The sequence below is a fragment of the Phaenicophaeus curvirostris genome, chromosome 4 (genome assembly GCF_032191515.1).
Source record: "Phaenicophaeus curvirostris isolate KB17595 chromosome 4, BPBGC_Pcur_1.0, whole genome shotgun sequence".
In the NCBI taxonomy this organism is placed as follows: Eukaryota; Metazoa; Chordata; class Aves; order Cuculiformes; family Cuculidae; genus Phaenicophaeus; species Phaenicophaeus curvirostris.
Genome location: NC_091395.1, coordinates 73,862,695 through 75,016,127, shown reverse-complemented (window position 1 = coordinate 75,016,127; position 1,153,433 = coordinate 73,862,695). Strand labels below are relative to the sequence as shown.

The window sequence follows — 1,153,433 nt, the reverse complement described above, 5'->3', positions numbered from 1 at the left end:
CCTGATAATTGCATCTATGAAGTTTGATCTGTACAAACACGCAAGTTGTAGCTTTCCATCCCCTTCTCTTCAACCCCTAGCTAAATGTGACAACATAACTGTTCTTTGGCAAGGGGAACTCATTTTTCTTCATAACAGACTCCTCTGCATATTTTGGGATTGCAAAATCAGATAAAATGTTCCTGTTATTGAAAAAGAAACTCCAAATGACTCAAAACTCAAGGTCACTATGATTGACAGGATGCTGGAGAGTCGATGACACTAAAAGATTTGACAGCCTTTCAAACACATTTATCAAATGATAGTTTTCTTTCTAAATTAAAAATTTGATGGTAGAAATCCAATAGGGTCAGGAGATATTGCATTTCAAAGTTTAGATGCTTCTCACTTCTCACCAACTTATCTTTGAAATCATGTTTTGGTGCAGAATCTCCTCTTTGCTCCGGCTGAATCTTAAACAGATGTCCCAGCTCCCACCCTGAAACATCCACCTCCGTCGATGACTGTTGTTTGTGTTATACTTTTCTGACCTCTGCAACAGATAATGGATTGTTGACAGTTTGCGTGAGCCATTTACTAATTGAGAAGTCCTTGATTTTCCAACTAGCAAGGTGGTTCTCTTTCAGAGAAGAGCCATGATGTAAAATAAAGGCAAGAACATGCAAAAGTATTGGCAGAATTATGATGACTTTCTGCTTAGTGTAGGGACTGAGCTGGCAAAAATAAATGCGAGAAGGCTCTCCAGAGCATTCAGGGACAGCAGCTTCTCTGATGAGGCTCAGCTTTAAAATCCTGCAATTGCTCCTGTGACCAGAAAAGTGAGGAGGTGGGAAATAGTCTAAGTAAAGCTCTAAGGCAGCAGGTTCAGGAGACAAACTCAATGCTGGGAATTATCAATATTTTTACATAGGCTTGGATCATGAGTAGAAACTAAATTATTGTGGGCTTTTTTCTGTGTCATTCCAAGTGTGAGTTAGTTCCTGTCTGGATAATTTGCTTGACCTGTTTGTCTACTAGACATTTCCTTCAACAGAGAATTTGCAAGTGGGAGTTTGTGGGAATATTGAGTAAAAGCACATTGGCTATGGCCAATGTGATATACCTTAGTCCTTGCTATCTAGCTAGACAGCGAATTTTGCCTGTACAGGTCTGCATATCTGAACAAAGCTTTTATTACAGAGTGATCTTACCAGTAAGACCTCCATTGAATACTTGGTTTTATTTCTGTTACTTCGCCCTCCTTAAATTTAAGGTTTCTTACATAAAGAAGCACTACTGTAAACAGAATAAGATCAAGTTTTAAAAATATCTTTTAGGGCTATTGAGGCACTGATGAACAGTGTGTTGTCTACATACTTAAAAAGATCCTATATCGGGTATCCTAAGAAATATTAGGGAAAGAAAAAACATGGGCTCATGTTGGACATGCAGCAAGAAAGAATGATGCTTCAAGAGCTGAAACTACTGAATGAATGGTTTGAGTCACATTGAACATTCCAGTTGGGCTCAATGATCTTAAGGGTCTTTTCCAACCTAAACGGTTCTGTGATTCTGTGAATATTTCACTCAATTTTGAGCAGGTCAATGTCAGGGTAAAAAAGAATATGAATTCTGAGGTGTTAATGTGCCTGACATTGTAATAACAGAAATAGATATGATCCCTTTTAATCTTAGGCATTTGAGGTCTTACTGTAATACACCAAATGGATTATTACTCAGACTGTGCTCTGAGATAGCAACTTAGCTCTCTGATACCACTGTATCAAATACATGACATGCTAGGATAGGATGTCTGGTATCTGTTATTTAGTGGTCGCATTCCTCCTTTTTTCACCTAACACATTTAAGGTTTGAAGGACCATTGGCTGGTCCTCTAGGCCTGCTGTCACATCAAAGGCAGAAGCAAAACCAACTGGATCTACTTCTGATGTGTTTATTAAGTCTGCTTGAAACTCTCTGGTAAAGCAGGTACACCAGTCCTCCTCAGACTGGTGTTTGTTTTGCCATTTTTATCACTTCAGCCTTAACTGATTAAACTGATTTGTTCTCACCACCTTTCTCCTTGGGAATGCTGAGGATTCACATTCATATAAAGATACCTCACATATCAAAAACCTGAAACTTTCCTCCTAAATCTCTCCTTACCAGACTAAACAAATTCAGTTCCTCCAAACCTTTCTCCATAAGTTAAGCTCTTAAGGTTCTTCTTGTTTTTAGGACAATATGGATAAACTTGCAGCTGCAGTGCCCAAATCTGAAGGAACTCTTCCAACTGAGGCCATCGCGGTACAAATAAAGAACAACAGTTACCTTATACGAACATAGTCCAGATTGGCAACTTTCTCCATCAAGGTCCATGCTGGTTCTATTTTGTCTGTGTTCAACCTCAATCTGCTGGGGAGGGGGCACTTCTAAATGCGCATTTTTGTATAATTCCCCTTGCTTCATTCTTATACCACTTTCTATTTCTTTAATTGCATATAACCATGAGGATTTTTGAACTTCTGTCAAATTTACCAAGGTAACTGAAAGTAGAAGAGCAACAAAGTTGGTGAAGGGGCTGGAGAACAGGCCTTATGAGGAGTGGTTGAGAGAGCTGGGGGTGTTTAGCCTGGAGAAGAGGAGGCTGAGGGGAGACCTCATTGCTCTCTACAACTACCTGAAAGGAGGTTGTGGAGACGAGGGTGCTGGCCTCTTCTCCCAAGTGACAGGGAACAGGACAAGAGGGAATGGCCTCAAGCTCCAACAGGGGAGGTTTAGGCTAGACGTTAGGAAAAAATTCTTTACAGAAAGGGTCACTGGGCACTGGCAGAGGCTGCCCAGGGATGTTGTTGATTCACCTTCCCTGGAGGGGTTTAAGGCACGGGTGGATGAGGTGCTGAGGGATATGGTTTAGTGTTTGATAGGAACGGTTGGACTCGATGATCCGGTGGGTCTCTTCCAACCTTGTTATTCTGTGATTCTGTGATTCTGTGATTCTCTTTCTAGTTTCATTTTTTCTAACTTGTTGTTAACTGCAAATGTATCACATCACTTTGTATCTCCACAGTCATCAACAAAAATATCAAATAAGTCTAGGTTCAGAACAGATTCTGTAGGACCTCAACCTGAAACATTTACAGAAAAACAAAAGCATGTGCTTTTCTTCTCCTCCAATTTATTAGGCAGTGAGTTTCTGAAGCTTGCATATAGGGCAGATTCCCTAATTTCTTTGAGAACTTCATAGAATCATTGAATCATTAAGATTGGAAAAAACCTCTAAGATCATCCAGTCCAACCATAAACACAATACCAACATGCCTACTAAACTAAGTCCTGAAGTGCCCTGTCTACATGTTTTTCAAACACTTCTACAGGTCAGACCTGTCCGCTTCGCTGGACAGCACGTTCCTATGTCTTATCACTCTTCCAGTAAAGAATTTTTTTCTATTATACAATCTAAACCTCTGCTGGTACAACTCGAGGCCATTTCCTCTCATCCTATCACTTGTTACTTGGGAGAAGAGACCAGGACCGACCTCGCTACAAACCTCTTTTTAAGTAGTTGTAGAGAGCAATGAGGTCGTCTCTCAGCATCCTCTTCTCTAGGATAAATAATCCTAATTCCCTCATCTATTCCTCATAACCCCTGTGCTCCAGACCCTTCACCAGCCTCATTGCCCTCCTCTGGACATGCTCCAGCAACTCAATATCTTCGTATCTTCATACCAGAGCAGTATGAAAAACTTTTAAGACCTGTTGCACCTACTTTCTCTCCAGTTACATAGGCTAAATTATCAGTAAGAAAGGGAAATTAGGTTACTTTAGCATAATTTGTTCTTGACATTTCCACATTTGCTGTATTTTTATTACCTTTGATGTCAGTGCTTATGAAATGTTTAATAATTTAATTCCACTATTTTCAGAAACTGAAGCTCAGGGAACTTCAGGTACTTCTGATTCCTTTTTTAACACATACTGCTACATTTTATGTTCTTTTGAATCTGTTCTCTTCTCCCATGAACGATGAGATTTTAAGGATATTCTTTACTGACTCAGATTTCTTAAGTTTCTGTACAAAATGGTGTCTTGAAAACACAGTGAGAAAGAACTCTGAAAACCCATTATGTCTAAAGCCTAAGATGAGGTAAGCTTTTAGTGAATGGTTTCTATGTAAGTCTTACTTCTCATAGAGGCAAAATTAGTCTATTAGTGTCAGAAAAGTTATAAATCTTGGAGGCAGCTTCAGAAATGACTCAAGCTCATGAAGATAAAATGTGTGAGATGTTTGATCTGAAATTAAAGAGCATAAGAAAGGTACAAATAATAATAAAGTTGTATAATTATATCTCTTTCAGTTATCTTAGATGAGTTCTGGCAATAATTTAAAGGCAACTGGTGAGAAATATTATTCCTTTTGTAGGGGAACAAAGTCCTAAAAATGATTAATCATCTCACATGACCTTCTGAAAGTAGATTTTTCAAACAGGGAAATCACATTGCCACTTTTGTACACTGAATATCAGAGGGTTTTCCTTGACTTTGTAAGTATTGCATCTGGTTTAACATACTGTGATACAAGCTGACAAGTACTGTGCACTCCTCTTGAAAAACCACCCCTACACAGCACGTCACATCCTAGTGTTGTTCAGTGCTAATCTATGGGCAATACTGTTGCTCGGCTTTGGAGTTGTCGTTCACTGACGTTGATGGTTCTCGTGTGGTTTCTTTTTCCTGGGCAGCCTGTACAACACATGATTAAACAAACATGTAGGAATAAAGACAGGATAAATGAAGTTTATTTGAGACAGTCAGCCCACGTGCCTCTCATGACTAGTTAGTATTGGAAGGATGCAGAGACAGACTATCAAAATTTTTCAGCATAATTCGATTATAAATGTCCTTACTGTAAATAACAGGGTCAAGAGACAATATTTAGCAATCATATTTTGGAACATTTGCTATTTAAGTCCTGTGTTATTTGATCCAAAAAATCTTATTAGATGTGAAAGGTATTTAGTTTTGTCAGTAATACTCTTCTGCATCACTACTGTCTTCATCCCAAAATCTTAAGTACTTCAGTCTGATTTTTTTTAACCACTTTATTTCATATAGAAATGCCTTCTACAATTCAATAGTCCAATAAAATCCCTATTAAAAAATAAACCTTTAGTACAGAAATATGGTTAGCATGGTATCCTTCTTAGGAGACTTCAGCTATGAATCAACATGTAAAAAGAGTCCAGATAAATCTAAGACTTCATTCCTCATAGCCTGCAGGCATGTGAATTTTATAATTTATAAATAACACTAAAGTGCATGTTTATGAGACCCACCAAATATGTTTGAAAGGCCTCTACAGCCCCCAGCAAGGAAAAGATTATAGACTCGAGAACCGAATATTCTGAGAATCCAGTTAAAATATTTTTTTTTGTGTTTTATGAACTACTCCCTCCTTTAAAAGAAAAAAAAGAAAAAAGAGGAAAGAAAGAAAACTTGCAATGCCAAATAAACAAGTTAGCAGGTATGGTATAAGCAGCTGCCTAAGTTTTAACCACTCCTTTTTTGCAGGTAAGAGACAAAGTGGACAAAAAATGTCTCCTGAAGTGAGTTGTCATTTGTTTTCCTTTCCCACAGAATAACAGAAAGCAGGGCAGGCATTCCTGAGAAGCCTCAGGATGAATGCATGGAGCTATATTTTGTCCTGTTATGACAGGGAGAAAGTTTGACAAGAGCCAGTACTGGAAGGTTCATTCTAGTCAATCCTTAAGTCAGACAATGAAGACTTAACATGGGTTTTCCTTGGGTTTTGGTTTTTACACTTCAGTGACAGACCACGAAAAATATACTTTTGCTGAAAATTTTCACTTTTATAACCAAAATTTCCAAGTTCTCAACTGAATGCTAAATCTATGTCTTTCAGGTCAATATGACTAACAATGCAATACTTCAATTTGAAATATAAATGCCCCATCCCTGGAGATGTTCAAGGCCAGATTGGATGGACCCTTGGGCAGTCTGACTTAGTGTCCCAGCCCATGGCAAAGGGGTTGGAACTCGATGATCTTTAAGGTCCCTTCCAACCCAAACTATTCTATGATTCTATGAAAATATCGATTGATTTTTGCTGTAAGGCAGCTGAAGACTCATCAGTAGTGTCTTGGGGTCATTGCCTCCCTAGAGCTGTTTTCCAGGAGCACTATATTCTTCCCTTCCTAGTCCTCTTCTGCTCCTTTTTGTTAACTGCAAACTGGACAAGGCACTTCGTTGCTGGGCTGTGTCTCCAGCTGTGTCTTGCATGGTGAAATCTATTGGGAAAGGTCAAGGACATCAAAAAGAACCTAGAAACTGCAGCAATGGAGTCATTATTTTTACAAAAATTCAATTTAATCTGTAATTTTTCACACTGTCGAATCTGTAATGCTTACATCTTTCCAATTTTAGGTCTAATTTTGGAAATACCAGGTGCTTTAAAATGTGTTCAGTCCTGCAGTGAGGAAGATTCTAGTTTTCTCCCTGCTCCAAATAAGCTCCAGACATTTGAACACCAAATGTTGAACCATTAGAAAAAGCTGTGATGTTTTATGTGAATTGATTCTGTAATGAAGATTTCAAGAATAAACTCTCTAGCTGGAAATTGTAAAGTACAAAGAACTGGGCTGAGTATGCAAAAGTGAACTTTTCCAGTTGTGTTTAGTAGAGTTTTTCCAGTTGTATTTAGTAGAGTAGACCTTTTAAAGCCACAAAAGGTGACTTCTGGCCTTCTTTAAGCATTGAGCATATTTGTACAGGCTAGCAAAGACCTTTTTTTTAAGAAATGAAAAAAAAAATAGAAAAAAAAAGAAAAGCAAACAGAAAACCTGAAAACTTCATTTTTTTTTCCTTTTGAGAATCTTGACCTTCATCCCAAAAGTTTTGTGGTAGATGCACAAAGAAGATGTTTGATCTCTAATGGTACAAGTGTTCTGAACTACCAGTGAAAACTGTTTTGCCCCTTCATGTGAATGGAGTATAAAATTTTAATAAGCTCTACCATTCTGAGTCATTGTAATCCTATTATCTGTCGGTCCTTTTGGCATTCTTTATGCCTACTTAGACTGAATTTTACCCTCTCGAATCACATCTGCTACCATCACATTGAGCAAGACAATGTAGTAAATTCCCAGTGTTTAGACCTCCTTAACACCAACTGCAGTTTTGATGGGGGGGGGAAATCACCCTAGAGGCTGCCACATCTCCCAAGCACAGCTGAGACTATGCTTACATTTTGAGTACAACGTGGTGACTGACAAAGGTGCAAGATGTGATATCAACTACACATGAGGCGTTCTCAACCTTGTTTTATTTTACTCGAATATTTATTTATATTTCCCAGTTAACTGTCTGCTTCAAAAGTTAAAGTAGAAAGAGTAACAGTAGAAAAATCCATGTTTACTTTTGTGTATTGAAAAATAGAACTTCTTGCTTATGTATTTCTGAAATCAAATTGGCCCCTATTATCAGTGATAATCACTGAATCACAAAAACAATAGGTTGGAAAAGACCTACAGGATCACCGAACCAACCATTCCTGTCAAACACTAAACCATGCCCCTCAGCACCTCATCCACCCATCCCTTAAACACTTCCAGGGATGATGACTCCACCACCTCCCTGGGTAGCCTCTGCCAGTGCCCAATGAACCTTTCCCTGAAAATTTTTTTCCTGATGTCAAGCCTGAACCTCCCCTGGCAGAGCTTGAGGCCATTCCCTCTTGTCCTGTCCCCTGTCACCTGGAAGAAGAGCCCAGCTCCCTCCTCTCCACAACCTCCTTTCAGGTAGTTGTAGAGAGCAATGAGGTCTCTCCTCAGCCTCCTCTTCTCCAGACTAAACAACCCAGCACCCTCAGCTGCTCCTCGTAAGACTTGTTCTCCAGCCCTTTCAAAAGCTTTGTTGCTTTTCTCTGGCCTCGCTCCAGAGCCTCAACATCCTTCTTGTGGTGCGGGGCCCAGAACTGAACACAGGATTCGAGGTGTGATCTCATCAATACTGAGTACAGAGGGAGAATAACCTCCCTGGACCTGCTGGTCACGCCGGACTTCTCCTAGTCTGTAGCTGCACAGGGTTGTTGTGCCCCAAGTGCAGGATCTGAAGTTTGGCCTTGTTAAACCTCATGCCATTGGACTCTGCCCAGCGGTCCAGCCTGTCCAGATCCCTTTGGAGCCTCCCTATCCTTCAGTGGTTTGACACTTCCTCGCAGCTTTGTGTCATCTGCAAACTTGCTAAGGGTGCACTTGATGCCTTCATCCAGGTCATTGATAAAGACATTGAACAGGGCTGGACCCAGCACTGAGCCCTGGGGAACCCCACTTGTCACTGGCCTCCAGCTGGATTTCACACCATTTCCCACCACTCTCTGGGCCCTCCAGCCAACCAGTTTTCCACCCAGGAGAGTGTGCGCCTGTCCAGGCCAGAGGTGACAGTTTCTCAAGCAGAACGCTGTGAGAAACTGTGTCAAAGGCTTTACTGAAGTCCAAGAAGATACATCCACAGCCTTTCCCTCATCCAGTAAGTGGGTCACCTTGTTATAGAAGGCAATCAGGTTAGTTTGGCAGGACCTGCCTTTCATGAATTCATGTTGACTGGGCTTGATGACCCAGTTATCTTGCAAGTGCTGTATGATAACACTCGAGATCACCTGTTCCATGACTTTCCCTGGCACTGAGGTCAGACTGACAGGCCTGTAGTTTCCTGGATCCTCCCTGTGACCCTTCTTGTAGATGGGCACTACATCAGGCAGCCTCCAGTCCAGTGGCTCTTCCAGGGTCTTCCATTTTCTTCCAGGCTCTTCCATTTTCAGAAAATTATACTTTAAGAACAACATTTTTTAAGGTGGCATTTTTTCAGGGCAATATCTGTGCCCATTTCTCCTCCTAACTTCTCTTGTTGAATAAGTTTACGTCCTCATGCACTTAAATACCATGATAATGAGGAACACTGACATACCATAAAAAAGCTGAATGAGACATTAAACTAGAAATCAACATTTGTAACACCCTCAAGTGGCAGGTTTGCAATTAGCATAGGAACTTAGAGATCAATTACACATGGAGTTTTCACATTGTGGTAATTAATCATCATGTCATTGAACTTTTTAAGTACATCACATGATATAATTAATTAGAAATGACAGTACACTAGATAACTGCTTGTTACTGTGGAGAAATGTCCACAACAGCTCCAGGGCTGCTTCTTTTTGTAGAGAAGCTTGAGAAATGTGGAATATTTTTTTTGTTTTGTTCTGTTGCATAATCAAGCCATTATCTGAAGGGGGTCTAAAAGAAAGCTGGGGAGGGACTTTTTAGAAAGGAGTGTAGTGATAGGACTTGGGGCAATGGTTATAAACTGGAGAGGGGCAGTTTTAGACTCAACATAAGGAAGAATTTCTTCACCATGAGAGTGGTGAGGCCCTGGCACAGGTTGCCCAGGGAAGCTGTGCCTGCTCCATCCCTGGAGGTGTTCAAGGCCAGGCTGGATGGTGCCTTGGGCAGCCTGATTCAGTGGGAGGTGTCCCTGCCCATGGCAGAGGGGATTTTTCTATGATTCTATGATGAATACTAACCTATGATTTAAGTAAGGACGAGTGTCCAGTTTATAGGAATCTATCTGCTAATAATTTTATGCTGGTTTCAGTATATATAAAGTTTGATACATTACTCCAGATATGATTCTTTCACTGTATTTTACTTGCATCATGTGTGTAGTCTAAAATATATGCCCACCTTGTGTATAATTTGCTTAAGAAACACTGCGCCTTTGTTTTGAGATCAACTGAAATATTTGCTTGGCACAAGTCCCAGATGAATTAAAACAGCAGGATGCCTAATTCAATAATAAGAGAAAAAATATGAATCATATTTTCAAACATTCATTGACTATTTGAAACCAATGCTGTTGCCCCTAAAATTACACTGCACTGAGTTACTCAGACTTTTTATTTAGAAACTCTATTTTCCAAAACTTTCACCATTCCCATTGCTTTTTTTAAGATTTTGAATTACCCGTGTATTTCTGCATTTATAGAGTCAAAACTAGCGACAGGGATACACCCAGTGCTTGAGAAGAAAGCGGGATGCTTTTCTTCACGTGCCTTACTGTGACAACAATGTTGTAGCCATCCTAGCAAGAAGTGTGTTCTCTCTTGGTAAGGCTGACGTGTAGTTTCTTTTACATACTCAACTTTCTGTGTCTGTTTTCTACAGAACCTTTTAGAAAGGGTGTTTTAGCCTTGCTTCCATGCAGTTGCCTATTTCTTGTGAAAAGTTGTATTTTTTAATTTTTTAATTTCCTCCATTCAACTGCATCTCTTTAATTTGTTCAGGTAATTTTGAATGTTTTGCTTATCTTCCACAGTTCTTGTGGGATCTGTGACATCTAATAGTTTATTATCTTTTGCAAACTAATTTCTTTTACAAGTCCTAATGGGATGTGTTCCAGAACTTCATTTCTCTGAAATGGCTGAAAACTGGAGAGGGGCAGATTTAGACTAGGCATAAGGAGGAATTTCTTCACTATGAGAGTGGTGAGGCACTGGCACAGGTTTCCCAGGGAAGTTGTGGCTGCCCCATCCCTGGAGGTGTTCAAGGCCAGGTTGGATGGGCCTTGGGCAGCCTGATCCAATGGGAGGTGTCCCTGCCCATGGCAGAGGGGTAGGAACTGGAAGGGCTTTAAGATCCCTTCCAACCCAAACTATTCCGTGATAATATGATCCTATGAAATGATGAAATGACAATAAACTTTCTAATTTTCAACCCTAATGTATTACTGGTCATGTTTGTTCTTGTTCATACCCTGTCTCAATTTCACTAGTAATTTCCATTCTGGACTAATGCATTTGTGGGTGTCAAGCAAATCATCCGTTCAACTTGTCATTTTCATAGACTCAATAAACATTTTTTTTTGTTTCTTTCCATGGTAGGGTCTCCCTTCTCCAGTTCTTCTCAGATCCTCTTCCAGTTTACTTGATTCTTCTTGATCTTGAGAGAATAACTGCAGAAATGCAGTAGCTTAACTCTGTATTTTCAGTTGCAGTCTAAGCTTATATGTAACTTATTACACACTTACACATCATTCTAGAATATCTATGTCTGTTAAAAAAACTTCAAATCTGTTATTCTGTATCTCATGGAGTTATTTATGGCAGATGTTTTTTCTCTAAGTTCACTTTGCAAATTAAGTAGATTAGTGTATGTAATACTTTGTAGTCCATATAGAGTTCTCTTGGGGTATGAAAGGTACTTTTTTTACATAGAAGCATCATCCAGAATGGAAACTTGTAGATCTTCAATACCTGTTCCATTAGCTTTGGCAAACGCATAGTATGTTCCTCCTAACAGGCTTTTAGAGATCATCAGTATGGATATTTTTGATGTGAAGGCACCCCTGAAAGCATAGATATCTGCTGTCCTCAGAGAAAAGCATGAGCAGCATCTGTAGGAGTTTTCTTTATTTCTCACGTCATGAGGAGCACAGCTGAGCAGGAAATACTCAAAGATTACACAAGAGAAGGACTTTCTTGTCCTCGCCTGGTGTATGAAGCCTCTAGGACTCAGAATTCCTTCCTCTCATTTCAGATACACCTTAATTTCTTCAGCACTGAAAAGTCTGTTCCATCTACTTCCCATAATCCAACCATAACCCCCAGCAGCTGTTTTTGGTAAATTGGATTGTTTTTCTCCACTCAGACCTCTCACACTGTTTAATCTGCCTTTGTGTGGGTATAGAAACTTCAGTAAGTGAAAGAAATGAAAGGCAATCCCAGAACAAGACTCCTACAGCTCAAAACTACTATTGCTTTCATAGATATTGATCTAAGCAAGTTCCCTCCGGGTTGTCTGTAATCGAAGTAGCAGAGAAGGAATACTAACGATTTCAAGGCTTCTTTGAGCAGCCATCCAGTCTCAGTGCTTTTATTTATTGATCTTTCCCTTTGGTCAGGTAAAACACCTCCAGGGCTTGCATTCTAAATGAGAGACAGAAACAGAATGAAGCTGGCTGGTGGATCTCATACATGGAGATATAGGGCTTTCTGTCTCTGGTTACTTCTCTTGCGACATAGGCAGTATTAAAAAGAACTAGAAGGATCCCTTTCACTTCTCCTCTGCTATTCTTGAACATACATTCTAGATTCTTTTTTATTTCTTACTGCAATCCTCATTCAGAGAAAATGAATTAGTTTAGACAAAGTAAAGCTGTAAGGTCCAGTCTCAGAATACACCTGTTTTAAATTGACACAAAGGAAATCTGAGAAAAAAATTCCTAACAGGTCTGAGCCTTTCCTTTCTGGGAAAAGCGCTGGGGAGAGAAGAGCCACTTCACATGCAGAAAATCTGTGTAAGACTTAAAATAGGTGGACACAAAGCCCTCTTGAGTAAGAGGGAACCATCACCTGTAAAAGCCAATCCCTTGCTTTTTTCCTTGGCTTTGTACTGTTGTTTTTAAGAACAAAAGAAGCTTATTTCTACCAAAAATCAGCATCCAGATCTGTCTTGACCTTTCCTTCAGCTGTGACAGGACTCCTGGGATTGCTTCTTCATAGTCCTGTTGCAGCTGTGTATGGAATCTATAATGTGTAATGATCTAATGTATTTTACTACCTTGAAACATAAAATGCAAGATTAACTCATTAAATTTCATTAATTCTTAAAGAACATAAAATTAAGATGACGCTAAGGCTGAAAGCAAAAAAAGCAATTAAAGGAACAGTAAAAAGATAATAAGCCTGTGTTAAGTTCCGAAACTGAGCAAAATAAAACCAGGAAAGTTGAGCCAAGAATGCACTTAGAAATACAAGAAATGAAGATGAAATAAAGTTTTAATGTGGCTTGCAGGGGAATCAAGTGATTACTATGAAACTAAAGATGTTAAAATTAGGGTTTAAAGTGATATTCATTTTAGGTTGTTTTTTTCAAATTTATATATTCACAGAATCACAGAATTACTAGGTTGGAAAAGACCTTCAAGATCATTGAGTCCAACCATTCCTATCTGCCACTAAACCATATCCCTCAGCATCTCATTCACCTGTCTTTTAAATACCTCCAGGGATGGTAACTCCACCACCTTTCTGTGAAAATTTTTTTTTTGATGTCCAGCCGAAACCTCCCCTGGCAAAGCTTGAGGCCATTTCCTCTTGTCCTGTCCCCTGTCACTTGGGAGAAGAGGCCAGCACCCTCCTCTCCACAACCTCCTTTCAGGCAGTTGTAAAGAGCAACAAAGTCTCCCCTCAGCCTCCTCTTCTCCAGACTAAACAACCCCAGCTCTCTCAGCCGCTCCTCATAAGGCCTGTTCTCCAGCCCCCTCACCAGCTTCATTGCTCTTCTCTGGACTCGCTCCAGAGCCTCAACATCCTTCTTGTGGTGAGGGGCCCAGAACTGAACACAGGATTCGAGGAGCGGTCTCACCAGTGCCGAGTACAGAGGGAGAAGAACCTCCCTGGACCTACCGGCCAGGCTGTTTCTGATCCAAGCCAAGATGCCATTGGCCTTCTTGGCCACCTGGGCACACTGCTGGCTCATGTTCAGTCGCTGTCAACCAACACCCCCAGGTCCTTCTCCTCCAGGCAGCTTTCCAGCCACACTTCTCCTAGTCTGTAGCTGCACAGGTTTGTTGTGCCCCAAGTGCAGGACAAGTGCATTCCCTCCCTATGACATCACATTTATAGATATAATTAAGACATTAGGTTGGAAAGAACTTCTGGACATCTTTAGTCAAACTTTCTCTCTTACAGAAACCAATGCTGGCTTCAGTGTGAGATCAATTTGCTTTTAGCCTCACCTAGCTGAATTTTGAATGTCTCCCAAGGTGGATGTTCAGCATCTCTTTAGGGAATCTGTTCACATACCTGATTATGATCTCAAAACCAGAATTTATCCCTTCTATCCAAAAGGAGTTTTCTTTGCTGCTTTGCTCTCCTCCTTCCCTGTCCTTGTCCCACCCCCCACCCCACCCCCCATTATGTCTGTTTGAGAATTCTGGGTCCATCTTACTTGTAAGCACAGACCAGATTTGTAGATATTGGAAGACTCCAGCACCACAAGCATTTTATGTGGCCTCAGTCAGGGTTCTCTTCAATGTCTGTCCTGTATTTAAGGTGCCCAAAACTGCACACAGTACTCTACTCTGGCCCTACAAGTGACAAAGAAAAGGAAATAATCACTTGCTGATGTCAGACACCTGGCTGATGTCTTTGTGCTGCTACAGCTGAGGATGATGCTGCCTGAGCAACGGCAGTTTATTCATCTGATGCTGAAGAATGTCCTTTCAGTAGCAATGGCATTTGCTGTATACTTGTTTTTTGTTTTAATCTCAACAGATAAAAGTTAGATTTTGAGTTTTTTCCGATCTTTTCAGAATAAAGAATCAGATCAGATGTTAATAGATGTGTTTATGATTAAAGGCTTAGTTGCTGGATATCACAGCGCTTGTATGCTAACAACACTTCAGATGTGTGATTTTCTTATGAAATTATAATTGAGTCTTTGAACAACATTTATCTTGAAGACCATCTGATTTGTGGTATTGCAGAATACATAGCCACCTTTAGTTCTGGGTCACTACGTGTCCCTTCCTTTTGGAGAGATCTTTGCATTATTTGGCATGAACACAATGGCTTTGGCTTGAATAGTTACAGATAGGTTGTTGGGTTTATTCCCAGGTTTTTTTGTGTTGAACCTTCTGTCACATTCACATAGCTACCAGATGACTCCTTCTGAAGGCGTCCCCTTATGTTTAGAGATGTGGTGGAGGAACCAATAATGGTTTTTATCAGTTCTCCCGCATAATGGACATCATAGCATCGCTTATCCCACATAGTGGACATTCCCAATGCCATGGCATTGAGAGGGAATGGCCTCAAGCTCCGCCAGGGGAGGTTTAGGCTGGACATTAGGAAAAAATTTTTCACAGAAATGGTCATTGGGCACTGGCAGAGGCTGCCCAGGGAGGTGGTTGAGTCACCTTCCCTGGAGGTGTTTAAGGCACGGGTGGACGAGGTGCTGAGGGATATGGTTTAGTGTTTGGTAGGAACGGTTGGACTCGGTGATCCGGTGGGTCTCTTCCAACCTGGTTATTCTGTGATTCTGTGATTCTGTGATAATCCAGGTTTAATTAAAGCATATACTCTTCACATATGCTCACAACGTAACGGTGGCATTCTAAAACAGTGATTTGTCTGGTGTTATTTATTTCTGGATGAACCTTAGACAAATTTGCATGTATATGACTATGTTCCAGGAAGCTCACACAAGACAAAGCAGAATACGTTGTGAAATAACCAGTAGGAGCAGTGTAAGAAAACTTACACTTGTGCACTATTAAAATATAACAATTGTAACACAGTGGTGGACTCACCTTTTTGAGGCTTTTTTCCTCCTCTCTAGTCATTTTGAGAGCTGGATTTAGAGGACAGCAATGTGACTGTGCAGATATTTACTGAGTTCTTCCCACTCTTGAGGGCAGCGTGGGAGAAAGCATGACAACTGCTGGGAATTTTGAAGAGTGGGTCTGCGAGAGGGCAGCCAACCCTTAGAAGCCAATCCCACCTATGACTAATCAACTGTGACTCATCAGAGGCTTTGGTTTCTTTTATTAAGGTTTTTCAAAGTCTCTACATCCTAGGAAACATGTAGGTAATACACAAGTACGATTAAATCAGAGCAATCTACAGGCTTACAGGTTATTGCAAGAAATAACACCATTAATTCTCCTAAGTGCTTACATACAGAAATAGCAGAAAAAGATGAATAGCTTCAAGAGCTGCACAGCCCCAGGTATAATGGCATCATGTGACCTCAAAGGAACCCTGGTATCCTAGCATCAAACTTCCTTTCTCCAAAGTGGAGACTGTTTTCTAGTGACTCTTAAAACCGCACACAGCTTCTTGTTGGCATCACTATTTATAAACCAGATCTGAAAGTGAGGACTGAAGGAAGCACACAGGCTTGTGACCCGTCTCTGATCTTGCCCAACAAGTTTGACCAATGACTGCTTTTTTTTTTTCATTCCTACCTTCTACAAAATCATTTTAGAAAGTCCACCTAGTGATTTTCTTAGTTTGTCTGATTTCCAAATGTTGAGACTATTTCACACTGTAATTTCAGACTTCTGTTCCTTCAGCATATAGATAAGACCTATTTAATCAGAAAATAACAGCTTCTCCATCATCTCTCTACACACACAACCCTGATCAGGCAAATCCAGCAGTTTCTTCACAATTCAGCCCAGTGGTGGAAAATTGAAGAGGTTCAAAGTGCAAGAAGCACACTGAAAAGTAACCTATGCTTTTTAGAAGATAAGTGACACTTGCCAATATTACAGCTTCCCACAACCAGCCATCTCCAGCACCTTTTCCTAGCTGAAGCTCTCTCTCATGTAAGTCCTGCTCCAGCATTTTCAGCCAACACTACAGGCTCTGCAGACCATGCAGTCAGGGAAAGATATTCCCATGTTCCTCATCTCATTTGGCTTTTGAAAAACGAGTTGCATCCCTGAAGCACTCTCGTTACTCTCCAGGGAGAAATTGAGGGGGTTTGAAGTTGTGATTATAACTGAAATATTGAAAAATAAGCCACATAGCACAGAAAAAAGAAAGCCCTGTTACTGCTGGCTTGAAGTTGATACTAATGTTTGAACATGAGAAGGTAGTGAGCACGCTTGCTGGTGGCTGGATAGCCATATCTTTGCCAGAGGCAACACACACAAGACTCAACACATATCCTCCTACCTAGTGTCTGCACATGCCATTTAGTCTCCTAAAATTCTGCTTTTAGGAAGAACCAATCAAGCTCTTGGAGAAATTATATTCCTAACAGATGAACCTTCATGTCTTTTTGTCTGTAGAGACAGATGTTCACTCTTCCAATGATGGGCTTAGGAAGCCAAATCTGTTAGTGGAGGAATGGAATGGCAAGTTGACGTACCTGGTTGTTTTGGATATATTGCTGCTAATGGAGAACTACCAAGCTCACCAACATCTTTTCAATATGTGAGATTACTTTGTGTAGGATGTGAGAAAAATCTCTCATCAAGATAATTCCCTAGGATTCCCAGAGTTATTCTTTACACTTATACTCCTGAAAGTTGATTAAATCAAGCTTCTCCTTTTTTCTTGTTTGCTCTTCAATGATAATTAGTGCTACATGATGGATAAGGGTTGATTATGATGTGTCTTTCAAGAAGATGCAAAGTGGGTTCTACCTTCATAAAGAAGAAGAAATGTAATGTATTCTTGGCTTTATCAGGAAATGCATTACTAATGAGGAATTTTTGGGGAAAAAAGCTCTTAATTTTGTAAACATACAGTTTATTATGAAAGCCGTTGAGTTGTACATGCTTAATAAATAAAATGGGTAGTTCCCCTGCCTTCCAAACTTACTGAAAATACGAAGAAAATATGGCCATAGAAATTTTCCAATTTAGGAGTTTTGAGAACGTGGAGTTTTCACTTGTGTACACAGTGCTCCAAGTTGCTGCCCCAATTAGAAGAAACCCAAATTGAATTATAGCTTCTTCATAAAACAATCAAATATTCTTGGGAATATCTATGCCTTGCTGCAACATTAATGCAGTCTAACTCCACTTAAAACACAGTCAGCTAAAACATCTTTTGACTAGGGGAAGGAATTGTTATCCTCAATACAGTCTAATTAATTTCATGCTATTTTTAAAAAATTCCTTCTATTGTTTCAATAAAAACTGAAGGAGAAATGCAAAGAGATACTGGTAAACTAATTTGTTTTGAATTTAAGGATCTACTTGAAAATTATTCAGATGATGGAATATAACATGTCTTTGGAAAAGAGAGGCATTTCTAAGACTGAGGATAAAAGATTATATGATGGTTTCTTAGTTTGGAGAAGTTGGGATTGAGAAGATCAGCAGTTAATGTGTGAATAGGCTTCTATCACACCAAATTTCTGGTCACAGATGCCAAGGACTTGGAACCCTTAGATTCATTCTTGCAGCTGGGACATGAAAGCGCTTATCAGTGTTTTGATAGAACTGCCTATCTTGCTGTCATTTGCTAAAGAAACTTCAATAAAATGTGGTAGCAGTGCAGATCACGTGGTAGCAGTGCAGGAACACATCAGAACAGATGATTGAAGAGATAACCACTGATTAAAAGGTTTTGTTGAAGCTGTGTTCACACCATTTCATTAACTGAGTTATAAGTAATTTAGTTCATCTGAGGCAGTCTTGACAATATTTTTCTCTACCCTGATGATCTAAGCTGTCTATCCAACACAAGATCCATCTCCTTTTTTTCCTAGTGCGTTTAGTGTTTTCTCGATGAAGCTGAGAAATTGTGTAAGTGTATTGAAACACCTGCAGTTTCAGTTCTATGCTTTCTAAAGCTAGCACCTGAATCTCTAGCACTGTCAATTGCTTCTATAAAAATGTTTGGATTTAATTTGTTCTACTTTGCTGACAATGCTATAGAAGCCTTGGCTTATTTTTTTAGAAAATTTGTATTGTGGAGTGTAGTCAGTCTGTACAGTCTCCTAGACCTTCTGCTTCAAGCTCAAGACAAGAAATAAAAAAATATTTTCATCCTTTTTCTACATGCTACTTCATCTGTATAGCAGACTTTGTTCACTATTAATTCATTATAATCAAATTTGGTTGGTTATCGTGGGACAAGCTTTGTATTGACAGACAGCAGAGATAGATATCATCTTAAAGTAAAATTAAATGGGTTGAATGTAATTGCCAATAGCTAGTGAGACCTCTTCTAGTATTGTTTAATGCTAATACAACAGAGACTGGAGGTTCTGATAACAACTTACTGCTCTCTTTCTAAGTTGGATTGTTTTATTCTATCCATGGTGACCATCAAAAGGTTGAAACTGGAGTGTCTTATCCATACTGTCGCTGCAAATTCAGTGAACAGTCAAGGGAATTCTGTCCCAAGAAGGAATATGACTATATCTTCTATCTCTTTACAAGATGATACTTCTATGATTTCCCATTGAAAGTATTTTCTATAAACTGGATTGACTTTGTGGAGTGAGAGGAACACTTCTAGACAGGAACTACTGCTTCATTTCTGGAAGAAAGAGCTTTTCTTCACCAGTGACCAGAAGAGTTAAATATCAAAAACATGCTTCCTCTCCTCAGTAGTCTCACTGCTACCTCACTGCTTCTAATCATCCCTTTCCATGACATGCCAAAAATTGGGTGGTGGGAATCTCAGCTTTTTGACCACAACAGTCAGAAACACACAGCAGTCAAACTACAGGGGGACATGTGCAACGCAACCATCTGCATCAGAGCTAATCATCGTAGGAGCCTTCAGTAGCTGTTGGGAATCAAGTAAATATACTCAAATAAGTCTGGAGGATGAGTCAGCTCATGATGCAGGTGTCTAGAGTTGGTCTGATGATTCATGATTTAAAATTGCCTAGTTCTCTCCTTTAATTCTTAAGAGAGCCTTGGGTGACTAGCTCATGTATGACTGGAAAGAAAAATTTAAAGGTTAGAACAGATTAATTCCATCTGGAGACCTTCCCTTTTCTTTTTTTCTCTCATTACTTAGGAGAAATTTGTGATGCCGAGTTGTTTTTCTGCCTTCAGTAGTTTCTCAATGATCAGTGTATGATAATAATGAAGTAGACACAAACACGCTGTTTGCTTGCATGTTTTAAGTACCATTCATTTAAGTGAACAGAGGCAAAAAATAAATTTTGAAAGAAAAAATAATTAAGTTTATAAATGAATATCACCATAATATGTAACACTTTTAGTAGATTATAATCACTATTCACATGAAAGAATTTTCCATCTACATTGCTGGGCACGGAGAAGATTCAACTGCTCCACTGCATATATTTAGACTTTTACAAGGTCATTTTTTTATGTGAAACCATCCCATGCATCTTGTATTTCAGAAGAAACCTGCCACTGTAGTCTGCAGCTCCTCATTATGACATTGAAAAAATAGATTTCTCTATTAATATAATTATAAGGTACAGGCACTGAGCAAATTAGAGACATGTTTGGAATTCTCAGATCTTGAAAACCAGTAATTATGATCACACGTATCTCTCTTAGCAGGGAAATAATAACTGGCTATTGCCTGTGAGCACAGAGGAGCCTGTGAATGATCTGAAATGTTTGCCATGCTTGCCTTTCCTGCTTTAAGCTACTCATTACATAGCATTTACTATGGTATATTACAAATTTCTATAACAGGGTTTCAATATAGCAGAAACTGTTTAATATGCTGAATGACGAGGTTTTGTCAGAAATAATAAGAAAATTTTTTTCATGTTGAAGTTTCTCAGGAAGGTTTAGAGGTGCTAAGCTTGTAATGTGAGTTTATGTCCACTTGTTTACTTGTTTTTCTAAGTAAGTGAGCGATTCTGAAAACACTCTCAACAAGGGACTCAGTTTCTGTCTCTTGACTCTGAATTCAGTCTTACAGGAGCCAAAGAAAAATCAGCTGCAGAAGCCTCCAGACACTTTTCTAGGAGCTAAAGTCTTGCCATTTTTACGACATGGTACTGCCTCCTTTAAATCCTTCTTCCCATCTCTCTAAGGTAACACATGCTTTGCAAGATATCACCACTACAATCTGGAGCAACCTAGCTGAAGTTCTAACAGGAGAGATCAATTATCCGTGGCTGATGCCACCCCTTAGCATTGGCACTGTGAAAGAGAACATAATGAAAAAGAATGATCCAAACTGACACTAAACCAATTGAATATGAAGTCCCTAAGCTAAAACCTACTTTATAAATGTAATTGGTATGACGGCTGACAAAGCTGTTCAGATCTTACAGCTCAGACCAGTATGAACATAGCTTTGGACAGCTACTTGCTGTCTTAAGTAAGTCAGATACACCCTTGGCTTCTTTCAAATCCCTCATTGTCTCAGCTTCTCAGCGTAAGATATCCTTCAGTGCTGAAACATAAACCCTTGACTGGAATATGAGTACAGGCAATGGTGTGCTTTGTGCCTTCAGTGACCTCTCGTCTCCTAAATAGACTCATCCAACTAATGTGACATCTACTGACATTGCATTGTTTATTCTATTTGCAATTTCTAGTCTTTCATTTCTTCTTGCTTAGGTATCATCTCTTTGCAAGAAGTATTGTGCCTACCACAGTGAGACTTTAGATCTACTTCATCCTTAGAAAGTACCATACTGACTAGAGTTGGTGTGCCCCAACCCTCAGGAAATACGTTGCCCAACCACTGCTGAGGTTTTTTCCTCCATACGTCCACGGAAAAAACTATAAAGCTGTGATGGGGAGGAAATGAATCAGTCCTTCACCCTAGGAGGGTACATATTTTTTTCTCAGAACCTCTGAATAAGGTTTTTGGAAGCTATCAAGAAATTAAAACATTTTCTAGTTAAGAAGCAGCAGCAGGATTTGGAACACTAGTTCCAAAGTTATGTCACTGAGGTAAAACAACCCATGTTGGCCTGCTGTGTGCAGTAGGTATGTTAATGATGGATTGGACTGTCAATTCTATCCATAATAGCTAGTAGGGACAGGACGAAATCAGGTCAGGCACTTTTCATCTTCCTAAATGTTCTGAATGTAATTCCCAGCAGGGAGGTTACAATGGAGGAAGAATTCATACTGCCTGTATTCATTACCCAAGGAGCAGCTGTTCCTGCTTCTACATACCTGTGAAGTGAGAGGCTCAGTTGAGAGAACCAGTTGCTTAGCTAATTCAGGAGCAATAAAAATAAAGAAGCTCTAAATGTCTTCTTAGAGTTCACGAGGCAAATTGTCATGCGAACATCTCCTCCTCCTCCTCGTGCTTGTTAGTAGCAGTTGTGAAAACCTTCACAGTTTAATTAGCAGTACTAGTATGGATCAGTGCCTGGAAAAGAGACGTGCAAGACAAAAAGGAAATAGTTGTCTCTGTGAGCCTGGCAACTGTGCTTCAACGTGCAAATGAGAACAAAAAACATGTTGACATTTTTAACATCTGAAGTACCTCTGGCTCTGGGATTCAGGGTTCTGTGCTTCAAGAAGAAATTTTTATAACTACTCATGGCTTGGTATTACTTAAGTATGATAAAATCCATTAAGCAATTCACTTCTGTACTTAAGATCATAGAATCATAGAAGGGTTTGGGTAGGAAGTGACTTTAAATATCACCCAGTTCCAAGTCCCCTGCCGTGGGCAGGTACACCTTGCTCTGAGGTTGCTCAAAGCTTCATCCACCCTGGCCCTCAACACCTCCGTGCTCTTTCACTTCAAATCAAAGTAAAGAAACTGTCAAGAATGGCAGCTGGAAGGCTTTATCATTTTTCAGTGATTATGAGTGTTAAAACCATTGGTGTATGCAAGACTGACAACTACTGAAAATAAGTACACTTATGCAATTAGTGAGCTAAAAAATACATTGTCTAGTTAATTCTTAGAATAACAAAAAATCAAACAAAACTAGATAAAATCTTGACACTGCATCTTCATCTGAGAACTGCAGAGCAAGGAGAATTGAATATATGACTTCTTGAGTAAAGAACATCTTAAATATGTTAAATGAAATACCTTTTGCTCCTCTTAAACCATTTGAGACTACCTAAAATTAAATTTGAAGTTTCTGAATTATTTAAGATATGAAGAAAGGATGGTAACAAAGCAAGCAGGTTTGTAGTTTGCTGGGTTAGAGAGGAACACCTGCCATCCTCAGTGAATCTGATAAATTGCATTGGAGATATGATTAAAATGCAACATTTGGTGTTCTACTAGCGTTTGGTCTGTAATTAGACATCACCACGTTTTACAAAGAGTCTCAGAGTCTCACACCTATACTCACTCTTTCCAAACATCAAGTTCACTCAGTACAATTTTCAAAACGATGAAAGAAAATGATGAAAACAATGTGACAGTCATTCAATAAGGCAGGTGTTTTTTTGGGAAAGCATGCTTTCACTCATTTTAATTGAGATGGACTCTGATTCTTCTCAGAAACGGAAAATTTCTTCTCCTAGATTTCAAATTGTTCTTCTTCAGGCTTCTGAAATGCTTTAATCCTAATTTCCAGGTTAAAATGTGATGAAAAGAGCACTGAATTTTTATTTTTCCCACACACGCTCTTTTACTCTCTTGTAAATGAAATTCCTTTAGCCTTGTTCTTCTTATATTATCTCCTTGTTAGACATATACAGTTTTTACAGATCAAGAGACCTGAAAATACAATGAAAAAGCATTATTGATCATAAATTTTCAGAGAGTCTTCAGTTCAGGATTTAACAGGTTTACTTTAATTATTACTATAGACTTATCAAAAAATACTTTTAAGTGATTTTTTTAATTTAAAAAGGTAACTTTTCTCACCACTGAGAATACTCATTCCAAATTCTGCTTTGTGCTGGAAACTTTGAATTTTGTGTTATTCAAAATTGAAGAATTTCTTTGAGTTTTACTTTTATTCACAATAACAGCGCACTATAGCCCCTGTCAGTTCAATGTACTCTGTATGTGGATTTCCACATATTTAAGGGCTGAAAAATGAACCTGTAGAAGCCAGTGAAATACTAACAGGTTTGAAGTTGGACAACTGCCTTTCAGCAAAACATTTCGAGCTGACATTTTCTCTCCTGCTGAAATGAGTTCTGGAAGACAATGGATTGAAGCCTGGAGATTTTAATTGTAAATCTATTTCTGCTCAGTGCTTGTCTGAAGCCCTTATTAATCTCCTTCAGCAATGAAAACCTTAACCAGAAATCTCATTTGAGGTCTTATTGACTGGGGATTTTGAAATTAATTCTGTTTTCTTAAAGGAAAATCTTTGGATGAGTTCATCATGTTGCATTCCATTGGTTTGCTGTTGCATTGCTATTTGAATTAGCTTCTGATGTTTGAGGAAATTGTTTCACTTCTCCCTTTGGCAAGTGGTCTTCAAAACAGCCAAGGGTTTATAAACCCAAAATACATTTCACACAAGACAGGACAGATTTGGGTGACGCAAATATAAATGTGTCTCTCTACCAAAAAAGAGTAGTCTAAAATTTACAGGGAGCCAGTTTGCAGACATCTTTGTGCTATTCCCCCGTGAAAAATTCCACGCTCCCTCTTTACTTAAAAAAAGACAACTATCTTATTCTTAGCAAATCATTAATTTTCCAAGTACCTATGATGCAGGGGCTGTCCAGGTAAACTCATTCCTTTAGCCTCTTTGATCAGATTGTTTCAAACTTGTGTGATTTTAATGTTTTTATAATAAGAAGAAAAATGATGGAATGATAAACTGCAGTGTAAGCTGTGACAGAAGCAAGTTCAGGGAATGTTTGAGAACAGGGATTTTTTTGAGCTTTATGGATCTGTACTAATCCATGTATTGATACTCATGTAGTTGGTGTTTTATACTTGGGTGTAGTGGCCTCTGTGACAGGTGGGTGAAAAACCCACTTCATGATGAAAAAGAAACAATGCAATTTTTCCTCCAAGCAAAGCCTAGATTTGGTGTTTAGATGTTGTGAGTCCAGTTCTACTTGGTTAAGTCTGGCATATTTACCAGGAAGGAAAAAGAGATACTCAGAAAGTCCCTGAAAGAGAGATTTCATGTTAAATTAAATTGTGGAATCAACTGATTGCATCATTGGAGCTAGACATCAATTGTTGTCTGTGAATCTTTAATGTAGAACATGGTTATGAGTAACAGCTGAGCTGACCATCACAGTATCTCCTATAAAGATGTTTTCAGGTGTATGGCAAACAAAAGCAGTAAGTGTGGAAACCTATGTCAGTACAAGTCCAATCACAAGCTACCTCACCTGCTACCAAGCCACCAATGTCAATTTATTAGATTAGAGACTTTAAAGCTTTTTTTTCTAGACGTTATGAAACATCCTGGAAAGAGGTCTGTGGTCAGTATTGTGAGCAAAGATTGAAAACCTGTGTTTATGGCTGTTTTCAGAAATTAATTTTCTTGCTTCGGGTGTGAAATTTTCAGTTCCTAAGAGCTTATGAGATAAACATACAGTTTGGAAAGGAGTTTTTGCGGGTCAATATGTTGCAGAAGGAAAAGCCAAGAAGCACTTCTTTCCCTTCACTGTCAACAAAGGGAGCCTGGAAGGACTGTGTCATGTGTGACACAGCAGGTGTGACCAGCAGGTCCAGGGAGGTTATTCTCCCTCTGTACTCAGCACTGGTGAGACCGCTCCTCGAATCCTGTGTTCAGTTCTGGGCCCCTCACCACAAGAAGGATGTTGAGGCTCTGCAGCGAGTCCAGAGAAGAGCAACGAAGCTGGTGAAGGGGCTGGAGAGCAGGTCTTACGAGGAGCGGCTGAGAGAGCTGGGGGTGTTTAGCCTGGAGAAGAGGAGGCTGAGGGGAGACCTCATTGCTCTCTACAACTACCTGAAAGGAGGTTGTGGAGAGGAGGGAGCTGGGCTCTTCTCCCAAGGGACAGGGGACAGGACAAGAGGGAATGGCCTCAAGCTCCTCCAGGGGAGGTTTAGGCTGGACATAAGGAAAAAATTCTTTACAGAAAGGGTCATTGGGCACTGGAACAGGCTGCCCAGGGAGGTGGTTGAGTCACCTTCCCTGGAGGGGTTTAAGGCATGGGTGGACGAGGTGCTAAGGGACATGGTTTAGTGTTTGATAGGAATGGTTGGACTCAATGATCCAGTGGGTCTCTTCCAACCTGGTTATTCTATGATTCTATGATTCTATGATTCTATGTGTGAATGCCTGCTTTGGAGAAAGAGTGATTTCCTTTTCCCTTTCATACATCCAGTGTTGAATCCAATATATTCGGACTCATTATTTGTTTATCCCAGGCGATCCCTTGTGTTTTCATCATAATTCTCAAAAATAAAGTAAAAAATAAAACCAAAACAAAATGAATATCAGTGTGGAAATGAAGGATGACCCAGTATCAGCATTCATTGGCTATAGTCAGTCAGTCATGCTCTCACTGCTGACTATTTTCAGCTCAATTCAATTAAAAAAACTAAACTAAACATCATTGAAAGCAAAGAGTTCACAAAGGGCCAAACTAAGAACACAAGGGTGCAGCAAATTCTGGGTATGATTGTTGATATCTCCAGGAACAGCCTGTCCCAGAGCCTTGCAACAAAACAAGGTGCTGCCTGTGTGCACTCAGGGTGTTTCTTGTCCATGATTGAGTCAGGAGCTGGGCCCTGCTATCCAACCCTTGCTCTTTCATAAGTTGCAGTTTAGAATATAGAATCATAGAATTATAGAATCATAGAATCATAGAACAGTTTGGGTTGAAACAGTTAGTGTTTGATAGGAATGGTTGGACTCGATGATCCGGTGGGTCTCTTCCAACCTGGTTATTCTGTGATTCTGTGAAAGGGACCTTAAAGATCATCATGTTTGTTTGGAATCTCCTGTGCTGCCTTGTGAGAAGGTGAAGCAATCTCAGCTCATGAGTTTTGTTACTTTTGCGTCTCTCTTACAACTCACTTGGAAATGACATTGTGTAATAAATTTAATTTGTTTGTAAAGAAAAATTCTGTTATTCAATAGAATCTTTAAATTAATTTTGATTTTTGAGCTGAGTAGCAGCCTTACACTCTAATTAGTTCTTAGAAAGGAAACCTGCATTTAAATCCTCTGTGGTTCCCCATTTTTCACTCACTTTATGGTTTTGGCCAACAAATTTGGCATGGCCTTGGAGAATTAAAACACACACAAGTAACCTGGATTTGAGTTGATGGCCTCTTAGGTGCGGAGTTTGGTCCTTGTACATCATTAAATTGGAGCTGATTGGAAATGAGGAATTCCAAACTAAGGCTGGAGAGCAAAATTGCAAGTACTTGAAAAAGTGCCTGCTTTGCAAAGTACCTTTGTAACCACAAAATGAAAGTGAACTGCACTGTTTAGTAACGGAATCCAGACAGAATTTCTCCCTACATTCACATTATTCCCAGCACACACTGCAAATTCAGAAAGCCAAACTAGAAGTTCTCCTATACGGACCAGAAGTGTGTTCTGCTTGCTTACACAAGAACTCAACAAGAGAAACACACCATTAACTTAAATATATGAATGAAATAAACTGTCACCTGAGATGTCCAAATATTTGGAGATCTTTAAAATAAAGCTTGTTACTTTCTGTCCTTCAGATCTTTAGAACAACACAATTTTATTTTGTGCTGTGTCAAGCACAAAGCTTTCTTTTTGACATATTGTTTGCATGTTGCCACTTATTTTAGTGCTCTATACAGCTAAGAAACAAGGGAAGAAATCTAAAATACGCTTCCTTCTTTCTTCTCCTGCTACAAAAATCTCAGAGTAAGTTGTCAAAAAGTGAAGGTGTTGGGAGGCTTTCTTGATTTAAGTAAGTCAGTTTTAAAATGTTCTTAATTAGGAGATGTGCATGTTTTGTCAGATGTAGCTGGTACAGCTTGGATAATAGTGGGCAGTTTTGACACAATCTGTACAGTTTTGCTATAATTAGACAGACAGGGAACAGTCTTCAGTGTAGGAAATGACTGGTAAAATACATGATTTGCTGGCAGGCTTTGAAGATCTTATGCTGTCATTTGCCATCATCTATTCCGTCTGCCACATAAGCTTGCTTCAAAGTCCACGAGAGCATCACATCCCTGAATACGATCCCCTAACACATTGCTTCCTGACAGCACAGATCATGGGTGATTCCACAGTCTTTTTTGAGTAAGGAGACTGTTGAAGACATAGATTCAGGCACAATCACAAAGGCAAATTTCTGATGCACTTGGATAAGATCTTGTTTCTGATTTAGGATTGAGACCAAACAGAATTGAGAGTTGACTGAAATTTAAAATATTTTGAACAGATTTGAAGACTTTCAGGCAACCTATCACTTCATTGCTACAGGAACTTATGGCTCCTGCACAGAGTTCCTGTCTACAATGGAAAATGCATGTATATGTTCTGTATGACTATTCTCTTTTAAGGAAAGAGAGGAGCAGGTGTCCTGTGCATGGGGCAAGGCAGGAGTGCTGAAAGTAAACTGCAATAATCTCCTCACTGGGTCTGTCATCTGTACCGATGGTTTTCTGTGAGATATTTCTTCACAGAGGAGAGTGACATATTCATGCCGTGTGGCCAGACTCATGATGGCTGCTGGTTTGGAGTCATAATGCAGATCTATGAATATTTAACAGAAACACAGAATATAAGATCGTTAAGGTTAGAAAAGACCTCTAAGATCATTCAGCTCTACCAGTCTACAGGCCGTACCCTTTCTTTGTAATAATGTGATGGCAATGTCTTGGTGTTCTCTTCTGTGCTTGCCAGTGCACTGTCCCACAGCTGGATTCAGTATTATCTGAATATCATAGAATCATAGAATCACCAGGTTGGAAGAGACCCACTGGATCATCGAGTCCAACCATTTGCTGCACTTCAGGAAGAGCAGAAGGACACAAGGAAACTTCTCCTTGTCACCTGAAGCATCAAATTGCTACAAAGGGGACACAGGCATATATATATAAAAAATAACTCTTGACTTCATCTTCCAGATCTCCACTTAACTCCAGATCTTATTCTTATTCTAAGATCATAACATACCGCAGCACTCATTGATTACATTAACCACCAGGTACAGGTACAGGTACAGGTACAGGTACAGGTACAGGTACAGGTACAGGTACAGGTACAAGTACAGGGAAGCTTGTGGGTGATCATGAGGGCACACGGTAGCTGTGGAAATCTCCTGCTCATTAACTGGGAGAGAGCAGAATTAAACACTGCTCCTCCTTTGCATTTTGTGATTGGGATCAGTCACTCTGTTCCTAGCCTCATTTTGATGTTTAAATGTTTTGCACAAAGTCATGGAGGCATGAACTATAGCCAGGCTGTTCATGCAGAAGGAATTAAAAAAGTCTACCCTCATCTATTCCTTTTGCTTCTAGCAGATGTGATTTAGTGCTTGCTATTTCTTATGAATAAAGACTTTCACTTTTATGCAAAAGTCTGCCCTTGTCTTTTCTATCTTGAGCAGCCTTTTCTGTATGAGTCTCTCATGTGGTTGAAAAAAAATCCACAAGTTACTACTTGTAAAATAAAGTGAGATTGAAGTTTTGGTTTAAGAAGATGAGTGAATCAGATAATAGAATTCCTATTCCAAAAGAAAATCCAGATTTAAAACCGAGTTTAAACTTGGTTTAAGTCACTTTGGTGCTACTGTAGGCTGAGTTGACAACACTGTGTGAAATTCTGGTTTTCCTTAGCATGGCACAGCATAAATTTAGTATTGTCATTTCATTACTTTTCATTCCTATTTAAAGCATAGTCTTATGAATGGGCATTCGGAACAGTCTGCAGGCTATTAAAATTGCTTGAAAACTCATGGAATTCTAGCACATAAGCTCTGAACTGTTAAAAAATGACACAAGACTGTATTTCTTATTTTTCATGTGTCATGTATTAGATACAGGTTGAAAAGGCTTCTTGCTGGTCTGAAAGCTGTAATCTTTTAGTCTATTTTTATAAACAGGAATGTTTATTAACACTTTCATTACAATAATGTTGGGTATGGATTTCAAAAAAGAAATGAACTATTTGTGATGACAAATCCAAAGTGTCTGTGGATCAGGTCTTAATTTGTCTATGTAGGCAATACTGGCTCTCTGTCTTCTTGAAGTCTCTCCAGCAATATTAAAATAAATAAACTTTACCCATAAATTTATGAGACTTTGAGTTTACCACTGGAACCAGAGAGGAATTTGGCTCAAAGATTAATAAAAAGGACTTTTAATAAATACAGTTCAAGCCAATTATACTTACTGACTTGATATAAGCGCTGTTTCACCTCTTTCCTGGTTATCCAGAGCTTTCATTTCAGGACTTGTCAGACTTACCTAACCAAGGGCACTGCAGCTATGACGTTGCATGGTTGAAAACAGCTGGTGAAACACAATCACAGAATCATTAAGGCTAGAAAAGACCTCTAAGATCATCCAGTCCAACCACCAGTCCAACACACTGTGCTTACTAAACCATGTATTGGAGTGCCATATCTACAAGCTTTTTGAACACCTGCAGGGATGGTGACTCAACCACCTCCCTGGGCAACCTCTTCCAATGCTTCAGCACTCCTTCAGTAATGAAATTTTTCCTAATATCTGATCTAAACTTCCCCTGATACAGCCTGAGACCATTCCCCCTTGTCCTATCACTTGTCACTTGGGAGAAGAGACCACCTTGCTACAACCTCCTTTCAGGTAGTCGTAGAGAGCAATGAGGTCTCCCCTCAGTGTCCTCTTCTCCAGGCTAAAAAATCCCAGTTCCCTCTGATGCTCCTCATAACCCCTGTGCTCCAGATCCTTCACAAGCTTCATTCCCCTTCTCTGGACACGCTCCAGCCCCTCAGTATCGTTCCTGTACTGAGACACCCAAAACTGAGCACAATATTCATGGAGCAGCCTCACCATTACCAAATATAGGGGCCGGACCACTTCCCTGCTCGTGCTAGTCATGCTATAGCTGAATCAAACTAGGACACTTTTGGCCTCCTTGGCTACCTGAGCACACTATTGGCTCTTGTTAAGCTGGCTGCCTCCCAGCACCTCCAAGTCCTTTTTGGCTGGGCAGATTTCCATCCACTCTTCCCCAAGCCTGAAGCACTGCATGGAGGTCATTTATAGGAGGTCCTGAACTGTATCTATGCTTTGCCTTGAGGAACTCTGTTCAATTGCTTCTGTTCATGTTTGGTGGAAAATCAGAGAAAATCAGACCAATTAGAATGTTGGTGTGAATTAGAGACATTCTTATTACTTTCATGAGCTGCACTATTAAGTTTAAAGGCAATTAAGACCTGAATATCTTCATTCATACCCTGCTTTGAGTACTCTCTTCTCTTTTATTCCCAGCACCCAGACTTTTTTCCTCCTTGCAGATGTCCTGAGCTTTAACTACCTTAATGCTCTGCAGGGATTTATGAAACTCATTACAGGGTGATGAGTTACTCTGGAAAGCCAACAAGGAAACCGATGCATTTTCCACCTTCATATATAACTATATCCAAAACTGGAAGATGGTTTCCTTTTTCTTCTCTCTACTGTATACCCCTCTGGCAAGTGATTGATATAGCCCTTCTAAGATATAAGTCTCTGGAGATGCTTGACTTCCTCCAGTGATTGCATAGGGAGACTTAAAGTAAATAAACTCATATTCCTCTCACTTCAGTACATAAATCTAGGCTGTACTAGTAGACTCTGACTCATCTTGTTACAGGTTTCTTCATTAAAGAAACTTATCTGTCTTGACAAAATGGAATAAATGGGAACGTAACTCCAGCTCTTTGCCTGAAACGAATGCAGAAACCAGCTATATATCTGTATGGATATCCCAGCAATCATCTAACTCTGCTTTGTCAAGACAAAATAAATCTGTGCAACATAAAATAATTCAAAACTGTTGCTTTTTTTTCCACCCTAACTTTGTGGTTTTATGGCCAAAAGCATTCACATTACTTCCATTTAATGGATCACTGATCCTCATCTGGGCCACAGCGAGTTCTTTTGGCCGTGTCCCTAGTTCTGTTGCAAATGGCAAGGAAAACGTATTAGCTTAAACTCCCCTCAGGCTCTGAAACAACAAAATCTAAGGTTACATGAGCACTTGCTGCAATAACTGATGTGCTGTCGAGGAGCAATGCATGTTAATGACGTTCTTACTAATGCATTATGCATCATGAATAAAGTCAATCAATACCATTTTCTGTGACTTCTGCCCATTGAGACAATGTGACTCATCTTTGAACCTCTGGATGGGTCAGCAGTCTGACAGTTTTCCACAGCAGAGAAATGCTTCTAATCTGAGCCCTCTTTCATTGTGAAGTTCACCTGATTTTTATAAGGACACTAATACTAATCTCTCTCTTTTCATCACGGAGGTTACACAACCAGGTTCAAAAATATGTCACTCCCTGTTAAAAAAAAACCTCAGCCAAATCAATAAGCATATTTATCTCAAGGCTAAAGGTTGATGAGATAAGAAACAAGAACCAATCTGAGAAATGGGCAGCTCAGAAAGAGCTGATAATTTGTAGGTGATAATATTTCTTTCTTTAGGTGAATGTAAAGAATATACATAAAAAATACAGATGACAATCTCTTTTCAGTTTGAAAAAGAACACAGTAGAAAAATAGTAAAACAAAATTAGACAGTTGTAAGCAGTAGTATTGTTGCTGTTTTGGTGTTTTCCCTGCATTTCAGGTTAAGTGTCTTGAGGAATCACAAAACTTCTTTGAAATCCAGTCCAATGGGTCGCCAAAATAGTGCTCAGTATCCAACTAGCTATGTGTAAAGACGGCAAATTTCAGTACACCTTTAGAGCTGTGAAGTTTACGTATATAGGTCATATAGTACAATTTAAGAGGTGGTAACTTCATAACTCCTCATAAATAGTGCCAGCCCATTGGCACTGCTTCTTCCTTTCCTCCTCTAGCCACTTCCAGATAAACTCCCTTCTGTTTTCAGGCTTAATTTAGTGCCTTTTCATGAGTTTCAGAAGATAGAGCTTAGTTTGGTCTCATGAGAAAACATTATTAGTGAGGAAATTTTCTTTGTTCTTGTGGCTTTCTGGGATTTCATGCTGTAGCAATTATAAGCATTTTTTCCTAAGATAGATGTCTGACTCCGGAAAGTCTCTGGTGAACCACTAATTATACAGAATGGTTTCTGAAAGGAAGTAAGTATTAACAGGTTATGTTCTTTGCTGCTATTTAGGTGTCTACAGAGAAAATACAAATTCAGAAACCCTTATCTTTGAGAAAATTACTTTTGAAAGATATAGAGCAGTTCCTAAAAAAACATATCCAATGAGGAAAGCCTGACGGAACTGAAGCATTTTATTCTAAGCAAGATAAGACTGGAAAAGAATATCTGTAGTAGTCAATTACAGAAGAAGGCATGTATCTAAGAGGGAAAGAGGAGGAGGGGAGGATGTTTGGAGCCTGCAATGAAAAGCTGGGGAAGAGGAAGGCTGGAAAAATTTACTAAGAACCTTTGCACTTTTCCCAATATAGTATCCTACATGGAGACTGCATGGATTGCGTGGACCTGGCTCAAAGACATGCAGAAATCTAACAGGATTTTTTTCTTTTTTATTTAAAGAAAACAACCCCAGACCAGAAAAAAAAATAAAAATGAAAAGCTCCCTTCTGTACATTGAATACATTTTCCTTCATCCTGGGTATAGACATAACTCAAGAGATGTCATTGTAATCCTCCCCAGAGTGCACCAGCAGCATATGTCCACAGTGAGAGGTATCCCTATGTAGCTTTGGGGAACTAACATTTCAGCAAGTGGAAGTCTTCTTTTAATATGATGCTACTATTGCCTCTTTTCTGATCTTTCCCATGCAGCCTTCAGCAAAATCCCAAGAGCATTCAGCACATTAAACAGATGTGTCCTGGCTGCATATCTGCTCATCCATAAGTCAGAAAGCTTCATGATCTTCAGCTTTTATGATGCTGCAGCAATTACAGGGCAAAGAGAAGAGTCTCTGGGGCTGTGAAATAATCCCCTTTCCACACATGAGAGTGCCTGATGTGGAGCAGGCTAACCAGGTAGCATGAATGATTACACACTGCACTTCGATGTCTACATCTCTATAGACAGTTCTGTTGCTACCACAGAAGCAAACTTTGAGCTATAACCTATAGCTTTATTATATTGTAAAAGATGTTTGTTGTCAAGGTGAATGGTTTGGGGGCAGAGGGCTGGTGTCCCCAGGTATGTGAGCAGGATGCCTGTGTTCTTCTTTTAATAAAACAATGCAGCCTTTCACAGGCTGAGTGTCTAAATCAGGAGATGAAGGCAAAGTTTCCAGTTTATGGATAAATTTTGCTTATAAAACTTTGCATAAGATAAAGCCCAGGAATACATGAAATTTTCCAGGGAATTTTGACAGAAATAATGGAAGCTTTGCACCAAGGCTGCACCCAAAATAATCCAGCTTGTACATCTTCAATCTGTTGTGCAGTCTGCTTCTTTCTAGGCTCAGCTCATCTTCATTTGAAATTATGATCCTAATATAAGAACCCATTAAAATGCTACTATGTTCTCCAGTGTTGATTAGTGACTTTTACTCTCACTAGGAAAAGGTTCCTTATCTTCAGGCTTGTCTTTTCTCAGTGCCACAACTTGCCAACTAAACTGATTTGGGAAGGGGAAGGTCATTCTTTCTGTGACAAACTGGCATGTTGGACCTGGAGATTTAAATGCTGCAAATATTTAGTTTGCAGGCTTAAGGTCATGTACTGAATCCAAATTAATTTAAATTCAAGGTTATATTCAAAAATAAAACAAAGTAAAAAAGGAGGCTGTAATGATGTTCATTTGAAAGTAAGGTGTTTCAGGTTATATATACGGACATTTTTGGCTATCAGATTTACCATATTTTCTCTGTCCTTTAAGAGCATTTCCAGCCAGGCTCAGTGCTGAGTGGAAGATATTTTTGCCAGTGGTATTGCAGAGGACTTTACTGATGTGAGACTCTGGAAATCTGTCCAATTAACTTGATCTGCCGCCTCCAAAGTCGGACAATTTGAAAATGCTGACACTGACAGCATCTTTGTCCCAAGGCTCCCACCTCAGGGACTTCATCCAAGTGCAGAAAACTCATGCATATCCCCTCATCTGCCCCAGGCTGGGTCAACATTAAACCCTCCCTTGGGTTTGAACTCAGCCTTACTGGAGACGTGGCCATCAAGCCCTAATGCCACGCGACACTTTTGGTTGTGAACCAATAGACTAATATAACTGATAAAATGCAAAGCTGAAAGGGAGCTGGGGTGTTTAAATATTTCCAGTATGCAGAAATACAAAACAGATATATCTAATGCAATTTTTAAAGCTGTATACCACAGAGGAGAAAGTGAAAACTAAGTGGATTTGTGTGTTTTGACCTTGGCTAGAAGAGATTTGGGAATTCTTAACATAGCAAGGTTAAAAAGGTTCCCAAAAGCTATGCCCAGTGAGGACAATATTTTCTCCAGCAACCTCTTTCTGTCCTCCATGACATCAGTGGATAAAGAGCAAGATTTTGTGATATGACGAATAAATCTTGCTCTTTGTTTTCTTAAGCATTTTTATTAACTCTTAAAGAGAAAGTTCTGATCCCCCATGACAACTCTGAGTACTTGGAAGACAGAACATAACGATAATAAAATGGCTTTGACCATGGCTTTAAAATGTGCTAAGGTGACAGAATTGATTAATAATCAGACACAGATAAGATGCAAAGGGTGCAGTTGAAGTCTCAGGGGAGGTAGAACGAGCTGGTCTTTAAAGTCCATTCCAACTTAAACACTCCACGATTCTATGAAAGTTTGAAAAGCCCAGGACAAAATAACAGCTCTAGTAATCTCAAATAACCAGCTTTGCAACTCTGTGTCATCACTTTTTTTTTCAGTACACTTTAATATGCTAAATAATCCTTGTGCAGAAATCCAGAATGTGCTGACATTGAATGATGCCTGAGAATTCTTCAACTGCAGGATTCAAGGCAAGTCATCACAGATGAGAGTGACTCAGGCCAGGCTAAGGACTTACTTTGTCAGAGGGGAATTTCTGTTTTTTTTTTTCCAAATTTTTTAGAGTTATTGGTTAGATGGGGCTTTGAGCAGCCTGGTCTAGTGGGAGGTGTCCCTGCCCATGGCAAGGGGGTTGGAATTCCGTGATCTTTAAAGTCCTTTTCAACCCATACTATTCTACGATTCTGTTATTCTATTGTAATTCCCATTTGGCAGGTTTGCACCCCCAGGATTGCCTGCAAGAAGGGTAAATAAAAAGCACTATAACCAGAACAAAACACGGAGGCAGACAAGTAGGTGCCATCATTGTAGTGACAATGACAAAACAATGTCTTTTTCTGAGATGATTTTACAAGTTAATATAAAGCTTTCAAAACAAAGTTTTTTAACAGCTCCTGGAATACAAACATTAACGTTTTATAACCTCTCTAGTCCTGCAGAAGTGATTATTGTTATTTAAAACATGACTATGTTTAATGTTGCATATTTTCAGACCACTCATCATGATTTGATTTAAATGGATGCTGTGTTTAGTCCCCTTCTATTACACAGAGGACAATGGATTCAATTTATTAACTTTTCATTGAGGCTTTGATAGGGATATTTATATAGCATTAAAAAGGGTGCTTGATGTTACATATTGCTCTGAGGAGATCTAGCCAGGGCCCTGAAGAGGTCTATTTTTAATGGGATTCTAGAGGTGACATTAACAACAGGCTTGGGGCAATGAAGCACAAAGGATAAAATGTGCTTTCTAGAGGTTTGATTAAAGTGTCTTGGCTTGATGTGCCCTCCCTTAGCAAAAACTCTTCCTATCACACTCCCATGCCTGGGGGGTTGCTGCAAAAGTGAGCAGATGATGACAACCATCTTACCCCACAGTATTAGGGGCAATTTAAGGTCCTTCTCAAAGGATAGTTGGCAGAAAGCTTCTCCTGGAAGCCAGATGCATTCAACTTCATATTGAGTTATTGGAAGATTTTTGCATGGAAGGGATCTCTGGAGCTCTCTAATCCAACCTACTCAAAATTACACTCAGCAGCTCAGGGCCTTATCTAGTTTCAGTTTTAATATCTTCATGGATGGAAATTCGCTGGGTACCTGTAGCAGTGCTTGACCACTGTCATGGTGATGTCAAAACCTCCTCATTCAATGTTTATGCTCACCATTTAAATCCTGGCAATGGGAATTGCTGTAGATTTTCCTTCACTCTGAGTAATACAACAAATATCAATAAGGTCATATGGCAAAGAAAGAAACACACAACCATTTTTATTAGAATTTTAATTATGCACTGAAGGGTCTTCTGAAATTAAATAGATAGAAACAAATAGATAGAACAGATAATGGCACAAGCATTTAAATGCAAACCTCCTCTTACTACCCTTGATTCCATGAGTCAATTCAGTGGTAAATAAGTTGTGAAAACTCAGACCATTGCTTTCTGTCCACTTTAAATGAAAATCTGGTCATCTCCAGAGGCATCAATCTACTTCCTACCACCTTCTATGATCAGCAATTCCTCTCGTCACAGTGTTCAAAACTGGCTGAGTTTTATGGAAAGACAATATCTTGTCATGGAATGCATCACAAATAAGACAAACTATCTCTTTAACTGTGTTTGTAGATGTATTAACATTAATTTAAGGTTTACTAGTGCCAAACAGAGGATGACAAGTAAAATGACCGGAAGCCTCTGCTTCTCACTGGGTCTATACCTCAAATTTTGCTGCTGTCATAGCATCCATGAGCTGAAACAACAGCACCTAACCAGAACTAAACCAGTATAGGTCACATTAGCAAATAGATAAAGAAACATGGGAAGATGCTCAGGTCTCAAAGGAGAAAGTTGAAAAGGAATTCCTGTCCTCTCAGAGCTAATATGCTCAGGATGGTGTTATCCAGTAGTTCAAGTTGCATTTTAGAAGGCAGCTGAATTCACAAGCAGCAGGTCCAGCTTCTCCAACAGGCTGATCAAAACCTACCACTGGATGGATGCATTGCATGAAAGAGGTAAGTGAAGACATCAATCCTTTGCATCACTGTACTCCATGAAATCGCAGTCAGGAGTTTCGAATAGTTCAGTGGTGTTTGTCTGAAATGTACCTTCCTCCTTAATCTGACTTAGATATATGGATGAGGCTTTGACCACCAGTGGAAGTTGTCCCTGACCATGGCAGGGGGGTTGGAACCAGATGATCTTTAAGGTCCCTTCCAACCCAAACTGTTCTATGATTCTGTGATTCTATATTGTCCCAAGTAAGTTGATATTTATGTTCATTTTAGCTACAGTAGGTAAGGGGAAAAATGTGACTACTTTCATTTTGTATAAACAGCTAACTTATGTTGAAGGCTTATTCTGATTTTCCTGAATTTTCTATTTCTAGACTAAGGAGTCTTTAATCACGTCCATCTTTGAATTGCTAAGTTTTGGAGCAAAGTCATCAATCACATAGATGCTCACTTTTGGCACTATTGAAGAAATCCCAATTGGTTCACATTGGGAATCAAGATAGGCAGAAAAACTTTCTGCTTAGTAAAAGGAATAATTATCACTTCAGAGAATATTTTAATTTGGGGGGAAACACAAGAACCTGGTTTTGAAGCACAATAAAAAAAAAAAAAAGAAAAACCTATATAGTTTGTTGTGGTTTTTTGTTTTTTTTTGTTTTGGTTTGGGTTTTTTTTATGTTATGCATCTGTTGCATCAGTCTTGACATTGGAAATAAAGGAGATGAGAATAAGTTAGTATAATCTCCAACCATTTAGTTCTCTATATAGAAAGAAAGAAAAGCACTTTTTTTTGTCTGCCTGAAGAACTTTGAGAATGTCTTCTATCTTCTTTATAAAGATAAATTTCAGAGCAGAGTTTGATGATGACTTTTGGTTTTATGGCAGAATTTTTAAAGTGAACTCTGCCTGAGCCGATATATTTATTATGAATAGTTCTTCTGCTGTTGTTCAGCTACCCTCATAGTTAACAGATTTGTCTGAAGGCACTGTAGGGAGTATCTATTACAAAAATACTGGGCAACTTTTACAACGTTTATTGTGGCAGCAGCTCTTGAAGACAGAAGAACATTGCTTTGTTTGGTTGGTTTCAAGAGAGTAATAAGAATGGTGCTTAGTAACTTGTCAGACCCTGTACTGGAAGATAGTGATTGAGAAGTGAATTAAAATCAGGATTCCTGTGTCCTGGGTTAATATCCTAATGGCAAGAACATTTTCCTCTGTGCATCAGAGAGGAGATATCTGCCCTGCAGTGTTTCTGTGCATGCTAAGGATGATTAAGACTTCAAGCCTACTGCTTTGGCATACAGTGCTATTATTCAGAAATGACAGGAAATCAAAGGATCTTTCTTCTTTTGTTCATTAAAGAACTGATGGTGTATTTTGGCTGCTTTATACAGGAGTGCTCTTTCCTGCAAACTGGAAATTTAAGTGCCTGCACATTTCATCTACCAGCATGTATAGCCAGCATATATTTCATTGACATATACATATTCATCATCCCATCCTGTCTGTATCTTCTGTTGTCACAAGTGTGTTTCATTTCATTGTAGTTATGCATCACCTTTTTTTTTCAGCTGAAAAACAGTGGAATTCTCATTAGTCTACAGGTTTTAGGTTTTTTAAAAGGTCAAAAAAGCAAGATGCTGCTGGTAATTGATTGATCTGAGGTGGTGCAAGGCTGTACCCTCAGATACTAAATGTTTAGTGGATTTAGAGCTGTAGTGAGTTCTCCAGTAACTAAGGATAGAATTAAATCCAAAATTTCCTTTGGAGTTAATTGTCACTTATTGATGTATTTTCTTCACAGAGAAGAATATTATTTGCAAATTAATTACAAATACACTAAATACATTTGCTGTGTAACTATTGCAGTTAATCTGACATAAATGTTTTAAATACGCAAACACATCCAATGGTTTTAGCCTGTGAGTTAACCCACCTGTGCATTAAATGCTAAGTCTGTAGCCTAGAAGGAGGTATTTTATGTAAAAATAATCTGTATCGTGGATATGCATAAATTAAAGGAGCAATGACACATGCTTTTAGCATCCACTCACAGCTCAGTGACATCTGTTCTAGTTGGGCAAGGGAGTTCTTGGAGGGCAACGAAAGTCCTTGGAGATAATGGCTCTACTCCCTATTTTGTACTGAAATCCCAACAAGAAGAACTAAAAAAGCACCAGAACCACTGTCTGAGACCTTCTAGGGTGCCTCAGAGACAACGCAAAATAACCAGTATTTAATGCAAATAAAACTTGTATTCCTCGATTTTGGTCTTTATGACTTTGAGCCCACGCATACTCTGCACGTGCACAGGAGAGAGATGCAGAAGCAGACCTGTGAAGCACAAGAGAATTGAAAGCAATTCTAGAAAATACAATAATGCTCACAGCCACAAGACTTGCGGGAAAGCGAAAAAACGCAGTCAAACAGCAATAATCTTTCTAAACCAGCTTATGTACGTGGCACCCTCCGTGTCTTATTTTTCAAAGAACAGCATTTTAAATAGAAATTTGCAACTGGAAAAAGGCAAAGGGAGGATTCCCTGGTTGTCTAATTCTGGCATCCATTATGTATCTGTGTTTTTGAAATGAGACAATCATATCTTGCATTTCTTTTTAGAGGAGCTCTATGTCATTCAGGGCCTTGGTTGGACAACGCTCCCTAAAAAAGAAACTATTCATAATTTATCTTCTCCACACACCATGAGTGATGCTGCCCTCTTACATACCATGCATGGTTAAAAATCATCAGCTTCCTCCTGGATTTTACTGTGAGTCTTATGATACTTTGCTCTGCCACTTGCTCTGAATATGCATGTATTTAATTTTCACAGCACCTAACAGGTGAACACAGGCTCCTTTATTACTGTGCTTGTTTTGCAGACAAGAGACTGAAACAGGGGAAGATGAAGGTCAGATGTATCCGTTAACTTGGCATCCTTATTTTAGGACTTGTAATATAAAGGAGGACAGAATAAATGTCACAGTCTCCCCTGACCTCGAACCTTATGAAAAGGCTAGTTATTAAATCCTACCTGCATATCTCTATGGATAGACGACGGATTTCTGGTAGATGCAAAATGACTTTTCAGTTAGCAGGACACAAGCCAGCTCCACCTGAGATGAAGAAACAAAGTACATAGGCTGTGCTAATTCAAGTATGGAGTCATGTACATTTAGGATTAAGGCCTGCCCATGTCTAGCCAGTCTGGAAAAAAAAGCATCTGCCTACCACGCATCATGATTTTAAGTGTCCTGTCAGTCCAGTGGCATTAGAATGAGATGTCTTTTTTTTTCCTCAAAAGGTTTACCTGTAACATGGGTTACAGCCAGGGCTGCGGATGGAAAGGATTAGGTGAGGGATATCTGCAGGATCTGAGCAAAGCAAAAAGGTGCAAAGGGTGGATGGCAGCAACCTCTGTGATTTCTCCCTGAATCCCAGCCTGACGCACGCTGTGAACACAGATGTGAGTGAAGTCTCTGAGAAGTGTGTTCTCTGCCTGCTTCAGTGCACACTGACCTGTGTTGTTCCTTGCCTTCCCTCCAGCTGCAGACAATGAAACCAAGCCAAAACAAAGCATAGATGCACAAATATGTCTACCCAATTTTGTACAAAAAGAAATTTAAATCCTGCTCAACTCACCCAGGAGACAGAAAATTCTGAAACATGAATATGTATTATTATCATTATCTTAGCGCTCCACAGAATGTACCCTGACCATTTTGAGCGCAATGCAGGCATATTTTGTTCCGTCTCTAGTCCAAAGTACTTAGTTTGTAGCTGAGATTAATTTAGAAATGTGGATTGAAGTAATTATTCAGTCTTTGATTCAATTATATTGATTGGGCAGTGTTGGGATTAAACTAAGATGTGTGCTGGAAGGGTCACAAACACAATGTAAAACAATTACTTTCAGTGACCTTTTCTCCTAATTCAATCTCAACTTGAAGTTCCTGGATGAATGGGGGAATTATTTAAGTGGTTAGCTGATTTCCTAAAAGATTTGCAGGTTGATGACACCTTCAGTTTTCACAGCTCTGACTCTAAATTCTCGAACTTGTGGTGCTGCTCAGAAACCTTCTAGTGTCAGGCATTTTGACACTCCTTGAAGGGAATTATTTCTCCTCTTAACCCCTTCCAAAGTGAACTACTGGATGAAACACTTCCTCAGTCTAGGGCACATTTTTCTCACCTTGAATTGTTTGCATGGCTTTCCTTATTATTAAAATACAAATGCTGACTGGTGCAACATTCCAGTTGTGGCAAAGTGTTCCTCAAAGGCAATAGTGCCTCTTTGGTATTAATAAGTATTCTTTGTTACCAGTATAGATTTCTATCTGTGCTTTCTTTTGCAAAACACATGCCTCTACCTTAATCACAAGGAAGACCTAAGAATAGAAATGTGTGGGTAGCATGAATTGTTTATCTGCTTTTTGTTAGCAGACTGACCTGCTAATTATCTGCACTTATTCAGGTTGGTCTGTGAGGAACAATTGGTTTCCCATTGTCTTCCAATGCAAAATGGGGTTTTCTTTAATATCTGCTGCATTATCTTTCTGTCTGCTCCTGACTTAATGTGCAATGTGGATTGGACCAAAGGGAGACAGGAGGGGACCCTGAGGTGAGATCAGAGGTACTCACTGCTAAGACTCATGCAGAAGAGTAAAAATGGGTCTCAGTGATTCTGTGGGGATCCTCCTGTTATTGGGGCAGCTGAAGGAAGGAAATAGGAATCATAGAATCATAGAATCATAGAATAACCAGGTTGGAAGAGACCCACCGGATCATCAAGTCCAACCATTCCTATCAAACACTAAACCATGCCCCTTAGCACCTCGTCCGCCCGTGCCTTAAACACCTCCAGGGAAGGTGACTCAACCACCTCCCAATGGATTCCTCTGCTGAGAGATGATGGGGATGAGGGAAGAGAATTTATGAATCTGAATCTGAAGAGTGTGCTGGTCTGTACTGGTGCTGGCTTTGTCATGCCTGCTCTGGCTTGATTTTATAACATCCACCTGGCCCATTTCAGACTTAAACCCAACAGTAAATCGACACACAAACACTGCAAAGGATTAGGGAGCTGAACCTCAACTCTCTGAATTCAAATGCTTACCTGACAGTGAAGGTGCAACTTATGTAATAATGGACATTTCTACCTGTCCTTGCTTTCATATTACTTATTGGAGATCTGGTGGCAAAGTAGGTAGAGCAGCAAGAATCTTGCTCCAGGCTATAAAAACTCAACATAAAACTCCATAAATGAGGTGCTCAATGAGAGAAAGAGCTTAGTAAAAGAAAGCAGCAACCTTCATGGACTGGATGATGGTAGTGTCCTAGCTGCCTCAACCCACGCTCTACTCGAATCATTATGGGATCAGACATGCTCCTAAGGTAATCTTAAAACCAGTGAAAAGTGATATGTGAATATTGCAAGGATTCCAAGAGAGGTCTTATAAAGATCCACTAGTGATGTGCCTTTCTCAAATGCTCCAGGTCTTGCCAGCTTGCTGGAACAAGGTCTGGAGCACACCCTGGTTTATCCTTTAGAAGGGACCAATCTGCTTCTAAGTCTGGATTGTTTCTTTCCACCAGTGAAACAAACAGAATATTTGTTTGTAAAAACCTCATACAACCATTCAAGTTTCTCCATTTAACAACAAAATTTGCTGGAAAAATGTTGTTTTCTAGTTTTAGAAACCTTAACTTCTGAGTCAGTAAGAAGACACTTACATAAACAGAGAGTTTTAAGAGGTAAATTGCTGTGCTATGTTCGTGTCTTTTTCTTGCAGTTAAAATTAAAAAAAAAAGTACAATGAGCCACTAGACAACTTGTTCTTGGTGCTCACTAAGACACTTAAAAGGTTACTATTTATAAGACAAATAGCCAAGAACTAACATTGTTTGCGTTTCTTCCAGTTCTGTCCCCAACATTTACATTTGCCTACTCTATTGGTTTGGTTTGGCTCTTATTTTACTTTTTGTCTGAGAAATCAATTATTTCTGACATAATTTCAGTGTTTTCAAGACTGAATGTTCACAACTAATTGGCTAGTCTGCTCCTTGACAAATTAAAAACTCATATTAAGTTTTCTCGCTGCTAACCAGAGATGCAAGGCCAGTGAAAGGATGAATTACGGTAGAGTTCACTTTGAGAAGAAATCTATTTCATTCTGTGTATCCACAATTATCACCATATTTATAGATTTCTGCTCATCCAGAAAGACTGGTTTTCCAGATTTAGGAGGTTTGTTCTTGAAGTTCTTGCTTTCTTTGAGGTTTCTGATTCCTGCTGTCAAGCAAGACCGAATACTAGCCAGCCAGATGGTCTCAGGCATCACTTTCCTTAACAAGAATCTCTACAGTCCTAGATGTCAATAGTCCAAGGTATCAGGCCAAGACATCCTCCCCCTTGTGTTCAGCCTGATACCTAATGGTAATGTCAGTGCTTGTGAAAGTTTTCAGATGAACTTTTTAGCTGTTTTCCCCTGCAGTGTTACTGGGACAGTATTGGAACAGAATTTGCAATGAACACTGACAGTTGACTCTTGTCCTTGTGTTCACATTTAGAAATGACCTCCTTGCCACTGTCTGGAACAACAGTTCAGCTTCCCACCAGTAAACCCAGAAGTGGATGTTTCGCTTCAGGGCTGATCACCATGTGCTGACTCATAGCAATGGGTGCTCCTGCAAATAGAATCCTTCTCAGAAAAGGATCTGCAGCCCAGGATTTCCCAGACTGGCCCTGTTCAGTGTTTCATTTATGTTTGACACTCCCAGCTTTGTCTTCCCTCTGCAGAATGCTCCAAACTCGTTAATTCCTTTCAGATGCAGAGGAGAAGGAACAAACTCTGCTATTGTTTTCCAAAGTAGGGCTTAATTTACCTACAAAATGCCAAGAATTAACAACCTCCTTACTTCTTGCAAGCACCAGATGAACTGTAGATTTTTCTTTAAGGTTTGTTTCCTTAGTCTTCTTGTTTCTTCATACTTAAGATCAGTCACTCTTATCGGTAAGCCTAAATACAAATGAGATCTTGGAACTGGCATTTCTTTGTCTGCAGTTCCCCAAACTGTGCACTTAATTGCAGCAATTATTTGAGCAATTCAAGAGAATGGGTCTGAAAATAGGTACAGTGGAGATGTTGACTGGAAATAAAGGTCTTTATTTCTCATTTAAAGGTGTTGATGCCAAGAGATATTGAAGTCTCTCAACTTTATTTAACCCCATTGAGAATCAATGTAACTTGGCACTTTGCTGCAGTGCTCCCACCCAGGCAGGCAACATTGATTTGTGTTCATTTGCACTTTGGTATTTGTGAGAGGACTGAAAATAGTACGGGTGGAAGGACTGGGAGTTGATTTCTCCTTTGAACTCCAGTGAATTTTTCACTCCACATAAATTTGCCAATTACCACTTGGATATCTCGTAGTATTTTCTCTCTGCTCAAGGCAATCAGTGGACAGAAAAGTGAGAACTAAGTCTGAACAGAGCATTTATCTTGATAACATTCAGTGTGCCAGAATTCAGGCTATAAAAAATGTCTTCCCAATTACTCTAATCTCTTTTAATTTGTTTCAACCAAGTAAGGAGAGTTAATGTTTATAATACCACAGATGGCTGGGTATAATAGTACGTTTCTGATTCTTGAAGGTTTTGTATATATTTAGTGACTCTAGAACATTGAAATTGAGGATGTATGACCTATTATGGCCTCATTTAGACCAGTACATAACATTCTATCTGGATTACTTTGCCTTATATTCTGCTGCCAATCAAACTATTTTATTAATTTATTTTACATCAGTAGTATGCTTTTTCCAAATGCTGTTTCTATGGGCAATAACAAGATAAGATTAATTTCTTCTTTCCCTCTTGTCTCTGTGAAGCTTGTACATCCTGGCTTTCCTCTTTGGAATGATAGATCTCAGCACCAGTCTGCAGTCTTGGTTTCGGCACCCTTCAGTCACATATCTTGGACCTCTTAGTGAAGCTGTGATTCCTGCTGTGGATATCTCTGATATGGAGATCTATAATTTCAGAATGTTTTAAAATAGGCAGCAATAAATTTCCCTGGATTATAGCTCCAAGAGTTATGGAGTGAAGAAATTTTAGGTGTTGAGAAACTTAAAAGATTTAGGGTCTGTTCCCACACAAATGTTTTACTTAAGCAGTAAATATTTTTAAAGTTAATAAACATTAATAATTAGCTTTAACAATGTCAGCAACAATATAAATGGTATTTAATATTATAAATACGTAAGTTACGGGTAAAAAAAAGTAATATTTATAGTCATTTGAGCAGTAAATGTTTACTGATTTAGTAGTGCAAAGAGATAAACTAGGTGACTGTTGCTGTAGAAACTTATCTTCCTGATCTGAGGGGTGTAATTCAGCTCATCAGATGCTTCATTGCTGTAACGTGTATGTATGTACCCGAGCTCAGCTTGTGGTTATATAATGCAGAGAAATGGATGCTTCTGGACCACCATTCATTTTCCCACATGGTAGGATTTACCAATATAAGATTAAGATTATAATTATTATAATCTTATATTATATATAAGATTATATATATATAAAATAAGATTATTACAATATAAGATTAGCCACTGAAACAGGCTGCCCAGGGAGGTAGTTCAACTAAGAACAATTTAAACACCTTCCCTGGAGGTGTTTAAGGGACAGGTGGACGAGGTGCTGAGGGACATGGTTTAGTGTTTGATAGGAACGGTTGGACTCGATGATCCGGTGGGTCTCTTACAACCTGGTTATTCTATGATTCTATGATGCTAAGTCTTTCCCAGTGTTTTGAAAACAAGTCTAGCTCTGAGGCTCAAATCCTGACATTTTGAGTTAGGATAAATGAGGCCTAACACGGCCTCCTGAAAGGTACAAACCAAATAATTTTCATATTGTCTGTCTGTACAATAATTCTTCAAAATATTTTCATGTGGAAATCTTGTGTGATCTTTTCCAAGCATTTCAATATATGATTTTTTTTCACTGTGGTTGATATTACCAGGAAAGTACATGAACAAGCTCAGAATTTCTTAATGCAAATCATTTCCTAAACTGCTGTCACAAAATCATTTTGTCTATTCATTGCTGGAGAAGCTGGGCATTAAGCTTGAGCAGTGGAGGGTTTCACACGCTACTGTCAAGTAATAACTCTCCAAAATGTTGCAAATAGTTGTAATCAGTCTCATTGACCACCGCGTTTTCAATAAATCCACTACAGTGGGGCTTTGATACTGAAGAGAGGGTGCACGTGAGTGTGTGCTGGCACACACACTCTTGGAAGAGGGAAGTATTTGGATCTACATTACTGAAACCAGTAACCCCTCTTGGCAGATCCTTGTCAGTCAAATATCTCCCAAGTTCATCAGAAAAGACTGATTAGCCCATACTGAGGTCTTGTGTGTCCATAAGTATTAATACTATAGGTTTCTGGAAATTATTGCAAATTCAGACAACTAGTCCAATGGGAAATGAAATTAGATGACCCCTGTAAATTTAATTTGTTTGAATCACCCTATGTGCCAGTGTTAGTTCTTCTGAGCTGACTTTACACACGGAGAAACTTTTAACCTCTAAAGGCAGAAAAAAAGGAGGATTAGCTCTATCTCTCTGTAAATCTTTCCTAATCACTGTGATTTGCTATAATAATGTCTATTTCCAGGAACATAAAAAAAGTCCAAGAAGTACAAAAATTTCAGGAAGCATCAAGTAGTGTAGGCTCATTTCCAACAGGGAGTCACCACAGGAGACATGATAATGCAATGGGTTCAGCTCGGAACTAAACACATGTCCTGCAAATACACAGACAGAATTGTAATAGAACCCTCTGCACGTAATGTGTGAAGCTGAAACTGCAACTCAATTTCTCAATCTCATAACCATGTTTCATAGAATCATAGAATCATAGCGTTACAGAATCATAGAATGGTTTGCGTTGGAAGGGACCTTAAATCCTATTCAGTTCCAAACCCCCTGCCATGAGCAGGGACACCTCCTACTGGATCAGGCTGCCCAAAGCCCCATCCAACCTGACCTTGAACATCTCCAGGGATGGGCCAAGTGCAAGGTCCTACACATGTGTTGGGACAATCCCCTGTTTCAATACAGGATGGGGGATGGTGTGATTGAGAGCATCCTTGCAGAGAAGGACTTGGGTTGCTGATAGATGAGAAGCTCAACATCAGCCGGCAACGTGCTCTGGCAGCCCAGAAGGCCAATCATGTCCTGGGCTGCATCAAAAGAAGTGTGGCCAGCAGGTTGAGGGAGGAGATTCTGCCCCTCTATTCCTTTCTTGTGAGACCTCATCTGGAGTATTGTTTCCAGTTATGTAATCCTCAACATATTTCCATCATGAGGTAAAGAAATATTCCTGTATTTCTAATTTGTACTTTCATTGACTTGAAGGTAGACTACATCATCTACTGTGTAGATTTCCTGCTATCGCGCAGCAAAGTTCCGATGTGCTACCAGCTTAGCCTGCAGTAAAAGTTTAACTCCAGAGTAGTGACTGCAGTAACCTTGAATATACTTTTTTCTTATACTTTTATGAGTTGGAAATTGTAAGGCTTTCTGTTGCTTGTTTTTTGAGTTGTGGCCCCCCACTCCAAAAAAAAACCCAACAAAAAAAACCCCATAAAAGATCTTGTTCTTTAAAAAAGGAAAAATAAATCACTGCTGTGTCTGTTGGGCTTCATCTTGTGACAGTCTGGCAAAAAAATCTGTGCTGAATTAATGTCTCTGAGGTAGGCAGCACAGAAAGCAGAGGTCTAATTATTACAGAAAAAGGAGCTTAAATCTTGTAGGCTTTGGTCATAAAATTTGCACAATGAAAGGATGTATCAGAGGGCAAAGGATTAAAATGAGAACATAGTGGAAATAGTTCAGTATTGACCTGGTGGCACCATCTATTATGTCTTCACGCTGTCGTGCCTCAGAATATTGTAAGAAAAAGAGTGACTGAGGTTGAATAGACAGCTTACAAGGGCTGTCTAGGTATTATAATGAGACCTGACAATTCATTAAGTATTCTTACTTTCTATCCATCATGTAAATCCACAGCAGATAAATACTGGTGAAGATTTAGCCTTATAAACATTAAAGATTTATTGCCAAGGTTCTTAAAATGCCATAAGTCTTTGATAGCACTAATGTCTTGTTTTTTTTCTTGAATAGAGTGCAAGCAGGATAAATCTTTCTTACTCATTAATAAAAAAAAAGAGCAATAACAAGAAAAATAATGTGAAGTATTATGAAGAAAGAATAGAGAATATAAAGAAATAAAAATAAAGCAATGGAGCTATTTGAATATGCAGTTTTCATACTCTTCTCTGAATTATTTGCTGTTCATATGCCTTACTGGAGTAGCCTGCCATGTTATACTCCTAAAGGTAGTGGCATTTGCTGTTCCTTTCCCAGGAGCTTAAACCTGAGAGGACAGGAGGCTTCAAGGTATGAGACGTGAAAGCCTCCAAACATCAGCTGGTGGTGGATGGAAGGCTGCTGTGTTTTCATAACTGCCTGAGCTGTGGCACAAACAGTCCAGCTACAGACCACGGAGCTGGCTGTACCCAATAAATGCCACGTTGTTTATTACTTAAATTCACTGAGGGGACTGTGAGGTAGCATTAGGCTATGGAGATGGAAATGCATTATTGAAGGGTGTGATATACATCTTGAACTTCCCCAAGCCTTGTAACTGTTAACATACAGCATGCTGGAGTTTTATCATAAAGGCTGTGTCTATAATTATCATGACAAGTGTTTGCAATCACCTCGTGTAATGAAACGAGATGTTCTCTCGCATCACTGAAGAGAGTTATGATGCAGCAAACATTCTTTGGCTGTTGCACCGTGCCAAAGGCTCTGAGTCTGCAAAGGTGTCAGAGCCACACAGACGCGGCGTGCGACTTATCAGGGAAGTTTTGAACTGCCCTTGCCCTTCTGTGAATGTTGCCAAGAGGTAGCGTGTGCCGAGGAGAGCAGTCGCCCTCAGTCGTGGTTCAGGAATCCCAGATCCTGGCAGGATCCTTATACCTGTCTGCTGGTTAGGACATTGGTCATAGCAGGTTGGAAAGGAGTTCTTAAAATAGATCACGTATATATGATTCTCTTCCTCTGTTTACACTCTACATGACTTTCTTGTTCTTCAGCTGAATCGCTGATATTTATACACATCCACTGCAGATCTGTGGCGTCTCCATCCATTTATTTCTTCTTGTATATACTTGAGTCTTGTTTTGAAACTTCTCATCTTGGCTCCTGCCTTTGTAAAAATAAGACTTGTTTCTTGTATTATCCCTTGTGAAGGATGATTGATATTGGAAGAGTCATATTTATTACTTGCTATTTTCCATAAATCTTACAGGATATATTAATATAATAATGTTAAACAGGCAGTGAATTTACTTAGGCTTGAAAAATAATAATTCTGAAGTCATAACGAAAACCAGCTATGTTTTTGGATCAAGCTTACAACAACCATGTTTTCATTTTATTGTAATGCATGGAATCATGATATTAAACAAATTAAATTCATTAAAATAGAAGGTACAAGATGTAATTATTGACTTGGTTTGGCCTGAAGGAATGGAACTCTGTTTTGGCCAAAGAAGATAACATCAAATTTTTATTCCTTGCATTTTGTTACTCATGACTCATCTCTCGCCAATCCAATTATCTTTCTAAATGCTGCAGCTGTTTTCAAAAGTTATTTCACATAATTTTAGGCAACTTCTCCTGTACTATTTACCAAAATCAAACAAGTAGTAAATTAAAGCAAGACTCGCTACCAGTCATAGAATCAAAGAATGGTTTGGGTTGGGAGGGACCTTAAAGCCCATCCAGTTCCAACACCCTGTGATGGGCAGGGACACCTCCCACTGGATCAGGCTGCTCAAAGCCCCATCCAGCCTGGCCTTGAACAACTCCAGGGATGGGGCAGCCACAACTTCTCTGGGCAACCTGGGCCAGGGCCTCCCCACCCTTATAGTAAAAAGTTTCTTAATATTATCTATTCTAGATCTCCTCTCTTTCAGCTTAAGACTTTCCCCCTCATCCTGTCCCTGCAATCTCTCATAAAGAGCCCCTCTCCATCTTTCCTTTAAGTACTGGGAGGCTGCTACGAGGTCTTCCCGGAGCCTTCTCTCACTAGACTAAACATATTAATAAAGTTAGAATCAAGAACTAGTTTGCCCAGAAAAATAAAACTAACGAGAAGCTAAGATCAAGGAGAAGGCCCTGGAATCTGAATTAAAAACCAGGTGTTGTCAACAGTCCCATGAAGATTCAGAACATACTCTTTTCTGACACAGAAGGTTATAGAGAGCCTGTTGTTAGGAAGAAGGAAGTGAAATTACAATAGACAAGACTGGAAATGAATTCCGTATCATACCATAAGGTTTAAAGTTTTGGACAATTATGCAAAATGTATTATTTTGGTTTGGTTTGAGGTATTTTAGTCTGCAGTACCTGTAAAGCTACAGCTGTAAAGTCATCTTTGCAATTTTGGAAATCTTTTACTTAGTAAGTAACAGAGGAGGTGATGGCACATGGATGCAAGAGATTTGGCAGCAGCGCTCCTGAGCAACTTTTTATCTCATCCCTTTGCATCATGTCATAATCTTTCACTTCATACAGATCCTAAAACCTGATGAAACCTATTTTCAGCAATTTAGGCAGGGCTGCTGTTAACCATCTTCTTTTACTTTGACATCACTGCATTGGGCTGCTTGGGGAGAAACTGAGACTCATGTAGGGACAACTCTTGAGGTTCTCCTTACTTTTCAACTCCTAATCTTTGCTAGCCAGCATAACTCAGAGCTGAATGTATAAAACATTTCCATCTTTCTTGGCTTTATGAAGACTTAGTGAGTTTAATTTTTTTGCTCCAAGACACAACTCTTATGTTTCCCCCAGCAGAAGCCCAGAGCAGTTAGCCACAATTAATATATGTAGAAAAAATTATTAACTGGTTGATTGCACTGGAAACAGGGTTCTGGTTCTTTGTTGTGCATCCTCCAAATTCAGCCAAGAGCATGAGTACTCAGAGAGAGCTGCGTCTTCATGCAACAAATCCTCTGATGGTAATATAATTCATGTCGTTAGAAGCTTATAGGAACCTAAGCAGATTATGAATAGAAAGGTTTTATTTGGGTGCAATTTTGAAGCCTTTTGAGTGGTGCTGCAGTGATGCTTGAGCCAGGTCCAGATTTTCCCAGAGTAGAGGTATGATTGTGCCTAGACTTGCCTTTTCATTGTGTTTCATCCAGTAAGCTTCTTCTACAAGATAACTCTATAGGACGTGGATTTACAGCTCTTTAGCTACCTTTGCACTTATTCTAGTGCTTATGCAAACTAAAATTAAATTATTCCTGGTTCTGTACAGTCTGGTAACCTACCCCAAATTACAGCACATCTGTTTCTGTTACGAATTGTGTGTAAGAACAGATATCACAAGGTAATTAATAGGTGAAAAATGCATACCTAGTTGCTTTATAGGAACTTGATTCTGTAGCTCATCTAGGTCTTGTGATAGTTATTGGAAATAGTGACCTGTGTAGGTACTGGCTGAGGACTGGAAGCAGTTTTATACCCTTACTATGAAATAGGAAACATTTTAGATGCGCTGTAGAAAGGATAAAAAATATTTAGAGGGTCCCACTCTGACCGACAGTTTTATGAGTAATTAACTGAATGAGGTCATAAATGGAACAGATAAGTGTGCCAAGTGTGACAATGGCTCCAGTTTCTCCTGAGTGTATTACCTGATTAACATTGATTAACTATCTAGGTCCCTACTGGATTAAATAAAGTTCTCTCAGAAATATGGTATTTCAAGCAACTGTATTAAACTCCCCCGAAAAGGAAAAAAAAATAACCATGAGTCAGGTCTTTTAATCATTACTCTGAAAAGTAACAATCCAGGGTTCTCATAAAGCCAAATGAAATTTTGAGAGAAGACACGTATCATAAAATAACATAGCAATCTTTTCTAGGGAGCTGTTTTGATAGCTATGAATGCTACCCCACATCAACTTTATGCTCCACTTGACACAACAAAGACAATTAAATGCATTGTTTACCCAACTTGTACAAGGCAGTATATCTGCAGAAAGAGCTGCAGGGAGACAAACATCATTTTTAGCAACACAAGTGAAATCTGATTATTTGCATAAGTAGATGGCCTTCTAAAAGACTCAAATCTCCATGACAGGAGCATTTGCTCTCTGCAGCTACCTAAAGGGAGGTTGCAGAGAGGTGGGTGTTGGTCTCTTCACCCAAGTAGTAGGTGATAGGATAAAGGGGAATGGCCCTAAGCTGTGCCAGGGGAAGTTTAGTTCGAACATTAGGAAAAATTTCTTCACAGAAAGGGTCATTGCACACTGGCAGATGCTGCCCAGGGAGGTGGTTGAGTCACTGCCCAGGAGGTGTTTAAAAAGCATGTAGATGAGGTGCTTGGGGACATGATTTAGTAGTAGACAGGTAGGGTTGGAGGTGATTTCTAAGGTCTTTTCCAACCTAATTATTCTATGCTTCTGATTCTGTGAAAGAAAACAAGAGCATATTTACATATCTTGTTTTTTTTAAAATTAGTATTTCCCTGTAGTTATATTGCTGTAGAAGCTGGAAACTTCTTGGGAAGGACCATAAAGGTTAATAAATACATTTGCAGTGATAACAGCTTTAAGTGCTTTCATTTGGAAATGATCACAGATAATTAAATCCCTTTGAGAATGAAGTCAATAAGATCAAACAGGAAAAACACATTGGGAAGATGCTTGATACAGCAACGCCAACATTAGTCCTCAGCTCCTGATACTTCTCCTTGCTTGTCACTGTTTGGAGGACTAGAACAGGAGAGTGGGTAGCTGTTAGGGGCAAACATCTCTTCCATGCTTGTACCAATCTCCTCTTGATTAGAGACTGTGGTCAAAGTAAACCACGCATCCTCCTGCCGTGCAGTAACGAGTGACTTTTTTACCTCATCTTTTCTGAAATACTTTGATGTCCTCTTGAAAGCAATGGGTTTTGGCTTGCTCATGTTTTCAAAATACCCTTTTAAAAAAACACGTAATGGATGTATTGTGAGATGAAAAGAAGTTGTGGTGATGTGGGTGTCAGTCTCTTCTCTCAAGTAGTGAGTGATAGGATGAAGGGACATGGCCTCAAGTTGTGCCAGGGGAGGTTCAGATTAGATATTAGGAAAAAAGTCTTCACTGTAAGGGTTATTAGGCAGTAGAACCAGGGAAGTGGTCACTGGAGGTATTTAAAAGATGGGTAGATGAGGTGTCCAGAGATTTAGTTTAGTAGTGGACAGGTATAGTTGAACTCAATGATCTCAAAAGTCTTCTCCAACCAAAAGATTCTGTGATTCTCTAAGAAAGCCTGTAACGAACTCATCATCAATGGGAAACAAGAAGAAAATCGAACTGTTGATCTGTTAATTTATATCTTTAAAGTCTAGACTTCTTGAGCAGCTGATTGCTAACAGTTTACTGTTACTACATGCTCTTTCCTCTGAAATCAGATAGAGAAATCTCCACTTTTCATGTATTGGTGGATGGTTACTTACGCTAAATTATTCATGAAGTCTTTATGTTATGGTGGATAGCAGAAAGGTGTTATGGTGCATTGACTTTTTTTTTAATAAAGAAAGATTGAACTCTGTAGGTCAGAGAAGAATCAATTGCATCCTCACCTGTATGAAGTTCACTATTATCTGAATATAATACATTGCTGTTAACTATTTCAGTAGAAAATGCATTTTTATTCTGGGAACATGCTGTTCTACTTTTAATTTTTTTTATAGAAACATTGATGTTTCAAAAGAAATGCGTGGCCAGTCTTCAATTTGGGTGACTTATGTTAGCTACCAATATATCTGTACTTTATTGTGGCTTTAATAACCAATAATCTTGGTTTAGCACTCAAATCTATTTCATGTATTTACTAGGTTAAAAGCCTCTTTGTACTACACTAAGTTAAAAATCAAATTTCCATAGTGCTTGAATATCTATATTATGAGGCTTAGCAACAGTTTATATAACCACAGTTTTAAAAATCTGTTTAAGGGAGATATTTTGGATTATCTGATTGCGATATATTTTGTGATAGTTTTTGTTGCTTTTTTTTCCTCTATATTTTAAAGCTGCTAAACCCAGAATATAAGTTTCTTATATATTGCTTCAAAATAAACAGTGGGCGGTTGGTTAATTCTCTAAAACTATGTGTTGCAAACAATTACAGTGCAAAATGTTATGGCCATTTTTCTGAACTACTGCAGAACCTCAGTGGGCTAAAGACCTTCTTTTACATAAACAACGAGCATTTATACTAACAAGCAGTGGAGCACTGAAATTGTATTTAGTCTTTTTTAGCTTTAATGACGACCAAGTAACTGGAATCAGTTGTTTGGAATGATGTATTTCTACCTTTTGGCTGTGAAACTGCAATGCCAGCATGTAATAAGGTTGATGGTCAGTTGGCTGCCTTGACCGGTGTGTGTAGACAAGGCACTTGTAAACAAAATCTTCCTGAAATCACAGAAATGACCACATAGCTCAGTCTTTTCCATACAGTTCAAGTATTTAGGAAGTGCTTTGCATGCATTTTAAGGTAATCAATAAAATTAATCGCATGAGTGGGACTGGAAACACAGGACCACCACCCGGCTGTATAGAAGACCTGAGCAAAGACCCTGGGGAGGGGCTCTTTATCTGGGAGTGCAGTGATAGGATGAGGGGGAAAAGTTTTTAAGCTGAAAGAGGAGAGATTTAAATTAGATTTTAGGACTAAATATATTCTCGTAAGGGTAGTGAGGCACCGGCACATGTTGCCCAGTGAAGCTGTGGCTGCCCCATCCCTGGAGGTGTTCAAGACCAGGTTGGATGGAGCTTTGAGCAACCTGATCCAGTTGGAGGTGTCCCTGCCCACGGCAGGGGGGTGGAACTGCATGGGCTATAAGGTCCTTCCAATCCAAAGCATTCTACCATTCTATGATTCTATAATCCTTAGGCAAAGACACCCTATGCAAAGACCCCAATAAAACAAGTGAGTTCTTAACAGAGACAGACTGTGAGTGCATGTGCAGCAAACTGAAAAATATTACTAGTAATTAAATGATAATACGTTCAATTAATCTTCTTTTAAGAATGTAGGGTAAGGCTGGGGAAAAAAAGGCCTATTTCTTTAATAGTGGCCTAGAATACAAGTTTCTGCACTTATGTTTCTCATTTTTGCATTACTACTTAGGAACTCCATATAAATTTCATTCTAGGCACTAAGGCAAACAAAGCATAAAGGTAATCCTTCTTTTTGGGAGTCTTCAAATACATTAACAAACCTAAGATCAGCAGTTTTAAGTGTGAAAAAGTGTTTACAGTAATCAAAACATCTGGAATTAAGGTAGGCATTAGGCTTGAGTCAAACTCAGTTTCATGCTACTCACTCCTTGGTGTAAAATGGTGTAAAATGACCCCCACGTGGCACAACTGCCTATTCTCTATTTACTGCAAAGCTCTTTTGCTGCAAGAAACATTTGTTTTCTTCTTTTATTTTCTTTCTTTTTTGTTTCACTTCTTTAATGTGATGCTTGTGTTAGCAGTGATATCATAGTGGCCCAGCCTATGACATGGGTTTGTGAGCACGGTCTGAACCACATCAAAACCTCCTCATGTAGCATCTAAAAATATCCATTAACAATTTCTAGCTTTTGGAATTGCAGCACCTAAAAATATCCACCAACAATATGTAGCTTTTGGGATGATGTAATTTAACATTGACTACTGAAATGGTTGTCCAGACAGAGCTGGGTTTTGAAAGGAATTGGGATTATTTATCTTCCCAGGAGATTTCAGAGTAAGTCAAATCTAATGTTACTACATGGATCTCAGGTGAGAAGAAATCTAGTTGTCAAAGCAGGCAAAACTCTTCATTAGCAGGTTTATCTGAGCAAGAAATGAGTCATTATCTTGCAAGTACTTTATGCTTTGCCTTCACTGTAGGATTTTAATTGGCAAATACTTCAGTGCTTAATGACTGCAAATACTAGGTCTTATTTCTGTTTACCCCACCTCCTGAGCCAACCATATCATCAAAATCTTAATTATTTCCTATCCAAGTGATGTTTGCCATTTATCACTATGATTTAAAACTTTTTTACTTGAATCTACCTGCTAATTTTTGCTGTCAAATAATCACCATGGAGCAGGAATATGCCAACCTGTGGCAAGGAAATGGAGATATCAGTGTTTTGACTGCTGTACTAAAAAGTCCCTGGGTAAAATGTAAAACAGATGCTGGAACCAGCATCTGAGTGTCCCCTGAGAGCTGGCTTTTTCAGGAACTGCAATACAGAGGTGTGTTCATAAGTTTCAGGTCTCTGACTCAGTAAAACCTGGTATATTTATTTCTTTTGCACAGCTAGTTTGTTGAATGACTCTCCGAGTCCAGCCTCCAGGTTACAGATTTTTCAGGGACCAAATGTAGGCTTCCCATTTCCTACACAAATATTCTATATTTTTGCTTATTGCCTAAAAAGTGAGCCTGGCTCCTGTCAGAAAAGCAAATAACATCCACTACTGAATTTTTCAAGAAGCCTAATTTTCTAGTAGAGTAGCTGTACTTTTGGACAGTGCCTCAGCACTCAGCTAGAGGCTGTCTCAGATGGGTAAGGGACTGTAATTAGCCTTTTAGCATCCTCTGAGGCATCTATATCTGCTGCTTAATCTGAACTGAGAAAAGGGCTGCAGTACCAGGTCAAGGTTTCACTACACTTTTCTAGGCATGATTTTGCCAGAGAACATTATGTCAAAACTCACCTTTCCTCACTGCAGGGGACATGCTAAATGCAGACGTGGTTGTGCTGTCCAGTCATTCATTTTGCTGGCTTATGTGGTGTCCTTGGCAGGATGGAGTAACAATCATGACGGGAAACCTTATTTTACTGGCTTTCTTCTACTAGCCGCCTCTGTGGCCCCTACTAGCAGCTCTCTGTAGCTCTTGGGGCTTGTCTGGTTTGGGAAGATCAGGACAGGAGCAATTCTGCATGTGTATGAGTGTAGAAAAAATAGGAGCAAAGCAAAGGGAAGTTCAGGTTTAGGCACTGCTAGGATTTGATACCATTGCTTTCATATTTATCTCTGATTTGCTGGAAGTGTGATAAATTCTGGCTTGCCCAAAAAATGGTATGTCCAGCAGGAGTAGGGAAGGGACCCATATTCGCTGTTGGCTGAATACATCTTGAATCATGTTTTGGGATACACCTGAATTCAATTTTGGGACCCTTGGTACAATAAAGCTTTTGAACAGCTGGAGTGAGTCCAGAGGAGGGCAATGAGGCTGCTGAAGGGCCTCGTCTTAAGAGGATCGGCTGAGGGAACTGGGATCGTTTAGCCTGGAGAAAAGTAGGCTGAGGGGAGACCTTATTGCTCTCTGTGACTATCTAAAAGGAGGTTGTAGCAAGGTGGGTGTTGGTCTCTTCTCCCAAGTGACAAGTGATAGGACAAAAGGAAATGGACTCAAATTGCACCAGGGGAGGTTTATATTAGATATTAGGAAAAATTTCTTCACTGAAAGAGTAGAGAAACATTGGAAGAGCCTTCCCAGGGAGTCACCTTCCTTGGAGGTGTTCAAAAAACATGTACACGTGGGGGTTCAGGACATGGTTTAGTAGACATGTTGATATTGTCTTTATGGCTGGAAATGATGATTTAGTGTTGTCTTCCAACCTTAACAATGCTATGATTTTATGAGTCAGTCATCTGACAAGCTCAATCCAATATTCCGCTTCTATTATTATTAATCAATACTTGTTTAGCAAGCCAAAAGAAGCCCCTTCTTAAGACAGGAATCCCACTGTACCTGGTACTGTTCAAAACAAGAACAAGCAGGCCCGACCACTAGCAGTACTATGACTTTATCAACACAGACTTCCACCTTGAGGAAAATGAAAAAAGAAACCAAACAATCCCAGTCAGAAGTGGAGAGTCGCTTTGCATTTATGCATTTACTTCCAAGGCAGTTTCATAATCAAACCGAAGATTCTTCCAAAGTTTGAAAGAAGTGTAGTGTTCTCACTTTTTAATAATATCTGATTACTTCTCATTCAAGCTGTGTTATAATAGAGAAATTAATTAAGCCAAATGTCACTGTAGCTGTATCTGTAATGAATCTCAGTGCCCTAAGACACTCCAAAAATTGACACGAGTGAAAGAAATGGTATTAAAGGTCTATGGCATTTAATAAGTAATTGATAAAGGATAATGATATAAGTCATACCAATAGTTTTATGTACTTCAAATAACCATTTATTTATACAGAATTTTAATATCTGGGTATCCTGGATGAGACTGTGCCCTGCTGTAGCATGTGCTCTGAAGGCACAGGGTAGGATGGCCACTATCCAACAGAGCTCCCAGTGAATAAGCCAAACAGCAGGGGTAAGTGCTAGGGTTCAAACCTCCTGATTTCACAAATGGCTGCTAAAATCCTCAGCTGGCCACCAGCACCTAACTGCAAGGGAAGGAGGAAAGCTTAATGTTGCTGAGAAATGGTGCTGAGAAATGGGAGTCGATGGCTGCCCCTGAGGAGTTCCCCATACATCTTGTAGGTGAAGGGATGCGTAGAGTGACTTGGAAGCCTGTTATGGCTCATTTTCCTCTATCCAAATCTAACATTTGGAGGGCAAAATCATAGGTAACCACTTTGGTTATTAATCATGGAATCTCCAGGTTGGAAAAGACCTCTTGGATCGTTGAGTCCAAATTTGAGTCGAAAATGTTGGATCATTGAGTACATTAAATACACTATCTGATGGGTACTGGCAACAAGATAACAAACATTTAGTCCTGCAATATTTCTAGAGCATTGACTTCATATGCCACAGACTCCAAAATGCTTCTCAGTACATGACTCGAATGAAGCTTGAAAAATTCTGTGATTAATGAGAAGAAAATGGAGGATCAAAAAGGCAAGAATTTGTAGCAAGTGCTTAGCATCAGTTACCTCTGTGAAAGCCATTTGTAATTCACTGGCTGCCTGCAGAACAAGTATTTGCTGGTGCATTTTAACCTGACATGGATAAAAAGGAAGTAGATATGATCTATTTCAGTCCTCCTATCATCCCCTCTCTGCCCATGCTCAGTGATTTTCACCTCTTCAATACCTTTCATAGCTATTTCTGCTACCCTTAACCATGCAACAATAGAGAAAACCAGCAAACTTCCCTGTTTTCTTAGCCCAAAGCATCCTATAGCCTCCTGCTGTCTCACACTAGACTGTTTCAATACACCTTATCCTCTACTCTCCCCTCACTTTCGCAGACACATCCCAGATCAGATGTTCATTGATAACTTTACAGTACCATAATCCAAGGACTAATAATGAAAGACAGTAAGCCACATATGTATGACATAAATTTCCCTTGCAGCTGCGTTCCTCATAAGGCCTGTTCTCCAGCCCCCTCATCAGCTTCGTTGCTCTTCTCTGGACTCGCTCCAGAGCCTCGACATCCTTCTTGTGGTGAGGGGCCCAGAACTGAACACAGGATTCGAGGAGCGGTCTCACCAGTGCCGAGTACAGAGGGAGAAGAACCTCCCTGGACAATAAAGGTTGTTTGACATGATGCGACTTCAACAGCTCAGTTGTTGTCCTTCTTTTACTATCCAGTCATCAGTGATGCAAGGGTACCTGAAGGAAGATTTGAACTTTTCTTGCATTTGAGCAAACAAAATGGAGCAAGCTTAGCACACTCTTTCACACACCCTTGTTCATATTCACTTGTTTATAGCTCTATAGAATTGAGCTAAAATCCATCTGCTTATTTTAAAAGCAGATATACAAAAATGTCAAAGCACCAGACACAAATTATTATAACTAGCACCCATATTGAAATTGTAAGAACAGAAATGTAAAAAGGTAAGGCAAACAACTCATCCAAAACATCACTAAAAATTTTAGAAATATTTTGCGAAACTTCTTACAAAATACAGCTACCCTTGACCAAGTTTCATGAAAAATTAGTTTCCATCTTTTGCATTGACAGAAAAGTCCTTTAACCTTATAAACTATCCTTGTCAAAATGGCCTTCAAATATTTCTCATTGTGTAATACAGAACAATATACATGTCATAGAATTCACAGAAATTCTTTTCCAACCTAAACATGTCTCAGTTTGGATTATATTCTATTGGTCTTCTACCAAAATTGTCCTTGAACTCTCTGTATATACACAGACTTTCAGAGTCAGAACACTGTAGCTGCACTCATAGCTGTGAAAGTAAGTTAGTTTGAGTCAATGTGAGAAGAGAGGAAGTCAGAGAATGAGTTGGAATGGAAATGTCAAGTGAGAGAAATGGATCGTATTTTCCTTTCAAATTAAGCAGCCTGGAGAGTGACAGGAAAAGTTTTATATTTAAAAGACTTTTTGTTTCTGAAAGTTTTCAGCATCTAGAAATCCTGTGTTATATTGGAAACTCTCTTGCTTCTTTTAGCTGTGCTGTAATTTTCCATGAGATGCAGACAGCTTAACAATAATACTTACTGTGTCATGCAGTTCTTCAAAGTCTTGCACAAATAGTAAAGAACTCTCTGGGAGATTAGGCAGAAAATCACAGCTAAACACAGCTGCATCTTAGTTAATATTTTTAAATATATGTATTTTCAAGAGACATGTAATTAAAACAAGGAGGGGAGAATTCTGCTCTTGCAACAGAGTACAGTTGTCAGTCAAACAATTTTTAGACCTTGGTCTGAGGCTGTGCCTATGTATAAGACTTTAGATTGACAGGCAAGTTCCATCTCTGTGGATGCAACAACCTATTTTTGTATAATAATGTGGGTTTTGATTGGCAACTCAACAATGGCAGAATTCAGCCATCCATGTACCCTTTTTATACCCTGGTTATCGACTACTATACCTTTCAGTTGTTGTACACACCCAAGCTGTCAAGAAAAATGATTGTGGTGCTCAACTGTACAAAGCTAGCACAGTCCAGAAGATCTGAACATCAAAATAAGAATATTAAAATAATAGAATTACATAAAAATTGAACATTCTACTCTCCATGACTTATTTACTGCATCCTGATCAGCATGACCAATGTTCCCAAATGCTTCACAAAATTTATCTTTCTTTCACTTTGGCATTGGTTATAATTTCAAGGACTGCACAAAAGAAGCCCAGAGACAGGTGGGAAAGAGTGTGTTTGAAATATTCAATGATGGCCCATTTCAATATGTCTCATGCTTACACTACCTTTCTGTGCTGGACACAAAATACTGGAAGATTAAATAAACACAAAAAACCTGAGTTCCTCAGCGTGATCTCCACTGCTCAGCTTCTTTGCAGCAAAATGCTGCTTTGGTTTACATGGAAGGTTCTTCTCAGGTTTTGTAAAGTTTAGAGTAGTGAAGTTCTGTTCTATTGTGGACAGAAAATCTCCTTCTTAATTTAATAGATCTTGGCTTGTATTGTTGTAATAAAGGTGTTTGCATGCTGAGCCATTTAATGTACTTCGAAAAGCACTTTGTTAAGAACTAGGCTTCTTATCTTTGCCAGGTGGCAATACTGCAATTCATTTACTCATGGATTTTCATGATAGATCAGTAGAGATCTCTGTCTTGATATTTTGTTGTCTAGTACAAGTTATTCTTATAAGTTTCCTTTAGTTTAAATAGAGAGAAAGAAAGAGCCACAACTGGAAACAAATTCATCCTATCATTCTTAGCCAGATTACGAGGAAGGGAAATTGTTCTTGTGTCTCTGGATGCTGCTCATCAATGTCCTGCATATCCACTCCGTGTTTCTTGTGCTTTTTCTTCTTGAGTATCATAAGCACCTTGAGTGCCTTGAACAATATCATGGTGTCACAATGAGATTTTTAAGCCAAGAATAGCTTTATCAGAACCCTGCTTTAAAACTTTGCTGTATATAGTTGTAGAGGCTATTAAAAATATAAAAATATGTCTATTGTGACTTCTAGAGGCAGATGTATCTGGCCTAATTCAGATTCCCATCTTAATGTTACCCCTCTCAGATAGAGTTCTCTGACAGCTGCCAATGAAAGAACATCTGAGGGATTTCTCAGGCAGGATCTCCTAACTCAAAAAAGCCTCAAAAAGTTTGATTTTCCTGCTTCATGACTGACTTTATGACAAGAAGTTAAGGGAGCATTGTTCTGTAAGGACATGGAAAAACTGGTCCAACTAGTTGCTTGAGAACTTCAATTATTTGTTTATCCAAGACCAGCCTTCACATAATTCAGATTTGATTCTGACATCCTCAGTCCAAGCTTTGTCTCAATCCTTAACGTATACGTGCCTTTTGACTTGCTGAGGGGGCAAAAGGAATGAAAAGAGGATGAACATTTTACCTTATCATCCCAGGCAGTCATTGTCATTGTCAGGCAGTCAAGTGCCATTGTCATAATAACCTTGTTAAAAGAATTTGGGATTGGGGATGACCGAAGAGCAAATAGTATCAACTGTAGGAAAGACTCATACTGATACAACGTTACCAAATACCATGAGTGAGGGACATAGATGAGTTTCTCTGGAGAACAGGCCTTATGAGGAGCGGCTTAGAGAGCTGGGGTTGTTTAGCCTGGAGAAGAGGAGGCTGAGGGGAGACCTCATTGTCCTCTACAACTACCTGAAAGGAGGTTGTAGAGAGGAGGGAGCTGGGCTCTTCTCGCAAGGGACAGGGGACAGGACAAGAGGGAATGGCCTCAAGCTCCACCAGGGGAGGTTTAGGCTGGACATTAGGAAAACATTTTTCACAAAAAGGGTCATTGGGCACTGGAACAGGCTGCCCAGGGAGGAGGTTGAGTCACCTTCCCTGGAGGTGTTTAAGGGATGGGTGGACTAGGTGCTAAGGGACATGGTTTAGTGTTTGATAGGAATGGTTGGACTCGATGATCCGGTGGGTTTCTTCCAATCTGGTGATTCTATGATTCTTGTTGCAGCTTTGAAGGTAGCAGCTGCAGAGTGGATAATACTAATAGAGATGTGGCTTGGAAGACCTTAGTAAACTGTCCCTGGTCCTTGGTCACACTTAGCTGTCAAGATAGACCCTAATCAGGAGTAAGACTTCTCTTTTACTGGTGAATGAGTGAATTGATGGTGAAAAGAGGCTGACAGACTGTCAACAGAATAGCAGTAAATAACAGGATGACTAACTGCTCTGTGCCTGGTGTTTCTACCTGGGAGGGATTTACGAAACCAAAAGAATAAATGCATACAGATCAAGTCCTGGAACCACAAAGCCCAGATCTGAATTTCTAAATTAGTTGTTTAATTTCATGTTGATGTAGAAGACTTGGACTTCTGAGGTGAAAATTCTCACCTTTATAACTTTTGAGAGGATGTAAATTGAAAACATTGTGCTTCGCGTTAGAATTTTATTGCCTTGTGGGAAAGATGATAATGTGACCAAACAGAACATGTCATTTTGGATATAATTCACTGTTTATAGATGTCAGAAAGAACATTTCCATCCTATTATATGTCTATTAAACCATGTGACATCTTACAAAGTTGAGTTCCACCACAAGCAGAGTGGAAGACATTCACTACCTGTTTTAGAAAATGTTCAGCTCGCAAGAGCATTCATCTTTTTTCTTCAATCGATTACTTATTTTCTTCTTCTACAGTAGATCTTGATTTATATTTTATAGGAAGACTGCAAAGGTCTGCTCCCAAATGCACTGTGAACATTTTGGTACCTTCAGTAAGGACAAACCACAGCTGGAAAATACCTAAACCAAACCAAATCAAACCAAACCAAACCAAACCAGACCAGACCAGACCAAGAATTATCTATTGGAATAAAGTGCTTATATGTTTATCTTCAAAATTCAGTCAGTTCAGGCCAAGAAGTTAATTAATAATTAGTTAATATATTGAACATAAATGACTGATTTATATCTTGGCAATAAAATTTTAAGGTGATGAAAATTCATGCAGGCAAAATCATTAGATTTGACAAGTTTCAGGGAACTCAGTATTGCACTGGGATGTAGTTATGCTTGATAATATTCCCTCAAGACATTCAGATTTTAGAGTGAGAAATGTTTTTGCTAAATAATGCAAGAGTTTCAGTAGAAGAAAAAAACATCATCAAATAGATCTGACACTGTTCTGTGACTGTGTTCTATACTTATATAAAAAGCTGTTCTTTCTTTTCATTTCCTAGCATTGCTCAGATTAGGAAATGAAAACAAAATAATTTAATCCTGTCAGGCTGGATTTATGATGGATGTACTAGGGCTTGTTCTCATCTACTAAAGTGAACTTACAGTGAATGGAGAGATTAAGAATTTTCACAAAACTAATGAGACTATGTTTACATGATAAATGTTGTAAAAATAATGCTGAAAAATAATGTCAACTCAATCTAGCATCTGGTCTTTAGATTAAGAACCTAACATTACTGACATTAAAAAAAGGAATTAAAGTTAGCTCAAACAGTAGAAGTTTATGCTTTTATTACTGTCTTATCTCTCTGTATAATCCATCCCTCATGAAGCTGTAAGTTTTTTTCCATAAAATATTGTTTGAATTGAATTGTTTACAAAAAAAACCCCAAAAAACCTGCAAGACTGACTGTTTTTTTCCAATTTTATTCTGATTCCAGTCAAAATGATGAGGTTTCTGGGGACATAGGAATAGAACACTATGAAGCTTCCTTTGTCCGTGCCATTTTTTAGCTTGTTTTATTACTTTCTGTCTCTTTATAAACTGAAACACTTTTAAACAAAAAATATTAACAATGACACCTACTTACATTGTGTTTCAAGCAGTGTGATGTTGGCCATCACTCCTGCTGGGCAGCAGTAGCAAGCCTTGAGCAAGTGTTATGAGCAGGGTTTCAAGGCACTGTAATCCCCTTTGGGGTGAAAATGAAAACTTATCAGCAAGCAAGGAGTGTGTACTCAAGTATTTGTGAGTTTAAAGTCATTGAGAACATTACTAGTGATACTTAGGATTCATGGAAAGTTGCATTAACTGTGTCGTGCAGCCCTTGCTTAGTATGACAGAAACTCATTTATGAAGTTTTATAGAAAGAGTGGCGTTAATTAGTGACAAAGTGCATGTGCTGCTACACAGTAGTTCATTTAGACTAAGGCACAAGTTGGAAACAACCTCCTAAATCATCACTTGGTCTTGCCTGGAAAGCTTCTGTAATGCTTATCAATATATGTTTTTAAGAACAAGTTAGACTAATACCGACCAGGCATGACAGAATTACACCTGGGCTTACGTTAGGTGAGGGAATCATTATGCAACTGCTCCAGCCCTGTTTTCAGCTTTCCAGACTGCTCTGTGAATCTACACCAGAAGGCTCTGAGTGGGCTTCAGACAGCTTGCTTGCTCAAGCAGTCCAGAAATTTGTTTACATTTATCCTATAATGATCGAGTATGGATGGAGTTTCATATGGTTTAATAACATAAGTACTTCTGATCCAAACTAGTTGAAAAATCAGTTAAAAGCACATTCCTGGAGTGTGCTCTTTAACCTTACAGGTGATAAATAATTCCATAAAAGGGTCTTTGCTGGGGTGGTGAGAGCTTGCAAACAAGCACTGTTGGAACTCTGTGATTTTGTTACTGGCTGGGAGATTCATTGTTTTTTACATGAGCATTCTGGAGAAGAAGAAAAGTAACCAGCAGGTACATTCTAACCATATTATTGCTCTGCTTTTCTGATTATTTATTTTGTCTCCCGTCTGTCCCTATTTGTTCTTCTGCTGGAAAAACAACACTCCTCTCGGCTATGTTGAAACCTGGAATGTTCAGATGAGAGAGGTAAAAGAGAAGAGACAGTAGGTGGTTTGTCCTCTCTGGCTGCCACTTGAAAACTTTTAATATGTTTTTTTTTAAGAAGAATAGAGGGAAACTCTTGTGTAGGTTGCCTGTCGGCCTGTTTCTATTGCAAGCAAGGAAAAGGAGAGTAACTAGGAGTGGAATGTTGTAAGCACCTAGTGCTGCAGAGCAAGCTTTTGGCTAGATTGTAAGAATAATTCATACCCTGCCTGGAGAACATCATGAGCTATAACTCATTTTCCCTCCCAGCAATGTTATGCAGTGTACAAGATCATGATTCAGTCTTATCCATATGGAAAGATGTTTAAATCTACATAGAGTTGTTAGGGTAAAGAGTGCAGAGGGAGCGTTTATTTCAATTGCACTTTTCACTTTTAAATACTGCTGCTATTTTCAAGCAGCAATAAAAGTGTCTGGGAGTTCGTAAGATGGATAGTGCTTCCTTCTTAAAAGATGACTGGGTGTAGAAGCTGCAGGGCTTGCAAAATTGCACCCAAGAGCGCTGGTAGAAGTGTGTGTGTGTGACGTGGAAACAAAAAAATGCTGAATCACTTCTCTGGGCTGGAGAACCCCCACTAACTGGCAGTGGTGCCCTAGGAAAAGATATGATTGTGAGGCTAGAAGAAGCAAAAGACTAAGAAAAGAAAACTCATAAATTATCTACACTGGTAACAAAGGTACATGTGGCAGTGGTGAGGGAGAAGAGATGCTTCAGTGTGTGAAGAAGAAAATAGAGATAAACAGATACTAGAGCACAAAAAAAGAAAGAAGCACAAAACAAACAAAGGAACTGCATATAGGAGGAAAACAAAAACTGGGAAAGTGATAGGAAACCAAGGAAGAAACAAATCTCTTAGCCAGGCACTCATTAAAGAGTAAGATTTGCAGGCTCTGAGCGCATTCAAAATAAAAGCATGCTGTCTGTCAGGAAGAAGAGCACAAATGTAGATCTGAGACTGGAAAAGACCCTGAAACGAGCAAAGAACAATCCAGTCATCTTTTGGGACAAGTTATGCTGCGAGATTCCCAAATAATGGCTCAGCATACAATTCCTGGAGAAATTCTAAACTTTGGAGTCATGGAGCATTTTTGTGGCAATCTTGCATATCACAGAGGAGGAAAAGAAGTCAGTAAGGAGGTGGCCAAGAGATGGTTGAAGAGCTGGCACTCAGGAAGATTTGGGGACAGTGACAACTGGAAAGAGTATGTTGTATGTTTCTTGGGAAGAGAGTAACTTTACTAATAAAGAAGCTTGGAATTAGTTCAGAGAAGAAAATTTAAACCAATGATGTGACAATGAACTAAAGATAATCTCTGGTTGAAGGATAAAGAGCAAGGTTTTTAATGAGAGCAGAGGTTATGTCATTGATTCACTTATAGGAGTTAATCTCTTCAAATCATACATGCAGGAAAATAAGGCAGTAAAAAGAGAATACAAATTTCAGGTTGACCTACAGGAAGAAGGTGTAGGAATAACAAGTTACTAGCAGAAAATTGTTGATATAGGACTTGGAATGGAAAGGCAGCCTTAATTGTCTGATTCAGCAAAAATAATTCAGGAGAAACAGAAGTGAGAAAGCATTGGAACACTTATGCAAGCCCAAAAATAGACTGCAAGTAAGGTTTAAAATTCCAAAGCTAAACTACCTATGGCTGAATGAAGATCCTAGTGCTATCAACTCAATTTAAAAGTGTGAAGACTTGCATATAGATGCTTTCTAGAGTTTCTTTAAGCCAAAGATACCAAAATAATAAATAACAAAGAACTTGTATATTAAGCAGAAAGAAGCCCAGTAAGGAAGAGTTCCAGGCTTTTCTCTTTGAATAACTAGCTCTAAGAAAATGAACAAAGAGCTTATAAGGAATACAAAACAGGGATAACCAGAAAAGAACAATAAGCTCTTGGGATCAAGAGGGATATGACTGCAGTGTAAACTGCCAAAATTCAAGTGGATGTTTATGAAACAATTAACAAAGGTTCTTCAGTCCTATAAATAAAATAAAGTGAGGAATAAAAGAGTTTGTTATGCAGAACCCCCAAAATTACGTAGAATATGAGTAGAAGACAAAAGAAATATTCTGTCTTAGTTTGTGACAAAAGCACAAAAGGGAATGAAAGGATGAATAACAGGAATGACAATACAGATAACGGCACAATAGTGGTAGAAGTAAAATGTGACACTCTTCATGTAAGTGAGCCAGATAATTTTAGTAAAATAATTATATTGTCGGGAAGTGGGAAGCTTGACAAAGACAGAAAAGGTAAGGACATTAAAAAATGGACAAAGATTTAAGAACTAGTATAAAGGAGAAAGGGGTGAAAATTGCTATGGAAAATTCCAAGGTTTCATACTTAGAAGTACCATGAATATAGAAAGATTCTCACGAGGAAACCAAAAGAACTTAGCCTATTTCTCTGAGAATAAGACCTGATAGACGATATGATTCCTCTCTGTGTACTCGCCAGGCCAACCAACAACAGGGAAGATAAAAAGAGGTATTAATGATGAAGAATATGTTGGCAGAAGTATAAATAGCTATAGCATTTTCCATGACCTAAGAGATCTTAGATAAAATTGGGGAGAAATTAGAAGAGGGCTCATAGCTCCTAAATTTCCAGGGCTCAGAAACAGTCTTTCTATAGGGTAAGATCTGTACTTCAGTATAGATTCATAGAGATGAAGGAGATAGAATTTATTGAAAAAAAATATTAAAAGATAAAAAAGGTGAGAATAATTTGGGAAATTTTGTGCACAACGCAGAATGGCACAGGGATCCCATAGGCCATGCACATCTGCCAGCTCCATGCAGATGTCTAATAATCTCTGAAATGCCTTGAGTAGAACAAAACAGCCATTAGGCAGCTGAATCACTCTCCAATGCAGAGACCTCCAAATGAGCGATTGCCTCATGACTCTTGTTGTAGTAAACGGAGAGCTCCAGATATGTATATTTGTTTCTCTTGATCACAAAGAAAGATCAGAAGAACTAGATAAAACGCAGATGCTACTGTGCAGTAGAATGAAATGAGCTTGTTTTGGATTGTGAAACTGGATTGGACCTTGGATCTCCCAAGCATTTTAAAATCAATGCAAGTATCTAGAAAATTACCCTAAAGTTATGGTTATTAATTGACATTGAGAGAAGAAGTGGCAAAAGTCTTCTACTAAGTTAAAGCCAGCAGATATAGAAACATGCTCTTCTTGTTCACTGAATGTGGGAAAGGAAAAATGGCTTGAAATTACAGCAAAAATGATTTGTGTTAGCTACCCAGGAGACTTTTCTGAGAATAAGGAGAGCTAAGTTTTAGAATAGGTTGTGTTGTGGGGAATTGCAACACTTCCCACAAAAAAGCAGCCACGGAGACAATGTGAAAGTGTTTTTCTCAGGATCAGATATACAGGGTTAGGAGATTAGTGATTGAGATGATCATCTGAATCTCTGACAGCATTATTTTCTATTGTTCTTTTACTTAAAATCATATCTGACTTACAAATTATTGTTTAACATATTGTTTCAGGTTTTTTTTGGGTTTTTTTCAAGATGTGCAGGTTATGATATCTTAAGTGGTTTTTTTACACCCCCAAACATTAAAAGGGAGGTCAAAACAGACTGGATATTGAAGGCTGCATACATCTCTTCTTACCCACTTTGAATTTGTATCCAAATGGTTTCTCCCTCAGAATACTTCACATCTTTCATTTTGATCACATACCATTTTTTTTCCTTTACTTCACCAGAAATCCCTACTTCCAATGCAATATCTTCCATCTATTCTCTTCCCCACTTACTCTAGTTAATTCAGCTGTTGTGACCACACTTACCTCCCTTGAGCAATGACAATCTGGAAAATGGCTTTTTCTTCACTCAGGTTTTCTCAAGTGTTCTTGACATGAAACCATGAATGTCAGATAGATTCCTACCAAGACAGATCTTCATTTTCGTTGGCAAGCAGAGTTATGGTTACAGAGTAGACTGAAGTTTTTACTTAACTTGCTATGTTCTGTGAAAACTCTGAAGTGTGTTATCTTCACCTTGATTAGATTTTATGTTCAGTTATATAACTCAGACTTAGAAAAGTGAGTGAAGGCCATTTTATTTTCCCTGCTGAAGACTTTGTTGATGGAAATATGGGGGGAAAAATATCTTTCTTTAAAACTCTTTCCTTCATCTTTGTGCTCATATAGGCAATGGAACTTCCAAAAGTGTTAGCTCATCGAGGCTGGATCCTTCATCATGGACAGTGGTGGGAGATATTCTTCATTCAACCTGTTGGCTAGACCTGCAGTCACATAGTGGTATTCTCGTAGTAAGTTCAGATGAAATGATGAAAAACCTAGCACCCTAGCCACGATATGACCTTCTAAGGTAAAACATCAAGATGCAGAGTCAGAAGAAGGGCAGTAAATGTTTATTTGAGTGGGTTTGTTAAGATTTGCACTTTAAGGATGGCTCATCTTCCTCCCTGAAATGCAAAGCACTGACCAATCCTTTCATCACACCTCTCTCCATCAGTCATCTGTGAGTTTTTAAGAGTTAACAGTGGCTCCACAGATGGGGATGGAAATTTTGGGTCATGTATTTACACTACATAAGTAACTGTTGATTGTCCACAAGCTAAGTTGCTACTTGGTTCAGGCTTCTTTCTGAGTGCCACCATACACTCTGTGTTTGACCTGTCATCTCGTTTCTTTGCATCTTTGGTGAAGGCTTTTTGTGCCTGTTTGCACTTTACTTAGACACGAGAAGATCCTGGCATTGACTGAAGCCTCTGAATGCCCTCTAAGTCATATTTTATCATGAGTTTTGAGCCTTTTTGGAAAGCACCATGTTTCAGTTGTTCCTTTTTTGCCCCTATCTGTTCCTGGCTTTTGAAGTCTGCGGTGGTCTTATAGGTTTGACTACTCAGTCCTGTGAATAGTGGCTTTCAAACAACACTCAAGTTACTGTATTTCTTTGGCAGTGTGGCTGTGTACAGTGACAAACCTTGGGGAAAGAAGAAACAATATGACATGATCGTGGAAGCTTGTGTATTTCAAAGTCTGAGTCCAAAAGCCTCTGTGGGCTAACTCTAACATTATTGCAATAATGGCAATGTAATCCCTAATATTTCTTCATGCTCTGTTTGAAAAGGCTGTAAACTTTCATGGATATCATTATCCCTTTTTAATTTAAATGCCAGCAGATCTGAATATGACCACCTTGTGAATTCCCAGCTCATCTATCCAAACAAAAGTTATCTCCATTTCTATACACACCTGCAAAGGGTATATCTGGTCTCAGGATCTAGGAGCCATCAGACAGGACAGAACAAAGGACAATGTCCTACATTACCTGGTTTTTATTTCATAAAATCACAGAATCATAGAATGGTTTGTGTTGGAAGGGGACTTAGAGCCCATCCCGTTCCAACCCTCTGCCATGGGCAGGGACACCTCCTACAACCTCAGGTTGTTCATAGCCTCATCCAGCCTGGTCTTGAACACCTCCAGGGAGGGGGCATCAACAGATGATAAAAGCTGTAACGTGGAGCTATACAGAAAAACATGTTAATCTTTATCACATGGAAACTGGTAAACTATTCGTAAAGTAATGCAATTTAAGAGGATAAGATCGATGTAGTGGATCCTAACTGTGGAGAATGGACTGTCTAACCTTTAAAGGCTCCTTTTTTAACTCAAGCAGTTTCCTGATTGCAGTGTCTGTATGAGTGTCTAATCCTTCACAGAATTCTGCAGGGCTTTGGGAGATAAAGATACCGTGAACTAAGTCTTCTAAGGAAACTTTTCCACTTACCTATTTTCTTCTGATTCCTTTAATTTCTTTCCTTTTCCTTGCTGTAAGAAAGGGGGTATATAGTGATATCTTGCCTTCATTTGCTAAGTTTATTAGTTTCTGTACCTCTTTCTTATGCCCAACTTCTCTCAAATCCAGATACAGTCCATGTTAGCAAAGAACATGACATCATTTAAGGATCAGAAAGTTTCTCTCTTTTCATTTGCCCTTCAAGATTAGCTTTCTAATCCATCCCCTTTTGACTGTCTATGATTTCGTTATCCAAATCCAATTACATTTATTTCCGCTTAATCAGTTATTTTATAGTCCAACCCAAGACTGTCACTTAGCTGATTTTTCAAAGTGTTTTAAATCAATTTAATTAATTTCCATGTAATCTCCCCAAGAACTTTTGGGATGTTGCTTCCTACACCAATTAACTTCTCAAATTACTGGCATGTGCTTGTTAAGGAATTTCCTCTTATCTTTCAGTTCCTATGCACATAGCTATTCAGTTCATGGCCCCTTTGATAGTCGAGTGAGCTTGCAAATCCTGGACACTCTCTCTTTCTATTAATCAGTGCTCCTTTTAATGTTATGTGTAGAAAAAGATGACAAAGAAGAGGTCAAAGAGCTATTTGGCCTCATAATCCTTGAGCCTCTTTGAGAAAAACATCTGTTTCACCCTGAATTTACCCATGCATTAGGTTAAAGAAGCAGCATGCACTGAAACATGTCCTTAGTCTCACTTAACATAATTTACTCTTCTTTGGATACTATTTGGATATGTTATGTGTTAATGCATATGTATATATGAATATATATACATCACATGAAGAAATCTATGTATCTAAAATACGTATAAAGGTTTATAAAATCATCTTCCATTTATATTTGTAATACTATGATATTATGTTGTCTTGTTTAACTACAAAGCTTTACATCTCTACGAGTTTATGATTTCCTATTAATTTGAAGACTAATTTTGGATTGTCAGTAAACTTAACTTTGTCAGATGAATATGCTGGAGCCTCAGTTTCTTATTACAATTATTTAAGGGAGAAAGAGGAATTCACTACAACACAGAAGTGTGAGAATAGGGCAGCTCTGTCCCAGTCTGAAGATAGAAAGCAGGGAAGAATAAAGAGAACCACACACTGGATATGGGAGAAGTAACAGCGCAGCAGTCTTGAGGTCATAGTGATATGTCAATGTGATGACTCAGTGTCGATTTTATGCACCTCAAATGATTCTGTGTGATTAAATATGAATTGCGTTTAACTCACTGCTTGTAGGAAATTGTTTCCCTCTTGTATCTTAGAGGTCTTTGGTAGGAAAAGAACAGACACTCCCCCTAGTGTCCTTCTGCTTAGAGCAGAATAAATTTTGGTCTTTCTTTTTTGGACATTGTCATCTTCCTTGATTTCTCACATGCATGCTGATTCCAGGCTGCCTTTTAAAATCCTTTCCACCCCAAATGCTCCAAACTGACTGCATTGAAATGAAGGAGGAACCTTCCTGCAGAAGTCACCTTTGAATTAGGAATTGGACTAATGGTAATGATTGTCTGTAGTGTTGTAGGAATTCAACAGCCTGCTCAGAAGCCAGGGGTGCCCAGCACTATAAAAGGCAGGAACAAAAAGACTGACCCTGCTGGAAGAAACCTAAATTTTATATATGAAGGTGCAGCGAAGTTTCCCAGAGTCCAAGGCAAGTAAACCAGTGTTTGACCACACACTTATCTTGGGATGTGAAATGCTCCAGCTCGGTTAATAAACATATATTTATGATATTTAGCTGGCTAAAGAGAACTGAGGTGCTACACTGACCCTGTTAGTGCCAGTGGGCAGCGTGTGCCTGATCCTTTATACTCCACACAGTGCCCCAGCTCAGGAAAAAAGCTATTTTGTGCTATGCCTTGGAGTTCCATGGTTAGTTTTGGTTTACTTTTAACACTGCCTACATCTGTGGAAAAGCCAAGCAAATTCTCGGGCCACAAATCCAACCCCCATGTCACTGGAAATGTTTCTCAGTTTCCTAGTAAAGGCTGCTTGAGTTTTGCTTTGACACAAAATCTGGGACAAAGTTGATAGTTTTGCATGCCTTGGTTGTAAATATCCAAAATTAACAACACTGCAATTCTTAACAGCTGCTTAGGTCAAACTTGCTTGTTCTTGGTATTTTGTTGCTGTAATTCTTTGTGTAGACGCATTTTTTTTAAGTCAGGGGGTTAAGGAGCAACTGTTTTCATACAAATATTGTTGTTCTGCTGTAGATGGACTAACTGAGATCGAAGCAAGAAATATCTTTGTCCCTAACTGATTATTCACTGTGTTGATATGTAGAAATCCAGGGAACAGAAACATAGCATAAGGTGACTAATATCCAGTTACCCAGGACAGACTGATTAAATACCATAGCCAAGCAATTTATGGAATTGAACACTTCTGCCTTTCTTTGCCTCTGAGTAGGTGAGAACATAGGAGAAGTCTAGAGAATAGAAAAGACCTGAATAAATAGCTAATTGTCACCAACTTTCAGCTTCAAAGATTATGGTATAATTCTCAGAGGAAGAGAAGAGGAACAACTATATACACTGTCACTTAAGTGACAACTAACTAACCCTTTTCTCTGGGATGTTGGCAGAACCCAATTGAAAGACTGCAAAATGATAGTAATTGGTGAAAGTTTAACTGTCTCTAAAGCTCTTCAAAAAATATCAAGTTTTTCTGATTGCCTTTGTGTCAGAAGTTGTTTCCTTGCTCTAGTGAGGATGGAAATTCCTTTCTTCTTCCAGCAGGACATCACTTGCACAACCTGACATCGGTAACACTTAAACTGGTTCCCTCTCCTGCCCGCTTCAGCAGGTGGATGAGATTTTTCATTCCCCATATCTTTTGCTCATCTGATTAACCCCATAGGGAAGAGTAAAAGGTAGTAATTTCCAAAGCAGCCTTTTAACATCACTGGACACCAGCAGAGATGAAGATGTCAGTCTTCAGAAGAGGCTCTCAGCAGCAGCATCTCTCCAGCCCTTTGCAAAAGTGTGCTGAGATCTCCCCTCACGCAGGACCTGGAGTCAGTCCATCTGGCAGTGCTGCAATGGTGTTTGGGTCACCCAGCTCACAAGCTGCTACGTTAACTGACTGAAAACAGCTGTTCCATCACGTGAGTGATAGTATTATAGTTTATTGTGTCCCTTATACAACACTGAGCCAAATAAAGGACCAAATAAGCCCTCAAACTGGAAAGCGACGTTGTGCGTGTGTGTGTGGGGGAATACTTAGTGGAGATCAGAGGTTTTGAGTGTCAAGAACTTCTGTTCATAAAGTCAGTGGGTGATGGGGAGCAGTCCATACTGCTTGAGTTGTAGGTAGAAGAGGCAGGGAAGCAAAAACAGTATGACTGGCAGGGTATAAGTGATAGGCATAGAACATGGGGGGTGGGAGCGTGTGAAGGAAGGGAAGAAGCAAAAGAAGCACAGGAAATAGAGAAAGAAAGAAGTGGAATATAGCAAAAGAGAAGTAGGTGTTGAGATTAATCAAATATTTAGTACCTTAAAATATGATTTTATATTTTCATGGCTAGCTTTCTGGAACAGAGAGCACTTGAAGAGAGGGCTTACGTTCTGTAGCAATGAGGAGTTTTGCTGTCAAGAGAGAACTGACCTCCTCATGCCTTGGTTTCACAGCCAAAGAACAAAATATAAACCTGCCTTATGGAGGCATGGAGAGGTCCAGCGAGCCTAAATCCTTTGAATAGTTTCAAATGAGAACAACAGTGAGTCCTTGCCAAGAGAAGGATGTTGATGGAGCCACTCTTCCATCTTTCTGGGGAGCTGATTCACTGCCTGCAGCAAAGCCCACAGACCTGAGCAGGAGTCAGCTCCCAGGTTCATCTGCTTTCAGTTTGCTTTGAAGACAAGCAGTCATGGAGGAGTAGGATAGTTGTATTGCCACGAAGCTTTCATCTTCCATTTTGCTGGCCTTCATTTGTTGCTGTTTTACTCTCATCTGGCTGCAGCTATTTCTCAGTGCTTTGTATGCAGCCTTTCTAGGTGAAAACATACAGCGAGAACACACTCTGGGACTGTAGTCATAAAGATGTGTCATTTACTTATCCAAATATATTCAGAAATAATACTGATTTGTTTAGCAGACATCTGCTGCTGCAAACCCATTGAAATCCATGTCACACAGAAGCCCAACAGTGTGTCATTTTAAAGGAGAAAAATCAACATTTCTGGTTTTTCCATTTAAAATTGCAGCATCCTTTCTTTCTTATGTTTCCCCAGAGGGGAGTCTTTAGGCATACTTCCACTTATGAGATATTGTCATTTATGTACAGCAGAGACTTTCCAGTCCAGGCAGCCTCATTATACTGCACTTTGTGTAATGTGATTAAACTTCATTTTTGAAGTATTTAAGGCTTTCAGTTTTATAATTTGGTGTTTCATTTAAACTGCCACAAACTGCCACCAATTTTTTCTCACAAGTTGCTGATGTGAGAAATACTTGTTAAGTCTTGTACACTTGTTCTTCATTTGGATCACCTCCTCAAATGCTCGCAAATGTGAAAAGGTGGCATCTCCCATATGTCTAGTTCATCATCCCATCCCTCCTCTGTATATCACTTCCCACCTGTACTGGTTTAACAACAGAGTAGAATCTTTTCCCATCATTTACCATATTAATTGAAGGCATTGAAAAATTTTCAGTGCCTATTTTAACTTCATAACAAATGCATGCATAAGAGATTTGGTTGATGTTTTTAAAGTGTCCTGTATTTCACCGTATATCTTAACGCTTTACTTAAGAACTGAATGGTGGCACCCTCTGGAAATGCAGGGGGCTCATAGATTTTCATCATCCAAGAGGAGGTATGAAAATAAAGCAAAAAAAAACCCTGTTGAAACCTCTCTGAGTTTGTCCTTATTTTAATTCAAAATGAATTCATGTTTAGAACTCTGCACCATAGGTATCATTCCTGCAACATGTCAAAGCCAACAAATGTCAGACTAGGAAAAGATGCTGCCTCTGAGGAATAGAGTCTGGCCCTCTTGATTTGCACTGAAGTTTTAATACACGATCCTTATTTCCTGTGAGTTATTCTCCAACACATCTTCTCCTGCTAATAAGCTTGTGCTCTCTGGAAAGGCAGTGGGAACATGGTGAGACAGGCAGTACCATCTCTGACAGCATCTCCTGGCTCTGCACCAGTTGTCCCTCAGCATCTCCTCTGCCAGTTGTTTTACTGTGTTCCATGTCAGCCTGCCAAAAACTGAATGGTGCCCTGGTGGAAATAATCCTGTGTGCAAAATAAGACTCCAGGAAATGGGTTTTCTAACTTGTGGCCTTAATACTTCAGAGATTATTGTGCGTGACTAAGCTGCCTGTTGGCATTGGGTACCTGTATATTTTTCACATTATCAATTATCGCTCCTCATTCCTGAAAAATACATGTATATACACTGTCTTGAATGGGAAGAAAGTAACTTTTTTCACAAAAGATGCTCTGAAATCTTGTCCCTCTGAGGCATTGTAGGATCTTTAAATTATTACAAGTTTCCTTTTGAATGATCTCAAAGGCAACACTTTTCTCAGCCTGCCCACTTGCTAATTTTTTAAGCCATTAGCTCATATGGCTCTGGGCCACTTATGGGAAGAAGTTATTTTGTACTGAGGTTTTTATCTGAGCATTACTGTTTTGGGGATTTTTTTGCCTTTCATATTGATTTTACATTCCTTCTTCTGTTTTTCCTTTTGGCATTTTGGTGATGCAAAGATAGTTTTAACACTAGATATCCATTCCTTGCTTCTATTAGCCAGTGCAGGAGGACCCTGGGAAAGGTAGGAAAGGGATGCACACTATTAGTGTTATGGGGACAGTCTTATACAAATATGAAATCAGTATTTGAAAAGGAAGCAAGCAGAAGTTTTCTTGTGTATCAGGAGTATCATTGTGCCCGTTTTACAACGCAAATGAAAGTTCATAGAATAATAGAATCATAGAACAACCAGGTTGGAAGAGACCCACTGGATCATTGAGTCCAACCCTTCCTATCAAACACTAAACCATGCCCCTTAGCACCTCGTCCACCCATGCCTTAAACACCTCCAGGGAAGGTGACTCAACCACCTCCCTGGGCAGCCTGTTCCAGTGCCCAATGACCCTTTCTGTGAAGAATTTTTTCCTAACGTCCAGCCTAAATCTCCCCTGGTAGAGCCTGAGGCCATTCCCTCTTGTCCTGTCCCCTCTCCCTTGGGAGAAGAGGCCAGCACCCTCCTCTCCACAACCTCCTTTCATGTAGTTGTAGAGAGCAACAAAGTCTCCCCTCAGCCTCCTCTTCTCCAGGATAAACAACCCCAGCTCTCTCAGCCGCTCCTCGTAAGACCTGTTCTCCAGCCCCCTCACCAGCTTGGTTGCTCTTCTCTGGACTCGTTCCAGAGCCTCAACATCCTTCTTGTGGTGAGGGGCCCAGAACTGAACACAGGATTCGAGTTGCGGTCTCACCAGTGCCAAGTACAGATGGAAAAGAACCTCCCTGGACCTGCTGGTCACGCCGTTTCTGATCCAAGCCAAGATGCCATTGGCCTTCTTGGCCACCTGGGCCACTGCTGACTCATGTTCAGTCGCTGTCAATCAAGACCCCCTGGATGACACTTACCTATTTGTGTCTTTAAGTCAAAGCCTTTCCCTTCTTCTTCATTGCTCTTCAGTCTTACTTGGATTCCATTCCACATCTAGTTATCATTTTAAGTGGGATTGGACAAAATTCCTGGTAAAAAAAAAAGTTGATTTGAGGTAAAATTTATTTACACATTCATTCTCCCTCCTCTCTTCTCAATGCCAGCAACATTGCAAGAGCAGTAGCCTGACATTTATATGTATCTCGTGAACTGAACCACAAAATATAAATTTATGTGAATGATTAAAGTCCTCTGGGAGTAAATAGTGTTCAGGGCTGTTGAACTGGCACTTTTCAGGACAGCTATTGAGCTGTTATTGATGCTCAAACCCCAGAAGTCTGCATTTCTCCAAAGCCAGCAAATTATCTTTATTTTTCATTATGTGGGGAAAGAAGAGGGTTCACAAACGTGTCTGATTCAGCTGGAAATTTTGCCTTAGTTTCTGTACTTCTCGACTGAGGGTTATTTTGTCCAGAAATTAGGCCAACAGTTTAAAGACTTTCTAGATAATCTTCCCAGATTTACTGTGCCAGAAGCGGCTTTTTCTATAACTTTTGTGACAATCTAGCAACATTATAGTTTGTTAACATTTTTGATATGGTGAAGACACATAGGCCAAGTTTTTATCAGGAGAATTATGATGGATTTATTGCAAGATAAAAGAAAGTAGAGGTTCGATCGTCCATTTCTAAAGTGGGATTTCATTCAAAATGGCACAAGGCATTTTGTTATAATGGCAAGACTCCTTCTAGGGGCACTAGACAATCCTGAGAGAGACTCTCATTTTGATTTATTCTAAATGCAAAGTCTTCAGGGCAAGTGGCACATCTTAATCTGTGGCCTCTTGAGATAAAACTGTGTTTTCCACTTTGAACTGTAGTTCAAGCTTCAGTCTGGAGCCTATGTGCAACATTAGGGTCGTTTATTTCTTTGTTTTAATTTAATCTTTTTATTTTGGATTTTAATTCCACTAATTGACAGGTACCATATCTTCCATAGTTTTTTATTTCTTCACATGTCTAATTTGATTGCTTAGTGAAAAAAAAGAATATAAACTTATCTTGCTGCTTGGGGCACTACAAGATTCTTCTACTATTATTCTTCATTTCCTTTTTTTGTAGGGAATCTTAAGGCTGTCAGCAAAATCAACAGCCTTTCCCAGCATTACATCTATTTTAACTAGGAGGATTTTCATGTTGTATTTACAAAAAAATGCATCTTGTACAGTCTCCTTTGAAAACTACTTAGAGTTTTCTTAATTTGGTTCTAAACACTGAACAGACATTTTTACTGCTACTGCCTTTGACATTTGTGTGATATGTGTTTTTTCTGCACCAGGAAGGCTTGGAAAAAATGTTACAGATAATTCAGAAAAGAGTCACAAAAATTGTTTTTAAAGGTCTCACAATAAGAAGGGGGAAAAGATCAGACCTTTAACTTTACCAAAGGAGGAGGTGGAGACTTATTTTGGTTAAAATATGCAAGTACCCAAACAGAGATATAACATGAAAGAATTAAATCTTTCTCAATGAACCAGAGATATCTGGAAAATAAACTATAGATAAATTCAAAAGACAACTGCACCTCCTTTGGTAACAGCAATTGGAACCATCTGCCCAGAAAAACAGCAGATATATCAGCTTTGGATGAAGACTGGCTGCGTTTTGGGAAGACAGGTATTAATCCAGAGCAGTGCAGAAGAATAGAGGGAAATCAATGGCTCTTTGCATGTGGAGGTGTCTGAGAGGTACCTCATGATAGTTTCAAGAAGCTTTCCAGCAGTTTGAAGTACAGCCCCAATGCCAGGATTGTGTAGGTCGATGATCACAACAGGCTCTTAGCTAATTACTTTCTGGGAGAAGGAGTAAATCCAGGAGGAACTCTTAGGATCGTATAAACCCAGTCCCACTCATTAATGGGCATTCTGCTTTCCCTTAGTTCTCTGATACATGTTATAAGGCTTATAGTAACAGGAAAATTTCCATACTGAAAAGCAGACCTACCTCTGAAATAGATGGTCAAATGGGTCATTTTGAAACTCTCAGTGTGTAAATTTGTTAATCACAAATGCACACATCACTTGAAATCCCTCATGTTTTGGCCACCCTCAAGGTATTCATTAATATTTGTTATTCCCATAAATAAGGATTATCTATTCTGATCTGAGTCAGAATCACCAAGAAGATAGATATTTTATTTGGATGCAGTACCTCCCTGGGAGTGCTATTTACAATGGCTTGTTTGTGCTAAAGCAAATAGTTCATTGCTGTTCTTACTTTATCCTCTTTGTAGTCTGGCCCTAAGTGAGCTTCTACTGAAAATGTAGCTGACGAGCAATGCCAGTTCCTTTTCCCTTGACCAAAATGCAGCTAGCTTTGCTAACTCTAAACAGCTGCGTGAGCCAAAGTGTATGCATCCACCTCTTGAGCTGAACGAGTTAATTGCTGCTGTAGTCATGTTCCCAGTGTGAAATCTGTGTTTTGTGGTGGTTAGTGGTTTTCCTGGTCTGTAAATTTGCTGTAGGATAAGATTAGACTTCTATGCAGCTGGAAAGAAGGAAGGCAAAAGGAGGAAAGAAACCACAGAGTTGGAGGTGGAATTTCATTGATATTTACAGAACATCCAATTGTATGCATTAGAAAAGTAGGGGTGGCTCTCAAAGCAGCATTGGTACTGTCATTTCAGGATTGAGACATGCATGTCCTGTGAGCCATCTCTTGAAAATTTCATCCCCGAGTGACACCTGCCAACTGTACAAAATTTCAGTGGTGTCCTAAAAGGCCACTGAGAGCTGTCAAAGCAGGACAATGCTGAGGATGGGAACACAACTAGATCCTGAGCTTATGCATGTGCCAAGAAATTAAGGTTTTTCTAGCCAAATCTCTAGCACAGACCTTAGGATCCACCTTAAGTGCTCATGGATGGTGAGGCAGAATTAGGCTTGAGCTGAAGAGCCATGTGAGCTATGTAAATTAATAAATAAAAACCATCAAAGAGAGAGGGGAAGCTTAAATTCTATTCTCCTTTCATATGAATACATAAAGATGGGTTGATTGGATACCAGCATATTCAGTGGGATGTGGGAGCTGGTAGGTTTAAATAAATGCTCTAAGAAAAAGAAACTGAACCCCTGAAGAGCGAGGCTGTCTTCTCCTTCCTGTGGTAGTCAGTCACACAAATCTTTTGCTTCATGTATACACACACACAAAGCCATCACTTGAAACCCTAACCTTGTTTAAGCCTATATCCTAGATTAATTTAAGCAGATACAAAGCAGCACCCTTATTCTAATTTTATTTAATCTTTCTGGTCCTGGCAACTTCAAATCTTCAGAAATCATGACCAGCTGGACTGGATTAATGTTATCATTCTGAATAGTACTAACATTTACAGAATCATCTTTTCAACTTTTCTTTCCAACTCCAAGACTTTCTGCAGCTAAAAATTCACATTTCTTATAAGTTAGCAGGAATCTTTAGAGTGGGGGTATGCTTTATAACATCCATCTTTAATAAAATCTGGAGAGTAGGCAATTCTGCCACTTCACTTATTTTCTTTTTTTTATGAGTAGCAAAGTAATCTATGATCCAGAAACCAATCTATAGCCGGGGGATATTGTAACTTTTGTTTTCTGCTCCTAAGTATTGATCTCAAAAACTTGCTCAAAAAGACATATTTGGTTTGGATTTACAACATATCTTGTATCAGTGATACAGATACCCTTTAATCCTTGTGGAATATGCAGTTGGAATTAGACGATCTCTAAGGTTCCTTCCAACACAAGCTATTCTATGATCTTTAGCCTGAATTTTCATGGTTCATAACTAAGAAGTATGTTTTGCATAGAAGTCCTATTGAAAGACTGGAATCAGCAAGCCATTTTTTGTAAATGCACTCTTTTAATAAATATGCTCCTCAAACAAGTAGCCTTTTCCCTTTGTTTTTCCTAAGCCATATATTTTACGTGTGAGAAGTAAAGGCAGAAATACACTCAGCTGTTAGGGGCACTGAAGGTCCAGATGTTTTCTCTTTTCCAGTTCCTGTATGGGTTAGTTGCAATATATGTCTTGGAAATCCTGTTGTTGGACTACTGGATAGTGAGATAGAATCTCATTCCAATGCCATAAGTTTCCAAGAATCGCTGGGAAAGTATTTCCAAGGCAGAAAATGAAATGGAGAGGCAAGGGTATGAAAAAATGGATTATGCAGCATACTAGTCAGCACTAATTGTTTGAGTTGCAGGTAAAGATAAACACTGCCATCTTATTATGCAAAAAGACCATGAGTAACCGTGGAAAAAAATACAACTGGGAGAGATATGTGAAATACTACGTTTTGATAGTACATCCAAATTATCTTTTTGCTCAATTAGTGAGTGAAAACTGGGATAGAAAAACTCATAAGAAAGGAGCTGTTACTTGAGTTAGTTCTAATGAAACACAGCAGATGTTTCTCCAGATGTCTATGCACAAAATAATGTTTTCTTGCTGTTTTCAGATGATGAAAGAACGTATGCAACATCTTGTAGGCTTTAATTTTTCAATTTGCGAATGCTTTTTCAGGGAGTAATTTTTCAGTCTTCAAAGCAAATAACAGTGACCATTAAGGAAAATAGATCTGTTGGGAGAACACACTTCCAGGTTTTGTTCCTTGAAAGGTATAAGCTGTTCTTATATGGTACATCAGGTTTTCAGTCTTGCCAAAACAAATGCTCAAGTGGACCCTTTGCCTTTATCGTTACAGTCCAGCACATGTTTATGTCTCTCCCCAAACAGGACTTATACATGACTTAGTCTAAGAATCTACTGAAATATTCAAGGGGAGAAAATGTATCTTTAAATAATTTAAAATTATTGTAATAAAAATGACAAGTGGATTTTCAGCTCTGTGTTTTTTTATAAAGGAAGAAGATAATTTGTCTGAACTCTATATCAAGAGATAGACAATTTCCAGGGAAATAAAGCTTACAGTAAAACCAAATATCTATAGAAATTAACACAGTAGCATCTGAAAGATGATGTACCTGACAAAGAACATGGGCACGTCTTTACGATAAAAGGTGATGATCTTCTAGCAGTGGCAACACTAAGGAAAATTTATATTCTTTAGTTGACTTTTTCTTCAAGACTTCCAATACAATCTGCACAATCCAGATTGGCAAAATAGGAAGAATTCATAGTCCTAGGCAAAAATAATTGCAGGAAGCAATGTCTCAATCTCCACCTCTGTAAAAGAAAAGATTTAACTTTATTACAACCCATAAATTACATGTTATCCAGAAAATTACTGCATTAACTTTGGAAATACTAGTAACTATGAATAATGAATTTTGCTCCAGAACGCACTGTTTTGTTAGTGAAGCTGCTTTGCATAGTGTAACAAATGAGCTAATGATGTTTTCATTGAATGTAACTTCTTTAAAATAAATTACAGATTGCATTTCTCTTGTCTGGTCAGCGGGACAATTTCAGTACTTCTGGTTCATTTTGGATGCTGTCATTTCAAATCTTTCAAATTTACCTTGGTTCAGCCACTTGAATTGCACCCACTAGTGCACTTGTCAAATTAGTAAAAAAAAAAAAAGCTTAAAGGAAAAAGCAACTGACAACAGTTTATAAGAAGTGCTTAAAATTCGGTGTCCCATTTCAAGCATGCATTAGGCTAAATGTTATTCAGTGGAAGTTTAGACAGCTGAATGAGTTGAGCAGAATGTAAACAAATATGACTCAGTGCAGGACATCAAGATATAGTCCTATATACATATTTATAGAAGCAATCTGACTCTTGGTTATAACATTAGAACATGAAAATATCTATATCCAAAGGTTCATCTAAGCCTTTCTTCTATTTTGTAATATGTCCAATAATATATGGCTAGAGATACATATAGATATACAGCGGTACTGGTTTCATCTTCCATACTGTAACTTTCTGCCTGTGTTACCTTATTTTCTACAGCTGATGGTCTCTCATGCTCATCTTGCTTTCAAGCTTTGAACCTGAGAATTGATCAATTGCTTGGTACAGTTTCTGGAATAGTTATGAAAAGCAATCCTTTTCCTCCTTCTGAATATTACGTACTGCCCACGACTTGTCTTTTTTTCAGAGATGACAAGCTATACTCCATTTTATTAGCAGTCATGGCAGGACACGCCCTTCTTCAGTGTTTCATAAATGAACATAGTATTCCTGGGCTTCAATTCAGTCTGTCCTGGAACCCTAGTTGACCTTTACCTGGTGCAATTTGTGCTCCAGCTATATCTTTGTGATTTTTTACCTTTGTAGTGTATTCCCTCTTCTGTCCACTGAAAATAAAGAAACAGGTCTCATTATATCGTTTTCTGATTGGGAAATATCTTCCACTAGAAAAAAGTCAAAACCGATGTCAACGAAAACCCTGAAGGCCAACAGAGCTATGCAATCTATTCAATTCAAAGAGGACAAATTAAATAGTAATTAGAGATGAAAGCTTTGTTATGCTTATGTAACCCATAATAGCACAATTTTCCCATGACTTGCTGCTTACAAGATAGCTGACCTTCTAACAGTTAGCCACTTCTTCACAAATCTGCAAAATGTGCTTTTCATTAAAACTTGCCTTTGAAACTAGGTCCAAATGAGTTATCCTTCAAAACAAAACAATGAAATAAGACTCATCTTTCTAGTTTTCCTCTGCATCGGATTCTGCATATTTTATTCCAACCAAAAATAACATTCCTTTCGGTGTGATCCTGCTAAAATGAGGCTGTGTCTCACCTGGAATAACAGGGACAAGAAATGGGATTTGCTTTGTTAAATCAGTTAGCAATTGTATCAGGCTCTCCTTCAAAGATGAAGAGAATGAAATAGGAAAGTGTTTAGTGGTTTTTTTACTTTTTCAACCTGCCTCTAAAGATTCTGATTTTTCCAGTTACTGATTATCAGGGGATATGGGGATGGGAGAAGGGCTTTGAGTTTGTCAGATAAGAAATAAGGTGGAAACACAGGAGAAGAAGTTTAAGAAGGATATCCCAGCAATCACTGGCAAGGACACATTGCGATTCTTAGAGGTTCTTGCAACACTGTCATCTCAAAAAAATAAGTGAGGAGAGACATGAGTAGCTCCATGAAAATGGAGGAGATGCAAAGGATGCAAAGTAACAGCTCTCAAAGTACATTAGATTTGCAAGCTTCTCTCCCCTTGAGAAGAAAGAGTCTAGATTAGCTGTGTTTCTTTCTAATGACGTGTTGTGTGTGTTTAAAAGTAGCAATGAGAAGGCATCTACATAGTCCCCATGAGAATCTCCAATATTTGTCCCAAATGAACAGTCCCCTGGAAAACACCAAGTTTTGTTCCTTGTCATAGGTGAAACTTCAAGGTCACATCACAAAGCACCTTTCTAAGGTCCCAATAAGGACCTAATGAGACACTTTTCATTTAAACCTAGAAGAAGAAGAAAGAGTTAAAGTTAGGAGGTCAGCGTTATAAGGGATGATGAGAAGCGCCTAAAGAAATTTAAGACAATGAGCTAAAAGGTGAAGAAATAACCTGAATTGAAAAAATATTTTAGGAATAAAATCCTATTGCAAGCATAGGCTGTGGAATCACTCACACCCACTGTGTCCATTCAGCAACTGCTGGGAACTGAGCACAAGTGAAGTAAAATATAGGTTTTTTTTTCCAGTGACTGAAGGCATATGTAACCAATGTTATTATTTTTAAAAGGAAAATATTTCTAAAATTTCTAGCAGTAGAGCAGCATTTATATTATTACTGCTGGTCAGCGGTTTAAATATCTAAACGTGTATTTTAGAGAGGAATTCTCTCTCAATAAGCATTGATCAGGGTGAGCCAAAAAGGAACTCATCAGCAAAGTTAAGAAATGTACACCTATCTCCTGAGCTTGTGAGAGGAGGCTTTTTACTAATCATGCCCCACTATCAGAGGGTAAAAGACAAGTTCTGGAGCTGCCATTATTTTCCACACTATAATCTGCCAACAGAGAAATCATTGTTTGATTACTCTGCAGGCTCAGAGATAAGCATTTAGCCAGAAATGCCTAGAAAGATATAACAATACTTTGCTTAGAAAAGCCTTCTTGAATTCTTGTGAAAGGAGTGAAAACTACAGTTGAATCCCACATGGCAATTCTTACAAAGCCAGTTTCTTCCTTTTTCTTTTGTTAAAATACTGCTCCCAAACTTTATCTGTTTTATAGTATGAAATAAGCTCAGAGATACTCATGGATAGTTAAACTCAGCTGTTCTTGTTCCAAAATCGCTCCTTGGCTCAAAAAGATCCCTTTTTTTCCCCGGGAATTTGTTCCACTGAGGTATTGAAAGAGGACATTCACATCTCTTCTTGGCCTTCCTTCTACCAGATATACTAAGGTTGATTTTCCTTCTCTCCATCATCCCAGAAGAAGGTTATCAATTCACCTGATCAAGACAGTGTTTCGTTACGCCTTTTCAAGGCCCAGTCTTTCTTGACCATCTGTAGCCTGATTTGAACACTACATTTCAAATGAGATCTTGTCTGTGTCTTATATGAGGGCATTATCAACTGGAAATAGTTCTTGGCTACTGCATTCAACTTCCTCGTTGCTGGCATCAAACCAGCATTTCATGTACTGCTCCAGAACCACCGTTCTCCCTTCTGACTCATTTCCAATTAGTAAACACACAGCTAGCAGCAGAAGTGGCTATGGTCAGTCTCCAAGCATGCAATATTGCATTTCCTTCTATTAAATTCCTTTGAGCTTTCTTCTAATTCCAGTCTTCAAGGTCATCCAGCTTTTAGGATATAAAGTCCTGATTTGATTCTTTATAGAAGATCCCCCCTCAGCTTCACACACCACTGGGAAACCAAATCAACATAGTCTAATTTTGTGCCAACTCATAAAAGAAACCTTGAAATGAGTTGAGGGCTGAGACTTATTTCTAGGGGAAGACCGCCAAGTGACCTTTTTGCCTCTTTTTCCTTCTCATCTCCCCTTTACTTGCTGTCTGCTCCCCACAGAGTTATGGGGGTGTCTCCGTGGCATTTGCATCACATGCTGTACCCACATTCAGCAAGATTAAATATGTAACATGTTCTTTGAAAATATCTTCTGTCTCCAGAGAAAGCTATCAAGTTATTCTGGCATTATCTACAAACACAGTAAATTCAGCTTGCATTTTACTCATATTAATTTGTTTCTATCTCTTCACATATAGTGCTCTAAAGACTCTTTCAAAGTCTTACAGTCTAAATGCCAACTTTTCCAGCATGGTAAAACTTTCTGTTTAGGGAAAACTCAGTATCAGATATATCAACAACAACAAATTTAGTCAAAATCCTTACTCATGGGCCTTTGAGTATTTTGCAGAGAATTAGAATGCAGAATATTAGAATCTTCAGCTTTACATGAGCATTTTATACTCCTCGGGATGCTAATTTTCTCCTTGTGTCTGGATCTTTCTGTGTTTTCCAAGCTGTACACTAAATACTTCAAATAGGTTAGTCACTTAGCTCACGACATAAAGTGGGTTGGAAAATGACAGTTCTCCACTGATTGTGAGGTACTTAGAGATACAATAAAAAAGAACTTTAGAAATGGAAATTGTTCCGTTCATTGATGAATCATAGTCTTTTCAAAGAGCTCTGCTAAAGGCAGTGTTAGGTGGATCTGTAGCATATCTGCTTTTAAATTTGCACTGTGCTCCGTCTTTACTGATATGGGCAAGCAACTATTTTTGTGAAATAAATTTGTGTTATTGCGGTCTGTATAGAAAAAGTATTAATGATACTTTTTTTAAAAAGTCTCTATATGTATGTCCAAATTGAGTTTCTAAGTGAAAATAACAAATATATACCAAGGCAGCTAAAGAAAAAACAGACCTGTCTTATTCTTTCAGAATATCTGCAACATTCCCACAACATGACAGTACCAACTGCTTTATAGGATTATGAGCAGAACATTACTTTTTATCAGGAGAGCAGCAATATTGAGTATTTTTAGCAGGACATACCATGTAAAACCCTCATATCCAAGCACATGCAAGGATTCCAACCCATTCATGGTGCATATGTGTTGTTGTAGTACCTACATAGTTGAAACTTGCCAATATAGCTTTCAGTGATGTATTTGTTCCTTTTTTCTTTTTTTTTCATCTAGGATGCCCCAGTTCACTCTGGGAGACCCTGAGGACCAGATGCACTGAGGAGGAGTAGATTGCAGTCACCCGTATGTACTGCAACGACTCCAGAATAAATAATTTATTTACTACCTGTTTAGTACTGCATCCAAGCTGCCGCAAGTGACTCAAAAACAATGACGCAATGAAAACTATGGGTGGATTTTCAATTATCAAAGTAGTTTTCTGCCAACATTGTTTTGTAGTGAAAAATCTTTTTTGGAGGATGGGAGGTGGAGCACTGTCTATCGACACAGATATTATTCTACACGCATTGATGGTTCTCTCCAGTTCTGTAGCAGCTTTTACCATCTTTGAAAGCTTAATCATCATCCATAAGCAGTCAGAAATAACTTGCAATGTCTCTTATTTCTTTAAGTGTCCTAGAGTGAAGTTAATTTAGCCCAGGACATTTGAAGACATTTAATATAGAAAAGAGAAGCTGAGTCTCTCCCTTTTTTGTCAGAGGCTGAATCTTTCCTGTATATTATAATACTTCAGTACAGGAAAATGCTATTTAATGCCAAAACATTTCTGAAGTTTTTCTTAGAACATTTTTTCCCATAAATTGTAAAAAATATTTAAACCATTTTTGTTTCAATGAAGCTCCACACATCAGCATTTTCCAAGAAAAATTTGAAAAGAAAGAAGAAAACTATTTGATTGTTTCTGTGGAACAAGAAAATAATCATATAAAGCAATTCTGAAATTGGGAGATTTCCTCAAATATACAGGTGCAGCTATGGACAGCAAAATGCTAAACTCGCTTCAGAAGGGAAAAAAAAAATACCCCAGACATACATAAATATTACAAATATCCTGTGATATTTCTCCTAAATACATTCAAGCAATGAGCTAAATTCATGTGCTGCAAATACACCTTATCATTCCCTGGCAATGATTCCCTTTTGGCAGATACTGTATTGTACACCAGAGTTTTCTGGAATATGCTAATTTTACAAAACAAAGAAATAGTCATCGGATAATTCTTCTTCCTTCCTTCCTTCTTTCCTGCCTTCTCTGCAAGTCAGTTTCAACCACTGAAGCCTTCAGCATCAAAACACTGCAGCACTGTTTAATTACCTCTTTCTCAGCTCATTACATAGGACACAGTAGGATCCTCAGTGACAATGTGCTGGAGGGCATCAACACAGGCAAAAATAATATAGAAGACTGAAAATGTGAAAAACAAATGCATATATACTGACAGGCACATTCCAGAGTGAAAGTCAGAGGACAAACAGGACAAACCTAAAGTAGAAAACAAAAATCAAACCAGATTTGCAGCTGACTGCAGGTCACTGGCCCTTTAGTTACTGTGTCTAAACACGCAAATAACCTCTCCAGAAGATGGGAGAAGAATAAATGAACCAGATTCTTCTATGTTTACTATACTTCCACGTGAAACAACTTGTGGCTTTGACTGCATCAATAAGGTGGAAGACCTAGGTGTTGTCTATGATGAAGTAGAAGTGGAGGAAATCCCAGCAGCCCCAATGCATAGAATCATAGAAACATAGAATCATAGAATCACTAGATTGGAAAGGACCCACTGGATCATCGAGTCCAACCATTCCTATCAAAACCATAAAATCATAGAATGTTTTCGATCAGAAGGGACCTTAAAGATCATCTAGTTCCAACCTTTCTGCCATAAGCAGGGACACCTTCAAGTGTCCACGGGTTGCCCAGACCCTCATCTGAACTGGCCTTGAATGCCTTCAGGAATGGGGCATCCACATGGCAACCTGTGCCACAACCTATAGGCAACTTATGCCAGTGCCTCACCACCCTGCCAGGAAAAAAATCTTCCTAATATCTATCTAATCTTCCCTCTTTCATGTTAGGTAGCAACCTGAAATAAAATACGTATAGGTTAAATAAACAAAGGAAAAACGTGACAAAGATCTTGGAAGTGCCACTGCAGTTCTTCGAAAGGAAGTAGAAAACAGAATTTGGTTTAAGAATGAAAGCAATAGGCTTAAAAAGGATATTTGCTTCCTGAATATGCCTATAAGCATAATACAACAAATCACTGAGAAGCTACTCGAAACTACTGATTAGACCATATGTTAGACCATATGTTCAACAACTTAAACGGAGGGATTAAAAGGTCATTTTGCATCTCAGAGGATCAGACTAGTGGTGATTTACTGTTATTTACCCATTCATATTGTTTTGGCTGTTGGTCTGTGAAGATTCTGGCAGTGACTGTAAGCACGTAGGAATACAGGCTTAGCAGCATAATCTTACAAAAAATGAGATGCAATTATCTCTAGCGTAATCAGAGCTTTTATGCAATCTCTACTCTTCCCCGAAAGAAAGATTGGTTAAATATCAGCAAAGGCACGTGTAACGAAGAAAGCATGAAGCTTGTAATTAAATCTGACAGGAAGTAAAACTAAAAGCTATTTATACACCATTAACAAGGAGATGTTTAAATTCACACAGTCAGGTGTTGTGAGAAGTTGAGAAGTGATGCAGCAAATAAGAAAAAGTTCTGTAAGCTGGGAGAGAAACTCAGTGCAACTCTCCAGAACAAGGAAAATAACCAAAGGGAATTAAGAAATTGGTCTTCTACCTTTCGATAGTGCTTCAGAAATGCCAAGAAAGCCAAGTAATGAATGTGATAATGGTCAGTACTGTGTAAAAGGAGGGGTTTTTTATGCTAATAACCAAATATCTGCACTGAATTGCTGAATCACAATCTATAATGCAGGAGGATAGGGAAGCTATGAGGATTCACTAGTGTTAAAGGATTTTCACCAGAAAGTGGGGAACTCTAGGCTTCCTTTATTTACAACTCAGAGTTGGGCTATCACCTCAGTGGGTGGCGAAGGCCCACACAAAATCATCAAATATTTATATAGCATTGTACAAGAGGTATTTTCTTTGAAAAGTTCTTGGTGTTTTTTTATGTGCTCCTCGTTCTCTATTCTTCAATAACTCAAAAGTCCCTAAAAATCCACCTTGATAACTGACCTCCACTCTCTTGTTTTGGTTGTCCTTCAGAAGTGATGCTTCAACAAGTCATGGTCCTCTTATGGTCATAAAAATCTAATACCTATGTTCTAAGTCTGACTTTTCTTACACAATCTGTTGATTCAGCTGGACAGGGGCTATACATGGGACAATTGAACAGCATTCTTGTAGTTGTCGTAAAGAATAATTTCCAACGCCTGTTTAAATACAATACTCCATTTATCACTATCAATATCAATAATATCTATGTCTTACATGGATATAGTTATCATATTTTCTCATTTCCCTTAACAACTGGCTTCTATCCTTGTAGCGATTATCTGTTGCCAACAGTAACAAATTTATTAGATGCATTTTTGAATTGTAGTTGCCTGTATTATCTAGAAAAAATGATGATGTCTCCTGAAAGTGAGCCATACTCTCCAGTCTTGTAGCTCCATAATTTTCACTCTTGGATCTACAGTTGATTTTAACTATCTCTATGATCCTCAGTTCAAAGTCAAGAGAGAAGTTAATAGCCATTGAAAATGCTATAATGCGTAAAAACGCTTGGCAGGAGGATAAATGAATTCACAAAGTGACAGCAACATGTTACCCAGTTGATAACATCTCTAAATGTTTAGTTTCATAAGTAAGCTAATTATTGTTAGTGCAGTGAGTGAAGAGGTCAAAGCAGCTTTGTTGTTCCCATTTCATCCTGTATTTCTGCTTTGTAATTCAGTAATCCTTGTGCAAATGCTGAAGTGCTAAACAGGCATTTTTTTCTCTTCTCAGTCCTTAGCATATTTAAAAATTAGTATCAAATGTGGTTAAATATGTCTAATAACTTGCATGTCTGAAAGTTACAACTGATATTCCACTTACTTTCTTTACACTTGGTAAAGACCAGCCAAATTCAACATGGTTGAATCTTGATGCATGAGCAAGTGACCAGAAAAACGTTCCAGGATCTTGTCAGAATTGAACTTTATAATTTTCACAGATATAATGCTGGAAAGGAATTTTTTAATTGTATTGCATATTTGCAGACTTTCTTTATATGAAACATGACATCAAAACTACAGCACTCTGCCACATTCAGTGTGTTGTTCGTATGAATCCATCTCAATGACATTTGATGACTTTAGCACTGCTATAAATAAGTTCTCGTTGATAAGTTAACATTGTTGAGTCTTTTTGGTATGAAAGGCAAAGAGAGGATTTTTGCTGCTGGTTCAGCAGAGAATATTTCTGTTTTCCACAGAAACAAAACAAAACCAAAAAAAGAAAAAAGGAAGAAGAGGGAAATAGAATTGCTGTTATTGGCAAATCGATGAGAATTAAATATTAGTGAAAGTAGTTTGGCCTAAGGTAAATGTAGAAGAAATCTGTGATAAGGAAGACAAGTTACAAGTTACCATACATCTAATGTAGAGTGCGCATTGTCTAGAAAGAAACTATTTTCTTAAAAACAATGTCACTAAATTACCCTGACGGTATTCAAGAGCAGGTTGGATGGGGCATTGAGAAACCTGATCCAGTGGAAGGTATCCCTGTCCATGGCAGTGCAGTTGGAACTGTATGATCCTTAAGGTCCTTTCCAACCAAAATCCAATCTATAATTCTATGATACTCTAAGCATTTCATGAACTTTTATTTTATTAAATTCTCCAAAGTTGAGAATATCACTGTACTTTCTACTGTATCTTCTCAAAGTTTCCCAGGAGTTATGACTGTCTAAGAGTTTAGCTGATTGACTGTTCCACTATACACCCTTTAAATTTGAGGTTTATTGATCCTTAAAGCAGTTTACACCAAAAAAATATATTGCCTGAATTCTATCTCATTTTTACACACTTAATTTCAAATCATAGACACCCTGGAGCATCTTGTCTGGCTGTGTGAGTCTTTTGCCTATGCCGATGTCTGAGGCATCCTGGTGCATCAGTAAGACTCTACATGTCTGTTTACACAACTGTGGCTGTGGCTATTCTGCTGTTCTAAGGGAACTTGGGGGTATCTCTCAGAGGATGCTTAGACATGCTGCTCAGCAGGCTGTGGGATGAAGATCTATGACGTGTCTGTTGTGTATCAGCTTTATGTGTTCAGGAAAGCTCCCTTTGGCCCATGGTTTATAAGAGGTATCTCCAAATGTTTAAATGCTCTAATGTTTCAAAGGTGTAAGTATATCCAGCACAGGTTTGGTCTGTTTTCTTGTCATGGCAAGCTGATAAGGAACAGCATGATACTGAGAGAATGTGAATATTTCCTTAGGCAAAGGATTTCTACAAATCTCAGATATGATGCTGGAGAACAGGACTCTGCTTGACAGTGTGGGATATCCTGCTATCTTCTGTCAGCCATTAACTATGAGACTTGCTTTCCTGCAGTCCTTGAAGGTTTTAGTGGTTTTCTCTAACCAGTTTAAATAGATTCTGTTCATGCACACTGTGTCTTGGCTATAAAGATGTTTCAGTCATGCATTGATCAAGCACCCTATCACGAGAGATGATGGTGACCTTCACAGAAAAAAAAATATATATTTCCAGAATGAATATTTTTAGATAGTCCAAATAATGAATTGTATACAAGAAGTTGACTAAAAGAATGTGATGGTGTCCTCTTCAGGAGACACAGTATTGTCACACATATTTTTAAGTACAGACAGCACCACCACATTCACAGTGTCATGACAACTTGCTTATCATCATTTTGCTGGACTGGTTTTCTGGGATTAATCTTGATTCAAATCTGAAAATGTTGCTCAGGCAAAATCCCCATTGAGCTCAATGACTTCATCCTAGCCAGGATTGGGAAAGGCAAATCCCCAAGGAAATGTCATTTGTTGCCATTCTGTGAGGAATATTTAGTATTTGTAATGAAATGAAACTGTGGGCTCCTGTGAGGTTTTTTACTTACATTTTTGAATACTGATTGATTTAATTTGATTTACACTGTCCTCAGTTCAGGAAAAGCTGTTAAACAATTCAATGAACTGGTACTTATCACTGAATATATAATTTATATTCATTAGAACTAGTAAGGTTTCCAAATTTTTGTTATTTCATCTTTACTAGCCTAATACAATGAAAAATTAATTGAAGTAGAGACAAGAGATTCTTCACCTGATTCAACTCAGGATTCATGGACTTTGCCCAAGTAGTCAAGGCAAATTTCTTATATGGAAAGTGAGTAAATAACTGATTTAATACTGTACTCAAGAAGTTAATCTTTTTCTCAATCAAGCCTTGATTTTTTCTGTCCTTAGAATCATGCACGCAGAATCTAAGTATTTCTTAAGAAAAGACTCAAAGACCAGGGATAACAACAGTCAAAATTACTCATTTTTCCTCCTGTTCTTATTTTAGCTGTCAGGATTTTGAAGGCTATTCTTTGTTTTAAACCTTGTTCTCCCTCATTCTATTCACTACTTTCTTCTCACACAGGGAAACCACCACTTCAACAGCACTTAGCCTTGGCAACAGGATGGAGCTTTGAAATGCTGCATTCTTGGGAAGAAAGAACCTGAATTTTTGCTAAAAATTACCTCGGTGATGGAAAACAATTACACCATGACTCAACCTGCATAGCTGTTATCATATGGCAGAAAGGACCTCATTCATAATATTCCCCCAGCCCGTGCTTTACAGACTAGAACATCACATTTCAGGCTAACACATCTCCCTCTAACAGCATGAGTACAAAAACCCCCGAAGTGAATTGGTGTCTGCTAGGCAAAGCAAGAGAATATTCACTGAACCCTGGTAACTGGTTTGGGCATATTAAAAGTCCAATTCAGCTCCACCCATGCAGACACACTGAGCATTACAAATCATGCAAAAATTTCCATGCCATGTATAATAGCTGTGCTCGTTAGCTGTTCGTGAAGGTGCAGCTCTGGTCCTCCTAGAAATCAGCTGTACCCAGGATCTGTGTTGAAATCCCTCCTGTTGTCTCCATGATCCTTCTGACTATTTCTGACCCAGAAGAGGGTTGAGATGAAGTTGCCATTTCCAGCGTGCTCCCATCTCCTGCGTTCCACTTCATATTTTCTTCTCCCAAAAAGATTACAGCCTGCCACTGTACTCCATCTCTGCATCCCTAGACTTCAACTCCTAGTTCAAAGTCAGCATTTCTGACTTTGCAAGGCACAGTGTTATTTTTAACTTATCTCCATGGATAACATTAGTGTGGTCGTTCTGTTTTAGAGCCATGAGTGCTGCTGGTTTGCTTTTGTTCTTTGTAGCAATCTACCTGCTGTTGTGCTACACACAGACACTTCATTCTTGTGTTGCATCTTCCTTCTAATTGCTAGCCAAAAGGATCTCCTGATGATGTGGGTAAGACTTACTTTCTTTTTTTTTTATGTTTTGTATTACTCAGAGCTCAGATTTATTTATCTTCTCTACTCTTACATAGGCAAAAGTCAGACTTAAAGTCAGTGTAAGGATCTGCTGGCTACACTGAATGCTTACATAGAACCTAATATGTAAAGGTAAGTAAGTGCCAAAGCATACCATCAAATCTAACATGGAATGGCCAAAGCTTTTATGGTGTCTACCTACAACTTGAAAAATGAAAGTGGTAAAACTCATTATAAAGCAAAAACAACCAGCAGAGACTTCTTGCTGGGAAGGAATAATGTCTATCACATTTTCCAAGATTCAATTTCCAAATAAGACTCTCATTTCCATACTTGATGTGGGTATTTGAGACTGCAAAATCACAAAAGCCTGTGCTAACTTTTTGTGGAATGCCATTGGTGGCTATGATTTGCCTTCCACGCTGTTTTCTAGAGGTGATCCACAGATGATCTCTGAAGGGAGATCTGTGCTTTCTCTTACTTCTCAGATACCACCTTAAGAAGAAGAGCCAGTTCCTTTTTGTATCATAATGACGATGCCACTTCCACCTTCTGTGCCCAATCGCACAGTGGTCCATGGGCACACCAAGAGCATGGGATATTCGACCTCTTGGTCTTTCACACTAACCCAAGAACACTCACTTTCCACCAGTGAGTTTTGTGAAGCGTGGTTACCATCCATCCCTGGTGACACAGCAGCCTGTTCCACAGCTGAACATCTGAAAAATATGAGACATTTCTCACAAAGAGAAAATCTGTCATCTCCTGTGTGCACCTGAGACCATAATTTTGTATTTTAAATAACACCGTTAGAGATTAACAAAACAAAAACACATAAGCACCTCTGGATACAGGGATCAAAATCCTAATATCTGATGCTAACAGAAGAATGATTTATACTCAAAGCAAGACCATTCCTGACATCCCCACAAACATACAAAGGACATGACTGACTTGCTGCTACTTTCTAATCAACCCCCCCCTCTTATTTAATTCAAACCCTGCAGCAACACTGAGATTTTTTTTGGGGTGGGGGGGATTTCTTGTTTTTCAAAACAAATTTCTTATGTTTCAACTGGTTTCCAGAGTAGGAGTAAAAGCTCAAAATTAAAATAGATTTCAAAAATGTTGTGATTTTTCCAGGAAAGAGTTGTTGGTGGTTTTTTTAATATCCTGTGACCTGCCTTTTTGACTTTTAAACATTCCTCAACCCTTTTTTCCCCGACCTGTTTCTGAGGATAAGGAATGTGGGCAGACAGCACCCTCTGGAGTGAAAAACAGGGAAATGAGTGTTTGGTTTCTGCTCAGGACTTATCTTTGTGATGTATTGAAGCTATCTCCTCAGAGCCTTCTTCCACGCTTTGCTTTCAGTGGACAGGAAAAACAATAAAATGTGGAGATGATGTGAAAGCTGAGACAGGCAGAGGCATCTCAGGATATCTCGAAGCATGTGGTGTTGCAGGGAAGAGAGAGAGTAACTAAATTGTGTTCAAAATATCTAAAATCTTACGGCATATTCCGTTTTAGTTGCTTTTGTCTTCTTTCTCCTTAGGGTTTATAACTTTTTACAAGTACCACCATTTCTTATGCTACAGGTATGAGATTTAAGAAGATTTTCTTTCTAAGTTGCAGTTCTTTTCTAAGCAAAGTGTTTCCAGTCAAAGGACACGTGTCTCATTTGCAGAATGGAAATCTGCTCTAGGCAGATCCACAACCTTCCTCTGTTGCCCCACCTGTGGTTTGGTCATATTTCCTACCACCGGGGGCAAAAAGTGCTGCGAACACACGGATACAAAATCCATGGGTTCAGAGTAGGTTTTTCCAAACCACAAAATAGCAAGACAATTTCCTCCAGTAAGAGTGACAACAATTGGCCCCATCTTTCTGCATGACAAAGCAAACGTGTTAAAGTGATATTTCTCACCAGGAAAACAGCGTTTTACCTGAACCAGAAGTTTAATACCATCACCTAGTCCTTGTTTTCTTAGAAGACCCTCAGCTGCTTTCCAATGAACACTGGTCCAGCTCCCAGACATGGTGCCTTCCATTACACCAGCGCCAAATTAAAAAGTTGGAAACAGAGGTAGACCTCCAAAATTTGATCAGTTTAAGAAAATATTTGATGAAAAATACAAGGGATAATTTCAAGTATCATGAGGATTGCCTGATAGTATCCCAAGCCACTTTAGGGTTAGGAGGTTACTGAATATGTAAACTTGAACTTGAAGGCAAGTGCAATCCAGCAGGCAGCAGCCCATATTTGTGGTTTGGGTCTGTGGGGTGGGTTTACCCACGTTTCAGTCCATGTTACCATGCTTTGGATTCCCTCTGATGCCTGAAGAAACAAGTTCAAATCAGCTTGGCTGCTTCTGTGCTCTGAAGCCTTTTGCATGATGGAGACACTTACAAGTTATCCTCTTAAATGGAATCTTCTCTTAATCTCTGTGTATTTCTGTTGAGCTTATACTAAATGTTCATTCTACTCTTTGGTCTATTTTACAAATCCTTCTGGGAATGCTTTCTTGTATGAGAACAAAGTCTTGAGCTCCATAAACTTTCCTTCTGATGGGACAGAGCAGTAATAATGCAACAAAGCAGTTTCTGTCTGCTTTTTCCACTTTTTTTTTGGAGTGAGAAAGATTCAAAAGTTGGAAGAGTTTTAAAAAATAAACAGTGATGTTTGGAAACTATGAAATTAAATTTCAAGTTTCAGTTACTCTTGGGGTTTCAGATTTAACATGAAACCATTAAAAGCAACCATGTGCATCTGTGTTTGCATAATCACACCTTTGTGTGCACAGAAAACTGAGCACAGAGTAAGTTTTACTATGCCCATGAGATGAAAAGTTAATGTCAAATTTCAAATCATAATTGTGTGATGTTATAATATGTCGAGTAACTTTGGAAACTACAATAAACATTGTTCTCTGCTCTTTGAAAAATTATTGGCTGCCAAACCTCTTAAAAATCTTTTTCAGGTTTTCCAAAATACTCTAGTTTTAAAGTCATAGAGGGGTCTAATTTCATTGAGGCTAGAGAGTTGTGGTCACAATTAGACTAATAATGGTTTAGTCTGGTGGATTTTTTATTTGTGGAATACTAGTACTTCCTCATAATTTGAAGCATGTTAGAAATGTGTGGAAATCTGAAGCTTAATTTAACAGTAGGAAACTGCACCAAATGTGGCATGATGTCCCTCTTCATGTAACTATATATAAAATTTCACAGTTTAGTGGTCGTGACTGTAATTGTTGTCTGACACAGAGAATAAAAAGAACTCATCACTTGCAGTGTTTCTTCTCACTTTATCCAACAACATATAGGAGCCTCCACCCTAGAGCAGACCAAAAGAACGTGTAATATAACATCCCTTCTCTGAAAGTGGTGCATGAAGGAAGTTATGGCAGGTAGATGGTAAATAGGGCATGTAGAGAGCAATTCATCCTCCAGCCTTCTAAGTTTCTCAGCAATCAGATGTTTAGAGAAACCATTTACCACATTACAGTCAATAAACGAGGAAAATCAACCAGAAATTCGAGAGACTAGGTTTTGGGTTCGGTTTTTTGGGGGGGGAAGATGTGGTGGGATATCTTCCAAGTGGTGGTTGAACAAAACCAGAGTAATTGTTCCACTCATTTGCCAAATTCTTTAGGTCTTTTTCTTGCATAGGACTTGAAAAGACTGAGGGCCATTGATGTCGACTTCAAAACACTCAAAAAACATTTTTGCAGACACTGTAAATGTAGCTAATTACATTGTAATGAAGAATCTATTATTTGATTGGCTAAAAATACTCAGTTACCGCAGGGAATTGACTGCACATTATCATGGGTTTATTTTTTGAATTAAAAGCACGATTACTTTAGGATAATTACATTCAAGCTTATTTCTAGGTAAATAAGCCATGAGCTATTAGAAGGTCAAGGAATCATCGTATGCTACCTGTAAACACTTCAGGATGGAGAACATGGTGCCACTCTACATTACTTAAAATGAAGGAGCTTCCAAGGAAACATTGTTGTTTTACTCTAGAAATGTGTAAAAGCAAAGTTGTTTTTCCTGGGTTTGCTCTGATGAGTCACTGTAAAGAGAGAGAAATGTCATTGACATACAAAAAAGGGAAAAAATAACACCTGGTACAATTTGCTTGGCTGCTTAGACTTGCAAATACTGTTGATGGACAGAAGAGCATGATGAGCAAATTTCAAGTGTAGACTACTGAGGGCTTTCTGTTTAAAATACTATTTCAGCTGTGTCTTTACCATTCAAATCTGTAAATTGTTAATAGATTAGTACCCATGTTCTCTATTCATAAACTGAGAGCTTTTCCCATTGAACTTCTCTTCTCTGTGATTTTTATCTCCTTATATGAGTGGACAAAATTGTTAGAAAGCAATCAAGGTCATAGCCTCTCAGAGACTGCTAATAAATGTTTTTATTCTCTCTCTCCAAGGTGTTTTCTATGACATTGATTTTATGTCTTTCAATGCACCCGCTCTCTTGCTTCCCTGCCATTGTTGGTACTTTTCTCTTCTTACTCCTGTATTTATTTCTCTCAAGGTTTGGAGTAGCCTTACCCATACCAGTGTTGTGCATTGGGTCTGTTGCTGCAGACTTCATTACCTACTGCCTTCATTACCTACTGCATCAACAATCTACGTGGGGTAAAGCTTTGAGAAATAAACTGTTGTAAAGCAGTGCTTCGGTGGATTTCCGCATGCTGCAGCTGAGCACATAACATCTTCCAGTACAGACAAATCCATCATATTATGTTGCAGGTAGAACTAAAGTGATGCTTTCTGTAATTCCCCTGTAATGAACTTCAGTAACTAATATAGGAAAAAAGCATCTGCACGCTCTTAAGAATTCATATCCCTGGCCTTCTAGGATGCTTTGATTTCTTCCAGCTTCTCTTTTAATTTTTTTTTTTCCTTTTGACTCAAAAGAAATAGGTACTAATGTACTTTTTCCTCCTAGAAAACCCCGCTCCACTGCTAAAAATCATCATCTTCTCCAAACACTTAGCAGTGTCTTACAGCACAGAATTGGCAGGCTGGTTTATCCTGAAATCAATGATGCAGTTTCTGAGTACATTAAAGGTGTGTCTTCCTTTATATAGCTATATATGTTCAAGAACAGAACTTGTTGTGAGGAAAAGATAGGCATAGCCCCCTAAGAGAAACATTAGCTAATGGAACATGGTGTAAATGACCCCAAAAAGCTTTTTTTGTTGTCCTAATGGACTTATTTCATTAAAACAAAAACAACAAAGCATGCCCAAACTGTAATTGAAGTAAAATGAGATGACCACATGTGTATAATAGTATCACTTGGTAACATGAAACATTATCTGGATATCCCAGACAAACTGATACAGATCTACAACCTAAACATCTGCTCTAGAATCCCCCAAAAAGTCTTGAGGGTGCTATTTGGTGTAATTTTAGAAATTACTAGGGACATAAATATTCCATAAATCTTTTATCCAGGACTTTATTTCCTTCTTGTACCCCGAGAAATCAATCCATCAGTACAGTATGAATGTAGGAGGCAGATGCTACTGAAAGTAGAAATCAGCTGCCCATCATCCAGAAGACAACAAAAAATTTGGTCTGCTATCTCAGATCCATTTTGGGGAGGAGAACTTTTTTCTATCACGTGATTTTTGTAAAGGTAAGATAAATATTTTCATTATTTGGGTGCATGTGTTCCACTACACAGAAATGTGTAAATGAGACTGAAAACATTGAAGATACATAGATTTATACCAAGACTGAGGACTATCCTGCTTTGCTTGGACACTGTTGGCCCTTGAAGACAATATGGAGCTACAGAGTTAGAGGAAAGTTTTGTGAGAGATTCTTCTTTGAAAGGTCTTTCCTCACAAAACTTAAGACAGTTCAAATACAAGTTAATTAAGATCAAAAATCCTAAACAACTTCATGTTCTCCGCTCTGTGTAACCGCCACAATCACAGACTTTCTTCTCTATGCATTTTATTAATAATTTCTATTATCTGCTTTGAACTACTTAATGTACTGGAATATGTAGTGACCGCTTTGTTTGGTTTTGACTGTCTTGCCAGCATTGATGATCTTTTCATTACTCCCCCATTTACTTTGCCTATCAATTAGGCTGTTATTGTTCTGTGAGTTACAATAATTGGCAGGTTTTTCAGACACAGCTGACAGTCACTACAGGGAAAGGTGGGGGAGTATGAATAAATTTAAATATATATGCACATTGAAAATGAGTGCCTAACAATATTAAAATACACACCCTTAAAATAACTTCTAAAATAAACAACAGTCAAGGAGAATAATCTAAAGTAGCCCACTGACTGCAATCCAAAAAGCTCAGAAGGGGATAAAAGAAGTACCCAGCAGCCAGGGACACAGAAATATTTTGGGTTATTTGGCTTCTTATCTAGTCTGTCATACACATTTAGTGTGATTCTGTGCTAGGCATTTCTACTGTTGTTTTTGAACAGGCCTTGGGCAGCCTGATCCAATGGGAGGTGTCCCTGCCCATGGCAGGGGGGTTGGAACAGGATGATCTTTCAGGTTCCTTCCAACCCAAACTATTCTATGAAAACTCTTGCTGAACTGAACAGGGGACCCAACGCAACTCTCTTACCAAATAATAGGAAATGGACAGCAATTAAACTCCTCTACTGGATGACACTCAAGGCAGTTTGGTAGAACTCTAATATTAAGTTGCTGAGCCTTCAGGTGGGCATGATACCTAGCATGGCTTACACACCCTGATTGGATAAGGTGGAAAGGTGTTTTATGGATGCAAGGCAGAGTAGTCTGCTTTTATTCAGAGCTGATTATGATCACAAGAATTATGTTTATAGGCAATGAAAATGTACAGAACGTCCCTCAGCTTAGGGCAAAAAGAAAAAAGATGGTAAGGATTATGGAAGAATATTTAGGGATTGGGAATTAAGAGGAAAGAAAAAAAAAAAACATAACCCACAGAAATCAAATTTGGAGGGGGAGGTGGCTGATTGCTCTATGTCTTTTAAACTAGGAAATACATTTTTTCTATACTGAGAGATTGTCTTGGACAGATTTGGCCTGTAAAGGGCCATAGTCTTGTTTTAACCTTCTCAGGTTTTATGGTAAAATTTGTGCAAGAGGTGGGAGGCATGCTTAAAATTTAAGTAAGTGTTAGCGTTCCTTCCTGTACTAAGTTGCAATGAGCTGACTTGACATGAAAGCCCAGAAAGGAACTTAAAAAATACCTGAAAAGAAATCTTCTGAGGCAGATTTTGAAGGTTAAAGTTTTCCTGTCCCTTTGGGTGCCCCTCCTCCTACTGGCTCAGGGGAGCTTCATCATCTATTGGGCCACAGCTGCAGCTGCAGTCCTGCTTCTGTGGACTAGTTACTATTTATTGTCATTATAATCATGGTCCTGGGGAATGGTTAATACTTCATGTCTGCTCATTTTGAAAGATGCGTTTGACCGAAATGGCCTCAAGCTCCACCAGGGGAGATTTAGGCTGGACATTAGGAAAAAGATTTTTCACGGAAAGGGTCATTGGGCACTGGCAGAGGCTGCCCAGGGAGGGGGTTGATTCACCTTCCCTGGAGGTGTTTAAGGCATGGGTGGACAAGGTGCTGAGGGACATGGTTTAGTGTTTGATAGGAATGGTTGGACTCGATGGTCCAGTGGGTCTCTTCCAACCTGGTTATTCTATGATTCTATGACCTTACCATACTTGGAGATGGACTGTGATCTCAGATATTTTAAAGTATAGAAGCCCTGGTCTGTATTTCGCAATGTAATTTAACTGCTGGTTAAAATTGTTGTTATAAGCTCACATGTTAACACAAAAAGTTCCTAAAAGTCATTGCATTTAAAATACAATGAAGGTGCTTGACATTTTTCTGAATCATTTATTTACACGCTGGCATGGCATAAAAAATAAGATGAATGCAAACCTTGGTGGTCTGCCTATCTGATTTTCTTGCCTGCAAACCGTACTTGTTTCCCAGAAATGTTAAATGGAAAATGTTATCAATCAATCACAGAATAAAATTAAATTAAATTGAACATATGAGTATCAAGTCAGAAAAGAAATTAACTGAAGTTATGTAAGAGGAAAAGAAATAGTTTTACAGGCAGAAACAAAATGACATTTTCTGAAAATCTGAGGAACAGTTAGTATAAACAAAATCACTACAACACTGAGCTGCACTATTTATATGAACTACCCTAATAAAACCTAATAATACCAAAACTCTCTAGATGGCAATGCCAACATATGTTTCGGAGTATCACACAAGTGCCTCTCTACATCCACTACCTATCATTTCAGCAGAAGGGAATTGCCTTTCCTAAATTTTAATTTGCTAAAAAAAATAGATCCCAAAACCAGGAGGTAAAATAAACCCACATACAGACTCAGTAAAATACTTTAATCATGTCTTTATGCCATATTGATGTTTATGCCACTTACACCCAGGTCTAAGTTTTAGCATTTATATGAAAAAGAAAACGCCAGCACAAGAATCATAAAAGGTGAGACAGGGAGAAAGAAAGACGTGTCCATTAGTCAGGAGTTAGTTTTGTTTGCTTTCTTCCTTTCCTTTTTTATACAATAATCAACACTTTCAATATTAGTTTGATCAATGACCTAGAAATGTGATATTTTTCAAGTAGGAACTAGTAGGAGGATATTCTCTGGGATTAGATTTTAATGCTTAGGCAGCTTGCCTGGCTTTTCACTCTTCCAAATCTATCTTTATTATCCATGTAGCATGCTCTGCAAGAGAACTAATACTCTAACTCAGAAGCCCATTATCCAGTCTTTTTGATAAATTAGTTTGAAGTGTGGTCTACTTGTGTGGATTTTCATTTTAACTTTTGTTTCTGACATTTTGTGGGAGCTGCAGTAGTCCCCTTTTCATTTTTCTCAATACATCTCCCACTTCATTCTCCAGGGAAATTAGTTTTCCTCTCAAGCTTTTATGCAGACCAAGAATAACTCCATAATATTATTTTGTTGAATGACTAGAAAGGATTTTTTGAACCATCTCTTATTGTGTCTGTGATTCAGTGGTGGAACTGCAGTCTGTTCTGTCATCAAAATGGGAGAAAATATATTGCTTTCAGAGGTGTGGAGTTAGAAGAGGTACTAATAAGTACAAAACACCTTCATGTCTCCTCATATTCCTCCTATAAAGTTAACTTCCCATAAAGACTTCTGGTTCATTTAATTCTTCAAATGCCAAACTGGACATGTTGCATTAATTTCAATCAGGCTAAAATATTACCTGACACGACATGTTTACTAGAGTTGGCAAGAAAACACATCGGGTTGAAATGCTTTTGATGTTTCAAGTATTCAGCTTCTGATGATTTTTGAATTGCACTTAAATTTATTTTGAATTATATAATTACTTTTCAATTAGAAGACTATATGAACACAATTAAATATTTGTTTCATAAAAAATTATATTGAATATCTGAAGAACTTTTTATTCCAGCCAAAGAACAATTTATAACCTCTGAACATCATTATTACTAAATACAGCCTTAGTTTAAACAGAATTATTTCTTTAAAGGAAATTTTATGAAAATCTCAATAATGCATGAATTTTAGTATTAATTTTTAGAGCACTGGAAGAGATAGGAAAACCAAAGAAGATTCGGCAGTCATTTCTGATTTGGACAAGCCTAATTCTTCTGATGACAGTGAGAAAACAAAAAAACTCTCAAATCACATCTTTCCAGAACCTAACAGCAAGACTCATATTGTGCTATTTTCCTTTTATGCTTTATTTTCACTCTGAAAGTAAAACAGGGACAGACAACTGCACTCTTGAGAGCTCATAGGAACATGGTGATCATTTGTGCCTGTCTCTGAAGCGTGGAATTGAAAATATTATAGGCAAGCAAAGTAATACAAACTGAAGGGTAGAAACCATGTGAAACTGGAGCAAACTGCTGAAAAAAGCCCCACACATGGATATGGGTCAACAACACACCCAGGCACAGAATGGCAAATCCCATCTGCAGTAGATTCTCTCCTAACCCTAAGAGTTCAGACATTATGCCTAACAAGTGTCACGTAGTCCATTGCTTTTTAAAAATCACAATAGTGCCTCCAAATTGTGTCTAGATGCAAGATTTCAAAGATTTCAACAAGCTAATTTACGAATAAAGTTTTTGTAAGTTTTGGGCTCTTTTTGGTGATGGTTACATTTCCTACTATATTTCTGTGTTTGAATTATTATGCTCATTAATAGTATCTGAAGTGTTTGAGATCTTTAGCTTTTAAAGTTTGGGGAGGGGAGGATTGTTCCTCTGCAAGTTGAAGACTAATTAATAGCACTGTCTGAAAGATTGCTACATGAAGAGTTCTTAGAAATCAATCTTAAAGGAGATAAGATTTCCCTGTTAATGTTACTAAATCCTTTTCCTTTGATACTACTGATCAATGTAAGCTGCTCTCAGCTTGTTTCAGTATTTGCATTTTTAAATCTTGTCAAGAACATAAAAGGACTGGCTGATTGCATCAAGAAATCAAAATTCATATGTGCTCTGAATCTACCAGTTCACACCTGCTCACACTTCATGACCAAGCAATTTTGATTTTAAATTAGAGGACACAACTGTCAAGACTGATCTCAGAGAAATAAACCTATTTTGCAGCAAATTTCTTGTGTTATCCCTTTATTTTTATTGCTTGGGTCAAATTTTTATCATCTTAAACAATAGCCTGGGAAGATGTAGATAAATCAAAAGCATGGAAAAGTACACACACATACAAACACACAAATGCCAGAAGTCTCATTTCAATTTTCTGCTCTCTATACATGGTTTCTAAGTTACACGAAATGTTGACCTTTTCAGTCCAACCTAAGGTCCCCAGGGAGTCCAAGGCTTTCCCATTGCAACACCGATACATTGCAAGAAGGAAAGCAGGTTGCCCAGGGAATTGGTGGAGTCTCCTTCCCTGGAGGTGTTCAAAACAATGTAGACTTGGCACCTGAGGTCATGGTTTAGTAGGCATGGTGATGTTGGGCTGACAGTTGGACTGGATGATCTTAGAAGACTTTTCCAATCTTACTGATTCGATAATTGTATTCTATGACTCTCTGAAACTAGCCCAGGGAGGTGAAGCAGCTCTTCTGAAGGCATCTCCAGGGGGGTTTGCCTGAGTCAAGATCATTGTCCATTTAAGAGTTTCTGAAGACATTGACTTTTCTGGTTTAGTATTTGATAAATGGTTTAGCATTTGATAGGAATGGTTGGACTCGATGATCCAATGGGTCTTTTCCAACCTGGTGATTCTATGATTCTGTAAGTCTTTTGCATACATAATATATCAGACTGCAGCTTAACAAGAGGCTTGAATTTGTGTTCATCAAATCATGTATGATTTTGTGCTCAAATTTTTCCAGGAGTGACTACGCTACATGAGGAACCGCATGCTGGATGTAATTACAGTTATGGCTTTGTCACAGTAGCCAATACTAAAGCCACTTTACAATCCTTATTCCTCCTCCTAGCCTTTTCTAATCATGAGATAAATTCATGCCTGCTAAACAAAGCACTAAATTTAAAAGGATGTTGCAGAGAGTAGGCTGTCAGTTTTGTAACAGTGTCTAAGAAAAAGTATTTGCAGACATTCACAGTGACGTGGGAAGAGGCTAATGTAATGAAATGTCCAGAGGCAAAACATCATGCATGTTAAGAACAAATGAAGGATACTAATGAATAAACACACAGTAGTTTGCATGCCACTATAAATTCCGGCTGCTAATCAGAAATCATAGAATAATAGAATGGTTTGGGTTGGAAGGTATCTTAAAGATCATGCAGTTCCACCCTGCCTGCTGTGGGCAGGGACAATTTCCACTGGATTAAGTTGCTCAAAACCTCATCCAATCTGGCCTTGAACATCTCGAGGGATGGTGCATCTTTAAGATCTTTAAATCTTTAAAACCAGGATTTATTCAATGTTCTGTAGCTATCCTGGGATACAAACAAAAGCTTCTAGGGATGAGAGCTTAATGTGTTTACCAATATACACTAGGGAAAGGAACTGGGGACAAGGAAAGGGGAAAAGAATCAGAGATACAATAAAAAAACCCTAAATACTAAGAAATCCTAATCCAAACTGTGAGAACTTTTAACAGCACAGAAGACAGCAAATCATAGTTCTGTGTTGTCTGGAAGCCTTCCATCATGCAATCATTTGATGATTAATGTATTCAGTTGATGATTAATGTAATAATTGCATTGTGAAATAATAGAAGGCTCATCACACTGCCTGTCAGCTTAAGGCAAACAAACACTGAAAAAAAGTGTATCTTAAACTGCAGACAGAGATTTGTTTGATTGAGTGAGTCAGGTAACAAACAATTACAGTTATATCAGCAAAAAAACATCTACAGAGTGAGTCAAGATTTAAAGCAATTTCCATATACTGTGGCTAAGAAAAGGCTTTCTGGGGAGATAGAATGTTTTGAATTTTTCTCATGCATAAGTCTTTTCCAAATTTTTCATATGCAGTTTCCTATGAAATAGGTAGACTGACCATTTTCAAAGATACAAGACAAAATGACTGAGTGTCCTGGTCCAGCTTGCCATACTTTATGAAAGTTTTAGTTTAGAATGGTCCCTGAGCAAGCTGCTAACACTGAGCATGGGAGTGTGGCTAAGCTGTGTTACTTACAAGCTTGAAGTCAGGCATCAAGGATTTTTGATGCCAAGCGATCGGTAGTTCATTTTCTGAGCAACTAATAATCTGAGACACATAATAAGATTCTAGTAATAGTCTGCCAGTGCACGTCAGTGTGTTTCCTCCAAAATCTTTGCAGATAAATATTTGTATTTCCCTGTGAGCTTGCCTCCGAGGACTGAGAAACCTCTCTTCTCTCATCATAATATGTCTGTTTTGGGAGGTGGCATACACATTTAGCCGTAGCTTGCAATTATGAGTCTTATTTAAAGCCCATCACAATCAATAACTATCTTGCCATAGACTTGGGTGAACATCAGGTCCAATGTTTGGGTGTGAAAAAACCCCAAACCATCCATAGAATCATAGAATCACTAGGTTGGAAAGGACCCACGGGATCATCTAGTCCAACCATTCCTATCAATTACTAAACCATGCACCTCAGCACCTCATCTAGCCGTCTTTTAAACATCCCCAGGGAAGGTGACTCACCCCCCTCCCTGGGCAGGCTCTGCCAGTGCCCAATGACCCTTTCTGTGAAAAATTTTTTCCTGATGTCAAGCCTGAACCTCCCCTGGTGGAGCTTGAGGCCATTCCCTCTTGTCCTGTCCCCTGTCACTTGGGAGAAGAGGCCAGCTCCTTCCTCTCTACAACCTCCTTTCAGCTAGTTATAGAGAGCATTAAGAGAGCATCCATCCATCCATCTCCTGCTGAGAGTATTTTGAACTTGCAGTGATGTATGTATGATCTTACCAGGATTCCTACAGCCATAGAATTGTACAATAGTTTGGGTTGGAAGGGATCATAACTTTCATTTGAGAGTATGGGGAGGGATTGCTTATAAAAACTTGTAGTGACAGGACTAGGGGCAATGTCTATAAACTGGAGAGGGTCAGATTTAGACTAGAGATGAGGAAGAATTTCTTCTCTATGAGGGTGGTGAGGCACTGGAACAGGCTGCCCAGGGAAGTTCTGGCTGCCCCATCCCTGGAGATGTTAAAGGCCAGGTTGGATGGGGCTTTGAGCAGCTTGGTCCAATGGGGTTGGAAGTAGATGATCTTTAAGGTCCCTTCCAACCCAAAGTATTCTATGATTCTATTTAGAACAAGCAGTGATGTATATATTTGAGCTTCCCAAAATTCACAAAGAAGTAATTGTTAATTGAAGTTTCTGTATGTATCTTATACCATTTGATTTCGTTTAGCCAGTGGGAGATTAAGCAATAGATGAATATGTAAGTAAATAAAAGCTACTCCAATAATTTGTTTGGCAGCAGAATAGTGAAATACACTTAGTTTCAGCTTCTTCCTCATGACATTTTATTGGTCCTGGGACTTAGATTTACATTCTTTATTTCAGTACAGAAATGAAACTTGTTGTTTACCATGCTGTCACATTGATGAATAAAGAAGAGAAAAGAATGGAGGAACTCTCTAACCCATTTTAAAAGAATATACTAAAATGAATTTCTTGGTGAAATGCAGACATCAAAAATAATTATAAGAGGTGGAAGAGGAATAATAGATTTTTTTTTTCTTTCATCTTAAGACTGATCTTTTTTTCAAAAGCGACAGATCAATTTGGTCTATTTTTAGAAGCATTTTTCTAGCTAGTTTTAAAGCAATTGTTCTTGAGGAAAGTTCTGTCAAATCTGATTTAATCAGAAGATTTCTTGGGTTTGGTGGGGCTTTCCCCCCACCTGAATCTTGATGAATAAATCTAAAAGACAAGTATGATATTAAGTGCTTCTGACAAATAGCATTAGTGGGAAGCTTTCTGATTCATTTCTCTGGGAGCTGACTACCCATTTTGAATTGCAGCTGATGCTAGAGGAAGAACAGATTAACTCCGCTGTACCGGGATCCTGTCCCATCTCCAGTAGACTCCACCACATGCTTACTGGGAGATTGGTGAAATGATTAATTATATGGAATTCACCTGAACTGAGCCCTCTGGATCCAAGGAGCTGTTTGCAGCATGCAATTGAATTTCTCTGCTCTTTTTTCCCTAATTCTTTCCTTGATCCCTAAGTCCTTCCTTCTCTTTGCAGTTCTCCATGTTCCTTCCCTCCCTTTTTCTCTACCTCATCCTCTAACCTCCCTCACTCTCTCACTGTCTCCTTGTCCATGTAAAAAAATTCCTTACTTTAAAAAATGACAGGCAGAAAGGAAAGTAAGTTAGGTGCTGTCACACTCTGTGTTATAACTCCCTTGATCCTGGCTGTAACATTCCTATTTAAATTATAAGCTCCTTAGAAGAAGCACTGTCTGCTCCTCTCAGTGCAATGCCAAGCACAACAGGGACCTCTAAGTCCTTAAGCACAAACATAATAAAAGCAGCAATAGCAGTAAAGGAGTGAGCAGGTCAGCCAGATTTCCTTTTCCTTTTATCTTTGTGAGCTGGAAGGTTTACACAAGTACAAATAGGAACATAGATGAATGAGAGCTCTACTTTCATGTGGCAAAATGTCTGCAAATAAACTGCAGAGCAGGTGTTCAGAGGGATTAAATGATTCAGAGTAATTTGCAGTGTCAGAGCATCAATTGGAGAATTGCTAAAATTGCAGGTACTGAAACATATTTTATTACATTTTCAGTTAGTAAATGTCAGTTGCTTTATCAATTTTAACATCATATCAGGTGCACCAAAAAATTACCACTTTGATTTCTAATAAGCATGGACTACTAACCTCAGATGATATTAATTCTGCTTCATTTGTGAGTGTCATGAAGTTAGAGATGTTTTTTTAGTTGTGATTTACTCGCACCCTAATCAGTTTCTTAGCAATTTATAATATTATTTCTGTGTGTCTTGAACAAAGTGTTACTGGTTAATAGATCACTTGCTTTTCTTTTGTTCTGTTAACAATATTCCATTCACTCAAATCTAGAAAAAGCTGTTTTGCAAGCTAACAACTTGCCTTTCAAAGTTAGATCATAGAAGGGACACCCACTAAGGAAAAGGCACGATGAACGTCAAAATCAATTAAAGAGCTTATAGTAAAGCTTAAGTCTTCAGCTAATGAAAAGGGAATATATTCTATTGTTAAAAAAGTATGGGAAGAAAAAACCTGAAATCATCAGTATGGCCATCCTAAAGGTCTTTATTTAATGTAAAATAAAAAATTCATAAAATGTTTGAAAGCAGAGTCTGATGTCTAATAACAAAACATCAAACCAAAGCCACTAAGATGATTTTGATGCTCCATGAGCGTGACACTGTCCCTCCCAGCTGACACTTTACGTTGCATCATATTTCAAGACTCTTTTCCATTACCAAAACCCTTTTCAGTTAAGGCATATTTTTCTGCCAAATTACATAGTATTATTATGCATCGATTGAGTCTTTCACATTGGAAATATTCCAGAGAGAACTTTATATATAGCTCTCTGTGTAGGAACTGCTTCAACCAAGAGAGATTTGGAAGTGTCTTCAGAGGAGGAATATGCTCACATTTTGTGTTTTACAGCACTGCTGTGAGCCAGGCTTGAGCTGGAAGGGGGAAGGGGTTTGCACTGCTGCTACAGGGAAAGTTTGGGTGGGTGATGTGAATTCAGTGTGAATGCTGGGTCAACAAAGCAACTAATATAAAAACTTGCCAATGACAATAAGTGGCTAGAATCTATTATTTTTTATTTAATGCTTGCTAGAGGGACTGTAGTGAATTCTAAACTAGACAAGCTGTAACTTCCCTTCCTAATACAAAGGAAGACTGCCATCTAATGAGCACTAGCAGCAACTCCTGTCTCACTGCAAGCTTTTCTGGCCTTGCAGGAACAAACTTTCTTCACTACATGACAGCTTGTTTCTATCTGTAGGTTCATCAGCTCAGCTACTCTTGACCTTGACCTTAAAGTAGTTATTGGTGTCAGAAGCTGGCCTCTGACAGTGCCCATGAGCAAAAGATGCTGCCTAGGAGCTTTTAAATGCCACCTGTGTCTTTTGGTTTTATTCCTTCTTGCAGCTCAGTGGGTACTGTGAGAGTGCTTGAGTTGTCTGCTTTATATCACCTTTATCCAGCTTCATATACAAACACGGTCACAGGGATCTTACCACAATAAGAAAAACCACTAAAATCCTGCTGAAGAACATATATGGGTATCTGTTCCTTGCAATTTCCACCTAATGCTGCACAATGAAGTTCTTGCTGCACTTGTGATCTTTTGTGTTAATCACCTTCTCAATGAAAAAGCTTAGAGGGTTTTAAGAGTGAGGAAAGCCTAAAAAACTATGGTGCCCAGTTTGAGGTCTCCACTGCTCCTGGAACTGTGGAGTCTTCTATATGAGCCGTTTACTACTCCTAGACCATCAGGAGCTCTCTGCAATGTGTTGCAGAGGAAAAATCATCCACAGCTGCCATCCTTGTGTTATTCACCACTCAGTACTCTCTGTTGTGAGCTGTGAATTTTCATATGTGGAAAGTGTTCATGCAAAAATGTTCTGATACTTAAAGTGAGCCTACAGGAAAGCTGGGAAGGTGCTTTTTATCAGGGAGTGCAGGAATTGGACAAAGGGAGTGATTTTAAGCCGAAAGAGGGTGGATTTTTATTAGCTATCAGGAAGAAATTTTTTTTTTACTGGGAAGGTCGTGAAGCACTGGCACAGGTTGTCCAGAGAATTTGTGGATATTCCATCCCTGGACTAGGTTGGATGAGTTTTTGAGCAACCTGATATAGTGGAAGATGGCCAAGGCACCAGAGCTGGAACTCAATGATTCTATAAAAAAGAGACAGAAATCTGGTTCCATATTTGTGTCATACAGAAAAAAAAGAAATGAAAATCATAAACTGCAAGAACAACCACTACAAACTGCCTTAATAAGAAAGGCATGGGTGGATGAGGTGCTGAGGGACATGGTTTAGTGTTTGATGGGAACGGTTGGACTCGATGATCCGGTGGGTCTCTCTAACCTCCCTCACTCTCTCACTGTCTCCTTGTCCATGTAAAAAAATTCCTTACTTTAAAAAATGACAGGCAGAAAGGAAAGTAAGTTAGGTGCTGTCACACTCTGTGTTATAACTCCCTTGATCCTGGCTGTAACATTCCTATTTAAATTATAAGCTCCTTAGAAGAAGCACTGTCTGCTCCTCTCAGTGCAATGCCAAGCACAACAGGGACCTCTAAGTCCTTAAGCACAAACATAATAAAAGCAGCAATAGCAGTAAAGGAGTGAGCAGGTCAGCCAGATTTCCTTTTCCTTTTATCTTTGTGAGCTGGAAGGTTTACACAAGTACAAATAGCAACATAGATGAATGAGAGCTCTACTTTCATGTGGCAAAATGTCTGCAAATAAACTGCAGAGCAGGTGTTCAGAGGGATTAAATGATTCAGAGTAATTTGCAGTGTCAGAGCATCAATTGGAGAATTGCTAAAATTGCAGGTACTGAAACATATTTTATTACATTTTCAGTTAGTAAATGTCAGTTGCTTTATCAATTTTAACATCATATCAGGTGCACCAAAAAATTACCACTTTGATTTCTAATAAGCATGGACTACTAACCTCAGATGATATTAATTCTGCTTCATTTGTGAGTGTCATGAAGTTAGAGATGTTTTTTTAGTTGTGATTTACTCGCACCCTAATCAGTTTCTTAGCAATTTATAATATTATTTCTGTGTGTCTTGAACAAAGTGTTACTGGTTAATAGATCACTTGCTTTTCTTTTGTTCTGTTAACAATATTCCATTCACTCAAATCTAGAAAAAGCTGTTTTGCAAGCTAACAACTTGCCTTTCAAAGTTAGATCATAGAAGGGACACCCACTAAGGAAAAGGCACGATGAACGTCAAAATCAATTAAAGAGCTTATAGTAAAGCTTAAGTCTTCAGCTAATGAAAAGGGAATATATTCTATTGTTAAAAAAGTATGGGAAGAAAAAACCTGAAATCATCAGTATGGCCATCCTAAAGGTCTTTATTTAATGTAAAATAAAAAATTCATAAAATGTTTGAAAGCAGAGTCTGATGTCTAATAACAAAACATCAAACCAAAGCCACTAAGATGATTTTGATGCTCCATGAGCGTGACACTGTCCCTCCCAGCTGACACTTTACGTTGCATCATATTTCAAGACTCTTTTCCATTACCAAAACCCTTTTCAGTTAAGGCATATTTTTCTGCCAAATTACATAGTATTATTATGCATCGATTGAGTCTTTCACATTGGAAATATTCCAGAGAGAACTTTATATATAGCTCTCTGTGTAGGAACTGCTTCAACCAAGAGAGATTTGGAAGTGTCTTCAGAGGAGGAATATGCTCACATTTTGTGTTTTACAGCACTGCTGTGAGCCAGGCTTGAGCTGGAAGGGGGAAGGGGTTTGCACTGCTGCTACAGGGAAAGTTTGGGTGGGTGATGTGAATTCAGTGTGAATGCTGGGTCAACAAAGCAACTAATATAAAAACTTGCCAATGACAATAAGTGGCTAGAATCTATTATTTTTTATTTAATGCTTGCTAGAGGGACTGTAGTGAATTCTAAACTAGACAAGCTGTAACTTCCCTTCCTAATACAAAGGAAGACTGCCATCTAATGAGCACTAGCAGCAACTCCTGTCTCACTGCAAGCTTTTCTGGCCTTGCAGGAACAAACTTTCTTCACTACATGACAGCTTGTTTCTATCTGTAGGTTCATCAGCTCAGCTACTCTTGACCTTGACCTTAAAGTAGTTATTGGTGTCAGAAGCTGGCCTCTGACAGTGCCCATGAGCAAAAGATGCTGCCTAGGAGCTTTTAAATGCCACCTGTGTCTTTTGGTTTTATTCCTTCTTGCAGCTCAGTGGGTACTGTGAGAGTGCTTGAGTTGTCTGCTTTATATCACCTTTATCCAGCTTCATATACAAACACGGTCACAGGGATCTTACCACAATAAGAAAAACCACTAAAATCCTGCTGAAGAACATATATGGGTATCTGTTCCTTGCAATTTCCACCTAATGCTGCACAATGAAGTTCTTGCTGCACTTGTGATCTTTTGTGTTAATCACCTTCTCAATGAAAAAGCTTAGAGGGTTTTAAGAGTGAGGAAAGCCTAAAAAACTATGGTGCCCAGTTTGAGGTCTCCACTGCTCCTGGAACTGTGGAGTCTTCTATATGAGCCGTTTACTACTCCTAGACCATCAGGAGCTCTCTGCAATGTGTTGCAGAGGAAAAATCATCCACAGCTGCCATCCTTGTGTTATTCACCACTCAGTACTCTCTGTTGTGAGCTGTGAATTTTCATATGTGGAAAGTGTTCATGCAAAAATGTTCTGATACTTAAAGTGAGCCTACAGGAAAGCTGGGAAGGTGCTTTTTATCAGGGAGTGCAGGAATTGGACAAAGGGAGTGATTTTAAGCCGAAAGAGGGTGGATTTTTATTAGCTATCAGGAAGAAATTTTTTTTTTACTGGGAAGGTCGTGAAGCACTGGCACAGGTTGTCCAGAGAATTTGTGGATATTCCATCCCTGGACTAGGTTGGATGAGTTTTTGAGCAACCTGATATAGTGGAAGATGGCCAAGGCACCAGAGCTGGAACTCAATGATTCTATAAAAAAGAGACAGAAATCTGGTTCCATATTTGTGTCATACAGAAAAAAAAGAAATGAAAATCATAAACTGCAAGAACAACCACTACAAACTGCCTTAATAAGAAAGGCATGGGTGGATGAGGTGCTGAGGGACATGGTTTAGTGTTTGATGGGAACGGTTGGACTCGATGATCCGGTGGGTCTCTTCCAACCTGGTTATTCTGTTATTCTGTGATTCTGTAGGGATAGTGAAGGCCTGGAATAAATTGGCTGTTTTATTGCTCAATCTTTATCACTGGAGTCCTTTGAAAGCAGTTTGGGCAAAGTATCTGATAGCATCAGAAACTGTGCCTGATTCTACCTTGGGAGAGAAAGTTGGGTCATCTCTGGAGGCCACACACAATGATTTTGTGCATAATTCTAACCTTAAGTGTAACAAAAATGGAAAAGGGGCAAGTTGTAGAGAATTTAAAAACATCTTTAAGATTCTGTTTAAAAAAATCCTTAGAATTCTTTTCAAAATTAATGTAATTTATCCCATGTACTTGTGAAAATATGACTGCTTTATTGCCAGAACTAACATTCTTGTTTCATGTAGTAGAATAAACATTGCTGACCTTAAGAATATTTCCCTCCTCATGGCCACGTTCTGAAACATTCAAGACTTAGATCACGGACACACAGCTGTACAAACTCTTCATCAGGGGTAGATTAGTTTTAAGCTGCCACTTTAAAGCAGCCATTTGCGGTGCAAGTAGGGTCATTCCAGCCCCTCTTGCTTGCATCTATCTAAATTTAATTCTCTGCAATAGCAAATGTTCATTTATTAAGTTATTTTAATTCAGTAGCGCTGTGATCAAGTGACATATATATAGGTATAAGTTAATATTCCTAGGTGCTGCCTCAACTCTTCCTTTGTATTTTTTTTCTGAAAAGGAAACCTGAATTCCTGCCATTCTTTGTGCCTCTTCAGGGACCACAATATCAGCGTAGCACTGGCTCACACTAAGGACTCCCTCTGGAAATAGAAGTAGATTTTAATCCATCACATACCACAGGCAGACTCTTGTATTTGTCTTAAAGGGGAGATCGTTCAGACTTTTCACTCAGCAGGGACCAGGGCAGTCCCTAGGTGGAGAGATTTGTTTTTCTTCCTTCATGAAGTCCTAAGAAAGTGGTCTCAGGCCCTTTCTAGTCAGCCCTTGTTGACCATTGGTGCCTGCCTCAGGCAATGAGCTTTAAATAACTTTCTGATCTTCACCACCCCATTCCAACACGCACTTTTCCCAAGCTGTATCTTTGCTGCAATTAAGGATGATCAAGTCATTCAAGCTCCAGCAGAAATGCTTATCCAGAATAACACCATGGAGAGGAAGTGTCAGTCTGCAGTTTACACGAGGATGATAAAGCTGACAAAGCCCTACACACAGTCATTTGTGCTAAATTTTTTTATGCCTTTACAGCAGAAAGCTTAAGGGTCACCAGCAGCAAACTAGTCCTGACACCAGTGAGAGAAGGCTGATTACTCTGGTCTCGCTATATGTAAAATTCATCTACAGTTCCGTTATGCAGAGTGCCAAACAGATTTTTATTTTTTGTTGGTCTTACAACCAGGCATCTTTATTCTAAACAGATGTTTCAGCAATGAACTGATCAGATTAATTTGTTGACGAGTCAGTATAATCCACAAGGAGTCTGAAAACTCATATTGGGAATCACAGTGTTATTTACAGCACAGATTGATGTTGAGCTAGAGAGTGATGCCGCTGCCAGATTTTAAATTATGCCCAGCTCTTTCTTCCTACAGCTGTACTATGAAACATCTGAATTTATTCCTGTGAAGATTGAATCCACGCACTTTGCAGCTGACTCAGGACTGTTGTAATCCAAACAGAGAAGACGTCATGCCCACGTGCCTGGCCAAACGATACAAGTGTGTGTGACTTGCCAGGTCTGCATCAATACTGTGGCTGAAACCTCATCCCCTTCAGTAAGCAATGCTGAATCTTAAGATTTCTGAGTTACATTACTAGTTGAGCCATAGAGTTACCATGTAAGCCCAGAACTGGTGACAAATATTCTATATGGCATGGATTCTATGGAATGAGATCCAGCAATATTGTACATACTAGTTACGAGCATTTGTGGGCCAGTTTTTCACTTTTCCTAGGGCTAGATTTAATGATGTAGCAGGCAGCATCAGGGAGATACAGCATCCTGCACCAAGCCAACTCCAACTGAAAAGTGCAAAATTCTCCCATTTAACTTGCTTTGCACTCATATAGCAGTGATGACTATCAAGATACTACTTGATATTTTACATCAGAGTGAGTAGGAGAGGTCCAAATGGAAGAGGGAGGACATTCTTGCATTTCCTTGCAAACCCACCTAACAAAAGTTTAGACTTAGAGGTGTTAGGAAGAAAGTAGTCAAGCCCAACAAATCTTGGGAGTTCCCAGAAACTGAGCCCACAGGAGTGATGACCTGTATCAAATATGCAGTTCAATTCTTTACCTGTTTTGGTGGTTGGTTGACATGCCTGAGGCTCAGGATGCCACCCAGAGGGATCTGGACAAGCATTAGAAGTGGGACTGTGTGAATCTCATCAGGTCCTGCATTTGGTTCAGGGCAAACCCCGATATCAGTATACGATGGGGGATGAAGGGATGGAGAATAGCCCTGAAGTGGAGGTACTTCTGGATGAAAAGCTGTATGTGAGGCAGCAATGTGCACTCACAGAACAGAAAGCCAACCGTGTACTGGCTGCGTCCAAAGAAGTGTGTCAAGCAGGTCAAGGCAGATGATTCTGCCACTCTGGCAAGATCTCCCCTGGAGTGTTGCAGTCAGTACTGGAGTCCTTGGTGCAGGAAGATATGAATCTCTTGGAGTGCAGCCAGAGCATTTCCACAAAAATGGTCAGAAAGATGGAATGTCTTTCATGAAGAAAGGCTGAGAGTTGGGCTGTTCAGCCTGGAGAAAAGGAAGACCATATTCTCTGGAAGACCTTATTGCAGCCTTTCAATACTTAAAGGGGGCTTATAAGAAAGATGGGGATTTTTTTCCAGGGCCTCTGTTGCAATAGGACAAGGAGTAATGCTTTTAGACTAAAAGAGAGCAGATACAGGCTTGATGTAAGGAAGAACTTTTTTTTTTACAATGAGAACAGTAAAATACTGGAACAGGTTGCCCAGAGAAGCGGTAGTTGCCCCATCCTTGGAAACCTTCAGGGTCAGGTCAGATGGGGCTCTGAGCAACCTGATATGGTTGAAGATATCCCTGCTCACTGCAGGGGAATTGGACTGATGACTTATAAAGGTCTCTTCACAAGTTCTGTGATGTTATAAATGAGTAGTATCTAGTTCTATCTGATTTCATTCCCTATTTTAAATTTATTTCTATACATTGCTGTTCTCAGTAGGAATAAAAGACATTTTTTTAACATGTTGACACAAACCATAATTATTAAAAATATGGATGTAACACATATATGTGCATATATATATATTTATGTAAAAATATATGTGCATCTGTATAAAAGAGTTAGAATATAAAATAACTTTATATATAACCACATTCTGAAATGAATCAGTGTAGAACAAAACATTGAAATGTTTATTTCTTGCATAGTCAAAATTTTTCATTTAAATCGCATTAAAATTTAACATTTAGGCATTTTTTGGAATCAGATGTGAGACTATAATTGATTCATTTTCATACCAAAGAATAATCCACAAAAAGCTTTTATTTAGTACTAATTTTAAATTCTAATTTTTTTTCAGTGAAAATCAGTTCCTCTGGAACTGTACATCTGCTGAATGTTACCCTCAGAGAAATGCTCTCTCTATCCCCTGCCATGACATCTGATTCCTGGTTTATAATCCCTGTTTTACATGAAACCTGAGTAAATTCCAAAATCTGTCACACTGTCTTCTACTCTGTCATTAGTTAAAATCTAATCAGGTGCCTCTCAGGTCCAGGGGAAGATACCTACTAACACCACTCAAGCTAACCAGCTGGATGTGGCATTCCAATGTGCCAGAATGCTCCAAACACAAGGCTGTTTTGAGAAGATTGACACTGGAAACTTGAACTCACCCTGGGGCTCAGAAGGGCTAATACTCAATATTTTCTGTATTATTCTAGGAATGCTTTAATGGCTGTAAAAAATGTCATTTGATAGTCTTGTTCAAGGGTCACTTTTTACCACTTAGTTTTCAGACTCATCACACTGCAATGGGTTAGTGTCTCCTTGACCATCAGTACATGTAGCCTTTGGTCAGGCTAGGGACAGCTGAAGATTGTTGTGAGAACGCTCCTTGAATCCTGTGTTCAGTTCTGGGCCCCTCACCACAAGAAGGATGTTGAGGCTCTGGAGCGAGTCCAGAGAAGAGCAACGAAGCTGGTGAGGGGGCTGGAGAACAGGCCTTATGAGGAACGGCTGAGAGAGCTGGGGTCATTTAGCCTGGAGAAGAAGAGGCTGAGGGGAGACCTCATTGCTCTCTACAACTACCTGAGAGGAGGTTGTGGAGAGGAGGGTGCTGGCCTCTTCTCCCAAGTGACAGGGGACAGGATGAGAGGGAATGGCCTCAGGCTCCACCAGGGGAGATTTAGGCTGGACATTAGGAAAAAATTTTTCACGAAAGGGTGATTGGGCACTGGCAGAGGCTGCCCAGGGATGTGGTTGATTCACCTTTCCCTGGAGGTGCTTAAGGGATGGGTGGACGAGGTGCTAAGGGGCATGGTTTAGTGTTTGATAGGAATGGTTGGACTCGATGATCCGGTGGGTCTCTTCCAACCTGGTTATTCTATGATTCTATGATTCTAGGGGCTGAGGTGATTCTGGAAAAAGGATGGATATTTCAAGTACAGGGAACATAGGGCAGAAGGTTTGCTAGTGTGGCTTTTCTCCAGAGTATTTTAAGAAGCAAGTCTACATGACAGATCTAGAGCATGACATAACGGCATGGGGCTGCAGAAGGCTTTCTTGGGCAGATGGGCCCAGGAGCTCCACCCAGGATTGTTGCTGTGTGGACAATCAGATAATCCAAGAAATGTGCTGGTGGGTTATGTGAGAACCAGACAATGCAATGCTCCAGCTAGAATGAAGGTGCTGTGGGCTTGCCAGTAGAGCTGCATGAGCTGAATAAGGTGGTGGACACATAGAAAATCTGTTCTTTAGAAAGCCCCAGGAGTGTTGCAGCTGCACAGTGGCTTTTGGACTGACTCTATGATGACATGGAAAAATATATGCATTAAAATTGTACATATACACTGGGATGACAGGGATGACTTGCAAGACAACTGGTGAATGTTTTTTAATCACTTGCTGAATATGGCTTTTTTTTTTTCTCCCTTGCAAACTTATGTCTGACATTTATTGAAAAAAAAAATTACTATGACAAATCCAAACCTGGGATACTGAATCCTCCGAACACGACCACGCAGGTTTGCCAAGCAAATGAGCACTAAGTGCAAATACAGTTTGTTCTTCTCCACTGTTTCTATTTCTGCCATAACCTGCACTATTACATCTTCAACAGGCCAGGCTGAACTCAGTCAAAAAAACCCCAGGAACTGCTCAGGAGATCCCATCTAGTCTTGTCTGGGTTTTATACTTGTTAACTGCATGTCTCCAAAATATCAGAGAAACAGATGCTCGCATTTCATTAAAATACTCCTTTTCCATAAAATGTTAGCACTGATCAAACAACCTTTATAACAAAGTCATTCTGCAAATCAGGTAGCACTGAGCAGTCACCTCGTTTTGCTTTAATTTTTATTCCACCTTTCTTCCTGTGATAGTTAAAGCAATTTATTGGAAGATAGGAAGCCCTTTCAGACACAGCAAAGACTGGAGGCTTTGAGCATTGTATATGTGAAGGCTTCTACACTTCTTATACTTCAGTAAGATGTCATCTAAACATATATTGTCTGTATTAGTATATCAAGGTCTAGAGTGCAAAATTTCACTTACTTCAGATTAAGGCTACTTTCTGGTGAAAACTGGGCAGAAGAGATGGTCTCTCGAGGACAGAGGAATAAGGCATAATGTCTCCAACTGAGGAGGATATGATTTACACATGATGCACACAGTGCTGACGGTTACACAGCATAGGCTGCGGGTATCAGGAAGATTGAGGACGTAGCTAATACAAGGAAAGCCAAAGGTTTCCTTTTTGTTGTCTGAGGAAGGAAATATCTCCAACTTGCTCTCCCAGATGTGTCTTTCAGAGCTTTAATTCTGGCAATCTGAGCTAAAGCCTCTACTGTAGGAGGGTACCCTGATAATATGTTTTTCTCCTGTTGCTGCACTTTGCTGGGGCAGCCTCTTTGTCCCTGTTAAGTAAGTTAGCAAAGATATATCTGGAATGTTTCGACTCCTCACATCAGTTCTTGAAACTCCCTGGGAAAAATGTCCATGATACTTTGGCTTGATTTTCCCATCACTGATGGTGTGCAAGGCCAGGGTGGATGAGACCTTGGGCAGCCTGATCCAGTGGGAGGTGTCCCTGACCCTGGCAGTGAGGTTGGAACCAGATGATCTTTAAGGCCCCTTCCTACCCAAACCATTCTAAGACTGATTGGCAGAAAACGTAAAAGATATGACTGTAACACCATTGTCTCTAGATCTGATGCTTCTTCAAAAGCTGTGCACTCACAGTCTGTCACTTGGGCGTGTTGTAAACACAATCTATAGGAAAACCAGGATTTTTTTCTAGTAGTGCAAAAGCTCTACATTTAGTTGAATAAAACAGGAAGAAGTGTATGAGAAATAAGAAAACACAGTTTTGGAATGTACCTGATGTTTTTTCCCCTTCCAGTGGTTACTGAGTGTTCTTTATGAGGCATATCATGGACCCACAGCATGGCTCACAAATATTCTTTTGTTCAAATGGTATCTTTCAGGGTGAGTTTCTTCTGAAAGCTCTTTCCCTCTCCACTCTTCCAAGTGCTTTTGATGGTAAATTACATATCAAGGAATCTATTAAAAATGCTTTTTATTAATATACCTCTATTAATTTAGAAGAACTCTGCACAGCGCCATTATTTGCAGCTACTTGGCATGAAAATGAAGTGTCCTTCACTGTATTTGATAATGAATCACTTTATGAGATGAGATCAAGTGTGTTTTACTCATTTTCTTCCCACTCCCATCCCCACTTACCTTCTTTCAGGAAAATTAACATATTTTCTTTGGTACAAAGGTACTTTTTTGGGACAAGGCTTAGGAGGTGTGTTCCTGTTGGGCTGACAGTTGGACATGATGATGTCCAACCCAACTGTACTAAGGGACAACGATACTGGTGCGTAGTCTTCCAAAGGCAAGTAGGGGACGACCTACTTGAATTATACAGTACCAATTAGTAGGATCATTCATAAATTCTTGAATTCATAAATTCATAAATAGCAGTTCTTGTTAACTTTAACCTTTTTCTGACACAGTGAGTAGAGCTTTTTGGAAAAGCACAGGCGCTAAAGACATGGAGATAAATGTTCAGTTTTAAACTCTGTACTGTGTTATGGTTTACACACTGGAGTTTGGTTTTCTTTCAGGCTAAAGTGTAAGGGATATCATTTTATCAAGTTTTTAGTATTGATTTATCATGCCAAGAAATTTAATTATAATTTAAATTTTTGATTGAACGCTTCTCAGATTATAAAATCAGATCATAGAATCATAGAATAATTTGTGTTGAGAGGGATTTTAGAGATCCAACACCCCTGCCGTGGATCAGGTGGCTCAAGCCCAGCCCAACCTGACCTTGAGCACCTGCAGGGATGAGGCAGCCACAACTTCCCCAGGAAACCCATGCTAGTGCCTCATCACTCTTATCATGAAGAAATTCCTCCTTATGTCTAGTCTAAATCTGCCCCTCTCCAATTTACAGCCATTTTTCCAATTTATAGCCATCATCCCATGTGATGTATAAAACCCACAAACTATAGTAGTTTATCCTATGGCTCCTTTCAACAAGCCCACATCATACCATGTATTTGAAACCATACACTTCCACTAAAATCTTCAAATGACAGTGAATTTCATACAGTTCTTACGAAGATGTTACCATGGTTAATTGAAATAGCCATAAAAATATTCAGACTTATTTATAGGTCTGAATTCTCCTAGATTTAATTTCCAGGCATTAAGTCTTAATATGTCTTCGTCTGCTAGCTAAAAAGATCTGTCTGACCAACCTGATGCATTTTTAGTCCGATTTTTAATAGAGTCCGCTGATGTTAAATCAGATTGGCAGCATGTCTAGTCCACTAAATACAGCATCTAAAATTAGTGACATTATTTGGTGAAAAAAATGTGAGCTCTTTAGACAGAATGTGTAGAAATGCAAGGCATTTCTTGGCTTATGTTTTTAAATTACACTACATGAATTATTCAATGCTAACAAAATTGCTTGTTGAAGCACAGTAGGAGTTAGCAGGCTGAGTTTTGCAACCCTGTTTGAGGACATCTGTTAGCCTGGATAACAGGTTGAAGAGTCCAGATAAAAAACCTAGACCCCAAATTACCTATATTTGGCCAAATATTTAGGCCTATTTGCCTAAAATCAGATGAGATTAATCTGTGTCATGGTGCCCAGCAGGTTGATAATATATAATACGTAATATAGCATGAGAAGGACAATCCAGATCCAATTAATGTATCCATGGCCATCACGGTCATGGGTAAAATGTTGTTTCTTCATGATAAATATTTTGGATACAGATTATAAATGCATCTACCGAAAGATCCTATTCTGACCACCAATAATGAAATGTTCATATAATCTTCAGCAGGTCTGCTTCCTCGAGCCATATCACAGGATTACTTCAATGAAACCATGTAAGCTTTGAAGGCCAGAAACAGACCCTGGGAAGTAATCTAGTGTATTTTCTAATTCTAAAGCAGGTAGTTCTAGCCAAACAATTTCTAAACTCAAGAAATGGAACATCTTCTTTGTGCTTGTTTCTGCACTTTTTTCTAAACCTTTCAGTTTTGTTTGAATATCTCCTAGATAAGTTTCAATTTTAGTAGAAAGTCAGATCTCATATGCCCTTACAGACAACTACATATTTAATGTCCTCAGGTTTATTTTTTTGGTGAATATATGCTCTCTGAAGAAAACCAGTCACATGGGAAATTTTCGCTGCAGTGCACAGGATTTCAGTTGATTTTTCAGACTGCATACAACTCAAACAAAATGTTAAGGGAAATTCTGACTTCTGACAGAGAAAAAAGGGAATGAATACTCCTGTAGAATATGTGTCTATTTGAGACACTGAACTGGTATGAAGCCCATGACTGGTGACCATGTGATCATTTATTTACTTTGTTTCAGGGAAGATATAAGGTCTTGATATTTTTATACATGTTCCTTGAGGCATAAAGTATGGACTAGCTGTGAGGAGCCCAGAATAGTAAAAGACTGAAAAATAGGGAGAAACATGGAATTTGAATGTCTAAACTTCCGAGAAGGAGACAGTTTCCATGTAAGCAGTGACCCTTTTTTCTTCATGTCATTGTAGAACATCATTGAGACGGGCCAGAAATTACCTCATCCTTGTTAACATTTTCCAGAAATTGCGTATATTCCCAATGGCTTTCAAATTATTAGCAGCTTAAAATGCCTAAACATCAAAATCCTGGGCTACTGCATAAAAATAAAACAAACCTGAGGCAATTTACCTGATCAAACTGAACTGCGATTACAGTTCTCACCCTTCTAATCTGATCTGGCTTCGTGGACAACAATATTTAGCAAATGTCAGAGTGTTATAGAATGTGGCCAGGCTGAAAAGGACAATAATCAACTTGTTCTTGAGACAGGCCAGTGGTGTTATCTGAATCTCGATGGAGGACTGATTACCATCCAGCGAGGGCAGAAGGTGGAGACATATTGGGCAATTAATTTTATAAAAGTGTTCAAATTAGATTAATGTTCTATCCTATACTCACAAATGTATGGATGAGGGGAATAGAAAGAGCTCCTTTTATTTTTTTTTTCTTCTAGGGATCTGGAAACCTCCATGAAAGAATTGGGGTTTTTTTTTATATTTTGGATAAAAACATGTAGTTTGATGCAGAATGCAGAAAAACATCAACTAGTTTCACAGAAACTCTGCAAACTCTTTAAAGGTGATGCTTGTTTGGATGCCGCTGTCTTTCCTAACTGTTCTGATGGGAGCTGTGAAAACACTGTTGTGGTAAATGACTCTGACTGTCATTCTCAGAGAAGTTCAAAAGAAAATTGAGCTAAAACCAGAAGAATTTTAGCTTGGAATGAGAATCTTTTGTTCTTGTTGGAAACGTTCTTAATTAGTGTTATTCATGCAGACACTCTCCTGATACACAGATTAACAGCAGGATGTCTTGATCAGATTTTGGAAGGCTCTATTCGTACCATAGGAGAACATATGACTGGTTGGTCATTTGTAATCTATCTAGCAGCACAAAGTGTATCAAGCAATTAGTGTAATAAATGGTCTTGTTCTTTTGCACAGAGCCTCAACATTTAAATCCAAAGAAATTCTGCAATCTCTAACCCATCATCAGCTACTTTTAGAATTTTTGGAAACGTAACTGTGTGTTTGTCTATAAAACACACACAAATTAATCTACCTGTACACGTACGAGACAGATAAGTTTTGGAAAATTAATTTTTTGGGCGAATGTTTCAGATTAGGTGATTGATGGAATCACCTGGCTGTCTGGTTCTTAGGATATGGACAAATCATCCCAAAGTGATTGAAAAGGAACAAGGCCAAAAGAAGAGATATTTGCACTCACTGCCCCTCCTGCTAAGGTTGACTACCTTTGACCACAGTCATATCTTAATGAAGAAAAGGGACTGTGTTTGTCTCTTCTGAAATAGAATTAAAGGAACAGCAATTACTCATTCTTTGGAGGAAAGAACGTCTTCGCTATGAGGTGAAGCAATCTGATATCCGTGAGCTTTTCTAGTCAAAGATTATCCATTGGGTCTTGCAGCACACTGGGAGTAAGTCTGGACAAAAGTTTCTCCTGAGACTCTAAATTCATTTGAACAAGTAATTGATTTTTAGGAGGGTTTGATACATTGATTGTCCCTAAAGAGCTGATGTCCTGGCCTTTGAGGCTGTGAATGGCACATATTTGTGCTGTGCAATAAAAGGTCTTTAACTGTGATTTCTGGACAAATGATGCAATGAGCTCTTGCCTTCTTGGAATAACATCAAAAAGATCCTGGTAGTTTGCTCAACAATGAGTTTATTGGTTTTAGCAGAAGGAACTTCAACTGCTTCCACAGTATATAAAAAGAAAGCAAGACTTTAATTCCTTCAAGTTTCACAGAATTCATGCCTGTGGGGTGTAAATTAAAAGTCCAAACCTTCAAAAATATCCTGGAAGTATTACTTTGATGAGTATGACTTCTCTCTGTGCCTTGATAACAGTTGCATGTTTGCTGCATGCTTTAAGCTGTTTATGAACTACAATGATGTGTTTCCTTTGACAAACTTGTAATAATGTTTGTAAGTCAAAAAGAAATGATCACAGAAAATAGATATTCAGAAAATTCAGGGCCAGAAAGAATTTTCCATGTGTTCTTGTTTATAACCATGTAAAATTCCTTCTGCCTAGGAATGAATCAAGACTTTCAGTAGTACGGATGGTGTTGGTTTGATACCTAATTATGTTCTGAAGAAGAATAAATGATCTCGTTCCCAATAATAAAAGCCTTGGATCTGCAGAAGTGGAAACGCAATCATTGAAATTAATATGAAATTTCCAGAGAGGGTTGTGGCAGCCAGATCTTGGCTTAAGTGCTACAGAGAAACACCAAATTGAGCCTTTTTACCCTCAAACATTTTCTCTCCACAGCTGTAGAAATGCAGATTTTCCTGGATGTTCCTAGATTGTGGCAGGAGGTGATGGGAAACCTAATCATTCTTGAAAACGACTTGAATGGAAGTTGTAGTGAGGTAAGTGCTAGACTCTTCTCCCAAGTAACAAGTGATAGAACAAGAGGAAATGGACTCAAGCTGTGCCAGGGGATATTTAGAATGGATATTATGATTAATTTCTTCAACAAAAGTGTTGTGAAACATTGGAACTAGCAGCCCAGGGAGGAGGTGGAGCCACCATGTAGATGTGGCACTTCAGGACATGGTTTAGTAGGCATGGTGGTGTTGGGCTGGTGGTTGGATTGGATGATCTTAGAGGTTTTTTCCAGTCTTAATGATTCTATGATAGCCAGGAAATAGTTGTTTTACTTGCCTGTTTCCTTATGCATCTTTTAAACGGTTGTTAATAATGTTTCAAGCAACAAACTGGGTTGACCTGAATTCTTCTGGAATACTTTATAACTAAAGGAAAAAGAATAAACAACTTTGATTTCCTGTAATTTCAGTGGGATGGAGAAACTCCTAGGGTACAAAAGCTCAGGTTTTCGTTCATTTTCTTTTCCCAGCTCTTTGATGTGCAACCAGAGAACGTTGTTAATTAAAATGGATCCCCAAAGGCGAGGATGTTGTTGTCGTGTTAAAAGAAATAAATAGAAAGAAAAGGAACCTATATAGTTTTGCATTGCAAGGGACCAACATAACACCCTTTAAAATTCATTTCCACTAAGTGCTTTGAAATCTGGGTTCTTGTCCCCAGAAAACACAATCATTGGGCCAAATATTCAGTTGGTGTTGATCAGTGTGGCTCACCTTGCAGGCACAGAGGCTGCTGCAGTTCACACAAGCATTTTGCGCCATCTCTGATCGTGCTGTAACAGTACACTTGGATAGGTGCCATGAAAATATTACACTGAACCAGAGACTGACAAGCATCCTGGACACAGTCCCAATAACATTTTTCTTACTCCCATTGACCAAAGCCACTTCTAAGTGATTTAATGTGTATTTTCTATTTCCATTCCAAGGTTGCCTGAACAATTGTTTCATAACCGCTCCACGTTACTGCACATATTCACTGATTCTTTCCTGCTCTTATCCATAACACTGTATGCAATGAAATAAAAACCGAGTATAAAATACATAGAATCATAGAATAGTTTGTATTGGAAGGGACCTTAAAGATCATCTAGTTCCAACTGCAAGCCATGGGCAAGGACATCCAACTGGATCAGGCTGCCCAAAGACCCATCCAACCTGGCCTTGAACACCTCAAAGGATGGGGCAGCCATTACTTCGCTGGGCAAACTTTTCCAGTGTCTCATCACTCTCATAGTGAAGAAATTCTTACTTATATCTGGTCCAAATCTATCCCTCTCCAGTTTATACCCATTGCCCCTCGTTCTTTCACTACGAGCCTTTGTAAGCAGTCCCTCCCCAGCTTTCCTGTTGACCCTTCAGGTACTGGAAGGTCGCAGAGTCACAGGATCATAGAATCACAGAATCACGAGGTTGGAAAAGACCCCCAGGATCATCGAGTCCAACTGTTCCTATCAGTTACTAAACCATGCCCCTCAGCACCTCATCCACCCATCTCTTAAACATCTCCAGGGAAGGCGACTTGACCACCTCCCTGGGCAGCCTGTTCCAGTGCCCAATGACCCTTTCTGTGAAAAACTTTTTCCTAATGTCCAGCCTAAACCTCCCCTGGTGGAGCTTGAGGCCATTCCCTCTCGTCCTGTCCCCTGTCACTTGGGAGAAGAGGCCAGCTCCCTCCTCTCCACAACCTCCTTTCAGGTAGTTGTAAAGAGCAATAAGGTCACTATAAGGTCTCCTCAGAGCCTTCTCTTCTCCAGGCTGAACAACCCCAACTATCTCAGCCTGCTCTCGTATGGGAGGTGCTCCAGCCCTCGGATAATCTTTGTACATAAAGGAAAGGGTATTGTTTCAAAGGAGGAATGGCAAAGACAGTGACAGGGTTACTGGAGAAGATTTGCTCTGAGGTCATTACTAAGGAGTTTTCTTACCAAACATGTTTTACAGAAATGCAGTGAGGTTTCAGGTAAAAAAATCAAGACTTTATGTGAATTTTGGTATGGGAAACAATCTGTCTCTCCCCAGCCTATTTGCTAAGTGCACTTGAATTCTGTTTCCATTTCTTACTGGAGAACTATCGCATACGAGGGCTGATGATAGTGACCCAAAAAGGACTCTCAATACATTTTTGTGCTTCTGCTGAGGAATGGTATTAAGGACTGATCATATTGTTTTATACTGCCTCATCAGGAGCAGCTTGCAGGACTTTCTCTGCCTCTCATCATTTGCAGCCCATTTTACAGGACATCTCAAAGTTTTTTGCACAATAATATTTTGGGCACCCAAATTAAGTGTTGTTCACAGGCCACTCAGTATAAATCAAAGTGGGAAACTTGAGTCTTCTGCACACCAGTTCAGTGTCTTAAGCACAAGACACTACTTTTCCCTTATGACTAGAAATAATCTGCTTGGCTTTCTAAGAGTTTTGAGTCTGGAGACCTGTGCAGTTAGCTACTTCTCAACGCGAACATGGTCTGCAGTCCAGAAACAACCCTCCAGGAATGCTACCTCATGGGTCAAGAAAGCCACCAACTTTGATAAAGCTAAAGCAGATGCATGCAGAGAAAGTCAAGTGGGTTTTTTTCAGTGCTTTTAAAGAGACCCTTCTTTAATTAAATAAAATAGTATTTATTTGTAATTATAAAATTCCCTTGTTTGGGGTTTTTTTTAAAATTTATTTCTGTATTACCTGAGGTTACTTTACCTACATACAATGTAGTCTATCATGATTTCCAGACAAAAATATTCAGTTATACAAAGGATCTCAGCCATGGTCTGCCTTGTCTTGGAGCAATTGCATGAAATTAAAGGACATGCAGTGAGAATACCTCACAGGATACCATAAAATTGACCTTGGTTCCAGGAACTCTTTTATCACAGCTGTGGCTGAAATTTCACAAAGCATAAAATCTCTAGCAATGAGTACAAGCACGAAAAATATTCCCGTTCTAATACCTGAAGAGCAGACCCAAACAGAACAACTGGTTTTAGAAAAAGTAAGAGAAAACTGCTAATTCCTCGTTTATATTCTGCTGTATCACCAGTGCCCAATAATGATCCATTGTGAGGAGCTTGTTAAATCCAAGTAGGTAGGAAGATATTACCACAGTAAGATAGAGATAGTCAGTACACAAGGATGCAGAAAGTATCTTGCAAAAATTAATGTTAGTCTAAAATAAGAACTATAATTTGTTTGGGCTGAAGTTTCCCATGCTGGTATTTTCCAGCCTCCTTGAGCTATTCTACTTTTCCTTATATTGTAGAAACAGGATAAGATGAGATGAGGAGGAGACAGTTGGATCTCTATTTCTTTTAATTTCCTTTATAAGGTCTTTCTGTGCTTCAGGAAAAATTAATTAAACAAGTTATGTTCAGTTTACCTAGCCTGAAACAACATTGAAAAACTGAAAACAAAGCCATATCCCTTTGCTGTTACTCTTGCCTCATCCTTTGAAGCAAAGACTCAAAATCTGTCAGGTAGTTATTTTGCTCTTCTCCTACAATGCACATTGTTATAACCCTCTGAAAACTAACTTTTTACATGTTCTACAGAGACATATTTGAATCCAGGAATGACATACAGCAACTCACACTGAATATCCGATATCTCCTTACTATCTCTTCAAAGACAGCTGTCTTACAGCACACACCTACAAGACCCCTTTTGGAGTTACAAGGAGGAGCAGGATTTCATTTCTACAGCTACATTTCAGCCTGTGAAAGCACTAATAGTCTCAAAGAAATCACAGAATCACAAGTTTGAAAGAGACCCACAGGATCATCAAGTCCAACCATTCCTGTCAAAATAAATTTAATTTGAGTCTATATAGTTAATTCAGTAATATTTCAGGCCTGAAGACTTACACATGATACTTAACTTGGGTTATTCAGAAATTAGGAGCCTTTACTTTGCAGATGGTCATTCTTTCTCAGTGTGGCATTTTAACTGAAGTTGTATCTTCTTTATCTTGCAGGAAGGTGGACAGATTTTGAGACTGGGAGTTATAATAGAATATGAGAAATTTGACAATATAAGAATATAATCAGAATCTAAGAATATCCAGTACCCGAAAGGGGTCTACAAGAAAGCTGGGGAGGGACTTTTGACTAAGGCTTGTAGTGATAGGACTAGGGGCAACGGGTATGAAGTGGAGAGGGACAGATTTAGACTAGACATAAAGAGGAATTTCTTCATTATGAGAATAGTGAGGCAGTAGCACTCGTTGCCCAGTGAAGTTGCGGCTGCCCCATCCCTGGAGGTGTTCAAGGCCAGGTTGGATGGGGCTTGGGCAACCTGGCCCAGTGGGAGGTGTCCCTGCCGACAGCAGAGGGGTTGGAATTAGATAATTAAGGTCCTTTCCAACTTAAACCATTCTATGATTCTGAAAAAAAAAAATCTATTAATCTGGTAGATCAGTTTTCTTGCTTTATTTTTATTTTACACTTTTTTTTTGCTTTAGTATACTGATACCAAATCAAACTTATATTTAATGCTTTAACTATATTCTTAACATATTTTCTGATCAATCAATGTAGCAGAATAAAGGTAATGAGCCTGGCATTAACAGTATCTGCTTTTTCTGAAACAAGCAAACAAATTTTGAAGAGATTTTGCGGCATGGCTGCAAAAAGATGCTTGCCATCCTTTTCTTTGAAAAAAAAGGAGTAGAGTTTTCATCTGAGAAGCTAGAAGCATTGTCTTGTTTTTCTTCTCACATATAATTAGAACGTCAGCAAAAATAAAATCTTGCAACTAATATAGTGTTGAGACCCGGGCTTTCTTTTCTGGAGGAGCAGAACAAAACTTCTTCATTAGGATTAAAATCATTACTGTATTTATAAAATCCATAATGTAAAGCGTTATTAATGCTACAGAACTATTTCCCTTATCAGAGCATTTTTAAGTTCAAGAGTTTAATTACAGAAATAGCCCGCAGATAGAGAAAAAATGCACAGCACATTAAACTCTGCTAAAAGAACTTTATTGATTAGGTAAATATGATTAATGGAGCCTAGCCTTGGACGTGTAAGTTCAAAGGAGTGGATGTATTAAACAATATCTGTAGTTTAAAGGTATGTTTGTGAAGGAGATGAGATAAAAAGTAAGAAATATATGGCTGGGCACACCAAGATTCATTGGACTGTAAGAAGTGATGCACAAAACCCTAACTCTTGCTCACCTTCCTTTTAGTCCCATGTTGTTGCTTTCTTTTTTGCCTCGACCTTCACTGCTACTAGTAGTAGATAAACTGCCTTTTTAATAAAAAAACTTAACACCCCTTTCAGGCTTCATCTTCACTGCAAAGTCCTGTCAACGTGTTCCATTTTCCAATGATTCAGTGCAAGCTAGCAGATCACAGCTGTTGTGTCCTTTGAATGAAGGTTTCTACCTGAATAAGAATGGTCTTTGACCCACAGTTCCTGGCAAAACTTTCAAGTGACTGTGTTCCCATGATGTACCTGCTCCTATAAATCCTTGCCATGGGTTACTACATCATCTGCTGGCACAGCCCCCTGAAATGAGAACATACTGTGCTCCAAATAACAGCACCAGCTGTTAGGCTGGCTCAAAAATAAGCCAACTGTAAAACTTCCTACTAAATATACAGCCCATACAGACAAATTGCTTTTGTTAGAGGTTTGTACATAAAAAGCCTGAAAAGGGTGACTCATCTGGTCTGCTTTGGAGAATTTAATTTCTAAGAAATATGTCATGTTAAACTAGCTTTCCTGCTAGTTTAACACAGGTCTTACATTTGCCTTTTTCAACATGAAGATCATCGAAATGGAGGGAAGATGCATCACTTTTCCATCTTCCAACTCACAGTAATTTTTATAATTGTCCCCAAGGCCTCCAACGATTGAAGCTCATCAACTGATATTTAACATTTTATTATGAAATTGTCAATACATTTTCTAAATTTATTCAGAAGTCCTGTTGGCTCTTCCATAAGATTCCCTCCCTGGATAAAAAAGAAAAGAAAAGGAAAAAGGGATAGCAAAACCCCAGAGACTTCCTAACAATATTTCAAACTCAGAAATGTTGCACCAAAACTCTTGCCAATACACCTCTGAAAGTATAAAGACATACTCATAATAATAGCAGGTGTTTCCTTTTTAGAGGAGAAAATTTACAGCTTGAACTGAAAGGCTCTTCTCTGACACTCCAATCCTTTCTTTTCTAGGAACAGTCTGCTCCTGAGTCGTGACAGCCCTCAAGGGTTAGTTGATGCATTCAGTGTTGCTCTAATTAGACCTCAGAGAATCACAGGAAACAGCACACAAACTGTGCCACATCACAGCTGGCTGGTTGGACACAGGCACTTTTTCCTACAGGTAGGATTACTCAGAAATCTGTTGCTTTAAAGGACAAAATTTACATCCCTGTGCTCCTAAATCCACAACTTAGACATCTTGTCTTGAAAACATCTTTCCTTTTTCCTAACAAAGAAAGACCCATTTCAATTTTGCTACAGTTTTAGGGTTTTTTCCCTGATTTTGTAATCTCGCTACCAACTTTTATCTGGGCTGTAACATTTCCAGTCTTGCTATAGTTATTTTTTTCCTAATTTTTAAATTTCTTATCTTACTACTACCTTTTAACTGCACTGTAGCAAACAGGAATCCTTCTATCCTAGAGACAGCAGCAGGTAGTTGAAGATGTGGTACTGATTTCGGAAGAAATATTTTACTGTCACACCTAGTTGCCCAGAGAAGTCATGGATGCCCCATCCCTGGAGATGTTCAAGACTAGGTTGGATGAAGCTTTGAGCAACCTGACTCAGTGGGAGGTGTCCCTGTCCCTGGCAGGGGAGTTGGAACTGAATGGTCTTTAAAGTCCCTTCCAACTCTAACCAGTCTATGATTCTATGATTTTTAGGTACCACTGTGCAACTGCGTGTAGGAATTGGTGACTTGTACCTTGTCATACTTACATTGAGAATAGTCTTCTCTCATTTATCCTGTTTTTTTTTTTTAATTCTAAAACCTCAGTATGGCATAAAGAATTTAACTGGTTAAGCAAATATTGGTTTGGGCTGTGGTTCCTCTCAAATACAGATTCTTGCAGGACTCTTTCCTGTGTGACACGTCTCTGCAAAGCAAGTATGAGTACAAAGACAAAAATCTGGTAGGCAATTAAAACCACAACATACTCAGATCAAGCTCTTTTCCAGACTTCAAATGTGTAGCTTTCTTTCATGCACAAATCATCAGCAATGACACACACAATTAAGAAAAATCATAAGCAGGAATGGGTAACATAGCAAAAACCAGCCCAGCTTTCCTGATATTACTATTATAGATCTAGGCAGATGTTCATCACATAACATTTCAAGTAAAAGTCCCAAAGGCATCTGTTTTACAAAATGATGACTGTTATACCAGCCGCAGTCACACAGTAGGTTACAAGTCCCTGTCTTTCATAGGCAGCAATCCCAAAATACAGACAAACCCTTTCCCTTGTGGTCTACCTCAAATGGATGATGCCATTTCTCACAGCTTCACATATAACTTCAAAATATACAAAAATCTTAGTACTTCAAGACACAGAAGTCTGATATTGCATTTTTAAAAACCAGTTGTATCTTTCACACTTTTATTTTTCTTGCAGAAATAAAATTACTCAGAGGCTTGTTTGCAAAGGAAAGGCTCAGAAAACCAAAGGCAAAAAGGAAGAATCCAAAATGTGTTCTTCATATCAGAATAGCTTTAGACAAAACTCAAATTCCCATCTGATTTGCTGACAGAACGACTTGTAACAGCATGAAAATGTGCAGAAAAGCCTTTGTGGATATTTTAATAATTGGTAACTTGGCAACTGAGTTTTAGAGTTTTGAAGCCGTTAGTGCTGGCAAGCGTGTAAAACGTGCAAGTTAGCCAGAGCTGAGCATTAGCAGCTACATCAGAATATCTAGGGTCGCAACCTGTATATATTTACTCACTTTTATTTCCAAATGCCTTTTATGGCTTCTTTTTGTTTCCTCCATCTGTCTGTATTAAAGAGATTTCTGATGATTTTCCCAGTTTCAAGCTGGTGCACAAAAAATGGGAAGGGGGTGGGAGGTCTAGACTTAAAACTCCTATTGCTCTATGATGGTGCTTGCAGCCATGAGCAGGAAAATAGGTTCTGGACATGTCCACTTCATTAAAGTCCCCTTCACCACTTGACAGGGGCAATGATGCTGAGTTGCAGCATATACTGGGTGAAGTGTGCTCCTTCAAACTGAGCCAGAAGAGGGAGACCAAGGATTCACTAAGCCAGATGCCAGATCCTTTCACTGCTAGTTATGCCATTGCTCACTTTCCCTTTCAGGAAAATGTGATTGCAATTTCTGTATCTGTATGAACGCTAAGTTATTGAATTGAATAGGTCTAAAAACCACAGTGCTGGAGCCGTGCAACTGAACTTTCTTCAAAAGAACCTGACAAGGTCTGACACAGTGTTTGTCAGGGTGCAAACAATGTCTGTACAGCCTGCCAGAAATGGCCTTAATAAATATTTATTTTTAAAAGTGAGAAACTTAAATGCTGGTATAAAAAAACTAGTTTGTCTTAAGATGCTGAATGATGTGCTTGTAAACGAATCTATATTGTACTTCTGCCTGCATTACTTGAAAACAGACTGCAGCAAGTAGGATATTCCTGTCATTAACATGCTCTTAATATTTGGGCTTTTTTGGGTCTGCTGTACTACCTTTCTCTTGAGTTGAGCATGCTTTCCATATGTGTTCTCATTCCTTTGTGCATCTTTTTATATTCATATTGGTTTTGGTTCAGTGAAATCTAGAAGCCTCAAAGACGGATCAAAGCCCCTCTGTAGTGGAAGGTGTAGAAATATATAGCAAAAAAATAAAAAGCCCCTGCCACTTAAATCCTGCAGTCTAAGCAGGTTTTTAACAAGAGTGGACAGAAAGGTGGATGCTTGGCAGGGCTGTAAGTGGCAGCAAAGATCTGGTGACTTCTGCAGTAAGGTAATGTATTAGGTTATTATACTAGTACATCAGCTGCTCTAGGTAGATTTAGGATTATATGTGGGAGTATCTGAAAGTATCTTACTGGAAACAGCATGCATGAATTCTTAGCGTATTGTACAGGATCTCAGAGCAGCACAGTGCAGAAGTGGAGCTCTATTATAGCTCTCACTGTGCCTGAAAAAGACAACACCGCAGAAAAAAAAAAAATCAACCACTAAAGGAGATGCAAATACAGACTTCAGCCAAGTTTTACTGGAACAATTCTAAGAAGAAACTGCTTCAAAACTTAAGGCAATGCTGGCAAATTTTTGTGACCTCATTGAGGGATAGGTTTGCAAAAGAAGTTTTTTAAAGTGTCAAAATAAGTGTATTACAGCAGCTCCAGCTGTGGCATTCATGGATAGAATTTCCTTCACCCTACTTGACTACATTCGTTGGAGATACTTGGATTTTCTACTTGTATTCTCAAATTCTTACCCGGAGTCCAATGACATCTATAAAAACGTCCCCTGTGACTTAGTGGAGTTTGGATTTGGTCAGCTCCAGACTGTATTTCTAGTTGACCAAAAAAAACAATTTAATGCATGCACATAGCCATAAGCGTAGAATGTTTCTATCTCCTTCCTGATAAAACTTGGAAAATGTTTGCAAAAGATTGTGATAGTCCTGTTTTTCTCTCTTTCCAGCTTGTTCCAAGCAAGTTAGTTGTCCTGTATGTTGCTGGAAAGCATCGTTGAAAGACAAAGGTGCAGGATCACCTGTTTTATTTTTCTCCTAGTGCCATTTTTATTTCAAGTACTGTTATACTGAATGCTGAGTAGCAATTGGCTGAAGCTGATTGCCACATCTATCCTTCCTTTAGCAGATATCTAAGCTACTAAACCAAGCTGAGTATCTTGAGCAATAGGAGTCACCAGCCAAAATCACAGGTGAATATTACTGAACATAGAGGTAACAGCGTAGGTTAGACAAAAGTAGAAACCACACACAATCAAGTACAGGACCCAGCAGAAAACAGTGGATTAGCAGAAAATACTTCCAGAAGGATCAGTGAGATAATTTGGACAACTTCTATTATAAGAGTGCTCACATGTGGTCTTCAGGAAATCGAGGAAAGAAAAGGAAATCTCACTGGAGTGGAGAGAAAAAGGACTGCATGTTTGCTTTCTGTAAATACACAGTCTTGCAACAGAAGAAAAGCCCAAGAAAACCTCAAGTTCTCCTTGTAATGGGAACAGTAAGGCTGACTACTAACAAACGAACCGTTCAAAGAAAATACAGAAGACTACAGGCTGGGTCTCTAGGTTCAGAGACACAAGCATTCTCGTGTAAAGACAGTCTAAGACAAAACTTGTTGATACAAGAACAACAAAAAGCTGCACCTGACCTGAATGAGTATAGGAAAGGAAAAGAGATATCAGACAAATATCTTAGATGCTGAAGCCTGATGTTCAGGTGCAGCCAAGACTTCAAAATCCCATTTTTTTCCACATGACTTATATTCCTGTAATATCTAATTTTCTATCAACAGTGTTTCTGAGGAACCATTGTCTGCCAGTGGGCATGCATGCAATCATCCAAATGCTTGTATTGCTCTAAAATTTCAATGATAATCCAGCAACTCCAGAAAGATCTTATCTCCTAGGGGCTTGTAAACATATTGCTGAGACATCAATGTACCAAAAGAGAAAGTCTGGGATAAGCCCTTTCAACAGGGACCTAATTTGATTTTTGCCCCACAGTTCAGTAGTTAGGGAACTCATCTGGGATTTGAAAAACCTGTTTTTGATACCTCACACTGTTCAATTTGAAGCAGAGATGTAACTATAGATTTTCTACTGTCAAAGAGGTTGCTGTAATCACAAGGCTGCTGAGTCAGTCTGGATTAATTATTCCTAGTGTACTTCTTCTTTTTTGTATAATTAATATGATACCCATTCCACCTAAGAGTAAACAAGCCAAAAAAAATGAGTTACAGTCTTGTCATCATACTATTTTCCCAATATCTTGTCAGGGAGACAAGGTCAGTCACTTGTTACAATGAATATTTATTTACACACAATGGAACAGCTTCAGGCAGAGATTTTAAGAGATGTCTTTACAGAAAGGCTTGAGACCATAGTTCTTTTCTAAGATTTAAAAAGGCATCTTCCATCTTGAGCAGAGCAGAGATTTGAGAGCATGTTTTCTGCCTTCCAAATGGTATCTTTTCTCTTCCTTCTCCCCTTGCCTGGCTACTTTTTTTGCGGGGTTAAAGACAAGGCTGGCTTTCACGTTCAACACCACTCAAGAGCTCTCAGATGAAAATCTGAATCAAAGATGGATACTAGACAAACATTGTTTTGATTTTACTGGAGATTGGTTGCCTAAATGCCTTTAAACCTGGACGTAAAACTCTAAGGACTAGTAAAACATCATCTAAGACCTGATTGATGTTTCAAAATGTCTTTAGGGCATTTATCACTCTGGGTTACACAGTGAAGCATTAGTTACTTTTCAGGCTTGGTTCTTACTGAAACATTAAATTTTTTTTTCATGAAGAAATGATGGAAAAAATATTCATGTGTTTGCACAGCCTAATAAGGCAAGGAACCATTTCAACAAACAGAGAAAAACAAAATTGAGCGCTAATGAAAGAAATTACAGCAAAAAGGAGCAGTTACAGACTGCATTAAACACACATCAGGAAGCAATTTAACAACTGGATGTTATTCAGACTTGATCTCTACAGAAGCAAAATATTGTACTGTGCACCTGGTATTGTACTGTGTACCTGGTGAACAAACACATTTGCTCATGAAACCACAGCCGCTTGTCATGCTTTCCTAAAGAGGCTTTTCAGCCCCAAAAGGTCAGCCTTAAACCCTCATAGTCACCCGATATTTGCAAAGCACTTAAGAACAAGCAGAGTTGTCTGGAAATTGTGTTCCTGAACAATTCCACATAAATAATTTTCATCTGTTTACAAGATGCAACTTGCTACATTAAAGCTGTGACTGAAGGCTTAGTAGCAGGGTTTATTTAAGGACATGAATGGCAGTAGTACTTCTCAACTCCAGAATATGCCTTATAACTGATTCCCTCTGCTAATTCTTGTTTAATTTAGAGGCTTTGAATGTCAGAGGGTAGTGAGGCAGATCATAGAGTGGTTTGGGTTTGCATGGGACCTCAAACCTCACCAAGTTCCAACAAAGCCTTATCCAACCTGGCCTTGAACACCTCCAGGGATGGGACACCTACAATTTCTCTGGGCAATCCTCGCCAGTGCCTCATCACTCTCACAGTAAAAATATTCCTCCAGGTATCTCATCTAAATCTCCCATATTTCAGCTGAAAGCCATTTTCCCTCCTCCTATCCCTGCACTCCCTGATAAGAGACCCTCCCCAGCTTTTCCTTCAAAGTACTGGAAGGCTGCTCTAAGTTTTCCCCAGAGCCTTCTCCTCCAGGTTGAATAACCCCAACTCTTTCAAGCTGTCCTGGTATGGGAGGTGCTCCAGCCCATGGATCATCTTCATGGTCTTCATATGGACTCACTCTAACGGATCTGGGCTTCCCTTAGACTCCTTATATTTAGCTCAGCAGTAAAATGGACACTTGATCACTTGGTTTGGGAAAAACAGATTCACTTAGACACAATGTTTTTTTCTGTGCTATGGGAAAAAATTGTGCTGTAGCCCAGCTAATCACATTGATTCTTACTTATGGATGTCCTAATTCTACACTCAAGTCTAAATATCCACACACTTCTCCAGTCGTTTGCTCTTTAAAGGTCCATGATGGAATGGTGAGAATCTGTTGCAGTATTTATCAACTGTATCCCGCTAACAAGAGCAGTTCATTGTAATTACCTATGTTGGCATGGTGACCTAAAACACACATTATGCTAAGCAAACAATTTCCAACAGCAAACAGTGTGCTTGTTTACTTCTCTTGAAGCTTGTTAGGATTAATTTTATTTTTTTTGTTGTTTTTGGCAAATTGATTTATAGCATTAGTTTCAAAACTGAAGCTCCACTTTTCATTCTTTTACTACACCACACCGCAGAGTGCTCTTTGATCTGTATTTAATGCTAGGTTCACTTAACATGTGTAGAAGAAAAATAGCTGTGTTTTGAGAGTATAAAGTGCCTTATTTGATACGGAATTGAGAAGCAAGCTATATATTTCAAGAACCTCATTTAATTACCTCTTACCTGTGGCTTTCTTCGCTTGTGTCTAATCATTAGTTCACACTTAACTTGTTTAAGGCACAATGACTAATCTTCTTGGAAACCTTCAGTCAGTTTTTAACTTAATCCCTTGGAAACTTCCTCTTGTTACCTGCGGGCATCTCTGCTCAACAGTCACTAGGTGCAGCACAAAGCTGACAACAGTAGAGTTTTTAGACATAGTCAAATCACCTTTAAATGAGACAGCTCAGCTATCTGCAGCAGTCAAACTGAATAAAAGAATGCAAACCCCTTGAGAATTATTCTATGATGAGCCTTGCCCTGTGTTAACTCTTTTACAGCTGTTTCTCACTGCATGGGAATGACAAAAACAGGGTAACAGTTAATAAAACATACGGACTCTTATCTGGACATCAATGTCAACCTAGGTCATATCTGAAACTTACTGGTGCTTTCAGTATAGTATCTCTAAATAACTTTGTCATCACTGCAAGAGAGATAAAGCTCTTGTGATTTCATGCCCCGACTGTTACAAGTGAGAAGGTTGCAGGTTGTCACATCCGTACGATTTTTCCTTCCCACACTTTGCTAGACTTGCGGGAAGACCATCTGAGCATGTCACTTCTTATTTGTGATTATTCCTCTTCAGTGTAATAGGAAACAAGCCATTTGTCTTCCCTTAAATGCAGAGCAATACCATCATAATGTTTTCTCTTTCTTAACCTGCTTATTGTTCATTGCTGTGTACTTAGATGGGAAAAAAGATAATTTTTTTATTCTGTGTTTTTACAGCTCAGCATAGTGGGACAATATTCAGAGCCAAGTGCCACAAAGCCATAAAATAATCCAAGCCAGAAGCATGAATAATTGAGAACTGGTGACTGTATTTCACTCCCGTTGTCACGCAAATTGTGAGTGTTTGCTTCTGGGTATTAAACCATCCATCTTTACAAACTGCTGCTAAATCAGAAGCTGGAAATCACAAAGTGGGTGCACTTATATGTCCTCACTAAGGTCCAGGTCTGCTCTGAGTGGAGCAATGCAGTTTCTCACTCTGGCCCAAACCTACATGCATTTCAGGGAGGGCTCTGTGTACCCCCTGCTCCCTCATGCTTCTGTTTGGAAAGGAACCTGGTTAGAAAAGCAGCAGCAGGCTTGCAAGGTGCTTTGTGATCTCTCCTGGAATACGCTTCCACATCATGCATATCTGTTGCAGTTCAGGAAGGATATTTTAATGTCCATCAGTGGCTAAGTTTTGGCAGTATTATTAAGATTTGAGACTTGAAGATTTTCCTCCATGGATCAGAGGAAAAACATCACCTCTTTTCATCCCAGCAGGGAAAACACCCAGTTCTGCACCACACAGCATACAGCTGTTTGTCTAGTTGCTCCATGGCCCCTAAGTCACTCTCAGCTTCTTTTCTCCCTGTTCAGCAGCATAAGCCATTTCTACAATAAGGTCTTTTTTTAAGTGTTGCTTCTCATGATGTCTAGATATTTAAAGGAGATTCTCAGTGCTATGGCTTTTAACCTTTTAAGTGTATGTGGTACTGACTCCAGTTTTGGGGGCATCGATTAAAATTAACAGAGGGAATGGTGGTAATGCCTCATTTGTAGATGGGCAGACCCAGAAGAAGGCAAGTTCCTGACTGTTAATCCATTGACCAGACACAATTTGCCTCAGAAACATAAGCTGTTTTACTAAAATGAAGCATGCTTTATATGGCACTTGCTGTGCACATGCATTCACAAACGTATTTCTTGTGCTGACTTTAGCACACTGCAGAGCAGTTAGTATCAGAAGCAGAGCCCAAGGTAACCGTATAGCCTTGTTGGCATTGTGGGAAAAGAATTGTTGGAGCAAGTCATGTGTGAAATAAATTAAATACACAAACTCACTCTGGTTCGCACACAGGGTCAAGCGAGCAGCTAATTAACATCTCACAGTAACCTTGTCCCTGTCTGACTCTGCTCTCTCTGGTGGTACTGAAAACACATTTCAGAGGCTTGATCCTGTAGTTTAACACTCCTCTTTGGAATGGAAGGAAAAGAGGCAATAGATGTTAAAGAGCGGAAAAGGGACCTTAAGCTGTTTACTTTTCTTCCCCGTAACCCAAGTTGTTTTCGTAGGATGTAGAATCTTCTGTTGCCGTTTGAGCATTTAAGGACCCTCAGAGAAGTGAATGGTTATTTAGGAAGCAGTTCACATCCATCTCTGTGTCCAGAGATAAAGGACATGTATCTGTTGCAGCCACCACTCATGAGATTTTGTCCTTCAGTGCATGCAAGAATGGTCAGAGTTCAGTGATAATCACAGCTAAAGCTGTTATGTAAACACAGATCAAGAGATTTTCCATATAATATTTGTAGAAAGTTTGACTAATGACTTTCCCTTGATGCTCATAGTCACAGTCTTTTCTAGGTCAACAGTTCTCCCTTTCCACATCACAGCTTGCAGATATCTGCAATGGGAAGAGCCAAGCCAGAATTCTTGAACGGGGTTTACATTTCTGCAATTAATAAATCTTCAGTAAGAGATGCGATAAGCTCTCTGGAACTTTCCTTTTAGATACCTCAAGATCTGAGCTCAGCAGGGAAACTGGTGACTTCTGCCCTTTGCTCCTTTTAGGAACACTGAAGTGGAGTTAGCTCTCCATTAAAAAGTAGATAGAGAGAACTGGCAGTGCTTTCCTCATGGCCAGGAGCTTCAGAATAGATGTCTGGGGAAAAATACAGTTAATCAGGTCACAAGAGTGTGTGTAGCCACATTTCAGTACATGATGAGTTTCCAAGACTGCTAGAAAGAGTTGCAATGATGAGCCAAGTGAGAACAAGGAGCTGCAGGACTTTGGGCTCTGTCCTGGAATAGCAAGCAAGCTAGATCCTCACAAGTTCCTGGTTGTGGTGATATAATTTAAAAGCAAACAAATAGAAACATGTCAAAATGCAAATTTCTGACTTAATCCCTCGTTCAGTGCTGTCAGTCCATGTATAATCTTCAGGAGTGTTTGGAACAGACCTGTTCACAATAAGCTGTGGCTTATTTGTATTTTATCTCAATTTCTGAGGTGTATTTTGGGCTTTTTCAGTCCAAGTTGGGTATTCATTGCCATTGCCATATCACTGCCTAGGAAGTTGCCCACGATGGCCTCTGTAGGAGACGTACCGTAAGGGGTGTTGTCTAAAACAAATGCTCTGCTGGCCGATGTTATATCCACCTACAGGAAAGATCGGAGGGAGGATCCAGGGAACTACAGGCCTGTCAGTCTGACCTCAGTGACAGGGAAGGTCATGGAACAGGTGATCTTGAGTGCCATCATGAAGCACATGCAAGAGAACCGGATGATCAGGCCCAGTCAACATGGGTTCACAAAAGGCAGGTCTTGCCAAACTAACCTGACCACCTTCTATGACAAGGTGACCCGTTTATTGGATGAGGGAAAGGTTGTGGATGTATCTTCTTGGACTTCAGTAAAGCCTTTGACACAGTTTCTCACAGCGTTCTGCTTGTGGCTTTTCAAGAGTGGTTCAGATGTTTGGTCTTCACTAAAGAATTTTCACAAAGCTTCAAGTGTTGATCTTAAATTTTTTTTAGACTTTGTCTCGGATTCTGCTTTTTCTCATCTTTTATAAGACCATGCTGCAGCTGATGTAGTGATGCTTAGTTCCAAAATTCTTCAGGTTTTTATGCAAAAGTAATAGCTATTATGACGGGAAATAAATTTAATAAAAATCATCTAGCTAATTATGTTCAGATATCTCTGTGAAACATTTTAACAGTGCCCAATCCTGCAAACAACACATATATTGAAAGATAAAAGAATGATCAGAGTAATCAAAATTCATATCACTGAGTGTGGATCCCTGGCTGTAGGCCTTCCAACCTATCATTTTGTCTATCTTCAATTGTATGCTCCATTAAGCAGTGATTGTGTCTTTCTCTGTTGTGTAAATGAGCACATTAAGTGGTATCAATTAATAATAAAATGAGATCTGCAAGGAAATGGAGCCGTAGGGAAGGGAGAAGAGTGGCGGGGGCTGTATTATGATGGGGGCTGTAATACATATATCCACACACTAGAAACAAATCTATTGAAAGATAATACTGAGTATTGAGCCAGAAAAGATCTTACGTTTCATTATATTTTACTGAGTTCAATGATTACCTTGCATCAGCAATTCCAGGATGAGCTGTCTCAATTTCTCAATATCTCTGAACCACCCCCTCTCTGCTGAATGAGCCCTGCAACTGCTCTCCTATCAGGCCCAAATGCAATGATTTTCTGGCTCTTGTGACATGTTATTAAGATGCTTCACCCTAGCTGATAGGAAGTGTATTCTGAGCAGATCCAGCAGGTTTTGGAGCCTACAAAAGCCTCTTTCTTTGTCAGCAGTGACCCAAAGGAAGATGTACTAACTCAGACCAGCCTCTCTGAAATATAGCACTGTTTTAATGTACTAATATGAATATAACATTCAAGAAAGAAAGGTGAAAGAACCTGAGGACTAACAAAGGTATAGTTTCTCCAGAGGCTCACCATTTCTCTCGAAAATATAGTGGACCTGCACTCTCTCAAGTGCCTCTACTTCTCTGGTACAGTTACATCTGCTTCTCTGTACATTTTGCATGCCTTTATTTGCCACATTCTGCTTTTTAACCACTTAATATTCCCATTCTTTGCCCTGATGCTCCAGACTTAGTCTGGTCAGTTTATGAACTCCAAGAAGTGGATTCTACAAGCAAGGTTCTCTGAGAACTGTGGTGCCTGTGACTGAAAGCCATTGCTTACCTTGCTGTCTGAACTATCTTCTCTGTACAAAGTAGGAAAGAGTGTAATAGCTCTCATTTAGTCATCTTGTTCTTAAAAACAAAATAGATCATCCCTATGATTTTTACTGACTTATTCTGGTGAAGCAAGGTCATACATAGTCTATCATCTTTACCGTATCTTTCAAGCAAAAAAACTACTATTTACAATAAGGAAGAGACAAGAGAGTCTTGAAAGTTAGAACAATTCTTCCCTGGAAGAAAATCAGTTCTTTCCTGGAAGAAATTATCTGTTGCATTAAAAGTAAAATTATAAATGGTGCTTTTTCAGAGAAAGTGACTAAAAAAAGAAATGCAGAGGCCTAAAATCTATTTCATCTTTGTATTTGAGTTTCCAAATACCCTACTAAATACTCTCAGGTATCCACGAAATGCATCAGGATACCAGCAGTATCACTGCAATAAGAACTATAACTAGAAAGAATTAAAAAAAAATATTTTTGTAGGTCTTAAAAAAAAAAGAGAGAGAAAAAAAGGTAATTTTTGTGCTTGTAAAAATTTTTTTTTTAAATTACCATAAAAATAGCTAAGGTTTTAGTTTCTTCCCCTTTCCTTACCTGTCATCACATATCATACAATGAAAGGGTCAGATTTCACACCTGAGTTGGTCTTACTTTGAATCCCTTCACAGAAGCTTCAGAACAGAGAGAGAATGATGTCATGTATGGATTTGGAATGACCTTTTCATCGAGACCTCAATCCATTTGTTGTTACCAAAAAACCTCACAGCCAGTTCCATGCACTGATTTTATTTGCAAAGGGATTTACAGGGTAATAATTGGAAAAGAGATTGACACTGACAGAATGAATATGCACTGCAGATGGAACTAGCTGTTCGGGGGTTTTATGTGTGTACCTGAAAGTAGAATAATATATAAATATATATATAAAATTGAAATTAATATTTTTTTTCAAGCAAGGAGAAAATAAAATGCTAGGAGATAACCAGATTAATTATTGTCAATGCTCTGACTAGGCTGACATTTTGCTTCATCTACCTTTTCTTGATGTTGCCCTTTAACCCTCATGGTAGGGAAGGAAGTTGCCCTCCAGCTGGCCCATAATTTTGGTGCGTGTTTTCTACAGACTTTAAAGGTTATGTTTACCATAAAAAGTGCTTCTTGTTTAATGGCTTAATTAAATCCTTTCACCCTAAAATGCTGTGCAGGAAAAGAAAGCAGCCTTGGAGCAAGCCTGGCAGACCTCTGATTCTCAGCTCCCAGCTCAAACTCTCTCATTAATGTATTTAAATGAATTAATTCCTGTATTATATACAAGAAATATTAAACTAGAGGCAATAGATCTAGAAGGGGCTTTGGAAGGTCGACTGGTCCATCCTCATGATTCAGGATGGACTCAACTTTGTGTAAATGTGTCCTGTCAAACAGTGTCTGCTCTTAGAAACCTCTGAAGCTGAAGATGTTCCTTCTGCCTCAGCTAATCTGTTTCAGTGCTTTATTCTTTCTCTAACCATCTCAAATTCCAGCTAAACTGTTCTATTGTTCTGCATACCCCAAGGGTGATTTAATGCAAATTTTTAAACAGAGAGTCAGAGTAGGTTTGTCCATAATGTAAAGTACTCCAATACTAAATATCCTCTTCCTCCTGAATAATGAATATCTTTGGCTCTTCTCCTTTCTTAGTGAAAGCATCTCTCCATCCTCCTCAGGTAAAAGGACAGAGCTTTTACCTGAGAGAAATGTCTCTCTATTCTTCAGTTTACATCAACACTTCACTTTTAATTTCCTTTTTGTTGTGGAAAATATGACTCATTCTTCCATCAGATATCCATTGGCAAATATTTACTGCCTCTACCAGCAGTGTCCCATATTGAACAGAAGGTTATCACTTCAGCTCCACATATGAAGACGAAGTATATTCTCCAGGTAGAATTTTTTATTCAATTTTAGTCTTTTGCTTCATGTGATTTTAAAAGCATCTCATAAGATAAGGACAATCCTTTTTCATTTGCCAAAGAAAGTGATAGATTTCTATTCTTCCTATAATAATACCAATGTGTATGTCATTATAGTCATAGAATCAAGGAATGGTTTGGATTGGAAGAGACCTTCAAGATCACCTAATTCCAACTCCCCTGCCATGGACAAGGGCACCTTCCACTGGATCAGGTTGCTCAAAGCCCCATCCAACCTGGCCTTGAACACCTCCAGGGATGGGGCAGCCGTAGCTTCCCTGACCAACCTGTGCCAGCGCCTCACCACCCTCACAGGAAAAATTCTTCCTAAAATCTCATCTAAATCTCCCCTCTTTCAGATTAAAAGTGTTCCCCTCATCCTACCCCTGCACTCTCTGTTAAAAAGACCCACGGATTTCCTGTAGGCCCCCCTTAAGTACTGAAAGGCCACAATGAGGTCTCTGCAGAACCTTCTCCAGGCAGAACAACCCCAGCTCTCTTAGCCTATCCTCACAGGGGAAGTGCTCCAGTCCTCGCATCATCTCCGTGGCCTCCTCTGGACTTACTCTAGCAGATCCATGTCCTTCCTGTGCTAAGGACTTCAGGACTGAACGCAGTACTTCATTCTTCAGCAAAGAGTTAAATGATAATAGGAAGAAAGAGAAAACACAAGCAAATCACAGCTTTTGCTATTCACAATTTCTTTACAAGCTAAAAAATGATAGCTGCATCTATTCCCTCTCACTAGGTTTTATGTACTCAGTAGACAATCATGGCAGTGCTTAGAGACAAACTTTTGTATAGATTCTAAAAATAACACGGATGCAGAGACAAAAATGTTTATAAAAGTGGGCTGACAGAAGCTGAGTTTGTGAGACAATGGATGAGGGAGGTGGGGCAACCAGCCAATCTTCTTTATTGAACCATGTCTGCACAACTCTGGGTGGCTTTTGGAGTCTGACCACCCTATTTAGGCTCCTCTGAAAACTGTTGCCACAGGACAGTGTATAATGTGTTCCTCCAGTGGAGTTTCAAGGTTGTCCTTCACAGCATTTCTAGTCCAAAAGCTGCCTCTGGAACAAACCTGGCTTTGAAGACCTATTTGAATCTTGAAGCCCAGTGTTGAACTTTGCAGTAAAAGCCATTGTGGGCCCAAGTAATGTGTAATGTGCTGTCTAAATACTTTAATAAATCTGCTCTAAATAACACGCGCATACTGAGATATATTCAGACCTAAGTTCTGAGTTCCCAAATAAGGCTTTGACAAGTCTACTTTTGATTGGGTTGGTTTGACCTCATTAACCAATGAATTTCTTATAAGATACTTAAAAAAGATACTCTGAGCACACAAAATACAAAAGCCAGCTGTGTTGTCCTTGCCCCACGGCTGATCTAATCCACGCAGAAGGACAATTTCATCTATGTATCTAGGTGTTAAAAGAACCTGAAAATCTTTAAATAACCATGAAACACTATATAATGGAATTTCTAGTTTGTTTTAAATCACCTTTCTCTTTGTTTAAAAGTCTTCCAGTTGCTTTATAAAATGCATCTGTCATTAAAAAAATTAAAAAGCGTTACTATAAAAAACAACAAAGTACAAAAAATATGTTGGCTTCAACATGACAATTCTGGGTAAACAATTTCTGCTTAATTTATGTGAATGAGCAATCCCATAGGTTTCAATGATCAGTAAGACTCCAAAGGCAAAATTTTCTCCATATTTATAGCAAAATTCTACAAAATAAACATTCTCCATTGTGCTTACTCAAAGGGGATGTGAAATTACGAGCTCAGGATGGTGTTTAGATGGGGTGCAGCCTGTAACGAGATGCAGATACAGGGAATTCTTGTGGGCAGGCACTTGATGCCAAAAACCTTAATTTAGTCTAATTCAGACCATGATGCAGTGTCATGTGCATCAATGTGCCTCAGTACAAATAGGTTTTTAGTCATTGGTGCTTTTGAATGGTTTTAGGGTGAAAGAGTGGGAAAACAAGAGGACAAATAAGACAGAGAGATGTGAAAGAAGTAAATACATACATCTCAGTATGTAAACCACTTTGCATTCAGCATGTTGTGTTCTCGCCAGAAATAGCAGGTGCTGCCACTGACTTCAGGGTAGAAAAGGCAGGAATCACTTCTCTACACCTTCCAAGGAGGATTTCCAGTTACTAAACTAACCAACAGCAGATGAAAGACTTCATATCATAACTGTGCTAAGCCTTCTTATTGTAAAATCTGCAGAATGACTATGCAAAAACATGAGTCGCGGGTTTGGCTAATCTTTCACTCATCCATTTTCTGCAGTTATAAACTACCTAATGAGCACTGACCACTCACAGGACTTGCCAAAACATTGGAGACAGTCACAACGCATAACAAGCTCCTGGGAATATTATGGGCTTCAACATTCCATAAGCCAAATGCAGTCTTAATGTGCCAGCATATATTAAAAAAAGAGACCTGAAACAACATGGGATGCAGAAGTTCAAATGTCTCTTTCATAACCTGCAAACCCAGAAAACTGACATGGACATCCAGTCTAGTTACTCTGACTCCCCTTCCAATTACTGGACAGAGATATTAATTTCTAGCAGTAAACTACTTTTCCTAGATACATGTCTTAATATGAGTTACCTTGGAATTGCTCGTTTCTTTCTGTTGATTTTAAGGGAGGTAAGGCAATCATCTTAGATTTTTGACAAGTTAGAGGGGGGCATCTCAAGTAGGAGTTGGGGAGAAAAACAGCTTAAGAAAACAGTGAGCTTGGATGAGATAACCAGCTGCCCATATCAATAACTTCACCTTGACTTTAAGTATCCAAAATTATTTTCTCTACATAAACTGCCTCACTATATTATGAAACTTCTCATTTTTTTCCCTCCCTACAGACAGTTACCAAGACTGTGATATTGCTTTTTCTGATCCTCCTGACTGTCACCTTTTTGGCGTGCATGCAGAGTGCTTAAAAGAGAATTGTCCTCTTCAGTGACAAGACAATAGGATTTGATGAACCCCATGAGTAAACTGCAGAGGGAAAAGAATCAGATTCCGAATGCCTCATTTTCACAAAGTACAGGCAGACAAAATGCATTTGTATAAAATGTTACCCTTAATTGTTACCCAGATCATGACAAAGCTATAGTGGGAATAATGACTTTCTTATGGCTTTTGAGACTGTTTCTGGAAGATCAGAACAAGCCTAGAAAGAGCCCTCTGTGGGATGTCTGTGGTTAAGCTATCACCCACATTCATAAACAGAAAGTATTTAGACTCTGCAGTGGGTATGCACAAAAGGTAACAGGATAGTCAACCATGAGCTTGACTGGGAGCTACAGTTTGCCTTTTGTAACAGGAACTGTAATTGCAGTGTCAGAGGTCAGCTCTAAATCAGAAAGCACAGCCTCTGTTGAACAGCCTCTTATCCTTGAGGAAGATGGCGTGATCAGTAAATTCAAGTTGAATAGCCAAGGTGGAAAGTACAGGTCTAAATCTTATACTTTAGAATAATTACCCAGTCACACATGCGATGCAAATGAACAAACGCATCCCATCACATCTTTAACTTACTAGATGAGTAGAAATAATGTAGTGTTATATTTAACTTTATTAAGCTTCTGAGCGTCAGATGTATAGCATTTAGCCACATGATAGCAGAAAGATCAGAGATTAAATATTCACTGCAACACTCATAGTAACACCGAGTGTGCAAAAAGATCATAGCTGGTTCTCAGCACAATGAAGAAACTCTTCAAACATGAAGCTGACATTTGTCAACATCTATCTAAATACATAAATCGGGAGCATTACCAGGCTGGTGTCTACACTATGCAGGGTCTCTTGAGAAAATTCTGGAGAAATAAAAAGATGAGTAGTAAAAAGTTTTAAGGGCTGTGAGAAATGCCTTACACTAGTAGACTCTCATCAGTGAGAAATCTGAGAAAGAAAACTGGATTCTCAGTATTGCTTAGCTTGGTGGGGAGAAAACTCTGAGTATAAAAAAGTCCTTTAACTCAGAAAAGGAACTAGTTGGAAACAATAGCTGAAAAAAATAAGGCTACAGATATTCAAATTGTCAGCAGGGCACTCATTTTTAACAGTGAAACATGCTCCCAAAGGAGGCAACAGATTTTCCATTTTTGGCTCTCAGCTGTTCAAGACTAGATGTGCTTCTGGAAGCATTGCAGGACAAGTGGATGAAATCTCATAAGTTTTGTTTTGTAAGATATCAGACTGATTGATCTGTTGGTTCCTTCTGGCCATTAACTTGGTGTTTATTAATCACACAGAAATGACTGAATTCGAAGCCCCCTGTCCAACCAATGAACAAAACTCTATTAAAAATCTGTGCTGGATTATCTGAGGTCATTCTTGTTCTGTGATTAGTCTAACTCTGGGGGACAAAAGCAGCATATGTTCACAGCTCACTTTATATAATCAGTGGAGCAGCATTTCAATGTGAAGTTTCATGTTGACCCTCTTATTAACCTCATAGGTTAGTCTCTATTTTTTTTTTTTTGTTTCTTTTCATAAAGAGTTACAAAGGGTTGTTTGTAACTGGATTACAGATGAACTTTGATAGATTTTCTTTTTTTTATTTCTATTTTGGCACTTAATAACTTATAAAAGAAGGGTTTCTCTACATTTGAAAAAATGAAAAAGTTTGAGGAGAAGGTCCAAGAAAATCTTGTGTAGTAGCATGTTTAATTGAAAATTTAGGAATATTTTTAGACCTCCATTATAATCAGATATTTATTAGCACTGAGAAGCAGATTAATAAATCCTTTATGGTTGAACACATACCATTTTCTGCATCAGCTACTCCACTTCTCTGTCAGATGGTATCTCACAGTGGAAAAAGCTTCCTGTGCAACTGCTGCCCAAAAGTATAATTTCTAAAGAAATGCAAACTGCCTGTTTACACATTTTTTTCTGTCAGCAGTTTCCCTCCTCTGGCAGGTAAAACTGACTTCCTCAGCAGCTGCACATCTGTGCTATAGCTCTGGAAGAAGCATCCTGACACTGATACAGAAAATGTCAGCAAATAAAACTCTCTAAGACTTGTTTTGGAGTTTTAGAAAGCAAGCATCCTTTATCAGGCCTGGACAACATGCAGGAGTGATCTCCATCAATCATGTGCAACAAGACAAAGGATATGTATTTCACACTTGCATATGCATAAATTTTCCAAATCTTATGCATATTCTATTACTTTCCAAGGTTTTAATGTTATGAAACTTTGCAATAGTCAAAACTCTTGCTCATTTGGAGCTGGCTCCAGCTCTCTGCTTGACCTTGGCTTTAAGATTAGTTAGGATTCCAAAAAGAGGTTATTACAGAAGAAGAGGCAACTGTTTAGCACAAATCATTCCTCACACAACACGTTACCATATTCAAAGAAAGGACAGTGTCTGAAAAACACCATTTTATGGAAAACATTCTATCAGACAAAGAAAACATGCTATCAGAGGGACATTCTATATAACTTTCAAAACCCACAACTGCTTAGAAAAAACTGTACTTCAGCTTAAATCAAAATCATAGAATCATAGAATCATAGAATAACCAGGTTGGAAGAGACCCACTGGATCATCGAGTCCAACCATTCCTATCAAACACTAAACCATGTCCCTTAGCACCTCGTCCACCCGTGCCTTAAACACCTCCAGGGAAAAATATTCAACTTTGAAATATTCCACATACCTCTGCTTGTTTTCTCCGACCCAGCTTAATTCTTTTTAAAAAGGATGCTGGAAATTAATTCACTGATATAAAATAGTTTTAGCTACTGTGTACACGGAGTTGCAAAACAGAGGAGCTGCTGAGTTAGGCCACCTAAAACATCATTCGCTTCCCCAACACAGCTTTCTATCCTCTTACACATCATCCTCTTTCTGCCCAAACCAAGAGCATTACTGTACTGAGGACAGTGCTGAGCTGCAGACACTTTCTTCACAACAGAACAGCAGAAGCCTAAATTACTTGCCTGCCTGCAGCGAAAGGTGTTTGGTTTGTAGTGTATAGCAGTTGTGGCTACAGTAGAACAAGTAGTTGTTGGAAGAGAATTAGAAGGAGATAATCAGCTAAGTGAAATCTTTTCCTTTGGATCACTCTCTTTCTATTGAAGCAGCTATGCTTGTATGTTATTTTATTTTTAAATGTCTTTGATTGAAATCAGTAGAGCTTTTGGTCATGAAATTTAGTGGATGCAGCTGGGAAACTCAGAAGATCTGCTTTCTTTGCTCTTTTATTACTAATTTCAGAATGCCTTTTGAAGCATATGTCTCCAAAGGTTTTGGGTTTATAACATATAATAAAGATGGCTGCATGGAAAAGCAGGGGATATTATTTCTTAACAAGACTTTCTTCCTGGTAATGACACTGAGAATGAAAGTAATTCAGGCTGACAGGTCCTCACTGCTCGTACTACAACATACAGAGAAATAGCATGAGACCCCTTAAATGCAAAGTGATGGAAACCATGACTGCTTCAGAAGCACATGCAGCAGAGGAACTTAACTGGTACTTTGAGCAGAATATATTTCTTGAAATAATCCTGCTCCAGCATGTGGATAAAAGTTTGTGTCATTTCTGTTGCAGAATTTAATCGTAGCATATATAAGACTCTTCAAAGTTTTATTCCTGGAATGCTCATCTGTGACTGAAAGACTAGAGAGGGATTAAAGAAATATCCCCAAACCTCTGAGGAAGGATGTAGTGTAGAATTCAAATAGCTTTTCAGAGATGATCACATTTAGATACATTTCAGAGAAACGTATTTATTTTTTGAATAACCACATTACTCAAAGCAGTTTAGCAACAGGCAGGAGGGAACTACACCTCAAGGATAAACAGAAGGCATTGAAAATGGTTGCTATACCCCTCCATGCACTGTGTAGACTGTAAAAATAATAAAGATAAGCGAAATAAAATATAAAGCAGGACTGTTATGAAATAAGATATGGACATCTCAGGCTACACCCTGCAGTATCTACTTTGGAAAAAAAATAAAGTATGTGGCTGATTGAAATAATTTCACTTGAATGAAAGATGCCAGGTTAATTACCAGATTTTGTCTCTGCACTTGTATTCTTTTTTAAAAGCATTTCTAAAGCACTCTTCACTGTGGTAGGGAGAACAGTCCATGCCCGTATGTCTTTTTTCATTCCCCAGGCAAGAATACAGTAATATTTTTTTGTTGGCCCATACCTGCAAGCTGTGGGCAGTGCCAGTACTCCGGACATATGGGACTTCATGTCTGCATGGTGGCTGCTGGGTGACAAGAGCCAGCGAGGGTCACAGAAGACCCAGAAAAGTAGGATGTAACTAAGCAGCTTCCACACAAGAATCATAGAATCATAGAATCACCAGGTTGGAAAAGACCCACCGGATCATCAAGTCTAACCATTCCTATCAAACAGTAACCCATGTCCCTCAGAGCCTCGTCCACCCGTCCCTTAAACCCCTTCAGGGAAGGTGACTCAATCCCCTCCCTGAGCAGCCTGTTCCAGGGCCCAATGACCCTTTTTGTGAAAAATTTTTTCCTAATGTTCAGCCTAAACCTCCCCTGGTGGAGCTTGAGGCCATAAAGAAGCTTTATGCTTTTTTGAATGAGCTGATAGAGGATGTAGTGTTGGATGGTTCTCTTGGTGTTCACTGTTGCTTACATTATTTTCTACCACATGAAAGCTGTTTCCTCTATGGTCACCTGATTATCACCATAGTTTCCACCACTGATGTCATGCCAACTTCTACAATGAGTGACATACAACATATATCAGGATCACAAACATCTGTACTTACAAAAGTGTGCCCAGGTCACTCTTTCTTCATTGTGCTCAGCTCCATTGCCATAATACGTTGGTAATTCTCTACAAATATATTATATGGTTGGTATCCTCTACCTGTGGTAAGAAATTCAGTGGTGTCCCTATCACCACTCATCTTTGACAAAGCATTTAACAGTATACAAAGATTTTGTGCAACAATTATACCAAAAAATAAAATATGTATCAATGCATGGTAGAATCATAGAATGGTTTAGGTTGGAAGGGATCCCCCTTCAATGACCAGGGGTATTTGTAACTAGATTGAGGTTGCTTAGAGCCCCATCCAACCTGACTTTGAAGGTTGCCAGGGATGGAGCATCTACAACATCTCTGGGAAACATTTTCAGTGCCTCACTATCCTCATCGATAAAAATTTTCTTCCTTGTAGCTAGTATAAATAACCCCTGTTTAATCTAAAATCATTACCCTTGTCCTATTGCAATGAAGCTTATTGACTTTGCTCCTTCTCCAGTGAAGGCAGAAAAAGAATTATCTAAAGATAAAATTGTTGGCAATTGTCTAAACAAGTATTTTTTCATCTTAAAAGCATAATTTTTAGTTGTTCCTTTCTGTTGTTACTGAGAAAACAGTTATTTAAGAGATTATTTTTTCATTTTGTGTAGCTGGCTACCAACCTAAGCACTTATAAGTAGAGGATAAAATTCCATGTATTATCTAGCACATACAAATTATAGTTGGGTTTATGGAGACAGAGTATGTGCAATTATGAAAGATTTTTTTTTATTGATCTTTTTCATTGTTTACCATGTCATCCAGAGATTTGATTACACCTCTCAGTCAGAAGCTAGGACTGTAAGGATGATTGATGCATGGAAGGATCTTCCACAAGGCTCTATAGCATCTAGGAGAATACTAAGGTTCCTGAAACCATACATGATGCTCTTTTCTAGAGCATTTCTTGAACTGAATAATGTCTTATGCTCTGGGTGACAGACATGCTTGTGAGAAAAGCTACATCTCCCCAAGAAAAAAGATGTATTATTATTGTATCCATGAAAACTTTTGAAGAAAAAGGTGTTTTAACACAATAGCTGAACATAGAGGGCAATTAGTTTCTTTCCCTTCCTCAAGGGCTTTGCATTTACCTGTTTTGTTACAGACCATTTTGCTACATTTAACGTGCCCTTCAAAGCATTTTTAGAAAGCTATTACTCAATGTCAGGCTTGCAAAGATGTTACAGACACTGAGTATTCAGCACTCACAATGGAGATTGCAGCAAATCGGACTGAACTGTTAGGAGATGCAAGGAGAAAGCATTAGTGATGGGAAAGCAGCCAAGCTTCTCAGAGGAGGAGAGCTAATTCTTTCACCACTGTTGTTCTGGTTCCCAAGTGAGGTTGTGTTTATAATAAACAGGGGAATTGTTTTACAAGAAAGCCAGAGGGTGTTTTACTGTGCAGCCTCTGGACTTAAACTAGTAAGATAACAACTACCCAACAAGACTAGAGCAATTGTCGAACAGGGGTTATTATACCTTCATCTTCTTGCAAAACAACTGCTTATCAGCATCTACTTTCTTTTCTCTCTCTCTAATGCCCACCTTTCCCTTTGAATCAGTAAAGAGTGCATGCAATGGATGGTTTATTCCCCTCCACACCCCAAATTAATTCACCCTAAGTCTTCTTTAATCAATGCCAAATCAGCTTGCTATGTTAGGAATCACTACACAACACACTAATGGGTTCAAATTAGCTCTTCAGAGATCTTCCTAAGGTTCATTTCCCACTAAGAGTATTAATTCAGTCCTCCTCATAGCACAAAGGTGAACATAAAGACATGCTGCTGTCCTCCTCATGAGGCTTCATTCCTGCCAGTAATCCAGGATGTAAAAAAAACTGTAAAATAACAGCAGTGTGTTGTAGCACTGAAGTTATGAATCAAGACAGTCAGTGTTTATCAGTAAGTTGGAGTGTAACAATTAAAAATGTATATACTCCATACCTGAGACTCCAGGTACTTTCTCATTATTGGGCTCAGCCTGTGATAAAATTACAAGTAGTCTAAAACATTTTGGCTTGGGAAGTTTTACAGAAAACCTCAGTAAGTAACGTTAACATATATAAAGTATCAAATTTCCTTTATGTTAGTTAGCTAAATATTCGGGGAAAAAAGCAGTGAACATGGCATTATCACATACAAGAGAGCAAAACTGAACTGATATTTAGGCTTCCGAATCTCATGTATTTAGTAGCACTTAAAGGTTTTCCCGGCTTATATTTCTTAATACATCTGAGCTTCTATTTCCACTTCTGTCAAATAGGAAACTACAAATCCACTCTATCATTTAGAATTTCTGTTTTGAAATTGAAATTGGATGTTTTCGAATTCTCTGTGGAGGGAAGAAAAACACAGAGATGGTTGTTTAACAAAAATTAAATGAGGACTTTGAATCCATAAAGATAAAGGTGTCTTGTTTTCAGCCCTTATCAAGTCTAACCAAGCAAGCCTAGGAAATAGAGATTTGGAAGAGATGAAAGTGCCAAGGGGCTGGAGACAGGGTTCCTCTCTCCGCTTAAGGGAAGGAGGATTTCCCAGCTCTCAAATACAATAGTGTCTGACTTCAGGCTATCAGTCTTGGAAAGCTGATCTCCCTGTTACAACCCCAAAAGAGTCATAAGAATCTCAGGTTTCAGCTAGGAAATCGGCAGATTTTCATCATAGTTTTAATGTAACTGTTTAACTTTTGATTAAGATTTATCTTAAAGAATTTCTGAGCAGCAATATTTGTGATGATTTTTATAAATTACATATATGTTTTATATTATACAAAATGTTGTGATTGTTACATAAAAGTTGCTAGGTAGCAGGCAAATATCTGAGTAGTTTTCATGGGTCTTTCTTCCAATCACATTAATGCATTGAAAATCTGGAAAAATCCTTAAAGATGAAAGAAGCACCTTCTTTTCTAGAAATGCTCTTCTTTTCAGAAATCATTAAATCCATCAACCCAGTAAAGTTCCTGGGTATGCAGACATTAGCCAATGAAAAAAAAACCTGAATAAATGTAAAGTAGTCTGTCAGTCCCAGCATTTGCAGAACTATACCATTGGCAGAAGAGGTTGTGCATTAAATCTGGGAGGTGTTTATCTGCACGGTAAATTCGATTTTTATTTTCTTGTGATTCAGGAGTGATTACCTTCACTAAGTCCAAATATTGCACTAAGAACCATGTGGCAGCTAACAGTTTGCTGCTCGGGTTTCAGCACCAGCCAAGCCAAACTCATAGCAGGAGGAAGAAGCTCTTACTTGTTACCTCCCTAAGTGTGATCACAGTATGAGTAATATGCTATATTTTGATTAAAAAAAAAATCCCCAATTCATCTAAATCCTTTGGTCACAGTAAATCCTATTTTGTTCTTTGTAAAATAATATAGTTCCTTACTTTTTCTAGACATTCTGGAGTGAGGGGTGTGACCATTTCCAAGTAACTCTGCAGGATACTTATTTGCATAAAAAAGATATTTGGCTTCACTGAGATGGCCCTACTGCAGTTAATTTTTACTCCTCTGAAGCACAGATGCCACCATGCTGAAACAAGGGAGAAGTGATTCAATCCCATTTCTAATTCTGAATGCAAACTTTCAAACAAGCTCTAATGCGATCCAATTAGGTGAGGTGGGAAACCAGAGCGAGAATCTTGATTAGCACTTACATGCATTAACATTTACAGTAGACTAGACACAGTAATAACTTGTTCCCAAAATAAGCAAATGATGTGCATGGCACATGTAAAATCGTGTAGCTGATTAAAATCCTATGGCTTCATTGCTGGTGTCTACATGTAGAAAAATCAGCTCCCAGATTCTTTTACTCCATTCTCATTCATACTGTGGTATTGCTTGTGCTCCCTGCCATCTACAAGAACAACTGTGATAATACTTTAGCTACAACCTCTTTGATTTCAATGCTTTTTATTTTTAAAGCCCAAACCCGAATATCAGAAAATCTCAGAGAAACCTAATCAAAATTATATTCTTGACAAATGCTTGGGTATATGAAATGTGGAGCTATGTTTTGCAAGTTCAGTCCTTCCCTTCCCTCTATTTTTTATTCTCTCCAGTGAGGATAGGCCCATAAATTCAAAATTCCTGGGGAAATTTCCATCCTTGCACACTCTCTGGCATATTCTAAAAAAACAATGAATCTATCAGAAAAGCTCTTCCCATTGATTTACCTCACTGGTGTGCCTTTTGAGGGACTAAGGTTCAGGTGTAATCCAGATAATAAAGACTATTTCGATTACATAACAGGAAGAATTTTTTTTTACTGTGAGGCTGGTGAGGCGCTGGCACAGGCTGCCCAGAGAAGTTGTGGATCCCTCTCCCTGGAGGTGTTCAAGGCCAGGTTGGATGAGACTTTGAGCAACGTGACCTAGTGGAAGGTGTCCCTGCCCATAGCATGAGGGGTGAAACTGGATGATCTTTAAAGGTCCCTTCCAACAGAAATCATTCTACGATTCTATGATCTAAAGGACTTAATGCAGAAAAAAATAATGAATATCTTCTATTGAGATATTATATCTAAAGCACTAATCCTTTTTCTTTTCTGAAAGAGTAGCTTAGATAAGTGATTCTGACTCTTTTGTATTTACAGAAGGGAAACCAACATATTTAGACATTTCATGTTAACATGACTGCTTCATAGAAGCCCCTCCTTCAGCTAGCTTATCTATGGTATGGACATGGGTTCAATGACAAACCTAAATATTAGGACAGGAAAAATAAAAAACCTGAATAGTATTTCCCAAGAGGCAAGTGTTCTTTTAAAAGGTATTTGGATGTGGTCAAGCAAGGACAGTCAGAAAGTAAACAACTTCCAATAAAGAATACCCCTATGGTCAGAGAAAACAGCTGATGTTTGAGGTCATTACTGTTTCCTGGGAGCTATTTGAAATGCTGACCTTCACATCTACAAGTGCTGGCCCCAAATTGTGGTCCTGTCCAACTAAAGGACTCTCTGTAGGATTCCAGAACTTATCTGGTAATCCAAAATGCATTTTTGCAACTCATGAAGTGCACTTGCAACATGTTTCTTCTCTTAGAGACACTAGAGAAATGTCCAATATTTCATCTCCAATGAGACTTTTGAAACTCAGAGTCCTGACTGCCAGGAAAGGTATGGGATCCTTAGTTACTGTGAGTCACCTTGGTTCATTGGGATTCTGGAAAAGACATTTTATTTGCAGATGGGACTGAAATCATCCTTGACAGTCTCAGGTTGATGAATCATAGATCAATTCTGAGCATCTGCAGTTTCCATGCTGCTTTTATTATCAGATGCCCGTCTATATTAAACAGTGTGAAAGATCAGAATTCAGTGAAATGAACATAGAAAAGCACTATAAATGAGCCTAGAAAACTCAAACTTAAGTTGAAAAGGCTAGGGCATTATTTTCTATTCAGTTGTATCTACCTTTTTCTTTTATTCCAGGGAAGGAGTTTCATAAAATAGTTTATATTTATTCTGGAAGGTAATTGAATAGGCTGGTCATACAGCTTGATCACAACAGTTTTGTGGAAAAAGAACTCATTTACTGATAAATTGGCTAGTTAATCTCTTTTTTATGAAGTTTTCTCATATGTTCTTTTGGCCAGGTTGGAATCTCAGTTTTAAATGCTGTGTTTTACCTCTGCTGTGAGTCATATATAATAGTTATAGAATCAAAACTAGTGCTACCCTTTGTGAAAATGTGTTCTGAACAACCTACTCCCCCCCTAAAAAAAAATTCCAGCTGTTTCTTTTTAAATTTTCTGTCTGTTTCCTTGCCTTCCCAAAACGAATAAACAAACTGGAGTTGTATGCTGAAGGATATGCATACTTCCAATATTGAATTATACCATGGTGTTTTAGCAAGAAGAGAACTTAAGAAAATAATATAATGTGGATTACTTACTTCTTAAAGAAGTTGTACAAACAGCTATAAACTCTAGAGACACGCACCACCAAAGCACTGAAGTGGTTTTGCAAATCTCTTTTGTGCTGCTACAGGAAAGTTTGCACTTCCCACCTTCCACTTCTCTTGTCTCCCAACTTGCTGATTTCCAGTTGCATGTTGTTGCTTCTCTCTGACACATGTTGCCCTGTTCTGGAGAAAGGAAGTGATTCATCCACATTGCTGAACATTCAAGATCTTGGAAAAATAATTGTTCTGTACTTACATCTTAAAAAACCCACATCATGTGCCTGGTGGTTCTGGTGCCTCCATCCTCTGCTGTGTATACTCAAAAGAGTGTTCTGGGCATATACATGTTTTTGCTAGAAAAAGTTTGTGAAGACCAGGGTGTATCTCCCCTTCTTTTTTTCAAGTGTTGATATGCATGGCTTCTGTGTCTGTATAGTTTATTTATATGTCATAAAAGCACCATCTTTCTGTCTTTCTTGCTGGGTATATAAAATCTTGGAAAGAGGATGCCTATTCCACATCTCTCTACAGTGGATCTCAGATTATGACCCCAAGACTTATTGTAATGTCATTCTGCTCAGCAGAATACTGAGGTTAGGGGGTCAAGGAGTCTTCAGGAGCTAAGTGGCAGAAATGAAGCATCTACCAGAAATGTCTTTGTTTAAGGAAATTTTCAGACTTCTCTTTGCTGGTGACAAGAATTCCTGAGGTTTCCCAAGGGAAAAGCCTTTCAGGACAAGTATTTTCTGCAAAACCTGCAAAAAAGACTTAAACTCAGCACTGCCCGCAGCCTTCTACACAACAAACCTGACTCAGGTGCCTGAGCATCCTACACAGTACCAGGGGAGAAGATGGCAAGTGTCAAACTGCTACAAAGAGTTGTATTAAAAAGTCAGGAAAATTTCTCAGACTGTCATCTTGCTGGATGTTGTTGCAGAGGCAGCTAAAAGCTGGTGCACAGCTAGGTTCATTTTTAACTCCTGTAGCTGAAAAGAAACGGCGTAAACCTGTGCTGGTGTCTCCTACCTGCTGGGTCAGTGCCTGCGCCCATCATCCATATGTTGTTGTGAAATGGGGATGTCTTGGTCATTATTTTGTTCCTTTGATAGGAACGGTTGGACTCCATGATCCGGTGGGTCTCTTCCAACCTGGTTATTCTGTGATTCTGTGATTTATAGGTAGAACTAATTAAATATTAATTAACAAAGGACCTTGTGCTGGAATCTCCTGCTGCATAGAAGAAATGTCTGATTTTGAGTTGCAGAGCACATCTTACTCTGGATTTAGTCTAGTAAATACTTAATTTTCATAGAATCATAAAATCATAGAATAACCAGGTTGGAAGAGACCTACCGGATCATCAAGTCCAACCGTTCCTATCAAACACTAAACCATGCCCCTTAGCATCTCTCCCACCCGTGCCTTAAACACCTCCAGGGAAGGTGAGTCAACCACCTCCCTGAGCAGCCTGTTCCAGTGCCCAATGACCCTTTCTGTGAAAAATTTTTTCCTTATGTCCAGCCAAAATCTCCCCTGGTGGAGCTTGAGGCCATTCCCTCTTGTCCTGTCCCCTGTCACTTGGGAGAAGAGGCCAGCACCCTCCTCTCTACAACCTCCTTTCAGGCAGTTATAGAGAGCAATGAGGTCTCCCCTCAGCCTCCTCTTCTCCAGGTTAAACACCCCCAGCTCTCTCAGCCGTTCCTCATAAGGCCTGTTCTCCAGCCCCCTCACCAGCTTCGTTGCTCTTCTCTGGACTCGCTCCAGAGCCTCAACATCCTTCTTGTGGTGAGGGGCCCAGAACTGAACACAGGATTCGAGGAGCGGTCTCACCAGGGCCGAGTACAGAGGGAGAATAACCTCCCTGGACCTACCGGCCAGGCTGTTTCTGATCGAAGCCAAGATGCCATTGGCCTTCTTGGCCACCTGGGCCACTGCTGGCTCCTGTTCAGTCACTGTCAACCAACACCCCCAGGTCCCTCTCCTCCAGGCAGCTTTCTAGACAGACTTCTAGTCTGTAGCTGCACAGGGTTGTTGTGCCCCAAGTGCAGGACCCGGCATTTGGCCTTGTTAAACCTCATCCCATTGGACTCAGCCCAGTGGTCCAACCTGTTCAGATCCCTTTGCAGAGCCTCCCGACCCTCCAGCAGATCGACACTTCCACCCAGCTTAGTGTCGTCCGCAAACTTGCTAAGGGTGCACTCGATGCCTTCATCCAGGTCATTGATAAAGACATTGAACAGGGCTGGACCCAGCCCTGAGCCCTGGGGAACCCCACTTGTCACTGGCCTCCAGCTGGATTTAACACCATTTCCCACCACTCTCTGGGCCCTCCAGCCAACCAGTTTTCCTCCCAGGAGAGTGTGCGCCTGTCCAGGCCAGAGGCTGACAGTTTCTCAGGCAGAATGCTGTGAGAAACTGTGTCAAAGGCTTTACTGAAGTCCAGGAAGATACATCCACAGCCTTTCCCTCATCCAGCAGCCGAGTCACTTTGTCATAGAAGGCGATCAGGTTAGTCTGGCAAGACCTGCCTTTTGTGAACCCATGTTGACTGGGCCTGATCACCCGGTTCTCTTGCATGTGCTTCATGATAGCACTCAAGGTCACCTGCTCCATGACTTTCCCTGTCACTTAGGTCAGACTGACAGGCCTGTAGTTTCCTGGATCCTCCCTGCGACCCTTCTTGTAGATGGGCACAACATCAGCCAGCCTCCAGTCCAGTGGGACTTCCCCAGTCTTCCAGGGCTGCTGGAAGATGATGGAAAGGGGTTTGGCCAGCACATCCGCCAGCTCCTTCAGTACCCTAGGGTGAATCCCGTCCGGCCCCATAGACTTGAGGCTGTCTAGTCGGGCTAGCAAGGCTCTGACCACCTCCTCTTGGATCATGGGAGCCTCATTTTGCTCCTCTAGCTCCTGGGTTTGTACACAGATGGAACAAATTTCTTTACGACTAAAGACTGAGGCAAAGAAGGCATTAAGTACCTCAGCCTTTTCCTCATCCCCTGTCACTGTTGTTCCTTCTGCGTCCAATAGGGACTGTATGGTCTCCCTAGTCTTCCTTTTATTATTTATATATTTGTAGAAAGATTTTTTGTTATCTTTCACAGACTTTGCCAGTCTGATTTCTAGTTGAGCCTTAGCCCTTCTGATTTTTTCCCTACACAATCTCACTTCCCTCCTGTGGTTCACCCAAGAGGCCTGTCCCCTCTTCCAGAGCCCATAAACATTTCTCTTCTTCTTGATATCACTCAAGATCTCTCTGTTCAACCAAGCTGGCTTTCTCCCCTGCCGGCTTTTTTTCCAGAATATGGGGATGGCTTTCTCCTGAGCTGCTAGGATTTCCTTTTTGAAGAGCTCCCAGCCCTCATGGGCTCCCTTGCCCTTAAGTACTGTCTCCCACGAGACTTTGCCATCCAGCCTTCTGAAGAGTTCAAAGTCTGCCCTCTGGAAATTTAATGCTACCGCCCTACTAACCACCCTCTTCACTTCACCTAGAACAGAAAACCCTATCATCTCATGATCGCTTTGTCCTAGGCATTCTATGAAACCTGGGAGCACATTTCTTCTTTAAGCCAAACTCAGGTCTCTGCATTGAAGAAAAAGTTACTTCTTAGTTTACTTGAAGGGGAAAAAAGAAGAAATCCCCATTTTGGATGTGTCATCCTCTGACTACTGACCTGTGAGGCTGGAGCAGACCCTGCAGGGGATATAGGCTGGAGACAGTGCAAAGTTATACCTGTGGTACAGCCCCATGGCCAAGCAAGATAGTTGCCTAGGGTATGTGGGAGTGCAGAACCATATGATTCTTTTCACACCCCTTCACTATGCCATATGAAATCATGAGGCTGAAGGTCTCCCTCTTGGTTCCGGTTGCTTGGAAATGTCCGAAGAGGGTGGGCGGTAATTGTGACACAGCCCATTCCCAACAAATCCCTGTTTCTGTCATCTCCCAAATGCCAAGCCACATAATCATGGAATGGTTTGGGTTGGAAGGGACTGCAAAGGTCATCTAGTCTGACCTCCCTGCTGTGAGCAGGAACATCTTCAACTTGCTTTGGTTGCTCAGAGGCCCATGCAACCTAACCTTGAATAGGAAATTGATGGGCAATTACCACAAAGTCAGGATGCAGCAAAATAAGAGATCATGTAATCATCATGCCATGACCCTTTCCTCCCTCACTGGCATTTAGGACTTCTTTTCAGTGATCACTAGGGTTTGATTTTGTTGGGTTTTTTTTCTTTTTTTCTGAAGCAACAGAATTATATGTGCAGGGAAATAAATATTCACTATCATCCAGAATAAGAGAAAAGGATTCTGGGTTCAGCATCTGGCTTTGGTCTGACACAGCCCTTTTTGCACCCATAACACGCGAGTAAAGAGTAAAACTTTCATTTCCTTCCTCTCACCATCTTGTAGAAAAGGCACAGGCTTAGCAGACATGCTTATCTACAAAAAAAAAAACACATTTGGGTTTGAGCTTTCTCCCAAAACAGTCGCATTTTAAGCCGGCAGAAGCATTGTAACGCATCCACGGGGCTTCTGCTAGTGTTGTGTCACAGCAGGATACAGGCAACTCGCACCAGCTAAGGGGTTTGCTATTTGTCTGCTGCTGTAGTTAACTGCCAATTCTTCTCTTTCTTAAGAGACTTTTTTTCATAACTTCTCTACCCCTCCAAAAGTGTCTGAGCAGGAAGGTACTGAATGACACCATGGCTCACAATTCCCCTTTGTAAATTTGAAGCTATAGCTTCTTTTCCTTGCAAGCCTCTATGTAAAGAAAAGGGACAATTACAAAATGCAGCTGATTCCTTAAAACTTCACAAACTTCAAATAGTCTTCTATAGCTTCTTTTATAGTGTCAGCAAAAATCTGGACAAGTAATAAATTACAGATTAATGAATTGTGCTCAGCCTCTTTTTGTATATTTTGCAAGCCCAAGGAACTTAACCACATGGGATCAAATAACATAGTTTTGTCAACTGATGAGCAAATCTTTGTTTCATGCATTTACTTTTTCATTCCATGTCTAGCATTCAAAGTGTAGAGAATTCCCAGAAAAATCCTTTGCTCTGACTAGAAGAAAAACTGGCAGAATAATTCCAAATATGAAAATAATGTTGAAGTTTCTTTGGTTTCAGTTGAATGAACAGTCCCTCTTGACTCATAGTAATAGTGTAAAATAGAATAATTTTTTCTTAATCTCCATTTGTCTTGAAATTAATTCACTTATTTGCTTTCAAACATTGAAAATTATTTTGGTTTGCATGTGTGGGTTTTTTTTTTAAATTGATGTGGCTGTATTCTCACTTCTATCCTTTCTTGACACGGCAATTACATTAGGAAATATTTGCCACATGATTAAAACTTTTAGACAGTTATTGTAAAATTAATTTATTTTCTGTAATTGAGACTCTTCTGAAGTGAAATATTTTTCTTGTTTATCATTTTGGGAACATTTGTTATGAGTACAAGAATGGTTATTCAAGCCTATATACATTCTTGAATCTCTTTTGATCTTTGGTTTTAAAATGTGGCTGCTTCCAGTTCTTTTGAGGTTTATCAAATTACTTGTCTAATGAAAAACCTCTCTTCTGAGTTTCTTCTCTAATTTGAGCATTAGAAATGAATGTCACCAAAACTTTACAGAAGCACCAAGAACAAATTTCATCTTAACAGCAGGGTATCAAGGCAGCTTGCAATATGAAATTGTATTGTGTATAATAGGCAGTGAGCATTTGGGTGCACAACTGAAAAGAGTCATAGAATCACTAGGTTGGAGAAGACCTCTGAGACTGTTGAGTCCAACCATACCTATCTGCCACTAAATCATATCCTTAAGTACCTCATCCACCTGTCTTTTAAATACCTCTAGGGATGGGGACTCCACCACCAACTTGGGCAGCCTCTGCCAGTGCTTGATAACCCTTTCAGTGAAAAATTTGTTCCTGATGTCCAATTTGAACCTCTGCTGGTACTGCTTGAGGCCATTCACTCTTGTCCTATAAAACGTTCTTTGTAAGTTATATCACAAAATATGACCGCAGATTTTCTGAGGAGCCTGGTAGAAATCTCATGATAGTGTGAAAGTGCCAGATTTCTAAACGCCTTGGCCCATGGCAGGAAAGGGTCATTGGGCGTTGGCAGAGGCTGCCCAGGGAGGTGGTTGAGTCACCTTTCCTGGAGGTGTTTAAGGGACGGGTGGACGAGGTGCTGAGGGCATGGTTTAGTGATTGATAGGAATGGTTGGACTCGATGATCCAGTGGGTCCCTTCCAACCTGGTTATTCTATGATTCTATGAAAATTGCAAGTAAAGCATCTGCAATCTAGCTTACATATTGCTAAGAATAAAATGGCCATTATTTATGCTGTATGATGCTTGTGGAATGAAAGCTGTTGATTGTGTAACAGTCTTCGGTTTCATGCTGTTTTAACAATGCATCCCAGTGTCAAATTGCTATAGTTTGTGGATTTATTGTAAGCCCTGGAGAAATCCACAACAAGTGGGCAAGTAAAAGAATTTCCAAAGCAATTGACTAATAGTTAGATCTGAAAGGTTTGCTAAAATAATTTCCTGCACTTTTGGAAGAATCAATATGGTCTCTTAAAAGGAAAGTAGGGTGTTGCAGGGTTCCTTTCATATTGCACTTTACTAAGTTTTCTGTTAAGCATGGGCCACAAAACCATAAAAGAAAAATAATTTGTTAACCTTACCCTCCCAAAAAAATAACATTTGGGTTGGAAGGGACCATGAAGGTCACCTAGTACAACCCCCCAGCATTGAGCAGGGACATCTTCAATGAGATTAGGTTGCTCAGAGCCCCAGTGAACCTGACCTTGGATGTTTCCTGGGATGCCACTTCTCTGGGCAACCTGGGGTAGTGTTTCACCACCCTCAGCATTAAAAAATTACCTCTTAATATCTAGTCTAAAACTCTCCTCTTTTAGTTAAAAAATATTACCCCTTGCCCTAGTGCTACAGGCCTTGCTAAAAAGATTTTCCCTATCTTTCTTATTAGCCCCCTTTAAGTATTAAAAGGCCACGATAAGGTGTCCTCAGAATCCTCTCCAAGCTGAGCAACCCCAGCTCTCTCCAGATTAGGCTTTAAAACATGAGAGAAGGATAATTTCTTGTGTTTTACAGATGTCACTCATGTTTATACAGACCAGTACAAAGATTGCCCTTCTCCAGAAATGTGACATTTTGCTGTGAGTTTTCTTTAATGGTTGCCAATTTGAAATTCAGTAAATCTCTTCTCAGTGGATTTGCTGTCTAACCAATTTTCCTTATTCTGCATTTATAAAGAGGATTATCACTGCCTAAATGTAGAAGCTTGCAGTTATTTGTAATGAATAGTAACATGTTTCCCCTGTTTAGCAAGAATATTTGGAATTTTGCTTATCCCCTCCAACATGCTGACAGTCTCTCTTTGCCACAAAATTTTAGGTTGTTTATAACTCTAAAATCATACTTTTTATTAGTCGAGGTTACTGTGTATATGTAGTAGCACCAAACCCAAGAGAGTTCTAGTGCCATGCAGCTTCATCTAAACTGGCAATCAACCTTTGATAATTAAAGGAAAGTTTTTCAGCTTTTTTGTAACCCTGATAGAGCAGTTACACTCCTTTCACACCTACCTAATCTTTCATAGCTTACCTCTAAAAATGTCACATAGGATAACACAAAAAGCTTTGTTAAATCAAGATACAAAATCAATTGGATTTACCCTAAGGACCATTATTTTATCTTGAAAGGAAAATAGCTTGGTTTGAAACTTTTTTTCCTACATAGATTCATATTTGTTCCTAACCTGATTTCCCAGGTGCCTGCCAGTTGTTTATTTTGCATTACCTATTTCCATTTTTTTTAGCAGGTAGAGCTTAGGGGAGGTGATGACAGTTCCTTAGCACGACACTTAACTCTTTCAGAAACATAGTCAATATGCTTTTTGACTTTTGATTCTCTCTTTTTTCCAGTTATTGGGAATTCAGATATCCGTTTTCCAGAAAAATGACCAGCTATCTGAAAGTTATTTCAACCATTATCTATATGAATGCAATTAAAACATTAAAGTTACATGGGAACTTTTAAGATCTCTTACCATTTTCTATCTGTTTTCAATTTCTAGTTTTAGTCACCTCTTGCACTCCTTAATGCTCCTCAACCTTTCTGCTCCCTTGTGGAGCTCTGTCACCATGCTGAGCAGATCACCTACCTGGTCACTCCTCAAAAAGCTCTTCTCACTCTTGCCATCCATGACTAGTGAAGATCTGGCACTGCCTGTGCCCTGAGACTAGGCTGCACTATTTTGTGGGAGCTCTCTCTGGGTTGCCACATCCATTCTAGTGAGCGCAGAGGACACCTTCTTGCTGGCTGATACCATAGTTGGGTTCCTGCAGAGAGGGTGATTCTACTAATTGAATTCCCCTCTTATCTTTTTTTCTGATCAAGGTTAATTACTTTAGCGGAGGCTGAAGCAAAAGGCATTAAGCATCATGACTTCTTAGCATTATTTGTTGACACCTCCCACTTTCTGTTGAATCAGGATTAAAATTTCTGTTGTTTTTCACTTGCTACTAATGAAACCTATAGTTGCCAAGATCACATTTTTCTGGCTCTAGATATTTTTCCTTTATGTTGCATGCCAACCGTCCTGATTTTCCTTTTCTGATTCAATTTTCCTTGTCAAACTGTAGAAACCAAAGGCTTTGGTCTAACAACACATATTAATTCAATTTGAACTTCAATACATTTAATTAAGAGTATGTGTTAAAGTATTTTCGGATAAGAAACATTTGAAGGATTACAAGACAGATTTTAGTGCCTCTTCAGACATGTTTAGCATGTGATCTGAGAAAAGTACAAAGGGATCTACAACTTTAAAACCTACTGTATTTAAGAAGGAGAGAATGTATTTTAGTTGGTTATTTTGAGTGGCTGAGATTCTGAACATGTCTGTAATCATTATCCTCTGCCTAAAGCATTCAATAAACACTTCTCTAACTGAATAAATATGAGAGGCATCAACATGCAAATTTATCTCTTCTCTCCCAATTCCAAATTACAATATGGTGCTTTCAAGCTCTGCATTTAGATTTCTTCACTTCCTGCTCTTCTACTTCACAATCTCTTCTTTAATTAGATTACATTTTTAAAAACAGAAAAGAAATTAAAAGTAAATGACATGTGAAAATGTTGTTTTGTTACATTAACTTCACAGATGGTGAAGGTCTATTTCAATGAATGTGAGTATAAACATTAATCCTATTCTCTTCTTTTTGCTAAATAAGACCTATCCTGATGGTAAGAAGCACATTGATATCAATATTTATAGTGCACAGACGGACAACCCCATGCATTAGGATAAAATAAGAGATTATTTTTTTCCTCCTTGATCATCTTGAGTATTAATTACTGGTTATTGCATGGAATATGGCATTCACGGGGTTTTATTCCCTGATCTGCAAGTTTTTGCAGCACAAGTCATCCAGGATCTTTAGGCCTTGGTTCATTCATTAGGACAATGGTGATGAAATTCAGCTCTTAGGGGAATTTTGTAAAGTTTTTGGGAAATCTTAACTGGCATGATGCTATAAAATTGCATTGTCTAGAATAATTTTGCAGAGAAACTATAAGATAATTTATTAAGCAACGGCTTATCATTTCTGTAAAATTACATATCATATCATCATCGAGGTGTGGGGGCATGATCTCATATAGAATCATAGAATCATTAGATTGGAAATGACCTTAGAGATCAGCAACTCCAACCATACCTGTCTACTACTAAATCATGTCCCCAAGCACTTCATCTACCCTCATTTTAAACACCTCCAGGGATGGGGACGCAACCACTTCCCAGGGCAGCTTCTGCCAGTGTTTGATAACCCTTTCTGTGAATATATTTTTCCTGATATTCAATCTAAACTTCTTCTGATGCGGCTTGAGGCTATTCTCACTTGTCCTATCACCTGTCACTTGGGAGAAGGGAGCAACACCCACCTCCCTGCAACCTCCTTTTAGGTGCTTGTGGAGAGAAATAAGGTCTCCTCTCTGTCTTTTTTTCTCCAGGGTAAACAACCCCAGTTCCCTCAGCTGCTCCTCATTGTACCTTTTTTCCAGCCCCTTCACCAGTTTTGTTGCTCTTCTCTGGACACACTCCAGGACCTCAATGTCTTTCTTATAGGGAACAGCCCAAAACTGAACACAGTCCTCAAGTTGTGGCCACACCAGTGCAGAGTACAGTATTTGTGTATATTTTATCACTTTCTAATTGTTTTCATTATTATTATTGTTGTTATCATTTCATCAAAGTTGCAGTTTTAGTTTCCAAACCGTAAGTCTTTTTCCTCTCTCTTTTTTTCCCTTTTCATCGAGGGGTAGGAGGATTTTGGAAGCACAACTGCATGGATTTTAGCCGCTGAAATTTAGGCAGGTGGGGCCAAACTGTGACAATAGGTATGGTACCATGCTTTATATATTCTTGAAAGTCAGTATAACAGGCTACTTAAGACAAAATGGTAAGATATATGTCATGAAGACAACTGACTTTAATTAAGAGTACAGCATTAGATATACAGAAACATTGTCCAAAGCAATTTAAATTTTGCCAAATAATTTCCTTATAAATGGAAAAGTAAGGAGATTGTTTTTGTTTTATCACTGTTTAAAATAAAGCATCCGTTATAAAAAAAAATCAAAATATAAATTTCAAAGTAATTTTTACTTTTATTGAAATGGGAACTGTGTTGATTTTCCAGTTCAGAATGACCTTGTGCTTTTTAAAGCATTTTTTGCATAGTTCAAAATAAAAACTAGGTATTTGATTTCAGCATGAAGAAACAACATTATTCTAATAAGACTGAAATAATTTCAGAATTACTAGCAAGCCTGAGGAATTCCCATTTCACCTACACATTGTAGATCCAACAGCAATATCAGGAATATATAAAACCTCACACAACCACTCATGACATGCACAAAATAGAAAAAAAGAAGGCAAGAATATTAAACCTGCTTTGATTGCATGTGTCATTTCACAGTGAAATCTTCCTGTTAATATTAGAAGCTATCATGCAGGATGTGCTGGGCATGGAAAGCTGTGATAGCTGCAGCTGGAAACAGATCCACGAAGCCAGGACTCATTGTGACAAAGAATAAAGGGCATTATGAATGTGTTTGGATAAAACCCAGCCTCGTTTCTGTTGGATAAAATGTGAGAAAACATACATCCTCCAACGTCAGTCTAAGAAAGGTTTCATTTTGCACAGCGCACAGTGCCATAGGCGGGGATGATATTAATGATGTGGAAAAAGACTAGCCTGTCATTTCTGCTGAAAATGATAAGAGAAAACAATTGCCTGTAATAGTTGCAAAAACACTGTTGAAGCAGCTTGATTAAAAACAAGATTAAAGTCTGGTTTGTCAGTCTGGAGTCCTCCACTGCTGGGGCTGATAATTTACAGCAATACTCCATTGCTATGTGAGGAGAAATAATGTCAGCTCAAATCCCATTCAACTCTGTGAAGGTTTTTGCTCTTAAGAGATCAAGGTTAAGCTATGAGTTATTATTTCACGGGGCTGGTTCTAGCTGTAAGCAAAGTAAACAGTTTTGTAATGGGAGGCATGTATTTATCAACTTTGGATACTCCAGTGCCTTGGAAAACCTGGCTGGATGTTTGTGGCACTGATGGTGAAAAGGTGTGTGGGAAACAAGCTACTGTGGGTGGAAGGTCTCTACAGAAATTGCCCTCCACCTTTGTTTAGGGTTCACCCATCTTTATCCATCTCTGTCTTCGCTTTTGGCAACAGCATTCCTGGGAATGCAAATATTCAGCATTGCCCACAGTACTAAGAACCATTGCATTGAGCATTTTACTTCAGATCTTGCTTGTGAAACTTTTTCTAATGGGAAGTAACACTTTCATACATGAAAAGCAAACGTGGGAAAATGTTTGAGGAGCTTCTCAGTTATAATGTGGTGCTCATGGACATGGTTTAGTGATTGACTTGGCAGTGCTAGGTTTACTTGCATGATCTTAAAGGTCTTTTCTAACATAAACAATTCTGTGATTCTGTGATTCAGGTCATTACTGTAATCTACTGTCATAGATTAGTTTCTTACTGATAGGAACATTTCATACACTGGTAGTATTAAAAAAAGAGTATCCGTTGTGATTCAAGACAGTAAAAACAAATATCGATAAGAGGTGAAGGCTGACTTCTAGGAAGAAATTAGGAAGTAAAGTGGAGGCCAATTATTTCCAACTGCTGTTAGGCTTGTTGTTGAGGACATTTTGGAAAAGAGTTCATCAAACATGACAAGACATCAGCAGAGGACTTAGTGGGTGCCAGCAATGGCATTTTTCAGCTGCAATGCATTTAAGCACATACCTTAAAAATTCTGACAAAAACTCAGAGAAGGCAGCAATGTTTCAAAACTTTGTCTTTTAACCCTGCTAAATAAGAGGTTGTTTCCCTCCTCTCTTTCATTCTCTTATCTCTTCCATTGCTTGCTTTGTTCAGGAACCATCAAGACTTGATCCAAGGTATGTTGAAATCAATAGTAAAAAATTAATTAACTTCAGGATCTTAATCATCACTGCTTGCATCAAAACAGCCAGCTGTATCAGTCTTAAGAGTGGAGACAACTGCATTAAATGGGTAGCACATGGTGCTTGTGCAGAACTTGGCAGAGAAGTGCCTAAACTTCTGAAAGCAGCTTGTCACTGAGAAATTACAGATGAATGAGCTCAAAACAAGCTCCTAGAATTTTTAAATGCTTTTCTTTTTTTTTAAGGCTGTATCTTATTCACATTGAGCCTTAACTGGAGAAATGAAAAAGGGGCTTTTGTGTGAGGGGTGATCTGAAAGACGTGCCAAAAGACTATATTGGCCTAATTCTGGAACACAAAATAAACCCAGATGAATCTGTAAAACTTCAGTCTTAGGGGTGAAGTTAAATGTGATAAAATGTGTACAGCTCACAGACCTCATTACTTCCTCCATATGTTTTCCTTAGGTGTCTCAGCTACCTACTTGGAACTGCTGCAAACCTCTGTCTTGAGATTCATTTGGGTAACGAAAAGCTGAGAAGAGAAATATGAGGGTTTCTTTAATACTAAGAAAATATATGAGGCAATTTAAGATAATGAACTGCTTCCTATATCAAATAGTATTTCAACTTTCTAATATTACGAAGACAGAAGAGGTGGAAATAGTGTTCTAAAAATCAGAATAGTTAGAATAATTTTCTGTTAAAACACAAGGATTTAATGAAATCTGAGTAATCTGATTTACATAGAGACCTGGAATAAGTCACTGAGTTGTAAGAATTTGATAAGGAAAATATTACTATGTACTATAAAAATTAAAAGTAATTCCTTGGCAACTAAATTATTAATATTTCAGGAAACAGACCTCCATATTTACCAAGATGACTTAAAAAGACTTTATAATCACTAGTAGCTTAGGAAGCTTAGTAGCTAGGAAAAGCTAGGAAACTACCATATTAACAGTTGTATTTAAATGAAATATTTGCCTGTTAAAGAAACTTTTCCGTCTCTGTGGTTATCTTTTCCTTGTGTAACCCCTTTGGGAATAGACTATCATCTTAGATAATTAGATAGTAGCTGGCACTTGGACATGAAAAGTATTTCATGACATTTTATGAGGCATGTCTCAGATTTCCACGGGAATTTAATACCGAAGTACTTTAAATTAAACTGCGATAAAAACCAGTGTGCTTGTTGTGTCTACGACTGGCAATTAAACTTGAGGTCAAGCTCACCTGACAGATTTTTGCAGATGGGGAATGAAAAAGAAAAACAGCATATAAAAGCTCGGCTGCAGTATGAACATTCTACCATAAAGTAGGTTCACCTGCCCGTTTTAATATGACAGATGTAGAGTTTTTGGACTAAAATTTGAGGACAACTAGAGTTTCACAGAATCACCCAGAACCACAGAATCAGCAGTTTGGAAAAGACCTCCAGGATCATCGAGTCCAACCATTCCTATCAAACACTAAACCATGCCCCTCAGCACCTCATCCACCCGTCCCTTAAACCCCTCCAGGGAAAGGTGACTCAACCCCCTCCCTGGGCAGCCTCTGCCAGGGACCAATGACCCTTTCTGTGATTTTTTTTTCTGATGTCCAGCCTGAACCTCCCCTGGTGGAGCTTGAGGCCATTCCCTCTCGTCCTGTCCCCTGTCCCTTGGGAGAAGAGCCCAGCTCCCTCCTCTCCACAACCTCCTTTCAGGTAATTGTAGAGAGCAATGAGGTCTCCCCTCATCCTTCTCTTCTCAAGGCTAAACAACTCCAGTTTAATCCACTAGAAATCAAAAAGCAGGCTCTTGTGGCTGAATTATCACTCCTTCAGCATATGTTATAGCCTTTAACTGCTGCAGGAAACATCCTCACTAATGGTGAGGTTCCTATATGTGGACAACACTTCTTTTTTTTAACCAGCAGGCCGGCTTACAGACAAGTGGTACTTTAACTGTCTTTTCTAGCAGCCTCTTCGAGTCAAAAAATTCAGAAGCACCACATTTCCTGTTTATTGGTCTAAATAAAGAAAATAAAAGTCATTTTTTCAGAGCTCAGTGAACAAGGAATCATTGTGTTTGAGTTTTCTGGACTTAGTTATCCTAGCTAGCTTTGGAAAGGAGTGAAACACGATATTCTAAACTCTGTACTGAATGAATACTGAACGCTTACTCGCAAACACACAACTGAAACACAATTTTGCCCATTTTCACAAAGTCTTTGAGTCTCTCCAAGCATGATTATTTCAGACATTATCTCAAATATATTCATGCACAGGCTTTGTGATGAGCGGCTGAGAGAGCTGGGGGTGTTTAGCCTGGAGAAGAGGAGGCTGAGGGGAGACCTCATTGCTCTCTACAACTGCCTGAAAGGAGGTTGTGGAGAGGAGGGTGCTGGGCTCTTCTCCCAAGGGACAGGGGACAGGACAAGAGGGAATGGCCTCAAGCTCCACCAGGGGAGATTTAGGCTGGACATTAGGAAAGAAAATTTCACAGAAAGAGTCATTGGGCACTGGAACGGGCTACCCAGGGAGGTGGTTGATTCACCTTCCCTGGAGGTGTTTAAGGCACAGGTGGACAAGGTGCTAAGGGACATGGTTTAGTGTTTGATGGGAATGGTTGGACTTGATGATCCAGTGGGTCTTTTCCAACCTAGTGATTCTATGGTTCTAAATAAGTATGAAAAAGAAAGATCAATTCTTACTGTTTCTTACATGGGGAAAATCCACCAGACTGATTTCCTCATTAGCGTACAGGAAATTCTACGTTCATAAGTCACAAATGTGAACTTCCCTTCCGTATATTTCAAGAAAAAATCCTATAAATCTTTACATTGGTTATAGCTTGCAGCCAGAGAGAGAAAAAAGTGAAGAGTGTGCTGTTATAATAAACCTATATCAGAACTCCACGTGATGGACAGGACTTAACTCTAACATTTCTAATATACGCTAGATTGAGGTGGTTTTTTTTAAGACAACTGCCTTTATAAAATTGCTTCAGATCGCATATCACTATATTTATGAGGCAGTTGTTGAAGGACCTGCTAATGAAAGGGAGCACTCTTGTTAAATCTCACTGAAGGTAGCTGGAATTAGTATCATATGTCACACCTACAGCATAGGGAATTTCCCAGTTTCCAGTTAATCAGATTTTTATATAGACTGTCTTTGAGTGAAAGTCTATGTAAGGATCTTCTTGATCTTTTAGCCAGCTCTGCAAAAATTCTACAATCTGTTTCTGAGTGGATCCAATGAGTATTTCAGATACACTAATATCACAGAATCACAGAATCACAGAATAACCAGGTTGGAAGAGACCCACCGGATCACCGAGTCCAACCGTTCCTACCAAACACTAAACCATATCCCTCAGCACCTCGTCCACCCGTGCCTTAAACACCTCCAGGGAAGGTGACTCAACCACCTCCCTGGGCAGCCTGTTCCAGTGCCCAATGACCCTTTCTGTAAAGAATTTTTTCCTAACGTCTAGCCTAAACCTCCCCTGTCGGAGCTTGAGGCCGTTCCCTCTTGTCCTGTCCCCTGTCACTTGGGAGAAGAGGCCAGCACCCTCCTCTCTACAACGTCCTTTCAGGTAGTTGTAGAGAGCAATGAGGTCTCCCCTCAGCCTCCTCTTCTCCAGGCTAAACAACCCCAGCTCTCTCAGCCGCTCCTCATAAGGCCTGCTCTCCAGCCCTTTCACCAGCTTTGTTGCTCTTCTCTGGACTCTCTCCATAGCCTCAACATCCTTCTTGTGGTGAGGGGCCCAGAACTGAACACAGGATTCGAGGAGCGGTCTCACCAGTGCCGAGTACAGAGGGAGGATAACCTCCCTGGACCTGCTGGTCACGCCGTTTCTGATCCAAGCCAAGATGCCATTGGCCTTCTTGGCCACCTGGGCACACTGCTGGCTCATATTCAGTCGGCTGTCAACCAACACCCCCAGGTCCCTCTCCTCCAGGCAGCTTTCTAGACAGACTTCTCCCAGTCTGTAGCACTGCACAGGGTTGTTGTGCCCCAAGTGCAGGACCCGGCATTTGGCCTTGTTAAACCTCATGCCATTGGACTCTGCCCAGCGGTCCAGCCTGTTCAGATCCCTTTGCAGATCCTCCCGACAATATAAAGCGAATGCCTTATAAAATCTTGATATCCCATTTTATATGCTAATCTTGCTTGATTAGAAATTATTACACTTGGCTGGCTGCAACAAATATTTGAAGGTTTTAAAGATAAGCCTGTTAAAGAGCAGCAACAAGATCATAAACATTCAAGGTGGAAGCGGCCTCTTAAATCCTAATTTGTCTGTCTGCCCATGATAGGAGATACTGGTAGTAGAACCTCATAAAAGGGCAAAAACCTAGGAAAAGTACACAGGTCTTCCAGCAAGCACTGACACACCCACTAATAGTGCGCAAAACTACCATGTTCAAGGTGGGGAGTCCCTAAATAACATTTTCTCAGACATAAGAAACAGTCTCTCCCTTAGCCTGAGAACTGTCCTGCTCAGGAGATACCTTAAAAAGCAAACAAAAAACTTCCACAGTGAAACCTTTCTGCTTGAATCTGAATATGATGAAGCAAAAAAACTACTCCCAGAAAGAAACAAAGAAGTTGTGATGTAAACTCTGGCTAGAGGATCCTACCTAGGAGAAAAGATTTGGCTTCTGTTTTGAGTATGGTTATCCATATATTTCTTCCATAGACGAACTCATCTTCTCATGAAACTTCCATGAACAAAAAGAACAGATGACCTTTTATGGTTTTTTTCGACATTTCGTGCAACAGCACCTGTTTTAAGGCTAGTGACATTTTAAGGGATATTTTAGAAATGTAAATCTATCCTTTTAGGGTAGGATTTTTTTTTTTCAATGGAAAATGGAAATCACATGCCACAAACCTTGGGGAGGAATGGGATCTGTGTTTCATAATTGTAACAAAACAGGATTTTGTAGGTAAAAAAAAAATAAACAAGATTATTTCTTTCTGCTATGTTGAAAAATATATGGAGCGTATCTTTACAGAACATATTTTAAAATACTATGGCTATTGTCATGAAAAAAATGAGTGGTTTATTTCTGCCAGTACATGTTAGCTCCTTCTCTGTGATCTGTCTCCTCATGTGTTGAATTACCTATTTCTTTTTTTCCCACCTGCAGATCTTTCTCTGCAGTCTTTTGGGTCCTCCTGGCATTAGGAGGGCTTCAAAGAAACAGCCGCTTCTTAGCAGTTTGTCTACTCCCTTTAGTATTTAAACATTGAAGAATACAGTGGATGTAAGAAGCCACAGCTGAGTTTATTTTATCTTAATGATGCAGCCTGAAGCTTCAGCCCAACAGAGCGTGTACCCCTGAGGCTGATGGTAAACACTATGCAGAAGCCTATTGTTTGCTGAATGTATCCATCAAAAGATTATTGCGCTTGGCCAAGTTGCTTCACTTTCTCTTTGCAGAATGTATAAGTCTGGGAATTCTATGCTCCGCTCGTTGACTTTGGATTCAGCAGAAAGACTTTTTGTGTTTAGTTAAGCAAAGATTCATGTAATTGCAGGATTAGTTCTGGAGGGGGATGTAGCTTAGATGGATGAGTGACACTGGAGATCTAGGATTTGTTACTAAACATGTTTCCATTGCTGATATTTTATTTAATTTAATTTTACTTTTTTAGTAGTCATTACCCTTTTCCCTACTAATATTCCATAGCCTGATGGAAAATGCTTGCCATCCGAAGAGAGATCCAAGCTACTGCATATTGTAACCTGATATAATTCACTCTTAGATCATACTGTGCTGAGAAAAAAAATCAATATCTTACCCACTTGACCTACAGCAGAACAGAGACAAATTTCTTTTCCTATCCATTGTTCTCTACAGAGCTTCTTATTGATCTGAATTCTCAGCACCAATGCACTTCTTTCAAATGCCTGTTCAGAAGCTGTGTTTTCATTTAAAAAAAGTCCTTTCTGTGATAACCTACCATAAAGTTAAAAAGAACATATGTGGAGGAACAAAGCTGTCTTGAAATTAGGCCACAGTACTGGGTTTGGGATCCTTAGACTGAATTGAAACCATTGCCATAAAGTCCATCTGGCTATAGATGTACTATGAAATAACCAGTAGAGAGACATGAAGATAGCGAGAGCATGATCTTGCCAGTGGAGCCGTCTGCCTGGGCTCATTTACCTGGTTTCCCTTAAAGAGCTTTTTCATACTTCATGTAGTGTAATAAAATTATTTGCTTCTGCAGCTCAAGTTCACATAGGAAGACTGAGTTAGATATTTCAGCATCCATTGCTTTCAAAGCAAGAGGTAGGAACCTGTAAGAAATTCCCTACTTGTACTGTTTCACTTACCTCTTCTTATCTCTCACCCTTCCATTCACTCACCAAAAATCCTCTCTAGGGTGCCACATCTACTGCTAGCAAGTAAGGTTCATGCTAGCACATACTTTCCAAAGAGGAATGAAAAGCTATTTGATGGGACGCATTTTGTTTGATTCCCCTTCCCCTAATCTGTGCCAGCCTATCTTGGTGAGCGGAGCTGAGCTGGACTCAGTAAACAGCAGCGTCTGCATCAACTGCATTTCCATTTCCAGCAGAAACAGGTCTTAGGCAGCTTTTAAAGAACAGGGCAGGACAGAAGAAAGCAGTTCCTGGGGGATATTTTCTGGCAGTGTGTAGGGGCTGGAGGTAAGGAAAGGAGGGCTAGCAAAACCTGAGGATGAGGCTATAGGCATCAGAAATGATCAGGCACGCAGAAAGTGTGGTGGTGCTTGGAGCTGCTTTGCAAACCAAAGGCTGAACTGTTACTTGTAGCCAAGCCAGAATGAATATTACAGAAATAGCATAGTCCCAATAAAAACACATGTATGATCTTTCCTTCGTTCTGCTTTGATTAATTCCCCACAGAGTTGTTGGTGGTTGGTCAGCAGATACGGGTTGGAAGAGGACACCAGGATACCAACATGAACAGGTTTGTTCCTTAAAAACTTAAGTTGTTGAAACTGGGACATACAGTTTGTTGTTTTATTATCACAGATAAAGCTGGATTTGTATGAAAACATGTAGCTGTTTGCTGAAGTGACAAAGCTAAATCCAAGCCATTTTTTTTTCATTGCAAATAAAATCACAGAATGACAGAGTACGCCGGATTAAACGAGACCTCTGTGGGTCAAGTGGTCCACCCCCTGCTCCTCCTTTCAAAGCCAAGGCAAAGGCTTGTAGAGAAAGGACTAGGGGCAATGGCTATAAACTGGAGAAGGGCAGATATAGACTAGACGTAAGGAAGAATTTCTTCATTCTGAGAGTGGTGAGGCACTGAAATGGGTTGCCCAGAGAAGTTGTGGCTGCCCCATTCCCAGAGGTGTTCAAGGCCAGATTGAACAGGGCCTTAGACAGCCTGATCCGGTGGGAGGTGTCCCTGCACATGGCAGGGGGTTGAAACTAGATAGTGAAATCTGCAATATTGTTTGGGGGTTGAATTTTACCAAGCCTGAAAGCCCTTTTTTTAAAAAAAGAAAACACCCCCAAAAATGTCTATATCCACAGTGTCATACCAGCTACTGCACCTCAGCAATGGAAAAGTGCTTAGGAGAAGTCCTAGTGTCCACTTTGGCACTAAAGTCTGTACTAACAACACTCATTAAAAAAATGTTCAGTGACCTTTGGTTAGCCAGGGCTAGCTGAGTACCATGTACTCATTCTTTCACTGCTTAACAGTGACAGTGCAGCATATCTGGATCTAAAGGTTGGGTGATCAACACATTTCAGGGACTTCAGCACACCGAACATGCTCTTAGCTTTCTCCTTTAGCTTTCCACAGAATATTGTACAAGCCTGAGGGCACCAGTGCTACTCTTCAAGTCTTCATTGGTTCAGGTGAGTAGAAATATCCTCTGCACTCTAGGATGAGCACAGTTATTGTAAACCTCCTTGTTTCCTTTGGAAATAACTCTTCCTCCAAAAGAAAGAACAGGCATTTGTGCAGTGAACAGAATTCAGAAAAGTAAGTGAATAAAAGGCATAAGAACATGAATTTACTGACTTGAGGAATTCAACTTATTGCTGCTTTCACATTACAGTGAATTGTATTGGATTCCTATCATGTCACACAGTTCAATAAAAATAAAGCACTCTATTTTGGCATTTAAAGTGCCTTCTTAATGCTACAGTGGTGGTAATTAAAATAACTACTGTTGCATACAGCCAGGAGTCAATGGCTTGCATTGAAAAATCAAAATTTGAGTTCTAGAGGGCTCACTTCAGTTGATCTGTCAATAGCCCATTGATTTCTCATTGAGTTTTACATGTGGGAAGTAGATACAATCATGGAGAATGGCAGCGTTGATGTTCATCCTACCACTGAAGAACTTCTCTCAAAAAATCGCAGTCTGAGGCTGATGTAGACCTGGGTTTCTGTATGTGTTCTTTAATCTACCTTGCACACTCAGGTTGAAATGAATAGATGGCTGCTAGAGAAATAATTTACATTTATCCAGGGCTATACTGGATAAACTAGAAAGATGTGTGTTGGGCCCTATTTACTGCAGGAAGGTCCAAACCCCAAACCCTTATATCCGTGCTCAGTCGCACTGCAATCAGAGATGTCACTTGTGTGAACTACACTGCATTGCAGGTCACAGCACAAATTTAATTAAACCCTGATAAAATCAATTTGCAGTTCTCGTACTGCTTAAGTCATGAAGAGAAAACTACTGAGCTGGTCACCCACCTGGAGAAAGTTCTCAAGTAGAAAATTACAACTGCATTTTTAAACATTCATCTTATTTGTATGCAGGAAAGGCTAATGGTCTGGATCCCTGGCTGCATCTGACAGGTAAGTTCAGGTAACTGTGGTGGGATTACATTCACTTATGCCAGTCAAGATCCATTTTTTCAGTTTTTCAAAAGGATAATGTGTGATTTGGGGAAATTACACTGGCTACAGACTTTAATCATGGCACTGGACTACAGGCTTGTCTCTTATATAAAAATTCCATTCAATCTGTGATGACTCAATGTTGTTTCTGTCTCCAGTGGCAACGTGACGTCCCTAGGGACATCCAAGAATTATCACATTGACATAAGGGACCCATCATTTGCATCACAGGAAAAGTCTTCTGACCACCACTGGGATTTCAAAGGACAATACTAAAGGCCCGATGATTTTGAAGGAACATTTTATAAGCTGGCTCCAAGACTCTCAAGACAGCTAAGACATAGCTGAGGCAGGCACTAATAAAAAGGAAGTTCTCCTTATTTTCTAGAGCAAGGGACACGCACTTGAGAGATCTATACATAATAGCAGCTAACTGGGTGACCTGGGACCTTTGAACTCTTGGTCTTGGTCCAATCTGGTGTCGGCAAGGAGCTAACTGAATATCATGGAACAAATAAGTCTGGATTTGTCAGCTTCAATGACACAGAGCAGAGTTGTCATTTTGTGATGATAGATGAGCATCCCAGGGAGCATCCTTGGTAACAAGTCCGTGACCAGGGGTGGGCAAACCTCAGCTTAAGGAGGGCAGTGAGTTTCTGCAGGTGATCTCCCCCTTCTGTAATAGCTCCTCTGTGATTATTTTCCTTTTTATTCATTAGCACGTTGTTTGGCTAGCTCTCCTTGGCCCCCACACAGACAGCACCATCGTCTCCTTGCAGAATGAGACTACTTTGCTTGTGCTTCATGCATGCGGATTCACAGCGCCTCATCTTCTACCTGGAATGCTGATGAATAACCCAGCAAAGCCTCTGGCACAGCTGCCCTCTAAATAACAGAAACAAATCAATGGATATGCATTTTAGCTGCAGTTTCCCAGACGAAGATGTTTCAATGACAGTGAATGAGTTTCTCGACGTGCTTATTACACCCTCTTGTGTTGCTTTACTGTAAATGCAAGATTTATTCAACTTCACACTTGTTCCACATTTTGAAGAGGTTCCGATTGATATCTATTTCTCCTGGGCATTGCTGCTAGAGCACAAAGGGCTTGAATAGAAGATAAGTCACTTGTGCGCTTGGAGGCTCTCAGTAATTTTGTAGCAGATAGGGGTTAGATCAATAAGTGGAAGAAATCACCATCATCTTTTTTTTCTTTTGTTCCAGAAGCACCCATTAAGATTACAGTCCTTGATATGACTGATTTGAGTCACGAAATAGATGTGTATGAGCTAAGAAGGAACTTGCCTTAGACTATGCAAGCAATAAAAGTACTTCTTTAACATCGCTCTGTAACTTACAAGTGATGTAAGACTTGGGTAACTTACATAAGTCTTATGAGGAGCGGCTGAGAGAGCTGGGGGTGTTTAGCCTGGAGAAGAGGAGGCTGAGGGGAGACCTCATTGCTCTCTACAACTCCCTGAAAGGAGGTTGTGGAGAGGAGGGAACTGGGCTCTTCTCCCAAGTGACGGGGGACAGGACAAGAGGGAATGGCCTCAAGCTCCACCAGAGGAGGTTCAGGCTTGACATAATGAAAAAATTTTTCATGGAAAGGGTCATTGGACACTGGCAGAGCCTGCCCAGGGAGGTGGTTGAGTCATCTTCCCTGGAGGTGTTCAAGGGACGGGTGGATGAGGTGCTGAGAGGAATGGGTTAGTGTTTGATAGGAATGGTTGGACTCAATGATCCTGTGGGTCTTTTCTTTCAGCGATTCTGTCATTCTGTGAACTTATGCACAGAGAATTAAATTCACAGTCGCTTCACCAGGCATTTAAGTGAAAGGCTTTCCAAGCTGTGATGGACGGCATGTGGGATCTAAAGAGCTTTCCTGGTTCTCTTCAGTTCTTCTGTAGTGGACACATTGCCCAAGTCTCTCTTTTCTTTAGGTTTGTGCTTTTCCTGGACAAGGAAGAGAGCCTTCAAATAATTATAGATTCCTATACAACCAGCATAATTTTTTCTCATTAATTTTTCCTTCTGCCTCCAGGTTCTTGCAAGTTGAAGCTTTCTAGGGCCATCCAACAGATTGATGGCTTTGAAAATCTAAAACTAAATATACCCATTCCCTCTCAATAATATTTAATGAACTTTTAAGCTTACCTTTGGAAGATTTTATAAACAACAGTAGATTTTTTTTCCTGCTTTTCTAGTATTGAAATCTCCAGTCCTATAAAATGACCAGGATGATGCTCATTCTGTGTTTGCTTTACTGTGTGTGTAGATGGTGAAATTACAGGGGGAGCAGGGGACGACAAAAGTTTTCATATGTATTTTTAAGTCAGACTGTTAAAATCCACTGTTTCACTGCTCTTTTGCAATGGTTTTATAATAATGATGAAGCCTCAGAGCTTCAATTATAAGTCAGTAATTTTAGGACCCCATTAGAACTGGCCCCATTTTCAAAATTTCCACTGGAGAAAGGAGGTTAACTTGTTGGAAAAATACTCGCAAAACAAGTCCATATTTTCAACCTATGTTGCTTACACAACTTTTGTGACATACAAATGCTTTTCCACCTCCTCAACCCTCTGCTTTTGCTCAAAGTGCTTCAGGAATGTCAGCACCAAGATGTGCATCTGAATGAAATGAGAGGTTCAGCAGGAAAGGAACTTATATATTTGGCTTAAAGAGAACTAAGAAAACTGCTGTCTGTGTCAAGATCAAAAATTAAGTCTCAGGATATTGTTTTGGGTATAGTTATTAAAGCTTCTTAGCTATACGGGATATTTTCAGCTGGGTGAGAGCTTGGTGTAGAACTGTGAATTATGTACATATACATGTTTATAAGTAAAAAGTAAGATGGGTAGATTCAGATAAACCCAACATCATGTGGCGTAGCTGTTACCACTGTTGCTGCGGTAACCAAGCATGACAATGTGCCAGACAAGTTAATTTGAGGCAAAATAAGCTGTTTCTTAAAACTGTTGGAGGAACAGATGGATTTTCTCTTAAAATGGACTTTTAAACATTTGTTTTTTGGAAGTACTTTAGAGGCAGACCAAATAAATACACATTCACCTTACAGTGGTGTGCTCAAATGAAAGGGCTTTCCAGGTGCTTTGGGACCATCTTTATTACCCACGCCTCACTTTCTAAACTGTTCTCCTGTGCCTTCCTGAACTGCTATGGGGGCCACTTGAGGAGATGATTTGATTTCTTTTTGCTGTATTTGTTGAGGTTTGCTTGGCCTCCACCCTCAGCACTCTCTCCAAAAACTCCAAAACATTCCATTTTCCCACACTTCTGTTTTTCTCTGTGAAGTGCTGATATAGAATCATAGAATCATAGAATAACCAGGTTGGAAGAGACCCACCAGATCATCAAGTCCAACCCTTCCTATCAAACACTAAACCATGCCCCTCAGCACCTTGTCCACCCGTGCCTTAAACACCTCCAGGGAAGGTGACTCAACCACCTCCCTGGGCAGCCTCTGCCAGTGCCCAATGACCCTTTCTGTGAAGAATTTTTTCCTAATGTCCATCCTAAACCTCCCCTGGTGGAGCTTGAGGCCATTCCCTCTCATCCTGTCCCCCGTCACTTGGGAGAAGAGGCCAGCTCCCTCCTCTCCACAACCTCCTTTTATGTATAACCATACACTGAGTGTCTTCCTTAGTGCCTTCACCTTTGCTGATAGTTTAATATCCTCCAGGCTGCTTCCACCAGACAAGACTTAATTTTCAATGAAAAGCTAGTACACAAAATGCAAGATAACTCTGTTCTGGGTATGATGGCTGAAAATGCATTAATCACTGGACTAGATGATGATGGTTGCTAAGGCACCAGTGGTCACAACCTGATTATAAGCAGGATAAACAGAAGACAGTTCTAAGCAGCAGTATTTTCACTTAGTGCTTCAAAAGTTTCCTCAGTGCTGAGGAAAGTTATGAGTCAAAGAAGGTTGGAATATAAATAGGGATAGAGAAATCAGATTTTCTTTCAGCAAGTAGACTCAAAGTCCAAAAACCCCACTAAGCCAAGACCAAATAAGAAGCTCATTATGAGAAACAGCACTCTCAATAAGAAAAAGAAAAGCAGAAATTGAAAAAATCAAAATAAACCAAAAATGATCAAAACTTGAAATGGTAAGAAATTATAATAGATGGCAGTTACTAACAAATGGAAATGACGAGATTAAGATAACGGATAAGAGGAGCTGATGACATGAGGGGAAAAGCCACTGTAAGCAGTATGAAAGAAAATACAATATGTTTTAAGAGCAGAAGAATTTTTATCAGTGGTACAAGCTGGAGACAAGGGTAACCATGATGAATGATATCACGGAATATCAAGAAATGCTCCCTAAACACTGGAAAATGACAAGAGTTTATTACATATTTTCAATGACGACAGCTCTGTTTGTAAGTGTTTTAGTAAACCAAGGGAAAAAATAGCCAAACCAACCAAATCCACCCCTTTTCATAGCCAGCCAGCTCAGACAACTTTCATAAGACTGACAGATTTGGCAGAGGAGATGGCTGATGGTGATGTCTTGCTGTGAATGTTAATAAACCTTTTCATTCCACTGGAATTCCAAAAGATGGAAAGAGTGCACGTGAGATAATATTGTATAAGGCACAGAAGAAGCTGGAGATCTGACATCTACCAATCTCAAGTAAAAGAATGGAAAAGCTTATGTGATACTCACTTGGTAAAGGCTCTGAATATAATTAATGCCAATCAAAACTGTCTCTTGAAAATCAGCCTTGTCAAACAAACCCCATTTCATTCTTTAAGAAGATGAATATTTTGGTTGGAAAACATACTAATAAATGTCGCAGACTTTCCTAAAACTCTCGCCTTCATATTGCACAACTTTCCAACTAAAAATAAAGCACTGTGATATATTGATACACCCTGACACATTTTGCCTACGAGGAAATCACATCTTTGGGGAGCAAATATAAGACCATTGATACAAATACAGATTCCTCTGCTGATTTCAAGAGGAAAACATAGATGATCATAGAATCATAGAATAACCAGGTTGGAAGAGACCCACCGGATCATCGAGTCCAACCGTTGTGTCCAACCATGATGTGTAGAGGTCAGAGTATATGGTTTAACTGCGATCTGGTCTACAGTTCCCTGCACCCATCTTAGCCTTATGCTTCTCAAAAATTCCCTAACACCCAGCAGGCAACTCCAGAAACTGACTTGTTATGGCAAAGATCCTGTGAAGAAAGAAATTCTAGACTTGCCAGCTGCTACCCCACAGAGTAGGACAAGATGGAGAGCGAAAATGAGATGCTATTTGGTTGCCATCTCCATTTTTGGACAATAAGAGTGAACCCTGATGCCTGATGGGCTGAAGAATGTTTCCAAGCAGTTATGAATAATGTCATGTTGAACTGTGCTCTCGGGGCATTTAATAATGCTACGACGGTGCTGCTGTCTCCCAGGGGATGCTCTAATGAGACTGAGCATCTCACCAGCAACATTTAGTGTCTTACAGGATCAAGCCTATGTTTCTCATCCAGAGAAGAGCTAGTTCTGCTTTTGAAGCCTATATTCTCTCTCGCTTAATTTCTTCCAATTATTCTTAATTGTGCCCCCAGGTGTAGAGCTCAGTGAATAATTGATTTTTCTTGTTTTGTTTTGTTTTGTTTTGCTTTTTATTTTGTTTCCAGATCTGGGTGGGAGGAGAATAATTCAAGGTTGATTGGAAACTAAAAACTTTTTATTTTTCTCCCCATAAAAAAGTCCCCATCTCTGCAATTTTTCAAGTCTAAAAAAGGAGGTTTTTTTATTTAAACCAAGGTGTCCTGGCTTATTTTATTTTTCTAATTGTTATGAACAATGAAATTAACTATTTGGAACTTAAAGTATGATTTGAAATGTGAAAATGCCAGAACATGACATTTAAATACAGTCCACTGAAATGTTTCAAATATAATGGTTTGGAGCAGATATAATTCAGATTCAGTCAATATTAGTGACAATCTTCATTTCCTTTCTCAACACGCATTTCATAGTGACTGAGCCGTTTTCACCATTCTTCCCCGCTGATCCCAGTTTTACTATGATCTTAATTAAATAATCCTGACTTCGGTATTGACTTGGTCTTCAGCTTACAGCTGTAGGCAAGCTTATGCCCCTTTCCTGAGCAATCCTTTAGCTAAGTTCTGTCTAATTAGTTCTTTTCATCTTCTCTCAAAAGTCAGTCTTTTCTTCCTACTAATAATTTCTTTCCTTGGATTTGCCTCTAATTTATCAATGTGTTCCTGGGCAGGAGCTACTAAGAAGTGAATGCTGTGTTAAATTACAAGCCAGTGACAATAGCTACCTTTCATGGATAGCTGGATTTTGCTATTTTTCCTGCAATTACCATTTTTGGCTCAGGTTTCTTTGTTTTACCAATCTCCTTGAAACATATTTCAAGCTGGCAAAGGTCTGTTTAGCCCCTTTCTTTCCCTAGAAAAACCGTAGGTAACTTGTTTGTAGGCATGGATTGAGAAAGCATCCACCCTGGATGCTCCAGCATTTTTTAACAGTCTATAGTTTCTCAATATTTTACATAACTGTGTTCACTAAAACACCTATTCTTGCCAATTCAAATATTCATCAAAACTGCCTAAGGCAAAAACTTAATACACATACTTGGTACCTTCAAACATTACTTATGAACATCTGCGTGTGTAGATGCCTGAGGCTGTAATGAAGCCAAACCTGTCTATATAAAACATTGCAAGGAAAAACACTGGAAAGTCACCAAATTAGAAAAAGGGAAGAGAAAGGAAGAAACCACTAACATTTCCCAGCGCATTCAAACGTCAGCTGTGCTCTAATACCTTTCTTCACTCACAAACTCAAAGAAAATTGATTTGGTAAATTCTGATGGGTAGCTAAGGATCGCTTGCCGGGGAGAATCAGGCAGAGGAAGCATTATGTGAAACCAGTGCACATTTTCATAATTCATTCAAGCAGAGCAATGTTTACTGTCCCTCAAGGTGATCCAGCACTGAGTCCTGCAGCCAGGATTTAGTTATTTCAAAAGCACATGAAAGCCGATAATGAAAACAGTAAACCTGCCAGTACTTTTCTGAGTTTTTCATTAAGAAACATGTTATCCATGCTTACATTTGTTCAGCATATATGCTTCATTGATTTATATTGTATAAACATACCTTAGCTGTGTCCTTAAAACCTCATTAGTGTCTGCTGAATATCTATTTAACTGTGAATTTTATTCATAAATGCAAAGTTATAAACATTCTTAATTGTGTGTCATGCATCAGTGTGTTCACAACTCTATCTACACCATTTTGACATAATGTGGATTTAATATTTTGCAAAACCACCAGCCTAGGTAATACATAATGACTCACTATTTATGCAGAGGCAAATATTTCCCCTTGTTTGTAGGTCTGGGCAATACCTACTGAGAAAGGAGACACCCTGCAATTAGCAGAAATGAACTAATGATAGCCGCTGCTGCTGTTGTCTACGTAGCACAATGTTTGCTTTCTGATAGGAATCAGAAAATATTCCTTTGTTTAGGAACAGAAATGTGATATTGCATATACATGCTTTGCAAGTATATACACATATTTGCATAAATATACACATATGTTGCCTACAAATAACTGTTACCCCAAAGCTTTGCCATTGTTGGACAACACTAAATAAAAACTAAATGAAGAAAAGCCAGTTAAGAGTGAGAATGGAAAGTCAAGATTTCCATAATGTTAGGCTTTTGATCTTCATTCTGACATCCTTCTCCACCTTTCCATCTCTCCTGTTCCTCCCACGTTCTGCTTTTTCCCTTGACTGTATATTTCTAATAATTTACTGCTGCTAGGGCTGGTTTGCCTTATTGAAACTGCTGGTCTACTTTGTCAGTTCTGGATTCAAAGATGCTTCTCTTCATGCATTTACCTTCTCCAGACAGCTGTTTTATTCTATTCAGAAATCAGCTGATGATCTTCACTACTATTTATTTTTGTACTTAAACAATCAATCTTGAGTTTTCCTCCTTCCCTCTTTGTTGGTAAGAGGGATTTCTGAAGCTGTGCCTTTCCTGGTAGCCTTGTAGAGCAGGTCTCACTCATCAGGATTAACAGTGTTCATAACCATTTTGGACTGGTGGTAAAGGGATGAATGATGGCTATTCAGTTGTCCCCCACTGAACAAAGCAATCAGCCTCAAAACACACTACTGCACAAGGCTTCCCAACAATTAAATGACCTTGCTCTTCCTTCAAGTTTTCTATATTTAATTGCAAGATGGGCTTTGACCTCAAAACGTCCCTTTTTTGACACTTTTGTGTTATTTCTTTGTAGGTATGGTGATGGACACTTCCTCTCTCATTCAAAGAGAGAGGAAGCGAAAAGCAGCAAGAAATACTGAATTAGTGGTTCCAAATTCAGAGGTAATCATCTTCCTTGCTTCATGATTGTTGGCCCTTTGATCCTTACCCTTCAAAATATATACTCATTCTCCTGTTGACAGAGACTTTTCCTTGGAAGCTGCTACTGCTGTGTGCAAGCTTACCATCTCCGTTGATTCCACATCATCTCTATGTTGTCTCTCACTGGCAGTAGAAGGACACTGTCTGGGTCCCACTTGTTCTCCAGTTGCAGTGTGAGTTGTGTTGAGCAAGATGCAGCTTATTGGTTAATATTAAGCAACACAAGAAGAGTTAGAATCATAGAATAATCAGGTTGGAAGAGACCCACCGGATCATCAAGTCCAACCATTCCCATCAAACACTAAACCATGCCCCTTAGCACCTCGTCCACCCATGCCTTAAACACCTCCATGGAATGTGACTCAACCACCTCCCTGGGCAACCTGTTCCAGTGCCCAATGACCCTTTCTGTGAAGAATTTTTTCCTAATGTTCAGCCTAAACCTCCCCTGGCAGAGCCTGAGGCCATTTCCCTCTTGTCCTGTCCCCTGTCACTTGGGAGAAGAGGCCAGCACCCTCCTCTCTACAACCTTCTTTCAGGTAGTTATAGAGAACAATGAGGTCTCCCCTCAGCCTCCTCTTCTCCAGGCTAAACACCCCCAGCTCTCTCAGCCGCTCCTCGTACACAGACACAAAGCTTCAATGGCCTCCTTGCCTATGGATAACTGAAGGATACTGGAGAAATGTCAAAAAATTATAAGGTGAAGAGAGGATCATCCATTATGTTTTGAGAGAGAGAGAGAAAAGACAGCAATAACTTGCTGGTTATGCTGAGGTATTTCCTACACTTTACAAAACCATCTACCCATGACTGAAAGACTCCTGTTTCAGGGCAACTCCCTTTACCAAAAATTGAAAGTGTTCCAGATGTTAATTATTAAGTAAAAACGTATACATTATTTCTCAAAATTCACCTTGTAGATGCAAAATTTTACTTTGTCACAGTATCTACTTTACAGAACACCTAGTTGTCAGCAATAGTCCAGATATAAGCTGTCTACTTTCTTAATTTGAATTATCTACATGAGTTTTGAAAATGTAGGTGGTTTTTTTAGTTTTGCTTTTTATCACATTTTTCTCTTGCAACTCGTCTCCAAATGCTTTTCAGCTTTTCTTTGTTCTTTGTAAATTGCAAATAGCACACATCTGCATTTGACTATTTAATGCTATTTCAAGTCCGTGCTCCAGATAAAGCATGGAGATGCAGAAAAATGGTACTAGGTAATAAACTTTTTTTCAACAGATCCGCTATGTCGTAGTCCAGAGGGGGAAATCGCAAGAAAAAAAGTGCTTTTAAAAAAAAACTTTGTCCTTACCTTAAGCCAGGTAGCCTTGCATGTGATTGTGACTTTAGTAGGATGGCAAAAGTGTTCCTCTTATTTTCTCTAATAAAAGCTTCCTTTGCAGATTTATAGTAGATATTTCATATCTTGCTGTCACGAACCTATGGAGCTTTGAAAGTAATTAATCATGCTGAAGATTCTTGCTGCTAAGGCAGAAAGAACGTGCAAATCTGCAGGCTGTTAGTCAATAAAGAGAGATTCTTTAGGCATTCTTAATTGACAATCCTTTGTCATCAATTTACACACAGCAAATTTCTGTTAAGCATAGCCTGGTAGGATAGATCGTCAAACCCCAATAAAACAGAACTTGCAACACCCACCTAATAAGATTTCTGTAGCCATTTCCCCAGCCTATTTCCCCTTATGTCAATAGAGTTTTGATGTCTCAATTTATAAAGAAAATAAAGTTAGGAGATATTTGAATTTGTTGTAAATCTCTACCAGGCTAAAAAGGGTCTTAGAAACCTTTAAGGAAAAGTGCCAGAAAATAGGGGGAAGACCTGTAAATAGCACCAGATAGTCTAAAAACTGTTGGCTCAATAACTGTGAAATTCCCTGTTGCACAGATAAAACTGTTTAGTCTTGGTTAGGAGTAGAATGTGAAAATTTATCCTGGGAACAGTTATTCTCATGATGAAAAGGTCCGTGCAGATTTTCACAAGTGATGGGTTAAACTTAGAGAAGAAGAAAGTGGGTATCAAGAAAGATGTTCCATCACAGTGAGATCTGTTAGGCTGCAGAGTAGCCTCACAGGGAAACTGATAGAAATCCTATTGCTCAACATATTTAAAATTAGACTGGATACAGCAGGTGTTATGTATCTCTCTCCCTCTGCAATAAAAAGTAATACAAAGAAATCACCCTGGCACAGCTGGGGACATAAATAACAATGTTTAGCTCAGAAACAGCTTAAAAGGTTCCTACTATATTCCAGACGTGTACCGCAGCATGGAGCGTGTTGAACATATTGCAGAGGTAAATCTAGGAGGTAGATGGACTACACACCTTCGTAAGTTTGCGCTTTTGGGGTACACGTGACATTATGACTTGCACCTTGTTCCAATGGCTCCTTATCTGTGTCTCACTCCTACAATTTCATAATCCTGCCCACTTGTATAAAGTAAAAAAATGTAATAACTTGGCCCAGCAGTCCATTACTCACTTTTCCACCTTCTAAGCTTCTGGAAATTGCTAACTTCCCCCAGCATCCTCTGTCTTGTCACTTGTCATCTTTATATCAAGAATCTTTTTCATTTGTTCTCATATTTCTCTATTGCTACATATCCCCCCAAAAAACATGAAACTGTCAAAACCAGGTAAGTTAAGCTTCTGATTTGTCAGAATACTCACCCATAAGCAATCCAGGAAGGGAAACGTCTGGTTCTTGCAGATATTATCTAGTGCCCATGACCTAGACCTACAGACACTCAGAAAAACATTAGAAGACAAAATAAGCTCAGTTGGTTATATTTACAGTGATGGTGCCTCTAGGAAAACTGGTAACATGGACCCAGTATGTTAGATCCCCAAAAAAGTAAGAGTTTTGACAGACAGTCTCTGTTTCAACAATGTGATTAGAGTTTCACAGGCAAGTAAGCCATAATGTAGTGAAGATGCCTTTCTTTAGTAAGTCATAGCACAACTAGCTTCTGCTCTGAGGTAAACACCTTTATAATTGCTCTCTCTGTGCGAAAAGGATAGAGGGGAGAAATTGCAAGTTGGCTGGATGTGTGAAAATAACACCTTCTGCAGTTGTTCAGCTGATAGTGAGAGTTTGCTAGGTTTATGCAAGACATCACACCAGTGCTGTAATGCTTCCTGTCCCTGCGTTTGGTGCATGGCATGTTGCGTAAGTAAAGATGATGCCATGTAGCTTAAATACAGGTGATAGAATGAAAATGGGGCTTTCAAACTTAGCTCTGCTTTCTTCTATTTCAGTGCTGAAAAGGAATGATTTTATCCTCAGATTGCACTGAAGAAGTACAAAAAAAAAAAGAAAATTAAATTAAAAAGGGGAATCCTATGAGTTAAAAATCTGCAGTGCAAAATTGCTGTCAAGGTAAAGTAAGATCTGTAAGTAGTAGTAACAGCCTTCCTTTAACTTCACACAGGAAAGCAATATTTAACATAATGATCTAGAAAGAAGATTTGGGAGGCAATGGAAGGTATGGCTGTTTAGCTCTGTTGGGAAAAATAACCTACAGAATTTACAGCAAGAAATGTCTGAAGCAGTGGTTTAAGTGCAGCAAAAATTGTATGTGGAGGATGCAGGCAGAGGTCAAGCTGCAGGTCCATTGCAAGACACATATATTTCTGAATGCTATTGATTTATTCTGTTTTGGAAATGTGGATATTTCTCAGTAATGTTAGTTACAACTGCAGTCGTAGGGGGAATATGCAGCCTGCAAACACAGAGCATCACAGCCCTCACACCAGGCTGGCAGTCTAATATTTTATCCAGCTTTCAGGCTCATGATGGCTGAGCTGTGGAGCCTCACTCAGCTTTAAATGCTGCCAGCTGAGTGAATTATGCATCCCTCTGCCCAGCTCCCGAGGGAGTTGGAATGGGAAGGATACACACAGCACAAGTGGCTTGCTGAGTCTCCATGCAGCACACAGGGATGGAAAGACTTTTCTTTCTGCTACAGCTGGTGATAGAGGAGGATGCCATGCACCCTCTCCTTCTCTTGCCTGGTCTGGAGCATTTGCCAAGGGCCAGTGAGAAGGAGGCTTAGTGTCCTGTCCTATCTTGTATGACCTCAATCCCAAATCACGCAGGCTGGGTGAAAAGAAAAGAGGAAGAATGATTTGAATCTTTGGCTTTTGACTTCAGGGAAGTGTGGATCAGAGGGAGGGAGAAAAATAAAACTACCTGGCACAGCATTTAACACTACCATGTTGAAAGTGGATATCATTGCACTTGTTTTTTCAGATTATACAGTTCCAAATTTACTTATCATGCATATCTTGTCCTTAAAGAGGATGTTAGGTCTTTATCACTAACCTGAACTCAAATCCTAACTGCTTTTAGGGGGCTTCGAATAATTATCTACCCTTTGCATCTCTCCTGGACAATATACACTCAGTTCATATCTGTAAAATGGAAACTCTCAGGAAAACGTGTGGGGAGCTGTTCTCTTACCTTACTGACTACATCTTGAGCACAGGATGTGTGGGTTTGAATCCAGCTGATGGGAAGAGACTCTGATCTGCTTTGTTTCCCCCAGGTGCTCTGATAACAGAGCTATTTTGCAAATACAATGTGGAAATTCCCTGCTGTGCACTGAAATACTGGAATAACACACTGCCAAGCTCTGCAAAGAAAGGACCTTGCTTCCTACTTTCAGGAGAGGGGTTGACAGTTGTAAATTCTAAACAGGAAGGACTTCCCTATAATGAAGTGCTACAAGGGACCGGGGTAAACTAGGGTAAAGTCTTGCCTTCTGCCTTTCTCTCCCTGCAGAATACCCTGAATCTGATGGTTCAGGATTCTGCTTTTAAGAATCCCTTTCTGAAATATTTGCTCTGGCATGCATTATGTGCAGCAAACCACATGGCCAGTTCTCCAGAGCCTTGGATGCTGCTCTGCCATGTCAGGTGCTGATCTGCAGCGCATCTTGCTCTGCATCCATGTTATTTTCCTATAACAGATGTTTACAGCAACACAGAAGCAAACTTTTGCCTTTCTTTTTGCCTTTTTTTGTTTGTTTGTTTCATTTTTTGTCTCCTTTGATCACAAAAAAACCAGGCAAACTGTTTCTAACTGCTACTTGACTTTCACATATGCATATTCCCCACTAATTTGTGACTCTTGCCTCAAAGAGTTGTGGATTGTTGAACAGATTTCTAGTCTTATATAGCAGTGATAGCAAGGCAGCATTCCTGGACCTCCTTTTCATTAATGTGTTCAGCTATGGCCTATTATACCTCACACTGTGAGAGGAAGCTCAGTTCAACAAAACCTCTAGATGACTCAAGCGGGTCAAATTTCATCTACTCAGCTAAATGCCAAAGAGACTGAGTCAAGGTCCACCAAACTCAGTGGCAGTCCTTTTTTTTCATTGACTTCAGTGGGCTTTAGATGGGAAAATAAGTCTGGTTGTAAGAAGAAATAGAAAACATTCAACCCCCCTCTAAAAATATACCACAGGGGTAGAACAAAGTCCCAGAGCATATTGATGTGAATTGCCTGCATTTGAAAAAGCTGTTAGACACTGATGTCTTCAGATTTCTCATCCCTAGAGGTGTTCATGGCCAGGTTGGATGAGGCTTTGAGCAACCTGATCTAGAGGACGGAGTCCAAGCTCATGCTAGGGAGGCTGGAACTGGATGACCATTAAGGTCCCTTCCAACCCAACCCATTTTGTTATTCTGATTCTATGATACATTGTGTAAGATACCTGCTTTCATTTGCATCTTTGGTTGCAGCCCAATTGCAAGATTTGAGTTTCTTTTCCCCCTTACTCCATTTGTTACGTTCCCATTTCAAAGAGAAACTCTATCTGCATCTTTTTATTTATTAAAGATCCCAGACAAAGCTTGAAATTTGGCCTATAAATTCCTTCTGGTGGCAAGTGGTTCTTTGTTAAGGTAAGGATGGAGAAAAAACAAATTTTGTGGTTCAGTTACCACTTTCAGTGGATCTGTGAGCCTTTTGCAAAATTTTAGAATTTGTAACACAGACATATACAGGACAAAACAGGGTTGCAAATTAAATTGAGGATTGTATGACTTAGAGTTGAGGAATCAAAATCCCATTCATCTGCTGTCACAAATAAGTGCACTTCAGATCTACAGACATTAAGGATTTCTTTTTATCTGAAAAATTTCCAAATACCTAATTCTCTGTTTGTTTTCATAAGTGTATTGTTTTTGCTTGAGTGGAAAACCATGGTTGCCACTACTTATTTCACATCTAATTCTTACATGAATCTCCAAAAGACTTGTCAGCATTCTTTTGACATTGCCTCGGGATCTCAGTCATTTAAGAAAAGACCCCAGAGCACATGGTGAGCGCAGAGCTGGGAGTTGTTCTTCTTGAGATGGAAACCACAGAAAGTCCTAACAGGTTGGCAGTGTGAATGTGAGGTTAAAGTACCGGAGAAAAAAAAAAAAACAAAACCAAAAGAACCCTACTTATCAACCCACAGATTTATTGTTAATGTTCTTCTCCAGATTCAGTTTCATTCTCTGCTTGAAGGCATTCAAACTTTCATATCTTATGAGGATACTCAAGCAAACCACCAGACTGTAAGTGAAGAAATACAGCAGAATAAGAAGGGCATCGCCAGCAGAGATTAAAAAGTCGTTATTCCACTCTGCTCTGTGCTGGACCAAGCTGTACCTGAAATACTGTGTTCAGTTTTGGTCCCTGCTACACACAAAAGATGCAGACAGGCTGGAGAGGGCCCAGAGAAGGGTCACTAAGATGATGAGAGAACTATGAAACCTACCATACAAAGTAAGGCTGAGACAGCAGGGTTTGTTCAGCCTTGAGAGGAGAAGGCTTAGGGCAGACCTTATTGCTACGTACCAGTACATAAAGGGTCTCTACCAAGAGGATGGAGACTCCCTTTTTACAAGGAGTCACACAGAAAAGACAAGGGGTAGGGAGTATAAATTGCTCCTGAGGAGATTCCAGTTGGATTCCAGAAGAAAATTTTTCACCATGAGAACAGGTAAACATTGGAATAATCTCCCCAGGGAAGTGGTAACTTGATCTGCACTGGACACTTTTAAGGCTCGGCTTGACAGTGCTGGGCCATCTCATTTAAACTATATATCATCTAAAAAATTGGGTCAAATAATTCTAGAATTCCCCTCCAACCTGGTATTAGATTCTATCATTCTATATAACTTACTCAAACTTGCCTTCATTGCATAAATAGCCAAAAATGATCAAGGTGGAATTTAGAATCATAGAATCATAGAATCATAGAATCATAGAATCATAGAATCATAGAATAACCAGGTTGGAAGAGACCCACCGGATCATCGAGTCCAACCATTCCTATCAAACACTAAACCATGCCCCTTAGCACCTCAAGGTTCCTCAAGGTTTCCTAAGGGGTTCAAATAACTTTCTGGTGCTAAACTATGCTGTGGTCCAAAAAACCCCTCTACTCTCCCAAAACAATTTAAGACTTGAATGGAAGTTTAATATTCAGTGACTTCAATGACCCTGTCCAGCATCCATATCTGATAGTTATCTCAGCTGGACAGACATGAGATCACTCAAGATGCTTTTCTGATAAACTTCAGCAAAAGAAAGATGAGAAGAAATAGACTGAAAGTCAACAATTGAGTTATGTGGTTCGTTGCTGACAAATGCTTTCTGTATATTGTAGTTGTGATAATTGTGCATTGTGCATAATAACTTCATTGTTTCTCTGTCTTTACTATCAAGTAATAAAATGAGAGTAGGCATTCAGAGAAGGATTCTGCGAGTGGGAAAGGATGTGGTACAGTGACCAGTCCTTGGAGGAAGATTGAACAAACCTGTCTGCTTGTAGGCAGATGAAGCCATTGGTGTGAACTGTAGAGGGAAAAGACATGAAAGGAAGCCAGGACTGGACTCAGAAACAGCAGGATGTTTTGTTCATGTAGGCTAATGCAAAAGTTAAAGAGAGCGACACGTCAACTGATATCCATTGTTCACCCTTCATTTCCCAGCCTTCACTAACCAAGATAACAAGATATAATAAAAGCACAAGCAAATGATAGTTCTGTGGTTGTCCAAGGTGTAAGCAGAGGCTGAGTGATGAAAAAGAAAAATAATTTTCATTGCCACTATAAGGGCAAAACCTATGTAGTATGGAAAGAGGCTCATAGGAAATAATTAAGAGTTTTGACCCAATACGAACTTTTCCGTATCAAAGTTTTCATGCACCTTGAAATAACAAGCAACAGTTCCAGCACACTTCCAAATGTTTGTCTTAATTGCTCTAAAAAGATTTGCCCTGACTCTTATTCTTGTTAGGGTTGGGTTCACGCCTGGGAGACTTTTTTTTTAATCTGCACTAAATGTAATAGCCCTTGCACAGCCAAAACAGTAAATATCAAGCCAGCATGCAAAAGAGCTGGGTCATGTGTGAATTAAGAAGAGTTTTTCTAGAGAAGAGTCTTAATACGGCAAGGCTCCCTTCTGTCTTGGACTGCAACCAAGGCAGCTGTTGTGCACCTGGCTATTCAAGAACCATTCAGGCCAGAGGGTAAGGCAAAAGGCCATCTACAGGTCTAAAAAATACTGCCAGCATGCTACTGCACTATCAGAGGAAAAGTGCTGTGTCTAATGATTTGCAGGGTGAAGGATTATTCAGATACAATTTCCCCAAATTTATAATTCCCTTGCATGGATAACTAAGAGAAAATATGCATAAAGCAGAAAAATCAGCTGATGAGTAATGCCTGCTTCAAAATAAGAAAGCAATAGCTATTACTACTCTCATGTTTTACTCTGTGGGTTTCCTCTACAGGGTGGTATTAAACCACTAACCGTTCTGCCTAATGATAATAGCCACAAAATGATTTCTTCAGACTGGCACTTGCAATTAAATTTAAGTGAAGGTCTGACATGATTTATGACACCATAGAATAATGCAGTCCTCTCAGCCCTAAAACACACAGATATACATGATGATATCAGAGCAAAATGAGTTCAGTTCCTAATGGAACACACAAAGACACAGACATTGACACATATATATTTTCCATTGTGGTCTGTGGTGATAAAGATACTTCTGTCATTGCACACAGATATTTGAAAATAGATGGAAATGTTATTTATGATGTTGGTCACCATAAGAAAAAGGAAAAACTGCAGAATAATTGGCAGAATAATTTAGCATAGAGGCTAAATTGATCAAGTAGCAAATTTCGTCCTTGTAAAGCAATGTAATATGTGTAAATCCATCTCTGTGTGGGATTATTAGATGAAGAAGTAATAATACACTGTGTTATCTCACAATGGTATGGATCCAACACAAAGCTTATTACAGTCTGTGTAAGTGATTCTGTTATATTCAGTGGCCTCCCTGCTGGTTCATAAGCAAATATGATTACCAGTTTTTTAAAAAGAAATATATTCCCTGTTCCAAAGCTAACTTTTTCATAAGCAACGCTGGGCAATATAGTGGAAGAAGTTCCTTGTCACCTTAAAGAGTGCATCTGTGTATTAGATGGAAAAATCACGTTGAAAACATCACAGCTAAGAGTCCGTCAGTCTGACACTAGAAAATGTAACATATCTGACTATTTGTGCCAACTGAATCTGCCTTCTTTGAACATATGCATTGGGAAAGAAGGATCTCAACGCTGGAGTAACCCACGAGTTGAATGGATCTGACTGCAATATGCTAGCAAATGAACTCTACATCACAACTTGGAGTTTAGGCTGTGCAGGTGAAAGTAAAAAAACATTAGCTGTTGACAAATAACTATTAAGTCTGCGTGCAAATGAGCTCAGGAGTTTCAGTGCAACTCCTGCATCATAATCTTCTAATATTGCTTATACCCTCTTTGTCTCCAAGCACCTTGTAATCTTTGTAATGTGTTTATCTGTATAATACTTTTGTGAGAGAGTAATGGGTCATGTAAATAGGTCCCCACAGGGACAACTCTGTAAATGGCTCATGAATGGCATTCAACCATGCGACACCTAACTCTTCAATAACTTGTGCCTAATTTCCATAGAATAGTTTGGGTTGGAAGAAACTTTAAAGATCATCCAGTTCCAACCCTCCTGCCATGGGCAGGGACACCTCCCACCAGATCAGGCTGCCCAAGGCCCATCCAACCTGGTCTTGAACACCTCCAGGGATGGGGCAGCCACAGCTTCCCTGGGCAACCTGTGCCAGTGCCTCACCACCCTCATTGTGAAGAAATTCCTTCTTATGTCTAGTCTAAATTTGCCCCAACACCAGTATATTAAGTGATGAGCTGCTTATCATAATAAGTAGAGAATGTGGGAGGTACGTGGGGCTTACATGCCCTTTAAGTAGCATTACAACTTTTTGCGTATATCGAGAGGTATGGAGCTCACTACTGGTCACCAAGGTTATGATCAAGTTTCTTAAAAGAAACTCCTACGGACTGATGACTGATTTTCCAGTCAGAGATGTGGTGGCCACAACACGTCCTTTTGTCTGGATGACTTTGCTCAGTGCTTTCTCAACTGTCAATCTGACATTTCTCATAATTCTAAAATTCATTTAAAATTAACAACAAGGAAAAAAAGAAGATGCTTTTATTGTGTGCCCAGCACCCCTCCACTGGCTGACATGAGCCTGCTGAAAATGCATTTGTGTATGTGTCACCTCTGTGCAGAGCAACAGCAAAATCAGACTTGACAAATCAGCAGGTTGCCATATCAAGCCAAGGAAGATTCAAGGACAGGCTTACCTTTTTTTTTTGTGCAGTCTTTCAAATTTTCTTCATTTTATATCATTTTTTACAGCATTTTTCTACATCATTGCAAAGGGCTCCAGAAAGCAGCATAAGTGCTTTCTTCCCCATGATGTCCTTTATGAGTCTTTTGCTTAAACCATTCATATAGAGAGAATTATTTTTATTTCTCTGACTGAAGATAAGGAGAAATCTATTGACTAATGTTAACAGGAACAAGAGCAATATATCAAATAGCTCAATGGTGGCTGATACCACATGTAAACTCTGCTTGGCTGCAGCAGGGTGGTACCTTGTACCACCTACGGGACCTTTTATTTTGCATTTACTAAGAGAGCGTTTAGGCTTCCCATAGTGAAATTGTGGTTTAGCCTAAGTCTAGGGTCTAGGTCTAGCAAAAGATAATTTCTAGTCCTATGGAATCATCATCTCTCAGCATTATTTTACTTGAGATGATGATTCCATAGGACTAGAAATTATCTTTAGCTAGACCTAGACCCTAGACTTAGGCCTAAACCCACAATTTCACTATGGGAAGCCTAAACGCTCTCTTATGTAAATGCAAAACTAAAAGGTCCCGTAGGTGGTACAAGGTACCACCCTGCTGCAGCAAGCAGAGCTTTACATGTCGGTATCAGCACCATTTGAGTACTTCTGATATTCCTGCTTTGTGCTATACCTGTTATTCTGGGTTATGTCCATCCTCTGTGTAATTGCTTCTGAAAGGCTTAAGGTAAACACAGAAGAGCAGACTGATAAACAATTGCAGCAAGAAAGCCTAGTATAATAAAAGATACCAGCATGGAGCAATATTTGGGAGCAGGATGTAATTTTAAAGGTCAATAATGCACCAAAGAAATTTTGCCTGAAGCACAGCTCATATTGATAACAGAGTTGGTAACTTTGGATTCTTTGGCTGCTAAATTAGTTTAACAGTCTACCTCTGAGTTTATCTATCTCCTTTCTTGCTGCAGGCATGGTTTCTCTTTCTCTCTTTCTCTCTTTCTCTCTTTCTCTCTTTCTCTCTTTCTCTCTTTTCTCTCTTTCTCTCTTTCTCTCTTTCTTTCTCTCTTTCTTCCTCTCTTTCTTTCTTCCTCTTTCTTTCTTTCTCTCTTTCTCCCTTTCTCTCTCTTTCCCTTCCTTCCTTCCTTCCTCCCTTCCTTCCTCTCTTCCTCCCTCCTTCCCTCCCCTCTGTGTTTCTCTCTCTCTCTCTTTCCCTTTTTACTCTCTCTTTTTTTATCTTTTTTCCATATCAGATTTATCATGGCTTATAGTTTCACTTAGAAAATCTTGAAACACATCCCTTTAGCATTTATTAAATATATTTTTCATGTCAGACCTGTGCAGGAACATTTTCTGGATCAGCATTTCAACAAATAGAGTAGGTTTTTAATTTCAAAGTTGTGCTGTCTGTTGGGTAAGTGTCTGTATTATCGCAGATCAGGTTTCTAACACCTTTATTTGTGTGTGATCTGGAACAAAATGTTTGCACTTTCTGTGTTTGTTTCCCTTGTCCATTGTGGCCGTTTCAGCTGGAGTCAGACTGAAATTGTCACAAAGAAACCATTGTGTCCTGGGGACCTTTGAATCTTACAGGGATACTAACAACAATCTTAAAAGTAAGGGAAAACATGAATTCAAGAGAACACAGTGAGTTTTAAAAGTTGCACTGCAGTATAATAAGTTCAAAACCTTGAAGATAATAAATCCTCTGACTATAAAGATAGAGTTATGCTTACCAGATTTTCCAGCAGCCCCTAGGGTCTCCTCTGTTCTTCTTTTCTAAACTGGCATCATGAAGAAATCTCAGTTTTGGAAGGTAGTTGCTCAAATTCACATTTTTGCTAGTTGAGCTATTCCAATTATATCTTGATAATCACTGATTGCTGCTCCAAATTTCACAACAAACATCCTAGTATAATAGCATGACTTTAAGGAAACATACTGTTCAATCTAAAATTGTTAAAACTTTGTTGTTTTTATTTTTCACCTGGAGAGCTAAAGAAGCCTAGCACAAATACAATTGAAGACAGTCAATAGATTTTTTATTTGATAAACCTAAGGTTTATATTTGCAGGCTGCTTGCTGTTCTGCTTTCTTCTATCTATCTTCACAGACAAATTCCCACATCAGCAAGTGCAAGTAAGAGGCTGAAGAGAAGAGCAGGGTCTACCTCTTCCCCTTGCACAGTCAAGTGGACCAAGGTCTTTGTAGGGTATCCTGTTTGGTCGCATATGAAACCCATTAAAAAATTAACCTGTGCACCTATAAATGATGACAAAATTGCTATGCAGTGAAGAATTCGACTAATGACCCATTCAACTTTCTTCACACATTTATGCAGAGCTCCCCTTGTATCCTTTGCGGCCCAAGATTGAGTGGCTGCAATTAGGACCTCTCAGGCAGATCCTTGGCAGGCTCTGTGTTTATAGGATCCATGATAAATCGTGATGGTTTTTCTTGCCCAGGTTGTAGAAAGGATAAAGGAAAATGATTACCCTAGGACGTTCTGGCTTCTGCATTTATAGACTCCTGAGCTATAGTAACATTTATTACAGAGACACAGACCACAGCCCTGTAACACACTTTGTGCTACGGGTTAGGCTTCCAGCACTAGGCTGTAAGTGCTGGAGTATGTGCCACCAGATGTGACCGATCTGGGGCTGGATATGGGAACTTGTGCTCCCCTCCTAACTGCTATAAATGACAGAATTAATATCGTGCACAGAATAACACATGCTGCTCTTTTGACACGAGTGAAATGAGTACTGTCCATGAGCACACCTGGTGCTTTATTTTTCCTGAGACACGATCAGCAGCATTTACAACTCGATGGGGAGAATTAAGCATGGGGGGAGGAGATGTCTTTTTAATGAAGGCTTAATACAGAATTCTCATCTAATAGAAAAAAAAACCCAAACTCTTCCATAAACTATTAAACTAAACCCCATAATTATTACAAAGTTGGAACACGAATACCACAAGTTTCGTTGGGGAGATTTTTGAGACTTTTCCTCACACAGGGCTGTTGTGTCTCTGAGACTCTTCTAGTCAATCTTCCCCAACCTTGTTTCTGTAAAAGAAGATTAGAAAGATATTCCAATATAGCTCTTACCATATTTGACATACAAACACAAAAGACAATCAATACCATCAGCTACAATTAATAGGGCTAAAAGAACAATGCTTATGAGGCAGCCATGTGTGGGTCACAACACAAACTGACAATGGTGGTGGCTGGGTCACCTTCCCTGGAGGTGTTTAAGGGACGGGTGGATGAGCCACTGAGGGACATGGTTTAGTGATGGGTGGGAATGGTTGGATTCGATGATCCAGTGGGTCTTTTCCAACCTGGTGATTCTATGATTTTATCATTTTGATGAGAAGCTCAACATGAGCCAGCAGTGCATGCTTACAGCCCAGAAAACCAATGGTATCCTGCATCAAAAGAAGCACGGCCAGCAGGAGGGGATTCTGCCCTTCTACCCCACTCTCATGAGACCCCAATTAAAGTATTGTATCCAGTTCTGGAATCTCCAACATAAGAAGGACAGGGAACTGTTGGGACGGGTCCAGAGGAGGACACAGAGACGATGCGAGGGCTGAAGAACCTCTGCTACGAGGACAAGCTGAGAGAGTTGGGGTTGTTCAGCCTGGAGAAGAGAAGGCTCTAACGAGACCTCATAGCAGCCTTCCAGTACCTGAAGAGGGTGTACAGGAAAGCTGGGAAAGAACTTTTTACAAGGGAGTGGAGTGACGGGTAATAGCTTTAAATCTAAGGGGGAAGATTTAGGTTAGATATTAGGAAAAATTCTTCACAATGAGGGTGGTGAGGCCCTGGCCCGGGTTGCCCAGAGGAGTCGTGGCTGCCCCATCCCTGGAGGTCTTCAAGGCCAGGTTGGATGGGGCTTGGGCAGCCTGGTCCAGTAGGAGGTGTCCCTGTCCATGGCAGGGGAGTTGGAACTGGATGATCTTTAAAGTTCCTTCCAACCCAAACTATTCTATGATTCTATGATTCCATGATTCTATGATTTCATCAAGGAGGACTATTTTGGTATTAACTAATTATGTGTTGCTCTAGGTATTTTCTTTCTTTTCTTGCAAGGAAATGTGTACCAGAAGAAAGAAGTAAGCCTTTCATTTTTCCTGGTCTAGAGTTCAAATATTATGGCCCAACCAATACAAATAGGTTAATGTTAAACTTCAGCATTTTGCAATTATCTTTATACGGAAGCCAAAATTTCCTTTGTATACATTTTATTGCCTGTTCAACATCATTTCATGCTTCCATTTTTAGTTAAATTAAATTTAGTAAATGAAATTTAATAAAATGAAATTGGCTTTATTTGCATTGTTTTCCCCTCTGTTAGTTCCCAAATAATATGAATGTGGACATATGACTGAAAACACTGAATTATCGCTCACTGGCAGATCCTTGAAAACCACCACCTGGGTTCTCAGTCCTTTTCAGCTGGAAAATAAAACATTCTGGCTTGAACCACTTTTGTAGTGATCTTACTGCATAATTCCGTTTAGCTAAGGATATTCCAGCTGTTATTATGAGACTGTTAATTAAACCAGCACGTTATGCTGTTCAAGATGACCTTGTATGATATAACCTTCAAATAATGTATTACTTCATTTCTCTAAGATTTCATAGTAAAAAATCTTAGCTGATCAATCCAAACATTGTCAGTAGCCCATACATTCCACTGAAGGATACAAAGTATATGAATATTCGGTATGCAGTTTGCGCATTTAGGCAATGATGAGGACAACAAACACTATCCCCACGTATGGGTGATTAAATATGGTGCCTTAATCTGCAACTAAATTCCAACTAACACTAAAGACAGGACCTGCAAGACTCCAGCATCTCATGTCTCCACTGCAGAAGAAACTCTAAAGCAACCTGCCTTACATCATTCTAGGTTTGCTTTATCCTTCCTTTTCAATCAGTCCCTTCACATTAATCAATAATTCTTCATGCTTGTTTCTGGCTGTTATTTTATACCTCTTCCAGGCATTCAGGCATCCGGAACTAAGACAGGACTATTCATCTTCCTGCATTGCAGTTCTGGATAAGTGAACCTAACAGCTTTAATATTTATTGGCAGTTTAGCATCACCTAAACACAGTCACGTCTCTGAAAAGTAGCCAGATACTACTTTTTTCCTGTCCCCAGAAGTGTTTCTTATCTCTCTTAAGTGTTTAGGGCCAGACTGAAATAAACAGGTGTTTTGCTGTTGAGTCCAAGAGACCTTCAGTTTGGCTGTCGCTTCCTTGGTAAAAAGCAATATCATATTTTCAAAATGCAATGACATAAACATGCTTTTATCACATGGCTTATCATCCTTCTCTATACTCCGTGCACTTTTTGTGTAATAGGTTCTGCACCAGTACCCAAATCTTAAGAGAGATAAAGAGATCAGAAGGGGGTTGTTTAGCCTGGAGAAAGGGAGGCTGAGGGGAGACCTCATTGCTCTCTACAACTACCTGAAAGGAGGTTGTGGAGAGGAGGGAGCTGGCCTCTTCTCCCAAGTGACGGGGGACAGGACAAGAGAGAATGGCCTCAAGCTCCGCCATGGGAGGTTCAGGCTGGACATTAGGAAAAAATTCTTCACAGAAAGTGTCATTGGGCACTGGAACAGGTTGCCCAGGGAGGTGGTTGAGTCACCTTCCCTGGAGGTGTTTAAGGCACGGGTGGACGAGGTGCTAAGGGACATGGTTTAGTGTTTGATAGGAATGGTTGGACTTGATGATCCGGTGGGTCTCTTCCAACCTGGTTATTCTATGATTCTATGATTCTAAACCAACCCAAAGAGCTGTTTCCTGTGACATCAAGACTCTGAGGGTGATGCAGAACTCACAGCTCCATGGAAGAGACTTCAGTCCATTCATTGGCACAAACAAATTTCTTCCCTTGTCTTTTCATTTTCTTAATCTGTATTCCACCACATGGATTTTCTACCTTTCTGCCCTGCCCAAAGATGTTATGTGTCACTCTGGGCCAGGGGCCCTTTTCGCAGAGCAGTCCCTTCTTTTCTGACTGACCTTCACTTCTCCCTGTCCAACAGAATGAAAACTCTAGCATGTACTAGCTGTATTTACAGTGTCATAAAAGATATCTTGCTGAGAGACGTACATTCCCTGGCATGATTCTTTTTAGGGTAATGGCAATCCATTGTGCAAGAGCAGAACACACTGTTTTTTATCTGTGCCCTTGCCTTCCCATTGTGCTCCACAGTGTTTTAATTATGTTGTAATTTGGAAGCTCTCTAAGCCAGGGATATATCTGTCTTTGGTTCTATAAAGTACTTTATAGCATATTATAAAGACAGACAGAAATTTTGCAAATCAATCTGCTGGCACATCACCAATGTGCCAGTTAACAGTGAGCTCAGGAAATGCATAGCTCTCTGAAATCCAGCTTCTTTTGCTGAGATTTTTTAATATCTCTTAAACCCAGTGCATTCAGTGCATGTTCATCTGAAGGGCTTTCTAGCACAGAGATGGGTACATTCGAAAACATCTTATTATGGTTTCTTTTCCTAATAATTCCACTAATGACATCATATTATTCCAAAGAGCACGTATGATTAGATTTATCCCACACTGATCCAGAAAGGGGAAATTACACCTTAAAAATGCACTAACTTTCTCTTGAAATGATAATGAAGGAATTAAAGTAGGAATAATTCTAATGGAGAGAAAGAATGTAGAAAGGGGGATTTCTGGCCTGAGGAAAAGATTTAGGGAACATCTAAGATTACACAAGGATAGAGATTTAGTAGAAAAGGATAAAGGCAGGAAGAAGCCAATCCAAATTAGGAATTTAATTCAGACTAATGGCTTTTAAATGACATTTAACATGCAAACAAGCATTTACATCGTTCAATTTTTACACTTTACCCAGTTCCTCTACACAGGAATTGAGCTTGAGATAATTCAAGAGTATAAGAAAGGCAACCAACAATGGCTCCAACAGACTCAACCTGCTGGAGAGAGAAAAAGAGATGAAAAATTTACATCGCATTTCTCCTATTTGGATTATTTGACTTCTACTGAGACACGTTAAGCAGAAGTTGCGTGAAATTTTGCTTTGGGAAAGGAAAAGAAAAAAATAAATACAGGATGCAGGGAAGATATGTGCATGATCATAGAATCATAGAATCACCAGGTTGGAAGAGACCCACCAGATCATTGAGTCCAACCATTCCTATCAAACACTAAACCATGTCCCTCAAATCGCTACAGCATTGGTAATTTATCACCTGAGATATCATTGCATGAGAGCCACCATGGTTCAGCCTGAGCCTGTATGCTCTGCGGGTAGAATAAAACCTCTTTTATTACACCTAAGTAGTGCAGATCCTGTTGGGCACAGAGGTACATGATAAATAGCACCCCCAGTGACTAAAGCAAACTCACACTGACAAAAAGAAGACCTCAGTTCATTAGGGTGTAGGATACTGAAGTTATAGAATCATAGAATCATAGAAACATACAATCATACAATAGTTTGGGTTGGAAAGGACCTTAAAGATCATCCAGTTCCAACCCCTGTGCGATGAGCAGGGACACCTCTCACTAGATCAGGCTGCCCAAGACCCCATCCAACCTGGCCTTGAACACATTCAGGGATGGGGCAGCCACAGCTTCCCTGGGAAACCTGGGCTGGGGCCTCACCAATCTCATGGTGAATAAATTCTTCCTAATGTCTAGCCTGAATCTGCCTCTCTCCACTTTATGGCCATTGCTCCTAGTCCTATCACTCCAAGCCTTTGTAAACAGTCCCTCCCCAGCTTTCTTGTAGCCCCTTCAGGTACTGGAAGGTCGCTGTAAGATTTCCTTTGAGCCTTCTCTTCTCCAGGCTGAACAAGCCCAACTCTCTCAGCCTGTCCTGAAGGTAAGTTTAGTTATGTTATAGAAAAGGGAAGGAAAGGCTGATTTTCTGAACATCTCCTTCCCTGAAGGTGTTTAAGGCACGGGTGGACGAGGTGCTAAGGGGCATAGTTTAGTATTTGATAGGAATGGTTGGCCTTGATGATCCGGTGGGTCTCTTCCAACCTGGTTATTCTATGATTCTATGATTCTATGATCTTTGACTGCATGGTACTCTTACAATTTCCTTATCACATCAACTAGGAATGTCTCATAGGTGGGGGTTGTTTTTTTTTTCTTTTTCTATTGTTCTGTTAATATCTCTATGTCTTATCTATTATCTTGGTGTTCACTCACAGTTTATCAATGCTAGAAAACTTCTTGGCCTTTCTTGAATGATTTATAGCAGAGTGAGCATATTTGGCCGTCATTTACACACTAGTATAGAAATATCCCCTTCTTTTTTTGACACAACAGTCACCTCTGTGTCCTCTCTGTATTCAGAATCCTTTTCTCCAGAGACTTCTCTTAGCTTTCAAAAACTGTCTTTGCCATTGGGTGCTACTGTATGATAGCTGACTGCTATTATAAAATGTTCTAATAAGCATGCTAGAAAGAGTGTTAAGATAGCCAGAGTCAGAGGCAATGAGAGTCTGCACAAGAAAGAGGTAAATTTCAGGCTGGAGAAATGAGATTGCAACAATTAAAGGGGAGAGGAAAGCATGAAGAAATTAACTCAAACTCCAAAGACAAGTAGGGAGGGACACCTTTTAGATATATTAGCAGTTTACAAGTGCTCCCAGCCTCTCTGGTAAAATTAAACATGGTTACTAGTCTGCTCAGCATGTGCATGTTCTGGGGAGCGACACATTAATTAAAACTAAATATCTAACCCATGGTCTGCCTCGGCTTTCAAGGCACATTATAAATATTGGCAAGAAAGATCATTAAAAACAACACAGATTGAATGTTCAGCTTGATTTGTAGAAATTGCCTAGTAGCAAAGGTTCTGTGAAGATGGATGAGTTTGTTAAAAGGCAAAGAAGATTTCAAAAATCATTTCACAAGGAAATTAACAGCTCCTTCCTGCCTCTGCAATGTGGCCACAAACACATGCAGACAGAACAAAAGGGGAAAAAAAAAAAAGAAAGGAAGCTTTCCTCATTATCATGGAAAGCTCACAGACTACTGAAAAATATCTTGTGTCTGGTTTTGCGTCTTGATAGGAATTTTTCAAGGGCTGGATCACGATTACTAGCAATCTCTCAGACTCCTATATCATCCTTTCTTGTCTGCTGCTTTCTGCTCCTGCACACACTGACCTGTCTCTTACTCCTGACTCTGATGGGAAGGATAGAATCCAACAGGAGGACTAAGGAAATACGCAATTTTTGTTCATTGGGACATTGTATAATTAGAAACTTTTTGGTTTAGGGTATTTTCATCAGATAATAAAACATTTAAAAGGATATTTTCAGACCATGTGGTAGACTTAGGAGAACATGTTCTTTTGACAGCCAGGGGGCATCTGTAAAGCCAGATGCTTTTACATCTCTGATCTTATCGTGAAGATCTTCAATTTCATAAAGCTGAAAGTTATTTAAACTCAGAATCACAAAATTGCCGCATCACAGAATTACAGAATTGCTGAGGTTGAAAGGCATCTCTTCAGGCCATGTTGTCCAACCCCTCCTGCACAAGCAGAGCCACTTAAACCCAGTTTTCCAGTATTGTGCCCCAGTGGCTTTTGAATATCTCAAAGGATAGAGACTGCACAAGATCCCTGGGCAACTTGTGCCAGAGCTCCATCATTCTCACAGTCAAAAAGTGCTTTTTGATGTTCAGAGGGACACTCCTGTGTTTCAGTTTGTATCTACAAGCCTCTGGTCACTGGGAAACACTGAAAAGAGCCTGTCTCCTGCCTATTTGCAACCTCCCTCCAGGTGTTTACAGACATTGATGAGATCCCCTCCTTCTCGAGATTAAACAGTCACATCTGGCTCAGCCATTCCTAATAGGAGAGATGCTCTAGCCCTTTCATCATCCCAGTACCTCAATACATCCATAGCACTGAGGAGCTCAGTAATGGACACAGTACTTCAGGTGTGTCTTCACCAGTGCTGAGTACAGGAGGATCACCTCCCTCAACCCGCTGAACACACTTCCTAACAGCCCCGTAGTCTTTCTTTGCATCAAGGGTGCCTTGATGGCTTATGGTCAACTTGCTGTCCAGGAGGTTCCTCAGGTCTTTTGTGTCAAGTTGCTTTCCAGCTGGGTGCCCCCCAACATGTAATGATGTCTGGGGTTGTTCCTCCCCTGATGCAGGACTTACCACTTGCTTTAGCTGATCTTTCTGACGTTCCCATCAGCCCATTTCTCCAGCCTGTCAAGGTGCCTCTGGATGGCAGTAAAACCAGACCCAGTGATTCAGCCAGCATTCAGTCCACCTCAGCCTCTTCTCATCCAGCCCATACTTCATTACCTGCTCTATGAGGGTCTTACGGTAGACAGTGTCAAAAGCCTTACTGCCTAGGTAGACGATGTCTATGTGGATAATATCCACGGCTTTCTCCTCAACTATCAGACCAGTCATTTTGTTGTAGAAGCTTATTAGATTGGTCATGCATGTCTTCGCCTTTGTGAATCAATGCTGACTATTCCTGATACGTTCATGTACCTTCGTGAGCCTGACTACTTCTGATGTCTTTCATGTGACTGGAAATTTTTTCCAGGATTAGCTGCTCCATCAGCTTCCCAGGGATCAAGGTGAGGCTGGCTGACAATCTTGCAGTTCACTGGGTCCTCCTTTTTTGCAAACAGGAGTGACACTTGCCTTCCTCCAGTCCTCAGGCACATCTTCCAATCATCTCTGTCCTTTAAAGATTATTAAGAGTGGACTTGCAGTGACATCAACCAACTCAGTACTCATGGGTGCATCTCATCAGAGCTCATGGACTTCTGCATGTTCAATTTCCTTAAGTATTCTACAACTTTTCTTTCTTGCTCCAGACTTTGTCTCTGGTTTCTATGTTGTTAGATTTCAGAAGATTGATCTTACTAGTAAAGACTGAGGCAAAGAAAACATTCAGTACCTCACTATCGTGAGGAAAGCCTTCCCTACAAATACATGAAGTTCCCATTCATAGCTACATCCACCCAAGATGATGTTTCTACTGAACATCTTGACCTTTTGAGGGTTCACTTACGGACTGAAAAGTAGTTTTAGAAGCCAGTATTTTTATCTGTAAAGACTTTTTTTTTGAGGTCACATATCTCTCTCTGTCAAAATTCTTTACTGCCTTTGTCCTCAACTGCAACTTCTGCCTTGGAAATGTGGAAGTAACCAACCTGTCTTATAGAAAAAGTCTTTTCTATGGTCTTTTCTGCACACAGAGGAAAGTTTATTTACCAGAGAAGTTTATGTGACTTTCAAATTTGATTTCATGCTCCAAACCTCAGTAATATAGTTGTAATTGACTTAATCATCATTGCTTGTCAGGAAATCTTGATGCTGTAATCCTGATGCAGAGAGAGGGAGAAGGCAAATTTATCCAACATCAAAATGTACTAATGAAATCTCCAATGCTCATATGATCCATTGGAATGTGATTTACTGTTTCACAGAAATAAACTGATATATCATGAACTATGTGGAACTATTTATTTTATTAATTTTATTACAGATAGTTTACATAACAGACTCTAACATCTTGTAAGGTAAGGCTATAAAAAAAAGTGAGGATATTTAGACTCCTCATTTTAAAGAGAAAAAAGAAACCTTATACCTTCATTCTTTTCATTTGCACATCATTCTTCACAAACTTCCACTCTTTTTTCTCTATAAAGTCTGTCTTCCTATCTTCACAATGGGTTTTATGAAACTGTTGTACCACATAAAATATGGATCTTAATACCATTTGGATAATGTTTCCCTTCTCCAATTATGGGACAGATATTTTCCCAAGACATTGTCAAATAACACAGATCTTCAGGCGACAGTCTGGCAGTAGCTCAAAACCTGGGAAGGGAAGAAAGGGAATCCTTTGGGGAAACTGATGAAAATGCCAAGGATGCAGAAGGAAACAGATAACATCTCCATTGCTGAAACATGCTCACTGACTGATAGTTTACATTTTGCTGTGGATAGAAATGATTGCATTGATGTTGCACATCACACAGAAAACGGAGGTGCCCGCTGTGGAATCTCACTCTCACTGCTTTTAAAATATCACAGAAGCTTTATTACAATCCCAACCATGACTTTGACACCAGTGCTAAATACGATGCTACAAAACCCAGAATCAATAGGCTGGAAGATGAACTAATCCTTCAAACCAACCCTGGCTTCCATAGACACTACATTGTAACCACATCCTTGTAGCTACATGTGCCAATGATCCATGCAGAAAACTCTGTCAGAAACACTGAGAAATTCTGCATGAATTCAGAAGCCAGAATAGAGTCAATTGTTTCCCTTGAAATCATATATTTCAGGCTCTGAAACATGGAGAACCAAAAGTAGTGAATAGGGCTGCTCTGAAAATCAAATACGCTTTTACTTTTACAGAATGCATGGAGGTTTCTTGATTAAACTGCTGTGGAAATGTTAAATGCAATTACATCTAAATATTTGGGAATGATTATACTACTTACACTATTTTTATTTTCCAAAATAGTGCAGAATCAAGGCTTTCATTATCTGTAACAACTTAAGATTCCAAGTTACTTTTGCTAAAGAGGGAATGATAGCTTTGGCCTCTGGGCTAAGATCCAAATGAGTAATTACATTCTGCAAGTCTACATTCCTCTTCAAGTTTAATCTCAGATAAAGTTCTTTCACTTAACAATGTTTCTTTTTAAAAACTGACATCTTCCAAAACAGAGGCAGCTGCATTTCACTGATGGGTGAAATAATTCCTATGTAAATATAATTCGAATAAATCAAGTAGTTTGTGGTTTTCAAAATACAATGTCCACTTCAATTCATGGTTTCCATTTGTCACAGACATGGAATAAAAACCTGCAATGTTAAAAAAACAAAAATCCATGAAATCTTTGATTTCGGGGAGCAACATAAGCACAGGCAACATGGAAAAATGCTTTGAGCAATTCGTATTTACTTTCAGGTGTTTCGTTCATAAACAACTTTTAATGAAATGACATTAAAAATGAGTACGATGCATGTAAAAATAAAACAGCTATTCACCTGCTGAAAATCCCATTAACAAAACTCCAAACAAGATGAACTGAAATTAATAAATCTGTGAACTTCCTTGAAATACATTTTAGAAATCTCCAAGTCAGTAAATAATTAATTCACATGAGTTTTTTGCTTCAGTTCAGAAATATAAACTGAGCAGCATAGATTAAATGTGCCTTACTTGCTAATGATTCGCAGTGCATCAAAGCTGAGTGGTGGCAAGGTGGAAAAGATGAAATGAATAAGAAAAAGGCAACAGTGTAATTATAGGCTATACAAAGGTGTTTGCAAATCAGATCTGGAACTTATAATACAGTTCTTTTTACAAAGTACAGTTCAAAGGCAAGTCGTTGGCTATCTGTGGTACATGACACGGTACTATACTGTTATGTCCAATGTTTTATTTCAGATGAGTAATTACAGCTAGATATAGTGAGTAGTGTCCTTTTTTCCATGAATGATCCTCTTACAAAGAAGGAAAGGAAAGCTGCTTGTACGGTCTTGCTAGGGATAGGCAATTCCACTCTTTTTTTAAGGATGAGATCCATACACATGAGGAAGAAAAAAGAAAATCACAGAATTGTTTAGGTTGGAAAATACCTTTACGATCATCAAGTCCAACAGTAAATCCAACTCTGCCAACTCCACCACTAAGCCATATTCCTAAGCATGGAATTTACACATCTCTTAAATACCTCCAGGGATGGCAACTCAATCACTTCCCGGGGCAGCCTCTTCAAATTGACAAACCTTTATGTGAAGAAATATTTCCTAATATCCAGTCTAAACCTCCCCTGGTGCAATTCAAGGCCATTTCCCTGTTACTTGGGAGAAGAGACCAACACCCACTTTGCTACAACCTCCTTTTCAGGTAGTTGTGGAGAGTGATAAGGTCTCCCCTCAGCCTCCTCTTCTCCAGGCTAAACAACCCAGGTCCTTCAGCAGCCCCTTATAACTGCTGTGCTCCAGATCCTTCACTAGCTTTTCTGCCCTTCTCTGGACATGCCCGACCAGCTCAATGTCCTTCTAGTAGTGAAGGACTCAAAACTGAACACAGTATTTGGGGTGCAGCCTCACCAGTGTACTCACTGCAGTGCTGAGTACAGGGGAACTATCATTAAACCATTAAAAAAAATAAATAAATTAAGAAAAAAAATATGTGGGAAACCTTGCAGTGAGAACAACTCCTTTCTCAAGGTGTGTTGTCTGTACCAGGCTATTTCTCTAGAGTGAGTGGAGTCTTGCTTTACTCCTGCTCACCACTTATTGCCATTCAACCTCCACCCAATCCAGTATAACATTGCTTTTTTGTGATAATATCTAGATGACTCTGCCCTGCTCTGTCATACTGTTTTACTGAAAGATATAGGTTTATCAGACTAAAAATTTGGAAGTTAAGCAGAATAAATCACAGACAATGTTATTATGCTATTACTGCACAATAGTTCTTAACAGGCTGAACATTGTTATTGCAAGATATCAATTAGACTGGTCAAATCACTTATAGCTTAAGGGCTTTTACATCATTTAAAGTAATTACAGTGTCTTCCTAACTTGTAGAGGTATCTCTGAAATCCCTGAAAAACGTCCTGGATGGGCAGAAGTGAGTGATAATTCCCAAGTTACTTTCATGAAGTCAGAACGTTACCTTCTTTAAGAAACAGAGAGCATTTTATGTTTACAGACGTATGTCTGTGTGTTTTGCTATCCCAAATCAGCTCAGTGTCATGGAGAGCAATAGCTGGGGACATGGGCCCACTGTCCCCACTTCCCACGATGCATAACCTTGCACACATCTGTTTCCCAGCTGCAGAGAAATCACACACATGGGTTTGGTCACATTAAGTGCGAAGCTGGAAATGTGGAGGCATATCGTGTTCCCTCAGTGCTGTGACTGAAATAAAAACACTGCAACTTGTTCCTGCTGTGCACATGAGCTGGCTGATTTCTTTCTGAAAGTTTAGTTTCCTAAAGGCTATCATGCCCTGACTGTGATTAAGATACATTAAAGTACCTTTCCATTCAGAAATGTGCCCATTTTCCCTCGATGAACAAGTGTTTTTCATGTTCATTTTAGACACAAGCCTAAGTGTATAATCATTGCATAATAATTACCCTTTTCTTACAAAGCAATCAAGGGCTAGCACACTCATAGTAAATAAGTTTATCAAAGAAGCAATCACAGTGAGTCATTTTCATTCATCTAAATGACAGGCACTGACATTAGAATATACCTTGGGACATTTTTTCACTATTAGTAAAGGAATTGAGAGAAAAATGGCTTTCAACTATGGACTTTGTTCACAGCTCATTGACAGCTCCTGATGGCATTAATAGTTTTGTATTGGAAACTGCAAGAAGGGGATATTTAGTGAAATGTCTCTGCTGGCATCTCATGCAGGATCAAGTCCTTTGGGTGTAACCTCTCAGATACTTTTCAGGGAGTACCTTCTGACAGGTGGCTTATTTTGTGAGAGTGTATTGAGGCGCATAGTCACTCTTCAGTGCAGTAAAAATGTACCATATTCCAAATAATAGGAAAATATCCAAAGTTTTAACTTCAAACAATTTTCTTCAGCTGTTGGCGTAGTCTGAATCAAGTAAATAATTACACCAAGTCTGATGCAAGAATCATTGAATTCATCTTTGGTCCAGGTAGGGATTGATATGACCTTGTGATATGACCTTGGGCAAGGTCAAGTTCAGATTTTCTGTACCTCCTCTTCCCTATTTTCAGAAGAGCACAGTAATAATAATAATTCTTATTCCACAAGATGACTGTGAGTCTTAATTAACATCCATAAAGCACCTTGAAGTCCTTAGATAAAAGGTTCTGTAAAAGGGCAAATGTAATTACCGTTATTACAGTGGTGCTACTATAAAATATTCATGGTATAACGGCAAGTCCAGTGAATGTTCAGAAGCTTGTAAGATCAATTGCAGTGCATGAATGCACAAGCACATTAGCAGGTTGTACAAGTTGCAGGGCAATTTCCTTCCAGCTATTAAGGTCCTGTCCTGCAGAGGGTTAAGAGTCCCAGTTTCCCACTGAACTCAATGAGAGGTCTTTGCAAATAGAGGGAAACATGGGAACAAGTACCTTGCAGGATTAGACTCTTAAGAAAGTAGTAGAAATTCTCATGATAAAAAAAGATACGGTGACTTTTTTCATATTTATCAGAAACGTTGTAGTAAAATTCACTGAACTCTTGGGCTGGCACCCAGCACCAAAGACTGGAGAGCTGGATACACGAATGATGTAAATCATGGTAGTGTTTCTAAAGTAAGTGCAGCTATATGGATTTATGATAGTATAGTTCTCAAGAACTGGAAGAAGGGCAACGTAGTTCCCATTTTTAAAAAGGGCAGAAAAGACAACCCTGAGAACTATCGATCTGTCAGCCTCACCTCTGTGCTGGGGAAATCCTCCTGGAAGCTGTGCTAAAGCACATGGAGGACACGGAGGTGATTAATGGCAGCCAGCACAGCTTCACCAGGGCCAAATCCAGTATTTCCAACTTAGTGGCTTTCTGTGATGGGGTAACTGCAGCAGTGGGCATGGGTAAACCAACAGATGTGATCCATCTAGACTTCCGTAAAGCCTTTGACGCGGTCCCCTACAACATTCCCCTCTCTAAATTGGAGAGATATGGATTCAATGGGTGGATGGTACGGTGGATAAGAAACTGATTGGAGGGTCATATTCAGAGTAGGGGTCAACGTCTCAAAGTTCAGATGGAGATCCGTGACTAGTGGTGTCTTTCAGGGGACTGTACTGGGACTGGTGTTGTTTAATGTCTTCATCAACAACATTGACAGTGAGATGGAGCTCACCTTCAGCAAGTCTGCAGATGACACCAAGCTGAATAGTGCAGTTGCCACATCGGAAAGATGGGATGTCATCCAGAGGGACCTGGACAGGCTGGAGAAGTGGGCTTGTGAGAACCTCATGGGGTTCAACAAGGCATAGAGCAAAGTCCCACACCTGAGTCAGGGCAATCCCCGTTTTCAGTACACAGTGGGGGATGATGTGATTGAGAGCTGCCCTGCAGAGAGGGATTTGGGGGTGTTGGTTGATGAGAAGCTCAACATGAGCCGGCAATGTGCACTCGCAGCCCACAAGGCCAACCGTATCCTGGGCTGCATCAAAAGCAGCGTGGCCAGCAGGGCGAGGGAGGGGATTCTGCCCCTCTATTCCTCTCTTGTGAGACCTCATCTGGAGTCCTGTGTCCAGTTCTGGAATCCTCAAGGTAAGAAGGATATGGAGCTGTTGGAACAGGTCCAGAGGAGGCTACAAAGATGATCTGAGGGCTGGAGCACTTCCCATACGAGGACAGGTTGAGAGGGTTGGGGTTGTTCAGCCTGGAGAAGAGAAGGCCCTGAGGAGATCTTATAGCGACCTTTCAGTGCCTGAAAGGAGCCTACAAGAAAGCTGGAGAGGGACTATTCATAAAGGCTTGTGGTGATAGGACAAGGGGGAATGGATATAAACTGGAGAGGGGCAGATTTTAGGAAGAACTTCTTCACCATGGGAGTGGTGAGACCGTGGAACAGGTTGCTGAGGGAAGCTGCGGATGCCCCATCTGTGGAGGTGTTTAAGGCCAGGTTGGATGGGGCCTTGGGCAGCCTGACCTAATGTAGTGAGGGTTTGGACTAGATGATCTTTCCAACCCTAACTATTTTATGATTCTATGATTCTATAAGAACAGAGAGTGTTCTTGAGTGCTTTTTTTTAAAAGAGACAAACGAGACCTACTACGCCAAATTAAACTAGCTTTATCTTGATAAAATAAAGAAATAAGTAAATAAATCCACACCTTTTCAGAACTCCATTGTAACATATTTGAACAGAAAAGGACTTAAGATCAGTTTATTGTTGAAATATACACATTTATAAAAATTAGTTTCTTAGGATGTAGATCAGTAACTGGATATATCATGGATTTAAATTATTACTATTCCTCCTGTTCATGCATTTGTTGTTACCTAGGGGTTCACAGACGAGATGTTTGGTCTTGAAGAAAGTTATCATTAATGACTTTCTAACCAATTACAAGACATGCTTAATAATTGACAGTGCTGTTGTGCAATACAGGTATTTAAGGGCTTCTAGCTCAAGGGCAATACTAAGGTCAAACAAAGTCTAATAACTGTTGGCTCATTGGCTGGTTGCATTTTCTCATATATTTAGCCCTGACACTCTCCATAGCACTGCCATCACATCCCACTCTTTTCCACCTTGTCTGAGCTAAAGTCTCCTGCTTTCAGCCTACATAAAAGATGATACCATCCTCAGTATCCACCTGAGCATTTCCCATATCACCAGCTTCCATCCATGCTTTGGCACCCTCTTTTTCAATTAACTCCTTCCAATATTCATTTGGGTTTTCCTCAGATTTGGACTGCTAGTGAAGTAGGATATTTTTTAAATATGAATCCCCGTGCTGCAAAGATAATATCAAAATATGCATTTACTCAAGTAAGACGTTACGAGACTTTAATGTAATTTAGGGAGGCTGGAGAAAACATTTCTCTTCAGCATGATCTCAGTGATCTACAAAGAGGAAATTTCCCAGTGCAACAGAATGCAGCTGAAGCTGTCAACATTTACTTTGCTCCCTTGTAAGCCCAGTGTAAATGTTGCAACTTGGAATATACCCCTGAAGCTCTGGAGAGACTCCATGCAACTACGGTGAAGAGCTGCTAGAGAAAATGTTTCTCCATTAGAAACTGTAGAGCTGAAACTTCAGCTGAAGGATCTATTTTCAGTGAAGACCATGAAAATTGTGCCTACAAATAGTAAACCAGGGTTCCTGGACTGCCTAGTAGATTTTCCAAAAGCTTTGAGTGTGGATGATTTAGGTGTTGTGTAGATGTAATGTGTAGATGTTTCCAAGCTTTCCACAGCCATCAAGTCTCATCTGGTCTCTTTTCATAGGAAAGGTACACCAGAACTTCAAGTCCTTTGAGTAAAAATTAAATTTCCCAACCCACCTAGCATCTGGCAGCAACCCTGGCCTGTTTCCAAGCACCCGGGTCCCTGACAGTCTCCCTAACTCTTTGCCACAGAGGAGATTGCCAGTTCTCTTTCTCCAGTCCTTCTGAACAGAAAGGCAGGGACAGTGAGAAGCACATTTTGATTTTGGGGAAATAGAACTACTCTTGATGTGATCAGATCACCTTGGTGAATTTGAAATGAAATGCTGGAATATTTAAGTTTTGAGGAACAAAAATGCACTGAAGAAAAATAAATAAATACCTTCTCCTTTTGACTTTGAATTGAGTCTTAAAATTTTCCAAGAGTTCACAATCATCCGCAGAACTCAGTATACTGGTCCCTCACTACAAGAAGGGCATTGAGTTGCTGGAGCATGTCCAAAGAAGGGCAATGAAGCAGGTGAAGGGTCTGGAGCATGACTGTTATGAGGGGTGGGTGAGGGAACTGGGGCTGTTTAGTCTGGAGGAGGCTGAAGGGGGACCTCATCGCTCTCTACAGCACCCTGAAAAGGAGGTTGTAGTGAGGTGGGTTATAATTTCTTCTCCTAGGTAACAAGTGGTAGGAAGAGAGGTAATGGCCACAAGTTGCACCGGGGAAAGGGGTTAGACTGGATATTAGGAAAAAATTCTTTACCGAAAGACTTGTCAAGAATTGGAACAGGCTGCTTGGGAATTGGTGGAGCCCCATCCCTGGATGTGTTAAAAAAATGGGTGGCTATGGCTGTTTGCGACATAGTTTAGTAGGCATGATGATGTTGGGCTAACAGTTGGACGGGATGAACTTAGAGGTCTTTTCTAGCCTTAATGAGTCTACGATACTAACTCAAACTTTCTTTTCCAGGTAGCTCTTGTTTATGGCATGACACGCAGATGACCTTAACAAATCTATCTTGGAGTTCATCAGCCCAAATCATTGCTATAATTTATGGCAGAGGTCTGGAAATTCCGTCCAGCACCCATGGTGCATCCTGTTTTTTCATCGGATAGTATATTATATAAATATGCAAATATAATATTTAAGCTCATGGGAGGACAGAAGGACAAAGTTGCACACAGTGAGGGGAAAAAAGTATTTAAATATTTAATGAGAAAATATTAATGATATGGGCATATTCAAAAGAAGAACATACCGAAATGTTAAGTGTTTTGTACATTAATAGCTAATAAAATCAGGGACTTGTAAGAAAGATTTTCTACTGTCTAAAATGCATCGACAATTTTGGAAATTCACTTCCTGGTATAATAAAACATTTTATCCGGGGAAAAATTTATGGAACTTTTTTTTATATAGAATGTTGCATTGGTTCCTTTCTCTCCTTTATAAAGATATTCCGGGAATATATTTCTGGTTCTTTTCTGCATTGGGCTGTTCATCCCTGTATGAATATGAGTGGAAGGCCAGAATCCTCAAATCCATTAAAACTGCTAAAACATCTAGAAATGTGCTGATTGCTTTGCAAAATCTAAGATTTTATATATATATATATGTAATTTTAGATACCTGAGATCAAACCACAGCTGGTGAATAGAATTATCTACAATCCTTGCCCAAAGAAAGTTCAGCCCATGCAGTGATGTAGCAATATTCAGATTAGATGCGCATAAATCTTTGCAGACTGTTGGATGTGACCAAATGAACAAACTCAACAAGCAGTAGGAGTGAGGTTATTAGAGGGAAAAAGGATATGAGGATTTCTGCATTTAAGCAGGAGGGATAATCCACTTAGTCCATCATACCAGTATCAATAGGGCTTCCCTGGGGAAAAGGGTCATATGCTTCCATTTAGCAGCATAAGCCTCATCTCCAAACATCTTGTGTTTTGCTTGAAAATTTTAAACACTGCACTTCAAAATGTTTCCAGCCTACATGTACGTCTTTTGGTCTGTTCCTCTTACACTGAAGAAATTTCCTCTTGTGGTAACAAATTCGCAGAATGAGTGTTTGAACAATCAGACCTTGTGAACAATAAGTTTATGCATATGCAGTAGCTGTTCTCAAAGTTCTGTTTAATGAATAATCATAAGATAATATAACTGATCCCCTGATTCAGGAAGAGTGTAATTTTGCATCGCAGTCTTAAAGGATGTGAAAAATTAAGACATTCTAGGCATGAGAATGACACACAGATAGATGAGAATGGAAATATCAGGGCTGGAATGAGTGATGCGATAGACGAGATCACTGAAGAAATTTAAGAAGGGCAAGAAAGAATAAGAAAGAACAAACATGATGGATTTGATGCCTAAGATAAAATATAAGAATACGGGATTTGGTACAAAAGGGAAAGATCTAAGGATTAAGATGGCTATAAGTGTAATTTCCACAGCCAGACTGTAGAAGGATCATTTAAAGAAGAATGGAATAATTTAGAAACTGTAGTTTGTCACAAGCAGAGGCAACGATGGATGGTGTTGGCATGCAGAACTGGGTGCACAGGTCAGTGACAAGAGGTTTAGCTCATCTGCAAAATCCTGGCTCCTTGAGATGTGATGGATGTAGTGCCAAGCAGTCTTGTAGCTAGTCTTGATGTCAGAGGATAATAACAGGACACAACTGCCCAGGTGACAGATGCTTCTTGAAGGAAAGGTGTTAGTGATGGAGGAAAGAAAAGGAGAAACCAGCAAGCTTACAATGGGAAAATAAGGAGTTAAGAATAGGCCTTTATTAAGCCATCCCAGATAAGCTGTCAGAGAGACAGTCTGATACATGAGAGTAAGGCTGAGGGAGATCTATCACAGGCTGAGAGTTGTGAGGTTTCAAAAAGATGTTAATAGCTCTCCATCCTTCATGAAGGAGGTAGACTGAAGTTCCTGTATAAAATACAGAGTACAACTCTACAGGAATCTCCCCTTAAAATGCAACCACCTCTCTGATCGTTGGGTTGGCCCATTTTGTCTCTCCTCCAAACACTACCAAATAGCTTTGGAAGAGTAAGCAGAGAGTAATTTCCTCTCTTTGAAATTGTTAAAGTAATTTATGTGGGTAAAATATAATTATCCAAACTGAAATTTATCCAGCAGACTGATTTTACATTTCTTCTGAAGCAAAGCCACCAGAAATAGATAGGATTCCTTCTAGCATGAAACTATAGTACGGATTGAATCCTGACTCAAGTGGAATAAAATAGCCCTGAAGCAGTATTCTTGAAAGGTGCTGAGTTAACTCTAGCCCTCACTCTTTTCAACTTGACAAGGGTGCTCATCACCTTTTCTCATGCCCTGATGCAGTACATGCACGAGGGTAATTTGAAAACTGACCTTTGTAAAGGCAAAGGGAGATTTATTCTCATCTTCTATGGGTACAGGATACAGACCATAGAACCATAGAATAACCAGGTTGGAAGAGACCCACCGGATCATCGAGTCCAACCATTCCTATCAAACACTAAACCATGTCCCTCAGCACCTCGTCCACCCGTGCCTTAAACACCTCCAGGGAAGGTGACTCAACCACGTCCCTGGGCAGCCTGTTCCAGTGTCAAATGACCCATTCTGTGAAAAATTCCTTCCTAATGTTCAGCCTAAACCTCCCCTGGTGGAGCTTGAGGCCATTCCCTCTTGTCCTGTCCCCTGTCACTTGGGAGAAGAGGCCAGCACCCTCCTCTCTGCAACCATGTTCTGTTGTGCAACCAGTGGAAGTCCTGTGTTGATTAATCGTAACCCTGCATGGGAATTGGATTTAACGAAATCTTAGTCCCAAATGGTATAACTGGAAGGTGGCCAGGGTATAATTCAGGGTGGAAAATCTATCAGATTCACAAACTGCACCTGGACTCCTTAACACAGGTAGTGATGAAAAATGCTACAATCCAGCCACAAATCACCCAGACAAGAATTCTCTGGTGGGTCTGTGTGCTGGGCCCTGAGGAATTGTACCTCTGCTGCAGCCTGGCCAGATGGGTGAGTGGGTGGAAATAGGTGCAGACATGCAGGGATTGGGAGACTTAATGTGGTTATCCTCTGCCATGGCAACCCTCTTCTGGCACATCTTCTCCGAAGATAAGGGACCATCTTGCCTTTGTAGTCAAAGATAAAATGGGAATCTCAGAAGCAAGTCTCCTGAGCATCTGTGTCACTGGGTATTTTACTGTTTCATTTGTTCTCTGCAGTGTCCTACTGAAATGAATTATTTCTGCTTGCAATATTGCATCACCTGTAGGATTATCTTTTTAAATTATGCCTTATTTATCATTTCACAGTTTCTCCCTCTTTAAATATCAATGATATCAATGAGCGTTTCTGCAGAATTACTCCATAAAAGCAGTCCATAAAAAATGAAGAAAGTAAATATTTACTGACAAGTCTGCATAGCTATCTTTTCCTGCTCTCTGCAACATTAATTAGTTAACATTCACGCAATAATCTGAAAATAAAATGCATTACATCGTTGGAATTCACCTGTGCAATTCTTATTGTCCAGTAGAAGGCTTGTCTCATTTAGCCACACATTAGTGACCTCTAAAAGAGACTGTCACAAAACCATTGTCTGTTATTTAATGTCATTAGAGATGTAACTTGTGTAGATGCTGCCTCACTTACTGAACATGGATGCATAAAGGGTCAGTCCCTCAAATGTCATCCAGAAGATTTATATATGTCAGTTGTCCATTCTCATCTACAAAACTGCCTTTAATTTGAGAGACACTTAATCCAGTTTGATATAAAAAAAGCAGTTTAGAGGTTATTCCTAAACCATTACTTGTGCCTGGCTGGAGAAACTATTTCATGGACTGCCTTCCCTTCTGAAATTATTGTCTTTGGTGAAACCTTGCCTATTTTTCTTCTGGGCCATGTGTTGAGGGACTAGTTACATGATGTGCTTTCTTACAGCTTTACTTGTTCGCTCCTGATTTTATCCCAAGTGTTTCACTTGGAGTCCCAGCTCGTTAAACCAGATTATTTGATTGCAGTCTCAGCTTTCCTTTAAAACACAGGTTGGATGCACCACAGATGGTGAAGGAAGGCCACTCTTTTTCTGCATCACCAATGTGTAGCTCCTCACATCCCACTAACAGAACAAACCTATGCAAAATCTAGAAGCCAGAATCCTGTCTGTTCTCAGAACTTAAAAAAGCTATTTATGGTCTTAACAAATACAAAGGGATTTTTTTTTAAAGTGAAGTCTTTGAAATGCATGGGACATATGTTCTTTCCTCTTGCTTTGGGAAATTGTCTATACTGTTTCTATGGCCCAACATGATTTCAACATGAGCTGACAATGTCTGCTTGTAGCACAGAAAGCCAACTGTATCCTAGGCTGTATCGAAAGAAGTGTGGCCATCAGGTCCAGGGAGGTGATTCTGCCCCTCTTACTCTGCTCTGCTCTGATGAGACCTCACCTGGAGTACTGGGTTCAGTTCTGGAGTCCTCAGCACAGGAAGGACACGGTTCTGTTAGAGTCAATTCAGAGGAGGCCACGAAAATGATCCATGGGCTGGAGCACTTACCATGTGAGGACAGACTGAGAGAGTTGGGATTGTTTATCCTAGAGAAGAGAAGGCTTCAGGGAGACCTTATAGAAGCCTTCCAGTACTTTAAGGGGGCCTGCAGGAAAGATGGGGAAGGACTTTTTTATCAGGGAGATCAGGAGTAGGACAAGGACTGCTGTTTTTAAGATGACAGAAGGGAGATTTAGATTAGATATTAGGAAGAAACTTTTCCTCCAAGGGTGATGAGGCACTGGCCCAGGTTGCCCAGGGAAGTGGTGGATGCCCCATCCCTGGAGGTGTTCCAGGTTGGATGGGGCTTTGAGTAACCTGATCCAGTGGAAGGTGTCCCTGCCCATGGCAGGGGGTGTGGGAACTGGAGAGTTTTTAAGGTCCCTTCCAACCCACACCACATTCTATGATTTTATGACTCTGTAATACAGTAGAGTCTGCCTAGGGCTCCCACTTCAGTTAAGACTTTGAGCCAAAGAAAGTACTAACCTTTAAGTGAGATGTTCAGCCCTGTTAGAAGTCCAATCTTGAGAAACATATTTCTATAAGGATTCTACAACAAAGATTGTTTTAACACATTTTAGCAGCTAACTTCTTGACACTGTCTATACATAAAAAGTGAAGTTCTAAAGTTTTTTAAAGTTTTCTAGGCAATCTGTGTCCTTAGGGATCTTTCCATGTGTCTTAAAATAGGCTAATTTCTCTTCTGAGGGTATTGACTGCTCTAATTTTGCATTTGGGGATTGTTGTACTCCCTAGATAACACAACACATGCACACTCTGATGGTTTCCCTGACTGGGCTAATCAAAGTTCTTCATTTGCCACAGTAGCTGACACACAACAAATATCACCAGGTGACACCTCTCATCAGTATCTCATTTCAACCATCTCCCTAACATATATATTTTCTTATTTCATTGCCTGAAACAAAGTTCTCCATTTCTTTAAATCCCCCAGACAGCCACTGTATCCTCCTTGGGAAAGATTCTAACATTACATCTTTTTAGGAGCACTTCTCCAGCCTACATATAATGTGTTTAATTTCATGGAGTAGTGATTCCTGTCTCATTGAGTTTCTAATCTAAAAAAAACCAAATTGCACTTGGGTTTCATTTTATTTATGCATCTACTGAGAAACGGAATTAAAAGCAGGTTTTCTTCCTGGGTATTACAATACTTTGCAAGTTTCAAAAGATCATGCATAAAAACAACTTGCTGGAAATGACTGAATTATTTTTGTTGTGATATTTCAAGTTATGGCATTTTTTTCATTCTCAATTATTTGAAATGAGTTCCCTTTTTTCATTTATTTCTCAGTTCACAGCAAAATCCAAACCCCAGATGTCTAAAATACTGTTGGAATAATTTTGAATACTTAATTGGAAAACCTTTTCCTTTTTTGTTAATAATAACATTGATTTTTAATACCATTTCTTTTACAAATACCTATGTCATTTCATTTTCAATTCAGAAAATAAGAAACTTTTGAAAAAAAAGGAAAATAAAAAAGACCTTGACAACTGATGATGAAAAGTCAGTAATTTTTCAAGTCTGTTTACGAAGAAAATCTGTTTATTGGGAAAAAAACCCAAAGAGTTGTGTAGGCAAACCTAACAAACAGCATAGACTTTGTAAATTCATCATTTAAATGCAAGATCCACTGGGGTGAAATGTGGCAACTGTTTAATTATGCACAGCAGCACTATACAGCAATTTAAGATGAGAAGACAAGAAGAATGACATATGGAATTGAAAATGCAGCCTGAGTGTAAGTAGGCAAAATGTAATCATTTGAATGTGAATTTTGCCACAGCAACAGAGCAGACATGCCTGCACTTACAGATATTGCTATGAAATCTTTAATGACAACTTGTCAAGGTGCCTTTTATGTCTCCTTTTTTAAAAATGACATCCGGAAACACAGTGACCTTAACTTCCCACTTGAGTACTGGTTCACAACAACTCAGAGGTAAAAGTTCCCCATGGTGAATCATGAACACCACCTCTTTTTAATAGCGGTTGTATTTTTGGAATTGCCTCTGACTGGATAGCATAAGCACTGCTTAGGCTTTGCGACATCCGAGTGGGTCAACAACGCATCATACTGAATTTCATTTGGATGTGGTAGCATAGGCATTAAAACATATATTTTAAAATTTTTTTTAGAATATGTTTGTGTTTTTTAAAGTTTGAATTATTCCCTCTCTCCACCATTGATCTAATGGTTTGCTGTCACTCTTCATTGGTTTCTTCTGATGTGGATGCGCTTATTTTGATGCTATAGTGATGGTTTAAAGCCACAAAGGCTGGATGATCTGGCACATTTTTTATTTTCTTCCTTTTATTTCTTGTCTCTAGAAAAAAAAAATAAGGGCCCTTGGTCCAGCAAGAAGGTAAGACAACATTTCAGCTCATTATATTTGAATGCAAAATGAAGTATTCTGTAGGGCTAAGCAAGTAAAAAGGAAGAACCAAATCTGAGGACAAAAGTTACAATGATGTTGTATTAATGATAAAGAGAAAAAATTTCTACAGACTAGTGAATTATTCCCATGTTTTTAATATTAGTATTAATATTCTTAAAAATACTCCCTGAGGTGAAGTGTTTCCAGTCTTGTTTGCTCCAAGTCAAAATTATTGACTTGGAGCAAAAAAAAATCAAAACATGTCTTATTTCTTCCATAATGTTTAATGGAGCTTTTTTAAGAAAAAAGAAAAAAAAAGACAGGTCACATTTTTCAAAGGAGCAGCATTTAAGGGTTTTAGGCACTTCTGATGCAAAAAGGCATTATGAGGATTTTCAGAAGTGCCCAGGGAGTGGTTCCTGGCCAAGCTAAAGGGAGGTGGCCGTTAGAACTTCTGAAAAATCTCAGGAAGTGCTTGCCTGATCTTGGCTGGGTTTTGAGCAGTGATAGGTCCAGAAATAAAGCACCTGAGAATTAAGTGCCTTTGGAACGGAAATATGACACAATTGTTTGGAGGTTGTTTGGCTTCAAATAGCACTTCATCAGAAGAATAAATTAGATCCCAGGGAATATACAGACGTTGCTATTAAAAAAAAATCCTCTCCTCTCCTCTCCTCTCCTCTCCTCTCCTCTCCTCTCCTCTCCTCTCCTCTCCTCTCCTCTCCTCTCCTCTCCTCTCCTCTCCTCTCCTCTCCTCTCCTCTCCTCTCCTCTCCTCTCCTCTCCTCTCCTCTCCTCTCCTCTCCTCTCCTCTCCTCTCCTCTCCTCTCCTCTCCTCTCCTCTCCTCTCCTCTCCTCTCCTCTCCTCTCCTCTCCTCTCCTCTCCTCTCCTCTCCTCTCCTCTCCTCTCCTCTCCTCTCCTCTCCTCTCCTCTCCTCTCCTCTCCTCTCCTCTCCTCTCCTCTCCCTCTCCCTCTCCCTCTCCCTCTCCCTCTCCCTCTCCCTCTCCCTCTGTTCATGCTGGTGATGCTGAGCATCTTGCTTTTATTGAACCAAGAAATAGTGGGCACAAGAAAGGAAATAAAGTGAAAACCTGATTTTCCCAAAAGCTGATGCCTTGTGATCTCTGGATTTGGAGTCTGTATCCCTCAAAGCAGACATGTACATTGCAGATGCCTCCACTCTCTTTATAGTTAATGAAGAGGAACAGATATTTCAGGGCTGTCATTCATGTCTTCCAGAGGGAAATGTATAGAACAGGTAAAATCCTAAAAGAGCGTATTTCTCTCATAAATAAACACTAATCCTAGGAGGGCCTGGCCCATACATAGACGTCTATAACGTGCTAAGATGAATCCCGCTGTCTGTGTCTGAAGAAGTACAGTGTGTAATAAAGCCATGAAATAAGACTATTGAAGGAAACTAATGTATTGGGCTGGGGGTTACTCCTTTCACACTGCATCATCAGGCACCATTACTTCTCTCTGCTTTCTGAGATAAGTCTTTCTCAAGAGTAAAAATGAGGATCTTCCAATTTGTGAGTCATTTCAGTGCATAATATTCCTGCAATGAGGCTGGTTGAGTGGCCTGAGGCAAGTCTTTTTCTCAGCTCTGCTGGGGCTGGGGTGATGAAGGTGGTCAACGGAGGAACTGGATCAAGCTAATGAAAAGGAGTCAGATGCTGAATTAGTCATCTGTTGTTATGAGGGATAGGAACTAAGCTGGTAAACTATGGGGAAAAAATATTCATTATCCTTCAGTCTTCCAAAGTTGGATTTCCATTTCCTAGTGAAAAATGAACAGGCGAGCAACTAAAAGTTCAAAAAAAAACTTTAAAAGGCCATCCAAAACCTGACAGGGAAAAAAATCTACAGCACTTCAGAAAGAACTGGATATCTGAGCAGATGGTCTGTTTGCTTTCCTGAAGAATAAAAATTAAATTGATGTTTCTAAAGCAGCACCCAGGCCTTTAAAGATAATAAACAGACACGATGTCGTTTACACTGATGTGCAGAAAACTCTGGTAATGAACTGTGGGAGCAGGCTGGGTCCAGTCCATCTAGTATGAACCAAAAGATGTACAGTGTTATAAGTACAGATGGCATAACCATACTAAACTGCTCCTGTATGTCTCCAGTTTAGTAAATACTATATTTAACGGTCTGCCATTAACTGCTGAACACAGTAAGTTAATTTTGTATTTAAATAGTAAAACTTCAAGGAAGTTCATAATTGCATATCTTTTTACCAAATGACAAGCCATATGCTAGGAAATTTCAAGCCACTAATTAAACAAAACATGCCCAAGTATGTTTTTTAACAAATACTGTACATCGTTACTTAAATTCAGGGCAAATACTGTTCTGAACACTACAAATAGCTAAAATGGTGTTTAATAAGATACACCATCTGCATTTCAAATTGATGCCACCCACATTTAAACATCTTGAATAATCCCAGTGAATAGTTACAGGGGAAAAGAAATGCATTCATGGCTCTTTCTGCGCATTCGATGCCACCGTTTTCGGCAATTCTCATTTGGTTATTAAACTCAGTGGGGTAAAACTGCCAAAGTGCTAACTGCCAGCTCCCAGATTACACCAATCGAGAAGTGTACAAACCAAAATGAACTGTCCTTTAAGAACTCTGAAAAGGGAGTAATTGGAAACAAATCAAAATAAATGCAGGGTTGTTTCTCCCTTCGCACCCCTCCCTATATTTAGCTCCTCAGAGCTACTCAGAAAGCCTGGTAACATATGGAACTCTACAGATTGTATAATCTCCAGATGACTGCTAGGACTATCCCCTAATCAGCTGAGATGCAGCACACTGGAAGGAAGCGCACAGAGTAAACCTCAAAAAGGGGAAATTATAGCATTTGGACATACAGACATTTTTTTCCCATCCCTTCCTCCACCCCAGGAGAATGAGCCTGAAATGCAACAGCTGTTTGGTTTAACATCCAAACATCCACCATGTACTGTGTTTGCAGGTGTTTGGAGTCCAAAGCACGTTGCTTTGTCTCTGCCAAGACAGCTGGTGTGAAGTCACGGGCTAATTGTTACAATTCTCCTACCAAGGAACTATAGGGGATAGTTATGACAATTAACACAGCAGAAATAGAGGCAGGGAAGAGAGGGACTTCAGCAAAGACATCTGTTGGGAAAATAAAGTCAGAACATCCCTTTTCTATATTTTTTTTTTGTTTGTGTTGTGTTATATTTTGGGGTTTTTTTTTCTACTCTTCAGCTGATGTGTTCTGTTGGACAATTACACTCTCCCTGAGATTATTTATCAGTACACTGTGAAAACTGCTTCCAGTGAAAGCTTTGGGATTGTCTTAAAACCTCTGAGAGCCTGCAAATATAGCCAAGGCTTCCGTTCTACCTGGTTGGGTCCAGAATATATTGAACTACACCTAGAAGATTAAGCTAGAGCTGGCCCTGGCACTATAAATAGCAAAGCAGAGAAGCAGCTCAGGGCTTCTGCATTTCAGCATTAACTGAATTTACTTTTTTTGTGATTTAGAAGGGTAGCATAAAGATGAAATGTATCATTTATATCTGTGGTATGAAAGGCTCTAAAATTTCTGTGCAGAGCCCCATTAAACTGCCTCTCTCACAGCCTCTGCAGTAGCAAAGGAACTGTATGTTTTCATAGGCAGTTGGCCTGTTAGGGATACAGCCGCCAGGTCATTTGCTTTATTTTATATCTTCTTCTCAATCTGATCCCTCAGGAAAGAATCCTCTGTAACTCACTACATCTTCCCCAATGGTGAAGATAAACAAAATGTGTCTATAGTAGCAAGCACAGCTTGACTTGAAATTCTGACCCTCCACCCCTCACGCTTTGAATCACAGTGAATTTTATGACTTTTTTTTTTAGATCTCAGCTGGTTTGTCCTTTCTGGTGCTGCAGGGTAGTTTCTTTCTCCCAACTGTGCACTAGGACTCATCTGTCGTGCTTGGTTCATCCATATTTTCTGGTTTTCACGTTGAATTTTGAGAGGCCAGAGGTGAGGAAGCTATTACTGCCCTTAGACATTTGTATCAGCTGCAGGTAATAAATCCATTAAAACTTTCTAAATCCATTCTTTTAGAATTTATTTGTTTCATTTCAGCCTCCAAACACTGTTACTTGCTATATCTCCCAGTTTCTTTATGTAAGCTTTTAATGCCTTTCTCTGTTAGCCAGGCTGAATTTCTGAACCCAACCACAACAGCTCAAGAGAATCCTTTAAAGTCCACAAATCCTACCTAGGATGTATATTTAAAATACCTTAAGCCACTTTTTGCACCCCCCCCCCCCGAAAAATACTGAATTTAATGGAAACCTCAATGTTAAACACATTGCAGTGTCTTAAAAATGATCCCTTACCACACTTAATTTGGGCAGAATCTTCAGAAGCGCTCAGCTCTGTTCTTAATGAATTCTGGGGGAGTTTCACCACTGACTTCAGTCAAAACAGAGTTAAGCCAACACTGAGAGCTTCTGATAAATGTCATTCTTCTTGTATGAAACTATCTTTTTTTAATTAAGTACAAGGCAGACCATAGTCTGTATTATGCATCAATGGTCTGAATATTTTAATTTAAATTTACAAAAGTCAAAGAAATTATAATCAAAACAATAAATCTAACAATACCGCTACATTTTGTTTTCTTTCTTTATTCTGTTTTCCCCTTTTTCTTGCATTATACTCCTTGAAAACCAGCCAAATAGATATTCTTAATATTCTTTTTAAAAACGTGAATTGCTGATTTCAGCACTGAGTCTATTTTTACTGCTAAGTTGTGAATGTGGGGTTAACTCTAAAAAAATTTTAAATGGAAATGCTGAAATCCCTTTAATCTTTATAGAAATGTGAGCCAATATGCATAGCTAAGAAAGAAAAAGAATTATCTGCCATAAATAGAAATACTTTGAAAAGCAGGAGAGAAGAAGATTAGCACACAAAAATGTTTAACTTAACCAGCCCATACAGCAGTATTTCCTTGCATCATCTATTTGGAGACCTCAGTTATGATGATTCACACTTGACTGTATTAATTTTTTAACAAATCTCTTCTTATTAACCCCTATTTCTGCTACACTTATTAGAGGTCAATTAAATAAGACTAACTTTGTCCTCCTACCTTTCCAACAAGCTGCTCTATCCTTTCCTTGAGGTTCCCTGCCTCTTTCCATGTGCTCTGCAGCAAGCTTTAACCACTAGCTTTTAACAGATACTGCATTTCTACTGCATTTCTGGACTCGGAGTCATTATGGCATTGTAAAGAAAAGTTATAGTGATCAGCATATATATCAGCAGGTCAAGGGAGGGGATTCTGCCCCTCTGTTCCTCTCTTGTGAGACCTCATCTGGAGTACTATGTCCAGTTCTGGAATCCTCAACATAAAAAGGATGTGGAGCTGTTGGAACGGGTCCAGAGGAGGGCTACAAGGATGATCTGAGGGCTGGAGCACCTCCCATATGAGGACAGGCTGAGAGAGATAAGCTTGCTCAGCCTGGAGAGGAGAAGGCTCCGAGGAGACCCTATAGCAAACTTCCAGTACCTGAAGGAGGCTACAAGAAAGCTGGGAAGGGACTGTTTACAAAGGCTGGTAGTGATACGACTAGGAGCAATGGCTATAAACTGGAGAGAGACAGATTTAGACTAGACATAAGGAAGAATTTTTTCACCATGAGAGTGCTGAGGCACTGGCACAGGTTGCTGAGGGAAGTTGTGGCTGCCCCATCTCTCGAGGTGTTCTAGGCCAGGTTGGATGGGGCCTTGAGCAGCCTGATCCAGTGGGAATTCCCTGCCTATGGCAGGAGGTTGGAACTGGATGACATTTAAAGTTCCTTCCAACCCAAACTATTCTATGATTCTATGATTCTGTATAACTATATGAAGCTACAAGCATACAGATAGCTCTGGTGAGAAGACGCAGTTGAAAAGAACATGATGACTGGGTTGTAGATATTGCTATAAGAGGGCATCACACATGGGACCTTATTCTGAAAGGTGTTATAATTTCTGAATCTTTTTCAGTAGCCTCTCTCATTCAGGCTGGTTTTGCGGGCAAGCTGCCTGCACAAAGCCAGGCTGCTGTTTGAAACTGCTGTTCTAGGTGGAAAGCCATATGTGAAGGCACCTGGTGTCCTTTGGGGCTGAATGCCCCTCAGTGGTGCTCTGCAGCCCCTATTAACTCAGGGAAGCACATTTTGCATGGCCTATACAAATGGGACTAGTCAAGCCCAATGTATTTATTTACTTAGTAGGTGCAGTCAAGGAGACCAAGCAGCCTGTAATACAGAACATCAAACAAAGAATAAAACTCTCTGCTGCTCACTGTAAAAAATGCTACCCCTGGGAATCAAAAGTTGTTTGTTGCATCGTGTCAGCCTGACCATAGCTAAGACAGAAATAACTCTGCACTGTGGCCTCAAAGGCAGAACCTAGCTGGGATTGTAATACAGGTCTTGAAACTTATCCGTAACAAAATCACATCCACTGTTCATGTCCACTTGAAACATGCAAGGTCATTATTGTTTACAAGAGCCTGGTTTGAGCTGCATTTGCCTGCATAATACTCTCCAGCACACACTCACATTTAGCCACTTGTCCATGACATGATGTATTGTTCTGTAATTACTTTTTTATGCCGTGTTCCAGCAATATTCTGAATGTCACACTTTTTAATTAGCTACAAGCCCATTAAAATGTTTCCTTTATATTCCATGTGCCCTGGGAAGGTTGGGCTGTTTTAAAGGAGTGATTGAAGCTTGTAAACACAAGTGAGCGATATGACAAAATTAACTGTACTCATTGTTTGTAAAAAGTAAAACTAACAATCTGTGTATAATTATTTTTTTCCATTAAATGGTATGCCAGGATATTCTTCTGACAAGAACCTCTCTAGAAAATTTTGTGTATTTAAGTATTTTACAGTGTTGCTCTTTTTAGGTAGTGTGACATTCTTTTAGTAAGTCATCAAGTTACACCTCATATCTTTCCTATTTAAAGATGAAGTGTACCCCTGACACGTTCAATAAATCAAACCTATTACATGCATACATCCATAGAATATCTAAGCTCCAGGTTTTAATTTGATTTCTCTTTGGGGTTACAATAACAAAAAATGCTGGATTTTTCCATATTTTCTGAGGGCTGAGTTTTTCACATTGACCTTGAAAATGGGGGAGGATGGGAGGACAGAAGAAAAAAAAAATAGAAGGAAAGAAAGAAGAAAGGAAGCTCTGCAGGATGATCGTAAGAACAAATGGGACATAAATGAAATTCTCAGGGGACAAGGATGTTGCACAGAAGAAATGGGTTGGATTTGTTCAGCCATCCCCTCTACATAGTCCCATTTCATACAAGAATGGATTTTTTTTTTTTTAAAACAAACAGATAAGCAAGAAACCAAGCAGAGCCTATAGATTTTTTCACCTAGGAAAATGAAAGATTTGAGATTGAAATTTATTTAGGTTCAGAGTTTTGCTTGGGTTTTTTTAAACAGGCATTGTGAATACCACATGAAAAAATGAAATAGTTTTCATTTAAAAAGGAATATTTAGTTGACAATCCAGTTCTTCATCACATCATTTTCTGTGGAAGTTTCTAGCATGTTCTCAGGGGACAGAACTGCTGCCACCCCCATGACTCACAAAATGAGGTTACAGTGAGGATATGGAAAAGGGAAAAGAGATCAGAACCTCAGGTGAGTGCTGAGAACTTGTCTTTTTGTCACAGAGCCAAGCAGATACCACTGACTGATAAAAGCCTTGTTAAAATCAGAAAGGATGGAAAAACAGGCCTCTAACCTGAAGGGGCAACACCCTTGTGTTTTTGCACTAGGATGGCAGGAATAAAATTTAATTGAAACTAACTACATGTAGAACTGAACTAGGAGTCTTCTAAGACTCCTCTTTTTTAATTTCTCTTCTTTCTTTTTCTTTTTTCTTTAATAAACTGTTTTCTAATTTCAAACATCATTACTGAACCCCAGAATATGCCTCTTTTTGCCTGACTCCCTTTCAGACACTATGCTCCTGTTCATCAACAGTGAGTGTATAATCTTATCTAACTGCTTAGCTCTGGCAAAGTACATTGTTAGTATTTTAAATATTAAGGGAAAATTGATTTTCCCATTTAAAAACTGTACTTCTGTGTCATGGTGATTAGGTGTGAATATTCCATTACCCTTTCCCAGATAAAGAGAGCCTCCTGGGAGTGCTTGGAGGGGAAGTATTGTACTGTAATGATTATTAGATGAGTTCCACCTCCTCAATGTGGAAGTGAGCAATCTGCAGTGATGCAATTTATTTATGGAAGAATTGCTTTAAAAAAAAAAACCTTAAAATTACTTTTTCAATACCTTGGATATTTCCTTCATAGAAGAAACTTAAGACCTGGTTAAGAAATGGAAGGTCAAGAAGTTAATTTACCAGCAGAAAGCATCATATAGATTTTCCCCAAAACTGTTCAAGGTTTCAGACAACACACTAAGTAGATGCAGTATTAATAGAAAGAAAAGGGGAGGGAGAGGAGTGTTACTGTTGCGAAATAGCCACAGCAGGAGATGTTAACCAGTGGCCCAGGGTTTATGGCATCAGTCCACAGAGAAATCCTAAATCTAAGTCCATCTTCTGCTTGAAGAGATTTCAATTCAACGTCCCAGAGAAGCATCTGCACTGCTGCGATGTGGTGTATTCCTTTGAGGGAGAGGAGCATTCAACGCTTCCTGTTGATGCAGTTCCATCTGGCATTGCTAATTAAACTTTCACCTGACATAAGGTCTGATTATTAATTGTCCTGACTGCTAAACTCCTCCTTCTTCCCTGCATTAGTGAAAATGAAACTGTGATTTAGTAAGCCCCAGCTCAGATTTGTCTATAACTCCATCATTGTTGTCTCATGGCTGGATTCAGCCTTACATCCACGTGCTGTGTGTTTCAGAAACTGCAGCCTCAGGTGAGTATTGTAGCACTATTTTCTCCCTCAAATTCTCCCGTCATAGGGGCTGCAGTTTTTCTTTAATATTCCCTGAATCCAAGCATAAGGTGGGACATTCACACAGGAGGCAAGACATCCATCTCTTGATACCTACACTCAAAATATACTAGGAAATTAGAGAAGTAGTAACAGAAGCAGCTATGCCCCCTGTAACTGACAGCAGAAGGATTAAGGGATATGGAGATGTGGCTTTTCCAAAGAGCAAAGCAAAAACGGGGTGAAATCTGGGCCTCCGGCATCCAGGATCTGTGCTTTGGCAGCTGGGGCAGGGACACATCCCTTCTCCACTTAGGGATACGGTCCTTCATTTCTTATTTGTTTTTCTTCCCGATACTCCATATCAGAAATATTTAATATTTGTATTCAGCAGGTAGATTTTTCACTTGGCCTGAGGTGAACATGTTCCTGTTTTCTCATTTATCTCATTTTTCACCAAACTGACTCCCTTTTTCTCCCATATTGCTATCATTTCTATTTCCATTCTGGGAGCTGAATCTCAGGTCCCTTTGCATTCAGTTCTATACACTCAGAAGCAATTCAGTCTTGAACCTGAAGTTATCCCTAGTTAGAATTCAGCCATAACTCACAAAAAGGCAAGAATCCTTGTCTTGGATGCTGTATGAGAGCAGCATAGAAACCATGCCTGGGATATGACACATCCATTACAGTGCGGGAAGGCTCAGTCTCCCGAGGATATTCAGCATGCCATTTCACCTTACTCGTGTTGGTGGTCTAGCAAGATAAGAGAAGTGCATTACTACCAAATCCTCTGGGAGAGGAAAGGCTTGTTTTGGGTTTGTTCCATAGTGCTTTCTGTTTTGCACACTGAGCGAACAAGATGGCACTAAATAGCTGGTATTCAACAAATACATCCCCGAGGAGATGCAGATGCCAGTGACTGTCACACAGTCTCGCACAGTTTCTGAATATACAAAGAACCAGAGTTTCAGCTGGCTGAAGTGGTACAAAGCACCACGTAAAGGGCTTTGTACCTCCAGCAGTTTGTTCTAGAAGAGGACCCCAGCCCCTAAACAAATATTACACTTTAGAAGCCGTAGCATTTGGAGCTTTTTGTGAAGAAAGTGGTTTGACAACGTTTGCTGTGCCGTGGTGCTTCCCTCCTTTCTTAGCAATATTAGCTTTATCTGCTCATAACCATTCTGTGGACACAACCCAGGCTGCATTGACCCCCTTTATAGAGCTCTAACAACTTCACTCTTAGCAGTGGTATCACTGTTCTTTGAGGTCCTGTGATGGTGATAGAGGAGGACCAGCATCAATGATGTTGATGAGAACTGTGTGTGCTGAAATCAAGGCATGTCCAAGTCCTATTGCTGAGTTAGAAGCAGATTCTAGCATTGGAAGCAGATGTCCTGACTTTGTGTCCCTGAAGACTTAACCCTTCTGTGTAGCTTCAGGGAGTTTGGTCAGAATTCCTCACACCAGCTTGGTTATGTCTTTTCCTATTTACCAAGACAAGTGTAAACTCTCAACTGGATAAAATTCAACTCGAGCGAAGAAATTTTTCTTCTGCTGAAAACAGAAGGAAATTCACCACTCATTTAAGTGCACTTTCAGACTAAAATTCATCTCTAATGCAGACATGAAGGGAGGCGTGGAGCCAGCTATGGGGAAAGGAGTGTTAAGTTTTAACATATGCCCCATACCTTTAAAAATTGAGTGGGTCAGATGAAAATCTGCAGAAGGAGAGGGAGCTGTTCTTTTAGGATTAAACTGATCTTCTCAAGAAACATTCAAGATATGGTAGGTGCAGGAAGACGCAGGGATTAGGAACGTAGCAAGGGCCTGGGAGGCTACAAGTCAAGACTGGGAGGATGCTAAAGAGAACAAAGAAATTATGCAGAATTCGTTGAAACCTAGAAAACCACTGAGCTAAATGAAATCGAAAGGAGAAGCAAGGATGTAGCATCTTGTTCAAAAAACTTCTCATTCTTGCTTTGCTTTAGTTAATTGCTTTGATTGTCTTAATTAAAAAGGTAATTATTCACATCTGTGTACAACCCCACTTTTTGAGTTTAAAGGGCACTATGGCCTTCATGGGGGTATCACTAAATTACCTAGATCCATCCTTCTGAAAGTTATACTTGATTTGTGGTCCCATCACGGTAGTGATCAAAATCCCACAGGAATGCTTTCCAAACTGAATCAGAGTGCTACGGCCACAAGTGTGAACCAATCTCATTAATACTGGCTTCGGGTAAGTCACTTTTTCTCTAAGCCTCTCTTAAATGTAGCTGTGAGATTTTACATGAAAAATTTTGAAGAACATTCGATGGACAGTGAAATGTAGTTGTCACCCCTCCCATGAACTGCAGAAAAGAGTGAACAGTTGCTGCAGTTAACTGTAATCTAGAACATGAAAATATTTTCCAAAAGAACTAAAGAATACTTAAGGAAAGTGGACATGAATAAATCCATGGGGGCTGAGCTGGCTGAAGTCATTGCAAGGTCTCTCTCAATAATCTTTGAAGGATTGGGGTGATTGGAATAAGGCCCTTAGGACTGAAAGAAAGCAAATGTCACTCCTCTCTACACAAGGAGCAGGAAGGAAGAGCCAGAGAACTGCAAGTTTGTCAGCCAACCTCACCCTAATGCCTGGGAAGGTGATGGATCAACTAATCCTGGAAACCATTTCTTAGGCACATGGAGGATATCAGACATAGTCAGGAACATGAAGGCACATGAAAGCTTCAGAAGCAGCCAGGAGAGATTCACAAAGGGGAGGCAATGCTTGACGAACCTGATAAACTTCTATAATGAAATGACTGATTGATAGGTGAGAGGAGAGCAGAGGACACCATCTACGTAGAGTTTGGCAAGGCTTCTGACTCTGTGTCCCATCAGATCCTCATAGACAAACTGATGAAGTATGGTCTGGGTGAGCAGACAGTGAGGTGGACGGAATACCATCTGAGCCATTAGATCTGGTTGTGCTGCCAACCCAGAGGTATCTTGACAGGTTGGAGGAATGGGCTGACGAGAACATCATGAAGGTCAACAAGGTGGAGAGTGAAGTCCTACACCTGGGGAGGAACAACGTCAGGCATCAGTATGTGCTGAGACCAGCTGGAAAGCTGCTTGGCACAAAAGCACCTGGGGTTTCTACTGGACACTAAGTGGTCCATGAGCCACCAACAGAAAAAAAAGTCAGCATTATCCTAGCCTACATTTGGAAGATCATTGCTAGCAGGTTGAGGGAGATGATCTTACTGAGACACATGCAGAGTGCTGGATCCAGTTCTGGGCTCCTCCATACAGAAGAGTCTTGAAAGTTTGTCCAAGCACGTGCAGTAAAGGGCCACAAAGATGACTAAGGAACTGAAGCACCGCTCACTAAAGAAAGGGTGAGAGAGATGGGGCTGTTTTCATTTGAGAGATCTTCCTTATGGAGGATCTTTTCAATGCATGTAAGTAGCTGATGGGTAGGTAAAGAAGATGGAGCCAGTGATGCCCCGTGGCAGGACAAAAGACAATGTTCACAAATTGAAATATGAGAAATCTTTTTAAAATGCAGAGAAACAGTTTAGCTCTGAGGATGACTGAACTGGAACAAGGTGCCCAGAGGTGCCCATCCTTAGACATTTTAAAACTTAACTAGAAACTTTCCTGGACCACCTGCTGTAGCTGTTGTTTCTCTCATCATGGATGTTGGAGCAAACAATCTCCAGAGATCCATTCTGAGCTCAGCTATTCTGTGATTTTGTGATACTGTGCTCAGCCTCTCCAGTACCCACAACGAGGACCTCAGCTGCAATGCATTTTGCTAATTACTCCAAACACTCTCCCTCTCCCCAGGCTGGAACCTTCTATGTAATTTAAATTACTTCCTTAATGGAAGTAACCGTGATATTAAACCAGGAAGTCTTGACCTCTTTTTCCACTGATAAGGGTATTACAGAGCTAGAGACCAACCTTTTCTCTCTGACGTTCCACCCTCCCCCTTCCTTTCTGCTTATGGGAAGAAGATGAATCTTTCCATCTGTGAATTACCCAATATAAATTATTCATGGAACACTTTTATCAACCCTATTAGCTGCACACGAATGTAGGTAAATGTCAAGTCATCTTCGTTAATCCTTCATTCAGGCTGTTGGAAGTGATACTGCTCTGAGTGGTAATGCATTTGACCTCCCAGAGTATTCACTTTGCCAGAGAGTCACATTTTGATGAGAAAGCCTAAGTACTTCTCTGTGGCAGAGCTTGGACACTATGCTTTCCGAATAATTGGGTCACAGGAGGTGGTCCTGATGTTTGCACGTTGTTTTTTTTCTGGATCATATATTTCAAATGGAGGGAAAAAAAAGGATCTATTAACTTATTTCGTGCATTTGTGTAATGCCTTCCCTGGTGTAATGCCTTCCCTGGTGCAGGTGCCCTGCTCTCCAAGGAGTTTTGAGTTGCACTGCTTTACATTTCTCCTCTACTCTAGGAGATGACTTACTATCTAACATCTGGAAGACTTTTCCCAGTAAGAACATATCCAGTAGAACTAATCTTTCACTCTAACCCCTCAGACAAATACCCTGACTTTAACAGGCCCAGTGTAGTAGATTTAAAATACATCATTTGCTGTTTGTTGGCACAACAGCTTTCCTACTAGAAAGACCTGAGTTCCTTGGAAAAAGATTTCAGCCCATATCTGCAGCAACCGGCAAGTTCTTTTACAAAGTGTCTGTATCCCAAGGACTTCAATCCATTTTAAGGTGCAATAAAAAAAGAGAACTCTGGTACTTAAATTAGGACATTAGTAGGGAGTTCCTCATATGTATGATAGCTTTCATAGCAATAATTCCCTGTTTCCATTGATTTTATACTTTGCAATGTGTCTAGTCACATATATTTTCTCTCCAGCTCAGTGAATCCTGAATTGTTTCCTGGGTGCTGACAGTTTCCAGAGGTGGGGTAGAACAGCCTAGAGGTGAGGACATGAGCTGCGTACGTGGGTCACATGGAGAATGGGTGACACCAGATGTGGGTGGTGATCTAAAACCCATGTGAATGCTCCATTCTGCACAAAGTTAGGCTTGTTATTTTTAAGTTATGTTCCAAACAGACAGTTGTCATGACTGCTTTTGGTGGGCAGCCCAGTCCCACAGGTCTGTGTTAGAAACGGTCAGGGAAGACCTAAGGGAATGATTCTCCACAAGAGACTTGGAGGTGGCTTCTGCACCAGCCAGGCTTGGGCACAGAATGGATATCATACCCCTCAGTCTAGCCAGGAGAGCTCAGTCTAGGGGAGAATACAAAATGGGAACTTTTGAATGAAATTCCTTATTGAGGAATTTTGAAGTTAAAAACCATGCAAGAACTTTAGAATTTAGGAATATGAAGAACAGAGTTTTCCATGACCATGCCTGAGGATTCAGGAATCCTGCTTTCTGTCTGTATGATATTTCTTATGCCTTGCAATAGAATCTGATGTGGAAATATCCATATTTCTGCCATGTTTACTAGAAGTACCCAACTTTGAGAAATCTACATCAGCTTTCCCCTTGCCCAGTCCCAAGCTGTGCCTCTACATTTTTCTGTACTTTCTGTAGAGACATTGCAACTCGCCTGACTTCACAACAGACTACAGTGTTTCTTCACTTGGTGTAGTAACAGCTTATTGTTTTAGATCTGGCTCTAAACAGCTTGCCCAAGCATACATGGAAAGTCTGTGACAGAGCAGAAGCACAAATGCTGGCTGATGCCCAAATCCTTAATCCATCCTTCCTGTGTGTACTGTAGTTGTCTTGCAGGCTGGTATTACACTAAATATAAAGGAATGAAAACAGTCAGACAATATGCTTTCTACTTCCAGGCTTTCCTGGTCTCTCTTTTTGCATCTCCCGTGTTGATCCCACATGTAAAACACAGAGTAAACAGCAACTGATGCCAACTGGAGTATTGCCTAAGTACAGGCATGAAATGATGTTTCCCATTGGTATCCTTCTTTTCCATAATCCTTTCCTAATCTGCTGGCAAGGAAAGACAGACCTTATTAGAGTTACAGCTATCCCTCTCAGATGGCTCTAGAGACACAATTTTGCACATAGGTTACTCTGTTTCTGCCAACTCTATAAAGACAAATTTCACTATTTAAAATGAGTGGTGGAAGCACAGCCCTTGGGGAGAAGAAGTATATGACAGTGTAAGAATACAAAGAGAAGCAAAAGTATCTGAAATGGCTTTGAACCCTTCTACCAAATAGGTTATGAAGCCCACAAATCATTCAAGTATTGTGAATCAAAACTGTTCATTTCACACACTTGTCAGCAGGCATTCAAAACTCAACATCTCCTCCATCCTGGCTGCAAGAGCCACGATTATATTCTCTGTAAAGCAGTACAGCTTTCTAAGCATAAAACAGAGCTTTTTCTCTTCATTGATCTTCTCTGCACAACAGAAAGTTTATCTTACAAATTTGACTAAGCATTTAAAGAGCAGTTGGGAAGCCTTCAGCCTGAGCAAGCAAGGAACTCAAGGGGCCAACTATTATTTGTGTTGGTGCGTAGAGACAACGAAGAGATTCCTAGGAAAAAGATGCCCTACATTGAGGTGAGTTAAATGTGAAAACACTACTTCTCATTTAGCACAGCTCGAAGCCATAAGCTAACAGAGATTGAACAAGTCCTCTGAGGAGGTAGGATGACACGCATGCTGGCTCCTATGATCTTCTTGGGCACCCAGAGTTGATTATTGTCTGAAACAGAGTAGGAGAATTTTAGGTCTGACCCAGCACAGTCATTCTCACAGTCTCCTATTAATGGCAAACTGTGCAGAAATAGTCATTCAGAGAGATGAAAATCCACTATGCTAAGTTTGACCTTGAGCAGCTGTAGGAAAAAGCAGTGGAGTATCAAGACCACAGCCTTGTGACTCTGCTGCTTTCTCAAGCAAGTCAGAGAGATGGCATGGCCCTGAGCTGTGGCAGCTGGTGAGATGGAAGCTCTGATACAGCATCGTGTTATATGCATGGAGGAAACAAAAAACACTATTAAACCTCTCTAGAAGCTGGAAGGTCTGGATGGTGAAAGCTAGAGCTACTTTCTCCTAGGAAAGAGGGTTTGGTATGGAGTGTGATTTCTTATGAGCTGTGTGAACTCTGAGAACCTCTAGATGAAAAAGCCAACGCTGGACTTTCTTTCTCCTCTGTCTGGAAGGAAGATAAATATCTTTCCCAGCTTCCCACTTCTCTCATGCACTTGCTTTCCTTTTTCTGGTTAAAAAATTCTCCTTTGTTTCCATTAAACAATTTAAAACTGAAGCTGTCCTTATTCTTAAAATACACGGACCAAGAAGAAAGTGTTACAAGCATTCTTGTGTCTTGGCTGGCCTACAAGAGATATCAAAGCAACAGTAGCTTGTGTTTTGATGTCATGATTAAGATAGGAATTTCAATTTCGCGCTGTAGGCGGTCCTATCTTATTATCCATTCTTTATGGATGGCAAAAAAAATGCAAGATAATAACCAAGATGCCTAAAAATCATGCAGGGAGGGGAGAAGGCAAGAAAATTGGTCTCTTTCCAAAAAAAAAAAAAAAGTTCAGAAATAAACCATTGAATGTGGCTGGTAGGATATACGGACCACAATCCAAAGGATACACATACGTAATTTTTTAGCTCTCTAAGCATCAAGATAAGCCTATCTGGTAGTAGCAGCAGCTGATCCAGTGACATGCTCAAAGCTCAAATCCACCAAATATGAAATTACACTTTACATTTAGAAAGCATCTTTCCCAAAGGACAGCAAATCATTTTGCCACTATTAAATATTAACTTGATACGACACTAGCCTACTGCATGTGTGATGTGCAATGGGGTGAGTAACTGTATTTTTTATGAGACACCCAAAAGCAAGGACAAAATAACCTATAACTGTGGATTATGTTTCCTGTACCTACTTGTTGTAGATGCTAAAGTCTCTCTGAATATGTTTATACATTCTCTTGACACAAGTTTAAGCACGTGTCTGGGGTAGAAGGATGTGAACAACTCCAACTGGAAAGTTGCAGAGAAACAAAGCAGTAAAGGGACTGGGAAAAGGCTTGAATGTGTCTCCCATTTCTGCCCCTATATCCCCATGTTGTGACAGACAGACTGCTCAGTCTCTCTGTGCCTATATTCCATCCCTGGAACAGGACACAAGTCTTTATTTTCTTTAGCTGGTTTACCAATTCTCATAAAGTCCCCCAGGATGACAAGTGGCTATTATTTTGAGTTTGCAAAGCGCATTGCACAGAAGGGTCTTAGGTTCCAAGTGCTACAGCAGTGTAAGCAATAATAAAAGTCAAATAGTTCTTTCCTTCTTATTGGACAGAACTGGTCACAATAAAAGAAAGAATGTCTGGTTTATTACCTCTGATTTGTGGAAAAATCTTGCTCCTTTCCTTAAAGACTTTATCAATAATCAACTTTTCTGTTGGAAAGCTAGCTTGTGTACCTGTTGGAAAGACAAGATTATATCCAATTTTGAAGCTGATCCATCAGTACCTGATATATGAGTTTATGTCTCTTGGGTGTGAGGGGCTCCAGGAACTCACACACAGGTGACTCCACTGAGCAGCCAAGTGATTATCCCACAACAGCAAATCCCAGGAAAAGGAAATGCTTGTTCCAGGCTAGTGCTTCACAGAGATAACAAATGCTCACTGCTTCCAGTTTGGGAGGGCTGCAACCGGCTCCACAGAGAAGAAAAAGACCACCTTTTTCAGCCTGTCAGCAGCAAGGAGACAGATGGTCTTTTATGCACTAATCCTTCTCTACACCCCTAGAAAATCAAGGGATTTTGTCAGTGAGAAACTACATGGCCAAACTTGCTTAAAAACATGTATTGCAAAACGATTTGGGTCATTATGGATTAGGCAAGCTTCCCACTTCTCTGAGAAACTAAACAACTTCTTAAAATAGCTGTGTCATACAATCCTCTTTGATACACTTGGTCCCCCATTGACATCTCGCAAGGGACTGTATACAGAACATGCCTGACTCTCCTCTCTTACACCAACGACTATCGGGGTAATGCTGTTATTAGAAAGACACAGGGGCATTGGGCTCAGACTATCTTTGGGTACAAACGACAGCATTGAGCAAATGCTACTCAAGGTACGTGTATTATACAACTTTAAAAGCAGACTCCAATTTTCCCCTTTTCTTTCTTTCTTTTGCTTGTTCCCTGTTGTGATCTAAATGAGATTGGAAAGCATGTCTCCAGAGGTGAAAAGCTAAAACAGAAGCATACATTAGCTACTTTGTCTTATTTGCTTATCCCAGGTCCTCCCTATTGTAAAAGCTTCATTCACTGCATTTGAAATCCCTTCACTGTCAATCCTGTGCATAAAAGAAAAGGAAATCATTAGAGTTGAGAAAATGATTTCATGATTACTGACTTCCTGAATGAATTTGCTCTACTGTACAACTACCTTTTATGAAATTTAATGTCACAGAGTAAGCATGAATATTAAGTTATAATCCTTATTGCGTATTTGTGGCTGGTTGTACAAGTTGCCTGGTCTTGATGTGTTACCTGGATGACCACGGCCAGCCAAACACTCAATTTCTACTATCCATTGACACAGGTTGCATTGGAGTTCACATTAGACATCGCTTTTGATCTATATATTTTTTCACAATTTCACAGGATTTAAAGCCAGAGAGCTTTTTTGCCTCATGTAATTTAAGTTTCCCAAATTTCACTTGGTTTCTCCTGAGTAAGTTCAGTAACTTCTCTGGGATGAAGATGGAAGGTGCTTCCTGGACAGGTAACAAAGAGAAGATGAAAGAAGTCATTCTGTGAGCAGGGGAGCTAACGAAACCAGCTCCATTATAGGTTTGTGCCTTCACAGCACTCACTCTAGTTCTCCCTTGGAGACTCTCGGTGTCTTGCTGGGTGACAGGTAACGTGTTATGCCTGTTTCAGAGTTACGCGTGCCAGATGGTGGGCCAGTACCTGCAAGGCTGGCCAGCTGACACCATATAGATTGGTAGATATGAGTTCTTCCTGTCTTTTCCATTTAGAGAGTGCTAATTCCCTTCTCTTTCCTCCACCTAATGACAGATTTCACCACCCTTGTGGATACTGAATTCTCTCTGAGGATTCTTCTCCCTCCTCCTTTTCAAATATGATTGGGATTGATTAACGAGTTTCAAAAGTCATAAGGGGGTGGAGGGAAGAGCAGGAGGAGAGCAGTGTTTTTGTAGACATAAGATTACATTGCTATGTCTTCATAGGAAATTAATAATGAATTGCAAACACAAATGAAGAAGGAATGAATTAAGTTAATGGAAGAATGTTTGTCTTTATTCTTCAAGCTCTGGGGGAAAAGAAATCACAGAAATTAATAAAGTCCATCTCTATTACATTAGCTTGTATTCTCAAGCAATAGGACTTTGATACTGACCCTCAGCCAGGGTCACTAACTGGCCCTATTCATGCTAGATTTTAATATATATATATAAAAACATAATTTAACATAACATTATATATATACATATATAAATACAATAAAATGGAGAGTGAATCTTTGCTGAACAACAGATGAAAAAGTCAGTAGGTAGATTTTTTACTCTTTTTTCTTTTTTCTAGGTAAGTATTTAGGAATTATTATTGGCCTAGTTTTAAGATAGCAATGCAGTTACGTAGCTTTATGTATTTTTGATAACACTCAACCAGGTACACTAGCCACCGCAAAGCTCCAGTGTTTCATATGAGCCCTCCTATAAGAGCTCAATGTTTGCTGTGAAGTCATTGCCCTCTTGTCCTGCCCTGTGAAACACCAGTTTTTGTTCCCACATTCTGGTTTCCCAAGCCCTGCAGTAGCATTGTCAGAATCAGTAATGCTTCACTTTAAATGAAGGAAAAACCATGCAACTGTGTTACCAAAAAAAATCACAGAGAGAAAATAAACAGCTAGAGGCAGAATTATTTTGCTGATTTACCAAAGTTTAAATCATAGCAAGCCAGGCAGAACTAGTAGGGAGGAAGCTGGAAGGAAGCGTGATAGTGAGTCCATAAGCAAGGGAGGAAAACCAGCATCAATATCTCTATAAAAGGCTCTCTCTGGAAAGGAATATTTCAGTTTTACAAAGTTGGTGCTGTTTAAACAGCCCAATGCCTATACGGGAAACAAGGAGAAAATCAGGGGCAGTTTTTTGTCTGCAACGATGGTGCTGAACTTGTGCCTGTTGGGGACCTGCTCTGTCATCCAACCCATTCGATAGCACAGCATCATTAAGCTGAAAAGAGAAAGAGGTTAAAAGAAACAAATTAGAAATTTTATCAACTGTATTTATGGTATCTTCTCCTCCGGGATGCTTCAAGAAGAGTTAAACTCTAATAAGCACTCACTACAGCAGAGGACACAGAAATCCCTATGCGATTTCATAACACCATTTTCTCTGAGGAATTTCCAGAGATAAAAAAGCTTTTCTTCTGTGTTAGGTTTCTGCACTGATGTAACTGCGTTGCTTGTATCTGCATTGCATAATCATAAACCTATATTATATAGATTTGCTGCAGTAGTGAGACAGTGTTTTCACTTGAGTACCTTCAAGTGATTTCCCTCTGATACCCAGAGTAATGAAGGCTTATACTGAAATAGCCATGCAGGTGCTGCTGCTTTTCTGTTTCAAAGCTAGATTTTCAGTGGCCCATAATTTGGATCTCTGAAGGACCAAGGGCAACTAAAATTCAAACATGCAGAGCTGAACTGCATTTGTAGCAGTCTGAGTAGTAACAACCCCGAGAGTATTTCAATAAAAAGGCAAATTCCTTCAGCATACAATGCTCTGCAGCAGCACATCACTGCAGAGATCAATTTACAGGTACTTACCAAGGAGAAACATTCATCGCATATTTTATTAATATTTGTTTAAAGCAAGCCAATGATGCAATGTATGGCTTATATAATATACCACCTGTCCAAATTATTGATTTCCTTTTTAAGTAAATGAGAATATGTACTTGAGTTCTCAGCTGAGAAATATTTTTTGTAAAAAGCCCCTAATTTTTGCTTTAAGTTCACAAATGATGTGGGATTTTTCGAGTAGACATGCTGCAAAATCAAAATAGCAGAAAATGCCGCATTGTATGATGTACATTGAGAGGAAATACTCAAAGATGAAACCTTGCTTTATGACTTATTCATAAAAGGGAGAAACTATGGAATCACATAATTTTTAAATTTAAAGTACTGGAGAATTTAAGACAATGTACCTTGAATGTCATGTTATGTTGTACCTGAAAATGTGCAGCTTACAATGGAAGCTACTGTGGGAAAATTTCCTCTGACTTTGAAGGAAACAAATCATCACAGAACATGGCCCAGAATCCATCTGCCTACCTGTCACCTAGACTATTCATTTAAATATTTTTCCACCTTAATACAGCTGAGGTTTCTCTTTTACCTTCAAATTGTCCTAGAAACTTTAATTATTGCACAGATTTCACAGTAACCATTTCAAATTAATGCTATAATTCAGTGCATACAGATTTTCAGAAAACATTATCACCCCTACTGAAATGAAAACTGCACAGCCTTAAGTGTAATGTTGCTATCATTTTGCTGTAATTAACTGCTGAAGAACTGACTTAAATTTATGAAGACATAGGTCAAGTTAATTGTCTTGTTGCTTAGCAAAAGGGAAGGAGAACTCCGTGGGGTTACTGGAGCAGCAGCTACCTATGGTTAATAAATATTTTGAAATACTGGTTTCTTGAGACCAATGCAGCTTCAAAAATGATTCCCCACAGCCTGCAGAGTTCCAGGAACAATGACTTGTTTCTAAATTGTCTGGGGATGAACAATGAAGTCACTACAATTATGTCCAAGGGCTTATAAAAGAGCAACATAAAAGCTTAGTAGATGGAAGATTTACACCCAGGACCTCCTTTGTTTACTCACAATAATGTGCATAAATACCAGATGATTTTTTTTTTTAAAAAAAGCATGTTTTAAAATATAAGGTTATTTTCCAAAGGGAACAGAGAACCAATCCATTAATCAAGTACTACGAGTTAGGACTCCAGTTACTGTTAAGGATTTGGCTCCTAAGACTTGTTGATATGGATATTTTACTGTTCATACAAGTGTAGCTGTATCTCGATAAGGGAGTTATTTATTTATGTATTCATTTTGAGGTTAGAGAAAGTCTTTTTTCACTCATGCAGGAGCAAGGATTGTAGTTTCACTGTCCTGGCCTGAATTTGCAGTGGTAACTTCAGAGTTGAAATACCCTTTGCTGGCAAATCCGTGGGAATTTGAAGTGTAAGTCCCTGTGTCAATGGAATATTAACCATACATTAGAAGCCAAGTTTAGTAATCAATGAAAGTGAGGATCTGCAATTTGTTAGTCACACAAAAGCATTGTACAGAGGAAAAGATTAACGATGTACTAATTAATATCCTAGTTTTGCATTACACATCTAATGCTTATGCAAAAAGCAGGTAACTTTATCTCCATCCATATAAACATAAAGAAGCAAACTGAAACTGTAAAACTTATAACCCTAGCAATGAAACTGTTTCTCCAACAGATTATAAAAGACAATGAAAGAAGGATGTTGTTGCTATTTCAGGCTTGAAAGATTCAGAGCTACCTGAGGAGCTAGGGGCAAAACAAAAGTCTGGAAACAGATGGAGGCTGGTCTTCTGATTCCAGCTCAGATGTCATGATAGGTGAACTATGAGTGGGGCTTTGGCCCAGCACTAGCTTCTTCGTGGAAAGGAATTACATGTAAACTAAAGCTGAAAGGAAAAAATAGGAATGAGAACAACACTGTTAGCTGTATCTATTTTTTTGAAGAAAAATTACCTACCTATCATCGACCTCCGCCTTAGGATGAGAAGCCAGTCCTCCAGAGGTTCTTATATTTCTCTACAGCAGCTACTGAGAGTTCAGATAACCACCTTGCAAGGTGCTAAAATTTTGGAAAGCTGCAACTGCTCAAGAATATATCTGACCCCTTGGGTCTCTCTTGTTTATCCTCTAATCTTCACTGTCCATTGTAGCCCTCGAGCACAGCCATATGAATTGAATAAATGTGTTACCTGGGGTATTCTCATGTAATTAGGAGGACCATTTTTCTATAATTTCCTCCTCCAGTTTCTATTTTTCGTAATGTTTTTGAAATATGCACTGATGATGTGGTTTTATATTCCTTTACCCTCCCAGAAACTGGCTGCAAACAGATTTATCTGACTGTAATATAACCAAATAAATTAGCATCCAAAAGAAGTTCCTGTCAAAGCCTGCAAGCCTAGAGGCACAGGAAAATTTTGTATTACTGCAGAAGACAATTATTTGGTTTAAGATGGATAAAGATTCCACAGGGATTTGATACTAGCTTAAAATTTGCAGGGGCTTTGTAGCAGCATACATAAATCAGAAGGAAAGTCAAAAAGCCTCAGATGATCCAATTTGCTGACAATTTTCCCTCCACTTTTATTTTAAAAAATGCATCTAATAGCTAACAGGGTTTGTTACTGTTGGACTTGTTTGTACAGTGATAACATCTGAAACACTACGGGAAGCTTTCCAGACTCAGTATAAGTTTCTGTACCACTCCAAGAAGTGTGCATTACAGCCCCTTCATGCATCTCAGAAAAGTGTTGCATGAGAAAGAAACCTCATTAAAGGACCAGAAATTGCTGTCCCCATTTTAAGCAAAGTCTGGAATCTTGGTCCTTGTCCAGATTTTGGGAAAACAATTAATTATGTCAGGTTGCTCAGGTGTTAGGTGTTCAGCTAAAGACACCTTGAAGAAGGCTGAATTTCAGAAAGTACTATGGTCTGAATATAATTAGCGGCTTTCAAAAATCTTGGCATTCCTGATGCTCCCTGATGGGGACTGAATCTTAAATTCCATTAGATGGATTTATTTTATCAGCCATTTGGGTTTTATTTATTTGTTGGACTGCTGTAGTTTGGGTTGGACTTTTTAGAGACCAGGACTAGAAGGTCATTCTTAAAATGCTATATCGTATGGGGTTTTTTTAAGCATTTATTCTACTTTATATTTAAAGCATCCAAACATGGATCATTTTCATTAAAATGAAAGCTGTAATGCAAATGTCAATCTGATACATTAACAGGGATTTGAGTGTGTTCACTTCCCCTTTAAACCACCCATTTCCCAGTCAAAGAAAACCTTTTCTGACAAATCTGTGATCTCCAGCAAGGTTGATCTGTCTCATTCCCATTTTGGCATCAGAATTATATTCTTCCTGTAGAATTAACCACTCAATCATCAAATAATGCATTGGTAAACAATATGTTCGTTTTACTACCGACTTTTTTAATTCATACCCCTTTTATTTCAGATAAGTCTAATTACACTCTGCTGTAGCCTTTCAAGATAAACAGTAGGATTTTATTCTCCTAAGCAGAATACTCTGAAAAAAATCTGACTCAAGATTTATGAAAATCTCACCATAATTTCAAAAGACTTATTATTGCATACATTTTGTCCTGATATTAAACTTACCTTCTTGTATCATTTGTCATAATTTCCTGACAGTAAGAAGGAGGAATCCACTTTGGAATTTATGTAAAATTAACTTGGATTTTGAAGTCTAAAATTAGCTTCTTGGGCTGATTTCTATGTGCCCAACACCTTTCAAATAGAACTCACATAAAGATATAATATCCATACATAAAAGTGTCAGTTTATGGATCTATCACATGTATGACAAAACCAGTGGAAAAACAGTGACATGAGTTCTTTCGCAGACTCTTTCTAAATATCTTTTTACTGCAGAATGTTACCCTGCTTGCTTGTAGTATGGGTCCTGGTTGCCATTTGTGTGTCTTGCTCTACATAGGGTCAGCCAGCAACGATTCAGACCTCGAAGGAAATGTTATTTCTTCCCTTTAAATTTTTCTATCAGGAGCACATTTTACATGAAATGGTTGTTGCAGAGTGTAGTATCTGGAAACAGTGGAATATCAAACATTTCACCAAGGAAATACAGGATTTCCTAGAGACTGAGGATGGGAGTGTGTGCTCCCATTGGACTGTATTTGTCTGGATTTCTTCTCTTAATGTTCCTGATCCTTCAGGGATCTGCACTTTTTTCTGCTTTAGCACTAATATTATCCATATAACTATCAGATATTTTCCTTAAGATTGTCAGCCAATCTGGATTTGTAAGGCCAATTTTCAGATCTCTAATGAATTATTTTCAAAAAAATATTACTTGAAACTCAGCTGGGATGGTTACCACGTTGGATTTCAACCTGGGAACATGTCAAAGGAGACAAGTTCTACCAAAGGTTGTTTCTGGCTCATTTCCAGGCATAGGTTTTTGTGAGATTGTGAAGTCTGTCCATACTGTGAGCATCAGTAAGACTCCACCCTATATGGATACAGGCATCTCTCTTGGGTACCAATGTAGTCATGGCAACATGGAGCTCAGTCTTGGCTGCCCACTGAGAGTCTATCTGTCTTCTTCTTTCAGCTCTCTTGAGGTGAGATGAAGTAGTAGGAAGCCACTTTGATGGTATTCTTTATTTAGATTGTTTAGATTGTTTGAATTTAAAGCAATCTCTGGCATTACTTTGCTGGATTTTTTCTGTATTTTTATGCCTCTTCAGTAGTGATGAGCTGTTCATGGACAACTCCACAAAGTGTGTACGCACCTGCTCCCATCTAACTTTTTTTTGGCACATCATTCTAAAGGCCATTTAGTCTGGGGTCCTCTCCTGTCACCATCTGTAAATGCCTCTTCCTCTCAGCTGAGTAGCTATCAATCTCTGTCTTAGGTTATCGCAGAGTCATAGAGTCATAGAATGGTTTGAGTTGGAAGGGGCCTTAAAGATCATCTAGTTCCAACTCCCCTGCCATGAGGGGGAACATCTTCCACTGGATCAGGCTGCTCAAAGCCTTATCTGACCTTGTTTTGAACACCTCCAGGTATGGGACAACCATGACTTCTCTGGACAAACTGTGCCAGTGCCTCAGGAACCTCATAATGAAAACTGTCTTTCTTATATCTAATCTGAATCGCCCCTCTTTCAGCCTAAAACCACCCACCCTCGACCCATCTCCCTGACAAAGAGCCCTTCCCCAGCGTTCCTGTAGGCCCCCTTTAAGTACTTCAACTCCACTAGTTATGGAGGGTTCCTACCTTTGGGGATCCCTGTGAAGTGTAAGAGGCTAAATCTGGGTCTTTCTCTATCAGACTGACAGCAGTGTAGAATCTAGCTGCTACCCTGCAGTTTCACAGCCCTGGAAATTGGGAAAAGGTCAATCCTTGCTTCAGACCTTCTCTGCTCCTTCGTTTCATACATTCTTCACACTCTGTACCCTGGTTCTTCTTGCTTTTTATATTGAGTTCCTTTTATTAACTTTTTACTACAAGACTTAGCTCCTCTGTTGGCTGCATTCAGAGGAAAATCCTTATGATGGCACAGTCAAAGAGATTTGACACTCTATTACACAAAGGACAATGTCTAGGAAGGGCAGAGTGATGCAGCTTAGATTCTGGACATCAGACAACATTCTCAAAAGATAAAATTCAACTTAATTCTTAGCATATGTTTTATCTTTCAAGGCGAGCCTTACCCTACACTTAATTCTGTGTTTCAGGCGATGACCAACTCATCTTATTTGTGCTTTCAGGGTTTTTGGTTAATAAATCCTGGCTACTTACTCATTCCTTTCTACTCTAACCCTCACATTATCACCATTTTCTAGTCTCAAAAACTGGTGACAAAACTATTGCTTAACACTTGAGAACTATTGCCCTCTTCCCCCTCATTTGTAGAATTACATAAAAGCTTCTACATTCATTAATATTAGGATTTTAAAATATGCAGGCCTAATTGCATCTTCTTCCATAGTTAAGCGTTAAAGTCAGTGCATTTCAGAAATTAGAAACCCCTGTGAGTTTAGATCACGTTAGTTATCTTTGTCATTAAAATCTATTGTTTGGGGTGTTTTTAATCTTGCATTGCATTTTGCATAAGCAATTATGACCAGAGGCCAAACTTTTCGATAGCAATGCACAAAGCTAGGCACCCATTCCTATATTTAGAACACAGATAAAATGATCCAGTTTTCAGAGGTGTTGAACACCTTTATATTCTAGTGCTGTTTTTCATATCTAAATATGCTTATTACAACCAAAATTCATGCAATGTTTGCACGGATTGACTAAGTTAGCTCATTTCTGTTGCCTAAATTCCCTCCTAAACACTCATTTTAAGTAAATTCTCTATTTTTTAAATAACTTGTTAGTGCACAGTGAATAAATTGATAACAATTGTGTTTTTTCAGTGACATTCTTAAAATATAACCAGTTTGCATCTTATTTTCAAGCCTCAGTATAATTGCCAATGCTTTATTCCTCCACTGCAACTGTGTTCCCGAATGCATTTCATGGATTGTCGAAATGCCTTCCCAAAATGTCCTCTAAGGATGTTCCATCTTGCTTAAGGAATGAATTAAATCTTTCCTCTGATTTATGGTTGTATCTGACAAGAAAGTATATATTTGTCAAGATGTCCTGTTTTCTTATCATTTTGCAGCTTTTGGGTCATTCAGTTCAAAGTAACTTACCCCATTCCACCTGCTTCTGACGTCTTGACTGCAGATAAACTTTAGAAGAAGGAAATTACAGTGATGTTCACAGCTGCTTAGACTTTGTTAATACTCTTGAGTACAGTTCTTATTACAAAGAAAAACCCCTGAAATGCTTTTCTTTAAAAAAAAAATCATTCTAAATCCCCTCTGCTGAAATTATATTCAATGTAGGTACAGTATAGCCCATTTACTTGCCCTACTGTGGCATTTTTAGCTCCAGCCCACACAAAAATTTAGCACTTGTGCCTTTCTGTTTTAATCGTATTAAGTTTTCTTTGCCATGAATTGCAAACAGATATAAGGGACTTCCACTTTTCTGATTTCTTTAGGCACGCAGGGACTTATGTGACCCAATATCTCTGCATTTACTAGCTGTAGTTAAAATACCATTAGCAGAGCTCATATTAGTAGTTGTAAGCCACAATAAATGTTTGGATCTTTTATTCAAAGGAAGGTCAAGGGACTTTTTGCAAGCATGCTGACCTCTAGAAGCCCTGCTTGGCCTGACAAGCACAGTAAATTAAAAGCCCTAACTCCAGTCATGGGATGTAAAAACCCTAATATCAAAACCTTTCTGAAAGTACATATGTTTGTGGCTTTTCTATATGCGCTCCTTCCCTTGGGACAAGTGACTTATATCAGCTAGCGAAGTTCCTCTAGGAACCATTCATTTATCCAGTGAGCTTTGCCGGTGACCTTCTTATCTCACATGTCTTCATGTATCTTTCTGCCATATCCAGCAATCAAATGCAATATATCATCTAACTATGCCAACTAGCCACTAGCAGAAGGTTTATGTTGCATGGAGACATATGGCTAGCATCCAGGATCTTTGCAGTGCTATCTAGGTGAAGAGGGATCATAGCAGGGGTAGAATTAGGTCATTGTTGTTGTTGTTCAGAACGACCTGTAAATATTAATTTAATGGCCTCAAGCTCCGCCAGGGGAGGTTTAGGCTGGACATTAGGAAAAAATTTTTCACAGAAAGGGTCATTGGGCACTGGAACAGGCTGCCCTGGGAGGTGGTTGAGTCACCTTCCCTGGAGGTGTTTAAGGCACAGGTGGACGAGGTGCTAAGGGGCATGGTTTAGTGTTTGATAGGAATGGTTGGACTCGATGATCCGTTGGGTCTATTCCAACCTGGTTATTCTATGATTCTATGATTCTATTAGGTCAGCTTGTTCCTTGGTAGTGTTGTGCCGTTGATTTGAGTGACAGTTTTTGAACTCTTGTCTTTAGAACCGAACTGAATTTTCAAAGCAAACAGTTGACAATATATTAATTTTGTTATACTTTTCAAGTTAACTGCAAAAAGTCAACAATGAGAATTTTTGGGTTAAAATGCAATGTTCATTGCATTGTTACATTTATTTTATTATCAGCTCTAAAGAAAGGTAATTGCAATGCACAGTAGTGGAAAGCAGGTGGGAAGACTTAACAGAGGATCACAGAAAACAGAAACAGCAATGCACTGGCTGGACAGAAGGCCTCAGAAGTGATTCAGGTAAATGTGAACCAAGTTTGAGTACACAGTAAAAAACCATTAAGAACGTTTCATCCACCTTTCTAACGAACCAGGCTGCAAAAATCTTTCCTCCTTTACTCTAGAAGCCTGGAAAGGTCTGAATACTCCTGAAATCAAGTACTCAAGGGCTTTCTCATGTCTTTCTAAGGCAGTGGATAAGAATCCTACTCACTTTAGCAGGAGCTTGCATGCTTTGTCAGTGGTTTAGCCATGTCAGGGGAATTGTGGAAATAATACAGCTCTACTGACATTTTAAGCACTACTCAAGGTAAATGGAAAAGTCAGAAGTTAAATACAACTCACAACTTGCATATTTGTATCACAATCCTAACTTCTTATTTTGACCACAAATTGAGGTGAAAAAAGGTAATATACTTGCTGTTGGTGAGAATACCCATGAGTCTCTCAGTTCACATTATATGCCCTAGTCATTTCAACAGCCAGTGTGATTTAAGAAGGACCTAGAGCAACACATGGAAAAAACGCCCCTGGTAGCAAGGATGTATGTCCATGCTGCAGTTTGGGAAGTTTTTATCCCTGCTGCAGGGGAGAGTTTAATTTTACATCACTCCCACATGACATGATGGACAAACACATTCTACTGAGTGTTCTCGAACTTCATTTCCTCTCTGCTAAAGCCTGACTGCCTTGCCTACTGCAGCTTCAAGGAAAAAAGTAAAGAGGACAGCCCCTCCTGCTACAGGAATGCGGCAAAAAAATCACATTATCACTTTATGTCTGTAAAGCAATACGTGTCTCGATTCACAGGCTATTCTGCAGAGAGTACCAGAGAAATTAAAAGCTCTCCTTTGACCACTGAAAGTAATGAAAGCCTTATAATTTACAGAAAAGACAATTAACTTATGCAGATACTGTAAGAGACTGTTATTGAACTGTGTTGGCTCAACATAGCTGTCAACCACAACGATCTCGTAAGAGACCGTTATTGCAACGAAGAGCTGATCTTGTAAGAGCTGCCAACCACAGAGATGAACTGTCCCCAATGGAAAAACCATGACTTCCACCCAAAGCAGTGCCTACCAAGCTGACACTGGAGCCGGGTAGAGAGGACCACCATGAACACCTGGGCATGCGTGCATGGAGGACAATGTCTTCCTGGAAATGGGCTGACTGTTCAGGGAAATTGTGGGTACTAGGGCGATAAATAGGGGGCCTCCTGCTTCTTCGTTGCTCAGTGGGCTCGGGGTGCTCAGTTGCTTTGTTGCTCGGTGGACTCGACCTTGTGTGTGTTGCTGCGTGTGCCCCAGCTTGGTCTTCGTGGAGCTTGAAGAATCATCATTGCTTGGTAGCCGTGTCTTCATCATCACCTGCACTGAGACTGATCCGACAGGATCCAGAAAATAAAGCTCACAAGATTGTACGGCATCTGACCTCATTTGAGTCTTAATCTCAGCCTCTTGGGATCATTTAAGAACCCTCCCCGATACTGGATTGGAACAGATGCATCTAAAATCTCAGTGTGTGATCTAAGGTTATTGTCTAAGTCCTCTCAGCTATCAATGGAAAAAAGTTGGCGCGTATAGAAGTATGATTCATTCCCTCCTTACATATGGGTTTCAAATAGGTAGGAGGTTACCTCTGTCATTGAATACAGATGATATATGCAAGGAAAAATCTACAAAAACACTACTTCAACATATATATATTTATCAGTATCTATGCAGCACCTTCATTAACCACAGGTCATCTGCTGGCTTAGTAGAGCAGTTCTATATGATCTGTGAAGGTGAATTAAAAGAAAATGCTGAAAATATTTCACCCATTGAATGACTCCGGTTGGCTTTCAGTCAAGCCTTCAGCTAGATGAAAGGGAATGTTCACATTTGCAAAAGAAAAATTAAATCTGATGAATCATCCAATCAACAAAGAAGGAAGAATGTCCATAGAAGGAAATAGTAGTGAGAAATCTTCAGTAGTTACGTTTGCCACACCTAGACAGAAGGGTAGAATGAGCTGTAAAAAAGAAGTCACAATAGTTCTCCTTCTTATCTGAATCTCGAGTCAAGGATGGCCAAGCTTTGTTGGAGGTGCTTTGTTTCTGTACATTTTTTATCTCATTTGATCTGATTTGATTTAACTTTCCTATTTCAGTACAAGATGCCAGCTTGTTTTTGTTGCTTGAAAGTACGTGTCCTTAAGCAGCAACTTCCTAAGGAAGGGACATCAAAATTGATAGAAAACTGACTCAGCACTGCTCTGCACCTGACAAGGTGATGCAGCCGAAGAGGTAGGTTTATAATACCTGCATTTCCCTTTGTAGTTTTGTGCCTACACTCCTGCTAAGAATTTGTCACATCAGCAGTATCTTTAGGACACACCTCTTGCTCTTATGGCATTACACATTTACCCATCCTGGTAGGGCTGGGTAGATTCTCCAAATACCCAGCTCAGATCATAGTGCTGCTTTGTGCATCGACTGTTTTTCTACTTCGTCCCTTCGGTCATCTCTCCTTGCCTCAGCCTACAACTTGGCTTGAGATGAGGTGAGGTTTGCTTCCTCTAGTTCATCCCATCACTGGTTCTTTCAAAGGATTCAAATCTGATACTTCTTTATAAGGTCCTTCCTGCCTCACTAAGTGACACATCACATGAAGTGTGTTGCGGACGACACTAAGCTGGGTGGAAGTGTCGATCTGCTGGAGGGTCGGGAGGCTCTGCAAAGGGATCTGAACAGGCTGGACCGCTGGGCAGAGTCCAATGGCATGAGGTTTAACAAGGCCAAATGCCGGGTCCTGCACTTGGGGCACAACAACCCTATGCAGTGCTACAGACTGGGAGAAGTCTGTCTAGAAAGCTGCCTGGAGGAGAGGGACCTGGGGGTGTTGGTTGACAGCCGACTGAATATGAGCCAGCAGTGGCCCAGGTGGCCAAGAAGGCCAATGGCATCTTGGCTTGTATCAGAAACGGCGTGACCAGCAGGTCCAGGGAGGTTATCCTCCCTCTGGACTCGGCACTGGTGAGACCGCTCCTCGAATACTGTGTTCAGTTCTGGGCCGCTCACCACAAGAAGGATGTTGAGGCTCTGGAGAGAGTCCAGAGAAGAGCAACAAAGCTGGTGAAAGGGCTGGAGAACAGGCCTTATGAGGAGCGGCTGAGAGAGCTGGGGGTGTTTAGCCTGGAGAAGAGGAGGCTGAGGGGTGACCTCATTGCTCTCTACAACTACCTGAAAGGACGTTGTAGAGAGGAGGGTGCTGGCCTCTTCTCCCAAGTGACAGGGGACAGGACAAGAGGGAATGGCCTCAAGCTCCGCCAGGGGAGGTTTAGGCTAGACGTTAGGAAAAAATTCTTCACGGAAAGGGTCATTGGGCACTGGAACAGGCTGCCCAGGGAGGTGGTTGAGTCACCTTCCCTGGAGGCGTTTAAGGCACGGGTGGACGAGGTGCTGAGGGATATGGTTTAGTGTTTGGTAGGAACGGTTGGACTCGGTGATCCGGTGGGTCTCTTCCAACCTGGTTATTCTGTGATTCTGTGATTCTGTGATTCATTTATATCATGAAGGAAGATCAATAACATCTCCAGGAATGCCACCTGAGTAAGGAAGTGATTTTTTGGTGACTCTGTTTGAGCCATTAGAGCACAGCAGGTGAGTTCTAGAGCCCTGGACCCTGTAAAGACTACCTAACTGATGACACCAGCCTCTGCCAAAGAATTGAGTACCCTGACTAATAGAACTGTTGCTCCAACAATAGGTATCAAGAAGACTGAGCCATCTTCCCCTCTAAACTTGTTAACCCAGAGACATCCTGGCACTTGCAGTTTGCAGACAGTGTGTCATGAGGGATAGGACCATCAACAGGGGCTGCAGACTTTAGTGTTTGGTCACCTTTGTGTCACATATGACAACTTTAATTCCAGGCTGCAGTCACGAACCCACAGGATCATAGAATCATTGATGCTGGAAAAGATGTCTAAGATCATCGAGTCCAACTGTCAGCCCAACATCTCTAACGCCTACTCAACCGTGTCACCAAATGCCACACCTACACATTTTCTGAACACCTCCAGGGATGGTGACTCCACCACATCCCCGGGCAGCCTGTTCCAGCACTTCGCCTCTCTTGCAGTAAAGACCTCTTTCCTAATATTGGATCTCAACATCCCCTGGCACAACTTGAGGTCATTTCCTCTCATTTTGTCACTTATTATTTGGGAGAAAAGACTGACACTTACCTCACTACAACCTCCTTTCAGGTAGTTGTCGAGGGTGATGAGGTCTCCCTTCATCCTCCTTTTGTCCAAATCTTCACAGCACTTTATGCAGAACTTTCCATGGAGGTGTTAAAAGCCAGAATATGGAGCATCATTCATATCTTTCATGTTACATTCCACATCTCTCTGTGGCACTTAAAGATTTCTAATTACTCACTTGAGGAAAGGAAGGAAAATGGTGAAGGGTGAAAAAACAAAAGGCAAAGAAGAACAATGATCTCAAACTTCCTCTGAAATTGTGCCTCCTATTCTGAAGATGGATTGATCAGATGATTTCATTAAGAACCTCCTCCAAAAATGATTGAGGACGATAGAAGAAATTGCTTTGATCTTGATGAACTTTAAAATGGCTCTGGAAGACTGGCCCTTGATCAGGAGACCCACAATATGGGTCTCCAGCATGATTAAACCTTTTCCCTGGGCGGGGAAGAGGTTACTATGGATCCAGATAAATCCGTTGATCTCATAGTCCTAAAGTTTCAGATTAAACATGAACTGAGAGAGCTTAGAAAGGTTTGTAAATAACTCTTCTGGAAGTGTGATTGTGGCCACAGCACGTATGCCATCTCTGAGCAGGCGGGCAGCACTTCTCATTCACCATTGTTTGAATAATTGGAAAAATCACTCAACCATTACTATTTTACGGCCACAGCCTCAATCCTCCCCTGAGCTGGCGCCTCAGATGGGGATGCTTCATTTCCATTTAATAGGATGAAAAACATGTGGCTGTGAATCATCTGGTTCTGCCTCTGCCGCCTTAACATGAGCACGTTCACTCTATTCGATCATCTGTGCTACAGTTCAAATTGATGGCAGGACTCACACAGTTTCCACGCACAGAGGCTGTGAACTTTCTGAGACTGTGAACAATTCCCTTGTCAATCTCCTTAGTTCTAGAGACTTGCTTATTTTTTTTATTTTATTTTTTGACTGCTATTGTGTGCTAGATACTTTTCAGACAGACTAAGCACTGTCATTCCCTAAAGCTTTTATTAACAGTACTTTTTCTTTTCTCTCCAAGATTTTCTGCCACATTTACTATCGCGCACACTCCGGAGTGTGTGTGTGTGTTAGGATGCTCATAAATCATTGTGCAACCCTAACTACACTCAAAGAGTGCAATTCCACAGTGCTTTAGCTAATCTAAACCAAAGCTACTGCAGTCACTCTTTCTTTCACCCTCAGCTTCATGTTCCCACTTTCATCTCCAAGCTGGCACTGGCAGATTTTTTATAAAGGTTGATATTTTATGCAGGATCATACAGAGATCTGGCTCACAGAGCTGGTGCAGTTAGAAACTAGTCGTCTTGGGTTTTGGCTAGTCCATTTTCCTGAGCTATGACATTATCCTGTGCTGATAATGCAACTCAGGGAATAATACCAGGTGGAAATGGATGGGATTGAGGGCAGTATGAGAACAACCCTAATTTAGAGTGACTTGAAGTGCCTCTGTGACTCTCTTCTACACATATGGATGTGTATATGTGTTTGTGTTTATTTCTAGACACACATGAACAAAAATCTATATATCAAACATTTCTAGACTGTTACACAGCGCTGAGGGTATAAAACACCTATGAAAGTCCTATTGGGAGGCTTTTCCAGGAGCTACAAGGTGACATTCCCTGGGGAAGCAGGCAGCAGTCTGCTACTAATCCTGGTCTCCCCAGAGGTGTCCTGGGTAGAAACCTCAACACATCGAGTGGTCATTTGGTGATTAACACTGCTCAGCTCATCAGGAATAAGAGCTGAAACTGCCACAGATTCTCAGCCTGTTCTGTTACTGGTGGGAAGGACACGAGTGGTGTCAAGACCTGTGCTTCCTCATGAGGGTATAGAGACAGGATTTGGGGTAAGTGCATAAGGGGATGATGAGGCTAGGTGTATTTTTTGCAGATGGAAGACAAAACTAGGGTAATGAGGAGATGAGACTTTGGGTGGTAGGAAAAGGAGATAAACAATGTGCAACAGTGATCTTGGTGTGAAATGGTGGATGGATGTGCTAGATTGATGTGCTTAGCATCCTAGCTTACAAGGGACGTTGCATATAGATTTTCCTTCATTTCCGTTTACATTTTTTATCTAAACTCAGATGTGGGATTTGTTACCAGTATCTGTAGCTACTGCTTTTATCTGCATGTTCTGCCACTGTTCCCGTAGTGCCTGAAGCCACTCTATGGTTAATAGCAGCCACATAGCTTGTGGCTGGGTTATATGAGTGTAAGCAGCAAGTACACAAGTCCTTGCAACTGATGTAGTTGAAACTGGGATATTATTGTTACTATACTAAGTCTAGGTGAGTCTGACTTTTATGGTGCTGTAGGAGAGGCAAGGTCTGACAGCTCTTTTGCTTCTGGACACTGGAAGGCAAACCGTTTTTTTTCACCTGGTTATAGTAGCAGTGGTTCCTCCATGAGAAAAGCAGCAGTTTGATCACCTTACCAGGTAGTTATTTTCTCTTCTTATTCATTTGTATTCTTCTTTGTTCTCTGTATTGGTCAGAATTTTTTCATTTCTAATATTTTCCACAACAGTAAAATTCTATTCCTCTGCTAATATTGATTCAGCCTTTATTACAAATGCATTAGTTGTGCTATTGCCATTATTTAAGCTTTTACTCCTGAGCCTATGACCTACAGCTAAATGAACATTTTCTCTTCTCCCTGCGTAAGATATTTACTCACTTTTCCAACATTTATCCCACTACTGCCATGCGATATAAACCTGTTCTTTTTACCTTGGGTTTCTTTTTCTAGGTTAGTAGTGGTTATGAATGCCAAAACCAACTTGTAGTCTCTGTTTTTAAAAGCCACCAAGTTTTGCATCATGAGTTTGTTGGTTTGATAATCAGTATTTTGTAACTCATGATGCTTAATGACTGGAAAATAGTAATCACTGGTGAAATAGCACCTTATAGCAGCCTTCCAGTAGTTAAAGGAGTTCTACAGGGAAGCTGGGGAGGGACTCTCGGGGAGTGCAGGGATAGGATGAGGGGTAATGATTTTAATCTAAAAGAGGGGAGATTTAAACTAGAGATTAGGAAGAAAAGTTTTCTTGTGAGGGTGGTGTGGCCCTGGAACAGAGAAGTTGTGGATGTCCCATCCCTGGAGGTGTTCAAGGTGTTCAGATTGGATGAGGATTTGAGCAACCTTATCCAGTGGAAGGCATACCTGCCCATGGCAGGAGTGTGGGAACTGGATGATTTTTATATTCCCTTCTAACCCAAATCATTTTATGACTCTATGAAATAAGCAAAAAAGTAATTGTTTTGATATGACATATCATATTACACTTTGATTAAATACATAACAAATATGCAAAAATATTTGATGGAAAAGGTACTTACAGAAGTGTGAGTTTAAAATTTCTAAACAATGAATTTATCTTTCTTTCTCCTTTTGAACAGAGAAAAAAACCAAGATCACTTAGATATTAGTATAGTTCCCTCGGATAACTGTCTTTAAGTAGGTAGGATGGATCAGAGCAAAGATCACAGAATCACTAGGCTGGAAAAGACCCAAAGGATCACTGAGTCCAACTATTCCTATCAAAAGATGTGACTGTCACGGAACAATTTTATTTACACTAGATTTGGGTGGGTTTTTGGTTGGCTGGTTGGGTTTTTTTCCCCTCTTTCAAGTTTCCTACTTAAGAATATTTTGCTCCTGCTTTTCCTCATGCTTACTGTAGAAAAAATTGCCGTAAGAAGAGCAAAGAATTAAGAGTATAGCACTTCCTAAAGAACAGGAAAACTAGCATATCTGGATCCCATGTCCAGCCAAAGCAACCTCAACCTGTTGTTGAATCACCAGCTCTATTCTGAATCAGAGTATCTTCTATTCCTGATGAGCAAGGAGGAGAATAACCTTTCATAAACTTTGGAAATTACTTACGTCAGGGTAAGCTTAGCTGTAGCCATGGTGTCAACAAGCAAGCCCAGAATTAGACAATAAGTTCTGATGCTAGTTTCTACCCTAACTCCTCCCATCTGCTAAATATTTCCTGTATTTCATAAGGTTGTTTTCCTTAGTCCTTCTTGACCTTATTCCGCCACTCACTTGGAGGTAAATCTCAAACAAAGGTTCATCGTTTGTAAGCAGGAAACTCAGAGATCAATCTCTCTGCTCCAGAATCTCCCTCCAGGCAAACTAACATCATCTTGTGAGTGATTATGTACCAGACCAAGTTCAGGAAGGTTAGAATAGAGCCTATAATCCTTTCCTGTGATCCCTCTGGGCTAACTTCATTCTCTATAGCCATTCTATTGCTCATCCATGAATTCAGACAGCACTTTCTGTTTTTATTGTCCTTGAGGCAAGGAATCTTGGTTGGAGGCAGGGAAGAGTTATATTCATATACCTTAAAATAAAAACAAGCAAAAAAACCCCAGCCTTTCCTACTCAACTTCAAGGCAAAATTCTCATTCATGTTCCTATCACTTGGGATTCACTTTCTCTAGCTTTAGATGTGTTAAGTATGTTTAGGCATGCCTGGAGTCTAGTTTAAGCTCATGACCTAAGGCCCATGAACAGTTGGTAAAGAGATACAGGAATGCTTGACAGGTTGGTTTTTTTTGCTCTTTAGAAAGGCAAGAAGACAGGATTCAGTTAGGGTAAATGTAGATGTAATGAGTAAATGTATTCCTAGATGTATTTCTTTCTTCTGAAAACTCGTAAGTCCTGCTGAATCTGTGTCCTGTCACAGTGAACACTACTGTCCCTTTCTTTTCCTCTAGTTCCCAGGGTAATTGTATTCATTTATCTTTTGTCTATTTTTAAGTTCTTTAAGGAAGATCTGCCCTTTCAGTGTGTGTTTCTACAGTACCTAACACAGGAGAATCCCGCTCTGACACTGCAGCTTCATGGTACTATGATAAGACAAATAAATAACTAAGAATTAGGTATAGAAGTAGGATTCAGCACACCCAAGTCCATGGAAGAACCTTTCCTTGGGAAGTCATTGACCTCAATATTCAGGCAAGGATGAATCTAGTTTGTGATTCCTTCCTAGGACTCAATTTTCTTTAAGCTCTCAGAGACTTTTAGAGATTGATATTTTTTTCACACTAAGAAACAATTGAAAAACTGTGGCAATATATTTTTTTCACTTTTTGAATTAAACTGTATTTTAATTGACAGGACACGATGTTAAAATAGATTACAAAAATACTTATTAACCACCATTATTATATAGAACAGAGTCTTGCATTGACATATTTAGCTTGTACAGTCACTTGTTCCATCATTTTCCTTACGGTTTGCTGACCACACCTGATTCAGTGGTTGCTCTAACTAAACCAGCATCTAATAAATAATTGCAGTTTGTTTATGCTTATGTTTAATATATTCAGTGCAAGTTCACATGGATTACTATGTCGAATCAGTTTGTAACTGAGAAATCTGATTCTCATTGTATCCATCAAAAAGATTTTTACCCAGATTTTGTTGATATTTCAGTGTTCCTGAAAATGCTGAACAGGAACTTACCTTAATATCAAGATTGTGGACTAGCTATATGCAGAAATATGAAATGGTCTCTACAATTTGTAAAAAGGCACTCTATGTGGACAAGATTTCATAGTGATTGTTGAAGAATCAATAGTGTTGAAGAACCAAGCTTAAATTTTAGAGGTATTGTAAAGTACTGTCAAACCGGGATCTGCATCTTTGTGCAAGGGCAAATCTGTTACTGTCACAATCTGTTTGCAAGGGAATAAGCTGAGACTACTGTAATTTCTATAATATATCTTCTCTTTATTTTTTATTTTAAAATTCACTTCATTTCCAACAATATTTATTATTCATCACTAAGTGAACCAGGATGCTATGTTGTTTGTGTTTTAAGAAAAAAACATTTGACCTTTCAGTGTGAGTACTTGGCCATTCTCTTTTAGGCTTACTGGGAGGTAATAGTTACCTTTGTTGAAGGGAAATTTCACTCAAGAGTTTTGATATAACAGCTCAAGTACCTCAAAAAATGGAAATAATGTAAGTACCCTACCGTACACTTACAGCCACTCTAACAAATGCTTAAAAAAGAAGAGGCTGGTGCTCCTGATTCAATAAATGTTCACTTTGCAGCATAAATTATCTTTATTCATGTATAGTTAATGAACTTATAAAAGTTGGCATTAACTTGCTCATCACAAATCATTTCTTACCTCAAAAAATTCAAAAATACCTTAAATGAAAACTGAGGTTTTTTTTCTGAAGGTCATGAGCGATCAGTTGAGTATCAAGCACATATTTAGCTGTAATTGGCTTTGACGGGACTCCAAGTTAAGCATATGATTAAATGTTTTGTGGCAGAAGTAGAAATTAAGCATATTCTTTTATGCCCAGTTGACTTTGAGACTTATTCACAGGTTATTGGACTTACCAGATGTATTCCTGCCACTTTTGCAACTACTCAAGGGGATACTGGCATTAGGAATAATCAAAAAGGAAAGGCATTGGGTTTGTAATGTCATCAGTACAGACAGATCCTGATTTTTTTTTGCAGAGCCCTGGAGCAGATCTGGTAGTACTAGAGCTGAAAACTGAAAGGGTCAGGATAAAGGTCATATTTTTTGTATTGAAGTTTTCCTGCATTAATAGAATCTCCACTCTGAGGGACCAGTTTATTCACTAATACAAAGTCAAAGCATAGTTGTGGTAGAGAGCAACCATTTAGTTGGGTTTTTTGAGATGGAAAGGTTTACTGAATTCTTTCTCTTCATACATTTTACATTCTCCTTCTTCAGTATGTATCATGCTCATAATCTAATGCAGAAGACAGAAATACATTGTTCACTTGAAGACAATTGTAAACACCTTAGGTAATGACATGACAGCTATGAAATGTGAAGTGAGAGACAGAAAGCTGAAAATGAGGGGGATTTAAAATCAAGTAAACTTTGATTGCCTCTATAAGAAAGTACACACTCAATTTATCAGCCTGACACTAAAAAAAGCTTCCATATGCCCTTTTTGTTTGCTCATACGTCTGCACACATGCAGAAGAGTGGAGAAAATTATATACATTAGTATTATTCCCATATTTGGGTCTGAGTTCATTACAGTCACTCCCAATTTCAAATATTAGTGCAAGACTAATCTTGCACTGAACTCACAGGAACAGAAAAAGTTCGATACAAATGTGCTTTGCTGACACTGAAAGAAATTCAGGCAAGGCAGACTTGAATGTATGCCCTTATTAAAGTCTATTTCTCCCACCTGGCTTAGCAAGTTCAGCTTTTTTTCTCTTTTTTCTCAATCATAAAAGATGTTCTTGAGGTGTAACTCTTTCCACCTTGGTGACACTGGCCTCTGCAGGAGTCTTCTTCCTCAGGAGCGGAGGTTTTTCATCTTCATAAGTAAAACTACAGATTTTAAAGAAGGTAATAACAATAAAAAAAAGTCTAGTCTTATATGAACACACACACAAAAAAAAGAGAGACAAGGAGCACATACTTCTCTTTGACTGTGGGGAAAGGAAAAGAGACATAAGTGAATCTGTAGCCTGAACCTTCTTACTACCTGCTGAAAGCAGGTAACCAAGAAGAAGAAAAGCAGCCCAGTCACCCCTGCTGACTTGGTCCCTAATGTGCTTTGGATGTCTTTTTTACAGCTTTGACATCTTACCCTAGTATTTTGTCTGTCTACTCGGATTCTCAGTATTTGAAAAGTATTTATTAACATAAATACATTTAATTTCTAACTACTGTTAGAAACGTGCTCTTTGGGATGGAACAATAACTTAGAATAAAGCAGGACTCGACATTCAGATCAGGTAGGGCATATTACTTTCTACTGAAAGATTGAAAATGTTCTGAACATATGGAACTTAGGTTCTGACCTTTGGTCCTCTGAACCACACTGGAAATAAATCGCTAGAATAGCCCAGAATAGACAAGGGGAATTCCCCAACAGCTTCAGGCCATTTGACTCTGGGCACTGGCAAAATCATCCACGTTAGGAACTCTATAACCTAGAGTCAAGAGAAAGAAGGACTTCTAAAAACATGGGATATTTTCTGGAGCAGCTTATATCCTTAAAAATTCATAGTCCTAGAAATTACCAACACCTACAGTTGTTTTGACACCTTCTAGGAACAGGAAAGACCCTTTTTACGTACGGTGCACAGACAGTGTCTGAGCTGAAAGCAGAGGTGGCAAAGAAATAATTGCTTGTTCATCTTATGCAAAACAGTGCAGCATCAAAATGAAACAGTACCCTAGGTCTTCCCAACAATGGAAAAAAAAAAAAAAAAGCAGTGGAGTGTTGCAACGGCTACAGAAAGCCCTACTTATCAGCTGAATTCTGATTTAGCCTTATTTCTTCTTGTTCACCAGACAGACCAGCTTCTGATATAGCATTCCACTCCAATATGCAATGTCGACATACTCTAAGAAGCTAAAGAGCTGTAAGAAACCAAAAATTAAAAACTGCTGGTCCATGACAGAAGTTAAATGCAATACTGAATGGAAAAGAAAAGTCTAATGAATATTGTATCTATAAGGGAAAGAGATTCATCATGTCCCCTCAGAGAAGACACCTGTTCAAATATCCTTGTTGGGAGGATAATTAGAAAGATGACTCTTATGACTGGGATGCTAATGAGCAGTTACACATTTTTGATGCAAAGTGTTCCCAGACTAGCCTAGATATCAAGTGAGTTGAACTGTTACTTGCCATCATAGGAATCAAAGAGTCCTTGATGACAAGAATCAAAAACTGTGGACACTAGATATTTGGATGTTTTCCTTATCTGTAAGGGCAAAAAGGTTTGGGATACTCTTGGCAAGGTCTGGGGTCTGAGTACTTCATGCCAAACAACTTATAATTAATGAATGTTTTGTTTTATTACTTAAAAAAATAATAATCAAGTCTGTTAATAAGACACTCTTGCTCATTCATACAACAAAAACCTTCACAGAAGAGAGTTGAGCGTGATTCAAGCAGGACCTTCAATCAAAATGGCAAGTGCTTTCCTAGAAGGTCAGTCAGTGCCAGGGGCTGAGAATGTCTTCAGTTATGTGAGAAGCCCTAACTATCGCTGACAAAAATCTAAGTTAGAAATGAGATCATGTCAGATGGGACGTGACAACCACATTTAATAGACCATGTAAGAAATATTAAAAAATCTCAATGGCTGATCTTGCCCTATATTCATCACAGGCAAATTCCCAGCAGTTTCTTCTTTGAGGTTGCCTTTTCAAGTTAACACTTTCATAAGCATTGCTTCAAATACATGATTTCTTGTGAAATCCTTTGCACTCCTTAGACAGAAGATGCAACCAAATATATGCTTGTGATTTATTATTACTAACGACTTTGTAGTGAAGCTAGAATCTAGTCAGTTGTTTTAAAGAAATTGAATACTACTGTTAGGAAGGGAGGAAGTCATTCACTGACTATGGTGGTTGAAAAGACTTGACATAAAGATAGAATTAACTGATAAATTATAATCTAAGTATTCCCAGTTCTGCACAGTGGCCATCTGGCAAGACTTGAAACTTTCCCTGCCATACCTTGTGAAGAAGAAATCTTGTGTGAAATACTGATGAGAGATGATGAAGGGGAAATGACCTTCTGAAAAAAAAAATCTGATAAAGGATTTGCACTGACAGGTGTGCATGAACCTTTGACTACAGTAATTATTTTACACTGATAAATCATTTCTCTTCTTGGGTCCCACAGCAGCATCGCACTGTTGAGGTGTTGACACTTTTTGATAGTAGGACACCAGCCAGTTAAATCAATGCACGTTAAGTGTAGTGTTGAGGAAAAGAGAAAACACTGTGATGAGAAAGAAAGCTTGCAAATGTAACCCAAATGCCATTGCAGGGCTACAAATAAAATGTCTAGTTTTAATAGATTATTTATAAGCCAAGCTTGTTGTATCTTTGAGGCTGGCTCCTGACTTTTAAACACCAATTGTTGTCAACACTGAAAGTGTGAGCTTTGATATCAAGTGCTTAGATCTTTCTTTTTTACCACAAACACTCCTTTTATATATGGTTCCATACCCTAGAGTTGGTTCAGAGCTTTCAGTTTTTTAGCCTGGGAAGAATGGCCACAGATCCTACCTTTCTCTTTGTAGCTGAGAAGTTCAGAAAAAAAAAAAATTCTTCTTAACTTTACACTACTATTCAGACAGAGACATGTGTCTAAAGATATAAAATTGTTACAATATGCTAATAAATAAACATGAAAGAAGGTCTTGTGTGAGTCAAGTGAAACTTGAGATGGTTTTGAACCTGGTAAGGCATCAGTCTGAATTCCATTTTTTTTTGCCTTTTGGAGCATCCTTCAGGATTAAAGTCCTGGGACGGAATTGCTAGTAACTCCTATGCTACCATGTTTGGTAGCTTTACTTTTGGTAAATAAGACGCTTAGAAAGACACTGATTCTAAAAAGCACCTTGTTTTTCTTCTGCATTTCAAGACTTATTTTCATTCATCTTAGGTTATAGCAAAAAGAAAAAGAAAGTCTCTGTGGGATATATTTTTATCTCCCGGGAAGGTTGACCTCCAGCAGTCTCTTCTAGCTAGTACTTACTGACAAAAAGACTTATTCTTTTTTTTTTTTTAAAAAAGAAAACCACAAAAGATGCTAAATTTTCAAAGGATTTTTGAGAGTGGGGAGCAGAGACTTTGGGAATATGCAGAAGAAACATTTGTTATAACTTTGCTAGGAAACAATTGCTCTAATTAGATGGCAGCCGCCTTTCAGTATCCACACAGCCTTACTCACATTATTAATATTTTATGCTAACTGGGACCCATCATGCATTGTTTAACATTCATTTTTTGCGCTTCACAGGTTACAGACAGGTCTTCACTTTCTATATATGTAGAAGAATAAATTAAGCCCTTTAGAAAATATTTTACAAAAGAAATAGGGATTTTTTTCACTATAGAAAGGTAAGGATTATGATTTACCCACTGCTAGGACACTTACTTATACCACAAATGGTAGAAAAGATAGAAAATTGCCTTGAAAATTGCTTTGAATAATATGTACAACAAATCCTATATTTTTGAGTGTGTAGGGGAGGGAGGCTGCAATACATTTATTTTGAAGCTCGGTTTATATGCATTCTACCATACATAGGTTTGGTTTGGAAGCTCAGTGAGTATGATTCCTCGCTTTCCTTCATTGGTTCTTTCAAAATGGCATTTTTAAATGGATTTTAGTGTCTTGCCAAGCACCTGCTCACACATAGGGTCACCACTAAAACGGACTCTGCTGTGAAAATGCATTTTCTGCACAGATGTTGCTGTCTGGGTTTCCTTTGGTAAGAAATGTACCAAGAGACTGATTTCATCAGTTTGGTAATGAGTGCTAGCACACGTGGGTTTTCCCTGGCACTATAACAAGAATTGTCTTCTTTTTTTGAGAGCCTATCATATAGGGTTTGACATTGTAATAGAAAGTACAACTTGAATGATCATTTTTCAGCCAGGGAAAAACTTAACATCAAAACATTTATTTTTGCTACTTGATCACAGTTTTCAAGTGCAGCTACTAACAGTATTTTAAACACACTTTCCACAGATTTGCAGAGCTAAGGTTTCCCTGCTTTACTTCTGACATTGAGACAAAATGAGAAGCTTAGTAAAGTGAAAGTTAATCGGAGTTTGCAATTGCTACACCTTGTCCTGACACTCTTATTGTGCTGTAGGAGGCAGGTGGGTATCAGCAGACCCTTCATGGACGCAAGGTATTGGTCATGGTTGTTCACTTACCCAAATTCTTGGTCTATAAATAAGAGAAGATGGCGAAGGGGGAGGAAATGGGGATAAAACTTTGCTAGGAATGAGGGCTGTCAGTTAAAATCACAGAGCAGATGCGTAGAAAACATCTGAGACTCTCATGCCAAATTTTTCCATCAAGCTTCAAGGAAGTAGAGATCTGTCTGTTTAGTATAATATTCTGACATGTGAGCTTGTTAGCCCTCAAAGGCTCTCCCTTTCTCGTAGTTCCTACTTGCTCTGCTTTTCTCCTTCCCATCTGTGTTTTGTTTTGACTTATAATTCTCTCAACCTCTCTCCGTCTTTCTTATTAGGTCTATTTAATTGTTTCTCCCCTTTACTACTTTAGAAGAAAATCAAGCTGGACTTTGGTTTGGCTAGTTCTTTTTAATCTTAACGATAACTTGCCTTTCATCTTCCATCTCCTTTGGAGGAGGGTTTTGTTTTTCAAGTTTTGAAAAAGCCTTTGACCTCATAGACCTGCATATACTTTATCTATCAGAAAAAATCAGAGAAAAAGGAGAAACAAGGAGCTTACTAAGAGGGAAAAAAATCAATACATTATATGCACAACACTTATTTGTAGGAACTGAGATGGTCCTGCACTGTCTGTATTATTGAAGCATCTGTGAACTTAACCACGATCAAGGGCCCATTGTACTTCATGGAAGAACATCTTTGCCTTAAAGAGTTTATACTCCAAGCAAACAGGATGTATAGCCATTAGAAGAAAGGCAGGACTGCTATCTGCCTCATACAAATGGAGAATTCATATTAAAGATGAGCTTTTCCAAAGGCCTCAGCTACGATTTAGGAAGTGGAATAAGCCCAGTTTCCTCTGGTCTTGTTTTTGTCTTCATCCCTCAGCCTTATATGTTCTTAGGGCTGGCTCTAGGCCTTCAAAGACCACTAACATATGGAATTAAATGAAAGTCACGCAAGAAGAATTACTTTAAAGGCTAGATATTCCTCAGGACGTTGGACATGAGTCAGTGAACTAAGCTAGAAAATCTAGTCATAAATTTCACAGGACGTACTGAACACTTCTGAATTTGAGGTTTACTCCTTGCAGAGCAAAACAGAACAGCAGCCCCAGTGATTTACTGTGTCCTCTCATCAGGGACCTATCTTTCTTTGTTTAATTAGAAAGACTGTGTTTACTTGAGGAAGGATTTTCATTGATATTTGTGGTTTTGCTGGTTTGCTGTAAGAAGTTTTTTCTCCTGTATTTAAAGGGACTGAGAGTGGAAGGGGGAGTGAAGGAGGGAAGGACAGTGGGAAGGAAAGAAAGTGGAAATGTGGGAAGATTCAACCAAGCAATAAAATGCAACAGTTCTCAAATAAGTCTTCTAAACTTCATAGCAAAAATAAATTTAAACAGGTCTCATATGAAGACGTCTTCTCTTCATACTTCTCCAGGACACCATGATGGCTTTCCTGACTCTCAGTCATGTAAATGAAATGAAGGAAAAAGGAAGAGATTTTGTTGAAATCTTTTTGTTGAAAACCTCTTTCTACAACTAACATTACAGAAGTTTTAGGTAGACCTAATAAATCCAGAGTTTGACTGATAAAGTTCCTTGAAGATATTGTTTTCTATTGTCTCTGTTCAAGTAGAGAAAGAGCTTCAATTAGAAGGAAAAAAAAAAAAAGCCAATTTGACACTGAGGATTTTGCATGAATCACAATGTGTCTCTGATTCACTGTATTTATCATCATGTTTCACTTGAGTAAACATGTTGTTGATTAGAATCCAAGCCAAATTATCAGACAGCACGCTTGATGTCTGGTTTTCTGTTGAGTTCACACCATAATTTATTTAAAGATAAAAGCAATATTATGGGATTTACCAGTGTCCTTTTCTTCTTGTGTAAGTTGTCCAGGCGTTAACATCCCTGCAACAGAGATGTACTGAGTAGGTCACTACCAGCTGTTGAAGCCAGTGATTTGTTCCACAAATGTAGTCTTTAACAAAACAAATTTGTTAAAATCACTGTCTTTGAATCATTCCAGACAAAAATGCAGTTTGTAAATGCTGCTGTGTAGCTTTCAAATATATTTGGAAAAAAACACTCACTCTTTGTACCACGTACCATTCCATTAATGTAAAGGATGAACATGACAGCAGAAAATTTCACGTAATAAAGTCTAGAACAAAGGACAGCATTTTTAAATCTTCTTAGGATCAGTTTTTCAAAGATCTCCAGAGTCCTACAGATGCAAACAGACACTGTCTGGGATTACCTGAGCATTCCTGCACACATTAGGTGTCCGAAGTACTGTGGGGAATAAAAAGTTATAACTGGGCCATCAAACATTTTTGTAACACACATAGAAGATGATTTGAGAATGGTGATGTCTGTGAACAGGAGAAATAGTCTGATTTATATATGTCTTCCTATCCATGTGAACATTCTTTGTGAAATGGTTTTAGCTTGTCTTTTTTAAATGTTCAGTTTGGTAGGATTGATCCAACAGCCAGACATCAAATACAGACTAAGTCAGTCACACCTTGCTAATTTACTCCTTCACTGGAAGCAGGTAGACTCTCCTGATGGGATTCAGGCTACTCTTTTGGTTATCCATCTCAAAGTAAGATGAATAGCCTTATAAAATATCCTTTAGTTACTGTTCCTAGATATGACTGACTTGGATCAAACACTTAACCCTGACATGGCTAAAGTGTAGTTAAAAATCCCGAGTGTAACAGTTTCAACTGAGTGTTAAAGCAATCTCTTCCACACCACCTCCTTTCAAATAACACAATTGCACTCACAACTGTTATTCTAGATCTAACTTAAGCCATGTTATCAGTACCTTATAACATTTCATTTCTCAGAGCCTCATTTTGTATACTGCTCTACCAACTTGGAGATCCCAACTCTTCAGAAATGTAGACCATGATAAGAAATCATAACAATTTATTTCCTTTTAAAACTGAAGAATAAAATGAGACTCCACCTGGGTACCAGGTCTTAAAAAGGTTAAGTGAGTCTTAATCTGTATAAGAAAGTGGATGTTATAACAAATTTGTAACAGAAAACCCATCCATTTCAGACAGATATTGGCTAATCTGCAACAGAAGAACTATCCTCCCACCCTGGTCCGGACTAAATTAGAATATAAAGTCTACAATGAAACACAGAATCATAGAATTGTTTGGGTTGGAAGGAACTTTAAAGATCATACAGTTGCAAACCCCCTGCCATGGGCAGGGACACTTTCCACTCAATCAAGTAGCTCAAAGCCTCATCCAGCCTGGTCCTGAACAACTCCAGGGATGGGACATCCATGACTTCTCTGGGCAACCTGTTCCAGTGCCTCACCACCTTCATACTGAAAACTTTCTTCCTACTACCTCATTTCAATCTCCCCTCTTTCAGCTTAAAACTGCTACCCCTCATCCTATGCCTGCACTCCCTGATAAAGAGCCAGCTTTCCTGCAGGCCCCCTTTAACTACTGGAAGGCTGCTATGAGGTCTCCTCAAAGCCTTATCTTCTCTAGGCTAAATTCTCTCAGCCTGTGCTTGTATGGGAGGTGCTCCAGCCCTGATGTTCTCTAGTTCAGCATGAAATCTTATTCAAGGACTAATGATGAAATTGGGGGGTTTTTTTGTTTGTGTGTTTTTTTTCATTTTTTCTCTTTTTTTATTTTTTCATTGATGCCCACAGAGTGTTTAAAGCACTCTATGAATATTTAAGAAGAGATTTCTAATCTTTATCTCCTCCATATTGAGATAACTATCCTTGATTACTTATCTTAAATAAGACTTGAGGAGTCGGACTCTCAAATTAAACAGTTACTCAATACTTTGTATTTGACTGTGCAGCTGGCATAAAATGCAGCTTGAGCGCATGTGTTTATAGATGGGAAGTCACTAAATCTAATTTTTTTCCCTCTCTAATTGCATTTTGTGCCATCAGCTACGAAAATGTGACCCACAGAAACTTAATGCTTCTGCCTGCATTACCTCATCTCCCATGTGTATGCAAACTCCCTGCTAACTGCCTCCTTGTCAAATCCAATGATTAACTACCACTTGTAAGAACATTCTGCTGCCATTCCTTTGTTTTCCCAGTTATGTTTGCCAGGAGCTTGGTTGCAACCTTCCAGGCTACCGGTAGTGAGAAGCAGCACATGTTTCTAGAAGATGAATTTGACAAATTGGACCCAAGGATCCTTCGTGTCTGACAAAAGGAGATTTGAGATAAAAGTTGGATCATGAGGTTAAAGCACTAGGTTTAGATAAACACGTTATAATCTGTGACTTCAGGTAAATCACTCATATGGCATTTAGCATCCAGTGCCTACTGGAGACCCTCTAGAGAGAGGCATGTGGCTTCCATCAGTCTTTAGGACGCTGTGATATATCTGCCGGTCCTACTGGGTCTCTCTTACATGCAGGATCATCTCAAATCGCATCAGCTTCACCCTTAACTCCATTCCTCCTCTATAAAATGGACTAATAAGTCTTATTCTGTCCACTAAGTTAGCAAGGTTGGGAAGTCCTCAGTGCAAGAACTGTAGCTGTTAATGTACAACCTGACACAATATTGCCTAGTCTCTGTTGGCATATCCAGGTAGCACTGTAAGAATCATTCAGGAAAACCAAAGTTTTCTTTGATGGATTTCTTCATATTCATGTAGTAGTTTGTGCTGGTGTCACTATTTTTATGTGTGATATTGTAGTCACAGGCACGATGTAATCTTCTCACACAATAACATCACCCTGACTTTTTTTTAAAGTAAGAATAAAACAAGAGAAAACTTTCAGCAAGTGAACAGAGAGCAGAAAGACAGGGGAAGGCTCTTTGTAGATATAGGCAAGAGTGCCCTGGAGTGACTGGGGACATATAACAGTGATGCAGGAGGAGGTAACCCCTCTTAGCAGGATCACACACGCCAGAACCACCACTGACCTAGCAGATGAAGCAGTAACTTTTTGCAGAAACTGTTAGTGCCTGGGCAGCAACTTACACATAACAAACTAAATCATGTGAAAAAAAAGAGTCTTGCTGCAATTATTACTAAATTATAATGAAATTATAAAGACAGAGTGTCACCACTTCTTTTAATGACTGCAAAATATACTGGTTTTCCATATACCATAAATAGGAAGTAGCGTACCTTTGCTGCCTTTTCATGCTTTCTTGAGGATCTTGCTCTTTATGAGGGGTTCTACCTGCCAGACTAAGGAGACTCCAGACTCCTCATTTTCCAAATTGCATTCCAGTTGTACACAAGATTATTTATCAGTCCTGCACGTTACTAGTTCAGAATTGTTTCTTCAATTTCGGCTCTATTATGTACCAGAAACAAAGCTGAATGAATCAGCATATGATGAAAAATCCCACTTCTTTTAATAAAACACAAATGCATAACATATTCACAGCACATACACGTTATGAGAAAGCAAATCTTTGTGTTATTCCACATAGCGCAAGGTTGGTGTAGGAATACTGATCTGGCCTTTAAAAAAAGAAACAAACAAAACCACAATACATCAGTGTTTGGGGGGCCCCAAGGGGCTATTATTAGCTGGTTTTGCTCCAGCCAGAGTTATTTTTTAATATCACTGAAAATGTGTCACCTCATAGATGTGCAGGATAGGTCAAAAGTATTATCAAACAGCCTTGGCAGAGACAATTGCTTATGTAGTTAGGAAAGGTCTCACTGAGGGCATGGTTATATCAGGTTTACAGTAATACTGAACATTTAGTGTAGACAATGCATTTGGTCCTTTAATTGCTCACCCATGATGGAGAAAGTTTGCTTCTGGCTATTTCAGGACTATAAAACCAACATTTCAACTCCATTGTCGCTAAAGGATCAGATGGTAGGCAGGAAAAAAGACTGCATCCAAGAAAAAATGGGCTTATTGTGGCTTTTTGATATCATGTCTCCTGCCCAATCATTCATATTTATATGGCAGTTTGCAGAATATTTGTTAAATCCGACAGTGCTGGACATAGCTGATTGGTGGGAAAGGTCCTGGAAAAAGGACCTGGAAAATTCACATTTTTTTTTCTCTGTAGCCACAGCAACCTCCTGTGCTCTTATAGTCATGAGAGTCACATATGCTGTCTGGATCAGAGTGTGCTCTTCCAGCCCCTGGACTGGCTGCTCCTGATTTACACTGCCCTGGGGCTGTCTCTTCAGGAAGGGTTTAATTTAAATCAGTAACCTGTGCAAAAGTGCCAAACTGCCTTGTCTTTGCTAGGATTTTATCGCAAAGTAATGATGCCAAGTTAATTCAAGTCAAGAACAAGTATTATTTTTTCTCCTTTCCAAAGTGAAAAGGAAAGTCAGATCACAAAGATGACTTTTAAAGCAGCATTGTTTTCAAAGCAAGCTTGAAGTGAACTGTGGCAATCTATCAGCCAGACTTTATTGTGCAGTACGTTAATTTCCCATTCCCACTTCATTTTGTGTTTAGCACTGTAATTTGTACATCTCAGAACTGCTACTGTAAAACCTCAGACAATCTCAAAAAAAAAAAAAAAAGAAAAGAACTAAAAAAAAGACCCTAAAGCAAGCTAGGAATAAAAAGCCACAACAAAAAGTAGAAGTGTCTGGACTTATCGAGAATATCAATGCGTCCTCAACAAAGGCTCTTTGTGAGCAAGCCCCATCTGATCTGCATTGCCAGTGCTCTTAATTCTGCAAACTTTTCTCATCTACGTAATTGTTCTCTGTATTAAATCATGCTTTTATATTTTAAATAATTATACATAAATTAACGATCTGCTTTATCCCTTAAGAGTGATCTGTAGAAATGCAAAAATGATGGCTCTTTTGTAACTGTGAAGAATTTGCATACACAAGCCGTAGGAGTCCCTGCCGCGTTGTTCAAAAATTAAACAACATGTATTCATCAGACAATGGACTACTCGTATACAGTAAGAGAATATTCAATCAGCTGAAACAGATGCTTAGAGAAAAATTCATTCTTGAGGCAACAGTACGTTATTGACAGGTGCATAAAAGAATCTTAACTGAACAGAGTAAAGATACAAAATCAAACGCAAAAGCCTTTCTAGCTTTTTTCCTAATGGAGATGAAAAACAACACTTCTAATGGGAAACCATAACCACTTTTGCAGCTGATGTCAGTTTTAATTGCTTTAATGTGTCCTTCAAAAATCAGCCAGGAGGACAACAGTGCTGGGGAAATGCTCACATCTCATGGAGTAAGGTATTCCCACTCGTGTTTTATACCACTCAGGGGTTGAAAGGGGACCTCAAAAATAACTATATGGGAAGAATAACTAAAAAGAGAAGAAAAATTCCTGTATGCTATTCCACACCACTCCCCATAAAGGAAAATAGTTGCTGTGCTCCTCGCACTGCATATATGGTTCATTTGGTGAGTGTTGTGGAGGAAAGGTTTAAAATCTACGTGTATTTCATATGATGAAACAAAAGTTTTTAAAGATAGGGATATCCTCTGTTCAGTAGCTTTTGGAGGCAGGGAAAACCATCTGATGACAGAAGTCTGTCCCAAGAGGACAGATTGAGGAAGTTCAGGTTGTTTAACCTGGGGAAATGAAGGCTTTAAGGAGACCTTAGAGCAGCTTCCAGGACTGAAAAGGGATATGGGAAAGCTGGGGGGCAGCTCTTGATCAGGGAGTACAGGGATAGGATGAGGGGGTACAGTTAAAATCTGAAAGAGGGGAGTTTTAGACTAGATATTAGGAAGAATTTTTTTCCCATGTGGGTGATGAGGCACTGGAACAGATTGTCCAGTGAAGTTGTGGATGCCTCATCCCTGGGAGCGTTCAAGGCCAGGTTGGATGAGTCTTTGAGCAACTTGGTAGAGGAAGGTGTCCCAAAGCGGTTGGAGCTGGATGATCTCTAAGGTTCCTTCCAACCCAAAATATCCTATGATTTTATGATTCTAAGTGTAAACTGGACAAATGAGTTACTCAGATTTTAACTTACCCTTGAATTTCCTAGCCAAGTGGTAGATTATCAGAAGCAATTGAAGCAAGTGCACTATTGGTTTCTGTTGCTGCTTTTAAAAGATATCAACAGGTCTTCTGCATGTGTTGAAACCCTCATGCGAGCATCACACACTTCTACACCCTTCTCACATCTGCGCAGTTAATCTGGCTGGTACCTGTAAGGTAAAACTCAGGACACTGAGAAATACGAATAAATCAGAATGATCAGGTTTCAGAAAGGAGAAAAGAAACTTCTAGAAAAATAATTAATATCAAGCAAACCAGCATTTTCGAAGAGGAAGGCATTTTGTCAGAAAACATCTGACCAGTTTTACACAGTGAGAGCATAAATTAATACCAAAGCTTCTGCCAAAGGGCAGAGAAAGGGAGATGACTGTCAGTGACATTCACTTGCTTTCAATTTCTTCTTCTTTTTTTTTTTTGTAATTCCCTCCAGAATATCAAAGACTTTTTTTCCAGGGCATGAGGAAAGAAAATTCACACTTATGTCTTCTCTGATTGCGAGAACTCTCAGTTGTAGGGAGTCAACTTTACTGACTGTCTTCAGAGGGCTCCTTTTACTTCACAGCAGCAGGCTTGGGCTCAGGGAAGTTAGTGTTTTGTGGGGTTTTTTCTTCTCTTTTTTTTTCTTTTCATTTTTTTTTTTTTTTTTTTTCTCCTTTCATGCTGTGTCTTATATTTTAAGAATTTCTAGGGTTTAGTAAAAAATGCCTGCTGGTACTTTCAGTGCCTCTCAGTGTCTCCATCAACAATTATCCCAGCTCAGCTCCATTCCAGAATCTCATAAAAATATGCTTTGAGATACAGAGACAGTCTCTTTCTCACATACAGGGGTTGTAACTGTCATTCTCTGTCAATTATTTTCTGTGGGAAATTAACTTGCTGCAGGAGATGAGACCAGTCTCATTGAAGTCATCTGTGCTGAATGGTTTCTTGAGGTGTTTTTTTTGGTTCCTTTTGGTAATAGATTCAACAGATCAGTGGCCAAGACTGTATCGTCTTGATTTTTACATGCTATTGGTGAACTTAAAATTGTGCACTGGTACTTAGAGATATGTGCCTTTTATAAACATGAACTAAGGTTGTTAATGCAGATGTCTTTACCATCTGAAAAGCTCAAAATGCTTTTCAAGCTCTCATTTAAATGCAATGCAGCTCTCACCACTGTTCTGGCACAGCTTTGCTTGGAGCTGGGTGACGCTCATACCAAATGTAAATCGTTGCACTGACCAAGTTCATGGGCCTCATCCTCAGCTGTACTGTAGCTGTTTTGCAGCTTGTAGTCAGTACAAAATAATCCCAAGGTCACCGTGATCACAGGAGAGCTGTGGCTGCAATCCTAAAAATCTGCATGGCCAGAGTAATGGTCAGGACAAAGGATGCAGCTGAGGATAAAGAACTGCTGCTGGAGAAACATGTGTCCAGATTTAGCTTGCTCGTACCCAGCTGTCAGAACAGATTTGGGGGCAGTTGGCGGAATTTAAAAGCAGGAACAAAAAAGCAGAAGGTTGTTTTTCACTCTGTCCACCTAGCTGGGATATTGTCCACATTTTTTAAGCTTTGTTGGTGTTATTCTTGATATTCTACACCTGAAACATCCATGCTGAAAACTATTTACTTGTAAAGGAGAAAGAAAAGACTTTCATTTGGGTAGCAGAGGTGAGCATTTGGTCTTGCAAGGTGAAATCTTTCAAATAGTTCCTTCTGCAAAGGACAGGTGAGAACCCGTGGATGAGTGCCTGCCTTACAGTACTCTACAACTGTTCACATTTAAGCAAACACAAAAATACCAAAAAAAAGATGTTCTGCTAGAGAAGAGCCAGAATTTGCCAGCTTTATCTTATAAAAAAGTAAAATTTTATCCTTTGGGGTGGGTGAACACGCCTAACTCAGTGGGGGTCTTGGACCATGATCACAGCTTCTGGGTGCTTCAAGAGAGAAATGATAATTATCAGTCCTCTGGGCCAAACATATGCTTGGAGCTGGCAGCTTGTTCTCTCTGGAAGCGTGTGTCAGTCAGCAGGGCCATGGCTTTAGAGACTTTTTTATAGAGCCACTAAATGATAACACCAGAGTGTTGTCAGAAAGCTGCCATAGGATGCTCTCAACTGGGTGAAAGCATTGAATCTAAGAGTCTTTTATCCCTATTCAGCAAAGTTTTGTGCATTTTGTCTCCAAAGCTTTGAATCTGTTAGCGGAAGGAACTCTCCAAGTAGTTCAAAAGCACACAGAAATCCTTTTATATTTTTTATTTTTCCCCTCATATTGGTTCAGAAATGCTCTGAGCACCCATTTGCTTGGCTGAGGATAAAATCTAGATGTGTGCTCAGGATGTGGCAGCAGTATCCTGCAAATATTGATGGTCTGCTCTTTGAAAAATGCCACTGACCTTATGAAAAACCATCTTTTGACACAGGCTAAAGGAGTAAATTATAGTGCAAAGTTCATGTACGGTATTAGTAGTAGAAATAAAGTGATGGAGTCACAAGACCAGCCTCTCATCTCACCAGCCCCCCTATCAGCCTGCCCTAGGGTTGTGGGGTGAAACCTTCCCCCTGTTGATTAACCAACGTGGTGAGGCTGCTGTGCAAAATGCGTCACTTTAGCTGCACACAGCAATTTGAATTTTAGCACTGCCTCTGCCATCAAAGATGATGGCAATGGGGGCCATGTAACTACCTGACAATACAGATCACAGCAAATATCCTTCCTGCTAGAAGGGCTCAGGTGTGAGGACACAGTCCTCTTGTACTGCAGTGGCAACCGAGCACATGCTGTAATGGGAACAAATACCTCTGAGTGGTTTTTCCTTTTCTAATCGTGGAGCTACTCCTTTCATTCCTTTTGTCTTTTGCTGATTCTATTCCTGCTCCTTTGCTGACTGCCCCTGCCTTTATCTTCCTCCATATACTAGTGCCATGACCACTAAATCCTTTCTGTCTCAGTGTCGTTGTTGTCACCACCTACTTCTTGTCAACTTTACTTGATGTCCTTTGTGCTTCACCCTGTCTTGATTCATTCTACCTGAAGTTCATCAGCATATATCAGGACAAAGATATGAGGACAGAGAATTCTGCCTTTCAATACTTCTTTAGTTGGAAAAAAAGCCTCTCTCCCTACATGCACAGCTGTAAAAGGAATTTATTTATTTATTTTTTTATGTTGCTGTAACTCTACTGATTCTACCTGAACTTTCTCTAATTTCCATTGGTGTAAGGGAGATTAAAATCCATCTCGTAGTACAGTATTTCACTGCTATAGAATTGCTTTTGACTGGATAAGAGATAGGAGACATATTTCCAGCCTGAAACATGTTTTCATCATTATCTCATGCGCAGGGCTCAGTGAAAGAATGCTATTGCAGTTCTCTGCAAATCACCTGGAATACCGATAATCCTTTAGCAGCCCAAGAGCAATAAAATGCTATATGGCAGCAAAATAATGTTTCTGAGTGCTATGGATGCAGTGAAATCACACAACTTGGGTGTCAGATGCATACCTAGTGTTGGTGTGCAAAAGAGATGTCCTAGCTTGCACAAGGGTTGAACCTGGACCCAAAGAGGTGATTATCTGCCTAATTTGCAGTCAGTCTGGGCTACCTTCTTCAAATGGTTCTTTTAGTAGCAAATGTTTTATGTAAAACTAGGAATACATTTGCGAAGTATAATGTAGTGTCCCAGTTTGTCTTGTCACATATGCTCCATATATCCTGGAATCCATATATCCTTTCATTGCTTTATCACTGACTTGTCCAATAATCACGCAGATTCAAAGACCTGGGCAGGGGCAACAGCAATTTTCTAAACCACCTTGCTTTAAGGAGAGATAGGAAGAGTGCAATAGATCCAGTCACTGATTTTCTGCTCCATTAGTCTCCAGTTCACACTAGCTAAAGTTACAGCCAAATCCCATTGCTTTCCTAGAATATTCATTTATACCTCCTTCATCACAGATTCTCCAGCATTTCTCTCTTCAAGAGGAAAAAGTTCTGGTTCGGGCAAAGTTGTCCATCTGTTTCACTGCCTTGCCAGGAGTCTCTGCACTCCTCTCTTCTAACTAGTCAATGGCTAAACAAGTCACACCACTCTGAACCTTTACCTTACCTGGAGGCAACGTTTTTTTTTTTTCTCCATTCCATACCTTAATGCCTTTGCTCACTATCGTGACACCAGCTGATCTGAGGTGAACCAGCCAACTATTTGGTATTTTTTTGATTCCAAGTCAGGAATAAAAAAATATTTAGTCACATTCACAATGCAAAATATGTGTGATTTCCTTATAACTGTGAGAATGAGTTTGCAATAAAGACAGCGGGATGCCTCAAGCAATATGGTTATGCAGAAGTAATCACACATCTCAGATGGCTGAATTAATTTCATAGTTTCAGACACGCTGAAGGTATGTAATCTCCATTAGATAATGCGTTGCCCCAGCTTCTGAGAAGTTAAAGAAGAACTGAACTTCTGGAGAGTGTGATTCCTCACTGGGAGAGAAATGAGCCAGCAAAGAGTCTGGATACTGTATAATTGATCGCAGCATTTATATCTATGCGAAAGAGAGCAGGAAGGTGAATTCTGCTCCCAAGTCTCACTCGCAGTCGTGAGCTGAAGTTCTTTGTGCCTAAACAGACATGAGGATGCAAAATAACACTAATGATCTACCCAAATAGGGTTCCATCAGGCCCATATTCCAGATCTGTGCCTGATTGTGTTGCTTGTGATTATAAGTCTTTTCCTCTCAAAAGTAATGGGTTAAAAGTAATGGGTTTAATGGTTGGACTCGATGGTCCGGTGGGTCTCTTCCAACCTGGTTATTCTATGATTCTATGATTCTATGAATATTCAGTTCTTGCATTCACTCATTGTTAGTGGGGTTTTCTTTTTACACAACAAATATTCCAGTGTTAAATGTGGCAAACACCACAAACACTCCTAAGAAGAGCGGTAGATATATTTTCTACCATTTTGACCATCAGTACTTGATAAAGATATTTAGTTCCCAGATTCATTTTGTTAATCTGTGTCATTTCTGTTACTTTATGCAACACACACTCATTCTTTGATTGGGTTAGTGACTTATTATAAACCACAAAAGCTACAGTTCAGTGAGAGTGAAATTCTTAGTGCTGGAAAGGATAGAATCTTTCACCTTTATGCATAATTGGTGTGAAGCCTCAAATCGTGTCTGCTCAGAACTGTTATCTTCACTCAGATCCTTATCATTCACTGGGTACTGTGGAAATATCTGACTACGAGGGAGTTGTGGCCACAGAGTTAAGGCCTGGGACTTTTTAGAATGTAGGAGACAGAAAGAGACATCAAACAATCTAATAAGCCTTAAGAGAAGCAGCAGCATTAAACTCTCTGCCTAATCATTAACAATGCTGGGTCGTTTCTCATCAGTGGCACCACAAAGGGATTTCACGCAAAATGTGAACTAGTGAACTTGCTCTAAGAAAAGATTGTGGGTTTTACCTACAGAATTACAGAAAATGGGATTGGAAAGGAGTTGAGGAAGTCACCTAGTCTACTCTGCCATCTCTAGTTAAGGGACTGAGTAGAAGAAAGGAAGAAAACAAGTAAGTGATATTTTTAATAGACAATCATGAACTCTCTAGACTCCATCTGCATGGCTGCCCCTCAATAGGCACAGGAGACCATCAGCACGGTTGGGAAAGGCCATGGAGGTCTGTGAAAGTGCACAAGGGCTTTGTACTGAACACTGTGCAGGAGATTTCCAGTGAAGGAATGCAAAACGGGGACAAGGTGCCTTAATCTTCTAGATGATGAACTACTGGAACAGTTACCTCACCTATATTTTAAAAGGATATACACACACGAAGAAGAGGTTGTCAGGGATAAGAGGAGGAAATGAAGGTGTGAGATAGAAATTACCTGAACAAGAGAATTCCCCTGCAGGCAAGCCAAATCCTAAAGACACTGTATTCTCCTAAGCCCTTAAAATCTGGCTATGCTGGGGGGGCTCAGAGATGAGCCAGAGTCACTCCAAATCTACCCAACAGGGCAACCAAGAGGAACACTCAAGTTCCCCATAGCTGAAGAAACAGAGTGTGTTTGATAGGGAGAAAGTTAAAAATTCAGTTTTGACAATACTGATTTTAGGTCCAACATGAATTTTTAAGTGCACAATGCCATAGATCAAGCTAGAAAATGTTGAAGTTGAGCTGCTTTTGGCTAGGCTGACCTTACAAGAAGAGAGAGAGGATCAAAGAGTTGAAGGCAAAACTGCCCCCAGAGCCATGCTGCATGCATCCTAACAGCCTCCTTGGGATTTTCATAAGCTTAAGCAAAAGTGAGACCAAATTACATCCACTGAATTAAGTAAAAGGCTGAGGTTTAAATACTGGTAAAGCTGACTGATTCCCTCTTGCTCTATGATTTTAAAGAGCCAACTGCCAGATAGTGAATCATTTACCCTAATGTTTTTTCAGCAAGTGGGCCTCCCATCCCCTTAGTAACCCTGCTAGATCTTGTTTGAACACACTGCAAGAGTAAATGTAGAAGATCATGTGACTTGCATAATTCTGAAGCACAGCAAATGTATAAGCCCATAAAATACTGTTTACAAACACATTTAAATCTCTTTCAGTGTAGTAATGAATGAGCAAAGAGGCTCAGCATGCACTTACCTGATTTCTGTGGCATGTTTAAGACATCTAGTTTATGCCAAAAATCTATAGAGGCTGAGACAGAAGGAGAAGCTCCTCCTGGTTCTAATTTCTAAATATATTAAGTGCAAACACTTCACTTTTATGAAAAAGTTAAGCATCTAACTCTATGGATATGAATCTTTGGTGGCAGTTCAGATGAAGATTATCATCTTTCAATCCCATTGCTTCTGTCACGTCTATTAGATAAGGTCCTTTCTTGTCATTCTTCCATCCAGCTCAGGGTCTGAGATCACAAAATTAGCACAGGGCTATAAATTCTCCCTCCTGTCTTATTCTGTCTTCGGCAGATGTATTTTCATTGCTCAATTTCATTTCTTATCCTGTTGCTGCATTATATTTCAGAAATGGATTGCTGCTTTTTTGTTAGGTTGGTTTTCTTTGTTATTGGTCTTCAAACAATTACCATTCTACAGCTAAAAAAAGAGTCATTTGCTTTCATGCAAGCTTTCCTCCTAAGTGCCAATATGTAACACTGTAATATGCTCCAAATCTTTCATTTCTGTTTAGCTTTGGAGTGTGCCTATTAGTTTCTAGGGAATAAATCATGACTGTCTGATGACTGAAATGACCTTCAGGCTCTATAGTAATTTAAAATGAAGCTGAGTTGATTCTCATTAAAAACCTGTAATTTTGTTAAGCATTTCAGTTACTTTTTTATTTTCCTGTTGATACTGTATATAATTTTAAATCCCTTTTTTCAGCCAGTTATAAAAGTATATTTTGTTTTAAGTCTGAGGGGTATAGACATGTGTTTTTAGAAACTGTAGTTGCAATAGTAAAATGTGCTCTTGTCAAAGGACCAAGAATGTTCTGGGAATTGAATTTCACCTTGAATCACTCCAGGTTAACTACATTATCTGTTTTATTAGCTTTACCTTAAAGACTATTTCTACAGAGTTTTGTATGTGGTATTTCTCAAAACTCTTTGTGTACCATTACCTGATATCCTTGCCTATGGTATTTAACCTCTAACTGCTAGTCAGACGACACATAGATTAACTATACTATTGATCTATACTATTGATGCTGATTTCCTGTCATCAATGACCATTTAGGTTAGTTTAAGCACCTTCACCAATAAGACACCTGAAATACCCACACTGCAGAAATTTTATGGTTTGAGAGCCAAGATTCTTTATAACCCTTAAGTGCACTTTCACTTTTTTTATTGCATCAAATATGAAGCTAAATTTACCAAGTAGCATAAATCTTTTCCACCTGTGAACACCATGAAAAAGAAATCATTAAAGGGGCATCACCATATCATACATTAAAAGTGGTGAAAGGAATAATAAAAATGGAAGTAAAATGTTCACAGGTTGGTGCTCGGGTTTCAGTATCCAGGACAAGATGTATCTCTTCAAATTTCAGACATCTGTGGTGCTGATATCTATCCTACACTTTTAGAGGCATGAAGAGAAATATGGCCTTGTGGGGGAAGATTCATGTGACCAGTTTTAGATACCTACTCAAGGATGAGATGACTCATTCCCTGTCATGCCTTTTCTCTCCATTTGTTGAAGGCAAAGTGGACAAGCAAGTCAAATAGAAACTTCCACATTGGGTATTTGAAGTTGGGCAAGATGAATTTGACAATTACAGTTTTATTTAAAAACATGGCATTGAGCCCAAATGTGTCCCATCTTGTCCTTCTAAGTTAATGGAATCAAAATCTTTAATATGTCTGGTTTTCAGACAGTCTGAGTGCTCCTGGTTCCCATAAGAATAAACACAGGGAAATTTTTCCTTAAAAAAACATCATCTTGGCTATATAACTCAATTTATTTCTGCCTCTTCTCAGGCCAGTTGTTAAATATGGTTTTAGCAGAAACATTTTCCTGACTCCAAGCTTTAAATAGTTACTTTTGTGTACTTTCCTACATCCATACTTTTAGGCACCAGACATAAAATGTCCCCAATTTCTAAGTCTCTGTTGTCATTAGTCAGAAGCCTTTGTAACAACTACCTATGGTTATGATGATTATGCTCCTTTTTCTAGCTTATTCATTACTTTTCTCATTTTTCTCTGCTCAACAAAATTAAATAAATCTGCCTCTATTATAAGCCTTCCTGAATTACTAGGCTTGTGGGTTGTTTTGGGTTTCTAATACTGCAAAGAATGTTTAAAGTAACAAGAAAATCATGAAACCAGATGTAAGCTTAATAAATAGTTAAGTCACTTTATTCTCAGAAGAATTTTCCAAATAAATACAACTCCATACATTTTGGCCAAAAATGAGCCTGTGAAATTAACACTATTTTGGATAACAGAAAAAAGCTGGGATCATCATCTAAAGGCATTTGCAAGCGTTCCATGAACATCATTACATATGTATTTTTAGTCTTCCTACTGGCAGTAAGAGCAGTGTAAGACAAATTTGCATTTCAAGGCTGGAACCAACCGCCTTTCACATGGATCTGATAAAAACATCAGAAGAACAAGGAGATACTTTGGCACACACACCCATTTCCTAAAATGACAGAGAAATGAGAATTTCAAGGAAACATTTCTACACCTCCCACTACAAAGTCTTGCTTCTGAATCTCCCTTGAATAAGCTGCAAATATTTCTGACCTCTTAGTGAAACTCATTCATTTCTGTGGTTTTTCTACGTAATTCTCACAAAAGGATTGCCTCAGTAAGTTTACAGATACTGTACACATATTCAGTAAGAGCACAGATACTTTTAAATTTATTAAACATATATGCTTTCAGTTGCAACAAATTGGACATTTCCATGAAAATCATTTTCCCTGGACCCCGACAACACTTGCTTTTCAAGTCCTATCACAGCACCCAATCTGTTACTGGCTTCCTACAGTAAAACTGGATCAAAAAGATACAACGCGCCTTTCTAAAGTACAACGACTTCCTGAAGTTGTTTCAAGTTAGGCCTAAGGACCATTAATGGAGAAGTTTTCTGTGCAAACTAGGGGGCTCTGGATCAAAACATACCACTTCAATCTTTCAGCTCCGCTTTCTGGAAGTAATAGTAGGATGAGGCCAAAACATAGGTTGTTTACACAAGATTCTCCACAGCTCAGAAAAGTTTTGTTTTTTTATTTTTTTCTGATTTTGAAGAATCTTGGCCTGTGTGTGATGGCAGAAGGCATTTTATTCTCCAAACTCCTGCACTTCTGTAAAGAACACGTGTAGAGATAGTGAAATGTCTCCAAGAGATGAAGATAGCTTGCACATAGTTTTGTTTGATCCCAGTTAAGTGATGTTGGACTGAAAGTACGTGCTCTTCTCTCTCTTGAAACAGCTTATGCTCTTTTAGCACTGTAAGCTGAAAAAAGATTATCAGAAACAAAACATCCTCATTTCTATGAAAAAATGTCTGAGAAAATAAAAAGCTTTTCTGAATATAAAGTAAACACCCTCAAGTACTGGAGAGAACAACTCCTGTAGTTAGGAAGGATTTAGCAAGTTTAGCATGACACATGATCTTTCCAATAAACAGAAATACATGGGCAAAATTTCCTAATGCTCTGCTCTGCAACTTTTTCAAGTTACTATATGTCAAATTTGGGCTTCAGCCCTGGATTTCCCCCAGCAAACTTACTGATCCTCTGCCTCAGCATTCAGTCAGGCATGGCTCTCCATCTCCCACCATGCCCCTCCAGCTGGCTTTGAAGCTGAGCAGGGGGCAAAAGGAGAGTCGTCCTCATTGATGGCATATTCCTGGCTCCACATCCAGCCAGTGCTGGAGCATTGTCTGACTTCAGTACACAGCCAATACTGGAAATGCTCACAAAATCTTTCACAATATCCCAGATTCGGTGGTGTTCTGGGAACATTCTCCTTAGAAGCTGCTCCAGGATGAAAATTTAACTGCAGCCGAGGATAAATTACGTTTCTCTAGGGAAAGCAGAACTCTCTTATCCTCATTTATTTTGATCTAATAACCTATCTGTCTGTTTCTCTTTTGAATATCTAACTCAGTTTCAATCAGACAAGTCTCCAAGCTCTCAAGATCCACCATCATTTTTAGAAAGAATAAAAAGGAGGAAGGTTTTGTTAACATGTTAATCTCATCCCTTAATGAAATAGGCATTGACTTATTAGTATGTGTGTCCTGTCCAGCACACTGACCATTTTCTTAATCGAGCAGGTAAGAAAGACAGCAGTGAGATAAGGGAAAATGAGAGATATAGGATACAAATCTGTTGGAATCCCAGGTTGGTTACCTCTATTAAAGAATTTCTTTGAGTTTACCAGATTGGTGTTCAACTCAATATCATGTAGCAATGGAATACAAAGTTTAATTATTATTTTGCTGCAAAAATTATTTTTCTTCTGGATTTAACATTTGTTACCTTTCTATTTCAGGAAATACTCTTTGTTCTAACGTTTTAAGAAAGTGCTGATCAGACCTCTGCAGTTACTACATCTGTACAGCTTGCTTATTTATATACATTTATCATGGTCTAGCTAATTTTTTCCTCTCTAAGGTGAATGGTCTCATTTTTTAATAATTGTTGCTACAAATTGCAGAATCATTTCCATTTCTGTTGTGTCAACTTCTGAGTTTAGGAGGCTGGAACTACACATGGCATTCAAGGTGAGAGGATGTTTTGATTTATACAGGTCTGTGTAATTTTCTTTCTTATTCTCCATTATGGTCTTCATGTACCCTAGCAATTTTGTTCAATTGACCTTGCCTCCACAATAAGTATTTTGATTAAGTTATTTTTTGTGTTTCACAGATCAGCTACTAGAGCTGAAATAAAGTAGAATTTGCATAGCCAGCTGTATAAAAGAAACGTGACTATTTCAAGATACTGTCCATTATTTCTGCATCTCAATACTGAAATTCCTCTCCTGTTAATTATAAAAGTAAGATTTTAAAATGATCCTATATTTTTTTTTATCCCAAGGTTAATAATTCAGTGAGCTTTAAAAGGCCAGGCTTACAGTACAGCACATAACATATTTAGGTATTAATCTTAGAATCATATAATCATAGAATAACCAGGTTGGAAGAGACCCACCGGATCATCAAGTCCAACCATTTCTATCAAACACTAACCCATGTCCCTCAGCACCTCATCCACCCGTGCCTTAAACCCCTCCAGGGAAGGTGACTCAACCCCCTCCCTGGGCAGACTGTTCCAGTGCCCAATGACCCTTTCTGTGAAAAATTTTTTCCTAATGTCCAGCCTGAACATCTTCTAATGTAAACTGTGGGTTTAAGCTAAATATTCATCGTGGTGTGATGCCCTTTTCATCCATGATCTCTTGAGCTGATTTTTCATCAGCAAGAAGCTTGTAGTAGTAGTAGTCTAAATGACTTTACAATGCTTTATTAAGCCTATCTTTAAGCCTATCTCTGCGCTCCTTAACCAAACCCACCAACAAACTAGCACCTATATTAAGGCAAAGTCCATCTTAACTTCCCGGCAGAAATGTAATCTTTATTCTCACTCTCCCATCCAAACCCTACCAATGTGTTTAGAATGGGGGAGGACTGCTGAGCCCTCTGGGCTGAACGGAGTTGTGTTCACAATTCCCACAGAGGAAATTACATTAGCTGAGTGCAGACAAGCAGCCTGTGCCAGCAGCTGCTCAGCTTTCCAACATCTGACCACTGCAGACCAGAACCATAACAGAGTCAGGAGGTGACCTGGCCAGAGTTTGAATTATTTCCAACATCAAAGCATGCAGTTGTTTTTTTTTTTCATTGAAAGTTACTATCCTGGATAGCCAAAAAGCCTGAAGAAAGCATGATTCTCATTCTATGTAGAATAATGTTAAATTTAGCTCCAACTGTGTTTGTATTTTGGGGGTATTTACTTAACTTAATGAGGAATGTGATCAGTACTAATGGGGAAAGTGCTCTGTTTTCATATGTGTATGCAAATGTAAGTAATTAGCATGTGCAAATGAGAAGTAGGTGTCCAGGGGAAGGTTGCTGTTTGCTTTCTATCACTTGTGCATGTTAATTATAAAAGTAAGATTTTAAAATGATCCTATTTTTTTTTTATTCCAAGGTTAATAATACAATTCAGCGAGCTTTAAAAGGCCAGGCTTACATTACAGATTTGGCTAGATTCCCAAAATTTTATACAAACTCATAAACTTTCCTGACCTCGGACCTTTAAAATCTTCACCTGACAAGAAACTGTGTTCTTTCAAGTTGCATATCTGATATGACAGCATTATCAAATCTAGGTCTAAATTAAAGTTTTACATAAAATAAACACCATTTTTCAAATAAAAAATATTTTAGAATTTTTATTCATATATATATATACCAAAATCAACTCCCCACTCTGTAATTCAGGAGTTGGGGGATGGTTAAAGCATTTCTAGAAAAACAGTCCCCCTGTGAGTCATGGTTCTTGAAATCAAGGACATCTTCTTAAATGCTTGTAAGAAATTGCCTGACTTCAAGTTCCCAGAGTAAAAAAATCTTGGTTGTGTAAAGTTAAGAAGCTTTATCTGTGAACAAGCCTGTGCCTCCTGTGAACTGTCTTTGATTACATCAGTCGTGATCACACATATCCTATAAAAAAATTGAAACTATTAGGCATGATTCAGCTTAAATCCTGCAGCCTGCTATACACACTAGAGATGCAAGATAAGCAGCTGTCACGTAGAAACTGTATTTCAAATATTGCAGGCAAGTTCGAGGAAAACCCAACAAAAGATTAAAAATTTATTTCTAAACTTCACTTTTCTATTTTTTCTTTGATTTTTTTTTCTTTATTTAAGCATTAGCTCTTAAATTTGTAACTAAATATAGAGGATTTTTGTAGCAAGTACATTTGGTGAGAGATCATGATGAAAATTGGACTTGTTAAGAGTAGCATTTAGTGTAGCAAATAAGCTATCAAGTAAAAAAAAGATCTGAGGACGGACATAGAAGCTTCCATAAACTTCTGTCAGGCTGCAAGGAACTGTTCTAAACCAAATCCTCCAAAGGCTCCTAAATTTATCATCAGCGTAGATAAAACCTTATAATCCTCTGAGAATGACAAACTCTCCTGAGTGATAGCCTCATATTTTGTACATCAGAATGCTAAAGAGAGGGTAACACATCCTTATATCTACCAGAAGAAAGAAAGCAGAGATGGAGACAGATTTGCAGTGGCTGGTTGCATAGGGGAGTCTAGTCTGATTCCTACTATGTTGAGACCCCTCTATACAGTTGGCCACGACATTCTTACTCATCAAAAACTTCAAAGCATTAAGATATAGATTTTCCTTTCCCTAAAGCAAGGATTTGCCACTCATTCACATCCCGATATTTTCAAAGCAGACAGTTTGCCTGTTGGCTGGATCCCCAGAATTAGCAAAAGACTCAGAAATGCGAAAAGTGCTTGCAGAGACACACACCAACTGGGAGACATAAACAAGCTTTTCTGCTCCATTGAACACTGTATCCAGTTATGGACACCTTAACTGAAGAAAAATATGGTCCAGCTGGACCAAAAGAGAACTGAGAGTTATCAAGTTGTTGACTGAATTGTTACGCTAAAGGAAGAGGAGACTGAGTCTGAGACTGAGACTGAGACTGAGACTGATCACGGACTCAAGCATTTAGGGAGACAGTGAAAACACCACTGCAGGATAATCTTTTAGAACAAAGTAGATCAAATCTTCCAGAAATGGCACAGAGATAGTTGTCTTGATCTGGTGAAAAAGGGAGGGACAAGTCCTCCTGTTCAGAGCCCTTTTAGAACTGCTATTCTTTTTATATATTCTTGTGCCATCCTGTTATTGGACAAGCATCTATCGTATCTGATTGTCAATGAGAGAATGTGGGAATTTGATTAGCTCAGTTTTCAGCAGAAAAGCCTTAAGGCAGATGTTAATGTTGTCCACAATTACATAGAGAGAGGATTTAAGTGAAACAGAGCAAGGTGCTTCTGTATGGTGCACTGTTCAAGCACCTCCTCGTGAAGACAAATGGAGTCTCCTTCTCTGAAGATATTGAAAACCTGCTTGGACACATTTCTACACAACCTGATCTAGGTGAACCTGCTTTAGCAGGGGGGTTGGACTGGGTGATCTCCAGAGGCTCCTCCAACCCCAACTGTTCTGTGCTTCTGTTCTTCTGTGATTCTGTGACAAAAGGCAACAGACACAAGTTGTTATCCAGTTAGAGAGAAAGAATATTTTCCCATTATGAAGGTTGACAAGCGCTCACACAGAAGCCCAGAGAGGTGGAGGAATTTGCTTGAAGATATTCAAAATTCAGCTGCGCAAGGCCCTGAGCAACCTCATCTGTTTGGCATTAGCCTCACAAGATGTCATGGGAAAGAAACAATATCTTTGACTTTTAGAGAGCAGACACTGAATTAAAAGGAATTTGGCACTGCAGCCATCAGCATTGGCTACTGTTTAAAGTTAGACAGCCATTAGACAACCATCTCACACAACAGAGCATAATACCTGTGCGTCTACATGAGCTCTGGGAGAGCACTAACATCCCTGTTGAGAATGATGGCATTAATAGGACAAGCCAAGATTATCTACAGGAACTGTTTTGTCTGCATTTTAACCTGTCTTTTGCATGGCTGAGGATGTCTCTGAGGGTTGCAGCTACAGAGCTGTTTCTCATTGCATTGTAAACCTCGAAAGCAGAAAACCATTTCAGTCAAGTCTCTGTTTTTTCCAGGAACAGATTACATACTTTACCTTGGCTAATTACTGGGTTAAAGCAGAAAGAAAAGCAGAACAAGATCAAAGGAAACAAACCTACTTTCCTTACCCCTAGATAGATTTCTCAGCCAAAGGGCTGCAAAGTCACAGCTCCTGTGCATGGGAATCAAGCAAGACTTGCTGGCTGCAGAGGGGCTCTGCTTGAGTACACTTATCACTAAGGTCATCTATGCAAAAAGTGCGCATCAGCAGCCTTCCAACAGCAGCAGCCTCTAGATCAATACGCCAGGAGACAGCTAACATAACTTTAATTTCCACCTCAGTCCAAGGAAATAAAAAGCCATGTCTTCCCACAGCCAGGCTTTAAGCACCAGTGTGCAGGATACTTTTCAAGGAAGCAGATGCCCCGTTCCTCCTAGTATTGATGCTGTGAGAATGAAGGGAGATCCTTTAATCTGACGAAAAAATTTTGCCTACTTCCTAGGACAGGTGGAAGAAGGGAAGAAGAGGGAGTTATCTGAATTACCTGACTCTGCTGAAGCAGAAATATTTCCTAGAGGCCAAACAGGAATATATGATATTTTAAAAATATGGGTCGCCCTTTCTGGCTCAATACTAAAAGTGAGTCAATGCACTGCACTCCACCAGTCTGCCTCAAAGGTAACAGATGTTTTCCAGGAGCTCAGGCCTTGTGTGACATTCCTGTGTCCCCGAACTCCAGCTTAGTCAGAAAAAGAGTAAGATAAGTTAGCTTAATTGTCATCAGTAACAATTTAGCCACATAACGGAAATATAAAGTTTGTGTATTGTGCCTAAGAAGACAAATCCGTAAGAGGTGACAAACTATCTGCAAAACAGGGAACACAATCCAGGAAAGGCAGGCAAAGGCACTTTAGCCAAGCTTCTTCTCTGGTGCCAGGTCTTTTTCCCTTGAAGTGAGTGGACTTCAGGCACTGCCTTCAAGAGAATAGAAATTCAGGAAAAAAGCCTCATCCCAGGCTGTTTGAATTTAAAAATGCAACAGGGCTCAAGCCAGCAGCACAACGGCCTTGAAAGAATATATTTCATGTGTTAAAAATGTGTTTACCTAATGAAGTTTTCCATTGAAACAATTAATATGTTGAAAATATATTGCAGAACCACATGAAAATTTTCTTAACAGTTATAAAGGAAGTTACAGTTGGTGACATGGTGAGGGAGGGTAACTCAGTCCATCCAATGCTCAAATCTCTTTATTTAGGAAAAAAAAGGGGTTAGATAAATCGTACTCAGAATTATTTAAGACAAACTGCTTTTACCTCAAAATATAAGTAATACTAAAATCAGACCATGTTCAGCTGCTCTATCTCATGCAGTAGGTGGGGATTTCTCAAAGAACTTTTGCTTTTAATCTTCCAAACATTTCTTAATTTCATTCGAGTCTGTAGTTTACAATTTAATCCAGATCTATTGTGGTTTAATATTCATGTATCTCAGTGTATAAAACTAGTGAATGTTACCTAGAACTGGAAAGTACAGTATAGGACCATCCAAGTAGGATGTATGGTAGGACAAGTCCAAGTAGGACCATACAGTAGGTCCATCCAAATCTGTGTCATGACTGATGCTTTTCAAAATCATCAGAATTACTGCATATGCCCGTAGGCTCAGCCTAGAGGTACAGGAGCTCCAGCTTGCTACCATATATCCATGGATCTTCACTAAAAGAGCTCTAAATGTGTGGCCATGTCTCAATTTTAATCTAAAATTCCCCGGGAAATATTCAGGAGCCTGCAAAATAATTTTGAGGTCTAATAAATGTTCAAAAATTTCAGCTAAATTGTAAAAGACTTCCAATATTGATCTCGTTTTTTTCTTTTTTTATAGGAACATGTAGAAGTCATATACAGGAAAACATAGTTATACAGTAGTCCTGAATTTAAATTCCTAGGGCTTTTGTCATCTCATTCATAAGTCAGCCAAACTTGGGGGCCAATTAGGATCCATGCTACCGCTTCTTTTCTTAGAAGGTTCTGACACCCAATCACAGTTTTCTTGCAGTTAGAAATTTCATTTTGATTTCCATTCTGAATTTCTTCAGATTTGGATGATAGACTGTGATTTTCAGCCCATGATCTGCAGACACTGGGTAGTCTACAGAGAGGTTCCAGAGACCTCTCGGCAACATACATTCAACAGATGTGTACTAATTTCACAAGATTCACAGTCCCACTGGGAGACCTTTAGGTGCCTACCAATAACATAAAGAATGAAAATTGTTGATGTCTTTGACAGGCATTAACTTGTGTAACCGCTCAAATAGCTGTTTCCACACCCCACTCTTTATCTATGAAGTCATAGAGTTCTCTGCAATCAATATGAGGATATGATTCTATTTTAGTTTCCTGTTACATGACACTCTCTCCATTCACAGAGTCATACTCTTAGTTATTCCCTGCACCTGCACAACAATTTTGAGGAGGCAGCCCTCTACACTACATAGAGAGAATGGTGTGATCAACAGCACTGTCAACTGTCTGATAACATCACTTACTGCAGTGTCTGAGTTTTCCTTGGGGAACACTCTCACACAAAAATTAGTTGGGTGCAGTGTTTAAAACCTCATGAATATAGTTTTAAAGCACAAACTGCAAGTACTGTAGCAGAATGCAATGAAGCATTTCAGGTCATGTTGGTATTTGACTGCGTCTTTTAATAATTATTGGTAGAGCGCACAGCAACTATTAAACAAAATACATCCTTTTTTTTTTTTTTGTCCTCTGCAATAACAAAAGGCCATACAATTGTCATGTCTAGCAATTCATTACTTTGACTTTGTGATGGTTTAGGGAAAAAAAGCCCAATAGTATTTAGACCAACAGCAAAAAAACTTTAATGTGTGTTGTCACCACCATGTAAAATCTCTACATTACATTCTAACTGAATGTAACCAGCACAATACCTGACAATGTCTGCCTAAAACTCTCACAGAGAAGTTTAGAAATTCTGATGTGTTGAAGGGTTCCTTCTTTAAAAAATATAACAACAGTGTATGCTCTTAAATAAGAAACTAAGATCATGGCAAAAAAACCTTGTACAAGTGTTCTTCAGGAACATATTTCACAGAACAGGTCTAAACCAATTTTTAGCTAATGAGCTTTTCTGATGAAAAACAGGTTTTATGCATACGCTTTGGATTTTTATAAAAAAAAAAAGAAAAGAAAAAACTAAAAGACAATTGCTAAGAAGAACAAAGCATTTCAGATGAATTAACCATCTCCTTTTTTGCTTTAAGATTATATCTAGCTGCTGACTTAGATTAAGATGACCAGTTTCAAGATTCATTGGGGATCCTAAACATGAGTTGGTGCCTATTTCTCCTCAAAGGATAGAAAGAAAGCACCTCCAACAGTCTCACGAAGTAGAGTCGATAACAACTCGCTGACTTCATGATTTCATTTAGTATTGAGGAAACCCAGACTCAGCACCCCATTTCCAGCTGTTCAGCCGCAGCATGACAAATTGCCCCCTTACATTTCCTACTCTTAAGTGCAAAGTGAGATTTCCCCATATTGACATGACTTTTGGAGATGATGGTAACATCTGAAGAGCGGGCAACACTAATTTAGTACCTTGTCATACCCGATAAAGAAACTGGTTATGTTTTTCAGGAGCAATAATCAGGTTTAAAATGTGTGATTGTGGGTATGATCCTGCTTCCAGAGCAAACATAAATGTATATATTTCTGTACTTTGTAATAGGAATACACAAGCTACTCGCATTCAATATCCCGACCATCCAATGGCAAGGATGGTTGCAGATTTCAGTGTGGATGTAGAAGCTGCCTGCAAAGATGTAGAATGAGGGCTAAGTGAACGAATAACTGGGTGCATCTAATTACCATTATTGCTCAAAATTGACCCTCCTCATCTCTATAGTCTTTCCAAACCCAATATTTCTTGGTAGATTCATGTGTGCTTGTAGGATTTTCAGAACAGACTACCCTTCCCACAGGCTATAAACTTTAATTAATTAAACACATTTTTTTCCAGAGCTGGAATTCGTAAATCTAAAAATAAAATAAGAAAAGGACTTAAAAACAGCTGTATAGAGCCAGATACAAAATTCATCTAGGCTAATTCCTTATCTCTGATACTGGCTAGTGGAAGATCCTTAGGGAAAGTGTATAACTAAGAACAGATTTATAGTGAAATCTTTCCTCTGGCAAATCCTTCAGGCAGTCACTAGTGTAACGACTTGCCTCTGCAGTTAATAACTCCTAACTGATATAGTTTCATTTTTAAAAGTTTCATTTTTTGAGCACTTTCATTCAAATTTCCAGAACTTTCTGAGAGAATTTAATTATGTTCCATATGAAAAAGTAGTTCACTGATGGTTTTGAAAAGGTTGCCTGATAATTGTAATGTGTGTACATTATTCTGTGTGTTTTAAGAAAGGAAGAAGGATAATTTACTGCTTACTTTTTCAATGCCATCCATTGTTTTCAACATCCTTGATCACGTCCATCCCAGTCGTTGCCAAGTTAAAGAGACTATTTTATACGGTTCTTCCATGTTGCAGAAATTGTTAAACACCTTTCACATGTTTTGTCATCTTTGTGTGGGTTTTTTTCCCCTCCTTCTGAGGTGAATTATCCATTCTGAGATAACACAATTCTCAAGAAACACTACAGATATGTATTTACACAGAATTGTGGTGGCGGTTTGGATCTGCATTCCTATCCTAACAAACCCTAAGAACCATTCTGCATCTAAACACCTTCTAAGGGCTGCAGCAGTGTGAAGTGTCTCTAAGATCCCTACTCCAAGTAGCAATAATTAATATAGAGCCTTTCACAGAGAATGGGTATTTATGGTTTATTCTTTCCACTTGGGTTACTCTGTGTTTAGCAATGCTTGACTTCATTTGCTATTCCCTCTTCCAGTCATCCATATCATAATTTAAATAAAAAAGTCCTAAAGAAGTGGCATTTGTTCTTAAACCACTTCCAGAGTCCAATGAGGTCAGCAGAAAAAAATTAGATGGGCTTTCAGTTGGACCAGATGGTATTAGGTTGCCAAAGATTTTACAGCATTTTCAAAGCGGAAAACCACTTCTGAAGTAGAAATGTTTTCCAATCATGTTCAACAGCTGAGCTGCACATTCTGAAGATTAGAAAGGGACTGTCTTACCCACAGAAAGACTGGATGGCAACACCACAAAAAAAGAAAGTGGTACCACAATACAGTTATTCCGATGCATTTTAATTCAAATAGGATGAGAATGCAGGGTAGGAAATGCTGAAAGCCACAGAAATAGAATTTTTCCTCTCTTGCTTCAGTGTAATTTAAAACATCAAACCATATTTAATGAGTTTTAGTGAAACCAAGTCTTGGCTGTGGCTGTCTATGCCAAAATTTAGCCTGGAGAAGACTTTCCAAGCTGATTTATAAATCCTATAAAACAGAGATGTTGATGGTGGAAACAGTGAGCTGTAGACACCAGTAGGATATGGTTTTGCAGCCTTATTTTTAACTTTAAATCTGCAGACAAGTTTTGTAAGGTGTATTTACCTTGTATTCCAGTCATAAGACTCTACATGAAACTGTCCTTACAAAACCATGACTTGGATATTTTGCGCTGTGTTAGACTCAGGGGGAAAACTGTGTTAGCAAAATAAAACACACAGAAGGAAGCATGTTCCACTAAGATTTTATCTTCAAGAGACAGACATAATTTGCTGTAATAAGCAGCAAACTGGCCACTGAACTTCTTGTGTAGAAGGACAGCTTATGTTCTTCTTCTGGACATGTAGTTTCTGCACACATTTCTCATTCTGGTATAAAGCTGAAGAAGGTCTTCAAGGTATAAATTTCCCTACTGTCAATATGGAGAGGGCCCGCCCCTGTGAACACTATGTAGAATCTCTAGGAGATAGATGTCATGCAAATAATTAGTGATGACTAAGTTACAGCAGTCATATTTTCCTTGAGAGTTAGTAATAATAAGAGTTTACAACCATAAGCTCTACTGTGCAATGTTGTCTTATTGATTTCCTTGTCAACAGGTCACACAGCACCTGGGAGATTTTGCATCAAAATGTGATTTTATTTAAAGGTAAAGTCATTAACTCATAGCCTCTGGCATTCTGCCTTGTAGAGGTCAAGGGTATCATATCACTCCCAGCATGGATTACCCATCTGATCTATTCGCTATTCTGCACTATCCCACACCAGCTTTCCCAGCACCTTCATGTCTCCTCAGTGTGGTTTTCTGCCAGCTACTTACCTGCACATACTTATTTTCTTGTCTAAGTTTCCAGTTTTACCATAGTCCTTTTGGTTCCTGAATTTCTCAGCTCCTGGATATCATAGTAGCCTCCAGAATGTGTAGTTCCTCGGGAACATCCAATATCTTCTCAGCATATGCATTTCCTCTCCTCAGCCTTTGCTTTCTTGTAATTATTTATCCAGTCAAACCTATAGCCACCTACAGCACTTACATAAATGCAAGCAAAAGAAAATATTTATAACAAGCCAGAAAGAAGATCAGGGGAAAAAAGAGTTGTATAGAAAAAGGAATTTTGTTTGGGATTCACTGTTGACGTTAAGTAGCATTGGCATCCACGTCTGTGTTGGTCATTCCAACGGCTCTCAAAGGAGTTCACAGTACAGACCACCACAGTACATATTTTAAGTATCTACCTGTGGTGAGATAAATTGCATGTAGGAAGATTTCTTTTTCTCAGTTGACTGTAAACTGATGCTCAGTAGCTAGCTCAGAGGTAAACAACCTGCCTTGTAAATGCCTCAGACAGGGTGAGCTGTCTCTGTCCTTCACTTAGTTTCACTACACGCAGTACATGAACAGAAGGGCAGGGTAGTGTGACTTTAACCTGCACTGACCTTAAAGAAAGCAGATCTCTTCACTAATAAGTGTTGTCTTAACTAATTAGTTAATAACAAGCTGCATTTATCAAGCTTCTTTGCAAGAATTTCATTGACTTCAAGCAAATGCTGTATCCACAAACCTCCTGACAAAGACTTCAGTCCCTCAAATCCAGTTTAAAACAACAACACTGGGATTACACTGAGCATAATAGTTTAGCAATGCTGATAATGAATAGCACTCCAGAGAACAATATGAAAAAATGTTTTTATTCTGCACAGAGAAGGACCAGTGGAAGTTGTTCCAGCTGCCAAAGGAAAGTTATATTTTGCTTAAGATGTTGGTGATGGAAGTCATGGTGGAGGCAGGGCTATTTTATGCTTCTATTGTTTTCTTTGTATGCTTTCTACTTTTGTACTTCATTTCCAAAACAAATGGATGGGAGTATGGAGACGTGGTTAATATTCTTAACTCCATTACTGACTTGGTGAAGTACATGAGGAGGTCTCTCTGTACTTCAAATATTTCATTTGTGAAATGGAACTTGTCCTTTTACCTCTATAAACCACGATGGGACTTAAAGGACTGTTATCACTATAGTCAGCACTAAGGCAACTGCTCAAAACAATCAATCTTGACACTGGAGGTCACAGTGAAAACCATGAAGACTGTCCCTACCCAGGGATCAGTTCTATACTGTGAAAAAATCTAGACTATTTAAATATATTCTGTGGTTTTCCTGTCCACGCAAGAAAAAAAGAAAAGGAGGGAGAGAGGAACAAAAAAACACTTCAAAGGGCCTGTCCCGTTGCCCAGAGCACTGAGATCTTAAACCATGCTGTACAACATGGAGACAGCTCCCAAGCTAGAGGGAGATCAAAACTGCAGCTCCATCAGCTCTTCTTTACAATGAAGCTAATGACATTAACCACTTCACAAGAACAAATCTTTCATATCCATTGCACTTTGATTTTCCCTTTTTATTTTTATCTTTACTGGGTAAAGAGTTGAATAAAAATCTTCAGGTATAAGGAAGTTGAGCTGGATGCAGAAGGCATGTCTGGGATAAGACTCCAAGGCAGAGGCCCTGGCAAGGTCACAACCTTATAGGGAGGCTTAAAATTTCACCCTGCCTTTCATTAATCTGCTTATCATGTATAGCAGCTTCTAGACTGTCCTAGCTTGGAGGAAGTTTGTTTTGTTTCAAAGTTTCCTTCTTCATCATTTAGTGGAAAATACAAAAAGAGAAAGAATATAACATGTAAGCATGAAAATATTCTGTTTTTTCCTACTATGAGTTTTGTCGTTGCAGAGGAGGAAGAAGTCTGCTCTGATATTGCTTGAACCGCTCAATACAAACCAATGAAAATATGTCAAGGAAGAAATGAGACGACACGGGCAAGAAACCAAAGAGACTAAAAGTGCTGTCCTATCCGTAATGCTTTATTTCAGCCATCTAGGTCTGATTCTGTATAAGCTTGTACACTGAGACCTCTGACAAAGGGGTTTAGAGGTCTCCAAAGCTGGATCATCTTCTGACTGTGCCTTGTGTTTAGTTCTTGCCATGTAATTTGCAATGCTTTACTTAAGTGTACATTATATTCTTGCTTTGTAAGTTGTACTGAAAACATGCAGAGATGTGTTTGGTATTTAAGGCAAGCTTTCTTTTCCTTACATGAAGAATTTTACAGACATTATTGCATTAATTACTTCAGCAGGTAACATCTCAGTTTCCAAACCCTTGGACTAGCTTGTTTGCCTAACTAGGGATGGGGGAGAGGAAGGAAATAAAAATTGCTCTAGAAAAAGCAGCAAATGAATCCTCGAGCTCCACAAATCTTTTCAGTTTCCAATATGCATAGTACATCGACCCACTTTGCTGTGCCCTGAAGGGAGCTATTTAGTCACGACAATATTAATCAGGTTTTTTTCCATTGTTTTCTCACCACTTCCCTTTCAAAATCCTTCTTTCTGTACATCCTTCATTTTAAAGACATTAAACAAAATTTAACCTAAATAAGCAAATTAGACCAACAGTTTCATACTGCAGTCTCCTGCAAATGAATATCTGAGGAAAACTGTGCACTATTTAAGAGGACTCATTTGAGCTATAATTTTTTTAGCTTGGGTGGAATTCCATAAACTTCCATGAAAAAGACAATAGTCTTTCTTCTTCCTTTTTGATGGGGCAAGGAGAGGCGTGTTTTGGGTTTGGTAATTGTTGTTACAATTGTTTCTAGATTTGCAATTGCAGTTCAGGGCCAGAAACTTGCTGTTCATGAAAAATTAGAATGTGCAGAATGTTGTCAAAGGAGTTGAAGTTTGCAGAAAGATGTGAATATCTCAGGTTCTGTGATTTGCGTGAGTGTTTGCCCACAGCTTTTTCTGTCCTCATTATAGATACAAAGTTTTAAGGTAGAGCGTGCTGTGCGGCTCCCTGCTAAAAAAAGTAAGAGGGGGTTGAAAAGCTCTTGTCACTGCCATAAGTCAAGGAGTGTTTTCAATCACGACTATTAGGCTAGAAAAAAAATACATACTGTCAGAGACTTCAGGCATGTGATAGCATGAGGGGAGGGGAAGGGGTTCCCAGATGGACTTTGCCAGCATTGATCAAGGAAATTAGAAATGTTTTGGGTAAAATCAAATGCAAAATCGGTAGTGTAGAAGTGCACTACCGATTTTGTGTGCTATGCCCTTTCTAAGGTGGGGAGAGAAGACTACACACTTATAGAATCATAGAATCACCAGGTTGGAAGAGACCTACCTGATCATCGAGTCCAACCATTCCCATCAATCACTAAACCATGTCCCTCAGCGCCTTGTCCACCCGTGCCTTAAACACCTCCAGGGAAGGTGACTCAACCACCTCCCTGGGCAGCCTCTGCCAGTGCCCAGTGACCCTTTCTGTGAAAAATTTTTTCCTAATGTTCAGCCTAAACCTCCCCTGGCGGACCTTGAGGCCATTCCCTCTTGTCCTGTCCCCTGTCACTTGGGAGAAGAGCCCAGCTCCCTCCTCTCCACAATCTCCTTTCAGGTAGTTGTAGAGAGCAATGAGGTCTCCCCTCAGCCTCCTCTTCTCCAGGCTAAACACCCCCAGCTCTCTCAGCCGTTCCTCATAAGGCCTGTTCTCCAGCCCCTTCACCAGCTTTGTTACTCTTCTCTGGACTCGCTCCAGAGCCTCAACATCCTTCTTCTGGTGAGGGGCCAGAACTGAACACAGGATTCGAGGAGCGGTCTCACCAGTGCCGAGTACAGAGGGAGAAGAACCTCCCTGGACCTGCTGGCCATGCCGTTTCTGATCCAAGCCAAGATGCCATTGGCCTTCTTGGCCCCCTGGGCCACTGCTGGCTCATGTTCAGTCGCTGTCAACCAACACCCCCAGGTCCCTCTCCTCCAGGCAGCTTTCCAGCCAGACTTCTCCTAGTCTGTAGCTGCACAGGGTTGTTGTGCCCCAAGTGCAGGAATATCTCAAGATATTTGCCATATTTGGAGTTAAGCAAGTCTCCTCTTCTGTATTAGCAGAAATTTGGACATCATTTCAATATGGGCCACATCCAAACCAACGTCGTTAGTATTTCTAGTTTCCAAATGAGGAAGCTGAGGCAGAAAGCACTAAAGTGATATGGTCCTATTCTCACTGTGGGACAGAATTTGTAGTCTGCTCCAACTCCATCCCTTTTCTCTATCATAAAAATAACAGGCTATAATAAATGTTATTTAACAGAAAAGATAATCAAATATGCTATTAAAAAGCATAAATTTTCTTTTTTTGTTATTTAATGAATGAATAAGGAAAAAGAAATGCAAATACAAGTAGGTTTTAGATATATATAAATTACTGGCAAGCATTAGCATGAACATTTGAAATGTTTCTACAGGTCATTCTAAGGAAGTAAAAATGAAATAGTAGAAAAAAAATACATAAACAAAGTACAGGCAGCATAAAATCCTACATATATTGCAGCAACAATGGGCTACACAATGTAGCCACGTGTTCTGAAGTGTAAGAATAATAACAGGTTTCTCTGTCTGGAGAAATGCGATATGACTCAGGCATCAGGGAAAGGTTCACTGTTATGATTTGATAGAGCTGTCACCTTTTAATATGTGGTGCCAGAAAAAAAAAAAAAAGCGAAAGATTCATAGCTCCTTTCTCAGTCAACTTTAATTAGAAGGGGGGAGGAGAAGATTGGCTGTGGAGGGGACACATCATATGCTGGTGATATCTGAAAATATACAGACAAATGCAATGAAACTTTGCTATTGCTCTGTCTAGGTCTATCAGTTGCCCTTTTCTTGTATACATTTAATAAGCAGATCACTGGGAGGAGTAAAAAACTGAGCAGGCAATATCGCTATGACTCATTCTGGACCAGCTGTCTTAACTGGAAATCTTGGATGTTTATCTACTGTATACATTGTTTTTAACTAAGAGGTCCCCATTCCTGCAAATGCGGGCAGGTTTTCTTAGCCTCCCACATATAAATAATTTATTGACTTCAAGGGGGCTACTTTCACCTCTAGCACTGAACATCTGCTTAATGCTTGAAGGAGCAGCACCCTAATTTTCTTTTCCAAATAAACATCATGATGCATAAAATAATAACCGGTGGACAACAACTGTGTAAAAATAATTGACTCCATATGTGTTTACAAGGCTAAGAAAGAAAGCTAATAGAGAGAGAAATGCAGTTTTCAAAAATCTACGAGAGAGAGTTTCACAAGAGATTCATAAACAATCTTACGAGTAGTGTAAGATGTTTTGTCAGGGCATTTGTACCAGGCTCATCCCTAGGGTAATCCCACTGTTTGACATAGGAATTAAGAAGCAAAAAACTATAGGAAAACTGGCAGAACGGTTCTGCAATTAAGGTGCTGAGTTGTGATTCAATGCCTTATTCTCTTCCTAACTCTACAATGGCAGACACCCTCTAACCTTGAAAGTTACTTTTCTACAGACTATAGAAACAGCACTCATTACTGGAGCTCTGAATGCCTCGTAACAGCGTCAGCCCCAATGGAAAACACTGCTCTTTTCAAGGGGAGCTGTGGAAGGCTGTAAAGATTTCTACTGCCACCTTCCACTTAATTTTAAACAGATCTTTCTCACACATGGGCCAAAATAACATTAAAGTAAGCAATACCCATGGCTCTCGCAATTTCATGGCAAAAAAATTTGCAAGGTGTACTTCATCCATACTTCCATTGGTTGATTTATTAATTTTTTTTTATATTATTTCTCAGGAAGGGCAGAAGGTGAGGACAAGAGGGACAGAAGACTTGAAAACTCAGTGAAAACAAGCATATTGTGGAGTGGGAGCTTTTTTTGGAAATGTGATACTTCTTACTAGGGACACAAAGAAGCAGTTTGAAACAGCCTAAATGCAACGTGTGCCTTTGGAAAATAACATGCAATAACTGCAAGCCAGGGCAGAGACACAGGAGAGCCAAGGTCAAGTTGTATGAACAACCTGAACTGTGGCATTTCCTGAGTTTTACATATTTGACTTTACTGCCTGAGCTTTTTGTTCTCCTAGTTATTTTCTATTGCATAAATGAAACACATTCAACCTGCATGTAACTCATTACTAGTTTGTGTTTAAAAGGAAATGGAATAAAGTTGTGTAGGCTATACAGGGGGCATCGTAATATTTCTTTGGCCTTTTGTATTGAGGAACTGCAGAGTGAAATATTGCCCTTAGGACAGAAAAAAAAGCTGCCTTACTGTTACATGAAGAAATCTCAGCCTTTAGCTCCAGGCATTGCATCACAGTCCCAGTAACCCTCTATCCTTTGGTGATATTTTACCACATTTTCCCTCCACAGTCACTATTTATGTATGGGCTGGGAGAGAGAGCAGTCAGTGTGGTAAGTTATATGCATGTAGTGGTTTGTTTTGTGTGTACGTGAGGAACTTGAGGTTTTTTCCTAAAAACTCAGGCAGCTTTATTTTATGTTCTCTGAACATGCACATGCAGAAAACTTCTTTATAACAGCTGTAGACAGAGTGGTGAAAGAGGAGGCTCTCATACGAAACTATGTTGGGGAAAAAGAAAAAACACCAAAAAATCCCTCTTTCCCCTCAAAAAAACATCAAAAGGTATTTGGAGAACTTTCATTTTGTTCTCAGTTCTGGAAGCAAAATGACACATCCATCCGAAACCCACCAAAACCACCCTATTGAAGCCTTGGGATTTGCAACCTGGCACAAGCTGGGGATACAAGGAGTCGGAATATGCTTTCAGCTAGCCTGCAAGAGCCACTGCGGGGCAAATAGTGAATAAAGAATAATTTCTTCTTATAGGAGGTCAACTGATGTGCCATTTGCCAAAAACATATTGATAGGCTAAAGCAGACACTGCCCACAATGCCAAATATCTTCAGATTATCAAAATGGCAAACTTCACTCAGACTTAGTTAACCCAAGTTATACTTTTTTCCTCACAAGACAAGATGGCTTGTGGAATCTTGGAAATCAGGGGTTTTTTCTACTTCCTCATAGTGTTTCCTGTCCTTTCTGGATAAATGATAACTGAGAATAAAAAAAAAGATCAGGAAAAAGATCTGTTCTAAGTTGCTGATGGTGTCGCTGTGCTCAAATTGAGGGCTGAACTGGTAGAACAGGTGATAAAAGGGGCATAATCCTTGTGGCTGGAATTGCATATTTTTAAAATTAAGTTTTGCACACATAGGACTAAGTAGATAATGAAGAAACTGGAGATTAAGGTAGGGGCTGAAATCAAATAAGTGACCTGACCTAAAGCTTACCACATGTGATTTTTATAAATTAGAGAAGGCTCTACCTGACTGTTCCTGTTTTTATTGGATTACATTTAAACAGGGCTAAAAGCAGTGAACAGAAAAAATATCTACCGAAGTAAAAGAAAAAAGCAGAGCAGGATGGAAATAATAATTTTAATTTGCTTGGAGGGAGATGAGGGAAGGTGAGTTTCTACTGATTGTTGTAGAAACTATAGCTATCAGGTCAAGAATACTTTCCAAACAGGAGAAGTCTGCATTGACAGGCTGTGCTTTTCATAATTTGAGCCTTCTCTTGACCATTTTCCATTGTGACAGGACCCTCATACTAATGTTTGATGTCTACCATTGGAAAGCACTGTTTTTAAATAGGCAGAGACCAGTTAATTTATTGAAAAGCCATTTTTTTTTCAATTTACACTGTACTTTGTTCAAAATTTTGAGACATATAGCATGAGCACACTAGCAGATATCCACCAGAGAGTCCTTAAGCATTCATTTCTTGAGAAAACATCCAGACAGGAGCCTAGGAAAAAAAGCCAAGGCTGAAGAGCTGCAATTCCCTCTTCACTGTGGCCTTACACGGGGGTAATTCCACTAAATTCAGGATCCTGACTCTAGGCCCAAATGAAAGCAGGAATTTAGCCGTGCTGTGATGTTGATATGAATTCCGGAGTGAAGGGAAGGGAAAAGAAAAAATAAAAATTATGCCATATTGAAGGTGACATTTAAGATGGAAAATTACCAGTACTTCCTGCTGTGGTGTGTGGTCCATCCTACACATACCCTTATTTTTCTTACTGTTAAATTTTGAATGTGTTAGGCAAAGAGATTATGACATTGCAAAGTGTCTAGAGATCAAAACAAATGTTCCTCTCTCTCTCTCAGAGCATAGTCCACACAGTAATATGCGAACAATGCACATACTTCAGAAAAATGACAGAACAAAATTCCCAACCTAGCTTTTTCTGTGTGTCAAAAGCTATTTCTCTGAAATCAAAACTAAGTGGTACTGAATGGTCTCAACAGCCATCTAGCCAAAGAGGAGAACGGAGAGGAAAATATAAAAAGGTAGCAACAAGCAGAAAAGGAGACAAATTGAGGATAACGGCACCCAAAGCATTAATCATAATGAGAGAAATTGAATTGCACCTTGAAAGGTCACATTTACTTGGATTGTGTGTGGGTCCAGGATGCATGTATTTGTACAAGAAGCCACATGTCAGGAACCCTCCCCTTCGTACAACCCCTCCACTCCATCTCTATCCCTGCTTGCAGTTCCCAAGGACACTGTCATCTACGTTATCCCAGACCTCCTGAAGGAATCTGGCTACCAACTACAGAGCATACAGCCCTCCTGTATGGTGCTATGGCCCTGACTTCCTTAGATGGTAGCTTAAACATGCAATTGAGCCTAAATCCAGATGTTTTTCTGCTTTTTAAAGCAGCCACTAGGCGAGGATTTATTGATATGCACTTTGCAACCAACTGATGGAAGAGATTTGATGTGAATTGCTGGTGGTCACATTAAATAGAAACATATCATTAATCAAATTATGCTGTGGTCTGAGATCAATTACTGCATACAAAAGCATAGACATGGTGGAGGTCTGACTTACACCAGTGTGTAAAAGGAACTACAAGTTTTGTGCATCAGTTACCACAGTGACTGCCTTTACATCACTGAAGTTCACAGAAAAATCTCAGCACGAATAACAAGCTTAGATGCACAGTAGCAAAGAATTGATGTGAGATCATAATTGGCTAATGTGTGTGTTTTCCTCCTAATTTTGTGGTTAATTTTGTGGTTAACAGTGCCTAGATAACTATTAATGGTTTAAAAAGTCTGAATTTGAGTGGAACATCAGAGCCACATCTGCATCTGGTAGCTAATGTTACAATGCCTGCCAAAGTCAAAACCTCAAAGTCATAGGTATTTACTGAAAGCCAATTACCTATACCCCTCCTACGGCCAATGGAGAACATTAGATAATTTCAGATGTGCATTCATTTTATCCATAAAAACACACGCCTTCCTAAGATAAGGTGACAAATTTTGCAAAGGCTGAACATAGACAATGAGATTTTCATCTAGGACAATGACTTCCCCATGGATAAGCAGGCCACGCGAGAATAAGTTGTGGTACAAAACCAGAGCATCATTTGATTTTCTCCTCTAGATTTACCAAGAAAACCCTTTGTTTAATGTAAACATTGTTACCTCCTGTTAACTAAAAATAACACAGAAAATACTAATTTAACATGAATATATACAATTCTGTGCTCCTTTATTATCCTGGAGTTAAGAGAATTCTGACTATAATGAATTGTCCTTTCCACTTGCGTTTGGTCTCTAACCAAAGGAACTCTGAATCTTCAGGTGAGCTCAGAATACCCCTAAAAAAAAAGTATATGCAGGGAACAAGAACAAACTCAACAGGGATCTCAATGTCAGTGGCTGGGAGGGGGATCAAACTATAGGGTTTCAGACTTTCACTGTAGCTTTCTGGTAAGCACAAACAGGCATCAGAATGTGAACATTTGAGGAGAAAGTATATCAACGTGCACCAAGACATGATTTCTGTCATTGTGCTCCTATCCAGAAGTTGCATAACCATGTTGGTGCATTAGTACTTCTGGAGAAGACAAACTGTGTAAGACTTACGAGCTTTAGGGTTTCCTGACAGGAGCTGGCTCATATCGTATCAAAAACAGCGTGACCAGCAGGTCCAGGGAGGTTATTCTCCCTCTGGACTCGGCACTGGTGAGACCGCTCGTCGAATCCTGTGTTCAGTTCTGGGCCCCTCACCACAAGAAGGATGTTGAGGCTCTGGAGCGAGTCCAGAGAAGAGCAGCAAAGCTTTTGAAAGGGCTGGAGAACAAGTCTTATGAGGAACAGCTGAGGGTGCTGGGTTGTTTAGCCTGGAGAAGAGGAGGCTGAGGAGAGGCCTCATTGCTCTCTCCAACTACCTGAAAGGAGGTTGTGGAGAGGAGGGAGCTGGGCTCTTCTCCCAAGTGACAGGGGACAGGACAAGAGGGGATGGCCTCAAGCTCCACCAGGGGAGGTTTAGGCTGGACATTAGGAAAAAATTCTTCACAGAAAGGGTCATTGGGCACTGGAACAGGCTGCCCAGGGAGGGGGTTGAAGTCACCTTCCCTGGAGGGGTTTAAGGCACGGGTGGACGAGGTGCTAAGGGGAATGGTTTAGTGTTTGATAGGAACGGTTGGACTCGATGATCCGGTGGGTCTCTTCTAACCTGGTGATTCTATGATTCTATGATTCTCTGATTCTATATCCAGCCTGCTAAGAGCTTGGGCAGAGGAGGCTGGAACTGTCTTCACTACCCATGCAGGCATGACCTTGGTGACATTTAAATCTGCCCTGAAGCATCTGACCCATTTTAAAGAGGGACAATAGACAGTGCTGTTGTTTGGCCATGTTGTTGGAAAAACTGTAATCTAGCTTATAAAGAGAAGGAATGCAGTTGGCAAAGATCTTGCTGTCCAGCAAGCAATAAAATCCCTGCACCAGCTCTCAACAGTAGGAGTAGCTCAGACTGTGGCTTGTGCATCCAGGCATAGGGAAAGGCAGGTGGATAGATACGGAAATAGTGTCAATAAAAACAGGATATATTAAAACTATCATCACAAAGCTAAATGCCAAGCAGAGCCGAGTTGCTCCAGGCTGCACAGCTACTGGAGTAACATCCAGCAAGTCATGGACATGAAAGGAATTTGGGAACCTCTTGGGGCAGTGACTGAGGACATCTGCTGAAGCGCTTTAATAACAGTTGCAGTTAGGGAGATTTTCAAAAGCACCAATAATACGCGTGATGCTCAGCCCCATTGGGTTTGAAACACTCACTCCCCTGGAAATCCCTTCCTTGTCTCTTTCTAAGCTGTTTATACCTATGAAGTTAAATGCACTTTTCAAAGGAAGGCATTACACACCACACACTCTTAGGGGAATCAAGGCACACACACATGGGAAATCCTCAGTGGCAGAATTAGTAAGCAAATAGAAATTTTAGCCTTGTCTCATCCATTTGCCCTTATACTTCTACCAAACTCAGACTGTTGAGCCTGCTACAACAGTCAGTGAAGCCTCCCTTGTGATCCTCATGCTAATTTTTTATCTGTGAGCTATATATACTTCCGTAACATTAATTACACTTTAAAAGCTTTTTCTGCCTCTCACTCATTCCACTAGTCTGTCCTTACAAGGCATAGATATATTTTTCAAAATTTAGGCTACGATATCGAAATCTTCCCTTCTGGCTTGAAAAAATGTAAGCTCATTGGTGTTTCAAACTGGAAGAAATGCTGTTACTAAATATAAACCAATGTCTCTTTTCCTCTCCCTGTCTTTTTCAATTTTTTGTTTCACTAGATACAGTAAAATCTTGGTCTCTCAAGCTACAGCAACCAGCCTCAGCAATGAGGCTGCATTTTTGCTTGGGGGATGGTTATGTTTTTTATTTCCAACCACGTGCACTTGCTGTCAAATTCCATGTCATTTTTATTTAATCTGATTCTCTATCAAACTGATTCTTTGTCTCCCAAGCCTTCCTGTCTTCCAGCTGAGCATTTTTTAAGGCAGTGATTTGCAAAACATTAAAGAAGGCATATAAATAAATTACTGTCTGGAGAGTGAGTCATCACTATTTAATAGGAGACTGTATCATAAGCAGTGGCTGCAAGTTGGCAAAGCAGGTCCATGCTGCTCCCAGTTATATCCTACTGTTCTCTACTGCTGCATAATGTTCTGCAGGCTTGTCCTGTTCTATCACACAGAATCATAAAATAGTTTGAGTTGGAAGGGGCCTTAAAGATCATCCCGTTCCAACCCCCCTGCCATGGGCAGGGTCATGTCCCACTAGATCAAGCTGCTCAAGCCCCATTCAACCTGGCCTTGAACACCTCCAGGGATGGGGCAGCTACAACTTCCCTGGGCAACCTGGACTGGTCCCTCACCACCCTCATAGTGAAGAAATTCCTCCTCATGTCTAGTCTAAATATGCCCCTCTCCAGTTTATACCTGTCACCGCTCATCCTATCACTCCAAGCCGTTGTAAACAGTCCCTCCCCAGCTTTCTTGTAGGCCCATTCAGGTACTGGAAGGTCGCCATAAAGTCTTTGCAGAGACTTCTGTTCTCCAGGTTGAACAACCCCAACTCCCTCAGCCTGTCCTCACCTGGGAGGTGCTAATAGTAAATGTGCCTCTCTCCATAAAAGTAACTAAGCAGCAATAGAAAGCAACCTATGAATAGAGAGTTATGGTGCTTTGTGTAACAAAAGGAAATTGCAGAAAGTTCCAACATATGGAAAATAACATTAAATTTGACTTGGAAAGGAATCCTGTTCTTAGTAATGAAAGCCTACTGGCAGCAATCATTATACTTCATATGTATCATCAGGTATAGCAACCCTTGTTCTTAGCAATGGTGATTTTTCCTACTAGTGGAATGCAGAATAAAGTAATACATAACTATTATGCCTTTATGCTCATTAATTCTACAGATCAATAACCAAGGTTCTGTCTCCATTCCCCTAGCAGCTTTTTTCCTTTCTTTGGCTAAAAGCCAGGCTAGAAAGTACATTTACCCTCAGCAAAAAAAAAAATGCTGTTGAAGTTAGCAGAAAAGAATAAATAATTAGTATCCCTTTAAAAAGAAAAAGTAATTTGGGCTAAATTGTTTTCTATAAGCAAAGATAATCATCTTAATAGGTAATTTTTATTTGGTTATGTTTTATCTGGAAATGGGAAACATTGAAATGTCTTGATAATAGAACAACCAAAGCTACTAAAGAGGTGTAATTATAACATAAGATATATATAGTTAAACATTATGAATTGACATGTCCTTGACAGCCTGTAGTGAGATAATCTCTTGGTATTGCTCACAAGCATTAGGAGTATTCAGGAACCTTACTGAGATAAATGCACATTTGGATAATATATTTTCCTTTCCCAAGCTCTACTTGCAACTAGATAGCACATTTGTCATTTCCTGGCAGTACTTAAAATGGAATTTTAAAAGGCTCATTGAAACCTATTTGTCCTGCAGCCCATGGTGATGACCATTGCTGCAAAAATAATAGAATAATAATAGAATCACCAGGTTGGAAGAGACCCACCGGATCATCGAGTCCAACCATTCCTATCAAACACTAAACCATGCCCCTTAGCACCTCGTCCACCCGTCCCTTAAACACCTCCAGGGAAGGGGACTCAACCCCCTCCCTGGGCAGCCTGTTCCAGTGCCCAGTGACCCTTTCTGTGAAAAATTTTTTCCTAATGTCCAGCCTAAACCTCCCCTGGCGGACCTTGAGGCCATTCCCTCTCGTCCTGTCCCCCGTCACTTGGGAGAAGAGCCCAGCTCCCTCCTCTCCACAATCTCCTTTCAGGGAGTTGGAAAGAGCAATGAGGTCTCCCCTCAGCCTCCTCTTCTCCAGGCTAAACACCCCCAGCTCTCTCAGCCGTTCCTCATAAGGCCTGTTCTCCAGCCCCTTCCCCAGCTTCGTTGCTCTTCTCTGGACTCGCTCCAGAGCCTCAACATCCTTCTTGTGGTGAGGGGACCAGAACTGAACACAGGATTCGAAGAGTGGTCTCACCAGTGCCGAGTACAGAGGGAGAAGAACCTCCCTGGACCTGCTGGCCAGGCTGTTTCTGATCCAAGCCAAGATGCCATTGGCCTTCTTGGCCACCTGGGCCACTGCTGGCTCATGTTCAGTCGATTGTCAACCAACACCCCCAGGTCCCTCTCCTCCAGGCAGCTTTCTAGACAGACTTCTCCTAGTCTGTAGCACCGCATAGGGTTGTTGTGCCCCAAGTGCTGGACCCGGCATTTGGCTTTGTTAAACCTCCTGCCATTGGACTCAGCCCAGTGGTCCAGCCTTTTCAGATCCCTTTTTTGAATTTTTTTAATACTTTTTTTGAAAAATAAAATATTCATCATGAGGAGTAGTGAAATTTCACTTTCACATCTTCAGACCTTTCTCATCTTTCATCCTTTCCTCTTTCCCTTTTGGGACTATGATAAAAAGAGGACCCGATTTCTCTTCCTTCAAATTAGGCTTGCTTAACAATTTCTTCCTCTGAGCACCTTTAGCTTTAGAGGAGGCAGCTCCTGCTTTGGCTTTTATGGGGGATCAGGCTTGGATTCCACAGTATTGGATCCTGAATCTTCAGCAAGTGCTGATGCAGGTTGGAATTTGGCTGGAGCTGCTCCCCCTACCACTCTGGAAGATGCTTTAGCAGGAGGAACTGGTTTGGCTGGCACGTTGGCTGTGACTTTCTCAAGCATGGCCAGTACCTTTTCTTTGGAAGTTGGCTTCAGCTTGCTGGTAGCTTTCACCATCTTCTCAAAGCCAAGATGAATCATAAAGCACGGAAGGGCATCCAGTGCCTTTTTGCGCACATCCCCATTTCGGTCCTCAAGGTAGGGGTACAGGTGAGGCACACATAAGAGCAGGTCAGAAGGAACAGAATGGAGGGTAAGCATCTTCCAGCCAACCAACCAAGCTCTTGTCTTAGGAATGCATTTTCTTTGTTGAGCTCCTCAGACAGGTCTTCCCCTTCCAACCACTCTTTCATGCCAGTTTGTTCAGCCCAGGCATTCACAGTTGCTAGTGCAGCAGCACGAACATTATTCTTACTGTCTCCTAGGACTGTAATGACAGGAATGCCCAAGCTTTTCACGAATTGTTTGATATTGAGGCCCACTGCTGTTGCTAACTGCTGAAGAATGCTCAGTGTTTGTTACACCAGGATTTTATGTGAGTCATTGAGACTACTCTTTAAAGCTGCTGGAAGTTCTCCAATGTTTGGCTGTATGAACTTAGCCTCATTTATTATGCTTGTCACTTCATCTAGACCTTCCTTTCTCATCTTCCAGTTTTTGTCCCCAGTCTTAGCCACTAGTTCAGCTGTGATCTTATCGCCAATATCTGTTCTTGGCAAGAGATCCACAACATCATTCCCAACATCCTCCTGTTCCTCTTCCTCACCATCATCCCCACCGCCTGCACTGTGCCTAGAAATGCCTCAAATTGGCACAGATGCCATCTGCCCTTGCATCTTTTCAAATTCTGCGTCTATCTGGGGGACCAGGGCTGGCTTCTCATCCTCAAAAAACATACGCAAAGGAGGTCCCACATAAAGGTACATGACTCCAAGCAAGGTAATGGCAGATGTCCTTATAGCTGGGTTAGTTGCAGCAAAAGCTGTCTTTACATTACTGATGAAAGCTTTGACATTCAGTCCAGAAAAGCTGAACTCTTTAATTGTATTTGAAAGCCAGTTCAAAGTTTCTGACTGGTTTTTAGGATTCTTTTGAGAGAAAGCCATAGCCACAACCTGCTCAGCAGTCCATGGCAACTGACTTGCCTCTGCTATAGCTGTCATTGGTTCTTTTGCATTACTCCCACATTTCACACCACCAACCTTGTCTACGAGACCATCCAGCACAACCTGGGCTGAAGTCTTTGAGAAGTTTCCTTTCTGTGCAATCAATGCAACTATATGCAGTTTCATCTGCATCACCTGAAAGGTTGTTTCCTTCCAACCAGGTTTCTTGGCCAGCATTCTTACTAGAGCCTGGCAAGGCATTTCACTTCTCTCCATAAGCTCAACAGCCTTCTGAAACTCCTCCATGCAGGCAAGCCTCTCTTTCCAGTTACCACTGTCCAACTGCTGGATACAAGAAACGGGAAGTACAACAGCAGCTTTCTCTTCACATACTTCTATCAACAGCTCCGATCCAAATATTTCTTTTGTCTCAGGACCCTTCTTGCCTTTAGCCCCAGCACCTCCCACACCTGCAGCTGCAGCTGGTTTGCCTTTCTTCAGTGGGGCTCCAGACTTCACAGTGGGTGCTTTTTTCAGGGGTCCTTGTTTTGCTGCTGAATCTTTTGTTTCTTTATCTCCACCAGTCCCTGAAAGAACAGGAGTCTTTCCAGGAGCAGGCTTGCCTTCTTTATTCTCAGCAGCTCCTCCTGCCTTTTTACCATAAACCAGTTCTACCTTCTCAGCACACTCTTTAATCCGATCAAGCTTTAGTTTGTCTACATCTGCTAGAAAAGGATTCACAGCTTTCTCTCCAGCCACTTTCAAGGCAGTGCCTAATACTTCAAATCCAGTATCTCTTACTTCAGAAGCAGAATCACTGATGTGCTTGAGAAGTGCAGCACAGAAAGGTTTTAACAGGCTTTTTGGCAGAGTAGAAGGTGTGCAGTGATGGAAGCTTTGTGCAATGAAAATGGATGTTTGTTGCTTAATTGTTGGGGTTTTGTTGTCCATCACTGTCAACACATCTTCACTTATGTTCTGCAATGTGGTTGTAAGAAAGATTGCATCAACGGCCTCCTGCAGTGCCTGCACTACCTGAGGCTTCTTCTCTTTAAATTTCTCCAAGATTGTTGGAACAACATGCCCTGCATACTGTTCGGAGGCCAGTAGCTAGTCCAGCAAGGCATTTGGCAGCCAACACAACCAACATAACATTGGTATCCTTTCCAACAACCTTTTTGAGAACTTTCACCAAGTCTGCATAGTCTCCTGATTCCAATTTGGGATTATTCACCAGCAGTTCAACAGCTTCTAGAGCTTCTTTCCTTTTTTACCACTCTTTTGCTTCTATTTTCTCATAGAAGTCTTTGAGAAGCTTGGAAAGAATTTCTACCACTTCAAGCAACTCATATGCATCTACTTGTGGTACTGCCCCTTCCTCATCATCATCTCCTCCACCTGCATCTCCTCCAGTTGCCTGCTGCTGCTCAAATTTTGCTCCCTCCTCTCCACAACCTCCTTTCACGTAGTTATAGAGAGCAATGAGGTCTCCCCTCAGCCTCCTCTTCTCCAGGCTAAACAACCCCAGCTCTCTCAGCTGCTCCTCGTAAGGCCTTGAGTTTAGCTTCATCTCGAACAGCCTCTTCACGAGACTCAAAAAGTTTTGGAAATACTTTGATGTCGCGGTCGGGGAAATCCACAACATGTAGAAGTTGTGGGCAAAAGGACGTCTTTATTGTTTTTACAAGAATTTTTATACCCCTTCCCAAGCTGCGCGTCCACGCACGATTGGTTTAGCTAAAGACTGACAGTTCATAACTGGATGACTCCTTCTCAGTTGTAACTTCACAATTGGGTGATTCCACCTGCAGCCTGGCAGCTTCCTAATCTTGTTTACTTGACTCTTCTTGGCGCCTTCCAGCTTCTCCAAAGGTACACGGGCATCTATTCAAGACCAATGTTTAAGTTCACACACTCTAACTCCCCAGACCAGCCAAGGTTTCCCACACCCCATTGTAATTCAGGCTCTCTCTGTAGTTACAATAGCTTCTGGTCCCAGCGGGTGGGAGCGAGCGCGGAGAGCTGGTGGAGGTGGGGAGAGGCAGCTGAAGGTCCGGCTGCTGCTCAGCATCAGTTGAACTGGGCAGGCCCACCAAAAAAATGAGTATATGTATTTGATATACTGAGAAGCACCGGTATCTTGCATCCTAATGCACTTGCATCCTAATGCACTTGCATCTAGCTCTTAACTACTGTGAAATGTTGATGATGTTTAACTGGAAAGGCTGAGGAATGTATGCACCATTCATTTAAAAACCCACCTGGCACTGATATTCATGTAATAAACTTCAGAAGCAGGTGATAAATTGTATTTTTTATGCCTTGCTTACCAGCACCGTACTCCTTAGTCTATTTCTCTCCCTGAGTTCCTTCCAAGTTTCACAATCTCTGAATGACTTCAAGCAGCCACTATATTGTTTTAAACATAACCATTTAAAGCTTCTGGGGCTTTTTACCTAAACATGGAGTATTTCTTCCCTGAGATAAGGGTGTTCTCACTTGGATACGGAATGAACAATAGTGTTTCTGTGAAAGCTGAAAATCAATTATCTTATAATACAGAGTCTATAAGCAAGTAGAGGATCTATCACATTGTAAATTAAGATCTCCAGCTCTGTAACGAGTACATCATTTGCCCCTAGATCCCAAATTATGATAGAGCAAGCCCCTCACTATAACAAAGATATTGAGCTGCTGGACCATGTGCAAAGAAGGTCAATGAAGCTGCTAAAAGGTCTGGAACACAAGTTTTATGAGAAGCAGCTGAGGAAACCGAGGTTGTTTATTCTGGAGAAGAGGAGATTGAGGGGAGACTTTATTCTCCTCTACAACTACCTGAAAGGAGGCCAGAGACAGGTGGATGCTGGTCTCTTCTTCCAAGTACCAAGTGATAGGATGAGAGGAAATGGCCTCAAGTTGAACCATGGGAGGCTTAGATTCAATATTAGGAAAAAAATTCTTTTCTGAAAGACTTGCCAAGCACTGGAACAGGCTGCCTATGAGTCACCATCTCTGGAGGTATTTAAGAGGCATATAGATATTGTGCTTAGAGGCACAGTGCAGTGGTGAACTTGGCAGTGTCAGTTTTATAGTTGGACTTACGACCTTAAAAGTCTTTTCCAACCCAAACAATTCTGTGATCCTGGGCTTCTGTAATTACAGAAAGCATTGGTTTAGTTTATTGTGCATTAAGGGGTTTTCAAACATTAGCTTAGATTTCTCCTATCTCTCCATCCTTTTTAGCTGGACTAACGGTAACTAAAACACAACTGCACATATGGAATGAAAAATGAGTCACAAAAAGCTCTGTTTTCCCTAATCACAAGTGACACAGTACTGCAAGTATGGATGGTCCTGCTTCCTCTTCCCCTTGTTATGGAGTTATCTACAAGTCAAAAGCTTCTGCGAATAGGAACGTATAGCATTTCTTTTCTTCTATCCCTAAATAGTTTATAGAGGCCTCTCTAGCTTTCAGGTTATTCTTATTGCTTCAAGTGTATGCTTGTTTCCTACTGAATGGCAGGAAAAATTTTGTGGTCAGAAACTCAGCTGGTGCAAACAGTTATATTATGGAGATTGGCTGATTTTTGCCAGCTGATGATCTGAAATAAGATATTTCAGCATTGGAAAAAAATCTTCTCTATACAGACAAGAGAAACATTGTATGATGAGAACATCAGCTCTTGAAACAAGTGGTTTGAAGTTCAGATGGGGAAAAATAATGTTATCTGTGTTTCAAGAGTAGACTTGAAATTTTGAGACTAGTCCAAGATCACTTTTCTACCATTTTGGAGCCTTTCATATGGATACTGAGTTCACTTCCATAACGCCTGAGCACTTTCCAATACCACACTGATCAACATGGTATCATTTGTCACATTTGTTCTTCTCCTGTCTCCGTAGCAAGACAAGTATGTGCAGTGAAAAGCCACTTTTTCAAAAGCTTGTGTGGTTGATTTTGGTTTTATTTTTCAGAATGCCATTAATTAGGGGCTATGGAGGCTGAGTGTCTTACTAAATTGATGTATTTTTATGGAGGGATGAAGAAAATAGGGGAAAAAAAGTGCTGGCACTTTGACATCAAGATGGTAAGATTTATAAAGATTGTGTCCTGGCCTCAGTGAATTGATTGCACTCCTGACCTTTTCCTCTATTGAAGAAAGTCATAGTGTGGCAAAGAAATGAACTTTTTGACCATGATATTTACTCTGGAGATTTACATAGTCTTTCAGATATTCTGAGCTTACATCCTAAGGCTTGAAGGTAATAAGCGTGTTCACAAATATAAAACAAATATGTCTTATTTTTTCTTTAAAGGAATAGAAAATCTATGATTAACCTATCTCAGTAATTTAAAAAGACAAAGAGTGTAGTATATTTAATTATGAAAATGGTGAAATAAAGACAGCTTTCTTGCATTCTTCTTTTGCTGTTATGATCCTACTCAAAGAAATGAGGAAGAGAAGGTGAAATGCCTGCAGAAAAGCAAAATGATAAAGAAATAAATATATCATGAGAAAGACAGCCAGTGAGAAGAGATTGCTGATAAAGGGGTTATCAGATGTAGAAACTGTGTATGAGGGCCTGTGGGGCAGATTTTCATTCAGAAACTGGTCCTCTCAAACCACCTCAAACAGCATAAATACTTTGCTTTCTCAGATCCTGAGGAGGAGAGCGATACTATGTTGCCCAATATTTCTTAAAGGAAAAATTACTTGGCTTTTCCCTTGGGATGGCAATACTGGGCAATGATTGATTCCCTCCGTGGTTCTCGCACTGCTATTCTATGGCCATTCCATCTTCTTGCAGAAAGCCAGGCTTTGGCTGATACCAAGTGAGGAGAACAAACTAAGCACTTACCAGATGTCCCTTTTAAACCTGTTATTCTTCAATTGTCACACGTGGCTTCTTGATAAGACTTCCTTAGAGCATGAGACTTTGTTGTCTGACTAAGATCTGGTGTCAATAGTAAGGGACAGGCTAGGTAGGATTCTTCCTGTGAACTTCTAGAATAAAACACTTGGACAAAGATTTAGTTGTAAAGCAAGTAAAGGAAGTGCAAGAATTTCTTTTCACTTTGTTAAAAAAGAGGCACCAATGCATCAGAAGTAGTTGTATTTCACTTACGTTTTGGGTGAAGGGGGCAGAATGCACACAGAAAAGAAGATTTTGTGTATCTATTCCTACCTGTGTCTATTCCCATGGCAAGAAGTTTCATCCTGACTCCTTTCCAGCAGCTCAGTAAAGCCATGTTGCCTGCTCTGCCAGGCTGACCCGTATTGTTTCATTCCCTCTGAATCAATTGTCTCCTTCAGCTCTCAGAGCTTATCTCTTAGTGACAAAACATTTCCTCCAGTCTGTGCTCTGTAATTATTGCCTTGCTCAATGGAGTCTTGGTCAATGAACTTGAGCTGGAGATGTCATGGCCATGAAGAGCTATAAACAGCAAAGGTATCTTTGATAGATCTTTAGTTCTGGAGAAAAAAATTAACTTGGTCCTCTTGAACTAGAGAAGGGGGGGTGGATCATTCCAGACCAACTCATTTTCAGTTCACTCAACGTGAACTGACATGACTCACAATGACATCTATGGGACCTAAAAAGCACAAGCCATGTTAAGCTCAAAGAGTAGAAAACACTGTATGTGACTTTTTTTGTTTCCATGCAGTGGCTCACATCACTTTTTTTTTATCTATCTTACTTTTTAGTTATCTGTATTTTAGGAAAATAAATAAAAGCTGTATTCATAGTAGAAATATCTTCTCACTTGTATATGTAGGTGGCAATTCCTACACCAGTAAATCCTAATAACAGCATCTATTAATTTCATTTTATAAATTTGGCTTGTACATATAACCAATTCAAACTACTGTACAAGAATCAAAAATACACTAAGAATTTCTTAACTTATAAAAACTGTGATTAAACTCAGTAAGGATTCAATAAGCTCTGCAGAGGTTCATTAATATTTTATAGATTTAGTCTTCATTCAGTGCTGCAAAAGGCTCTTCAGTTTGCCTGTCATTGCCAAGTTGGTGATGGGCAAAATAATCTATGACAATATTCTGCATTGCCAGACATAGAAATGATTTGCAGAATATTAGTGTGGCATAAATTGGAGGAAGGAACAGAACTGTTTGTCTGATCTGTGGGCTACCATGAATGTTAGACTTCTGCAGGGACAAGTGACATTGAAACTTCTCTTACTGGGAATTAGCTACAGAAGAATGAATGCTTCATCTTGCTTTCAGGCAAAATGGATAGCCACTTCTCCACCCAGGCTACACAAGAGTTGAATGTAGTAGTCTCAGTTCCACAAAGAAATCACACTTACAAATGGTAATTAACTACATGACTGGGTTCTCTGCCTTTCCAAATTACAGGAAAGGCTACTAGCTACTAGGCTACTGGCAGTAGTACCATCATAGACTTCTACAACATGTCATCTTGTAGTAGGGGTGGGTGTTTCTTGAACTAGGTGTCATACTGGTAGATAGCAAAATAAAGCATTCAGTGTCCCAGGAGGATTACAATCAATGTATTACATACATAGCAGGTGGTTGTGATGAAAAACCAGACAAAGGCTGAGAGATTACTATAATAATATAAAGAGTTCCTTGAATGTGAAAGTCTCTGCTCAGCTGCTGTTTAATCTACTCTGTGAGTGTCCTGTTCAGCGAAGCTGAAAACATCCTTACGTCCAACTCTCTTCAGCAAAGCACTGTGGCATGTGTTTAGTGTTCAGGTTGTGATGAAGTGTTCTGCTAAATATGGATTGACTGCTGAATCTGAGCCTAAGGATGTTGTTAAAATAGTGGTTAGAGGAAATGCAGTTAACATTATTTATTAAAAAGATTTAACAGCATCTCTTACAAAAAGCTACTTAAGAAACTAATCTATCATGGAGTAAAGTTCTGCCTTGGGTGGAAAATTGGTTAAAAGATAAAAAAAAAGAGTCAGACTTGATAGTCACGTTTCATCACAGGACAATTGTCACAGGAATCCACAGCAGGAATGAAACTCTGTAATGTCACCTATAGGGATACTATCTATGTATACTAAGCAGCCTGAATGTATCTGGGAACAGTCAGGTTTTTTTCCCAAATATTACTAAAAGGTATAGTTTGCTATTTTTATTTTTTTTTTAACAAGGTATAGCTAGTGCTCATTCTGAATTTTCCAGTTCCGTTGTGGATCCTTTGCATCTATACTGTGTTTAACAGCTGAACTCCTTGGAAGATAACTCTTGCTTTCCTTTTAACTTGGAAAATATCTTGCATAGTCTGGGCAGTAGTAGAGACACATAGCAATAAATATTGTTAATATTCTGTAACAAGCCTTTAAAAGCAAAACATTTTTTTTTGCCAGGAAAAGTGTATTTTATGTGACATAATTTAGATGAGCCAAGACTAAATAAGACTTTGGAGAATTCTAGATGGCCAGACTGTCTGTACAGCATTCATGACAGATGAAATTCACTGCAGATAAATTCAAGGTGATACATTCTAGAAAGGACAATTCAACTGCTCATATGTAGAGCTGAGTTATAAATTAACTGTAATCATTCAAGAAGAAGATCTTGCTGTCACTGTAGACAGCTCCGTGAAAACATCTGCTCAGTGCACAGCAGTGATCAAGAAGCAAACAAAATGTCAAGATGTATTAAGAGAGGGGCAGGTTTTAAGGCTGAGTGTATTATAATGCAACGGCCTAACTCAATGGTGTGCAGTCGCCTTGAACATCGTGACAGTTGTGGCCATCCCTCTTTCAGAAGTAATTTATTGAAAAGAGAAAGGATTCAGAAAAAAAAGATGCAAGGGTAACATTAAAATAAACTACATATAGATGGGAAATGAAAAGCTCGGTTCCCCCTCTCCTGCAGCCCACATTATGGGGGTAGTCACTGTCATATTCCCCTAGATCCCAAATTATGATAGAGCAAGCCCCTCACTATAACAAAGATATTGAGCTGCTGGACCATGTGCGAAGAAGGTCAATGAAGCTGGTAAAGGGTCTGGAACACAAGTTTTATGAGAAGCAGCTGAGGAAACCGCGGTTGTTTAGTCTGGAGAAGAGGAGATTGAGGGGAGACTTTATTCTCCTCTACAACTACCTGAAAGGAGGCCAGAGACAGGTGGTGCTGGTCTCTTCTTCCAAGTACCAAGTGATAGGATGAGAGGAAATGGCCTCAAGTTGAACCATGGGAGGCTTAGATTCAATATTAGAAAAAAATTTCTTTTCTGAAAGGGTTGCCAAGCAGAAAAAAATGATGGAAGAGTAACATTAAAATAAACTACAAATAGACAGGAACTAAAAAGCTCAGCTTCCCCTCTCCTGCAGCCCACATTATGGCTGTAGCCACTGTGTGAAAGACAAATTGATAGGAGTAAGTTTTTGAGAACTTCTTTTATAATTAAGGCATGCAACCTATTCCTACAGAAACTCAGTTAATAAGCTTAACACCTTTCAAAAATAACTGTCAGTAACATTCAGACTTAGAGGTAAACATCATTAAGAAGATATGTAACCGACCAAAAGGAAGACAACCAAATGGCAAAGGACATTTGGAGGAAGCATCCCCTCTGACCAGGAGTCTGAATATATATTTTGTATTCATTAAAGACCTCTCCAGTATTTACACTGCAAGTGCTCTAGCTTGCCTACTACATCCTAGATAATTTCATGCCATTTTTAATGGATGTATCACATGTGCAGATGTATCATAACAGATGTAGAGGTACGTAACTGGCAGAGCATGCTAACAACTTTTTTGCACTATTAGCTATTGCACATAATGAATATATTCCCTTACATTAAGTCTTTTGCCTATTGGTGGATTGCTTCATTGTGCTATGCTATGCTTTTGTGCTGGATTACTTTAGAATAACCTATTTGAACCAATGACTGGTGAATTAGCATTAATCTATACAAATTTCTTACAAAATAATGCAGCATGCTGAGATAAAGATGTCAAAATAACTGTTAAAATACAGAAAAATATAGAAGGAAAGTTAAATTTAGACCAGGAGACTTGATAAATGAGGTGCAAGTTCATATCCATCAGCAAGCAAAATGTTTAAGAAAAAAGTTCAGTGAAGGAAAAGAAATATTAGCCAAATACAGCTTCGGGAATTATTTCCCAACAAAAACATTTTAGGGATCTGAAGCTCAAAAATCTATTTTATGCTTCTCTATGCAGTTGATCATGTGTTCCTTCAGGCAAGCAAATCCTATTGACTAAACAAGATTTATGTGCAGAGACCAACAATGGGATCAAAACTGAGGTACCAGCCAGTTAATAGCAGAGCAGAGCAGGAAGCTGTTTTTCTCTCTTTGTAAAAATGTGTGCAATTTGAAGAATGGTACCTGTGTGTATAGAGACAAACTTCAAAACAACATTAATTGTGAAAAATTAGAAAGACTAAGAAATAAACACTTATCTCCCAGGTAAGTCTGCTGATTAGAAGATTAGAAAGGAACAGACTAAATGATAAGTCCTTACATGTTCTAAAAAATATTCACTCAATTTTATGTAAACTATAACCCAAATGATTTCTTCATCTCAACACAAGAATGGTTTGGACACCGTCTGAAGGGGAGGTGGCTGGAGCTGAGGTTTCTCTTTAACTCCCTTTGCAAAGTGGTGCAAACAAAAAATGTAGTCAGAGGAAACCAAGTGGTGTTACATGTTGCTACTTTATAGCATCTAAACGACATAAATTTACCTACTCGTCTTATGAATAAAAGATGCAGTGCATGGTATCACTTTTCCACTAAACTAATGGCTTTTTGGAATAGCTGGTGGTGTCTCTTTGCCCCTTATCCACATTCTTCTACAGTTTGACAAGAAATTCTGCTTGCACCCAAATATCTTTTCTGAAAAAAATGCTAACTATTTTTTTCAAGAAAAATAAAAAAAAAGAAAAGAAAAGAAAGGTTTTGATGAAACTGCATTTTATCAAAGAAAAGGCAATTTCTTAGAAATGTCCCCAACCGCCTCGGGTAATATGTTGTTTTTCTTCTTTTTTTTTTTGGAGAGACCTACCTGACCCTAAAACTGTACACACTATAGAAATACACTGCTAGCCAGCTTTTTAAGTGTTTGAAAACAACCCCCACACTTTTGGCTTTAATTTCAGACGGACAATGCTTACAGTCATCTATTTGTAAATGCCTCAATTCTTACTCTTAATATGTGGCATCCACCAAGCTGCTACACAGCTATCATAGACTGGATGAGAGAAGATTTCTATACAATATCTGCTTCATAAGGCATTCTGAGTTGGCACAAGCACTGCATAATCAAAAGGGAATCATGTTACACTGTCTGTCTTGGTGCAGCTTGAAAGCTGTGTTCCTGTTCTCTTCTGAATCCACTTGCATTTCCTGTGTATTGAAATCCTATGTGGGAAATGCTATATAGATATTTCTCTAGAATACAAACTGAACAAAGCCTCCAGGATTCAGAGGTTCCCAGCCACTAGCATTAAGAGTATAAATGAGTGATCATGTGTAATCACTCTCAGATTGCTATTATATTTCATAGAACCATAGAATCATAGAATGACCAGGTTGGAAGAGACCCACAGGATCATCGAGTCCAACCATTCATCTTTGCCCATCAATCATGATGTAGACAAGGCACAGCTTCTCCTGTGTCTGAAAATAATTGTCACTGACCCACTAAATCTAATCACATGCAAGGATGGGACATGGCCACAACACGATATAATCCACTAGTAAAGTGATTTTTTTGAAAAGAGAGCTTTCCAAAATGTTTGTGAGAGCAGTCCCATTGAGACTATTCTGGCACGCTTACAGTATCCGGGAAGCTTTTGTTTTCTGCTGGTACTGCAACAAATATCAGTGCATTCACCTGAATGTTCCTGAACAAAATCGAGCAACAAACTGATCAGTCTTTTATTTGCCAGAATGCTCAAAATACTTTTCTCCTTTGTCCCACTCTGTTGTATAATGCTACTATTTGGTATTGTTGCACAAAGTGCTCCATTGAATTTGCTCTAGAAATAAATGTGTGAGGTCATTGGCTTCATTTATTCTGTCTGTTTCTTGTAATCATTTCTCTAGGGCAAAAATCTGATTTGTTACCTTGTAGTTCTGAAATGAGTTGTTATGTTTATATATATTTTCAGAGAAGTGTTAATTTGACATTTTGTTATAGTTGTAAAAAAAATGGAGAAAAGGAGAGCATCTTCCCTTGGAAAATAGAATATGATTAAGCAAAAGCAGTTCAGTGTTGTATTGCAATCTGATATAATAATGTCCCACCGCTGACCTGGTGAACCTGCCATAGAACCACATCTGATACAATATTAGTTTCTTTTTAGCAGAGGAAATGTTAAACAAATGGACACGCTGAGATCCAGCAAAATTACACCAACCTCTTGAGCATGGCAAACGGACAAAGTAATTATGCTACACACGCTGCACAGAAGAAGAAGGATAACACAAAATAAAAAATAAATACGCCCTTTGAAAATTATTTGGAAGTTATTCCACAGGTACCAAAACAAAATTAAACTCGCAGAGATTAAATCTGAGTAACATTAGTAAACAGAGAAGAAAAAACTGGCTCATTTAACAAAAATGAAGTCTTCCACAGTCCTTAAAACTCTGGAAAGCAACACCACATTGGAGGTATTACATACACCACTGGGGATTGTGGAGGTGTTGAACAGGTGATGCAGTGGTAGAGTTTGGGTGTCCCTGCTTGCTGGAGCACGAGGAATCTCATAGCTCAGCTTCTGCCTGTGCCGGAGCCTGTTTTCTAGCACTTGGCATATTTTTTATCTTGCATGTCACCTCAGTCTTGTGCAAATTCCTTACCGTTTAGGGGAAGGGAGGACTACGGAGAGATGATCGTGTCTACTGCTCCATATATTTGGCAGTGCTAAGCTTCATGCATTACTCGTCTGTTTGTCTTCAAAGCTGCTTCATGAATGACGAGCTAGTCCATGTTTTCTATGTATTTCTGCTACACTTCAAATGTAGATTTGGTTCTCTCTAAAACCTTTTCCATTGGTCCTTTCACTGTCTTCTTCATGTTCTAACATCTCTGACCACTTCAGTTTTAGGGAGTCAGTGCTATTCATCCAGCACGGTGGCTCAGTGTGTAGAGACTTGTAAGGAGACACAGCAAACCTGATGCTTTGAAGGTTTACTCCTTCAAATGCTTTTTATATTTATAATTTATACTCCTTATAAATGCCAGACCTAGATGGATATGCCAAGTCCTTGCATTAAGAATGTACAAATATTTAACCTGTTCTTGCATAAAGAGAGTCAACTGAAATAGCTTCCCTTTCTTTGAAAAACATGATCAGAGTTCACTGCTGTCTTTCAAGGCTGCATTGAGGCACTGTTCACCTTTCAGATTGTTTAGTGGTGGCTGAAGAACTCAACATGAAAGCACAAGACTTAGTTCGCTGCCCCTTTCATTCAGTAAGGGTTTCAACCCACATCTTTTGCTTCCCGGAATCGAATTTTGATCTTGTTCAACTTTGGCTTATTCTGGGTACTTTGTACTTCACTTCTTAATGCTACAATTCCATTTATGTGTATAGGAGAGAAAAATGGCATAAAGGTGTCTCTAAACTGGTGCTTCATTTGCTGTGGGAAGATCTGGTTTGCAGTTGTTTCCTGGGACAGTTTCTGTTATTCAGCAGTCGGTGTATAAGATGTTTAAACTACACAGATAAAACAGAGAGAACACCGAATCACCTTTTTCTCTAATACGTCAGCAAATAATTGCTGTCACCTCTTTTTTACATTATTATTTTTCCTGGCCTCCTGACTTGTGCATTCTTGGTTGCAGAGCAGCAGCTCCAAAACAGTATGAGGGCAAGTACCTCACCTGTAATATTCCTGCATGACCTAATGTGTGATCCATATGTGTCAGCATAATTGTTGTCTTCTGCAAGACCGAATAGAAGAGATTGAAAGCTCTGAGGATGGATTTTATCTCAAGACTTTAGCTTGGATGAATGCACAGTTCACTAAGCAACCATATTTTAAGGTAAAGCTCACAATCATATCTATCCTTAGGTATCTTAAGAAGATGTTCCTTTGGTATCCTCAACATTCCTTGAGCCTATTCCAGCTTAAGTCAGAGACTGATGTTAAAATCCATATTACAGGACAAATGGATCTATATGAGGACACGCACTTCTGAGATGGTTTTAGGCAGAGTTAAAAACAGAGCCAGGGATTGTATAGATAATAATTGCCGGGACGTCCCTTCCATCATCTGCATCAGGAGTCATCATCAGGGTTTGCTGGTTCCTGTGCCAGTCGCTGCATATTGGATGTGGGTTTTACCAAGCAGCAGTAGTGATCAATTAGCTGAAATGCCTGAAGGGGGAAGGGCTTCCTGTGTTATATCTGTGATTTTTTTTCTCCTGTGTATATCTGTGCATATTTAAGAATAGCAGATTTCCTTCTTATCTGCAGGTTACATCAAGCACTAACAAATGCTTCTGAATTTAAATACCTGTGAGAGAATTTTCTTTTTCTTTTCATGTTCTGTCACTTACTTTAAGGGGTTTATTATTTCTTCTCAAATACATTTGTTAACTCGCTAGTTTTAATACTCCAGGACTATTAAAATTATTAATTTTACTATTAAAAATGAACAATTCAGGAGTGTTACTTTTACTTTGATAGTCTTAATATCATACAAGCACCAGATTTTGCCTGACCTTAGTTGCTTCCATTCCTGCATTACATAACCTGTCAGCTCAAGCTTCTGATTAGGCTTCGTAATCCCAGATATGTGCCAGAACTTATATATTAAAATTGTTCAACATATCTAACTGTAACAGGTAAAACCACAGGGAAATCATTTTCCTGAAAATTGAAATGGTTTCTGTTTTGTTGTGTGGAATAAACTTTTCTTCTTTTCACCCTTATATGTTTGCAGGGCCACGTATTTTGTTGTAATAAATTAGTCTTGTATGCATTTGCACTACAAATATTTACACTAAAAACATAAGCTGCATTGCAAAAGTCAATAATTTCAAGGGGTGTTTTTTCTCAGAAGCATTTCTTTTAAGGCTAACCCTTTTTCATCAAAATGTTATATACCCAAGGAATAAAAAAGAATACAAACCAGGCCTGTTGTAAAGCTTTTGGAATAACTAAGCTTCTCTTGCATTAACATTCTAGAACATTATATTTTGGAAGGGATAGTCAGTCCGTTCTCTTTTTATTCCTTATGCTTTATTTCTTCTCTTTTGGTCTGTCTTTTCAGTAAGGGCTCATAATGCTGGGAAACCGTGATAACAGACTGATAGACACTGGACAGGCTCAGGGGAACCTGAGAAAAGAGGCTGTTCTCGAAGCGTTTGAGGTTTTGCCCTGGCATTTTTGTCTTGTGCATAAGAGCTTTCGGATGAAAAAAACTAGGAACACGTAGCTATGTCCCTCTGGAAACTGGGAACTGCTGATTGCTACAAATCTGTTTAAGGCTGGAAAATCTGCAGCTGGCAGAGACAGCGCTGAGGCTCACAGTACTGACCCTGAGGCTTCCCGTCTACTGATGGACAATGCAAAGTTTAAGTGAGTGAGCACGTCCAGGTGTCACTCAGCCCCTTTTCCTCACACAGAACAGTGCTTTATTCTGGGAATCAAACCCCTAAAACAAGCCACAAAACATATGTAGTGGTGGGAATGATGGAAGCTAAATCTGGCCTGAAGAGAAGTGATAAAAATTACTTATTGCGCTGAAGGAAGCTTGACCCAATGTGAAGACAAACCACAAATATATAAGCATAGATGCAAATTCATTTGCATAGCTACATTAAACCCCGCTATTCGTGATGCAAATCACCAGTTCCCATTTTGCACCTCTCCAAGCATAGAAAGGTTAAAGTAGGATGAAGGTTTTGATGGAGATGAACAGATTTCATCTGCTGGTGGGCGACTTGTAGCCAAGCTTGGCCAGAGGCTTCCACAGGGAGGTGATACAAGGCTAAATTGAAGAGAAGATAACGCAAGCAATTGTGACTGACCACAGGTTGCTGCTGTGAGCTGCTGCAATCACAAATGCTAAAGACAATGCACCTTTCTGAGGCTGTCATTACTGGTGGTTAGGAGACTTTGGTGAGGAAAAGCACTTTGTTTAAATTAGTGCACTTGCTCTGAGTGCAAAATGCTTTGAGCTCAGATGAATCAAAAGCAAAGAATATTACTTATCCTAGGCACAGAAATTTCAATCCTTCAAAAAGATGAAAAAGCCTTAATTCTTAATTGCTGTGTGCACTTTTAGTAATTACTTAAGAATAGTGTCTGATATCGTTGGTATGGGAAAGTTAGGTTGTTTAAAAATTGTTTTAAATGAAGGGAGTGTGGGGGACAAAGAATATGTTTTATGGCTTCTTTTTCATTTGAAAAATATTACTACTGGTAATGAAAATATGCTATCTTTCCTTTAACTGAAAGGAAATTAGCATCAGAGAGGGATTCCTTGATGATTCTTCCCTTGTGCTTCTGTGGAGTTTTCCAGTCTTCCTATCAGTCAGCAGTGCTCAGGCATAAATTCCTTGTGCTGCCACTGCCAAGAGAGAAGTCTTTTGAGACTTTGAGGTGTAAAAGTGGTGAGTGCTGTTTATTCGAGTACGTGGCAGGGTGCCAGGCAGGTGGGTGGGTGGGCTGGAAGCAGAAACTGCTTAACACATGGGATAAAATGTCTTGGGAGGAAAGGCTCGGAATCTTTCCTGTTTCGGGCTGACCCTCTCTCGTTTAAAGATGTGAGTAAAAACAACCCACCCCAACCCCTAACACATGCAGATAAATAAAGAAATTGAGAGCTTTTTCACTACTGTTTATGCAAGAAAGAGAATTCCTGTAGCAGGATGGAGTTTCATTCTTTCTCTGAATTCGTCTGGCATTTAGATCTATGCAATCCCTTAGGACACCAGGGATGCTTTTTGAGGACACTAATGATGTTAGAGAGTTCACTGTTTTCCCTTTTCCAGAAGCAGTAGCAGAAGAATGTCTGAATGCTGTAAAATCTCAGTATTTTATTTTTTAAAAAAAAATAATATGAGTCAAAAAAAGAAAAAACGAGGCAGAAAGCAGTTTTCCTGAGTGAGTTAATAATCAGAAATGCAAAGATTGAGATGGTGAAATAACTCACCCCAAGATCACAAAACAGCTTGGGAGCAACACTGGTGAAAGAATGTGAAAAGCCCAGTTTGTTGCCCTGGAGAGAAGGCTACCCCATCACTACCCCATCCTTTCCGGGCAGCATTGCTGGAAAGCAGCTGGGGATTGAAAGCATCTCTCCCTGCTTGTTTCCTTGGAGATGGAGAACAATGTCTGTAGTAACAAGCATGACGGGAAGTTGTCTTCTTGGAGACAGAGCCAGGTATCACCTGCCCTCAGCTCGGCTGGATTCATGAGACCAAAAAGGCTGCAGCGTACAAAAGGAACCTCTTCCAAGTGAATGTGTAGGACATACTGTAGGAAGTGAGGATATTTCAGGGCAGGATGTAGAAAATCCAAAGTTAAAGCTAAGTCTTCCCCCAAAGCCTGTGCTTCCAAATTGCTAGGAGTAAGGTACATTGAATATGCAGGAGACTGGAAAAGGTAGGTGTCTGCCAAGTTACATAATTCAATTGGATGTTCTCACTCTAACTACTGACCTGGATCAAATCTGCAGCCAACTTGCTTGTACAGAAGTCAGCAGCTGGTTCTAGTACTGGCCTGGGACACATTACTATGTTCATTGTGTGCATTTTTCAGTGGAAAACTTTATAGGAAAATCAGAGAATAATATATTCTCTAACAGATTTTATTTATGTATTTATATATTTACATATATATATATAAGTAAGGTATAAAAAGATTTATTTCCATATATCTCCATATAGTTTTATGGCTTTTAGCATTTTGCGCAAGTCTCTGTTTGTTATAGGGTGTTCTGTGGAGGAGTTTGTGCCTTGTGATGTGCAGGAGTGATAGGAAGGGATGTGAGACTTCACAGGGCTTCAGGATCTGTTGCCAGACCGCCCGCGCTGGAGGGGGACTGGACTCCAAGCACAGAATTTTCTTCCAGAACTACTTTCTGAAGAGCTCTTCTCATTAACTCCAGTGCACTGTGGCCGTCAGAAAATAGGCAGCTTTTATAAAGCATTATTTGACAGACTTATATTGTGTATTGGTGTCACATTGCATTAAGTCATCTGAATTTTATCGCTCAACCTTAGAGCTCAGCTATTCACAGTAACTTCCCAGTTTACCTGACCTGTCAGTTAATTTGAACTATCTTTTTTACAGGCAGCACCTTTCAGCTCCTTTGTTCATTTTTCCCTTTATTTTCTATTATTTTTTATTTACAAGAGAAGATGTTTATGTAGACTGCAGTCACTATTCTGACTGGCTGGTCCACGCCTAACTCTTCTCTGGTGTGAAATAATCATACCCTGAAATACTAGAAGGCTACAACTTCTCTGTCCTCCCACTATCTCCACAACTCAACTTCCTTCAGACACCCCAGCTCTAACAGCAACACTATTCTAACATCTTTGCATTGAAGTCAAACTCATAACTAATACTTGCAGGCAGTCATAACAATTCCAAAGAATCATTGCTGCAGATAAAAGGGCAAGAGAATTTATGACAGCCAATTAAAGCACAATTAATAATTAAATGGTGATGTGAATTCTTAACATGAATAGTGGTTTTTCTAGAAAGAATGCTGGCATTTGACAGTGCAGTCTGTGGCTCTGGATTAAATAACACAGCACACTAAAGGAGTGGTGTCCTTGTACCCAAGTTAATGAAATATTACAGTGGAGTCTGGTCCACTTTGCTCAGCTTCCAAATAAAGGGTAGAGATTTTAAGAGAATCAATTAAATGTGAAAAATGCATAACATATTTATGGAGTGTTTTCAGTTTTGTGGCAGACCTTGTCTCTAACAGAGATGTCTTTGCTCAGCTTTTGTTGGATTAAGGCTTGGCATAGATTTGAAGAAGGGTTATAAATGAAACAAAGAAAGAAAGAAAGGCAAAAAAGAGCCTGCAATATAGTTATACTTTCTTTCCTCAGGCATTTAACTTTGGAAGGCAGATCTACATCCAAAACAGAAGGTTGCATGTGGGGTTTTGGCTATCACAGTATGGAGGAAGGAGATGCACTGCAAGTTACAAAGCACAGACTCCAAGAACCAATGATCATGTGGGACAAAAAAGAAAAGCAGAGACATCTGTAGCTGGGTCTCTGGACATCAAAAGGTATAGAAGGTATGAATAAGAGATTCGGGCATTGTCCTCTTCCTGAACTTATCTTATAATAGGGAAACATTTACCAGTGACAGAATTTTAGTTGTTTACTCTTCCCCAAAACTTGAAATTTCAAAGATTCTGCTGTTACATTGTTATTTCTCTCTGTTTTTCTACCCACTGCTTATTTTTTAACAGCTTCCCCTTTAAAATTTCAAAATAACTATTTCTCTGCATGCTCCCAATGTGAAAGCACAGTGTCCTACCTCAACCCACATGGAAAGGAAGACCTTATTTAAAACACTTTCTCTCTCCTTACCTCCTTCCTGTATAAAAACAACCCAAACAAACAAAGGAGGCTTTCTTGGAAAGTTGGCAACAGTTTTCAGAACTCCCACTGCCTTTTCTTCTTTAAGATCTTCAACTTGTTTGTTTAAATGTCTTTAGGCCTTTCTTCCTGATTTTCCTGCTGGAAACCACTAGAGCTACTATTTGTTCCAGAAAGCAGATTTATTATTTCTTCTCTACCCCTACTATGATTTTCCTTCATTTTAAAGTAAAAAAAAAAAAAAAGCAGTTTACTATTCTTATATGAGCTTTAACTCCTGTGACTTAAAACCCCAAGCTGTGAAACAGCACATCTTTGGTGGGTTGTTGCAATTGGAAATCAAGAGTGAAAGGCACTCGATAAAATTTAGGTGATGTTTCCCATAAACTGCTGTAATCCCATCAGTTCCAGAGTTTGGCCTCATGATGGGAGTCAATAAGCCTTAATAAAATATTTTTTTAAAGGATAAATAGGTATTTTGCATGACATGATATCAAAGCTTGTCAGAAAGGAGCTGGCTGGGGAATTTGAAGATAATAACTGTTATATGGTAGATATCTGAAATTTTAATGATGATTTCTTAAGCTCAGAGGCACATCATTTGGAGACCGCCCTCAGACACATGGTGTGAATGTTGGGGTTGTCCTATGCAGGGACAGGAGTTGGACTCAATGATCCTTGTGGATCCCTTCCAACTCAGGATGTTCTATGATGTCATGAAGGTGCAGGCTCTGCAGTTGTTGGAGAGGCTTGCTGGAAAGAGTGTGAGGGGTCTAGACCACTGCTGCCTCTGTCTGAAGAAGGATGTGTCACTGTGCCAGCAGAAGCCCACAGTGATACAGGGGGTTAGCAGAGAACAATTTTTCGTAGTGTTCCCCAAGACAATGTCCGAATGAAATAATAACAGAATAATCCAGTAGAACCTAAGAAGGTGAATGCCCAGGATCACATATTTCTAACCCATTTGAGCACATAAGGAATTTAATCCAGTCATGTTACACCTTAGAGTAGGACTCAAAATATTTTAGGGAAGGCAAGGGGTAGTTCTGCATACGTAACTGAAAATACATTTGCAAATCTTTTGTTCTGTTCTGCATCAGACTGGAAGTTCTATTTTGAAACCTGAATTTACCACTAAACACAATTCTGGACTTCTTGCCATTCTGCTTCAGAGAGCAGCATCTGAAACTATGCAATGGTCTTTTTATTACCTACAGAGCCTTGGTACATCTATATATGTAAAAACATAATTCAGGTCATTCAGTTGTAAATAGAAAGATGATTTCTAGCAGGCACTGAAATGCATGTGGGAATTTATTTATTTTCTATGCTGAATGGAGTTCTTCGTGCTAACCATTCCTGCCTAAAAAAGAATCACAGCTAGTGGCAGCCGAGCATTCACCATGCTGCTCTTTTGAGATACATAACCATCACGATAAAGAAGACTGCAAAGAAGAATTAGTGATAAAGAAAGCCTTAGTAACAATGGGTTCTGTGCTGATTGCATTTAAAGATTTTCAAATTCAAAGTTTAAGTGTTAAAAAGCTCATGAAAGCTGAGTTGTGCATAACCACTTTGACAGGAATAAGCATAAAACCAATAATCTGAAAGGTTTAAGGGTCCCCATGCGTATGTAGGACTGCAGATTGCAATATCAAACTGCTGGAAGTTATAGTGGCTTATTATATTCCTCATTATTTTTCTTTTCCCCACGAAGAATTATTTCAACATAGAAACTCACCTTAAAGCGACAAGCCTATTTTTTCCAGCTGTTGGTTCTGGGGCAACCTTGGTGTTGCTATAATTTCACAAGGTATCAAACATGCTGTCAGCATTTTCCATGGCAATAGAAGATCAATAAGAGAGTGAAATTATTAGAATATGGGGTGGTGAAATCAGGCACCTTTGCAGGCGTGACTCAGTGAGCCATCCTGGTTTTCTAACATTACATCCACACATTGCACAACAGTAAACAAAAACGTATTTCAAGAAAATAAGGAGTGTAGGGAAGTGTATCTGCAAGTGCCTCTATGCAGGTATGTTTGTGGATTCTCCTTCTGTTGTTTTGCATCCCTGGACTTTCCCATGGGAGAATGTTTGTGTTATGGTGAGTCACCTGTGCAGATCAGGATTTCTTCCTGTAACAAGGTATTTTCTGCAGTCTTGTGTTTCCCATTTTGTTTGTCTTCTAAATTGTTCTGTTTCATGTCACTAGCTGCTATTGATACGTTATATGTTTTCTGGATGTTAGCCAATACTTCTGTTAAAACTCATATGGGAATAAAATGCCAGACTAGATGGGTGCATAAGTGGCTGATCTTCCTGTAGCTCTCAAGGTTTGTCTTTTCAGAATTCAGGAGTCTGATAATAGCAGAAATCCCATCTCCCTCTCGCATAGCACTAACAGAGCTTACCACCAGAAGACCAGATATGACACTTGCAAAATTTTGGCTCCTCTGAAGTCAGCAAATTTGGTAACTTAAGATCAAATTTTCATTTTCTGGAATCATTCTGAAAAAGTATTCTAAATTCAAACAGAAAAGACGGGAATATAACAAAACTACAAGGAAAACGAGTCAGGAAAAATGGCAACGGATACTGATTCTCCCTTGTTGTGTGTCTTTTGGCTTTATTACTTTGAAGGGAGTAGAGAGGAGAAGGAACCTCAAGCAAATTGGAAGGATGACATCCTTCTTCACAAGGGGGTTGTGAGGGCTACCTACAAAGCTAAAATCTGAGCTGAAACTCATCTCCTCTCTCAGTCATTTGTACAAATACATGGGCACACTTGCATTGGAGTTAATTACAAGAAGAGACCCGAAAGGTTTGTGAGTGTTACCATTATGTTTATGGTAAAACAAAAGCACTAAACTAGAACAGGAGCACTCTGTGCGTAGGGAAATCTCAAATTTCTTAGGTAAGACAGACGACAGTGAAGACTGTAAACCTGCTTGTTCCTTATGTCCTTGCAGGATAGTTAATTTTACCCAGTACTGATTTCCAGCTTTACTTTTTTACCCTTTTTACCTTGAAAAACTGTCCTCTTAGGAGTCATTTTTCTCCCATCATCTGTGAAGGTTAGCTCTAGGACCCTTCCAAAAAGATTGTAAATCCCAGAGGTCTACATGAAATCTTCCCATAATCTGAAGTTTGGTCTCTCTCTGTCACAGTTCCATTCTACATGGATGTCCATCCTGAATCCATTCAGTGGCCATTCATGAAAGCAACAGCAGCCCACTTTTCCACTGCCCATCCTCTCAGTGTTTAAACAGACTGTAAAATATTTATAAGTTAACAGAGTAAATTGTACAAGGAGAAATCAAACATCTGCAGCATCTGTCACAGATGTAGATAACTGGACATGAGGCAGAAGGAACTTAAGGAACAATATGAAAAAAATACAAGAAAGTGATTCAGTCCAACTCATGACACCAGACTCATTGGTATCTTCTCTATAAATAACTATGATGTTGTTTTCATTTCTTTTTCTGGAGTCTGACTGTACTCCTACAGGCCATATGTGTATTTCCCACAGTGTCTCAGTGGAAAAAAAATCTGATCTTAATGTGAAGAAAACTGGCATATGCTAGCAGCCCCAATTGCAATCAATTCAACGTATTCAGAGAGGAGATGGTGATGTCCCTTTCCTTGCAAGAAACAGAATGAAGCAATTCCCATCAAGGTAAGGAGGGACAGCGGGGTAGGGACTGAAAGGGGTAAGAAAGAGAAGGATCTATGTCTTCTCATTTCTTTTGTCTATGCAAATTAACTAGAATAAAAAAAAATGTACTCAACTTCTGTATATTTCCCTTGCTTGCACCAAAACCACTAGTGGGTAAGGGTCTGGTTTCTATCTGATATTTGCTGTTATAAAGTTTATAAATGAGTCTGCTATTTCACTGTTCTCTCCCTCTGCATTTTGATCCCTGAATCTGGGGAAATGAAGACCATACAGATGAAAATATCAGCAACTGCAGTTGATTTTCTTCCTTTAAAAGCTGTCTTAAGCCTCATAACATGTTATATGTAGTCAGCAAATATAGTTTCAACCGAGCTTGTCTGAGGCAACCATCCAATATCATCCTATAAAAAGATCCTTTTCTAAAGAGTAAATAAAAGTGCATTAAGTCTGGAGAGAAAGAAGAAGAGCCTAAGAAGGATTTTAAAGCTGTTTCTTCTTTGAAGTGGTTTTATTGCAAATCATCTTATAGTGTAAAACTCAGCTTTAAAACTTATGTCTTCTTCTCATATCACCAGTGTGGAATTCACCCACAGTGTACAGAACTGAAAAGTGCACGTGGTACATCATGTAAGAATTGCCATGTGATGGGATATTTCATAATGTCTGGATGGCATTTGCTTATCCTCTCAGGTCAGGCCCAAAGAGGCTGTATGTCTAGTTCAGACAACCACTTGATATGGAGTTAACTGCCTCCATTTAGCCTATGTTAGTTCACATCATAGATCAGCCTTGGAGCAGCTGCCACACATTTTGTTTGGAGGTGATTCTGCCCCACTATTCCTCTCTTGTGAAACCTCATCTCAAGTAATGTGTCCAGTTCTGGAATCCTCAACATAAGAAGGAGTAGGAGCTGTTGGAAAGGGTCCAGAAGAGACCACAAAGATGACCAGAGGGCCAGAGCACCTCCCGTATGAGGACAGGCTGAGAGAGTTGGAATTACTCAACCTGGAGAAGAGAAGGTTCCACAGAGACCTTATGGTGACGTTCCAGTACCTGAAGGAAGTGTACAAGAAAGCTGAGGAGGGACTGTTTACGAAGGCTTGGAGTGATAGGATGAGGGGCAATGGGTATAAACCAGGGAGGGGCAGATTTAGACAAGACAGGAGGAGGAACTTCTTCATCATGAGAGTGGTGAGGCAGTGGCACAGGTTGCCCAGGGAAGCTGTGGATGCCCCATCCCTGGAGGTGTTCAAGGCCAGGTTGGATGGGCCTTGGGCAGCCTGATCCTGTGGGAGGTGTCCCTGCCCATGAATCATAGAATCATAGAATCATAGAATCACCAGGTTGGAAGAGACCCACCGGATCATCGAGTCCAACCATTCCTATCAAACACTAAACCATGCCCCTTAGCACCTCGTCCACCCGTCCCTTAAACACCTCCAGGGAAGGTGACTCAACCCCCTCCCTGGGCAGCCTCTGCCAGTGCCCAATGACCCTTTCTGTGAAGAATTTTTTCCTAATGTCCAGCCTAAATCTCCCCTGGTGGAGCTTGAGGCCATTCCCTCTCGTCCTGTCCCCCATCACTTGGGAGAAGAGCCCAGCTCCCTCCTCTCTACAACCTCCTTTAAGGTAGTTATAGAGAGCAATGAGGTCTCCCCTCAGCCTCCTCTTCTCCAAGCTAAACACCCCCAGCTCTCTCAGCCGCTTCTCATAAGGCCTGTTCTCCAGCCCTTTCACCAGCTTTGTTGCTCTTCTCTGGACTCACTCCAGAGCCTCAACATCCTTCTTGTGGTGAGGGGCCCAGAACTGAACACAGGATTCGAGGAGCGGTCTCACCAGTGCCGAGCCCAGAGGGAGAAGAACCTCCCTGGACCTGCTGGTCACGCCGTTTCTGATACAAAGTGGGGGGTTGGAGCTGGATGATCTTTACCGTCCCTTCCAACTCAAACTATTCTATGATTCTATGATTCTGTGATTCTATGATTCTATGAATCTATGATTCTATGACTAATGTTAGTCCAGCATGAAAATACTTAAAATGTACACAGCAAGGCTCCTGGGTGTTCAGCATTGAATATTTTACCCTACAGAGATGTTCTTACAGTATCACATTACTTGACAATGCAGCAGTGGCCACAGATCATCAAAGAAAGCCACAGCTGGAGAGGAACCGCAGTCGTTTCTCCTCTAGAGGGATGGTAGCGGTGCTAGGACCAGAATGCTGAAATCCTGAAAGTCATTTCTTATTCTGAACAAATACAATACATCCTCAATGATTCTTCTTTAAAAGCAGAACATTAATTGAATTTCTCCACTCATTCTTAGTGGGATCATAGTTTGCCATTGTCCTCTAGTTGCATGCCTCACCGCAATTTTATTTTATCTTGCATACTCTGATTATGAAAACTGGCTGCGTGGCATACAGTGAATCTCACTGTAATTTACTTTGAAGAGGTTAGCTTAAAAAATTTCCTGAGAGGAATTTTATTAGATGCAAACTTCACCACCACTGAATTAAAATGCAGCCTAAGTATTCTTATATCCATTTTGCCAGTACCATTATATTATTCCCTGTTTCATCATTACCAACTGATTGGAAGTGTTTTTTTCCTTTAAAGTGGATAGGTCCAAAGATGCTTTCTACAAACAGAAGGTCAATTGTGTCCCATTTAAAATGATAATAAATGGCTCTGAAGCTTCAGTTATACTGTGCAATAAGTGGACAAGATGGTCAGGGAGTGCAATGGAAGGGCAGATGTGGAAAGTATCATTTAGTAATCACTCAGCCCAGAATTCTGCAAGAATTTTTACCAACAGGCATGAAATTATGGAAGGTACCATATAATCAAATAACTATTTCCCTCTTCACTTGAGCTAGAGCATCTTAAAGCACAGGTCTATCCGTGTCTTTTCCAGCCAAACAGAATAAATCATAATTAGTAACATAACATACAGTATAAAATTAATTATCAGTGCTTCACTAATCTGTGGCTGTTGTACAAGATTTCATCAGTCACCTTCCACTTGCAAACTCTCACCCAGAATCTTTTGATCAATCCTGTAGTGTCTGTGTGAGCTATGAGACCTTGTAGGTAAATATTCATGTTTCATTTAAATGTAGTAGTGAAATCCCTGTCTCATGTCTAGGGCAGCCAGGAATCATAGAATCATAGAATCATCAGGTTGGAGAAGACCCACCGGATCCCTGAGTCCAACCATTCCTATCACTAAACCATGACCCTCAGCGCCTTGTCCACCTGTCCCTTAAACCCCTCCAAGGAAGGTGACTCAACCACCTCCCTGGACAGCCTGTTCCAGTGCCAATGATCCTTTCCATGAAAAATTTTTTTCTAATGTCCAGCCTGACCCTCCCCTGTTGGAGCTTGAGGCCATTCCCTCTTGTCCTGTCCCCTGTCACTTGGGAGAAGAGCCCAGCTCCCGCCTCTCCACAACCTCCTTTCAGGCAGTTGTAGAGAGCAATGAGGTCTCCCCTCAGCCTCCTCTTCTCCAGGAAATGCAGTTTTTTTTCTCTATTAGCTAATAGACAAGGTATAAATAAATTATGCCAAAACCAGTTTAGTGGGTATATTTGGTTGGTCAGTAAATTCATTGTTCTGTACCAGGAATGGATTCCTATTGCCAATCTACATAAGGCCTTAACAACATCATTTTTTTTATTGTTACTAAGGATAGTGCAGAGTTATTAAATAACGAAAACTTATCTGCAGTTTTGGCTGAACTGCCATCTTTAATCATGTCATTCCAAATGGTTTATGTAAATCAAAAATTGACTTGAAACATCCGTTAATCTCTACTTGTCGAAACTGAGACGGCTACTGGAAATGCAGAATTTCCTGGCATGACATTTCATCCTGGCAATGTGCCTGCGGAGCTGGCAGCATGCGGATGGAGACACCTGGCAGGAGGAGAGAATTAGGAGGTATTTTTAGGACTGTTGCATTTCTGGTTTGAAAGAAGCAGTGGTAATACAGCATGCGATGAGCAAAGGCTTCAGCATACACATGCGTTTTGACATGTCCCAATTCTATACATGCCACTAAGATGCAGAAAATCCTTAGATATCTACTATAATAATAGTAATAAATAAATAAATTAAAAAATGTATTTTCTGACCTCTTTGTATTTCTGTTTCTTGAATTATCCATGTTATGATTTCTTTGGAAAATGCTATTTGTATCCATAGCTGAATATTTTCTGACTCATTAGCCAATATTTGAATGTAATAATTCTGTATTCAAAGGCTCAGTGATGCTCAAAGATATCATTTTATATGCTTAAAATCACTTTTTGGATGACTGTAATTCATAGAATTAGGTTTCTAATGAGGCTGTTACTAATTTCTAAGCTGATATCCAAAATTCTGCTGGTACAGTTTTCTGTGAGAATGGGAATTACTGAAAAGAAAATATAGCGATTTGAAAAGTACTTAAAATTAAAATATACATCTTCCCTTATTGTTGCACAACTCATAAGTAAGAGGCCCCAGCTTTCAATTTTTTTTCCACTTGCAGTGCCTGAGCCAAGGTATTTCAGGGTTTATGAGTAATCGATTTGAGCTTTGTTAATACCTGTACTAAGCCAGAGATTTATGTCAGAAAGGTAGCTCTAAAAGTCAGAGAAGCATTGTAATTTGGATCCTTCTAAAGATGTATTTGTATACCATCTGCATATAGTTAGAAGCAGGTGCACTTTGAGGCAACAAACAGGTAACACTAACATTTCAGTGAAACAGAAGTCTGTGATACACATAAACCTTGCAGAAGATAATTAATCATCCTGGGACACCATAAAGGCAAATCAAACGGGGTATCTGATAGGAGTAGAAAGTTCATTTGTAAGTTTTCCTGGCTTAAACAAAAACTGTCAAAATGAAGGTAATGTATTAAATGACATGCTACGTATAGCAACCTGGAGACAGTTAGAGAATTTAGTCCTGCTAAAATGCAGAGCCTAAAGGTCTCTGCTTTTTTACCCTGCAAAGAGTTCATAGGCTGCCAGCCTCCAGCACAGACACCCAGTCAGAATTGTGTTTAGCAAGTTGGGGCTTATACATACATAAACAAGACCCATCTATGGCCTGGATTTCCTTCCCCCAAATTGCTTCCCATACTACTCATTCTTTCCATTTTACATTTCCTTTCTTGACCCAAAGTCCATTTGTACCAAGGGGAATTGTTCCACTGACACGCAATGGGCATTAGAAAATATCCTAATATACCCATTCGCAAGAAAGCGAGTCTAGAGCTGCCTGCCTGCTGTAAAATCAGCATCCTCAAACATCAATTTAGACTTAGAATGGTTGTTAATTCTACCAAGCCTCTGTCCTTTTTTATCACTGAAAACGGTGTAATCAGCTATTTGCCCAAGGAACAGCTGTTCTGCACCCTTTCTTCTTATGTGCACAATATTATATTAGCATTATTTTCCATTTCTTATCCTCCTATGTGAGAAACCTGTGGGCTTTTTTCTCTTTTTACAAAGCTACCATTCCTCAAGGAACGATATTTTTTATTTCGCCCAGCACTTAGCAGTCATTGGTAATTCAAAAAGGAGAAAAAAAGACACACCAGAATTTCTGGCTATTGCTTTCTTTATTTTCACCTACCTTTCTTTTCCCTGTGACTTTTAATAGATAATGGGAAAGGAAAATTAAAATCCAAATACATTTTTTTGGTCAATAAACAAAACAAGGTGAATGTTCCAAATGAATTATGATCATTTATTTTTGAATCAACCCCGCTTTGAAATTTTCAAACATCTATTCAGATGAACCAACGTAGAATACCTTGTTCAGAAACAGCAAAAAAAACCTGGAATATAAATAAAAGTTGCAAGAACACACCATGAGCTGAAGTGTGTTTGCTTAAATTAGTCATTGAACAACTGAAAACAAGAAATAAGTATGCCAGAAAATCAGTGTGATTTGCAAATTATTTGTGAACTGAAAAAGAGCAGCAAAATACACTGGATACCTGATTAATTGTAATTAGACCGTGGGCTGCTGATCATGCATTGCAAATGTCCCACTGATCTGATTTCAGTGAAAATAGGTTTTCGTCCATGCTAATGAATTTTCTCCTAAAATCAATTTATTTCAGTTCTTCTAAGAAAAGAATTTGATTCACTACAGCAGTGAAAACTGTCCTTATTACCTAAAAAGCTTCATAAAAATTATTTGTTATTTCAGTCAGAAATTGTCACATACAGAAGCAATGAGGAAAAAAAAAAGATTTTTCTACAGGACCTGTTGATGCATGGTTGACAAAAGTACTTGATCTCCGGTACCACAACATAAATAAGCATGACAGCATTAAATAGAATCATGGAACCATAGAACCATAGAATGGTTTGGGTCTGAAGGGACCTTAAAAATCATCCATTTCCAACCCCTGTGCCATGGACAGGGACACCTCCCACCGGACCAGGTTGCTCAAAGCCCCATCCAACCTGGCCTTGAACACCTCCAGGGATGAGGCAGCCACCACTTCTCTGTGCCAGGGCCTCACCACCCTCACAGGAAAACATTTTTTCCTAATATCTAATCTAAACCTCCCCTCGTTCAACTTAAAACTATTTCCCCTCATCCTATCCCTGCACTCCCTGATAAAAAGCTCCTCTGCATTTTTCTTGTAGCCCCTTTAAGTACTGGAAGGCTGCTCTAAGGTCTCCCTGGAGCCTCCTCTTCTCCAGGCTGAGCAACCCCAACTTTCTCAGCCTGTCCTTGTATGAGAGGTGCTCCAGCCCTTGGATCATCTTTGTGGCCTCCTCTGGAATTGCTCTAACAGATCCATGTCCATCCTGTGCTGAGGACTCCAGAACTGAACAGAAAATTCCGGGTGAGGTCTCACAAGAATAGAAGGGAAGAATCTCCCCCCCTCACCCTGCTGGTCACGCTGCTTCTGATGCAGCTCAGGACACAGTTGGCTTTCTGGGCTGCGAGTACAAATTGCCAGCTCATGTTGAGCTTCTCATCCACCAGTCCTTCTCTTGAGGGCTACTGTCAATTCATTCTCTGCCCAGCCTGTAACTGCGCTTGGGATTGCCGCAACCCAGGCATAGGATCCTGCTCCAGGTAAGCAGAATCATAGAATCACAGAATCACCGAATCACCAGGTTGGAAAAGACCCACCGGACCATCGAGTCCAACCATTCCTATCAAATACCAAACCATGTCCCTCAGTGCCTCGTCCACCCGTGCCTTAAACACCTCCAGGGAAGGTGACTCAATCCCCTCCCTGGGCAGCCTGTTAAGCACAAAATGATGGATTTATTTTATTGAAGCAAAAGTTTTGCATTAACATACTCTTTGCCCAAGAACATCGAGGTGGGCTAGCAAACCAGCAGAGGAGATGATCTGTGGTGTAGTAGAGCCAAAAAAAGTAGTAATGACAAGAAACAAACCAAAATGCACCAAAATTTCTCCATAATTCAGATCTTTCCCTTCAAACAAGCTAATTCAGTAATATTTCCATCTGTCTTACAGCACTGCTCAGTCTCTGAAAAATCATATGAGAGTTTTGGGACGCACATGGAAAATAAAGCTCACACTCACAGGTCTGAGAGGAAGAATATTGGAAATCACTGATGTTAAATTTAAGGTTAAAAATTACATTTGCTTCCTACTGTGTGCAAATGTAAATTAAATTAGCAGAAAGAAGCCGAAGGAAATGCTGCTCAGCCAGAAGAAGCAAGTTCTTGATTTTCCAGCTTTAAAAATGAAAGATTTTGTGTAACAACTTAAAGGTAGAATATTTCCACAGTTCTGAATCAGAGAATTAACAACTTGAAGATATATTTGTAGTCCAACTGTTATGAGAGAATTCCCAAAGCATGGAAGTCATCCAGGCAACAGTTAGTCCAGGAATGGAACCTGACACCAGTTTAAACCTGAAGTAACACCAATGATTTGCAAATAGAGGCAGAACCCAGAACTGGGAGACTCCTGGTGGAGTTCTAACAAGAAGGAAAAAAAGGGATAAGTGCATTAAAAAAATGAATTTACTCAAATAATTTTAGAGAAGCAAAAGATTATGTGGATAAAAGCATAAAGCACTTGAAGCAATATACAGCAAAGCATAACATTGCAGAGCCCTGATGAGATCACAGACATTCAGACTTGTAGTAAATAAATGTTATTACGCTGCCACAATTACAGCATCTCTGTTTTCAGGCTGGTTGAGCCATCTGGCATGGGCATCAGGATAAAAGTTATGCAATTATTAAAACAAGCTAAATTAAATTAATTTAAATTAATCACAGTGCACAAAAATAACTGGCCAGAAGCATCAAATCATAGTTGTTTTGAACATGATGACCTATTTTTGTGGTTTTGCTAGGCTTTCTCTAATTATGAAATAACACGCTGTCTTTGAAACTAGTGGCAGAAGCCCAGTTGAGTGAGAAGAGAGATTTGTGCAGGGTGCTGTTTCCATAGTACACCATCAGTAACATGCTTCATTAAACACCATGCACATACAGCATCTAATAAAAGAGGTAGCTACTTTCCTAGTACTGTAAGTTGGCCTGTCCTGTAGAATGTGAAGTTACTACATTACAACAAAATATTTTTCACATTCCTTAAACGTTGTGAAAAGTTTGTGTCCTTCAAACTACTCATAAATAGGTAGTTTTTATTTAGCTCTTTCCAAAATGATTGTCCAAATGCTCTATTTGCCACAAAATGTAGGTTTCCTGTTACAAATTCAGCCAGTCTTTTGGTGACAAAGTGTTTAAAAAAAATGTGTAAAAAATGACTAACTGAAAATGGCTTGATTTAAAGTGCTGAAGAAAATGGGAAGGAGTTCAACCAGCAACCTTCCAGAGCTGCCAGGAATAAGAGCAGTTGCGAAGGAGAATCCCAAGAAGAAGAATCCTGAAGAATTCACTTCTATATTTACCAAATCTTCTTGCTAGCATGTGGAGGGAAAAGGCAGCATCTTGCCTACTGCTTGGTCAGAGGCTCCAGGTTTCAGAGATGTTTGCGTCCTACTGATTCAACAGGAAGTGTTTTGCATACACAAGGCTCCTGGTGTATGCCTGAAACCCATCAAGGGATGCAGACAAAAGGATTGTAGCATCCCCAGCTTTAGCTAAAGCTCCCTAAAATGCTTTCCTGCATCCTGATAACCCATTAAAAGCCAGCCAGCAAGGCACATATCTTCCTACAGCACAGATGAAAACTCTCATTGAATTCTATTTGGCTTTCCATTTTTTTTCTTCTCTTTTAACATTTTTTTTTTTCAGTTAAATTGGCTTTAGGTAAACCCTTCTACAGAACAACTTCACATGTATAACTGAATTGCCTGAAGAACCAGTTCAACTAGTTTAATGCATTGGATTGGAATCCAAGCAGCAGATAAAACATGCTGTTTATCTATTTTGATGCTCCTGATGTGATGTCCCCCACTGGGCAGAAACATATGTCAATTATTGAAGGGGATTTTGTGGGATGCAGGGAAAATCTGTACTAAATATTGACAACCATTTTTTTCAGAAATGTTCAGGGAGGAGGTGGAAAATGTTGTAAAACAAATAATTTTTCCTAAGTGAGGTCCATTATTATCAGAATAAAGCATAGGTAGGAATATTAATCAATGGCTTTTTTTTTTCTTTCTAAGATACACAATGGTAAAAATGTATTCAGTCTAAGATTCTATCTAAAAAAAGAGCTTAAGCCTGCCGTTCATCACCTACCTAGAAAATTTAAAATGCAGAGTTGCTAACAGCTGTAGAGAAATTCAGGTGTAGAATAAGCGACTTGGAACAATATGAAATAAAATGTTAGGCAGAGGGGATTCTCTAACTGCCATAAGATTTTAAGCTTAAGTAGCTGCAATTTTACAAATTTTTCCCCTTTCTAAATTGCAAAGAAATTCTTTTGAGTAAAGCTGATAATCTGCATACTTTCAGTCTAAGGAAATTAAAAGGAATAACTTATTCATCCAAAACAACATAAGCATTTACAGTCGGAGTTCTATCACTAATAGCATTGTTATTGCCATTATAATTATTACAATAATTTTGGTTTTAGAGTCTCATAAGTCTGTTTCTTACATGTGTATTTAATTCAGATTTCTTTACAAGTAAATAACATGCTTATTATATCTACGCTTCAGTAGACTTGCCTGAAACCTTTTCTTTCCTAAGTAAGTTCTCACCTTCTGAGAACATTATTGCATCTGAAGACACAATCCTATTCTTGGCCTTCTCATTTAAGATTTGTGAACTTTGGTAAAACATCTTGAAAAAAAAGACTTCAATAGCAAAACAAGATAATGGCTCACATGTATCTTCTCTATTTAAGTCAGTGAGTTTTGGACAAGTAATGATCTAAATGTAAGACTAACTCATTTTTTACAAAGAAGGTCTCAGATCTTCAGCTGAAAGTCATTAGAACTGCTAATTATTTTTATTCCAGCATCTATGTATAAATGATGTTGCTGAACAATCAAATATTGCAGCCTTGTATATTTTCTGACGTGGTTAGTTCCACTAGGATTACAGTTATTTTAAAATATACATGAAAGACAGCAGTCATTAGCAAAAGCCTTGGAGATTTGCATTGACAGTGAGGACCAGAGGGTTAAAGTCAGCTATTTGGAAATGTCTGTGTATAATAATACCCACAAGACATATCAAGTACCGTGGTGTGTAAGCAATGCAGCATCCCATCAGCTGCCTGCATTTGTAAACTAGTAAAACCCATGCACAAATACCTGATTTATATGCATACCTTGGGGTTTGCACACATAAAAAAAGGCAAGGGCAAATATCTGTGAACAATTGCATCTGCCTCACTTTGAAAATCTACCCATTAGGATCAATCTGTACATTGTGAGACACAACCCATCTTGCTCCCGACTGTTTATTATTGTGGCGACCCAAGTCAGCTCAGAAGCACAGTGAAAACAGGTGAGCATTTAGAAGGCAGCAAAGAGAGGAGTTCCCATCATACGATTAATCAGACAAATGAGGTATTTGGAAAGAACTGTTTGCATGCAGCTGAGTTTTCTAGAATGTTAGGAAGTAATTGCATTATGAAAATAATCAGCTGTTCTGCATCCTGATCATTAGAAGCTGATGATATAATTGTGTTCTAATGAAAAGCATTCTGGTGATTATTCCATAGAGAACATCTCTACAGATAATATTCAAATTTACTTTATTTTGGCATCTTTTCAAAGCAGCTGAAAGTACAATGTAAACAGCTGGACTGTGAGGTAATGTTATTATAACTTCTGAAAGATGTCCCTTTTTTTAAACTACTATCTTGAAAATGTTCCTTGACTTTATCTGCATCATGCCAGCTGAACTTGTTCATGTTTTATGGTAGCTCATTAACTAACTTTGTTCTGTATTTCCAATGGGCACCAACAATTTTCTTCTTTTTTTTCAGAATAATTAATTAGAAAGCACTCTAAAGCCATAAGGAATCAACAACACTGTAATTCTTTCATATCATCAATGATGTTTTATAACATATTCTTTTCCATTGACACTCTATGCTAAATCTTAATTACGTGTATGACTTAGAGTTTTGGCATTTTGCAGCATATACCAGAAGTCGGATCTTCTTCCATTAGTAACTTTACTGCTGTTTCAACATAAGCACATCATATTTCCTCAAGATAACCAGCAACCTCAAAACTATGCAGCTGGTATATAAACACCTCATCTAGGTGGATGAGGATTGCCTCCCAAAGACAACTCAGTCCACTGGGCTTTGATGGGACAAACAACTCTACGGGGGAATCTGCTTTGCTTCTGAATATCTGACAAACTGGCTGTGAATAAATTAATCTCCCAGCCAAAAAATAAAACTAAGTTATTCTGCTGTCTTGTTAAAAGCTGAGTATTCTTATTGCTACAGTATTTGAATGCACCTTGAACAGTAAAACAGTTTTATGTTCTGCTGGCTATAATGCTCACAGGGAGATGTCTAGGCTACAACATGGGCTTGTCTTTGACTGGTAACAAGTGCTTTTCTACAATTTATTCATTATATTTCCCCAGATAAATATGTAACTACAGTCCTTTTTGATGGGTAATAAGGATGAGAACCAGAGTGAACATTGTTCTGCTCAGTAAGACCCATTAGTTTCTTCTTGCTAGAAACTGGCATTTCCAATCTCGAAATTTCCCAGCTGATTTAAACTCTGTTCCTGCCTTTTTATCCATGATACACTTGGCTGTTTTTTTCAATTTGATTTTCAGTACAAAGGGAAAAAATGCAAATTTGATGTGGTGTGGAGCCACCTAAGTCCAGTAGCAGCTAGAGTAGCTGGGGCAGAAGGGGAAACGGTAAGTGTTGAACAGGGGATACAGAGATCTTAACCTCAAATGTCCTTCTGTGGTGAAAATGTCATGCCGATTACAAAGTTGATGAATTATTATTTATAATAGTGAAAATACAGGCTTGAATCCTTTAAGGACTTTTGTTTGTAGTTATGGTCTTATGTAGCCAGCCTGCAATGTTTGAGAGGTCAGTATATACTTTGGGTGTGCTTGTTCCACCTTTCCTTTAGTTAAAACCAGAGCAAGCAAATGGCTGTAGCACAGCTCTTAATGCAAAATATCAGCTCTCCCTGCTTTTCTCACTCTCAGGTCAAAAAGTGTGCTCACACCTTCACCACCGTGTACTTGTGATGTGCTGAATCATGAGAGGGCTGGAATAAAATGCCCTGTTTCATTTGATAATGTTTTTACAGGGGAAGCAAAAGCCCACACTTCTCATTGACTCTAATTAGAACAGCACATAATTGGCAGTGCTGAAAATAAAGCCACTAAAACAGACTGTTCTTGTTGTCTTAGGAATTTAAAAGAAGGGAAAAAAGGCAGCAGCAGAACTTGAAAGGGATCTGTAAACTTCTGAAAGGTGTTCAGTTGCTTAATTCCAAATTGCTTTAGAGAAACTTAAGTACCTAAGTACACTTAAAGCAGTGTATACTAGGAAATTGGGAAACGTTAGGAAAAAATTTTTCACGGAAAGGGTCACTGGGCACTGGCAGAGGCTGCCCAGGGAGGTGGTTGAGTCACCTTCCCTGGAGGTGTTTAAGGGACGGGTGGACAAGGAGCTGAGGGACATGGTTTAGTGTTTGATAGGAACGGTTGGACTCGATGATCCGGTAGGTCTCTTCCAACCTGGTTATTCTATGATTCTATGATATATATTTACATATAGTTACTTAAGACAATACCTAAATCTTGGACCTTTAGAGCCAGAACTCCATTTCCTGCTTTAAATATTAAGTGCTGTTGCCAGATAGAGGGATATATTAAAAAAAAAAAAAAAGGACTAAAAAATGTTGTTCTCCTCCAGTCTCTGCTATTCAGCCAACAAAGAGAACGTCTTCAGAGTCCAAATGCACTAAATCTGGAGTTGATGTATATTAGTCTGATTGCTGAGTTGCCCTTTCTTACTTTCATTCTGTAAGGGTCTCAGAATGGCACTGGAATAATAAAGGTGAAACAAGGAGCAACAACTGTGACTTCCTAGTTATTATGTTCTTTTACAGACAACTGAATACGGTGACTTTTCACGTAACTGCAATGTAAGTTTTTGAGATGTTGCTTTTTCATTGCGTTTTATTTTACTGCAGTAATCAAAGAGAAAAATCATTTCTCTGACACATTATCTGAACCCATCAAAGAAATGTTATAAGGAGGCTTTGGGAATTGCTTGCTGCATATTCTAGGAAGGACTGGGATAATTTCTGTACCTTTTATGAACTTGCACTATCTCCAGATATTGCTGAACTATTGAAGCCATAGAACTTCCACCTGGAACGCATAAAAACATTGGGGGTAAGCAGCATTTATGTCTAAAATTTACCACACTGAAGCATGTATCAGATTAACTTTTTTCTTCCCTTTTTTTAAATGTCACCATGGAGAAAATCAGTGATTGTACCTACAAGTTCTTTTCCCACCAACCCCCAGCCTAACTAGTGACGTAAATGGAAGCTCTGGACATGTGCTCCTTCTAGGGGGAAAAAGGACTCTTGCAGCTTTGTATTGGTTTATAAATTTATTTACTAAATAGCATAAAGTGAAAGAAATCTTCACCCCTTATCGAGTGCCCTTCATTTCTTTTCATAGAAAACAAGAGAAGTAGATTAAAGTGAGATAGCAGAGGAATCATGGACAGACAGATGGTGTGGAAAAGGCTTGAGAACCATAGGTACCGCTGTTACCAGACATGGTATCAAATAAGAGAGACAGGTTATGCCTCTAAGTGTAATTGATTTACAATTATGAGCAGGGTCCTCAGAGAAAAAACACAGCAGAACATCCCTGCATCTTAAAATCAGGTCTCTGCTAACAGTCCCACTAATCTTGATTATTTTATTACTACATGTACTGCCATGGCACCTCATGTTCATAACATTAAAACATACACTTCATCAATACCTACGCACCAGCCAAGTGATCTTCTCCTTCCTACCATGACCACCCTGCTAAGCAAATGACAGGTATAGTTCAAAAAATAAACCTAACCATTCTTATCCCCAAGCTTCATGGTTTAAATATTATGCATAGCAGGGTGTTAGTAACAGATGGACCATTACAGTGTATGACATGAATACCTACCAAGAATTGAAGATATTTTGTATCAATATTGTAGCTGAGAAATAAAAATCCTCGTGGAGAGTCATTCCTGTGAGTAAGTAATATAGCCTGGCAGTTTTAACTGGGGATGCTGTGAGGAATAACAAAAGCAGTCATACCACATAATGGAATAACTACCTGCAATAGCTCTGTTTACATAGGCAGTCAATTCTAATTTGTAAATAGCACACAAAGTAAATTAAAGGAAATATTAATGGTTCACAAATTGGAACTTTGCAGAAGAAATCTTCAGTGCATGGTGAACTTTTGTAGGCTATCCAAAGATAGGAGGAATTTCTTCACGATGAGAGTGGTGAGGCACTTGCTCAGGTTGCCCAGGGAAGCTGTGGCTGCCCCATCCCTGGAGGTGTTCAAGGCCAGGTTGGATGGGGCCTTGGGCAGCCTGATCTAGTGGGAGGTGTCCCTGCCCATGGAAGGGGGGTTGGAACTGCATGATCTTAAAGGTCCTTTCCAACCAAACTATTCGATGATTTTATGATTCTAAGGTATTAATGGAAGTTTTGAAAGACCTTTAGTTAAGATAGTTTAGGGGAAGCCTTTGCAATTCATACCAATTTCTTTCTCAAAAATCATCGAATTACCAGGTTGGAAAAGACCTATTGGATCATCGAGTTTAACCATTCCTATCTGCCACTAAACCATGTCCCTGAGCACTTCGTCCACCCATCTTTTAAACCCCTCCAGGGATGGTGACTCAACCACCTCCCTGGGCAGCTTGTTCCAGCGCCCAATGACCCTTTCTGTGAAAAATTTCTTTCTGGTATCTAGTCTGAATCTCCACTGGTGGAGCTTGAAGCCATTCCACCTTGTCCCATCCCTGTCACTTGGGAGAAGAGCCCAGCACCTTCCTCTCTACAACCTCCTTTCAGGTAGATGTAGAGAGCAATCATACGTGTCCTCAGTATCTGCCATAATGTTACACTTTCCTCTGGTAATTCTAACTCTAACTTCCGTGTAGTGAGTTTCTACATCTATAGAGCTTAATGTTTCACATCCCATATTATGCTACCCTGGTAACAGCAGTTTAATTTTTGTTATATGGCCCACCATTACTGTATAGGGTTTACAAGAACCCATTTCCTTCTTTCCCTATTCCTAATTCAAAAGCAATTGGTTTTTAGCAGTTGCAGTATGCAGGTCACTCAGAGTTGAAACATTTTGCTTAGGGCCAAATTCTGGTCTTCATTGACAGGAAAACTTCCATTCACATCACTGAAGCCAGTACTGGTCTGCAGCTGTTTATACTTAATTTCATTTGGAAAAGTGGGCTATGTTTGTGCTTTGGTGGCTTTGGGATGTCCTTCCAAGAAGCTGATAACCTTCCTACAAATGCCCTTCCTGAAAGGAAACGATCAGCAGAATGAGAATTAAAATGAGTTGATGCAGAAAATGGATCAACTGGGAGGTGTCAGCAGATTAACTCCTTTGCAGGCAGTGACTCCTCCAGCACCCCTCTACACTATCAAGGAGAGGGTAATGTGAAAAGAGACCAGCTCAACTGGTCAGAAAAGTGTGCCCAGTCTTTTGCACCATTTGCTGAATAAATTATTGTTTGGTCTCCAGTCAATCAGGGCACTTACCCAAGTGCTAAACTGACCCCTAATGCTTCTTTCTCTGACAACCACAACAAACTGCTGAGAGGCTTTGGTTCCTTGAGGCTTTTCTCCTGTTGTTGTTCTCATACCCAAGTTTTGTTATGTTTTCTTCATCAAAATAAAAGCAGGCCAGCTTATTACATTATACAATAAAATATCTGACTCGCTCTTATAAATATGTTGAAGATTTCTGCAGACAGGATTGATGATGTTTGAATCAACGAGAATCAAAATTAGTTCTAGCACTCTTTTCTTAAGGAAGCCAGAAACTAAAAAAAAAAAAAAAATCGCATGGTAAAATTACTTCCCACTCTCAAATCTTGTGCTGTGTCACAAGTTAAATAATCTAAATTCCCCTGAAGTCTATCTGTTCCTGAGGAAGGTAATCTATCAGTTTGTTGTATTGTGTTTGCAGGTTAAAAATTCACTAATGGTTTATTAGCACATATATTGTAGATTATCAACTTTGATTAATACCCAAGTATGATAGTTTCTCATATTTAATAAATATTTGCAGTACTCCCTTATTGCTTTATCAATATAAATTACAATAACTGTCTAATAATTGTAAATCAATACAAACCCTCTACTAAATCATTCTGAAGCAGAGAGCTGTTAAAAGGTGAAATGCCAATCAAAACTTCTCTTTTACTGCTTTACTATACCTTCTCTTCTGGTTTTTTTTGTATATGAACCTGAACTCCCAACAACACTATGACAGTATATTGGTTGAATCACCTCATTTGGACACAATTTTTCTCCATGTCTTAATTCATTGAGATTAGGATTGTATTCTTATTTTTTTCTACAGGCTGAAGAGGCAACTGTAATTCTTGAGGTTTATGGTTAACTTAATTTTACTTTCCTTGTGGCTCTCCCTTGCTTTCTAGTCTACTTAGTTATTTTAATTGAAACTTGTGCATGCACTGAAACCAACATAACCTTGTATGTATCCCTTGAAGAGACTGAACCCCACATCCTTGGTTTAAGCACAAAGTGGGCCTTAAAAAGAGTTGTCTTGTCTAGATGTAGGGTGGAAGATGAAGCTTTCCAGTGGCTACTCCCCTGGGTGTCCTCCACCAGCAGTGGGAAGAGAGAGGGAAGTCTTTCTGACGAGCAATTCCCAAATTAGTAATCTAAAGCAGGCAGGATACATCTTTCTCCACAAGTGACAAAAAAGGGATGACTAACTTTGATTCCACACCTGGATGGTTAAAGTTAAGTAGGATGAATCGTTCTGTTAGTGTGCTGGTCTCCCTCCTCTTTATAGGACAAGAATTTTGTTGTTGCTTCTGTCTTTACGTAGTCCTTGCCCCAGAACATCTACTACTTTTACAGTCTTCCAAAGACGTATTTTAGAGAGTCAGACTATTGATTTGAAATCACAAGCTGGAGTCTAACTACGTGGAGACCAAAAGTCATTCAATTTAACTGCAGGATATGTTATTTTGTGTACGTGAAGCTTTCAATAAATTTTAGTATGGTTATTTGCCCTGGATTGGCCGATCTGTTTAATGCTTTGTGCTTTTTCGAAGTGGGTCATTACAACTGGGATGATTTCAGGTGGTCAGGATCCTAATGTGAGTGAAAGCATTTCGAACAACAAAGTCTTTACTGTGTTGGAGTCAGTCAGTCCCCATCATCAGAACAGTTTGTTAAAATTGCTGCCAGTTCCTGCGTTATTTGTTAAAAATCACTTCTCAACAATTCTATTTACCAGCACCGATGTACCCTCTCTGAAGATTTCTGCTACCAAACCTCTGCTCAGTAAAGTCTGTCAGTGTTTGATGAGCACAACTTAAGACATTCTCCACACACATCCTTACAGCTGATTATCTAGATTTTCTTCGCTGTGTGGAAACAGCTTATTTTAATTTTTTTTTTATTAAGCAAACCAATTATAAACCACTGATAATAGCAAACCCTTTTAAATACTTCCCTGCTGCTCATAAACTGATCTGACTGTCAATGTATTTCTTCTTAGCAATATCCTCTAATATTCCTACACAGATTGCTCCCACTCTAGACTTTTAAAACCACATCTACAGCTTCAGCTGCAGGCAACAGATGCAGAGATGACCCAATATGTTACAGAAATGAAGCTTATAAGAGCATTTAGGTGCTGTTGCTCTGCAGGAACTTTTCTGGGTTTCTTAACAATATTGGGGACAACAACCAGGAAAAAAAAGGAAAAGCGAGGTGCGTGGGAGAATGAAGGACATGAGATATTAATTTTTAGAGTCAGTGAGCTGTAGTGTACAAAATGAAGCCCAGGAACATATGTCACATGTTTATGAAGTGTTAAATGATATCAACTCTCCTTTTCAGCAGGCAGAAAGAAGCCGGCTAGATTAGAAGATGCCATGAAATGAAAATAATAGAATTATCTACTTCAATTTTCCTGAAAGGACAATGCAGCGAATCACAGAAGCTACAGAATTGTATAAATCATGGCCTAATATTGAATATTTATAGATTATAAACTCTGAAGCCACCATTATTTTCACCTAATCTGACCTTCAGTGCAGTTCATAATACATTCTTTCCCCTGCATCAAGGCTGTAACTTTTGGCAGCATTAGGACTCTTCTGGAAAAACATCCCAACATGAAGACTTAAAATTATAGCAGATCAATAGCATACTTCAATAATCTGCTACACAGAGCCCCCACAGTTTAAAAATGTGTATTTTATTTCCAGAATGATTTAAATAATTATGTCCATTGGCTTTTGCTATGCTTCTGTCAGCTAGATTAAAGAGCTTTACATTATCAGAAGCCTTCTCTCCATGTTCTTACTAACAGATTAGGAGGTAACACAACAATAAACTTTTTATCAGATAAACTAAAAAAACTGATCTTGTTTAGTCTTTGACTATAAAGAAAGCTTTCCAGACCCCTACACACCCAAACTCCCCTCTAGACTCTCCACTTTGTTGGACGTGGTTTTGTACGTGAAATATCAGACTCATATTCTGCTTCTATCTATGTGACTTTTCCTAGGTTTATTAAAATTTCTGTAGCTTAAATCAGGCCACCTCATCAAATGATTAAGAATACTTTCTGAAATCATCCCTTCATTGTAATTCTTTCTTATAATTCAAAGCTGTCATTAATAATTAGTTTAAGGATGCTGTCTGATCACTTAACCCACATCTACAGTGTGATACGGTTAAGGTCCATATTTTCCTAGAATCGTAGAACGGTTTGGGTTGGAAGAGACCTTAAAGATCACTCACTTCTAACCCCCCTGCCATGGGCAGGGAGAACTTCCACTAGACCAGATTACTCAAAGACTCATCCAACCTAGCCTTTAACAGCCTTTTTTTTCATATAGATTTATAGACATTTCTGTCACAGTCACTTCATACTGTGTTTGCAAAGCCTCCTCTCAGAAAAACAAAAAAGTATTCTTCCTTGTATTATTTTTACTGCAATTCCACATGCTGGTTCAGCTTTTCACTTCTGGATGGATTTCCTAGACAACTTCTGATAGAAAAGCTTGGAAAACACCACGATTTGATTTAATTTGATTTTACAGACTAGGAGAAGTCTGGCTAGAAAGCTGCCTGGAGGAGAAGGACCTGGAGGTGTTGATTGACAGGGACTGAACATGAACCAGCAGTGGCCCAGGTGGCCAAGAAGGCCAATGGCATCTTGGCTTGGATCAGAAACGGTGTGACCAGCAGGTCCAGGGAGGTTATTCTCCCTCTGGACTCAGCACTGGTGAGACCGCTCCTCGAATCCTGTGTTCAGTTCTGGGCCCCTCACCACAAGAAGGATGTTGAGGCTCTGGAGTGAGTCCAGAGAAGAGCGATGAATTTGGTGAAGGGGCTGGAGAATAAGTCTTATGAGGAGTGGCTGAGGGAACTGGGTTTGTTTAGCCTTGAGAAGAGGATGCCAAGGGAAGACCTTATTGCTCTATACAACTGCCTGATAAGAGGTTGTAGAGAGGAGAGAGCTGGCCTCTTCTCCCAAGTGACAGGGGACAGGACAAGAGGGAATGGCCTCAAGCTCCACCAGGGGAGGTTCAGGCTGGACATCAGAAAAAAAATTTTCACGGAAAAAGTCATTGGGAACTGGAACAGGCTGCCCAGAGAGGTGGTGGAGTCACCTTCCCTGGAGGTGTTTAAAAGATGGATGGATGAGGTGTTGAGGGACATGGTTTAGTGTTTGATAGGAATGGTTGGACTCGATGATCCTGGGGGTCTTTTCCAACCTGGTGATTCTGTGAATTTTTTATTTGATTTTTAATTAACAAAAAACCAAAGTGGGGTTGATGGCCTCTGTCTAGTTTTTATGGCCAAATATCTTCCTCTAAAATTTACCAAAATATCAAGTAGAGTTTATGTAGTGATTGGTCAAAGGCTGCAAATACCACAGACTACTGTCATTACTTGCATATATGAGAGGTGCTAACAGCACTTGTGACAGCATATGGGCTAGGTTCTATTTCTAAAATATTTCTGAGCTACATCATACAGCAGAGTAGTCAGAGATATTTTGATTTGGTTACTCTGGCATGTATAGGACCAAAGGCTTTTGTAGCTCTGTGCCTAAAGGAGACAACTTAGAAAATGGTCTTACAATACTGCCAATTTTTATGTTATTTTAATTTTTAACCTTTCTTCTCCTATACATGTGTTTCAGCAGTCTTACAGAAGGTGGTAGCAGCTACCCTAAAGAAAGATTTGTGCCTTTTACATGACTTCCTTTTAGAGGAAATACATGGGGTTTCTTTTCAGTTAGAGACCCCTTAGCTCTCTAATCTTACACGTTTTTTATATAGGTAGCACTTCAAGTAATTCTTATCCGCTGAAAATATGTCAAGGAATAGGAACATTTCATGTGTTGTTCATGTGTTTACGGCCAAGAAGTCAAATTTAAATCAGAATCTCAGCACCATAATCTTTTAGCAAATGTTACCAGCTGTTCAGTTCCACACTTTCTTCCTTCTGAAAGCAAGGAAGAAATTGAAAATCCATCATATCAATCAGCTAGAGCTTCTTAGTACCCTTACCTTGACAGATGATGCACCAGAGTGCCTGCCTTTCTGGAAATGTTAGTTTTAATGGGCTGGGATCCATCTTCCTGCAAATACCAAAATAAAAATACTCATGAAGTCATTTATATATGACTTGAGCCTATATATGTAGGCTCACTTTTTCTATGTTCTTCTGAGAAACAGTACCTAATTTTTCTTCTACATCTATTTATTATGTCTGACTATATTTACCTTCATTGAAATGGACAATGAAAGTAGCACAGCAGCTCTAGTTTTCTGATATTTTTCCAAGTGCAAATAAGTGTGAATGTACTAAAAAAAAAATAAATGGAGACCTATAAACTTAAAGGTAGAAAATTTCTGAGAAATTTGCAAAAAATGTATGTAAAGGGAAAAAAGTCCTCATGAAAGGGGAATACTCCCCCCATCTACAAAGAAAGTTATAGTAAATGGAATCCCAGAAAAAATCTGCTTCTTTAGACATATGTAATTCTATAATATATATTATTCTAAACTTTATATACATAATCATAGAAATATATTGTTCCCCATATGCTACCTTTCCCAGACAGCATTATTCTCTCATAGCTGGGCAGTGTCCTGCATGTCAGAGTATGGACACTAAACATAATGTTAGATGCTACTGTAGAAAAGATCAATATATAAATTTACTGTAATAAAGCCAAATAAATGATGTGAGGTAAAATAGCCTCTAACTTAGGCTTTTTGCCAAGTAGGTATGACTTTTGTGGCAGTGGGAAATAACAGACAGATTACGCTGTACATTTTTAGTACCATAGAAACAGTTCTGGAAATACAAATTTTTTTTAATTTCCTCCCCTCTGGCATATATAAGCTACTTTGAAAAGGCAGCTGAAATCACATGCCTTGTGTATCAACCTGAGTAAGCTTAATTCTACAAGGTTTTTCACAGCAAAACTGGAGTAAATGAGGAAACTGAATGGAGCATGTTTAAAGCACGACATTTTGAATTTTCATTTCTTATACAGGAAGGTCATCAAATATTAGAATAACTCAATGTTAGCTTCATTTGCACACTTACAACAAGTAATAGCTTCTCATCCTTAAAGTCACACCCCATCGATTTCCAGCTCCAGTCTATCTGACCCATTAACCAGTCAGGATGCTGACCTTTTCCAACATTCTCAGAATTTATAGTCTCACTGTCAACTTATCCTGTATATCCACATTTTCCCTTGTACTATCCTTCAAACATAGGGAAAGCTCCATCCTAAACATCCTCTGCCTTATCGTTCTTCAAATCCTGGTTTACAGCTCATCTCTCTCATGTAACCTATTCACGTCTTCCTTTCTTCTACTTGTTTACTTCTGACCTCTACACTTGCATTAGCAACAACAAAAATACTAGAAATGCATGAATACCTGATTCCATTTTTGTTATTGTTTGCTGACTGAAATGAAAAAAAAATCAATATTTTCTTTTGATTATTCATTTTACTTTCATTTCTAGTCGGTCTGGGAAAAATGAAAAGAAAGATGAAATCATTTTGAATTGAAAAAGTATTTGCTTGACCCTAAACAAAGTAATTCAAGTTGTTTCTTAAGCTCTATTTTGTACTACAAAGAAATTGATTTTTTTTCAACTTTTTTTTTTATTTTAAAATGATTGTTTCTAGCTTTTTGCTTTTTTTCAGGCAAGATGCACATATTTTGGTTGACATGATTCAGCTTTTTTTTGTCTTCATCAAAAAGAATTGATAGGAAAAACTTCCTACACTCAAAAAAAGAATAGAACAGAAAGCATTGTAATGCTTCTTTGTTATTTTCATTTATGTGCAAATTCAGCCTTCATGTCCTGTTTCATGCGTTCATGTCTCAATCTGTAAAGATTACTGGGCAATGATTTCTCCACTCAGTGTTTGTGCAACACCTGCCACAACAAAGATTGGACCTTAGTAGGGACTTTATACCTATGGACCAAACCAAACACCAGTAAGGGATGGAAAATACCTACTTTTCCCATCCTTTCCAGATTTAACTTAGATCAGCTATCTCACAACAAATATACAGAACAGTATATTCATGTGAATAAAATAACTGTATTTATATAGTCAAGTGGAAGCACTTAAGTGTTGTTTAAGGTATAAGTACAAAACTATTAACAAAACATAAATTTGGCCACGTATGTTGGCAAGAGTTGATGTATTCCTTAAAGGATTTTTCTATAGCCATTAGTTTAAACATTGAGCAAGAAAACATCAGAAAATTTAGTTAATGTGTCAGCTTTAAGGTCTGAAAAATGTTCGAGAAGCTTTGGACAGGAAAATTCATCTTTTGGTATACTTTAAGTAGCTTTCATAGCCAAACCCTCTTAGCCACAAGAATGCAATTCCTTAATGAGTATTGAGTTAATTGCACATGGCTGCTGTTGGGAGATGTGTATAGAAGAGAAAACCAAACATCCAACCAAGGAGCAACCCACCACTTGTCTAGGTATCAAGTGCAATCAGATAAATAACGGGTAGAGTACGTATATATCTATATGTATAGTGCACATATCTTTAATTTTCATTTGGAAAGACAATATTCCTGTTGAGTTGAGATGTTTTCTCACAAGTTGCATCTATCCAAAGCCATTGGTGCTCTGCACGTGCTCCTGGGCTGTACATGACAACTGGACATTGCAAAGTTGTTGTAGGCTTCTGGAACGATGGTTAGCTTCTTCATACCATCGTAGCCAAATTGAGTGCTTAAGAAGCAAAAGTTAATTGTACAGCATTAGATACGTCTCCTATGCTCACCAACAACTGAGATAAATGATATATTCTGCAGGCTTAGGGCTTCCTAGATTTATGGGAAAGTCCCATTAAGTGGCAGAAATGCTTGTGAGAAGCAATGATTTCAAATTTCTGGCCTATTTTCTATTAGGATCTGCAGTGCCCGTTCCTGATATCACGCATAAGACATAGAGATTCAGTATATCCTTAGGATATCATATAAAATAACTGCACTAATTATTCCTGTCTGAATTATAGAACGAAGTTGTTCTTTTCTTTTGCACTCCTCCAACTTCATCCACCTCTGATTCTGCAGTACTTTGCAAGTTTGGGGCTATAATCAGCAATTTTACATGAAAACTTATCTGATTGAGCACTGTTGGTTCAAGTTGATAGGAAGAAGTGCCTAAAAATAAGGAATCAATTTTAGCCAAATGTTGTAGCTATAAAACCAATACTTAAAAGGCATACTGTAATGTAATTAGTCAGGGGTGTAATCAGAAACATTTTGATGATGGCTTGAGTGAATGACATTTCCTGCTTAGCCGTGCATTTGGAAATGTTACAACCTGATTCAAGTTCTCAAAGCACATTTTGTCTTGATCTTTGCACGCTGTAGGAGTGGAAAAACTAATTGGCAATTCCTTTGAGGTGATGCTCTTCTGACATTCTCCCAACATGTCTTTGCTACCACATTGCTCTTGTATCACTGCCTTTTTATTCAGACCATAAAACAATTTCAAGCAACCCAGTTCCATGTCAGATCAAGCAGACTGATCGAACTTTCAATCTTGAAGATACTCTTTAGGGAAGCATGTTATACAGATGCATTTAGTACACAATCTGATTAGCTTTCTTTTTCGTAGTGATCTTAGCCATCAGACTCACAGTGCAGTTAACAAGCACTCACCATGTAACTGGGTACGACAGAACTGTGATAAAGTCTCTTGTGTGCATCCATACCAAATGCAAATTAATTCGACTTAAGCCATCGCAGAATGAAAAAGAATCAAATTTAACTGCATTGGCTTACTACTTTTAGAAGGCAAAGGCACTCCATGAAGAAATCATAGAATCATAGAATAGTTTGGTTTGGAAGGGACCTTAAAATCATCCAGTTCCAACCCTCCTGCCATGGGCAGGGACACCTCCCACTGGATCAGGCTGCTCGAAGCCCCATCCAGCCTGGCCTTGGACATCTCCAGCCACCACTTCCCTGGGCAACCTGTGCCAGTGCCTCACCACTCTCATCGTGAAGAAATTCTTCCTTATGTCAAGCCTAAATCTGCCCCTCTCCAGTTTATACCTGTCCCCCTCGTCCTATCACTACAAGCCTTTGTGAACAAATGTCACACTCTAACTTGTAAGACACAATAATTTCTTCCTGTATCCAAACACTGCCTTACAGATTAGACCAAGGAAAGCAAATTTGGGCTAGGACTAACTTTGAGCGAACTTCGAACTTTGTTTGAAGATTGGCTGTTGGGTTAACTTATAATTCAGGTTCATTGCCATTTCGTGAATGAGACTGAAAACCTACAAAACTCGGTGGTACTTTGCAGTTGTAGTGATGGTTCTGTTGCCCGGTGTCATCATCTAATTTCTTTGGTAGAAATTTCTTTTTAAAAAGGACTTAATTAAAAAAAATTTAATAAACACAATCAGAGTAATATGAAATGGGTAAGACTTCACTGAGGGTCAGCATTCCAGACCAGTCTGCATGAACATTAAGAGGGAAAAATAGATGATTTTGGAGAGAAGTTGGGACTACAACTGAAAAAACAGGTTCAGGTTTGGGTATGTAGACCTGAAGCCTTTTATATGTAGGGATCTGAATCTGTAATTCTATCTTTAATTAATTAAAAACTAAAAAAGACACATTTTCTTGGTATTTTTGAAACCTGTTCATTATAGGAGAAAATAACTTATATTTTTAATAACTAACTGTTCAGAAATAGCCTAGTATACAAAACCCAATATTTTGTTTCTGTCTACACAAAAGAAACATTTTGACATTTTCAAGGTTGTATAACCTATTCCTATTTTTTCCTCTCTCTAAAACCTGAGGGGTTAGGCCTCTGTATAATTTACCGAATCAAATGTACCTTCACATAATCAGTGATGGATGGAAAGTACAGATGTTTTATCATCATTTAATAGTGAGAAAAATTCTCTCCAGAGTTTCTCCAGATCTCCTTATCTGTTATGTACTACCCTGTTTAAAACTATGACTGATTTTTGCTACACCAAATCCTTTCCATAGAGTGACTTTCTTTAACAGTATGTCATTGATTATTTTTTTCCTATGGCATTCTATTTTCAATTTATTCACGTCTGGTCTTCTGCTTTTATTTTTTTCATATCTGGCGGGGATGGCGGGTATGGTGAGTTATTTCAGGATGAGCCTATCATTCATTGGAAGGCAGTATCAGTAAACAAATTCTGTCTACTGCAGACTTAGTATTTATCCTGGCTCAGCTGAGCACAGGAAAGTGTTAAAGAGCTCTATTATGGCAACTGTTTGGCACAAAACAAGAAGTCCACAACTCAACTCAGATGACGCTGTAGTCACTGTGAGAGAGGGGCAGTAACAGCAGGCTGATTGAACACAAACGCCTGGGAGGGAAGCTTTGCCTTGCACCCTGTGACTTGTTTTTCTTGCTTGTGACATCTTGCAGATTTTTGTTTAAAATGTGCATAATTTTGTAGATACAGTACTTACAGACTTTAATCAGCAGTAAAGACAAAACAGTATCACTTTTGTTCTCCCGCTAAAGCTCTTTTCATGCCGTGTCACTAGCTGCTCAACAGGCACATTTATTCTGAATGCCCTGTACAGCCCATCCGGTCCATGAGAGCAAGAATGTTTCTTGTGCTTTTTAGGTACAACAAATATTTTCTACCCCATGGCTTAGGAGCCATGATTAATCAGGTAGTAACATCCCCCCTTGCTCATCCCACAGCTCTGCAGGACCCCCCCAAAATGTCAGAGTACAACTCCCCCACTATTCAATAATCCTCTCACTTTGCTGATGGTCCAGATTTAACTAAAAACTGTGAATGGTGGAGGAGAAGGTCCAGCTGACCCCTAACAAGACAGTTCTGAGAAAATCATGAAGGAGAATTTCTTTTCCTTTCAGGCCAGCAGGCATATAAGCAGACCAGAACTAACAAGTGCCAGATATGTATCTCGTACAGTTTGATCTCTTTTAGGTGAATGCTGTAACACTGCTTTCTCCCATCTGATGATTTGGACTTTTGTTTCTCATTAGTAAGAAATAAATACATAGAGGAAAAAAATCATGGGCTCTGAATCATGTTCATCAGTTCTGGTGTACCACCACCTGGATTAAGTTGAGAAGACTTAATTAAAACCACAAAATTTACATTTCTCATGAGAAATTAAGTGCGGAGCGCTTCCTTCTTTCTGTATTTGTGACTGACCCCTTTATTGCAGTCGACTTCCTGCAATACTGTATATTATCTAAACAAAACTGAATCAGTGGACTGAAATTGTACTGTGCTGTTTACAGAAAATTAGTCTTGTGCTGTCCTAGTAGTATGGGGAAGGGAAAGAATTTGATATTTACCTTTGCTGTTTGCCAACAGCCAGGTGGGCTGACAGCATATGTCTATTAGCAGGGTAGCTGGCATATTCAAAGCTTTATATAGTATAACCCATTTCTTGCAATGAAGGAGTCCAGATCCTGGAAACACTAAATCTGGGGATACTTTAATATTTTGAAGAGCATGTATAGAAAATATAGGACAGAAATCCACAGAAAGATACATGTTTTAATACTCTTCATGGAAAAAATTATTGCACTCTATGCATAAAGAACTGAATACTGGAGTTCTTTTAATGCGAGTTTTCCTAGAAAAGCTCTCATACCTTGTCTATATTAAGGTTATTTAATTATTAAATAATTTTGAGTAGTTTTTTATAAATACAGAAGATTCTATGACTGAAAACTTTTTCTTCCTTCTATTTAAATTTGCAATGCAGAATTATGTCCTGCATTCACATTAGTACAGTTTTGTTTTTATGGGAAGGGAAGTTTGCCCCTATAGGAGCATGAAGAATTTGACAAGAAAAGAGGTGATAAAGACTTTGGGTACCTTAGATATTTACTTGATTGTAAGACAAAGTTACTATAGAGAGATATTAGAATCATGGAATAGTTTGGGTTGGAAGGGACCATAAAGATCATCTGTTTCTAACCCCTCTGCCTTGGGCAGGGACACCTTCATTGCTTTAGTTCCTAAGAAGCTATAGGTACACATATCCTCCCCCAGAGAACTTCCTAAACACCTAAAATCATCCTATGCTGCACAAAGCATCTTGATTGCATCAGTGGGTCCCTGCAGCCCAAGGCTACCTGCAATTCAGAAATGTACCTTTGGGTCACGTGAGGAACCTGAACTGATGGGTATGTTCCAGCAAGGGATGGATAGGACAAAAAGTAGCAACCCATCAGCTGTTTTGCCCCCAGGAAAAGGGCAGAGTCACAGAGCCAAGCCAACCTGCTGTTTAAGAGCCTGAGAAGATCTGGGTTGGAGGGCAGTCTAAGGGATTTCTGACCTACAGGTCGCACTTTAAGGAAAGGGAGCAAAGCTGCAGCTGCTGTTGTAACCATTACAACTGCCTGGCCTGCTGCAGTTGAACCTGGGCATACAGAAATGCACAATTTGGGGACTTTTGCAGACCAAAAAAGAAAAAAAAAAAAAAAAAAAAAGCAGGAACCTAGTTTGTTAGTTTTGTAGCATTTGGTAAACCCTTTCTGTTCACAAAGGAGACTGCAGGAGGTGAGGGATGGGGAGCAGTCCCCAGTCCTGCTGTTTGGCATGGGAAGTAAGAACTTAGGAATGTATTTATTGCATGAATCTGTAGCCTGCTGGTCTGTAATCCACTTCCCTTCAGGGCTGGAAAGACTGTACTTCTTATTTCCATTTTACTGACACTAAAATTGTTCTAAGATGAAATTTAAAGACAGAGGAGGCTCAGGAGGCACATATGAGCCAGCACACGGGAGGTCTGCATAGCAGCCAGAATCAGCACCTCCTCTCCTGTGCTGCATTCCCACGTCTAAGCACTCAGTTACTATTGCACTGCTTCAGAATAAAGGTGTCAGTTTTACTTTAGCTCACATTTTGGTTCCAAATAGCCAGCATCTTATTTTTAATTTCCTCTGTCCTATCATGACATAATTTTCCAAGTGTATATAATTATGGTCATTTACTTCAGTAATTTGGATTGACTCATTAAATTACTTCCTTTTCCTCTTCACAGATGAACCGTATTTAATGTTGTATCACAAACTATACACCTACCAGAACTGTGCTGAATTTTCTTGAAGGGCAGTTTATTTCTGTCCTATCACATTTATCTAAGCATCTAAGTCGCATTTTGGAGATGCCCAATGTTCTTTCAATTACTATTCTCATCACTTTTTGAGTTTCATTATAATCTATAATGATACAGTTTTCAGAGAGAATCTGGAGACAGAACAGAGAAAGATTAGGCAATTTTTCAAGAGATATCTGCTGTCACCTTATAAAGAAAAAGAAAGATTGTTATAAAATAAAAGTCCTCAGCATATTAGAATGTGTTGGAATACTTGAATTTTTGCTTAATAAGAAAAAAAAATTCTTCCTGAACCATACTGTTTGGAAATAACATTACAAAAAACTCCAGGAGGGAGAGGCAAGATGCATAATATAATAATTTGAAAGCTTATTTGCCCAATATCTTACTTTTACAGTTTCAACTTATATTAGACATCCACACAGCCATAATTCATGAAACTACCTTGTAATTTACATCTTTATAACTCCCTGCAACTAATAAAAGGTACAACTATTAAAGTCTTAACTGAACAAATGGAGGGTCTTGTGATAACAACCTTTGCTCACTCCTTCCCTTTTCAGTACTTTTGTTAGCATTAGGTGCTTCATTATGTCAAATGCAGATCGTGTTGCTCCTTTGTTCTTACATAATCTCCTGTTATGGGCATCACCTGACAGCCTCCCTCCTATCATCAGAAGCTCCCTGTTGTTCTCGTAATGGGAAAGAAGGAGTTTCATCTGGAGGCAGACCGAGCAGCCAGTATCCATCATCATTGTGCTTCTGCAGGACTGAAGACAGAAAGAATTCATGATAATTTGTCATTAATATATACCAGACCATATCCTGAGGCTGTTGCTCCAAGGTTCAGCATATCAAGGTCAAAGGAGGCCCTAAGACATAGAGAATTTGGACCTTTCATTGTGTTAGCTCCTCCTATACAGTGGGATCTTTTCTGAAAGAGGGGATCCATGTTGTTAATGAAAGCTGCATAAGACCTGACCCACTTTGGGGAAAGGGATGTTATTACACACCGCCCAAAAGGCACTTAAGATATTTTTGGCCTCTCAATAAATAATGAAAATACATATTCAATACTTTAACGCAGACTACTTCTTAATATTCCAAATGGGTCAAGGCACCACATCTACATTTATTTCTAAATAATGCTCATGTTTTCTGATTGTTTGCATGCCTTATTCTTAAATCTTCAGTATTATTTTTAAATGCTTATAGAATCAAATAAAACAGATTCAAACTACTCTGAAAACTTTTAACTGTTAGATAAGTTGAGAAAGTATCAGTAACTTACAGCTACGGTACCTCTCCTAGGATGGTTTGTATTGACCATATACTTCTGGAAAATCTGGATACTATAAGCTTTAACCTATTTTTTTTCTCCTTTCCACATTGTCCTGAGCATCTTTGTTTTGTAATTTTTGTTATTATAGTATATTTTTATGATTGTTCTCCCTCAAACATGTTCATAACAAGTAAACAATTACAGATATTTTTAGTCCTCATGTCCTTCTCACAATTACATAATTTTACACCTGCAGACTCTTTAAACAAGTTGTGTTATATACACTGACTCTCAGTTTTACAGTTTCTCCATGTCTAGAACCTGAGTAAAAGCATGGAATCATTGAATGGTTTGGGTTGGAAGGGACCATTAAAGGTCATCAAGTTCCAACCCCCTTGTGATGGGCAGGGACACCTCCCACTGGATCAAGCTGCCCAAAGCCCTCTCCAACCTGGCCTTGAACATCTCCAGGGATGGGGCAGCCACAGCTTCCCTGGGCAACCTGTTCCAGTGTCTCACCACTCTCATAGTGAAGAAATTCCTCCTCATGTCTAGCCTAAATCTGCCCCTCTCCAGTTTATACCCATTGCCCCTCGGCCCATCACTACAAGCTTTTGTAAAAATTTCCTCCTCCACTTTCTTGCAGCCCCCTTCAGGTACTGGAATCATGCTCCCTTCCAATAAAAATCATCTTATATATTCGGGTTTTCTGTGCACAGTACAAAATAGTGTAATAGGTGACACACCTGAGTGCGTGTGCCAGGTATGTTGGCCTCAAGCCAAAAGTCCTTTAGAAGACTCAAAGCCCCCACATAAAGCACTTGTTTTCTCATCGGCTTTATACAATTTACCAGCTTTGCAGGAGTACTTTCCTTTTAAATCCAACTACCCAAGCTCTCCCAATTTATATGCATTTATAGCCTGCTAACAGGACAAGAAACTCGAAGCATTAAAACAAATGCATAAAGTAAATGGATCTTGCCCCTTGCAACTGCAAAAGTCCTATTAATGTCAGTGTATGTGCGGGGATGAAGGAGTGAAGTCAGCGAGAGTATGAATATAAAAAAAAAATAAAAAGTCAGGAGTTTCACTTACATTTCCTGGTAAGAATAATTTTCCATAGCACTACATAACATCTCATATACAGTTATGTGGTCCATCTTTCTCCACCATTCCTGACCTCATTGCTCTCTACAACTACCTGAAAGGGAGTTGTGGAGAGGAGGGTGCTGGCCTCTTCTCCCAAGTGACAGGGGACAGGACAAGAGGAAAAGGCCTCAAACTCCATCAGGGGAGGTTCAGGCTGGACATTAGGAAAAAAAAATTCATGGAAAGGGTCATTGAGCACTGGAACAGGCTGCCCAAGGAGGGGGTTGAGTCACCTTCCCTGGAGGGGTTTAAGGGACGGGTGGATGAGGTGCTGAGGGACATGGTTTAGTGGTCGATGGGAATGGTTGGACTTGATGATCCGGTGGGTCTTTTCCAACCTGGTGATTCTAATATTCTATCTCTTGAGACAACGCTGCAGTTTGGTGGAAAAAAAAATGAAGAGAAAATTTTGTATTCTAACACTTCATGCACAATACCTTTCAACATGTGCAGGCAACACCGGCTCCTGCAGTTCCTCAGCTCATCGCTCTTTCATCAGTTCTTTTCTACCTGCTTTTTGGAATATTATACTTTCTGCCTGCCTACCCTTTCTTTTGCAAGATACTCTTTAGTTATCTTCTTCTTTGCTTTGGGATGTTCCCTTTTCCTTCTTTCTTAGCAACTTCAGAGCAGCAGAAATAAGCTGCCATTAATCAAATAATTTCTAATTTCCTGACAGAGCTCAAGCATATATTGCTACCATGCTAGAGTTCTCAGATCACATTTTGAGAGACTGAGGCATAAAGCGACACAGATGTCAGCCACTGTTGGACAATTCACTCAGCTGATAATCCAAAACCCCTCTTTGCTTTAAAAGTCATGATTAACTCAAGTACAGGGCATGTTTGGTTTAATTTCCAGGAGGTATACCTACAAATTTTATTTAAAGAAATATCTTTTAACAATAATTTATCAACTTTGTTGTCCCACACTAGCAAACGCTGTTTCACAGCTCCTTCTCCAAACTATGGTTCTTGTATTCTGATGTAAAAGAAGTCTAAAACTGGAAAAAGTGCAGTCCTTTCTATACCTCTGAACTTGAGGACTCAGCTCCCAGTGTGGTAAATACTATCCCCCATAAAAACTTTGAGTCGACTTGATCCTGTTGTAAATGCACCAACACTGCTGGCCAACACTTACAGTGCTTTTCCAGCACTGACAGTAAATGAGATCCTTATGTAAGATTTCATCAACGTGGTCTGTAAGATAAATCTGTGCTATTTGTATCTCTTTCCCTTTGGGAGTTCACCTGTTTCTTATTTACAAAGGACTAGATACAAATCCTTGTATCCACTTAGATTTCACTGGCCATTGTGCTACTGGAACAAAACCCAGAACTGTTAACATTTTCTGACGATGGCTTGTATCTGTACCACTAACTTCCACTCCAGAAACCACTAGAAACAGTTTAGCCAAAGTGTCATTTATTTTTCAGCCATTGTCATACAGAGCAGTAAACAAAGTCAATTGTGCTAACAATACTGTATCTAATGACATTATTCATCTATAAGACTAAACTGATGTTCTTGTGGGTTTATGATTATGCACATACAAGTTACAGCACTTGAAATTAGCCTCCATCTTGACTTTGATGAATATTGAAAATTAGGGCATTAAATAAAATGCCTGGAAAGTTTTCTCAAGAGGAAAAAATTTTGTTTTGACAGAAATGGCTTCATCTTGACATATTTATAATACAAAACAAAGCTAAAATAGAAATATTTGTAGGAACTGTCATAGCAACCTACTTTGGTTAATTTGCCAAAATTCTGCTATAGAAATTACTCCATTTTTACAAAGTATTGTATGTAATTTGCATGAAGAAATCATGAAGTGGAGTGGATTCTAGTACCCTGTCAGAGACATTTCCAAAGGATAATGTAGTTCTTTTCATTGCAAGTGCTATGATCATTATAGTTTGCTAGACACCCCTTCAGAATTTCGGAGCAGGTTCATTAATTCAATGAAAAAGCATTCTGTTTTCTTTATTTCTTTTTCTTAAGGGATGGTTCATTCAGCTGTCATGCAAACACAAAGAATGCTTTGAAAATGTAAATATTCCTTCAGTGTCATCCCCATTTGAGGTGTGCTTTATGTAAGGCCTTATGACCTCTTGACCCGATTGATCATGAGGTGCAACCATTTTCTGAAGTAATAAGCTGCATAATTCAATTTGAATGTGCATAGCACTTCTTACACTGAAATAAAGATTTTTATCTAAACGTGGCACACTCATTTTATGTGGAGCATTCTTCTTACACTGCTCTCGCAATGAACAGGTCCATGTGGATTTTCAGCATTTCATCTTCTTTCTGCTGGAAACAACATTCATCACTGAACTGGAAGAGGGTGAGTTGGCTGCTACAAAACTGCTTTATTAGCCTGGATAATTATTCATACTGGTCATGACAAACAGACAAACAGAGAAAGGAATTCTTTATATCATTCTTTAGCTGTCACTGAAAACTGAAGAAAGGGCAAAGGAGTGTGAAATACTGCAGGCGTATTGCTCATGATTTATTAATTTGTTCATAATAAAAAAATCTGAATTTTATGTTGCTATATTGCTACTGTAGATGATAAAAGATTTCCTAGTTGAAGTACATGATCTTTAGCAGAAATAAAAGGTTTGACCTTTCTAAAAAAAGTTAATTAACAAGACAGACTCTGAAATTAGGTCAAAACATCCATTAAGATGCAAGAAGATTTCAGCTTGCAAAAAAATAGTCACGACCAATAGTAGCTCATGTCATTAGCTTTCCTTTTTTATATTTTTCATTATTTTTCTCCTCTTTTTACTTACAGCTGCTGCCCTTTAGAAAAATCAACTTTCTGTTGTTTTCATGATTCATCATGGCCTGAAGGAAAAGACCAGAAACATCCAAAGTCTTTTAATTTGTGACGCAGACTACTAACAACCTCATCAACTTTCTTTAGGTCATGTTTTAGTTAAAAGTCTTTTGTGCATTTTCACAGATGTTAATGGAAAGATGCATCTTCTTGCACTTCTGTCAACAGAAATAAAAAAGAAATTAGAAATTTTACATTCTTCAAGACGTTTGAGATAACTTCTGCAAACATTACTGTGTCTAAACCAAATCTTGATTCTTTCTTATCACTGCTTTTTGCCCACAAGATAGAAAATACATTTAAGTGATTGCATTTCTTCTGATAAAAAATGTTGAGCAAGTAATATATCACAACTATCTGTTTTAAACTTTAATTAAGCATGGAAAATCTTTGACGTAGTGCAAACCAGAAATTATAAGCAAAAAGAAAGGCTAATGAAAAGAAAAACAAGTTTCTTTACCTTGTAGACCAAAGTTCTACATCTAGTCACCTCTAGCTTAGCAGGATGCAATGTCAGATATGGATATTCCCTGTCGTGTTTTGCCTACTAAAAGTCTCATAAAGACAACAGGAGTTGGTATAGTAAAGCTTAAGAAAGTGTCGAAGTTTAGCCCAACACTCTTAAATGATATTGCAGAGCAGGAATTCAGTGCGTGAGTCCAGCAATTTTCACATGGATGAGCAAGTACTTGACAGCTTTCCATCCCACCTCACACGTACAGAAAGCACAACACGATGCAATAATTGAAAAAGCAGAAGGCTGAGGACAGTAATTTCCCTGAAGTGAGGTAAAGGCATTGGCTGTTTTCTTCAACAGAGGAATATTTGATAAACTGCACTTGGAGCCATGACAGCACAGAAAACCTTTCTGTCTCTCACTCTGAAGATTCTGAAGAGATCACTCTTCTCATGTGACTGTTATTAATATCCAGATATTAATCATTCTCCCTAGGACTTTCTTGGGTTGGAAAAAGAAAGGCACAGAACAGTTCCAGAAGACAACTTCAACTAGTTCTGCAAAGGCATGAGCCAAAAATACATACTGCGGTCTTTAATCTGTGCACCTTCTGCCTAATCCCTCTGCCACCTCCTGTCTCTTCTCTCACAGACTCAGCCCACCTCCCTTCTTCGGTCTCTCTCTCACTGGTCTTGTTCTCCCTTCCCAAACCAGGTTACCTGACCATACACATTCTGTGTACATATGAACTACATTGTCTTACAGTTTGTAACATAATTGTTTAGCTCTGACAATTTCACTAACTGAAATCCCTAGCAAGAAAAAAACCTATGTTCTAGCATTGCGTAGGCTTCACAGTCATGGATAGATTTCCTGTTGTTTTGATGCAGTGTGCAAACATAAGAAAAGAGAGCTTTCTTCCCGAGGAGGCAACAACATCAGCAGCACAAGACATGAGGTGTTTACAAACAACAGATGGGAAACAGCTAGACGGTGGTGGTCAACATGGAAAGCAGTGCTCGCCGCTTAAGAGCTGCTTATCTGATCAAGGTTTTTGTAGGAGGGAAGAGCTTTTAGAAAAGATATAACAATTTTTTTTTTTGATATATGTGCACTTAAGACAATGTAGATATAGAGAAACTGAGGCAACTTTAAAAAGGCAAGTCAGTCATTCATTTTCCCAAGTCTCATCTTTTCCTTAGCTGCTGCCAGATAAAACACAATTCATTTTATAAATGTGAAAGAGACATTTTATAGCATTTGAATTGAATAATCCAAAGTTTATAGCACATCCGATGAATGTATGCTAGATTTTTAAACCCTTCTGTCCCCACAACCCCCCTTCAAAATATGGAGGTGCAATATATCTACCGCATGTTGCCCTTCTTGCAACTAAAGGATGAGAGGAGACTGCAAAAAATGCTACCCTGCCCTGCTAATAGGTGGCACCAACTGAATTTCATAGAATCATAGAATCATAGAATAACCAGGTTGGAAGAGACCCACCGGATCATCGAGTCCAACCATTCCTATCAAACAAAATTGTTTCAAATTTGTTTTCAAAATTGTTTCAAAATTGTTTCAAAAAACAAAACAAAATGTTTCAAAACAAAATGTAATGAAAATTTAAAGTCTATTCCTGCGCTTTTGTGAAGTAACCTTTTACGGAAAAGGCTTTACAACAGTGTGCTATGGTGGTCATTAATCTAGACAACATCAGCTTGACAATAGCAAAAAGTAGGTGTCCTTTTAGCCTTTCTTTTGAATTTTTAAAGTCAGCTTTCTGAAAGAAGTGAAGGTAGTTGCCCCATCCTCTCCAGCATAATAAAGTGGATAGACATACCCCTTGAACTCTTTTCAAAACAAACTGCATCTGCTGCTTGCCTTCTAGGTACTTCAGCGCTACAAGTCAGGGTAATTCCCTGGTTGCTGTGACTGGAAGATTTCTTTCAGCCAGAGAAAACAGTCAGAAGAGATGGCAGAGGGCATGGCAGGCAGGAGACTCTTTGTGTCAGAACCCACCTTGCCGATGACTCTACATAAAACATCCAATTTAAATGACCTGCAGGCTGTGAAGGCTTTGCTGTTGCTTACTGCACTGCTGATGCTAATATCTAGCACAGAAATGTCTCACTGCAGAGAAGCAAGGAATATTAGCAACCCAGTACTCGAGCAAACATTGCACACTTAAACCAAAACACAGGTCTCTAAAAATAGCTATCCAAAAGGAACCCAAATGTCCTCTGGGACGATGACTGATTTAAACAATCCCTATATATTTATGTGCAGTCAGACAAACAAGTCCAAAAGGTAATGTTTATTAACACATGGTACTTCAATATCTTTCAGATCTACTGATGATCTCCCTTCAGTACAGGCAGGCAATAATCTGCTTTCAAGAAACAAACTATTAGTTGGTCTGCCTTTAAAAATAACTGAGCCTAAAAGAAGCTTAAAGCATTTTAAGTTCCACCTGCAGCTTTCAAAATCTGCTGGAGTTGCCTAAGAGATACTGATCCTCCTCAATCTCTCTCACTTAGATACTAGTCAACTGATCCTATCCATCAGAAATCCCATCAGAAATTTGAGAGCTTTCCTGCTCTCAAAATTCTTTTTCAATAAAGCACAAATGTTGTCCAAATAGGAACAGGGGTTCAGGATTAGGTAGTAAAAGAAAGTCCATGTAGACACAAAAAGATTTTGAGATAATAACAGAGCAAATGAGGACTCAAAAACCTTCATGTTCCTGAAGCAAACAGTCAAGATCATTTTTAACAATAATCTCTTTTCACGTAGAAGGAAGTTTTACAAGAGAAAAGATGAGAAAAAGGTGTGGAGGGTATTCTTGTGCGTCCAGGCACAATGTTGATACTTTATGTTGGAGTAAGGGGGGTAATTCCTGCTGTGGTATTTTCATAAGAGCTAGATGTGAAGATAAAAACATAGTTTGTAATACTTCATGAAGTGGACTAACTCATTTTAGGACTGCAAGCATGTCAACTATCAGGTCTTACTGAAGAAGCTGATATTGTACAGTATTTAGTTGGTAGGAAAATAGAAGAAAATAGAGAAAAAGAGCTTAACGACATGACGTATCTATTATGGCAAAAGCTAAATGTCCCAAAGGTAAGACAAATGTGGGGAAAAATAAGGTTAATTAAATTTAAATTTTAAAACACCTTGATGTCTTTCACTTATTATTCCAAGGATGATGCAGCTTTGAGTTCTTCCAAAGCTGCAAAGAGAATTGCACTTACAGATCCCAAATTTCTCTCTGCCATGTGGTCCCCACAACATAAATACTGAAAATTGTCCACAGGGCTCATAAGACACTCCAGTTTCTCCTGAACATCTACCCTCCGGTTGATCACAATGCCGTTACAGATTCAGGTCCTGCATCAATGCCTTTCAACAAAGACCCTGTTAATTTCCCAATAGCCTTTTATATAGATGAGGACTATGTGAGGTGACTGGGCCCATTCAGAGGGTTCATCTGAGTACGTGGGATGCTGTTTCAAGAACCCCAACTCATCCAGGACCTTTTTCCCATGTGTATTTTGGTGCTTGAGTGTGCATTCTGTCCTAAATTCTGCACATCTTTCTACTTCAATCAGCTGCTCCCAGCAAACCCTACATTGAATGCAACTGCTATTTGAGTAGTTACTCCACTGAGTAGAATCATAGACTAGTTTGGGTTGGAAGGGACCTAAAAGATCATCTAGTTCTACCCCCACTGCCATGGGCAGGAACACCTCCCACTAGATCAGGCTGCCCAAGTCCCCATCCAAACTGGCCTGGAACACATCCAGAGATGGAACATCCACAACTTCCCTGGGCAACCTGTGCCAGTGCCTCACCACTCTCATGGTGAAGAAATTCTTCCTTATATCAAACCTACATCTGCCCCTCTCCAATTTATACCTGTTCCCCCTCATCCTATCACCACAAGCCTTTATGAACAGTCCCTCTCCAGCTTTCCTGTGGGCCCCTTTCAAGTACTGGAAGATCACTAGAAGATCTCTTCAAAGCCTTACTGACACTGTGTGGCATAAATAAACACAAAAATTTTAAGTATTGGTAAAGATTAAATGGCCCACATGGACCAGTCTCACTGATAAATGTGAGCTGTAACCTGTTGGTATTTTTCTGTAGCTGCTATTCTACTCATGACTATTTTCCATGTACATTCTTAGTATTTGGGTTCTATACTGCGATGGACAGTTCCATGGCTGGCACAGAACTAAAAAAACAACCTGTATTGAGTTACAAAAAGCACCTACATGTTTCACTTAAGCAGAAGAGATTTTGTGTCTGTCTTGCTAATCAAAATGCCCAACATTTCTGATGCTTTGGTGATGTTTCTTTTCTATACATAGCTGAGTGCTGGTAGTGGAAGATCCCATGGCAGTTGCATTTCTTAAGACCTGTCAGGTGGCATCCCTTGATTGCTAAGAGTTACAGTCATTTACAGAGCAGCTCAGTAGCTCATCTCAGTGTTCAGTAAACAGTGGTGACAAAATCAGTTTTCTTCCTTTTCTTTGAGACAGTTATCAGTGATAAAAAAATAAGGGTAGTTCCAAAATTTGGTTAATAAATAAAAGGAAAGACAGAAATGTTGAAACAGTGGACAGAGCTCACTTTCACGTTCATGAAAAAATAAGTTCATATGGCTTTTCCAGATTTTCAGGTTCCTTTATCACATTCCAGCAACAGTCCAGCAATCCATGTCTTCAGTCTTTGATAAAAGTAATCTAGGCAAGACAAGCAATCATCTGATTTGTTTCTTAAATTGACTCACTTTAAACAGAAACATGCGCAGACAGACGAACAAGTCCTTTAGTGTGAAGTTGCACGAGATATTTTGCAGCTTAGTTGCTGGTGAAGGGAAGAAGTTGTATCATCTTTCATAATTATGCTTATTAACTAGTTGTGGTCCTTGCATGTACACTATAGCTCATGGTTATGTTGATCAAATTCCTGGAGAAACATTTAGCTGATATTAATTACCGATGTAATACTCTGTGACAAAAGTGTAGGTAATTTACTATGTCCTGTTTGGGAACCTTGCTTGTTTCTATTAATATCACTGTAGACTGGTCAGTTACAACAAAGTAAAGCATTATCCTTACCTAGAGAACTAGCAATCCAAGAGATGTGGCAAACAGAAGTGAAGGCAAGAAACAGGTCTGTAGGTAAAAGTTTTCTAACACCACATGGCTCCATTCAGTGGGATGGGAAAGGTAATAACAGTAGCTAGAAAAGTAAAAAACCTGAAAGCCTATTAAAGACACAAACTAAATGTTGACTTTGCCTTACAGCACTAATTTACACGCCACCATCAAGGGGAGGTCAGCCTAGCACGATTTCTGTTTACACACAGAGAATAGGTCATGTTCAGTCTAAAAGATACTGTGAGGTTAAAATAATCCAAAATATATCTGTGTACTACTGTCTGTGACTACTTATATCTGTTATATGGCTGTACCAAGTACGTGCCACGATGAATGTGATCACATTTAAGTAATTCTTGCCTAAGAAACTGTTTTCCTTGCTTCAAACTCTCCCCAGGATTGTGGTGTTGTGTCTTGATAAAGGGAAGTAAGGCTTCAATTCAGCTTCCTTCCTTATTTATTCGTTGTAAAAATTAAGGTAGATCCTGACAATATTTTTCTCAGGCTGTGGAAGAGAGACGAAAGAGACTGGCAACTACTGACTCTAACTGAGGCCCAACAGACACCTGCACGACTGACATCATTCCCTTACAGCCCAAGGCAAGGAAACCACTTTGGCAAGTCCCCTCCAAACCTAAAACAGGCAAGAAAAGAATCATAGAACCATAGAATAACCATGTTGAAAGGGACCCACTGGATCATTGAGTCCAACCATTTCCATCAAACACTAAACCATGCCCCTTAGCACCTCGTCCACCCGTGCCTTAAACACCTCCAGGGAAGGTGACTCAACCACCTCCCTGGGCAGCCTCTGCCAGGGACCAATGACCCTTTCTGTGAAGAATTTTTTCCTAATGTCCAGCCTAAATCTCCCCTGGTGGAGCTTGAGGCCATTCCCTCTCGTCCTGCCCCCTGTCACTTGGGAGAAGAACCCAGCTCCCTCCTCTCCACAACCTCCTTTCAGGTAGTTGTAGAGAGCAACAAGGTCTCCCCTCAGCCTCCTCTTCTCCAGGCTAAATGACCCCAGGTCTCTCAGCCGCTCCTCATAAGACTTGTTCTCCCCCTCCTTGTCGCCCGTGAGTTTACGCAGAAGCTGGGGAAGCAGATGGATGGCAGAAGTAGAGCAAAGAACAGCAAGTCAGTGGGATTCGCACCGACTGAAATCAGCGAAAAACTGGCAAAAATTGAAGTCCCTTCAATGACACCTACTCCACAGGGATCCTCTGCCACTGGGGCTTACGGGACTCCAGGATCAGCGATTTCGGAGCAGGATGGTGGCAGCACGTGATGGAAACAGGATGGAAACAGCAGGTGAAGATGCTGCAGCAAAGCGAGAAAAACCTCCAGCTTGGTAAGATCAGCGATGCAAGCGACGCAACAGAGAAAAGAAGAGCACAAAGCTTTGCAGAGAGGGACAAAACCTGACATTTGGCGCAGATAAAGTAGGGCTGGACAACACCCAAGCAACACCGAAGCCGCAAAGATAAGTTTTTGTAGCATAAAAGAACACAAGAAGCAAAGTTCTTGCAATCCACCTCGCGGTGTGCAGATCACTCCTCCGTGCGGCACCTGAAACAGCCCAAGGCATCATCGGGGGGATAAATCCACACAATTCCCCCTCCCAGCTCGCTGTCCCGGTCACAGCTTCCAGCGCCGTCCCCGGGGACCGGGATGCTCGGAGAAGTCCCGCACGGGACGGACGCGGATCGCTCCTCGGCCGGATCGCGGTGCCGGGACGAGCCTCCACGCCTCCTCCGGCTCCATCGCACCCCCAGCCCCGCTCCCATCCCCACAACCCCCCTGCCCCGCTCCCACCGCACCCCCATCGCAGCCCCCGCAGCTCCCAGCCCCGCCCCTCTCCCCAGGCCCTTGTCCCATCATGTCCCCTGCCCCAATCCCGCGGCACCCCCAGCCCCTCTCCAGTCCCATCGCACCCCCAATCCCTCTCCCATCGCACACCAACCCCTCTCCTCTCCCCGCTCCAATCGCCCCCCCTGCTCCTCTTCTCTCCCACCGCACCCCAGCCCCTCTCCTCTCCCCACTCCCTTGTCCCATCACACGCTCAACCCCTTTCCCCTCACATCCCCATCCCCTCTACTCTCCTCGCTCCCATCACACCCTCAGCCCCTCTCTATTCCCCTCTTCCACCCCCAGCCCCTCTCCCCTCCTCTCCCCGCTCCCATCGCACCCCCCCAGCCCCTCTCCCCTCCTCTCCCCGCTCCCATCTCCCCCCAGCCCCTCTCCATCCCCCACTCCCCTCCAGCCTCTCCCCTCCCCTCCACCGCACCCCAGCCCCTCTTCTCTCCCACTGCACCCCCAGCCCCTCTTCCACTGCACCCCCAGCCCCTCTTCTCTCCCATCACACCCTCAGCCCCTCTCCCCTCCTCTCCCCGCTCCCATCGCACCCCCCCAGCCCCTCTTCCCCCCAGTCTCTCTCCTCTCCCACCGCACCCCCAGCCCCTCTTCTCTCCCACCGCACCCCCAGCCCCTCTCCCACCGCACCCCCAGCCCCTCTTCTCTTCCACTGCAGCCCCAGCCCCTCTTCTCTCCCCTCTTCCCCCCAGCCCCTCTTCTCTCCCACCGCACCCCCAGCCCCTCTTCTCTCCCCTCGCACCCCCAGCCCCTCTTCTCTCCCACCGCACCCCCAGCCCCTCTCCCCTCCCACCGCACCCCCAGCCCCTCTCCCCTCCTCTCCCCGCTCCCATCGCACCCCCCCAGCCCCTCTTCCCCCCAGCCCCTCTCCTCTCCCATCGCACCCCAGCCCCTCTCCATCACCCACTCCCCCCCAGCCCCTCTCCATTCCCCTCTCCCCGCCGTCCCCGCTCCCCTCCGCCGCGCCCCCCCCCCCCCCCGGTGCCGCCGTTCCCACCGCGGGGTCCCGCTCCCCGGCCGCGCTCTCTCTCCCTCCCGCCCGCCCCCCGCTCCCCTCGGCGCCCGCCGGCGCAGGCGCGCTGCCCGCTCCCCTCCCGGGCGCGAGCGGAGCCGGGCGAGAGCGGCTCGGGCCGGAGGCGGGCGGGGAGGCGGGCGCCGGGCGAGGGAGCCGCGCCGCACACCCAGCCCCGTCAGTAACGCGGGAGGAGGAGGAGGAGGAGGCGGAGGAGGCGGCGGCGGCGGCGGCGAGAGATTCTCCCACCCCCACCCACCGAGCTGAGGTGAGGCCGGGGCAGAGCATCCTCCTTTCTTCCCCTCATCCCTTCCTCCTTTCATCCCCTCCCCGAGCTCCTTCCTTTCATCCCCGTTCCCTCATCCTCCTTCCCCCTTATCTCGCCTTCCTCTCCTTCTTCCTGGCGCTTCCTGGTCCTCCTTCCCTTTCTTCTCTCCTCAGCCACCTTTCTCCCCTCCTCCCCATCCCCCAGACTCCTTCTCCCCGTGCCCACGTTTCACACCCACTAGAAATAAAGAACCGTGCTTTATTCTTCCTCCCTTTGCCAAACGCGATTTTCATTCTTGCCCGGTGAAGGAGGGAGAGCGAGAGAGGCAGAGTGGGTCACAGACAAGAGATAATCCCCCTTCCTTTAAAGAACGGGTTGGAATTAATGGTCATTTTGTGGTGTGTGTGTATTACGGGAAGAGGGGGATTATGTTTAGGGAACAACAGAAAGGGTCAGGGATGTGTTGTTTCACTTATTCCCCTATTTATCAGGCATCGCTGGGAGATTAAACCTATCTCTGTATTATTTTATGTCTTTTTTTTCCTTCTTTTTTTTTTTCTCTGATTATTCGTCTTTCTTCAGGCATCAGAGGTTTTTCCTCCCTTTTCTCCATCCACCGCGCGTCTCTCTAATTTGCAGCTGCTGCTGCTGGGATTGTCTCAGCTTGGAGACGGTGGGGAAGGGGCGCGGGGAGCGGTGCTGGGGAGGGGGCAGCGGGCGGTGGCAGAAACCAGCTTCTTCCATCCCTTCCCTCTAGGCCTTTTCCAAGGTCTGAGACCTTCCAAACCACCCGCTTCGTATCGCAGCCGGAATCCAGGTGCCAGCTCCCATCCATGGCAAAGAGTGGAAGTTTAGAGCGTGGCTTTGTCTTTGCTTGGAGCGGGCTGGGGATGGCGAAAAGCTGCGTGGACGGGGGCTGAAGGGCCAAAGGGTCTCGTTGCGCGGCTTCTGGCGTGGAAGAAGTTTTGCTTCGACGTGGTGGTTGGTGGTGGGGAGCGACGTTGCTGCTGCAGGACTTCCCTGGCAGCCTTGCCCATTGGGGAGTTGGCGTTGGGGATGCGTGTGCTTAAGGGAGCCCGGGGCTCGGAAAGTAACTTTTACGTATTTCTGATGGGATGTAGTGCAAGGAGTAGGTACCATGCACCTGCTTCTCCCTCGCATCTCGTGTGCGATGCCTGTTTTCCTTTCAAGGTGGTGCTCCGTCAGTTGAAATGATCTGTTGGTGGTTGCGTTTCTCTCTTCATCACTTGTGTAGTGGCAGAACGTTTATTGCGTGCTTTGTGTTTATTTGCGTGTTTGCATGCTTCAGACAATTTCACCCTTTTCAAGCTTCCGTTTGCTGAGTTAGAAGTTTGTTTTTACTTCATCGGGATAGATGCGTTTTGAAACCCCTGTTGTTTTGGAAATCTACAGATACCACAGCAGTTGATACTGTAGATCAACTCTATCATAAACACACGCATGCTATACACTATCTTGGCAGATATTCCCTACAAAATAGTGATTCTGTTACCCTGTCAGGATGGTAGCAAATGCTTTTTGTTTGAATCTGAGGTAAATGAGTGGCATAAATAGAACTAGTATTAAATGCTGATGCAAACAACAGATTTTACTGGCTTTGTGGCTTTTACAATACTCCCGTTTTTTCTTTGTACCCACAGTGTCTATGATTGATATTACATACTGTGTCAGGCTTTTTACACTTCAGGTCAAGCAGAATTCTTAGTTGAGGAGTAGTAGTACTGACCTGAGGAATGAACTTTTGTGCTCAATTGTGTAAATCATTGTTTACAGAAATGCCACCCCAGCTGTGTACAAGAGAGCTGTAATTCCATTGATGCTGACAACAAAAGCCTCAACAGAAAAGCAACGGTGTCACTTGAGCCCTTGCATGGCAATACAACCCTAATTCATGCAGATTTCTGAAAGCTCTTCTTTTAATATTAATGTTGGACATGTATGGTACTACTGAAATGCCTTTGAGCCACTGGGAACCAAGAGTATTCATACACTGAGACCTTAAAGCCAAAGGAAGCAATTAGATCTTCTCCTCTGACCCCCTGACTATTACAGTCGGTTGGGTTTTATCCAGTTACTTTTGAGTGTAATAACTTGGGTTTGGCTGAAACATTTTCCAGAAAAATTGGAATTTTGATGGGAAGACTGAAAGAGGTGGAGAATCTGCTGTTTATTAAGTTATTTGGCTTTGACTTCCAGTCACTGGTTGCTGATGTGTCTTTCTGCATGGTGCTAAAGAACTCAAAGTATTGTCTTACCATGGAGGTATTAATCTGTTGTAACACAGTAATCCCTCTCTTTTCTATCTCAAAAAAACCCACCTAACCTAGAATTTTTTAAAATTGTCACCGCATGCATTTTCCTCACAACTTGTTTGCATTTTTCCAAGTCCATTTTTTTAGCATTTTTCTGAAAACGTGAGCTGGATACAGCATGCCAATGTGTTGTCTGGTTTCTGAGTTTAAATATTGCCTCTCTAGTGTTACTCTTCTGTTTATACATCACATTTACATATTAACCCCTTATTTTCTGCAGCACAGCATTTTGGTCTCCTCTTCTGGAGTCCCTTTGTGGGACTGTTTCTTTCCACAAGAGTTCATCACTCTGTAGACTAGCATGGGTTTCTTGATTGCAGCTTTGTAACTTTGTATATTTTTTTAAGAATGTTTTGTTTCTAGCTAGTTTGAATGCATCAACCACTCCTGATGGCTTTTTGTAACTGATTCTCATTTGTGTAGCAGTCTGTCCATTTAAAACTTGTGTAAATTTGATCATGACTGGTCACGGATTTGTATAGGTTGGGAAAGACCTTTAAGATCATCAAGTCCAACCATAAACCTTGCACTGCCAAGTCAACCACTAAACCATGTCCCCAAGTGCCCCATCTATGTCATATGGACTTATAAATAATTGAAGAGCTTACTCGTGATAGTGGCTCCACCTTTGGGAACTCCACATTAATCTGAGTTATGTTGTGATGCAGATGTTTATACATGCATAAGGACATTTCTACCAATTGGGTATATCTATAAATACACCCTGATTAATTATTTAATTAAATAAAGCCTGATTAATTTAAGAAGATCAACTTTCATTAATTTTACTTCCTATTATTTATTCTATTATATAGCTATGTTTTATCAGTTGAATCTCATACAATTTTTCTTAAATTATAGTTTTGCTCCGGACTGCCATTGTTTTATCCTCCCTGTGGCTATAAACACGGTCTCACCAGCTCTTTTAGAGTGTGGTCATAACATTAGTGTTCATTGAGACTTCTGAAATGTTTAGGATAGCTAAAAGTTCATGTGTGTGGCATAGACACTTTAGAGAGAATCCTCTTCTCTGGTGACCTTTGGTCTTGCTGACCAAAAATGTTTATAGCAGAGTAATATTTCACCATTGTACTTGCAATGAACTGAAGAAACAGCTAATCATTCTCTTGAATTACTAGCAAATCATCCCATTTCTGTGCAAATGCAGAATTACTTATTGAATGGATCTGCTCTTTTGCACTGATAGTGTAGAACAGTCTCTGTTTAGTAGCACACCTGTGTGAGGGCTAAGATTTCTTTTTGTTCTTACATATCTTCCCACTCCTCCCTCTTTTTTTTTCCTGTTACCAAGGAATATCTTCATCCTCACTTACCATTTTTTTACACTTACTGATTGAAAAAGTGTATAAGTTTTTATCCCTTAATACTTTTTTTTTCCACATTATTTATGGCTTCTGACTTCTAGTAGCAGTATTTATTGAAATCTGTTTTGTTGCCAAATTGTAGTAGCTATGACAATGCCTTCTAGGTATTATATGCTGTTTGAACATGTGAGTATTAGTTGTTTTTTTTTTCTGTGTACAATGGCACAGATATACAATTTATTGCATTTCTGTAGGCTTTTCCTTTTTATATAGCATGTCTCAAGGCTTGGCTAAAGATATTAGAGAAATCATTATAAGAAATTGTTTATTTTCTCCATACTTTATTCATAGGCAGTCCAAAGCATTGGACATATTTTGGTTTTAGATATAACACCAAATGGAAATATGAAGGGCAAGCTATACAGGGATAAATAATACAATATGTAGTTGGAAACAGGAAGAGCAGGCATACAGAGATGAAGAATAACAGCATTAACGTAATAGTAATTACAGTAGTTTACTTAGGTCATAACTTAATCAGAATTTTTGTGGTCAGGTCTGTAGAAATTGTTCCCCTAAAGGTAATTTGAGGTGAGGTGCAAGGAGATGAGAGAAGAACAGAAGTGGAGGGGGAGATTAAAGTGACAAAAAAAGAGCTGGATTTTAAGAGGCTAGAGAAGAGCTACTTCTTGATTAAGATAAACTTGTTTGTCTTGTATAAACATAACATTTTCTAGGATAAACATGCTTGACGAATTAGATAAACAGTGTTTCAGCTGACCAGCCAGAGCTTTCCCAAGGCAGGACTTCCAACACAGCAGGATTCTGCAGGAACCTGAAGCAGCAGAGACTCTAGTTCCTCTGTGGAGCCCCATTATTGACGGGGATCGTCCTCCAGCTGTATTAGTGATACCTTGAACCTGTCTGGGATCAAACTTCTTCAAAGTCTAGCATGTCTTGAGCATTGCTGGAAACTAAAGAGACCAATAACAAATCAGTTGAAGACAGCAAAGAACAGAAACCAGATTTTGGCCTGTTGAAGTGTTTAATAACAGAGTAACTTTTGCTTTCTAGCTTCTCATGGGATTCCATAATACATCTAAATATATCTCAAAGACTGAAAACACTGTTGTATTGAATCTTCAGTTGGGTAGACACAGCACTTGATGGATGTAAATGAATTTTGTCTCAGGTTTCTGGATAAAAGCTCAACACCTCAGTTTGCTAAATGTTTTCCTCAACATCATACTGAGCCCTTGAGAGAGTGCTAAGGTATCTGCTTCTAAACAAGGATTTTATACAAGAAGGCATTCATGGAAGTTTTCAAACAGAAAGATAGGTTGAGGTCATGTTTGCATAACAAAACGTCAGCTACTCTAGGAAATTAACTTGTGAGCATCACTTACAATTGGTTGAAAATCGGGGCTTTTGTGTTATGGAAAATCCTAGTCTTTGGGAACAGTGTTGTATTTTGGGTTGTAACAACATGCTGAAGTTCAAAATTTGCAGCAAAATCATTTTCCCGAGTAGGGCCATCACCACCCCCTCTGCCCCCATATACATATTTTGTTTCAAATTTCATATCCTGTCATCAGACAAAGCGTTTTGACTTCATGGGGAGCAGGAGGAAAGCTTTTCAGTAGTTTTTCGTTGGCTGTGTTGACAAAGCACACCTTTCTTTGAAGTACTTCTACTCTGCTGAATCAGCATTTCTGACAGCAAGTTGTTTTTCCTTCGGAATATTTTTTGGCTGGCTACACTTTTCAGTCACATCATCCCTTGCATTAGTATTCTAGGACAGAGAACAGTAGAGAAACATTTCCAACATTGCTCCAGAGACTGCCCAAGTTTTTAGGCTCCTTAAGGAAGGAGAATTATTTGGTTAAGTGAAGCTGAATCCTGTAACAGTTAAAACATCTCACAGGCTTTTAATTTGAGAGGTGAGAAAATTAGTAGATTTTGCAGTTACATAAAAGAATCTCTGTATTTAGATAATTTTAAAGCTATTTTTATAGATACGCCAATCTGTGGTTAGCACTAGTGTTATAGTAATTATTATGTCACATATTTCTCTCCTGCGTGCTTGTCCTTTTCTTTGAAGCCATGCATTTTAAAAACAAGTATATGTTAGGTTATGCTTAAAGTATCATTAGAACAGAAGACAATTTGAATATAAGCAGAACTTAAATTCTGAATACACTCTGATAAGTAGAAAGTAGAAGTGGTTTCAATCAGGATAGTCTCCCAGTTGCCCAGATGACTTCTGCAAATGGGATTTAAGCTTTTAAGTTACTTAAAGCTTCTTGTAAATGGATTAATCAGTTTGTCCTTTTCTACAGCTAATCAACTTTAATTTCTAATACTCTATTATTTACTAACAAAAGCCACCCCTCTGTATTCCACGGAAACTGTCTTTATGTAAATTCTCCATTGAAGCTCAATCAGCTCAGTGGGAGCAGCTGAGTCTCTCAGTTATCTCTATTTTACTTATAAGAAATGGATGAATTGGAAATATTTTATTCCTTATATTATAAAAGGAGAAACTATGTTCATCCTGTGTAGAGTTGAGAAGACTGCTTCTATCAGTTCCCTAAATCTTTTCCAACATCAAAAGAAGCTCTGAAGGAACTCCTCCTAAAGATTTAGCTTTCAGGTTAGATTATGGAGTAAAATATTACTACAAAAACTTTAGTAAGCACTGGTTTTATTTCTATTGTAGTATTATAATGTTAGTAGCAACAATTGTGTCCTTTCCAAAGGAATCATGTTAACAAACATCGATAAAACCTCTTGAAAAGTGGCAAAAAAATATTTACAGTGTTAATTTGCCTAAATAATCTGAGGTAGATAAATAGATGGGATGAGATTACTTTGTTTTTTTCTCCTTCTGGAAAAACAATTTGTTTTTTGCTCCTTGATCCACTTTAGTGTTCTGTAACTTTTGAGTCAATTTAGAGATTTTTTGAAAATAAATAAGTTGATGAGATAAATAAATAGAGAATAATTCAGTTAATGACTATAAATGAATACAGAATTAATTTATTGGATGATCTCTCCTTCTCATTTAATATATGATCAGCTGGGATAAGTTACCCAGGGTTAATTCTTGGGTTAACCATCATGGATCCTCCACTGGATGCAATATTGCATCTGCAAGCAAGATGGGGCTGATGCACAGAGGTGAAATTTGTTCATGGGCAGTGTTGTGTAATAGAGCAGCTGATTATTTCACCAGATAAAAGCAGCAGAACTAAGATGACTAGATCTCATGCTTAAACCCGTGGAAGCAGAAGCTGCAGTCACTTTGGTATTTACCACCATATTTATTGAGAAACTTTGAATATAGAAGCCAATTAATTTTTGGGTTTTTTCTCCTTCTCTGTAAAAGATCATGTGATGAAAACGCTTATTTCAGTTTTTTTACCAAAATAAAAAAAGATCAATTTGTAACTTTTTAAATTGTGCCAGAATATTTCAGTAAAATACATTGTATCATTTGTGCTCAGTTTTGATAGAGACTTTATCAAAACTCTTCAGAAATGTTTGACTGATGGTTACAAATTTTGACTGTTTAAGTTAATAAAAAACTGCTCAGCCTTTCAAGGAAAGGTATAAAATAGATAACTAAAATTTCAAGGAAGAAACACTCAGAGCAGGAAAGATGAATGTTGTAAGTATCTCTTTTCTGGTTTTTTTTTTTTTTGTTTTGTTTTTTTTAAACAGATGATGATCCAAAAATACCCCCATCTTTTAGGCCAGCAGTGCGTGCACATAGCCAAGCTTGGCTATTAAACAATTGTCATTGAGCTTTCTTGTTGATGTCTATCACTCATCAGCATAAGCAGCCCTCTTTGACATAATTTAACAGAAAAAATCTGGAAGCAGGGGAGTAGTTCTTTCATTTGTAAAACATAGGAAAGCCAGTTAATTTAATACTTGCAGTTAAAATCTGCAAGTGAATCTTTAAAATGAATGTACAGAATTGAAAGAAGCAACTGCCATTTGTTACTCAGTTTTTGGTTTTTTTTTTTTTTTTTGGTTGGGGTCAAAGTGAGAGGGATTCGTATATTTTTATTGCAGCATATGAACTCATTCCTAGTTCTCATACAAATGGTGTTGAGTGCTTACTATAATCAAGTCAGAAATGCAAATGTAAAATTACAGCTGCTTAGACTAATTTTAAACGTATCATTTATCTCTGTAATCTACATTTCCAGTACTCAGATGATACGAAGAAATACTTCTAAGAAAAAGAAATCATCAGGAAGTCCATGAATGAAGGAGGATGAGGCTGTGTAGGGGTAGAATAGGAACAAATAGATTCAAACAAGTATTCTTGTTGGCTGGGAACAGCAGTCAGAGGGCTCAGTATGCAAAGTTTTCACTTGTACTTGGGTGGGCTGCCCATGTAAAATTCAAGCCTGCTTCATTCATTGCTAAATATTGTTTCTGGGTCACATCTGATATCTAGCAAGAACAGGAGCATTAAAAAAAAAAAAAGGCTAAAAACTATTGCTGTCTTACAAATTGATTTTACTTGCATGGCTTAGGGAGAATTCAGCATATGGCTAAGACAGCCAGCATACTGGATCTTTGATCTGCTCTTGCACTCTGAAAAGTTTTTAGGTTGCTTGCATCCTTGAACAAAGGTTTTCCTTTTATACTCAAATTCAAACTTTTGCCTTCAGGCCTGAGCCCAGAAAATACGGGGTCAGTGCAGGTCAGAGTAATGGTACCGTACAGCTGCCTTCTAGGTGCTAAAGAGCAGCCGGGACACAAGTTCTGAGTGGGATTGTCTGTCTGTGTGATCAAACCTTATATAAATTTTATCATTCCCCTGTGCTTTCCTTGTATTCTAAATAATGTAAGTTCCAGAGCATTTTCTGCAGCCTTAGAATACTTTTTGACTTGCCTTGTTATTCTGTGTTTACTACCACCAGTATTTTTGTTTACAAATTTAGTCTAAGAATCAGAAAATAAAAAGGGTATCAATGTTCAGTATTTACCTTCAATTGGCAGGGTAAGAAATAGCATTTCATTATTAATCTTTATTATATTTAATATATTCAATTACAATTTCCTTAATGCAGTCAGAGAATCTATCACCTTGCTTCTTGCAGAGTCTTCTTGAAATGCCAGCCAGAAATATTGTACCATCCCAGGTGATCTCCAACTCTGCAGCATAACCTAATTTACATGAGGGTGTAATATGGGAGCATACATTTTGTGCAAACATAGCCCCAAAGCCTTCAGAATTAATGCCTTGAAGTAGTTGAGAAAGCTGAGTGACTCTAGTAGTCATGGTGACTTTTCTTCTTGCTTTAAGTAAAAACATCACTCATTACTGGCCTTCATGTGAGCCTTAAGCTGGGTATTTGCTCAGCAAGCTACACATTTGGTGGCAACAAGAGAAAATCATAGATGTGTGGACAGATTCAACACATGAGAGAAAAGCAGTGTGGTTTGGATGCAAAAATAGCAGGCTTGCAAACAAAATTAGGTTGAGAGCTGTAATGATGACACAAAGTTAGCTGCTTTTTTAAGGCTACACACTATGTGTTCTCCTTAGTTGATACTAGTTTTAGGACTATTCTGGCTTGATAGGTGCTGAAGTTGTACCCTCTAGCTCAGCTGTTGGAAGAAACTGACTTGAGATTGGCTGACCCTTAATAACTTGGTCGCATCCAAAGGGTGGAGTCGGATTAACTTTATTTGAACTGCTTTATAGCTTTTGGGTTTACAAGACTGATGCCAAGATGCACTGACAACATGAGTGTTCAGGTCTCCTGTCAGCCTAATGAGTTTGTTTTTGCTGAGTGGTTGACAGTCAGCCAAAGAAACAAACCCCAAAAATTACATAGCCCAAGAACAGCTTCTTGGCCAGTTTTCCATAAAACGATCAGCCAGCCAGGAGGGAAAACACCAGAGAGGACTATTTGTGTGTTGGTTTTTTTTTTCTAGCAGTTTTCCATAATGATGTAAAAATTGGGTTCTCTTCTTTTCTCCATAAAAGCATTGGAGATGGTGTGAAGTCCATTCTGTTGTCATGATATCCAGAAGAAAGATTTGTTGTACTCTTAAGGATGTTGCAGCACTTGTCATGGCTAAGAACTTTCCTCATCAACCCATAGGAGCCAATCCATAATACTTAAGTATTTCTTGAAACAGAGCATGAGCAAGGCAAACTCTGACATGGGTGGATCAGAATAACTAGCATTTAATTACACAAAAGAAATAGCTTCTAAAGAAGGACTGAAAGCCACACTTCCCAAAGAAATAAGGTGGTGGAGTTTAAAATTACTTTTTCAAGCGTGCTTGAAATTAGTGGTCTGAATTGAGAATTTGAACCTGGATCTCCAAGATGCTGAGTGACCTTGTCCTTTCAGCTCTTGGCTGCGCTGATTTGGGTGTTTCTCTTCTGTTTCTATTCTTCTTTAAGAAGTTTTTATTTCCTTGGGATGAAACCAAGATCATGAAAGTGAAAAAGAATTTTGCAGTTGTTCTTTTAAAGATGTATTTTTAATAATTTCCATGTAACTTTAATTAGAAATTACTTAGAACAGAAGTCACCTTATGGCCATTACAGTTTGAGGTGTAGGAAATGCAGTCAAAACACAGCTTTGTGAGAAAGGTCTGGTGCTTCAACAGCTTCAAATACTTGGAGCCCCTTTAAATAAGAGGGAAGTGTGTAAATACAGGAAAAAACCCTAAATAACTTGTGTAGATTAACTTCTTTATACATTTTTTTTAAAAAAAGGGCACCCATTTTGATTCATAGCTCTGGTGTTCACATAGTAGTCTTTTTGTAAAAAAATGGGTTCCCTGAATCTGAAATACATTTCACCGATCTCCAGAAATGTGTAAAATGTGAGAAAGGCTTTCTAGTAACCAACTAGAAAGATTTATGTTACTGGAGGCCTCTTCCAGCATTGCAGAAGGGTTTCTGGGTGCCTTAGATAAAGATCTAGTTGGACATTCCGATTATGCAAGGTTAAATCTTTGAGCCTTTAAAATTAATTACGGAATTTCCATTAGTGTTGCAAAGCTCTTACCCAACAGTTGTGAAGCCTTTGACTGTGCGTCTGTGTCCTCTAAGTGTAGCAGGAGCCAGTCTGGTGTGGTAATACAACCATACATAAGTTGCTTAAATCTCTGGAAAATGGAAATGCTTATATGTGTTACTTTATAGAGCTGCTGTGAGTACTAATTGTATCTGTTACATGCTCTAGAAGGCAAATGATTTCTGTGAGCAGGATTTTTTAACATTTCATTAATTTAAAAAAAAAGAAGGTAACACTAAGTGTCCAGTATGTCAGCTTATCTTTGCATTTGATTTCTTGTCTGCTGCAAATATACAATGCACTTTGCTCAAGCTTTTATTTTAATGAGATATTTTTTGTTCCTGTTTAGATCCAAAGATAGCTTTTCCTCAGAAGTGAGAAACTCATTCTGTCATGTGGGGTCAGTTGAACAAAATGTTACAGATGTACTCAGTTACCTAAACGTGAGCTCGTAGCACACCATAATAGACACTTAACAGTGTTCAGCTTGCTCTTTGATTCAGTCATGGGTCTTATGCACGTCCTGTATTGTGTGTGTCAATGCCGTCTTACTTCTGTACAATGTTCTGGGTTCAGGGCTTATTGTAATAGGACTAGGGGTCATGGTTTTAAGGTAAAAGAGCGGAGATTCAGACGAGATATAAGGAAGAAATTTTTATGATAAGAGGGTGAAACACTGGAACAGGTTGCCCAGAGAGGTGGAGGATGCCCTATCCCTGGAAATATTCAAGGTCAGGTTGGCTGGGATTCTGAGCAACCTGATCCAGTTGAAGATCTCCCTGTTCACTGCAGTAGGGTTGGACTAGATGACCTTTAAAGGTCCCTTCCAGCCCAACCTATACCATGGCTCATATCAGTGACCAAAAAAGCCCCAACCATATCAGGGCATTGAGTTACTTGATGAGTTTCATTAGATTTCTCTCAAAGGTGCTCACGTAGGTGGCAGAGTGCCATGGGAGGAACCACAGTTCTTGGTTAGTCTTTAGTGTGGCAAGGTTCATCAAATCATTATGAATTTTGGTGAGTGTACCGACATTTCAGAGATCCCTCAGATAAGTGGAAATCAATGACATTAAGACAACATTATAAATGTTGTCTTAAAATTATCTGTATTGCAGATATATGTGTCCCATATGAAGAATATCCTGTATGAAGAATCTAAATTCAGTTTGGGTCTGTGGCTCTAAATATAGGGAGTGCTATGGAAGACATTACAAGATGAGATGCAAGATAGGTCTAGGATGGTGATCATTATCAATAGATTAGAAAGAGATCATTATTTGTTTCTCCAAGCAGATTTTGCTGTGTGATAAGCGACTATTGAATTTTTGTTTTTGGGCCCATGAATTAAAATAGATGAATTTGATGAAAGTTTGTAATCACTTAGATTTCTTCTGTCATGATAGTGATACTGCCATGTGCAGTTCTTGCAGGTGTTTAATCACTACTAAAACATTGTTGGGTTTTCAGCCCAATTTATCAAGGTCTTATCATTTGAAAGTACAAAACAAAACAAAAACCCCGACAAATTTTAGTTCTGTTGAAGAAGGTATTTATCTATTGTCAGTTCTCAACTTTAGTCCAAACTTCAGTCCCAGAAGTGTACGTCTATATAGTTTTAAATAATTTGATGAAAATTATATGTTGATGGTGTTTTTAAAGTTCAAAACATTTGAATGTGTTAAAACTGAATTTTGCAGAATAGTGTGGAAAAGATAAAAAACTGACAACCTTGGTTTTTTATTATAATAATTATGTATGTGTTGGGTGATTTCTGGGTAGCTTATATGTTCAACTAATGAACAGTTCCAATGCTGAACTATTTTGTGCTAAGTTTTGTTCTCAAGCTAAAGGAAAACAGTAGTTTTTAAGAGCTGTGTTTGTGTGAAAACTGTTAGCAAATGCTAATCGTTGTAGAGAGACCTCAGTAAAGTAAAATCTGTTACCCTTTGTATTTTATCAGAAGACAACTGAATGTATGGAGATGATTTTTTGCTGTGCATCTGCTCTGAGTTGCTGCAGTCCAATATTTACTGTCCTACTGCTATTTTTGTTACTACTTTTTGAGGTGAAGGTTTGTGATTTCATTAACAGTCATTTTAAAATCCAAAAATCCTGACAGAGGACTAAATTGAAAATAATTCTGCTTTCCATGTAGATAAGCCAGAATTGCATGAATAAAGATCAAGTTGACCTCTCCTTTACTCTTCACAAGTCTCATGTGTGGCTTTATGCACCATTGGGAAATCATAGAATCACAGAATCACCAGGTTGGAAAAGACCCACTGGATCAAGTCCAACCATTCCCATCAATCAGTAAACCATGCCCCTCAGCACCTCATCCACCCGTCCCTTAAACACCTCCAGGGAAGGTGACTCAACCACCTCCCTGGGCAGCCTGTTCCAGTGCCCAATGACCCTTTCTGTGAAATTTTTTTTTCCTAATGTCCAGCCTAAACCTCCCCTGGTGGAGCTTGAGGCCATTCCCTCTCGTCCTGCCCCTTGTCACTTGGGAGAAGAGCCCAGCTCCCTCCTCTCCACAACCTCCTTTCAGGTAGTTGTAGAGAGCAATGAGGTCTCCCCTCAGCCTCCTCTTCTCCAGGCTAAACAACCGTTCCTCTCAGCCGTTCCTCATAAGGCCTGTTCTCCAGCAGATAAGAATAGTTGTAGTTCATAAAAGACTTTTATTTTTTTGTTGTTTCTGTCAATATTTTTAGCACATGGGAGCAGGATGTGATCCTGTTAGGCTCTGCCTTCTGTGGGAAGTCATGCATTGAATGAGGTAGTTAGGCAATTTTCACAGGCTTTGAACTCGTGTTGCGTTTTGATAACCCTTGAAATCCAAACGATTATTGTATGTGTTAACTTCACCTATGGTTTCAACAAGTCAACTTAGAAGAGATGCTTTGTTCACCACCTCAGAGCACAAGGTTGTGTTTGTCCTTTAAATTAAGCAACAGAGATTAAATTACGCATGCTTTCGTGGTCCTTTTTGTTCCTGCCTAAAGAATGGAATGGTGACCTTAACGTTGACACAACAGAGAACTTGTGCTTTGTTAACTGTGTTTGAGATCTACCCCTGAAGTTTAAACCAGAGGCACTTGTTCTAAAATACCAGCTTTGTGTTTTGGGGTTCTATCACATCTGGACCATCGCTACCCTAATTACGATGTGGCAGTACTTATTCTCCCTGTATTCATTTGTTATGATTTGCTTAATATAAGAAAACAAGCCTGTAGTACATTTATTTTTAAGTGAAGAGAAAAAGATGACTTTCTCTGGAATGATGACAATGAGCTGTTTATTACTACAAGCTCTGCATTTTGTTTTCTTTTAGTTAGAAAGCAGTGATTTGTCTGAATTTTTGTAGTGGTTTTTAAGTGAATAATGATATAAGAGCCTTGCTACTTGAGGCTTCTTATAAATGTAGTTATTTATATGAGGAAAAAAGTGTTCAAGCGTGGATTATTTATGCAGGGGAGAAAACTGGCTCTGGATTGATATAATTTTTCTCTTCCATCTTCTCTGAACTAATTTGTTTTCTTTGTGCAGTAAGTGCTTGATAACTTTTGAACACTTAGGAGCTCCTTGTCCATTTCCCTTGATAAAATGATCCAAAGCAAACCTCACCTTCTCTTCTTCCAGGTTAACTTTGTTCCCTCATAGCTTCGTAGAAGTGTTTATGGCCTTTTGTTTTTCTTTTTTCAGTAGACCTGGCTTCATCATACTTTTTAAAAGTAGAACTGAAGCTTAGCTTAGCTTAGTGTTATTGCCTTGTTCTTTTCTTAATTTTGAGATTTTTTTCCTTCTCAACAATTAAGAGATGGATCAGAAGATTAATAGCACTTCCCCCTCCTCTTTTGAATTCACTTTTACTGCCAATCATCTCCTAGGATGGTCCTGGAGCCTAGGCTCAGCCCCCTAAGTGACCTGTGGTGTGAATCCATTCTAGCCACCAAATCATAGAATCATAATTGGTAATTCTGCCATTAGGAATGTGCAATCATTGGTAAAAAGAGAATCCAAGCAGCTTTCCTAAAGCATTGTTAATTATTGACAGTAAATATAAAGAGACAATGTGGACGATTTTATATCAATAAAGATCTCCTCTACCTAGAGCCAAGAATGACCTAATTTTTTTAGATAGACCAGCAGGATTTGTCTGTAAACAGTTTCTAAGCAACAGCTGCCTGTCCTCTAGAAAGAATGTCACTTTTTATGCACGACTCCTGGGGTTTATAGCCCTTCCACCCAAATGGGCGCCCTAGATTAGGGGGAGGTTGGTGCAGACTTGTCAGCAGTGCTGGTTCTCCTTTTCTCTAATAGCAACCACCTGCGGTTCACTGAGGTGTGTTGGAAATTAAATCACTGTCTCTTTTATTGTGGGTTTCCAGCAGCTTTGCTGTCACAGTCCAGCATGGTGAATTAGTTTTGTGCAGTTTCATAAACATTCCGTAATGAGCAAAGAACCTTTATTTCTACTTGCATTTAAATCCAAGAGGCGACAAACCAGAAACAGCTAGTTTTTATTTATTTATTTATTTAGTGATTACATGGTTTGAACGTGTTTTAAGGTAAAAAAAGATTTTTCACCACAGCAAGTTTCTTTCTTCATCAAAAATTGTATAGCATCTGTCTCAAGGACTGGGGTAATTCAGAGGCACAAGAAAATGAGAGCCCATTGTGATCAGATTTTTATTACATGAGAGCCTGCAGCTCACGTGACTGTTTTTCTGAGACTTACCTATGATAAGCACTGTTGAATAATTTGCCTCTAGAGGTCAAGCAGAAGCAACTACCTAAGAAAGAGAGCTAAGGTTTTCTATAGTCATATAGTGGCAAATAGGGAAAAATGGGGAAGAGAGAGAGTAATCTCACTAGACATTGTAATCTCCTGCGATCAATTTTAAACAGATGTTATTTGAAAATAGCGATCATTTTCCTTTAGCCAAAGATCCATATAAGATGAACTATAGGAAAAACAGTTTCTAAGGGGATTTTTGTTTGTCTGGGTTTAGTACAGGAATCTTTTAAAAGAAGCTTTACTTGAGGGCTTGGGAGATCAAGTAATTGATTCAGGCTAATAGCCATAAATGTCAGGTTGTGTATCTTGCAGCTACCATGACTTTCCTTAGCTGAGACTGCTCTTGAGGCAAGGAATCACAGATCTTGTGAAAAACAGATTTTGCACCAAAGGACACTGAAATGGAATATGATCATAGTCCCATTTAGTAAGAGGTGGGGAAAAGTCAGCTGGAATCTGTCTCCCATTATATTCCAAGTAGCTCTAGAAAAGCAGCCTTCAAGAAAATATGGTGGAGGTTACTAACAAAAAAACCTGGATTTTAACGTACTAATTCCATGTTCCTGCTTATGAGTTGTTTTTGCCCGCTCTGTAAGCCAGCATTAGTAAACATTCATTGAAGATTTGGGAGTGTACAAGAAGAGTAAACTCATCGTTTACGACCAGATGGTAGAACCTATGTACATGTATTGTTTATTTTACTTATTTGGGGTTTTTTTACTTGTTTGGTTTTTTTATTTGCTCTCTCTTAGCTGCTACTAATATAGTTAAATGTATTTGAGTTTGAAGAACAGTCTTCCTGCTTTTTCTAACAGTGCCTGAAGAGGCCTGTGGATGCTGGAATTAGGTAGAGTTGAATAATAGTTATTATTAATAATGCAGGCAGTAGCCTATGGACTGATTTAAGGGAATTGTAGAGTTTTTGTTCCCCAGAAGAGGTAAAATCGTAGAGCTTTGCCTGAGTGCTTCTGAGAAAAACAGAGATCTCTGTACATGTTTCTTTGTTATTGTGAGAAACTGTTTTGTATCTTAGAACTGTCTCTCTTTCCTTTGTTTGATTTGAAGAGATTTCTGTGATGTACAGAATGGAGAGTTAAAAAGTAATTGAGGCATTTTTCTGGCTTGCATTAAGAAATAAAAATGAGTGGAAGGAATTCTGACTTATGAAAGAGAGGTTGGAAGCTGTTATGTGCAACTGGGAAACCCAACAAGAAAGGCCGTTTAAAATACCTGTATGTTTAAAAAGCTAACATTAGAGTAAAAACTGTCTTGAGTAAGGAGACGTATGAAACATGAGCTTTAGAAGAGCTTTTTATGAAAAGGGCAATAAAAGTAAGATTTGTGACATTCTTACTTTTTAGGGGCTGCTAGGGTGGCTGCCTGTCAAATAACATAAAAATAGGCTGGGATGAAAGACTGAGAGTAAATTCTGTTTTTTACTGGTTTTCAGCATTCTCGCCTTCTCCATTGCATTTTGGCCAAGAGAAGTGTATTGTTATAAAATCCAGAGTAAAAAAAACTGTAAGCTTTTGTGGCTTTGTTTATTTCTGTTCATTTCTTATGTAAATAAAACTAATCTTAGTCAATCGCTGTCAATCAGTGGTTGATATTTACCTCTAGATTTGGCCAAACTTGCTTTATTATTTACCTTCATGTAGTAATAATTTCGCATTATTATTATTATTTCTCTGTTACTCTGTGACACATGGATAAATCCCAATGACATTATGTCTTTGTTACTAAATATTCTTTTCTGTACAAGGAGAATGCTTCTATCTTTTGCAAGCTCTTAGTTTATGAAAAAAAAATCCCCCTTTTCATAATCAAGCTATCCTCACTTTCCTGCAAATGTTGACAAAATGTTTGAAGACTGAAGGGAGGGAACTGCAGTGAGTCATCTTCTGTTGAGAATAAACCTGATACATTTGTGAATGAAATCTGGCTTTGTGAAGTGGAGCATATAGTTTGTTATTATTGTGTTTGGGGGACAATGTTTTTTTTTGGGGCGTATATTTTTGCTTTTAACAGATTTACAGATCAGAAAAGTTTTAATTTAAGTTGGGAAGTGCTGTCTTACACATCTGCAAATCTGCAAATTTTGGAATGAATTGGATTTAGTAGACTTTTATGATGACTAGGAATAGCTGCTTGAGGAGTTTGAGTAATTGTTAAAGATGCCTCCATTGATGTTAAGGAACTTTCATTCCTAAACCTAAACACCAGTGCTAGGATGCCTCAAAATAACTGAACACCAAAAGCTTGATGAAGCTTCTTGACTATTAAGTAGCTTGTGTTTGAACGAGTATAGGATTTTTGCAGAAATCTTAGTTGATCCAATGAAATATATGAAATGCCACAGTCTGCATAAGATTAATTGTGTAAAAATATTTATGCTACTCGGAAAATATTAAATATGGTGATTGCAAGCAAAGTTAATAATGAAGTCTGGTTTTCTTTCTGAGGTAGTAGTTGAAAACAAAGAGGACGTGTGGGTTGATTTGTCCCTGGTTATTCCATCCTAGCCTGTAAGAACTAGCTGTTTCTGGAGTTCCTGAGTCTCAGGGTAGCAACTGGACAGTAGCTTTTAATTGAGGACAGATGTGTTATTGTTTCATAACTTCTCTCTTTTGTGTTCCCTTCATCTCTGAAACATTTTGCTGCAATTGGTTTCACAAATCTGAGGGAAGCAGCACTGCCCATTTGATACTTAGAAACCTGATGACTGAAGAAGCTGAGGTGCATTTTGGTTCTTGTATCATAGGAAATATTGTGAATTCTCTTAATCTCTATGCTGTCTTTACTTGATTTTTAATCATATTTCTTCTCTGCGATTTATATTGAAAATTGAAGATTTCAGTGTGTTCAGATTCTCTTCATGTGGAGAGCATTCAGTGGTCCTGGAGACCTTGGAGATGCATCAGGTTTTTTTTTTGGGGTGAAAATATACATGGCATTAAAGATGTAGATGTGAAGTTGATTTATACAGTGATGTACATGTATTCCACTGCATCCCTTCTTTTGTCTTCCTGAACAAAGTTGTTCGGTTCTGGTTTTTAGAGGGCTTTCAAGATCAGTTGCTGACTTCAAGCCAAGCGTTATATATGCAAAGTAGAGTTGCTTTCCTAATGTTGCACCCCATATTTTCAGTAGTGGAAGATGCATTTTCATCTGCCATCTTTACCCTGGTCACTGAACTTGATCAGATCTGCAGTACTTTGTAGTAGTCTGCTTTTATTACTACTTTTATTGTTTTTATTATTAGGAAATGGTCACGTCACTCTTCAACTTCTTTTTTTCTAAGTGGTGGCAGGAATTCAGTCTGAGGACTAGTGGTACTATACAAGTTCTACAGGGAAGATGGGAGGTTGTGCTTTTCCTTCCAGAAAGCTTAGAATCCAGTTAGATAAACAAGTTAACTGTTTTATCAGGCACTGTGATTATAATGTTATGAATTGAAGTTCTGTGATGAAATAGCAAAAGCTCTTCGACAGTGGAAGAAGGTGTCTGAAAGCAGTTTTGCTGCGCTGTCGGCAAGGATGACAGAAGAGGTGAGGCTACACCTCAAATACTGTGTTCAGATTTGTGCCTCTTGGGACAAGAAGGACATCGAGGAGCTGGAGCACATCCAGAGAAGGGCAAATCCTGAAGGGTCAGGAGCACGGGGGTTATCAGGAGCAGCTGAGGGAACTGGGGTGGATTAGTCTGGAGAATAGGAGGCTGAGGGGGAGGCCTTATCAATCCCTACAACTATCTGAAGGGAGGTTGTAGCGAGGTGGGCGCTGGTCTCTTCTCCCAAGAAGTGATAGGGTGAGAGTATATGGCCTCAAATTGCTTGAAGGACAGTTTAGCTAGGATATTAGGAAATATTACTCTACCAAAAGGGATATCGAGCATTCAAACAGGCTGCCCAGGGTAGTAATGGCATCACTGTCCTTGGAAGTGTTCAAAAAATGCGTAGACGTGGCACTTGGGGACATGGTTTAGAAGGCACAGTGGTGTTGGGCTTACAGTTGAACTGGATGATCTTAGAGGTCTTTTCCAACCTTAATGATTCTATGATTCTAAGCAGAAGACTCTTGGTTTTGAATGAGCACAGGACTAAAAGCATTACTGTCAAAAACCATCTGAAATAGTGGTCATACACATTTTGGTTCAAAGCCTCATAGGCAGTGGAAAAAAAAAGCTGAATTCACTACAGTAGCGTTTCATCTCCAAAAGGAACTACATGTACAGGGAGACATGCTTCAAAGGCAATTAGAAGGAGCACTAAAACATATTAATTTCTTAGAGGTTTTTGTTCTTAAGCAATTTCAAAGCAGTAAAGAAAGTAAATAGTACTCATTAAAATAGAAAATACAGAAAAGACCACGAGGAATCAGGACAGTACAGGAACTCTTTACAAACTATTGACGTATCTAAAAACTATCACACTATCTAAAAACTATCACACTATGCAAATATTTAATGCCCAAAATATTGTAAGGGAGGCCAAAAATAATTCTCTAAAATCATTCAAGATGTGAAAACCAATTATGAATCTCTTTAAAGAAGAGATTTGGAAGCAAGGAGTGTTCCAGCGATTTGGCAGCCAATAGAGGCAGACAAAGTAGAGTCACAAAGCAGGAAAGCCAGGGAGTTTCTGTGCATCCTTGTTAACTGCAAAACAGCTTGTGAAGGGTTTTCACAGAAGAGCTTACAAGAGAGGTGTCTGAGACTGAACTGTTAATTAAAGGTGTTTTAGAGGAAATGGATACAATGAATAGCATCGTGTCACTATAATTAGATAACCATGTATTCTTTTTTGAAGTGATAGATCTCACACTTGCTACTCTCTGTGTCTAAGATACTGTAGCTACTGTTAAGTGCTAAGTTCCACACTGCAGTGAGCGTGGCTTAGTTTCATCTTTTAGAAATATTGGATTAACATTGTCTGACTGTTGCCAATTTCTATTAATGCTTAATGCATTATTTTGTTTGAAAAGGTACATAAGGTTACAGTTTCACCTTGGGTTTTTGGTGTTTTTTTGTTTGTTTGTTTGTTTTTAACACACTTCACTTTCCATGAAAACCCTTTTTAAAAACTGCTTATATTCCATTGAAGTACCTGTTGTAGTTTATTTTCCTGATGACCTGAAAAGTTTCATTGCCATTTTCAAATTTATCTTAGTTCCTTTGTTGTCATAATCTTCCCAGAGATTATTTTTTCAGACACACTGATTAAAGATTCACTATCAAGATGGAAACTGTGTATGAAAAGAAAAGTTCTTCTTTGGAAAAATTAATCTGATGTTAGCTAAATTGCTTTTTTTGAAGAACTGGCACTTTATTAAACACACCTGTTTACTACTTGTGTTACCTTTAGCCTTTAAAAAACAGTCATTTTTTAATTAATTCCATCAAAATTTCCATGTTTTATGTGTTTATGCAAGAAGGTACTTCAGGTTTTAATGTCAGTAAGGAAGAAAATGCATTCTCTTCCTTTCTTTCTTTCCCTGCAACGCCAGAGGATTTTCAGTTCCAGGAAGGTTTGTCTTGTAGTCAGATGGAAAGGTTTTGAAGACTGAAAAAGAAACCAGTTAGATCTGGTTTCCTCTGTGATCAGGGCACATAGTGATGGTAATTGCTTGGACAGGTTGCGAACAATTCAAAATACAGCCCTGCAGTTACTGCACCTTTTTGTCCTGGATTTGAAGACAAGGAAAATCCTTATTGTTGTTCTATATCTATATGTCTAGATGTAGTCTGGTTTTAATATTTTTTTTCTGAGCTGAAATTATTCTCTTTTGTAATGCTTCTCCAGATGCATCTCGGATCCATAAGTGATGAAATCTGTTTCCTTTTGAAAACAGCACCATAGTATCAGTCAAAAAACTGCTTGTAGTTTTTTAGAATGTCCTCGCATAGAACCTCATGCAATAAAGTTTCATTTTTCTAATGTCTGAAATTCCATTTTTTTTGAGGTTGAGGTGTCATTTTTTTTTAAAAAAAAATCATATTAATTTTGACCTGGCTACTTACAGAACTTGGAGATACAGAACCGACAGCCTCTCAGATTTGGGTAACTTGATTATGTGGGTATGGCTGTTACTTTTCCAGATGAATGAATTTGGAGAATTGTCAGTGAAGTAGCTGATGCTGTATCTCTCACTGGAACTGTACAGTCTGTATCCATGTGTGTTTATACATGTCTGCTGGTTCAGAAAGTACAGTTGTAGAGTGATGGATATTTTAAGGATCCAGCACTGTTCTTCAGACCTCTTTACGTAAGAGATGTAGAAAGATCCCATATTTAAATTCTTCTTATTTTCTGACACATGGATTTATCTGAATTTCAAGAGGATCAGGCAGGTTTTTTTCTTCTGTGATGTTAGGACAATCCAAGTAAGTTGAGTTACTTGTATGTATTTGTCTGATACCCCTCTGCTCTATTCTTCTCAAGAGCAGAGATTTATATCCAGAAAGCTAAGTACATTCTCTCTACTGTTTTGTAGTGTGCTTTCACAAGACAAGTGCTGTCTCGCTTCTGGTACAAATGGATGCAATCAAGGCAGGTTCTAATCCATGATGATTGCAGATTTCTTTGAAGTCAGTGGGTGTCCTGAGCATCCTCTTGGCCTCAAGCTCCGCCAGGGGAGGTTTAGGCTGGACATTAGGAAAAAATTCTTCACAGAAAGGGTCATTGGGCACTGGAACAGGCTGCCCAGGGAGGTGGTTGAGTCACCTTCCCTGGAGGTGTTTAAGGCACGGGTGGATGAGGTGCTGAGGGACATGGTTTAGTGTTTGATGGGAATGGTTGGACTCGATGATCCGGTGGGTCTTTTCCAACCTGGTTATTCTGTGATTCTATGATTCTCTTAGAGGCTCAGCAGAGGGGATGTTTAAGCAGCTTTCTGAGTGTAGCAGGCTTCCCACCAACTCCTACGAAGTTGCTGTACTTTACTCATCTGTTTAAAATTCATGTGCTCCTGGCTTCTTAAGTCTGCTTTTTCTCTTCTCTCTCTGCGTTTGTGATTCTTTCACCTTCCATCAATAATAGGAAATCCTATGTGAATTCAAAAGCCTGTAGTACCCAGGCACCAGTTGGCAGTCACTATGCTAGAGTGTTTCTTCAAGTCACTTGTTTTCAAAAGGGAAAAAAATTTTTCATTATAAATATGTTTAATAAAATCACACCGCTCATAGAGTTTTTGCTGGTTTGCCTGGGGGTGTGAATAAAAACATGAACAACCTAAACATGGCATCACTTTTTTTTCAGCATTGCTGTAAAAAGCATATTAAGCCTTTCATTACAGTCTTTCCATTTTCAGAGTTTTATGTCACCAACTAATTTCCTTGTTATAAGAACATTACATGGAAGGTCCGTGTTGAACCAATCAAATTTTACTGGCAGAAAAATGCTCTCCAAACAGGTTTTCTGCCGTTTCAGGAAGACTTGCAGGTTGCAAAAATTGTGCTAAAAAAAAATTCAGACCCTTTTATTCAAAGAAAAGGAAATCTCAGACTGGGGTTCTTTGATGATGAGAAAAAATTAGTTTTACTTATGGCCTCAAAACTATATTTTCAGTAATTATTTTTCTTTTAATTCTGTTTGTAGGCTCGAAGTCCAGAATATAATGATGGACATATATAGTTTGACTTCTTTTTTTTGAAGTTCAATCTATGTTCATTAATGACATCTATTTAGTAATCCCTGAAAAAATTATTTTTCTCTCTTTCTCATTATTGTCCATTTTGCTTCCTAAATCTGTGTGCATATAGCAAGAACCTGATTCATAATATATAATATTATTCCAGTGCTTCCAGATATTATTTCTGCTTTAAAAAATGGAGCAGAAGGGAGCAAGAGAACTTCAGCTTGTAGTTGTCACACACATGCGAGTTGTGATGAGTTTTACGATTCTTTGATAGGGAAGAGAAGGATGATTTTCATGTATTTTAGTGCCTTTAAGGCTTGGGGAAAGCCTGTTCTGTTTGTACTAAGTGCTATGGAAATACCCGACAAACCCGGACTCAGTCTCTCTCTGTTCCAAATAAAAAGCAACAACTGGATTTGGGCAAACGGAGTGCAAACAGATTGAGTTCATAGAATCATAGAGTCACCAGGTTGGAAGAGACCTACTTGATCATCGAGTCCAACTATTCCTATCAATCACTAAACTATGCCCCTTAGCACCTCGTCCACCTGTCCTTTAAACACCTCCAGGGAAGGTGACTCAGCCACCTCCCTGGGCAGCCTCTGCCAGGGACCAATGACCATTTCTGTGAAAAATTTTTTCCTAATGACCAGCCTGAACCTCCCCTGGTGGAGCTTGAGGCCATTCCCTCTTGTCCTGTCCCCTGTCACCTGGGAGAAGAGCCCAGCTCCCTCCTCTCCACAACCTCCTTTCAGGTAGTTGTAGAGAGCAATCAGGTCTCCCCTCAGCCTCCTCTTCTCCAGGCTAAACACCCCCAGCTCTCTCAGCCGTTCCTCATAAGGCCTGTTCTCCAGCCCCTTCACCAGCTTTGTTGCTCTTCTCTGGACTCGCTCCAGAGCCTCAACATCCTTCTTGTGGTGAGGGGCCCAGAACTGAACTCAGGATTCGAGGAGCGGTCTCACCAGTGCCGAGTCCAGAGGGAGAATAACCTCCCTGGACCTGCTGATGCCATTGGCCTTCTTGGCCCCCTGGGCCACTGCTGGCTCATGTTCAGTCGCTGTCAACCAACACCCCCAGGTCCTTCTCCTCCAGGCAGCTTTCCAGCCAGACTTCTCCTAGTCTGTAGCACTGCACAGGGTTGTTGTGCCCCAAGTGCAGGAACTGCTCCACAAGGTGAGGCTTGGTGACAACAACCCACCTCAACCCAGCTGCTGTGGAGCTTCTTTACATGGTGCAGCCAAAAGATAGACTAGGAGGAAGCTGAGAGAAAGTAATGAGGAGACAAGTCTTTGGAAGAGTTTCCTTACAGCTGTCAAATGCAGCTTTGAAAAGGTGCAAAGTTACCTGTTTAACAGTTTAGTCAGCTGCTTTATAGGATGTTTGTAGCTGAAGTCAGCGTCCTGTTGCTGAAGGCTTATTTTCAGTAACTCTTTAGCTCCAGGGCTGACTAATACAGCTGCTGTTGATATTCTCGTTCTGCATCTTTTGAGCTGTGCTGTAATATTTGTGCGGAGGTGATCTCTGCTAAATTAACTTTCTTTTTAAAAAATGCTTATTTTAAATCTGGATCTTTTTTATCTTGGCTTCATCTGGTTCATTATGTACCTGAACAAGTTCTTTGTATGAGCAAAACGCAAAGCAGAGCACGGGGCTAGGAAGAAGTGAGGAATAGGTGGATGCTGCAAACCCCATCACTGCTGCAGAAGGAAAAGCTCATTAAACTGCTGCCCAGGAGGTGTCTTTAGCAAAGTTTTGAAAAGCTTTAAAAGTAAAGCTGAGCAATATAACGCAGAAGGGTGATTTAGTTAGTGGAAGAAGTCTGAGGAAGGACTAACTTTACAAAAACCTAAAGTATCTTCATAATAGTTTCCTGAGTGCATATGATGGAACAAGATTGCCGTTACCAGAAATTCAGCAAGTGAGATGCAGGATGAGAATACCAAGAAGAGGAAGGGAGGAAGCTTAGCTTCAGATACATTCTTATGACATTCTGATGCATTGATATAATATCTGGAAGATTTAGGTGTAGCTTGGATTGGACAACATAAAAGGAAAAAAAAAAAATACCTGTATAAGAGGACAGAGAGGACAGTTTATTTCATTTCTGGCTGTGGATATGATTACCCAGACACAAGGTAGAGAAGACACATGACTTCCTTCCTAACCTTTCTAGTTTCTTGGCAACTGCTCTGAAACCTTGACTATCAGGGCTGCATGCAGTATGGCAGTTCATCTGCTTTCCATATGACCTTTAAAACCCTTTAGTAATTCCTTTTCACACTATTCTCACTCTTTTCAAAAGTAGCCAAGTTTTTTTCTTTCTTACTTTGTACTTTTGCATTTTTGTTATATTACAACAGTTTTCTTGAATGAGCCTAATTTACCAAATAACTCAGATTTAGTGGCTGAACTATTTTCATTGTTTTCTGTTTATCTTTGCGGTATTTGCAGTTTTTATTGCTTTATGGTTGTTTTTTTTTTCCTTTTTTCTATTCACTTTTCTATAGAAAACATAAGGTACTTGGGAAAAAAAATTATTTAAAATAATGGACTTACAGCTTCAAGAGGTTGAAAAATGTTCTTCTGCATGAGAAGCCATGCTGACATCTACACTGATTCTCTTGAGGCAGGTAGATAAATTGATTATGGCAGGAAGGGATTTGTGCTGGAAAAGACTCGTAGCAGGTAGCTAAGGCCTTTGATTTGATCAATGCTCATTAGTCATGGTAAAAAGAAGGTAAAGTGATAAAGCGTCCTTTTGAGGGGTTATTTGTATTGGTCACCTGAATGTTGATGTAAGCCCTTGCCAGTTGCTCCACATTAAACTTTAATGTGCCAGTATTCTAAACTGATACTTAAGCGTTCTGTAGCAGTAAAGATATTTTTATTGATTTTCTTTTTCCCTTTTTTGAGGGGAGGAGAGTGAGGGGGCTAATATTGGATTAGTGTACTCTATATTGATATAATACATTGGAACAAGTGAAAATTTCATTACTTAATGGTTCTCCGGAAGTTACCTGCAAGGCTAAACAAGCTTTCTGCATAGATTAAGGATGACGTCAGAATTAAGTTAGAATTTGAATGGAGTTGTACGTAGACGGTAACCAGTGATTTCAAGAGTGTATTTCAGTTGTTTTTAATTGCTGCATTCATAGTATTAGCAGAAAGCTGAGGAAAAGTATGAATACATCATCAAGTATATTAATTTTTGCCCTCGAACATGCTTTTGAAGGAAGTTTATACTTGTAAGTGGGCACAGAAAGTCATGAAATAAACACATTCAATTAATATTTTATATTACTCCCTCACCTCTGCCCCCCAAGTCTCGCATGGTCTAGATGTAGTTTTGTGGAAGATTTCATGCAAGACACACTTGTGTGATGTCCTTGGAGACTGGAGAAGTTTAGAAGCATTGGAGAAATATAAAAATGTTAGAAGAATTTAAGTGATAGCTGAAGTGGGGCTGAAAATGCCTCTGTAGTCAAAATTTGTCTTTAAAAAGACAAAGGCAATCTCTTAAAAGAGATTGGATTTTAGAACTGTTACATAAATCAGCAAGCTTAAGAGAGTAAGTTTTCCATTTACAAGATTATATAAATTTCCATGATGAAATAGTGGTATTAAAAACTGTTCTCAAATACTTTTCAAGTCAGCATGGCGGGCTTGTGAGTTGAAAAAAAAAAATAAGCAAATGACCAAAAAAACTGGAAAGAAGTTTTGCATAATTATTATTATTTGCAATATTTATTGGGTTGAAAAGTACTCCTGATTTGCCTAAATGCTGAATTTCCCATCTGTATGGTAAAATTCTTTGTGGCATGAAATCTTAAGTGATAAATAAATATCATCTGGGACTGGTGAAGGCATAGCTGAAATGAAAATACCATCGTTCTTAGAGACAGGGAAGGATTTCTTGGTTCCCTCATGATCAGTCAGAGCTGTAGGATTAATAAAGAAAGATCCTTTTCAATCCAAGAAATGATTGTATTGGATGCATTCAAACTTTTAATTTGAAATTTATTTTTTTTTTAAATGTGGGTGTTTTCCCTCCCTCTTTCTGGTTATAACATATCCCTCTAAGCATCTAGAGTTATAGCACTCAGTTCTGTTGTAGCAATTGTGCCAGTGGTATGGAGTTATAGTCCTCACAATTGAAGAAATAGTGGTTGTAAAAAGCGAATATTGGTTTATGATGGCCACTAGGTTTTATGAGCAATGCCTACTAGAAAAGGGATATATCTCCTTTCTAATTGTAGCCAGGAAGTCAAACTAGCATGTTCATTAGGTAAGGTCCAATTTAGTGGCATCTGAATTTTCCTCCCATCTCTTCCTCTACCAGTTTAGTTTTGACTTGGGTTAGTAATAGTCTGTTAATTTGCACACACCAGAAAGTATGAGATAAAAAATGGGAAGTTGCAATATGCAGTTTGACCTTTTTAGTACCTATATTTTGCTGCTGTAATTCAAGCATCGTTTGTAGTTGACGTGCGGTTTTCCATGGGAGCAGCTCAGGACATGCAGCCGTTTGCGCTACCTCGAGGATGAAAGTGATGTTCAGGCTGCACCCAGGAAACAGGAGCAGGACCTGAAGAAAAGACCTTTGGTTTCCCTTTTTGGCAAACCCATATCAGAGATATATAAGGAACTTTCACACATGTTTCTGCTTGATGAGGAACAGCTCATTGGTGAGAGATCTGGTTGAGTGGGTTGTGAGCACTCTCAAGGCACCCACTGCAGTAGCCGTGTTCTCCTCATAGCATGCAAGATCAAGAAATCAAGATTATCCCTCAGTAAACCTCTTCCCACTAGCATCTGCAAAACAGCATAATGCTTTTTTAGAGCTTCCCTTACATGGATGCAGGTAATTGGGGTGTTCAATCAGCCCAGCATCACAGTGCATAAGGAAATGTCATTGGGTCATATTGGCGAGGGAGCTGGAATGGGATCGAATCTAGGAAGAGAAGACAAATGAGCTCCTGCACCATGATGTTGCTCTGGCAGCTCTGCCGCAGGTAAACAGGCTGTGCTGAATTGCTTCTTGCTGAGATGTCTGTGTGGAGTAAATCTGAACTAGAAACTGGAATAAAATTTAAGTTAGTCCTCTATTTACATTTTTGAGCAGCACACCGAAGTAGTTCTGCTTCAAAAAAAAAAGAAATGGCTTCAAACTTTTTTTTGAATGGCATTAATTTTTGGGCAGTAGCACTTTAGTCAGCTTAAGGGTTTTTAATGGTGGGTTTTTTGTGTTTTTTTTTTAAGTGATATTACAATTTCCTACCTAAAACAGAAAAAAAAAATATGAATTTACACGAAGCAGATTGTGTCAGTAATGTTAAAATTATTTTATTCCCTTTACTCCACTCCTTTTCTGTGTATAATTGCTATCACATTTGCCAGCATTATTTCATTTCTGTAATTATCAGTATTAAAATGAAAAGCCTTGGTTTTCTGTTGGGCACTTTAACCCCTTTCTCCTCTGATAGCTTTCTCCTTCTTCATTTGGTCTGTTTATTGAGAAGATCAGCAGTTCTGTAGAATATAGAGTTTATAGATGCAGAGTGACTTTCATATATTAAGGAAAAAAAATGAGTCCTCGCTCTTTTAGTTCTGATTATTCCTGTATTATTCCAGAGGCTCAGTAATGGAAATTTCAAGGTTGAATTTAGTTTGAGTACTGAGGCTTTCTGACATCTGAGTGTCTGAAATTGTGGAAATACTTCTTAAAAAGGTAAAATATTAGAAAAAAATATATCCACTGACACGGGTCTCATGAAGATCAAAATGAGAAGTGAAAGAATAGCTCGCATCAATTGGTTTTGGTCTTTGTGCGGGTCAGGCAGCACCAGCAATGCTAAGAACCTTTTTACAGAGTTACACCTTTTGAGGGTAGATATGAAAGAACAGGTGTTTGGGTTGTTATCCTCTCACTGTGCCATCCTCTCTGCATGAATTGGGATGGATTTCCATGGTTTATGTTACTATTTGTTATGTAGTAGTTGCATGCTGGGTGTAGGTGCTCTGGAGCGCAGCCCGGCACTGCAGAAGAACGTGCTCCAGAAATACATACTCTTTTCAAACATACTAGTGTATACATGGATTTGTCATTTCTGCTGGGTAGGAGCATAACTTGTTTCATTAAATAGGGGAAATACGGAAAATGGGTGTGAGGATTTGAAGAAATTATATGTACTTTTTTGTTTGATGAGAGATGCCAAGTTTACCACCCTCGTTTCGCTAAGTGAAAGAGCTTAAACAGGGTGAGAACTGGTAGGAGAATCTATTTTGAAGCCAAGTTAGAGGTTGCATCTGTACTTCCTGTAGAGCTCAAGTTTTTGATCTGAGAATATTACTTACAGCCTAACAGAATCTACTGGCTTGTGAAAAATTTGCCCAAGGGACATCTTTCCCAGTGCCAGCATTTTTGGATATTGGGATTTTTGTGCCTTAGCCTCTGGACTTACTGACTCACTTATTATTGGAAGTTATATTTATAGGTTTCTGTGCCCAGGTTCTGCTTTAGGAATTCACTGTAAAAAATTTATCTCCTCCTTACTATGAAACAATGCTGAAAACCAACCACAGTCAACATCAGGCAGAGAGCTAGTGTCATTCCGAGTGACTAGACCCAAATTTATAAGAACCTGAAACTAAAAGCTAGCAGTGAGATATTTTATTCCAGCTTTGCTTTTGAGGTACCATATATGAGAAAGATGCTCAACTGCTTAGTTTATTGCTTGTCTTGATCTCATATATGTTTTCCAAGACGTTCCGTTATAGTTAAACTTATTTAAAGCCATTCTGGGTTTAAATGACTGCTTTAAAACTACATTTACAATGCTGTAAAACACTTTTTTCTTTTTTGAAGAAGATGATAAAGGTTGAAAATAGCCTAACATACTAGTTTGGACTGTGGAATAATGTTTGGAAATGGTGGAAATAAATCCTGAACACAATCCTTTCACAATCTGAAAGTTTCATTTAGTAGAGATATTGATAGGTAGTTAAAGAACAATAAAGAAGTCTTGCCCTATCTGAAAAAGGTAATAGCATCATTATTATTTCACTGTATATATTTCTCTCTCTACGCATATTTCTACATGGAGTGCATACAGTAGATAAAGATTTTTATTTCACTTTGTTTTGATTAGTAATTTCCTTAAAACTACAGAGGAGTTGTTCCATATTTGATATGGAACATGATAGCATTAGACATATTTGTGTGAAAAGTTAAGTTTGTAATAGATGAGTATCTATTTGCTTTTGTTTTTAATGATTATATAGTTTAAAAGGGCATAAGAATGCTCTAAGTGAACTTGTGTAACACAAACACATGCGGCTGGTAGACTCAATTGAAAAGAGATCATCTCTTTTCTGGTATTTTGTTTCTGGTGTTTTAGGCATCAGAGCTGTCTTAAACACTTCTTATTCTGTTTTGCTGTAGGGTAAGTATGTTCTGCAAGTCCTGAAATCCCAGCAATTAGAGTGGGAAAAGACCTGTCAAATATGCACAGATTATCTTCTTGACAATGCAGGTTTTTTTTGGTTTTTTTCTCCTTAAACAATGTTTTCAAATATGTGTGTGTGTTCTAATCACAAGTGCTCTTTCCAAAAGTCTTTTTCCACAGTCTCTAAATATAGATCACTATTGGAATGACATAGTAGATGGAATCATGGAATGGTTTGGGTTGGAAAGGGGTCTTAGAGATCATCCAGTTCCAACCCCCCTGCCATGGGCCGGGACACCTCCCACTAGATCAGGTTGGTCAAGGTCCCATCCAACCTGGCCTTGAACACCTTCAGGGATGGAGCAGCCACAACTTCCCTGGGCAACCTGTGCCAGTGCCTCAACACCCTCACAGCAAAACATTTCTTCTGAACAGCCCATCTAAATCTATCTCTCTTTCTGTGATTTCCTTGTCTTATTTCTCATTCATGTTAAAGAATTGTCATTGAAAGGAAAAAAAAACCGAAGTTTAATCCGTTTTTATCATTATCAGTTACTTTTCTAAGAGGCAAATAATTCTTTCCGATCGGTGACCTTTAGAACTAGTTGATTTACATTTAAATAGAAGCGATCATTTACATTCCTAATAAAATAAAGCCAGGAAGCTCCGCAATATTCCTATTTCAATGTTAGTTTTTGTCTTTCAATGTAAACCAATTTATTCTAAATATTCTAACTATGTAGAATACTCCCATTAAAATTGAAGTTAATTTTAATGAGTCGTATTTTTCATGCAGAAGACAAACTTGACAAACTGACCCAAAATAGTTATCTTCCTTTGTGGTATTTCATGTTGTCTGTCAGCTTACAAGCTCTTTTAAGTGAATTTACTTAGTTTTTTAATAGTTTACATTTAAAGAGTCCTGAATAATGTTACTTGATAGACAGATCAGATTGTTGAGCTTTTGAATGGAAAATACAATGATAATGCAGAAAATTGGCATTTAAATGTTCCTAGTTTTAATAAAATGTGTGTGCATAATGAATACATTATTTTCTTAACATATCTTACAGTGATTTAAATGCTATCTGTAATTATGAGTGCTTAATTTTGAGTGTTCATCGTATCTTTTCAGTATTGGTAAATTTCTGATTCTTTTCTGGTTACTATACTGATTTTTATTTTATTTTATTTTATTTTAAATGCCCAAATGAATTGAAGTAATTCCAGCATTTTCAGATACTGATGGTCTGAACTTTGAATGAAAAAGATGTGGAGTTAGACTGAAACAAAACCAGTTTTATCATCGCATCTCCTGAAGAGCTTGGCCTCACGGCCAGAGTTTGCTTTCAGCTTTTTAGGCAGCAAATTCCCCAGCTTCAACAGCTCAGCTTTCATTAGGGTGCATGGAGTGAATGTGTTATATTTCAATATTAATTTGTTTGCGTTCTATCACTCCTTTATAAAGACTTTTTTTCCTTGATAGTTTTCTTCAGATAGTTTACCAATTTTATAATGCTGGCTTGTGTATTGTGTGGTACTATGAATGAAGTGACTTCTAAAGAAGAAAGATAGAACCAACTGTGATTTTTAGATGAATAGCACTGTAAAAATGCTGCTGGAATTTCAGTTCTGACCCTGGCAGCTGCTGCGGAGAGTATAGGGCAGTTTTATGCTGTTTATTTTGCATGGGGTAATAAGTGCCTTAGGCTTGCCTTAGAAATTAATATTGTATTTATAGCAGAAAAACAGTAAAATATGATCTTGAAAAGTATTCCTGGAAAACTAAAGTGAAAAATCCTTTTCATTGAATAATTCTTCTGAATCTACTCTTTTTTTCTTCCAACTTTTTCATTTCACTGCTCTGATAGGTTTCTGTTGTTTTACCAAACTATTGATTAAATTTTTAGAATGAAGTATTCACTTACATACACTTGCTAAGTTGTACTACAGAGTCATGAATTGTCTGAAAGTGAAATTTTAGTTACCAAAGACATAAAGTTAAAAAAAAAAAATCAAATCCTCAGCTTCATTATAAATTGATGAACTTGCACATCTAAATGAGTTTTTCTGATTAGTTTTCATCTTAGTGAGCTACAAGTGCATTGTATTGATCAGAAGTTCTAAAGATTAAGTGATTAAACACTCTAAGTATTATCTGACAACATAGTGTTGATCTCTGGTGTGATTTCTGTTTCAAAATACAATAGAATCTTGTTAATTTGCTCAGATGGATGTGATCTATGCAGATTTAATAATTCATGTTATAGAATAGGCATCAAGGACATTGAGTACACATCGTATCTTACAAATTTTAATTTTTGAGGCTCAATTTAATATAATATTTATAGCTTGGTAACAAATACTCCCTTCTATATTATTTTAAAATTGTCTCTTAGGAGCATGAAGTTGAGTTTCGCTTCAGAACTGTTAGGGAAAAATGAGGATGGAGCAAACGCAGCTGCAGCGTGGTGCTTGCCTACAGGGATATCTGCATATGTATCTGCCTTTGAGAAAAAAAAAACATAACCAGTTGCCTCTGGAGAGGCATTTTTCTCTCCTTTCTCTAGCTGCTTTTATGACCATAAACAGCTTCTGCTATACAGAATGTAGGAAAAAAGAATAGTTCCTCCCAAGATGTGATACGTTGGAAAGGTTGGTTCCAAAAAGGGCAATGAAGCTGGTGAAGGGTCTACAGCACAAGTCTTCTGAGGAGCAGCTGAGGGATCTGGGGCTCTTCAGACTGGAGAATGGGAGGCTGAGGGGAGACCTCATCGCTCTATACAACTACACGAAAGCAGGTTGTGGTGAGGTGGGTGTTGGTCTCTTCTCCCACGTTACAAGTGATAAGACGAGAGGAAATGGCCTTGAGTTGCACCAGACGAGGTTTAGATTGGATATTAGGAAATATTACTCTACCAAAAGGGTTATCAAGCATTGGAACAGGCTGCCCAGGACAGTGGTGGAGTGACCATCCCTGGAGGTATTTAAAAGAGGTGTAGATTTGGTGCTTAGGGATAAGGTTTAGTGGTGATCTTAAAGATCTTTCCCAGCCTAAATGATTCTGTGAAATACTGGTCCTGTGTTTTGGGGGGAGGGGAATGTGTCAGTGGAAAATTGTTTTTCTGCTCTTACCTGCAAATCCTCTGTTATACTGTGCCTGCTGACAAGAAACCATCTGTTCAGTTTCTTCCTTTGGAGCTCACATAGCAAATTTTGAGGAAAAGCTTTTCCAAAGCTGCTTTTCCTTGACACAAGAGAATGGTGGAATAAAAGATGTAGAAACACATTTGAAAGGTAGCAATTCAGACAATCCAAAATGTGTATATACATGGATTCTGGGGCATATAAATGTCTGTGAGTGTTAGGTTAAGAATGCATTCTTGTGTCGATATCATACTGGTAAGCTGGAGAACAGCAAGTTTTAAAAGAATTTTTTGGGTAAGGTTGGATAAGATTTTATTTGGTCCTTCCTATCTTCCCCATTCCTGTAATGAGTCAATGTTTATTTCTGTTTTGTTTTATTTTTAAGTGACCTCTCACTCTAGAGCAATCAACTGATTGCTTGATTAAAATGAGATGTTTTACATAGTCAAATGAGCTTTTTGCCCTTTCTTGCTTTAGTTTTTTGCTTTTTGTAGAGCCCTTAGTGTTGTTACTGATGGTCCAGGTATTTTCAATTTATGGAAGTTATGGCTAGTAGGATTTAATTTATTTTGACATGCACTTGTGCATTCCTGTAGCTGGTTCCTTATAAGAAGTTACTGTGATTAAAGAGAGTATAAATTGTACTTTCTATACTTAGCCTTTTCATATCCTAATGTTTCCTTTCTCCCCCCCTTTTTTTTCTTTACATCTCAGTTATTTATAGACTTTTTAGTGCAAATAATTTACAGTTCAAAGCCTTTGGACTTTAAGACCTTGGGATATATTTGGATCTCCTGATTCTGTGATTTTTATTTTTTTTTTAATCAGTGGTTAAAGCAGCAGATGGACACCTTGGAGCATCCTCTTCTTATGTTACTTGTTGTTGTTTTTTTTTTTTCTCTGCTCTTTGTAAAGTTTCTGTACTTCCTTCAGTCGATAATTTTCCCTTCCTTTTTTCCTATGACTTTAGGCGTGTCACACTCTCCTTTTCCCCCTTTCTACCATGACTTCTTTATTTGATCTTTCTCTTTAAGTTTACATGAATTCTTGTCATGTTTAACAAATCTCATTTAAATGTGGTAAAATGATTTTGTTGTGATAAGGCAGCCTACAGCAAAGGTTGATATATCTGTAGTCGCTTCTCTATCCCTACCAGCACTTAAGTTAATTACCAGTGAGTGTTATTTATGAAACTGTAGACACATTTGTCTGTGTGCTTTTAATCAAGCAGTTAAACATTTCTGTGGTCATTCAGTTACACGGATACTCTTTGTCTTGGTTTTGATTGAAGACTTCACTTTCTGCATTAACTAATTTTTTCTTCATATGGGATATTAGATGCTTTTATACCTTTGCATTTAATTGTCATTATCTATTAATGAATATCACAAAGAAACCCACCCACCACTACTCTTCCGTGTCTTAAAACCAGCAGTTCCTCAGACCGTTATGAATATGGAGGTAGCTTCAATCATGTTGTTCGTATATCCTTAGTTGTACTTGGTTAGTCTAAATATAGATCCTTGCTTCTTAATGAGAAGCTTTACTTCTATACATTTTGCTGTGCAAATTTCTTATTTAATGTAAAACCCATAAATTCTCTTTGATTTTTTTTTTGTGTGATTTCGCTGTAGACATTTCAAATATTAAAGCAAATTATTGCTTGAAATGTCTTTAGAATCACCTTAGAGTTTTGGAAATGCTAAGCTTTGGAAGATTAACATCACAATTTCTCTTGGGATGACAGAACATTCTTCTGGCTGAAGTTTAGATTTTAATAATGTGCTAATATGAAACTCTTCATGACCAATATTAATATTTCCACTTTAATATAGATAAAAAAATTCATCTAGATAAAGAAAAGCACTGGTCAAAGTCCATCGAATTTTATAGTGTGAATTGCTGAATTGTATTCCTTGGAATAGTTGCTATGGAAATTCTTTTTTTGCTGGGTTTTTATTATGTATGCAATGAAACATTTAAATAACAGAAGAAATTACAGATAAAATTGGAAGAACAGAAGTAAATATTTTAATCGGAGCATTCAGAATAATCATTGAATTCTAAGTTGCCTGACACAGTCCCATTCCTTTTTATCTGTTCTGTTCACAAACTGACCGTATACTTCAGTGTTAGTTGTATAATAGGTTATTTTCCAAGAAAATTTGGCTAAGCAGAATAAGCAGACATAATTAGACGTTGGCTTTATAGCTAGTGGTTTTATATCAGCCTCTCCAAAGCTAGGCAGAATAAAGTTGTTACTGACTCAACACAAGAAGTAGGCTTTGAGGTCAAGGTCCCCCTGCAAGCTCAGTAGCGCAGCAGTGGCTTCCCTGACCTTTAAAATGAATAGATCCAAGTCAGATGTCCTCAGCAATGCATATTCCTTTGTAAACAGGTTCTTTTCTTTTCTTACAACATTATGAGCTTTCTGGTCTAAAGTTAGTAAACAAAGATCTGACACTGTAATTTACCAGTGATTATTGTTCATGTAGATGGTTCTGAAATGTGTGATGCTGTAACCAGGGAGAAATTACTTCTGATTATCTAAAATATAATCTAAAATTTAATTCTGCTAAATGTATCATACACCGTCAGCTTAATAGTATAAAAGGGGACAAGAGCGAGTCAAAATCTGCCTTCCCTTTTTTAACTTTTTGGTGTGTACAGAATGAACTTTATTTTCAAACGCTTGAGTATACCATGTTCAGTGACTTTAGAACAAGCAAGCATGTCATGTTCATGACTTTAAAACAAACAAAAATACAGTGATGATAATCAGAAGCTGTCAACAGAAAGTAACATATGTCTTTTGAATCCAATGTTGATGGAAGAAGGTTTTGATGGGAAAAGTTTTTGAGAGCTGCTAAGAGAAGAAATAATTGGGGCAAGTCATTTGAAAAAATAAATTTAGAAATATTCCCCAAGGGTCATTAATAAAGCCATGAGATGTGTGTGCAATAGAAAGGGCATGGGAAACAAGAGAAAAGAAAAAAAAAAGTTATATTATCTTCAGGAAGATGAAGGTGTAAATCACACTTGAGAATTTTGGACGCTTTAGTCACCTTGTAGTCATCATCAGTCTTACATAATAGCAACTCTAATCTTTTACCATTGAAGAGAAGATTGCTAGTGGTTTTCAATAAAACAGGTTTCTGCAAGGGGAGAAAAAACTCCCCACTCTTTGTGTCAGCTTCATTTCTTTGCATTGCCAAACTACTGATGAATGCTCTCTTAATCTGCTGTATTCAGGATCATAATTATAACTTAAATGTGGTGGATTGACTGCAGCACCAGGAATCAGAACCTAAAAAGAAAACTGAAGTTAATTCAAATAATCTGAAGAATGATACGGTATCACTTGAGACTTGAGTCTCAGGTTTTTCAGTAGGCTTATGATAAAATATCTGAAAAAAGTACAATTAAAATCTGGTTAGACTTTGAAATGTGTATACTGTGTTAGTGGTCAGATTTTTTCAATTTTATTTTTTTATGTTTCTTAATGAATCTACTTAGATGGCATAGCTCAAAAAATTAATGCATTGTATGTATTGTTTCAGTTATTGCAGTAAATTATAAAAAATACCTTTAAAAGATTAAGAGAGTGTCCCAGAACAGGTGTAGTTTCTAAGTCTTATGAGGAGTGGCTGAGAGAGCTGGGGGTGTTTAGCCTGGAGAAGAGGAGGCTGAGGGGAGACCTCATTGCTCTCTACAACTACCTGAAAGGAGGTTGTGGAGAGGAGGGAGCTGGGCTCTTCTCCCAAGTGACAGGGGACAGGACAAGAGGGAATGGCCTCAAGCTCTGCCAGGGGAAGTTCAGGTTGAACATTAGGAAAAAATTTTTCATAGAAAGGGTCATTGGTCCCTGGCAGAGGCTGCCCAGGGAGGGGGTTGTGTCACCTTCCCTGGAGGGTTTTAAGGCACGGGTGGACGAGGTGCTGAGGGACATGGTTTAGTGTTTGATAGGAATGGCTGGACTTGATGATCCTGTGGGTCTTCTCCAACCTAGTGATTCTGTGATTCTGTGAATTTTCTGGTACTTTTACATGGATTTTACTAGTGGAATGCTATCAGAAAAGTAATTGGTGCTAGATTTCTTTTGTAAGAAAATATTTGAATATTAGAGAAATTGAGCTATATGAAGGTTTAGATGTTTAAAAAACCTGAAATATAATGAAAATTAATTCTAATACAGCCAGTCTTTAGTTTCTGGGTGAATGAGATGCTGGTTGCTTAAAGTGTCCAGATCTTCTTACTTCAACTGCGCCAAAGTTGCATTCTGAATTTTATATGTTCTGTTTTCTTGCTGAATGCAATAGCTGTGTGGCTGTGTGGTTCTGAAATTATAATGTTGAACATGTCACAAACACAAAATGAATTTTTCAGTACTTTGGTGAACTGGAGGAAGCACTCTGTTTTTTGCAAGGAAAGAGGATGGCATGGGTCAGGTGACATTGCAAAAAATCTAAAGCTGAGGAAGGATTTGAAAAAAAATCATGATGGGGCAGCCACATCTTCCCTGGGCAACCTGTTCCAGTGTCTCACCACTCTCATTGTGAAGAAATTCCTTCTTATTTCTAGTCTAAATCTGCCTCTCTCCAGTTTATACCCATTGCCCCTAGTCCTATCACCACAAGACTTTGTAAAAAGTCCCTCCCCAGCTTTCTTGTAGCCCCTTCAGGTACTGGAAAATATCTATAAGGTCTCCTCAGAGCCTTCTCCAGGCTGAACAACCCCAACTCTCTCAGCCTGTCCTCATATGGGAGGTGCTCCAGCCCTCGGATTATCTTTGTAGCCCTCCTGTGGACCTGTGGGTGAGGTGATGTTTTGTTCTGCTGGTAACAGCTCGTTGCATGCTTCTGACTTTGGTCAGGATGAGGGATCCCGATCTGGGATGAATCTTTGTTCTGTAGAGTGCATGCTATATGCATGGTCATGAGGAATTATTTGACTTCTGTCTACAATGACTTCTATCTAGGTGTAGGTTGGCTTCTTGATGCAGCTGCAGCCACCTCCTGTTGATAGGGTAAGCTAATATTCTTCTTGGCTGAAAAGTTCAAGCACAGTCATAGAAAAGCAGTTTTTTTCTTGGATGTAGTTGCTGCTATTATTGCACAGTTCTGTGTTAATCAACACAATTTAGTGAATTGCATCACTAGCATCCAGAACTGTCACTTTCTTTAGACAGCTGGGGTCATTGGTGTAATCTGTAGGACGGATATTTTACGAGTGATGGTCCCAGAAGGATTTTATAAATAACTGCTGCTTTACTGGGAGGTGATATCTGTGACTGGCATTAGTGGTGTAATTCAAAGTTATGTATCAGTATAGAGGTTCTGCAGCAAAATAAATGTTCCTGAAAGGTCAGATTGAATGTATGCAGTCAAGTCTGGCCCTGTTCCCAGATTTTATGAATGAAAACATAATATTGGGCTTGTAAAATCGTATCCTTTCTCTTTTACTGGAAAGTAGCCCTTTTAGCATACTTCCTTTAGAATTTGTAACTGCTTGTGTAATCTGGTGTGAAAAATGAGATACTTTGCTGTTCTGTTTCCTTGGGTACAAGATCATCTTCTGTGTGGTCCTTATTTCAGATGATTGCTTCTTTTATGTTACATAAAACTGCTGGTGGATGATGGAAAGGGGTTTGGCGCGCACCTCTGCCAGCCCCCTTAATACCCTCAGGTGGATCCCATCTGGCCCCGTAGACTTATGTGTGTCTAATTTGCCTAGCAGGTCTCTTGCCATTTCCTCATGGATTGAGGGAGCTTTGTTCTGATTTTCCTCCCTGTCCTCTGGCTCATGGCCTCTTCTCCCAGGTGACAGGGGTCAGGATAAGAGGAAATGGCCTCAAGCTCCACCAGGGGAGGTTCAGGCTGGACATTATGAAAAAGTTTTTCACAGAAAGGGTCATTGGGCACTGGAACAGGCTGCCCAGGGAGGTGGTTGATTCACCTTCCCTGGAGGTGTTTAAGGCACGGGTGGACGAGGTGCTAAGGGGTATGGTTTAGTGTTTGATAGGAATGGTTGGACTCGATGATCCAGTGGGTCTCTTCCAACCTGGTTATTCTATGATTCTATAGTGAATGCCATTATAACATTGTGACATGCCTAAGCATATGGGTATCCATGGCTGATACTGAAATTGTTTCCATCCAAAATCTTGCTGAGATTTCTACTTGATACCTAAGTCTTGTATTTTCATAGTTTGCAAAGGAAAGCAAAAAAAGAAAAAAAACAAAAAAACCTCCCAAAAAGGACATATTTTTGGAAAATATAGTGCATTTTGCTGCAGTACCACAAAATTACTCGATAGTTCCTGTAGGAGTTACACAGCATAAAGCAAAGCTGAAGTGGTTTAGAATTCTTGAGTCCTAAGTGATATATATGTATATATTTTACCTTGGTTTGGTTTGATTATTATTTTATGAAGCTTCGCTTTATTTTTTCTCCAGTAAGACCTTTCATGAAAATCTCAGAAATCATAATGTGGCTGTCAATGGGAACTTAGCTTTTCATTTAGCTTTTCTAGAGTTGCTGGCATATTTTAACTACTTTCCAATTATACCTTCTAAAGTAAATAGTCATTAGAGAACCTGATTCGATATTTTACTTATAATCTGGTTTTGAGTATTTCATTATGTACAAACTACTTGAGGTAACCATGGAGTCAATACCCAAGTTATTAAAAAAAAAAAGTAATTACCTGTGGCATCAGTAGGAGGGCAAATGTATGTTCTGTGTCTGGAGGATTCCACTGTGGCTGGTGGAATCATTACTCAAATATAAGTATTTTTTTGATAAAGATGAAGCTGTTAATGTAATTTGTCTGTCTGAAGTAAGACATTATTGAGTACTCTCAATAGATTTGGTTTTTACGTACACTTTGACATGCTACGTTCAGTTTTTGACCTGTCAGTACAAGAAAGAGGTTGTGCTGGAGTGTGTTCAAGAAGGGGAACAAAGCTGGTTGAATGGTCTAGAGTACAAGTCTTATGAGGAGTGGCTGAGAGAGCTGGAGTTGTTTAGTCTGGAGAAGAGGAGGCCAAGGGGATTCTTTATTGCTCTCTACAACTACCTGAAAGGAGGTCATAGTGAGGTGGGTTGTTGGTCTATTCTCCTAAGTAATAAGCGATAGGATGAGAGAAATTGGCCTATTGGCCTCAAGTTCTGTCAGGGGAGGTTTAGATTGGGTATTAGAATTCTTTATCCAAAGCGTGGTCAAGCATCGGAACGAGCTGCCCAGGGCAGTGGTGGAGTCACTATCCCTGGAGTTATTAAAAAAAAATATGCAGATAAGGAACTTTGGGACATAGTTTAATAGGCACAGGGGTGCTGGGCTGACAGTCAGAATGGATGATCTTAGGTTAATGTGCTGAACCATGACAGTAAGCCAGACCGCATTTCAAGATGAGATTCCAGGGGTAAAATAATCACCCAAACTGACAGATGATACTGCTTGTTTTCTAGATGGGAAGTGATAATGCACTTTTGGTCTGAAAATAGTAGAATTGTCATAACTTGGGACTGTGCTTGGGCAAACATAACATAGAATCATAGAATCACCAGGTTGGAAGAGACCCACCAGATCATTGAGTCCAACCGTTCCTATCAAACACTAAACCATGTCCCTCAGTGCCTCATCCACCCGTCTTTTAAACCCCTCCAGGGAAGGTGACTCAACCACCTCCCTGGGCAGCCTGTTCCAGTGACCAATGAACCCTTTCTGTGAAAAATTTTTTCGTAATATTCAGCCTAAACCTCCTGTCCACCCAACAAGGTGAACTTAGTGGTGTAGCCAGGTGCTGGTGTTTCTAAACTGCACTGGGACTAGGCAGAGATGCTGTTCTGCTCCATTGAAATATAAACTGTGCCGTAACTGCTCGATATTTAATACTTGCTACCATTTGTACGAAGGGATAAAAAGTGTTCATCTTTTATTTCCACTTTTTATTTCCACCTCCTCTCTCTACCTCCTTAAACCAGGTTTTCTTTTCTGTTTTACACCACAAGGGAAGAATAAGAGTTCAATAAATGGAGATTTCTGTGATTTGAGGTAGAAGAATGTGATGACTTTTACTTAGCTTTAGTCAAACTGGAAGTGCCATTTGGCCTTATTTGGAAATTTCAACTAATGCTCTCAAGTTCTTGAGTTTTAATATTGCATTTCTCAGCAGTAACTCAAGCTCCGCCAGGGGAGGTTTAGGCTGGACATTAGGAAAAAATTTTTCACAGAAAGGGTCATTGGGCACCAGAACAGGCTGCCCAGAGATGTGGTTGAGTCACCTTCCCTGGAGGTGTTTAAGGCACGGGTGGATGAGGTGCTAAGGGGCATGGTTTAGTGTTTGATAGGAATGGTTGGACTCGATCCGGTGGGTCTCTTCTAACCTGATTGTTCTATGATTCTATGATTCTATGAACTTTATATGTGAAACAGCATTATCGTGCCCTTCAGTTACTGTATGTGAGCCTAGAAGAAATTACATCGTTTTTCAGCTGGAGTAATAAAGACCTTGGTGATGCAAGTAATGACAATTTAAATACTTGATTAAATAACAGGCAGCATATATCTCTTGAAAGAACTAGCAAGTGTCCTCTAAAACATATATGCTGTTATCTGGAGGAGGATATGCAGATCAGAAGATAGACAAATATTGGATTAAATGGTAATTTCTATGAACTGATGATCCAGTACTGCTAATAATTGAATCTACGTATATACTGGCATGTGGGAAAAACTAGTTTACCACTCATGCCTAATGGTGCATAACAGGAAATGGGAATTTAGAGGCAAATGCATGAAGAACTCGTCAGACACTTGTAAACTGGAGCCAGGGTTCAGATCTTTTTGGATTCAGGCTTCTGTAGTTGGATGCCACAATGTTTTGTTGGATCAGCAATGTGCAGCGTTAAGCTTTTTGTGTAGTACATGAAAAAATCCTGTGTGACAAATCCCATTTCAGCCTGAACTGTGTGGCTCGGCAAGTCTGAGCGAGTCAGGCCTCTGTAAGAGGTGAGATTAGAAATGGACTTTCACACTATCAGGTCTGGCTGGAAAACCAGTAGCACTGGAAAACTGAAAGGGGACAGCGGGAAAGGCAAGAAATGCATGTAATCTCCAAACCAACATCTCCTTCTTAGAATGGAATTTGCTTTGAAATTTTGTTGACTGGCAATCAGAAGGAATTTTTGATTTTGAATGCAAAAATAGAAACCCAAATGAAAAGATTTACATAAAATTTTAAACCTACTGTGTGTAATTTTATGTTTAAACACTACAGTAATTGCCACATTTGAAGAGAAGGAGTTAAAGAATGTATAAATAAGTAAATAAGTTGGTGCTCCTTCTTGTTTAACAATGAAAGGCACAGAAATTGTCTCTTATATTAGAAAGTTGGCTTTGTACAACTTCGTATTCCTACTAAAATTGATCCATATATTATGTTCTTCTGTGGAAATTAAGAATAACTTTTCAAACTGATCTTTTTAATTTCAGGAAGAGCTATACATGTTTTTCTTTTTCTTTTACCTAGAAGGAATCAATTTCTGAGGTTATTTTAAAGTACACTTACTTTCTTCTTTTTTTTTTTATCTGAGAGGCGGTAAAAATAAAGAAAAGGAGGAAGTAATTCTAAACCCAACAACAATCTTTCAGCTACAGAAATATATTCATATTATCTCACAAGAAGATGAATTAAATATCTAGAATATAACTGTAGATTTCCATACAATTTTATTAGTAATTTTAGGCAGTAGTTTACAACAACAGTAGAAAGTTATACTACGGTCCTTGAAGACAGTGTAATTTATGAGATGTATTTGTAGCAGGCAGCTGATAAGGGCAGGATATGAAAAGGAAAAATCATAACCATAGGGAATTGAAGTGACAAAAGAGACAATTCATGTGATTCAAACAGGGCGGTGTAAAAGGTTGTTTCAGAGAGCAAGGTCAACTCCGTACAAAGCTTAGTTTGAAAATGTTACATTTAAATTAATTAAGTTTATTTTAATGGAACTAGAAGTAGCTGGGACCTTACGGGGTATGGCTTTTATCTGGCCAGGATAAGCTGTGCTTCTTTTCATCCCTCTGTTACTTGCTGCTAAAATGAAACAGATTATTTTAAGGCATTCGAAGAGAGTGGGACTGTGGATGATGAACAGATAAGTCTGAATAAAAGTAAGACACAGCAGCAGTGATTAGGTCACTGATTGTACCAAGAATGTTTAAGAAAATGCCAGTGTTTTCCCTTTTAGGCACTTGTCTCGCTGATGACAGGATCAAAATTAATTCCACAAAATAGTCTCTTTTGATTTCATGCTTTCTTCTCGGGCATGACTGCTGTGATTCTAAACAAAACATGTAGCATCAAAAATATTAGTGAAAAGAGGTAAGTTTGTGGCTCCCAATGTGAAGAGAATTGTATAGAAATTGCAAAAGGTGACATTGTATCTCTGAAAGTGAAGATGAATGGTGAAGGTCTGTTCCTTTTAGGTCATCATATTCTCGGAGGCAATGCTCCTTTTGTCCTGAGATGAGTACAAATGAGAGGAAAGACTAGAACATGTCATAAATTAAGCCAGCCTTTTGGAGTAAGTGCTCTCAAGATGTCTGATAATGTCATTATGGTAAATAACTCACATTAGTTGATCTTCTCAAGCTCAGGCTTTCAATGTGATGTTTCAGTAGTAATACAAATAAAACATTAAGGTTTTTAAAGTTTTTTTTAAGTTTTATTATTTTTGTAGGGAAAAGAATAATCTTGTCTAAGCCAATTTAAAATACTTCATACTTATGTATTTCTGCAATAGTCCTGGTAAAAGCCTCTAGTCCATAAATTTTACTTAAAATATTCAGTTTTTTAACAACTACTACCTTAATGTACCCCATCTAGATAGAATTTTCAAGCCTGTGTTCCTGTAAATAAATTTTACTACATAGGGATAGGCAAGATAATGGTAGATTTCCAGGATTAGCATATTGTATGAGTCAGTAATATGCTGTATAACGGGGCTTGAGTTTTGCATGCATTAATAGGTTAGATTAATTTGTGAGTTTGATTAAATGTGATCTTTGTTGTGATGCATTATATTGTTGCAAGGCTTACATGGCTATGGTTTAACTTCAGTTAATTTTTGAATTTACTACTTGCAATAAACTAATGAAATTATAGAGGACTTATATTTTCTCCCCAAATTGCATAAGTGGTTACCTGTCTGCTCAAAAGTTTCCTTCTGATGCCAATTGCATGATGATGTTCCCAAATTCATATCTAGCTCTTATATAACAAGGAATTTCAACGTAATGGAAGATTCAGTGTTTCAAATTCATTATGAACTTCCAGGGGAAGCTGAGGAAGTGGTTCTAGTGGAATGATACAAAGAATAAAATGAGTTAAGAACCAGTAAATTTCTGCTGCTCTGCTCTTGGAAAGTTTAAACGTTATAGGTGCTGTCATTAGAGAAAACATAAAAGAGAGAAATAAAAAGGAATGGATGGAAGGATTTCTTTTGCTTTAATTTTTCTGTCATTTATACTCCGGTCCTTTTTGTAACAAAGCCGGAGCTAGCGAGTTATCTGAGCATTGCACAAGCTATTTTGTCTTGGTAGCAATTAAACATGTAAGCACTTTATAAGAATGAAAGAAAACAGAAACAGGAAAGCTGGGGATAATTTGATAGGATTTCATAATATGACCTTGTAGTTTATTAATTTTTGCCCCGCTGTGAGAGTTTAAGAGTGTTTTTTTTTGTGCTGTAAAAAAAACCAAAAAACAAACAGTAGTAGTTTATTGATTTATTTTTGTGGAAAAAATGACATTTGCTTTTGAAACAATTTATTGAAAAGAAATTGGGGGGGGGTGTAATTTGGTAACATTTTTTATTTGGTTAAAAGCAGTGTGTGTTCACCTAACGTTATAGTAGATGACAAATGAAAGACAAATGCAAGAATCACCCAGAAATGAAGTGGAATATTTATTGCTAAGGCATCTGTTTGATTTGTCAGATTATATTATTTTCAGATATTCAAGTGGGATAGTTCCCTATCCATGACACACAGAAATGAAAGAAAAAGAAGTTTCAAAAGGGAAGTATTTTCTTTATAATATCTGGTTTCAGAAGGGATTGCCCTTATTATGTTTAAAATAATAATTGCTGGTATGAATATTTGAGCCCTTCTCTATGACCTAAGGAATTAATTAAATGCTATTAAATAGAATCCTATTTCTTGAAATGCGTTCGCTTTCTTTTGAATTTTCTCATTAGCTACTATCTTACCATTAAGTAATTGCACAAGATCATAATGGATTAAAGTAGTATAAAAGATTTAAACTGTATTGCTGGTTTTGAGAATGTATGAACTACTAAGGGTCCTTTAAAAGACTGGACTAGAGAAGGGAAGAAAATAATGTGCATGTTTGATTGAATATGACATTTTTCTGTCAAATTAAAATGCTATTAAGGAGCTGATAAACCTGACATGGACTAACAAAGCATCTTTGTATTTTGTTGCTGAAACAAGGCATAGGGGAGGGCACGTGCATTACCTCTATGGACAAGACAAAGAGAAGGGTTCTTGTCTTGACTAATAAATAGAACATTCTACATAGTCTACGTATGTTGTCTCTGATGTGTTTTCTATCTCTTCTGGCACCAGCATCCCACAGAGTGTTGTCTGAACCTCCCTCTTGACTTCTAGTGGTGTGAGCGGCACTGAAAACGGTGCCACTCATCTTTCCCTTTTAGGTACTGAAGAAGAAAGTATCACCACAGATTCAACACTGGGGTTATTCTCCGTGCTTGTCATTCTCAGTACTGATTCCACACTTCCAGGAACATTGTAGATCTATGATATGAAGTTGTTTTCTTGAGTGCCTCTGTGCTAAGCTGAATGATTCCTCTGTGTGCCTCTTTTAGTAAATGGAGCTGCTCATGCTTGAAAGCCAAATTGGACCTGCCATCTCTGTGTTTACCCTCACTGTCTACTGGGTTACTCAATTCCTGATCTGCCTTGTCAGGGCAAAGCTATTCCTGCTCCAATAGCACTGCATGCCCCTGTTATTTTGTCACACAAGAAGAAGAAAGGGAGTAGATTTATCTCACTCCAAAAAGTTGGCCCAATCTTTTATTCCCTTGAGGTTTCCTTATCTTCTTGGAGATTGTCTCCAAGTGATTTGTTTCTCTCTTTATACCAGGGTAGAGAGCAGGCCAGGATGTCAACAGTTTTAGACTCCATTTAATGAGATGAAACAGTTGACTCCTTGGAGTAAAGGGTACAGAAAGCGCTCCATGATGCATTGCTGGGCTATCCTCCAAGCCTCAGACAGCCTGCAGCTCAGGGGCTGCAGATCAATATGTTAGGGCTTTTTTTGTTTGTTTTCTGGTGGTTCTTTTTGTACATTCCTTTCCCTTTCATGAATGTATTGACCTAATTTATGAGCTGATGTAAACTTCTAGCATCTGCAGTACCCTATGACAAGGAGTTCCAAACCCTTTGCCGATAACTTAACCTGTAGGTTTTTTTACTACTATTTTTTATTCGATGCTGTCTATATAATATTTTTTTCATTGAAAAACACAAAAGGAAAAGACTGTTACACTTTATCCGTGGTATTTCGGGGGTTGTTTACTATATTGTATTTCCCTTCAGTCTTTTCTTCTGCATAATGAATATTTTTAATCTGTTTAGTTGTCCCTTGAAGCCCTTTATGGTTCTTGTTGCCACCGTGTGTTTCTCAGTTCTGCAAGAGAGTTTTCTGTTTGGTTCTCTTTTCCTTTCAGAAAAAAATCCTCTATTTATTTTTGGTTGCTACTGTGTATTAAGCTGGCATTTACATAAAGGTATTATAATACACAGTTTATATTCCTGGATATTAATGACCAATTCAGAGTCCATCGTTATATGTGTAATCAGGATGCTGGTCCTTTTTTTCTGGTTTTTATTACTTTACATTTATCTAAGTTAAATTTCACCTATCCTTTTCATAGCCATTTTAAGAACTTCAAAACAATTCTACTCTAAAGTTCTTCTTTGATTGAAGGAAGGGAGGGAAGGCAAAAAGGAGAAACAGCTAAACACTGGATTTTGTGGGTTGGCATTTTACACAGATTAGTTCTCAGAAACATAAAAGGAAGGGAAAGGACATGGAAGCAAGATAAAATAATAAGGCTTGGACTATCTATCATTTGTTTGAATTATAGGAATATGGTGGATCAGGAAGTCAGCGTGAGATACAGAACAAGTCTGGAACCTGTAGTGTTACCATGAACTTTATGCCTTCTTAAAAAGAATGAACAGACACCCAAGATGATGTGTTAAAACAGCGTTAGAAATGGACTTTTTCAGTTTATCAAAGATGTAGTAAAATGTGGTGTGACCCAACAAACCTCCACAAAGTGCTAGACCTGAGAGTAAGACCAAAGGAAAAGATCTACTGTGGAAGGACACAGTAGAAAGGAGATAAAATTGTTCATAAATCCCTTCAATTTTGATTCTCTCTCTATGATTTTCTTTATTGTAATGGCCAAGCTGCGTTCTAATAAAATCTATTTTTACTAATTCAAAGGCCTTGTAGTATTTTTAGTTCACTTAATTGAAAGAACAGCTGCAAGTAGGTCTGGCTCAAAGTTGTGGTTGATGTAGGGCCCAATTATCAAGTCAAGGTGATGAATCTGATAGATTCTCTCAATCTATTAGCAGTTGCAGATGTAGTTTAGACTGGCCACTGATTTTGCTGGAACTATCTTGAGTTCATATGTGTTTGTATCATAGATATGACAGCTAATTAAAAAAAAAAATTTTTCCACAGGTTTCTAGAACAGTGGTTGTAGATGTTCTGGCTGGTATAGACAACGTCCATATGTATGATAATTGACTGATGAAAACTAGAAAGCTGCAAGTTTATTTTGCCCTTTTTTTTTCCTCTTTTTTCCTCATATTTCAGGTCTTGTTTAATAACATAAATGTGAGGAAATTGTTGGTTATTTTTAAATATGAGTTTGGGTGCTTTGAAAAATTACAGTGTTATTGAAGGCTTCACAGTGTTCTGCAGATGTTGCAAGTAATGTTGGTTTGGACTCCAAATTAATGCTAAGAGGACAACGCAGTTATATCTCAGACAAAAAATAATAAGTCATGAAATGTATGAATAGGAACATAGTAGACGTAGTAGACTCTCACTTGTGAAGATAAATAGGGAAGTATAGGACTAAGTATTTGGATACACAATGCAGCTTAAAGAATGAACACACCACAAGCTGGGGCAAATGGCGATATGGGATACTTCCCATGCTTGTGCAATGAAGAGGAACAGTGATGACACTCGTTGCTATTGATTTATCTTTGTTTTCTTTAGTTCTACTGTGAGGACCCTTGCAAAAAACCCAAAAACATTCATGCATCACTGATGGCTGTCAACATACATTGAAGTTATTGGAGGCATGGATGTGATCCAAATAAAATAAATCTGCTGTCTTGAAAATTGGCTTTTTTCATAATAATATATAAAGGAGGAAACTTTAAAATAGTACTATGGTTAGAAATTAGCTACAATGATAGTAACTTTTTATACTACTGCTCTGTATGTATAATGTAAACATCAGCTGTCACTAGGTTATTATCTTTCCATCTCTCGCTTCTGTAAGTAATCCCTTTAGCTAAAGATGGAGAAACATTGCTTAAAACAAAAAAACCTCAGCTTGTTCATTCTTCACATCAAATAATTTTCTGTATCTTATGACTATTTTTAAAGAAAATAGTGGATTGTATCAGTCAGTGCCAGTGCCTTTCCAGCCATGTGAATTATGTTGCCATGGAGCATAAATCTCTAGATGTCACGGGACTGTCTGACCCATTCCGACACATTTGTAATTAGCGGGAACTCTTACATCTATATGCTTCTTATCTTAATGGAAAGTAGTGTTGTAGATTGTATATAGTGCTCACTGCTAGAGTTCAAGGGTTCTGGAATTCAGTTCGATAAAAGCTGAATTTAGTTTTTGCTGGAGCGGATGAATCAGCTTTCCTGGTTAATTGTTTGGTACCATAAAACAACCATTTGTATTGTATTCACATGGTGGTACAGATTTTTTCTGAAATGAATATCTTGTTCTTTGCTTTTGTTTTGCTGATTTTTTTTTATGTCTTGTCATGCATTTGAGGTTAAGTAGCAAGATCCTCCAGGTTTTATATTTTGACTGAACTAAGCATTCCCTCTACAAAACTTTAAGCGGTGTGTTTTGATACTTTGACAGAATGGCATGCTGGAAAAGAGAGGTGCGATTAGTGTAATCACCTGCATAACATGCACTGTATCTTTTAATGAAGCCAGTCCTATTTAAAGTAATCCTTACCTCTGAGCCAGTGAAGTTCTGAATTTAAAATAAGCAGCGATGGAAAATACATCTCAGGTCCTTGTAAATTGTTTTCTGTAAATGCTTCCAGTAGTTTAAAAGAAATTAAAACCTGTTTATGAAAAATTTGTTTAATTTTAGCTTTCACTCACCAGATTTTAGTATAGCTTAGTCTGGATTGAGGAGTTTGTTGCAATAATTTACTTTTAAAAAGTATCTAAAGTTCTCTTAATTTATACTCTATAAATCTGTGTGATCCTTTGTTAACAGATCCACGTGCCTACTTTCCCATTATTTTGTGACAAGATGATGTTGGATTGACAGCCTTACTCTGAGTTTGTCCTGTCTTTGAATTTTAAAGAAAGGTACAAGTGGTTTTTCTGTTCTTCTGGAATGTCTTCAACACTCCACATTTTGAGGAAAATTCAACAGTATAATGGATTAAAAGAGAGGACAGAGCTTTGATTTCTCTCTTTAAATTACAATTTTCCAGAAGTGTGTGTAGGTTTTGAGAGAAACAACTGCTTTTAAAACCAGTTTTTTTTGTTAAGCATGCTATCTGCACTGTTATGGCTTTGGATGTTATCTTTTACATTAGGAATTGCATGTGTTGTCTGATTGTCCACATTAGTTATTTCCTTTTGGATTAAAGGACTCTTCTTAATAGGGAGCACAGACCTTTATTATCTTTAATTTAATTAGTTTGTTTGAGAATATAATGGTCATGTGATGCTTTTGCCACAGTGCATTTCGGTATTTCTGGACTAAGAAAACTACAGCACGTCCTGTCAACACCCCGCTGGGGAAGATAGCAGTTATTTAAAACATCCATCAGCATAAGAATAACCTTAGGAAAAGTTTCAGTATTGATAGATCAAGCAGAATTAAACAATTTAGTTCTTATTCTTAAATTTGATTTCCACCATTACAGATTTGTATTTTGTCTTTTTTTTTTGGATTAATGGAGCAGTGGTAAATATAGGGTGATACCTTGGCTTCTAAAAGAATATGAGACCCTTTCTGAATGGGTTCACTGGAGACAGAGCAACTTGCTTTAATGTGTTTAGAGAAAAAGCAGATTTAATGAACACAAGGTTAGATGATACATTTCTCTAAGATTTTTAAGAATTTCTTGGAGGCAATTAATGACCAGATTGACAAATGCAGATACCAGGAACGAGATGATGTGCGCATCTAGAAGCTGGTGGGAATGTTCAGAAAGGTTATTACTTGCCCTTAATATTAACTGCTGGGGAAAATGTCCACTGTGTTCTTAAAGGGCTTTATTTGAAAACGATTCTGTTTAATGTGTTAATTGTGGAGCTGGAAAATGGAAAAGCTCCTTCTGCATGGTGTGGGAACTTCTGAACTTCACAAGGGTAAGGGGAGACTGTAGTTATCCAGTATTTGACAGTGACATTATACAAGCTTGAGGCTGGTTGCATCTGTAGTTCAGACAACCAAAAAATTCTGTTCAGTGTAGGAAAATAGTGTTGCATCTGTAGGAACAAGAGCAAAACTCCCTTATTTAAGTAATTAGTAGCTAGATAATTTAAAGCTTAGAGGCAATACTAGCAATGCTGCTACTGTACTGAAACTCACAGGAAAACAGACTTCTTAAAAATCCAACCAAACCAAAAAAGGCACAAAAAATCCCTAAAGCTGTGACTCTCCAAAGGAAAAAATGTAAATTGTTTCGTTTGAATGTAGCAACAGTTGATCCTGTGGAATAGGGAGTTCTCTTTCAAATGTAGAAAAGGGAAATACAGAGGCATGTTAACTGTGTTTTCCAAGTATGTGGCATTGTAAATAGGATACTTAGAGTGAAAGGATAACCCCTGCATGCAGAAGCAGAAGCAGAAGCCTGCAAAGTCATGGTTACAGCCAAGTTGAAGAACTTTTTTTAAGAACTGATGGAATGTGAGATATAAATCCTGTGTTCCAAGTGTTGCAAGGGAAGTAAATGTGTCTGTTTAAACCAAAGATGCTTAATACATCTCTGCTCTTCTAAAATGTAAACTGGTATTGACAGTGCCACTCCAATACAGTGAATAAAAATTACAAGAGGGTTAACAGGTTTAGTGAATAAAAATGTCTTTTGTTTCTTTTCTGCAAGGTGTGAGATTAAGATGTGCCTTATGAAAGAACAGAACTTGAAAAAAGTTTTAAAATGTTATGGTTTTATTACTAAAAAAATAGGTTTGTTTATGGAATTGATCATATCAGCAGTAATGTAAATATCTTATCAAGGTATTTGCTACATGTAGAAATTTGGAGTCAGCTGGGGGGAAATGGGGTAGAGAGAGAATGCAGAGCATAGGATCTGCACCAAGGACCTGATTTAAAATCATTTAGTTTTCCTGGGCTTGCAGCGTGACCCGATGTGAACCAGCATCCCAGCAGCAGTGAGCTCAGAGGCTTTGATCACGTCCAGAACTCTGTGAGAAGACTTTTATTAGGAGTCACTAAGAGCTGTGTGAATACAGAGCGATTTGTGGAAAAATCTCTGGTTGTGTAGAAGGGAACTTGGCAATCTTGCGCTGGGGGCTTGTGCACCTTTTTGATATAGATTGCTTATAATCTTCAGTTTTACTGAGCATTTTAAGAAACTCGCCTGCCTTGATAGTAGAAGTTACTTAGTGGACAAAAGCATTCTGTTATGAATAATGTAAGATAAGTTATTTGAATATAGGGATTTTATTTATGGCTGTTTAAAACAGCCTTCAAGCATTTTCATTGCTTACTCATCTTGGAGTAAATTACCTTTCACATCAAGGAATCATGCTTCTTATGTTTGTTAGGGCAAACAAATGTGAATTTCCCCATATTTTTCATCATTCATGCTGGTAGCCCATCCCAAATTGCCCAAATGGTACTTGTGGATTTTTAGATGTTTTAAGAACACCTTGTTGAGCCTAGCGAAGAGAAGGTTCTGGGGAGACCATATAGGTGCCTTCCAGGACTTAAAGGGGGCTACAGGAAAGCTGAGGAGGGGCTCTTTATCAGGAAGTGCAGGGGTAGGATGAGGGGAAATGGCTTTAAGCTGAAAGGGCTTTAAGCTGATTTAGATTAGATATTAGGAAGAATTTTTTTCACTGTGATAGTGGTGAGGCACTGGCACAGGTTGCCCAGACATTTCATGGATGCCCCATCAAGGCATGGTTGGATGGGGCTTTGAGCAACCTGATCCAGGTAAGGTGTCCCTGCCCATGGCAGGTGGGTTGGAACTGGATGATCTTTAAGATTCTTTCCAACTCAAACCATTCTATGATTCTGAAAGACTTGGGTATTTTGCCTGACATCCTCCTAGCATGAGGATCTTTCTGTACAGTAAACTCCACTACAGAGTTGAATTTATAGTCCAGCTTCTTGTCCCACTGTCCACAGTGGGACATAGTTTGTCTAAACCTTCTGAAATGGCCCTCGGGGGAACAGGATGGAGCTCAAAGGTAGGCTGGACAAAATGGGATGTAAGTTTGTACAACCACTGCCACATTGTGGTTCCCCAGGTCCATCTCAGGCAATGCTGATGTGAGGATCCAAACTTATTGCTGTAGATGTGTGAGCCTATGAAGTAGAATTATTTTTCTAAGCCATGTAGTTGATTAAAAAAATAATAATAATTGAATGTTGCACGCAGCTAAACTTTGCACAGAATTTTTACGTGTAATATCACTGGTTTTAGTTAAAGCAGAAGAGGAAGCAGGTTGTGTGCGTGGGGGTAAGTGGAACCTTTCTGTTACACACTCTTAAACTGCACTTTCCGCCTTCCCTGTGAGTTCTGTGTGGCCTCTGATTTCTTAAGGCAATTTTCCCTCCTGGTTCTGTCAGGCCCTGGTGTAAGCAGTTGTCTCCAAGACTGAGCTGGTTAATGTGACTGAAAAATGTGAATGACTCAGTCATTGCCTTTTTATAACTTTCCCAGATCTGTGTCAGGGCAACCATGGTCACCATCCCACTGGCTTTGTTACCAAGGCAATCCCACCCTTGTGAAGATCTTTTTCCTCTTACTTAGTGATGTAGTAAAAGCTAGAAGTCTGGGGTTGTATAATGGGTGCTTCCATTTAAGAACCTTGTGTTGAGGCCAGACCAGTATCTCAGCCCAATGTGGAGGTGGAGGGTTAGCAGAAGAGGAGAGGGATGTGAATCCCAAAGGAAGTTAAGAGCTTAAAAAAACTCAAAATAAAGATTCTCTGCATAACTAAGCTTGGAAGAGGGGCTTAAAGGTTTATTTTGGCTTGTTTTTTCCTGCCTAAGTTTCAGGAAAGAAGAAACAAAAGTCACATTTATTAAACAAAATAAACAAGTATGTACAAAGCTTGTTCAAACATGTGGAGACAGATATTCCTCCAAACCATCCGCTCTATTTTTTTCTTCCCCCTCCCCCTTATTTTCTTCTCTCTCCTTTTTTTTAAACAAGGTGGTGAGGTGGTGGTGGGAACTGCCTGTGTCAACTCTGATTCTATCAGCCAGATCTGCTGGAGGCTGTACTTTGCTGTCATTGACTAATGATGGTGCTTTTATCTATACAAAGGAGTGTTCTCCATTCCTTTGACCGTTTCTCTTCTACTCCTCATTGTTAGTCCTTGCCCTCTTAGCATTTTCCCTTTATTTCTCTTCTTATCAATTGTTGCGTACTCATTCTTCCATGTGTCCTTCTGACTCTACTTGTATTATTATATTAGTAGAGACAGAAAATTGGCAAATTGAGGCTCTGGAGCGAGTCCAGAGAAGAGCAACAAAGCTGGGGAAGGGGCTGGAGAACAGGCCTTATGAGGAATGGCTGAGAGCGCTGGGGGTGTTTAGCCTGGAGAAGAGGAGGCTGAGGGGAGACCTCATTGCTCTCTCCAACTGCCTGGAAGGAGGTTGTGGAGAGGAGGGAGCTGGGCTCTTCTCCCAAGTGACAGGGGACAGGACAAGAGGGAATGGCCTCAAGCTCCACCAGGGGAGGTTCAGGCTAGACATTAGGAAAAAATTTTTCATGGAAAGGGTCATTGGGCACTGGAACAGGCTGCCCAGGGAGGAGGTTGATTCTCTCTGGAGGTGTTTAAGGGACGGGTGGACGAGGCTCTGAGGGACATGGTTTAGTGATTGATAGGAATGGTTGGACTCGATCCGGTGGGTCTCTTCCAACCTGGTTATTCTATGATTCTATGATTCTATAAAAGGGATTGGGAATTAGTGTTGGAAACCAGGCTCCCTTGAATATCAGGGCTCCAGATCACAATGTACACCTGCATTGCTCAACACTGTGGATAGTTGTAAGGTAATAGCAGAATCTCAGCTGTATACACCACCAGATAACACTGCAGTCCTCTACCAGCCAGGTCAGTCAAAGGGTGGTTTTCTAGGACTGTGCGTGCCTAATAAGTATGATGTCTGAGTTTATCCTGTGCTCCAGCCTACCCCACACCCCTACTGCGTAATGGAGAGCTGGCTGGGCATCTCTAATGCCGTGGTGTTGTATGCTATAAGCATACTTGAGGATGTAGCCACTTAAGTATTTCAATTTGTAGCTCCCAGTGAAGCACATAAATGCCTCTGTGAAGTCAGTCAGAATTTTTCTGTGTCTGTTGCAAGAAATTGCGTATCCTGCTTTAAGGAGTTCCATATTATTCACATAAGCCTGGCTCTGTGTGGAGAGGTGTTTGTTTTGACATAGTTCTCAATCTAAGGATGGGAACCAAGAAAGCACAGACTGTCATTCAGTTTCTCTGTCGTGTTAAGCTGGTTTGTGTCCCTGCTGCTGCTGAAAAAGCATTCCTGTCCTTCCCTTCACCTCCGCTGTGGTATTCAGCGTGTTGCTTGTTTCTGGTGCTGTCACTCAGGTGGCTCCAAAGTCACGCAGGGAACTGAAAACTCATTTATCTTGTGTAGGATTAGTTACTGTTCAACAAGGTTATGTTCTTGATGGGATTTATAGCACTGTTACAAAGTGCAAAGGATAAAAACATGCAGAAAGAGCTGAACTGGCCTTTCAACTGTGGAAAGTCAGGCCAGTTTAAAGCACCTGTGCAGGTGCTTTGTTGCTCTGGATGTGTGGACTGAAAGGCAAGATAACTGATGTGGGAGAATCATTTGTAAAGCGTACTTTTCTTTTTCTAGTCCATATGAATTTCTTGAACTATTAGGGCTATTACAAATTTAATATTTGAAAATGAGAACTAAATTGTTATATTTTTGCCTCTTCTTTGCCTTACTGTCTTTCTGCTTTGGTGGGCGTCTTTCTTTCTCATTTATGAAGACTGTTTTTTGCCTTCTGGTTGCAAATATGCTGTTGGGAGTATAGAACTGTGCTGCCAGTATTGCCTGTCTGGTGTTGTCACCCCATCAATCCTAACAATTTGCTATGAATCAGGTAGAATGCTTTTTTTTCTTTATGCAGTAGGAAATGTTTAGAATCTGTATTTCATGTCTGCAGTGCTCTGCATTGCAGATGTGAACAGGACTAGCAACTTTAGGCTTGTTCTTTCTAAGAAATTATCTGTTTGCTTCAGCAAATGTTGCTTTTGCTCGTGTAGAGTTAGAATATTTTTACTGTTAAATTTCACTTGCAGCATAGAAATGAGATGCACTGCCACTTGTGAGCAGTTTATGACCATCAGAATGAACATTTTTCGAAGTTGCAAGAAAAGCAGGACTATTGTAGAGGAAAACAATGTTGTGTGATAGGGAAACAAGTAACTTTACAGGCAGAACATTTGGATTTTGTAGAAGACACTAAAAAGGAAAATAAAAGTATGGTAATAAGGGTAGTTGTAGGGTTAGATTATTGGCGACTGTTATGTTAAAGAATTCCAATGATGTAGTTAGATTTTGGCTATAATATAGGAATCCAATCCAATGAATTGTTGACTAAAGTAAAGATAGGCTTTGAAGATAGACTGCCTGAAAAGAATGTTCACATTGAACAAGAGTTACTGGACTGGGGAGAGCAAAACAGTTCTGTTTTGCTGTATTTAGGAACAGCTAAAAGCTTTTAAAAAAAGTTGGGCATATCTAGGAAGTAAAGTTACGGTTAAGCAATAGAATTAATTAAATATATTCTTGAGAAAGTGTGGAGCTAGTTTCAGGATTAGGACTGCAATCATCTGTATTATTACCAATGGTAATTATTTCCTTTCCTATTTGATAATAACTGATTTCAAATTCAGACTTCATAATCCCATGTTGCCAGTTGATAGTATATGTGAACAGGAGAGAATAAGTTTCACTGAAACTTTCTGCTATAAATGTTTTCTTAACGTCAAGTGAATTTTAATTGAATGAGTTTTACCTCGAAGAACGATCAGTATGTGTTTCTAAATTACAGAGGTTGGAACTCAGATGAGAAACCTGATTTCACATTTTGAAGAAAGATTGTTGTGGACTGTGTTGCCGAGTATTACACAACCCAAATCCAGGTGTAAGTTCTGAAGCAGTTGATGCTTTCAGAGGAGTACTTCAGGCTGATTGTTGGGGGACTATTTGGTCAAACAGTTGTTGGATAGAGTTAGCATCCTTTCCTTTATCCAATTGTGGTTCACCTGTTCAGCCTAGGAAGATTGTTGTAGAAATTGCAGTGAAGAACTTTACCATCTGTTCATGTCCATACATGTGGGCAGGTAACTGCTTTTTAGTCTTCTTTCCATTTAAAGTTGCTGTTGTGACAGCAGCTAGAGTAATGTTGAGGAAAATGCACTAATTTGACTTTCTAATTTTACTTATTTGTTTTTCCATGGTAGATTTTACTGCAACTGAAAAACTTTATAGGCTTTTAATAAGACTTTTTCTTGTATGTATCCTTTTTTATAGTTAAAACGTTTCTCATTCTTTCATACTGAATTTTGAAGGATATTTTTCCTATTTCTTAGTAAAAGTTGAAACAGAGGCAGTACTCTGATTGAAACAACTGATCATCCAGGTTATCTTTTGTCACCTGTATGATTGCCACCTACTGAAATGAGTTTGCTTTTGTAGGCTTTGAACTATCTTACAGCTTTGAATATAATTTTTTATAATGAGAGGTGTATGTTTGAGTACCTGTTAACAGTTAGTGAGGAAAATAGTGCTTATTAAAAAGGAAGAAGAAACTGTATTTGGCACATTTCCACGTATCTTAACTCATAAATTATTGACTACAATAATTGTCTACTTAAAACTTACTTTTTGAATACAGAGGCCAGCTGGAGTAGCAACCATCTTTACATAAAAAAGAGGTTCTGGAAGACAATTAAACAATGTCTGTTAGAAAAATGAGAATAGGCCCCACATTAACCATGTTTACAGCAACTAGAAACTGTCTCATAGCTTTCTTTAATCATAGGTAGAGGTACTTTCAGCATTGTAAAGCAAGAAATAATTCTTTGCATAAGAGTGGAAACTAATAGTAATTTTAGCATATACTAGATATTATCAGATAATTCTGCCAATAAATGTTTGGAAATGAGAGGAGCCTAGGGGCTGAGTTTATTTTGATTTTGTTCACTGAATTGTTTGGGTTTTTTGTATTACTGGAATGAACTTATCATTTAAATGTAGCTTTCTGGAGAAAACAATTCTAAACATTTGGATTATTATATAAGGAGGGCTTGATCTGTATCTCACTTATGCCATGTACTATGTGATATTATTGATGTATCTTTCCTTGCCAGAGCTGTCATGGTGTTCTAGCTATGTGGAACTTCTAATTATTTTATTTCAATTTTAAAAGAAAGGGAAATATTTAAACTGGAATTATTTAAAATGAACATTTTTTTTCATCATTTTTTTTACTTTGGGAAAGTTTTACTAAAGAACTGAACAGGCTTGTTGAATTTGTTGTATTGAATGTGTTGGTGGGTTGACCTGGGCTGGCTGCCACATGCCCACCAAGCTGCTCCCTCAATCCACCTCCTCAACAGGACAATGGGAGAAAATAAGATTAAAACCTTGTAGGTGAGATAAAGGCAGGGTGATCACTTACAAATTACCATCAGAGGCAAAACAGACTTGACTTGGAGAAAATTAATTTAATTTATTTCTAATTAAATAGTGACAAAAAAAAAGAGAGATAAAATCTAAAACACCTTCCTCCCCCCTGACATGTTTCCTTTTTTTTCTCCTGGGTCTTCTACTTCCTTGCCTTTCCTATTCGAGTAGTGCAGAAGGATGAGGAATGAGGGATGCCGTCCGTTCATAAGGCTTCTTCCGCAGTGTGTGTTTTCTCCATGGGCTACAGTCCTTCAGGATAAGCATCCTACTGCATGTGCTGTCTATGGGATGTAGTTTCTTCAGGACATACCCATCTGCTGCAGTGCAGGGGCCTTCATAGCCAATAATTTCTGCCCTGATGTGGTCCTCTATGGGCTGAAGGGAAATACCATGGTCTTCATCGTGGACTGAAGAGGAATCTGTGACCTGGCACCTGGATAACCTCCTCCCTTCTCCTTCTCTGGCCTCGGGGTTTACAATATGTTAGGGTAAAGGGTATAGGAAAGAAAAAAAATTCTGAATCTATATGTTGAAGCAGTGCAGCTGGGAGTTCTCAGGAGCAGAGGAAGACAAGTATTGATATTTTCTTATTTTGTCTGTTATAGGGAGTATGACTTCTGCAACATCACCTATCATTTTGAAATGGGACCCCAAAAGTTTGGAAATCAGGACTCTCACAGTAGAGAGGCTGCTGGAGCCACTTGTTACCCAGGCAAGTATCCTCGGTTTGTTTGCTTCTTTACCCTGATGCTGTGTTTACTCATTTTAAATAATTATCTTAATAACATCTGATAATAAAAGCTTGAACAGTTTTTGTTCGTGATCTCTAGCGGAAAGCTCTGTTCAAACATGTTCAGAAGTTCTTGTTCTAAATAATTTACAGACTCCAAATATAAGTGGGAATACAATAGCAACAACTATTTACTTACATTTATCTTTTGGAAACAGTTTAGAAATTTGTGAGATGCACAATTTAAGACATGGATCTGAGTGAATACCTACTCTTGATTTGTTTTTATATTACCACAGAAGACAGGTTCACATTAAAAAGTGACAAACCCAACCAACTAAATTAAAGAAACAGTTAAAACCTGTTTCATTTCATGCTGTGATCAATTAGGAGTGTATATTCAACTTGTTATCTTTCAGATGAGAAAAATTTGCTATATATTGGTTTATTCATCTTTTAACCAAACAGACCAGTTTCTTTTATTTTATTTTTGTGTATCTGTGCAAGTCACGTTTCCTGTATCTGCATAAATTGACATCAAGTGCGCTAAGCAGAGGGGCAGAAGCTGTGGGGTCCAGAGAGATATGGCAGCAGACATCAAACTTCTGTCACCATCAGTGCGATTTGCTGACTCTGTGACTTGGTGTGTTTCTGGTCCTGAGTTGCCATTAATAGTGGGAAGCTGGTTACATAATTTTATCCCAGTAAGCTACAAGATGGGTAGCTCCATTATTTAAAATACACAAGTAACTTTTCTTCTAGGAATGCTCATTATATTGAAAATGAATGCCAGCTAACTCCATCTGTCCATCCACCAGTTCCTAATGATTTTCTCATAGATACTGTGTGGTTCTTGAGATTGGTCTGAAATGCAGACCAAATTGGATAGAAATGCAGCCCTCTTTTCAGTGCAAGACCAGACTTGTGTTTTCATTTGCAGAATAAACCAGAGAAAACATAAGTTACCACTTCTTTAATTCCTCCCCCAAAATGATATCTCTATGGTTTCTGTGCTTCTGGCAGTGAGTCACTTTCCAAAGAAATTATACCTATTCTTCTTCATTTGTTTTTGAAAAATATAACATTATCCTTCTATTATTCTGAATGTGAAAGTCTCTAACAATGCACGCAACTTTACAGACTCAAAAGGCAGAGGGAAAAAATGAAAGATATCTGTTTCATTTCACATAGCTGTTGATACCATTGTAATGAACTTCCATTATAAACCTTGATCATTTTGTTATTGATATGGAAGATGGGCTAAAATCTTGAATTCACTGTGATACCAACCGAAAATTAGGTTACAAGCTTTCTGTTACTCTGATCCTGGTTTTGGCATGGGAAGTGAAGCTCCTGTGAATCACGATATGTTGTGAAAAGAGCAAATTACCTTGCCCAGAAAGGAGAATCCATCAGCCAAGAAGTGAAAACAGCATTGCGCTTTTGTAATTGCTCAAGTTACTGGAATTATCCTTTGGTTTAACTAGTCTTATGTTTGCTAGCATGCCTCAACAGATATAAATAAAGCAATTACAAATTGAACTAGTGGGCATGGATTTCTTCAGGAGTGGAAACTGTGGTGCCCAAGATCCTTACTTTTATGTTTTGATTATGAACAATGTCTTGCTACTTTAGCACTGTGTCAAGACTTAAGAAAACAAAATGCAGTCTACAGAGGGTAGAGAAATGTTGGGCTATAGTTTCATTTAGCATTCACAAATATATTCACTCTGATTTCTTAATTTCATAGGTTTCTAGACAGTAGGTACGTATAGAAAAAAAACCCTTTTGAACATGTAATTTAATTTATCGCATTAGAGAAATAAGCACTCTTAATTCTGTTCTACCATTTTGAATCCAGTAAAGTATGTTCGACTGAAGCATGTTTTTGTGAGCTGCACAATGTTATCACCAAAGCTTCAAGTGATGAGAAAAATGCTACCTTCAGATTGTGTTTATCTGTTGCATTTTTAGCTAAGTAATTCAACTGCTCTTTCTGTTTTTCTCAGATAAGTTAACGATCATCCCAGTTAAAAGGCTTTCCTATTTTTTTCCTGCTTAAATTGCATATACAGTCTGGTCAAGTCAAGAATAGTATCTCGTTTACTTCTGTTTGGGCTTAGATTGCAATCTGCCTGTGCAGTGACAACCTCCACAAGACACCATGTGCACATTCCACATGCAAAGATTTGGATATCCTGAAAAAAAATTCAAAGCGCTTTCCTTCCTAAAGAGAACATAGAATTTGAAAGTTTGTTCTGGCAAATAAATAAATAAATACGTAAATATTTAATGCATGTTCAGTTTCAACTCTGGAGGCTGCTGTAGATTCAGAAGAGCTTCTTAACAGAGAAATTGGAGATGTGAAGTTCTTCCTTAAGTCAGTAAAAACAGGTCGCTGGTTAGAAGAGAGGGATTTAATGGCCACAAAATGCAAAAGAACAGTGCTGTACAGGTTCCTGAGCAGCCTCTTCCAACTTTGAAGACAGCAGTGCTATGGCCAGGGCTTTTGAGTAGATGACATCCTGAGGTCCTGTGAAGCCAAAAATTTGTCTTATTCTTTGATTTCTAGAACCACTAAGATAAGCCAGAGTTTTATTTTGCATTCATGCTTGAATATTCAGAATATTCCCCTCCTATCCATGCTGTGTATAATTTTGGAGAATGCTAGAAAAAACAGAAGTGGTTGTACATGTCTTTGGGCTCCAAAATTGCTAATAAACCCTTTTCTGTCTGTATTTGTGTGTGAGGGATTTAGGCTCTGAACTCAGTGTATATATTGGCACATGAGTGATAGATGTTCTAATGGTGGTGCATTCACTAGTTTGTACTGGAATTTCATGGCATAATACAGAAATGCAATGGGGATTTAAAATAGAACACCTCAGTGAATCAGGAGAATGGTGTATTAAAATCAAATTTGAGACAAGCTAATTAGTGTTCCACATGAGAAAATATGGATAACCTATGAATTGATTTAGAAGAAATTTTAAGATGGGAAGATTGTCTGAGCTGGAGGCCAAAAAAAAAAAAAAAATCCATTAACTGATCATGAGAACACATTAGAAATGACAGAATTGCATTTATTCTAGGAAGCCCTGAACTAGTGAACTAATTAAAAGATTCAATGACTGTCAGAGATATAAGAGTATTGCTCAGATACTCATTTTCCCAGTGCTTGTCATGTTTGAAGAGTAACAGATAAGCACTGACATATAACTTTTATTATATTATTATTGTTGAGATTTGGTAAGAAATGTGTGATTGAAAAATCATAGAATCATTTGGGTTGGAAGGGACCTTAAAGATCATCCAGTTCCAAGCCCCCTGCCGTGGGCAGGAACACCCCCCACTGGATCAGGCTGCTCAAAGCCCCATCCAACCTGGCCTTGAACACCTCCAGCCACAACTTCCCTGGGCAACCTGTGCCAGTGCCTCATCACTCTCATTGTGAAGAAGTTCCTCCTTAGGTCTAGTCTAAATCTGCCCCTCTTCAGTTTATACCCATTGCCCCTAGTCCTGTCACTCCAAGCCTTCGTAAAAAAACCCTCCCCCACTTCCCTGGATCCCTTTTGGCACTGGAAGGTCACTACAAAGTCTCCTCAGAGCCTTCTCTTCTCCAGGTTGAACAACCCCAACTCTTTCAGCCGTTTGGCTAAGATCAAGTGTAGTGCAGTAAAAATGTATTACAATTTCTTAGTAATATTTAATTTAATAATTGAAATAATAGAATCATAGAATCATGGTTTGAGTTGGAAGGGTCCTTAAATCTCATTCAATTCCAACCCCTTTGCCATGGGCAGGGACATCTTCCATTGGACCAGGCTGCTCAAAGCTTCGTCCACCCTGGTCTTGGACACCTCTAGGGATGCAGCAGCCATGACTTTCCTGGGCAGCCTGTGCCAGTGCCTCACTGCCCTCATTTTGAAAAACTTCTTCCTAAAATGCTTCTTTTCTCTTGCTTCAATGTCATGATTACCTCAAAATATAAAGCAATTGTATTTATTGCTGGTTTTGTTTTCTGAGAGTTTGTAGCAGTTAACCTTTTTACTAGAAATCTCATCATTTTTAATTCTATGACTTTTTAAGGAAATGTATAATGAAAATATATCCTGAAGGAATCCGGCCTCTCATTCTCACCTTCATGCATAGTAACCAAAATGAATTGCAGTTATATTTGTCAGACTGTGGATCATTTTCATAAGAAAAAGAGGCAACATTTGTAGGAAGGGCTTAAATGATATTATTTGATATTTTGTGTAACTGGAAAATAGTGATTGCAGTGGTTGCCCATAAGGACTTCAGGGATGCTTTTTTGTTTTCTGGTGGTTTAGCGTAATAATTAAATACAAATATGAATACAAATAATAGTTGTTAAGGAGAGAAAAAAACCCCAAACAAACCCAAAAGTAACGAACCATAAACGAGCAACATAAATTTATAATTTTTTTAAAACATGGAAAATACTCATATGTGATCACATGGATGAAAAGATGGAGTTGCACATAATTTTTGAAGATATTATTTGCTGTTTTGATGAGATTTCAATTTTCTAGTATTAACCTGTGGTTCTTCTTGGTAGTTTTTGGTAGGTGTTTTAAATAGCAGTGTGGATGTTTTACAAATGAACTTCATTACCAGAGCCATGCAGCATCTGTGCCTTTTAGAATCTTTAAATTTTTGGACTATTATGAATTATTTCAGAATTGTAACAATAACACAGAAAATGATGAGTGTTTGTGTAGCAGAGTTTTCATGACTGATTATGTTTTGCTTCAGTATGACACATTTTTGTCCTTCTAGAGTTGCTGTGAAGAGACATTTCTGAATTGCAGGGTGTGTTTTGAGTTTTTTTCCCCATACATTTAAGTTGCACATTATAGTAGCGTGCAATGAAACAACAGGATGTTGTAAAGCAGAAAAAAAATCATTGATAAGTCATTTTGCTTTTTCTGTATTTGTGTATAGTGTTGCTCAGGATAATTAAGTAACCTATATTTGTAAAATCCACAAGCAATTAGATAAAATTTCAAATAGTTTTAATTAGTGCAGTTTATTTAGAAAAATCATAATTATGGCTGATGTTTTATTTAATGATTTCTTCTCAAATAACTTGTGTCTAGTCTAATCCCTGATGCAGTGTGTTTGGACAATGCACTGGTTTCTGTTTTGCTATGAGAGAGTTGAATATACTCCCAACCATTTCTGTTAATCAGATATTATTTACATTTTGTGAACCTTGTTTTCATTGCATTTAAATGCTAAATCTGGTGTGCTAATTGATTTCCACAGGAAATATATTATTGATCATAGAATCACTAAGTCTTATAAGATAATGAAGCACTGTGTCCCTGATGCATACTTTCCACCTGTGTTAGCAATTGTGCAATTTTTTTTGTGTAACTTCTCTGGATTCAGCTGATGTCATCTTCCAGACAGATCTAAGAGCAAATGAATTATAAAGGCTTATATTTGATCATTCAAGCTCAATTCAGCTCTGCAATAAGGTTAATCTATTTTTTTCCCTTGAACAGGACGATTTTCCCGATTGTGAAGTTAGTTTTTGTTTATGCTGTGTTTCTATCAGAACAATCCCACATTTGTGGCATTTCTGGGAGTGCAGGAGGTCAGACTGCACATCGCTGTTCTTTGGCATGGGCTAATTAGGATATGTCCGTTTGTGTCAGGGAGTCAATGTCAACACCTATCAAAAAATTAGTTCAGAATTTTTATTCTTTAATTGAAGCAGAACTTTTAACATGAATTGTGAAGTTATTTTGTTGAGTAGGAACAGAATCCACCTGACTTTCTCCAACGTTATGCTTTATGTATCTGTAACTGCCCATGGGCAGGGGGCTTGGGACTTCATGATCTTTGAGGTCCCTTCCAACTCAAATCATTCCATGATTCTATGATGATCACAGGATCACAGAATGACCTGAGGTGGAAGAGATCCACAAGGATCACTGAGTCCAACTCCCCTGCATAGGACAACGCAAAATTCACACCACATCCCTGAGTGCATTGTTCAAATACTTCTTGAATATTGTTAGTCTTGGTGCCATGACTACTACCTTGGGGAGGCTGTTCCAGTGCTTCACCACCCTCTGAGTGAAAAATCTTTTCCTAATATCCAACCTAAACCTCCTCTGGCACATCTTTCTGCCATTCCCTTGGGTCCTATCGTCGATCACCAGAGAGAAGAAATCAGCTCCTTCTCCTCCCCTTGTGAGGCAGCTGTAGACCATGATAAGGTGCCCCCTCGATCTCCTCTTCTCCAGGCTGAACAGGTCAAGTAACTTTAGCCTCTCCTCATACAACTTCTCCTCTAGACCCTTCACCGATTTTGTGGCCCTCATCTGGACACTCTTCAGGAGTTAGTTCTCCTTTTTATACTGCATTAACCAAAGCTGCACACAATATTTGAGGTGGGGCCGCACCAGTGTGAAGTAGAGTGGGACAATCACCTCCCTCAAACAGCTAGTTGATGCACCCCAGGACATGGTTGGCCCTCTTGGCTGTCAGGGCACACTGCTGGCTTGTGTTCAACTTGCTGTCAACCAGAATCCTCAAATCCCTTTCTGCAAGACTACTCTCCAACCTCTTGCTCCCCAGTCTGTATGTATACCCAGCGTTGCCACGTCCCATGTGCAAAATCTGGCACTTGCCCTTGTTGAACTTTATGTGGTTGGTGATTCCCCAGCTCTCCAGTTTGTCTAGATCCCTCTGCAGGGCCTCCTTGTCCTCAAGAAAATCAACAGCTCCTCCCAGTTTTGTGTCATCAGTGAGCTTGCTTAGTAAATCTTTGAGTCCTGCATCCAGGTCATTTACGAAGATATTTAAGAGTACTGGTCCTAAGATGCATCCCTGTGGAACCCTTCTTGTGATGGTTCGCCAGCCCGATGTAACCCTGTTCACCATGACCCTAAGCCTGACCTGTCAGCCAATTGTTCACTCACTACATTATGTATTTATGTGTATTGGACATTTTGTTTATGAGGATACCATGAAAGACAATATCAAAGGCGTTGCTGAAGTCGAGAAAGATTACGGCAACTGGTTTTCCTTGGTCAACTATGTGGGTATAGGTTTGTTCAGGCGGGACTTTCCCTTTACAATACCATGCTGGCTAGGACCAAGTACTGTGTTATCTTTCGTGGGTTTTTCAGTAGCTCCCAGAATACTCTTATCCATAATCTTACTTGGCACTGAAGTGAGACTAACAGGCCCTTAGTTACTGGGGTCATCCCTGCTGCCCTTCCTGAACACTGGGACAACATTTGCCAGCTTCCAGTCAACTGTTACCCCTCCAGATTCCCAAAAGAACTGAAAAATCTTTGAGAGAGCCCTCACTATGACATTAGCCAGCTCTGAGTACCCTTGGATGAATCCCATCGGGCCCCATCGACTTATACGGATTCATCTGGAGCAGCAAATCCCACACAAGTTTGGGGTTGATTGGGAGCTTATCATTGGCACAGTCAAGTATTGCTTAAAATAATTTCTGAACTAAAAGCTAGCAGATACTCATTTACTTCGGGGTGGTTTTCTCATAGATTCTGCAAGAAACATCTGCTTTCTGGCTATCACTGTTTCTTCTTTGCCATCAGACTCAGGAACATCTGTGTCTCTCTATAAACTCTAGTTGGGATCTTCTCAGTACGGAGAATCAGTTTTTGCGCTTCCTAAGAGAACCTTTAACTGAATTTTCTCTTTTCTATTTTTGTTCTCCTTTGCAGGAAAAGCGTATGCTATTTATAGTATGCAGTGTCCTGTAAGGTCTGGACCTTGTCAGTCTATGCCACCCAGTGATTATATTCACTGTTTCAAGGTTTTTATGTATGTGTATTCACTTATGAGTTTATGTGTATGGAGGTGAGCATTTGCTCGGGCGAGAATAAAGACCTGAAGGGCTGTAGGTCTCTCCTGCTACTCCCATGTTCTGTTTTTATGGAATAATGCTGCTTAGACTCAGAGCAATGAAACACAGTGACTTCGTTCTCTTCTACCACACAAGCTGACATGGGGAGAGGATGAGAAAGTTTGTTATTGTTGTATCATAGCTGGAAATGTGAGTTATCCTGGGATCATAGGTTAGCAGAAAATGGTGAGTGAAAACACTTATGGCTAAAATGGACTCACTCGATCGAGTCACTCATTGTATTCTCAAATTCTAGACTTTCCATCCATGGAGACACTCTTCGGTCTTGCAAATTATTATTTATCCAGGGTTATCAGAAGGTTTTTTTGTCTTTATTTGGTACGGAAAAATCTATTTTCATCACAGTTTAACTTTAAAACAGTATTTGCTGCTTTGACTCTTCAACCTAATAGGTATCAAGTTATGAAGCAGGTTTGCTGCGTATGGCATGTATATGTGCTAGTGCAATGAGTAAGTTCTGAGAAGGAATTTTCTGGATGTCTTTGCAAATACATTGAATAATTAAACAATATGACTTGATACGGTTGTGTAGGTTTTGACATGGCCTTGACTATTATATGAGCAGAAGATATGTGCACTTTCCCAACTTCAGAGCTGATCTCTTCCCTTAAATGGAGATTCATCTGTGTTCTTGAAGTTGGAGTCGTTTTTGGATCCAAGCTTCTGACATTTTCTCATCAAAGCCAAACCAAGAGAAGGGAATAAATATGTATTTAATGATAAGAAGACATACCCCATACAGAAACACATCTTTATATATAAATGGTGTGCACATCAATGTTACCCTTCAACCCTAAATCCTATTTCTTGGCTAGTAGGGCTACCAGTTGTCCTTGCAAAGACTGTGAATTTTAACTTCAGGAGAGAGAGAGCTGGTGTAAAGTTTCCCTCATCATGGCTGATTAGAATGTAATCATAATGGGGCTATGTCTTGAGTGAAAAGAAATATAATACTAAAACAACAAGAAAAGACTGGTAGCTGAATAAGAAGTTAGAATAAACATTGAGAAGTTTTGCTGCTCTTTCCACTTGCGGCTCAGTTGCAGGAATGAAAAGATTGCAGTGGAGAGATCAGGGCAAGGGGAATCTGGGTGAATGTTTCCTGTAAATGTAGGACATCCATTAGGGAAGAATTAGTGCAAGGAATTGGATAGCTGAAGCCTGGAAATCCTTCATAGTGTCTTCATCCTGACTGTTTCCTAGTGCCCAGTAACAGGACGAGTTGAAATGGTGCGAATTTGTGCCAGGAGAGGTTTAGACTGGACATGAGGAAACATTTCTTAGAGGGTAGTCAAACACTTGAAGAGGCCTCCTAGAGAGGTGGTTGATGCCCTGAACCTGTTACTGCTTAATGCCCTTAAGAACGTGCTTTAAATTTGTGTCAGACCTGAATTGCTCAGGCAGTTGGACTAGATGATTATGGTAGGTCCCTTCCTCTTGAAATATTCTAGACTACACTGTTCCACTGAAATAGTACAGCCTAAGTTTTGAAACTTGTCTAGCCATTTCCTTGTACATAGTTTTCTCCTGCAACTATTTCATGTAAGAGTTTTCAGAAACTGGAATTTCCAAACTCTAAGCAAGATCAAGCTACTATGAATAATTATTGCAATATCTTTCTTCAACTTATAGCCTTGAAGATGTGTAGCAAGATGCAGTGAAGCAGGACTGAGCCTCTTTCTGTCCTCAAATGTACAACTTAGCAGGTTGTTAACAATCCTGTTGATTTAATTGGGGTCATTGCTGGAGAAGGGGAACATCTAAAGGTTTGAAGGGAAATTTGGCTTTGGTTGCATTTTCAGTTGATTCTTTTAAGTTTGCTTGAAAAGCAGATATATTTTGGGGTTTTTTTTCCAAGCCCATCCAACCTGGCCTTGAACACCTCCAGGGATGGGGCAGCCACAACTTCCCTGGGCAACCTGTGCCAGTGCCTCACCACCCTTATGGTGAAGAAATTCTTCCTTATGTCTAGTCTAAATCCGCCCCTCTCTGCTTTATACCCATTGCCCCTAATCCTATCACTACAAGCCTCCAGAAATATTTGAGCAGATATAACTGCCAATATAATAATATACATAATAGTACTAAATCTAGGACACTTTGATAATGTAACTGTGTGCTTTAATAGGGGTTTAACTTGAAAAAATATGTTTTTAATATCACCAAATTTGAATCAAATATATTAAAAAGAAATAATGTGACTCACATACTGTATGCGTTGGGACTTGGTATATTGTGTTAAACAGCAGCTTCAAAATAGCTCTTCAAATATCCAGCTGAATATGAAAAGATATACAGTCCCTAAGTGGATCAGCTGGTGGGTATAAAGTAAATTTAGTGAAGCAGTACTATTGTTATAATATAGCCTTAATGAGATTATTATTGGAAAGATTCCATATTCGCAAAAAAGAGGTAGACAAATTGGAAGGAGATCATAAGAATTGTGTGAATGATAAAAGTTTGGTCTTCTAGTGGCAGACTAAAGACGTTGGGTGTATTTCATTTATATGCAGGCTTATCAATAACAAAAAAAAAAAAAAAGTCTTAAATTAACTGCCAGTATAGATTTTAAGACTGTTTCTGGTACCACTTACTGTGTAAATAACATTCTAGAATTAATTTTCTCTAAATTCAAATATGAGATTCACAGCCTGAAACTAAACCATCCCATCATTAAAATGGTATTCAGTAGGAATTTTAAAGTACTTACAGGGTAGCTTGTGGCAAGTTAAAAGACATTAAGATCTCTTAAGTTTCTGTATGAAGAAAAAGTTTTATTGCAGTGAAGTTTTTGTATTTTTCTTACCTCACAAAATCCTCTTAAGTGGAAACTAAAACTATAAATAAATATAAACTATAAATAACATACCCACTGGAACAGTTCTAGAATGTTGGGTGACTCAGTGCTACTAGAATATTTGATTAAAAACTGGCTATATTTTCTAACGATATGCTTTAAGCCTACCAGGTGTTATAAAGCTGAGAAAAGAATTACTGGAAGAACAAAACCCTGTGCGATAATGGGCTTTTTCACTTTATGAATTGGTGTGGAAGCAGGAGCAAGATTGCTTCTTTTCTGTCATAGATCAGATTTGACAGGAAACAGAGACAACAGATACAAAACCTACGTGATTAAATACTTGTGGTTCTAATGACTTTAGAAGCAATTTGGATATTGAAGTTTGTGATCTGCCTTAGCTTCATTCTCGAGAGTGATGTAAAACTCTTATTCATTTTCTTATTTCCATTAACTTAATTTGCTGTATGCCATGAATCCACAGAAGTTAGAAAGGCTACAAAATAAGCTTGTTTACAAAAAGAATACACGAATTACAAGATTTTGCTTTGAGCTGTTAATTAACTTAATAATAGTAGAACCAAGCAACGGCAATTTTTGTTCCATTTCCCTTCAATATGTGTTTCTGAAGACTGACTGATTTATTTGCAGTTCAAAGAGTTCAGAGTGTGGACACGTGGATCTTCTTTGTTTTCTTTTCTGTGTTAATTTCTATAGAATATTGATTCCACTTTTTAATGGACCCAGATACATTTTGTATTGACCTTTGTATGTTTTAAAAAATGCAGTAGTATGTAACTGGAGAGATCTGAGCTTTTGGTGTCCTTTAAAAAAGAGACTGATTTTCAGCCAAAGAAATTTAGAAATGTATTGCATTTTTGCCTTAAGCACATGCTGTAAATTACCATAGTTAGTTTCCTCTTTGGTAAGTTAATTTTTAGTAGCTCTTCCCACAACTTCATAAGTGGTTGATGTTCTTGAATATTATGTGTCTGAGCAACAAATGCTCAGATTGCGAAGAAATGTCCTCTTCTTTCAATGAAATGGTTAATATTTCCCCCCTTGATGTACTGAAGTTTCTCTCTGATTGAGTATATTTCTGTGTAGTACTACGGTCATTCAGTACTCCTAGATGAGACTTCTCAAACCTTTTACTACTGATTAATGATGTTATTAAGCATATATAACTCATGCTTAGTGTATTCAGCATGGCTGTGTTCAGTATTGTGTGGATGACCTTTGAAGAATACAAAAACAATATTGCTTGGCTGAGTAGAAATTTTCCATTATGTAGATATCTGTTCTTCCAAATAAGTCTTTTTTTAATTCTAAATTAAATCAGTAATAGAATTTTCATTCTTATTGAGTTTATAGGATCAGTGTCAAGCAAAGGACTAGTAGTTCCTCAATTTTTCACTCTTCTCTGATAGCTAGCTCATAAATAAAAGGGTGTTTAGCAAAAAAAGTATAATTGTAACGAAGTAGCCCTGACACCTTATTTACGTGAGCGTATTGTTTAGAAATTAGTTTTCAGGATTGAAATAGATGGAATTGAATATACATACCATTGGAAAAATAAATAAAGAAATATGGCTTAATTTTAGGTTAAGAAACTGCTAGTGTGGAAGAGGATAAGCCAGGTGTCAGGGGGGTTGATACTAGGTGATGTTTAAGGTCCCTTCCAACTCAAGCTATTCTATGATTCTATGGCACCTTCGACCGCTTCTTGTGTCCTGTATTGTATAATCCAACAGGTTTTTCCACCTTTTGCACCACCATGAAAACTCTTGACAACATATGGCATATTCCCCCTGCGTTTTGTCTATTTGTTTGGTTTTGCCCTTCAAACTTGATCTTGCCTGTCAGCATACATTTGGGGTGGAAGGGTGGGGAACATATGAATGCTTACTCTATCTTCCTGACAGCCTTGGTCATGTACTTTCTCTGACTTACTAGGGAACATTTGTGGCACCAAGTCCCTCCTCTAAGCAGTGATCAGATGGGGAGTCAGTCAGATTTTCAAAGTTAGATCATGATCCTTAGAGTATACAACAACATACTGACCTTTCAAAGTGTGAGATCGCACGCTAGCCCTGTGCTTGTGAGCATCATTATTGTTAGGTGTGCACTTTTTTTATTCTAAAACCTTATCTGCTTGTACAAATGGTTAAACAGTAATTTTTCAGAGAGGGAGTTTTGAGAAATGAGATTTGCAACAGGAATTAATTTTCCTGGTTAAGTTCATTTTGCTATATAGTAATGAAAATATATCTGCTTATGCTAACTGTAAGTTCTTCTAATAAAAGACATTCATATGAAAGCATAATGAATTCAATGCACTGAATGGCTTCTGAATATTGAGTTGTTTCCAGGGGTTACGTATTAACTTATTCATTTTTTTTTTCCCAGCAAATTACACATATCTGCCCTCTGTAGCACAGAACAATTAAGCTTTTACTACTCTGCTTGAAATACTTTAATTGCCAGGTAGTTTTTCACTTTTCTGAATAAGCAGTTGGCTCAAAATAACTTGAAGAAAATGAATGCATGAAGCACTATATATATATATATATATATAAAATTTATTTATCATATAATCATAGAATAGTTTGGGTTTGAAGGGACCTTAAAGATCATGTAGTTCCAACCCCGCTGCCATGGGTAGGCACACCTCCTACTGGATCAGGTTGCTCAAGACGCCATCTAACCTGACCTTGAACACCTCCAGGGATGGGACATCTACAACTTCCCTGGACAACCTGTTCCAGTGCCTTACCACCCTAATGGTGAAGAATATCCTCCTTATGTCTAGTCTAAATCCGTCTCTCTCCAGTTTATACTCATTTCCCCTAGGTATTTCTTACTTCCTGTCTTCTACTCAGTCCATATTCTTTTATTCTGCTTTGTTCATATTCTGCACCACACATCTTATATCTTTGAATGATTCCATGGACTTGTAATACTTCAGTTTTTAATTTCTTTTTAAACTGAGGGACTCAGTGCTTTTGTACATGTGAAATATGACATTGTTGACTATCGGAATGTGATGCATGAAAAATGTTGTGGTAGTTCTATTTTACTGTAAAGGAACGGGCTTTATTTGAGAAGTTCTTGTCTGACATAACTGAAGTACTTGTTAGAGTAACTGAAAACATGCAGGTGCTTTCTTGTGGTAGAACTGATTATGATCTGTTAGTTCATTTTATAATGTGGTCCATGCCCTGCAAAAGAAGCTTTTCTTTATGAGATGTTTCTGTGAAGAATAAATCCACTGTCAAATAAATATCTGTATTTGGGAGATTGTGAATTCAATAGTGTTCCGGTTTGTTTGTTCAGGATGTATCTGGGTTACATCATTTATTTCCAACCAGAAATAAGTGACACTTTACAGACATGCCTTCTCATCCAGAGCGAATTTTTAATTGCGTTGTTGCAAGTATCAGGTTTTCAGGAAAGATAATTTAATTTTTTGTGTGTGTTTGGACTCAGAACATGAAAGTCTATGCTTTGAGCAACAGCTGTCCATTTTCCTGTGTGGCCGACATGTCCAGATACTGAAGTTTCTACTTCCTTGTTAGCTTGCTTGGAGAAATAAGAATTCAGGAGCATTATTTTCTACTTTTATATGTTTAGTTGGTATCTTGTTGCTGGAGGCTTTCGATTTTGTTGTTAGGCACTGTCCTGTGTTCCTGGGTTGGTTACCTGTGTCAGGTTTCCTTGGGTTCGTTGCCTGCAGTACAGCTAAGTAGAATCATAGAATCCTTTTGGATTGCAAGGGACCTTAAAGCCCTTCCAGTTCCAACCCCCCTGCCATGGGCAGGGACACCTCCCACTAGATCAGGCTGCTCAAGGCCCCATCCAACCTGGCCTTGAACACCTCCAGGGATGGGGCAGCCACAGTTTCCCTGGGCAACCTGTTCCAGTGCCTCATCACTCTCATGGTGAAGAAATTCCTCCTTATGTCTGGTCTAAATCTTCCCTTCTCTGGTTTATAACCATTTCTGCTGTTCATCTGGACCTGTTCCAACACTAGAAAGCTTTAGTGTTGTATCGTGGAGAATGAAAAGTTGATCTTCTGTTCTCAATATAGGTAAAATTTAGGAGCCTCAGCACTTTATCAAAATGTACTTTATCATCATTCCTCAACCATTGTTTGGACCATTACTTGACACTGAAAATGCTGGTTTTTGAAGTATGCATACCTGCTGACATTGCAGGCCACGTATTTTTGATATTAATATACTCATTTAAACAAATAAAAACATTCTTCTGGCAGAAGGATTGAAGTTGTATATATTCCCATTAGCACCTGTCAACTTTGTTGATAGATGCATACTAGTATTATAAAATGCAGAATGGACTGATGCAACTCAAAACTATTTTTTTTCTCTCTTGAAGGGCATATTTTAAGTGCTTCTCTTTATTTTTTTTTATTTTGTTTTGAATATTATGTAGAAAGCAGGGAGAGATTTTTGTAAAAGAAAAAGGCGGGCAGGATATTTTGTGCCACTAAAAAAAAGGCAGCACTTGTACTGGTCTTCAGGATCTTTAGTTGATAAAAAAAATGACTTTCTTCTGGCAGCGGATGAACTGCGAGAGTGGAAATTAATATTGTAATCATCATCCTAGAGCTTTTGTGGTTGTTTAAATTTTACTGAATGAGAGTTACTGAGGACTTTGGAACTGAAGACTGAAATTTTGAGCTCAGTGTAGTGGTCACCGCATAATATTTTATACATCTGTAATGACAGTTTAGGAGTGCATATGTTCTTCACACCTCTTAGCCTTTTTCACTGAACTAAAAATGTTCAAGAGTAAAATTAGTATCATCAAATTATGCAATTTTGTTCTCTTTTCAAGTGACTGGCCCTTCAGTTTTCTCGTTAGACTTACAAGAGTGTCCTCAATTATTCTGAGGGATTTTGCCTTTTCTAGTCATGGTTTTTGTTGGTTTTTTGTTTGTTTTGTTTTGGTTTGATTTTCTTCCGTTTTGTGAGTGATTTATTTTTAAACGGTGGATAAACCAGCAAGGGCATTAAATAGATCATCTAGTTTACATCTTGCATGGAGATGACATAGGGAGCCCAGTGTATCAGTTTGAGATGAGTGTTGTGAATGGTGTGTTTCTGTACATGCTTTTGTTAGCAGAGAAATTCTAAAGCAATTATATCACAAACTAAGTCAGAATAAATTAAAAGGTTCATATGATGTTTCCATATTCATTAACAGTGATGCTCCCAGTGCTGATTTGCCTTGAAGCGGGATGCATCCATTGGAGGTCTTCTCTCTGCAACCTTTCCTCCAAGACTGCTAAGAAGCAAGACTGACATTTTTCTCTCTGGGAAAGTAGATATAAGCCACCACCAACTGTAACAGGAGAGCTGCAATTGCATCTGCAGGTGTCGCTTTCAGTGCTCTTGTGAGCTGATGCTCATAGAAGTCTCATTAGGAGGCAATAATTTGGCGCTTAACTGTTTTGGAAGTGGGATCTCTACTCCTGTGAGGAGTCAAAGTGCAAATGGCCATGCGTGGCACAGTAAAGAGCTTTTTGGTGTTGCACATCTGAAAATCATCAGTTGAAGAATATACCTGCTAATGTGCTGTTCACATGTATTTGTTAGATTCATTGTTAATCCATTGCTCTGTTAATTCCTTATTCTATACAATAGCTCTGCTACTTGAGACTAAGGACTTCAACAACTTCAGCACTTGGACTTTAATCTGGAGTACTGTTCTCTGTTGTTCTGCCTTTTTTATTTTTGGTCTAAAATGTTCCATGATGTTGAGTGACTTCTTAGTAGATTCATACCACAGTCACATCCAATTAAGAATTGGTGGTGGACTCTTTGGCTGATATAGAATCATAGAATCACCAGGTTGGAAGAGACCCACTGGATCATCAAGTCCAACCATATATAGCAATGTAAAGAGAAGCCACTAGAATACTCACTGGTCATAGCCACAATATGTCTTATGAGCATCTTTGGAAAAAGTCAAGCAACAATTTTTCCTTGAATCTCAATTCTGGAGAAGTATTTGACTTGCTAAAATGCTTTAAGAAATTAAAAAAAAAACTTTGGTGCTTCTCTTGAGTCTGTATTCTGATAGCAGAGAAGTTGTCATTTCAGAAAAGAGTATTTCTCTGTCCTTTATTAGAATCAGGCACAACTGCAGAGCTGCAATGAAGGATAACAAAACCTTGGCCTGAAATGATTATCTACTGCTGCTTCTGCTGACCTACAGCTTGTGGCTTCCTCTGGACTTGATACTAAATGTTAAAGCATGACATAGAAGCCAAAGTATCTCTAAGTGTAATGTAGTCTTCTCATCTCCTTGTTCTTCTGGCCTCCCCTCCAACCCCTTGCTTTTGCCAATTACTTGGTTTTGTCCCCAGGCACCATTCTGTTCCAAAATACCAATAAAAGTTATGAATTGTATGTCAAGAAAGTGTAATTGAATGTTTTTGGACTGGAAGGAAATCTACTGAAAATATTTAAGCTCATTCTTTATGAAATGAATATTTAGTAAGGAAAAGCAGTTTTAGAACTTTGGAGATGATGGTTTTAGAAGTTTAATTTAAGTTTTTAGCTTCCTGTATTAATTTTATGCAGGATTTACTTACTGCTCTCATTGGACTTGCACATTTCTGACTACTCCTTAAAATACTTCATTTTGCCAAAAAAACCCCAAAACTAGTTAGTACATCATCAATCTATTATCCTGTGATAATGTCTTCTCTTTTCACTTCCTCTCTATTCTTGCTGCTTATAACAGGCAGCAAGACTGCTAGGCAGTCTAGATTGCTTTAAAATTATTGCATTAAAAAAAGCACTGCTCCTTTTAACCCAGAAATTCTTGTGCCTTTCTTCAGGCCATACTCTCTGGTGATCGTATTTTTCTCTGCCAAACTCTTACAGTAGGTACATCAGTTCCTTAAGACTCCCATGGTAACATCTGGTTCCTAAGTACTGCTTTAGTCTTCTCTCCAACACAGCTTTTGGGCTGGTGGGTTTTTTTATTACAGGAAAGGGTAGGAATCAGCAGGGTTGCGTTTTGTGGTTTAAAATTTCCTGTTTAGAGAAAATTATTTTAGGTTTACAGGCTGTTGGGGATGAATTCATTGGCAGGTTACATATAGGGTTTCATAAGTTTCATTTAAAGAAATCTCATCATTCATTGGAAAATCAGTCATGCTACTAATGTTCTGTGTACTTGGCAGGCTGAACTGCAAATTTAATTACAGATTTTCCATTGAACTGCTGGTGAATGCTTAGGTAATGTATATTCTTTATAAGTCAACTCCGTTGCAGTGAGTCATCTGCTCTTCTAATGTGAATGCCTTTCATTGGTGTGACAATCAGAAAGCTGAGGCTTCAAAAGCCACGTATTGAGATATATATTTGAATGTAATATATCCTTTTTTTATACCCCTTTCACCCATCACACTACCCAGCACTGTATAGAACATTATTTTCATTGATTTCTTGTTGCGGTCGCTATAAGCTTACGTGATGTATACTTTGAGGTCATATGGTTTGCTATGTAGGTACGTGATACTGTTCCTGTGAGCTCTCTATATGAGATGATATATTTGTCACCACAGTAACAGAACACTACAAGAAGCTTACTTAGCCAGAAAATGCGTATGTGTAATCAGCATCTAATTTCACATAAGTCCAACAGGGAAACTTATGCTGGGTTCCTGCATTTCAATTGATGTAGGGTGGAACTATCAAAAAGCTAATTGTTTCATCAAAATCCTTATGCTGGATTCATTAAGTTCCACTTTTGTCCGCTGAGAGTGTGTGGGCAACTTGATATTCATAAAGCCTTTATTAACATTCATAATTACATTTTATACTACTGCATAACTCAGTTTTACTTTTTATGAGGTTTTTATGATGTCGCTTGTCCATGTACATTTATTTACTGTGCTCTTAATTTAGTAAAACTCGTAGAAGATACTAAAGAACTTTACATACATAACATGATCAGAGGCTTTTCTATTCAGTTTTATTCTTGTTTGACACATTTTCTATTTAGGTAACTAAACCTATGTATTTCAAATAAATCTGAGACTTAGCAGAAATCTAGATTTAATAGATTCTGGGTTTAGTAAAGATTCTATCTTGATATAAGGTACGTGTATGAAAAAAATACTAGCATTTCATACTACATTTTCAATGTTGAGCAAGTTGACACGTTCTGTTGACCATATTGATCGATTCTGATTAACTACCTTAGTACTGCATATTTGATTACTTTTATGGTAAGGCTCACACATTGGTGAAATATTTTTTCTTTTATAGGAAGCCCTTTAGAGGGGTGTTATCTCCTCACAAAAAGAAGTTTTACTTCATCAGATTGTTTAGTTCTGGTTATAAATTAATTTGGAAAATATATTTGGTATATTTTCACCCCCATGTATAACTTCATATTATATTGTATTCCCCTGCCCAGTTTATATTCTAAAATTTGTTCTGCTTAGAGATGAAGTATATATGGTATTATTTATGAGGACTTATTCTGAGCACTTCATCCAAAACAAAGAAACTACTTTTAGACTTATCCTCCCAAGGTAAATTTTTATGACAACAATGTTGTCCCTTCGTCTCTTACCAGACTTGTATAAAAGATTAGGATAATCTAGTTAGAATGAAAATCTGACCTGCTTTTGCCTTGCTTCCTAAATGGCTTGAAGGGATAAAACAATGCCTAGATGATGCAGATGAGTGGACCTCTTACTTCTTGGAAGGAGAAAAAAGTCTAACAAAAAACTGTTTGGGGAATGCTGCAGGCAATTTGAAATTCTTAGAGCTCAAAAGAGATCTGCAATGATGCTATACCAATATGCTTTGCAATCAATTTTCTGTAAAATGTTGGTGTTTGTTCTATGGACTTTTACTAGTATTTTTTCTTTTTTTTTTTTTTCCTAGAATGCTTGCCCAGCTGTTGGGTACAATTACAATACATTCTTTTCATCCAAAGTTTATCAGCTAATCCAAAAGTAAAATAGTTTGAAAGCATTATATTTTTATTATTGAGTTACGCAACAGATGCTGGTTTGAGATCTGCATTAATTTGTTGTAGTCTGATACAGGATAGTGGAATTATTATCTTTTAATTATGAATGAAAAACTAAGAAATTAGGAAAAGGTCCTGTGAGCTGTTTATTGTTCATGTGGAGATTTCCACAGCAGAGGGATGAGGAAATCACTTGGCCCTGTTTTGGAAAATATTCAAAGTGGGAGTAAATGTGAACCCAGCCATCTCCACACTCTTGTTTTACAGCCATTTCTCCCTCCTGCACCTTTACATGAGCCAGCAGTGGCCCAGGTGGCCCAATGGTGTCTTGGCTTGTATCAGAAACGGCGTGACCAGCAGGTCCAGGGAGGTTCTTCTCCCTCTGTACTCAGCACCGGTGAGACCGCTTCTCGAATCCTGTGTTCAGTTCTGGGCCCCTCACCACAAGAAGGGTGTTGAGGCTCTGGAGCGAGTCCAGAAAAGAGCAACAAAGCTGGTGAAGGGGCTGGAGAACAGGCCTTACGAGGAGCGGCTGAGAGAGCTGGGGGTGTTTAGCCTGGAGAAGAGGAGGCTGAGGGGCGACCTCATTGCTCTCTACAACTACCTGAAAGGAGGTTGTGCAGAGGAGGGAGCTGGGCTCTTCTCCCAAGTGGCAGTTGATAGGACAAGAGGGAATGGCCTCAAGCTGCTCCAGGGGAGTTCAGTTTGGACAGTAAGAAAAAAAAAATCATGGAAAGGGTCATTGGGCACTGGCAGAGGCTGCCCAGGGAAATAATTGAGTCACCATCCACGGAGGTATTTAGTAGCTGGATAGATGAGGTACTTAAGGGTATGGTTTAGTGGCCAGTAGGTATGGTTGGACTCGATGATCTCAGAGGTCTTTTCCAACCTGATGATTCTATGATTTATAAATTGCATGTTTGCAGTGTGAGAGATAGGGACACTAGGTCTCTTCAATAAAATGGCTGTAGTAAGTTGGCAGAATGATGTGTTTTGAGTAATATTGTTCTGGAAATGGTAAAACCATTGTTGATGATCCTCTTCATAAAAATGTAGTACAACGTGTGCATCCAGAGTGGGTGAGTGGAGCAAGCAGGAAGATATGGAGGTGTTGGAACTGAGTGATCTTTAAGGCCCCTTCCAACCCAAACCATTCTGTGACTCTGTGATATAATTTCATGCAAATTTATAAATACTTGAAACTAGAGTATTAGTATTGTCACAAGTCTCATAGTCACTAGATATTTGGTTGTTTATGAGTTGAGAGTAATTAAAATTTCTACTTTCTAATTCTTACAAGTTTGTTTTGGTAGAAACCGTCATTTACAACACTGTTTCTTAAAATTCTGTTGCATTACTCTGGGATTTACTGGGAGCAATGCACTGGTTAATTCTTATTCATTTGATTTTTGAAAATAATTCAAACTTGCTAATTCTACTATAAGTACTTGTTTAATGCTAAGTACGTACTTAAGTGTCATCCTGGCTACAGGTATTTTCTTGAGATGGCTTCCTGGTAGCAACTGTAACTTTAAATCCCTTATTATTTCTTTTTAGCTCATTGTTATGTACAAATGCCAGTTAAAGAGAATAAAAAGGAGAATAAAAAAAAAAAAAGGAAAAAGGGCAGGAACCAATTCTTTTTAGCTTGTGACAGTAGAAATCAATAGGGTTGTCCTGAATTGATTTTTGTTCCTGCACTAAATAAATAGACATTTTTCTTAAGTGATATAATCTTAATTATTTTTATTATTTTGTAACAATATTTGAAACACATTAACTTTGTTGTCCACATGTCACGGTAAATTGCCTATAAAGTACATTTTTTGAAAAGATGAAGACTGGTAAGAGTTCCAGCTTGTTGAGTCTACAAGTATCCCTTGATTTATTTTTAAATCATGTGCTTTTAGAAATTCCTACAAGTAAATGTAAGATCAAGTTATTCAAAGACTGAGTAAATGCAAATGCTCTTTCTTGTGAAGGAACATTTCAGATAAAAGCCCTTTTTTAATTCTGTATTTTGGTAAAAGAGATGTTTAAGCTTTAAGGTTTTCTTTTTCTAGATTTTAGAATAAGGATTACATAGTATGTCCACAACTGCACAGAGACTGCAAAAACAGTAATTAAAAAATGATGCTACAAAAGAAGTGTTTGTTGACATCCCCTATCACCGCACAGAGGACTAATATTTTATATTACTCATTCAGCTCCTCTAACCCGTCTCTGGTTTCATCACTACCAAATGCAATAGTAGACCTGGCCAGGTTTATTGTTATTTGTTAACATATCAGTGGAGTTGAACAACCCAGTTGCTAGACAATTTTTAAATGGAGTTTTCAGGTAACAGTGAATTTTAGCACTCTGGTAGCCAAGTAATAATTTTTCATAGCTAAAAAAATCTAATTGGTTCTATTAATGGCTATAAACTGGAGACAATGGGTATAAACTGGAGAGGGGCAGATTTAGACTTGACATAAGGAGGGATTTCTTCACGACGAGCATGGTGAGGCCCTGACAGAGGTTGCCCAGGGAAGCTGTGGCTGCCCCATCCCTGGAGGTGTTCAAGGCCAAGTTGGATGGAGCTTTGAGCAACCTGGTCCAGTGGGAGGTGTCCCTGCCCATGGCAGGAGGTTGGAGCTAGATGATCTTCAAGGACTCTTCCAACCCATGCTATTCTATGATTTTATTGACATTTTCTTCAAACCCTTCAATATTTAACACACTGACACAGGAATTAGCAGTCTATGAGATAGACCTAGAAAGTCCCTTTTGAAGGCAAAATCCTGTTAAAAATGAGTAAAACTTCATCAAGAACTGATGCTTTCATAAGACCTGGTGCTTGTAAGGGCTGCCAGGCTGAGCAGCAGTTTGCCATGTTTCCTGTCATAGAATAATAGAATGTCCTGATTTGGAAGGAACCCAGAAGGATTGTTGAGTCTGGCTCCCAACACTTCCTAAGACAACCCCAAAATTCACACAATGTGTCTGAGGGTGTTGTCTAAATGTTTATTGAATACTGCTGAGCTTGGTACCATGACTACTTCCCTGGGAAACCTCTTCCAGTGCTCCATGACCCTCTGAGTGAACCTTTTTCTAATATCCAACGCTCCCCTGGCACATCTTCCTGTCGTTCCCTTGGATCCTGTCACTGGTCACCAGAGAGGAGAGATCAGCACCTGTTCCTCCTTCTCCCCTTGTGAGGAACCTGTAGAACACAATGAGGTCTCCCCTCAGTCTTCTCTTCTCCAGGCTGAACCGACCAAGTGACTTTGGCCACTACTCATGTGGCTTCCCCTCTAGACCTTCAGTAAGTTTGTGGTCCTCCTCTGGACACTCTCCAGTAGCTGTAGATCCTTTTTATGCATGTATTGCTAGAATGATTTTTTTTAAATGCCTTTCTTCTTGAATCTTTGCCTTTTTGACCATCAGTGAGTACTGGCATTCACAGCATCTCTTAGATTTCTGTTGAATACTTATAGCTTTGTAGCCATCCTTGCATTTTGCTCACTGTGCGTAGCTTTGTATTTTCAGTGTTGAAGTTTATCTATCATTTCACCACTTAATGCAACAAATGTCCTCTGTGCTTTGTTGTGATCAGCTTTAGTTTTCATTAATTTCAATAACGTAATATTGTAGTTTATGCAAACAGTGTCATCATCATTTTCCTCTTCATTCATATACTGGACACCAGAATTGCTCTTGAATTCTCCAATATCTTTCGTATGTCCACTACTAAATTTGAAGGCTGAAGTATTTCAGTTAAAAATCTCTATCGCAGATCCAAGAGGAAGTAAGAAAACTGCTGGTGACTTTTGATGATCAGAGATACTCTGCATGCAAGATCTTTGGTCCAGGAAAAGTGGCTGTTACATTTTAATTACTTTTATTATTGGTTTATATTATTCTCAGGTTTGTGAAAGGTTATAGCTACAGTCTGAATAATTTCCTGAAAGAAAGGATGTGAAGAAATACGAGGCAAAGTATTAAGATTTTTGTCATAGGCAAAGCAGGAAAGGTCACAGTGCTTTTTTTGACCTTTTTCTTCTTTCAGTTCTCAGGATGTTTTTCTTTAAGAACAAAAAGATTGGCAGATTCAAGTGTTCTAAGACAGCTGTAAGATTTTTATGAAGTATTGGGATCAGGATCAAGGTTTGGTTCAGGAATAAATAACCACAGGGTTTGTCCTCACTCACAGACTAATAATCAGAAATAATGAGCAATCAATTTTTAACTAAATATTGCGGTAGTCTTCATGGTACTTTGCCATTTTCTCTGCAAACCTCTGATATCTCTTGAAAGACAAATTCCATTCTCTGTATTAAAAACAAACAGGGATTGTGCTCCTGCAGTGTGGATGTGTAGGCTTTCATTTTTATTATTTTTAGAGACTGCAGAGTTTCAGGTCAGCACTGAGTCTCCATATTCTGGTAACAGATTATACCCTTCCACTTAGTCTGAAAGAGCCTAGTATTCTTGGTAAGGAAGTTCTGGCTTCACCTCCTGCTGCTGGTGCTCAAGTTTGAGACTAATAAGTGAACTAATGCCTTCTTAAAAATGGAGAAATTTATCAGCTGGAGATAAATCAATAGACGTTCTTCCTGTGATAACAGGATTTTAAATGGGGGCTTTATCTTTGAGTGCAAGCTGTGCCACAAGTCATACGAAGAAAAGTTGTGATTCATTACAAAATGAGCATCCTACGCCTAATGAATAATATCACGTGTTTGGACTTAAGTATCTACTACCCTTTGCTGCTGTGGATCAGGGCCCTGTTCTGTCATGTGTTGTACAAACTTACAACAAAGTGACTATGTATAATTTCAGGATATTTTTTTTTTCTCCCTTAGCCTGTGCTGCATTCCTATTTTAGTTCTTTGCCCATCTATCTTTTAAATTCAGCATATGGAATTTTTATAAAGCTATTTAAGAGGGCACTCTTTGAAACAAAAGGCAAGGCTGCTACTGAAGCTGCACATTATTTCAAAGACATTGAAAAAGAGGTGGGAAAACAGAAAACCTTCAAATTATCCTGTGATTAAGTAGGAAGTATTTTGAGTTTAAGAAGTTAATAGCTGTGAAAACTTGCCTATTATATTACTTATGCAATCAAACTTTAAAATTAATCCATTTTTCCATTCATAACTTATTATATTAAAGACATCATAAATACTTAACCACTTGAATTCGTGTTCCGTCCAAAAATATTTTGTGAATGTAAAGTGGATTTCTGTGATAATTTTCTAAGGTTTTCTAACTTGATGTCCTTTTTGTGACTGCTGTGTCATTTATTAAATATAAGTGAATATTTATGGCTTTTGAATACCTTACTTCCACTTGCATTGGCCTTTAAAGAATATCATCAGGTTATTTAGATTTAGGGTTCAGATTTGGTTGTTGCTGCCAGACACTGGAAATATTGTTCTAGAATTTGTATTATGTGTATTTATGGAATGTTGTATTATCTAGTATAGCATGATAGAATGGTTTGGGTTGGAAGGGTCCTTAACGCTCATGCAGTTCCAGCCCCCCCTGCTATGGGCAAAGACACCTCCCACTAGATATGGAAGGTGCTCCCACCCTCTTATGGTGTGTTGAAGATCTCTGTGTGAATTCTATTTGTCAAACCCACAGAAAACCAAAGCAAAATGTCATTTATAGGTAAGGTTTGGTTTTTCATCACTTGTTTTCATGCTTACCACGAATTTTGATTTTATATTTGATTTAATTCTGTCTCATTTTGTAGTCAATATTATTTTTAAAGAAAACCCCACGCAAATCTTTGTGTGAATTTTTAATTCTCAAATAAACCCTTGGGAGATAATGAACATACCAATGTCAATTCCAGTTCTTAGCAGTATTTGAAAATCTGAATATATTGATAAAAACAGTTTCTGTCTGTCTAATATTGGAGGATACCTCTGTTTTTTAACTTATTTTGATTTTGTTTTTTAAGAACGAAAGCTTTCCTGCTGGTTGTATTTTAATTAATCAATTTCCACACTGTTTGTATTCAGTCATGGCTGAAAATTTTCAATTACAACCAACAATAACAACAAAACTTGAATGCTCAGAGGAACATTACATTAGAGAGGGTGCCATCCAGGAAATGTAAATCTTTCTAATTATTCTTAAATGGCACACTGGTCTATTTATCTTCCTGAAAAGACCTATTTCCTGCTATTCAATGTGTGTAATCCCCTTTTTAATTTCATATAAATACTTCCAAGAAAGACATTTGTTTTCTTTAAAGTCATCCTTCCTAATTGCTGATGTTGTCAAGATGTTTGATAAGATGTTCATTAATCTTTACAGAGTTTCTTGTTGGCTAACAACTTCACAGTTGAAGCCTAGAGTCATAGAATAGCATGGGTTGGAAGGGACCTTAAAGATCATCCAGCTCCAACCTCCTGCCATGGACAGGGACACCTCTCTCTGGATCAGGCTGCTCAAAGCCTTATCCAACCTGGCCTTGAACACCTCCAGGTATAGGGCAGCCACAACTTCCCTTGGCAACCTGTGTCAGGGCCTCACCATGCTCATCGTGAAGAAATTTTTCCTTATATCTAGTCTAAATCTGCCCCTCTCCAGTTTATACCCATTGCCCCTCGTCCTATTGCTACAAGTCTTTGTAAAAAGTCCCTCCCCAGGTTTCTTGTAGGCCCCATACAAGCAGAAACTTCTTGTTTTTCCTTGCAAATTAAAAACTTCATTGTTTTAATATATTTCAGAACATAGCCACTCTATTGCAGACCTCAGCGAGTGCTAGGATAAACATGGTGAGATTATTCTTCAAGGTTTCTCTTGAAGTTATGGATTAGCTCTCAACGTTTCAGCATAAATTAATGTATTTTTTGTTTCTGGAGGTTTTATTCTCCTCCTTTAGAAACAAACTGACACAGAAATTACTTAGTAAACTTGAACTGGTTTCTGTTGAAATGCATGTTTTGGTTTTTTTTGGCTCTATGGTACAACAGAGATTTTGGGAGTCTCCCAGTTTCTGGATTTTCAGAGTGCTAATAGTGTTGCTTGACTGAAATATAAGCATCAAGCAGTTCCTTCTTCCTTTGGAGTGGTGATTTGCAGGAATGTAAAAGTGGGAATATAAATGAAATGGTGTCAAGCGAAGTCTAATGACCTAATTAAATCTAACCTGCATTTACCTGTCAAAGGTAACTGGCACTACATAGTGTAGACATGATTAAATTGCCAAAAGATTTTTTACAGTATATGTTCTGTACTTTTTCCTGCTGTTCAGGTATTAAAAGCAAACAAAGGAACAACTTGTCTCCCCCACCCAATTTGTTAGCCGTGTGCCTTACTCTTACATGCCCTTCCAAAACCTCTTCCCCCCTTTCTGACAGTGTGTCAACACAGTGAAGCCCTTTTATTATAAAATTTAACGGGAAACTAGTTCACCTAACAGAGGGCGTTTTAATACTAAATGTTTTACTTAAGAAATGGCACAAAATAGGTATGATTTTAAGACTGAGATTTTATCTTCAATCCTTAATCCTAGCTCTATAATGAAAACTTGGGTGTACAGAGAAGGTCTGCATGTTTTTTGTTAGAGAACTTAAGTCCAAAGGCAGTAAGATGAAGTAAAAAAAAAAAAAGGAATAAAAGAGTAAAACCAGCTTGGAGTAGAATCCTGGTTGAACTATTAAATCTAGTATTAAAATGGACAAAAATCAAGTCTGAACATATTGACCTGTACTATATTGAGGAAAGTTCATTTGTTCCTCCTACTATTATTGTATTTTAAATGTCAAGCTGACCAAAGAAAATTGCCTTGAAGAGGTCCAAGATTTACATATTGAATGGTAAAAGTGGAAGATCATAATTTTTTGATAGCCAAATTCTAAGCAGTGTCTAAACATCGAAGTAGTACAATCAGAATTTGCATGAGGGCTCTTACTTCTGCTGACTAACATTATATTAATATGCATGTTAAGCTGTTTGTAGCCAGCCAGTTTATCAATAAAAGATATAAAGTAAGCCATGCTAAAATCCTGTATGGTGTTGGTCTGTTATGTAGCAGAATCAGCAGCTGCAAGTTGTAGACTCTTATTCATGATGGGCCAGTGCCTCTGCCTAAAAACATCCCTGTTGAGGCTGCAGAGCACAAAGCAGCTGTGCTTGTGGAAGAGGAGGTTCAGCAATCAGCAATAGTTCTGGCAGCAAATCTTTCTAGTACAGATCTGGCCTCAAATACAGTTTTCTAACAACCCAGAATAAACAGGGTCAGTTTGTACCAGCTGCTTAAATCTCTTTTGCTTCAAGATTCTCCAAAACTTCAGACATTAGCAACAAATAAATGTTTTGGTTTCAATCACAGGCTGAGCACTTCATTTTTTCATCCTTATGGATGATTCTCGATAAAATTTATAGTGGTTGCATTGATAGATAAATCCTTGTGAAGCTGATGTGTTTGCTGTTGTAGAATTATGTTGTATAGTGATTCAACAGCAAAATCACCTTTGTGAGCTCCTTACAGAACGTACCTAGGTTAATATTACACTCTATTAATGTGATTCTCATTTCATTTACAAGGGTGTGTTTTCTGTAGCAAGTCAGAACTGTGAGCTTCATTAAAAAAAAAAAGGAAAATTAGGTTTTTTTCTTTCTTGATACTGATCTTCATATGGTTTACAGCAAATAGTGAAAATGAGTCGTTACCTAGAAACAGTGTGGAGGATGCATTCATATTTAAATGTAACTTTAATCAATTAGCATGATAAATAAAAAAGATATTAATTATATTTTATTGTATCTAAGATAAAAGCACAAACAATAACCAATCCGAGGATAAATACGCTCCTTCAAACAGCAGAGTAGTACTTAGCCTAATGGGCAATTTTTCAAGTGGCAGAGTTTTTATGTTTAGTTTGACTAAATGATTGTTCTTTTAATCCTTTGCTATGCTTCTGCTGTGGTGTTTAACAAGCGTTTCCACTCATAGATACTAATCTTAATATTTCTGTTCCATACCTCTACAGTCCCTTACGTTCTACATAAAAAATAAACAAGCTGTTACGCATCCCCTAGTATAGAACTTCCTGGAACTTTCCACATTGTTCATTCAGATGTATTTATTTATAATTTTTTGTCTTTTATGAGTCAATCTTTTCTTTTCTTCTAGTTGGAGATGTATAAATTTCTACTGACTCTATGCATTGCTCTGAAAAGGAAGAAATTAAACAGCATCTCAAAGACTGTGTTGGGTGTTTTTCAACGTGTTTGGTAGTGTTTGCAAAGAGCTGCCATTACTTTCTTGAGCAGTAGTTAGTGGCAGAAAAAAGCTGTGTTACAGAACAGTTTTATTCTCTTCTGTAACAGTTATGTTGGAGAATTTTGGCATTTTGGAAAGGCTTTACTTTTCATAATTAAAGAAATAACAGTTAAGAGTTGCTCGTTAGGAAGCTGACTGGGGGGAGAAAAAATGTACTTTTTTAATTTTTAGAAGTAGTAGCCTACTGAGATAATTGGTGTAAAATTGTGATACGTAATTGTATACCGTTAAAGGTGACATCCTTGTTAAATAGCTTATTGTTAAAAATATAACCTGAAGTCGGTGTGCTTTAATGTTAATTAATCTGTTTGTTCTGTAATAGAAAGCTTATTTTGTGTGCCTTTGCTTGTGCCAGAATGACTTGAAAACCAACTTAATGTCACTTTCTGTGTTTCTGACATAAGACCTTCTCTTTGGCACCTGCTGTTCTATTCTGCCAATTGCTACTTACTGCTGGGAATAATCTATCAGGTTTTTTTCTTTTACATTTCTAAGACTTTTCTTGGCTGTCTTTGCCACTTGGGGTTGTTTCCCCTCAAATTTTGTTCTTTCCTTCTCCATATGGTTAAGTTTAATCCTAAGTTATTGTCAGTGTGTTACTATTCTGAAAATTGATGCTGATCCTGCTAATGGTAAGAGGCAGTAGGTTAGGAAGGACTATTTCATTTGCAGCAGGAGGGGAAAACAATCTGTTCTCATTACCATGGGGGGGAAACACAACTCCAAATTCGATTTTCAGGTAGGCAGACAAATGCCTAGTCCTGTGGTGATTAGAAAGGTTTAGGTACCATATGCAGTGGGGTAATTAGGTGCGTTACTCATGGGTTTGTTGATGAAGAAGTTGTTGATGTCTACTCGACTAGATCTATCTGTGGAATGCGTGGGACAGACGTAGCTGTTAGATCTGTGTGGGATGATGTTGCTGGTCCCTGTTCTGAGAGAAAAATCAAGATCAGCAGAAGGAGTACAGATTTTTTTTTATTCCTGGCAAATCCTGGGGGAAAGCTAGTCCTATTTTGACCAGAGTTGGTTTCTGGAAAGGTTCTCTTTTGCCATGCCTAGAATTGTGTCTGCCTAGGCTATTTGAACTACCAAGCGGTACTGCCTTAGCAGGTCCCTAGTGATGACAGTACCCTTGTCCTTCATGGAATACACTGAAGAGTAGTTTCCCCCCTCTAGCCCAGATGGTTGAGGTGGTTGCTCTCTAGTGGCAGATACACAACTGTATGACCATCAAAAGACAACGCTGAGCTTCACTTTAGCTTAGTGATAAGTTCAAATCTCAGTCAGTTGATTTTGTAAAAAAACCAAACAAACCTTTCAACAAACTCCTTCAAGTCTCTTGCACAATTTGTCATAACATAGTTGTAGTCTTCTTCTTGTTCTTTTCTTTTTTTGTTTTTTTTTTTTTTTTTTGGACTGCTTTCTTTCCTGTCAAAAGGTACCCGATAGAGAGAAACTGAGTGCTTTGTCAAGGGCATGGAAGTTGACTGTTCATGAAATACAAGCTTTGCCTTCTGTAAAATGTATAGTGGATAGGAGAAATAAAAAGCAGGTCAAAAACTGGCTGGACCTTTGGACTTGAAGTGTAGTGGTCAAAGACTGATAGGCAACAATTGCGAGGGGCATTCTGCATGTCTTGATGTCAAGCTGATACTGTTTCATGTCTTGTCATAGGTTTGGGCAACAGGGTGAAAAGCACTTCCTATAAGTTTCCAGGCAGCACTGATTTAGGAAGAAGGTCTATATGTGCAAAAGCCACGGCTGCCATGTGGAGTATCTCAACAGGCTGAGGAAGGGGGCTTACAGAAACCTAATGAAGCTCAATGAAAGCCAATGCAAAGTCCTGGGGTGGGATGCAGTAATCTAATGCCATGATATGGGCTGGGGATGGGCTGCCTGGGCACTGCTCTGTAGACAAGGACTTAACAGTCCTAATGGACAACAAATTGAACACGAGACTAGTGTGCAGCATTGTGGGAGAGAAGGCAAAACACATACAGAGCTGCTTTGGTGGGTTTAGCATAAATGTAAACGGAGAGTCGAAGTAAGTGATTATTCACCTCTAATCAATCATTAGATGTAAGACCACATCTACACTACTGAGTCTTATCTGTGGCTTACATATAAATAAGACATTGCTATACAGGAATAAGCCCTTGTCTTATGTGGAAATGGGCCCTGCTTTGATGAGCTAAAGACCTCGAGAGGTCCTGTCCAGCCAAAATGAACTTACAATGGTATGTATAACAACATGATTTTTGAGTTTTAAGTTAGCGAAGGAGGTTTTATACAGTGTGTGGAATGTGCAAAATAAGCATCCTAAAAAAACACCATTTAGGGAATGCTCTCTTCTGTCTTTTTGAGAGAGAATTTATAGATGCTCTATATTTACTGTCTCTGCAGTGTCTTCTTTGCTGTTAGAGTGAGAGTATGACTGCAATTGAATGGTGGAGGTGTGGATTTTCATGCTAATCTTCTTTCAAGACTGCATTTCAAACTATTTCTGAATTGAAACAGTTAACAAACAAAAGTGGACAGAATGAAACTTGCACCTATCCTGGAAGTTGCCATCACCGTGGGATGGATGACTGAAGGTTAAATGTGCCAGCGTCTGAAAATTCATGATCAGAAATGGTAATACATTCAGTCCTGTGATCCATAGAACCATAGAATGATTTGGCTTGGAAGCAAACTAAAAGATCATCTGATTCCAGCCCCCTACCATAGGCAGGGACTCCTTCCACTGGAACAGGTTGCTCAAACCCTCATCCAGCCTGGCCTTGAACACCTCCAAGAAGGGGCATCCATGACTCCTCTGGGAAACCTGTGCCGGGACCTCACCACTCTCACAGGAAAAAAATTTCTTCCACACCTCTAATCTAAATCTCCCCTGTTTCAGATTAAAACTGTTCTCCCTTGTCATATCACTACACTACGCATTCAAGTCATTCTTTCTCAAACTGGCTACCTGAATGTGTGCTTACTTGTTGACTAAAGGTGAAAAATTTGTGGGAAAAGAAAAGAAAAAGTACAATGATCTGTTCTTATCTATTCTGTCTCAGATCATACTGTTTTATAGAATTATGATTTCATTTAAATAAGCTTGTTTTGGATAAGGGTTGAAATGTATTTGGCACTGGTGAGACCGCTCCTTGAATCCTGTGTTCAGTTCTGGGCCCCTCACCACAAGAAGGATGTTGAGGCTCTGGAGCGAGTCCAGAGAAGAGCAACAAAGCTGGGGAAGGGGCTGGAGAACAGGCCTTATGAGGAGCGACTGAGAGAGCTGGGGGTGTTTAGCCTGGAGAAGAGGAGGCTGAGGGGAGACCTCATTGCTCTCTCCAACTACCTGAAAGGAGGTTGTGGAGAGGAGGGAGCTGGGCTCTTCTCCCAAATGACGGGGGACAGGATGAGAGAGAATGGCCTCAAGCTCCGCCAGGGGAGGTTTAGGCTGAACATTAGGAAAAAAAATTTCACGGAAAGGGTCATTGGGCACTGGCAGAGGCTGCCCAGGGAGGTGGTTGAGTCACCTTCCCTGGAGGGGTTTAAGGGACGGGTGGACGAGGTGCTGAGGAGCATGGTTTAGTGTTTGATAGGAATGGTTGGACTCGATGATCCAGTGGGTCTTTTCCAACCTGATGATTCTATGATTCTATGAAGTAACATGGTAATAACATTGGCTCTAAAATGTCCACATTTTGATAGAATCATAGAGTAGTTTGGGTTAGAAGGGACCTTACAGATCATCTAGTTCCAATCCCCTGCAATGGGCAGGGACACGTCTCACTACATCAGTGCCTAAAAGAAGTTTGTGCAGTCTTCTTGGAAAAAAATATATTCTTCATTTTTTTTACCCCAATTGTTTCTTGCTTAAAAAAAGATTTTGGCTTGAAGGAGGAGTTAATTTCGTTATTCTCAGTACTACTGGAAACAGAACTCCCAGAAAATTAAATAATGTCCACTTTGAAGGGGGTTTTCGGTTTAATCTGAGATCTAAATAGAGTGGAAGATTGTTTGCTTATTTTTTCCTAGTATTGTGTATGGGAAAGGTTTTTATTAGAGAAAGATATATAACTTGTTATAGAGAAGCTGGACTACTAACTTGCTGCATATGTCAAGTATTTTTCTTTACCTCACTTCCAGTACTTTACATTAATTGAAACTGGAAGTCCTGGGAGTCTTTTTTCTCAGGTTTATAGTTATGCATACGATTGTTTTAGGTGCTGTTTAGGGGCGTTTCCAAACAGAAACAGTACCCTTGATTCTTCCAGGCTCCATCAACACCTGATGCAGGACACTCCCAGCTTCTTTGCTTTGGCTGGTGGAGCCCTGGGAAGATCGACTTGCCTATGATAAATGTAGTGCTACCCACCTTTAGGGTTGCCTGCTGTCTTAGCTGACTATCCAGTTAAGGACTATTTAAATTCTCTTATGCTATTTCTTCTAATACAATATTTTAGACATTTGGGGGGGAAAAAAACCCAAAAACCAAAACCAGCTAGTATTCAAGGTTCTATTCTAGATGCAATATCTTTTGAGTCAGGAAATAAAACTACACCCCTCCACCCCCAAAAGGAAAAAAAACCCCAAAAACTACCCCGCCCAGACCAACCAGAATTAATTCTAACAAGCTGAAGACCCTTACAAAAGAAATTGCCATCTCTCTTTTGCTGGTTTGTTATGTTTCTGTTCTGTTTTCTCCTAGTCAGTCTGACTGTTGCCTGATTTGGTGTTGAGTTCCTTTGAAAATTAAATCTTAAATAATGCTGCCTTTAAGATTGTTTAACAGATTTTTCAACCAAAAAGGAGCATCAAGAAGATGATAGGTTAGATATCAAATAAGAATTTAACTTCGTAAAGTATGTGCTGTTTGTAGTGACAAGTCTCATACCAATCCAATAATACAGCACAAAGTACATTAAACCCAGGGATTTCATAAGTAGCCTCTTCTCCTGTTACTCTAGTGTGGTGTGCCCTCATGTGGTTCAATGAAATATCTTCCTTGAATGATTTTAATTGTCTGTTTTACTAAGAGAAGTAAAGGCTGTTGGCTAAATGAGAGCTAGTTTGATACTAAGTAGATTTTTGGTATTTTTGGTGTTGTACAGCTCTCAGGTGGTTTGATACTTGGAAATGAGCACAAATACCAGAGGTTTTGGTTCTAATTCAACAATAGATGTGTGTTTGAGTATCTACTTACCAATATTTAGGACGAAGTGGCTTCATTTCTGCTTGGTTAATACTGATGACTCTAAGTATGGAAATTTATTTCTAGATTTTCTCCCACAATATATATAATACTGGTAGTCTCTTAGTTTTGATACTATTTGAGTACTGGCAAGACTTAATTTTGCAATAATACTAATAATACATACCTAGCTACGCTACATATCTCACATCGTGCATGTTATGTGTTGGTAAGCTTGACTGTCTGTATTCTGTTTTGGAAGGAATTAGAGCTAATGAGGTGTTACTTTTTGTTTCTCATAATTAGTGTAGATTGCTAGCAGCTTTTCGTCAGGGCTTCATATACTTAGAGCAAATTGCATATGATAATAATTTTTCTTGTTCTTACAAAAATAGGGTAACAAATTTTACCCCAAATTAAAAAATGATACAATTGGAGAAAACCAGGAAAATACACTTACAGCAGCAAAACAACAGAAGTCAGTAGGGGATTGCTTCCGATCCGTGAGAAGTTAAATTAAATTATTGAATGTAAACAATTTCTTCATTCTCAATTACTGCTCAATTGTTGCTGAGACCACTGGGCACAACACTGAAAGTTCACATTTCCGTCTGCTTTGATGTCACTGCGGCTTCATGTTTTGCTGATTATCTGATAGAGTTTAGCTTTCTGATTATTTTTAGCTAAGGTAAGATAAACCTCGTGTTTTACTAGTGAAGGGAATGTTTTTTGAATTGTAGCCTGTTAACCACTGGTGAGTTGCATAGCGAGGATCATTTGGAGCTAATTAACTTGCCTTTACTGATTTGGATGTTTTAAGTTGGTGCTTGGATTATGTGATATTGTCTCACTAGGACAATGTTAAGCAATAGGAAGATGGTCACAAGTCACAAGCAGGAAGAACTGGTTTTGCCAAACGTTGCTCCAATTAAAAGTCAATAGAAATAAATATAGTTATATTATATAAATAAATATATTCTATATAAATAAATATATTCAATATAAATATAGGTAAAACCCATATGCATCCTTGATTTAGAGCTTTGGAAGCCACAAAGTTATGGTGATGCCAAGTCAATTTAGGCACCTAGCTCCTGGAACATAATTCATAAACTGAAGTTATATGATTAGGCTCTCTGTTCAACATATGGAGAAGAGAGATGTTTAGGAATGAGATTTATAAGGTGGCAAGCAGGAGAGATATCAAAGAGAGTGGACTTACTGAATTTCTGCCCTCTTCTGGAACTTACATGCTTGACCTTGAGCCTGCAGAGCGGGGCTTACGGTGATTAACAGACAGCAAGTTTGCTTGGAGTTAGTCCAGCTCCTCCTTCAAGGTGGAAAAATTACTCATTCTTTTCTTTCCAAACCCAACCACACAGGTGTGGCATTCACCCATGAAGGAAGAAGGCTTGGTTCACTTCTTTCCTGAGCCTTAGCTGTCCTTAGACACGCATTTCTTATCCCTGCAAGACAATGCTGTACTCACCAGTTCATAACCTGGTCTCAAAGCTACGTAAGGCAGTCATCTTGCTGAAATTATGCCATTATATGGTGAAGAAATCTTGTTGATCTATCTATCTTGAGATAGTTATCTCCTGTTCTTACCTATAATGAAGTAATAAATGACAAAAAAAGCTTGTTTAACACTAATCATAATTTAAATGCGGTACAGCCTGACTTACTTGGTTTTACCTACAGCAACCCCAAAATAATGGGAATCTGTGTATTTCTTGCTGTCTTTGGCAGTTGCACTTGACTGGGAGCAAGACCCTTTGTGCAATTAAAAGCACCAGAGTGAATTAGAAATAGAGAGAAACGTCTTAAAATTTGACTTTTATATTTTACTTGTAGTAAAGGCAGTAAGCAGATTTTTTAGGAGTCAGATTAAGCCAGTTTTGTTGAAAACTGGTTTCTCAAAGTAATAGTAATGTGTTTTGTACTTTTGTGCTCTAACTAAACACCTGCTTAACATTTTCTAACGTGGCAAAAGCTGGAATTATCAAAATTCCTAACAAGATAATAGAAACTTGTATGAAAAAATGAGTTTATTTATTTCTTAAAAAGAGGTATTGCAGTCCTAAGAGCAGAGAGTATCTTGTAATTATTGTTGCTGTTTATCCTGCCAGTTCCATGAGATGGTCTGGGTCCCAGTGGTGTTACCAGTTGAAAAGTGTCCACATCGCAGTGTGGCACCACCATAAATGGCACTAATTGGCAATTTTCTTCTCAGCCTTAGCATGGGTGTTGAATGAGCTCTAGCAATTGAACAACTGTTTCAGTATCTATACGGCTTCAGGGCTTTTAGTGGGATCGCGGTTGAGGCAAGTTGGGTGGTGTGGGGAACCTCAAATCGTGTACACGAGCAAGTGAGTCCATAGGAAACTTGAGGAGTATAAATCTGCTGTCTTTCATGAGTGGGATATGAACACGTTCCCTTTTTCCTGTCTTCCATGTAACTCCTTATGTGATGGAGTTATAAGAGAAGAAGCTGGAATTAATATTTGCCTTCTAAGCAACAGCATGGTAGTGGAGTGTCAATTAATGGTAGAACTTTGTCGCAGAAGGAGAAGTTAACAATTTTTCTTCCCAATTTATTGCAAATTAGAGGCAAAATATAGGGGAGATATTTTATTAGCTTAAGTTATATTGAATCTTGTTTCAGTTGTGGGAGAGTCAGTGAAAACATATTGCAGGCTTGTATGTCTGTTGTATAAAAGATAATTTTTCAGGAAGATTTGCGGGAGGAAAATAAGCATGATGGGGGTTTTTATCTTTTTTTTTTTCTTGCTTTTGTTAATGGAAAAGTAGTAATAAATTCCACAGAGAATTGCAGCTTGCTGCAGAACTTGAAAATACTTTCTGGAGAACTTTAAAATACTTCCTGAAGAACTTTTAAAGTGCCTTATATAATATGCATTCGCATTGGCTGAGATATAAGCCTCTTCCATGGTGTGAACACTGATAAGAAGAATATAAATTAACATTAACGTTGTTGCTATCCAAAATTACATCCTAAAGGTACATCATGTAGACAGAATAGAAATATGCAAATTTGTTCAGGAATTTGTATTTGGCAGCAGAAACGTGAATCAGAGCAGCCGGCTGCCCTCAAGCGAGATTGGATTAAAATATACTGACTCTAATCAGTGTTGCCTGAGTTATCTACGTACTTTGTATCCAAAAGGTAGGTGGGTCAGTGACATTTTTTAACATCCTAGCTAATCATTTATACGTTAGAGAGAATAGTCTGCTTATTTATTATTTTGTCTAACCAGCAGGTGTTTGCAGACACTGAAGAGAACTAGAAGGACTGCAAAACCACAATGAATTTCCATGTGGATAATTGAAGTTCTATTTGTCAATGAAAATCCAAATATCTATATATGACAGAAAAAAAAATGTTTTATGAATTTGGTAGACAGCTGGAGCTAATTGCACAGAGATAATTACCAGAGTTAATTATGTAAGCTGTTATGATTTATGGGCTAAGGACAGGGGCAAATTACTTGAGTTAATAGAGAAAATTGAAGAATGGTTATTATCAAAAAAAGAGTTATATTAAGGACTGTTTCTTGTTCAGCGGAACATCTGTGTTCATAATTATTTTGGTATAATAAGGAAAAAACCCAGAATTCTTTACATAGTAGTACAGAATAAGCAGAAATATGGAAAAAATCCAACTTAGCCATTTCTCTGTTTTGTATGTGAGTGGAGAAGTTGTAGTTGTTGAAAGTATTTTTCAGCTGTATTTTTACTCAATAATATCTTGTAGTTGGATCAGGATTACCTAATGAGCTACTGCTGAAAGCCATGTCATAAAGAAAGTTTATGGTGCGCAGGGTCTGGAATATATAAAGCAAAGTCTGATGTGGTTTTGCTCTGTTTCTGCATGGTCAAAGAAGAAGGTCATGAACACAATGCTCAGGTCTGCAAATCTACTTCTTTTTGAGCAAGGAATTGAATCTTACCTTCTTCCAACCATGCCAGTGCTTTAACCCACAAAGCAATCTGTTTCTCCCCAAAGTGTTTTGAAAGGTCTCTGTGTCTGCCTGCTGCCAGAGGAAACAAAAAAAAAAGGAAACACAACTGTGAGACAGTTTGGAAATTGAAGTTCTTGTATTCCAGACAGTCGGAATGAATTTTTTCTTTGATGAAACAAACTTCTTGCGGAAACAGGAGAATTTTAAAAAACAACACTCGAGGGGATACCATTAGTATAACCAGTGAGGCAATAAGATTGCATTCGAGTGGAAGGGTAGCCTTATATTTAGATGTAAAAGGACCCTTACACTGAAATGTCAGGGCTGTTTGTACAGGTCATTGAGTGTTTCCTGCAGCTTGGTGATATATAAGTTTATGAGAGGAGAATAACTTGTAGCTGTTCGCATTCAAGAAATGCCAGTGGGAAGAATGAGTAATATTTACTTGAAAATAGAAGGGATACAGTGGAGAACAGTAAATTTTTTTGCAAATAATTAATGTTTCAGAGCAAAACCTTTTGCATTGATTTCATCTGTCACAATCCAAGCAAAGTATTTGTGTGAATGGTTTTCATAATGTACATTGTTGTGTAGCCGTATTTGATTTACCTGTTTTGGTTTCTTAAAAACTAGCAAACAAATAAATGCTGTCCACCTTCCGAAAAACTCGAACGACCTCTGTCATTGTTATCTAAAAATCGTAGAATCACAGAATTATAGAGCGATTAGGGCTGGAAGGGACCTTTAAAGATCATCTGGTCCAGTCTCATGCATAGAAGCATCTTCTGCTGGATTTGGTTGCTTAGGGCCCCATCCAGCCTGATGTTAAATACATCTAGTGGTGGGGCATCCTCAACTTTTCTGGGCACTTTTACTGTTCAAATACCTTACCACCCTCATAGTAAAGAATTTTTTCCTTATATCTTATCTAAATCTGCTTTTTTTTTCAGTTTTAAGCCATTGCCCTTTGTCCTATCACTATTGTCCCTTGAAAAAGTCCCTCTCCAGGTTTCTTGTAGGCTCCCTTTCAGTACTGAAAGGCCACAATAAATTGTCCCTGGAACCTTCTCTTATCCAGGCTGAACTCTGTCATCCTTCCTTCCTAGGAGAGGTGTTCTAACTCTCCAGTCACCTTTGTGTCCAGATTTAACAGGTCTGCATCTGTCTTGTGCTGGGGACCGCAGAGCTGGATGCAGCACTCCACATGGGGTCTCACAAGAGGGGAGTAGAATCACCTCCCTCTACATGCGTGCTGCACTTTTGAGACAACCAAAGATATGACTGAATTTCTAGGTTTTAAGTGCACATTGCTGGTCCATGTCTAATTGTTCATCCACCAGTATCCCCAAGTCCTTCCATGGAGGACTGCTCTCAATTCTTTCATCTCCTAATCTATACTGAAAGAATAATAACAAGGCATCAGACCTAAGTAAATGATATGTGACAAACCACAAGGATTAGTAGTATAAATAAATAATTTTTTTAAAAAAGGCGCATCAATATTTTCCTCTAAAATTGTCTGTATCAGTATATTTTGTTATGTGATCATAGAAGATCTTGAGTATCTAGTGCAATTCAAGCAGATATCGAAAAAAGACAGAGGGAAAAAGCATTGAAATTCAAACTTTTGGCCCATGCATTTCAAATCTGTAGGGAAGACAGTTTAATTCACAGAGCCGGGAATGTTTTTCTATGAGCTGTAGCTGCTGACTGGGGATTAATTTGATGAATATGTGATCTAGCTTTATCCTGTTTCACTTCTGGCATCCCTGCCTGCACATGACCTCTACAGTAGGGAAATCCATGCTAATAGAATTTTCTGCTTGTAGCAAAGACATCCTCACCTTTCTTCTGCGCTACTGCAGCTGTGTAAGGAAGACTCAATGCCGAATGGGACTGAACTATTAATTAGTGAAGTTCTGTTTTTCCAACACAGAACAGTGCTAGAGCTGTGTGAAGCTTCTTTAATAAAATAAGAGAGCAAGGTTCCCTAGCGTGATCGCAAAGCCAGGATCATTACAGGATTGCCAAATGAGCTTATGGTAATTATCAAGTGATATATTTGATAACTATACAGAATTTTGGGTGAGGTCTACATTAATTAGTAACAGAATCTGATAGAGACATTCTTTCCTTTGTACCAGCATGGTGGAGTAAGATATTTAAACTAAACCAGTTAGCTTTAAAGCCTTGCCAGAAAACTGAGCTATGTTCTTTTCTTTTCTTTTCTTTTCTTTTCTTTTCTTTTCTTTTCTTTTCTTTTCTTTTCTTTTCTTTTCTTTTCTTTTCTTTTCTTTTCTTTTCTTTTCTTTTCTTTTCTTTTCTTTTCTTTTCTTTTCTTTTCTTTTCTTTTCTTTTCTTTTCTTTTCTTTTCTTTTCTTTTCTCTTTTCCTTTCCCCTTCCCTTCCCTTCCCTTCCCTTCCCTTCCCTTCCCTTCCCTTCCCTTCCCTTCCCTTCCCTTCCCTTCCCTTCCCTTCCCTTCCCTTCCCTTCCCTTCCCTTCCCTTCCCTTCCCTTCCCTTCCCTTCCCTTCCCTTCCCTTCCCTTCCCTTCCCTTCCCTTCCCTTCCCTTCCCTTCCCTTCCCTTCCCTTCCCTTCCCTTCCCTTCCCTTCCCTTCCCTTCCCTTCCCTTCCCTTCCCTTCCCTTCCCTTCCCTTCCCTTCCCTTCCCTTCCCTTCCCTTCCCTTCCCTTCCCTTCCCTTCCCTTCCCTTCCCTTCCCCTCCCCTTTCTCCTTTCTCCTTTCTCCTTTCTCCTTTCTCCTTTCTCCTTTCTCCTTTCTCCTTTCTCCTTTCTCCTTTCTCCTTTCTTAAAATCTGGGCAGACACTTCCAGAAAAATCAAGCATGGTGTTAATAAAATAACTTTTTTTTTTTGGTCTGTCATGCTGTTTATATGAAGTTATAGGTTGATACATAACATTTTAAAAATGGGAAAGCAGCCAACATGCCATGGGTCTGTCTGACAGTGGTATAAGAATTCTTTCTCTCAATACGGCTGACTTTTCTGAATGGTACTTCTAATTTTGTGAGAAACTGCTTTCTTACTGTTCAAACTGGTAATTTAATGTAATTTAAAAGAAGCTGACACAAGGTGGGCAAAATCGCAAGATTCCCATTTTTGTGAGTGTTTTTATTACTATAAGGTAATAGTTACTATAAGGTAATATGTTACTATAAGGTCTCTGTATTATACAGAACCTGACATGTTGGACTTGATGATCCAGTGGGTCCTTTCCAACCAGGTGATTCTATGATTCTATGTTAAGGCAAAGACTGGAATCCAGAACTGACTTTTCCTAAGTGAAAGTCCCTACCCCTCCTTGCTTGCTGCTTTTGATCCTAGGTGTCTTCTATTTCTTGCTGCATGATGGTCCAACTTTTTTTATTGAGAAGAAAATCATCCCAGTTATCATACAGTTTATTGAGAACAATGCTTTCTTAAGAAGTGGGAAATCTTTGCATCAGGAAGGTCCAAACTTTTGCTTTCCTTTGCTCTTCTCATGAGGGCATCATATTGAAGTTCACAGAATATTTTAGGCATCCTTGAATCAAATCTGCTTTACAAATAAAAATTATTGTAATTGCGCAGATCATTGCATGGGTTTTTCCTTATATCCAGTTTAAAGCACTCATCTTTCAACTTGTGCCTGTCTTTCTTGTATTGAAGACCTCAAAGTTGGACATGATCTTCAAGGTGTACCAGGACATGCTACTGACAGCTTGGTGTCTGTGAAGGTCCCTCAGATCTCTTGAAGCAGATATGCTCCTCAGCGAGCCAGTCAAACCCTTCCCTGTCTTATTGCCTCATGTTCCTCCTTTATTGGTACAGAACTTCACACTTGTTGACTTTTATAGTGTTTCTCTGTGTGGCAGCCTTACCTTGGAATGTATGAACTGATTCCCCTAATCTGTCATCTGAAACTTGATGAGAGTGTGCCCCATTACTGGCACCAGGTCATCTTTATCTCTGATGAAATTATCTAAAAACAAGTGCAGGAGAACAACACATAATCATTATAAAATTCTTTCAGTAGTACAGCACATCCACGATAGTTTCTTCTAACTCGGTGCATAAGGAAGATTACCATGAATGTTCAATAGAATAAGGTGCTCAGCTTTCTAGGCATAGCAATAACAATTACAACAGGGATTTCTATTAATAGGTCATGGTACGAGACTAGGAAATGTCTAGAAATATTTTAGAAAATATTTTAGAATATTTTAGAAAAATATTTTAGAAAATTTTAGAAAATATTTCTAAAAAATATTTCTAAAAAATATTTTAGAAAATATTTCTAAAAATGTATTTTGAGAAAATATTCCTACTTTGGAAGGACTGTATACACTCTGTGTCTGCTCTCAGTGCTTCTTTTATAATTTATGTCATTTCAGTGCACAGAGGCTTTCTCATTCACTCAGAAATTGAGCTGCAAATGCAGTTGATGACACTTGATGTTTTCAGACTTATAAATTCATATTCGCTAGTTTTGATATGCCAATTACTTTTTGAAACTGTACATTGGGAATAGTCCATGTTGGGTCACATCATTCTGTTTGTATTAACTCCTCTGCTTGCAACTGATAAATTCAGAATTATTCATGTCTTTACATGTGCAAGTTATAATATGCTGCAGATTTTTCAATTTGTACTTTTGTTAAAAGTAGCTGAGAGATGTGTATGTTAAATTAAATCTGTGTGCACTTTGTGTTTCCAATTTTTGCTTCTGCACTGTCTCTGAAATCAATGAATAGCATTATTTTGATCATATTAGTTTGGGACCCCGATTCAACAAAATAATTAATTTTATCTATTAAATTCATTTAAGTGGATGCAATATTGAATAATTTTCCAAGCAGATTGAAATGTCTGGAATAGCAAAAGGAAGTTAAATTGTGGATAGGAGCCATGACATGCACAATGCCAGAGACTTGAGTGACAATGCTGGGAGTAGAATAGGTGTCTCCTCTCTGCTGTCCTCATCCGCAGGATGTGTTACAGCAGAAAGTGTTAAGATGTTCTAGTGGTGCACACTGAAGGTTGTATTCTCTCTGTGGTTTTTTATAGTTTCTGTTGAGAAATACATTTTCATTGATCTACATCAGCCTTTTCTTTAAGAGGAAGACCTCTCTTGTCACTCAATACAGTTGGTGTAAAATAAATCTTGATATTTACTTTATTCTTTAAGTAATTTTATTTAAAATTGCCTGGAGATAATTATTAGGTTACGAGGGCTGTATGTTACATGGTTTGTTGGTTCTGCTGAGGCCATTGTTACACTAGTAAATCCAACACGTAGAAACATTTTGTTGAAGAACAAACACTATATATATGTCTGTGTATATATAAACACATAATTATACATTCCACCGAAACATCTTTGAGATTATCATAATAAAATATTTATTCAGGATTTATTTAATTTAGTCATCTAATGTGTTTTTTTGTACTCAGTCTGTTTTTCTAGCTTCCCTTCCTTACCAAAGATGTTTCACTCGTTGCCTATCTGTAGGCACAAGTTTATCATATTCTGCTACAGCCGTGGTCTCGATTAATTGACTTGCATTAGTCAGTAATTGTAAATGTTTAGTATTGTAGATTTTGAGTAATTGTAGATGGACAAGCTGGAGAAGTGGGCCTGTTTGAACCTCATGAGATTCAACAAGACCAAGTGCCAGGTCCTGCACCTGGATCGGAGCAATCTTCAGGCTGGTGGATGATGTGATTGAGAGCAGACCTGTGGAGAAGGACTTGGGGTGCTGATGGATGAAAAGCTGGTCATGAGCCAGCAGTTCGTGCTCACAGCCCAGAAAGCCAACCGTATCCTGGGCTGCATGAAAAGAAGTGTGACCAGCAGGTCAAGGGAGAGGACTCTGCCCTTCTGCTTCCGACACCTGGAAGCCTCAACACAAGAAGAACACGGAGCTGTTGGAGTGGGTCCATAGGAGGGCCATAAAAATGATGCGAGGGCTGGTGCACCTCTCCTACAAGGAGAGGCTCAGAGAGTTGGGGTTATTCAGCCTGGAGAACAGAAAGCTCTGGGGAGATTGTATAGCAACCTTCCAGTACTTAAAGGGACTCCAGAAGAGCTGGGGAGGGGCTCTTTATCAGGGAGTGCAGGGATAGGACAAGGGGGGATGGTTTTAAACTAAGAGGGTAGATTTGGACTGGATATAAGGAAGAAATTCTTTACAAAGAGGATAGTGAAACACTGGCAGAGCAACAGCAATTTTGATAATATTTGATGGGAAACTAATGCTTAAGTGTACCTGTAGAGGTCTGCAGTCCTGGGAATTTCTGCGTCTTCACAGGGCTTCCACAGTTCTACCAGATGCAATTTCTGTGTCTTTGTACTGTTTCAAGGGATTTTTTTTTTAATCTGTTTTTTTTATCTGTTGACCTAATAGAGATCTGTGAAATGATTTGATTTGACTTAATTTATTGAGTATCTTTTCTTTACTTCAGATCTTTTTCCTCTCTGTTGGCATCTACTTCTAGTTTTTCAGTGAGTCCAAATTAATAAAATCAAGTTCCACAATTATTCGCTTCATCTTTGGGTCTCCTGTGTGAATTTCAGCATATGCTTAGACAATCTTATTGCCTGCTGTATGTGAAAGCTTTTCTTATTCATCCTCATGATATACTGGACAAAACCAGTCTGTTTGCGAAGTCTGAGTCTAGGTTACAGTGGTAGCCTAATTGGTTTATTTATAAAATTCTAAAATGCTTAAATAGACAATGATCAAACACAAAAGGATCTTCAGGAAATTTCATGAAGAATAATTTCAAGGGAAAACCATTAAAGAATATTTCTAAATATAAATATTGGGAAAAAAAGCAACCAGAATATCAACTCCTTCCTGAAAAAAGGCTCTGGAATACATTTTTTTACCCAATACTTGCATGCATATGGTGTTTTAAAGCCTTCATAATCTCTCTTTTGTTTTCTTCTTCCATAGTCTATAGTTTTTAGGTGTGATTTGAAAAAAAAACAAAACAAAAACCAAAATGGCCTGGCTGAAAGAGCAAAAAGACCATAGCACAAAGAGTATAACAAAACGTAGTTTGGTTACATCTGTACCAAACTCTTAGTTGTGCTTCTTGTAACAGGGATGGGATGACAATGGATTCTTATACTTTGTTTTGAAATATTTTGCTTTGCAGTGTCATTATTGCAAAGGTTTTGATTTTCTTACAGTAATTTTTGGGTTAGCACAAAGATCTATCACTTTAGCTCCCTTGGCTTGTACCTTGGTTCTGGTGAATTGCATCCCTGAGTATTATGGATCCACTGCTGGCTTTTCATGTGTTTAATACCTGATGATATCTGATTCACTATTCCTGTTTTAAAGAAAATCAGCGTTTTACTCGTGGAGTGATATAAGATTATTTTTGTCCAGCAATAAGCTGTGGCATACACTGTGCTCTGTTGTTAAGCTTTGTGGTTAACATTCCTAATCAGTTTATCGACAACTTGATAAGGGATTCCTGTAGGAGATTCTACAAACATGGAAGCAGATTTTCTTTCTTTTTAAACACTGGAAAGAAAGTGGGATCATTTCACTATCTGCTCTTGTCTTATGCCAATATATTATAAATACACTTGAGCAATACTAGACTGAATAGTTTTCACTTGCATAATCTTTGCTATTCATTCCTTACTATCTGAAAAATAGCCACAATGTTTTTGTCACCTCTTGAATGTACAGCAAATGACAGTACTTACCTCATTTTTTTTGCTTTGTAAGTAGTTTCTGACCAGCGTGTTTTAGGTTTTCATTTTATTGGCTTATTCATGTTTTTAAAATGAAAAACAGTGACAGAAATGATGCTTTAGCACCAATGCCCCTCCATACACACTTCTTCTTTTTTTCTCCCTCACTGCTTTACTGTGATTTGCTTAACCCAGACTAAAGAGAGGTTAAAAAGGAAAAAAAATATTTTTTGAAGTGTGTCCTACCATGCTTTGGATTTTAAAGTTTAAATGCTGTTTATTCAATATGTGTGACCATTATATCATTTCGAGGATGAAGACAATAGTGGGGGTATTGAAATATGTGGCCATCTATTGTGCAATTTGTAGTTGAATAATCATTCAAACTGACAGAACCTTGGTTTTATTCTTTATCAAAGGTAACAACACTTGTTAACACAAGCAATAAAGGACCGTCTGGAAAAAAGAAAGGACGCTCTAAGAAGGCTCATGTTTTGGCTGCTTCCGTAGAGCAGGCCACTCAAAACTTTTTGGAAAAAGGAGATCAGATTGCTAAAGAGAGCCAGGATCTGAAGGAGGAATTGGTTGCTGCTGTAGAGGATGTACGTAAACAAGGTGGGTAGAATGAAATGCTTAACGTGGTAATTCTTTAATTTGATGCTTTTCAAGATTTCTTCCAAAGCAACTGTATCAGCTGCTCTGATAATGTAATTTGAAATATGTCCTATATTACAGTATATCCATAATATGGTGTACAATTATTAAAATGAATAAGTATTTCATGAATGGCAATGAGTATAAAGAATTTTCCAACTTTAGTAAAAGAAATGCGTTTTTTAAATTTCCTTTTAGCTGTTCTGTCACCAAATAGCTAACTCAAATATTACTTAGCAGCCGTGCTGCCCAGTGCCAAAGTTTATTGTGTAATTTTCAACTTGCATTTTATTCTGCTGTGTAGCAAAAGGACGTGATTTTTCACTTAGCTGAATTTAAGCACTGGTTTAAACCCTGTGGATGCAAATATAGGATTAGGATTTTGAACGCTGTAACAATCATCAACCAAATAGTACAGAGATATAGAATTACTTGCGGTTTCAAATACATATTGACATTTATATTGGAGATTATCAAAGTATGAAAGCATATAGATAATAGCAACATTAAGCCAATTTTCTTTATGGGTGTTGTTAAAAAGATAAATGTTAAAGTAAGTTCTCATACTGCATGGGTTACACTGGCAGTTTTGAGATACACACTGTTACAAGAAATTTTCTTCTTGGGCAAGGGACTTGGGCATGGGATAACAGCATTTTCCTGGGAGAAGTAATCCTGGTTTTGCATGATTTAATATTTGAAGTTTAAATGGGTATTGTAAGAAAACTGCTTTCAAATGAGGCTTTGACATTTTAGAAATATCACGGATATCCGTACCGTGTATATCAACTGACAATTTGCCTTCAAAACATAAAATGTATGTCAGATATTTTCAAATTTACATGTGTGGTAAGGGAAATATATGTTTTCAAGATCTGCTCCTTACAAAACTTTTTCCTTTTGTTGACCTTGGTTGTAATTATCTTTATGGCAGCAAAATTAAGTACCTTTCCTTTTTTTCCATTGTAAATCCTATAATCTAAAGAGACCATCTGCCAGTATCATCAGTCCTGGGTTTTAGAACAAGACTGGCAGATCTCCAACTGAGATTTAGAAAGAAGTCGAAAAGACTTAGGCATAAAATACTGATTTTCAGTGAGTTATTCCCGCAGTGCTCATACAATGTTTTTTTTCAGTTAGTGAAATTTAGACTCAATGAACATATGAGCAGGCACTGATAAATGAATATTTCAGTCTGTTCTGTCCTGAGGCTATTTCTTACTACTAACCACTATGTGGATATTTGGTTTCACTATTTTTATGTTTCTGTGTGGTTTGTTTTGGTGGGTTTTTTTTTTTTTAAGTTGAGTACTTGCTACATGCTCCCTGCACAGCGTTATGCCAGTTTTCCAGAGGGGTTTGTTTTGGTTTTGTTTTTTTTTTTTTTTTTCCTGGGGTAGGTTTTTGTTGTTGTTGCTGGGTTTTTCAATTTGTGGGTTTCTTTTTTTTACAATTTTGGTGCTGATGCCTGGTTGTTCTGGCATGCAGTTTCATTTGGCAGCTACTCCAGTTTCCCCTTGCTTATGTTAGTTATCTTAAGTGCTGAAACGAGTGCCTTCATTCCCTCTGAATTTATATCTCCCTTCCTTTGTGGTTGTGATGCTGACTCAATTTTGCAAGCTTATTCCAACTGAGTGTGAGACATCAACCCAAACTGTTGCATGATCCCTGATTCAGGCAAATATAAGACACAGGATGAGAGGAAACGGTCTCAAGTTGTGCTAGGGGAGCTTCAGATTAGATATCAGGAAAGAATTCTTCACTGAAATGATTCTCAGGCACTGGCAGAGCCTGCCTAGGGATGTCATTGAGTCCCCATCCCTGGAGGTATTTCAGAGATGGGTAGATGAGGTGCTCAGGGTTATGGTTTAGTGGTAGAAAGGTACAGCTGGACTTGATGACCTCAAAGGTCTTTTCCAACCAAACGATTCTACAATATTCATTGATATGTTATCAGAGCTTCTTTTTATCTGTCTATCATTGGAGCTTTGTATTAGTTTACAGTGATTGCTTTGTAGATTTTTGCTTTGTAAAGCTAGAAACATCTGATAGGATTTGCTGTGGATAGTTTTGATTTTCTTCTTAATTGAAATTTCTGGCTTTGTAATTCATAATAAGCCTTTTATTGTTTTTTTTTCTTTAATCTGTGTTTAAAAATACAACAAAGATGCAGGAAGCGGAGAGGAAAAAGAGTTCTTAAACAGTATTACGAAGAATGATACAGGCATTCATCTTTTGTCAATACTGAAAGCTAGAAAAGAAGTCTGTCAGAAAAGCAGAGCAAAGCAGCTTTTTGGGGTCTGTATAACATCAGTCCATGATTAAGAGAGCAGGAGATGCCAAGCACCACTATTAGCACGCATGAGCTTCATAAACCAGACCAGCCTTGGTGCATCGTCAAATGATATATTGAGCTCAATGACATAAAGAGCTGGATTAATGAATTTAAGGCTGCGTTTTGCCAGACTATTGCTAGCTGATTTCCTGGCAAAATTCCAGCTTGGATAATTACACTGTCAACCTAAAAATGTCCCTTGCACTTAGAGCTGGCTGTGGTATGTGCCTCGTTCCCTGCCCTGTATTGCTCTAAGTTATTATATGCTGCTATAGGAGATTGTTGCAGTTCGCCCTGGAGGGAATCGCTTTCCATTGATGAGTATGAAACAAATGTACTGCATCTTTTACAAAATACTTCAAAATGAATGTGAATGCAAAGAATATATAGCTTTAAGATATTTGTTACTTTAATAATACGGAAGGGTAAGATGCATTCAGATAGTTTTATGAAACTGATGTTTTACACTTCTGATTTACAAAGTTGAGTTAAAAAGCACCCAACCAAGACAGATTTTTGTTTTTAATTTCACATTATGCTAAGGCCTCTTCTCCCAAGTGATAGGGGACAGGACAAGAGGGAATGGCCTCAAGCTCCACCAGGGGATGTTTAGGCTGAACATTAGGAAAAAAAAATTCACAGGCTGCCCAGGGAGGATCTTGAGTCACCTTCCCCGGAGGTGTTTAAGGGACGGGTGCTAAGGGACATGGTTTAGTGTTTGATAGGAATGATTGGACTCCATGATCCGGTGGGTCTCTTCCAACCTGGTGATTCTATGATTCTAACTATTTTATGCATACAACTCATAACAGAGTATCTGTGAGTGTATGTATGTAGCCCTAAATAATTCTACAGTAGGAATACTTTGACCTTATAGATCTTAAAAATGTCAAAATTATGAAAATAAGCTTTATTTCAAAACAATCTAAGTGAAATTATCCAATTGCTATGCCATTGACTCTTTGCTGTATGGCAATTTATTTCTGTGTTGTCAGAGCTGTGTAAAAGGTTTCCCAAACAGGGGATAAATGAGACCCAGGAAATACTAATGTTTATTGTTTGTGTCATGTTACACTAGAGGTGAGGGAAAGCAATCAGTCTTCTGCATACTGAACTCCTGGAAGGAGTGAGATTTTTTGTATGTATTTGGTTATAATTGCACTAAGACCTGAAACTGCAAAGCCTGAGAAGGTCAGGGAAGGGAAGAAGAACTCACAGAAATAAGAAGTACGGTCTGGGGAGGGGAACAGAGGGACATATTTTCATAGCATAAGTGTCTAAATGCAAGTGGTCCCTTATTGATCATTACAGAAGAAGGAAATCATCTGTGGAGGACACACTCAGGTTGCAATTCACACAAAAATCTATGAAGAACTGCTGCTCTGTTGGACTCAGGCCTGATTCAATTTATTGAGAAACTGTCTAGGTTGCCAAGGAAATAGTATATTTTAGGTTGCCAAGGAAATGGTATATTTATGTAAATTTATTCTATTAAATGGCTTCAGCAATGTCTACCTTGTAGGTATGTGCTTGCCTGATTTTAATATAATTTTCCTAGAAGTGTTCTGGGGTATAGCTAAAACTTCCATTAAAACCATGATGTAGTCTAGCAGCTGGTTGTTGTGTTTTGATTTTTTTCTATTTCAAGCTGAATAAATAGAATTTCACACCAAAATCTGAAATTTATTCTTCAGTCAAGGGACACTAAATAGCTCTTGAAGTTCTTTAGCTCAGACAGTGTAAAGTTGAGACAGATAATTTTTGCTCGTGAAGTTTCATACACATTGTATGAAAAGAATATGATCATGTACTCTGTGACTGTCAATAGGCTTGAAAGTATCCTGGAGGTGTTCAAAAACTGTGTAGAAATGGCACTTCAGGATGTGGTCTAGTAGGCACGATGGTGGTGGGCTGCCTGTTTGGCTTGATGATTTTAGAGGTCTTTTCCAACCTTAATGATTCTATGATTCTATGATCTGACATATAAAAATGACTAACTTTCTTGGTATTTTTTTTCTCTCGGATGGAACATACTAAAAATTAATACTTTTAATGCTTTACTTAAATGCTTTTAACTACCTAGTTTTTAGAATTTTTTGAATGGAGATTTTAAACATTCGCTATGAAAGTTATCTTCTCTCCTGTCTTCAGTTACTGTGGGAGAACATCAGAGACGCTGCCTATTTTAGGTGGTGGAAGCAAACTCCAAAATATACATACACAAGATGCCGGTTGTTTTTAAAATAATTTATAATTGTATTGAAGCTCTTCTGGTTTCAACATCAGCAGTATGACATGGAGAGAGATAGATTCTGTATTGGTATTTGTAACATCACATACACTGTCCCTTAAAACTGTCTCAGTCTTGCTCCTGGAGACTGCTTAACTCTCTGCCAAATAAACCCCATTCTCTGAGTCTTAAAACAGTACCCTGGTTCAGCTGGCAATTTGTAATTTAGAAAACGATTCCTGATTTGTATGATTTTCTTTCAGTTAGACCTTGTTAAAGCAACAGTCCCTTCCTAACCCCACGTCCTCACAGTGCCATGTGGTCCCAAGTCTTTAAGACTTTCTGCCTTGGAGGTCTTGACTTTCCTGACTAATGCAGAAAGTCCCAGATGAGACTTTGCTGTCCTTCAAACTTTTCCACTCTCTTTAGAATTTTTTCTGCACTATGATCCAATCAATTTTCTTTCTTTTAACTGCCTTAAAGAGAACTCCTTGCAGCCACCTCTGTTTCCCAAGGATTCTCTACTGCTCTCTTCTGAACTTCTCCTTCCTTTCCCTCTCCTCTTCTTTTCTGCCTTCACATGGTCATGCATTTATTTTGTCTTCCTTGTAATTCAGGGCCTGAAAATTCTCCTTCTCTCTCTTCATCTCTTTAGATCTCCCATTCCCTCTTAATCCTTCTTATTTCCATCTCTTTCTCATACCTCATTTTTTAACTCACTTAAGGCCCTTTTCCTTGTCTCTCATTTTCAGTCATGTTTTTGTAATGCAAAGTAAAAATAAAATAAGATCAATCATATGCCTTTTTCTTGGTCTCTTTTTTCTCCGTTTACTTTACAGACTTAAGTAACTTTTTTATTGTCCTTTTTTTAACTAGTAGATTATGCCACTCTGAGTTGGTGCATCCTTTTGATTGTGATTATTTTTAACCATTCTGTTGCCTCTTCCCCCTTTCCTTCCTTTCTCTCGCTGAAAACATTCCTAGTAAGCCTCATTTACATTTATCTCCAAGGTGTCAACATCATTTTACATGGCATGTTACACTGATGCTGCAGATGTACTCACTTCACAGAGTCATCGTCATCAGATTTCCATGAGCCCTGATTTACAAAGTATAAAGAAGCAGCCAGACAGCAACAACAAAGACAGAATGGAAAAAGGAAAAGGGAAAAAAAATGTTGTGTACCTATTAGTGCCTAAAAGCATACCTGATTTAATTTGAGTTAAACATTAAGAGTTACATTTAAAATGTTAAAAAACCCCAAACCTTAGCTGAATACATTACACTTTGTTTCATTTGTTTGATAAGAATTCAACTGATGGGCGTAGGCTTTGCTCTCTCTTCCTCTCTGCTGGTTCTTCAGCGTTTTTCCTTGTTTATAAAATATATGGAGGTGAAATTACTTCATGAGGGTGTTTCTGTAGAAGCCATTAAAAGACTTGCCACAATATAAATGTCATTTGATGTGGGAAAGGAGGAAATTCTTTTATAGAGAAAGCAAATGATGAATTATCATCAAATTTCTGCATGTGTTTTCTTCTCTGTGTCGCAGTGTCTGGACTCAAGATGAAGGGTTGATCTGCAATAGAAAATATTTAAAGGTATCTGTTACTGTATTAACAGCAATAACCGAGCACTGATTACTGCAGGTTTTTTTCTGATTTTTTTGAGTCTTTCTGGCTGTTTGTTATTCTCAGAGTCTAAGTTGAGTGAAGGAACTGTAGGATATTGGGTTTGAATCTAGCAAGCATGAAGGAGGAATGCTAGGTTCTTTAAGAGAAAATAATAAATGTGATACTAATATTTTATTGCTTAGAATTTGTCTACATAGCCTATTTCTTACGTGGCTTAGAGACTAGAGAAATCTATTTTTAAAAAAGAAATTATCCGGTCTTTTCAGTTAAACTTATGTTCTCCTTAAATTTATTTATAGTGCTCTTCACTGAAGTGTGTAAGAACTTAAGGTTTTTCTACTTATAGTTCTAGAGGAAAAGGTCTGTATGCATGTGTAGAAAAAAAAATATTGCAAAGCAGTTATTTGAGCAAAAGGATTTTTCTATCCATTTCTGACAGACATAGAATCATAGAATCATAGAATAACCAGGTTGGAAGAGACCCACTGGATCATCGGGTCAATCCTTCTAATGGGAGAGTGAATCTCGGTCTGCACTTCGGAAGAACCTGTGTGTAGAATAAGCATGTTCTCTATTTTGAAAAATATTGCCAATGATGAGGTACTGTGCAACTCGCTTTTTTCCAGTATCTCTGTTGGCTCCTGCCTGTCCAGCAGGAAGCTTTGAGCATGAAGATTTGAAGTCTTATATTTAGCAAGGCACTGAGGCTGTAGACTGAGAAAACTATTTTGCTATTCAAAAATATTCGTAATCTATCTTGAATTGCTTGTTATATTTGGGAGCATTTTCAATTGTTATTCAAGTTTGCAGTGCTTATCCTAAGAATATGGCATGCTAAATGCCATTCTATGCAAATACTCTAATGCTAGCTCTTTCAGACCCTTTTCAAATCCATAATTATCTTTCAGCTGAAAATTTAGCTTCTGAAAGACATAGAGTTCCTCTTCTATAATGATTTAAAACAGTTCTGATGAAAGAACAACATTGTACAGAATCTCAAAGAGTTATTGTACCAGATAAGTAGTGTTAGGGGTTCCCAAATCCAGTAATGAGGCTGCTGCAGTTCCATGGCCCCAGGTCCAAGCAGGAATGAAGCTGAGCATGTAGCAGGCACATGCACAAAAAGATGCATGTACAGCTTGTACAGCTCTGGAGAAGACTCTAGGTCTTATAGAAGACCTTCCAGTACCTGAAGGGAGCCTACACGAAAGATGGGAAGAGACTTTTTACAAGGTCCTGTAGCGATAGGATGAGGGGGAATGTCTTTAAGTTGGAGAGGTGAAGATTTAGATTAGACCTTAGGAAGAAATTCTTCATGATGGGAGTGGTGAGACACTAGCACAGGTTGCCTGAGGAAGCTGTGGATGACCCTTCCCTGGAAGTGTTCAAGGCCAGGTTGGATGGCAGACTGGTTTAGTGGGAGGTGTCCCTGCCCATGGCAGGGGGTGGAATGGCATGGGCTTTAAATTCCCTTCCAACCCAAACCATTCTATGATTATTTATATATACATGTATATATTTACGAGGCTGAGCACACAAATCAGACACTCGACACTCAAATCCAACAGCACCAAGTGCTTTATTTTCTTCCCCTCTCTAGCTGGTGAGGATTGAAGGTCTGTTTGTTGGAAATACCTATATTCATATCCTGTAATGTAGATCTCTCTGCTGGCTTGGTTTACCATCTCAATCTATCCTGTAGCTGGTCCCTTGACTCTGGGCTCTCCAGTTGCCTCATTCCTTAATACACACACAGACACAAGCCCTTGAAAGCAAATGCTCAGTTGACTTCAGACACTGTGGTCTCCCCAGCAGATGAAAATCAGAAATCTGGCCCAAGGCAAGGCCAAACAAATGCACTGACCAGCAATTTGTTCACACTCGGCTGGCCCCCTTTATCCTCTTATGCCTCCATTTTTCTATGCTTATTCCTCTCCAAATCATCTTGGTCGTTCCTTTTGCCCAGCTTTGGTTCCCCTTCTAAACATCCAATTACAATGCTTGTGCGATGCTAAAATGTTCTTTGCCTGCATCCCATAATGAGTCCTGTATCTTTGAGCAAGATGCTAAAAGTAGAGGTAAATGAAATGTGTACAGGTGTTTTTCTGTACATGTCCTTAATGGTTCAGGCAGTTGGGGAGGTCTTGATATGATGATGATCCTTGTTCTTGGTAAAGCCGATGGACTGAGAGCCTATGCTTATTCCCTGCACCATTTTCAGATTTATTTCTTTTACAGACTTGGCTGGAGCTTTTCTAGTATTCATTTCGCTATTCAGTATTTTGTTTAAGCCCATTGTTGTTTAAATTCATGAAAGAAGCTACATCTCCAAGAAATGTTTGTGGTTGACATATGATATATTGCCCAAATATGACAGTTTGAGCCAGATTTTACAAAACCACGGTGATATACGTTTGAAAAATAATATAAATTAATTTATAAGGTGATTTTTACTTCTTCCTACTGTGTTTATTTATATTGTCTTTCTGGAAGATTTTATTACTATCGTGATGAGCAGGGAAGAATGAAATCACTTTAGAAGGTCAACTTCTGACAGTTGTCAAAAATTAAATTATACTCACAAATTGAAAGATATAGAAATAGTGTGTCTTCCAGAAATATTTGACTTGCATTTTAAAATCAAATCGTGAAATTACTCCTTGTTCCTTTAAAGACAATATTTCTGTTAAGAAAGGTTTTATTTGACAAAGGATCACAGCAATACACCACAGTTATATTAAAAAAAAAATCTGTCAAGGGATTGTAACTAGGGCATATTTTTCAGTAAATATTTTACTCTACCACTAATCACAGGGTGATTAGTATGCATGAAATTTCTGAATTCAGGTCAATTGTGGAAAATAGTTTCACTGGTATTTATACAAATAAATAAAATTGGGTCTTACAAATTGGAAGAGGTACCATAGACAGTTAGCCTGACTGTTCTGTCTTTCAGCAGTAATTCTCGAACTGGGTAGGCTTAGTCCACACACAGTAATCCCCAGCAGTATTAAATGCAGAGCCTTTTCAATTAAATTCTGAGAAAACCATGAACAATGTTCTGCAAGAAGATTTTTCAGCTTGCGTGAAATCTGTATTTAATTCCTCTCTGTGCGCAATTCAATACAGAGATTTGAATTGAAGTCTCTGACCTCTGAGAAGAAGTCTGTTACTGTAAAGCTATAGAGCGCCATGGGATGAGCATCTCAGCCTCTCCTTTTGAAGCTGTTCTAATTTTTGTGCTAGTGAAACGTCATCTGGATCACAGCTGAGTGATTGAAATCACTGTTGATTCACTGGGCAGAAATTTCTTTTTATTTGTCCCAACATTATTAAAAAAAAAAAAAAAAAAGCTTGATTCACCCTTTGAACTGAAGAATAAGTGATTTTACAGCCTCAGTCAGATTAAAAGTATATGGATGGAGATTCCTTTCAGCTTGGCAATGGAGTGACCTCAGATAACTGTGTGTAGTTGGCCTCTAGATCTTCCATTGAAGTTTTCCGTGTAAGTTTTCAACAGAGTGAAGATAATGTGAGTTGCATCAGCTAGTGTAGTAACGGATAGGGCTAAGGGAGATTGGGTAAAAGGGGGACCAGGAACAGTGTGGAGACACTGTCTTGGATGTGTAAATTGGGAAGAAGTCTGTCCAGGGAAGAAAGTTAAGATGAGATTGATATTTGGTCATTACTTTATGCTTCAGTCACATTGCTTAGGATGAAGAACTGGTGGATAATATGGGATGTGTTACAAAGCCAACCTTGACCCAAAGGGAAAGATGTTTCCTTCTGCACCACCATCATTATCCCATCCTGTTGCCTCTGCCTCTCCGATCCTTCCCCTCTCACTGTGCTGAATAACGAAAACAGGATTTTCAGTCTTTCAAGCACAATACATGGAAAATTTCAAGAGTAATGGTTACACAGAAAAAAAAGTTACTAACAAGTTCATTGCAAAGATTTTTGTTCTGTTGACTAAGTGTGGTAAGTGAGGTGGTAAATTATGTTTCCAGTTCAGAAAAGCGAAGGGCTTTCTGTTCAGAATGTAATTGTAAATAGCACTGTAACTCATCTGAAAAATGAAAACTTTGGCTTCTGACTGGTGTTACCAGGATTGTTTCTGCTACCTACCCAGTCACAATTAATGACAAAGATATAGGCAGTCCTTGGAGTAATACGCAGATAAAGCATAAATGCAGAATCTTCCCTGAACCCCCCGCTGTTCTCCTTGCCTAAAGTATATTTCTTTCTATGTTCTTGATTTTGACTGCATTTCCCATGGCAGTCATCCAGCTTGAAAAGCACTTGTGCAGAATCTACATTCTCTCATACAGATAAGGCTTTAATTTTGGGTATGGTTTCAGAATTCTGTAGTCAATGAGGGAGGCATTAAAAAAAGACAATATGAAAATTTGAAATACAGGTTCTGATGTCTGAGTCCTAAAAGGTGCTTGGTCAAAACATAAAAGACTTAAATTTATTCTCCTTCCATTTACCATTTTAAACACTCAATCTCTGAAGTATATTTTTCAGAAATTATAAAGGCCAGTCTTCTGAGGAATACTTCACAAAGCCAGGGACTATAAAATATTATGATTAAATTACACATGCTGCTTTCTTCTGAGAAGTGTAAAATTATAGTATTCTGATCACTAGATGTCATGTTTTTTTCTCAGTTTTCGTCTTTTAATCAGAGGCAAATACTTCCTAAGTCTTAAGACAGGAAGTTCTTATGGGTGCTGTTTATATATGAAAACTGGAAAAGGAGACTGCTCTGTAGTGCTTACGGAATTTAGAACTATTTTTATAGCTACTAAAAATAAAAGTCTAGACTCTGCACTGATTTTGATTTGTGGTGTTTGCAAATCTCATTCATCCATGGTTGTTTGAAATTTGATTTTCAGAACTGTGCTTGGTTTTTTTTTCACGTTTTTTTTAATGGCAGATAATTCAGTTTAATCCTCTGTTTATATTATTATGTGATTTCTACAGTATTTGATGAAACATATGTTGTTTTTCTTCAGAAAAAAAAATATCAACCCTGTCTTCCTTTCACCTGTTCCTTCTGGACCTTATGGTTTTATATCACTCTTAATTTTATTGCTTTGATCATGCTGTTATTTTATGGCTAACTTGCTGGATATGATTGTCTGCAAACATATGCCTGCATTAAGCTGCTATTTAGTTAATCTTAGTATATTTCCCACTGGCTGAAGCAGTTTCCATTTTCTTCTCTCATTTTTCTTGTATTGTGCTCCTTCCCTATTGCCTCTACATTGAAGAATGCTTTGCATGCAGAAAAAAAAAACAAACCCTCTTTCTCTTTGTTTGGAGTCTGCATAGCTAATAGAAAAAAATACTGTTCAAGCCTGTCCTTTATAGATACCTGGGCATAGCAGAAATTATGTTGACTTTATAGCATAACACTGGAAGAGAAAGAAATAGGTGTAAATTCCTTATTAGTACTGTACGCTGGGGAATTAAAAGAAAGTTTCAAAGTCAGAAGAATGAGGTTCTGGAATAACCCACACACAGCAATAACAGAGGCAGAAGGTGGCAGAGAGCTGTAGTATGAATCTCTCAGTTGATGGTGTGTACTGGAGGACTTCATGCTATGACTGCAGGAGGAAGCAAGCAGCTAGGAATCTTAGCAGTCCTGTATCCCTGTCCTGCATATAATGCATCCTGGTTGAATGTAAGGATGATACACAGTGCTTAAAAAGCCATTTTGGCCCGTTTTTGATTCTTTACAAAGGATACCTTGAGGTTGCAGGGTAGAATAAACTTCATTTTCATTGTTTGTTTATCTTTATTTCTACTTTCCTTTCCATGGTTCACCCTCCCCTTTTTTTTTTTTCTGCACATTGTCTGTGATTTTCCTGACTAATCCAATCCCCTTTTTCTGCCTTTTGTGTGATAGAAATAGTCAATTAGCTCTAAATATGTTTGGTTAAGTGGCAGAGATACTTTCACTAGGTTAGCATAGAAATCTGTGTGGACTGATGGTTGATTATTGCTGCTGGTTGAATGCACTTTTTTCATCTCTCATGTTTCTTCTACAGTGACACCTATACTTGCAGCTTTCATAAGTGATGGTCTTTTTCACATTAAAAAACTTACAATAATCATGTATTGCTTATGAACCTCTCATTATGTGCAATATCAGGGGCTGGAGTAGGTGACCTGCAAAAGGTCTTTCCTGTAGCGATTAAGGCATGGACCCTGTCGATGAGGCAACAAGTGGAATCACCTTTATTGAGAAGATGCAAACCTTACATAGTGTTTCTCTATCCAATAACAGCTATCCCAGTGAATTTCCACCTGTGAGAATCCCACAGTACAACGATAGAGCGCAACCCCCTATTTTCCACAGATGTGCCCCTTATCTTCGTGTTTTCCATCCAGTGCATTCTTTTGTTATTAACTCACGCGTCTTAATAAAGATTCCAAGGTCTCAACAAGCTAGCAAGCTGAGAACACGGGCTGTTTGCTCTGTGCTTACTGTTAATATCACGGGTATGTCAAGGCATCGATCACTTGTCCCAGCACACATGCCACAGTGAAATCTTTCATGCTCACACTTTCCAACCCAAAGCATTCTATTATTCTATGATTATCCAAACCATAGTGATCTGCCATTCTCTGGATTAGTGGTGGTCCCTAGCTCAGCTTTGTGGTTTGATCCCTGCATCAAGGTGTAATTTTACAGTATTAAGTTCAGGTATCTCTTTATCTCTCTGCAGGGATGCCCTTGCAGTTCTGGAACATTCGTGCATTGGGTGTAGTTATGTAAAAGGCTGTTTTCTATTAACACCTGTACTATACACGAATTCCAACTGGAACTGCCAGTGAAATGTGAGGGTTTTAAAACGTTTCCAAGTCAATTTTAGATGAAATATCATCATAGTTTGTGAAAATTATTTTTTTCATGTAATTTCCCGATTTTGGAAAGAGAAACATAGTTTTCATGTAGACTGATGCTTTGGGTATGATTTAAGAAATCCTTGACAAGTTCTTTTATGTTTTAAGAATAACTGCATCATGTCTCATATATAGGTTACCGTAAATAATACATGCAGATTATGTGAACAGATAGTGGAAGTGAAATAACTTTCTTTAAAAGTGCTGCTGTGCTGCCTTCTATCTGTTGCTCTGTGTAAACCTGCAAGTGCTCTCCTGTGTGTTCTTTATAGCCTTCATTCTTATTTTCTTATTTTAAGCCTATATGATAGACTATCCCTGTGCTGGTGTCTCTCGTTGCTCTGCTTTTCTCCTTTCTCATGCTATTTCATACTGAAGTCCCTTTTCAATCTTTGCATTTAATTTTTTCCTGTTATTGTTCTGTCTTGTCCACCAAACCCTAAATTCTCCAACAATAACATCTGTCCCCTTAATTCCAGTCAGAATTTCTTTTAACTGCATTTTCCCCCAGATTTTTAACAATGATATTAAGAATATGGTGAATGCTTCCATCATTTTCATAATGTGTCCATTTTCTTTATCTCAGGCTCATCAGAAAGCAGCAATACCTCTTACTATATCAATCCCTTGACAACAGTGTGCTTGGAAACGTGCTCTGTTCCAAGCCAGAAGGTCACTGCTTCTCTTATGGCTTCTGTCAAGTCATTCATAGATAGAATCAAGTATAAGAAAAAGCATAAGTTAGGAGGGATATAAAATGACCCCTTAAACCATCTAGTGAGCTTATCAGTCTCATCATCAGTCCTACCCACCTCCCCAGAGTGTTTTCCATGAGATGACAGCATAACCTACTGTTCCTTCTGTCCCCAAAGCTTGCTGGGAATTTTAAATAAATTTTGTTAAGCAAACACAACTTGCTGGAAAATATCAACCCTTTGAAACTGAAGCTTATCACAAAAAAATATCAATTTCAACCCAACTTTTAATTGGGCAATTTTTTAATGTGATAATAGAGAATCATGGAACTGATTCTAATTATGATTATGAACTTAGTTCACAGTGCCTGGGGCATAGATATAATCTACCCGCTAATTTACTTGCCTGTATAGTATTTGTAAGCTTCTTCAAGCCCCAGAATGAAAGTAATATCCAGAATGATGGACTTCTGCCTAGTGAAGAATTCCACTATAGTTTTCTTAGAGTGCTTCCTTTTATATGCCTGTAGGAAAGCTGTTTGGGTTATTCAATTGTTCCTTTCTACACCTTATGCATTCCACTCAAATTTATTACTCACAATTCTCTTTGCAATTCATAAATTGTTATAAAGAAACCCATTAAATGATTAAATTAAAGACTAATTACTAGGATTTGTAGAAAAAGGTTTTTCTTTGTCAATTGTATTTGTTTTAGTCATATTTTACAATAACAATTCTAATAAATTTGCTCTGCAATGTTCATCAAAAAGCTGGCAACTTTTTCTTGCAGTTGTCTCTGTAGTAATTTGAATAGTTTTTTCTATGTGATGAAATTTTCTACTGCTTTGAATGTCGTGTCTCAGTTCCGCAGCTAGTTGGTAAAGAAGGAAGCACTTTTTACTTTTAATTAGAAATCTCCAATTTTTAGAATAAGCATAGAAGTTGTGGGAAAACTGTTAGCTGTACAATGAAACAAGAGGCTTCCTGCAGTGCTGAATTACGCATCCCAGTATCTTGCTGCATGGCTGAAATCTGTTCTGCTTCATACTAATTGTTGGAAGATAGTCCTGCCACTTTCTGTATCTGAACTACTCAAACAAGCACACTCAGATTTCCTTAGAAAAGATATGCTGTTATTGGGGTATATATACCAGCTGGAGTGGGGGAGCAAACTAGCTTGTATATAGCCTTGGACAGTGCGTTTTATCAGGCCAGTGGAACAAAGAAAGGGGAGAGCCAATTCGGCAACACTGGTGCTACTGTGAGATAAAAGAAACATATTTCTTATCTTTTGTAGAACATTGAGATTCAGCTGCATGACTTTTGCCAGGATACAAATAAGGCCACTTTATAATTTAATTGAATTTGAATTTTTCAAGTTGCTTGTATGTTTCTTGATATCTTAAGAATCCCAGTGTGTTTTCCTGTTCCCTGGCAGCAGCCTCAATGTTGACCATCTGAGATGTTCACATTGGCATTCATGAACTCTGCAGTTCAGTGAAGGCTAATCAGTTGTTTAGTTTGTCCCTGAGGGATGTTAAACTGCAGAATAGCTGAGAGGTGTAGACAAGGAAGGATTAGAAATGGTAATGTATTCTCACATCCAAAACCAATTTACTTCTGAATTGAAATTTAATTAATGTTTTATTGTACTTAAGTGGCTTATCATTGATGTTTCAAATGCACTATTAATCTGACTGTTAATTAGAAAAGTCCTTTCTAATATGTAACATTTGTGAAATAATTGTTTTAGGTTGTCATAGCTATGTGGCTAAATATCTAAGTTCTGCCTTCTTGGTATTTTACTGTCGCTAAGGAAGGAAGTAGTTGGGTTAATTAAAATTACGTATTTTAATGGTCTATGAAGTGAAGGAGATAGTGTGCTATTGGATCTAAACGTGAATATTGAATCTAAAATGCATAGTAGCTTTAAGGATATCCATTGTGCTTTAAAATACACAGTGATTCATCTTCCATCACTCCATCTAAATGTCACACTTAAAGTGAGACAAATTTAAGTGAACTAGATGGTCATTATAATCAATTCCAGAGATACGCGGCTCTAGTAGCTGAAAGGTAATGGGAAAAGATCAGGCTAGATCATATATGGCCTTTTCTGGCCTTGAAATGTATTAATATGATGATCCCAGCTGCAAGTGAAAGGGGAGATGAGTTTAGGGAAATAGTAGTAAAGATTTTGGAAGAAAAGTATTAGAGAAGGGGAGATGAAAAAAACCAGCTGTTTGTGTGAGGCTTTGGGAATTCTGGATAGCGTTTTTAATGTGTATATGTGTTTAGTAGTATACAGCATTCTTCAGTATGAAAATAGAAATTATTTCCCAAACTTTAACAAATAATTGTACAATGTCAAACAGAGATTACTACTGAAATAAACTCTTTTCAGTTATGGACAGTGGATTTTAAAGTACTGTGAACAAAATGTGACATTTTAAGATATGGAGAAAATAATCAATATGTTTATTAAGGTAGGAGGAATATAGACAGTGAGAACCATCAAAGACCAGATTTAGTTCATTAAAAATCAAAAAACCAGACTGTTGGTGCTGGAATGGGCAGTAGGTGGTCGTACTTTTATTTGGTGTGTTTCTAGATGAATCTAAAGGAGATAAAACTGCAGATAGAATCATAGAATCATAGAATAACCAGGTTGGAAGAGACCCACCAGATCATCGAGTCCAACCATTCCTATCAAACACTAAACCATTCCCCTTAGCACCTCGTCCACCTGTGCCTTAAACCCCTCCAGGGAAGGTGACTCAACCACCTCCCTGGGCAGCCTGTTCCAGTGCCCAATGACCCTTTCTGTGAAGAATTTTTTCCTACTGTCCAGCCTAAATCTCCCCTGGTGGAGCTTGAGGCCATTCCCTCTCGTCCTGTCCCCTGTCACTTGGGAGAAGAGCCCAGCACCCTCCTCTCTACAACCTCCTTTCAGGTAGTTGTAGAGAGCAATGAGGTCTCCCCTCAGCCTCCTCTTCTCCAGGCTAAACACCCCCAGCTCTCTCAGCCGCTCCTCGTAAGACCTGCTCTCCAGCCCCCTCACCAGCTTTGTTGCTCTTCTCTGGACTCGCTCCAGAGCCTCAACATCCTTCTTGTGGTGAGGGGCCCAGAACAGATCTTTGCATCATGAAGGGTTTTGTTTTGTTTGTTTTAATAATGCGACAACGTCCATGAGGGAAGGATTAAAAACCCGCTTAATTATTGAAATTGACCCTATTAGCAATTATGGATTATTCAAATCTGTCATGTTATCATTTAATGTCATCAATACTATTCTATATGGAATCTGCAACTCAGTTTGGATCCATGCATTATAATTTAGAACAGCTTCATAACAGTGTTTTTGCTTTAATTACAAGACGAGCAGTCTGAAATAATGAAGTCATGGATTAGTTGTCACGTCTTTTTAATTTTGGGCACGTAGAACAAAAAGCACAATCTAAAAGGTGGATCAATTAGCTTTATTGGTTTCTTCCAATTGAGAGCTGTTCAGGAATGGTACATACAGTCAAGCAGTCATTGTTTCATTAGTTATTTCCAAGTGTTTGGAGTACCGTAAACATCCCTTACTGATCACAACAGTTCTTTACATTGCTGTTTTGTGTTCACCACCTTCTATCTCTTAATAAAAACTTCAAGGCTTTGGAAAAATGACGTTTCCTCAGAGTATTAACCATTTAGAGCTTTAGTCCATTGCCACTCAAGGAAGGACAAGAGAGTAGGTCCCTCAGTTAGATCCTATCAGAACAAGCTAAATGGTTTGATAATGATGCTGGGAGACAATGGCTGTATGTTTGATCTTTCTTAAGCTGATGATTTCACAATTTAAGTAATAGCTTTGGACACATCTTCTAGTGCAGGAAAGGCTTATTGTGTGGCTGTTATCATATTCACAGAAACATGGAATGGTTGAGGTTGAAAAGGACCTCTGGAAGTCATATGGTCTATTCCGCTCAAGCAGGGAGACCTAGAGCTGGTTGCTCAGGACTTTGTCCAGATGGCTTTTTTTCCCCATCTCCAAGGATGGGGCTGCACTGGGCAAAAAGAAAATAATTCTAAAAGACAAAAAAATTTACGCCTCCATGCAAAATGGATTTAAGGGCTTGAAACGCTGTCGATCAATGAGTCCTAATTTCACAGAAGCAGCAGTTCTATCCATAACAATTTGAATTAAGGAATTAAGCTAGATTTCAGCGTTGAGGAATTTTTTGGAGTGGGCAAAGGTTTTGGTTATTTTTTGTTTTGATTAGTGATTTTTGTTTTCTTTTGCTTTTATGATGAACATTTCTTAATGTGGCTGCTAGGGGCTTTCTCCACTGAATGTTGTTTTTTTTTTTTTTTTAAATCACTTCTAACGCAACTAAGACATTCTAATTACAAAATGTAAATTTAGAGGCATCCTATTTTCTGAAAGCAAGGTGCCACAGAATTTAGTGAGAAAATGCCTGACACACTTTGTCTAACAAAAAAAAGGCTTATGAATGCTGCAAGGGATCAGGTGAATTTCTCATAGCTGCAAATGATATTTCCTTCAATACTGCAGTTATTATCACATGCAGTCCAGGAACATAATTGTTTCACAGGGCTACTGAAATGATTATAGAAATGGATATTCTAGGCAATAAGAAGAGACCAAAGTACTGCCTTTCATCTGTCTTGGCTCATTGCAAATTGCGTGAAGCAAAAAAGGGGCAATAGGAAACATAGTGGAAGATGAATACTTAAATTGAAGGACAAATGAGGTATGAGGAGAAATGAATATAAATTATCTATAAATACAGTCTTCATGGAATTAGTGTCTCTAATGAAAAAAACCTGTCAGATTCTAGAGTTCATATTAGAATTTGTTTCCTGCTTCCACTAGGATTAATTGAGGTTAAGTGTCTGAGCTGCTTCTAAGATGGAAGCTTGATAAGTTTGAGAGTGTAGTTATTATCATATTAAGATTATTATTAATTATATTATGACATGACTGTCTGCAGTGGCAAGGAAGCAGACCCGATGGCCCAAGATGTCTGTGTTTGTGGTGTTGACCTAATTTTCACTGACAGTAATTTAATATAGATCACAGAATAACTTGAAATGAATTTGGAAGGAAATGGATATCTGAAAGTAGGGTTGGCTTTTTCCAGATAAAAAGATGTATCTGAAAAATAATTTGACTAGCTGTAGCTCCAGTATTAACATTGGCCTCCGAATAGTTTGGTACCATTGCTGTACAAGGACGAATATACTTTAATTGTCGCCGAGATAGGCACTCCTTCCTCCCAGTAACATCTGGCTTTCTAGGTTATTAGAGTTTAAATGAGAACAATTAGTTCTTTATAAGGTTAAAACAATCCAGGTTCCGCATGGAAGTCATGGATCCTCCATCCCTGTAAGGGTTCAAGGCCAGGTTGGTGAGGCTTTGGTAACCTGATCCATTGGAAGGTGTCTCTGCCTATGGCAGGCGACTTGGGATGGGATGATCTTTAAAGAGCCTTCCAACCCAAATAATTCTCTGATTTTATGATTCTATGACCCTCTATGAACTTTTATATTAGTAATTTTTTGATTTCCTTATGTATGTCTGTTTAATGCATTCTACTTAATTATTCCAGAGGGAATTTATTTCACCTAACTTTAGGTTTCCAACATTAAATAATTAATCCAGCCTTTTTAGATTGTTGTTTTGACCCTCTGCCTATTTTCCCTCTGTCCATGAGTGCTGATTTTCAAATGCATTTGCCAATTGTATCTCCTTGCATAGTGAAGCCTAAGGAAGATAATCTTATTGCCTGCTTTCCAGATGCCACTGGCCAATTACCAAATATCATTTCCTGGTTTCATATTTCAATATTAATATTTATTTGTAGCTACAGACTGATAATTTGGCAGAAAACTGTAAAATCTCTTCAGTACCAAAATGGAAATTAAATAGTTTGTAGGTATTTGATTCCAGAATCCAAAGGTTACTTTGGCTGCCGTTTTGTCTTATCCTGGTTATACCTAAAGTTACTTTCACATACAGAAGCTTTATTGCTGGATGCTCAGAGTCACTTCCATCTCATCTGAATCCAACTTAGAGCTTAAATAGGGGAAAGCCTCGATGGGCCTTTTATACAGTTGCATGCATCCCCCCTGGGATCCATCAGCTGAATATGCTCTGAGAGTGCATATTGGATCAAACTTTCTACAAAAAGTTGTGATAGCTGTTTTCCTTTAGTAAATAACCAAAGGAAAGATTATGCCTTCCCAGCTGTAACATAGATGAATCCAGTTGTCCTCATTCTTGCTCAAATTCCTAGGTTTGGACATGAAAATCTAACCCTCACTAGCATGCTAGACTAGGCTGTTGTGTGTTGACTCTCAGCCTCTCCTTTACATGGAATATTTTAAACCATGGACTCAAACCCAATAATATTTATAAATCTGGGAATTTAATTTGAAATTCTTAGCACACTATCAGCCAAGTGTTGTTGATAATTTTTTCCAATAACTGCTTGATTTAAAGTATGTGTCAGAAAAATATTTTTGGCTTTGGAGTTCCTTGCTTCTACTTTCAGTGATTTTTGGCACCTGGGTAGAATACATGGGAACGTGGGCAGAGCAAACTGTGGTCCTCCTTGTTGTTTCTGTGCAAAGACCAATACCTCAGACTTCAACTCTGTGATGCTGAGCAGTATAACATCTAAGAATGTTTAGAAGTGTGTTTTATTGTCTCTTTCTCTGACAATGATTGTCAGAGAGATATGGATTTGATGGGTGGATGGTACGTACAGTGGATAAGAAATTGGTTGGACGGTCATATTCAAAGAGTAGTGGTCAATGGCTCAAAGTCCAGATGGAGATCCATGACAAGTGGTGTCCCTCAGGGGTCCGTACTGGGACTGATGCTGTTTAATATCTTCATCAATGATATTGACAGTGAGATCGAGTGCACCCTGCAAGTTTGCAGATGACACCAAGCTGAGTGGAAGGTCGGGATGTCATCCGGAAGGACCTGGACAGACTGGAGAAGTGGGCCTGTGAGAACTCATGAGGTTCAACAAGGCGAAGTGCAAGGTCCTGCACCTGGGTCAGGGCAATCCCCAATTTCATTACATGATGCGGGAAGATGTGATTGAGAGCTGCCCTGCAGAGAAGGGCTTGGCGGTGCTGGTCGATGAGAAAGTCAAGTACAATACAATGTTCTACATTTATGTATGGTCTATGCATTATATGGTTGCTTTTCAGGTAGTTAAAAAAGAAATATCCTGTGGAAGAAGCCACTTCACTGCCTTCTGTGTTGTATATGAAAGGAACAGATATGTGCCCTTCTTTATTAATTAAATTATTACTTTATTTGATTTCCAGTGGTATGTTGTATAATTTTCACTCATTAAGTCTTACATATCAGAATTTGCCTGATCTTCTTGTGATGTTAACCTCATTTCTGCATAATTTTGTTTAACATTTGCCTTTTTGGTTGAGCTTCATGCTCTGTGTTGGCTTAAATTAGATTATCAAATCTGTGAAAGATGGTTAGGATTTTAAAACATCTTTTATGTCCAGTTAGGCAATTTATTCCTTGCTGTAAATGAAGCAGGAAGGGGAATCTTGCCTCCTTCTCTGAATGCATTGTGCTGTCCCTGGCTTACTCTTCTTTTCCATTAGATATTTCCTTCAGCTGCTTCCTGTCCTCCTTTTGCGGCTGTATTTCAGCCTACTCCTAATCTTAGTGTTTTAAAAGCACTGTTTCCTTTAGTAGCTGAAAACTATTAGATCTCAGCTGTATGGAAAGAACTCACGTCCTTTCAGTGCTGGTAGCTTTAAGTAGTGCTTATTCTTCCTTAATACTTCCATCTGCTTAAAAGAAGTAGAGAAAGTTCTTAAAATTCTTTATTTAGTTACCAAGTACCATGTTGAATAAGATCCTGGTTCCTGGAGGTAAACATGAAGAATATCTCCAGGCACCAGCACACTTCAGCTGTTGTGCAAGAGAGTGTTTAGCTCTGTCCCTATGTCATGTTTTGGGAGGCCAATATGATGAACATAATGAGCAGGTAAATTTGAAAATATGTACATGAGAGATTTTAAAGGAGACTTTATCAATCTCTTTTACTCTTTTTGCTAACAGTATTGCAAGAGTAAAAAAATACGTATAATCATCACCCAACTTGCTAGCCAGAGTCCTTCAACCTGACAGTGATGCAAGGGTGAGATGCCCAGCCTGGCAGAATAATTAATGTGCTACGTGCACTATAAGTAAAGAAAGCGATAACACAAATATAATTAATAATATATTATTACATAATTATTATATATATTATTACATAATTATTATATATTATCCCATATGAGGACAGGCTGAGAGATTTGGGGTTGTTCAGACTGAAGAAGAGAAGGCTCCGAGGAGACCTTAATAAAGATGTTCCAGTACCTGAAAGGGGCTAAAAGAAAGCTGGGGAGAAACTGTTTACAGAGGCTTGTAGTGATAAGACTAGGGGCAATAGCTACTTTTAAAGGTCTTCCCCAATGCAAACTGTTCTATGAATGTATGATTTGACTCGGGAGCAAGACTGAAGAAGGATGTAATTGGAAGGCAGAATGGTAGAAAGATGCAATTGGGATGATTCTGTTGCCGTGCTCTGTCCCATCCTCCTTACAAGCACAGGCGAGTTATATATTTCTGTAACAGGTGCTGCTGTTTTTCATGTGTTGTGCTGGTTGCGCTCAGCAGTCTGTCTTGCTGTTTTACCTTTATTTTTAGTTGCTACTGGTGACAGCTCTAGAAAAGAATGGTTTATGACTAAAGAAAAAAGGCAGAGAGTATTGAGGCAGTTGCTCCACATCTTCTAAAAAATATTTCTCCTGAGCCTTCTCTTTCTTCCTAATAACAATGAGTTTATTTAGTGATTTTTTTTATACTTTATGTAAAAAAAACCCCAAGTGTAAAACTTATCTTTAATTACGAATTTTATATTTTTTTTTCCATTCCAGGAGAAACAATGAGGATTGCCTCTTCGGAGTTTGCTGACGACCCATGTTCCTCAGTGAAACGGGGCACCATGGTGCGGGCTGCTCGTGCCTTGCTTTCTGCTGTCACCCGCTTACTCATCCTGGCTGATATGGCTGATGTCATGAGGCTTCTGTCGCATCTGAAAATTGTATGCAGTTTTAATAGTTTGTACTGGTTTTGTGTGTAGGAAAATAGGGAACAAATCAGTAATGGGTGTCACTGTTTATATTTCTTGTTGTATTTCACTGCCTTTCTTAATGTGCTGGACGCGAAGTAAGAGAAGTCTTATTTCTACATAAGTCTCATTCATTTTCTGGTTTTGAAGATAGTTTTTGGAGGCTTAGAGTAAAAGATCGTGCAATTATAGAATAGTTTGGATCAGAAGTTTGGCTAGTTTGGATAGTTTGGATCATCCAGTTCCAACCCCCCTGCCATGGGCAGGGACCCCTCCCACTGGAGCAGGGTTCTCAAAGCCCCATCCAACCTGACCTTGAGCACCTCCAGGGATGGGGCAGCCACAACATCCCTGGGCAACTTGTGCCAGTGCCTCAACACTCTCATGGTGAAGAAATTCTTCCTTATGTCTAGTCTAAATCTGCCCCTCAATTGCTCAGTATCTTTAGTGTCTGCACTCTTACTGCTGTTAAGCAGCTCTCTGAACAGAACAGATGTGTTTGACTTGCCTCCCCTTTGGTTTATCCTCTCTGGCCTTGTCGTGTATTGCAATCTTGTGGCAGAGTTTGGGTACTACAGTTCTACTGTTTTTCTCTGCGTGAGGTCTGAATTGAATCTTTCATTTGGAGCAAGACAATAGTGTCTAATCACTCATCAAAGAAGGAAAAAAGAGTAAAGATAAATTAAAGATTACCGCATAGTTTGGTAAGGATTTGTATTCAGGACTGCCACCATTCACTTATATACAGGAATATTAAAAAACTTTGCAGCTGAAACATGTGAAATATGGGGTTTTTTGTTTTCTATTTCAATTTTATTGCATAAAAAATAAACAAACAAACAAAAATCTCTGAAAAAATCCCAAAATTTTTCAGAAACTCAGACACAGATTTTTTAAAACATGTAGACTCTGTGTGTGACTTTAACAGAGGAGATGGAAATTTACCTCTTTCTAATAAAAGACAAAAAATACTTATCTTTCTTTTCTTTGTGTTTTTAACAGGATAACTATACAAAGATATTATGTTCTGGGAAAACAATGAGAACTCTTTAACTTGCAAACTGTGCAGATAAGCTAAATAGTTTCAAAACAGTTTTCAAAACGAAAAAAGCAGATTTTTCTGCACAGCTTCTAGTGAGCTCTGCTCTAACGAACAGAATGCTGCTCTTGTAATTGTCAGCACATGGCTCTGATTATGTGCACTGTAAGCATTGTATTTCTCCAACATGCTTTTAATTTTACCCCACTATAATATTCTATGCAACTATAATTCAAATGATACTTTGCTACTGAGAATAACACTTTAATATTATATACAACAGATTTCTCTAAACATTGTGATTAAAATCGAGATTGAAGTTCTTTTATAGATGATGAGAAGTATTGTTCTCGGATCTGAGATGTCTTCCTTCTGTTAGAGCCATGTGCTATGTTATTTTAAACACAAACGTTTGATACAGTTTTGTAAGTGGGTGTATTTACATACACAGTTTGCACCCTCGATTTGCAAGGGCAACCTACAGCGATGTAGTTTGTAATCTTTGCCTATGTGAGATGCTGTTATGGATCCTGTTTCCAAGAAGCCGGGCATCTCTGTATTTTTTAGCAAAATTCAAATCAGGAACCTTAAATTAGATTTTTTTTTTTTTTCAGGTTAAAAAGGGTAATTTATTTCTGAGGACTGACAGTGTAAATATTTTTAGCTTGCATTTTACAATGCAAACCAGTTTTAAATGAGTAAAATGGGAGTAAAAAGGTGTTTATTTTAGTTATTTAACAACATTGATGAAGGGACAGCTCTGGTATTGACTCAGAGGTAACATTCAAAGGCTGGTGTGATCAAAGTTAATCATAGAGTTAATAAAGTGAATTCATTCTGCATATCGGAGTTATGAACCTGATTTTTACTGAAATGTACTACAACCAGTTTTCATGGAAAGCATGTGAGTTACACATCAGACTTCATGGGGAATACTGCATTTTAATTAATATCTTAGAGCAAATATATGCAGAAGCTTTCTGGAAGCACACCCGGTCATTTCTTTCACATTCTATTTTGCATTACTAAAATAAGTAATAGTGCTTATTGCAGTGAAGCTTGTGCAACACTCATCAAATAGCATATGCTAATAGAGTACGTAATCATACACATATAGAATTATGAGTCTATTGCAATTAATGACATGCTAGTTAATCAGAGGAATACATCTGTATAGTTGAGAGAAGTTGTGTTCATTTGAGGATAGAGAACTTGCTCCAGCATGAATCTGTAAAACAAATTATAATTAAAAAAGGGGGTTGTGCTCAGGTCCTTGCAAATTCTTCTCATGAACAGGTTCTTCATTTTCGAATTTCATGGGCTTGAGCCTAGACTGACATTCATAGAGTACAATCAACATCTTTAGAAACCTGATTATGAGAGTGGAATCTGTAACAAATCCTCTAGCAATTTTACTTAATGGAGGACTTTATTTAATGGACAGCACGTAGAAAAGGTGTATCAGTTTGTCGTGCCTGTGCTTGTCCTTAGTAACATGTGAAAGATTAAAGCTTCAGGTAGTTTCAATGAAAGTGCATCTTGATATGAAAAGAAGTTGTTCATATTTTGCAAGGAATCCTACAAGAACAAATTACTTAATCCAATAATGCTTTTGTAATTAGTTTTAATGGTTAAGGCAGTCAGATCATTCAGCTTTTCAAATGGCTGGACTTTTTCAGGGTAAAAGAAGAGGTATTTGGTTTCTGAATAAAGCATAGCACGCATTTGTTCAGATAACATTTCTAACATAACAACTATGGATTTATGTGATTGAGTTACACATTTTTCTATAGAAATGTATGTGGTTGCTACTCTACAGCCCTTTGATTTGTTGATATTCTTAAATCTGCATTAAGGAGGTAAAGGCTCACAATTAAATTATCCACTCTTACTGGTAGGAAAATTCAGCTAGAGCAACACACATGATAAGAGAAGCAGGATCTACACATAATTATTCATTTCTAAATTCATTAGAGACCAGCTACTGCTTAATTCATGGATTCACAGTGGCATTTGGAGAGTGAGTGGCAAACCTCTGTTCTTCCATAGGAGCATATCCCCATAAGAATTATCTGTTCCTCTTCGAGGGGAAAATTTATCTGGTTTTGAAAGCTTATGCATATTCTTCTGAATTGAAGCAATAGGTTTTCGAAAGAGGGTTGAATGGAAACTTTTCAGTTCTCTATCTTTTTTATTTAGAATTGTGTTTTTATCTCATGAGGGTTAGAAATACAGCTTTGATTTCTCATCTAGGAACAGGAAAATTTCCTTTACTTATTGAATGAAAAAAGCATTTTATCCCTTCAGGTTTCTTTTCTTGGTAAAGTTTCATGATAGATTTGGTAGAATTACCTGTTGGTATAACTGGGCTTTTATATCTCTGCTTGTTAGGTACAGCATTACTGAGTGGCTGCAGGCATATTTTCTTTTCTTTTTTACAATGATTCAATATTTTGGATATATTGGGGTAAATTTAAATCTTAATGGTAAGTTTGAGTTTCCTTTTTAAAAGTAATTTCTTCTCCAGAATTAAAAGGTTCCTTTGGTTTTCTTATAAAGCCCATACTACACACGATTAATGTATTCATCTATTTTTTTTTTAACCCCACAGATATTCAAAATTTCATCTGATAGTTGTGAGTGGGGAAGAGAATATAGTTATACCTTTTACATTAGTTTTACATAATATTAAAGAACAATAAATGGAAAGTAATGGAGAATGATCATCAGGCAACTTCTCTCTTAAGAAACTTAATTAAAGTTAGTGGGACTATCATAAAGCCACTGTACAGAGATGGATGTAGAAGCTAAATTGAGTCCATATAATAAACAATAATTGGTAGAATAGTTATAGACTTTGTCAACAAGGGCACTTGCTTTAGAATGCTAACACACTTGATATATTATATTCTAGGTAGAGGAAGCACTAGAAGCAGTGAAAAATGCAACAAATGAGCAAGATTTAGCAAATCGCTTTAAAGAATTTGGAAAAGAGATGGTAAAACTTAACTATGTAGCTGCTAGACGACAACAGGTGAGTACATTTTCAAGCATTGGTTGAGAAAGTCTTGGTTCTGAAGATCTGATATTTTATATGCAAGTCTGGTTTAACATGTGCAATAAGTAAATGCTGTGTCTTGCCCTATAATTTAATCACATTAAGGTTTTTTTTGAATATGGTGAAGTTTTTCAAACATGCTATTTCCTTAAGAATCTTTTCCAAGTGGCTGCAATTAATAACAGAATGAAGAATGAAAAGGCAAGTGATTCAGCCGGTTAAGGATAGTTTTCATTTGATTATTATTCCTATTTAATTCTAACCTATGCTGATTTGAGGTCACTCTGACAGCTGGTAAAGCACGAGCTCTTGGTAGTCTAGTATAATTCAAACTCAGGAAGAACAGAAATCTACTTTGCGTTTAAAACCATCAGTATTAATTTTCAGACACTGAAGAAACACACATACTCAATCCATTCTTTACTAAGGCAGATGGAAAAAGATGAGAGAGTCACAATAACATTTATTCAATGCCTACAATTATACAACTTTGAAATAAAGATAACTTTCTCCTGAACACTGTTCTTTTAAAGAGTCCAGACAGCACTGTCACTATGCAGTTGTATGAGGTCTCTCCAAGGTTAGCTGTGTTTGGATACCACCAGTAGTTCAGAGATGTTTATCTTTGGATAGCATAGCAGAAAATAAAGCAAACGGGCAGGTGGATATGGAAACTACAGTTGTATTTTCTGTATCCACCTGCCCATTTGCTATATTTTCTGTGCTACAGTAATGACAATTAACTTCTAGATCAGTACTGTAATTTTTTTTTATGAAATAGAACATTTTCAGAATTGTATCAAAATTAACTAAATTAAAAATGTAAAGTCTAGTGGCTGTATGTACATTGCTATTCAGTAGGTTCAGACACTTCCCTTGTGGAAATATCGTTACATATATGGGAAAAAGAGAGATGTTTGAAAGCTGTTGAGGGTATATATTTCTGAAGTTCATACTGGAGGTAAAAAAAGATAACAGAAAATCTTAGTTATAAAACTTTTAAAATTTTCCTCTTCTGGTGTATTTTTGGAATGCCTGTAAGGTTTCCCCTATAAATGGAAAATCTTGACAGCATTAGAGCTTGCTTCTTAGATGTTCATGTATTTTCCTTTCATCTCTTCTATTTGTAGCCTGATGAACCTTTTAGGAACTTAATTCTCTCTGAAAACTTATCTGTCAGTCAAGTGACACTGAAATTAGTCAATGGGCAGAACCTTTAAATGCGGAATAGCTTGGTTCTTTTTTTAATTTTTATCATAGATATAATTTTACCATAGTTTCTGTGTGCAAACTATTCATCTCCCACAGTTCTTTGTTCATAGTTTTAAAATAGAAGTAAAAATGTTTTGTTATTCCTTATGAATAATGTTACGACTACCTTACCTAATGTTTGAAAGGCTTTCATGGGCAGTGTGATATATCCTATAGTTAAATAAATTCATGGATTAAATAATGATAACACAGTGTTATCTTCTTCTGATAACATTTTGTGCAGTATCTGATACTTGTTTTCAAGGGAAATGAAATAAAGTATATGTCATTAAACAAACACTAAATGATACGAGGAATGGGGCCAAATTTGAAGTAAGCACTATTAATGAGAGGCATTTATTAGGCCTTTAAGAACTAAAAACATATTCGTTATTCTGATATTTTGATTTCGATTTTTTTTTAAGGTCTACCTTATGGTGATTTCATAAAGGACATGGGTATAGTGCTTCAAAACACAGGACAGTTACTGCAACAGGTTTCTTGCACTCATGTTGCCTTTATGCAATCAACAGGCTGAATGTGATCAATCAGGAAGAGTAATTTTGAACACGTTATATAAATTTTCTGTGAGTCTTTGAATAAGGGAAGCACGTAGTCACTTTCATAAGAAGATAGTGTGAGCAGAATTTAGCAGCTGCAGCTACGCAGAAGGAATGGACTTTTCTTGGGCTTTCTTTCTGTGATTTATGGTAGATTCTGTCATTGATTCCATCTCTGCAAAATATCTGGATGATGTTTATGCATGGATACTTAAGCTGTATATGCAATACGTTCTAACACAAAACCTTTCATGGGTTTCCTTCCCTGGAGGTGGTTAAGGCACAGGTGGACGGGGCGCTGAGGGGCATGGTTTAGTGATTGATAGGAATGGTTGGACTCGATGATCCGGTGGGTCTCTTCCAACCTGGTGATTCTATGATTCTATGATTTACAACTGTAACAATCATGTGGTTTTGTATAGGAACTGAAAGATCCTCACTGCAGGGATGAAATGGCTGCAGCTCGAGGTGCTCTGAAGAAAAATGCCACAATGTTGTACACTGCATCCCAAGCATTTCTCCGTCACCCTGATGTTGCAGCCACCAGGGCCAACAGAGACTATGTCTTCAAGCAAGTACAAGAAGCAATTGCTGGTATCTCCAATGCTGCCCAGGCCACCTCGCCCACTGATGAGAACAAGGGGCACACTGGCATAGGAGAGCTTGCTGCTGCATTAAATGAATTTGATGTAAGTATCAGTTGTGTATGGAAAATGAAGTGTTTTTCCATGTAATCTACAGCTTTTAACTACCTGTTTCTTGAGCAGGCCTCAATTTCCCATTTCATTCAGGTCCATTTCCTCAGACTGGGGAGGCAAAGTGCAGACATTGATTTGTGTTATTTTTAATGCGAAATAGTTGTTCGCTGCTAATGGACTTGAATTATAAGGAGCTATTTGTGCTTATTTGCAGTGGTTGTAATAGAGAGAAAGAAGTCCTCTTTTGACCTAGTGTCCTTGTAAAATCTAGCTACATAGTTCTAAATACTGCAAAATCTGATCCATCTGGCACTTTAGTTCCATGACCAAGATCTGTGATTGGTTGAGTGGTAAAATCCTGGTTGTCTGACAATTCAGAAAGTCAAGACAATAAAATAATGATGGTGACGGAGCTCAGCATCCTGAAGGCATTAACATTCAACTTGAATCACGGATTATGTTAATCAAAGATATGGAAAAAGCATCTTTCAAACACAGTTGATACCAAAGAAGTTCTGCTTTCCAGCAATAGCTGTAGTTCTGCTTATGCAACTTTCTCGACAGCTAACTGTTTAAATGTTTTAATTTCATTGCCAGTCCTGTCTTATGATTTTCCATTATTTCACAATTAACTGTTCTTCAGAATGTGAATAAAACTTCTTAAGTTCAGACAGTACCTGAAAGTATTTCCCATACATTCTGAGTTTAGGTGAGTGTTTATTAAAACTGTTATTGGAGAATGGTGTCCTTTTAACTTTGAATAATACACAAATTTACAGTATACGCATCTGTCACACAGAATCAGGAGCTACTCAATCCTGCTGTATTTAGAGCTGAAAGTGGAGGTGTAGAGCAAGTGGTTCATCTCATGTTGTGTTGGACTGGGCTTGTCTTCTGTCTCTGTGATTTACTGCCATTGGGTCTATTTTGGAGACAACAGTGGAAAGGGTAAATATTGTAGGATCAAGGGAAGCTCCAGGACTAAGATATTGAAAAGAGACAGAGGATGAGTATGCCAGTAAGAGTAGAAGGGAAAAGGGCTTGGAAGTGGAGACACGGCAGCAGGAATTCTGCATGGTTTTCAGGGCCTTCTCAGCTTACATGTCCCTTAACGGTAAGAATAGTATCACTGTTTGGTCTGATTGTACTCTGGCTTTTGTGTGGGACTTTGCATGTTATGGAGAGCAGAGGTTTGACAAACAGTAAGAGAAAACATGTGACTTCTTAGTCCCAAACTGATGATGCTGCTGCTCTCTGGAAAAGGCTGCTGTTCAATGCAAAGAGAGTCATTGTGTTTCGTGAAAGCAGATTTAGGGAAGACCATGCGAGACATCTAAAATTTTCCCCTGCCTCTTCGTGAGAATATTTGTTCATCGTTTCTCTCCTCAGGTAAAGTCTTTTCCACTTTCCATGATGTTGCAGGCATCATGAACGCCTATATGAGATGTATATCCATGTCTTCTGTTCACAGTTATTTGGTTTTTTAGAGAATTTTCTCCTTCTACTGAAACTAAATGAGAACTTTCTCTGCTGAATTACTGAGGATACAAATATTGAAACTACTATTTTATCTGCTTTCCAACTGTATTTCCTGTTTTGCCTGACTGCTTAGCTGTTGAATGAGGTTTATTCACACCTAATTTTGCAATGGAAATTACATACCCTAAGCTCCAGGGAAAGCCGAAATGTATATCTGTGATGGTGTGATGATTGTGAATTTCCCTTCTGCTTTACAAGCAAGAAAGCATGAAAAATTACCTGACTAGTGAAACTATGTCATGGGTAAAAAGGTGACAGATAAAAACATTTGCTTTTTTATGTTGGCAATATATTACTTCAGCACGGGAAAGGAAGTTAATATTTTCTAATGAAAATAATTTTACAGTATTTTTTTTAGAAAATCAGTCATATTGAGATGAATTTCAATTTGATATGAAGTTCATACTGAAACTTGCAGTATATGGCAAGATAATTCTATATTAAAAATAAATTTGCATTTTTCCCAAAGTGTTTAACACTACTCAGCCTTCATTATTTTAAATTTCAGAATCAGTGTTCTGTCGCTTAATGCTTGAAATGACTGCAATGCACATCATCTGAATACTTTCTCAGTCACAATATCATCACATGTTATATTAATAATTATTCTGTCTATTTTGAGCACTTCAGCTCTTTTGTTTAAATAGATGCCACGCTTATTGTAATACTGTATACAATGGTGTTTTGTGGTATAAAGTCACCTGCGAGTTATTAGAAGCAAAGTTTTGGAAAGAGTTGACATTTATTGCTTCTCAGAGATAATTTATGTAGAAATGAGGAGAGTTCATGAATCTTTCTTATTACATTTGTATCAATGTATGTATTACATTTGTATCAATGTAATAAAAAAGATACTATATTTATTTAATACATATATATATATGTAGTCTAGTCTTTATTCTTTAATATGTGTTAATCCAAACACTCTGTACTTGATGTTACTTTAATGCTCCCATGATTTATTGTTTCTTTGTGTGTTTACACATCCATTTGTCTTTCAAGTTGCTTACTAGCAAGGCTAATCTGTGTTACATCTTGAACTGCTGTGCCTGTGTGTCCTCCCTTTACTCTCCAATTTCAAAATCTCATGGAGTCTTGATGGACTGTGAAAATAATTTGTTTTAAAAAGGAAGAGATCTGACTGAGAACTGAAAGAGATGGTTAAAATTATTTTTGGTACATGAGGTATTTCTATATTTGGGGTAGGTCCCAAGGTACTGAAAATGTACTGGGTTTGTTATGAGAAGGATATAAAGAGAATAATTCCAGGCAGAGTAATTCAGTCTTTCATAATATTTAAACAGTGGAAATCTGGATTTCATGACCGTGTTTTATGAGAAAAAGTGTCTGATGACACTGGTCACTGTCCTCCAGGCTGTAAAATGACGTTCATATTCAATAAATGGACTATCATGACATATTTCATGAAGATACTTATAATCCCTTGGAAATATTTTGCAGGGCTAGTGAATTCAGTGCTCCTTAAATAGAGTGAAAGATCTAATAGATATTTTAAAAAAAATACATAGACACTGAAAAGGCAAAATTCTTGGGTACTACAATAGCAAAGGATGCTATTTTTGTGATGAAAGTAAGAGCAGTCAAAATGTGACATAAAGTTAATGGGCAGAAGAGATGCTGTATCATTAACTGACTACCTTTAAAATGTTGTTGCTTTTTGCACAAATGCCTATACCAGATGTTCAGCCCGAGAATGGAATCTCAGTAATTTATGTTCTTCAGGGAAAAGATTTGTGATGCTGGAGAGAAAAGGACAGAATGTGAGCTTCAAAGTACAAATTGAAGTGTGCTTGTTTGAGTATCAAAATGAAAAGAACTAACTGCAAATGTATCATGGTACGTTCCATGTAGCAACTTAATGGTAGACTTGTTGAGCTCTAGTGCCTAGGGAAGCACAGCCAAACGGCTATGTCGGTATAATGCATTTATATATTCAATTTAAATAGGAATGCCTGTGCCTGTGTGTGCTGGAGAAAGTGCTGCAAATTCAGATAACCTCATCAATGACTACGAATGAAGTGTGGGGTTTTGTTTCCTTTGTGTAGCTGAAGTGGCTTTTAGACTGGAGTGGTTTTGAGTCGATCGTTTCACTTGTGAAGGCAGTTGGGCTGCATCCTGATACTTCAAAGCTTCTATCTGGTACTTTCTGCTTTCCATTAATGTCCCCTGAGTGCGGAGGAATCATGGACTGGTCAACCTTCACGTATTAAGGAAATAATGAAAAACAGCACAATGTTGTATTTTGCATTATACCTAAAAACTTTACTTATTTGCAGAATAATATGTTTGAGAATGCTGAACTGACCTTTCAAGAGAGTAAAAAGCAGAGTCCTGATGATGCTAAGGAGCTGAACAAGCTTTTTCTTTTATGTAATTTTTGTATGTTCCTGCCTACTACAACTCCTTCTCTGTTCTGCTTTTGGGTTTTTTTCCCCTCTCAGACTTTTCCATGCAGAACAGGAGTAGTTTAGCAGCAAGAAACTCAAACTGAGTTTAGAGTGAGAGTAGATTCAGACTAGATACAAGGAAGAAATTTTTTACTGTGAGGATGGTGAAACACTGGAACAGGTTGCCCAGAGATGTGGGCGATGCCCCATCACTGGAAGCATTTAAGGTCACGTTGGCTGGGGCTCTGAGTAACCTGATCTGGTTGGAGGTGTCCCTAGTCACTGCAGGATGGTTGGATTAGATGGCCTTTAAAGGTCCCTTCCAAACCAAACCATTCTGTGGTTCTATGATTTTGAATTGTTTTAATCACCTGTTTCAGAAGTTCATTCTACTTTTAATTTTAGTAGTTGGCTTTATGGCATATGATGGTTAGTGTATCATCTGTGCTTGTGTATGCATATATATATATATATATGTAATTGTGGAAATGACAGCTCTAGAGTATGAGGGACAACACTGGAAATGACAGAATTTTGGTGTCAAATGCAAAGCAGAAATGTGACCTCCGTAAGGGAAGCACCTTTGCTTGCCAGCAGTTAGCATCTCATTACCTTCATTCACCTTTAGCAGGGAGGGTGATGCTGCTGATCTTTTCTCTGTATACGAGCACCATCTAGTGGGTTTCTGCATTTTTATTTTTTCCCTCTGAAATGCTCCTTTGCAGTAAATTATTATTGGAAAAAAGATTTAGGAATCAGAAGTACTGTTTGTAAATTTTTCACGCCACATTGCTACCCCCCTTTTTTTTTTAAATGGGGAAAAACATCGAGCACCAACCCACCAGGTGCTTTGTGTGTTTTCCTGTCAAAAACATTTTACCTGTTTGTCAAAGGGAAGTAACCACTTAATTTGCAGTGGATTTTTTTGTAGTGGGTCTTAATCTAAACAAATTTGTAAAAGGTGGTAGAAACACATAAACATTTCTATAGAGAACAACATTTCTATATCAACATATATGAACATTTCTATACAGAAATACTTTTTCTGTAGCAGTGCAATTATTCCATTATTTTTTGATTTATTATGGGTTGGTTTTAGTATTAATAAGAGATATGGACAACTGAACTGTTCAAGCTATATTAAAATCTTGTCAGGTTACATATAATAGCACAAAAATAACACTAAGTGAGGCTTTCTAACTCAACTACACTTGGTACTATTGCGAATATGTTTATTTTGCTCCTCTGAGATGCTTATATAACTCAACTATTTGGAAGGTGACACCACCAGTGTTTCAGGGAAGCAGCATCCTCGTTTACAATTTAGGGAAGAGTCGGGAAGGGACAGCTTGGGGCTGTGGAGGTGGGAGCTGTTGCTGTGGTTCTTGGCTGTCCACTTCGACCTGAGTGTGACATTCATCAAACGACTTTGAGTGTAGCCATCCCGCTGCCCCAGAAGGAAAGATAGTAATTTATTTCTCTGAATTATTATTTCTCTGTTCTTTTAACACATCAAGCCATCTAATTGAAAGCTCTGGTGCTGGAGCATAGCAAGCAGGAGGGCATTTTGGGGAGCTGGGAAAGGCAGAAGGGGAGCCGTCCCCTCCTCCCTGTGGCACTGCACTGTCACACTCTCTGTGTTTCTTCAAATTACAGCTGTGTGGTATGGCTGTGAAACAGAGCGCTGTGACAAGCAGAAACGTTTGATTTATTGCTACAAAGGAGCTAACTAGCCTTGTTAGCACTTTGGGGGCACTGGCATACATACATAAGCCAAGCCTGCGAGCACATTGCAGTTGTTTTCATGGTAGTGCAGGCACTTCTGACAAAAGAATACATTGAACACTCTTATTTATACAGTCTTGTCTAGCAGGTTGTTCTGAAAAATTGTGTCTCGGTATATTAGGTGCTCCCTTTACCCAAAAGCAGTTTTTCATGCTGCCTTGTGGTTGTGACATTATTTATTTAAGGTATCTATCAATTTGAGTTTTTAATGGTATTTGTCACGGAGTTTTTGGTTCCTTCTTCTGACATATTGTTCCCTTTGCAGTGACACTTGCTTTAGAAATTGTATTGTCGTTGTACTAAATCACTGAAAAGAATGCTAGGAAGTGTTCTCTGATCTGAAGGTTTAACATGCTAAATAGATGAATTAATAAAGTGTAATAAGAGGGAGAGGAAAGAAGGTATCGTTTGTCCAGAGTCACACAAGAGATTAATACGAGAGTCAATAAAGGACCCACAAAACCCTAAATTCCAATTAAGTGCCTCTTCTACTGTACTGTGCTGCTTGCTATGGTATTTAAAACATCTCCAGAGTTTACTGGAACCATCTTAGATGTGAACTTTTTGTAAAACCATGTTGTATAGTAGTTCCTTACTTGAAAGCTATTTCTGTTCTGTCTAGTATAATACCTCCACCTGCAGAGCTCCTGCTAGTGACGTGATTGTAGGTGCAGCTTTATCGGTTTTATGCTACTACATTTTCCTCTGTGAATACTTTTCAAACTTTATATTTCTGTGGTTTTTTTTCCTCATAGCTTCTCATATGCCTTTTCTGTCTTTTAAGCCTGAAAAATCAATTCAACTTTCATTGCACAGCCCTATAGAAGAGCATGCAGTGTTTGTTGGAGTTTTGATTTGGGGTTTTTTTTGTGTTTGTGTGCTTTCTAATCAATGCTTTTGAAATACTCCTTTTCTCAAATGAAAAGGTTGATTCCCGTTAGTAAAGAGTGATCTAATGTTGGACTTCTTTTATATGATATGGTAGTTTATTTGAAAATTCACTTTTGCTCAGTTACAAGAGTAAATAGCTTTTGTTTCATTGGGGGGTTTATGTGTTTTAAAGAACAGAGCACAATAGGGCTACTTGGATTATCCAGGGGCTTGAGCACCTCCCGTATGAGGACAGGCTGAGAAAGTTGGGCTTGTTCAGACTGGAGAACAGAAGGCTTCAAGGAGACCATATAATGACCTTCCAGTACCTGAAGGGGCTACAAGAAAGCTGAGGAGGCACTTTTTACAAAGGCTTGTGGTGATAGGACAAGGGGCAATGGCTATAGATTGACGAGGGGAAGATTTAGACTAGACATAAGGAGGGAATTCTTCACAATGAGGGTGGTGCATCCCTGGCCCAGGTTGCCCAATGAAGTCGTGGCTGCCCCATCCCTGGAGGTGTTCAAGGCCAGGTTGGATGGACTTTGGGCAGCCTGATCCAGTGGGAGGTGTCCCTGCCCATCGCAGGTGTTGAAACTGGGTGATTTTTAAGGTCCCTTCCAACTCAAACCATTCCATGATTCCATGATTACTTTTGTCATCCTTCTACAAAATATAAAAACTAAAGAAATACAGGGAAATATTGAATTCTTTCTTGTTCTCTCAGTCAGTGGTTGGATGTGAGGTAATTCGGTGGAGAATTCTAGAAAGAAATATCTGTTTGAAGATAAAAATATGACCTTCCCTCTTACAAACATACCCTCACCTGTATAAACAGGAAAACTGTAGACATCTTTGTTGGAGTGTTTTGTTGACTGAGTTTTTTTCCCAAAAATATTACCAACTACGCCTTTTTCCTGTCTGAACTTTCATTGTGATTTAGAGCTGAACGATAATTTAAGAATCAATTTATTACAAGCTCTAAGTTTGTTATAGTAGTAGTAGTGGTTTCATTAATGCTATTCAGGACTTTCAAAAATGTTGATTGCCATGTACTTTTTTCAAGCTTTCCAAAGTGCCGGGTACTGTCAAAGTTTGAGTCTACCCATTAACTTAGGAATGAATTTGGATACATTTTATGTAGGCTGGTATTCAGCTTTTTTGGCTCCTTCCTTCCAGCCTCCCAAAACATTAACATTACTTATGTGTTTAAAAAGTAAACAAATCTCTTGCTCTGAAGAAGCTTCTGCAATTTTCTTAGGACTTTCTGCTTGTGAAACGAGTACAAGGGCAAAGTTTCTTAAGCAATAAGGCAATGCACATCATGTGTAAGTTTTTGCAAGAGAAAGTACTTAATTTGGAAAATAAAGGCAATGATACAGTAATCACAGTTCTTTTGGAGTTGTAAAATTGTTTTAAAACAGAACTTTAATGTTTTGGGTTTGTTTTACTTCTAATAAAAACTGTTTTCTGACAATACCATGCATTTATGTAGGCTATGTGGTTATTTTCAGTATATTTACTTGAAGTGTGAATAATTAGTGTGGTATTTTAAATTTCAGATGTGGTGCCTGTAGTTTATTAGTGTTTGTGGTAGCTTATTCCTATTAGAGCAAGATAAATATGGCTTATAGCAGTGATTAATATGAAGTGGTCTGTTTTTTGAAAGTTATTGTACTTCATTAAAACATTGTAACCACTATAAACATGCCTTTAAATAATTGAAATAAAATGGGGTGTACAAGAGAGAACAATTAGCTGTAGTATGTTGAAAGAAGATAATATCATAAGTTTAATAGTTTTCAAATAAGTCTCCAATTATTTTTAATCAATTTTCTCAGACTGTGCTCCAGCAACTTGAAGACAAAAATGATATATGTTCATTGCAGAGATACATTTTATACTGCATTTGTAAAGAGGTTTGAAACACTATTATAAGGCCTGGATTGTGGTTCCAGTCCTTGATTTATGGCTCTATTGTTAGTTAACTAAGTAGAAATGTAAAATGTTCCAATCCATTTAAATTCATCATTCATTAACTAGCTATCAATAATGATGGGAACTTGAGACTTTAAAAGGAATTTATTTAGCTGGATTCGCAGGCAACTCCTTTTTTCTACTGTACTGTGCTTTTTTCGTACTTCCAAGAAGACATTGTTTCCTTTTTAACACAATGTTAATCTAGGTGTAAGAACTTTGTACATGTCAGTAGCATAGCCTGAAGTTGCATTTACATACCAAGCTTTCTTTGAAAAGAAGTAAAACCTTTCATAAGCAAAAAATAGTGTCTCTCTGAGAACTGAGTGTCGAGGGCTGTCATGTAGCAGATTCTCATCTCCATTTTTTTTTTCCCAAAACTCAAAAATCTGTTCCACTAATGTGTTCCTTTTCCGTGTTGCACAGTGAGAAAAGCTGGCTTAAATTAATTATACATTCTCAATCATATACACTGTATTATTTAAAATGTAAATGGTATTTGCATGTAACCTGTATAGAGCTTCTTGAATTTATTCATGGATCATGAGATAAATGCTTGTGAATATTATCTAGTTGGGTTTCAATGATCAGAGATATTTAATCTACAGATTGTTCATCCTAAAGGCTTGAAAAGGATGGAAATATTCCAGGAATAAAATCTTGGTAGGCCCTTGGGTCTCATACAAGACTGTGGAGGACAGTGTCTTCAAAATGCTCTAAGAAGAAAAAAATATCATTCATGACTTGCTGAAAGGTGTTATATCTACTGTTTGAAATTTGCTCTTTAGGTAGATAGCCTTTCACCCATGGCATTAAGAAATAGGAGGAGAGTTGAGACATCTGGAATATAGTGTCCAGTCCTAGAATCCTCAACATAAGAAGGTTATGGAGCTGTTGGAATGAGTTCAGAGGAGGGCTACAAGGATGATCCAAGGGCTGGAGCTCCTCTCATATGAGGGCAGGCTGAGAGAGTTGGGGTTGTTCAGCCTGGAGAAGGTAAAGCTCTGAGGAGACCTTATAGAGACCTTCCAGTACCTGAAGGGGCTACAAGAAAGCTGGGGAGGGACTGTTTACAAAGGCTTGTAGAGATAGGACTAGGGGCAATGACTATAAACTGGAGAGGTACAGATTTAGACTAGACATAAGGAGGAATTTCTTCAAGATGAGAGTGATGAGGCAGTGGCACAGGTTGCCCAGGGAGTTGTGGCTGCCCCATCCCTGGAGGTGTTCAAGGCCAGGTTGGATGGACTTTGGGCAGCCTGATCCAGTGGGAGGTGTCCCTGCCCATGGCAGAGGGGTTGGAACTAGATGATCTTTAAGATCTCTTCTAACCCAAACTATTCTATGATTTTATGAATTTGGGAAGCACATAGCAAAAACCAAATCTAATGTAGCATGCATTTAATATATGTGTCTGTCTTTTTGCTTCTATATAATATAGGTATAGATTTCATCTATATTAAAGAAAAGGTTATATTGCTTTAACTGAAACACAAAAATTGCAATGGTGCTGTATGGATGTTGCTTTGATCATGTTTATATGATGAGAAAAGAGATTTGCTACAAGTAGAACATATGTTGGCTGTCGGAAGTCCTCTACTCTCCAATAAATAATGCTACCTTTCTTTGTTCAGGACTGTTTTTATTGTCATTTAGAAATAAACATCATGACCATTATCATTATAATTTTATGGTCATTATTTTTAAAAAAACACAAGAAGATTTGAGTAAGGAAACACAGAAAATAGTGTGAAACATGCAGCTAATTATTTTTATGACTTTACTAATGGCATAATTTTCTAAGAGAGTTCATTTGATGCAATTTCAGTCTTGCTAATACCGAAATAAGTATGCTGTTGTGAAGGTGAATTTATGTAGCTGATTTCTGAAAATCTCAATGCTTATGAACATCAGTGTGGCAGTGAACTCTATTCTTTAAGCATTACTGTTCAGTGGAAAAGAACAGCTATATAAATATGCATAAGCCCAACTATTAGAGAAGCCATTTCTAATTTAGGTGCTTGTAAATGTGCTCTGCTTACTACTGTGAAACACAGACCCTCAAAGAGGCTTGTGAGACATTATTTCACATTCTAGGTAATACTGCATTTATTTCAGCTAAGTCAGCAGTTCTTGGATCTGAATTCTATTTCTCCCTTTTATTAAATATAGAGTCTTCATAAATTTCCTAACGTTGTTGTGTTTTTTACTATTTAGCTGCTACACATTCAGTTAAGTTATAGGTTTCTCAGGACTTGAACTTTCTCTGTATAGTAATGAGAATTGTTTTTTGCACATGGAGCTAATTGGAAGTTTTATTGGGAAGTTAAAAGATCTTTTATAGAATCCTTGTCCCACTGAATTACAGAAAATCTATTCACTTGGGATCAGAATTTAGTAGAATAAGTTCATTTGAACATGTTCCCATTTGTAATAAATGTGTACATTTGTTGACATTATAGACAGACGCCGGTTGTGTATTTTGTTCCTAAATATTGATTTACGTTTTAGTAAACTGTGTTGTGTTCTTTCAAGTTAACTGTATCATTTGTCTTCCATTTGTTGATCGATCTTGGATATTAAAGGAAACAGACTAAAGTCATCAAACTGTTGGGAAAATTAAAATGGTTTATTAACAAAAGCCTGATGTGCTTTAAAACAGGTGTGATTATTAGAAAACAGAATGCTTGAAACTTTCAGATCTGCCTCCTGTATTCCTATTTCATTATTTACTTTCCTTTAAAGCTGAAATAAGATGTACATGGCTTGCAGAGCATTTTTACGCAACATGCAATTATGAAACTTCTATACATGATTGCAGCCAAAGGGTACTGAATTACACAGTGATGCTAATGCACCTGTAAGTGGGAGCAAAGAATTATTTCTTTTATATTTTTTACCTTGAAATACAAAGGAAGGAATGCAAGTCAGAGTATAATCGAGCAATGACTCAAACCTCATAATATTTCATTAGGTTCTACTCTAATAGGGCTAGAAACTATGTATTTCAACCCTATTTGATGTATGATAATAAGTTTGATATGTAAAGTACACCAGGTTTAGCAGTAATCATAATTTAAGAATGAAAATATCTCTAAAAGAAAGCAGTTTTGAAAATAAATTTTTTTTTGTAATAGTAAAGATATTTTCCTTTTACACAAATTAATAACTTTTTTAGACTGTCTTTGTGTAGTGCTCCCTGTTAGGTAATATAGCACTTCTTCCTGATTTGAAAACAAGCACCAAAAATCTTATAAAAGCCTTTAGAAAAAGGATTTTAAAACATACACTACAGAATGGGAATCAGAGATATTTCATATTTTCATCCAAGTATGATTATCTAATAATGTTTTTTGTAATGACAATTTCCTCAATTATTTTCATTTAACATTGAGTTAATCAAGTAGCACGTTAGCAGCGTAGTCTAATAAAAATAATCAAAATGTAGGAATTAGTTAACAGAGAATATTCCACTTTTTCCTCAGTCATAAATATTTTGCAGCTCTCGTATGGATTTCCTGAATATCCAAGGATTGTTCAGAAGATTCAGGAAAGTCTAATATTACTTCAAGATGAAATCTATACCTATATTATATAGGGTGAAGAGACAGACACACATATTGCATGCATGTAGATTATGTTGAATTTTATTTTTTTGCTACGTGCTTCCGAAATTCATCAAATCGTAGAAAAAGACTTCATAAAATCATGGGAGAGCCTTTAAAGATCATCCAGTTCCAACCCTGCTACCATGGGCTGGGACACATTCCAATAGATCAGGCTGCCCAAGGCCCCATCCAACCTGGCCTTGAACACCTCCAGGGATGGAGCAGCCACAGCTTCCTTGGGCAACCTGGGCCAGCGCCTCACCACCTCATCGTGAAAAATTTCCTCCTTATGTCTAGTCTAAATCTTCCCCTCTCCAGTTTATAGCCATTGGCCCTTATCCTATCATTACAAACCTTTGTGAACAGTCCCTCCCCAGCTTTCTTCTAGCCCCTTCAGGTACTGGAAGGTCACTATAAGGTCTCCTTGAAGCCTTCTCTTCTCCAGGCTGAACAAGCCTAATACTCTCAGCCTGTCTCCATATGGGATGTTCTCCAACACGCTGATCATCTTTGTGGCCTCCTCTGGACCCGTTCCAAAAGCTCGATATCCCTCTTATGTTGAGTATTCCAGAACTGGACACAATACTCCAGATGAGGTCTCACAAGAGAGGAGTAGGGGAGGAAGAATCATCTCCCTCGACCTGCTGGCAACGCTTCTTTTGATGCAGCCCAGGACACGGTTGGCCTTCTGGGCTGTGAGCACACATTGCCAGCTCATATCATTCTTCTCATCAACCAGCACCTCCAAGTCCTTCTCTGCAGAGCTGCTAATTCAGATTTGAACCAGTTGTGTTGCTCTTGATAGCAGCCTTTTATAACTATAGGTTGTGAATTATTTGTGTGTAGAGTTATTGATATTTTTAGTTGTAGATTGGGATTTCAGAGCTACCAGATATTTCTGCAATATTGATTTTGCAGGAATTTGGTCTATAGTTAAAAGAAAGACTGAAACCCAAGTTAAGCCGCTGAAGTAAGAGAAATGGCAATGAGCCATATATGCTCCTAATTTTCCCGCTTGTGTTTTGTTTTCTAGAACAAAATTATTTTAGACCCAATGACTTTCAGTGAGGCTCGCTTCAGACCATCTCTTGAGGAACGGCTGGAGAGTATCATCAGTGGAGCAGCGCTGATGGCAGACTCCTCGTGCACACGAGATGATCGCCGGGAGAGAATTGTGGCTGAGTGCAATGCTGTGCGGCAGGCCTTGCAGGATCTGCTCAGCGAGTACATGAATAATGTAAGTTATATGCTTTTCCTATTTGGTTCCTTCTTAGTAGATGTATAAACCTTTTGGAGGCTTTGCTGTGACGTTAATAATTAACAAAAACAATAGTATATCTTTATTATATATAAAGGTATATAGCACTAAAGGTAAGCACTACTAAAGGTAGTGCTATTTCAATTATTTTACTTTGTATGGTAAGCAGTTTGAATTGTTTAACTTTTAATATACTGGAAATATTTGGCAGAAGTTTGATGAAATTAAAGGAACACCATGCTCTCCGTGGCTTTAGCATTGAAGTTTCTTATTGAGTAAATAGACACTGAGTATTCCTTTTAAGGTAAAATGCTTTTTTTTATTGAAAATTAAAAGCAAGCAATATAAGTGGGAAATGGCCTTAGAATTATTGTCCTTATGACAGGGAATACAGTTCAGTTGCAACGTGATTTCCTCTGAGCAGTGGTAGTTGCAGTGTTTTGTTTATTAGCATGTAACCTATAGATGCCCATGTGATGTTCTCTGTCTCCTGTGGGTTTTAAACCACTGAAAGTCATTATTTGCTGTTAAAGCTATTAAATATTCAGTTGCCTTGCAAGTAGTGAGTTTAGCCCTAGTGCTGTTCATGCAGAGAGAGATGTATCCACAGGATCTTGGACACAGCTATCTGTGCAGGGTTTCAGGAAGTGCTAAATTGTTCAGCATGGTATTAACTTTTGTTCTGTGTAAGTTATCCCTGATTTATTATCCACCTAACATTATGTATTAAACCTCAGGAGTACCATTGCTGTGTTCTTAGGAGTGTGCAAAAGTCCTAAGAGATGTTAACACTCCATTTTAAAATGGCAATTTATTGTTGAGAACTTTGTTTGAATTTATGTTTAGTTGTTTTTTCTTTTTATTTATATAGGAATTTTTTAGTTACTTATTCAACTCTATTGTTGAGAACAGATTCTTTCCCTCCTAATAGTATAGTAGCAGCTGTTTGAAACAAACCTTTATTTTAACTATAAATGCCATTCTGTTACACTCTAGACAGTGAACACTGGGCTTTAAGGCTACCTAAAATTTTACACGCTCTTTACAGACTTGGTTTATGTGACCTGAAATATTTGCAGATGCGTATCAAACTGACCATCCTATACTTTGCTGTTTCTTGTCTGTCGTTGCTGCCAGGCTATCAGGTGGCACATTTTGATGCCATTTTGCTAGAATCGTCAAAGTAATGTTGAAAAGATTGTTCATGAATAAAACTTTAACACTGTTATTTTTTCATTAGTACTGTTAGAGTTAGTTGGCAGACTTGTACAGGGCAGTAGAAATAGTGCAGAAATCAGTCTTTTAGTCATTTGGTTGTACAGCTCAAAATTAACGATGACTTTTTAAAGACATTATTTCATATAATAGAAACACCTTAAGGAACTCTTGTGTTGGGGCAGAACTTAAAAATGTGTGTAATTTCCTTTTTCTTCTTTATGAAGTGATAATTGAAAGGTTCTTGTGAGTGAAAGTGAAGTCTATGCTGTTGTGTTATAGGTTAGAAATTATTAAGAGAGCATTAAATAATGAGTGAGGAGACAGTGGTGGAAAAGGACTTGCTGGATTGCTTCCTACAGGATCTTGCTTGGTAGGAATTAGATTTAATCTTAAATGTCTTTCAGATAACTTTGAGAACTGACGGATTATGGGACCTCGAATTGTATCGTAGTTCTCTTTAAGCACATGGGGTTTTGGTGACAGAGCAATTTACCCTTGGACCAGAAATATTCTTGTTTTATTTCTGACGACATTTACAGTTGAAGGGGTGTTTTGAATGGCTGTAGATATTTATGACCACATTAAAGATAACTAATATAGTTTCCTAGTTTTTACTTAAAAATATAATCATATAAGCATCTGTTTTTATTGTTACCGTGATATGTTTTTGAATTTGTCTTCTTCCTTTTTTTTTTTGGTTTTGGCTTCTTTTCCCTGGTCTAATCAGTTGAAGAGGCATGATTCATATATATATATATATATGTATAAATACATATATATAATTTTCCTGCTTTATAGTGGAGTATAATCGCTTCAATTTTTTCTTTTTTTTACAGGTATTGAGTAAGCATTTTAAGAACTGAATGTATATTTAAATTAATTAAAAGTGAAGTACTTCTAGTTGAAACACATCTAGGGTGCTAGAATTTGTGAATGCTACTGCATTAAATATTGTTTTCCAAGCTGATCTTAGCAACAAGAAATGGGATTCGGTTAACAGATTAATACACATAAACCTAGGTTTCTGTACATAGGTGGAAAGAGATAAACTAGGGGCCTCAATTCAGTTGTTTAAAAATAGATGCCTAGTGCCAGTTTAAACTACTAATTTAAATAGTCTGGTGCTTATTTGAACAGAGGCTCCTCAATCTCCTACTCAGAAGCATTTGGATCTTCCATAGGTCTTGTGTCGTACCTACCACCTCCAGTTCCATGTCCTGTATGCTTTATGGAAGAACAAATGGCCAGACTCCTACCTTTATCAAATCATTTGAGCCTCAGTTTCTTTAATTCCTGATATAATTGATGAAGAGCAGATCAATACTGGAGATCAGATCAGTGCTGCCAAGGGAACCTGAACAGCAATTCAGATGACTAAGTCTTGTAATCTAATATGAAATAAGTTAAATAACTCTAGAGTCCTCTGACTGTACTAACTGAATCCCTATTAACTAGAGTAGAAGAATAGGTACCTAGCTTGTAGGCAGCTCCTGTTTAGGCATCTATCTAGAGACTGAATTTCACCCATTTGTTTATCCTGGTAGAATTTGCTTTAGTGTTTAATGATTTGCTTGAAACCTGGGGATGGATTTTCCTGGCTTCACAGTAGTTCTAAGCATATTCGTTATTATAAAAGATTTCATTTGGGAAGTTTTTTAAAAGCTTAGGTGAATTTCTGAAGAGTAAACTGAAAGGCATAAACCAAGCATGACACAATAATAAGTCTGATTTGGAATTGGCTAGAGTATTGGAGCTTTGAGATGATTTGGTGAAGATGGACATGTTTAAGTCTTCTGCCCATTTAGCCTTAAATCACTGCAATCCTGCTGTTGCTTTAAAGTTTGTAAATTAGTCAGACATCAATATTTAGGGTTTTCTGCTTTTGGTGATATCTGGAAAATGATGGATTGGGTTTTGGTTGATGATTGTTGATCAAATGTGAGAACTGCTTTTGATGCTTGCCTTGAGACATAAAGAACATTAGAACAAATTGTATATTTTGTGGTCATATTTAAAGAATACAGACAACAACGTGCAGGTTATTGGCAATGTGCTGTACAGTTGATGTTAATTCAGTCCTTCTCCAGCTTTAAGTTTTTTCTTTGGAGTTCTATGAGTTCAATATACCTCTGTGATTTGGGTTCAGAGAGTTATTTCTTTCTATACAAGAACATTTCTGCTTTTTGTTAAGTAGATTCTATATTCTTTTTTTTTACCTATTCAATATTTACAGTGCAAAATCCCATGTAAAGTGTTTGTGGTTTATGTTCTGTCTAATATACAACTTTCATAGAATCTGAGAAAAAAATTGAGTGCATAGTCAAAATGAACATAGTCAAAACGGAGACGTTCTTGAAACTTCACTGATCTTTGCTTTTGGACTGGTGGATAGTATTTCAGGTATGAATCAGAAATGGGAAGGTTTATAGGCAGATTTACAGCTGTATGAAATGCAAGGTAGGTGATGCTGCACACTTTCGTGTGTTTCAAATGATGACTGCTGAAGGCAATGCAAGAGGAATAAAGGGCTTTCCCAGAGTTTGTGTGCAAAAAAAGGAAATTGCTTCCAGGTGAACAATGTAGGAACTGCTACCTTTTAAGTAATACAAGATGTATAAGAAAATCTCCTCCACCTGCAGACATCCCTGCTGTGCTCACCTTTACCTGAAAAAGTTCCCCGTAGAGAGGCATGTGTCTTATCTTCTGTGCTCCTGCAGGGTTTTTTAAGTACATCCGTCATATCTCCTGATATATTCCCTGCACCTGAGATCTGTTTTGTCAGCTTTACCTGACTGTAGTGGATCAATAGGCTTGGCTATGTAGAAAGGGAATGACAATGTTGTTTCCCATTTTTTTACCCAGTTTCTAAGGGTCGTTCATGGGCCAACAAGTAGATAATGATCATCTTACAATTAGTTATATGCCAGGGGTAAAACCTCTCAGTGTATTATCTGGAGTTTTATAGAAGTAAGTTAAAGTGGTTTTGCAATTCAGAGAAGTCAATGAACAGATGCCACAGACAGTCTTACCATTTGATGATGAGGAGACAAGGTTGGTGAAACAAAGCTTCAACATGTGAGTTACAGGGATGTAATTTTTTTAAAAAGGGTAGATATCCACTTACAAAATGTTGGTTATGAACTGAAAATATGAAAAGAATTTCTGTAAGGAGGAGGATAGAGCAGATTTCAACACAGTTGAATACAAGTAATGCTGCTGTGTGGTTGTGTTCTCTTCTGATATAAAGGTTTTAGAAAAAGTGACCAAAATGTATTTAGAGGACTGTAAGAAAATATGACTGGAGAAGTGTGTATTGGTTCCTTCTTCCTTCTCTTCAGATAACTGTTGGTTTGTTCAAATTCGTGTGTGTCAAATAAGAGTCATATTTTTTTTCAAGATACTTTCACAAATATTCAGATGCTGTGGTCCCAATTCAGAGGTTATTTAAGCAATTATTGTTGTGGGAGGTTTTGAAATTATTATTGCTGCTGGAAAATTAGTCCCTAGATTCTTTAGCAATTCTATGAATAGTTATGCATTTGTACAGTCTATTGCATTGGCTGGAGTCTCACAATACCTAAGCCCTCTGCAAGAACTTCTATGGAGATGAGATATAAATTGTTTCATTATTATTTGTATATCTGGAAATATGTATTAGTTTCATTTGTCTTATCACTAACGCTGTCAAAATTCTTTCCCAGCATGGTGTCTATTATTTCTATGCCAAACTCAACTGAACTTTAAAATCTTTTATTTCTTTGAAGCGAGCACAGTAGGAATCTCGGTCTGCTGAGTCATAGGAGTTTTTTTTCCCATCTCTCACAGAAAAATTGATAGGTTTTATTTCAGATTCTTATGTATATGTGATAAACTCCATCACTTACTTCAAAATAAAATTACATTTCTGGGCTTCTAACCTACAGAGAAATAAATACAGCCCCACGAAAGCTCTTAACACAATTGGTTTCCATTTGTCTAAATGAAAAAAATCTGTAATAGATGGTTAGTTCTGATTGTGGTCTAGTTTCCTGCCGGGTTACTCTCCTGGATCCTTAATGAGTTCTATTGTGGGCTGACAGGTAGCAAAAATCCTAGAAACTTGGGAGTTCGAGCTCTTGAACTCAGACTCCTGGATTAGAAACACATTGCCAAACCCAGTCCTATAACCCAGTGCTGGCCACTCTTTTGAGCAAGCATCAGGGTGCTGCTGCGCCAATGCCTGATTAAGAAAAGAAAGGAAGAAAATTACATCTTTAGAAAAATAAGCTTAAAAATGGATGTTTTCAGTTTCTTCTGATGTCACTGGCTTCTGTGCCAAGCAGAGAGAGAATGAATCTTGGGTTATTAGGGTGTATCAAAGAGAAATTTGGAATGCAGTTGACAATTAAATAAGCCATGATTTTTAAAGACCTCTGTAATCACTTGGGAGCAGTGGCCCAAGAAGAGCTTGGGGGTTTGTTTTTGTTGTAGTTCTGATTTGAGATGGAGAATATTTCTATGTATCCAGCTGGAATAAACAGTCCTTTATGAAGTCCTTGTATTACAACTAGTCATTTAATATATAGACTTGGGGACCAGAGCACTGTAGGCTAGACACCTTTTTTTTTTGTTGATAATTGACTGATATTACCATATGAATAAAGTTGCTTATTGTTTGCTCTTTGTAATTCCTTTCTTTAAAGTTACTGCCCATTCCTGATGTCTGTTCACTGTAATCGAGATACTCTAAGTCCTGTTTCCTACAGAGAAGAAAATGTCATATCTTGAAAATGCAAAATATAAGAAGAACAAACGAGAAAGTCTATGGGCAGTTTTTCTTCGCAAATATGTCAGTAGAGAATTTGAATCACTCAAAGTAAAATTATAGTGCAGCAGTACATGAAAATGAAATTTCCATAACAGACAGCTGAAGTTATTGTGCTTGATTTGAGAATGAAATACGTGATAGCAAATGAAAGTACCTAAACTTTCAAGATACTGTCAGCTTCCATATTTAACAGCTCAATCTGAATTCATATTTAAGAGAAAAGTAATGATTTGTCTGTAAGATTCAGTTCTGATGCTGTCTTGCATAAGGTTAATCTGGGTGACGGTAAGCAGTAAATTACAGTTATGAGACAGAGAAATGTCCATAGCTGCCCTGAGATGAGTAATCAGGGATGAATGACAAGAGATTGATTGCTGGGTCATCAGGGTTGGCTGATTGAGGCATTACTGACTCAGCAGGACATTTTTGCCATTGGTACTGCTGTCGAATTCCTAACTTTCTGAATAATACTTAGAGGACAATGGGTTGTTTAAAGCTTCCTACACTATTTGAAACTGGAGATATACTATTTTGCTATTCATGTTTCTCTTTTAGAGGCTCTATGAGCAGTTTTGTCTTTCCTAACATGGAAGAAACAAGTGGAAATGCAGTAGTTATGACTGAAGGAATAGGATGCATTCCCAAATGGGCAAATGTTTTATGATGTGCCACAACCTTGCTTCTCAGTCACTTTAGGTTTCTTTGCATTTATGCGTCCCTTCTGAGTGCCTCAACTTCTCATGACTGTACATAAATCATTAACTAAGAGTGCTGCCTACGATCTAAAATGAACCAGCTATTAAGGAACCTTCTCTCTCTTCTTTTTTTTTCATGATATCGTCATCCTCGTGTGTGCCTGGCATTTTTTGATCGTTTTACAGAAATGCTGCCACATTTGCACAAATGAGTTTTGATTTATTTGCTCATTCCTGTATTTTCTAGTTTTGCAAGTCTGAGTTCAATGTTTGTTTGGTATTTCTGAGCAGATCCGGAGAACCACGTTGATGTTTTCCATCAGAAACAAATAGAAAAGCCTTATGAGAAAGTAGGACTTTATGCCTTGGAAGTTACAAATATGTTAACAATTTGTCTTAACTTTAGGTTCTGACAGTTGTAAATTTACAGAGCCCTGTGATGTTTCATCTGTTTAGACCAGCAGTTTTTTAAATTTACAGAATTCATGCTTATAGGAGGAAATGCCGTTTCTGAACCATAACCCTGACAGCTCTTCCTTGTTGGTGTCCACTGGAGCACATTTCATAGATGCTGTTTGTCTTTAAAGGCAGACCATGATATGTCATGAGAAAATCTATGTATTTCTTGTTAAAATGTAGATAAATCACATGACATTTTTGGAATCTAAAGCTGAATTGCTGTATTAGGTTGCGTGATGTTTCTGACAAGATATTTCCCTCCTAATTAGCATGGAAATCTTTTAGAATGCCAGTAAATCTGATCAAGTGCCTGCATGTGAAGACTTATTTTCTCAATTTATTTTATATCTCTAGACAATTAATTACGCCCAGTGATTGAAAGGCTGGAAAAAAAGACTTAAATCAGGTTACATTCCAATGCATCAAACAATTCTCTTCCTCATTGTCACTTTATTATTATTCCATTATTAAGTAAATTACACTTTTAATGATCTGTTTAAGTCTGTGTTATTGGAAACCATTCATTTAGTATTTCTGTAACTTGAGGAGTGAAGGTGAACTTCCCTGCAATCATTGTGGCAGGACTTGTCCAATACTTCCTCCTGTCCAGATATGTTGCTAAGTGGTGGATCATGAAGCTAACAAGCTTTCCAGTGTGACTTTCCAAATCATATTAGCAGAAGGGGTGGCAGGTATGGTATTCTATTTATGTGGGTAAAAAACTCTAAATCTCTGTCAGGTTTGTTTTTTGGTTTTTTTTATTTTCTCTGAATTTTCTACTTCTCTCCTGTCTTTTCCTTTAAAAGTACTGAATGCTTAGTCAGGCGACACAGTTTTTTTCCATATGGAAATTCAAATTAAAGTGTTTCAGTCTCATAAAGAATTGCAAAATACAGGAAAATTCCATAAATAATCATAGAATCATAGAATAACCAGGTTGGAAGAGACCCACCAGATCATCGAGTCCAACCATTCCTATCAAACACTAAACCATGCCCCTTAGCACCTCATCCACCCGTGCCTTAAACACCTCCAGGGAAGGTGACTCAACCACCTCCCTGGGCAGCCTGTTCCAGTGCCCAATGACCCTTTCTGTGAAAAACTTTTTCCTAATGTTCAGCCTAAACCTCCCCTGGCGGAGCTTGAGGCCATTCCCTCTTGTCCTGCCCCCTGTCACTGGGGAGAAGAGCCCAGCTCCCTCCTCTCCACAACCTCCTTTCAGGTAGTTGTAGAGAGCAATGAGATCATGTCAGTTTTAATTCATTAAAGGTTAAGTGCTTTGAAGTTTTCCATGTGAAAAAAGTCAATAAATCTCTATTACTATTGCAATATATGTATAATTGTTGTGTTTGATTATGTGGAGGGTGTTCATAATGGTCTGTCTTTTCAAAGGCATAGGATTCTCTGAATTTAATTTCTTCCTCTTTAAAGTCAACCTGAATCTCCTTAGGACACAAACTGATTTTTTTCTGTAACTGGGCAAATAATGAATTTCTTTGGTTTGCGTAATGAACTGAAAACTTGGTAAAGAATGACATGGGACAGAATGAGGTGGGCACAATGGTCATGGGGAAGATTATGTGGGATTCTTTTATTTGCTTCTGACCAACAACCCAAACTGTTTTCCTATAAAAGAAAGGATCTGAAGCATCTCTGTTCTTAGAAGAGGCTGAGTGAGCTCTGTCTGTTTAGCCTGGAGAAGACTGAGAGGGGGCTTTATCACAGCTTATAAATATCTAAGGGGCAGGTGTCAGGAGGATGGGACAGACTCTTCTCATCTGTGCCCAGCAGCAGGACAAGGAGCAGTGAGTACAAACTTTAGCACAAGAGGTTCCGCCTTAACATGAGGAAAAACTTCTTTCCTGTGATGGTGACTGAGCACTGGAACAGGCTGCCCAGGGAGGCTGTGGATTCTCCTTCTCTGGAGGTGAATTCACAACCCACTGGGACACATTCCTGTGCAACTTGCTGTACGTGACCCTGCTTGAGCAGAGAGGTTGGACTGGATGAGCTCCCTTCCAACCCCTACCATTCTGTCGTTCTGTGGAAAATGTGATATTAATTTCCTACGTGCCATGATCTGGAATAAATACATGATTTATTAGGTGTACCCCAAATTCTTCAATACTTTGCCTCCTGAAAACTTATATTTTTTGACCAATGAAATTATTATTCCTCCCTGTTCTACCTCATTTATGTATATATGCATAGAAAATGTCTATGTTTACTTCTGGTACCTTATCAGAGTTATGTGCTCATTTTAGACTCAGTGCATTCAGATAAAAAAATGGGTTTTTTTTTTAAACAAAGAACAAAATAAACCCCAAACCCCACACTGCATTTTCTTCCAGTGTTTTTCATATTTTACATCATTTTATTTTGCATTAATTAGTCTTGTTTTTTTTCTGAAGTGTGTTCTTACAGAAGTAATGACTTCTCCATTGGTGCTTTTAATATGCTGGGAGTCATTACGTTAATGTTTGCAAGGCTTAGGCTGAAAATAAAGTTATTAAAGCTATTTGTTCACCTGTAGACGAGTCCTTTATCAATCTTGTGTATGTAGTGTGATTCATAAACTCTGTAATTTTTCTTTGTACTGGAGTTAGCATTTATGGGTCATTAATTTGTTGTTTCTCCAAGTCTGCAAATCAATAACAGTATGAGAGAAGTTTTTAATGCATTTTGTACTCTACCAACAGCAATATGATTATTAGCTGTATGCACACATGCTTGTGGTGTCTGGACCTTACTTTCAATATTTGTTCAGCCCAGATTTAACATTGCTGTGTGTTGTATTCTTTTGGACACAAAGGAAAATATCCCCCAATGCATTTAGATTTCTTGGGAATGCATCAAAATACATTAAGCATGAAATTAGTGAACTTTCAGAAAACTACATCAAAAATCCATGTCTCCTGGAGACTACATAACATTTTCTGCTCGTTCAAGGTTGGGTTGTGGGGTTTTTTTTTGGTATGAATATGTCCAGATTCTGGTCATCATATGGTAAACCTAAAGGCAGTAATGGAATAGAGAATAAATAAGCTATGCACACATATTTCTCTGAGATACTATTATTCTGCAGGTGTGCAGGGTAGGGAGTGGCTGTAAGCAGGCTTGGGCTCTATAAGAGTGTGAGTGTGAATCATCAGTGTCTTGTTAGGTGCATTTTTGCCCTCATTTAGGAAATAAGTCTATATAATTCCTCTTGAACTTTGTCAAAATCTGATATAGCCAACAGTATTATACTTCACAATATACATTAAATCAACTCTGAGCACTTTATAGTAGTCTTTGTTCATTCTCATTATGATCAGAGGGTGGGAAACCCTCTCCTCTGAAGAAAGGTTGACAGTTGAGGTTGTTCAACTTGGAGAAGAGAAGGCTCTGGAGAGACTTTATTGCAGCCTTTCAGTGCTTAAAGAGGGCTGATAAGAAAGATAGGGACAGATTATTTAGCAGGACCTGTTGTGATAGGGATAGGGGTATTGTTTTCACACTAAAACAGGGTGGATTCAGAGTAGGTATAATGGATTTTTTTACAATAAGCGTGAAAACGGTGAAATGCACAGGTTGCCCACAGAGGTGGTAGATGCCTCATCCCTGAAAACATTCAAGGTCAGGTTGGATGGAGCTCTGAGCAACCTGATCTGGTTGAAGGTGTCCCTCCTTATTGCAGGAGAGGGTTGGACTATATGACCTTAAAGATCCTTTCCAACCCAAACCTTTTTATGATTCTATGATTCATTAAAAAAGTTGGTAGGGAGTAATATCAAAATAAGGGAAGGACAAAGGCTGTGAAGTGAATTTTGTTCTATTTAGTATACCAGATCATAATTTTGGTATTCAAGGATACACTTTACCGCAGGCTAAGGTCAAAGCTCTTTTCATATTAGCAATGTCATTACAGTATTTACACTTTGTTTAGCAATCAAAACTACCAAATTGCAGTAGTGTGTGTAAACCTGCAGTTTATGTATCCGGCATTGGTTTGCATTATTTGGGTTTTGTTTACACAAGGAGTGTTTTTGAGAATGAAAATAAGGCACTGCAAGACAGTGATGTAGGAATTCAATGTAATTTAGGGAATTGTCACCTGAAATGATGGTATTAGATGTCCAGAAGAGGGCACACTTGCACACCAGAAATGTTTTGTGTGTCACTAAAGATCTGTATGCCGATGTGGTATAGCTGTAATCAAAGAAACTGTGATTATAGAGAAAATGAAGAGGTTATCTTGTTATTACCTACTGCATCATTAGAAAAAAAAAGAATAAATACAAAATATCATTTGAGGAGGGGGGATATTTTAATCAATTTAATATTAAGTCTATACATTTTTCTTATTATATTATATTAAATTATAAAATATTGTATGAAATTAACTATCATCTAGAAATCAGATGTTGAGTTCTGGTTGCATTTTTGAAAGGCAATGATATTTTGATTTCAATAAGGAATTTGGCATGGAAGAAGTAAAAGCCTCTTCTGCCCTTTCTGAAATTATTTCAGATGTAGATGTATGATACAGAGCTCAAGAACATATGCCTTGTAATACTAGCTAATTAACAGTTGCATATATGGTAGTAGGAAATGCAATATATCAGTGTTCAGTGGGATTTCAGATTTGACCTGGTAAGTTATCTTCTGACTTCCTAAATACAGGAGAGTTGCAAGACAAATGTGTCTTGTGATGCAGTAGCTTGTCACTTGTTCCAGAATTGTGTATTAGCCAGATACTGGGGGCAGATATGGTTTATATATTTACTTGAGAAATGAAAGACAGAAAACACATCTCTCCTGTAATCAGTTCCCTTGAACTTCCGTAGTGTAATAGCAGGAAGCCAAGAGGATTGTTTTTTTTTTTTTTTTTAAGATGATGAGCTGGTGGAATAAGTACTTTCCTCTTGGTTTGGATTATTTGGGACTTTTAAATATTGATCTGGGTTTCATATTTAATAGCATTTAGAAACTTTGTCAGAACCCTTCCTTTTAGCACTTATTGCAACTGTTTTAAAATATTTTAGCATGCAATTGGCTTCAGCAGAATGAAATGAGACATTTTCTAAATTGCATTTATCTATAGTAAAGCTTTAAGGTTTTGTGCTTTATAAAGTAAACTATGATTAAGTTTAGGGTAACATATTGGCTGCACATATTCACAATACATATGATATCTTGGGATCTGCAGATGTTTGTCAGCTTGCTTAACTGCTACAATAGCTTGACTAATTATTTCATTTGTTAAGCAATTATTTAAAAAGAAAAAATACCCCAAAGAACAACAACCCAACTCTAGAACAGTGATAACCTAGATGGATGCATTATAATTTTTTTTATGCATTAACATGGCAATGAAATTTACAGATTTCAGTGTAAAATCAGAGATCCCAAAAATACAATTCTGCAGCTTTAAGTGGACATTGACTGAGCTCTTTCTGCCTTGAACTAAAATACCTTGGGGTATGTTGTGTAGTAATGTAGTTACTATAAGGCTGTCAAATGAATTGCCAGATAGCATTTGAATCCTATGGTCTGATAAATTAAATTTTAATTTGGCTTTAAGGTTAAGGTGAATAAGTAGATAAAGTACAAATAAGCAGAAACTTAATAAGTTTATGAAACTTTTGGTTCTCTTAAAGCTATTGTGTTAAACACCATTCAAACTCTTGTTGAAATGAGATGTCATGGTAGAGTAGAAAGAGATTGACAGTGATAGGTAAGATGAAAGGTGGTATCTAACATAATCACCTAAACCCATAATAATACAACCACATTATCTAGAGCACCATAAACACAAGAAACCAGAGAAAATTGCTTTAGTTGTATTATATTTTACCATTTTTAAGAGAAAGAAAAAAATAAACAAGAAGTCCACAATGAGTTTTCTCACGCTAGAGGAACCTTTCACTTAGGGAATTTACTGAGGCTATTGAACAGTATGATTTTTGTTTCTTAAAGCGCAGAACAGAAGCTGCTGCCGTGTGAAACAGCAGAACACTTGCTAGTGTATTTCTTTTCTCTATGAACTAGCATATGATGGGTTTGCTCCGTAGAATTTTTATTTTTATTGGATACATGATCTTTTTTCTGGTAACTTCCTTTTGTCCTCCTTATAGGTACATTCAGATTATGAAAATTTTACAAAAATTACACAATTCAAGCACTTGAACTCATTTATTAATACCAATATTTAATTTTTAAGCATTTTTTTGTTTGTTTACTGTAACGGTACAGTATGCTTAATGACTAAAAGCCCTATTATGCAAACTTTAATGTGAATAATTTATTAGATAAATAAAAATAAGGGTCTATATAATGAATAGAACTCCTTAATCGCAGTAAATATTCAAAAAGAGTAAGTTTTAATTATATTTTAAAATTTTCTTACATGAAAAAAACCAAAGAAAAAGAGAAAGAAAGACAAGGAAGGGAGAGTGGGAATTTTTTGTTGTTACTGTCAATCATAAATACATCAGAGTTTTGTCTTATGCTCTTACTCGTAGCTGAGCACAAAACCTTGTGCCCTTATGCAGTATTTTTGATTTCTGCATATAGGATAAGGACAATAGAGCCAAATCGCATGGATGACAATGAAGAGTCATTCATGGTTACACAAATGCGTTAGAGATTCAGTCGGGAATATAAAATGCCTGACTTCCAGTATATAGATATCCCCAGGAAAGGCAGCAAGGCTAACTCTCAAGATGTAAAACTTAATTATATAGATTCTTAGATGTGGGTCTTGGGTTTTATGGGAGCTGGTTCATCTTGATGTGTTCTGCATGAATAGCCATCACATGATTAATCTGAATGTTCAATTGTGAGCATTTTTTCAGTGTAAATTTAAATGAAATTTATGAAATCAGATGTTAAAAACCCCACAAAGTGTAAAGAAATTAATGTTTTGTAATTTTGTATCATGGCTTAACTAGCGAAATACTTTTGAAGCAGAAATACAAAGGCTTTTTCTTTTTTTTTCAGAAAGCTATGGAGAAGCTTTGTTTAGAGAAACCTGCCCACACCTTTGGTGAACACAAATTTGTTTTCTCTTCTTTCAGTGTAAATAAATAAATATTTGAATTAATAAATAGAAGGTCTGCCTGGTTGTGAGTGTGTAAGACTAGACTTACACAGTAGATCTACATCCAACCATTTGTATGTACCAAACAATAAAACTCGAAGGCTCATTAGCTTGGAATGACCCAACTGTGTTTTATGTGTAGGGGTCATTTCTTTACTAATGAGCCACTAAGCCAGATGGCTAACCCCACAGTAGTCTAACTGCATTAGTGTGATTTAGACTTTTAGGCAAATTGCTCTTCTTTTCCTGGGAGCTAGAGGGACAGCTTTTTCAACTGTGTAAACCACAGTATTTTACCTTGAAAGATAAATGGCTAGATTGACTCTGTAGTTCATAGGGTTTTATATAAATGGCTAATAATTTCTCTGGTTGTAGTGATGAGTCTGTGAGGTACTACCCTCCCTGGAAACTGTTTTGAGTAAAAAGGTATTTTGACTGTCTTTATCTATATCGGATGCCTCAATAGGAAATTAATCAAACCCATTAATATTGCCTCATGTTTGAGTGCAGGTGAAAGTACTCATGTGTAAAATGCAAAAGGAATGTTTCTGCATGGTACAAGAATAATATTTACTTTTTAATATACTTTTTCTTATAAAATTTTTGGTTGTCTTTATGAATTCAGGATGTTCCAGGTGATCAGGATGAGGAATTGTTGCTGTATTGGGCTTGGTTTCATATAGAATCATAGAATCTTTAGTATTGGAAAAGACCTTTAAGGTCATCTAGTCCAACCATCAACACAATATCAACATGCCTACTAAACCAGGTTTCAAAGCAGTACATCTACACGTTTTTTGAACACCTTCAGGGATGGTGACTCCACCACTTCCATGAACAGCCTGTTCCAATGCTTCACCACTCCTTCAATAAAGAAATTTTTTCCCCAATATCAAATCTAAACTTCCCCTGCTGCAACATGAGGACATTTCCTCTTGTCCTATCACTTGGTACTTGGGAGACTCAAGAAACCTTTCTCGGTTATGTAAGTGAGGAAGCAGGTCATTGTGAACTCCCCCAAGTCAACTGAAGGTTTGATACTCTCAAAGTATATTTAAAGTGTCCTGGATTTTTTTCTAGGATTTCTCTATTTAGCCAAAGCTTTTCTTTCACCATTGGGTAAATCATACAGAGGGAAGATCAGAAATGACATAAAAATATATGCAGACAACAGCCTTACAGAGAGCCGTACTTAAAGGAGGTGGGTTTATGAAAAACAACATAAGGAAGTTGGTTTTGAAGGTGTGTTTTAAACATATTCTGCACAAGAATACCAATGGTCCTTCCAGCAATCCCACATTTGAATGACATTTTCATGTGGCAAATTAATGTCTCTTACTGTGAATAACATCATACGGTGATTTGCTCACATCTTATGGGAATTTGTTGCATATAGGTATGTATATAAGTTCTTAGCACTGACAAATGCCCTTATGTTCAAAGGCTGTTGTTACATTTGGGGGAATAAAAACATAAAAAAGAATAAATCTTTATATGGCCTAGTATCTTTTCTCTGATAATAGTCACGGGGGATGAGTAAAGGAGAGTATAAGAACCTGACTAATATACTGTGATTGTGATTTTTCTTAGCAAAATATATTATCTTAGCCTCCAGCAATTTATGGTTCAGGGAGTTCCTGAGCCAAAAGTGATATTTACTGTTTAAAACCGAATAATCTAGGATCCTAACTTAACCTGCCTGTAGAGTATTCAGATTGTAAGGGATTTACACACATCTCTAGAACAGCTTTTATACATAATTTTGACTCTTTTGTTAAACCCTTCTATTCCCCTCTTGAGTTTTGCAAAACAGTTAATCCAGGATTAATTGGAAAGGGGAGAAATTGAGTCAATAAGTAAAGGAGAGATGTGAAAACTGTTACACTTTGGTAGTCTTATTTGTAGATGTTGGAAAAACTTTTTGAATAGCCTTTTGTAGACATGATCAGCTTTAAGCTGCAATCCTTTTCATTTCGAATACAAAACTGAACATGCTGTATCATATCTTTTAGATGTATTCTGCCCAGTACATTGAGATATGCTTGCTTAATTTCCACCTGCTCCTGTTTTCCTGCTATACCTGCTTCTCGCAAGTGCTGCTAACTTCCACAGCAGTGTGATTTCCTGCTGTGGGAAATCTGCCTAAAAATAGCTATAAAGCTCATAGAATCATAGAGTAGTTTGGGTTGGAAGGGACCTTAAAACTCATCCAGTTCCAAGCCCTCTGCCATGGGCAGGGACACCTCCCAGTAGATCAGGCTGCTCAAATCCACATCCAACCTGGCCTTGAACACCTCCAGGAATGGGGCAGCCACAACTTCCCTGGACAACCTGGTCCAGGGCCTCACCACCCTCATAGTGAAGAAATTTTTCCTTATGTCTAGTCTAAATCTGCCCCTCTCCAGTTTATCCCCATTGCCCCTCGTCCTATCACCACAAGCCTTTGTGAACAGTCTCTCCCCAGCTTTCTTGTAGCCCCATCAGGTACTGGAAGGTCGCTATAAGGTCTCCTTGGAGCCTTCTCTTCTCTAGGCTGAACAGCCCCAACACTGGAGCAGGAGGTGATCCAGAACCCCGTAGTTTTACTCTGTGCTTTCCAAAAAAGCTGGGTTAAAAGAAGTGCCGATAGAAAGTCCAGCATTTTCAGGGTAGCTGCCTTGCATGATCAAAATGCAGGCAGTCAATGAATTTTCTTTGTCAAAGTTTCATAGAACTTTCAGTAAATCTTTGCCTCAGTAAGAGGGTTCTCCTCTAAGCAGTCAAAGTCAGAATCAGGGCCAAAAATGCGTGAGATAACTTCCTCCGCAGAGGACTAATAAAATAAATCAGTGTCAAAATATGAGAACTAAAGAATGATTTCTAGATATGAAAGCATGAGAAAATTTTTACACGGTTTTGATTGGTCAGTGCTCAAATCTCCTGCCTACAAGAACTAGAACACTGGTCATTTTCTGATGGAAACACTAGTGAAAATGAAGAGGTGTTTTTCTGTTCTATCCTGATTTGAGTTCCTGTTTCTAAGAGTTCACATTGCTCAATGTATTGAGTGGAAGGGGGCTGTGCATGTATCTCGCATTTTTAGCTTCTGTGTCTGTTTGCCGAAAACAAATGAGTCTTTCACTGAATATGAGTTAGAAAAAAACTTACATTAAAGTCGATTGTTGCTGTTGAGATTTATTTGTGAAGGTGAAAGATCTACTTTGTTAAATGAAAATGTGAATCTGGTCTCCAAGTCACACCTTAATTTGTATTCTGGGAAACATAAGTAGTATTCTTTTTCCTCCCTACTTAGCATTTCCAGACTGACAGAATGACAATAATATAACTGTTTTTTGTCAAACTGTATGATTAAATGGCTATGAAAACTAAAGAGCATTCCATTCACTGAAGAGTGGTTACATTTTTACTGCCATGCGAGCAAAATAGTAATAATAGAATGATAGAGCATCGTATGCTGTGTATGTTTTTATTTGTTAATGAGAAATTTAAAATAATAAATACTTTTCCTTCTGTAAAATTCTCACTGATTCTCTTGAGAATCCAGTAGCACTGTAAATGTAATTTGCAGTTCTTTACAATTATACTTTAAATAGACCAAGTCTAAAGGGAGTCTGCCTATTTGATTTCCAAATTTGCATCACTTAAAATCCAATCAGACCAACTGTTCAGATTTTTATTAGATATGAAATACACGAATGGGTTCAAGGCCATGCTATGTATAGCAAATACATACCTTGTTTTACAGCATGGATTATCTAACTTGTTACTTAGTGTGTGGTTCGACCTTCAGCCCACAAAGACTGCTTAGTGACTTCTTGAATTGTTGCTATATTAAATCTTTCGATTTTCACTAACTGGTGTTTTATAGGCCAGCAGATTGCATTTGATTTTGTGAATTTGCTGTAACATATTGAGTTTAATGGATTTATGCAAGAATGTAAAACAAAAATAATACAGCAGGCGCTCAGAGTTTTAGAACACAAGAGCATTAGGCTTGCAGATGGCTGATGCGGATAATGACATTGAATAATTTAGTGTGGAAGGTAATCTGGTTTTGACAGAATACATTAACATTTAGCCAATGCATACAGGTGTTTGGGTAGTGATCTGCATGCTGTGAGCTCAGACAGACCAGAGTGACTGTCTGAAGTGCAGCATTAAAATTTCACTGACTCTACTTAAAGAAGGAGAATGTGTTCAAAATGCTCTAAAATAGATACAGAAGACCCTCAGCACTGCAGTCGTTAATTGAGAAATGTTTATTTAATGCTTTTTTTATGATTGTATGTTCATTACATTTATCATGTGGACCTAATAAAAAAAGGAGGAGGGAAACAGCAGTTAGAATAAGAGATTTATCTCTTGTTCATGTCTATTATTTCAAAACACGGCCTCTACCTTTTTCATCCACACTTGTGATGAATCATTCTGTTCTTTTTGGCATGGCAACATTTTTGAAATGTAGTAGGCACAATGCAATCTTGGTAGTAGAGAATTAGAGAGCAACAGACTAATAACCTACAACTAGTATTTAGATCAGCTGGCAGGAGTTCTGTGGGTTCCATTTGCTTCGATGGGTATGCAGTCCAGTAACAAATTGTGTCACGTTTTTGCAGTTGTCACACAAACTGTGTTAGTTTATTTCAGCCTGAAGTCAGTTTACCATCATTATTATTTTTGTTAACTGATGTGTCTGGAAGAGAGTAACTGATTCTCCCCAACTCTCCAATGAAATAGAATACATTTCTCTAAAATCTGTGTTAATGAAGGTAACAAACACTTTAAGGCATGTTCATGATGATGCTGGATAATGAGTGTGTAACTTGAACGGTGTACATCTTCGTTATCAAATTTCAGCTTGTAATTTTTTAGACAATTCCTGAATAATTTTTTTTGCCTTGGTAAAAAAGCTTGAATAGTTGCAAATAGAATAGCATAAAGTAGAATAGACTGTTTTAGTCGGATGGGACGTACAGCAATCGTGTAGCCCAACTGACCAGTTCAGGGCTGACTAAGTTAAAGCATTTTATTAAGGGCATTGTCCAAATGCCTCTTAGACGCTGACAGGTTTGGGGCATCAGCCACCTCTCTAGGAAGCCTCTTCCAGTGTTTGACCACCTTCAAGCTACAAAGTTAAGGAGCAAAACAGTTCCACTGTCCATCTATAGTAAATGGTAACATTTTCAGTGCCTGGCTGCAGCACTTGGACCATGCATCATCTCTTGCCAGCCGTGAATGTGTTCCTGACTGTACTGAGTGATCAGCAGCAGAGGTCAGCAAATCCAAATTTCCACTTTCCAGCACAAACAAGGCATGGGGAGCTTGCCGCTGCAGCCATTAAGGTTTGGTTTCAGATGGAGGTTTGCATGAGCTGGATCATTTTCATGACCAATCAGGCACTGTTTGAGTCTGTCTGTCATTATTGAAATAAGAATTTGATGAAAGAAAGTGGGGGAACTTTCAGCATTGTGTAGGATAGGGGTTAAATTGAGTTAAACTTGCTGTTTTCTGCAGCTTTTATCTTGCCTATTCACAAAGGCAGTAGGTATCAGATCTTGTGAAAAAAACAAACACTATTTAGAGCCAAATGAGAAGAATTTCTGTTGAATAGTTGAAGTTATGCAATATCATAGGAAATTGAAAACTAGAGGATATAAGGGGAAGAAACCTTAATACAGTTAGCACTCACTATTTTTATAAAATAAACCATAAGTATTATGAATGCCAAGAATAGCCTAACCATCATATTGATTTTATAATGTTGTTCCTGACTCCAGTATTGCAGTGCAGTGACATTTCATTATTCTCATTGGAACTAAAATAACTGAAGTGCAAAACCAGCTGATGGAAATGAAATTAAATCTATCTTCAGTAATAAAGAAGTGATGTCAACAAAGAATAGAATACAAACCAGTTTTCTAGTTCTATAATGTTCAATTGCAACAAGCCATAAATAAAGAGTAGATATTTGTTGTAGCAATTCTTCTTGTATATCATCTAACAATCAGGTAATCTAATTTTGATTCTTAAAAGGCCTGTTCCTAAAATAAGTGCTTCCTCAACAATGTTGTTATGAAATTTTTATTCTACAAAATATTTTTAAATGTTTCTTAAATATCTTCACATTTATTGTGACAAACACATTAAAAATGCCAGCCTTTTGTTGTAGAAAATAGAAATCTAGCCCTGCTTTAATGCTTACACAATTACAGAATGTCTGGGTTTTTCAAGCCCTTGAAGTGCTAAACATTTAAGCAACATAAAAAATTACTTTGGATAGAAAATTCATCCTGCTCTGATGAGTCACTGAGTGATAGTTTGTTTAAAATAAATAAATAAAAAGCCCTGACCTAAAAAGAAATACACACTCTATATTGCAGTCATGATGTTGAAATATTACTGCATGTGCAAATATCAAAACACTGGGAGCAATTTTACTCTTAGAGCGTTCATAATTCATATATTGTCCTTGCATATATGATCTTGTTTTTTTCAAATTTCTATTTTAATATTTCATAGTGTCTTTGACCACCTGTTATTCTATGAACACATAGTAGGTTCATATTTTTGGATCCGCAGGCACGTTTTTCCTTGCATAAGAGGCCCAAAAACTGAGATGAAGAGGGATAACTTCAAAAGAGATTGGAGGCTAGAAAGATATGGAAATATGAAGAAAAAATAAAAATACATTTTAATTTGAGAGAAAAGACAATTAATGTTAGTAAGAAGGCTGGGCATCTGGCACAAGAACAAATTTGTAAGTAGCATGAAAGATTTCCACCAGTTGTAGACTGGTTAGACTGAGGGCCTGTGACAAGTGATGTCATTTGTTCATTGTCTTTAGGGCATTATTTTTTCAGATAATGAGCTATAAAAAAAGCACAACAAAAATTAACCAGCCATGCTCTAAACCAAAAGGCTCGTGCTATTGTCAGGGAATGCAGTTTCCCCACTCTAACTGTCGTGACTCTGGAAAATACATATAATAAAGGGTTGTGAAAGAAGTATGATGACTTTTTTAAACCTCAAAGTGTGGGCAGCAGCTTGACGTTAAGATAGATACATTCTGACCTGTATGTTGTATATGTATATGTGCCGTGTGCTTTATCTGATTCAGAGCCTGGACAGACAAGCAGTGGGCAGAGACAGAGGTACAGGATGAAGCCTCTGTAAATGTTGGGCTTAAGAATCTGTTTTTCAGTGCTTGCACAGGCTTTTACAACAGGCTCTATAGTACAAGACTGAAATGAGTTCCTGTGTTAATGGATGTTATTCACTGCCCCAAAATTACCAATCTGAAGCAAATCTCCTGGTAATGGCAACAAGGTCCTTGACCTAGAGATATTGCTGGTTTGGCTTCATTGTTTTCTCAAAACAATCTTCACTTGGATTCCTCATCATTCTTAAACACAGTATTTACCCTTGACTAACAGCGTGATATTCCTGGTCACCAGCACAGGGAGGAGAATGCTTTGGCTTCCTCATTGACCTTTTATCTGAATTCCAGGTGAAAGAAGTTTATTATTTGATTTTAGACATCCAAATCATCAGTTGAGATACAAATTTTTCTTTCTGTGTTTTGCTAGATAACAAAAGCCTTGCAAAGACATTTATTATGGCTCATCTGATTCACAGCCTCCTGCTATGGGTTATTATCATTGGGTTTCGTGAGTTGAAAGAAGTGGTTACTTACATTCTCTTTGGAGTCATCATAACCTAATGCAAAAAGAATTGAAGTGCTGTACTGCAGAAGGATTGGATGTCCTACCAAAAATGGAGATGCTTATAGTGCCCAGTTCTTCAGTCCATCTTCTCAGCATTATTTTGGGGTTTGTTTTTTTTTTTTTTGCATAGCTTTTTGTGAATTGCAAACCTTTTTTAAGAGAGAGGCAAGAGGGCAGATATTTCATCTTGTGATATGTTATTTCAAAGAAATTATATATTATATACATGATGTGCTGTACACAGGGTATGATGCAAAAGAATATATTATAGCTAATATAGTGAGTTTTGGGGAAAAAAGTACTAAAATTATTTTCTTTTAATTCATTCAATTCCTTTTGTGGTAGAAGGACATAAACTCAGAGTTGCTAAATGACCTTTTGAAGGAATTATTAAGAATCAGAACAATTCTTACAATTTTCATCTCTTTCTTGATGTCTGTATTACTCTTAGTAGAGTAATTTTCATTTCCTTGTCTCCTTTCTGAATTTCCTGACATATAACTGACAAGATCTACCTGGAACATAATGCTTGAAGACCCCAGCAGAAAGGGAGCAGAACAACCCTGACACTGAGATGTGAAATGTAACCTTTGCCTGTCACTTTATGATATTAAAGTGTGTCTGGCACCTGTGATCACATTTCTGTGAGAGGAATGGTGAAAAGTGTAGTTGAAATAAGTTATAAACTGATTAAGTTTTGCTTTATAATGGTCTTTTTTTTTTTTGTTCCTTATATCTTAAATTTTACGGGTTTTGGGTAACCCATGAATATTTTCAATTTTCCTCTAGGTTCTAGAAATAATAGTTCTTCCTATCATGGTATATATATTTTCTTAAATATGTAAAGGGACAGAAGTGGCTCATGACTATTGATAAGACCTGTTTTCTTACTGCTCTTATTAAAACCTAAACACATTTTCAATGAATTGTTTTAAAATACTGTTCTGCAGACAGAGGGTAGTGGGGATATCAGTATCTGCTTTTCATTGTTATTGTTATTGAACCAGCATGGCTAAGGGGCATATAGAATCATAGAATCACCAGGTTGGAAGAGACCCACCGGATCATCGAGTCCAACCATTCCTACCAATCTCTAAACCATGCCCCTCAGTACCTCATCCACCCGCACCTTCAACACCTCCAGGGAAGATGAGTCAACCACCTCCGTGGGCAGACCGTTCCATTGCCTAATGACCCTTTCAGTGAAGAATTTTTTCCTTATGTTGAGCCTGAACCTCCCCTGGAGGAGCTTGAGGCCATTCCCTCTCGTCCTGTCCCCTGTCACTTGGGAGAAGAGCCCAGCTCCCTCCTCTCCACAACCTCCCTTCAGGTAGTTGTAGAGAGCAATAAGGTCTTCCCTCAGCCTCCTCTTCTCCAGGCTAATATGTGCAGGTTTAAAATAAAGCAATACACTCTTTATTGATTTAGTGAAAGGAACATTTGTAGCTAAATACTCCTTGGACTTAACGAATTTAAAGAAGAGGAAGCAGGACAATCCCCAAGGAAGTCTACATCTATGGGAAGAATTGACCTTCCAGTTGCTGGTTTCCGTACTTAGTCCCTTATTACTACCTGTAATTTCTAGCAGGAAACTGACTAAATATGTCAAATTTCCCTTTCTATTTGCTTCCTTGGTTTGTGAAGTAGCAGTCAGATTTATTTGGTTTTTTTGGTTATTTAGCACTTTACTGTTGTATCAGTTTTCCATCAAGGGTGCAATCAGGCATTGTTGAATCTCCATTCATGGAGCTTCTCAAGATCAGATTGCATAAAGTTCAGAGCAACCTGGTTTGGACTCATAGCTGACCCTGCCTGGAGCAGGGGGTTGGACTAAGTGACCTCTGAAATACCTTCCAGATCAAATGATTTTACAATGCTTCAATATTTGAGAGACTTTGGGTGCAATGACAGCCCACTTGACATTGAGAGTTCCTATAAGTTTCCAGCTGACAGCAGTTTGTATTTCTGGAATTGTGCAGAGTGTGGGAATGTTGTTTGAACTCTGTGACAGTTCCCTGTGAGCTGTGTTTTCGGTTAACCTAATTAAAACACATTGACTGTGACATAAACGATGTTTGAACGATGAAAATGCAACTGCCCACTGCACAAGCAGGCTTTTAAAATATGATTTACAAGAACATAGGCTTTTTTTTACCTGTTTATTTTTTGTGATGCAAGCCTTTAAAAAAAAAGATTAAAAATATTAGGTAACTTCTTTCCTAGCAGTATATATTTAATCAGTAAAGGAGAAGCTAATAGTAATTAATCACTTTAATATTAATACAGTAGAGATCAATTTAGGAACAGAAAAATCCAGAAATATTCTGTAGATGTTGATAATGAGTTGGAGATTATGAGAGATCTGCATGTTCCATGCAAGAATGAAAGGAATTAACACATTTTAAAATACATTCAGAGATATATAATAGCAATAATACGGTTGTGCCTGCTTTTGTCCTCTGTAACAAGCCACACTGATAAGATTTGACTGGAGCCATGATGTTGAATAGAACATTTGATTTTCAAATAATGGTCAGGAATAAGAACTTTCTAATTCTGTGTTCATAAATTCTATTTTCATTCCGAAAGACATTTCTTTGCCAGTCCAGGCTCTAACGAGAGGCCATATGCTCTGCTATTCCTTTCATTTTTCTTCTTTGTGAGGGTGGCGATGCGACTGATGATTAGTAATGTCATTTAATTGCTCCTCTCTGCTTCCTCACCACTTGAACATGTGGCCAGGAGGGAGAGAAGTTACTTAGATCCTCTGCTTGGAGAAGATCGGAATCCCAGCCTCCCAACTTGTAGTTCAGTATGCTAAGCAGGAGCTTGGCTGTTTTGGGGGGATCGAAAGTACCTTTCAGTTTTATAATGGAACTAGTTTATAATGGAACTGTCCCAAGTGACAGGGGACAGGACAAGAGGGAATGGCCTCAAGCTCCGCCAGGGGAGGTTTAGGCTAGACGTTAGGAAAAAATTCTTTACAGAAAGGGTCATTGGGCACTGGAACAGGCTGCCCAGGGAGGTGGTTGAGTCACCTTCCCTGGAGGTGTTTAAGGCACGGGTGGATGAGGTGCTGAGGGATATGGTTTAGTGTTTGGTAGGAACGGTTGGACTCGGTGATCCGGTGGGTCTCTTCCAACCTGGTTATTCTGTTATTCTGTTATTCTGTTAGTTTAACTCAATAGAAAGTCTGCATGTGTGTTCCAGGCAAGGGATGGTTTCCAGCACAATTTCCTTGTCTGTTTACACCTTTTGTTCTTATATTTTCTTTTTCTGTATGTGTTATGTTCTTGATTTTTGTTGGGGGCAAATAATTGCATTTTTACAGACTTTTGAAGACTCAGATTAATAAATGAATGTTATGCCCTACCTTCTGGACAAATCTTTTAAATCCATATTCAGTGTGGTGAGACAAATCACAGATTATCTATTCACTTCTTTTTCCCTGACCTTTGTGGAAAAAACAATTTTCCTTGGATGGATCTCCACATGCTTACAATACTTCTCACTTGAAGACAATAACTGCTATCCAGTCTTCTAAGGCAGGCACTTCAGATGAGTGCTTAAGGCATAACAATTATGTTATTCAGTAGGTAAATTGAAATGTGGGGAAGGCAGAGGAATTGTTTCTTTGTTCTCTGCCTTCACCAAGGTGAAGGTAAGTGACATTCAGCTGTATGTGACTGATCTGTTGCTCACAGTCCTGTCTTTGTACTGTATGAATTCAGAAAAATCTGCCCGTTATAAATGTAGTTGATATTAAAATTCTGAATGTCTTTTAGGGAGCCACTCAATTTTTTAATGTGTAACTAATTTCTCTTTTAAAAACTATTGATTAGTGAAGAAATTAAAATAAATACAAGCAATGAGGATTTTTTTTTCCTTCAGGGCTATAGCATGGAAAAGTAATCGCCCTGGAAGAGATCTGGGTTCTCAGAAATGAGGTCACCTTGGCAACAAAATCTTCTGTTATTGTCTGACAGTAGCTAATCAGTGATTTGGCAGAGGAAGAGAATGATAAAAGGGATCTCTGAGCCATTTCTTTTCTTTTTGGTCTTCTTCTGCTGTACAGGATGGTGGTAAAGTGCTTGTATCAGAAGCTGGACAAGGCTTCTGTCTTTCCTCAGTGCATACAAACTCTCAGCTCAGCAAAGGAAATTAGCGAATCCTCAGGAGGGATAGGATGCATTCAGCTTTTCTACTGATCTGTAACAGATCGGGTTTCATTCAATGACTGTTTGTTTTGTTTGTTTGTTTGTTTGTTTTCCCCTAAAGGCTTAAAGCATTTTTATTGGGTCTTCTAGTAATAATATACCTTTTGAACCTGATATAAATCCCAAAGCATTTACAGGGTCAACCTCTAGATATGAAAATGTAACTGATTCTTCTCCCAGTTTAGGTGGGCAGGGAAACTTTCTTTGCTTGGTTTTATTTTTTGCTCTTGCCTTTCTCTGACATCCTTTCCCTTCCACTTCCACATCTCTCTGCTAATCAATCCTCTACCACTGCAATTGCCTATGCCGTTTTTTTTATTTTCTTACTGTGGTGTGCTTTGTTTATTTGCTTGGCAGGGAGGATTTGAAATATTTAACCCAACTCAAGTCTTCTTTAAGTAGCATATTTGGATGAAATGTAGTCATGTGAATGATGCTAGGTGTCACACTGAATCTAATGGTCCTCTTTGGCTTTGCTTTATATTGATCAGTGGATCAATAGCAAAACAGTACGTATTTCCTTGTTTGAATATTAGCCTATTTCCTCACCCAGAAAACCATTTCTGCTATTGTCAATAGGGCTTACAGTTTACAATGAACTGTGTAATGCCGTGGTGGAAATTATATAGGAATAACAGGCTCAGTCTTGCCATGCACTTTGCCTTAGAAAGAAACATTTGAGTCAAATTAGGTGTTCTGGTTAGAGCTAAAACAGAATTAGTTTTCTAACTTCTCATTTAAGCCTCACTTCATTTTCTGGAAGTTATCTACATGTTTTCAGATAGTGTCTGTCTTCAAAAGTGATAACACTTAAAAATTATGAGTATTGCCAAAAGTATGCATCAGGCATTGATATGCAGAAATGCCATTTGCTTACATCTGTACCTGTGGAGATGAAGATCATTATCAAGTTAGTGAAATGCCATTAAGTCAAAGGGGCCAAAAATCATGGCACCTCCAGGGAGGGGTGGACTGGACAGGTGACCTACAACTGACCAACAGAATATTCCATTATGCTCCCTTCATACTTAATATAAAACTGAGGAACCATGAGGGTCAAATGTTCTTCTTTCATGGGTGATGTCCTGTCTTAACATGAGCCAGCAGTGTGCCCAGGTGGCCAAGAAGGCCAATGGCATCTTGGTTTATATCAGAAACGGCGTGACCAGCAGGTCCGGGGAGGTTATTCTTCCCCTGTATTTGGCACTGGTGAGACCACATCTCAAATCCTGTATTCAGTTCTGGGCCCCTCACCACAAGAAGGATGTTGAGGCTCTGGAGCGAGTCCAGAGAAGCTGGTGAAGGGGCTTGGGAACAAGTCTTACGAAGAGCGGCTGAGAGAACAGGGGTTGTTTAGCCTGGAGAAGAGGAGGCTGAGGGGAAACTTTATTGCTCTCTACAACTACCTGGAAGGAGGTTGTAGAGAAGAGGGAGCTGGGCTCTTCTTCCACGTCACAGGAGACAGGACAAGGGGGAATGACCTCAAGCTCTGCCAGGGCATATTCAGGCTGGACATCAGGAAAAAAACAAAAAATCACAGAAGGGGTCATTGGACACTGTCAGAGGCTGCCCAAGGAGGTGGTTGAGTCATCCCTGGAGGTGTTTAAAAGACAGATGAATGAGATGCTGAGGTGCATGGTTTAGTGATTGGTAGGAATGGTTGGACTTGATGATCCTGCGGGTCTTTTCCAAACTAGTGATTCTGTGATTCTGTGACTGGAGTCACAACTGCCCATCTTTAGCTGCCAATCAAGCTGCAGTGAAGTGGGAGCTACCTTGTGACATCGGATAAAGGATTTATTGTACAAAAATGCGCCATAGAATCTCTGAGATGAAGGTCAGTGCCAAAAGAGGAATTTTAGACTACAGAATTATTGTCAGTGTTAGACCTATTTTGTTGGACCTTCAGCCACTTTGGTGAAAGCGTCTGTGATTGGAAAAGGCAATTAGAGCCTCTGGAAATGACTGTATCTATTTCTATGTAGACTTGACTTCCTGTTGTATTGTTAGACACCAAAATCATTAGTTCTTGATATAAGAACTTAGTTACGTTAGTATATCTTAGTTAAGACATAAGATATAAGTTAAGATATAAGCAAGGAGAGAGAAAACCGTTTATCTGATCATTCTTGGGGAGCAGACCTGATTCAAGACATTGGTACTGGGTAGTTGATTTGTAATAGTTGCTAGAAGGTATTAAAAGGGATGAAAAGTGCCCCCTCTCCAACAACAACAAAAAAATAATACAAAATATCTGTTGTTGTTTACAAGAACAATCAATTTGGTAACATGTTTATAAATGTTATGGAGAGCTTTTAAATATACTTATAGACATGTAGCTAAATGAAAACCAGAAAATTCACAAGAAGCAGTCTTTAGTAAACACACACCTGCATGATTCAATAACAAAGAAAATGTGTTCCATAAATAAAAGGACGTCCTTTAAAAAGCTGAAATCAGATGCTAATGAGGAAAATGGATAACAGAAAGGTAAATTGTGTGTGAAACCACAACAAGAAATGAATAACATGTGGCTGAGGGCAAGCTGATTTCAAGTATGCCAGCCAGAGTAAGGAGGTATCTCTGCAATAACAAAATGAGTTATGGTATGAAAGATGTTCTGAGTATGTTTAAACTAGTTTCTACTATTGTGTTCTCAGGGACGGTCTCATGCCACAGCTGTTCTGTTGCTGTGGAGAGATGATGAAAGTATCTCCAGCTGAAATGTCAGTAGAAGAGATTGTATTGCATTAAACAATAATGCAGTAGGTAAGCCACAAACGTGGAAATCATAGAACCATAGAATAACCAGGTTGGAAGAGACCCCCCGGATCATCGAGTCCAACCATTCCTATCAAACACTAAACCATGTCCCTTAGCACCTCGTCCACCCGTGCCTTAAACACCTCCAGGGAAGGTGACTCAACTCCCTCCCTGGGCAGCCTGTTCCAGTGCCCAATGACCCTTTCTGTGAAGAATTTTTTCCTAATGTCCAGCCTAAATCTCCCCTGGTGGAGCTTGAGGCCATTCCCTCTTGTCACTGTCAACCAACACCCCCAGGTCCCTCTCCTCCAGGCAGCTTTCTAGACAGACTTCTCCTAGTCTGTAGCACTGCACAGGGCTGTTGTGCCCCAAGTGCAGGACCCAGCATTTGCCCTTGTTAAACCTCATGCCATTGGACTCGTCTAAAAGGAGCCAGTTTGTGAAGTTGTTGAAGTACTAACTATGATTTTTTACCTCTTTCCTGATTTGACATTGGTGCAAGAGGAAGATGACAAATACAGCTCAGCTTTAAAGAGAGACCTAAGGAGGAGGTGGCAGAACATAGATCCTGCAAGTCTGAGTATATAACATGCTAAATGTGTCTGTAGAAATGATTTAGAAAAGGTGTAAATATTAAAGTAATGAAGCTTGCAGGTGGTACAGTGTTGTTCAGAATGTTAGGATGGCATTATACAGAAAGGCTCAATGCAACTGGGTATAACTCAGTGCTGGTAAATTCAGCATAGCAGAGGTGCATGAGGTGGGGGAGAACATGAACAAATATCCATTTGCGGTTTCTAACTTTACATTAGCTATTTTCACTCCAGTAAGGGTAGCAGAGAGGAAGGGGTGAGGACTTAGAGTCATTGGGGATATTTCTGTGAAAACACCAGCTCAGTGACCTCACAAGGCAGATGGACTACCAGAAATTATTGATAAAGAAAGTGACAGCAAGGTGGTAAATGTCTTGTTGTCGTTATATAAATCCATTGTACCCCTGTGTTTTTAATAATAAATGTAGTTCTCTATATACTGAGCAGAACAGAGAAGATTCAAGGAAGATTGATGATGATGATTAGAAACACAGAGATGCATGTAGAAGATAAAAGAAATCATTTGTCATCTTACTTAAGGGGTGATTGAGGGGAGACATTGTAAGGGATCTGATAAAGCCAAGAATGTTATGGCAAACATAAATTGGGAATTATTCACTTTGTTGTACATAAAGAAATAGAGAATAATTTAAGACATCAGATTTAAAGCAAGCAAGTTATTTCTTTTGCATGTCATATTTGTAGAATTCTTTACCTTTAAATGTTATGAATGCAGAAGTTTAAATGATTTCAAAGGAGGATTATGCAAATTCATGGACAACAGAATGTTTGGTAATGTATAATCCTACTGATTCTCTATAATCATCTGGAGAGTTTCTACGCTGAAGGTTGCGTGAAAGCAGTCTAAGGAAGAATTATACCATTTCCCCAATAGGGCATACATTTCTTCCACTTTTCTATCTAATGGTCATCAGCTGAATTTCGTGAGTATTTAAAGCACGGATAAAATCAGTGCATTGTTATTGTTTTAAAGTGTGTGCACATATGGTTTACATTTCTTACACAGTTTTCTAATGAAACTGGTAAAAGGGTTATATCCTATTTTTCTTCCATGTGTGCACATATGGTTTACATTTCTTACACAGTTTTCTAATGAAACTGGTAAAAGGGTTATATCCTATTTTTCTTCCATGTAATCTTCCTCCTGGCATACACTTTGACTGAAAAAAAATGAAAAAAGATGTATAGGGAAAATGGCATTTAAATGAGCCCTGTCCCAAATAATATCTCTGACTTGTACTATAAACATTTATTTAGAGTTAATATTTTTATTTTATGTCTCTGAAAAATGTGTAACTTACTGTCTCTGCAAGTTTTTATTTTTTATGGTTTTTAGAATTGAGCTTGTCGATGAAATCTTGGCCTTATGCAATCATTCACAGAAAGCTTTGGAGTTCACTGGTATTAAATCTGACTGTGGAAAAGGCAAAAACACAATGGTACTTTGAGTACAGTGGTACACTTTGGGTACTTTCGTATCCTGATAAGGATTTCCCACTGCTTGCGAAAGATAAAAGAAATATATAATCCAACATTTACATGTTCTCATGAAAAGCGAATTAAGTGAAATTCCCATTTCTTTACATTTTTTGGTGTCACCATAATCAGCGGTACTTACTGAAAAATAAAGCTGATTTTGTGTATTGGATGAGCAACTCTAAGCACAAAGTGGGCGTGTGATCCATTGCCCATCTTGCTAGTTATTCTCAATTACCCCTGGCTTAACTTATTTTTCTGTTTAGAAAACATTGTATACACAATATTTAGGCTTCGTTATAAAGTTTTTTATCCCTTATGTTAGGTTTAACTCATTAGTAGGTTCTGTAGCTGATACATCGTCTTTAGGAGACAACTGGAAGACTCATACACTTTTTTGTCACTTACGAGTGTCAAAATGATCTGGTTTATTTTATGCTGCTTTGCACATATTTTGCCTGTGAAACACTTTGCAAAAATATACTGTAAAACCAAGTAAACATGGAAGGATAGCAAAACATATTTGAGACTACAAGATGTAAAATGCTGGTTTCACTGTATTTATTATGCTGGTTTCACTGTATTTATTGTTAAGAGTCTGATAGTTCATGTAAATTGATTGAATTTAGTGATAATATCCAGTGAATCCTGCAAATCAATAAGCAACAATGTCATGGCTTTAAATGCCAATAATCAGACATGTAGAGATCATTGTTATTAATATATATGCAAGCTGATGGTTCCATGGTTATTAACAACAAAAAAAAAATCATGTCTGGTAAAGCACTGCTTAAACAAAATAGTTGCAATTAGAGAGGATCTGGAAAAAAAAAAGAGGTGGTGTGGCAGCTGAAAAGGAGGGAAATTCAGTGCTTTAATGGAGCACTGAAGAAGGCATAAAACTTACTACACAGTTAGAAGAATACTTCAGCACTTACTTCAAAGTCTTATTTTTTCATGTGAGACACAAACTACAACATTGTTAATGAATAACTTCTGTGGTTTAATTTAATAAGCTTTAATTATAAATGTTTATTGTATTCTCTATCTTTTTTATTCATGGAAAATTGCACAAAGGAGCTTCCTGTAAAATCTTAAACTATTGTATTCAAGATTTGGGAAAAGGTGTTTTTATCAAGTTCAGCAGAGAAATTGACCTGGAAACCAAGCTTGCAAATCCCTAAAATTTGCGACAAGGGAAGTTTGGTCTAATTTGCAAATATGTGGTGTTTTGTCTTTAATGAAATATGCTTTTTTGCACCATAAGAATTTAATTATTTTATTCAGAAAGCTTAGTGAATGTAGATCAACTGTTTGAAATATTATGTTACTCTTTTCTCATATTTCAATTCCTGCTTTGCTGGGAAAAATATCCCCCAAAATCACCAAATCCCTCCAAACCCCAACAACGACAACTCTACTTCACTGCTTCCATCAGCTGACTGATGTCATTCCTTACAACCGATCTACGTTATATTTCACAGTGATATAAAGTGCCATGACTATGCAAAATAAGCCTTCATATTTTAACTCACTTGACATGATAAATAAAAACATTATGTAGACTGCAACAGCCACATAGCTAGTTAGAGTTAACTGTGAATGTAAATTAAACCTGCTTTTATCAATCAGAGTCTATCTTGTTAGTTCCAAAGAGGGGGGAGCTTTATCTTTTTTATGGCTATTTGTGAATAAGAATTGTTAGATACACACATATCATTCTTTTTCTATTTATTCTATTAAGCTATTCTAGTAAAGAATAGTTTTGAGTATTTTGACATATATTTGACAGATTTATGTTCATCAAAGATACAGTTAATAGTCCTGAAATTTTAAGTGCACGTATTCACTTGTGTATATTTGCAAGTTAGTTGGTAATACACAGTTTTTTCCTATTTTACCTTAATATTTATTTTTCATTTTCCCTCTCTTCCATTGTATTTAAAATCTTTGGGTTTTTTTTTTTTTTTGTCTTTTTTTTCAGCTTTCTTGGGGTCTTGCAAAGCAGTGTCTGTTAGAGCCTGTATGTGTAGATAACAATAATTCAGATCACTTTAATTCAAGAGACAGGTAATCAGTCCTTCTGGAAGTATGAAAATAATACACCTCAGTAGGAATGATATCACAGGATCCTTCATACGTCCCACTAATCTCTAGTAGAAAACACATTTTTTGAGAAGGTGGCTGGTTTTATAAGTGTTACTTGTCAAAATCTGAATTAAGAGACTTTGCTTATTTAATGCCATTCCTTACTTTCAATGATTCAAGGCACTCTCTTCCCCTTTTTTGTTTCCTGGGTTTTTTTTTTTTGTTTGGTGGAGCCTCTTAATGATTTTAAATAAAAATTAAGCACTGAAGACTTGCAAAGTTGTTGAACACCTAATTTTTCTCGCATGTTAGTGTGTGAATCTGCTTTCTTCTTTTGTAGAGTAAACTGTACGTGTCGAGGACACGGGAATGGGGCAATGAATACACAATCTTATTTGGTGTATCTATTTTGTTTGTGGTATCATTTTATGAGGTGTGATACTTTGAAGTCATTGAATACCTTTGTAAAATTTTCTCCATGAGATTTCCAAATTACTATCCCAGAAATTCTTCATGTTTAATCAGTGTTTGTGCTTTAGTTTCTTGTTGGTATCGCAAGGGATCTACATAAATAAATCCTTCAGTTGAGCCATCTGCAGTTATTGAATATAGATAATTAAGCTGATTGGCAAAAGGTAGTAGAAAACGCTCCTCAAGACCCTGGAGGGTTTGATGTGGGGAGAAAGAATATTGATCCTTTTAAGTCAATCTTAAACTTTCATTGTACTCAGTGAGGCAAAGATTTCACTTATCATAACTGATTTACATGTAACTACATGCAGCCACATTGTCATTACAAATCTGTGGATTATTGTGCTTTATGTGCATACTTTGTAGTGATAATCTGTATTCCTTATAAGTAACTAAATTAAATGCTGCTATGGTCTTCATTTCTAGACCTTTTGACATCTTTTATTACAGTTGAGTATTTCCTTGCATTTTACATCATGCTGAGGGCTGTCTTGTTCCTTATGTCCTCAAGGTTTTGAGCATCCTGATCTAGTGGAAGGTGTTCCTGCCCACAGCAGGGAGGTTGGGACTGGACTTTAAGGTCCCTTCCAAGCCAAACTGTTCTGCGATTCTGTGACTGTAAGCAGCTTGAATTCTATCGTTATGGCAGTAACAACATTTACATAAACTAGAAATGGAAAATCACTTTAGCAAGAAAATCTGAAATGTCTTTATTTCTTATCAGGTTTTCTTAACAATGAAAAATAATTTTTGGATATTTATCTCTTGAAGTTGAAAAGGAAAACAACAAGCATATCTCTATGTACTTTTTTTTTTAAAGGAAACGGTTTATAAGCATTTCCTTTAAAAATGAACTACTCTGATATACTTTTTGAAGAGTGCAATAATGGATGAAATTACTTATTGCAGAGCGTTACAAAAAATCTGAAATAATATTTCCTGGTATTGATATTTCTGACCTGGTAACATTCTCCAGTGAAAAATCAGTGCATCTCTGAAAAGATACTGGTATCTTTGAGACTTATTAAGTATTGTAATTCAGACAAAATTGCTTTTATAACTTTATTTACTTATTGAAAATTGGCCAAAACCACGTATGAGATTGCTTTATAGAACCACAGAATCACTAGGTTGGAAAAGAGCTCTTGGATCATCGAGTCCAACCATTCCTATCTGCCACCTTGTCTACCCATCTTTTAAACACCTCCAGGGATGGTGACTCAACCGCCTCCCTGGGCAGCCTCTGCCAGTGCCCAATGACCCTTTCTGTGAAAAAAGGTGTTTTTCCCTGATATCCAGCCTGAACCTCCCCTGGTGGAGCTTGAGGCCATTCCCCCTTGTCACCTGCACTTGGGAGAAGAGCCCAGCTCCCTCCTCTCCACAACCTCCTTTCAGGTAGTTGGAGAGAGCAATGAGGTCTCCCCTCAGCCTCCTCTTCTCCAGGCTAAACAACCCCAGCTTTCTCAGCCGCTCCTCATAAGGCCTGTTCTCCAGCCTCCTCACCAGCTTCGTTGCTCTTCTCTGGACTCGCTCCAGAGCCTCAACATCCTTCTTGTGGTGAGGGGCCCAGAACTGACCCCAGGATTCGAGGAGCGGTCTCACCAGTGCCGAGTACAGAGGGAGAATAACCTCCCTGGCCCTGCTGGTCACGCCGTTTCTGATCCAAGCCAAGATGCCATTAGCCTTCTTGGCCACCTGGGCACACTGCTGGCTCATGTTCATTTGGCTATCAGTCATCACACACAGAATCACAGAACAACCAGGTTGGAAGAGACCCACCGGATCATCGAGTCCAACCATTCTCATCAAACACTAAACCATATCCCTCAGCACCTCGTCCACCCGTGCCTTAAACACCTCCAGGGAAGGTGACTCAACCACCTCCCTGGGCAGCCTGTTCCAGTGCCCAATGACCCTTTCTGTAAAGAATTTTTTCCTAATGTCCAGCCTAAACCTCCCCTGGCGGAGCTTGAGGCCATTCCCTCTTGTCCTGTCCCCTGTCACTTGGGAGAAGAGGCCAGCACCCTCCTCTCTACAACCTCCTTTCAGGTAGTTGTAGAGAGCAATGAGGTCTCCCCTCAGCCTCCTCTTCTCCAGGCTAAACAACCCCAGCTCTCTCAGCCGTCACTCTCAGATCCTTGTCCTCCAGGCATATTTTGTTGTCTCTGTTATGAAACTGTAGGACCTAATAATTTTCTATAAAAACTGATGCAAACTACAGTTCGCTGCATCCTTAAGTCAAAATCACTTCAAGGATCTACTAGAGGTGGTGATGGAAATTTCTCTTGGCTACTATCTGATATTCAAATACATATGATGGAGCACAGTAAACATCTCCTGAATGTCTTACCATGCTTGTTTGATAGTAGCTAGTATTTGTTTTCTAGCTATAGAAAAATAAATGTTTTATAGATCTTCTTCTTAAGAGATGGTAACGCCCATTTTGAGAAAAGACATACAGAATTATGCCTTCTACCAGATATCATGTATCCATGGTAATCACTTGGATGCTGATCTATGAAAATATGGGAGGGATATTCATGAAATGAAGGGAACAAAACAACAGGATCCAGATTGTTCATTGACTTCTTGCAAAAATTAAACATAAATTAAAAAAAAAAGGAGAAACTAGACAAACGCAAAATTTATATTCCCATCCTTTTATTTCATTCCATAGTGTAATGCATAGAGAAAGAAGGAATACAGCTAACTTGTACATATTAGAATCATAGTGAAATGTTATTCTAAAATGTATGTAAAAACTGAAGACAAAATTAGTTGATGCTAGATGTTCTTCTATCAGTGAGCTGTTTTAACAGCTGTCTGCAGAGGAAAATGTACAATTCAGGAGTGAATAATTGAAACTGTTATCCACACTTCACTCCATAGAATGTAATTTTACTTACTGTTTTCAGGTATGTAGTAATTAATGGATAATTATGTCTATTCCCTTTTAAACGGATTGTGGATAAAACCTTCAAGTACTTATTATGGTTTTGCTAATCCTTTCCAATAATATCAAAATACCATTATGCTCTGTGAAGGACATTTAATGATATACTAATGCACCTAGCTGATTCAAGGGGCAACAATTAGATCCTAGATCTTGTTTGTTAATGAGGATACTGCTTCTGTAAGGTAGACAATATATTGCGTCTGTAATAGTTAACAAATAACTTCGGTTAACACTAAACTGTTAATTAAATATGATTGTGTTTATAGTGGCAGAAAGAGCTCTTACGATGCTGATTACATCACTTGCCACATTAAGTTCATTAGAAACATTAAGCAGTGTATAAAGGCCAATGGAGATGAATCACTTTTAATGAAGGATGAATGTTACATAGACCATTTATTGAGTAAGACGGAATAATAGTCAAAACCAATATTCTTCTTCTATGGTCTCCTAAAATATATACATTCCTGATGTTTCAGGGTTTTTTTTGGTTTTTTTTATATTTTTTTTTCTAGGGGTTAAATCTCTTAGGAAAGAAAGATAACTAGAGCTCAAAATCATCTGATATTTCAATCAAAATCTTGGCAATGCAAGGACAAATACCTATGTGAGCCCTTCTGTGACAGAAATGTCATAAGAGAACAAAAGCTTGCTTCTAAATATACCTGCCTACTCTAAATGAAGGATCTTTAGGGAAACCTTAGAGAAGTGGGGGTACACAGGGCTATGCAACCAGGTCAGAGGATGGCTCTGGAATCAAGAACTCTTCAGAAAATCTAGTACTGGTGGCTTGTTTTCATGCTATAATGGAAGAAATTCACCATGAATGCCCAAGTAAATCTCAACAGATTTATATCAACAGCATAAAGGACGAGGATATATATTGTAATCCAGTTTTCCAAAAGTTTTATATATGTTATTAGCAACATTCTCAGTTCCAAAGGCCTCATTTTGAACCTCAGAATATCCTGCGTCTACTCCAAAAACCCACACAAACCATCAAATTTAGCTTTTTAAGATAAGTTTGATTCATTCTTCCTTCTTCACTGATCTGACAGAATTGTTGATGTTGGAAGGCACCTTTGGAAACCTACTTCACCCCTCTAACTGACAGCTGGACCAACTAGTTCAGATTTCCCAGGTCCATGGCTTAAAGGTCTTTGAATATCTCCATTATCTCTCAAAATGTTTCCTTCTAAATACATCGTTGTGCAATCCCACTGCCAATTACTTACAGATTGTTATTTCTTTGTGAGACTAGGTTAACACCGGTGGGTTGCATGCACTCTTTTATTCCTGTTCTGCTTGTTTTTTATAGAGTTGTTCTGTCCTGCCTTTTTTACTTCATCATCATTTCAGTGTCCTACTTTTGCAATCCTTTTCCTATGTATTGACTGTAATTTCAGTTGATACTAGTGTTTGTGAATCTCTTTCCTTAGGCAAAATCAGGTAAGAAATGAGAGCACCCTAAGTAGAAGGAATAAATCATGCTTGCAAAAAGCTACTGCTGGCTGTAAGACTGCGAGTGCTTTGACATTTACAATTCCTGATCTTGATATTTACTATTACTGAAACAGATTTTGGTAACTGTGTTATCTAATAGCATTTCATGAAGTAGTTCCCTTGTTTCTCAGCAACACAGCCGTGCCCACAATTAAGGGAGGGGACTGCAGGTTTAAAAACTTAAGAGAAAAGACTAGAACTTCATTTAATAGTTGCCAAAACCAATATCTCTTGGCTTGTCTCATGTTTTGACTCCTGTCTGTAACTAGACTTTTACCCGTGTAAACAGATTTAGGGCAGTCTGTGACTTTATCTGGGAAACCTTGCAAGACATAATCAGGCTTTTTCTAAGGTAAAGTTGCCTCATAGATCTTGGGTACCGTCAAAGGTTAATAATTTAAAACCAGTAACATTGTAGTTTTGTATGAACTTACTGGTGTGAGTATTGAAGGATTTTGTTAATCTGTCAAATGAATCAGTAAATAATCGTAATAGCCATTTATCTGTCTATTTATTTATTTATTTATTTCAGATTACTGCCCTTTTTAGTATATGAAGATTCTGCTACAATTCTAGCAGCGATTAAAAAACCCAAAACATTTAAATGGAAATAAATGAATTAAATGATCCTTCTTTGAATATGCGGTTGTAAGCTTTTCTAGTTATGGAAGTGCCGCATTGATGTTAAAGTTCTGATTTTGTCCTGCACAAAGTTCCTGTTGCTTGATGACAGAATCCGTAATGTTTCCTCTAGTAAGTCTTCTTGGTAATTTCTTCCCAGCATTAACATCTGTCTTCAGCCAAGCTTATATAAAGAATTTTAAGTCCCAGCACATTCAGGAAACGTTGTTGATATACTCCTATTTCTGCATTTCATTGAGGAAATCCTGCCCATTAACAAGTTTATGATATTTCAATACTTTAATGTTCCTGTACAGCTTGCATGACTCAAGACTGGGAAATTCAGCAAGATACATCTGCATATTTAAAAAGTAAGATCTTGAGTGACTTTATACTTCTATTTTCATTTCAAATTAATGGAGTGGAGAATGCATAAATAAATTCCATCCAGAAATACTCAGATTTTTATGATGATTGTACTGGGCTATGTTTCTCACTTTTCTTTATATGCTTCATTGTATTTTGCCAATTTTTACAGGATTACATACAGAATAAAATACTTCAAGAACTAAACAGAGGTGTTAGATAATGAGATATGTGGACTTCTACAGGGATTTGCACATCTCTGCACTTTTTGTTTACAGAATGAGACAGGCAGAAATCCTTTCTGAGATGGCTTCTGAAGGCAAACAACCAAAAGCACTCTAGATGGTCTAGACAAGAATCTTGCAGAAGCAGTGATCCTCAAAATTAAAATTAAAGAAAATAGAGAAAAGGAAGAAAAAGTCTTGAGGTTTTTCTGATGACCTAGCATTGCCCTGTTAGTAATGAAATAGTTTTAGTTATTTAAGACTACCTTATCTGAATTTAAAGGCAGAACACTTCCAACAGTTATACACTATTGATTTGTGCATTCAGATACTCTAATTATCTTCATGTGCAGAGTATTTTGTCTATTTTATGCTCAAGGTATTGCAAGTTTTGATCTTGATTATTAGGTATATCTAGCAATTGAATGGTCTTTGTTTTCAGGATGAGAGAATTTAGAAAAAACCCAAACGCTTAACAGCTGCATCTATTTTTTCCCCCCTCATAAAAGACCTAGAGCCTTTTATTAGAGAGTGTTTTGTAGTCACAGAGCTGTATTCTTTGCCTCCTCTCTTTGACTGTCAGCTTTCTGTCCTCTTGAAAGTCACAATGCCAAAATTATTACAGGCAAATACATCAAATGGCTTGTCAAGTCATGCTGATTCCCTTTCTAATCTCACTGCAAGCTTTCACCTCATCAGAGGTCCAGGAAGGTTGTGAAAAGAAATTCAACAGTTAAAGGAAACTCCTTGAAAATACAGAAAAGAGTCTGTGGTTCAGAGCTTTTTTTTCTTCTATGCATGCTGCAGGATTTACCCATTATCCCCAGGGAAGGGGGCGGAATCAAAATATTAAATAGCACCAAATAATAAACCATAATTTTTTTCTACTTTCATTTGAATGCAAGTTTGTCCCATGAGGAAAATATAAAAGCTCTCTATGAAAATATGTAAAACGCACTCCATCCCTTCTCTAATGGTTTTGGTATTTTGAACAAAAAGCCAGAAATAAAGAATCATAGAATCATAGAATCATAGAATAACCAGGTTGGAAGAGACCCACTGGATCATCGAGTCCAACCATTCCTATCAAAAAAGAAGTCCAGAAACATTTAATTCTTAGGCCTTTACTAAAATATTTTGTTTTCTGACATAAATTCAGTCTAGGGAAGGTTCTGACCTGCTAATTATCAAATATGATACTTTCTTTATTTTTCTGATCCTTTACTTCTCTCATTTTTTTATATTCAGTTGAAACAAGTACTGCTACCTGATTACAAAAAAAAAAAAAAATTACTTTAATTACCTTCCCCTATAGGTGTGAAAATAACCGAGCAGTTTTCATACTCATTACACCAAATGGTGCCACATCAAATTTCTGACCCTACAAGTAGCAGACAGAGCTATTCAATTGCAACAGCATCTTAGTGTTGTTGAGTAGTTCTAATTATTGCCTTCTGTGAATGCTTTATTTTGAACCCTGTGCTCTGGACTGTCTTGTTCACAACTAAGAAATAACAAGTGCCTTCATCAAAATGCAATGAATTCTCTGACATTTTGAAATAACTGCTAGAACCAGCTGGGGGACAGAAAATAATTGCCATTCAAATATATCCTTTTTTCTGTTAGTTTGTTTTTCCTTCTTGCTTCAGTGATCTCCTGTGCAGTGAAGTTTGGTGAAGTTCCTAAACTGTAAATAGGAACAAACATTTGGGAGGAAATCAATACTATGTAATTAGGTAATGTTTCACTGAAATTTTCTTCACCTGGGTGCAGATGGAGAAGTTGGCTTTAAAGCAGCACCTGTAGTTCTTTTTGTTAAAAGAAAATGCAGGTGAAGCATCCAGGTGAAGTCAGTTAAAGGAAGGTTGATTCCCAGAACATGCCAACCTGTGTGTGTTGGATCCTCCATCTTCTACTGGCAGCCTCAGCAACAGGGGGAAATGTGAGGTGTCTTATCGCTCTGGGTAGTGTTAACCTGGAGCTCTTCTGAGGACAGATGCACTGCTGGTAAGAAGAACCTTTTATATCAATTCTGCCTATTCTTCTCAAAAAGAGGAGGAGAGTTTTGTATTGTGTCGAAGTCGGTTTGATTTAAATCTCGGGGAAAGAAAAGAGCAGAACGTGTGATATTTCATCATACCAAAACCATGCAGTTGTTGCCTTCAACATATATATTTTATAAGCTAAAATGTGATGTTTTATAGCCTAGCAGTCTGTTAAATGGGTTCTCTGGGCAGCAAGAGAAAACGCCTCTTCTGGCGTTGAAAGTTGGGAAAAGGAGGTTGCTAGAGAGAAAAAAGACATATCTGTAGCATCAAAGATGCGTAAAAATAATTGGTTTTCCATTTTCAGCAGAACAGGGTGGGCAGTGTGTCTGTTGAGTGTGGAATGAAATCCATAGAGGCTTAAAGTGTCTAGAAGGTTCAGGATTTACTAAGGAGAAGGATGTTCAAAGAGAAGCATGAAAGATTGAAACAGTTGATTCATTACTGACCATTCTGTGTAATAAACATTCTATATGAACTCATATTCTATAAAGAGCCCAGAAACTGCACTGTATTTGGAGAAAAAACTTCTATATTGGTCAAAGTATGTTGAGCTATTATATATTTTATAAGCCCACACCCTGTACTCTTGATGCAGCAGATGCACATAAGTAGGTGTCCCCTTGGTTTTGGCAAATCAACTCACAGGCACACGGAGGCACCTCTTCAAAACTAAACTGTATGCGATCTGCCTTATGAACCATTACAAAGGTCTTGGGGAAAATTACATGATGGCAAAGCTGCTTTATCATTTATACAGCACAAATATCTGTTGAACTACTTTATTTGAAGGTATTTGTTACTTATTTCTGAAGTACATTTGATAATCGTAATGCACATTCGACAATCTGAAATAATGTTTAAGTAGATAGAAACAAACAGAAACATAATTTTATTTCTCATCATTTCCTGATTCAGAAATTCTAATCATGATTCCAGACACTGAGTGGAATTTAATACCTTTTTTTTTTCCTTGAGTGCCAGAAATCACCATCAGAATTGTATCTTCTACTGTTAACATCTTTAAACCTGTGAAGAATTTTTAATACATGCCCAACTTGGTTTTTTTTATTTCATTCTTCTTTGTGAACTGATAAACTGACTTTTTCCCCTGTTCAATAAGAAATGGTAATTTTTTTCTTTGTCTGCTCAGTGTAAGAATGGCATAGGCGTATTGCCTCTTTAGTCTTCATTATGATTCCTCTGCTCTAATGTAGGCTTCACCTGTATTTTAACATAATCACATATTTGTTTAGTGCTCCTATAAATAAGAAGTATGCTAGCAATTCCCAGTGACTCAGGTACTTCTTGCTATGTGACTAATATACATTATTTTGACTTAATCTCATTGATGTTTATTAATTTGTACAATTTGTACTTATTCTCAAAATAGAATCATAGGCATTCTAGTGACTTTGTTCTATCACCTGTCTCTGAAATACTCTTTATAATACTGGGAAGGTTTTATGCAAGGCATAAAAACTTGGAAAGGCATATTATCCTTATGCTGCAAATGTTATCATCACACTAGCTTGCAGGTTTGCCTCCTGTATTAATTTCTTAATATAAATATTCTAACTTCTTATTTAAGGGGCAAAAAATGTCTCTGCTGAATGAGATTTTTTCAGGTCAGCATATACAGAAGACAAAAGATCGTTGCTTGTGCTGGATCGTCAGGAGCGTGTAGTAAATTGTGTTATTTTTTTAATATTATTATTCTACTCTTTATGATTGGATTGTTTCTAATTTTTTGTGTTCTCTGTGTAGTCAGGGAGAGACCTTATGGCAATTAAAGTAGATTTTATGGTTCAATTTTGGTTAAGTCAAAGGAAGAAATGTCCACTTTTTTCAAAATGCTTCTTTTTAAGTATTTGCCGGAGATTTCTTTACATCCTTATATCATTGTACCACTGAAAGGATGTATTCCAGAAGGCAATCTGTTCTTGACTGTTTAATGATACAGCCTTTCTCTCTGATCTATATTTTTGTCTACATTAATATTTATACTGCAGTTTGAGATAGTGGTGGGGGAGGCAACAAGGCGGAAAGTAATAATGGGGGGAGCAGCCCATTGATTGGTAGAAACAGTTACTAGCAGCAAAGAGAGAACTAGTAAAGACAAGTAAAGTTCTGATCTGTTCCCACACTGTGGATCAAGGAAGGATGGAACAGAGATGGGATTTTCATTATTTGTTTGCCAAGGGTGGCCAGGGGTTGAAGGACCTGCAGGTGGTTCAGGAAGAGCACCAGCTGCAGCGGCCTGCAGAGACTAGGTGCTGAAAAGTAATAAAACTCCTAAAATATAATTCTGTGGTAAGTGATGCAAGATAGCTAGATGTTTTCCCCCTTATCGAGTGTATCAGCAAGAAAAGTATATAATACATCTGTAATTGGATCCACGCTTTGTTTCCTTATCCCATGTGGGCTGTATAGCTTGTAGAACCTGAAGGAACTTCACCATAAAAAAAGTGCTTTAAATCATTTTAGTTATGCAGTAAGGGCAAGCAAAAGACAGGCCAGAATGTGTGTCTAGCTTTTAACTACCCATACATGGACCCAAGGTATATAGTTGTGCGCTACTGCTATGACTTTTTTATTCCAACTCCCCCCTCCCCCCATCTTTCTTCCTCTAGAAATTGGGTAGAAAACTGATTATGAAGTTGCTCTGTGGTTTTCTGCCCTCCACCAATTCCTCTAGCAAAATCAAAATCCTTTGAAGACAATCTGAGAGATGCTTCTAAGACTGTAGCCTAGCTCAGTGCCTTCTTTTTTTGACAAAATCAAACAAAAAGAAAATGTCGGTGTGTGATGCGCTTGCATCTTGTTATGATTGAATGGCAAAAGCAGAATCCAATACTACATTCAGTTTGATGAAAAAGCAAAGCAATCAAACTTTATTTTTAATGCCATGGTATTTTAAAAATAAATGTTGTGATTAATTTAGAAATGAATTGGGAATATAATTCAAAGGATTTCAGGTAATCTTCTAGTTCATCCATGTTTTCTACGGGACCTCAATTATAAATGGATTATTTCTGACAAAGGAAGCAGTGAATTTTGTAGTGTGTCATAACGATGTGTGAGGAGTTGTAAGTTTATACTAAGAGGGGGAAGGAGCCAACAGCTTAACTTCATTAAATGTAAATATACCCTGAAATTGGTTATTTTAGTTTTCTCTTGGCCCTGTTAAGTTTCAAGATACTCCCATGTAGAAATAGGATTTAACCTCAGTGTTTAAGGAACTACTCTGGAATGTCAAAAGGCAATACAGACAATATTAATAGAAGGATTTCTTCTATAACCTAATATGCCCTTTCAATTGCTTTTGTCTAAGATTGTGTCCACATTTATGTTTTATCTATTTGACTTTGAAAGAGAATTAGCAAGGAAATCTATATTTAAGATTTTAGAATCTCTGTACATTTTAACAAGGCTTAAATATAACGTTCTGCTAAACACTGGGGAAAAGGCCAACTGAAATCACTAATTGCCAGCCACTTTTTTTAGAATGGCAGAATTATTTTTGCTTGCAATAATGCTCAGCAGTTTGCTTTGCTATTGTTGGAACATGTTTGACTACCAGTTGTTAAATGACCTTGTATCATTTTAGAGTGGGAGAAGAACATTTGAAAAAGGAATTGGAGTATATTTATTTTAAATAGGCAAATTAAGCTGTCACTTATACCACCAAGAATAATTTCTAATAGACAGCCTTCTCTTGTTTTTTGAAATTAGTAGTTTAAACTTCCTCAAATGTAGTTTTCCTTCATAAATTCTTTTTGGAATGATATGGGCTTCTCTAAATGTTGGTTTTTCCTGCTTTTCTTTAGGTTCAGTTTATTTTTATATATTCTCAGTTCTGGTTTTTTGTTTTTTGGTTTTTTTTTTATTTTTAAACTCAATGAAATGTAGGAGCATGAGAATGTGCAGTTTTGGTCAATGTATCTGTGAGTGCCCTGATGTTAAACACATGTTTATTGCAAGAGGCTGTTTTCCTTTTTGAAAAATTCTATGGGATATGATTCAAGCTCTGCCAGGGGAGGTTTAGGCTGGACGTTAGGAAAAAATTCTTTACAGAAAGGGTCATTGGGCACTGGAACAGGCTGCCCAGGGAGGTGGTTGAGTCACCTTCCCTGGAGGGGTTTAAGGCACGGGTGGACGAGGTGCTGAGGGATATGGTTTAGTGTTTGATGGGAACGGTTGGGCTCGATGATCCGGTGGGTCTCTTCCAACCTGGTTATTCTGTGATTCTGTGATTCATTCTCTTATAATACCCTAAAAGCATGTTTGACCAGATTGATAACTTTCCACTCTCAGAGAGACTTTGCTACCTTTCTGGTTTAAAATAATCCAGCATGACTGTCTTCCCTGGTGGACGCATCATCCTCATCACTGATATTGTGATGGCTTTAGAAGGTGTCAGGTAGGACTTGCATCATGTAAAGCTTCTTGTACTCGGCTACTGAGTGTCTAGGGCTGAGACATGACTGTTCTTGCTTTTAATAGGCATTTGGCCTTCTCAGACTCCTAGCTGTTTACTTCTTTTCTTATAGAGTATGATTTCTTTGGCCTCCAGTTTATTTGAGGAATGATCCTAGTAGCTACATCATGCTGCTGGAATCCGTATTCCTAGCCCTAAAGGACACTTGTGTTATTTGTCCCTTTGGAAATTGGACTCCAGAATAATTATTTGTTCCAATTACCTAAAAGGAGGTTGTGGAGAGGAGGGAGCTGGGCTCTTCTCCCAAGTGACAGGGGACAGGACGAGAGGGAATGGCCTCAAGCTCCGCCAGGGGAGGTTTAGGCTGAACATGAGGAAAAAAAAAAAGTCACAGAAAGGATCACTGGGCACTGGAACAGGCTGCCCAGGGAGGGGGTTGAGTCACCTTCCCTGGAGGTGTTTAAGGCACGGGTGGACGAGGTGCTAAGGGACATGGTTTAGTGTTTGATAGGAATGGTTGGACTTGATGATCTGGTGTGTCTCTTCCAACCTGGTGATTCTATGATTCTATTTACATCTATAAAGCTTTATATCTGTCAGAGCAAGATGATCTTTAGGCTCTCTTCTCCAGAAGAGACAGACTGACCAGCAGAGTCCAGCTCTCTGCATGTGTTAATGTATTTATGTTGTTGTTTTATTAGTATTTTCTCTCTGTCCATTCTGGCCACCTGCTTGTGATAATCCAGTCTGTGTTACATCAGATCAAAATGGCTTAAAGTCAAAGTAGTGATCTAGAAAAGCAAACACTTAAACCTTATTTGCCAGTGTAATTTGTCATGGTTAGATGCTGATTTAGTGCACAGCAGTTTAGGTGACGGCAAAGAAAGTAATCAAAAACCAACAGACAGTTAAGGAATTCATCTTGCAAATAAGGGATGGGATCTGGAGAAAGGGCTGTCAACTGCCTGAGCAGATTGATGCATGGAGCAATAAAAAAATAGAGTGGATCGACATAATGCAGACACTTGGGTGCAAAAAGGAGATTTTTGGAAATAAGCTGTATTATATTTAGAGATTTTAAGTTAATAAACAGAGGAGGCAATACATGTGCACGTTAGACAAAGTAACATTCATCTTCTGAAATGCTGGTTTTGCCTTGCAATTAAGTTCAACTTTATTTTTTGAAAATAACTGCATCTGGACTTCAATAGTTTCTGTTTAGTGGAAATTTATTCTGCCAAGAATGTCTAAAGGAGAAGAGTTCACAGGCTGCAGTACAAAATCCTTAATATGACTTCTAACTGTGAAGATTTTTCAAGTAAGAGGGATAGAACTGTGTAGTTCCATCTACATAGAAATGTCATTAGAGGGCAAGGAGGCCTGAAAGGTTTCCAAATTAAGCATATTCCTTAAATTGCAAAACCTCTGCCAGCAATCTAAGTGAGGAAAATAAAACATCAAACCTGAAAAGAAGCATAGATGTACTTTACTGCTTAAGAAACATTTATAATATCGTGTATTGCATTCTGAAATATAATTCTGTATATCCTTACATCGTATTTTTCCATACAAAAGTACCTATTGTCATTTGGCTGAGTACTGACTGGGGAAAACAATCAAATTAGTCACAAAAGAAGTCTATTATATGAGATGAATTGCTCAAATTTTAAGATCTGTGTTAGGAACATTAAACAGGTGGTTGGATATGTAATAAAAATCCAGGAAGCTTATTTTTCTGGAAAGGAATCAAGTAATATATCATATTAGCTTTTAAACTTTTTGACACACACATTCCAGATTTCTTATTAATAAGAAATCTTCATGTCGGTAGGTTAATTGTGTAAGCAGTAGTAGACAGGAGATGGAAATTAGTCACTAATAATACCCACTGTTCTAACATTTATCGTTTTCTTATACAAGGTCTGTTTTAAACTTATCAGTAGAACTTTAATATTGGAAAACTTGGGTTTGTAGAGTTATTTGTATGAACTCACCACAAGAAGGATGTTTCCTCACCACATGAAGGATATTGAGGCTTTGGAGCGTGTCCAGAGAAGAGCAATGAAGCCGGTGAACGGGCTGGAGAACAAGACATAGGAGGAGCGGCTGAGGGAACGGGGGCTGTTTAGCCTGGAGAAGAGGAGGCTGAGGGGAGTCCTTATCATTGCCTGAAAGGAGGTTGTAGAGAGGTGGGTGTTGGTCCCTTCTCCCAAGTGATAGGACAAGGGAGAATGGTCTTAAGCTGTTCCAGGGCAGGTTCAGATTGGACATGAGGAAAAAAAGTGTCAACAAAAGGGTCATCAGGCAGGGCAGAGGCTGCCCAGGGAGGTGGTTGAACCACCATCCCTAGAAGAATTTAAAAGACGGGTAGATTAGTTACTTAAAGATATGGTTTGGTGGCAGATAGGTATGATTCGACTCGATGATCTCAGAGGTCTTTTCCAGCCTGGTGATTTGATGATAGTTTGAGTTCCCCCAGTGATATGTTCTCTTCTTAATTTACGTTGTCATACACATCTGTATCTCTCTAGGTGTTATATTGAATATGTGTAGCGTGTCCTTGTTAACATGAAAGAGTGGGGAATGTCTACTATTGGTCCATGGGTGCTTTGGGAGATTTTGTTAAATTACAATTAATTCTTTTTTTTTTTTTTTTTTAAATTTCTAAATTTGTAACATGAAGTCTCAGCTGCCTTTTTAATGCGCCTGCCAGGTTCTTGAGCTGTGATGGTTGCAGCCTGGTTGCAGAATTCTTTTTCAAATTAATGACCAATTGAAGGAGAACTCTGTGCTTTGAGAAGGGTTAAAAAATGCAAATGTTGGATATGCTCCTCCAAGTGCATTTCTTGTTTTTTGTTTTTTTAACTTTGGATTACAAACTGTGTTTATTCTCAAGTGTAGATCTGCTACTTTCTGACGTAATGTAAGGACTTGAATTAAAAAAAAAAAATGGAGGATGTAATTGGGAGGTGATCCTGAAGGTATAAAATAAGCTCTAACACTTAATAGCTCTAGTTAAATACTTTAACTTTTGCTCTCCATTGGATTATACTTTCTTACTTTCTCTCCCTCCATTTTTTTAACATGATATATTTAGAACTGTTATTCTTAGTTTAAATGCTTATGAAGATGAGCTTACAAAGAGCTGTTAGCTATTAAATCTTAGTGATTGCATAATGAGTTATTGTCCCAACTCTCGCATCATTCTGAGCGGATATGTGATGTTATTTTTTTCATCATTGTCTTTCAAAATTTCATGTAAAAAAAAAATACACAAAGGATATTTAATCTTTTCTTTTTGCTGTCATTGCCATGGAAACATTAAAAGTAAAAGGAACTGTAGGAACAAGATGAAAAGTTAGAAACAAAGAAAGACATACAGAACACTAAAGAAAAAGGGAAGGCATGTGGCAATACATTAAGCTGTAAGTCAATCAATATCTAGATATTGAGTTTGTTCAGAAATTCTGTCATATTTGGAAAAGCTATACTTTTTAGACCTGAAATGCAGGTTATTTCTATCAGTTTGTATAAAAAAAAGACTATTTTCCATTCAGTAGAAATACTAAAACCCCCACTTCAATTGATGTCTTTTCTGATGTTTTCATAGTATTATAACTGTGATAATGGTAGAGATTTACAGCTGAGTTTCATTATGCTAGGATGAATGCTTCTGGGCTAGGATGTGTATTCTGTTTTCTCTTCAATCTTTTTTACATGTCTTGGAGCATTGCCCAAATGATGGAAAAAAAGATCTTCCTGATAAGTGTGGAGATATCACTGAAGTCTGAATCCTTAAATGTAATTTGTTCTGAAGGACTTGGAGAGTATATAGTTGATTTTTTTTTCCCTCAGATTCATGTATCTAATCTAATTGTATCTGGATTCACTTACTATAAATATCACAATTTCCCTTGCAACCAGCCACTCCCTCTTCTTTTTCTCCATCCAGCAGTCACTAATTTATCAGTCCTGTCTTTATATTTGTATGTTACCAAGCTCCAGTAGGTGGCAGCCCTGCAGCATTGTTTGTGGATTTTGTAGAATGAATAAAACTTACTATGCACCACAAATGGCTTCTTCTGCAAAACTATTTGCAATAATTCTGAAGTTCTCATCCCTTTCATGCCTATGATTTACCACTTGGAGAGAATAATATTCCCAGATCTCCATTCTATATATATTTTGTCATATGAAGATGTCTGCTATTATATTCTGTAGTAAAATATATATCAGTGCTTTCTTTTTTTAGTTGCTGGAATCTGTTCTTCAAGCCCTTATTATGGTTTAACTCTAAAACACATGCAGTGATGATATTGTTTTAAGCTGCTAAAGCCATGCTGTGTACAAAGATCCATTCTCTGCTTGATTTTTAGCAAATAGATGTTACGTGCCTTACTGCCACCGTTTTGGTATTGGCAACTGTGATCTTGTTTTCATAGTCCAGTTCTGTGTGGGAATGAAGTAGGCTGGTGTGAGAAGTTAGGCTGACATGAGTGTGTCCGTATCACCTCTCCAGTGTCCCTTTCATAATCTGAAATAGTAAAAGGACTCCCACCGCATCTATTTTTTTTTTTTTTCCTCTTTACTTCTACCTGTTAAGCAAACCTTCATTTTATCCATTTTCAAAGATGTTCTGGACAGAACCTGGTAATGTGGTGCTTTCTCCTGCCAAAGTAGAAACAGTAATTTTAGTGATAACCTATTTATAGGAATTGTGCTCTTATGCCTTTTTAAGCCAGAAGTGCATGGTCTCTGCAACATTAGTTTACTCTTTCTACGTAGTGATGCTATCAATTCTGTTTGCATTCTGGAATGAGAACTTGGTCCTTTGAGAGGAAGGACACAAGACAGAAAAACCCAGCTTGCTGGATAAAGCACGGGTATGAATGCCATGAAACTGTTATTTTCTGGACCTACTCGTGCATATGTTGCTGTTGCAGCCCTTTAAATAGAGTTGGTGTTGCTAAGCAATATTCAAATCACTTAAAGATATCTTGAAAGCAATGAATACCTGTTAACAGTCCTTTGGGCTATACTAGTTGATTTACTACTGAACTATGTTCATGCATTTTTCTCTATTTTTTCCCCTTTTATTGTTGTTTTGGTTTTTTTGTTTGGTTTTTTTTTTTTTTGATTTCGCTTTTTTTTTTTTCCTCCAATAATTTAACCTCTAAAAGTACAAAACCTGCCAGAATTGAAATGAGTGAGTTAGAGGAGAGGACCAGTGGGGAAGATTGGGGAGCAAGGTTCACAAATTGGAATGCTCTGCTCATTAATGCACATTTTCTACTATTTTGCTCCCTGAATTTGAAAAATTTAGGAAGTTGAGATGAGAATTACCAGACTGTGTTGTTGCCTGGCAGCCTATAGAAGTCATGCGATGCTACATGAGGCGGTCTGACCTAAGTAAAATAGATATTTTTTCCCCTTTCTTCCTCCTGTTAATTCCTGAAGGAACTGTTGAGATACTGCCTGGATGTATCACTAAAAATTCCTTCAGTGAAGGAACACACATAGATACCGATATATTTTTAAAGGTGAAGCAATTCATGTTTTCATTAAGGTAGTATATTTTTAAATCCTTAATTGGAAAGGAAAGATGATATTCTCGTGAAGCAAGGCTTTGTTGCTGTTTGTGATGGTAATGAATTGTCAATAATATAAGTAACCTATGGGTAACTTAGCTGTCTGTGTGTTGCATAGGTTGTATTTCTGTAGACCTAGCACTTGGATATTAGTATTTTTCTTTTCTTTGAAAGATGTTGTAGTATATTCCTTTAAATGTATTAAATTGTAAATTGTTCTCTTTAAATCATTAGGGGGTTTTCCCCCTTAATTTTTAAAATTAGGCTTATACTAATAGTAAAACAGATTTTTTTTACTGTAACCTGCTGCATAGGAATCTCCTGCATGTTAATTCAGCTTGTTAAAGCAAGATTTAAAAAGATATTTTTTGTATATACATGGGTTCCTTTTTGTATTAGCTTGTTCTATTAAGGAGAGAAAAACAGTACAGAGTTTCAAATTTGTAGGACCCATTTTTTAACTTGGTGAACCTGTTTCTTTTTTTTTCTTCTGATTGGATCTTAAAAAAATCATTTCCCAAAGAAATGACAGTTTTAAAGCCTTGTGTTTTACTAGTGTGATATAAAATGTCTACACTGGGTCACCACTACAAGTAATGATGATGACAATGGAGTTTATTACAGAAGAAAGTAGGAAATGACATCACAGTTCAGAGCTCTGTTATTATAAGTGCCTCACATACTAGTTAGTGTAGCATGTTTAGGAGGTGATTACTGAGTTTTCTAAAACAATCTGCAAATATTGGAACTCTTTAGTGAACAGCAAGTTAACAGCCATTAGGGGACTTTGTGAGAAAATGTGTTAAATGTGTTTCTTCTCAAACAAAGTATATTTGGGATGGTCCTTCTCATATTTCAGGGGATAGTTGCCTTATGCTTTCTCCTACTGTAAGAGAAATAACATGTTAAGTGATAAGCTACAATTTTCTTCAGATGTTACCTGACTTTGTTTTCTGTCTTTTGAGGTCAAAGATGTTTTATAATTGAAGCTATTCAAGATAAGTTTGAATGGTGCTCGTTTCAACTGTTGATCTCTGCTCTGGTACACTCTCCTCTGTTTTTTTTTTGTGGTTACAGAGGCTTTAATTTAAAGGATCCATTTTTAAACTGCATTTCTTCTTTCAATTTTTTCTCATGGTATTTTTTTTTTTTTAAATTATAACATTTCTATTTTTATTCTTTTTTAATTTTGAGTAGTACATGGTCAGATAATCTGGTCCTAAGCTTTTCATTAAACACATTTCAGCGGACACTTTGAGATCCAGCGTGTCACTGAGAAATTAAGTAATGCCAACTGATAAATTTAAAAATGCCAAACAGCTGAATTGAAATGGTTGACCTTTTGGCACAAATTGATTATAATCCTGCCTTGAGGTAGTTTATTTAAATGCACATTCTTTCATAAGCAATTGAGCTCATAAAATGATAAGCTTGGCTATTATCTTTCATTATTGCTTTTACAATTTTCTAACAAGCCCACATAAGATAAAACCCTTGGCAGTCATGGTAGCAATGCTCCTTCTTGGAGGTAAGAATAAAAGTCCCGAATCAATATGTAGTTTTTCTCACCATACAAATCCAAATCCAACTTTGGGGCATGAATCTACAATGGGATTCTTTTGTTTGTTTATTGGGGGCTTTAAAGAGTGAATTTGTTTTTATGAGTATGTTTATGGACAAATCTAACTTCTGATCCATCTCTTTGTTTCTTCTGCCATTAATGTAACCCAAAAACCTTATGTGTCAGCAAGGGTTGATCTTAGTAGCCAGTACACTGTAGCTTTTGTCATTGTTTGTTTTGTTTTTTCCTTTTCAAAACTTGCTGTTAGATTTACTTTTCCTTGGGCAAATTTTAATTGCTCAAAAAAAAAAAATAGCAATGATTGAAAAAATCCTGCTTTTGAATTTCTAGGACTGATTCTGTCAGTTCTTCCCTATCCAATTTATAATTTCACGAACCTTGTAAAATCTTGCATTTGTCTCAGCTTCTCCTGTTGCTATTACGCTACACTGCTTATTAATGTAGTTACAGCCAGCAATGGACAAAAATCACCAGAAAGCCATCTCACTCAAGAAAAACATGAATCTAATATCTGATGGAGAAACTGGTTTGGATTTGGAAGAGCCATATTTGAATACCCATTCCCACATTTAAAAAAAAAATCAACCCCAAACAAAAGTAATTGAAAAAAAAAATCCATTGTGAATGGAGGTGAATTCATGTCACAAAACAGGACCATTACAGAGAAACTCAGCTGTCCTTGTAATTAGTTAACCACTTTAACAACTAAAAATATGATTTCTAAGAGACAAGGATTTGTCTGTGGTAAGAAGAAAAGGCTGCTCCTGCCACCGCTAACCTTGCTGTTTCTGTATTCAGGTGCTGGTATCCCAAGATTTGTCCTGATCTGTTTGAATTAAGTCCTCTTCTTGACTTACAATTTTCCAAACTGTAGCTACAGGGTATAATGCAGTTGGGGAAAGTATTTGAAAGTCTTTGTCAATGAGCAAGTGAGTCCCTGTCAATGACTCAGTCTTTTATGTCAGTATTGTCAATGAATACCATTCCTGAGCTTTTGAAATGCTAAAATTACCTAACACTAGGTCCTTAGAGGAGCTTGCTGATCTTATCCTATTGTGACTATTCCAGTGCTTATGTCACCCATAGGGTCTGAGTTGTCCTGCCAGGCATGTCTATTATTTCATGCTAGCTGAGGGGGCAGTTATATTCACAATGCTGCCAGATATTCTGAATGTATCACAGGTGATGAGGCTTTTCCTTTTATAGCCTTGCAACAGTTTAAGAATCCTGAGTCCTGACACTATTTTGGGATAAAAGGAGGATGTTTTCTTTTTTTCTGCAGAGCTCCTGTCTGCTTCAGTCGAGCAAAGCTATATTGCAGTATTTCTGACTATCAGTAACTAAGAAACTTTCTGTTTTGTATCTGCATCATGGATTCTAATGAGCCATATAACACTGCACATTTATTACTAACTCTGAAGTGATTGATCATTTTCATCATGTGTGGATAATTATTTCCCTAAATAGAATTCCTAATATCATGACAACTCTCACAGCCCCCTCAAACTGATTCACTTGTGTAACTATGGCAGCTTCTTGTTATATTGTGCTGCAAAGATTGCCTGATTAGTAAGAAATTATGATTTATTTAAATAATCAAACTCAATGTACCTAACAAGGAAAGTTAATGCTCTCTTAGAAGTTCTCGCTGTGAACTATGTTCGCAGCAGTGTAATAGAATCTTAGAATGCTTTGTGTTGGAAGGGATCTTCACAGGTCATCTAATCCAACCTCCTGCAGGAGCAGGGACATCTTTAACCAGATCAGGTTGCTCAGGGCTCCATCCAACCTGGCCTTGGGTGTTTCCAGGGATGGGGCCTCCATTATCTCCCTGGGCAACTTGTTCCAGTGTTTCTTTGTAAACAATTTCTTCCTTACAGTCAGTCTAAATCTACTTTCCTTTGGTTTAAAAACATTATTTCTTGTTCTATCCTCCTAATTGAGTTAGGTGGGGTTTTTTTTCCCCTCAGCATCAGCACAAGGATTTGATGCTTATGAAGAACCATCACTGCACTAAGAGTGAATCAGGGATGGATGGAAGGAACAGTGGATTCAAATTTGGCCAAAGCAAAGCTACCTTCAGTGTTAGACTGCGTTGCTGAGGAACTTGTCCTCTCACACTCTCCGCAAGGGTGGACTGTCTCTTTGGACAACCTTAGTTTAGCTGGGCTTAGGCTTTTCCTGGACATCAGTCAAACTCCGTTTGAGTTGACAGGGTGGATTTACCTCCTGGAGATTTGCATAGAGTGTGAGGAGGTGCCTGGCTCTACATGCGCTTCAAAATTTGGCATAGTTCTCTTCAGGGTAGTATTTCCTGATCCATAATGGGAATCTGCAAAGAATAACTTTGTTTTCTAAATTTACTATGAAATTATCTGTCTTTATTTTGATGAAAATTATATCAAGTGTAAATTTCCATTAAAGTATTTTTTTTTCCTAAGGTAATCGGTGAAGGGAGAGTAAAATATTTGTACATGAAATGAAAGAGGCATTTTGCCATAAGGTTGAACTAAGTAATGTATAAATAGCAGACACTGCCAGTCCATGGTGTAGTTCAGGAAGAGTTTTGTGTACTGACTATGGGTTAGCAACAGTAAACTGGTAATACGTTTGATTGCTATAATTAAAAACATTTGATTACATCAGCTTGGAACATTTTCTATGATAGGATTAAAATCACATTGGAACATATTCAGCAGTTTTACACTTCAATAATATACAATATGGAATGAAAACCTGGCAGCAGCCTGATGAGTTCAATGTTGCATGCAGGAATACAGAGTAAGCACAATTACAGTGTTTCAGAAGTAGTGGACAAGTAATGCATTTCAACAAATTTTTGCTTTTGTCTTTGCTTAGTCTTCAAAATGAAGCTTCAGATTTCACAAGTGCAACTTGTAATGCATTCAGGTTTGGTTTAATAGACATCTTTGAAACTGTTCAAAGATCAGGATAAGTGCTTTATTATTTGCATGTACTTGACACTTTAAATGAAATGCTTTGTTGAGTTCCTTTCTTCACTGAAACATCTTGTTTAGCTTCCTGCTTCTTTACTTTCCTCTCTTGTTTTCAAAACCAGATTAATATTACTTTTGGTTTGGGTTTTTTCTTTTGTTGTTTTTTTTTTTTTTGCTTTGACTTTTTTTTTTATTTTTTAAATCTCCCATTCTTCAACACTTCCACTACTCTGGATTAGCCCCACACTCCTGGCCAGGTCAACAGCTGAACTGAGCTGTTGTCCCAGTTCCCCCCTACAAAGGGAAAGGGAAATGAGAGAGAGAAACCTATAGGCTGGAAACCAAAGCTACGAAAGCTTTAAGGAAATAATAATGGTAAAAAGGAAAATAATATTGATAAGAAAATTAAAAAAAAAATATATACAAGGATGTAAAACCAAATCGACCTTTCCTGGTGACCAATAGGTCACTGCTGATGCTGCAGAGCAGGCACAGAGAAAGTCCTGGACTAGACTCGGTGGCAGACATGAGCTGCAGTCAGGAACTGGATAAAGAAATGTATGGATGGAGATTGGAAGCAGAAGGATGGACAAGGTCCTCACTAGACATCATACATTGAAGAAGGCTTGAGCCTTGTGGTCCCTAAGCTTTATACTGAGTATCACACATGGAATGGAATACGTTATTGGTCAGTTGTGGGTCACCATTTCTGTCCTTTACTCCCTGCAGGTGTGAATATTTTTCCACCCTTTGACTTAAGACATTCCACCAGTTCTAGGATGGTCTTGCTATATGTAGGAAGAACATACATACATATCAATGCCCTATTATCACTTCTTGAGGCAGACACCATCTGAAAAACCTGTTGATAACTTTCAGAAACTGAAATTACTTGGAAGAGGCTTGGAGAGTTTGTTCTGCTTTAGCTCAAACCAGAACATCCACTGGGACTCTTCCAGTGTTTGGTTTCCCTCAGTTTACTTCTCTTCAGTACAGAAAGAATCCGTACTTATATCACTGAAGGCATGTTCTTTGAAATTACCTTTCTTCTAAGTTACAGCTCCAAGGGAGACTTTCTAATCTTTAGTTAGTTATATTCCTCTGTTCCTTCAGTACTATCAGGTTCTGTTCTCCTTTATCATAGCTAAATTCCCAACAGCTGGAGAGAAAAGGACTTGTTGAATTGAACCTTAAGGCTGATCAAAAATTGAGACATCATGGAAAGGGAATGGAAGCATAGAAGATAAACTGAGCCATCAGCAGGCAAACAGTAGAATGGTGAAGAACTTCCATAACAGTAAAATAACACAATTTTTTTTCTGTCCTACTTGTTTGTCTCTACTTCCTAATATTTTAATATTTTTGATGCCTTGCATATGTGTGTGTTTTGTTGGTAGTAAGCAGCAAATGGTTATTTGTCGAACACTGAAGTAACAATTTAACACGTTTTGGTAAATCTGTTCCTTATGTTTTTGAATTTTCATAAGCTACATTATTCTCTATAGAGTGAGGGTTAGATTCTCTCTGTAGCTTTACTAGTATAAATCAACTTCAATCTTACAAGAAGTGTAAGGTCTTAAAAAAAAAAAAATCTCTGGTAAGATTTTATCAAAACTGAAGAATTTCCTTTTGCCTTTGTAGTGACAAAGTCACATCACCAAAAGAAAAAAAAGATAGATCCAGCTTCCTTTGGCAGCAGTTTTACCTTACAAAACTGATAGCAAAATAAAGTTCATGTTACTTTGGGGTAAAGCAAGACTCTGGCATCAGAACTGAGAAAATCCTGGTGGAGAGTTGTGCGATAGGAGTAGACCTTTAGGAAAAGAAATACAGCAATAGGACAAATTAGTTGGCACTGGGGACTCAACATCCAGATCATACCCGTGTCAGAAATGTTTGTGATGATTTAGATCTAGACTGGACTCATGCATGAACACTTGGCAGTGTCTGGAGCTTCTGAATAACACCCCTTGGTTTAGTTTTATCTGGAATGTGTCCAGTTCATATATGTGAAAACCACACCATGCTATTAAAAGTGCAGTAAATGGAAACCAACAGAGGTGCAAACTAAAGTCCTAGAATCATAGGATGATTTGGGTTGGAAGGACCCTTAACAATCATCTAATTTCAGCAGCACCACCTTTCACCACATCAGGTTGCTCAGAACCTGATCCAACCTAGCTTTGAACACCTCCATGGAAAATACAGATGTGCAGTCATTCTTGGTTCCCAAGTTCTTTCTCTATGGAGCTTTATCTATAGAGAGACATTTGTGAGGATGAATCTCTACTCCACCCCACTCCAGCTTTGGAGTCACGTATCATAACTCTGTTCCTCCAGTTAAACATTTTTTCTCTTCACTGTCATGTTATGACTAGTAGTTTCCGCCTGATGCCCATGAATCAAATCATTGTTATTTTCAAAAGAATTCACAAATAATACAGAATTCTAAGTGCCAGGTGTTGTTTCTTATATGTTGAAATAACACGATTAGGTTTTAAGAAGCTGTGACTACAAATCTAAAATAAAAAATGAAAATACTAAAAAAAAAAAAGAAAAAAAAAAAGAAAAGTCAGCGTTATTACTCATAATTTGATTTACTGCATTTTATATCCCTTTTCTTGTAGTGAGTAATCTGCAAAATTAAATTCTCTACTTTGTCTCAAGAGTACACATGCAGAAAAAATCACTTTCCTGGGATTGATGGATAATTATTTTTCTATCTTAACCAGAAAATATAATTGTGCTAACAAGGTACTGAAAATTTATGATATTAAATATTTACTTTTAGGACTTTATATTTTGACTGTTGAATTTGCTTGTGAAAAAAAAAATGTTTAGGACATATATTAGTTTAATTCTTGAAATTAATATGATTTTGTGAGAACTTTTACTACCACCTCCAGTAGAAATGGCCTACATCAATTCAAGCATTCAGAAAGATATTGCAATTCTGCATATTATAACCAAAACTCTGTGTGTCATTCTTATTCATTGCAAAGTTTAATTAAACTGGAGTGGATTTAGGGTTCACTTATGCAGATAGGCTACCAATTGGTAAATAACTAAAAAGAAAATATATTGGGTTATAATTGGAGAGTAATAGAATTCTCTCACACAGACTAAAAAGTTATTATTGCCATTTCTATTTAGAATTATAGAATAGTCTGGGTTGGAAGGGACCTTAAAGATCTTCCAGTTCCAACCTCCCTGCCAAAACCCAGACGAGCAGATATTTTTTTTTTTTTTATTAAGAAAGAAAGTCATGCAAAGTACAGTTTTCATTTCTTGCCAGCTATTTGAAAATAGAGGGCTCAAAGTTTTCCTTTTATTTTTAAAAGGAAAAAAATGCACTTTTTTTTTAAAAAAAAAACCCAAAACACAAAGAGTGAAATGAGGTTCTGAAAAAGAAAATAAAAAACAAAAAAAACCCCAAAGCTGAGGCGCAACTGTTATTATGGACCCATAGACCTTTAATTCAACATTCTAATGTTGATATTTGCTGGTAGCAAGCAGATGCTCTAGCAAAGAGTGCAAGGAGCAAGGAAAGCGTGGGGTGAGTTTTGCACTGCTATATCCTCCCAGCTTCCACACAGCTATGATTTAGAAACTTCCTGAGCTGAAATTAGCATCTGAATCACTGTTTTAATAGCCATCAGTGGACCTATAATCCACATATTTTTCTAAAGACTTATTGAACCTACTAATATGTTTGAGCTTCCTTGCAACAATGAGTTTCTGAAATTAATTAGATATTGTATGAAGTAGCAATTATTGTTGTTCCTTTAAATGTCCTACCTGATCAACCTATTGTAGAACTCCTAATGTTTTGATTAGTAGCCCAGTTACAAAATAATGGTCTCTCCTTTTTTGCTCTTTTGCTGATTTAATGACCATTTTCTTTGTTTAGAATGTGAACTGCTGCATCTACTACTGTCTCAAGAGATGCTAAGCCCTCAAATATATATTTTACTCTGTTAGTTTATTCTTTAAGAAAGAATACTCTGGTAATTCAGTTTGTATATGATTATCTTTCTAACCTATCCTTTTTCATAAAATGTTTAGCAACTGGGTGCTATTTAATAAGTTGTTTTAAAAAATGTAGAGGCGATGCTCATATTCAACTGAATAATATCTTTGAAGAAAGATGTTGTGATATGTCATGCAGTACAGCTTATTAACCTTAGGTGGGCAGTTAGGGAATTGCTTTGCATCTTCACAGAATTGAAAAGAACGAGGTCAAATCCAAACCTACACAGAGCTCGCCTTCAGTTAAGTGCTTTGGTAATTTTTTTTTTGTCTTGGAATTTGCTGTGCTCTTAGTAGGAAAATGGCACTAGAGTGGAATGTATCTGGACGTTAGGAAAAAATTCTTTACAGAAAGGGTCATTGGGCACTGGAACAGGCTGCCCAGGGAGGTGGTTGAGTCACCTTCCCTGGAGGTGTTTAAGGCACGGGTGGATGAGGTGCTGAGGGATATGGTTTAGTGTTTGATAGGAACGGTTGGACTCGATGATCCGGTGGGTCTCTTCCAACCTGGTTATTCTGTGATTCTGTGGTATCCAGAGAGTGTATCTACATTGGTGCTCACAGCTGCCAACGGCAGCACTGAAATACAACATGACGAGTTTATGTTGATGTCACATTGTTTATTATCTTTCAGTGACCTCTGGCTGACAGTTAGCTACAGCTGACTAATATTGACAAATTGGAGTGGATCGGTTTAATTTGGTTTTAATACAATTTGCTAATTACTCTGAAAATTAGATTTTCTGGAGGTTTCATTGTTATGTTGGAAAAGGATATCGAAGAAAGAATTGAAAACTTGCAGCAATAAGCACAATGCCTTAATTTTAGGCTATTTCTGTAAAACATTACTGCCATTTTAACAACAAACAAGGGATCAAAATAAGAAGTGGATGCTTGGGAAAAAAATGAGAAAGAGTAATAAAGTTACAGCTATCTGTTTAATGGGATGTGATGATGGGGAAAATAAGTTTGCAGATTTGACATGCATTTTCTCCGTTTTGTCTGGATTCATTTGCAATGTTAGTGACATTCCTCAGATTTCCTTAATGCACGTGTGCTTTATTAGAGGGAAAAACTTCAGTGTGGGCCACTATATGTTAATTTGTAATGTATTAAGGTAATTTGCTTTTGCTAGCATTATAGAAATAATTATGGTAGTATAAAATGAGTTGCTGGTCTTCCCAAATTAATTGAAGAATAATGAGATTAATCATGGGTGGGAGGGAGTCTTTACAGAATTTTAATATGGAAGGGCAAAATGGGATTATTCAGAGCACACCATCTTTCATTCTCCTTCTTTTAAAAATCCCAAACAACTATTCTATTGTGTGAGTGGATTTTCCATTTGTGTGGTTGCTAAATAAATGAGGTGAAGGAAAACTGCCCCCTTGTGAGTGACTACATGGTGTAGTGCCTTGAGTTTCAAGCATCATGAAGATATGAAATCAGTGAAAAGAGTCCACAGACAATAAACAGTATTAGGCCACACATGCAATGCTTTCTGAACATGGCAAAGACTTAGGCTGTGCTTAAAAAAAAATATATATATATATATAAAAATTAAATCCTTAACAAGAGTATCTTCATCAGAGGAAGCCGATCCTGAGAGGGGCAGGCAGGAGTGAGAGGTCAAGAGGAAGGGTTGCAGGTGCTTTTGGAGGCTTTCCACGTGTGAGATGCTTTCACTGGAGGTCTCTCTGAGGTAGAAGGATAAAGACATGAGTGTCTAAGGCTTCAATCTGTCCCTGTTTCTCAGGTTGTGTGAATCTCCTTTCACCTGTTTCCTTAAATAAGATATGGACTGCTCATAGCAGGTTGTCATGAGTGTTTTAACTTGGGAAAATGGATGTAGTTTCATAAATTTGATTATTTCTGTGCACTGGGAAGTATTCAGGTTTTCTCTACTTACAGCAAAATAAAGTGATAGAAAAGTGCTTTGTGATTTAATATTTTTGGAGACTTCTTTTGAATTTAGATAATCAAACAGGCTCATTAGATTACTGAATTTCACAGAAACATTTTTCTAATGCAGGTCTTGGACAACAGAGGATTTCAGTAGGTAGTTTCTTGTTAAATATAGTCCAACTATGAGATATCATGCCATATGTTATATTAAGACAGACACTTGTCCAGTGACAGGCATCACTTTGTCATTTTGAGTAATGCAAATAGAAATCTGAAAATCTATGGATTGATTAGAAAGACAACAGGTAAAGGAAAGTAAGTGTGAAGTTTGACTTTCCAATTAGTCAAACTTTTCTCATTAATGAGGTAAGATAAAATCTGAAAAAAAGAAAGCTGTCACAGGTTGTTTGTTCTGGAAGAGGGGTTATGTGGAAGAAACAGCATCCTAGGCTTTACCTTAAACTATTTTTTAAAGCATTATCATTTTCTTCTGGTATAGTTTATTTATAGACAGCAGCATGCAGTGTGGTGTGAAAGCCTGGAGGATGACCCAGTGTTATTTTGTACTTTGAGGCCATGCTTTGGAGGAAAAAAAGCAACAGCCAGCTTTGGACAAACAAATCTGCTTTTGTTATTACAGCAGATACGTTACAATGTTCTTGGGCATTTAATTTTAAATCATAGTTAGTTATGTTATTGTGGCTTTGAATGGTTCATCAGCTTGTATGGTAAGATGTTAAGTAGCTCATGAAATATCACAGTAATTCTGAGGTTCTCGGTTAATGATCTGTTTTAAAATGAACTTTGGAAGCTATGAGAAAGAAATTAAACACATGCAAGATACATGAATGTTATCAGAAGAAGTAAACTGTGAAACTTTCTTTTGGGGCCTGTCTTAATGCTCATCAAGACTAACACCTAATTCTGGTTGTGCTATATCAAGTGGTGGCTTAGTGTTATTTGCACAGGTGTATTACAGGCTGTTAGGTGCCCTGTAGGTAAGTAAGTTTTAGAGTACTTTAAGGCAGTCTCAGAAACAAAATTGGATGGTTTCTAAACTGTTAAAGGATGTCAGGGATCCAGAAATGTTATTTATAGTAGAAGTGTGCTGACCTGTCTCTTACCTGAAGCTATTATGGAGAATTCCCAATATGGTTTATATTTGCCAAGAGTAAAGTTCTTATGTCCTAGACCCCCTTATTCGCTGTCCTTTCTTACAACATCACAAAACTTTATTTTTCTTCCATAAATAAAGCTTATTCCAGGTACCAGGCACCTCTGACTATCCTCCTTATGGGAAATATCTGACCTGTAATCCTTTTATGTGCTTTTGAGCCTCTTTTGCAGATCTCCCTGCCTTTTCTGCTTTGGGAAGCCCAAGAAGTGTGTGCACACAGAGCCTGTGAGATCAGTAAGGAGGCTGAGGCAGCTGGGGTAGGGAGAGCTTTGAGAAAGATTCACATGCTCTCCCAAATACAGTGAATCTCATAGTAGTGGGGGGGTAGTGTGAGTGGTAGAACTTTGCAGGGATGCAACAGGAGCTTGCAGAAAAGCTGGCGTTCCTGAAGGTACTTCTGTGTGATAGAATGTGTTGGAATTGTGGAAGTAATTTTTAGGATACCCAAATGAGTTTTAGTGTGTGTGCATTTCGGGTGCCCCAGTGGGTGCAGCTCTGCAGCTCTTGGAAGCAACAGAACCATCACCACCTAAGACATATTTTACATCTAATCTACAGAGTCTAAAAAATGACATACTGATACAGAATCATAGAATGGTTTAGGTTGGAAGTGACCTTAAATATTATCTAGTTCCAACCCTGCTGCCATGAGCAGGGACACCTCCCACTGAATCAGGTTGCTCAAAGCCCCATCCAACCTGGCCTCGAACACCTCCAGGAAGGGGGCAGCCACCACTTCTCTGGGCAACCTGGGTCAGTGCCTCACCACCATCACAATAACAAAAATCTTACTAAGGTCTAGTATAGATCTCCCCTCTCAGCTTAAAACCATTCTCCTCATCCTATCCCTGCACTCCTTGATAAAGAGCAACACCCCCCCCCCCAACTTTTCTGTAGATCCTCTTTCATTTGTTTGTTTATTATTCTCATTTATCAGTACTCCAGAAAATAAGCAGTAATTAAATAGTTACTCTGTACGTTAAAAAAATAGTTACAGCTAGGTAGATATCAGCTACTAGGTGACTTAGGTACTTAAGGGGCAGGACTATGTGTTCTTTGTGTGTAAAAACTGTTAACAACAGAAGAACAGTTCCTTGTGATTCTTTTCCCTTTATAACCATTTCCCAGAAAGAGGCAAATTTGTTCTGAAAAACACTGAATATTCTAGAACCTGAGCAGGAGTGATGTGTATGTTATCTGGGGCTCTGTGTATCACTGAACAGCCGGTCACACAAAAGCTGTGGTTTGTGCTTTGATATAATTCATTTCCTTCCTTCCCTTCTTCTGTACTACAAACAGCCCATCTGTTAAAGTGAGTAGATTGTAGACAGCATTTTAACTTTTGGTATGTGAAGTATTTTTGATGTTTCCTGTAGAAATATGAGACACTCATAAATCTGCAATGTGCTGATTCTTTGCAGTGAAGGGTATTTTTTATTTTCTCTGCATGTGAGAGTAGAAAAAGTATAGATCAATATATATAATGATAAAAAGAATGATTTTTTCTGATTTTCCCCTTTTTGGAAAAATATTACATAAGCTATGGTGAGCTATCATAACCCGTCTGCTGTTGCCGGATGATCCTGTTCATTTTCACCTTGATTTCTTTTTGATGGGGATGGCAGATAAATTGGTTTTTTCTTGTTGACTGAGTGTCTGCATTATGACCTCATCTTAAAGAGCCGATACCTTCAATGCAGGGATACGAAGAGATATTAGAACAAAAACATCTTCTTACTCTTTATAAATGATGGTACTTTTAGCATAATTATACTATCAAATTAGACCATAATGATTTAGATTGTTAGTAACAAAAGTGACTATTATTTATGTCTTACAAGGATATTTTGGATTTAGTCACAAGAATGCCAGTTCACAAGTAAAGTTTATCTTGAGTCTTTGGTGTAAGGCAGGGAGAGCCTTCAGCAGAAGTAGCTGGCAATGTTTATAGGATATTTGAGGCGGAATAAGTGATTTTTGCCTGGCTTTTCTTATTCGCAGTAGTGAGGATACACATTCCTTGATCTCATTGAGGATCTTGATTCTTTAGATTACTGTGAATTTAGCTTCCATCAAAGCACGGAGGATGGAAGTTGGACACATTCATAAGCTTGAACACTGCTTCATACCCACAATGTCTTCTTTTGTATTACTGAAGTAAGGTGAGATTTTGTAAATCCCTAATGGAAAGTATTTTTTCTGATTTCTCACAGGTCTCTTTATTTTTCAATCAAAACACAAAATATCCCTCGATAAAATAGCTTGATGTACTTGCCTAGGCTTGTTCAGTTTGCCATCCCCCAGATGATAAATTAGGAATAGGATGAATAGTTGGTTTTTTTTTTTAATACAGTAGTATAATGGAATATCTACTACTAAGTGAAACTTTTTCATAGCTATTTTCTTTTATAAGTCTTTAGTAGTATATATGTGTGTGTGGTGCATTATTTTCAAGTAAGGTTATATTCTTTTTGGCTTTCTTGACTTCCACTAAAACCTGCCACGTCAGCGAGGGAGTCTTTAAAATGTGGTTATTTCACATAACCATCATTGATTTCTTACATCATTATGCTACTCTTCTTAACAGTTAAACTTATAGCATTACCATTTCATTGAATACAATATTGTGATTTTTAAGTCTTACTTTGACTCTTAATACTGCCATGTTTATTCATTGTTGCTGGTTGTTCTTTCCAGTTTACTCTTGTCATTACAGTGGTTGTTGGAACAGCACTGTTAGTTTACAATCTGGCCTAGTTTCTATCTCAAGTGGCTACTGTGGGATAATATGTCTTGAAAAAGGGGGTTTGTATTCTTTAATTACCAAAGAGAATTTAGGTTATGATCCTTGGAAGGCACAAGAAAATGCATAGTGAAAATCTGATTTTGTGTTTTGAATTTAATCAGAGGAATTCAGTTCTGATCATTGATGAGTCTCCTTGGTATCGTGAATGAGTTGTACTGACTGTGAGATTGCTAGTTCTTTTTGTGAAGGTCACAGTCCTGAAGTCAGTATGGGACTAAAACCCACACCTGTTTATAATATTTTAAAGATAATCATCTTTCCAATGTGACTAGAAGATTGAATTGTTGAGCTTCATAACATCACTACTTTTTTTCCTCGGCAGCTCTACATTCGGGCTTTGGAGTAATGACCCTTAAAGGTCCCTTCCAACCCAAACTACTCTATTATTCTATGACACACAACTCAGGGCGTATTGTAGTCTATGAGACAGATAAACAAATATTATTTTAAATTTTAAAGGAATTCCTCCTACAATAAGAATTGAAATGTATTGAACTTTATTCCTCTTTTCCTCTATTTTTTTTTTTTTAACTGTTGACAATTCTCTGCAAGATTGATTTAGCAGACTTATCAACCCATTACCATTATGGTAGGGAATAAAACCTCTAGATGTAATGATACTGTTTGGTATATAAAATAGGAAAGTGTAGAATCTGCAAAATATTAAAGAATGCCTCACAAGTAATAATAAATTAAAAAGAAAATCCAGATCTGAATAATCTAGAAAATATTTAGTGTGCAAACACACATTGGATGATGATGATGATGACTGTTATTAATGGTGTCCATAATTATAGGAGTGCTATACATGCATTTAAAAGAATCACAAGCAATTTTTTTAGTTTTTATTTTTACAGCTGTTGCTATCATAATATCATAGAATTGTTTGGATTGGAAGGGATCTTAAGGATCTTCTAGTTCCAACCCCCCTGCCGTGGGCAGGGACGCCTCCCACTGGATCAGGCTGCCCAAGCCCCATCCAACCTGGCCTTGAACACCTCCAGGGATGAGGCAGCCACAGCTTCCCTGGGCAACCTGTGCCAGGGCCTCGCCACCGTCATCTTGAAGTTTCTGCTTATGTCTATCCTAAATCTTCTTCTCTCCAGCTTATAGCCATTGCCCCTAGTCCTATCAATGCAGGCACTTGTAAAAGTCCCTTCCCAGCTTTCTTGCGGTCTCCCTTTAGGTACTGGAAGGTCACTATAAGGTCTTCTCAGAGCCTTCTCTTCTCCAGGCTGAACAAGCCCAACTCTCTCAGCCTGTCCTCTTATGGGAGGTGCTCCATCCCTATGATCATCTTTGTAGCCCTCATCTGGACCCGTTCCAACAGCTCCATCTCCTTCTTATGTTGAGGATTCCAGAACTGGACACCATACTCCAGATGAGGTTTCACAAGAGAGGAACAGAGGGGGAGAATCATCTCCCTTGACCTGCTGGCCGCATTTCTTTTGATGCAGCCCAGGACACGGTTGGCCTTCTGGGCTGCAAGCACACATTGCCAGCTCATGTCGAGCTTCTCATCAACCAACTCCCCCAAGCCCTTCTCCGCAGGGCTGCTGTGTATACATTAAAAACTACCCCAAGTGTTAAAACTCTTTTTGCGTTGCCTATATATTGCCATCTACTTTGCTATAGATGCCAGCCCCAAAATGATTGTGGCTTCCTGCTGTTCTCATCCTGTTTTCTCTCTGGAGTTGTTTTAGTACTCTTGTAGTTCTTTGTCTCCTTGCTTACACTGTTGAAGAAAAGCATTGAGTTTATGGGACTGCAATAAGAAACTTAATTAAAGAGCAATACACAGGTTTTGGGTTTGTTTGTTTGTTTTCATTATCTACTGTAGCATTTAAGTTACAAGTTTGCAAACTCTTTGATAGCGAGAACCCCATAAATCAGTCCAGAAAGCTCATCCTGCTTTCCCACACAACAGTATAAGGGAACCAAAGCCAAGTGAAAAGTATATTTACATTTATAGAGGCTTTCAGAAAAAAAACTATCTAGGGTATAGCCATAAATTTTCAACATTCGTGTTTTGTATTAAACTTGACCTTGTTTTAGAAATATGCAGTTCCTACAATTAGCTCTCCAAAACTGATCTGTTTGAGAAGTTGGATTTGTAAAATGTAAAGATTATGTAGTTAACTAAAAAGTAAATAGCATAAATCAGAAATCTATGCAATGCACGTATGTAGAGTGTGGCATATTTTACATGAATATTGCTACTTTAGAAACACAGCAGAGAAGGAAAAAAGCCAGTATATTTCTGTTATAGAAAGTAGCAGTATCAGAGGCTTAAGAATTAGAGTTGTATTAAAATCATATTCTTAATTATATGACCCACAACCAAAGGACTTCATATTACTTTTTATTTAGCAGTTTGGTTTTGGTATTAGCAGCAGAGATGTTTCCTGTTGCATTTTATTTTGTCAGTTAGGAAGGACTGGGGAATAAATGTAGCATCACATAAACGTTTGTAGCTTCTCATAAACTAATGGCTATTAAACTTTGATTTCTGGGAATTCAAAATACCAAAAAATTGTATAAGTATTTTTTTTCCTTCCCTTCAGAAAGTTTTCATTGCTATATATTTCTGTAAGACAAATGAGGAAGAAATTTTTTACAATGGGAGTGGTGAGATGGTGATACAGGTTGCCCAGAGAGGTTGTAGATGCCCCATTCCTGGAAACCTTCAAGGCCAGGCTTGGTGGGGCTCTGAGCAACCTGATCATGTTGAAGATGTCCTTGCTCATTGCAAAGGGGTTAGACTGGATGACCTTTAAAGGTCCCTTCCAACACAAAGCTTTCTACGATTCTATCACCTTTCTAAAGAATATTCCTTGTAAAACAAATAGAATCCACCAGTGTCTGATGTTAGTGAACATCACTAAATGCCTATGAAACAAATGGAACCAAAGAACATTTGGAGTTAATGTTTTGGGTGTTTTTAATTACTTCTTTGCAACTCTTGAGATGGTTTGTATGCACTGAAGCCCTTGGCTTGTGTCAAAACAGAACTAGGTGCGTTCAGATATTTGCTATTTCTGTGATGTTCCCCTTTTGTGAAAGTTCCGGAGGCATGATTAGGAAGGCCTTGTAAATTTATAAATATCAATCTTAAAAAGTGAAAAATGCTGTGTTTCATTCACTGTCACTGCTGATTTGAAGTTTCAGAGGATAACAGAAGAATTGTTTTGGTTTTTTTTGCCTCCTCTAATCACCGTTTCTGACAAAGTCGAAACTGATGGGATATGGCATTAAGGAAGTAAGAAAAGTAAAAAGAAGAAGCAGAACTACTGCTTTGTGTCTTTCAGGATTTTACTTTTTAGTTGGATAGCTTTTGGAGGACAGACTGGAATTGTTTGTCTTGCTTTTGTAGTGAAGGAGGGAGAGATGTTCTTTCATTTTTCTCTCTCCATATGCTAATGATAAGATTTGATACATGGTCTTTTATTTTTATTTCCCTTTTCTATCTCATTATTTGTGTATGGCTACATCTCTTTTAAGAAGACCCTTTATTTGACCAACTAAGCTGTTGTTTACTTCACCTCTTTAATGTGCTGCTTCTCTGGGCATTTCTAAATGCCATTACAAGTCTGTGTCTCCAGACTATGCTTTGCCATTTTTCACTTTCTTGCTTTTGGAAATATTTTAGCTCTGTTGATCACATAAACCACTTTTTTACTATTTCCTCTAATGAAACTATGACAATTTAGCCAACCGATATTTAGCTGTGGCTTTCTGTTTCTGTGGGATTTTTTAGGTAATTCAAGTCTGTATGGGTTTGTCTGCAGGGAGGTAGAAAACAAATCTTACCCAGATAACCTTCCCAATCCTTCAGCCAAATGCAATAAAGTGCCCATGCTACAGAGATGGAAATATTAGGAAATGTATAATATAATGTTAGACTGTGAAATATATTGATTTCTACCATAAGGTTATTTTACCATTTATTGTTACAATCTCTATACAGACAGTTAACAAATCTAAGAAAGACTAGAAAGAAAAGTACTGTTCTCTCCATCATATTTGTTGTCTGTGAGATGATGGGATCCATCTAAGGTGATGCATATGCCTGCACTATTGTACTGATGCTTGACATAACAAGAGTAAAAGGAGAAAAAAATAGTCAGAGAGAAGAGTATAAACCCATTCTTTCTCTTCACTAAGGGTTTTATTCAGAACCAATTAAAATCCAGTTACATTACTGAAGTACTATGTGCACATTTAAAAATGGGAATGGTGATTGGAAATCGGTGAGGTCGGCAAAGCTACTTGAAACAGCATTTGCTTTCCTTCATCAAACTGATAAAGTTTCCAATTGCTTGTATCCACACAAACAGCTAGTTCGATCTGCAGATAACGTCAAAGTCAAGCTCATGATTAGGGAGGATATTCATAGTGCTCTGCCTTGCTTAAATCACTGAAGCAAAATTTTCTTTCAAGCAGGGAGCAGACTCAAGCCAAAATTGCGCCTTTCAGCAAGCATTTATCATGATAAAGAGAAATGTGTTGTAGCTGAGCGCTTGAATACCAGTTCTATATGTACAAGGAAGCAAGGGTGAGGGAGAGAGTGTATTAAACTACTTTAATCTTTGCTCCAGTAAATCCATGCACCTTGCAAGCGCATTTTCATTCATCTTTGTGCTCCCTGCTATTTTACTTATCTGCTTGCAATTATTTATATTATATATAATAATGTAATTGTTTAATTTTATGGTAGTTTTTATGTATTCAAAATTGTATTCCGGTTTCTGTGGAAACTGAGGTACACTTCTAGCAATAGGAGGTTATGAAAATATTTCTGAAAAAAATGGGGCAAAACTATTGTTATGTTTACTTATTTGTTGCTCTTCTTCTGCCCTTGAGCATGGTAGATGCAGTGGAATGGCAGAAAGATATAATTTAATCTAAGAGCATGCTATGTTGAAAGTAACTTCAAAGCTATGATTAAATGTACTTACAATAATTAGTTTCAAAGCATTCTAATTCCTAGTGTTTGACGAATTCAGCATCTAATGAAGTAAAATAAATTACACACCACTTTGTTCATTGCATAACCAATTTTCTCTATCTAACCACCATTTATCAGCAGAGCCTTTCACTGGAAAACTCGTTACCACTCCTTTAAATATACTCAGACCCCAGCATGCTCTTCATTCCCCCTCCCACACACACAATGAGCCTGATTATAACACCTTCATTGGATTATAATGTGCAAAAACTAATAGTCCATTTAGGATTAAGAGTTAAATTGAGAGAAAAGTATTGTTGAGTGCAAGCTCTGTAATGCTTTGCCTTATACAACTCTTGTTAGTATTAATGAAATAGGAAAAAATGCATTTCCAAAATTCTATTTTCTGATATTGGTAAATAATACTGAAGTATACTATATACAGTTTAGTATTACTGAATAATTTACTAATACTAAGTTGTGCTATATTACATGAGCTGTCATTTCTTGAGGAGGAAACATGAAACTTTGTATTTGTTGTTGATTCTCAACGAGGTTTGTGTTGTCAATGGCTGAAGTGAAAAAGACAATATTTCTATATCCACAGCTAATCTCATTAAAATTAATGAAAATCTTTATCTCAAGGTTTGACCAGAGGATGTGAAGTATCACATAATTACCTTCCCAGCAACACATTTCAGCAGCAACAAGAAAATTTAGGTGAGAAATTCAGAGAAATAGAGATGTTTCCATGTGAGAGTGAGTGCAACGGGAAGAGGGAATAGCTAGTGGTCATGTAGCCTGGTTTTCTTGCTTTATGTACGAGATCTAACACATATGCACACGCGAGACTGAACCTGTAACTCTTTCTATTTAACAAATTAAGAAAATCAACTATGACCGCCTTCAAAACAGTTCCCATCTGAATTGATGTAGCTGCATATGCTGCTGCCGATGTTTAAAGCAATTCTGCAGATCATATTCTGGAGAGCTGTTAAGGGTCTCCATTGTTTTTGCTTTTACATCTTCTACTGATAAAATCTTTGAGCACCAATTTGGTGTTTGAGTTCTCTTCACTGTTAGCCTCGGTCAGTAATTGAAAAGTTTCCATTGTGAATTTCTTCAGTTTCACAAGAAACTTTGTGTTGTCTCACTGTTCGCTCATGCACACCAGCATTTTCCAACTAAGAGTACGAAAACATCTCTATTTGAACACACGTCTGCTTGTACTGAGTGAAGCAATGAAGCTGAACCTTGTTTCACTGTGACAGGTTAGAATATGTTCTATAACCGTATCTCTGTCTCTCCATTCCTAATCCTGGTCCTGAGCTTTAGGGTTAGTCTTTGTTTTTATGTGTTGGACCTCCTACATTTCAGGTACAATGAGCAATTAAATTTACTTGACGTTTCTTAGGGACTATAAATGATTTGCAGTACAAGTAATGAGCTCTCCTGCCTATTACCCCTTTGGAAATACGGAAGAGTGAGCTAAAATCAGACTCTTTGTAGAACTGGAGGAGTCCAGCACATAGGAAATCTCTGATGTCGCTGGGACATCAAAAAGTACACCATGATTTAAAAAAAAAATAAAAAAAAAAAAAATTGAAAGAGTTCTCATTGTTCCTAGCAAATCTGAAGTTATCCAAATCCTTTAATAGGTTTTAAGCAGACACTAGTTATCTGTATCATAATCTAGATACAGATATCTTGGTAATTATATTTCTATTACCAGATATAAGCAGGAAAACTAGAGGCAAAAGAGCAATTATGACACAAACCAATGAAAATTAGCAACTTAAAAATTGAAGGAAAAATTGAAGGTTGCTTACTTTCATTCTGTGTTGATTATTTAATGTGGATTATTTATTAAAGAAATCTCAGTAATAAAATATAGATTACCAATCTTCACTGAGGAAATAAAAAATTAAAGCTATATTATCATAAAATTGTAACAGATAGTATTCACAGAATTGATTGTTGATTTGGTATTATTATTATTATTATTGTAACAACGTATAGATATAAAAAGAAGAAAAGTGTCATTCTTATTTTACTTTGAAAGCTTTAGTTTCTCTTTGTTAGCACACAGAAAATTTAGGACTATACTTTGCTATTCCATGACCATACTAAGCATACTTTTGTTTCATTTTTTTTTTATTATTTCCTGTATAGAAAATATGTTCTGCTTTGGTTATACTGAATTACCATTTATATGTATATATTTATATACTGCAGATTTTGCACATGGAAGCTGCTGCTTCTGTATTCCCAGGTCTGAAGGAAACCTATAGGACCTCTTTTCCCCTCCCTCCCCATAATGCAATATGCCAAATGAATTGCATAATTTCTTTGGAAACATTTCCTAATAAGATTCCTATGAATTTATGGAAACACAGAACAGCATAGCCAACAGGAGGTGCCTAGGAAAAAAAATACATCTTTAGAACAAGTGTGGAGTGATGGTTCCCTAGAATGCTTTCTCAGGCTGTGCTAAATCACAGCTTGTAAAGTAACATGAAAGTGAAGACGAAAATGCGTTTGTCAAAATGTTAGTGGGAAAGTTTTATTTTCAGTACTTCCCCGTGTAGATATTAAAAAATATGCACATCATGTACATGCTGCTGAGCTGTTATGATTAACTAGCTACTATTATTCTTGCTTAATTTTTTTGTTTTGGTAAGTAAATCCAAATCTGTATCAGGATGCTTAAACAGAGATTTTCATTGCTTTATTTCAGAGGTGGTTCCATACATGTATTTTTCAAAATGGAGATGTATAAAATCACAGAATCGGAGAATGGTTTGGGTTGGAAGGGACCTTACAGAACATGTAGTTCCAATCCCCTTGTCTTGGGGCAGGGACACCTCCCACTGGACCAGGCTGCCCAATGCCCCATCTAACCTGGCCTTGAACACCTCCAGGGATGGGGCAGCCACAGCTTCCCTGGGCAACCTGTGCCAGGGCCTCACCATCTTCATCATGAAGAAATATATACATGATGACTTAATGTCATTTGGACATTTGGAAAGTTTAATTAGATTCAGATTTGGTTTTCCCTGAAGTTTAAATATTACTTTTATATTTGCTTTTCTTTTTCAGTAGAAAATATCCCTTTATTGAAAGGCATAGGTATAAAAATACAATGTGTATTTTTATATACTGAGCAGTGGAAAGTGTTTTTGAATATTTTTTAGTCCCTTTGTTACTTTGAAGATATTCACGTGATTTTATTTTGCCAGAGTCAATAGATTCTTTTCCTGCATTGGCTTATCAAGCAACATCACAAACAGGTTATAAAGAACTTAGGAAGTTAAAAGAAAAAATGAAATAAAAGGAACCCCAACCCTGTTTTAATGTGTATGATCGTGCTTTATGCACACACAGAGCTGTGTGTTCGAGGTTATAAGTTTACAGTACTGAATGCTCTATGTTGCTGTTGTTTTTCTGCTTTTTTGGTATTAAAGCTGATGTGAGCTGTCCCACTTATTGCTTCACTGAAAGCTACCAAACTGGTCTTTTGTAGTAATTAGGATTCTGTGAAAGCATGACAGGAAGGGAAAGAAGTAGTTCTTAGTTGCTGAAGCTTATCCGTTTGTGCTCGCTGGTGAAGCTGCAAGAGATTCAGATACATTTTAAAGAAACAGACTTCTTTTTATGCCAGCTTTTATTGTGTCCACATCAGCTTGATGATCAGTGCTAAATATTCTGTATTACCTAGATTTATGTTGAAAACTACATTTAAAAAAAATAAAAAAAGTTTTTATCACCTGCATGACCGTGTCTTCTTGACTGCCAAAAATTTAAGGGCCGTCTAAATTCCACCAGTTCCTGCAGTCTAGGACCTCTGGGCTTCCTGATATCTTGTCAGATAACTTTCCTCAGAGATCAGGAAAGAAAGAAGGTAAGATGGGGCCCAGTTGATGTACTGGTGATGTTAAAGCAATCTCACAGGCTATTTAAATCCATGTAAATTAGCACTTTCAACAGAAAACTGTGCTCAAGCCATAGACAAATTATATTTTTGATAGTATTAATGGGCCCATAATTGCATGAAATGAGCCTTTAAATTTTTTCTGCTCAAGATGTATAATATGTATTTTGAATAATGCTTTTCCTTACTAAGTTTGCAGAGCTTTGCGCTCCTATCTCCACTATTCCCTCTTTCACTCTGATATAATCTTTCTGATATTGCTTTATTTTATTTATTTCATTATTTATTTATTACCAAAGGCATAGCATCTGGTGTCATATTGATTTAAGCAGCATTGACAGAGTGCTGAAAAAAAAATGTGGGTACCTCCTTAAAGCCTTTTTAGTCTGGACTTCCATGGTCATCGGCCACCTTGAGAGCCTCAATGCATGTATTTTAAATCTGGCTGTTCCTTCAGCTCAGTTGTTCCTTTCTACAGCTATTTCACTCCTTCCAGATCCGCTTTGGAGGTCAGCAGATGATGGTGGTGAGGCTGAGAGAAGTGTCATTTGTTTGAGGCTGCTCTCTTGGGCCTGGGGTATATTATACTGAGATAAGAAAGAAGAAATAACTTTTTCACGTGTAGCTGGGAAATACCAACCAGAGCAGTGAGGGAATAGAGGGGTGGAATCACCTCCCTTGACCTGCTGGCCATGCTTCTTTTGATGCAGCCCAGGATACTGTTGGCCTTCTGGGCTGTGAGCGCACACTGTCAGCTCATGTTGAGCTTCTCATCAACCAGGACCCCCAAGTCCTTCTCTGCAGGGCAGCTCTCAGTCACATCATCCCCCATCCTGTTCCAAAAACGGGGATTGCGCCGACCCAGGTATAGGACCTTGCACTATGCCTTGTTGAACCTCATGAGGTTCTCACAGCCCCACTTCTCCAGTCTGTCCAGGTCCCTCTGGATGACATCCTGCCCTTCCAGTGTGGCCACTACACCACTCAAATTGTTGTCATCTGCAAACTTTCTGAGGGTGCACTCGATCTCGCTGTCAGTATCATTGATGAAGATATTAAACAGCATCGGTCCCAATCCAGACACCTGAGGGACACCCCTTGTCACAGATCTTCATCTGGACTTCAAGCCATTGACCACTATTCTTAAATACAACCATCCAACCATTTTTTTATGCACCGAATAGTCCATATCTCTCCATATCTCTTATCTACCGATCGAATCCATATCTCTCCAATTTAGAGAGAAAGATGTTTTGAGGGACCGTGTGAAACCAACATCTGTTGGTTTTTCCACGTCCACTACTGTGGTTACCCCATTACAGAAAGCCGCTAAGTTGGTCATACAGGACTTGCCTCTGGTGAAGCCCCGCTGCCATTCATCACCTCTTCTTGTACAGATAAAAAAAAAAATGAAAAAAAAGAAAGAGACTGTCCTTGACTCCTTCAGTAATGTTGCAGAATTAATCATTGGTTTAGCATATATAGGAGTAAAAGACAAGTAATTGTTAGATGAATGGTGTTATAGGATTTTTTTATTCTTTTCTACTTCAAAGGCAAATCCTGCTTGTCACTCTGGTGTTGAATTTTGCAGAAAGATCAGCTCTGGAGATCACAAATGAAAATCCTAACAGCACTGGGGTTGTTCAAGGCAAACATGAAAATTAATAACCTGTGAAGGTTACAAGCCTTCTTGTTACTGTAAATCAGATAGTCATCCCAAATTTCTGAATTTATACTGTAGATCACAGGAACATAAATAAAATTACTTTCAGAGGTCGTCTTATCTTAAAGGAAGAGCAGCTAAAATAATAAGTACGTAAATACGTGAAAAATATATGCTATCGAGTATGAGCATGGAGTGTCTCAGAACTGGCTGTCTTGTGTATGTGATAGCTTTGCCTCAGGTTCTTGTTCAGCCTAAGCTTGGCTATTTGTATAATCACCAAGACTCAAAGTATAGACATTTTTAACTAATGCAGGGTCTAGTGAGAACGGCAAATGCCTTTGTCAATATCTGGAATATTATATTATGGCTCCTGTAACTCTTTGAACAGATAAGGTGAAAGATGTGGAAAATCTGAAAAACAGCGGGCCATAAATGATAGAGGGACATTAATAATTGAATGTATTACAAGTTAAAAAAAAAAAATCAAGTACAGCAATTCTTAATGACATTTTCAATGGACCATATAAGTCGATGAATTTCAAGTTCAATCATTTGTGCTAAACAAGGTTAAAATGGCTAAAAGGCTGACTATATTTTAATGTGCTATAAAGGAATTAAAAGCCTCTAGCAGTCTATAAAATATCATCCTTCAGTTCTGAATGCAATGCCCGTTACCACAGAAAGATTTAGACAATCATAAGGCAATAACTAACTCTGTAGGGCTCTGTAATTGCTAATGTAATTGTATAACTGAGGTTTATCCAGTATAAATTCCAGCATTGCCTATTCCTTTAGGAAGAAATAAAGTTCCTTCATTCTTTAAAGAGGTGCTCTATTTTATAGTATTATATTTACTTCATTTATTTAATATACAGCTAAATTGTCTAATTACTAGTGACACGTGGTATCCAGAATTTAGTTTATTAAAAGGAAAATGTCACATTCATTTACTTTGCTTATCTACACATTTGCAAGTAATTGACAATAAAAAGTGATTACTTTTATATGTTTCGTTCTAGTATTGCGGTTAACCCTGTGACTGTCAGAAGTTTGCTGATACATAATGTATCATGTTTTTACTTTATTGTACCGTTTCAAGCCTCTCGGCTCATCAATGTATTTATCTGTACTCCTAATAGTAATTTAATCAGGTAAAAGCCATCCGCAGCAATGTAGCTGAAACATTTGATTACCTCTATGTTGAAAGGGAATGTGAATTTTTTTTTTTTTTAATGATTTTAGAATTTTAATTCTTGGATTCAGATGGGTAAAAAAAAATCTGACCCACTCAGACAACATTATTGGAGAGATCTACCATTTGGTACCACGGTCATCACGTCCTTCACTAGTAAAAGAGATGATGGTAGTGCTGTTTGTAGAGGTTGAATAAATGTGTTTGCATCCTTCAGGTCAGGGGTACCTGCTATCTTCCTGCAGCTGAAAAAATATGTGTAAGGCAATGGGCTCCTGTTGGTGGAATTCCAGAAAGGACAAAAGGCATTGCAAAAGCAAAGTGGAACTAGGCGATTCACCGTCTTTCCTCCTTCTCCTCTCTGATCCCATCTTTCTCTCTCTTTTCCTTTGTGCAGAACACTGCACTTGTATTTAAAAAGAGGAATAGTTTTCAAATCCAGCTCTTTCTAATTGTCTCTCTTTATCATCAGATACTGGCATACTAGACAAGCAGAAAAGAAAGGAGTTTGTTTGCAAGTTTATTAGAAGCAACAACAAGTGGGGAGGAGGCAGTCTGAAAAAGTGGAAAAAAGTTGCTTTTGTGTTTTGTTTTTAATTATTAAAACGAAAAAAAACAACAAAATTTTCTGCTTGGCATCTTCTGAGCAGCAGTGGAGGCACTGCAGCTGACAGGTTTAGGAGGCAGCTATGGCATTGATATTCTTTCATGTTTCAGCAGTTATCTTTGCAACTGTAAGTGACAGAGCCTCTTTTTTAATATTTAAAATAAAAGCTAGAATTCTGTAGACATTGATGAGAATCGTAGGAAGTATCACTGCTTGCAATGAAAATATAGCTTTGGTAATTTTAGGATAAGAAATGGATGGGATACTTTGAGCAGAAACATGGGATTTATTATTATTATTATTGAGTGTGTTTTGATAAATATGGTCAGTTTTGGAATGGCAGGTCTTCTGCTCCTGATATACCACACTTTATACAGAATGAAGCTTCACATCAAGAGCAGAGGGGAAAATAAGGTATGCTAAAGAGGAAATTGTTACATTGCTAGAACATGTGGATCATCAAGCAGTGTGCATAGCACGTGCATTTTCTTACAGGATAATGAGAATTGGAGCTGTCTCTTAAAACAGTTGAAGAAGGGTAAGAAGCAATGAACCAAAAGCAGGAAGACAGGAATAAGAATTTTGCTAAGTGATGCTAAATTGAGAGATAAAGACCATAAGAACAGTTTAAAGGTGAGAAGAACAAAGAAGAAAAAGACAAACTGTGTTTTAGAATCATGAATAAATAGAAGGAATCTGGGAAAGCAAAGCATTTATTAATCAAATACAGAAATAATGAATGAAACTAATGTTTATTACATGCAGAATATATGCTCATGTCTGAGTATGAAGTTTGGATGAATAGATTACAAATAAATTGAATCTAAACCAGATTTTTTTCATAATGTGAAAATAAAGCACATTGAGTGCATCCTCCTAAAACTAAGAGCAGAAGGAGAGTGGGAACAGAAGAACATGATTAATCTTTAACAGTAAACTTTTTTCTTGTCACTCTGAATGCCTTGAATCAAAGGAAACCATGCGTCAGATATTGAGTTTGAACTAAATAAATTACAAAAATGCATAATTCGATGAAGTCAGTGAAAACTACTGATCACTGATGATACCTGGTCACACAAAATGTCTCTTTAACATTGAATGGCTGACTCCTTCCCTGATTCTCTTAGCTGACTTTTGAAAATTAAAATTTTAAAAATTTACTTGGTTTTAAAAGCGAGAGGGGATATTTTGGAATTACGTGACTTTAAAAGTGGGGTAGATCCCATGGATTAGTATGCTGTATTGCTATAATTGGATTTAGAATCCTACCTTTGAGGAACAAATTTAGAACAGCTGTAACTTCATTCCCGTGGCATCAATTGACAATCATCTATTAGCATAGGTTACGTTATTATTGCCATCAGAAACTGAAGTACAGGAAAGAGCCATTGCAGAAATGTGGATTCATCCAGGCAGTGTCAAAGAAGTGCTAGGGCTTTAACCCTGTATTGTAGGAATTTAGGAATTCATCAGCTTTGAATGTGAATGTCTCTGCATTTCCTTGACCTACTCCAGATTGGGTGGATTTTACGGTGTGTTCCCTTCTTAAAAAAAATATATATATATATGTGTGAAAGAGTCAGCCAACAAGAGGTGAAGCCATGATCATATGGATATTGGGGAAAAAAAAAAAATCTTCACTGAAAGGGTTGTCAAGCATCGGAACAGGCTGCCTAGAGAAGTGATAGAGTCACAATCCTTGGAGGTATTTAAAAGATGGGTAGGTGTGGTGCTTAGGCACGTGGTTTAGTGATGGGCTTGGAAATGTAAGGCTAACGGTTGCTGGATGATCTTAAAGGTCTTTTCCAACCTAAATAATTCTGTGATTCTGTATCTTGTAATCCATGTTGAGCGTTTAGCTTTCAAATGTATCTCATTGAACCACAAGTTTAGACTTATAAACAAAATTATAATCGTTATATTTTCATTTTATATTAATTATATTTTTATATGATAAATGTCGGTTCAGGAAAAACAAATGTTATTAATGTCTCTCATAATGAACTCTATCTTCTTGTGAGCCAGGGGAAATGTGAAGGAAAAAGGGCAAAAGCACACAGCAACAAACCCCCTACTGCAAAGTCTGTGTAAGAAAAATGGAACACGAATATACGTGTGGATTGAAAGAAATTGAACCCTGTATTGCATGTAAAGAGCTGAAACCCATTTATGGCGCAAGAGTAAAATTAATTCTAGCCTTGTCTCTTTTCTTCTTTCTGTATTGCTGAGTACTTCAGAGAGCCAGTGCCAAAAGCTATGTCGGTCCAATGAAATATTTTTGTGTATTTCAAAGCCAACACAAAATTATCCTGCCTTTTTCTTGTCTCCGAACTCATGGATATATACTTAGAAATACTATTTTGCCCAAGAGGTTAACAGAGTGCTGTGAGAATCTATGTTATTGCTGAAGTTGCCAGATATTTGTTTTGTTAGAAGAAAATACGCTGCAGCACATACTCTTAGTTTTCTGTCTGTGTGAGTGTGGAGAGATTGTGAAGTCAAGATAAATCCTCTGGTTTGCCTATAGATTGCATGGTGGAAGAGAAACTTAAAGTAGTGGATATCCTATAAAGTAGAAAACTACTTTCTTGTACTATAGTAAAGGACTTGACTGTGACATGTCTCTCTCCTGTTTTCTCAAATTGCTTTTATAGGATATTCATTATCACCTTAATAGCTTATTGTTCGTAAGAAAATTGGCTTAATGAGTAACAGGTAATGATCTGCCCTTTTGGTTTTCACATAGCCTGAAGCACATGCCACAGTACAAACATCTCTGCTACAGTTTTCTGCCTTCAGTATCTTTTATTCACATCTGTAGTCCTAGTAGTACAGTTGTATAATTCTACTCTATTGCTGTTTTTGTTGTAGATGCCATAATTTTGCTAAACAACACCAGGAATGAGATAAAGAAAAATATTTAAGCGTCTATACATATGTATAAGGTGTTCCTTTAAAGTTTCATGCAAATTTCTTAACTGAATAAAACAACAACAAGGAATTAGAGAAAGAGTTGTAGCTATAGCACTTGTACACGACAATGCATCTCTTTCCACTTTCCCGTACCTGAAGGGGGCCTACAAGAAAGCTGGGGAGGGACTGCTTATGAAGGCTTGTAGTGATAGGACTGGGGCAATGGGTATAAACTGGAGAGGGGCAGATTTAGGCTAGGCATAAGGAGGAATTTCTTAATGAGGAGAGTGGTGAGGCACTGGCACAGGTTGCCCAGGGAAGTTGTGGCTGCCCCATCCCTGGAGGTGTTCAGGACCAGGTTGGATGGGGCAGCATGATCCATCTCTCTGTAGAGTAAGCAGCTGTCTTCCTGCAACACTGAGCAAGGGGAGAACTAACAGTCAGTGATTGTTGCGTAAGATTTGAAGCAGTGATAATTGAAGTTAATGCTTGCGCTATTTTTCGGTCTTTCTCATGACTTTGCTAAAGTCCTCTCTGATCCCCAGTTTCCTGCCTGTGAAAATAAAATGTAGTATTTTGCTTATTAATTATTTTTTTTTCCTTGCATAGAATAGGCTGAGTATCTTTCTCCACGCAAATTCCCTTCACAGCTGTAGGAATTGTGTCATACACGGTAGCGTTGTTGTGGCTGACTAAAACAACTTAAAATCTTTTTGAAGAAATGGGGAGAACTGAAGCATTTTCTCCATTGTATGCTAAAGAAAACCCATTAATGTTAAAATCTGAAGCTGCAACATTAGTGTGGTGTGTATGATGTGATGGCTCTGACTTTAGGACATGGGTAGCTGCATCTTGGAAAGAGAAATGTTTTTCCCCTTGGACAGTCTTAATATACAGTGATGCGGATGGTGGGCTGTTTTCCTCCAGCTGATGCTTTCTATACTGTGAGAGGTTGTTTTTTTAGACAGAATTAGTTCTCTCCTAGGTCACAATTTTTGTTGTTGTCTTAACTGGTATGATACTTGCTGAAGCAGCTCATGGAATGATAGATTTGAGTGTAACATTTCTGCTTTTTAGCACGGAGCAGTACGCAGGGGAAAAAAACATTTTTTTAGGATGGAAATTAGAATTCAGAAGTATAACCCCTTTCCAAAGAAGTGTGTGTATAATTATGTATAGCACGTGAATGGGAATGTAAAACCAGGATGAAAAATAGCTCTATTTTTTGCTTTAACATTTAATTAATTATCTATATTTAGCACACTTATTCTGATAACTGTTTAAGTTTCCATATGTTTATTGGTGAATGAGGTTTTTTTTACTCAGTCTTTTAGCTAGAGACCTGGGGAGGGGGGCGGGTAGGAAACCTACACTCAAATGTCCACCAAGTGCTTAATTACTTGTAAACATAAGAAGGCAAAATCAGCTGCTGTTACCTCCATAATTGACATGCCTATTTCCTTTCTCTTCATAAACCAAGTAGTTGTATTATTGTCTTTATTGTTTTCATTCACACACACCAAGACATAAAAAAAGAAGCAGATCATCAAGTTTTTCTTTTTCCATCTGCTTTTCAGTAACTCTTAGCAAACTTTTTTACACCTCCAGGTATACTTATTTTATATGCCTTCACCATCTTTGATCTTTCATAAAGCAAGGTGGTCATTACTGATAATTAAAGGGTGAACATAGCTCTGCAGTGGAAATGAGATGTTAGCTGCTGCTGTAGGCAAGTATACAGGGGAAACTGAGTCAAAGATTTTATGTGTATTCATTTAAGTAATGGATAACACAGGAATTTGTGTACTGAGTTGTTTAAAAATAATAACTAAAATAACTAAATAATAACTAGATTTACTAAAACTGCTTGGTGGATCTGGTCTTTTGTTAAGGACACCAGGGTTTTTTCTTGGTGGTAGACGTGAAGACAAGCTGGCATCAATTTAATTGCATTTACCATTCATATTTGCAATTATAATTCGTTCACACATTTATGATGCCATCATTCTCCATCATACTGTGCCTGTTTCATGTCTCTTGTCTTTCAGATTGCAAGTGCTTTATGATAACACAGTATAACTCTCCTTTTCAACATGGACATTTAATATACAGTAAATGTGAATCCACGGGGAGACAATTCTGTATTTTCAGAGATATGAATTGTCCATACTACATCCTTGTGCTCTGTGTCAGAGTTATTTGTTCCTAAGATTTTTATTGCTGATTGCTACACTGGCTGCCAAGTCACAAGTGTAACACTGTAAGTGTAATTACGTAAATATAAGCATTGTGCTACCCTAACAAATATGTGCATTTGAGAGATACCTATGACCATTTGCAACCAGCAGGAGCAAGAGTTGGATTGTGATTAGTGCACTTCGGGAGGAATGTCAAATTTTTAACAGCATCTTGCACCCAGGAGCAACAGAACAGGTGATTTAGGACTAAACTAAACTGGGAAGGAAAGAAGGAAATGCCAGTGTAAGTTGATTTTTCAGTCAAGGAGTGTCAAAGCTCTAGATCATGAGAGGAAGAGTCGCTTTGGAAATCTGACAGCATTTAAATCCTCCCTCTGCAGTATTTTTTCTTGCACTATTTCAGTCTAAAATCAAAAATTAATCTTGTAGGGTGTTTTGTTTGTTTTGGAAATTCAAGGTTTTCATTTCCATCATTAATTCTTCTAAAGGAGCATCTTCAGTTCAGTGACCCATAGGGCTTTTGTTCTTGGTGTAAGCATCATTATCCAGCTTAAAACCATTATATTTCTATTTGGTTTTTTTTCTAAAGCATAATTGTTATCTCCCTGTTTTCTTTTTTTTTTCTTTTTTTTTTTTTTTTGTGTTTTTGATAAAGTAACAGTGAGGTTTGGCCCTTCCATCTGCACAGTGCAAGCACCTGCCTGCTGGGTGAAAAGGGATTGCTGCAGAAAGTGTCAGTAGTTTGCTAGAGAGAGTAAAGGCAGTGTGAATTGAGGGAGTGTGTATACATGAAAGAAATGTAGAGTGTGCAGTTCAAGTAAGTTAGAAAAAGGAAAATGAGGAAGGAGAACTAAAAGAAGGAGGAATAGATGAGAATGCCATGCACGTTTTTTGTAGATCTTGCGCTCTGACAGCTCTGTTTCAAACATGAAAAAAAAAATTAAAATCAATACACATAATATTGCTCAGGACCAAGTTTATTTGCAAGCAGAGAAGAAAGGTACTGTTGGGTCCTCCTTTTCTGCAATTAGACTGTACAAAAGCTATAAGAAATATTTTAGAGGGCTAAGTACAATATAATCTCCCTGAGCACTGAGAACTACACTAACAAAACCAACCCTAAAACCAGTACTACCACCATAGGTGGGAAAAGAGCTTCAAGGCAATACCAGCACTGTAGCACTAAGAATAAATATTTATATTTATCTTCTAAAATAAATGCATTTCTGTGTATTTTGGGAGTGTATGTGGAGCAGAAGCTAAGAGTCTGTATTATCTTGTGCATGAGTTAAGCGGATGTCATTAAGATGTAAAATACATTATATTTATCAGGTACGTCACCGTATATAAAGTCTACAATTACGTTACCTCATTGTAGTATGTTTCTGTACGTCTTACAGCTGTGTTATTTAGTATACTGTTGCATGTCACATTAAGTTAAAGATCACTTTTCCTCTCCCTATATCAACAGTTAAGGATTTGTGAACAATTTCAAATGTTTTCTTCCTAATTTAGGCTACTTTTAATTGGCAGTGCATAATATTAAATACATGATAGTCTTTGCATAATGAGTCTTCTTAACACAAAAAGTGTTGCTTTACTGTCATTGGTACAGACTGCAGTGCAGCACAAGTAGAATTTCCCAAGATTTTAATTAATTCTACCTTAATGAAGTATCTTTCATTCTTATCTTTCTTCAGAAGCACATAAATACAATTTCTACTGAAAGACAGACATAGATTTACAGCGGGTGAATCCAGGAACATTTTGATCATCTATTTTGACCTCTGCATAACACAGAGCAAAGATCTTCCCTCATTAAATTCCCACTCAATGTAAAGATTATCTTCCAGACAAAAATTCCTTCATTTTACAGTGTCCCATTATGAAGAACCTAGCATAACCATTTGCATTCTAATGATTAATTATTATAATTGCTTAAAAAGGATACTTATTTCTTGACCAAATTTGATAGTTTCAACATTCTGTAATTGTTTATACTCATATTTTTGTATGCCATTTAGCCCCCTTCCCTCTTCAGGAGCCAGAAATAGAGCAGGGGAGCAGGTAGCTGAAGTGCTTGATGAGTTTCGATGCCATCAGATTATTTTGGAGCCTTTTGGAGGGGCTCAACAGATCAGGAGATAAAGTGGAGGATTTCCAGGAACTCCTTTTCAGCTGAAATGTTGGAAATCTGAGTAAAAAAAAATCCTTAATATTTTCTTTGTATCTGTCAATTTTAGGAGTGGGAAGAGGTATCATTTGTCAAGAGGTTCCTATGGACTGACAGATTTTGCACACTTTGTAATAACTAACCAGCATTTGGCCAGCTTTCATCTTTTTTTCATTCAAATAGCTTGGAGGCTGATTCCAAGCTCATTATCTGTTGTGTTTGACAAGGTGATGCTGTACTTGCACTTTGTCAAAATTATTCTGTTTCTCTGTACTGCTGATGGAGGTCATTCTTGAGTTTCTCTGTGTTTGCATCTCCAGCCTGGCTGTTTTGAGAGTACTTGCAGCAAAGCAGTAAGTCCCAACAGAAAATATATTGGCAAGAAGAGAGCAGCAGAGTGGTTGTGGAGTGCATACTGCCTTTGGCAGCAGGAAAAAAAAACCAAAGCTCGTTATACCAAATGGGGAAAAAAAAAAAAATATGTTTGCTAGTATAGCTGCTTAATGTACAGATTTATGTTTCTCTTTTGGAATGATTGATTGAACATTTTGTTGTATTGGGTCTCTGTGCAAGAAATAATGTTACAGGCCTGAGTGTTTGAGACATCGCCCACCTGGTAGAAGGCAGCAGAATCTAGGAAAGGCACGTGAAGGGCCAGGACAAGTTTGTGCACTCAGAAGATTGTAGAGTTGGGGAAACCAAAACAGGAGTTCAATTGAATTTTAACTGTAAGATAATAAACATTTGCAAAAAGCAGAGTGCTTTTTTATATCCCTTGGAGAGTCTATCTGGTGCCAAGGACTGGCCAAGAGTTGAGACTAATCGGTGTTGTGAAGCTGTTAAGAAATCACTTACTTTGTTTTTTTGTAAAGTGGAATTTGACAGTCTTGACCTTTTCCAAAACCATCAGAAGAACGTAATTGCCCACTGAATCTTGTTCCGCTTTGCTTTGTGTTTTGTTTTTCTTTTAAAAGTGGCACTTTAACACAATCTAGTTCCCATTTTTATAGAACAAACAAACCATGAAATACCTTAATATTCCATGGATCAATAATGAGGGTTTTCAAGCCTAAAAAGACAACTGTCTGGTTTTCTTTCAAGTTCTTGAATGGTATCTACAGGTAACTTGACTTTTTCAGTCACAGTCTCTGTCATGAGGACTGGTTAGACCTTACACATAGGTAGATGTTTTATAAGGAGGTAGATGCAAATTATGTGAAAACACAGTTGGTTGGTGATTTTGCACTGAACAGAGAGTTATAAAACATGATTTGAGGTGAGTAGCTCATTGCTTTTACTAATGGGTTTGACTGTAGGTGGTTATATGACAGGCTGAGAGAATTGGGGTTGTTCAGCCTGGAGAAGGCTCTGAGGAAACCTTATAGTGACCTTCCAGTACCTGAAAGGGCCTACAAGAAGGCTGGGAAGGGACTGTTTACAAAGGCTTGGAGTGATAGGATGAGAGGCAATGGCTATAAACTGGAGAGGGGCAGATTTAGACTAGACATAAGGAAGAATTTCTTCACCATGAGAGTGGTGAGGCACTGGAACAGGTTGTCCAGGGAAGTTGCAGCTGCCCCGTCCCTGGAGGTGTTCAAGGCCAGGTTGGATGGTACCTTGAGCAGCCTGGTCCAGTGGGAGGTGCCCCTGCCCATGACAAGGGGGCTGGAACTGCATGGTCTTTGAAGTCTCTTCCAACCCAAACTATTCTATGATTCTGTGATATGGCTTCTTTTTATTAGGAATATAGGAACTGCCACTCTGTATCAGACTAGATTTTTTTCCGTTCTTCTGTACACTTGCATTACCTGCAGCTTTTGTGTTTTTTAAAAAAAACAACAAAACTTTTTCCCCATATTTTAATCTATGGTTTTTAGAAATGGCCTGTGAAAATGATGGACAAATAAAGGTCACGTTTCAGTACTTTAATTAGTGTTTATTTGTGATCTAAAAGATGAAGAATTCCCTAAAATCTTATTGCTGTTTATCACGTTCTGTGTAGCTGAAGGTTAAAAAATAACCAGATGATGCCTCAATACCTGTATGTGCTCCTGTCTAAATTGATCAGACAGCTAGATGGAAGAAACTGTAATTTGTGTAATGTATTTGTCAATCTGCAAAAACATTTCAATTAATTAGAGCATTGGCTTAGTAAAGGCACAGTTCCCGCATATCACAGAGATCTGCATAAATGGACTAAGTGTTGCTGAAAGTCATCTGAAAGCAAACACAAAATTAAGAAGATGAGAGGAAGTTCAGGAAGGTATTGGATTGATTTAATTTTTTTAAGGAGAAGATTCACAACTGCTACTGTTAATATTCAATTGTAGAGGTGATTTTTCATCTCGGAGAGGACACATTAAAAACTATACAGAGACAAATTTGTTTTATACCCATGCACAGAACCTTCAAAGTTTAAATAGTCATTTGGTTGGAAATTGGAGCTCTTGGACTGTGTTCCCACCATACTTTAGAGATTCATTTACTTAGATAATGCATTTAATCTCACTGGATCTGTTTTGCAATAGTAAAACAGAAATAATAAACCTTTGCAGTCTAATTATGGCTATCTTGTTAGACTTAATTAATTTGTAAGGAACGTTAGTATCCCCCTATGAAAACTGGTGTCTGGTGTGAAGTGTGTGTGTGTATTACATTTAATATATTCCCCCCTCCCTTGTTAAAAGAGCACTATTAGGTTTGCAAGGCCAAGCAGTCAGAAGGAAATATGAGTTCTGCATATGGACACTCCCTTGTGACCACTCATTATGGTAAATATTTAATTACACTATCATATGCTGTCATCTCAGCAGAAAGCTTGTCTCATTCACTTCACATCAGCTGCAAATTCCCACCTCTTGCCCACCCTCTCGGGTACCGCTCTCTTTTGCCATGCAACTGTCCTTCTATCTCCTTTCTGAGTCCAGGTCCCCTCTTCTTCCCCACCTACCTACTCCACTTCCTTGGGAACTTCCTGAAGAAATAGTTATGTCAAGGTATTTTTTTCTTGACATCTCAAGAACAGTTCCCTGGCATCTGACAGACCAAAGTTTTTGTGAAAATGGTGTCACTGTCTTCCTGACTACAGATATATTCATTGAACCAAATTCAGATTTGATTTGCAAAAATCTGAGACAGAATATGACTTAGTTGGGATGTGAATGGTACCGTACAGTTTCAGGTACCTTAATGTGAATGTTGTAGCATGGATATTGAACTGATTGATTTTTTCATAAGATCATAAATTGACACATGTTGTGTAAGTCACAGAATAAGAAGACTCCAATTTGTTTCAACAATTCCTATTTAATTTCAGATCTATGAACAAGGAATGCTAATGCTCATTTCTTAATGTTACTTCTAAGAGAGAATAACTCTGTCTAGTACATGATGGCTTTTGACATCCATATTTCGTGTTCATAGGAATGGCTCTTTTGCTATGACTGGAGAAGACTTCAGGGAGAAAGTAAAGTAGCTTTACAGTACTTAAAGGGGACCAATGAGAAAGTTGGAGAGAGATGTTTTAAAAGGGCATGTAGTGATAGGTCAACGAGCAAAGGCTTTAAACTGAAAGTGGGTAGATTTAGATTATATAAAAGGAAGAAATTCTTTAGTGTGAGAGTGGCGAGGCACTGGCACAGGTTGCCCGGAGAAGGTGTGGCTGCCCCATCCCTAGAGGTGTTCAGGGACAGGTTGGATAAGGCTTTGAACAACCTGGTCCAGTGGAAGATGTCCATGCCCATGACAGGGGGATTGGGAACTGTATGATCTTTAGGGTCTCTTCCAATCCAAACCATTCTGTTACTGCGTTTCTCCAAGCCGTATGAGATCACTGTCTCCTTTGAAATATTCTTTCTAAATTCTCATCTTGTTTCAATGAGTGTTTGCTATTGAAGACTGCAAATATAGCTAAATTATCTCCTGTAGCTACCTAAAATATATGTATTTACACTGTTTAAGTATGCTGCATGACGCTGTTGCAGTGGTGCTACCCTATGCTGTTCAAATGTCTGAATTCATTTAGGTGCGCAGAATAAAACCTGTTTTGTTCAGCTGGGGGATTATTATGAAGTTAGCAGAACTGCTACTGTTAATACATATTATTTTTGTACTTCAGTAAAAGTTAACCACGCTCATTACTTTTCAGAAAATACAGTGGTTTTTCCAGGGCAGATATTACAACTTTTTCTCCTTTGTTTAAAATTATTCTTTATTTTCAAAGTAACAAGGAAAAATACTGTAGGAAAAAAAAATGTTATTTCCCATAGATTCAAACTTCTCTGAGACACAGAATTTTAGAGAATAAGAGACTTGTTACATTAAATTGAAAATATTGCTAGTTTTAAGTTGTGGTGGAGCCCAAGTCCTTTAGGCTTTTATATTATTTTATGTCTTATTTAAATAGTAGCTTGTTCTTTACATACAGACCATGATTTAACTCCCCACTCAAGTTGAAACTGGGTCTCTAATGAAGCAGTAATAAATGATAGAAAAGACCTATAAGACTTAAAGATACGTCTAAACAGAAGGTTGCATGGTTGTTATCAACCCTCAGATCTGTGAGCATGCGTAGCTGTGCATCAGCTGTTTATCAGGACTAGCTTTGAGCACTTTCTGCCCTAGTTTCGTGCGACCACTTGAATAAATTCGGTCCTGTGCAGACCAGCATGTAAACATTCTCCCAGCCCAAAGCATCTGGGATGTAAAGCATTCCATGAACACAGGGGATCTACTGATGCTGTAGAGTTAAAAGGATGCTGTCATATTCAGTTACAGAGGCTCTGTGCTGGTAGTCTAAATTTGTGTCACTCCATTGCTTTGGAGCAGGATCACCATTACTTCTTGCATTCTTCAAGTGAATTATATATGTTCAATAAGAAAAACAAACACACTGGTTTGGTAACCCTAGATTTCTGTTTCTTAAATTGTTACATACAAAAGTAGCTACATAATTGGACTGTCATGTAGATCACTTGGGCAATAATGCTGCATTGCATCCTTCAGGCTTTAATTCTCACATGAAAAAGGACTATAGAATCAGTTCCTTAGAAAAATAATTTCCTCCCCCCCAAAAAAAAAAAACAACAAAGGAGACAGCATTTAATAAGCTAGCTGATACGTCTGCTTATTGCTTGATTTTACAGCCAGAGATAACAATGACTTCAAAGGCATTGTAGCCAAGAATCTTGCTGCTAACTTTGCAGTATTAATGAAAGCTGCAGAAATATCTTTGAATGATGTGAAAGCTAAATTATATGGTTCCTATTGTCTTAAGCATTTACAGTTGTCTAACTGCATGACCTGGTATTGTGTGCAAATAGGTCGAGGACTAATATTTCAAATAATTGTAAAAAATCTAACGTACTGAAACCATAATTTAGTGTTTGATAGGAATAGTTGGACTCAATGATCCGGTGGGTCTCTTCCAACCTGGTTATTCTATGATTCTATAATGATAATTTTAGAACTGACCCTTAAAAGGTATTTCTACATACTTTGTACCCAGATTGTTTTGAACAATCAAAATTCTATTTTAGATTCTAATTCTAGAGTAATAAGAAGGTAAGCCCTGTGCTAATATCGTAATAAGCATACACTAAAATTAGGTATAAAATTATAAAATACCTTAAGCCCTGTAACATCTATATGCTAACATTTTATAAGTAATTTAAAAGTATAATTCTCCCAGGTACTGAATAATTGCAAAGTAATATTAATGTATTTCTCTGACTCAACTGAGTCTCTATCTTTCTGTCTAACTCTATGAAATAATTGTAGGTGCATGGGATGTGGTTTGTCTGATGAGAGAAGCTTGTCAGCACCACTGAGCTGCAAGGTCCACTAGGGATCATGTCTAATCTTGAATGTGCAGATGGGGAGGATTAGGTGTGAAAGGATATAAAAACCATGTGCAGCTGGGGACAATAAAGTTCATTATAAATCTATTCAATATTTTGAACTGCTAGAGGAGAGCTCTGTAAAATATGCAGCAAGAGACGGCATTTTATTAATGCAGTGTATGTATTATTTAAAAAAAAGAAGGTCTTGTTTAAAAGCAAACAACTACTTGATGAGCATCTGCAACACCATAAAGCTTGAATATATTTGTTACATTAACCCATTTGCTTCACCATGTAACTGCCCCTTGAGTTTCCTTGATCCTGGAGCTTGAGTATACAACTTGAAGGCTCAGAGAGAAAGACTGTAACTCAACACACTGCCAAACCTGTTTAAATCCCTCCTACTCCACCAACAAATTGAGAATGAAGAGTGGGACAGTAATAAATTAGAAAACCAGAGGGGTCAATGATGGAAAAGTAAGAAAAAATACTAATAGTGGCTTATTTCAGCTGTAGACTTAAATTACTTTATAAAATATTGAATATTAATAACTCCATTCTAGATGGAAAACTGAAGGACAGAAAGGTGGTACAGCTTGTACAGCATCATCCAAAGACAGGTGGCAGAACTGGGAATAGGGTCTCTGTACCCTCAGATGCTCTTCCATGAACATTGCGTGGGGCAATCTGGTGTAACCAGTCTAATACAGCAGTGATTTACCAGTGGAGAACGTCCCTTCTGCTGCTCAACTCAGTGCTGACTGATTTGGCAAAGGGAGAATGTAGAACAGGTGGATGAAGAAGAGAGAAGAGCTAAAGAACCCAGGGTTTGTATAGAATCATAGAATTGTTTTAGTTAGACGATCTTTAAGGTCCCTTCCAGCTGAAACCCCTCTGTAGACAGGGTAGTAGAGTGCAAACTGGAGAGGAGAGACAATGCAGCACACAGTTTCTTTGCACAGTTGGCTTTTCTCCAGCAAAAGGAATTTGCATTGCTCTAAGACTTTGGTTTTATGGGATATGACATTTTCAGCTTTTCAGTGACACTGCCTAACAAACAGTGAAGAGCTCTTAGCAAGGCAGTTACTAGTCACCAAGGGAAAGACCTTGGAAACAAATATGTTAAAAAAAAAAAAAAAAGGCAAAATGTCCAAGTATTGGGTCAAATCATGCCCATGGAATAAAACAATTAAGAGTCATCTTACATTTAAACATATTCAGTCTAACTCTTCTTCTTAAGGAGACAGACATGTAGGATTTAGAAATTCAAACTGTCTCAGTACTTAAATGCAATTTCCATTAAAATTAGTTGGTTGAGGGTTTTTGTGTTTTTTTTTTTTTTAAATTCATTTTATCTTTATATTTTATTCCTTGTAGTATCTGTTATGGTGATAAAAATCTTTTTTATCTCCTCCCTGATATCTGAAGCTCTTCACTAATTCTGATGAAGAATATGCTTTTCATGAAGCTCTCCTTGCACCAAAACCCAAGCACATTGTGGAAGAGCGGTGAATACAGTCATTGGCAGTATGAATGTTTTCTCCTCCTTCACCTGTAGTTATATTCATGGTAGAGCAATTTTCATCAGTGCTATCCACTGTCTTTAGCAAGAAAGATGGATCAGAAAGGACACTGCATATTTTCATGGAAGTCTTATTTCAACAAGTCCTTCTGGGTGAGATCCATCTCCACTGAAATAATTCTCAACTTAGACACACTGTCTAGGCAAAGTAGACAATAAGTTTTCTTAAGGAGCTAAATAGTCTAATTGCTTCTCTTACAGATACTGTAATGTATTTAAGTATTATATCCTCAAAGTTTTGTGTTCCTCTTATTGACTCTAAAAAGATCTTAGACAACTGGCTTCAATATGGACATATCTTGTCTGTGTTGGACACATCTGCTTTGTTAGAGAAGTTCCATCCTTTGTCAAGATAAGAGTGTAAAATTGAGAAGATGTGTAGCTTGCAAGAGCTGTATGACTACCCCTTGTTGGGTGGAAGCATGCCAAGATGTACCAGGAGCTTTCTAATCAACCAGGCTTTGGTTTTTTTATATGTATTTTTTTTTAAGATTATTATAAATTACTAAGCTAGCATATTGTAAATCCTTAAACATATGAGTAGAGAAGTCTTGAAAGTCATAGTGTAGCATTTATTGACATTTGTAAATGTTTCCCTATTTGCTCTGTCCTTGTACATCCTTTTCTTCATCCCAGCTTTCTTCTCGAGCAGTTTACAGTGATTTTCTGTAGAATAAACTCCATGCAGCCTCTCATGTTTTCCTAGGAAAGTGGAGGGGTATGTCAAAATGCGTATTTTAGTAGCATCATTGATGTCTCTTATCAGCAGTAGACTTGCAGTTCAGATCAGCACTGCTATAGCTAATCCTGACTGTTTACAACTTTATATTATTTCCATAAACCGTCTCCAAGATAAAATTTGTTATAAAATCTTGACAAAATAAAGCATTTTTTTTTCTCCTTCTTACTAAATAAGCTGGTCTAGCGGTGAAAATTGGAGATACTTGCAGCTTTGTTAAACCATGAAAAAATGTCACCTTTAAAACCTTTTGAAAATAATGCAAATACTCTGTCTGTGGCTATTTAATTCTATTTTTTAAGCAACACATTGGTCACTGAAGATACCAGTTTGACAGTCCTGCTAAATAACAACCTCCATTCACAAATGAAAGCAAGAGGTGCAGTGGATTGTGATGCTAATTTCTGTACTTTGAGGTTTAAAATTGTTCAGGACATACTTTTTAAGCATAAAAGAGTTCTTCAGACAATGCTGATGCTGTGTAATTTTTATTCTGTCCTTTAGCTTGAAATGGCAAGTTAAAAATTGTTTCTCCTGACTAACTTTTCTTTGTAGATGTACCTCTGCTGAGGGTTCACACTGTGATTCTCATACATTATCTAAAGGCATTACTTATTCTTCTTTCCCCAGTTTTATGTATTTTTATGTGTAACTACTCACTTTAATGGAGCTGCTGTTAGTCTTACCTGCGTGTCTCGCATTTATTTCACTTTTTCTTAGGTAGTATTGTGACTTGAGAATAAAGCCACCAGTTTGTCTTTTGGAAATATCCACAATTATTGCTATTTATTAGAGGCATTATGAAAACTGTGAGCTAAATGGAGACTATGTGAACAGCATTATAATTTTACTGATACACAGGGTATAGACATTTGAGAAATGGTGCCTCTCAGCCTGGGGATCAGTTTGATTGTTCTTATAGATATAAATGGAAGATAATTCCAGTACCTGAAGGGGTACAGGAAAGCTGGGGTGGAACTCTTTACAAGGGCTTGGAGTGACAGGACGAGGGGCAATGGCTGTAAACTGGAGAGGGGCAGATTTAGACTAGACATAAGGAGAAATTTCTTCACTGTGAGAGTGGTGAGACACTAGAACAGGTTGCCCAGGGAAGTTGTGGCTGCCCCATCCCTGGAGATGTTCAAGGCCAGGTTGGATGAGGCTTGGAGCAGCCTGAGATAGTGGGAGGTGTCCCTGCCCATGGCAGGGAGGTTGGAACTGGGTGATCTTTAAGTCCCTTCCAACCCTAACTATTCTATGATTCAGTTATGCTACTTCACATGTGTTTATAAATATATCTTGTTGTCGATAAAACTGATATTTTATTCATTTGAGAACTCCAGGCTAAATTATGAATTTCCTATCTATTCTAATTTTTGAAAGAAAACTAAGAGAGAAGAAATAGAAGAATATTAGCTCAGAACTTTTCCCAATCTTTCATTTTCAAAGCAGAGTTGTTTTATGTATATAAATGCTCTACATAATGAACAGGTATATGAAACCTCAAACTGTACATTGAAAATATCTGAATCATTTCTTACATATAAGTGCTGCACCTCTTTTGTGTCAAGGGCATAGATAAGCAGTTTATATTTTGTTTGTTGAGTTCTATCATAAACCATGTGCACACCCTGAAAACCCCAGAAATACCCAGAGCCCATTCATTGTGAGGTGAGCAGAGAAACACCAGAAATTAACTTGTTGGTAGCAGGACAGTGTGGCATCACTCAGATGTATCCCAGCTGCTGTTTTAATTGAAAGAGAACGTTAATGAGCAAAGTGAGGTTAATGTACAGTCCCAGCTTTCCAGCCGATTAGATTGACAGTGTTTCATTTTACTGTCAGAGTTATCAAAATGTGGTTTTTCTTCCCTGTGATATTCCCTTATAATAAGTTTTGCAGCAGTAAGGCAATGCAATTGATACGCAGTCAAATTGTTCCTGACAGAGAGATTTTAAAAGCTTTTAGAGTGGATGTAAAGGAGGAAATTTTGTCTTCACAGAGTCTGCTTAGCCCATCTATCTGCATTAAGCGCCTAACAGTTACACTGAACAGAAATGACATCTTAAAGAAGACTAAGTGCTGCTTAAGTTTTTAATGTCATTCTTGGGAGATCTGAAGTTGATTTTTTTTTTTTCTTCTTGGTTGCTGTATCATTCCATCATAGCGTTTTATGAAAAGTAAACTGGTACCTGTGTTCTTTATGGCAGAGTTGCTATTCTTCCTTTTGCACGGTGGAGATAGGAGTTTGTGTCTTAGCATATGGAGTGAAAGCACCACACTGATAAACAATTGATGTATGGCTGTGTATGGATTTGTGAGAGAAGAAATACAAGCCAATAAGAAGCCTCTTGCATTTCTTTTGACCAGACCCTCACTGTTGCAGACAGGACTCTTAATCCTGCTTGTGAATCCATCAAGATTCTCATTAAAATTAGGGGTTATTTTTGCCTCAGTGCTTCTGAAGGGCTGTTTTAGAACCTCAGTCTTCCTATTGTCAGAAAATTTCTACTTTTTTTGGTTGTGATTATTCCTAGTCAATTCATACCTGATAAATTTTCTAGCAGCAGTATCCTTCATCTTAAATAAATCTTAACTCTTTCAACAGAGCAGTTTTACAGTGTCCTCTCATAATCTTCCTTTTGCTAAAGTAGGTTTTTGGCTTTTTTTTTTGAGCTGCACTCCTAACTCCGTTTTCTGCTTTGCGCATTTAAATTCCTCTTTCTTGAACTTCTGATGAGAAGTGCACAGTGTTCCGGATGAAAACTCACCATTACCTTACGCAGTACCATTAATATTTTCTATCTCTGCTCACCCGACATCCCTAGTATCGCACTTGCCTTATTCAGAGGCACATTACACTAGTAGATTATACTTATTTAAAGTAATAGATCTTGCCTCCATTATGATTTGCCCCCGATCATTATCTGACTAACAAAAAATTCTTTTCAACGGTCTCCAGTGTAAGAAGCCAAGCTTCGTACTCTTCATTTCTAACCTGTCTCTTATATTTGAACCTCTTGGTTATCCTGTTCTTCACAGTATTAGCCATTCAAGTTTATGTTGAAGATTCTGCTTAATTTTTCTGCGTAGTCATATTTCATACCTGCCAGTGTTTATAACTGATGGCAGTATCTGCGTAGTCTCCTCTACATTCAATTGAGGTATATTATGCTTAAAAATATATATATATATAAAAAGTTTTTTTCTCCATAGTTATTTAGTTAAATGGAAGTTAAAAACATCCCATGTTGACTATCTTTTTTTATGAAAATATTCAGGCCAGCAGCCTGGGTAAATGATAGAACATGCTCTCCATCTCTTGTTTGTAGCATTTGGCAATGAGTTCACTTCTCTCCTGCACTGTTTTATGTGTTTCTCCTTGCATAACCTGTTGTTTAGCCTGGAGAAGAGGAGGCTGAGGGGAGACCTCATTGCTCTCTACAACTACCTGAAAGGCGGTTGTAGAGAGGAGGGAGCTGGCCTCTTCTCCCAAGTGACAGGGGACAGAACAAGAGGGAATGGCCTTAAGCTCCACCAGGGGAGGGTCAGGCTGGACATTAGGAAAAAATTTTTCACAGAAAGGGTCATTGGGCACTGGCAGAGGCTGCCCAGGGAGGGGGTTGAGTCACCTTCCCTGGAGGGGTTTAAGGGACAGGTGGACGAGGTGCTGAGGGACATGGGTTAGTGTTTGATAGGAATGGTTGAACTTGATGATCCGGTGGGTCTCTTCCAACCTGGTTATTCCATGATTCTATGATTCATTACTGTTTTGTGCTCAGGCTTCCATTTTCTTCCATATTCCTGACCCTGTTGCCTTTGGATGAGCGAAGTGAAGATGTGCTCCCTCACAGGCTTGGTTGCATAGCGCTACACTCTGAGCGCAATATGAATTTCTACTTCTATAACTCCTACCCTCAGTGTTTAGCCTATCAGGGTACAAATACATGGGATGAACTGGAGGAAGCCCTGTGAAGACTGATCTCTCATAGCTGGCCCTTCTTTGAGCAGGAGATTGGACTCGTGACCTCCTAAGGGTTTTTCTGACTTGAAAGTTTCTGTGGTCCAACTGCTGCTTATTCTTTCCCCCTCTCTATCCTTATTTTTCTTTCTTTCTTTTTTTTTCCCCCCCTATTTTGTGAAGTGTTCTGATTCAATAACCACTTTAAATCACGTTTCTGCTTGGACTCAGGATATTGGAAGACGTAAATTACCTTCCCAAACAATTTTCTTTAATGAAATAACCCTAAAATATATCATTTCTTGAGGTGTTTCCTTGTATTCAACATCACCTACAAAGGCTTCATCTAAATTGTCATTTCTGCCTCTGAGTTATACTTTCAAGAAGTACAGAAAAGGTCTGTGATCACTTAATGTGAAATAGATATTACAGCTAAGAATAGTCCAAGGAAGTTTTACTTCAGAGAAAGATTTACTTGAGGGAAAAAAGCACTTAGCTATTCACATCAGCTAAGTCATATAAGTGTAAAAGTTATTTTCATCGTTGTATCAAATTCAAGGTTAAAAGCTCATTCAACTCTTCTATATTAAAGGTAATATTTATAGTATTGGTTACATTGGGTTGTGCTGCTCCAGACATTTTAATATTAACAATGTAAATGGTACAACAATGGTACCTCTGAGAAATATGTAATATATGTATGTGCTGCTAATACTATTCTTATTACCATTATCTACTTTATCTCATTTCCATTAAAGTGATGGATATTAAGCAATAAGAAATAGAAATGACCATTTTCTCTATTTTCTGCTTAGCAGTATGCAACTGATTAAAAATCTTATTTTATCAAGCATGTTTTAAGTTCTGATACTGGACTGTAATGAGTGAATAGCAGAAACAGAGGTAGCAAAGGCTTTGGTCATTATTATATAGAGACATTTATGAGGTGTGCAAAGGGTATTCAGTAAATTGCTTCAAAAACATGGCAATTCTTGTAGCCATGCATAATTTAAACACTTTTGTTTGCTATTTGTAGTCACGTAACAAGTACAGAACAAATTATTGTTTGTGTAACCTGGAAATTAAAGTTGATTTAGCTCTTGTAAAACTTAAAAACCTACATGAAATTGTTTAAAGCTCCATTCAATTTCAGATTACCTCTTCAGCTTGTTTTAAAAGAATCATAGAATTGCCTACAGAATGTCTAAAGAACACCTCTATCCCTTCTTCTCATTTAACAGCGAGATAAAATAGAGTTCGTCTCCAAAAGATTTTCTTCTAGCCCGCTAAGGTCCTCTTGAGACTAGCATTACTCATGCTGTACCTGACTAATGTGTAACGACCCTTTTTTTGTCGTCTTAAGAGTAAACAAAAAATCTTTTCTCATGGGATGTATTTTCAAATCTTTTCAACATGCTTGCAGTTTGCATTTGTACGTTCTCCAAGAGGTTTGCAGTTATGAAATGCGATGCCGTAAATAGATTCAGTGCTTTATCTGAGGGTCTCTTCCTCAACCACTGTCACCTTTGTTATTAACTATGTTTATTGTTGACACTTCTAATTCTGGAAAATATTAGAGTTGAATTCTCCAGTGATGGAACATTTCCCTGGAGTGCTCTTTTCAAATGTGTGACACTTAGATGTACAGATGTAAGACTCTTTTAAAAGCAAGGAAACAATGATTCTTTTAAAAGCCAAATACTTTTTTCCAACAGCCACTTAAAAGGAATGCTGCAATTTATGCAATTACCATGTTACACAGAAAAGTTATAGGGAAAGAAATGAAATTAATATGAGCTGTTAGTACGCAAAGCTGTAACTCAGTAAAAGAATTTATGGGCTTATGTTTAGATTCAGTACGGTTAATTGACTCCCACTTCTTTGTTACTTATAAACTGAATAAAATTTGAGAAAGGTGAACATATACTCACATTGCTTTTATTAATCATCGAATCATAGAATGGTTTGGGCTGGAAGGGACCTTAAAGATCATCCAGTTCCAACCCCCCTGCCGTGGGCAGGTAGACATCCACTCAGGCTGCTCGAAGTCTAATCCTACCTGGCCTTAGACACCTCCAGGGATGGGAAATCCACAGTTTCTCTGGACAACTTGTTCCAGTAGCTCACCACCCTTTCAGTAAAGAATTTCTTCTTAATATCTCATCTAAATCTCCCCTCTTTCCGCTTAACGCCATTCTTTATTTTGTATTGCAATTCAACCATGAAATAAACAGATGCAGCAATGAAAAAAATATGTACAGGTCCTTAGCTTTTTGGTTTTATCACCAGCATAGCAGCATCTTTGGATGACCACCTCACTTAGTTTTTGAAGTTAAGACACACAGCTATTTCTTCAAATTCACTTACCTGTGAGACTCAACTCCATTTTTTGTGAGTCAATTTGTTGTGGTGTTTCTTTGTTGACAGAAGATGCAACGGACTGCAAGGAATTACAAGCCCAGGATGCCAGACATTTCTTAATATAAAGCCCTAGGAAATATGTAATTGAAAATTGCAATTGACTTCACGTAATTATATCCCTAGTTTTCAGAACATTTTGATGTTAATCCTCAGCTGAAATTTGAAATCCACTCTTCTGCATTGTTTGCTTGCTGTAAAGACAGAATATTAAAAAAAATGTTATTCCCTTGCCTGCTTGTGTACTACAGAGATGAAATTGTACAAGTATAATGTGCTGGGACAATTCAATCCTGAGCACAGCAGCCACCCTGCTATTTTAATGCTGGATAGCTGCCAAATAAACAAAAATAATTCATTTCATATCCCATTGTTTTGAATAGTTTGATGAAATGGGGAAAAGCAACAAGACATAATTATATGGCTCTGCTAAACTTAGTGACTCTTAGCAAAGTGTTTTAACTCTCCTTTGTAAGAATTTTCTCAGTGTAGAAATGGTGCCAAAAATCTACCTTGTATTTACAAAATACCTTGTAGGTGCAAAAATGTACCTTGTATGTGCAGATCAGTGCCACCAATCTAGGAATTTCTTTGGGATTAGCAGTGACACACACACACAAAATCAAAATATTCTACATATTTTTTAGTCCCACTGTATATAAGGCCCATCACATTCCAAGCTTTTTTAAAGTCTTATGGACAAATGCACTAAAAAGTAAACTGAGAGATATGGACAGAAAATAATTTGCCTAGATGAATTTTTCCTCAGCTTTTCCCTCTCCTCTGTTCCCTTGCAGGTTTTCTTCTGGGATCTGATTTTATACAAGTTCCTTCTCCCTCTCTCCCCTTCTTTTTTATCTCAACCTCTTGTGAAGTGCAAAATTTAGTTGTTGGTCAGATGAGAATGGAGAATTTCCTTACATTGTATTTTAGAGAAGCCTGGGCTAAAATTGGTAGAGTAGTTCTTAGACAAATAGTTCTGTATCTCCCTGATTCTCGAAGAGGTTATTCTGGGAAATCAGTTGAATTCCTTGAAGGGCTTTTAATATTAAGTCTCTATGTAGGCTTATACCCAAGTTGTGCTTAAGAGTTTCTTCAGTGAGATAGGTGTTTTTTTCTAAATGCAGAGTCTAATTTAGTGAGAAGGATCACTTCACCTATTAAATACTCTCCCACAAGGTTCTGAAAGGGGTGTTAGGAACTCTTAAATGATGTTTATACAGATCTCATTGCACTCTCTGCAATCTTGCCAATGTTATTTGGCTTCATGATGTCTAAGACTTTGGGTCATGGTCTCCTTAGGCTTAAAGCAGAGTCTGAGGCAAGGAAGCCCTTAATCCACCCCAGTTTAGTGTCAATTCATTCTTTCACACAGAAGATTGGCAATAGATGCTATGCTTGCTCAGGAACTGAAGTGGTGGATGAACAAACGTGAATGCTACTAGAGCATCCATTGAATAAGTACCAGAAAGGCTGATGGATTTGATCTTTTTTTTTTTTGTGTCTACTTCTGTGGTTTTAGGCTAAAACTGGTCTTTCATCTTTTCATTCCTAGGTCTGCTGTGCTTTTAAAATGTGCCTTCTAAACATGCGCTAAGGGACACTCAAATCAAACCCACATATATTTCACCAGAAGGGAGATAGTGATAAAAATATATTCAAATGTCAAAAATAATTTTAAAATAACAGTTTAGAGAAAATAGGTGGGAAAAAAAAACTATGAGTGTGTTAGAAATTGCAAAATAAAGTGATATCCTTCTCAGGTGAAACACTATGCTGCTAGCTAGGATATACCTACTCTGATATAGAAAGTTATGCAAAGAATTACAACACTGCAAAATAATTGTGAAAGCCCATCTAGGACCCTGCTGATAATTGTAAGGGTCTGGTTATTTGGATCAACATAGTTCAGCAAATTCAGAGACCAGTAAGAAAAAGATTGTAGGACTTGAAGAAAAATTTATGAAGAAATTATTATAAATATGGAAGTTATACCATGCTTTTAGGTGGGGATGAAAAGATGAGTTTGGTAGAATTGAAATAGTTTGATTTTAAACATATCTGAAGGATACAGATGCAGGAATAATAATGAGCCTTTTCTTGTAGTCTCTCTTGCTTTACACAACAAAAGGAAGGCAAAACGTTATAGTTTCATGTAAAGAGTCGAGGAATCTTTTTTTTTTCACAGATAACACTTCAATCTTCCATTCAAAGATCCTGACCTCTTACTATAAATTAAATACTATAAAAATTGGCAGAGAAAGGTCTACTTTTGCATATTTGCACAGCAGTTAATAGATCTTAAGATTCACTTTACTACCAAATCTCAATTTTTTTTTTCTTTTGTTTTTTTTAAGTCTGAGGGAAAACTCAATCTAAACTCCATTAATTTTGTTTGGGATTTCCAAAAGCACAGGTGGACAGCAGTGTTGAATTAAATTAGTAGTAGAGAAGCTGCAGCTGTCACTACATCCTACTGTCTCAAGCCTAAAAGCTTTAAGACTCTTGTGATGCTTCAGACTGTGAATTAATCTTAATGGTAGTGAATTGACCGCTCATCATTTAATTAAAAAAAAAACAAACAAGGAACAATAAAGAAAGTTGTTCATGTGGTGTCTAAGTATGGCATGCCTTTGTCTGCTTTCTCTACTAGCAATTTGCAAAACCTTCTCTAGATTCAGCTTCTTGCAGCATAGCCCGACAGCACCAAGCATGCTCTGCTGCGCAGTGCTTCTTCCAATCAGCTCATGTCCATTGGATGTGAGAAAGAAAAGGGTATTTAATTAATAAGGGAGTTCCATTCAAAATGCTCAATATCTGCTGTGGTTTCATTTATTCAGATGATCAGAAAGTGATACTACGCAGTTCTAAAACAGCTGGGTAAAAATAGTAGATAAAATGGTTGAGTGAAAAAGGAAAGGAGGAGGAGGCTGGAGGTTAGGAAAAAAATTTTCGCAAAAAGGGTCATTGGGCACTGGAACAGGCTGCCCAGGGAGGTGATTGAGTCACCTTCCCTGGAGGTGTTTAAGGGACGGGTGGATGAGGTGCTGAGGGACATGGTTTAGTGTTTGATAGGAATGGTTGGACTTGATGATCCGGTGGGTCTCTTCCAACCTGGTGATTCTATGATTCTATGAACGGGAACCTGTAAAAGTAACTGCAACACACTTAAGTCTAGGTAGGTGGGGTTTTCCTTCCTGTTTCAGTGCTTAGAGCCACTGTTAGAAACCTGGAACCAGCTTTATAAGAAATTCACCTAAACAACGTATTAACTGAATGTTTCCTCTGTGTGTAGCAGCTCATCCTGCAGCCACATAAGCTCATTGAAATTCAGTTTACTATCCAAACATGCGTTTGAAGGATTATGATAAGTCATGTGCAAAAATATACAGAGTTTTAAGTATTTAACCTTAATATCTGCTGTCACTGTAGTCTATATGTGGGTGACGTTCATTTTAATTTACTCTTGAGTATAGTCCTGCTCTAGAATGAGCTTATTAACAGAGAGGGGAGAGTACCAGCTGTTCTCATTCTGGGTCAAGGAATGTATTTCCTGAATTTTAGAAAGTACTATGGTTCCATTCAGTGCTTTATTTCCAACATATAGTTTTGCTGAATTCTGTGTCATGGAGATTTTTTTTCACTAAGAATGGGAGAGGAGGAAAAGATTCAGAGAGGGCAAATTTAGGAACCCACTGAAGACACTGCCTCATCAACCTTGGTTGTGATGTTAGCAGAAAAAGAAGACAGTGCCTCTGAGTTTCATAGCTGGGCGTGCAGAACATTTATTAAAAACCTCTTGGATATTAAGGCATAATTTGGTATGGGAAACAAAATCTGACATTTAAGAGAAAGAAAACTTTGACATAGTTAATAGAAATGATTAGAATTGTAATCTCTCTGAGACATGTTAATTAAAATAACACAACAAATGGTGCCTCAATGCAGAGTTTGACATGCACTATGGCTTTAAGTTGTTTTTAATAAACATAGTAGACAGTAATATCAATTTAGGAAAAAAAGATAAGGAAGAATAAAATTCAAATTTAAATGCAAAGGTTAGAGTAGAACAGATGACTCATGCTTTATCTATATGGAAGTAATTATACAGTGAGAACTGAGAACACTGGCTTTGGTCTTATAAAGAGCAAATCACCATAGTGAGATTTATCTTCTAGCTAATTTTATGGGCAATACAAAAGTTTCTGAAAACTACTACTTTATGGATGGGTACAAAAGGTCATTGCTGCTTCAGTTCCCCCTCTTTTTTTCCTTTGAACGACTTAACAATAGTTCATGTTTACCAAATCATTTTACATTTGCCTGAAATTTCCTATTGAGGTTGTTGATTGCTTTTTCTTTGCATCTCTAAACTTTTCAAATTACATTCATGTCTTTGTATATGATCTGCTAGAACTGGTTGCCAATATATTTGCAGTGTAAGAGCCTGCAAGCATGGTGATAAACAACACATTCTCCAAGGAGATTTGCTAGATTACTGTTCTTTTTATTGTGCCTTAACTCACCTGTGAGCATCTTGAATACTTGCTGGGACTGGTGGCTGTGTTTTCAGAAATGTTTGATCATAAAACAGAACAGAGACATTTTAGTTATGAGGATTATACAGATCTTGATTGAAGCATTTTTAATGTCTGATGCCAATAGATGTCAACCTGCAGTGTATTAGAGAAGTCAGGTTAGTGGGAGGCTATAAGGTGGTTTGCAGATGGCTGAAACACTGCATCAAAACATTAAGAGATGATTTGTAGCGTTCATGTTCTCCTTAATCAGTTTATAATTTTAAATGGGTTTCTCTTTTTTCTCCTCAAAATCAAGGTTAAAAAATTATTAGTGTCTAATCTCTTTTTCTGTGTGTTCAGGAAAGCCAAGTTATTAAATGCCATAATTAAATGCTTTGCAGATCAGATTCTGCCTCCTTTGAGAAGAGGAAGAAAAAAATCATTAATTCTGTGGTATGGAATAAGTTTTCACTCTTCTAGGGAAGCAGTTCAAGAGTGTGGTTGGGAAGATGAGTTTTGGGGAGATCTAAAGATCCTTCTTCCTCCTTGTTTCTTTCTCCCTTTTTTCAACATCCAGTTTCAGAACTGGATGAAATGCAATGAAACTCAGTGACAGCTGGTGAGGACTGATGGGCTTAATACTATTCTGGGGAATATGGATGAGGTTTGATCTTTAATATCTAAGTGTCTGTGTGCTGTAGAAAATGTGATTATGAATATACTTCAAGTAGTTATAAGGCATATACAGGTATCTAACCTAATACTTATTGTTGTATTTGCTGTTGGAAAAAAATTGACTACTTTGAAGAGTATTAGGCATTTATCTAGTGCTGTTCATATTCCGACTATTAAAAAACATTTCTCAGTCTTTTAGTCCACTAACCACACTGTTTCATCCCTCTAGCCACTCATGAAATTATATCAGTTTTCTTAGTAAATTGTCTTTCGTGTTAGATTTTCAGTTCAGTTTTCTGTTTCATATAAAGCTTAACAGAACTTGTTTTTCTTAGTGCTATGCTGTGGTGTTGTTTGTAAACAGTTTCCATTTCCATTTTACCTGAGAGTCCATTTAGTATGTTTTGATAGAAGAGTGTGAGCAATCCATCTTTAGTTTTGCTTGCAACAAGTGGAGTAAAGAACCAGAAAAAGGAGGACATGGGTTAGAGAAAGCATGGAATGTTGTTCTTGCAGGGTGAATCTGTAGGCATGGGTGTGTTGAAGAAAATAATTGATTTGTTCAGCTTTTTGTGATATTACATTCCAATTGTTCCTAGCATTTCCATTTCTATGGATGGAATAATCTTGAAACATTTTTTTGAAAACCTGAATTCTCAGCATGAGTTCATGCTTTTGTACGTATAATGTCTATAAACTGGAGAAGGGTAGATTTAGACTATAGACATAAGGAGGAATTTCTTCACTCTGAAGGTGGTGAGGCAGTGGCACAGGTTTCCCAGGGAAGTTGTAGCTGCCCCATCCCTGGAGGTGTTCAAGGCCAGGTTGGATGGGGCTTGGAGCAGCCTGATCCAGTGGGAGGTGTCCCTGCCCATGTCGAGGTGCTTGGAACTGGATGATCTTTAAAGTCCCTTCCAACCCAAACTATTCCATGATTCTGTTATATAAACACATATACGTATTCAGACACATGAACTATATTATATTCTTAACATTTTACCATTTTAACATGTACTGTTAAATAATTCACACATTATAATATAAAGACTGCCCTTGTGATTTAGTGCAAGAATAACACCAGTTCCTCTTATATTGCAAAAAGCTTGTTTGGCTTTTTTTTCTTCAAAAAATCCTGTCAATATAATTTGAGATTGTGCAGATGGACTTACTGAAGGGTTCTTTCTTGAGGAGGAGTCAGTCAGTTTAAGGAGCTGGACTTACCCACTGAAGCAAAAACAACTATGTGGTTGTATCATACTATATTTTGGTGTCTAAATGTTCCTGCTTTGTTCCACACTAGCTCTGATGTTGTACTGTACTTTTATTCAGTGCAGTTATGCAGTATGTGACATTTTAACTCCTGCTGAAGTGATGTAACTAGCAGAATGAAGAACTTTCTGTTAGATAATTTGGCTAGTACCTTAGGCAAAATCTTTCTTGTCAAGACGGTTGATAAAAGCAAGGAAACAGTGTCTCCTGTGACTCTGAGTCTAGTGTGCTCAGCAGAAAAGTACTGGCTAGAGGTAGCTTTTGATTTATTGTATATCAGTTAATAAACCATGCAGCGAGAGATAGTCTGGAAGAAGTCCTTGGGATAGCACTATTTATACCTGGAGTAGGAAGATGTAAGATAAACCTTCACCCTTCTTTGCCTCAAAACAAAGGCTGCTCTCTTAAATATAATTATTTTTAAAAGAGAAATAAGATGATGATTATATTCTTATTACTACTATTATTATTATTATTAAGTACTCTTGCATCTTAACATAAGCAAATCTTCAGGGCTGGAAGATAAAATATTAGCAATGCTGAGATGCTTTTTAATACATTTCTGGTTTAGCTGTTGGAATTTTAGGGGAATAATTACAGTAATAAATCTCTTTATTAAAGTTTAATATTTTTTGTTTTAAAAACAAATAAGTGAAAGCAGAAGTAGGATTATTTATTTTTCTGCACAGTATAGTTTTGGCAGCTGATAAGTTGAGAAAATAAACTATAGGCAATAAATAAATCTGTAAAACTTGAAGAATAATAGCCCTCAGAGAATAAGTGGTTTTTTGAGATTATAGAGTATAGTGATGCTGGAGCCCCAGTGCAGTTAAATGCCTATAATTACTTGAAGGTGATATAACCTTTGAGTTCTATGGGGAAAAAGGCAAATACACTGAAAAAGAATAAAACTTGTAATCTACTCTAGTATCAGGAGTTTCTGGTATGTAGTGGTTAACACCATGCTTAACCATGATGATTAGTTGCAATTCATGAAAGTCATATATTTCTAGAATCACTATAGAAATCTTAAGGCATTTCAGATCTTATTCCACCTTTCCTACAACTCTACCCAAACAGTTAATGAAGCTGTTAAAAAGTGGAAATTTTAAATGTTAAGACCTCTCACATTCAGTCTTGTTTTCTCGGGAGAACCAGTAATATAATTTTAGATGGAGGTGTGACAGATGGGCTCTAAGGCAGATCTGGCTGTGTGGACGTTTAGGTAGTTGCTATGACATCATGAGCTCTGAAATGTTGGTGGGAGGAGATGATTTTGGAGAAAATACCTGGCATGCATAAGCTATCACCTGTACTATGCCATGAACAGGCTTTTGGGAGATCTGACAGCAAAATGATAACTTGGGAAAGATATGCATTCTTTTTATAAAAATACTCCATCAAATATGAAAATGTTGTGAATTACAGGAAGACTATTCTAAAAATAATCCTTCTGCTAATGCATTTCTGGGCTCTTGTCTTGAGCAAGGAAACATGGAAGGATACAGATACACAAAACTCCCAAAACCAAACTATTTCTGGACTTAAAGTGTTGAGTAGATAGGAATCCACTTCCTTTCCCCTGTTTTAAAGGTCAGTTTTGAAAGATAGTTGTTTAGGGATGGAGTGCTACACCATTGCCTTGTCTTGCCCTCCCACAGAGTTCACTAAGAAATTCCATTTGGTATGTTGGAAGGGAAATAATTTCTAAGGTTTTATGGTATTACGTTAAATGTTCCTGTCTGTCACTCTGCTTCCCAGTTTAGGAATCAAGAATTTAATCTCACACCATTGTTTTAATCAATTAACATTTCTGGCACTGAATAGAGCTAAAATGAACCTGGCAGATGCAAGACACACTTTCTATGAAATCAAGGAACTCAAGCAGACAAATGCATGCAGATAAATTTATTAATTATGCAAAATGTTTGGAAAATTTTATAGAGTTAACAATGTGGTGTATTTCTCATGTCAGTGGAAGAACAGTTTCAAGAAAGTTCCTCATGTGGGATGTTGAACAGTGCTATTCAGCAAGAGGTGAGCAGCAGAAAGCTGTCTTCAAATGACATTCAAGTGATGGTGTCCACACTCTGTTGTGTCCCTTTTCTGAAGGTTATTGTTCCTTCGGTAGATTTAACAGAGGAAATATGTGAAGATGCATTTACATCAATATACGCAAATACCAGCGACCATGGCTAGGACTTGAGCTCAAGCTCACTTTTGCCAGGTTTCTAGGGACAGTAATACCTGGATGAGGGACAGAGAGAGCAGCTGGAGAACGGGAACATTGTAAATCACCACAGCTGTTTGCTTCTGTGCAGCTGAGACAGAACTTAAGTCAATTCCCCATTAACTTAAACTGTAACAAGGTAAATTGAAATAAAGCAAGGTTGCATTCAACTAAATCAAATTGGGAATGGTTAAATTGAAACAGTGTTCTCATGTAGATGACTCTTATGATACATTGGAAAGATAATTTCACTGCAGGAGAACTTCATTTAGAAGTCCAGATAAAGAAAAACAACAAAAATAATCTCTTTTTGAATGAGATTTTATTATGCTGAATGATGAAAGAGTATGGTTTGGAAAACAGCTTCACCATAATTAAAACAACTTCTAGGGAAAACGGAAACACAACTCCAGTCCTTTATTCGGAGTTAACAATGTCTAAACTGCCAGCATAAAGTAAATGTTGATAACCTGGTAAAATAAGCTATTTACTTCAGTAAATCAGTTTGGATTCTGGTCTGAGGACTGGTATGAAAGGTAGGCTTGTGTGCCAAAGAGAAGTGAAGAGCAGCAGTTTTTGATGCACAGCTACACTGTTGAAATTCTGTATTTAGATGGAAAGGCTGGTATAGAAAACCAGCCCAAAGGACAGTGAGATAAGCAAATCCAGCAGGTTAACAGCTCACCTAATCCTTAAAGTCAGCTGGAGTCACTCACTGATTTTTTTTTTTTTTTAATTTTATTTTTTTTTCTTTTTCAGTATAATCAAAGTGATGTTAGCGAAGAAGAAGTGACTGTTGGGAGATGTCAGTGCTTCATTCCAGTTGCTGTGATTTGTTCTCTCAGGATTCAGATTATTATTTTTTTTTTTTTCAGATTGGCATATTTTTTCCAACCAGTTTCTTTTACATTTGGTATTTGTAATTCCTTGTAGAAAGTTAGATGGGCTTTTGAGTTTTATTTATTTTTTCCAAATTATTAATTCTTTATAACTCTGTTGCATTTGAGAATTTTGCAACCAATGTGCTAATGAATAGATTTTTTTTTTAGAGTAAATTATACTTGTGCAGTCAAACTTGAAATATCAATTATTTTTAAAATGTTCAGCTGTTGAATTCCCTAAATTTTCTTGCTGTCATGCTTGCCAGCTTCTGCTTCTTCTGGCTCACTGACATTCTATTGAGTATTTTCCAGTAATATATGTGTAAAAATATGTCAAATAGCTTTTACAAACTATTTATCTTTCCTTTTCAGAGTAAAAATACTTTTGTAAAATAGGCATTGCATTATTAATGTGCCATTTTCACGACATACTTCTCTGAATATGCTTCGTCATCTTCCTATGTCTGTAGCTTCATTTTTGTCTTTATTCATCTATATCTTTATATATTCTTCAGCCTTCTCTATATGTTTGTTGAACATAGACATTTGTGTTATTTTTCATAGGTATTTTTTTTCCCACAAAGTTCCAAGCTAGGCAATAAAAAAGCTGTCTCCTGCAGTGAAGAGTGTTACCTTTGTCAAAGGAATGAAGGACAGGTTTGCTGTTCTCCCTGCAGCCTGCATGGCTGAGAAATCAGTACTGTTCACTGTGCCACTCTCTAGCTAGAGCTTCTAGTAGGGTGATCGCTTCTTTCCCAGCATGAAATGAAAAAATTGCCTGCTGGTTTTACAAAGAAAAAAATACTTCCTGAACTAATATCTATCTATGAGTCTCAGGCTGTATAACTCACTGGAAAATTAGTTTTATTTAAGTTTAATTAGACAGACTTTTTTGTTATTGCTTTTAATATACTTGTCTTGATTCAATTACAATTGTAGGTGATAATTGAAAGTCAAACCTTGTTGGATGATGGGGAAGAGCTGATAACAGTTTGAGATGTTTTGGTTGGTTAGCATTGGCACAGGGATGAATTACACATTACTTTGTTTTATTTTGACCTAGAAAAGTGATATTCTTTTTCAAAGAGGATCATTGCACCTGGCAAAAGTCCAGCCTGTAGTCACTGTGGTCTATTTGCCATTGTTAGTTGAGTCTCAGTGGGAAGTTGTAAACATAAATTTTAAAGTAAATCATAAAGTAAAGCATGTGTGTTAAAGATTGCCTAATCAACTGATGGAAATGATCTGAGGGAGGTGCTTTTGTAAACAAGATGTATGTTTTGATTTGAAATACTATATTATAACTGATTTTCTTTGACACGCCAAATTTTTTTTTTTTGAAGACATGTATATGCAGCATCTTGTGTTAGGAATTAAATTTCTCTCATGGAGCAAGAATAGATAGAAAAGTAAAGTTAATATGATTTTCTTTTTTTCTTTAACTGAATACAAAGTATCTAGTTGACATTTGAAAATATTTGAGGCAGTTAATCCCACCTTCAGGTGAATTATTATTAAAATTTGCAAACAATGTCTGCAGTCATAGATGAAGTCAGTTTTTGACCTTCTTTGAATCAAGGGAAGATCAGCTTGAGGGAGAAAAGAGACTAATTAAAATGAAATCTTGCGGCCTGATCGTCTTTTTGTGACAGGCAGTTGCAAAACTTGAAAAATTACTTTCTGCTGCCTGGTCAAATTCTGGTTATTTGCTTGGCTGGATGATAAAACCATCCATGACCTTCAGCAATGCAGAACACTACAAATCTTTTGTGGTGGAGAAAAACCCAGAAGCAATAGGGGAGAACATTAAATTTCTGAAGTGGAAACTCTCAAATCCTCTTTCATACTTTATATAAAAGTATTGTCAAAATATAGTCTGTGGGGATGAAAAAATCCATGGAGATGATGTCCAGGACAGGTTTATGTCTAAAGAATAATTTTCAATACTTGTACTTAGATGCTTAGCCTTTTACCTGTTGAAGATGTGGGGCAGTATATTAGAAATATTAAAATAAGGAGTGTTGCATTAACAAAACTGTCAAAGTATAAAGCTCTTTCTTTTCAGCCGTACTGATGGGGTTTGCTAGTACTGTGATTCAGCTTCTTCTTTTGGTTCAAACTATCTAATAGGAAGATAATGGTTGCCAGGGCAAGCGATGTTGAAACCTCTTCTGACCTGGAAATGTAGTTGTGCCAATTACTGATTGCTATGTTAGTCCATGGAAGGATTCTGCTGCAGGGACCTGCAGTGTTTTCCCTGGCAATTATCTTTTATGTGTTTGGGAATAATATGGCTAAATACCATGAGTCGTGCAGCTGCATCTACCTTGTCTTATGAAAAGATGTCCCAGTCTCTTACAAATGTGTAGATACCTTTCTAATGATGACGGTGATGACGATGAAGGGCAAGGGCTCGTAAATTTACTGGTTTATGTATACATAAAGGGATAGCTGCAATATTGGTATACGGGATGTAGCACTTACACCATGTGATTCCATCGTTTAGCCCTCCTTTGTATGAGTGTGTTCCTTTACAATTTGTTGATCGCCAATTCATAGGGTCAGTACAGCTGAGACTGAGTTACCCAAAAGCTCTGACATACAGCTATTTGCTATTACTTCTTAGCAGTTGTATAATTAGAAACAAGACAATGAAATTTCCAGAACTTTTCTGGCTGCTCTGTGAAGGTGGCTGGGGGAAGTACAGCAGTACAGCCCCCAGGGAGAGGCATGAGGAGTTGTGTCCCCTCTTTCTGAGCACTGGGAAGGTCAAACACCCGGTTCTGCTGCATGTACACCTTCGGTTATCACCTACTTGGTCCTTGTATATGTGGCTTTACTGCACCAAGCAAATAATGCATCAATAGGCTCTTTCCAGCCTAAAATATCTTCAAGTTATCCCTTTTAATTCTAAATAATCAGTATTTTCTTCCTGTAGCACTTTATCATCAGCAGAATGCATTCTTTCAGATACATGATAGAAAATGTGATCAGAATATAAATATTGAATTAATTTAAAATCCGTTTCTTGTAATATAGAGATGTCACTGTAACAGTTCAGAACATGTAGAGAAGAAAACAACATACGCTGTTGCTGCAGAACAAATATTAGCTTTAGCCAGAATAGCAATACCAAAATGTCTTTGTTATTTTGAGTAGCTGAACTGTATAGAGAAAGCTATTTATAACAGTGTTTCAGCTTGAAATGGAAGACATGGACGTTTATATATATTTAAAGATGAGTGGAAAAGTCTAGTTTATTTATAAGGGGCTTTATATGCATCTATTAGTTAGTATGTAGGTTTTATTTCAGATAGTTTGCTTGAACACTTTATTATTTCCATTTGCTGAAGTGAGTTGATACTAAGTAGTGAGGGACTTCATAGTTACTTCAGTACCTGCCTATATGCAATGGATACGTTAAGATTTCAGAGGGTTAAAGAAAAGTCATAATGCTATATATACAAATAGAAAAAAATGAATATTTCTTTTTAAAACTTAATTAAAAAACATCAAGCAATGGAAAGTTTTAAGACAGCTTAAAGTTCAGTCATGAGTAATTATATCAAGCTTTCTTTTATTCCCCTGATAAGAAAGTAACTGGTACACTGATTCCACTGAAGTTCCTGGAGCAGTGGCTCAGTGATCGATAGCTCCTCTAAATAATTGAGAGAGAGGAATAATCTGTAGACAAAATAAAATATTGGCAATATACTCTTAAAATGCAGAAATCAAGACCCTACAATATAGTCTCTAGTATGTTTTTATCCCTCTCCAATTAAAAATACGATTTTCTAACACATCAGCAGTAAAATCCAACTCCTCATATCATCTCATTAATGATATTGGAAAAGTAAAGAAGAATCTCACTTCCATTTTTTAATGTGTTTAGCTTCAAAATTGCATGCTATAAACACTGCACTTCTGCAGTTTACAACCCAAAAGCTGTGAGTTCAGACCCCAAATCCTGATGCTCTGTGTTTATAGCTTCTTAGCTAACTGCAGCTGCGTAAAAGTTTTGCCCTAAATGACAGATAATTATCCTGCTGTAGCCAATGGAGAGACATACAGGGGGAAAAAATCACACACTATTAAGACACGTTTTTGTGATGGAACAAATTATCTCTTGGAACTGTCATGTGTAATGATCTTTTATTCTTTCTTTTTTTCTAAAATAATATCACTTAGGTTAATGTAAAGTTGGATTTTGAAACTGCCTGTAACTAACATTTCCGATGAAAAAAAGTCATAGAAAGTTGTGTGGATGAAGATAATTACATCCATTGCAAACAAAGAATTTAATATTACTTATCTGCCTTTATGCCTTTTATCTAGGCATGTCAAAATACATGACAAAGGATAAGAACTATCACTATTGAATTTTGCAGATAGGGAAACTAAGTACTGTCTGTTATTTTACTCAGAGTCGCTGAAGTAATATTGCAAGTTATTTTACCATGTCTAATGCCCTGTCCATTGGAACATGCTGCTTCCAATAAGTTTTCAACCCAAATTGGATTTCCATTACATCTCATAACTTTAGGTTGAACCACATATAAAATCGATGGTGCTGTTTAAAAAAAAAGTAATAAACTCTAAATGGCTTTCTCAGTCGTGGGGTCACATTCAAATTGATGCTTCTCAGAATTACCGTTTCTTGCTTCTTTTCAGGGAAAGCAAGAATCAGCTTTCATTACCCTCTCATCTTGCCAAGAATGGTTGGCCTTTTACTGATGCTAGGTGAAGAGTTTTTCCATATTTCTTTAATAGGTGGAATTGATATTGGTACTTCATCATGACTAAAGGTGTTTTGTGTAGTAGCTGTAGATTTTTTCCTCTTTTTGACTTCTCTTTAAGTAAATATCTTTTGTATTTAATTATTTCTCTAAAGTTGTTTTTATTTTTCCTTCTTCTGTGATTCTGGAACTGAAGGACAAATACTACATTGAGCAGAACTTCCTAGAAAATATTTTACAAAGGCATTTTGGTATTAAAGCAAGGAGGCATTTATAAGGCAGAAAAAAACAAAAGAATCATTTGTAGTCATACTAATGGTTAGTATTTGTTGCAGTCTTCATGGCATTTATTCATGTTTTGATAGTTATAGAAACTGTGGCTTTGAGCAACATGATATATTGGAAGGTGGCATGAGGCTTTGAATTGCACGATCTTTAAGGTCCTTTCAAACCCAAACTGTTCTATGATTCTATGGAATTTTATTGTGCTTTCACCCCAGTTTTTTACTTTCCTCTTCCCAAAATATTCCAGTTTTTGTAAATAAGAATCTTTACTGTCACCACTAGACACTCCTAACTCATCTTGCAAAATCTAATTATCATCTTCTCACATCATGCCTTTATATTTATATGTATCTCCTAGCCAAGCCTTGCTATGAAGTTATAGTGTCTTTCTTCTTGAGGAAAGAGCATTATCCATGAAGATTTTTCATGTTCCTTAAGCACAACTGTTGTCCAGCACTTTGTGAATTCTTAGAAAGATCAATAGCTACACTTCAGGGCAGGTATAGTGAGAATTGGATCGGAGCTGCATCTGAAAAGCATCATCTGAAGCACGTGCAGTTTTATTTCATTTCACTACAAGGGTGGTGAGGCACTGGCACAGGTTGCCCAGGGACGTTGTGGATCCCCCCTCCCTGGATGTGTTCAGGGCTGAATTAGATGGGGCCTTGAGCACTCTGGTCTAGTGGGAGGTGTCCCTGCCCATGGCAGGGGTTTTGGAACTAGATGTTCTTTGAGGTTCCTTCCAACCCAAACCATTCTATCATTCTGTGATATTCAGCCGCATTACAGTATGAAAATATGCAGCCCAGATCAAACTGATTGAGGGACTGTAGGAAAGGTTTCCAGTCCATAGATTAATACATGTTGTGAATGCATGCCAAATAATTAAGATCTTTTAATATTTTAATAAAATAATATTTTCTTAAGTGTCTCTATTTTATAACAAGAGTAAATAAACATTTAAAAGTTGGATTGTTATCATTCAATAGATATTTAAACATAGATGTTTCTATATGTGTGTGTGCATGAGAGGAAATTTATAGCTTATGTAAGTATACATATACATATACATAAAGTACAAATATAGATATATAGTAGAAAACCAGTGTGGTTGGCAGCAAAACTGAATATTTACTGCTTAAGGTACTTTTCAGCATTATCATAAAGCAATGTAAATATTGCATCTGTTGTCCCTGGAAAATGCCAGAAAAAATTGCTGATTTATTATGTGGGAGGAAGTGAAAAAAAGATATAGTGCTGAAAAATTGTACACTGTAGGAGAAAGAATTGACTAAACAATAATTTGAAGAAGTTTTACACTTGCTGTATAAAAAACTCCCTCCACTTATTTGGATTTTGAGTTTATAAATCATTCATCTCTTCTCTATATACGTGCTGTACAGAAATGGGTATTTGTTGGGTTTTGTTGTATTTTTAATTCTTTTTCTCAGTGAAAGGCTGCAACTATTAAGCTGGTATAGATTTCTCCTAAGATAAATCAATCCAAAACTATAATGTCCTGTTTTCACATTTTAATACTGTATTTTACATGACATGTCTTTGCCTTTGACCCAAAATAATGATATTTGTCTATTCTGTATGTTAAGTGAGCTTATTAGACACCTGGCTGTTGTTGCAGTTCTCTCCTTGGTTTTTATAGTGTCTACAATTCCATTTAACGTTTTTCTCTTGCATGCTTCTAATTGAGTTTAAAATACATATACTGAACAGAATAAACCAAAAATCTTTGATTTTCAATAATCAAATAGTTTTGCTTTTATGATTTCAAAACAGTGCTGTCTTTTTTAACATATCTCTTAAAATAGATTACATAAAAAATCAGTCATTATAAAGCTGGAAGAAATGTCAGAGGGATACTTAGTTCATTCTTGTACACTACTAGAGTCTGGGCACAAAGACCTCGTTTTGAAAACTGTATATGATGAAAGATGAAACAGGGAGAGGGGGTAAGGGAGGACTCACAAAAGTTAAAGCTTGAAGGCTCCTGAAGTGAATATTAAGGACAAGTTTCAGTTCCCAGGTTAAATGACTAGGAGTGGCTTCAGCATAACTTGTTTTTTAATTAAACTTAATTATTTAATTGATCGTAACCACTGATCAGTGAATCGTGTTTTGAAATAATTCTGTGTTAGATAATGAATGAGGCTCCTTACTTCATTAACTATATGAGTTGAATGACTATAGTTGGGAACAGGAATAGGCAGCAGGAAGACAAAAGAAAAAGTTATGAAGCCTTGTGGGAAATCATTACCTTGATGGTAAACAGTTTGCTTAAAAATTTTGTTCTGGTACTTGTCAAGATGTATAGCCTTTTCTTAATGCCCAGGCTGAGCTCCTCTACTCCTGAGAACTGCTTTGAAAATTCAAGTATATGTGAATATGAGTTACATTTGATGTTGATGTATGATCTTAAGGAAACATGGCTTGTAGACCTGTTTCCCCTTTGATTTGCAATGTACCTAAGCTCTCTGAAAAGAGAATAACCCAAGTTGACTGGAAATTTTCCAGTATAACATCTTTTCCATGGGAAATACTAAGATCGAAAGTCCTGGTTTTGGCTACATTTTGATTATTTCATCTGTCCAAGCTCTTTGTTCACTGTTTTAGTGCTTGATTATGATGAGGATACTCCAGATAGATCTGGAAGACTGAAAATATTTGTTAATTGAATGGTACCTTGGATTTTCCTAAAAACTTGTGGTATTTCCACATAAGAAACGTGGTATTTGTTTAAAAGTACTCTCCTCTGTGACTGAAGAGATCTTTTTTTCTGAAATGTTGATTCCAGTATCCATACAACTCTTATACCATCTCTGGGTTGCATGTGACACTACTTTTATATTAGAAATAAGGTTTTGTTTCTAGTTTATGTAGTTTTGGGAGACTGCTCCTCCAATAAGTATTTTGACAAACAAAATAATCAAGTTAGTAGAAAATTCTAGATCTTATGATAAACCTGAAAGGTTGTAGGAACATGTTTCTGGCAAGCACTTACAGCAAACATGCAAATAACGTTTTTCTGAAACTTATAATTTTGCCAAGTTCAAGCAGGTTAGCTTGAGGACATCTCCTTGATGTCTGCTAACCCTTGGATAAATTTCAAAGTGTCATTGCAAATTATAGAATTATTAAGGTTATTAAGAAGGCAGCTGGGGAAATGAGTATCATGAGAATTGTTAAATGACCTTAATAAAGGGATTGATACTCTTTCCTCATATCTTCTGACAATTTTCAAAAGGACCTGGGAAAGAAATAAAAGTCATCATCATGCAAAACTGAGGTTGGCGTGTTAAGTTGTGTGAAGATATATTCCAAAACAAGAAAAGCTTAAGGTTTTGGCCCCCCAAAAAAAGATTATAGTGCTTTTAGAAGTGATGTTTGGAAATTCATGTATTTTTCCTTCCACTTTCAGTCACCTACATGGTATTTATTTCACTTAACTTTCTTTTTCTCTTTGTTATTGTCTTCTTCTCCTTACCCCTTTTTTGTGTCTTTCCCTCTCTTTTCTTCTTCTTAGGTTTAAAACAGCAGCAGAAGAATATCTCCATGTGCCTCCTAAGATGTACTTTTTAAAAAACAATAATGATGATTTGTATACATCCCTCTTCCCTTCAAACATACAAAATATTTCACTTGCATTAATTTTTAAATGGTTGCTACAATACAGCCATCCTTTAAAAGGTTGTAGCAGTTTCAAAAAGATGCAACAGCATTTGGAAAATACAGAAGTGTTGAAGAATATAAATTATATTAGGGTGGAAGTGCAGATAAGAAAAAATAATTAAACAAATTAGAATGTGGTGAAAATAGAGATGTTTATTGGAATGATCAAAAGCACTTTGGAGGCCCATTGCAGTAGATATCACAACACCCTAAAGAAAGAACTCTGCTCTAAAGAACATACCCTCTAAGCAGGCAGTGAGCAAAGGGTATTTTAGCAGGCTAATTATGAAAAGCTAGGCTACAGGAAAGAAGACTTTTTGCTGATATTCCCATTAAATAACTTCTTACCACACAAGTAGTCCCATCAGGTAGAAAATAGTTATCTTTGTTTCAGAAATCCAATGAAACATCTTAAGTCATGCAAGATGTCTGTTTGACAGCAGAGTGTCTTAATTATAGCACCATGATTTCTGTCTTTTATTCTTGCATCACCGTTTTCATTGAACTGAAGATTTTCAGACTTTATTTGATTTTATGTCATTTGATAGTGGCATGCATAATAACTCACCACTATCTCAATTTGCGCTAAGTCTTTAATTTACTGTTGGCATGGAGAGAAGCAGGCCACCTGCAATCTTGCATCATTGCCACCGCTTCCCGCTACGCCTTGATTGTTCTTGGAGGCTTTCTGTGTAAGTACTGACCACTGCTAGGCTACTCCATGCATGCACCAAGTTCCATGATTACCTTTCCTGTAGGCAGTAGTGGAAGGCATGGCAGTGACTGTGTTCTTTCCTGTACACTCAAGTGTTTAAATGACGTAGAGGTGCCGTTCTGTGCTGGCTGGGAAAGCCTGGGTGTCCTAGGGACCTTGTATTTCATGTTGTTGCATCTGAGAAGGAAGCAAAGAGCTGAGTTCAGGCCAAGTTCCTGGGTGCTACAGCAATCTGGAAAAATCACAGTATTTTCAGCTGTGTTATGTTAGGTCCTTTATTCTTCTTTTTTTTTTTTTTTTTTTAAATTTATTTTGCTTAAATAAATCACATTGCTCTCTATAGAATAGGCTGCAGCTATTACTAAGATGATTACTGTCTTCAGTAAGTATTGCAGGTGGTGATTAATTTACTTATAACAATTAGTTAAGCTGTTTTACTCCCAATAGAAGGGAATGCAGGTGAGTCTAGCATGCAGAACAGAGGCAGAATGAGGAGAAATTCTCACTAGAGAGGCAGAGTGCATTTAAAAAGGAATAAGATTTGAAAATAGAAGACCCGTAGGACATTATTTTCATGGGGGGACATGGGAATGACAATAGATAGGTGGAGGAAACAGGATTATCTCAATACTGTCAAAGTTTAGGAGAAATATAAGATAATTTCATGGACTATTTAACTCATATGAAGGCATGGAAGAGAGGTAATGGATGAAATAGTGTAAAGGTGAGAGACATAGATGTGATAGAGAAACGTTTGGTCCATCTCGTATTTCTCAGTAAGACTACTTGACTCAGGAAAAACCCGGTGATAGGTGAGCTTGTGAAGTCACAGGAGACTGTAAATAAAATGTAAAGGGAATACTGTTACATTAGTCAGGCAGGATACTGAGCTTGGAGAAAAGAAGAAAAGAAAAAAAAGAAGGAAAAAAAATACGTGAGAATAACTGTAGAAAATTAATCTAAAGAAAGGTAAAATAGAACTTGCCTTCTGTAGTACCATGAAAGCATATGTCTAATAGATGCTGTGAAGGCTGTTTTCAATGAGGGCTTTTTTCTTAAGCAGGGAAGGCAATGAAGTCCATCTAATATCGGTTTTGGCACTCTTTATTCATGATTGCCTTTACCATCCCTTAATTTTTCAGGATCAGAATATATGTGCCGTATGGTTTAAAGTATCCAAGAGAGTTTTTCAGAAATGCAAGAACATAGAATCAGTTTTTCTCTTGAGCCTAACCTACTTTAGCTTTGTTTCAGTAACTCACCGACTTGGTCATTATTGTTTCTGTGTTATTTCTTTAGCACGTACCCTAATTTATGGTTGCACGTTAGTGGATAAAATTCCATGAGTTAATATATTAAAAGTCAATTTTTTTTCAACATCTTCTGCAGCACAATATCTTCTTGAAAGATTCATCTATAATTCCAACGACTCATCTACTAGGAGGAAATGGTGCTTTTTTTATCACATGCAATGAGAGTAATTTTTAACTCTCCAAACAGAATAATGGACCTTCTGAAACAAGTAGCGCTTTTGCTTTTATAAAGCATACTTTTAAAAGTACTTTAAAGTCATTTTTTTTATAAAAGTAGTATCATAAAAGTAATTTGGGGGCACTTCAGTCAGTGGATATTGGAAACTTCTACCACAATATTTAGAAAGCTTTGGGGTATATAGAGGAAGATGTTCTTGAAATCAAAATTTTGTTGTAGACATAGATAGGGTCAGTGAAAAAAAGAACATATATGGGGGGAATTCTAGGAAAAAGGAAAGGATAAAAAAAATTAAATTCTGTTTTTCTGCTTTTCTTCATAAAGGACAAACAGGCATAGTCATAAAAGTATAAAAAAAATTAAAAAATCCATATTTGTTTCTGTTTAAATTCTACATTTTTTCAGTCTTTTTCAAGCTTTTCTAATAATTTGGTGACAGTACACAGGGAGATGGAACTTTTCATTCACATTTTCTGTCTAGTCTCAATAAACCATTAAATGTGTGGTGCTACAAGCTACATACAGGTTTATATGCTCAAAATACCACAGCCTGTGGTTGGGTGACCTTGGAAGGCTTTTTTTCTATGGGCAGATCAACCATATTCTGTGAAATATCCATGTAGAAAACTGTGTTGTCCACTTGGCCAAATTATAGGTTGGAAATGCCATGTTAACTGAATTGTATATCAGTTTCTCTTGTACCTGTTACAGAAAGCATTTGTGTTATGCAACTGCCCAGGAAATGTTCTTGTGCTTAAGGGACTTAGGAGACCCATATTCTGTTGATTCAGCCATAGCTGTATATTCTTAGGAGGAAAACAGAGAGCAGAATTTTCTCCAAGCTCTACCTATCTCAAATGGAAGGGTCAAATCTAATCTCATTGTTTACAATCCTTCTGAATTCAGTAGATTTATCTTCAGAGGGGATTCCTCCTCATCTAGAATAGCTGTTCATGACGGTTCAACTGTATCTTCTGAGGAAGCCTTCCTCTCTTCTATGTTTCTAAAGATAGATCTATATTTCATAGATAACTAGCTTAGGCTGGATGCCTCAATTTCACACGTGTATGGTTAGGTGAAATTAAACCAATTCTTAATCTGTGTGTGGATTTGTCGTATGCAAATTAATGTATTAATGTTTCATTTTCATCTTTTTTTCCTATAGAAGTAATAATTAGATATGACAGAGAGCTGATTTTTATGCAACATACGCATATACAGCACTTCGGGGATCAGGAAAAAGAGAAACAGGATAGGTGATTAGCATCACAGAAGGCAAAACCTAATCTGTATAGTCATATTTCTGTTCTTCTCCTTAGAAATCATAATGACCAAAAGTACTCAATATAGACTCCATCACTTCCTAAAAGAAAACAACAACAGACTATCCAATATTGTATTTTTTTATCAAGGAAATGGAAATATTTTCAGATTTGTGTTTTGTGTTTTACATCTCCTCCTGCACCCCTCCATTTGTTAGTCTTCTTTCTAGCAACTCCCAGCTGCCTCCTGTTAACATTACTGCAGACACCACTAGTACAGAAGGTCAGTTTGAAAGACTCTTATTAAGTTTTTAATTAAGTTCTTTATTATGACACTTTATGCCTATTAATTTGGTGAGTCATACAGTTTATCTTTACAAATAGTCATGAAAGAATTACTCAAAGACCACAAGCTAGATCTCTAAATGGAAGCAGTCTTCTAAAATGCGTAATGGTAAATGCTAAGATATACAATAATAAAAAAGAAACACCACCAAAAATCAAAAACATAACAAAACAAAACAAACCCCTGACTTAGAAACATAGAATAGTTTGTGTTGGAAGGGACCTTAAAGATCATCTAGTTCCAAGCCCCCCTGGGCAGGGACACCTCACACTAGATCAGGCTGCCCAAGCCCCATCCAACCTGGCCTTGAACACCTCCCGGGATGGGACAACAACTTCCCTGGGCAACCTCACCACCCTCACAGTGAAGAAATTCCTCCTAATGTCTAGTCTAAATCTGCCCCTCTCCAGTTTATACCCATTGCCCCTAGTCCTATCACTACAAGCCTTTGTAAAAAATCCCTCCCCATTCTTATAATTCTATAAGAGTTACTTTCAAATACATTATTAAAATGAACAGAAGAAAAACCATGCAATCATTATAAAAAGTAGATAAACATAAAGTCACCAGCATTAATAAATTGTATCATATTATGCAGTTATGCTGAATTAAGAGACTCTTTGCATTTAGTTAGAAGATAGCATTGGATATCATAGTATTCATAGGAGAATTAAAGAACGATGATTATACTATAAAAATATACGTTTTGGTGACACAAAAAGATAAGGAAGCAAAAAGTATTAATAACTGAACATTATACTTGGAAAAAAATGTGACTACTTTCTCTTACCAAGATGCAATTGCATCTACCCAGAGGGAAGAGGGGTTTTTTTAATTTAAATAAGCCTAGACCATAGGTTGATTGATCATTGTAGACAGAACCTGGATTCTTCTGGAGGAGTGACACAGATGGATTTATTACATTTTAAGGGAGGATTGGTTTTACTGGAGGAAGGAGTAAGTCTACTTCAATGTTTGTGTATATCTGGAGAAGAAAAGAGGGTTTCATTTATTAAAACTCCAGCTACTTTCACAACTAAAGTTAGAAAAAGAGGGAGCAATTTTTTTTTATTATTTTTTTTTCTATAGACCTTGATTCATCCATCTTGGGACATTTTATCACAACATGAAATATAGTTAGCACTATTTTTTGTGACTTGTGAGAACTAAGTGTTTCAGAATAGGCGTGTACACTAGGTGGCAAATTTAAGTCCGGCACTTTGGATGGAGAGAATGTTAAGGTGGTCTGAGCTCAGTGGAATAAGATGTTTTCTTTACTGTAACAGATAACAAACAAGATCCGTTTTCTTACATCTGCTCAACATCAACAGATCTTGCTAATTGAAAAAACATTTTAGTAAGCAGCATGGTTGGAGAGCTGCAATTCATGAAAGCTGCTGTTTTGTCCTTGACCTTTATGTTTCAGCACTTCCACAGTCTGCTGGAGTCTGTTGTTAAATGCCAGCCTAGAGTTCTGAAGGCATGAAAGATTATCAATTATAGAAAAGAATTGCATTTCAAATGAAGATCAATACAAATCCTCATATTGAGGCAAACAGAGCTACAAAAGAAAACATTCAAATGTAGTAACACAGGGAAGGTTTTATATCCTGACAGCATGAACGATGACAAGGTAAAGGAGGCCACTTTCTTCTGCATGTAAGTCTGCATGAAGAGTATCACAACCTGTTGGAAGACAGCCCGCGGAGAGGCAGACATTTAAGAGAATGCTTATAGTTTCTAGCTGTGCATCAGAAAAGGGATATTGGGATATGATGATGATGTAATCCAACTCTCTCTACAACTGCCTGAAAGGAGGTTGTTGAGAGGAGGGAGCTGGCCTCTTCTCCCAAGTGACAGGGGACAGGACAAGGGGCAATGGCCTCAAGCTCTGCCAGGGGAGGTTCAGCCTGGACATCAGAAAAAAAAAAAAATATCACAGAAAGCTTCATCGGCCACTGGAACAGGCTGCCCAGGGAGGTGGTTGAGTCACCATACCTGGAGGCATTTAAAGGGTGAGTAGATGAGGTGCTGAGAGACATGGTTTAGTGGTTGATAGGAGTGGTTGGACTCAATGATCCTGGAAGTCTTTTCCAACGTAGTGATTCTGTGATTCTGTACCAGGGAAGTTGACCTATCTGGGGTCAGTGGACGCACAGTAATGTGCATGACCTCAAAGTAGATATTGGTTCATATAGTTTTCCAAAAAGCTACAGCCACCAGTCCTTTGCAAGGCCAGTAGAAGTCTCTTCACCATACACCTAAGCCGGTTGTAATGCTCCAGTAGCTAATGGGAAAACCAGGATGGTTCAGCTGATGTGGTTTACAAATTTATCTGCAGATAAGTTTATAGTGCCCTAAAAGTGCCCTGGCCCTATTCACTGTATAAGGACTTTAGTCATCTATCAGAGTAGAGATCTATATCATAAATATATTTCTGTGCTCAGGTTAAAATGCCTTTTTTTGTTAATTGCTGCACTCCCTCACTGTTTTATATTATAGTACTCCTAGTTTATTGCTCTTCAGAGTGATTGTTAGTGTGAGAAAAAATATTGGACAGACATAGAATTCAGGTGTGAATTTATTGGTGGAAAAAAAGAGACCTTAAGCGATGGTAGCCTGCATACCCCTTAAAATTTTTAATATATCATCTCTGCTCCAGTTCATGTTATATAGAAGAGTGATTGCAGCTGAAAATCATGTTTTCCACTCCAAATGGAACTACCTGCAGCCCTGATCCAATTTACATAGGAAATAGAGTTGCTTGAAGACTTTTAGAGTATCAGAATACTCCTTAACTACTGTGAAGAAACTTAACTAATAATAAATATTACTTCAGAGTGATAAGGGTATAGGAAATTTGGAAAAGAGTCTGAAGAAGGTATGAGATATTTTAACAAAGATGCTGACTCTCCTGTGAAAATCGGCATTTTAAGATCTTGAAAAAGCATTTTAATCCATTGAGTGGTACTTATCTCAGATGACTTTGAGGTTTGTTTGAGTTCTGTTGTTTTAAAATTTGAGGCTTTGCGTTGTGCCAGTCAGGATCCTCCTTCATGCCAAAGTAACTGCAGACAAACATGGATTGCAAGTACGTGACAGAGTGCAGGAGCTGCTACTAATATAGAATCATAAAATAGTTTGTATTGGAAGGGACCTTAAAGATCACCTAGTTCCAACCTCCCTGTGATGGGCAGGGGCATGTCCCACTAGATCAAGCTGCTCAAATCGCCATCCAACCTGGCCTTGAACACCTCCAGGGATGGGGAGATATATTCAATATTTAGTCTAATGTGAATTAAAAAGAGAAAAAGAATGTTTTCAGACAAGTCTTATATTCTGGGGACAGATGTATATGCAAATACAATGAAAGCATGATTTCTGTTTGTGAAACTTATAATTAAGCTTGCCATATAATCTTTTAATAGAAAAACTGGCACATTAGCTGCTATTTAGAGTTGGCAGGATAAGTAATATTTTAAAATCATTTTCATAATGCTTTTCCGACACCTTACAATTCTTACAAGAAAATTATATGATCTAGGATAGACTCCCCTTAAGTCATGAGCATATGGAATATCATTTGTTTTAACTATTTGATCTTATGTTCATTGAAGACATTCCATCTTGGACATGTCCAACAAAAATTAGAAGACTATATCAAAGACAGAAAGAGTTACAACAATTTGAGAAACTATCTGATTCTTCTTTTTGGACCTTCAAATTCTTGATATAAAATATACCAATAGAACACAACATATGAGGGCACTTTTAATTATCTTTAAAATCTTCAGAAATAAAGGTTCCTATTAGACTACTGCCTGGTATTGTTTTTTTTAAGCACTTTGGAAAATTGCATCTGAGATGAGATAAATGCAGCTGCTCATTTAAATTAAGATTATCTTTAGGCTAGTAATCTCATTTACTGCTCAGCAATTTTAATTCCAGTCAAGACAGTACAATTAGTGTCATCATCCTGCTGATACTTCTCATTGCTCTCTGCCTGTATTTACCATTGTTAAGACAAGACAACTCATATAAAGTATAAGTCAAGATAATACATTATTAAGGGGAGAATATGTCAGTGAGTATTGCTGGCACAGCCTGTTGAGCTGGACTTCCTTTCAGACATTGATTCTGTGTTTTCTCTAAGAAGGTCTCATTAAAACACTTGACAAACTTAATAAGTTTCCACTTTTATATAGAGATAAATTTATTTCAAATGACATTCTGAAAAGTGTTTGGGTGTTTTCCCCTTCTCTTAATTGCTGCCTTTAAATATATCTGTTTTGAATATTTATATTATGGAGATTGAAATTGTAAGAGCCATTTTGTGTAGGATGAATTTTATTCCCCCTAGTAAGAAGGGATTTTGCTGTTACCTCTCTGGGCTATGTTTAGGAAGGTTCTTGTTTTGAGTTGTATTATGCTGCAGCTTGGATGAAAGTAAGAAGGTCAGTCATTGCAGTTATTCAAAGTGGACAGTAGCTCTGAACATGCTTTGCGTTTCCAGCTAGCATGTGTTTGAGGGGTTTTTGTTTGTAGTATTCTTTATTTCCTACATCTGCATTAGTGTGTCCCAGAGGAAACCGGATTTCCATGGGTGGGTGATCTTCAAGCCTGCAGCATTAATTATGTTTCTGAATTTGGAATCTTGACAGTCTAATTTTATCTTTCTTTTTAATAAAAATTTTATTTGTATGAGTGATTCTGTATGTGATCTGGCAAGATATGGTGCTTCCACTTGTTTTCAGCAGCAGTGTATTCCCCAAGCCCCACTAGTAATGTTTCCTTTGCAAAGAACTGTTAAGTTGCTGTGAGATGCCCATTCCAAGAGGAGTAAAGGAGCACTGGTTTGTCCTCGGGATGCTTCCTTGAATATATCGCTGTTATGTTGAATAATTTCATGATAGTAAAGATGAGATCTCCCCACTGTACAGTCTCTTAAGTCAGACAGAGTGCAAGCATAAGGGAGTTTTTTACAAGGAAAAGAAGAGAGATCAGAATATGAATCAAAAGCACAGGAAGAGGAAGTTTTAAACAAAAGCAGGAGAGATTAGGTTACATCTGCACTGCATGTTTGATATGTAGTTTAGCATCAAACTTATAAATGTACGTGTTGTTTAAAAATATGTAGAAAGGTGCAGGGGCATGAATGTTTGCACCATTGTATTGTAGGCAATGAAAGCTGTGCCAGAAGTATGTTTAGCCAAAAGCATGTTTTGCCAAAAGCATTTCTAATTTCTTACTATTCAGGTTTTGTAGCTTGAAGGTGTTTAATGTACACTGGTCTTTAAACTTATGAGTAACTGGGTTCACGTGGATGGACTATTCACATCTACCTTACTGTTACCAACTACCTTGGTGCTTCAGCAAACAAAAGTATATGGTGCTATTAAGACCTTGAAGAGCTAAGTGATTGTGTGTGGTATATACACATACCTCTCTCTATCTATATATGTTTTCAGAATTAAGGAAAATGTTATAGAAAAACTTCCCTGCTCTTATATTATGTATTTTTTCCTCTGTATATATTTGTGAATCAACCCTGCATAAAATGACTTTTACCTTGGCTAATAAATACGCTTTTCAAGAGCTCATTCTTTTCTGATTCGCATTTTCTTATTTTTGGGATATGCAATTTTTGGTTTGATAGAGGGTATTTGGGGAAGAGAAATGATGAAGAGAAATTCCACAGAGCATGGAGAATGCCACTAGAGCAGAGTCACTCATGCCTCTTTTCTCTGTGAAGTATTGTATTTTGTACCACTCATAATATAATACTCTGGTATCTCAAATCTGATAATCCTGTTCTGAAATAGCGGGTAAAATGGTTGGACAGCATCAGGATTTAGCAGACTGAACAGAAAATCAAAGATAAACCCGTTTCTACTTGTTTAGCTAGGGAGGTTCTAGCGAAAAAAAAAGAAACCAGGTTCATCTGTCACTTGTTTTTAATGTAATATAATTCGTTGGTTTAATGCTTGTTATCTTGGCAACACAAATTTTGGACTTAACATAACTGATTGGCTTGAGCAATAACTGTTTAACTGTAAAAACCACCAACATAACCTAAGGTCACTTAAGTGTGACCCAAAATATGCCCAGAGAGTTTTGTGCCAGCTGAAATCATCCAAGAAAACAGATCCCAAAGAAATTGAGGAATTAAAGGAAGAACTTCTTATTCTAAAAAAATCCATCAGATAAAAGCAGCAATTGTCAGAATTAACAGGGCCATTCAGAGTTATGAGCAGGATCAAGTTCCAACTAGTTCTACAAAACTGGGAATAGAGAAGAAAAAAATGTACTTAAAAGTACTTCAATATTAAAGTATTTATTCTTTTGGTTTTATTTCATTTTTAACCACTTTTTTGCAATTTCTGTAGTGACAAAGTACAGGAGGAAAATAAGTTATTGAAAAATATGGTAGTCAGTGTAAAGCCAATGAGATGAGATTTGGTCCTTCATAAAGGAACTTAAATTACAGCATTTCAGTTGATGTTAATGGGAATTAGATCAAAACCATCACTAAAAGTTCAGTTTTCCAGGTGTCTGTTAGTTTCATTGGACAGAAAAGATTTCATCCCCAAATAGAAAATTCTTTAGCTAAGTTGAATTTAAAAGGTTTTTGCTCTCTCAGTCCAAGTAAATTCGAACATACGTTGTCTACTCTACTCTAGCCTAGCCCGAAGGAAGAAAAAACACTTTTGTGGATAACAGAATCACTGAACTTGTCTCTTAAGGTGGGTGGGGTTCCTGTTTGGGTTTCTTGGTGAATAGGAAAGGTTGAGTTTACTTTGCCGTGTTTTTGTAAAGGGCCAAACAAATAGGATGCCTCTCCTTTATCTTCTGAATATGTGTTTTCAGATGTTAGGTATTTTCAGAGCTGCTGTTACCTTCTATCATGTTACAGTGAAACTGAGAGGAAGATTCACGTGTTCATCTAGAGATTTCTTCCTGGAGAAGAGAAGGCTCTGGGGACACCTTATTATGATCTTTCAGTACTTAATGGGTACTTGTAAGAAAGCAGAATCCAATATAGTAGGGCCAGGGATAATGCTTTTAAACTAAAAGAGAGGGTAGATTCAGAGTACATAGAAGGAAGAAATTTTTCATGATGATGGTGATAGAGCACTGGAAAAGATTGCCCAGAGACGCGGGAGACCTCCCATCCCTGGAAGCCTTTAAGGTCAGGTTGGATGGGGCTCTGAGCAAACTGATGTGGTTGAAGATGTCCCTGAGCATTGCAGAGGGTCGGACAAGATGACCTTTAGAGGTCTCTTCCAACCCAAATTGTTCCATGATTTTATGATAATGTGTAAGTTCATGTATATATGTGAAAGCCTGCAGATGGATTTAACAGCAAGCATGGATACACAAACCTCAGTTCCTTGAGAATACAGACTACAAACAGCATAGGATTCATAGTCAACAAATGCAGACCTGCTGTGCTTGAGTCTCTTAAGTTTAAAAGCCCTGTGTTTAAGATTTTAATTAGTAAATAAATATTTAGTTGTGATAAACAAGTTGATTAAAAGTATTCAGATTTATTGGAAAAGACTCTTTTATTTGGCTAGACATGTTTATCAGCTAGATTTGGATCCCATGATGCTAAATGTTTTATACTAAAAGAAAATTACGTTTCCTGCCCTGAAGCAATAGTTTCATTTATGTATTTTCTTAGGCAGAATATTGGATGCAATTTGCTGCTGTTGCATTTTTGACTTTTAATCAAATGCTGGTATTTATTTCACAGTTATTTATGTAGTAGAATTATTTGAATGATAGGAAGCTATCATAAGACAGCTAAGATTGTCACTTTAAATTTCTTGCATTGTGGAAGTGATTGCCCGTGTAGGCAATGGGAAATTATTTATTAGTAGCTACTTGCAAAAGAACAGATATAAAAATGGTAACTCCATTCTTAGGCCAGATAGTCCCAGCTTTTCTCAGAACATGTCATTTGTGTCCCATTTCTCTGGTTAGTGAAACAGGCAGTTATGGTAGGAAAAAGTTGAATAAACACTAAATAAAACCAGTTTATATTTTTCTCTGCTTTGTCAGTGTTTAGTAGGGGATTTGCAGGTTAAGATGTTTCAATTGGTTTTATCCCCTATAAGGGATGTGAATGGAGACATTAGCTGGTCAGGCATTGGAAGAGGCTGCCCAGGGAAGCGGTGGAGTCGCCAGCCCTGGAGGCGTTCAAAAAAAGTGTAGACATGGCATTTTAGGACATGGCACAGTGGTGTTGGGCTGACAGACTTGATGATTTTAGGGGTCTTCTCCAACCTTAATGATTCTGTGATTCTGATAAAACTAGGTCTACCATATGGGCTTTGAGTGCAGAGTTCACTATTTGATATTTTATTAGTTTTTTCAGCAGCAATCTTAACTCTATCGTTAGGCAGGCGGTAGCTATGTTGGTTTGTGGATAGTTAAAATATGCCTAAATTTGCACATCCATTGAAAATTCCTCTCTTTTATTTTATTTTTTTTTCTCGTCCCTATCCTTGACTGAGAAAATAAAAGTTAAAAAATGACAGAAAAAAAATTATATTTGATGCCGCCCCACACAGTCATCTGGAAAATCCCTCTGTGGATTCTTAGAATATTTAAGTTAATACAACTTCATACAGTGACTGCCAGGGTGTGGTTCACCCAAGTTCTGGTCTCCATGTACAATGTAAACGTAAGTAATAAATTCAGGGAATATCATGCTGTGGTTATGATTTCAAAAGCAACTGACTGGTTCAGTTTGGAGGAATTATTCTAATCTGGAATTATTTCAGGTTTTGATTACTTCTGTTACTATAGATCTCCTTTCAAGGGTTTTCTAGGTGTACATTGAATGAATTGGTCATTTATATGCAATTGCTGTGAGTTAAACTATTTGCAAAGACTATGTTAATGCCTGGACTTGGGTTTTACAACAGTGGTACATTATTTCCCACTGGTACGTTGATCTATTTTCGACAAATACAGTCTACAGTGAAAAGCACTAAATAGGTAAAAATGTATTGCTTAATTATATGCCATACCTAGAGTGTGGTTAATATGATACATATTTTATTGTTTTATTTTATTTTTAACGTATTATTGCATTTATTATGTTTATTTTAGCAGACATTTTATTACATTTTTATTTTTAATCGAACAAAAAAAAATCAATTCCAAGTGATCACCTAACATTTTTACCATAAATCAACTCACACCAGGCTTAGAGTAACGTTCACATTGTGATAGTGGAGTTTGTTTCATACCATGCACAGTTAGGAAAACCTGCTAGGGTTCCGTTCTACGTTTGTCTGATTCGGTGAGCTGGGCTGTTGCAGGTACACAGCCAGAACACTGCCCTTTCTGCACTTCACCGACTCTCTAGACAAGTAAAATTAATTATCTCTGTGTTTTCCTTATTGTCAGCAAAAGGAGGAAAGAGGATAATTTTATCCACTGCCTCAGGTGCTTGTCTTAGGATGGGAGGAATCGTTCTCTGAATATGCATTGCTCTTTCCTGTCTAATGTACTTTATAGGCACAACTATAGGGTGACTCACATCAGGTAAGATAAATTTTATTCTCCTTCCCTTTCTCTACCTTCGTATTTGTGCTGAATGTCCTACTTTTGGTGATCTTTTGCAGGAATGACCATCCCAAATAGTCAAGAATGCTCCTTATTTACTCTTATTCACTTGCATGGGAGCATTTCTAATTTGGGCAACAATTTTGCTCCATCCCTTGGTGAATCTTTTGCAGGATGAATGAAATGCCATTTTAGGTCATTCATTCTGTTTTCCTAGAAAGTCTGGATTTTTCTCCTACTGTGATATTTTAAAGTTTGCGACTTTAAGATCTTTTACTTATAAATTTCACCTCCAAACAGGTATCACTTGACAGAACTTTTAAAGTTTTAGGCTTCCTTTTGAATGGACTTCAAGCAGTATTATGGTTGTAGTAATAACTGGTGTTATACTATTATAGTTATCTATAGAGCATTCCTAACTTTGTTTCTTAAGAAGCAATATAATATTGCTCACTGAAGTTTACATTTTATTATACTATTATCTCTAATATGGTCACAATTTTTTTTGTATGAAGTGTTAAGTATACCTGTGATGATGAATCTCATGTTCCATCCTGTGCATACGGTACTATAATTTTATTTAGTTAATGATATAATTTAATCGCATAAATAAAACATGTCCAGAAATCTGGTTTTGCAAGTAGTAACATTAAAAATAGTAAACTATTTTATTTACATTGTGGATATGCAAGTTGTACTAATGTAGCTGTAGAAAATAGTTCTAGCTAATATTTATGGATCCATATTTATAGACAAATGACATTTGCAATGGAAATTTGCTTGCAGATTCTCCATTATGATATAAAACTGGCTTCTGTAGAATGTTTAATCAGCCTCACATGCTGACTTCTGGTCTTTTCTTCTCTACAGTTTATGTCTGTTTCATTTTAAACCAAGTTCTTTTTAACAGAGTTTTGTTTAAGTGCAATCTCTCTAACACTAAGTTACATTTCCCAGAAATCAGTGTGCCTAATATTGCCAATGTTAGGCGTGGAAAGAGCCCAGTTTTGCAAGTGAGCTACCTTTAAACTTCTGTAGAACTTCTTGTTCAACAGCTACATGGCAATAATGTCATATTAATTTTATTTTTAATAAATTTGTGAATTTACAAGGCACCCCTTTTCTCTGCCCATAAGTAAATGAGTACATAAATACATAAAGTTAAGTCATCCTTAGAATTACTTGCACTCATGTATTTTAAAATAGGAATAAATTTTACATAACTTGCTTTATAAGTCTGTCACTGAGTTAAGCACCCCTATATTTTTATGCCTGCCATCTAAGGAATAATTAAAGCATCATACTAGGCTCAATGACAGAAAAGCCAAATGGGTTTGGCATCTGAGGCAGGTGTGACTGTCTGAAAAACCTCATAAACCTCCATGTGGGTGGAGAAGCAGTAGCACTGCTTTTAAGATTGCTTCCAGCACTCACAGTGACAGTCTGAGGCAAACACCAGTCTTCAAAAAAGGGTTAAACACACCACAAACTCTCTCTGTTAAAAAAGGCTGATGATTCAGTATGTGCTACTTCATTATTATTATTATTGTATATTTTATTTTATGGGAATCAAGTGCTCTGCCAAAACATGCAGAATTTTGGTTTCTTTTTCTGTTAGATTTGACAGTTAACAGTTTAAAATGCTACTATACTCTCAGACCTCTATTGTTCAGACTTCTCTGAAGAAGTAGGTGTCCTTTGACCAGAGGAACATCAGGAACAGTCTCCAAGCGATATCATAATCGCAGGTTGCTCCAAATAACTGAAGAATGCTTTGGATTGCAAGGAGCATTTGTAGGTAATCTTGTCCAACCCCCATGCAATGAGTGAGGACATCTTCAACCAGATCAGGCAGCTCAGCCCTGTCCAGGCTGACCTTGAAGGTTTCACAGAATCATAAAATAGTTTAGGTTGGAAGGGACCTTAAAGCCCATCCAGTTCCAACCCCCCTGCCGTGGCCAGGGACACCTCCCATTGTATCAGGCTGCCCAAAGCCCCATCCAACCTGATCTTGAACGCCTCGAGGGATGGGGCAGCCACAACTTCCCTGGGCAACCTGTTCCAGTGCCTCACCACTCTCATAGAAAAGAAATTCCTCCTTTTGTCTAGTCTAAATCTGCCCCTCTCCAGTTTATTCCCATTGCCCCTGGAACTATCTCTACAAACCTTTGTAAACAGTCCCTCCCCAGCTTTCTCACAGGCCCCCATCAGGTACTGGAAGGTCTCTATAAGGTCTCATCAGGTTGGTTTCTAGGGTTTGGGCATCTACTACCTCTTTGGGCATCCTGTTCCTGTGTTTTACCACCCTCATCGTAATTTTTTTTCCTGCTATGCTGATTCTGAATCTCCCCTTTTTTAGTTAAAAACCATTACCCCTTGTCCTATCACTACAGTCCCTGATAAAATAATTGTTCCCCACCTTTCTTGCCCCCTTTAAGTATTGAAAGGCTGCAGTAAGGTCTCCCAGAGCCTGCTCTTCTCCAGACTGAACAACTCCACTTCTCTTTCGTTCTTCATAGCAGAGATGTTCCATCCCTCTGAACATTTTTATGGCCCTCCTCTGGACCTGCTCCAAGACTTCTGTTTCTTTCTTGTGCTGAGGATTCCAGAGCTGGACATAGCACTCTGGAGAGTCGCGTATCTCCCATGAAACCTAGTGCTGATTGTAGCGGAAAGTTACTTTTTAATAATGACCATCCTTCCATTCGCATATCTGGAAGTTTGGTTGTGATGTTATAAAGCATGTAAAATTCTGTACCTACCTAAAACATATAGATAGTCTTAGTCTTTGTGCAATAAAGTGCTTTATTAGAACTGAGCCTAAAGCACACACCTTGATAGGAACTTGATTGCCTCTGCTTTCTATAGCGATTTACAGCACTTCTTATTTGTGCTGTGCCTTGTTTTCTGTGAATTATAATAGCACAGCTAATCAAAAACTGCAATAAATACTGATATCAGTGACATCAGATCAAGCAAAGGGCATTAATATTCATTGCAAAAAAATTCTGCAAGATAAATTATTGGAGGAAGGATAGCCATTTCAGATGATTTTATTGAGACACCAGAAATTAAAATATAGTCCAATATTGACATTAAAGGATGCTCCTTTTTATTTGATCTGTTCAGCAACACAGTCAGTGATTTTTCAGGACAATTTTCACATTAAATACATAGCAGTTTTGATCAAGTTAAAAACAGGAACAACAGTCCCCCCTCCAAAACCAGCCCAAACTGTAATGCTTAAATCATTATTCATAAATCCTGCTTCACTGAAATATTTCTACTTTTCTATATCAATTGAATGTGGCATTAATTAAATTAAATTAATTAAATCTAGCATGCTGACATTATTGATCAAGTTATGAGTTGCTCTCAAAATGCTGTTATCCACCAAGTCTTCCCACAGAGCTCTATTTGCTGTATTTACCAATTATCAGCAAAGGTAGAGATCCTACTGTGATCTGCAGTTGTGCATTACCTCACCAGCTGAAAAATGTCTAACCCATATCTGAAGAAACTTAATATTAAGCCTAGGAGGCATTAGTAGACTTAGGGTAAGCTGAAAATGTATTCTATTTAGAGGTGAAGGAAGGGAAAGAGTAGGTGGTTGGGGACAGGCATATGCCTTGAGTTTCCTTCAGGCTGCTACCTGGAGCCTTCCAACATTTCTTATTCCATGAGTCCATGTTCTAGAGGGGATCCATTGTCAAGGGGATTCCCTTGGGCTATTGCAGTTTTCTGTGTATTTTATTCTGGAAGGAGGGAGCATTCTGTCTAGGAGACAGGGAAATGAAGCGAATCTCATTTAGAGAAGCTGTGCTGGTGCCTAATTTCTGTATTGTTAAAGCACAAAATTAAATTCTTGGTAGCTATGCAGTTTTATATAATTACCACCATTTGTCAAGGAGGAAAGAAAAAGGAGGGAGAAAAAAAGTGCTGTTTACATTAAGGACCATACAGTGATGCTGCAGGAGTATGTGACCAAGGTTCAGATCCTCTGGAAGTACAAATATTGATGAGTTCATACCCTCATGTCCTTAATCTTTTATTCGTGCAGTCTTTCACCTCTCAGACAACAGTCTGCTCTGAAATTCATGATATCCAGCACTGGATTGCAAACCAACTACCGCATCCCAATTCCAGCAGCTGCATCTGACATGCTGTAAGAAAAAAACAATACTCAGATTCAAGATTCATGATCCTAGCTGACCCGACATTTGTGAGGGAATGAGATTTCACTGCTGTTTCATCTCTGATGAAAAAATCCCCATGTTTTCTATTATAACATCTCTATAGTTTTAATAATATATTGTAAACGTGCTCACTGGTTCTTCCCTGGCATGTTTTGAAAGTGCAAAATGTGAAATCACTAATAATCTCTAGAGGAACATACTTTATTTGGTTTTTTGGTTTTTTTTTTTAATCTGGTGATAGTTTGTGTTGTAGATAAATTTTCTACCTTAAAGGAAAACCACTTTTATCAAAATGTTTTTTTACCTGCACTGAAAATCTTCCTTGAAGAGTTTCAGTACTGTTGATTTGGATACCTCTCAGCCCGAGTTAAGCAATGGCATCTGAAAAACTGATTTATCTTCTGAAGAAAAGTGTACGTGTTCACAAATATATTCTATTGAGAAGCTGAGAGTTCCATTGATAGATTATTTCTCAAATCACTGCAAGAAATAAACAGCCTTGCAAATTTTATCAAACAGGGATCAGCAGTGGTATAAAGCTCTTTAAATGTTTAGAGCTAAAGGGGAGATGGGACTAACATAAGGAGGAGAGGAGGAGATGAAATTGTTATTTAACTACCAGTTTCTGAAGGGAAATATGTTTAGGGAGTGCATTTTGTCTTGTATGTATTGAAAAGGAGACAGCATTATGAGAAGATTTTTACACCTACTGGGGCTTTTATGTTGTTGTAGACAGGAATAGAAGAACAGAATTGATGCTCTGTACGTAGGAAGCACATCCGTTGCAAAATTTCCCTAGATTTAGCTGTGTAACCTATTCGTCCCCCTTTAACATTTTAAAACTTTATTTTTGTTGGAATTCATTGCAGTGCCAGTACAAAAATACATTAAGCTACAATACAAATGCTGGGCTTGATCCAGGTATGATGATGTCAGTAGGAGTCTTCCTACTGACTTTGGATGAGACTTATGATATTTTCCCCGCAATTATTTCTGCCTTCTGGAAAAAGAGCATTTTTAATGCAAAAGTCTAACTCATCTACAGGCTTGTTATGGAGTTCTCAAGAGGTTTTTTAGGCCTTTCTAAGATAAGATACAACAGTACAGGAAGCACTGAATCTTGGTGTACTATTTATTTTTTTTTTTTGAACTGACAGAAATGAAATATTTTTCTATTATATCCATTTTTAGACATTCGAATAAATTGTCTGACTGCTAAAGATAAAAAGAATTCACACTTCAAAAGAGCATTTTGTGTTAGTAAATTATACAGGATGTTTTTCCCCAAAAATGAAGCACTGAAAAGAGAAGCAAATAATCTGAAAATTAGTTACTTTAACCTATTCAGCCTGGAAACCATCCTTTATGGTTTTTATCCCTTACGTCCCCCTTTTTGGCTTCCAGAATCATGTCATTTTTTGATAACAGCTTTCTGCCTTAGGGGGCTTTGTTGGATTTTGATCTTTGTGAGAGCAAGTTCAAGGGCTTTACTTCTCCAGGGACAGTGAAATTTGTAGGAGAACTCAGCAGCAGAGTGGTGGCTGTCAGAGCACAATTTAAGACCTCAGCAAACCAGGCAGGAGGAGTTGTAACAGCCAGGATGGGTCTCAGGATTAAAGGATATGAAGCGGGAGCCTGGGAAAAGCTCAGAATTGTATGGAGGGTTTGGGAATGGATGGGCTCCATCACAGGCTGAGAAGACTGAGTGGAAAGAAATGTTATGATGACATAGATAGGATTTGGGATTCTTTGTGGGGAGCAATTTGAGATGCTGGCGCATGTGTTGGACTCAGAGTGAGGGATGGTGGAGAGGAGAGGGTGTTCACAACAAAGTAAGAACGTAGTTATACCTGCAGAGATTGAGAGATTAACGATCTCTAGGCTTAATCTGTTCCTGAGAGTAGCTGCTAACAGTAAAGCTGGACGAGTGCTGAGTAATCCTTCACTTTGGGATTCAAGGAATTGCAGAACTTGTGTAATAAGTCTTGAATTTGTTTTACTGCTTCTTGAGTCCTTTGATATGTGTCTCCAAGGTATCTATGACAAATGTTTGTATGTCAGAAAGTATTTTCTTCTGTCCAATCATTCAGTGCAGTTGTCTCCAAGATCTTGTATAGTGTAAACAATGAATAATTACCTTCCATGTACCTTTTCCTTTAAGGATATAAATGCATAGATCTGCCTTTTTCATTTTTTTCCTCCCTTTTCCACAAAGCTCATTTTGAATGGAAGTCTCTCTACATCTTTACTGATCTTTTCTGTATTTTCTGTTCTTTGGTTCACCTGTCCAATGCAGGCAAAGGCACACCCTACATCTGTATGGTTTCATGACAATGGTCTCTGTGTTGCTCTCTAACCCTTTCAGAATAGATCCTTCTGTTTGTGTTCTTGATCATTCAAGAAGATTACAGGTGTGCTTTTCGAGAACAGCCTAAAGAAACACAAAATTTCCTTCCTGAGTGAATTGCTAAAGTAGAAAATAGTTTTGTAAGTATACAGTTGGGGTGCCGCAAGCACAAACACTAAAGATGGATTTTTTGTTTGTTTGTTTGTTTCTGAGCAGCTTGCAGTTAGCTTTGACTATACTGAATATTTTGGTATCAGGAGCAGATTTCACCACTTCACCAGCTCTATAACAGTTATGAACATAAAGATGAACAGAGACACAAAGCAGATCCCTGTGAGATTCTGCTAATAACTTAGCCTCACAGGGAAAACTGAGGGTGTTAAGAGTATACAGATCTATGAGGGAATTTCTCTTTGTACCAAATAGTTTCTCACAGAGCTTTTGTTAAGGAATCAGTCATGCAATCCTACTCATGTGGTGGTGCCTTATAAAGGTAATTATATCTTGCTCATCTACCTTTGCCTGGTGATACGTTTGTATGCAGTAGATGGATGTTAAAATCTCTACCTCAATATATTAAATATGGAGAGACGAACAGACTAAAAACCTTCAGCTGTACAATCGAGTAAGAGAATTTTACTAGTAAGTGGAAGAGAAACAGGACCTAAATCTGAACATATTTAATCAAAATTTGAAGATTACTGTAAAGAAGTGCTTTATTTACTCATTTTCCTAGCAATGATTATGATGACAAGAATAAGATTAATTTTATTTCCAGAGAACATTTATCTTTAAAATACAGCCTTTCGATATACCTAGTAGTTGGAGTGTGTTTATAAGCTGTTCATTTTTAATCCAAGGCTTTCTATGACTGTTAAGTCTTTACTCCTTTTCCTAATTTGGTTTCATCATTTCTCTGACTGTTTTTGGCTTGCTATGAGCCAAGAGATGTGTTACAGGCAAGGTGCTCCTACTGGGATTCAATTCTTCTGCTTAGGGATGTTAACGTCACCAGATTTGGCATCAATAAGAATTTATTCTCTCTTACAAAAAATTAACAAGGATTTTGGGGACTGAGTTGTCTTCCCTACTTTTTGGAACCACTTTGTTCCATGTAATTCATATGGTTAAAGGGAGCCAGGACATGGTGATGTTTGTAAGCTGCCATGTTCTCTACTTGCTATCAGATTTACCTTTGGCACGTAGAATTTAGCCTTTAATTTAACTGTAGGTTTGAGGGTTTTTAAAGCATTTTATAATCCCTGAGGCAACTTTGCAGGCTGCCTAGTGACTCAGTTCAGTTCCAAGTTTTTAAGTACTTTTGAGAGTCCAAATTGTTTTTATAGTAATTTCTTAATGGTCTTCAGATAAGTAAATTACTGAGAAATTAAATTGTATTAACAATACTTCAGAGGAAATTGTAGCTATAGCTACAGATCTTATAAGATCTGGCTTCTACTATCCACTGAACATCTCTACCCTTCATAGCCATGCCAAATAATCATTTCTCTTGTGGTTTATTATTTTCTTTCTGTTATATCAGTGTATTAATAAAAATGTCATTGTGTGACTAAAACACATCATTCTATTTTGTCAATGGAGAACTCCTGCCATTTAAAAAAAAAAAAAAAAAAAAGATAAAACAAAATAGAGGGTCAGTTTTATTGTTCTTACTGGGAAAAAATCATCGTATTTAAATACAAATCATGAAGATGCCAAAATACGAAGGGTTTATAGTACATGTTTTAAGAAAAAATGCTTTCTCTGAATCTACTGTAATTTATCTATTTTACCAGGAAAATGTGGTCCTGTACGCAGTCGTATCTCAGTCCTGCTCGTTTAGGTACATGCATCTGGCAAATCCCAGTGAAAGCATCCAAACTGAATGGGCTAAAATATTACAACCTTGTCAGACAAACTTTATTTAAAAGGGACATAAATCTGAGGTTACTCAGCTTTCCTCCTCCCCCCTCAACTGAGTTACTATGTTTATTAAATTGCTTGTTTGCATTATTTCCAGACACAAGTCAAAACCCAATATTATATACAGATAAAATATATTAGTTTGTTGGGAAATGGAAGAATTTTATATCATCTATCTGTTGAGACAGTATTAATATTTATTGGGGAAAAAAAGCCATTTTTTTAAAAGATGTCAGCCAGTACAGGACAGCTTAGGATAAATTTCTCTGATACCAGGTACAAACCAGGTTCCCAACTTTATGTACCTGATAAATGTTGTTCAGCTTTTGTCAATGTCATTGAAGCCATTAGCAGATCGCTTCAAAAAGTTCAGTCATTTAAAAATGAACTGAGCTGTTCTTTATGGTCGTCCATTATTAAAAAGAAATATAACAGAGTTGTCATGAATGACTTTCATCTCACATCAATTCCCCATCCACGTAACTGCGTTGCCTTCAAGGGAGCTGTTCCTAATCTATAAGCATTATAGATTTTAAAGTCAAAAGGGCCGTTCTGATTATGTGTAATCTGACCTTTGGCATAACATATGACATAAATTTCCACCTGCATTAGGTCTGATGATTAAGCCTGTGCTTCTTTGAAAGACGATGAATAATGTATCTCACCCAACATAATCTCTCTCAAAAAAAGTCATATATTCTTGGCTTTCTTAAGTAATAAGAAAAAAGAGAGGCACCTTTTAAGAAAAATTCATCCCATGTGTTCAGTTACTTAAAATGGAATGAATTGAGCTGCCTGCTGAGGGTCTTGTCCATCCCCATTGCCTGCACTCTGGTTTAGACTGGCCTTGTATTTAACTGTCTCAAATTAGTTCATATGAACACTTCTCATGCAGCTTTGATCTTCAGATTTCACTGAGCCTTGATCAGTTTTCCTCTGGGTTCATTATTCTTGCTTAAGAGTTTATTGGTATTCTGAATTTGCTCCAATAGCTAAGTATTGAGTCTTGTAAATATATCTCTATCAACCATTACAGGTAGAGTCAGAATCTTTTCTTCCTATAGAGAGGAGTAAAACTGAAGATGAGCTGCATCAGAAAGACACCATTTGCATTTAATCTGAAGTGTTCAAGATATCTAGAATGACTCTTATCCATATGCGGGCTTTTGGTTTGCATCAGTGAAAATAAATATTCAATAAATATCCAAAATATTCTATCTGAGTATGTCAGGGAAACTACTTGGATTATCAGTACCTCAAGTCTACTTATACCTATTGAGTAAAGCAATTTTTTTAAATGTATGTAGACATAGGAACTCTGTTAATATTAACTTACCTCCCTCCAGATATTAATAACCAAATGGCATTAAAACACATCCAAGAAAATTATTAGGTACTGTTTTCTCTCATGTTGAGGGATTACATTTTGGTATAGAATTGTTTTGGGGTTTTTTTGGTCAACAGAAAGGACATTCACATTTGGGATTGTTCTTTCCGGTCATTATCTTAAATAGCTCTGATAAAGGGTAATGAATCCACAGAAAATACCTACTAGAAAAACAATGTGCGAACAGCATAAACCTGGTATTTTTGACATCTCCCCTATTTCAAGTCTTTCTGCAGAAGCAGCCCCTGGGCTAGATGCTCCTTCATGTTCCTGTGCTCACAGATATTTCAGATATATCTGGTTGCTGAAGGGAGCTTGCTGACCTGGAGACCTAGATACTCATTGATTCCTGGGAAGTTTGCAGGGCAACAAAAGGGTAAGAAAGTTGACATGACCAGATAGAGTAGAAATCATCTTCATGTATAGGATTTCACTGTCTTTGTTGTGGTCCCTCAGTTGATTTCTGAAACAAAGGAAACCCTTAGCAAGGAACAGTCTAGCAGTCTTATTTGAAGAGCTGCTAATACATAATCCAGTATGAAAAGAGACACATGAGTGACACAACGTGTTTATTTCATTGATTATATCATACCAGTCGTTTTAGTTATAAACTGGGAGTGAAATTCTGCTGTTATATAAATGAATACAATTTCTGTGACTGCAAGAGTTTTGAGGGGAGGGTAAAGTAAACCCTCGATTGTTTTTATTATTTGCATCATTAGCCGTCAAGATAAAGCTTTCCTTTTCCAAATGCTGCCAAAAAAAAATAAATGAAGTTGTTGCTTGTTTTAGATCAGAAAAATTACTATGGTAGTCAAGGAGCAGGTTCCTGATGTACTGCTGAAAGGTGTTACAGACAGATCCCATCACCTGTGGAATGAAAATTACTAAATAGTTGTTGAGCTGCAATATGTTTCTATGAAAAAGCTCCATAAGCTGCCTGATTAAGAGATATAAGCCCTGGAAAGTCCAACAGAATTGTTACATGGTATAATTTAATCAGGTACTTGAATATATTATAGGGTTTTCTAGTTGCTGTTTTGTTCTCCAGGGTAAATGCTAAAACTGGTGAAACAAGTCTAAGCCAAAATGTTGACATATGTTCTGCTGGTAGGCAAAATAACTTATATTTAGGCCTCTTCAGGGCTACCACCGAATATCTGTAAGTCAGTTCTTTGCTACTGCGTTCCCTTTGCCAGAACAGCTTGGCCACCACTTTGCTGTGTCCATGCAGCCCTCAGGCTCCGACAGCAGCAATCAGGGCTTCAGCCACCTTTCTGCCCTCCCACACGCTCCTGCTGCATCCTTTGAACTGCCTCGATTAAGTCAGCATGATTTTATCTTATTAATAAGGCCAGGCAAGTAGCAATGACCTTATTACTGGATATTCATGCTGTATAATATCCTTGTTAAAAGCATAGATAGCGATGGATCTCTCAAGGGGCCGGATCATGGCTTTATTAATGTCCTTCTGTGCTGTCCGTCGGTCATTGCTGTGTTTTACAATCAGAGTATCTTGTTAGGAACAGTTTGTATCTTGCAGTATTGGTAAAGGAACAAAATCTTTTTTTTGAAGGTAGAAAGAGAACAGGGTGTCTTCAGCTGTTCAGTGCTCTGTGAAGCTGTTTAATGTAACAGTGGTTTAATATGCTGTTTTATGTGTGTTCACAGACCATAGTGAGGCAACGCTGCCTACAGGTCATTTGTTAATTGAAATTTCAAAGCATTTAGCTGATGTATGTTTTCTGGAAGCGAGTATATTAGAAATAGTGTATTTTATTCAGACAGGTGAAACTTCAGAGTCACGTGAATATAATCCTGCTGCTCTCCTTCACAGCGAGCCAGCAGCCTTTAAGGGGAACAACGCAGGACAGAGAAAACCACAAGAGAACTTTATTTATTTGTTTGAACTTTAATAAGAAATGTCTGTGTACTCAAAGAGCCAGTCCCATCTACTTTGTATTTTATAATTATGATTATATTTAAGCAACGTCACTTCTGACTTCAAATCTGAGAGATTGCACGCAAGGCTTTCAGTTCTTCTCTAGGAGATGCTAGTCCTTTTCATAGGAAATGAGAAAGGACTCTTAATGACACCAATTAAGAGATATGAAGGCCTTGTTCCACTCTTTATGGTCTAATAGGTCAGTTAAAATGAGACAACAAAACATGCAGCACAGATGGGAACAATTTGGGCTCTTTGTGGAAAGATGAATGTCTGTGACTTAACTAGCAGAAGAAAGAAAGAGCTTGCACAGCCCACCCAATTACAGTCTCTCTCTCCCAATAAAATGAAATAATTTGGAAATTTTGCAGATGTTGCTGTATGCGTGTGTACAAAGATGAAATGGGCATTTTCGTATGAGTAGGAGTGCGGAGGTCTGGAATCTCTTTGTGTAACTTGTAACCTCTCCTGGACCAAATCTACCATTATCTAGTTATCACTCTACCGACTAATCCCATTAAGTGAAGACTGTTTGAATTATTTATGTGACCAAAGCTGGTAGGACTTTGATAGCTCCCATGCTGACAGAGTGGTCTCTTCAGTGCAAGGCAGGAATTTTGTAGTTTTGACCCTGCCATTGCATATGGAAACTGTTAATTAGGAATTAGAAGCTCCATTAGGTTTTCCCTGTAATTACACACCTGGGGCTTAACCTTTTAAAGATACAGATACTTTTTAACTACAAAAATAACTATTGCTTTTCTTTTTCCCTTTTTGTTAGCATGTTGCTCTAGATGTCTGCTCTAATTCCACCTCATCAATGAAGCATTTGGATTCAGAGAGGAAAGGCGTGTAAATAATTCATACACCTTGATATTTACATAGGTAGACAATGTATAGCGTGTCTGGAACATCAACCACAAGCAGGTCTCACCATGTAAGATTAATAGCTCACCTTGATATAATATTCTATTCTGGTAAAGTTCCATCTTTTACACTCTGTGTTAGACAAACCTGTCACCTAGTCTGTGGCCTCGGTGATGCTTGTTAAAATAACATAGGATCTGGTTCCCACGGGGGTTTGTGAAAGCACTTCTTCATTAAAACTGTTTTTCAAGTTATACTTTCTCTTCCATTTTACAAAAAATACATAGCATTTAGTGCTAGACATACTTTTTCTGGAAATACAACTTGATACCAGAAATACATGATCTCAGTGATAGTTATGGTGTGAATCCTTCTGTACTTGAGGGGCAGGGCATGAAAAGGCAAGCTGCTAACAGAATAAATCTTTCCTTATACTTTTATCTGGGAGCATTAGATTTCTCTCAGAATTTGAATTTTCACTAGTTTGTTTGCATTTCTTATGGATTCCTATGTGCTCTTGCAGTCTTTTTGGAGACTGTCTGTGATCTTTACACCTTAAATTTCCAAATGTTTCTTGAAGATCAGAGGAAAGCACTTGTATTTTGGTGGGTTTGCCTTAGAAATGGCAAGATAGTAAGTTGAGAGGTTTCTAGTTACTGCTAATAATGAGTGGAAAAAGGAGGAACAGTAGAATACCAGCTGCTAATTAGGATGTGGGTTCTCCATCCTGAGGGGCTTGTGCACATCTATTATGAGGGAAAATTAAGCTGATTCAGTAACTTAGATATCCATAGGCAAGGTAAATCTTTTCACTAAATGACTATTGAGAGAAGCCATTTGAAAACCTTTTTAGCATATGAAATCTAAATTTAGCATATGAAAATTGAAGTACAACTATATGGTGTAATTGTGCATTATTTGTTCAATATTTTACACACATTATTAGTACAAGAAGAGAAACTATAGGAATAGAGATCCATATAGGAAGCCAACCAGGCAGTGCTATCTTTGTTAATGATAAGGGAAACATTTTCCATTGAGTTAAGTATTGTCTGATAACATGGGTGAAGTTACCAAAGATAAGAAATGAAATTTCTACAGAGAGAGTTGTTAGTTTATTTGTTTCCTCAAACTCCTGTTCTTTGATTTAGTTTGCTAAATATGATTCCCAAAAATTCACCTGGAAATTAGAAACTTCATAAAAATTTCCTGTTTGACTCTTTGGAGACACAACACAGAAAAATAAAACTGCAGATTATATGGCTGTAATAAATTGTTCTGATCCAAGAGTGTGACCACAGATGTCCTCGCGTAATGGCAGCAGAAAGGGATCTTGTCTTCTCCTGCCTGCTCTAACATTATCTGGTAGGGTATGCATCGAAGAACCTAATGTGACAGTATTTGGAGTTACACCACTTCCCATCAACACGGCTGGTCGATCTTATACAGTCCCATGGCAAATTCTGCTTAATTTTGTAGAATATTTTCCGTCTTTATTATCTGGGCTTCTTTGTTCTTTAGCAATACTCAATTTCAGCCTGAAGCTTTCATGTTTACATTTTGCCTGTAGTTTTATTTTTATTTTTTTTTTTGAATTTTGGCTTTTATTTACAATTTTTTACTCTCGTATCACCTGCATAAAGCACAAAAAGATGTCTCCTAGTTTAATTATGCAGTGTCTGCCAAGCATTAAAACAATATATGAGTTACAGGAGTAAATTAATCGCAAAAGAGTTATATTGACTTACAAATTCTGCAAATCCAATGTCCAGTGTGTGGCATGCAAAAGAAGGTAATTATTAATTTTTCAGGATTATAAACACATTATGATATTATCATGACATCTTGTTAGTAACATAGTATACCTCCATATAATCTATAATATAGTGTTGTATATAAAAATATAAATAAATTCATTAAAATATATTAGAACCTCGCTGGTAGCTGCTCTCACATCAGTTCCTGACAGATAATAAAATGAGAAGGAATAAAAATTATTCTTGACTAGTTCCATCTGGTTCCTTATCACAGATAAGTGATTACTACTTTATAGTATGTTGTTTCATTGAGGGAGAAAATATGTGATATATTTTGAGATAGTAAAATGTTTGAACATAATAAAAGTAAAATCACATTAAATTTATTTCTGTGGCTAATGTCAACACTGTGAAGAAAAGCTTGATATTAGCTCAGTTGCTTCAGAAAAACATTGATTCATTGAATTTTATTTTTTTCTTTAACCTCTTCCAACAGGAATTGTATCATAGAACTTTGATAAACTGAGAAATGTCCACCGTAAAAAGCAGTTGTCCAGCTACCTCACTTAACTAAGAAGCTGTTTCAGAAACGTTAATATTTTAATGTTTATTTATGTTTTCTGAGTAATCCTGCATTAATTGATTGTCATATCTAGGTTTTCGTGGGTCAGAATTGCCCCCGAACTTGAACCACTTTTTTCCTGCTCCTTTCTTCTAGAGGTATTGGCTGTTCATGATATTATGTCCTTCTGGTTTTATTTGCTCTTCTAATCAAAGCAGGTTCCTTGGGGCCCCATTCCTTGTCTAGACCGCCCTGTTCTTCTGAGTGTTTTGACAGCAATTTTCTTTCAGTATTTATATTTGAGGTTTATAGATCTTGAACAGGAATGATGGAATTTTTTATTGTGTTTCAATATCAATGCCTCACACAGCAGTAATGATACCTTTCTATACAGGCTGATAAACAAACTCCATCATATATCTGAAAACTATATTTATCTCACTGTTTGCTGGTTTAAAATCTCAGCTGAACATTTTGTCTCCATTAATTATGACCAGATGTAAATTGAAACTAAACAGAGGGGGGTTGGAAAGATTGCCTTGACATGTAGTAAGTCAGAACGCTAAAGGTAAATAGTTCAGGGTATCTGTACTAATGTGATTTCTACACTAGCAAGCTTGCTTCAGCTACTTATCTGATGGATATCAGCCTCTCAGCAATGCAGTTTTAATGGTGCTATCAGAATATGCAGGAATATACCTTGAATTATAAGCTCTCGGCACCATCCAGGGTAGTATTGTTACAGGATTGCAATAATTTCTATCTGTGTCTCAGGAATGGTTTATTCATCCAGAAATAGTTCAGGCATAAGGAACATCATATAAAAAGACATGGAACAGGTTGTGTTTTCCTTTGGAGTTGGTTTGGACGTGTTTTTTTTCTGAGAGTGCAACAGCTTTCCATACCTTCATGAAGCTTAATTAGGAGTAGCAAGAGTGGCTATAATGATATGTGTATAAGTAATACATAGAATGGGAATTTATAGATGTGTCCCAATAACTTTAACACAAGAAATGACTAATGTAAAGAGGTATTAACCCAAGACATGTTAGAAGCCAGCGTTTTCATATTCCCGGTAGAAATACAGTGGTAGATGACACCTAGTGGAGTTTGACATTAACTACAGGAAGCCTAAGCCTACAAAACTGTTTATGATCAGAGTAAAAAGGGGAAACATATTCCTGGAGCTGTTGAACTCTACCATTCCTCTTGTTCTAGTTACAAATATTTTATGTCATTACCAAATTCTTCTTCGTGTTAGTTATAGTCAAGTTGGGACTATAACAATAGGGAGGCTTTTCTATTTGAGATTTATTTTATGCTTCTTGATTTGCAGGATTTAGAACTTTAAATACACTATTTTTTGCTATTCTTAATCCTGAAAAAATTAGCTTTAAGTGAGAATTATTGTACCAAGCCATACTAAAAACATTTTTTCCTGACAACAGAAAATCTGATGTATTTGACACTTATCACAGTGTAGCATCACTATGCAAAATGATAGCAAATTAATTCTACTGGACTTTACCAAACAACTGTTACAATTCAGTCTGAGGAGACATTTTTTAGAGGTTCTTTTGAGTCATACATTAGGAACCTTAAGTGTGATTTTACTGGTACAACAAAACACCTGGGAAGAAAAACATGAAATGTGTTTTCCTTCTTTCTGTAGGTAGGTCAGGATTAAAAAAACAAGTGGCATAATCAGACTTGGTTCCCTTAGAAAACTGAGGTTCAGCTGTTAATCTTAATGAAGAAAATGAAAGTAATAAATTACTACAAACCACTATTTGCAACATCAGATGCTTACCACTAAGCATGTGCTTTGCCTGCAGCTTAGTGGATACATGTTGGGTTCCGTTTACAAGCTGATTTGTGTTTGTGTTGGAAATTAAACTCTTTTGGGATGTTATTCCATTTTTGATTATTATTTAATATATATCTCACATCTGTTGTACTCACTTGTTCGTGGGCCATATTGTAGAATTTGTCAAAAATGTATGTTTTATGTCTGATCATCAAGGGATGTGCCAGTAAATTTTGTGTTGATTTAGTAACTTCTTTACAGGATAGACATAGGAGCACAGTCACCTCAGTGGACATACAGAGTTATAATACATCCAAGGATGTCTATGGGGGAGGTGGATCAGGAAGATGATTTGTCCCAGTGAGAGGCAGCTGACATATTGTTGTGTCTTCCATACCTTTTATATCTCTGGAGAAACTTCATTTCATAACCCATCTCCCCTGAAAGCACTTGTGGTTGATGTTCCTCCATGGCAGATGTGTTAAATTGGCTAGAGTCCATTTTAATCTCTCGTTTACTGGTTCTGATAATGAAGTCTTGACCTCCCAGCAGATGGGACTTGCAAAGCAGTTCTGCTTACTACTAACAAGATCTGTGAGCCAATTTGTGCCTGAGCATGTGGCTTTTATATCCAGCGGAGTGGTATATTGGGTCAGAGACTGCAGGGTGCTGAAGTCAGAATAACTCCTGCAATCATTAAATAAACACATATACATACACCACAGCAAAGCGGTGACTCCAGTGGGCTCTACTTTACTACAGTCTCACTGTTTATCATTCTAGATACTACACGCAGTACAAGCATGGGCTTCCAAAACTGCTTAAAAGCACTTAGATCAGGAGGCAACTCAAGACAGCAGTCCAAGTTGCCATGTGTTATCTTCTGATTATGGGGTGTTTATAGATGTGAGGCGACTTTGATACGGTGAATTTTAACAGGGATATCGGATCACTTGGTAAACAGTAAACATAGCAGTGGGAAGGTGGTGGTATTTGTACGTGTGTATCTTCTGCTCAAGTTTCTTGATTTAACATGCATGCTCAGAATAAAAAAAAAGGTAATTCTGATACAACAAAAGTTAAAGAATTTAATATATCCATTGATTTGTATTCGTTACAGTGTGCTTAATCTACTCTGTAGAAACCTCTGACATTTAATCACAATGCAAACTACATATTGTTAGATACCCAAGAGTAAACCCCACAGAACATATAGGCAGAGTAAATCACGAGGCAGCTCTAGTGACTAGAGCTGCCATCCCCTGCGGTGCCGCTCACCATACAGCATGTACTCTTGTGCTGTGCAATGCACTCATGGCCATATGCGATGTCCATCCCCAAGGAACGTGTGTGGCTGTGCTGGTGCACTGCAGAACCAGGCTTGTACTCAGTTTGGATCAGTGACACGCGGCCACATCACAGATGTAATTTGTTCAGACTCTGAAGTAACATACTGCTGGGTGTGAACGCAGAGCAGATGGGCTGCTTTGGGATAATAAACACTTGGACACTCACAGAGGCAGCGGATTTTACATTCAGAGGCACAGAAGTCACACAAAAGCATTCATGGAGAGCACCAAGAGATAGTTATCTTCTATTCAGCACCTAACTTTGGATGACTGAGAGTACCTGTAGTAGACAGTAGTTAAATTTCTGCTCTAAAGGCCTTCCAAGAACACCTGCCTTTCCCCACTAACTATATTAAGAACCCAGACTACATTATGTGCCTGAATTTAGTTGGCAAATATCCATTTGAATGTTCCATGTTTGGTAGTAACTAATATCTGTAGTTAGTACTGCTAAAAGATGATGACACTTTCAAAGTTCTCCTGTTGATTGATTTCTGGAACTGTTACTTACTCACCTCTCGTAAAAAAGAGGCAGCCATGAGTGTTATCTTCGTCGTGGTGTCGCTGACTTGGAAATTACCACATACTTAAAGCATTTCCACATACTGCACCGTCATACAAGTGTCTTGATTTCTGTGCAATTTGCTTTGAGTGGGTGTATGTGTGGGTGCCATGTGCCCAGCTGAAAAAGGAGCGAGTTTGGCATTTGAGATCAGATGGAGAAGCCAGCTTCATTGTCTCAGGAACTGGGTGCATAAGGCAAAATATAAAATTAGGAGTTTGAATTGTAGAATCATAGAATCACCAGGTTGGAAGAGACCCACCAGATTACCGAGTCCAACCATTCCTATCAAACACTAAACCATATCCCTCAGCACCTCGTCCACCCATCCCTTAAACACCTCCAGGGAAGGTGAATCAACCTCCTCCCTGGGCAGCCTCTGCCAGGGACCAACGACCCTTTCTGTGAAAAATTTTTTCCTAATGTCCAGCCTAAATCTCCCCTGGCGGAGCTTGAGGCCATTCCCTCTTGTCCTGTCCCCTGTCCCTTGGGAGAAGAGGCCAGCACCCTCCTCTCCACAACCTCCTTTCAGGTAGTTATAGAGAGCAATGAGGTCTCCCCTCAGCCTCCTCTTCTCCAGGCTAAACACCCCCAGCTCTCTCAGCTGTTCCTCATAAGGCCTGTTCTCCAGCCTCTTCATCAGCTTTGTTGCTCTTCTCTGGACTCTCTCCAGAGCCTCAACATCCTTCTTGTGGTGAGGGGCCCAGAACTGACCCCAGGATTCGAGGAGCGGTCTCACCAGTGCTGAGTATAGAGGGAGAAGAACCTTCCTGGACCTGCTGGCCACGCCGTTTCTGATACATTCAGTCCTCAAAAGTCTTTCCAACTTCAGTAACATCAGGGTTATATTCTTGAGTTTTTACGCAGTCTGAATGACACGTGACCCGGTAGGACACACTGTCATCAGAATTTCTGAGAGATTGTTCTGCAAACCCATTTTCAGATCCTTTCCTGGCTGGGCACAGAGACAGGCAAGCTCGCTCTGCTGGCCCTAAAATCCAAACATCTTAAATTCCAAATTCACTAGACACGCTGACTCAGCTGTCACCACCGCGAGTAAATCTGAGCCCGACGGTAAGATCCGTATTTATTTAGTGTGTGCTAAAAAGAGACTTTCCTCGAGTCAGCGCTTCAGGGCTCAAAGCATAGTGAATATACATAGAAGCAAAAGATATAAGTTCTGCCTTGTGCACCAGCTCACAGAAGCCTTGATATTAAATGAATAACTGGAAAGCAAGTTTGCTGTGCTGCTGACCATGATGCCTAGAGTGAAAATAAATTAAAGCCATTTTACACAGCAAATGGCTTTCAAAAATTAATCTTACAACAGTCCACATAGCACTGAGGGCTTAAATACTTTATTGACCGAATTGATGAACAGAGTCTGTTTGAAAACAAGGAAGGGCTTGCATCAGTTCAACTTTCCCATGTAATATCCTTTCGGTCATACATCTTCAGTCAGTGTTGGTTGATTTGCATTTACTTTTATTTGATACAAATGAGATAAAAACCTGGTTGCTATGGTCTGTAAATTCCCTGGGTGCTCAGAATTGTAACGCTTGCTGTGGTGTCAGATAATAGGAGTAACAATTTTGGCTTGTGTTCGACATTTTTAAAATAAACTGTGGACTTAAGAGTTAAATCTAGCCACATAATAGGCTGCAGTCTTTGGAAGCTGGCTGTTATCGGTAGCCAGGCTGGTTTCTGTGCTCTTCATCTCTTTTCCCCTGTGATACAGGGTTTTGGAGCACACGCTGCAATAATCTCACTAGATGGAGCAGGGTAGCAGCAGTGCTGCATAGGTTGGGCCATAAGGGCAAAACCACATGATTATCTGCCAGGGAAAAGAGGAGAGAGGGAACTGAGAGGCAAAAAAAGTAGAAAATAGAATATATAAGGAAGCAAAGAATTGATTTGATAAAGGCAGTTGAAAACAAATGAAACAGAGGAAACCTACATTGGAGATGTGTAATAATAATGCAGAAAAACAATATGAAAACAGATGTGGTGTCTCATTTTTAAGCTCTAAGTATACTCACATTTTTCCTTAATCTGTGTTTTCCTACCTATCTGCCTCCTCTTTCTTTCCTCCTAATTGGAAATAAAAAATGAGATTTTTTTTTTTATAGATAAAACTGTATTTTTGTCTTGAGAGTCTCACTTAAAGCTGAAGTGTCCTCAGGAATGTATTTAAGCCAGGAACGTTTGGCAATCATATTTTTTATTTTTTAATTTCTGTAGGGAAGATTTAACTTCACCCAACTACTCCAAAAATATTCTTTTCAAACTACCCTACCACGTGACTGAGCTCCACTTCTATTGCTCTGATACTTTTATTTTATTTTCCTATTAATGGAAGGAAAACTAAATTGTTCAGTTGAAAATAAACATTGAAAATAAATTCTATTTCACTTGCTACGTGAAACATGAACCCTAGGTGTAAAGCTGCAACTTGATAGTGAAAGTAGCCAACTCCATTACAGAGTTTGTCTTCTTGATCATTTTGGGGTATTAGCAAAATGTCAGGGGGAAGATAAAAGTCTGATGGAGTGATTCAGGTTTACTCCTGAATGGTCTATATGAAATTAGCATGGGATAAATCAAGAGAAAGTTGTAACTGAATATTTTTTTGTATGGAATTTTTCAAGACATGCTCTTAACTTGAAAATGCAGAACAATTTGGAATATCTTCCTCCAGCAATAAACTACTATTAAAATAAGAAATAGATCAAATCTTATAAAAATGAGTAAGACTCTTCTCAGAGGTAGGTAGGGTTTTGGTCAGACCGTACAGTTCTGAGATTGCGTCCTTTATCGCATCATACTCATGACACCAATTCAGGAGAGTTCTGGGTGATTCTAATTTCTGCAATTGCAGATACATGTTTTAATAAAAAAGCAACTGGGCCATACTGGTAATTGACTATGGTTTACATACAAAGTTCCTTTAGGGGAGGGCTTTGTATTAATCTTTCTCTAATAAAACAAAAATATGATTCCAGAATTTCAGTTATCCTTTTGCTCATTTTCAGTATCATGCCGTGCAAAGCTGCCTTCCGGTTGTGCTTCTCACTGAAATTATGTATAGGACTGCATTAAAAACTCAATGAATGGAGACAGTCAAATTAAAAAATAAGAATCCTCCCCTTAAGAGACATTTTTATTTTCTTAATCCAACTATTCTAAAGCTAAATGTAGTGTGACTCCTTCTCCCTAACTTTCCCTGTGAAAACTTTTTACGTCTTTTAAATTATGCATTTACAGTGGTCTATCTCAAAGCTGGAGAAATGGCCAGGTGTAGGACATCAATGTTTGGAGGACACAAGCAAACGATGCCTTGAAGGCATTGTTTAGTTGCAGAATTTCTGCCAGTGCCCCATTATGAAGCAAGAGTTTCACTGTACTGGTACAGAGTCTTTTAAAAGCTGTTACCAGAAACAAACTGATCTGAGTGATCACTTCTGTCTGGTGAATCCCAAAGCTTGGAAGAAAATTCCATAGGTGTTGCTACCCAGGTCACTGGCTGTACCACCAGAATAAGAGCACTGAGTGTGTGTAGGGCAACCAAAATAACAATTCTTAATTCTGAATTTATCTGCCCTATTTTGTGGAGAAAATAGGGTGAATATAGAGGCATTAACATAAGGAATTATATGTGTTTTGATGACTCTTGCCCTCAATGGATTTGGATCATTGTTCTTCAGCTCTCTACATTTTCTCTTGCATGGAATAAAAAAGCAAAATAGTAGATACTGAAGTGTTAGAACTGTGATATCTGGGAATAGCCTTGAAAATGTTAAGGAATCTCTAATTAGAAGCAGGAGTGTTCATGGGAATTGTGATTCATTCACTGAGAAAAGCAGACCTGAGCAAATGAAATGCCTCCAAATAGCAAGGACAGAGTGCTAGCTATACATGGAATTTGAGTACGGGCTGACTTTGTCTTGATATCCACAGAGTAACAAAAGGCATTGGTGGCAAAGTAAAAAAGTAAGCGAGTTTTCAAAAGAATGTAAGTCAAGACAATACAGAGCAAAGCTGGGTAGTGCTCTACAGCATCAAAGCAGACTGGACAACCTAGATTCAATTTCTCATTCAGTTGTACATTGCAAAGTGAGACAACCACAGAGTAATTAGGTTGGAACAGACTGGACCTGTGAAATTATCTGGTCCAAGCCTCTGGTCATTTTAGATCAGGTTGCTCAAGGTCTTATCAAAGCAAGTTTTGAGTATCCTCGATATCTACAACAGAAATGTAGGAAAAATAGATGTAACAAAAAGCAGACAGAACCTACCAAGAGGTGCTGAGGTGTTGTTAGCAGCCTAATGCAGCAAAGGAGATGAGAAACTGAGATGGACAATGAGTTGATGATTCAAACCTCAAAAAGTCACATACATTCGGAAAGATGGCAGCTGAGGCTATGCTGATCCATAAACCATTCACAGCAACTACAGACTTAAGACAGCAGAGCAGATCCAAGTGTTGTAGAGAGCTATAGAATTATAGAGCACAGTAGTAAAAGAAGGACCAGTGTCAGAGCCAAGCAGGTACAGCAAAATTTGGTGCAATAAAGTCAAATAAAGCTTGACATAAGAAATTCAAAGATGTTTTAAGCCACTCTCTGGTGGAGAAAAATCATCAATGTGAAGTCAAATCTCATCCAACCATAGAAAAAAGAAAAACAACCCGCAACCCAAAAACCAAACCAAACCCAGACTTAATTCTTGTTTGAGAACCACTTGAGTGCACTTGAAAGCAAATAAATTAAAAAATGATGGCAATCAATACCACATCTTTGTGCTGAACTCTGCACTGATAACCTTCATTGACCCACAGGTCAGGAAATGCATGTGTGGAGGGAACATTAACAGTGCAGCCGGGTAAAATAGGGTACAGTGTCACGTATAGAGCCAGGGGGAAGAAACATTGATTGTAATTGACTAGGATGTGAAAAAGAGACTAGAAAAAATAGTATATAAATATGCACTGTGATGCCTGTAATTGTAATTTAGCTGTACACAGTGTTTCAGTATATACTGCATTATATACTTACAGCATGTCTGCCAGTATTTATGGTGGTAATGAACCAGTCTAGCTGTACAATCAGGAAATAACTGAGTACAAGGTGTATCTTGCTTAAATTATCAATAATACGTGTTTTAGTGTAAAGCTAGAAAGAAGGAATTTGCAGTTTATTGCTATAAAATAGAAGTATTGCTTCTGTCCAGTGAAGCTAATGCTCGCTGTGCAGTGGCAAAAATGCCTCTAGTAGACTGAAGCAACTCGGAGTTGGTGGTCGGCATTGTCAGTAAGAGCCAGCATTGTCAGTCAGTTTGCTGTATCTTTCCTTTTTTTTTTTATTCCCAATTCCAGACAACTTCAGTCAAATCATATGGGACCATTGAAGTGTTTCACATTTCTAGAAATCAGAGGCAGCTTACCTTAAGCTTCCCAATCAGCATTTGAAGCATTTTGGTATTCATATATTCCTTTGGGCCTGTGTGAGCTTGGCCACAGGCGCAGAGCAGTCCACAGTGGGATGTGGAGTTTCTGCTTGTCATTTTACTCCTCCAGGACTTCACCAAGAGGAGAATTATGTCAATGAGAGGAGTCTACTGTATCCTACAATTTAGGTACATGACAGTGTGAGCATGCTCCAGCTCCTGTGAAAATACATGTGGAGCACAGAGTGAGAAAGAAACAGATCACTATCAGTAGTACATTTCCAATCTGTTTTCTGTTTGGTGTGTATTATAAGCTTTTCTTTCTTTCCTCTCCCCTTACTTTATTTTAATAGGCCTAAAACAAATGGAAAATTAAACTTTGAACAAAAGATATTCCACACCACTGACGTCTGAAAAATATTTTCGTTCTGACTTTGTCTTGTGAATTCATTATTTGAAAAGACTGTTTAGGTTTCACAAACTGTCATGCTTTATACAAATTGCTTACACCGCCTCCTTCCTTTAACTTACTGTGAATATTATACATAAGACAGCTGACACAGGGTTATCAGCATCATTTAACTTCTTGCACTTAATTTATCTCATTAACATTTTTATTGTGTTCGATTGCTATTGCATATTGAGAAAACATAGTTGTAAAGTCATAGAATCACGGAATAGTTTGGGTTGGAAGGAATCTTAAAGATCATCTAGTTCCAACCCCCCTGCCATGGGCAGGGACACCTTCCACTGGATCAGGCTGCCCAAAGCCCCATCCAACCTGGCCTTGAACATCTCCAGGGATGGGGCAGCCACAACTTCCCTGGGTAACCTCACCACCCTCATAGTGAAGAATTTCTTCCTTATGTCTAGTCAAAATCTGCCCCTCTCCAGTTTATACCCATCACCCCCACTCCTATCACTCCAAGCCTTTGTGAACAGTCCCTCCCCAGCTTTCTTGTAGCCCCTTCAGGTACTGGAAGGTCATCCAGTTCATGCTAAGCACAGATATATATGGCTCAGGACTGTCAACAAGCTTTTGTTGTTGCACTAAACTGAATTAGTTAAGCTTTCTAGCTGCTGTAGTACCTATCCAGTTGGCAAAGGTGTGGAATAATCTACGACTTGGGGTTTTCCAATTTTCATGATCACATTTCTAGAGTCTGACCAAATGATATGCTAGAAAGAAAAATGGTGTGTTGACCACAGGGCCGGTATTTGATTTCAAGCCTTGATGCACCAATACTTCAGTAGGAAATGATCTTGATAGGATGACAGTTTGCAATCTATCCTCAGACAGCATGAGGGTTGTAAATTACCACATCTGGTGTTTGCTGTTGTTTCTTACTGATAATAGGTAGGAAATTTTTGTGTGCATTTATGGTATCTTATTGATTAATTACTGAAAGTCACAGATACCAAAAAGCTGGTTTTTTCCTACACTTATGTTACAGATTTTAATTTTGTTTAAATTATTATGGCTTAATATATAGGATTCTGATAAACACACTGCATTATCATCCAAAATTTTAGAGTTCCAAAAATTTAGGGGATCAAATTCTTCTGCAGTTCTTTTAAATGCTTTCATTAAGGTTTGGGTTTGTTGTTGTTTGTTTGGGGTTTTTTTGTAATGTTAATATTAGGTGGATATAAGAAGCATGTAATTTCACTTTGACTTCAGTGGTAAAGAACTGAAGTTCATATAGTCTGTTTCAAAACGTCTTTTCCTTTTAATTTTTGGAATGGTCTTTCTAGCTTATGGGCTGAATGCCATGACTTTTTAATGATCATAGAATTTATATAGGATAAAAAAAAAAATACATTTACGGTTCCTAACAGTCTGTAGCTTTATAGTAGGAAGCTCAATTTGGCCTTCAAAACTGAGTTTATTCAAAATAAGTGGCCAATCTAAGTTTCTTAGATTAGTAATCTTGTATTATTTAGTATATAAATAGTCACATTCATTTTTGATAACTAATCAGTAATAAAATGACATTGTAGAGTGAGGCTTCTGAAGTGAAAAGGTATCTCAAACTGCTTTTAGAAAAACTGTGAATCTTTGCCAAAAAATTAACTATTGAATTTTCTTTTTGATTCTTCTGACTGAATAGGAGGTATTAACTTTCTTTTAAATTCAATTATATCCTTCTCCAGTCAATCAATGCTAATAGGTTAATTTATTTTAAGCTATTATTATTAATTATTTGCTTATAAAACAAAAACACTAGGAGACAATTTGAGATGCAGTTTCATTTTGCAATGAGCAATAGGAAGAGTCAGGATGTGAGACAGCCTCTGCCACCAAGAATTTAACAGTTACACTGGGTAAGTCAATGTGGGTAAAAAAAAAAAAAAAAAGCCTTCCTTGCAAATAAAATGCTAAAATTAGTGTTTAGATTGGTTAGCTTGCTTGATTTTCGATTATTCCTCTTTTGCACATTTGAGGCAGCCTTAGGAAAATATTTGTATGGAATTAAGGGGTGAGAAAAGAGCCACTAAAGACTCAGGGGTGGTGAGAATGGAAAAGAAAACCTGAGTGTAGGCAGAGGGTGGGTGACAGTAAGTAACTGCATCTGGTTCAGCAACACTCAATCTTTATCAGCACATTTAGTGATGGTCTCTGTGGTATGCACCAGTAAACTATTGGGAATGTGGCTGTCAGACCATACGCTTAATATTGAATTTTCTATTCTACTTATCCTTTACTGTGCTGCTCAGCCTACCCATGGTTACCAGTGTCTCTGCTTTATTAAGGCTAAGTTAAACAATTTGGAAAGCACGAAACTTCACTCCATAATTTTCAGTACAATCCTTAGATTTTTACAGTTCCTTTTAAGGAGGACATTAGTGTCACTGAGGTGTCACTTCCATGTCTAGGCATCTTTCTTAGCAGCTTTCAGAATCAGCAGCTAGGTTTTGTTTTCCCTGAATCACCATTTACTCATACAGATGATGTGTATTTCTCTTAGGATTGCATCCACATGTCGTTATCACTGCTATGCTTAGAATTAGACTTTTGCTCATCCTAAATCAATTATTTCTAACGCGTGCAAAACCATAATCCCTTTGGTACCAAGCAGAGTTAAATGGAAAAGAGATGCGTAGGCTGGAGGAGCGTTAAGAGTCTTTTAGATCAATTAAATCAGATTCTGTTTTGGTAACACGTAATCTCAGTTCAGCTACCATCTGCAAGCTTTTTCTTTTTTTCTGTTTTTAATGTTTTTTTGTTTGTTTTTAATGTTAAAACATTTAGATGGCAAAATGCATACACCTTAAAAAAAAAAGGAAGTTTTATGCATTACTGTGTAGCATTATACTTGTACAGTTATCTAGTCTGCTTTTCCCAGAATGTCCTCCCACTGTGCTCTTCTCCCTATCCAAAATGCATCTTTTCAGCCTTGAGGAAAGAATATAGGAGAAGAAAAGCTCCACTCTCTGCATGATTTGCTGTCCCAACATCTCAGCTATGAGAGATCTCTGCTTTGATGGTCTGGAATAGTTTATTGCAAGGATCCAAGATCTTACTGCTTGAGTAATCTAGAAATTAAGCATTGGAGTTATTTAGGCTTAAGTTAATATTAATGGAGTGTTATTTCTAACGATGAAAATAATCTTTTTCAATTGAATCATAATTTTGTACGTTGCACTTTGTGGTTTCCAGTTATGCCTTTCATTTACGTAGTGCCATTGTTGTTTTATCTACATGTATAGACATATATGTGTGCGTGTGTACGTCTATATACCAGAATGAATCACTAAAAATAAAGGTGAAAAGCCATTTCTTAAGCCGTGAAGCGTTCTTGTGGAACTCAAAGGTGTTTTGAAACACAGATCTGTGTTCTCTGAACACAGTAACTGAGGGATATGGGAAACACAGCCTTTGCTGTACCAGGATTGACACAGAAATTTGAGCCTGACAATCAAAACAATTACCAGGACCACAAAAGTGTGGAATTAGTGTCTCCTATTGCAGCTTTCAGTTTGTGTACACAATTAAAGATTCATTGGTCTACACAGAGCAGAATTATTTATTCTGCCCTTTGTCTGTCTGAATGATTTTATGTCTGTCTCCCTCCTTCTAGAGAGTGCAGTCAGGAGAGTGGAGAAAAGTCTTGACAAAATTGTCAAATGCTGATAAATCAGGATTCTCTAACATTAAAAAAAATAAAACAATCCCAAACATTGACTGCAGGCTATCTATGGTGTTTATTTTCTGTTTGTAAATCATTCATAGAGACAAGGAACTTCCTTTCTCTGTTATGGAAGATCACAGCATCTTTTTTAAGATAACATTAGAAAAATATGCAGGTGGAAAAGTTATTGAGTTATGTGATTTATATAGGAGTTCTCTGTGCTGTTGTATATGTGTCTTTTTGAGGGAGAAGATTAGCATGGAAAAAAACATGTGTCTGTAGATCAATTTGTCTTCCTAGATGAGCTCTGTTGTTACCTGTTAGCTTGAGAGATGGAGCATCATGGACAGGTCTAGAAAAAGTAAATAACACTGCTAGTGACCAAGCTGAGAATAATGGGTTTATGCCATAATTATCTTGCCTATTTTAATGAGTGAATTAAAGTAATTAATTTATTTGAATTTAAAATGGGTATTCCCCTGCATGTGACTTTGCGGGGCTAACTCTGAAATTAGCTCAGTAATGCTTTAAATCTACAGAATGTTTCATAGTATTGCAAAAATGTGAAGGAGCTCACCTCTTTTTCCTCACAGTCATGATTTCAATTTATCTTCAAAGCTATGGTCATTATATTCAGGAGACTTTTGCATTGTGTCCCCTGCTGGTTCTCAGAGGCAGGTTGATTTCAGCTATAAATGCTGAACTGTTTTACCCTTATTTTCTGGGTTAGTTTTCATTTATTTTGTTACAATTTTTTATGTTCTTATTGGAACTATTTATTCTATACAAAGAAGTGGAAATATCTTCAGAGAAGCAAATACGAGGAGTGTAAACGTTTGCAGAAGTTGTCAGAACAGAGAAATAAGACTGTAGCACATACTGTTTTAAAGTCTCATGTAAAGCATTTGCTGCTGAGCATCCACATCCACAGTATTGGTAAGCGTATTATTATATGCTTATATAAAATATTCTTTGGGAACCCATAGATTAGAAATAGGGAGCAAGAAAGGGCTCCCTGATTTATAGAAACCTATCCCATTCTAACATTGACTGCTACTCTGCTCTTATGAGACCTGCCTTACCTGGAGTCCTGCCCTCAGTTCTGGAGTCCTCTGCACAGAAAGGACATGGATCAGTTAGAGCGAGGAGCCACAAAGATGATCAGAGGGCTGGAGCACCTCCCAGATGACCACAAGCTGAGAGGACAGGTGTTGTTCAGTCTAGAGAAGGCTCTGAGGAGACCTTATAGCAACCTTCCAGTACTTACAGGGGTGCTAAAGGAAAGCTGGGGACGGTTTCTTCATCAGGGCATGGAGGGATAGGATGAGCGGTAATCGTTTCAAGCTGAAAGAGAGTAGAGGTAGATTAGATTTTAGGAAGAATTTGTTTCCTGTGAGGATGGTGAGGCACTGGCACAGGCTGCCCAGAGAAGTCGTGGATGCCCCTTCCCTCGAGATGTTCTAGACCAGGTTGGATGAGGCTATGAGCAGACCATCTGTCCGCTGACCTGATCTAGCAGAACTGTCCTTGCTCAATTCAAGATCCCTTCAAGGTCCCTTCCAGCCCAAACCATTGTATGATTTTGTGATTCTATGATCGACCTTTTCCTAAACAGACCAGGTTCAACCTTGAAAGTCCTGTGTTCCAGTCCTTTATGGTAGGATATTTTTTTTTGTAATTATTTCTACTTGGAGCTAAGTACTTTTAACTAAAATATTTTAATTTATATGGAAAACCATTCTTTAACAGCAAAGACCTCCTTGTCTTGTGGCATGGAAGACAGGGAGAAATGCAGTGTTTTTGAAAGATCTGCAAGACCTCATAATTCAAGGATGATAAGGCCAAAGGTTATGTATGTGTAAATTTGGCACTCATTAATTGATAATATCTCTGATTAACATTGTATCTATCTACACTGTAGCTGGACATGGGTCTGGATGAATTGCCTGAGAAATTCCAGTGAAATTCCTTGCTGTTCCTTTTGCAGTGATTTTAATGTAGATATTTTGAAATCTAAAGATCCACAGACACAAAGGAACTTCAGGGTTTTGATTATCAACAATGACTTTTTAATCTTAGAGTGACCCTTAGAGCTGAAAACAAATTTCTCTTTACAAAATGGGAAAAGAGACATCTAAGGCCTCTGAAAGGCAGCACTAATAGGTACTGGCATGTAGAAATGCCACTTGCAGCCAACGGGAAGAAATGAGGAGGAGAGTTAACTGTGCATAATTGTACAATAGTGCTATTGTCTGCTGTAATTTTGTAAGATTTATGTAACTTTTGTCACTTTGATATGCTTTTCCAAACAAATAAAAAAGAAAAGTGAAGTATACGACTAAGCAGCATTAGAGTCTGTGTGAAAATCAGCAATATCAGGCTATGTAAAGTCACTTAGGAACCAAGAGATTCCTGTTTTCTCCTTCTGATAATATTTTTCTTTTTTTTCTGATTTTAATCTATCCTTAAAAATAAGTGAAGGATTTCAAAGCAACATGGCAGGACTAACCTGACTTGCCAAACTAACCTGATCGCCTTCTATGACAAAGTGACTCGGCTGCTGGATGAGGGAAAGGCTGTGGATGTGTCTTCCTGGACTTCAGTAAAGCCTTTGACACAGTTTCTCACAGCATTCTGCTTTGGAAACTGTCACCTCTGGCCTGGACAGGCGCACACTCTCCTGGGTGGAAAACTGGTTGGCTGGAGGGCCCAGAGAGTGGTGGGAAATGGTGTGAAATCCAGCTGGAGGCCAGTGACAAGTGGGGTTCCCCAGGGCTCAGGGCTGGGCCCAGCCCTGTTCAGTGTCTTTATCAATGACCTGGATGAAGGCATCGAGTGCACCCTTAGCAAGTTTGCGGATGATACTAAGCTGGGTGGAAGTGTTGATCTGCTGGAGGGTCGGGAGGCTCTGCAAAGGGATCTGAACAGGCTGGACCGCTGGGCAGAGTCCATTGGCATGAGGTTTAACAAGGCCAAGTCTCGGGTCCTGCACTTGGGGCACAACAACCCTATGCAGTGCTACAGACTTGGAGAAGTCTGTCTAGAAAGCTGCCTGGAGGAGAGGGACCTGGGGGTGTTGGTTGACAGCGACTGAACATGAGCCAGCAGTGGCCCAGGTGGCCAAGAAGGCCAATGGCATCTTGGCTTGTATCAGAAACGGCGTGACCAGCAGGTCCAGGGAGGTTCTTCTCCCTCTGGACTCAGCACTGGTGAGACCGCTCCTCGAATCCTGTGTTCAGTTCTGGGCCCCTCACCACAAGAAGGATGTTGAGGCTCTGGAGTGAGTCCAGAGAAGAGCAACAAAGCTGGTGAGGGGGCTGGAGAACAGGCCTTATGAGAGAGCTGGGGTTGTTTAGCCTGGAGAAGAGGAGGTTGAGGGGAGACCTCATTGCCCTCTACAACTACCTGAAAGGAGGTTGCAGAGAGGAGGGAGCTGGGCTCTTCTCCCAAGTGACAGGGGACAGGACAAGAGGGAATGGCCTCAAGCTCCACCAGGAGAGATTTAGGCTGGGCATTAGGAAAACGTTTTTCACAGGAAGTGTCACTGGGCACTGGCAGAGGCTGCCCAGGGAGGTGGTTGATTCACCTTCCCTGGAGGTGTTTAAGGCACGGGTGGATGAGGTTCTGAGGGGCATGGTTTAGTGTTTGATAGGAATGGTTGGACTCGATGATCCAGTGGGTCTCTTCCAACCTTGTTATTCTATGATTCTATGACTATTTCTTAGGGGTACTGGCCTGCTAGTTGTTCCATGCTGTTCCCACGTTAATGAAAATCAGCCTCCTTACGGACTCTTATTGTTTTCCATGTCTAGTGCTGTGGTAGATGCAGGGGTGTTTGTTACTCTTTGGAAGGTTTCAGCACAAAATGGAAAACAGCGTTCATTAAATAAAATTGAATTGTTAGTCTGCATAAATACAGTGAGTACTTATCAAGCTGCTGCAAAATTTGGTAGTGGCTGTGATTTTTCTCCAAAATGGTTGCATTTTGGCTGGAATTGGATTATCCTTGCAGTGACATAAGGTCATGGCTCACCGGCTCTGTCCCTAGTAAAATCGTTAGGAAAATTCAGCCCTGCCAAGATGAAAAAAACCATAGTTGGCTGCCTATGCATCCCTTCCTCTGCACCACTTTTGTTTGAGCATCTTTTGTCGTGTGCAGGAAGATTCTACAAGCAGTATGCACACAATTTAAGACTATAGAGCAGATATTTATTGACTCCTAGACATAGTGGATTTCTAAGCTAAATACTTCTCAGCTAAGTGTTAATAGTCACTGCCCCGATGCCATACCCAGTGCTGGCTTGGAGGTTTTTATCCAGGCATGGAAGGGTTCTCTTTCATTGCTTCTTGGAACAGACATCCAGTTCCTTGTTGTTGTGATTTTTCTAGTGTTTAGTTAGCTCTTCACAGCAGTATTTTTCTGCCTTAATCTTTGAGATATGTCTTTGACTCCAAAAAAAGAGACAAAACCTTGAAAGATTGATTGGAAAAGGAGCAGGTAGGGAGGGTTGAAGGGTAGGATTGGTGACGGAAATATCAGTGGGGGAAAGAGTGGATGTGGGCTTGACAGCAGCAGAATGTGGAAGCTGAAAGACATGAATAGTTAACATGGAGCCAAATATTTGAGGCTAGTTTGAGCAATACCTTTTTTCCCCCACTAACTTGGAGTGTCAGCACAGAGATTAATTCTTACACATGCTATCAGGATGTAGATCAAAGGAAAACCAAGGTCAACCCCCCTACAATAATATTTTTATAAAATATTATAATATGGAGGCTTGGGCCATTAACAGTTTTCAGTTATGCATGAGGTTTCTGCACAACTGTGATGGAAACTGGCACAGCTCCTCAGAAGTTAATGAAATTCAGCAGCTCACATTAATTGTGATTTTGGCCCTCTGGTTCTGATCTGTGTATGGCTTGACACCAACATACTTCTGTGAACTTCAGTGGTGTTAATTCTACCTCAGGGTTAGAACTCCACTGTTTAATTCAAAAGAAAGTATTTCTGAGGATATTAACCCGTCTTGTGACTTCGGTCAGTCATCCACTTTCCTATTTTTAATAATTGCTTCAATTGCTTCCTAAAATTGTCTGATTTTAGAACTTTGACAAGTTTTTGTAAATACTGTATATACACATCATTTTGGTGCAGCATGAACAATGTCAGTGGATTGGGGAAATGGAGAATCAGATAATTTTTGGCTCTTTAGTATTTTTAAACTGCTGGTTCATCCTCTGCAGCTGCCTTGCATTTTATAGGTGTACTAAATTTGATGACCGTGAAGGGTTGTTAAACAATATGCTGTGATAAAAATAGTTCCCTTTGCTGACATTATGTGTTTTTTTCTGAACTAGCTCCATAAATTAGATCAACAAAAACTAATTGCACTTTTTTTTAAGTTTTTTTCTAGAATTTGAGATAGGTAAACTAAATTCTCTTTGTAGGACTGAGTGTGGAAAAAAGCACATGCAAATGATGGACCTAGCCCTCTGGTAGTTATTCATACTAAATGTCTTTGCTTTTGCAAGTATTGTTACTTAAAGACACTGGACTTTTCCACACCACATTTACTGGACCCAAGAAACTCTTACACAATATCCTTCATTCAAGATTTTGTAGAGCTTGACATCTGAACACAATTAACAAATCCCTGTATGTATTTCATGCTAAATGAAGTAATCGTATGCTTGACCAGTGATTTGAAAGCATTATCTGACTCTAGTATTTCTGAAGAAATATCATATACTGACAGGATTCTAGAAGCTTGCGTATATCATACATTATATGAAATAAGACTGATATGAAAATGAGATCATAATATAAATAGTATCATTTAAATAAGAGATAAGCATTCAATTACCTTGTTCTAATAGGTCAAAGCGCTGGCAATGTGGGAGAAGCTGACAATTTCGACAGGAGAAAACTATAGGAGAAAATATATTCTCCTGAGTCAAGAATAAAATTACAATAGAGAGAATGGTATATAGAGGACATGCAATGTAGGGAAGCTGATAATAAGCTATATCATAACAGGAAAGGTCATTCGAAGAAACAACAGCTTGATTATTCAGCTAATCAAAAGAATCAGGAAGGCGCTTTTACTTGCTATTGTTTCCTAACTTCATGCAAGGACGTATACTATCTACTAATCATAGTGTCATAATTACATGTCTACAATTTGTCTTCCAACTCTTTTCCTTCATATTAAAGGTGTGACATCAAAAAGATTATGTAAATTGTAGGAGATAAGAGAAGGACAGAAAAGAAGAACTCGGTGATATATTTTATTTTGAGAAATTAAATGCTGGAATTTTGAAAAGTTTAGAAAGAAGTTGAGTCATTCAGTAAAATTTCACTGTCTAAAAAGTAATGTTCTAAAATGTCTAGCCCAAAAATACGTATGATACAGAAATCTCCCCTTGTGTGTGGTTCAACTTCTGAAGTTTGTCTCATACGGCCACTCTTCTTTGTGTATCTCTATTCCCCCTACATCTCAGAGCGCTGACCATCTAACTCTTAAGACTCTAATGTAATTCAGTTAAAAATGCTTATTTAAAATCTGTGACTTCCACTGGCGTTCCCATTTCATCTTCCTTGTTACTGTGGAATGTGAAATATTTCATTTTCAGCTGATATTTTACAAATACAGAAGGTATCCCCAGCTTTCTTGTAGGCCACCTTCAGGTACTGGTAGGTCGCTATAAGGTCTCCTTGGAGTCTTCTCTTCTCCAGATCGTGATCTAAGTGGTCCTAACCAACAATCCTAATGAAGACACTTGTGATAGCAGGAACTGTCTTTGGAGCGAGAAATAGGGGAAAAAAAAATTAAAAATACTTTTGAGACATTTGGACTCTCATTATATACTGATGGGTTAGTTTTGCTTTCTGATTATTTCCTAGTGTTACAGTACTTGAGCTATAGCATCCAGAGAAAATCTGTTTAATTTCAAAAGACAGTTAAGGATTTACGCAGTTTGATAGAATTTCTTGAGATGTTTCCATTTGTTCAAAGAGAAAAAAATGCCTCAACTTGTGTAAATAATGTGGGAAGGGGGAAAAAGTTGACAATATGAACTCATAAATCAATGATGATGAGGAGAAGTCTGCCATCAGCTCAGCTGAATTACAGATTGAAAACAGTTGTTTCCCAGTTGTCAAAAGAGTAATAATTATGCCAAATTTCCACTTGTGTGGCCTCGTGTGATTTTTTTGGTTTTATTTTCTTAATATGTATATATGAAAATGGTTTGGCAATATAGTACAGCAATTTTTGAAATAAATTCACTTCATTTTCACAATTTTGTTTTCCTTCTCCTATAATATCATGCATTTTTGAACCATCCATCTTAGCGACAGTTGTTAAAGGACATTTATTTCAAAATTTAAAGACAATTCTAACCTTCCTATTTATTTTTCAAAAGCCCATGAAAAATTCCTTTAAACTGCACCATCATATCATTTCCACAATATATCTGAAGGAAAAGGAAAGTAGACCACACATTTTTTGTCAAGAGCTTCTTTGCTGAGACTTGACTTCGTAGCCTCTTCTGCTGTAATGATGAAGACTGAACATAATTTTCATATAAGCTCTTACAGCAACACAGTGGTGCACCCTTCAGAACAAAGAAGCAGAACCAAATCTTAAAGAAAAAAAAAAAAAGGTTTAAAAGTCATTCTCAGAAATGTAAGTGCAGCTGAATCAAGTCCCCCCTGCAGTCATCTCTTAGCAGTTTCTATGTAATTGTTGGGAAGATGCTTGAATATTACATTTGTCAATCCCTGACACTGTTTAAGGCTCAATAGTAGTTGACACTGACATCCTGTCATGAGGAATTAGTTAAAACATTGGATCTAGAGCAACTAAGGAGGATGTGATATGTATGTAGGTGTTTGAAAAGCATGGTTATGAAAAAAAAAAAGAAGGTGAATTGTTGAAGGTGATGATGTAACTGTTAGTTCCAGTGGTGTGTAACTTTATGAGAAGGAATGAGATGAATGCAAGAAGGGTTAAGGCTGAAGTTCAATGATTTCTTCATTAAGAAGGTCAAGACAAATATGGAATTACTTGAGGCTCAGTAAACCTGATGAGTACCATTGAGTCATAGAATTATAGAATGATTTGGGTTGGAAGGGATTTTAAGGATAATCCAGTTCCAACTCCTCTACCATGGGCAAGGACAACTTCCACTGGATCAGGATGCTCAAGGCACCTCCCCAGCTTTCCTATAGCCCCCCTTTAAGTACTGGAAGGCTGCTATGTGATCTCCCTGGAGCCTTCTCTTTTCTAGGCTAAAGAAACCCAACTCTCCCAGCCTGTCCTCATATGGGAGGTCTCGTAACAGTGGAGTAGAGGGGAGAAAATCCCCTCTCTTGACCTGCTGGTCACAATTCTTTTGATGCAGCCTAGGATATGGTTGGCTTTCTGGGCTGCTAGTGCATGTTCCTGACACATGTTGAGCTGCTTCTCATGGGTAGAAGTCTTTTGACCAGTTTACTTGTGGGTAAAAAAAAATAAAAAAATCCTGTTAATGGGATTAAATCACCTTATGCTGAAATCAATAACAACATAGTATTACCTACTCTGAGATTTATATAAGGGCGAGATGACTTTGTAGATATCTCCTGGTTCATTTTTTATGCATATCTGAAAAGTAAGTGCTTTAGACAGGTCTCCCTCACTGAAAGAAATGTCTTGTAAGGTAAGAGTAAATCTTTTCCAAATCTTTTTTTGCTGCATTTCTTTGAATGTAAATCTATTAACTGAAGCAAACTCACTTTGTTTAAGTCTGAGATTCAGAAACAAAAAAATCCTCTGACTGACACAGAGTTATGAAACAATGGCCAAGGAGAAAGGGAGACCCTAAATCACCTCTAAAGGTCTCATCTACATCTATTCACTTCGACTATTTAACTGCATCAACTCATTAATGACACTTAAAATATGTGGAGATATGTGGTTGTTCCAAGCTCTTTCACTTAAAGTTAAAAACATAATTTGTTTGTCCTACTGAATTTGGAAAATAGCATCTCAAGAATTTTAGGACAATCTCATCACTGTAGATCAGATTTTATTACATTCTGCATGTATCTTCTTCTTCCCCTGAAGGTAATCAAAGAAAAAGACAAAATCACTCAGGTGGAATGAGATTCTTTTCCAAACGTTGCAGTTGCATCATCACTTTCCTTGAAAGGTAGTGTGTCTTTGTCTGATCTTTCAGACATAAAATGAAAACTGTTCTAAAAAGCAAGTCAGGATTCCTTTCTGGAGGGTTAAGTAGATCATTTGTCACTGAAGTCTTGTTAGTCTGGCTGCTGGCAAGCCAGAAAGAAAAATGTTTTAACAAAGCCTTATAAAGATTCTAGTAAAGGAGTGGATGCTTGCCTTTAGCAGCAGGATTATTAGCTGATAAGATTGAAAATTTCTTTGGGATCTTTGCCAGATTTTGACTAGGAGTCACTGGTAGGCCTTCACTAAGGTTATATGTTTGGAAAAGGCGAAACAATAGCATCAGTTAAGTAAAAACAGCTAAGTGATGAGGGAGTGAAAGAAGTATTGCCTCTGTTCTTGTAATAGAGACTCTTTTTCTTGTAAAGTTTTGCTCTCTTCATTGCGTCTGAATTTTTAGCAGGGTGGGTATGCTATTAGCTCCTCTGGTAAAATAAATTCTAAGAGCTCCAAAGAAAGCTGGCAGAAATGAACTCCTTGATAAAATTCAGTTGTTGTAAGTGTAATACCAGTGATTCAAAAGATTTTTCAGGATTATAATGACTAATAGTTAATAGCATGGCTCAAACAGAAATGTCAGTCAGCATGAATATCTGTATATCTATATATATCTCCATATATATGTAGTATATTTGGAGAGAGAAAGAAAGGTGTAGAGGAGGGATTATATATACTTACTCTACCTGTGATAAACCAAATAGTAAAGCATCAAGGTCAGGATGTGAATTCATTAATTCAGCTGGTGATTACCTTGGAACTAAGAGATGAACTGCTGCAATATCACTCTTAGAGCGTCCATATGACATGTATGAATGGTTTACAGAAATTATTCATGTGACCTCACAAATAAATTGTTTGAATTCAAGCTCCTGGCAGTTCTTGCTCTAAAGTCTGAAAATTAGGTGTTTAAAAAATTTAGGTGTTCATGAAAAATAAAATTAATCCTGAATATGCAAAATAAAATTTCTAATGCATGTGGTAATCAGCATTTCTGTCTGCTTCCACACAGTACTCATTTTTAGAAATAACTGTAATGAAAAAGCAGTAAAACTCAGGAAGTACCAGGCTATGGTTACTCACGCACACATGTACAAAAAAAGTGTTTCCAATCACATAGTTTTTTGCATTAAATTATATTATGTAAGTAGTCTCATTCATAATGCGTCTCTAGATTATTTCTCTGGATTCATTTACGTAATGGAAAATTTCCAGTGTTCACAGATCTAAGTATTACATCAGTCTGGATTTAGTCACAGATTTCATTAAATCCAGTCAAATTTTGCCTGTATTAAGACTGAATAGAAACTTTCTAAAGCCTGAACTTTTTGAGATACAAGCTATGATATAGCTTTGATGCTAAAGCCACAAGTGACAAAAACAACAACAAAATTTAAAATAAATTATCAAGTGTTATGTACAAAATGCAAATTAAGATGGAGTGTGTGCCAAAGAGATTACAACCCAAACAGAAACTGCCTGAAAACCTGATATCACAGCTATACTTAGAAAGTTGATATATTTGGAAGTCATTCTAGCTTAATGTACGCATTGAGTAACAGTGAGCCTTGAGGATGCATTGCATTTGCAGGAAATTTATGCATCAGATTAGCAAAAAGAGAAGAGGAAGAGTTATAGTAGAGAAAAATGAGGATGTAGCTAGATACAAGAAATAAGTCTTAAAATCAAGTCTGTAGTCAGTGTCCATACGTAGTGAGAGACCCTTTCTTGAGAACTCATATGAGGCTGTTGTTATGAAATAGAGTCATAGGATGGTTTGGGTTAGAAGGGACCTTATGATCATCCAGTTCCAACCCCCCTGCCATGGGCAGGGACACCTCCCACTGGATCAGGCTGCTCAAAGCCCCATCCAACCTGGCCTTGAACACGTGCAGAGAAGAGGCATCCACAACTTCTCCGGGCAACCTGTTCCAGTGCCTCACACCCCTCATCATGAAGAATTTCTTCCTAAATCTTCCCACTTCGAATTTAAAGCCGTTACCCCTCGTCCTATCACTTCATGCCCTTGCAAACAGTCCCTCCCCAGCTTTCTTGTAGGGTCCCAGTTTGCTAGTAGTAATGTGGAAGAAGACAGAGTTGGAGACAAAAGAGAGTCGAGGAAGAGATGCTGGGGACAGATGTGAAAACACTCAAGAATGGGTTAAAAAAAAAAACAAACAGCCAAAAAAAGATGTGATGAAATGAATGTTAAATGGAAATGAGCCTAAGAATGGTGAACTGCCCAAAGCTTTGGAGACAGGGAAATGGGCAGGTTTGTTTGTGCACACAGCTATTTCAGGGCAGGGCAGGAAAGGAAAACACAGAGAAATTGTGAACAAAAGTCACAAGTTTGTGAGGTACCTTTGACAGTATTGACCTGGAGGCTGACCCTGGGCTGGTGTATGTGGTGTCTTTCCATTTGTTTCAGTGGGCTTTGAATCAGGGCATTAAAGCCCTTTAGCATACTCACCGGATAAACATGTCACCTCTAAATATTTCATTCTCATGAAAGCATTACACCTGATGTGTAGGGTTTGCTGTTTAGTTAAAAATGGACGTATAACAAATATCAGTGCTTAAGATAATATTTGGGAAATGATTTATCTCCAGACGTGTATTACGCAGTACTTAGCTCCATGGTTGTGTTTGAGACATACTGAAGACAGCTTTGACTTTTTATAATAATTAATATAGTTCCTCCCAGCTCTGTAATGTCTCTCAAATGTCAGCTTGCTTGGGTCACATCCAGGAGAAACACTGCAGTTCTGTCAGAAGAGCTGCCATTCTCTGGAAGGGATAAGAAAATGAAACCCCTGTCTTCATGTGGGGAAAAAAAAAATCTCAATATACTTTAAAAAAAAGAAAATTGTTCGGTATTGTCTTGTCCAATAGATTGTCATTCCAATTACTAAATTATTTCCTGAAACGAAATTGTTATTTTAAAGTAATTTAGGTGCTTTCCAGTACAATATATTTCCAGACTGTAGTTTATGAGAGTAAGGATTTATTATTTTATATTGAATGAATGGCTTATTCCCAGTTTTAGGTCGCTATAAAGTGAATCTCCAGTAAAGGATATACTTAAGTGCCTGACTGAAACAGGCAGATAAATTAACAACCCTATTTGGGCAAATGTATTTACGTGTGGTCAATTCAGGCAAATGAGGTGCTTCATTAAAAGAAAAGTGGTTCATTAATAGAATGTAGTTTGGTGTACACACAGTATTGACAGAACTGAATTTTCTGAATGCAACTAAGATATTAATGAAACAAAAAGCAGGGTATAGTGAGGAAAAGAATATTTTAAAATTATTTCTATGCATGGATATGCATAGTTCCAATATTTATCCATAAGAAAGCAAAGTAGTAAATATGTTTCCTGATCTTCTACTGATTGTCTTTAAATGTCTTTACATAATGAAACATGCATCTTATAAAAACAAATAACTAATTTCAGAAGCAGAGATTCTATAGAAAAGGACGTATGTGAGTTATTGCATCATAATCTGTTTATAGACAGCCAAGTATAAGTGGGATATATTACCTAACCACATTTGTAAGACCTTTGCTGAAATACTGTGTTGATTTGGGGTACAGACTGCAAGAGAGATGACGTCTGATTGAAAATGAAAGTAAAAATAATGATCAAAGACCTAGAAAAATATGACTGAGGAGAAAAGATTGAGTGAACTGGTATTGTTTCATCTGGAGAAGTGAAAATTGCTACCATTTTTCCTCTAGCTCCTGAATGATGTGAAATGTTACTGAAAATTAGAATAGAATAAACAGGGTTCATTTTCCTGCTGGACAGGAGAAATAGTTCTGGAATAACATTGCAGCAGGGAAGGTTCAGATTAGAATTAAGGAAAATGTATTAGGAGTAAAGAGAGTTCAGCACAGAAGAGTATTGCTTGAGGGTGCTACAAAATCCTTATCAGTGGAGGGTTTTGATAATAGCCAAACATTTGTCAGGAATGATACAATTGATTTTGTCTTGTTAGAGGAAAGTGAGCTAAATAGCATCTTAAAATGCTTTCAATTATGTTTTCTGTCATTTTAGTGGCTAAATAACAATATTTAATACACTTGTATACAATATTTTAGAGAATTGAAAGCATAACGACATCTTTGAATTAAACTGTACCATGTTCCTGTTGTTGAACCCATCTGGAATTGTTAAAATTCTAGTCCTGTTCTGAATATGAAAAATCTTTCTCCTGGCAGTCTTTTTCCTTTAAACTACTGCAAAAGAAGCAAAAATTCTTGGAATGAAAGTCAAATGAAAAATGCAGGGATCAAAACTAGTTCTACTTATAAACTAGTAGTTTAATAAATTAAAACCGGAGACTTGCACCTCTGTTCTACTCCACCATTACCTTATGCATAAAAAAAGCACATAGATTAAAGCTAACATCATTTGTCCTTGTTTCTGACTCAAGCTTGCACTTTACTTTTAAAATCACTAAGCCGTGGTCTGCCTGTGCTGTCAAGTCAATGGGAATTTCCATTAACTTGAAGATAAGTAGTGTTAAATCTATCCTGAATAACCAAAACAAACAAAAAAAAATCTGTATTGTATTAGTGACAATATGTAGATGTACTTACAGTAAAAAGGGTGAGTTTGTGCTTGTATGTGTGATGCCACCTTTTAGATCAAAGCTTGCTGTAAGATTCTCGCTACAGCTGCCTGCTTCTCTGGGTGAAAGTTTGGGTGCAGTAATTTCACAGTTCAAAATGGAAAGGAGAAGATTTAGATTGGACATTAGGAAGAAATTCTTCACAATGAGGGTGGTGAGGCCCCGATGCAGGTTTCCTAGAGAAGCTGTGGCTGCCCCATCCCTGGAGGTGTTCGAGGCCAGGTTGGATGGGGCTTTGAGCAGCCTGGTCCAGTGGGAGGTGTCCCTGCTCACGGCAGCAGGGTTGGAACTGGATGATCTTTAAGGTCCCGTTCAACCCAAACCATTCTGTGATTCTATGATATACACTAATCCAAGTGTATGGATTTCTACAGACTAGCTTCAATGTAAAAGTTAATTGCTCCCTGTCAATTCCTGTAATCCAATTTAACATGTTCATTACATGTTAATTTGCATGGTGTCGTAAACTTGTGGGTACACATGCATGCGCATATATATTTCACTTAAATATTTCTCTGTAAGTTAAGAAAATTGATGAGATGGCAATAAGTGAGAAAGGACTTAGTTTTGCACATTAAAATACAAAATGTTTTTGTTGTTCCTAAAAAGCGGTATAATAGGGGTGGTTATTTGGAAGAATTCGGTTGTAAAAGGGGATTAAAATGCCAAAATTCTTGCCACAATTAAAAGTTATTTCATCTACTGTGCTGAGCTGTATTTACTGTTAAAAAATGCTTTCTAATATGGAACCCAAACCTCTTTTGTTGCAACTTGAGCTGATTACTTCTTATCTTACCCTGTGTAGACATAGAAGATGATTGAACAGTTTTCCTTATAAACGATTTGAAAACCTTCTGACTTTTTTCAGAGCCACCTTTGTCTAGAACAGAGTTCCGTGTCCTGTGAATATCATCTGATGCTACTCTAGTGGCTATTTAGAGCAGCCTAAATTGGAAGTATTCAATTACCTTTAATTCAGCCATTTGATAGCCAACAGCAATATCTTATTACAAGGAATCCTTATTTCATTTCTGACACTAAGCAAATCTAGTATTTTCAAATGGCATTACTTACGTACCTGAAAAAAATTACTCTGAAGTAGGGTGTGAATTTAGAATGCAGTAATTCCTGAGCCCTCATGGGGGAACTTGTATTACACAGTCAGTCAGAGATAAAAGACCTTGCTGGAGGTGATTTCAGTTATTTTAGTGGAATTTGCTGCCAAAAATTATGGCTACTTCTGGAAGGAGTTGTTCAAAGCCACTTTCAACAAGCTGCTATCATCTCTGGTGGAGTATATGTGTCCTTGTGTGGCTTGGAGATAGTTCCTCATCAGCTCTGAAACAGGAGTCCATGCATTTTGTATCTCTGTGTTGAGGAAATGTTGTGCTATAGTCCTGGCTTCAGGCAACCATGACCCTCCAGATCCAAGAATCCTCCATATCTCTCGGATGAGCTGATACTCCCAGCATAATTCTAGGGAAACTTCACTCATCTTTCAAAAATCTTAAGCCAGCCAGCTGAATGCACAAATTTAGCAGAAACTATCAGCAAAATGAAGCCTGTAACATCACTGGAGAAGTGGAAACCTTCTGGGTTAACTAGACAACCTGTGATCTGAGAATCAAGCCTTTTAGTTACCATGGCAGAATAAAACAGAAAAAAACCAAAACAAAACAAAAAACACATAGCATTTTTTGCAAATTTGATGACTCTGGAAAAAAATCTCATCAAAATATCTTTAAAGTCTCTTTGTGTTACAATCAGCCTCTTTCACGGAGCTTTAAAAGAATGCTTTATTCACCCATGTTTATATTTTATTAGCTGTCAAGCACTGTCTGACAAAGGTAGCCACTGACAGTGAAACGAGATAACAATAAGTTTATTTAGGGGCACAGTATTGATAGGTGAGAATTAAAGACTGGTATGAAATTTAACAAAGCCATTGATGGAGTGATGTGTCTAAGAGAATATCTCTTTCTGGATCCATCCAGACATGCTCTGGTTTAATCAGCATCATCAACGCAAAGCTCCCATCTGTAGAAGTGAGGCGAAGGGAAATAACTTCATAACTGAAAAGGTTCTTGTTTCTTCGTGATCGTGGTGTAATTGTCAGTCTTTTAAATTCCTGTGATAAAATCAGACTTTGAAATTAGCTGAGCTGAGCTACCAACTTCTCAGGACAGGTCTAGAAATTATCTGTTGACTGTGAAAATCTACACTGAATAGGAAGACTGCAAATGAACTCCCATTATGCACAAGTAGCTTGGCTTCCTACAAGGTTCCTGTGATGAGGAATAAAGCAACTCACCTACAGACACTGTGATTTCAGACATTAATGGCATTGCCTGTCTAGACAAACTTCCATTCCCTGGAAAAATGCAGCACTTGAACTGTGGATAGGAGATGTCCTACTGTTCACATTATATGGAAACAGCAGTCATAGAATCATAGAATAACCAGGTTGGAAGAGACCCACTGGATCATCGAGTCCAACCATATGCAATGGCAGCTTCTCATCAATGACCCTAGGTTTGTGTTCTACCAAAAAAAAAACCATATCTGAAATAACAGTGACAGAATCAGTCCAGAAATATGATCCACCGATGTTTGAAAATACATCCAATCGTTGACATCCTGCATTAAATTCAGGTGTAGACAGTTAGTGCTTTATTAACTACCATTATTGTACTTAAAATCTTGTGTCTAAAACTGGGCTTTTTGCCTGTGAATACTCCTACATCTTGGCAGAGCTAGCGAGTCAAGACTATGTATCCTGATATAGGTTTGTGGCAAATACCAAATGTGTTCCTGCCTGATTTTGTCATGTCAGCTGCCATTCTGCCTGAAGAGCTGTTGAGGAAATGAGGCAGACTTTGATTGCAAAATTGTGAAGTACTAATTCAATTATACCATCAGAGGTAACCTCATAAAATAAGGTTAAGATTATTAGAGATATAAAAGATTAGTAGAGATATAAAGAGATTAAGAAGACTGGTATTTTTTTCAAAGAAGGCATACATATTCTTTTATATCCATTTATGTTTGTTCATTTATATTAAGATGGGTATAAACCTGTACAACAATGTAGGATCTTTCCATTACCTTGCTTCTTGGTTCAGTCTAGTGAATCAGGCACATTCTGATGAGGTTTTCACTCTCTCAAATAGTCTGAACCTTTTGTGTAAAGAATTGTTTCTCTGTTTTACTACTGGGATTTTTACTAGGTTTTTAGTGATCTTTCAGCCTTTTGTGGGGCCATCGTAAAACTGTGTGCAGATAGATGATGATCTTCGTAGGTCTCTGTAGGGATGACAGACTTCACCATGACATATTTTATTGTCCAAGTTTCCTTAAGAGGCATCATTTAATTGTTAGCCACGTTATCGTGTCTCCAAATACACAACAGTCAGTAGCTGCTTTGTACGGGAATTAAATATTTTAGATCTTGTAATATGCAGTTTCCCTAATTTTGTGTTTTTCTTTGACATATCGCTTCATACTTAACTATAAATAATAAACTACTTAGCTCATACATATCAATAAGAAAGTCTGTTAGAAGTGAAAGATTGCTTGCTTAATACCAACAAGTACTTTGGAGAACATCAAATCTCCTGACAGATGAGTGTTGCCACAAGGATTTATTTTGTTCAGGCCTTAACTAAAATAGCTTCAGTTGCATTTTGCTATTTAAAGATATTGAAGTAGAAGGTTATAGCAAGATGATTTATAGATAGTAATTGCATTTCCCAGCTCACCTATTTCCATAAATGAAATCACAGATTCAATTTGTACTTGATCTTGAGCACAACGATGTCAATAATTGTGTCTTCATCAGTTTAACTAGGAAGTAGTTTTCTTTTGTTCCTACCCAAAATATTTAGAAGTTTTAGGACACATACTAGTGTTGATTTTCACTTCATAAGATACACAGAAATGGGCTTCTATGTTTGGAATATTTATATTGTTAATTAAAAGTGTCTGAACTTTAAAGTAGTAAGGGTAATATAGCAATGGTGCATGTTCTTGTACTGTATTTTTGTATGCTATATAATCACCATCCTAGAACAGGGGAATCAGAAAAAATATTGAGTCCTGCCTTGTGCCTGGAAGTTGAATCTTAATTATCTCATCTTTAGTTGCAGAGATAACACATAATCAAATCTGTTATTTCACTAGTTTGATTAGACAAAATAATACTAGACTGAATGAACAGGAACCACCATGTAGTTGTCACAGCACTCTGCTGCGAGTTAAGCAACATAGTTCATTTTCTGGTAGTGAAATGAGGAACAGAAAAAATTAGCAATTTAGGTAAAATCTTATAGCTCCAATCAATCCAAGACAAAAATATAGCTGGGCAGCTTCTAAAGCTGAACATGGAGCTCATCACTTCAGTGAATCTAAGCAAATTTCCAAACCTATGCCATAAATAAACAAGTATATGTTACATAAAATGAGACTTACTCCAAATAAAACATTTCTTATGAAGACCAGGGCCAAAGGAAGGCATTATAGCAGGTATGCTATCTCTTAAGCAGCTTAAACCCCTCAACATTATTCTTCAATGTCCTCCTTGCTAATACACATCTAAATGAGAGTTTTCCTGAATATCTTTCTTTCCTGTTCCTTCAGTGCTGTCTTTATGCTGTGTAAGTTGGCTCCCAAGGTTGTCCATACTTGAAATAGCAAGCAGACCAATAGGCCAGTCTGAGGACTGCTGCTTCATCTGTTTGGTGTCACAGCTATTTAGACACTTGAAATTTCTTTCAATTACCTAGTTTTATTGGAATCTGTTACTGTGGTCTGCTAGCCAAAACAAGGACTTTACTAAAAAAATAATAAATTGCTGGCTAATATTATTTGCATGGTAATTGCTTTGCAGTGCCTATTAAATCAGTGTTTCTGGCACAGCTTTATGAAAGTGAAGTAGGGATATTAATATACCATGACAAAAAGCTTTTCTCATTTTCTGTTGGTTTTTTGTTTATTTGTTTTTTTAAATTAATTACTATTTTCCCAGGGAGGGTGTGGAATTTATCTATTGTTACCCTCAGCTTCGTGGGATTTTTGAAGAGGGGCATTGCATGGGAGGGAAAATCAATGATGTTTGCAGAAATCTAGGGAAATGTTCAATGAGACAGGGCCAACTCTGTTGAGTGACAGGGGACAGGACAAGAGGGAATGGCCTCAAGCTCCACCAGGGGAGGTTTAGGCTGGACATTAGGAAAAAATTCTTCACAGAAAGGGTCATTGGGCACTGGAACAGGCTGCCCAGGGAGGGGGTTGAGTCACCTTCCCTGGAGGTGTTTAAGGCACGGGTGGATGAGGTGCTGAGGGGCATGGTTTAGTGATTGATAGGAATGGTTGGACTCGATGATCCGGTGGGTCTCTTCCAGCCTGGTTATTCTATGATTCTATGATTCTAACTCCACTGTAGACTTTCTGTACCTTTCTGGCCCAAATGACTAGCACAGGAACAGAAAATCCAGCCTGTTTCCGGCTTGAAAATGACAGACGACGTGTCATTCATCAGTCTGAAATGCCTGCAATGCATCCTCAGCACAGTTAATCTGTATATATGCTGAAGTCTAGCACCTTCAGACCACTCTGGATTTACTGTCTTTGCCTTCATTCCAGTTGAACACATACACAATCATTTTGACACATCCAGATGAAATGAACTCTCTGGCCATACACTGGATGACAAAGGTGTCCATATTTCCATCAGGGATTTGTAGGCAAGAAATACATGAGCCTTAGGTAACTTCTAATTCAGGATGTATAAAGCAACAGCTACCTCTCTTTATCAGGGAGTGCAATGATAGGATGAGTGGTAACAGTCTTAAACTGAAAGTGAAGAGATTTAGATTGGATATTAGGAGAAATTTTTTTAGTGTGAGAATGGTGAGACGCTTACAGAGGTTGCCCAGGGAAGTTGTGGTTGCCCCATCACTGTAGGTGTTTGAGGCCAGGTTGGATGAGGCTTTGAGCAACCTGATCCAGTGGGAGGTGTCCCTGGCCACGGCAGGGGGGTTGGAAGTGGTTGATCTTTAAAGTCCCTTCCAACCCAAACCACTCTATGATTCTATGGTCTCTTGGTTTGATCTCAGTTTGATTTCTCCCTCCAGAGCATTATTGGTGATTGTACAGCATATATGTTGTTTGGGAAGTGTCTCTAACCCTGACTGGTCACAAACTCCTAGTTGGTTTTAGTAACCACTTGGTGATGTTTGGGATTGCAAAAAAATCTTCCAGGAAGAGTTTTTAATGTTATATAATATATCCTGCTTTAAAAATTTCTAAGATACTTCATACCAAAGCTCTTTTGTCTCTAGTGCAACATTACACACCATTATTTTTAGCTGCAATGATTTAAAAATATTACGGTAGAGACATTATCACACATTTTCTGTATGATTTCTTTTTTCTTAAGTGCTCAGAGGACTCACTGCAATTTGTAGCTAGAGGTTAATTAATTATTAGGCATATGTAACTGTCTATCAATAATGTAGATACTTCTGGCTCATGGTTTTTGCAATGGAACTTGCTTTACAAAGAGTGCACAAATATACCATTCCATCTGTTAGCCAAACCACCTGGCATAAAATCATTTGGGGCATAATTATATAGTTGGCAAGAGTTTCAAAAAATGTGATTTCTAGAGTTTTAATCCCAATTGATGCATTACTTTGTAGTGATGGAAACCTGACTAATGCATCAAGGACTGGTTCTTTTTTCACACCTCTGAATAATATAACTTGTGTTCACTTTGCAAAAAAAAGTCAAACATCAACAAACACATGAACTGAGAGGCAGGCGGGAAATAATCCTGAGCACAGAATGGAAGGAATGGAATTGAAGCTGGTCTGGTGTTGCAAGCAATTGAAAGGAGTCACGTAGGAGTTTCATCATTGTTCTTTTAATCTCTGTATGAAGAGGCTTTGGACAATTTGGGAAATGATTATTTTCCTTCTTGATGATAGTGTGGAAGTTTTTCTGAACTTTGGGTTTTGCAGGGTTACTAAATTTGCAAGTCTATTTTACTGTTCTTTTAGTGATAAAATTTCTTCTTTCGTCCTCTGGAAGCACAGAATACACACAAAAGAGAGTTGGCAAATTATATTTGAAATATAAAGAGACTTCTTTTTAACTGCTGGAAAGGGAAAACAAATTCATACAAGGTTAGCTATAGGTTGGATAAAACTTCTGAAGTAAGACCAAATAGGTATACCATTTCAAAAGAAAAAGAAATTGCTCCAACTAAGTATTTACTGCTGGTTGCAAGCAGTCTTTAAAGATGGAGTGGAACATTGTGAAGAAGTTGCACAAAAAAATGTAAGGAGAATAGTGTTTGTAAAGCACACCAGGAGACTTATGCAAGTAGTTAGCATAAAACTTGGTCATTTTTTGCTAAAATTAGTGAGATATTAAACAGAACCTGGACCATGTTTTGAAGTGTTACTGTTTGCTGTTGTTCACTACGCATTATCAGACCTGAAAAAATTCTCATTTCAGAAAGATGAAGGTAAAAATTTGCAATTGAAAATGCAAAGAAATTAGATTATTGAAGAGGGATCTTATTTATGAATAAGAAACACCTATTCATAATAGTTTGTTAAAATTTGCTTCCTTGCAGTAAAACATTGGCTAGCCATATTTTAGTGTCTGGAGAAAGAGCATCCTTAGTTTTAATTCTTTGCATGCTTAAAGTCATTCAGTTATCATTCAGTTTAATTAAATAGCTTTTAAGATTTAATTTTAGTGAAGGGAAAAATGATCTATCCTTAGAATTATGATTGAATGTGGGGTTTTTTTAATTGTTATGGCAGATTTTGAGGAAGAGCCTTTGAGATAACTTTAGTAATAAAAAGTGCTTCTGGTAGTCTGTAAAATGTGTTATCTGTAATGAAAAAAGAACCATTGATATTGTTAATTAATAAGTGATGAATTAGTCTGGAACCTGACACTTAATTTACCCTAGTAATGGCATTTGAGGGAAATCACAGATTACACTGGACTGTCGTTCTGAGGAAGGGTTTGCTTTTTGTCGACTGTGAGGAGAAATATAGGAAAACAATATTTATTTTATGACAGAGTAAAGTTGAGAATAATAAGTTCTATGTTTGAAAATATGCATTTCCTATATGAGCTAAGCATAGTATTGCATTTAAACAATGGGTAAAGAATTCCTACCCTGTATAAGATCCTCAGCCAAATATTCCTAGTCAATCCCTCAGAATCACTTCTGTAATTGCCAGAAATAAATATATGTGTGTGTATATATATACCTGTACATGAAACTACTGGTGGAAAAGTAGATGTCCTTAGTGAGGTTTAGAGGTTTAGACTGAACATTAGGAAACAATTCTTTACAGAAAGAGTAGTGAAGTATTGGAACAGGAACCAGGGAAGTGGTGGAGTCTCCATCCCTGGAGGTGTTCAGAAAACATATACACATGGCACTTTGGGCCATGGTTTAGTGGGCACAGTGGTGTTGGGCTGATGGTTGGACTTGATGAACTTAGAGGTCTTTTCCAACCTCAGTGATTCTATGATTCTACAATTAGTGGATCAGCCTGGATATCTCCTTCCCCACTGAGCAGAAAATCAGTTATTCTTATGTTTCCCCATAATCTTTTTCTTCTACTTGCATACATAGTACGCAAGTGCCTTTTTTTTTTTTCCTAATTGTCTGTACAGTTCCTTATATCCTTGTTCTTTAAACTGCCTTGATAGTGGGCATTATGAATAAAAAGCTGTCTGAAATTGCATCAGTAAGGGATAGACTATCAAACTTGCTCTGACTGTATATAGTAATGAATTAATTTTATGCTGGAAGAGCAAATCGCTTGCATTATAATATACAAATCATTTGAATAGTCTCTTTTCTAAGTATTTTCAATTAGATAAAATTATTAAGTTACATTGGAAATGGGTTTATGTTTTAGAATTTAAGCTGTTGGAAGTCAAACTGTGCCTTGTTTGTTGTGTTATTCTTTAGTTTCAATCGAACAAATTAATAACAACCTATTATAAAACTCCTAGCTCTAAACTCCATCTAGACTAGTATTCAGTCTTCACAAGAAGCCACTGTAAGGTATAGCAAAGCATAGTTTTAGATGGCTGATGGGTAATTTGAGAATAACCTATAGAAGGTTGGATAACCTATAGAAGCTTGCTGAATGATGAGAAGCTCGCTGATTGATGAGAAGCTCAACATGAGCCAGCAACATGCGCTCACAGCCCAGAAGGCCAACCATGTCTTGGGCTGCGTCAAAAGAATTGTGGCCAGCAGGTCGAGGGAGATGATTCTGCCCCTCTATTCCTTTCTTGTGAGACCTCATCTGGAGTGTTGTGTCCAGTTCTGGAATCCTCAACGTAAGAAGGAGATGGAGCTGTTGGAATGGGTCCAGAGGAGGGCTACAAAGATGATCTGAGGGGAGGACACGCTGAGAGAGATGGGGTTGTTCAGCCTGGAGAAGAGAAAGCTCTGAAGAGACTTTGTGGTGACCTTCCTGTATCTGAAGGGGGCCTGCATGAAAGCTGAGGAGGGACTGTTTACAAAGGCTTGTAGTGATAGGACTAGGGCCAATGGCTGTGAACTGCAGAGAGGTAGATTTAGGCTAGACATAAGGAGACATTTCTTCACCATGAGAGTGGTGAGGTACTGGCACAGGTTGCCCAGAGAAGTTGTGGCTGCCCCACCCCTGGAGGTGTTCAAGGCCAGGTTGGATGGGGCTTTGAGCAGCCTGATCCAGTGGGAGGTGTCCCTGCCCATGGCAGGGGTTGGAACTTGGATGATCTTTAAAGTCCCTTCCAATCCAAACTATTCTATTATTCTAAGGGCAGTAACCTTGCTTTAATTATTAAAGTGCGTACAAGAGTGTGTAGTATTTTACAAGCCTTACATTAGAAAGACATTCTTAGGCAATTTCATAGAATCATGGCAACTACATCATAGCTTCCTAGTAGCTACTAATGTTTTGTGGGTTTGTGTAGAGGCAGTTGCATCACCTTCCTAATGGACCCTTTATTACCTATAGGGTGTTTTGAAGAAGTATCCTCCCTGACACCTGTCCTCCCCCTGCTTGTCACAGGCTAGGCTGATATTATCCCCCTCCTCCTTCACATCTAGTTTAAAGCTCTATCTCAGAGCCCTGCAAGCTCATGGGCAAAAAACCTCCTCCCCCTCTGAGAAAGGTGGATCCCATCGGATGCCTGTAGTCCTGGTGCCATGTAGGCCATCCCATTGTCCAAAGATTTTACAAGATAAGAACCTAGTTCCTTTGTATTTCTCTACTTTGCTATAATCACAGCCTGTTACGCTGGAGTTCATTAGCTTAAGGACTTAAACAGCCTGAAATTGCAACCAAAGGAGGTTCACTTCTGGTCCAAGCCACCAGGATTCTTCTGGGCATTTTTTTTTTTTTATTGGTAGAAAACAAGAACTTAAACAAAACATACCATCCTGCCGAAGTGTTTAGTTATCTCAACAAGAAGCTGAGCACAACTCCTTTTCATTCCCTATCAATACCCCTCAGCTTAGCATCTCAGCTCCGTCTGGCCACAAAATGTTCTAGGGTAGGATTGTGAAAAGGTAGGAACAGAAAATGGTCTGTTATATTGCATTATGCAGAGAAACTTGTAAAAATGGGAATTATTCTGATTTTAACAACTGTTCTTCAGAAGACAGAAGAAAGAGTAACTGACCAGGAAGAACCTGTGTGTATTTGAAACATGAGGCTGTGAAGGATACTCCAGGTTCTCAGTTTCTCCGGGTGGCTGTAGCTTTGCAAGTTGGTTGGGAGCACTGAAATTCAGTTACTGGACCACGAGTAGGAAATTAAAAGGATCATTTCCACTGCATGGTGTGCCTGGAACTATAGATTGTTCCAAAAAAAAACCCTCTTTTAGTCTAAATATTTTAGGAATAAGTGTACAAAATGAATTCAATGTTCCTACTTCTATGCAGATGTTCCTTTTTTTAAATGCCAATTATTTTGCATCAGTGATGTATTGTAAAATGAGTTCCAAATTTTATTTTCTAATTTATGAATATATAGGGTGCATGGGCCCCTGTCACGCTCCATATCCTCTTCTTGCAGACAGGTACAAGCATATCGCAAAAAAAATTACATCTTCTGTAAAACACCTTCTGTGCTACATAATGACAAGAAACAACAAAGAGAAGCAGCAGGCACTTTAATGAGAAATAGCTAATAATAAGAGTATAAAATGAAGTAACATCAAATTGTAAGAGGAATAAAGAAGAGGTGGGGGTGTGCTTGTTTTAAAGCCTTTCCCATTTGTGTTTTGATTATTGTGCTGGCCCTACGTGGACTGGCCACTAGAGGGGGGATGGATACACGTTTTACTCTTCTGCTGCAGTTACAGGTCCAGTGTCTTTGACTCTTTCCTTACAGACAAACTTTCCCAAATTATTCATCCCTTTCCTTGTCAGTACCTTATCTTTAAACACTTATATCTTTTCCTAAGTCAGGCTTAACAGAGCTAGGGACTGTTTTCTTGCAGATATAGCAGTGATTTATACCAAGCTATTTAATTTCTTGAGAGCTGCTCTGTTACATACACATTTTAGATGCTATTCCTTCTTTCTTTTTCATCCTTTAGTTTTTTCCCTGCACACTGTGCAGAGATATTCAATGAGATAAACAGGTAGATAGTTGCCCAATTGTTGCATATAACTCACATCTCAAAGGCATGGATGAGCAGTTTTCCTAATATCTTGTCTTTTGCTTTGTATTTGAGAATTTAGAATTTAATACATCAAAGCTTATATAATTTTCAAGTTTTTTCACTCTATTGAGTAACAGGCCACTGTACTTTCAGCTTCCTAACTAGTCTTCTATGACCACAGAGCTTGTCTTGTTTATGGGAAACAATATCTTTTAAGGCTGTTTTGTCAAAAGATCTTTAAAAGTCCAAATATAAACTTGCATTTTTTATATGCCATTTTGTTAATATTATGCTAGTCAAAAAGTTCAGAACTGCAGGTTGTTACAGAAGCATGATGTTACTCCACATTCAAGCAGTCAGTTTATCCCTATTTTATAGAATCACAGGCCTTAATAAATCTTGAAAAAAACTTAATAGCTACTGAAATAAGACTTACCTGTCCATTATGATCATCTTGAATCACCTCTAAAACAATGGAACTGAGTATATTTTAGTAATTTAGGTTTTGGTGCAACAACTACTTCTACTATAAATCTTCGTTTTTTACTAACTACTATGGTTCATTTTTCCTCTTTTTTTTTTTTCCCTTAAATTTCTTGAAAAACACCATTTGCCCTCATTTGTTGTTTAAATGTTCTAGTGCTTTAAGTACCTTAACTTTTATTTCCCAGTTGCTAACACCTCTATTACCTGGAAACAGTAGATAAGATGGATTTTAGTCTTTGTTTCAAGTTTGATTTTCCAGGACTTATTCATCAAATCCTCATTAAGAATTATCATTAACAGCCACAGCCTGACTCTTTTGCTAATGAAAAATGACAGATTCGGGCTAGATTATTCTACATAATGGGAAAACACAACCAGGGAAAAAAGTGAAAAAGTTTTCAACTCCCTTTTTTATTAAAGGTACAGACTGTAACTACTTAGAGGAGATTTTTGGGAAGATCTTCATTCCATCGACTAGAATAACCTAATGTAACAGTTGCTGGAATCAGAGAAGTGTGTTCACAAAACCATTGAAATAGTGTTTACTTGAAATAGTGTCACTCATCAAAAAAAAAACAAAACCCTACCGGTTTAACATATTTCACATGAAGTAAAAGCACAATTTCTGTGCATAAGAGCAATAAAATGGTTCAGATTTTTAAAAACATACTAAAAAGCCCACCGTGGCAGAGCAAAGATGGACAGAGGAATAAGCTCAGGGTTCAGCCTCATGGAACTTCATGGACTGCTGTTTCCCCCTCTGCAAATATATCTTTGCATAATATATATACAGGTTTTGTCATCAGATATCACCACAGGGCTTTGGTTTTCCTTGACAAGTTTCTTTTATGTTATTTATCACCTAATTCTCTTTCCGATTAATCTGCTATGGGCACTGTCCCATTTTCATTTTCTCCCTATATTTTTTAGTAGTGATTTTCTCTGTCCTGTATAATCCACCTTTTTGCAGTTGATGCGCAATGCCCTCCACCTTCTGGAAGATTAAGCATTGTCCCATGCAGTATTTTTTTTCTTTTGTGGGGTTATTTCTCCATAAAGAGTAAGTCAGATGCATATCTTCTACTCACTTATTGTCTCCATTATTTCTTTGTCTTTCAGGCCATAGGATTCACATTCAATTTATTAGACTACAGCCATTACATAATAAATTCATGACATCCAGTTGTTGTTTGGGAATTTGATCTGACAGCAACATTGGGTTCTGGGCTGTTTGTAAAGGTAGTTGTGTCACAAGGGGAAGGTTTATGGAGATGGAGGCAGGTGCATATGCTGGTTGGAAATACAGAATGTCCAATATGGTGTGACATTTACCTGAAATTAAGGTAAACATTTGACATGTGATGGCCTCTTTAGCATGGGGATTGCAAACCTTTTAGCAGCAGCTGCACGTTTCTATTTGCTGTCAAAAAAATTGCTTTGGGAAATAATCTGGATCAGAGAAGTAAATTTTCTGTCAAGATAAACTTTAGTACGGAGCCAAGTTTAAGAAATAGGGGGGTGGAGGGGGTGGGCTGTGAAAATCCCTGCGTGGTTTATCTCATTATTATCGATATTTTTTAATATTTACCAGGCTCTCTTAGCAAGCCAGACTGTCAGGAGAGGCACTGAGCTACAGAGACAGACGCAGGTTTCCTCCTGGGAGCTCACTTTACCTCTCATCTTGGAAAGAGGGTTGCTAGTCGGTGTATTTCTAGGGGTTAGCCATTCTTAGAAGAGTCCAGACCTCTGGAATTCAATAATTATGGACTGTTCTTGCAGTTTAGTTTAGGATTTCCAGCGTTTCCCCATCCTCCCTCCCTTTTTGATTCACTCTGCCTGGGCAGTTCTGGGAATAAAAAATGGGAGAGTGGGTAAGAAGGGATACAAATTACAAGGAAAGTATATATTTTAAAAGATATTCATAAATCAGTTTTTAGTTTGAGTCCCCAGCTGATAGAAGGGTGTTTGCATATACCTTGCTGTCACCACTAGGGTACAGAGGTGTGCTGCTTCAGGGAGGCTTGGTGTAGATAAACTGCGTCGCCTTCATTGGATAAGCCCTTAAATCAATTTGATATGTCCATGTATATCTTTTTAATCTCAGATTTTACTGAAAATACAATTTTTAGTTCTCCCTCCGGTGACGTGCTCTGGTTTGCTATTACAGGAAAGGTATATCTTGAAAAAAAGGCAAAAACAAAGTTTGTAATAAATGAACGAGCTTAGTGTCGAACCATGTCAGTCAGAGAATTCTGCTATGCTAAATATGGCAATTCAGTGATGAATTAGATTTTTACACTTACCTATTACCTTTGAAATCTCGGATTTAGTCTTTGTTAGCTCAGAAATTGAACCAAATTGGTCATGTTTCCATAGCACCCGTGTTGAAAGACATCTTTCTGGCGGTACTTGCTGTGTCTGGTGAGGATTTGAAGAACATAAGAGCAGCAAAATGGTTTAAAATAAAAAGTATCTTAGCAGGTGCTGTTTGCCAAGCACAGGCACACATAATATTATCCTTTAGCCACTGCCAATTATATCTAATTTATATAAGTGAAGTGCATATTTGGATTTTCGGGAAAGTGGAAGGGAAGTAGAGGAAAAGGTGAACCTGATGTTTATTTTAAACTGAATTTCTTCTCTTGTATTGCAAATCTGGGTGTTTTGAACTGAAACTCCTTTCAATACAGCCTGTTACATTTGATTATCTGACCAAACTATCACACCAGCAAAGGCGAACAGGAGCAGCAATTGGCTTAAAGGCTGAATAATTGTGTCTGAATGCCAACAAGTGACGTTATCTTTATGACAAAAACAATTGCCCTGTTCTCACGGAAATACAGATTTCATTGCAAATATGTTCCCTTTAAAGCAGACACACTGCAATAAAATTACAGTGCTCTGCAGCATTCATCTCAGATTTTCACAGCCACCCACCCAATTACAGGCTGTGTCTTGCCAGCAGAAGATTGTTGCTTGGTTTCTGTAATATTTCTGTAGCCTTGCTTTCCTCCGCATAACTTTAGAGGTAGATTGCACTTACTCCTTTCCTTTTACTATGGTTTTCTGCTGTAAAAATAAAAACTGGCTGGTATAGGTAGTCTTTTACATGGCTTTAAATGTGATTTTATTATTTTTTTTCCATAGAATATACTCTGAATGGTTGTTTCTAATACCTTAATAGCTCTGGTTTATGTCAGTAATTATATGAAAGGTTAATCATTAAATCACCAGTATTTCCTAAATTCCTAATCAACTTCATGCTTGGAAAGGAACCCATATAAATGCTCAATTTGTTAATATTAGCCTGGGTTGATCAGGTCAAGGAAAAGTATAACCTTGATTTATAATGATAAATTGAACACAGCAACAGTATCTCAAATCTGTTTGTCATAATAACTGTGAATGCGATTGTTGACTATGAGGGAGAATGAGTGTGGAATAATTAGCAGGAGAATCTGCAATAGTTCAAGATCACCCCTCTTCCTAAATGAAGGTTTCTTAAGGGATGGGGGGCGGAAAAGAGATATTTTGGGTTGAAAAGTCTGATTTTCTCTGTGATGCACTGTGACTAGGATAGCTGAGGAGTCCAGCCAAAAAAATTAGTGGAAGAGGCACAGTGCTGGAGTTCAGTGAAGAGAATGATGGATGAGGGGGACATTGTGCTCCCAGGGAACAGGGAGGTGGCAGAGGAAATGATGGGGTTGTGCGCGCGTGTGTTTGGGAAAGCGTGTCTGTCTGTGCCTCTGTGAGAGAGTGTGTGTCTGGCTGAGAGTTTGAAAAGACAGGAGGGGGGAGAGAGAGAGAGAGAGAGGGAGATGCTGGGTGACTTTCTTAATTCTCTACTGTTGCCCTTGCCACAGCCTTAATGTGGGAGGGGAAGTCACTGAAAAATCTCGTTTTCCTTGTGTGCACAGTGGTCCCCTTGCCTTCTCACCATTTCTCGTCTTCCCTTTCATCCTGTCCCCTCACTCTTCCCTTTTCTTTTTCTTGCTCAATGAAGCTATTTAGTGTTGTATCATCCTTTCCAGTAGCTCTTGAATTCCTGCTTGCAGTTTTCAAAACTGTTTTCTCCACCCACCTTCACTCCTTGTTTTTCATCTGTGCTAGTCCTTTAGCTTTACCATCTTTAAGAAAGAAAAGGCAAGGGGAGCCAGAAACAACCTCATTTAGTTATCCTTACTCCTGTCTCTTCTCTCCTCTTTTGTCTCCTCTAGATTTGTTTTATTAGTATTATTGTTATTAGTAGTATAGCACTAGTAATAAGCTTCTTAATTAAATACTCCTTATTTGCCATTCTGAATACCATTGGAGAAGCTGAGGAGAAGAAGAGGGTTGTTCAAAGTGTCCTTTTGCTGTTTACGCAGAATGAGACACATACAAGAAACAAATTTAGTTCATCTCAAAAGCAGACGAAGGGCTTTTTATCAGAACCAAAGTAAAATGATCAAATAGGCACATTTCCAATGCCCCTCAGTGCATTAGCTATAAAAACATGCAGAATATATTAAAGCATACAAAAATATCCTTAGATATCATTAATGATCTTTCTCTGGCACACGTGTGCAAGGCAGTTATAAACCAGACATGGGACTGCAGCTTCAGGCTGGTACAGAGCATCTAGCTATTTCTGTGCACATGGATCATCCCATTGGTCTAACCCCCTGCAGTACTCAAAACAGTGTGGTAAAGGAGGGAATTTGCAGCTTTAACACAGAATTTCTTTGTATTTTATATATTCAGGCCAGAAACAGAATGTGGTACATTAGCATTGATTCTGTGGTTTCATATCACTTTTCTTTTTTTTTTTTTTTTTTAAAGTAGTACAGAAAGGAAGGAAAAAAGACAGAAAGGAAAATAAATCATCCCTTATATACATTCAGAGCATACATAGCAACAGTTCCTTCATCACTGGGTGCACTGTGAGTGTGTATTGATGTTAGCAGCAAAAGATTGCATATTAGAGATCTATAACACTGCTAGTGTTAACCATGCTTAAAGAAGGTAGTTCTTTTGCTTGCCTTTCACCCTCTCTTGTAGCTTAAAAGACACTTAAATAAAAAGAAAATAATATTAATCACCTATTTATAAAAGGGAGATTAGTTCTATTAAGAAGAACATTAAAAGGGGAATATTTAAAATATTTTCATTCCTTCAGTATTCCCCAAACATCTCCTGAACAAAAAACTCAAAACTGACCCCAAAAGCATGGTTTTTTTCTTCTTCCTCTTTTTTTTGGAGCCATTTCATAAGAGAGGGAATGACATATATCTGATCAGTTGGAGAACATGAAATTTGGAAGAGTGAGTTAGGGAAAATTTGTTCCTGCAGTTGCTATAAATGCAGTACAAATGTAATAAGTCTCATACATAGCCATGCAAGCAGCCTGGAGCAGGGTGAATAACTGGGTTTGCAATAGTTGGGTTGAAATGAAATACTTGCTTCTTTATTTCATTACTTCCCATGTATTTTTCATGTAAACTTTCAGAATACATGTGGGCATCCTTTGGAGTGCACCTTGTTCCTGTATTAGCAGTGACACCCCCTCTTTCCACAGGTAGATATTCAGAGGTCATCCAGATCTCCAGATATCCTCTGGAGATCATTAGGAGGTGGTCTTTCAAAGATATGACCCTTGGAAAAGATTTCTACACAAATATTTTGGTATATATTGTTTTCTGAAGTTTAATAAGTGCTGTGCTCTATGTGGAGGATCCATCCATCATCCTGCTAAAGGTGACAAGTCACTGGGGGTCATTACCTCTCTTCAGGAGAAATGGCAACAGGCAATACTGAAATCAACTCTCATTTAGGAAATCACTGCACCTTTAAAGAAAAATGTTCTGTTCAGTTTAGTTGAGCTGTCAATGCAAGATGCATGAAGCACAGAGGTGAATAAGGCAAAATTGCTCACGTCTTTGCAAACGTAGCTTGAGGTTGCTAACACCAATAAACAGCAGGAATAATTCCAGAGGGGTGCAATCACTAGTGTGTTTAAAATACAACCCACAAATATGCTAAAAATACGTAGAAATACAACCAAGGAGTGATTGTTTGTCGATATCCGTCTTGTATCAGATTTACAGGGGCAAAACCATGACTGCACTAATACATTTCCTTATAGCAACCAGGGGTCACTATAGAAATCAAGATAATTCATCTATGTACATGTGTATGTATTTTACCATATGCAGACAATATTTTAATAATCTTTATTGGGTTTGGAAGCTTCCTGGCAACTAGCTATAACCAGTCCTCCCGGTTGCAGGGCTGCATGTTTATTTGTGGTCATATAATGTAGTCCAAATACATAGAGCAAATTTTTCAATTAAATTCCCTTTTGATTTCAGAGAATGATTTAATGGGGAAAAGAGCTATATTTTGGCCTTCAGCTAGCTTGGCATAAACTCTTTCTTCTTAAAATATGATCAGGCACCCATAGAGACAAGGGGCTCCTTACCTACTCTCTGCTCTCACACTCTTAAGTTCATACACGGACACTCAAACTCTCAAGTCACTTGGGAGTTTCAGGATAGATCAGGCCCTCGTGTGTTTGAGGCACAGAAACAGAAATGTGCATTATTTTCAAGAGAGATGGCTTCTTTCAAAGCTGTGGGTGAATTTTCAGTGGTTTTGGTAAAAAAAAGCAGTTGATTTTCCTGAAATTTCCTATGAAAAACATTGCCTCTCAAGGCATAATCTCGTTGCTTTTACAGATAATATTATAGTCTCGCTGAACAGAAATTTTGTTAAGAGGCTATTACCACATTTAATATTAAAGAGGATGAGATGAACCAAATACAGGAAAATAAGTTCTGACTCCTTACAAATAGTGCTAGTCACAAAAAAATATAAAATTCACTCCCTATGTTTAAAATTAATGGCTAAAACCTGCTGTGCAGGAAAAGAAAAGGTTTATTTCATGCCTAGTCTTTGCTTTATAAGTCTGCTGTAGCCTTTTAAGAGTAGGTGGCAGTTTGATGCTATAAAAAAGAAAAAAAAGAAAAAATATCTTAGATTTCTGAAATTCTTCTCTATTAGTAATAAACTAAGGATAGAGAAACATGTACAAAACATAGAAATGATACCAAGTTCATTATCTGTAATATTTTATTAGCATGTAATGCTGTATGAAGAAAATTTCAAGATGCTCTCCTGATGTTATAAAACTACCTCATCTTCATTAGTATGAGAGGAGTTGAAAAAATCAATCTGTAGGGTGTTCACATAGTGGAATGAAAAATCCAAAATACAAGGAAAGGAAGCCTTTATTTAAGGGCAGTCAAATAAAACAGCTGTGTGATTCTACATTATTAAATCACTGCTTTATATCCATCAGTTCCATTTATCAGTCATTAGTAAGAAAGGTTTGTCTACTTTCAGCCTCTGCAGAGCTTTTAGGGTTGTTTTGTTAGTGAAGGCTGGTGGTGAAAGTGAGGGACACGAATAGGCTTGGCTAGCAGCTTACTATAGGAGCCAGATCTATGCTCTAATAACTCTGTCTTACTCTGACAGTGTTACAGCTGGGGTTTTACTCTTGAAAGACACACAGGTTTCACCACTGAGAACTGAACAGCTTTTGCTCTTCCCCATTCACCATAGCACCACAGTGCACAAAGCAAGGGTTTCTTTGCTCAAAACAAGCATAAAAGTGGGAAATGCTAGTAAAAGACCTTAAATTTAGATTTTTTTTTCACTTTGATAAGCACATTTTGGCAGTGTTTCAGTAGTTTGGATTTTGTTGCTTGTTGGCTTTTTTTCTTTTTTTAGTGAGGTTTTGCAGTATTGTTTTGATTAAAAGTACTTTTAGGGGTTACAATACAGTTTTTATGGATCTTACAGCAATTAACAAGTGATCTACTTAAAAATCCTCAGAAATCTTGTCCCATGGACACGGTACAAACTTTAGCCTTTCTGAGGCGCACTGGTTCCTTGTTGTACTTGACATCCAGTTACAGGTAGCACATTAACAAAAATACAATTCCAGTGTCATGCTTCATATCTTCAGTAACACGATGTAAGTGAATGTGTGCTAATTACAATGTGAAGCCATCTGGTTCATTTTCAGCTTTCTGTTTTACGTGGCTTCTTTACTCCTAGACTTTCATTTCAACACTCAGTATGAAGAGAAAAAGAGGTTAAGCTGTTGCATTTTGTATACAGGGAACAATTCATGTAATATACACCAGTCTGTAAAAACTGTAAATGCTATTTTTTTTTATTTTAAACAGTTTTCTTAGTTTACAAAAGATCAATAATTGGTACCTTTTTACACTCTCAGATTCCTGAATATTGACAGATCTTCAAAGGGAGTATTAGCATATGAAATCTTAAGATTGACTGTCCTGAAGATTTTTAAGACACGATAAAGCTAAAATATCAAGTCTTTGAGACAGCCCCTCTTAGCAATTTCAGCAGAGGAGCGTGTCAGAAATCACCAGCAAAGCACAGCAACCCCCCCCTGCTCCGTGCCACTGTCTGCCTGCACGCTGTTATTTGGTTGCACACTGTTTAAATCCCCACGGAAAATCACACCTCGCATTCCCTCGCTGGCTGCTGGTGACAGGAACAAGATCCGTACTCATTAATGATCACCAGGGCTCCCTCAATGTGGTTGGGTTTGTAATCAACGTAATACTCCTGGGCTGACATGGCAGCCATTTGATGCATGGTCTGTTTTTGCTTCTGCTTTCTGCGCTGTGTTACAAAGCACTGTCTTAGATGTCTTAAGCTGGCTGGAAAGCACTTCCAGGAGACGTACAACACTAAAACCACGATGAGGAAGGAAAAAATCAGCGCCATGGTCCCCGTCACCACTTTGTGAATCTGAACGGCGTTCTCTGAGTTCTCGCCGGGCATGGTCACGGTTATGGCATACGTCGTTTGGTCCCCTTCGCTGTCCTGCACGTCGTACGTGGCAGTGGCAGAGCCGTAGCTGAACATTTGGTCGCTGTTGTTTGTTACCGGGGAGAGGGTGTTAACGCTCGTGGGGTCTGCCACGTCTTCACACAAGTGAAAAGCGTACACGGCGTCCAAAACATCCTCGCCCTGTGCGTACTCAGGGGTGGCACAGAGCAGATTGCTGTCGTAGCGACCCTTGAAGTTGCTCAGCCAGGAGGCCAGGGCACAAACGTTGCGGCTGCAATCCCAGGCGTTTGCAGAAAGGCTGATGCTAGTGAGGGACTTCCAGGAGTCGAGGACTCGGGAGTCAATGTAGGTCAGCCGGTTGGAGTCCAGCTGCAGGGTTTTGAGGTGAGGTACGCTTTCAAAAACATGAGGTTCGATGTATTCGATTTCATTGCCGGAGAGATCCAGTCTTTCAAGTTGCCATATCCAGTCCAAAGTGTTTACTACGATGGTAACTTTATTCCTTCGCAAGCAGAGAGAGTGCAGAGAGATGAGCCTGGGAAAATGGGCTAAATTCACTTTCACCAAGTCATTGTGCTCAAGGTGCAGCTCAGTGAGTTTGAACAAGCCTGCAAAAGAGTTTCGAGCCAGGCTCTTTAACTGATTGTATCCTATGTCTAGAAACTTCAGGCTGCGACAGTCCTGAAAAATTCTCACTGGCACAAACTTGATGGCGTTCGACCGCATGTGCAAAGTTGTTAGTTTTCTCAGCCCGTGAAACAGGTCAGGCTCCAGAGACTGTAGGTTGTTGTATGATAAATCCACACTGCGCAAGTTTGGCATGGGTCGGAAAGTGGTGTTGGGCAGTTGGGTTATTTTGTTGGAACTCAGGGTGAGCTCTTTAACTCGCCGCAATTTTTGAAAGGCATTCCCCTCCACTGAGCAAATGTGATTGTGATCCAGATAGAGCCACGTGAGCTGCATTAACCCTGTGAACTGTCCATCATGCAGCTCTGAAAGGCTGTTGTACCGCAGAGACAAGCCCATCATGCCCGACAGGTTGCGAGGCATCTCTGTAAGATTCAGTGATTCACAGTACAAAAGCCTGCCCTCACACCGACATAGCTGTGGACACCCACTATTCACGGCTGGAAGCATTTTAGAAAAGATACCCAGCGTACACAATATCAACCCCGGGGGCTTCCTCAGCAGCCAGTTTAAACAGAGACCAATAAGAAGGAAATCCATTAGCAAGAATATTTCCAAATATGCTCGAGAATGTCCATTGAATCTTTTCAAATTCTACATCATATTTATTTAAGGGAAAAATAACCAAAACAAAGCCAGAAAATCAAAGCAGAACAGCAAACAGAACAAACACAGAGGCAAATATTTCACTTTACAGCATGCAGGAGCTGTACAGCATTAAAGTTCACAGACATTCAAAGGTAAAATGATAGTGATTTTGTTCATGTTAAATGCTGCAGCAAAGAAAAAAAAAATCTTTCTTCATGAAAGAATTTAATTAAAAAGTGTCTTACCCACCCTTTTCCAGAGAGTGACAACCTCCATTCAGTTGCTTCCTTTGTGTTTGGACTAATTATATGCAGAGCTAAAAAAGACCCCTCTGTGCTACAAATTCAGTCCCTTTCAGTTTTGTGCAAGGCTGGCAAGCTCACAATGTCTCACTTCGCTTCTGCTCAAAGAGCGAAAGGCTTGTCCAGCTAGCTTTTTAGCTGACTCCTAGGACCTGCAAGTTTCAGAACTATGTACATGAGCTTGATCTTCTCCTTCTCCCTCTGTCCTTTTTTTCTGCAGTTAACACTGTGGCAGGAAAAAAACTCCAAACTCTTTACTAACGACTCCACAGGATTTGTCAATCTGTTTAATGTCCATCATTTGCAACGACCATTGACCGGCACAACCTTTACTCCATAGAGAGGTTACCATTCATTCACTGACCGGCTAAGGGTAGCTTTATTTCCCATTCTTTGTTCGCTTTGCTTGTTAGGTGATGCTTAGAGCAGAGAGAGACAGCAAGAATCCCTTCCCTTCAGCTGAGCAGTATGTTGCTAGAGCATGCAGAGGCACCTAGTGTTCACTGAGTGTCGTAAGCTGCTCATGATTGTACGCCTGCACTGTGCATCTCAGACATGGGCAGATTGAAAAGGGGTGGGCATAAAACCAACATTGGAGCGAACCAGGAAAGTAATATATGCTCTTTGATGAAATGGAAAATACTTTAAGCCTATCTCGCCATTTCTCAAACAGGCACGCACACACAGCCGCACAAATCATCAAGAGCGAGGCAGTGCTAAGTAGGAAGCTTGAGAATTAGGAATCTTTCTTTTTTTTACCTCTTCTTTTGTTTAAAGTCTGAATTTATAAACTATTAGCTGGGAGAGGGAGAGACGTGATTTCTTGCTTTGGGAAGGAATATGTAAACCAGTATCTTTGGATTGCTTTTTCTCTCTAATTCTGATGATGCGATTTGCCTTTTGGGGTCTTGGGGTGGGGAGCCGGGGGGGGCGCGAGGGGGAATGTGTTTTTATTCTGACATTGTCTAAATAGAGCATGATTTGAAATTCTGTGCATTCTTTCTCATAGAAATGCAGCCAGAGCTCTGCAAATAGGAATGTCTGGTTTCATATAAGCTTTAATTACATTTGGTCTTTTTCCATCCTGCATATTTTGTGTGTGTTCAGCACATGCCTCTCCTAGAGGCTTTTTTTTTTTCTTCCAGTGTACGCTATGGCACAAAAAACTCTTAATTCTTGCAGCATAAAGATTACTGTGCTTTTGGAATAAGATCAACGTAGACATTACTCTGACCATGTTGATAGCATGCAGAGAAGGGGTTTAAAACCTGATTAGTTGGGAACTTCTGCAGACTGTACTGTTTTTCCTTCTGTGTATGAAAAAAAACAAAAAAAAATCCTTGCCTGATAATTTGCTGTCCTCTTTATCTATGGGAAATGCATTGACAATGAGCTCTCTCTGTAATTTTAACTGACTGAAAAATATACGGTACTTCTGTCAGGAAAACTCTGGCCATCTTTTTTTGTTATGAAATAGAGTCTAAAGCCTGTGTGCTGGTGAATGCGATCAGAGCTGACAGCTCACGATTCTGCATGAAATCCCTATGAAGAAGTTTCAATGGAAATACAAGTATTGCTGAAGATCGGTCTTATTTCAAGTCAACATTGGTTGTGAAATGCTGGAGGCAGGGCAAAACTGTTAAATTTGCTTTCATTTTCACAACCACATTAATTTTTTTTTTTTTTAATTTTCTTTTTTAAGTATCTGTTACAGGGCTGCGAAATCCTAGAGCTGTTCGTTGTGTCTGAGTGTGACTGGCTGCTGTGAGTGTGTGCTGGTAGAGATCAAGGCATGCAGTAATTTGATGCAGTAAAACTTGTTTTACAGAAGTCCTGGAAAACTTAAGCTCTCGTGCATAAAAATGTGTGAAGGAGATTCATTACAAATGTATTTGCCAAAGTCTTAAATAAATGACGGATGTATAAACCACTTTGACTGCGTTTCAGACCGGGGGAATCAATGTGCTATGCTCTCTGTTCCATTTATTCACATTTTTCTGCTAGTCACAGCCCTTGCGTTTCAGTTGTCTCAAAGCAGAAATGTGATGCTTTAATAGTATAGGAACCTTTTATATGTTTTAGCATTTGGGCAGGAAAGCTGAACGTGTTCTTCCTCTCCCAAGATCATGCTGTTTTATTTAAAGCAGGCTGTTTATGCAAGTGTCCACTGGTTGCAGTACACCTTAATTCTGTTTCTCGGTACACAAAAGCAGGAGGGAAAGCAATGACAGAACCGGGAGAAAGAGCTGAAGCAGAAGAGACTAAAAAAATCTTCTCCAAGAATATATTCCATGTCACATTACCAAATATTTTGATGCAATTAGCAGGAAAATACATTTTAAAAGGTTACTTGAACTTTGCAGATACTGAAAAAGGGTTCAAAGCACTAAGGCTGCATCCGTTAAAAGACTGCAACTCTACAAATCTTCATGGGGTAGGACTTAATGAGTAACAATCTGGGCAGAGATCTGCAACACTAGCTCTAAAATTTTCAACTATGTCTTCAGGGAAAACTGACATTTTCTGCAAGTCAGATGATGATAATGAGCATTTAGTTACCATCTAAATGCTATATATAAAGTGAAGAATTCCTCTAGTAGAGATGAAACTCCTTGATACATTATTGTGAAGAGCAGGATATTTTTTTTTTTCACTGCTTCTTCTTGCTATCACCTGGGATACAGCTTGGATCCTAACCAATCTACCTGTTCCCTCACTGGCATATAATCTATTATCATTTGGTTTCCAGAGGTAAAAATTGGAGCAGACAGTAGCAAACCTATATAGCATCAACTGGAAAACTGACAACTAGAATTAGGGACCCAAAATTAATGGCCCTAAGCACACTATATCGAAGATCTGTCAGAGGTCTATTGCACGAGATACTTTGCTCTCATTTGACCAAAATTTGTTTGCAAAAGAAGAATCCAGGCAGACTTTAATGAGAGATCCCAATATATGTTTGGGGCTGTGATGCTGAGGTAGTGTCGAGTTGTGATGGAAATCAAGAACTGTTGCACATGGATCTGAAAAGGCAAAGTTAAGTGAATCTATGTCTTAGCCCTGAAATATCTTTTGCAGATTTGGTTTTCTTCCTTATTTTTGAAATGTACTTTTTTTGCAGTAAAACTAGATATCCACTTTGAACATGATTGTAATGCAAAGCGCTTAATTTCCCCTGTTTGAGCTGTTATCACAGCCAAACTGTGAAGTTTACACATTTTCTGAAGTTTCAAAGCCTCTGGCAAATCTCTATAAATTAGCAGATTTAAATTAGCTTTATTAAATGTGCTATTATAAAACATTTTAAGAAGCGTAAACTAAGTTTATATGTGTTTAAGGGAGATTGATTAAATCGATTTAAAGTAGGTTACAGAAGAACAACATGAGTAAAGTTTTAGAAAGTTTAGTTGGGAAGCAATTTCTTGGAGTCATGGCAAGTATAATTCACAGGCAACACGCAGCAGTGATTGTCAAAATTGCTCACGTTGAAAAAGGAGAACATTTTTCAATGTATTTAGACTACACATTTTTAATATTGTGTTCAGATTAAACATAGAGAATGGTTTGGGTTGGAAGGCATCTTAAAGATCATCCAATTCTAACCCCCCTGCCAAGGCTGGGAACAATTTCCACTCGATCAGGTTGCTTAAAGCCTCATCCAGCCTGGCCTTGAACACCTCCAGGGATGGACATGTAAATGTCATGTTTTATTTAACTAGCCTCAGAATCACTTCCTATTTACCAATTCCTTGTATTGCATGACTTTACTGTTTGTACCTCAATATTTAACCTGCCTGATTTTTCAGTCTGGGGATTAAGATCAGAATCGGACCACTAATGTCTAGCTATGCATATATACATTTTTTACATATCAATCAATAAAATATGAAAAGACAAAATAGTATATTAAATACTGAGTATACTTCTTCCTTCTGGTATTTTCTAAATGGTTTCTATCAGTGTAAAAAAAGTGGAACTTTCAGTGATGATTTTAATTTCCTTTCATGAATGGACAGACTCAAACCTTGATCTTACATAGTAGTTTTTAATTTTCAAATGCATTGAACCATGAAATTTCGTATAAAGGAAACATTTAAAAACAGAAAAAGGAAGAGAAAGAGGTGACTTCAAGTGAAACAAATTAAATCCAAGATGGTTATCCCTGGCATTTGGCCGGTTGTCCTTTCTATATAGAATACAGTGTCTCAGCTGATAAGAAGTCCATCACCTATATAACATGTCTCTTTTACTAAATATAAAAATGCACTATACCACCCAAGCTTTTGACTGAAATACTTCTAGTGCTTCAAGATGTCAAGGTAATAATGATAGCTGCCTTTAAATTATTGCAGCGCAGAACAGACACATTGGATTTGTTACTGCCTTGAAATAATAGACATTCTTACGTAAATCTTATTGGTTTTGACAATGTGATAAACACTTTTTTTTTTTTTTCTCTCATTGCAGTCACTGCATTGTCATCCTCAGCCACATTCAATAGCAGGCAGTCGTGTAGAGCTCTATATGTGCAGAACTGTCAATGCAGTGTGGAAATAAGATTTTTAGGAATATATGTCAGTGGTAAAATAAAGAGTCTCTCTTTTCCGTTCATTACGGGTAGACTACTTGAATAAGCTAAAAAGTTACTGATTCTCTTAAGTAGCTGCGAAATTGCCTATGGATTACTGGATGTGCTGTCAAAGCTCTAGGCAGTGTTATCAGTTGTGAATATCCAGGTATAATGGAAAAATTACTTGTGTTACAACAAGTAAAAGCTATACTTTTGTGATCAATCAACACATTGCTGAAGATCCTGTAGCATCCTGGTTAAGCAAAGACTGGTATGTTATGGTTACTGGGTTGTTAGAACACCTAGTTTATAGGGAAAGTGGAAATTAAAACCTTGTTTTTCAATTAACTCTTACAAATTTATATCTCTAAATATGTTTTGGGAAGTCTTGGCAGAAGCATTTGTAGAGTGCAATGCTTAGCAATTGTAAAGGTTTTAGTTACTCATATTTAATTGGAAATCAATTAGTTCCACCTTCAGAAATGCTAAGCTAGACACTCTAGAAAGGTTTGTCTCAAGCATTTCTGGAGGTGCCAGTGAATGAATTGTAATTGATTTCCAATTAGCTTAAAAGCAAAGAGGGCTACAGCTTATCCATACATTTGAATGCATTTGCTTTGCCTGCTTCTACTGTTGATAGTTCTTCTGTGTAAGGATTATTTTTTTTAACAAACTATAGTGCTAACTGGTTTTTTATTTGTGTTTTAGAACTCCTTTTCACTGAAACAAAGTCTGTTCGTACATGGATGTAACTAATTCAAGGTGGCTGTTGACGCCATTGCATCTCATGTTCATTGGCTGGTTAATTTATCTTGATGAATTTACTCAGATTCATCAGGTTGGATGATGGTTCAACTATGAATACACTATAAAGTGGCAGAATAGCAGGATTGGTTAGGACTGAAAAATCTCCCCTGTAGCCAAATTGATTATGGCCCTAAACCCACTGTGTGTCCATAACATACTAGCATTTTGTGTCCTTCTCCAGAATAGCTCGGGTTGCTCAGAAAGTTGGCAAGTCTCACCTGGGAATGCAGGTATAACCATTCCAGCAAACTCCTGCTGCAGAGAAGCCACACTTGTTACAGTGGGGTAGCCTTCCTGATGCAAAAAAACCCCACTCTTCGTATCAACAAAACAAGTTTGGTGTCAATAAACACTTTTCAGACTTTCAAGGTACAGGAAATAGAGAGAATGGAGAGGAATTTATGAAATCAATTATTGAAAGCTAGGATGAACAAGTTGAAAGCTGTTCCTGGCAGTCTCCTGGAAAGTCTTTTTACAAAAGGATGAACTGCTCTTGGAAAATTTTCCCAGAGCAGAAAATCTGTTCTTCTCAGTATTAGGCAATCAGTTGTTTTTAATCCGTTTCTCTTGCTCCTTTCCAAATGTATTTTAAAGCACAATCAGAAAAGATAACAAACCTTCTGCTGCCCTTTGTAGATGCATTATTGCAAGAAATATAGGTTGATGGTAAAGTCAGTGCTAAACTAGAATTTTGAAATAAAGTAAAGATTTTTATTAAGCTCTCTTCCATGACAGAGGGTACCATTTGAGTTGATGCCAAAGAGGGTTTTTCAAGGAAACTCTGCTTTTGGATAATGTTACTCAGAAATTATATAATATGAAATATTCTTAGGTCTGACTCCTGGAATTACTTAGGACCTGAACAATATAAGATAGATTACGTAGTCATGGAAATAGATGTTGGACTGTAGCAGAGAGCCTATAGCAAATAGGTGATCAGGTCTAGCGCGGACTGTTTTATTTTGACAGATAGAGCAGGCAGGATTTTTAGGTTTTCATCCTTCTGCTCTGAAGGGAAAACTCAGGATAAAATGCGTTGGAATTATGATTGGTTGTGTGTTGCATCTTATTGTGAGATCAGAGGGAATCTGAATTATTAGCACATACACCAAATAATGCAGTAACCAAGTTGAAGACTCATATTTCAAAGAGAAGTCATTGTGATTTTTGCAAACTTAAAGACGATGGTTTGTTGACTACCTGAAATATTTATGGCTTCATTACATGTTATTTTCAACTGATGTAATGTCTGAGAGAAATAATCAGAGGTTAGGAGTGTCAGAGGACATATTTAAAAGCATAACAAAAGTTAGTCATACCTTCTATAAAAAGAAAATAACCTGACCTTTTTTTTTTTTTTAAACAACTTAAAAATACTGAGACAATACTAAACAGTTTCTTATGGTGGGGATGGTTTGTGTGGTGTATGTGTGATTTTAGAAACCCAGCTGTGCTCAACAGCTGATTTTGTGAGGTTTGAAATGTGCCATGCTGTCTTTTCTTTGGTTTTATTTCAATGTATTTATGCGTCCGTGCTAAATACTTTTCATGTCTGTTAAAGAAGAAACACACAATGTAATCAAAACTTTGTGTTGCTCCTGTACTCTGAATAAATGTATAGAAAGACATACTCCATTCTAATAACATATGTGAAGATCCTTAATTTACTTGCAAAGCTATAGAAAGCATGTGAACCACATTCTCAACATACATATAATAGTATTAAAGTAAATTACCCTTACATTATATATCTTTTTAAAGATGAAACAGCATATTGGGTGGGTGGGGGGATAGTAAAAAAGCTTTCAGGTTTACTTCAGATGTGTTTCAGAATCATATTTTCTCTCCTCCTGCTGTAATTTTGAATCTTTAATATTCATGTAAAATGGAGAGCTTATTGTTTCTTAGGACTCAATTTATATTTTAAATGACTGGAAAGATGCATAATCAGCTCCAAAAGACAGGAAAAGATCAGCTTGTTTTTCAAGATATAGGATATTTTGTGGTGTGTTTTGAAATCTAGAGACCATTTTTAAAGAACACTTGGCTTACTTCTGCTCTGTTTTTTTTTTGTAGTGCAAATTAATTATAATTTGACAAGAGAGTGCCTGATTTTCTTCTTCAGATTTGGTGTTGAGCCAGGCTTTGTTAGTTAGAGCCTCTAAATCAAAATCAAAGGTCAGTATTTGTGAAATGCCTGTGCCTCAAGATATATTGTAGTTCTTTCCCCATTATTCAGATATTTTTCTCTATGAAAAGATGTTTAGGTATTTAAATGGATGCTATATGTTGCAGGCATGGCTGTGGAAGAAAAAACCATTTTTCATTACTACATTGGTAATGTTCCTAACAGCAGTCCTCAAAATGTGGGCAATCACTGGTGAAAAAACTCTTGAGTGATGCACCACTTTGGTGTGGTCTGTGAAGACTGGCTGAGGGTTCATGATTCGTGGTATGTTGTACCCAGTGATTCCTCTTCTCCGCTAAGCCCTGTGCATGATGGGCAGAGGAGCTCTTCCCAAATGTCCTCCAGCATCATCCTTCAGCCCCCAGGACCTGTAGTGGCATTGCCATGTACATTACTCAACGGGGGCACATTTGAGGAATTGACCGGTAGGGGACAAAAGGTGACGAGACAAGCTATGATAGTGATTGCCAAATATACCCAGATATCAGAAGGGGAGAGAGAATGGCAAGTAGGCAACATTTTTGTACTTAAAAACTGGAACTCAGAGTTGCTGAGCAGAGAGGCATTAAAGATATGAAGCCTTAAGAAAAAAAAAATTAAAGAATTGATAAGCAGCACTACGCGTCCTGATCCTCACTCAGCTTCTTCTAATTAATTGTATGTATTTTTATTTTTTTCTTTTTCCATGTCCTTGTTCTCCATACAGCTAGGAGTATTTTTGGTTTTGTTTCCATCTCTTGTTTCAGGGATTGCCTCTTCCTGTGTCCCTGTGTAATGCCCAGCAAGAACTGACTATCGCGGTGTCCTAATGGATCTGATAATAATTAATACAGCTTGGGTGTTCAAGGCAATAACTCTTGGTCAAGAAGTAATGAATTACAATTATACCAACTGGGGTTTGGTCATGTTGTCTTTCTGCAGCCTGTTTTGTTATCTGAGCTTGAACCATGTCCTGACATTGGGTCTGCAGAAGTCATGTCTAGCTGTTTTCATGACTGTACAGGCCGTGAAGACAATGAGCACTAGAACACATTGAAAATGGTGTTAGAAGAAGCTTCCCTAGGGCCAGAGGGATGAAGTTGGAAGGTGTTTGTTTCTTTACCTTTTGCACAAAGCAGATCATATTGACAGCAGAAACAAGAGCATTCATCACAAAAAACCTCCTTTTGATACGTGCAGCTTTTTCTTGGTCCTCAGGCTGCCAGACCACGGAGGCTTTTGGATGGATCTGCAGCCCTGCAAAGTAATGCTGACCTTGGGATACTTCCCTGAAACACATTCAGCTCTGAGTCTTTTGAGAAGTGTTCTCTGACTTTCTGTATTTGTTGGCACCGTTATAGCCATTAAATACTGATTAGATTTAAGAAATCCAAGAGGCCAAATAATGCTATCATCTGTTCCCTACCTATCTTAATAATATTGCCAGTAATATTCCAATATATCAGTTCTAGAATAATCTATACCTAACCTGATGTATGAAAAATAGGGATAGTACGCTTTTTTGTTTCAGAGGCAGAAAAAAACAGTTTATTTATTGACTGGGTTTTACCATATTGCCAAGAGATGAGGGTAAAAAGTGAATTAGCTACTTTCAAGGACTGTTAGAGATATACATCATTTTTCATAATGTTTGATGAATTGCTTAGAGTACTTGTTTCACTTAAAACTGCAATTAAAGATTGCCCTCTAGTCAAAAGAAAAATGTGACAAAAATGTAACTTGAAACTGGGCAGAAACATTTTCTAAAGCCCTCTGGGATTAATTCCAGTAATTATTCAATCTGACGTTTTCCAGAGAAATAACCCTTTATGTATGAACTCCATTACTCATAATAACATAGTTCACATGTCAGATACTTCTGTCCAGTCACTTCATACTCTACATTTAGTAAGAGCCTAATAAACAACTTCACTAAATATGAGAAAATATTAAGCTGTTTTCAAAAAATACCAGTGCATATGTACGGTTTTTAACTAGATGCTGCTCTCATGAGTTTGGATATGTTGTGCACAAGTCTACAAATACATTGAATCTCTAGGCTGTACCTGTCATCCACATCATGTATCCTGCTAATTTTGTATAATTTCATTCAGATCATATTAAGGACATTCTTTCTTTCTTTTCTTCTCTGAACTGCCCTGGAGAAGTCTGCTTTGTTTGTCTGTCCAGTTCTAAACATGTACATTATTAATCGTGTTATTAACAAAACTGGTCTTTTGCAAGACCTGTGTGTAGGAAATAAAAATTCTGGTTTAGTTCATCTACAAACATGCATGAATATTTTTTTCTTGTGTGTGAACTTATTAGATATTACTGGAACTGCTCAGTGAATACTGAGCAACTGTCTTTGATGATAAGCAACTCTAAGATTATTTTTGTTATATTTGTCAGTTTTTCATTGACTGAAGATATTCCATAACACTATATTGTGTTTAAAAGTGCTTGTTTAAAAATGCAGTGGTGATTAGATGCTCGTATTTGAAGAATTTACCATTCTCTCCTTTTCAGTTCTGCCATTGTATTGTGCTTTTGAAGCTGGGAAGTGGAATTATCTGTGTTCTGATGAGAAGTGATAACATAATCTTTTGCTGAATGTGGATCGAAGACATAGGCAAATGAGATTGTTTTAATACAGCCTGCCCGTGCATCTTCTTACTTTTCAAAAGCTAAAAGTGGAGAATAATTCCTTGTCTTTGGAGATTTCCTTTGTATCTTTTTTTTTTTTTAAAAAAGAAGAAAAATTCTGGAGTAATACAGGATTTACCCATACTGTTATTGTGACTAGTGCTTTCCATTCAGGATTTTTGCATGTCAGTTGTCATTCTTTGCACACTCCAGTAGATGGCAACTCCAGTCTTCTTGACATTTAATCTCCATTCAAGCTAGAAATACTTCCTGCACCCTCCCTAACCCGCATGTTGTCTATATAAACGGCTAAGAGTTTCACAGAAACGTGATTTAATTTTACGTTTATTGAAATCATCACGTAGTATCTGATCTGAACTCAAAGAGTACCGAAAAGGAAAAAAAAAAAGAAGCCTGTAAGCACCAATCCTTCTGGATCATAAAGCACACACTGATTCCCCCATAACTTCTAAAAACGTTTTAGGAGTTTTCATAAAAAGGATTATACCCAAAACTTCCTTTTTATGTGAAATAAATGAATGGGTTGGCTGCAAATACAGAATAGTGGCTTTAAATTTGATGGTTTGACTATAAAGTGTGTAGCCCATACCTCCCCGTCATTAAAGTATTTATTTTTGCTATGCGCAGTAAGTACTTGACCAGTCTTTTAAAAATTGCAAATAATATTTTTCTGTGAATTTGAGAGTGAGGTACCTAGACGCGGCTTGTCTTGGCTGAGGGCAAGACTAGAACCAGGGGTTTACTGCATTGTATTAGGAGTGAAAATATTCTCAGATCTTCCCTTGTTGCTCACAGCGCTGCTATATTCACCCTATCTTCTTTGTGCTTCGTCAGTGCAGAGGAGTCTATTCCTCCGTTTTCCTCCCCTGACTTTCCCAACTTAAAGACTTGCTTGCAGAGTTTGAAGACATAAAACAAAGCATCTCTCTGTGAATGAATGCCAGACATCAACAACAGGCACAAAAGATTGTGATTGCTCTGCCTGGGAGGGAGACTAATGTTCATAACAGTCACACAAAGGATCCTTTCTCTATCTCTCTGTATCAAGACTTTAGTTTAATTTTCAAATCACTTCCACTGTGTCTAGCAAGGTTTTATTTTGTGGTTGATGGTTAAAAAGGGGCTGAATGAGGAATAGTCGGTGGGTTTTTTATATTAAATACAGCTCTAACTTCAGAAGAATGCATGCTACTTATCAGGTTTTATTGTTATTGTTTACATACTAAATCCGTAGAGAGTTTTCAGTAATTGCACAAGAAGCTTTCAAACTGCCACAGTCTGTAACATCAGTGATGCCATTTGCTACTAGGTCTTGTGGTCACAGACAGATACAAAGATTTATTGTTTAAACTAAACTGCAAAAAATTCAAAAGGAGAGCAATGTTTAAGGCCAGATTTAGATGTTCACGCTTTTATTGGTTTAGTAAAAACCTTGGTTTTCAACCCAGATTTGATTAGTCTGTGGACATTTTTACTTCATAGAAACAGTGTTAAAGTAAATTATGCTCATATAGGACAAGCAGAATATTGGTCCATTTAAGCCTGACTGATTTTTATGTAACAAATTAGCGAGCAAGGTAATTAAATCTCTTTTGGATGCCTGTTTCATCTCTGGAAAGAATCCCAAGAAGCTCAGAAAACTGACTTTCGGGTTATAGACAGGTCCTGGGTCTATTGCAGCTAAGTGGCTTGTTTCTCATTATCGCATTTAGTGCTACAGAAACTACTCCACCAGAGTCTTTATTAAAACTTGCTTAAGGCTAGCATTTTCCCTTGGGTCAATAATGACTTTAGAAGAATGGATGTAGAAGCTAGATTTGTTCTAGCTACTGGAATGAATTATGTCTCATTGGGGCCCCCGGGCTAGTATTTCAAATTCGCCACCAGGCACTTCATCAAAAATTCTATTCCAGTATTGAAAAGACCTTGTGCTCCTATTAGTAACTGCGGAGCATATATCTGAAGATCTTCCCCGCCACCCAAATTGTATGGCTATATGTTTTTTCTCTGCTAAGGACCCATTGAATAGCCACACATGTCAGAGAAGAATGTGGTTTGGAACTGTATCCTGAAGATCTCATGTGTCAGGGAGACGGCTACTGGTTATTTCCAATTAAATATGAAGCACAAACAAAGCATCCAACTAGCTAGCTTCTGTGGTATTCCTACTGGCAAAAGCCATTAAGATCCTGCAGATCATTTCCTGGTGTGAGCACATTATTTATGAGAGAAGCAGAGCATGGAAATACGATTTCCTCCTGCAAGTCCGTGTTCATAAGTAATCTAATCAAGATCAGCATTGCTTCTCCTGTGACTGTATCGTAGGAACATAGAATGGTTTGTGTTGGAAGAGACTTTAATGGTCATCCAGTCCAATGCCCCTGCAGTGAGCAGGGACATATTGTACTCGATCAGGTTGCTCAGAGCCCTGGCCAACGAGACCTTAAACATTTCCATACATGGAGCATCTACCACCTCTCTAGGCAGCCTGTTCCAGTATTTCTTCACCTTCATCATAAAAATTATCTTCCTTAAAATGTCTATCCTACTCATATGAGCAAGTATTGCTGAAAAAAAACTGGTTTCCTCAATAAATAAAAACAACTGGTTTGGATTTTTTTCTAGTTTGGAAAATCTGCTCGTGTTGATGGTAAGATAAAATATTAATTTAGAAAAGGCTTTGGATTTATGGTCCAAAACCAAATTCCTAGCTTTCCCATTACCAATCTGATTTTTAAAAATCTGATTCGCGTTGTTTGAAGTAGTAGTAGTATAGAAGCATTTATTCTTTTTCAGTGTTTTTACAGACTGAAGTATCTGTTGAAAAGCAGAGGTGTTTGGTATTAAAGGAGATTGGCAGTGGATAATAGGCAGACAGGTGTTTGGCTTTTCTTTGTGCTTGTCAAGGACAAAGTCTTCTGGCACGTTACTTGAAGAGCTCATAAGCACATTCACACTCTCATCTTATATTTCTTGCTGACTGGATTTTCCCCGAGTGCTATGTTCAGAGATTTCGAATGCAACATTACCTAAGAATTGCCATTAAAATCTGAATGAAATGGTGAGTGTTACGATGGATGTTGCACTTCAACTGTTACGTCTGTAGCCCAATATTAAATAGAAATAATTATTTTTAGATATACAGTGAAATTTCTCCTATAACCATTTCCATGGTTTATTTCTATCCTAGTAACTGCAGGAATTGAAAAAAAATTCTTCTTTTGCTATATAGCATACACTACACTCCTTACTTTTCATTCCAAAGTAGATTTTCCAGATGTTTCTCTACGAAACAGAATACGTTTGTTTAGCAACTACAGCAGACTATAAAAATATAGTTGCCTTCTTGCAATGTGTTTACTCTATTGGAATTTTAGAAAATACCATTTTAGACAACATCATGTCAAAGCTAATTGAGTAATCGGTCAAAAATCATGGAATGTGGATGTCTGTAGTACCTTGAAATTGCCCTGACAGTATTTTGGAGCCTCTACATAAATAATCATTTATTATTTGGAGGTTTCTATATAACCTAGTCTTCCTAAAGAAGTGTAAACCTCTATGAATAGAAGTTAAAAAGCCCCTCTGCTCTGTTTAATGTTATTCCTTCTATTTGTTATAGCTGGGCAAGTCATTGCCACATAAACCTCCTTAGTACATAAAAGTGCAGTTGATTTAAGATATCACCTAGTCCTTTTTCTTTTTGCTCCAAGGTTGTATTAGTTTTGTCATTCCTGACAAATAGGTTCCTCCTGTAAGCTCCAGAACTGAAGACTTCTCAAGGAATCTGTTCCAGCACTGCATTTCTCGAATTCTGAGAATTAACAAGCCCATCATGTTCAAGCTTTTACTGCTGGTGGAGTTTTTTACTTATCTTTTTAACTGCTTTTTGATCTTTTTTGGATCCATTCTAAGTGGTCCACACTTTCTTGAAATATGGTGCCAAAACAATCCCATGTTGTTCCAGCCAAGACCTTGCTAGTTCTGAGTACAGCACCTCCCTGCCTGCAGTTGGATATTTCTGCCTGAAAATAACGCTTGCATTTTCCATAACTGGGTGTCACTTATGACTTCTCTTCAGTCTGTGATGCATAGAAACCCCTGGAACATCCTCTGCAGGTTTTCTACATAGTTACTACTTGTTCTGTGTTTTATAGCTAGTTGTTCCTGACTGGGCAAATGTTTTACATGTGACTGTTGGATAATTATTTTTATTTTTTTTTTTTCTTTTTTGAGGACACAAGTGAAATTTATCAGAATAATTTTGCATTTTTATTCTGCCCTTCAGAGAACTTGCAGTGCTTCTTACCTTGGTGTCACTTCCAAATTTAATAAGCATTTTCTGTGTTCTATCAGTGAGGTCATTAATGACAATATGAAATGTTGATGGAACCAGAGAAGGCTTTTCTGTGCCATTTTTAAGTGAGTCAAATTATTGCTTTTAGGTAGCAAACTCATTATACGGCGTGAACAATTATATTAACACAACTGTAATGTAAGGAAGTACGCACACCTAATAGTGATGATGGAAAAACAACTCACCTGTGTTAAGAGTTCCTTTTCTCCTCTCAGTTTTTGTCTGAGCTGAAGTTATGTGTCTTTGCTTTGTTACTATACAAAGCTCACTGGCAGGACACAGGAAGAACAAAACAGTTTTGCTCCTTCACGCTCGGGCTGAGCTGGGCATTTAAAGTCCTGTAATGAGAAAGCAAGGTAACATTCATAAGCAATATAAGACATAGTTTGTTCAGCTGTGCGTACAGAAGTTCTGTAGAGGAGGAGTAAATTCTATAATGTAAAGAAGGAAACATACAAGGAGCATAAAAAAGGGATTTTCTTCCTATTTGTTTTTGATCATGTATGCTTACACGACTACAGCCCCCATCTTCATCATTTCAATTGTATGAGCCATTCATATAAAGCTCTATGATGCTAAGCATTCATTTAAATGCACAAATTGCTTTGTGCTGAATGATGTGTTTTATTAACTTTACTTTAATATGAAATAAGATTCTAAAAAATATTTTCAGTGTTCTGTTATGGAAATAGACACATCTCATTTCTAGCTGTAAAGTCTGTGAGAAGACATACTGCGCTCATATGTCCTGTCTCTATGAGCTCGACATAACATTTGAATTCCTGATTATCTGCATTATGTGTAAAAATTCACAGAGCTGGACAAAATGTCCCTGAGGACTCTGAAAGGCATTAACTATCCCAGTTAGTCAGTGACCATCAAATATGCAGAATATATTTGACTAGGAGACTTTCTTCACATCTTTGATTTGCTGAGTTGAAATAAAGCTTCTGTCTCTTTATTTTTGTATTATTCTCCTGGGAATATACCAAAAGAGGGGTTTTTTTGTTTGTTGAGATGGTTATTTACAACACACACTACCCCCCCACCCCCCCTCGCTCACAATAAATGACAGGCTAATATGATTTTTTTTGTTGTCTAAACAGCATTTCCATGAAACTTTGGCTGATATGGAATAATATAATATTACTTTCAATTTATTTGACACCTGTCCCATACCTTAGAAACTGCTAGCTATCTAAAGTACATCTGCAGCTTTCAGTACGATAGTATTTTTGCACTTTCAATGTTTTTCTCTATGCCATTTATCTTCAGAATACCTGTGTGAAATATTCCTGCTTATAAATAGACAGAGAAGAGAGAGAGAGGCTAAACTAACATGACAAACACCACGCAGGAATCCTGTGCTGAAGCAGAGAATTTGTGCTTCAGAAGTCATAAACTGGCACCCTGGGCTTCCAACCCTTTTCTTCTTTAGCTTGTTGCATAAAACACATCATTCTCAGCACATCCCCATGTAGTGATTTGGTTTTCATCCCTACAAGGTCATAATACCTTAATGAGGCATGTAAAGAAAAAAGAACAGCTTGTCCAGACCTGGCTTGTTCTTTTGTATTCCTCATTCTTTTATTTTTATCTCGGGTTTTGTTTCGATGTAACCTTACTTTCAGAGGAGGTGGACTGTCACTGGCTGTTTCCCTGACCGTCCCAGCACCCAGGCACTCACATGCCCCATCTCATCAGCTCTTGGTAGTCCAGATAAGTCATACTGGCTTCTAAGCATATATTTCCACCATGGGGTCTCTAAAGGGCTGGCAGCAGGTGGACTCAGAGCTATTCTGCTCAATCCTTTTGACTTGAGAGGCTTAAAATCTCTACAGAACTATTTTGCTGAATCATGTTACAGTCTTTAAATGCTCTATATAATGTGAAATTTCCCCCAGTGCAGCATCAAATCTCATGTCCCTTGTTAAATGCTTAGGGTTCTTTTTTTCCCAGTGTGGTGAAATCTATCATCTCTGTTACTCACTGTGTTTTTCTTCTCGTTTAATCTTGCTGATGCTCCTTCCTGTAGGGCCTGAGACGTTCCTGCTGCTTTGGTTTTGGGCTTTGCAGTGGGCGAATGCCACGTGCCAGTGCTCAAACAGGTCTGAGATGGTACTTTTTCTGCACCCAAGCACCACCTATGCATGAGCATTGGCAACAACAATACCAAAGGCAGATACTAAAGGCAATTTCAATGGCTTTGGAAACTGCATATCCCTAGAAACAGGTAATGCGGAGTATCTGCATATCCTTGGTAACAGATAATGCAGAGTGTGTCTCAAGTTGGAGTGTGTCTTGCTTGACTGGCCTAGGAAACAGGGGTAGACCTTCTTGAATATTTTTAGGTGCACCTTGTCATCTTGTGTACATTTACTGTCACAAATTGCAGATAAAGGAGCGAATCTCTGCACTGGATTTTGTTTGCGTGCACCTACCTATGTCTCAGACGTGGGGAAAGCATTGCTGAAAGGAGTCAGGCCACTAATTCCTCTGAAATGGCCATTTTTAACATAGACATTAACTTGCATTTTGGTCATAAGCTTTTTTCTTTATGGGTTACATGTTCCCACTCTAAGCTCCCTCAAATACATCCAGTATTTTTGTTCCTAAATCAGACAACACTAGTTATGCACAAAATAGAATCTCAGAGTGTGAACTGGACAAAATGTGCATGAACTGGCAATTTTTGAAGCAGGAACCGCCGACAGCACTTAAAACCCTTTCTTCTCTCCCATGAATCTCAGACATTCGTATGACTAGAACAAGCCCAAACTGGTCAAGGTTCCTTGGTTCTTTGTGAGGAGTTGTTTTAAAGCACAGCTCATAAATGAAGAGTCAGAAATTACAGCCGGCTTTGAAAGGCAGGAGGATAGAGGCTGCAAATTTGAGGTCGAGCTTGTGAGAAAGTAGAGGCAGAATTGATTCAGAAGGATTTAAAGCAGAAAGTTATTGATATGGAGAAGTACAATATTGGATAAAGGCAGTAAAAAGCCCATAAACTTGGGTGAGAAAGTTGCAGAAATTTGGTAGGACTGGCAGAAATGCTTTAATATTGAAGACAAAAGGTATACAAATATACATGTTTGTGATCTAGTGTTTGTAACGTTAGGAGAAATAGATGTCCAATACGACTGATTTATGAACAAGTGCTTGTACCTCGAGATCTGCTGAAGCCATTCTGCAGTCTGTTATAGATCTACAAAGACTATATTCATTGGGTTTACTCGCAGCAGAGAGGAAAATAGAGCATATGGGTGATAGAATTTGACTTGAGTAGCATATGGAAAAAACAGTGTAATGCCATTTTACTGGTATTTTGCTATGTTGCCTAATATTTTGGGATAGTTGGGTATGCAATTAAAATTTAAGTCTATGAAGATAAAGATACTCAGTAACTTGGAATAAGAAAAAGAAGAAGAGGGTAGGAATAGCGAGGAAGTCTAATAGCGGAAATTTAAAATGGCATTTAGATGAAATTCATGTCTCTTTGTAAATGCGGCAGTGTTTAATGTGATTTTAATCAGTGTAATATGCTAGCCTTCTATCAGCATAAAACCAAAATTTGTTCACAGTGTGGGCTGCATCAGGTTCTTGAGGGTTGTGGGGGATATCCCTTTATAACAAGCACTTGATTTAAGTGGGACAAATGAGTTAAGTATGGGTCTCTGTCTGTAGACACGGAAAGCCAGGTTAAAAGTCCATTTCTGTTCCTCATATAAAAACATTACAGAGCTGATTCAGAGCTTCTCTGTGAGTGCCCCAGAGCCTAGGAGAAATTCATACAAGCAGAAAAGGTCATATAATACCCTAAAGAAGTTGCTCTAAATTGTGTAATCTGTAGGGTGAATAAAGAAGATACAGGGAGGTTTTGTTGCTTGGGTTTTTTTTTTTCCCCCTCCAGAAATTTACCCTACTTTTCTGCTTTGAACAGATGTCTTAAAAAAGTGCATTGGAAATTTTCAAGGAAGTCCCATGCACTTGAATATTATTATGTTTCTTAAGTGTGATAATGATTTCGGAGGTGACTGAAGCTATTATTTTGGTTTGCAACATTTTGTGTTTCAATTCTTTTTGTTATGTTTGCATAGATACAAATAGCTGTATTACTAATCACTGTACTAAATTATTGAAAAAAAATGTTGAATTTAAATATTTCCCTTGGCTTGTGAATATATATATTTTTTTCCTTCCCACTTTTAATTAATACTCATGTCTATATATGAAGTCAGTCATACCAGCTATTGAACAATGTACAAGCCTGGTATTCCAAGTAAGTCTTTGTCTTCACCTTGTATACCAGGAGAGACTGAAGGCTGAACAGTCAATTGATCCAAAACTTTGGGGCGATGCTGAATTCAAGAAATGGAAGCAACAAGGTAGAAGCGAGGTTTTAACTAAGAGACAGGGTGGTTTAGCAAACCAGGAGGTGTCTCCATTGAAGCCTCATGAGCTCTTTAGGTCCAGAAACTTTCATGAGTGAAAGAGAAGGACTTGGATGAATGAGGAGGAATAAGAAAGCGTACTGAACCATGGTAGCATCTCAGCTCAGGGAACTAACACACACCATTGTGGAACAGAAGGAAATTCTTGAGTAGGTTTTCTGCAGAATATTGAGTGTCTAACAGACAAAACCTGGCTTCTTTAGTGGTTGTATGGAAAAAGGGAAGTGAACTTATTACAAGGACCATGCAGATGTTTTCTATTCTGCTGAAAGACAGAATATAAACCCTGGCTAGATGGTCCATTTGAGATTATTTCTATGGAAAGGAATTAAACAATAAACAATAGAGATGCTACTATCAGAAACAAACCTTGAATTGTACTTTTAATGTGGGCAAGAAAAAGTGTAAGAGACATAAGGAACTGAAGAGATAAGTGACCAAATCATCCCACTATCATGCCTGCAACAAGCCTTTATGATAATATCATTATTATTACTAACCTGCCCTTTCCCACTCACTGTAATGCACATTTCAATCAGACTCTTTGTGATGGGAGCTCCAAGTCTGACGACACTGACCTTGATTGGAGGGATTTGAGTTTTGTTCTGGAGGTGTGTCTACATGCTTATACATATCGATAAGCATTTGCATATGTTTGTGTAACAGAAAATACATGTTAGGTAGCATTTGCAGGCTTCTCTGAAGTGATTTAGAGGGAGTAGGTGGTTACTGCCCTAGAACATGGAAGGGGTTTGATGGTATAAGAGAGTAGGAGGATAATTAAGATTGCAAATATTATTTATGTTTTCTAGTTGCTGTAGCTAACTCTTCTGTTTCTGTTTCTCCAAATATTTGTTTTCTCTAAATTCCATGTATTTGTTTCATGCAAAATGTTCTTAGTTTTGTTTTAATAAAGGCAACTTCTGTCCGATGGGCATGCATAGTATTATTTGAAACTCAATTCCTTAAGACATAAAGCAAAAAGACAAATAAGCATAACACAAAAAATATTATTTTTAAAAAAGCTTGTGTATTTTAAGCAACTTACTTTTGTTTTCATGGGCTATAATATGACCAAACTCTTCAGACTGCCATTATTATGTCTCAAGATCATATCTTTATTATATTCAGTACTATATGCTAATGCCATCTGCAAGGGATATACAGAGGGAATTCACAAGGTTGCTCAGAAATGAATTTTGAAATGATTTTAAACACATTTTTATGTAATATGTATTTTTATAATGTGTATTCTAGGAATCAATAGAGGAGTTTATTCCACTTCTCTAGTTTGCTAGTTCAAGGCAAGTCCCACAACTGGATCAAATGGAAAACTTTTTATAGATCGTCTCTTGCAGTCATAGAACATTTATTATAGCAAGGTGATTAAAGCATCATATAGCTGTATTTTTGCTCTCTGATGCTGTGGTAATTGACATTTAAAGAAAAAAAAAAACCTTGGGCAGAAGAATGTTTAGCTTATTGGCTTTTTGAAATAATTCTTTTCAAATTGTATTTACAAAGCAGAGTAATTTCACCCTCTGTTTATGAAGCAGTGAATAGATCTGTTCATTTCCAGTGCATTCTTTTGAAAAGTGTATTGTAACTAAAAACTGATTTTATGGTGTTCAGTTAAATACAATGCATTAATTTCAAAATTAATAATTTTTACGGTGTATATCTGTGTACAAATGACAAAGTGGCTGTTATTATTTACAGTTCAGGCAGAGACATGTGTCTTGTTTTGTGGCAAGAGATATATGTGCCCAACTTCTCATCCCAATTTGCTGAATTAACCAGTTGACTCTGCCACCATTTCCAAGCAGAGCACAACTGCGATCTCACATAAATACTCCATATAGTATAGGATGAATACAGAGAAGAAACATGGGACATTTTCAGAAATATGAATTTTATTCCATAGACTTATGGATTAATTCTCAGTTCAGTAATGCAAAAGGCAGCATTAGATTTATTTCAGTTTTCTGATCAGGAAATAAAATAGTGAATTAAAAATGCATACCAAAATCCCAAAGAGTCATAGAAGAGTTGAATTCCTCTGGCATAAGCAGGGACATCTTTCACTACAACAGGTTTCACAAAGCTCTATCCAACCTGACCTTGAAGATTTCCAGGGATGGGGCATCCAACTTCAAAATTTGAAGTCTGAAATTCTTCAAATGCTCATGAAAAGGAAAAAATAATCTTCATTTGCTCTGAGTTTCTGTATTTATTTGGAGTAAGGTAACCTATAAAATCCATGTAGTGTAGAGCAACACGAAAGTTTATAAAGACTTTGAGGTTTGTCTGTTATTCTTACTGTTGTGTTTCTATTTCTTTGTTTATTTACTAATATGTATGCTGTATAAAACATTTTGTGATTTCGTTCAGTAACCTCTAAAGTCAGTGAGCTTTTCCACTCATTGTCATAATCTTATTGTCAGGCACAAGAGATCAGATGTGGCCGTGACTTTTAGCCCAAGAAACTGAAAATTGTTCTATATCCATGAATTTACTACATAATAGGCTGATATAAGTCCATCTGGGTTATTAGTATTTTTTCCTGAAGAAAAGAGTCATGATTACATTTCACGTTCTAGATTCAAGGTTTACAAAAATAACCAATTATAATCATGTTTGTCATTTTTTATAAGAAAATATGTTGGAAATGATGCAGTTAAGTCAATGTAATTCAAATCAATTTAAGTCATAATCATGAAGATACAAAACCAAAACCCTTTGTGATACGCTGTATTAGAAGTATATATTTTTCCACACAGTTTTTGCTGTGCTACAGCATTTTTCTGCAGATACTAACGGAATAGTGAAGTAATTTAATTATTTAATAAATTTAAAATAATTAATTCATTTCATAATTCTGTGAGTTTTAAGTACTTTCCCATTACCATTCACTCCAGCATCCCTACAGCTCAACTCACTTCCCCATCATTCCTGGGGAGCTTATTTTGGTTCTAAAATGGAAACAGGTCTGAGCAGATATGGTAAATGAACTGATAACTGAACATCCCCATGACACTTCACATTAATTTGTAAATCCCATAGTAATGCCAACTTGAACAATACCATTTTGCTTTTAGACATATTGTGTCTGATATTTCAAAAAGAGTTGTTCTTTTCTGCCATGCCTGCAATGCTAAATAGTATGTTTTCTTGCAGCTAAGTTGTGATTTGGGCTTTATAAGAAACCATTGAAATATCCATCAACATTTCTAGACTCCTATCTGTGCTAATTTTGCAAACAACATATTTTAGCTATATAAACAACTGAGTAAAAATTGATGCTCATCTATCCTGTGCACTTTAGCGGAGTTCCTGGGAGAAAAAAAAACCCAACCAAACAAAAAACCCCATTGATCATATAATTGAGGACTGTGCAATAACATGCATAGATAAGAACAGGGGAAAACCTAGCTGTGGAGGCACCTGTAATATTAATATTTTTATTTTCAAGTGTCTGGTTCTGCAATTTGAAATTCTAGCATAGAAAAACAAGTGGCAGTTGAAATAAGATATTTAAGATAATGCCTACTGTTGAGCATTGCCTTTCTTAGTGCTGAAAATATTAAATATATCAGTCAAGAAATCATCGCTGAATTTTTATTTATTTTGATTGTATAAAGGTAAAGCAGTGGATTTGAATGATAAAAGCATTACATACACATACAGAAACACATAAGCATGTGTCATCCAGCTAGCTTTTACTCTTGATAAAATTTGAAGTTTCATGGTATATTGGAAATAGCTTTCAGAGGCAACAGCTCATTCTTCTGTGTGTTTTTGCACTTTTTTTTTTATGTACAAAAATGTTGTTTTGGGAAGCAGAATCATGTTAGAAATAGAGAATTTGGCTGTGAGGTGCTATTTGTTGTAGTAAACTGGTCTGGAATTCATCAGTCAAAATGAATTCTAGATAAGCGGTCATTCTGATAGCCTCATTTTATTATTTTGTTGTTTGGTTTTTTCAAGCACTCTTACCTTATATTTCAGTGCTTTAGCTATATTGGATGACTGATGGCCATACTTATCTTGACTTAGGAAGTTATCTAACAAATGAAATTTCGTCCTTGATTACACAAATGTCTGTAAACGTGTGCACATCATTGTTCATTTAAGGCAATTATTTTTCTTTTTTAAAAATAGGACTCTGTCTGAAAAGAAGCCCACAAAATATTATTTTTTAAACACAGTTCTTTTTGTTTTACACGACCATGTGATATTCGTAAAACAGACTCACCAGAAATATTTGTAAATACCTCACCTGATGTGGTCATGGATCTTAGGTTGTCCACTCCCAATCTTGTCCATGCACACTGTCAGTGGGTATACACGGTGGCCAGAAATACTCTCCTGCTATAGCATTGTTGAATTTGCCTGATTTTCTACACTATGGGGAATCTTCCAAAACCATTTGACACTGGCCATTGCTTATCTCTAAATACGGACTAAACCCACCTTACAAATACTGGTTTTGAAAGTATAAGTATTCATATAATTATTTTAAATATTAGATTAAATTACTAAATTATTAGATAAAATATTAAATATAAGAGTAATCAGATTTTGAAATTGTAAACTATGATCTCAAAACCCTGCATTTACCTTTTTTCTGTTCTATCCATTCTCCTCCTGGAGTTAACACTACTTGATCCCAGAGAACAAGTGATTTAGCATAGAGCTATTTCAGCAGAGAAGAGCTTGCTTAATATATTTACAGGCTTGTTCTGCATGTTACAGAGTGATTTGCAACATTGACTTGTTAAATGCTTTCTTGTGGCCAACCCTATTCAACCCATCTGTGTTATTTGGAGTTCTTCTGAAGGTCAAACCTCAAACACAGTTTCAGGACTGAGGCCAAGATGAGTTTACGCTTTGTAGATACACTTCTGCTCTTTCTGCTGAGTGGGTCACTAAATGTCTCTGTGTGAATTCAGAAGTCGTGCCCTTGCAAAGTATAATTCTTATATCTGTATTATTTTTAATCTGAGAAAATTCTTTCTGATCTTTTTTGGAATGAATCTCTTCTGCACATGAACAAAACAAAACAAAAGCCTATATTGCATATTGTTGTAATGGATTATTAAGGAAAACTGTTTTCTCTAAATTGTGCTTATCAGTCCTTAAACCCAGATGAGTACTCTTTTATTTAATCTCTTCTATGGCTTGGCTTTGATCTGAGACTGAATTTCACCTGTATTCTACACATATATTTTAATGTTTGTGTAATTATCCTTTAAATGGTCAGCAGTATTTTAGACAACTAGTATACACAATTCATTACAACCAATTTGTGTCACCATTTGTCTTGGAGAAAGCTATTTTTTGTTTCTCAGGGGGTTTTCCTCTTTCTTCTCCTCAGTCTCTGCAACTTTTATTGTTATGCGTCTAGGTATTAATTCACTGCAAGAATCCCCTCTGTTCCCTCAGAAGCATCATAAAGGCATTTTCACAATCCATGCTGTGATCGTGACTTTTCTATGATTCTTTCACCACTGGTTTTCAGGACTGAGGAATAGAATGGCTGTGCGGCATGACATATTTGCAACATATACTTAAAAGCAAGCTGTGTTTTGCATTATTTTACCAATTAAGCCTCAACTAGGGTGTATCCCTTAAACAATCCCAGAAATGCTGGTCTTTAACATAGGAGCTCACGTCTCCATCATGTATTCCTTAAACAGGGAGTGTTAACTAAATATATTCCTCATTTACTGGGCATTTCCTGAGAGGTTATGAAACACTAGAAAATTCTTCCAGAAACATTAGTGCTGTACAAATAGCAGAATACAGCATAGTTTCACAGGTTGAGTCTTTACACTTTTCTCCCACACAAAAGATAATTAGAAAAATAAAGTTTTCATTCCTGTGCTTGCTCCTGCAAGATAAAGAAGAAGGGAAAAAAAGGCTGTTCACTTTATACTACAGAGGTAATATGCATCATGGCACTACTTTAAGATGAGATACTTCCTACCCATTTCACACTTTGGAAATAATTACTTAACACAGTGTAGCCCATTTTATTCACAGTAACTTTTTCTCAGTAATTTACTTAGTAGTTTTGAAATGAAAAGCATCATGTGGTGTGGAAAGCCGCAGAGCTTCTCCTGCCAGGCTTTAGTTTATTTTTTTAAAATTTCTTTCAGTGTTTGATCATCACAGAATTTATTCACCCTTAACACTAATTGCCATACTAAAGAAAATTCCACTAAAATACAGTCTAGTAGAAACAGAACTGGACTGGGAATTGGTAGTAGAGTCTAGTTCCCATAAACTGTGGATTCAGCTGCTATCTTATCGATGTACATCGTGACCATGTGTAGCATGCAGAACCACTACGATTGTTCCTGCTTTATTGAAAGAATTGATTTTATAGGAGATGTTTCTCCAATAATAATTTTATAGATAATTCCAATGAAATTATAGGGCATTACATATTAGTAGTAAATAGCAACTGTTGAATGTTAGAGGTCAGTTGGCACTTTTACTATTTTCAAGTAGTTTCTACGCGTGTCTGCATTAAAAGGCATTCTAACCAGCTGCAGATGACTGTGGGTAACTTGATTTGTATTGAGACTTGCAAACTATCACGTTTGTCTCAGTACAAGCCGTTCACTATTCTCCAGTAAAAAGTTGGCATTGAACAACTCAGTACCACCTCAGATTGGCAGTTCACCTCTGGAGCCAATGCTATGTGATAACCCAGCCATATGCAGAATAATTGAAGAGTTTACATACCACAGACTTCCAGCCCTTTTTAAAAGGTGCACACTTGTCTCGTTGGATGAATTTTCAAGAGCGTCTAAATAACTTAGCAGGATATAAATAACTTTGGATCTGACAAACCAAATCCAAGCCCATTTTAATGTTCTTTGGACAGCGAGTCTCCCTTTGGCACCTTCGAAGGCTCATTCAGTTTCATTTATGAACATCAGAATGAAGGTGGTGCCAATTAGCATCTGTTTCAAAGTTATTTCAGGTCTTGCACTGGAACCACAGGTTTCAGTCTGCTGTGATTTCATTTAACATTCTTTAAAATGTTTTATGCTTCATTTCCTACACGACGTCTTTGTGGCAATCTACCAAAAGAACTATCTTGCTTTTAACCCCTTTTGCAATATTTAGGGGATTGTACTTGTGTCAGAAGATGAAGGAGTATCAAGGAAACATGAAAAGTAGGGTTAAATTCAACATTTTTGTTTTAAAAGGCTAGGCACTGTGTAAATTGTGCAGTGGTTTTGTGTGTTGCATATTCATATACTTTCTTGCATTTCCATTAGCTGTGAGATGGGCTCCAGTGGTTCTTACCTTAACAGTTTCAATGCCATCATTGTCCATGTAGCAGAGTTAACTTGTCATATTGCACATTCAAAGTAATAACTCTTTTTGGAGGCATTTGTGTGGATGTGTGGAGCTATTAATTCAATTACCCTGTGGAGCAGGCAGGAATGGTCAAATTAATTACTATGTCATGAATATAGAAGATAAAGGGCCAAATCCAATTAAAGTCCTCAGAGTCTGTGAGCTCGGAATTACAACAGGAATATTTTAAGTGATTTTTTTTTTTTTTTACCACTGGGGCACCAGGACATGGACTATGCATTGTGACTATTGAAAAAAGTGAAGTCATCTCAATCTAGGAGATTAACTGTACTGAGTACAGTCTGAGACCCTGTGGCTTCTGGAAATTAAGAAGCAAGTAAGAGCTGGAAGGAGAAGGTTTTTCCCAGTTTATCCTCTATCCTGAAGACATGTATTGATTGCTTTTTTTTTTTTTTAAAGGCTAAGTGAGGTTCCTTTGTATCTAAATTGCACAGGTTATTCTGCCTCCATTTTTTTTTCTTTTAATAGTTGAGTATCACCCAGGAAATTAGAGGCCTTGGTTGGTCTGATTGCCCACTGTGGGGATTCATAAATCCTTATTTCCTTTATACATCCAGACTGGGGGTATATTTACCTGTCCTGCTGCAACTGAGCTGTGGTGCAGCTTGGGATTCAAGGGTCAGAGAAACTGCAGGCACTAGAGCCCATCTCAGCATATCCCATCTGAAGACTCCAGGCAAGGCTTCAGGGGCACATTTACATTTATTTGCCCTTTTGAATCCACCAGTCTTGCACCCCTGCCTTCAGAGTGAGAAGGAGGAGTCCTTTCCCTTCCCTGCATCCATTTCATCCATTAAATCCAAGCCATCCATTTGATGACTCCAAAAATACAGCTTATATTCAGCAGAATTTTGGAGTGTCTGTGAAAAATGAATGTTCCAATCATTCAATTGAAATAATGGCAAAACTCCTGCTGATTTGAGCGAGAACACAGAGAGGCTTTGTAAATGCATCAGTTATCATATCAGTGAAGGCCTTTATGTTTATGCATTTAGGGGTTTTTTCCTAAGAACAGAGCAAATAACAAAAAAAAATCTTATAGCTTCAAGGAGAAATAAGGACTTTAATCAGTATATAGATTTAAAGCATTATTTTATGCCTAATTATTTTGTAATAGCATTTACAAAGTGTTTATTTTTCTGTAAAAAGTCTCTTGATGAAAATGCCACAGAGTCATTTTCAACAGGCTTTTGCTTCAGATATCCCACATGGACATTCTGTTATTTTGTGCTGGCTTTTACTCTAATGCCCTGTATTTGTGTTTCACTTCTTCTGATTAAACTGGAAGTAATTTGAATGGATATCACTTAGCACATTGATCTGAGGTTGTGACAGGAATAGACCACAACTTTGCTCTGTAACAGCAGAAGGAGCCGGTCCTTTGCTCTTGCATTCTTTTCAGTGCCTGGTTGGAGTTTAAATAGTTCTTTTATTTTTATTTTGTTTTGTTTTATTTCATCACTAACGCCTCGTGGTTGTGCTATCCTATAAAGGAATGTGTGGACACAAAGAAGCCAGTACTCGAAGTGACTGGGTAATTACTGTAATGAGGGTTGAGTTATTTTCTTTCCCAGGCTTTTCTCTATCTCCATTCATTCCAAACGGTAGCTAAAGCTACAGTACGTGTCCAATTAAATCTCACAGGTGTAGTTTGCTTGCAGGTAGGGTTTTCACTGGAGATGTGCCAGACCGAAAACGCTTAATGCCAGGCACACGTCACTGCCCTCAGAAAGTTTGGCACGTGCACTGACCTGATATTGTGTAGGTGGCACAGTTCACTGCCGTCTAGGCTGTCAGAGTTGGAAAGTAGTGGTTTCATTGGCTGCAAGAAACATCAACAAAAATAATTCCAAAGATTGTTTCAGTGGAGACTGTAATCAAAAGTATTCAGAACAGGTTGGAGGATAGTGAGAAAACAAACAAACAAAGAAAAGAAAAACCACAAAACCCCTCCTGGGTTGTCTGGAGGGAACTGGCAAGATAAAAGCAAAGAAAGTAGCAATGAATTTTAAAAAGGATGTAATTCTCTGCTATAAGTACAAATATTGAGTTAACATTGACTTTCAGCTACGTACTTTGATGAACATGTTTTTGATAGGAAATAAACAAGAATTCATTTCCTTGTGGATCATCCAAAGGATATAAGAATGATGAAATTAAAAAGAAAGAAATGCAGATATAATACTTGATGCATATTTCATAAAGAGATGTACTAAATAGTGACAGATGAAACCAACTAAATGAAATGCTGGTGAGATTTGATATTAAAGCACCTTAAGTGCAATCCAGACAATTTATACCTCCTCCAGATAGGTGAGATTTGGTGGTTTTGAACTCTAAGGCCATATAATACGTGTCTTCATGCCATTAATGACAATTATGCATCTAAATGGCATAGTTGGAACTTCAATATGTTCATTTGAAATCTTCAATACCTGTAAGTGTTGTGACCTCTTTAATATTCTTCCAATGGCCACTTCATTTGTCAAGAGATGTCTATTTGTTTAAAAACCTCCTTTATAGAAAAAAATGCATAAAGGTCCACACTACAAAATCCAACATTATAGTCATATATTGTGTTCAAATGAAGCGGTTTTTTAAGTATATAAACAAACAAAAAAGTCTTAATTTGCAAGCAAATAACATTACCTGGTTCTCCTATTCCTCCAAGAGGGAGACCTGAAGAATACTATGATGTTTCAGGGAGTCCAGCATTTAATTCAGTGAATAACACTCATTCCTGTGACTCATAATATAAACTTTAATCTAAGACCGGCTGGGAAGAGGTTGGCTACTATCAGTTTCCAGTGAATCAATCATAAAACTGAGGCCAGTGGTCATACCAGACATCAATATAACTTCAGCTAAGGGTTCTAAAATCTGTTTTAACTAATTTGTAACAGAGATGTAACTAAGATTTACTCAATGCATTACCTGAGGTTAGATGAATGCGGTGTTGTTCATTATATGTTGTACGATGTCTTAAACTTCTCTACCACTCCACTTTTCTGATATTACTGAAACTTTTTAATAGATTGTATTTTTATAGAAAATAATAATAGGCTTTATTAATAACTCTTTCAATACTTAGTAACATTATTATGTTTATAGTAATAGGGTTTTTATAGTAATAGACTTTTCTCAAGATCTTGTATTAAAGTTGGTAAACTTTAACACTTTTTATACACATAGACCTTCACTGTGGGTTTCCATATCTGAAGGGAAAGAAAAAATGTGTACTATCTCGTTTTTCTCTCATTATTTTAGATTAAGAGAAGCCATCCCAAAGTTATTTGAAAGCAGATTGCAATTTACAGCTGGAAAGCAGTTGGTGGCTGAATGAGGAATTTGTAGTGGACCCTTTAGCGAGTAGATGTCTGTGAAGAAATTAGAATAATTTCAAATTCTGGAGTAAACATTTCTGACCTTCTAAATGAGGCGTCTGAAAGATTTCATTTAACTGACGAGTGGGGGATTCTCAGCTGGTGTAAATTAGTATGGCTTCAGTGAAGCTGATGATTTTGTAACAGTTTGCACTATTCACATCCCCATCCTCTCAAATTCTATTTTTTATATTCATTTAAGTATTACAGCATCAGTTTTGTGTACTCACATGTTCTGAGTAGAAATACAGTATGTTATTATGAAAACCCTGATGCTTTCCTCTTTGAGTCCTCTGAGTAAGCATCACAAAGGATAAGATACTCTAAAAGAAATATTCTGCAGATCAGTATTCAAACACATATTGTTATAAAATCCCTCACTCAATCAGAGAGGAATGAGAAGCTTCAGAGACATTAGGTTTCAAGGACATTAGGACAGAAACCAGGATCAGAAATATTCTAGTATGTTCACCCGCATTTGCAGTGACGTAGATCACATGACAGATGAATTGGAGAGATTTGTTGAGGGCATATCAGAAAACCTTTCTTGAGTTGTTAGTTTGGCTCCCCCCAACTTCACCTCCTTATTTCCTCTTCATTTTGGCAACCTTCAGTTTCAAATTAGGTTAATGTTGGCATATGGCTTTATCTGAGAAAGCTCAGATCAGAGAAATCCAGCTATATCTAGGTTATTTGTTGCTTTCTTTATTAGGTTGTGATGTTTCTGTGACCAGGAACTGTCTGTTGCAATCACACCTATAACTGCAAAGATAAGAAACAGTTTTTATACAGTGTTATCCTGAGGCCATTGGTAGTGATGACCCAAGTATTAAAGTGGTGTGTGTGTGTGTTTGGATTTTAAGGGTTTTGAAGGGTGAAAACAAGCATGGAGAAATGCGTAAGTTTGTTAAGAACCAGCCCTTACTTACTATGTATGAAATGTGTTTCTTTATAATAGTGGGAAAGTACAGGAATATCTTCTGGGAAGCTTCTAAATAAGGTGCCCTTACGTTGCTAATATTTTTTAATTCTCTGGAAGAAAATTGTCTAAAACACAAAAATGTATCCAAGATGCAGTCTCTAGCCTCATCATTAGAAGGGCTGGACAATCTTTGCATTTATTAATAAGGGACTTTATCTCATGTATCTTAGTTGCCTAAGCACTAATCGTCTAGTACCAAAAGACCCTCTTTGTTTTTAATGAAGAGAAGTAACTCCACGTGGTGATGTGTATCTCCATATTAAAATTAACATGTAAGACAGATGGGTGCTCTAAAAATGCCTGTCATTCTGTATTGGACATAGAAGTAGCTAAAATAACTTGATTTTTTTTGGTATTTCTAGATGGTAAAATTAGATGAGATAGACCTTCCTTGAAAATTATCACTACTTTCTTGAATGGCAGTGTGGACTACATTATGACCTGAGTTTGATTAAATGACACAATTCTTAAATGATGGCAGGATATTCTTGCCTTGGGGGAGAAATTCTAGTAGAATCAAGGGATGGTTTGGATTGGAAGGGTCCCTAAAGATGATATAGTTCCAACTTGCCTTTAACAGGGAGATACCTCCCACTAGACCAGGCTGCCCAAAGCCCCATCCAGCCTAACCTTGAACATTTCCAGGGGAGGGGGGAGCCACAACTTCCCTGGGCAACTTGTTCCATTATCTCACCATCCTCATTGTAAAGAATTTCTTCCTAGTAGATGCATGGCTTGATTTGTATGTTACGCTTGCCTTTTAACTTAGGAAAGTCCTACCAGTTGATTTTTCTGAATTTTTGATAGCTCTGTATGATGTAAAATCTAGTCTTAAGTAGTAGTTAGAAGATCTGTGTCCTCACCATAGTGGTCTTCAAAACTTAAGTTCAAAAATACGCAGAAATGTAGAAAAATGCTATGTGTATATGCAGATGAAATAAAAAAAAAATCCACTAAACCCATCAAGTTTCTGCCATTATTCTCAAGAATGAAACAGTTATCAATTTTAGGCATCCTCTAATATCATTATAAATGTAAATTCTTCAGGCATTTCTTTTTTAGGAAAGCTTAGATGCCAGTGTGTGATTATGAGTAAATATCAATTAACAGTAGCAGCTGTCACTTGGTAACTAGTATGATCAAGCCCAAATTCCAACTGGTCTTTTAAATCAAACCGCTGTCACTGATAATGTTTCTGAAAAGTCCTTGGTTATTGCTAAAATAGACTAGACATAAGGAGGAATTTCTTCACAACAAGAGTGGTGAGGCCCTGGCACAGGTTGCCCAGGGAAGTTGTGGCTGCCCCGTCCCTGGAGATGTTCAAGGCCAGGCTGGATGGAGCCTTGAGCAACCTGATCTAGTTTAGGTGTCCCTGCCCATGGCAGGGGGGTTGAAACTGGGTGATCTTTAAGGTCCCTTCCTACCCAAACTATTCTATGATTCTGTGATTCTAAAAGATAAGAAGTAGTTACAATAGTGCATTATGCAAAACAAGAAAAGTGACAGCCGCAAACCAACCAAAGGAAAATACTACTCTATGCACAAGTTTTCCTTCTTACAGAGAAAAGAAGAAACCACACATGGCTGCTATTAAACACACCTCTTAATTCACCAATACTCCACCTGAAGCCATTCGGATATTGTGATGATGTGAACTGCACAGAAAACATGCATAAAATTAGAGAAAGTCATCTTCAACCATTTACCAATTTAATTTTCTAGATTTCTTTATTTCATTCACTAATTTTAAGTATGTACAGATCTAGATAAAACATGCTTGGATCCAGGCCAAAGCCAAGATTTGTGCACCTCAGGTACCGATATCATGTCTAGCTCATGGTTCATTTGTATTTTATTGACTTTATTTACTGTCTTGGATTGGAAGGATGTGGCTTACCCAATTTTCTGCATGGTCGTGATTATTTATGCTACACTGGAACCAATTATACTCAGTGTGATCTGGTTATAATTTTGTAAGGTAATTAAAAACTGCTGAAAGCAATTGTTTTTTTCTAGGAGAACTTGTTGTTATGTTTGTAACATAAATTTATGAGCAGGTTATTTAGTGAACAGCATTCTAGAACTGAGTAGTATTGTGGAAGTAAAGAAAGCCTTTAGGAAAATTGAAAATGGAAAACAAGCGATTGCAAAACCTCGTATACAGTTACTTTGAATAAATCCTAAAAAACAGTATCATTTATAGGAATAAATATAAAGAATGGATAAAATCACCAAGATGAGTAGGACAGTATATCATGTTCAGACTGTGTTTCTAAGAGCTTTTCTCACTATTCCTTGGGTTTTTTTTTTTAATTTAGTATTTATTTATTCTAAGATGTCTTCTTCAGCTCATCCATAGACGGACCACATAGATTTTCTAAAATATGTTTTCCTGACCCACCTCCCTAGATAAAACCTAGATTTTTCAGCTTCCATTGAAATTTGGTCTCTACTCAATTCTGTGAGGATATATAGCTTAGCCTTTTCCTGACCCAAAATTAGTCTTCTCAGCCTGTCAGGAGAAGACTATGTATTGGTGTGTTTAAACCTACCTTTCTGCTTAAAAGCACTGATGCAGCTTATATGTGTTGTTCAAAATGTTTTTCTTCTTAGTACTAAGCTTCCTTTCATCACTTTTAAAAGGGCTATTGAACATGAGCATAGTTTTTAAAGACTGATGTTGTTCAACATTTAAAATAAAATATTAGGACAGATATATTTTTGAGCAGCAATTTACACCTTAATAAAACATCGTGATATTGAAGTTCTGAATAAACTGTAAATAATGGAACCATCTACCTAGGGGATGATGAAAATATAAAGGTATATCAAGGTTTGGTAGCTGTTGGATCAATAGATAATCTTTCCACCTGTCTCCTGGAGGCTAAATTACTCCATTATTGACAGTAAGGATGTCTTGGACATACAACATGTTATATGGTAGGAGACTGAGCTCTCTCAGGTGTTTTGTCTGATGTCTGAAGTGGGAGAGGAGATGGGAATGTGTGAAAATACTGGTCCCAAAATGCCTTACACCGCTCAGGCTGATTCTTATTCTTCTTATTGTTGTTGTTGTTATTATTATTATTGATTATTACTGCTGTTGCTACTGGATGAAATGAAAGTCTGAACTTCCAAATTATGCAATTTAAACAATAACAGTTATTTCTAATATCTTCCATTTACTTGTCACATACACATTGGGGTTTTTTCTGTGACATGACATAGTAGGTCTGCAGTTGCTGCAGTTTTTTGTGTATTTCTTCGCTGCCCATCTTCTTCTTTAGTAGATTGCTTTTGTCAGTCTAGATTTTCTGTCATTAATTATAATTCTTTTGTAATATGCTCAAAATAGTGGGTTTACATCTCACACAATTTTAAGTAATCCTAACTTTTCAGTCTAAGGATATTCATCAGCATAACATATAAGTCCTCTTTATAATAATTCTGGTAGTAGCAATTTTATTTGTTTCATGTGCTGAAATTTCAGCTCTATTATATCCATACTGTTGGTATTTGGAATTATTCTAAACTAACAACACAGTTCCAGTCTGAAGCTTCTTCTTCCAAAGTTGACTGTCTCTCATCCAAAACATGCTGTCTCTGGGCTGACTGTTTTGACTATCCATGTCTTGCTTCTGTGATATTTTCATAGAATCATAGAATGACCAGTTTGGAAGAGACCCACCGAATCATCGAGTCCAACCATTTTCTACGGTTAGATAAGAGTGTCCTGTTAAGTACTTCATGCTGATCAAAAGAGTTCTGTTCTAAGCCACTAGTGGGTTATAAATGTCCTTAATTTTGAAATATTTTGGGATAGTATTATTTTAATCCACTAGTAAAAACTGTGAACAGCTCATAAAAAGATGAAAAAGACGGAGAGGAAAAAGATCTTTTTTCAAAAGGAAACACAATGCTATCTTAGCAGAGATCATTCTAGCAGATGCTGGAATTGCTGAAGTATTTTTAGTTATTTCCTTTCCTAACTAAATGAAGTTGGAGCTCCCTGTCTAGCTAAGTGCTCACCTTAATATTATGCAATTTTAACTGTGAAGCTTTTTAAACTTTGCTTAAAATAAGGAAGGCAGTGACTGCATTCTGTGTTTGTTTTATTGTTCAAATACTATTGCTGACAGTGTCAGGCATTTTCTAAAGCAAAAGGACAGTACCTATATTTCATCTACTATCTGGACATGGATGTATTGAAAAACTACCCAATTTCTCATGCCAGGTGGCAGATCAGGCTTAAAAATGTTTGAAAAATATATTTAGGGAGTTGGATCTTATATTGTGTGATATGGGAGGGAGGTTGAAGCCTTGGGATAGAAGTACAATGGAAGACCCATGCCTGACCTCGGGGGACTCTGCAAACTGCGCAGCCCTTGGGGAGGAGCCCATGGAAATGAGCTAATCTTGATCAACTAAGAACTAATCAAACAGACAGAGAAAGGCTCTAAGGAAATTAGAATGGGAAAAAATGTGGATTGAAAATATCTTGAGTGAAAACTCTATGTAAATGTTGTTTATGTTCACTAGAAATCGAGGGCCTTATTAATATATTCTCCTGCAGCGAGGTTTTCCTTATTGTACCATGAATAGATGGAATTCTGTCCACAGGAAGTGTGCCAATATTTTGTAATTGAAGGAATTCTGTGCATTTCTCCTCCTCTTCTAACTCAATACCAGCAGCAATTTTTACTTCTTTTTTATCCCATCTCCAAAGTATCTTTCTTCCCTTTTCGGAAAAAGATTAACAGAGAAATGCTATAAGGCTCGATACTAAGCTTTATGGGGTTTTTTTCAGAAACACAAGAAACCACTAAATTCCTTTTTATCTCTTCTAGGAATGACAACCAAAAATTTATCAGAGAACAACATTAATATAGGAGTATTTAAGGACTTAAATAAATAAACTTTAATAAACTTATATTTTCAGCACAGAGCAGATGGTGTTTGACAGACCTGCCTGGAGCTATGTAACATCACATGCTACGCTATTTATTTTTCAATAATGTGATTTACTAAACAAATTTCTTCTTCTTTGAAATCATATAGTGAAGAAGGGGTTTTGTACATCAATTAAACAGCAGTAGCTATTTTATAAGTAATGTGAAGGACTCTTAGAATTCTTGGATAAGTAAAAATCGTACAGAATGTGAGAACTGTCTCTAAAACTTCATCATATTCATATGGATTAATAAAATCCTGCCACTGAGAGAGCTCGACTGGATCTCTGTCCACTTGGTTTGATAGCCTGTTTTCCAGTGCAGGCTGGTTCATGCCATTTAGGATCTCAGCATGTAGGCATGGTTCAGGCAATTGCACAGAGCAAGGAGGTTTTTGGTAAGCAGTATAGAATGGACTTTTCTCTACTTTGAAGGGAGAAGGGGCTGTCCAGATGGATATTGACAGTTTGTGTTGCTTGGCCTAAGGGTCACAGAAGGGTTCCCAGTTGTCTTATGTTTCACAACGGGATGTACCTTAAGGGCCACTGTTTATGTAATTTAAAACTAGAACAAAGAAGTTACAGAGTAAGTTTGAAGATAGGCTTAGGAGTGTGCTAGATGTAGGCTACAATGGGCCTACTCTCTGATAGTGTCCTCCTATGAGCAATACAAAACACTCAAGTTGGGAACATAAATTACAAACTTTCAAGTCAATCTCAAAATTTCTACTTTACTCCGATGACTATCTAGGGAATGTCAGGCTGCTCAGGGAGGCGTTGAGTCACCATCCCTGGAGGTATTTAAAAGATGGGTGGCTGAGGTGCTGAGGGGCATGGTTTAATGGTTGATAGGAATGGTTGGACTTGATGATTCTGGGGGTCTTTTCCAGCCTAGTGATTCTGTGTGATTCTGTGTGATTCTGTGTGATTCTGTGTGATTCTGTGTGTCAGGAGCCTTTGCTTCTATACAGTGCAGTTTATGAGTGCCTAATTTATCTAGTGCAATTGTTTCCTGTATCTCACTACCCTAGAAGAAGTCCCAGCTTCCTATTCAGGACAATTTTCTGACCCCCTAAATGTATGCCAAGCATTAAGTGTTTGATCTTGCATGCTGGTGGTGAATACAAAGTATATCTGCCCTACATAACATCAGTGAAGAATTGTTCACTAGTTCTTCTGAGAGCCAGTATTCCATCCCAGTGTAGCCCAAGGTGTTACAGTGTTTGCTTTTTGACTATTCGTATTGTCTTAATATTCCCTACAATTTGCACAGTTTAGCAAATCATTCCTTGATTTTATGGAGAAAAAGAAGTTTGTGTTTGTCCCAGCTAAAAATGTCTTAAAACATTTTCTGTAGTTATGTACCTTTTTGAGCCAATGCATTAAAGCTTAGGCAATGAGGAGAAGAATTTAAACAGTGTTACAGAAATTGAATTATTTCATTGGGAAAATAAAAAATCCCAGAGTGCTAGTGTCACCAAGGATACTTGGTTCAGCTAGAACACAGCACACAGCCAGAGTAATTGAAAATTTTCTTAGAATATATCTTTGCAGTCTAACAGACTAGGAACCTGTCTGATACTAGCTCATCTAGTAGTCCCAATTGTACCATTTTAACAGTTAGGAGAGGCTTTCTATACTCAGCTGTCCAGATCTGCCTCGGTTTTGTTGTGGAGTTACAGCTTTAAAAGCTATAGATTATGTGCACATATGACAGCCGCTTTCTTGGATAAAATACTGGGGACTGAATTCAGGGCATCTAAAACTAAAAGCATGTGCTGAAATTTCTTAGGCTAAAGAGCCGTAGATCTTTAGCTGGGAACCAGAAGAACTCAGTCAAAAGATGAACACAAGAAAAGTGAGTTAAAAATATCAGCGGGTTACACAGATTCCTCCTTTTGTATTATAGCCAATACTTTATATATTTTCTGGTGTCAAATTTGTAATGGATTCTTCTTAAAACCCTAAGGGGTAAATTTATGTTCTATCTTAAATTCTGGTGGCACTTGATATTTTTGTGTTTGAATTTCTAAATAAAAAAAAAGGGGATGGGTTTTTCAGATATTTAAATGATCATAAATTAATTGGCCTCGTATCATAATTATAATTGGAGACAACAATAGAAAGCAGGCGTTCCCTCAAATGAATGCTGAAAGCAGAAGACTGTGACACAGGCCATTTGCCAATGTGGCCATGTAGAGCTGATAACAGTGCTATATGTTTGAGAGATCAGTATTAAAAGGGTGTGTTAAATCTCCATCCCACACCAAAAGTGATTTCTCAGTGGTTCCCAGAAATGTACGCTATTAGGCTCAGCTGGAAATAGAAAATTGCTCTTAATCATATGCAAAGAGCTATTCTAAATAGAAATATTTGAAAACAGCATTAGGAAGGAAAGAGTGCTGCCAGAAAGAATGGAAGATCATTTGATTCTTGATGAAAAGCTATCAAACAGAGTTCAGTGTGGTAAGAGATGTAACAAAGCTTTAGAGAAGCGGTTTTCTCTTAAGAGAAAGGTAATACAGCTGACAAAGTCACTTAATGCTTTTTGTGCCTTTGAATCTGAAAAATATATATTTTTTCATTTGTTATGAGCCACAAAAGCTTTTTCCTCCCTTTTTTAATCTTCATGAGGATTTTTGCTTTGAGACTTTCTGCAGGAAAGTGTTTTAAGTGAAGTCTTCTTTATAGTGCACCTAATGTCTGTCAATGTGATTCCTGTTACAGGCATAGGGACCATTTTCCTTCTGTCCTCAAGCTGTGTAGCTGCTTATTATTATGTTTAACATTCCCAGTGCCTGGCAGGATGGAGATTAGAAACTCTTAATATTCGTTTTATAGTGAAAGGTCTTGCCAGATTTTTGGAGCGCGGGCTATAATGTATTTCTTGGTGGAAAAGTTCTAAACTCTCCAGTGAGTCAGCTTAACCTTTCTTCTTATCATTTTAGGGTTGTTTTAAAATAATCTGCTATGCCCCTGCATGTAAACATTTAAAACACATTATTTTGGAAATCACAACTTGATGAAAGCAAACAAAAAGAGATGCATAGTTTTCCTTTGATAAATCTGTACTTTTTTTTTTTTTAAAGTGTATATTTTCTTTAGCGTTTTTGTCTAACTTTAAGGTTTCATTTTTAACAGACTGGAAGGAAGGAGAAGGGGGATCCACTCAACATTGCTATTGACAAGATGACCAAGAAAACACGAGACCTTCGAAGACAGGTAATCTGTGCTTTTTATAATGCTTCTTAATTTTCAGTGGAAATCGTTGCTTTTCAACTTCAGACTAGTTTGACACTTAACAGAGGTATAGAAAATTTGTGTCCTTGTTTAGATGTGATATGACATTACACTTGACTTTAAGCAAAGGACTGGTATTTCCTGAGCTGAAGAAGGGAGAATGAAAAATATTTTAAGTGTAATCCTCAATGGTCTTAATATGTGGGAAGGTAGACAGATTGGCCAGACCTTCACTGCCTTTGCAGCCCAGCAACACCAGTCATAAAAACACTGGCATATGTGCTTATTTGTATTTAAATACTCTAATTGAAATAACAGGAATGATAAGCAGAATATGAAAAAGTTTGTAAAAGCAGAGAAAACTTCTAAATTACCATATTAAATAAAGATTCTATGAAGATATGAAGAAGTCTAATACTGGCATACGTTACCCAGAGGTGGCAGTTTCCCCATTCCTGAAAACATTCAAGGTTGGGCTGGACAGGGCTCTGAGCAGTCTGATCTAATTGAAGATGTCATAGAATCATAGAATAACCAGGTTGGAAGAGACCCACCGGATCATCGAGTCCAACCGTTCCTATCAAACACTAAACCATGTCCCTAAGCACCTCGTCCACCCGTGCCTTAAACACCTCCAGGGAAGGTGAATCAACCACCTCCATGGGCAGCCTGTTCCAGTGCCAAATGACCCTCTCCGTGAAAAATTTTTTCCTAATGTCCAGCCTAAACCTCCCCTGGTGGAGCTTGAGGCCATTCCCTCTTGTCCTGTCCCCTGTCACTTGGGAGAAGAGGCCAGCACCCTCCTCTCCACAACCTCCTTTCAGGTAGTTGTAGAGAGCAATGAGGTCTCCCCTCAGCCTCCTCTTCTCCAGGCTAAACAACCCCAGCTCTCTCAGCCACTCCTCATAAGACTTGTTCTCCAGCCCCCTCACCAGCTTTGTTGCTCTTCTCTGGACTCGCTCCAGAGCCTCAACATCCTTCTTGTGGTGAGGGGCCCAAAACTGAACACAGTATTCAAGGAGCGGTCTCACCAGTGCCGAGTACAGAGGGAGAAGAACCTCTCTGGACCTGCTGGTCACGCCGTTTCTGATCCAAGCCAAGATGCCATTGGCCTTCTTGGCCACCTGGGCCACTGCTGGCTCATGTCTGGATTAAATGATTCTTAAATGTCCCTTCCAACCCAAACTATTTTATGATTCAACGATTCTATGAATAACTGTAAAGCATAGTTTAAACTGTAAAGGTTGACTCTCTTATATAATGTTTATCATTGTGTTTGGGAATGAGACTAGAAGATTCATCCTAAAAGGGGGAACCCCTGTATAGGTTGCTTTTTACAGTTTTAAAGTTAGGGCAAGAAAGATTGATTTTTTTTTTGAGATGCAATTTTTTTTGAAATGCAATTCTGCATTTTCCATAAAAATGAAACAAAAACCAGATTCTACCTGATCAGTCAAAAGTTGCCTCTGTGGAAATAATCCAAAATCCATATATCTGCAGGACCAAGTAAGGACTCCATGTATCTTCAGATACTTATTTGCAAGATGATATTTTCAGAAAGAGTGGCCCCCATAGGCATTTTGAAATGCACAGTGCTCTGTGCTGCTAAAATCTAGCTAATTTCATTGCTTCCTTAACTCTCAGTAAACATGTTTGAGGATCATATTCTCTGAGCTTATTTGTCCAAATAATAAAATATTACAATGGACTCGCAGACAATATGAATCATTGGCTCTCCTGTGTAAAGCTGTAAATCCGAGCGTCACATCTGCTGTTCAGCTAATGACAGAAGAAGGATCTCCGTTGTTCTGACCTCCAGATTTGTGGGATCCGAGGTTCTACAGTGGAGCTTGTACCATGTGTTGCCTCCCACCTCTGTTCTTATTGCTTGAAGGAAGTAGCAGACTAACACATGAGTTGCTGTTCTGTGTGAGGTTCTCAGCAGTTGCCTGAATTACTCATCTCTAAAGCCAAATTTACTCCAAAACGTGATATAGAAATGGCACCTTTCTTAATAAACTGTCTGCTTCTTGTGTATATTCAGCCCCATGGGTGTTGAATTCAATCTCAGAAAGGTTGAAACTCCGTGTGTGGGTAAAGTGAAGCACATATATAAATATTTTCCTACTTGGAGATGAAGCTTCTAATATGGTTTCTGATATTTATAGAAGTTAATCACATAGGTATTATGTTTATTATTTTTTTGCAGTTGCTAGAAAACTAATCAAGATTAGATCATAATTGAGCTAGGGTTTGCACAAGCATAGAGGAAGATGGAGTCTTTTTTTTCCACAATGTGGAAATAACCCTTCAGAATCATAGTCAATGTTTTATTTCATCATATGTATAGTCAACAGTATACACGTGTGTCTACCCAGACTTGCCTAAACATCCTCTACTACATTTCAGAATACAAGGCTATCACTAAGGGCTTGGTTGAAAGGCTGAGGAGAGGGTCTTGAACATAAAATAAAAATGAACCCCAGTTGAGGTTGCAGCGTTGCACTACTTTAGCCTTTCTACTTTGAGCTAAATCACAGGAGAGACATCCAACTTTGAATACTATAATAGCTTTTAGTTTTAATTAGTGCCTCTTAAAGCAGCCTTGCTTGTCAAATTTATGAACTTTAATGTTACTACCATAAAACTGGACAATCTACAAAATATGTTTTCATAATGAAGAAGGTATATCTGTTTCATTTAGTAGTTGGGCTCCCTTGCAAAGCTTCAGTAGTCAACCATCTAATACTGATTTCCCTTTCTTTCACGAGGTTACATAGCTCTTTATTTCAGAGATTTTATTTGATTATCTACAGAATATGTAGATCATGTTCATCATGTGAAATTATTTTGGTTGGGATACATGGTGCTAAAATTCCACCTCCCAATTTACAGTCACATCAGTATTTCCTGTTCTGATGGAATTACATCTTTATACTCATCGTTTAAACTCTCCTGGGCACTGGAAAAGATCTAATTATATTTCTTAATATAAACTGCCAGTAAGAACAACAATGTAAGTCAGATTGAACAAGTTCTTGGAAGCAGACAAATCTCCCCAGCCCATAGCTTACTGCTGCCATTTCTTACTTTATTTTGAACCATTTTAAAAAGCACAGAGTTCTGTGCCTGATAGGAAGTTTTGCCAATTGGCAGGATTTGGGGTCTTTTTCCCTCCACAGTATGCAAGCCTGTTGTAAACAAACAAACAAACAGAACAACCTCTTTTAGGTCTAAACAAAAGTATCTTTCACCATGATGTAGCAAGGTAGACCAGCAAGCTAGACCAGCAAGCTAGACAGCTGTTGCAAGTTAGTTTTTTGTTTGTTATAAACCCTTAGGGAAAAAAAAAATCAAAACCTAACCCTATAGTTTAAATACTACCGCTAATCATACAGCGCCGTATTTCAAGCACTGCAGCTCTGCGGTGACATTGAACCAGAGATAAGCAGGAAGGACATACCGAAGAGTTTGGCTAGCACACAAACTGGATACCTAGCGAGGACCTACACGGTCTATAGATCATTTGGAGTTGTACGAGCAGGGCACCAGCTGTTCTGCTGTCACCACCACTGGTGTCCCACCTGTTAGTGCTGCTGCCTTCTGCCCTGCTACCATCGTCTCTTTGCCTTGTATCCTGTTCCAGTTGATCTGTTGGGCTTGTTCAGTCTGTATGAGCCAGTCGGTTTCCCCGCAAGATATAATAACCAAAACCATTAGTTTTCTCTTAAAGAGCAGATATCTGTACTGCTATTAATTTTAACAGGACGGCCTGTCTGCAGAATTCTATACAGTAGACTGAAATCAAATAATTCTTCATTTTTTGTCCATTCAAGCCAGACATACTTTGGATGCCTCCAAGTAGAAGGAACTGTAAAAAATAGGAAATTTTTTTTTTTTTTTTACTGGTAGTTCTCAGTTTATTCTGGAAATTATGCTCTTCTATAGCTGTTAAGGACAATTCATCCACCTCCTGCAGACTTAGTCATTACTAAAACTAGACAGAAATACTTTATGAAGTAAGCACTCGACAGAATATTTTCCTTTCTTTAAAACTCGAAACCACCAGCAATTATTGAGGAATTTAGAAAAAAAATTAAAAAAAAGCTTTATGGTGTTGAAAAGTCACATTTGGGTTTTTCAGTAGTTTCAAATTTTAACTTTGATGTAGTAGTTTATTTTAGCTTAGCATTGCAAATATAAATATGCATTTATATATTTTATACATATTTATATAAATAAATACTGAAAATTAACAACACATTTTCAGAATTATCAAGACATTTTTCCATTGTTTTGGGGCATTTTTATTTTTTCAAAATATTCAGGTTTCATTCCAAAGTAAAAAAAAAAGTAAATATTAATAAGTACTGTATATTTCTTAAAGTTGGATTTCTGATTCTCCTTGCTGTTTTAGACAACAAAATTTTATTATAAAAATACAATAATAGGAACCACGAAGTAGAAAGTCCAGAAATAACTCCATTACCAGTTGCATTTCAATGAATGCATTTTGTTCTTTGAATGTTTAGACTGATGTCCAAGGCTTTTATTTTAGTGGAGTGGATGTCTAATAGAAAGTAATGCTATTGTTTGGTATCTAAGTCATCTGTGTGTACAGTATCAAAAGTATTTTTTGCCATCTGATCTTTGGTTTGTAATTTTAGGCTACATGTTGTTTGGTGCAATCCATTTCATCCTACTGGGCAGGTACAAGAAACAGCAAAATAACATCAATTTCTATCAGTAGCTACCTACAGTTAGTAGGTAGGATGGTGATTTTGAATGCGGAAAGTTGTCACCATTTCTGGACTCAAAATAGCTGTGCTTGTTCTCATGGTCTCTGAGTTTCGTATTTCTTCTCATTTTCTCATATCCATCCTTTTCCTCTCTGCTGCTACGTCTTCAACTTGTTACTCCAGGCTGGTGGTGAAATGCAGGAAGATGTGAGGCTGGTTTTGCACCTGCTCTGCCAACTGGCCAGCTGGTGCCCATTTGGTTGTCGACCAGCTGGTACCTATGTCAGTATCCTGGCCAGCCAGCTACTGGCTTCACATTACAAATTCCCCTTTGTAGGACTCTTATTCGGGTCATTGTTCTCCTACCCAGACAATTTTTCATCAAACTCCAACTATTTAGCATCCTTGAGAATTTTTATGTCTGTCAGATGGTTTTAAAATTGGCCAACGGATTAAAATATATTTGAAAAGAATGGACAATTTTACCATAATAAGTCTCATTTCCTTAGAAAACCAGTGTAAAACCATAACCCTTTATGGTCAAGACTGTGGTCCTGTTCTGGTGTTCTCTGTAATCTGCAACAACTCTCCAAATATTCAAAAGTTTATTTAATTTTAGGAACCCCAGTGTGATACTTTGATAATAATATTGTAACGTATAACTATAGCATGTTATTATCTATAAAGAAACACTTCAGTATGTTTTCTACATTGACTGGTAGCATAAACACAGGAAAATAAAGTTACTTCTGAAGATGAAGCTGCCTCAACATAGGCATTCTGGGTTGCACCAGCTTAAAGAGGTACACAGAATTTGTATGAGGAAGTATGAGTGCTCAGAAGGGAAAACAAAGCTATGATCTTCCAAAGGAAAAGATGAACACAATTGTAATCAAACTTAATAGATATTAGATAACTGATTCCTTTCAGCTCATTTGAGAAGCTGAACAGTGCACCCAAAGGAAAAAAAAAAACCAAAAAAAACCCCCAACCTTCATATTGAGCAGGTGGAAAGAAAAAAGGGAAACCTGAGAATTCACAACAGCTAATTCAAAGTATCGATATTGAATGAGGATATAAGGAAGCTGGTTTTTGTCTCCTAAATAGTCAACAGACTTCACTTTCAGAGGGTGGTTTGGGCTTTCAAGGGTCTCTTTCACAAAGGCTCATCTTTCTTCAAATATAGGGAGTCATGAACAAACAGCTTCCTAATTTGGGAAACAAAAGATAGGCTAAATGTAAGGTTTGTGCAATTAGTCCCTTTACTTTCAAGCCAGAGAACCAGTCAATGCTGCAGCAAAAGATACATTTCTTGTAGAGCTGGGGGAGCAAGTTCTGCCTCTCATTACCATAAATGTAGATTCTGACGCGCCCTTTGTTGCAGATCAGAAGGTGCTGTTTAAGGTTATAAAACCAGAAGGTGGCTTTTTTTTAATTCAAGATCTGAATAATTTGGGGGCAAAAAACACAGAGAGAAAGGGTCATGGACCTTACCTAGCTTACATAACACTGAGAATTTGTAATAGATTTGATACAGCATTTTGAAGATGCAAAACCTCACACAAGTGTTGAGTAGCGGCAGAATATCCAAGAAGGTTTTAACTTCAAAATTTAGTCTTGTGTGAATGCTTACTAAAGATTTATTTTGTGAAGGCGAAGTTGAAGCAAAGTCATACTTAAACAGATGCTCCACAGGAGTCTTGATAAGGTTGTGTTGCGTTACCAAAGATGAGGTATCTGTTGTTCCCAAGGGAAAGTGCTGTATAATTGGTGATATTGCCTCATTCTGCTGCATGAAACCACTTCTTGACAAAATGCTGGTATTTTTTAAAGGGAGCCAGCCATAAGTCAGTCTAAATTACTTTGAACCAAGGGCCACCTGCAGCATCAACTCTTGCTCATTAGAAACTCATCACCTTTTCCTTGTTGCATAGTAGGATATGTTTTCACCTGCAGTGACTCTAGTGCTCTTGATTATGGAAATCTGGAAGCTGGCTTTCTGAAAGCAGTCTATCAAATGCTAATACAGATTTATTTCTGTGCCAGCACTACACGTTTATTTCTTGTACTCATTTAATGTGGGTGCACTGCATTGCGTGTACATCAGTACTTCTTTACTTCGTCTCTCTAGCAGCTCGTACAAAAATATTGGACAGGAATCTTGTGTAATACTGGGTTGTAAAGCAGAGATAGTGATGCTCCGCTTGATAAAGTCCTCTGCTTTTTTAGCTTCCATTGAATTTATAGCTGCTCCTTAAAGCAACAGAAGTAGGCATACTCTGCATTTCACCACCTTGGACCAAAAGAAATGAAAGCCCCTGGCATGCTGTTCAATACTGCATCCACTTTTTGCCTGCTCCCATTTGATAGAATAACTGGTGCATTTACTCTAGGAAAGGACCTTTACTAAAACATCTAAAATTCTGATCTAAAAAGTGGGAGGCAATAAACTGTTATTTAAGTTGCACTTGATTGTGATTTTCACTTGAACTTATTTGAATGCACGTGTCTGTCTCCCTCGACATGCATTTCTTCTAGATGTTTTTCACTGTGACATTGAGATTTTTATGGTGCTCTGAAGTGCTTCAGAGGAAATGGAGAGTGTTTTAACACTGCTGATTTACTCTTTCAGGTCTGCAGTAATTTCCTTACTGCCTAATTATAAGGCTGGGTTTAATTTACTCTACACATAATGTTTACTGATGCACATATGGTGCCATATTTCAGGAAACCATACCCATATCAGTCAGTTTTGTGTAAAGCTGCACAATCTAACATTTTCATGAAATGGAGGAGAATTTGACCTGCAACATAATATTCACAATGAATTATTTTTGTATGGTAAAATCCAAAGACTGTAGTAGGTGTAGCTGGTTTTGCTTTATAAGTAGGGATTAGTTCTTTGGTTGGTTTTTTTTGTTTGTTTTTTGTTTTGACTGGAAGAAGTTGTGAGCACAGAGGGCTGGCCTTTCAAAGCGGCTTGTGAGGAACTATGAGGCAAAACTCAGTGACAGCTGTATTGTATTAGAGTAGATTACTGCACATAGTTTGTCTATTATTCCTCAAATAATGAGACTTCATAAAAGCTAGCATGTTTCAACAAATCTTTGTACTCACTGCAGGAACTTCAGAAGAAGCCTAGCTCTGTAATCACTGCAAAGGAACAAGCGCGAAGTTTTTAAAACTCTTTTTAATGAGCAACACTGTAAATGTGGAGAGGCTCAACAGAAATGTGTAATGTAGCTACTCAAAAGTAAAAAAGACCAAGACTAAAAAAAACCCAAGAACCTATTCCAAGAAATTTCTGTTGATGATAGTTATACATAAAGAATCTTTCAGCGTTCTGTGTCAGCCAGAGAATGACCTGTAGTCACATCAGCTAGAGAAACTTATAGAAGCTTGGATTTGTAAAGATAGCTTCAAATTTTGATGTTCATTATTAATAATCCTGTAGCATAAGGTAGGAAAGCACTATAAATGTACAGGAAAACATAGCCCTTTTCCAAAGACCTCTATAATTCTGTCCTCCTAATGGATTTACAAGCAATGGTGAAGTACATAGAATTCAATTTCCACATTGGATTAAAACATTGTGTTTGTTCCTAAATTGACATTAATTTTGTTTAGCTACACTATTTCTACAATATTCTAAAATGTCTTTGATATTACTTGTTATTAAGCAATGAGAAATATAAAAAGACTTGCTTTCGGTTTTTGCTTTGTAGAAACTACTGCAAAGGAGAATACAAAGCAAAATAAAAAAAAAAAAAAACAAGAATGAAACCAACAAAAAACCCCAACAAATCTAAACAAACCTAAGAAGAAAAGCACAGGTTTTGATGCCTCTGAAGTGAAATTAAGCAAGTGAGTGGCTTTTTTTTTAAAGCCATGGGTAATAATTGATCATATCTGATATCAATCATCTCTGTCCATGGGGCAGGAGCTGTTTGTGACTTTGAGTGACTTGAAAGGAAGATGAGCAATTCATTTTTACAAACACAAACAATTTCTAATTTTGTTTCAGCCATTGTCTGGAACTCCAACAGATACATCTGCCAAAGACGGCTGTCATCAGCTTCCACTGGGGGTGAATCCCTAGGTCTTAGAGGAGCCGATGACAGTAGTACACCAGCTTGTTCATATAGTTGTGGTAGGTGGGAATGCAAGTGTGGCATGTGTAGCACTTACTAACTTTAAAGTTAACACTTTAAAGCTTATTGGATCTAACTGCTTTTAAGTGAAGTTACTAGGCATGCTTATCATACTAAGGGTAGCTTCATTAAAGGTTTTCATAGAAAACTTCCCATTTATGTCCAAATAGCTATTTAATCTCCCCAAAATGGTTTTGTCTCCAATTCTTTTATTTTTTTAACTTACTGTTATTTATAAATAAGCATAAACATTCAAAGTGACTCTATTCAACTGAAATACCATTTCAACAGAACATGAGAAAATACATGAAGATACACAATGTGTTGCAGTTCTCAGTTTAATCCACAGACATTTAATCCATGATATTTATCCTTCCTAATTACCCTTCTCTTTGTCACACCTCTTGGTGATAGTTTTGAGAGTTTACAGTCCTCCAGTTTTCACAAGGATAATTTTCAACATCCTAGCCTTTTTCATTTCTGCTCAGGTAACCTCCTATAATCTTTCCCTTCTTCTTTGTTCCTACTTGTCATGTCCTGTTCTGCAAATTCATCCTTGCATATTCTCCTTGTCACCACTTCCAGTCATACATAATGTGAAAGTTAATCACTGTCTTTCACCTCTGGATTATTTTGACTTCACTGATGCTTTACACTGACTGTTTAATCCCAGCCGAGATCAGTGAAGATTGAGTACTTAAGTACTTGGTAACTAAGTTCTTCTGTGCTTCTGGCATATACCATTTTGAACAATCCTTTTTAGTGACCTACAACAAGGAGGAACTTTCTGTGAGTGTGTTTCTAGTCAAAATTTGTCACTTCAAGTTGCTTTACATTAGTAAATTCATCTCCAGTCTCGTCCTGATGAGGGAAGTTTCTCTTTTAGAGAGAAGAAAGTCCACAGAAAAATACATGACGTATGATCAGACTTTGTGACAGCATTTTGTCCTCAGTTTTTATTTTAGGCTAACTCTTAAATATTTTTAAGTAGTGTATTCCAGAAATCTGTAGTTCAGGTGTCCAAGTGTGATACATGACTTAAATGTTGATTTTTTTTTAACTCTTCAATCTATTAAGACATAGCTAATGGCATTAGCATCCACATTCCCCAAGCTACCATTTTTTCATCATATCTTCATGGGTTGGAGCATGCAGAATTGCCTGAGAATCTCTCTTTAACACTATACTGAAGTAGCTTCTTATAGTCACTATCTTATTCTACCGAACTCAATTTTACAATATATTGGAGGAGGCACAGTTGGTTTGGTTTTGTTTTTTTAATCTCTTTCAATTAAATTCATACTTGTTTGGGAGGTAGCTGCAAATTGTAGTTAGGTTCAGCATGTAATGCACATTACATAGAACATGGAGAATAAGGTACTCCTTGGTAAACTTTTGTTACAGATAGCTTTATACTGCTAGTCTTTATAGAGTTTAACAATCTGTTAGAGTCATTAATCTCCTGCTGTGACTTTACCTTCCAGTGTCAGGATTAGGCATTTAATTCTCTACTAGACTGTAAGTAACACTGAGACATTTGGGTTCTAAAATTGTTATACAGCCATGGAAAACATCATTTCAGTGGACAGTTTAACCTCTTTGAGCTCAATTATAGTTGTGAACCAGCAATGATAAAACAGCCCTAAATAGTGCTCAGAATGGTAGAACATGATGCTATCAAAACCAGTAACTGACTCTGTGCACCATAAACTGACTAAATTGACTGAATGGGAAAGATATAAAATCTGCCTTGTGGTACATGATTCATACTTTAAAAATATTTGCAGATCTTGATGTTTTTCTTCTATATCTTTGTGTTGGTCTAGCAAACTTATTATTCTTTTCACTATATATTAATTAATAAAGTTTTCTCCTTGACAAAATGAATTAAACAAGGCCTTTATTTAATGCACTTTCTCCTCTAATAAATGCAGTTTCATGTAGTGGAAACTACCCACATTAAATTAAAAATTCAGTGGGGAAAAAAGCTAAAGCATACTCTTATGAGTAATAGTATGTGTCATAATATTTACATCAGAATGGAGAGCAAATTAAGGCAGTGCAAAGATACTTGCTAATGTATGTACAAGAGCAAGATCCCATGCTGTATTTAAAATAATACTTGATATCGTTTTGCCACATGTTTTATGACCATTTAAATTCGAGTCACAGGGTTCTACCATTCCCTTCTGAACTGATGGTAGTTGTATGAAACTGTGAAATCCTTGGCTGCATAACCCATCATTTTGGCTGGATTTTGTAGCAGTATGCAGAGGAACATACAAGATTAGCTTTCCCGGAGTTATTTACCTTGATGAATAGCCCTAATTGGATCAAATGGACTGGTAATGCTGAGCTAATACTTTTAAATGTCTTGCCTTGTGCAATTAATATTACTTTGTCATGTATCCATTTCAGGGCTTGGATGAATGTCTTCTATTCATACTCCTGTCACATTTAACAAATGATTTTGTCAAGTCATTCTTTATAGTCCCTGGTGATGGATAGCAAAATTTGTGGTCTCCTGCATGTATAAAAACAGTTAACGATACCTTTCCATTTCAATGCAAGGTCGTCCTAAAGCTCAGATAACCAATTTCTAAAGAAATTATAATGCCTGTTTACATGAGGGGTCAGAAATATGCTACTGACATCTATCATTAACACAGCATAGGGAAACAGAATTTGTTAATTTTATATTTATCAGATCCGTGACAGTCAGAATTCAGAGGTTTTGTCAGCTGCTGCAAGTCTGAACTGCAGAAGGCAACATGCAGTTAACATTAGAAACAAGATATCCATTCTATTCATTCATGTTGATTCAGATATAACTCTGCTGTGTATTAACAGCGGTAAACCCCAAATTGCTGGTTAGCTGATGCTCTTACTGTCCTTTTTATTGATTGCTGGTATGTGGTTGCAGGCTGAAGATATTTAATACCTATGTAAAAAAAAAAAAACCCAAAACCTGTGTACTTAAACATTCTGAGATTTCCTTTTTTTTGTAGTTCCATGGGGCCTGTTGTTATAATCAGATCTATAATACCACATTAACCTTGATTATAAATTGAATTGGTTGTTCATGGAACATAACACTTGGAAACAGATACCTCCTTATGGAATAATAGAAAAATGTCAGTGTTCATCTAGCATTTAGAGTAAGGTTTTTATCAGTGCAGTGGGCAATACATTTTATTGATACTCGTATCGAACTTGAACAAGTGAAACTTTTAAGGTTTTTTTTCCCTGAGAATGAGATGGAAGCACCATGGGATTTTTAAAACCTCTTTGAAAATGCTGCCTGTTTCAGTGCAATGGACTTTGATAAGTCTAACCATAGGTAGTAAGGTGAGGCATCTAACGTGGGAGTGGAGTTTCTCAGCAAGTTTCTTCATGGGGTTCAACAAGGCCAAATGCAAGGTCCTACACCTTGTTTGGGGCAATCCCCAATTTCAATACAGGGTGGGCGGTGCTGTGATTGAGAGCAGCCCTGAGGAGAAGGACTTGGGGGTGCTGGTCGATGAGAAGCTCGACATGAGCTGGCAGTGTGCACTTACAGCGTAGAAGGCCAAACACGCCCTGGGCTGCATCGAAAGAAGCGTGGCCAGCAGGTTGAGGGAGGTGATTCTGCCCCTCTATTCCTCTCTTGTGAGACCTCATCTGGAGTCCTGTGTCCAGTTCTTGAATCCTCAATGTAAGAAGGCGATGGACCTGTTGGAACGGGTCCAGAGGAGGGCTACAAAGATGATCAGAGGGCTGGAACACCTCCTATATGAGGACAGGCTGGGAGAGCTGGGCTTGTTCAGCCTGGAGAAGGCTCCGAGGAGACCTTATAGAGACCTTCCAGTACCTGAAGGGGGCCTACAAGAAAGCTGGGGAGGGACTTTCTAAAAAGTCTTGTAGTGATAGGACCTGAGGCAATGGGTGTAAACTGGTGAAGGGCATTTTTAGACTAGACATAAGGAGGAATTTCTTCACAGAGTGGTGAGGCACTGGAGCAGGTTGCCCAGGGAAGCTGTGGCTGCCCCATCCCTGGAGGTGTTCAAGGTCAGGTTGGATGGGGGCTTGGGCAGCCTGATCCAGTGGGAGGTGTCCCTGCCCATGGCAGGGGGGTTGGAACTAGATGATCTTTAAGGTCCCTTTCAACCCAAATTATTCTGTGATTCTATGATTCTAAGTGTTGGGAGATAGACATCTGCAGAGGGTGATAAAGCAAGCCTGAGATGAATCCTCTCTGTCAGCATTTCTCCCATATCACTGGCTATAGATGAAAACCTTCATTTAACAGGGAAGGCCAGTCCTCTAGGTGAATGGGATTCTATCAGCTGCATGATGCAGAGTGGTATGCTGCTGCAGTGTTCTCTGAAACTTTACATCTTAGTGTGTTTTGAGGACGTTTGGAACGCTTTGGTATATTTGAAACAAAATTAATGTTTGTCTTTATATTGGTACGGAATCTATGAAAACTATCCGTGGATTAGGATCTCATTGTATTAGATACTGCACAAACAAACCCAAAAGATCATTTCAATATAAGAATAAAACAAAAGTCAGCAACTGGATATAAGCGGATTGATGAGAGTAAAAAAGAAAGGGAACAAGGTGACAGTAGCTACAACACAAGCTTCCTAACTGTTGGCAGGTATCTTTGGTAAATTCTTCTCTTTTTCTTCTCCCCCCACTCCTGGTTGCATATATTACTACTTTAGCTATTGTGAGTGCCTTTTGTTATTTTTGGAAGTGGTAGAGTCTGAGCAGTATTAATTTTTTAAAGGGAATTGAAAATTGCTTTTCTTAATGCATTGGCTGGTTTAATTGTAACAGAAATAAAAGAAATACTGTGTTCAAACTCTTAAATGTTATTTTGTTTTGCTTGATTTTACTCTACCACTCAGGGACTAAATGGAAATATTAAAAGTTAGCTTTCTCCTTATTCAAATAGAGCTGACAATTGCTGCTGTCAAACAGAAAATACATCTTGGATCGTGTATTTACAGTGCCTAATAACATACCAGTTTTTAATATGATTTGGTGTTTTGATGACACCCTGTCTAGCTAGAGCTTTCTTGGCTGGACTGCAAAACAGAGAAAATTACCTTTCCTGGTGTTTCATCTAACTAAAAATATATGATTTATGGAGACTAATGGCTAGCCAGACCTCCAGGATGAATAACTCCCAGCTCGTTTTTGAGTCCACATTTTTTCATTCCTAATGACCACAAAGCCAGAGAAAACATGCTTAAAATGTTTCTGATCCATATTCCTATAGAGCACTTAAGTTTCCAGGAAGAATTATTTAAGATTTCAGTCATCCTTCTGACTGTCTTTCAAATTTAGGTGAATTTTGACATTTATTATTATTTATTAGCAATGTAGAGAAGTTAGTGACATCATTCTTACAGTAATATTGTTTCAAACAGATGTTTTTATGAAATAACAGGTGTTTAATCTTCAGTAAATTGTAAAGTGTGTTTTTTTCCTTTGGAATAAGTTGCAGTTTTTTTTCTATTCTGCCTCAGAAATGCTCAGAAAGGTTTTGTGTTCATACCCGTTGGAGGTATTTGAAAGAGAATATGAAGCATAAGGCTTGTGATAAATGAAATACCCATAATTGCGTAGGATACTATTCCGTGTAGGAATTAGAGAAAGCTTAGAAATAGTCAGGCTAAAATTTTTAATGGTTGCTTGAAGTTAAGCTCTTTAATCCATATTTGGGTTTTAATTGAGCTGAACTGTTTTTTTTTAAAGTAGTGTGCAGCTTTCAGTTCTCATCAGTTTGCAGTATATTATGTGGGTAATCACCATTGTCCTATACTGATCCATTTAGTCCAGTAGAATTAGATGTATGAGTCAGCATGAATCTCAGGAGGATTTTGCAGAGCCTAAGTCCTTAAGGTTTTTATATTTCTATGCTAGCTGAAAATATATATTTTGGAGGAAAGAAAGAAAAAAGCCCCAACTCCTGTACAGTACTGTGAGATGTGACACATCTCTACTTAAATATAAGTAACCAATGAATACAGTGGGATTGTATATTGATAATTCTACTTTTATTTACTGGTCTGCTTTCTTTTGTCACAGCTAAGGAAGGCAGTAATGGATCATATATCGGATTCATTCCTGGAGACCAATGTCCCATTACTGGTTCTCATTGAGGCTGCAAAAAGCGGTAATGAGAAAGAAGTGAAGGAGTATGCTCAGGTCTTCCGTGAACACGCCAACAAGTTAGTAGAGGTAAGTGATTTTATCAACACAACTAGATTTCCATCTTGCCTCTTTTCTAGGAGAGGCAAGGAAAATGATATACCAGATGAAACGTTAGAGGGAGCATTTCTGTAATACAGGTTTCAGGTGTTCTGGTCAACTCCAGTGATTGTCCAGCAAATGTCTGGATGGGAGGCAGAAGGAAGCATGTGCTGTAATTTAATAGTTCATTAAAGTAACTAAGCATATTAAAAATGGCATTTCCAGAATTTTGTCAAAAGTCATGAGCAACAAGAAGTAAATTTCAGTTCAGCTTTACTAACAGTGTGATAGATCTTAATCTCTATTAAGTAAATAGCCAAATAAGTGCTTCACAATACTGTGTCTGGTACTACCCAAAGGCTGCTCCATACTTAGAAGCTTATCAGCTGGAAATAATGTAGGGAAAAGACATATAGAGAAGGCATAGCCTCAAGATCATGGTTAATCTTTAAAAGGTCTGTATTACAAGTATGCGTCTTCTCTTTCTAAAGAAAGCTGCTGTATAAAGTCAAGTGATAATTTCAGGTCTTTGTGGATGATATGAAATAGCTCTACTATACCATTAGGAGTACAAAGCATAATGATTGAAACTTGAATAATCACTGAATGCACTTTTAATACAGTAATCATATTGTTCATCTCATTTTGCCCTTTAACAGATCAAGAACTATGAAAAACACACTTGTATTTTTTGAAGTCAAATATAACTCAGTTATTTGCTTCGTATTATTATGTGGCATTATTGACTTCTCTGTGCTAGCATTATTTTGAAGAATATGTAGACCTATTGCAACGTACTTTCTCTGTAGCCATGTTATGTGTTCTTTAGCAGAGGAAAGTGCTGTTAGGGAATTACTGATTTGATAAGTATTGAACTATACTTTTGAATGGCTTCTGTTCTTAAAACAGGCACTATCATAATTCATTAGTACCTGAGCTGTAGCAAGGAGTTAGAATTTCTTGGTTAGTATTGACTACAGCAACATAGTTCCCTGACAAATGTGTATGTGCATGGGGGTCGGGGGGAGGTGGTGTTTTTAGTGGGTGTAAGACGTTGTTCTAGAGCATCTCATTCTTCCCATGTACAAAATGGAACCAAGATATGTTATTCAGGGTCTGGGAGGCAGATGTTTGCTGTAGTGCTTAACTTGTAGGCACCTAAAGGTAGGTCCCAGAGTTTGAAAGCTCTGGACGGGTTCTGTACAAGGCTGAACACAGTAAGGTTTATTATTACTACCTGCAAGAGGAACACAGGACTGCCTGCAGCTTTCAGTCCTGACTTCTCTGATTTATGTAAAGATTTGTTACTGTCCTCAGGTAACTGGAGCTGTGGCAATGAAGAAACAAATTACAATAGGTATATAAAGAGAGGAAAAAAACCCAAATAAACAGAAAAGCCCTTCACATAGTTATGTTGTAGTGGCAGTCAAGAGTTGTAGCCTTATACATAATATAGAATGAACATATGTAGTTTGTATTATAGCAGTCCTCTCCTCCACAGATTTGCAACAAAGTGTTGCAATTATGGATCTAATGGCATTATTAAAAAGTTTAAAAGAGCTAAGTAGATCTTTCAAAAAAGTTAATAAGAGAGGATGACATAAAAGGAGGAAAAATGCCTATTAACGCCTATAGTTAAAAAAATCCCAACACCTGCCCCTCCCCCCGAACCCAATCTATCCCACCCCACCACCTTAAACTGGAAGAAAAATGACAACACAGTAATTATAACTATCAACCTTTGGTGTTACAAGTCTAACATTATGTTAGAGTTGCATTTGAGACCAAACTAGAGCTTGGTTACTGATTTTGAACATCATGTGGTCATGTTTCGGTACACCAATAAAACAATGATGATAGCAACAATAGATGTCTTGGCCCTAATGCTTGATATTTTTTTTAATTCAATATAGATTGTTCTAGACTATTAGAAGCAGGTTCTTAGTTGATTCTTCGATGTCTCTGATGTCTGGTACTAGCCTGTGAGTCCATCCATACTCTTTTCTAGGGATGGGTTCATTTAGATAGGTGTTAGCGAGGGGTGATGGTTCTAAGCTGAAAGAGGGTACATTTAGATTAGATATTAGGAAGAAGTTTTTTTCTTGTGACAGTGGTGAGGCACTGGAACAGGTTGCCCAGAGAAGTCATGGATGCCCCATCCCTGGAGGTGCCCAAGGCCAAGCTGGATGAGACTCTGAGCAACCTGACCCAGTGGAAGGTGTCCCTGCCCCATGGCAGGGGGATTGGACCGAGATGATCTTTAAGGTTCCTTCCAACCCAAAGCATTCTGTGATTCTATGATTCTTTCTGTGTTGAGTAATAAAGTAACTTGAAGACATTATTCTCTACTGCAAGTGGAATTTTGAAATCTAAGTTTCAGGTTCACCAGCCTGCACAAGAAAATAAATATTTGGAATAGACTTGCATCCCTCATACACTAGATTTTGTGCTTAAAATAGCTTCATCATTTTTACTTAACGATGCACAATGGTATCTTAGCAGATGGGCTTCTATGGTTTTGTGGGTCAAGTATTTTGCAAATAGTAAATTGTGGTTTCGAGATGAGACATAATCAAGTGACTATGGAATGTAAGATCCTTTCCCAGGCACAGGGCCAGAATTACTTGCTAATATATGCAAACACAGTTCCACTGAAGTATATGGAGTTGCACTTGCTTATGTTAGAGGTATTTGGCACTGCAAATCCAATACTGTGAAAACTCTGCAATATTAATCATTCTTTTTAAAATCGAAATCTGAGTTTCTTGGACGACTTACCAAGCTCAATAGAAAGTCCATCAAAAGGTCAGGAAAAATAACCTGTGTTTTAATACTTCTTTATGTAAAAGCTGCATTTTAGCATTCTGAGAAAAAAAATGTATTTCTTGATATTTGATGAATACAAATGGCAAAATTTTCTTTGAATGGCCAATACATTTTCAAAAATGCTGTAAGAATAAGGCTTATGGAAGTTAACTTTCTGTTATAGTCCATATTGCAGAATACTTAAATCTTCTCTTAAGAGCTGTTTTCATTATTTATGTATTTTTCCTTCCCTGCCTCTTATAACATTTTGCCTTTTCCTTTTCACTTGACTTGCTATGATATACCTCATATGAGAATAATAATTGCAAAGATGAAGTCTCATTTTTCTAGGCATTTGCTGACAATCAGTTTTCTCTATGGGTTATGTTGGAAACCCAGAGTAAGGTGTCATCCCATGAAACCTGAGACACTTTATCTGTAATACCTGTGTTCAGAAGCCTTGTTGTCTCAGGCTTCCTCCAGAGTCCAAGAAGGCAGAACATCTCAAGGGTGAGAACCTGCTTAATGATTATATAAATCATCAAAAATGACTCAAAATGTCATACAGCTACCTGGGGTAAAAAATAATAATAAAATAAAACAGAATTTAGATGGTACCATTCCAGACTTGGATGTCTAACTCCTTGTCTTCAAATCATATTTCAGCAGTCATCTCTCAACTTTTATGCCTCCTGAAACCGAATTTAGAGAAGTGACGGTGTTGTTTCAGGTCATGATTTTACCTCATGCGTCACTTTATTGTTTATAAGAAAATTATCTCTAAGGACTGAAAGTCCGTAAATGCCTGAGTTGTATTGCCAGCTTCACGTGTGACCTTGGGAAGTCATTTAACTTCTGTATGCAGGCACCTTCACTCTCAGCTTAAGGTTACTGACACGTAATTCCAGTGCCTACCACACAAAGGCACTTGACTGATAAATCAGCTCAGATTTATTCAATGCATCTACCAAAGCACTGTATGGCAGCTAATTAAATATTTTTTATTATTCTATTTAGTGAAGCTTTCTTGATTTAACTATTACTCCTTTAGACTGTTTCTTTCTTTCAAAATTAAATTGTTAAGACCAACCATTTTTCCTGGGAGATGAAATACGGCACCTAGTAAACTCTTCAGAGCCACGACAGTGAACTGGTTAGTTTATTTCAATAGGAAACAGCAACATGTTTGACGTTTAATTAAGAGCTGTGAAAATTCAGATTACAGGGCCTTGTCGTTAAAGAGGTGGATTGGATCAGACTTTCCAATCTCAGACTTTGGAGAAAAGTCCAAGAGAGTTCAACTGATGATTTAAGTTTTGAGGAGTTTCAAAATACTTCACTGTTTAGTGATCAGTGTTCAATCCAGTTACTTTACTTTTACTTGAAACTTCTAACAGAGTTAGAATGAAGGGGATTTTTGTTCTTCAGCATGAACTGATGCAGCACCAAATTTGAAGCAGCTAAAAATAATCTTTTGAAGAGGCAATGCCTTACCAATTTTGCATGAATTAATTTTTATTAATAATTTTGTGGTACCTACATGTAGCTATCAGTTTTATCTCATACAAACCTAAAGACACACAAAATAATCAAAGCTATCTTCCAAGAACACCTGGCTAGTGGAAGAACTGTGTTAGGCTATGGTTTATGGTGATTAAAATTTGATATAGCACAAGCAAATCAATAGTACCACAAGGTTGGATAGTAATTTGTAGCAGATGAAACCTAATAGCAGCATTTCTATTTCTGTTTTATAGTCTCTTTGTCCATTAGGCTTTCAAGAGTCTTTATTAACTTTCTCCTGGCCATGTAATTGCCACTTTGAAGAGGATACTGGGGTTACCTTTGGAAGTTTAGGCTTCTGGGATTTTTTTTTTTTCTTTTACAAAGTCAAGGGGAAAATGAAAGTGCTTGAACTTCTATCTAAGACTTGATGCGGGCTAACATTCATTTTCCAAGAACTGTATTATTTGTAGTTTCCTAATTCAGATTGAATGTATGTTTTCCCATAATAAATGTGGAAAGAGGCTTGCACACTGAAGACAGGAGGGAAAGAAATACTCCTACCGTGCAAAGAAAACAAACCAAGCAATTTAACCTGCTTACTTGATTTTGTAATGAGAGGAGAGGAAAAAATGTGAAAGCAAATTTTACAGTAGTGGTCGACAGTGAATTTAATCTAGATTTACGTGAGCGATAAAAAGAACTAATATCCAAGCCACCATTTTTTTCATTCCAGAAATATCTCTCAGAAAAGCATCCAGAGTGTTCAGTCCCTAAGAAACATAAAGCTAGGTTTTCTTTTAGGGAGTGAAGATCTGTGTAAATCTGCAACATTCTTGAGATCAGTGGAGGTCTGACAGTTTACAGTGTGCCACTCTAGCTCACTTTCAGGAGGTACTAGTGTTCTTCGTAAGGAATATGTAACGATGTTTTGTTTATGTTTTTGTAAATACTGCAGAATTCATGAACTGAGCTGGATTTTCATTTAAGAAAGGAGAAGCTCAGAGTAGCAAGAGTAAGAGGAAAAAAAATGGCTCGTTTATCTCTGCAACTGTAGCTCAAGAAACAGTGTTCCTACTGATATATTTCAGAAATACTGTCTGTACTTGAAAAGCTTCCTTCTTTTTTATTCAAGTGCGCATTCCTGCACTATCAGAGCATACAACTAGCTGTTTGCTTCTGGTAATGAACAAAAAATGTCAATATTCTTTCATAGCTTCTGTATCCAATTTCTGTTGTGAAAAAAGGCATACGTCTGTGAGTTTCCTCTTCCAGACTGATCAGCTTTTATTCCTGTATTTTTCTTTTAGTTGACATTAAGCTAGATAAAAAATAGTATTTAGAAGATAGTAATCCTTGGTGCTAATCAAGTAGTGTTAAGAAGGTCATAGATTAGTTTAATTCAAGCCCTTCAAGTTGGGAGATTTTATTTGAAATTAAAGCTGTGGGCTACCTCTGCGTCTTAATGTTTCATCTGCTCATTTTAGCTTTAATTTCCATCTCAGGCCTTTCTTCCCTGCGTGGGCAACAGATGTTCTTAATTCCTAGTAAACATGAAGAGTATATTGACGACAGCTAAAACCATGAGTCCAATTATCTGCAATGAAAACATGAAAAGCTGCAACTCTACTTTTATTTCTTCTGAGTTCCTGCTGCAGCCAGATCTAGTTAGTCCATCTCTTCACCTTGGAGGTGTATATGCCTTTGAGGCAAAGTAAACTCAAAGTCTTTCAAGATGAAACTTTCTGGTAATGCATTGTCATTGGTGAACTCTTTACTCTGGCTTTTTTTACTTATATTAGCCACTGGGTGTTTGTAGTCCGCTGGGGTGTATGCCAGCTTCATCTTCTGGTTTCTAGATTAACACTGAAATGAAATAAAATTGCCTTATAGAAAAGATCAGGCACAGAAATAACTGCATCTTTGTGCATTTTTGAGCTTCGTGTATACATGTCCCTGAAAAAGATAGGTTATTAAAGAAGTTAAATAATCAATATTTATATTTTCAAGATTGCTTTCATCCAAAAGCCATCTCTGCCTTCAGGCAATATGGGTCCATCTCTGAGGCTTACAAAGTCTGCAGTAGGAGGAAGCAGTGGCAGAAACTGCCTGTGATCTGTGGGCTGCATTGTTAGCACAGAAACATGGATGAAATTAAATAATTTGGCAAAGGAGAACTTGGCTACAGTAGATGCTGAAGGTCTTGGATGCCGATCCCTCAACATCTTCCTGTTGATGTCTGAAAGAGGAGAAGCTCCTTTGCTTTGGCAATGTAGTTCCAAAATTTCTTCCCCAGTGGTGCAATAAGAACACCAGAATCTGGGACTATAAGCATTGTCTTGACTAATCGTTTTCCATTCATTTATTCTCTTCCTTCGTTCATAGATTGCTAAGGTTCTACATCTCATAGCAACACGGGAAGAACTGAAGCATAAATTTATTTGTTCACATGTATTTCTGTACTGTACATAATAAGCAAATACTACCTGTAAGTAATAATGGTTCTTTTTTTTTTCTTCTCAAAAGGAGAGTACAATATTAAGAAATAATAATAATAAAAAAAATAATGTCAGTAGTAAATTGTTGCAGAATCTCTGTCTCAGCTTGGATACATCTCCAGCCTTGGGACTGAAGGCATAAAGCCAGTGCTGTGCTAGTTCTCTTTTCTGATTTCCTGTATCCTATAGGTATCATTTATTAAGAAGTAATTGCATTATGTGTTTTCACACATTGAGAAAAAAAGAAACCTGCTGGGTGGTTTTCTGTAAATGAAAATGCACATTGGCCTTTTCTTCACTTTTTTTTTGTTGCTGTAATACTTCAACATACCTTTTCTTTGTATACTCTATTAGATATTTTCATGAGAGATATCTGGTTTTCTCCTTGCAGAAAAAAATTATTCTCAATGATTTCATTGTATTTTCCAGTTAGCAGATGATTTTTTTTAAAAGATAATTAACTTCTAAGCATGCTTATTTATGGCCTCTGTAAAAGAGATGAAATCCAATAACTCCTTTTTTAATCACTGAGTAATTTTTTAAAAATATTTTCCTAGAGAATAACACCTGCTTAGCTGGGGACTTAATTCTCTAGTCTGATCATGCTAGCTATGTGATTCATGTGGTACGTTTTCCCAAAATAAAATGACTCCTACAAACTCTAGTATCCATTTATGTCTACTAACTCACACAATCCAATCACATAGCAATCTACGTGATTTAAAACCTGTTAATAATACAATCAAGACCTCTTAGTACCATTTTAATTACTTGATTACATAAATTATGGATTTTGGTCCTCCTAACCACTTGTTTGAATTTGTAATCTCAGTACACTGAGATGTAGGCTGAAAATCATCTCCTAACTTGTCTATACAATGGATTGCTTTGAAGGGAGTGAGTATGTGAACCTCCTAGTCATAGGATCCCTCTGAAAGCTAGAAGTCCTTTTATACTGAATTTAAACACTTCTGATAGACATGATTTTTTTCACAGACATGTCATCTCTTCCATCAGGGAAGAAATGAAGGTAAGTGGGAGCTCCTGAGATGGATACAAGCCTTCATTAATTGTTCTCTCATAAATGAGGGAAGGAAAACTGGTTGTTATCAGAGGCATTTTTCTCAAATTGTCAGGATGAATCCTTGGCATTTATGTGATGACATGGTGTAAAGTTCCCAGCTCACTCTGTTTAGCAGCTAGAAATCAATACTGGCAGGTGTGTAATTTACATACCTGCAGTTTCTTTTAGGCTTAGGTGTTTTTTTTAATATCTCTTCTCACTAGGCAGCAAATAAGAAAACAAATGGAATTTACTACTAGCCTTTTGCACTGATCGAGCTTCTATTTTTCGTCAACATGGCAGAGGTAACCCATATTGAGATAACCTGTTCATTAAAGTATTGCATAGTCTAGTTTGTGAGCCCATTAACGTTACAGTCTAATATTTATATAGCAAGTTTAGACTGCTTGCTAGAGCAAGAATCCTTATCTTTATATCCATCGTCACCTATTGCTACAGCCCTTTAAAAACACCTGGAAACTGTAGACAGATGAACTCTTCTTCTTTGGTTTTAGGACAACACAAAAGCTTCATGTTTCTTGGGATTCTAGCCTTAAGTAAGCGAGAGCACATTATTGTTGTACCTCAAAATATAGTAGCAATTCTGGACAGTACTCATGAAATAGATTCTAAGACTGGCCTGGAATTTTACCATGCAAGTAGTTACAAGGAAAGCTCTAGCTCCAGAAAAGAGTGATCTCTTCCCCCTGGAAAATGAATTGCAGTTTGAAGTGGAAAGTTCATGAAGTGGTATTAACCTTTGAGAGAAGTTAATAAAAGAAGATGATAACTGACTGTCCTTCTGTTAGTTGTATGATGAACATTGCTTTATTCATTTGTCAGGAGGGCATCACTTATGAAACTATATTTACTCTCCCATTGTTCTTTCTAGCAACCTGAAGAAGGATTTGTTAGAGCGGGTAGGACAGTGTGTAATAACCTACACAGCTGGAGCAAAAAAGGCCAAAGATTAATCTGAGCAAACATATCTCTTTGGATTAACATGGATAGGATGTATCAAGTGGAAATACATCTAGTGCCACAGCTGACTCCTATGGTCTTTCAGCCCATTCCAGCTGTAAGGGCCCTGGACAAGTTTTCAAGCCAGAGCAAGACTCTTTTGCTAATGTTGACATCAAGACTTTTCTTTTTTAATATTCAAAATGGCTTCTATCCATTAACTTATTCTCTTCATTTCCTTTGACTGTCCTCAACGTGTTGTGTAATGCAGACATCTTTCCTACTTCCAGTTGCCAGCAATCTGAAGGGTGTACGTACTTTTAAAAACAGGGAGAACGAGATACTTGACATGCTAGCTATTCAAAGGTGATATTTTCTAGGCAGTCCCACCTAGCTACTCACATTATTTATTTTTACTTTCAGATGGTATTTTATAAAGTGTTTTATTTGTGTCTCTGGTAACAAGTCCTAACCATAATTGATTTTTTGCCTAATGTGCCTTTAAAAAGGGTACTTCAACCTATATTCTAGAAGCTGTATGTTTGGATTAATAATTGTTCCTCAAGACAGGTTAACATTTTGCTACTATTTAAAATATTTAGCATCTTGTCCCTTATTTTTGATGTATTGGCATGGTTATATCTCAATCAGTGAGTATTAGGAACTGTGCTTTTACATATGCATCTTAGGTTTCACTGTAAGAAAGAAGAGCTTAATCAAATAACCTGTTTTAGAGCATGAAATTTAAGAGAAGTAAGGGCAGTTTTGGGGAGTAAATGAAAGGATGAAATACAAGAAGCTATGCTGGTATTCCAACCTCACAACAAAGCAGGAAATAAAACAAACAACTTATAGAATCATAGAATCATAGAATAATCAGGTTGGAAGAGACCCACTGGATCATCGAGTCCAACCATTCCTATCAAACACTAAACCATGTCCCTTAGCACCTCGTCCACCTGTGCCCTAAACACCTCCAGGGAAGGTGAATCAACCGCCTCCCTGGGCAGCCTCTGCCAGTGCCCAATGACCCTTTCTGTGTTATGTTACTATGGAGAAAGAGAATTTGTCATCCATGGTCGAGCAATTTCCAGCATGTAGGACAGAGATAGAGGGGCTAGAACTATTTAAGAAGCCAAAAAGTTCAGGAGTAAGGAGTAAGTACTTCTGAGGAATCTGAAAAGAGCGTTTACAAGAGAATAGTGAATCAGAAATAAAGGAGAGAGTTCAAACATGCTCAAAAACTCAGCAGATTTTGTCCAAGGAGAAGACATGTCAAAGACTTGAGGACAGAATGCTAAGTTTAATGATAGAGTTTTGAACAAATGTAAAAGAGAAATTATAATTAAGAAATTCCATGATTTTGAACAAAAGAGGTAGCAGCCTTGGTTTATTTAAAAAAGATTGCAATTGAGATATATGTGGCCAAGTTCAAATATAGACCCTTGAGTAATAAAGGTTATTAATCCAGAACAAAACATGGAAATACAGAAATGCATCATCTCCAAATGCTGTTATCATGGGTACACGAGAGTTGTACAGGAGTGTCTATGTTACTTTAGCCTGTGCAGCATGTGGGTCATAGCAGATCTCATCCTGAGTTTTGCCCCTGTATCCCATTAGCCAGATTCTAACATGCGTGGTGGTTATGATGATGCATCCATCGCAGGTCTATCCTACTGCTTCTACTACAGTGTCCGGACTGTAGCTGTGTAGCTGATAGTGCATTAATAATCCTTATTGCTTAAATGTTCCTGGTTAGGGATGCTGTGTGTATTTTCCTGTGGCAAAAGGGTACACTGGGAACCTTGCAGCAGACTGTGTTTAGTGGCACCTACATCAATTTGCATTACCCTGGTGTATTTATTATTCAGGAAGACCAAAACTCCTCCATCCCAAGTTTTGATTAGAAACTTTTCCCTGATACCAAATCTATAATCAATTAAGCCAGGTAACTTCAACAGTGAATTGCCCTCAGTGCTACAGTTTATTGCCCTATCTGTAATCTAAAGATGGGTATTTCATATCTTTTTAGACTGTACAGTTTGTTCTGCATCTTATCTGCACCTTCATTAAGAAGAATCATAGAATCATAAAATCACCAGGTTGGAAGAGACCCACTGGATCATTGAGTCCAACCATTCCCACCAGTCTCTAAACCATGCCCCTCAGTACCTCATCCACCCACACCTTAAACACCTCCAGGGAAGGCGAGTCAACCACCTCCCTGGGCAGACCGTTCCATTGCCTAATGACCCTTTCAGTGAAGATTTGTTCAGTGAAGAATCTTATAATAAATTTATTTTCCACTGGATACTTTGATCCAACAACTGCAAAACTTTAGGCTGTTAAATGAGGTCCTTGGGTCTCTCCCTTCAAGCCATTTATTCCTTCAAAAGTTTAAGTACCTGTGTAACTCATCTCTATACCACCTATTTTTCCAGCAGTTTCACTAGCATGTCTATGTACAAACATAAAATGTCCTACTCTTTCTTAGCATTTACTAGATGGAAGTTCTGCCTGTAGGCATAGTGGTTTGTGGCATTAGTTGAATGAAAAACATCTTGTCACATCAGTTATGTTTTCTGTCTTTTCCTGGAATTTCAGGTGTTTTCAGCAATGAAATGCACCTTTTGCCATTTTGGATAAGTTAAATGACTGTTGTTATTCTGTTTTCAGACCTATAGTCTGAGCATTGGATGGTCTGCACAGCTTTAAAATATTTTTTCTGTCAAAACAGATCCTCCAGCAGAGTCAGATAAGCCATGGCTTTGTTTCCCCCAGGATAGCTGTTATTTGGAGAAAATTTACATCTCTTGCTGGAAGCTCTTACGACAGAATTGCATGAGGGAAATGGTAACAAGAATCAAGGTGATGCTGTGAATGGACACAGAGCAGGCTGTCAGAAATAAGAGTCTGGGAGGGCTGCTGGGGAAAGAGCAGGTTTTAGGGTGAATTTTCAGTGAAGTTATTTATATACTCTTGTAATGCTGCTGCTGAATGCCAAGTACATATGAGACTAGATCCATTTTAATTTTTTTTTTTTTTTTATTGACAAACCATGGATTCAGCATTTCACATTGATATGGATATCTATGGATGTATAAATATCCTCAGTCGTAATTCTCCTTGGCAAAACTTGAGCTTTGTCTCTTTGAAGGAGAAGAGACATTGTAAAACCTATAGTGTTGCAACCCTGATATACCTCATTAGCTAAATACCATAGTTAGCTCAGAAAATATCTAGGTATCACTGAGTAGAATACTATAAACCTGATAACAAGTTTCCTCAATGTTTGAAAATGTACTTTATGCCTTAATGTGGAGATAAATTTCCAAAGAAAAAAAAACAACCACCTCACTAATCTGTTAGAATAACATTAGCAAATGTATGGATCATGTTTCAGTAGAAAATTCTTTATGAAGTATTGATGATGATAAAGGAAGACTGATTCCACGGCTTAGCTTGAAAAGTTGTTGGTTTTATTGATTTATTTCCAAGCCTGCATTTCTGAAAATCAAATAAATTAATTAAATGGATTTTCTTCAGTTTCAGAGAGTTTTTCCTATGGCCTCAGAGCAAGCATGAGGAACTTCAGTCTGAGAAAACTTCTTAAGAAACTTATAAGTAGCTGGGAAAAGGATTTTAGCATGAAAGTGTAATCTCAACAGTAAAGTTTAGTTTCACAGAACACAGGTTATAAAACTTGTGATTTGGTGATCCTGAAGTACTTCCAGGACTTCAAAAGTTCAGGAAAAGAGCCTCTGTAAGCTTTAATCCCTCTGCTCTTGAAAAGCACAAGATAGAGAAGTGAGGAACAGACAAAATTTTATCAGTGCCCACACTTGTCGTCAAAAGGATTGTGGGGTGGAGGCCAGTGAAATCACCCCAATGTCTGGGTCATTATACCTAGGTATGAAGAAAATCAAGCCATTGCTTTATATTGAGAACCTTTTATCACTACGGGTCCCCTTGCATAATTCCATAGTCATACCCTTTGAAGTACCAGTTAAATGGCTCAAGTTTCCTTTTACTTCTAACGAAGTAAGTGTGATTCTTTTCCATAGATATGAAGAGTGAGAAGAGTGAGTAGCAGATTGGCTGTCACCTTTTCAACACATAACACATATTGTTCTATAATTTAAAGGGACTTGTAAATTTTACCGTGCCCAAAGAAACAGTTAAGAGCTGTTAGAATATCTTAAACCGCTGTTTGTGACATGACTGAAAAGTCCCATGGATGTGTTTCTGTTGCAGAAAATAGTATTGCCATAATGTCAGAAGGAAGATGAAGGCACTCAGCAACATATATTAACAAAAGATCAAGGAAATTAGCATACATTTTTTAGATAGGTAAGGGAAAAATGAGAGAGAAAGAATAATGATACCTTATTTGACTCAGAGTGTGACTTTCTCAGCAGGATCATTATCCTTACTGGGATACCAGTATAGCTGACTAGAGTTTTTGTATGAGAGGAAAATAATTGACATTTTGTGTTATTTCTCTCAGATAATATCAAAGGACTACCATTTTAACAAAAGAATGTTTAGTAATGTTGTTCGTTTAAATTATAAAAATTGAAGTGAAAACCAGAAACAGTAGCAGTTGTTCCTACTGACCTCTATGCTTACAATATTGTATAATATTAAACCTCCAATCATACACGGTATTGGAATAATCACTGAGTTACCTTGACATCCACTAGTTTAAAGAAAGTCAAACACTCAAAATAACAGAAGTAGGAAGCTGTAACATTTCAGATTCACACTCTGTATAAGGGAAAGCAAGAGGAGATTGAATTCTGTGCGTCATGTTGCACACTAATATCTCAGTATTACGTGATCTTTGCTTGTTTCTTTGAATACTGGTAAATCTATACAGCATGAATAGATCACTGGCAAACTTATACAAAAGATTGTACATTAGTGCAAAATATTGATTATACTAATTTGTGACACATGATTTTGAAAAGCCTAGTAGATAACAGCATTAAGGCCATAAATCATTAGTTTAATCTGATTATTTTCGACATTCTTTTATTTACTGTCTGCTCAATTAAAAACTGATCCTAATGAATCTTTCAAATGTACTATAATATTCCAGGATTCATTATTTCTATCACCCCCTTCCTTCCCTGCCCCAGGTAAAAATCTATCTTTTTTTCTCCTCTCAATCCCTTTTTGGATTGGAGAGGAACTTCTGAGTCACATCATATATTTTCATTTCTGAAAGTCGCTGATAGCAGTTTTCCCAGCTGAAATGATGTACAGAGAATGAGGTGGCAGAAAGCCAGAAAGCAGTAGGATCTCTGAAGTGAAATGTGCAAATACAGTTTTACCTGAAGTCTTACCTTACCTCTTTCTGTCTTTTCCATTTTCTACAGAAGTTACCTTCTTTCATATCCATGTTATGGCCAAAAATCATCTTTTACTTTATTTTTTTTAAGAAAACCTCAGAATTCTGCTAAGAAACTTGCATCTCTCTCCCCATTTTTTCATTTGCTGATTTGCAAATGAATGAGGTGTTACCTAAATGTACCAAAATTTTGTACTAATTATTAAAATAATTCCTCATTTTAATGCACAACAGTTATAAATATTTCTTCACCAATATTTTTTCTGAATATGATCCCATTCCTGGTCTTTTCCTAACTTATTTACCTTCATAAAGACTTTCCTATATTGGAGAAGAATTATTTCCCACATCTCCAGAGCAGGAGAACAACAACTTTTATTCCTTTTCTTTTTGTAATGTTTAGCACAAAAACATTTGGCATTTTGCAAGCTGTAAGTCACTGGTGTAAACTGTGTTCTGCCAGCTTCACAGGTGCAATGTCAGTCTCCATCAACGAGATGTAAATCCAAGGATTCTAACTTGGCTGAACAAAGAACTGTGACAGTTCAGGTTATCTTAGGACTTGGGTGATGCTTCTTGCCTCAGACACTTTATACTGCTCAAGAGCACCAAAAGTCTGTCTTACATTAGATTTTTTGCTGTCATTGAACTCAATATGCTTTTAAATTTAATCATTAATATTATCTACACTTTGTAGGTAACCTCCTAGAAGGTGAATTGATTTACCCACAGTGTATTAGTGGACCTGTGGCGGATCTAGAATAAGAATCTGATCACTGTGATTTCTATCAATGGTTTATCAGCGAGTCTTTCACACTCTTTGTTCCAGTTTCTAGATTTTAACTGTACTATCTTTTGAATTTTGCTTGACTTGTTATTTACATATCCCTTAAAATAGTAAACTAGATACAAGTGAGCAAAATACTTGGAGCATTTAGAAGCCATTAGATACAACCTACGCTTTACTATATATAAGCCAGTAAAAGTAAACATAGTTTACTTCCAGGTTTAATTTTAAATAGCTAGAACCTTTCTAACATACAAGATGAAATTAATTTTGCCTAACTTTTGCCTCAGGTCTACCTTTTAGCCTTTTGAATGGTTATTGTCTATAGTCTCTGGGCCATTGCTGTAGAGCGATGTATTTCTAAAAGGTGTTTCCTGCTGTCCCAAAGCAAAGTGCTCAGTCAAAATATGTGGGGTGCATGGACTCTGAAGGTACCTTTCCTTCTTGTGCAACTTTGTGGGGATCCCAGGCAATTAGGTGGCAATAAATGCCTTTTAGACAGCTAATGTTGAGTAAAAATGGTGAGTTAATGGTGAACCTCTGTCTGTAATGACAACAAGTCATGTCTGTGGTAAAAGTTTTTACCCATAGAAGTTGCTGCTATTGCCTGTGATGTTCTGTTCCCTCAGTTGCTTGTGGTAAAGAAGTTGTTGTAACTACGTTCTTATGATAGCCCAGGATACTTCACTTGCATCAAATTTTTCCCTTGTAATAACGCTGTAATATCAAGTCTTTTTGAAAGGGAGACCACCAGTGACACCTGTGTCTAAAGGGAGCATCAACATTTCCCACCTCATGCAGGATGAAGGTACATAGTTCTAACATTTTCTTTTTAACCTTCAGTGAAAGAATAGTAACCTGCAGCCACTGCCTGTGGTCCATTGCATCTTAACCCATTTGAGCTCCTTGAGCTTATTTTAGTCTGCAGTGTCTGTCAAAGATGCTCCTGTTTCCATCTTGTGTGTGTTGAAAGCTATCTTGGCGTGTAACTTTAACACAACAGATGGGACACAGTGCAGCTTGGCTGACCTCTGCATGCAGCATTTAAATAACTAAACTGATTTTATTACCATAAAATAAACTTCCAAGAACTTCTTACACTGTAGCCCAAGCTAACATGTGCCAATTGCAATCCTGTAATTGTGATAGATGAAGAGGTCAGATTTCATAATGGTTTCATGGGACTGAAACATACTTCCATTGACTTTAATGAGGACCATGGGGATGAAATGCCTAAAAAACTTATGCTTTCTTCTTATTAAGACAAGGAAGCGCAAAATAATGTTAGTAGTGCACGCAGACTTCACTAGTGTGTTTTTCCAAAGTCATATTCTTATTTTTCAGTGTCATAAAGGAGGCAGAGGACAGAGCGTGCAACATTGGGAACTGAAAAATTGTTCTGGAAGTGTACACTTCATCCCAGGAGTAGTGCTGTCTTCAGGAATTTTTTTTTGTAGTATCATTGTTCAATTGTTTTCTGTTCCTAATGCCCCCTTCTCTCCTGTTATTTACCCTCCTTTTAGACTGAATTGCAACACCATTTGCTACTAGATCTGAATCATTAGCAGGCCAGGTTTTATTTTCTGCCAGAGACTTCCTAGAGGAACTCAAGAGTATCGTTACAGAACTCAAGAATATCATCCCCTGGAGAAAAATAAACACTATATGTATCTGTTACAATGTGAAGATCGGAAGATAGGAGTTTTTATAAAGCAGTTTAAAAGGACACTCACACCATACACCTTAGCTTCTGACAAAAGGATAAAGGTCTCATTAATAATTTTTACCCTTTGTCAATGTTTTTTTTCTCTTTAGAGCTGACTATTTTTATGCCGTCTCATGTCCAGGATTCATGTTTTCATATATGAACTTAGACTCCATCCTTCTAGCTCCTGTTCCATTTGTCAAGCTGAAGTGCAGGTGCCCTTGAATCAGTTCACACTTTGGCAAATACTGATTGGAGGTTCAAATATCACCAAAAAAAATGACATAATCAAGTTAATGAGCATATATTAAAAAATTGTTTGACATTCTTTACAAGTGTGCAATATTTACAGAATACTTGTTTTTTTAAAAAAAAAAAAAATCTGTGTGACTGAGATAATGCAGCAACATGTTTGAATAATTGCTTCCTTTGGGCTGCTGTGAATATGTCATGTACTTTCTAGAAGGGCTGTTGTGTCTGATTTTTTCAGTTATACAAACTACAAATGTGGTACACACAGATACACAAGCAACCATAACTGTACTATGATCTTAAAAACCAGGCATGGCAAAACTGATCTTCCTTTACTAAACATGAGCTCCAGTTCTAGAAGGCTTAATTTTTTTTTTTTAGTGTTTTCAAAGAAAAAGGACAAAACAACTTTATGTGATTAAATAATAAAGATGTCTTTCACAGCAGAAATCTGTTAATACCTTTTTGCTTACTGATCCTGTTTTCTGCAGCTTTTTCTGCACAGGTTTTTGTGCTTGTTTTTATTCTACCTGCTTGCTTTTTTCTTCAGTAATACAAATAAAACCAAGCTCTTGTGTATTCTTCTTCATATCCTATACTGTAATTATGGCATTTTTGTTTTAATATTGATTTGGAAAAAAACATTCCCATTTGTATTTCTGTGCATAAAGAAATGGAAAGCTGAATCTTACAAGAGGGAATATGTAGTCTTTATTTAGATGATTTGCAGAAACCTTGCAGGAGAGAAAAATAAAGGAAGAGTACTGTGATTTGGAAATATACTTTCATTTTATATGAAACTTTATTACAAAGTTAAGAATATATATGTATATTAGAGAAGTAATCATCAAGAAGTTCTTGTGCTCAAATTAAATTCCGTGTTTGTACCTCATTCTACAATGCTGTCATACTTACGTGATAATTATCATTAGATTTTCTTCATCTTGATGTCTGTTTAAGAGAACCTTTCCATGTGTTAGAAGACATTTAGGGGAAAACTTTCTTAAATTATTCTCATAGGATATATGAGGGGATATATATACCAGGGGAGCAGAATACTTACTGTGGAGATGCAGGAGGCTGCCTATAAATTAAAATAAAAGAAAAAGAAAAGAAAGACCATCAAGAATGGTAAATCATTAGATCAAATTCTCTAAATATCCCATAATCTAATTTTTAATTCCAGTCCAATTTCTGATCTGAAATTCCAGAAACTTTCATGCTCTCTGTCAAAGAGCTATTTGGAAGGTCATTCCAGAATTTCATTCCCGTAGTGATCTCTAAACTTCTAAATTTCATTTTAAAACCTTACCAAAATCTGAAGCTCTAGTTATTATTTCCTCCCAAGCACTTATCTCAAACACATTTATAAAATGCTGTTGTAGCTTCCTCTAATACCCTATCCTCTAATACCCCCAAACTTGCTATAAACTCTTTCTGCTTGTGCAGTTCATACTGCTCTTTTTTACGCATGTGAGTATTCTAAGTGAAGTTTTGCAGTGATTTATACCAAAAATTTACTTTTTATTTTCTTAAATTGTCAGCACTGGCTGTTTTTGTTTCTTCAACATGTTTATCTTCTCCTGTGTCTTGGATGCTTTATCTCTGATCTGGTCTGTTTATTCTGGAAAATTGATTACACAAGCATGGCTCTTATGAAAAATTATCCTCTGTGCTTGTAACCTATCAGAATTGTTATAATTCCTTATGATTGATCAGGCAATATAATTTCTGTTTGTACTTAGTCTTTTCCACGTTTTGCAGTTTCTTGGTCTGATGGCCATTAAAGTAATCCATGTTCCTTTGGAAGTTCCTTGGAGAGTTATGTCCAAGCATTTTGGTCTCACAGCTACATTTATAAATATGAACAAAAATGGATCAGAGAGCTAATGCAAGAGCTGACATCATTCAGTGGAATTCTCTTATTTAACAATATAGACATAGCATAACATTTCTTTCTTAAAGCAACTCTTTACATCCTTTGTAACATGAGTGAATTACAATTTAAGACAAGAAGGTCCTACTGGGAACACATATATAATCTTAAGAGCCAGAGAGACAATGTTTAATCATAAGCCTTCCGGTACTTAAAGGGGGCCTACAGGAAATATTGGGAGGGCTCTTTAGCAGGGTGTGCAAGAACAGGAAAAGAGGGAATGGTTTTAAGATGACAGCTGGGAGATTTAGATGAGATCTTTGAAGAAAAAATTTCCAGTGAGGGCGGTGAGGCCCTGGTACAGGTTATCAAGAGAAGCTCTGGATGCCCCATCCATGGTGGTGCTCAAGGCCAGGTTGGATGAGACTTTGAGCAACCTGCTGGGGTGGAAGGTGTCCCTGCCTGTGGCATAAGGGTTGGAAGTGGATAGTCTTTAAAGTCCTTCCTGACCCAACCGTTTCTATGATTCTGTATTGTCTGGAAATCAATTTGTTCTTGGTGAATCTTATAAGACCATGCTTCTTGAAGAGAAAGGCTCCCTTCCAGAATTCTATTTGTTGGAGTCTGTACAGGCAGAATGATGATGTTGGAAGCAGCGAACGGTACTTAATCTGAAAGGGTTTTTTTTCCACCTCATTTTTTCACTATGCAGTTCCAACTATTTTACAACATATTGACGTGCATTTTGTCGTATCAGTACCCTGAAAAAATCTCAGGAGTTCATATGAACCTCAAACTCTCAGGTAATTAACAATAATTTTATGAAAAATATACTTGATTCTGCACTATATGACTATATAAGGATGAGAAATGACAGGACGGTGTAGAAAAAATGTCAGTTCTGTGAAAAATTTGTAGGAATTTTCAATGAAATAGGCTCTCAGGTAAAAAATAAGACAGCCCACCAAATTTTGTTGGCAATGTCAGGTGCTAATCTAAACTCAGAGAGAATAACCTTGATAATAAAGGGTAAAGCTTGTAGGTGGCAGGTAGAAGCTTTGGGTTTATTTACCTGATAACAGGTGGAGCCATTCTGAAGCTTATGCAATGAATCCATACAGCTTAACACAGAGACTTCTGAGTCCTCCATTTGTTTAGAATTCTTTGAATTGGAAGGGACATTTACAGGTCGTCTAGTCCAACCTCCCTGCGGGGTCAGGGACATCTTTAACCAGATGAGGTTGTTCAGAGCCCCATCCAATCTGAACCTGAGTGCTTCCAGGGGTGAGGCCTCCACTACTTCCTTAGGCAACCTGTTCCAATGTCTCACTACCCCTGTTGTAAAAAATATCTTCCTTATTTCCAGCCTAAATCTACCCTCCCTTAGTTTAAAACCATTACTCCTTGTCCTGTCATAACACACCTTGCTCAGTGTTGATCCCCATCTTTCCTATAGCCCCTCTTAAGTACTGGAAGATCACTATAAGATCTTTCTGCAGAATTCTCGAGGCTGAACCACGCCAAACTCTCTTGGCCTGTCAATGTACATCATGGATGTTATTTACAGAAATGCATACTATATAATTTTGGGTTTGAGTGATTCTGGGAAAACCTGGAACTACAGAGAAGCTGTGTGAAAATTCTTATGTGAGTATTTTCCTGGTAAGAAATGCAGTTTTAGGTCATCATAAACTATTTCTTAAAGTTTACTGAATTCAGCCAATAAAAATATATTTGGTGTCAATCTGAGACGACAGCCACCAAACAGAAAAAAAAATTATTTAAACATCTCTATTTTTTGGCACTCATTTCATCTACAGATAGTCAGTCTGGCACAATTTCTGCAGTTTTATTCTCTTAGTATGAATTTTTTTTTTCTGAGACTGTCATATATGTTTATAACAAAGCTGAACCCTCACCCGTGTATATATTCTACTCAACAAAAAATAATGATCTGGGGAAAAGATACAAGGATAAATTACTGTATTAATAATATCTTTTGAAATTGTATGGGAATTCTCACATATTTTAGATGCTTGGTGATGTTTCCTGCAGTAGTTTGTAATATCAAACATAATGCCCTGACTAATTGCTGTTGGAACTATTTTATTCAATCGCCTTCATTTTTGTTTAGTTAATATATTCTTCATTTTCTTCCTAAAGCTGAAAAAGTGAAACTGCCAAGGTTTTTCTGTAAACAGCTGATATAATCCATTATTAAAGACACCAGACTTTTCTGGAAAGTCAAAAATTTGAGTTTGGGAGTTTGATGAAAAATAGCGTATAGTTATTAAAATAAAATTGATCTTGATACCATATTTAATGCATACATTAGGGAAAAAAATACTTTAGTAGAATTGTATGTTCTTGATTATTTCTTGATGTAAGCTTGTTTTTAAGGTGTTAAGTGAGCCACAGCTGGCCAGTAGCAAAGAAACCATTAAAAGGATGCAACGTTTCATTTCCTATGTCTTTCTTTCTTTTCACTTTGAAGTCAATGGGCTGAGATACATGAACTATAGCTTAGGAAGAGAATTCTGTAAAGATGTATTCTACATATGTTGAAGGAATGGATTATCATTATTTTTTAAAAAAAACCTGTGCTAATGTTATAGTGATCAGTAAAAAAAGTATATATGTTAGTATTTCTAAGCCCTGTAGCAGTTTAATTCGGGATTATACTCTAAGCATAAAATATTTTATTTAATTACTGTCTTTAATTAAACTCGGTTGGAGAAATACAAAAAAACTATTGGAGAAATAGAGCAATGAACAAATTCTATTTTTTATTTTGGTTTTTTTTGGGAAATAACTGAGTACGCAGGATTGCTTTGATTTTCAAGAACTAGAATTTCCTTGCATTGGCACTTTTAACTGCCTTAGCCTTAGTTTTATCAAGGGGTGACTGTATTTTATTTAGAACTCCATTTGCAGGAAGTTCTCAATGATGTATAATTTACTGTGTTTTAGTTCAGAACAAAACACTCTCTTGGTTTTCACTGAATCTTGAAGGCTTTTCTGGATAGTGTAAAAGCTTTGGTACAAAAGCAGCAAGTCTAAGAGCATTTTAGCCTGATGGTGTGGGCGTTGTCTACAAACATTAAAGATCTGGATTTGTGCACCTGCAGACAAGAAATGGAAGTAGTCCGAGATGTCTAAAAATTAAGTTGTTGTACAAATATGGGAATATATTAACTCTTCTTCCCAACATATTTCAAAATAAATGAGACACCAGGGAGGCAAAATGGGAAAGGATATAAATTCCCACCTCCTGGAAAGTGTTAGCATTTGTGAGACTGTGTTAGTGAGAGGTTTTTTGTCTTGGTCCACTCATCTGTGCTTTGAGAGCAAAACCACCCTGAGATTCTGTAAAGTTAGTTTCTTAAAAATTGCTGTGAGATCTTGAAGGTAGTTTTCACCGCTAATGTTGAATGTAAAACCGAAGTGTTCCTTTGGCTACAGAAAGCAATAGTAGCCTAGCTGAGAACTGAGAAACCGAGTGAGAATAGTTTTCTAGATTTTGTTACATAAACCAATAAAGTTGGAAAAAAAATACCTTTTGTCCACACAAGTTTTTAATCAGCTTTAGCAACTGAGTTTCACATTTGTAATATTATATATATAAACTAAGTCCTCCTTGCTCCTCCCTCCCATACTTGCATAGCCCTTCATAAACACCTGACGTCTTGAATTAATTTAGAAAACATTAATGTAGCTGAAAAAACTATGGTTCTTATTGCATCTGGTTCATCTTTGTCAGTACCTTTTTTTCTTACAGACAAAAGAAAAATTCCCTGTAAAGCAGAGTTGAGACATCACTGATAAGTTAAAATACTCTTGAAATTTAGACCTAATAATTACACATTATCTACCTTTTTGCGGTGGACTTGAGGCTTTAGTTTGTTAAAGAAGAAAATTGCTTGACAGCAGCAGCTGTGCTATCAGTGAATATTAAGCAAGCTGATTATCTCTGTTAATTTGAAAACAGCCTGTGTGAAGCAATCTAGAGAAGAAACCTCTAGTCCCACAAATCCTCATAAATTGTTCTCAAGTTCAGTAGAATAGATTTGTATTGGGTAGGAATTCTTCTGTAATTGGCTTATCCACTGTATAAAGGAAAGATTTTCCCTTAGAATTAGAAAATAAGACAGTTTGTGTAATTCTTTAATAAATAAATAACTTCCATTCTACCTAGTAAACACCAGGCAGCTTATAAAAGACAGACTGTTAGGTAGAGCTTGGAGCTTGAGATGTTATTTGTTCTTACCCACATTTAGGGAGCTTTATGTGAAACCTATGATGTGATATACTAGCTTTTGTCTTGAAAGCAAACTTGTCACTGTGTATGCTCATTAAGTTGTTTTTTTGAGGGATTAGTTTTGCTGATACCAGTATAGCAGGACCTAACTATTGCTCCTTGCTGTCTGACCTAGACATCCAAGGAACCATAAAGGTCTAATGAAGGTGGGAGCACAGAAGTGCAAATAAGAATTGACAACTTCTACCATTATATGGTCACCTTGCATATATTGAGATGAATATCTACAGCACTGGAAAGAAGAGACTGCTGTCCTTTGAAAAATAGAAATTTATTAACCAAAAGGAAAGGCAGTACTTCCCTGTAGGCCATTTGGGAATATAAGAGTGCAGTCCAAATGTGAAGAACAGCTCACTAAGGCCAATGAATTATTCTGAAAATGAATAAAAATGCTTCAAAATACTTTGGAATATTTCATGATAATACTGTAGGCTTGCACTGACATGTTTGGGCATCTTAATTCCAATTTGAACAATGTTTCTGAGGAGAAAGAACAGTCACTTGAGCACTCTCAGTGGCATATTTGGCATTTGTCTGAAGACTGAAGGGTAGGACTCAATTACACTGTGTCAATCCAGAGTAAGTACATGCATTAAGACCAGTGTCTAATTATACCAGTAGAGATGAATGCAGTATCTGCCCTATTTTTTATTTAGGATTTTTCAAAAGAAGACTTATTCATAGCTGGAATGTTAGTTTGAATGTCAGTGTTGAATGTCAGCTGGAGTATTAAATGTTAGTTTGAGCGTCTGTTGCTTGAATTTGGGTTCTTTTTGCATGTCTAGATAAAACTAGCAATTCTCAGCCTGTTGAAACATTGTAGGGTTTTTTCCCCTCCCATAAATCATGTGAATTCAAGTAGAACATTAAGACTTTCAACTTGACTGTGTTTGCATTGAAGTCATTCTCTTGAAATGCGATCGAGATATTCAATGTAAATCACCTCTGTGCTCCCTTTTCAAATTGAATGCTTGCCTAAACTGAGAATAGCACAACATGAAAATCAGCTCTTCTTCTGTGAACTACTAAAATGAAGAAAGCTGATCGTAAGTACACCACTGTTTTCTCAACGTATGTTCTATTCAAATATGCTCAGCACATGCCCATTTACCGTTATTTATATTGGGTTTTGACAGCTAGGAAAAGAAAATTTAGGGAGTTTGGCCCCAACTGATAAGCTGAATAATATGTTTTACTTGAATTTTTCAGTATCAGAGAATCCGGAATAGCTGCATGAGTAGCTTTCTCTGTCTGTGTGATGTTATTTTTCGTAATTTTAACCAAACAGGTGAGCCAATATCGCAGCAACATATTCACAATTTGAATGTCACTCTTGTGTTTCTACACAATTCTGTATGATCTTGCATTGTTTCTTGATGTGTTTTTTTAAGGCTATATCGTAATGTTAATAAAGTAGTAAGCAATACCTTGCAGACTGTCGTAGTCTCATAAAAGGTAGTTTCTCAGATAGGAACAGGGCAAGTTATGTTTCTATTGCCTCAGAAATGGAATTGGTTTCCTTGTGTTTATGCAGATAAACACTTTCAACAGCTATTGTCCCCACACTACTGAGCTCATTTATCCTGTCACTCACACTGATGTAAATCAGGATTAATTCTGCTGAAGCTGATGACCACGTCATGCTAAATAGATGGAAAGATAAGAATCAACAGTTTGACAGTAAACTGTAGTTTTTGAAGAAAGACAGAATAAAAAGCACTACTAAATGCTTTTAGCACTGAAAAGTTGCGATACATTGTGTTGCCATTTGGGAATCCCTGTCTCTGGGATGAAACCCCATTACATGCTTGGTTCAGCCACACACTGTCAGACCACTTGTGCTATTCCTTCTCTGCCCTTTCAGCTGGCAGGAGGCTGTCATCCTGGTAGCTGCCAAGGGGGGTGAAAAAAATTGTAATGGAAAGAAAGTAAGGATTTTTAAATAAATAAATAAATAAAAAACCCCACATCATCTTCCCGACAGTGAAAAGAATGTGAGTATGTAACAGCTGAAGTAAGAAATACTCACCAACTCCTTGGCTTATTGTTATTCTGGCTTCATTCTAATGCAGTTTCTTCCTGTTCAATATCAGTTTATAAAGCCCTGTTACATGTTCACTGACCCCTAATAACCAAACAAATCCCAGTGTGCAGCTAGATGAATAATTTCCAGTTTGTAGTAGTTCAAATATATGCTGATGGTTGTTCAGTGAATTCATAATAAATTAACCATTAAAAAAAAGTGAGTTATAAGAATAAAGGGATATAGAAACATTGTATTTTTGCAAGACATTACTCATTATTTCTGGTAGCAATGCTATATACTGTTTTCTATAGACTACTACACATTTGTCAGTCAACTGATCATTTTTTATGCCAAAGAAATAAAAGCTTTCACGATCCATTGCCACATTTAGAAAATAATGTTTTATTTACTTCTTTCTATACATGGACTGGTACTACAGAGACATGAGTCCCATAAATGTTTCTGGAATGCCATTACATATATAGAAAAATGAAAACAGAGCAACATTTACTACTATTTGTGTATCATTGGTGGATTGATTGTGGAATTCATTTCTACCTTGGTTTGTCAAAGCTACAGTTTATTGACCAAAGAGTGTGTTGTATGAACCAAAGAGTAAATCACTGAAGCTTTGCCAAAATGGAACAATGCTGCTGTATATAGGGTGAGGATATTCAGCTTTTTCTCATTCGAAGGATTGAATGAATAAGCTTGGTCATTTTATGTGAGAATTATTGAGTTTCATATTTCTAATTTAGAATTATGTCATTGAGTGAAATGTTGAATGTGATCTGCAGTTCTTTACTGTGCATGTGTTAACTTTTTTGGTTTATTGCTGCACTTGAATCCCCTCTGTCTCTTACTCTCACTCACACAGTTTGATGAACTGATATTTACAATTTGCTAGCATGTTTTAGTGTGTTCAGGGCTTCTGTTGGCGTTTCGCACTCTGAGAACAGGAATTGATTTTCAAATAAATAGAATTGAGCTGATGTCCCTCCCCATATCAAGAGATTGGAACTGGATGATCTCTAAAGTTCCTTGCAACCTAAACCATTCTATGATTCCGTGCTTTCCGTGCTTCTATGGTAGATTTTAAATAACATGACCTAAGTAGTGATCAAAAAATTTATAATTATATTTGCATTACATGGGAAGTCGAAGATACTATGAGCATCTGAGTAGAGAGAGCAATAACAAAGCCTTAAATAAATGAGAGGAACCAGCATGTCACCTGTTCTGAAGATAATTTGTCAGAGAAGGAAAAATCCTTCAAAAGTATTTTAATATTTTTTCCCTTGCTCTTCCAAGTACACAAAGTTATTGTAAGAAACTCGGTGCTATGTAGAAATTTAATTTACAGGATGGATTGTTTAGATTTAACCAATGATATTTCATGGTGGAGTTTAAATCACAAAAATGCATATGCAAAAAGACAGTATGAAGGAATGTCACAATTTCTTTTAGCTAAAAATGTCACACTGATGTATGAAACTTTTCACTAGGTCCCATTTTAAGGGTTTTTTGGTTTGCGTGTTTTTAAGATGCTAAAGTTCTGGGACTTTATTATAAGCATGTAAAATAGTCCTAATGGATGCAAATAGCCTTACTGCTGTGCAGTAGAAAAGTGTTGTTTTTTCCTTTGTTCTCTTCAGTAACAAAGTCTAATAGCTCATATCCAGATTTTAGCTAAGTGACTCTACAAATGAGAAATATGCAGGGGAAAGAAAACAGATTTTTTTGTTTTTGTTTTGCCTTCATTACTCAGACTCTTAATATGTATTTGAATGGACTTTGAGTGCAGTTTAGTGCACACGCATTGCATTTGGTCTAGTAAATCTGACCTCCTGGCACTATTGCTATTTGTTTTCCCTAATTAAATGTTCTATGTACAGGAATAGACATCCATGCAACTGGTATCACTGCAGACTCGTGAGACTAAATGAAACAAACATCTGCCAGGAATAGTTTAGCTACAGGTGATCTTGCCTTCAGACCAGAGCATCATCTGTCAAGTTTCCTTTTGGCTTCAATTTCCGTAGCTCGTAGTGATATTGTTTTAATATTGGTGTAGTGAAATGGACATTTCGGTGGTATCTAGTCTCCTGACAAAACTAATCAAACTTTTCCAGAATGTTCCCCATGTTAAAAGAAACTTGATTTGCCTACTTTTAAAGAAGAGCATAGGGAGGTATAATTACCCACTGGCAGATAAAAAATCTTTTCAAAAAATTAGAAAGTAATCATAGAATCATAGAATCATAGAATCATAGAATAACCAGGTTGGAAGAGACCCACCGGATCATTGAGTCCAACCATTCCTGTCAAACACTAAACCATGCCCCTTAGCACCTCGTCCACCCATGCCTTAAACACCTCCAGGGAAGGTGACTCAACCACCTCCCTCACCTAGACATATTAATAATACATCTACTGCTTCTCTTAACAGCATGGAATGGGCCTGAGAGGGGACTCATTAATGCTTCATTTTATTGTATGTGTTCTTGCATCTCCTATTTTTTTTTTCCTGTTCTGTAATGATATGTCAGGAATCATTCAATCTAAAGACAGGTCTTGGAAAACTGAATGATGACCTGTACTTTCATTAAGGATAGCTGCATCATTCATTCATTCATTCACCTTTGGGTAATTTCCTGAAAAATTCTTAAAGACACAAGAAACCACAGTACCAGAGCAACTCCTCAGCCCGACCTAGGGTTTCACTTATCCAGAGTGATATTAAAAGTGTTAGCTTCAACAGAGCACAGGGGTCACTTGAAGCATGCTAAAACACCTTACTCCAAACCTGTCTTCTGGTAACCAATGTTTAACATCACAGAAACACAGTAACTCTCCTGCTTCCTAGTTAAAGCTTTTTCAGATGTGCAATTCTTTTTGTAAATTTGCAGCAAGAAGTAATATATTTTGTTACACAAGCAGTTCTTACACACTAGACATTATGAATCCTGTTTTCTTAGAGATTTGTATTTTGTGGTCAAGTGTCAGACCCAGCTGTAGCTTTTCCACCAGAATTTATGAAATCTCTCACCTGCTCTGATCCCTTGGTGTGGGCTACCAGGCAAACTCATTCCTCAGTGAGGCACTAAGCAGCTAATGAGAGTTGTGTCTCAAAACAGTTGCCTGTTTCATTGATGTTTTAGGGATTTAATAGTCACTGAGACACTGTCACTTAACTGTTCTTCATCTTAGTTGTAAACTAAATTGTATGGTTTATTTGATTAAAAACTATTACATTCTGATTCAGTCTTACATTTTACCCCAGTTCTCATACATTTGCAACTCTATGTGTGAAATATGATTACCTTTTCAAAGCATCATCATTAGTTCCTAAATATCCAAAACCAAGTGAACAAAGCAGGATTATTTCTTGTTTATTAGAGTGCTGTTTCCAGCTTTCTCTTTGACTCCCTCAAAAAAATAATTGTCACATGAAAGTAGCTTACATGCAAATAGTTTCTATAATGATATTTTTAGATTAAGAGCTCTTCATGTTGCTTTTAGCATTAAACATAAAGTGGGAACAAACATACATCTAAGAAATCAAAACTGATGTCAAAATTCTAAATAGGACTGCAGAATGAGATCTTTAATTCACTGTGCTCTGATCTATGGTCTTCTTGGTGTGCAGAGATCAGTATAAGTCCATTGTCTCTGCTATTAGACTTAATGGCAACATCAGTATGTGTTTGGGCTCCTTTCAAACTGCTACTTCAAAGTCTGTGGCCAGTGAGTCCATGATAAACCTGCAGTGTCTCTCCACTAGCCCATCTTTAAGTTTTTGATTAAATTCATTTAAAGGAACAAAAACAGAAGGAAAAAAAAAAAAACAAAACAGAAGAATCCAGTCTTAAATTAAGAGAAAATATAATTTGAAGATATGAATTCCATCACATCTACTTTTTTATTGTTGTGAGGTATTTTTCCCCATGTATTCCCCTATCAGAGGAGAGAGAACTAAATATAAATGCAGTTTCTCTCATCTCATTGTCCTTTACTTACCTGGGATAATAGATAGAGATGTTTCTCAGTGCCATCTCTTTTGCTCACATCTTTTTAATAGAAATAAGAGTGACTGTGTATTACACAGATGCAGTAATTTAGGCTAAACCTCTGCTAGGGGTTATGTTTACAGTACCCAAAGGTGGATCAATCTGCAGAAGTGCTCAGGTCTGTGTCTTGGCTGTGATTAACTTACCAGTGTAAATACAGATGCTGTCTTTTAAACAACTGCATGTCAGTCATCTCTCTGTTTCTGATCATACAAACAGTATGGATATATATGATGATAGGACAATATGGGAGAATTAATAAACTGACTAGTTAGTCTTTAGAATCTATACATCTTATATCCACATATTGTTTTCTTGTGAAATACCCTGTGGTTTTGGTGTCAGGCACTCGTATTGTAAGAATCATTATCATAAATATGACTTTTCCAAGAGAAAATGCGATGCATTAGCAGCGAAAAGTACTACTAAGCAGATGAGTAAACTAAATGATATTTCAAGCCAATACAAGCTCTCTCCATGCCAGGGTTGATAGGAGGGATATGAAAGGGAACATCTAATTCTGTTGCCTGGTCTACAAATTCTGGTTCTAGGCAGATGAAATAATTTTGCATTACTGTTGAACCAATGCTAAATTATTATCAAAACATTTTATAGACTATTATTGTACAAAAATTGGATACATGTATAATCAATCTTTCTCTGAATGTGACTTTGTAAGCCTCTAAAATGTCACTTGTAATAAAAATATCTTTACTTAGCCCTATGAAGGCAATCATAGTACTTTACAAGATTTTGTCTAGGAGCAAGGGAACTAATAAGTCTTGATTTCTTAAAAAAAAGAAGTAAATTTGTATCTTCATGCCCTCTACCATGATAATCTCAGATTTCTTTCATATTGGCAATCTTCCTTCTCATGCAATACCTGCATGTTTTCCTCCAGTCCTTATGATCGCGGATCCCCATTTCTTCTTTTGCAATGTCTCTTTTTCATTGGAAAAGCATGATATTCTTTCATCCTCATTAATTTCCTCATTTTATCTTCAAAACCTCCTTCCATATTTCCTAGCTGTGTCTCCTATACTGGCTGGGCAAATGCAGCATGAGCTGTGGCTGATTAAACTTGATGATCCGGTGGGTCTCTTCCAACCTGGTTATTCTATGATTCTATGATTCTATGAAATGATTATGCTGACCAGTGCTTCCAGTCTGTCAAGCAGTCAAAATAAAGCAAAAAGCTGAATTCCCATTCATGTAGGACCCCCATCTTGACACTGATTTGGGCTTTCATGTAAATTAGGGGATGACCAACAAACTGGTCACAAATCTTAACCTTGGCTCAAAGGCAGCATCATGAATGAAGCACAAGCACTAGAAATGCATTTCCCCTTAATGATAATAAAGTAATATTTACATAGATAGCAATAAAGCATAGCAGAGTGGCTAGCTCTACATACCCAATTCTCAGGTTTTCATATGAACTAATTGCTATTGTTGTAGGCTTATGTAGAATTGAAAGATGGCCCCGCACCTGCTACCATTCACAATAGATTTTTATACGATTATTTCTTTATCTGCTGAACTCCAGCCCCAAAAGTGGTTTTATCTAACTCATAAGTTATATTTCTTTAGGGGTCAGTAATGATAATTTCTGCTTTGTTTATATCCTGGGGTGTCTGATATCACACTGTGTTAATATCTTCAAAGCTTCTGTTACTATCGTGAACTTTTTTGAGTTCATACCACAATCCCCATTTTCACTTCCACAGCTGTCAAAATATAAATTCCTGATAAAATAACTAACTTTTAATTATCACAGCCTAGTCAGGCATGCATTCCTGTTGTAGGGTCACTGAATAGTTTGCCAAAATAGTGGACTGTTATTAGATAGATGGATTGCCTTAGTAACTCCTTGCTATTAATATATATTATTTGTAGCAGTGCCAAGGGTATGTTGTCAAAATTGCTTTATGGGACCAACTCACACACATTTCAGTCTTGTAAATTCTGTTTCCATGGGACACCAGCTGCCCTTGTGCCCCTCTAGTGTTTCATTATACATTGTTCATAATTCATTATAAGTTTTAATTTTAGTGGCCTTGATTGCAGATTGACCAGGAAGGATTGCTACACAAACACCCTGAATTCCCTCATTTGTTGATGTAGCAAAGCAAGGCATCCTGTTGGTCTTTTTGCATACATTGGAGGATAAAAGTTACTGTTGATTAAAGGTTCTGCTGTTTGACATTTCAGAGATGTTGTCAAAGTTTTTGGTGTTCTATATTCTTTATTCCCTGGGTTTTCAGTATGAATAGACCAGGTATTGAAGAATGGTGTAAGAAAGCCTTTACTTACTGTTAAATTAAGTAGAATAGTAACCTGTTCTTGCTAACACAGTTAGAAGAGCACTGAGATGGGTCACTGGTCTCTGACCTACGCAGCAGGAATTCTTGAAGTTGGACATTTTCCATTTGTGTTCTGTGAAAGGAAGAAAATAAATGTGTACCATTGCAATGTAGAACTCACTTATACCCGTAACTCAGAAAATCAGTAAATCAAATTAATCAATTCCAGCTATACTATGTAGGCTCAGCAGTTGTGTTAGCTATGTCATTTATAACAGGATATCTGCTTCATGGCCCACCTGAATAGATGGAAAATAGGAAACAGATCCCCTACAGCTTTATAAACGGATTTCTTGTAGGAGAAAAACTTGCAGCATTTAATCAGTGCAATGCTATACTGGTCAAAACTAGTTAAAATTAAAACAAGAATCTGGTCTTAACTGTGTTCTTAAGATTAAGTCCTATCCTTATTCTTCTTGGTTTACTACAGCTGTTTGCTGCTTATTTCTTTAGCAATGGATCCACAAATATACAGAGGAAGTTCAGAAAAAAACCATCAATATAGTGAGCAAATTGTTGAAGGAAGAGAATCCGTATATTTGAAGCTGAGTGCCCCATTGCATATAGGAATGGTTGGACTCAACGATCCGGTGGGTCTTTTCCAACCTGGTTATTCTATGATTCTATGATTGCACTTCACGAGTCCTGTAGGTGTGAACCTCAACAAAGACGCCCTTTTTATCCTGTCCTCATCTTCCCTGCTGGCTAGTTGGGAGGTATATGGGTTCCCCACTACTGCTGACTATCAACTATTTGTATTTTAGCTGTATGCCTCAGAAACACACTCTTATGAAAATGAGGGAGGATCATCTGTAATTCCTAAGGGAGTGTTCTGTCAAAGCAGAAAACATTCCAATTCATTTCAACTCTGGGTATTAAGATCCACATCCATTTTTTTCTGAAGTCCTTGAATTTCAAGCTATTTAGAGATATGGCGGAACACAGAACCCGTACCAGATATATGCCTAGATTTTTAATTGTGAGATCAGGTCTTTATGTATGGGAGCTGGAACAGCTCTGAGCCTGTTTGTTTTATCTGAAGATGCAAATTGATAGTTCTGGGCAGCATGCCACTGTAAGGACCCAACACTATTGCTTGAATAATTGTACAAATGAAACTTAAGAGGTTTCTGGAATTATTTGTCTCAGATGTAAACTGGAAAAATGCTCTGAACGATCTTCTGCTTCATCTATCATCAGTTTGCTTTTCCCTGTTTTCCATAGAGAATACTTGGGCAGGCCCTGCTGAGCAACTGCACTGATCTAGAGAGTTGATCTAAAATCATAGATATATGTTAGCATTGTACTCCTCTTGTTTTAGTAGGTTTTGGACCACAGTAGGAAGCTTCTTGTGCTTGCCATCAGGCATATTCATCACGATTGGTACTTATTGTTGTGGTGTAGAAACCTGACCTTTTTCAGGAAGGTCAAATGGTATGGTCAGATTCCATGTATAAAGGAAAATTGAAGAGGATTTGGTATTCGGTGAATTGGGGAAGCTTGTTTTTGTTCCTATTTAAAGTCATTATTACTGTCTGATATTAGATGCAAAGAATCAGATACGATGCAATATCCTTTTCTTGCTAGGATTTGGGGCATTTTGAATTGAGCTTTAAGTGCACATGAGGTTTCAAACATTTAGATTTCTTTGAAAAATCTCAAGACGTAGTGAATTAATTCAAGTCAGAGTTAGCCCGAGCTTTACCAAAAGCAGAAATGTCTTATGGATCTTTCAGCTAAATCTGACATGGAGTAAATCTCAAGGGAATTTGAGTGAGTGGAAAAATCTTATTCCTGTAGTAAGTGTGAGTGCATATGCTGCTGACCTTTTGAGAAGTGAAGAGTTTTTCATAGGCTCAATGGGCAGCATATAGGACATGAAATAAAATATTCAACTGTTATGCTTAAAATTCTCTGTAGCTTTTAAACATCCTACTGTTACCAACATGCTTAGAGATGTGCAGAGTATTGTAAATGTCTGTGCAGTTTATATTGAATATGTTCAGGGTTTCCTATTAAAAAATTTTCATAGCAAATGTCAGACTCAGTGAATTAGATTATTAGTAATTTACAAAAGAAATGTCTTTTTTTTTACTGCTGTGCACACAATTAGATTTTCTAATACATATGAATGTATCTACATGTGAATAACTTAAAAATACACCTCTCTTTAGATAGACTATGTGACTGATTAATATAAATGAAGTAATATTTTCAGTGTTATCCAATACAAGGTTCTCCTCATGTAGTATGGAATAGGTACTGAGAAAGAGACCACAGTCTAGTATTTTCAGAGTTAGTACGATTTGGCACTGCACTGCAGGAAGAGGAATAGGAATCTGCTGCAATATGTACTCTCAGTGACATTTTGATTTTTGGCACTTATTTGTGTATGTGCAAAAACATCCCATCTAGTGATAAATAGAGTTTTGCTTGTAATATAATGCTTGAGTGAATAGAGTGAGGATAAATAAGTTTAAGGTCTTGGGTAACTTAGCTTCAACTCTGTGCTCTCTTTCAGAAAAAAATCTCTTATTTGTGGCTCCATGAATATCACTAGGCTGCCTACAGCAGTACCAACATTAATAACTGTCAACATTTCGAAGGATTCAGAGATTGTAAAAATATCTGGATAAATCATTAAGCAGATGGATAAATAACTACAAGTAGTCAATATACCACAGTTCAGCAAGTCATCACTCATCAGCTGAAACACAGTAACTGCTTATTTGCTTGGCTTTAGTCCACTGTGAATGTTATCAAAGTCTTTTAAACTACATTTAGCTCAAGTTGAATAAGTCAAAAAGTTTCACTTTCTCAAATATGTGATGTAGACAGTTAAGTTTGGTGATGTCTCAGGTCTGTTTAAGTAATTCTATATTTCCCTAAAAAGAAGAATAACTTGCTGATAATTTTCTTCTTCCTAATATTTCCAACAGTTAATTGCAGTAAGAAACATATTGCATAATTAAGAAAGCGCATGTAACAGAAGTGAAAAGAAAAAAATATTTACAAAGATTACACAAAGTTAATATATAAATAGATGACATTCTCTTTAACCTTTGAATGGTTAAAGGGTTGGAGAATCTGATTAGAGCTTTTTTTCATATCATTTCCTCTAAATGGTCTATGGTGAAAGGAGAATAAAAGAAAAAGTTAAAAAAATTAATATATGTTAGCTACAATATTCTACTACTTTGCTGTAGCATATACTGCTCCCTTTTTCTCCATGTTTTCTCTAAGTGATGGATTTATTTTTTGAACCTTTTAACTTACATTAAATTCACAGTGGCCATGTTAAATCATTTAATTTAAGTTTGAACTAAAGGGCAATACATTTTCATTGTCGTAATTACCCTTAATAATAGAAAGAGCTCCAGTCATAACTGGAAATCATCTAGTTTAAAAACACCATGAAAGGTAACTGCACCTGATTTTCATCAGTGTAAAAATAAAGTAAATTAGTATGAAAGATCCTTGTTTACTTTTGTAACTTGGAGTACAATTTCATAGCAGAAGTTTTTCTGTCCTAGGTAGTATGCATGGCAAAAGCAATGAAAAAAATGCTAATCCATGCTTCAGCTGCTGGCTAGCAAAAAAATAGTGTAGGCATTGCCTATCCATTCCATACTTACACTTCCAGCTGCGATATACGTATATTTTCAGAATAAATCCTGACCGTGGTATGTCCTTTCAAAAACAGTGATAACAACTTGTATGAGAAACAAAATCCTTCCCTACACCCATCTGCTACACAGAAAAAAATGCTTGAGGCTGAAATGCAACCAAATACATGCAAAAACATTTTATTGGTACTGATCCTGCATATGTTTTAAATAATTGAAACTAATGGAAATATTTGCATGATTACAGATAGATACCTAGCAAACTGCAGCATTGTGTCTTGGGCTGTCAGTGCCAGTAATAGGAAATTATTATGAAGGAATTGATATGCACTTTTTTCACCTCCCCAATTCTAGAATGAGTTCAGTGGCTTTGTGATTACAAAAAAATACAGCATCACTGGAGCTGGAGTGTTTACTTTCATGCTCATTAATTTTCTGTGCTCTTTCAGGATAGGTGTAAGGTGTTTAGCAACTGTTTTGATGGTATAAGAGTAGCTTAGCAGACCTGAAATTCTGGACAATGTTTATCTACACAACAATTTCAGTGTTATTAATTTCCCCAAACATTTTGAAGATGATTCAGAGCTCATTGGTTCTGCCATTTAAAATGTATTCATTCATATAAATACTCTTCAAACAGTTCACATTGCTCTTAATACAGACTTAAGTTGTGTTTAGGCAATCAATAAATTCAATATGCTCAAAGAACTTAGTCAACACAAAAAAAAAAGAAGAAGAAGAAAAAAAAAATTAATTACCTGGTAGCTTCCTCAGCCTCTCATGAAATCTCTTCAATGCTTTAGTGGAGACAGAGCACTTGAAGCATGAAGATAAAGGCTGTCAAATCAAAGTTTTGGCAAATTGGCAGCTATGATAAGATACAGCCTTTTTATTTTCCTTTCCTAGCTATCTGCTTCATCCAACTCAGGAGTGGCGTATTAAATGAATTCCCAACCTTGAAGAGTCACGGCTCTACGTGAAACATGTTGTATTAAATATGTACATGGAAGACATGTTATAATGCACCAATAAAACATTTTACAATAAATGTTATTAATGGCGGTTCAGAAATACCTTCTTCAACAGTCATCAGGGCAACTGTAATCTAAGTTTAAATAAAGTAGGTACATCTAGAGGGTGAGAAAGTCAACCAAAGACCTGAAACAGTCTCTGGCAATACCTTACTCTTTTTATCCATTATCCAAAGAGGTCAGCTTGGCATCTAACCAAAGTGTTTCAGCTAAGTGGGGTGGAACTGGTTCTAAGTTTTTTAGTCACAGATTTAGGTAGGAAAAATACCTGAAGCTGCTGAATGTAGGGTAGGCTAAACCACACTGAATTACCTCTCGGTTTCTATTGATTAAGGGTATGAATATGTACCTTGCAGTGCTAATTAATTGATGGTAACTTGGTTCTGTACTTGATAAAGAAAGCAATCAAAATAATGAAATAGTGTTGAATCTCGTGATTGAGTGCACTTAAAATTTGTACTGTTTCACAGAGTCATGCTTACGTGATGGCACTGAAATTCAGGCAAGTAATATCTTCTTCTTGCCCTGTTTCAAAAATAAGTTTTGGATAAAGTTATAGTATTTCTGATTTGTAGTGCTAAATTCAATTTTATCCAGATTGTATCTACCTTTGTAGGATTTGCTTATCTCTATGCTTATTTGACACAATCAGATCTTCCCCTGAACAGGCTGGCATACTTCCTGCTGAATTGAGAAAGCAGCTTTGCTTTCTGGCTTCTGATGATCCAGGTCTATATTTATGCAAGATTTGAAATATACCACAAAGCTATTTAGATTAGGATTATACAGGATATGTATTTTTTTTTTTAAATGGATAACTGTAAAGTCCTCTTAATGTAGCTACAGATTACATTTGTACTCCTCCTGCATTTATAGTAAAATCCAAAGCAATGTGCTGAACTCTAATTTATTTTACAAAAAAAAGGAGAAAAAGTTTTCTCTGGTTGTCTCTTATCCCTCCTTGGAAAACCAGGACACTTTACAATATCCAAATATTATCTCATCAGATGCTATTGAAAGAGTAATTAACAGAGACAGAAATAAATGTTTGATTTTCAGTGATTTTTTTCTGCAAAGATTTCTTTCAAGAGAACTCAAAGACCTAGTTAATAATTTGATTGCCATTTCATGACACCCAGCCTCTTTCAGTCACATATGTCACTGCTATCTGAGAAAAAGTTAGGTATATCGAGCACCTGGAGCATTAGGGCAGATTTTTATCATGATAATCACAAAATGAAAAGGCTATCTAAAAGCACTAATTTAAAATACAGAAGATAGCTTTTGCTGAGCTTAATACCATTTGCTAGTTTTGAAGGACTGTAATTTCCACTCATGTTACAGCATTCTAATTATTATCCTGCTTAGCTTTTGTTTCTTATGAAGATTAAAGTAGTCTGTTTGATGTGTGCAAAGAAGTGACTACAGAAAATGGTAAATTAATTGGAAGATGTCAGCTTAGGAGAATGGTTTTGACATGAGTGCTGTAAGGCTGTTAACAAACAGACTAACTCATTTGTCTTGCCATGAAATGAAAATAGAAATCACAACATTATGATAAAATCTTGACTAGGAAATGCCTGCAAGACTCTTTGAAGCCTTAGGTTCTTTTCTTCTCTGGGCTTTGGCACTGTGATGTATGCAAACCATGTTCTACATAACTGTGAAGTGAAATAGGTTCTATGCAGAGCAGATGGACAAGGGCTAATGTGGCAATGTGCGCTGGAGACGAGAACAGATTAATACCACAAGGGGAGACTGGAGGAAAATTGGAAAGATGCGGGTATTTGAACTAATTCATGAATCATTTCCAACTGATAGTTATGCCTTCAGGCATAATGAGTAATATCAAGGAAGCATATTTAAAATTTTATGTTTGTTTTAATGAAAATTAGAACCATACTTTTGGATGATTAAAAAAAAAAATATCTTGTATTCTCCCCTCCCAGAATGTACCTTTGTGATTTAAAAATCACTGATGAGCTTAATCATGAACACTGTGGCATGAATTGCTGTTTGTAAAACCCATGGTAGATTCAATAACTTGGCAGAAAGCTTTCAGGAATGGATTTCTTTCAAGGACTGCATGAGCTAGGAGAACATCCTTTGCCACTTGCATTCAAGCCACAGAAATGAAGCTCTGTGGTGTCTGGAGGCATGATCTGATTGCTAGATCCAATTCAGGTGTCTGTCTAAGTCTCCTCTGTCTTCATCTCATCCAAACAACTTACAGTCTTGTGAGATTCAGATTTCCCAAAGCTTTACCAGAGCAAGCACACTTACACTTTTGAATGAGATTTTCAGGTGTTTATCACTGAATAAGGCTTTCAGCAGAGGCAGTTCACATGACCAAGTTATCATTTTCTTGCTAATGGATGTTTTACTCTGATAATCGCATAGACATAAAAAGGTCCACCTGAGAACTAAAACACTTTTAACATGCATAAAAGCATTAAGATCTGAAACAACGAAGATACTTGAGATATATTATAACTTCTCTGTATTACTGAAAGTGTCAGAGTTTTGTTTGTGGGTGGAAAAGCACAGTTTCATATATTAAGTCATAAAGATTCTTCATTTTGCAAAGCTCAGAGTGTATGGATTAGCTAATGATTACTATTATTCATAATAGGCACAGCTAATAAAAGGAAAAAGGAACTATGAGGAAAGGAAAAGTACAGATAATTTTCTGGATGATCTACATTCTCCATGTGACTTCTCAGGAGAACATTTTTAAGGTATAGAGGAGCATGTGAAATACTTGACAGTGAGGGAATATTTTGAGAAAAATCTAATGAAAATGGCAGATTTAGTTTGCTAGTAAGGAAATAATCTACAAACTTTCTATTCACCAGCACAGAAGATGGTGTTATCATTCCTCTTGTATATAATTCTTTCTTTCTAGGCAAGGTGCAAAAAGAAGAGAGAAAGGTATAAAATAGCCTGCTCGCCTAAAACTTGATTCTAATTCTACTGATTTCATTGCAGGTTGCAAATCTCGCCTGTTCAATCTCAAATAATGAAGAAGGTGTGAAGTTAGTCCGTATGGCAGCAACACAGATTGATAGTCTGTGCCCACAGGTAAGTGGGATGCCTGTTACACGGTACTTCAGAACTCTTTTGGCATTAAAAAACATCAGTTAGCAGAGACAGGGAAAACAGCCTAGATGAAGATTATAGCCTTTCCTTTCCATTGCGTTGCTGCTTGCTTTCCTCAAACTGTGAGAAATACATTCACATCTCAAGACCTGAATATCGAATGGGCGGTAGTGCTGTATTTTTAACACAATCCATATCTATTTGTTCTTTCCCTTGTGAAAAAGATTTGCCAATCTTTCTAACAAATGCTTTTGAATAACAGGTTATAAATGCTGCACTCACATTGGCTGCCAGACCCCAGAGCAAAGTAGCACAGGACAACATGGACGTCTTTAAAGATCAGTGGGAGAAACAAGTGCGAGTTCTCACTGAAGCTGTTGACGACATCACTTCAGTGGACGATTTCCTCTCTGTTTCAGGTACTGGGATCAAGGAATTCATCTAAAAATAGACTGCTAAATTACAGTAATGGGTCAGAGCAAAGAAAAGTCATCATTATTAAAGTATCAATAGTCCATTGATTGTATTGGAATGCTGATCTTTTTACACTCAGTGGGAGCAACTAAGCCATGCAATTATTCCCTGGTAGCAATGGATGGCTTTTCATCTCTCCAAAAAATAACATCCTATTTGTGCTACTATTTCTAGAGAGGTTTTGTTTCAACTCAAGCACAAAGTAGGAATTTGGCTGCCTTTTAAAAATGTTTTACAGATGTGTCACAGGCTGACACTACTTGAAAAAAAAGAGTCCTTGTGGAGTTGTAGGCAAGAAAAGGAAAGATGAACTTCATTTTATGGCTTTGCTGAGTCTAAGCAGCAAAGTCTAAGCTAAGTCTAAGCAATGGGGCAGATGCCATACAATCCTTACAATCCATTGCCATACAAACCATACAATCATTGTCCCTCTGATCATCCATACCAGGTAGCCAGGACCTGAAGAGAAATAGGAGGAAGGAAAATAGGCAGATGGTGCATATGAATGCCATATAAGTATGCTGTCTGGACATGACCAGTGTGTACGTTTCCAGAGATCTGGGAGGCACTTCTGTGTCCTAGAGCTTTGGGAGTAGCAAAGCAAGCAATTGGAGAGAAGTAGTAAAGTAGTATAAAAAAACCAGAAAATCTTTGTGCTTCTCTGACCTTGCTAGGAAAGATTACAGTGCAAAGCAAGTTCTTCCACAAAAACAGGCAATTATAGCACGTTGACACTTTGGGTCACAGTCTTTCCTCCATCCTCTCTGTAAAGTGCAGAGTAGCACTTGTACACTCTTGTAGCAGAGTGTATTTCTTATAATATAGCCATGCACAATTGAATACTATAATTGCCAAATACTGCATGTCTTGGGTTAATTATCTGCTGCAGAAAACTCATTTTCCTATTACAATTTGAAAGAAGTGAATTTAATTGTGAATAAGGACATAGAGTCTGCCAAGTGTGCTTAGCTTACTCTAAACTAACATCATAGAAGAGCTAGCTAAACTTCAGGAGATAGCCTGGCCTTAATTTTGTGTTTCATTCTATGTTCTTTTCTTTGACATTTCCCAAATTTCCTAATAAGAGTTTAAGATCTTTGGAGAAAAAAAGAATATCCTTTAAAAAAATCCTTAATTTTCTTTTTTGTCCTCACCTTTATTTCTTTTGCTTGTATCCCACTATTATTAGTAACAGGGAAATTACTCATTTTGGTGTAGTTATACTCCACTCTAGCACTGCTAGAGTGTTTACTGCAAGCCATGGTAGGGAAATAAAAATGAACTCTCAGACTAAAAGGATACTTCAGAATCTGGTGGCACATAGATTTTTATTCAATATTTGAAGCTGGCAAACGCTTTTCAGCAGATCTACTACTATTACACAATGAGTGGGCAGATCAAGCTGTAAACTGCAGGCCCAGTCTACAAGCCAAAGAGATGGCAAACACACTTAAAAGGCCATTTAGTTATTTGTTTGAGGACTTTGTTCACTCGAAGCACTTGCATCCATAAAACCAGAAGTCATTTGAACAGATGACGTTTTTGTTTTTCTCAGATAATATTTTCTTCTAATTTAGTCTTGACTCAGATACAAACTTCCAAATGCAGCTGGGAAATGATATTTCTATTGAGTTTATGGGTTTTTTTCTAATACTGTCCATGGACAACTCTATATCTTAAAAATGGTAAGACATATCATGTATCCAGAAATCTTGTTGTTGCTAGCTGTAAGCTTAGGAGCCTGAGCTTATACAAGGTAGTTTTATTTTTGGACATTAAACCAGTGAAGCATTCAAAATGGGCTTGTGTCTGATTAAACATACTTCATGAAATAACACCTCCTCCTCTTCATATTGAGTGTCACATTTGATAGCATGTTTTATTAATATGGTGTCTACCAAAAGAAGATTGACCGTAATTTTAATCAGTTACTTTATATTCCAAATGCACTGTCGGTTCAAACCCATACAGCAATTCTTGTTGGGTAAAATTTGGCTGTGCTATGGTAGAAAAAAAATAATGACGGTGAGGAGGAAATAGAGAAGAAATAATTTGGCAAAGCAATGTTTTTTGAATGTGGATAGAAGATTTTTAAACAAATCATTTTGCCTTGCAAGTTACTCAGATTCACAGCTCAGGGGACTTTAAATTATTTTCATTCAGTTGCTGTAGTTTAAAATTCAACATCATGTAAAACATTCCTGAAACCCTCAAATGATGCAACCTTGGGATTTTTAACAGTGAAGATTAGTGTGTCATTCCAGTTTTGTGGCCAAGAATAATTAACGAAAAGCAGGTTTTGTCTATGGCAGAAAAGTAAGTTATTGTTTGTAATCACTGAGTTTCTCAGTGTGAGTTTCCTCAAATATGAAATTCAGTCATGGTTTTACCATTGAAATTATTTTAACTATGCTGTCTGCAGAGAAGTGATGTCTGACAGTCAAAATCTGCTTCATCCTTTCACATTGTGTGTGAGAATATTACATGTGATACTGCAGCACGTGAGAGTAGATGGACTGATTCTGAGCCCCTCCCAAAAAAAACCAACCCAGCTCCCAACATTCAACAAAGCTACTTGCCATTATATCATCTGAGCAGACTCGCTGTTGTCAACTCTCATTTCAGAAAAGGCAGAGTCACATATGATTATTCTGTGTATCATGAAAAATTCACACCTTAATCTCTGGCATACACAGAGTAGAGGAGATGAACTGCTTGTGCACAGGCTCCCTGCTGTCTACAAAGGCAATTTTGCCATTGTTTTTTCAAAATAGTTTATTTTATTTTCTTATTTAGGAACAAATAAACCAAGTATATTAAATGTTTATAGGAATGTGTAAATTCATCTTCAGGAAATATCCCAAGTGCTTATTAGAGCACCTGCACAATACTTGACTACTTTCTTTTTTGCATTGATTTTTATTACACTTTCATTATAACTAAATTCAGTGTGATGTTTGAAATTAATGTGACTTTTTCAATGAACTGTAGGTTTGTAGTTGCAGTACAGGTGAAAGGATGTAGCCCAGTCCCTTATGAAGACAAACAACACACGGGATTTTTACTATTTGGTGGCATAGTATCACAGAATGGCATTTATTTTGCAAAACTGAATAAGGACAGATATCAATTTTCTAATGTACTGACATCTGCTATTTACCCAAATCTGTAAGTTTTACTATGAGGGAGAAAAATTTTTATTCTTCTTATGTTCCAGAAAACCATATCCTGGAAGATGTGAATAAGTGTGTGATTGCCCTCCAAGAGGGGGATGTCGATACACTGGACAGAACTGCGGGTGCCATCCGAGGCCGTGCAGCCAGAGTTATTCACATCATTAATGCAGAGATGGAAAATTATGAAACCGGTGTTTATACTGAGAAGGTACTGGAAGCTACCAAACTGCTCTCTGAAACTGGTAAGCTCATTTGGAATATTGTTCAATATTAAGTCACATAGAACTTCCAGTTACTTCTCTGAAATCTGTCACTCAGAGGGGACGTCGTGCTTGAAAACAAGATATAAATAAATTAATGACCATGCATGTTTTGGTTTGGATTTTATTTTTTTTTATTTTCTACTTAATGATGTTACAGAGGTCATATTCATAGAATCATACAATAATTTGGGTTGGAAAGGACTTGAAAGATCATCCAGTTCCAACTCCCCTTCCATGGGCAGGGACACCTCCCACTGGATCAGGCTGCCCAAGGCTCCACCCAACCTGGCCTTGAACACCTCCAGGGGTGGGGCAGCCACAGCTTCCCTGGGCAACCTGAGCAAGTGCCTCACCACCCTCATGGTGAAGAAATTCCTCCTTATGCCTAGTCTAAATCTGCCCCTCTCCAGTTTATACCCATTGGTCCTAGTTCTATCACTACAAGCCTTTCTGAAAAGTCCCTCCCCAGCTTTCCTGTAGGTTCCCTTCAGCTACCTAATGACAAGACTTGTATAAGAGAAGAGGATCAGGAACCCATCAAGGCTAGTCTATTTCATCAAAGTTTTCGGTCATTTCAGCAAATCATACACAGCTTTTTCTTCAAATTCTTTCTGAGTTGGTTGATTATGTATTAAATGCCTCTAGAAAATCATTACAAACATTACTCTGGTCTGTGCAGGTGAATGTACTTGTTGGTGACTGAGGTTGTGTTTCTAAACAAAACAATTTTTCATTGAAAATACATTTGAGCAACTGAAAATGTATTATCTGGTTGAAAAAATATAAAAGTCTGCCAGTTTATATAAAATATATAGATTATATAGAAGTAGAAAATCCTTCTAAATGGAAAGACTGGGAAAAAGCATTGATTTTTTTTTTTTTTTACTCATTTTTGCCTTCACAGAGCAGAGGTTGGATTCATCTTAGTGTAGCTGATTACATCTAAGCTGGTCATTTTGGACTCATATACTCGGTATTATCTGTTGCTATGTGTGCTTGAATTGTTCCATGCAGGCAGTACTGTCAAGTGTTCTCATCTTAAAGCAGTGATCTGCATTTGTTTGAATCATAGAATCATAGAATCATAGAATAACCAGGCTGGAAGAGACCCACAGGATCATCGAGTCCAGCCATTCCTATCAAACACTAAACCATGTCCCTAAGCACCTTGTCCACCTGTGCCTTAAACCCCTCCAGGGAAGGTGAATCAACCCCCTCCCTGGGCAGCCTGTTCCAGTGCCCAATGACCCTTCCTGTGAAAAATATTTTCCTAATATCCAGCCTGAACCTCCCCTGGTGGAGCTTGAGGCCATTCCCTCTCGTCCTGTCCCCTGTTACTTGGGAGAAGAGCCCAGCTCCCTCCTCTCCACAACCTCCTTTCAGGTAGTTATAGAGAGCAATGATGAATAATGCTTTGATTTTCGTTACTATTACATACTAGGTCTCCATTCACTCTACAAGTGACCAGCTGTGATAGAGATGTGCATAGTGTAGATGACTGAAATTGTTTGAGTTGATCCTCCCCTATCTGGTTGTGCTTGTCCTTCTGGACTTTATAATAACTAAGATTATTTTAGAAGGAACAAATTATAGTGCACCAATTCAGGACATAGCAAATGTTACATTCAGACAGAACAGCTAGACTTCTCCCTATGAGATAGCAAAGCAAAAACTATTGCAGCTCTGGCAGACCCTGTGTTAGTTTTCAGAACAGAAATCAGCAAAATTATCTAAAAAAAATGTTGGGATGATTTAATATTACTTGTGTTATTGTTGTTGCCAACTGAAAGGGATCCCAAGCCCTAATTGCACGGGTAAATCCCAGTGAGGAAAATCAATAATTTCTTCTTTATCTTACTTTTCTTTATGTTTTATTGGAAATTGTAGCTGAAGTGTGGATGCTTGTGATGGTGGTTATGGTTAGTGCAATGAGTACTGTAAACTTAGCTTATTTTAAAAAGTCTATGAACTGGTATTATAAATTCAGAGAAAGAAAATAATCTATTCAGTTTGATATGGTAAAATATTTTGCTACTCTCTTGTGTTAAAGCCTTCATTTAGTAAAGGAGAGATTTTGAAGAATTCTCCCTATCATTAAGATTTCTTTATTAAGCAAGGAAAAATATATTTTTGGGATTTTTATTCAGCTAAAATTCTAATCTAATGTTCTGTAATTTTTTTATTAATAATTTTTCAGCAGAATCACTGACAGTTATAAAGCACAATACTAGGCAGAGTAAATACTTATGTTCCACATTTAATGCACTTTTTTATATAATTTGAACTAAAACTAAATGCTAGAAGTCCTGGACTAAGTGCGTCTTGACAATATTAACTCTTTAATGCTGGGATTCAATACCTAGACTTAGTTTCTGTTCCTCAAAGTTATTACTTGTTTTTTATTTGTTTTTTAAGTAAGCTTGTGAACAACATAAAACCAAATATTTTTAAAATAAATGCATGTTTTAAATGTTAAGAACTGTACATCATGTTAAATGTTACATCATTTACAAATGGTGCAATAGAAGTTCAGAAGATGGAATGGGCACAAATTCAATGGAGCCAATGAAGGTAAAACAATACGCACCAGACATTGAATTGGATCATTACTATCACAGCAAAATTTCTATCTGCTGCTTTTCAGGCCATTTACAAAGTCATTGATTATTATTTCTCTATGATTGTTTATTACAAAATGTGGATTTCACTGACCCATTTTATCACTATAGAATCATAGAATAGTTTGGGTTGGAAGGGACTTCAAAGATCAAATAGTTCCAACCCCCCTGCCACGGGCAGGGACATCCCGCTAGATCATGGTGGGACTCGATGATCCGGTGGGTCTCTTCCAACCTGGTGATTCTATGATTCTATGATTCTATGATCAGGCTGCCCAAGACTTCATCCAGCCTGGCCTTGAACACCTCCAGAATAAAGTGGTGAAAATGAAATTTGGATAATCCCACTCCATTTTGTGCCTCTACCCTCTCCTTCAGAACATGTCTCTGTCTACTTATGCATCTGTACAGTTATGGTTATAGAGATATAGTTATCCACAAATATAAGCATATATTTATACATTCACTCTATTTATCACCTGATATCCTGTGCAGATTTCATCGAGCGCTCAAGAATATTGAGAGTGATTTATTTGGAGTTGGGCTCCTTGCATAGATGCACTTAGGAACACAATGATGGACACCTCCTTATCATTTTCATCTTTCTTTCTCCTGTTTTTTTTTAATTGAACTTTGATTTATTTTTAAATTAAGTCCTTTTAAAACCTGGGGAAAATTTATTTAAAGGACAAAGGGAGGCAAATAAGCACATTTCTTATGACTATTATTCACTTTTAACTGTTAGCTCAGGAAAGGAAAGCCTTTGTTAAGCATCTTTTTCCAAGGATTTCATGCTGTATGAGTACCAGGTCTGATGCAGAAATATGGATACACTGTTTTAGAAAGAGAAACACCTTGCTAATGGTTTTTTAGGGGGCAGGAAATTAATCTTTAGTAAAAGCAATATTGGTAGGTTCTAAGAAACTTACTTTAATAACTGGTTTCACCTTAAAGTTTTATTGTTTGTTGTTTCCATTTACTGCCTTTGGAATATATGGAGGGAGGGTTAGTGGTTTAGAGCTTTCCTGTCTGTGCCTGAATAAGCCATTGCCTTTGTAGCCAAGTACTTGGTAGAGGCAAGATTCTTATCTCTGACAGCAGTATTAGGGAGTGACATATTGGTTAGTGTCTTTTTAAAATTGTGCACTTTTCTTTTCCTTTAAAACCAAAATAAAAACTTGATTCTCACTTGCTGACTTTCTTATAAATCCAAGATGAAAACTATAAAACCACAGAGTCTACGGGGCTTGCTGGGAAAAAAAACAAACCTCAGAGATTTTAGGGAATATTAATCGTGTGCAGAAGTAAATGAGAGCTTCAGGGTTTACTTTTCATTTGTTTTTGGGCGGGGTACACTGTGAAGTTTTTCTAGTATCTTTAGCTTGATTAGAAGAGCGACAAAGCTGGTGAAGAGGCTGGAGAACAAGACTTATGAGGAACGGCTGAGAGAGCTGGGGGTGTTGGGTGTTTAGCCTGGAGAAGAGGAGGCTGAGGGGAGACCTCATTGCTCTCTCCAACTACCTGAAAGGAGGTTGTGGAGAGGAGGGTGCTGGCCTCTTCTCCCAAGTGACAGGGGACAGGACAAGAGGGAATGGCCTCAAGCTCCACCAGGGGAGGTTTAGGCTGAACATTAGGAAAAAATTTTTCACAGAAAGGGTCATTGGGCACTGGCAGAGGCTGCCCAGGGAGGTGGTTGATTCACCTTCCCTGGAGGTGTTTAAGGGACGGGTGGACGAGGTGCTTAGGGACATGGTTTAGTGTTTGATAGGAATGGTTGGAGTCGATGATCCGGTGGGTCTCTTCCAACCTGGTGATTCTATGATTCTATGATTTCCTAAAGATTAAGGGCCAGCGGCACAGCGGGGGTAGCCCCAGCCCTGGGCATCGGGCACCTCTGTGAGGACAGGGACGGCCAGAGGACAGGCTGGGGTGTCAGCCCACAGGTGGGAGTCAGGATCAGGCCCAGTGAGGGGAACCAGGTTCAAACGCAGCCCAGGGACTGGTAGGCAGGGCCGTGCTGATGGCTCCTGTTAAATGCTGGTATTCAGCATTTGTGGAGAGGTACAAAATTATGCTACTACAAATGGTCCATGAAAAAAAAGAAATGAAAGAGGGGTAGAAAGGAGAAAAGATGAGAAAGAAAAGTCAATGAAAAAGGAAAAAAGGGGGAAAGTAATAAGGGAAAAGAGAGCACACGATTTCTATTTGAATATTGAGGTCTTTCATACTGCTCAGCACCCTATCCTAGCAGTGACTGGGGGCAGCTGCAAGTGTCCCATTGACTTTAATAAGGAGGAGATTGAAGTCTACTCACCAATTGCCTGAAAAGCTGCAACAATAGAAGGGAAAAGGCTCGAGTTTCTAAACAGGTAAAAAGAATTGTCTATAGAAAGAAATCAAGAAACTTGCAAAGAGGCTGAATATTATTTTTCAAGATTTCTGAGATGCAGAGAGGAGAAAAAGCTGTGACATTACTTAAAGGTCAGAAAGTTGAATTTAAACTGGGAAAAATTGAATAGATTTTCAAGTTTGTAATGAAAGGGAGTGGATGGGAAATGAAGAAGGAAAAAGGCAGAACAAATGGGACCAGAACTGGTTGGGAAAATCTGTGAATACTTTGCAGGTTTTTTTTTTTTTTCCATGGAGTTTGCATTGGGATGTCTAGAAACCATTCCAGAAGAAGCAGTAATAGAGTATTTGGGCTTCTTGCTCCTGTGAAGGACATTGGAAATTTAAAATTGTCTGATTCAGCCCAGAAATTTGACTTTCAGCTTTTGGCATTTTTTAAAAATATCCTAGTAACTTTGTAAGTAGCTGGTTCTAAGTAGGGCACTCTCTGACTTCTGTTTTGACCTAAATTTTATATTTTGTCTTTATCAGAGTGGACTAAAGTTCAGAACCAGCACTACTGGCAATTCAGCAATAAGCCTGTGAGAGTTTTATCAGTGCAGTAGGACAAACTTTAAAGATATTTATCACTGGGTAAAGGCAGCTCAATGATATTATCAAAGCTAATACTAAAATGTAGTAAAGATGGATTTTTCAGCAGTGATATGAAGGGAAACAAAATGTAGAAGCAAGAAGATGAATTTAAGCATAGCTGTAATCAAAGCAAAGGCATATTGAATCTGAGGGAGAGCAAAAAATTGCAAAATGGAGACTATTTTAAAAATAAATGATGTTATATTCATGTTTTATGGGAGTTTCAAGTAGCTATAGTCCAACTTATGGGTGCCATCATTCTGAGAACACGAGATTGTTTATCCAGGGGTTTTGATGAAATTATTGCTTTTATTCTACAAAGCACTATAGCATTTTCTTTAAAGTTCTAAACTGAAATCTAAAGGTCAGGATATCACACAAAAAAAACCCCATTTAATGCATTATTAAAGAAAATATATTTTACAAAAGGACCAGAGAATACTCAACAGTATGTTCGACCCATGCTTGGTTTCATGCAAAGAATTTTTAAACAGAGAAACTGCCTTCAATATGCAGAGGAATATGGTAAGAACTCATGCAAAAATATATTATAAAACAATTAAATATGATACGATAGATTAATAAATCACCATGATGTCTAAAACCTTAAACACTATTTCTTTTTCTCTTCACTTTTGCAGTTTGAAAGTAGACCATAAGACTAAAGGAGAAGATAACATAATTGATTTAGAGTTTCAAAGGCTTTTCATAAAGTCGTGCACACAGGGCTGTTTGGAAAATAGGTAACCATGGAGTGAATATAAAGCCTTTTGATGGATTAAAAGCTAGTTACAAGGCACAGGCAAAGTATAAGTGACCCTTTCTCAGCAGACAGAAAGATAAATCCTGTGATGCTTCAGGGGTCAGTGTTGTGATTGTTGTTGTGTAGTATGTTAGTTAAAAGGTTAATAGACAGAAGCCAAAAGGGAAATGCTGATTTGGCTGGTGGGAGCAGGGGAGTTTCCTTTTTAAGAAGGACAACACCAAAAAAAAATTATTTAATTTTTCTAATTAAACAGAAAAATTTAAACTATATTATCTGCACTGATAGGAAGGCTCTGAGCTAATTCATCCTTTCAGAAACAATATGGCATCATTATGGACAGCTGGGCAAATACAACTTTCTAATGCACAACAGCCTTCAAATCAGTGTTTAAGAGCCTGAGTGTTAAGGAGGATATTCACGGGATGTCACTGGACTATTTGATGAGTGCTACTTTTCATAAAACATTATTAGTTAGCTGTCGTTCAGAACTTTTCTCAAAAACATCTTATCTTCTTGAGAGCCATTTTTTAAAGTAAGAAAGACTATTGCAGAGGTAGAAAAAAAATTATACCAAGTCTGGAAAATATAAACAGAAAAATGCAGTGAATAATGACTAGCTCCCAACATTTGAGTTTTTTTGGTTTTTGCTTTTTTTTTTTTTTTTGTGGAGATAAGTGTGAATCGTGCAATAATCTTTTAAAATAAAAACACTGGTATTCCTTGCATCCCCTTGCCTACACACACCTACAAACAGATATACACAATCTTATAACTGTAGCCTGAAAGAATATTTTTCTCATGTTATATAAGCCACTTTTTGTCTAACGGCACATAATGGTTTTCTTGAGGGGACTTTTCAAAGAACTACAGCAAGCTTTTATTTGAGGTATTAAACTGAAGGGAGTCCCATTGAGTAGTAATAGTATTTTGGGGGTGCTCATTGTATACAGTCTTTATTTGCACAAGAAGGCAGGAGAACGAGTGAGACGTCTGAAATTGGTGAGACATGTATGTCCCTGCAGCCGTCACTTGTTAGCCTTCTTTGTATGCTTTGTGACATACCCTTTCACTACATGATCGCCTACTATGCTGGCCAGGAGGCACCTGCCTGCAGACACCGCTTACCTTGATTTTTCCCTGACATTCTATCTTTCTGCAGATGACAACTGAACCAGGGCAAAGTTTGAAGGTTTTTTTGTTTCTTTTTTTTTTTTTTTTTAATTTAGCTCTCAATATTTAGAAACCTATCTCCAGACATCCTATGAATTCTTATAATGTACAACCATTTAATCAGGAAAAGCTAATGGCTGACTAACAAGAAGAGTTAAAGTGGTCCTGTGTGTGATGTTTTATCTTTTTCTATGCCATAACACTTAAACCAGCCTGCTGCAAACTTGGCCCTCATTTAGGTTTTCTTCCTGAATGGCCAGTGTGAAACATATAGGGGTTGATGTCCAGAACTGATAAGGATTCACATTTTTAATGATGAATTTTTAGCTGTAACAGAAATGAATGATTACTTAACCAAGCACAGCATGGTAAGCACTCTGAAAACCCACTGCAGTGACTTAAAACACAGATGTCAGAATTAGGGGTGACATCATTCTGTATGGCCATTTCTTCAACTGTGACAACCAAAATATTAATATAGAATCATAGAATCATAGAACAACCAGGTTGGAAGAGGCCTACCAGATCATGATATGACTATGCATAATGTGTGCTACCAAGATACACACATAGAAGCATATATCAGCCTAAGAAGCAAAATATTTAAATAAAATCTGCCTCTCAGAAAGCCATTTGGTCTAATACTATTCTATACTATATATTATTTCAGTACAGCTTTGTAAATCTTTTTAATTAGCAATATAATAATCATGACTGAAATGTTGTAAATTATTATAGGATATAAGACAAAGGTTTAATATGCATCTTATGAAGTATTTAGAATCTTGTTATATGGATTTTACAGTTCTGCTAGAAACAGAATTTGACAAATACTTCAAGCTAAATAAAGTGTCATGTTTGATTTCTTATTCATCCTTCAAACTAAATTGAGAAACTGTGCTGTCTTCAACAGGGTATGTCAGACATCCCATAGGAATTATTTTTTAAATACTTGTTTAAAATACTTAAACTTCCCAATACTAGATTGTATTCTTTCCTCTTTTAAGTAAAATAATGGGTTGATAAGTACAAAAAAAAATTAAAACAAAAACCTAGGAGAAATTTCATTCAAAACTCTTAAATTTTAAGCTATAGCTTTGTGAATTTCCTGCACTAAAGCTTCTTAAATCTGGGTAAAGTTTGGACTTCTATCCTAACAGAGCATCATTTTTTTAACATGAGTGGATCGTTTGTGGATTTTTGCTTTATTAGTCTCCCCAAATAACTCTTACCTTACAATACTGCCAGTGGTCCCAGATACTTTTGTTGATTTATGTTTCATACACAAACGTGATGTTTAGTAGAAGCGTAGATTCTCTGTGTGAGATTTTCAGGGATCCTTTCTTCAACTTTTAGTCCAAACTTTTAGACTGCCATGTCATTCTTGATTGATCTTACTCAAATCAGACTGGATTTTGTCAGCCACTTAAGGGCTATTTCAGCCAAGTGATTGGCACCTAAAATGTGGTGTCTATTCTCTATGAACATAGCATGGGGATAATAAAATTTCTGAAGGACAACTACGAATGCTTAAATGAATACAGAGCTACCAAGAGGTAGCCAGAGGTCAAAGCTGAATATACTGAGGTATCTGAGATCAGTCATTTCTCAGAGGCTGAAGCATCTGGTTTCTCTGAGAACAGTATAGCTTTGGCAAACAACCCTTGGTGTTTGGTAAGGGTGATTCCCTTGGATCCAAGCCCCTGCATACTAGAAAGTGTCAAATAGGAGCTTGACTCCTTAGAATGGAGCTCCAAGAAGTACGTCTGCTGATGCCACTCATAAACAATATTCTTGTTAGAAAAAAAGGCTGCAAAGATGAGCTCAATGCATCTAGTTCCAGTGAGATTTGAATGGAAAGTAACTACTTTTTACTCATGAGTTGACCTCCTGGGGATCCTTCAGAGTTAGAGCCAAAACTGTTCTAGGATCTGGTACAAGAATGGGATTTATTTATGATTAAACTTGGTTGTCCCTGACAGACATCTGGTCAGTCAACTGTCTTTCCTCTCCGATCAGTTGGCAGAGGAATATCAGAATTTGCTTTATCTAAAGCTGAAATACTTTTTTAAAGTAGGTGAATTACATGTAATGGAAGCATCTACTGCTCTGCATTTGGCATACATGGAAACATAGATTTCTAACTTTCAGATGTATGAAGTAAGATGAAATCAGGCCAAAGTTCCTAACTCCCACTGACACCACTGAGAATTAGACACATGTGCATCAGGAAGGACCTTAACCTTTACTGTTTTTTTGTGTCTTAATTATCCCTCTCTAGTTTACTGAACATTCATATCTACTTAAGATTATGGGGAATTCAAGTTCCTCAATAATAAGGGCATAAAAGTAGCTAAGCATTCATTTAATCTTGTATGTAATGAAAATGTATGTAATGTCCCAATGCTATAAACAATAAAATCTAAACTTTTTATTTTTCAAATCTGAATAATGTAGCCAAACTTTTCCCTGTCCATCAACGACCTTATTGTTCCCAGTATACAAACTTGTGGCTACATTTTTAAGTACAAACATTGCAGTGCAAACTGATTAAGACAGAAGAAAAAGCTCATGGATAATATATTCTTAGAAAATCAATAATTACTTGAAACTTGAAAGTGTAGGAACTATTGGTGAGATGGGAAAAAAACAAGGGGATTTAGAGAAAATATTTTCTGTGTGAAGCAGGGTGGTTCACAAGAAAATGCAGGTTGTTATCAAGACATGAATTCACCCATGTATGATGATAGTTTTGTATTATTCTCATAGTAAGGAAAAAAAAAAAATAAAAAAGCTTAAATAGAAGTATTTTTATCTTTGTTTCTCATTTTTTCTCCAGCAGTAGTTCACCCTAGATCTTGCTTTCAATGCTATTGAAAACTCATCTACAGAACGCCTTTAAAGTCTTTATTTATTAGAATGACAAAGTCAGTAAATTAGAAGGGTTACTATTAACTTGGGACCTGATTCTGTCAACATTTATGCAGGTGCCTAATTAATTCATGTAGTTAGACTGAGAGATGTTAATGGGTCACATTTTTCTGTCTAATTTATGCATAGCAGTTTTCAAGACCACAGCTCAAACTAAGAAACCAATATTTAATTTTTCCCCCAAAGTACTGATTTGCTTCTGAATCTGAAATTCATAACCAATCTCTCCATACAGAATAAATGATTCATTTACTGTCTGGTGCGTTTACAAGTTTCAACTCCAGGTACAAATTTTATGACTTTGCCTGGATTTTGCTTATAGCTATACCACTCTCTGCATTAGTATGTGCTTCTTTGTGCAGTAAATGACAGATAAGAAGGAATTGAAGTTTTGTGATGCAACTGAGTTAGGTATTTCCCCACACATCACTGTCATGCCTCAAGTGTGACCCAATAACCTAAACTGGAGAATAATACAGTTTGGATAACTAAATTTCAAAAAACTTAACTGACAACTTATAGCTTTCAGAAACTATAAGTAATAACGTCTTATTAGTTTAAGATGTTTTTGCTTGCTTGTCTAATAAAAAAATGAGCAGTGATGTGAAAATGCAATTGGCAAGCAATTCATAATACAATTTAATAGCTGTTGCTGTTTCAAAATAATTCCAGATATCATTCATATGTAAAAATGTAAATTAAGAACTAAACTGTATCCACGTCTGCAAGGTCAAAATTACTGAAAGAAGCTATTGCACCCAATGGGCAGTCCCACTTTAATACATGTGCTCACTTTTGGTCATGTTCACCAAAATAAACAAAATATAACTTCCCATCTCCTCGCTTTGACCTGACGCTTATGACTTTGTTACTGCTGCTGCTTGAATGAGTGGATGGAGTGGATGGAAAAATCCCATACAAACAGAATATGGAAAAAATATGGAAGAGTCTGTACCCCTTAGATAAATAAGCTGTGCTTTGACCTCGACCTATTTTTTTCATCTTGTACGTCCGTTTCAAGCAAAGGATGGTTGTAAGCCCAGTAACATTGTTTTAGTAAAGTAATATATGAGTTTAAAGCATCTCCCAGAAATAAAATATCTATTCCTGGTGAGGGGTATAATTGTAGCGTATTTTGCAGGTTTTAGTGCTGAACAAAGACTCTATAACAGCCAATTAAATATTTTAACAACAATTTCCACCACACTGGGGACAAGGGATTCTGGTTTAGCAATTAAATAATATCTTAAAATATTTCCCTTCTCTGTCTCCCTTGTAGACCTCTGTGCCTAAGACTACAACTTCAAGGGGTTTCCTTTGACCAGACTGGCATAACAAATACAGTATATATCCCTTTTATATTCATAAGTCAAGTAAAAAACAAATTGGAAAACAATAGCTGTAGACTAAACATAGTGTTTAGATGTTAATTGTAAATTACAAAATATATTACAAGAAGATAATTGAATTGCAATAGTTAATCAAACTAAGCCTCTTTACCTTCTTCTTTTTGGAAAAATATCTGAGCAGTGAACTCTATCAGGCTATGAACAATTTCCTTGAGGAATTGGTAGAAGTTCCTTCATTTGAGCATTCTAAGCATGATTCAGAAATAGCTTCTAGGTAAAGAGTATAGAAGCATTTATGTTATTTGGACTAAGCCATGTTATCAAAACACAGAAAGAAATATATATCTGGATACAACCACAAATAATGATTCTTTAAAAAACACATTTTCACATCTTTCTTATATACATGCAACAAAAATCTCTGATGGATACTTAAGAAATAGACATAGCACTCTAGCTAGGGCCTTACTGTGCAGCTTCACGGTTATCTGCTCTCAAGTCTTTTTTTAATATATTGTAATCATTCTAGTTTCACCTTTGCCATTTTGTCACAATAGCATCACGTTGTTAGACACATTGCAAAAATCCATTTGACTTATCTTACTGGCGGGACAATGCACCACAGATAATTGTTCCTTGAGATGCTTTTCCTCATTGCTTCCATGTCCACCTTATACTAATTTAATTTATATTCCCCTTGTTTTGCTTCTAAGAACGTCATGTGAGGCCATGTCAAAAATCTTACCAAAGTCAAGCTGTATCACATTGACTGTTTCTCCCAACCCACTAGTTCACTGCCCTGTCAAGGAAAGTATTGTGATAGTTTGATGCAACCTGTTTTGACAAAGCTGTTGCCTTTCTGACACCTTCTCATTGTTTACAAGATAATTAAACATGAATTACTCTACATCAGGTTTAATTATCTTTCTAGGTAGTGAACTTAGGCTGACTGTCCTGTAATTCTCCCTTCTTTTCTTCTCTACGTTTACTGAAATAGATATGTGCTTTTTTCTTCTTTTTTTCTAAATCCCTGGAACTTTCACTGTTATTGTTTTTTTCTGAGTTCTCAAAGTTGGTTTGAAAATTGCTTTGATTATCTTTTTAAGAACTGCAGGGTAAATTTTGTTATGCTCTGTTAACTTGAAGACATATTTAATAGATACATTTATGCTTATATAGATGTTCTCCAGACTGCCCTTTCCTAATTCAGGTCTGTTGCACTTACAATTAATTATGTTAAATACCTGACTAGTGCTGCTATTTAGGAAATTCTAGGCAGAAGTTGAAGGACTCTAAAAATTAGGGTTCTTTGCCTCTTTTTTTGTTGTCATTTTTTGCATCTCTAGGTTTACTTGTTTTCAACATATTATTAATGATTGCTTTTTGATTTTCAGGATAAAGGCTTCCTTATGCAATCATATTAGTCTCCTACTACAATTTCAAGTGTTGCACTAATTAAGATAATTTTATATATGCATTTATTAATACTCTTTCCAAAACTTCAATCTCTCTTGAACTCCTTTTCTACTTAAAATGCTTTCCTATGCCTAGCAATGTTTTGTTAATGTTTGCTTCCTTTAACTCTATGGTAGCTGTCTCTTTTTCCTTGTTTTCTCCAGTATATCTCAAGCTCTTACTGCACTTATTGAACATTATCTGCATGAAAGATAAAATCTGGTTCTTTCATGTATATACATGAATAAATGAAAATGTATGTTTGTTTATCTATAGTAAGAACAAACAAGATTTGAATAGATATACCCCTCTTAAGGGTTCTCCTTTAACATCCATTGATGCCAGAAACTGAAAGATTGAGCTTCTATTTGATGACAGTTGTCTGCATAATTTAAACTCCTCTTGAATCATGTTTTTCTTTGCTTTACCTTAAATCACATTGTAAGAAAGATGCATAAAACATAGTTTTCATTATGAGTAAAATATATTTAAGGACATTCAGTCAAGTAGAAAATGTGGTTTCCTCCTGCAGTGGAAGTTTGCTTCCTAGGAAAGTTTGGCACTGCTGTTGATGAAAATCACAGTGGAAATTCCCCTTCATATTCATCAGTCAGGATCAGGCTATCAATACATATGTTAAAAACATACATAACCCTTTGTTATTATGTTTAATATACATAATACGTATGTTAAAAATGGAAAAAGAAATATTTAAAGAAATATAACATAAAAAAAAAAAACCCCAACTATCTGAGTTGTAGTGCCAAAATAATAAAGCCAATGCTACATTATTTGTTTTGGGGGAAAAATAAGAAAACCAATGTGAATATAATGAAAAGATATCTGTTTGTAAAACTTAAACCTGAAGGAATTTCTTTAATTTTTTAAGAATTCCAGTGGATTTTGTATCCATGTTTCTAATGAAGTATTGATTCTTTTTGTCCTGTAGTATGTAAAAGCTCAGCCCTTCAGTATTAATGTGAAAATATTGAAGAACAGAGGTAACTAAGTACAGGAGTATAGGTGCATTGTAATTAGTGGGACCTGATATTCATGTTCCTATTCGTAGGATATGGGTTTAAGTTTTTAGAGGACTGGTTTGGGGAACATTTATCTTTCTGCATGTGATATGCAGAAAGTGATTATACCTTCAAAGGCTGGATAACATTTGATGAAAAGCCTCTGGTTACTTCAAGGAATGCCTTTAAACTGTTTACATAAGTAAATAATTGCTTAAGCTATGTATTTAAAGAGCTCATGCCACAGCTTATAATACTGTTAGCTAGTAGCTATGGCTATTTTTTGTGTTTTATACGTGATGGTAGTGAAGAAACAATGTCCATTTACATGCATTTGTAAAAGTCATTTACTAGATTTTGCATTCTAAACATGTTTTGTCCCTCATACAATTCTTACTTTTCAGTGTGAGCTCGGCTGCATTTGGTTATCTAAATTAGTAGGAATAATGGCTGCATTTTGCTTTGATCATTTGGTATAAATATGTAATGTGTTTATTCCAACTTGTAAAGGTTTAAAATGTACTTTGTTGATAGCTCAGATAGCTTGCAGTCTTTTAAAAGTTAGTGAATTATACCCATTAAAGAAAGTTTTAGATTCTTTGTTGTGCAAATGGAGGAAAGAATATGAAGATGGCTATTTTCATGCTGTCAGAAAATGTGCCAGAGCTCTGCATGTGTAGATTAGGTAGAATCCCTCGCCATGAGCCTTCCTGGGTATTGAAATAGTAACAACAATATGTACCATGTCAACTGGAAAGTATTTATGCCCAAGGGCAGGGGGGAAATGTTCACAAAAGGAGGTGTCTAATCTTACTGCCTTTCATTTTGTTTAATCTAGTTATGCCACGTTTTGCTGAACAAGTTGAGGTTGCCATTGAAGCTTTGAGTGCGAATGTCCCACAGCCATTTGAAGAGAATGAGTTCATAGATGCCTCCCGCCTGGTTTATGATGGAGTTCGTGACATCAGGAAAGCTGTGCTGATGATAAGGGTATGTAAAGCACCTGGGTAATAAAACCTGGGACTTGTAGGGAAGTATCATGTTGGATGAGAAGCTTCATGGAATCAAATTTGTTTCATAATAAGCCAGAAAATCTTGACATTGAAACAAACATGGAACAAAAATACGTGCAGCAAAAAAGAACTTGTAAGCAAGGAGATGAGGGTATTTTAGGAGATGAACCACTATTAGTTTGTTAATCACCCAGGAGAAGATTTGATCACAGCTGCCGATAGATGGAAACTTCATTACTGTTTCCTTAGTAATAGCATTAATTTGCAAAGTTCTTCAAAGTTTATGTAGGTTTTTGTTGTTTGTCTTTTTTTTTTTCCCCCTAATGTATGTGTGTTGCCTAGGATAAGGTAAGTCTGGTTAAAATCTAAATGAATAAATAAATTATCTTGCTGCTCCAGTGAGCCTCCGCAGGGATGGTTTTGAATGTTTACTGAGGTAAAGAATGTGTTATTTCAGTGTTGGCTAACCAGTTGATTCAATCTGCTTAGGTATCTTAAAAAAATCCACAACCAAATAAATAAAAACCCCACAAAGCAACAGAATTGGTGCTTTTCAGTGTAGTATACAGTCAAAGATTTAAAAAAAACCTAAACAAAAAACAAACCAAGGCTGGTTTGGACATCTCTTCAGTGATTCAAACCCCTATTTGAAACCCAAATTTGAATCTGCCCCATTGAAAGCCATGTAGAAATAAAGCTATGGTGAAAATCACAGAGAAAAGTTATGGAGTAAGTAACAATGCTAAACCAACAGCTCATCCCTTTGAGCAAACAGGTAAAACACATTTGTGGTTTTGAATATGTTATGGCACTGATATAAGACTTCAGGCAGTTAGAGCACTTCAAAATAGATTTTAGTCATCTGTCACGATATATTAACATTTAAAGAAAAAACTTTTCACAGGCTTAGTGTTATAACTGTGAAATATAAATTCCATTCCTGTACTCAGTGCTAATCTCAGGCAGCCTGAATTATAGTCATGGCTGATGATGGGGACAAGCCCATCCTATTTTCTAGGTGTGTAACATTGGGATATTTGCAACTCTTCTGGACTGGTATGTAAACAAAAGGTGCATAGTAATGGATCCCTATTATTCTTTTGATTATCCAGTTCCTTAGACTGTAACAGCAGTTTCAAAACTTCTCTTAGGACAAGTACTACTTTTAAGCCTGTTTTAATCTTTTAGTCTCTTATGAGACACTTTAAACTGCTTCATGAGACACAATCATCAGATGGGATCTATTATAGACTCATCTATGATCCCCTATGCAGTGTTCTGGTGTCCAGCTCCCCGCTTTGTATCGAAGTCGTCCCAGAGAGGATGCCATGAGACTGTCCAGACTGGGTGAGATGTTTCTGCTAAGCACAAAGCACTATTTTAAATTCTGGAGGCACATTCACTTACTTGATTGCTGTCTTACAGTTATATTAACCACTAGCTTGGAAAAGCTGATCAGCAGGCAGGCTTTACAGTCTCCTTAGAAGCATTCCAGGTTAGTTTTGCAATTCTATCACTACCATTTTCCCCTCCTTGTGTGATATGAGTTAATGAATTCTGCTTATCCAGATTAGGAAGATGTATTTTTGCATTCAGACAATTAACTTATTTATGGAGCTAAATATAGTGTTCTTTACACAGGCAGAGAACTGAAGTACATAAATGGACTCATTATCCTTGTGAGTTAACTGGGAAAAATCCACGTATATAAACTTGTGTAGACCAGAGGCTGCTGAATCAGAACCTTATTTTCTGTAGGAAACAAAATTAGTTTAATTTTGAGACATTCTTCAGCATTCTCATCCAGACACTGGAATGGAACATATAATTAAAGGGTGAGCATTAAGCTGTAAAAGACAGTCTTTAGAATATTTTTATCTAATAATCTATTAAATCTCATGCACCCCTTTAATTTAGGCTGTAAAACTTCTTGAAGTATTATAAAAGAGAAAAGAAACCTTGCAAACGTTTTAGGGCATCTCACGCAATTATTTTCAGGCAGTAGTTGTTCACGTGCATGCCATGAAAAATTGAATTTATCTGAGATGATTCCCTCATTCCATGGAGGAAATTAAGCTACTTTAAGTTAATTTTGGTTGGTATTATTACTTTTAGCAAGCTGAAGGAAGGGGGGATAATCTCTGTTCTTCTCTTTTCCCCTGAGAAAAGGAGATTTTATTGTCCCTTTGGAGGAGAAAGGAGACTCATTTTTGCATTGGGGACTATATTGGGATTTGCATAGAAGAAAAAATCTCTTTCATAACTTAAGAAGTACTACAAATAAATTTAGGATTATAATTATAGAATCTAAAAATAAGATAGAAAATAATAACTTCGTTCCAACATCTTTTCTATTATTGTGTCAGGATCAAATTACACTTTTTTTTTCCATAGCTGTTTATGAAATTCCCTCAGTTATTAGACCGAAATCCTCTCTACAGCTAGAAAGAACCACAATGGCTCCTTTTGTCCTTCTTATGTATCTCTAAGGCCAGACTTCTGTTTTCACGTGGCCTCTGCTTTTGCCAGCCTCACAGTTAGCTGCATCTACATTAGTATAGTTGTTTTAATTCACGTTACAGAGTAGTTTCAGAATATATAAACTTGATTCTTTAAGGTGATCCTGGAAGATGTTCTCTAGGAGCATCTTAAATGCACTTCTATTGTGTTCTTCCTCTGAGGCACTTTTGGTCCACGGGATAAGACTACAGAGTGTCTGAATAAAAATGAAATGACAGTAGTGCAAATGTGGGTCCTTAGCCCCAGCCATTCGGATACGTGAATGCTATTCTACTCTTCCACATTTGTTAATGAAGGTTTAGCCATGATCACGTATGGGGGAGCCACCGTGGTGAAATCCAAAGTGCTGCTGCATCTCAGTTCCTCTGGAAAACAAGATTTGACGCAGAATCACATCGTCTTTTTAAATAGCCAATCTCCAAAGGGTGCTATGGAATCCATTGTCTACATCCACTGCCTCTTGCTTCTCAGGTTGAATTTAGAGTTCTATTTTTTATTGTAAATCATTAAAAAAAGAGCAGCCCTGCTGTGGAGAGAGGTTTTCTGTCTTTGCCACTCCAATGGTGCTTGCAGTGCCTGAATCACTCAGGCTGCAGCTGCCTTTGTACAAAAGCAAATGTACAGAATAGCGTGGAGTTGAATGGAAAAACATATTATAAAAGTCTGGGGTTTTTTCTCCTTAGCTTTTTGAATTAGAGGATATGGTCATGGTAAAAATGGAGGAATATCTTTTCAGACTGACTTCCTAGCTTGACTTGGTGTTTACTGAAATTCTTATAATTGCATTTTACAATGCAGCACTGTAGCACAGTGGGGTTTCTGTCTTCATCAGGTATATTTGAATTGATGAAATATTAAACAAATAGCCTTTACAGATCTGTATATGTATGCCATGTTATACATGCATAATTCACGGTTTCATACTGCAGTTTCAAAAAATAAAACAAAATTATATTGGTAGAAGATTTTTTTTTTTACATCAAGATCTTCAGTCTAGCAGCCAGAGAGATGTGTAAAAAATAATAATTTCCAATGACTAGAACCTGAAAGTCAGCAAATTCATATTAACAATAAAGCATGCATCTTACAAAAGAAAGTATATATTTACTGGGTGATGTATTTGAGATTGTGAAGTATTCTTCTACAACGGGAGAGTTCTTCTAAATCCGATGAAAGGAGTAAAGAATTTGCCTGATGAATAAAAATAGCCCTAAGAAGTCTTATGGTCTGTGCCATAGAACAGACGGGCTAAAGTAATGAAAATGGTGCGTTTTTCTATTGAAATTAAGGAGCTTCTAAAATCTGTTAGTTTTGAAATCTACACTAGTACTTCCTGTTGCTGATGGTTGTCAGAGTTTTGTTTGGAAGCTGTCTCCAATTTCAAATCCATGTTTCCTATGTCTGCGTGACTATAAGTTCAGGTGTCTGCAAGACTGATTCAGTCCTCCTGTATTCCAAGTAAAATAATTTATGTTCCAGACTTTGTTGTCTTGGAAACTGGATTTTAAATACCAAGGTTCTGTTAGTTATGCACAAAAATTAGAGTTGTTTTTTTTTGTCAATACACATAGGAGAGTCTATTTTATATGGGCCATATCTACAAGAGATCAGATAAAACAAAGCAATGGTTCAAAAGTGAAAAGAATGCAACATGTTAATAATGGCAGCATACAGATAACAATTACCTACTGTTCTTCATCTTAGTGAAAATTGTCACTATTTTGGGAAGCAAGTCAGGGTGTTAAGTTCTCTACACTCAAAAACTTCAAATACGTGAATCTGGGAGTTAGTTTTGATTTAGATATCCCTTGTACAGAGGGAAAATACTGAGATTTCTTGTGCCTGGGTGTATTATTGACAGTTGCATTAAATTTTCCTTTGGGTTTGCACTACAGTTTCTTCAAATTCAACATCTGTACCTATTGTTTCAATGTTTTAAAGACCACAGACTTTAAGATTTTGAATGTCAGACAGTAACAGCAATACGTTTTATTCTGAATGTTTCTTTGAGATTATATCCCTGAAACATAGAATTTTCAGAATATGATGTATCTTTAAGAGGAATCCTTGTGTCCTTACTTTCTACAGTACTGATATGTAGAACTTGTAATATTATGCCCTTACTTTACTGCAACTCCAACCATGAAAGCCTGGGAAGAGGCAGCACGTTGTCTTTTATAGTCTTATCTATAAAAGTGGCAATAGAAGAAACTAAGAAGAGTATGCCTGGAGGGGGAAGAGTACTGATTTTACAATAACTGGTGCAACTGGCTAGTTGAGTGTACTTGGAGGATGGAGAAGAGCCAGCTGGTTTACAAAGAAGGGGTTGAAACTCTCCACGCTGTTCCTATTCTTCACAGTAAAGCCTAGGCACATGAAAAGCCAAGCAACATGATAGGAAATAATTGCTTTTATTGAGAGTTGTATGGTTCTCTTAGTAACTTGCTTATGCCAGATTTTATAGTCTCAGGCAGGTGAGAAGAAAGAATAAAGTGGTGAAAGTTGATTGGAAAGCAAGAACATGATGATGATGGGAATCAATCTTTGGGTTTTTTTTCCTGTAGCAGAAAAGGAAAAGACAAATTTGGGTTTTTTTTCACCTAAGCTTCATCTCCTGTCCGGCCTATCCTTTTGTATACAGTATTTGTACATACTTCTTTTAAGAGATGTAGCCTGAGTTTCATTACCATACTGTCGTACTTGAGTATTTCTTCCTCTGGTGCTCAGCATCAAAATTTAATTTGTTCTCTTTAAGCCAATGGAGATGGCTGTGTATTACTCTCCCCATCACATGTACTTCAGCATTCAGCTAGCAAAGCAGCTGATTTTCTGTATCAAACAGTGATGTGCACTTTATGTTGGAAACCAGGCTGTAATATAAATGTCGCCAAAAGACTTCTCTGCATTATGTTAGAGGGTTTGGACCAGTTCCTAGTGACTGAGCATCTTCAAGACAGAGCTGTAATGACAACTGGCAATGATTAGCACCTCTGCTAGCAAACTTGACTTTGCCTCCAAGCGTGAACTGCCAGCATGGGTGATTTCTTCTGTAATGGTTGGCTCTCTAGGTTAACACTGAGGCATATGGGTATCCAGTAAGGTGAGGATTTTTCTGCACAGCTACTGTGATATTCTTATTCTGTTTCTACTTTCTTGCATTGTACCTCCAGAGGTTACTTGTGGCCAGATTGTTGTACTAGATGCTATTCAAGTACAAAATGAAAATAATCTTTCTTCTATACCCTATTTCTGGTTTTGCACAATCTAGATTAAATATAGTAGTAAATAGTTATTTAAATTAGACTCTATCTCTCTGGATATACATAAGGAAATATTATTTTGCTCCTTTTTTTTTTTTTTTGCTAAAAGGTGAAAAAAAACAGATAAATCCATCAGTTATCTTTTTTCTCCCCCTTCTAATATGTTAAAAATCTGAAGATAGCACATGTGTAAATACAGTTTGCTTAGAGATGTGCACACCATTTGTAGCACCAGCAACCTGGTTTCAGTTTAGGAAATGAGTCAAATTGCAAAGGTCTCTATCAGAAATGAACCATGTGAGCCAACAAGGTAAAGCAATACATTTTATATTTGTTTCAAAATCAGTTGGCATAGTTTACATTTCCTTTCAAGGGTAAATTTTAACTTACTTTGATAACTTTTTCTTCCAGGATGTTACTTACTTTTTCCCAGGTATTTACTTTTGAAGATTACATGTAATATAATAGTATTAGTATCCATTTGTATACAAAATAACATTATTTTGAAATACTGCACGCCAGTTGTTAGTGTTTCCAAATGATATTTGTTCCTGGAACTGCATTCATCATGTTAACGGGGTTAAGAAACGTTGCAGTAAGCTAATGATAAATGCCATTTGTAAAGAAAACTAGAGTTGGAACAACTTAATTTTTAAGACAATTCAATTTCAGTTCTTGACTGCTTGGGAAGACAAGCTAATTTAAAGAGAAAAAGAAACATTATTTCCTGGGCAGGTAGTCAATGAAATAAGAGCTTACTGTACATAAGATTTAGCCTGTATCCTTTATAAGCTTATCGCCTCTCTTTTGCTTTCTCTCTCCTGTCTCTCTCTAGACCCCTGAAGAGCTAGAGGATGACTCAGACTTTGAGCAGGAAGATTATGACGTTCGCAGTCGAACAAGTGTTCAGACTGAAGATGACCAGCTTATTGCTGGGCAGAGTGCGAGGGTGAGTATAAAACCCACATACTACATTAGGTGTCTGTATAGCTACAAATAAAAAGCTATGCCTTGGAAAGCAAATGCAGTGATTTCAAATCTTCAGGGTCTCTTAAGAAAGGACGGGAGTAAGTTAACCTAGTTGTTTAAAGTTTTTTCATGTCTCGCCTATTTGAAACGCATTGGCTTTATTGAATGATCTTCCTTAGGCTTATGTGATGCCTGCATCAGCCGTTTGCTCTGTAGGAGAAGGCCTTGCAGATTTAGAATGTGCTGAAACTGTGGGAGTAGTCAACAAATTAAACAAATTAAAAAAAAATCCCACCAGGGCACCATGTGCTGTATCCAGAGAAATCTTACATTAGTCATGTTTCCCAGTGTGCAAACCTGTCAAGAAGATGTGTTTAAGCTACCGAGTAGTCCCTGTAATTTAATTGTAATTGAAGACATTTGTTACTGAGTTAATGTAATTTTACCAGGGTAATTACATCATGATAAACTCCAGTCATTGTGATTTGCAACCTCCACTTGCGCATGGGGATTGCAAATTAAGCTGATGAGTGCTTCAGGGGTCACAGGTGCTGGAGAAGTGAAATTTGTTAACACTCAGGATTATGTCAGCCTCTGATGAATGTTTACCTTTTACTAAATAGGCTGCTTAGATCACATTATGTAAAAAAAAACCAAAACACCAAACACATCAGAATGTAATTTTGGGGGCAAACAACATCATGAAAATATGTTTAACTGGAAAGAGAGTTTTAAAAAAAATAGGTCTTAAAATTTTCCAGCAGAGAACCAGTGGGGAACTGGGAATTACCCAAATTATTTTCATAGCTGTTTTGCACAGGTCTGCAGGTTTCTTCCGGTAAGTGCTAGAAGTGAAATAATGGACTAAATAAGAATCATCCTCATACACACTTAAACACTGTAGCAAAAGCTACAAACTGGGAAGGTGACCACTTACCGTGAGTTCTGGAAGAACATTTGTAGAGCTGAGAAACTGAAAACTGAACTGAACAATGCTTTGAAAGATCAGTTCAGAAGCCCAGGAAGGAGGAGTTTTCAGCTGTGGTAAGAAGACCCACACTATGTTAGGGCTTAATACAAACATTTTACACCCTGACAAAAAACAGTAATATAAACCTAGATGAATCTTAGGTAGAGGTTTGAGAGCAGTGTAAGACATAAGTACAGAGGAATGGGCAGAGGTTCCATTTTTTCTTTACTTGCTTCCTTGAATATTGAATAGATGGTAAATAAAGTATATCATCTATCAGAAAAGCTGGGTTGTATCAAGGATGTATCATATATATCATTACGATCATTAAAATGAGTCCAGAGGAGGTACAATGATGATCAGGGGGCTGGAGCACCTCCCATATGAGGACAGGCTGAGAGAGTTGGGTTTGTTTAGCTTAGGGAAGAGAAGGCTCCAGGGAGAGCTTATAGCGACCTTCCAGTTCTTAAAGGGAACCTAGAAGGAAGGGACTCTTCATGAGGGAGTATAGTGATAGGATGAGGGGGTAACAGTTTTAAGCTGAAAGAGGGGAGTTTAGATTAGATATTAGGAAGAATTTTTTTTTACAAAGAGGATGGTGAGGCACTGGAACAGGTTGTCGAGAGAAGTTGTGGATTTCATGTCCCCAGAGGTGTTCAAGGACAGGTTGGGTGAGGCTTTGAGCAACCTGGTCCAGGGCAAGGTGTCCCTGCCCGTAGCAGGGGTGTTGGAAATGGATGATCGTTAAGCACAGAGTCCTGTTTTATATTCGAAGAGTTAACTACTAATATAAGTCTGAGATACAAAATTATTGGGATACAATACAGTTACTTCACGGTCTTTTTTAATTTTTTTGGTTACATGATGGGTAACATAACATCTTTTCTTGAACTGAAAGCCAAGGAAAGACTGCAACAATCTTTTTACTTAGAATCTAGTTCACCTAGGAACTTAGAAGACTTAAATTATATTGCATTTATTGTGGTTATTATCACTGCTGCACTTAATACCTTATGCTTTGATCAGCTACGCTATGTATAAACATAGTATATTATAAAGACAGTGCCATTCCTTAATAATATGGAATGCAATTTTTCACAAGAAGCAAGGCAACAAACAATGCAAAGCTGAAAATGTGAACATGCTAAGCAGAAGCCAGACAGTCCACAGTCTTGAGTGACTCACTGAAATGAGTCCTCTAAGCAGAACTTTTTCTTTCAAAAATCTGGAATTTTTTTTGTGAAATGTAATGGATTTGTTTAATATGCTTATTCCATAAAGCTATTAGTATTTCAGCATAAAGACTAGTGATGGTCTTCAGCAGAATTGGAACTTGAATATGTGAACTGCATTTGATATAGGATATAGCTTCTTTGAAAAATGCATTGGCAGCTGGAATAGAAATGTTCAAACACTGTGTACCAGTATAAAGGGGTGTTCAGGTGAATCTGTGCATGGAAAGAAAGCATGTGCAAGACATACAAATCAGCTTTCTGCCTTTTACTACACATATCACATTCTCTTAATTTCAGTTAATTCATCTGTTCCATTGTTTTATATATATATATATATATTATATATTTATTTATTAGTTTGACTTGCATTGCTTTTTTTCTGTGAAAAGGCTAACATTTGAAACTGCTGAGCTACATTGATAAGACATAATTAAAACCCATGTGTTGAATCTTAATTTGATTACCTTGCAAATTTCTCATTTTCTGATCTGCTGTTTATAACCTTTTTTAATTTCAGTTTTGTAAAAGGTCAATTATGAATTTTTAAAAGCCAAGAGCATTTTAAGAATATGTAGAGAAAGACACCAGCTGATTGAAAGTGGCATAAACAAGAAAAAATATAATGACACTTAAATATGTGTCACACCCCATTAAATGCATAATGTGTTGTTGAGAACCCCCTAAAGCCAAATAGTAGCTCAACTTGGAAATTATTATTGGAAGTATCCATTTCATCTTCAAAAGTAGTTATAGTTTGGTAGAGTTTTCTTTTTTCTTTTTGCATGGAAGGGTCAGGAAACTTTCTGCTTTGTTGATGATGTCAAGGCAGATTAGTATCAACCAGTGTAGTGCCTCTTCACATATCTTCCAGGAGACAATTAAACCACTAAATATTATTGAAAGGTACTTTCATTACAATTAACTTCAAATGTGTTATCTTTCATGTCATAGCTTATTCTAGCATTAGGTTAACTAGAGCACCTCTACTTCTAATAAAAAATGAGACTGGGAGAGATACTGGCAGTTCCCATAGGTGTCATTCATTTTGTTCTTCCTAAAAGTTAAGGTTTAACAGGAATTTTCTTTAATCTTCCTGTATCACCTGGTGAATAATCTGCACGGTATGGCATCACATATTTTTAAATTCTTGAAGGTGTAAGAAGAGCTATAAGCAATCTCTGTATTTGTTTTCACCTGTCCTAAAAGAAGTCAAATATCTGCTGGATTTGCTTGGCACCTTCAGCTTCTGTAAAAAGAAACTAGAAACTGGGCACACCATTTGGACCAGTGGAAATGTAATGGTTTCTAGCTTATGTTTTTCATCCCCGACTTCTCCCATTTTTTTCAAGGCTATCATGGCTCAGCTTCCCCAGGAGGAGAAGGCTAAGATCGCTGAGCAGGTTGAGATATTCCACCAAGAAAAGAGCAAACTGGATGCAGAGGTGGCTAAGTGGGATGACAGTGGTAATGACATCATTGTGTTGGCAAAGCAGATGTGCATGATTATGATGGAAATGACAGACTTCACTAGGTAAGGACAAAAAAACCTGTGTTGAGGACTTCTTGAGATATCCCACATCTTTCCTTTTTGTTGCCATTTATAGCCTATTGAGATGGCATGCAGGGTTTTGAGGGATGCAAAGCCAGGTATCATACATAATGGGATGGGTTGTGTGTTCTCTATACGACTGCTCTGGATGTTTCACCAAATGGGATTAATCACATGAATTTTTTATCCTATTTGATAATCTCTCTCATTTGCAGATCATCTTGAATTTCAGCAGCAAAGAGTCTGTGATCTTCCAGACACTCAACTGACATTTCATTTAGTACCCACCTAAATGCATGTACCTCTCTGAACTTTCAACATTTCAATCCAATTTGTGTCAATCAAAAATAATGGCAAAACTATTTATATAATTTTGAAGACTGAACTTATTTAAAAAAAAAATATCCCAAATCAAATGAAATAATTTTGATCTTACACTTTATTGGAACCTGTCAGTAATGATTTTTTTTTATTATATTTCTTTTTTCTGTTGATATCTTCTTTTCTAATTACAAAGCGTCAAAACACCATTCATTAATGATATCACACAAACTGAAGTTTAAATGTAGTCATATTGTTAATCACACCAGGGAGAACATTTTACAAGATTCTTTAAATTACAGATCACCGTAATAAATTAAAAGTTTTTAAGTGTTTCTTTTTAAGGTGAGTTCAAAAGCTTAAATGATATTAATTAAAATGTAATTAGACAAAAATGGACAAAAATATTCATGTTTTTCTTCAGAATTAAAATAAGACATCATTTATTCATCAAAACTCAAGCAGATTTCTTAATCTCCTGGTGACTGCATACCTCTTTGTAGTTTTTAACTCGATTCAGAGTGTCTCTGCATTGACAATATAGAGTTTTCACGTACCTAGTGGGTGGTAGTGGTGTATAAATACCATTAATTTGTAAATAGCTTAACTATTTGTGCTTGCATAGGTAGTTAATTGGTAATAGGAAACAGCAAACATTTTTATCCATTTTAAATTTAAATGTGCATATAGAAAGTTTGCTTACTGTAATAGCTTACTGCTATACTTCTTTCCAGGTTGTTATTCTCTCGTCTTATTTATTTCTCAGTTTTTGCTTTACAAATATTTTTTGCAGTAGACTCACTGCTCTTGTATACCAAATGATAATATAGAACCACCTGCAAAGGGTGACATTTTAGAGGAATCTGAATTACTTTTGTGTTTGTGTTGTCTTTGAGTCTCTGATCCTTGTGCCCAAAAATGGAGTGAAAAACTGTCCAAACAGTGTCATCATTTCATGGAAGGAAGAACTAATGTTCTGAAGCAACAGCCCAGAATATGAACATGTTCTGCAACCTCCCAGACAACCTTTGGTACATTAGGCATCAAACTGAAAGTTCTGTAATTACATTTTCTACCATCAAAAGAACAGAGCTAATAGGAGAATGAGAGAAAACTACTCTCACATTTGAAGTAAATTACAAAAAAAGAAAAAAAAAGAAAAATCAAAGTGCACCTCTGTCTACATCAGATTCAATAAAACCTTTTTTAATATATTCCATTAAAACAGAACAAAGCCTTTCACACCTTTTTGGTTGCCTGTAACCTCAGCAGTGTTAAAATAGAATAATTTTTCAAATGTGTGGAGTTTGTGGAAGCCAGGTCTGCTGATGCAATTAATGTGGAAGCATACAAGGTCACTGAGAATGATTTCTGATACACTTAAGGTTCAACAAAAGTGGGACATTTTTTGTATTTCAGTATCTGTTTAAGATGGAAAGGAAAGTAGGGAAATAAACCAAAAATGAAAATATGTTTCAGTATGTTTTTCTCTGCATTATAGATGAAAAACAAAAATAATACTATGTTTTGCTTAGAAAATATGCCTTCAGGTTGAGTTTTAAAAAATTTTTCTTATTATTATTGTCTGTCAGTCTTATCTGGAGCTCTGTTTCTCCTCATAGTATTAAAAATATCCGAAAAGAATAAAGAGGAAAATCAGCCGACTTCTAACAGAGCTATTCTTAGGAGCAGTAGCAAATTTATTATTACAAATAGGATTCAAGTCTTGAGTCTGAAGCAGACTCGGAAAAGCCTGCCATGACTTTTTACTCTTTGTCTATATACATTTTGGTAACCTCAATGACTAAAATCAGAGCTTTCTGCATCATCTTGAGAGTATAGTGAAGGATGAGTCTTAAAGCTAGTTACACGTTTTAAATGTAAAATAAAAATGTAACATGAGGATTATGCTTTAAGTATATTTGTTTTCTGACAAAAATCTCCCAAAAATGGTTTTCTAAAATATGACATTCTTGATCTAGACATGGCAGGCTTACTATTTAGCACTGATTCAAAAATAACATTTTGAAATAGTTGTATTTCAGAAAGAATATTGGCTTAATGAACATTTAAAAATGTATATACTATTAAGTACAGTTCATGTGCTTGAAGGGACATCAGACTAAATTGCTAGTGAGGCATTTTTATAAAAGAGAAGGAATATAGCAGACGCATTTCTTAATCAAGCTGTACTACAAAGTAGTTAAAAGGTGAAGCTGTAATAAATTAAGAAGTCATTCATGTTACTATTTTTAAAGAAAAAAACTAAACAGGGTCACTAAAACTGTTGCTTTGGTGATTTATTTAGATTGTGCATAACTCTATTGTATTTCATAGAGGTAAAGGCCCCCTGAAGAATACTTCAGATGTCATTAATGCAGCCAAGAAGATTGCAGAGGCAGGATCAAGGATGGATAAGTTGGCACGGGCGGTAGCTGATCAGGTAACTAAATAAAAAAGAAAAAGAGCAGAAATATATTGCAACCTTTATCAATTTTATTTACAGAAAATTAGCTGCTGAAAGCTATTGCCTTGATACTGATATCCATTGAATATAAGTTGTTTCTTCAATACCAAACAGTTTGGTTTTTACAGTACAGGAAAGTCATAAATGAGTCCCCCTAAACCTCAACAATGCCTGAATTGTTGAACAGCCTCACTTCTGGACCCAGGTGACTGCATTAGAATTGAACTGTTATATTTGCTATTATGAAAGCAGTAGAGACTTAGATGGTCTGTTACCCTTGCCATGTGCCAAGGAATCCTTATATTTTTTCACCTTGTTCTTCCAGCAATTTCCCTTGAAACTGCACTTTTTCAAGATTCCCTAACTCCCTTTGCTTTGCATCAGATCATCTGATTTCAGCCTACACCTCCCTACTCTAGGGGCTGTGTCCGCAGTCCCATTACCAAATTCATATCAAAAATGAAAAGATGAACTTGCTGTATTCAGCTCCTTTCTTTCAGATTGGATTATCATTCCATCTAGAGAGCAAGAGGAATCGTTACATTAAATTCAAGAGCTAAATTTCAAATGCAGGTTCTAGGTAGCTGGTTTAAATTTAGGCAAATTAAATTTAACTATTTTTGCCCTTGAAGACTTCCTATTGTTTCTTTTCATTGTCATGAGGAGAAAGTTTGCTGGAAGTGGGAACTGTAACTTTCCTGTCTCTTGTCTTCCTTTTCAAAAGAAATATTTCTATTTCTTCTTCAAGTGGTATGTAATAGTGTGAATATATTGCTCAGGGACACGGTTTAGTGGCAGATAAGAATGTTTGGACTCGATGATCCATGAGTTCTTTTCCAACCTGGTGATTCTACGATTCTATGAAATGGGTCAGAGTGACAAGAAACCCGAAGCTTCCCTTTTTCCTATAATCTGAGAAGTTTTGGATTTAGGTTTCCTTCACTGTCAGCAACCATTTTACCTGTGGTTAACTCATTCCCATCCTTCAAATGAAGTATCTGTTCATTTTAGCATAAGAAAGGAGAAATCCATCTGTCAGCTGATTAAATTCTTGGTTTACAATATCTGCAGAGGTGGAGTATTTTAAAGAGAGAAACACAAAATAAAGAGAATTGCTATGCTTAGGTGCATTGGCTTGAGTCACATTTTAAATTTCAGAAGGTTGTAATGTGCACACTTAATAAACAGTAAAACCACTATGAGAATGAATTGTTTGTTTTAATGCTTGTGCTTTAATGATATTTTATAGAACTTTGGAGACACTCATGCAATATAAACTTTTTATGGACAGTTGCATTTTTAATTACTGTTCCAAAGAGAGAGATCTTACATTTTCATTTGCTCCAAGGTACTTGTATTTAAAGCCTTGTCAGCTCTTTAGAAGTATTGCTTTAAAGTTCATTTCTTTCAGTTCATCGACTTCAAAAGCAGGGTAAATATTTCTGTATTAAATTGTCACTGGTAGGGAGAAGAGGCCTCTTAGGGCTTCGTGCCTGAAAGAGGTAGCAACTGCAAAAGAGACATAGCATTGTTGTAAGTATAGTGCCAATTAAAACTAACAGCCACTATGAACCTCCAGCTTTGTTTATTGTTAGTTTGAAAGAGAGAAAAAAACCTCAAAGTGACTGTTTTCAGGGTTATAGAAGACAACAAATACAGTTACTTCACTGCAAATATATTCCTTGCTAAGATTGACTGCTGGGGATAGATCAGTCATCTCAAGTCAGAGGTTGTGATGCTGCTGACTTGTGTGTTTTTTATTGAGGTGTGCTGCTAGTAAAATTGAGCAAAAATTGAGCAAAAACTTCGTAAGATGCTAAAAAAAACATATTTCAAATTCCTATATCTGTTTTTTTGCCAAGCTTTGTATTCAGAGAACACTGTCAGTCAGACTCTGTTGGGTACCCCTAAAGAGTATTGGAAGCATGCTGTTAGCAATGGACCCTTTTAGCAATGTTTCGTCAGAGTGAATTACTGAGATCTGTTCTCTTGAGGCGATACCTTGAATATTAACTGCAAGAGTGTTGTTTATTAGGCTGTTGCTGTTGTGTGGGATGATGCATTTTCTATTAAGAGTCCCAAAGACTATGAATAAATTGTACTTAGGCCTTTTTTAGTTATATCAATTATAAAACCTTCACTGAATCTACTACCTTTGACTTAATGTAGTTTGTATCAAAACACGTGAGATGCACAGCATCCAAAATGGTACAGGACTGTAGATCACCTTCCCTCTAGTTGTGTTATCCTTTAGGCATGCAGAGGGACCAACTTGTCTCATTGTGTTCTTGAGAAGCGCTGCAAGACTGATGTCATCTCCTGAGAGACTCTGTAATACATCACTTTAGTAAATAATTTCCTCTGGCACAGATTAGGGTATTTATATATTAACAATAAGCTTGCCAAATCTGTCAATAACAAACCCAAGCAGCCTCACCTCTACCTCTTGAATCTTCTGTGTGTCAGTCAGGGGCTTGGCTTATGCCAAGTCTGAAGCAGAGCTGTGTCCTCTGGAAGTCTGCACAAATGCCAGGGCAGCTGGCATGACAGTCAAGACTTAGCATCTGAGCGGATGTAATCAGTCAGAACTTGGTATATGTGGACTTTACATGGTCCATATCGTCTCTTAATCTGCACAGCGGGCAACCTGGAGTTTCACATCAAACTTGGTCTTTGGGCTCCTCATAGATTCTTCCATTCTCCACAGACTGATACCATAAGTGAATTTTCATTATTGGCTGACAGAGAGGTTTCTTCTTTTTACAAAAAGGTATAGTGCATCTTCAGATCACAATTCATTAGTCTTTTATTAAGTGAAAGGTAGAGTGTGAATTTTCACATTTCATCAGGTATCCCACCTAAAGAAACAGTGAAATGGATGCATCTAATGCACAGACATTGCCACTCTCTCCTCTGATTACCTTTCTATAATCTTACAAACTCAGCTACATCTAATCAAACATTTCTTTTGTCTGTAGTGCCCTGACTCAGCCTGCAAACAGGATCTGCTAGCCTACCTGCAGCGCATTGCCCTCTATTGCCACCAGCTCAATATCTGCAGCAAAGTGAAGGCAGAAGTTCAGAACCTGGGAGGAGAACTTATTGTATCAGGGGTAAGATAATATTTTTATATAGATGTTTATGTTTCCCATGTAGCACTAGAAAGGGAGCATTTTTAATGCAATAATGTACAAAAAAAATGTAGTGAATCATAAGCAAGCTTTTTAAAACGTTATTGCCATTATTCCAGGCCTTACAATAACTTGTGTAGAACAATTTGATTTTCCAATTACCCTTTGTTTATATTAACCTTGTAAAATCTTCATTCCTCCAAAAAGAAAAGTAATTTCATAGCCTAGAAAGTCATTGCCAAGCTGTTAAATATTATAATTATTTGGAGCTTTTGTATATTTGCTCATTATAAATCTTCTTTCCTTTGTTAGTACTGGTAATTTCCTTCCTCTGTGCAGAAGCCAGCTCTGTATGAAGTGCATATTGTTAAGATGGTGATGACTAATGGGATTTCATTCACTCAGGTTCCAATGCACACTAGGTTTAGCAAAAACTCTGGAAGGCCAGCAAATTATTTTAATTTTTGATGCACGTGCTGTTTTCAAATACTATTGACAAGCACAATGATTGTATACTCTATTTCCTATACAATTATTTTAGTTATTTTCAGTGAACACTACAAACTTTTTACACACAACTTTTTTCATAAATAAAGACAGGTATGTGCAGCACTAGTAATATCATAAACGATGAGTGTTCTGCATTCTAAAAATATTTTTTCTTCCCTTCTCCTAAATTTGGACTCTGTTCCTCCAGGAGATTACTAGAATTACGCAGTGGCAATTGCTGCTTTTCATGAATTGTTCTGTTCTTTTAAATATTTATCCCAATATTAGCCCCATGACTTTTTTGTTATTGTCTAACTCAAGTACAAATGTTTCACTCTCCTGAGTGTGTTCAAAATGATTGTGAATTGTGAGACACTAGATACTTGAAACAAAATTGTTTTCAAATGTGGTTTGGAAGAAGCACCTTTCATTGTTTAAGCCCAATCAAGTATGAAGATTGTTAGGACAACTGACTTGTACCTTCATTTCATCCATAAGATTCCCCAGTGAAATCACTGGCCTTCCTCAAACATATCGATTGTTCTCAACTACATAACACTTTAATATTTGAAAAGCACTGTAGGAGGTCTTAAACATTTGCCAGGCTGTCTTGGATCAAACATTCTGAAGTCATATATTCAATCCTAAGAGGAGCTGCTTAAATATTCTTGCATCGGTCCTGCAATTGGTCTTCACTTCTTGACATATGTACATATGTAATTTTAATACCTTGATCTTCCCACAGCAATGAAAAGATCCTCTTCCATTTTCCTGACCTTAATGGAGTGATCTGTCCTTGTCTGGCTGATAGCTTTGCTGCATAGTAAATGCTATGATCTTTTCTTACTGCCATCTGGGTCCAGCTTTTCATACCCATTGAGTTGTCATATTCATCTATCTACGGCAGTTACCCAAATCAGTGCTTCTACCAGCTTGGCTTTTGTGGTGTGTGTGTTTCTTTTTCAAGTCTCTTTATTCAGTTTATGTGGATGCTGAATAAGCCATTGTGAATCTTTAGCATCTATTCATTACTGGAACATCACCATCCGTTGTGAAATTTAAGTGGCCAAACTGCTTGACTTCATCATTTCCAGTCTGGCATTGTTAGCATCTGTTGCTTACCAGGCTTCATCACCATTGTGTTTCTGTTTGGTTGGGTTTTTACAGTCATTTGCAAAAGCAAAGCTAGCTTCAACCACAGAAATTATTTGAGTCTGTTCCAAAAACTCAGTAGTACTGACATACAGAAAATTTTAAGATTGCCCAGCTTGCTTCTTCTGTTGTTGCTCTGAACAGGAGGTGATGTAGAGAGTTGAACTCCTGTGCATCTTTTTTCAAGAGCATTATCTTGTTATCTGGTACACAGTTAGTACAGTGCTTTCCTGATAGTGTTTTTCAAGCTTCAATGTGTTGGGTACTGTATGCTCCTTTGCTATCCAGAGATTTGGTATCCGAGTGCACATCTACATCTGCTTGTCTACCTGCTGCTTCTGCTTCCATCTTCTTCTTCATTTTCTCTTGGATAGCCAATTACAAATAAACAGTATTTTATTTACATTCAAATGAAATACCATTATTTGGCAACTTGCATACAGTACAACTTAGAAGTACAATAGAAATCCAGAATTCAAGCTTCCCAACCTATGACTACAGAAGTAAGTTTATGTGAATGCACTATAATTAAGTGTTTTGATGTAAATATCAAGTGCCAGGATGATTATTACTATATTGTGATTTACTACTCTGCTTACGAAGAATCACAGTATGATTCAGATTGAACCAAAAGATGAGTTACGATTCAGAACAATTACGGGGAGTACAATCTCTGCCTGAATTTTTGCATTATTGAAATATTAATCAATATTTACAAATGAAATGAATGTATGCATATGTATGTATGAATCCATGTGTGGGCATGTGTATATTTTTGTAGAAAGGAAAGAGACATAAAACTAATTAAAACCTAAGAGACAGATGAAAGCCACCCCACAGTTCTTATAGCTCTGTTAGAGAAAAATATGCTGCAAGAACTTCAAACATACTGTGTACATAACATAGAATGTACTATATATTTTTTGGTGTAACTTCGATTTGTTTTTTTCCCACAAGATTCAGTAGTTCAGCATGGTTTAGCTCTGAAAATAAGCATAAAGCTGATCTCGTTTGCTTTTTCCTCTATAGATTGATATGATACTAGCATAGCATGAGAAGGGGCTCTTTTTGGCATCATTGACTTTGCTGCAAATAGAAAAACAGATCAAAAAGTAAGAAAACGTTGGACTCCTGAAGTGTAAATTATTTCAGTAAAAGAAGGAACCCACTGTTGGTTTTCCCTTTCTTTCTTCCATTCCTTTTTCCCCCTAGCTCTTCCCTCCTTTGATCTTTCCCATCAAATTCCTTGCATGCAGATAGCAAAGTGATTTTTCACTAGATAAATGAGATCTGGCAATTGAGAGTTAGCATGCATCAGCCTAACCTCATTATTACCAATGGAGCAAGGCCAGTTTAGACTGTCTGTTGACTTGGCACCTTATGTTTCAAAGTGAGACTGTTAATTCCTGATTCAATTGAATTTTGAGAAGTAAAATAAGGAAAAATTATGTGATACCTGTTCTTCAGTGAGAGGCCTTGTAAACTTGAAGAAAATTATACAGAAGGAAAAGGGTGAAGAGGAAATTAGATAAAAGCAAAAAGAAATTAAGATAAAATAAAAAATGCAGAAGATTTTTAAACAACTTCAAATCTGTGTAGTTTATAACCTTGTTCCTATTAAAAGTCTCTTCCACCTTGGTCCACAAAAAATGTATGTATTTCTAATTTTAAATTTGAATATTCAAGTCCTAGTTCTCCTTTAAGAGTAAACCTCTTCCTTTTATAAAATCACAGTTAAAAGCACTTCAAATGTTTTTTTTTTACTTCTTGCCTAAGTTTATTTAACATAATGTATATTTACTTCATAACCAGTTGCACCATTGAACGAATTGTCCAAGAAGCTGAGCATGTGCTACTCTCAGTTGAGTAAATACTATTTGCATGTACTTAGCTCATGCTAATAGATAGCCTTTTTGTTGTAGCTACTTTTGTTGAGAAGGCTTAGTTTTAACCATGATATTTGTTATTTGGATAAAAATTCAGACTACTTCTAACCCTAGGGCTGCTTTATTTTTTTAGTGTTCTTGTCTGACTTATTACAATAAAACATATATATATCTCTATATATATATCTACACATTTCTAACTCTGGAATAGATAACCACTTGTTCTGTTTACTGCTGCTCTGAAGCTTATCAGCTCATTTACCTACTATCCATTTAGGCTATAAGCTTGCATGGTTTAAAATTCTTTTTAATGCTAGTAGCTTCGCTACAGTCTTTCCTGCAGGATTAAGTTGAACAGAATCTAAGAAAATCCCTTATCCAAGGCAGCCCCCTATTGGGTCCCTGTTTGATTTAGAACTCTACAGATATAATTAACTGTATTTTCAGAAAATTTGTCCAAAGAGTCGTAAACTTTTGAGCCAGATAGATATGCAATGTCATATGGAGTAACAGCCACGTACCTTTGAACACTGTCCAAAAATATTGAATCTAGCCAAAGCACACTCCAAACATACTTCAGCTGGGTCCAATTTCCAGTTGTTTTCAAAGGCCCATTTATCTTAATGCAATAGGCTCAGCTACAATACTAAAAGATGGATTCTTATAACATTTTGCAGATACAAGACAGTTTAGTTAAGATTGTGAGTTTATCTAGTTCCTACTTAATGAATTCAAGACAGGACTTTTGGGGAAGAGGGAAGGTAAAAGAGCTGGAGCCACCTCATTAACTGCGGGTGGAACATTATGAAAATTCTTGTCATACCTGGACTGAGAGGTTGAATACATGAAAGTATTGACAGATATGGGATATACTGCAAAATAATTGTATGTTTATTCTCAGTCAGTGATAAGAAAGCTGGAAATAGGTAGTTCTCATCAAAAAACAATAAGCCTTGCTATTTATCACAGGAAAATAGTGTGCAGCCAATGGTTACTTCAGGCAAGCTGACAAACTGTTTCCATGTAGATATTGCATCTAATAAACCAAAACGTTTTCTTTCACCTAAGGGCAAATCATGCTAAAAACCTTGTGCTGTAAAAGCAAGTTGGTATGCATATGGGCAGTAGAGTAGTAAGTAGATACTTATGAATTCTACAGACTCAAAAAAGTCATGTAATTTGATTTTTACCTGCTATTAAAAGCAGGTAGGAAATCTTTTCTCAGAGAATCATAGAATCATAGAATGGTTTGAGTTGGAAGGGACTTTAAAGATCATTTCATTCCAACACAGCTACCATGGGCAGGGACACCTCCCACTGCATCAGGCTGCTCAAGGGCCCATCCAACCTGGCCTTGAACACCTGCAGGGATGGGGCAGCCACAACATCCCTGAGCAACCTGTTCCACTGCCTCACAACCCTCATAGTGAAGAAATTCTTCCTTATGTCTACACTAAATCTGCCCCTCTCCAGTTTATACCCACTGCTTCTAGTCCTATCACTACAAGCTTTTGTAAACAGTCCCTCCCCAGCTTTCTTGTAGTACCTTCAGGTACTGGAAGGTAGCTGTAAGACCTCCTCAGAGTCTTCTCTTCTCTAGGCTGAACAAGCTCAACTCTCTCAGCCTGTCCTCATATGGGAGGTGCTCCAGCCCTCTGATCATCCTTGTAGCCTCCTCTGGACCTGTTCCAACAGTTCCATCTCCTTCGAGGGAATGGCTTCAAGCTCTGCCAGGAGAGGTTTAGGCTGGACATTAGGAAAAAATTTTTCACAGAAAGGGTCATTGGGCACTGGCAGAGGCTGCCCAGGGAGGTGGTTGAGTCACCTTCCCTGGAGGTGTTTAAGGCACGGGTGGACAAGGTACTAAGGGGCATGGTTTAGTGTTTGATAGGAATGGTTGGACTCGATGATCCGGTGGGTCTCTTCCAACCTGGTGATTCTATGATTCTATGATTCTATGATTATGTTGAGGATTCCAGAACTGGACACCATACTCCAGATGAGGAGTATGAGGAGTGTAAGAGAGGAATAGAGAGGCAGAACCATCTCCCTTGACCTGCTGGCCATGCTTCTTTGGATACAGCCCAGGATATGGTTGGCCTTGTGGGATTGCCCCAACCCAGGTGTAGGATCTTGTACTTGGCTTTGTTGAATCTCATGAGATTCATACAGGCCAATTTCTCCAGGTTGTCCAGGTCCCTCTGGATGACATCCCATCCTTCTGGTGTTGCAACTGCACCACTCAGCTTGGTGTTTCATTTGTTTGTTTGTATCCAAGGAGGCAATCAGAGAGAAATTTTATATTTAAAATGCTTAAGACTATGGAGAAAATTTTATTCTGGAATTTGTTAAATAAAGTAATTCAATTCCTCCCAAATCAGGCAAGACTATAGCACTATGTAAAGGAAAATTTACTGAAGGGAGAGTTGGTAAAGAGGCAAAACTGCCAGATTAATTTTCTTCAAGATTCTCCGGTGTGGAAAAAGGTTACTCCTTATATTCAGCTAGCAACAAAGTAAGTTTTACTATTTATTTGTAACAGAAATGGAAAAATAGTACATGAAATGTACTCACAGAAACAGCCTGACAAACCAGAGTTTATAGATATTTCTGGGCTGGGCTGCTTAGACTGGAAAGCTGTCAGTTTTCTGAGCAGAAAACTTGAGCTAAGACTTTGGAAAGGAGAGGACTTTGGAAGTAATAGCGAAGTAGACCAAAGAACTTGAAACATGAGATATGAAAAGGTCAGGGGAAGAAAAAGCCAAACTAAAAGCAAGGTAGGAATATGACATCAAAGGATTGCAATAGTGGGAAAGGACTGAGATAAAGTCAGGACCATAATTTGTTGGACTCCACGGTAATGCCTACTCTCCTAATACTCCAAGTATAACAAGGAAGGAGAGAAGTTATATATTGAGGGTCCTTATTTCAACTGAAGTTACCACTTTAAAAAGGTAGCTTCCAGGACAAGGAGGCTGGATCTAGATAGGGAAAGTAGGAGACCTTGTTTTACGCTGTGTATTCAACTAGCTAATATCATCTGTTTTGGAAGAAATGAAAGAAATTAAAATACAGAGAGATGATGGGGTTTTGACTACATGACCCTCATGGTCCCTTCCAACCTAAACCATTCTATGGTTCTAATTTTCAGCTGTGCCTTTTAGGATGGAGATATATTTGAGTAATGCCTGTATATGTGTTTGACTGTATGCAGACTTATTAACACATGAGACAGTGAAATAAAACCATAGTAAGTATTCTATTCTCAAATATATGGCTATATGAATCATGTGATAATTATACAGATATAAGTTTTGATAAGCCTTTATGTGGAACAAATTGAGCTTTTCTATTTGTAACTAATATAGGAGTCTTAAACTCCTACTGGCACAGGCCATATCTCTCAATACACTGCCCAACAAAGGGTGATGTGGTAACATAAAAAAATTTATCATCCTGACACTGAGTCCATTTACTACTCCTAAAGGATAAAGGCATCAGTGAGTTATGCAGGTTAATCAAAATGAGTGCTGATAAAATCCCTCATGGTCATATATTTGCTATGTATGATATATTTTATGGAAATGCTATCTTAAGGCTTGCTGAAAATTAAAACTGTGAAGAATTGCTAATTATCCTACAAAACAGTTCAAATATTAATAGGGTAAAAAAGACATAAATAGTTGTATCTAGAATGGCTTTTAAACCATTTGCAATACCTCTTCCAAATACGGAACATTAATAACTATTTAGTTCATTGGATTAAGTTTACGTATTGCTTCCCAGCAAAGGTAGTGCAGGAGCCCAGAGAGTTTATGAAATTGGCATCCTTGGAGATGTTCAAGCCCCAGGTAGAAAGTGCATCAGCTGAGTGATCTAGTTTTAGCAACTAACACATTTCAGGTTGAAAGTTGTACAAGAGACCTCCAGAGGTCACTTTTAAGTGACATTTGTAAAGAGTTTTGATTCAGCTAAGTGAAAGATCCCATAGGATCTTGTTTCTGTGTCTGTGAGTTCACATGGGTTTGCCTTTATATGTGTGACTTGATTCAACGATAGTATCTATCCCAAGCTTTGGGCATCTGAGGAATCATAAGTATGATGTCATAAAGAACAGCATGGAAGACTTTGGAAAGGTGGATTTATTTTTACTAGTGTTATGTTTGTTTCTTCAAAGCAACTGAGTGAAGATGGATTGGCGGTGGGCAGAGTTTACATTATGTAAGGAAAAGTGCATGAATGAAGATATAACTGAAAAATTCAACAAGAAGATTTTTTTATGAAATAATTTTAGTTCTTTTGAAGCTACAATGTTCTGGTAGAGGCTATTTTCAGGAATGAGGAAATATCTCATTTTACATAAATACACATGTAAATACTCATACACATAAATATGAAACAATATATCCTGCATAAATGAAAAGATGTTATCTAGAAATTCATTTGCAAAGCAATATCACACTGCACTTTTCTTCATTAGAATATATTAATGGAGACATGAAGCACACACACCATCTATATGTCTACATTCAGTAGGTTTAAATTCAGGCAGGTTAGACTTTTATCCTTATTAAAAAGCATTTTGTCTACAGGGAACATATTCTTGTGTTTTATCAGGTAAAAAATATTCATGAATTTCTGAAGATTATAATTACTGAAATTTCTAATTAGAAGAGTTTTCTACAAAGAAAGGCATTTCTGATACCAAAAAAATATTAAGCCATTTAAATCTATGAGAGCAAAGGAAAGTGTTACAGATTCAAGACTGAAGCTTGAAACAAATATGATCATAGACAAGGATTAGAGAATTGAAGGAAATAATAATGTATATGTTTCATCACCCTATAATGTATATGTTTCAACAACCCTATGCAGAGCTACAGACTAGGAGAAGTCAGGCTAGAAAGCTGCCTGGAGGAGAGGGACCTGGGGGTGTTGGTTGACAGCGACTGAACATGAGCCAGCAGTGGCCCAGGTGGCCAAGAAGGCCAATGGCATCTTGGCTTGGATCAGAAACGGTGTGACCAGCAGGTTCAGGGAGGTTCTTCTCCCTCTGGACTCGGCACTGGTGAGACCGCTCCTCGAATCCTGTGTTCAGTTCTGGGCCCCTCCCCACAAGAAGGATGTTGAGGCTCTGGAGCGAGTCCAGAGAAGAGCAACAAAGCTGGTGAAGGGGCTGGAGAACAGGCCTTATGAGGAGCAGCTGAGAGAGCTGGGGGTGTTTAGCCTGGAGAAGAAGAGGCTGAGGGGAGACCACATTGCTCTCTACAACTACCTGAAAGGAGGTTGTAGAGAGGAGGGTGCTGGCCTCTTCTCTCAAGTGACAGGAGACAGGACAAGAGGGAATGGCCTCAAGCTCCACCAGAGGAGGTTTAGGCTTGACATGAGGAAAAAGTTTTTCACAGAAAGAGTCATTGGGCACTGGAACAGGCTGCCCAAGGAGGTGGTTGAGTCACCTTCCCTGGAGGTGTTTAAAAGACGGGTGGGTGATATGCTGAGGGACATGGTTTAGTGATTGGTTGGATCACCTTGTTATTCCAAGCCATGCTGAATGAGATGGGAAGAAAACGGGGATCTTATAGCTTTCTGATACACAAACTGCACCAGCCCTGTAATAATTAGCAAGGCCTAGAGACCGTTCTTCCATACTGTAACACATGGTCCTAAAGGACTATTCCTATAAAAATTGCTATAAAGAGAAGACTTCAGTGCTGTCTCATGTTCACTTTGTTTCCTGTTTTAGTGCCTTTAAAGGACATGGTTTGGGACTAAGCATCACCACTTTGTATTAAATAAGAATTCCTTTCATTTAGGACGTTCTCAGTCCTAAGTGCCCAGCACACATTTGCTAATAGGTACCTCTTGTGCCTTTTTCACGTGCTTTTCTTGCACATGAAAATATTGATAAATAAATTATATAATGACAAAATAGGAGATTTTAAATTGTGTTTTTTATACAGAGGTACATCTTTTATCCCTTGCAATTATTTAACTTACTGATTTGGACAGTGGTGAGACTTAATCTCACTTCTGAAAGTACTATCAGATGTTGCTTCTGAAGATATTAAAAGAATTACAACTTCAGTTCAGACTCATCTATTTCTTTCACTTTAATTATCATTCCTGAAGACCTGAGTTGCAGATGCGTAACACACACATAGAAATACAGGCAAGAGGCAAAACATCAACAGGTTTTCCCAGCCTAAGCAGAATCAATTGCAAATACTGAACAAAACAGCTTTGAATGAAGTCTGTAATAAAACTCACAATAGGAATCTGTTTCCATTAAATGTAGCCTTTAGGAAGAGATCAAACTGCGTGAGGAAGGTTAAAAGTTGCCTTATGTCTTTAACCTATCTACCAACCTTGGAATATGTTGTTGTTACTATAAATATTTATAAGCCTCAAAGGAGAAGAGGAAAAAAAATGTCATTCTTAGATCACGTCATTAATCCTGCACAACTGATAACCAGCTGCATCAAGAAAAAAAAAAGGGCTTGTTTCCTATCTGTTCAAGACATTGATATGGAGTCAAAGTAAGAAACTATCCAGTATCAGAAAAATCAATTCTCACCTCTTACTGTTAGGCATTCTCAAATGCTTTATTTTAACATCTCTTCTTTCTAATTTTGTCTAATTCATCATCAAAATACCTTGCAAACCAAGTTGCCAGATAGTTAATATTATCCCTAGAAAATGAGATGAAACATACAAGTGATTTGTCCTAAATCTCTGATCAAAGACCAAATAAGAACTTTATAATAAACTAGATTAGAGCAACAATATCTGATCCAAAAGACTGCTAGAAACAGTTTCATCCTTTTTCATACCTACAAATAGATGCAACATTCCCATTGTCAAAAAATTAGAGCAGTTACAGCCTTACTTATTCTCAGAGGGATGTTACATATTTCGTCATTCCTTAGCTATGACAGAAAACAAACAAAACAGATTTTTCCATTCTTCTGTCAAGCTGATTCACTATAGCAACAGATCATCTTCAGGTCAGAGGCATCTCTGTGTTAGTGTCTCCAGTTTTATGATATGTGCCAGCTTGACATTTTTACATGACCTTTCCAAGCTGTTGTTTCAATTTCATAAAATGCATCTATTTTTATCTTCAGTAGGTATACTAGTAGTATGTATAGTGTTTCTGTCCCATTGGGATTCCTCTGCTTTTCACAATCTTGCTGTACTCAAACCTCATACACAGCAGGCTCTGGTCCTTTGATGGTGGGGACCATCATCTGTCCATCTTCTGAAGCAAGAAAGCAAGAACTTTGGTGTTTTATTTCCAATGGATCTTTAATGTCAAAATGAACAGGTCCATTTTTTAACTTGCTTTCTAGTGCTTAGACCCAAATGATTAAATTAATGACCTGATCCGTGATCACATGGTTTTCTTATGTTCTTAGGCTAAACTTACATCCCTTAAGAAAATATTTTGGAGTATTAAAGTCTTCATTTACTGTCTCTTTGCATTTCCATGCATTCATTTAATTAATCGTAGCTATACTCTTTGGAAAATTTCCCTCCTCTCTTGAATATTTATACCTTTTTTAATTTTCTTTTTCAGTTAGGTATATTCTTTCTCTGCTTTTGTTCACTGTTTTAGTGAGTACTGTGTTCTAGGGTATGTTCACAAATCAGTCTTATTTTTCTTTTCAACTACAAATCTCATACTAAGATGGTCAAAACAGGAATTCAGAATTGAGCAGTGGTAGCCCAAAAGACCATCTGGGCTATTATCTGCTACTTAATCTATTGAACTGTTTATATCACATTATCATGATGGAATCTACCATATTTCTCCACATTCCCCACCTTGTCTTGTTACTGGAGACTATTCTTGACCATACTCAATCTTCTGGAGTTTAATTGTGCTATTTCCTTATGTTTCTATTCCAATAAAAGACAATTTAAGTCTTCTTAGGAGATCTCAGATCTGCTACTACAAATGTAATATTTCTCATATTTAAAGATTTAGTGTCTGAACATCCTTTTCATTTTAGGAATAGGCAAGCTTGCTTAGATTTCATACAGTCTGGCCGTCATAGGAGTTCATAATATATTCCTACTTTATTTGGCAAAAACAACTGTGGTGCAATAGTCAAATCATAGGTTATCTAAGTTATGAATTATCTGAATTCTACTTCATACTTTTTACCATAAAAGACTTTAAAAGTTCCATTTTTGTTTTCTGTTTGACAGACTAGTAGACATATGTGTTAATAGAGATTAATACAGAGTACTAGAGATGTTTTTTTCTCCTCTCATTCTTCATATACGCAAATAGGTTGAAATCAGACAGATATATATGTAATTCGCATTACACATTACAAATTTCAAACTGAAATTTGCAGCACTATCATCACTTTGCATTACTCAGATGCAGCCTAGTTTTGCATTGTGTTCCTGAAGTTATGCATCATCTCTAACAGTCACCATAGCTCTTTGTTCAGTCAACCGTACTAGACAGTTTGCTGAGTTTTTAAATCCACAAATGTATCAGTTTAAAGCAACATCTGCAGATATTGCAGGAGTAGACTATGATAAAAGTTTTGAAGGTTAAGATGAAAAATACTTGACTTCAGTTGTCAAGTGAAGTGACTGGTACCAGACATTAGTCACACACTTTCTTTTTTTCAATAGCAGGAAAGGAGAGACAAACAAAGAACACACAAACAGAGCAGGGAATACACATTAATCATTACTAAAACTGAAAAAATAATCAGGATTAGATTACAGTTTGCATGATACTTGTAGAAGCAAGCCTAAGGGAAAACATCAATATTACCTCTGTGTGCTTATAGCACATACTTTTAAAAAGAGACTTAAGGGGCATTCATTTTTCATCTTCCAAAAGGCAAGATCGTATGCCAGAATACTTTATTCTCACTGAATAGTTCCCCCATTCTCTAAGCAGTTTTATTTATTAGAGTGAGGTTTAGCAGCACATAGGTTTTTGGGTTTTTTTTTCAATTTTAGTATATTAAGAAAACCCCAGTGGATAATAAAAGCCATTATGTTTACTCTTGAACCTGTTGTTCCAGAATTTAGGTGATAAAAATTCCATTTACAATGAACTAGAATGTATATTCCAATTTAAGCCCTCCAGTTTCGGTTTTTGGAAGTTGTTTGAAAAAAATGTGCTTCAGCCTGTGAGGTTGTCATTGTCTAAAAATGTACGGTCTTTAAAAGCATCACCTCTTTGCACTTTTGTTGATATTTTCTGGAACTTTAAAGTGTGCTCTGTAAATAAATGTATGCCCAGAATTTTTATACTTCCCTCACTTGTTCTTTCAGCACAGTTTGTCAGTTCTCATTTTCAATGTGAGAAAAACAAAATTTTTGCCTGACCCCTTTCATGTGGTGGTGTAGGCGGCCGACCCTCTGGCTTACTCTGTTCAAGGGTCAGCCCCAGGGGCTGGATTGTGTAATGTTTATTCGGCACTCGTGGACACAAGTGTAATTCCAGTTGTAGGCACTGGAATTTCAGCTGCTTGCATCAGTGTTTAAGTTTTCAAGCGGTACAGCTGTTCAAAACCATAAGTGAAAAATGCTACTCAGAAGTCTATAAACCAAATTGATGCCTGACCTGATGTCAACCACCTTTTAATGGGGATAGAGCTATCTATCCTTGCTGGTTTTCATCAGAAGGAGCCAAAACTTATCCTCTTTGCCAACCAGCAAACCCTTTAGTGCTTGCATGCTTAACCTGTGCTATGGTAGCAAGTGAGAGGAACCACCAGACAGCGGGGTTACTCATCGTGGAAGAGTCCCTGTTTCCTTGACCAAGCTTAGCTCCTTCAGCACACGTTTTCCTCTCTCTCCTCACCTCTACGCTACGGCACAATATTTCTCTTGCTCTCTCTCTCACTATCTCTTTTCTGTATCTCTCGGAAATCAGACTGGAGTTCAGAGCACTTTCACTACCTTTTATGAGGTAGAGTGTGATGTCATAGATGGGGGCAGGGCTAGTCAACTTTCTACCCACCCACCCACCTGTGCTGAGGGAGCTACGCTTGAGACCGGAAGCAGTGACTCCTCGACGGTGAGTAACCTCCTGTCTCATCTATATCTTTAACTCGCACTCTAGATCTGGGGGTGGAGGGAAAAGACATGACAGTGGGGGACATTTTTTGTTAGATTATATATATATATATTTTTTTTTTAATTAACCATAGGACTCACAGAATGAACTGCATGTGTTTACGTGGTTACCTGAGGAAAATAATTTCCTTCTTTTCTGAAATCCTACAGTTATTTTCATCTGTGAAGCAATGATCACATTTCTTTGCAGAGATGGTCCACTTACTGGTGGCTAAACTGATCCTTCAGTGTTTATCTTTCAGTGTAAAAAGGCAGACTTTGGTCCCCTTGAAGTCAATTGCTAAATTTCCTTTAAACTTCCATTGTTTTTCTAAAATACATTGTGATTAAAGATAGATGGTGTTATTTATATATTTATCATTGTTAAGTGTGGATAATGCCCATTTATACAGGACAGGGGTTTTATTTTCTGTATTATGTGTTACTATTCTTATTTGCTTTATTCAAAGTGTTTATGAAGCAATGCATTCACAATAGGCCAATTATAGGACCTATTTTAGAGTTTAAATAAAATTCAAAAGTAAATTGTGGAAGATTTAAAACTGAGGAGGAAATCACAGCCTGGGAGATGTAACTGAGATTTAACCTTGGAAATTATAAATCAAAGCATTTGTTTGTTTTGATGGTAAGAACTTAAGATGGGCACAGATATTGCTAACTGAATTTCTTGATGTTCTGCTCGTGTCACTACCTAAATATTACTATTTGACTTTAAAGCACTATCTTGTTACCTATTTCGCTTTGCCCCAAGTATTACTGCTTCACTGTTTTAATATCCCTCAGCATTTTAAAAAAGACAAGACGGACTACGAAGATCTTCCTTTCTTGTTCTGCCTCTTGGGTATCTATTATAGCTGTCAAGATGTCAGAGCTCTCAAACTAAAGGGCAGAAGAAGGATCATATGGAGATTTTGACCCCTAGGGATACTGCAAATCTTGCAGTTCTTGTTCATTTAGAGCCTTTACCAACTCCATGTGGAGTCTTGTCATATCTCAGTGAAAGGCACTAAAAGGCAGCAATGCATACTCTATAAATCAAAGACGAAGAGAATGCACTCACAGCCTTTTCAGCAGAGGTGGTCCATACTCTGATTGATGAAGTACTTCTATTTTCAGGTGACTAGATGGCTTTGAGGAATTGGGTATAAGATGCAGAGCCTTCCATCTTCTGGTCACTGGCATGTATTGGGGATTGGTCAGTGATGGATAGATATTCCTCCCTGATGACTCAGTGATACTCTTTGTATCAATGCACAGAAGATTTAAATGCAATGCTGGGGGGATGAAAATCTTGTTTACAAAGCTACCACAACTTTCACTAATGGCTGTTTCCCTTCCTGATAGAGAGGAAAATAAGGACAAAGAATATAAAATGGTAGCTTTTCTAGCTTTGAATATGTGCAAGAAGTTTTATTACTATTGCTTATTCCTTTAGTGAACCAACACTGAAGTCTTTAAATATTCCTTTGCAAATCCAAGAGCTTGTGTAGCATGTTTAGCTTCCCTAGGAAACTTTTCTTTTTTTTTTTTGTATATTCCCTAGGAATCTTTTAAGTAGGAAAGGAAAAGCAGGTTAGTCAATCTCTAAGGTTTCATTAGGAAAACTTTATAGGAATTACTCTTGTTGAAGACAGTTTGAGGTTCATTCTTTTCAGAGACAAATGCTTTGAGGTAAAATTTAATTGAGATCCACATCCTTTGCTGTTTACAAAATTGTTTTTGTATATTGTTATTCTTGCATAATGCAGGAGATTATTTTTTGCATAGAATAAGTAAAATGTAAGGACTGACTGTACAGTGCCCCTAGTCTTACTTCAGTGACAGGAATACATCTCAGTGGCATTGAGAGGGAAATTCTTTTTATAAGCAATATAAGGATTTGGAACAGGAAATTAGAATTGGTATCATACAGTGATTAAGGTGAATTAGAGATACTGATCAGCACTGAGGGGATATAATGGAACAGAGATGTCAGTGGGTTGCTTTCAATCCAGAAAATTTTGGTCTCTGAATTTATCTTGTAAGATGAGTAAATCAGCAGCTGACTGACTGATGTATAGGAGGGAGTTTGTAGAGGAAATTATATTCAAAATGACACAAACTGTTGCAGTAATTAACCTGGAATCTGCCAGTGCCAATCTGATAACTTTTTGTCCACACAGCCCCAGGATGTGGGTTTGCCTGAGTAACCTAGCACTGGGAGAATAAATAGCCTAGTTTTACATTTACTGAGCTAATTCCCTTGTTAATTTATTTTACTGGGAGCTATGATTAAAATAAAATTAAAACATCTATAAAGTGCACAGATTTCTATATTATACAGCTTTGGCTTGAATGTGTATTCAGTCAATTGTGCTGTTTGTTTTAACTGTATATTATTTATATGTGCATAAATTAAGGTAAAATATAATAAGGCCTAGATTTCAGCTAATTTTATTTACTGTGTAACATGGAAACTTTTGAAAGGAAACATCTGAGGAACTTGTTCCAATATATGCTAATTTAAATTACTTAAATCTTCATAAGTGTTTTGCAAACTAGAAGTTACTTTATGATAAGGCATTCTTAAAAATTATGTTGTTTTATATTTGCAAGCACATTGTGTATCACTAACTCAAAGCAAAACCAGCAACTAGTAAATTTATATGTGTATATTTAAGCAGGCCACTATTTAAACTACAGATTTGTTCCTCAGTCATTCTGGCAAGGTGTGAGCGATACTCTAATGATGTAAGATCATATATAAGGATCAAACAGTTTTTTTCAGTATAATTAAGATAGCTATGCAAAATTCCCAAATTTTGTGTTTGCTGGGCTGGTTTCTCTTACAAGTTGAATTAAAAGTTTGTGGGTTGATTCTTACCTTCTTTTTCTACATGAGAAGTGAGGGAGAGCTGTGAAATGCACCATCTGTTTGCAAATGGTGTCAGCTGGCAGATAGATGCTCATCACCCTGCCCTTTCTTACTGCAGTTTTAGGCTGATATAACACCATTGACTCAAAAGGAATTACTTTTGATTTAATATTGTTTAAGAAAAAGAAGTCACAATGGCGATGCACAGCATTCTAGAGGACTCTGTGTTGATTTGAATTGCAGTGCTTTTAAGCTTCGATCTCAGCTCATTTGAATTGTCAACAAAAATGCTCCGTAGCACCTGTACTGAGTATAGCAGTTGGAGGAAACCAAGACTGCCTTAACACCTTGGACTTTCTGTTTCTTGGACAGTTGCATCTCAAAAATATCAAACATTGTTCTATTATAATCCTTTGGATTTTTTTCAATCCTATTTGTCTCAAAGCAAACAAAATGGTGTACCCTTGTGAAACTGAAAACAAAAGCAAATATTGACATTGTTTCCCTTCTGTAAATGAGAATGGTGGGACACAAGGCAGAAAAGATCTATAGAACTATGATGAGTTCCAAACATTACATCCTTCTCCAAGACTCAGATAATTTTCAAGTCCAGCATTTCTCTTGTCCATTCTATATTCCAGTTTCCTCTCTGGATAGTCAAATAAAAATTAAGAAAAAATAAAAATAAAAAAAATACACACAAAAAAACCACAAAAGAAAGAGTTCACTGTAGGTAAGAAGTATGTTTTGTAAAAGATATTTATGGAAAGAAATCCTGCAGTAAAAGGGGGAGGCTACCCCATTCAGGTTGTGCAAAATATGAAAGTAAGTCTATAGTGTAATGAAAACTGAGTATTTTAATATTCAGAAAGATATTCCTTGAATTATGAAGAGTTTTTGACTGTTATTCATTGCAATGTGGAGTGTGATTCATCTAGCCAAGTGTAAACGTCTGCGTCTGAGATGTTCACTCCAGGATTCCTTTATAATTAGTGGAGAAGAGAGAGTGGATTTCTAGAGAGCACATATTGTTTCAGGTTGACACTGAAGACAAGTTAGATTAGTAACGTGTTGAAAAAACGATTCAAGCATGGGCAGGTGAGTTGAATGCACCAGGCAAGTGTAGAGTCAGGGGGTTAAGACACAGAGGTCTTTTGAGGGTATGTATTCATATGAAAGTGATGTAAACTTCCTGTGAACTTAGTCAGAGGAAGGAAACTGCCTATTTTTTTCCTGAACAGCAATATTTCAATAGTTTTGCAAGGAGCATTTATCTATATAAAGTGGCTCTCTCAGTTTTCCAGTCTCAGTAGTAGTAGGTTGGAGGGATTGGTATGTTTCATAGTATGTAGTTTTCGCTTGCTTTGGGGGATCAAAAGAGAAGAATTAAGGAAAAGAATCTTATAAATATTAATTAAATCTGATTGAATTCTAGGACAAGTAATTCAAGTCCAAGGACAATTTTTTGACAGATGTTGAGCATCTGTGCCCATATTCACTGTACTGTCTGTAGGATTCTAATGTAATTCAAGATCTCTAAATATAATAAAAAAGGTGAGGTACTCTGGCCCATCTCCATAGAAAATGAAACCATGAAGATTTCAGGTTTTCTATGGTTCCTGGTCTTCTTCACCAGGCACAGGAGGAGTCTAAAATGCCTCCGTTCAGCACCTGGAGTTAGGTAGGATGAGTGCAGGGTGAGACTTCATTTACAGAAATGGAAACTTTGAAAACGTTGCATAAGTCACTGAACACATCATCTCAATGTTTTTTCTGAGCAGCCCTATTATTTTCTTGCCTGCATTCTTAGTAAAACTGTCCAGTTACAGACATCTGTACAAATGTTTCATGAGGTTCTAGCACCACTAGCTATGAACAGCACTTGGATCCTGACTAATATTAAAAGACATTCAGTCATCGTTTTCCTGATGCCAATTAAGACCAGACAAGTCTATAGATGATCATGACTGATATACAATATTTGTTAGATAAGAGCTTTATAAGAAAAGAGGCAGTGCAAATGCTTTTTCATTTTGCCATTTTTCTAAATAACAGCTGAATTTACACCTTCATCTCCATTACATAAATGCTGGAGAAGGTATGGAGATGTAGTGGAATTAATGTGGGGTTTTATTTTGTGTAGAGAGTGTCGTCCTGAGGTGAAAAGCACAAACTATTTGGGTTATATGAATCACTGAGGCTTTAAATATTTCTGCATTTGTTTTTCAGGGAAAACGCTATCTAAAGTACTGAATCTCAAAAGAAAATAGAGACCAAATAAATCAGGATTTCCTAACATGAATACTTTCTGAAGAAAGTAGTCCAGGACTTAACCTACTTGAGTGAGCTATTCAATAGTTGTCAATAATTGGTGAAATTTTTTCCTCCCTTCTGCAGTTACTCAGTTTTTCCCTATTTATAAGACCAGTGAAAATTAGATCACCAACATCACCTATGTTATTCTTTTAGATGCATTTTCATGTATACAGAAGCTAAGGGGAGATATGGTTGTCTTAAACTACCTAACAGAAGGATCTAGAGAAAAGCCAAATCCAGACTTGTAAGAGATGTATAGTGACAGGACAAGGGGCAATGGACACAAGTTTAAACATGGGAAATTCCAGTTGGATATAAGAAAAAAAAATTTATCTTGAGAGTAGTCATATCCAAGTATAGGGTGAAGGTCTCTAATCCAGACATGTGGAAGCCTATCCATCCTCAGAGATATTCTGAATTTGAGCAAAATCATGAACAAACTCATCTAACTCAATTTGTTTTGAACAGGGAACTGGAGTAGTAGAAATGTACTTTTCATCCTAGGGTATTCTGTGATTATAAGAATATTTGCATAGTAAAATGTGAGTAATAAAAATGATCCATTACAAGTCAGAGCAAGATTTTACTCATTCCAATTTATTCTTAATTTGCTGTCCTCTTTACTTCTTCTTTCCTTTTGAGCTGCAACAGCCTTTACAATTGTTTCTGGTTTGTTCTGGTTTCATTTGTTTGCAGTCTCCAGTAATTCTTACTTGTTTTGCTGCTTTTTGATAACAGTTAATGTCAGCTAAAGTTAAAAATTTAGGAAACAAAAACATTCACAAATTGTATATTCAGTAATTGACCAGATGAAAAAAAATTCTAGTAAGGAACACTTACCGAATACTATTTAACCATTGATTGAGCTGGTCAAAGAAATAGAACTGTTAAACATGTATAATATATTTGAAACAAAATGTTAAAATTTCTTTTACAAATTATTTGCTATATTTTATTAAGCTAGCTCTGTCAATGCTGGTATTTTTTTCTGAAAAGGTGAAGCAGCACTCTCTTTTGAAGACGAACGTGGAAATTGAATTTTTTTTCTTTATTTCATTGCATTCTGTTTTAAAGTCCTGAAAAGTGCTCAGGAAATCAAAAAGAGAAAGGAACATTCTCACTGGCTGAGTTGAACAACACTGCAAGGACCCTCACTTCCAAGGAATTAAAAGCCTTTTAGCATCTCAGAAGTGGTCTTGAATGATCAAGCCCTCTATCTGCTTCTATGAGACATAAAATATACACGAACAACAGCAGGCAGACATTAGGAAGCAAAGAACAATTGTCCTGGTACTATCTCCCATGCTACAAGCGGATTTTGTTTTATTCATTTTGACTCTCTTTGATGCATTGTTTCCAAGCCCTTTCCTGAGAAAAGCCAGCTATGCCTGTAGAGCAGCTATCTTCAAAGTGTCCCTGTGCTGACCTGGGCAAGTGTAACTTTAGAGATAGGAAGCTAGCTGAAGGAGCAAATTTGCCTCAAAATGTGACAGATCCTCACAGCTGAAGATGTGGAAATAACTCACATACCGATACCATTCTGACACTTCTACAGATTAAACAAGAAGTTGGAAAAATATCACATTCTGCAGCATTGCAGTCTGATATCCTGCATTACGCTGCTTTTCTTTGGGTTTTCATTGTGACAGAATCAGGAGGAATAATAGGAGATAACACATTCTCATGTAAAGAATATAGTGTTTCTATGCTTTATTGATTTTCCTTTTATCCAAAGTCTCTTGCATTTTATCACTGAGTGTACAATTTCCAACCAACTAGACATGATTTGGGCTCCCTTCAGGTAAGACTGTAAGAAAAACACACTTTTCTTGTTATTATACCTGTTCTGTAGATAAAAAAACCCAAAAGGTTGGCTTCCAAAACTCGATTTGAAAGAGCACTAGATTATTTTGTGCTTTCTAAAATGATATCTTATCTTTAAATTACATCCAAGTCAGAACTCAAGTCAGGAGGAGGGAGATCAGTAGCATAGACCTGTGTTTCATCTCTCAGATTTAACTGCAATTGTATATGAAAGAGGGAAATTGTACTGAGATGGGTTGGACAGTGTCTTTTTAATTTCACCATTTCAGTTCTTAGAATATGAGCCTTCATGTTAGCTCATTAGAAGGACAAACACTGACAATATAGAACATCAGCCTTGATATTAAACTAACACGTTGATTATTTCTCAACCAGAAGGGCATTTAGTGATTTCCAAAAGTACAACCAATCATATGTAAAACTAGATGGACTAAAGTAAAAGAAAATAAGTGTTTGAGTCCTACCTAAAAGTCATGCTCTCTATCTTGTCTTGGATTGTTATCCTCAAATTCCAGCCTCATAAACCATCTGCATTTCCAAGAGTAATATCCTCCACACGTTTGTTGTTCCAGAACATGCACACTGATATGTTAGTCAGAACTGTTCTTGGTAGTTTACCATGCTTAGCAAACCCCTAAACTTTGGCAGAATTTACAAATAGGTGTTTCATTATGTTACTAGGGGACCCAGGAAGCAACGTCAGTGCATAGGGCTGTATTAGGGCTGGCTGGACAGCAGAGTTGGAGATGCCCTATATCTCTAGTGATGTACTATGCTTTTGGGCAAGAGACAAATTCAGTATCCTTCATGCTATAACCTGTGAGTGAGACTTTTTGCAAGGTTTCTTCTTAAAGATCCATCCACTTGTAACTACTGATAGGAGGAAAGAGGACAAAGCAAAGCAGAGTAAATAGTCATATGATCATGATGTTGAAACCCCTGTTTCAGTCTCTCAGCTGAGAAGGCAAAAAAGATTTTATGTTTTCCTCAGAAAAAGCAACAGCTGTCTGGCACCCACTATGAAATTTAAGTATAGTCTTTGCTACCTGTACATTGCTGAGTTGATGCACAGCTTACTATTTTGGATGCTGATTTAGAGATAAGAAATGTGCAGGGCTCCTAGTGTTTCAGTGAAGTAGCCTTTATGTATTGCTACAAAATATTTTAGGTAGTTTTTTTTGGACTGCTGGATACATTTGAGGGCACTTGTGTGGCATTCCTTAACTTTACAGGGTTAGCATTCTCAGTTTATCATAAAATTAAATTACTTATACAAACCTTTTCATTTAGTGAATGAAATGTAACCCTCAAATTTTAATGATACCCACTGTTGAATTGTATTTACAGTTTTATATATATATATTGTTTTATATTTCATATTAAGCATTCTCCTCAAAATAAGTGAATTGGGATGTCATTTTGTCTTCTTTTATTTTTATTTTAACAAAGCTTGGGTTAAGTAAATCAACTGTATAAATGCATCTCTACAAATTTTCTGTATTATGTATGATTGTCATCTTTTATTGGGAATGTTTTTATTTTCTTATGTTTTTTTTCAAAGTTGCATAAAGTAGTTGATAATCTGTTGACCTTGAAAATTAAATACATGTTTTAAAATGACAGTGGTCCATAGAAGACAGAAGATATCCCATAGTTCTTTGTATACTTCTGTGCTTTCTGTTGTCCTAAGAGGTGGCACCCTTCATTAAATACAACCTTAGGAATCCCTATGGATTTCCTACCTGTAATGGCAAAAATGTAGGTCATAACAGTTATTCAGTAAGTACCCAGAACAGAATAAATATTCAAATGTATAAAGGAGTAGGTCAATTGAAAAACAAATGTGAAAATAAACACCTAGGAGAAGAGGACTATAATACTATCTTCTTTATGTGGCCACAGATCCCTTTCTGGCACCATTGTGACCATGTTGCATTCCAAGTAACGACATTTTGGTTATTAGTAGTATTTCAAATACATAGGATAATTTTCTCACAGTGGACTCCTACCTAGCAAAAAACTTTGGTGCATTTTCAAGTGACTGACTGAAATACGGCTTGGACCGTTCCATAGTGGTGCTGATAATTAACAGATGTCTCCTACCATAGGAATGGGTGCATCTGAATAGCAAACAGGCCATCCTTGTATTGGCCATCACTAATAATATCATGTTTTATGTATGAAAAGTGTGACAGAAATGTATGACGTAAGTATTATGACTAAGATCTTTTTCTTACATGCAACTTAGATGCTTATGTAGGACTGGATTTATGATTTAGCACATCTGAGAGGAAAATATTGTGTTACATAAGAGTGTGATCTGGGAAAGTGGTATTCGTGATGCACCTTCCGGATACATAATTGCTTCGTGTAACCTCAGTTGCTCTAGGGGCTGTTAATTGACTTTTGGATTGTGATAATAGCAACTGTACCTGTCCGTGAAAGTACAAAACTTGCTTTGAAAAGCAGGAGAAGCAGGGAACACATGCAGAATTCACAGACAGCCTTAAGGGCTTGGCAGTGCCTAAATGACTTGCTAAAGGCACACAAATCAAGCCTCAGCAAAGACAATCCAAAGGGTTATAAGTTCTTTTTCAACGAGTTAAATAAATGACAATTATTCTCCCCAGTCTGTAAAAAAGTAAACCAGACTAAACTCTATTTATCAATAATTACTAACAATATTTTTTTGCAATCATACATTTCAAGGTCAGTCTGGGCCATTGTTATCATCTAAGCTGTCTCCCTGCATAACAGATGCATAGGTTCCTGGAATTAATGTGCATTAAAATGTCCAGTAGTCATGCTTAAACTAGAGTGTACTTTTTAAGCAAAAATATGCAATATTGATTTCACAATTTCTAGAGATAGAATCACTTATCTTTCATGAGCTCTCGTGGTTAATTAACATCACTGCTAACATTTTTCATCTGATTAATAACTAAAATGACCTGCTTCACCTTTCAGCCATAAAGTTCTGTTATAGCTTTGTCTGACTTGTTGAACTTGAAATATTATCAGCCTTCCGTTACTATGTATTTGCTGATTTTGATCGACTAATTTTTTAATCATGCACTTTATTAATGGAAAAAATTGAGCTGGCCGAGTCTTCACCATAAAGCGCGTTCTTTGTTCTTGAAGTTCTTTAAATTCTTTCCAGTTCCTGAGTGTTGATCTTGCATTGAGGACTCAGTAGTCCATAATTGTGGGCACATGATAAACTGAATACGATAATAACCTGTTAATATTTTATCAGTGTCCTTCTTTATGTATACTCAGGGAGTGATTTCTTAGGATCCTGCATAGGATAAAGTTTCTTATTGTATAAGCAGGTATCTTCTGCCGTAAAATTGGCTAAACTGAATTCTACATTTCCAACTTTTTACCAGCTTCTTAGATATCAATCACTTGCCCTGCGTATGACTTACCACTTTCTCAATTACCATCTGCAAATGTCATCAGTTAAGCGACTTCTGTTCAAGATTTTAACAGAAATATTAATATGGTAAAGCTGACAAATGGTTTCTGCAAGAGCCTGCTGCAAAACTCACCATTTAGCAATGATCTTTTGTGCATATATTCTTTTGGAAACTTAGCTATCAGAGAATGTCCAGTTATAGCAGTAGAATCATTCTAAGCGATCTTGATTTTAATCTTATCAAAATATGATGTACTTTGAAAATATTTTTGCCCACAAAACTAATTGGTTACCATTAACTATGTCTTTTTTCCTCCCTTTATTTATGGAATCTTACATAGACAGTGCATTATTTTATTTGGGAGTGCTGTTGGCTGAACTGGCCTAGAATTTCACAGGTCATTTTATTTGTGCTGCTCAAATATTTCCAGACTAGAAACTATGTACAATTCTTTTGATGTCTTCCCCCACTTTACAAGGTTTGTTAAAATCAGCAATAATGATACAGAACACTTGAAAAAACAGCTTTTTTAAAACTGCCTGTACTATACCCTTGCTCACTTGAAATACAGGTCTTATTTTTCCTCTATTTCCCTTACTTTTTTTTTGTGGTATATTTCTGATTATAAATATGAAGAAATCTCTTGAAATTAATTTTTTTCCTTTCCATAAACTGTGGTAGAACTTGTCCTTATTACAGCGGTGTGGCAAATAGAGAGAACATTTATTTTCATTTGCTTTACTGTTAAGGAGAAAATTTTCCAGCTTTATTCTCTTTCATGTCTTCAGCTACTTTGGTATTGTAATTGCTGGTTATTTTATATCGGTTATATGTACATGTAAAATAACCAAGAAATCTTGATTGTCACATGTTTCTGGAAAATTCTCCATGTAGTGCAGGAAAAGTACATCATAGCTCATAAACAGATAAAAAAACTCTGAAATTATTTTTCTGGCTGATAATAGGCTCTGTTGCTCTAGGCTCTGCTGTCCTTCCATTCGCTAATTACAAAGTTAAGTTATAGCAAAAGCTTTTTTTATTTTTTTTTCTCTGAATGATTTATCCCTTCCCTGGGTAGATGGTAGTCTTCACCTGAATAAGTGACCAGCTCCAGTGCAGTGATTCATAGGTTCTTTATGGATTTTGAAATTTCCTTGACATTCTCTGTTCTTGAAGTTTTATAGGCCAATAAACTAAACTTATCTCTTATGTTTAAGAGGACTTTGTTTTTTCCCCTAAATGGTGGAAAATGTATTCATAAGCAGATCTAAGTAGCAGAATGCTATTACTTTGTGTAGCAAGTGAAAGACTGTTAGTTGTTAGTGCAGAAAACTGTCATAATATTCATAGTTCAATAACCATTGCTAGACAGTGAAGTTTTCCTTCTGTACTGTGCAGTAATTTCCTAGTCATACTTGTATTTGAAATTTTAATTTTTCTTCTATTTTTTTTTTATTATTAATATTATCTGTTTGGAAAAGTGTATATGTTTCTGTACCTAGATTTTGTAAGGAATTAATGCACTAAGGACTTGATCAGCACTGCCTCATTCCAGCTTTATGCCACTGTAGCTCTGCTGATTACAAAGCACAGTTTAAAACTGAAGTAACACAGTGATGTAGTAAGATCTAAATGTTAATTGAAATGATGTTCATTCAGATTAATTCTTCTTTACTCAGCCGCAATACAAGCAAGGAGCTGGAAGCCTAAGAAAATCACTGGAAGTGCTTAGGTAGTCAAATTGGATACGTAGGATGGCTACCAGCAGATTTTGGAGAACATTCATAACCTAATACTCTTATGTGGGTTTTATGTCTCTTTTCTGATTCCAAGACTTGAAAGCATTTTGCAATATGAATGGATATTAAGAGTAAGGACTAAGTATCTGCCTGTTAAAATGTGATTAATAATGGTGAAAATAGGGAGCTCATATCTACTATAACAGCAGACTGACACTAAGGATAATTAAAATGGCATCAAAATACGTTATGTGGCTCTCTAAAAGACATCATTGCAATCTGCATTCGATCTTGCAGAAGTGCATGCTGCTGCCTCATTTCAAAATGCTTCCTTTAATCATTCTGTTCTATAATATATGCCCCATGTAAAAAGTCTACCAGAATACTTTTCATAAAGAAACACTGGAAAACGTGGGGCTATTGGAAACCTTCAAGAAATATAATTCATTCAAGAATGTGCAATATAGGCTTGATCCAGTCAGTTTATCCACATTGATTATGAAGTAAATACTACTTGACAGTATCGCTTTATGTTCGGTATCAATCCACCAGTGTTTCAAAAAGAATCATTTAACGATGAATAATGCTTGATTGTAGATCTCTGCAGTAAATTAGAATATCCTAATTTAATAGAGTATGATCTGTTATTTACCAACAAACATACAGATTGCCTTATAAATCATGCAGTACTGTGGTTATAGAATAGCACTATACTGAATTATATTTCATTACTCCCTATTGAACAGTCATGTTTCTGCCATATAAAGTAATTTTCCATCTTTTAACTTTGTTTCTTTTGCTAACAGAAAATACAAATTAGTCCTGAGGAAAAATATTTACTGGAGGCAGGCAATTAACTATGCATTTCAGGGGACTTCGCCGAGTACATGGAAATCATTAAAATGCTGCTTTGTTTTTAACCCCACTGCATGTAGCTGTTTATGTGTTTAATGAATTGTAATGAGTATAAGGCCACAGCTGAGGAAATAACGAAAAATAGGTAAGTCTAAAGATTAATGTGGTTCCAGACACAGGTGTTCTGTCATGTCTATTCTTGTTCACATCAGTCAATGATGCTTCAGAAAGAGGCTTCTCCTGAACTCTTCTTCTGCTGATGAATAAAAATACTTGAAATAAAGCATAATATGGTTTTTGTTATTGGCTTATGAGTATTTATGCTAGTTACCTTCCTTAGAATTCATGTTAAGGAATCACATGCTCCCAAACTATGGAGCAGGGAAGGTTTGGAAGGAGACGGGCCTTTTCTAATAAATAAAAATAGCTAAGAATTTACTGAGCAAGTGGGATGGGATTAAAAAGTTGAAATAACATGACAAGCAAAATTGTTCCTAAAAACTGGGAAAGATTTATAAAATAATGAGGCAGCTTCCACAGTAGAATTGAAAGGCTTTATCACAAAGGGTAAATCACACTTTTTCTGTATTTTGGGAAAGGTATAACTGAAAGTCCTAAGTAGGAATCTGGGTTGCTATAGTACTTGAGTGTATTTTTAGCACCTGCTAATTTGAGGATGTCCAGATGGATTTAGCAAGTGCCTAATTTGCATTTTGGAACACTGAGACATTGCTTTGGAAGTCCCATTATATGCTTAAATCCTTTTGAAACACTTGTCTAGGGCTATGTACTTGATTTCAGTGAATGAAGGACTGGAAGTCTTAGTGTTTTGAAGTGCAGCAAGTTTTTAAGGCCTCTTACATTCTGAGGACCCAGGAATCTCTGGCAAGCTTGTGCATGGGAGAAATGCAAGAGCTTATATACAAAAAGTCTGCTAATCGTAAAGTAAGATTCCTTGTGAACATAAGGAGCTCAAATATTACAGTAGCTACAAAAACCTGCAGTTAACTGTTTCATCTTTTTATTTCTTTAGGGGTTTCAAAATCTCCTTTCATCTTTTCAGGTGGGATTCTCTAACAAGCTCAGCACTGGCCTCACACTGCTCCTGTAGACATCGTTGAGACTGTTATTCTGGGCCTAATATATAATTAGGAATAATTAGAACAAACCTGAACACTTGGAAAAACACTTGACCTGTTTTGCAGTTTCTGACATGTAAAAGTAAATTTTTAAAGTTTTAAGTGAGAAATAACATTTTTTTTTGAGAAATAGAGAAGCAACTACCTCACCCACAGAAAAAGAATTAGCAACAAAAAAACAGGCAATACAAGTCTTTCTTTTGAATTATTAAAAAAATTTAATGTGAGGCAGAGCGGTCTTACCTTTACAGTTCAGAGCATGTTGTTGCTGGTACTTGTTACTGCAAGCTACTTGATTAATCCTAAGAGAGAGAGTGAGGAATTATTTCATGTTCAGTGATACCTGAGAGCATCCAGACTTCAGTCAGGAGATGGTCCAGTGATCCAGTCACGGAGTAACCTTGCTGTATTTCATTTTCTTTTCTATTTGTAGCTGGACAGTGCCACTTCTCTCATCCAGGCAGCTAAAAATCTGATGAACGCTGTGGTCCTTACAGTGAAAGCATCATATGTGGCTTCCACTAAGTATCAGAAGGTCTATGGTACTGCTGCAGTGAACTCACCCGTTGTATCCTGGAAGATGAAGGCCCCTGAGAAGAAACCTCTAGTAAAGAGAGAAAAACCAGAAGAATATCAGACAAGAGTGAGAAGAGGGTCCCAGAAGAAACATATTTCCCCTGTACAGGCCTTAAGTGAATTTAAAGCTATGGATTCATTCTAAAACACTAAGCTTTACCAGGAGGGTTTTATATTCTTTTTGTATGCATACCTGCCGACTTGTATGCGTCTGGCATGGGGTGGGGGGAAGCCGTGTCAATTTGCATGCAACCTGAGACTCTATTGAAGTAACTAACTTTCTGCAATGCCAAAAGTTTAGGGCATTTTCTTCTGATGTTAAATGGACTTATTCCAAGCATACTTTTTAAACTAAACTGTCGCATTAAATTGGCCAAAGAATTTGCATCGCGGGGGGTATGTGTGGGATGAATAACAAATTCAAGACTAAACCCAGAAATTTTTATGCATGCAAGAAACATTAGGTTGGCAGGTATATTAAGTGAAAAAAAATGGAATTGTAATGGTAGACCATAAAGCTTGTATTGCTTCTGTTCCAGTGAAAAAATGTACTAGCCAATATGCTTAAATGTGTGGCCCAATAATTAAATGATATAACTTTTAAGTCATCTTCATTATAGTATGTGAATTTTTAAAACAGATACAAACTAATTCATCTTAAAAAATGCTTCTTTTAAACCATATTTTGTTCTTTATATTCTAGTAGTGTTATGATTGCTCACATTTCAATTAATCCCATTAATATGACCAGAGGTTTACTTTTGCCAATTGAATTCCTTATGGTGGAGTATGAAGCACAATATGGTGATTGACATTGCCTTTTATATTATGATTATTATTATGATTATTATTATAATATTAGTAATAGAAGACCTGGTGGTGGAATGTTTAGAAACACGGAAATTGACAGTGTGAGAACTTAGGGGCAAATATGTAGGTGTAGCTTGGATTACAGGTATCTGACATACCATTGTAACCACTAAATCAATAAACTCATTTAGCCTTGGAATCCTTGATATAGCTCGTCTCTTTTAATGCCCAGATATCTCCTGCATCATAGTTGGTTTAAACAGTGATTAATTTTGCCTCCTGTTTCCTTCCTTTTTTTCTTTTTCTTTTTTTTTTTTAATTATGTGAAGGAAAGACAATACATTGATGTTCTAATTTTTTTGCAACCAGGATAACTGAACATGATCAGTGGGTCAAACTCAGAGTTTAAAACTGAGACAGATCTAAACCTAAATACATGAGACAGATTTTGAGTGGGGTGATTTTTTTTGTTTGAATATACCACCTCAGAAACAGCACAAATGATTAATATGCACAAATGTTAAATATGATTTAACAACATGTTCTCTTAAGAGAACATTTATGACCTCAGAAGGGATTTGAAATGCTGTGATAAACCGTGAGGTACCCCATAAGTCACATGTATAACCCTTACAGTACTTTAGTGAGATGTTTGGTTGCTTGTCTCGGATGCACTGATTATTCCTCAGAATAGCAATGTACCACATTTTGTTCTATTGCCCTCCTACACAATCTTTATAAAGAAATATTCTCGTAGAGGCCTCTTAGGAAATTACTATTTTTGCCTTGTTTTCTTGTAAGGTATATTAAAAAGGCTTCCCAATCAGAATTAGTAACTGTACACGTGATCACAATATGTTAGAAGATGAGGGGAAGTCCTTGAAGAGCCTTCCCTAAAATGATCTGGCACTACTTGTTGTACTAATAAGCTACATAAAAGTAACTGGGATCCCTACAAATGAAATTACAGAGGCAAAAGATGGATACTGAGTTTAAAGAAAAAATAGCATATAGCAGGCAGACAAAAATGTGCCAGTATGGTGGACAAGAAAAGAAAATAGACAATTGGCCACAAACAAAAGTCATCATGCTTTTTCAGAAGTGTTTTGTTCTAAAACTATGATGGATTAACTGAATGGTTCTTTTAAAATTATATTGATGATCTCATGTGTTTAGAAGAACACATGAAAGAAGAAAGACAATGAAATCTATGAACTCAACTTGTAGAGTCTCCCCTGAATAAGACTCCATGGCATAAATGGAAGACTTTAATAAGAAGAATCCATTATCAATCACTCAGTATAATAGTGATGGTGTCCACAAAGCGATAAGTAAAATCAGAGACCATGAATGTAAAACCCAGAACTATATTGGGCAACTGAGTTTACTTGAATTAGAGTCCTACCTTAGGATGGATTAGTTGTCTTTTGGAGGAGCCCACCTGTCCTCTAAATATCTTTATGGTAGCACAATGAAATAAAATTTAGAGTTGATAAATAATGGACACGAGATAAAGAACCAAAAAAACCAACCAGAACAGGCCAGTGAGAAATCAGCTTACGTAGTAAAGTACAGTTGATGAATCATAGAATCATAGAATCACCAGGTTGGAAAGACCCACCGGATCATCGAGTCCAACCATTCCTATAGCAAAAGATGAAAATATTGGATGATGCTATACATCTGGGATGTGCCTGTATTTGAACACGTCACACAGTTTTTATTAGCTCATCTGAAAGAAGAAATGGTGTAGGCTGGAAATGTACAAGGAAACATGAGAAGAATTACTAAGTCTGGAATTCCTTTCATATAAGGAGAGGCCAAATAAGGTAAGAATCTCAAGCTTCTTCAGCATCATCAACGGTGAGGCTAGGAGATGAATAAATAAGGTCGGTATAACTCAAAAATTAGGGATGACGCAATGAATTATCAAATAGCAAGTTCAATACTTTTTTTCAAAAAAAAAAAACTTTTTAAAATGAGCAAACTGTGAAATTCATTTTCACAATCTCACGGTTGCCACAATGATAATGATACCATTGACTACACAAACCAAGAATTCATCCCACAGATTTTCCATCTTGAAAGATCTAGATGCCCTTTATATCTAATATAAAGTGTAGGTATAAAATAATATATGTGTATTTTGGAAAAGTTCAATACTTACTACCTTGAAAATATGAAGTGGTAGGTGCAATACAAGAGGTGTAATTACATTATTGTTTCTTGAAATTACAATTATATATTTCTTGATGACAGAATTCAGTTAGTTTTAAATTATTATTTGCTTTCAGCAGATAAATTTACAGCAAATGATTGGTTTGGACATCAGCAGGGAGGTTAGGCAGGTATCTCTGAGCTAGGGGCATCTCTGTCCTTGTCTAGTCTTACAAGCTGCAGTCACTCTTATTGTAAATCATATGCCAGGAATTGTTTCTCCTCTACTAAATACCCAAGTTACAAGAGTGAGATATATACTTCTTCCAGAAATGGCAGTTATCTTTTGCCATATGGCCATGAGGAAAAGTCTAGAGGAAGGAGTTTAGCTTACTTCCCCATCTTAATAAAAAGCAGAAAAAGGGCTAGCACAATATTTCAGTATAATATACTTCTTCAGAAAGAACAGCAGCCGGTTTCTGAACTGAGACGCCAGAGGAAAATGAAAGCTGGAGAATTTTTAGATAACTTTAAAAAATATTTTTCCGAAGATTATTTTGTCCGTTATTGGTTTATTTATTAAATTAGGAATTTGAAAGTGAGAAGAATTAAAATATCTAAGTGCTTATTCTAGGTCAAGGAACTAATAGTCAAACAGCTACTGAGCAAGACACATTACTACAAAGGAATCGAAAGTGTGGTGGGGCGAAGAAATGAAGCCTAAGTTTAGTAAAGTAACTTAGCACATTACTCATACATAGCACTTCCTTATCCTTAATTCCCAGTGATCTCAATTACATCATTAAACTTATACATGAGTTTAAGTGCTTGGCTGCATATAAATGACAGTATTCATATGGTTAAAGTTGAACAAATGCTTTGATAATAAGGAAGCAGGGGATAAAGCTCAGTACAGATTCACTTTGATCCAGTATTTTCTTGCTAGTGTGTCCTTAGAGTGTGAAATAATAATCAATAGTTCAGTTCTTTTACATTTTAAAAAGAGGTAGATGAAGGTGTGGAAATGCAGTGGGAAACAGTCCCACAAAGACAAACATACTGGGTGGATATTTTTATGTCTAACACATTGTTTTGTACCTCCACACGAAAGCTGGACAAAACAAGTTTATTGTGACTGTATTGAACTCGAGTTTAATACAGAGGATGCATATTTATAGGCTTAAAATGACATTTTTGCATGTAAAACTGTAGATTTCAATGGGATTTTCAAGCAAAAACAAAGTTGTTTTTTTTTTTTTTAAATTAACCCCCTAGTATGAATCAAAATTAGAGGCTTATAATGGAAATGAGGCAATATATCTCCTTTCGGTCTATAAATATGCCTTCAAACAACCTTTCACATCAGACTTTATTGTTCAGTTATTTTTGCAAGGCAGAGGATGAGCACATGTTTGGAGAAGGATGAGAATTGGAAGAGAGAATATGAAGTGTTTTTGTTTTGAACCCGATCAGTAGTTTGTTGAGAAGAGAAACGTCGCAGCTGAAGCAGTGAATTCAAGCATGATTTGGAAGTTAAGCACATACTGAGCTTGTTGTTGACTTGTAGCTGCAGAAATCAGGAACAGTCAAGAACTTTTCTAGTTCCTCACTGAATGACCAAGTGCATCCTCAAGCAAGGGTTCATACATATCTCCTGCTTTAGATATTTTTCCCTTTATGACTCAGTTAACACCAAACTATGGAGAACTTGACAGCTTGATAAAAGCTGTGGGAGGTAGAAATGTATTTTTGTGCTCTAGATATGTTTTTAAAGGAACAAATATTTAATTACTTGAGCAATGTTTGCTTTTGATAATGTCATAGGTGAATAGCTGCTACCCAATATTAGCCTTTCCCTGTGGGTAAAATTTCAGAGTTCCAGTGTTGTTTGGTAATTCCTGCATAATAAGGGATTTGAAAAAAGTTGCATCTTTGCAAAATGTGGGGTGTTTATACTTAACTACTCTATCCCAGCTTGCTAAAAATTAAATGCAAGGAAGAAAGAGAAATAAAGTAATGCTTCCAAAACCTCCTAGAATATTCAGAGGTAACGACTTTGCTAGAAGGGGGTGTGTGATCTATTTATTTTTTTTTTCTGAAACATTTCATGCAGAAATTATGAAAAAAAATTTCTTTGGCCAGCTTTTCCAGATCATATTAAATTGTCCTAATGGCTCCATCTCTGCACTGAACAACATATTTGGATGGGTGAATGGAAAAAAATTCCATTATTTTTCATCTTAATTTCTCTTAGCCTGCTTGATGATTTCTCTATAACTGTATCCAGTTTTATTTATGTGTATTATCTGTGCATGTGCATGCACATGCAGAAATTCCCAGGACGTACAGACATTTAGATAACAAAAAAGTTTTCCAAGTTGGAATCTACATCCCTCCCCTCCGTCCCCTGAAAGCAGGTGTTGCCTTTATTTAGCTGGAATACCACAAGGATTTCACAAGCCCTTCTATATGGGACATATTAGGTTTTGAATATCCTAGAGATGCTTAACTCTGCAAAGGGTTATAAGTACATATGCATAGATATGTATATGTGTATATGTCTATGAGTTTATAGATATATTTTTGATTCAGCTACATGGAAGTCAAGCTTCCTTGTTTTTATTATCTTGCCAGCAGTGGTTCTGCTTAGCATTAGTCAGTGTTACAAAGCCCGGTGTCTGGAACCTGCAGGACCTAACAGAAGCCCTGCTAGTTGTCATATACAATTTTCATTATTAATTAGACCCTGGTCTACAGTGGAGACTGTAAGAAAGATCCATTATATGAGCCGTAATTGTGGAATATATTAAGATCACTAGACTTTGTCACAGAGCTATGTGAAACCTACGTGCCTCTTAGTTTCATTTGTCCCTTAAGACAGGGTTTTAAATCTGCAGTTTGCATAGCTAAGAGCTTGGAGAAGCTCAATGGTATTTCAGTGAGACATTTATTAACCCTATAAAGCAAAGCTTCTCCAGTTTTCCCTAGTGTCCTGGTCCAAGCTGATTTGAGTGCTCACACAGCTGTGTTTGGTGGGGGGCAAAGAGGGCAATCACCATTCCATAGGAAAAGATTTTAGCTTTTCTGTGTCTGCATCTTCAACTGTTTCTATTGCTCACAGAAATCATCTTTAGCTTTCTTTTTATGATTAATAGGGGACAAAAAAAAGGCCGAAACAACTTACATTCCTGCACCTATTTTCCATGTACATAACATGAAAGAAATATCTATGGGAAGGGGAAGGAATGATGTAAGTTAATAAATCATAAGCAGTATCTTGACTCGCAAAAGTCTGTATTAGGTAAGACCCTGCTGATTGCTTTTCCTCTTTCTCTATTTCTTTACTGTTTTCTTCCCTGCTTTGACATCTCTACCTATTCTTTCTCTTTTAGAAATAAACTTTTATCACTTCAGTATAAAAAAGGCAAGTGTAAATATAAGTGTTACCAACACTCATCTGAAGTCTCACGGTATAAGGGGACTTGGATAAGTGTTTCTCTTGTTAAAATTTTAGGGACTGTATTTGAGTTTTGCGTAATCAAAGCAGCCATTTTTCTAATTTTTTTACAGCATTTGTGTGAAAGCTATTGTACTTTGTACCCTGAAAACTTTAAATGAGTATCGTTAGGAGGAGTTGGGAAAACAGTTTGTTCTAGCATCACTGAAAAGACACTCTAAATGAAGCCTGAAAAAACAAATCCCAAAATATAACAAGAAATGTACAGGTATAGTCAGCTCAAGGCTGTGTCAGGGTCATGTAAAAAAATACTTATTTCCTTGGAAATCAGTGGAGAATAGAGTTAAATAACTTTAAAGAATTTTTTATTTGGATGCAGCTTATTTGATGTTAAATTTTAAAAGGATGTGTAGGTATCGAGATTTTATAATTTAAAATTTTATAAGCCTTAAGGAACAATGCTGGAAACACAAAGTTTTAATGAATCCTCAAGGTCTCTCTCCACGCCTTCTTGTTGTCCTAAGGAATTGTCATACTGATATCAGCATTTGGATGAGCAGGATTGCCCAGGCTGATGCCACATTTCCCGTCCAGCTTTGTATAAATACCACAGGTCCACAGAGCAGTTGTTTGGACAGGTACCAGCATCACTACCATGAGAATCATCTGTAGGAGTTCAGATCTGGGCCAACCCTGTTCAATAAAAAATAAGGCTGTGGATGTATCTTCTTGGACTTCAGTAAAGCCTTTGACACAGTTTCTCACAGCATTCTGCTTCGGAAACTGTCACCTCTGGCCTGGACAGGCTCACACTCTCCTGGGTGGAAAACTGGTTGGCTGGAGGGCCCCGAGAGTGGTGGGAAATGGTGTGAAATCCAGCTGGAGGCCAGTGACAAGTGGGGTTCCCCAGGGCTCAGTGCTGGGTCCAGCCCTGTTCAATGTCTTTGTCAACGACCTGGATGAAGGCATCGAGTGCACCCTTAGCAAGTTTGCGGACGACACTAAGCTGGGTGGAAGTGTCGATCTGCTGGAGGGTCGAGAAGCTCTGCAAAGGAATCTGAACAGTCTGGACCGCTGGGCTGAGACCAATGGCATGAGGTTTAACAAGGCCAAATGCCGGGTCCTGCACTTGGGGCACAACAACCCTGTGCAGTGCTACAGACTAGGAGAAGTCTGTCTAGAAAGCTGCCTGGAGGAGAGGGACCTGGGGGTGTTGGTTGACAGCGACTGAACATGAGCCAGCAGTGTGCCCAGGTGGCCAAGAAGGCCAATGGCATCTTGGCTTGGATCAGAAACGGCGTGACCAGCAGGTCCAGGGAGGTTCTTCTCCCTCTGGACTTGGCACTGCTGAGACCGCTCCTCGAATCCTGTGTTCAGTTCTGGGCCCCTCACCCCAAGAAGGATGTTGAGGCTCTGGAGCGAGTCCAGAGAAGAGCAACAAAGCTGGTGAAAGGGCTGGAGAACAGGCCTTATGAGGAGCGGCTGAGAGAGCTGGGGGTGTTTAGCCTGGAGAAGAGGAGGCTGAGGGGTGACCTCATTGCTCTCTACAACTACCTGAAAGGAGGTTGTAGAGAGGAGGGAGCTGGGCGCTTCGCCCAAGTGACAGGGGACAGGACAAGAGGGAATGTCCTCAAGCTCCACCAGGGGAGGTTCAGGCTGGATATTAGGAAAAAGTTTTTCACAGAAAGGGTCATTGGGCACTGGAACAGGCTGCCCAGGGAGGTGGGTGAATCGCCTTCCCTGGAGGTGTTTAAGGGACGGGTGGATGAGGTGCTGAGGGATATGGTTTAGTGTTTGATAGGAATGGTTTGACTTGATGATTTAAGACACCTTTCCCAACCTAGTGATTCTGTGATTCTGTAATATAGACATCAACTGTCTTGAGTTCTATAGCCGGCATGAGGTCATGTGGGGTCAAAATAATGTAGGCAGAAGTCTGTAACACCTGCAGAGGCTCTTGCAGCTACAGCATCTCTCAGTCTGTGGTCCACAGACAGGGTAAATGTGTTTTACAATATATTCACAGAATCACAGAGTCGTAGGTGTTGGAAGGGACCTCTGGAGACCATGTAGTACAATCTCTCTGCTCAAGGAGAAAATAAAAATGCAAAGTAAAATAATAAAAGTCTGCAATTATTTACATAAATTCTCAGACTGAAAAAGCCCTAAACCACCATAGCTGCTGTCTCCCTTGAAAGAGAAGTAAATAATGGTGACTCTCACTTAACACTCATAACCCAATTGATGGTAAGAAAAACAAAACTGAATGTGCAGTATTAATCTAAGCCTACACCCACACAGATATTCACATGTAAACCACTAATCCCTCAATTTGCTAAACATATTTTATCAGGAAAACAATTTTTTTTGCACTGCTGTGGGTTGGATTTTCAGACTTTCATTGTTATTACAGCCTACTTTATTACCATCAGTTTGCTCAGTTAATTTTTATTTATCCAGTGCGATTTCTAAGAATCTTTACAAAAATTAATTTGTGTCAAGCACAAGTCAATAAAATTGCTCCAAAAAAGGGGGTGGGGGGGAAACAAACTAAACACTCTGATAGATATATAGTTGTTGCTTAATTCTTCCAGATATCAGAACTAGCAGTATTATACCATAAACCAAATAACCAACACCTTCAACCCAGCTCCTTAAAGTGCTACACTTTGTGATCACCTTCTTTCAATGTCAAACTGTTTAAAATTTTCCAGATATGAATTCAGAGCATTATGGAAAACTTTCAAGCGTAGGTCTGAAATTACAGGATACAGGTAGCTGGCTTAATGGATAAAGATATTCACATTAGGAGTTGTATTGGCCAGGTTAAATCTAGGTGAAAATATAAATTAGATTGAGAAAGTAGTTTGACTCATGTTCCCATTTCATCTAGTTGTGTATAGCTAGCCACAGCGATTTTTAAGTTCTTTCCTTAAGCTACAGAAAGATAAAGCAGGAAGCTGCTTCCAGACTCAAATATAACTGTAAAAGACTGACATTTGTCTCCATTTCAGAAGTTTCTGCCTTAGTTTAATGAAGATGTGAAGAAATCACTCCTTAAATGACTTTTTTTTTCTTAATCTCTTTCTCAAATGCTTTTCAGACTTAGAAAAAGAAAATTACTAAGGCAGTTTCAAAGCCTGTTAATTTATACTCTTCTTGCTACCCAAAATGTCTGACTGAGAATATGGTTTGTTAATTGACCTTATAATTGACCTGTGGAGCATCATGTGTTGGGCATACTAAGTTATCTCTTGATAATGCCCTCCTCATCAAGGCTTATTGCTTTAGTGCAGCTCATTAGGAAATGAGGACATAAATTAAGCTTGAAAAGAGAAATGGAAATGCAGAAGTTGATGTGGGAATGTCTCAGAGTATCTTGCATGCTGCAGAGGGTAAGCTGGCCTTTGCTTCCTGATGCCATGGCTAAGAGATGGATTTATTTAGGAGTTACACCTCCCATTAAATTTAATTGCTTCCCCTGAAGCACTCCTGGTAAAAGCCTACTTAGTTGAATGAAAGGTGCTTCCTGTACAAGATTGTGGGGTAAAGGAATGGCTATTGGCAAGGGAGAATTTCACATTAATCTATCAGGTGTGTGGACATGCTTGCTGCAAAGGTGAAGGTAGGGGTCTCAAAGGCTTGTATCCAGGCTGTTAGATACAACTGAGCAGGAAAGCAGACTACATCTTTTGTGATACAACACGGGTTACTCCTGGTAGGTAACCTGTTTTCACAGCCTTTCTACAGGAAACATTGAGCTAACAGAACTTATTCAAAAGTGAATTTCATTTATTATTGATGAACTACTTTAGCTTGCAGAGGAGTTCTATTTTTCCTTTCAGGATTGCTGTTTCTTATTCAGGAGATCTTTTCTACATTATTAATTCAATCACACGGAGCACCTTGCTCTTTAATTTTTGCTTTCAGATTCTTATCGCTCCTGCCAAAGCCACAGGATTCTAGGTTTGCAGTCAAGTTACTGAAACCACTGTTCTTTCATAAATAAATGCTTACTTACTCATGATTTTATAGGTTTAAAACTCCCTATCATTGTCTCTCAGGTATAGGAACTGTGACTTCTTCCCCCTCACATGCCCTAGCATTTCATATTTGGGAGGAAACATAATTATTTACATTAACCTAATCAAGTGAGTATCTTATAATACCTCACTGTGATAGCACCAGAAAGCTTTCTCAGTAGCCTAGAATGCAGGAATGGTTGTTGTCAAACAGCTTTATCCTCCATCACACATTTCTGCAAAAGAAAACTTGGACCAAGTGCTTCTATAGCACAAAGATTTCAATGATACAAGATCTTCATCTTGCACCATTTAGATGGGTCTAGGCTCTAGCCTAGTTTCTCTCTATTTTCTGTGTTGTTTTCTGAGATTGTCTCTGTCTTGTGCCTGAAGATAACCCAGCTTGTCATGCCTAGATTATATGTGAAATCAGAAGCAGTGTAACTGCTTCACAGCCATATACTATGCAAGAAACCTCATAGGCAGCATTATTAAACTGGCTGAAAGAAGTCCAAGTTATTCAGGGTTTCAATAAGGAAATTATATCTTTTCTCTATCTTTTCTCTGTCTTTCCAAAGCAGACCAAAACAACTGCAAAAGTCAAGGTTCATTAGAATATATGTCATAATATTTCTTAAGATAACCAAAATGCAGACGTGATGTGAGGAAACAGGAGTGTCTTAAAAAAAAAATTAACAACACAACATTATAAATAACTTTGCCCACTGTACTACTGCAGCTGTGGTTTCCTTGCATTCAGGCTTGGTTTCCATTAATCATTGGCTTTCTGAATGGTAGCAAATTCAGCCCTCAAAGAATGACCCTCCCCATCTCCTTCAATGCCTGAACTACATATCCTCTGCCTGAATCTCACAGATGTTGTTCTCTGAGCTATGTGCACACGGGTCCTTTGTCTTTCTCCTTTATTCTGGCCCCATTCTGGAGCCTGATTTTCCCCCTTTCTCCAGGGAGGATCTATTTCTCCTCACCGCTTTTCCCAGCATTTTTTTGTCTGTTCAAATCTGTCATGTGCTTTGTTGAAGGGTAAAAATGTGATCTCTGTCGCAGGCATGTGAATTATGGTTTTCCAAATCAGGGTTATCCCAGACCATCTTCAAAGTGTTTTCTTGTTGGAAGCAAAGTGTTTCTTCTGGATTATATGCATTATAGTGGTTACGTTGAGAAAAGGGCTAATAGTTTTCTCTATACTATGTTGTTATAGTACACTCAGCAGTGACCCTTGAGACCCTCTTTGCTAAGCCTCCTGTCAGAAGACAGGAGCCTACTATTTCTTTGCAGCAATTCCATACAATTTTAGGACAACCTCCATTTCTCAGCTACCTCAAGCTTGAAACTGGACTGTTTACCCTCTTTTTGGCTCTGTTGGGGTTTTGGATTTTTTTTTTTTGGCACATCATTGATGTCCTATCAAGGTTCAGTTTCACTAAGTGGGCTTTGATGAGAGAGATTAGTTTGAGATAGTTCATTTCTACCCTTTACTGTGGGAACTGACTACCCAGAATTGGCCCTCTCAGAAGGTTTCCTTTGCCTGTAAGGTTTTTTTCCTAGACTTTTAATCCCTTGTAGGAACAGGCAGACTTTGAAGTGCTGGTTTATTTGTTATTGTCACTTGACTGACCTCATTTCTACACCTTTGTTTGTAAGGCTCGCAGAACTTGCAGTCTGCAGTGTAGAAATCTCTATGCTGAATAACAATAAATTGTTGGGCTGGTTTTTGCAAGTAGGATATAAAAGAGAGCATTGTGGCATCTAATGTAATTATTTGGTTCAGCTGGATTTGGAGGTGGAACTAAGCTTTCTAAAATGACAGATTGCTTGAAAAACAAGTCTGGCAGTTGTGGGAACTGGTGCTGGAGGTGGAGAAGAAAACTATCATTGGCAAATAAGAGTGGGACAGAATTTTATCTGACCTCTTCAAAATGCTTAGATCTTCTGCTATAAATTGAGTAGGTTTAGGCTGGCTTTTGTGATCAAGTTTGGTGTTGCAGTTTTTCATTCTGCTTGGACTGTGAGTTCAGAATAATTCTGCAGCGCAGAGAGCATTAGAGCCAGCTTGAGCAAGTTGAGTACCAGAAGCAGCCTATGTGTAGCAGCATGAATCTCAGTGAAAGTTTGATTAATCTGTTTGCTTTGCTTTTATTCTCACTTCTGTCTACCTGTCTCATTAACCTGCATGATCTGACAGTATATCTGTATGAGGCCACTTGAGCAAAGAAACTCTCTGCCTAAGGAGGCTTCAGAAACCAATATAAACTTGACAATAATTGACCAAGAAATTGCAAAAGACTAATTTGTGAAGTCATACATATATATCAATGAATAAGAACTTCAGAGATACGCTATGTAAAACCTTCTGTCCACAATTAATTCTGTATTAAAATCCATACATTGGCAGATGAGGAACCAGTAAAGAATGGCACATAGTAAAGCAATGAGTCATATCACCGATGCTGCAACCCCTTGTGAAGAATTTTATCAGGAGATTAAATTAATCTTGTTTGAAATTGTCACAAACATCCTTTATTCTAATTATCTTTGCCTGAGGTTCTGTTAAAAAGCCGTATATCATTTTGTAATATTAATGCTTCATAACTGGATTCTTGTCCTGTGCAGTAACATCAAAATGACTTTATATCCCTTATGTATACAAATAAAACAGAAGAAAATTCAAAACACCCTGTCTTTAGCCTAAGTTGGCCATAATTATTTGTCACAATTGCCCTTCAATCATAAGTTAGCTTATCTTATAATATGCTGATATTGAATAAAGATTTTGTGCTTATAAATCTGTTTTCTCTATGACTAGTGATTTGACACAGATTTAAACTTGCACTGCTAAAGAGATCAAGGTCATCTTTTCCATGAGCAGTGTTTTTCTTTGGTTGCCTTTTATTGTAAAGAAGGGAAAGTTTCTTTAATCAATTTAATATCAGTCGATGGCAGATCACTACCTTTTTGAAATCCTGTTGCAGTTTTAATGGATTTTTTTTAAATATAAAATTTAAAACACTAGCCCATTTTTTCATGTAGCATCCTTCACAGGCAGCTCTGAAAATGTTTGGGCACTGGAGCATGGCTGCTTGCTCCTACTGAGCAGAGAACTGTGCTATAAGTTTAAGCTAGTGGCTAATCCATATTATGCAAGAAGCCAAAGAAGCACCAGACTAAGGTGGGAAGCTGTTGGGACTCTTTAGCACCACGACATGGGTACCTGGCATGCAGAGCATGTTCACATGCTTGGCCTGCTGGTTTTTTTTTTTCTGGGATCATATTCAATGATTGCCTTTAAAGAGATACCAGCTCCATTGATTTTCTGCCTCCATATGGTAAAATAACTTACATAACAACTTCTTTGTTGTGCTCCTCTCCAGGGGAAAGGTCTAACTACTGATACTTAACTAGACTAATGCAGCATCAGTCCCAGATTCATCTATACAGTCTTGTGTACATTTTTTTACAAACTGTAAGCTTGTATTTCTATACAAATTTGTAAGACTTCCTTTTATGCCAGTGTGAACATAATGTGGTCCCTTATTTAGGCAACTTTGGTTTTGGCAGCAGGCAATTTGAGTCAGTAAGTTCAGAGAAGCCTAAAAGAAAAACATCTCAACATTAAACAATCTAAAGATTCTGGTGAACTTCTAAGGTATTCAAACTGCAGGAAACTGTATTTAATTGAAGTCTGGCTGAGACTTCTAAATAATAAGATCCTAACAAACAATCTTATGCAAGCACTAGGAGAACATTTCATCAATAATTGATGGTCAAGGGTTTAATGTTGACTACAGCTGTGGTTGTGCACATATCTTTTTATTATTGCAGTGTGACTTCACCAAGATTTCTGGTTTTATTCAAAGAGGTCTTGCAGCAGGCGTTTAAATCTACTCTCAGTAGCATACCACAAATACAAGGCACAGCACTGTCTCTGTTGGATCATAAAACTAGGAAGGAATTCAGAGAACCATGTTATGAGTACGTGTCCATGTTAAAACTGTAGTTAATAACTCCTGAAACATGGAGCAGCTTGACATCAACAGAGTTAAATGTCAAGCAGGGGAAATGTACAAGTAGGTAGAGAAAAAGTCTGGAAACAATTGGTTTTCTCTGTTTTAGAACATTCCAAAGCAAACTGAGTGGCCTGTTGCTACTCTCTGTGTTTCCAGGACAGTTAGAGAAGACTTGTGGTGCTCTCTGCAATCAACTGCTGTTGGTAGTTCTGGTCTCTGCCTAACAGTCTCTGGGCCATACTGGTCAGAGCCTGGATATTAATTTTTTTGTACGAGGACAAGAAATAAAGTATTATTGAAATATTCGAATTACCCAGTAGGTGTTACTATCCCTGGAGATATTTAAAAAAACTAGTGAATGAGGTGCCCAGGGATATGATTTTGTAATGGACAGATATGGTTTGATTTGGTGACCTCAAAAGTCCTTTCCAACAAAACAATTCCATGATTCTATGAAATGAGGTACCATATTAACATTACTGTCACAGAAATAAAGAATAATTTTGCAATAAGTTTCTAAGAGATACTGATGATGTTTTTAGTTTCTAGAATATATCCAAGGCTTGAAAGATTTCTGTTCCTCATATCTTCCTAGTAGGTAGGGCAGTATTATAACTGAGAGGGAGCCTTTGCATTTCAAGTCTGTATCCTTAAGCAAAATCCTCCCTCTCTCCTGTCAGTTCCACCTTAAAGTAAATCTAAAAAAAAAATTATTTTAAAAATATTAGTTGCTTTGAATTACATCCTTTTCAAGCATACCTGGCTAGGAAATTGTTAGTGTTTACTTTGAGCAGAAAAAATATTTATTATGTTATTTCATAAATATTTTCTCAGCATTTTATTTAGGGAAAAAATCCAATACCCACAGTTTCCCAAAATACCAAATCTATTTCCGCTCTCAGTAGGAAAAATCTATAGTGAAGCCTTGAAGAATTACAGCGAACAACTGATGTTCCTGCTGTCAAATGTAAATCAAACAAAGCTTTCTATGAAAAAAATAGGGTTTTTTTTCTATGAAAGAGTGTTATTATTTTTTTCCAACTAATTCTGCTTTGAAGAGAGTCAGAGACTTTTCCGCAAAGCAGATCCTCATCTGATTAAGCCAGAATAGACACATTGATATAAGAATTTAATCTCTTTAAGATCTTATAAGTTATTACCTTGTAGGATTTTAACAACATGATGATTTACATGTTCTTCACTTGCAGTATCATAAGCAGGATTCACCTGGGTCTGTATACTCAAACAATTTCCCAATGCCTTTTAAATAACCACTTTATGGGTGCTGGCCATTTTGCCAAAGTATAGACTTTAGGACAGATATTTTCTACTCTGTTGGTTTATGAACCAGCTGAAACTCTGCGTTGTCTGGGCCAAACCCGCAACACTTGGTCCTGTTTTGCCTGTGACCAGTGGGTACCTCTGAGGAGCAATGCCTGTGTAAGCCTTGTTCTCTTCATCGTGTAAATAGAGCACTGCCCTATACATTGACAGTATTAACTCAAATGGCTTCTAGGGTATGTTTACATAGCACGGTATTGCTTTTGTAGAGATGCTCACATTGAGGAAACAAACATGAGTAGCAGAAACAGGAACAACTTTCTACTAGAACACATCTTTGCAGGGACAATTCTTCATGTATGGTTGCATTTCATTACAAATGAAGACTATTGGCTAGCAGTTTTTCAACATGTTAAAATTCCTCCTGTGAGTTAGAGGTTATTCAATTTTTTTAACCTATGAAAAATGCCTTGTAGAAATCTCAATATGCAAAACTGACACCATAAACTTTTACAATCCACCAAATGTGCAATTTCATGAAAGAAGGTTTTAAATTAGCTTGATAGGATCTTCTTTCAGAACAAAATGTGAGTTATAGTGCATTCCTTCAGGTCTTTATTCCTTATATCCCTCGCCAACCATTATTTTCCTCAGAACCAATGTCAGGCTGATGTGCCTATAATTACTTAGTTTATCTAAATACTAGCACAATCTCCGTTTGAAGGATGTGGATGCAGGGCATACAGGATTGCTGTGTTTCCAGATTTATTTTTTCAAAGATTGAAAATCACACACATTCATCTGGCCTAATGTGAATGCGTAAATCTTGCAGTCAAAGATGATGTGGCTAGGTACAGCTGAGCTCCAGTTCATTATGTCCTAGCATATAGTAATGAAATATGTGAGATTAACTGATCCCGCAGAAATGCATGTTTCTCACTGTCGGTTCTGAAGGCAGTTTAGGGTGATTTGCTTAGAGGTGTCCACACTGTCAGCTTCTCAATTTAAATATTGTTTAAAGAAAGTAAATTAGGACAATGGAAGAATACCAAAGCCTGTCAGCTCAGTGATGTTTCTTAGGGAAATGTAGTTTGATTAGTGACTGCCAAGGGTGAAATCAAACTGCACTTGGTATGCGCATACAAAACAGACCTAATAGTACGTCTTTGACATTACAAAAGTAGGCAAAACTAAAGATGACTACCTGCTGCCTGTGTAGCTGAATTTCTTTTCCCTGGTTGGTCTAGACTATGATACAATTACTTAAGCACAGAAAATTTATTTGGCACAAGACCATGTCTTATTCCACATATGTGATGGACTTCTGGGGATATGCAATGGCTGAGTAGTAGAGGTGACTGTCATTCAGACTTCATCTTTGCTTTCTCTCAGAAACTTTACTGAGGAAGCCGAAGGACTGCAGATAGAGGAGACAGCCTCATGGGGAGGTAGCTGCTTGCTGCTCTAGGGAGGTAATTATATTTCCACCTCTGCCTTTAACTTGTGTCATACCCAACGAGTCACTTAAACCAAGCTTTGCACAGATGGTCATTAATTGAGCATCCTTCTCTTCCTGGTTTCTCACCTCGAGACCTTAAGTGATGACTGGTACAGTCATCACTACAGTAGCAGCGAAAGTCATTGAGTATTGTGTTTGCAAAAAACATGATATAGGAATACCTGTCCTGAAAAAATAATACTCCAAGTGGTTAAGGGTGGACACTCTCAATTGGTGCATATTTTTGATTTAAATCTACCAGCGCTCTGGATACTTGTTGGTAGAATGGAGATATTGTCGCCTTTTAAAAAGGGTGATTTAATTAATATTCATTAACTACTTGGTTTCTATAGTGATAAGCACCCTAGAATGTTCAGGAAGAAATTCATATTTATGATTGTGAAGCTGGAGATGACTAGGGCAGAGTCAATAGAACAAGGGCTAGTAAAATGAGATGAAAGTATGGAGTAGCAGCTGATTAAGTGAGTGCTGTCCTTCCTATTCTGTGAATGATGTGTGAAACAAAAAAAAATCAGCTTTCTGTCTGTCCTGAGCCCTGGGGAATCAAGTAAAAGTAAATTTGGACCACTTTTGCTACAGAGTTTTATCTGGAAATCTTTTCTAGAACATTTCTTTCAGGTGGAAAAGAAGGGGTGGCAGAAAAGAAAGCATTTTACCCAAGAAAACATGTTTCAAGCTTTTTGAATACTGGAAGGAGACAATTAAATCTCAAAGCAAACATCAGTGCAGACAAACAGTTTACATATTAACAATGTCCCTGTAGTGCTGATCATCTGACACTCTGTTTCTAAGAAGTAAAAGTTTCATTGTCAAGACTTTCTTGTAATGTGGTGAGGAATAAGTTTTGGGTCAGCTAGTAATGGAGACATAAGTTTACTTTATGGTAAACTACTGGAACCTACTTTGAAGGATATTGTGAAGGAAGATGTGCTTTGAATCCCCAGCATTTCATGTATTCTGTGAACTTGTGAAAATAACCTTAACCTGCAATATTTGCAAATAATCATGATTTTTTAACCAAAATCCAACTGTACTGAAAATTCTTTAGGAGTAACAACTTTGATGCTCATTAACACTTCTCATCAGTGAAATGTTACTAAGAAGATAAGAGAAAAAATATGAGGAAAACAATAAGCACAACTATTGTCTCTGTTTTACAGATAGAGAAATTGGTCAGTTACATTACAGACAACAAAGCCACTTATCATAATATGCCATTTCCACAATACTGTGCATCATAGAGGTAAAGAAATTAGTGTTGTTTTTTTTTTGTAGTAAGAATTAGCAAGGATTTTTTTCATCTTTCAGAAGAAAATATGTATATTGGGAACAACTGCATCTAAACAAGTTAAAGTGGAAAAATATTAATTTCTTAGCACTCTTTCCCAGGAAACCATTTTTATTTTTTTTTTAGTCCAGGTTATAAGTGAAAATCTTTTTAATCTATCAAAATTTAGATAGTGAGCTATAACTTTCCTGTTGACTACAGAAAGCATCATGTCCAAGAACCACTGACCCTAAGACTAAGAAAATGATGCATACAGAGCAAAATGTTGAGGACAGATTCTATCATCTTTAGCACAAGACATTATTTGAGGGGGTAGAAGCATTTCTCAGTAGGAGTAAAGGCTAAAGAATCTACTCAGTAGCAGAGATACCCATGAAATGTCATGACTAATTGAAAAAGCTAATCTGAAATTATACCATTTGTTGAATGGATTAATAAAATCAGCATGGTACGAGAAAAAAAAATGACAGCAATTACTGTGTTACATAACTCCCAGGAAACATCTATCAGACACCAGACTAGCTGAAGATGTATAATTTAGTATTCCCCTTCCTCAGAACTGCTTGTTCTTGCTCAAGATGGTCTCTTTCCACCCTATCCCCCATCTGCTCCACCCCCGCTTCCTATTCTGTCTGATGGCTTGTATAATTTTTTTTTTATTTTTTGTTACTTGTATTCATTTTAAGGAATCAATATCAGTTCTGAAGTTGATTCTTCAAACTGCTGAAGGTCTTTGCCAGTTAAAAAGTGTTCCTACTGGTTTAAATTTAATCTATCAGTTTATCTGTCTACCAGTGCTAGCGGTGTGCATGTTGCAATTTTGAGTTGGCAGGAAAATTTCACAGAGGAATCTCTTCTCGGCAGTGCTGCTTTTAATTTCCTGTGTACAGTGTTGACTCTTAATTCATTTGTGATCATGGATCATTAAAAGTCACTGTTCAGAAACAGTGAAGGAGAATGGCTGGGAGAGATACCAATGTAATCTCAGGTTAAATCCACCCCCAAGTGGAATAATTCTGATTTTATTTCATTTTTTAAAATATTTTATTTCTTGGGCTGTGCCAATTTAAATTAGTGGTGCTTGTAACCAGGATTTGGATGTGTTTGTTACCTGAATAGAACTTATAAAGATTTCACTAAGGCTTCAGCACTTTTGGTCATAAATCTTCACCAGTGAAAGGATTGTAGAGGGCATTGAGGACCTCTCTGAGACATGGTTGACGTAGGTGGTGTTTTCATGAGGATAAACGATATAAAACTGCCTGATCCAACACTGTAGCAGTTACATATGCATGCAGATAATTCAAAGGTAAGGGTATAGTGGTCAGTTCCCTGATTCCCAGCAACGTGCTCTTTAATTCTGATTTCCCCAAACCCTCTGACTCCACCTAGCCTTTCATATCCCACCAATAGCTCTTTTACATCTCACTGCTCCTCCCTCTTTCAAGTCATTTGACTGTGCAAAGTATTTGAAATGAAACGTTAAGGAATGATGCTTATAAAGATTTATAAATCACCTAAGACAAGATGTTTAAGTTTGAAAATTTAATAATAGTTTGGCTGGCTTGAAGAGAGAATGGATCTTATAGATGAGATTTTGCTGAAATTATCTGGTGGGTTCGGATACTTTTAGATGTATTCAGATTTCTTTCTAATGGTGACTGACAATCTGTGAACACATAAAAAACTCCTTGCCTAGTTTCAGAGGTCTCTGTTACCAACATTTCTAATTTGAAACCACTTCTCTTCCAGACCACACAGCCTCCTTTCTAAATGTCAGCAACTTATCAGTTTTCAGCTCTTACAAGGAAGAACACCTTTTACAGTGCGTGGAGATAGCATGTGATAAAACAGACGGAATCTTATAACTACTTGTTGTTATTTTATTGACATTTCTGATGTGTATAAAATTACTGTAATATAAAGTGAGTTAACCACAGTCTTTAGCTGAGAGAGTGCTAAAACCATGACTGAAAATGAGTAGCTCTCCAATAATCACAGGCAATTAAAGAAAAAAAAAAAAAAAGAAAAAGGGTATGAATCTAGCTTATCTAATAAATAGGTCACTAGAGAAAAGCCAATTGGAGGAAAAAAAAATATCAATTACTCTGACATGAATGGAAAAGTAAAACCAGCTGAGGACTAAATTAGCAAACCTGCTCTGACAGCAACACTTGATGGTGTCATAATTGTTAGTGCAATTTTGTGTGACAACCAAATTCTATTTATACTGAAAGAAGTTTTATGACCTGCTATTATGGCTTTAAGTTTCCATTGAAGTTATTCCCTGAATTCTCCTGCAATTTGTAGCTCATAATTTTGACCACAGAATGACCTCTTTTTGTTTGTTGTTTTATCAGGGTTTGATTTTTTTTTCCTGTTCCCCTTCCACTTAATCATGAAGATCTTACACTTGTCAGTAGCAGTGAAACAGGATTCAGCCTTGAGGACAACAGATTTTTCTGTTCAGCTTTTTATTGGAGACAAGAAGTATACAGAAAATCTGAACTCTCAAGGGAAAAAAAATGAAAGAAACTCCTATATTTTTACAGATGGATTTTTAGACACCAGCTACACGAGGGCTTGTTTTTGAGGAAAGAAATGCAAATAGTTTATAAGCCTTTGTAAAGTACTTTGGTTCAACCACATCCCTTAACAAAGTTGCTATACAAAGAGTAGAAAGTAACTTACTGGAAAGTATCAGTTGTTCTAAAATGAATAGCCTCGCTCTGCCGTGTGCATGGCCTGTAGTATGGAGAAGGTGTTGATTTGTTCTCTTCTGAAAAGTTTTGCTTATTCTTGTGTACTGTAGGAATGCAGCGGCTGCTTTTACCTCCTGTTCCTTGGGGAGATTAACAAGAGTTGGCATCACTAGGATTCAGTCTGCCAAGAGCTTGTTTTACCCAAAAACAAGTCACAGAATTGTATAATCTCCTTAGTTGAAATGGATCCACAAGGAGCATCGAGTCCAACTCCTTTCCCTCCACAGGACAACCCCAAAATTCACACCATGTGTCTGAGGGCAATGTCTGAATGCTTCTTGACCATTGTCAGGCTTGGTGCCATGGCTGCTACCCTGGGGAGCCTGTTCCAATGCTCCACCATTCTCTGAGTGAAATCCTTTGGTATTTTGGAAAAAGGAAGCCATTCTCCATTTTTTCTTTTTTTTTATTTCCTGGGCATTTAAGTCAAAGTGATTGAAAATATAAGGATTCATGTGCAAGAGGCATTGCACAGAGTGCAAGGTATAGAACAAGGTTGTCTCCAGAGGAAGCCTAAATCATCAGAGAAGATTAAATGCTCAGGGTGTAACTGGATAAAAATACCTTGTGTGACTATAATATAAGGGATAAGATTTGTCTGAACAATGGCTCTACAGTGCAGATATTTAAATTATTACAATAGGTCACTGAAGACTCCACTTATAGTAAAAGAAAGTAAGCAAGCAAGAGCAGGATGCCGTTTGTTGCATACGAAAGGAGACATCTACCTTTGGTCAAGCAAATCACACGCTACGAAAACTATTTTTGTCCTTTGACAAACAAAAGGAACCTGCAGTGACTCATTCATGAGTTATATCAAGTCAGGAGACTTGAATCCCAATCCGCACTCACTAGAAGAGAACATTAACAAATGCATAGGCAGGTGAGGGATTAACTATTTTGTTAATGAAAATAAAGAGACAATAAAAAATCTTATCTTAAATAAGAAGTAGGGGAATTAAAAAAAATTCTTTATTATGGCTCTTCCTGGCTGTCAAAGATTTTTTGTGATGTACATGAACTTTGCATCAACTCTTCCACAGTAGGATAAATTAAGTATGATGAGCATATATATGAGGAAAATATATTCCATCTTGTGAGAAGAGTTCAGGTTTTTCAAGCCTCTCCACAGCTGAGGAGGCCAGGATTAGCACAACTGCAATGTTGTTGTTTTTTAAAGTAAGTCCAGCATTTCCTAGTGCAATATTTTCTGAAATATGAGAGGAGTGTGAAAATGAAAAAGAAGAGATCTCTATGCCAGCATTTAAAAAGCTGCTTATTTTACCCTTTAGAAACAACGTATGGTTCCTAATATGTTTCCTGGGGTGTTTATAGGACAAATGCATCTCAGTCTGCAGTTTAAGTTGATATAGCTTTTGTATTCCTGATTGCATTTATTCTTCTATAACCTTTAAATTTTCAGAAGTTAAATATCTCATGGTACGCATAACAAATACACATAAACATATTTTCCTGTTAGTATAACAGTCTCTCAACTGGAAGTCAGATTAATACTGAGATGCTGTTTGAAGACTGGTTGTTTTTTAAGGTTATTGTTTTCCTACAAGATTTTTCTCGACATATGGAGAAGAAGAGTATGTATTAAGAAATTATGCTGTAACGTAACATTGGCAGGCAGGTATTCTAAATGAGGGATGACCTGAAGTGTAAGGTTCTGCTTTATCTGTATAGTTTGTCTCAGGCTGAAATTAGACACGTCACAAAAAATACCACAGAGACCTGAGGAATTGTCTGAAGATTTAAATTAAATGTGCATTTTTCATTGTTCTCCCTATTTGTTCCTCCATACAATGCATTCTTCAGAGAGAAGGTGGTAGAGAGAGAGTTCACTAGTTTTAGTATTAATGAGGGTCTAGAAAAAGTGGAGTTTGACTTCCCACAAATTTCCTGAGTGACTTAGTCACGGTCCATCTCCCAAGTCTAAATCCATAAAGAATTTCAGAGTTCTGCTCTCTACCTCCAAAAATCCAAGCATACAAGCCCTGCCAGGAGTCAACAGTTACGAGGAATTTCTTTACCTGCATGCTTGAAGGCCCTGATGGGGTTATCCTGCAATGAGTTGGCTTCATATCTTGAAGTCTGATCAAGTCACAGCACCTACCATTGATTTCACTAGAGGGGAGGAGAGGAAATGATTTGAAGCAGTTGCACACACCTCAGTGCTTAAGGCATTGTGGGAAAATGGTGTTAAATCCCTTCTGTCCTTTGTCTTCATGACTCAAACATAAGGTTGAAGTCTTCTTGAACCTTTGCCATATGGTATACAGAAAGCAGTGGTTCATCTGAGAGGGCAGGAGGTGAAAGAAAACAAAAAAATCTGTAATTGCACTGTTACTTATAAATTAGTTTACTCTTCTTGTCAGTACTTGTACATCCAGGACTGATGATGTCTTCTCAATGAAACAGTTTCTGTTTAAAATACAGTAAAAATCCTTTGAGTGGAAAACAAAAATCAGAAATTTCCTAGACGAAGTCATCATCCACTAGGCTAGAGATTTGAACTCTTTCTCTCCCTTTCACTTAATCAATCTTTAATTACACTATATGAAATGAAATGGATCCAAAAGATTTTGAGGTTTTCCTTCTTGCTTTCCTCCCTGGAATAGTTGTAGTCTAGTGGTTAGTGCATTCTTCTGGAGAAAGATGTGGTTTTGAATACTCTTAAGGAAAGAGTAAATCAGGCATGCATTCCACATCCTGGCTGAGTGCGTTAAGTTCCGAGCTGTTAAAGAAAATGTAGACAATTTTCTTTTCTGGCTAAGAGCAAGAGCCAAAGAATAAACTCAGCATCAAAGACTGAGTCATGCAACATGGAAGAGACCTCTGGAGGTCATAGAGATCTGCGTTCTGCTTACATGAGGCCATCAAAGTTGTATCTAATTTACAAGTTAGACCAGTTATTCAGTGCCTGGTCTTGGAATTTTTCCAGGGATGGAGATTCCACAACTTCTTTGTGCAACTTGTTCCAATGTTTGAGTATCCTCATGGTTTTCTCTAATTGGAGTCTCCTTTGAAGCAATTTATGATCGTCACTCTCAGTCTGTAGTTTTGAATATAATTTTATTCACTCATTGGAGAATTTGTAATTTACAAGATTAGAAAGCAATCAGTGACAAACTTCCTAATTTATTCTCCAAGCGACTGAAGTCTCCCAGAAGTCGTGATACATTAAGGTGATATCTGATTCATGCCTGGGGATGTGTAAGCAGCCATTATCTGCAAAAATCATATTTTGAAGGTATGCTTGTCCGTAGGACTGTTTCACATTCAAGTACAAAGCTTGTTATGTTGCATGCCATCAGGGTCCAACAATGTACCTCTTCTCTTGTGATACTTACCTATGTGAATTCGGACACCTTTGCTTCTTATCTACATTTGTTTTTCTCCCAGAGGATTATGGACTTCTTCAATATTTCTTGTGTTTCCAGAGAATGAAATCAAAATGCTAAAAAAATCCCTGAATGTGTAAACTCTTATTTTTTTTTTTCCACATAATACAAATTGTATTTTGGGGCAAATTGTTGTCCAGAGCTGAACCTTACAACTCCACCCCCCACAAAAGACAACCACAAAAATAAGTAAACCGGAGACTTGCTGGTGCCAGCTCTTTGGAATACAGTAGAGGCTGGAGGTTTCCACTGAAGTATGGAAATATATGAAACAGAAGATAAGTCTTCGTTAAGTCGGATAAGCTTAAATAATTGTCCAACCTTTTGAACCTACCTGTGCCAGATTTAAAGTAATAAAAAGTGGAGTAAATTGATATGTTGTTTACATTTTAATTTCTTGATGAACATTGAAGAAAGATTAATATTTATACTTTATGTCCAGGATTCACTTTTTTTTTTCCTATGCAACATTGTTGAGATTGCTCTGCAAATTTATATTTCTGATGACTTAATCATCAATGTCTTTTTCAGATCATTTATTATTGTAATATCTAATATGTCCATTTTCAAACACGTCCAAAATATTTTAAGTCAAACATAAATATTTCTTGTGAAATCTGGAATCTGTAGAGACATCAAATATAACATCTAAATAATTCAATGCTCTTCTATTCTGAAGAATTAATCTGTGAAAAAGTGGCTTCACAATCAACATTTAACTGGCCTGGGCTAGTTTTATAAAGCTAGTTAAAAAGGGTAAATATTTTCTTATGATAAAATTTAGTTACCTTAGTTATTGTGTCCTATGGATGTTTAATGATTTATATTCATATGATGGCTTCCAAACATGCAAAAAAACCCAGTATCAAAAGTCTAAGGTCTATAAAAAGCAGTTGCAAATCTTCCAACAATAGGGCAGATGATGTAAACAGAGCATGGTCAGAAAATTCACAAGATCTGTGCCACATTCATAGATCATAAGATCATAATAAATACATTTTGTCTTTCTGCTCCATTTTTCATGCATTTGCTTTTGTATTGGAAAGCTGCAAGGACAGTTTTCACAATTGGTGCAGTACCTGTCATCACTGCTTCTTTGGTCTTGATTGAGGACTCGCGGTACAGCTGGATAACATGGTACTCCAGATGCAACAAAAACAACAGAAGAAGAGGACCAAAAGAAGAAGTAAGGAGGTAGGACATAATCAGAAATTGATTTTATACTGTCCAAAATGGTCATGTTTCAAAATGGTAAAGAGCAGTGGAAAAATGGGTTAAAAAAAAAGAAAAAAAAATACGCACATATGCTCATTTGAAAGAAATACAATAATCTTGTTTAATCCTGAATCATTGTTGCAATCTATTCAATTTTGTAGGTATGCTCCCAGGACATTTCTATTCCAAGAGCTAACAAGAGACAGGGCTGAAATACCAACAATGCCAACAGGAGACCAAATTTTCTCTTATGATGAAAATCTCTTCATGGAGAGGTTTCAGATCTGTGTGATCAGTGTGAAATTGAAATTACTCCAAGTGACTTTGATGAGCGACTGTCTTCACATATGAACTGTTTGATGTTAATGCAAGAAAGGAAACAGAGTGATATGAGAGCAAATGAATGCTTTTGGGGGAAAATGAGTAAGAAAAATTCTGATTTTTTTAGACTAATCACCATAAATACATGTGCTGGAATAAAAAAAAGGAAATAAGACTAGAAAGGTGAGCAGGGTGAAGCAGTTATGTGGGGTTTATTCTTTGCACAACAAAAGAAGAAATGAACAGCAGCAAAAGATAATGTTCAACAGCACATCAATAGCCGAAACCTGTGCGTATCAACTCAATCCTTCATTTTGAATTAAAAGAGTATTATAGTAAAATAAAAGGGATCACATCCACTTTCTGTAACTTATAATAAAGTTTCTGCCTGTAGCAGGAATGAGACCTTTTAACCTCCCGAGGCATTCATACTAACAAATAAGCTAACCCATTTGCATTAGCCAACTTGTTCTTCTCCCTATTAATTTGTGTCACTAGCAGCTCTGACTGAAATTGGATGATGCTGAAATTAGGAGCTGATGTTGTGCAAGGTGACACAGGGTCCTGCTTTCCCCTTGCTGTGGAGAAAAATACTTTCTGTGCTATAATTAACCCCTCAGTCTCCTCCATGAGTAGTCTAACTACTCCCTGGGGAGCTTGACGTTTTGGTGCAAAACTTGCTGTATTTGATGTGTAGGGAAACTTCAATCTCACCTTCTGTCTGTAGGTGTAAATATCTGAGGTGTTATTTTTAAGATGGGCTTGAGCTTTCCCATGACTCAAGCGTTTCAGTTTTCAGAGCCATTATTTAATAACATAGCATTGCATTGTCCTTGGTAATGTAAGGTCACAGAGCACTGAAAATATGAAATAAATCTTCAGGTGTTTATGTCTCATTTTCTTCTCCATCTGCAATATAATGCATATTCTTTCTTTAAGATACTGTCACCTACTGGGTTGTAAAAGTACAACGTGCCTTTAAATACTGCTAATCAAACTACAAAGGCAGTTAAAGGAAGTAATTTTAGATCTTACTGAGGGACTATGCAGAGCTTTCCTGCTTAGCTAACAAAACTGCATCCAAATTGTAAACTCTTGGAGTTCAAACATTTGGTCCATGCTTTATCATTTCTCTCGAGGATAGGAAACTATGACTGCTCTTTACTTGGTATGGCTTGGTTTGTCTTAGATGCTAACTCTGGTTGGCTTGGCTCTGCTAGGTGATGTATTGGCAAAACAGAATCATCACTTTTAGATTATTTTTTTTTTATGATGTTAATGCTGACAAAGATACAAATGGTACAAGGCTACCTATTGATGTTTTTTTTCTTCTCTAACTGCTGTGCAAGTGACTTAGAAATAAACTCTTACCTGTTTTCACAAGGTCTACAGCAGAACTGCTGTGCAACTTAGTCACCCAGTAGAAGTGCACTTGAGTTGGTTTGGGACATGTTTTTTCAAATGGACTTTAGGCAACTAAGATACTTGATTTGGAAAACGGATGGTCAGAACAGATTTGAAAGGGATTTGAAATCAGACCTGCATCCCCAGGTCTGATTCTTAAGGTCACAGGTCTTTAATGACTCACTTCAAAGCCTTTTATCTTTAATATCTTTTGCACTGAGTATTGTATATTGTTTAATTATAAAATAATGATGTCTTCTTCTACTTTAAAGATATTTTGGGGGCAGGAGAGGTGTGTGTACATCTTGGAACTTTCCTTTTATTCTGAGCCAGAAAACAAAACAAATTTGTAATTCTGAATTCCAGGTTAAGCCAGACAGCATTGTTTATGCCATGCAATTTATGCTCTGATTAGTCTGGGCAGACTAAAAATCAAAGTGAATGGAAATTAAGTCTGTGCATGGTATTGTTACAGTTACAACATGCAGTGATGCCACCTATTTTTATATTGTTTTCTTTATACAACAGCAAAGGGTCTGAACTGACAATATGTTTAGGTGACTGATGACACATATAGGTAATTAGAAATATGACCAAAAGCAGATAGATGTCCATATTTGTCACGTATTTTAATATTATTCCTTCTATCAAGTCCTACAGCAAAACGCAGATACTTCTGCAAAATGTTTTTACCTATAGATATGCCCCATTAGACAGACACTTTCAAAAAACTGGTGAAAATGCCACAGTGAGCTTCATGCCTCTCAAAGTCAAGGAAATAAGGAATTACAGGAATCATATTTTTGATAGGAATGGTTGGACTCGATGATCCAGTGGGTCTCTTCCGACCTGGTTATTCTATGATTCTATGATTCTATATGATATTGGTGCTATGGAACCAGAAGTATAAATTTATGGAGAGGTCTGTGATACAGAATATTACAAGATAGTTTTTCAAGTGTCCTCAGCACACTCATCTCTTCTCTTCTATGAAGACACCCTGGTTTCTCTTTGATTCTTCTTATGACACTTATTGATGGAATTAATGTCACAAATTACTGATATTTCCCCCAGTGCCTTGTGGCTGAATAATCTAATTCTAGTTGGTGTTTTGTTTTGGCTTTTAATTAGAATAAATGGATTTAATTTTTTAAGAAAAAAGTAAATGTCTTCTTTAAAAAGAAGTTATATTTATGTGGTTTCTTCTATTCTAACAAGTGTAAAAATATCTACCACATTGTCTGTGTATAGAGGTCACTCACACAGGGTTGTTGTAGACCTATGGGCTGAAGCATTCAAATGTTAAGACAGGAAGCCACTGTGAAGATACAAAGGAAATATATTTTTCTTTCTTCTAGTAGTACGTAAAGAGAACCAACAGTCATCTGATCTTCCTAAAATATGTTGCGTAAACCAAGGAATATTTGAATGTGTAAGTCTTTCTTTAAAAACTGTCTTTCTATCAAGACTTACCTCTTTAATGTGGAGTAACTTCCAGGGATGTTTTGTCTCCAGGATAGTATTCGTAATTGCTGATAGAGTTTAGAAAAAGTCTAAATGACACATACTGAATGAATGTTTGGTTTCTACTCACTGGTCTCTGTAGTCGTAGTGGAATCCAAAGGTTATTGAAACAAATTACTGAATTAGTAATCAGTACACACTGAATTAGTGACTGACTCTTTTACGCAGGGTAAATCAAATAATCACAGCACTTGGAAAAATGCCACGTTACACTTTTCACTCTCTTAAGCATACTTTCAGGGCTACCTAACTTGACTCATGAGTGGCAATGACAGCCTGGGACAGTTTGGCTGCACACAGCTCATCAGCCTCTCTGGGACAATTAGGTTCATCAGAAGAGAATCCTGTTGCTAAAAGCACAATCCAAATCTCTTTGGATAACTGGAAAAGCTGCTATAGATTTTGGATCAGATCCACTAATGCAAGCTGGATACAAGAAAAGATGCTAAATTCAGCTGATACTCTTTTCATCCAGATAAAAGATAAGCTCTTACTCAAGCTGTGAACTCCCAGAGGGAGAAAAATGAATAGAAAAGTTGTTCAAACACAACAGGCTTGATTGTGCCTGACCCTGTGTACATGCTAGGGAAATGGGAGATGAGTGCAAACAAGCTTACCCAGCTCCCTCCGGAGAGCCTACTCCAGGCTAGACATGACTCTGCTCCGTGAGATCAGGGAGCACAGGGCACTAGCACAGAGGATAATGCCTGTAGCGGGGAAGAGGAAAGGGATGTCAGGGTACAGAGCCATTTACCCCCATTGGCACATTATGAATTCTTAAAAGTGGGGCAGCTGCTGCCACACACTGTGTAGAGATACTGGCATCAATAAATCAATTCAAATTAGCACGTGCTTGGAGTTGCACATAAACTAATATGTTTAAGGAGATTTGTTTCTGTGCTCCTAGGAAACCTTACTGGGATGGTACATGTTGCAGCTGTGGCTTCTGCACAGACTTAGTACTGAAAAGAGCTCCAGTTGTATTTCTATTTAAAACCAGAAACTTGATAACACATTTTTTAAAATATACAATCTTACGCGGCCTATCAATATATACCTGCTGCTATTCTGTGAGGATGTCCCAGCTTTTCCAGTAACTAAACAGGAAGGCTCAATTAAATGGTCTCAAAATATTAGAAGGAAAATGTGCAGTTCATATTTACCATGGCAGATATTCCCAGGTTATCAGACTGGGTAACGAGGCACACTAGGACTAAAGTGCATATGTGGAGATGTAGGTAGCAAAGAAGGATAGAGTGTGTAAGGACTAAGAGTCAGTTACAGAAATCTGGATTAAAAGAGTTATGACAGTTGAAGTAGTGGGCAAAAATAATGGGAATTCTGCAGCTTGGAGTCTACTTTGAAAGCCTGGACTCCAGCGTGTGCTCAGGATTCTCCCTCCTGCAGTGCTACAGGAAAAACCAATGAACTGTTCTCAAAGTATCATCCATTCCTCTTGTAAAAGGAGAAGGTGATCATTAATGCCTCATCTGGTGCAAGCAGCAAAAGGTCGTCATGGGTGTTCAGAAAGGAGCAGGGGAAAACCCATGTGGTACTTCAGCCTGTGCTGCCTGTTGCTGCATTTCTGTACTGGTGTATGGAAACAAGTTTTGGATGTTTTATTGTTCCAAAAGATCAGATTAAGGTGCTCAGATTTGGAATCATAGCAAGGAACAAATTAGCATCATTTATATATTGTTACAGTTATTGGGTAAATAACGCTAAAGAAAAGGCAGTTAGTGAACATTGCTGAGAGTTTCAATGCAAACTCAAGGAAAGAATTCTAAGTCAGTGATAGCCCATGGGGTCTTTAACAAAGATAGGTTTTCCTCACCCATTTGCTCTATTTTTTCTTCAGACTTCTGAACATTACAATCAACAGAGAAAGGCCATCAATCCTGCTTGTTACTGAAGGAACATCACCCTTAGTCACTGAAAGGGAGAAGTCAATGGGCTATTTTTTTTTTTTTTGAGCTGTCATAGCTCCACCAACCAATATTTTTCCAGCAAATTCAGGACCTGTGAGGATTGTTTCATCCAATTAATGTCAAAGCAGGCAAGCACTGCAAAGATGATGACAGTAAAAGCTTTTGTGTACTTTAGGTGTGATCTGGAAGAAGGACCATTATGAGAAGATCATTATTATATTTTTCCATTTTAATTTCTTTCTCTTGCTGAGCCTGCTGCTTGGTGCTGGCTGAATATGAGACTCATACCTAGAACTGTGCAAAAAAAAAAAAAAATTCAGTTTGGTTCTAGCTAAATTAAAAAAAAATCTCATTGTGTGTAGTCTCTTTTAAACTATTACGTGTTGATTGTGGTTGTACCAGAAAGGGAATTGTTTCAACTTGCAAAATTGAATAAATTACTTTGAGGATATCAAACGGAAATATTGTTGACTTTCTGAAATGTGGTTTATATTTTCACTATTGAAAAGATCTGGAAAATGTGATGTACCTTTTTCCAAAACTTTGGAGTTGAAAATAATCAGATTTTTTTTGAACATTACTGCATTTGACTCAAAACTTAGGTAAGTAGTTTAAAAATATTACAAGAATTTCAGTGAGTTTAAATGAATTTGAACCTGTATCCTATCAAGGAGTTGAATTTTGTTACTGATAACCCACTTCTTTCTCTGCCTAATGCATAATACTATGAAGTAGTTGCCAATACTATCAGAGCCTGAGCAGGCATGAACATGGTAATACTAGGATGGTGGTATGCAGGCTTTCTTAACCTTTTTCTCATTTCTTTGCCTTTGTTTCCCCTGTCCTTGTACCTCCTTTTTTTTAACCCCAGTATCAAGCTAGAGTTTAGTCAGCAGCCGTAGTCATTTGCTTTCAGTCCTAACTTTCAAATGCAAGGAAGAAAGCTTTCCTCTCTTTAAATACACTGTAAAACTCTTTCTGACTCCAGTACAGCCTGATTTTCAGGTTGAAATGTTGGGTCTTTATAGAAGCAGAAGATTCAGTGACATTTTGCTGTGTCACTAAATCCATGCAAGCAGAAATAACTTTTTCCCAAGTGAAGAATATGAAGCTGTTGCACACACTTAAGCTTTAAGGGTTATGCCAGAAAAAAAAAAGAAATCCTTGAATTTTTCTAAATCCAGCTGAAAGTGGCATCAAATTTATATTGCTAGGCCTTAGGCAGGAGAATAAGACTAAAATATCATGTCTCTGAACAAAGTCTCTCTTCAGTAACCAATACTTTGGCTATCCATACTAGGTGTTTTATACACATATATGTGTGTGCGTGTATGTTTGTATATACGTACATAAATTGAAGTTAGTGGTCGTTTTGAAATCTATTTCACCATATGTAGATGGATTATATATCAATCATGCAGCATACATATTTCTTTTCCCGTACTGGAATTCACGACTATACACAAAGATTAGATGTTTTAAAACAAACTAGAGTGGCTTCAGAGGCTGTGTCTCCTTGACTAATTTATGCTACAGTAACATAATTTAATAATAGGAAGTTGCTGCTATTTATTATCTGTTGATCCAGATAAATACTTTATAAAAGTGGTTTATTTGTCATCCACCTTTAGAATACTCTGGCAGAATGACATTTAAGTTACTTGAGGAACTTTGGTTATGTGCTGTATGCCCAATATTTTTGCAAAAATAGAAACTATTTTTGGATAGACTGTATTTCAGAATTTCCTCTTATACCTCTTTTATCCCTGGTTATTGCACTGTTCGTGTAATACTTTAGATTTCTTTACAAAACCTTATATTTTAGATTTCTTTACAAAGATTTATACTTAACTCTCAACATACATTCATTATGTCATAGTGAACAACATTTTTCTGTGTGAGAATGGCATAAATTAGAAGTAGAGCAGGTTCACTGCAGCCCTGGAAGAGGAACATAGTCCAGTGAGCGTTTCTCTTGTTAAACCAATTGACTCTCACACTTCCTCCTCTTCCCTTTCCCCTTTGTGCCCAGTCCCATGGGCAGAGTTGTACTCAGGATTCCTTGGATGCCTGTTTGCAAACATGCAGTTTTCACATAGAAATCCTTAGGGAATAGTCTGTCTTTACACAGTAGAATAGAATCATAGAATCATTAAGATTGGAAAAGACCTCTTAGATTTTCAAGCCCAACTGTCATCTCAATACCACCATGACTACTAAACCATTTCCCAAAGTGGCAGGTCTACACATTTTTTGATGTCTCCAGGGAAGAAAAGAATCATAGAATAACCAGGTTGGAAGAGACCCACCGGATCATCGAGTCCAACCATTCCTATCAAACACTAAACCATGCCCCTTAGCACCTTGTCCACCTGTGCCTTAAACACCTCCAGGGAAGGTGACTCAACCACCTCCCTGGGCAGCCTCTGCCAGTGCCCAATGACCCTTTCTGTGAAAAAATTTTTCCTAACGTCTACCCTAAACCTCCCCTGGCGGAGCTTGAGGCCATTTCCTCTTGTCCTGTCCCCTGTCACTTGGGAGAAGAGGCCAGCACCCATCTCTCTACAGGCAGCTTGTTCTGATGCTCGAACAGTATGTATTTTATGCATATTGCAAAAAGCCTTACTATTCTTTGGCATTGTAGAAGACTTAGAAGGTTGTAAGTGGTGCCAGGTATTGAAATGATCTACTAGGACTGTTGTTAAGGATACAGATAGATATTCCTTTCAAAACCTTAAAAACAATAGCCTGAATGTGTATTTTTAGATCAGTGTTCAGTGAATTTATAAAATAGTATATAAGAGAAAAAAATTACTCCTCCTGTTTTCCATTTTCTGTGGAGGTTAGGCTACAACAGCATTCTTTCAGGACTGAGAGTATGATCTGACTACATGTTGAGGGAATACACTATCTATATCAGCTGTAATTTGTGCTTTGACCTCTTATTTCGAGCTACGTACTTCTCCCCATTGACTACATGGAGAAGCAACACACCACTTTTATTTTAGAAAATCTATAAGAATTTTTTAGGAATATGATTGGTTGGTTTGTTCATTAGGTTTTTTTTTTTAATGAGTCCTGCAAAGAGGCATTGAGCAACTGAAGTATCATGAGTCTAGTCTGAAACGGAGTGATTTTAACTAAAATAAATCGATAAAAAATTAAAAATCCCCAGCCATTGGATTGCCACAGGCATTAAAATAATTTTTTATTAATTAACATTTAATTTTAAGAGGAAGTTTAAAATATGCTAAACATAAAAATAAAATAATTATTAGTTACGTGACCATAAAATAAGTATGCCCTATTCAGTCTCCAAGTGTTTTAGGGACACCACTAGAAAATCAGTTATTTACTTCATTCAGCTGTCTTTATTTGTGGAGTTCCCTGTTCATTAATAACTAAATATCTGCAGTTCTCACATCTCAAATTTCACTTCTTCTTTACATAAAAATAACTTTTAATGTCCTTAAAGTTGGCTTTTCATAATAGATACACTTTGATTAAATAAATACCTTCCTATATTTTACAGTAACTTAATTTAGTAAAATATATTAGACCTCTATGTGAGACATGAAAGTTTTTGTTTGACTCGGATAGTCAAGGATTCTGGTTGAGTTTGGGAAGATATCAATTTTTAACCTATTTGTATTGAATTACTGAGGAGTTTTAGAAGTGATACAATATCATGCAAAAATTTGCTGGCAAAATCTATGAGGCTTTCTCATCCCTATGTTACTGCTTTCTGGTGGGTGATCATCTCCTTCATCAGATGATTTCAAATAACTACACAATCTGGTGCTTCCCATCAAGGAGGAGCAGATTATGTCTGGTTATACCTCTAAATCACTGAGTTACAAGTAGTTCAGCTGGGATGTAAATCTAGCTTTCTCCTAATCTGTTACAGAGCTTGTGTGTGAGTCGTACATATGACCAAGTAATTAAAAATTGTCACATTTCCTCAATGGTTTGATATAGACATTTTAATAAAAAATACACTTGGGATTGTTTTACTGGATTTGACTTATCAATTCCTGATATAGACTTTTAAATAAATAAAACATAACCTGGTATTACTTAATATTATTTCATACAATTGGTGAAAACTAATTTGATGATCTGGCAGAGGGACTTCTTATTTCCCCAAAGAGCCAACAGATGACATCTATTTAATTTGCCAGTTAAAATTCATACATGCATCTTATATGCGAAAATTGATTGGAACTTACTTGACTATTGAATAAGATTCACATCACTAAATATAGTGATTGCATTAGTATTAGTTAAACTTCCAAACCACAAAATGCATTTTGTCTCATTTTATTTGTAGAAGAACGGCACAAAGATTTTGTGAATAATCAACTTCTCGATTGAGTCACAACTACATGTTGTTATAATAATTAAAGCTGCATCCTTTTATTTAGATTATTGGAATGGAAAAATTGCTTCTCATCTTAACATTTAACTAGATATTGTCTTTCTATCTCTCAACTTTCAGAAAACATGATATTCAAATAATATGTGGGATCTGCACTTCTGTTCAGTCTTCATCTGGTTTGGCCCATGGTACCAAAGCTTGGATACTTGAATACCTGTGGCTGAAATTCAAAAACTGTGTTATTTGGGTTACTCTTTGTGTAAGCAACCTTTCCATAAGACTACTCATAGGAAAAAATGAATTCTCGTCAGGCTATGGCTGAAGTTTCATCTCATTTAGCATCTTATGCTTGTTGGTGGCCGAGAGATAATGCAAAATACTGTACAGTAGGCAGTTATTTTATGCATGGCATCAAGGAAAGCTCCTTAGGAAATGTGGAGGATTTATACAAAGTCCCTAATCCTTATATATATTCTTTATCTAAACCTCTTAATTCTAAAGACTTAAATATCTACTTTCTGTTCTTAAATGCATTTTGATCCACTTAAGATTTTAGATACTTAATTGCTGTGCTGGTGCTGCATCCTACATTTTGGTAACAAATGAGGTCTGTGGAATATCTGCTCAGCTACAGGCTTCAAGACAGATACTTTCCCTGTGTCCCCAGCATGAAAAAGGAGGGTTTTCTTGGAAATCCTTTTGCTTCATCCACGCTTCTTTGCAGCATCAGGGTAAAATACAGAGAAAAAAAAAAAAAAACAGGGCAAAATACAGAAATGACATACATATGTCTTCTCTCCTTCAGTTTTGGAGGTTTTCTTCCTTTTCCTTTGCCCATGAGTGGTCTTGTTTTCTGCCAAACTTCAGAACAGATTTTTCACCTCTCCATGTGCAAACCAAGAACAGGCTTTCTGCCAAGCCCAATCTATTACAAAACTTTAGCAGATCTGACACATATGGGTTGATGAATCTTCTAATGTCTTCTGCTGTCACTTCTCACAACAGCAACAGAATGAGATGATTGTCTCAAACTCCCCAGTTTCAGCTCTTGCAACTACTCAAGAAATTGCCTGCCCCAAAACAGTGCAGTAAGTAAACTGATGTTATACAGAGATTTGTTTGGGAATGTTGATGTTTAAATATATATGAAATAAGTAAAAGTGCACATAGGAGGTTTCACCAGTGCAAGTAACCTGAATAGCCTCTTCTTCTGTGATTTGGTCATAGCTCTGGCAAACACACAAAATCCCAGATGGGTGTAGCGTTTATTTGTAACAGAGCTGTGAAGACATTTTGTATGAGGCCAAAACATCACTGCAGAAGGGATGAATGCCTACCACTTGGTGAAAATGGTGGCCATAATACTGGAATACGAAGAAAATAGACCTACCTTGAGAAAGCACCCCTTTCTTCATCAGTAATCTCGGTGTCTCTCTCAATAAAATTCATAGCATAGTCATAAAAAAGTTTCAGGCTACACTAGTATTCTATGATACCACAGAGCTCTTTTTCACATGCCCATATATTATATTTCTGTGTATACGTTTGCACAATTAGATAACTTCTAAAGACTCATTAGAGGAGAAAGAAAATTAAATATGTTGTTATTCTTAGCTCTGCTCTATGAAGCTGCAAGAAAAAAAATACCCTAATAGCTACAACATTAAATATTCTTAGAAGGTTCTCTACACCTGGCCATTTGTTTTATGAAAGAATTTAAATCTAGTGTGTAAAGTATCCAAACATCTGTAGTACATTAAATCAGCAACCAGCAGTACTGTATAATCAATTAGTACTTGACAAAAATGTTTATTGACTAGCGTTTTATATCTGAAAAACAGACTCGTGGTTTGAATATGAGTCTTTCAATTTTTGACCCCACTGCACTATGAAACACGATGGTAGGCTCTCCTTTCTGTATCTCAATCCTCACTATAAAACAGGAATAATAAAGTTTGTCTGTCTCAAAGAGGGGGTTAAAATGTCACCATAGAACACAAATATAACATCAATACAGTATAACCATATTCTTTTGGTTCACCTGATTCATCACAATTTTTAACCAGTGGAAACTCCATCCAGTTTCCAAAAATTTTTGTCTTTTTAGAGAAGTTAAGAGCCACAAGCCTGCAAAGACTCAAGCTTTTGTAGTATCACCATGTATTTCTATGAAATTCTAAGAAAGCAAAGAGGCTTACCTGGGCTTATCTAGACTCCAACTTTGCACTGTGAAAGAAGTAATGTTTTTATATGATTGCAGTTAGTCCAAAAAAAAGAAAACTATGTAGAATCTTACTACACATATTTTTTGCTGTCCTAAGCAGTGCCACAAGTTCCATTCTTAATTTCTTTTCAAGACTGAAGAAGCCTGAAAGATTTTTTTTCTAGAATTCTTATTTTTGATTCTGAACTAATCCTTCTGTGGCTTGTGTATTTTGTTATGATGTGTTATGCTTGTGCATTTTGTTATGTCATGTTACTGTCATTACAAATATTGCAACATTAAATTTTGCATACCCAGAGACTTAGACAAAACCTATACTCAAGAATTTTCACCTAAAAAACCCAAGATGGGTAGAAGATTCGATGGACAGTACTCGAATGAACAAAGTGAATAATAAAGGGCATATTAAAGCTCTGGTCATGGTAAACAGTAAAGGCTAAGGTGCAACAATGGCATTAATGCAAGAGGATTAACTTTAAGAAAAATGAAACAACATGGACTGAGCAGGATCCCATAAGGACTGTAAGAGAGACAGGCATGGAGTGGCCTCAGTGCAAAAGGTCTATGAGGCAGTAGTGTAGACATTGACTTAGATTTAGGCTGGACATTAGGAAAATATTTTTCACAGAAAGGGTCTTTGGGCACTGGAACAGGCTGCCCAAGGAGGGGGTTGAGTCACCTTCCCTGGAGGTGTTTAAGGCACGGGTGGACGAGGTGCTAAGGGGCATGGTTTAGTGTTTGATAGGAATGGTTGGACTTGATGATCCGGTGGGTCTCTTCCAACCTGGTTATTCTATGATTCTATAATTCTATGATTAGCACAGGAGAAGGAAAATTCATCCAATGCTGCAAGTACAACTTGGTAAAGAAATAAAAAATTTGTATCCTTTTAGCTATTTTTATGCTCATTTTTCTATCAGATGTAAGCTCTTTTTACTCCTTTTCATTTTTGTTCGCCTGTGACAATGCAGGAAGAAAAGACACTATGCTGTCAATAAGGCATACATTCAACCCACTTTGGGGTATAAGAACCCAGAAAAAGATTTTACTCTGTATTTCTCTCCTCTCATTGCAACAATATATATATATTTTTTCTTACTTGGTCCTGCTTCTTAGAATCTCATCAGGATTTAATTACTCTGTTGGCATTATTACTCAAATCCATGAGTTTGCCATCATCACTTTAAGAAAATATTGAGTATCTCATCAGCTGCTTCTGCGTCACTTGCTAAATTCTACCAGGCAGTTTGCACAGACATTGCCTGCCTGACCCAGCTATGGGCTTTACGTGAAGAGAAGCAAGCACTGAAGTAGGTAAAATCGCTCTTCATGTCCCAGTGAAGATGAGTAGATGGGAAACAATATGTTGCAGGGATTAGGAGCTGGACTGTGACTATGGGCCTGCTGGAAGCAGATATGATGGTGCCAAACGGGTGTGGAATAGCAGCTAGGAAATAAATGGAAACATCTAGATAGAAGGTGTTTTTATATGATTGCAGTTAGTCCAAAAAATGAAAACTATGTAGGATCTTACTACACATTAAATAGGAAGAAAATTGAGTTTTTCTGTGTGTTATAACTGTACTCTCAATCTGGCACCAGCATAAAATCATGTGAGTGTGTCTGTTAGGATCTGCGCTCCTGAAAACACCATTATTTGGCTCTCATTGTTGTTATAAATTACAAAATTGGAAGTTTGTGATGGCCATTCTCTTGCCATTTTCTAAGGGTATGTTTAGTAAATTGGACTCAGTGGGGCTAATTTGATGGAGTAGTTTGCTGCCTGACAAATGGCTGCAGTTGTATGGCACTGGGATCCATCTACCTAGAATCATAGAATCACAGAATAACCAGGTTGGAAGAGACCCACTGGATCATCGAGTCCAACCATTCCTATCAAACACTAAACCATGTCCCTCAGCATCTCATCCGGCCGTGCCTTAAACCCCTCCAGGGAAGGTGAATCAACCACCTCCTTGGGCAGCCTGTTCCAGTGACCAATGACCCTTTCTGTGAAAAATTTTTTCCTAATGTCCAGCCTAAACCTCCCCTGTAAAGCTTTGCCTAGCTGGAAAAAAGTCATTAGATTACTGTAGCTTGCATTATGCAGGGGTTTCTGTCTTTGTTACTCTGACTCTAGGCTGGAAGCTTGGCTGTGATAGGGGTCTATTAAACCCCTGAACTACTTGGTGTAATACCAACTATTTTTATTTCATTTGTCATATTGGACAAGACGAAGTTTCTTAGCCCTTAGAATTCCACCTAGAGAATCTAAGCTTTAGACAAAAGCTCGTACCCAAAAGCTTTCTGACTTGAAACTCAGCTGGCTCAAAATCCCATCCTAATTTAGAGCAGTTGTAGCCTACCTGGAGAGCAGATTACAATTAATTTGCTGTAGCTAAATGCCTTGTGGATTAAACTTCTGTCTGTATTAGACTCTAATTTTTAGATATTTACTTTTGAGGTATTTTTTTCCTTTTTTAAAAGTTTTTGTGTGCTTTTGTGTGGCCTTTTTCTCCTTCGTAGCAGCTAAGTCTATGACCTCCAATTCAATTGTGATAGATTGCTATGACAGGCTGACATTCTGGTACTGATATAATTTGTCCTCAACACAGAAAGGACATGATTCTGTTAGACCAGGTCCAGAGGATGGCCACAAAGATCATCAGAGGGCTGGAGCACCTCCCATCCAAGGACAGGCCGAGACAGCTGATGTTGGATTAGGCATTGAGCAACCTGATCTAGTGGAAGGTATCTCTGACTGTGGCAGTGATTCCATTCCAAGCCATTCTATGATTCTATGAAAGCTAGAGCCATATTTCTACATCTGGGATTCAATAATCTAGGGGTAAAAAGGCAAGCCCCACTTCATTTTATTTTACTGTTTCTATGAGTAGAATGCTTTTAAGAAAAGAGGTATTGTTTTACAGTTTAGTGAATCACTAGTATTGTTCCCTGTCTTTCTGATAAAAGCGCTTTAATAGGATTATAGCCTGAGAATTAGGGATCAATAGATTACGATGAGCATCCTGAGAGCTGGAAAGTGGGCAATAAAAACAAAAGATCTGGAACCATTTAGTATTAAGACTGGGGACTGACCAGCTGGACTGAGGATGGAGACTGATATCTCCTGAAGAGCTAAAGAGGGACACTTGAAAGCAGAACCTGGCTGGAGAAAGCAAGATGAGAAAACAAAAATGAGGAAAATGGGAGCAGGTGGCGTGATTACTGGAGAGTGTATCCAGAGATATCCAAAAAGATTTAAGAAAAGGGAGAGCATAGAAGAACTGGAACAGGCTGCCCAGGGAGGTGGTTGATTCACCTTCCCTGGAGGTGTTTAAGGCACGGGTGGACGAGGTGCTAAGGGACATGGTTTAGTGTTTGATAGGAATGGTTGGACTCGATGACCCTGTGGGTCTCTTCCAACCTGGTTATTCTATGATTCTATGATTCTATAACTCAAGTCTTGGAACAAACACATTTGTAACCAGGGGTGTAAGGCATCTTACACATTGGATTGTTTTAAAGTCTTATCTGAGGAAAGAGTTCTATTTTCAGCAAATATCTGAGAAAAGCAGTGTCCATTCTGCTCTTCTATTAGTTCCTGTAAAGGATAGATATCCCCTAAGGTTATTGGTAACTAACTAGCTTACTTAGCTGTAGGATAGAAATGAGTCATCGACCACACTTATAAACCACGTGGATGTCGGGATAATTTCTTATACCATAGTTTGATGCATTTTTTGTTAACAGCTGTAAACACTAGAAAACTGCAAGTTTTATTTATTATTTTAACATAGGTGTGCTATGTTTTAATTGAAGCACAAAAGTCAGAGACTCTCAGAACAGTGGTTGTCCCAGCAACCCTAAATTAGTTTTTGTGCATTTATGCACCAACATTGCAGTAAGAAACTAGAAGACGCGGAGACATTTCCCTTTTCTGCTTTTGGGACTATTATAGAATAATAATTCTATCCACTGTGTGATACGTAAAATTAATGCAAAGCTGTTCCTTGATGGATTTACCTAATGAAACATGGAACTGACTATATAGTTTAATGATTAAAATGGTTATTAACTCCTTGGAGATCGATTCTTCACAAGGAAATCTTAAGAACTCCTCAAAAAATGCTACATCAGTTTACTAGCTACCAACACTGTGACTGCTGGTTCAGTTTCCTTGGTACTCAAGGAAAATTTTGTATATCATCTGCAAAAATCACTAAACTGAGGATGGAGACAGCTTTGAAGAGACAAATGCAAATATGCCTAAAATATTGGGAAAAGATGCTTTGAAAGGGAGATATAAAAAAAAAAACCAAAAACAAACCAGTTTTACTTTCTCTCTACCTCAGTACTCTTTCAAAAAAATAAAAACAACAGTATTTTTCACAGAATCAAAAAGTGATTGAGGTTGGAAGGGACCTCTGGGTGTCATCTGGTCCTAACTCCCTGGTCAAGCAGGGCCACCTAGAACCAGCTCTCCAAGGCCAAATCCAGATGGCTGTAATGCCACCAAAATTCTTTGAAAATTAGTTAATATTTATGGAGTATTTGTTTACCATAACAATAAGCATCACTGAAGAGCTCAGGAGGAAACTGAACACTATCCACTCTGTGGAAAGCAATAAAAAAGAATTACCATGACCTCATGTAATTAGGAAATATATTACAATGCACACTGGAGTACATTGGCTGATTTTTGTGGTTTTGATTATGTGAATTTAGTAATGTCTTTGTGTAATTTCTATGGTTTTATCTTATAAATGTTCTAGCGGGCAAACCAGCCAGTCTTGACCATAAAATATTTTATTTGTTATGTCGATGCTTAAGTTATCTTAAGTCTTTGTGAGAATTCTTGGAGTACTTATACATAAATAGCAGACAATGATAAACTGCTTTCTCCAACTTCCTATTTGTTATGTGTGTAGCACACATTGGTCAAGTGAATCAACAAACAATGAATGCAAAAACTATTGTATGAAGAATATGAATCTAGTAACCACTCGTGTTGAATTATCTGAGATTTCTGTCACTTTGACTCATTCTCTTTCTCTTTTGTTTGACAATATATTTCTGTGACAACACATGAACTTTATCCTGAGGATGTTATGGGAAAGCCTTTCATTAAGATCAAAATATACTCTGCACCCTACTTCTCTTCAGTTTTCCTTTCATTCAGTGGAAAAAAAAAAAATCTCTGCTATTTAGGCAGTGCTGTGTGAAAGAACATAAAGAAAGGAATAAAACTTTCTAATCCTCCTTCATGTTAAAATGAGGAGGATAAAACCTGAACCTCTAGCACCTTGGCCTCTCAAATATTGTTCTTGCTTGCTGCTTCCAGCCATATTTCTGGATTTTCAGGTACAGATTTTTTTATCCCCACCTCCACTTTATTTGTTTAGGCAACAATGATCTGAATTCTGCTTTCTGACCCTGAACCGAATCTTTACTCAGCTGTAATAGTTCTCGAACTCTAAGGGCGCTTTATTCATTCGATCTTGCATTAGACATGTATTGAGTTTGGTAGGACATATTAGTAAGCTTGCTTGAATGTTTTGAAGTGAAATGAAAAAGTTAAATCAAGTAGGACCGTATCCATCTCCATTTATTCACAAGTTTATTCCATTTGTCTGTATTTGCAGTAGTCTTTGCTGGAGTATTTTGACAGATTGGGAAGATGGGATAGGAGAAAAGGAAGAATTTTTTTTCTGAATGTGTTTTTTCTGTGCCTCATGGGGAACTGAAAGGAAAAGGCATATGACAGTTGCTGATATAGATGAGGAAAGTCACTTTAATACAAGGGTAACACATTTCCTGTGTGGAATTGTAAGTTTTTTATAGATCCAGAATGTCACCAGGTTGCACTTGATGTTGCAGTCTTGGTCATCACATCAGGGCAAGGTACATGACCATATTGAGAAGGTGATAGCTTTTCTTCTCTTTTAGCTAACAGTGTAAGAGGGTAACGGTCAGTTCAGGTGAACAGTCACTTAATGGAAATCCCAAATGAAGCAGAAAATTGAGGGGGTCTGGGTAAATGTGCAGTGTTTTTCTGGGCACTGAGGCAATCAGAACAGGAGTTGCAGAATCTCAAGGTCACATTTTCTTCATGCAGCTCTATAGTGTTTAAGGGCTAGAATAATAAATCTCTTTCATACTCTGAAAACTCTAATTTTGGCTTCCACTCAGCAACCATCCATCTAGGAGATGTGCAGCCCACATCACAACATCCAAATGCTTTGCATTCTTAATGTATTGATTTACTTAGAATTCCCGAAAGGCTGAAAAATGCTATTACCCCTATTTCAGAAACAGGGATCTAAAACATGAGAGATAAGGACTTAAAACCATACGGAAAGTCTGTCAAGGACCAGAGAACTTAACTTGTATTAAAAGACGGAATGCAAAACACAAACCATACTCCATGTATCCTAAAGGAACTTAACAACTTCTGCTATGGTAAAGAGACTTTTCCTTTTAAACATTTGCTGTTCTTCAAGAAGGTTTCAAGTCAGAAAAAGATGTGAGTTGAAGTTCTAAATCTTCACACCTTTTTCTAGGAGTTGTATAAAGATTTTCTTCTTTTCCTTGTTTCAAAACAAGCCTGGAAATCTGGCCTATTCCTTTGCAGGCTTTTGATTTTTGTGTGTGTACAGTATTTCAGAGCTCCTTCACAAATTAGCTCTCACTAATATAGTTTAACTGCCCACCATTTCCAAAGCAGACAAAATCTCTATCACATAGAATGCAATCAAAACATTTTTCTTTTAATTTGATAATATATCTTGAGAGTGTATTCATTCAAAATAGTATGTAACAGTTTTTACGTTATTCTAATGTCCTCTTCATTGTACCCTATTATTTGGACACCTACGTAAATCACTATTGATTTATTATAGGCTTAGTACTTACAGAGATAAGGCAGTCACCTGTGTTTTCCTGAGAAAGCTTAAAAAGTGGTTCTTTGTGTGACTAGCTGTGTGTGGCCACTATTATTTTATAAGACAGGCCAGCCAACCATTGGAAGGGAGCTCCTATCCATGGGAATTCTAATTTGACAGTAATTGTTGTTTGCTTTGAAGATAAAGTGAAAGGAAATTAAAATTTATCAGGAATAACTAATGAAAACTGGGGGATTCTTTAGATTATTGTTTTTGCTCTGGACTACAAAATTAACTTTTCTGGTGGTTTAGTTGAGGCACATTAGATTTGGACTGGTATAAAGGAAAGCTAGATTTACTCTTCTGAAAAGAAAGATGGAATGTACTCCAGATTGTGTAGCCCAGTTTTACCTTCAATGTGTTATAGTTTGCCACAGCATCAGTGCATCAGTGCTTTAACTTCAGGATTTTAAAACTCATTGAAGAAATCAGCTTTCTACCATTATCTTTGTGTTATTTACTTCACCGTTTTTATCTGTTATGAATTGTTTCTTGATTGTCAGATTTGTTCTCAGATATCTGGTGGTGGCATTTTTTTCCATTTTGAGTTACAGCTAATTTAGGCTTTCATGGAGGAGAGAAAACTCCAAACGTTATAACTGGCTCTATCAGTGATCACTTATGAAGACACCTTACAGAAATGAGAACGGAACTTTTTAATGTCATCAGTATTTCATGATAAGCCAAGTCTCATCTAGACAAGGCATTTATGTCTGCACAACACTCATAATTTCAAGTAGCCTATTTTTTTAAAAAAGAACAAAGATAAAATTTTCTATATCATAAGTTTCCTTTTATTACCAGCATTACCATGGGGATATCCATACTGTTCAGTGGAACTCTTCAGGGAATCTTGAGGCAAAGAAAATAATGAAGCAACAGGACCAGGTCAGCTGTGGTTTTGGGGATTCTCAGAGCTCTGTTTTAAGACAAGTGCCTTTTGAGACCAGCACAGTTGTGTCTGCATGGCAGCACTCTTTGGCACCAGCAGCAGGATTGAGCTAACATGTATTTTTGCACCACCTCACCTTTTCCAAGATTAAGATGTCCCAGGAAAACTGTCAGCCACATTGGCCAGGATGATACCCATCATGAAAAGTCAATAGAACAGGCTTCCCACATCACCTCACAGACCTAGAAAGCTTGCTGTGTAGGTGATATCAGACATTTTATGAGAACATTTGAGTTTATGCAAGACTTATTATGAGATGTTAAGGATAAGAAGCAAAGACAGAGAAAGGGAGGGATCAAAGTGGTTTGGGGAGGACCTAGGGCAGAAAAGGAGCTGATCATATATAAGTGGGTTATTGGATAGTGTGCTTATCAGGATGTGCCCTGCACATGATCAGTGCAGCTGGGTCTGTCTTCTCATTAAACTCGATTTCTTACTTTTTTACTAGGTAAGAGGGTGTCTATTCTGTGTGTGTGTGTGTAAGAGTGCCAATAACTGGAGTAAGAACATGGGTCAGACGGTCCATATGTCCATGGTGCCAGCAACTGAAGGGATTGGAGTACATGCATGTATTGTAGATGCACAAGTCATGGTATGTGAATGCATTCTAGTGAACATCAAGTTGGTCTATCCTTCATATAAAGTAAGAGGCTTGAGAGCCAGATGTCAAGGATAACCTGAGTCTGGGGCAGATACTAGATAGACCACAGGGTCTGCAAGCTGACAACTTGTGGGGTCAGAATCATCAAAGTCAAATACAGGAGGAACTCTGGGGCCTGGAAGTCAACTGAAACACCTTTTTTTATGCGTGTGTGTACATGAAGCCAGGGGAGTCAGAGAATCAAGGACTCAGTAGACTGTTTAAGCCCAGCTACTGGGGAGACCTGTATTGTATATACTATGTATATACTTCATACAAATGGATCATCAGCTTTATCAGCCAGATGTGGGAATAGCATCAGGCTGTCTGTGCCTTCTGTGTCTGCATGAGATGCTCTGTCTTAATTTGTGCATCCAAGTCTGTTTACATGTATGTATAGCTTACTATGTGCACCTCTTGGGAATGCATGTTAAGCCTCACTGGCTGGACCTGTGGCAACTTTACCTCTGTTGGGTTACCAGATTAGGCAACTCCTAACAATTATTTATTATTTCCTTTGGTCAAGGGTTTGTGAGTCTCTTTATAGCTTAATAACTTCTTTTAGCATTCAGCATATGATCAACAGTCCAAATTCAGTTTGCTTGATTACAAATCTTTAACCAATGTTCCTAATTAGGAATCCACTTTCTCCTTGACAATGGATGGTAATTTGGCCCTTTTTAACAGGCACATATATTTCACATCAGCTTTTTTTTTCTCTCTCTCTCTTTGCTCTTAATCATAGGTTCCTAAATTCTAAGCATATAGTTGTATATTAGGTAGGAGTAAAGTGTTCAGGCTACATATATTTATATTCCAATCCCTGCTCAAAAAGCATTGCTATTCTGGAATATACTCAGGCCTGTTTAACTTCAGTGGGACTAGCACCAGATAAAAAGCAAACAAATAACGTGCCTTATTGAGTTAAGTCCATTATCTGTTTTTCCACTAATGCAATTCCACCAAGTTAAACTGATTTCTGACTACTGAAGGGAGAGAAGAATCACTGTCAAGGTCTCACATTGCTCTCCACAGCTGGTAACATATAGGAGAATGAGTACTGACATGAATTCTCACAGTGATGTTAAGGTCTTTTGAGATCGTGGTCTAAAAGTGTACTGGGACTTCCCATGGGCAACTAATGAGCATGGCTTACGGAATTAAACCTGGTCAGGGTGAAAAAGTCTGTTCGTGAGCAGACTTGCACTGTTCGAGATAACCTCATCTCTGCAGGAGGCTACCCTGAGAAAGATATTGTCAGGCTGTGTGATTTTCCAGCCGTGTTTTCAAGACGACTTATGATAAAGATATGAGATATTAAGCAGTTGTTCCAAAACCACAGAATAAATTCTGTTTTATGGGAAAGAGACGAAAACAGTGCTTTCTTTCTACCTTACATCTTTGTAGAAAAGGCTATGAAAGGAGTCCCAGGAGGCAAGAAAGTAACCACAAAACAGCAGAAAAAGTCTCTTTCAGCATGTAGAAAGGAGAGCTGGAAGAGCTAATGAGCATTTCTGAAATAAATTTGTGTTGATAGAAGGGAAAAAATTGGAAAATAATGAACTGCTTAGAAAAGTTTGATTACAGGAACAAACATAGAAAACAGTGCCATAGAAGAAACTCACTAGGGACAATGTACTTCCCTGACAATAAAAGAACCCTTTGATTTAATTGGTTCAGCTGAAGAGAGGGTGTAACTAGGAACAGAACTGGCTACAGTCCATTAATTTCTCCTCAGTCCTTGATGTTGTTAGTTATACAAATAGTCCTTCAGATTGTTGCTTTTCTCTTCCTTAATTAGGTTTAGAACACTAAACTTTTCTTGCAATTGGATGGATTCTGTCCTGGTTTGGTTGCAGAGGTCAGCTAGATTTGATTGAGAGCAAAGCAAAGTGTGCAGCATTACTGGTAAAACAGGAACTGAGATCTTAAGCTGTCATTTTTATGTTGCATGAGTTCAAAGTCAAGATGCTGGTCACGACAACTTACTCTAAAGAAACTCTAGTAAAAAATATCCTCTTTACTGATACAAGCAAAAAATAAAAACTAATTCACAGATTTAGGTGTTAAGCATGTGACAAACTTTATAAAATTCTTCTGTATGTTCTTGCCCTGCTGGATGTTTTCAGCCCTCTTAAGTCTGATATATTTCAGTAGTATTAACAAGTTGGTTTTTTTCATTTTTTCCTTTCTTCTTAGAGATTATGTAATGAATATATTCAACAGACTGAGTAACATAAAAAGAAAATCACACATAGTTTGAAAATGTTTGTTTACACTCCCCTCTTTTTTTTCCTGAAGTTTGAAACTCATCCGAAAGGACTGTAAGTATCTGAAAACAACACAAGGAAGAAAATTTTACAAAAGTATCGTTACAGTCTTTCCTACTAATTGAAAGGAATGACTTTTGGCAGTGAAATTTCATTAGCACTTGAAAACCTTGACTAGTTCTAAGATCCATGTAACCCGGTTTTTAGAGTATTGTGTTAGAGGCTTTACTCTTACTGCTACACTCCTGCTTAATATATTCTTATTTTATCTCTTTTCTCAAGCTGCATGGCATGGATATGTATAGAATCATAGAATGGTTTGGGTGAGAAAGGACCTTAAAGATCATCCAGTTCCAACTCCCCTGCCATGGGGGTATCATAGAATCATAGAATCACCAGGCTGGAAAAGACCTCTTGGATCATTGAGTCCAACCATTCCTATCTGCCACTAAACCATGATTGTGTGTATGTTGAATAAAATTTCATGAGGTATTACATCAAACTTTCTTCTGGTAAATTCCAATAGGGATGCGAGATAACGCAGCAAAACCATGAATCTCTTTCCATCTCTTTATTAGCTGAAAATAATCTATCCTTCATTCCTTTTTTTTATGTGTTCAATAGTGTCTCACTAATGATCATTTAGAAAAATATAAATAAATTACTCCTAGGGAAGAGAGACTGTAATCATCATTTGTAGCACGGAGGGAGAGCAATTGCAAACTTCACTGCTCAAACCCGAAGCAAAAAGTTGCCTTTGCTGAACTTGATGCTTAAATATAGAAATGTATAACATAAAATCTGTGTTAGCAAACGTTTGAATCTCAATAATTTTAAGTGAGATTTGGAGGACAGCAGTTTCAAGGTAGTCTGTGACAATCTCAGCCTAGGAGGCTCTGATTTATTTTTGATTCATTTATGTCCTTCTCTTCTGAAACTAGTAGTAATATTTTGTGTGAATTTGTTCTCTGGAGCCTGGTCATTTGTACTGTCTCTGTTACAGCGGCTACGAAGTGTCACACTGAAGGTAGGTATTGATGGGAATATAATAAGTTTTTTAAAAGAACTGTCATAGATGCTAGAGAGGGAGAAGCTTGAGACAGATGAGATAAGGACAAAAAGTCACTATAGAAACTTCATAGAAAAGAAAAAAGTATCCCAAATTGTTAGGGATAGCTTCTTTCTCTAGAAAAGGAGATAAAGATAAGTGGGTTAAGAATGAGTGGGCAGAGCTGACTTTTTAGGGACACAAATATAAACAAATCAAACTCTAAATATAAGGAGGAGACAGAGAGGATACCCATCTACCTCACCTGTAGCATAGCCCTTTGTGAAATACAAACACCTCTGATTAAGAACTTCTGGATTCAGGCTGGGAATTGCTTAATTAGGGCAATAATATAAAGATCATCACCATCAGCCCACGTTAATTTTTTGCTCCTTCCACAATCATTTGAGAATTTCTGACTCAGTAGTTCTGAGGACCTGGCATCCTTCAGTGCTTTCATTTGATTTCTCTGTTATCAACCTATTGCTGTATGGAAAGAAGGCAGAAGAGAATGTACAAATTTGCCAAAAGGATAGAAAGTTAATTTGTTTGCTACCAGTGCAATATATTGCACATAGCTGCAGCATGTAATGCCCACGTGGTAGCCAGGAGAAAATATCTACTCAAGAAATCAACATGGGCAGACCTGTAAGTAGCCCATTCTGTCTCCTAATAAAAGGAAGAGGAAAGACAAGTTAGTGGGTGTTATCTGGGGGGGGGGGTCTATGCAAGTAAAGGCAGAAGAGAGGTATGTTTTTTTTATTCAAGTGTTATATCAAAGGTATCACTAATTTAGCTTTAATAGTTTTGTTTTTCACTGAAACACTTGTTGAAATGATATTCAATGTTTGCAGTTAAACTGTAACGTTTGTTCCTAAGACTAAGACAGCAGAAGACAGGTTGGGCTTCTTAATTTTCAGAAGATGCTTACAGCCTTATTGTCAGAAATTAAATCCTGTTCAGTGAGGGGAAGTTCTAATTGCAGAGAAGTTTGAGTTCTTTTTTCACTTAGAAGTTCTTGCATACGTTCAAGCTATTTCTACCAACTCACTGTCTATGTGTCCTCCCCTGTGCTTGGCGTTTTGAAAAGGTTTTTCTGTATGTGGAGAGTATATCAGGTATGCCATTTAATGCTAAATGTCAGATTGGAAAGCTACGAGTGTGACTATGGCTTGAAATAGGCAATATGATTTTTCAAGTGATGGTTGTTAAAGGTTTGTGTTTTTTTCTCATAGACTTACAGAATGGTTTGGGTTTGTAATTAGGGTTTGAAGTCCAGGTTTTGAAGAACAGATAGAGCTACGTACTGATTGTGTTCCTATAATGCTTGTTGCTCCAGTACAGATGGTGCATTTTGGATACCTTTTCTGAAGGCAAGATCTTACAAGATCTTGAAGATATCGTTCCCATCAAGACATTGCTTATGCTTCATTTTTACAATATCCCATCACTACTTAGCCCTAATATCCAGTAAGGGCAAGTAGATGAATGTCTGAACTTGAACTCTTAGTGATAAACTTTCCTTAAAGTAAAGTCAGAAGGGACATCACAGTGACCAGAGACTAGTTTAGAGAAAACGTAGGCTGTATTTTGTATCAAGAGTCATGTCAGATCTGGAGAGGGGAGGTCTTGGGGTGGATGAAGAAGATGCAGTATCAATATATCACTGTGTTTGTGACAGAGCCCCATTAGAAGATAGCGAGGAAAGCAATACATCATGAGCTGACTCTTGAATTTTCTCTATGTCTCTTGTATTATACTGTCTGACCCCCAAAGCTGCTGATGTATGCTCTCCTGAGATGTTGTTTTCTTCCCCAGTTGACCTGCTTCCCACGAGCAGTTTAAAAGTTGGGGAGTAGTTCAGATTTAATCAGAGCTTGAAGTTCAGAGAGACTTAGAAGCCAGTGCTAAGAGTACCATAATCTAGTTGAACTAAGCTTTTTCTGAAGGTTGATGGGGTAACAGTACAGGTGACAAAGAAAAATGTCATATAAAGCTAATTCAAATAGACTTACCTTTAGGGAAAAAAACTAGTACTGCAGGTTACAGTTTACAATTCAACTAGTAATACTAAGATTAAATATAATAAAAAATGCTAATATCTGATTTTCAGGAAAAGAAAATCTGAGGATATGTATTTCTATGGGGCATTTAAACAGAAAGTAATCACTGTAGTGACATCAAAATGGGACATACAGGTAAAGGAGAAAAAGAATACTGGAAATGATCAGAACGCTGGAAAAAAAAATCCCAACTTATTGTACACAGAGAAAATGGGAATGGCTTCAACAGATGGATTTACAAAGCCACAAAAAGCAGCATGATAAAACAAGTTAAGAAGCCAGTGTCACTCTCTTAAATCCTTCACTGTTACTTGCTATTAGTAGCAGGGCCTGAAATGTTAATGAATATGCCTTCACAGAATCACTAGGTTGGAACAGACCCACAGGATCATTGAATCATATAGTAGTCCAGGGAATTACTGCCATTACCAAAGCAGAGGTGTAGAAAATGAGGCAGGCACACACAGGTCCTGTAACTTTATGCATCCAGTCTAACCTTGTCATCTAGCTTCCATCCACAGTTTGTGAAGAGACAGCAGCACTTGCAGAGGGCCTTTCAGTTTTCCTCTTTTGGCTTCCTAAAACCATCCAGAAGCTTGACTATCAGTTAGATTCGAAGGATCCTACTTTAAGTGATGCCTTCAAAGACATGTAAACTTTCTATGACTATCTGGGGAATTGAATGAAAGTTTTTTTTTTTATGCAACTCAGGAAAGCGTATCATTTTTTATAATAGTGCCATAGATATCAGAAAGTACTAGCACCAATGCCTGAAAGCCACTGAGGGTTTTGATGGAAATGAGGTAGAGCGATGAAAAGCATCTAACTGTCTGTAAAGTTTACACAAGCTCTTGAATGCTTATAGTTCAATAGAGGGACTCATGCGATCCCCACATGATATATGAATTTTCCAAAGTTCGAAATAAAAATAAAAAGTAGTCTTTTCACATCAATGAGGGAGAAGTATTAAATCTGATTTATTTTAATCCCAGTGACCAAACCAAAAGCCTATTATTTATCTCTTTCCTTTCATTTGGTTCCACCTATTAAAATAAACATATATATTGCTACTTTTCTGCAATTATGGCCTACTTTGATCAGTATAAATGTTTCTTAACATCTGCAACCCTGCTGGTGACAGCTTTGTCTCTAGTTTATTATAGGACTTAAAACAGTAATTTAAATTGGTCAGGATCAGTAGATGTTGTCTGACATAGTCATCTTTCTGCTCAAAACCTTTGCCCTGTATCGCAATTAATCAAGGCTTTCAAAAGTCAATGTAATTAAAAGCAAGACAGTTCTAATGGACAAACTGCAAGCTGTCTGCACTGCATCTAAATAAAGCTGCCAGTTAGTGGAATCATCGCCTTGACACAATGGAAAGCATCTTTCCCTTTTCTTCTCCATCTTGTCTCAAAAAATTTGTGTGCTAGCGTGCTCCCACTAGACCTCGCTTCCTCCCTTTTAATGTTTAGAGAGAAAATGAAATGATAAAGTGCTGAATCACTAGGGAAAATGACCTTACTTGGAAGATAAAATCTGAAAACTAACCACTTCGCCGCTTGTGAGTGTAGAGAATAAAACCTGCTATTTGAGAACCTCTCAGGACAAGAAGTGCTTCAGCAGGAATGAGTTTTAGAAGATTGCAGTGTTTCTTAAGGAATCATTGTTCTGTTTCGATTGCTTGTTTTTCTACTGCTGTAATGCATTCAGCTCAGCTGGTTCATCTTACATTAATAAACTTAATGCAAGTGAGCTTCACTCCCAACATTCTGAAGGCAAGCTGGTAGTAGAAAACTGTATGAGAATCAGTAAAGGCATACCTGACATAGCTGACATGCTTTCAGCTAAAGGAAACCATTAACTGCTTGATAGATTTCTCGGGATTTGGGAACTGAAGGGAGGAAAAATGAGATATGAAAGAGAAAGCTAATTGGGTGCAAGCTAGTAATCAAACTTCATTGAATTTGGCAGGAAATATTGGCTAACATGTATGCTTCAAGATGTTTCAATTTAAGATCTTGATAAATTGTGGTTTTCTGTTTGGTTTTCTTAAAACTGCTTTGACTTGTTTAACTTTCCTTGAGCTTGCTTTAAGCGACCATCTATATTTTTGATCATTAACATCTCCCATAAATATCCAGGTCCTATCAAAGCTATTCTACCAAAGCATCTCATGTCAGATGACACAGTCTGTGTTTAAAGGCATGACCATGATCTGTAGTTGTCTGTGTGTTTGCTGTGGCAGTTGTTTCTAATCAAAACTGAGTTAGGTAAGGCTGATTCACCCTAGGGAAATGACAGTGGCATTGTATGCCTCTCTGAAACCCTGTTATTTATGATATGTGTTTAAGATGAGCTCTCAGAGCAAAATAGAGCAAAACCGATCGTTCCAAACAATTTTGAAGTCCAAATGGATTTGGAATCAGTTTAAATCAGATCTGTATCCCTTCTGTACTGTAAGTTATGCAGTAATCTTCCCATATGAATTTCATAAAAGGCGATTTTCAGATGCTTTATTTCTGCTGTTGATTTTGATCTTTTCAACTTGCATAGCTGCACATATAGGAAAGCTGTTCAGTTATATCATATTTTTATGTTTCACTATCTTATCAATGTACTCATGCACACAGACGGAAACTAAAAATATTTCAAGTACAAAGTTACTTTCTATGCTATAATGTGATCATAGAGCCAGTTTTCCAAAGAACAATATGAGACTATATTTTTAATGCATTTGGCATTTATTTCCATTATGGTGTATGGCACATGTCTGATAAAGCTTTGAAACTTTCTGGGATGCATTTAAGATATTGCTGTGAAATGTGAAATTCATAATTCATTTATTTGCTCTATATTGACAACAATAATTAGCTGTAATTATTAATTTGAGTGCAGAAGTGTGTGAATTCATTAGAAGCCATATCAGTGAAGCCTTTGTGCTGTTTAAAGCTCCAGAACGTGACAATTGTCAGCTGCATGTACAGAAAGAACCACAGAGATCATTCTTGATATGGATGAGACTTGTATGTTTTTTGACAGATGAAGACAAATTGCTAATGATTATGTATCCTTTTTTTATATAAATCTGTTAAAGAGCACATGACCAGGCTGAAACAGGAGTAAGATACATTAAATCATCCTATGATTCAATATTTAAGTACTGAAAGCTGGAATAAGTATGCTTTTTTGTTTCTTTTTTTTTCCTTCTTTAAAAATAAACCCAGTAATTAATTCTTCATTTAAAATTGAGAGTCTTGGGTGCAGAATTTGTTGCCTGGTAGATACTGACTGACAGCTATAGGATGTAGTCTCAGTTATACAATTCTTTCTCAAATGCTGTTCCCTCTCCCTCTTCACCCCCACCCCCCAAAAGAAACCCAAACCCCAACAAACAAACAAGAAAACCAAAAAAAATCCTGGCAGATGGAAAAAACCTGCATGTGATGGCCTCAATATTGATGTTGTATAAACTGAAAGATGTTAAGGGAAGTCGCTACTTTTTACTGATGAAAGTAAATGTGTCCTTGGCTCTTGGGAAATAAATATGCAGTGAATGTGGAAGCATAACAACAATATGATATTAAGACTCTGTTCTCTGTCTAGCTCACTGCTAAAACTTAAATTCTGATTATAACTGTGTATTCCACTTTCTCAATACAAAGAAGCTGTTCTATAATCATTTCAGTTATCAGGAAAAAAAGTTAAAAACTTAAAATTAAAAAAGCACATCACAGATCAGTTCCTTTATTCATTAATACAATTTCATTGTATTAATGTCTAAAAAAGAAAATCTTCAAATGATGTATTCTAATGTCATGCAGACTCTTTCTGCCACCAAAGGAGTGATAATTTTTGGCGTGTACATGCAGTCACTAAACTACTTTTGTTTCATCCAGTGGAAGCTAAGGGAGTGGCAAACAGTGATACATGAAATGAAGAAAGCTGTGCCAACAGCTCCTGGTGACACTTTTTTGTTCACTGAGGGTGCTTGTCAATATTGGGTGGCTCAGAGTTTGTTTCCTGTGTGTTGACTTTGATACTGTAAAGCATGATACTTTTATGATGAAGTGTGATGTGGTAGCTGCAGTGGTAGGCAGGAGAGCACAGCATGGAATAATAGGTAATAGGTTGCAAAAGAAGTGTGAAATTGATCCTAGTAGAAAACTAGGGACCCAGACTATGATAGGTGCCTTGTCTAGAATGGAATATGCAAGCACGAAGTGTTCGAGCTTTTCCATAAGCATAGAATCAAGATTTCATTGCTATATAATTCATGTTCCCTAGATGGAAAAGTACTACTTCCAACGATCTTGGAGAAACATAAGGGTAATCCTAATTTCATATTTTAAAAGTCTCTTTCTTCATGCAATTTACAGGTTGCTTTTCTTAAAGCTAAAAGAATATTTGCTTTGAGAGATAAGCAAATAAGTTAAGTAGGTATCATTACCTGGTTACAGTGCTTCTGCAGTCAGAGACTCTTCACAGCTCTTGCAGGACTTGTTAAAAGCTGATAATTTCCCTTTGCAGTGGTGGGGAGCGACGTTGGGGAAGGAGGCAAAGTAATTACCCAAGGTCACCCTGAAGATCAAAAAGTGAAACTTGAGGCTCTTGGGTACTGACTCAACAGCCTGGAAAACAGCACTGGAAAAGCAGTAGTTCTGTGATTTCAGAATATCATAGAATTATTTAGGTTGGAGAAGACCCTTAAGATCATCAAGTCCAACCATAAATCTAATATGACCAGGTTCACCACTATACCATGTCCCTGAGCACTACATCTACATGACTTTTAAATACACATCCACTTCCTTTACGGTACATAGTGACAACATGTGCTCTGAAATGTTTGGAACTTATTCAATTGCTACAACAGAATGAATGTGCAGGAGTAGGATAGAATTCAGTTATCCTAAATTTAGTCAGAAAACAAAATGTAGAATATTACATCATGAGTACAACGATAGCAAGTGTGTGAAAGAAGGATGCTATATTCCTTGCTTTCCTCTCTCATGCCCTCCATCTTCCTTTTAATATTATGTGTAACTTCACCCTCTTTTGCTTAGAGGGAACATTTTCCATTGAGCCCCATGGCATCCTTGGCATTTTTAAAGGTTGCTAACATTTGCCTCCTCTGCTATGCACATTTTGAAAGTATTAATATCCTAGAGAGTTTCATAGTCCCTTTGCTATGTGCACTGGGCTGAACACCGACCCAGGATCATCCATTCCCTTGTGGTACCCCAAGTGCCTTCCCTCTCCTAGACTGATATCTGTGCCTGATAACAGGAAAATTAATTTTACATTAGGTTCAGTTGTTTAAAATAATTACGATTATTTTCAGGATCCTTTCACAACCCAAGTCACTGGCAGGGACAATGGGGCCTTGTTTGCCTCTTTTTCCTCTCTCTCAGTCAGTCTTTCTTGGGGGCTCAGGGCAGGGTCTCAAAAGTCAGGGAGTATTAAGACATGCTTGGCCAATTTGATCCCAAATTCAGGGAGCTAACACCTTTTCCTTACTTCATTTTGAGAAGTTATTTTTAATGTTACTGATTCTTTTTCCCTATATTTAGATTATGTTATAGGTTTTTTAAAATAAACCTCAATAGCAAAACATTTACAGATCATTCTCAGAACTTCTCTAAGTCCAAAACCTATCTTTAGCACTGTGTCAGACAGGTTTATTGATTAAAATGATGTTCCTTTGACTCACCTAGGGTCATGTGAAAATTGTCTGCTTTAAAATTGTCCTGGCTTGGTCATCTTGATGTGCAATTTGCAATGTATTTTATAGGTCTTGGTCCATTTTTTTATAGTTATGTTTCAATACTGTTTCTTCAAACAGCATTGGACCCGATGTACCAGAATAGATTAATATTGAACAGCTGAAATAATTTGGAGGATGACCAGAGCCGTTTTGTGTCCTCTTGATGTGTGGAGAGAAAGAGTAGAACATTTGTGAACTCAAGAAAATGATGGGTGTGGTCAAGAGCATGCTAGGATGGTATATGCAGGGCTTAGCCTGTGCTAAGTCAAGTTGTATTTATTCATAAAGACGTAATTATGTGATACAATCCCTAAATTTGGTGTAACTTGACCACAGTACTGACAAATTAACAGTTATTTGGGCTTTCACAGTTTTGGATGCCTAGTTTTTCAGTGTACAGCCTATTCATTCGAACAAAGCAATAGCTTTCTCTAGTCTTAGTTTTGAAGCTGTGCCTCTGTTCAGCTCTCATAGCATCATCAGTCCTTTCCTTAGAAAGTCCTTTCCTTTGAGTAAAAGTTTCCTCCACTTCCAGGAGACACGGATCACTGGAAATCAATTCAGGGAGTTATTTGGATCTTGGCATGTTTATGGAAGACACCTAAAAAAAAAGCTTTCTAACCTTTCTGTAGCAGAGCTGTCTCAGTTCTGTCTGCTGAGTGTTGGAGATCTCAGTCTGGTTTTTTAAATGGCAAATACCCACCTCAAACTACCATGGAAACTGGTAACAGTGGATGTCTGCACTCATTTTCCTACAAGAGACGTGAAGACCTGGATGGCCATGAACACCGAAGAACTTCATAACTCAAGAAAGGATCCCTTTAACTCATCTTACAAACACCCCAACATGCTTCAGTAAAGCCTGAAAATATTAGTTTTACCCTCATGTTTTGTCTTTGACAAAAGGATTAAGGTAATCAAGAATTTTCTTGAATTATTTGGAAATTTTAAAAAGCATGCCCTTTGGGAGCATCTTAAGATTTTTCAGTCTCTTGTAACAGTAAAATGACAACAGAGTCTTGTTTTCAGTAAGTCTTTGAAACTACATTTCTTTCTCACAGCCACACAGCTTATAGCTTGTACTCAAATTGTGTTATCTTTCTTTTTTTCTCCTTTTCTATTTTTTTTTCTTCTTCCAAGGTGTAAATTGTTTCCTGCCACTCTGCAGGATTTTTCTCCCTTAATGATATGGAGGGAGATAACTACTCATAGTGCTGACAGAGGTAAGAGTAATAGAATAAGTAATACTTCAGTTACAGAATGATATACTGCTACTGGGAGTAAACTCAACAAAGATTCATATCCCAAACCACTAGTTAGTCTATCAGCACTTCTGCCATTATCTTTTAGGCCACAAATCTGAGAGAAAGTTTCAAGGTCAGCAGTAACTATGTTGAAAATCTGTAGATTTAAGGAAGTCCAGTGAATTAGTAAGCTTTTTCTTCTTGGTTTTGTTTTGTTGTTGTTGTTTTTGTTTTTTTCTAATGTAGATGTCTCTGGTTGGATTGGCAAATTAGGAGAAGGGTAAATATAAAAGCCTACACAGATAAAGATGTATTTTGGCAGGGGAGAAGTGCTATGTGACAGAAACATCAGGTATTTTAGCCCACAGAAAATGCAGGAACAGAAGGCATTTTATATTGAGACTTATGTAACTTCTTGTGTAAATAAACATACACCATTAACACTGATACTATGGTTATTTGTCCAGATCAAGGATTGATTAAATCACCTCATTTAAACCTGGTTTTAATTGATTTGAAGCTTTTCTTTAGGAAAAAAGAAAGTGGGGATAGGTGGGGGGAAATAAAGGAAAAAAGACATACATAGAATACCTCCGATACGAGGACAGGCTGCAAGAGCTGGGGTTGTTCAACATGGAGAAAAGAAGGCTGCAATGAGAACTTATAGTGACCTTCCAGTACCTGAAGGGGCTGCAAGAAAGCTGGGGAGGAACTGTTTACAAAGGCTTGTAGTGACAGGACTAGGGGCAATGGCTATAAACTGGAGAGGTGTAGATTTAGACTAGACATAAGGAGGAATTTCTTCACTACGAGAGTGATGAGACACTGGCACAGGTTGCCCAGGGAAGCTGTGGCTGCCCCATACCTGAGGTGTTAAAGGCCAGGTTAGATGGAGCCTTGGGCAGCCTGATCCAGTGGGAGGTGTCCCTGCTCATAAGAGGGGGGTTAGATCTAGATGATCTTTAAGGTCCCTTCCAACCCAAACTATTCTATGATTCTAGGATTCTATGATTCCATGCCTAAATTTAAGGCGAAGTTGTAGCTTGTGAGCCACCTCCTTCTCAGAAATACTGAGATTTTCAGTCTTTATTCAGTTAAAATAAAATGATTATTCAGATAGAAAAGGATTGTTCCACATTGTTTATTTGTAGTCCATTAATAATATTTTTCACTTACTGGCTTGGCTGCACTAAGCTGGGAGAAACTCTAAGAGCACGGGAAGACATGATGAGAATTCAGAATGATCCTGACAAACTGGAGATATGGCCTGAAAAAAATGAGTTGTGTTTCATCAGAGGTAAGTTCAAAATTCTGTTACTCAAGCAGAAATAGTCAGCTCTCATGTGGATCAGATGAAGAAGAAAGCAGTTAAGAGTATTAAGGAATCTAGGAATGCTGCCTCTGAAGAGAACTGAATGAATCTCTGTTATCTCTTGTAGAAAAAAAGAAACGTAAGTGCTACCACAGAGTGGAAAGAAAAGGGTAATGGATGGGAAGGTAGTGACAAAGTCAAGTTTACAACTCATTTGTTAGGCAAATTTTCATTGTGAGCTCACATATGCACAATCCTGTGAACTCAGTGCTTTATCGATTGTATAGTGTAAACCTGTCTAAAATAAATTTCCCACTGGTATCAAACATAAATTCTCAGCAAAGTAGATCATCTTTTGTTTTGCCTTTGTTTTTCTGCAATCTATTAACATGAGGCTGGCAATAACACTTTTTCCTACACATGAGATCCGGAACTGTAAAGGTATTGTATGAGCAAACTGTTCTATTTGTATCCATCGGTGCATTTGAAACTCAAGCGTGCATGCTCAAACTAGGCTTTAACCTTCATCTTAACTGTTTGAGTAGCTTTTTACGTTGACATGCTGTTGCTGTCTCATAGTCTTATATTACTATCTGAATTTAAGACTGAAAGTACATCTAACTTCATCAACTGCTTGTCACACACCTGTTGAAATCTGCATTTATATTGCTAGTTACAGTGAGTGATATCCCTAGCTCTGTGCCCACTAGACTACCTACCACTTACCTGAATTTTCAGAAACTATTTTCTATAATGGGTCAAGAGAACTCCAGAATAATATCCTTTCTGTTAATGCAAAAAGTATTTTCTTCTTTCAAACTGCAATAGTTTCAGCACTTTCTCCTTTCTGTGTTTGTTCATGCTCCCTGGAGCTTGGTTTAAGATGAAATGGAAGCGTGTTGGATGAATGCCTTCTTTCTTATGACCTGAAATTGGCTTTAAACTGCCATTTAGGAGCAATTCTTGCTTATTCTTATGAAACTTTAAAGACCATATGTGATTATGTGCTCACAGAACTTCTCAGGCTAATTATTTGTACCATGTATTATCACCTTCAAAACTGGCCCTTTGGACATGCTGCCATAAACAGCACACACAATACTGTATTTTCTTAAACATAATTTTCCAGGTCTTGTATGACTGTAATGAAAACAGTATCTCTTCTTTGAAATTAACTAGATATTGCAGCTATTCATAGGCTGCTTCCACAAGACTGTTAAATCGTCAGATAAGACTTGATTTGGGATGAAGTTCTTTTAGGTTACCTTGCAGCATGGACTATAGAATGGAAATCCTTGTGCAAGGATGATGTTAGCAAAGACCTGAGTTAGGATGACTAAAAAAAATTGTAAAATGCCTTTTCATGCTACTTTGAGAAAATTAGACATGAAGTGGGTTTTCATCTTGTATGAGGTCCCTAAATGTACTTCTTAAGTTGCTTATACAGTCAATAGGGACAGGTTCAAAGAATCATAGAATGGTTTGAGTCAGAAGAAACCTTAAAGATCATCCAGTTCCAAGCCATGGGCAGCCATACCCAAGAAGTTGTGGATGCTCTGTCACTGGGTGTGTTCAAAGCCAGGTTGGATGGTGCTTTGAGTAACTTAATGTAGTGAAAGATGCTTCTGCCCGTGGCAGGAGGGTTGGACTGGATGGTGGTTAAAAGTTCCTTCCAACTCAAATCATTCTATGATTGTACCTTCATGGGATGGCTGATCTGAACTTTTTGGGGATTTCAGTTATAGGACTAGAATTATCATTCAGAAGATTACTTGTCTGCAAAATTTTCCCACGGTTCCCCTTTGTATGAGAACATATATTGTTCCTTTTGATTCTTCTCTTTAACTTTTTAACACTGCATAGTGACAGTATAGATCATCTCATTATCTCTCCAAAGAAGCTGATATATTTAGTACTTACATGAAATGAGAGAATCTTGATCTCAGCCTTGAGCCTTCTATTTTAGGTGAGATTTGGATGATTGAAGCAATGCCTGGGAAAGTTTTGGGTTTATTATTTGCTGCAGGGCTGAGGCTGGGGTCATCCAGCACTTGGACAAGCCTTGGAGGCAGTAGAGTTGTCCTAGAGTAGTGGATAGAGCTGGACATCTAGCACAGATTGCAGTGTATGGAATTTTCTTTGAGCACTTAAAGATCAGCGAGTAGAGAAAAATAATTTAATTTTCTTTCCACTTAACTCTGAGTAGTGTATTTTGATAGCAGCTGACATATGGAAAGCTGGGGGAAAAAGTGCTTTGAAATGTAAGTAATGTTTGTCAGAAATAGAAAGCATGTAATGATATGACAATAACCAAAACAGTTTTCATGGCCCCTTAAATATATTATTTGTTTTCATTTGACTGCAATAGAAAACACCCATCCACAGATTCTGCCTGGCTTGTCAGTTACTTAAAATCACAAATTCTAAGCCAATGCTATCAGCTCCTTCTTTCTCCTAAATAACAGCACAATCAAATGCTACCACCTGCAGACACTGGCCTGTATCTCAGTCTACCTTACTCTGGAAGCCAATGAGCAAGAATTGTTCATAGAGTTAACTAGAAGTCTAAAGAGGCTGTTTTATACATCTGCATGTTTAATTTGCACATAATTAATCCTGCCTTTGGTTGGCATCTTTGTATAGGCTATGTACTTTAACCATACAAAAATTAGGTTGTGAGGGTCCTTAGGAGGTCAGTAGTCCAACCTCCTGCTCAAAAGAAGGAGCAACTTCAGAGCTGGAGCATGATCCTCAAGGCTTTGATGAGTCTTGAAAATCTCCAAGGATGAGGACTGAAACTACTCCTTTGGAACTTTGTTCTGATACATAAACAGTCTCATTAGGAAAAAACTTTTATTTTCCCCTTCCCTGTCCCAAGTCTTATACCCAATCAGAGTTTTTCTTTCAAGACTATTGCTTCTTGTGCTTTTATTGTGTACTGTATTCTTTTATCTTCCTTTTTTTAGATAAAAATAACTTTAGTAAACTCTCTTCTCTTCCAAGCTAAACAACTTTGAGGTGCTAAGGGGCATGGTTTAGTGTTTGATAGGAATAGTTGGACTTGATAGTCCGGTGGGTCTCTTCCAACCTGGTTATTCTATGATTCTATGAACTTCAGTTTCCTCATCCTTTTGTGTGCATCTTTCCATTTCCTCCCTGTGCCTTTGAGAGGGGTAGGGGGCTCAAAGCTGCACAAAATACTGCAGATACAGTCTGTGAAATGCTGGAAAGAAGAACAAAAAAAAAAAATCCCATAACTAGTTTGTCAAATTCTTTCAAATGTAGTCCACTATACAGTTTACCACCACTGTGTTTAAGGTATGTACTTACATTCAACTTCTCTAGTGGGATATCTAAGTCATTTTTAGTCTGTAACTAGTCAGCCTCTGCCTGTGCTGTAGCATGGACTTCCTTTGTCCAAGGCTTACATCATCCCTCTGTCTTCTACTCTGTAGTTAAAATATTTCTCCAACTTAACCTACCATCTAGCCAAGAAGGTCAATAACATCCTGGCTTGTATCAGATACAGTGTGGCCAGTAGGACCAAGGAAGAGATAGTATCCTGTATTTGGCACTGGTGAGGCCACGCCTCAAATATTCTGTTCAGTTTTGGGCCCCTCGGTACCACACAGGCATTGAGGTGCTCAAGTGTGTCCAAAGAAAAGCAACAAAGCTGGTGAAGGGCCAAGAGCACAAATCTTAGGAGGAAAAGCAGAGGAAACTGGGGTTGTTTAATCCAGAGAAGAGGAGGCTGAGGGAAGACCTTATGGCTCTCTACAACTACCTGAAAGAAGGCTGTAGTGAGGTGGATGTGGGTATCTTCTTCCAGGTGTTAAGGAGCAAGAGCAAATGGCCTCAGGTTGTGTCAAGGAAGGTTTACGTTGGATATTAAGAAAAACTGTTTTTATTGTAAGAGTGGTGAAGCATTGGAACAGGCTACCCAGTGAAGTGGTGGACACACCATCCCTGGAGGTACTTAAACAAGGTGTAGGTGTGGTGCTTAGAGACATGATTTAGTGGTGGACTTGGCAGTGCTAGGTTTATGGTTGAACTTGATGGTCTTAAAGGTCTTTTCCAACTTAAATGATTCTATGATTATAATAATTCTTCCCCAGTTTTATTTCATTCCAGTGTTTTTTGAGAGTTCCTACAGTCATTAGGAGCATGAGATAAAACTCTCCTCCTGCTCTTTCATTCCTAGGGGAGATGGGAAAATGGAAAGGATCACATGAACTGCTGCAACTACAATGACAATTGAAAGCACATGTTGGAAACTTGGGGTGCAAGTGGTACAACTTTTGCATTTCAGACATATTGGTACCAGACTGTTAATGAACACCATATCAAGAGAAAGACAGAATGGTTGATAAACTGTCTGGAGGTGATGGCTGTGGAAAAAGATTAAAAGAACAGCAACAAAGGAAAAGCAACTAATTTAGAATGGAAATCGCACTCAAAGTCACCATGTCCTGATAAGTTTGATCATGATTCTTCCTGCTTTAGATCCAAAGTTCTACATCTGAGTTACAACAGAAGGTGCATTTACTTTGCGAGAGAGAGATGTATTAAAAAAAGTAAAAGCAAATGTGTTTAATATGAGATATGCATTTTGAATGAAATTTCTAAAGAAGCTTAGAAAGCAATGACTTTGTCTGATAGGTCCTCCCTAAGGAACTATGTCTTAGAGTAGTATCATATTTGTCTTCGTCTTTACGGTGAAGCAACTCTGAAAGCAGATAAAGTGCACAGAATGAACACATAGAAGAAAGGCACATTTGCCAGTGAAAAATGGCATTCATTCAAACCCAGAGAGAGTTGTTTCAGAAGGGTTTCTTTGCTTTATTTTGTTAAACTTCAGCCTGATCACAGCTTGAGCTCAACAGCAGTTTAAAAGCTATGACAGCATTAAACCAGTCATTCTATTATCCAGCTTATGTCAGCTTATTTTGATTCAATACAAGCATTGGAGCCAAACCTGGGTACTGCTTTATGCTCTATGTGGATGCAGTTTTGTGCTCAACCTTCCTTTACAATGCTCAGACTTAAGAGGTAAAGAAAAAAACAACTGGCTAAAAGGAGGGAAGAGAGGAGGGAGGGGAACCCTACAACCTCTTCACTTACTCTGTGAATCCATATGGTTTCTGATGTAAAAACATGCAGCGTTCACGATTGTAACTTTTGATTTCTTAAAAAACCCATCTCCCTCTTGGATTGATCACATGGTGGAAATAAGGCACAGATCTTATCTTTAGAGACAAAGCAAGTGGCTGGCAGACATCTCGTTTAATGAGTTTCTGTTATATACTGCACAGGGGCAAAAATCTGAAGTGCCTGGCTGTAAATGAAGAACTCTCCTGGCTGAGGAAGTAATACTGTCACTATGGTCCCCATGTAGGTTAATTCCTAAACCCAAAGCACAGAAGTGTTTTAAAAACTGGATGTCTGCAGGAAGGCAGGCTTTCCAAAGTGTCTTAAGTACACAAAGCTGCAAGTAACTCTCTGTTCACTTTCCAATGTGTTATAAAAGATTTTCTATTGTTAAAATCATTAACCACTGTGTGCCCCCACTTTGCTACCTCCAGGACCTAGAATATAGGTTACATGCACCTGGTAACATGAACCTGGACCCTAGGTTACTAACAAGCTTTTTGGGAAGCAAATTCAGAGCATGATTTAGGAGTCAGGACTTTGCTGAGGTCATTCCCAGCAGTTTGCAATCAATTACCATTTTTCAGACCCTACAGCCACATATTCTTTCCAGTGCAGTTAGCTTTTGGGGCTGTAAGTGTTAGCAGGAATACTGAATTGAGAATATAACCATAGTCTCTCTAGCTATGTCTGGGGCTCATGAGAGAGGTCTGTAATTATTTCTAGACGTTTTTTGACTGATATTCAGACTATAACTGCTTTTTGTGAATTTCAGCTTGCTGTACATTTGTTGGCTACGCCTCTAAAACATTTGACACGTCAGATGGATGATCATGAAGTCTAAAAAGTATGAATAGTACCTAGTTGTTTGAAGCCACAGAATAATGAATAGACTTCAGAAAGAAGCAGAAGGTCATAAAATGCTCACTGATAGCTGATGTTTTATACATACATAACCATAGCCATAACAGAATTAATTTCTTTGGCAGCAAGGCAAGGAACAAAGGAAAGAGCAACTTAGATGGAGAAGGATGACCTGTGAAAGCAGAAAGCTTAAAAAAAAATTTGCTTGCAGAAAGGTGTTAATTTTAACAATTAAAAACCCCATACAAGTAATACATTTGAATATGTTACAGAAGAGTGCCAATTCTGCTACAGAGCACTAAAACACTTTTCTGCTTAAAGACTGAATCTTGAGGCTAGAATCCCCTATTTTTTTTAATTCTGCATATTTTCTTTTAGATTGCAGAAATTACAGAGGCAATGGTCAACAAAATATTACCTACAGAAATTTAAGTTTGTCCTCTGCACGTGCTTTGCAATGCTAACTTTACTGGCACTTCCTCTTGAGCCCTGGTTATACGAGTATTTCTTTCTTATCTCATACAAAAGACATAAGGTCTTCACGTTCTGCAGGGAGCAGAAAATTATGGATGCAGCCCGTATAATGCTTTCCTCTGTTTCGATCATACCTTTTATTCTATAGGTATTAAATGAAAGAAAGAAAGTAAAGGGTCTGTCTGTCCCTGGTTGGTCGAATCCATGATCAATGGGATCTCTCATATTAAATTCAGCAGTACAATGTTAATCAAGGTCAGTATCTTTCTCTTTTTTTTTTTTTTGCTATGATTAAGGATCATGTCAGAGAAGATATATTTCTTTGATTGTTTATGTTATTCACATCTGATAGGGACTGAAATCACTCATAACCAGTTAGACGTTCCACCCTGAGGCAGTTTAAATGAATGCTGAGACTTCAACAATGGTTAGAGTTCAACTTTTGCTGCACATAGACCTTGTGTGCGATTTTCTGTGAGATACAATAGAGTTTTAAGGACTGGGTGCTGCCAGTGGGCACATACCCTTGACTTGTTTGTTAAGATCTTCCTCCTATGAAATGCTTCAAAGTCAATTTGAAGGTAAAAAACTCTCAGAGTTTTCCAGATGCCCTTTTCTTTACCTGGTCTTTATGAAAAGTGTTACACTGATTTGCTGAGAGGGAGTCTAAGTATGTCTGGTAGTTGCATGAGAAGCTTATTAATCAAATTTCACAGATAATTGACTGCAGGATAGCAATGTACATTGGTATATTTTACCAACTACAGGAGAGTCTATGGGACCTTGCAGAGTCCCCCAGCGCTGAGAAACTGGGGCAGGTGTAGCAGAGTGGGTTGGGAACTGGACCACCAAATGCTTGTGGATCAGAGGAAGGAAGATGCAAATAGAATAACAACAACCTTCCACTCTCTGTGAGGGCATAGAGAGAAGACAGAAACAGATTCCTTTGAGGCTGAAGAGTGAAAAGTCAAGAAGAAAAGACCACAAATTTCAGCAATGCAAACTCTGACTGGAATTTATCTTTTACCCCATCACAGTTCCAGTTTACCAACAGGAACACAGACTCAGCAAGTGGAGCTTGGAACCTTAGACCCTGCAGACTTTCCAAACTCAACTGCAAAATTTCCCAAAGAATCTGAATTATCTTTGGGGTAGCTTTGGCTTTGAGCAAGAATTTGCAGAACAGACCTCCAGAAGTCACTTCCAGACACAACTATTGCCCGTCTGTGATTCTGATGGTATGTAATCTCTCCTGGGGAAAGGGAGAACCCCTCTGAAAAAATGGCACTAGAAAATCAGTGAAAGCAATGGTTTTTAATTATGAGGGTGAGAGTAAAGGGCTTTTGTCAGCTTAGTTGAAGGTAGTTATATACAACCTAAGATAAAAGTCAAGGAAAAAAAAAAGTTGCAAGGGTCTATAAATAATTTGGTGATCTCAAGGGGCCTTCTAAAGTATATATATCTTCCGCTAATAAACCAAGCATTTCTAATTAGTATAAGTGACCACAAAACTCTAACCAAAGAGCAAAAATTGGAGAAAGCGTAGCCTAATTTAATGACTCTAGGAGTTATTACCTGCCTACACAAAGTCTGACATAAGGCAAGTATTGACTGAATTATGTAGAGTGAATGAGAAGTCTGGTGGTTTTGTGCCAAGTGGAGGAATAGGAGAGGAGGAGGGTGGAAGAGAGGGGAAGCTTTGGCTTGTGACAGAGAAGCTCATTTACCCCAGATCTGAAATCCATATGCTTGTTAACTAGGAATTGGCTACAGCCCAACAAGAAAAATGAAGTTTACATTGTATGTGTGAACCAGCAATTTGCATTGATTTGCACATGATTTGTGTCTAATCTGCTAATCGTTAAACTCCATGTGATATGTAAATAGGTAGAACGTTAAAACTGAGATTTTAAATTCATTCACTTTGACAATTTAATCTTGTTGGCAGGAGTTGCCTTCTCTCACACAATGTGATTACATTGAAGTTCACCCTTCATGAAAGGCTTGCAAAGAGGTCTTTTACTCGTGCTGCTTCCTTCTGCTGCTGCTGTCCAAGGGTAGATTGAACTTCTTTAGCAGAGACCTGTTTTTCAGTATTTTTGACATATTTAGATCATTCCACAGACATTTATATGGCTTGTGGTCCATCTACAGGTGAGACTGACCAGTACAGCTAATTATCTCTTCAAGATACCTGAAATACGTCTGGGATGCAAATCAGCTAATGTAGGAATGATGGAAGTAAAAATAACTGCAAGATCAGTCTGAAAACCTTCTAATACCTTCTAATATTTCAGATAAATTGATATTATTTTATTTTTAAAGGGATTTAAATGCAAATGGAAGATCACTGTATTGCAAAATCACTGTATTGCAACGTTTAAAAAAATAGTAACTTGGTCTTTTTTAACTGTAATATTAATGAAAAGTGACTAAAATAGGATGTCTGATATTAACAGTGCCTCAGATACCTTGTGTGCTTTCAGGATCACGAGAGATGTGTTATTATCAAAACTGTAACAAACAAAAATTAACAAATTTCAAAGACCACGTGGGATTTGACCTCCTGTTAAAACAGGTCTTGTCAGAAACACATGCAGTGCTAATAAATTTACATAACTATAGGATCATGTTTATTTTTCCTGGTGTTCTAGGAGACAAAAGGGATATGTGAATGAGGTTATTTTTCTTTGAAAATATTACAATGCTCTTTGATTGAATAAGAACATAACAATTCACAAATCATTGTGACTCACGGAATGGAACTCTGGATTGTTAAAAAAAAAATAATAGATATCTCCAACTTGCTTCCTGGTCAAGACAAGACACAATAAAGAAGTATAAGAATTGAAGGATCTCGAGACTGGACTGGCTTTATGCTGTGTGATGTGTGTATTTATGCCAGAGCCTAGACTTGTTAGAGACATTAAAGTTCAGTGGTGACGCGTAAGCAAATACTGGACAGGATGCAATGTAAGAGAATTATCTATTCTGTATCACAGATGCTTGTATTTTATATAGGCTTGTATAGAATATTCAGCAGGCAAACATATCTTCAGACAAAACTGATGTGAAAACAGTTTGAAATATTAGCATAGACCATGAAGAAGGTGAAGTTTTATCTTTTAGTCTTTAGTCAGCTGCAAGTTTTGATTTTTTTCTCTGAAATGCTGACTCAGAGGAGGGTGCAGAATACATAAGCCATCTTACTTAGATGAAGATGCTCTTCAGGGTCAGCTCACATGGCATGAGTTTTTCTGAAGAGTGCTAAGGCCAAGTGACATTCTCATGCACCCTGACTGGAACAGTGCTACGCTGAGAAATGGAACTGAAACTCTCAGCCTTTACTCCCTTTTCCCCTTAGTTCAGGAATTATACAGGCTGTCATTGAGTCCCAAGTTGTAGCATACCAGATTTTGCATCCAAAGTGGAAGATCTTGTTTCTTCTCCACCAGCAGCTTTCAAAAATCAACTTGGTTCATTTAGAAAGCAGCTTGAAGTTCTAACTGTCTTTGGTAGCATTAATTGAGTCAAAAGTTCCCTCATCCTGCCCCTCAAGGATCATTTGTCCTCCTTTAGTTACTGCTACTTATACTGTAAGTATATTACTGGAAAATTAAGTCCAGGCTTGTATATGAATATCTGTAAGATTATTTGGTAAGGTAGCACCTAGCAGAATAATTTTTAGCTTAATTCTAGTTACCCTTTACTTCAAATTGCCAAAAGATGGATCTAATGAAATAAAAATCTGGAGGAGCAAGTATGAAAGGTTGATAAGACTGCCTCCATTGATATTACAAAGTTCAACGTGCTCCCCATTCATACAAAAAAGACATTTGGTCTTAACTATAAATATAGCAATGAACATTTTCAGTACGGTTGCAACAGTAATGAGCAAAGGTCTTGCTTTGTTCAATGTCATTGAAAATCAAACTGAATTATGTATGCCGCTATAAAAATTTTAACTGAATTTATTTAAGCCAAAGGAAAATATTTGTCATCTAGGAATAGACCTTTACAAAGGAAAAAGGGGATAGCTTGTTACTATCCATTGATATTTACTTCATCGTGTAAAATTTTTTAAATTAGTAAAGAACTAAAAGCTAATTTAAAAATGTTGCAGGCTTTGTTTGAAAAATGTTAGAGAGTCTACTTTGCACAACAAACAAATATCCAACTCTACTTGAAATAAAGTCAGCTGAGAAGGCAGTTTTTAAAATCCTTTCTTATTCATAACACCTCTTTCTTATAGTCAACATAGGTTTTCTCATGTAGGGCAGACGTTGTCTCAGAAAAATGTTTGGTAAATTGATCAGCGTGGGGAGAAGAGTTTGTAAATTTCTTTTTAATATAGCAATATCTTTACCCTCTCTCATTAAATGTACCCTTTTCTATGCACCTGAAAGAATCACTTTTTTCAAAATACAAGATGGAAATCTACAAGTCAGTCTTCATAACAGGAAGAAAATATCTTCAAAGCAATTTTCTCTCTCTCTGCTCTGCACACCTTATATTCATATTTTGTTTAAGGCCATCTGTCCACTTTTCAATAAGAATAATTATTTCTGAAAACTGTTGCCGGGCTTGATGACTCTATGTATCTTTTCCTTTTCTCCAAAGCATTACATTAGGAAGATAGAGGGATTTTAGTATGCATATGATCTGTGGGGGGTTATCCTCCTCCCTCCAACACTATTGCAAATGTGAATGTGGAGTGATTATTACTGGAAAAAAGAACAGTTATCCAGACCAATAGAAAATATAAGACACAAAAGCAAAAATTTAAAATGGTTCTGTGTGAAGTTGCCACTTATTATCTCCGTTTTTTCCTGGCTGTAATAATGAATAGTCAATTTAACTTCACACTTCAGTTGTTACCCACAATGTCAAGTGGAATAGGATGGTAAAGAAATGTGGGTGAAGAATTGCCTTGGTTGCTGAGGATTTCTCTCTTATTTTGTTTGGATTTTTGAAAGCTAAACGTATTGTTCATTGAAAGATCAACATGTATCAATACCCCCTAACTTTATTTCAGATGTTTTTCAAAGCTTGGTATTTGGACTGCCTAGAAGAAGCACTGCCAAGGTGATAGGAAATGCAAACTCAGTAATTTCAGTTTGTGTGTGAACAGAAAGAAAATAGGGTTTCAGATAAGATGCCTGTACATATATATATATATATATAAAAAAGTTGTGATTTCTTCAAAGCTAGGGGAAACCAGTTATCTACCTGTATTTATTCTGGCACTTTGTGACATAAAAATTTCTAGGCATAGAGTTGAAGAAAATGGAACTATGCATGTTGAGTAATTATCCTGAATTATCTTCAGAGCGTGGGAACTGGCAGCTGATTTCAAGAATAAAATAGTCAGAAAAACTTCAAACACATTTCTAGGTCAAATTTGAGACAGAGAGGATATAGAAATTTTATTTAACAAGCTAGAATTTATGGGTTAAAACTGTCCTTGTGGTGCTAAAGTACCAAAGAGGGCTTAGCAGTTGTTTTAACATGTCAAGAACACATAATACGCTTACCTGTTCACAAACGGAACTGGAAAGATGGGCTAAGATTTGGAAAACTGAGCATATGCAATATTCTTATTTCAGTATTCCTGTAATAACAACCAATTCGGACAAAGATATGCACCCTATATATTATTCTACTCTGTAAATTAAGAGGTACATGGGATCATGATATTTCTGGTGAGATTTTTAGAAAGTTTATTGAATCTATCAGAATCAATGCCAGCTGTAGGGCCAAAGGGAGCTAAATCACTGGCAAGTGCTGTGGAGGTTGGAGTTTTCTGCCTTTTGTTTCTACTGGCTAATGGACCATTCTGTCTGGTTTGTAGGACAAAATGAGCTGAGCCTATTAATTCCTTACCCTTACAAACAAGGGAACATTTTGTGAAAGCCATAGCTAGCTGCAACTTTTTCTAGATCCCTTGTTTTCTTTACATCATTAGTTGCGATCTGTAAAACTTGGCATTGATGAGGTGGCTGAAATTACGAAGAGGACATCAGAAAGATTAACACAGTGATATTTCATGATTAACACAGAGATATTTCATGGAAGGAACCTGTAGTTCTTGTTTCCTGATCTGTGTTGGGGCAGTTTATTATGATGTATCAGGTTACTGACTCTTTCTCAATTAATTCAGTCTGCTAGTGAATGCACCTGGTTGCTAGCAAAGATAAGTGGCTGCTAACAGTAAAGGAGAAGAGAGGACTCCTGATTTCAGGGAGTAAAATCACCTGCAAAGTTCATTTGTTACTCGTATTGCAATTCCCCTATTAGCCGTTCCCATTCACAGGTGAAATAAAACGGGCAACTGCAACGAGAGCTGGACACATAATTATCTTTATGTAGCACCTCAGACTGAATGGTAAGTGTACTTATGTATGATCAAGTACAAATAAGAGGTTTAAAAATGGACTCTGTATAGTTAATGAAAATCAGTCAACAGGTAACACGTCAACACACTTAATCCTTCACCAGTAAAGTCATAGGAAGCACTTGTCTTCACAGGGCATCAATACCAGTTTTTGAGTCTGAGGTAAGCTTGAATTTTGTAAGAAATCCCTTATGAGTCCTATGGCTGCTCTTCCATTTCATTGCCTCATGCCTTGCAGCCATTGAACACTAGACTATTTAATTGATTTTACTGTATTTTGATTGTCTTATAATGCAAATTTCTGACCTTGATAAGGCAAGACTTTTACTTCTCACCTTTTTTTTTTAGTTGCTAGTGTAGTAATTAATATGCACTTAATAGAACCCAAAATTAGTCACTCCTGAAAGTAATTATGTGCTAATTATGCAATTATTTTATTTTATATAGGCCAAAAAATTGTTAAGTACTTCAATTATAGTTTTCTGGAAAATCAAGTCAGCTACTACTTGACTTAAATAGTCATTTATGAAATAATTTGTCACTTGACATTTTAAATTTCAGGTATTTTTACAGCATTGTTGTTGTTTACCTAGCAAAACTGCTTTTTCTGTATATAGGATTTTTTTCCAGTGTTAGAAATTTTACCTGACACAATTGTCTGAAATCTGCAGACTATAGAGTTATATAAATTAATTGCTAACAGATTATTATGTATTTGTCTGAGTCTTAGTAGTTTTGGTGGAGTTTGAAATAAATCTTCTAAAGATAAGATCTGAAGAAGGGGAGTAGAATAATTTTGTGTGTAAAGGAGGTGGATCAGATCAAGTTCTTTGCGTCCGATGCTTGATTTCCTCTCTATGCTTTTTGAATCTGTTGGTCCTTGTTGCTCCATTTGTCAGAGGTGGTAAAGTCTCCAGACAGATAAAGACCAGAATGTTTTGTGGAAATTTTGTCTAATTAGGCAAACAATCCAAATTAGTGTTTCTAATCGAAGAGAAACTGTACAAGCTTAGTTTATTCTATTTGGCCAGCCAGTGTATCAATCAGCATACACTTACCACTTGTTGATTGACATGTAGATAGCTTAAAAATCAGGTACAAATCCCTAGGGAATAGCCTGGATCTATGACAACGCAGATGGAGAATTGCAGTGACTTGCTTGTACTGAATATTGCAACAGGAAAAAGATTTTGGGAACAGATGATTAAGGAAAGCAGTAGGAGATAGAACTCAAATCCACAGAAAAATGGGCTTCTTTAGTTCAGCTGGTTATGAGCTATTTTAATTCTTCTCTAAAAGATATCTCTACAGTGCGTTATCTCCATAACAATGTTGTTCAAGACAGTATCTGCTGTGCTCAGAGGGAAACTCTCATTTGTGTATGGGAAACAAATAGCATCTATCAAATAGCACTTATGACCCTGTCTGCATAATACTACAATAATGTGGTTCTGACTCACTGTTACTCAAACTACAGTGGTAATTAGGAGCTCAAATGAATTTGAAGCCTTATTATTGTAAACAATGTAGGAAGACACTCATAGATGATTTACAAAATTATGTTATACTGTTTGATAGCTAGGAATCCAAGGCAGAGAGGGGTAAGTTATAAAACTGAGTTTTTAAGTGCTTGTTGGCTCTAGCACTTGGTAAGTCTCTGTTGCCATTAAACGAATTTATCCAAAATCAGGCAATATTAACAAAATTCACTTTTACTAATAAGGATTTTGCAAAATCCTTTGTAGATCCTGGATAGAAAAGCAGATTTGAAACTGCAGCCCATCTTCAAAAAAGTGATAGCTGTCTCCTCTTCCTAAAGGAAGATTTTTTATCCCCCTCTCGAAAGGTGGTTAGTTGTTCACTGTTATTTACTCTGGATATGGTGACTATTTTGGAAGCTTTAGCACAAAAAAAACCTCTACCATTCTTACCAGTAAATTAATGGCTGGGAAGAAAAGGGGGATGTTTTAGGAGTTCTTGATCCCATCCAGCAGTTGTGGTTCTAGATAGTGCTCCCTGAAGGGCTGCCTCTTATAACCCACATTAATTTTTGCTCTTCCTTGAAGGAAGTGGTGTGCCTGTGTGTATGTGTGAGATTTAAGCTGAAAGAAATAGGCTATAGAGATTGGATCTTTATCAGCTACTACGTGAAGAGTTATATTGTAGGGAGTCTGATAATACTGCTAAATACATTAACATTCTCTGCCATCTATCTTTTCCTTTGATGCTTTCTGTAATCAGCTCCCTTATTCTGTTTTTACCTCACTAACTCACTGCTGTGATTGACTGACAGACAGGGACTCACTTTTGCAATCAATACAGCACTTAGGTTTCCAACGTTATTAACATACGTTTAATAAACAACAAAGTTAACATTCAGCTGACATTTATGACTATGTATTGGGGAAAAAACACTTAAAACATGATTACACAGAACACTTCCTGGATGCAACTCTTATGTACCTCTGCTTTCCACTTTCTTTCTCAGACACCATTCAGTAATCCACTCTTGCTGAAAAGCTCCAAAATGTTTTGCTTTCTGACATCAGCAAATATATGTACACTATTTTAATTGAGAGCTACTTAGCAAAAACCAAAGGAAATCAGGCATAGAGACACATAAGGATGTGGTTTAATTTTCTTAGTTTGTACTGTCTGGGAACTCTGTAATATTTACTTTATTTTAGAGTATGTTTGCCTTGCAAAGTCACTTTAAGTCACTCACCCTCCAGATTTGAGCAGCAAGGTTAAGCTGGCCTGTCACTGAGCCCCTACACTGTGAAGTTGATTTACTGGATTACACATAAGGAATTTGCCCTTCTTGTATTAAGCCATAATGGTGAGACTCCATCTTCAGTCTGCTGGGTCGAAAAGGGAGGGAGGAGCTGCTATACAAGTCTGACAGAAAACAACATATCTTTTTCTGTGACTCTTTTGGGTTTGCCACCTTGAGAGGAGATGAATCGGGAGAAAGTGTGTTGGTCATGAGAGCACAAGAGGAAATAGAAGAAAACAACTGGACAGCTGCCAATGCAAGAGGCTCACTTTATCTCTTTACAGAGTGGGTGTTAGAATCATAGAATGAGAGAACAGTATGGGTTCGAAAAGACTTTAAAGATCATCCAGTTCCAACCCCTTGCCATGGGCAGGGACACCTCCCACTGGATCAGGCTGCCCAAGGCCCCATCCAACCTCGCCTTGAAATATTCTATTTTTTGAATTATAACAAGCTGTCTCAAATTTAAACCTCTATGTAGGCCAAGTATATGAAACCACAAACTCAGGATGAAGGCTGTGCTTCATCACAGGAGATGGAAGACCCATGAACAGTTCAGAGTGAAACTTGCAGTAACATAGGAATTGCTCCATGAAGGTCTGTAGAGAAAATACAGCTTTATTTTAACATCAGGGGAATGGAGGATAGGGTAAAGAACAAAAAAATTGTCAGGCTAAAGGTCATAGGATGTTATAGGTTACAGAAGCTGTGAGAAACAAGTGGATAGTGCAGACAGCACAGGAGTTAGAAGAAGTCTAACACTGAATAGCATAGTAGCTGTTGTGGTCTTGTTGCTTCATACACCTCCTTTGTATTTGATCTCACGTAATCTATCACTCTACAGAATTAGTCAATATGCTGTTTGTGCTAGAAAGTCAGTGGAAACATTATTTTAAATGGCTGAAAGCTAAGTGAGCATACATAAGTCGAATGGGCTCTAAGATAGGCCTTGTTTTGTAGATAGCATTTATCATTTTCTGGGTTTGTGGGGTTTTTTTGGGTAGAGAAGCAAGTTTGCCCAGGAAGGTTATCTAAAAAGCTAAGATCTCGGAGGCATCTGGGATTGCTTTCTTGTGAAGGATATTAGAAACAAGCTTGGGATGCAATCTACTTACTAGCTTTTCTTAAAATACAACCAAATTAAAAAAAAAAAAAAACCAAAAATCAGGGATTTGCATCACTATTTTTTTGAAAGTTAAGCATTTAACTGTAAACTCCAGAATCACAGAGTCTGGAAGAGACCAGCAATGAAGACTCTAAAACCTCGCTAGGCAACCTATTCTAGCACTCCACCATCTTCAAAATAAAAACCTATTATTCCTAAATTTAAATAGAATTTCTGTGAGTTCCTATCGCCTCTTGTCCATTCAGTGCCCGAAACTAAGACCTGGTCTCTTTTTTCTTTGTTGTGGCTCATCAGATTTTTTAATAAGATCTCCTGAGTGTTCTCTCCTCTAGGCTGAGCAATCCAGGTGGTCTCAGCTTTTTCTCATGTGACAGATGCTCCATTCCCTTAATGTTCACTGTGGTTCATTGCTGGACTCATTCTAGTACATCCATGAATCTCCATAGTTCTTAATAGAAAAAAAAGATTAAATGTCTGATCTTTGCTGTCTCCAAGCTGTGTTTTCAAGCTTTTTGTGTTTTGGGGAAGACAATTTCAGTTATCCTTTATTTCATATTTTACCATTTCTTTTTCTTTTGAAAGCATAAGGAGAAAAAAAAAAAATTTGGTGTCTAAGTGGCCTTGGGAGGAAAAGCTTCACTCTAGTGTAGCAAATTTAAAACCCAGTCCTGGAGAGAAGAAGAACCTATTTTTGTAGCAGAAGGAGGATTTCAAGGTTGCCAAGATTTAGGGAGCTCTTATACGTTTAGATACTTAAAATTTTTACTTCTTCTAAAAGTAAAAAAATAGAATAAGGAAGGACAGTGAAAACAAAAACACTTAGGAATGTGAAAAAAATTTGTTTTATAGAAAATATCATAAGAAAGTTTTAAAACCAGAAAAGATATGATCCAGATAACAAGAAAAACAGGGAAATTTAGTGGCATATGTTCTAAAAAGACTGTTTCCTTTTTACAGCAGTAAACAGAGTTGGACTGCACATCTAAATTTCTTTTTAAGTTTGTTATTTTGGGGTTATGACTTACTTGGTGCTGAATAAGGACATATGTTGCAAATAAAAAAAAATAAATCAACACTAAATACACTATAATGAAGAACAGAAGAGATTTTTATGTTAATTCCTGCTGGTATTATTTTTTTCTAGGAAAAATTTTTAGTACTGGGTAGATGAGGATTTGAACGATCTCACAGTGAAAATAAGTGGATATACTGTTCACTAAACCAGGTTTATTTTACTTTTTGATATTAGTCATTCAGACATGAAATCAAACAGGCCACCTGCAATTCCTGTTAAGATCATAGAATCATAGAATAACCAGGTTGGAAGAGACCCACCGGATCATCGAGTCCAACCATTCCCATCAAACACTAAACCATGTCCCTTAGCACCTCGACCACCCGTGCCTTAAACACCTCCAGGGAAGGTGAATCAACCACCTCCCTGGGCAGCCTCTGCCAGGGACCAATCACCCTTTCCGTGAAGAATTTTTTCCTAATGTCCAGCCTAAACCTTCCCTGGTGGAGCTTGAGGCCATTCCCTCTTGTCCTGTCCCCTGTCACTTGGGAGAAGAGCCCAGCTCCCTCCTCTCTACAACCTCCTTTCAGGTAGTTGTAGAGAGCAATGAGGTCTCCCCTCAGCCTCCTCTTCTCCAGGCTAAACAACCCCAGCTCTCTCATCCGTTCCTCATAAGGCCTGTTCTCCAGCCCCTTCACCAGCTTTGTTGCTCTTCTCTGGACTCTCTCCAGAGCCTCAACATCCTTCTTGTGTTGAGGGGCCCAGAACTGACCCCAGGATTCGAGGAGCGGTCTCACCAGTTCCGAGTACAGAGGGAGAAGAACCTCCCTGGACCTGCTGGTCACGCTGTTTCTGATCCAAGCCAAGATGCCATTGGCCTTCTTGGCCACCTGGGCCACTGCTGGCTCATGTTCAGTCGCTGTCAACCAACACCCCCAGGTCCCTCTCCTCCAGGCAGCTTTCTAGACAGACTTCTCCTAGTCTGTAGCACTGCACAGGGTTGTTGTGCCCCAAGTGCAGGACCCGGCATTTGGCCTTGTTAAACCTCATGCCATTGGTCTCAGCCCAGCGGTCCAGTCTGTTCAGATCCCTTTGCAGAGCCTCCCTACCCTCCAGCAGATCGACACTTCCACCCAGCTTAGTGTCATCTGCAAAGATATTTGACCTTTCTCTACTGTTAGACTTTTCTGCAAAAATAGCCTTTGAATCCTTTGGATCTTGTATCTTCTTATCTTAATATTAGTAATTAGAAGATTAAAGAAGTGTATTTCTAGGTTTCACAGTTTGAAATTGAAATACCAATATATTTTTTTTTTTTTTTTTTTTTACATATAGCAAAGGACAGGGAACAGAAAGCAAAACTGTGCCTTGACAAAGCAGAAGCCTAATATTAAATATCGATATGAGCCAGCAATCTGCATTTGCAGCCCAGAAGGCCAAACGTATCCTGGGCTGCATCCAAAGAAGCGTGGCCAACAGGTTGAGGGAAGTGGTTCTGCACCTCTATTTCTCTCTTGTGAGACCTCATCTGGAGTACTGTGCCCCGTTCTGGAATCCTCAACATAAGAAGGATATGGAGCTGTTGGAACAGGTCCAGAAAAGGGCTACGAAGATGATCAGAGGGCTGGAGCACCTCCCATACGAGTACAGGATGAGAGAGTTGTGGTTGTTCAGCCTGGAGAAGAGAAGACTCTGAGGAGATCTTATAGCAACCTCCCACTACCTGAAGGGAGCCTACAAAAAAACTGGGGAGGAATTTTTTACACAGGCATGTAGTGTTAGGACTAGGGGCAATGGCTATAAACTGGAGAGGGGCAGTTTTAGACTAGGCATAAGGAGGAATTTCTTCATGATGAGGTTGTTGAGGCCCTGACACAGGTTGCCCGGGGAAGCTGTGGCTGCCCCATCCCTGGAGGTGTTCAAGGCCAGGTTGGATGGAGCTTTGGGCAGCCTGATCCAGTGGGAGGTGTCCCTGCCCTTGGCAGGGGCGTTGGAACTGGATGGACTTTAAGGTCTCTTCCAACCCAAACTATTCTATGATTCTATGATTAAATGTTTTGAAAGTGGAATACGAGTATATCATCACAATACACATAAGTTTGTGTTAGAAATGTTATATACTTACTTTCATAGTAAGAATTTGTGGAATTCCAGAGAGTTGGCCATCTGAGTAGGAAGAATGCACACTATTACTATTGGCATTTTGCAGATGGAAATGATGTCATGGGGTAATTAGATTGGCCTAAGGTCTGAGAAGAAATTGACAATAAAGAAATTGTCTCTTTCAATACAGAGAAAAAACAATGATATATTCATATATGAGGGAAATGAAACTGCTTTTTTGCACAAAAATGGGTTTTCTTCCCATGATTAGCTGATCTCTGAACCTTCTTCTCTTTTTTGGACACTGTATTTTTAAATGATGATGTAGAGATTTAAAATTCTTTGAAATGTATGGGCTTGTGCCTTCAGTGACAGTGAAGAGGAGACAGAGTCTCATCCTTTGAAATTGTTCTTTCCCAAGAGCTAAAAGACCCCATGCTTTCACAATGACTGATAATCTTTAGGTGTATGTCTGTTCTGCTGAGTGTCTTCTGATTTCTTTAGTTTGCTCTCCTAATCTGTTTTTTACTGAATATTGATTTCAGTTCACTGCTTTTCTGGAAGTACCATACCAAAGATTATCTTTCAACGGACTCCAAGCATGAGTGGCTTAGTAAAAGTACCTCATCTTATTAGAGGTTTATATTCTTTCAGCAGGCCTTCTTTCTCTTGTAACACATTGTCTAGCACTGCAGACAGATATATTTACCAGTCTTACTTAACTCTTTAAATAACTTCTTGCAATGAGATTGAAATCTGCACATTTTCAAAAGAGGGCATATGGATGACGGCTTCAAGTTCATATTTTGCATCAGATTGGAAGCAAGTTTTCACTAAAATGATTTCAATCATCAGAACAATTTTGGGTTAGATTTTATGCATTTCTTGTTTGAAATTCTCTGGAAAGGGTTTTTTTTTCAGAATAAGTGGGGTGGTGGACAGTGGAAAATTAATTATGTAAATTTAGTTATCTAATCAGGCAGACTGCTGATGTGTGATTAAATAGGCAGTGTCCAAGAAAGCATTCTAATAATAACAAGGTATTTCTTTAATCCCAGATAAATCTAATTAATTTTAGCTTATTTCAGTCTCTGATACCATATTTCAGTTTTGTCTTAGAGTGGCTGCATGATGGCAAGTTTTAGATTGATGACAGACAATGTCTCCAAATCAAATGACCTGACATAAGTATTTGAACCAGAGATATGGGGAAAGTCATGGGAGCACCATGGTGCTTGTGCATTTTGCTGCCTGAGTTTGACAGTGACCTTCAAAATTTGTAACCGATTTTCCTATACGGGTCAATATTTTATTGCAGAGAGATGCCTGGCTATCTATGGATGAATTAATGCCAGGACTAGAAGCAATATATGTGCTAGCATTATATTGTCAAATAGACTATTGGAGAGCAAATTTAAATAGCTTCCTTGTGTCATTCTATATCACTTTGCATTTTGCCACGTCTGTAGCTGTTCCATTGTTATGTGTTCCCAGTACCAGTCCCTTTTGCTGGGGCTGAAAATCTTAGTTTCCAAGCCTTTGAGTGCTGGGCTTGCTGTACGGTGACTTAGTGCAAAGATGCTGCTTCCTCTGACTCCCAGGTGATTTTAGCAGTTCTGTAGCTTACCTGTACAAACAGGAATGTTTGGCTCCACGAGCTGTGACCTTTCCATTGCTGAACTCCCAGTTGTTCAGGAAGAAGCAGCCCTCACCAGAGAAAATGAACATCATTGTGGGACAGAATTCTCATTTCTGAGAACATCACCTAGATCATAGGTCTCCAGTTTTCCACATGAGCACATGAATCCTAGAGACATACAAATTTTTACATACAAGTTTTCATATCTGCCTCTCTACTTAGTCTGGAAGCTATTAAAAATCCTGTAGAGGCAATATATAATAAGGAGATGGTGGGAGTGTGATAAAGCATCTGCACTAATATTAGTCTAAGTAAGCAGTCTGCATGTCTGAATGTGCACATAAGCTCTACGTTGGCTTTATTTCTGTTGCCTTTATTTCCATTTATGATCATTTTTAGAACATAAGTGAGGATTTGCTGTCTTTGAAATATTTGCAAGTCTGATAGTATTAACAAAGCAAGAGCTACCGCAGTGTAACCACTACATATCAAGAAACTTCAGAAAATCAATTGTCATAGTTCTTGAATCTACCACTGTACACATGAATCATGAACAAGGTTGCTACACCTGTGCTGTGTATGATGTCTTAGGCAAGTATTTCTGTTCTAGAAGTCCCAGGAGTCGTGTGAGTGTTTTGCTCTGATTTACAGTTGCAAAAGCTAAAAAGATCCCAAATGCCTTGAGCAATGATACCTCTGCTGAAGGACCTTGGAGGATGTTAAGTCAGATTAAACTGATTTAGTTTTGCCTACAGGACTTTTGTTGAGTCAGAGACTGAATTCTAGTGACAATACAGCTGTAGAGCAATAAGCCCCCATTGCAATGTGACCATCTTGAAAGTCTTTTGTGAATGGCTTAATAAGAAATAAGAATATAAATTTCTTGAGAAGGAAAGAAATATAGTTTACCTGCTTGAAAACACTGCTTTAAGGGAAGAACACCTAAGGATTTATTCAGAATTCGTGCAGAATCCTAAATTGATTTGATCAAAGAAATAGCAGCTAGTCTTCCTTCTCACAGCCCTCTTCCCTCGTAGAATGAAGGCAAACGACGGAGAGTAAAATCCTCATCTTTAATTTGACAGCCTTGACAGATCCATCTAATTGATTCTTTGTAAGAAAAAAAATCCTAATAATTCTGATTTGATTAATCATTAAGAAAACAAATTATCTGACTTCTACCACATCACAGAATATAATACAAAAAAGTTTTTTATGCATATTGTATTGCTCTGAGCTAATATTTCTGTATTTTATGGAATTAACACCAATTGTGATTTTTTTCCCTTTGTCACTTTTGGTTACGTTTCTTCATTTATCATTTCATTTTGTTTATCTTGTTTATTGAATTTGGGGATGGTTGGTGTTGTTTTTTTGGTTTTTTTACACTTCCAGCATAAATTCTGATTGCCTTTTAACAGACAGCTTTTAGTAAGGCTCTCTATTAAAATCAGAAAATGAGTCCTTGATGAAATATGACCTTGGCTCTTAAACATTTTTATCCAGCCCCTAGTTTTAATGACAACTTTCTGAAAGACTATTGAACTCTTGATAGATATAACAAAAATCATGACATGAGATTTTATCTGATATGAGGTTTTATAATCAGACTAACACACGTTAAACTGAGAATCTTGCTCTGCTCCACTCTGGAAAATTAAGAAAGTAAAAAATTGTCTGCTATTCTTCTGATTCCAGGTTTGGTAATTTCTTGGCTTCAGAGATCAGCTGTAATATAGTTAGGTTTGGGTTTGTATGTAGTTATGTGGTTGGGAAAGAGGTCGTTATAGTAAGGAAACAAAGCACATGGCCTCTTATATCCTACCTGCTAAGCCTGTTGTAATATATATTTGGGTGAAAAAGGGGAAAAAATACAGTCATATCATAGGACAGAAAAAAGAATGTGCTTACAACTTAATTGCTCCACAAGGATTATAGCATTTGTGCTATAGCTGATTGAACATTGTAAGTATTATTCACAAACCTCATTGTCTAGAATCTTCGTTACCACAAACTCTGCTTTACATGCCCTGGACCTTTGTCTTGCCCTTATAATTCATTTCAAAGGCTCCTGTAACGTGTTCTTCCTACCTCATTTCTCTGATTGTATTGTCCATTTTTCCCAGATGTCCATGAGTCCTTCTTTCCCACATCAAATAGAATCTATTTGTTTGTTTGTTTGTTTTACGATCCTTTCTGATTCAGCTTCATAATTTTTTTTTTTTTTACGTGGTGTGAGGTAGTAATTCTGGTCCAATTCTTTTTCTTTTTTTCTTCTTTTTTAGCTCTTATGTATGGGCAATTTCCAACCATAAAGCTATATGAGCAGGGAAAATATACTCTGTACTGCTCACTCAGCTTTAAATCATCTCCAAATTAATCCACATAGTGCTTCTACCTGTTCATTTCTTTGTCAACTGAGTCTTATTTAGTGCATATAATGTTCTAAAGTTTCAATATTTTAAAGAAGTTCAGATATTTAATGTTCTTGATCATATTCCATATTTCCTGAACTCTGGATTGCTCATAAATCTAGGCTGGTTGGTTGCCATTTCGTCAGTGTTTCACTCCAGTACTTCCTGTAGCCTTTGTGGGGCAAACCTGGATAGTTGATTACGTTTCCAGTCCATTTGCCTGTAATATCTGTCACTGAACAGAAGACTGCTTACTGTCCTCAGCTGAATAAGACATTAATAATGGAGGAGAGCGATGGTTTTCTTGAAGCTGAAGGAGTTTTTTAAAAAAAAAATTAATCACATTAATCATAGACTTGGTTTTGATTTCATGATGGACTGAGCCTGTCTAGGGAGTAATAGCATCAGATATTTCCCCTTTCCTTTTACTCTTTAGAAGCAGAGCAGGGGAGGAGGGGGAAATAAGAGCGTTAAGTCATGTCTATCTCTAACAATAATCTGAGTATGGGGAAAAAAAACAAACAGTGAATGAAAATGTTTTACTGCTCTTGCGAAAGAGATCACGGCATTTACTAAAATACTGTTCCAGTTCTTCTCCATGCTGCCCAGAAGTACTTGGGGACATGTATGCTACATCCTAGAAGAGCTAGTTGATTGTTTTCAACTTCCACTGCTTTTAAGACTCCGTTCATGAATGGTTTTCTTCATTTGGTATGTCCACAGGATGTGGGGCAGGTAGAGATTTCCTGGGACATTGCACCAAGCTCTCTTCTTTCACAGGCAAATATAAATTAACAAATGCCATTCTGAATTTGTGGAAATGTTTTAACCATACCACATAAGATTATTAAAATCCTTTCACTCCATGCTCAAACCTACTACCTTTTACATTTCAATTCAACATAGTTTTTATGCCATTTATTTCATTTAAAAGCATAATATTTTTACTAGTATATAGATACAGAGCACCCCTGTACAGCTCTAGCACAGCTAATAGATGACATGACTACCACAGTAGTCATTCTGCTGTCTAAATTTGGTTTAAAATATTTTAATTTCTAAAGCATTTACTTAAAATAATGTCAAAGTTGTGCTTGAAGAAGCCAGAGTTTCACTGATTTGTATATAAGGAAAATGATATTATGGTCTTCTTCATATCATGGTCTTTGGACCCCAACATTATAATGGTTAAATCACACCTATACGAGAGAGCAGGAAGCATTATCCCCACTGCCCACAGTCTGACTTTTCTCCTGGCACAGCTGCCCATTCTGTCTTAGATATCTGGGACATCTGGTTTTAATACTCAACGAGTATTCCTAATACTCCTTTGGTTTCTTCTCAAATACCTTTTCTTGTTCAGTTTTTAGTAGACAAAGTCACAGAGATTTCATGATCACTTTGAGGAGTTTTGATATTATGGATATTTGAGAAGCATTTGATATTAAGCCCAAAATTGTCTTTATTGAATTTCCAATTGTGTATTTTTGTTTTATTTTGTTTTTAATGACGTATGATTCCCTTCTGCTGCCTTAAAAGTTAAAAATCCTTTCTTTCTTTGTGCTTAGTTCTCAAATACACAGAGATAATTATCTTCTCTCTCCCCGCCAGCCATCGTTCAACCATACTGTACATAATTAGTTCTTTTAATCTTTGCTAATAATGCATCATTTGATTAAAAGCTATCAAGGCATCTATTATAAAGTGTATTTTCATTTTAAATCAGCAGAGCTATGTCGTGTTCTCAAAAAGCATGTGTCAGAGCAGCCTTAAGTGTACTTCTTGCCAATTTTTAAATGGGCAGTAGGTCCTGCAGCTAAGAGAAGAAATTGTGCATAATCATAGTTAATCTGGAATGACTGTATTCATGCAGTTTAGATATACCTGCCTTGATCTTCTTTTCCATACAGAGAAAATGAACTGAAAGACATATATGCAGTACCTTTCTGCATATATATAGGATCTCATGTAAAAATGACAATAGATGATAGTTATATTTGGAATCCATTGTGATTATATGCAGAAAAGAATAGCTGTCACAGAGATGGGTTAACTGTAAGATTGAATCAGTTACTTTTTTGGGTGGATGAAGAAATAATTTTCTTTAGTCTTAAAATGTGTGCCTGCATTCTTAATTCAGTTCTTATTTTGTATCAGGATTTAAAAAACTTCTGGGATTCCATGCAAAAATCATAGAACCATAGATCAGCCCACATAACATATTGGAAGGGATCTTGAAAGACCATCTTATCCAGTCTTTTGTGGGAAAGGGATCTTAGACAAGATGTCTGTCCTTTGGACCATCTCCAATCTGTCCACATCTTTCTTGAATTGTGGGGACCAGAATTGGACACAGTACTCCAGGTGCAGCCCAGCAAGTGCCAAGTTGAGTAGGGTGATCACATCTCTGTCTTTGGTAGTAATGCCCCTGTGGATATGCCCCAGGATCTGATTTGCCTTTATTGCTCCTGACTCAGATTCATCTTGTTGTTCGGCAGGACTTCCAGGTCCATTTCAAAAAGAGAAGCTTCTCTGTTGGCTTTCTGAAACCTTTTTGTCCTCGGGGAACTATCTGATTTCTGTGTTTTTCTAGCCTGCTGCTAAGTGGAATTTAAGACTATCAAGTCTCTGTGGAAATTTTGCCTTGTTCATTATTCATTATCCTTGCTACTGCTGATGGTGACTAATATCATTACTTTAATGACCATTGTTACCCATTGTCATAATTAGGGGAGATCATTTAATAAAACTGAATATAACATTGCTTAATGCATCAAATTAAGAAAAGATGTCATGATTAGGGACACAACATCACGCATCATTTTTTGAGATGAATCAATAAATTAAACAATTCCTTCTATTTAATATGACAACATTGCCTTTTTAAAGGTTCACATGGGCAAAGCTAAAGGGTGTCAAATGGTAGTTTTCTCTTATTTCCTCCTAATTCAATGGTGACATGGGAAGCTGGATTCCTCTACAACTTTTCAGGGCTTACCCATAAATGTTTCATGCTTGACATTTTATGTCTGGCTTGCGTATGGCTGCACCTCTCTAAATAGTCCATTAGGCATGTCATCCTCAAGTAGTTGCAGCTTAATACTGTTATAGCTAACAAATGTCACCTTAATTTAAGTGACAAGGATCTGTATCTCTGCAACAGATGGCCATGAGCTCTGTACCATGGATCGCTGTGGGTGGTCTGACGTGTTTCAGGAGGCTGAAGTAGTCTCTGCACCACTTATTTGCAGAAGCCATTCGGAGCTAGTGCTCCATAGTAGGAATAATGATAATCCTGCATGACAGAGAAAGCTGATAAATAATGGTGTCAGTTCCTTCCATTTCAACAAGTGGAGTCCACAACTGAGGAATTTGTTCCATCTTTGCTGGGCAGATGTGCTAGATAAGTAGGATGCTCATATGGGATGTGTATTGATGGTCTAGCTTTGAGATCTTGCAAGCCGTCTGTTTTGACACAACAAAGAATATGTGCTGATCACAGGAATCTGGATTTCAGTTTGGGATTAGGATAAGGAAGAACACAATACAACACTTTCTAAATGGGCATAAGGGAAGAGAAATTTAGAGACGGAAGAGAAAAAAAATGTAAAAGATCAAAAGGGAAGGACTGGAAAGATCCATACAACATGGCTGTATATGTGCAGAGAAGCATTTAGCAAGTATGTGGGAAGGAGGTTTAGACATGGATGGTTGTGGCTTTCTGAACAGATTAAGAGACCTAGAGTCACTTTTGCAGTCTACGTATTTCCTAAGAAACTGAGGACAAGTCACTTCATCTCTTTGCAAAAGGAGACCTTTCTTCTTGAAGTGTATGAGGTTCAGCTGGGAGTGATATTCAGATCTTGTTATCATAGACTGAGAAAGAGTGGGAGAAGAATGGATCATAAGAAGCAATTAAGAAGAGATTATATTTTAGCAGAGCTTTCAACAGAAGAATACCTTACCTCAGTACTAAAATAACTATGAAACCCACTATGTTGCAGGCAAATTGTGTAGATGTGTTTATGTTAATACAATGGAATTCCAAGTATTGACAGGTGCTGACTTTCCTTAGCATGTGAATCCAAAGACATCAGATTAGAAGCAGAACTGTAAACTAACTGTCTACCTTGTAATCACAATAGTGATACAAGAGAAAATATCTATGAGTCTGCTTTAAGACCAAGCCTTAATTATGACAGTAAGGAGCTTGCCAGAGTCTAATGTATTAAAAATTATGTTCTTCATGACAGAAAAATTCTGAACAGTAATTTCTTCTTTTTTTTTTTCATGACATGTAGTCATTTCTTAAAATTTATTAGATGTTGTCAATAAATCAATGGACCGTTAAACCTACTGATTTGGATTGATAAACTGTAAAAAGTGTTGCAATCTATAAGATTCTTTTTGTATTTTAATCATGATTGAGGGTATGTTTGTTGCTAATTTTACAGTTCCAGTTATAGACGTTGGTATCAGGACTATGTATCTGCAAAATGCACAGAGAGGTTGTCCCTTTCCTAAACATCTACAGTCTCATTAGACAAAATATGCCAATACTGATAGAAAAACAGGGTTCTAAGATTTACTCATGTTTCCATCACATTTTGAAATTAGCCATCACAAAGCCACATTTAACTTATCCACAGTGGAGCGTATTCCATCTTTCTCAGCAGAATTCTTCCTTCTTAGCTTTCACTTTTCAGTACCTTAAAGTTAATACAAGGTTGTTGGTTGAATTCTGCTCTGTTACACTAAGAAATTCCTAAGGACCTACAACCAAATCAGTGGAAATATCATAAAATTCTCCCAGTTTCATTCCATTTCAATTAACTTAATAATCTCATTTATACATTTTGTTTAGGAGACTCCTTGATAAAGAAAATATCCTGTGACATTGAACATTCAGTCAGACTCCACAGTGAAATGAGACTTTAAATTGGTCATATCTGCAGATTAGTATGTACTGAGACATAAGTGGTTCTGGATACTTGTTTTTCAGCAAGATTCTCAGGATAATCTGAATTTTAACTTCACGGCAAAACTTTATATTAATAGCAAAGTTCCTGTGAATCTTTATTGAGAAATCCTATTTAAGGATTTATATATGTTGTGATAGGGTATATACCTGTTCAGTTTTGAGAACTGTAACACTTAACTGACAGTTTAGAATAGATAAGGGATAGTAAGAAAGAAAATCAATTAACATAAAACATCTATTCCTGTAATTTAATTGAAAATATAAATATGTCTTCTCAGACCTGCCAGGGTGTCTGAGTGCTTGCCATTATATGCAACTTAGGACAGTTTTGTTCAGAACCAAAGGGAAGATATTAGATGTGTGAAATTATTTACCAAGCTCTAGTGCTGAGTTGGCTTTCAGTTTCAGTGCACCACTCTTTAAAGTGGCAACTCATGATAATTTGCCTCTCAGGAGTGCTGTAAGATTTCATAAATATTTTTAAGAGTTTTGAGATCCTTGGATGAAGAGTGTGATAAAGTGAAAATGAAGTTCAAGTGTGCTTCACTGGTGATGTTTGGGGTTTTGACTGCTTTTTAGCTTAGCTTAGCCAGCATTCTCCCTGGTTTGCATGCTGGAACCCAAAGCAACTAAAATACCCACTTTTTACTGTCAACTACCTCTGTGCTTCCCTTTCTGAGATAATATGTATTGTATATAGGAATAACATTTTCCTGTTTATAAGTATCCATGTATGACTAAGGATAATGGGGAACAACGTGAACACTTGGGGACTGAATGCTGGTAATAAATAAAAGCACAAAGACTTCTATCTCCTATGAATAGATCTGGACTATAAGAAAAGCTCAGCCTGTAGATTTTGGAAGCTGGATGTCCGTTACTTGCTCTAAGTACAGAATTCAAATATAATCACACCTGATTGCATGCAATGCCAATGTGGTAAATGGAAGCAGTCATAAATTCTCTCATTTGCTGTATAGGAAAAATGAATATCTGCTATATATTTTATGTCAGGAATTGTAAACTTCATTTCCTTGTCATCACTATCATCTCCACCACCTCAAATAAGGTGTTGAGGAGTCAGTCCATGTCAGTCATTAGTGCCTGAAGGAAGCTAGGACAGAAGAAGCTGGTTTCCTTTAACTTTTATTTACTATAGAGGTCACTAAATTTGTTAGTGTCTAACCTGCTTAGCCTTAGGAATATACTGCATGATTCTGCTTTTCAATTCCTCTTACATTAAATGTAGATAAGATTCCACTAAGCTTTGTTGGGTTTTTTTGTTTAGTTCGTTTAGTGAGGTTTGTGGGGTTTGTATATTTAGATGCTTCCCTTAAATGATGTTTTTCCTGATGAAACAATTATCACCTTGTGTATGTCAAGATGCTGCCTCAAATCACAAAATTTCTTGTTATTCCTGGCTCCATCATAACATCTATGTGAAAGTGTTATTTAATTAACCCAGGCAGTAGGAAAAAAATCTCTGTTAACCTGTAATATTCCTTTTTTTCTTTCTATGTTCCAATTCTTACATATACGTGTAATTTTCACATTAGTTTAATGGCTGAAGGGTTCAGGTGGATTGTTTCAATTCTTCAGCCTAGATATTAACAGTCCTATGACCAGAAGAAACCTGCCTGAGAAGGTTGTGCCAGCATTTCTATCTTGGTACAGCTACCTGCTGATTTGTGGGTGTCCCACTTTTGTGTGCTTGCATATGCTCTCCCCCCAGCTATTTTTTTTATCTTATTTTCCCTGCTTGAATAGTTTAACTTGACAAACTTTTTATTTAATTTATCTTAGCTCCAGAAATTTTATTCTTGAGTGCTAAGAATGTGATCTTTAAACTTTCTGAACAACAGACCTGAGAAATGCAGTTAAAGTGGTTCTGTGACTAAAAGTGAATAATAGTTTGCTCTTAGCACTTAGAAGTAAGATACGTGCCTAACGATATTTGTGTTTGAAGTATGACTGTGAACTGATAATCAGAAAACTAGTTTCTTCTCAAAGGAGGTGCTTCATATTTATAACCTGATATTCTATTTCTGAGGATTTAAAATTTGAGGAGTGATGAGCAAATAATTTTTTGAGGTTCCTAGCCTTACTGTGATCCCATCCCTATAAAATAGTCTGCAGTTTCTTTCTCACTTTACACAGCTGTTTCATTCTTTTCCAGAGAATAGCACATTTTTAAATTCTTTTTTAAAGTTGATGGCATACTTCGGAAACTTTAGCATGACATAAGGTGGGATAGAAGTTGGATTGATATTGGACCTCAAAAGACAATTTTAAAAAAAGTGATTTACTACCATGTATTAGTGATGGTCTATGCTTTGTAGACATCCAGTGATTAGTTATGAATCTAGTTCTATCCATCTTTTATGATTAATACAGCCTGAAATTGTAAATTTTATAGATTCCAAACATAATATAAATACAGATTTGGAGATTTCATAAAGGAAATATGGAAATTTCTCAGAAGTTTGGAGAGTTTTATAAAATTTGTATAAACAGATATGTAAGACATAACACAAATGAGAAAGTATCTGATGCTGGATGGGTTTTTGAACTAACAGAAGCATCTTAGTATACGGTAGGTAAAAGGTAGAAGCTAAAAAAACCACAGGGAGAGTACAACCCAGTTTTAAAACAGTGAGAAAAAATAATATGCTCCCAGTCCATCTTCATTCAGGATCAAGACCAAGTGACTTTCTTATAAGAGATTCTACCTTTCAAGTATAACTTACTGAGGTTGGTGCTGAAATTGGATAGACTCTGAAGCCTATACTAGTTATTAATTATTGACTGCCTACTTGGAACTCATGCATAAAATGAAGATCAAATAGATTATCCAGTATGTTCATAAACCAAATCAATCTGATTTTCAATGGGTTTATATCAACGTATCAACATACTTTCTTCAAAGACTATATAGATTTGACATGCTTCAAGAGTTCAATTACCAGTTTCATATTTCATCCAGTTTCAATAAGAACATTTGCCTGTTGGAATGTCTTTGAGTTCATGATAGGAACTTCCATACCGTGCAATTTCAAAGCAGATAACAGTAATTATTTGTTTTTTGAAGCTGTTACTAAACTTCAGAATAATATTTGTAATAGCAATGCAATGCAACCCAACACACAAAAGGGTGTTTTCTTTCTTCATCAAAGACTTTGTAACATATAGTAGATCTTCGTTTTTACATTTTCCACTAATGAACCACCTTCAGGTATGCAATGCAGAAATTGTACTTAAGAGTAGGAATTGTTACGGGTTGGCAATCATGATAGTGACTCATTCTAGATGGATGAAGCTTGTAAGTGCTGTGATTCCTATGATCTTTCATTGCATGACATTTAATTATTTTATTGAACCCTATCAAGCGTCTGGAGCACAGCAGTTCTTGGACATCTGTATTGTTTTCAAAGACACTCACAGATTTCCAGAAAATCTGAAACAGTAGTTACTGTGCTGCCTAGAGAAGCTTTTTGTCACTTCAAAATGGGAAAACAAGGCATAGTCCATGTTACAATGCTGTGAGCAAAATCAAGGCAATACTGACAAACTATAAAAATATCATTGTTTACATATAAAGTTTATACATAAATATCAACACTCCTGAATTCATAAGTTTCAGTATAAGAAAAAGACTACAGTTGTTCTGGAAAAATCAGCCTAACAGTAGAAAATGAATAAATACATAAAATAAATACATAAAACATTCAAGCATTTAACTTTAAAAATGAAGGTTACAAGAAGACCTACTGATGTTCTATGTAAACTCATCCACATGGTGAGCAGACTCCTGAAAGTAAAGGGTACTTTAGTCCATTAGAAAGAAAAAGCTTAAGAAGCTGTAAAATGCACAATTTTAGCAATTAGTATCATTAGTCGTTACAACAACTCTATCATTTATCTTCTTTGAATTGAAAATTAATGACTTTCTAGAAGACATTCTAGGTTAAGCATCAGTTTTTAATTTTGATGTAGGAATAGCCTGGAGAAAAATTCTAGTAAAATATTCAAAACATTGAGTGAATGAAATGACTAAACAATGATAATTTACAGATAAAAGGATGAGAAAAGGTTCTTGTCAAATAATCAGATTATCTCCTCTGCCTGGATCAACACATGACAGAAATATGCATCTGCAATATCTTTAAGAACTAACTAAGATTTTACTTATTACCAGGATCTATCTTGTTTTCCTGTGTTTGTCTCTTTGTTATTATTTTCATCATCAAAATGTCTATTTTCTACATATATTTTGAATATGCTTAGAAAAAAACCTAAATAGTAGAGCAGACATATAGCATTTCAGTTCAAAGCCAACTGAGAACAAAAGATAAGCAGTGACTTACGTACTTATCAGACCTGGAACAGCATGTATAGTCAGTAATTATACATATTTCTGGCTTTGAAATAATTTTAGTTTCAAAATAATAAAAAGCAAGACTTGCTAATCTAGTATTTTTATTATTTCATATGCATATGAAATAATATGAATGCATGTATTATTTCTTTGATTATCAGCAATTGCAACAGCTATTTTACTGTTTTAACTTATTGTTTCATAAAGCCACAGTCAATTTGCACATTAAGAAATTGTAAGACTGGCACCAAATTTTCATGTACTGGAAGGCTGTGCTTATCGATTTTAACCTTCCACTTTGTAACTGAGTGCAGGAAGAATGCAAGAAGGAAAGAATTGAGTAATGGACTTTGTCTATTATTTTTAATTCCCATGTACAATAAATCACATGTAGTGAAGCCTTTTACTTAACAGATAATTAAAATGGGAATTAAGAAGTATGAAGTGCCAATTTGCAGAAGACATAAGGATAGTCTGAAAAATAGTGATTCATTACTGTGATCTGCAAGGGAAAGTAAAAAAAAGAAGGAAAAAAAAACTGAGCACCCTCTTCTGATATGAGACTGATATGAAATCTACTGAATTATGGTCATTTGTGCGACAGCTGGACGGAATTCACTCACAATATTTCTTGCAATTACTAAACATCACAGGCATATATATAATTATTGTATATTTATATTCTCTCCTGCTATCTTTCCTCCTTTTGTAAGCTCCAGTCCATCTCCATTTTTGACTGGAATCCTTAATCCATTCAACTGCTACTTTACTCCACATGCTCTTAAACTCTGGATTTTCATATTATAATCCCAAGCTTCTGAAATTCTGCTTCTTGGCATGACCAAATTCTCAAAGCTCTCATGTCATCAATAGCCTAGATGCATACATCTCCTTTTGAAAATAATACATCTGGCATTATTTCACCTTTTGTGTTCAAGTGAGGTTTAAAAAGAAACACTGGATTAATGGTCAAGAATGGATTTCAGTGCTGGATGCAGCAAATATAGACTCTTTTTGCTATACTTTTACCTGATATCATTTTCCTCCTCATCTTTTATTTTTACTCAACAGAATGCATTTAAACCTTATCAGGAGCCACATATTAGATGTACACTCATGTCTGCAGAGGTTAGTTGACTGAGACAGAGGCCAACAGAGAAAGTACATATCCATCACCTAAGGGTGAGAGCTTTTGCTTCTCTGGAGCGTAGCGTGTGGATATCTTAACCCCAAAGTTGAATATCCTCTCAGATTCAAGAGGAAACCTGCTGTTCAGTGAAAGTTTACCTATTTCTTGAGGGGTGGAATAGCTTTGATAAGGGGTTTGGGAAGCTTCCTCATTTCAATTACAAGAGCTGCAAGCTAGTCACTAAACTTCTATTTTAAATGAGACTTTCTCACCATTTTCTCTGCTTTTCTTCTTTAAAAGAAAGGCATGCCTGCTACTGTGATATTGAAAGAAATATCACAAAGGCCTACCTTTAGTAAAAGATTTGCAGTGTTGATGTCTTGTGATAAAAAAAAAATATATCTGATTTGAATGCTTCGGTCCTGGAGAGTGGTTAGATTTAAAAGGCACTCTGTTTCCAGTGCAGGACCTTAAGTAACCCAGAAGCCCATAGGTAAAGAACTAGACAGAAAATCCTACACTGGAATAAAGCATAACTTATATTATCTGACTGTTTTTACATAGCCAGAGCATGGTGCTCTGGAAACCGAGGAAATAAAGAGAAAACAACAAAACCCAGTACCATCCAAGGAAAATAAGCAGGTGATGTGACAGCCAAAACCATGAGAAGTGAAAAACAAAGACTAATAAAAGTGAAGTTGAAAGTGCCTCTATAGCAGCAGACAAATTTGCTCCACAGTTACAACTAGGAGATTATAACAAATTAGTAATTAGAGAAGAAAATAAAGAAGGAAACAGAAGGAAGCAGGTTCTGGCCTAATAACATCAGGAAAAAACACAAGGACCCACAGACCCCTGTGGTGTTGCATAACATTTGAAGTATCTTACTTGATTATAGCTGTTCTAATTTTATTAGTTGCTAAAGATATTTACTGTATCCTGTAGTCTTTGATAATGAATTACTGGTGAAATGGCATTCTATTCTATTTGTGCTTTAGTGTCTCACAATAAGCTGGAACAGTTATTCATCTACATTGTAAAGAATGCCTTGTTTTCTTTTCTTTAAGCTTTCCTTGGTGAATACATCAGAAGTAGTCAATCATTTGACTGCCCAAGTAAATTATCTATGTGGATAATAAAGTTGAAGTCCTTTAAAATTAGGAGTTCTAATATTGAGTATGATAGTCCCAAAATCCTTATCTGCATTTGAGACTTCATTCACCAAGAAAAGAACCATTTTGGACTAGTTGTGAACTAATTTTGAAGTCACTTTGGATGCACCCTGGAGCCATACTTGATGGCAGAATTTGATTGCCGGTAGTATAAACTTAACTGTAGGAGTTATGAATGGGAAAATGCAATTAGGTCATGGAACAGAATTATTCCCACTAGGCTCTTCTCATTTAAAACCAGATTCATTTAAGATGAAGATATGCCTCATTGTTCTTTGGATAGTCTCAAGAGGGTCTAGTAGCTGGACTAAGCAGAAATTTATCCTCATGGTAAAACAGTGATCAAGACACTCTGGAATGGCTGCATACTTTGGAAACATATTTCTACACAGCATTCTGCATATATTTTATAACCAGAATAAATGTGCTAGCAATTGAAAACTGGAAACCTGTTACTGGAAATTATCTTTGCAAACTGTACTTATCCAGTGGCAATAACACATTTTAACATCTGCTGATACCTTGCTGAAGTGTATGGATTTAGCTATTACTAGGAACTTAATAAGCCCAGTGCCTTCATCAGCTGCTTTCCAAATCGCTCTATCATATGAAGAATTCTTCACGGAATCAAACCCATAGTGTGTTGTAACGCATTTAGCAAATGACAAATGCAAACACATTGAAATATATGTGCAGGGAGGGGAAAAATACATCTCCTGGGCTGGATACTCATTGGAGTGTGAAAATGGTCTAAAAATCAAATAAAGACCTAGAAAGTATCTGGTATATAAAACCCATCTCTTCCTATGAAAGCAGATGGACTAGATGATGGTTATAAAATATGTACAGAAATGGGCTAGATCCATCAATATACTCCAGCTGTTTTACTATGATGGCAAAAAGCAGCAATAAGAGTTAAATCAAGCTTATGGCTGATTTGCATTATTTGACTCAGTCAAAGCATCTAAAGCACAGTAGTGTTCCTAACTATTGGTGTAAGTAGTGGCTTGCTCCTTGTGTTACATTGTCCATCACAAAAGTTCCAGAGTATTGTTCTTTATTTAAATTATACCCAATACCAATAAGCAAAAGCAAACAAGTTTCACTGAATTGTTAAGATAAGCATTGCACCTTTATCTAATTCTGAGACCCAAAAGATTTTCTTGGATTTTGAACTTAAACGCATCCCACTGATGCCCTAGTGCCACATTACGATGAGTCTTAGAAAGCTTTGTGTTTCATTTTTAAGGGAGTCTTGGTTCTCACATTCCTGCGTCCTAGTGCTTTCACTAGTTGTGCTGTCACTTATGTTTTTCAGGTTAGAACTGTCTTCTTTTTTCTTCTCCTCTTCCATGCCTCATCAGCCATTTTTAATAGATATATCTATAACAACCAGAGCAAATTTTATCCAGAGCCTTTAACACATCATCTGTGGAGTGTCAGCTCTTGTTGTTTCTTCCAGAATAGTTTATCTTACCGCTGAGAAACCCAGTGAGGGACTTTACAAGAGCATGTAGTGATAGGACAAGGGGTAATGGCCTTAAACTGAAAGAAGGTAGATTTATATTAAATATAAAGAAAAGATTCTTTACTATGAGGGTGGTGAGGCACTGGCACAGGTTGACAGAGAAGTTGTGTATTCTCCATCCCTGGAAGTGTCGAAGGCCAGGTTGCATGAAGCTTTGAGCAACCTGATCTAGTGACACGTGTCCTTGCTCATGGCAGGAGGATTGGAACTGGCTAATATCTGAGGTTCCTTCCAACCCAAACCATTTTATCATTCTATGATTCTATACTGAAATAAATAAATAAATAAATAAATAAACCCAGCCAGAACAAATGGGTTCCATTATGCAAACACCTAAAAGGTAACAGGATACAAGTCTCCATATGAATTACAAAATAATGACATGCATAGTAATAAAAGTTTACTACTGTACTGCAAGGGTAAGTATGAAATAGGAGCTGTAGCATATTACGCACACATTAATCGGAGAAGAATGTGCCTCTGGCTCTAAATACAAGCTGAAGTGGCTTTTAAATATTTCGCAATGCTCATAGGTCTGTGGCAGCGTTTTGTATGTGTGTTGTGCTGTTCTAAAAAGGGCATGTAACTGATTATATTCTTCAAATCACATAATCTTAGATGAATTTCAGTTCAGATTTATGAAGACTGACTTGATTTCTTTTCTATCAATAATTAGAAGACTGTTTCTATATTACTGAATTTATACTTCTGACAGTTTATATTTCTTATCACCACTCTGTCCTTGAAAGGTATCAATGTGTTGTAACTGTATTAACTGGCTATAACTGCTGTAACTAACCTTTTACCCTCACAATTCTCCCCTCCACCTTGCTGACTAGGAGTGAGCCAAGTGGCTGTGTGGTGCTTAGTTGGGCTTAAACCACAACAGAGGTTTAGGATGTATAGCAAGAAGTCAAATATTTCAACAGGCAGGTACAATGCAAATCTTTCCATGCAATGAGTTAAACATTCTAAGGAACTTGCATATGCATTCATATTTGATAGCTTTTAAGCTGAAATGGGCACGTGGATGTGAATCATCTGAAATTAATGTCATTTTTAATATCTCTTTTCACCACTGTAATTTTTGGAGGTCACAGGGTTTAGCAAAGGAATTTAAATCCTACAAAACATTAAAAGTAAAAAAAAAGCATAGAAAATAATTCCAATGAAAACACTAAGAAGATGTGATTAGTATCAAATCAACATCAAGTTTATATATCAGTCCTCAGAGACAGAAGGGAGACAAGAAAATAAAGACCCTAACACAGATTTAGCGAAAGGTTTAGTTTAATTACAACTGGTCATTCTCAGCTTGGCAATGGGAATCAATGTCTGGATGCAAATAATTGTGTTGCGGATCAGTAATTTACATGAATGAGCAACTGAAGGCTAGCTCATGACTCTGTAGATTGTCCAGAAAAGGTTTTGAGGACAGCATTTATTTTACAGAAGATGTTCCAGAAAGCTTTTAAAAACATGAAGAATATATTTACCTGCTCCTTCATATTAGGCTTCTGGGAGTCTAACATAGATTATCCAGCCAGCTAGCCACTCAGAGCAGATGGAGATCTACTCCTCCCTTTCCATTTCCTACTGCTCAATGTATACGTTTACTATAATTCGCAGAAATACCTACAAGATTACTCAACAGCTGCTGGAAGACTAACACTATATTCTAACCCCTACTCTCATTTGTCCCTCCATGTTAACCTATTAGGGAACAACAATGGTCATGAATTTGAAGCTCATAAGCTCACGGACTTGATCACCTTGTCCACCATGAAGGTTAAACATTGTGGTATTACCAGGTCACATCCTAATTATGTTTCTGTTTCATGATTAATCATTTCATTTGACTTCTGTATATTTGGCATCTGGGCTTGAGTGCTGATGCTTGTCAATGTTATTGCAAAAGAAAAGACCACAGGTCTGTCTCACATTTCCGTGCCTTCTCCAGTCAATGCTCACTCCAGACCTCCCCACCACTGTCTGCATGTCCATGCACCTGTGCACATTTTTGCTTAGTTCAGGGAGACTTAAACTTGGGAACACATTTGTATGACAAGTCCTGCTGTAATATTAGCAATGAAGACATGGATTTCGATATCAGCATATGCCAGACAAAGACGTAATTAATGAACTCCAAGTGAATCAGAGTTACAGGTTTACCCAGCTGGTATAAAATAAGTTGTGATCCTTTGTCATAGAATCATAGAATCATAGAATCATAGAATCATAGAATCATAGAATCATAGAATCATAGAATAGTTTGGGTTGGAAGGGACCTTAAAGATCATCTTGATCCAAACCCCTTCCATGGACAGGGACTAGACCAGGCTGCCCAAGGCCCCATCTAACCTGGCCTTGAACACGTCCAGGGATGGGGCTGCCACAACTTCCCTGGACAACCCGGGCCAGTGTCTCACCACTCTCATGGTGGAGAAATTCCTCCTTATGTCTAGTTTAAATCTGCCCCTCTCCCAGTTTATACCCATTGCCCCTAGTTCTAACACTACATGACTTTGTAAAAAAACATCCCACCCCAGTTTTCTTGTAGGCCCCCTTTAGGTGCTGGAAGGTCACTTATAAGGTCTCCTTGGAGCCTTCTCTTCTCCAGGCTGAACAACCCCAACTCTCTCAGCCTGTCCTTATGGGAGGTGCTCCAGCCCTCGGATCATCCTTGTAGCTTCCTCTGGACTCATTCCAACAGCTCCATATCCCTCTTATGTTTTGAGGGTTTCAAAACTGGACACAATACTCCAGATGAGGTCTCAGACAAGAGACGAATAGAGTCATAGAAGTCATAACAGGAAGGTTTTAATTAATCAGTTGATAAAATCATAAGACAAGTACACAGTCGATGACAGTCACTTAGTGATTCTCCTGTTCTTGACTTTCCATGTCATTTCAAATGCATTAAAATGCTTTGATGTAACTATACAATCAATGAGGATGGTCATTGGGAACACCACACTTAAGAATTTTCCCAATGCCTTTGCTTAATTAATTTATTTAATAAATGTACAGATGTGTTAAAATGGACAGTTTTGGATACCATCCCAGATACCTACAAGAGATTTTTCATGTTATCCAGTGGGTTCTGAATTTGAAATAATCTCATAAATGTCTTTAGTTTCAAGGGAAAAGATACTTCTTTTTCCATCTGTTTCATCTACACAATAAATGTAAATGAAAAAAGGAATATAAAAATAACAATATTAAAGAGATCACTGTTGACTTTTGCATATGTTCTCTTCCTATTCAGCCAAAAAACATTGCAATTAAAACTTGTGTTGACGTATATATGTCAAAAGTGTTTTTCTTTCAAAGCTAGCTTCCCAAGTAACTTGTTGCAGTGCTAAATTTTGCAGGGATGTCACAGGCACTACATCTCAATGCACTTAGACATTAAACTCAGAACCTATTTAGATGACCCCTTTCTTTCTTATATATCTTGGGCAAAATTCTGATAATGTATCTAATAAAAACTTAATTTCCTTAAAAAAATATTCTGTCCCATTCACCTTGATACAAATAATAAATAAGTATAACATTGTAGTTCTTACTGTTTATTATATATGCTGCAAGTTTCCTCATTCATAGATAAGCTTTATTATCTTTTTTTAATCAGTGATTCTTGTAACTTTAGAATGAGAATGGCTGTGTGCATGCACATTTTATATTCGGTGCGTAATCACCCAATGAACTAATGAGGGAAGGACGATGCTTATTTAGTCGGAGTATTTGATTAACATCCAGAAAATACTGCCTCCACTTTCTGGTTTGTCTCAAGATTTTAGTGTGGCTTTTGTTCAGTTTCTTCTGTAATTCACCCTTTAAAAGGAGGAGAGTGTGGCTTGATTTCTTCCACTCATGTCTTGCCTATTTAAAATGTGATGTCTTGTTTTAACATTTGCCCCTCAGAACCTCCAGTCTTAGTTTCTGTTGAAAGGTAAATGACAAATATTGTTTATCTTATGTGGGAAATATGCCATAAAATAACGGGTTATGTACACTTTCTAACCACCATACTCTATTTACAAGTATACTCTTATTTCACCTTTGATCCCTCTTGCAAATACTTAAAAAGGTTTACCTTGGAAATTGGCAGGATGAATAACATGAAGAATAGACTATTAGAGCTTCAAATTAGGGATGGCACTAAGCATATTGAATTCTTTTCTTTCATAAGAGCACATTAGTAAAGAGTCAATTATTAACTCTGCTACTTGATTTATTCCAACATTTTGAATGTATTAGAGATCAATGTATTTAAGGTTTTTTTTTTTAATTATTATTTCAAGTGGAAATTAGGTTCTCAGAGGGTAAGTAGATTATAATAGATCCCAGCTCCTGGGCCCTTGCACTGGTATGTCAGTAGGATTTATTATAACTCATACCTTCAGAGAATAAGAATTATGTGTAATTTTCTCTTTCAGTTAATGAGATTATATGCTGTTCAATAGGTATTTTCAGTGTGATTTGAAGTTAATTCTTACTGAGAGATCTAGGCCTTAGCTTTATCATTAGAGTTTCTTATTTTTGTACCTTCCCAATTTAAAGTCACATTCATAGTTTAACATGAAAATTTATCATCAGGTTCAGCCATACTGCATCACTTACAAGAATAGTAAGCTGTACAGGTCCAGTGGGAACTCATTTAATAGTTAACTGAAGGCAGAGAGTTGGCAAATTATGAGTTTTATTTAAGATTTAAACAGGTGAATAACATGGCAGAAAAGGGAGGGAGAATGAGAGAGTACCACTTGAACTACTGAAGCGGAAACTTGAAGTGTAAATGTTCCTGAAAGTGTCTTGACTGTGTTGCTAAAGAATTTATCTTTCATTAAAACACACTTTTGTAACATTAAATTATTTTTAATCTCCTGGTTTTATTAGGGTGTTATGATGAAGAAGGAGTAAAGAAATTTAATTTATTAAATAGTTTATTATTTACTGAAAAACTGAATTGATATGATTATTTATTGAACTACCTGGAGTTGTTTTCCTTAATTTAAACAAACAGAAAACAGAGTAGTTGCAAAATCTAATGTATTTTATCTGCTGTCAGTAAATGATATGACTGGTGCAGGTACAAGAAAGATTCAGATTATTCCTGTGTCTTCTTTAGTCATGAAGTCGGGAGAATGCAACAGCAAAGAAAAATATAGGGTTTTTTTCACATCTAAGTTGAGAAGCAATGTTACTTTTCCACAAGTCTAAAATCCTTACTGTCCTTACAGCCAGTGTGGACCCTAACAAAGTTTCTTTCTAACTTAGGTGTAAATTATTTTTTGATAGATAATGGCCCCCTACGTGTAAGTGGTAAATCTCATTCTGCTTATTTTTAGGGAATAAAGAGACTATAAAAGATTTCTGGGTTCCTGCTTAGGCAGGTCCTTGTGGGAGAGGATACAGAAAGAAGTAGAAGCGTTTTGACAGAGGGACCTATTCTTGAAGATGACTTATGCTGGAAAAGCTGAAGTGCTGATTTGGTGTTTGTCTGAGACTGGATTACTTTTGGAAAAGAGATAGATCTTGAGGATATGAGTAGGAGATGGTTTAGTTCTAATTTTTCTTTATTATTCTGGTTGATGGGTTCCCATGCAGACCTTAGCATTGTGACTTCTATAATCTCTGAATCACTCCTCTCAGTGCAATTTTTAATTTTATTTTTTATATTTGTTTTTACTTTCAATTAGACACTTTCCCCTAGAGTTTTCCCAGCTACAGATGTCTTATTAGAAAAATAATCATTATATTCTTGCAGACGCATGTAAAGTTCAACTGCCAGAAGCAGGTAAGAATTAGGAATGTCTTGCCTCTGGTTTCTTTTGTCCAATGGCCTGTTTGTTCATTGTGTGATCTGTTTGATCATTGTGTAACAGTCTTAGTGATCCAAGAAATGACGATTTTGGAAGATTTCAAAATCTTTTACCTACTGATTGTTTTTAATGTATAAAGAAGGTATTGTCTTTTTCTTCATAGTTATAAATTACAAAGAATATCGAAAAAAGCTGTTTGAGGAACCAGTACATTATTAGAGATATTCTTACAATCCATGAGTGATTTTTTTTTTTTTTAAGTAAATATAGACCTGTAACATAATGGGGCTCTTTGTCTTCAACTGAGACAAAAATTCCAGCATTAAAGTAAGAATCAGGCATATCTATTTTCCTGAATCAGAGTGTGAATTCAAGAGAAGAGTAAGTAAAGTACTGCAAATATATAGTTGAAGAAAAATCCTTATTGAATAATCCATTAAATTAGTTCTATGGAGAATGCAGCCCAGATTGTCTCAGCTTTATATAGTCATAGAATCACAGAATAGTTTAGGCTGGAAGGGTCCTTAAAAGTCATAGAATCATAAGATCCCTAGGTTGCAGAAGACCTTTGAGATACTCAAGTACAACCATACCCATCCACTACTACACCATAACAATAAGCACTTCATCTACCCATCCATACCTGCAGGGATGGGGACTCAATCACCTCCCTGGGCAGCCTATTATAGTGCTTGATAACCCAGTTCCAACCTTCCTGCTGTGGGCAAGGACATCTCTCACTAGACCAGGCTGCTCAAGGCAGCATACAACCTGGGAATGGGGCATCCACAACTCCCCTGGGCAACCTGTGCTAGTGTCTCACCATCCTCACCATGAAGAATTTCTTCCTAATGCCCAGTCTAAATCTTCCTCCTTCCAATTATAAAGCCATTCCCCCTCATCCTATCACTCCATATCCTGGAAAAATAATCTCTCCCCAGCTTTCCTGTAGCCCCTTCAAATACTGGAATGTCGCTATAAGTTCTCCCCAGAGCCTTCTCTTCTCCAGACTGAACAACCCCAACTCTCTCAGCCTGTCAAACAATCTAGTAAGATATGAGATACTCCTTTCAAATTTCTGGCTATATCTTTACAATTTAACTTTAGCCCTAGAACAAAATTGCTTGAAATCTAGGAATCTTGAAAGTCCGCTTTTCTTATAAGATTAAATTATTATTATCCTTCAGTGGCTTGAGGTAGTGTATCTCTCTGTATCAAGAATCCTCTGCAGGGAAGAAGCAAACAAAATAGGTAGGTTTGTCACTTTGTTGAGCTTGGGACCTCATGTAGTGCTATCTAGTATTAATTCCAAATGAGAATTAATTCCAAATCTTTTTCAGGGTAAGAGTAGTACCTTACAAGCATCCAAGACACTTCAGTTTAATATTGTAATATGCTGCAAATACAAATTTCATCATGTAATTGGGATTTGCAAAGAAAGGCAGGTTGCTAGTCAACTCTTTTACAAATAATTCAGATAATTATTTATTGCTGGAGAAGTTAATGCCACGATTGTTTGGTGAATAAAGTGGCTTCTTGTGTTGTTAGGAGCTAGTGTCACAGTTGTCAGCTCAAGCAAAGTGCTGGGGTAATGGCAGTGTTCTTATCAATACTTATTATTTATTGAGACTGCCACTGCAAGTGGTGCACAACAAATACCAGTCAAGACAGGTTTTCCCTGGTAAGACTTGAATGAACTCATTTAGAAAAATCCTGCCTGAGTCAGAAATTCAAAAATAGAAAGAAAAATGTGAAAAGAGAGGGAAGGCATAGTCCATAAAACTATTTATTCAGAGCCTAATTAGCATATATGAAGAGGTGAATAAGTAATATCTAGTCCTGAATGAGGGGTTGATATCATCACAGGTGATTAAGAGAGATGGAGGAGCAAAAACAATAAACCATGATAGTGATGCATCTTCCCTGTGTCCTGAATTGGCTGATGTGTTACAATATGATTTCCTCATTTGCTAAAAATAAAAAAAAAATTAAAAAAATTGCTTCAGTTTATAGGAACAGAAAAAAAAATAAAATACTTCCACTACTGTCTGATGGAAAAAAGAACAAGAGCCGTAATTCATCTGCATATTGGTAGTGATTTAGCTTTTTTATTGCTGTATTTCCCACAGATAATATTAAGACTGAACTCTTGTATTCGTCAGCTGAATGCTTTTGGGAACAAAGTTCCCCAGAAGCATTGTTTCGGGTAATCATCAGATTATTATCAGAACTCTTTCATAATGAATTCTAATGCTCTATACAATTAGGAATTGGTTTTCATGAAGAAATTGTTCTTGAAAAATATTGAAATGAAAATCTTATTATTATTCTGAAGTGATTTCTGAATGATGGTGACTTTATCAAATAGATTTAATGCAAATTAGCTAAAATCAAGTATTTCTGAACTCGTATGACCACATAATGACTCGTATGCACAATTCAAGTAACAGTACTTGCAGTCTTGTGAATAGAAGTAAGACAGCACACCGAAACAACTATAATTATGAGTAGGTCTTTAAATCCATTACCTTCGAAAGAGAAATTGCTAGTCATTTAGAGGAGAATAATTTCTAACTGCATAGTGGTCTAGAAATTTTGACTGTTGGACTCCGCTTCCCTCTCAGGGGTGGGTAGGTGCTGCCAGAATTCATAGTGTTTAGAGAAAGGAGATTTTTTTAAGGGAGGGCTGGCCATGGCATATTTGAAGGCTATTGCGAGTTTCTTTTCAAAAGGCCCCAGGGAATCTTGCAAAGGACTTTAAATAATTCACATAGCAAAAATGCATCCAGAGCGCTCAAAGTCAATAAAGCCTCTAGCTCTTTATAGTACTTTATGACTGAGTCTTAGTATATTAATTCAAGCTCTCAGAGGCAAAGACACCATTTTCTCAATCTGCTTGGGTGCAAATGTGAGATACCATATGGGACTTAGCCCTAAGAGGGAGGACACAATAAACCCACATTAAGAAAGCCTAAATAAGAAGTGGGATTGGTTTCTTTAGCATAAATAACACTTTTTCTACCCTGCATTTCATGAGCCTACATTTCTGATGGGAATAATTTCAAGTAGAAAAAGTGTGATAGAGTAGAAATCTGTGTGGGATTGAAGATAAATTTAGGTCTGTAATGAGGGACAGTTTGAATTATGTGCCCAGTGTATCAGCTGTTAAAGTCATTTTTCTTTGCTGCTCAAAATGCAGGAGTTTTCCACCCAACACTATTTCTTTCACTTCCTGTGGATGTAGTTGGTTTCTTAAAAAGAAAAAAATCTGCAAATAATGTAAAAAGCTTTCAGCAGAGCCCATGACTGTTTTCCTGCAGCCTGTACTCAAGGGAAACGAAATCCAGCTATGACCAAACAGTTACTTTATATGAAAATTCAGCAGATGCAAAGAATGTAAAAGATTTTTTTAACATAATAAAAACCATTTTTTTTGGTCAAACTTAATATTCAATTTTTGTTTTCATTTTAACAAGCTTTTTCAAATTCATTAAGAAAAGATGCAATGTTCTGACTAATTTTAAATGTAATCAGAAGATATAGAGCCCATTTTTCACCATTCCGTCTGTACAATCTACGTAAGTTAGAAATAATAGCTCTTTGGACATAGATGTAAGGTTTTTAATACTACCACTGTTGATGTCAATCATCCAGTTGTCCCCAGATTTTAGGAAGAAAGAACAAATCTCAAGACAGCGCCAAGAGTTAGGGTGTGATCACTATAATTAAAGTTACTGCTTTCTGTTAGAGAATTTTGTACCAGATTGTACTAGTCTGAACATGCCCTAGTGAGGCTGCATCTGGAGTATTGTGTCCAGTTCTGGGATCCTAAGTTCAAGAAGGACAAGGAACTGCTGGAGAGATTCCAGTGGAGGGCCAAAAAGATGATAAGACTATAGAATTTCTCTTACAAGGGAAGGCCGAGAGACCTGGGTCTGCTTAGCCTGGAAAAGAGAAGACTGAGAGGGGCGTTATCAATGCTTATAAATATCGAAAGGGTAGGTGTCAAGAGGATGGGGAGAGAATCTTCTCAATGGTCCCCAGCAACAAGACAAGGTGCAGCAGACACAAACAGGAGCAAAGGAAATCCCACCTTAACATGAGGAAAAAACTTTACTGTGAGAGTGATGGAGAACTGGAACAGGCAGCCCAAGGAAGGTGTGGAGTCTCCTCTGGCAATATTAAAACCTGCCTGAATGTGTTCCTATGCAACCTGCTCTAGGTGAACCCGCTTTATCAGGAGGGTTGTATTAGTTATCTCCAGAGGTCCCTTTCAAATCCGACCATTCTGTGATTCTGTGGTTTCATGACTATAACAGTGACTATTCCGTGCTCATAGGATTCAGGTGAAGAGGCAAGAAAAGTGCTGGCATGGTTAAATAAATAAAGGCCTTCAAGAAAACAGGGTAGAATAAGCTTTGTACGTAGTTTTGAGTAAAATAAATGGTCTTCTCTGTTTCAGTTTCCAAGTCTGCAACAAGTTATTAATTATTCTGCTTCAGGAATCATGGCTCAAGTTAACTAAAGTTTTCAGAAGTGCAAAGGTCTTAGCTGAATCCTATTCAACTCTGACTGTTAAGGTCCTAGGAACTTATGTGATGCTACAATTTCAGTTGTGTAACTAATATTTGTAAAGGGTTTTGAGAATAGTGTCTATACAAATCAAAATTATTTTTCTTTGAGAAATTTTTCATTTAGGTCTCTAAACCTTTTCTATTGCCACCCACTTCTACATCTGTCAGCTTTTACAATTATCTTGTGGTGTTCTGAAAAAAAAAAAAAAAAGTGACTTGATCCCCACCTTTCTTGGTCTGATTCCTGCTTTCCAGAAAGGCAGCATTTTGTAGGCAGAACCATGCTATGGAGAAGTTCCCTTTTGAACTCTGTCAGTGCTGTTTCTTAAGCAGCCAGGAATATTTGCTGTCAAGTTAGCAGAGAAATATAGGCTCAAACCTGAGATGTCCAGTAGAGAATCTTGTGTTCTACAGCACACAATACTAGATATCTCCCCAAAAGATAAAACAGTTTAAAATTAGACAGAAGAGTAATAAGCCGTTACTTACATTATCTCTTCTGCTAATCTCCAATACTCAAAGTCTATATTAAAACTGAAGCATGGTGTTAGCCACTTCTCAGAACTTACTAACTACTCTAGGACTTCATGCTTTTTGCAGTCTTACCAATGTCCAGTCTTTCCTTCAGTCTATTAAAATTTGTGACCTGCAAGTGGTTTTTGACTGACTGTCAGCAATGTTGTGATTTGATGCTCTATGTCATTTAGCGTGCTTGCAGAAAGTACCATACCTCATCTTTCAAGTGACTGTTTTCCACCAACATCTTCATAATCCTTTTTGATAATCTAATAATGGCCCTTTTTCATCATGGGAAAAATTCATACACTTTGCACTTGTTTTGACTATTCTTGCATCTTACACACCAGTCCAAACTGAAATGGGAGGGTAGAGAAGAGAAATTCTGAGAACAAGGGGTGTAATTCCTTTTACTTTCCCATTGAACAGTGGCAGGGAGATATTAGAAGCAAAAGAATTATGAATACCAGAAGTTCCACAATCTTTTTCTTTCTTCTATCCTTAAACTTCAGTCTGAGTGTAACATATTGATGGGTCAGGTCCTCAACTCAGCTGCCAACAGAGGGTGTGAAAGCTGAGAGATGGCATGTTCAGAAGTTGTAACTGGAACTGAAAGACTTCTCTGTCTGTTTGGCAGGTGAATTCGGAAAACTCTGTCCATCCATCTAACAACCCATCCATCCATTCAGATCTCCTTATGGTGTCAGCAGATGACGAAGTGAGTCAGAGCCTGTTTCCCCCTCCAAAGGAACAGTTGTTTTAATGAAGGATATACAGAAAGCACTCTTGGCAGAGAGGTCTGTAATGGTTGAGGTAGGTGAAACAACCCAACTCACAACAGAATAAGGTGCAGATATGACTAACAGAGTATCTGTAACAGGCAATTGTCACAAAACGGAGAAGGCTGAAAGATCTGGACAGAATTCACTATAAAGATTAGAGGATATCAAGTCAAATACATTCCCTTTTGGGAATGAAGGCAAACACCATGACTCAGGAATCAGCAAGTTTGTTGGACTAAAAACTGAGCCTGCCTTTGGATCCATCTGTATTGGACTAAGTGACACAGCATCTGGTGCTCTTCCTCAGAGTCTGGAAATCTTGAATGATCTGAGATAGAAAGAGGAATGTTAAATATATCCAGGCGATCCATGAATTTCCCAGAAAGCCTACTATCCTGCAGTATAGGGTGGAAAGGAGCCAGGTGATACTGAAGTGAAGTGTTTGAATGGCACCAAACCAAGGAATATTGAGTGAGGCATGGGGAGAGTAGATTGTAGGAACGTGATGACCTTCATCTAAACAATTTCATAGTCAAGAGACCTGTAAACAAACAAGACAGAGGAAGCTAAAAATCGACCAATTATACCTGAATGCTCAGGCAAAAAATCTGAGCTGGAAATCCTTCGCGTCTGACAGAGTCAACCCCCAAACTGCCTGTTAAGAGCAAGTATGTATGTGCTGTTGCCAGCATTGTACTCGGCAAAGAAATGTGATGGATCTAACGATCCTCAAGAATCATAATGCAAGGAGAACTACTGGGGTCAAAATCAGATGCCCATAATTGGAGACCACTGAGAATTACAGGACTCTAAATACTAATTCATTAAAGTTGCATGTAATGAAATTACTGGGCAGGAATTTATTATAGACTACCTAATCTCTCTAAAGAATGACCTAAACTACCTCAAGAATTGTGTTACCCTGAGAAATTTTAGCTGAGGAATATTAATTAGACATTGCAACAAAGCCCATTTAATTCTTGAAACATCAGAAATACTGCAAAATCCTGTAGCAAGGGATAATTTTAACATTCTCAGTAAAAAGTTAATCACTAATTTAAAATACAGCAGCTCTGTAACTAACTCATGATTACTGCCTGGTAAGGTTTGCTTTGTGCACATAATTTGCAGCCAAAAAAATTATGGGAATAGTGCAAATGAAATCAAAAGAAGCAGTGAACTACAACAGACATTGGCATTAAAACACTATGAAACAGGACATCTTAAAAACAGATTTGCCTTTCCCCCAAGTCTGGGGATAATAAGAGGGAGAGGACTGCTTGTGCTTGTGTAGAAAGTAAAGAGGAGACAACCGCTGCTGCAGAAGGTGAGGCGGCAGCTTATGTCAAATCCAAATAGACTACAAATTATGATGGTGAGTGTAGAGACAGGCTGTTGCTTTGTTTGGGAAGGGATGGTCTACTTGTCTACTTGACAGCATTTTTTCAGGTCTAGCTGAAAAGGTCTGTTTGGGATAAAGAAATTTTGATTTTCTTTAAAGCATTTGATGTATGACTGCCTGACATTTGAATAAAAGAAACTTTCCATACATAGAATGAAAAAAGAACATTAGGTGGATTAATAATTTTATAACAGACAGATCTCAAATTAAATTCTTAATGGGGAGATGTCATTAAAGAAATTTTTTCTAGTGGATTCCAGTCCTGTATCCAATGACCTATATCTTGACAAATCATGAGTATAGCAGACAGGTTGCTGGGGCATAAATAATATTGGCTTGATCTGGAAAGGGAAAAATCTTCACAGCCAACTCTCCAAGGCCATGTTCTAATATGCCTGGGAAAACAGTCACAATTCACCAAAATCTATTCTCATGCATTTGGGATACAGTGATACATCTGGGAATACAGAACCCAATTTTTCCAGCGGGATAGAGAAATATCCTGGAGTGCAGGGACCTATGGAAGATTTAAGAACTATCCTGAGAAGTCACCTCAGTTTCATTCACTGATGTTTCAACTATGGACTGCAACAGTTTTCCTCTTCAGTTTTCATAGAGTCACAGAACGGTTTGAGTTGGAAGGGACATTAGGATCATCCAGTTCCAAGCTCCTTGCCATGGGACTGAACATCTTCCACTAGATCAGGTTGCTCAAAGCCCCATACAACATGGCCTTGAACACCTCCAGGGACAGGGCATCCGCAGCTTCTCTGGGCAACCTGTGACAGTGCCTCACCACTCTCATAGTAAATAATTTCTTCCGTGTGTCTCATCTAAATCTATCCTCTTTCAGTTTAAATCCATTACCCTTTGTCCTATCGTTATATGCCCTTGTAAAACATTCCTCTCCTTTTTTGTCCTCTGTCACTTGGAGAAGGAAGTTATCATCAACGTACTCCAGGAACCTCCTGCATTGTATATACTCTGCTGTGTTGTCCCTCCAACAAATAATGGGTTGGTTGAAGTCCCTGAGGAAGACCAGGGCTTGTGAATACGAGGCTGCACCTACGTCTATAGAGGTCTATAGAGGACCTCATCCACTTGCTGTTCCTGCTCTGGTGGCCTGTAGCAGACTTCACTGTAATGTCACCTCCCTTTGCCTTCCCTTTAGTCCTGATGGATAAACTCCCAGTCAGCTCCTCATCCATCCTGAAAGTGAATCTCTATACAATCTAGCCAGACTTTGACATAGAGGGCAACACCCCTTCCTCATTTTTCTTGCCTGTTCTTTTGTTTGGTTTGTTTCATCACTCGGAGAAGTTATTAGTCATCAATGAGTTCGTGAAACCTTGAGATTTGTATTTACCTATCCAAAGATTTTGAACAGCTTTTGTGAATGGTGTCTTTACAACACCTTAGCATTGAAAATTTCTCTAAAAGTTCTTTTTTTTCAAAATGAGTCCTCCCCCATTCTATTATGTTGGGTTCTGTGGTATTTTATTAAATTAGTTAGTTGTATGTAAGACTGAGGAAGGGAAGACTGGCCTGAAAATACTTCACAGCTGAGGAGAAGCCGAATGGAACAGTAATTTGGCAGCCTGCTATAACAGTCTATATGTACTGCATTGAGATAATGACCAGACTAATTTCATGAATTGTGCTTTTCTTTCCAGACACAGGTGACTGCATTGTTCCCTACCATGCATAATAAATGGCCTACAGATTCATCTAAAGTAAAAAAAAAAAAAAATACAAAAAAAAATGGAAGAAAAGGAAAATAAAGCCTATATGTCATGAAAGGAGACATTGACTGTCAAAAAATCAAACAGAAGATACCAAGCACAGCTAAAGCCTAGGCAGATGTGAGAGCTTTTTGACTGGTAGGTAGGCTTGACTCATATCTACCTCCTAATGGAAATGATATTTATACTCCATCATTCTCTTCGGGTGTTCTGGTAGACTTATTCCAATTATTCTACCATTATAATAAATTTGTTGAAATCATATTGTGTTCCATCTTTCTTGCTAAGAGATGCAGAAGGGAATTGTTATTGCTGAAAAGTGAGCTACCAATTGGATCTGTATTACAGTTAGAAGGAATTTTTTTTCTGCCTTCCTATATTAAGGCTGAGAAATTCAAAAGACTATGATGTCAGCTATCTATTCAGCTTGTAGACCCTGTGGGAATGAAATGAGATCGTTTATGCTTTTAAAGATTTGTCTTTTTAGGATTCCTAAATGGATATCCCGATGGGAACATTATTACTAAGATATCCTGAAAAGACTAAAAGCTCCAAAGGTGTTCTACAGTTATAACCTGACAGTGCCACTTTTAATTGCTTCTCTTCAGTCTTATCCTGAAGCTCGTCCAGTGAAGCCGCATCAAACTATGAATATGGCTATTTTTTAGGCCTGTGCATTTGCTCAAAGCATCAAATAACACAATGCTGCTCTCAGGCAGGCACAAATTTGAAGCACCTTTACTCATTTTAAGTGCTTCAAAACTTGGACAATTCACTAATACCAGAACACTACTGTCCAGATTCTCATTTTAAATTCTCTGGGCTTGAGGGATTTAATTTTTTTTCCTAGTTAGTTTCAGTGATGGTGATTTACCTTGCACAGCAGGCAACAGGTATCAATACTAGAGCAGAATCAATAAAAATGAGTGGAGTTTTGATTTCAAGACAGCGACAGGCCATGATACTGTCAGGTCTGTGAACACAGGAGCTATAACACACTTATTAAAAAAAAAAAAAAAAAACAAAAAAAACCAAAAAGGAATGAAAGCTTCTAAAAAGCCTCAAACTTTTGTTGATATTTATGAAAGAAACTGAAGACGGGCAAACTTCAATATTGTGTACAATTTCACCTGGTTTTGCCAATATCCTTGAGCCTAATTCAGTGTTTAACTCTGTTTCTTCGACAGTGCAATCCTATAGAAAATAATGAGATTGCAACAAGCTGGAATCAGTTTTTATTCTCTTCTTATCTTTCAAATGACCAGTATCAACCTACGATAAATGTCTTTTCTAGTCCATGCAGAATGCTAATTAACGATGGTGAGTTATCTTTTCCCAACTATTTCTTTACTTAAACATTCAAAACCATGCTAATTAGTCTAGCTGTATAAAAACAACAGTCTCCAACTGGTTTAGTTACAGCTCCATTTACTCCCTGTACCCTTCTTGCCTTGTTTTTTTGTGTTTGCATCTGCATACGTGTGGGTTTGCTTCCAAATAACTGTCCTCATGGCAGGAATGTTCAGTCAAGTAATTCCCAGGTATTATTTCCATTCCCTAATGTATGCAGATCTGCCCACGCATGGAAGTGGAGCTGCGTGGCTGTGCATATGCACTAGGGAAAGTTTAGATCTTTATGGTTTGTTTTGGTTTGTTTTTTTGTTTTTTTTTTCCTAAAGGACCTCTTATTATCTTGTTTAGGGATACTACGCTGGTTCAATTTTTTATTCAGCTTCTTGCCATAGGTAGCTCAGGGCGGGAAATTGTTTCTGAGTACTTTCCCTAAACATCCTGACGATTTTCAAGAGCTGTGGGTAAGCAGGAGGACTGAACATGCTGAGGAAAGGTTTCTTCATCCCTTCTCCTCATCCTGCAAGGCTGAGACAATAGAGAGCACTTTGTTTTATTTATGCTTCGGTAAATTGTGGTGAACATGCCTGACACAGCTATATAGCTGATGGATATGGTAGTCTGAGAGGCAAAGATACTCTCTGAGAATGGTGCTGCCATTCTCCTGGTGTCAAAATTAGACTGGGCTACAACTGGAGAAGGGGGAGATTAAGATTAGAACAAATTAAGAGAGCAGAAGGTGTGTGAAGGACAGAGAGAATATAAAAAGCAAGATGATGTGGGTTTCCTATAACCTCAGTCAACCTCTAGAGATCACTCTCCATTGATGTCTCCGCTGATGTTTCCATTGACGATCAGACTTCCAGGTTAGACAGTTCAAGTCGTTGCCTCAGGAAGATGGACCTTGGCAATTTGACTTTCTAGCTGAAACTGAGTTGTAAAACTCTCTCCTAGTGTCCCTGTTGCCTTCCACATTGCTAAGTCGGAGACAGTAAGAATTGTAGCTCTTCTCCCTCTGAATGAGGGGCAGGGAAGTGAAGATGCAGCAGCCTCAAAGAGCATGATGGAGTCAGCTGAAAGTCTAGGCAAATCATACCATATTTCCATCAACAGTTGCCCGAAAGCCACGCTGACTTGAAGATCAGCAGCTCCTAAGGACCAGCACCCTTTGTGAATATTGATGACAAATTCAAGATATTTGTCAGTTTGGCTGAAGTGACTCATGCTCCCCCCAACACACCTAATGAGAGTCTTTATCACAATCACTTAATTTTTAGAGTTATTTTTAATGGAGGTTTGGCAGTCAATGTTTGGTAGTCTGCAAGCCTTTCATTATTAACTTCTGTTTTATACCATTGGGCATATTTTTAAGCATCAGATATGACATTCCTTCATCTTTTCCTCCAGGCTTCCTGCCTGAGCTTGACATTTTGTTTGATCTTTGTGGTTTTTTTTTTTATTACAATTCTCCCTACAAGTAATTAGTTCAGAATATTTTTCAAGTCATTATTATTCACGCTACACCAGGTGCTATATTAACTCTAGCTTCTGGCACCATCCTGCTTTTATAGAGGCCATTTCGTCACCTATCTAACACTACAGTTTAATTGGTTTCCAGCTCACTGCACATCTCTCTTTCACTCACATGCACACACGCAGGCACTGACACACGCACAGTTCTTTCCTCCCTACGCTGGATGCAGACTGAATGTAAAAAATCAAAGCCTGCAGCAGGGCTGAGCCTGTTAGAATGAGCAGGCCAGGTACTGATGGGTATATTGATTTTCTACAACTTCCAGGGAGGTAACAACAAACATTTTATCATCGACTGCACTGTATGTTCTTAAGTCACTTCTGCATGCTGTAGTCCAGATAGGCTTTTTGCTCAGCGTGGTGCCTCATATTGTGTTTTCACTTTCAAAATTCAGGATCTTACCTGGAGTTTGAAGAGTAATGTCTGCTTCTACTGGAAATAAAATGGAGAGTTTTAAAGTATATTTTTCATAGTTCTTACTTGGAATTCACTGTTGTACTACATGATTTAATTTATAAATTTTATTATGGTTCCCTTCAGAATTTATTTGATATAGGATATCACCTTTACCCTCCCCACTACAGTTAAAAAACAAAGGCCTATATCCTCAAAGTTAAACAAGCATCTAACTCCAGTGGGAAATCCTATCTAGCTTTAAGCTTTAAGATCTAGGATTAAACGATATGTTCAAGGGCAAAACTGTAGCCTGTAGCTATAAGCTTAAAGCTATAACTAACAAATCCTATTTTGATTTTTCTGCCCTGTGAGTGTCTTAAAACTGCACTTCTAGAGACTAGATTACTTAAAATAAATTTACCTTAACATCTTTTATGTCATTACACTCATAAATGTTCTCATACATCTCAGGTACTCACCCTGTCTTTGTTGAAATGTTTTTTTAATGTTAGGACTAAGGAACTGGGGAACAGAGGCTACAGGAAGGCTATTTTGTTCCTTTGCAGTACAATCCTTTTGCTCAAGCCCCCACAGTGTCTCCCTTTCTTTCTCCTCCCAGGTGTAATCACTTTTGGTGTTCACAGAGCTCTGCTCTTCCCTCTCTTTTGGCTCATCTGATCTTATGTTTCTGTGTTCTGGGGGTCAAACTACGACTAATAATTCCGTAGTAAGATTTTTGTATTCTTCTGCAGGCCCTACGTGCTGCTCTGTCATACCTTATGCTATTTGCTCTGTGATGCCATGGCTGGATGTATTTAACAGGCTGCCCAGGGAGGTGGTTGAGTCACCTTCCCTGGAGGTGTTTAAGGGACGGGTGGACAAGGTGCTGAGGGGCATGGTTTAGTGTTTGATAGGAATGGTTGGACTCGATGATCTGGTAGGGTCTTTTCCAACCTGGTGATTTTATGATTCTATGATTCTATAATTCACAGGTGATTGTTCCTGCCTGAGACTGAGCACGGCAGAAGCTTCCAGGTTGCTTCTTCCACTTGCAATCACTCGTTTCCTTCAAGGCGATGGCTTTTTCCTTTCTAAACCAATAAATCACATCTGGAGCATTTTGGTTTTGCTCTGTGCTATTCCTCTGCCATCTTGGGTTTGGAGCAGAGAGCTTCTCCAGGCTGAGCATGAGCTCAGCATGTTTATGCCCTTGAAAAAGGTACAATACACAACAGTTAAACTGTAATGGTGAAAAACTCAGTACTGTTTGAAAGGCTCAAATGATGAAAAACACTTCCAATATCCTTTCTCACCTATTTTGCGTGATTTTGAATCTTGTTCCTGCTCTACCTCAAAATGGTGCTGATCATAACTTAAAGCACCTTGGATCAGGTACTTCTTCTGACATGCTAGTAAAATATCAGACTATAGGGATTTGGTTTCTTTGCTGTTATTTTTTCTGTGTGTCTGTAATATCAGTTGTTAATTGGGAAATTGAGCTAGATTGATCAAAGTTGAAATACAAGTGGGCTTTTTCCTCTTGCACATTATTTGCACAGATGTGGAATTTCTGTCTCCTGCTTTCATGTTTAGTTTAGCAAATTCAGAATATAACTATACGCCCTAAATTTCTCATTCATTGTGAAGGGGGAGTCAGCACTCGTAGACATTTTTAATGGGGTAACTGAATCAAATGGGGGTAATCGGAAATCAGTAACAACAGAGATTTTAGGTATTGTTCTGTATGCAATGAATACACAAAAACATAAAGATCAAGGTTTGTTTATGCCCAGTTTACTCTCTGCTGGAGGATCATATGTTTCTACAGATGTATGTAGAGAAGAAGGTGACACCACACATATAACAAATAATACAGCAATTTTTGGAAGTCTGTAAGAAGGAGTTGGTTGGGCTCGGGTTGGAAGGCTTTAGCTTTCCTATTCTATATCACTTAAGCAGCAGGCTCCCTTTTCTGTTCATCCAGGGGCAGTCATTAGATGGCTGTTTCAGGAAAGTGATGGTCTAATCTAGCTAATCACTGGATTTCAGTCAAAGGATGTGTGGGTTGAAGGAGGGCAGTTGTTTCTGCCAAGTACTTGATCAGGAAAGAGTAACACTTAGAAATTAATACTTTACTTTTGTAAGCCAGATATTAGCAGATTCATTCCTTTCCAAAATTATTATGAAATGGCTTCAATAATTGTTATTAATAAATCCATTAAAAGTAATGAGGCATGATACCTATCATCATAATAATGATTTTTAGTATTAGAGACTCCATCCATGTTGCTTTTATGAATTGAAGTCCACATGTGTGATAGTCTAGGCTGGCAATTAAATCCTTTGCCAGGAGATGAATTCACTATGAGAGGTGACTGCATTAGCCTTGATTTATTTTAATAAACACAAGGAAAAATAATTGAGAACAAACATTTTTTTTTTGTAGCAAATGTGATTACCCAGTAGAGTTTGTCACAGAGGGAAGCTGTGTTTCATTTATGTCAAAGTGGAAGCACCAAAGAATTCTTAATGATGGATTTTTAAAAGTCCAGGGTGTCTGTTCTCCCAGCCATGTGCATAAATACCGAGAAGCCAGAAGAGGAGAGGTGGCCTAAACACTGTGTTACTCCTCAGGGACTCCCAAATGCTTGATTTATACAGTGGGGTGAAGGGGTTGCTTCTGGTTTCTCTTTGTCTTAAATATTTCTTCATTAGTAAATACAGGGAACATGGAGACTTTCCTGTATTACTGACATAGTGTGAAGTTTAGTTCATTAACACTCACTCTGAGATCTCAGATACTGATGTAAAACAAGGGATATCTAAGAATGTGGACAGAGTATTCTGCAGATCTCTTACGTTTAAAGTGTGAATTTTCCTGTGTAAACAGTTGATGAATACACATCTCCTCTCTCTTAGATGTTGTCAGGGTAATAAGGCTAGACAGTTACTTGCTGTCAACTGTGATGCAGCAGAAGTTTTCCAAGCATTCTTTGTGGTTGTAAAGGAGTATTTCTGGGTTTAGAAGCTCTATTAAACAGGTGACTAGTGACCTACCACGGTATGCAAGAGAGTCTTTCATAACCATGGCAGGATGTAATGAGGATCTCTGACAGGACATTCAAAACCTGCAGGTGTTACAAATAACTCATGAACTCTTCTTTAGGATAATGGGTTTGTGCTTTGTAACTTCAGGAGGCAGATACCTCAGACAGCTAATGCTAATGTTGCAGTAGGTGTTGTACAGGTTGTTGCATGTAGTTTTTGTACAGATGCTGATGTAAAGAACTTAGAGACTTGGTTTGTTTTTTCCTTAAACAGATTGTTTAGTTAACTCCACTAAGATCTACTTTTAACTTTTTACTTCCAATTCTGTCTCAACCAACATCCACTAATAAGTTACAAGCATCAATTCCAGTTATGGAATTGATCGTATGTATGATTAGAAGTTTATACATTAATATGAAATACAAGTTTCAGTGTATAGAAAACACTTCATAAAGAGATTTACTCATTGTCTGTCCAAGTGGGGAGAGCTGTTAATATTTTTCTAATGTTTAGTCAAGTGCCAGAGATTGCACCTATTTTTCTGAAGGGCCATTATCATTTCCAAGGCAGTAAGGGCAGTCAATACCTTGAAGAAGGAGTGCTGAAACTGCCTCCTAAATAAATTAAGGATCAATAATGCTTGGTGGAAGGAAGGAGGATTTTAATCTAAATGGAACCCCAGGGAGATTAAAGAAAAGGATTGAACATAAAAACTAGCACACTTTTCCAGGTAAAGCCTGTTTCTTTTTCTAGCAACCTAAGCACACAGAATGGGCAAGAGAACATGTCCTTGGCCATGGGAGTAAGACAAATGTTGAGAATACGTTAGATAGGCACAAAGTGGGAAAAAGAGAGCTTTGGGATTTGATCTTAGGATAATTAGATTAAGGATTCTTGGTTGTTTTAATTTTCTTCTGTCCCCTTCCCACGATATCTTCAATGCATGTCTTTATAAATCTTTGTTGCTGCGTTATTGATTTGGTGCGAGAGGTAAATTTTAATTGTTTTCACCAAAAGTGGCTCCAGGTGGGTCATAAGTGGTGATTTCTATGGTCAGGAGAGGGATGAGTTTCCTCTCTCACACAAAGACTATCACCATGACCCTTTTCTAGAGGCTGCTGAGTGTATGTTCATCTAGCCCATGCTAGCTAGAGAAAGGATTAGCACAGGATCTGAAGGCGAATATGTCTTCCTATGATCAGCCTTAAACCAAAAAAAAGCTTTCTGGATTTGAGAACATATTAAAAAGATTGGTCATGACCTATAGATCTCAACTGAATCTGTAACATCACACAGGAAAACTGAGATGGAGAAAATGAGAAAATATGTATATATTCTCTTAAATATAGACCTTTGACTTGATCTTCCTCATAGATAAAGGTCCAAATAAGAGGGAATACTTGTCGAGGTAGATGAAAATAAAATAGATGTGAAAAAGCCACTAGAGAAAAGCCAGATATTTTCTGCTTATATCCTGAATCATAAAATCTACCCAATCCATGAAGCTATGGGACTAATAAAGGGATTTACAAAAATCAGTGAATAAATATAATCTAACTTAAAATTTCAGATTAACTTTCACAATCATTTGGACCAAAGCTGAGCATGTACCTGTTTTAATGTACTTCTATTATGCATATGTATTTTCCTGAATTTGACATTTTAAATTGCATCTATAAAAGTGAAAATCTGAGATAGAGATTTTTTTTAGTACTTAAAGTCACAATCCCTTTCCTGGCAAGGTTTCTGTCAAATCATTTAATCTTTACATTTTTTAAAGTGTTTGAATTTTTCTTAAAGTGTCAGATTTTTCTTCTTTTCTTAAAAAAAAATTAATTTGGAAACTTTTTTTTCATAACTAACTGATAGATTAAAATGCACTTATTACTGAATAGCAGCTGGAACTGCATTTCCAACAGATTTTTCTAATGTTACTTTAATTGACTAATCAAGATTGTGGATTCCTTTAATTTTAAATTAACCAATTTATGCAGAATATTAAAATTTAAATGCATATTTGCTTTGGTCATTTGAAAGATTAATTTTATTTCTTCATTTTAACAGAAACGGAATTTTTTTTACTCAGATAAAAACTGACACACAGAAATATGTGAAGATGGCACTGTTGGGTTAAAAAGTCAGAATTCAATTTCTGAAAGGCAATGAAAAGATGATTTTAATTAAGCATTTTATCAGTAATTCATAAGATTTCAATTAATCCAAACCTCAATTTTCTCATGCCACATTTGCCCGGAAATTTATATCCAAATTTATCAGTTATTCCTCTTCATTATTTTTTTTTTAATTTTTATCCCTCGATTTTTCTAGAGAGGGTACAGGCATCTGAAGCAAAACAGATTATCTTACAAAGAAAGCACCAGAATGCAGACCTCTGATGTTAAACACCTTTATCAAGCAGCTATTATTCTGTTGTACAGATTCAGCCTGAGAGCATGCTGTCTGCTCTCGCAGAAATCACTCGGTAGTGAAATTAAGGGCTATATTTATTGCAAACATGTATTAAACTCCAAAGTTTTTAGGCCTGATTGTGGGTGAAGCAGCTACTCAGAAGCATTGAGATCTGCATGAGAAACCCTGCAGGTTTCTTGTAGTCAAAGCAAGATAAATCACTTTTTGCTAATGTAAAGGTACTATTCAGGCAAGCAACCACCATCTTCCATCAAGAAAATTCAAGAAATTGAAAGGGGAATTAGTAGATAAGAGGGAATAATTCTATATACCTTACAAAAAAGAGAAAATCTGGAATAACAGTTACTTAAAAATCCTATGGATTTCCACCAGTACTCTAATTTAAATAGTTCGTTTTAGCCAATGAATGGTAGCAGAAATTCTAAAGACCAGTTTCAGTCATTCTGGAAAACCAGAACCTAACTAAAGGAATCCTCTTATTATCTTTTTGTAGGGCTCACCTTTGCACAAAATTGTGCATTTCATGAGTCTAGCAAGTAAATTTTCTTAAGTGGTTCCCTTCAACTTACAAATGTGATTCTGTAATTAAAATTCTATTGTCCTTCTTGCACAGCGTCTGTAAAAGGAAAGGAAGAACCCTTGGGCCGTCTATATCTAAGTAACAAAACTGTATCTTTTTTTTACACAGTTCTGTTTGCAGCAAAAATCAAACGGTCAAAAATAATCACACTCTTGTCTTCATGCTCATAAATATCCTGATGGAATGCTGAATTTTCTACCAAATACTTACCTATCAGAAGTTACAAGTATTGCCAACAGTATTCAAAATAAGAAATTTACTTTTAAGTTGCAACATCAGACATCATTATTCACGCCAGAACATTTCCATCATGCACAACACTAATGCAGAAGTTGCATTAAATCTCTTTCTTCCAGCTTCCAGTTGTCCATCAAGCTATTCTGCAGTTGAAAAAAAATTAGAGGACAAAGATATTGTTTTTGCAATCTGAAACTGTCACTTTTCTGGCAGTTTATGATTAATTAGTATAGTATAATATAATATAACAATATTTATTTTAACAAGGCATGTGATTTTTTTCATCTGTTCTTCTGAAATTCTTACAGAGCTTGGTCTCATGAAAAGCAGGAAGGGTAGATTCTCAACGGAATTCAGATATTTTAAGGTATAAAGATATATATTAACATATAAATAGGAACCTCACTGGGTCTTCGGGTATCACAACAAATTTGATACTGTATTCCCACTGAAAGTAAAAGGGGGAATGAGTTAAAATTTTGCACTTTGTTCATTATTTAAATTTTTATACATATGGCAAGGAAGGGGGGAAAAGGACATCATAATGCATCTCCATAGCTTAGTGGTTAATATAGTATGACTATACAAGAGTTTAAGGCTGTGCCTTGAGAGCTTTGTGCATAGTTATAATGGGTGATTGGTGTCTAAAATGCACAGATAACTTATGGAGTGTTAACTGCAACATGGAAATCCTCTGTCCAATGGCAGTTTTACAGTCCTGGAGTTTAAGAATCTGGATCACATTTGCAAACAGTTGGATTTTCTTCATAGAATCATAGAATCACCAGGTTGGAAGAGACCCACTGGATCATCAAGTCCAACCATTCCTACCAAATACTAAACCATGCTACTCAGCACCTCATCCAGCCGACCCTTAAACACATCCAGAGAAGGTGACTTGACCACCTCCCTTCTTTATTTTCTCCTTTCTGGCCTAGGGATTGTAGCTGACTTGTTAAAAATAGATTATTCCATCTCCAGTGCAAATCACCTCTCAGCTGGTGATTGATGCCCTCTCCCAGCCGGTGAGACCTGCAGTTCTGGCTCTCCAATAAGCAGTGGAAGAAATTGGATGCTCTCCTATATTATGGTCATGACTATGGAGCAGTATCTGTACACTGGAGATGTTCTCAGGCAAGATGACTTCCTGAGACAAGATGACTTCCAGCTTAAAAGGTTCTGTAATTTCTTGCAAAGGAAGGAGACACTTATGTCCTGCACCGGGATTTCAACATAAGCATTGTAGCCATCTTTCAGAAAAGCTTGATAGACTTCTGAATCTTCAGTCAATGAAAAAGGTAGATTAGGTTCTGCCTCAAATATTGGCTTCTGTCAGGACTTTTGCTTTCCTATTGGCTATAATATATCAGTAGAATTTTCTGATGGTTTTTCATCCTTGAAGTTTTGTCCTTGAAATTTTATAGTTGTCTTAAGAAATCCCATTTGTACATAAAAGCAAGACACCTCAATGAAAATTTCTTCATCTTTTCATGTTATTGTGTCTCATTTAGATCTGCCAAGGCAAATTCACATAAACTGACCAGTCTTGTTCCTTAAATCTTCTGGTCATTGTCAAACTGCATTGTTTCCATTTAGTAAAGGAAAATGAATTGTCCTCATGGTATGACCTACCAGTAGTCATTTTTTTAATGACTACTTGAGGCTCAATAGTCTTCATTCTGGGCACAACTAGAATGAAAACTTCATTGTAGATCTCATCCTATAAACCTTTACTCTGATATTCATCTCTTTTACTTGAGCAAGAACCAGCCATATGAGAAATCTCAATTGCCATGTATGAGTATTTGCAGATGAAGGTTCACTGTCATTATCCTGATGCTGAGATGATATTGATTTCCTTAACAAGTCAACTTCAATTCGCAGCTAATGAGGGTTCTGTTTAGCCGGTGTATTTCTTATATCTCTGTTCAGTCAATCATGCCCTATCAATGGAATGTAAAACATTATTCAGGTGGCATAAATACATCATGTAGTTTGGTTTTTGTCTCCTACTGTGTTAGTTTGGGGCAGCCCATTTCAGTTTACAAATTCTTTCTTACTTCTGTGCTGAGGTACTGAGCTGATATGAATACGATGAAATTGAAGACATATTGTGAATTTGCATTTGTAAAATTTCTAGAGTAGTACTATATTTATTAATGCAGTGCACTGAAGCATTAGCATGAGACTGAAAAAAAATCAGGTTCTGCTTCTGTCCCTGTCAAAACAAGCAAGCTTTGATTACACTTTAATGACATATTTTTCTGTCTGGTTTAGAATCTAAGAACAATCCATTGTTTTCCACTGTATTTCAGGATTCTGAGCAATTTTAAGAATTCAGAACTTTTCTTTCTGTTTAATTGTTAAGTTCCAAGAATTCTTTATTCCAAGTACAACGATTAGGTTTATAAATTCCATCCCTGTAAACTTCATAAACTGATGACATCAATTTAGAATTCAGCCAAGTGCAAGGTCCTACACCTAGGTGGGGGCAATCCCCGATTTCAATATAGGATGGGGAATGATGTGATAGCCCAGCAGAGAAGGTCTTGGGGGTGCTGATTGCCCCGATCTAGGTGTAGGACCTTGCACTTGGCCTTGTTGAACCTCATGAAGTTTGCACAGGCCAACTTCTCCAGCCTGTCCAGGTCCCTCTGTATTACATCCCATCCTTAAACCCGAATATAAGGTTTTGAAACACAACAATTGTGTATGGATTTAAACAAAATAGTATTATAAGTATGAATGGAAAATACGAAAAATATTATTTTTCTGTGCAACTCATACCCTTTTCTAGTATTTAAACTAAAATTATCTGAATAATCCTAACCTAAATTTAATGCTGCACTGTGGAATTAACAAAAAGTCTCACGTAGATTTATAGAGTGAAATCAGCCCTAGGCTCCTGTCCCAGCCTGGGTAGTGACTCAGAATATAGCTATGGGCAAGTTTCTTCTCAGCACCACAGCCCTGCATGCTCTAAAAGAGGAGGGATAGATTCTTGGCTTCTGCTGCCAGGCAAAAGCATCATCCATCAAACAAAGGACTAGACGACTGATGGGAATGAAATCACAGGTTCAATGTGTTGGTGTTTTCCTGTGAGTAATGTAAAGTAATAAAACTATGGAACAGTTTTGTCCCACCATAATGCTTTCACCAAGCATCTGCTGTGAAAATCAACACAACAATGTGTTTCCAGTGGTCAGCTCAATGAAAGCTGCAATCACGCCTTGCACACAGCTCCACAACTTTAGTTTTGCCCTCAGTCTGGCCCTGCTTACCTGTTGAGATCTGATGTAATCTCAGCTCGAATTGTTCCTTGCAGTTTTGTGTTGGGCTTTATATATATATATATATGAAGAAATTTTTTTTTTTTTGAGAAAAGACTTTAGGTAAGGTTTTCATGCTATGCCTGCAAGCCATGTGCTTCACTTCAATAACTATCTTATTATGGTTAATGTTTCTGGACTTGATTGCTGTTGAAAAATGCCTCCTAAGGAAGCTGTCTTCCCTTACTTTTGTGGTGAGCTGCTGTATCAGGTAAAACGTGAGCTATCAGGAACAGGGAAGAAAATCAACCTGAATTTCTGATTATTCTAATTCTCAGTTTGTATAGTGTTACTGAATGTTGATTGAATAAGGGTATTTTGTGTGTTTGTTTAGTAAAAGGGAAACAATTCCCTGTAGACTGTAGCTACCCTTTTCTTAAACTTGTAATTACTGAAAAATTGGTTGTTCAGGCCTATTCTCTATTTATCTGCTTAAGCAATAAAATCATAGAATCATGGAGTCAAAGGATCATAGAACAGTCTGTGTTGGAGGGGACCTTAAAGATCATCTAGATCCAATCCCCTCCCATGGGCAGGGACAATTCCAACTAGACCAGGCTGCCCAAGGGATGGGGCAGCCACAAATTCCCTGGGCAACCTGCTCCAGTGCCTCACCACCCTCATAGTGAAGAAATTCTTCCTTATATCTTGTCTAAATCTGCCCCTCTCCAGTTTAAAGGTATTGCCCCTAGTCTTATCACTACAAGCCTTTGTAAACAGTGATACTATGAGCCTACTGATATAGGGTCAATAATTATTCATGAGGTAGGGCACTGCATTGTAAGCAAGCTTTTGTGAAACTATTTTTATCTGGAAGTCACCATCTATCACTCATCAGACACATTAATCTGTATTTGGGAGAAATTTAAAAATTAATGACAGAGGAAAGAAGAGTGAATTAAGCAAGTGATTGACCACCCTTGAATTGGGTAATGGTCCTTCCAGGAACCTCTTCAACAGTCCTCACTATTAAGAAATGATTGTGCTGGTCCATTGAAAAATGTTTTCTCTGCTGGAATTAAGGATGTAGAAAGAAGTTCAACCATATATTACTTACTCAGCATGGCTAATGAACATACTTTAATACAGTGCCTTACTAAAGAGGATCAGACCCAGTGCCATATGCAGTATTCTGGTCCACCGCTAGAATACTGCAGAATCACATTTTCAAAGAAAATGAGAATTGGATGTCTGATCCAGTTTGTGAGTTTAGGGGTCCTATGTGGTCTTGATAACCTTCCCACTCAAATACATAAATACCAGAATGCACAAATTACCTATGAATATGGCAAAAGCATCTAGCACAGTTTAAGACCCTCTAGGACATCCTACATAGCCTGGAACTGCCAGTCCAGGGGAAATGTGTTTTTAACCAGGTATGTGTCGCACATTCCAGACTTGTGGAAATGTCACAGATTTACAGTGTTTGAAATTACTCCAGATGGCTGGTTTCTAGGGGGGACAGCAGAAAGAATCTTTACTATTATATGTCTACTTCTGTACCACCAGAACAATCATATACTGAGTGCATCACATAGATCCCATTGCATTCCCCTGAAATCCCCGTTTTGTAGGGGCAGACTGTATTTGGAAAACCTCAGAATTAAAGGACAAAATATACACAAGGATACTTCTGTAAATCAATTGCCTCTGAAGGAGAATGATTTAAAATGGGTGCTTTATTTTCCTGTATATTTAATTGTAGCAAGGAGAAGCACATAAAATGAAACATGTACAGTTTCTTTAAAGCGGAATGTGGCATCCAGGAAGAAGAGAATTGCAAATAGTTTTATACATGAGCATTACAGTATGTGAAGGAAAGATAAGCTACTTTAGTGAATAGTAATTCTTATTTTATTCTAATAAACATATTCTTTATCATTAGGATAATTTAATAATCATTAGGATGTTGCTTTTCCTCTTATCATATGATCCATGGCACCTGATTCACCTGGGGAAAACATTAAGGGTTATCCATTGGTCAATGGGTTTCTGCTGATTTGGTATTAAAATCTCTTTTGAACCAAGTCATATATTGGATTTCTCTCACAGCACCAGCAAGGAAACAGAAACAACTTTGGAAAAAGAAATTTAGAACACTACATGTCTAAAGTTAACTGTAACTGCTTCCCTCTTTTCAGCTCCCTCCATGCCACAGAATCATAAAATCACAGAATGCTTTGGGTTGAAAGGGACATTTAAAGGTCATATAGTCTTGCTGCCCTGCAGGAGCAGGGACATCTTTAACCAGATCAGGTTGCTCAGAGCACTGTTCAAGATGACCTTGAATGTTTTCAGGGATGGGGCCTCCACTACTTCCCTAGACAACCTGTTTCAGTGTTTCATTACCCTCACTGCAGAAAGTTTCTTCCTTATGTCTAGTCTAAATCTACACTCCCTTAGTTTAAAACCGTTACGCCCTGTCCTTTTACAACAGGCTTTGCTAAAAAGTCCGTCCCCATCTTTCCTGTAGCTCCCTATAAGTACTGGAAGGCTGTTATTCTGTCGTCTCCTTCTCTTTTCCAGGCTGAACAACCCCAGCTGTCTCAGCCTCTCCTAGTAGATGAGGTGCTCCAGCCCTCAGATCACTTTCATGTCCGTCCTCTGAACCTGCTCCAACACCTCCGTGTCCTTCCTGCACTGAGGACTCCAGAACTGAATGCAGGACTATAGGTAGGGTCTCGTGATAGCTGAGCAGAGGGGCAGAATAGCTCTCTTCAACCTCCTGTCATCTCCGCTTCTCTCACACTTGCAGTTAGGGAAGATATTTCTCTCTCTCATGATCGATATTTTACTACCAATGACTTCACCTCATTTCTTGTCCCATACTAAATAACAATGCAAGAGCTCATAAGTAACAGTTCAAAATAATTTTATATAAACTAACATCTAACTGTGGTATTTCTGTCTCTGAAGTTATGCCTTCTTTTTCTCCTCGCAGATCATGGTTGAAATACAAACTATTTTCTTTGTTTGTCAAGGGGTAAGCAGTCAGAAATGTGATAGCATGACTGAGAACAAACAGGACTTATTCTCTCCTTGTTATGTCTGCATGTGTTTCAATATTGGATAGCATTTATGGTGTGCTGTAATTTCTCATTCACAAGGCTGTTTCAGGAGTAGCCCATAAGGCCAAAGCTGTGATTTGTACTCACATGGAGGACTGTGTTTATGATTCAAATGGCAGCAACTGGGAAATCCCCCTTCAACGCATGTATTTTACTAGGCCTATAAAAATAAATAATAAAAAAAAAAAAGAAGTGAGACCAGACTAATTCTTTAAAATGTGCAATCCACGGCGGATGCAGAGCAGCAGACGTTACTCTTGCTGAGATGGCTGTGGTTATGCAGAGCAAGGTGATAGTAAAGAGAGTTCATTCAAACCCCATTGAGAACAACTAATCGGCTACATATCATCTAAAGTAAGCACTCTGTCTTCCCAATGAAAGTGGAAGGGATCCAATTAAGAGTGAAGGAGGCTCTGCTGAGTTTTGCTTATTGACTTTATAGTAGCAGGAAGCAACATATGGAGTTGGTGTCTATTGCAAAATAAGAAAAATAGCAGAAAAAAAAATTCTGTCGTCTTGAAGATCTTGGAAAGTATACTAAAATACAGCCTTTAGTCATGTTTTATGTTAGAAAATACAGGCAAGCACAGGATCCTGCTTAGGAAAGAAAGAAGGATGGACTGATCACCTGAGGTTCAGTTCAGTGTAAACTTTTTACTGGTGACAAGTCCTTAGGTTACTGTAGAGATGCTGTTCAATGAAATAAGTATGTCTTTGCCACCATGGTGCTTCAAGGGCTGTGCCAAATTGTATCATAGTTCTGGGTAGGTGTAAAAGAACATGCTTTATTTCTCTCCATTATGGTGAGGAAATCAGTGACTCGGAAGATTTAAAAGGTGTTTTCATTGACAGGTGGCCTCTGGCTTTAGCAGAAATTTTCAAGAATTTAACTAATAATGTCTATTGGGGAAAAAAGATTGAGTAGTAACCCTAACAATGATCTGGACCATCTCCTTCCTCCTAACCAGGATGACTCATGATCAGGTAGTGATGTATCAGTGGGAGGCAAGGAAGGATATAAAGTATGGAGGGTGTGATCACTCAGTATCGGGATTAAACATCTGAATTTACTGGGTTGTTTGTCACAGAACACAGACTGAACCCAGTTTTGGCTAGATGTGCTGTAGAGTTGGGGGCAGGCCATATAAACTCTGCCTCAGTTTTCTTCTCTGTGAGGTAGGGACAAAATTATTTTCTTAAGTATCTTTTCCTCAGAAAATTAACTTCTAAATGTGTTGTTAAAAAACATAAGAAAACAAGCAGCCTACTGATAACTGTAGGCTACACAGATTTATTTTCTGTCTAAAGAATTTGACAGGTGAAACTGAAAAAAACCCTCTAACAAATAATAGTGTTATTAATGGGGTTTCTCTAAGTTTATTTTCTTGGTAATATAGGTATGTCAATAAAGGTTAATTAAAATAGCAGGCAATCATGATCAGATTAAATGGGGTGTATATTAATCTCATGTACTTGCATGAGAACCTAAAAAGCATATGACTTGAGGATGACAACTGAACGCAGAGTATTTTTAGATAGAATCAATAGAACTTTCTTCCACTCAATTAATTTCTGCATAATATGGAGATGAAACATTTGCTTTTCTTCCTACCATCTCTATAGGAGGAATGAGGCATAATAACGTTTCTTACACAAGAATATGTGTTTGAAAATGTGGGAGTATTTCCAGAAAGAGAAATACACCTATGAACGATGCAGTAAAGCATTAGTAATTTTTTCATATTCCTTCTAGTTTTTCTTGTAGGACTACTACATATATGTATATACCTATTTTTGTGTGTATGTGTGTGTGAACAGTGTGAGTGTGTGTGTACGCAGACAGACACACTAGCACTCCTTTTCAGGAAAAGGAGAAGGAAAACATGCTAGAAAGAGTAATGGAAGACTGTTAGACCAGCCAGTGTTGTGTTGTACTCTGGAGTTCTGTCAAAAAATAAAATTAAGGCTGCATTTGTTATTTAATCTTGCTGAATGTTACAAGAAACTATATAATGGTGTATAAGTATATATCCTAATTAATCATATGTCATGCATACCATCTATGATATGCACATTTCCCATAGGTAAAATGAGATCTGCCTTATGACATGCAGGTCTGACTATCCAATAGAAGCTATTTATGGCAATATATATTACATTTTTGGATACTCCATGCTGTGTATGAGTTCTAACAGCAGAAGGTAAAAGATGATATCCTTCTTTTTTTGAGATCAGCAGTAATTTGACCACTAATTTAATTTATCATTTTTGCGGGTACAGATATCATAGAATTACAGAAACATAGGATCATAAAACATCTGGAGTTGAAAGGGGCCTTAAAGATCATCCAGTTCCAACCCCCCTACCATGGGCAGGTACAGCTTCCACTCAATCTGATTGCTCAAAGCCCCATCCAACCTGGCCTTGAACACCAACAGAGATGGGGGGTATCCACAACTTTTCTGGGGAACCTGTACCAGTGCCTCACCAACTTCACAGTAACAAATTTCTTCCTTGTATCTAATCTAAACATCCTCTCCCTCAGCTTAAAAATATTTCCCCTTGTCCTATCACTGTATTCCCTGATAAAGAGCCTCTCTCCAGCTTCTCTCTGGCATCTTTTACAGAACAAGTTCTGGTAAGATTTTTGTCATCTGCAGGTATCCGTTTTAGAATCATAGAATCATAGAATAACCAGGTTGGAAGAGACCCACCGGATCATCGAGTCCAACCATTCCTATCAAACACTAAACCATGCCCCTTAGCACCTTGTCCACCCGTGCCTTAAACACCTCCAGGGAAGGTGACTCAACCACCTCCCTGGGCAGCCTGTTCTAGTGCCCAATCACCCTTTCTGTGAAAAATTTTTTCCTAATGTCCAGCCTAAACCTCCCCTGGTGGAGCTTGAGGCCATTCCCTCTTGTCCTGTCCCCTGTCACTTGGGAGAAGAGGCCAGCACCCTCCTCTCCACAACCTCCTTTCAGGTAGTTGTAGAGAGCAATGAGGTCTCCCCTCAGCCTCCTCTTCTCCAGGCTAAACACCCCCAGCTCTCTCAGCCGCTCCTCATAAGGCCTGTTCTCCAGCCCCTTCACCAGCTTTGTTGCTCTTCTCTGGACTCGTTCCAGAGCCTCAATATCCTTCTTGTGGTGAGGGGCCCAGAACTGAACACAGGATTCGAGGAGCGGTCTCACCAGTGCCGAGTCCAGAGGGAGAAGAACCTCCCTGGACCTGCTGGTCACGCCGTTTCTGATACAAGCCAAGATGCCATTGGCCTTCTTGGCCACCTGGGCCACTGCTGGCTCATGTTCAGTCGCTGTCAACCAACACCCCCAGGTCCCTCTCCTCCAGGCAGCTTTCTAGACAGACTTCTCCTAGTCTGTAGCACTGCACAGGGTTGTTGTGCCCCAAGTGCAGGACCCGGCATTTGGCCTTGTTAAACCTCATGCCATTGGTCTCAGCCCAGCGGTCCAGACTGTTCAGATCCCTTTGCAGAGCCTCCCGACCCTCCAGCAGATCAACACTTCCACCCAGCTTAGTGTCGTCTGCAAACTTGCTAAGGGTGCACTCGATGCCTTCATCCAGGTCATTGATAAAGACATTGAACAGGGCTGGACCCAGCACTGAGCCCTGGGGAACCCCACTTGTCACTGGCCTCCAGCTGGATTTCACACCATTTCCCACCACTCTCTGGGCCCTCCAGCCAACCAGTTTTCCACCCAGGAGAGTGTGCGCCTGTCCAGGCCAGAGGTGACAGTTTCTCAAGCAGAATGCTGTGAGAAACTGTGTCAAAGGCTTTACTGAAGTCCAGGAAGATACATCCACAGCCTTTCCCTCATCCAGCAGCCGAGTCACTTTATCATAGAAGGCGATCAGGTTAGTCTGGCAAGACCTGCCTTTTGTGAACCCATGTTGACTGGGCCTGATCACCCGGTTCTCTTGCATGTGCTTCATGATAGCACTCAAGATCACCTGCTCCATGACTTTCCCTGGCACTGAGGTCAGACTGACAGGCCTGTAGTTTCCTGGGTCCTCCCTGCGACCCTTCTTGTAGATGGGCACAACATCAGCCAGCCTCCAGTCCAGTGGGACTTCCCCAGTCTTCCAGGACTGTTGGAAGATGATGGAAAGGGGTTTGGCCAGCACATCCGCCAGCTCCTTCAATACCCTTGGATGAATCCCATCCGGCCCCATAGACTTGTGGGTGTCTAGGTGGGCTAGCAAGGCTCTGACCACCTCCTCTTGGATCATGGGAGCCTCATTATGCTCCTCTAGCTCCTGGGTTTGTACACAGACGGAACGACCCTCCTTACAACTAAAGACTGAGGCAAAGAAGGCATTAAGTACCTCAGCCTTTTCCTCATCCCCTGTCACTGTTGTTCCTTCTGCGTCCAATGGGGACTGTATGGTCTCCCTAGTCCTCCTTTTATTATTTATATACTTGTAGAAAGATTTTTTGTTATCTTTCACAGACTTTGCCAATCCAATTTCTAGCTGAGCCTTAGCCCTTCTGATTTTTCCCCTACACAATCTCACTTCCCTCCTGTAGTCCTCCCAAGAGGCCTGTCCCCTCTTCCAGAGCCCATAAACATTTCTCTTCTTCTTGATATCCCTCAAGATCTCTCTATTCAACCAAGCTGGCTTTCTCCCCTGCCGGCTTTTTTTCCGGACCACGGGGATGGCTTTCTCCTGAGCCGCTAGGACCACCCTTTTGAAGAGCTCCCAGCCCTCATGGGCTCCCTTGCCCTTAAGTACTGTCTCCCATGAGACTTTGCCAACCAGCCTTCTGAAGAGATCAAAGTCTGCCCTCTGGAAATTTAATGCTACCGCCCTACTAACAACCCTCTTCACTTCTCCTAGAACAGAAAACCCTATCATCTCATGGTCACTTAGTCCTAGGTGTCCACCTACTGCCACATCCCCCACAAGGCCTTCTCTGTTCACAAAGAGCAGGTCCAGGAGGACACCTTCCCTTGTTGGTTCATTCACCAACTGTGCAAGGAAGTTGTCTTCCACGCACTCCAGGAACCTCCTAGACTGCTTCCTTTCTGCTGTGTTGTACACCCAGCAGATATCAGGCAGATTGAAGTCTCCCACAAGAACGAGAGGCATTGATCCAGAGATTAACCCCACCTGTTTATAGAAGAGCTCGTCAGCTGCTTCTCCTTGGCTGGGTGGTCTGTAACAGACTCCCATCACAAAACCTACCTTCTTATGGGCTCCTCTGATTTTAACCCACAGGCACTCAACCTCCTGATCACCACACTCCATCTCAACGGAGTCCAAGTCCTCCCTTACAAAGAGGGCTACCCCGCCTCCTCTCCTACCCTTCCTGTCCCGCCTGAAGAGTTTGTACCCCACCATAGCTGTACTCCAGTTATAAGAGTGGTCCCACCACGTTTCTGTGATGGCAACGACATCATAGGCCCCTTGCCCTACGACAGCTTCCAGCTCTTCATTCTTATTCCCCATGCTGCGTGCATTGGTGTAAATGCACTTCAGCTGAGCTGCCAAGCCTTCAGCCCTCTTAGAGGGAACAGGGTTTGTTCCCAACTGCCTGGTAACTGGAGTAGCTAGCTCCAGAGTGCCTGTATCTCCCTTAGCACCTCGAGGTGTGTTCTCCCCCACTTTCTGTGTGGTGAGGTACTGGTGGTCCTCACCGGCACACCCTCTCCCAATCACCAGTGCCCCACATCCAGGCTTGTTCCTGTCTAGCCTGGGCCCAACCCCCTCCCCCTTCACATCTAGTTTAAAGCTCAATTTATGAGCTTAGCTAGGTTTCTTGCAAGGGCTTTAGTTACCCTAGGAGACCCACATGTCCCGTCCTTTTCAAGAAAGCCTGGGGGTGCGTGAGCCACCCCATGATCAAAGAAGCCAAAGCCCCTCTCCTCGCACCAGGCTCGGAGCCAGGCATTAATCGAATTCTTCTTCCTGGCTTCCCGCTCCTCTCTGTTTAGCAGTGGGACGGAGCAGAATACTACTTGTGCCCCAGAGCCCTCCATCAATTTCCCAATGGCCCTGAAGTCATTCTTGGCGGTTTTAGCCTTTTTGTTTGCTAAACCATCGTTACCAGTTTGGACTACTATCAGAGGATAGTAGTCTGTCTCATGGACCAGGGAAGGAAGTTTTCTAGCTACCTCCTTCCTGATGCCCCCGGTAAGCAGCAGACCTCTCTGTGGAGCGGGTCCGGTCTGCAAATGTGTCCCTCTGTTCCTTTTAGGAGGGAGTCCCCTACAACAATCACCCTCCTCTTCTTCTTGATGGAGGATGTTTTAATCTTTTTCTGAGGATGGTGCAGCCTAGGGAAGGATTCTAGGCTATGGGAACCATCATCCTCAGGGTTAGATTCCACCTGCAGCACCTGGTACTTGTTCACCAGGGGAATCTGGGGCTTTGCTGTCTGGGTGAGGGGAGCAGGTTTCCTTCGTCTGGCAGGAACTTGCTGCCACTCCCCATTTCTTGTTCCCCCAACCACGCAGTTTGCAGGTGGATGATGTTCGAGCACACCAGCCCCAGCAGGCTGCTGAGTTAATGAGAGGGCCCTGCTCCACTGGTCTATCTCTCCCTCGCACTCCCTGATGGTCCTCAGCCTCTTCACCTCCTCCCTTAGCTCCTCCACCATGTGAAGGAGTTCCCCCACTCGAGTGCAGCTTTCACAAGCGGAGCCAGGACCAGAGGCACGAGCCGGTGTGGGAGGGGGGCACTGCCTGCAGCCCCGGGTCTGGGGAGCTGCCTGCACCCACTGTGGCTCTGGCTGGGTGGCAGCATCCATCCTGCCTGCTGCAGCACGGGGGGCAGCTTTAACCTTCTGCCGGGTGGCCACCATCGTCATCGGTGTCTTCTGTCTAGGCCCTGCCCGCTCCAACTGCCCCGCTCCTCTTCACGGCGCTCCCAGGGCCGCAGTTTAAATCTCCCGCGGTGGCCGCCGGGACCGCCCCCTCCCGTCAGGCCCCGCGCGGGACCAGCCTGTGGGGCTGGCAGGAGCCCCGCCTGGGTTTTTCTGGGATTTTCCCGGCTCCGGGAAGTTCCCACCGCCTCTAAAAGTCCCCCCCACCACAGAATTCACCGTCCTGCTGCCGGGGGCTGCCGAAAACGTTTTGGCAAGAAGTGCGAAGGAGAGCAGAGAAAGATGCAGGATAAGTTCCTAGATTGACAGATTGATCTCTATTGCAGTGTGAAATGCTCGTCCCAGTCACTCATTAAAACAAACAAACAAACATACAAACAATGTCTCCTTGCAAATATTTGTCTTCATCCTTCATGCAGAGTCTATGAATAGTTCCAGTGAAGGGGAAAAAGCATATTTTTTCTTATCAAATTATTTTGCGCTTTGAAGACAGTCTGTAATAGTCCACTAAGAGCACTACATGGTTGTTAAGGATGTGAAATTATAGCTTTTAACATCTGATGATCAAAACATTAAGGCTTTATGAATAAGCATCCAAAACCAGGACTCTTTTCCAGACATATTCTTCATATTCCAACTGTCTTGATATTAAAGGAGTAGCAGGTTTCAGTTCAGACACTCACACTCCGTCTCCACCTGTTGGCAAGGAAGACCTATCTGCACAGACTAAAATGACTTGAAGAGAAATGGTTGAGATGAAAAAACTCGGAGGATGCTGTTGTGCCTTTTTAAATTTTCCTCTCACTGTAATAATTTCTACAAGTTAAGTACTGATACTTCAAAATACCTGGGAACCTGCAGGGAAGGAAATGTAAATGAACTACCATGAAAACTGTTGTTTGCTCACAATTAAGCTGACACATTATGAAGATGCAGTAGTGTTTACCATAAAACATGGGTTTGTTTTAATTTATAGACTTCTTTACTTCCATAGTGTTCTATCCCTAAGGGCCATAAAGCACAACATGAACAAAACCTGCAAAAAATAAAATACATCTTGTCTTCATTTGTGTCAAAGTCAGAATAAAAGGAGGAAATATAATCAGCACAGACATTGCTTGCTTTTATTTCTAAAGTTGCTGTTTCATTATGGTTTAATTATCAGCATATAGTGGTTACCAAACTGTAGCAGTACCGAGAAGTCTGTATCCCACCTTGACAGATAGATTAGTATCAATTCTAAATAGAGAACACATTTTAAAAATAGTTCTATAAATCATTCACGAGTCTTTTTTTCTCTGGGCTCACTCCATCATTATTTTTTGACAAGTGCATTTTCTTCTAATTTCACAGGTCCTAGTGGATAATTCTTTGCAGCTTGATGAAAGAAACTGAAAATTTCATGTACAATGACTATAAGGCCAACCAGTTTTACTTCTATATGAATGATGTATGGAACTATGCCTTCCCTAGGGCAGAGCAAAATACGTTGAACCAAATTCAATTGTTGAAAAACAGTAGCATACATTTCTATCAACAAAATTGGTGCAGAATAGGAAAATGGAGAGGGAATATCAAAAGCACCCAAAACAGTGCTGATGTTTTTGTTTTATCTATCACTGCAGCATATCTAAGACTCTCACAATTTTTTAAAAAAGCAGTGAAACAAACAAAACAAAGTCTTTTCATAGTGGAATTGATTTTTCTATAACTCTCTTAAGGACCATACAAATCTTGTTACAATTTGATTGAATAGCTATATTTCGGTGCATTGTAATCTCTTCATAGGTTTACAATACGTGGTTTATTGTTGGTTTTCTGTGAAACAATGTCCAACAAACAAAAATACACTGCATCTTAATAAATTCTCTCTGAAGAAAGTAAATAGCATACTAAGACTTATACTGCTACACAATGCAAAATGCTTCGTTGTCAGGGCAGAGTTACAACTTCACAAATAAAGGGTTATTTTTTTAACAAAAAGAAATGAAGTTATAAAAGCCCTTTCATGCTTTTAGCTAACAAACTGACCCTTATGGTATGTTGGTGGCAGAAGAAGCTCTATTATCGTTTAGCACCAGTTGAATGGGTTAATTACTGATGCGTTAACTACAAACATGTATTACTTATTGATTTTGAACTTTTATAACATAAAACTTTTGAAGTGACTGAAGCTGTGGTTTTCTTTGGATTTCATTTGTTGTATTATTTTGAAATTATAGCAGGTAAAGAAAACGCTTCCTCGTGGCCCCCAGCTGAACTTTGTTTTCTTCTTTTTAAGATATTAACTAATAAGAGTGTGTATCACAGACAGTGTTATTTTGTAAGCATAGGAAAATTTTATCAGTTATTCAGGGAAGAAAAGGTGATCCCAAAAGCCTCTCGTGCTGTAAGTGCAGTAAAAATATGTTAACCACATATTGTTGACAAGGAGCTTGTGAAATATTAGGGGTTTGCCCTTATTTTTCAGATAAAAAAGAGAAGGGAAACTGTTTCTGATAATTAAGCTAGATAGAATAACAACTGACACAGTTCTAGGAAAAGATGCCTCTTTGTTTCTCAAGTTCACCTGCTTCTTTTGGGAATGTTGAGTGAAGCTGGTGAAGGGTGAAACTGTCCAGATCTCTCCTTTGTCCTATGCACTGAAGACAATATGTGCCTTGCGATACGACAAACAAAAAAAAAAACAATTTCAGGACTGTCAAGGAACGAAGTTTGCTCAGTTTTGGTTCAAAAGATGAAGGAATGGATGAATTTAACTATAATAATATTCCAAATGTTAAGCCTACTATCACTATGCTGTACTGGTCCAGAGAATATGATAAGGATTTCAATCATTTAACTGATATATTGCAGATCTGGGAATAAAAAATACACTTTTCTGAATGTCAGACCCAGCAGCAGACAACACAGAAGTCCCAATTCTTTATGTATACAGATCAACAAGCACAAAGAAGGAGAAATTTCCCATTCTAACACACATCAGAAAGTTTACTTAACAGAATATTTTCCCTGCTCTGTGTTAAGTTTGAGTTCAGTGAACAACAGAATATTTCCATTTGCATTGCCAGTTCTGAGGAATTCACTTCTACCACAAAAGACTACTTTAAGAACCCTTTTCATAACAAGAAGTCAACTGATCCACCACTAATTATATTTTTTAAATCTGACTGGTTTAGCATAGTTGGACAGACATCAAACTTCTAAACTTTATAGAGCAGTCTGTTGGATATATAAACTCAGAGTTTTCTCACAAGAAATTGGTAACGTTCAATGACCTGAAATGACCTATAGGCTTTGCAGAAATATATTGCAGCTCACAGGGTGGTTTGCTTCTGAATTATTTCGATTTTTTTTAATAGAGAGCATCAGAAACAGCTGATTGTACAGTGCAGACATAATGTTGACATTTATCAATCTCTATTTAATCAAAGGATTACTTAGTGCTTAGGAAAGACCTAGTGAATCACCTCAAATCTCATCTGGGCTGCAGATAGGGGATTTAAGATAGCAAGGAAAATTTTAGAGGATCTGAAATATGCCCAGAATCATGAAAAGCCAAATGCATCTGATCCTGTATCAACATCTGCTCATTGAGTTGAATTTGTACATGTTAGCTTTTAAAGTCACTTCACACATCACCTTCTGATCTCTGATGGACAAGGGAGGCTTCATAGTCCTTTGTGCTGTGAAGTGCTCATTTCATATCTCTATTAGCTGTCATTTACCGTAGATTCACTTGGAGTCTTATCTGTGATTTTTAGATTGATATATCAAATAGCTGTAATATGAAGCAGAATGATAGAACTAAAGGCTTTCACAACCATGAATTTGCTATGGTTTTGTCCATATTTTATTCATGGTGCAAGAAATGAGGGTATAAATGCAGAGACAAGGATAATGATTAAGTTACAGATCTTCCTGCTTTGGAGTATTATATTCCAAATTTCAGTAAGTCTAAACACTGAAATATGGAAATTAACTTTTTATAGGACATTCTTTTCCTTATGTTTATAATTCTGTTATTTAACCAATAATGCAAATAATATGAAAGCAAAACAGAGCCCTAATACTATTTGCTCTAGCACTGTTTACAATCCCTACATGTAAGACAGCTGATATTTGAAACAATGAGAATATCCTCCCTCTTAAAAAATCCTTTTTCTGCTAAGAATTAAATAAAAGTTAACCTTCAAAACCAGATCATCTATAATCAACTTTCTAGATGAAGAAGTAAGACTTTCTTCAAGAAAGCACCTCCCTTGACCTGATGACCACACCACTTTTTATACAGCTGTATTGGGTTTGAGAGGCAAGGTTTTGGTAGCAGGTTGCTACATGAGTGACTTCTGTGAGGAGGTGGTAGAACCTTCCCCTATGTCCAATAGACCCAATGTCAGATGGCTCCAATACAGACCTGCACTCTCCAAAGTTGAGTCCATAAGTGATGGTGGTATCACCTCTCAGATTACATAATTAAGATGCGAACAAACACTGCACAATGGCAACTGCAGCCAGAGATGTAATTGAGAACATGGAAGAGAAACAACTCTGCAGACAGCAAGGTCAGTGAAGTAGGGGGAGGATGTACCGCAGGCAGCAGAGGAGGCATTCTCCTGTGGCCTGTGGTGAAGGCCATGGCGAGGTAGACTATTTCCCTGCAGCCCATGGAGGTCCATAATGGAGCAGATGTCCACCTGTAGCCCATGGAGGACCCAGCACTGGAGCAAGTGGATGCATCCAAGGAAGCAGTGAGCCTGTGGAATGCTCAGTCTGAAGTAGTCTCCTGGCAGGACCTGTGGACCCAGGGAGAGAGGAGCCCATGATGAAATAGGTTTTCTGGCAGGACTTGTAAACCCACAAGGGACCATGATGCAGTAGTCTGTTCCTGAAGGACTGCACCACACAGAAGAAATACACACTGGAGCAGTTTGTGAAGAACTGCAGCCTGTTGGAAGGGTTCATGTTGGAGAAGTTCATGGACAACTGTCTCGCACAGGAGGGACACCACACTGGAGCAGGGGAAGAGTGTGAAGTGTGTCTCCCCTGAGGAGGAAGGAGCAGCAGAGACGTGTGACGAACTGACTGCAACCCCCATTCGCTATCTCCTTGTGCTGCTGGTGGGGTGGAGGCAGAGAAAATTGGCTGTGAAGTTAAACCCAGGAAGAAGAGAGGGGCAGGGAAAGGTGATTATCTTTCATTTTCTTATTATCTTACTCTGATTTGGTTAGTAATAAATTCAATTAACTTCCCCAGGTTGAGTCTTTTTTGCCTGTGATAGTGACTAGTGAATTATCTCTCCCTGTCCTTACCTCAGCCCAAGAGAGACTTTAACAATATTTTCTCTCCCTTTTCCAGATGAGATGGGGAGTGACAGAGTGGCTTTGGTGGGTGCCAGGCAATCATCCAGGGTCAACACACCACAACAGGCAAGGATATTTTTTGCTTTCTGGGCTGCAAGGGCACAGTGCAGGCTCATGTCAAATTTTTCACCTACCAATGTCCTTAAATCCCTGTCCACAGGGTTGCTCTCAATCCACTCATTCTATATTGACAATGTAGATTGCCTCAACCCAGGTGTAGGGACTTGTACTTGGCCTTGTTGAACTTTGTGAGGTTCACATGGGCCCACTTGTCCAGCCTGTTAAGGCTTCGCATCCCTCTGCATGTTATTCCTTCCCTCTAGTAACTCAGGTGCACCACTCAGCTTGGTATCATCTGAAAACTTGCTGAAAGTGCACTCAATCCCATGTCTGGGTCATTAATAAAGATATTGAACTGTCCCAGTCCCAGTATTGACTAGAGAAATACCACTTATTAGTGACCTGGCACATTGTTGACTGCTCCTCTGAATGTGGCCATTCAACCAATTTCTTATCCATCAGTAGTACATCTTTCAAACCAATGTCTCTCCAGCTTAGTGATACCAACGTAGTGTGGGGTAATGTCAAAGACCTTGAAAGAGACTCAGAGAGATTTCAAATAAACACCCTGACACATGTGGAGAGGTGGAAGGTTTTGAGATTTCATCTGTGTTTGGATATGTATCTGAATTAAGAGTAGTTGTAAGAAACTTAAATCCATAAATCTTAAAAAGCTTTTCTAGCATAATGATATTATTTTTGCATAATGCTGAAGGGAATAACTTTTCATATTTTTACTTTAGAAATAGGGAAAATAAAAGGACAGAATGTGATTTTGCAGTAAGATAAGTATCCTTAACTTGCACTGATTTCAAGAAGGAAGACTGCAGAATTGAGCTTGAAGAATCAAAGTTACAACAGACCTCTAGGCTAGATTTTTTTTTCAATTGTTTATAGCCTTCCATTTATGAAGCACTTTTGAGTGTCTGTCCCCAGTTGTTGGCAATAAAACACTTTTAGAATGTCTCATTTAAAAGACTTGCCTACAGGAACGTGGCCAGCTTTTAATAAGGGGGAAACTGAAGCTGGATCTCTCAGTTGCTTCCTATGCTTTTAGCCACAATAGAATCCTTTTTATGATTCAAATTTTTCCTGACCAAGTCAGACCACTTGCATGACCCTTGAGAAATAACCATGGAGAAGGTGATTACAACACTAAGAATAACAGCATGTTGGTTTTTTTTAAACTCCCTATCTGCATGTTGATTTAAAAAAAAAATGTGAAAAAATGTTTCAACAAAATCTGTTTGACTGGAGAACTAAGTAGCGTAAAATGGATGGAGAATACACCTATTCATCAGGAGGTTACTGAGAAGATTTGTTTTTACATGAAGCAATCCTTCATTTCTAAAACTGAAAAATAAGGAGAGTAAACTTATTCATGGAGATTGCATTTCTGTCTTTAATTGATTGAATGTTCTTAGTGGGTTTTCAGATATGAATTTTATTAGCCCTAGGAGACACTGGAAGCTGAGATTACTTCTATAATACTTAAATATAGCACTTAGTTGCATGTATTAAGTGCTCTTTAGATGAAGATTTCAGACAGTCTGCACTTTAAGTCTCCCTGTTCTCTAGTTTTGTAGGGTAAGTAAAGCAAATACCTCTGGACCTCCAACTCTTCCTCAAATCATGTGCATTAGTTTTTAAGCTGATAAAATAATTCTGCAGTGTGCATGCAGTTTTGACTTTCTTCGTGTCTTCTTCAGTTCAGTTTGCGTTACCCCAGTTGATGAATTAATTTTAGTTATTTATAGTATATTATGATGCTACTGAAAAGCCCAAATGTGGTAAGGTCCCCCAGAGTTGGAATTGTACACAATGTTTCTGCTCTGCTGGATTTCTATAACAAGATGCTACGTTCTCTCTGAGTGAGTAGCTTAACTGATGTTGAATGGACCATAATAAAAAAATCAAAGCACAGGGAAATTTAGCTTGCATAGATTAGTTTAATTTACTCCCACTTAAGTACCTTGACATTTTTTCATGCTGCTGTGCGTCCTGTAAGACTAAACATTTGCACTAGTAACAAGTCCACTCTTATGCAGAAAGTTCTCACACAGGAGAAAACTTGTGACATTTTTGCATAGGTTTCAGTTATATCTGCAACTCAATTTTGCCAGACTTTGAATTAACTTAAAATTGCAGATTTTTTTTCCTAGTTAGAAAGTTAATGTTTCTACTTCTAGTCAAATGATGTTCATTTTCCTTTCAATGTTTTTCATTATTTATTTCCTTTTTATTTCAGAGTGACACACTGAAATACCTTTACAGTCAAAGCAGTATATGCCTTAAGGAACGCTCCTTACTGTTGACTGAAACTGGAAAATAATAATGTAAAATAACAAGGTGAAAATAGAGAGTATGAAAGCAGGAGGAAGAGGTCAAAGTTCACCATGCTGTCCATGCACATAACAGTACATGTGGACATGTATTCCCCTCTTGTGAGACCTTGTCTGGAGTATTGTGTCCAGTTCTGGAATCCTCAACATAAGAAGGATATGGAGCTGTTGGAACAGGTCCAGAGGAGGGCTGCAAAGATGACCAGAGGGCCAGAGCACTCCTGCTATGAGGACAGGCTGAGAGAGTTGGAGTTGTTCAATCTGGAGAAGAGATGGCTCTGAGGAGACCTTATAGGGACGTTCCAATACCTGAAGGAGGCTATAAGAAAGCCAGAGAGGGACTGTTTGCAAAGGCTCATGGCGATAGGAATAGGGATAATGACTATAAATTCGAGGGGGGCAGATTTAAACTAGACATAAGGAGGAATTTCTTCATAATGAGGGTGGTGAGGCACGGGCATAGGTTACCCAGGGAAGCTGTGGCTGCCCCGTCCCTGAAGGTGTTCAAGGCCAGGTTGGATGGGGCCTTGATTAGCCTGATCCAGTGGGAGGTGTCCCTGCCCATGGCGGAGGTGTTGGAATTAGATTATCTTTAAGGATAGTAGAGAAAGGAATAACATTTTATTTTTCCACAAATATTAGTAATATCTTAAAAAAAAAAATTCTTTCTACTTTGAGATGAAAACAAGAACTCCAGTGGTTTAACATGAAGAAAGAAGAAAAACATATGTACCATCCAAGATGAACTTCTATCTACACTGGATGTATTTCCAGGAATGGAGAGTTCTGATGTAGAATAAGTTTTGCACTGCAGTTTCCATAGTCCATAGTTTTAGTAATGCCAAATTACTGATTAGTTGGTTTTGTTTGGTTGGTTGGTTTTTTTAGAAACATATATTTGTGTGAATACATGTTAACACATTTGTAACTATGTATATTGATAAGAAATAAATGCAATGAACATCAGGTATCTCAGCCTGAAATGCTCTTCTTAATAAAATTCCACGGGAACTGCTATTTTTGTGTGAAACATCTCCTTCTTCTCCAAAGAACTGCAAAGAATTGTGAATGAGATTTTTTTACCAAATGTATCTGAAAAACATGACCTAACTTCATAAAAATAAGAATACGTACTCAGGAGACCTAAGTACTTGAGAAATAAGGTAGAACCTTACCTGGTCTACGTAGACCTACCAATGACCAATAATCAAATAGGAAGAAAAAAAATCTAGTTAGAAAACAGACATCTTTCAAGGGCTCAATCACTGTGCATTCTGTCTGCAATTGTAATCTGTTCTTAGGCAAATACTTTAATGAGACATCACCTGCTCCGTGAGGACGTGCTACAAGGGAAGAGGTCTGCTGTGTGAGATATTAAAACAAAATGAAAAGTGAAGAATACTCATTACCAAGAAGCTTATATTTACAATGAACTGAGGACATAGGATATACAAGCACATGCTTTCTTGGAAGAAAAATGTAATAATATTTTTATTAAAATCCCTGAAATATTTTTAATACTTCTGCTCTGGGTAGCTGTGTTTTTTTGGCCATCATATGTGCTATTGGAAACTGTCTCTCTTAATTTATTTCATCTGTCCTTTCTCCTGAAAGCATTTTCTTGCCCTCAAGTCTCACATTCAGTCTGCCTTCTACACATGCCTTGATCAGCCCAGAAGCATATAAGAGATTCACAGTATTGCTTATTTTGCAGTACATGGGGAGATTATAACAGCTGTTTATTTAAATACACAAAATGCATCATATCTTGTTTTAGTACTAGAGGTATTTTATCTAGTAAGAAAGGTGATCATCTCAACTTCTGTCACAAAGCAAGTCAGTACAAACTCTTAGGTGTGAAAATTTCCTAGCTGTGTGTTTGTTTATCAGGAAACAGCATGTTACCGACAGGTAAATATTTGAGAGGTCCTGTGGATTTGTTTTAATCGGCCACTTCATTCCCTGGTCTTATTCCTAATGTTTGGCTACAATGTATATATAATAGATCTATCCAATTTCTTCTTAGTGCTATGAAACTTTTGATTCTGGTTTTATTTTGACACCACAGAACTTAGACTCTAAAACTTGAATTCTCGAGACCTCAATTCCTGGGGTGTGCTGACAACTGGTAAAAGCATGTGCTTTGAGTCATAGAATCATAAAATCATAAAATGCTTTGGGTTGGAGGCAACACAATTTTCTTTTTGTAGGTATACTCAAAATACTTTTGACAGGGATTTTTCTTCTCGATATTTTAAGTTTAAAGTTCACGATTACCAATACCTACTCCATATGGAGAGAAGTCAGATGGAACCATGACTCATTCAAAATACTTTTGAGCTTAACATAAGTGAATTGCTATTCAGGTGGAATTCATCAGGTCCCTAGAATTTGTTCTTGTCTACAAATTCTTCCAGATGGATTGTATTGCTTTTCTTCAAAACACCAAAGGTCTTAATTTACATCTGTATGATTTGATTGAACCATTGTTCTTGTTTGCACGCCAAGCAGTTTATTTTGTCTGCCTTTTTTTATTGTAGTTCTTACTTCATATTTCTTTTAGAGCCATTGTAATATGTGCTTAATTTTCAAATAATTTTACATATATTTTCCATAACATCTTTTTCAGTTGTGATAAAAGTGTTGGCTGTATTCTCTTTCGTTCTTGTTTTATAGTCTGCTCATCTTTTGAAATCTGCAGTTGCATCTTCTGCTGGAGACTGAGTGAAATATTGTTTTCACTTAGAAAATTCTTCCATGGGATAGCTATGTCAAATTGCTTTTTCCAGCAGAAAAAAACCCCAATCTAAAGCAAACAAAAAAAACCAAACAAACCAAAGAAACTCATGTTTTCATCAAATCATTTTATAAGCAAAATTTTCAATGGTACTATCATACACAACAGCGCGACATATTTCAGAAAAAAAGGGTCCCAATTTTAAGTAAAAGAACCATTTTTTGTTCTCCACTATGCCAGCCTCCATAGGGATCAGTGAAATTATTTAAACAGATAAGTTTGAGGAATAACTCATATTTTGATAAAGTATTTCTAATCTATGTTTTTCTTTATAAACCAGAGATTTTAGGGTGCTGATTTGTTGAAATAAAGAGTGGCTAGAATTTTTAAGGGTGAAGTGGGAGAAGATACTTCAAAGAACCATGAAATGGTTTGAATTGGAAGCGACCTTAAAGATAATGAAGTTCCAACCACCTGGTCATGGACAGGGACACCTTCCACAGGATCAGTTTTCTCAAAGCCTCATCCAACATGACCTTGAGCACCTCCAGGGGTGGGGCAGCCACGACTTCTCTAGGAACATGTTCCTGGGCCTCATCACCCTCATAGTAAAAAAATTCTTCCTAATATCTAATCTAAATCTAGCCTCTTTCAGCTTAAAACCATTACCCCTTGTCCTGTCACTACACTTAGGGCCTTTTACCCACATGCATACATATGTATATTTTATGATAGATAGATGTTTTAGGGGGCGGAGGGGATGGTAAAATCACCATTTCATGCTCAGATAACTCAATTAACATATCTGTTGGCAGTTAGACAAGGTGATCTGGTGTATTTTTATTCTAGGACGTATTAAGTACTAACTACTCTCATTCAAAATTCCTCTCTGAAAAGTAGGCCATATGTGGAAGAGCATAATGCTAATATGATTGCAGACTTTGAGGTCCATTCAGAGTAAATAATGGGGATTTATAAACAGGTCTTTACACCACCTACCCCACCTGAACAGGCTATAAACTAGAAGCGTCACTTATCCTATTCTGTGTCTACAAACACCAACTCAAACATAGTCAGCAGACCAGTCACATCATACGCAATCTGAACTGTAGCATACAGGCACCACTTCTCCAACATCCGCTGTCTACAAATAGCCTGTGATGACCAAGATTCTAACTTATTCCTTATACGTAGAAGTGAAGGAGAATTCTGGACCATGAGAATCAAGCTGACACAATATGACGCAAACCTCAGCTTGGAATCACTTTACAGAGACAGTAAAGATGGCTTATTCCAATTTAGACATAATCTGGAAGGAATATAATCACATTTAGATAATACTGTGCCAGAGTAACACAGATCTTCTTTTATTTGGGCTATATTTGACTCTTCTCAACATCTGCGATTCATCCTATTATCAATTCTGAATGCAAAAGTCGGTGTTGAAACTATCTATTGTTTCTGAAACTCTATATCTTACCTGCTACTTCTCTGCACCACATTAGCTTTCTCTACCTTTCCTTTCACTCCGTGAGACTGCGAAAGGGGAGTTAAATTATCTTCAATGGCTTATATATCTAAGATACAAGGCCCTGTATAAAAATTATGGTGGATATATATGTGATTGATTAAAGCATGTTGTTTGTATTGTATTTGGAAATTAAAATGGACGAAGGAGGGAATTTCAATAGCAAAGTGGAAATGGTTGTCATCAGGATTAACATTAAATGATCATTCACGTCTGCCTTATCTCATACTAAGTTTTCTTTAGTGGAATTTTAATAATGTAGACTTTATTGTGCATTACTGTGATAACATCCTGTCAATGTTTAGTTGAGCTGGTTGATTTACAGGACCTAATTTAAAAGTTAGCTATTGTATTAAGGAATCTGTCCTGTTGGATTGATAACACAGCTTTTAGGATATTATTTCCACAGGAAATGGATCTTCATCTTTTTTTTTCTCATCTATGCCCTTGATCTCCAGTTTCTAATTAAAGTGTGAAGGGACTTTCCATCATTTGTAGACACAAACTTCTTCACTACACGATTTATGAGGTTGTCTATAAAACAAGATTTTCTTTTTGGCTTGTAAGTGTTTTTATAGAATTTAGTAAATATTACATTTGCATGTAGAGATAACTATAAACCCTAAATCAGATATAATCCTGTCTTGGAGAGAATTTTTTTCCTGTGCAAACATTTGGTGTATTTACTCACAAGTGTTATCATTAAATATAACCATTCAGCAGGCAAATCATGCATGCTTATAACACTTCACAAACACTTTTCTCATCACTGAAATTGAACCACCAAAGTCGAATGCGGAAGCTATTTAACAATTTCCATCTGTGCAACGTGAGAGTTTAAATAAAAAGTGGCCTTACTTCTTTCCTAACATTAATGCATATTCAAACATTTTCTGTCAAATGTCATTTAGGTTCATAAATTCCTTTGTTTGAGACCATGGTTGTTATCTTTGTTGTCATTCTGAACTGAGCCTTGGTATCTTCTTAAAAGATTTTTTCATGTATAGAACTTCATAAACATCTCAGCACTCTGATATTTAGAGAAATTTCAAATAACCCATGGAAAAATGTTACTGACAAAGTTAAATAATCTGGCCAGTTTCTATAGACAATGCTCATCTGTTCATCAGCCACAGTGAAAGATGTAAAAAACATTTAGCAATAAGGGGTTTCATACACTCCTTTGTGCTCACTTTCTGCACACATCCAGACAATAAAGTTTTACTAGCACAAATTTTCACAGCAAATGAAACTCAAAGTCTCATATAAGCATCTGCTGAAAGTGAGATTTAAATCTGTGCAGCAAGGCATCCTGTGGGAAGCTCTTCTGTGTTCTTCCATGCAAAGAACAGGAAGACAGGAAACATGGCATATTTTCTAATAGGAAGTGATGAGCAACACATGTTGAATCTCAAGTATTTGCACTCAGTCCCCAGAGTAAAATACTAGAAGATGACAATGGTGAAATAAATTCATACAGCATTGAATCTAATAGTCGTTAAAATAATGAAAAGGCAGTTTGAAATTGAACTAGGTCTATAGGTACCAGTCTAGGAAGGTACTCAGGCATGTAAGAAGTCTTATTGTCTTTAAGGAGACTAAGCACGCATTTAAGATTATGCATGTGTTTAAATGCCAAGTCGCTTTGGGGCCAGAATAAATTAAATTAAAGAAATTGTAACTGTCCCTCTGGGAAAAAAATGAGAGACACAATTTGCTTGATCCATTTTAAATGTTTAACGAAACATATCCTCCAGTTTAACAGAGATAGTCAAATAAAGTTTTCTGCAGAGTTTTCACTGGCAGAATGTTAAATAGTTCACCTTCTTGAAATGGTAGACTACTAGACTAGTGATCTAGATCTATATCATATTTATTCTCAGAAATATGGAACAAACATTATTGGAATGTTTTATTTTTCATTGTTATAAACTTTGTCATGGAATAAAAGAAATTCTGTTTCAGATTGTATCCAAAACATAAATTATTGATACTTCATCTGCTGTTGTCATGATAGTTAAAGGCTTTTCTGCATTTCAATTCAATAATCTTAAATTTGATATCTTACCTCTCAAATGTGTAATAAAAAACAAATCCTTAACAAACTTTAAGTTGAAAAATAACATCATGAATCTCAGCTAATTAACTTTTCTCTAACATATTTCCTTCGTAACTTATCACTTCATGAATGCACACATCCAAACACTATAAATCAAATTTCATACCTGCATAAAAAAATGGTTTTATGCTGGTGTAAAAATCTAGTGATGAACTGGGCTCTGATCCTGCTTATATTGTTCTCTTGGGAAATAAGAAAGGAAGACAAAGGCAAGTAAAACATGAAGAACAAGATCAAATGTGAGACAACATAAATGGCCTGAAATTGATTCCTTTTACTTTGGTGACATTTCATTAACTTCAGTGAAGTTTTGGAGGATTTTTATAGAAAGGCAAGTGAAAAAAGAATAGGGAGAAAAGAAAGACAGACTTTTCTCACAGACCTCAATAGCCTGAATTGGTGAACTGTGATTTTATATAGAGAAGAGCAATATGCTACTTTCAACTCTCCAAAACAACCATGTTGCTCATCTCTTTATTCACATATGACTTTGCAGGTCATATGCACCAAGAATTTCTCAGAAAGATTTTAGTGGTGCGGCAGTCCAGAAAAAGATGCACACACAAAACTACTAAAAGTTCTCTTCAGCTTTCTTACTAGTCACAATAATGGGCTAAGACTACTTGATTATTCATAAATGTTCCAGGAAGATGGTTCATCTGAGGGAGCCAAATATATTATGTTTTCTATCTACTGGTGACTATTTTTTTTAGTTACTTCAACCAGGACAAAATGTACAGACACACAGTCACTCTGAAGTGGAGCTTCTTAATTAAGATTAAGCAACAAATAGCAGTTTGTATTTGGAATATTCCCTGTTCTGAATATTCAGTAGGGAAAAGAGAACACTAAAACATTTCCTGACTTCAGAATCCGACTTCTACTAGAATTAAGCCAAAAGTTCCTCTTATTTTTGTAATTGAACAGTTTAGTACTTCTTCTGGTTTAGAAGAAACATAAAAATTTGGAGTGCTATTCAGCTTGGAGGTACTGGTACATTGAAATGTAGATGCCTACATGTAATACATGTGATCATCTTGGGTCAGTTACTGAAAAACAGCCAACTGGAGCCATTAAAAACATGGTAGTGGATCTGGGGCAACTCCACGAGTTTGGAAAGCATGACACATGACGGGTGAAACACATGTTTCCTCTGGACTGGTGGTTTCAGGCCATATAAGTCCTAGAGTGTAAGAAACTACACTATATGCTTTTGGCAGTTAAACTGAAAGCTAAACTCCCATGGTAGGCAAAGGGGCTTAGACAAAGAACTGTTTAATAGACTCCTTCACTGAATACCTCTTGAGGCTGTTGTTAAGTTCACAGCCAGGGCAGATGTAATCAGTATTGTAATTATTTACATATATAGAGTTAAATTCAGGTGCCCTAGTTTGAGTGCTGGACCCTACTTTTACAGGACAAACCAGTGTCATAAAAGTCAAGCAAACCACTCTGCTGTGGCAAATATAGATGTGCACAGTGATTGTAGAACAACTGATAACTAAACATGAATAAATCACTGTCTAGAAAACAAACAAACAAAATGATCTGTAACTCAGGCTTTGTAACGTGTACTGCATTTAAAAAGTTGTCTGATGTCAATACTTACATACAGCTGGTGGTCCTGTTCTTAAAAAAATAATGCCAATTTTATTGTCTTTTAAAAATATATTAAAAAAAAAGAAACTCTCTATGACAGTCAGTCAGCTCTAGTACGAAAGCAAGTTTTGTAGCCAGCCAAAATCCATGAAAATCTGCATTCCTTATAGAAACATTGATGCAGCTGCTGGTGCTAACAGCAGTGCCCTAAGGTATGCCTATATTACTTTCTGAACAATGCGTGCTGTGAAGGGTGGTTGAGCACAAAGCTACCAGATGCTCATTGTGACTTGCATATTTGTAGGTCACTTGTGCATTCTGTTGGCTGAGGTGTAAATGCTAAAATCATAGAACAAAAAAAAAAGTCTGTATCGGGCCTGAAATTTGCCTCATGACTGCAGTGATGAAGTATTAGATCAGCTTCTAATGCTACAAAATTCAATTCAGAAGTAGTAGACTTGTGTCGTGATCCCACCTGTTTTCAGCTGTGATGCAATTTTCTCTCCCACGCTATCAACGATTGCAGTTGTGGAGCAAGCATGCTTATGTGTATTTATTGATCTTATGCATATAACTTCCAGCTTTATTCATCTAGGAAGGATCCTGATTGTTTCGGTTTGTGAGATGAGTGCTGTGTGGAAAGGATCAAACTGTTCTTAATCTTTATAAACATGCAAATGTGCAGTTACTGTTTTGGTGTTATCTAGAGATATCAACAAATGCTTAATCCCTCGTGCTATTCTGCTGTCAGGGTAAACAGGAACTCTTGATAGTCTTCCAGGTTAAATTCACAAAAGATTGAGGTGAAAGGAAGTATTGGGATTGAGATGTTCATGGCAAATACTCCCATGTGATGTGGAATGTGGTGATCAATCATCTGGAGACAGATCTGAAATTACTTCTGATATAATTTGGAGATGACCCAAAGATTTGTGTTGTATTAAATAAAAAGGGAGTGCACCAATCACATGAAGAAGTTTGTTTTACTTGGTAACCTTGAACCTCTCAAACACAGTATGTCAGCACAGCTGAATAAAGCATTTGAGATCCTGGAACAATGAAGAACATGCAATGACAGCCATGCAGAATGGGCACTGAAAATTTATAAGAGGATATAGGGATTTCAGAGTTAGAGTAGTCAAGAAAATCAAATACTTTCTACAATGATGTGGCTGTGATTCCTGATGTATAAAGCAGGGATTAGTGCATTAAAAATGAATGTTAACAGTAGCTTTGCATGTGGCATCTGTGAACCCGGTGTTGGAATACTGTGTACTCAGTGAGCGCCTAGTGATTTTAGTAGGATATTAAAAAGATGAAAAATACACAGATGGGAGGCACAAATAAAGGCCTTCAAAGACTCAAGAAATACCACAGAGTGAAAAATGTATCAAGTTCTTTCTGTTTGTTTTTTTCACAAGGAGACTGAGACATGATCTCATTACAAGACATAAATACTCTCATTGAAGAAAATGCCAAGTATTAAAGGACCTTTAATCAAGTATAAAAATTGGAATTTAGAAATAGATTAAATTCTAAACAAAACACAAATCCTTAACATGGAAAATAAATGCAGCAAACTACAAAACCTGTGATAATTTCTTAGTCTCCCCAAATCCTCAAAATCAGGCAAGTGTATGGAATAAAAAATGATTGCTGTCTGTTAAAAGATACTCCAATGACAGTAAATGGTCTGTGGTTGTAGGAATCTGACTGGGTGATCCAATAACTTTAAACTTTTAAAGCTGTGAAAAGAGTTTGCGTAGGCTCTTCCAGGATACCACGAAACAGGAGAATCGGGAAGTCTGAACAAGGAGGCATCACGTGCTGAGAAATAAGGAAGATGTCAGGGTGGACTGCAGAGAAAATTGGTAGCAAAAGCCTTTAAAAAGGGGTTTTTTTATTCTCTAGGCATGTACATCCCTAAGGATAAAAAAAGCAGTTTTGAACTTGATCCCAAACCCAAAGTGCTGCTATGAGTGTTTGAAAGTGTTGCTGAATGCTCACACACACTTTATAGCTAAGACTATTGACCCTGCCAGTTTCTTTGCTTTCTTTGTACATATCGCATCTAGAAGTCTTAATTTGACTTTCTTTCAAGAGCAAAGATAGGTTCAAAAAAACAGAATAAATGGTCCTCTGAGACTTACATGACATTTGTATAGTTTTATGTCATGCATCTGTAATAATCAGAGAATCACTAAGTTGGAAAATCCCACAGGATCATCGAGTCCAACCATTCCTATCAAATCAGAGGGAAGAGTACAGCTTCCATGTCCAAATACACTATCTGCAAAAAATATTCTCTAGAAGTACTAAGTTCAAAAATATATAAATAAAAATGGTCTTGAATATTGAGCATGAAAATGATATTAAATAGAGCATGGCAAAATATATCAGGAAACCAAAACCTAAACATCTCATAGGATAGCTTGTTTATCATGTCTCCAATCCATTTTATGGATCAGGTGGTTATGGGTATGTTCAACTAGGCTTCTTGGTTTTGCATGCTTACGATTAGTAAGCCTTCAAACCTTCTCAGATTCACTTGTATCATAATAATTAAGGACAGGCAAAGCAGAAAAGCTACAGCCCACTCATTCCATCTGAGTGCATTCAGATACACATTCAGATTAATTTTTGGTTAATTTGTCCTTATTTCTATAGCATATGAAAACTTAATATGAATTGTAAAAGATAGCACAGTGAGGAGATGTAGTCTTTTTCAAAGAAAAGACGTCACTTAGGCAAATATTTGGCAAGAGCCAGGTAATTTTTTATCTTGCAGTTAGCTTTTGGGGTCATTTTCCATATCAGTGGGAGTCTTATTTGACAAATCATCCACTATCTGTAAGTCTTTTCTTATAGATTCTAAAGCCACAAAGCTCTGCTTCTAACATTTTATCCAGTGATGCCTACATTAATTCCCTAAAACCTTCTGGTTAAACTAGCTAATATAACCTACAAAGGCTTCTAATCTTGATTTGGAGATTTTAGCTGATGGCACTGATCATGTTCTTAGATAAACTTTTGAAATGGTTAATTAACCTTCTTCTTAAAATGGGCGACTCATTTCTTATGTAAATTTCCCTATCTTTGGGCCCTAGAGATAACATTTTTTTTCTTCAGTGATTTCTATTGTCAATATAGACATTTCTCCTTCATCCATATGGTGCATATCCATAAAACGTGATCAGACTAAGATCACTGCTTCCCTGTAGGATATTTATATGTAGATGATAATCCTGCATGTGGTGGGGGGAATTCTAAGGCTTGGTTCTTGTCTTTAGGGCAACTCATTCTTTTTTTTTCATAGTTGCTTCTGCAGTGATAGTGTTCACCATTGTAATGATGATTTCTGATGAGAAAAATTTTGCTTAAAAATCTCTTGCTTTGTAACCTTTCCTGTACAGTTGATGGCATTTCTCACGAACCATAAAGAAAAAAAGAGAAAAGAGCTCTTCTTCCAAGCTTTAGCCATTCCTTTTCCTTTTTACTACATTTGAGAGCAAAGTTGTCTGCATTAGATACTGCCTTAAGTATGGTACCATATTCCAATGCCCCCCTATTTTTCTAACCAACCCAGGCTTTATTCTTTTTTTCAGATTCATCCCACAGTACCACCAGAAAGGTGAAAATAAATTAGTACTGTGCCTCTAGTCAATAAACCATAGCAATATATGGAATAGGCTTTGGATTCTAGAAGCTGATTTGTTCCTTTCTTAACATTTTTGATATTTTTTGGCAAACACATTCCTAACAGGCAAAATATTCGAAGTCAGTGGTACCCTAAGACATTCTCATTTCAATGACATTTGTTCTGGTTCAGCATATGTGTGATGTGGGGAAGAAAAAGAACCAAATTAAAAATCAAAAAGACAAAGTCTTTAGGTCAGAAGAAAACTGTGTGATTAAAGTTGTGGATGTGAAAAGCTAAAGTGTGTCTAAGTCCGTGCCTTTAAATTGGTTTTAGATTATCGAAAACATGAATTGTTTCTAAATAAAAACATTTCAATTTATTAACTCGATAAACTGTGAGAATAATTGTGATTTACATATGTATTAGGGTAGCACAAAAAAATTGATTATACTTATTTTCTAAAAGACTTTCTTCTTGTTTCCATAGTCATAGAATCATAAAATCATGGAATAGTTTGTGTCTGAAGGGACCTTAAAGATCATCTTGTTCCAACCCCCCTGCAAAGGGCAGGGACATGTTCCGCTAGGTCAGGCTGCCCATGGCCCCATCCAAGCTGACCTTGAACACCTCAGTAATGAACTGACCTAACATGCTATGTACAGTGGACTAGAATTTTTTTTTTAATTTCTCTTCAGAAATATTACTGAAAAGACATATTTTGTTCCGTTTCTTATTCTCCTTTATTTTCCCACAACCTTAAACTGTATACTTTAATTCCCAATCACTCCTCTTATTGGGCATACATGCACTGGAGGCAAATGAGTGTTTCTCAGCTCCTGGGTGCCTGGCCAGATCACCCCTTGCCATGTCCTGAGTACATCATCCCAGAACAGCATGCAGGGATCCATTGCTACCTCTTCTCTCTTCCTAATGCCTAATAGCCTAATAGCCTCTGTGATAAAATCTGCAAGCTATTGGCTAGAAAAAGCACTTAATGTCTAGGAAGAAACCAAAAAATGTCATGTCAAAAGTGGAAAACTTGACTTTGTTTTATATGGGATGATGGAAATTTACTTTTTTTTTAGATGGAAGTTATGCAAGGACAGAAGGTATCAAATATTTCTACTATATAGACCTTTCAGTGTTATTTTATTGCTTTTGATTCTTTTGGATAATAAAGCAGTTCATAATTTATGCAGTACCTGTTTACACACGGAATATGTTTTCTGTAATTCTTTACTGCAGAATATTCAATTCTATGTTTAAATATTATGTCAATGAATGATTTTAGGTAAATATACATTAATTGGCATTGTTAAATTGATTCCTTTCCTTCTTAAACAGAAGGACTAAGAAAAACAGAATAAATAAAAATTAACAACAGCTTATAATTGTTTTAATGGATATTTATAAACTGTAGAGTTATGCCATTTTTCACTGAAAGATTATTGTTCTTTTTATATTTCAAATAAAAGTAAAGAAACTGTTTGCTTTAAGCTTCATGAAATAATTATCCTATTAATGTCTAAGCCATGAATTTTGGCTCTGGTCATTTGCTGCACAATTTAGTACATACGTTTATTGCATCCTTATGGCATACTTTTTCTCTCATGTAGCAAAGGCTTTGTTACCTATCTGGACTTTGTTATTTCTCTGCTTATAATAATTAGAAAATATCTAAGGATTTTTTTTTTTCTAGTGGAAGAGATTGGGAAAACATAAAGAAAAAAATCATTGCAGTTCCTTCTGGATGTCACCTCATCTGCTCTGTGATCAGAAGTGCAAAAAGTCAAAAGCTGTTGATAGAAGGAATAGGATAACATCTGCTATACAGGTTGAATATCAGTACCAGTCAGGGTCAGTGTTCTAGAAAAACAATAGCAAATACATTGTTGAAGACAGTCTAGTTCCCTGCAGGTAGGGGCAAGATTTAGCTTTACGTTTCTTTCTTAAGCTTCTTTCTTTTATGCTTTTCGCAATAGAAAAATTGATTGAACAGAGCTCTGGTTCAGGAGGTTGAAGAAAACAGTAATTTTTTTGGTTCTCATGTAAGAAATTATTGGCCTATCCACTGCCGGTTGAAATGTTTCCAATATGCATACTCGGATTGTCAACATTAAGATGGTGTAAATTACACTAAAAAAGATCAGTGTATCAGAGACACAATAGGTCATGCATCTTATTCTGGGCCCAAAAAATCGCAGTCACTCCCAAGATACCTGTGAAATTCTAATTATTTTTGCTGCAATTTCATTAGTTTCAAATCTCATCTATTTATCGAGGGATGAACTCATTGATAATTCCTTTCTGCAGTCTTTGAACATGCACAGAATTTCTCTCAATCCCCCTAATTTAAGACTACTTTGCTCAATGTCTTTCTGCAAATCTTCAGCTTATTTCTGTCAACCCTTTAATACCTCCTCTTCCATTTTCTTTAGAAAGGAAGTGTAAGAATGATACTACTCCCAAAATAGCATCAACTTCAGTCGTGACGGGTCATGTGAAAATACAAACACTTTCCAAGAAGACTTAATGTTATTTTCCAGGAAATTTTGTAAAATACAGTTATAGTTTTTGCATGCAGTTGTTACAGTGACAAATTTTGCCTTGTTAAATAAAAGCACTCACAGTTTTGTATATTTAGTGAAAAAATTACCCACGGTTTTAAGCTGTAAAAACTAAAGGAATCCTCATGATGATTATTACTACTTTACTGTGCTCCTGTTTTTCGTAGACAGCAAATTATTTCAGTGTATTCGGCAATTTTAAGTTTTTATAGTGAAATGATAAAACTTGAAGTGTTATCATCAATAGATGACTTTGAAATGTTTTACACAAGCCTGGTAAATAAAATTAATAGATAAACTTAGAAGTATGTTTTCTAACATAATCCCCACATGGTTTTATCACAGTGAGAAGCTAGCTGTTCCCCAAAGCTTCTCCTAGATAAAGTCATATGTTGTTGTTGTTATTCAGTTTATTCCTATTCCTTTGTATCTGAACAAAGGTTCAGCATTCCCCAAGAGACATGAATCTGTGCAGCAGGATAAAAATAACCATCACCAATTCCAACTTGAAGGTTACCTTATGTGAAATAAATTAATCATTCCTGATCAATATGTCATAGATCCGAATTATCAAAAGACTGAATGCATGCAAAAAAACTAGCTGCATACTTTGCCCTAGTAAGACCTTCCTCGGCCAGATCGAATGTGTAGTGAAAAACTTGTGCTTTTCTAGTCTTAGTATCTTTTTCATAGTCAACTTCTTCAGAACTGTTGATCTGACAGCTCTAACCAGAATTTAGCACACTTACTTAGAAGAAATACACATTACTCTTTTAATTCATTATTCTACATTTCAGCTATGAGCTTTTAGACTCTTTCACTGCAGTTAGATTACTTCTCTTTTTTAATATCTCACTTCCCCAGCTATCCACCTTCTGCCAGTTCTACTTCTTTATAATGTCATAGGTGAGCTCTTTTCATCTAGAGTTCTTAAGAACATTGGTTTGCAAAAGGCTCCTTGCAAGACAGAATTATACAGACAAAAAAGAAGTCAAAAGCACTTACAGGAAGAAGAGATTAGACTAGATGTCTTCATCGTGACACTTGAATGGGGTGTGACATTCTTAAAATATTAGTAGAACATGGGGCATCAAGAAAATAGTGAAATATTTGTGTTCTTTTAACAAAAAAAAAGATGTGTAGATGCATAAAGGAAGATTCAAAACCAGAAATGACAGGGTGGGTTAGAGAAAAAATCCAGTAAGGCAGTAATACTATCCTGTGGAGAAAACAGAATTGTACTTTATAACAGATGAAAGCTTCTGTCTACTGTGCAAAAGAGATAAAATAGAAAAGCAATAAGTACTGCATAATCCAAACTCATTGTTCAAGCCATACACTGCTCATTCTCTGGCAGCAGCCCAAGGATAAATATCAGTGGTATGTATGTAAAGGCTTCTTCATAAATATTTAAAAAAATACTATACTGAGTCAGCGCAGTAAATAATACAATTTATTAAAATAAATAGAATATGCGAATTAAGGTCACTTGCTAGCGCAAAGAATAGAGACATCAATCTAATCCTGCTCGGCCCTGGCATCAACAGACTCAGTTTTTCTCACTGAAAGAACATTAACTGAAATACATGAAATGAAAACAGTTTAAGTCTGTGACTCTCTCAAGTGCTTCTTGTAGTTCAATAATAGTTTACAGGGACAACTTAGAAAAAGTAAAATAAAACGTCCTTCCTAAACTTCCATGTTTGGCTCCCATCTATTTCTCATCTTGTTATGTTTAGAGAATATTGAAAACTCTTTTCTCTGTGAGACATGAAGCTCTTATCAGATATGTAGCCAAATAAAGCATAAGGTATTTTTTTGTCTTTTGTGATACTGAAGCTTAATTCAGCAATTTTTAATGTTTTCTTTCCCTGAGAAAATGCATTTGCTTCATATACGGGGAAATAGACTACAGGTAGTAGCAAATTGTCCTTTTTTGATGGAAGCTATGGTATTTCTTTAATATTTGCTCAAATCTCAGTGCAGAACTGGAGCGAACGTAAGAAAGAGAAAACAAAAAAATATGTAGTTAATTATTTCACATGAATTTTCTTCCGTGCATAACTTCACAGACTGCAACTGAAAATGTTCCATGCTGAGATTATTCAAAGGTTCAACAGGAAGATGAGCAGAAGGTCTTCAGAGGCAAAGAATTTCACCAGTTAACCATTCTTTGAAGAAAAAATCCAGTTTTTCAAAGTGATTCTGCTGGAACAATATCCACATTCCTCAGTTCTATCTACTACAGATAATATTTTCCATATTTACTAATGTCCCTAGCTCCGAAACCTGTCTTACAAGCTCATTATTCTCTCCTGGAAACAAAAAATACATCCTCAAATGTTTGTGTATCATTGCCACCAGTACTAAATGTCAGTTCCTATTTTCAGTGTCTCTGAACAGTGCTCCTACAGATAACTGCATATCTTACCACAGCTCCTTAATTTAACTACTGATGATGAAATATCTTCAATAGAATTAACCCTTCTTCTGCTGCTATACTAATCATAGAGAGTAAGGGAAGAAAATGGCAGTTATTCTCATCGCTATAATGAGTAGAATATAGAAACAATAAAAATAAATGTGTTTAATTAGTAACAGGATGCTTTATCTATGAACAGATCTCTAACAGATACTCTGCATCTGCCTATTTTTCTTCCCTGCCCACCAAGGTGATTCCTGTACCAAGTTCATAATGACTTGTAAATGCACTAATGCATTTCTCTTAGAAAATAACTGGTGGCAAAATGTTAAGTGAAAGAAAATCCACTGTGCTCAGAAGTGTAACATTCCAATGGTTAATTACCTTCATCGTTAAATATGTTTCCCTTATTCCTGTTCTGAATATGTTTACCTTCAGTTTCCAGCCATATCATCTCATTATACTTCAGTCTGCGAGATCAAAGAAGTCTCTTCCTTAAAAAATCTTTTTGTGTTAATACTGATCATCCATAATTCTGTAAGTCGAATTTTGATGTTATTGAAGTAGATTTGATTTTTTTGTAACCTTTTTGACTCTTACAGTAAATGAATATAGGAATATAAATTAGAAATGCCTGACGTATTTCATATTGCTTTATTTTTGTCTTTGCATCTGTTTGATTATTGAAATTTCGAGGGTTGGATAAGTGTCTTTGTCAGAATAGTTGTTTTTCAAACACATTTTCCGAAAACTTCAAGGCCCTGGAGATTTCTTTTTTATTGCCATAGCCAATGATCTTGTCATGGGACGTTTAAAATCATCCTTTTTCTGCCTGAAGTGATATTACACTCTGAGAAAGGGATGCACTTTGGGAAGAAAAGTCAATCCTTGACACTTGGTATGTAACAGGATATGGAAAATGTTTTAAGTTAAATCATATTATGAAATTTAGCTACTCAGTATAATTTTAATTTTAAGAAACTGCTTTAAAGCTACCTCACAGTGACCCACATTTTTGTTGTCATTTCTTCAATAAAAATTGATAACACATTCTTGTCCTTGCAGAATTGCTGTATTGACAGAGGAAATTTAACTGCACGCATGATTAATGACTAAGGTAGTGCTCTATCAAACATGCAACATGCACTGGGATATTCAATGCATCTGACAGCTCAAGAATGATTATCCTTTGGAGGAATGGAAAGCAGACCGTGATAAAATCACAGGTGCTGACGCATCTTGCCGCATCAGTAAAATGGCACACCACGACAAATGGGACTCTTGACCTCATCACTTACAGTGGAGCAGTTTATTTGTATAAACAAATTATTCAGCTGCTTTGATTTTTTTCTTTAATGTATTATTGGTTGATTAATAAGGCCTCCCTCCACCTGTTGAGCAACAGATTTTAGAGAGGATTTGAGAAGAGAGAGAAGCAAAGCATGGTCTTGGAGATGAAGCAATATGCTGAAAACTTTGATTCTGTGCAGAGCTTTTCTACAGCTCTTTAGTTCTAAATTAGGCAAATGACATATTTCCTAAGGCTCAACCTCAAGAAAATCTCATGTGTGAGTATTGCTATAGGTATCATGTATAAACATAGAAATATCCCAGAAATGCCAACTCCATTTTCATGACAGACCTTTTTTTACCTGCTACCACATGAGTTGTGCGAAGTGCTCATCATCCTAACTTTTAAACTAACAGAGCTAGTATTTTCTCTCCTAACTACAGATATCTGATCTCCCAGCAAAATATTAATTAGCTTCCATCATGCTTTAGGAATTTCTTTCCTCTTTTGAATCTTACTTTGGAATTTGAAAATATGGGACAAAACAGATCGGTTGCTGCTTCAGCCAGAGAGATTATCTGGGACATTCGGTGTATATTCAATGAAAAATGAAGATTTGCCATAAAAAGCAATGTTTTATTGAGACATTGATTTAAACAAATGTTTTCTAAAATAACTGGTTTTCTACACTCATCTATTTAACTCATAAGGAATTAATTTTCAAAGGTCATTCAAGGTAGCCTGGTATTTCAAGTTGTCATCAGGTTCAGAACTAAAATACAGGGAAATGATTCAAATGCAGGACTGTCTGATTTCTCAGTTATTTACTCCATGTAGGGGAAGTATTTAACTTGAAAGGACTCTGTAAGCTCTATATAAGCTAGTTACAGTGTTAATGCATTACACAGCCTGCCTCTATTTCTTTTCCTGAAAATAAAAAAACCTCGAAATTATTTTACTTTTCTAAAGCAGTTTTGGGGTTTTGTTTGTTTGGTTATTTCAGCAGAAATGTTGAGACTATGATTTCACCTACAGAAAGAAATACAGCATTGATGAGGTAAATAAACTACTTATTCACTTTATAGTCTGTTTCTATACTTTTCTTCAATATTAGATTTCAGAAAGCCTGGTTAATTGTTTGTCTTTCTTGCTGCTTCTTGGCACCATTCAAAGTCAAAAGGGGACATTGCTGAACAAAACAATAAAATCTGTGCTCAAACTTCAGTTCTAGCTGGAAAGACACAGCTCTTAAAAATCTGTCAGGGATATGTTTTTTTGTCCATTAAAAAAAAAAAAAAGACAGATAGTTTACCTAGACCTTTACCTGGATGTTGAGAGGCTTTTTAGATTCACATCTCTTAAATTAAAGCTGTAAGAAGGAATAACTGCATTCTGCAGTCATATATTAATTATTATTTTACATACTTTCTTATTTTTTACTTATTTACATATTTTCCTTTTTTTTATGCTAGCAATTATATTGAAGTAAGGGTGAAACTTCACATTTTTGCATTCTTCACAATTGTTGAATCTTATGTGAAGCAATACTGATCGTGAATTTAAGTTGCTCCAACTCATCAGAAATTTCATATTATCTGGAAATAGTTTACCTTTCCTTCTGCAATCTATATAATGTGTTATATATACTTCAGCAAAAATTCTCAGTCCGCTCCCCCAGTGCATAATTTTGAAAGGAACATATCCTTACTTGATAGAAGCCTTACAACTGAACAATGAACCAAACTAACCAGAATTTTTCCATGCTTCACAACAACACACGAGGAGGAAAAAAACCAAAAAAAAAATGTTACTTTTTGTAGAAGGAAGAAAAATGACTTCTGGGAAAGGTTGTCCATTTAGTGGTCCACTTCTCTCCATTTAAGTATGTCCATACTTCCCCATGGGGATAAAAATGCTTTCTTTCCTCCTGAGAGCATAATATACCTTGCATCTACAGCTCACAAGGATCTTACTAATTAGAGTGATTGGCAGAGCTGTGAAAATTGTAAGTATCACCTTCTGTAACCCCTTTGCTCCATCTCTGAGGCCAGTGAAACAGGGCAAAAGAAACTAAGTTGTGTTAGGCTGCTCAGTGTTGCACTAAATTGTTGCTGTCTTTGCTGCAATCCATCCTCCTGCCCTAGGAGGAGGAGAATGAGTGACTGATGTATGGCTGGCATTGAGCAGGACTGACTGCTAGTCACTCTGTTTTGCTGCTCCTAGCTTTCCTCTGTACAGCTGTTTACACAACCTATGCTGACGCTGAACTAAACAATGCTGACCCTCAGTGTTCTGCATAAATATGCAGCTCTGTATTAAACCCATTGAGACTTACATATTGATCTTCATAGCAACACAAATGTCTATGTTTTATCAAGCAGTAATATCACCTGTTTGATATAACTCTTTGTCTTTTCTGACAGTCACATTTCCTCACTGTGTTGCAGCTAAATCATGACAGCATCTAAATATTATGATTGTTATTTGTGTGATCAATATTAATTTGCACAGTCAAAATTCATTGTACTCTTGGAGTCATGGGTCAGTACTGCATTCCCTGCCCTATGCAGTTTTCAGTAAAGCAGGGGCATTGCTTTCCTGGAATTGTCATTATTCCTCTCTGTAATCTTCTTCTCATCAATCAACTGCTTCATTTCATATGTTCCCAGTGATGTAAGCAGAGAGGAGCTCAGACCAGTACCTAAATGGAAACACAGCTTGACTTTGCAGTTAATAATATGACTGGGTCTGAAACCAGAATTTTGTACTCCCTTTAAACCTTAATCCTAGCTCCTTCTTCAGGTAGAACTTCCTGTCACAGTATGAGTAAATCTATTAAATCAGTCACTAGAGGAAGCAGGAGATCTCTTTCAGCACAGATGACTTACTGCAGCACCCACCCATTTTAACAATGTATGTATAAATTAATATTTCTGATTCAGTTATGCAATCTTATGCTGTCTCCTTTGTGATGAATATTACAATGCCTGCCTTGAAAAAGGAGTACCTGTATAAGCAGGGATATAGTAAACATGATCATGATGTCTGATTTACAGTCACTATGGATAAATGAGAAAAAACTATCAATACTACACTAAAAATATTTGCATCTGAATTATGGCCTTCTAATCATTTCCACGGCCACAGAGAACAGTTATTTTATAATAATCATGAAGATTTGTTGCAATATTGTGTGCTTTCCCACAGGAAAAGTTTTAGATGCACTGGAACAACTTGCACAGTCAAAAATGTACAGTTTCTCCTATTGGAAAAGAAAAGGGAAAAAAATCCAGCCAGCTTTCAAAATCTTGCAGGGGAATTTCAGTATATATTGTATATGTTGTACTGCCAAGCATCTTAGTAGTTTGACTCTAAATTGTTATTCAGCTCTTTAGAGGCTTTTTTTGGTGAAATCATTCCTAGAGAGGGGCTGAAATGTCATATCTATCCCGTGATGCATAGGTGTACATCTCTTGCCTCAGGGAACCTGCAACAACTTCTGCGCTGTGGAGGAATGATTGATACATATACCAGTGTGAAATGTCATGACCATGTCATCCTAAACCCTGAAAGTCAAGTGATAAAACTTGTTTCTTCATCATGACCCTGCACTTGTGACTATTTCCTCCACCTGAACCTTCATTTTTTTTCCAGAGAAGAGGACACACACTGTTTTTGTGAGGTCATGACCACCAGGTTCAACAATCCTTTTTTCTCTCTGGCTTATTTCCTCAGTATTGTCATTCAATTTCATTAACCTGGTAATGGGGGGAAGCAGTAAGACAGGTTTTAGTGTATATGAGTGACTTTAAGGGTAAGGCAGGCAATTCTACTCCTAACTCAACCCCACATGTAACGTTTTGCGTTACAGAGCTTATGTGATTTGAGTTGCATGGAGGAATTTGTTGTGCTGCAACAAATTCTGTGCAGTGCTGTAAATGAGGAGTTGGAAAGGTAAATAAAGGCAAAAATACCCTCAACAAGAACTGGAACAAAACCTGGAAAATTAATTCTGTAAACATTTTCAACTCTACTTTTACAGGGACTGTAAGCTAATGAACTTTGAAAATGAACTTAAAAAAAAACCCTGAAAAGCTAAGCATTAGGAATAGATGCACAAATTGGCATTCTGTATTCACATAGAAAATGTTACAGACATTCTAAAAGCTCATAGCATTTTGGGAACCAGCAGCAGCCAGGAAGTTGAGATTTGCCATATGATAAGAGGGAAAAATAAACATGAAACTCAGATGGAGAAATAAATTGAGAATTGTAGTAATGTCATAAAAACCAAGAGAGCAGACAGCTGAGAATCACACACAATTTTATTTTGTGTTGACTAAGAGATACATCATGTAGTGGCATTTTTGACACCTGCATGCTAAAGATGTCAATGAAAGTATTCCTCAAGCATTCAGAAAAAAAAGATAATTACTCCAGGCTCTGGTCTGTGTAAAGCCATCTTTTTGACATTTACAGTACTTACTCATGTTCCAGTGTTGCTTATGACCACAGCCATTATAGAACCTCCCCAAAGCTAATTCAGCAAAGAGAAAGGAAATTATCTCTTTTCTGTCTCCTTGTAAGGAAGAAGAGTAGTGTGTTTTATTCATAGCAAGGAAAATGCAAGTTAAATACCAGAGGCAGAAAGATTGTCAAGGCCATGATTACATGGACTACGTTAGCCAAGGTGTTGCCAGCATGAGAGATCATTATGAACAGATCGTACAAGCATCTCTTAGGAATGACAGGAGCAACTGAACCTGCTTCAAAGCAGACAGAGAAACAGTGATTATTGGCCATTCTGGCTGCAAGGTTCTATGTTTCCAGGTGATATGGGAAGAAATAAGAAACCATCTGACATTTTTTTTCCTTTTTTTTTAAAAAAAAAAGCCAGTAAGAAAAATATAGTTTATTCTCATTTACTTTTCTTTCATGTGTTCTGTATTTATCATCTGCTGCCAAGTGAACTCCTTCACAGTCCAGGGCAATCTCCTTTAGCAGTCCATCTCCATGAAGAGCCTCTTTGCCTTGTTTTCTGCTGAGGAGGAAAACATTGGAAGAGATCTGTTCTCAAGTGTTCCTACATAAGGAACACACAATCCATACAACTACTGGGCTTCTCGGCATCCTCCTACCGTTTTGGCTTTCGGCTAAGTCTCTTTTTCTTAATGTAGAGGTATGTCATACTTTTTTGCTTCCTCTTCAAGAGTTTGGAAGATATAGCCCTTGTATCACAAGCTCATTTAGCAACCATTTTCCTTTAGTGTTACGCCTTCATTTGTCGTTTGTGTGAGAAAATCCTCTTTCCAAGGTAGTTGATGAATCTTCATCACTCTACGTATCCACATTAACAAATGTTAGGTACTTTGCATTGCACTGTTTCCCTCATATCCTCTTTCTCTTGATAAGCACCATAAAGAATATAAGATCTCCCCTTTGTGCTTTGTAATATATTTAAATTAAAGTTCTATAGTATATGGTGTGATCACTAGTCTGGGTAAATTTATATTGAAGAATTAGTGCCTGACATGGTTTGATTTTTCGAAATTGTTTTATCTGTTGGTTTAAGTCATCATTGTGAAAGCAAATAGCTTAAAAACAACTATTGGATATGCAGTCCCATATTTGTCATCTCAACATGCTTATGCTCCCCAAAACACTCCTTGTTTGATGTTTTTATTGCCTTCCGTGGGACTATCTGAATGAGCAAAAATTTCTCACACAAGCAATTTCTGTGCCCCACACAGCATTCAGAGATATCTTTAGTCTACAGAGGTATCAAATTCTCTTGGCAGTGTTGCTGGACTTCACTACTTGCATGTCATGTTTTCAAATGGAAGAAGCATAGGAGCATGATTTAGCAGTTCTGGATTCTCTAAGCATCTCTGTCCCAGTCTTTTTTCCTATGGCTTTGGGAAAGATTTGCTCCTCATTTTCTGCCTTTATACTGCAGTGACAAGGGTATTGGTATAGAACAGTTCTATGATGAAAACACACCCATAAAGTATTTCCCAGTCTTAGGATGGCAGGTACTAGATGAAGAGTGAGACATTTACCATAGATTAGTTAGAAACTGAAGCTACTTTTTATTAAACTTCACTCTGAGCATTGGGTGTATGAGTAAAGAAGGAAAGTAAGAGTTCCCATCTAGAAACACGCAAAAAAGTTGTTGCTTTTTTTTTTTTCCCTAAGGCAGCTTCCACCTTTATTGATCCAGATTTAATGCAATGGTTAGAAGTAATGCACAAACTTCAGAACAGACTTAGTGGTCACAAATTGACTGAGTGTATGGTGTATCACGCCGGTGCTTACACTCTTTACTACACCACTTTAGGGCCAGGACCTAGCTATATTTCAGGGGAGTAAAAAAAGGACCTGTAATTTCACCACTCTCCATGAAATACGGTAGTATTGTCATACTCATAGGGACAATATTGATGCAGTACTTACTGGTATTCAGTCCTAAATCACTACCTGTATGACTGATAAGGGAACAATACCTGTAGGCTGTATTATAAGGGAATGGCATGCTTGACTGCACATCACTAAACACAGGAATTCAGTGCATAGCGTCTGGAGATTTTACCACTAATTCAGAAAGACAACAATCGACAGAAGGTGTTCTGGCTTGAGGGGGCCTAGTTATCTGATAAATTTGTATAAACAAAAATAGATGAAGAAAATACTACTTCTGAGTTTGGGATTTTATTTAATTTTTTATTTTTATTTTTACCTCTTTTATATACCAGCAAATCCCTTCTGATTATATTCTTTCTATGAAGCCATTCTTCCCTGCAAAAACTCTATATCTGACTACTTGGAGGCCTTTGTGAACAATTCATCAAAGAAAATATGTCAAATGAATACAACTTTGCAACTAAAAGTCAGCAGTTTTTTTTTCAATGGGATGCACTGTATTTTGGTTTTGCTTTGCATAGACTCATGTCTTCTGAGTTACAGGTTCAGACAAATCATCAAAACCCACTCCAGATCTCCCCGTTTGTTCTGGCTTCATGCTGAAACCACGGTAAACACTCTGCTCTTATATTTGAAAATAAAAAGGCATGGCTCACCCCTAACTCTCTTCCAGCTTTATGCCACTTCTAACTCCACTGATTTCAGTGTCGCACTGATTTTGGAGAAGTTAAGTGACATAAACTTAAAATGATACTACATTGATTCAGATCCCTCAGGCTTAAGAGATGTATTGCAATGATATCTGTTCACTGACCTTTGTGAAATGAATATGGAGATTTCAGTTCAGTTCCTATTTGCAGCATATAGTACTGAAGCCACTATCATTAATACATCTCCTCTCTGCAGTGCAAGAGCTCTGCAGAAATATAGTCCTTTACTCCATTAAGACAAGCGTAAGAGACAGTGTCATATATCTTAGGAGGCGAGGGCATCTCTGGGGTCATCAAACACTGTATTCTGTATCAATATCACACTAGAAAGTCTCTTTTATGCATTGAAAACCTTTCCCTTAAAGAGGTGGGTTTTTTGCTCCTTCTACTTTCTTGACAATAATCCTGTTCAGCTGTCAGATTGTCCAGTGAAAAAGCTTCTGCCAGGACCTTAGTGAATGGCTTTAGTTTGGTCTTTCACCTTTCATCGCCCTGACATGGAATAATAAAATATTCAGACTCAAAATAAAGAAACAGTATTTCACAAAAAGCAGGATAACCCTGCCACTAGAACTGTCCATGCCTTAGGAGATACACAAGCATCTGAAGACTGAGGTGATTTTGCCTTTTCAATAGCCTACTTTTAAAAATTTTGTTCATCCATGGGACCTGATAGTGAAGTTTCATCATCCTCTCTAAGCAGTTTCTTTATCTGGACCTGCCCTCCTTATATTTCCCCACATTAATCACTGTGCTCTGCAATCAGAGAATACTTATACATGTAAATCTCCTAATTACAACTATGTATTGATTACTTCAAACCCAAGACATTTCCATACAATAATGTTGGATGAATCACAATCTTAAAGTATTAGTAAACAAATTCCGACTTCCTTTTCTAACAATGTTTCAAGCAATTGTGGTATCTCTGCCAACACAAAGCATTCCAACATACAAAACAGAGATGTAGCTTGTACTTGCTATGAGAAACCTACCTGAGGTGTTGAAAAATCAGCGGAAATTAAATTGTTTGGTTTGGTTTGGGTTTTTTTTCTTATGCAAAACTTGATGAAACATTTTTCAGCTGGAATCTTTCCAAACCTTTCTAAAGATTGCCTGCCTTGAAAAATACTTTGAAGTTTACTGATGAAAAGCACACTATGTAGTAGCTGAATATTATTATAAACACTTCAGACAGGAGATCTGAAAAAAAATATTATTGTTTCCTGACGTTCTTGTGGTGAAGAACACCGTGGATTTCTGTTTTCATTTACTTTCTATCGCTTGAAAGAATCAAATCAATGTTAGTAGTGAAAAGTTTAAGAGTTTTCTTATCTATGTATATATCTCAACAGATCACAGAGAAACTTGATTATATTCACTGTCTGTAGCCCATGAAAATTGTCACCATTTTTTTCTTGATTTACACACAGAGCTCTAATCATAAAGTATCTTAAAAAGAAAATGTGTGAAGCTGTCTGCCATAGCTTTCAGAAAGAGCTTGTCATAACTGTACAATCATTCCAGAAGTAATTTCCAAAGAATTAATCATGTTGGCCTTAAAGATATTTGTACTTTAACTATTAGCTCCACATCCACGCTCACAAAGTTCATGTAAACTTAATATACATCCAGGAGAGTAAAACATGGGTCTCACCTCTTAGACTCACAGAATAATTTGTGTTAGAAGGATACTTTATCTGCCTAGACATGACTTCCAAGAGTTTTTGTTCAAAAAAAAAATGTTCTTTGTTATAAATATCTAACTTTATTCACTTTCAGAGAATGAATCAATAAAATATCGTGCAGAGTTTAAAATTTAAATTTCTAAAGAGTGAGTTTGTAACTACAAATTGCAGACTTTCTCCACAGCATAGTGGAGGCCCAAGAGAATATATCTAATTAATCCTGACTAGCGGGTTATGCAAAGCTCTTTGAAGGCAATTGAACTTCCATCCAATTACACCACCACACAAATTAATATTGTTCAACCATGGTGTCTGTTTATGCACAGGTATATAGCATACTTCAGCCTGGCTGAATGGCATAAATTCTGTGTGGGCGATTCAGTTCCAGCGTCCAAGTTCTGTTTCAGATATTAGGTAGGACTTAGAAATATCTCGAAAGAATTTTGACAGTTCTATTGGACAGTTTTCACACGCTCATATCTGATTATCATACACACTTAAGATGAGTGTATGTACCTGACTCACCTGTCTCTAGTGATTTTCCACAAGGAGCTCTTGGTATTACCTTAGACTAAACATTTTACACTTGGGCAAAACGAAGTTTGATGTTATTGTCCTCAGATTTACAGCAATTGCCAGTAATTTTATCTTTTTGAACAGTATTTTAATATAATCTCATTTGGAAATCACTAGGAACATGAGTTAGTCTTTCAGCATTTTCAGGATGGGTTGTTAACTGTGCTTTAGGAAATCAAAGTTGTTCTGCCACAGATTTGTTGCATGAAACTAGAAAATGCAATTAATTCTAGTTAACAGGAGTAAAACCCCTACATTGCTCTTGGCTGTGCTGTATCTTTTTAGACTGTATGAATGGAATTGTGCTCGTTCAAAGTTTAAGACACTGGATTGCGACAGTCATCAAAGCCTTAAAGCACTATTGTGGTTTTACCAATTAACTATGCTTTCCACTTCACTCTTTAAGCTTGTGTCACAAATTGTTTTGGCTGTATCTGTTCTTTCCCTCCAACTTGCTTTGAGACCTTCTTAGAATCATAAGATGGTTTGGGTTGGAAGGGACCTTTAAAGATCATCTAGTCCAACACTCCTGCAGTAAGCAGGGACATCATCAACCAGATCAGGTTGCTCAGAGTCCCCTCCAGCCTGACCTTGAATGTTTCCAGAGATGGGGCAACTACTGCTTCTCTGGGCAACATGTTCCAATAACTCACCAGCTTCATTCTAAAAAATTCTTACTTATGTTGAGTCTGAATCCACTATCTTTTAGTTTAAAACCATTACCCCTTGTCATATCTCAACAAGTCCTGCTAAAAAGTCTGTCACTGTCTTTCTTACAAGCCCTCTAAGTACTGAAAGCCCTCAATAAGATCTCCTTGAAGCGTTTTCTTCTCCAGGCAGATGAAGCCCAGCTTTCTCAGTCTTTCCTTATAGAAGAGCTGTTCCACCTCCCTGATCATTTTTGTGGCCAATATTTGAAGATACTCTCCTCCAAATTTAAGTTTTACTTTGTCATTTTTCTTGAAGTAAAATCCCACACTGTGCCCCTCCAAACCAAGGATTTTAAACTGCAGACTTCTCCAACTTACAATAAATTACTTTTCATTTAATCTGTTAGTTTTAATTTAGGGAAAATGTAACAGAAAATTCTGCTATCTAGGGAACAACCAGCTCTAACAAGACACTTGGGTAATGACATGTTCAAAACAAAAATGTTTCAGAGAGGGTATATCAGAAGGAAATGCATGTAGAGGGAGGACATCTGACTGCTGGCAACAGGAAGCTTATGTCACCTATTCAGTGCATATGCATGTTAAATTGTTATAATGCTTGTCCTGTCTTGGATTAAGGTTTTACTCAGTCTCAGGTCAGAATTGGCACTTGAAATATGTTCAAAACCTGTCTTCATAGTCCTTTGAAAACAGGCTAGACTATTTCTTTTTCTCCTCAGTTCTTTTAGATATCACATTTTTAACACATCAGGAGAGCCACAAGTACAGTTACTAGCCACATCACAGAAACACATGTCCTAGTTCAAAAGCTGATTCAATAATCTATAGAGACAGCTGCATTTTATAGCCTTTGTCACATGAATTCTAAGTCTTTGCAGATTTCTTACACTCCCAGTTACTGTAGTTCTAATTAATAATCCTTCCTTTAAAAAAAAAGTTCATCCATTATAAGTATTATAAGTGGGCTAAGTGTTATTTATCTAAAAGCCTCTGGCAGCTGAACTCTGAATTAATCTTCTATCCCAAATCAAATCATGTCAACTCCTATCAGCTTCCTTGTATAATCTGATTTTTGCAGGAAAGTCAGCTTTTCTCCTTTTATGTGACCTGTGACAGCAATGTGAAGAAGGAAATTTGGCATCCCTGTGTGAGGCAGATGCTTAGATGATGAAAATCAGCACAGATTTTTTTTTCCTTTTCCTAGAACTTTATCAGTTTAAATCACCTGAAGTTAAGGCTTGAACTCTTTAATACATTTCATGGGTTATAAACGGGGAAATTAAGAAATCTAAAACCTTATCTTCTTATTTTATTGCTTTATCATGTAGTAAAGATTGAGTTTGTGCATTCAAAAATCTTAGCAACCCTGCATGATTTTAAGAATCATAGAACTGTTTGGGCTGGAAGGTTCCTTAAGGATCATTTAGTTTCAACCCCCCTGCCATTGACAAGAACACCTTCCAAGAGACCAGGTTGCTCAAAACCCTATCAAACCTGGCTTTCAACACTTGCAGGGATGTGGCATGAACACCTTTTCTGGGTAACTTGTTCCAGTGCCTCACTACTCTCATCTTGAAGAATTATTTCCTTATATCTAACCTAAATCCACCTTCTTTCCATTTAAAGCCATTGCCCCCAGTATTTGTTTCACAGACTTTATGAATAAGAAAGCCTATGCAAATCTCCATTTAAAAATGGAAAATCAGTGAGAAACCTGTGGAAATTAGAGCAAACAGTTAGTATTCCTGCAGATAGATGTGAACTTTACAATGTGATTAAGTTATATCCATTCCCTCTCTCTCTTCCTCTCATGCTTTTGAATTAGACTTCAGCCACTTGGCTTAAATTTCCATTTCCATACTGATGCTTTGTAGCAGTGACAATTGCTGATGATAATTTTATACTCCAAGCAGGTTACTGTATTATTTTTTTTTTTTTATAATCAAGTTGCCAAGTATGGTACATCCAGTGGCAATATATGTTCTCATTCTAGTTTGTCTTCTGTGGTATAAAAGTGTTCTTAGCCTAGATAATTGTGTTATTCTAAACACAGAGCTGCTGATCCGATCAATATTCTGGCCTACAAATTCAAGGTCAGCGAGTCATTAGAGTAAATTTCAGTCACAAAAAAAAAAAAAGGGTGCATGACGAAACACAGGTCTCACAAAAATATTGAAGTCTTTCTGAAATATCCCAAAATCATAACTGCAAGGATGGAGGGTGGGAGAATTACAGGTATGGGAGAATTTTGGCTCAGGTAGTTATTTATGTACTGAGGATTTTCTTTTTATCTGCTTTATTTTAACTCTAAGGGCAGTGTTAATTCTAAATCAGTAATAAATTAACTATAAGTTGCTTCACTTTTGACATTAATTTCATGTAATATGTTATGGCCTTTCCGGCAGGAGCTAAACTGGCTTTTCCATTATAAGTGGGCATTTCATCTCTCCTTTTGTTAATGTAGTCAGAATCTTTGCCAAGCAGAGATAGTCCCCTCTGTAGATTACTACCTGCGTACAATGTCAAAGTCACTACTTTGCAACAAGATTCCTGTGAGCAGAATAGCTTAATTGCAAAAGGGGGTTATTTAGGGTTGAATCCATAAAAGAAATTAAAGTGTCAGCTCTGACTCTTGCATTCAAGACCTAAACCCTAAACTGAGATACCCACATCTCCCTGTGGCAGTACTCTCCTGTGTTTCCTAAACCAAAGACCTGTAGGCAATGTGACTCGTGATGCAGGGGACCTTGGGGAGTTTAGGATTTCCTCTGGAGTATTCCTGAAACCATCTTACTCTTGCTAAAAGTGATCTTTTACATCTGTCAAGTGCCTAATCCCTCTCAGAATCACAAACTGACATTTTTTTATGCCTGTCGTTAGTGCTAGGAAAAAAATCTCATGAAGGATGTGGATTTATTGATTTTGACTGTCCTCGGACTCCAATGTCGTAATTGCTATCACCTTCTTTTTTTTTTTCTAATATCACTAAATGAGCTCTTCCTATGTGTCAGTAGGTAAATATACTTGAATTTCCTTTAATAAATTACTTTAACTACGTGCAGAATAGCTGAAGCTTCTTTAAATTATAAAGCAAACAGTACTAACATGACAATATAGTCTAATGGTTTCCTTGGAAAGGAAAATTAAGGGATGCATTGTGTTACAGTGCTCATTAAATCATTTAATCTAATGTCTGGTTGAAAAATTAATATAAAATAGGCTTTTGAAATCTTTTGGTGTGACTAAGATGACACTTTATGGCTAGTACTCTGGAAAGAATCTGCTGACTGAGATATTTTCTATACATTTTTGAACACCAACAAATATTACTGAAGATCTCTTTTAAAATATCAGTAATGAAAATGACTTAAAATTTCAAGAAGGTCAGAGTGATGTCTCAATTTTTGCAGAGACATAGGCCTTTGAAGCTCATGTTACTTGACATCAAAATTGAAGAACAGGTGACAGTAATGCTGTCTTTCTGCACTTTCCTCTGCCCTCTATGATGCTAAAGTGCCTTTTAAACTCATGAATAAATTTTATATCTTTTTTTAATATATTTTAAGATGTCTCATGTTAGAGTAAGAGTGCAGCATCAAAGTATTTAGATTATTCACCTGTGAGACAGGTGAGCTGGCAAAGCTGGAAATAGTACTAGCATGAACCACTGAAATCCCAGTGGAAACACCTAAGATCTTCTGTTCTGGCTCCTTTGTCCCCTGAGAAATTTTAGTTAGAACTGTGAATCTATGAAAATAATGTCTCACTTCAGAGAAGAATCTGAGTGTGCTCAGTTTAGCCATTAGTTTCCCTGGAAACTTAGAAGAGACACCAGAGGAAAGTGCTTTTGTTAGGAAGTGTTGCTCAGGAGCTGAAATCCTGCGTCTGCACAGTGCTTACAATCTGCAGGTTAGTACTAGGTTTCCTTTGGAATCTCCACCTTCTTTTACTGCTTTTGGTGGCTCATAACTATACAGTAGTCTATTTTTAACATTAAGGTTTCCAGCTGGATATCACCGAAGGAAAGAAAAAAGAAAAATGTTGGTACACATGGATGATAGATACATTACTCATTTATAAACACAAACATGACAAAGAAATGGTGAGCTACTCGGGGAAGAACAGTAACCATCACTTTGCTCAAATACTTCTGTTCTACCATCAATTTGTCTACCTGGTTACCATATTTTTTAATCTCCCTCTCTTTCTTTCTGGAGCAGTTGATATGTACTTTCTCCTTGCCTTCAGGTCCTAAGGCTTCTCATTTTACATTTCTTCTACTGTGTTGCTTTATAAAATAGCTTATAGCATTATTTCCAGAGTCACCTCATACAATGAACTTTAATCATAATTTCTGTCGTTCCTTTTCTAGGCTTTGATTAGTTAAACTATTCAGATTGAATTTTGATCTTACTTAGGTGCAATTAGTTATTGATACCAGGAACATTCCTGGGTAACTCTGAGATCATGCCACGATAAAGAGTAAAGCTAAACCACAATGAGGGTACCAACATTACTCTTCATCAATATTTAACTTTAAAAAACGCTACAGACTTACATGGAAATCTCACCCAAAGACATGTAGCCTGGAGGTCCAAAAGAAATCTCTAGAATTATAGCTCAGATTTTTTTCATGTACTTCTGCAGGAAAAGGAATTGTTCCCATTGAAAACCTAGAATGGAAATATATGCATTGAATAATAACAACAGTAAGGAAAATTAAAAAAAGAAAAAGGAAAAAAAACCAGGAAACCACATAATATTAATTGCTTAACCTTCTCCAGATTACTGCCATAGCTATGGTTATTTCTATTTTATTTGTGGATGGAAGCAATTAGATGCCCTCTTATTAGTCTTTGTAATTATTTGCTTCTTCAAACCTGGTAGAGTATCTGATGAAGTGGCACATATTCTATACAAATATGAAGTGACCAGCGTGAAGAGGTCTGGCTGGAACCTGATGCAAAATCTAATCTCAGAAAAGCTACCCAATCTATATAAATTAGCACAATTAAGGTTCATCAAACACTTTTCTGGACCCACTGTCAAAGCAGATAAACAACCATTCAACAGTATGTGAATGTGTAATCAGATAGAGTCTAGAATTCATTCAGAAATGTCGTTATGCTTTGGACACAAAGTCAAAATCATTATTTTGCCTTGGACTGTTCTGTTTATTATACCTCTGCCTCCAGCTCAATTATTTATCCATCACACATTTAGAAGAACACAAGCTAACCAGCTAAAACTAGCACATAGAAATTAGCACAGCTCTACACAAGGGAATGCAAATACCAAAATAAAATAAACTGTATTTAAAAGCTGGTAGGAAATATAACTGTGATTCAGTTAGACAGATATTATTAACTTAATGGAATATTAATAGGATATTCCATTTATATCTCCTGTTCTGTCCCAAAGCCTCCTGAGATGTTTTCCAATGAGTTTTTAATGATAATATAAAATGCAGCTACTTTAGGGATAAACATCCATCAGAAATTAGTAACAAATCCATCATTTAAAAGCTAGGATTTGCCACCTAATTCCATAAAATGGAATATAGTAAGAACACCAGGCATGTTTCTAAACCTTCCCCATGTAATCATTTAAAATTCACCCAAATTGGTAAAAGCACAAATCCTAAGGTTACGTTATTATCTTTTTCATCTTGTCTCCTTAATGTTATTCTTTTTCCCATTCTAATTTAAATGAAGAAGTCACAGAGTCTGTAAAGTCATGGTATAATAGGGAAGTCTTCCCCTCTCATCTGCTCTCATTTTACTTCTCTGGTATGCTTTCTTTCACTAATTGACAAGCTTTCCTGAGATCTATGAGGAAAAATTATAAAGAAACAGGAAGTGATAGGGAAGCAGGAAGCAATAGGGCAGGGAAGTGGATTTCTCAATTTTTTTTTGCATAATAAAAAGGATAAAGTATTTCTTTCTCTTTTGCATCCCTTTAAATACCTTTTTAGCCTATATTTCTACCAAACCTTGTGGCTGCTTATTTGGAAATGCCAAAAGAAGCTTAAATTTTTTAGGAGTTAAACTGGCAAGCCTCAGGGACTTCATGGGGAGCTGTTGAATGTAGGACATTATTTTAAACTTTGTTTTGCTTTTTTAAAGTATGCAGATATGAACCTATAGCATGCAGTCCATCACACTACATTCCTGCATTTAGCTGGTAAATATATGCCTTCTAAGGATCTAAACCTCTTCTCATAACTTTCGGTAAAAATATTTTTATGTCATTTTGATCTAAATGAGATAAACAATCAATTATGGTTTGATTTGAAACACTGAGACTTCATATTCTTTTCCTCCTATCCTTTCCACTTCTAAAAAATACCCAGAGTATTAAAACAAGTTCAAGGCAGTCCATGATGCATACTTTTTTTGCAATAGCAATAAATGTGATATTTTAGCAGCCTTAGTATAGTTTACTAAAATTACCAAGATCTTTTTTTTTGTCTCTTGGAATAACTAAAGCAGCATATAGAACCTCTTTCAAAGGTATCCAGTGGTAAATCACAGATTCATAGAATCGTGGCAAGGTTTGAGTTGGAACAAACCTTCAAACATCGCCTAATCTAACTGCTTGCCATGAGCAGAGACACTTTTCACTAGTTCAGGTTGCTCAAAGCTCTGTCCAGCCTCATGCTGAACATTTCCAGAGATAAGACAGCCAACATGTCTCCATGGGAAACCTGTTCCAGTGTCTCATTACCCTCATAGTATATTTTTTTCCTTACATCTAATTCAAATCTAGCTTTTATTTTAAAACCATTAATCCTTGTTCTATCAATACTGGCCCTGGTAAAAAAAAAAAATCTCTATCCATCTTTCTTATAAGATCCTTTAAGCATTGAAATGCTGCCCGGAGACTGCATTTCTCCAGGCTGAACCACCCTAAATCTCTCAGATGTTTTTCATAGAAGAGGTGTTCCATCCCTCTGATAATTTTTATGACCCTTCTCTGGACTCCTTCCAACAGGTCCATGTCTTTCTTGTGCTGGGGACCCAGAGCTTCATGCATCATTCAGATGGAATCTCACAAGATCCTAGGGGCAGAGTTATTTCCCTAGACCTGTTGACCGTGTTTCTTTTGATGCAGCCCAAGACACTGTTGGTTTTCTGGGCTGTGAGCACACATCACTGGCTCACGACCAATTTTTCATCTACCAATATCCTCAAGTCCTTCTCTGCAGGGCTACTCTCAATCCATTCATCATCCAGTCTGTACTGAGGACTGCCTCATCCAGGTGCAGGAACTTATACTTGGCCTTTTGGAACTTTGTGAGGTTCACATGGACCCACTTGTCTAGTCTATTAAGTCCTCTCTGAGCAGTTTGCCTTCCCTCAAGCATATCAACCACACCACTCAGCTTGGTGTCAAAAGCAATCTTGCTGAGGGTGCACTCAATCCCACTGTATAGGTCACTGATGAAGATATTGAATAATGCTGGTTGCAGAACAGACCTGAGTGAAACCACTTCTTACTGGTCTGCATTTGGACATGTAACAATATATTTTGATATTAAAAAAAATAAATAAATCAAAAAATATTAGAGTCTGCTTGAAAAATGAGGCAATCATAGAATCATAGAATCACCAGGTTGGAAGAGACCCACCAGATCATCGAGTCCAACCATGAGATGACAGTGGAAAGGAGTTGCTCTGTCTACACTGGTGGCAAGGTGCATGCATTTGAAATCAATTGCAGATGGAGCAGGGTGGCAAAAAGAGCATAATCTAATTAATTATAAAAAGGATGAGAGCAAGAAATGGAATTAAAGTAGAGAAAATAATTACATTATTTTAGGTATCTGCAAGTAATGAAGGATACAATGCTTTGGAAGAAGACAGTGCATTTGAAAATGAAAACTTGCAAAAAAATAATAATACAATTTCCCTTGGACCCCTGTCTGCCTTTATCCTTAAAATGTCAAGTGATGTCTTAGTCCTGGGAAGCCTGTAGGATTGACAGTCCTAGAGAACAAAATCCTTATTTATTCTATAATATAGATAGAAAATGTGAAGTGTTATCAACAAAAAGAATTCCATTATTTCTGTGAAGGCTTTCCCAAAGAATTAGGAGGCAGTACCAAGTAGATGGCATATTAACTGGTACTGCCAATGAGGAGGTTTAGATAATTGTAGTATGATAGTTTTCTTGTGTAATGACTTCTGCATTAAAATCTCCGGACTCTATGATGTATCTTATACACATCACAATTTTCTTCAGGTCTTCAGGTTATTGTCTTCTGTTTGAACTTTTAAAATCAGGATCTGCACATTTCTGAATGACAGATCATTTCACAGTAAAAACAAGATGGTAAACCAAAATGTTAGGTATGTTGAAATTTTCTATCGGATTCAGTTTCTTCTCCCTTCCTACTCCCTAAACTAAAAATATTTTGCAAATTAAAATTTTCTGATTAATAAAATCTGTGCTCACAAAATTTTGCCCCCACACTTCTGCTAAACAAATGGTTGTCTACCATTTATGTAACTGCCTTGAAAGATGTACTTTTTTTCATTATAAAACTAGAAGTGACCTACTTTCTTAGTAGAAGGCATACTTGATATCAAAAACGAAGCAAAAGCAAGCTGAGCCAATGACACCGTAGTGCAACAGATAGCATTGCCTTTTTCCTGATGCAGAAGGCAGGGGAGAGGGTCAGATCACTATCGTGATAGTTCTGCTGCTGTTGTAGTAGAACAAAGCATTTCTGAATCATCCTGGAGGTGTTTAAGGCACGGGTGGACGAGGTGCTGAGGGGCATGGTTTAGTGTTTGATAGGAATGGTTGGACTCGATCCGGTGGGTCACTTCCAACCTGGTGATTCTGTGATTCTATGATTCTATGATTCCTTTCCACTCTTTAATTGAGCCTTCATATCTTTTTAGATATTGAACCAGTGACAATTTTCTGAACCACATGGTCTGCTCTATGGAGCAGCCTTAAAATGCTACTGGAAGTCTCATCTTTTGATGAGTAGTGAAGGTAGTGATTAGCAAGGTCTATCTGGGATCTAGTTTGTTGGGGTAAAAGACGTATATCCTGTTCATTACAATAATTTCATTCCATTCTATTAATGCACAAGTAATTGGACACCTGTCCTTACATTAATATGTTGTGACTGCTGAAGACCACCAAAAAGCACACAGAAGACACTCTTGGACAAGTTACATTGTGGTTCATTTTATTATATATAGGTAAGTCCTCCTGTAATTCAGCATGATATAATTGAACACACACATACATATTTCTTTCTCAGAAGAAAACTGAAAAAGTTTAACAAAAGAACAGCCAACGATATCAAAGCCAAATTTCACAAAGAAATTCTCACTACTCTCTTCCTGAAGTGACCATTCCGTGTCAAGTATCCAAGCATACCGCTGACAGTGCTTTATATAAAATAAAGTAAGCATGTGGGACTTATTAGTATTGAGGTTTTGACACTTTTTAAGGTACATTTGACCTAAAAAATTACTGATATCTACTCAAAGATGGACCTTTTTAATCCAGATTTCCCAAAAGATTCTCTGATATTATTGATTGTGCATATTAGTAAAGTTTTACATATTTATGAGTATCAGAAGGCTTCCTTACTTTATTAGTATTAGTAGTAGTATTAGTTTTATTATTATTATTGTTGTTGTTACTGTTATTTTTATTGAGATAGATCATGGATGATTCAGCTACCCTGTTGTTCCACAAAATTTAGAAACATGCTAAAGAAGGCCAAAATGGATCCAAAATGCATACAGTTAAAACATCACAACAATTTACCTCAAATTTTGGAGCCAACACTGTTCTTTCTACAATAAATATCTCTCTACACTTTAGCAGACAGAAGACTGTAGAATGTCGCTGAAGATAGGTCTTCGTGAAGTAGTTTTCTATTTTGTTTTTTTCATGTTTTATTTTAACAAATCTGGTATTTTTCTATTTTTAAGGGCACAGCTGTTAAAACTGAGCTGTACAGTTCCCTTGCCTTTTATATAATACTGCACCTTAAAAATTTAAATTCTATTTATAATGCATTTGTAGAATACTGAATAGCAAAAGCTAATTAGCTGAGAGTGTTTCAACTCTCTCAGAGCTGAGGATACAGAATTATGAAAATCAGGAATTACAATTAAATTGGATCCAGATGTTGGACTGTTTGATGTTACTCTTTAATTAAAAAATTTATTACAAAGATAGCAGATGATTATGATGACATGTAATCTTAAAACACATCTTTTCAGTGACCTTAGGTTTCCTGGCTATGTGCCAGACTCTTTTAAAGAGGGACAAATATGAATAGCAAAGACTGTAAAATAGACTTTTTTCATAACAGAGGCTATTTCTCAGAGTTATCACTTGGCCACTGAGAATTAGAACAATAATAATAATAATTGTCCAGTCCTGCAGAAAAATTAATTTTCACATTGCCATTTCCTACTTTTAGGGTAAATTACCATATTTAAACTAACTCTGTTTAAGGGAGTCAAAGGGAAAACAAAGTCATTTATGAAAAGGAACGGGATATGTAAGAGGCCAGCTACAAAGAATGAGGAACTGTGTTTTTTTGCCTAGATGTTTTGTGCCTTAGCATATATGATTACTCTGGGGTTTCCTGCTAGTCATGTAAGCAGGAAAGAAACAAAACAAAATCTAAGTGAGGATTTATACACAACATTAACAACTTCACAAGAGATAAAAAAGATCATACATGTTTCTCTGAATGACAGAAGATCAAACGATCAGGGTTATTAGGAACAGAAACAGGTAAAGGAACAGGTTGTCCAGAGAAGTCGTGGTCGCCCCATCCCTGGAGGTGTTCAACACCAGGTTGGATGAGGCTTTGGGCAACCTGATCCAGTGGGAGGTGTCCCTGCCCATGGCAGGAGGTTGGAACTGGATGATCTCTAAGGTTCCTTCCAGTATAAACCATTCTATGATTTCTTTTTTCCTCCTGAAAAATTGCTTCCTACCTGCATTCCTGACCACTCTCAGAAATATTTTCCATGTTCTATTCTGTACCTTTCTGTGATTTCTCTTGGCAGACTGCAGTATCTCTGTCACTGTACTTCCCACAGTGAGTGCAGCACTCAGATCTGAGTGTCTTGCAATGAAGCCTGGTTGTCAGCAGTTCTGTTTGGCTGCAATGATTTGGTTTGTATTGGATCTGAGGCAGAGACCCACTGAGTGACTTAATTTCTCTTTTAGTGAGGTTCCTGCAGGAATCTGATAAAGTGACAGCAATTAGCAGCAGATAGAAAGAACACATAGTTCTCAGAATTAACCAGTGTTTGTTGGACAACAATTTTTTCATTGAATAGCTATAGAAAACTTTAATCAAGGAAATTAGTTTTACAGAAGGTCTGGATTTTTTTTCAATTACATACTTAGAGGCTTTTTTTATTTTCATCCCAAAAAATCATGAGTCGTTTGAAAAACCTGGATAGAATCATGAAATCATAGTATTTCTCAGGTTGGAAGGAACGCATCAGGATCACAAAGTCCAGCTCCTCGCTCTTTGCAGAACTACCTAACACTGAACCATATGACTAAGTGTCATCCAGACTCTGAAACTGTCTGTATCCTGCACATCCAGCAAATGGGTAATGTATGAATTTTTTTTTTTTAGGTACTCCAGAATTTGAGGTTTGGAACGTATAAATGTGGAAACAAGATACACTGACCATTATTTAAGTCTTCAATAGGAAACATAACTATGCACCCTAACAGAGCCTTACATTCCAAGGCTGATCAAAATTATTGGCTGGAACTAATACTGTGTTAGACAAAGAATTCATACTGATTCCTATTGAATGCCACCTAGTGAAGTGCTAACTGTACCTCTTATAGAAAGTAAAAAATAATTGGATTAAATGTATTTTGGCACATGAGGCTTGGTGAGGTAAAGTGAAAGGGTCTGAACAACGACTCAAGGGTGCTATTGGTTATGAAGAGAACCTTGGAGGTGAACAGCTTATTGTATACCAAGGGTTTGCAATTTCAGTGTTTTCACATGCTAAGTCTAGAAACTTTTCATAATTCAACAGAGATGATGGGGTCAACTTTCAAAGCAGAGACACAAATCCTCTTATATCATCCTGGGATTTCATGATCCATTCCTTTGAACACAGAGTGCTGCTTTAAATAAACAAACAAACACAGAAAATCATCTCTCCGCCTACTCAGATAATACAAAACTAACAGAGCCTAATCTTTGCAGCATTTAGGTTTTTTAATGGTGTCAAGGGAAGTGTGTGTGTGCTCAGCTTTGCTGAAGAGGAAGATGGTACATATTAAATAGATAAGATACTAAGTCCTGCTTGCAGGAAGGATTGGACAGAGAATGAGGATGCTGGAATTGACTGCATTTAACTCATATCAATGGAAGTTAACATATAAAAAGTGGGTAACTAATTTAAACCTATTATACTGAGTCATAAAACGATATTATCATTTGGGAAATTGATTCTGAAATGTTTTGCAGCTTTGCAGGAGGTTAAGGAAATTTGGATCTCAAAAATCAAAGCTTGAAAGTCTAAGCTCTCTAGATATTTCTGAAAACTCTGTGCATGTATCAAAAAGTGACGACTGACTTAAACATTGCGCCCCGGGTGAATCCTTTACATCCCTACTTTGTCCTCCCTTGAGTTTCTTCCCTGAGACATCACAGATATGTCCAAGCACTATGGGTTTGCCTCTTGCTAAAATGACACAGATCCTGCCTGGTAGTGTCTCTGTCTTTGTTTACGTGCTTGTCACTAGCCAGAGGCAAATTGATACTTTTACTTTAATGAGAAAAATACTTGTATTCTTAACATATGAAGATTAGCCAGGGAGCCATTGTATATCTGTGCTGACTTATTTGAAATCTTTGCTTTCACAGAAGTGCTGTGCTGTGAGTATGAAATGCACCTGACTCCACTTTAAACATTTTTATAAGCTAAAAGTACAAAGTAAATGGGTTTTATTGAAAAAAAAAATGGGAAAGATTACAGTTTTGTTTATAAAGTTGGAAACACATTTACATAAGAAACACATAAACCCAAATATTGTATGCATACTGATAAGGTAGTCTGCTGATAGCTGTGATTTTAGATTTTTTCTGATGTGTCTAGCAGGAAGTTAAAGCTCCTGCTTGGTAGGGCTTTATTACCAAATAAAAAAAAAGGAGTGTTTTTCAGGGTAATTTTCAATCTCTGAACTTTCACCCCCAGTTTTTGTTTCATATTTTGACTTTTATCTTCATGGTTGTTGAACGCAAATTAAATTTCAGGGTATGTATCTCATTTTTTTATTAATAACTTTCTTACTGTTATTTTCTTTTTCATTGTTGTTGTGGTTGCATAGCATCCAATAAAATAAGAAATGAAAACTCTTCAACTTATCACAGAATCACAGAATCACAGAATCACTAGGTTGGAAAAGACCCACTGGATCATCAATCACTAAACCACGTCCCTCAGCACCTCATCCACCCGTCCCTTAAACACCTCCAGGGAAGGTGGCTCAACCACCTCCCTGCGCAGCCTGTTCTATGATGGCATCATAGTCTCCTTGCCCTACAACAGCTTCCAACTCCTCCTTCTTATTGCCCATGCTGCGTGCATTGGTGTAAATGCACTTCAGCTGGGCTGGCGAACCCTCAGCCCTCATAAAGGGAATAGTGTTTCCAATTGACTGGTCCTTGAAATATCTAATCCCTCAGTGCCACTTTCATCATTTCTGTCACCAGATGTACTCGCCCCCACTTGCTCTGTGGTGACATACTGGTGGTCCTTGCCAGCACACCATCTCTCAGCACTGGAGTTCCCCTTCTAGGCTCTCTCCTGACTAGCCTGGCTTTGTCCCCCTCCCCCTTCACATCTAGTTTAAAGCTCTATTTATGAGCCCTGCTAGATTTTTAGTGAAGGCTTTAGTACCCCTAGGAGACAAGCATGCCCCAGCTCTAGTAAGGAAGCCTGGGGGTGCGTGGACGAGTCTATGATCAAAGAACCTAAAGTTTTTCTCCTCACACCATGTTCAGAGCCAGGTATTAATCAACTGATTCTTTTTGACCTATTGCTCCTCATTCCTTAGTGTTGGAATGGAGCTAAACACTACTTGTGCTCCAGAGCCCTCCGTTATTTTCCTCAGAGCCCTAAAGTCTCTCCTAATGGCCCTCAGCTTCCTCTGCTGTGTGTCATCCTTGCCAATTTGAAATAATCTGTGTCTTTCACCAAGGAAGTTTTCTAGTGACATCCTAATCTGCTACTCAATTTCTTACCAAGTAGAGAGAGACGTCAAGGAACTTATTCTTGCACTTTTCACTCTTCTTTCAAAACAAGAATCTGATGACTTGCACATTTGCATTGTAATTCAGAATAAGCCTTTTTGTGCAAACAAGTCAATTTTGTACATTGTACTTGATAATAATTTTCCATGTCATGTAAAGGTTGTCTTTTGGTTTAATAGAACCTTATATGACTTTATATGTGCCACCTTACTAAATGCTTTCTGGCTGTATAATTTAATTCATTCTGTGGGCATCTCATCCAAACACAGACAAATATTCTCTCTCATTTAGTTTGCATTTACTGTAATACAGTAGTGTCTACACCTGAACCTTGCATGCTACAGAGTCACCTTCAGGCTGTTGTAACGGATGTTTATGAGCAAATAGGTGGTGGGATGGGACCAAAATCAAATTACTACACTACATGTGGTAACAGCAACAATTATACTTAGTGCTATTAGCTCAGAAATCTAGTAAGCACTGAAGGCAATTCAAATGGAAGCCCATTTTTCCAACGATGTTATGTGTATTTAACTTACAAATTGCTAAATGTAATGATTAAATATTGAAGGGCAAATATTTTGTCTTTTTTTTTTAACTGAACACATATTTCAGTGCTTAAGCAGTAGATAACTACCCAGTCATTTTTTTTAGAGAAACTTGCAAATCTCACTCAAGATCAGCCTGAATTGTACTTGCCTAGTGTTGCCACTGTCATGGTTGGGACACACTTGCCACGAGTGACTGCAGAAAGAGGAGATTCAGAGAAACATGCAGTTAGCCTACGGATCTGGTGCCATTTTAAATGTCTCTGTGAACAAGAAACCTGCATGGGGCTGGCTGGTGTTACCACAAGGGCTGTGGGAACACCGGGGTACCTGGATTTCTCCCTCCACATTGCTGTGTACCAACATTCACATCAAGGTTTTAGTGAGGAATGTCTCAGGGACAACAAGGCAATATGGGAAACTGTCACTGCGAAGATGAAGGTGAGGGGAAAATGGGCAGAAATGCATTGGGACTACCTGCTGGGTTAAATTGTGCTGGGGGAAGCAGGCAGCACAATTTAGCTAAAGGATTCCACTTGCAAACCTGTTGGGGATACCACATCAAGACTGAATTCACATTCACATTTTCTATGTGATAGAGCTGAGACAAATTTACATTTTTCATTAGCTCAGTGTCATGTAGTATCATGTACGTAGCAATGACCTTCAAGTATAATATTCTCTATTCAGGTAATTTCACTAAGGTACAAAACACTGCAGGTAGAAAACCTGAGGAGTATAAATTTTGAGTAAAGAACTACTTCATTTTTCCTGGTTTTTGAAGTTTCTCTTCCAAGGGCACATGCTACAGAGCCCTCATGATGTTACACGCTCTGATAAAGTTACTTTCCTTTACATAGGTCATCCCTGTTCAAATTTTACATAAGTTTTGTTGAGATCTATTATTTAGATCAATATCTTTAGGCAAAGTTAGTAGAACATAGATGCAAGAAATTCATAAAAAAGGACCTTTTGTCTATGAGTGCTGAGGCTGTGAAGATAAGAAGTTGGAACCCTGGTTGAACACTTTGTGATTCTTGTTCTAGTCCAAGGTAGGCTTTCTTTGTGCTCTTTCTTTATGTTTGGTTGTTTTGTAATTAAATGAACTGTAGACTGAAGAAATTATTTCTTGGCATGTAATCCTTCCTGTGTGGAGGTCATGTCTTTTAGTATATGTTTTGTGGCATCAAGTGTAGAAGCAAATGTATAAGCCTCAAAATTGTTAATATGGCTATGGGATCATCTCAAGATCTGTGTTTCTGCAGTGTTGAGAGCTCCAACTGTGAAAGACTGACTTAAACAGGGATAATAAAATATTAAGAAAAAAGTGAACAAATAAAAATATTTTACAAACTGAATTCCAGAGTAATTTTTTTCTTCACTCCCCCACAACCCATTACATTTAAAACCCATATCTTTGAAAGTATTTTAGACAGGAAATAGAATGTGTAGCAAACACCTCCTCATATCATTACTTAAAATCTCTTCCTGATAAACAACATTTGTGTTGCCATATTTTAATATCAAAATAGCTTCATATGGAACACTTCAGTGTCAGAACTCTTTTATCATCTAAATAATTTGATTACATCTCATGCAGAAAATCTTTTAGTTCAGTTAAACACATTGTTCCTATGTGGCTTGTTTTTTTTGTGTTGGGTTTTTTTTTTTTATAAGGGTTTTGTGGTATTCTAAATGCAAGCCTTTCACTGAAATTTTTCTAATGGCTTCTGATAAAGAGTGGGGCAATCTGTGCATTAGGCTGATGTGAGCTCTGTTCCCTTCCGTGGAAGCTCTCACTATTTTAAAATAAAGGTTACTATCACAAGTTCAGCTTTGTGCTGGCTACAATTGACCTCAATGAGATTTTGCTCATGTCCTAAAAGAAAGCCTAGGTGCAGAGACTTTAGTAAATCATTATAATCCTACTAAGCATCTTGATTTTTTTTACTTTGATTGCCTTGACTGTGCCACCCCCAGCCCCCGTGCTGCCTTGGCTTCTAGGTTTTTTATACTGTAGATGACTTGACAGAGGAAAAAATCTTCTCATAGACATGTTAATACTAAAATCTGCTTTTTCTCAGGAGCTCCATAAAGCAAAGCTTAAAGCTGCCCTGCATGTCATTGAAGAAGGAACATGAGACTGAGAAAGATCCCCTGGGGTATTGAATAAAATCCCTGACTATCATATTCAATTAAACGTGCCTCTAAAGACCTTCTCTTCAAAGTACAGGACAAGAGAAAAGAATTTGATGAGCAGAAAGGTGGACAGCACGTATTAACAACCAAAGGATGCTCATTATGATATTTGGCTGTTATGTCAGCACCCTGCCAATGTACTAGTAACTTTTTTTCACTGTGCTCACCACAGCAAAATGTTTCTCATGCTCCAGCCACAGGGGGTAGGAACTATTTTGTCTCTGCCTGTAATGAGGTTGGGGTGACTCCAACATCAATGTTAACACTAACTTTTAAGCTATTAGTTATTAAGCTATTATTTTTTTATTAAGCTATTATTTAAGCTATTAAGCTATTGGCAGCTGATAAAATGTTATTGAAGTGAATCTAGTTAACTGATCTGGGATACCATGTTGCACATTACAAAGTCAAGCCAAATGAAGCCAACAAGATCCTGAGCATGTTAGAAATAAAACCACCACCAAAAAAAACCCAAACACATCATTATAAAATCATCTGTCAAGCTACTTCATTCAATTTTTAATAGGCACAACAGAGCCTAGAAATTAAGCAATTAATGTCACTATCTGTTATTTTCTTTGTAAATGATGTGGTTTTTTCTTCAAATAGTCCCTGCTTTGCCCTAATCCACTTCAGTAATACCTAAATCACTTTCCACTGGAAAAAAGTTCAGTTTAATTCCTTTGAGTGTTAAGAAATGTCATGAATGTGTCCTGCATCTTGTAAAAAGAGAAGGGCACACCAAGATGTTTTTATCACAAGATGACTTAAAATTAGAGCTGTGCATGTAAATGAAACTGGTACCCTTTATTAAAAAGGCATGAGATGCTTTAACAAGGGTCACATTCACATAGCTTAAATTAGTTGTCTGAAGTGTAATCTAATTTCATTCTCTGAGCTGTGTCTATATCAATATGCATCTCCAAATGCAAACCTACTTTTTGTTTCTCTTCCTGGCAACATAAATAGGAACTTAATAATTCTAGCCAGTCATTTGAATGTAATTTTTATTAGTGTATGGAATGTCTTGGTATATAGGGAAAGGGTACTACTCCGCTAAGCAGTCATCACATACAAAGATACAAGGTGCTCTGCGTTCAGTGAGACAGTCTGCAGTTTCAAGATTTAAAAGTACTTAGGCATAGTTCCTTACTATTTTGTCTCTCCTTCCTATTTCTTCACCCTTCAGAAAGGACGTGTTTTAATGACTCACTGATGCCATGGCCATCTAAGGAACCAGAGTATGCAAATATCCGTGGGATTTAATGAAATGCATCTGAGAGTCATAAAGCTACTGGCAGCTGCAGTTGCTAAGCCACTACTCGTTCCATTTGAAAAGTTGTGGCTGATTGCTGGAGTTCTCAGTGACTTGAAAAAGGGAAAATTAACCTCCATTTTTAAAAGGAAAAAAAAGGAAGACTCGTGGATCTATGGGCCAGTCAGTCTCACCTCTGTGCCTGACCAGATCATCAAGCAGACCCTCCTGAAACCATGCTAAAGCACATGGAAAATGGGGAGGTAATGGATGGTAGGTGACATGGCTTCAATAAAGGCAAATTGTGACTGATGAACTCAGTGGCAGCACTGGTGCATTAGGGAAAAACAATTGACATCATCTACCCGGATTTGTGCAAAGTATTTGATACTGTCCTGTACCATGTCCTTGTCTCTAAAATGAAGAGGCATGGATTTGTCAGGTAGACAACTTGATGGATAAGGAATTGGCTGGACAGTTGCACTCAAAGAGCTGTGGTCAACAGCTCAATGTCTGGGTGGAGACTAGTGACAAGTGGTGTCTTCAAGGATCCATATTGAGTAGTATTATTTAAGACTTTTTTAACCAGTCTTATTTAACATTTTTGTCAAGGACATGAGATTGAATACACCCTCAGCAAGTCTGAAGACTCAGTGGGATGATTGATATGATAGAGTAAAGGGATGCCATCCAGAGTGACCTCAACAGGCTAAAAAGGTGAGTGCATGTGAATGTCATGAAGTTCCACAAGGCCAAGTGCAAGGTCCTACACCTGTTAAGACAATTTCAAACATAGATAAAAGTTTGGTGATGTGTGGACTGACAGCAGCCCTGTGGAGAAGGACTTGGAGGTGTCTGTGGATAAAAATATGGACCTCATCTGATAATGAGTGCTTGAAGCCCAGAAAGCTGATTGTATCCTGGACTGCATCAGAAGCGTGGCCAGCAGGTCGAGGGAGGGGATTCTCCCCTCTACTCCGCTGTTGTGAGACCCCACCTGGAGGACTGTGTTCAGCTCTGGGCCCCACAACATAAGACATGGACCTGCTTGAGAGGATCCAGAGGAGGGCCATAGAGACGATCAGGGAGCTAGAGACCTCCTGTATAAGGACAGGCTGAGAGAGCTGTACTTGTTAATGTGAGAGAAGCAAAGGCTCCAGTGAGACCTTATGACATCCTTCCAGTAAAGTGAAAGAGAGCAGATTTAGATTATATTTTGGGAAGAAATTCTTTATTGTGAGAGCAGTGAGATACTAGAATAAATTGGCATGGGAAGCTGTGGATACCCTGTCCCTGGAAGTATTCAAGATCAGGTTGGATGGGGCTCTGAGCAACCTGATCTAGTGGAAAGTGTCCCTGCCCATGGTAGAAGGGTTGGAACTAGATGACCTTTGAGGTCCCTTGCAACCCAAACCATTCTATGACTCTATGAACAACATGGATGAAAACCTTAATTATGGAGTTCTGAGAGAGACTAATATCATGGTCTTGCCTCTACCAAGAAAGTGGGACAAGAGGATCTTTGCCAACTGACTGCCTAGACTAGGAAGAGGAGATTTAAAATAGAAACAATCGGGTAGGCAGATGATGACTGTACCAAAGTGAGGTAGCAGAGGCTGAGGTAGAAACAGAGGATGCAGGAGGGCTGGAACAAGAGATACCTCCACAAACATATGTAGACAAAGACACAGAGCCTCAGAAAGAAGCAGGGGGATTTAATGCTCCACCTGTGATCTCTGAACTATGACATTGTTGAAATGACTGAGATTTGTTTTCAGAGAGAAGACATGTCAGTGTTTCAACACATATGGCTTCACAGCTGTATGTGTTCTGTGACTGAACGTAAATGTTCTCAAGACTATCCAGAGCCTTGTGGAATAGACACATTGTCTTCCAAAGTGCTATATTTTCTTTTGGATCAGTGAGTTTTCAGGAACATATATAGATTAAGACATTACCAACTGCCTTTATACTGGCTTATTCAAAATCTGCTGAGTGTGTCAAGTTCCTGATGAATATGGTATGTAAGTCTATAAATGGATAATTTTGACTAAGCTTTAACTAAGCTCAAGAATGTAATCAGAACCTGATCTATGGCTATTTCATCTCAGTACATGGTGAAGACTGAATTGAAAGGCAGTTAAAACTTTAGAGAAAGCAAAAATAATGCAACAAATCAGAAGGAACAATGAAAGACAAAATCAGGATTTAACCTATTTTCGAACAAAAATGGGAATAAGTATTATCTCCTATACGTACTCACATTTCATCTAAGTTAGATGTTCATCTGCTTACCAGGAGGACTGGTAAGCATTTTAAAACTGGCAGATTGCAACAGTGTTCTTGTACTTGAAAGATACTCTGCTGTAGTGTGCACTGTGTATAATGGCTCAAACCTCAAACGATTTTAGAAACAGGCTACAGCAGACTGCTTGTCTGCTTTCTCCTTTAAGGTCTCATGGGGTTTGCCTATTTCAGAGAATCCTTTTCTCTGTGTCGCAGTATAATTAGCAAAGCAGCTCTCATTGTGAAACCTCTCATGGTTACATAAAAAAAATGAGTAAATTGTGAGATATTTTGTACACCTCTGCTGTAATCAAGTATTTCTTATTCCATCATATCCTTAGTCAGACTTTTGGCCAAGGAATATGATAGACTTGGCTTTTGAAAACTATAATTTAGGATTATGATAAGGTGCATCCTCTCAGTATCCTTTCAGGACGGTCCTTTCTTATTGACTTTCTGTATCAATTGCCTTGATTTTTTGATAGAGCTAATGTACTGAAAGCCTTTGGCAGACATTTTGCTGGTATTCCATTAAGATCAGGAAGGCCCTTGAAGATTGTCTAAGCTGACATTCTGTGTAGCATGTATTTTTGCACGCAATTATTCTACTGCTAAGACTATATATAGAAATAGTTGCAAATTTAAGTAAACTAAGAATAGGTATAGAACATGCCAGTTTCAGAATCACATTAATAAATCCATCTGGTTTTGTACTATACCTCCTTGGGAGCATCACCTGTTACAGATCTAGAGATCTGTGTACATAGAAACATACAAAAAATATTTCCACCTGCTGGGAAATCATCAGCGGAGTAAAGAGTGTGAAGACAGTAACTCTGATAGGACTGCTCCCAACATGTGGCTTTGGAAGTGACCAGTACCAGCCAGGCCTTGAAGTTAAGCTTATTCTCTGTTGGATGCTGATTGTATGTCCTGAACCATACATGAGCTGTCCCGTCACATGAGAATAACTGAAACATGTTACCTTTTACTTTAATTACTATTTCTAAAGGCTTCAGTCTGAAGAGATCATCAGACTAGGGAAAATTAACATGACAATTCAACTCCTGTTCTTGTTCCACTAGAGGCACCTGACCCACCCTAGCTTCCAAGCTACAAATGAGTGTTATTATAATAATAAACTCCTCATTTTGCAAGGACTGGGGGAATGCTAATGGAAGCTAAGTTACTGTTACTCTGATGTCCAGGCTGCTGTAATCCGCTGCTGTGAAAGTGGAAGTTGGAAAGTGAGGGCATGGCTAGAAACAAGCAAGGCATCACACTGTAAATACATGGCAAATAAGTTATTAAACACCTCCTCACAAATTTCTCCCTCTGTAAGCACAGTCAGTACCAGCTGTAACCTACTTAAACTCAACAGTTCACAGGTGTTCAGTAGAATTATTACAACATAGAAAAAACCTTTTTATTCTTTAGGCTTCCTTAACATTTTTTTCTGCTATTTAAGTTTAATACACTAAGAAAAAGTATTAAAATAATGAAAAATAAAAAATAAAGAAAAAAATCTCAGTGACTAAAGCCTGGAGTTGTACAAAAGTTAAAAAAGCCTCCAGACTCGTTATAGTATCTCTGCAAACTGCCCCATAACTCCTGCTGCACTACCCAGTAACTTTTAAAACTTAAGAAATCTGTCATGTATTCAGCTTGAAGGCTCACTATGAAAGCAGAGCATGTATTTAACAAAAGAACCACAGAATTTATTTAAACAGTATTGCAGTAATTAAAAAAATTCCCCTGTCAGGTGGCACTTTCTCCTTCTGGTAGTTCTGGTTTGGGCTCGAGCCCAGAGAAGTCATGGATGCCCCATCCCTGGAGGTGCTCAAAGCCAGGTTGGGTGAGGCTAAGAGAAACCTGACCTAGTGGAAGATGTCCCTGCCTATGGCAGGGGAGGTGGAAATTGATGATCTTTAATGTCAACGAAGTACTTCTTGCCATTCCCATCATACTCAGTATGAATGCTTAGAGATCACAGAGGTTTTCCTTCTTTTCCTCCATGACTGAAATTCAGGGAGGATCTTGCCTGGCCGCCTGCCCCTGAACCCATCCACCTGTTCCTGAATCCAGTTCCTGGATCCAGTTGCTGAGTCCAGCTCCTGCCTGCTGCTGAGTCCAGTCAGAGACCTTCCCCACACCTGCCCTACAGCATCAGTGGTGACAGATGGTTATTGAGTTTGAATTAGATTTTGTATATACATCAATATTTCCTTATTAATATTCTTATCTTCCTTTCATTATTATTGTTTCATTAAAGCTACTTTAATGTTAGTTTCCAACACGCAAGTGTCTCTTATTTCCCTTTTCACTTTTCTGCTGGGGGGATCGAGACTAAAAGCTGCCCAGTTTTAGTCACTGACCTGGCTAGAGAGGTGTTGCTGAACTGGGACTGACAGCTTGCCTGTGCCAGAGTGATTGCAGATACTAGAGTCCCTTTCCTTCCACTCCACTCTAAAAATTATCCAATCAACCCCAAACTGTCCTGTGGATGTTTCTTTACTTGCAGCTTTTATTGCTTTGCTGGCTGTATGCAGGCATTTCTTAGACAGCTACTTGCTTACTGGATTTTTAACCTCGTATATTGAATGTATTCACTCATGCAGATGCGGTACCATCAGTTGTTTGACTATATGCAGTTGTCAGTTTCGAATTGAGACAGGACAGAGCCTATAAATTATTGTGGGATGGGTATAAATATCATATTATCCTGGAATCTTGAGTGTGGGAACTGGGGAAGGAGGGGCTTTTAACAGTGGGATCACATAAGGCTCCAGCTCTTTGTCTGCAAATAAAAAAGAAACTGGGAAAGACTAGCTTGTAAAGCACAACTGCTGGTAGTCATTGGGTAGCAAAACGTGCTACTCTAGCTATGAAGAAATAGCTTGACTTTCCTTTGTGTCTGGAGAACCAATGAGAATGTTACAACTACATCCTAGTATGTCACCTTGGAAAGCTTTAAAAAATAAAGGGAAGCACAGGAGAGAATATCAGGATTCCCTTTCCAGCTCGGACAAAGTTTCTGCCTGTGATTTTTAGAAAGCATTGAAGTGAAAAGAGATGGGAGAACCTTTCCACCTCTCCTGTCTCAGGAACCAAGTTACCCTTGGGAATTCATTGTTCTATTTCTATCAGTGGAGCAGAACCATCACCTTACTTTGGATGCAGAGGACAAAAAGCTTGGAATTCACAGTTGGAGGGATGCATTTCTCCTAATTTTAGACTTCATAATTTAGTTATCTAGAAAAATTGTTACTTCTGGGATGTTTTGTTTCATCTATCCTAGAGAGTTATTTTCAAAACACTGAACTTCACTGACTGTAAGAGGAAGCCCATGTTTGTGTAGCTCATACTAGAGGCCTTTTTGACAGCTTGAGTTAGAAACCTGGCCTTTGAGATACTTTTTACAGTACAGAGAAACTTTCTATAGGTGTTCTCATTTAACCTCTAGTCTCTGGAATCAGTACAGGCTTCTCTCACTGGGAGAAATTATTCAGCCAGCATAGAAAATTCAGTCTATAAGTCCGTGAGAGTACCTTTAAATTCTTCAGTTTTAAATTTTATGAAGTTTCGGAAGTACCTGCCCTTTGTCTCCAAATAGGTGTTAAGTTACTGACCGTAATTATAAAAGACATCACAGTAAAGAGAATTTATGGACTTTATCGATAATCAAAGTTATTTTGCATATATTAAGAATTTACATGTTCCTCAAGCTTTACAAGAAATGTCCCAATAAATACAGATTTTAAGTACCTCTGGAAAATGATTAAGCCTTCAATTAAATTGTAAATTAACATGATTTGTGTTATCTGGGAGCACAGAATGCTTTTTTTGCCTTATCTTTGGGCTGCACCTTGCACAATGAGAATCCCAGATGATATAAGATCACAAAATAAGTACAGATGATAGCATATGAAAGGTAGGAAGTTTTCAGCCTTTTGGTTTTGTATGTCAGCACTCATTTCAGTTCAAGTATGTAAATCATGTTACCATGTTGACTTTTATGCTACCTTTCATACTGTTCCCATCATCTCATACAATACTGTGCTGTGTATCTTCCTTACTGCCAAAGAAAGAAAACTGTGCTTTTAAATTTCTGAAAATATATTCTTTCCAAAAATGTGTTAGACTTAATGGGAAGAGAAAGGGGGAAGAGGAACTTACAACTTAAGAAAACAGTTTAGAATAACTTTTCAAGAGATCAAGGTACTAACCTGTTTCTTGGCAGCGTAGACATTTGACAAGCAGCATTCTTTTAAATAAAACAGTGCTTTTTGTTGCTGATGTATCTAGATAACAAACCAGAGCCATTTATAAATTCTATAGTCATAAGAATCCTGATAAAACCTTTTAAAACACTGATAAATTCACTTTAGACAGAGATTCACCAGCAATTAATGGGATGTGCTCCTTCCCCTCTGTTGAGATACACCTGGACTGCTATGTCCAGTGCTGAGTTTCCCAGTAGAAAAGAGACATGAATATGCTGGAGTGAATCTAGTGAAGTCCCACAAAGATGATTAAAGACTGGTTAGTCTAGCAATACAAGAAAATCTACTGGGAAAAACAATTCATAGGAGGGTAGTCTGAAAGACTGAAATCTTGCTTTCAGTTTTGTTTCTAGTAGTGAATAAATGTTCTGCTGTGCATGCAGTATTTCCAAACAAACTCACTCTTTCATCGGTTACATAACTACAACTTTATTGAGAATGAAAAAGACACGTTTTTCTACCCAGTATAGTCAGTCCTCTGCAAGTTTACTTGATATGAGAAAGGAAAGCCACTCAGTTTAGTAGCTGAAGGCATGGCTAGTAGGCATCACTGTTTAAATAATTGTAGCCTTGAGCCTCATTTTACATCAGCTAAGCAATTACTCTTTCTTTTGCCTTCTCCAAGTTCAAAGCATTCTAAACAGTAGTGGGCAGAGATTTTTTGCAAGGTGATCCATTTTTTTATAGCATTGTGTGATTGCTGTGTAGGAAAGACATTGCAGAATTTACAGCTCTACAAACTCACTCCATAAAGACCAGATGTTGGATCTATAGCTTTTGTTGCAATACTTAAAATCTGGGTTTATTCCTCAAGGTAGAAATAAAATAACAACAAATTTGACCATGTAAGTGATATGGATATTTTCACTGATGAAACAATCGCAAAATTGAGCATAATTGTGAGAATTAATGATGATGATGGTGGTCACTGACACAGAGGAGCAGGGAGATTCTTAAAGTATCAGCTTGCCTAGGAGTTTGTTTAAATCCTTTCCTGACGGACATACTTTAGTTAATGAACCAACAGAGAAATTCTACATTTCTAGCATCTCTCTCCACAACACTTCCCATTGCTCCGTTTTGAAGTTTAAACTCCTAGACATGAAGGTCTCAGAGATACTGCTACATGCCTGTGGGCATTTGGCAATTGATTCTTCCTTTTCTATGCCTCTCCCAGTGTTATTTCATGGGTTTTGATGTGAGGAGAAGTTGTATTCAAGATGTGAACAGTCCTAAGAATCTACACAGTGGCTGAACAACTTTCTCTTTTATTTTCTATTTCTTTCCAAATAACTTGGTATTGTGTTGCTTTTCGGCTTATTACTGCATTTTAAGTAATATTTTCTCAGAGTTACCTCAAATAACCCTAAGAAACTTGTTTTGAGTGTTAATAAAGCTCCAATTTGTACACTGTTTAGTTTTTTTTTTCCCACAATGCTTTTTGTTTATCAACAACTAACTTCATTTTTTTTATTTTCCAGTCACTGAAAACTTCTGCCATTCTTATAGTCGGCTTTCCCTTTTACTCCTTTGGCTAAATGGAAATAATCAGTAACATTTGTCAGCTCACTACCCATATCCCCTTCTACATTACACTTAACACATCAAAAGGCACACGGTTTTGTATAAATCCTTTGGGATTATGTTGGCAACTTCCCTTCATTTTGAAAACTGTATTTCCTACCTTTTGTTCCTATTTATTAATCAGTCATTAATAGATGGGAGGACTTTTCTTTTTAATCCCATGACAATTTATTTTTCTCTAAAGAGAATTGTTTTCAAAAGCTCTTTCAAAATCCAAGAGTACTGTTTACATATGAGTTTAAGAAGTGTACTCTTTTTTAAACATGGAAAAGTGACTTCCATGTATGCATCTGTTTTTTTCTGGGGCTCTTATTACTTCTTTATGTTTTGTTTGACATTTTCATAATATTTCTATGAAACTTCATTAATATTATAATGTTTGAGGAATAAAATTTCATTAATATTCTATGCAATATAATGAAATAATTATTTCAAGATCATTTCATGGGGACCATTTTTGCTATCTTAAATTTATATTTTATTAAACTTCTGGATGGAATATTTCCTTTAATCTTTATGTAATATTCCATCAAATTTTAAGAATATATTTCCTGAGTATTTAATGGACTATTTCATAATTTCTTTTTACTCTATGAAAATCCACTTCTGCCTTTGGAAAAATGCATGTTTAAGACACTTTGAGACATTTATAAATGTGTAACTGATTACATTTCAGCAGAACTATTTATTTTTAAGTGAAATTATATAAATATACAATGGAAATTGCTTTCTATTTCTAGTTTTGTTTTTATCTCTGTGATCTATCTTTCCATTAAGTTTTAATGCATACCGAAGCTGAGCAAACATTTCCACAAAATTTCAAAACCAATCCTATTTTCACCTCCCTGCAATGGGCAGTGACACCTCCTACTGGATCAGGTTGCTCAAAGCCTCATCCAACCTGGCCTTGAAAACCTCCAGGGATGGGGCAGTCACAATTTCTCATCAAGCATATGGATAAAAGTATAATGAAGAAATAGAATTTCAATTTCTCTTCTTTGCCAGAGCTCTAGTGGAGTCTTGTCTCTGAAGGCAATGAAGTTGTTTTCATCAACAACGTTTGGTATCACATCTACAATCCTTAGAAAACATTCCAGGAAATCCTGGACATCTTACTTCACAGTAAAAGCTGATGTTTTAGCAATGTTATCAATCCCCTCATTGCTTTACCCACTGACATGTAGAAAACAATTTTTCTGACTGCATGAATGTAGGAATCTACTTCAGGGTGAGCTGTATAGCTCTCTAAACCTCTCTGTGTGTACTACCAGGATACACTGTATGTAGTAATCACCCAACCCACGTATTGCTCCCACATGTACATTCCTATATTCAGGCATTTAAATCAGCAAGCTGAATCCCACTACTAAATTTTATAAAGCTGTCATGCAACCCAGCTGCCTAAGCAGATATTTAATTCCAATAAAGTTACTCTGTGTTGATCTGAGGGGAGTTGGTAAATATGACACTGGTATTTTGAAGAAATTTTCTTAGCAAGTGATTTAAGTTCCTAAAGTTAAAAGATAAATTTTAGGATTAAATTCAGTTGCCCACTTAATGGCAGGGACACTAAAGATTTTGTAGGGAATCTGACATTTCCAAATGGAGCTGATTGGTGTGAACTGACATGATTCTTCTGTCTTTCTGGAGTGGTGGCTGGAGATCAGACAGGATACTTGATACATTTCAAATGACACTAAGCACTTTAGTTTAAATTACTGGTCACTGAACTACCGTGATGCTTTACTTCGTACAGGCATGTTCAATTGTTAAAAATGAGTAGGCTTCCAAATCAAAATTTCTGGGAATTCCATCCTGATCCTGGGGAAACAATGGATTGAGAGTGTGTGTAAAGCAACAGGAGAAATACTGCTATGGACCTTTGTAGTATTTGTAGTCCTTTCAGGTGTAGAGAGAAGGTGCTGTGTGAGCTGTGTTACTGCACAGCTGGACTCAAGGCTGTGCCCATTATACAGTAAAGGTGAGACCAAAGATGCTTAAAGATCTGCAAGGTCATCCTGGGAATACGTTGCACAATAGGGAACTCCAGTGCGTGGCTACAGACCTTCCTCTGTTTTTCTTCTATCTAAATGACCCTAACAAAGCTTGTGAGCAGAGTCATGCACTAATCATAGAAATTTGTCTTTATCTTTTCCTTATTATACTGCAGAGGAGAGATGGGTTATTTCCTTGGCAGCAATCTGCATGCTGCTTGCATATGGTATTCCATTTGCTCCTAATCAATACTAATATAGTACTAATTTCTGTGGAAAGAGTTATCATCTTACAGATGATAATGATTACTTTTAAAAATATGTCTGTGGATGCATTAAAAGCACAAACCACACAGAATACATCACCAAGCTAAAACATTTTAATTGCTATTTCAATTTTTGAAGCAGCTACAGTTAAAATACGCCTATAGCTATTGCTTTTTGAATGAATGAATCATTTCTTGAAGTAAAATAGGAAAAACGAATGTTTTTGTCTTCCCCTTAAGTTACTCACAACAGACATGAGTGAAAATAAAAAAAATCCACACCTCCTCAGATCTAGACAGTAGGAATTTGTGAAATATGACTGTGCCATCCAGCGTGAAGCTAAGAAAGAGGTGTGCTTAGTCCTGGAACTGATTATTAACTCAGTATCTGTCTCTTTCGCTTGCCAGACTGAATCAAAAATAGCAGCCTAGCACTCTATTCATGCACTTACAGCTAATATCAGCATATTTTAGCACATAGTGGTGTGGGTTTTGACATGGAAGATTCCTCAGATGTGTTTTAGGTGAAGTACCTTCAGTTTTAAGTTTTCATGTCAGAATGCCATGAAAACAGTGACTGCTCAGCTCTGTTTCCAAGTAAAGAGGAGGGCAGCATTCGTTATCCAATATCTTGGACTCTATTCTTCAATACAAACAATATACTTTAATTTTGAAACACACCAGTGAGATAGACATATTCTGGCATTTTGAGAATGAATATTTATATTCTTCTGCCCTACTGATTTCTGTGAGTTGTTGCTGCAAAACAGAAATCTTTGCTTTGGAATAATGGTCACTTAGCATGTAGACCGAAATGCCAGTTTTCTAGTGAAGAATCTGATGTTATCATCTCATGGCTTGTGGGCCAGTGCTGCTCATTGTCACATGACAGTCAAAGAACTTTTTATTTAAAAAAAAGGCCACTGAGAGGCATTAAAGTATAGTGTTCCTCGCAGAGCAGGTTTTGCTAAACATCACTGCCCGTAGACCCATGAATGTTGGGTACCATTGCCAGAGGGTTTCCTGAAGGCTCAGTAAACTTCACTAACTTCATGGAAGTGTCTACATTTGAGCAGGTTTTAATGGATTTTAAAGGTAATTCAACCTGACTCTGTTTGGAACTCATCATAAAAGTCATTCCTGTTCCACCTTGCTCCTTTCGCAGTTCACAGAGTCATAGAATGGTTTAGGTTGGAAGAGATCTTAAAGATCATCCAGTTCCAATCCTCCTGCTATGAGCAGGGACACCTTTCACTCAAACAGGTTGCTTAAAACCTCATCCAGCCTGGCCTTGAACACCTTCAGGGATGGGGCATCCACGACTTCTCCAAGTAACCTGCTCCAATGCCTTAACACCTCACATTAAAAAAAAATTCTTCCTAATATTTTTTCTAAATCTACCCTCTCTCATCTTAACACCATTACCCCTCATCCTATCCCTGCAACCCCTGATAAAAAGCTGCTTCCCAACTTTCCTGTAGGCCCCCTACAGCCCCTTAGGATGCTTCACACTGGGATGCCCACAGTATGGTTTGGGTTTCCTTTGTTGTTTTGTTTTTTTTTTTAATCAAGGGAAGTTGATTTTATTTCTGTTACTTATAAAAACCTGCGCTCTGTCTCCTGCTTATGAAGCCAGGGAAAAGTAAGGATTCATTGATGTGCTGGTAGCTGGGTTAGAGTAGAATCAGATTTTGAATCAGAAAAAGGCAAAGCTGCATTTCTGTACCACAGTATTTCCACAGAGACTGTGGCTTGGGGATTATAAAGAAACACCAGCCAAGGTGAACAATGTGCTATACCTTGGTGAAACATCTTCCAGCACTTCCTCAAGTGTCTGCCACTTAATCACAGAACTAATTTCATTCTCTGCAAACATCCCCAGTTTAATGTTGAGTTTTGTTCTGAGTACTTACAGTGAAAGCAATTTCACACACTCCTCTAGCAGCTAATTTCACTGTCTAAGCAGAAATAAGATGATGAACTTTGAGAGAAAGCTTTCTTCAGATTCCAGGTGAAAATCTGTCTTCTAAACTGAAACTATCACATCACCTAAAAGGAGCTGATATGACTAGGACTACATATGAAATGAACAATATTAATTTCTCTCAAGTAAGATCTTTTGTCATGTATTAAATTTTCTGTATGCAGAAAATGTAAATGCATTGGTAAAGTGCTAAAACATTCAGATAATATATACCCTTTGTATTGGTCTTCAAAAAATAAGTAGTTCTTTAAAAAAATGCCCAAACCAGCAAATCAATGTGTGGAAAGAAATAAAGCTGTTAAAAGAATAAGTTACATACTTGCCATCTAGACACTTACAGTGCAGTAGTTAATGAACAGAGAACAAAAGCAATGCTATTATTTTTTTCATAGCGATGGACGAGAAGAAAAAAAAAAAGGTAAATGCAAATCGAATTGAATAAGCTCTTGCTTAATTTATTGGATTAATTTTAAAATACACCTCATAATGACTTTATCCTCTGAGAAGTTTCAGAAGATTTAATGCTCAAAAGGCCAGATGCTGTAGTGTGCTGTGTATATTAAGGCATAGTGGGTCTTAAACATCCCTAAAAGGTTTTTGTGCCTCAGAAGTGCACACACGGGTAATTTGCCTGGCATTTTAAAAATTTAATTGAGGGTTCTTCAGAAAGAGACATAATCATGAAATAACAGCTCACTTTCCATCCGCAGAAATTCCTTAATGGTTCTAAATATGATACATACTTTCAAAAATTGCTTGACTCAAAACCATGAACCTTTAACACAATTAATTGAATTTGTAAAGTGAACAATATGACTCACAATTTCCAGTTTGCTGAACAGTTCCTGTCTCATAGAATCATAGAATCACCAGGTTGGAAAAGACCCACTGGATCATCAAGTCCAACCATCCCTATCAAATACTAAACCATGCCTCTCAGCACCTCGTCTTGGTCATTTCAGTCAAGCTATTTCCTGCAGCTCTATGTTGCCTTTAAGAACTGGATGATCTTAATGTCCCTTCTGACCCAAATCATTCTATGATTCAATGATAAAGGAATCAGATGACAGCAAGGTGTTCTAAGGCATTTGTCAAAACTGCCTAAAATTGTCAAGCATTTTAGTTAGGTAAGAAAGGTCATTGGAGGAGTTTGTGTTATGATCATGTTGTAACATGCTGCTGAACAAGTCCAGCAATTACAACTGCTTCGTGTGTCAGAGGTGGTTGCTTCTGTGCTCCAACAAAAAAAAATCAGTGACACCCATGCTCTTGTGTTTGGGCCACGATCACAGGCGGCAGGACCCAGCTGTTCTTGAAAATGGGAAAGCAGTTGCTACATGATATTTGAATGAAAAAGAAAGGCTATTATAAACATTTTTGGGAGTTTTCTTCTTCAATGGTTGTGCTAAGCTATGAGAAAGGTAAAACTGTCCTTTGGAAAAATGAGGCTGTGATAGGACAATAAATTCTGGCTACCTTTAAGAATGACATAGCACAAAGCTGTGCAACCTTTGGAAGGTTTGAATGGGTGCCAGAGTTCTTTGAACATAGCATGGGATGGGATGTTTCAACAAGATGAGGCAGATGGTGTGACATGCCTGAGAGATTTTTGATAACTGAGATTCCTTATTTATGAGGCAGCTTGTGATGAAAACTGTGTGCCCATTCTGAAGCCCAGGAGAAGATGAACAGAAAAGGTTTCCATTTAACATTGACGCAAGTGATACTGGATCAAATAATTGAGCTCTGCAACATTTCAGGATGATGGACCTGCAGGAGTAATTATTCCAGGAGTTTTTGAAACTTTATTCTTTTTCATGAGAAGCCTCTGGACTAAATATAAATACAAATAATATATCCCTCAGAAGTGATGCTTATTTTCATAGTCATATAGCCATAGTATGACTAGACAGCCCAAAAAAAAAGTAATTTCTGTCTCAACTCACAAAAGCCGCAAATTATTAAGAACTTTGTAGGATGGAGGTGTATCAAAGTATAAGGAGACTTCAGGGTTATATGCTTAGCCATTGTAATGCAGCCATTATAATATTTGTCTTTTGTATTTTACAAAAAGTGAGAAAGCATTAGAAGGACAGATACAATAGATGGAGGACTGAAAAGAAAGTAGGATGGGCTGCAAACCATGCATAACTGTCTGCATTGCTGAGGTGTGGTTGACCCAAAAGTGACAGCTAACAGTACCAACTGAAAATCTGTAAGTAAAAAATAACCTTTATTTTGACAGATCCCTTTTTCACTAAAATTATTACAGATTTTTATATTATAAAACGTTTATTAGGATACTTAGTGTAGTAAGATACTGTTACAATAATATTTAAACACGTTGAGATTTTTTCCTGTTTTTTAAATCTTAGATGCTGTAATAGTTAATTACCATCCCAGATTTCTTTTCTTACTACAATCTAGTGCTTCTGTGGGCTGTTTAATTTTTCAAATAAATTATTTACCACACAGCAACCTACAATGAGAGACTCTGTAGAGAAATTAATTGGGGCATTGGTGCAGCAATAATGTTATCAGTTGATCAGACAGTTTTGAGTTTAACTTAGGTTTAATTTACTGATCAGTTAATGTATTTTTATTTTAAAATACATTTATTATAGCATTCATATGTAAATTGTATCAGGAAGATACTTTGTGAAAAAAATAATTGAGAATATATTGATAATGAAACAAAGTATGCTTGAGTCTAGACAGATAGTTACTCACAATAAACTCTATTAAATGCAAATCAGATGTAGGTTGACTGGACTATGTAACCTGAAGCATTGCATTTTATGTCAGGAAAAAAAGAATTATGAAGTGAAGGAGTAGAAAACTAGTCCATTCATGGTTTTAAATCTCTACTCTCAAATATCTACCAGTTACATAAGAGGGAACGTCAATGTTGCTCTCATATCAACTCACATTAAGCAAATTTAAACACTCTAAAGTTCATTGCAGAACTAAATTGCATTAAGCATCCCCCTGCCAAAAACAAGGATGCAATAGGATGTTGAGAGTATAGTTCACTCAACCTCTCTATGATTCTTTGATAGATAATACTTTCTTGTGCAGTGATACAATTACTCTGTCCTTCATAATGTGAAATTGTTCACAATGGATGTTTAACCAAAATGAATCTTTTATTGCAAACTTTTCAAGGGGAATTTCTGCTTATGCTCTGATTTTTATTCACATATACATTTCCAGGGGAATATAATCACTAGTTCACAATCAGAAAGGAAAAGAATATATGGACCTAACAATCTTATAGGTTAGCAGAACAAATCCTTATGGATTTGTCCCGATTACCTCGTGGCTGTATAATAATTTAGAATCATTGAAACTAATTGCCTTGCTTTTTTTTCATGTGAAAACATACCAAATTATTATGTTTGGGTCTTCGCTCAAGGCGAGTTACTTCCTTGTCTGTCTCTGTCACTGCAGTTCTAAACACAGCTCTCTTGCTTTGGCTAAATTAATTTAAGATTGGTTTTGTTTCTAAAAAAACCAACTAATTTTGTAATTATCCCGCTCTAATGTGTTAAAATGATAATGTCACTAAATACTAGAGAAAAGGTCAGAGGAAATAAGTAATTACAACCAGTATTTTATTTGGCATTAGAAGAGATAGCACTGTAAGTGGTTTAAGTTACACAAGAAACAAAGAATGCATTCTCTTCTTCAGTTGTTTCATTGTAAAATAATCTGTGGCACATCATCTGTCTTCTCTTTTTTTCTAAAGACATCAGAATATTATTGTAGGGAAAAATAATTGTTCTCTTTAAAACTGTATTAAGGCCCTGAAAAATGTACTCTAAAAATCCAAAATATAATGTCTTAAAAGTAAAAACTTGCAGAATTCTAGGGCAGAACTACGATTTCCATTAACATATTCTCTAGAGTAGTTAGGGTAAGAAAGGCAATCAGTCTTATCACATTCAGTTGGACTTCACTGTATATATACATAGTATATATGTGCACATATACAGAGAAAGAGCTGTTTATATGTTAGGTTAAATTTTGGGTAAACAGTATCTAGCATATCTTCATGAAGCGCAGATATTTCACTTTGTTTCTATACAGATTTGAAAACCTTCCTGTTTATTAATTCTATGCACACTGCACTGCTGAAAGCTTATTCAGTGCAGAATGCTCCTGTTAAGATTTGAATAGCTTATACAAGAGTAAAGCAAAGCAGATTGTGTTATTTATTCTTACTATTTATTGTCGTTTCAGTCCATTAAACATGTACTCTTCTAGTCCCATAGGACATATGAATTCTGTTGGAAACATATTTTATTTTCAAATACAAGAATGTATATTGAACTTTTAATATACATTCATGTTAATTAGAAAAGAGACACTGGTAAACAGAAATAGTACAGCTCAGCCTTCTGTATTACAGATACAGTACGTGTTGTAAACAGGCAAATTTCTGAAAAACAGAAGTATTTGAAAGTTCTTCTCCTTCTGTCATATTTATATAAATAAAAATATTTACTCAATTTATATGGTGTTTTTCTTAAATTATTAGTACAATTTATACTCAAGCTTTAAGACCTGTATAAATTCAGAAACGGTTAATACACCTGCACTTTTAAAACTGACTGCAAAGAAAGTCTTTGCCTCAAACATGTATTGAATTGAAACAGAATGAACTGCACTAAAACTAAATCAATGAGGGAAAAGAAAAAGCATAGAGTCACACTGAAATCTATTATGTTGGACTTGACTAATAATACAGCAAAGAATTATTCCAGGACCATGTTACCATGACATTACTTTTTAATACTCTTTAACAAACCTGGTCTAAATTTCAGCTGAATAGAAGCACTTACTATACTTTCTGCTTTGTGCTGAGAGCTTCCTTATTTCAATATAGAAAGATGAAAAATAGCTCTTACTTTCACCACCTGAAAAAGAAGCCAGCCAGGTGAAATTAGCAATCTAGATCTGGTTTAAATTCTGGGGCACAATTGGACACACTAAAAGAAGTAATGTACCCTGTCTTTAGTCAATAATCCACTGTCTGAGGCATTTGTACAAATGATAAAGCTAGTAATTCAATTTTTTTCTTTGTCTGTGGAGATTCAATCCCAGACCTCTCATTTCTTACAAGTGAGTCCCAGTTAACTTGCAACATGTGATTATTATATGTTTTTCTCTGAAGTTATCCTGCTAACAGTGTTCCACTTGCTTTCATGGTGCCTACTTATTCATTGAAATTAGGAATAAAATCTTAGCATTCTAGATTAGTTCCTAATCCCTGTTTTATATAGTTATTTTCACTCAGAATCATAGAATCATAGAATGGTTTGGGTTGGAAAGGACATTAAAGATCATCCAGTTCCAACCCCCCTGTGATGGGCAGGGGCACCTCCCACTGGATCAGGCCATCCAAGCCCCATCCAACCTGGTCTTGAACACCTCCAGGGATGGGGCAGCCACCGCTTCCCTGGACAGCCTGTGCCAGTGCCTCAACTACTGTGTAGTAAAGGATAGTTAGACAATATTACTTCGTTTTCTATTTTGGGGCAAGTGCCTATGACAAGCCCTTCATAGTCTGCCTAAAGAGTTACAAACATTCAAGCATGAAACAGCTCTCTACATTCATACTGTGAAAATATTTAATCTCTGGAGGAATTAACCTCGGGATATGACTGATTTTCTGTCACGTGAATTTTTTAAATAGTACCTGGATATTCTTTGAAGAGAGGATATTATCTTAATTTTAACAAATATATGTCTTATTTGAACAATTACTTGTTGGTTTTATGCAAGAATCAGTAAGTGAAATTTGAAGACTCCTAAGTGCAAGGCAGCTGAATGATAATATTGGCTCCTTTTGTGTCTAAAATCTATGAATCTATGAAATATGCTGCCTTGTGATTATCATGTCTGGTTATTTATTGTCCATTCTTTTTGTGCCTTGCTTCATAATTCTGGAAAAAATCTTACTTTTTTATTCAGTGCAAAATATATTTAAAGTCTGTGTCACATAATGTATTCTTGTAATTAACATTTCAGTGTTTGTTAACTCAATGGCACTTACAGTACTGGAAAATGCAAACTATTAATCTTAAGAATTATACAAGCTTCTGTATCTGACTAAAAAAATTCTGTAAAGTGCTTTGGCAGCACAACACTAAGAAAGAGAATGAAAAGGTCAAAAAAAAAATTACTGGTTGCTTCATTGGTAGGCTGGTTCAATATGTTAAAATTAGGAGTTTTTCACTTGAGAGTGCTGGAGGGAAATCAGAATTCTAAAAAGCTGTTTTGCCATCAATAAATTAACACATATTAACTAAATCATTTATTAATGGGAAATAAAAATAGATTACCATTTACACTTAGATTTCTAATATTCAGCCTGAAGTAAGTATACACCAATTTCCATGGCTGTCTACTAAATGTGATGTAAAAATGGGAACTGGGACCTAGGAGTAGACAGAACACCAGTGCCTTGTGCTGCCCACAGAACCCACAGTAACACAGGTGCTTTCTTTTTTGAAATGCTCTATGTACTCTTGAATATAGAAAGACCATGACATAGGAAAATGAATTCAGAAAAAGATTAGCCTGTAATCACAGACTAATTTAGCTCATAAGGGACTTGTGAAGGTGTCTGCTTCAACCCCCTTGAAAGCAAGTTCAAATGCTGCATGTGACCTTGTCCACTTGAGCTTTGAATATCTTAAAGGACTGAGTTTTGTCAGCCTGTTATAGAGAAAAACATCTTCTCAAATTTAATTGGAATGTCTTGGATTTCAGTTTGTGTCTCCTCTCCATTGTCTTTTCCCTGTGCTCATCCTAGAAGAGTCTGGTTCTGTCATGTCTATGCTCTCACATTGGGTAGCTGAAGACAGCAGTATAATCCCTTGCTAGCCCTACATTCTTAAGGCAAAACAAATCTGGTTCTCTCAGCCTCTTTTACTATGTCCTCCAAAGCAAAGTGCAGAGTGTATTTTTTTACAGGGCTACAGGATTTACATCTCCAAGTCCCTGCAGCTCTAAAGCTGGCACAAGTTTTGCAAGAGAGTTAGAATGGCTGTTGTTCTGGAAGAAACTCAGATATATTGTCCCAATCACGTGCCATCGAGCAGAGGAGAAAATGCTCATTTCTGTCCCACCAGGATGAATTGAGAGTTCTTAATGCACATTAATGATTTCGAGTCAGTCTACTGAAGCTGCTAATATGGGCCTATCATAATTTTGGATACATCTATGTGAGTACATGCCAAATACTGCTGATAATGTCTGTGCTATGTTATTGTCAAACTAGTGCTAATAGGTGGTCAGTAAATCTCAACTGGTCGTTTACTACAGCTAAAACAAGCCAGGAACTCTAAATTTTTCTTACCTGTCTGCAAAGAAGGAATCAGAGATCCAGAAATACTTCAAGTAGAATGGAGGATTGAGGTGATACGTGAAGAGTTTAAGGGTTGAAAGAAAGGTTTTAAAAAGGGGAAAAAAAAAATAAAGGCACTACAGGGAGCTCCAGACAGGAGGTAGAAAGACATGGGCAGTCTTTTATAGTGGGAAATACTGTTATAGTGCAGGACCAGCCAAGGTTAGTGAAAACAGAGTAGAAAAATTCCTTGATGAAAAAAGAAACTGAGACCTTGGAGCATCTGCCTTCAACTGTGGCATATAGGCTAAAATAAGTTTATAGCACAAGCCTCCTTTAGATTAGGGCCTCACACAATCTTACAGGAAGTGTCTGACAGAAGAAACTTAACTAGATCTTTTACAATATATCCTGCCACTACTAATAGGGGGTAGATATCTGTAGAGTAAAGGGAAGGAAAATAAGACACTGGATCACTTATCTGTTCCTACAGTCCACTTGATAAGGGGGTATTAGGATTCAGTGGATGAAAACTGGAGCTTGCCAAGTGTAGGCAAAAGCATGTATTTTAACAACGGCAGTAAAAAATCACTGGAGCAGTTGATCAAAGGATGTGATTCTGTCTCTTGAAATCTTTTCAAGATGACTGGGCATCTTTTTAAAACATATGCTTTAATTCCATACACAATTACTGTGACTTGCTAAAATTACATGATCTGTTTGAGGTATGACTAGGCTATGGCTACGGCAAGGGATGTTCTTAGTCTGAAACCCAACAGATGAAATTATCTTCTAATTTAAGTTAAAGTGAATTTTACCTTGACACCTCTAGGACGACATTTCACTAGATACCTGCAAACTTTATTCCTGAAAATGCTGGGTTATCACAAGCAGAAACTAAAGATAAAATTACAGGAAATCATGCCCTCAGTAAAGCAAATGGCTTTAATGTTTATTCAAAAGAATTCTGAAGTAAATGGTACTTATTAACAGAGATTGGAAGGAAACTCACAGAATAAGGAAGAAAGATTATTCTGTAAAACATGCCAGAAGAGAACCACATAAATCCAAATGAACCACAAAGCAGAGAGGTATTTGTTCCATTAGCTGAACCTACATGAGTATTGAATAAAATCTTACAGTTTTATTAAGAAAAGGCTATTTGAATGCATGTCAAGCTAAAGCTATTTCATGTTTCCTGCAAATTGAAATCATCTTTATAAATATTTATTGATTTGAGGTGATGGTTTATTAAATTAAATGTAACTTAAAAAAACCCACAAAAATGCCTAAATTGGTGTTGAGTAGAACATGTATTATAAGGCTCAGCTAGTTAATTTGCTTCAAATATGACTCCATTAAATTCTGGAAGCCTAATGTCATGCTTTTTAATCATATGGAGAAAACACCTTTTTTGTGACATAATTGCCTTTTTTTTCAGGGTGTTTAATATTTAGATGAAAATGTCAGCAGGAATTTAGAAAGAATTGTTTAACACTTCAGTATAGGTGATGAGTCTCACCACATTTTTAGGAAGCTTCAGCCTGACCTGAAATCAAAGATTTATTTTCTCATTCAGAAGAAACATTTTCTAAGTATGGACTATAGCATAACAGGCCATAATGTGACTTTAATTGTTGTCAAATCTTTGTTTACTACAGTGCCACTGCATTCTGTGTTTCCAGACCAAAAAGTATAAAAGATTCATACCAGTATAATCTGAGTTTCTGGTGCATTATATATAGTAAAAACTGATTATTACAGAGAAAAAATTTACTAAGGCTGTCATTACAGACAAATAAGCTAGTCATATACATACTGAAAATCTGAAGACACAAAATACCAAAGAAACTAAAATTTGGCACCTTACACAATGAAACTGAAGGTGATTTTCGTTTTGGTTTCTTTTTCCTTATTTACTTGTAGCTTCAATTAAATCCAACAGATAAAAAGAAGAGCCATGACCAGTTTTCAACACTGATCTAATGAGTATCATTAGGCCTTTTAAATAAAAGTTGTTGTATGATTCCCACTCCTGTTCAGTTTTAAAAATTAAGGATCAAATTTGTGGTGTGACAAGCACAACAGTTTTAAAAAATAATGTAGACTCTCAATGACTTACTTTTATGATATTCCCAATTGTATGACAACTCTTAAAGATAAAATAGTATTAAACGTTTGTTTTGAGTCCCTTTTGTTCTTTTATGAAGCACGTACCACAAGGTAGATGACTGACAGTTTTCCACATAAAATAAATTGGTCTGTTGGCTAGTTTAATCTGTGAGCTGAACCAGTGGTAAAGGTTACTTTCTCAAAGTACCACATAACATTTGAGATACTGTTGAAAAAATATGCCTTTTAGCGAATTCATTATCTCTCTAGCCTTCTGCTTTCTTTCAGCTTTTAGCATATATATGCATTTCCCTAGGGTTAAGCTAATGTGTTTCTCAATTCCTAGATTGCTCTAACAACAAGAATCGAAGACGATAACAAAATGAATTCCCAAACCCATGTGAAGCACATGAGTTTTGAATGTTAAGTATTCTACTGTTTCAAGGTAAGAGCTATAAAAATATCTTCTGAAGCAAGCAGAAGAGCTTGGGCTTGTGAAATGGCTCCATGTTCTCAGCTACCAGTCAAATTAAATAATTTTATACTTGTGTCACAAAGAGCAAATCTATGGTGATAACTTTCAGAAAATTAAGAGCAAAAATCTCTGAAAGGTCACTAGTTATTTTAGATAGGGCATACTATTAAGGAGTTTTCAACTTTAAAATGTGTAAAAGACTTTAAAGAACACCAATGAGAACACAAATTTATGCTTCTTGCTGTCAAATATTTTGGATTCCTGTTAAGTCTTTTTATAGTATTTTAAAAACACAGAAAAGCAAACCACAAATGCCTTAGTTGTCAGATTAAGGACACTAAGGAGTGTTGTCTTTGTAATATAGATGGTACTACACTTTTTCAGATTTTGAACTCTCAAACATCTCCCATGGAAGTTGTAGTTACTTGTACGAGTTTACAGACACGAGGCTTGATTTTCTTCTTAACCTGTCACATACCCTGAAAAAGCTCCAGTGTTTCATTGGTACCAAAATAGAAGTCACTGATTTGCTCTAAAAAATACATGAATTGAAAAGACTGGTCTGCCTCGGGTGACCCCTGGATTTCCTCTGACTTTAGATGGATAAACTTTAAAATCTACTATAATTCAGCCATGTAGGGTCTTCTAGTGTCAAGAATGAGAGATTTTAAGATATTTGGGATGAAAATATCTTCTTTAGACTCCTAAATTGAATATTTTCAAAGCCTAACAGATTATCTTGTACTAAAACACCAACATACTAAGATGGCTAAAGCAAGCGATGCAAATCTCACTAAGACCCTACACAAAGCTGCTCAATATCTACAAAATAAGAATGAATTCACGCTACAGTTCAAAAGCATTTCAGATGAGTACAAGCCTTGAGCTGCTTTAAATTTGATAGTATCACAAAGGAAAACAGAAACTTCTTGCGTCCTGCTTTGTCTGTTCATCTGTAAGGTATAATTTGCTTTGAAAAAAGACTTCTCACTGCTTCTGGGAGGTGAAAAAGGTACTGAAATTTTTGATAGGTGCACAAAGGATGAATGCATCTAAAAATGATTAAAGTAGACCCCAGCTTGCGCTTTGAACAAATCCATGCACTATTTCTGTGAGGGTAGTTTAAATAAGCTTAACTATTTGTGCTTGTAATAGAATCTTCTGTTCTTTGAAGACTTTCTTACTCCACCTAAACAAGGCTTTGTTTAGTAATATTACATGCCACAGCATAGGATCCAATTCTCAGAGATGACTAGGCTTTGTGCCTGTCGATGACGGAGTGTTTTAGAGAGAACATGCAAAGATGGACTCATACACATCTACTCTAGCAGCAAGAATGAGTGGGGTTTTTTTTAAGAGTAAAACCAGAATGTGTTAGGGAGAAAAGTGATTTCTTGACTAAGGTGCTGGAATAGCATAAACCCCAGGGTTCCATTCTCATGGCACATCTACTTTTTCAGTCAATTCCCAGGGATTTTGAAGACGTTACCTAGAAACAAACAAACAAACAAACAAAAAAACCCCACATTATTGTGGGGATAAAATCTAGAACTCCTTGGTTAATCACTGGAAAAACATTAGAATATTTAGCCTTACCTTACAGAAATAAAAATTCAGACCTGTAGCAGTTTACCTACTATCATAAAAAGAGGATGCAGGACTGAAAGAGATCTCTGGCTTCATCAAGTCTAATGCTTTTTTGTTTTTATAAGAGACAACTATACTCTGCAATTTCTATTCTAAACTTACCAAATTTTATGTTAAAATGAGTAATAGCGTTTGCCTTTATGTACGTCAATGAAAGGCAGAGACTCACTCTGTTGATATTTAGAAGCATTCCTATTTGTAGTCCAAATTATTTATAGTAAGTTTATGTTCTGCAAATACCACCTGATTAGCCTTAGGGCTGTATATCCTGCTCAGCTGTTTGGTCTCTGACTTGGGCCAGTAGGCTGCCTTTCTTTAGAACAAAGCACTAATTCCTGATCTGATAAAGTTAGAAAGAGCACTAGAATTTTTTTCTTGTTTGTTTAAATTCAGTCTTTTGGAAGGTTAGATATGCTTTTTGTTTGTATAAAGAGAGACACATAATAGAATATGATTTATTTTCATTACCTAAGGTTGATTGTTTTTTCAGTTTGCTTAGATTGATTCAACTGGCAGAATTAAACTTTGTACTAAAAACCTCAAAATGGGCAGATAGTCTGCTAAGAGTGTTGGAATGATGTTTTTGAATGAAGCAGAGTTTGGTCAAATGTCTGGAGTTCCAGGTTATTTCCAAACAACAGCCATGTTACTCGTATCACATTAACAGGCATATTAGGCTAAGGTCTCAGTAATTTTTTTAATGATTTTATCGATACTACATGTGTCACTCTTCATTTACATGCAACTGTCCCTTGTTAACCAACAGACTACAGTTTTGGTTTTGTTCTTTTTGAATTCCAAAATGCAGGTTATTGTATCTCCCCACTTGAACACTTTCAGCTGACAGGATTTAAAACCCCATTATTCTGCACAGAGTGCAACTCCCTCTCATTTCTACTGTGTCTATCCTTTAACAAGGTAATAAATATAAGATAGTCATCCAGAGAGAGGCCAGATGTGGAAGTCAAGCTGAGTTTCACTGTCTGAAGGGAAGAAAGGTTACTTAGAGCCAGAAAGGGTCAGATCATGTGGGTTAGCTCAGGAATCCCTGCGTGATCTTCCTGATCAGGGACTTGGGCTCTGTGTTTGCTTTGGGTTCACTTCTCAACAGCACTGAGAATAAGAGCTGTTAGATCAATAACAGCAGCAGTAGAGGAGATGGGGAAATCACATGTGGCAAAAATGAGAGCCATAAAAAAGCCTAGATGAGGGATGAAAAGCCTGAACCTGTTAAGAAAAAATAAAAAGAATAAATTTGTGACAAAACTTGTGTAAACAACAGCCGATTAAATGATACTTTTATGCTTTTACAGATCGTTCGTGTCATCTTAATTTTAAAAAATGCAATCATTTAATTGTAATTAACTGATTTAAAAGTAAACAAATAAAAAATCCCATTACAGATTACAACACACAATTTGGTAGATCTTTTGTTTGAATAACAGCTATGGAAGTCTGCAGAGTTAGGGGAAGAGGGCAGTGTTCACAGATATCTCATGTCCCTTAATCTGTTCCTCATCCTAGATTGAAATGTGAGGAGGGACAACCAGACGCAACTGAATTCTCCTTTCGAAATGAGTTAGGTTTCATCACAAACTGAGCAACAAAACTGCATAAACCAAGTTCAACTCAGTCACAGGCAGTGTCTTAGCTTCTGCTGTCTTCACAAGCCACTATAATACAGTTATTGGCACTTTTTAAAATGTATTTGGTAAACTAAAAGAGACTCTTGGCTCACTTAACACCACTTAGAAGACTTGAGCAACTGATTAGGCCACAGTAACTCAATCACTTGCAATCATTTCTCCTTATCCATACTGAAGGACCTGTGAGAGACTTGAAGAAGACATGGTAGAGCAAAAAAGGAAGGAAAGGAGGGTACAAGTGAGGAGAATCAATCTTATAGAGAATAAATATCTTAAAGATGACAGTTGGAAAGATCATATGGTGGGGTTTTTTTTGTGTTCTGGAACTACCACACAGTGAATGATGAGTTAAAAAATATGTAATAACCATCTATGTAATAATTTCCTTCCAGGTTATGAGTTTATAGAAGTAAATATCTTGTCAGAAAAATCTCATAGGATTTTGTTAGGAAGCTACCATAATGTAAGTGCTCCAGCGGGTTAGATGCAAAGGCAGCTGCCAGTTTTGGCATTCAAGAGGCTTGAAGTACCTGAATATACAGCCTTAGAGAATATCTTGTAGACTAGTTTTCATCATTAAATATCTGAAAAAATGTTTTGTGTCTTATTACTCTACATGGCATCAAAAGGGTTCCTATTAGGATCATTGGACAAACTGGAGACCTCAAAACCGTAGAACAAACATCTACCACATCAGCTGCTTCAGTGGCTGGACAGGTGTAGGAGGTTGTTTTCCATCACAATAATTAGAAAAAAAGAAGAAAAATAGAGCCTGATGGTGGGATTTACTGATGTTGGCTGACAAAAACATGAAGGTTAAGAAAAAGAAATCTGGGGGTTCTCCCAGTGCAACAGTTCTGTCATGGTTTAGCCCTTAGCTGGCAGCTGACCAATAAGCAGCTGCTCTTTCACTTCTTCCATCATGGTACAGGGAAGAGAATTGGAAAAGAAAAATAAATATCTCATGGGTTGAGATAAAGATAGTTTCAATAGAATTATAAAAGAATATAAAATAATAATAAAAATAATAAAATATATGAAACAGTATATTAAAATACAACTTCTCACTGCTCAATGATTAGCTTGTCTCCCAAGGAACAATTTTAGTGAGTGCAGTAATAGCAGTGAGCAGAGAGATCACAGTGAGTGCAGCCATAACAGAACACAAAACACCAAATGTGGAATTTGGATTGGTGACCTGTCCCTGGTCAAATTCCTGTTTTTATGCTAAGCATGCTATTATTTTTTGGAACATTCCATTGGTCATTTTGAGTTATCTGCCCTGACTGCAGCTGCATACTAGAAAAAGATGGGAAACGGAAAATCTTGACTTCTTAGCAATAATTAAAAACATCAGTGTATTATTAACATTCTTCTCAAATTACACCTAAAAAATAGCAATTCTTGTGAAGAAGACAGCAGTTCTTGTGAAGAAAATTAACAGCTAAAACCAGGACAAGTTCCTATTGCTATCTGCATTTATACCTTTTCCTGGTCATGACAGAATATATCGCTGTTTCTGTTCCCATAGTTTTCAATATGTTTTTTTAAAGTACATCTATTCTTATTATAATTCCCCCCACCCTTGGTTATCTTGGTTATCTTTCTCACTGATTTCTAGTTTTGCTCCACTCTAATTTTCTCTATACAGCTGTACAATCCTGTTCACCCTTCTGTTCTCTACCTCTTAGTAAGCCAATCAGTGCTTTCCCACCATGCTTATGGTGCAAATAATCTACTAATTCAGAGATTTGATGATTCTTGGGATGAAGAGTAGTTGCAATAGAAGGAATTCTTGGGCTGACCGAACCTCTAAGCTTTGTAATAAGGTGGTAGATACAATGAATTGTGTCTCATTAGTATTTACATCATGTAAGATGTTATCCAGAGCAGAAAGAATGGTTTGCATGTATTAGCAAACTCCCAAAAGCTTGCTACAAACATATATAATATTTAAATTTCAAATATGTTTTTATATATATATTTACAAGATTGTAAAGATCTTTACCACTGCCCTTGACAACAGGACAACTTTCAAACTCCTGGTCCTATTTCAAAGATTGGAAACACTAGTATTACTGTGTGATTGGTCTGTAAACACTCTTTTAAAAAAGAAAAACAACTTCTCTCAATCCTGTTATTGGAGAAGGCTGAACTGTATCATTTGAAGCTTTCAAAATCACATGTACTGTGAAGCAAACATCAGAAAGAGGATACATTATCCTGGATAGTTTAAGCTTTAGAAAATTATAAGCCTGTTTTAAAGTCTTATAAGTGAGAAGTATTAAGCTACGTTGTTTAGTTGTTCTTACCAGCAACCAGTTGTGTGGGGGCTTTTTTTCCCCTGCAATATCCATCTCTAAGCAAGGCAGACAATATATTTCAATTGATTTGCTGTATTCTGGCAGTTCAAGTAATCACAACAGAACTCATGCCTGTTTGTTTCCTTGTTGATAAACCATTCAAATACTTCAATATCTGTACTTCTCTTCAGAGTTTTAAGGCAGGCCAAATGACAGATGTTTTATTCCATGCTGGGAACTTAAGTTATTGTTTTTAGTCAACTTTTTACATCCTGTCCTTTAACAAATCTAGTGAAACTAGTCATCTCCTATACAGCAAAGAAACTATTTATCCTTGGCACAACTGTGAAAGCAGCCTCCAGAAATCCTATTTGAAGGCTTCAATGAGTCAGATCATGTTTTTTTAAGGGAAAATATGATTTAAGTTCTTTTCACTGTACAGGCAAATGTTTTTTAGAAGGGCCTGTTCTTCTTGAATACAGCAGCTAGGAATTTTCAAGTAAAATTCTCACCAAAATGACAAACAGAGAAGAGCCAATAAACTGTAGCTGGGAATCTGTGAAGTTGTAATGATGACTACTAGATTAATGAACAAGCAGAGCCAGTGGAGTATTTCCTCTCCAGAGCATGCAGCCTACAAATTTGTCATTTAAAAAACTGAGCAGTGTTTTCCCTCAATTTCTCCCTGGAAACAGAGACAAATATTAGCAGGCGTGACTACGTTAACAAGAAGGTATGAACTAATAACACTAGAAACTATAGCTGTTTTCCCCCAGGTCTCAGAAAAAAAAGTCTGTGTTTCATCATAAACTCAACTTAGAAGAAATATGTACATTGAATCATGACTGCTGATTTCTAATGTCTATACAAGAGAAATAGGATTTCTTTCTTAGCACTGAAAATAAAATTTGGATTAGCAACTTTGAATATATGGGTAAGGTTGAAATCTTTAAAGTAGGATCTAGCAACTCCCCTCATCACATCACCCAGTGGCAATTAGCAATAACCAGTAGAAATTAATTAATTGATTAATTAATTAATTGGATGTCCATGTCAAGGTGATTGGAGGGTAGGACTGTGGGGAAGTCTTTTTGAGGAGGACTTTGGGACTGCCCCGTGTTGAATGCACTCAGTTCCTCCCAGTTTTGCTAGGACTTTGCTGCAGGACATGGTAAAGCCCATCAGCAGAGCTGGTAGTACCAATGGAAGAATGTATTTTTAAAAAAGCAAAAAAGAATGGTCAGGCAGAAGAGGAGGAAAACTGTGAGAAAAAAAAAAACTGTGAGAAACAACCTTGCAGTCACCAGGGTTAAAAGCAAAGATGAAAGAAAAGCTTCTTCAGGAGCTGGTGTAGAGATTCCCCTGCTGTCTGTGAAGAAGGCATTGATGAAGCAGGTAATTCCCAGGAGCCCTGATGGATATACCTTCTTGTTTCTCACTACCAAATCTATTTTGATTGGGAATAACATAATTGTCAGCAAGTTGAGTCTGTTTTTCCTACGACAATGTCATGATGGCAATTTGAAGTGAAAATGAGGTAGGTTTGAGGGGAAAAATCCCCAAACTCCCACTGTTTATCCCTGGGCAGGAATTTAAGGGAAATTATATGCAGCATGAGTGTGTGTAATGTTCCTCCTTTGAAAATTAATCAGAATACTCTCCATCATTCTGCTTACCCTTGCTACCAGTGCAAGACAAAAGCTACTGGATTAACAATGTGATATCAGGAGGCATGAAACAATAAATGTGGGTGAAAAAAGCACAACTGATCAGCTTGGTTCAGGGTGGATGTACTGTTTTGTTCATCTTGGCTTTAGTAATCTCTCTTTATTTCTGTTGCAGTTAACATCTATGGGTCTAGTTGTGAACCTGGGCTGTGTTAGCTACGAACAGAAAGATATAAAATTGTTTTTGTTCTTAAGAGTTTCTGAGTCAAACCTAGTGGTAGATTTTGTAATTATAGCAAAATTAGTTTCTTTCATCTCTATTGCTTTGAATCCACTATGTTTTACAATGGGCTATAGTTCCCAGTTAACTCTAAACAAAATCAAATTCAGCTGAAAGCTTGTATCTTCAAATTTTATCAAAACTTGGCAAAAACAATACCATGAATCTTTAAATTGCCAATGCAGTCTTCCAAAAGTGGAAAACAATGTGCTTTGAAAGTTTTGACTAGTTTTTGAACATTCGTCCAGACATATTCTTCAAACTCTACTTCATCTGGTCCTGCTGTAAGTAAAAAGTGTGACACTTTCATAGTGTAGCAAGAAACAGTGACCCATATTTTTCATTGTTTAATATAAATGTACATGGCATAATTAAAAGCTATCATAAGTGAGGAGGTGTATATTAGCTGCACTATTTTTTTTCCAGCTCAAATTAGAATCTGAACAGATATTAAGATACAAACCTTACTAAACTTTAAATGGAATTGTTAACTTTTCACTGACATGATTCATTGACCATTGTGGGTTCTTGCAACCCAAGTGATTATGCATTTAGATTATCAGTTGCATTATGATTAGCAGCAAATGATGAGGAACCAATAAAACGCATATGCTTAGAAGCAAATGACTTCTAAAGACTCTAACTCATACTCGTCAGACAATTTAATCATAAGAATTGCCGTCTGACCTCTGAGTGGGACGTGGTAATCTGGCAATCAAGAAGGTAGCAGAGGCATGAGGTCTTTCTTTGCTGGACCAAGAAATTATGAGATTTTTTGTGTGACTTGTTGTAGTTTGAAGTCATATCTGACTTAAATTTTTGTTAACTCTCTCAGCAAGTCTATTTTATGCTTATTGTCCTAAGAAATGTGTCAAATCCATAAATGTACATGCTCTTATAGCATAATACCCCATAAAATCTGACAAGTTTTCTTCTAGCCATGTTTTTTTTTTCATAGAATCATAGAAACATTAAGGTTGGAAAAGATCTCTAAGATCATTAAGTCCAACTGTCAGTCCTCCAAACTCTCTTAAAAAATGTGCCTGAACCTGTGCCAACAATTAATAACTATTTCAATTCTTGGAATCAAATCTGAGTGATGTTAACAAGTCTGTGAAACTGGCGGATATTGAAACTGAGAGCATCACATTTACATGTGGACATAAAAACAATTTTGCTCTCAATAATTATTAAAGAAACAGAAGATAGATTGTTGCATTGTATTTGTTTTTTGAATAAACAGTTTATCTTTGCAAAAATCTTTCCAGCAGCAATCAGAGACATTACTGGAACAAAATGAAAAGCCAAACACTTTCCAGCTGAACAGAGAAGTTAAAAAATCCATTTTTCACCATAAAAAGTCTGCAGACACCGGTGCTGCTTGAGGTGTTAAGCAGCACAGCAGGCTGAGGCTAAACCTGTGGGGCTAGCTTTCACTTCATCTCCTATTCATAAACAACATAAATACTTCAATAACTACAAAGTCTGAAGTCAAGAGATGCAAAAAAAAATCTACCCTCACTCTCCCTTTGGCCAAACCTTGGCTTTCTACAGACTCTGGGAGGAGAAGGAGCCAGGATTACTGAGCCCGTGGCTCCTGTAGGTAATATACCAAATTATTCACTGCAGAGACTTTTACATCTCAGCAGGCAACACACAGTCTTCCTGGACCATAAATGTTCTGAAACAATCTTTATTCTCTCATCATTGGAATTTACAGTGGATCCAATGAGTGAGTTGTGAGTGAACATTGCCCAAGGAATCTATTTTTATGGTAGATGCAGGTTTGGGGTGAAGACTGTGACTGTTGGTCTCATACACCCAAGAAATCCTGAACATGATTTTGGAAGGAAAGAAAAAGAACCTTTTTTGGCACTGAATTTGCTGAAGTGATGTAATGGTTGGACTCAATGATCCAATGGGTCTTTTCCAACCTGGTGATCCTATGATTCTATGATATATGGCGATTTCTAAATGAGAGAACTTTGTGACACTAGTATACACCTATGTGTATAAGCATGCATATCTATATGAAAATGAGATAAAGCTTATAGTTCAGAGATACAGATAGGTAAAGATTCATGTTGCCTACTCATTCTGCTCATTTCTCATCAGGAGCTGCTGGACCTTCCTCCTAATACTAACCAATGTAATGCAGCAGACTGGGATAAAATTAATGACATCCATTGACCCTTATATTTTTTGGCCTTTAGATTTTTATGACAGGATTTCATAGTCATAAAATTTAACACTGTTTTTCATTACAGATTTCTTCTGCCTGATTTGTCAGCTATAATAAATAAGATTTTGGTGGATTAATATTGGTAAATTCGTGAACAGCAACCACAACGAGTCACGACTGAGTATAAATTATCTCTACTTTCACTAGAAAAGGGATATCCAAGCACTACGAAGAGGCTTATTAAGGAAAGAAATCAAATAAAATGCATGACTAATGATGTCAATTCCTTACAGTAAGCATCTTTGCTCTAATAATTTAGAAATTGAAAGTTGTTCAGATTCCTCTGAAGTAAAAACATTTTCTTCCTCTGTTATATGTCAGCCGAGGCTTAGTTATTGCGTTCAGCTCAAGTCTAATAGCAATGTAGTATGGAGTAGAATAAATGTCTTACTGGAGATAGTGATTGCACAAGTTAATTGGTCTTTTTAAATGAAATCTTTTTCTTTACAGTAAATATACCGGGAAGCAAAGATGATTAGACAGCTAGTTTTATAAACATGACTTGTGTCTACTGATACTTCACATTGCCAGTGGACGTTCAATAAATAAAAATCCTTTTCTTCAAAAAAAAAATAGAATATAAAAAGTGAGAATGACAGTATAACTGAGTTTAAAGCAATATACATCAGGGGTGAAACATCAGCTACATTTCAGGAAGCCATTCCTACTCAGATGTTTAGCAATACCCCATGATTTTTTGTTCCTGGAGGGTACTCAACCAAATACTTAACAATTTTCTTTTGCACCAAGAGGGACCAAATGAAAAGTTTAACAGGTCACTTACTTGTGAGTCAGATCAGGAGCTGATATGTTAGTTGAGTGTTAAAAAGTGTTTAAAAAGTGCCAGATGTTTTGTCAGTAGAACTAATTTATGACTATTTTATTGGAAATAGAGGATTTAATCCACTTTTTCAGAATGTAAAGGTTAAAGGTATTTGTATTTAGCTTTCATATAGCACATCTCGTATATTGACCTTGGAAGCACTCCAAGTGAAGATCTGTGCATTCAAGTCTGAACTGTGAGAGCAGTTGTGGTCTTTACAGTCAGTCCAGGGCAAGGGGTTCGTAACAATACACGAGTCCCCTCCTATCTTATACATCTAGGGTGTGTGCCTAGGATTTAACTCCTTACAAAACAAACAGCCCATGTTTACAGTGTTTTGAATATGGGAAATGAAGCAAAGTAGATGAAGTGACTCGCTCCAGGCTGTGTAAAAGATTGGAATGCACAGAAGTGTCCTGCCTCTGGGCAATGTTTCTGTCTGCCTTCCTGAGGTTATGTTTGATTTATAGTAACTGTACCTGTCTGTTTTCATGTCCCTGCACTGAGGGTACTTTTTAAAGAAGCACTGGCTGCTTTGTGCTCTTTCAGTTATGAAAAGTTAATTAAACGTTTACCTGGGTTATAAATCCTTTTCTGTTAATTGTGGTTTTGTGGAGCAGCCAGTATATATTGAACAAGGCATTCCTAAGTGATTGCATAATTTTCACCAGCATTTAATCACAATTAGCATAGAAAAATTTCATTCAAACCATAACACTTGTACTGATTATCCTGCCATTTGGAGTTGTGTAGATAGTTTAACTTCTGTATCACAGATCCAGATGTAAAAAAAATCCACATGGCACTGGGAAACTATGAGCTCATATCTAAATTTAACAGCAAAGATGCATGTTTTATCTACTTTAAGCTGCTTTTTAAGTTAATTTAAGTGGTTTTCAGAAGACCCAGGTTCCTTGAATAGTTAATGTGAAGAGATAAGCTTAAAGCCACCTAAAACAACTTTCATGAATAATTCTGCCTGACCTCAGCCCGTAAGAGATATAACCATGAGCATATACAGAATAATATTTGCATGCAGAACGAGTTTGTCCATGGAAACAGTTAGCCGTGTCTATATACATGAATCCTGAGAGTAAAATTGTTGGTTTTGTTGAGTTATAAAGGACAGAGATGCAAAATTACAGGAGGTACTTTGAATCATTGACCATCTTCATTAAAAGAGGTATTTAAGTTTAAAGAAAGCTAGTAATTTTCACAATTAAGTGTGGGTTTGTGATATGCAACCTAAAATTTCTTTTCCTTAATTCAGGTTGCCTTGTTGGCTTCATATATCCTTGCAAGCTATAATAAGTTTCAGGACACATTATAAAGATAAACATTGGACCTTTCTGCATGTGGCATTATCAGTTAGTGGATAATTTATATATATCGTATATAAAACTTTTCCAGACTTCAGAGTTATAGGAAAAATAATAGTCTTTCCTCTCTCTGTCACTTGCATTTTGACAAGTTGTAAATATAAGACAAACCTAAGCCATTACACATATAGCCACGTCTCTGCTGAAATGTGGCTGCAAGACTTACAGAGCTTCTGTGTTTCAGACTGAGTTGCCCATCAGATGAAATCAGCGTTAACATAATAAGCTAGTTATTGCTGGTATTTAAAAAAAAAAAAGAATTATAATAGGGCAAGTGCAGTAGGAGTTCAACAGCTGCAGAGTAGCACTGAAAGAGCAGTAGTGGCCTGAAGCAAGAATCAAAGTAATTACATCTCTCATAGGAAGTGGTGAGCAGCAGAGTTAGATGAGTGAGATGAAAGGAATGTAACCAGTTCAATTCTTAGCCTATTCTTTTGCAAGAGAGTCACTTTCTTCTGCTGTAGAGTAGAGAGCTTCCAACCACATGTCCTTTTCCAACCACAAATAACATCACTTTTATGCAGCCAGGAGTCAAACAGTGGTTCAAATTGCCCACACAGCAAGGAAAATGCAAAACCTATGACAGGCATAGAGTGCTGCCTCCCCATCTCCCTCCTTAACCTGAATTCCATAGAGCAGCGTCTATGTTAGCATGTTGTGTACATGAAGGGGGAGGGAAGAACTGCAGTACCTCTGTGCTACTGTGACTTTAGTGTTTATGAATAAATGTATTAGTATAAAACTAATTAGTAAATAAGAGATTCCATTCAGCTCTATGCAGTAGAGGTGCAATCTGTTAAATGCATTTACTGGTATTTCGTAGAACCTCATCTAAAGCACCTTGGCTGAATGGAAGTGCCGTGTGTGATGTGAGTGCACGATTTGAATGGGCACCCACGGGAGTCGAGGAAGAAGTGGCATATGTCTGCAGAAAATATCGTTTAGCCCTTACTGGAATACCATGCCCAGTTCTGGTGTCTAATCTTGTAAAAAATCGAGACATTTCTGAGAAGTTGTATAAAGCTGTCCTGTATTCTTGAACATATGCCTCACAGACAGAGATCACATGAGCTCAGTCTACTTAATCTGCTTCACAAGAAGACAGGAAGACAATTTACGATTATCTGTAAGTACCTATGCAGGGAAAACCCTCTTTTACTGAATGTTTCCACGGTATAAAAATCATAGGCATAACAAATCCAGCAGCTGGGCATTATAAACACTGACTCAGGCTAAGACTAGTTAACAGGAGCTGAGAGGAATAGTAGAGGATCTGCCTGGTAAAACCTGGCATCTACTTTATAAATGAAGCTCATTCACGTGTGTTTAAGAGTGTCACGCATGCATTTCAGCACGAGTATCACTACCTGAAAAAAGGGGGTTAATGTATAATGAAAAAAAAATAAAACAAATCAGCTTCTCACAATCAGAGGGTTCATTGCTAGGAATAATTTTCCCATACCCTGTCTTGCTGTTGGAGGCAGCACAGTGGCTCAGGCTGCTCTTATCTCTTCCACATGGATTTGATAAGATCAATGTCACTAAGTTTCTTAAAGCTTCTTGGGAAGCCTGATTTTTGCTGCTATAGGTTTTGTTATTGGCTTTCCAGAGGTGCAGTTTCCTAAAGGTCAATGACAGCACAAGTCACTGCTTTCCTTGTGGCATTCCTGTCCCAATCCTGTCCCAGAGGAAACTTGTGCCAAAAGAATGGGAAGAAGGAATCTCCATTGACAAGGTTTTCCAGATGTGACAGAAAATATCTATTGAATGGACTTTCAAAATAACTCAGTGAAACACCCTCTTGTGGTCCTGTTAGAAATTAATTAGAAATTTCTATGGCTTTACTAACAGGACTGGAGAAAGCACAGATCTAAATAATTCATGTAAAATCAAAGTCTGGAATTCTGATCTTATCTCCTGCCCTTTTGCGCCCTTCTGGCTATCAACTTCCAGCTGGGAATACTGGAAAAAATGGGATTATCGGAGTAATAAGAAAATAATGGCAAGAATGTGCAGTTCTCAGGTGTTGTATGGTCACTGAGGGAAGCATAGCCTGTGGCATAATTTAGACCACATCCAAAGCCTGCAATAATTTCCTCAGTTCCAAAGATTGGTCAAAACATAATATTGAAAATGAATGATTTATTGTTGGCTCCTTGTCAGCCTTCCATCTCTCTGCCTGTAAGAAATGAAAGAAAGAAAAAAAGAGAAATCCAGCCAAAAAACCATGCCCTAGCTGGGTAGTATACCTACACATTAGAAGACTGTGATTATTTCAGAGAAATGATGAAGTGGGAATTTTGTTAGGGAATACGACATTAGGGAGTTATTGTATTAATCACTGGGTATTTTCCCAGTAAAAATATATTATAATGGGATTAACTGCAGATCAAAGGGGGCTGAAGAGCTAAAGCATTATTTTTTTTTTTGTAGGTGTTTTTCCAATAATGCTGGAGTGAGCTTTTGATGGAGAAGTTAGTGTGTGCACTAAGTACTATGTAAATTACGTGAATTAAATATATGTTATATGTATATATGGAGATAGTTAACCACACATATGATAACATGGCTTTTAAAAATACCAACTATGAAACTAATAACAAAAAAATAGCATAAAAAACAGCCTAAGGGGCAGAATACTCGGTATATAAGAAAAATTATAATCTTAAGAATACTCTATACCTTCAAATAAAGTGCTTACTTTTAATTTGAAGGAGTAGGTATCACACGAGAGAATTATTCATCAGTGATATCAACTTTTATGAGTCTATGTACACTTTTGTCAGCAGGTATATCTAGCTTCTTCCTCAAAGATAGAGTTGTAATTACCATGGAGGATATTATTTTACAGTAAATGTATTTCTTACTAGTCTCTTGCACGTGTTTGTCTCATGGAGAGCTGGTGCCAAGAAAATCCTTCAGAAAAGCATGCTTTTGCTATAGAGTTCCCAGGCTCACCTCCACGAGAAGGAGACTTGCATTGAAGTCAGTTTCTTGTTCTTCAGACCATTGAAAGGTCATTCCCTCACTTCTTTCCCACCATATTTTCGCTGTGGATATGTGCAGAATGTAAGATTTCATGATATCTTAGATCTGCTGAGGTTTACATGTTTGGAACTATTCAGATTTCATTGTGTGAAAGACCTGGGGGTGTTGGTTGACAGCCGACTGAATATGAGCCAGCAGTTTGCCCAGGTGGCCAAGAAGGCCAATGACATCTTGGCTTGGATCAGAAACGGCGTGACCAGCAGGTCCAGGGAGGTTCTTCTCCCTCTGGACTCGGCACTGGTGAGACCGCTCCTCGAATCCTGTGTTCAGTTCTGGGCCCCTCACCACAAGAAGGATGTTGAGGCTCTGGAGCGAGTCCAGAGAAGAGCAACGGAGCTGGTGAGGGGGCTGGAGAACAGGCCTTATGAGGAACGGCTGAGAGAGCTGGGGGTGTTCAGCCTGGAGAAGAGGAGGCTGAGGGGAGACCTCATTGCTCTCTACAACTACCTGAAAGGAGGTTGTGGAGAAGAGGGTGCTGGCCTCTTCTCCCAAGTGAGAGGGGACAGGACAAGAGGGAATGGCCTCAAGCTCCGCCAGGGGAGATTTAGGCTGGACATTAGGAAAAAATTCTTTACAGAAAGGGTCATTGGGCACTGGAAGAGGCTGCCCAGGGAGGTGGTTGAGTCACCTTCCCTGTTTAAGGTGTTTAAGGCACAGGTGGACGACGTGCTGAGGGACATAGTTTAGTGTTTGATAGGAATGATTGGACTCGATGATCTGGTGGGTCTCTTCCAACCTTGTTATTCTATGATTCTATGATTCTTTTAGTTTTTCAGTAAAGTAGAGAGTACATCTCATCTTTTAAAAATGCCATCCAGTTTCTTTGTACTTAATCTTCTAATATGTCTTTTTCTGAGTTTTGTTTGTCTCTTTGCTATTTTCTGTTTTCTTCAGGAATGACCGTCCATAAAAAATACTTGTTGATATACACACACATATATGTATCCATGTGGCTATGTATTTATTTCCAGTGGAGGTTACTGGAAATTCTAGAATGAGATAGAAGTACTGGAAAATAAAAAAGCACTTCACATGTGAGCGCACACAAAAAAATTAACAAATGAGAAGTCAATGAGCTTTAAACTTATGCAACCACTAGTATGCCAGAATTTTAAAACCTGGACTGCCAGCAGTGACTTTTTAGTTACATATTAAAACGTTGCATTTCTGCTCTGTCTTTATAACTACTGTTCTGTTCCTAGGTTAACTTGAGTGTGAAATGGGCCACTTAAGTTGTAACTATGGATAGGTAAAATCCATCTGCGTGTGAAAGACAAGATGATTCTTTTTCTAACATTGGGTCAAATACACAAAAGTAGGAAGTTTATGGTGTAGCTGCTGCTGGGTGCACATTATCACTATGAAAGCAGCACCAAATTCAGACGATTCACAGATGGTATGTGGGTGATCTCAAGGATGAGAGCTTTAATATCTGGGAAAGAACATGCAATAAGTGTGATGACGGAATGTAAGTAAGCAGTAGATACATGAGAAATACATGACAGAAAGCAAATAAATTGTAGGATAATGTGAGATGCAATTTATAAGAAATGGCCAAATACATTGGTTTAGAAAGAACTGTGACTCACTCCGGATTCAGCCACCAGATACCTGGAGTTTATTATACCGTGTGATCAACAATACATCATTTTACATTTATTGCTAGAGTAGTAATGTGTTCTGAGTAATGAACCGAACACAGGGTGAAACTCTATATCTCAGTAAGACAGAGTAAATAAGCGCCTAGAAGAGATGAAGTCAGAAACAGAGTTTGGAGCAGATAATTATGATTAATGGAGAAATAGTTGCATGAGACAACAGAAGCAAATGCCTGGAGTGGTGTATGCATTCAGAGGGCAAGATCCTGAGAAACAGAAGACGATCCTGAGAAACAGAAGGCAATCCTGAGCTTTTTGCTTGTTAGTCATTGGTTTTGATTGTAGTTCACTTCCAGAAAGAGAAAAGTGAATCAATGGAGTATAGCACACACATATATCAAACTGAACTAGATGACTGTGACATTTCTTGAGAGAAGAAGATGCAAAACAAAGTCACCATGTTAACACAACCAGAAAAGATATAGATATCATCTGTAAAGCGTGCACTGGGGTGGGAAAACTTGAATGGTTCATATGACCAGAACATTTTCCACAGTCAAGCTTTTCTTGCAGAACCAATTTTATTATTTTTTAATTAGGTTGTTTTAATTTATTTATGATTGTTATGAAATTTAAAATGCTTTTCAGTTCTTAAATAATTCCTGTATTTTATCCTGAGGCAAAATCTCTTTAGCCTCTGGCATTAAAACTCAAAGACTTCTCATTCATCTGCAACAACTACACTCTCTGACTTGAAACAAAAGAATAAATATATGGCACCACACAGGGCAGATATCCAACAATGTTGTAATTTAATACTTTAGCCACTCAACTAAGTAAAATTGGATAAGAGTTTGTGTCATTTATCTGTGAGGAAGTTTTACTTCATGCTGTCACTGGGGCATCCTTGTACTATCCAGTGACATCCAGCTCAGATAGTCATGCTCTTTTACACAGCAGTTCAAAGCAAAAATATGCTATAAGTGCTTTGAATCATACCCTTAAAAAGCCTTTCTCTGTTCTTTAACTAGAGAAGAAGGCTTAAAGGGTGTAGCAAATCATTCAGTAGGAGCAAGCCTACTACTACTTAAATGAAGTGATAAACTTTCTTCACCAAACATTTCCCCTTTTTTTCCCTTTACTAGCATTGGTCTAAATACACCCTTGGATTAAGACTCAAGAAGAATAAAATACATCATTTGCAGTTAATTTTTATTCTTCTTCCACCTCAGGAAATATTATACGTGCATTGTGGTATATTCTGTTTCGTAATGTTCAGTTTGAAGACATTTCATTCTATTTCTTTTATTCTTTATTTTCTTTGCTCTTAGAAAATATTTAGACTGCTTTGTAGGTGAAAGCAGTCCAAGGTGTTAAGCTGATATAAAGTACAAGGTGATAATGAGTTTAATGACCCTTGGTTTGCAGAGTAAGCTGTCTCCTACCTAAAGAAAGGTGACTTAGTGTGAGAGAAAACTTATTTCCATTTTTGGAGCAAAGTTAAAGATCACAGATCTCCTTCTATATCTTTAGGTGCTCGTTTTGTTATTGTAGGTCAAACCCAGTCATACCACAATAAGACTTCTCAATTTTTCATAGGAAACCATTGAAGAATAGAAAAGGAAGCAAAATTTCTCATTATGAGAATTTAAATGAGGGTGAGGGAAAGAACAATTATAGGTTGAAACTGTTCAAAGTCTTCATGACAAAGCTTTTCTATCACCAGGGGCCATAGAGTCATATACACATGCAGGGACCACCCAGGGCTTCTCACCAGGAGGTGCAGAGTGGTTTACAAGCATACAGTGGAGATCCTTTGCTCTACAGAGGAGAGTGACTAGATGGAAATCAGCTCCAAGGTAATGATGCCAAACTTTAAATATGTACATGCTAATATCTGCAGGCACTGCAGCTGTCTAAGCTTCCATTTATATTACATGGAAATCAAATCAATAGAGTTGGGAGCATCTTGAAATCTGGTCAGCTTAACCTGAGCTAATTACCTCAATTTAATCTGAGTTACTCATTTACTATATTGCCTAGTTCTCATTTGACTTTTCCGCTAGACTGTTTCTAGTAAAACAGAGTTTTTGGTTGTTTTTCCAGTTCAAATACATGGAATAATGTGAAGGCTGTGCCACAGTCTGCCCAACTGAGGGTGTAAGACCATTTAGGACAGTAATGTTTTTATTGGTACAGCTATGCTCCCAAGTGCTCTACCTGAGAACTACACTCAATCTTCATTTTGATAAGAAACAGACTGGCTCATTGCAAAAGAAATTCTGGTAACAAATAAAATTTATTTTGTGTAGACAATCAGGGGACTTCGCAGTGTATCAAACACTTATGTTACTTTACTATGATAAGGCACAAAATGACTTTTCGGGAAAAGAAACAAAAGGAGCTGGTGTTAGTCATATTTCTATGAATGTTAAATTATTATGCTTTATCTGTCTTCTGGCTTTATTCTTTTCTGTCTAGTTTACCTTTTCCCATATTATGTTCTCCAATATATGGTTTATACAGAGATCTTTTATCTTTTAGGGTAGAAACAAAAAAAACCAAGAGCAAAATTAACTTTCTTTATCTTGTAACTCGGAAGAATTAGGTTCCTTTGTTTGTGTAAGAATGGGTTTAGCAGTACCCATGGCACTCAAGATATGAGTTCCTAATTCAGGCTGTAGAATCATAAAGTTATGGAACCACAGAATACCTTGTTGAAAGGGACCTCAAGGATCATCTTGTCCAACCTTTCTTGGCAAAAGCACAGTCTAGAAAAGATGGCCCAATACCCTGTCCAGCTGAATCTTAAAAGTGTCTGATGCTGGGTAAGTCATCTTTTCTGTGTGATTGCTTGAGAAAAGGGAAGCTCCATCTACTTTGTAGTGACCCTTTAAATACTGGAGTTTGGTGATAAGGTCTCCTTTGAGCCTTCTTTACTCAAGGGTGATCAAACCAGCCCTTCCTCATTCTTCAGGCTTCCCAGTCTTTTGATCATCTTTCTGGCCCTTCTCTGGACCCTCTTCAGCCTGTCTGCATATTATTTGCAAACTGAAATAAAACTGTACACGCTGTTCAAGGAATGTCATGGTAAGTGCTGAGCAGAGTGGGGTAATGACTTCTCTATCTCTGCTGGATGGTGTGCTTCTTGATGTTGGCTTTCTTTGTCAGCAGCAACACACTCCTCGCTCATCCTGAACTTGCCCACCAGGAACCCAAGGTCCCTTTCCACAGAGCTGCTTTCCAGCCAGGTAGATCTTTGTCTGTGTTGCACTCATGGATTATGTTTTACCAGGTGCAATACCTTACTCTTGTCCTTACTGAACTTCAAAAGGTCCTTGTTAGCCTAGCCCACTCTTCAAGCCTGTCCAGGTCTTCCTGCAGGATATCCATTTCCCCACTCACTTTAGTAGCATCAGCAAACTTCATCAGGGAACACCTGATCTCATCATTGCTTCCAAAGATATTAAACAGCATTGAGCCCAATATCAATTCTTGGCAGACCCTGTTTGTGACAGGCTGCCTATTTGAAAAGGAGCTGTTTACCACCACTCTCTGGAAACAATGGAAGATGGGGTGGTTCTGTGATGCGTATTGCCAGACTGCATTCATGTATAACCCTAAGTTTCAGCATCAGATGGGAACTCATATCTATAAGATTTCCTGACAAATGTAAGCTTTTAAGACACTCTTTTAGAAAAAACAAACTCATTTAGTTTTTTTTTTTAATGTACAGATGTAGAATTTGGCATCTTTTAGATAATCCAGGAACAGAAAATATTTGTTCCAGTCTTACTTCAGCTGCAGAATTTTCAGTTTTCCAGATTCCTCTCTCCATAGAACTACTTCATGAAAAGACTCCTGCTACTTTTACTGTTCACTTTGATTAAACTGCAAAAAATTTTTCTTTCTTTGCAAATTTCACAAAAAAAACCCTTGTACTATTTAAAAATATTAATAAATGTTAATGCCTTTTTGTAATGTAAAACTATTTTCAAGCTGGTTTACTGATGACTCTGTTAGCTGAATGCTTCATGTGCTTCAATGAATTTTATCCTCATGCAAATTTTTTGGTGTAAAGCACTCAAAACTAATTTTTCCATTGGAGCACTACATGAGACAGGCTGTGTTTTACTTTACATCACAAACAAAGTGAGCTTGGGAATATCCAGTTCTTTTAAGTTCTTGATTGTCACTGTCCATTTGTTGATCTTTCTCCTTTATATGTTCCTGGAAACAATATTGTCAACACTCAGACAGGATCAAGAGATCAGAGACGGGAAGAGATGGACTGGTTTCAAGGTCAGGCTAGGTTAAATGCTAGGTCTACACTGCTTGATTGAGTTCCTTTGAATGTGCTATTGGAAGCAGTGTGGTAACATCAATGTAACTTTTCACTTGCTTTCCAAGGACTTTCTCCTCCTCTTCTTCTTCTTCTTCTCCTTCTTCTTCCTTAATGCCTTCTTCTTCTTCTTCTTTGCCACCTTCTTATTCTACTCCGTCTTTTCCTTTTCCTTTTCCTTTTCCTTTTCCTTTTCCTTTTCCTTTTCCTCTACTCCTTCTTTTTTCCTTCTTCTTTTTCTTCTTTACTGCTCTTGCAGAAACAATTCTTAGGAACCAGAGAGACAAAGTTGCACCAGTAAAAAAACCAAAAAAAGCAATTTCCTGTGGGCAATGTCACTGTTAATATGAGGTGTCCAAAAGCAGATGTTGGTTGCTTTAGGCAGCCCAATGATATTCTTTTAATCCTTGACAGTGCATCATGGGTACCAGATAAGCTGTACTCATGCAGATACTGTTCATACAGATTTGAAGTTGGTAACAGTATTGCAAAATTCATGCTCTCCTGAATAAACTGCACAATAATAGCTTTACCCTCTACACAATGCTGTCAAGAGGGCTCCATCAGAAAGAGCCATCTAATTCAGAACAGATGAAGCATACAGAAGCATAAATATTGCACAGTGACTCCAAAAAAGATCATGGATGACTGCATACATCCTAATTGGCCTTCGTTTGTATGTAGATTTAGCAGTGCAAACACCAGGGCTGTATCATTAGAACTACCAATAAGCATTTAGAAAGTAACCTCAGGAAACAGTGTATGAAAAAGATGCTTGTTCATTAGTGTGTGATTTAGACCCAGAAAGGACTACTGGAAAGCTACCCAAGTGTTCATCTGGCAACACAGCACGGTCAGTATCTGTATTAAAGCCATTATTTCTGTAGGAAAAAAAAAATCAAACCCAACAAACACCTCAAAACAAGTAAGGTATTTAAAAGCAGGAGGTAAAGAAAACATGCTGCATATATGCATTGCATAACAGACTGTGTTGCAGTAAGGGTTGCCATGGAGACTGCTGGATGGCAGTAAAAATGCAGTGTTTCTGAAAGTGAGGTGCTGAGAGTATCCCGTATGAACTCTCAGCTCCACTGAAGTTCAGGCAAGTCAATATCTGTCCCTGTTTACTGCCAAAGCAGTCTAGCACTGGGCAAGATGAGACTTAGGTGGGCAGCAACAGCTAGTGGCATAGGAGTTACCAGGAGCTATTGCTTTCATAGAAGCTGTTCCCCAAGAAGCCACCATCCCAAGAAGAAAAGAGTGATTTCATCATTGCTTAGCAAGAATGCTGCCTGCGCAAGCAGCTCTCCATTTTCAGAGTGAGGAGCAAATTACTGAGCCTTTTGAAAACAAAACTTACCTCAGGTAGTCTAGCTGCTGAATCAGAAGGCCTTTATCCTTCTCCCACCTCCCATAAAACCCTCTTTTTTCTACATGGAATAGTAAGAGTACTCTCTTCCTTTCTTATAACTACAACTACACTGAGTGAGACTTTTGTGGCTGATTCTGCTTCAACCCCATGCTTTCTTTTCTGATGCATATTCATGCTCACCATGATCCCATCACCCTGGGTTCATACAGAATCCCACCAACCATACACTGCCACGCTGCAGGATTCAGGACGATGTACACGCGAATCTCTCATTTTTAAATCGAATCACTCTTCTATTCCTTAGCCCAAATAGTGACATCAATTTAAAACTTATCTATTAAAAAATCATACACTTTTTTTTTTTGAGGTGGAAATGTGTTTTTTCTCTCAGATTTAAAAAGAAAATATTTTTTTTTTGTTTCCCCTTTTGAATACACCTCTCATTTGTCCTATACCTGATTTTCCTATCAAGTGAAACTAACTGGCTGCCGCCATACTAGACCCTGGGAATTAAATGATGTATTTATAGTACAATAATCTAGAAGCTAGAATCCTGGAGGTAAACAGGGAGTGAATCAGTTTATAAGTATAAATGCCACAGTAGGTTTCAGTGGTGGCAAAATCATATTACCATTTGTTAAAACAATTCTAAAAAAAGCCAAATTGCAATACTGCTTAGTTTGCAAAGTAATTGCATGGTCTACAGTCCTTGAGAAAGTCTCTGTCTTTACAAGAAGCTGAAGTTTCTTCCACATGAACAGCACATTGTTAAGCTCTAGTTTGGAAATAGCATTGAAAGAATTACCTCTTAGCAAATGAAAAATTAGTGGGAACACTTTTGAACCAAAATTACAATGTGTGGTTGATTAATTAGGTATGTCCATGATGGGGAAAAAAATCTATAACTGAAACCCTGAGACCTGAAAACTGCTAAAAAAATCTGAAAGTGCCTAAGACCAATTTTTCCCCTAACAGTTATGATGGATGGAGGAGACCATTTATTACAGCCAAGAATTTTATGTTTTTTTTCCTATAAAAATGTTGAATAGTAGGAATTGAATCTTATTCATTCAGCGTTTTGGATGTTTATTGAGGACAGATGAGCTAGAGGCCTTGACAAAAGTTGGACTGGATTCTGTAAATCTGAGTCCAGAGGTTTCCAGATAAAATGCAGAACTTGTTTTTGCTGGTCTCTATATTAGTTATATTAAAATATAATCCAGTAGTTTCATTACTTGCAGTAATTTTCCTTCTCTGTTAGTGGAAATTAACCTATTGGGTCACGGAATTAACACAGCTAAAACAGTTTACAAACCCTAAAACTTATTGAGCTGTTACTTCATTTTTTACTCAGCATTCCATTTCTTCTTAATGCATTGTGTATTGTGCTCCTTCAGAAAAGTCCATATTTTGATCACACAATTAATTAAGCCTATTTTCACTACTGCTAAATGTAATCAAACATAATACAATTTCTGTATAACTTAATTACCCTGATTCACAGAGTGCCCTGTATTTTATGGCTTAGATGATCTTCCTTTTTGACCTCCCACCACATAACCATTACAAAAATTTTTGTCATACACATATGCTGTGAAAATGGAGGGCTTTGGAACTTGAATCCTGCAAAACTAGCTAGACTCAGAATCATGACAGTGCCCTGTGAAGAAACACATGTTTTTAAATAAGGGAATAACTTGGAATTTAGAAAATTCACACATTTTCTATTCATCAGGTTGTCATTCCTATGTCAGACTTTGACAAATTTTGCTGGTATCTGACTACTATATCATCACTGAGAGTTAAAAATAAATACACAAGAAGTGTGGTTGCCTCTTCACCTTGATGCTAATCAACTGCCCCACCCACCTGGGTTCTCAATCCATGCAGACATCACTATTCAAGTTGTTAGTTTTGGCACTTTGCTTTGATTGCATCATTCCCTCCATGATGTGTGGCTTGATCCTTTGCTTACCTGAAGCAAGTTTTCTGTACTAGCCTTTAAAAGTCATTTACTTTAGCTTATTCCTGTAAGACTTGTGATTTGAACAGGGTATCAGCTCTCAACTTTGCACTATTATTGATCATTCGTTTTTCCTATCGACATTTCTTTATATTCTTTGCTGAAAAAGTCACTTTAAACATTTGTTAAGGAATTCTACTATCGGTTTTATATCCTGCCTTGCCTCAGACTACCCACCCCTCCATTTTCACACTAGATACAAAGCAAGAGGTTTTTTTACACATCTTCCTCAATGTCATTTAAATTTGACATCAGTGCCTTTATGCTGGGGTAACTCACCAGCTACCCTCTGTTATCTAAGGACTACAAACAGCATAGGTAAACAATATGCTTTTAATCCATTGTACATCTCTTTCTTATGCACTGATCTTTCATTAACGCTCTTAAGGCTATACAAGAAATCAAGGCTTATGCAAAGCAATTAAGACTGATACTAATAACAATATTGGTATAGTAAGAGTCTAAAAGAAATTCCAATTGTTTTGGTAGAACATCTGTTACCTTAAACATTTATATTTCTTCTGCTTCAAGGAGTGGAATAGCTATACCAGGGAATAAATAAGTTGCTGAAGAATGGACTAACTCACTTGCTAGGTATACTATTATTTTTTTCTATGACCTGTGAAACCATAGCCCCGCTCCCTACTGCTCCACAACTGTAAAGCCTGAGTTTCAGTACAAGTACTGACATCTATCCTCTGGAGGACACAGCAACACAAATGTCTTGCTGCAAAGGAGACTGTGTTCTCGAGTTTCAGTGTAGCAACCTCTACTTGTATAGCTGCACTTCTAAGAATTGTCATGAGAACCTGTGGTGTGATCAGCAGGGTATGACAAAAAATGGCAGCTGGAAGAAGAAAACAAGAAATGGACAAAAGCAAGCAGAGAACTGTTGTTGAAAAGTTCCCTAGTAGTAATGGGAGCTGTCATGGAATCCCCTGGTGAAGCTGGGGGTCATTTGACAGAAAGGTTTAGGTTCTTTGCTAGCGACAATGAATAAAGAAATAGGTACATAAACAAAAGCACTAGGGACACATTCTAAGGATGTGTGGATCAAAAATAATTTCAGAAATTGAGTCCCGTTCAGAACTGTGGGACATGTTTGTCAAATAACAAAAGCTTGCTGTGCCTTTCATGCGAGGGAAAACACGTTTCCTTCAGCAAGTTAAGAAAAATGCAAAACGATTGTAGATTCCAGGAAGCTGAAGCCAGACTAGACACAACTTCCAGCTGTTAACTTTGGATACATGCAAATACCTCAGGCAAATACCTCACGTTACATGCCACTTACTAGTGTTGAATCATATACGTAGTTCCTCATTTTCCTTAATTGTTCTATAGGGAAAATGCATAATTTTATTTATTTCTTTTTTTTATCTTATAAATGGAAAAAATTCCTCCTTTCCAAGGAAAAATGAGGGAGAAAAACATATAATTCTCTTTAGACATCAAAAATATTAAGAAGTGTCTGGTCAGTACAAGGATGGGCCCAAGTTAGCACAACGTAACAGTCATTTTTTTACACTTATTTTGAGCTGCTTCAGGGCACCACCAGCTTGCTTGCTTAATTTAAAAAATGCAGCATACAATAAACAAAATCACGTTTCCTCTACACTTTTCATCAGTTACATAATCGAAGGAGCTCAACTGGGACAAGAAGAAGGAGTAACATATTGTAGAAGAAAAAGAATTCTCAAACTAATGGTAATGAAATGGAAATTACTAGAGAAATACAATTAGTTCACCGCAGAGCTTGTTATTTAAAGAAACTAAAGATATGCTTTAAACACAACACTATAATAACTGTTTCTTCAGTAGAATGTATGTGCACCTGAGTTACCTTTAAATTAATATTGATCACAATTTGACCGTAGCATCAGGGAGATCTTGAAGCTACAAAGTCCTCCTGAAAAACAAAGCAAACTATCCCATTCTGTACTTTCAGATCTTCACAGGTATGAACATTTGAAATATATAGCTCATAAATGTTTGCTCTGCATAGAAATACTGTGTGCACAGACATGCATTACAAGTAGTGAATCTTCATTGTCATAAGAAAATCAGATTACAGAGCATATTAATTAGATAATTTATAGTGAGGTATGCATTCTTTTGGGGTTTCTTTCAGGATAAAAACCCATAAATTTTCCCAGTTAAATAATTTCATGGATAACATGAAGTAGTCAATATATATCTTAGTTGGCGAAAAACTACATAGAAAATTTAATGTGAGCGTAGCCTAGCAGAGAGCAGGAGGGTAACAGACAATGTAGGAACCTATAACTCTTTGTAGAAAGGCCTACATTTTTTTCAGATTTTCCATGTCCTGAGCTGAATAGCTGTTTTCCTGATCCTTCCTGCTCTGTCCCTCCCTGTATTTTCACACTGGGATCATGCCTTTCCAGTTCTCCATGTCCTTTCCAGTTCTCCATTTCATATAATTTCTACTGTCTGTTCCCTCTCCTTTTCCCATTTCCCCATCTTCTCCTGTCACCAAATAGGACATCAGACTGCTACTTTAGTTGCTTGGTCATCCTAAGCCTGTCTGTCCTCTGTCTGTTAACTCTCTTGGGAAGAGAGTCTTTCTTTGCATTGCAAAACACAGATTTATTCTGTCCCTTCAGCATGATGCTAATAAAAATGATTCATGTGATAGGCAATTTATCTTAATATGCATTACAAAAATGAATTAGCATTACTTGTAATGAAAATGTGGAAATTGGAAAACTACTAATTATTAATGCTGCTGGCTATACACCTTCAATACTATTAGAATAAATATTTGATGATCAAGAGCTTCCAGTGTGTAATGCTGTCGTGTACTGGAGTTTTTCTGTCAGCAACAGCCTCCAGGGTACGCTAAAACAATATCTGTTATTGTCTGTGTAAAGCTATACATTTAGGCCCACTAGATATTACTCCCTTGGCCACTTTACCACTTGCCTCCCCACACTTAGCCCCATAGTTCCTCTGACCCTTTCCTACCCTTCTAACGCTGTTGTAGGTTCCTTTTCTTGAGTGAGGCAGGGTACATACCTATCCTGGGTCTGAATATTTCTTTTTGGAAACTAATAGTATTTATTGATTTATTCTATCTTCTCTTTTCTCCCAGCCCTCTAGCCTAAATGCTAAACATAGTAAAAGTCAGAGTATTTGATTCCATCTCCTTTTGTGTAGCAGACATGGACTTTGTAATAGGATCCTCTTCTTATGGTGCTTCTATTGCTATCCAATTATAGAGAGCACGAGTTCTTTACAATTCAAATAAAGATCTCCAGCTGCAGTAAATCATGATTTTCATTCCAAAAGTACCTAGTTATATTTGCATTTTGTCAATCAAGGCAGCAGCTCATGCATCAAAGGAGTCAGGTGGACTTTGACCTGACTTTAGCGTATGAATTGAAATTCGTTTTCCACAAGAACTAATGTCTGAAGTTCTCACAAGAGCTAACTCACTGCTGACTGTAAACAGTATGTCCCTGAATTGGGAAAATAGTTTGCTTGTGATCAGAACATCATTTTTTTCATTTTCATCTCATCTCAATAATTGACCATTTTGGCTGACATTTCTTAACGTGTTTTTGAAATGAAAGTAATTAATTATTAGAAACTACACTCTTGCTTTCCTTCCAGTTGCTAAGTTAAAATCCATATATTTTAAAGGCAGGATGATAATTGTGCCATTTACTTTTTCAACTGTTAAAATTTTTATAATGAGACAACAATGTTCATTGCGTTAAGTGATAAGATACCCAGACCAGAGGAAGCATAAACACAGCAAAGGGATTTCTTCAGGACAGCTTCATAGGAAGAGGAGAAAGTGTAAATATAAAGGCAAAGGACAGAACAACATTTCATGCCATTCTTATTCTCGTGTTGGAGAGAGTCCAGCTAAAGCACAAGCTGATTTGATACTTTAAGGATTCCTAAACTGATTTAAACTGTAAGATTAAACTTTGTGCTTTTGATTCTGGGAATTACACCTACTGTGGGTATAAAGTTTTTAACTGGAGATTTTCTGTGGGTAGATATTAAATAGAGTGAAATAAGTATTACTTGAATTAAGCATTAGGGTCATATAAAACTGACTCTAATCCACTGTCTTTCCATCCATAACCATCCTTCATGTATATATCAAGCTGCAGAGCTGAGATCCAGTATTTTGTCTTTTGAGTTATTATCAACCAAAAGGATGGTTTGCCAAGCATGCCTCACTGACAGGTATTTTCAGAAAGATTTCATTAAATAATAATGAGAGAAATTCACTGTTCAGTCACATAAAGATAGAGCCAGTCTGTGTCACTGGAGTTACTCCATATATAAGCTGAAAAAAAAAAAAAAGAGAGCAGAATTCCATACATTATCTTTAGGATTAATGCCCAAATGACATAGTTTCAATAGATCTGACAGATTTTCTTGCTAATGCAATTGTGTTGAATCGTATTATGAATACTATTAACACTCCATTTGCAGGTAATTTAATCAGTTAATATATGCTTTTGAAAAATGTAATATTGCCCTACTGCAAATCGATATTTAAGCTAACTTGTAGAAACCTATTTCTGTTCCTTTTTACCCCAATATTCCTGTTTCTAACTTCATGACTTCAGCATTAGGCAGTGAACACTTAGACTGTATGAGGCATCCCATGTTCAGTATCCATGGGCTAAAAGCACTGGTAGAAACCAGCGTGAAAACTGCAGGGCTTCCTCTGAAAGTACTTGCTCTTTGTTTGGTCTCCCACTCAAACAACATCTCTGACAAGCAAAAAAAACCAAACCCAAGCCAAAACAATCTACAGCTTCACTAAAATGGATTCATGTCAACATAAGTGAGTTCAAATAAATTTTCATGGGGCATGTATGTAGTTTTGAAACAGGAAATAAAATGAATGGGAAGTGCTACATAATCCATTTAGCAGAAGGTCTTCATTTATGCAAGAATAATAAAAAGTCTCAAATTCATGATTAATCATAAAAATTATGAAAGACCTTTCCTCCTCCTCTGCTAGTATTTCCACACTTCTTGCTTTGTGTTAAGCTATAATTTGTTGATTAAATTAACATTTTCCATAGGCATGTTCATGGAATGAGCAGAGAGGGTTATTACGGTCTTAAAGCAGTTTCCTTGGCATTTTACAAGGCAAGCATAAATCGCATTTCATATTTCAGTTTCCACTTCCCTTGAGGGCCTTCAATGAAGAAAGTGCTAACTTAAGCAAAAGAAAATGAAATGCCTGTATTTCCTGAGCGTTATTGGAAAAGAAAGTAACTGTGGGTGAAAGAAAGATTTTTAAAAAATACACTTTCACCCTAGGTGTGTAGCCTACAACTTTGTTTTTTCTTTATAATTATAGAAACATTGCAGTAATATTCTTGATTTATCAACTTATTTTCCTGAGTACTTTACTCATTGTCTAGAAAGTTGAATCCTATGTAATTAAGGTTAAGGAAATGCATAAAATAACTACCTATCTAGAGTATAAAACTGTCAGTCCATATTCTCAAGCAGTTGGGATTAATCTACAACACATCAGATTAGCAGCTAAGTATTACAGTGTCATTCCTAGATCATTATCTATATAAATATCCATATTGAGAAAGCAAAACTACAATCAGAATTGTTTGCTTACTAGAAAAACAGGGACAAAAAAACATCAACAATGAAAAGGATAGTTGAAGAATATGCAAGTTATTTAAATGTTGATGAAAAAAAATCATTTTAGGCAGACACTTTAATGGATTAATCACTGATTGTTAAAATGTATTTTATACTTCCACCATGACAAAAGCAATGCCTATAAGAGTGCACAATTGTAAATATTTTTATTTTCCTGGTTACGAACATGCAAGACATGCTTATGCTACAGAATAAATTAAAATGTAAGGACCCTGAAGCTGCAGATTACTTGAGATACAATACAGTATCATGAGGAGATACTAATCAACACCCAAAAGCACTAAGTATCTGCACCAGTGTTTAAGGTAACAAGCTCTGTTTCTCAACAGCCATTAAAATATGGCCAACAGCATGCAGCTATGTTTCTATATCAACCCATAAGCTTTATCTTGGCTATCACTGCCTCATTTTTGGTAGTATGGTGTAGATCTAGCTATAGCTGCTCATCTTACTCAGTATCACATATTTGTTTGCCGGTCACAACCTAATTTGTTATGCTGCTTGAGTGTATCTGTACTCCATGTGGAGCACATCTGAGATCATCTTTAAGAGTCAGACTTGCCGTGCATGCAGAAAGATGATTTGCAGCAGCAAAATCAGATTTGGAATAAAGCTCTAATGATTTATCCATAAGGCTAAGTAGGATTGCAAGTTTAAATCTACTGCAACAGCTTGCTTGTTTCCACTGAGGGATAAACAACAGCACAAAAGAAAAAGAAGAACTGCCAGACCAAGATGCTCTCATCCCAGAACAGTCAGTCCTGGTTATTAATACACTTCTAGAGCATGATATCTTCCACAATGCAAGTGGAATTTAAAGGCACTTTGAGCATCCTCTTGCAAAAAGAGATGAAAATGTGTCTAGCGGGACAAAGATTTGCCTTGCGTAACCTAGAGATTTTTCAAGTCTACTATAAAAACTACGTTACACTGTCTACATGATGCTGTCAGGCTGATGAAAATCAGAGCTGTTCTGGAAAACAAAATGAAAATGAAAAATCAAAACTATGCTGAAAGAGGAGAGAAGTTAGAATTTGTTCCAGATAGGACAGATCTTATGTCAGGTGTCTGCATAAATTTTAAGAATGCAATACTGGCTAGATATCCAGCTAGCTCTGCTACGTTAGCTTTCTCCTTTCAGACACTTGATGTGCATCTTACTGGTTCAGTTGCTCTTAAATTCTTTTAGCTTCTTTGGGGCAAATTCTAGTTCTCTGGAGAGGAAGAGTTGGATAGGAGGCTAAGAATGTATCCTAAAATAGAACTTAAATCATACTGGACCTAGCAACAGCTGCAGAAGCTTCTTTCCTATAAAATATTATTACTGATGCTTTCTCATTTTCAGATAAACAAGCGTGGCGTTCGTTGTTGCAAAATGTTAATGGTTAGGAATGTCACCTTACTATATGCTAGTGGATCTAACTGGGAAGTTTCAGCTTGATCTTTTTTCACATATAAAAGAGTCAGTTATGATCTTGTCTGAGAGAATTAGTTGTAAATTTAGAAAAAATTGCTTTGCTTGACATTCATTTCTTCATTACCAGAATAGATTTGGAGTACTTAAAAGAAGCTTTCACAGAGTGACTGCTTGAATGAGTGAAATAAAGAAAAGTAGCAACAATAAAAAAAACTAAATACAATCAAGAGAGATTATAAATGTCTCACTAAAATTGACGACAAAAGCTCACTCTCCCTCATCAGCATCCACATCATTATTCCCAAAAAGGAACAGGACATGAAAAAACTTCCTTAGAATCAACACACTGCCAAGTTTTTCTTTCCAAGCACATGTTACCAGAAAGGCCCAACTATTGCAGAATTATCAGTGTATATTCACAAGGAATTACAACTGATTTATATCCATGTATGAGAGATAAACAAGAAAACTACTAGGTGACCTTTTCCATAATATTAACTATGAAGAATCCTTTGTGTAATAATATTTACCACATTTCAAATTCAGTAGCCGTTTTGAACAGTATAATTTTGCTAAGTCACAACAAAGAGAACACAGTAACAGCCTGCAAAGATTATTAGAACGGAAGAGTGAAATTTCAGGTCCTTTAGGGGAACACAACTGAAAGGACAGGAATGAAAACTAGAATAATCAACATCCTGATGCTCTAAACACTCACCAGTTGATATCACACTTCCTATTTTGAGATCATCTAATTCCTCTCTCTGTTTTTGATAACACTCCTCAGCATCAGATATATACAGTGTAGCATCTCTTCCTTGCTCGTTGGTAAATGAAGCAATGTTAATGTACTAGTTTCAATAGCAAATGTGACTGAATACTACATGTTTACAGAAATAAGTTATTAGGCTATCTAATATCTTAATAGAAGCTGATTTTGAAATGTGTCATTTTGTATGTTTAATCTTCTAAATGAAGAGTGAAAGCCCCAGAACTGAGCCTTCACTTTTCACTTGCAGTGAAAAATCTTGATGCATTTGTTTTAAAAGACCAGTTTGAATATTTTTCTCTAAATCCTCCAGGCCATTTACAGATCACCAATACCAATCATCCAATTTCCTCTGCATTATTTTAACCATTTTCCTAAGTATAAATTGGGAAACGGCTGCTGATGATGTGAATATTTTTCAGGCAATAGCAACAGGCTATTCTGTGCTACCAGCTTTCTGAACTGCCCCACATAATGACAGATGCTCATGTGTAAATGACCCAGAGGAAATTACTAAAGGCTCACGTAAGGTCCCTGGAAAAGTTGGTACCCAGGAACAACATCAGGAAAGTCATTCTAGCCTGCCAGGCAGTTCTAGCCTAGGTCTGAGTAATGTTCCTTGGACAGTGGTCTCCAAAGATCAGCTTGCAAACTAAGTCACTCTGGCAGAAGTCTATTGTTCGATCTTTCCAGGCTCTTCTCTGATACAAGGAGAGCAGTGAACACAGGTTTTGTACAGTGTTTGATTCATGCATGTGTGGCCAAGTGTACTGGCTATGTGCAGCAGAAACACTTTTGTGGACAGTAGTAGCATCTTCTTGCATCTTGTATAAGAACTGTTTTGCCAGATGTAGGGAGAGCACATTTCAGGTAAAAGCCTATCATCTGGAGCCAAATAAAGTAAGCTTCATCATCTGCATTTCACTGTGGATACACCAGATCAGAGAACTCACATGAGTTATAGAAATTGGAAATTAGATGTTTAAAAAAAATCTCTGGTTTCTAATGAAACCTCAGGCCTTTGATTTAAGTCCTCCTCAAAATAGCAGGGTTTTATGTGAATGATTATAACTAAAAATAGAGTGACATAGGTATGCAGTTATCAGTTGCAGAAAACTGGGGACTGCTTGCTTTCTTTTGGGAAGTTTTAACCTTCTTTTTTCAATTGTACTTCATCTTCCTTTTTCCTCTTCACATATATTAGCTCCTACCTAAATCCTTCACACTGCATTTAGAACCAAATAAAGCATTAATATGTTCATCTGTGTGAAATGTTCTCTTAACTATTACCTCCGGCGGCCACTTAGTTGAATCTGATAGGGGAATGCATTGACATTGTTAAGGTTAATGACCCAATGATTAACAATACACATTTTGCAGCTCAATGCTTCCAGTCACTGTTTCTCAGAGTAATGTGAACAACTGATATGTATATTATACTGCAATATCTGGTATGGAGTCTTTCTTTCTACATAATAGGTGATGTAAAAGAAATCAGATCATGCTCAAATTACTAGTTCTAAAAGATGGACAAAGTTTTATATTTATCAAAAACATGAGGAACTTCACTGCCTTCGTAGTTGCTACTATATTAATCCTGATTAGCTCATAAAATCAGTCAGCTTATAATTTGTGTCCCACTGCATTTAGCTAAATCATCCACAATTTAAAAAAGCTACTTTTTGTGCTCATAATTATGTCTTACTAAAGCTGTAGTGCTATATTGGATCATCCACAGCACAGATCTGATCTGAACTGATGATCCACATGATTTCATTTCTATCCAGGGCACACAGTAAGACTTTTATGCTGAGCATGAGCAGACAGCTGTATTTAGTGTAAAGGTAGACCAGTAGGGAAGAAAAACAGTCTCATGTAAGGTCATTTAGATGAAATTTACTTTTTCAAATCTGTTGAACAAACCTGAAATAGGAATGTGGGCTGGTAATATTTCAGTGTGTGCACTGTGAGGCCATGGTGGATTTCACTGGTGCCATGCATGCATGCCATCCTCTGTCTTTGAGTACAACAGTTGTATCTGAAATAGGGTTCCTCCTTCCTGAATACCATATTCAGTTGCCCTTAAAATAATAGTACTATCTCTTTTATTTTTATCACATTTTTTGAGAGCACTGATATCCAAAAATAGTATAAATTCAAGAAACATTATTGTTAATTTCATTTGAGTATTACAAAGTAATTTATAAACATTAAATAATTCACTGAGCTTCACAGCATCCCACTTTTGTATTACTACTGCATTAGCATTTTCAAGTGTTTCATGTAACCCAAATGTATGCTTGGAATTTTCAGGTTAATTTTAGGTATAACATAATGAACTGAGCAAATAAATAGGACAGTGGCAAGTTTCATTAGGAAGGACAGGAGCAAAATCACATGGTTAGTCATATCAGTCATGAAGGCAGCAAAACAGATTAGTGACTACATTTATTTGTATTTATTTATTATAAATTAAGAGGTGAGTTGAAAGATAATCAGCTTACAACACATATTTGGTTTCCATGTGTGCACTTGAGTGTTCTGATTTTCAGAAAACCTGTTTAAGAACATGTTGTGTTTAATTAATGGAAAAGGTAAGTGTTCACAGTCTCTGAAATTTTTTCAGTTATTTAGGTGATTAAGCATGGACTGAAGCAGCTTTCTTAATTGTTTAGTTAAAAAATGAGGAACTATGGCCCAGATCCTCACTCACATTTACATGTTAGTTCCCTGCAGCAAAATATATAAACTATGAATTATACAGCAGATACAGATGGTTAAATTATTAGTTCTAGAGAATGATTTTCAAGGAGAGGAGTCCATCTCAGGAGGGCATCACAATGAAAAATGTATGTCTGTTCTCTCGACCAACTATGTGAGCCTGCGCCACACAGTACTTGCCTCTCCCTCACATCGGTTCACACACTGAGAATTTAAGATTTGTGTACTGAGGCTTGGACAATTACCATTTCCCTTCATCCCTTCTACGTATGGCGGTTTACGTGCTGCACCTGGCAGACAGACATTATATTGAGGCATTCAGATGCATTGAGTCAGCATCAGAGCACACTGCAGTACTGTGAGAGGTCATTTGCTGAACATTAGATGCAGAAGTTCTATGCTAATCCATGGCACTGGCTCATATCAAGAGGAGAAAATTTCATTAAGAGAAATAGCTCTCTTTCATAAGAAAATCAGAATGAAAGGCTACAACTTGAAGGCATGGATCAAAGCAGAAGAGGTGGGAGGCAAATTCTCTTTATTATGCTTGACAGAAGCAGCAGTTGCAGCCAAGGTGATGGCAGGAAAACATACCAAAGACACACAGTTGTTGAACAAAAATGTGGTCTTTTTAATTTCCATGATTTTTATTCTTTCTTCTATAGCCTTATGGAAACAAACAAGGTCGTCTGAGTTATTTTTTTACTGTTTATGAAACGATATCTTAACAACCCTTTACTGGCTCTATAACTTACTAATATTTGTATAACACTTTCTGCTCATGAATATGTAGCTTGTTTAGTATGTATGCAGATATCCCTTGCTCTCAGGGCACGAAATTTTTACTGTATTTTTAAAGGTTGTGTTTTAAGGAAGCTATGAATAGAAGAAATCTCTTTGGTCATTAGGTTCTTTCAACTGCTTTGAACAGATCTATTTATTTCTTAAAGTAGTTAAATTTCTTACATCTGCTGCTCTTGTTAGAAAGCTGTTCCAGACTCTTATCACCCCAATGATTAAAATCAATCTTCTCTCATGTATTGTTTTCTTGCACCTATCTTGTCTTTCAGTTTACATAGTTTTTTCTTATTCACAGAGACTTATACCACAGCTGTTTCTAGACATGTTACCATTGATCAGCCTATTTTTGTGGGACTAAGCAAGGCAGTTATACCGTTTCCTCTTGTAAACTGTCTTGCCATCCCTGCCAGAAGCTCAATGGCCAGTCTCTGGATCACTCCTAGTCCGAATTTTTCAGGGTAGGGGGAAGACAATGCTCTAAATGAGGCCTCACAAGTCCTTTGAGCAGTGAGGTTAATACCTGCTTGTAGCAGGTATCCCCATTCCCATAAGGAACATGCAGTTGGAAAGAGTAGCTCATCTGACCTATTTTATCCATCTCCCACAGGATGATATAAACAGATTAGAGGTAGGATTGAGATGTCACTACATCACTAGTCACTACAGTGCAGTGCATCAGAATCCTACCCCTCACTTCTGTATGGCAAAAGTTATACAAGGTTAATTCTGTACCAAAAGCAAGACATTGCTCTTTGTTCTTTTTAATATTATTTCACTTATTGCTCGCCTGTCCTTTGACTAATAACTAAATAAAATCGGTTCCAAGGTGTTACTTTGGAAATTCCACCACTCTTCTAGGTTACTACATAAGTTGTTCTTGCATTCATTCCAATGGATAAAACAAAAATCTTTTTCCATCAGGGTCTACTGAGTTGAAATCCCTTTCAAAGAATTTCAAATAAGCTTTCTTTTTTATAAAAAGCTTTTGTGTCTCTGATAGGGAGCTTTCCCCCAAACATTTACTTGTTAAAGCTTTAAATTAAAAAGAATAATAGAGAATGAAAGGATAAAGAGAAAAAAAATAAAGTCTTTAAAACAAGTCGAATATCTATTTCCAAGTGGTATATTGCATTCCTTTGCTGTAAATGCAGAACTTCCTCTGTTTGGAAAAGTTCTAGCATGCATGCCCTAAAATTTTAAGTGTACAATGATTCCAGTCCCAGTGCTCAGAAATATATTCCGTCACTGTTTAATTTACAGCCTCTCACTCTGATGAAGTCAGTGATAATGTGCTGGCAGACACATTTCTTCAATTAATAGTTATATGTTAAATACTTAGAGAGCTCTTTATACTATACTATTGTTTGAGTGACCTTCTTGGACAGAGGTCTCCAAATATCAGCTTGTAGACAATGCACTGCTTGGGCTATATCACATTTCACATAAGAAAGAGTTAGGAAGGTGTTATTGTATAATGATTTAATATTTAATTGCAATTACATTTTATAAAAGATGCTTGTAATCTCAGATGTTCAAGAAACACAAGCCACTCTGAACTTCCTAGACTCCTGAGTGTTTAGAGTCACAGACACAGTCTTCATCCTAACAGGTGAGATGAAACTTTCTTCATGCAGACTCACTTTATTAGACAAGGAAGTTTCTTTTGGAAGAACATAAATATCCAACAATGCTTGACATTCACAAAAAACCAGTTTAGTCAAAGGCTGTTGACCACATTTAATTATTACTGAAAATTAATACTAAATTTGTCAGCTATCTGCAGTCTGTATTAAAGTGATCCGCTTATTATCCACTCCTCCTCTGCTAATGACCTAGAAGAATATAGATTTCTAGATGCAAAAGATTTTAATACTTTAAAATTAATTGTATCTCCTTGCAAGCTAAAAAAAGGAACCTTCCTTGTTTCACATTGGCCTTTAGAAGTTCAGAAGGAAGGTATATTTAATCAGTTCATACTCCTGCTCCATTAAGCATTCAGAAATATATTTTACCCAAAAAGCTTGACTGCTTTGCAATTAGTATCAGAAGTCTGAGCAGAGAAGCACTTTTGTGATACCTACTCATTGCACTGGACAGACTCAAAAGTCGCAATTCAGAACCTGAGGACTCCTTTCCTGCACTCATGGGTGCAGGAAAGGTTATGGTGAAAAACTGTAGGAGTAACTAAGATTAAGAGAAGTTCATTGCTAGTGTTACTGAAAGAAACAAATTAACAAGCAAACAAACAAAAGGTACAGTAGGACAAGGTTCTAATGTCAGTAGTGGCTGAAAGATACAGGGTTTTTCTAGCTGATTGGCTTATATGAGTGAACCACTGAAACAGCTCTACAGCTGATCCTAGCTGCCCAGTAATGGTTATGACAGAGGAAGTGATTAAGAGATAGAAAGTGAAAACACACAGTGTAGATCAATTTAATCAAAGATCTCTCTAGAATTGAAGTGTTTCACTGAGCTAGGGAGATTAAGGTGAACCAGCACCCTAACTCAGACCCAGTCATATATGGATAATTTGAAACAATTCTTAAAACCTTTTCTTAAGACACCTTAGATGTTCCACTACTAAATCCTTTGCCTAAGGACAGAGCCCTTCCACCAACGATTTGGCTATCTGAATAGAAGAGATAGACAAAGGATGCTGAAGGCATGGAGGAGAGTGAGATCTTCATCAACACCTTATTTCTTCACCAGTACCTTATTTAATGGCCAATGATGACTACTTCTCATTTTGAAAGGACAGGGACTAACACATCAGCCACACCAACTATTAAGACAAAACCTTCAAAGCAGTATATAAGAACTCAATATTTATAAGTGCGGTAATGTCTGTACAGACAGTGGGGCTTTTACACTTAATTATGTTTCTAAATGGTACTCTATCACAGTCAAAAAAAAGCTAAACATCAGCAAATATCTCTAAGAAGCAGAAATGCTAATCATAGCGAAATTAATTCTGCCTTCACCAGAGCAAGTAAAATGCTACTTTTACTTTAACAAGACTGTACAAACAAATTAATTCTAAATGAGGCAGCATTGTCTTGCCAGTTCTCTCACAGGACTCAGTTCTACCTTCTGCTGCTTTTCTTAACCTGCTTGGAAATTTCCTTTCAGGAGGGAAGGGAAGATTTATACTGTGTGAAAACACCACACAGTAAAACACATACAAAGGAGGTGAAAACCACATTGGCCTGAATACATCTTATGCAACTTCAGAGATTTAACTCAGGCACACAGGTTTGTCACCTATTTACCTTAGACATTTGCTAGAAAAGGTTGTTCAAAAGAAAGCCAAATAGGCATTTCTGAAGTATGAATTGTATATAGAGGTATATTCACTTAGTACAGAAAGGACCTGGGACAGCGTTAGGACCTTCTGCATCTGAAGCACAGCCCTGAAATGTGGGGGATATGATACAATGGGAATGCACTGTAGCTCAACACCGAGAACTATAAGATACTTTGTACCATCAAAACAGGAAGGTCAGTAAGGTGTGATGATCTTTAATTTACTATTATTTTCCATGCTATCATTATAGCAAAGAGACTCTAAGAACACACTGGGATGCTGAGTCAGTGTTTATTAAAAAGTTTTTGTAGTTTAAACCGACAAGGTACTGGGATGTCATGTTCTTGAAGGAATAGCCGATGTAGCTGTCAAGCCATTCTTCATGGTACTTAAAAAGTCATGACAATCAGGTAAAGTTTGTGGTGACTGGAAAAAGGGATCATTGTACCCAATTTTAAGCAGGGCAGTTAGGAGGACCCTGGGAACTACTAAACTGTCAGCCACATCTCTGTGCCTGGGAATATCTTGGAAAGATTCTCATAGAAGCTGTTCTAAAGATTATGGAGGACAGGGAGATTATTCAACACCGACAGCTTGGCTTCATCAAAGGGAAATCTTGCCCGACCAGCATAATGCCTTTCTATGATGAAGAGACAACAATAGTGGACAAGGGAAGAGCTATGGATGTCATTTATCTGTACTTCTGTAGGACTTCTGATATTGTCCCAGACAACATCTTTCCCTCTGATTGGAGAGACATGGATTTGATAGCTAGACTGTATGGTGGGTAAGAAATTGTTGGGACGGTCACATCACAGAATCACAGAATCACAGAATAACCAGGTTGGAAGAGACCCACCGGATCATCGAGTCCAACCGTAACATCGAGAGGGTAGTGATCAATGGTTCAACATCCCAATAGAGATAGATGACAAATAGTGTCCCTCAGGGGTCTGTAACACTTTAATATTGTCATCAATGACAAAGCAGGATCAAGCACTCTCTGCAAGTTTGTAGACAACATCAACCTGAGTGGTGTAGTTGACACACAAGACGGATGAGGTGCCATCCAGAGGGTCCTAGACAACCTTGAGAAGTGGGGCCATGTGAACCTCATGAGGTTCAAGAAGGCCAAGTGCAAGATCCTGCACCTGGGTCAGGGCAACCCCTAGTACCAATACAGGCTGGGGGATGGAGAGATTGAGAGCAGCCCTGCCAAGAAGGACTTCGGGGTACTGGTGGATGAAAAGCTGAACATGAGTCAACAATGTGCATTTGCAGCCCGAAAGGCCAACTGCATCTTGGGCTGCATCAAAAAAAAGCAAGGCCAGAATGTTGAGGGAACTGATTCTGCCCCACTTGGAATATTGTGCCCAGCTTTGGAGCACTCAGCACAGGCAAGACACGGATTTGTTGGAGAGGGTTCAGAGGAGGCCACAGAAATGACCGGAGGGATGGAACATCTCTGCTGTGAGGAAAGGCTTAGAAAGTTGTGGTTGTTCAGCACAGAGAAGGCCCCAGTGAGACCTTATTACGGCATTTCAGTTCTTAAAGGGGACTGATGAGAAACGAGGACAGACTATTCAGCAGGACCTGTTTCAATAGGGTAAGGGGTAATTGTTTTAAGCTAAAAAAGGGTAGATTCAGATTAGATATAAGGAAGAAATTTTTTACAAGGTGGGTGGTGAAACACTGGAACAGGTTGCCCAGAGAGGTGGTAGAGGTTCCATCGAAGGAAATATTCAGGGTCAGGTTGGATGGGGCTCTAAACATTCTGATCTAGTTGAAGACGTCCCTGCTTATTGCAGGGTGTTGGACTAGATGACCTTTAAAGGTGCCTTCCAAGCCAAACTATTTGATGATTCCATGTTTCTATGAAATCAGAGGCATTATCCGTACTTTACAGGAATGAAACTGGGGCAGGAGATGAAACTCTTTGCCTTGGGTGACCCAGAAAAAACAATTGGTGAGTAGGCAATACCTAACAGACCTCCTGAATCCCTGTCATACCCCTCAACTACATAAACTGCTTCTCAGATTGTTCAATCATCTGGCCGTGCAGTACAAGCTGGAGGTGATTAGACAAGGTGAAAAAAAAGAAGTGGAAGGCGAGGGATGAGATTTCTGCCATTTCTGCCTTTCGCCTTCACATGGCTAAAGAAAGAGAAAAAGCTTTTCCTATCTTTGGTTTCAAATCATACTATAAGACTTCCCTCTTTTTTCCAAGAACATCTTTCTTGTTTTTACCTCCCTCTTGCCTTCATCTTTCCCTGCTCCCTTTCTCTATATGGTTCATTCACAGTTGCATAGCAACAGCACGTTCCTTAAAAAAGAGGCTTGTTAGATATAAAAGATTGAATGAAAAAAGTTAATTGTACAAGGTCTTAACGAGGCCATAAACCAGCCATATTTTCTGACTGGTTCTTTCCAAAGAAGTAACTGTGTGGGCTGAGGGGAGATACAAGTCAAAAAGCATCAGCATTTTTGGCACTTATTTCCAACTGTCCTTTTCTAGGCCACTAGGCAGGGTCCTCTGTTGCTTCTTGTGTTTGGAAACATCAAGGAAAAGTATATAATAAAAGACAGAATGAGAGTTTACAGCCCAAATATCTGATGAGAAATCTGTACTAAGGAAACAAAGGAAAGGAAATAAACCTGGTATTTTTGCTCACAGTCAAGTTTAACTCCAGCAAAAGCCCTGGCTATCCCTCTAGCTCTATATCTTTGAAGGATTCCTCCCTCAAGGCAAACTGATTTATTCAAGGACACGTGAGGGAAAGCAAGCCTTAAATTCAAAAGTTATTGATTCTTCTCAACAGATAAAATAGTTACAGGAGATACCACTGTGACACCTTACTTACTGTTGCAGTTTCGCTGCATTTACCAGAGACAACACTGAGCCAAGTAAGATACTCCAAAAAAGGCCAAGCTTAAGAAAGTCAAGCAACTTACATCCATAAAACAGGAGCCAAATATTTGAAAGCACATTGTTGTAGCACAGTGGAGGAATATCAATATTATACAGAAGGTTAATAGTGAGGATCAAAATAGTCTTCTACAACTTAAAAAAATTGTTATTCTAAGACTGAAACCTAGTGCCATGGCATGTCATGTCAAGTTGCTGTACATAAAAGAAGCCTGTCTCCCAGAAGTTGAAATAATTTCTTCAATCCATAAGCAATTCCTTGCTTTCTACTCCTCAACATGTAAAACTCATTCTTTTCCAGGCTCACAGTCCTGAAGGTATGGGTCCCTAGCTAGTCAGAATGACCACAGATCACTCTTAACTGTGGTATAAAATGGGATCCCACCGGAGAGACAATTTGATCCAGGTCTTCCTCAGAGCTGTGGGCCTGCAGTGCAGTAGGGAACCCTGCCCTTGGATCAGGATGCTGGTCAAGATAACTTCCCTAGGACTGAGAGACCTTATCTTATAGGTCAGTGATTGTGCACATTTTGAGTCATTCTCCTAAAGGATTGTTTGCAAAACTTAAGATTTTTAAGGCAGTTGGACAGTAATATTCCTGACTGACACCCTGACTGGTTTAGTTTTGTTTTTCAGAGTGCTAAGAGAATCCTCATTACTTTTAGTGACTGATTGTCCATTTTGTGGATGTCTCCATAGCATGGAATCAGGTAAAGGGAAAAGGTTTTTAAGTGCAGAAGTATGAATTCATCTGATGGTGCCTGCTCCTGAAAACAGAGTAGTATAGTGTTTGCCTAGGAAAACATCTGGTAACCCCAACTGTACAGACATGGAAAAAAAGAATCACAGCTGAAAATTCATCACTGAAGACAGCTAATATGCTGCATTAGGTCCAGCCATTTTGCTGATCTGATATACCAAAAGAAGACTATAATGAAGATTGGGGTTTGGTGAGGAAGTTGTGATCCTGCCATAGCCATAGGGAGCTCAGATATTTGATGTAGACAAGAATAGAAATGTATCAAGAGAGGAGACTTGCAGGAGTCAAGTGTGGCAGGTTTGAGCAGATTGTGATAGCAGTAGTTGGAGTATTCTTTTGGATGTAGATGGAAATAGTTTTTAGAGTTTCATAAGAAACTAAGACACACAGACAGCATCAAGACAACCCCAATTTGAAATATCTGAATATACCAAAGAGTTTTCAAAGACATTTAAAGCTAAGATAAAACTGTACAGGCAATAAAATCCCAATCAAATATGTTAAACTTTAGCAGGCTAAGCTGCATGCTGATGATACTGTGCAGAAAATGCAGACACTTTACTGCATCTCCCACCTAAATGTCCTCACCTCTTTCACCTCCCGTCAAAAATCCCCTCCTATATGGATTTTTATCAATTGAATATGTATATACATACAGTATATATAAAGTGCACATTCGTCTCTGAAATGCAATTCAGTTATTAGACATCCAAACACACTTGAGCTTTGACCTTATTTTCCAACTTCCAGTAGCTACTCTGTTAAATAAAGCCCTTCAAATATTGTTTTGTGAGTAAATGTGATTTTGGTGCAGGGCAAATTACAACACTAATAAATTAATCTCTCTAGCTAACACGAATATGGGTTAAACTATCTATGCTACCCTGTCAAGAACTGCATGCAGGACTACAGTTTTCTTTTATGAGCAAGAGGAACTAATCTCTCCTGATCTGTATCTTCTAGTAGCAGTGAAATATTTCATTTGTTCACTTTGCTCTGTCTTTTCATCTAATCTAAGGCTGTCAGCAAATGTTATATTGGTTTGTGAATACAGAATACTCATGAACTCACATTGAAGATGCTAAATTCATATCAGTTGGCTATTGAATACCCATAAGATAGGAAAACATGTTTCACAGTGGTATCCATCTCCTGGGACAAAATTCATCCATTCTCAGTATATATGATGGATAAGAGGAATTATCTTCTGGAGGTGGCTAGTCTTCTTCATTGAGTGCAGAGAAAGTCTACAAAACTAACTTGAACTGCATACTGAAGCTGCAGTTGACTTAAGTACATCCTTAATGACTTCCCTGTTCACCCATGATTTCACAATGGTGACTTCATCTCATCACCAGCTCTTTGAGCCATCTAATCTTTTAATGTATAAATTTTTTTTTTGCATGAATTATTTGCCATATCCAGTATGATACTAAAAAAAAAAATAACGAAACTCAAAACTGCAAGTGCAGCACTGAACATTAAGGTAGCTCAGGCATGGATAAGGTGCATTTTTTATAAATCCACTGATATTTCCATTTCTTCTGTGTCCTGATACATAAGAAAGCAACTTTACTGTAATGGATCATCTCAAAATATATATTCTTGTGTTTGATGTAATGAGTCATGTTTATTCTTAGAGATGAGCTCTCCACATGAGCTCTGGAGAATCTTCTGTGGCAGCTTAACACATAAGAACTCTCAAGACTCTGTGCATCCATCTATCACAGTTTATCACTATTTCACTGTAATCTAAAAGAATACAATCCAATGTATATGTATGTGCTGCTGCATTTAATTGTTGAGTAGCTGAAGTTATAATCACAGTGAAAATGATCTTGCACTTATGGGGTGGTCTGTGAAGTGGAACAATCTGTTAAGATCTGTATAAAAAAAATTGTATTTAGCACAGATAAACTTATAGGGCAAGAAAGGCAGTAAGTTCTATTCCTTCCCATTAGTTCAAATAGTTCATTTAGAGTCATGAGGATGTGGGGAAACAACTGAAACATCTACCACAGACCAGAGAATTTAGATCTGAGTGATAAACTTCAGGGCGAACATGACAACAGGGCTAATCATAGCTAACAACCATCTCTACTACTGCAGAGGATTTTGGTTAAGAGAGCGAGCTGATGTTATAACAAATTAGCATAGCCAGGAAAATTACAACGTATAACACATAGAAGCATTAGTGATGCACACAATGTGTGCACTTGGGGCCTAATTAATGATTGGCTGTAGGCCTGAAAGCAAAAAGCCCTGTGAACTACCCACTGGAGCAACTGCTAGGGCTGTGGATACCACTGCTGGGAAAATAAGTTGGAAGGGGCAAGTTACTGCTTTCTTGCAGGTTGCAAAAGTATCTAGTTGTGTCTTGAATGTGCCTAGCAATTTTTGCCTATCCAGCCATCAATAAAGTTGTTGCAGCATGTGTGAGAGCATTTGCACCCTTAGCAAGTTTGCGGACGACACTAAGCTGGGTGGAAGTGTTGATCTGCTGGAGGGTAGGGAGGCTCTGCAAAGGGATCTGAACAGGCTGGACCGCTGGGCTGAGTCCAATGGCATGAGGTTTAACAAGGCCAAATGCCGGGTCCTGCACTTGGGGCACAACAACCCTGTGCAGTGCTACAGACTGGGAGAGGTCTGTCTAGAAAGCTGCCTGGAGGAGAGGGACCTGGGGGTGTTGGTTGACAGCGACTGAACATGAGCCAGCAGTGGCCCAGGTGGCCAAGAAGGCCAATGGCATCTTGGCTTGTATCAGAAATGGCGTGACCAGCAGGTCCAGAGACGTTCTTCTCCCTCTGTACTCGGCACTGCTGAGACCGCTCCTCGAATCCTGTGTTCAGTTCTGGGCCCCTCACCACAAGAAGGATGTTGAGGCTCTGGAGCGAGTCCAGAGAAGAGCAACGAAGCTGGTGAAGGGGCTGGAGAACAGGTCTTATGAGGAGCAGCTGAGAGAGCTGGGGGTGTTTAGCCTGGAGAAGAGGAGACTGAGGGGAGACCTCATTGCTCTCTACAACTACCTGAAAGGAGGTTGTAGAGAGGAGGGTGCTGGCCTCTTCTCCCAAGTGATGGGGGACAGGACAAGAGGGAATGGCCTCAAGCTCCGCCAGGGGAGGTTTAGGCTGGACATTAGGAAAAAATTCTTCACAGAAAGGGTGATTGGTCCCTGGCAGAGGCTGCCCAGGGAGGTGGTTGAGTCACCTTCCCTGGAGGTGTTTAAGGCACGGGTGGATGAGGTGCTAAGGGGCATGGTTTAGTGTTTGATAGGAATGGTTGGACTCGATGATCCGGTGGGTCTCTTCCAACCTGGTTATTCTATGATTCTATGATTTGCTCACTCTCTCAGTCATGACAGTATTGATGAGATTTCTTTCAAGATCATCTGGTGTTCTGGATAGTGTCTAGGGCAAGCAATCAGATCTAGAGAATGCCATGCCATTACAATTGGATTGCTAAGGTTTGCTAACTGAAATGGGGCTAGTTGGTAAACACCTACAAATGTGTACACATACACCCAAGTAATATTGAATAGGAAAGAATTCACCACTATTTGAAGGCCATGCCAATCACAAGGTCAAGAGAGGAGTAGAAACTAATTATTACTCAGAGAATGACAAATAGATGATGCCCTTTCCTCAGGGCTTTTCATGGAGATACCAGTCTAATCCATGAGAATCCTCATGTGAAGTGAAATCAATCTATTCTAACACCTGATTCCTTTGGAATAATCATTATAATAACAAGTGGAGAGGCTAGAATGGAATGGAACCAAAGAGTCATTTCTGTTTCAAGCAGCTGCCAAAATACCTATTTACCACTGAGACCAGAACAACTCAGAAGCAGATGTTGTGCTCTTCTGGGTAAATAATATGTGTTAAAAAATGTATAAACATTTATACATGTTTACCTTCGAGACATCAGCTTCTCTGAAGCAGACATTTCCCTTGCTGCATACATAATACATGCTTTGTTTGAAAAACTGCCTAAATTCAAAATGGGAGAAAAACCTGTAAGGCTCTGTGTATGTACAGTGCTGTTATCTCTTGTAAATACAGAGGTAGTGGAGCTTTAGCATATAATATGGCCTTATATTCTGCTTTCAGTGTCTTCTGCAAGGTGCTTGAAGACTATAAGTTGGGCAAATACAGTTATCTACCCATTTCTAAGAAAGGCTAGGATTCTGAAAACTGCAGACATTCTTTTTACTAAGTCCAGTGTGAATGACAGCAAAGACAAAGTGAAAACCTCCTCAACCAGTGGTCCTCTGTAATGGTTTCATCTGTTTATACATCATCATTATCACCAGGCATTGCATCTCAGCTAATGGCTGAGGCTCCCTCCACAGTCTACAAAGAGTGAGAAATACTCTGTATGCAGAGCCAATTCATCGTGAATATTATCACAAGTGACTAGCTGATCTGCAAATGGAAAATTATTTTCAATCAATGTATGTGCCCAGCCTCAAGTTCAATGCATGTTGCTGACTTCTAAGCACTAGTCCAGTTGATCAAGCTATAAAAGGGCATCTGATCCTCCAGACAACAACTCAGTCCTTGAGGGCACAAATTTAGATGGCATTACCTCTTTCAGTCAGGTGAGAAATCTTTGTGCCTCACTGCTATCCTGCTTAAGATCCTCAAGTGTAAACAACAGCTCTATAAATCTTACCTGGAGAGATATAATTCAGTTTTCCTCTGCATTGTCTTACTGACTCCAGACTCTGATTAGTAAGCATCCATAAAATTAGTCATATTTACTAGTGAAGTCTATGCATTGCCTTAGTGGAAGTTAACAGTAGTTCATGCAAAGCAACATTACCTCTGATGAATTAGACAAAGGTAAACACCTTGATAATACTATATGTGGGATGCTATGGAAAATCAACAAATCAATCAATCTGCCAATGTGCCTTTTTATTGCTGTCTTGTGGCAATCATTGTATATTCCCAAAATTTACATGCAGAGAGAACCCTTTTAGTATTTAATCAAAATAAATTGTCTTGATCGTCCACACTAAAAACCTCCCAGTCATCACTTGGCATTTCATATGCAAATCTGCAATAACAGTGCATTGTAAATATTTGGTCCACAGTAGCAAGGGAGTTAAAAAGTATAACATAGAAAATAAAGGTTCAAGTGTTTCTTTTTTTTTTTATCAGCAACCTTACTGAGGAAGAATTAAACCCACATCTCTTATTCTTACTCTTTCCAGCTCAGGACACAAATGCTATGTGATGGTTTACAATATGAGTCCCTAGCAATTATCCTGTATCTTTTTTCTTGTTCTAATCCACTTTCACAATTTCAACAATTTAATAAAGCGTTATTCCCCATCTAGCATTCCTCTCATTCCCAACATGCTATTACACCCTGTGGAAAGACCTAACAGAGTCCTCAGTTTATAATTAATGAGGCTTTAATTATTAATTGATACATTATTGATAAAATCATTATGAGAGGTCATGGCCTCTGTACCATTAATAGAAAGGGAATCCTATGGCACATTTTTACACTTCTTATCTGGCAGATCTTTCTCTCTTCTAATATGTAGTGGATTAGTTAAGGGGTACTTCTGATAAAGTAGTATTATACCAACTGCATAGTAACACTACTATAAAACAAAATTTTCTATGTACCCATCAATGCAAAGAAGTGTAGGTAACAAATAAAAGAACTTCTTATGTCCTAATGATGTTGACAAGAAATCATTTGGTGCTTTTTGTGGGCATATACGTTATCATGTTTTACAGAAAAAGAACATATTATAAAATCTATCTATCATATTTCACAGACCCTTGATGATTTATTGGTGCATGGAAATCTTCTTCTACATGAAAGGAATTCTATTAGATAAAACCTGATTTTAGAATGGCATGACAAAGACCATCCCTGATGGAAATCAACTGAAACTGCTGATTCCCATCATCTCCACAAATCACTAAGTTTTTGTTTACCTGTTTATAAATTCAGATTCTGTAGAAGTGTTCTTACCTGAGACAGAGACCTCTGAAAAGCTGAGCCCTGCAGTAGAATCACTGGGTATAACTCTGTTCTCCATTCTAGAAAAGCCATTCTAGATGATAGAATTATCTTGTTTGGCTCTAGTCACCATGTTTCTGCAACAGGCTTTAACAGTAGGTAGCTATGTGACAAAATTTTACATAGCAAGCAGTTCAGAACACCAAGAATCCATGAAAACTCTGAAGTGTGGTTGTATCTGACCAGATATCACAGCTGGGAAATCAGACCACCACAATAGTTACAGTAAGGGCTGTGAATCTTGTTTATTTGGTGCAAAATCTGTCATGGAAAATGAAGTGGGGAATTTTCAAGGAATGAGTACAGGAGAGCTCTGTTTTGCAGCTGCTTTGCCTGTATATTTCTAAATAGCGTGTTCAAAACATGTACTGCTATACAGCTCAAGATGCATATATATTTCCCTGTACACCAATTATGACAGGAAAAAAACAACGGACTGATACACACGCTGCTGCTGACAGTGATGTTGAGAAGACAAGTGAAAATATTAAAAAATGAAAGAAATATTTGCATTGTTCCAAAAAATAAATCTGCTTCTTAGGAATATTTGCAATAGCCAAAATCTTCAAAAGAAAGGTTAATTTTAGCAATCAAATAAAAGCATAAAAATTATACAGAAGGTCAAGAATGTAGACTTAAACATGAAGTAACTGCTATATTCAGAATTTATCTTTAACTCTGTACAAGGCAGTTGAAGAAAAAGAACAACTTTCTTTTCTGACGAAGTAGTTAATTCATTTTCCAAGGATTTAATAAACAAACTATTCCAATACCAAAATGGGTTCAGTTAATTGCTAACACGTGCATTTTATAGTGTACTAGTTTGTTTGGGTTTTTTTAAGTTGGTATAAAAGAATTGCATTATGCCAAAATTTTGAACTGTTCTGTTCTCTAAAGAAATTAAAACTCCAGGATATTTTTGCAGCTGTTGTAGTTATTGTTAGTTTTGCTGGTGTTTAACAATTTTGTTTGCAGTACCTGAAAATGTTTTTTACTTTCAGAGGAGACCAGGCAGCGTGCATGTCGGTAACCTCTACGCCGCCGAGATGCTGGCTAGAAGAAGTCATTGCTTCCAGTGGTCAAACATGTCAGCTACATGTCCTGGGAGATGAAGGAAACGATTCATTCCAGAATTATGGAATGGTAGACTTTTTTGACTATAAAAACTGACAGCTAATTCTCTCATTCTCTTCTAGACTTCTTCCTCATGGTTCCCTGCTAATAATCCTTCCTTAAACTTCTCCTTCGCATATTCAGGAGCTTTTTTGTGGTAGTTCATCTCTGATAGTGCACAAGAGCCACAGAGATGCAGTTAAATTCAAACTTGGCATTGTATTTGAAACACAGAATACTAAAAGGGTATCCAGGCTAAAGGGAATGCAAATAACCAATTCCATTTAGTATGCTTTTGTTATAGTCACATACAGCAATTCCCTAGATCTAAGGCCAAGCTCATGAAAACAGAAGTAGGAGAAGAGAAGGTAAGATAGGAGGAGCTGACAATTAACCAGATGCCATGCTGACTGAAGAAGCTAGGGAATATATAAAGTTGTGTTTTCTTGAGACAGCTATACGTGCACACACCTCATATTTAGAAAGCTGATTTTCACCTCCAAAATCAACTTGCATCTTAAGGGAGCAGTTCCATCCCTGAAGACAAAACCCCTTCACTCAAATTGATGGGGCATGATTACACTGAAGTATATCATAGACTAGGTAATTATTGAGTTTACCAAGGACATCTGCTAGACATGCAGAGAAATAGCCACAGTGAATAAGTTAACATACAGTCTTTGCAAGAAGTAGGCATACTCTCTGAATGAGATCTATAGATATCTTCTGTAAGTAGTACATAAAGTTTTGATCTGCTTACATATGTTACATCTCTATCAGGGACAAGAACTTGTTTGGATATACATCATTTATCTGGAGACAATAAGGAGTCTTTCATGAGAAGCAAATATTGGCTCTTCTGCCCGTCTTATTCCGTGGATCTTTAGCACGGGAACTACACTCTTGTATTAACTAAGGAGATAATTGAAAGTTGGTTTAATAAGATTCATTACCCATAAGCGGTATATTAGTTGCTATCACTAATAAATAATCTAAAAAGAAAAAAAGAACTCAAATAATTTATCCACTTTTATATCCAACCTCTTCCCCTAAATGAAAATTTTATTAGTGTAATTGAAGATAACAGAAAATACATGGTATAAGACAGCTCCAAATATACAAATTTGGACATTTTACTGGCTTGGTTTGACTTTAAAATGCCTACTTGAACACTGCAAGTGCAAATTGCAGTTCTCATAATTTAAAATCTGAGTCACAGTGATAGAGCTGAGTAGCTCTGCAGTGCAGTCTGAATGTGTTTGAGCTTTCAGGAGCAGTCACGTTATGGCTGGAGTCATGTTATTGTTTCTCCCCTGTCCTTTTGGAGTGTAGCAATGAAAAAGATGACTGTAGAGTCTCAGGTGCTACATTCATACCTATTAATTTAGGTACAAAATAATCTCAGTCTCTGATGATGAGACATTGTCTGGCTTCCAAAAACATCAAAAGGATCTATCTGTGGCAAAACTAAGGCAACAAATCTCTGTAGCATATGCCACTAAGACTTACTTTCTTTAAAAGTTTAACTTTCTCTCTGTCTTTCCTTTGCTCTGTCCTCTCCTGCAAGATAATCCTTGAATCCTCTCCTCACCAGAAAGATAAACATCCTTAATTTCATTGCTTTGAATATAGGATTCCAATTATTCCCCAATTGCCATAATTCTTTCAAAGTCAAAGTTCTTCCTCCATCACTTCTACATTAATCTCTCCTCTCAGTATCTCTCCACAGCCTTCTGTTTTCTAATTAGTTTCTTCCTTATACAATATAGCAACATCAATCTCTTTTTTTTTTTTTCAGGATTTTACGTCCCACAGCAATTTGTCCCCTGAGAGCCATTCAGCAGAAATCATAAGCTTAGCGTAAGGTCAGTTTTCAAGCAAAAGGCACAAAAACTTTTGCCCTGTGTGATTCACCCAGCAAGTTAAACACAGAATCAGTATTCTGCATGGACTAACAGATGAGAGACCTTTTTGACAAATCACTGCAGAAGCTGCAATGTTGGCAGTAAACCATAACAAAGCACATAAGTAGGAGGGTGGGGGAAATAATTAAAAGATATTTTCCAGAAGCATTAAAATGTTCAACAGCTCCACTTGTTCTTCAGAGTTACGTGTAATGGAGACTTGTACTCAGGTGTCACGTCTAATCCACATATGTCTTCAACAGAAAATACGAATTTCATATGAAGCTGTTTGTTGGGGTTTTTTTTCCTTTAAAATTCATTTTAAATAATTTCCTAGAAAATGGAATAAATTCAGAAGAAAGTGAAGAGGTTATTCCTTCTGCTTCTGTCAATGAATGCACTCGAAAGATTCAAATGACCCCCAATGGGAGGACTCAAACCTAGAACCATTTTGGTGTGTTTCTTTCTAAGCAAAAGGGATTTGTATCTGATGCTGTTTCTCCTTCCGTACTTGTGTTTTTGAAGAGTAACCCACATTTGCACTGCTTCCTTAAGAAACGTCTAAAACATTTATTTGCAGTAAGTTCAAGTCATGGTGCTTATTCCACTGGAAGATAAATACAAATATACCACCCCCATAGATTAAAACCATAAATTGGAGCTATTAGTATTATAGTTTACAGCGTATAATCAGGACAACAGCATGATTAAGAATCATAATGTGCTTTATTACAACAGCAGCAGAAGCATAATAAGTTCTGCAGAAAAAAAAGGTCCAGTGTTGTGGATCCTTCCAGGAGAAGCCAAGTTTATGAGGATAAGGTTTAACTTCACTTTAGAAATGCAAGAACTGTGAAATAAGCTGCCTCTTGCAGAGACAGCAAATGCATATGAATTTATAAAAGGATCTGGGAGTCCCCAAAAGTTTTTCCATTACAGTGTCTCCATTTATTTTGGCAACTTATATGGGTGGCAGCCTGTATTTAATGGACAGGCATGTGAAAAACAGGTTTTAGGTGTGATAAAATTGTGCAGCTGTTGATGTGTTATTGTTGGCACTGGTTTATGATGCAGACACCTGAGGAGAAAAATGAGATGCAGTTTCAAAGACATGAATAAATTCTGTTTGTGAATTATTCCATTGAGTTCCACAGACAAAATAGCCATGTGAGGAGGATGTTTTTTGAAACTCCCCCTCACCAGCTTAACTGCAACAAAATAAATATATTTATATATTTTCTTGTGATTGGAACAATTTCTGCAAGTACTCAATTTCTCCACTTTTAATTCAATAATGCTCCAATTAAATTTCAATTGGATTGCTTCAGGTAAAATAAAAGAAAAAATTGAGCTTAAAAATGTAATTAATTTAAGTGAGGTTTTTTTTTATCTTTTCACAGAGTTACAGGACATCGTTCAGAGGAATTATTCATCTAGACTTCTGGTTATAAATTTTTTAAACTAACAAGGTCAAGGGGAAAAAAAATCCTTCCCCTTCCATATTAGGAAAATAACTAATATTCATTCCTCCCTAACATCACCTTTGAGACACTGA

General features: G+C 37.9%; 2 protein-coding genes, 1 long non-coding RNA gene and 1 pseudogene across 4 annotated transcripts; 1 reads left to right on the top strand and 3 right to left on the bottom strand.

Annotated features, from left to right (window-relative positions):
- Positions 1-318,554: 318,554 nt before the first annotated feature.
- LOC138720407 (cytoskeleton-associated protein 5 pseudogene) lies at positions 318,555-322,905 on the bottom strand (annotated as a pseudogene).
- A 52,554-nt stretch (positions 322,906-375,459) lies between these two features.
- On the bottom strand, positions 375,460-383,796 carry LOC138720454 (uncharacterized). Its single transcript, XR_011337404.1, has 3 exons — positions 383,724-383,796; positions 379,366-379,476; positions 375,460-377,044 (listed from the first exon to the last, which is right to left on the bottom strand). It is a non-coding gene; the product is annotated as an uncharacterized lncRNA (long non-coding RNA).
- Positions 383,797-385,590: 1,794 nt separating this feature from the next.
- On the top strand, positions 385,591-889,955 carry CTNNA2 (catenin alpha 2). 2 transcript variants are annotated; one of them, XM_069856550.1, is made up of 19 exons: positions 385,591-385,666; positions 445,323-445,429; positions 491,800-491,995; positions 514,826-514,992; positions 518,973-519,092; positions 521,350-521,616; positions 534,846-535,049; positions 770,374-770,454; positions 785,444-785,596; positions 824,836-824,928; positions 825,209-825,365; positions 828,638-828,838; positions 843,988-844,139; positions 850,778-850,891; positions 854,466-854,647; positions 857,324-857,429; positions 860,432-860,566; positions 874,022-874,165; positions 888,804-889,955. In XM_069856550.1, exons 2-19 carry the CDS (start codon positions 445,328-445,330, stop codon positions 889,089-889,091), a joined length of 2,862 nt encoding a protein of 953 aa, XP_069712651.1. In that variant the 5' UTR covers positions 385,591-385,666; positions 445,323-445,327; the 3' UTR covers positions 889,092-889,955. The 2 variants fall into 2 exon arrangements, with proteins under 2 accessions (XP_069712651.1, XP_069712652.1); XM_069856551.1 differs by lacking the exon at positions 874,022-874,165.
- LRRTM1 (leucine rich repeat transmembrane neuronal 1) lies at positions 728,851-731,994 on the bottom strand. The gene is made up of 2 exons (XM_069856549.1): positions 731,450-731,994; positions 728,851-731,206 (listed from the first exon to the last, which is right to left on the bottom strand). The coding sequence occupies exons 1-2, from the start codon at positions 731,474-731,476 to the stop codon at positions 729,587-729,589; spliced, it is 1,647 nt and encodes a 548-aa protein (XP_069712650.1). The 5' UTR covers positions 731,477-731,994; the 3' UTR covers positions 728,851-729,586.
- Positions 889,956-1,153,433: the final 263,478 nt, after the last annotated feature.

Bases quoted from the DNA above. Each gene is read 5' to 3' on its own strand.
- CTNNA2 (XM_069856550.1), top strand. From the start codon at position 445,328: ATGACTTCTGCAACATCACCTATCATTTTGAAATGGGACCCCAAAAGT. The intron at 770,455-785,443 runs GTAATCTGTGCT...CTTTTGTCACAG, and splicing joins CACGAGACCTTCGAAGACAG to CTAAGGAAGGCAGTAATGGA. The intron at 785,597-824,835 runs GTAAGTGATTTT...ATTTCATTGCAG, and splicing joins ACGCCAACAAGTTAGTAGAG to GTTGCAAATCTCGCCTGTTC.
- LRRTM1 (XM_069856549.1), bottom strand. From the start codon at position 731,476: ATGGAGGTTGTCACTCTCTGGAAAAGG. The intron at 731,207-731,449 runs GTGGGTAAGACA...AATATGATGTAG, and splicing joins TTGTCACTCTCTGGAAAAGG to AATTTGAAAAGATTCAATGG.